We start from the raw sequence: 874,826 nt of genomic DNA, 5'->3' as shown, positions 1-874,826 counted from the left end.
AGACCGAGACCGTCGTGATGATCAACAATTATCTGACGTATAGCAACAATCACTCCATATTCTACTCCCATTGAGGCTCTTTTGACATTGACGGTTTGACGAATGGTGCTCGTAAATAGTATAAAGATATTCGTATATAGCAGCGAACAATTCGTTTGCCGAACGAAGCTGTTTCGTAATAAGCCAACGAAAGTCGTTTCGTGGTTTTCACGAAAAACTCACAATTAAAAATAACAGTGTTTCAATAGAACTACGAACGATTCATCATATGTACGAAAAATTCGTATATATTTTGAAAACTTTCTGTACGAAACAAATTCCTAACGATTTACGAATATATTCTATCAGTGTAGGGGGACAAACGACGCGCGCGTGAAACTACTAGTATCTGTATTGCAGAATGAATCTTTCGGTTCGGTTTGTATAGAAGCATCGATTAAATTTTTTTCTCAATAAATATTTGTTCGGAAATTAGTCCCAATAAAACCTTAATCTGACTAGTATCGATGATCACGGATCAATACGTACTGAAAATTCGCCGCGTCTGTTTTTATGAATCTAATTTCAATTTACGTTTTTGCTAACAAGCCCGTGAATCAGGTTAACGTTTCTTTGTATATCCCTTCAATATTCGATATTGTCGTTCGTATACGTTTATTTCACAAACAATCCGGTATAGAAAATAGGAAATACTTTCCTGATTTAAATCATCTTGAGCTATCATAACTCTTTGTCTTTACAACATATTATCACTAGGTAGTATATTGTAGAGAAGGAATAGCGAAATTTGTCTGTATACTGTCGCAATGAATAGTGATCCGGACCATTAGGCAGATAAGATTAGCTTTTCTAGGCAATACTCCCACGGTCGGCTGTGTGGAGTTCAAATTGCTTTTGTTAAAAAAAAAATAGAATACTCTCGGTAGCCGGCTACCCAGAGTTTGAAAAGAACCAAAAGCTAAACAATATCTTTTCTTTTTCGAGTGATCGTGTATTCGAAAACCAACTAAACTACTACCTAATAAAACATGCTTTACAGGTTGCATCGATTGGTTGTAGCGAATCCTAGACCTTATACCCTTCCAAACCACCAACTCCGCGACACCTATGGAAGAGTCTGATGAGTCGTCTACCTTCCGCTAAGTAGGTGAAGCATCAACACTTCCCGTCTACCTTATCATGCGGCCGGCAATGATGGCTATCATGCTGTTGAGGTTTTAGTATGGGTCGGATTGGTATGATTGCCTACACACCACTTCCTAAGCAACTCTTATTAGATAATCAGCAGTCAAACACGATGAAGTCAGTGTGCAATCCGCCAAAATCATCGTCACAACGCATAAAATACGGTGATCGAACAATTTTTTTTCGAAAATAGTACATGTGAAAACTTTCTCGCTTTTTTATAAAATTGCTCAAGAATCATAATAATCTTATGGACTGTGGAAAATGTTTTGTTTTCCATGCCATGGTGAAACCTGTAAAGTTTCGTTGGAATTCAAGATGGTCGACCACGATTTTAAACATTTTCGGACGGATCTTCGTGGAATTCATCAGCTCTTTCTTATCCTCGTGTGGCAGGTGTTTTAGCACTGAGTACCAAATATTGTCGATATCAATGGCTTTACCGCGCGTTCTGCTGAGTAATTCTGTAATCTCTCTGCCACAGTCTTCCCATGAACATCGACAAGTTTGCACTCGTGTACAAAATTTCGTGCACGCGTTCAACCTCAAACATGCTTTGCCTTTGTATACAGGTTTACATCAAACACCGAACCCAAGCGAACGATGTGCAAACTAAGTTTTAAACACCGTGTACGTACACCGTGTGCGCACACAAGAAAGGCATGCACAAAACAGAATGCGTCAACGCTAGTGATGATGAGTGAGAGAAAGCGAAAACTAGTGTCAAGATCCTGTGTGTACGAACACCGCGTACGTACATGGGGTTCGGATGTGCAAACGAACACGTGCACGTGTTATGGTACGCATTAGCGCGTTCGAGTTCGTACACGAAATGTGGGTATAAGATGAGCACAGAACTAGAGCGAACATGGTGTTTGATGTTCATTTAGGAAGACTGCTCTGCCAGAAAACGACAGACGCTCCCACCTTGGTAGAGTCGGAACCAAAATAGCTGGTGACTTTTGGTTGATCTTGTATTTAGAGAATTCCGATGGCAGGGAATCCATTGCTGAAATCGAGGCAGAACAGTGACCGAATTCGTTGGGTTGGGCTGTCACGAGTGTGAAATCGCTGTGTCTTTGCATGCCTCCTAAATCATCAACTCTACCCAAATTTCCTCCGTTGAAGAGTTCCGGGTAATTCCGTCGGAAAACTGATTCCAGCTGGAAGCCTTGGCATCAGCGATAGCTTTCCTCGCCGTATTCCTCTTTCTGTGATACTCAACCAGTATTTTCTCCCAAAGGTTGTGGTCGGATGGTATTTCACACAGAGCTCGTAGGGCCTTGCGACGGTTCTTGATTGCTTTGGCTACTGCAGTTCCCCACCAGTACACTGCTCGCTTAGGGAGGCTTTTCACTAGTAATGGGAATTCACTATTCTGAGAGTATTACTTGTTCCCATCGAAATGACCGAGGAAGTTTTCCTCAAAAGCATTCCAGTCAGCTTCCTTGTATAGGCAGTTTCTAGCTCATTGGAGGTTCACACTTGTAGGATATTTCGAAAGGAAAATAGTCGCTGCAGCACAAACCGCCGAATACTGACCACAGGCATTCCCGGGCCATACTACTGGAACATACACTTAACTCAATCGACGATGCTATTCATCCTCTTGTGAATGTTGAGCTGCTGTCGCTCAAATTACCGGCTTCGTTGTCTTCAACCACTTGAAGAAAACTGTGACCCCGACAATGTTTCTCGCGCCCACATACTTGTGGAGCTCATCCACCATGCATTTCGATGCCACTACTTTCGGCTTCTTTGGGGTTTCACTCAACACGCTCTGGTACAATTGTCGCTGCTGCTTCTCCTCCTCCTGCTCTTGTTGAATAACTTTAGCTGCTTCCGGTGGTGGTTGTCGTGATTTTCGGGAGCTGAATACGCGCTCTCCATGCTTGCGTCTACCCGCGTGAAACTTAGTCGAGTGAATGCCGAATGACGCTGCAAATTTTTCGATTATCGCTACCTTGTAAAATTTCACATTCATACATTGGCATATTATTTTCCCAATCCGAGCTTCGGGTGTTTTCAATATTTCTTTTGCTCAATCTACCGCAACTCGTTCATGCACACATGCCCATTCATGTAGGAAAGTGAGCGGACGACAATTTCGCTGTTCTGGAAATTCGAAAGAACTAATCGAGAAAACGTCGAATAAAATAAAACTAACATTTGACTCTTTTCGGTTTGGCTCACATATCTGGGCTTTATCATGCACAGTGGTGACCTCAACAAACCACTTCTGGCGAACGAATGTGTGTATGTGTGATTTTCTCGTTTGTTTTCCATTTTATTGGGTCCCAAATCCGGGCCGGGTATCTCCATTCATTGTACGTAGTCGCCTCTTGTCATGCTCGGGTTGACGTTATTTTTCATAGGGAGTAGTGTTCAGAGCATGATCGGCTTAAAATCGGGAATAGTCCATCCGAATCTAGTACCACCAACTATATGTACCCGGAGACCCGCCAAGATTTTAGCGGGACGAAGGCAGCCCACACGCCATTTCAGATCGGTGTCATCCTAGCTAGGGTTGTGGTACCGGTAATACCGGTACCGAAAATCACGGGAATACCGACCGATTTTTGGTACCGTAATACCGGTACTGAACAAAAGCCAGTACCGGTATTTTCGGTACCATACATTTTTTATGAAAAATATGTGGACTCTGTAAGGGGACCTGTTCAAAAATATCGGTCTGCAAGATGACTTTTAATTATACGAATTACCATGTATAAGTTAAACATTACTAGCTCCTGTTGTACTGAACGGTATGTTTAAATTCATGCTTTATTTTGTCAAAATAAATTTTAACGACCTTGTAACAAAGTTCAAAATATTCACATCTAGCGTAAGAGACGTAAAAATTTGCTATGATTTTTTTTATTAGCGACATTCTGATTGGTTTCCATTATTCACTGGGTGGCGCGTAATAAGACTATGGTCTAAGTCATGTCTTTGGTAGGGTTGCCACCGCTCCGGGTTTGACCCAGAGACTCCGGTTTTCGGGAGCGATCTCCGGGCCTCCGGGTTTTACATCAATTTCTCCGGGTTTGGTGGGAAGAAGCATAATTTCAATTTTTTGGATTTAATTGATTCTTTACAAAATGATTAAAAAGTCTAAGTTACCCAATACTCTGGTTCAGATTTATTTTGCCCGACTAACCCTTCGTTTCAAAATGACGAAGATGAGTTTACCGAATATTGCTTATTTCATTCTCAAAGGAATGAAAATAAAAAACAAGTCAAATTTACTACAAATTAAGGGAAGTAATATTTTACTATATGCTACAATTGAAATGTTGCATCCCACTAAGTCGCTCTAAATGGTGTAAAAAAGGTCATTTTGCTGCAATTTTACCAAATCACTTCACTGTTAAAGGTGCTTATCACCAACCCAGTCACCAAATTTTGTGTCAGAGAACGTTCTGTCAAATTTCTATCAATCTTGGTTTAGCAGCCCTGTTAGATTTCTGTGCGCATCCTGTCGGGTTATCTGAACTGGATTCTGGCTAAAATCGAGCAGCATCGGCTAGTTTAACCGCTTCTGTCAGAAACGGTTGTTGCATTTGAGTAAATTCTCTTTCAGAATTCTCGCCCAACTCACGCAAAATGCTAGCAAAAACTCTGCTAGAATCAATTTCGCTTTGTTCAACTTCTGCGAACTTTCTGCTAGGGCACGGTGACTGGGAAGGTATGGCAGATTTGTTCTAATCCAGCTGACTAGGTCAACATCAAACGAGTTCTTCCTGTGTTACGACTCCTGCAGCGGCCTTTAACCGTTGCCTAGCGAGGTGAGTTTTGCCCCTTTGTTGCGACCTCTGGTGATGAATAACCCACACCACATAGTGTTTCCCATGTGATGCCGCAGCCCTGCCTTCTTTGCTCTCGTTTTGCCGTTAGTTATGGGAGAGAGCAAGGATCGCTCGACTTACCCTCCACAGCGAGAGTAGCTGGCGCTTTTGTATTCTTTGCACATAGTCGGGGAAGCTTTAATTTAACGTAGTATTAAAAAGCGATTAAAGTGCTCCAAAATGCCGAGCAATCGCTTTGATTCCAATTGTCATGCTCGGGTTGACGTTCTGTCTAGTTTCACTCAAAATCCATCAACCCAGTGATCTCCGGATCAAAGCCTCTCCAGAGGTGGCAACCCTAGTCTTTGGTTTACTCTTAAACCTTTATTTATAAAAGAACGAACAGCGATTTAGTAGATAACCATTTTAGACATGGTGAACTACTCCAAATGGGGCGATTTGTAACTATTGGTGATCGAAAAATTCAGCAAAACTCCATAGTTAACAGGAAACAAAGGAGCCTTGGTATGCAGGTCCAAACCAATTTACAGAAAATCAAGAGAGGAAATGCGAGCAACCTGCTCGGATTTACTGCCATTCTCGCTTTGATTTACTGTTGTTAATAGTGTTTCTTACATATACCATCTGTTGAAGTCGACAAGAGTCGCAGTTATTGATTTCAAAGTGGCCTAGATTTCGAAATAAAAGAAGGTATACGAAAAATATTTTCTGCTGAAATGAGTCATGCCATTCCGAATCAATTAAAAACAATAAACATTTTTTTGATCAGCACAAATCAATCATCTAAGAATAAGGTCTTCAGTTTGAGCGTTCAATTTTACTTTGAAGCTTTTTCGAATTTTTTAAAAAAATATTCGAGTACCGGTACTTTACCGGTACTACCGGTACTGAGGGCTTCAGTACCGTAGTACCGGTTCTCGCCAAAAAGGGTCGGTACTGCGAACCCTAATCCTAGCTTATTCAGCGAGGAGAACAGCAGCACGCCTGTCAGCCCAGAGTCGCCTGTGTTGACGTTCGTAATGCCATAATCAGGATGCTACTGGCTTGGATCCTGATATTCGGGTTGGCACTCTGATTGGGCTAGGGTGCTAATATCTTCGGGTTTTGATAGGATCTTAGCAGAAGCGGCATAGACACACTTCGTCGGAGTTGGTTTCGCAACTAAGGCTTTTTTAGAGGTTTAGCAAAACCCAATGCTGCCTAAAACTCACCATATCCTAGCAAGATTCCACAACTCGCAATAGGTCTAATGGAGGGGGATCGTTAAGTCCCTGAACTCCTGCTGTCCCTGCTACCCCCAGTGTACGTGTATGTGTGTGTACAATTTATTTCCCAATGACCGACAGTGCTTTTATGGAAGAAATTTGTCCTCATCTATTTACAGATATAGTTGGAGATAAAAGGTGATATCTCTACTGTACATCCAACAACCCTTTTCAATAATGCCCGGCTACATTTTGAAGTTACTTTCATATACAATAAGTTCTGCACGGAGACATTCATGTATCTATTAGATACATGCAATATATGCATGTTCCACAACAAAAAATAACATTTTGATTCTGGCATGTATTTAGTGTATGAAAAATATGTTGGTATTTTATGTACAGGCATTGAAAAACAACATGAAACAATTTTATCAAATATCCTACTATGAACTTTTTCCTCTATTAACAATCGCTCAGAAGGATGGTTTAGTTAGTCATGTTTAGATGGCGTTAATGACGCTAAGTCGAATGAAAGGGCGATGGTGTTTTCCCATTTCGAACACTATCAAAACTCCATGCAGTGGGGGTGAATTTAGACCATGTGTATGGTGGGATTATGGGCTTTTCGTTTAGTATGGATTCAATATCAGTCAATGGAAGTATTATAACCTTCATTTGAAATCAAGTTTGAAAAATAAATAATTTTAGAGTAATTAGTGTGACAACAACTTGGGAACTGATAAGTTCCCCAGGGGCATCAAAATATAGGAGGCCAATGTGGCCAAAGCTACTTTCATTTGTCATTAGTGATCTAGACCCGGAAATTAAGCTAATGCTATATCCATCATAATATGTACTACATCAATTGGACATCATGGTGGTACCAGTTTTCTATGGGAATTTGCTGTGTGATTGCACTCTTCAACCCATAACTCTACAACCGGAAGTCCGATCGACACGAAAAAGTAAATAGCAGTCTATGGGAGCGCAGTATCGTTCTTTTGAAACTAAGTGTGAGCAAATCGGTTTAACCATCTCTGGGAATATTGTGACATTTTTTGAAACATACAGATATTTTCCGAAACCTAATGAACTGAGTTGAATGATATGTGACACTCGGTCCCCGAGCCTTAATTGGTGCCTGCGTCACTTCTTCGAAGCATCCTGTTCCGTTGTAACTGGTAAAAGTGGTCAAAGAGGATTTATTTTTTGGTCAGTCACATTGAATAAATACGTGCACAAGCAAGGATATGATTCTGGCATGGCTCCCCTGCATCTATCGATAACCAAGGGATCACAAGAGGCGACTACATACAACGAGTGGAGATAGTGACTCGGAGTTGGGACCCAACAAAATGGAGAAAGAACAAAAACCTGCAAATACGGTGTAGGTGTGGCGAATCCGTTCGCCAAAAGTGGTTTGTTGAGTACCAGCAGTGAGTGAGTGCGAAAAACCCCACAGAAGTAGAAAGTTGTGGCAGCGTAGTGCTCGAAAGACGAGCTTCACAAATTTGTGTGAAACAATGCCTATAAGAAAATTTGGGAGATGGTTCTCAGTATTCGAATTGCGCCACTGTCTGCCGCGAAGGAGTATGACACGGCAACGCTAAGGGCTGATGCAGCTGAGCGTGCATTAACGTCTCCTAAAGCTACTATATTCATTGCCCCCCCTCTCCCCTCAAGCAGATGAAGGAGAAGCTGGTTGGAATGCCGAAGGAAAGGACGTCACCCAACCGTACTGTTGTAGATCAGAAGGAGAAGAAAAGGAGACAGCAAAAGCGGAAGGAAGAGAGAAAATTGAAGCAGACGAAAAAAGTAAAACCTCCGCCTCGTCAGAAGGCACCAAAGGGAAACGATGTATGCAGCGCTCCTCGAGAATGTCAGAGAGAATTCGGAACTGAAGGATTTGGGGCAAAACGTGGTACGAACAAAGCGTAGCCAAAAGGTGAGTTGCACTGCGGGTTGAAGGAGGACCTCATGATTAACAGCTCGAATATGCAGGAGATTATTAGTAGGTGAGGCAGAAATTGAAGCCTTAAACCCGAAGATAGTGATTGTGTGCAAGGACCTGAATGATACACAAAGGAAGACTCTCTGCACGACTTCGCTGAAGCAACAATGGCACCTGGGCGAAGTGCCCATGACAATTCGATGACACCGAAGATTCATCTATCGGTAACCGCTGCTGACAAGACGCTGGAGGCAGGCAAAGTTACGGTCTGATGGTCGAGATGCCCATTGTGAGCCGCCGCACGAGGAAATAAACGAGCGGGAAATACTTCAAGTGTTTGGGCTTTCGACACTTGACAGGGCCTTGCAAAGTCCCTGATAGGACCGGGATGTTCTGGAAATGCGAAGAGACGGGTCATCTTGCACTCCAGCGGACGGAATAGAACATCAGACAGGTGGCCTCAAATGTCTTGCCTCCAACGGTAATGAAGAAAACTCAAATAAATCTGAATCACCGTGATACCACTCAGTAACTATTGTGGCAGTCTACGACAGAAACAATGTGCAACGTTACTCTGATTGCAGAGCCGTATCAAGCTCCTCCCTGATATCGGTAACCTGGTGGTGGATAGAATGGGAACGAATGCGATAAAAGTTGTGGGCAGATTCCCGATTCGTGAAGTGGTAGAACGTGGCATCGTGATTGCCACAATCAACGGCGTCTTCGTGTGCAGCTGTTACGCACCTCCAAGGAGGACAGGGGAGCAACTCAGCCTAATTCTGGAGCAGTTAACCGAGTAGTTTATTGGCTGAAGGCTGGCAGTTATTGGGGATGACTTCAATGCCTGGGCTGCAGAGTGAGGCAGTAGAGTAACCAACACAAGAGGGTGAATCCTGCAGGAAGCTCTAACGAAGTTAGATGTTCGGTTGTGTAATGAAGGTTCCGTTAGTACGTTTGGGAGACACGGGAGAGAGTCTATCATCGACGTAACATTCTGTGGTCCTTCATTGACGCCGAACATGGATTAGAGAGTATGTGAAACGTATACGCATAGTGACTACTGGACGATTCGCTACCGTATCGGTCAACGGAACCCTGCTGCAGTACGAAGAAGGTGAACGAAAGTGGAAGACGAAAGCCTTCAACAAAGACCTCTTCGTTGGCTGGACTATGGACGTGAATACGGCTGATCTAACAAGAAGGATTGTGACGCAACAAAGCCGCGAAAACTGGAGCCAGACATTCAATGTGCTACACACTGCTTCTCTCAGAGCCAGAAGGCGGACTCAAAGAGCAATATCGGCCAGGCAGATAGGAGCGCAGGGTAGCATTTCGGGAAGCTAGGGCCGTTTTAAAACAGGAGATCAAGCTCAGAAAGTCAGATTTCCACAAGGAGCTGTGCCTAGCGGTAGACGCTAATCGTGATGGCGAAAATGAAGGGCTCTCCGACGCGGACCGAAATGTACTCGGGTAAGCTGAATATAGTCGTTGGCGGTTCTTTCCAAGGCACAATCCAACTACCTGACCACCGACACCGTACGGCGAAGAAGAAAAAGCAAACGCGGATGGTAGGCAAGTGACTACCGATGAGCTCGCAGAAGCGTCGAAGCGCCTGAGATCAAAGAAAGACACTGGTCCGGATGGAATAGCAAACGTGGTTTTGAACGCTGCGAACCTAGCATATCCGGACATGTTCAGGATGGTGCTGCAGAAGTGTTTAATTGAACGCAACTTCCTCGAAATGTGGAAGGTACAGAAGCTGGTGTTGCTGCCGCGGTCAGGGAAGACACCGGGCGAACCTGCCCCGTATAGGCCCATATGCCTGCCGGATACACTCGGAAAACTCCTGGAAATAATCATCCTTAACAGGTTGACAAAATGCACGAAGGGTGAGCACAGTCTGTTCTAGATACAGTTCGGATTTCACAAAGGAGCATCGACAATGAATGCAATTCGGGCAATGCTCGAGAGTACTGAAAGGCATCTTAACAGAAGCGAAGAGGAGATCGATACTTCGGTGTGGTTGCGATAGATGTGAAGAATGCATTAAACAACGCGACCGCCGCACAGATCCGATCCTGAAGAGCTGCTGCTGTATGAGACAAGCGAAGGGGAGAAGTCAATACGAGTCACAGCGGGCGTTCGTCAGGGCTCCATTCTAAGTCCAACACTTTGGAACTGGATGTACGATGAGGTCTTAACACTGTAACTACTAAGGAAAATGAAAGTCACTAACGGTGTTGGGTCACGACTTGAAGAAGCGGAGGTGTCGATAACGGAGACAATAGACGCCATCGAGAACTGGATGAACTGTGTCAAGCTGCAGATAGCTAACCACAAGACGGAGGTGTTATTATTCAGCAACTGCAAAGCGGTTCAGCGGATACAGATCGATGTCTGAGGGCACGTGATTGCATCGAAGCTGTGATAATCTGCGACAGGTTGAGCTTCAACAACCACGTCGACTATGCCTGCGAAAAGTCGGCGAAGGCAACGAACGCAATAGCGAGGATAATGCCTAATGTCGGAGGTCCAAGAAGCAGCACGAGAGGTCTGCTATATGGTGTTCGTGATCGATACTGCGATATGTGGTTCTTGCCTAGGGAGCGGCACTGAAAACAAAGCGGACCCGCGAAAAGCTGATCAGGTCGATGGCCGTACGAGTCGGGAGCGCGTACGGAACAATATCAAGCGTTATCACCGGGATGATCCACATCTGCATTACCTTGGCGGAGGATATCGTGTGTTACGATCGGAGAAACACCAGAGACGTGAGAATCGTTTCAATAGCGAGGTGGCAGCAGGAACGGAAAATACGGAGAAAGGAAGTTGGATCTACTAAGTCATCCCAAACTTGTCGACGTAGGTTAACAGAAAGTACGCTGAGGTGAGCCTTCACCTGACACAGCTTTTGTCGGGCCATGGTTGCTTCAGGAAGTATCTTTACCGGTTCGGGCACGCGACGTTACGAATGTGAGAACTACTACTATACTATTCGAATGTCCGGGGTTCGAAGCGACACGCAGAGAGACACTTGAAACGGGAGGAACGGACTTTAATCCGACTCATGTCGTCTACAGAATGATAAGCGACGTAAATACGTAGAACGCGGTCGGCCGAGTGGTGACGCAGGTCTTGACGGCCTTATAGAAGTGGAGAGCAATCACCACCGGGAGGCTCTCCGCCAGAGTAGACTAGATAGCGCCAGCAAACCGGACGCCATACTTCAGCCAATTATTACGGAATTACGGCACCCGATCGGTTGTCCCGAGTAAAATATAGCGAAAACAAAAGGAGAATCGGTATAGGGAGAACTTCTTTCGCCGGGGAACTCTTCGCCTAAATTCACCGCCGGGGAATAGACAGTTGACCGCTACGAGACACCACCGTTCGCGGGTCGTTGTGGCACCAGCGAACCGCACGTCTTGCTCCACCGGAATCGTCACCTTGCTGGTTGGCTAGGTTTTCGAAGAACTTCTCTCACCGAGGAATTCTCCGTTGGAGTAGGCTAGGCTCATCGTCAGGCACTAGTTTGCGAGCAAGTCGGGAGCCGAATAGCTCAAGAAGCTGTGGTGTTGAATGGCACAAGAAAACCGAATGGCTCAGTAAATTAGACAATCTGGAGTTTGCCGCCCAGATTGTCATCGTAGGGGAAGAGGACTAATTCTCGACCCATAGCTAGCTTTCATACTGCTATACAGAAATAGTCACTTTGTATGGATAGTTGAAAACTAGTGGTTTATCGAGCAGTGGTGCTCTAGTTTTAATGAAGGAATTTACTACTAAGTAGTTAGACTAGAGTGTCAGGGAGGAATCTGGTTCGGTGACAAGAGTAGTTGTTTTAGCGAGTCAGGGTGACTGCCCAAATACCTTATTTAAGACTTTTTGGTGGTGGTATTCAACGGGGAAGACAGATCGATATGGTGAGTGACCGAAAACAATGTTGTGAAAAAAATTTCCCCCAGAGGCAAGATTCGAACTTGCAACCCTTGAGACTCCGGCCCAATGCACAAACCATCATGCTGTTCCAGGAATATGATGGTGTCCAAGAAAGAACATAAGGGTTGTAAGTTCGTTTCTTGCCCCTGGGAGGAATTTTTTCACATGTTTGCGTTTAACTCATTATATCGATCTGTTTTCCCCGTTGGATACCACCACCAAAAAGAGTGAATGTTTTCTGAAGACATTTTAACCGCTTAATATACAATCCCGGTCAAAAAACTGCTATTAGTATACAGCTATTACAGCTAGAGACTACACAATAATGCAAAGAAGCGCTAACTCAGCAAGAATAGTGAAATCCGCATTGGTTGTACTTCCAACCGAGTCCGGTCCATGGTAAACAGTTGGAAGCTAATGATGGTCCCTCGATTTGCTTTCTTAGCAGTGTCATTGATTTTATATAAACAAATAACTTGATTGCCATGAAGAGCGATGAATTTAATTACCACATTCTCAAACGGCGCGAATAACATCTTTGTAGTTTTTGCTACCATTCCAACCACTCACCCCATCGCACAAGTAGGTAGCACCGGCACGCCGTCAGCCGACTCTCACTGTGCAAGCGCTGCCCTAACCGAAGTGTGGTAGTCCGTGAAGCAACAGGGTGCTGCTACCACTCCTGAAAGTCCACCGGAGAGACGACGACGACGACGGGGATGACGATGGCGCAAGCGCGCCACCCTGACACTGAGAACTAGCACTTGTTTATTACCATCCATCGGCACGGGCGCCCGTGAGTGCCACGCCACCGAACCTGGAAGGGCACTTCTTTCCCAGCAGCTGAGCTAGGTGTTTCTCCGCTCGGCCAGCAATCGTCAACAGTTGGTCGCAGTCTTTCACCACGAACATGTGGCCATCCTACCGACCGTCCCGGACGGGTATCGCGCGGAATGTTGATCCGAACTCTTCACTGCTGTGAGGGCTCTTGGCAGAAACTGATTGATGATGATGATGCCGTTGATGTGGGGATGCGAGGAAGTTTTACGGAACCAGTGCATGTGTAGTGTCGTTTCATCAAATGTCGGTTAGATGATTTTTCCGGTTTCGGATTATCGGTTCTAGTTCTAGTTTTGCCGGGTTCTATGTAGAAGAAGAAGAAGGTTCCCAGGGTATGTTATTATGTGGTTTCTGTTACGGCGTAAAGTGGCTTAGAATGTTCTCTGCCTGTGTGCGTGTGACGTCATTTGCTGTTGTAGTTCTTTATTCGATGGTCAACTGGGTGAAAAGAAATCAACCGAAAGTGCTCTCAAATTGATGTTTCTACTTACTGTGTTTCGAAAGCAATATTATCTTTAAAATAGTGGAAAGTATGTAAATGAGGCGTAAAAACCATTCAAAAGGAAAAAAGTTAAATACAAGAAAGAGGAAAAAACGAACACCTCACCAACGAAAAGTATTAGTGCGTCGTGGTATCACACGTGCTTTTGATTCTATATGTGAAGTGACACAAGTTGAAAAATTGTATATGTACACGGAGCGAAGGAAAAGCTTGCAATTTTCACCTGTTCAATATTCCACTATCGCAAAGGGTAGGAGGAGGGGAAGGTGGTGCCTTGTCCCTCAGCTCCTCATCAGTCAAGTGAAGTGAAAGTATGCGCTTTGATACTTGGTCGGAGGGATTCGTTCTACAGCTAGATAGATAGCGGTACGGTTTCGAGTAAATGCAGTGATTTTTCCAACCGAGTGCACTACGACAAAGCAGCGGCGAGGGGCGGAATTGACACAGCTCCAGTACCTAGCCTAGCCGTCGGAAAATCGACGGAAGCACACTTGCCGGATGCCGTAGCTCGTCTGGCGGATGCTGAAAAAAAAGTGTGATTACAGCTAGTGTAAGAGCGTGAATTGGATAATAATGGTTTGCCGAGTGGAGAGGAAAAGCGACGATTGCTGATTACGGTATGGTTGTCTCAATTATTATTACTATTATCTTTGCTAGTGCTTCGGACAGACGGTGGAATAATGGAGATTAGTTGATGTGGTGGATGGTCGATAAAACCGTAATTGGAATTATTTCTTTCAGAAGGATAAAACATTATGGTTTTATTGAGTTACGATTCGAACGAGCATTTTCCAATGTGTGATTCAATTTTAAACAACTAAAGCTTGTTTCTTACGAAGAAAAAACTAAACCCATGGCGACAACCGATAACTCAGTCATCAAGTTACATGACACATGACAAATTTAAGATCACTTGGGGATTTTTATATCGACTGGATGTGATCCTATCACGTTCCTGCTTCGGGATCCGATTACCTAGCGGTTATATGGAGTATTGGATCTTTGTCCGTTCCAATAATAGAAAATATGATTTTGTTTTTCATGTTTGGTGGGAATGGTTTCACTGTACTCGAATCTCTACCAGTAAATTGTATCAGAGCGGCGATGAATGCTATCATTCGTTGTCGTGGATTGTGGGATTAATACAAAAACGCACGATTTTTTTCAACACATTAAAAAATTAATGGACATTTTGACGTCGGACAAATAATGAAAAAATGTTTTATATGCTTTATTTCATTTCTATAGGAAATATGATTTGTAGCACAAATGCAGAATTTTTCATTCATGAACACGTTTTAGAAGAAATTTATCCTCCTGCTTTATGCTGCTTGAGCTGTTTTTGCCTTTCCACAGTGGGACGAGCCCAGACTTAAGTCCATATATGAAGGTTACGCAATATACTTGCTAATATTTTTCTCGTATCAACTGAGGCATCAGATATATTTTTGCGAGATTCTAGGTGATTTTAACGTAAAATAAAATGTTGACAGCTTTTTGAAGGGCATAACTCTAATGTTTTTTGCATTATTTGACCATACGAAGTACATTCGGTTATTTTCGTTTTTCAAAGAAGCGCTTGATTTTATGCATTGCATCAAAATTCTCCGTGTGATGAAATTACATCGTAAAATTGCCAAAAATAAGTCACTAGTTGGTTTAGTAATAGTTTTGAAAGCTTTTAACCCATTCATGCCCATGTTGTTTATGGACAACAACGTTTTTAAACAGCTATAACTTTTGATTGAGACAAAATTTGCTCACAAAAACAAGTAAGGCTAATAAATGTGATTATTGCATTTCATTTGAGTATTAACAGTTACAAGGATCAGCTCTAGAACTGAAGTTATTGCAACTAGTCTGACTGGATTCCGATGGAGCAGTGCTGCCAGGGACAGTTTACGTTAAATACGGAAAATGAATTTTTCATATATCTTCGTTATTTTTTTTTTTTAAATTCGTTTATTTGGCATGGCTCAAGGCGTTAGCTTTACGGAGCCGTGGGTCTTTTATATATTTACATGATGTAAACAATAAAAATAATAAACAATTAATGCTAAGATCGATCCCGTACGCGCGACTTGCCATTGCGCGCGGAGATCCGTTTTCGTGTCGGGGAAATCCTTGCGTTCACGTCAACTATATCACGGGGTCATTTGTATCTTTGTCATCTTCGCACATGTCCGGGTCATCATCGGGGTTACTGCCTTGATGTTCGCGATCAGGTGTTGTTCCTAACTGCTTTCCCTTTCGGGTCACGACCGTGAACCCTCCGTCATTACTAGTAGCTCCCTCGTTGCCTGAATTAGCTGTTGAGTTTGTGGTACTTGACGCGGCTTTCGCAGTTGTCATTATTGCTTGAACAGCGGCCACAAATTTGGCAACCGTTTGTGGCTCAGGGAATGATATTGGAGACTGAGTGTTGGTATTTCTTTCTGTAGATGAGCTTTTCTTAGCGGTTTCTGGGCAGGGTTGTCCGTAATGTGCCGTTTGTTCACAGAACTGGCACGTGTTAGTTTGTCCTTGATATGTACATAGAGTTCGCTGTATAATGGTATCATCTCCTTCTGTTGTGTACTGCAGGGTAAGGTAGGAGGGAATGGGTTGGTCTATCCGCATTCTCACCACAAAAACACCATTTGAAATACCTGGAAAGTAGTTCTTCCACGTATCATCCGTGATTGATTCCACTTCTCCGATATACGACATGAATCTTTTAATGGCCACTTTGCACAAGAAAAAAGCAACTGCTTGCGCTGGCTTGGGTAGCAGCAGAGAGTACACTGGTATTGTGACTGATGCCTTTGGTGGTTGAGAATAGACTGATATCTTCGTTATGTTGCAATATTATTGCAAACTGATAAAACTCATCAATTTGAACTGTCTTTGGCTACGTTTTCCAGGCCATTTGACTATTGCAAATATTCTAGGAGAATTGTATTGAGCATTGGAAGGTAAAAATTGAGCATCTTCTAGCACTGCGAGGGAAGAACCTATCGTTATGAAAAAAGGCTTTTCGTGTTCTTTGACCCCACCGTTTTCAAGGAAAAATAGTTTTGAAACGCTACATACGCTAGAAAAAAGTTGGGCATGAAAGGGTTAATTTAATTTGAAATATGTCATAAAATGTTTCTTCATAACTCTCCGAGCTCTCGATCGAAGCAGTTCGTTTTCTGGTGCTGTGCATAAAGTGAACAAGAATAAATTGTTAGTGAAGGTCAACCATTGTTCGAGGCAGTCTTTGTTCGCCGGTGCCCAGGCTGGTGAAGTGAATACCAGAATGGCCGGAATCGCCGCTATATAAGCTAAGTATTTTTTTTTCTTTCATTTCCCTTTCCCCGATCGGTCTCTACTTCTGCCCTTTCCCCTGAATATAAGTTTCATCTCTCGTTTACACCACGTGTTATCCTCGTGCCTAAATGGCCGAGGGCGAAGTAACATTGGATGGGAATGATATTCCCATGGATATACCGGATAAACCCGAAATTACTCCCTCCCCTGATTCCCCCAGTCCTCCCCGTATTAAAACATACCCAGCCAGTTCGACTGGACCCTGGGTGGTGTATTTCCGGCCCAACACGAAATCGCCCAATATTCTAGAAATCTCACGGGAGCTGACTGCCAACTACCCGTCCGTGGCTCAGATAACACGTGTTCGAGCTAATAAGATACGCGTTATAGTAAATGACCTCGACCAGGCAAACCAGATTGCTCGCAGCGAGCGTTTTACGAAGCAATTCAAAGTGTATATGCCTTGTAGAGTTGTGGAGATCGATGGGGTCGTCGCCGAACCGAGTCTAAAGTGCGAAGACCTGTTGAAGTACGGGGTTGGCTGCTTTAAGGACCCTTCACTTCAAAAGGTGAAAATTCTGGAATGCAAGCAATTGTATTCCGCAAAAACTGAAGATGATAAGACAACTTATTCTCCGTCAGACTCGATTCGGGTGACTTTCTCCGGATCTGCTCTTCCCAACTATGTCCTCCTGGATAAGGTTCGCCTACCTGTTCGCCTATTTGTACCGCGGGTAATGAACTGCAGCAATTGCAAGCAACTGAGCCACACAGCCACTTATTGTGGCAATAAAAAACGGTGCGGCAAATGCGAGGGAGAGCATGAGGATGACGCTTGCGGTGGAGAAACTGAGAAGTGTATTTACTGCGGGGGCCCTCCGCATGCTCTTAAGTCATGCCCGGCGTACAAGCAGCGCGGGGATAAAATTAAGCGCTCCCTTAAGGATCGCTCGAGGCACTCTTATGCAGAAATGCTAAAGAATGCTTCGCCATCTGTCCCTTCCGAAAATTCCTTTGCTCTTTTGGCTGGCGTTGAGCAAGAATCTGACGACCCACAAGAGGGAACATCATTGGTTAACCCAGGGGAATCCAGGAAGAGGAGAAATCCAGCCTCCCCTACATTGCCTCGTAAGGGTGCCAAGGTGTCGTCCACTCAGAGTGCGCCAACCGCAATCAATAAATCCAACGGAAGTGGTGCACAAAAGCCGAAGCAATTTGCTCCAGGACTTGGAAATATTAGTTCTAACAAGGAGTACCCACCACTTCCAGGGACACCAAAAACCCCAAGTGTCCCCTTTTTTCAAACAGATACTCAGTCCAGTAGCGGACTAATGAAATTTTCTGACATAGTGGACTTAATTTTCACAGCTTTCAATGTTACTGGTCCTCTTAAAAGCCTTCTGATACGTTTTCTCCCTATAGTGCAAACATTTTTGAAGCAGTTGACTACTAAATGGCCCCTCCTTGCAGCGATCGTATCCTTCGATGGCTAAGTCATCGAACGAGGTCACCGATTCGATCACTGTTCTACAGTGGAACAGCAGAAGTATCCTCCCGAAAATCGATTCCTTTAAATTTTTACTAAATAGTTTAAAATGTGATGCTTTCGCATTATGTGAAACTTGGTTAACTTCCGATATAAATCTCAACTTCCACGACTTTAATATAATTCGTCTGGATCGAGAAAACCCCTATGGAGGAGTACTTTTGGGGATCAAAAAGTGCTATTCTTTCAACCGAATTAACCTCCCTTCGACACCAGGCATTGAAATTGTCGCTTGTCAAGTTCTAATCAAAGGTAAAGACCTTTGCATTGCTTCCATCTACATTCCTCCTAGAGCCTCGGTAGGGCACCGAACGCTTTGTAATATCACGGAATCCTTACCGGCACCGCGGCTAGTTCTGGGAGACTTTAACTCGCACGGTACGGTATGGGGCTGTCTTCATGATGATAATAGATCAACATTAATCCAAGATCTTTGCGATAATTTCAACATGACCATCTTAAACACGGGAGAAATGACGCGGATTCCTACACCACCAGCACGCGCAAGCGCGTTGGATTTATCGCTTTGCTCGACATCGCTACAGTTAGATTGCATGTGGAAGGTGATCCCTGATCCCCACGGTAGCGATCATTTGCCTATCGTGATTTCAATTGCTAACGGTTCAAGACCATCGGAAACAATCAATGTATCGTATGACCTCACACGGAACATTGATTGGAAGAGTTACGCGACCGCGATATCCGTTAAAATCGAATCCACTCAAGAACTTCCTCCGGAGGAAGAGTACAGGTTTTTGGCTGGCTTGATTCTCGACAGTGCGAATCAAGCTCAGACTAAACCAGTACCCAGCGCGAATACCCATGGACGGTCTCCCACCCTGTGGTGGGATAAAGAGTGCTCAGAGCTGTACGCGGAAAAGTCCACTGCATATAAGGCCTTCCGGGAAGACGGGTTACCCGCTAGCTATCTACAGTACGCGTCGTTAGAAAGGCGAATGAAGAGTCTAATGAAAGCCAAAAAACGCAGTTATTGGCGCCGGTTCGTCGACGGGTTAACGAGAGAAACAGCGATGAGCACTCTTTGGGGTACGGCTCGACGTATGCGTAACCGTAATAGTACCAACGAGAACGTGGAATATTCAAACCGTTGGATATTCGCTTTCGCCAAGAAGATCTGTCCGGACTCTGTCCCGGTACAGAAAACGTACCGCGCCGCGTCTTCTCACGATACCGCGAACGAAACACCGTTTTCGATGGTGGAGTTCTCACTTGCTCTCTTATCATGCAACAATAACGCCCCAGGGTTAGACAGAATCAAATTCAACTTGCTGAAGAATCTACCTGACACTGCAAAAAGGCGCTTGTTGAATTTATTTAACAAGTTTCTTGAGGGTAACATTGTCCCTCATGACTGGAGGCAAGTGAAGGTCATCGCCATCCAAAAACCAGGAAAACCAGCCTCCGACCACAACTCATATCGGCCGATTGCAATGCTGTCCTGGATTCGGAAGTTGTTCGAGAAAATGATTTTGTTTCGCCTCGACAATTGGGTTGAAGCAAATGGCTTACTGTCAGATACACAATTTGGCTTCCGCAAAGGCAAAGGGACGAACGATTGCCTTGCGTTGCTTTCTACAGAAATCCAAATGGCCTATGCTAACAAAGAGCAGATGGCATCAGTCTTCTTGGATATTAAGGGGGCTTTTGACTCAGTTTCTATCAACATTCTGTCAGAGAAGCTGCACCAGCATGGTCTTTCACCAATTTTAAATAACTTTTTGCTAAACCTGTTGTCTGAAAAGCACATGCACTTTTCGCATGGCGATTTAACAACATCGCGATTTAGCTACATGGGTCTTCCCCAGGGCTCATGTCTAAGTCCCCTGCTCTACAATTTCTACGTGAATGACATTGACGATTGTCTTGCCAATTCATGCACGCTAAGGCAACTTGCAGACGACGGGGTGGTCTCTGTTACAGGGCCCAAAGCTGCCGACTTGCAAGGACCATTACAAAATACCTTGGACAATTTGTCTGCTTGGGCTCTTCAGCTGGGTATTGAGTTCTCCACGGAGAAAACTGAGTTGGTTGTTTTTTCTAGGAAGCGTGAGCCGGCGCAACTCCAGCTTTTATTAATGGGTGCAACGATCAACCAGGTTTTCACATTTAAATATCTCGGGGTCTGGTTCGACTCTAAAGGTACCTGGGGATGTCACATTAGGTATCTGAAACAGAAATGCCAACAAAGGATCAATTTTCTCCGAACAATAACTGGAACATGGTGGGGTGCTCACCCAGGAGACCTGATCAGGTTGTACCAAACAACGATATTGTCGGTGATGGAGTACGGGTGTTTCTGTTTCCGCTCCGCTGCGAACATACACTTCATCAAACTGGAGAGAATCCAGTATCGTTGCTTGCGCATTGCCTTGGGTTGCATGCACTCGACCCATACGATGAGTCTCGAAGTGCTGGCGGGCGTTCTTCCGCTAAAAAATCGATTTTGGGAACTCTCATATCGATTGCTCATCCGATGCGACATTCTGAACCCGTTGGTGATTGAAAACTTCGAGAGGCTCGTCGAGCTTAATTCTCAAACCCGATTTATGGCCTTGTACTTCGACTACATGGCACAGAGCATTAATCCTTCTTCATATACTCCCAGCGGTGTTCGTTTCCTAGATACTTCTGATTCTACTGTATTCTTCGACACATCCATGAAGGAAGAGATTCGTGGAATCCCGGACCATATACGCCCGCAAGTGATCCCCAATATATTTTATAATAAATTCCGAGAAGTCGACTGTGACAAAATGTTCTACACTGACGGATCAAATCTCGATGGGTCCACTGGCTTCGGTATCTTCAACAATACTATCACCGCTTCATTCAAGCTCAATGATCCCGCTTCAGTTTACGTCGCAGAGTTAGCTGCAATTCAGTACACCCTTGGGATCATCGACACTCTGCCCACAGATCACTACTTCATCATTTCGGACAGCCTCAGCTCCATCGAGGCTCTTCGTGCGATGAAGCCCAAAAAGCAATTCCCATATTTCCTGGGGAAGATACGGGAGTCCTTGTGTACGTTATCTGAAAAATCTTATCAAATTACCTTTGTTTGGGTCCCCTCTCATTGCTCTATCCCGGGCAATGAAAAGGCCGACTCATTAGCAAAGGTGAACTTGGACGACGGCTACATTCCATTATCCCAAAGGTATCAACGAAGCCTTGGTTCAGGGGGATGGATGTGGGTCGGGATTTTATTCGTGTAATGTCCCGACTTATGTCCAACCACTACACCTTGGATGCGCATCTGCGGCGTATTGGGCTTGCGGAGAGTAGTCTGTGCGCTTGTGACGAGGGCTATCACGACATCGAGCACGTTGTCTGGGTATGCGCCGGGTACTTGGACGCCAGGTCTCAGTTAAAGGATTCCCTTCGGGCCCGAGGTAGACCACCCAATGTCCCAGTCCGAGATATACTGGCAAATCGTGATTTCCCCTATATGTCCCTTATTTATACTTTCATAAAAACGACAAATATCCCAATTTAGCCCCTCTCTTTTTATTTCTCGTTTTAGAAGCTTTCTCTTGCCTTGTGGGACCGATCAGCTCCAGACTGCAACTATGTAACCGCCGTCGCACTTACCACTACGGAAACTGAAGCGAGAGCGACTCAAGGTCCGATGACTTTTGAAGGATTCCCCGCGGGTCCGAAGAATACCATCCGCCAATCCGACCTACTAGACTGAGGCGGTAATCTTTCGCTGATCTCCCGTTTGAGCGAAAGTTGCAAGTTTTGCTCTTCTCTCCCGGTCACCATCTACGCTTTCTCTCCCCTGTCCTTGATACAACTGCTTCTACAGCCCCCCTCTGAATATCTTGACCAAGCATAAGTCTCCGCTAAAAAAGTTCAAATTTGTATTCTGTATTCCTAGTTTTAAGATAGTTGTAATTACCTCTTTGTTAAAACTATTGTCCCCCATCTTGTAAATAGAATTGTATCCCTAGTCTTAAAACACCTGCGAATTTTCTCATAAATATTTGTTCCCCCTTTTGTGTACCAAACTATATTGTTAGTTTTAAGATAACTGTAAATATTTCCTAAAAATTATTACTATTGAATTCCTTGTTTTAAAATTTTTTCATAAAAAAAATCTTTCGCTCCCTCTCTTGTATATAGAATCTTATTTCTAGTCTTAAGATAGCTGTAAAATTTTCTCTTTTTTAAAAAAATATTTCAACAATGTAACCTCCTAGTTTTAAAATATACAAAATGTAAAAACAAAAGAATTTGGCACCGCCAAGCTAACGCAATTGTGCCTATCAAATAAACGAAATGAATAAAAAAAATAAAATAAAATGTTTCTGGAACTATTTCTTGCTAACTTACGCAGTAACTGTCAAATTGAGTTGAGTTCTAGTTATTTGGTAAGATTATTTTGATCAGAATTTGTATAGCATTGATATATTGATCTTACTATACTATCCAAATGAATTAAGATTATTTTAAATGAACTATAAACGCGAAAAAGAGTTTATTTTTATGCCACCCTGATAAATAGTAAAGTTAATTTATATTTTAATGACCAAAATAAGAAATCAGCGCACAAAAATTTCTTAAAACAAATTTTTGAGCATTCGCAACAAAATTATTATTTTTTAGCCACCCTAATGTATAGTGAAGGTTTTTTTTACAGTGTTATTAACAAAAACGATTTGGCACACTAAAATTAATATAGTGTTACTGTGCCCTAATTCATCTTGCCACCTCTATTCATCTCACCCATTTAAACACCTTAGTTGTCTGCTATCTCTATTCAACGCATTAGCTCAAACGGCAGGATGAATAAAGGTGCGTTGTACTCGACATTTCGCTTCGCTAAAACGCGAGTATTTTACATTTTTCAAACCATATTGTTTATGGTACTGCTTCTTAGGAAAAAAGTTGTTGACATCTATACAAGCGCAATCCGATCACTGTAAGCCTCGATATCGGAGAAATAATGTGACACCCTGACTAATGAGATGAATAAGGGTGCATCTACTCTACAAAAATTTTAAGAGCAATTTCCGTAAAATATATATTTTTGAGGCACCCTAATGAATAGTGAGTGTTTTGGTTTAATATGTTTAATTATCAAAAACGATTCAAGCGATTTAAAATTACATTAAACCGTCCTATTTGAATCGATACGGCAAAGTTTTGACTTTAGTCCACCTTTTGGTCTAAGTCGTGCCACTGAGCTTTCTCATATAAAAACCTGTTTTAATCCACCTAGTGGTGCAATTGTGCCTTTCTCATTTATCCAAACTATTATTTAATGGTACGACTGTCACGAACCTGATAAGCAACATGTCGATACTGACACATTTGAAAGAAACAAAAATATAATATTTATATAGTTTAATCAGCATGAGTGCAATGTTGTCTTCATGTTAACTTCATGGTGGAGAAGGGAAGAGATATAATTAGTGGGAGAGGAAGGATGCATCGGGAATCATCTAACTTATTGTAGTATACGGGGTGGATGAAAGGAATGCATGTGGGAGGTTGGTCTGAGAGAGTAGGGGTGAGAGTGGACTGGGGGTTGAGAGGTAGGAGGTGAACGGGTAGATGGAGAGTTGAAAACCGAACTTCATATTATACCTTCCATTTGAGACTAGGTTAGTGAAATTTGGTTGTCATGACCGAAGTGACTTTAGATCTGGAATTTCCCTGGAACCCCGGGACTTCCGGAATTATCGATAATGGACAATACATTCCAATACTTTTTGATTCGCCATCAGTGATCTAGGCCTGCAAATCGAAGTATATTGATGTTTATTTCAATAGATTTTAAAACTATGAGGTATTACAATTGTACCGGTTTATATGAGAAATTCCTATGTGACCGCAATTACCAACCTGTAACCCCGGAACCAAAAGTCAGAACTGAATGAAATTCAATAGCAGTCAATGGGAGTATTATATCTTTCATTTGAAATCAAGTTTGTAAACATCGGTTAAGAGTTTGCTGGGAAATAGGTGTGAAATTTGCTCGGGAGTTTGTCGAGTTCCCAAGGGGCATCAAGGTCCGTCATAGGTGTCCAATGTGATCAAAACTACTTCAATTGGTCATTAGTGATCTAGACCCGAAAATCCAAGTAATGTTGAACGTATTTGAATATGTATTACATTATTCGGACATCATAGGGTTACTAGTTTATATGGGAATTTGCTGTGTGACCACACTCTTCAACCCGTAACTCCGGAACCGGAAGCCCGATCAATTAAAAATTCAATAGCGTCTTATGGGAGCGTTATACCGTTCATTTGAAATTAAGTTTGTGCAAATCGGTTCAGCCATCTCTGAGAAAATGAAGTGACATTATTTGATACACACATACATACACACACAGACATTTTACGATCTCGACGAACTGAATCGAATGGAATATGACACTCGGCCCTCCGGGCCTCGGTTTGAAAATCGATTTTTGTAGTGATTGCAAAGGCTTTCTTTATATGAGAAAGTCAAAAAGGCTAATCACACTAAAAATAGACTTTCTAACCGACGCACAGTGCACTATGGGTCACAGGGGCGGTTTTTTGGTACAAAAATCAATATCTCCCAAACCGTTCATTTAAGAAAAATTATGTCTGAGAGAATATTTGTGGGAATAAAATTGGCTTTCTTTTAAAGTAAAATGTAACTAGGGTGGTCCTCTCGAACATTCTTTTCGAAAAATTATTTTTCGAACGAAACGGTATAGCAAGGTACTTACTTCAGCAAAGTTGTAGAAAAATGTTTTTCAAGAAACATTTTCAAATGCATCAAGGTTATAGCACTATCGGTTTTCATGTTATAATTATTTTTATGCTTTAACTTAGGGTGTTTCTGAAAAAGTCAGTTTTTTAACTATAACTTTTTAAGTAGTTACTCTATCTTAATACTCTCTATGAAGCAATTTTAGTACTTTTCATTGCGCATATTTTTGCTGAAGAATGTGAAAAGATATCATTTTTCGTTATCGAGTTACGATCATTTTTTTTAAATAAAAATGATAGTTTTCAATGACCTCTAACTCAGAAGGTTGCAAAAAGTAGCAGCTAAATTTGTACTCTTTCGAAAATGCATAAAAAATACTATCAAATATCTCGAAATCAACTTTTGCTTTTTTGTCCTTCGATGTCTTATATAAACAACAACACCACGAGTCGTGACAGTTTAATTGGTATCAATCCCATTCATGTATCGAATCGCAGTAGCCGACGACTGCTTTGATGAACGCGTGTAGTGCTTTGTATTATTAGTTCCGTTAAAATGGATAAAAGAAAATCATTCGATCTTTGGAAAGTGACCACAGGTGAAAATAGAAATAAAATAAAGGCTGGGTTTGAGAAAATTATGAGATCATTTGATGTGGGAGAAAATGAGAAAAAGAATTTCGCTCGGAATGCAAAAGCTGTAGCAATTAAAACATGTAAAAGGTTTGATCAATTTTGGAAAGACAGTCATCAAATTGAGACGAAAGTGCTCGATAAAAATTCGAAATATTTTGAGAAGCTGTTAACAGTTCCAAAAAAAATGCACTTCCTCCCAAACTAGTATTCAGAGAAATTCGTCGCTTACTCAGAACAGAATGAAGGGTAATCCTTAATTCATTCGCTTTTCAAAGTAACATGCTCTACATTTTATACTGTTTATATAATGTTCAAAATTATAGGCCGTCCAAAAAACCGAGTGCATGAATTGTGCTTGAAAAGGAAAAGGAAACTTAATCTTTGGGAAAAGAAACACGATTCAGATAACTATAGCGACGACGATGCTGATGATGTTGATGATTGTGATTATAATAATTATGATGATGTCGATTATAATAAAATAGTTATGTAGAACAGTAAAATAAATATATGCCTGAGCCTAACGTTTTCAATATTTGTGTACATATATTTGACAAGCTCAAAAAATCATTTAAAAACTCGACTTTTTGATCTAGTAAAGCAGGTGCTAAATGGCGATGACCAGGCCCTTAACCCATTCATGCCATTTTGTTTGTGGACAACAACGTTTTTAAACAGCTATAACTTTTGATTGAGGCGAGATTTGCTCACAAAAACAAGTAAGGCGCATTAATGTGATTATTGCCTTTAATTTGAGTATTAACAGTTACAAGGATCAGCTCTAGAACTGAAGTTATTGCTATTAGTCTGATTGGATTCCGATGGAGCAGTGCTGCCAGGGATAGTTTACGTTGACGACGGAAATTGATTTTTTCATATATCTTCGATATAGTGCAATATTATTGAAAACTGATAAAACTTATCAATTTAGACTGTCATTGGCTACGTTTTCTACGTAATTGGACTATTGTAATTATTCTAGGAGAATTGCATTGAGCATTACAAGGTAAAAATTGACCAGCTTCTAACACTGCCATGGAAGCACCTATCTTTATGAAAATAGGCTTTTCGTGTTTCTTGACCCAACCGTTTTCAAAGAAAAATAGTTTTGAAACCCTACATGCACTAGAAAAAAGTTGGGCATGAAAGGGTTAAAAACAGCCGTAAGCTGATGTCATTTGATCATAATGTTGATGACAACATTTTTCGCTGAAGGATAAAAAAGCAAAAGTTGATTTTGAGATACTTTGTAGTATTTTTGATGCGCTTTCAAAAAAGTACAAATTTAGCTGCTACTTTTTGCAACCTTTTGAGTTAGAGGTCATTGAAAACTATCATTTTTATTTAAAAAAATGATCGTAACTCGATAACGAAAAATGATATCGATGCACATTCTTCAGCAAAAATATGTGCAATGAAAAGTACTAAAATTGCTTCATAGAGAGTATTAAGATAGACTAACTACTTAAAAAGTTATAGTTAAAAAACTGACTTTTTCAGAAACACCCTAGGTTAAAGAAGAAAAATAATTATAGCATGAAAACCGATAATGCTATAACTTTGATGCATTTGAAAATGTTACTTGAAAAACATTTTTCTACAACTTTGCTGAAGTAAGTATATTGCTACATCATTTAGTTCGAAAAATATTTTTTCGAAAAGAATGTTCGAGAGGACCACCCTAGTTACATTTTACTTTAAAAGAAAGCCAATTTAATTTCCAAAAATATTCTCTCAGACAAAATTTTTCTAAAATGAACGGTTTGGGAGTTATTGATTTTTGTACCAAAAAACCGCCCTTGTGACCCATAGTGCAGTGGCACGACGAGTGACAAAACCCCAAAAATCAATCTCTTGTAATTCTTTCGAAAATATTTATTTTATTTTTCTGTTGGTTCGAACAAACGTATCTCGAAATTTTACGATCATCGGATGAAAAAATGTTCACATGTCGTTGAAGCAAGTGATGTCGATGATTTCTATCAATTCGTTTCCATAGAATTGTTCACACCTTCAAACTTCAAATGGCGATATCCCAAGAGTTACATGACCGATTGGAGTAGTTTTAAGTTTTTTGGAAAGAAGAATAAATATACTATACTATAGATATGACTTTTTTGTACAGAAATGATTTATCTTTGTTCTGTATTAAGAAAAAGCAATTGAAAAATTTAATGTCGTTTCAGTAATTTATCTTTACACCTCTTCCAATTTTTGAGATGGTCTCCCATGGGTCAGTTATCATGAATCTGACTCCAAATTTAGTGTAGTTTCAAGATATATAGGCCTCATCTTGCGCATCTTTGCGCTGAAGTTGTTATATCTATGTTTTTGAAAATTCCCATATGGAGACGCCCTGTAGCTCATGAATCTTCTTACAAATTGGTTGCCTACTCGACATCATATTACTGAAAAATTAGCAATTTTTCCTAGTTTTGGCAACCATTTCTGCTATCCGATGTTATTGACTGTTATTATTAACGTGTATAATAACCCTTTAACGACCAACGCCTTCAAATGGGTTAAATAAAATTAGTAAAAAAAAAAAAGAATTATGGAATTTCAAAACTGATTGCAGAAATGGATTCAGCGACCCAAAATTAGTTAAAAACCCAATTTTTAGCCACATAAATCAATTTTTATAATTTTGTCACAACTTTGTATGGGGAGGTTCCACTGTTTCGACGCCCGGAAGGTCGAGTGTCATATACAGATTCAGTATGTCGATATCGGAAAATGTCTGTATCGCTTTGACCACATTGGCCACCTATGACGGTTCATGATGCCCACGGGGAACTCGCCAAGTTTCTTAGCTAATATCACACATATTCCCCAGCGAATTCTTGACCGATTTTTACAAACTTGATTCAAATGAAAGATGCAGTAATCCCATTGACTACTATTGAATTTCATTCGGTTCTGACTTTTGGTTCCGCAGATACAGGGTGTTAAGTAAAGTCACATTGGAATTTCCCATATGAACCGTTACAATCGTAATACCTCATAGACTAAAAACCTATTGTTATGGTCACCAAATTACTTCGATTCGGAGGTCTAGAGTGATTGCCAATCAAACATTCTTTAAATATATTGTCCACTATCAACAAATACAGTTCCAAATTCCGGGCACATTCCACAATTAAATTCACATCGGTTCTTCGGTGATGACTGAACCGATAATCCGAAACAAAATATAGAATATCTGAGGCATCCTCCACTCTCACTCTACTAAACCACTCCCGCCCTCTCTCCTTCCAAACCCATTCCCTCAGCATTTCAAAATATTATCACATGAAGATATCATTGAACTCATGCTGATTAAGGTTATACGTTTTTGTTTAAAACAAGTCAGCGTCGACTTTCGTGGTATTCGTGGGATACTTGCTAAGTTTAATAAAAATGCAATAAACATTTACGCAATTATATTGAACAGGACTAGCTATTGAATTATAGTTTGGATAAATGAGAAAGGCACAATCGCACCACTAGGTGGATTAAAACACGTTTTTTCTTATTTACTTACTTCGTCAATCTATATAGATAGGCTTTTTAATGCTTCCAACACTTTCCAAACCCGCATCACTTCACAGTGATTTTTTGGCCAAAACCCTGCGAATTATTAATTACGCCTAAATCGTCAAATTTGGGTCAATGACGTCTTCGGACACTATAAGCCCTTTCATGGGGTGTTGTTATTTTAATTGTGAGATATATTCACCAACTTTCTAGTAAGTGTATATATTAAAATTATGTCTTCGGCAAACTTGTAGAACAAGCTTTTGCCAACAACTTTGCTGAAGACACAAAATATTTATCTCAAATATCTTCAACATTACTGGTTGTTTAAAGCCAATTCATTATTATAGCATTCCAAATTATCATTCTGACAAGTTCGTCATGATCAGTGAAAACCTTTAAATTATCAAAATGGAAAACTTTCTATATTACAATAATGGTTTAACTCGTGTATTTTCAAGGTAATTTGGCAATTTTTGCAAAATAAAGTGTTTCAAATGGTGATTGGTTGGTAACGGGAAAACGGCTGAGTTTACATCAGTAGTGTTTTTGGACTGCTCATCAAAAATTTCAAGGTTTGTCATTTGCCGTTATCATTGTCGTGATTACACTAGTTTGCAGCATTTCTGAACTAAATAAGCTAGTGGTGATTTTCAACGTAAAATCGTGTTCTGAATCCCAAAATGAGGTCCAAAAAAATTGCAGCAGAACAGTTTTCGAGTTACAGTGAAAAAATGAATTTTACCTTTAAAATTAAAAGTACGTTATATTATTATGTTGGATTGAAGGTAATTGAATGCACATTCGATCGTTAGAACATTTTGTTTTAGTGAGACTGCTGGTTTTGACGTTATTTACGAATTTATTGAACTTTTTCTTAATTTTTCGTCATTTTTTTGAAGAAAAATGAATGTGTGGTCAATATTTTTGCCAAGATAAAGCAACCCAAAAATTATATATTTACAATTTATTTCACGTTATTAAAACGTCTAGAAGTTTATGATTTGAAAATATATTCACATTGGCTTCTACGGTATACCGATTTTACTGTACTGGTTCACAAAACTTCAACATACTACTATTGCTTAAAGCATCTAAGCTCAAATATTCTACGTTCTTCAAATCATTCTTAGGCTCAGATGTTGAGATTTTAAACCCAAATTAAGTCTTTTTTTTTATTCATTTCGTTTATTTGATAGGCACAAATGCGTTAGCTTGGCGGTGCCAAATGCTTATGTTTTTACATTTTGGATATCTTAAAACTAGGAGGTTACAATGTTGAAATATCTTTTTACAAAGGAAAAAAAAAGTTTACAGCTATCTTAAGACTAGAAATAAGATTCAATATACAAGAGAGGGCCAAAAGATTTTTTTATGAAAAAATTTAAAACAAGGGATTCACTTTGATATACAAGAGGGGAAGTAATAGTATTTTACGAAATATTTTACGGTTATCTTAAAACTAACAATATAGTTTAGTACACAAAAGGGGGAACAAATATTTATGAGAAACTCGAACTGGGGGGGGGGGGGGGGAAGGGGGATCAGCGGAACAAATTTGCGCCTCAGTCTAGTAAGTCGTCGAGTACCGGATTGGCGGATGGTATTCTTCGGACCCGCGGGGAATCCTTCAAAAGTCATCGGACCTCGAGTCGCTCTCGCATCAGTTTCCTTCTATGCAGGCGTAGTGGTAAGGGCGACGGCGGTTACATAGTGGCACTCTGGAGCTGATCGGTTCCACAAGGCAGGAGGAAACTCTAAAAACGAGAAATAAAAGAGAGGGGCTAAATTGGGATATTTATCGTTTTTATGAAGGTATAAATAAGGGACATATAGGGGAAATCACGAGTTGCCAGCATATCTCGGACTGGTACATTGGGTGGTCTACCTCGGGCCCGAAGGGATTCCTTTAACTGAGACCTGGCGTCACAATACCCGGCGCATACCCAGACAACGTGTTCGATGTCGTGATAGCCCTCGTCACAAGCGCACAGACTACTCTCCGCAAGCCCAATACGCCGCAAATGCGCATCCATGGTGTAGTGATTGGACATAAGTCGGGACATTACGCGAATAAAATCCCGACCCACATCCATCCCCCCGAACCAAGGCTTCGTTGATACCTTTGGGATAATCGAATGTAGCCATCGTCCAAGTTCCCCATTGCTCCACGAGGTTTGCCAACTGTTGAGCGTCCTCTGACGACAAATACTAAAAAATTCGTTGAAGCAGATTGGTCTTTCGTATATGTCACCATTTAATGCGCCCACCTTTGCTAATGAGTCGGCCTTTTCATTGCCCGGGATAGAACAATGAGAGGGGACCCAAACAAAGGTAATCTGATAAGATTTTTCAGATAACGTACACAAGGACTCCTGTATCTTTCCCAGAAAATACGGGAATTGCTTTTTAGGCTTTACCGCACGAAGAGCCTCGATAGAGCTGAGGCTGTCCGAAACGATGAAGTAGTGATCTGTGGGCAGAGTGTCGATGATCCCAAGGGTGTACTGAATTGCAGCTAACTCTGCGACGTAAACTGAAGCGGGATCATTGAGCTTGAATGAAGCGGTGATAGTATTGTTGAAGATACCGAAGCCAGTGGACCCATCGAGATTTGATCCGTCAGTGTAGAACATTTTGTCACAGTCGACTTCTCGGAATTTATTATAAAATATATTGGGGATCACTTGCGGGCGTATATGGTCCGGGATTCCACGAATCTCTTCCTTCATGGATGTGTCGAAGAATACAGTAGAATCAGAAGTATCTAGGAAACGAACACCGCTGGGAGTATATGAAGAAGGATTAATGCTCTGTGCCATGTAGTCGAAGTACAAGGCCATAAATCGGGTTTGAGAATTAAGCTCGACGAGCCTCTCGAAGTTTTCAATCACCAACGGGTTCAGAATGTCGCATCGGATGAGCAATCGATATGAGAGTTCCCAAAATCGATTTTTTAGCGGAAGAACGCCCGCCAGCACTTCGAGACTCATCGTATGGGTCGAGTGCATGCAACCCAAGGCAATGCGCAAGCAACGATACTGGATTCTCTCCAGTTTGATGAAGTGTATGTTCGCAGCGGAGCGGAAACAGAAACACCCGTACTCCATCACCGACAATATCGTTGTTTGGTACAACCTGATCAGGTCTCCTGGGTGAGCACCCCACCATGTTCCAGTTAGTGTTCGGAGAAAATTGATCCTTTGTTGGCATTTCTGTTTCAGATACCTAATGTGACATCCCCAGGTACCTTTAGAGTCGAACCAGACCCCGAGATATTTAAATGTGAAAACCTGGTTGATCGTTGCACCCATTAATAAAAGCTGGAGTTGCGCCGGCTCACGCTTCCTAGAAAAAACAACCAACTCAGTTTTCTCCGTGGAGAACTCAATACCCAGCTGAAGAGCCCAAGCAGACAAATTGTCCAAGGTATTTTGTAATGGTCCTTGCAAGTCGGCAGCTTTGGGCCCTGTAACAGAGACCACCCCGTCGTCTGCAAGTTGCCTTAGCGTGCAGGAATTGGCAAGACAATCGTCAATGTCATTCACGTAAAAATTGTAGAGCAGGGGACTTAGACATGAGCCCTGGGGAAGACCCATGTAGCTAAATCGCGATGTTGTTAAATCGCCATGCGAAAAATGCATGTGCTTTTCAGACAACAGGTTTAGCAAAAAGTTATTTAAAATTGGTGAAAGACCATGCTGGTGCAGCTTCTCTGACAGAATGTTGATAGAAACTGAGTCAAAAGCCCCCTTAATATCCAAGAAGACTGATGCCATCTGCTCTTTGTTAGCATAGGCCATTTGGATTTCTGTAGAAAGCAACGCAAGGCAATCGTTCGTCCCTTTGCCTTTGCGGAAGCCAAATTGTGTATCTGACAGTAAGCCATTTGCTTCAACCCAATTGTCGAGGCGAAACATGATCATTTTCTCGAATAACTTCCGAATACAGGACAGCATTGCAATCGGCCGATACGAGTTGTGGTCGGAGGCTGGTTTTCCTGGTTTTTGGATGGCGATGACCTTCACTTGCCTCCATTCATAAGGGACAATGTTACCCTCAAGAAACTTGTTAAATAAATTCAACAGGCGCCTTTTTGCAGTGTCAGGCAGATTCTTCAGCAAGTTGAATTTGATTCTGTCTAACCCTGGGGCGTTATTGTTGCACGATAAGAGAGCAAGTGAGAACTCCACCATCGAAAACGGTGTTTCGTTCGCGGTATCGTGAGAAGACGCGGCGCGGTACGTTTTCTGTACCGGGACAGAGTCCGGACAGATCTTCTTGGCGAAAGCGAATATCCAACGGTTTGAATATTCCACGTTCTCGTTGGTACTATTACGGTTACGCATACGTCGAGCCGTACCCCAAAGAGTGCTCATCGCTGTTTCTCTCGTTAACCCGTCGACGAACCGGCGCCAATAACTGCGTTTTTTGGCTTTCATTAGACTCTTCATTCGCCTTTCTAACGACGCGTACTGTAGATAGCTAGCGGGTAACCCGTCTTCCCGGAAGGCCTTATATGCAGTGGACTTTTCCGCGTACAGCTCTGAGCACTCTTTATCCCACCACAGGGTGGGAGACCGTCCATGGGTATTCGCGCTGGGTACTGGTTTAGTCTGAGCTTGATTCGCACTGTCGAGAATCAAGCCAGCCAAAAACCTGTACTCTTCCTCCGGAGGAAGTTCTTGAGTGGATTCGATTTTAACGGATATCGCGGTCGCGTAACTCTTCCAATCAATGTTCCGTGTGAGGTCATACGATACATTGATTGTTTCCGATGGTCTTGAACCGTTAGCAATTGAAATCACGATAGGCAAATGATCGCTACCGTGGGGATCAGGGATCACCTTCCACATGCAATCTAACTGTAGCGATGTCGAGCAAAGCGATAAATCCAACGCGCTTGCGCGTGCTGGTGGTGTAGGAATCCGCGTCATTTCTCCCGTGTTTAAGATGGTCATGTTGAAATTATCGCAAAGATCTTGGATTAATGTTGATCTATTATCATCATGAAGACAGCCCCATACCGTACCGTGCGAGTTAAAGTCTCCCAGAACTAGCCGCGGTGCCGGTAAGGATTCCGTGATATTATAAAGCGTTCGGTGCCCTACCGAGGCTCTAGGAGGAATGTAGATGGAAGCAATGCAAAGGTCTTTACCTTTGATTAAAACTTGACAAGCGACAATTTCAATGCCTGGTGTCGAAGGGAGGTTAATTCGGTTGAAAGAATAGCACTTTTTGATCCCCAAAAGTACTCCTCCATAGGGGTTTTCTCGATCCAGACGAATTATATTAAAGTCGTGGAAGTTGAGATTTATATCGGAAGTTAACCAAGTTTCACATAATGCGAAAGCATCACATTTTAAACTATTTAGTAAAAATTTAAAGGAATCGATTTTCGGGAGGATACTTCTGCTGTTCCACTGTAGAACAGTGATCGAATCGGTGACCTCGTTCGATGACTTAGCCATCGAAGTATACGATCGCTGCAAGGAGGGGCCATTTAGTAGTCAACTGCTTCAAAAATGTTTGCACTATAGGGAGAAAACGTATCAGAAGGCTTTTAAGAGGATCAGTAACATTGAAAGCTGTGAAAATTAAGTCCACTATGTCAGAAAATTTCATTAGTCCGCAACTGGACTGAGTATCTGTTTGAAAAAAGGGGACACTTGGGGTTTTTGGTGTCCCTGGAAGTGGTGGGTACTCCTTGTTAGAATTAATATTTCCAAGTCTTGGAGCAAATTGCTTCGGCTTTTGTGCATCACTTCCGTTGGATTTATTGGTTGTAGATGGCGCACTCTGAGTGGACGACACCTTGGCACCCTTACGAGGCAATGTAGGGGAGGCTGGATTTCTCCTCTTCCTGGATTCCCCTGGGTTAACCAAAGATGTTCCCTCTCGTGGGTCGTCAGATTCTTGCTCAACGTTAGCCAAACCAGCATAGGGATTTTCGGACAGGACAGATGGCGAAGCATTCTTTAGCATTTCTGCATAAGAACGCCTTGAGCGTTCCTTAAGGGAGCGCTTAATTTTATCCCCGCGCTGCTTGTACGCAGGACATGATTTAAGAGCATGTGAAGGGCCCCCGCAGCAAATACACTTTTCAGTTTCTTTATCGCAAGAGTCATCCTCATGCTCTCCTTCGCATTTGCCGCATCGTTTCTTATTTCCACAATATGTGGCTGTGTGGCCCAACTGCTTGCAATTGCTGCAGTTCATGACCCGCGGTACGAACAGGCGAACTGGTAGGCGAACCTTGTCAAGGAGGATGTAGTTGGGAAGAGAGGACCCAGCGAATGTCACCCGAATCGAGCCTGATAGAGAGTAGGTAGTCTTACCTCCCTCGGTGTTTGCGGTATACAATTGTTTGCATTCCAAGATCTTAATCTGTTCAAGAGAGGGGTCCTTAAAGCAGCCAACCCCGTGCTCCAACAGTTCTTCGCATTTCAGGCCCGGTTCGGACACTACCCCATCGATTTCACAGGCCACACAAGGCACGTACGCTTTGAATTCCCGCGTAAAGCGCTCACAGCAAGCAATCGCGTTTGCCTGGCCGAGATCACTCACTAGAACACGTATCTTGTTTGCCCGAACACGTGTTATCTGAGTTACGGCCGGGTAATTAGCAGTCAGATCTCGAGAAAGTTTTAATATATTAACCGGTTTCTCTCCGGTCCGAAAATATACCACCCATGGCCCAGAGGAACCTTCTGGGTACTGCTTTATACGGGGAGCAATGCGAGTATTAGGGGGATCAGGGACTTCCATGATTACATCAGATGGTATTTCGCCCTCGGCCATTTAAGCACGAGGGCAGAGCGTTATATAAACGGGAATGTGTCTTATTATTTGATTACAAGGTAGAGTAAAAGTAGGGAAAAGGAAAGAAAGCAAACGAGGAAAAAAAATAAAGCAAAACTTATCTGCAAACAACGTCGATTGTTCCGCACCAGCGAAAACAATGTACTGGATTTACTGCCGGCACCAGCAGAATGGCAGCTGATGAACGAACAAAGGATGACCTTGAATCACTGAAATTTACACACCGAACACCACTGTAAAATATAACGATCCGTTCCGTTCAAAGGTTGGGAGACGTATGTCAAATTAAGTCTTGTTCGATGTCCTACATTATTTCAAAACACTAACTGCTAGATGTTCCAGGAAGGAACACAAATTAAAAGTTTTGCAAATTATTAATTTTATAATACTTGACATATGTAGTATCACATATTTCGACGGATTCGAATAGTTTGTAATAACATTGTATCCAAAATCCAAGTTGAGCAAAAAAATATGAATTTTAAAACGTGTGCGGGTTTAGTTTACAACGAATTTTGTATCATAAGCGTGATATTTTATGTAATACACTAGTAAATATTACACGCAGTATTGCATACCAATCATTCGATGACTTATAATTTCATTGAGCCTGAAATTATTGTTATCAGAATTCTTTAATCATTTGGATAAACTAGTTCGAATATTTTCCCACATGAAATTTTTTCAAAACTCTTCCATTTACTTGTTTACCAAAATTCTGATAGAGTCCTTCATATATTATGAAAGAAGCCCTAGAAAAAATTGGAATCGAGACGGTTCAATAAGTTGACCCCGAGAAATACGAAAATCGCCATTTCACAAAAAAATTGAATAACTTTCGCAATTTTCATCGGATTAAAACTAACAAGTGCTTATTTTCATTTGTTATTAGTAGGCCTTAGTTTCCCATAATAATATAATTTTTAGGATTGCTTTATCTTGGCGAAAATATTGGCCACACGCTCATTTTTCTTCACAAAATGACGAAAAATTAAGAAAAAGTTCAATAGATTCGTAAAGGACGTCAGAACCAGTAGTCGCTTTAAAACAAAATGTTCCAACAATCAAAAGTGCATTCAAATACCTTTAATTCAACATAATAATATTTCGTATCGATGCACTACAACCGAAGATATTTGGATTTTACTAAACGTACTTTTAATATTAAAGGAAAAATTCATTTTTTTCACTGTAACCCGAAAACTGTTCTACTGTAATTTTTTTTGATCTCATTTTCGGCTTCTACATTAGAAATGGTGATCGAATATTGAAGTTCAGATTTTTATTTTTATTTTGTAAACTAGTGCTTATTCCACCTAAAAGTGGGATTTTTCAACTATTTTTTTTTGTAAAAGAAACGATCCAACGTCTTTAAAAAGTTGTGGAGATTGCTTTCTCGAATATCTTTGCTAAATACACGAAGTCTCTTCTTTAAATTCTTTTAACCGATTTGCACAAACTTAGTCTCAAATGAAAGGTTCCCATCGGCTGCTATTGAATTTTTTATTGATTGGACTTCCGGTTCCAGAGTTACGGGTTAAAGAGCGCGTCCACACAGCAAATTCCCATATAAACTACAATGAAAAATTCTCAAAGGGGGGAGTAAGGGAAAATTTCAAAATCGAATTTGCATTTTTGATACCAAATGACTTTAAAATGCATGAAACTTTGAGATTTGATGAAATCTCGAAAAAAAATGTTGATAAAAGTCGTCAAACATTTTGAAAGGACATGTATTTGAAATAATTGTAAAACATAGGTAATTTTTTTTCATCCTCCGGCCGCGTTGCACAGGATGATGGGGGGGGGGGGGGTAGGTAAATGCTACGATATTTATGAATGGGAGGTTAGAATTTTGTTTACCAAATGCTACGAGAGGGAGGGAGGGGTCAAAACTCGTCGAAAAAAGCTACGTCATTTGTGTACTGCCCCTTTGAACTTTATACGTGTGTAGTGCTTCATATTTTTGCATCTTGTCCTAAAGTTTTGCTTAAATGATTTTTTTGCCCGCCACATCTATTACTTAAATATTAAGGTGTCCGCAGACGAGACGATAGGAATGAACGCCACAAAAAACGGGTTGGTTTTTTTTTCTAGCTATTTACACGCCGTAGCTATTGCCGTGTGCGAATAGAACAAAATCCAAAACGAATATTTTATGTAGCATAAGTCTGTTGTCACGTATGCAGACAGTTTTAGGATTTCCCTTGAAACGTTCAACTACCTGTATATGATCCTTCGCACTAGATGGAGATCCAATTTAGCCACTCGTTTCCTTCCTATCGGTAAAACGTTCGTAGTCCCGTTTTAATACACGACTTAGAGTGGATTGGACCCTTCCCAGCATCTAGTTAATGGTACGGTGAGAGAGATCCGGATTTATTAGGTGCGCTATATTTGTTTATGCCCCTGCTGTTGTTCCGACTCCAATTTCGCGACGCTTCACAATCGCTATTGGGGCTTATAAAATGTAAACAATACACATTGACCGCCCCCTGCCCCCATTTTGCGAAAAGTAATTAAAGAGGAAACATGTATTTCAGCGTCGCTTAACAAATTTGTATCTCGTTTAGTTTGAACACACTGTTGAGAAAATGTTGAAGAAGATTGCTATTTCCAACCACTAAAAACAACGAGCTAGCGCGAAGCGAACGACAAAAACTGACATTTTTATGTTGTGTGTACCTGGTCTGAAGAACAGAAGAAACTGTTACTTTAATTTTTGACGCGGTGAACTGTCGAGATGAGTGAGTCGCAGGAGCAAGAAGTGGTGCTCTGGCCAAATACGGTGGGTATTGACTTCAAGATTTTTTGCCTAAGACCGAGCCTTTGCTGAAGGTGAAACGGAGATTAGGATTGAAGAAGTAACACATGTCATCAATAGACTTAGACTCGCGTGGAGATAGGAGACTTGTGAGAACTAAAGAGGTTAAAAAACAAAGAAACGACATGCTCCGTCCTAAATCCGAACTCAGCTAGAAGCTTCTTCAGCTGAATTGAAACTCCAAACCCTTTAGTGAAGACTATGTTATCTCACCGTTTGACGACCCTTTCTTCAAGAAGCCGAATATCTCTTCCAATCTTGATTGGTGGTTGTGAAAAAAAGTCAAGAGCTTACTATTTTCATTCAAAAATCAAACTAATGACTGAGCAGATTAGTGCAAATTCAATTGTTTAATGAATTAACGAATTGATTTAGTAGCTGAAAGTTGGTAATATTAATCAGACCGCACCAGCTTCAAAAATTTTTAAATTTTAATTCCCCCAACTGAATTTGGGAAATGTCAGAAACATAAGTCGATGACATGTAAATTATCATATTAAAACCAACTATCAGAAAAGAAATCGTACGAAGATCCATTCGAAAATTTTGAACATCGTGATTGACTGATCTTCAACATATGATTAAATCATCATTTTGGTAAAGCCCCAAAGAATCGCAAATGACTCGCTTCTTTCGAAATATTTTTTTAAAAATTAAGTCCAAGCGCTAAAGAGCTCCTGTTACATTGTTTGGAATATAATTATAGTGAACTACTATGCGTCCACATGGTGCCTTGATGATACGAGAACGACAGGTAGATTGTGTAGAAATGATGAAACTTTCCAGTGAATTGTAAATGCACCAGCCATACATTGTTAGGAATTTCTCAACACAATTTTTATACTTCATTTGTACTAAGAAAAAAATCAAACAGTACATCTTTTTCTTAAAGATAGCAGCATACAAAATATATTTCCAAAAAAATTAAACAATAAAAAAATGTGAAAAACAGCGTGCAGCGTTTGGCGCTCAGACTTAGAAGCACTTGCGGTGAACGATTCCCGGGCCACCCTCGTCGTACTCGTGCTTCGAGATCCACATCGTCTGGAAGGTGGACAGTGACGCCAGAATGGAACCACCGATCCAGACCGAGTACTTACGTTCGGGTGGGGCAATGATCTTGATCTTGATGGTCGACGGTGCCAGCGAAGTGATTTCCTTCTGCATGCGATCGGCAATACCTAATCGAAATGGAAATGGTGTAAATTTTTGCTATAAATGTGAAATCAGAAAGGGATTAAAGTACCTGGATACATGGTGGTTCCACCGGACAGAACACTGTTGGCGTACAGATCCTTACGGATGTCAACATCGCATCGCATGATCGAGTTGTAGACAGTCTCGTGAACACCGGACGCTTCCATACCGAGGAACGACGGCTGGAACAGAGCTTCCGGGGCACGGAAGCGTTCGTTTCCGATGGTGATGACTTGACCGTCAGGCAATTCGTATGATTTCTCCGAAGAGGACGAGGCAGCCGAAGCTTGCATTTCCTGTTCAAAGTCCAAGGCAACGTAGCACAGCTTCTCCTTAATATCTCGGACAATTTCTCTCTCGGCAGTGGTAGTGAATGAGTAGCCGCGTTCAGTCAAAATTTTCATCAGATAGTCGGTCAAATCCCGACCGGCCAAGTCCATACGAAGGATAGCGTGCGGCAGAGCGTATCCTTCATAGATGGGAACCGTGTGAGAGACACCATCTCCAGAGTCCAACACCACTCCAGTGGTACGACCGGATGCGTACAGCGATAGCACGGCCTGAATGGCTACGTACGCAGCGGGGACAGCGAACGTCTCAAACATGATCTGTGTCATCTTCTCCCGGTTGGACTTCGGGTTCAGCGGAGCCTCCGTCAGCAGTACCGGATGCTCTTCCGGCGCCACACGCAACTCATTGTAGAACGTGTGATGCCAGATCTTCTCCATATCGTCCCAGTTGGTGATGATACCGTGCTCGATCGGATACTTGAGCGTCAGGATACCTCGCTTGGACTGGGCTTCGTCACCAACGTAGGCGTCCTTTTGACCCATACCGACCATCACACCCTGGTGCCGAGGGCGACCCACAATGGACGGGAAGACGGCACGTGGGGCGTCGTCACCGGCAAAGCCTGCCTTGCACATGCCGGATCCATTATCGATGACTAAACCTCCGGCATCGTCGTCACACATGCTGGCAGATTGTGATGGTGCGTGTGAGCGGGGAGCGTATCAAGAGAGCGAGCTGGTTGGGTGCGAGAAAAAGAAATGGGAGTTAGAGTGAATTCAACTAGCGATGCCAGAATGTGAGGAGATTTGGTTTATATTAACAAAAATATTGAAAATTACTCAACATACTCAAAGAACAAACGCTCATTGATAAACATATGATTGGGGTGTTTAAGCCAACTGTCAAAATTTAATTTGAGGGGAAATTACGGATTAATCATTATTGGTTGAGCAATCAACAGTAGTTAACGAATGAGTAAAATTTTCTCTTACGGTTGCTACCATCAGCTGTGATTAACGAGTAACGTTTTGTTCGCATATTTCCTCTCAATGTGAATTTTTACAGTTTATTTATACTCTCAAATAAGGTATTTGTCGAAAAATGAGAAATATTGTGTATGAAAGATTCAGCTTATTGGGCATTCCTTGCAATTTAATAATTAATTGTAGGTATAAGTGACACTTGATCCATGGCCAGTAATCTCATTATAACTCCCAGAAGGTAAAAGCCATTTGAAATGCTGAGATTTTTAAACTGAGTTTGACATACGACTACCAGTTTAGAATCGAGCAATCTTCGCATTCCACGCTCTATAAGCACGGTGTGTTTGGTAGAACAATTTTATTCGAAAAAAATCGGCATTGCTAAAACTTCAGCACGTGATAGAATGCGCTTTTCCCTTTCATTTGAAAGTAAAATTAAAATATTCTATCGGGGGCTCCAGAACAACTTTTTATTTTAATGTTTTTTTATTTGAAAACTTAAGTTTTTCAATGAAACTGGTTCGCATTTTTGCCTCTAGGTAGTACTTTAGACATTCAAATATTACTAAAAGTGACAATCTGATGGACAATTTCATTGTGTACAACTTTGTAGAAAACTACATCGCGATCTAAAATCGCCAGAGAAAGATATTAAATTTTTATCAAAGTTTCTAGATTCGCACGGGGCCTATTGGTTAAGAAGCTTTGTTCCAAAACATTTTTATTTGTAAAAAAATGGATTGCCTTATTTTAACAGTGTACTCAGAAGAACTTGAATGCTAGCAAAGTCCCACTTTGAAGAGTAAAAAAACATAATCCCAGATTCTACCATTTTATGCGCACCAATGATATTTTAGGAGCATGGAGATATAGAGAAGAGTAGATAAAATTTTAACGAAATTAGTACTCTTTTGAAAGATGCTGGGCAATGCAGCAAAATGAAACAATTTGTTTCTGTCACAGATATACAGTAAAGATCCATTTTTCTCAGCCCCTTGGCGAATTTTAAGCTGATAAAACAGGAACATTGATAAAATCGGGACATATATTTTTCTGTCTTTTTAATAAACCGAAGCTCTTAAAATATTCTTCCTTGTTCCTTAGATATAGCCTTGCAACCTTTTCTGATTATTTACTTTAAGTTCCCCTTAAGGGGGCTGACAGTGCAAAATTTAAAAATAAATAATATTTTTATTTTTGCATTTTTCGGATCTCTAAGATAAGAAATATATGCCTAAGAAAGGATTTATTTGAATTCAACTTGGTTCGTTTGCTAGAGCCCATTAAACTACCAACTATCAATTTTCATATGAAGCTGATAAAATCGGTTCAAAAAGCTGATAAAATCGGGGGTAGATAAAATCGGGTGCTGATAAAATCGGGTCTCCACTTTATTTGTTTCTTCTTTTTTTCTTCACTCATTCTGGAGTACGCTTGATGTAACCTTGAATCCACCTTTTTGCTCGTTAGCATCGTGTGGGATATCTATATTTGGCCTAAATTTTAACTTTATATTATATCAAACTCAATTATATATTCAGTCATTTGATTTGATTTCGATTGAGAATCCTGATTGACACTGAACTGAACTGGCAACTCTGTCTTCTTGATATGTTGTCTTTGCTTTTATCCCATATTATGAGGGAAATCTTCAATAAACAGACTTATTACTTGAATGTATGGTACAGCCTGATATTTTCTTGTTCGTTTTCTGTTGTGATCCGTGTATAACGAGTAACGACTCCGGAATTTCTTCTTAAAGGAAATTATGAAACATGGTTTTATTCTTTTTTCTAAGATTATGTGCTGCGATTTGGAAATAAAATTGGAGTACAAGCAAAACTCTGCATCTATAAATTCTGATGAAATGAATCTACCCCAAAAGATAACAAACATGGATTCAAAACTCGAAGGGCTTTTTTTCAATCATCTTTCTTTTAATGTTGATAAAGACAAACAGGATTCTCAACCCAAAATTGCAATAAAATCCGTCGTTTATTACAATGACTCAAACTGTCTACTTTAGTTCATTCAAATATAAAGCTTTGAATTTAAGCCAATTGTATTTTACCAGGCAGGATAGGATAAGGAAGAAGGGTCATTCTAGTTTACATTAGCTATCCCCTAGAGCGAGAAAAGTAATGAAAAAGGCATGATAAAATCCGTTACTACATTAATCAACATCTTGAAAAAGTCTAAGATTATCGAATAAATTTGGTCAACACCTTAACACACCTCATAAAGTGTCATTTTCGCCCAAGACCCGGAGAAATCTGAAAATATATTTTTTCTGCTGAGAATGGGACTTTGTACACATTGAAATTTATCTGAATTTACTGTTCATTTAAACCGAACATTTTTTTGTAAGTCCTTGTTAATCGACTTCTTAATCCATAAGCCCCGCGCACACCTAAAAACTGATTAAATTTTAATAACTTTCTCGGGTGATTTTATATCGATTTATAGTATTCTACGAAGTTGTAGACAATGGGATTGTTCATCAGATTCTCACTTTTAGTATTTTTTGAATGTCTATAGTACCAATTAGTAGCATGAATGCCAAATAATTTCATTAAAAAGCTTAAGTTTTCAATCAAAAAACTTTAAAATAAAAAGTTGTTCTAGACCCCCCGACAGAATATTTTAATTTTACTTTCAAATGAAAGGGAAAAGTCCATTCTTTCATATTCCGAAGATGCCGATTTTTTTTAATAAAGTTGTTCGACAAAGACACCGTGTAAGCTTACACAAATCAAAGCAGGTCAACCGCTCCGTGTGCTATGCATGAGTTTGTCGTATCTCCAAACTCACCTAAAACGTTGCAATAAAAACTCATACAACCGAATCAAAAAACCCTTTTCCATCATTACATTATCGGCGTAAAGAGTTATATCTTAGATGTTTCTTCCTTGCAGATTAGGCAATATTTGGAAAAGAATACATTGATTGCATAAAAATGGAACTAACCGTCGGAAAAAAAAACCGTAGCATACCGGAGAAAAACCCTTAGTAACAGATTCATCTTCGTAAATAGATTATATTTTGGAATGGATTTTTTATTGAGCAGCTCACGATTTACAACAACGCATCGGACATGGGGGTAAAATTTATCCATTTTGAAAAGAGTTGCATTCCGTAATATCTGATAAATTTGTATATTTCTGTTCCAATATATCTCTCATATTATTATTAACTCAGCGAAAAAGGCACATTTTTTGGCGATACAGAGAGTGTTAGTATATCCATTTAAATTCCATATACTAATACCACTTTTGAACAATATTCCCCTAAATTTTCATGGCAGAAATACTTAAAATTGAGCGAATGACAGTGAATCTTCGAAGGCTCCTCGTCGAAAACTTGTCTTGCGGTGGACATCATAACTCAAAATCTACTGGGCCAATCGTTTTGCACAGCTCTCAGTTTTTTCATTTTTTGTAGTACTTTGAAGGTAAAAATCTGATTTTTGCTGACCAAATCGGTTAACATGTTATTGTAAAATAAAATAGTATTTTTGTAAAACGCTTCCATAGTTATCTGGGCAACGACGTGAAGAAGAACTTTACGAAATTTTAGAACGATTGATCCAGGAGATTTTGAGTTATGGTATACACCGTGTTTTTTCGAGGTGTCTCCTGAAGATTCGGTGTTACTCGCCCAATTTTCAATATTTTGCAATGAAAATCTAGGAACATTTAGTTGAAATATTGAACTATAGTATGAAAATTGATTGAAAAAACGAACTCTCTCGTATTATCAAAAAGGTTTCTACGAACAATTTTTTTTCACCAAAAATACGTTGGCCCACTCCGCCTTAATTCCCAGTTCGTAGACTTGAGATTACGATATGTGATGATATCTAGCAACATATTTGAATGATCAAAGATGATGCTTTTGTGTTTACGGTTCGAGCTCGTTGAGCAAGAACCAGTTTGCCAACTCATGCGTAATACTGTCAGAACATAGAATTACATCTAACACCTCAAATGTTGAACGATTTACTACATTGTATATGCAAAGGAAAATCACGGCATTTTAATCCCTTTGCGGAACCTGTTTTAACAGATCTCGCAACCGATTTTAAGCGTGCATGATTAGTGATTCTAACCTACTAACACGTTTAATCCGCCACACCATGTATGACATGAGTCATCGTTTTTACCTAAAGATGAATCATATTTTACCTAAAAAAATGAGTTCTTCATTTCACCACACAGGGGGTGCCAACACTCGTAGAAGGCATCTAATTTCTATCTCTGTCCATTGAAAAGTTAGTGTTGGCGCCCTCTATGTGGTGGAATGTAGAACTATTTTTTTAGTTAAAAAATGACTCATGTCAGATTTTAAAATTCTCTCAGAAATAGTATTCACTTCAATCCAATCATTCAAAATAAAGTTCACGGGAATGGACTACTGATTCACCACCATGTGCTGTTAGGCCCCATGCAAAACTGACTCAGACATCACTTCACTAATAACTTTAATAACTTCTCTCAAGGAAGTTAGATTGATTTGCAGTCTTCGACAAAGTTGTAAACAATGAAATTTTCTTTCTTATTTTCACTTACAATGCTAAACTGATGCATACAGTGCCATCTAGCAGTAAAAAATGCCAGTTGGTTGAATTTCTCCATGAAAATCGTTGGAAAATCCCATACAAACTTCGAACACCTTGGACCGGTAAATAGAGTTGTTCAATTTATTTCAAATTTAGAGCAGACGCTCCTGGCAGGACTAGGAATCTAGGGCTGGGATTAATTTGTTTTCTTATCACTATAGTTTGCACGCCTCATGCAACCGTTTACAGCTTACCGTTAAAACATCCCATGATTTTCGCGAAAAAAACGTTATGGAATACTTTAAAGGTCCTAACACAACGTTGGTTGCTGGTGTTTGTTGTTTTGCAAACTGTCTATTCACTCTGAAGTAAAAAGGTCGCGCTAGGGGACAACAGAGCAAAATATTGATTTTCCTAGCTCCTAGATTTTTTGACGCTTCGAATAAGATGGTTTCAAGTAATTTTGGCATTATGAACATAAATGAACATAGAATGTAAATATATTAAATGAATTTTTCTGTTCATTCGAGCGTCCCAATTTTTTTTTGTAGTGAAGCAAACAATTTTTTGTAAGTAATTGTGATGTGTTGGTCTTATATATGACAAAATAAAATGTTAAAAATTAAATTGATCGGGGTAGCTCAAAAATTCATGAAAAAGATCACGATTTCATAAACTGAATGAGTCTCGTAAACCGTGACCAAGTTCCTGAAATCATGAATAACAAACCTCGTATTCACAAAACTATTTGTGTTTCCAAAATACTGGTTCGCTCAAAATATACCCGGGGCGTTGCATTCGAATATTGCGATGTTTATGATTTCAGAAGCTTATTCACGAATTTTGTGCTCTCTTAACACGTTTCCGTGCCGTTATATTCATGAGCTTACTATCGGATTTTTCTGTCAGACTAGTGGGATTTACGAGACTTGCAGTATCTTGATTTCAGAATTTAAGTCGCAATTTTCGTAATTTCTATTCTCGTTATTGTGATATTTTAGTCATAAGAAGAATCAGTCATGTTCATGATTTTTGATATTTTAATAACAAGTAATGTGATTTATGTTCATGATTTCAGAAACTTTGTGTCGATTTTCAAAATTTTAGTTCATGCTATCGTGATATTTTATTCTAGAGTTTACTTTCGAATTTGATACGTGGAGGGATGTGACTCATGTTCATAATATCAGAAGTTTTATAATGGTATTCGTAATTTCTCCTCGTTTTATCACGATCTACTATGTTTGGTTTCTGTTGGTTTTTTTACTCGGAGTAACGTGACAGTAACAAGATCATGAAATGTGTGACTGATTCGTGGTATCTTGTCCTGTGAACTGTATCACGAACACGATTTGTGGTACTCCGCGTACTTTTCGTTTTCTGCCCGGACATCACACTGAACCATGTCAAATCAATAACGATGTTCGAGGTCCTAATAATTTTCCTATATCTACCTCACGTACCTATTACTGGTCGCTAGCAGCTAGACAATTCATGAAAAGTCTATGGAACAAAAATGATTCCACGAATAATGCTCCAAATTTTGTGAAAAAGTTCACGTAAAAATTTCGTTGCCATATTGCATGCAATTGAAAATGATTAGAGATATCTTCTAAATATCACATGCACGTGAAATAGATCGTAAAGCATATACTAGGAATCATAAATCACAAATCCATGAACAATATTTCATGATTTTATGAACTATTCGGCGAGCACGAACGGTCAGACGTGGCTATTGTACGAGCAATCATGAATCATTTCACGAATACTTTGATAATATTTTATGATTTCATGAACTAGTTCACGAACACGATTGATAAGTCGTGACTATTATACTAGGCATCATGAACCAGTTCACGAATACATGAATAATATTTCGTTATTTTGTGAACGAACAAAGACGGATCGTGACTAATATCTCAAATCATGAATTAGTTCATTAGGATTAGGATTGAATGGATTCATGATTAAAATTCCGTTCCAAGTTTCTTGAAATAGTTCAAGAAAAAATATCCAGAATGTTTCGATTTTGTGAATTAATGTTCTGAATTCTATGAATAACATCATGAGTCAACCTTTGGTTTTATGAACGACCTTCCTAGAGTTGCGTTATGCGGACGTTACTCAAATGAATTTGAACATCATTATCAAAAATTTGGAATGTAGAAAACGACCGGATGGATTTTAGAGGATTTTCGGCTTTCACGGTCTAGAAATAATAACGGCTGTAGCATGCTACCCGACGTGTCGGCCACCAGTTTTGGCCTTTTTCAAGGGAAATATCATGAAAAAGGTCAACCGGTGGCCGAAACGTCGGGCAGTATACAACAGCCGTTCTTATTTCTAGACCGTGAAAGCCGAAAATCCACTAAAAATTATCAAAAATGATTTGTGTTTATGATCCTGTTTTCGTAATGTAAAATCGTGGTTGTTCCTGAATTCATGGCACTTTATTCACGATTTTGGGAACATAGAGTGCATAGAGCGAATTCGTTATTAAGAATAGGGTATTTTTCGGACATAATGTCCCAAAACTCCAACTTTCCCACTATTTGGGGAAACCAAAATATTTTCATTGAAATGTTCCGAATATTTTCTTAGAAGAAGGTATGCATTATTCATCATATGGTAAATGGGTAATGAGAGACGCGGACGAAGATAGCCCATCAGCAGCCCATGCATAGAATTTCAGTGCTCTTCAGTACATAATAACAGAGAACTACTATTTCCAATGCAACTGGAGCTCCTTTTTTTCGGTGTTCGGACAATCTACGGTGGTGGGAGCCCCTTTGGTGCTCCCTTCGGGACCATATTTTCTCTCAATGGTGCTGGCCGAAATAAACATCTTCGCCCAACACAGCACAACAAGACTAACCATGCTCCAGTGAAGGAAAACTTAGTCCCACATTCGGACGGACATCCTAAACAGAAAGCAGAGACTGATCCTGCTAATCAAAGGGACCAGCGTTGCAGACTCTCGACACATTAAATCGTCTTATAGCGCTATGTTGAACAACAGACTAGAGAGCGCATCGCTTTGCTTCGATCCATCTAACGTCACAAACGAGTCAGATGTATCTCCGGCTATTTTAAAATGTGAATTCGATACATCCAGCGTCATACGAAATAGCTTGATGAGTTTTGTTGAAAAACCACGTTCTAACGTTATCTGTCACAGGTAGCTTCGTTTCACTGAATCGTACGCCGTCTTCAAAGCCACCAACAGATGATCCCGATCAGAAGCACATAACGAAAACATTTCGAAACTATATCTCGCGCTAATATTTGTTATAATTTAACTACTAACGAGCCCAGATGTATAACAAAGTTTGCCACGAAAAGTGTATTCTGCTGTATTCTTGTTGTTGTATTCTGATCCGGACTCCACCAAATAATTCAGAATTTGGCGTAAGCTATACATCTCGTCCAGCGTCGCTCGACCTTCTCGAACCCGCTTTTGGTATAGAATACAGGGATCGTTAGGCCTTAATAGTTAGGTTTGTCCATTTAACGGCAACACAAAATGCTCCTTTGACTTGATAAACTCTTCTGTATGATTTTTCAATTGAACGAATGGTTAAACATGACCAGAATCAGATCAGATCCAAGATTCAACCCAAGTTACCATTGCACAATATTGGTTATACAATTGCACTAATGTTGAACCTCCACTGTAGCATTTACATTGCTAGCAAGCTCTATAGCAGCATCGTAAATGCATACATCAACAGTCGAAATATAACATTAATGCTTGCTTTATATACGTATATAAAGCTGATAAAACGCATGCATGCTTCGAAGATCTTTAAATCATATATTTGCATTTAGTTCAACTATAGAGCAACTATCAAGTCGATATAATGCTAATGCAATTCTGGGAATTTATTTGCTCTGCTACTTCTCTTGAGAATTATGTTCGGCATATGTCATTGCACTTGCCGTGAAGGACGAGACAGGGTACCTATGATCGAGGCTTACTAAAGGAAATTGTCGTAAAACAGAATTCATGTGACGTGAGAACCAAATCCCGTTAAGGTTAAACTATTTATTACAATGCACTAGAAGGAAGACATTTACAGTTCCAAACAGTATTTTAATATTCCTTCTTTTTGTTCATCATACCGAACAGAAAAAATAAGAAAGCGTTGCAAAAACATTACAGAACATGACAGCCAATTGAAGCATTCTAATAGCATAAGTGGTGCAGAAATCAGGCTTTTCAACTTAACATTAATGCATTCGTGCTATGTGATAGAAAAAGTGGTGTAAAAAACAGGATACCAATCTCTGCTAGTAGAGCTTCCATTTCCCCACGGTTTTCAGCTTCCCGGAATTCGAGAAAAAAATTCCCGGGATCCCGGGAATACACAAGAAAAATAAAAAGAATGACTTATTTCCTTGAAAATAATAGAATAAATTTAAAAGTTGTCAAACCTGATTGATTGCATAAATATCCGTCCTAAAATAATTGTCAGAAGATGTCGATTTGACGGAATACACAGCATTGAATCATTTTGATAACTCGTCACTCAGTTTATACAATATCAACTTCTTTTGAATAATTTTTCTTGGATCAACCTTAAATAACCTAAATTCTAGTAATCACGATTACGATTGCGACAATATCCCGAACAGCTACTGGAGTTACTGTCCGAAATTGGAATTTGTTGCAGAGCATTTCGATGAGATGGGATCAATTTAATGCAAAGCCATCTTTGGTTACCCTCGATGAAATGATTCAGCTGCTCCTGGATAGTGGGCGATCAAGTGAAAAAACGTGACATATCGAATCCGTTCCGGCACAGTTCGATCAGCATCGCTCCGAACAAAGATCGAATCAAAATAAAGCGGATAAAGGACGAACTACGCAGCGATGGGTGAAGTCTACCATCGATTTTCTGTTAATGGAGAGTATCCGAATTGCTTGGTCTTAAGGCAATTCAAAAATACTGCATCCTTGAAAACGACATTGAATGAGTTTGGATGTGCAGGATATTGGACAGATACGGCGTTCCGTAATTCTTTTCATACAAATTTAAAGATTCCGGAATGCTAAATTGTATGTACAATTCATATAATAAAATTGATTTTACAATTCCAGTATAACACATTGGACGAAATATGCATTCGATGAACGTACCAAATAGCGTTTGCGTTAAGCACGATATCTTTACAAACCATCCTAATTTTTGAAACTAAAACTAATAAATTTTTAAAAGAAATCAGCCCACTTCCGTAACTAATTCCTATTTGCAAACACTTTCATTGAAGATCTAGTTAATAAAATAAGCAATATTTAAAAATCCAAAAATTGGTTCATCGGTTGCGGAGATATCATGTGCACCACTAACGCTACTGTAAAGAAATAGTTTGTCGATTTTAACCTGAAAACATGATCATTCTTAAGCGAAGACTTGCGTATAGTTTGGACACTATACCTTAAAAACCATAAAAAATGTCTTCATTTTACCGAGTTCAAAGATATATCGCCAATTGATCAGCGAACCGGTTGGAAACGTATAAGTTACAAGTACTACCCACCCCGAGTGTTTGTCGGTCGAGATATTTCCTGCAGATTTTTTTTTGCAGAAAGTAAGTTTTTTTTGGAATAAATTAAAAAATCTTTTTCCCGGTATTCCCGAATCCCGGGAATAAAGAAACACAATTTTCCGGGATTCGGTAACCCCGGGAAAGCTAAAAATCCCGGGATTCCCGGGACATAAATTGCCGGGATGGAACCTCTATGTGATGGTAAAATATTTTGCCTTTCCTGGCATTATATCAGCATTATATAAGAATATAGGGCTTAACGATTTGGATACGATGGTGCATTGACATGCAGTAGAGGGCCTGCATGACAAAACAACAGGTCATAAAATTCGACCATCTCCGATTCAAACGAAACATTACAGTTGTGTTAGGTGGATGAATCTCCCATAGATTGTACATGGTATAAGTTCCTGATGCTTCAAAAGCCACTTTAAAAACGCATATTTTCAACGTAATTTTGTCGTAGACTTCAACAACTTTGCTGAAGACACCAAGTCTCCAACTAAAGTTGCGCGATGAACTAATTCTTCATAACTTCGGGAAGAATTAATCACAACGACTATTTTATCGCTGCTTTATATTGCAACACTTCTTTAGAAATGCTAAACTTTGAAAGTTGACGGTTTCTAAATTGGGTGATCTTAGCCTTAAAAATGTTTTCAAACATTTATTTCACTTTTCATTTCCTTATAAGTGTTTAACTTGAGATAGAGAACTTGTATTCAGAATCCTATTATACCTCTTATACCTATTCAGCACTCAAATCTAGACTAGTCATCGACTTAATTTATTTTAATGATTCTTTATTTTTAATTTAACACTGATTGGCCATTGTGATAATTGATGGCACAAAAAATCTGCAATTAATTTTATAAATCCGATCCCAATGCTGCTTTTAATCGTTTAGTACCGAATTTTTCAGACAATAAAATAAATTTAATTCTGAAAATGGTCGATATTTTCGTGGTTCGATAGCCAGTGGAATATATTTCGAGCTTGTGTACTGCTTGATCCGATCAGTTCCCGCACGACAACAAAACGCACAATTAATAATTCTCAACCATTTTACATAGCCACCGTTACTCGTCATCCAATGGCGCGGTGCTAGTAACGCTATGATAAGCTCGCTCGCCTGTCGAATAGTACGAGCCAATCATAGTGCAGATAACGATTGATTGCCTAAGCCAAATCCATTGATGCGTGGTGGTGGTAACCTCCAACTAAGCAATATCCTCAAAAATGGCTATTAACTGTATCACATTTCAAGTAATTATCGGAAAAAATCCGAATAATTGTTCCACACTTCTCCGCCTTCACCCGGATGTGCAGCCCGTATTGCGACGGATCACTAAACTTTGAAACAGATCTCTCCACAATCAAAACATAATGCCAAATCATTCAGAAATGTTCTTCTGATTCAATCATTGTTCTATACCAACTAAAAGTTCAAACTAACGATGGAATTAATCCTTGCTCACCAACCTCGAACAACAGCAGCGGCAGAACTACTACACTCTAGTGACCACTTCAGGTACTCGAATCGAAGACTGAGATTGTCGGATCCACGAGATCCCTTTTTATACCGGCTTTCCTGTGCCGAAAACCCTTTTCCATCCCATTTCCCCTTTAAGGCGCATCCTCAAACCAAACCTCAACCGTCTCATTTTCCCTAACTCACATGTCATCGCAGCATCAAAGAACGCCCCGGCTACTTACTACACAATCGAACTGATCAATTCGACGCCGCTAGACTACTTACCCATAAACGGATTGCCGAACGAGAAAAACAAACGACACAAGTCAAGTCCTTAAATGGTGCGATCTTGACGACCACGACGACGACGACGGTGCGTTGTTTCAAAAATACCCATCACTAATAGTTTCGGGAACTATCGAAATAAAAACACAAAAAGAAAACTAATTCGTGCCATGTCGCACACGCGACCGACCGAACGATCGCGAATCATTCGAATCGATCGATGCACTCGTTTGGCAATTGCATCAAATCAATCACCATCCCTGCTGCAGTAGTGTGCTATGTACGTGCGTGTTTCCCCTTTTCACACGTAGGTATTTACATACTTTTAGCCCTATACGTTTTTGTTGGTAGAAACATTTAATTTTAGAACCCGCGTGTGACTCGTGCCATATGTCTATAGTTTTTCTTGACTAGTTTTTCGCATCCTACCTACACTATTTACTGTGTTTTGCGTGCGGCGGACCGCGCGCCACGCCTGACGCCAAGGAATTCCGCGCGTAACATACATCAAACACTCGAAGCATTATATTGTCGCACTATAACAAGCGATCAACCGAACAGACCGGATTCTAAACATGGTGCGGCACGCGTCAATGTTTCTCTGCTATATTTACGATTTGCCGCATGGTGAACACGAACAAGAAGAAAAAAAAACGGAGGCACGGTACAAAGTTGGTAATCGGAGAAGGATAATCCGTGGCTGGCTATTGGGTTGAATCGTGCGAGCGTTGTACCTTTATTGATTACCGCTTTGCTGTCTTTGGTTTGTGCTGCTCATTCAAACGCTTTGCTGCGGCAGCGGTCAGCGGTGTGTTTACGGGGAGAATTATGTCAACGGTGGATTATGTAAGGCATGTGAGAAGCAAGTTCAACGCATCGTCGGTCGCGTATTATCTAGTTCTAATTTACCGGAGCAGTTGATCGATGGATAAATATTTGTATGACGAACAACTTTAGTTTGGATATGGAGTCACATCTCAATTATGACCGTACGTGAGTAGAAATGGGAGTCTCATCTATAAGAAAGGATAACATATGGTCAATCTGTATCTGTTACATTAATCTTACATAATTCACAGACTTGTGCACCAGAGTCATAGAGTATACCGATGAAACTTTATCGCACGGAAATGATGGAGGCGCCTTGTCAATATCGTCATCGCTATGACGAGGAAACGTGTTTTCAATGCGATTTACACGATCTGTGAGGTTTTCGTCGCCGATACGATACGACAATGGAACAAAAAAAGTATGTTTCGTGCGCATCAACCATTACCACAACAGTGAATATAAGTCACAGATCGCATCTTAAAGCTTTGCACGGAAAAATAATGTACATAAATATATGAAAAATATCACATAACTATTCCTAAAAATCGTAATCAAGATACTGGAACCACTTATTCAAGGATTTTTTTCTGTTTTCACACTTCAAAAAGCTTCATGACGTTTTTCTTCGAATGTTTTTCACGATTGCACAAAGAATCAACGACTGGGACCTGGGAGTAGCTATCCATTCTCAATGTGTCATCGGGGAGGGAAAGGAATGTTAATGTAACAAACGTTGATATGGAAACCGTGTATATCTCTGCATCTCCATGCCATGGGAAGGAGTTTTTGTTACGGGGTAGAGTTAAACAAATCTGGATTCACATTGATGAGTGATACGATCTATGCAACTCTCAGAAGTGTTATCATGTATTTATTGCTCTGGGCAATCGGCTGCCGAGAAGTTATGATATATTTATCGTTTGTTGAATTAATTTGGAAATGCTCGGTTTGTAAAAAAGCAACATAATTAAAAACGATTACCTTTACTGCCTCGAAACATTTTTTCCAAATAGATATACTAATTCCTATGTAATTGAATATTTCTTGTATAACAAGTATTAAATTTTGATATTATTAAAATAAATAAAATAAGATTGGATACAATAAGAACTAAAACAGCTGAATTTAATTTAAAACAACAATGTGCCCAGAAAATGCAGCAGGTGGAATAAATAAAGAAAAGACTCCTGGTTTTGTCATTTCTACATCCATCGAGAAGTTCTGGAAAAAATATAGTTAACATGACAATCAATAATACAGTGCTTGTACTAGGAAAGTGCTCAACACAATGAGAGGAATTAATATTAGGGTACTGAAAGATGATTTAATGGACTAATAGAAAACCTATGAATACAACAATAATTCATTATTACTCTTCCTGCTGATACGACTGCCGCAAATTGGAAAACTGGTTTCCGATTCCTCTTGTGGATTGTCAATTCTCAACCCTCATACATTATTCAACAGTTATCGTTCCACTCAGACAAGACCATGCGACTTCTCCACGCACATTAGATTCTCAGTGGATTAGTTCCCTAGTAGGTCAAATAAACACCAAACAATCATATAAATCAGTTTGCTCAGTCCAAAAAAATGGCAGCTCGATTGACATCACCTGGCAGATACGTGTTGCCATCAAATCAAAGAATACTTAATATTATATAAGACAAAATATGTGCAATTCTGAATATAATCAAAATTAAGATTGTTTTGTTATTTTTAATAAAATAAGATCAGAAAACCTAGTAATATTTAACCAAAGTGGTTCATTTTCAAACTGTTGGCGCGGGCGACAATAGCTGACCACCGTCTTCATGATTCTAGTTCATAATTTGAAGATAAACTATATTAAACGAAAAGAGTTGAGAGCTTCGTAATTTCCCTTTGCGTTATCGTAATATTTTATTCATTTTTCTGGCAGATTAATTTGATATATCGTCGCTGTTGTGCTATCTTATGACAAAATCTCTACAAAGTGGCGTTTACAGAATTTTGACATTCTGATTGGTTACTGAGATATAGCGAGAAACGTGCTGAGAAATTTTTAATTTTTTGCTTCAAATGACTGTATGTATGAGATGTTTTTATATGTAAAACTATCTGATAAACACAATGGCATAATCATTTTCGAAACAAAAATGCACGAAATGTGAGAAAAATGCAATTTTAGTTTTAAACTGGAAATATAGCATATTTGGCAACACTGTAACCAAAAATAACTATTTTTTCTAGAATCCCTGACTCATTTCCTTTAAAATGCCTCTCACCTATTGTTTATAGACCAAATAAAGCCAAAGATATGAATAAAAGCTAATAATTGATGATTTTTTGTATGGAAAATTTTCCATGCACGATTATGACACGCCATTCAAATTTTGTCATCAATACACACCTATGACACGTGTGAGACCGACTTTTGTTTACATTTTTAAAGAAAACTCACAATGTAGTTAACCGATTTTCGTAATATTTGAGAGATTAATGCAGAATAGATAGAAGCATAATTTGTTTTCTTTGAATTGTTTATACCATTTATAAGTGTCAAGATATTCAATCTCAAACTTTAAAAATCGTTTTTCTCGAAATGTGCAAAATGGCGCTTGTCATAAGATAGCACAACAGCGACGATATGTATATGATTTCAGGTACTTGTCACGATTTTCGTAATTCATATGCTATTTTATGATTTTACAGGTAAACTTCGATATAACGTACATCTCGGTTTAAAAATTGTACGTTATATCGAATTGTACGTTATATCGAAGCATGCAAAATGCTCACAGAATTGTTGTCCATGGTACTTCATTTTGTAGAATTTTGATAACGCGTAACTAATTTTGAAAAAAATAACATACCTAGCAGTGTGAAAGAACTTTTCTCGTAAGAAAATTATAGTGGATCCACAAAAAAGATACCACAATTATTTTTTTTAATCATATGAATAAAATTTATTGAAAATATGATTTTCACTCCTTTCCTAATTATTAAATTATTAGTCATTATTATTATATCGGGGCTTGTAAAGTGCTTTTTAACATTCCCACCGTCTGCGCCTCATCAAATAAAAGCAATTTATGAACTTTAATCATTAGAATAGACTATAAAGATCCACTTGTATCCACGATTCAAGAATTTCTGAAAATATATTTGTCCTCTAAACGGTTTCCTAAATACCCCAAACCGGTCGTTGAACGTACACAGTTGTCCGTGTAACTACAAATATGATCTCTCACTCTTATTTATATGATGTGACACATAATAGGGTTCGAAAACTATTTTCGATTCTAGTATCCGGATTCAGAAGTCTCAAAAACCAGCAGTAAAATTTTGATAAATGTAACTGGATTCCTCGTAGATCGTCCAAGGATGACGTCCTTCATGCGTCACAAGATGGCAAAATCAATGCAAAACCGACAAAACAATCATGAGTCCAGCGAACTGAACTCAGGATTATCCGAAATCGGAGTTAAATGTGTCCGCATTACTTTCAATATGATTCGCAGACCATATGGTTGATGTAATTTGATGACCCAAATGTTGAAAATGATAAAAGGAGTCAGTGATCCGTCATCATGAAGCGATTGTATCTGATTGTCATCATGCTATTTTTTGTGACACAGCATACCATGGAACATAAACATGTCATTCGGCCCAGAGAATTAGATTCCACGGTCCCGAAACCAACCAACAATGGTCACACCAATATTATTCATTTTAGTTTTCAGTTAGGACTTACTATTAAGATTATTATTTATTAAGATACATGGTTGGTATTGTATTATTTATTAAGATACATGGTTGGTTTTAATAAATTACGACCATACGAAAATAAAATTGGAAAAAATCGCTCTGGCAGCCTTCAATGAAGTAGCCAATTGCTAACATACTCATTAGAAGCATAATTAGTACGTTTTAAGATTATGTGTAACATATTGAATTCTTAAAATGTGGAATACACGCGTAATTAAGGAGAAATTGGGACCTGAAAAATAAATTAAAAAATATGTACGTTATATCGAGGAAAAATGTACGTTATATCGAGTGACGCTATATCGAGGGTACGTTGAATCGAGGGTACGTTGTATCGAAGTTTACCTGTATCATGATTTTCGAGATGTCTATTCGCGCTATCGTGATAAGCTATTTTTAAGCTAACTATCGAATTTTTTCTCGGTAAAATGTGACTATACGAACTGGAAAACGGAAGTACAACCCAATGGCAGTATTTTCTTCTTTGAACTATTTCAACTCTTTCACGAACGTGAATGGTGATTCTGTAGAATAACCACGATAGCGGATATTTTCTAAATTTGTGAATTTGCAAGATTGTAAATACACAATATCACAGTGCTACAGCGATTTTGTACTTTCCAAGTGACCTAGTATAGGTTGTAGATCTCGCCGAATGCAACACAAGACAATGTTTGATAAATGGTGTATACCCTCAAAATATTGATTTATGGTAAAATAAAAACTATTTTTCGGGACTTTCGGCATTCAAAACATTTTCACGCGGTCAATTTTTCACCGATTTTAAATTCTTCGAGTGTTTTGAAAAGAAGAAGGAATGGTCGGTGTTAAGTCAGACCGGACTAAGTGACAAAATATTGATTTCGAGAAAAACGGGTTTAAAGCTTGAATTGCAGCATCCCCTACGTTATAATTGGAAATTATTTTTTGCCAAAATTCTTGTTTATGGTTGCATATTTCAAATCTGGCAAAAGTTGAATGTAGCTGAAGAAATTCTTTATCCAGTATTGTCATTATCTCATTTTTCGAAGTTTTGCGACTAAGTCCGGTCTGACTTAACACCGACCAAATTACTTCGCGGTTTTGGGTCAACAATATGAAAACAATCATAATTTTGCGATTTTTCCTCAACATTCTTCTAAAGAAGCATCTTTGTTTTAATAAAATTTTAGAGAGAGCATTAAATTTCGCATCCAAAACCCTATCTTTTGGGAAAGGAAAGAATGTTAGGCCGATACATGAATGGCTGACGTCCAAAATAGGCTAACCCACGTTTTTTTCCGAAATCAACATTTTTGCATTTTTTGATAGTTGTAAGTAATCCACGTGGACTGTCATTTAAGAACTTTGAAAATAATTTTTAGATTTTTTGCTATTAGCAGTCAAAGTTAACCATGGAGGTAACCCCAGTACTAGCTGGCGTCCAAAAGGGGCTAACCCCACTTTGAGTCTTATGGAAATTCAAGTATTCTCGTTCGTTTTCCAAGGTTGTAAGAAAAAGTAGTCAATCGATTCGCAATCAGTTAATTTTGTGTTGTATCAGTGAACTCGATATAATACTGTTTTTAGTTGGATTGCATTGTACATTGACGTTTGGGCCCAAACAGTTGTTCCTGAAGGTAAGAGCCGCTCATACACTTGCTACGTATGGCTATTTTCTATCTAATGTTATGTCTCTACATTGAAAGTTCACCGAGCAATAAGGGATTAAGAGAAAAACGGTACATTGTGTTTGGAAAGTTAAAAAAAACCTGTTTTATCCATCTAGCGGCAATTGTGCCTTTCTCATGTATCAAAGCTATGCATAGCTATGGTTTAATAGCTGGTTACGTGCAATTTAACATTGTGGAATAATCTACACTTTGTAAGTATATATATATATATATATATATATATATATATATATATATATATATATATATATATATATATATATATATATATATATATATATATATATATATATATATATATATATATATATATATATATATATATATATATATATATATATACATATATATATATATATATATATATATATATATATATATATATATATATATATATATATATATATATATATATATATATATATATATATATATATATATATATATATATATATATATATATATATATATATATATATATATATATATATATATATATATATATATATATATATATATATATATATATATATATATATATATATATATATGGGTGCACATTACACTGCCAAGAAAAATGATCAATTTTTGAAAACTCAATGGGCCCGCTCTTGAGTCGATTCCTAGTTCCACCAAGAGTACTTGCACCAAATTTGAAACAAATCGGAGAGGTCTAGCTACCGGACCAACGTGCCTGAAATTTGTATGCGATCTTTTAACAATATGTACAACATGGGGAAAACCTAATAGTTCATATTTACGCCGCTAGGTGGCAGTGTCACATATTATCACTGTAAGTGAATATAAGAAAGATAATTGCTGCTAGTCAATCCGGGTTTTTTAAAAGAAGTTATTAAGCATTTAAAGAAGTGATATCGGAGTCAGTTTTGCATGGGACCTAGCAGTGCATGGTTGTGCATCAGTACTCGAGTCCCGCGAACTAACATGACTCGTATTATTTACTATTGTTCTTCTGAACATACTATTGAGCTAAACCTAATGATTATTTCACAAAAATGTTTAGTTCGTACGAATTGAGTACTGATACACAACCATGTACTGTTAGGCCCCATGCAAAACTGGCTCAGACATCACTTCGTTAAAAGTTTAATAACGTCTTTTAACGAAGACTGAATGGCTAGAAGTCTTTGACAAAGTTGTAGACAATTAAATTATCTTTCTTATATTTACTTACAGTGATAATACGATGCATTCAGTGCCAACTAGCGGCAAAAATGCGAGCTAGTAGGGATTCTTCATGTAAATTGTTGAAAAATCCCATACAAATTCCAGGCATGTTGGTCCGGTAGCTAAACTTGTCCGATTTGCTTCAAATTTGGATCAAGTACTCCTGGTGGGACTAGGAATCGACTCAGGGGTGGGCCAATAGAGGTATTTTTTTTCCTGTCAGTCTAGTGCACATCTGCCACGAACTGATGAGCAACATTTCGACGCTGACACACTTAAAACAAACAAAAATAAAATATTTAATTAGCTTAATCAGCGTGAGTTCAATGTTATCTTCATGTTAGCATATTTTGACATGCCTCGGGTAGTGGTAGGGGGATAATGAGAGGTTGCGTTGGGAACAACCTAACATATTTTGGTATACGGGTGGGTGAAGGGAATGTGGGTGTGAGGTTGGTCTGAGATGGAGTGGGGGGGGGGGGGTTAGAGTGTTATGAAGGGGGAGGGGTGGATGCGGGGTGCAACAGCCAACATCATATTATACCTTCCATTTGAGAGTTCACCATCACCGAAATGGCTTTAGTTCTGGAATATGTTCGGAACCAGGGACTTCCGAAATTATCGATAGTGGACAATTTATTCCAAGAATTTTTGATTTACCAGCAGTGATCAAGGTCAGGGAAGTATTTTGATGTTCATATCAATAGACTTTTAACCTATGAGGTAATACAATTGTACTGGTTTATATGAGAAATTCTCAAGAGACCGTAATAAGCTCCCTGTAACTCCGGAACCAAAAGTCAGTACTGAATGAAGTTCAATAGCAGTCAATGGAAGTATTATATCTTTCATTTGAAATGAAGTTTGGAAAAATCGGTTAACAGTTGGGAAATAGGTGTGACATTAGCTTAGGAACTTGGCGAGTTTCTCGGGGGCTTCAAGAACCGTCATAGGCGGCTAATGTGTTCAAAGCTACTTTGGTTAGTCATTAGTGATCTAGATCCGAAAATTCAAGTAATGTTGAACCTATTAGAATATGTATCGTTCGGACACCATGGTGTTACCAGTTTATAAGGGAATTTGCTGTGTGACCGTACTCTTCAACCCGTAACTCCGGAACCGGAAGTCGGATCAACTAAACTCAATAGCAGCTTGTGGTAGCGTTATAGTTTGTACAAATCGGCCCAGCCATCTCTGAGAAAAATTGGTGACACACAGACACATACACACATACAGACTTTTTCCGATCTCGACGAACTGAGTCGAATGGTATAAAAGATTCGGCCCTGCCTCGGTTAAAAAGTTGAAATTTCGACCGATTGCATAACTTTTCTACATGAGAAAGGCAAAACGTGGAATCAATTATTATCTTTCGTTATAGAGTTAAGGTGTCTTCGGAAGAGTTGATGTATGGCACTTAGTGCTTTATTTGGTGGAATAATACTAGTTCGGAATTCAGTCGCTAGGGTGGCGCTGTTATCAACTTTTTAATGAAGCTAGATATAAATGTGGAGTCTTCGAGAAAGTTATAGGTGCTATCATTTTAAACATATCTTCTGAAGATGCAAACTTTATAGGTCCTGTACTTTTTGAGATAGAGAAGGTTTTAGTTAAAACATTTACTTATAGATTGTTATCAAAAATGCGCGATATTTCAAAATTTGTAGGACCTACAAAGTTGGTTTCTTCAGAAGATATACATATAATTACCTGATATACAACTTTACCCTAGTCACCATCTTTCTAACTCGTTCCATTAAAAAGATGATAACAGCGCCGCCCTAGCTTCTGAATTCCAAACTAATATTAAATGATCAAATAAAGCGCTAGATGTCTCACAACAACTTTGCCAAAGACACTATAACTCTAAACCGAAAGATAAGGAAAGGATGTGTGGATTGTGGATTAGCCACATTTGGACTTTAGGTCCCCCCGGGGTTAGCCCCCCGAATGACGAAAATGCTTGTGAATTGACATACATGTAATGATCTTATTTTTTCTAGACAACGTGGGTCAATGAACTACTAATAAAATAATGTATTTTTACAATCAAAACAATGTTAATTTGGAAATGCAGAAGTTTTTTTTTCTATTTCCTGTAAAAAAAATGCAAAATGTGGGTTTGCTCCTTTTGGACGCTGGTCTTTCACATGTCGTTGCTAGATACCGAGGAATCCTCTGTATCACCGCATGTATCACGGGAAAGGGAGAGTTGTTAGTAAGTGTTCCAATAGCGTTATCATGTAATAATTGCTGCCGCCGAGAGAACTTAGGGATTTTATCATTTGCCGAACTAATACGATTGGCCAAATAAACAACAGTTTTCGCAACAGGGATATGAAAAAAATTGATTCTTCGTGCTTAAATGACTCAGCAAAGTCTATAACTGGCCGTCCATCCCTCTCACGAATGGTCAATTCTCAGCCCTCATACGTGACTAAAATCAACACTCCACTCAGACAAGACCATACGTCTTCTCAACGCACATCTAATGTCAAGTGGATTAATGCGCTAGTTGGTCAAACAAGCACCATAAAAGCATAGAAATTAGTCTGCTCAGTCCAAAACCATGTCGGCCCGAATGGAATCACCCGGCTGATACGTTCTTCTGTACGCATTGTACGCATAATCAAAACAAAAATAGTGGGAAAAAATAGTGAATCACTGTACTGTTGACGAATCACCCAACAAAAATAGGTGATGAGGACCGTGGACGAAAAAATCTGATCACCACCGTGCCAATCTGAAGCAACAGTTACTGTGTTTGGGCAGGTCACACACTGATCCATTTTTCCTTTTTCCAATACACCTGCAAAATATGTGCACCCAAAACTCGGCCGGCCTTTACGGTAATAAGAAAAAAAAAGCTCTAATAGCAAAACGTTTAATGCTTAAACGATCCCAACAAAAAAATTCCCCAAACGACAATACCAACACATTCATAACTTCTCTACGTCTACGTCTCTACTCATGTTTCATCAATTCTTATTCAATAAATATTAACGCGTCGAATTGTCTGGAAGTGTGTAGCACTTCGCTTGTCATTGTATTGCGCATCAAGCGAAGTGACGAGTTTCGAGTTTCTCTACATGACACATTCAGGGTTACCATATTCACAGATTTTTCTATAATGTCACAGATTTTTTTCACAATTTTTGTTCACAGATTCTTATTCACAGATGACAGATTTTTGGCATTTTGATAAAAATTTCACAGATTGTCACAGATTTTTGGAAATATTGTGATTTTTCAGATTTTTTGGAAATTTATCACAGATTTTCACAGATTTTTTCCTGTTTTAGTCATCACAGATGGCAAAAAGATTTTTTTGGTCGAAACACAGATTTCAATGTGGCATCTCTGGACACATTCCGTGTTTGAAGATCGGCTCACACTCGGCTAGCTTCAAACTACAGTCAGAAAAAAAAACCGACTCGGAATAGTGGAGGGGTTAAATTGAAGTTTCTTTTCTATCACGGACGTTAACAGCAAGGTAGCGACTGCACAAAACATGAACAGTCCTTCCTGTCATGTACGGGAAGCAAGACCTATGGTTTGGATCCACATATCCGAACCGAGTATCCGGATCCAGACACTTGTCTGGATCTAAGCACCAAGTCTGAGCCTGGTTCAGTTGGCAGGGGTCGAGCTTAGGCAGCATAACTACGAATCAATTAAGTCTACCAACGTGCCTCCTGGTAAAGACAGAATTAGGGATAGGGTACGTGGATCGTCTGTCTCTAGTCAGAAGATAATAACATCTGCATTGTCTTCCTAATTCTTCAGACTTCTGGTAATATTCCTATCTGTTACGGCACGGTAAGTTTGATACGCTCTTCCAGGTATCTGCTCGCGTTAAGGTTGATACACAACGAACAAAATCGATTCCATTCGACACAACTTTGTGATAGCCGATTTTGTTTAATTTGTTGATGCATCATGGTGTATTGTTTTTTTATTCATCAGCATATCCAAAACAACAATTTTCATCAATTAGCGATCCATTATTTTCACTTTTTAACAAACATCTAAACATTGAATCACGCCGTACCATGTCTGACTAGCGAAGATCGATCTGCGAGCAGAACAATTTGAACTGTCACTGGGGCCCATAATTTGTGTGCCGGCTGAGATGTTGACTTACGTCAGTTCAATACAAATGGGATAGGGGTGCCATATACGTGCGCTCTACTCACACAAACCTTCAAGCAGTGTTTTAACGAGTATTGCAAATGTCCCTATTCAAACGTCTGGAATAAGATTCTTTCCGCGTGTGGAGCGCGCATAAGAACGTCTATTTATGGATCCAACCCTTTTTGGCCCCCTTTATACAGCGATAAATTAAAAAACGTTTGCTAGCAACATGTTGCTTTGCTGTTAAAATCAACTGCAGTCACTGCTGTAGCCCTTGCACTGATGCTGGGGGTTCACAACTTCACCATCATCATCATCATCATCATCTCAAACACTTCCACTATCCAAGAATTCATCGCTTTAGTATTCAACTTTGAGAATATGTGATTGGAAGGTATGAATCTTCAAGTTGAATCGAGCGTTTACTTCAATGAACCAAAGATTTGACAACTATTTTGCTGTAAGCGTGAAACGCGAACTCACATCAAGGCAGTTTGAGAATTTTTTATATTTAATTTCTAAAAGTATTATGGTATATTTAATGCATATACAGTTTCCCATTCTTTTAGCAAAGCAACAATTAAAAGAAAGAAAGCTAATCAATTTCTTCCGTTGGTACAGATGTTTACTCTTAATAAAAAATGAAACTGCTACCCTTCTCCGTCTGAATCATAACCAGCAGCAATCAAACCAAGGCGGCAATAAAATTAATTATGCTACCCTGACTACAAGAACGCGAAATCACCATCGCCACCACCACCACCACCACCACCGAACCCACTCAACTAATGCTCCATTATTCCTTTGCGTCGAAGCTCCACCCTTCATTGCTGCCACCCAAACAAACAATAAATATCAATGCCGCAAAAGAAAGGAAAGAAAATGCCAGCTGTAACCGGTAAAAAAGAGTGTAACGAATGAACGGAATGACGAACAGACGATGACAAACGAAAGAGTCCTGCGGGGCCACTGCTAATGAAACGATTAGTAGTGCGTAGGAAAACTCTACCTAACAACCTATATACGGGTTTATACATTGCACTTCTGTTTGGTAGACGGTTACCCGTGGGAGTAGATCATCGTAAATTTGCGTACCATGCCAGCAACTAAAAGGTGCCCCGGGAGTGACGTTGAATCTGACTGACTATCGTTTCTCTTTGAAGCCATAATTGTTACGCACACCGTAGGAAAAATAGGGGAAAACGTTTTGTTAGTACCATCTATCCTGTTTACTTCCGACAAATGGGGGATATTTTTTTTAACGCAGACTAATTCCCACAGTGTCAACCAGCAAGTGGAACCAGTCATTTGCCAACCAATGGGATCGCTTAGATCAAGCTACACGGTTCATTGAAACTTGCGTAGTTGGTGTTAAAGCGAAGCCAGAAGCACCAGAGAAGCCAAAGGCAAATCGATTTTCTTGTTTTTCCTTCCTTTTGTTTTTAGGTCAACCGAAAGATTAACCTTTTCCTTTGGCTTTGGCTGGTGCTTCTTGTTGGTAGGTATGTTATTATAATAGGTTGTAGTTGCTTGTAAAGGCACAGGTCTCGTACGTCATGAGACGTCAACGGGGAAAACAGAGTGCTATCGGAGATACGCTGATAGTGTCCGGTAATAGGAAGGAGCCCGCCGGGATCCTGTAACTATACGAGGATTGAGAAGAGGTACCGAAACGATGGTGATTCACAAACACACACACATACATTGCTGTCAGCAGGGTCCAGATTTGTTTGGGTGCAAATTTAATTAGTGTTGGCACGCAAATGTGTGGATTTTCTTTTGGATTTTTAGCCTTGGGGTCACAAGTCACGACACTGATCGATGGTGTTATGGCGATTTCATTTATTCTATAGCCTCTAACGTTGTAATCATTAAATGTAACTTTTTGTACCACAAGGTCATGCTTAGTTTTGGAACTGAGTATTAACTGCTTTTACAATTACGTTGCCAGAAATTATTGGACATGGAAGCAGAAAATCAATTTATTTGTCTAGAAACTATGACAAATATATGTATCGCGTTTTAGTTTGAAGATTGACATTGAGCCTAAAGAATAGACTGTACAGCAAAATAATGAATACTCGAAAAAACTTAATTGACCAACCCTTAATTCGATTTCCATTCTCACCAGGAGTGTTTGCTCCAAATTTGAAGTAGTTCGAACAAGTCTAGCTACCGGACCAACGTGTTTGAAGAGCTTAGATGTACGCAGGGGTTCCTCCAGAAAATTTCGTAGTACAGCTTAGATGCGGATCGGCAACACACCGCGTTGCACATGTGATGTTGTGCTGTAGGTCTCGTGTTTGTTGGGTCATTCGACAGAGATGTTTTGTGTCGTTTTGGAGTCACATCAAACCATTGTTAGGGTACGGTAGGCGGAAGAGGGCACTTTTGAGAAAGATAAGAAAAATGATAGGGACAGCCAAATCTGGATATTGATGGTTTTTAAGAAGGTGTGTATGAGGGACATGTAGAGGAGATTGCGGTTTGCCAGTACATCTCGTACCGAGGGATTTCTGATCCTGGTTCCTGGTGATCTTCCTCAGGCCCGAAGGGAATCGAATAGTTGAGATCTGGCAGAACAGTACTCGGCGCATGCCCAGACAATATGTTCGATCTCGTGATAACCGTTGCCACCAGCGCAGATACCGATATCCGCGAGACTAATATGTCGGAGATGAGCGTCCATCGTATAGTGATTGGACATGAGCCTAGCAGTGGCGGCGCGAGGTGTTTTGTCGCTCGGGGCCAAACATTAAATTTGCCGCCCCTTTTACAACGAATTTTCAAAAAAGTTCAACTAAGTCCCACCTTTTCACATGAAACGAATATGATAAAGGTATTAGAAAGGGTCTACACAAAAATGAACTTTTTCACATTTTGTTGTCAATATGTTGTCCTGGCGGTAGTGTTGCGCATAAATTTCTTCGCGAAAGGTGTGGCTACGACTCCGTTCGCATGTTCGCTCCGCGCTCATGTCCTTTAATTATGGCAATAATTGGTGCCTAAAATTTTCTTGTTTGAGCAAAGAGAGGGCATTCTTCATTTGGTTTATGACTACTGGTACACCTTCTATAAAATATTACATATTAAAAAAACTGATCAAGGAATTGGATAAATCATTTTAAAATATTATTTTTGTGAGATACTGGCGATCAACCTTTTTTTTTTAAATTCTCTAGCTAAACGTTCAGAGAAACATAATTTTCTTTTAACCCCTATCAAACCCATTTTATTTATAAACAATAACGTTTATCAATTTTTGGCTAAGGAAAGACTAGCTTACAAAACTAATTATTGAGACTATTAAATTTCATTTGAGCACTAGCACATATAAGTAATATTCATAGAACTGATGTAATTGAAATTTGTCTGGATAGATCCCGGTGAAACAGTGCTGCCAAGGACAGTGGGCATAACATAAATTTTTGATATCTTTATGATGGCTCGAATTATTCTTGAAAACTGATAGATTCAATTAAGACCGTCTTTGACTATCTTTTCCATACTATTTGATTATTGTAATCATTGTAAGGGAATTGTATTGAGCATCGGATGTTAAATTTTGAGCAACTTTTAGCACGGCGAAAGAAGAACCTATCTTAATTAAAACAGGTTTTTATGCTCCTTGATCGCGACAGTTTTGATGAAAAATTGTTTTGGAGCCCAGGGAAAAAGTGGAACATGAATGGGCTAATGTATATTTTTTAAATATTAACTTTTCATATTAAAGTATCGCAACGTTCACTTTTTTAATGCCCTTGGAGTACTACAAATAACACGGTGCCATAGCGATTCTGTACTTTTCAAGTGACCTGGGTTATAGATTTCATCAAATGCAACATAAAATATTGTATGAGAAATGCTGTATACCCTCAAAATCTTGATTTATAGCCGAAAGTTTTCATATTTTTCGGGACCTTCGCCGCTGAAAGATTTTCTAAGCGGTCATTTTTTAACTGATTTTCAATTTCTGTGGTCTGCAAAGAAAACGAAAAGACCTCTCCAACGATATTCTATGTTATGTTCTTTTGTTTAAAATACTCTGCGGGTTTAGGACAACAACTCGTTAACAACCAATATTTTGCGATTTTTTCATGAAAATTAGAAAAATTACGCAACAATTTTATTAAAAATTTAGAGAATTAATTCTGCATCTAACGACCTGTTTATCTCCAAATTCGGCTACAATCTTCAAACTTTCACTTTAAAGTTTATACACATGCTTCCAAATGTATACGCAATCGAGCAAAAAAATCGAATTTTGGGGACGGCCCCTTGAAAGATCATGCGAGCAAGTTTCTAATTTGGAAACGCTGTCATTTTTCAACCAATTGTGATTGAAAATACCGCATAACACTTTTAACAAAAGAATATAACATAGCATACCGTTGATAGGGCCATTTCTTCCTCGTTACAGAATTCTCAAAAAAATTAAATCCGGCTGAAAAATGACTGCGAAACTAATATTTTAGACCCGAAAAATAGTTTTTTTTTGCCATAAATCAAGATTTTGAGGGTATATCAATTTGATCAAATGTGGCTTTGTATTGTATTTGACCTAACCTAACCTTTACTAAATCACGTGAAAAGTACATTCTTTTTTATTTTGTAACCCGTGTAATTATTCATTATGGTACAAGAGTCGACAATTTTTTTATAGTATTTGTAATATATGTAGTATTTGTAGTATTTGTATACTAATAACAAGGTCGTCGAATTATGTATACTTCCATGTGTTCGCCAGCTTCTACCTCGTGCCTCAGCTTCGTAAGTAATTGTTTGTCACAATTTGAGTCCTATATATATATATATATATATATATATATATATATATATATATATATATATATATATATATATATATATATATATATATATATATATATATATATATATATATATATATATATATATATATATATATATATATATATATATATATATATATATATATATATATATATATATATATATATATATATATATATATATATATATATATATATATATATATATATATATATATATATATATATATATATATATATATGCTCCCAAACGACCCCAGATGAAAGGGCGGCCAAGAAGCTTCTACCATAATTCCAAATTTGCGTAAACAAATTAATAATCGTCATCATTATCTTAGTGACCTAGTGACCGAACAATCCGGATAACTGAATCATAATTGAATGTATTTTAGAGTTCCAGGTTACTTGATCCTGAATCGCCGGTTCCCAACCTCCATGGACGCCCACAGCACGCGCATCTTCCTCAATGCACCGCCAGCGATAGCGGGGTATACCGCGCAGTCCACGACCTCTTCCAGGTTCTCTGCTGATCATAACTTTAGCTGGTTCTCTCTTGTCATACAAGCTAAGCTCACTGTAGTGTGCCGTGTTTTATCAGCCTTCCAACCATGCTGGCCATGGTTGTATACTTGGCACCGTTAGGGGTTCATGCGAATGTGCTATTCTTAGGCTGTGGGGCTTTAGCTGACTACGTAAACCACATTCGCAGAAGCAACATGCATTGTTCCTTCGCGGCTAACATCGTTATCATATGACACTAGGGCTCTAACATATATGAATTTGTTTGTACCGTACCGTACCCTATCGATTTCCACCTCGAACCCAGCGTCGTGCTGTCACGTTCTCTCCCAGCTACCATGTACTTTGTCTTGTGAGAGTTTATAGTCAGTTCGATTCTTGCGTTGCGTTGCGTTGCGTTGCGTTGTGATGATGATTTTGGCGGATTGCACACTGACTTCATCATGTTTGACTGCTGATTATCTAATAAGAGTTGCTTAGGAAGTGGTAAGTAGGAATTCATACCAATCCGACCCATATTAAAACCTCAACAGCATGATAGCCATCATTGCCGGCCGCCCCCATCTCCATCGTTCACGGGGAAGGATAAAGGATAAGGTAGACGGGAAGTGTTGATGCTCCACCTACTTAACGGAAGGACGACGATTCATCAGACTCTTCCATAGGTGTCGCGGAGTTGGTGGTTTGGAAGGGTATCAGGTCTAGGATTCGCTCCAAGCAAACGATGCGACCTGTAAAGCATGTTTTATTAGGTAGTTGTTTAGTTAGTCTTCGAGTGCACGATCACTCGAAAAAGAGATGATCTTGTTTAGTTTTTGGTTATTTTTAAACTCTGGGCAGCCGGCTACCGAGAGTATACTATGTTCCCTAAACAAAAGCAATTTGAACTCCACACGGCCGACCGTGGGAGTATTGCCTAGAAAAGCTAATCTTATCCGCGTAATGGGCCGGATCACTATTTATTGCAACAGTATTTGGACAGAATTCGCTACTTCTTCTCTACGATATATTTATTGGCTTGAAAACTACCGAGTGATAACACATTATACAGGCAAAAATAGCGAGAGATGTTATAAATCAAGGAAAGTATTTCTTATTTTCCATATCGGATTGTTTGTGGAATACAAGTATACGAGCGATAATACCGAACACTGAAGGGAAATATAAAGGATTGTTAACCTGATGCACGGGCTTGTTAGCAATAACGGAGCTTTAAATTAGGTTCATAAAAACAGACGCGGCGAATTTTCAATACGTATTGACCCGTGTTCATAGATACTAGTCAGATTAGTCGTATTGGGGCTAATTTCCGATCAACTATTCAGTTTACGGCAATGTTTTCTCGACTAGATCTGTTCGCACCCTCTCATTCTGTTCGCACCCTCTCATTCTGCGGTCTAAGGACCAAATGTCATCAATAGACTTAGACTCGCGTGGAGGCATGAGATAGGAAACTTGTAAGAATTTTGCTATCCCACCGTTTGACTACCAGAATGGATGGGAGAACAGTAATACTAGCAAATACCGACTACCATAAGAGCGGTGCAAATTTGAACGAGTGACGTAGAGTACTGCACTGAAAAAAGGACCAGGAGTGCGATTTTACGAAGTTTTAGCTTCCGATGGCCCTACATTTTCTGACAAAGTGAAGTTCTTGAATGTTGAGATTTTTATTACTGTTTAGAAAAGCAAAAGTATCATAAAGCTAGTGTCAGGCCTTCATGAGACCTCAAGGAGTCACTTTTGGAGGTATTCGTAAATGTAGATTTGTCGGTAGACGGTTCCAAATATAATAGAAAAATACCTAATTTAACACAACTACAGATCACTTGCAACATAAAAAGCTTTTTGTGAAATTCGACAGCTCCATCTTAGGCCAATTCAATAAATTTCCTACATGAAAGTTTCCATTTTTTAAAAACGGTTTTTAAACCAAAGCTTTGGAAGTTAAACCTTGGCGTGGAAGTGCCGGTATATTAATATATTCTGTTACTTAGTGTAGAATTAGATTTCGTCATTTACGGCTAATATACAACCGCCAGAAGAAACTTAAAACGTTGGTACACAATCAAGAAAGGCGAATCAGAAAAGGTGAGTATATGTCAGTGATTCACTAAATACAGACTGGAAAGAGGGTAATATGGAAAACCTTAAGGTCCGTCCAGATTAAGTCTTCGGTACGGAGCAAAACGTCGGCCTAGGAACTCCTAGCATGTTGTTAGTCGCCTCTTACGACATGGGAGCAGTTCCCAGAGGTTCTATTCTTGGTTGAAATAGTGCAAAAAGATTTCAGCCCGCCGGACACCACACGGCTTAGTTTATAGTCAGTTCGATTCTTGCAGCTTTACTTATGAAAGGCAACAATACCTCCTCCACTGCTCTGCGATCAACGCCAATGATGTCGATGTCATGTTCCTTTTGCACATCAGATCTTTGTATCGCTTGATTTTATCTTACCCAGCGTCATACGAATCAGCTTAATCAGTTTTGTCGGGAAACCATGCTCAATCAGATGGCGAGTCTGCAAGTTGTATTCCCGAAATATATTCAGAATTTGTCGCTGGGTAAACATTTGGTCCGTCGTTGATCGTTGATCGACCGACAAAGCATTCAGCCAACAGGCGCAGGGTCCTCAATAGAACACGAGAGACTACCTTGTAGGCGGCATTGAGTTATGCCTAGGAAGATATTATGTTCGAGTTTGTAGCACTTCTTGAAGATAGGACATATGAGGCCATTCAACCAATCCAAGGGCATTTTTTCTTCCACGCAGATCATCCCGATAACGGAGTGAATTGCTTCTCACAGGTCTCTTAGACTTTTAGAAAGTCATCCGGAATTCCGCCCTTCCCAACGGCCTTATCGTTGTTAAGCTCTCGAATACCCTTCCGTCTAGCAATCAGTGAACAAAAAATGCTGGTTTGTTTACCCCTTGCTAATCGCCGGGTCCACTCACTCAAAACAAAATCCCTTCGGTCGATTAACTACCGCACGAAACTAACTTCTAAAGAGCACTCATTAGACCGGTTCTCTTATCGACTATGCTGGACCAACGCACCTGATTTTTAACAGGAACGGAAACACCTTTCAAATGGAATTAAAAGATTGAAAATACAAAGTATACTTTTTGAGTAAGAGACATTTAAAAACAAACAAGTTGTTTACAAAAAAGTTCAATAGCTTTGTAGTTGAGTTTTGATAGTTTGTGTAGAACGATTTTTTCCCCAAATACAACTCTCTATCACCGCTCGAGAGATTCTTAACCATGAACCAAACACTCTGTATATGATAGAGTTCCCTGGTTTAATCCCAGCAAATTAGTCTGCATACTCCCACTACTTCAAGTTCGTTCGGAAACTAATCTCAGTTGAATCTTTTGAGACTGAGCAATCTGTATATAATTTTGCTTGATTGCATCCGTCGTCTTGATCCCCTACTTTTAATAGTCAATCGCCAAAATAATATAAATTCAAGCGTTTCACCCACACTTGATTTTGATCGTGATTATTGAAACTTGAAGAATTATTAAAAAAATGAAATAGAAATTTGTTTAGTAGGAAATGCCGCCCCCTGATTTTGCCGCTCGGGGCGGTTGCCCCCTTCGCCCCCCCCCCTTAGCGCCGCCACTGGAGCCTAGACATCACGCGAATGAAATCCCGACCCACATCCATCCCCCTGAACCAAGGTTTCGTCGATACCTTAGGGATTATCGAATGTAGCCACCTTCCTAGTTCCCCATTGTTCCATGAAGTTTGTCAACTTTCGAGGGTTCTCTGATGAGTAATACTGAAAAATTCGCTGATGCAAATTGGTCTTTCATATATGTCACCTTCTAAAGCGCCCGCGTCAGCTAAAGAATTCACTTCTTCATTACCTGGAACCCTAACTAAGGTAATCTTGTACGATCTTACAGGCAAAGCACGCTGGTGCTCCCTGATTTTCCCCAGATAATATGGAATGTGCTTTCTTGGTTTCATTGAACGGAGAGCCTCGATTGAGCTGAGGCTATCCGACACAATACAGTAAAGATCGGTGGGCAAAGTATCAATGATCCCAAGGATATACTGAATAGCAGCAAGTTCTGCGAAGTAAACTGAAGCAGGATCATTGAGTTTGAATGAGGTGGTGAGGTTTATGAAAGATGCTTGGGATCACTTGCGGACTTATGTGATTCGGGATTCCACGAATCTCGTCCTTCATGGATGTGTCGAAGAATACAGTTGAATCAGAAGTATGAGGGAGATTGACACGGTTGGGATAATATGAAGAAGGATTGATATGTTGTGCTATGTAATCGAAGTACAAGGACATAAATCTGGTTTGAGTCGACCAGTTTCTCGAAATTTGCAATTACTAACGGGTTCAAGATATCGCGTCGGATCAGCAATCGATATGAGAGGTCTTAAAATCGATTTTTCAGCAGAAGAACGCCCGCCAGAACTTCTAGACTCGTTGAATGTGTCGAGTGCATGCAGTCTAGTTTGATGAAATGTATGTTCACAGTGGAGCGGAAACAGAAACTCCCGTACTTCATCACCTACAACATTGTTGTTTGGTACAATCTGATCAGTTCTCCTGGGTGGGCACCCATCCATGTTCCGGTTCTGTTTCAGATACCTTATGTGACATCCACAGGTACCTTTAGAGTCGAACCAGACCCCGAGATATTTGAAAGTTGAAACCTGAGCAATAGTTTGACCCATTAATTGAAGCTGTAGTTGCGCTGGTTCACAATTCCTTGAAAATACGATTGACTCAGTTTTATCCGTGGAGAATTCGATACCCAGCAGACAAGTCTTGATGTATCTTGCAGTGGTCCTTGCAAGTCGACGGCTTTGGGATCTGTAATAAAGACCACACTGTCATCTGCAAGCTGCCTTAACGTGCAGGAATTGACAAGATATTCGTCAAAGTCATTCACCCAAACGTCGTAAAGCAAGGGGCTTAGACTCATGTAGCTAATTCTTGATGTCGATAGATCACCATGCGAAAAATGCATATGTTTTTCAGACAGCAAGTTTAGCAAAAAACTGTTTAGAGTTTATGAAATGCCATGCTTGTGCATCTTCTCAGAAAGAATTTTGATAGAAACTGAATCAAAAGCCCCCTTAATATCTAAAAAAATTGATGCCGTCCGCTCTTTTCTAGCATAAGCCTTTTGAATTTCTGTTGAGAGTAACGCAAGACAATCGTTCGTCCCGTTGCCTTTGCGGAAACCAAATTGTGTATCTGATAGTAAGGCATTTGCTTTAATCCAATTGTCGAGGCGTAACAAGATCATTTTCTCGAACAACTTTCAGATACAGGACAGCATCGCAATAGTTCGATACGAGTTGTGGTCGGAAGCTGATTTTCCTGGTTTTTGGATGGAGGTGACCTTCACTTGCCTCCTGTTATGAGGGACAATATTACCCTGAAGAAGCTTACTAAATAAATTCAACAAGCGTCTCTTGGCAGAGAATCTTGCAGATTTTTCAACAAGTTAAATTTAATTCTGTCTGTGCCTGGCAGTGGCGTAGCCAGGGGGGTTTTGGGGGTTAAACCCCCCCCCCCCCCAAACCAAAATTAATTGGATTGAAAGAAAAATTGATGCTGACGAATTTAATTTAATATTCCACAAAATATTTTTGGAAAAATATTCTCTGATCACTACATTGAGAACTGTGTTTAAAGCGTCATGAGAACTTTTGGAAAATTGTGGGAAGGGGATCTTGTAACTTATCTCTTAGCCAAAATCCCATAGTTGTCAAATTACTTCAATGTAAAATAAAATAACTGTCTGAATTATTATGAGCTCATAGAGACAATTTTTCGAATGGGAATCTAAATTTGAATAGGTTGATTGCATATAAAACATAAGCTTGTTTACCGAAAACTTACATACATTTCAACATTTGCTGAAAATGTATTTTTTTAGATTGTGTAGAGTTTAGACAACAATTCAATATGGTTAACAACAAGAATAACATTTCAGAAACTAGTTGAAAGCTGATGTAATTTTGTCTCTAGCAGGTCAGGATCGTTATTATGAGCATTGGATTTTTGTAAGGGAACTGGATTTAAAACAAATAATTCCCAGATATTAAAAGGACTCAAAAACACAAAGAGAGATTCCATTTTCAGGAGCTAGCATCAATTCGGCGCTAGCTTAGTCCGCCCACCAAGTTGGTGTCGGATTCTGATGAGATGAAGTCGAAACGCAAGTTTCAGTTCCATCCATTCATAATTTAGTTATAGATTTTGTGTTCTCAACTCGCAATGATTGTTTCAAACAATTTTAACCGTAGCGCAGAAAAAAATAGTTTTCACCTAAATTTTTCTTCACTAAGAAGAAATATAGCAGGCCCAGTCCATTTAAATCACTATATGTTGAATTCATGTAGCCTTCATATTTCCAACAAAATTATTTGAAATGACATTATCAAAAACTTTGCTGAAGGCACCATGTCTCTTAATATTTTTGAAATATTAATTCACCATAATTACCTCTATGAGAGTTAATCACTAAAGTTTCTATATCAAAGCAGGCGCTGTTTTATGTTGATAACTTCCCGAAGTTGTCAAACCTTCAAAGTCAAAGATTATTATATTAGGTGATCTTGAACGTGGAAATTTTTTTGGATCATTTATCCCACTTTAAAAGATCGCAATTTTTGACTTCATTGACATATTATACAAGAAAATAATCTATAGAGGTTTGAAAACTGTTCCATGTTGATCCTTCTTGTTTGTAAACTGGAATGACATCTGTTAGACTACTTATGTTTTTGAGTTTTCAATAATTTATCAAACTCATATTAAATTTTAGCATTTTTTCAAAAAATTTGCGATTTTCATCACTACCCCCTCCAAACCAAATTTCTGGCTACGCCACTGGTGCCTGGGGCTTTATTGTTACACGACAAGAGAGCAAGTGAGAACTCCACCATCGAAAAAGGTGTTTCGTTCGCGTTATCGTGGAAGCCGCGGTGCGGTCGTGCCCCAAAGAGTGCTCATCGAGGTTTCACTCGTTAGCCCGTCTACGAACCGGCGCCAGTAGCTACGTTTTTTAGCTTTCATCGAACTCTTCATGCGCCATCGCGTACTGTCGGTAGCTGGCTGGAAGACCGTCGTCCCGGAAGATATTATACGCGGCGGTCTTCTCCGCATACACGTCTAAGCACTCTTTGTCTTACCATGGGTTGGGAGGATGCCCGCGAGAGTTCGCGTCTGGCACGCGTCTAGTCTGAGCTTGAATCGCGGTATCTAGACTCAAGCCAGTCAGGAACCCGTACTCTTGCTCCGGAGAAAGCTCTTGAGTGCACTCGATTTTGTCGGATATCGCGGACGCATAGTTTTATAATCAATATTTCATGTGAAGTCATAAGGAAAATTGATTGTATCCGGTGGCCCTGAACCGTTTGCAATATTAGTTACGATGAACCGTTAGCACAATGTCAGAGAGATTTATTAAGCCAGTACTGGTTTCTTTCTCTAGCTGAGATCAGGGAAACACTTGTGGTTTTTGACGTTCCTGGAAGTGCTGGGAACTTCTTTTCTGAGCTCAAGTTTCTGAGACCGAGAGCGACTTGCTTCAGTTTTGCACAAGTACTTCCTTGAGTAGTTATTTTAGGGGGGGGGGATGAAAAGACACCTTCTGTCCTTTACGATGAAGCTTGGGAGAGGAAATGTTCCTCCTTTTTCTATTGCTTCTAGGCACAGCAGAAGATGTTCCCTCCTTCATCACAGTCGCCTTCGTCAGTAGACAAGTTGGTATAGATATCCGTAGAGGTCGTTAGCGTAGCTATCTTAAGCATTTCTGTAAAAGATCGCTCAGAGCGTCCCTGAAGGGAACGCTTAAGATTCTCCTCGCGCTGTTTATACGCGGGACATGCCGGGAGATCATGTGGGTTTCCCCCACAGTAGAGTCTTTTTTCAACATCCCTTCCACAAGAATCATCCGCATGGCTGTGAGATTGTTTGTCCCAATTGTTTGCAATTAATACAATTCATGACCCGCGGCACAAAGAGACGCACAGGTAGACGAACCTTGTCAAAGAGGAGGTAGTTAGGTAGAGCCGAACCGGCAAAGGTCACCCGATAACAGTCCGAGTTGACGCATGTTTTCTTCCCGTCAGCTGCGACTAGTGCTGAATGCAAACGTTTGCCCTCCAGAATCTTCCCTGGCTTAAGCATGGGATCTTTGAAACAACCAGTCCCATATTTTAGCAAGTTCTCGCAACTCAGACTCGAATCGGAAACGACCCCACTGACTTCAACCCTGTTAGCTGGAATGTACACCCTGTACTCCTTCATAAAGGGCCCGTAGCTAGCAATATCATTTGCCTGAGTCAAACTGTGAACAACCACCTGAAGCTTATCAGGGCGAATTTCCGATATTTATGTTACGGTCGAATACCGATCCGTTGGAACTCGAGAAGTGGCGGATTTCAAATACTTTTTATCTTTGGTCCGGAAGAAGATCACGAATGGCCCGGTGGAAGAGTTTGGGTATACTTTGAGCCGGGGAGCCAATTTTGTTTCGACGTCCATCTCACGGAAACAGAAATACAAAAGAAGTGAAAAAATACTGAAAACTCGACGAGGCGGAGAGTGCACAAGATAACCTTGAACGCGGATTAGCACTATTCTTGGACGTTATACACTGCACGGACTGGAAACAAATCACTTGTGCCTCGACCGAGCCCTCGAAGACGAATGATCACATTTTTAGTTATTGAAAATGGGTAATTGATCAATAAAATATAGAATATTTAACATCTCCGCCGTTCGTGAACGTATTGAGACGATCTGAGGCTTGTTAGAAATTTTTTTATAAGATATTTATATCGATAGACTTAGCTCAACATAATTGCTTTGTTCGAATGTTTTTCTGTTTAAAACATTTTTTTACAATTCTTATAAAAGAAATGTATAGAATTCGCTCAAACTTTCAAGATTTTTTCCGAGGCCCGGAGGGCCGAGTCTTATATACCAATCGACTCAGCTCGACGATTTGGGACAATGTCTGTGTGTGTGTGTGTGTGTGTGTGTGTGTGTCTGTGTGTGTGTATGTAACGGACAAATTCTCATTCGTGTTTCTCAGCAATGGCTGAACCGATCTTATCCAAACCAATTTTAAATGAAAGAACTAAAAAACAGTATGAACGCTATTAATTTGTTTTTGATTCTGATGTTTAGTTTCCAAGATATGAATGTTTGAATGCGCAAAAATGGCGTTTTTTGCAGTTTTTTGAAATTATCTGCCGAAATTGACAATATAGATTAACAATTTATATGTTTTTAGACAGCTTTAACGAATACCTTTCGAACAAGCTATAGATTGTAGAAATCGGACTATTACCAAAAGAGATATTTAACATTAAATGTGGACGAAAGATTTTTATCATTTCCCATTGCCAGAAATATGACCAAAAACATATAATCTATTATTAACGACAAAACGGCTTATTTTAGGTCAATAGTATCTTCGGAGAATTTAATGGAGGTAATATGGCCTTTCTTTTGGAATTGTGCTTTTGCTGATTAATCCCCCTATGAGTGAGATATTTTCACAAATTTTCTTGGAAGTGATTATATCGAAATGATGTCTTCAGCAAATTTGTAGCTCTTACTTTTGCGAATAACTTTACTAAAGACTTTAAATATCTATTTTGAATACTTTAAAAGTTATGGCTTGTTGTTTGTTGATTACTCTTTGTCGCCCATTTATTGTTCAATATAGTAATAATCCATTGAAATAAGATAGAAAGATGAACGACCACTTTGTTTTCAGTAATGAGAGATGGCGTTTGGTCACGGATTTCTTACAATAATATTTTATTGCGTCTATTACCAACGTTTCGAAGGTCTATGCCTTCATCTTCTGGGCAAAACTACAATTTGAACAATAATTTGAACAATAATTACATACAACATTCAATTTGCAAACACACAGATTACTTACAACACGAACAATATTATCTTAGTCAAGTTGGTTTGAACATTTAGACAGAAAAAACAACGCACTGATCTACACTGTAATGTCAAAATTAAGTTTGAATTTGTTTTAAATTGCAAATTCGTTTTAATTGTGGCAACTTACACAGACGGTCCCCGCACACATCACTAGCAGACTGCGGGGACCGTCTGTGTAAGTTGCCACAATTAAAACGAATTTGCAATTTAAAACAAATTCAAACTTAATTTTGACATTACAGTGTAGATCAGTGCGTTGTTTTTTCTGTCTAAATGTTCAAACCAACTTGACTAAGATAATATTGTTCGTGTTGTAAGTAATCTGTGTGTTTGCAAATTGAATGTTGTATGTAATTATTGTTCAAATTATTGTTCAAATTGTAGTTTTGCCCAGAAGATGAAGGCATAGACCTTCGAAACGTTGGTAATAGACGCAATAAAATATTATTGTAAGAAATCCGTGACCAAACGCCATCTCTCATTACTGAAAACAAAGTGGTCGTTCATCTTTCTATCGAATAACAACAATGGCGCCAAGATTAGATTCCAGTACCGCAACCTTCTACAATAGTTTACAGCCGCAACATCGCAGATTGTACAAAAGCTATGCGCAAGCCGTCGGAAAACTGTGCGCTCAACTAAACCGCAAAGAATTCCTGAGAAGATGTAGGAAATATGGATTGAACCCAACACACATCCAGAATAGTTTTCGCTGCATCAATGGTCTTCTTGAAGACGCTAGCCCGTACAGAGGAAGTTTGCAAAAAGCAATAGACCGCTTCAAGCGAACGATCATCAACATCGAAATCAAGGACAGTTTCTATAAGATCAAACAGTTAGAAGAAACTAAAGTGTCACTCGTAAGTCAGATAACGCAGGCAACCCCTCCACACATATACAACTCATTCTTTATTGGTCAGGAATGTTACTTTAACAAACAAGGTCGCGCACTCAAAGCAAAAACAGACAGTAAGTTTCAACGCCTAATGGCGAAAGTGGAAGTTGAGTCGCCTCTCAACTTCACCGTAAACGAGTCGTGGATACAGAACACCACTGATGTGGAAGTTCCCAAAGAAACAATGCTATTACTAGGATATGGTCCTAAGTTTGCCTTGCCTTTCCAGGATAATCGAGAAATTCCGTATTTCAAGATTATCGCAGACTTAGAATCTATTTTAAAGCTTGAACCCGACGACACAGTGCAAGCGGCAAGTCGCAACCAGTTCACCAACATAATTCACAATTACGTGAACAAACGAAAAAACGGTTGCTTCAAATCATCCACTGATCCCGTCAATCATTTTTTGATCGAAGCATACCATACGACCCAAAAGTTCATCCGTGACAATCCGGAAATATGTATTGTGGCTGCCGACAAGGGTAACAAAACAGTAATAATGAAAAAAGAAGAATACGAAATGAAAATGCAAACCCTTGTTGGCGACAGCGATACGTATGAAGGCATTGACACGGACTGGACAAACAAAGTACAGACCAAAAATAATCAAATGGTAAATGCTCTATACGATCAGAAAATGATAGACCAGAAAACCAGGCATCAATTAATAACACATCACGCGACTTGCCCTAAAATTTACGGTCTTCCAAAAATACATAAACCCAATAGTCCGCTGAGGGTCATCCTGTCGTGCATTAATTGCCCAACATATGATCTCTCAAAGTATTTAGCTGGTATTCTCAGACTATCGATAAATCAGAACAAATACAATGTCCTAAACTCTTACGAGTTTTGCTCATTCATAAACAACACAACGCTGCCCCCGAATCATGTGTTGGTTTCGTTCGATGTCGTTAGTTTGTTTACTTGCATCCCCAAAGACCTGGTCATCCAAGCGGTGCGCAATAACTGGAGTTCGATAGAGAAAAACACAACCATCAAAGATGAAAAAACTTTCATAGACCTCATCGATTTCAATCTCTCCTCCAGTTATTTCGTATTTCGCGGAGCATATTACAGGCAGAAATCGGGAACAGCAATGGGTAATCCATTATCCCCTGCCTTAGCGGATCTAGTAATGGAAACATTACTAGATGACGTGTTGAAGACGATCAATATACCTATCCCCTTTTTAAAGAAATATGTGGATGATTTGATCACCGCTCTCCCAGCTAATGAAATTGATCATGTGAAGAGTGCGCTGAATGCCTATAATCCACATATCCAGTTTACATGTGAGATTGAGAGCAACAACCGTTTGCCTTATTTGGACATGGTTCTGATAAGAACTGACGAGCAGAGGATTCTCACCGACTGGTACAAAAAGCCGGTGGCATCTGGCCGAATTTTAAATTTTCTCTCTCTCCATCCGCTCACGCAAAAGCTTAATACAGCCATGGGGTTCATTGCAAGGGTATTTCGACTATCAACGTACAAAACAGAAAACCAGAAAAAGCTAACGGTACGAGAATACTTGCGCAATAACAATTATCCCAGCACCCTGGTAAATCGACTGATCAATCGATTTGTCAACCAAAATCCCAGCACAGTAAATGATCGCCCTCCCGAGAGCGAACAAAAGGTATATCGATCGCTCCACCACGTAGATGCTCTCACACCCGCCCTTGCCAGGATCGTTCAGAGGAATCACAAAAATGTAAGGTTAGGTTTCAAATGTACAAAAACCAATGCAATTTTGTTTTCCAAGCTGAAAGATCCCACGCCTCTTCTTTTAAAACGCAATATAATCTACCGTATACCCTGCACAGAATGTGACAGTTCCTACATTGGTTTAACTACACAACAACTCAAACAACGCCTGTCTGGCCACCGATCGCTCATAAAACGGTACAATGAATTCAAATCGTCAAGCAGCGAGCGAGAGACAAGCAATGTAGACGAGTTTAAAAAGACAGCGCTAATGGTTCATGCCATTGATAATGAGCACAGCTTTGATCTATCAAAAACAACAATTTTAGACCATGACAACCGATTACAAGCTTTACAGATTTTGGAAATGTGCCACATTTTTAGTGATGTTTCAACAATTAATTTCAGAACCGACACTAATAATTTGAATGCAGCATACTCTGGGGTGCTACACTCTCTCTCTCATTAAGCATAAACTTCGCTCACTCTCTTCTGCCCGTTTCCTATACGTCAAATTATTGCTGTTTCCACTTCCATCTGTTCCATACCTCGATACTGTTTACAACACACACTTTTGCTTTTTGAAACGTTTCATTGCTCAGTCTGCTAGTGATGTGTGCGGGGACCGTCTGTGTAAGTTGCCACAATTAAAACGAATTTGCAATTTAAAACAAATTCAAACTTAATTTTGACATTACAGTGTAGATCAGTGCGTTGTTTTTTCTGTCTAAATGTTCAAACCAACTTGACTAAGATAATATTGTTCGTGTTGTAAGTAATCTGTGTGTTTGCAAATTGAATGTTGTATGTAATTATTGTTCAAATTATTGTTCAAATTGTAGTTTTGCCCAGAAGATGAAGGCATAGACCTTCGAAACGTTGGTAATAGACGCAATAAAATATTATTGTAAGAAATCCGTGACCAAACGCCATCTCTCATTATTGAAATAAGCTAAACATTATTTCGATAAAACGACTTTTGTATTTCATTTTACTATCTACAACCGCTAGAAATAATCACCGAATACTTCCAAGTTGTCTGGAAGGAACTTGATACCTTATCAGTACAAAAATGTTCATTTGTGCGAACCTTCTGACTGCATTTTTTCTAACTTATAACCATCGGATCGATCTGAAACATATCGGAAAATGAAAAGCGAAAAAAATAACTCCAAGCAACGGCGTAGCCAAGAGAAGGTTTTGGGGTTTAACACCGTACAACACCCCCCCCCCCCCCCCCACAACACCCAAAAAAAAATATTGGATTGAAGTTGAAAATGTATTGATGCAGACTGATTTAATTCAATATTACCATAACAATTATCTGATCCGTGGATTGATAACCTGTTGTTGTTAACATCATTAGGACTTTTGATAAATTGTCGGAATGGGGTCCTGATATGTAACTGATCTATTGGTCTTGATTTCACAGTTGTCTAATTGCATCAATATCAAATTCCTGCCTGAAAACATTCCAATAGAAAATTCCAGAGTTCTGTAATCAATCATAATCCTCAGATTTATTTTCAAATTGATCTCGTTTTTGTAGAAATGTATTGTAATAAGGGTCTTTATTTAATAGGAAGCGAAGTTAAAATTGATTTAATGTCTATGAAACATAGAACTGCTCACCAAAAAATGCATAACTTTCAACATTTGCCAAAAATGTTTTTGTCTTTCTCATTCACTCTAAAATTCGTCAATCTAATCCCGACCCGGAGGACCGAGTGTCATATGCCAATCGACTGAGTTCGTCGAGATCGGAAAATGTCTGTGTGTGTATGTATGTGTGTGTATGTGTATATGTGGAAAAAAATGTGACCTCTGTTTCTCAGAGATGGCTGGACCAATTTACACAAAGTTAGTCTCAAATGAAAGGTACAACCTTCCCATCGGCTGCTATTGAATTTTTTATTGATTGGACTTCCGGTTCCGGAGTTACGAGTTGAAGAGTGCAATCACACAGCAAATTCTCATATAAACTGAAATGAAAAATTTCAAAATCAAATTTGTATTTTTGATGCCAAATGACTTTAAAATGCATGAAACATTGAGATGTTTGACAAAAATTGACTTCTTTGAACTTTGGTACATTTTTGCCTTTCTCATATAGGAAGGTTATGCAATCACTCTAAAAATCGTCATTCATACCGGCCCGGAGGGAGTATGCAGTAAGGGGTTGCTACTTTAAAATTAAAACTAATTTAAAATTTCTTAACATGTTGAAAATTTTCGGCAGGACCTGGACCTCCCGGATCTTTCTCCATGATCCGCCGCTGGTTTCAAGCGATGTTTCAGTATCACATAGTATCTCAAGATCGTGGCTGTCGATGCATTGTATGTATGTGCAAATCGTACTGAACATGTAATATTCATTTCCACCATTGTATTGAACATAACCAGCCATGGAATCGTAGTCTGGACAAATGAGACAAGCACAATTGCACCACTAGATGGATTAAAACAGGTTTTTATTTTAGAAATGCGTCGAGTTGAGACGAAAACGTAATATGATTAATAACGAGGATAACACTTTCCGAATGTAGAGAGAAATTTATGAAATGTTTAAAAACAGTAATTTAACATCATTTTGAAACCGCCAATTTCGGAGCTTTAGTATCTTCGATGAATTTTACAAACGTTAAACAGCGCATCATTTGATAAAATAATTTTGACGGTATATCGTCCAAGAAGTATTTATGGTGAATTTTCTCAGGTTAATATTCAGGACTACAATAAAGTCTCAACAAATTCGCTAAAGACACGAACCTTGTTACTATTTTCTGGAAAATAATTCTGCATAATTTTAAAACTTCAAAAATTATGGTTTCGGAATTATGCCGTTTGGACAGTAAGATCGATTTTCACCAAACCCCCGCCAAACCGAATTTCTGGCTACGCCGCTGACTTCAAGTAAGTAGAAACAAAGTCGTTCTACACTCGTTCACAAGAAACTTCTTCGAATGCTGAATATCTATTATAATACATTGACACCCCAATTGTATCAGCCAAATATGAATTGCCAAATATGATTTTTTTATTGCATCGAACTACAACAATTTTTAGGTAGCTTTCCAGAGGTTATTTTATAGACTTCTTCCAAAATTTGGCGAACCTATTCCAATTCGTATACCAATTAATTGGTATACTTAAGGGTTTATATGTTGCAGATAGAGAAAATACTGAAATTTTCAGCTTTTTTCCTACACAATATTACGAAAGCTTATTAAACAATTTTTCCTAATAAGTTTGTAAAAATTATAAACTATTTGAAATTTTTTAATAGTTTAATTTTTTATTTAACCGTGATTTTTTAATAAATAGTGACCATCGCTTCACAACGTAGTCTATTTTTCATGGCTTGCGGTGAGCACGATCTCTCGAATTGCTGAACTGAAAATTATTGAATAGAAATTAATTTTTAGTATTCTTTACTTTACTCGCCGCGCAGATAGCTCTGAATTAGACCCGCTGGTGCCCTAAGACGATTTCGCTAGATTTTCGGAGCACTGTGCACCTAGTGCATTAACGCAAGTGACGGAAGGCTATCGAAAAGTTTCGTGAAAATGAAAATTCCAGTAATGATGATGATTTCCCCAAACGGTTCGTTTTCGAGAGGTTTTTATTTGTTCTTTGGCATTAGGATTAGCGGTAATAATTCAAATCAAGGATACTACTGGGAAGTCACCTTTAGAAAAAGTCGATATCGAAATAACATTTGGAACTATGCACGCATGCACTTCAGAGATAACGTGATATCAGGAGCTGCGATTTCATTTCAACGCTTTTTTTGTGAAAAGGGCGATACTCACAAATGTAAACATAAGGCTTTTTTCATACATGCGAATGAAAAATAAATAACCCCTTTAGGAAAATTCAGTTTTCCCACCACAATTTGGATATTTTATTAACAGAGCATTAACAATAATTCGTTGGAATGTCTATTTTATGGGCCATTTTTTCGCTTTCCCATTGATTTGGTTTGAGATTTCTAGCACTGATGTTGTCCTATGCTGATTTGAGCGATTCTCTGAGTCCTGCCACTATCCCATGTAGTATGTGTTATCAAAAACATCGCGAAACATCAAGTTCTAAATGTTCTCAAACGATATAATATCCGAAGAGAGTGATAAAAGTTATAAGAAATGTCTCATCACACTGTTAGGTGGATTAAAAGCGTTTTTTCGACAAAATCACCCATATCTCAGAAAGTAGGGGTAAGGTTATGCAATGTTATTCTTCTGCGTAACTTCCTATGTATAGCATTTTATTCATACCATGAAATAATTTTGAGACACAAGCGTTTTACGAAAAAGTTCATCTTTGCTACTATCAATAATGGTATAGTAAACCCGTAAGCTATGTCTCGTCAAAGTCATAAAGTAATCATCACTGTTCTCAGAACATTTTTGCTATCAAAAGGTGAATGGCTGGCGTCCAAAGGCGGCTAACCCACATTTTTCCGAAATTGACCTTTTTGTATTTTTTAGTAGTTCTAAGTAATTAAGGGGTTACACTACTGTAGGGCACGAAAAAATAGCCATTTTTCGAGAATTTATCTTGTTGCAATAAAGTAGCGAATTGAGATCTTGTTAAATGGGGTTTATAGCATAAGTATTGAATCACACAAAATAATTTTTTCGATCAATTTCATCACAAGATGGCGGATACGCTGGATTTTTTTTTCGATATTTTGATTTTACGCGAAATGGCGCACTTTTGAGTTCAAAAACGTAGAAAATGTCATAAAAATCGACACAAAAAAGTTTAATTAAAAAAGTTAAGCAATAAAAAAAATGAAATCCTACGTACGTCGCTGGAGAAATCAATTCTGAATATACTGTGAAAATCTCCAAGCGATCAAAAATTATTTGTTCAAGTGACATTTCCCGCCAGCTCAAAAAAAAGTGGTTTCGAGAAAAACGCGGTTAAAGTTTTCAATACAAACGAGATAGATATACATAAGAGGCGTTGCAGCAAAATTGAAAATTTGAACATTTATGTATTGTTTTCGTCTTCTATGTTTTGGGATATCATTTTCAACATCCTAAAGCACATTTTAGGCTAATAAAAAGAAAATCGATTTTTTTTTAATTCTGCAGTGGTGTAACCCCTCTAATATAGGGTGTTGAGCCCATTTTCGCCATGTTTCTATTATCACCCTACCCATTTGAAGCCGTTGGTTAGAGCAGTGTCTGCCATCTTTGTTCAACGCATTGAGTCAAATGGTAGCGCAACAATAGGGGCACTCGATTAGAGTTTTCGTTGCGCTTAAACACGAGAATTTCACTGTTTTCAGCGCATTTGTGTTATTATAGTGGTTCTTAACAACGAAGCAAAGCTGTTGATGTCAACTTTTTCGCATTCCATTGATTGTAGGCCGAGAAATTAATGAATTAGTGAGGCACCCTGCTTAGTATGGTGAAAATAGGCACTTTACCCTAATTGTGGTAAAAAGTACCTAATGTTTAATAATTTGTTTTTGAAACAGTAAAATGACTTAGACATGTGCGTTATTCTGCAAAATATTTGTTAAGGTTTCATCCCTAAAATAAAAATTTTCGAGTGTAAGATGTCAAATATGGCGTTCAAAATGGCGGCTTGCTTGGAACAAGATTTGCGAATTCGAATCTGCGGGCATTCTCGTTTTTGAACCATTCAACTTAGGATTTTGCTCGCCTAAAAGAAGACAACATTCTCGGGCGCTGTAACCTACAAAATCGCAATATTTTGATTATTAACGATTTTTTACAGCCTGCCAAAGTGGAAAAATCATGCGAAAAAACGATACTTTATTTTCAAGTGGTCACCATTTTGTTTCTATATCGCATTTCATGTTTTTTAGGTTGGGGCGCCTCTACGGAATGTAATCTTTAATATCGTTTTGGTTTGCTGCCTGTAGACGACAAATTGCGACCTATATCGTGCCCGCAGATGAGGTCGGTTTTCAAAACACCTTTTGCTGGAGCCGCCATTTTGGATACCTTACACTCGAAAATTTTCATTTTATAGATGAAACCTTAATAAACATTTTGCAGAATAGCGCACATGTCTAAGTCATCTTACTTCTTCAAAAAAAATTAGCAACCATTAGGTACTTTTTGCACAATTATATAAGAGGACCCCCTTAACGTGGACTGTCAATTGTGAAATTTTAAAATAATTTTTAGATTTTTTGCTATTAGCGATCAAAGTTGGCCATGAAGGTAACCCCAGTACTAACTGGCGTCCAAAAGGGGGTAATCGCACGTTGTGTATTATGAACATGTGATTTTCCTCGCTCGTTCTCCGAGGTTTTGAGAAAAAGTAGTCTATCGATTCGGCATCGGTAAATGTTACGTTATAGCTTATATATTGGTGAACTCGATACAACTTTGCCGTTTGATTCTAGTTGGATTGCGTTATACGTTGACGTTTCGGCCCAAACAGTCGTTGGTGAAGGTGAGTGCCGCTCACATACTTGCTATGTATGGCTTTTGGTATCTAATGTATATTTCTTGCACGAAATCAATTATTTTCTTTCGTTATAGAGGTAGGAAAGCTGCTGTATATCACATAGAGCTTTATTTGGTTGAAACATACTTGTTTGGAACTCTGTCGCTAGGGCGTTGCTGTTATCAACTAACAAGATAGACATGTGGTGCCCTAATAATTTTAATATATCTCCTGAAGATGATGCAAACTTTGTAGGTCCTGTTTGTTTCGAGATAAAGCATGCTTTGATTAAAACTTTACTTGCAGATTATGTTTTCAAAAATGCGTCATATTTCAATACTCATAGGACCTACAAAGCTAGTATCTTTAGAAGAAAAAATACTTATAATCACCTTTGTCTTAACATATCATCTTTTTTCTCGTTCTATTAAAAAGAATTAAAACAGCTCCGCGCTAGTAACTGAATTCCGAACTAATATGAAATGATCAAATGAAGTGCTGAATGCTATGCAACAACTTTGCAAAGACACCATAACTCAAGAACGACAGATAAGAAAAGGAACGTCTGTTACCTCCCCCCTCTCGAATTACCTAAATGCTTTGTAAAGTAGTAGCTGTAATGATCTTATTTTTTCTAGACAACATGAGTAGAGCTTCCATTTCCCGACAGTTTTCAGCTTCCCGGGATTCGGGAAATAAATATGAAATTTCCCGGGAAATCCCGGGATCCCGGGAATACAGAAGAAGAATTAAAAAGTGAATGATTTCCTTGAAAATAAAAGAATAAATTGAAGTTTTCAAACCCGTTTGACTGCATGCATATCTGTCTTAAAAGCAGTTGTCAGAAGATGTCGATTTTTGGGCTACGCAGCATTGAATCATTTGATAACTCCTCATTCAGTTTACACAGCATCAACTTCTTTTGATGATTTTTCTTGGAAATATGTGTAGCCCAAATTTTGGTAATTACGATTACTTTTGGGACGATATAATAAACACAGCTGCTGGAGTTCCTGTCCAAAATTCCAATTTGTTTCAGAACCTTTTGATGGAATGGGATCAATTTAATGCAAAGCACCTGGTAATCCTGAATGAAATGATTGAGGTGTTTCAGGGTAGTGTGCAGTTATACCCTTTCAAATGAGAAAACGGTATATATGGAATCCATTTCTGCCACAGTAGGATCAGCATCATTTCAAATTAAGTATGAATCAAAATCAAGCAGATAATGGACGAACTGTGCAGCGATGGGTAAAGTCTACCATCGATTTCCTGTTACGGGCGAGTATCTGAATTGCTTGATCTTAGGGATCTTCAAAAATCCTGCCTGCATCCTTAATAGTAACATTCAAAGAGTCTGGATGCGCATGATACTGAGCAGATACAGTGTTCTCTATTTCTTTTTATACATCCAAAAATTTAAATATCTGAGCATGCCAAATTGTATGGAAAATTCACGATAAAGCAGATATTACAGTTCCGGTGTAAACAAATTTAAAGAACGACATATGCATTCGATGAACCGAACAAATATTTCTGCAGATGTTGTAGAAACATTCCTTATTTTAAATATTGTTTGCGTTAAGCACGATTTCTCTATAAACTATTCGAATTTATGATACAAACACCAATAGATTTTTTAAGAAAATAACGCCATTTTTATAACTAATTTGTGTTTGCAGGCCCTTTCATTCAAGATCTAATTATTAAAATAAATTTTTAAAACATCTGATCAATCGGCTCATCGGTTGCAGAGATATCGTGTGCACCATTAATGCTACTTTAAGGAAAAGTTCGGTACAACAAATTTATTCATTTTTGCATGAAAACATGAATATTCTTTAGCAGTGACTTAAGTAAGGCTTGGACAATATTCCTGAAATAATCACGAAAAAATATCTGCGAGCTTAAAGTCATTGATCCGCAAATCAGTTGAAAAAGCATAATGCGCATTTACTACTCACTACAAATGTTTGCCGGTCAAGATATTTCCTACAGAATTTCTTTTGCAGAATCTAAGCCTTTTGCAGAATCTAAACCTTTTGGAATAAATCAAAAAAAACAATTTCCCGGGAATCGGGAATCCCGGGAAACCCAAAAATCCCGGGAAATAAATTCCCGGGATGGAAGCTCTAAACATGAGTCAATGAACTAGTTATAAAATAATGTATTTTTACAAAACAAATGTTTATTTATTTATAAATTTTAATCACTAACAGACCGCAATCGGCCCTAATAATGATGTCCTAATCTAAAAACTTTTAAAAAAATTCAAAAACCTTGTCCTAATCACATTACGAGTTAAATTAAAGTCGAACAGGTGTGACACACGATTAAAAGTTCGCTGTAATCCAGTGATGGCCGCATTCGCTGTGTGGTTGAACCGCCGAAGAGGTACTCTCAAAAGATTATTGCTGCGCAACGCCCTTGTTCTAGCTTGGACGTTTACTTGTTCGAACAAGGCTGGAAAATCGATGTGCGCTGACAACAGATTGGCGACAACTAGAGCTCTTGCTGTGTCTCTGTGATGCTGGAGGGTGTCGAGTTGAACTAGTAGGTAGCGGCTCTTGTAGCTAGGTAGTCTAAAACGATCCCGCCAGGGTAACTGTCTGAGGGCGAATCGTATAAACTTGCGTTGGATACATTCAATTCGATCACAACCGTTCATATAGTGCGGGCTCCAAATCGTGGAACAATACTCGAGAGATAACCGGACTAGGGAACAGTACAGGCTCTTTAGGCAGTATATATCCGTGAATGATTTGGCAGCACGGATGATGAACCCCAGGTTTCGTGATGCCCGGCCAATAACATATGAGACATGTTGCTTGAAAGTGAGTTTGGAATCTAACATCACTCCAAGATCATTCACGCAACATTCTCGCGGAATAAGCAGTACTGAGATATTGTAGTCGAAACTAATAGATTCTCTTTTCCTCGAGAAGATGATTGCAGTGCATTTTGCGGGATTTAGAACCATTCGATTATCGACACACTACTCGCTAAAGACAACGCATGGTGTCTTTTTTTAACAACTTTATGCAAAAAAATTCAGCATCTCTGAAACTTCAGGATATGAAAGAATGGGCTTTCCCCTTTCATTTGAAACCAAAATCAAAATAATCCGTCGGGGGGTCTAGAGCAACTTTTTTTTTGAAGTTTTTTTGTGAAAACATAGATTTTACAATGGAACTAGTTCATATTTCTGCCCCTAGATGGTGCTGTAGACATTCGAGCAACACTAAAAGTGAGAATCTGATAGATTATTCAATTGTCTACAACTTTGTTACCAACTAAAAACAGATTTTAAATTTTTCGAATAAGTTGTTTAATATTTTAACGAATTCTAAGTCTAAGTTAGCTTCACAGAAGACCTAGTGGTTTATCAATTCACAAGATCTTTTTTTATTTGCCAAATAGTTGTGTTTAGTTCAACAGTGAATTCAGCGGAATTTGAGAGCTTGGAAAGTCTCATCTTTCAGCTGAAAATTATAATTCCCTGATACAGGGCACCATTAATATGTTTGAGATGAAAAGTCTTAGATAAGTGTTGACAAAACTAGTATGATATTAATATTCTTGTTCATGATGGTAAGTGATTCCTCCCGCAGAAACAGCTTTTGCTATGATTTATGCCTTCTTTTTCATTTTTTCGATTGTTCTCAGGGATGACTGATAACTATTCTTACATGAATCTCCTACTCTGTTGGTATCTTCGTATAAAATTCACTTGTCCTGAACTTCAACCTTTATATTCGAACAAACTCAATGAAACTTTTAACGCACCATTGCCCTATTTCGCGGATTTCATTGCAACGCATGGTTAAAAACGCTGATTATCCGTTTGCAAAATTAACTCAATGTGACAAACAGTTAACAGTTAGTCTTTGGATCAAGATAATTTTTTTGGGATATATTCGAGGACTTCTATGTATATAAGGTTCTTGTTGTACTCATATCATATTTTGTTTTCAAAAAAAATACATTTCGCATAGTCTAGGATCAATTTAGTAACGATATCTCGCATAATTGATAGGAAATGGCCGTAAAATCCAACTGCCACAATATGCTATGCGGAGAAAATTTGAATAAATCGTTTCACGCTAAACAATAATTTGGACAGTTACTGCTGTGGTTGGCGTTAAATTAGAAACGGTGTGTCCCAACATTTCGTCTTGATCGGAATTATAATAGCTGACTTAAGCGATCATAACCTAAATTATACGACGAATGGTCCTTTCTAAAACATAAATGTAAGCAAACCCTTGTAACCAAGCAATACCTTCCGATGAATGGTACCTTCGAACCTATCGGGAAAGATTACAAACCAAAAGCACAAATAGTTTTCTGACTCTGTCAAACATCCTAATTTTCAGAAGTTCAATTAGAATTGTCAACGTAATGAATCCCGTCTAATATTTTCATGCCACTAAGCCTATTATATTAATTCTTTTTTGGTAATGTAATAAGTGCGAGAAAACATATTTCCAAACCACTAGGCCTCGTGTGCAACTATCTTAGATATAACTTTGTTAAAATCTTAAGCAACTTTTCCGGATAATTTCAGATCAATTTTTAGTGGTCAACAAACTTGTAGACAATTAAGTTTTCTATCAAATTCTCACTTTTAGTGTTGTTCGAATGAATAAAGCACCATCTAGGGACAGGAATATGAACTAGCTCCAGTAGTAAAACTTAAAACTTAGTAAACTTAAAAAAAAGTTGCTCTAGACCCCCCGACGGATTATTTTGATCTTAGTTTCAAATGAAAGGGGAAAGCCCATTCTTTCATATTCCGAAGTTTCAGAGATGCTGATTTTTTTTTGCATAAAATTGTTCTAATAAATACACCGTGAACGAATTGTTTCTGCAGGATGTGAGCGTCTGTCAAAGTCCTGATACGGTTGAATATCTTGACGTCATCGGCGTACGACAAGCGTGGTCCACTGAGTCTGTAATTTACATCGTTGAAGTAAAGCAGAAAAATAAGTGGTCCGAGATGGCTTCCCTGTGGGATGCCAGATGTAGCTGCAAACATTTCAGAATTGTCGTTGCCTATATTCACGCTAAGTTGACGGCCTACCAGATATGACTGAAACCAACGGAGAAGTGATCCATTGAATCCAAGTTTAGCTAATTTGGCGATGGAGATATCATGGTTGATTCTGTCAAAAGCGGTGGACAGATCGGTGTAGATAGCATCGGTTTGCAAACCATCCTCAAATCCCTCAGAGATGAAAAAAGTGAACGACAATAAATTTGTTGTAGTTGATCGGCTAGGCATGAATCCATGTTGGTCCCCAGAGATATATTGCTTGCAGAGAAAGAACACCGGCTCCATCACAACTAATTCGAAAAGCTTCGTTACTCAGTACCGTCTTTACGCATAGGCACACTGGGCCAGGGCCAGGGGCCCCGGGATTTTGGGCGCCCCGAACTTATGATGAATATAAAATCCTTCTGTAGACTATATTTCAAAGAAAAGTCGCACTCAATTGTTCATTACTTTTTAATATGTGGGTAACAATAGATCAGTAGCAACTCGGAATCGCACATTGTACTGTATTCCAGGTGATCAAGCTGTTTAAAAAGCATCAGAGTAGCAGGAAACGAGGCACTGCATGACTATTGAACCAATTCAAACGTCAATCCAACATTTCGATTCAAGTTTCAATTTATTTTCAACAACAGCAATGAAACGTTTGGTACAACCTCTATAAAAAGTTTGGAACAGTGGCGTAGCCAGGGGGGGGGGGGTTTGGGGGTTAAACCCCCCCCCCCCCCAAACCAAAATTAATTGGATTGAAAAAAAAATTAATGCTGACGAATTTAATTTAATATTCCACAAAATATTTTTGGAAAAATATTCTCTGATCACTACATTGAGAACTGTGTTTAAAGCGTCATGAGAACTTTTGGAAAATTATGGGAAGGAGACCTCGTAACTTATTTCTTAGCCAAAATCCCATAGTTGTCAAATTACTTCAATGTAAAATAAAATAACTGTCTGAATTATTATGAGCTCATTTTTGGAAAGATGCTTCAAAATATGAATTAGAGACAATTTTTCGAATGGGAATCTAAATTTGAATAGGTTGATTGCATATAAAACATAAGCTTGTTTACCGAAAACTTACATACATTTCAACATTTGCTGAAAATGTATTTTTTTAGATTGTGTAGAGTTTAGACAACAATTCAATATGATTAACAACAAGAATAACATTTCAGAAACTAGTTGAAAGCTGATGTAATTTTGTCTCTAGCAGGTCAGGATCGGTTTTATGAGCATTGGATTTTTGTTGTATTATCAACTATATGAATAGCCTCTTAGCAGGATGCAATGAATGGCGTACTAAAATTTTGTGTACTACGTTCTAGTACTGCAAGTTGTGAGGTTGACTACTAAAGAAAAGTAAAATTAATGCTCGATAAATTTTTAACGGTCACGATCACATTCATTCGAAACTGCCAAATTTCGACGTTAAGTAACATTGAAGAATTTCAAAACGTAAAACTGTTCATCTGCTGATAGAATAATATTGACGGTTAATCCTCCTAGAAGTAATTATAGACAAGAATTACTCTTCAACCAAATTTGGGTCGAGACTTAATGTCTCCAGCAAAGTTGTCGAAAGTGCTATTTCAAACAACTTTGTCAAAGACATAAATATCCCACATATTCAGAGTATCGAAATATAGTAGTAGAAAACCTTTACAACAAGCTATTCTGAAATTACTGTATTTGATAAATCTCTTCTGCGGTAATTAAATAATAAATTCACATTGCGTTCAAGGTGCCTTTGAAGCTTACAAACAAAAATAAGGGAACTGGATATAAAACAACTAATTCCCAGATATTAAAAGGACTCAAAAACACAAAGAGTGATTCCATTTTCAGGAGCTAGCATCAATTCGGCGCAAGCTTAGTCCGCCCACCAAGTTAGTGTCGGATTCTGATGAGATGAAGTCGAAACGCAAGTTTCAGTTCCATCCATCCATAATTTAGTTAAAGGTTTTGTGTTCTCAACTCGCAATGATTGTTTCAAACAATTTTATCCGTAGCGCAGAAAAAAATAGTTTTCACCTAAATTTTTCTTCACTAAGAAGAAATATAGCAGGCCCAGTCCATTTAAATCCCTATATGTTGAATTCATGTAGCCTTCATATTTTCAACAAAATTGTTTGAAATTACATTATCAAAAACTTCGCTGTAGGCACCATGTCTCTTAATATTTTTGAAAAATTAATTCACCATAATTACCTCTATGAAAGTTAATCACTAAAATGTCTATATCAAAGCAGGCGCTGTTTTATGTTGATAACTTCCCGAAGTTGTCAAACCTTCAAAGTCAAAGATTATTATATTAGGTGATCTTGAACGTGGAAATTTTTTTGGATCATTTATCCCACTTTAAAAGATCGCAATTTTTGACTTCATTGACATATTATACAAGAAAATAATCTATAGAGGTTTGAAAACTGTTCCATGTTGATCCTTCTTGTTTGTAGACTGGAATGACATCTGTTAGACTACTTATGTTTTTGAGTTTTCAATAATTTATCAAACTCATATTAAATTTTAGCATTTTTTTAAAAAATTTGCGATTTTCATCAAAACCCCCTCCAAACCAAATTTCTGGCTACGCCACTGGTTTGGAAGGCACCGGACGTTAGCCAACCAACCAGAAAATCTTGTTTTGAAAACGATCTGTGGATGTGCCAAAATATTAATTATATTTCTTCGTTACACCTGAGTCTGTCAACGGACAAATCCACATGCAAGCGTCCAAAAGAGACTTCTCGAGGTCTTACGAAGAATCGACACTTTTTGGTCGGATTTGGCATGTTTCGCTCTGCCCAATCAGTCTTAGACTGTCACAGAACCAATAATGTTGTTTTTGCACTATACTCCGCTCTATCACATCCATTTTAATCCATTTTGAAGACAAACGTTCATGAAATACCAAAAAAGGAAGTTTGAAATGCCCTTGTGAAAGTATCAACATGTATCAAACCTAGCTTTATCCTAGATTTGACTAAATGTGCCACTGTAAATGTGCGTGCATTTGAGGATATTTGTAGAATCTTGGACATTTAGTAGCGTCAATATTTTTAAAAATATTCTTGTATTGTGGTGTGTCCTCAAAGTATGTTTCACACAAGTAGAACATTCTTGTGCTGTAGGAATAAAATAATTTAATTTTTAAAAATTCAGTTTTTCCTTGTTAAATTCAAAGCCTCAGTTCAGTCGGGGGTGGAGATAGCGTAATTGGTAAATCGAATGTACGCAGATCACCTGGGTTCAATTCCAAACCCCGCACATAGGGTTAGAGATTTCTCTAACCCGACAAAGAGGCGAATGACCCTAAGGTTAAAACCTCTATAATCAAAACAAAAAAAAGTTTATGGACAAATGACGAAAGCATTGAAACGAATTACATATACAGATGATATTGATAGATTCGAGTATTTTTATGTTTCATTTTGAACGCAATTTTAAGCGAACGAAATTAAAGTATTGAATGAACATTTCTAACACTGAATAGTGGAAATGTTGGGACGCAGAAAAAAGTTTTATTTTGTAGATCCGAATCGTTTTGTACGAACCATACCTAACTTAATGTTTTTAACGTTTGGGATTCTCCTCATCAGTAACTAGCATAATATTGGTGCCAGTGAGATGGTTTCAGCATCTAACCAGTGCCAATTTTAGTGCTAGTCTAGATTAATCATCTAACAGGCACCAAGATGGTGCTAGTTACTGATGAGAAGAATCCAAAACGCTAAAAACTAACTAACTAATGTTAATATTCACATTTATTTTCCATCGGTCCTTCTCCGCACTGGGAAGCGATTCTACTAACTGAACCCTTGATATCACACCGGTCGGCTTTACTTCTCCCACGTCAGCAGATGTAGCCAGATAATTTTCAAATCAAAGGATCTCAGGATCGGTTTGTACTGGGGATGAACCCAGCCGCCCCCCCCTCCCCCCCCCCCCCCCCGAACCGAGCACAATAAATGAATGCACAACACGTCTGTCGGAATATATAACAAAAAGCAACGTCACCAACAATTCGTACAATGAAAAACTAATATTTTAAAGAACCGTAATTCCTATTCCGGCAGAAAGTAATGCGAATAAAATGAATGAATTTCAAGGCGATTTGCGCTTGAACTCAAAATAATACCGATTGATTTCAAAGGTTCTAAAATTCGGCCACCTGTAAGTAAGTTCACACTATTCGATTGAAAAAATGTGCATTTTTCCAAAGTCGGAAATCGACTCTGTTTCTATTCATCATATCAAGAGCATCAAGAAGCTACCAAGATCAACACTAAACGAAACAATGTAAATGAACATGTGCAAACTACACCAAGTATTCCAAAAATCATGAACAACAGTGCGCTTCGTTTTTGGTTTAATGGACGTTTAACAGACCATGCTCCAATATTCCTCCTTCTTGATGGAGGCACTTTTAATCTTCAAAGAAAATCTTACAACTATGAAAGTCAGATTACATTGTCTAGGAAGACAATAGCGTAGTTGGTGAGTCCATTGCACTGTACGTCACTTGAGATCGAACTCACACCACCGCATTTAGTGATTTGGACATCAGCAACGACACCTGGTTGTGGAAATCTGCAATACTCTTTGTTCTCAATACATTTGGAATCCCGCTTTATTTTTTAAAACATTTTCAATACGGTTGACTGATTTGGCACAAATTTGGAAAAGAGTCTCAGGGCGACATGGAGTAGAAATAATTCTGTAATGCTGGGAATCATTTTTAGATCATCCTACTCTGCAGCTGTTTACTAGAATGGGACACGGTTATATGGGAAAAATAAAATTTTGTTCCGAGTAACTTTCAGGGTTCCATTTAGGTTCCAGAACAAATCAGCAAATTTTAAGCTCAATCGGTGAAACTATATTTTTGCGCCCATAGTTAAAGTTTAGTCATTGCTGCTGAAGGTCGAATTATGTACAAAAATTTTAAGTGTCTCTTATTATGTACAAAATAAGCCTCAGTTTATCTCTCAAAACTCTTGTGAAGTGGCCAAACAGTTTAGATAATTGAATTAGACACATTAAGAGGAGATCAAAAAAGGCAAATAACTGGACAACCAACAGCAAATGCTAGAAAAAATGAATTCTTTATCAAACGTCAGAGTATCAATCAGTTTCTGATGCTTAATAACTTTTGTCTCAAACATCATATCGTATCGTTGGCTTCGAGACTTTGTTTCTTTGTTGTATTTCCAATAAAAGCCACATAAGGATTTATTTTTAGGAAGCAATGGGCGACACCTGGAGGAATTACTTTGTGAAAGTTAATTTTCCCATACAAAGTCCCATGTAAACTTTAAACAGTGGGCGCAAAATATAGTTTCAGGGATCGAGCTAAGAATTGGCACAGTTGATCTAGGACCCAAATGGTGCCTATAAAGTTGCTCGAAGCAGGAATCTAATTTTTGTCCCACCCTACTGTTTACACCTTTTCAATTATTGGGGCCCCTTAGCTCAATAGTGCCCCGGGACCCCGCGTCCTCTTAAGACGGCCCTTTCGTTACCGCGCATAGTGCAGAAATTCCGCGATAGTTTTCTCCGTTCTTCTTGTCCCATTTCTTATGAACTGGAAACACAAAAGCTAATTTCCACAACGATGGAAACTTTCCGATGGCAAGCGACAACTCGAATAACCGACGAAGTGGTTCGGCAAGCCCGGGAATACATTTATTCAAAAGCATAGACGGAAAACCGTCTGGGCCAGGCGAGGACGATGATTTTAGCTTGGATGCTGCTGAGATAAAGGGCGAACACGAAATTATTGCGACACCGAAAATGTCATGCCAATTTTCTTATAATGTTTAAAATCAAACCAAAATTTTAGGGTAGTTTTATACATATATTTACTTCAAAAATCAAAAGAAAAGTTAATCGATGGAGCCTTGAGTGTAAAATTGAACGCATTTTCGCTTGATGCCCTCCATCAAAGTCTTTACAGTGTCATCCGGTACCAGTTTTTCAGTTTTTTTCCCATTTTCTTAACATGTCCTTCTCGTCTTTGACTGTCTTCTTGCTTTTCCGAAGTTCCCGCTTCATCATTGCCCAGTACTGCTCCACCGGGCTCAACTCCGGACAGTTTGGCGGATTCATGCCTTTGGAACAAAATGGACAGAATTGGCCTCATACCACTCCAGGACACTTTTAGAATAGTGGCATGATGCCAAATCTGGCCAAAATAGCGGAGCTTCGTCGTGCTGCTGCAAGAACGGCAAAAGGCGCTTCTCGAGGCACTCAGATTTGTAGATCTCGCCGTTTACTGTGCCCTTTGTCACGAAAGGCTCACTCCTCAGTCCGCAAGAGCAGATGGCCTGCCAAATGAGATATTTGGAGGCGAACTTCGACATTTTCTTCTTCTTAAATTTGTCGTCCACATAGAACTTGCTCTTGCCGGTGAAAAACTCCAACCCCGGAATTTGCTTAAAATCGGTTTTTATATATGTTTTGTCGTCCATCACACAGCAGCCATATTTTGTCAGCATCTTCTCGTACAGCTTCCGTGCTCGAGTTTTAGCCGTCGATTGTTGCCGCTCATCGCGGTTTGGGAACTTCTGTACCTTGTATGTATGTAGTCCAGCTCTCTTCTTTGCATTCTGGACGTAGCTCTGCGACATGCCGATCTTTTTAGCCAAATCACGGCTTGAGACGTTGGGATTTGCTTTAATCATCCGCTTCACCTTTCCCTCTGTCTTTTTGTTCTCCGGTCCCGGATTTCTTCCAGCTCCTTCGCCGTGGTCCAACGTCAACCGCTCCTGGAACCGCTTCAACACTCTGGAGACGGTTGAATGGTGAATGTTCAACATTTTTCCCAACTGCCGGTGCGACAGGTCAGAAAATTCCAGGTGTTTGGAAAGAATTTGTTCTCTCGACTCGCGTTGGTTCTCCTCCATTTTCGTTGAATCGAAAAACACGACTTCGAGTTTGACAGCATGTAAACAATACACATCAATGAGAAAGTGTGCAAAATTTGGTTGATTTTTACCCAATGCACAGTGGCTCAAAACAGCGTTTTGAGGTACTTAATTCATTGGAGTCAAAACTGTTCATATTAGCGATTTTACATATTCTACAATGTTTGTGTGTACAAAAAGCGCCATCTTTTGGCAATATTGTTGTTTTAAAAGATTAATCATAGTAGGCTATAAAAAATTTAACTTTTGAACCGAAAGTGATAGCGCTTGACCGTCTTCAACAAAGTTGTAGAGGAGAGTATTTTCATAAATTTTGCAGAAGACATGTTGTCTCTGTCACTCACAGTTATTGAGTTATAAGATATTTTCTATGATGAAGTCCTACAATTCTTATTTTTACTCATAACTTTTTTTTCTGATTTTTCGCGTTAACTATGTTCGAAGGTATTTTTTATCATTACAAAACACACAACTTTTTCGAAGAAACAAAATAGCTGTGAATACTGTATCAAGACTTATGGCTGATTTTGATTTCATTTTAACCTGCTTTCGAACCCGCGGAGCTTTCCTATCGGCAAAAACTGTGATTATACTATCAATTATTCTAATAGGACTGGGTTTCACCTACAAAACGAAGGTAAAACCGTTTGTCCATAATCACCCGTTCAGAAGTTATACCCTGTTGAAAGCTGTATGTCTGGACCTCTTGAAGTCGCGCATATGGTTCACTGAACGAGTAGGCGCTGGTGTTCAAAGACGCTTTCGCTTGTTTTTCTGAGCGGCGCGCACTCTGTGTACTAGCGCGTCTGCTGGAAGGTTAACATCGATATTACATGATGTTCTAACGGGTAATGTACAATTTCATTTCCGTCGGGATTACCGTATGAATGTTAGCTTTAGGATAAAGAAGATGCACAAAATTGCTGCATTCACCACGGTATGAAATATCTGCAAATATTCAGCAGGTTAATAGAGCGATTAGGGTGATGAGCCCATTTTCGCCATGTTTCTATTATCACCGTACCCATTTGAGGCCGTTGGTTAGAGCAGTGTCTGTCATCTTTATTCAACAGATTGAATGAAATGGTAGCGCAACAATAGGGTCACTCGATTCGAGTTTTCGTTGCGCTCAAACACGAAAAATTCACTATTTTCAGCGCATTTGTGTTATTATATTGGTTCTCAACAACGAAGCAAAGCTGTTGATGTAAATTTTTACACATTCCATTGCTTGTAGGCTGAGAAATTAATGAATTAGTGAGGCACCCTGCTTAGTATGGTGAAAATAGGCACTTCACCCTATATGGAAAAGTGTATCTTTTACCTCTTCTTCAATATTCAAAAACTAAAATTCATTCGATTAGCTGGAAAAGTACATCACCCGTTAGAAAATCATTCAATATCGGCGTTAACCTTCCAGCAGACGCGCTAGTACACAGAAGGCGCGCCACTCAGAAAAATAAGCGAAAGCGTCTTTGAACACCAGCGCCTACTCGTTCAGTGAGCCATATGCGCGACTTCAAGAGGTCCAGACATACAGCTTTCAACAGGGTATAACTTCTGAACGGGTGATTATGGACAAACGGTTTTACCCTCGTTTTGTAGGTGAAACCCAGTCCTATTAGAATAATTGATAGTATAATCACAGTTTTTGCCGATAGGAAAGCTACACGGGTTCGAAAACAGGTTAAAATGAAATCAAAATCAGCCATAAGTCTTGACACAGTATTCACAGCTATTTTGTTTCTTCGAAAAAGTTGTGTGTTTTGTAATGATAAAAAATACCTTCGAACATAGTTAACGCGAAAAATCAGAAACAAAAAAGTTATGAGTAAAAATAAGAATTGTAGGACTTCATCATAGAAAATATCTTATAACTCAATAACTGTGAGTGACAGAGACAACATGTCTTCTGCAAAATTTATGAAAATACTCTCCTCTACAACTTTGTTGAAGACGGTCAAGCGCTATCTCTTTCGGTTCAAAAGTTAATTTTTTTATAGCCTACTATGATCAATTTTTTTAAAACAACAATATTGCCAAAAGATGGCGCTTTTTATACACACAAACATTGTAGAATATATAAAATCGCTAATATGAACAGTTTTGACTCCAATGAATTAAGTACCTCAAAACGCTGTTTTGAGCCACTGTGCAATGGTAAAAAAGTTATGCACTGTTAAATGTGTCGCAATAATTCGTGTTCGCCCTTTACTAGAGTCCAGATGGTGGAATCGCTTCTCTGATATCGGTGATAGGCACTTAATGCAGACAAAGACGGACGAAAAATTGAAAAAAAAGAAACATAAGATTTAGATAGCATCCCATCATCCCCTTCAGAACGGGATGCCATAAAAGCAGCCTAAATACTTTACATACGATATTATAACGTTCGTTCTTTGTGAAAAGATTTTCAATAGTAGCATATCTGAACGACCATCGTCAAAAAACAGTTGATGCGACATGCGGATATGGTGAACACATCACCGCCAATTCAAATAATTTCAAACACCTAATAACATCCAAACTGGAAATAAATGAGGTACTGTACTATCACTTGTAAACCTATTTTAGTATTTAGTAAAAAAAAAAACAATTTCATGATGATCCTTTTCAGTGGAATAAAATAATTTGAAATAATTGTGGTCGACATCATATTGCGATTATCTTGTAACCCACAGGCAATCCTCATCAACATTGCGTTGGGCTTGTTTTTCCCTTTCCCCGGTGACCCAGCAAAGGCCACCATACAGTGGATATTCATTTTACAACAGACACACAGAAACGTAATGAAGCCACTCGTACCTACATCGAAATGTTCAACAAGTTTCCATTCCCAGAAATTTGACCAGCACGTACGTATTTATACTGTTGACGTGGCTCTGCTGGGAATCCGAAAGCCCAAAAGAACCACATCGACACAGAAACACATCTATTGATCACTCTAAATTGCGCCGAAAGCGTATCCATGATTCATGGAACCGCACCCCATGTGGTCGGGATCTCATAATAAATTACCACTGCTTATTGGCATCCATCTAAATGTGGACGTACACAGAACATACATACAGCTCAACCTGTTGCTGGTTGGTGTCCGTAAAGTACTCTGAACAGCCCACCGGCATTGGCCCGAGAATGGCCGCTCGTTGGCACATCCCAAATCCGTCCCCATTTGGTTGCAATTTGGGATGATTTGTTGGTAAAGTTTAGATCCCTGCGGTTATCACTCAAGCTGGCCGCTGCGGGTTGTTTTGTGTTTTCCAGACGGATTGAGATTGTTGCTTTTGGATGTGAATGAAAACGGATTTCGGGTCTCATAAGCAATGCGAGTTGGAATTGGCTATAGGATTACCGTCGAATAGCGTCGGGCTTTGCAGTATAACGAAAAACAGTGGATCTCAGGTGTTGAGTGATTCTATTTGGATTATGTGACATAATTAGTTATCCTGAGATTTCAAGTCGAATAAATCTAATTCTTTAGAAAAAAAAATCATTCAACTAAGCATTCCCATTAATGTATGCGCACCCGTAAAATTTTAGTAACGATGGCACAAGACTCAGCATTTAAACCCACTAAATATTCTCTTTAAACTCTATCTGCATACACCTTCTCCAAAATAAGGATTACTGGCACTTGCCAAGCCAAGTGTGTTCATGCGGAAAAGCGATACTACTTTCCAGCACAAACCACCGGTCGTACTGTTGGTCATGGACACAACATACGTTGCAGGAGGTTCCGATTCAGCAACAGTTAGATTCCTGCATACATGTACACCAAGTACAATGTATGCAACTACAAAGTTTGCTCCGTAACAAAGTTGAAACCACATCCGCCCGTGTGGAACGGAAGCAGGTAGCTAGCTTGTGCTATGTACCTATGCTTTCCCTTCTTGAAAGGCTGAACGTTGGAACGCATCCATACCCGTATGCTATGTGAACTGAAGTAGTTTATTTGGTTTGGTGCAATGCTTGAATTCTTCGATCGGTACTTTACACTTTCCGGTTGGTAGATTTGGTAGAAAACGATGCAGGAATATAAATAAATCTAAATATGTTATTACCCTCTAATCTACATATTCACTAACGGTTTCAGTTTCCTTATGTATTATTCATTCTCAAGTTAAAAGCTAGGATGTAAATTCTGTATACAATACGAAATGAATATATCAATAGTGAGAATCGTATAAGTATTTGTTTCAATTTTTGTTTTAAAAGTTTTCATTCGCGACATTTTACTGATTAAAAAAGTGCACCTCTCACCCTCATATCAGAAGACACACACATGGGGCTCTCTGGTAATAGACAAATAAGTTGAATGGCAGGTGTCCAAAAGGGGGTAACCCATATTTAGAATATTTTTTCCCAGAAAACGAAAAAAAAAAAAGAATTTCTGAATTAACAGTTCTCTGGCAACTCTGTTGTCTCCAGCGATGCACTCAAAGCCAGGGCCGTCGAGAGCCGCGTCGGGCCTCAAGGCTTGTATTACTGGCGGGTCCTTTTAAACCTATGTCCTCTAGTGCAGTATGAGTTAGTATCTCTTCAGCCACGGGAAACTCATGAGTCCGTGGTTTCTATTAGACTCCGGTTGACTCATACTGCCACATCTACAGATAGCGTGCCAGACAGGCGAATTTCGACAGCTTCTTATTCCGTGTTGATACCAGGGGTAAAATTGCCATAGTTACAAGTTTTTAAATTTGTGGGTATTCAGGAATCAGCAGCGTCTGGCTCAAATGGCACATTCCCCATGTAGATCGGAGATCTGTGCCATGAATCGTTTTTTTTTTTTTTTTCATTATTTCCCTGATAGCAAGAATTGGGGAAGTAGTAAGGTTAGGGGTAAGGAAAACAGGATCTGCAGGTCCTACAATAGCGGAAATAATACTTCCAAACCATGGAGGGATTAAGAATTTGTATTTTAACAGTGAGCGGATATATTGTGTTTCGCGAAACAAACGCTTCTGTTCCATTGATGGTCTGGAACATAATCAGCACGCTATGTCTAACATGGTGAAATTATATGGTGTAAATATTGGTCATCTTTAGCTCCATTTGTACTTTTAACAATAGATCTTAAGGAACGTCTCAAAAGTAAATAGGAATATATTTTGACCGCAATAGGCTACTTTCTACTTGTAATCGTCACTCATTTTTTTTCGACACAGTAGCTTGGAACATAATATTTTGCTTCTACTGTGCAGACAAAGCGACACATGGATTGTTTTTTTTTTGCTGGTAGCGGTGGAGCAGTTTTTGGCTTTTGTTGTAAGAAAAATGAGAAGGTAGCAGATGCAGCTCAAAATTTTTGTTTAAAATTATCAAATCAAAAAGATTTTCTATTTACATAAGTAAACTGTGAGAATATGTGGGACGAGACAACAATATAAACACAGAACACAGTAATCAGACGCAAATAACACAACTGTGAGTACAGTAGGCAATTGAATACTGCTGCTGTTGGATTAGCTGAACTGATTTGATTTCTTTAGTTTTGCGCATCATAATTGGGTTCTTATAGACATCACACGCATCTTTGGTGAGGCCCAAAATCACTGTTCTATCTCAACACAATGCATTTTTAGAGGGAAAATACTAGTACGTTCTATAACAATACAAAAATATAAAAATTAACCTTTTATTCAACGGTTAGTTAAGATCGGTCTACCTTCTCATCTCGCCCAGAGTAAGAACTGAAAATCATTCCGCTATAGATACACGGTGAAAACAACCGCAGACTAATTGTGTTGATATTGATTTGGAAATGTCCTGTAAGATCAGCTACTCGGGAAGTGAAACAATTACTAAACTTATAGATTGTGAACAACGTGCAGCACACCAACGAAAGCTGCCACGTTAACAACATCATCCCAGTATTTATAGGCAAGGGCTCTAGAGATATACGCTTACATGAATTATCTCCACACGCCCCTGACATCGTGATTAACAAATTTATGTCAAGATACGGAGAAAAGCTTTGCATAACAGCTGAAACTTCGCATTTTCCAGGATGTCCCTAACGTTGTTCTTATGGTGAGAATGCTTCCGTACAAACCAACTCCTTCATACGTAACCATTTTATGCGGATCAACCGAAAATGGGACGTTTCATCAGGCAACACTGATTAATGATTATGCACCCATGGAAGATTCCTATGAACGAATTCTGCAAAAAAAAAACTGCACGGAATACTTTGTGCAAAAGAACAATAAGCCCATCTGCTATAACCGTAAACAGCACACCGTTATCTTATGCCAAATCACAAACGGCTACAAAATCAATATCTACGGCTCTGACAGGAACAAATATTCACTCAACAACAATCACGCCCAGTATCTTCACGCCAACAACCAGCACAACTAGCAAAGAAGAAAACGTAGAAGAGGACGGATGCGTTTGTCCATGCGCTCGCATTCCTGTTTGACGTTCTATTGCTTTCTTCGAACATACTTTGAATTGGTTTCACAATATTTCGTAGTGTATTCCTCGATTCAAGTAATAAAACTCGCTTTTTTAACTTCTACACAAAGTAGACAATTCCCTTAAGAACGTTTGTTTTAACAAATGTCAACTATCAAATAAAGATTTCATTTTTTACGCCTCCATCATTTAATAATTTAATAAGACGAATGATTACAAAGAAACTACTATTGATATTTTTATTTCTCTTCTATGAATACCGGAAGTGTTCGCCCATCTACCGAGTAAAAACGCGGGCCCCCAAATACGACCCGGGCCCCAGGGCAATTACCCTGGCTGACCCCCCCTCTCATCGGGCCTGCTCAAAGCTCCACCTACAACTCCCACGATTTCGCCGGTCTAGAAACGATTCGCAACCAAACGTGCTCGCGAACCAGATTTGGTTAGCTCACCTCTTAATCGTGCTATTCCCGACTTAACGTGTATTTGCCGAAAGGTTCACATAGACAAGGTTCCGTTAATTTCCGTCCAGCCTGCAGCATAGAAAAAGCTGAATCTATCTGTCACGGATTGCTACTAGTGAAGTGAAAAAATTAGTAAAAGCGTCGCCGATTTGAACGGGCTAAAATTCATTTCGCTCAAAATCGGGATCGACCCCAAGCTCCGGGCATTGGCACTTAACGCGGAAACCTGGCCCGACGGGATGTAGTTCCGCGAATTTATCGACTTTCAACGTGAATGTTCTTCCGAGGATAACCTGGGGTTTTGGAAAACGCTGCGTCTGTGCTAGTCATCTCTAGCCATCTGTACCGACAAGTCCAAAGATGATTTTCAACCACCAAGACGCACCGTAAAAATCAAGCAGGAAGCCCTCAATCCCCCCAGCACAGTCGCGCCTTTTGCAGCCAACGTCATCAGTCGTCTCGGCCCTGTGTCTGGGAATGGAGAGGGGGTCTTCCAGCCTGTACACTTCGGCAAGTATTCATCAATTGAAGAGTCGGTCATACTTCCCCATAGCAATCTACCTTCCAGACAACGCAATGGTGTAGTTTCGTGCAAATATATTACCAGAACGTAGGTGGCGTGAATTCCCGCGCTAGCGCATACCAGCTGGCTTGCTCCGATCACTGCTACGACATAATCGCACTCACTGAAACATGGCTCAACGAACAAACTTCATCAAATCAGGTGATCGGCCCAGGTTACGAAGTTCTGCGATGCGATCGAGGTCCACACAACAGCCGTAAAACTTCAGGCGGAGATGTTTTACTAGCAGTGCGTGTTGGGTTCAAAGTTCAACACATCACGAACGATGAATGAAACACTGTCGAACAAGTGTGGGTAGCGATAAAGTTAAAACACCGAACTTTGTATATGTGTGTGGTTTACTTCCCGCCAGACAGGATACGCGAAACCTCGTTGATTGATGTGCATTCGCAGTCAATAGCCTCCATTGTTGCGATGGCACAACCTGCAGATGAAATTATTATCCTAGGCGATTTTAATCTACCCGCAATAAAATGACGACCAGCTCACAGCGGATATCTTTATCCTGATTTGGATAAATCTCAGCTTCATCCCGCTGCTACCACTATCTTAGATAGTTACAGCTTGGCTACACTTCAGCAGATCAACACCATTACAAATGAGAACGGCCGCACTTTGGATCTGTGCTTCGTCAGCGCCCGAGATACAGCACCACATATTGACACCGCCCGCACACCGCTAGTGAAGTACGTCCGACACCACCCTCCATTAATTCTTACGCTCGAGGATGGTCCAAGTTTGATTTTTTTAGAAGGCTCGGCTGATATCTCTTAAAACTTCAAACACACCGATTACGTCAATATTTCAAATGTACTGCAGGATATCGACTGGGATTCTGTTCTGGATTGCAAAGATGTAAACATAGCCACACAGACTTTCTGCAATATCCTGAGTTACCTGATAGATCGCCATGTCCCGAAAATAAATAATCATCAAGTTGGCCGTCATCCATCCCACACTGCAGAGCTTCGTCGCACAGTGGCGTAACTAGACCAAATTCCTGGCCAAAATTAATTTGCACGTTTTTAAGCCTTATTGTATCTCAAAGAGCAGTAAAAAGTGATTTCTTACAGTTTTGGACAGTATACGAATAAATAATTACCGCATTAATCCTCCTAGCAGTGTAGTGAAAAACAAAAATTAAAAAAAAGTAAATTACACTTCAATGTTAATTTCTTCAATTTTAACGATATTATTGGGGATGCCGGGTGTCGATTAGAAGGTTTCGCACTTAAAGGTTTTGATTTTATGAACGTAACCCCATAAATTAAAATATTTTTTTGCTCATAACATTTCATAATTTACGATAAAATTGAGCTAGTGCAATAAAGTTCTTCCGCCAGCTCATCTTTTAAATTACCAAACTTATCTTAAATATAGCAGGAAATTGTTTCAGAATTTGAGAACAATATTTTCTTATGGGCCTTTTGATGCTTCTATCGGTATCTAGAAAATAACCTCGTGGATGGTTCAAAAATAGGATACTTATATAAATCAAAATTTTATAATATGCCAATAATAAACAATGAAATAAAAAGATTCAAATTTTAAGCAAAATTCCTAATACCATTAGTCAGATGCTTGTCAGTAATCTATATGAAAATCAGAATAAACTTTCTAATTAATAGACTATGTATGAAAAAAGCATTAATATACAGTATTAAAATTCATAACAGATACAACCTGAACAAATGACGATTTACCAACGTTTAGAAAGCAACTTGTGTGCGTGACTATTCATAAAGTAAGATTCGGGTTAGTTATATTTCACATTCTACAATAAGCAGAACGTGCATGCGATTGTAAATATAATTGTCACAATGGATTGCATAGATTAATGAACAAAAGGTCTTAATTTTTAATTATCTTGATTTTAAAAAAATATCCACATCACAATAGAATTGGAGAAACTTACGGAGACACTGAATAAATCATTGTATACCTTCACACATAATCTAATCTAATCAAATTGAGATGTTTAGTACAGCCTCAATAAAGACTTTGTTGCTTATTTTGCCCATATTTTGGCATAAACATGCCATTTTCAAACTGCTGTAAAAGCGGCAATGGGATTAATTGGGAATGTTTTTTTTTCGTGAAACGGAGAGAAGAGAGCCCAAATAACCGTGTCGCTTAAACGGATCTGCCCGACAATACCCGACAAAATACTTTTTCCACTATCGAATTTTAAATAATATTGATAAAATTTGCGCATTTTGAACCCAACTAAATAGAGGAAAAATGTAACAAAAATAGATGTTCTTTGGTCAAACTTGTTGGTGTTTGTTATGAAAATCACGATTTTATACCAGATATTGACTTTGTATACTTAGTTTTTGGGCGATATGAAAAATTGTGAAGCAATGAAATTCAAAGTTAGAAAATCCGTTAGAAATTCACCATTTTCAAATACTCACATACAAAAATTATCAATCGAAAAACCTATTTTCCTGTTGTCATTCATTAGAGTGTGGTTGGAAAAACTATTTTGTCGAAAAAAAATTGCAAAGAACACCAAAAATTATGTTTTGCTATTTTGGCCAGGATTTGGTAGTAGTTACGCCACTGTGCGTCGACTAAAAACAGCTAAACGAGCAGCGCTAAGAAAATTTAGCAAACACCGCACTCAGAAATCATTACATCCGGCTAAATCACGAATTTAAAAAAATGAGTGCACAATGTTTCTCCAGCTATGAACGAAAGATGTAACGCAAGCTGAAAGCGGACCCAAAATCCTTCTGGAAATATGTGAATGAACAGCGAAATGAAACCGGTTTGCCTTCGACGATGTTTTTAGACGGCAAAGTCGGGAATGATTCACAAGGTATTTGTAAATTGTACACCACAAAATTATCACCTTATCGGCGGACCAGATCGCCACGGCCACTAGTAGTGTACCTCAACTTGAACGTTCGATAAATGAGCTTCAAGTGAGTAATTTGCATATTAAAGGGCGAACACTAAATTATTGCGACACATTCAACAGGGCATAACTTTTTTTACCATTGGGTAAAAATCAACCAAATTTTGCACACTTTTTCATTGATGTGTATTGTTTACATGCTGTCAAACTCGAAGTCGTGTTTTTCGATTCAACGAAGATGGAGGTGAACCAACGCGAGTCGAGAGAACAAATTCTTTCCAAACACCTGAAATTTCCTGACCTGTCGCACCGACAGTTGGGAAAATTGTTGAACATTCACCATTCAACCGTCTCCAGAGTGTTGAAGCGGTTCCAGGAGCGGTTGACGTTGGACCACGGCAAAGGAGCTGGAAGAAAACCGGGACCGGAGAAAAAAGGACGTAGGGAAAGGTGAAGCGGATGATTAAAGCAAATCCCAACGTCTCAAGCCGTGATTTGGCTAAAAAGATCGGCATGTCGCAGCGCTACGGCCAGAATGCAAAGAAGAGAGCTGGACTACATACATACAAGGTACAGAACTTCCCAAACCGCGATGAGCGGCGACAATCGACGGCTAAAACTCGGGCACGGAAGCTGTACGAGAAGATGCTGACAAAATATGGTTGCTGTGTGATGGACGACGAAACGTATATAAAAGCCGATTTTAAGCAAATTCCGGGGTTGAAGTTTTTCACCGGCAGGAGCAAGTTCTATGTAGACGACAAATTGTCGAAGTTCGCCTCCAAATATCTCATTTGGCAGGCCATCTGCTCTTGCGGACTGAGGAGTGAGCCTTTCGTGACAAAGGGCACAGTAAACGGCGAGATCTACAAATCTGAGTGCCTCGAGAAGCGCCTTTTGCCGTTCTTGCAGCAGCACGACGAAGCTCCGCTATTTTGGCCAGATTTGGCATCATGTCACTATTCTAAAAGTGTCCTGGAGTGGTATGAGGCCAATTCTGTCCATTTTGTTCCAAAGGACATGAATCTGCCAAACTGTCCGGAGCTGCGCCCGGTGGAGCAGTACTGGGCAATGATGAAGCGGGAACTTCGGAAAAGCAAGAAGACAGCCAAAGACGAGAAGGACATGTTAAGAAAATGGAAAAAAAACTGAGAAACTGGTACCGGATGACACTGTAAAGACTTCGATGGAGGGCATCAAGCGAAAATGCGTTCAATTTTACACTCAAGGCTCCATCGATTAACTTTTCTTTTGATTTTTGAAGTAAATATATGTATAAAACTACCCTAAAATTTTGGTTTGATTTTAAACATTATAAGAAAATTGGCATGACATTTTCGGTGTCGCAATAATTTCGTGTTCGCCCTTTAAACAAAAATGGAAGAATATTGAACAAAAAATCAATGCATGAAAAGCATAAATTTCAAAACTGATAAATTATGAACAGAAAAATTCACATCATGAAAAAAATCAAACATAAGAAATGGAAAAATGTTTGAAGTAAATGAGAGAACCCTAAAATGAAAAATATGAAAAAGGGGGGATAGAAAAATACTAAAATACGCTTATTGGAAAATATGAACAAAAACAAAGGAATAATAAAAAATAAATTTAGTGAAATAAATTAAATAAATTTAAAGAAATCAATTGAATAAAACGGATAATAAAACAAATAAAACGATAGATAAAATTTAAAAAAAAAACATGAAAAAATGAAACGAATTGGAAAAAATGGGACAAATGCAAAAAAATGGAACACATTTAAAAAAAGGAGCAAAAATGATAAAAATTAAAGAATGATAATAACGGGCAAAATATACAAAAAAGTAAAATAAGACTAAATGAAAAAATAAAATGAGTACAAAACCCGGGCGAAAAGGAAAAAATAACAAAAAAGGCAAACATGAATCAAGAAAAAAAATCAAAAATAAAAACAAAAAAGTTTCTTAAAGATTAAAAATAATTTTCGGGTTCCCCGGGCATTCAAAATTTTTTTTTCAAATGAATACGAAAAATTACTATGGATCGTTTTCTTCATGGATTTTCATGTTATTTCTCGATTTGTGGAGTTATTCAAAAATCGTATCACAAATCCTATCTGACCAATTGAGTATTCTGGAAGCAGGTTGCTGAGTTTTCTTGTTTCTAATATGTTTTGTGATTGGCAGCCATGGCGGATTGAAATAAGTGGAAATAGGCAGGGATAAGTGGGCGGTTGTGGATATCGAAGATTTGCTGTTGAATATGGAGCACCTTGAAAAGTCCAAATGCCGGGGAATCGGGACCGAAAAACAATGCAAGTGTCGGTTGATATACAGTTTTATTGAAATAACATATAACACATTCTATTAGGAACTCTATATAATTTTGATATCCATTTGATTGCTTATTTTCTGACGTAACAAAACATACCTCCAACTAACCCCGGCTCTGGGGCAGATTTGCGGGTTTTCCGCGTCCCATTACATTTACATTTATTTAGTACAATGATGCAATGCTTGTCGTGCGATGCAAAAACTGTCAAATATGCAAGCGATCCTTGTCGAAGAAGATGTAGTTAAATACAAAGCAGTCCTGACCAAGGTCACCCAATACAAGTTTGAAGCGCCGCACAATTTAGCGTACTGGCTGGGATTGCCATTCAAATTTTTTGCTCACTCGAGTAACAGGTCATTGAAACAGTCAACTCCGTGCTTCACTCGAATCGATGACCACACCGTCGATCCCAACTTTGGCAGCGGGCATGTCGATGCAGTTGTCTTTCGAAGAAGACTTTTCGCCAGCAACGTCATTTGCTTATTTTAGACAGAATATCACAATTTTGAACTTATCTGGGCAAACTTTTACGGTATCAGTCAGGGATGAATATTTGTGCATCAGTAGATACGCAATGTTTAGAATAAATAGCAGATTCTCTTTAATCCCAGAGAGGATCAGATATGGTCCTACCGAGTTCAAAATAGTTCAGGTTGACACCACTTATATCAAAAAATCATATTATCTCCTCTTGTATATCAAAATGTAGCTTTAAGATGTCTGTAAATTTTCTTTAATTTCATTATAAAAATATTTCAATGTGTAGTTTCATAAATTTCAAACAAATTGTCTTCGCATGTTTGACCCCCTATTGATGGATCCTTAACAGTTGTTGACAATTTCATTTGCAACGAATTGCATTCAATATCAGTTTCGAACTCCGTAATGGTTGTGCAAGTACTAATCACAAACACCCAGCTTTCTTATTCCTGAAACAACGACCAGACGGAACATTCCGAATGCTTCTCCGTCTTCCAAACAATGCCACCAGCGATGCAAATGTTTGAAGTCAACGACTAAAGTATTGAACAAACTCGAAATTGTTCCACTCTTTATCTCGAATTGTGTTTCGCAATCACCCGGAAACCGGCGAGTTAACCACTCTGCTACTGCGTACTACCATCTAAACTAAAGGATGCCACCGTGTGACGCCGTCGAAGCGCAAAGCAAATGTTTATCCTATTTTCATCGTTTCGCTCCGACAGCATGTTTTTCTCGCTTACCGAAAGCAATTTCGTATGTTTCCAGCAGGGAAGAAAATTATTTCAATCGATCCATTGTGTTAGGCGGGAGTGAGTGAGTCCCGTGGAAAAAAGAGACTAATAATTCCTTGTTCAAACTTGTTTTCAAACCGGTACTGATTGTCAAACCCTGGGGACGGGAAATGGGTTAGTCAGTGCTATATGTGTGAGAGAAAGAGAGAGAGAGAGAGAGATAGAGTAGTCAAACACCATTGAAAAATCGATAATGTCAATTTTAATAACGGTATGAAAACATGCACACGAAATGAACTGACTGTCATGCATGATTAAGGAACTACCTATCTGATGATTATTGCACATGTTTACGTTTTTACGTGCGCAGGAAATTGGGTCGATCGTGAGTTTCCTGATGTTAATTATTGTTTCATTAGGGCTCTGTCTGTTGAATTACAGTGGATTTGCATATGGAAAACAAATAACCCATTCCGGATCGAAGTTGATGCAGTTATATATTTAATTGAGGTAATAAATTCCGACTTTGATCGGGGACCTACACCGGTGGCAGTTTTGCAGCTTGCTTGTTTATTCGGAAGGGTAATGAAATTTTCAACAACAAACTGTGTGCAAAATATTTGTATGAAATACCGGGAATAGGTTTATAATGTCGGAAATAATATTGATGTTTCCATCCAAGCAGCAAATATTCTATATAATGTTTGCTCGTTTTCGTAATCAAAGGACTCATTTCATTGTTCACCAAGAAAAAAATTGTACCGACGAAAACAAAGCGCGCTCTTTTCGTTGGACACCTTTTTTCTATTATAGCGGCATAATTTTTTTGTCAATACAGTCGAAGCTACCTAGTTATTAACCTAGCTAGTACATCACCTTCAGAAACGCTTCTTCGAACATCAGCGGGTGCACATTTGGAGAGCCATTCGCGGCTTCCGGAAAGTCAAAATCTCGAACCAGTGCTGTGCAATCTCATGATGGTCTTTGAATAGTGACGGTAAATATGAAATGACCGTATCACCACACAAATGACCGTCATTTCATTTCTATTTTCTTCATATCGCCGTGCGAGAGAGCTAACGCGCGCATTGAAATGACAGATAGATTGAGTATCAATTATTTATTTATTGGAGTGGAGAGCGAAATACTGTTAGTGTATTGTATTGCAGCATGCGGCGCTTTGGTATTTTTTTCTCAACCTTTCTGTTTCTTTTATGCAATTCTATTTGATGGAAACCTAATACTAATATTAATATATTAATTAATATTAGCTCATTGTTTGTAATAAGATGACTGTCATAATTGTATTTACACTGTAAATAACATGATGGTCATTCCTAATACCTCTCTATAGACTTATCCCGTTGCGTTAGTATTGTGTCGTTTTGACGTTTAAATTGGGAGGAAAACAAATCATTTTCACTGCGAATTGGGAGGAAAACAAACCACTTGTGGGCTTAAGGGGACGGCGGTAGTATAAAAATGCGAGATCTCGGTGTGCGTATTTTAAACGTCAGATATCTCAATGATGATTCTAATGAGTGACAGATACACGAGAAAACAGTCTTACCGTTTGTCAATCCATTGGAGTGAGAACCGGAACTCAATATAAGCCTCGCTAGTTGTTTTGACCGCTAACCGTTTCATTCTCTTTTGTCTAGTAGATTTGCCATCAGTACCGTGACGGAGCTCAGGTGGATAGAAACTATTTAGAAGAAACGATTTCAGAATTGCTAAATCAGTCGACTGTTCAAGATGCTTTTATGAGTCGCTCGTGAAAATGAATTACAACTTCATCGTGTCACCTGAACGTGAAGACATTTACGCCTTCTAAAGACTTGGCCAGCAGAGAACAAAAGACATTTGAAAAAAATCTATTTTCCTGCCTTGAAAAACTATTAGAAGGTTATATCAAAGGTCGAATGTGAAATAGAGCACACTATAACCGTCGAGTGGAAGCAATCCTCTTTGTGCTCTTTCGCAATATATGTCAAGAAACGCTCGGCTGTCTATCTGATTGGGACCAAACGGACCATCTTGAGTGTGACATTTAGCAATGGGAAGAGTTTTATTGTTTTTTTTATGCACCATAAAAATTGTTAATGCGAATCGCATTTTGGCTCCGAGAAAAAGATAACCGTCCGGTTATCCGCTTCATGCCCATATTGCTTATAAACCAGGAACGTTTTTGAACGGCCATATGCATCTCCTGGATTATTTGCGGCTTTCGGATTCTGGACGCTAAAGAAGTAAGACGTGTTATCCGGGTCGTCGTTAATCGTCACACTGGTTGATTCATTATGGCACACACACCCAAATTGGCGATCCTGCAAACATTTCAACATCATTCTTTTTTCAAGTACTTGGCTTAGATTATTAAAGTAAAAATATCAGGAGGTTGGAGCGAATCCTACTCCCCATTTCCATAAATTTAAGGTAATAAACTAGTGAGATAAAATCTATTAGTAGCACCACGGAAAAAATGTTCCCAAAATCGTGAACAAAGTTTCATGAATTCCGGAACAATACAGTTTGTACGTTACGAAAACAAGACTATGAACAAAAATCATGTGTTTTAAAACTATGTCCAATTGCCTTTCAATAACGTTACGCGTTACGTTCTAATTAGTAGAAATATTTGTTTTTGATTTGTGAATTTTAGTCTCAGTTTCCGCCATGTCACTACTAAATCAATTTCCTCTACGTGAACTAGTACACAACTTTGTGAACATTATTCCTGAAACCAATAGTTCACTCATGACATTCATAGACTTAGGAACATTTGTTTACAAACTTAAAACAGTGTGGATTGGATACTTCGTCGAAACTCGGAATTTTATTCATGAATCCAGTCAACCCTTGTGAACTAATTATGAGGCTAGTTAACGCGACATAAAAATAGCCATACGAACAAATACGGTAACATAGAAAGGCTTGTTCCCTTCGCGATAATATAAATTTGGCCACGCATACAAACTAGCAATCGGGATCATCCGCACGCCCCCGATTTCGCACTGTAATGTAATGTTGTGTTATGTTAGCGCCAACGAATATAGAGACGTGGTCTCAAGAGCAATCACACTAACGCCCGTTCCCGCGCGAATCTGAATAATTTACATGTGGAAGTAGTCCAGTCCATAATCTTCACCCAAAAAAAACAAGTTTTTCCATATTTCTCCTTAATGGAGAAAAAAATAGGCAGAAACTATTTTTTGACCAGTTATGTTTGATTTTTTGTGTGTTTAGAATTCATCTCGTCAGTAACTAGCACCAACTGGGTATCTAGTTAAACAATGTATCCAAACTAGTACCTAAATTGGCAAAATTTTCAGTGTCATTTTAACTGTCACGGTGATCATTTGAGAACACACGCAAATATACAAATGGCCCGACGGTTATACAATTGAAACTTTATACTCTATGTTACATATACGCTAGCGCACGCGACACACAAACACCCACTCGATCGAACATGTTAGCATACAAACACTCGAGTACTTCGCGATGTTACACAAAAGCGAACATGCAATTGAGATTGCGCACGCAATCGTAAAAAAAAACAAAACACTCAGATGATGTAGTGAACTTCAGAGCACTTATAAGCTAATCGTCGCGGTTTCAAGAATGAACACATAAACGCTCATTCCCATGCGATATTGAAATCCCCACGCCAAAACGTCTGAGCCGTACAATCTATAGCATAATTAAAATTACGGCCTGCTGCAATTGGCCTTAGGTAGTCTAAAATGAATAAAATTACTGAAATTACTAAAATGAATAATATTACAAACATGAATAACATGAATAACATGAATAAAATAAATGAAACGAACAAATTAAATAAAATGAATAAAATCATAAAAATCAATAAAATTAATAAAATAAATAAAATAATTCAAATTAATAAAATGCATAAAATGAATAATATGAATAAAATGAATTAAATGCCGAAAAGAATAAAATGAATACAAGTAATAAAACGAGTAAGATGAAATGACAAAAATTAAGATATTGAGTGAAAAAATGAGATGAATAAAATAAGTAAAATGAATAAAACGACTAAAACGAATAGAATGAATAAAGCAAATTACGAATAAAATTAATGAAAATAAAATGAATTAATAGAATAAAATTAATAAAATTGTTAAAATGAATAAGATAAATGAAAAGAATAAAATGAATTAAAAGAATAAAATTAATAAGATGATTAAAATGAGTAAAACTAACAAGATGAATAAAATCAATAAAATGAATAAAATGAATCAAATTATTAAAAATAATAAAACGAGTAAAATGAATTAAATCAAAAAAATAGGATATTGAGGGAAAAAATAAGATGAATCTAAAACGATTAGAACGAATAAAGGAAAAAAACGAACAAAATCAATACTACGAATAAACGAATAAAATACATAAAATGAATGAAATGTGAATTAAAAGAATAAAATTGCCAAAGTGAATAAGATAAATGAAAAGAATAAAATGAACAAAATGTATAAAATGAATGAAATGACTTAAATGAATAAAACGGAATAAAATGAAAAAAAATTAAGATTTGGAGAGAGAAAAAATGTGATGAATAAAATAAATAAAATGAATAAAGCGACTAAAACGAATAAAAGGAATAAAGCAAGCAAAGCAAATAACACGAATAAAACGAATAGAACAAATAAAGCAAATAAAACGAATAAAACCAATAAAATCAATAAAACTAATAAAAGGAATCAAACGAATAAACACAAAAACCAATAAAAACAATAAAACGAATAAAATAAACAAAACGAAGAAAACGAATAAAGCGAATAATTAAAATGACTAAAATCAATTAAATTAATGAAATTAATCAAATCAATAAAATTAATAAAATAATTGAAATCAATAAAATCCATAAGATGAACAAATTGAAAAAAAATTAAAAAGGTGAACAAAATGAACTAAATGAGCAAAATGAATCCTAATATATTAGTCACGATCCAACATCCATCCTCGTAAAGTAGTTCATATAATCATCAAATATTATTCATGAATTCGTGAACTAGTCCATGATTTCTAGCATAATAGTCACGACTTGCCATCCGTGCTTGTGAAATAGTTCACGAAATATTTATGTATTCGTGAATTGGCTCATGATTCCTAGGACATTAGTCACGCTTTACCGTGACGTGAAATACATGAAATAGTTTACAGGATCATCAAATATTATTCATGGATTGGTGAACTATTTCACGATTTCATGTACTAGAAATCTATCGATCTATCTTGAATGCTTGTGATATTTAGAAAGTATCTCTAATCATTTTCAATTTCATACAATATGGTCATGAAATTTTCACGTGAATTATTTCACAAAATTTGGAGTATTATTCGTAGGATCATTTTTGTTTCATGCACTATTCTATGAAATGTCGTATATGCTCAGCTACTAGCGACTAGCAAAAGGCACGTTTTTCATTTGACAAGTTTCAGTGTGGTGTCTGCACAGAAAAAGAAGACTGTGCTAAGTACCAGAAATACGTCAAAGAGTCACAAATCGTTTTCGTGATACAGTTCACAGAACCAACTCCAAGAGACCAGTGAGGATTTATTTCCTTATTCGTTTTAAAGTTTTTTGAAAAACTGACCAAAATAATTACCCCTTTCTTTTCCTAATAAGATTATAAATGAAATAGTTCACCAGAAACAATCTTCCAATCATCGGCTTTTTTCTTTCTCTTTTGGTGGTGAATACGACCAACGTTTCAATGTAGAGTGCCCTTTTAAAAATTTCAGAGGAAACAATGCACTTTCAATGTGTTATTATATATGTACTAGCAAACCAGTGCCACCGCTGTGCAGTATCAAGATTGAACATAATACAAGTTGAAGGAAAGAAGGGCTGGTGGGGGCATTTCTTGTAACGAAATGTAAAATAAAAATTTCACTTAAATATTCTTACTGCAATATAACTGATTGGTCCTGGTTGTAATAATTAGTTTGTACAGCTCTATGCTTGTAACGAGTACCAATTGGAACAAAAATCTCCCACGCATAGACATTTTCCTTCATTAACAAATTATCCCTTGATAGCACTCATCAAACTTTCCACCAAGAAAAAAATTTGATTTTTTTTTTCATTCACCAACTATTATTTTTATATCCAACGGATGGAAATTAGCGTACACAAACGGAAAAATCTGATTTTAGATCATCTGACTGAAGCTGAGTGGTTCCCGCTAATTACATGCACTGAGCCGCAAAGCTTGAACAGTTCCCGTCCAAAGTTCCACCTCTTTGACGATGGAAATAAACTGATTTCATTCAATGGCCAGCCCATTTAGCTTCGAACGCAAACTGAACCGAGTACGAAACCGGGGGCGTATGCGAGTGCGGTATCATTTGTGTGTAACATTCGTGCTGGTTACACCACACATACATTCGCTATGTTTGGAGGCGGTAAAGTAGGAAAGTTGACGGGAAAACTGTAACCCCGCTCGTTTCGTGCCGATCTTCAGTTTCCTGTCGGACGATTACACCGGCTGCTGAGAAAGGGCTACTATGCCGAGCATGTCGGTGCTGGAGTCCAGTTGGTGGTCGTAATGGAATATCTGAAATATTGGAACTGGCAGGAAAGGCACCCGTGAAAACAAAAAGACCGAGAAAAAAGCCAAATATGTTCGAAAGAATTAAGTTCTTTTCTCTTTAGCATGCGAAACGATGCCAAGAAAAAGGTTGGTTGGCAATCTCTGTGCCATAACCGGCGTACACAGTGGCTCAAAACAGCATTTTAAGATACTTAATTCATTGGAGCAAAAACTGTTCATATTAACGATTTGACTTATTCGACAATGTTTGTATGTAATAAGCGCCATCTTTTGCTAATATTATTTATTAAAATAATTCATCATATTAGGGTATACTGCTCATGATCGTGAGTCAGTCCCATAAAAATAGGAGATATCACAGAAAATGGTAGAAATATACGACATTGGCAGTATAGAAAATTCAACTTTCGAACCGAAGAAGATAGCACTTGATCGTCTTCGACAAAGTTGTAGAGGAGAGTATTTTTATTAATTTTGGGGAAGACATGTAGTCTTTGTCACTCGCACTGATCGAGTTATGAGACGTTTTCTATGATGAACTCCTTAAATTCTTATTTTTACCTATAACAGTTTCTGATTTGTTGCGTTAACAATGTTCGAAAGTATTTTTATCGTTTCAAAACACACAACTTTTCCGAAGAGAAAGACTGATTTTGAATTTGTTTTAGCCTGATTTCGAGCCCGTATAACTTCACTATGGGCAAACACTGTAAATATACTATCAATTATTCGGATAAGACTGGATTTCACCTACAAAACTAAGGTAAATCCGTTTGTCCATAAACACCCGTTGAGAAGTTATACACTGTTGAAAGCTTTATGTCTGGCCCTCCTGAAGTCGCGTGCATGGCCCACTGAACACCGATATTGAATGATTTGCTATGTACAATGTAGTGAAACGGAAAACAAAACAACGTAGCAACCTAGACCGATGCCTTCAGTTAGACCAACCAAAAATGACGCTCATATTTACTAGACAACACGTTGACTTTCTCCTAGCATCTGTGCCATACACTACAAGTTAAGCATCAGATTCGCGGTCCGCGCGTAATCATTGAAGAATACACACGAATATAAAATCGAATTTACGCACGCAACGTTACATACACGCTAGCGCAAGCGACAAACACGTTAACATACAAACGCTCGAGCGCTTCGCGATCATCCACACACACACCTACGCTCGCGATCTCACAAACATGAAAACATCCCGGTGATTAGGTCAGCGGTTTACCAATTATAAATTTACAAACGCGCTTTTAAGAGTGAACCCACATACGCCCGTGTTCGCGCCATCATGAATCGGTTACGTTCGGAAGTCCCTACTCGGCCCTAGCAGTTTCGGTTAGGGTTGCCACCCCTCCGGGTTTGACCCGGAGACTCCGGTTTTCGGAAGCGATCTCCAGGCCTCCGGGTTTTACATCAATTTCTCCGGGTTTGGTGGGAAGAAGCGCAATTTCAATTTTTGTGGAATTATTTTATTCTTTACAAAATATTTAAAAAGTTGACTATTACTCTGGTTCGCATTTATTTTGTCCGACTAACTCTTCGTTTCAAGGTGGCGAGGATGAGTTCACCAAATATTTCTGATTTCTTTCACAAAGCAATGAAAATGATAAATAAATCAAATTTACTCCAAATTAAGGAAAGTAATATTTCGCAATATGCTACAATTGAAATGTCACTAAGTCGCTCAAAATGGTGTAAAAAAGTTAAGTTAAGTTATACTAACTTCACCGTTAGTGGTGCTGCACCAAGGTATGGCAAATTTGTTCCAATCCAACTGGCTAGAGCAACATCACACGAGTTCTTCCGGTGTTGTTGCTACTCCTGCAGCGACCCTTAACTGTTGGCTTGAAAGGTGAGTTTTACCCCTTTGTTGCGACCTCTGGTGATGAATAACCGACACCACAAAGTGCTTCCCATGCGATACCGCTGCCCTACCTCCTTTGCTTACCTTTTCCAGTTATTTGTGGAAGAGAGAAATGCTCGTTCCACTTATCCTCCACAGCGAGAGTAGCTGGTGCTTTTATATTATATACACTTAGTCGGGGAAGTGAAATACTACACCCGATTAAACCGACAAAATCGTTCTCAAACGTGGACAATTTACAGCTTTACTCTAACGTAGTAATAAAAAGCAATTAAACTGCTCAAAAATGCCGAGCAATCGCTTTGATCCAAATTACTGTCTAGTTCCACCCAAAATCCACCCCCCCCCCCCTTCGCTGGTCTGTGAAAATCTCCGGGTCAAAGTCTCTCCAGAGGTGGCAACCCTAGCTTCGGTGCATACCTTCAGTCCGACAAATTAAAAATAACGCTCATCCACTAGACAACACGTTCCATGCCGACATGACAGGAAACTCTACTGATATGGAAGAACTCACTCCCTCTTCTAGCATCTAAGCCGTACACCGAAAATTAAGTATGATACGCTGTTGTAAAATCGAATTTATACACGCAAAGTTCGATACATGCGACATACAAACGCCCTCGCGATCGAACACGTTTACAAACAAACGCCTTTTTTTAAATCTTAACGGTTTAATGGAAAAAGAGTTTTGAAATAAATAGAATCATATTCTCTCTCAACTACTTGGCCCTTAATTGGACACTAAACCCATAAGCGAAACACAAAAATATAACTTTATCTGAATTAGGTTATGTGTACCTCAAGACATAATTTTGAGTGCTAACCCCAATCTGGCTCCCTAGAGACAATCACCGCAATTTCGTAATGCTATATGCGGTGAAAAAGTTGAAGATGAAAGGGTTAATTAATGTCAATGATTTTGCCGTAAAGAAGACCGATATTTCCTTTCTGTACAGTTGGAAAGCAATAAATTCCAGCCTTTTATATGAATCAAAAACCATTTCACTAAGTAATAAACAGTTCATCCTTCAAATTCCTCTTCGAGAACAATTGGTCAAATTTACGCTCACATGACACGACTAACCTGTTCAACACTTCAAACTGTCTCCGCTGCGGTTCAGCTCATATTTCCAGCATAAACTAGTCCTTCTAACACCGAGAGCTGTCGTGCCCTGTGCTATCCTAGGCGGTAAGCCTTTCCCAAAGGTAGATTGAGATTTTATCTGCTAAAACCTTTCACCCCCCAGCCATCTACAAACTGGCTATATTCATATAAAGAAGCCTAGTTGCCGACCCGCATTAGGTAGCTTTCATTTGACGATGACGACGACGTCGACGACGTGAGCAAATATTTGCAGCAAACCGAAGCCAGTTACAGTCACTTATGCGTTTTGAACACCTAGACATTTACCCACCCACGGCACAGTCAAACATGTTCTCGCTCCATCATGATCATCATCATCATCAGTCATCACCATCATCCTTGTTGCTTTCGGAGTAGAGAAGAATAAACGTGTGATGTTGGCTTCCACGCCTGACGGCACCTGAGTGTCACTTCCGTGTTTGTATCCCGTATTAAATGCGGTGTCTCTCGACTATCCCAGCGAAGGAAGGGGGGAGTACTCTCATAGGGGGCTGTTTCGATTTGGCCCCAATCTTACTCTTAGGTGGGATTTGGATGTGTCATGGAAATTTGTAAAGAGTTTGATTTGTTACGTGCCATGGTTGATAGCATAGCAACATTTTTCCTTTTTAAACTACACCTTCTTCAAACGATCAATAATGGTTACCGCTGCACAGTGATGCCGCGATGGCAAAATGCCCCATCATTTTTGCCTTTCTCATGTAAAGAAAGGTTTTGCAATCGCTCTGAAAATCAACAACTTAATTCCGGCCCGGAACGCCGAGTGTCACATACCATTCAACTCAGTTAGTCGAGATCGGATGTGTGTAGGCGACAAAAATGTCAATCATTTTTCTCACATTAACCTGTGACAATCTACTAAAAGCAAGTAGCAATATGCCGATAATTTTTACTAGTTTCGTTTAGTGTTGTTCTCAACTTTCTTATGTTCCTGATAAGATGAAACTGGATAGAGTCGACCTTTAGACTGCCCGTAGTTGCACATTAAGATTGATCGAATGCACACTGAACCTAAAAAAATTACATTGGAGGAGCAAAGTTTCCCACTGCCAGGGGCGGATCCAGAAAAAAATCGGGAGGGCTCTGAATTTTTGATTTCGAAATGAATATTGTAAAATTCATCATACGTAATAATTTTATTCAACGAATAGTTTTGTTGGTCAAATTTGGTTTGGAATGATTTTGAGTTTGAAACTAATATAAACTTGAAACTAATTTAAATTTTCTTAGCAAGTAAAAACAAATCGGAGGGGGTCCGAACCCCAAGACCCTCCCCGTGGATCCGCCACTGCTCACTGTGCATGTTTCCCTGATTCAATATTTTGATAAAGTGGTCAATAACATAGCCGGTCATGACCATGGCTGTTCTACTGAGCCAGCAAGGGAATGTTACTTCGAAACTCGTTATTGATAGAGACCGAAACCGCTGCATCTGCACCACGGGAATGAAATTGTGCTGGCAGGAGACAGAAAAGATCAGAAGATCTTTAGAAACAACAAAATCTTAGCAATGTGCACGAAACTCGTTCACGATCAATTTTTCATCCAGTAAGTTGAGCTCTGAACAGAAACTGAAGCTACAGCTGAAATGCTATCGATTTTATTCGTGAAGAGAATATGAAATAATTTTGAGCGGCCTACCCATGAACTGTACCGACAGCTTTACTTCGTATCAGCGATCAGCCCAGATCCCACCTGAAATTCACAATTGTCGCTCCCGCTCGAACCGAAAAAGAGTCAGGATCCAACGCCAACCACTGCACTATGGTCCCAATTGCTGGATTTAGGAAAACAACAATGCTGGCGTTCAATTTATTTGCTTTAGCTTTATGATGTCTTTGGAAAACTTTTCTAGCATTTTTTTGAAGATTTTTTCGTATGGGTGGAATTAGGATGTTCAAAAGAATAAGTTTTTCAGATGTGTAATCTTTACCTACAGAATGTTCTACAAAATTATCAAACAATTAAAATGAAGCCACTTTGCATAATAAACTAAGTATCTAATTCTAATGTGACATGTGTTTTGAATTTCTAAAGATTTAGGATAGGGTACGTCTTGAAATATCGCCTTTTTTATGTTTTCTTTTCATGTGACAATTTCGCGCAAATACTTTGCTCTAGAGACCTACTGGGTGTTTGGTTCATGATTAAAAATCTCTCGAGGGGTGATTAACTGTCATATTTGGAGAAAAAATCGTTCTATACATACCATCAATCAACCGTTACAGAGTTATTGAACATTTTGTGAAAAAAACTTATTTATCTTAAAATACCTCAAACTCGAAAAGTATACCACGTATTTGAAATCTTTTAGTTCCTCCATTGGAAAGGTGAGAAATTTTTTTATTGGATGGTGTTCTCACATCTTTCAGTTAATTAGTTTTAATTACCTTTTAGTTGTAAAGTAGTTCAAAGTTGGTGTTTTTGATGAGGTTTTTGATAATTTTCTCAAAATAATGAATTATGATTATAGCAATATCTATTATCCAAAAGTTGGGTTTGATAACGATTTATAATTTGTTCTTCAACATGATATTCCTATCTCTTTTCATTTCCTTGTAATTTCACTTCTAATTTTTTCCTGTAATCGACCTGCAAGTGCTTAAAAGACTTGAATCTAAAAAATATGCTTTGTATCGTTATTATCAGGGATCCATTGGAAAGTTGAGAAAATTTCCTTTCGATGTATGTACAAATAACCTTTAGTTAAGTATACTAAATGACTTTTTACTAGTAAAATAACTCAAACTTAGCGTTTTTTGGAGAGTTTTGTAATTATTCTAATTAATAATCAACTAAATTTATCGTCACTATTGTTAATTTGGTGCCCCTTAATATTCTCTACAACTTTTTATTTCACACTTTATCCCTATCGCTTTTCAATTCGCTGCAATTTAATAGTTAACACAGCATGACCTCATCAGAAATGTAATGGATTCGAAATAGTTGTTTTTGCATATGAAACGAGGTAATAAAAAAGATTTTGCTTCGAAACTAAAAGAGTTAATTGAATGGAGCCAAAGAAAGAATTGTAGAACTTGCTGAGATGCATTAATTCCATGATAATAATGGTGCTGTTTCTTATTTACTATTTTAAGAAACTACCGGAAATACTAATAATACCACTAACATTAAACTAATTAACTTCTAAAAGAATACTAAATTCACTTAACTGAAAGGTATTTACACCTTTTTCTATGCAAAATTTTCCTGGCTTTCGAATAAAAATAAGAAAAGGTACAATAAGTGCCATACTTTTTCAATAAGAGCTAGCATAAGTGAATATGATAAAATAAATGATGATAAAAATATCCAAGTTCAATTACCTAAACACATGAAAACAAGAAAAGATAAGTGTCAAGGAACAAAGTATGCAACTCTTCAAGACTAAAAATTTGAATTATTAGAATGGTGATGTTAACTATTAAGATTTTCGCGAAATGAACGAAAAATCGATCAAATTTGTTAAATTTTAAATAAATTACAGTGAAAAAGTAACTTAACCTCATTAGCTGAAACATTTGAGGACATTTTTCAATGGAAAATTTTCTAACCTATCCAATGGATCCAAAAGATTTGAAATACAAAGTATATTTTTTGAGTGAGAGCTATTTTGCGACAACTAAGTTTTTAACACAAAAAATTCAATAACTTAGTAACGGTCAGCGTTGCCAACATTTTTTCAAAAAAAACTGGAACCTTTCTTGAAAAAAACTGGAAAAAACTGGATGCTCGAAAAAACCTACTTTAGCCTTGTAATGTTTAAGTCACCGATTCAATGAACGTAATTTTTAGTAAACACGCATGTTCCTTACCTCGTTTTACTGAATATTTCAATCAGTTTTTTTGATATTTTTGTCTAAATTAAAAAAATAATAAAACCTTCGAATTTTATTGTTAATGTAATAGTTATTCGATTTTTACTGTTTTGAAGGTTTCAATTTACACATCCACAAAATCCTAAATTTAAGACCATTTGCTAAACTTGAGGATGCGCTTAAACCATTCTTTAGATACCATTATAGCAACTAGCTGAGAATTCAACAAATGGTCATCAAAATATTAGACGCAATGTAGTTTATTGTTTATGTTTGGGTAAAGTTCATTTGAAATCGAATCATTTGTACATTCCCGAACCGTTGTACTCACCATTGGTATAAAAGAGTCCAGGTTACGGTGGATTAAAATCTTATTCTGGGGCACTCGGCATCATCCCATGGCTTGCTTGAAAATTCTATGAATCAAGAGTCAATTTGTGAGAAAAAAACTAAATATATGAATATTTTAAAAAAAACTGGATAAAACTGCTCAAATTTTAAAAAAAACTGGAAGATTTATGAAGTAAATAAAATAAATCAAACAAATAAAATCGATAAAAATACCAGGAAAACGTGATTAAAAATTAGGACAATCATGACAAAGTTCCTGAAACCACGAACATAAACCAAGTTGCTAGTGATAAAAATACCAAAAATCGTTATTAAGATCCTAAAATCATGAACATAAATCACTCTACTCATAACTAAAATGTCACGATAACGTGAATAGAAATTACAAAATCGCGACTACGATCCTGAGATCACGAACAAAAGTGCCACTAGTCTGACAGAAAAATCCGATCATCAACAAAAAATAGCACGGTAACGAGATGAGTAATCGTAAAAATCGTGAATAAGCTCCTAAAATCATGAGCATCATTTGACAGTATATTTGCTGTCTATTCCCAAACTATGAACAAGAATCACAGCAAGAACTAAACGTGTCAAGCGAAACAACAACAGTAACCCAACCAAACATTGGAATGTAAGCGGCATGTATATATTCGGGGCGAACTAGTTTTATTGGAAAACGCAAATCTAATAAATGAAAAAAAAAAATGAAGCAAAAAACAAATGAACAATATGCATACAATTAAAGAATAGATTGAATATAATAAACAAAATTAATTGTGAGTTGGGATGAAATGAATAAAATGAAAGATAGAAAAAATTAGTCAGATTATTTAAATGGAGAATCTGAATAAAATGTATAAAAAATGTAGAAAATGAATAAATTGCGTAAAATGAAAACAGTATAAACAAAATAAGCGTAGAGAATGAGGTGAAATAAATGCATGAAATGCTTAAAACGATCAGAATGAATCTAAAGATTGAAACAAATAAAATAGATAAAAGGAATTCAAACCAACAATCAAAGCAAAATAATGTGGAATCAAATAAGTGATTAAAAATGCAATGATTAGATATTTACAATTAGTCAAATATTCAAAATGAATAAAATGAAACGATTAAAATTCTTTAAATGGATGTACTAAGAAAAATAGTACGTAGAATGCACTCACAAAAGAATGTTTAAGTGAAGTAAATGAATTATACGAATGGTATGAATTTGAGAGCCATTGATTCAAAAAGTTCAGAAAAGTTTGTGAAAATTCCGTTATTTGACAAAAATGGCTTATTAAGATACACTATTTAGTCTTGTAAACCTTGTCGTTTTCGTTATTCTCTGCTTGTCGTTTAAGGATCTCTGGTGTTTCTACTTTATTAATGGACCTTGATTAGTTATCAGCAAATCAAAAGGAGCAATTTGTTATTCTCTCAAAGATGTCTTTTTGGTCACAGACTTCTAAAAAAATATTTATTTTGCGTCAAACTTTGCCTCATATTCTTGCGCAAAGTGCTATTGGTAATAGTAAACTGAGATAAGGGACCATTCATAAATTACGTAACGATTTTAGGAGGGAGGCGGAATAAAAAATGTGACATGTTGTAACATATGGGGAAGAGGGAGTAATCTAAAACGTAGCGTAACATATTTTACTGAAGAAAATGTTTCCTGTAGAGAATTTGTTACCTAGTAGGGGAAATTCGTGACAGTTCGTTACATGGGGAGAGAGGGGAGTCAATGCATTGTAGCGAATAGAAGGTAGTGTAAAGCGTCTAGGCTATATTGGCGATTATATTATTATTGATAGCACAGCGTGCATTCAGTCGATTTTAATGCAGTTTCTTTCCCGTCATCCTTATAGCTTGCTAATTATTTCGTTTGGAATTCTCGTTCCGGAGATACGTACACAAACTAATATCATGGAAAATAAATGGTTCAAACTATCAGAAATAGTATTTAAATTTTTCGAAAATCATGTAGCCCCCTCGGCATGATGTTGTACCTTGATGTCCGCGGGCTTTACCACTAAAGTAGTATTAGGGATCATCCATAAATGACGTATCATTATATGGGGAAGGGGGGAGTTTTGTATATTGTGATGATGTGTGACGACAGGGTGGTAGGGGGTCATGTCATGCTACGTAGCTTTTTTAAAGGGGAATAGAAAAGAATTTAAAAAAAAATTACGGTGACAAGGGATGGCAGGGTTACCGTCAAGCTACGTAATTACCAGGGAAGGGTATTTAGAGGTTCGTGACGAAATGCTACGATGGGGGAGGGGGTGTTTAAACCACTCAAAAAATGCTACGTCATTTATGGATGGTCCCTTACAGTGATTATATTACATAGAAACTTTAAGTAGGACTGCTTTCTTTTTAGTTAAGTTACATTGTGATTAAATTTAGTAGAGTAGAATTACATCGTTGGCGACTGTCATTTCGGTTATTACTGTATGAGCTGTACTGGATACGGCGTCATTTATGTTAATATAGCATAGTGCTTTCGCATAGGCCTGCTAAGCCAAGACAAGTTTCGGCTTCACTTGTGTCTCATCGGCATAAACAGAACTTCTGCTCGAACGGGACATCACGTTTGATCAGTCGTTTGATTGAAACACATAGTGTGTTTTAGTTTTAAGGGATTTGCGTCAAGCCGGCGCTAATCTATTCCGACAATGTGTTAGTGTCGGTTTCTGATGAGGCGAAGCCGAAACGCAACATAGTATGTCATTTATGTTTTCGCGTGTTGTTGTCTTTGTTTGTGTTTTGTGTTGGTTTTTCTATATTTTTGCCTTGAAAAAAAATACGGACATCAACATCAAGCATACGCTTGAGGGTACGATAGGTCAGCCGTTTGGGGGCACTGCAGGTCACCACTGATCGTCTTACAGCTAATCAACCACGCGAGCCGGAATGAACAACTTCAATTTCACAATCCGGCGAGGACACTGAAGAAGTCATTCGCAAATACAAAGCCAGACGCAGCTGCCAACATGTTTTTTCAACATTTCCTTTCGTGGTTTCATGATTTTTCACATAATTTACTACTTCTCATTTTCTCACCTGATTGACGTCAATTTAATTTTAAAATAATCTGCAGTTTTAATACTCTTCAAATAAAAGTTGAGCCGGTGATTTTCTAGGCGTGTACATTGTTTAATTTGACCTCGAATAAACATAGAAAAAAATAACTTTCGCCTTATTGTATTTAGCTTGAAAAATATTTAGCCAGACATAAAACCATTATTGCGAAAGCGTTGCCAGATGTATAACCTTTCCAACGAGTGCTCGTTTGTCAAAATCAGTTCAAAAATACCATCGCACGAGCTCACCAAAGAAAACTGACCTACTTGACCACACTCTACTCTACTTAACTTGGCGACCTTTATTACCCACTTTGCCATGGTCGAAATATTCTACAAAGCGGGCTTAGGGCCAAGTTATCTTGGGCTTGACGATGAGCCCTTCAAAACTTGAAGTGTACCATGCCATGACTCCCGAAAATGATAATAAACCAGATGATCTTTGGCAGCCCTTGGCGATCATTCTTGCATACCTACGCTTGCGATCACCCAAATATGATAGTACCCCAGCGATATAGTGAACCGTCTAGCACTCATCAATTTACAAACGCGGTCTCACACGTGAACCTACAAAGGCACATGTTCGCGCGATCATCTATCTCTCACGTCTTGAAGTCTCTATCCTCGGTCCTAGAACCAATCAAAAATAGCGCTGATATCCACTAGACATGACGACATGACCGGGAACTGTAGTACTCACTTTCTTCTAGAAGCTAAATCGAACATTGAATATTAAGTATCATATTTACGATCCACACGATCATTTATGAACACACGTGAATATTCAAATGGCCACACGGTTGCGAAATCGAATTTATACACGCGAAGTAACATGCGTGCTGGCACACGCGACAAACACGTGAGTATACGACAAACACGTGAACATCGCGATCATCCAAGCACACCTATGCTCACGATCTCACAAACTTGATAACACCACTGTGCTAAAGTGATATTTTCGGCATTATAAATTGACATCACATATTCACAAAATACATGGAAAAACATTTTTTGTGAGCTGCCAACAGTAGCTCTGTTCAATTCACCTTTTCATCACATTCTGCAGCGCAATTATTCGTCAAGCATACATCAATCCCTTAACCCTGCTCCAACCCACACCCTGATCTTCTCCCATAGCGTTTTTGTTGTCTGTATTGACTATTCAACCATTACCCCTCGTTTCATCGCCCTTGGACTGACGCGCTCTGATTGCCTCACCAAACGCTGCAAAACGGAAAATGAAAATAAAATAAAATGAAAACGAAATTCTTCGAAAAGCAAGTAGTCATTGAAAGTGTCTCTGGGCATATAAGCTGCTTTTGAGACAAGAACATTCTTAAAGTTACAATCCAATTGTGTCCAATGCATAAACTCTGATTCTTATCCTCGCTTATTTACTTGTAGAATTCACAGCATTCAAATGAAACGTGTACTGAATTATCCACTGCCTCTCTACTAATAGTGTAGTGACTGCCATTGGAACTTCAATTGTTGCGTTTTCAGCGTAGAGCAAATATGTATAACTGAAATCTTTGCTATACGTTAGAAGAAACAGTATACTTGCATCCTCTATCGAGAGTTTAGGGGATCTTTGGAATACTTTTGGACTTTGATCCGTTACGTTTCATAAAAGTTCATATCAATTCAATGTAATAAGCGTTTTCAATAATGTCGTGATGATAGGAAACCTTAGCTTTTAAATGACGTATTTAAGCATATGTTTCATTCAAAATTAAAATGTTTGAAGAGTTTAGAAAACGCGCGTGGACCAACTCTTTTCAATTTTTTTTCAACCATCCACATTATCCAGTTAAATCAAATATTTTTTTAAGATACCCAAAGATTTCCTTAATTATTATTTGTATAAATGCACAATATAGTATTGAAATACATTGAAGTTGATGTAGTTTTCGATTTTTGGTCACATCCCCATAGTGCAACGTTTCGAAGCGATATCCATTCATTCTTCAGGGAAGGCAGGGTTTGAACATAAATTAGTTACAGTCGTCTCATAATACAAACATTTTACAAATTTTCTCTCGACAACAAATACTTTCGTTGTCAAGATGGATGTAATATGAGTTTCGTTTGCGCGAGTGGCTCCGCTCTATATTAACCGTTATGTGTTCAACGCGGTACCCGGGTACCTTTTCAGGGTTTCAATTAACGAAATTCCAATGTTTTATCCATAGCTGGAAATTGAAACTTTGTGACATCTTAGAACTTCACTAAGTCAACCTTTTTGATTAATAATATTGTTGATATAGTAAGGGGGGGGGGGGGGGGGTAGAGTTAGGAGGGGCTCCTGATTTTTTTTACTAATTAACAGCCCGACGTGAGTACCCGGGTACCCACCAAACTGAAATGCCAATAACTAACACAATTTTCAACCGATTTCGATAATTTTGGGTGTTTTGGATTCAGAAACTCATCCACTTTTAGACTTGGCAAAAATAAATCGAGCTACTTTATTCGGTTCCCGGGAATCCGGATTTCCGGAAGCATGTTCCAGTGCTGGGATACTATTTGTGAATTTTAATGGAATATTGGCAATATGGATAACACAATTCTTGGAATTGCATCAGTAGGCTGTATCTCGTGGTTTTGGAACCATTTGGTGATTAGACCCCGGAACGGGCATTCCGGAGCAGGTTCTCGTGGGGCGGTGAGTGGACATTCCGAGGTCAAATTGCCATATGGTTCCGTAACAATAAATAACAGACTTCCGAGACAATTTGAAGAGTTTTGATACTCAAATTGCTAGGACATTATTAAATTTACAAATCATACCCTAGCACTGGAACATTACTCCGGATAATCTAAATTACCACGAACCAGACCCATTCATCTAGCTCAATTTTACAGAATCAAAAAGTGGACGATTTCCTGAATCCAAAACATGTGTCCAAACCGGTTAACGGAAGCCATAGTTATGAACATTTCAATTTGTGGGTACCCGGGTACCCTCGTCGTCCGGTTTAAGGTGTTTTTTGTTGTTGTTGGACACATAACGGTTGAAATGCAAAAACTGTTTATAGGGAAACAGCAGACAAAAAATAGTATTTTCTAACAAATACTTCAGATTAGTAGAAGATCTTATGATACAACTTAGAAATGGATAGCCAAATTGCAAGATAGACGTGATAGAAAGTGTGCAGAGAGATGAGGGATGTTAGGAATGATAAATGATGGTTACTGCCGTGACATGATTTTGATATATTATGTGTTATACTATGTTTACTAGACCTCTCCACATTTTGAAAAAGTTTTGAAATATACATGGGTCAGCTCAAATTTTTGTTCTAGGTGTGAATTTAAGAACTTTCGCCAAAAATTGCTTAATTTGGACATGATTTAGAGGTGTCTCCAATCAAAAATCGTGTTTTTGCTATGTTTCCATAGGAAGATCACTTACACTCTGATTTGATAGGCCCTACATGCCCACATATCATCAAAGGTTGTTCCTTACACATATCTTAACATGTTTTAACAGGTGAACATAGCTCTAATCGCAATAGAAAATTTGTTAACTGGATTTTTATATAGAAAATAATACCAAAACCAAGAAAAAATACTACTAGGTGCATTATTTGGTGATCTATATATTCATAAATCATTCGCCTTCTACCTCAGTAGCGACAGGTTCAAATGGCACGTTCTCCAGACTGATCTGACTGAGTGATTTGTGATTTTCTACCTCACGGCTGAACGCAACGCTTTATCCAAAGAGTAAATATATCAACCCTGGAAAAAAATTCACTTTGAGGGTAACTTGCACATTATTTTGTTTTTTTTTTATTTCGATTATAAAGGTTTTAACCTTAAGGTTATTCATCTCTTCGGGTTAGAAAAATCTCTTATGAAAAATTGCTAACCCTATGTGCGGGAGTCGCGACTCGAACCCAGGTGCGCTGCGTACGCTACGCCCACCCCCGACATTATTTTGAAGTGAGAAAAAGAAAATAGTTAATTCATTGTTGAGTAAATTAACAAAATGTTTTCAGAATTGAGTTCCTTGAATCACGTAGAATCGGTTTAGTTTTACCGAAAACTGCATATCAAGAAGACTGGCAACTCTGTACAGAATCAGGAGACAGTAACAGCAACGCCACTTGCGGGTAATGGTGGTACTTCCCATAGTGATGCTTTAAGCTTCCTACCTTGCTCCAATAGAAGCGCTGTAACATCTGTCGCTTCTCGTTTGTATGGGGGAAGGCAACAGATATCAGTCTTCTTAATATGTAGTCTTCGGTTTTACCCTTAAAACACCAGTAAAGCGATTCTCTTTATATAACGGTCTCATCTTTAGTTATTAAAAATGGTTAAGTGAGGATTAAACATATAAAATGTTTAATATCTCCGTTGTCCGTGAATGGATTATGTCAGTCTAGAATCTTGTTGGAAAGGTCTTTCAGTTATATGCAAATAGCGTGACTAAATTGGATTGTTCGAAAGATAATCGCTTAAAACATGTCCTGTTTTGACAAAAACACCCATGCGTCAGAAAGTAAACAACATATTCAAAAACGCAATGAACAGCGACAAATTGTCACGTTAGGCCTTCCGTTTGAAACTAGTTTCGTATGATCGGTTTAGCTATCGCTGAGATAATTACATAACATTAGTGTACATTCATACAGATACACACAAACATTGTCCCAATTTTCCAAACTGAGTCGCTTGGTATATTAGACTCGACCCTCTGGGCCTCGGAAAAAGTATTCAAACTCCTGTACATTTCTTTTGCAAGACATGTAAAAATACTCAAAACTAAACATTGACTCTAAAAACGTCTTGATAAACATCAAAAATCTACACAGACGATGACTCTGGAGAAAACTATTTTTAAAGACATTTCTCATGGACCGTCGCCGTCGCTCCGACACCATATGCGACTACCAAAAAACATCACATTTTCAAACCAAGTTCTGGATCCCGACACGAAACAATTCCTCATCGTCCAACAATAGAGACAAATTGAAACATTGCCAGCGGCAAGCTGAACCGATTCGACCCATTAGTTCATTCGGAGGTAAAAAAAGGAGAAAACAAAGACACACAAAGGCTGTCTGACTGTGCAAATGCCTCACTGCAGGCTGTGAAAGATCTGTCCACATCCCTGCAACTATACTGACAGTTGTCAGCACTACTATGTATACCTAGTGGGAAAGGTAGCAGCACAAAAGCACTTGCCCGCAGCATCAACTACAAGCAGTAGCAGCAGCAGTAGGAGCAACGGTTTCGGATTAGCTGCTGTGAGGCTTCCATCGTCGTCGGTTGTCAGCCGCACGAAACGGAACGGAACGGGGACAGTATACCCTCCGGTAAAACTATAAATAGAATTGCCGATGCACTGCACAGTTCCGTACACGCTGTGAACTATTGCAGCAACTGATGGAACACTATTTTTAACCTTGTCTGGTTTGGGTCGAAGTTCACAATATTCCCGCGGTGACGAAAGCTTAAAAAAGTACATTATGAGACCACTTTTGATTTGAGTACAAAAGACCACCAGCTTGCTGTCCGATGATTTCGAGGACGGTATGATGAAATTTTAAGAGGGCTGCTTGCGAATAAATTGAAAATTATAAAGTGGAACGATATGATCCTAATTGAAATATCTCTCAAGCGCAAAGGACTTCTTCAAATGAACGTCGTTAAAATCCCCTAGCAGGATTTGGCCAGAGTCGATATCGGGAATTCCTGAGCAGTGGTTATTCTTGCACCTAAGTACAAAACTTTTTCTCGTTTGGAAAAATTGGAAACGAAACAATCCCTCCTTCCTCCTCCCGTTACCACTTCATTTCATCCTCCTGATATAGTGACTATGCGTATCTTTTCTGAATACACCCACAACAGGTGGTTTTCAATTCATCCGCTTTCGATTGTTTCAATACTGCTACAAATTCTCGGTTTTGCTTGTTGATTCGAGTGGTGCTTTCCTGGTTTGAGGATGGATCTCAGCACTAAGCAGACTCTTTCATTCCATATCCTATACCTATTTGACGAAAATCACAATATATTTGGCAGAAAAAAACAATGAAACTTTAGCGTTCGACGAAGTTGGTAATACATACCACGAGAAGAGTGTGCTACCCTATCCCCACCTTGTCACCTACAGTAATCCGTCTCGCAATAAGGTAACCTTTATAATTAAACTTATCAAAAAGTAACGTTGATAAATAATTCACAGAATCTCTCATCAAAGAGAAAAATATGTAACATCATACCCCACTACCGCGAGCCGGCAACGATTACTAGCGGTGTGTGGGCTACATATGAGAAAATTGTGAATATAATGTTCGGGATCAACTCGTCGGCTGTCGCCGAGTCCAAACCAATCGAGCGAATAATCGAGTTGAATGCCAGCGAGTCATAGTGTATTTTAAACATCAAAGGATGTGAGTAAAATAAAACCAAGAATTATTTTTATGAAATATGTACGACTAAATGAGGATAACATGCACCGGCGAATGTAAATTTCAACATGCGAGAATTGTGTTAATTTGAATCGGTAAAGCAATGAACTAATCAAAAATGTATGAGAAAAGAGGTCTAATTTTGAATTAAATAACGCGGCACGGAACATTACGTTTAGCAACAAGAAAAATTATTACTTTATTGATATGTCGGTTGTATCAATTTTGAGGTTATGTATTTAACTGATATGCAGTCTTCGAAATGGTCTTCATCTAACGTTTCAAACCCGTTGAAACCTTTTTCAAGTACTCGATAATCTGCGTTCAAATCAAATGATCAAATCCTTGGAAAAAGTTTCAAACTCGAAGACTGTACAGCCAAACCTATAAGTTCGGTCTTGAGCTCGCTCAAAACCATCGAAGGAAGAGACAATCCGGTGTCCTCTGATGAGCTAAGCTGAAATATTCGTTGGAAGTTACTTTCGCAAATGTCTTCTTAGCTAATGAGTTCGTCCTTTCATTGCCCAAAATTGTATTGAGCATTGGAAGGTAAAAATCGAGCAGCTTCTAGCACTGCGAGGGAAGCACTTATCTTTATGAAACAAGGCTTTTCGTGTTTCTTGACCCCACCGTTTTTAAGGAAAAATAGTTTTTAAACCCTACGTCCGCGAGAAAAAAGTTGGGCATGAAAGGGTTAATACGGGTAGTCAGAGCTGTCGATGGGCGCATCATGTATTTTCTTTGCTGTGGCGTGGCAATCGTGTGCTTCGACGCAAGCTGGTAGCTGATGGACTTGGCGGTCCGAATGGTTCCGTACGCTCATATTGCACATAAGTAGTGATAGTCTTGAAAATATCTTTGTTTTCACCCAAACAAAAATCATTCCGTAAAATGGGAGCCTCAAGCTTTCCAAAACAGATGAGTACCTGTTATTTTAATGTAGCATACATTTAAGCTTTCAATATAGGGGTCCCGTTTCAAAATATCGGCTGCGGCGCCGCGTCAGATTTTGAACGTTAATAACTTTTATCATACTTAACAGAATGATTTGATTTTTAGGCCAATTTGTTGAAAATATGTTCCTCTATGCTGTATTAAAATTTGAAGTATGTATAACATGCACTAATAACAAATAATTGTGTTTTGAAAAATCTTTCGAAAACGACTCGGAAAAGTGAAAATTTTCAGCCCATCCCGCACAGAGCCGTCACTTTGGTAGACCAACCGAACAATAAAATAATGAAAAGTTTATATAAATAGGTCCACTACATGTTTGTTCCTATGATTATTCGCATTGGGTTGCTTGACGAGAGCAGTTGGTGGGGGAAAGACGGCATATTCCTTTGGTTAGGCCATTAGAAGCCGGACGGAAAGGAAAGGCTCATGCACGGCACGAGAACGAGCGAGAAAGCGATAGTAGTGCATATTAGCGCGATTATAAAAATATCTGTCGGTCGGTTTTTCTCATCATTCGTATTCGTTCAAGTTCAAGCACTAGAAAGCAGCCAGTCCACCGAAGGAAAGCAATTGGCGATGACGACGGTCGGAAAAAGTGCCCCAGCTACTGGTGACTCATCGCAACCCGATCAGGAACTGTCGCCCTGCAAGAATTTCGCCCCAACTAAAGGGCAACAGAGAAACTAATCTGCGTTCTAATAAGAGTTAAACTGGCTCACCGTGTCCGCGGGGAGTGCGTCTGAATTATGCTCCCGCAATAAAACAATAAACGGTTCTTTACAGGACCAATTAATTGTGTTCTAATAAGAGTTAAACTGAAATTTACATTTTATGGTGTATAACAAATAATTTTCAGAAAGCTATATAAGAAATACGATGTGTGGAAAGAAAGAAAGAGAATTTAAATTATCCTCTCTCGCTCGTTTTCGTGCACTGCTTTTCCATTCCTTTCTGCTGCTAATACTATCATAACAAACGAATGTGGGTGTTCCCCACCATCCCATGGCCAGTATCACCGCTAACAAATAAGACAAAAGAATTTAAATTTGTGAAAATCTTTTCCTTCCTTCTTTTCAAATCTGCAACATTCTTTGAAAATATTGTTGGAATGTTGTTATTGAAAAACTGAACATACAAGTTTGCTAGCACTGGCCACTAGATTGAAGGCGATGGAAAAACAGAATATTCGTTTTGGTTATGCTAGTGTTGGTAGCCGAACGGAAAGGAAAGGCACAGGAATGGCACGAAAACGAGCGAGAGAGTGATAGTAGTGCTTTCTCGTGTTTTCATATATGAATATTGGTCGGTCGGTTTTTCTCATCATTCGTATTCGTTCAAGCGCTAGCAAGCAGCCAGTCCACCGGAGGAAAGCAGTTGGCAATGATGACGGTCCGCAAAAGTGCCCCAGCTACTGGTGGCCCATCGCAACCAATTACCGATCAGGAACTGTCGCCATGCCAGTATTTCGCCCCAAATAAAGGGCAACAAAGAAACTAATCCGCTGGCTAACATTCCAGCGTCTGGTTCGTAAGGTTGTGTATTACTTCAAAGTCGAGCTACGCTTACAAAACTCAGCCGTAATGAAGCCAGTGATGCCTACTTGGTCGGTTTGTTTGAGGATACAAAATAGTGCGCCAAGTACGTAACTTTCTCGCAAAAGAAATCAAACTGGCTCACAGTGTCCGCTGGGAGTGGGCGTAAATTATAATAAAAGCAACGGTTCTTTTCAGGACCAATCAATTGTGTTCTAGTGAGAGTTAAACTGAAACTTTCATTTTAAGGTATGTAACAAATTTTCAACAATCAACATAATACGTTGTGTGGAAAGAAGCAGCTTGCACACGGAACAAAAAATTAAATTATCCTCTCGCTCGTTTCGTGCACTGTTTTTCCATTCCTTTCTACTGTTATTATCAGTATTACCAAAACGAATGTGTTGTTGCATGTGTTTAAGAGAAATGTTGAAGTCGCATGCTTCTATTCGAGCTTTTTGGCAGCCTCTGTGAACTAACTGCATTAAATAATTTTTTTTGTGCAGCTCCGTGCTAGTACCAAACAAAATGGCCCTACCAGTGTCTGATTCGTGAGATTGTGCAGGATTTCAAAGTCGAGCTAAGCTTATAAAGTTCAGCCGTAATGGTACCCGAAGAAGCCAGTCTTGTCGTTTTGTTCGAGGCTACAAAACAGTTCGCCAGGCACGTAACTATCATGCCAAAAATATCCAACGATCCAGCGCATCACCATCAACACCAACGCCGATACCAAAGGTTCTTTTCAGAACCACCATTATTACCATAGAGAATTATTTGAAAATTTCCCATTCAAACGTGATTCTGTTGAATATTATTAGATTTAAATTAACGTCTCGAATTGAAATCACGACGCTCCGGTTATGTGACAGACATTACCCACCCATCTTTTTTTATTGTGACCACGACTAACGGTTTAATATAGACACCCCATTTCAATATTTCTGAAGGAACCGAAGGTCGAGTTTGGAAAGTTTGTAACTTTCATTGTACTTAACCAAATTACAATGTTCGCACCAATGATTCAGAAATATGACCAGGAATCTTCTATTAGATTTGTAAGTATGTATAATTTACATGAATAAAGAAAAATTGATTTTCAGGAATCAATTATTATCTGTTCTTCCATTGGCCAGTACTACGCGACTTCCTCATGCTAACAATTAATTTCATCGTTAGCCATCTCCCTCACCAAGGCCAACAACGCCAACAAAACCGGTCCATTTTAGGACCACCATCATTTTTGTAAAGAATAATTTGAAATATTCCTCGCCCAAATCACCTTTTGTCCAAAAATTCCAATGAGTATCAACATATTTGAAGAACGTGTTCCTTATGTATTCTACATCTCTCCGGTTATGTCGCAGACATTACCCACCCATCTTTTTTCACCTTTTTAGTTACTCTAATCCCGACTTTGCTATTATAATGATTGTTTTGAGGATGGCAAAAAAATTCCGCGCGGAATTCCGTGCAAAATTCAGTGCGGAATCCCATCTAAAATTCCGCGTTATATTCCGCTAGAAAAAAAAAGTCCAAAATTCCGCTTGAAATTCCGTGTGAAATTCAGAGCGAAATTCCATGTGAAATTCCGTGTGAAATATCGTGCGAAATTCCATGCGAAATTCCGCCTGAAATTCCGCCCAAAATTCAATTCTGCGTTAAATTCCGCGCGAAATTCCGGTCGAAATTCCGCATAAAATCCCGCGTCAGATTTCGCCCGAAATTTCATCTGAAATTCCGCGCAAAATTCCGTGCGAAGTTCCGCGCGAAATTCCGCGTGAAATTCCGCTTGAAATTCCGCGCAAAATTTCCGGTACAATTCAGCGTCAAATTCCACCCGAAATATCGTATGAAATTCCGTGCGAAATTCCGCGCGACATTTCCTGTGCAATTATGCGTGAAATTCCGCGCTAAATTCCGTGCGAAATTCCGCTTTAAATTCCGTCTGAAATTTCGCACAAAATTCCGTGCGAAACTCCGCGCGAAACTCCGCGCGAAATTTCCTGTGCAATTCAGCGTCGAATTCCGCACGAAATTCCGTGCGAAATTCCGCGTGAAACTCCGCGCGAAATTCCGCCCGAAATACCGTCTGAAATTTCGCTCAAAATTCCGTGCGAAATTCCGCGTGAAATTCCGCGTGAAATACCGTCTGAAATTTCGCTCAAAATTCCGTGCGAAATTCCGCCCGAAATTCCGCGATAAATTTCATGCGAAATTCGGCTTGAAATTTCGTGCGAACTTCCGCGGGAAATTCCACGCGAAATTCCGTGCAAAATTTCAAGCGAAATTCCTTGCTAAATTCCCTGTGCAATTTTGCGCGAATTTCCGTATGAAATTCTGCTTCAAATTCCGTGCGAAATTTCGCGTGAAATTCCGCGCAGAGTTCCCTGTGCAGTTCTGCGCGAAATTCCGCGCGAAATTTTGCGGAAAATTCCGCGCAGGATTCCGTGTGCAATTTCGCGCGAAGTTTCGTGTACAATTCCGCGCGAAATTCGTCCAAAATTCCGCGCGAAATTCCGTGCAAAATTCCGCCCGAAATTTTGTGCGAAATTCCGCCTGAAATTCCATGCGAAATTCCGCACGAAATTCCGCATAAAATTCCGTGTCAAATGTCGCCTGAAATATCGTCTGTAATTCCACCCGAAATACCGTCTGAAATTTCGCTCAAAATTCAGTGCGAAATTCCGCCCGAAATTCCGCGATAAATTTCGTGCGAAATTCGGCTTGAAATTCCGTGCGAAATTCCGCGGGAAATTCCACGCGAAATTCCGTGCAAAATTTCAAGCGAAATTCCGCGCTAAATCCCCTGTGTAATTTTGCACGAATTTCCGTATGAAATTCTGCTTCAAATTCCGTGCGAAATTTCGCGTGAAATTCCACGCAGAGTTCCCTGTGCAGTTCTGCGCGAAATTCCGCATGAAATTCCGCGCGAAATTTTGCGGAAAATTCCGTGCACAATTCCGTGTGCAATTTCGCGCAAAGTTTCCTGTACAATTCCGCGTGAAATTCCGCGCGGAATTCGTCCAAAATTCCGCGCGAAATTCGTCCAAAATTCCGCGCGAAATTCCGTGCGAAATTCCGCCCGAAATTTTGGGCGAAATTCCGTCTGAAATTCCATGCGAAATTCCGTGCGAAATTCCGCATAAAATTCCGTGTCAAATGTCGCCCGAAATACCGTCTGAAATTTCGCTCAAAATTCCGTGCGAAATTCCGCCCGAAATTCCGCGATAAATTTCGTGCGAAATTCGGCTTGAAATTCCGTGCGAAATTCCGCGGGAAATTCCACGCGAAATTCCGTGCAAAATTCCACGTGAAATTCCGTGCAAAATTTCAAGCGAAATTTCGCGCAAAATTTCCTGTGCAATTCTGCGCGAATTTTCGTATGAAATTCTGCTTCCAATTCCGCGTGAAATTCCGCGCAGAGTTCCCTGTGCAATTCTGCGCGAAATTCCGCATGAACATTCCGCGCGAAATTTCGCGGAAAATTCCGTGCACAATTCCGTGTGCAATTCCGCGCGAAGTTTCCTGTACAATTCCGCGTGAAATTCTGCGCGAAATTCGTCCAAAATTCCGCGCGAAATTCGTTCAAAATTCCGCGCGAAATTCCGTGCAAAATTCCTCCCGAAATTTTGTGCGAAATTCCGTCTGAAATTCCATGCGAAATTCCGCGCGATATTCCGTGTGAAATTCCGCGTGAAATTCCGTCTGAAATGACGCGTGAAATTCCGTGCGAAATACACCGTGAAATTCAGCGCGAAGTTCCGTGTGAAATTCGGTGTGGAATTCCGTCTGAAATTCCGCGGTAAATTTCGTCTGAAATTCCGCGCAAAATTCCGCGCGAAGTTCCGCGCGAAGTTCCGCGTCAAATTCCGCCCGAAATATCGTTTGAAAATCCGTGCGAAATTCCGTCTGAAAATCCATGCGAAATTCCGCGCGACATTTCCTGTGCAATTCTGCATGAAATTCCGCGCTAAATTCCGTGCGAAATTCCGCTTCAAATTCCGCGCGAAATTCCGTCTGAAATTCCGTGCGAAGCTCCGCGCGAAATTTCCTGTGCAATTTAGCGTCAAATTCCGCGCGAAATTCCGTGCAACATTCCGCGTGAAATTTCGCCCGAAATACCGTCTGAAATTTCGCTCAAAATTCCGTGCGAAATTCCGCCCGAAATTCCGCGATAAATTTAGTGCGAAATTCGGCTTGAAATTCCGCGGGAAATTCCACGCGAAATTCCGTGCAAAATTTCAAGCGAAGTTCCGCCGAAATTCCCTGCCCAATTATGCGCGAAATTTCGCGGAAAATTCAATTCAAAATTCCGTGTGCAAATCCGCGCGAAGTTTCCTGTACAATTCCGCGTGAAATTCCGCTCGAAATTCGTCCAAAATTCCGCGCAAAATTCCGCCCGAAATTTTGTGCAAAATTCCGTCTAAAATTCCATGCGAAATTCCGCGCGATATTCCGTGTGAAATTCCGCGTAAATTCCGTCTGAAATCACGCGTGAAATTCCGTGGGAAATACGGCGTGAAATTCAGCGCGAAGTTCCGTGTGAAATTCGGTGTGGAATTCCGTGTGAAATTCCGCGGTAAATTTCGTACGAAATTCGGCTTGAAATTCCGCGCGAGATACCGTGCGAAATTTCTTGGGAATTTCCGCGTGAAGCTCCGCCCGAAATTCCGCACGAGATCTCGTCTCAAATTCCGCGTAAAATGCCATCTGAAATTCCGTGATAAATTGCGTGCGAAATTCGGTTTGAAGTTCCGCGCGAAATTCCGTGCGAAATTCCGCGGGAAATTCCACGCAAAATTGAATAATTGTGTTCGAGATTGTACATAAGTGTGCTGGAAACGAGCATAACACAAAATAAAACATAGTCAGTCGCGTGTTGGATGGCACTGGGTAGCGTACCTCCACAGTCAGTGTAACGGACTGCTAACTCAGCTACACTGGCTGCAAAAACACACAGCGCAGTGATCTGCTCCGCCTGCCGTTCAACAGGTAACTGAGCTTGTCCAGTCAAATCCGTTCTTTAAATAGTCGATGATGACGTCATTCATAGAAGCGTAGCGCACTAGGAACACAAATCTGTCGTACCGGACTTGGGAAGCGCTATCTTCTGTGTGTAGATTGTACATTATATAAATTTTTAATGCCATGATATCAAAAATCTTTGGGTTTATCTATTCGAATCTATTCTTAGAAGGATTTCGGGGTGACATGCGCAAAAAAATTGAAAATTTATCGTAAGATGGCTGAATTACAAGCGTTTAAATTTGGACCACTTTTCGTTACACATCATTTTTGTAGAATTTGCAAAGTGCACCCCCATATCCAAAGCAAAGACGTAGTCCTACGTCAAAGCTACGTTCATGGACTATTTCCACCCAGTGCTAAATTGTTACCCTGACGGGTTACACCCTATGAATAGGGTAAGCTTACTTTATCATGTTTTTTGACATTTTCCATACAAAAATGAGAAATGGAAAGAACACGTAGTTTGTTATACTAATGGTTCTCTGTAGCAGGGTCGATCCGATGCTTGTGTCTATTATCATGAAATGAGAATAAACCAATCTCATTCGCTAATACTATACTGTATCCCTAGCAGAACTCTTCGCGATTCTGTGTGGCGTAAAATCGGCACTTTAACAAGGAATTTTCGGTAAAAGAATTTATTTTTGCCTTGACAGTCAGGCTGCCCTGAAAGCACTTAGTTCGGCAGATTCGCGATCGAAATTAGTAATCGTATGTCGAAGATCTTAGCATTTCAAATACTATCTACCTTCTATGAGTAAAATGAGTAAACGGATAAATTGGCTAGAGCGAGTGCCGCGACTGACTTCGTTCGTCCAGAACCAATTCTACCAGTGTCGATAAGTTGGATAAAGCACAAAAATCGTTCTTGGGCTGCATCTGAACATGCCAACCATTGGCGAAGCTTGCAAACCTGCGTTCAAACAAAGACTTTTCTGCCGGATGTAAGTCCGAAAATGCCAAAGAATTTGTTGCATTTTTCCAAGCACAATTGCGGTATTCTAGTCAGGGCACTGACTGGACATTGCAAACTCAATTATCACACGGCTACTATTCAGCTTGCTGAGTATTATTCGTGTGATCATTGTGAATCCGATTACAGAACTGCTCATCATTTGATATGTAACTGCCCTGCAGTAATGCCGTTGCGTATCCGGATTTTTGTTTCTCCATTCATAGATGAACCTTTGTACAGGAAACTGAAACTCAAGGATATGCTATTGTACCAAACTCACCTTAATCGGTTTAAGTAGTATTTGAATAACAATATCTCAACGGGGGTGTCATCGTTCTGTTATCTCAATATCCCCTCGGGAATGTTGATATCTCCGCTCATCAAAAAGTGTCTCTTACTCCCTTGGAAGTCTATATTGTCTGTGTCGTTGTTTTCCTTAGCCCTCATCTTACCACTTTCCCAATCCTTCCCATTAGGAAAATGATGAAAAGACAAATCACGACAAGACCCAAATCTCCGATCAACACAGAGAATGTGCCATTTGACCCGGTTGCTACTGATTTCTGATTCTTAATAATTATTTAGTATAGTAAAGTTAGTTAGTAACACGGTGTCTTTTTTTAACAACTTTATGCAAAAAAATTCAGCATCTCTGAAACTTCAGGATATGAAAGAATGGGCTTTCCTCTTTCATTTGAAACCAACATCAAAATAATCCGTCGGGAGGTCTAGAGCAACTTTTTTTTTGAAATTTTTTTCGTGAAAACATAGATTTTACAATGGAACTAGTTCTTATTTCAGTCCCTAGATGGTGCTTTAGACATTCGAACAACACTAAAAGTGAGAATCTGATAGATAATTAAATTGTCTACAACTTTGTTGACAACTAAAAACCGATTTGATATTATCCGGAAAAGTTATTTAATAATTTAACGAAGTCTAAGTCTAAGTTATTTTCACAGAAGACCTAGTGGTTTGTAAGTCAATTCACACGCACTTTTTTTTATTTGCCAAATAGTTGTGTTTAGTTGACCAGTGAATTCAGCGGAATTTGAGAGCTTGGAAAGTCTCATCTTTTAGCTGAAAATTATAATTCCAGATTCCACCTGATATAGGGCACCATTAATATTTTTGGGTTGAGAAGTCTCAGATAAGTGTTGACTAAACTAGTATGATATTAATATTCTTTTCCAAGATAGTGAGTCATTCCTCCCGCAGAAACAGCTGTTTCAATGATGTATGTCTTTTTTTCATTTTTTCGATTATTCTCGGGGATGACTGATAACTATTCTTGCATGCACCTCCTACTTTGTTAGCATCTTCGTATAAAATTCACTTGTCCTGAACTTCCAACCCTTATAATTGAACAAACTTGATGAAACTTTTAACACCATTGCAATATTTCGCGGATTTCATTGCAACGTATCCGTTTTCAAAATTAACTCAATGTGACAAACAGTGAACAAAAAATTTTGAGTTTTTGGATCAAGATAATTTTTTTTGGAATATAATCGAGGATTTCTATGTAAATAAGGTTTTTCTTGTACTCAAATCATATTTTGTTTTCAAAAGTAATGCATTCTACATAATTCAGGATCAATTTAGTAGCGATTTCTCGTATAATTGATAGGTAAAATCCAACTGCCACAATATACTTTGCGGAGAAAATTTGAATAAATCGTTTCACGCTAACCAGTTACAGTTACTGCTGTGGTTTGCAATCAATTACAAACGGTGTGTCCCAACATTTCGTCTTGAATGGAATTGTAATAGGTGATTTAAACGATCATAACCTAAATTATGCGACGCATGGTCCTTTCTAAAACATAAATGTAAGCAAACTCTTATAACCAAGAAATACCTTCCGATGAATGGTAGTTACTTCGAACCTATCGGGAATGATTACAAACTTGAACCAAAAGCACAAATAGATTTCTGTCTCTGGTAAACATCTTAATTTTCAGAAGATCAATCAGAATTGTCAACGAAGAAGTTGTAATGAATCCCGTCAAATATTTTCATGCCACTAAACCCAATTATTTTTTTGGTAATGAAATAAGTGTGAGAAAATATATTTTCAAACCACTAGGCTTCGTGTGAAACTATCTTAGATATAACTTCGTTAAAATCTTAAACAACTTTTCCGGGTGATTTCAGAACAATTTTTAGTCGTCAACAAACTTGTAGACAATTAAATTTTCTATCAAATTCTCACTTTTAGTGTTGCTCGAATGTCTAGAGAACCATCTAGGGACAGAAATATGAACTAGCTCCAGTAGTAAAACCTATACCGTTGTGAAAAAAAAACTTCAAAAAAAAAGTTGCTCTCGACCCCCCGACGGATTATTTTGATCTTAGTTTCAAATGAAAGGGGAAAGCCCATTCTTTCATATTCCGAAGTTTCAGAGATGCTGAATGTTTTTGCATAAAGTTGTTCTAATAAATACACCGTGAGTAAAACAGTGATGTCCCGTTTGCATGGGAACTTGGAATATTTAGTGGTAGTGGTCAAACACATAGACATTACGTCCAATCCAAACAGGTTAAATTACACGTATTAGTATGAGGTTAAGCAACCAACAGCTGAAATCGACCAGTTCCGATAATTACCTTAAAATGAATAACCATTATCATAAAATATACCCGACAAACGAGCAAACCTATCGAACTCAACAAATGGTCTGTTGTTTCGACAGACTAAATTCAAGACTCTTGTGAAACATCAATGGGCAACATAGAAGCTACTACCCAGATAAATTACGACAGGTTTTCGTTAGCTCATTAATAATCGGTAGCCTTAAAAAATTGAAACGACGAACGCTAGATTTAACTCAACCCTTGCCGGGGCGGATATTCGTGAAAGTATATTTCAGCGAAGCGAATAAATTCCCCAACGGCCATTGTCCATGCCGCTTGGAAAGGAATTACAACGCACGAAAATGAAAAGAACTAGAGCCGGAAAAAATGTTATTGCAAACAGACTGGACCATTCATACAATCCAGCAGTCTGACGTCGCTGTTTATGGTGTTTGTAAACATTTTATTTTCAAATGGAGTCCGAAGTGCGGAACAGTTGCTGGCACGCGGAGCGCGCGTATTCGGCGAATGAATTATGCATGTTGTGTACAGCGGTACGATATTTATAAATGTTCCCAGCTATGAACACGAACTATTGACTGAATTTTAACGTTTGTTTTTGGTGGAAGAAGAGTCGTCGGGTACCGGAAAATTAGATTCTGTGTATATGATGGGTTGTGGTATTTTAATTGAACATTTTCCAGTCGGTGTTCTTTCGTTTATTCACCCTGTGCAGAGAATAGAAAATTGATTTTTAGTCAAATTATTTGATTAATATTAAAGCTATTGTGGTAATCCAAGACGTGTGCTGTGGAAACATTAAATTCGTATTCTTTCCAAACGGCACCTTTTGACCAAAAAGCCAAAATTGAATTGAGAAAATTATCACACTGCAAGGGTTATTATTTTTGTCTACATCAGGAACTACGGTCAGCTCGATGCCCGGAATGTGAACACAAAAATCCCGATCATCGAGTAATATTTATGAGGTTTTCTACCTTCACAACTTCCGCTCGTCGCGCAGAAATAATTTCGTTGAAGGGGTGAGGGCGAATTCGAATTCAATAATTCTGCTTCCGCAAAATTTCGACCGAAATGAATATTAAACATTATACAACCTTGTGACCTATTCAACCGATCCCGCAAAATTGAAGAATAATTGAATCGTCCGCAGGCGGAAAAATGCTTGCCAACCATATCGAACTTCCCCTTTCCTTCGGGGGAGCTTATCATCAATTCCGTATATGATTTATTCAAGCGGATTAAATTACCATTTCATGCTTGCCCCCTCCCACCAACCTAGTCGATTCGATGCTGTACAATCAGGAAGCGCAATCTTTCCGATCTGCCAGATTGAATCCGATATACTAGTTACGTTTGTTTTTCTACTTGCCTGTTTCCGATATTGATCCTGGCTGAGGTTGATTCTGCTGCTGCTTGGTCTACCCGCAGCAATGGGAACCCATCAAGGCGTAAACGAAACAGCTGATAGTCGGCCGTTTACATGGGTGCGCGCGGTTTAGTACCGGTAGGTCGGTGGAATAACGTCATATTGCTGCTGTGGTTTGATGATGGTTGAATTTCTACATTTATCCCATTTTCAGTTTTTTCCTTACTCGCTTCTTCGACAGTTGGAAAGAATATGAAATTAATTTTACAATCGCTTTCCGAATGCTGCCCTAGATTGGTGAATACCTGTGTACAAAAAGGGGAAGAAAATGTTGCATTGATTTTGCTGTTTTGGGATCATTTAGTTTAACTTTTGGTGAGTGTGAGCTCAAATGTTCAACGGAATGAAGACACGCAGAAAGAAATTGTTCTCAAAATCGTGAATAAAATGTCATGAATTCAGGAACAACCACGTTTTTATGTTACGAAAACTTGACCAATAACAAAAACCATATGTTTTATAATAATTTTCAATTTCCCTTCAGCAACGCCCGCATAACGCTTTTATTAGTGGGAATATTTGCTTTTTTTTGCGATCTTTAGACATGGTTTCCGCCATGTCATAACCAAATCGTTTTTTTATACGTGAACAAATCCACAACTTTATAAACATTACTCATAAAGGACTGGTGGTATCCAACGGGGAAAAACGATCGGAAATGGTGAGTGAAGCTAAGCAATCATGTGAAAAAAATTCACCACCCAGAGGCGAGACTCGAACCCGCAACCTTTGAGACTCCGGCCCAATGCACTAACCCTTATGCTATCCCTGGGTATGGTGACATCCCAGAAAGAACATATGATTATCCCACTGGCGACGGTGATCGTACCCTGCCTGCAAAGCGAGGAATCACACACAATGGCAGCTGATCACCCCAACACATTTGATCTATTTAATTTCCCCGCTAGATACCAAGGCCCGGGTTTTTATAATCGTCTGATGTCTAATTTTTTCTAATTTAAATAGATCAAATGTGTTGGGGTGATCAGCTGCCATTGTGTGTGATTCCTCGCTTTGCAGGCAGGGTACGATCACCGTCGCCAGTGGGATAATCATATGTTCTTTCTGGGATGTCACCATACCCAGGGATAGCATAAGGGTTAGTGCATTAGGCCGGAGTCTCAAAGGTTGCGGGTTCGAGTCTCGCCTCTGGGTGGTGAATTTTTTTCACATGATTGCTTAGCTTCACTCACCATTTCCGATCGTTTTTCCCCGTTGGATACCACCAGTCCTAAATAAGGTATTGGCACTTAAGCCAAAAGACCAAAAAAATTGAATTATTAGTTTAATTCGAACGGGCGGGTTCGCTCCCGTCATACCTCTGTTCACTGGGCAAGGGACCAGAAATCGACAGTCTTCATTAGCTCTGTCACCCACCGAAGTACGATGGGTAATGAACTAAAAAAATTAGACATCAGACGATTATAAAAACCCGGGCCTTGGTATCTAGCGGGGAAATTAAATAGATCAAATGTGTTGGGGTGATCAGCTGCCATTGTGTGTGATTCCTCGCTTTGCAGGCAGGGTACGATCACCGTCGCCAGTGGGATAATCATATGTTCTTTCTGGGATGTCACCATACCCAGGGATAGCATAAGGGTTAGTGCATTGGGCCGGAGTCTCAAAGGTTGCGGGTTCGAGTCTCGCCTCTGGGTGGTGAATTTTTTTCACATGATTGCTTAGCTTCACTCACCATTTCCGATCGTTTTTCCCCGTTGGATACCACCAGTCCTAAATAAGGTATTGGCACTTAAGCCAAAAGACCAAAAAAATTGAATTATTAGTTTAATTCGAACGGGCGGGTTCGCTCCCGTCATACCTCTGTTCACTGGGCAAGGGACCAGAAATCGACAGTCTTCATTAGCTCTGTCACCCACCGAAGTACGATGGGTAATGAACTAAAAAAATTAGACATCAGACGATTATAAAAACCCGGGCCTTGGTATCTAGCGGGGAAATTAAATAGATCAAATGTGTTGGGGTGATCAGCTGCCATTGTGTGTGATTCCTCGCTTTGCAGGCAGGGTACGATCACCGTCGCCAGTGGGATAATCATATGTTCTTTCTGGGATGTCACCATACCCAGGGATAGCATAAGGGTTAGTGCATTGGGCCGGAGTCTCAAAGGTTGCGGGTTCGAGTCTCGCCTCTGGGTGGTGAATTTTTTTCACATGATTGCTTAGCTTCACTCACCATTTCCGATCGTTTTTCCCCGTTGGATACCACCAGTCCTAAATAAGGTATTGGCACTTAAGCCAAAAGACCAAAAAAATTGAATTATTAGATTACTCATAAAACCAAAAGTTGACTGATGTAATTCAAAGACTCAGGAGCATTTGTTCACAAAATCCAAATATTCTGGATATTTTCTCGAGAGCTATTTCACGAAACTTGGAACGGAATTTTATTCATGAATCCATTCGATCCTCGAGAACTAATTCATCATTCCTAATATATTAGTCACGATACAGTACCCGTGCTCGTGAAGTAGCTCACAAAATTATAAAATATTCATGCATTCGTTATCTGGTTCATGGTTACCTAGTTTAATATTTCACGAATGGTAAGTCGTGCTTGTGAAATAGTTCACGAAATTGTAAAATATTATTCATATATTCGTGAACTGAATTAGGATTCCTACTATAATAGTCACAACTGCGTGCTAGTGAAATAAATCGCAAAATTATAAAATATTCATGTATTCGTGAACTAGTTCATGAATCCTAGTATAATAGTCACGAATTACTATTCATGCTCGTGAATCAGCTCACTAAGTCATGAAGTATTATTCATGTATTTGTGAACTGATTTATGACTCCTAATATATCCGTGCTCGTGAAATAGTTCACAAAGTAATGATATATTATTCATATATTCGTACTGGTTCATGATACCTAGTGGAATAATCACGACTTACCATTCGTGCTCGTGAAAAGGTTCACGAATTCATAAAATAGTTTCCTTGTGTTCATGAGCTGGCTCATCATTCCTAGTAGAATAATCACGTCTGACCATTCGTGCTCGTCAAATAGTTCACAAAATCATTAAATATTATTCATGGATTCATGAACTAATTCATCATTCCTAGTACATTATTTACGATCTATTTTGTGTACTTGTGATATTTAGAAGATATCCCTAATCATTTTCAATTTTATGCAACATTGTAATGATATTTTCAACTGAACTCTTTCACAAAATTTGGAATGTTATTTGTGGAATCATTTTTGTTCCATGCACTTTTTATGAGTTGTCCAGCTGCTAGCGACCAGTACTAGGAACGAACAGTAGATATAACGAAATTCTTAGGACCTCGAACATCGTTTAAGGTTCAGCATGATGTCTCGACAGAAAACGAGAACTACGCTGAGTACCACATATTGTGTTTGTGATATTCACAGATCAGAATTCTGCGAATCACTCACACTTTTATGACTTCATATTGTCACGATACTCCGAGTTAAAAATACGATTATGAACTAATAGATAACAGTTCGTGATGACACGAAGAGAAATTACGAATATCATGATAAAACTGCTGATATCATGAATATAACATTACTCCACGGGTTAAATTCGAAAGGAAGCTCTAGAATAAAATATTACGATATCGTGATCAAAAAATACAAAAATATCAACTAAGATCCTGAAATTATAAACATAAATTAACATAAATCTCTACTCGCGCCAAAAACATCACGACAATGTGAATAGAAATTGTGAAATTCATGACAAAGTTCCTGAAATTATGAACATATCACATTACTCGTGATTAAAATATCAAAAATCGTGACTAAGATACTAAAATCATTAGACCTCTCCACAATTTTTGATTGGAGACACCTCTAAATCATGTTCAAATTAAGCCATTTTTGGCGAAAGTTCTTAAATTCACACCTAGAACAAAAATTTGAGCTGACCCATGTATATTTCAAAACTTTTTCAAAATGTGGAGAGGTCTAATAATCATAAACATGAACCATTCTACTTATGGCTAAAATATCACAATAACGTGAATAGAAATTACGAAAATTGGGACCTAGATTCAGCAATCATGAACGTAAATCCCGCTAGTCTAACAGAAAAAAATCCGATGGGAAACTGTTGAATAAAATATCACGGTAACGTGAAGAGAAATCACGAAAAACGCGAATAAACTCCTGAAATCATAAACATCGTTTGGAGGTGGGCGTAGCGTAGTTGGTAAATCGATTGCCTTGTACGCAGCGCACCTGGTTTCGAGTCCCGACCCCGCACATAGAAATTAGAAATTTTTCATAAGAGATTTTTCTAACCAGAAGAGGCGAATGACCTTAAGGTTAAAACCTCTATAATCGAAATAAAAAAAATAAACATCGTTTAACTGCCGGCTGTGTTCCCAAATTGTGAACAAAAATCATAACGAAAACTAAGCATGTCCAGGGAATAGCAACAGTAACACAACCAAATACTCGAACGTAACGCCATATATATACCCGGGGCGTGGAAGTTTCCTAGAAACACAAATAGTTTCTGGAATACGAGGTTTTTATTAATAAATGCAGGAAATTGGTCACGGCTTTCGTAAATGGTTCAGTTTACGAAATCGTGAATTTATTGTATAACAGATTTTTTTTCCGTACAGCAAGCTAATTTTTTCAAAACTATCAACTTATCTTTCAATATAGGAGCCTCCTTTCAACATTCACGGATAAAAGTCGTGTAAGGTTTGGAACGTTTGTATCTTTTGTTGTACTGCATGGAATTAGTCAATTTTTTCGCCATTTTGTGGTAAACATAATCAGCAATATTGTATTAAAATTTGGAGTATGTGTAACATGCATTATTAGCGAAAAAACTTTGTTTCGAAAAATCTTTTTAAAAATTACTAGGAAAAAGTGAAATTTTCCAGCTCATCTCGGTCAGAGCCGTCAATATGGTGCACCAAGCGAACACTTACATGATGAAAAGTTTCAAATATAGGTCCACTACAGATTCGTTTCTATTATCATTCATATTTGGCTGCTTGGAAAGAACGGAGGACTATTCAATTACGAGAAAGAAATATTTCATAGCTGTAAATGGCTGTTCAATAAATCAGTTTGTGTTGTTACGTGCTACTACCAGAAGCCATCATTTTCATTTCCGATAGTGGAAGGTAGTATACATACACGGAACAATTGAATTTTCAGAGAATCGACAATCGTACCATCTTCAAGGCTAGATTGAAACAGTACTTTAAACATAGGCTTAACGAAATATTTAATTAATGATATTGTTTTGTAATTTAATGTAAACATCCGTCAGCAGTATTTAACTTTAATTTAATTTATAATGTGGATCCCTTAACAGGAAATCTATTTCCACTGGGATTCCACCTTAGTTAATTATCTTAAACTAATTGCACATCAATAAATGTCTGTCTCAGCTCAGTTTGTTTTATTTGTTTTGTTTGTTTTTGTTGCCATTGTTCATGGGCTGAGACAAGTTGCGTCCACTACCAGGGGGCTCTTGTATGAGTTCTTTGGTGTGGGGGAGTGTGGTGGGCAATTAAAAAAAAAAAAAAAAAGCTCGTCCTTGATTGGTTCCCGCTAATTTCATGTACCGAGCCGCAAATCTTGAAGAGAATGAATTGTGATTTCAGTCGGTTTCAGCAAGTCAGCCAAACTTATCAGATGTATGGAGACTCCATGTCAGCACCAAGAGAGAAGATATATGCGAATTCTAATAATCATTCGTCTCCATGGATTAGTTTGTACAGCTTCGCGCTAGTAACCATGGCCAATGAGGCCAAAAATCTACCACGCGGAGAATATTTTAGTTGGTAAACAATTTAGCCCTTATCAGCGTTATCAAACCACTCAAAAGAATTTTGAAATTTTTGCCCGCCAACTATAATTTAAATTTCCAATGGGAGGAAAGAAACATATACATGGAATAAATCCTTTACCAACTGGTCGGTGTTAAGTCAGACCGGACTAAGTGACAAAATATTGATTTCGAGAAAAACGGGTTTAAGACTCCGGCCCAATACACTAACCCTTATGTTATCCCTGGGTATGATGACATCACAGAAAGAACATATGATTATCCCACTGGCGACGGTGATCGTACCCTGCCTGCAAAGAGAGAATCACACACAACGGCAGCTGACCACCGAAACACATTTGATCTATTTAATTTCCCCACCAGATACCAAGGCCCGGATTTTTATTATTGTCTGATGTCTAATTTTTAGTTAATTACCCATCGTACTTCGGTGGGTGACAGAGCTAATGAAGACTGTCGATTTCTGGTCTCTTGCCCAGTGAACAGAGGTATGACGGGAGCGAATATCGCCTCTGGGGGAATTTTTTTCACATGATTGCTTAGCTTCACTCACCATTTTCGATCGTTTTCCCCCGTTGGATATCACCTATCCTAAATAAGGTATTGGCACTTCAGTCAAACACCAAAAAAATGAATTATTAGTTTGATTTCATTCGATGGCCAGCCCATTTGGCTTCAAACGTAAACTGGTCCGAGTATAAAACCGGGGTCAAATACGAGTGTGACATGATTCACGCTGGCTACACCACACATACGCTCGATATGTCTGGCTGCGGTAAATGAAGAAAAAGGGAACCAAAGTCCCGCTCATTTTGTGTTGCGTTCCAGTTTCCTGCTGGCCGAACTCACCGTCTGCTGAGAAAGGGCTAATACGCCAAAGCATCCGGCCAATTGACGGCCGTATTGACATATATCACTGTTAAAATATTGGAGCTCGTCAGCTTCAGATAGCCGTTCAAAGTTACGAAAATCTAAACAAATTGCTCTTCGGCGTAACCATTGCTCAGGACGGAGTGTTGTCTAACATCCAATATACTCTGCTGCCAAAGCAGACCGAAAAGAATTAAGTTTTTCTTTGTTGGCAGCTGAAACGATGGTTTTATACTCCTGGCAGGAAACGGATTCTATACTCATTCATTAGAGATGGTCGGGTTTCAATTTTTTCGAACCCGAGCCCGACCCGAACCCGAGAGCTTCAAAATTGAAAACCCCGAACCCGACCCGAGCCCGAAATTATAAAATTTGAAAAACCCGAACCCGACCCGAGCCCGAAAATTTTAAAATTGAAAAATCCGGACACGACCCGCACCCGAGAATGAAAATTTTGTAAAACCCGAACCCGACCCGACCCGGAGAATTTTAAAATTTGAAAACCCGAACCCGACTCGAAAATTTAAAATTTGAGAAACCCGATCCGAACCCAATTGCTAGTACGGAGAATCAACCAAACATCTCGAAGCTTTCTAATTTTAGGCACCCGAGCTGGACCCAAGGCTCATCTAAGAGTAGTAGAATCATTCGAATCACCATACGCATTGAGTTATATCTGTCTATGGCAAAACGAATCACTGGCGAGTAAAATTCGCATTTATATTGACTATTATTGAACATCCAATTTGTAATGTTCTGAGAAATCGTCGATATCTTAATTGGAAATCAGGATAAATCGGTGGCTAACTCTAGGGGAAACAAAAAGCTTAATGGTGACAGTTTCAAACAACCTTGCCCGTCGCACTTAACCAAAATTTCTAATTCTTTATCAAAAATCATTCTTGAAAAGGTAGATATGTATAATTTATTACTGGTTGGTACGGTCAAACTTGTGTCGAAGGGTGTCAATCAAGATTCTCTGACGCGTTTTTTATGTCACATCATTAGCGTTAGGACTATCTATGATGGGGTATCTAAGTTATATTTTGCTGCAGATTATACGGTAAGCGCGCCAGTAGAGATGCTTCGACATCTCCAACGGAGCTTTCGGAACGACTCCAAACTTTAAAAAATCCGTCAATGGCTTCAACAGAACACACAATTTGCGATGAATTCCTCAAGAGCGTGGAAATTCATATATTTTCATGAAGAAATCCGGATCATGCAACGGCCCAGCCCGGGGACAATCTGACAATCTGTGAGTTCAATATATGGGAATTTGTCTTTGTAGTCAATGGTCGAAAAGCATCTCGTGGATCGCAACTATGCCAAGAATATACAAATCGTGCTGCCTTGAAATTTAATTATCATTTTAATTCATGTTTCTATTTATAATATACATAGTTAAAACAATTATAATTCAATATGTAGCAAAAAGTACTACTATTCAGTATATTCGCGACACCCACTTTTCGATTTCTCGCGACTATCAAAACGACCAATCAGGAGCGGATCAATAGATAGTTTTGACATTAAAAATGTCTTACTCCACTATCTGGGGCTAGGTGTCATTCTAAAATCTAAACTATCTCCCATGTAACGAAACTATGTAAGGTTTGCACGCTTATAACTCCGATATTACTAGATGGATTTTAATCATTCATACACCAACCGATTCAGAAACACCTAACTTAAATATTGGTAATAATTTAATATCTCCCCAATAAAAGTAGACTTTTGGAAATTGGTAAAATTAAAAAGTTCACAAAAACGGGAAAAATACCATTCGTGAGGCAGATTTCTCAGACACAGCCGTCAAAAGAGGGCAGCTTAGTTGCTCAATGAAACACGAAAAGTCATAAATAGAAGCAACGCATGTCCGTTTAAATCAGTTGTTGCTCTTATCCCACACGAGCAACGTCGTCTCCGGGCGATGCAATAAGCGCTATCGATTTTCGGTAACGTTGGCATTTGCACACACTCGCACCTAAGTGACTAAACCATATACGGTTAGTTTATAAATAGAGGTGACGCGTACCCGTTTGAATCAGTTTTTGTTCTTATGTCGAACGGGTAAGATCATGGCTGCAGCGTCTGGGCACTACAATAAGCGGTAGACGCTATGCATTTTCGGCAGCGGTGGCCGTGTGCGGATTTGTCGGGTACCAGCATGGTGTTACAGAATGATTTGCAAAGTGGGTGGGCGGGGTGGTTTGGATTTAATTCAATACGGTGTGTGCTGCTTAAGAGTGTTGCGATTGAAAAAAATATATTTATTTTTATGCATGCGTGTGCGTTGTAACTTGTTAATCCATGTTTACGGCGCTTTGTAGCTGCGTAGGGTAAAGAGCCAATTGGTTTTCATGTTTCATATTTCGGTTATATGTTTTTTATCAGTAAGGCATCTGACAACGTGCTTCTGTAGTTATTGCACTGTTCAGCAGCGTAGTATTTTATATAGGAGAGTACACTCAGGTTTTTCACGCGGATTTTGAAATTTACGCGGTTTTCATTAACGCGTTTTTTAAATTTACGCGGTTTTCATTTACACGGCCTGTATCCCCTGCGTGAAAAATCTGAGTGTAATTGCATCGGAAACAATCACATTCCCAGCAGAACTTTTTGTTTTCTAATTTCAAACACTTTTGTTTCGTACTGCACACAACGGAAAATTTTAAAACAGAACTTACCGTCCCAGCAGCAGTTGAAGCGGGTGTTCTTTTTCGATTCAAATTCAAGCCATGTCTTAAGCGTTACTGGACTTAAAATTGTTTTCCCAGTTTAACCAGTCAGAACATCTGTCCTACCCTATGTATTTAAAACACAGTTCTAATTGCGTTTTAAGGTATACAACAAATACGGTTGGGTATACTAATTTAAATTTTAAAATAAATCTGTTTTAAATTATGAAACAAACCGCTGTACTGAAGATATAATTATGTCAGTCCTATTACCACATAAAACATATATATAACATAAAACGCTGCAGAATTGGTTTAATAATACAATGTTTACACTACAGAGTTATAACACGTTTTAATAATTAGCAACAAGAAAAATGTCACCAAGATAGCATAAAAACCCGTTTTAACTGGTAGTGCGAAAGTTGCATAACAATGTAATTTATCAAATAATTTCATTTTTCCACCACTAATCGATCAAGAAATACTTACACTTAAGATTGTTTACTTAAGTTCATTAGTACATTATTGAAAATTTAAATGGAAAATGAAATTTCATATTTTATGGAGAATCTGTATATTTCCGTTGGCGGGCGTGGGTTTCCTCATCACACCAGACCAGCCTATTTTTACTAGATGGATCAGCCAAATAATGCCAATCACCTAGTGAGATACTTGATTAATTAATAGATTACCGTTAAAAGACCTTCAATAAATTATGTTTTAATGGGGAGGGTATATAGCAAATTGTAACATATGAAAACAGGCGAGTGAACAAGAACGTGTGTCGATATGTGTGATAGATAAAAAAGCTATATTTTTAATGTCACCGCGGTCGTGTCCTGTACACAACCCTTTATTTTTTTTATTGTCTCTACTTCCCGTAGATTTTCACTCGCTTTGCTGTAGATACGATTTGCTGTAGGCTTTAGCCGAGTTTCACGCGTTTACTCTAACCGCGGCCTAAGTATCAGTTTTAAAGTACATATCGAAATTTATAATAGAAAGTTGAACCAATATTTTCCGAGAAATTTAGGTGGACTTGGTTTGTTACTAATTATCATGAAAAATAAATTGCAAAAACATTTTAGATTTGAAACGTATTGTTGAATACTCTAAAATGAATGTTCGTTTAAAAAAATAAAATAATTCGAGTAGCTTGCGAATCTGAAGAGAGAGAATTGTATTCAAGAATGAAAAAATACAATATTTGAGCACCAGAAAACAACGACGAATTCTAGCGATTCAAATGTGCTAACATTTAGTACGGTTATATGTGTCATCCATTCGTATCAAGAAGTATAATACACTACTACAAAAAGAGACTGGGTTTTGTGTACAGACGCCAACTACATCAAGAAATGGTTGAGATGTTTTGTTCAAAACCCGAACCCGACCCGACCCCGATCATTTCTAATTTGAAAAACCCGAACCCGACGCGAGCCCGAAAGTTCAAAATTGCAAAAACCCGGACCCAACCCGAATCCGAAATTTCCAAATTTGAAAGCCCGGAACCGACCCGAACCCGAGAAGCTTAAATTTATAGAACCCGTCGGGTTCGGGCCGGGTCTCTATCATTCATGCACCTAAAATAATGAATTAATTCAAAATAAAAAGTTTAACATGTGACGCAACTCGAGGCACACTGGCTGTAGAGCACGAAAAAATAGTCATCTTTCGGGATGTTTTGACGTAATAAAGAGATACATTCAAATTCTTTAAATTGGGAGCTAAAACACTAGTTATGAAGTACAATTAGTTTTTTCACTGATAAATTAGCTACGCTGTTATTTTCTGACCAATTTTCGATTTTACAATGATTCTGGAGAGAAGAAGAACAGATCTCTCCAACGGACAGTTGAATCAGAAGCAGGGAAGAGATTGCCGCACGATTTGGGTAATGCGCAGAGAATTTATGTTTTGTGCCATGTATAATCGAAGCGCAAAGACGTAAATCTGGTATGAGAATTGAGCTCAACAAGCCTCTTAAGATTTGCAACTACCAATGCATGTCCAGGATATCGCATCAACTGAGCAAGCGATATGAGAGATCCCAAAATCGATTTTCGTGCAAATCGAATACATGCAACCCACAGCAATACGTAAATAAGAATACTGGATTCGCTCCAGACACAATCAATTGCATATTCTCTCATGTACACTCGCGACCTCTCTTATTCAAAACGAACAATCGCTCGTGGCCTTCGCGATAACACAAACCTAGTCACAACCCCGAACATGCAATTGCAATTATCCTTACATACTTAAGCCTGTGATCTCACCAATATAAAACCACCCAGGTAATTGAGTGAACGTTACGTCCGAAAGCCTCTGCTTTCAGTCCTAGCAGCCTAGGATAGACCAATCCAAAAAATGTCGCTCACATTCACTAGACCACATGTTCCATGGCGACCTGACCGGGAACTCTGATGATATGGGGGAATTCTCTTCTAGCATATGAACCGTACACTGAAAATTTGGCATTAGAGTCACTGTTCGCGCATTCATTCAAAAACACACGCGAATATGCGAATAATCACACGGTTATAAAACCGAATTTAAGCATGTAAAGCTACATAAACGCTAGCACACGCGACAAACACGTTAACATACAAACGCTTGAGCCTTTTACAATCATTCACGAATACCTACGCCCGCCATCCCTTAATCAGGATAACGCCCCGGTGAATAAGTGAACGTTTCAGCACTTATAAATTTTCAAAGGCTCGTGTTCGCGCAATTATGAATCGGTTACGTCCGTAAGTCGTTACTCTCAACCCTAGCAGCCTAGGTCTATGCCTTCAGTTGGACCCATAAAAAATGACGCTCATATTCTCTAGAAAACACGTTCTATGGTGACATGACCGAGAACATTAGTGATGTGGAAGAACTCAGTCTCTTCTAACAGTTGAACCATATGCCGAAAGTTAAGTATCAAATTAACGATCCGCGCGATCGTCCAGGAACACACGTGAATGGAAACACGGTTATAAAATCAAATTTATGCAAGCAAAGTTACACACACGCTAGTACAAGTGACATACAAACGCCCACGCTCGAGCACGTTAACGTACAAACGCTCGAGCCCTTTGCGATGCTACACGCGATCGTAAAGTCCCTTCGACTGCACATATCTCAACCATACACTTAATATCACATCCAGAAACACGACCCGCTGCAATTGGCCTTAAGCAGTGTTTTAGTGGGTGACATTTCCCGTTTCGTCTGTAATTGTAGTGCGTGATTCTGACAGGGAGCCCTTCCGAGACCTTAGCACCTGTAGGACTACTCTAAAAAATGCGGTTTAATGCCGTGTGAATGAAAGACAAGATAATATAATAATCATTAACTCTCCATTTTACTGGCAAATTGAGAAGGCGTTCTGTCATCTGAGAAAGTTAAATCAAAACAAGTTATTCGAGGTATCGCTATAATTAATTTGCTGCAGAAAAATTTACGGCAGGGAACCGAATCCCGAAGAATGATTGCCTCCACCACCCACTGTACATAACTCAAAAAAAACATTGAAAGGCAAGCAAGCTTGCCCGTGATACTCCACTTCAGTCAGTGGTTGCTGAATATTTATCCCTTCCGAACCGTATCCGTACCCTGTTGTTGGTTGTTCGTTCCATCCCAATTTCAACTGAAGTTGCGCACAAAAAACCTTTCTCAAAAGCGATTTCAACAGCAAACGACCAGACAAACTTCGCCTACGTTGACGGCCGGTTGTACAACCTCAGTGTTTGCGGTCGGTTTGCGGCTCGGAACAAACCCGGAAGTTAATATTTCTCCTGGATACGGTAAGAGGTGTGCGTGAAGAAGGGTAATCAAATATTATCCGAACACGACGACGATAGAAAGGGATGCCGGGATGGTACATCACTATAGACTGCTTCTTTCTCGGGTGATTCCCGTTGTTGGACGCAAAGGGGCTGTCTGGCGGTGAGCTGAAAAGGAAAAGCCATTGTTTATGCTTTCGTTTTTAATTTACACTCTGTTGCTGGTCTATTGAAAATGAGTGGATTCTGCTTTCCTTTTCTGCAAAGTTGTTGGGTCATTAAACGACTTTAAATTACCGTTTGACTTTAATTTAGGTGAGGATTGTAACAGTAATACCGTCGGTTGTCACGGTAAAGATGGACACGTCTATCTATACCAGGACACATGCTAGTGAACTCGGGTGATTCGTAGTTATGCTGCCTAAGCTCGACCCTCATTAGCAGAAGACAAAGATTAAGCCCGTACGATATTAAGCCTGTTCTAATGACCCTGCCACTTCCAGTTTTCCGATCTGTTTACTTCACATCCTTGCTCTCACTTGAGTACTATGGCTCTAATTTTCATAACTTTCCCTAACCCAGTAATCTCTAGCTAATTGAATGTCGTTAAAATGTAAAAAAGTAATATTAAAACTATTGAAAATTCGAAGGAACAATTACAATGTACGTGCTCTAAAATAAAACAGAAACTCTATAGACTTATTCGGATCTGTTGGTAATATCCGATATCAGCCACCCAAACAAAATGATCCGGAACCCTTAAAGCATCCCAAAAATGGCATTTCTCGGAACCAGTTTACCGGTTACTTTGTATCGGATGCCCCTCGTCAATTCGGCGACGCCAAAATGCCAAAAGGGACGGCCTAACTCGGTTACCCATGCTGCCATGTACCAATCAAACGACAAAACAAAGACAAAACATTTCCAAATGGTGCTCGATTCGATTTGTCAGCATTTCTAACGAACGTTACCTATCTCTTTGTAATACTGTTTAAATAATTAATTAGATTACATTCACATAATAAGGAATAATGTTGGAATAGGCTCGGCTCCTGAATCCTTCCGGTGCCGTCGGTGGATGGGCAAGGGCAAAGGATTCATACACAAACATACCCACAGGGGGAGCGGTTTGAGTAACCGGCTGGTTATCCTTGGAAGCTTAGTACTATCCCTTTGTGTGTCTCTGTTGTTATGACAGGAAACGAAACAAGGAACATTCCTCCCCCTACGTGGCCTCCACGTTGTCTGATAAAAGTTTGTTCTGTCGCATGCTACTGGACTGTCAGGCCAGTCGGCATACACATTTGTCGATTGGGTCTTTTTCAGGAAAAGAAGTGATGTGAGAACGATTTATAGCCTGCCGGGGTGCCGCCTTCCAGGTTGCCGGGTGTTTCTTTGTTTCCGATCTGCTGCGGCAGGTGAAAAAGTAATTTGCTGGTTCCGTTCGAAGCAGGCCTGTTGTGTTAGCTCTGACCTAATTGTTTGGATAGTTCTAGTGGACAGTCTTATGTTCGAGCCTGACGAAGATTGTTTTCTCTGTACCAGTTAGATCGGAGTACTAGCAAGGCCCTGTACGCCGGGTATCAACAGTGCAATCTATCTTAACCCTCAAAAAGGCAAGCTAAAATTTTGGCTTCAAGAAACGCTCTAAGACCCAATGAAATCGAAAACCTCTTTTTTGTCGTTTTATCAGTGAGAGAATCGAAAGACCTAAAACGCTCCATCATTTTTATTTTATTAGGGTTAACGGAAAATAATCAATATTTTGCAACAGATAATAAAAAGAGTTGAGAGTAGGCCAAAAGTAACCAAAATCTGGATTTTTTTGTGGGCCAATGAAAAAGCATAAAAGTAAACAGAAAAAAATAAAATGGCGCTCGTGGTGATGTTCTGTCTGAGGTTAGATGAGCGTGGAATTCCAAAACATCGTACAGCCTGGTGGCTCAGAATCGATCCAAAATACAAAAACTTGTCGGCTCCGACAGCATAAGTCATTAAATTGACTTTACGCTTGTCCGGACATGCCGCAGACTCAGGTGATTCGCATTTAATGCCAAAAGATCCTGACTCCTGCGTTGCAGAAGACAAAGAGTTAAGTAGCCGGGAAACTCTAAGCTTGTTCATTGACCCTACTCCACGTTTTTCTAAACTTTCTTACTTCAAATCCTTGCTCTCCCTTAAGTACTATAGCTCTTAATATTTGAAAAATACTTCACCTTCCATATGTTGTTACAATATAAAAAAAATTAATAATAAGAACAAAAACTAAAGTAAACTGAAACATGGGGTCTTTAAGGTTGAACAGAGAATGGGCATAAATCGAAAACGAAAAAAGCAGTTTTTTCCACATCGTGTGTTTGATCATCATCAATCAGCAGCACTGTAACAACATTCCACATAAACTGATTGATTTTTATGAAGATCTAACACACTGTGTGAAAAAAAACTGCTTTTTCGTTTTCGTTTTTTTCCAATTCTCTGTCCAACCTTAAAATAGCCAACCCGGCGTGCCATCAGATCCGCGCAATTTAAATTCAAATCAGAAACCACCCCAGCTATTTCAACCTGATTAGCTGGTACATATGCTCTGTACTTCTTCATAAAAGCTCTGTAGCCAACAGTATGATTTGCCTGCTTCAAACTATGTGCCACCACCCGAAGTTTATAAGCGCGAATTTAGGACATTTCTGCAGCTACGTAATCCCACAATAATACTAAAGTGGAATTAAACGAAAGACATCTGTCTTAATAGAGATTAAATTGATTCTGCCCCACCGACGTAGAAAACCCATTTCTGCAGGCTCCCGGACAAAAGTTTTATCTAGCTACAGCACGAAATCCCCACCAAATCCATACTTATTTTCGCTGTTATATTTGCTTAGATCTGACAAGGAATTTTCAGCTGCGGATCCAAACCCATGCTTTTTATCTTCCAAAAAAACGAAGGATTGGAAGCTGTATAAGCAAAAGTTCCAGGAGAAAGGTTTACTAAGTCTGTGTGGCTGTGTTTACATCGTCAGTATCCAGAACAGAGTCCCAGGCTTGATCGGCACCGCTTGAGCTTGAGCTTGTGCGACCACCCCTGGCTGCTACTTCGTTATCGATCAGGACTATCTGAAGTAGATAATTATGCTTGGGAGTAGCGAAACATCTTTCAATGCGCAACTCCTGGTAATCCTAAAGTGTTTATTGATCAATACCGGCGCCGACCAGGCCCGAACGTAGATCGCGGAAGGAAAGGGAAGGAATTGTTAGTCCGATACTTGCTTTTGCTAGAGGCCGTATATACTACTGCGCGCTCCACAAGTATCACGGGAGGAGGATATTTGTTAGTAAGTATAGAAGTTGGATTCTACTTCTTCTTTACTGACGCCAGAGAGGTGTCTCCACTATCTGGACGAGATATCGATCCATCAACTTGTGGACCGGGGACCAACGGCTTTACTTCCCTTCCGAAGGAAGACGTGATCACAGATTTTTTCACCTCAGAAAAAACTCAGCGACCTCGGCTGGAATTGAACCCAGGCCAACTGGAATGAGTGCCGGCCACGCTTACCACTCAACCACCGGCGCCATCCCCAGGCTTGATCGGCACCGCTTGAAACCGTAAATTTGATTAGACGAAACATCCACAAATTTTGAATTCGAACCGTCCTCGAGTGCGAGGGGGATGCTGTCGATATATGGGGCTATTTCTAGAGCGCTGACAGAGTAGGGGTCCAAAATGTGGCCGTTCTCGTTTGTAATGCGATTGATCTGCTGAAGTGAGAGTCATACTATAGCTATTTTCTTAGCCAAATTGAATTGGAGATTCAATCACACCAGAGAGTGCATACCGATGTTTCCCTCGTTAATTCGTCCACGAACCAGCGCCAGCGACTACGTTTTTTTGTTTCCATCAAGCTCTTTAATCGCGATCAGAGGCAGTCTTCTCCGCGTATACGTCTGAGCACTCTTTGTCTCACCATGGGCTGGGGGACCGTCCGCGGGAGTTCGCGCTATCACAAAACCATCAACAACCAGCTGGGGCTCTAAAGGGAACGCAAGTGGAAGAATGCAAAGGTTTTTACCTTTAATTCTAAACAATTTTAATTTTACTATTTTACTACAGTATACTATTTAAAACTTTTTGGTGGTATCCAACAGGGAAAACAAATCGAAATGGCGAGTTAAGCGAAAGTAATTGCGTGAAAAAAATCCCCCCAGAGCAGGATTCCAACCTGCAACCCATGGGAATTTTAGTTTAACAAACGACAACTTCAATGCTTGGAGTCAAAGGGAGGTCGAGTCGATTGAAAGAATAGCAATTTTTAATTCCCAAAAGTACTCTCGTAAGTGTCTTCTTGATCCAGAAGAATAATATTAAAAACCTTGTTTCTGAAGTAAATCACATTTTGCAGTCACTAAAGTCACTAAAAATGTAAAGGAGTCGAAATTCGAGAAAATGTTTCTGCTATTCCACAGTAGAACAGTGATCAAATCCCTGACCTCGTTCGATGAATTAGCCATCGAAGGATACAATTGCTGAAAGCAATATTTTCTCACCATTTCATTGCAAAGTACTGAGTAACAATGAATTTCTGGAGACGCCTCGTCGAAAACTTATTTTGCGGTGTTCATCATAACTTAAGGATGGGCCAATCGTTTTGAAATTTTGCGCAACTGTTCTCCACATCATATCCCGAGCTTTAATATTTTACACGATTTTTTAATTTTTCGTAGCACTTTGAAACAAATGTCCGATTTTTGCTAAAAATAATCGATTAATTTTGCAAAATGCTACTGCAGATACTTGGAGAATGCTACTACTTGACAGGAGTGCTCTTCCCGTCACCTGCGACTGATGCTGAATCCAATCGTTTGCGGTCCAGTACTTCACTAGCTGAAGCAGGCAGTCTTTAAAATAGCCAACCCCTTTTATATCTGATCCCCGCAACTCAAACTCGAACCAGAAACGATCCCATATATTTCAACCCGGTAGGCTGGTACATATACTCTGTACTTTTTCGTAAAAGGCCCGTAACCAGTAATATCATTTGCCTACTTCAAACTATTTGACACCACCCAAAGTTCATCAGGGCGAGTTTACAATATTTCTGTAACGAGACAGAAGTCTTCCAGTCTAGTCCCACTATAATATTATAGTGGAATTAAACGATAATCGTCCATATTAAGATGGATTAAGGGGTTATATATGTTGAGGTCGGCCAAAAAATCGAATTTTGTTTATACTTCTATCGTAAAGCTCAGATTCTTAAGAATGTTACCTCAAATTTTTATAGAGATCGGAGCAGCTGACGCAAAGTTATGGCGTTTTTAATCTTGCTATCTTATGGAGGTGTTGCTTATACTTGAAACTTTAAACGCGATTATCTCGAAATCATGTTTCCCAAAAACATCTTTGCGGTGACTACGATTGTTGGAAAATTTTTCAACCGATCTCAAAACTTTTTTTTGGCTTGTTCATAATTTAATTGAACGATTCCATTTTTTCGTCAAAATTTTCATATTATTGTTATGATTTTTTTAATAATTTTTTTCATGTGAAAATAGTGATTTTTTAGAAAAATCGTCCCCGTTTCCAAAATGAAGAATTTTTTTTAATCGATCGTTCAAGGACACCACAGGTACATACACAAATGATTTTTTTTAGTTTGATGGTTTTTGTTGAGCTGTTGGACTGGAATCGTAGTCACGGCAAAACTCTTTGAAAAAAGCGCGTTCTGCGGAAATTGCTATTGCTTCGACAATTATTAATATTTTTTTTATTTTCTCAAGTGGATTTTCCAAATTTGACATTGTACTACGCTAAGCGTATAACAAGTATTTCATAAAAATATGGCTACATACCTTTATAAAAATTCAAACTTTTCCCTTTTTTCCCGCATCTCAACTTAAATAACCCCTTAAATTAACTCTACCAACACCCATGTTGAAACCTCTTTTCTGCGGGCTCCCGGAAAAGTTCATCTGGGTATATAGCAGGAGATCTCTACCAAATTTATATTTATTTTCGCCGTTATATTTGCTTAGATCTAGCAAGGGATTTGCAGCTGCCCATGCTTTTTATCTTTAAAAAACGATGGATTAGTAGCTGTATAACCAAGAGTACCTGGAGAAATGTTTACTGTATTTCATTAGAGAACCTCCTCATCAGTCAGTTAAGGTCAGGTGGGTTTTAGGATTTTTTTGAACATAAAGACAATAAACATACATAAAGAAATCGATTGCCTTGTACGCAGCGCACCTGGGTTCGAGTCCCAACCCCGCACATAGGGTTAGAAATTTTTCAAAAAGGGATTTTTCTAACCCGAAGAGGCGAATGACCTTAAGGTTAAAACCTCTATAATCTAAATAAAAAAAAAAAAAAAAAAAAACAACAAGAAAAACAAATTATCTTTAGCGTATTTTTGAACATATATTTACTCATCAAAAAAAAGTTTTTTGAATGTCAAACTAAATAGAAATGGCGGATTTTTACACAATCTCGCACAGCAGCTCGCCGCGAATAACTTCAACTCCGTGCATTATTCATTCCTAAATATTTTTCCGGAAAAAAGTGAAATTCTTTTCGGTGGTATCCGACGGAGTAAACAGATCGAAATGGTGAGTTAAGCGAGAGCAATTATGTGAAAAATCCCAGGATTCGAACCTTACAACATATTGGATCTATTTAATTTCCCCGCTAGTTACTAAGACCCGGGTTTTATTATCGTCTGGTGTCAAATTAAAGTAAAAAGATCATATTAGTTGAGTGGCAGCTGCAGTTGTGTGTTACCTCGCGTTAAAGGCAAGGTATGATCACTGCTGCCAATGCGATAATCATGTGTTCTTTCCAGGACGTTATCATATTCCAGAGATAACACAAACCCTGCATTGGGCCGGAATCCCAAGGGTTGCAGGTTCGAATCCTGTTTCGGGGGGATTTTTTCGCATAATTGCTTTCGCTCAAATCACCATTTCGATTTGATTTCCCCGTTGGATATCACCAAAAAACTCTTTAATGAGGTATTGGCACTTACGTTAAAAACCAAAAAAAGAATTATTTGGTGAAACTCATCCTTGTTCGGAGGGCTTTTCTGCACAGGATAGATTGTTATGGTTATTGTAAGTTGAAGTTTAAAATAGTTTAATCATTTATTTTAATAAACTACTCTATTTTTCGACCTTTTTTGTAGTTAGTGTAAAATGGAATTTTTTAATGTATTTTTTTAGTTTAGTCTTTGCACAATTAACTTATGTAAAAACAGTGTTTACAGTTTTACATAGCATTCCCGTTTAAATTGTTAGGGTTGTCGTGAATATTGCACAACCGGAAGTCGCCATCATCTACTTTTCGAGCCCACTCCAAAAATTCGCATGTTTTTAGGATTATCGTGAAAATAACTCAACCGGAAGTCGCCATCTTGGATTTCAAAAAGGTTCCAATTGTCCATTTTCATCATCTACTTATCAAGCCCATTCCAACAATTCCCATGTTAAGGTTATCGTGAATATTCGTCAACCGGAAGTCGCCATCTTGGGTTTCAAAAAGGTTCCAATTGTACATTTTCATCATCTACTTGTCAAACCCGTTCCAAAAATACCCATATTATCGAGAATATAGCTCAACGGGAAGTCGCCATCTCGAATTTCAAAATGGCCCTAATTGTCCATTTTCATTATCTACTTGCCAAGCCCACTTCAAAAATACCCATATTGTTAGGGTTATCGTGAATGTTGCTCACCCAACGAATTTTAATAACAATGCGGAGCAAATTTCTTTTACGAACTAAATCCCAAACATCGAACACTTTTTTTACGAACTAATTCAATTTACGAACCCCCGGTTTGGTTCAATCAGCAGTTAATCAGTTTTTAAGCATATTGATGGGGAGACCCTCTTAATGCTGGCAAGGATTCAGTGAAATTGTAACTCAATTTGGGAATCTGCTACTACAGCCGGAAAGCGCCAACAATGACAATAAAGTGAATTTCATCCAAAAGAATTTTAATCCACCAAACTGGCCGCAACTCCGCTCAATTGGAAATTATTTGATAATTATCAAGCAGAAGTTAATGAAAGACAACTAAGAAAGCTTCACAAATAACTGGATTTCTTCGAGAGTAACCGTATGTAACCGATTCATAGTCGCGCGAACAGGGATGTTTGTAGGTTCACTTTTGAAACTGCCTTTTGTAATTTTATAAGTGCTAAAACGTTCACTCAATCCTCGGGGCGTTATTCTGTTTGTGAGATCGTGGACGTAGGTGTGCGTGAATGATCGCAAAGGGCTCGAGCGTTTGTATGTTAACGTGTTTGTTGCGTATACTAGTGTGTATGCAACTTTGCACGCATAGGTTCGAGTTTATAACCGTGTGGCCATTCGCATATGGACCACGAATCTGATACTTAAGTTTCATATTACTAGAGCCGGTCATGTCGCCATGAAATGTGTTGTAGAGATTTCCGGATGTGACCGATGCAGTATAGCGTGAACTTGGGCGTTTGTAGTTTTCCGCTTGAGACCACATTTATAAGTTTATTGGTGCTAAAAATTTCACATAATCATCGTGGTGTTTTCATGTTTGCATGGCTGTGAGCTTTGGTATATGTGGATGATCGCGAAGGTCTTAAGCGCTTGTATATTAACGTACAGAATTTTCAGTGTACGGTTCATATACTAGAAGATAGTTTGTAGCATGTTGACCTTTTTCATAATTTTTGTCATTTTTCGTTCACTACGCTCACTATGCCAAAATGCATTACATTAAGAAATATTCAGACGCTTGTGTACAAGTATTAGTTGACCGCCTAGTTCGGGCGATATCACACCTATAGGCTTTTTTTCTATGGAACTATATAAAGTCACAAGTATATGTGATTAAGCCTGCAACGTTTGAAACATTGGAAGCCAACATTACTCAAGTTGTAAGTAGTGGGTTTACCACTACTCGGGTTCTGATTTGCCCGGCAGACCTTTTTATCAGGACGGTCTAGGTGCTTCTGCCATGTCTTTCGGACTCTGATGACTGATAACAATTCTAACGATTTAAGCAAAACAAATCATTTTGAAACTGACTCATAGGGAGATCTTCTTCATTCTGACAAGGATTCAGTGAAATGCTAACTAAATTTGGCAAGGTGCTACTACACCCTGGAAAGGTCCCAATGACAATAAAGTGAATTTCGCCCACAAGAATATTAATGCACAATTGTGAAATATTTAATAATTATCAAACGGAAGTTATAGAAAGACAACTCAGAACGCTTCACGAATAACTGGATTTTCGCAACACAACAAATAACAGAAAGTAAACAAACACATAAACTAAATTTTACCGTGTTTATTTTTCCGACAACTCTCCACTACTGGTCGTTTCTTAGATCCGCTGCTGCTGACGATGGCGGGAAGGTGACGGATTTTTCCGACTGGCCGAGACTCCAACGGCTGTGTTCTTTGGCTGGTATAGTTGGCGGCTATCGCAGTGGTTCTTGGCGTTTAGCTAGGAAGGCGAGCTTGGCTCCTTTGTTGGAAACTCTCTTGCAACGTTAGCGAATTATCGCCGTATCGTCTTGCTCGCCGCAAGCGATTCCGAAGTCACCGCAACCCTAGTAACCATTATGGTTTTATGATAGTTTTGTAGCCACTCGTAAAACTTAGATCGCACTTGTAGCGTGCTAAAAAACTTAAATTGTTACTTGGGAATGCACTTCCCAGGGGGAACCTTTGTCCAGTCTGCTTCGTTCTCCTTGACGATTAGCTGTAGAGGAGAGCTTAGCTAGTTAGCTGGGGAAGCGAATACACTCTTTAATAGTTAGCTTGTTCGCGAACCGACACTGTAATTTTCACTGGTGGCCGAACCACAGGCCGCAACTTTTCGTCGGTCTTAGCTTGCCGGCGAACGCGCTCTGAAACCATTTTCTAGTGGTGGAAAAATTTCCCGAAAAGCTTGTAAACGGACGTCTGTCTATTGCATTGGTTCGTCACTCCGTTGGCAGCCTTCCGCACTCGACCATAACAAACTGTCATCGATGAGCAGCATAACCAGCGCACACATATTTTTGCAAAAGAAGAGCGGAGACGTACTTAAACCATACGTTATTTATTTACAATTGTACAACAAAATTTGCTACACCTACCTGGACTAACAAAATCGTTCACGAGCAAAAAAAAAGTTAAAAGTGAACGATCATATGGAACAGCGGTGAGCGTTACGTTGCAAAATAATTACACTCTACGGAGTGTATACTCAAAAATAGGTGTATTTCCACCCAGCGCTAAAGATTTCGCGATTTTATTCATTTTTGAATATTTTTTGCTAGCTCGAAAAAAAACTTCATGATGAATCGCCTGTAGAAAAGAAATTTAGCAATTCCTGTCAAATTGCTGTCTTGCAATTGCAAGAGCATTTATTGCATTTTATTAAGCCATAGACTTATATGCAGCTGCAATGGTATTATGTCGTTTTGACGTTTGAATTGGAAGGAAAACAAGTCGTTTACACGGCGAATTGGGAGGAATACAACGCGCTTCTGAACTTGAGGGGAGGGCGGTAGTATAAAAAGACGAGATCTCAGTGTGCGTATTTTAAACGTCAAATATCTCAATAGCGTACATACAGCTTTTGCAAATGACTCTTGCATTAATATATACGGGCTGGAGGTTGTTGGCTCGAATCAAAACTTGTCGAAAGTAAGCAAAGTTCATTTCATATCGTCAACGTGGCGCCCAGGTGGTGAAAAAAAATTTATTTCCAGATTAAATTTTACTAAACTTCCCAGTTAAGCTTAGCCGAAATGCTGGCTGGTTCTAGTACGTATTCCGGCTCCAGTGACACAACCGATTCTAGTTAGAATGTTTAAGGGGTACCATTTCGATGCGGCTTAGCCGCATAACCAAAGCCTAGGAACCGAAGCGGCGCAAAGCCGCTTAGGATCCGCCGGGCGAGGTGGCTATCGACCCGCCGTCGGAAGCAAGCGAACCTGTGATCCACTCGTTTGCCCAGTTTACTCAAACATAGGGGCTATCCCTAGTTTAAGTCCGATTGAGCGGTTACGAAGTCTGACAGCACGCGCAAAAGCGATGTAGCGTAGCCACATTGGGTGGTGGACACAAAATAAAATTGGCAACGCTAGCAAAATGTAAACACAAATGAACACTCCGGATGAACCTATCGTCAACTGACATTTCGTTGAGTTTTGATTCGAGCCAATAATATGGACGCATACGATTCTAACCGGTTTTATTTTGGATGTAGTTGTTACCTTTATTAATTTCCATATTGAGTTCTACAAGATGACGGCAGGAATGAACTCATGATGAATGGAGTTCATGTTTGACAATTCTCACCGGTTTGTTTTACTTTGGCAGTTGCGTGAGTACGGGCTCATCTGTTACATTCGAACTCACGTAAACTTCCATGTAAACAAACCACCGAGAATTGTCAAACTAAGTTCATCCGGCTCGTTTTGTGGGGTTATGTCGAATCGTGTAAAACCTAAATTTGTTTTGAATTATTAATACAAGTTCCGAAATATCACCGCAAGTTTGAATTACACTTGTAACGTGGCATTTTGATGCGAGCGAGAAAAAAAAAGGTTCCTTCCGCCAACATTTCAAAACAAACGAAGAAACATCACTTTTGCGAACAAATTTTCATACAAATTGAGTTTCATAAGCCAACGGTGAACAAAAGAAATATTTACTACCGAGGGAAAAAACCAACCGAAGATAATCACAACATTTGAATGCAGTAAACCTCGTCTCCATTTTTTCCGTTCTCGCAGACAGAAACCAAGCCATGGTTTTATTTCCAAACAACATGCTAAAGCACCTTCGGAAGCCGTTCTCACTGGCACCTGTTTTTCTTCTTCCCCTTCATTACAAGCAACTTTTCCAATGGGGCTGAAAGTGTCAGCCAAGGTTTTCTTTGTATTTACCCCGCACCCGTTCGGTGGACACCGCCGCGCCGTGCCGTGCCGTGCGTTGGGAATGGGACCTGGTTTAGCATATGTATTCAGAAGGACGTTCAGTCGGTGACAAGGGCGAATGATTCTTAATTGTGAGTGGAGGTCGTATCTAGGTGAATGGCAATAAATATTTTGGCGTTGTTTATTCGGTTCAACATCCGGTAGACATAAACATTCGTCTTGAGGGGGTGGGGAATTTATCAAGCGTAGATGGTGTTTTATAAGGGACCATTCATAAATTACGTAACGCTTTTAGGGGGGGAGGGGGTACAACAAGTTGTGACATGTTGTGACATAGGGGGGGGGGGAGTTAGCTAGATCGTTACGTAACATGTTTTCACCGAAGAAAAAAATTTTTTTTCTAGGAATTTGTTACGTAACAGGGGAGGGGGGGATGAAGAAATTTGTGACAATTTGTTACATGGGGGGAGGGGGAGTCAATTTTGGGCAATTTTTGCGTTACGTAATTTATGAATGGTCCCTAATGTCTAAAGCAGTTCCTGTCGAGGTAGAGGTAGATATGTGTGCCGATGAATTTTTGATCGGCGTTAGCGGCAGTGTTGCCACAATTGAAATTCTAGTTTTCCAGCCCAAACGATCCTTTTGCCATCTGCTAATACAATAGACAACTCGAAAAAATGTTGACAGCACCCTCTTAGATTTTAATGAAACTTTCTGTACATGAGAACTTTGTCAAAAACCTATTTTAATCCACCTAGCGGTGCAATTGTGCCTTTCTCAATCATGAATCACGAGAATGTGTGCGTTGTTTATATTCATTAAAAACTTTTAAATGCATATATTACATTTTATTATTATACATCACATGACAACTATATACAGGAAAATAAACCATTATTCGAGTTCTAAAATTTTGAAAAACAAAAAACAGCCACGGTAATATTGAACTGAAAAAAGGTGCGAAATCGGCAAAGTCCCAAAAAGTCGATTTTTATAAAAAAAAAATTTTTCGAGATAACATAAAATCTCGACGTTTCATGCATTTTAAAGATGTTTGGCATCAAAAATACGAATTCGATTTCTGAAATTTCATGGGGTCCCCCCTTTGGAAAAAAAATTTGAGTTCCGGCTTATATGGGAATTTCATATGTGACCGGACGATTTAGTCTATATTTCCGGACCCATATAAGCGATCCGTACGAAATTTTATAGACATCTGTGGGGATAATATAGCTATCATTTGGGACTAAGTTTGTGAAAATCGGCCCAACCATTTCAGGGAAACTGATGTGAGTTCGTAAATTTTGAAAGATGGCCGCTTTTCCCGGGCACTTCCGGAACCGTCTATGGTGGTCAATGTAGTCAACGAAAGTTTGTTTGGCCGTCGGTGACCTAGAACTGCAAAGTTAAGTTATTTGAGAGACATTTTAGCGAAATTTTTACCTTTTTTGCTTCCATCGGGGTATCGGTTTGAATCACAATTTGCTATGTGATCGCACGCCACAACCCGTAACTCCGGAACCGGAAGTCGGTTGGGGATAAAATTTAATAGCCATTTACGGGGACGCAACATCTTTCATTTGAGACTAAGTTTGGTTGATTCGGTCTAGCCACCTCCGAGAAACCGATGTGACTGTTAGTCTGAATTTGGATACTTCCGCCGGGACTTCCGGAACCGATGATGGTGGCCAATGTGACCAAAGAGACTTTGAATGGCTGTTAATGACCTAGTACTACAAATCGAAGCAGTTGTGGTCACATTTTGGAAAAATTTTCACCATTATACATTCATTGCAGAATTTCTTAAAATCGACATTTTCTGCGTGATCGTACTCATAACCCTGTAATTCCGGAACCGGAAGTCGGATCCATTAGAAATTCAATAGCAGCCTATGGGAACGTTGCACCTTTCATTTGGGACTAAGTTTGTAAAAATCGGTTCATCCATCTCTGAGAAAAGTGAGTGAGATTGTGTTCGCGTACACACACACACAGACGCACATACACACACACATACATACACACACAGACATTTGCCGAACTCGACGAACTGAATCGAATGGTATATGTCACACGGCCCTCCGGGCCTCCGTTAAAAAGTCGGTTTTCAGAGCAATTGCAATACCTTTCTATTGAGAAAGGCAAAAAGGTGCGAAATCGGCAAAGTCCCAAAAAGTCGATTTTTATAAAAAAAAATTTTTTCGAGATAACATAAAATCTCGACGTTTCATGCATTTTAAAGATGTTTGGCATCAAAAATACGAATTCGATTTCTGAAATTTCATGGGGTCCCCCCTTTGGAAAAAAAATTTGAGTTCCGGCTTATATGGGAATTTCATATGTGACCGGACGATTTAGTCTATATTTCCGGACCCATATAAGCGATCCGTACGAAATTTTATAGACATCTGTGGGGATAATATAGCTATCATTTGGGACTAAGTTTGTGAAAATCGGCCCAACCATTTCAGGGAAACTGATGTGAGTTCGTAAATTTTGAAAGATGGCCGCTTTTCCCGGGCACTTCCGGAACCGTCTATGGTGGTCAATGTAGTCAACGAAAGTTTGTTTGGCCGGCGGTGACCTAGAACTGCAAAGTTAATTTATTTGCGAGACATTTTAGCGAAATTTTTACCTTTTTTGCTTCCATCGGAGTATCGGTTTGAATCACAATTTGCTAGGTGATCGCACGCCACAACCCGTAACTCCGGAACCGGAAGTCGGTTGGGGATAAATTTTAATAGCCATTTACGGGGAAGCAACATCTTTCATTTAAGACTAAGTTTGGTTGATTCGGTCTAGCCACCTCCGAGAAACCGATGTGACTGTTAGTCTGAATTTGGATACTTCCGCCGGGACTTCCGGAACCGATGATGGTGGCCAATGTGACCAAAGAGACTTTGAATGGCTGTTAATGACCTAGTACTACAAATCGAAGCAGTTGTGGTCACATTTTGGAAAAATTTTCACCATTATACATTCATTGCAGAATTTCTTAAAATCGACGTTTTCTGCGTGATCGTACTCATCACCCTGTAATTCTGGAACCGGAAGTCGGATCCATTAGAAATTCAATAGCAGCCTATGGGAACGTTGCACCTTTCATTTGGAACTAAGTTTGTAAAAATCGGTTCATCCATCTCTGAGAAAAGTGAGTGAGATTGTGTTCGCGTACTCACACACAGACGCACATACACCCACACATACATACACACACACATACATACACACACACAGACATTTGCCGAACTCGACGAACTGAATCGAATGGTATATGTCACTCGGCCCTCCGGGCCTCCGTTAAAAAGTCGGTTTTCAGAGCAATTGCAATACCTTTCTATTGAGAAAGGCAAAAAGCCACTTTGCATACTTTGTTTTCCCAAAAATGATCTAGACTGTCTTTTGAAAAGAGTCAAACTTTTTTTACCAATTTTTTTTTCAAATGACTAATCTAAAAATGACAAATCCTACAAAAAATGTTGTGGGAGTGATTTTCACAAAATTAGTCAAGTTTTTGAATAAAAATTCTTCATCGACTCCTACACTGAAACAAGTTGATTTTAAAAATTTAAAGTCGTTTTACAAAAAAACTCCATCTTTGATTTGGATGAAATTTTGTTCCAAGATAGGTAATTATGTTCCCTAGCTACCGTCATAATTTCAAGGAAAAAAAGTTAATTGAAAAAAACTTTTCTAGTCAAAACTGAATTTTTCTGCCTTTCTCATATAGAAAGGATATGCAATCACTCTAAAAATCGTTAACATAATCCCGGCCCATGGGGCCGTGTGTCATATCCTATTCGACTCAGTTCGTCGAGATCAGCAAATGTCTGTATGCGTGTTTTTTTTTGAAGGCAGTAAAAATCTTTTTCAAGAAAACCGGGTTTGGACTGCCATCACCCGACCACGCTAAAAACCACTGCTCTTGCCCACCTGGTTCCTCTCCGGCAGTACCTTACGGCATTACTTCGGGGAGGGGATTTTATGTGCATAGCACACACTCTAATTCAACTACTTACTAGTTCGTTCCTTCCACAGGGTTTCAGCGCCACTCCTCGACACACCACCAACATCATCTACCATCCACACAGACTGACAATTTCTGCATGGTAGTCGAATAGCTGGCTGTGAGTCGAGACTTAGTGCTCCTCCCCTACCAAAACAATCTGGGCGGCAAACTTCAGATTGTCTAGTTCACCGAGCCCTTGGACTCCCTTATGCCATTCAGCACCACGACTCGGCTCCCTTGTGCCAGTTAGCACCGCAACTCCCTTCTCGTACAATTCAACGCCATTTACTCGTTGAGCTCCCGACTTTCGCGAACTACTCGGTCTAGTCCCCGACGGTGGACTTAGCCTACTCCGACGGAGAGTTCCCCGGCGAGAGAAGTTTTCCCGAAGCCGGGCCAACCAGCCAGGTGTCGAGGTCAGTTCGGCGATTCCGGTGGAGCAGGGCGTCCGGTTCGCTGGTGCCCCGACGACCCGCGACTGGTGGTGTCTCTTTGCGGTCTACTCAGTCTAGTCCCCGGCGGTGAATCTAGCTTACGCCGACGAAGAGTTTCCCGGCGAAGGAAGTTCTCCCGATACCGATTCTTCTTTGGTTTTAGCACCACAATTTCTTGAGCCCTTTGGCTCCCTCTCGTTCCATTTCGCTCTACTTTCCCGATGAGCCATTCAGGTCCCACCCTCACTTGTTAGCGAACTACTCGGTCTAGTCCCTGACAATGGATCTAGCCTGCTCTCCTGAAACCGAGCGGTAGATTTCTCCTGATACCGATGTTCGTTTCTGTGAGCCGTATAGCTCTCCGCGTCGTCCCGATCTACTCGATCTTGTCCCCGGCAGTGGACAAGATCGAGTAGATCGGGCCAGTCAGTAGGTGTTGATGTCTATCCGGCGATTGCGGGTGGAGCGTAGCTTCCGGTTCACCAGCGCCCCAAAAACCCACTACTAGCTGTGCGACGCGGTCTACTCGGTCTAATCCCCGGCGGTAGATCTAACCTACTCACGAGCTACCCGATAGGGTGTCGAGATCGGTTCGGCGATTCAGGTGAAGCTTGACATCCGGTTCACAGGCGCCCCGACGGCCCAAACTCGGTGCTACGTCACGTACTACTCAACTGGTCTCCGGCGGTGGAGCTATTCTACACAGTCGGAGAGTTCCCCGGCGGCGGAATTTCTCTCGGAACCCGATTTGTGGCTTCTCGTTGGTCCCTTTGCCACTTCCTCTGCAGCTCGGAGAGTATGCTCGTAACCACTCTGTTGACAGCGTCCCACGTATGTTCGTCAAAGTTCATCTCTTCGACGATATTGTCCACTGTCATACCAGGTATACCCCTACGAGCTTCTTCGAACCTAGGGCATTCGAAGACCACGTGTTCCAGTGTCTCCTGCACAGTCGCACACTCCGGGCAAAGGGGTGACGAAGCATGTCCAAACCGATGCAAGTACTTCCGGAAGCATCCGTGTCCGGACAAAAACTGTGTCAAATGGAAGTTCACCTCTCCATGCTTCCTATGTACCCAAGCTGACACATTTGGGATGAGTCGGTGGGTCCACCTTGCTTTCTCCGCGTTGTCCCACTCTTGTTGCCATTTAGCCAACGAATCCGCTCCTAGCGTTACATGCATTTCTCCGCTGATAGCATTCCACGTCCTCCGCCAGGGTGATGCAGATGGGAATCATCCCGGCGATAACGAATACTGCCTCCGACGATATTGTTCTGTAAGCACTCGTGACTCGTACCGCTATCAACCGGAATGTCCTGTTTAGCCTTTCACGGTTCCACTTGGTTTACAGCGCAGCACTCCAGGCAAGAACCCCATATCGGAGTGTCGATGATGAAACAGTAGATAACAGTCTCGTGCTGCTTCTCGGGCCGCCAAAGTTTGGCATGATTCTCGCTATTGCGTTCGTTGCCTTCGCCGACTTTTCACAAGCGTAGTCAACGTGGTTGTTGAAGCTCAACCGGTCGTCGATTATAACTCCCAATTGCAACCGCTTTGCAGTTACTGACCAACAACAACTCCTTCTTGTGGTGAGCTTTTTGCAGCTTGACCCCGTTCATCCAGCTCTCGATCGCGTCTATTGTCTCCGTCACCGGCACCTCCACTTCTTCAAGTGTCTTACCCATCACCGTTAGTGACACGTCGTCCGCGAAACCCACGATTTCCACTTTCCTAGGCAGCTGCAGCGTTAAGACCCCATCGTACATCCCGTTCCCAAGAGTTGGACCGAGAATGGAGCCCTGAGGAACGCCCGCTGTGACTCGCATTGACTTCTGCCCTTCGCTCGTCTCGTACAGCAGCACTCTGCTCTGAAAGTAGCTCTTCAGTATCTGACGTAGATAGTCGGAAACCCTTATTCTATGCAGCGCTGCAGCAATGGCTTCCCAGCTGACACTGTTGAACCCGTTCTTCACATCTATCGTGACCACAGCGCAGTGTCGATCTCCTCTTCGCTTCTGTTTAGATGACTTCTCAGCACTCCCGAGCACTGTCCGAATTGCATCCACTGTCGAAGCTCCTTTGCGGAAACCGAACTGCATCTTGGACAACTTGGTCAACCTGTTAAGAATGATCTTTTCCAGGAGTTTACCCAGCAGGCATACGGGTTTTTACGAGGCCGGATCGCCAGGTGGCTTCGCTGGCTTTGTCAGCAATACCAGCTTCTGGACCTTCCACATATCGGGTAAGTTGCCTTCATTTCGGCACTTCTGCAGCACTATCCTGAACATGTCCGGATAAGCCAGGATCGCAGCTTTCAGTACCACGTTTGGTATTCCATCCGGATCAGGGGCTTTCTTTGAATTTAGGCACGGTGTCGGTGGCTATATAGTTGGATCGTGCTTCGGGAAAAGACCCTAGACGATTGTCTTCAGCTTGCTCGAGCACATTTTGGCTAGTGTCGTCAGGCTCTTCTTTTTCGCCATCACTACTCGGTATGCGTCACTCCAGGGATTGGTGACTACTTCTCGGCATCGTTCCTTGTGGCAATGTGACTTGCTAAGTTTGATCTCCAGTTTTAAAGCGGCCCTAGCTTCCCGAAACGCTGCCTTACGCTGAGACAAGCAGCGCGTAGCGTACTAAGCGTCTCGTTCCATTAGTAAGCTGGACGCTGTTTATTGGGTGGTTCTAGTTTTCGAGGCATTGTGGCGTCACAAACTCCCACAATCCTTCTTGCTAGGTCAGCCGCATCCACGTTCTCGGTCCCGCCGTTCGGCCGAAGTGCCTCAAAAAAGAGGTCTTCGTTGAAGGCTTTCGTCTTCCACTTTCGTTCGCCGGTCATCCTTCTCCGTACTGCCGCGGGGTTCTGTTGACCGATACGGTAGCGAATCGCCTGGTGGTCACTATGCATATACTTTTCGCATACTCTCCAATTCATGTTCGCCGTCAATGAAGGACTACAGAATGTGTCTCCCTCCCGTCTCTCCGAAATGTGCTAACAGAACCTTCATTGCACAATCGTACGTCTAACTAGAGCTTCTCTTGTGTTGGTTACTCTTCTGCCCCATTCCACAGCCCAGGCGTTGAAGTTACCACCAATGACTACCGGCTTCCGACCGATCAACTGTTCGCATTAGGCTAAACTGCTCTACTGTCCACCTTGAAGGAGCGTAGCAGCTACACACGAAGATGCCGTTGATTTTAGCTATCACGAAACCCTCATATGAGCGTTCTACCACTTCTTGGATCAAGAATCTGCCCATTACATAACGGTTCCTGATCTATCCGCCACCCAGCTACCGTTATTAGGGGGACTTTTTTGTTAGGGGAAACTTTGCCAGTGCGACCACTATTCAGGTTATCTTTTGTGGCTGTCCCTGTTTGCTGTACATGTTACAAATTACTCGAACCCAATGTAGTTGGAAGCGAGTTGTTTGTTTGTCCACATTTTTTTTACAATGGAGAATACATTTACGTACTTGCCCAGTACACGTGCTATTAGTAGATGCCAAGCTACCACACGGGGTGTACTGGGGGTGTGTCGGGCTCTAATGGTGACGCAGCCATTAATACCGACTAAACTCCATTGGGCTCCGCCATTGTTCCCCCCCCGGGACTACCTCTCGGTATTACTTCTGGGGGATGGCTGTACTTGATGTACTCATTCACACTCGCTCACGCGTTCATACGTCCTGCATGAGGCTTACTTGGGTGCTCTCTCTATCACACCTTGATTCACTCTCTAACACTCCACATGGGGCTTACTTTTATGCTCACCTTTTTCGTTCCTTGCGAGTAGCCTACGTCTACTGGGCACACCTTTGAGCTGTTGGACATCATCCTCGGTAGTGCCGCAACAGCAGTTGCGGCTCTCTTGCACGTATAGTCGACATGGCTGCCGAAGGTCAGCTTGTCGTCTATGATGACTCCGAGAGACTTCAGACTCCGCTGTGAGGTGATCACGACTTCTCCCACATGGATAACTGCATGTTGTACCGACTTGCGGTTGATGACGATAACTACCTCCGTCTTATGCTGAGCGAGCTCCAGGCCTTTCGTGCTCATCCATTCCTCCACTGTGTTGATCGCGTGTTCTGCTGTTAGTTCTACCTCAGGGATTGACTCCCCATAGACCTCCAAGGTTACGTCATCGGCAAAGGCGACGATCTTGACCCCAGGAGGGAACTACAGTCTCAGAACCCCGTCATACATGAGGTACCATAGCGCTGGGCATAGGATCGAGCCCTGTGGGACTCCGGCGGTAATCGGAACCCTTTTCTGACCGGCATCGGTCTCGTATAGCAGTACGCGGTTCTGAAAGTAGCTTTCCAGGATCTGGTACAGCCCCACCGGTAGGCTAAGCCGGTGTAACGAGAGCGCGATGGCATCCCAGCTTGCGCTGTTGAATGCGTTCTTCACGTCAAGTGTCACTAACGCACGCCTCGCCTTTTTCGTTGGATCGCTATCTCGGCAGTCTTTATCACTGAGTTGATAGCGTCCACCGTGGACTTACCCTTCCGAAAGCCAAAATGGTTGCTTGACAGACCGTCCGTACCTCCTGCGTACGGGGTGAGCCTGTTGACGATAATCCTCTCAAGCAATTTGCCAGTCGTGTCGATCAGACAGATTGGTCTGTACGCCGATGGGTCGCCTGGCCGGGGCTTCGGCAACAACACCAATTTCTGCCTTTTCCATCTATCAGGGAAGCGGCACTCGTCAAGGCATCCCTGCATAGCTAGCCTGAACATGTTCGGGTTCGCTATGATCGCTGCCTTGAGAGCGTCCTTTGGAACTCCATCCGGCCCTGGAGCTTTGTTCATTGCTAGGGATTTAGCCACTGCGAGTGGTTCTTCATTCGTCACTGGAGCCACCGTTTCGGCCGTGCCCGCACTGTCTCGTAGTGCAGGTGGTTAGGGGCTTGTGGCTCGAGACGGGAAGAGTACTTCGATAATCGTTGCCAACCGGTCCGGAGACCGTTCTGGGGGTGAAGAGCCCCCTTTGGTCTTGGCCATCACAATCCTGTAGGCGTCACCTCACGGATTGGCGTTTGCACTCTCACACAGGTTGTCGAAACACGCTCTCTTGCTGCTTTTAATGGCCTTGTTAAGGATTTAATTTCGCTGCGGCGGTTCTCTCTTGCATCCTCGGTGCGGGCTTTTTGCATCCTACGTCTAGCTCTGAGGCAGGCTGATCGTAGAGCTGCAATCTGGGCACTTCACCAGTATACCGGGCATCTGCCGTTTCTTGGCAGGGTTTTTCTCGGTATAGTGGCATCGCACGCACGTGATAGAACGGCTACCAGCGCATCCCCGCTTAGACTGTCGGTGTTGGCCTCCAGTCCCAGGACCGCGGTGAAAGCTTCGGTGTCGAAGTGATTGGACTTCCACCCGCCTACCTGACAGGGATCTCCCGCCCTCGGATGCTGTACACCATAGTTGATCCTAAAGCGGATTGCTAAATGATCGCTATGGGTGTAGCCTTCGTCTACCCTCCATTCCATGCCTGGAACCAGACTCGGGCTGGCAAATGTTACGTCTATCCATGCCTCCACCCCGTTTCTACGGAATGTGCTAGCGGAGCCATTGTTAGCTAGCACATTATTGAGTTTCGCAAGCGCCTCCATTAGCGCTTGGCCCCTGCTATTTGTACAGCGTCTGCCCCACTCTACTGTCCAAGCGTTAAAGTCTCCCGCTATGACTACCGGTTTCCGGCCCGCTAGGTCCGACGAGAGCCTGTCGATCATCTGGTAGAACTGTTCTATTGGCCACCTTGGTGGGGCGTAGCAGCTGCAATAGAACACACCATTGATCTTGGCAATCGCCACACCCTCGGCGGAGGGGTGTATTACCTCTTGAACCGGGAACCGTCCCGTTGTACAGATTGCCACCATTCCAGACCCGTCCGACACCCAATTGCCGTTGCCGGCAGGGATGCGGTACGGGTTTGATAAGAGGGCGACATCTGTCCTCGACTCCGAGACCGACTGCCACAGCAGCTGTTGGGCTGCTGCACAATGGTTAAGATTTAGCTGTGTGACGTTCACGGCTTCTTCTTATTTAACTTACCGAAGGGACACGAAGGTCCGCCCATAGCATGTTTATGGGCTTGCTTCTTAGCGGTGCAGATAAGGCACTTGTGTGCCTTAGTGCAGCCCCGCTCTTTATGTCCCTCCTCGCCGCAGCGACGACATAGTTTGCTCCTGTCTGTACCCTTACATTCGTAGGATTTATGGCCAGACTCCAAGCACCGATAGCACCTATCCACTGAAGGCGTAATTGGGCATACTGACCAGCCGATCCTCAGTTTACCTATCACGGTAACCTTTTTGGCATCTGCTTTCAGTAGCCTGAGGTAGGCTACTTGGGTGCCGGAGGGTCCCCCTCTCAAGCGCACAGAGGCCCGCTCGATTGTTACGTCGCATTGCTCCTTGACGGCTGCGACGACATCGCCTGCTGTCGTGAACTCGTCCAGTTGCTTACACTGGAGAGTCATTTCCGCCCCTAACGACCTCACATAGGCGCCTTCACCTAGGACCTCTTGGGCCAAGGCCTTATAGACAGCACTGGATTGTGCGCCTCGCTTCAGCACCAAAAGCATTTCTCCTGTATTGGTGCGTCTCACGCTGCGCACGTCTTGCCCGAGGGCCGAGAGGCTTTCGGCCGGCCTCATCGACTTTAGGACGTCGGCGTATTTGTCCTTGTCGCTCTTTAACCACAAGGCCTCGCCTCTGTCCTTGGCCTTCTTCACGGGCCGCGGTGCATCCGGTGTCGGTGTCGGTGTCGGCTTCTCCTTGGTGACCAGTGTCCTGGGGTTTACGCCCTCTGCCCCGGTTGCGCCGAGTTGCTGGCACCTTCTCTTTGCCCGGCGGGGTCATTTTCGCCCCGGTTTACCTCGACCAAACGGCGTTTGGCCGTTACGGTTACACGCCGTATGGTGTTGGTTATTGCACCCTCGCCTGGTGACTTCCTATGGCGCTTCGCGTTCGACGTAGTCTTGCGCTTGCCCTTGCCTTTACCCTTCGGGGGGAACTCAGCCGCCGCTTCAAGCGACATGGCTGCTCCATAGAAGGTGAAGGCCAGGTCTGGGTACCTATGTCGACCTTCTCTCTTTCCTCCCTCTTGGAGGCCACTATCTGGGTTTCTCTGTCGGACTTCTCCCGATATTCCACCCTCTTGGCGTAAGCCTGCTATTCCTGTCTTGCGACACGAACAGCCTTCCGGAGCACCAGCAGGCTCTGTTTCAGCTCCTTGCTGATATTTTTTTCTTCGCGTTAGTGAACTCGATTATAGTATCGAGCTGCTCCACCACTTTACGCATCGCGGTTAGTGGCCCGTCCAGCGCGTTGGTAGGGCTATTTTCTACCACTGCTGGGAGTGGTGCTGTCGGATACAGCCCTTGTCGCTCCACTACTCTCCCCACTGGGGGAGACCTCATCAAACCACCTTTAGCAAAGGGGTTGGACACCTCCGTTTTTTGGTTTTTGTTATTTTTCACGTCGCTTATTGATCCCACGAGTCACGCGAGAAAGAAAGGTCCGCCACGCCAGAGCTCCGCAGTAACGTGGTAAGGGACGCTTACTGTGGGGGTTGCCCAGGTACCCCACAGGCTCTGTTAACGATCGAGCATCTTTTTCACCCCCTTGATCACTCATCCTTCGGCACGGGTCGCTTCACGCCTTGGACTTGGGGTTATGACCTTTTTTTGCTTTACGTGGCGACCGCAGCCCAGATCATCACAACCATCCTCCTTTACCAGGGCTTTGGACCTGTAGCTCTGGTTCTCAATAGTTCCAAGTACGTAGGTTATTACAGACATGCTACTATTGAGATCCGTCATTCACTAGCGGAGTTACAGTGATTCAGGTATGTGTGTATATGTGTGTACGTATTTTCTAAACTCATTCATTTTTCTCAGAGATGGCTGAACCGAATCGCTCAAACTTAATTTCAAATGAACGGTATAACGCTCCCATAAGCTATTGATTTTTTTGTCGATCGGACTTCCGGTTCCGGAGTTACGGGTTTAAAAGTGCGACCACGCAGAAATGTTTGCCTTTTTTATATAGAAAGGATATGCAATCACTCTAAAAATCGTCAACCTAATCTGTTTTTTACTGGTATAAGGTTTCTGGATTTTAACAGGGGCGTAGCTAGGGGTGTACCGGGAATACCAAAATAAGCTGGGAGTGCAAGTGGTTCGGTTGTCATTAACACCCCTCACACATCCACACATTTTTAAAATCGACTTTTTTTAATGTAGGAGTCGATGAAGAATTTTTTCAATATTTTTATTCAAAAATTTGACTAATAATTTTGTAAAAATCAATCCCACAACATTTTTGTAGGATTTGTCATTTTTAGACTATAGCCATTTGTAAAAAATTGGTGAAAAATGTTTGATCCTTTTTAAAAAACAGTATAGATTATTTTTGGAAAAATAAAGTATGCAAAGTGGATTTTTGTGACCAAGTCTGCATGTACAGAAAGTTTCATTAAAATCTGAGAGGGTGCTGCCAACTCTGAATACGATTTAGCACGAAATTCGTCAACTGCGAAACTGCAACAAGCCATGGATCGAGTAACTGCAAGAGATGATTGTCGCTCGTAATTTTGGCAAAAGTATTTTGTTTTTGGTGTTAGCAAAAAAAAAATCAATGTGGAAATAAATATATCCCTGATGGCTGAACAAATTATAATAGTCTGATGCATTTCTCATCCACTGAATATGTGAGTAATTTTAAAAACCATTAAAACTTTTCAGAACAAAGTTTAAGCCAGTAAAACAGCTTTCACTATTTCCGACGTCGACAGGACACGTTTTGCTTTGGCATAGTTTGAAGAATCGATCCGAAATATAATCGTCATATGTACCTTTATATCGTGTGAAAGATGGCACTTTTTATGTGTTCTAACTCTCCACCGACCGTGCATGTAGTATGTTTACGACTTCATTTGCCAGACTTGTCAGACATTCAACATACAAGCTGGAATTTACGACTGAGCTCAGCATCAGCTGGGGTGTGGCTGTATAACGTATGTCAAAGTAAAACTCAAGAGAGAGTCACCTTCGGATGACAAATATGGCAGCTCCCAGCTGTGGCATGTAAAGAAAGAATGATTGTCTCCCCCTGTGCCGGTTGTTTCGATTGCTGAAGTGTGCAAACTTTCTGATGTGGGACAATTTCTGCTTCGATGCGGAACGGCAAAAGTGCCTGGGGAAGGAGGTGTCAGTTCGATTCTTCGATTGAATCAATTTGCTTTGTATATGGAAGATGAAAGTCACATTCCGATTGATTGCCGCTCGAAACAAACCAAGCTCAAGTATCGGATGTGTTTCTGATCATTGAACGGGAAGTTACAACAGCAGCGAAAAAAATCCACTCTTACTCAACTGAATAAAAGAATAATCACCGACGGTACTTAACCCGCTTCGCTGACTGAACTTTTTCTGCGAATGCCAATCACAATAAAAAAAACAGCTTCCATTAAATGCGATCCCGCCTCTGCACCGGGGGAGCAACAAAATGATCCGACCAACGGAAATGACCATATTGGAAATCGAAAATGCTATCATGGTACTGTGCCACACATCATCCGTACACCGAATCAGTGAACCGAGCGCCGAGAAACAATAGGAAAAGTAATTTCCTTCTTTTGTAACCCTTTTCTCCTTCCGATATCCCGGTCGTTAGACCGAACAGGAACATAGAAGATGATGTTATCCCGTCCCGACCCAGACAGAACACAAAGCGGCCACATTCGAAACCATTTTTGTGACTGCAAAAATCATCACCAAACAGCATGCAGTGGGGGGGGGGAGGAGATTTGGGGACATCGTTTTATGGGTCGTTTTCCAACGGTTCAGTACGTGATGTGTTCGGTTCTATATCCACCCGTAAGTACGAACGAATACCCGCGGAATGGGTTGAGTTGAGTCAAGTGCCAGCAGCCAGATGAACATTCGGATAATTTGGCTCTGGAGTGGACTTTAGCCAACAATCTGTTGCGCTGTTCCGGGGATTGTTCCTCTGCACATAACAGTTTGGTTTGAGGCAATATACCCTTGAATGTGCTATTCTCGCGATGTTCTGGAATAGACGAGTCGTGTGAATGCTGGTGGATTCGTATGATGTATTAAGGAGGGATGGTTTAATGAAAGGTTATCATGCAAGTAATATTGAATTTCATTTGAATTTAAATTTCATTAGAATTTCATTTGGCAAGGCTCGGTGCCTTGGCTTGACTGAGCAATGTGTGTGTTCACAATACGTAAAGATGAAAAAAAAATTCATTAGGCGTTCATTAGATCTTGTTAGCGCGATTTCTTATTTCATGTGAAGGGTTGCCAACTATTGCTTTGAGTGCAATTGGTATCTCAAGTAGTCACACTCGTCCATGCTGTTCACACTGTTGGTGTACTGGGGCTTATGGTTGTATATTTTTGTTTGTCTGTTGGAATTGTGCGTCATGCTTAAGCTGACCAACTCTAACGAAAAAATCCGTACGCCATACCGCAACAAAGCGAAATCGTTCACCACGTCCAGGTAGATAGTTCGCATGGTGTCCGGATTTTTTCGACAGAGTTGGTCAGCTTAGTCATGCTCAATAATCCGTTATGTTTGGTATCTGCTTGCAGATGTTGTTTGTTAGATTGAAAATGTTAATGTTTGGAAATAAATGAATTTGGATTTTCGTTCAAATTTTTCTCTGACAAAAAACGTTGCGTTGCGTTGCGTTGCGAAGCACGGTGCTATTCGTAGATTGCATACTAACGATTATCATGTTGCCTATAGGTAGCTCAACTCATCTTGCTTGTGAGATAAATGATCGGGAATGAACTTTATCTCTTATGAGTTCAGTAAACCAATAGCATGAGAATCGTTATTGCCGGCCACGACCATCTTCACCGATACTTAGGATAGGGTAGGAAATGTTGATGTAATACCTACTTAAGGAAGGCCCCCGACTCAGCGACGCTTCCATAGATATTACGGAGTTGGATTGAAGGACAGGTACAGGTCTAGGATTCGCCACAACCAGGCAATGCGACCACAAAATGAATATGTTTTATGCGGTGGGATGGTTAATCTCCGAGTACACGTATACTCAGAGCAAAAAGATATTTAGTTATGATTTTTCTTGTATTTAAACTCTGGATAGCCGGCCATCAAGAGTGATTTAGTTTTTCCCTAAACTACAGCAATTTGAACTCCAAACAGCCGGCCGTAGGAGTATTGCTAAAAGCGCGAGCTAGTCTGATATAAATATTCGTTTGAGAATTGGGTAGTAGGAACACAAGTCAAGAGTATTTTTAATGTGCACTTTCAAATAAAACCACAACTTAGTCTATCCTCATATCGAGTCATAGCCACCGCGGGCTGAACCTACCTCCAACCTCTAAGGCAAAGTTTCGTCGGACCACCGATCGCGATCTACTTTCAAATATCCAGTGTATGCACATATATACACACATGTGTGCATGCCTGTAAACATACATATGAAAAGACGCATGTATACATGCATACATACGCACTCATGCACACATTCACACACATATATCTGCACACACATATATCTGCACACACACATATTTGCACATATACATGTATACCCATACGCGTTTAACAGCGCCAGATGAGAAGCCATCGCTGCAGCGCTGTACAGAATATGGGTCCTCGATCTATGACCGATCCTGAAGAGCTATAAATTAAAAACGTTAATAATAAGCATCGAAATTATGCCCATAATAATTATCTCAATCAGAACAAATTGAACTCCAGTGTATATTCCATCGAGGTTGTGCGCGTGACGGTGCCTTGACGCATTAGATTTTGTTGAAACCTGTCCTACCCGCACTGAACTAATTAAATCATATCTCGACAAACTACGTAAAAGCCATCCGCCAAAACTCCCCCCGAAGGGGAACCCCGGAGAAACCATTGCCGATCCCGTTTCCAGACAGGAGTCGCTCTAGGTCTGTTCTAATATTTACAAAATCCGTATAAAAATGACAGCTCCGAGCGAACCCAGAGCGACTCCGATCCAAAAACGAAACAAGCATATTACTGCTTGAATACAGTTCCCATCAGTTTATGAAAGAGAAAACTTTTCTCTTTTTTTTTCTCTGACAAAAAACGTACCAAAAACTATTTTTTTTTCGTAACTCAAACCAAGCATGAACGAAACTTTTGACTATTTGTATCGATCATCGGATCATCAGACCAACTAACTGTCCAGTATTATCACTTGATTAGTTTTTTTATGTTTCGCCATCTTGGCATATTCTTCCACATTCCGGTCCAAATCACTCTACCGATTACCCCGATTGGCAGTGGCTGCTACCAGGACATTTGCTCAAATCGTACCGAGAGTAAGTGCTGTGGAATGCAGTTTTAGTTCGTTACGAGGGATTTACGAGCGTTACATCTGCAAAGGGCGGATATCGCCATCGTCACAATGTTTTATGTTCTTCCTCGAGTTCTAGATATGGTCTGCACTATAATGAGAGAGATCTGCGCAGCGAAGCATATTTTTTTCATGTACTGTTCAGATAAATGAAATAAAGATTAGGTCGATTTAATGATTCCAACTGCAATGAAATGGAATTAATGGAATAGCTGGAGCTTGCTGGCTGAACAAAAGGAGAATTGCAGTCGTATCACAATTTCAACCATTGTGTGTGTGTGTTCTTTCTGTCGTTACTCGAGTGACATTCGACCACTAATTGTAACGAGTGGCAGATAGAGTCTGTTTCCATGTCAAGATGCGATCTTTTGCCGAGAGCTGAAAAGTCTTGAACATATCCTGTTGCAAAAAATATTTTCTAGCTCTTTTAGATAGCAACTAAAAACCAATAACAATCAAAAATTATTTATTAAAAGTTGATTAGTCGCGATGGACCTGCAGAAGCTATGTTTGTTTCATTTGCTTGGGAATGCTCTTCATTTTATTGATCACATGGTGCAGGAAAAGGGGTAGTAAAGCGCAGAAAACAGATATTTGTTTGGAAAAGGAATGTTAAACGAAGGAAATGAAAAAAATAGGACAAAAATTGAAGAACAAAAAATATTGTAAAATGTTTAAAATATCAAAAATCGGGTAAATGTTCAAATGGAAAATGAAATAACATAAGCATAAAAAACAGGATGAACAGCAAAAGAAAAAAAATGAATACAACAAAAAATATGAAAACAAAGTTACAAAAAAGTAAACGAATATAAAAATGTACAAAATGGATTTACTGAGTTAGGCATAAAAATACAAGTAAAACAAAATGTTTGAAATATGAAAAGAAATAAAACCTGAAAATGGAAAAAAAAAATATTTTTTTTTCCAAAATAGAAGAGATGACATGGGCAAGAATTGATTAAATAAATAAAGAGATAAAAATTACTTTGAAAAATCAAAAAAAGGGACAGATTATTTTTTGAATTGAACTACAGGTCGGATTCGATTATCCGGGGATTCGATTAACCGGGGATTCGATTATCCGAGTGTTTCGAAAAAGATTCAAATTTCAACTAGAATGTCTGATTATAGTGCTAATTCGATCACTGCAGTCAACAAAACTTTTTTTCGGGGGTCTAGGATTAACCTTCTCACAAATTTTGGCGGACCTCAAAAAAAGCTTATATATGGGTTATTCCGCGCAAAGTGGCCAAAAAACCAAAATTTGGAATCAATCTTTACGAATTGGAACCAGTTTTGAATAAATTGTTCATCTAGAGCCAATGTATAATATCCTAAATTATTGTGTCATTTTTAACCACCCCTCGGTCCATGTAAACACTCCTAATTTTAACAAATTGTTTCAAAAAAATAGTTTTAAGCATTCTTAGCATTCCGATGGAATCTATTTCAAAATTCCAATTGAATCCTTATCCGTATTTTTATGTTTTTGCCTTTCTCATATAGAAAGGTTATGCAATCATTCTAAAAATCCCGGCCATGTCATATGCCATTCGACTCAGTTCGTCGAGATCGGAAAATGTCTGTGTGTATGTATGTGTGTATGTGGAAAAAAATGTCACTTATGTTTCTCAGAGATGGCTGGACCGATTTGCACAAACATAGTCTCAAATGAAAGGTACAACCTTCCCATCGGCTGCTATTGATATTTTTTATTGATTGGATTTCCGGTTCCAGAGGTACGGATTGAAGAGTGCGTCCACACAGCAAATTCCCATATAAACTGAAATGAAAAATTCTCAAAGGGGTTTACTGTAAAATTTCAAAACCGAATTTGTATTTTTGATGCCAAATGTCTTTAAAATGCATAAAACGTTAAGATTTGATGAATTCTCGAAAAAAATATTTTTTTTCACTAAAATTGACTTTTTTGGACTTTGGCATAGCCTTTCTCATATAGAAAGGTTATGCAATCACTCTAAAAATCGTCAACCTAATCCCCTAATTTTTTTGACCTATAAAGGCTTAGGTAGGAGTATGCAATGAGGGGTTGCTACTTTAAATTTAAAACTAGTTTAAAATTTCTTAACAAGTTGAAAATTTTCGGCACGGTCCGGACCACCGGATCTTCCTCATTAATCCGCCGCTGGTTTTAAGCGATGTTTCAGTGTCGACACATAGTATCTTAAGATCTTGCCTGTTGATCCATTGTATGTATGTGCAAATCATACTGAATATGTAACATACATTTCCATCATTGTATTAAACATAACCAGCCATGGAATCGTAATTTGAAGAAATGAGAAAGGCACAATTGCACCACTAGGTGGATTAAAACAGGTTTTTTCTCTGAATTTTGATGAGTCCTTCTCAAAATCCATGTTCCTATTTTCAATGAAATCCGGTGTAAAATTTGGATTCGTGCCAATGTTGTTAATATATAACCACGTTTTTAAACGACTATAACTTTTGATTTACACAATGTATGTTTACAATGACAAGTGAGGCTAATAACATCATTCGAGCAGTAACAGTTATAAATATGATGAGTAGAAAAAAAGTTATCACAATTAATCTGGTTGGGTTCCGCTGAAACAGTGATGCCAGGGATAGTTTCTGTTAATGGTAAAAGTGCATTTTTAGAATGTTTTCGTAGCCAATACGTAAATATTATTGGAAACTGATAGAATTTTCTAATTTAGACTGCCTTCAACTACCTTTTTCATGAAATTGGACATGATCGGAAGGTAAATATTGAGCAGCTTCTACCACTGCGAAAGAAGCACCTATCTGTATTAAAGCAGGTTTTTCGTGTTTCATGATGCCAACAGTTTTAAGAAAAAATAGTTTTGGAACCCTATATGCGATAGAAAAAAGTTAGACGAGAAATAGTTAACAAGATTCTGATAAGACGTCCGGCAGTCACTGGAGGCAATTTCAATTCTTGGGTACCACCCCGTAAATTATACTAGAGACAAGAAGCAGACGACCCCCCGTTTACTAACTTTATTCTTTTCTAGTCTATGAGTAATCGAATCATTTGCCCCGGAAAATCGAAGCCCCAGGTAATCGAGTTAGTCCTGTACTACAGAAGACACACCTTATTAAAAAGTTAGTCCTAGAATTCTTGCGCAAATAGCTATAAACAACTGATACATACTGTTAACTCGTTACGAATATAAAACGCATTGAAATTCTGAGAAATCGACTAGGGTCAAAATAGGTACATTTACATTTACCATAATAGGAAAATTTAACCAGACCATTTTATTTCTAATTTTTTCATGTATAAAGCTTAAATTCATAAAATAACACATAAAAAGTTTGATTCGATTATCCGGGGTGAGATTTTTTTGAAATCCCCGGATAATCGAGTCCGACCTGTAATTTAGAATTGAATAAGTACAAAGGAATAATTGGACGTAATAGATTGAAGAAAAAAATAGAAAACGAAAATAAGTTAAAAAAGCCCCAAATTATAGAAAACATGAAAAATCTAAATGGTTCAAAAAGATAAAAAGTGAAAATGTTGGAAGAAATGGGAAAAAATAAAAATATCGCAATAAAAAATAAATGGGTTAAATAATAAATAAATCTTTATAAAGAAAAAGCATGAAAAAATTAAAATTTGATGGAATGAAAAACAGAAAACATACACATAACGCAAAAAGATAAAAAAAAATTGGAAAAATATACAAATGATAAACTGAACTAAGCAGAAAACTTGAAATTCAAAATTGTTTAAATGAGTAAAAAAGAAAAATGTTAAAGGTAATGGAATATAACAAGAAAAAAATGGGAGAATGCTGAAAAAATACATACCAAAGAATAACATTAAACTGATGAATGGAGAACAACAAAATGCACAAAGCAAAAAAATTAAAATGAATGCAATAGAAAAAATGTTTTTTTTACCAAAATGAGACAAACTTAAAAAATGAAAAAAATGGGAAAAAGACGGATAGAAAAAATACTAAAAAAAGGTTAAAAAACAATAATAAAAAAACAAGAAAAAAATATTAAAAATAAAAGTTTGGTGAGATAAATAAAATAAATTTAACGAAATCAATTGAACAAACAGAAGAGAAAGGAACAAATAGGATGGTAGATAAAATGGAATAACAGGAAAAATGATACGAATTGAATAAAAAAGGGAACAATTTTAAAAAAGAAGAATGGTAAAAATCGAAAAGAAAAATATGGAGAAGAATATATAAAAAATGTGAAATATGAATAAATTGAGAAAATAGAAAGAAAAACCGATTTAATCCACCTAGCAGTGAGATGAGACATTTCTTACACATATCACTGTTTCATTATCATTCATTAGTTTGCAGAACTCATGCGAAGTAGTAAATCAAAATTATCAAATACACGAATCAAATTATATTAGCTTAATTAATGAAAATTTAGACTATATTTAGAAATAAGTATAAGATTAATAGAATGAATTGACTCAAACTAACAAATTGAAGGAAATAAATAAATGGAATGACTGAACCTGAAATGAATAAAATTAAAGATATGAACAAAATGAATTAAATGAATCAAATTAATCAAATTAATCAAATGAATCAAGTGAAGCAAATGAATCAAAAGAATTAAATGAATCAATTTAATTTAAGGGTTCAAATGAATAAAATGAATGGAATGAACTAAGAAACTAAAATGAATAACGAATAAATTAAATGAATAAATGAAACAAACGAACCAAATAAATAAAATGAAGTGAATTGACAAAATGAATAAAAAAGAAGAAAATGCATTGATTGAAATGATAAATTAATCGATGCTGTAAGGTTATAAATTAATAGAAAAAATAAATTGTGTCAGAAGCATTATTTGGATGAAATGAATAAAACTGAAAAAATAGTCAGGTTAATAAAATGTTCTTCATTTTAAACAAAATGTATGAAATGAATGAAATGAATGAAAACAGGGAATAAAATAAGTGAAATGAATGATATGACTAAAATGCACGAAATGAATAAACTGATCAGAGTGAATCCAAATGATAAAACGAATAAAGTATATTAAGTGAACGCTGATTAACAAAATTAATAAAAAGATGCTGAATGAAACAATTAATTAAAATGCAATAATCATTTAAAGTTAAAGTTAAAAACATTTTTGAATAAAATAAGAAAATAGATAATCCAGATTGTACGAATTTGAGAACCATTACATCAGAAAGTTATGAAATGATTTTGAAAATTGTATCTTCCGAGGAAAGGCTAATTAATATACAGTGGAATTTCTAGGGCTTCTATCCTTTTTTTGTTTTAGTCTTTTCGTTTTTACGCTTCTTTACTTGACGGCGTCGTTTTAAGATTATTTAGTGTTTCAACATTATTGATAGACCTTAATTAGTTATCAGGAACCTGGAACGTTCAATTTGCTTTGGAAATCAAAGTTTACTTTTTGGTCATATATTCCCGAAAAATATTGTGCAGAACAGAATTTGCTGGTCCAGTAATTTAACGCGCAGTTGAATATAGTAAAGTGAGACAAGGTCACATGACACATTCTTTCGTGACGTTTACAACGATTTGACAAATCATCATTCGACAAATATGTCATAACTTTATCAAATTAACGCCTACATCAAAACTTATTACAGATTCGGAAAGTAGACAAAATCTCACGAAAGCCCTTTGAACAGAGAGCAAAATATGGAGAATGCGATTTGTAAAAGAGACAAGTAGATATTTAAAAGTTTTCATTTGAATTAAAATAAATAGTGTGAAGTGTCTAGGCTATGTCGATAGCATAAAAGGCGTGCATTCAGTTGATTATAATGCAGTCTCTTTCCAGTCATCCTTATAGCTTGCATATTGTTTCGTTCGGAATTCTCGTTCAGGAAATATGGATAAATAAGCCCTGTACAATCCAATACTGTGAAAAAGAAATGGTTCAAACTGTCAGGATGGCAAAAATGTAGTCAGATCAACTATCTGTCCAATGCATAAACTCTGATTGCAATCCTCGCTAATTTACTTGTACAATATGGAAAACTCGAACGAAACGTGTGCTGAATTATCCAATGCCTCACTACTAATTGTGACTTCCATTGAAACTTCAATTGAAGTGTACTCAGTATAGAGCAGATATGGACGAGGATAAGTTAGAAGACACCTTGTACTTGCATCCCCCATTGAGAGTAGGGACTTTAGGAGACTTCTTTTCCCGGATCTAATTCGTGGATATTTTTGGGCTTTGATCCGTTATTTTTCATGAAAGCTCATACCAATATAAAGTATGTGCATTTTCAATAATATCATCACGAAAAGGTGTTCTCAGTTTTCACATGACATATTTGAGCATATGTTTTATTCAAAATTCAATAGAGATACGAAGAGTTGAAATATCGCACGTGGAATGTCCCACCTCCCAGTTAAGCCACATATTTTTCTGAGATAGCCATGAATTTATTATAGTGTTTATACAAGCTTTGAATGAAACAGGAATAAATTTGAGTTGATGTAGTTTTCGATGGTCACCTGTCTACCCATAGTGCAACGTTTCGAAATACCAATTCCACCTTGAAAATAGTCATAGTTTTCCCATAAGGCAAATATTTTGCAAATTTTCTCGGACTACAAATATTTTACTTGACATGTAGGATGTATTATTAAACTTGTTTCCGCGAGTCTCTTGTACACTAAAATGCAAAGAAAATAATAGGGTAACAGCAGACAAAAAATAGTTTTGTTTTCTCAAACCTTCACAATTACATCGCACACATGAAATTAGCTTGAATATTAATAAAAATTAGCAGAGAATCTTATCACACAACTTAGAAATGGATAGAGAAATAGCAAGATAGATGTGAGTCGTGACAGTTGTTACCAACATGAAGAAAAAGAGAGAGTGAAAGAGAGAGTGAGATAGATATGGGGAGAGCATGTGAGGCCATGCCAGACCTTATTTTTGTAGGTATATTATGCGATATATTGATTCCTTACATCCTTATGTTAAATAATGTAAGTAGTAATTTTTGCGCCATAACCAATATAATCTAAATTTTGCAAAGAGCTAAATTTTTGCTAGAGTTTTGGGATTCAAAAATACAGTTTCTTTCGGTGATGCCACGAGTATAATTGTATGAGAAGTCTTATCTCACTACTAGGTGAATTACTTGATGATCTGTATAGTTATATACCATCCAATATTTACTTCACGATTGAACGCAACGCCTAATCCAAGGGATAAATACATGAACTCTAGAAAAAAAATCACTATGAACGCATTATTTTGTTTTTGTAGTGAACTTACATATTGAGTTTTTAAAAAATAGTTCAATTATTATATAGGTAATTCACAAAATGTTTTCAAAATCGAATTCCTTGAATCACGTAGATGTGTTTTCATACCCTGATGTTCAAAATCGGTTTAGTTTTGCCCCTAAAACACCAGTAAAGCAATACTCTATATGAAACGGTCTCCTTTTTAATTAGTGAAGATTGGTGAGCGAGGAATACAAATACAAAATGTTTAATATCTCCGTCGCTCGTGAGCGGATTTTGACAATATATAACTTGATAGAAAGGTATTTTTACAAGGTTTCTAATTGTTAGACAATGTTGCTTTGTTTGAAAGTTATTTACTAAAAACCTGCAATGTTTGGCAAAATGACCTATATCTCAGAAAGTAAACAACATATCGAAAAACAAAAATAATAGTGTCTATATAAAAATAATAAATGGCAACGTTAGGCCTTTCATTTGAAACTAGTTTCATTAAGATCGGTTCAGCCATTGCTGAGATAATTACATGACATTTTGTACATACATACATACACACATACACACACACACACATACAGACATTGTCTCAATTTGTCGAGCTGAGTTGATTGGTATATGAAACTCGGCCCTCCGGGCCTCGGAAAAAGTTTTCAAAGTTTGAGCGAATCCTATACATTTTTTTGTAAGAAATGTAAAAACCTGGACGAAATGGAAAAAAAACATGAAAATCAAATATGAAACAATAGAAAAAGAGGAAAAGTGGAAGCAATGGAAATTGAAGACGAATTTCGCGCCAACTTAAACAAACGTTGGCAGCACCCTCTCAGATTTTAACGAAACTTTCTGTACATGAGAACTTTGTCACAAAATGCCAGTTTGCATACTTTGTTTTTTTTCTTCAAAAATAATCTAGACTGTCTTTTAAAAAGGGTCAAACTTTTTTTACTAATTTTTTCAAATGGCTATAGTCTAAAAATGACAAAACCTACCAAAAATGTTGTAGCAATAATTTTCCAGTCTTCCCGTCTTCATTCAAGTTTGTTATAAACAGAGTCGAAAATTTATTTTTTTTTCATTTACCAATATCAGGCGAAAATGACGAGACAGCGCTACTTTCTAAAGCAACGAAACTTTGCGAAAACGAGAATGAGACAACGACCTAGGACAAAGCATACGAGTAAGATCAATTTCATTACCATCACCATTAACGATATTTATTTGTCGTTGTTCGATTTTGTGGAATTGAAAGCTAGCGATGATATTGGACGACTGAAGCACTATTTCCCGTTGTTGCTGCCTTCTATTTGCAGTTCTTCGATGCACAATGCTATAATTTCACTTAATGAAAATTAAAATGAGGATCAAAATTGCTGATGTAAATTAAAAGGAATTGTCGTAGGAAAAAAAGTTTCGTATTGTCGTAGGAAAACGAAAGTCGCTGCTTCTGCTACTCGCTTTCATAGAATCGAAAGAAAAAGCCGGCTATGTCTTGTTTTTTTTTGCTTTGTATGCATGTAGCAATGAAGGAGGCAACAAAAAGACGAAAGTGAATCCAGTGGGCTTCATCGTTCAATGCAAGGATATGGGAATTTTAGGCCCTGGTTATGGATATATACCAAATTCGTTACTGATACTTTTTGCATGTATCAGGCAACTAGCAGCTGGAAAATCGGATTCTGAGATGACTATGACTCTCATTGGTTTAGTTTTCGATAAAAATGCACTGAAAAAAATCCAGTTTTGATAAAGAAATTTTTTTGCCTTTCTCAATAGAAAGGTATTGCAATTGCTCTGAAAACCGACTTTTTAACGGAGGTTCGGAGGGCCGCGTGACATATACCATTCGATTCAGTTCGTCGAGTTCGGCAAATGTCTGTGCGTGTGTATGTATGTATGTGTGTGTGTATGTGCATATGTGTGTGTATGTGACCAAAAATGTCACTCATTTTTCTCAGAGATGGCTGAATTGATTTTGACTAACTTAGTCTCAAATGTAAGGTGCAACGTTCCCATAGGCTGCTATTGATTTTCTAATGGATCCGACTTCCGGTTCCGAAATTACAAGGTGGTGAGCACGATCACGCAGAAAATGTCGATTTTAATAAATTCTGAAATGAATGCATAAAGGTGAAATTTTCCTAAATATGACCACAACTGCTTCGATTTGTAGTATTAGGTCACTAACATCCATTCAAAGTCTCTTTGGCCACCATCATCGGTTCCGGAAGCCCTGGCGGAAGTAGAAAGAAATTCAGAATAACAGTCACATCGGTTTCTCGGAGATGGCTAGACCGATTCAACCAAACTTAGTCTCAAATGAAAGGTATTGCGCACCCGTAAATGGCTATCAAATTTCATCACGATCCGACTTCCGGTTCTGGAGTTACGGGTTGTGGCGTGCGATCACATAGCAAATTGCGATTCAAACCGATGCTCCGATGAAAGCAAAAAAGGTAAAAATTTAGCTAAAATGTCTCTCAAACAACTTCAATTTGCTGTTCTAGGTCACCGACGGCCAACCAAACTTTCGTTGACTACATTGACCACCGTAGACGATTCTGGAAGTGCCCGCGAAAAACCGTCATCTTTCAAAATTAACGAACTCACATCAGTTTCCCGGAAATGGTTGAGCTGATTTTCACAAACTTAGTCCCAAATGATAGCTATAATATCCCCACAGATGTCCAAAAAATTTTGTACGGATGGCTTATATGATTCCGGAAATATAGACTAAACCGTCCGGTCACATATTAAATTCCCATGTAAGCCGGATCTCTAATTTTTTTTTCAAAAGGGGGACCCCATGCAATTTCAGAAATCGAGCTCGTATTTTTGATGCCAACCATCTTTAAAATGCATGAAACGTCGAGATTTTATGTTATCTCGAAAATTTTTTTTTATGAAAATCGACTTTTTGGGACTTTTTTCAATTCAATATTACCGTGGCTGGTTTTTCTTTTGCAAAATTTTAGAACTCGAATAATGATTTCTTTTCTTGTATATAGTTGTCAAGTCATGTATAATAAAATTGTAATGTATACATTTGAAAGCTTTTAATAAATATAAGCAACTGAAAAACTCTCGTGTTCATGATTGAGAAAGGCACAATTGCACCGCTAGGTGGATTAAAACAGGTTTTTTTCTTTCAATTACTTTTTTCCTTGAAAGTGCCCAACTTGAATTTTTGACGGTAGGTAGGGCATATTACCTTTCTAGGAACAAATTTTCATTCAAATGAAAGATTCGTTTTTTTGTAAATCGACTTTAAATTTTTAAAATCGATTTTTTCCAGTGTAGGAGTCGATGAAGAATTTTTTCAATATTCTATTCAAAAATTTGACTAATTTTGTGAAAATCACTCCTACAACATTTTTTGTAGGATTTGTCATTTTTAGACTGTAGCCATTTGAAAAAAATTGGCAAAAAAAGTTTGACCCTTTTCAAACGACGGTCTAGATCATTTTTGGGAAAACAAAGTATGCAAAGTGGCTTTTTGTGACAAAGTTCTCATGTACGGAAACCTTCATTAAAATCTGAGAGGGTGCTGCCAACATTTGTTCGAGTTGGCGCGAAATTCGTCATAAACAGAAGTAAGAAATATTAAAATATACAATCATCGATTGACAGTTTTTGTCGAATTATCTAATAACACTAGTTTACAGCATTTCTGAACTAAATAAGCTGGTGGTCATTTTCAATGTAAAATCGTGTGCTGAAGCCGAAAATGAGGTCCAAAAAATTTACAGTAGAACAGTTTTCGAGTTACAGTAAAAAATGAATTTGACCTATAAAATTAAAAATGCCTTCAGTAAAATCCAAATATCTCCGGTTGTAGTGCATCGATATGAAATATCATTATGGTGAATTAAAGGTGCACTTTTGATCGTTAGAACATTTTGTTTTAGTTAGACTACTAGTTCTGGCGTTATTTACGAATCTATTGAACTTTTTCTTGATTTTTCGTCATTTTTTGAAGAAAAATGAGCGCTTGGTCAATATTTTGGGCAAGATAATGCAATCCTAAAAATTATATTTTAATGGAAAATTAAAGCCTACTAATAACCAATGAAAATAAGCACTTATTAGTTTAAATCGGATGGAAATTGTGAAAGTTATTCAATTTTTGTAGAATGGATATTTTTGAGTTTCTCTGGGTCCACCTATTTCGTCACGTTTTGTTCCACTAACAATTTATTTTACGTTATTAAAACGTCTTGAAGTTTATAATTTGAAATTATATGGGATTCACATTGGCTTCTACGATGTACCGGTGTTACTGTACTGGTTCACAAAATTTCAATATACTACGATATATTGCGTAAAACATCTAAGTGCAATTACAAAATATTCCACGTTCTTTAAATCATTCTGAAGTTCAGATTTTGAGATTTTAAACCTAAAATAAGTCTTAGTCGATGTCCTACATAATTTCAAAACACGAACTTCTAGATGTTCTATGAAGGATAACAAATTAAAAGTTCTACAAACTATTAATTTTATAAAACTTGACATATGTAGTATCACATATTTCTACGGATTCGTATAGTTTGTATTAACATTGTACAAAATCCAGTTGAGCAGTTAGCGTTTCAAAAAACAAATTTTATGACGTGTGAGGATTTAGTTTATAACGAGTTTTGTGTCATAAGAGTGTTATTTTATGCAATACACTTGTAAATATTACAAGCAGTGTTGCATACCAAACATTCGATGACTTATAATTTCATTGAGTCTAAAATTATTGTTATCAGAAGTCTTGAGTCATTTGGATAAACGAGTTCGAAAATTACCCCACACTAAAATCATTTAATATTCGTCCACTTTCTTGTTTAACGAAATTCTGACAGAAATTCTCTCATATATTATGAAACAAAGCCTAGAAAAATATGGAATCGAGACGGTTCAATAAGTTGATCCAGAGAAACTCAAAAATCTCCATTCTACAAAAATTGAATAACTTTCACAATTTCCATCCGATTTAAACTAATACGTGCTTATTTTCATTGGTTATTCGTAGGCTTTAATTTTCCATAAAAATATATATTTTTAGGATTGCATTATCTTGCCCAAAATATTGACCAAACGCTCACTTTTCTTCAAAAAATGACAAAAATCAAGAAAAAGTTCAATAGATTCGCAAAAAACACCAGAACCAGTAGTCGAACTAGAACAAAATGTTCTAACGATCGAAAGTGCATTCAATTACCTTTAATTCAACATAATAATATTTCATATCGATGCACTACAACCGAAGATATTTGGACTTTACTGAACGCACTTTTAATTTTAAAGGTGAAATTAATTTTTTTACTGTAACTCGAAAACTGTTCTACTGTAAATTTTTGGACCTCATTTACGGATTCAGCACGAAATTTTACATCAGAAATAGTGTTCGAATATTAAAGTTCAGATTTTTATTTTTATTTTGTAAACTAGTGTAATCTAATATAAACTGCTATAAAAGCAGCCGAAGGACATAAAATCATTAGGTAGGCATGGGAGGTTTTAAATTTTAGTTTAATTAAATGCTCTAAAACTTAGTTATAATCCAAATTGTTACTTGGGCAACGAAGTAGTAACGACGTATATGTGTAGATGCTCTTAATTGCATGGCAAAGAATTTAAAATGAATTTATCAAATACAATATTTGGCTTATGTCATCTGTGTTTCGACTGCGTCTCATCAGAATCTGACACTAACTTAGTGACAGGATAGGACTGTTTTGTTTGTTCAACTATTGCTTTAGTTATCTGGGCTCTACATTCGAATTGGTCCAAACAAATGCCACAAATTACCACCGTTTGGCATAGAATCATGAAAAAGCGGAGACGCATGGTGTCTTGGTGGACCTTGTTTTTAGCAGTCTGGTGGCATTATTGTTGATTTTTTGTGCTTACGTGTCCTCCAAAACTTCAAGTCAAGAAGTTTATCAGTTTATTATTACGAAATAATTGCCACAGCTGTATGGAGAGTGACGGTCAATATTTTCGTTTTAGTTTTGGCTCTCGTTTGAAAACAACACAAAATGATAAACTTTTTTGTTTATTTTGATTATTTTTTGTTGTAATCATGATGCCATGATGATTCGTCAGTTTCAAGTTAGCTGAACCTACTGGATGAAATGACTGAGGTTATTTTCGCTATAATCCACGATACTGTACATACCAAAAATTACTCTCACTCTAGTGTCACAAATAATAATAAACAAGAAAAATTGCTATCCAGGACCGAAAACAAATTAATTTTTACAGCATTGCATTGCGCGTACCGATAAAAACTCGAAACAGAATTATTCATGGCCTACACCCGCCGCGTGTAGGTAATCCAACAACCTTCAAACGAACGCTAATTCGAACCGTTAGTAGAGTGCAGAGCAGAACTGTTTGAAAAGGTTTCCAACCAACGAGATTATTAATAAATTATGCTTTATGGATAGGCAACTTCTAAAGGGCATGTTAGTCGGACCCTATCCTTCTTTGAAACCGCGCGAATCCCAGTCCAGGGATCACATCTCAAATGCTGCAGGTAAAAGTAAGCACTCGCTTCAGTGCCTTTTCAAGTTAAAATATATTCACGCTACCTCACTCAAACCACCACCCACCGCTCAAATCCCTACCCGAGCGCGGCCGCCCGCCCCGCATTTTGCTGTGTTGCATTAAAGCTTTATTATTCGGTCGCGGTTTCGCTTCTTCATACCCATCATCATGCGATGATGCGCTCGTGATGATAGAGAATTTTTCCATGATTTATTACCGCTAGCTGGTTTATCAATCGCGCGAATAGAAGTTGTGCAGTGCTTTCGCTGTATGTGTGTATGTGCGTTTTTTTTATTCTCTGTTTTCGCTGCATATCTTTATTAACAGCGGGCAATTTATTGCGAAGCGTGGGTTCGAGTGAGGAGCCATTTATCATTTCAGCCGGGTGGCAATTTTAATCGTTGTAGCTCTCCCCCTACCCCCTTCACCGGATCTATTCCAGGGGCAATGGAAGCGATAAATCTTCGTTTGGCACAACAATAGATGATTGCACAGTTTGTTCGACTATTATGCCAACGGAGGGTGACTATGGTTATGGTTAGGGATCAAACTGAAATCTGTTGCTATTGTGTGACGTACGAAAGAATTGTTAGATTGGATCGGGTCCACATTTGTATGTGTATGCGCCGAAAGGCTTGTACTTTCGTCATGTGACAAAGTGTCGATAGGATTTATTTTCATCCATTTGACGTGGATGGGTCATCTGATTCAATCACCGAAGCAAAATTTATTTTCAATCTGTAACGACACATCCGATTAATTTGCCAAACGGTGTCCCATAAATTTCCCACCCCAGCCCAATCAAGCGTAAGTAATTTGTTGATTCCACCCACGAGAAAGCCGCTCGCTATCGGGTCATCAACTAGACAAATTGAGGTCCTGCGTTCGTATGGTTTCGTCCTTCTTTTTTACCCCCATTACACCGAAAACAAATTCCGACTGGTCACGAATATCATTTCCTTTCCCTTCGCAGTGTTTAGTAGTGTTATAAAAAGTGTCGGTCTAAATTGTGATACATTCTCTTAAAACTACTCCCCCGACCGTACTTCACCTGACCGAGCGATGGCGTATGGCTTTGGCAAAATACCGTATTGCTGCTGGTGCTGCAAGCCGAAGCAACTTTTTAATTGAATTTATGAAACAATTTGTGCCACTTGAGGCATTTTCGAAAGATGATCCGGGTGAAGGGAAACCAGTGTACAGCAAAGTGGCGTGTTTATTTATTTTTCTTTTTTCCTTCAGAAACTCATGCAAACAAGTTCAAGCCAAGCGAAACTGTTTCGGATTACCCCGCCGGGCCCCGGTGGTTAGATGAGCAAAGGCCCCGAGGCTAAAGCCCTTTCTTTCGTGGGTAGAATCGAGCGGAGTTAGTTAAAATATTTTATATACCATTTATTCCACCGGTAATTGACTCGGCCGGGCTGACACTGTACAGGGTTCGGTGGTACGTTTTAGGTCTGTCGTTAGCAGCAGCTTCGGTATCTATCCGGCTACCTAGGGGACAAGGGGTCGACAGGCGTTTAATCGATATTTTTAATTAATTTGATACTCGCGCAACTGATGGTGTTGGCTCACGGGTTAAGAAGGATATCATTTTTGTCGACGCGATTTCCTCACTCTGCCGAGGGGGACTTGTCAGCACTTTTGCTAACTGATTGTCTTCTAGGGCAGTTCATTCCTCAAAAAGATGTTGAGACCTGTCAGCAGTACTAATTGATGGGATTGCTTTCGCCATCGGTTTGTGGAATGGAAATCTATTAACAGCCTGTCATTGGTTTAGTCGACGATGAATAATTGAGTTAAAGTAGCTAGCAAATTTGTTATTTTAAATTGAGAGCATTCTAAGCAAAGCATTTTTTAAATTGTGTATATGCGTGAAATACTAAAAACTTGAAAAACTAGTTCGAGCGAATTCCTTTACAAACAAAAAGATTTTCGAAAATTTTTGCATTTGAATTTTAATCCAACTCAGGCCCGTCCGCGGAAAATTCTCAAAGGGTCCGATCCGGAGGTGTCCATCATAATGATTTATATCTCTTTACAAGCATCTTCGTAAGGTTTCTTATCCTTCGTGGCGCTACACGTTCCTATTTATCTGCTAGCTGGTGCTGAGGATTCCTCGGCTGCGGTATTTCTCTCGATACCGATGGCCATTTTCGCGAGTCATTGAAGAAAAAATTCTCTAGACTACGATATCCACGATATTCTCTTTTGCTGTGTACTAATCTACTCACAACTGTTGCCAATATCGAAACTTGTCGAAACGTGAACCGATCCAGAGAAGCCGACCAACTTGACTTACATCTCTTTCCAGCCACCCTTGCAATGATATTTTATGTATTTATTATGGCAAAGCGGCTCTCGGTATAATTTTTCTCCTGAACAGGATGTTCATAAATTTTTAAAAGTAATTCAAACCCCTCACAGGCCGGATCCAATTAATTTATATTTTATGTACTGAAATTTCAAAATTTTTTTGTTGCCATAGAATATATAGCTATTCTTCCATGGTCTAACGCGGAAAGCTTGTTTTCGAATTTACACTTTATTTAACAGGTGTGGCGCATTGATAAACTAGATTAAAACAACACACTTTCAATCCAAGCGCAATTATTCAATTGTGTTGTTTGATGGGTGACCTTCGGGTCGAGAGCCACGGGTGATAATGGTACTACAATTCGGTGCCTGTAGCAGAGTGATATAAACGATAGTGCTCTGGATCGTGTAAATTGATACTGCATTTGAAATGTACTGATGGTTTTGATAAACATGGATGGAAGGTGATGGAAAAAAACTGTGGCTTTAATTATCTGTGTCACTGTTATTGGAACCATCAAAGTGATCGCAACCAAACATTGGCGACATTTTAGTAAATTTGAATTAAATTGAAAAAATAGGGGAAATTAACAATCATTTGTAAGTGCCATCGGGACACTAAGAAAAAAATATTACTAAATATTACTAAAAACCTGTTTCAATCCACCTAGTGATGCAATTGTGCTTTTCTCATTTATTCAAACTACGATTCCATGGCTGGTTATATTTAATATAATATGTCTAGTGTCTAGTACATAATGTCTAGTACATATTGCACATACCTGCAATGAATCGACAGCTACGAAATTGAGTTGCTGTGTGTCGAAACTGAAACACTTGAAACCAGCGGCGGATCCAGGAGGAGGGTTCGGGGGTTTGGACCCCGCCAAAAATTAAGAAATGAGAAAAATGACATTTTTAATTAGTTTTTCATTTCAAACCATATTTTTCATTGGTTTTTCAGACCCACTAGGAGAATTTATTCTGGAGGAATTAGAGAAGTTTATTCGGGTAGGGGGATACATGATGATGGAAGGGCGGTTAAAGGAAGGGTGGTGCGTGATGCGGGGAGTATCTCCCTAACTACGCCCCTGTTAAAATACAGAAAACCTATGCAAGTCAAAAAAAAAATGGCCAGGATTAATTTGACGATGTACAGAGTGATTGCATAACCTTTAACCAAAAATGTGTATTTGCTGTGTGTCCGCACTCTTCAAGCCGTAACTCCGGAACCGGAAATCGGAATTTAATGAAATTCAATAGCAGAATGGGAACGTTGCACCTTTCATTTGAGACTAAGTTTGATGAAATCGGTTTAGCCATCTCCGAGTAACCGATGTGCATATTTTCGGTCACATATATACATACACACACATACATACGCACACACACAGACATTTGCCGAATTCGACTAACTGAGTCGAATGATATATGACAGACGGCACTCCGGGTCGGGATTAAGTTGACGATGTTCAGAGTGATTACATAACCTATCTATAAGAGAAAGGCAAAAAATGACGTTTTATTAAAGTTTATGAATATTGTTACAAATCTCTTGAAATCACGAAACTGTATTGTATTTACACAAAACGAATTCAACCCTAAAATGCATGACGTTATGATTATAAGTTTTGTTGGATTACTGTGGTTGTTTTCTGCAAATGTTTAGTATTCTTTTATGATTTTTGTTCACGATTTCGGAATACGCCGATTTATATTAACTATATTGACAACCCGATCAGAATGAAATAACAAGATACAATTTTCGCAACATATTGTGTTATAAATTTGGTCTCGTTAGTAGTTAAAATAACAGAAAATTATAACAAGTAACAACGCGAGATATAGTTTTGAAATTTTTTTTGTTATGTGTTTCTGATTGGGATAGGACATTCATAATTCCAGGCATTCCGTTACGATTTCCGTAATTTCTCTGTGGGGGTTTCGAGATATTTTCTTCATGAATTCACTCTGTTCATGATTTCAAGTATTTGATCACAGTCTGCTTTCAATCAGTGAAGACATCGATCACTACTAGAAAACCATAGAAATATGAATGGCTGGCGTCCAAAAGGGGCTAACCCACCTTTTTCCGCAGTCAACATTTTTACATTTTTAATAGTTTTAAGTAATCCACGTGGACTGCCAATCCAAGTTGGCCATGGAGGTAACCCCAGTACTAGCTGGCGTCCAAAAGAGGTTAATCCCACATTGTGTCTTATGGAAATTCGAGTTATCGGGTTCGGTTTCTGAGATTTTAAGAAAAAATAGACTACCGATTCGCTATCGGCATAACTGATTTATAACACCTGGAGTTATTTATTTCAAAAATATTTTGAAACAGAACCTGTTATAAATCCGGCTGGTTAGTTGTTAAAATAACAAAAAATAAAACAAAAACCTGGCTTATTATAACAAAATTAATTAAGTTTTGTTTTTTTGTGTTTCGAATTCATCTCGTCAGTAACTAGCACAATCCGGGTGTCTAGTTAGACGATGTATCTAAACTAGTACCCAAATTAGCACTAGTTAGACACAAAAAATTCCATAATACCAGGCGTTTGGTTTCTTGAACCAAAAGACAAGAGTTCGTCTTCGCTTTCTCGTCAGCAAACCAGAGCTATATTTGCTTCCCGGGACATCATTCGGGACATGTGGCTTTAGGCGTTCACATATGTCGTGTGAACTGTTTGGAATTTTTAGATTAAACTGGAATGGACCCACCAGACGGCGCTAGTGAGCAATTTCTTTCAAAGCATGTATCTCGAGATCATGATCATTTGGAAGGGTGGTGTCTTTGGCAATATTTATAGGCAGGTCGACCTCTGTCGTACGGCGAACTAATTAGTTCAGAACTCGCCCACTAGATGGCGCTAATGAGAATAAAACTTTCTTAACATTATAGATATATTTCTAAAGTCTGATAATTTAGGAAAACGCTGTTTTTGGTAAAGTTCTCCAGGGGGACAAGTGCTGTTCGACAATGTATAGAAAAATTTCGATTTTACCCACTAGGTGACATTTGTGAGCACGAATTTTTCCTTTAAATTTCTGCATCTCAATATAAAGCCAGTTTAAAAGGGTGATGTCTTCAGAAAAGTTTCTCGAGAGGTCGAGGACTACCCGACGGTAACAGATTAGTTTAGAATACTCTCACTATGTGGCGCTAGTGAGCGTAGATGCTTTCAGCATGTGGTAGATTGTGATATATCTCAAAGTCTAATAACTTAGAAAGATGGTGTTTTCGGCTTTAGTTTAGTTTAGTTTAGTTCTTTAGGAGATCAAAGGCTACTCGATTCTGGATAGGTTAAGGTTGAATGAACCCGCCAGTTGGCGCTAGTGATCATTATTTTTCATACCCTGTATCTCGAGATCATGATTATTTGGAAGGGTGGTGTCCTTTGGCAATATTCATAGACAGGTCGAGCTCTGTCTTAAGGCGAATAAATTAGTTCTGAACTTGGCCACTAGGCGTCGCTAATGAGAATGCAACTTTCTCAACATTATAGATATATTTCTAAAGTCCGATAATTTAGGAAAACGCTGTTTTTGATAAAGTTCTCCAGGGGGACAAGTGCTGTATTTTGGATTAACCCGGTAAGTGACACTAGTGAGCACGCATTTTTTCTTTCAATTTTTGCATCTCAACATAAAGGCAGTTTAGAAGGGTGGTATCTTCCACAAAGTTGGTCGAGAACTACCCAACGATTAATTTAGAATACTCTCACTATGCGGCGCTAGTGAGCGCAGAAACTTTTAAGACCTGATAAATTATGGTACATCTCAAGAGTGTCACTTAGAAAGATGGTGTTTTCGGCAAAGTTCTTGAGTAAATCAAGGGCTGCTCGATTATAGACAGAATGAATTGGAATGGACCCGTCAGGCGGTGCTAGTGAGTAAGCTTTTCATATTTTATTTCTCGGGATAAGGATAATTTGGATGAGTGGTATCTTCGGCAAAATTCATCGACAGGTTGAGTTATATCTTACTGTGATCAGATTAGTTCAGAACTCACTCATTGCTAGGGAGAATATAACTTCTAGTACGTAGTAGCTTAAGAGGGATTCCATGAGAAACCGGCCGACAGCAAAATATAACCATCGTCGATTCGAACGAAACTTTGCAGGTGTTTTCGCTGTATGAATCTCCATGATATTCTCTTGCAATTGGAACATTTTGATACAAGAGTAATTTTTCAAAAGGGCTTAAACATTTCTACGTGCATGAATTTCAATTTTTTTTTTGTTCGATTACTGTATTTTATACAGCAAAACTATCTGAGAACAAGTTACAGGGAATGAATACTTCTGTCCGAAAAAATATACACTGAAATAAATGTTGCGTCATTTTTCAAAAAAACAAAAATTTATGATAAAAATTTAAATTGTGAAAAAACCCATTTTTTAAATTTTTTATATTTTGTTACCAAAAACCTAAAGAGAAAAGAAAAATTTTGAATGTGATTGCATGATGGAGAAAAAATCGGTAAAAAAGTTTTCCTAACAATAACTTCGTACATGTTTTTAAATTTCATACTAATAGACATACAAAATTGTAATTCTATTACAGAGTATTATTCTAAGCACCATTTAAAATCAAAATGCATTTAACAAAAATATTCCAAAATGCGATAGTTTTCGAGATATTTGAAATTTTGTCCCTTCAAAAACAATTAATTCGTGTAATTATGCTCTTTTTAAAAGTTATTCGCATTACCCCATCAAAAATGTCAAAAATTTAATGTTTATGGTTTTAAAGACGTAAAAGCAACCTTTTTAGTGTATTTGTATCATGGAGAAGCTTTCAATAAAAAAGTTTTCCTAACAACAACTTTTGACATTTTTTTATAATTCTTACTATTTGCACTCAAAAATACAATTTTCTTTTTGAATATGATTCTAAACGCCATTTTAAATCGAAATGCTCTTAACAAAAATTTCCTAAAATGTAGTAGTTCTCGAGATATTTTAACTTTTGTTTTAACAACACAATTATTTTGTTTTATTACGACCTTTTCATAAGTTAGTCGCGTATCTCCATCAACAATAATAGGTTTTTCAAAAGGCCCGTAAACTTTCGTGCAACTTTCTCTTTGACATCAAGGCGATATTGTAAACCATTTGAAAGTTACATGAAAGCAACCAAAATATATTTCAACCATAGGGTCTGTTGATTAAACTATATAGCTGAATCATATGTTACACGAATAAATTGTTTTTGAAGGGACAAAATTTCAAATATCTCGAAAACTATCGCATTTTGGAAGATTTTTGTTAAATGCATTTTGATTTTAAATGGTGCTTAGAATTATATTCTGCAATAAAATTACAATTTTGTATGTCAATTAGTATGAAATTTAAAAACATGTACGAAGTTATTGTTAGAAAAACTTTTTTACCGATTTTTTCTCCATCATGCAACCACAATCAAAATTTTTCGTTTCTCTTTAGGTTTTTAGTAACAAAATATAAAAATTTAAAAAAATGGGTTTTTTCGCAATTTAAATTTTTATCATAAATTTTTGTTTTTTTGAAAAATGACACAACATTTTTTTCAGTGTATATTTTTTTCGGACAGAAGTATTCATTCCCTGTAACTTGTTCTCAGATAGTTTTGCTGTATAAAATACAGTAACCGAACAAAAAAATTTTGAAATTCATGCACTTAGAAACGTTTACGCCCTTTTGAAAAAATACTCTTGTATCAAAATATTCCAATTGCCAGAGAATATCATGGAGATTCATACAGCGAACATACCTGCAAAGTTTCGTTCGAATCGACGATGGTCATATTTTGCGGTCGGCCGGTTTCTCATGGAATCCCTCAATAGTAAGTGCGCAGTGCGGTTGGAATTCAGTTTTTAGTGCCACAAGCAATGGTAATGTAAACATATATGTAGGACAAATATTAGAATTCAGTAAAGGTATTTTTAAGGAGCCATTTGGCAGCAATCATCAGAAGCGGTGACCTCCCTACAGAATCCAAAAGAATAAAATAGTGCTATGCGTAGCGCTAGTTGGTGGTCCCTCGCAACCAAGCAAGCCTGTTATCCGGTCGGATACTCGATTTACACGCACATAAGGATTGATTCATTCTTTTAAACATGAGCAGTTCTTTGAATCTGTATACCATATAACCCTTGCACGCAAACTTGTGATTTTTTGGCCTGCCCGGTTTATTCAAACATAGGGGAGTAAAGCCATGTCAAGTGATCCTCGAATTTTTCGCAAAATCACCGATTTTCATGAGATATATTTTATTGTATAGGGATTATGGTGAATAGCTTTTGGTAAGAATATTTCGTTAAAACTTCTGCTTTCCTTTAAGATATTAACCCTTGAACATTATTGCCTTGTAAAATTGTAAATTTTATATCTCTAAAACTACTGAATTGAATGAATTCTCGTACACTTGTGGATTGATATTTACACTAGCTCATGAAAATATTTCTTCTGTAGAATTGTGTGAATAACGGTACTTTGCATCTACTTAAAAATTTCAATTGCATTTTTTCTTGTGTTCTTCACGCTAAGAAACTTCAAAAAGTATGTCAAATTACGCGTCAATCTATCACCTTCAATAATCTGTATTGATAATTTTTCGTTTTTGTTAACTATCGAGAGTTATGGATGATTGTATAACAGTGCGCTCTTTCAACGCACGGCTCACTTTTATGTAGCCCGCGAGAACTTACATATTGGCAACGCCGCACGTCTCAACGTCAGAATGCGTATCGCTTTGGAAGAGAGTATCTCCCCAACAAACATTTCGTGGTTTTATAAACGTTTTAACAGTTGCTTTATTCAGCTCTAGCTGAACATTGGAAGTATACGTGTAATCATATATCGTTTATTCCACCCTTAAACATCCGGGATTTGGAGAATTTATTCAGCTTGTCTGATTAAGACACATGAAAGAACAATTCTTCAGCACGTATACAGCCTGAAGAAAACCACAGTTCAGCTTTATCAATAAACCTTTTCGTTACCGCTATTCAGCTGAGAGAATTATCATAGGAAAATTGTTAAAAAAGACATTTATTTCAAGTTACACACGCCATCAATCTCTTTGGAAGCCATATTCTTTTATTAGTGTTACGTTACAGTTAGAGAAAAATTGTATTACCTTGTTGGATATCATATCACGTACCTGGATCCGAACCAGCAACCTGTTGAATACTAAGCACTTACCTTACTGTCTGCACCAATCTTACATACAACGAATGCTTAAGATTTCACCGATGTACCGACAAGTCTAGGCTGCTGAATAGAGTCTGTACAAAGGCTACAGTAGCCTTCTATAGATTTGAGTGAACCTAGTTGGCTTGGGTTCGAATCCCAACCTACGATATTTTTTTTTATTTCAATTTTTTTAATTAATAATTTTTAGAACATTCGGGAATTTTAAATTACATAATTTATTTATTTCAAAAATGATGATTATAGTCGTTTTTGTTTCCAAGGTGAGGATTTATGGTTGTCACAAAACATTTAGATAAGTAAAAATGGATGTTATATGAAAGTGGTGGTAACTGAATGATGGATTGAAGTCATTTATAATTCTAAGGTGGCAATCTCCTCAATTTATTTACCACTCCCTGCCAAATGATTTTCTTTCCATTGTGATTTTTTTGGTAAGCGGAAGTCGCTGTTCGAATTCAATAGTTTATTTATTTATATCAACTAAGTTCGCCAGCGTGAATAATCATTTCATTGTACTTTTGTTTGCAAGTCGATGGATAGAAAAAAATTATGGTAACAATGCTGGTGTCAAAAATGTATAGCGACGTTGGAACAAAAAATTTCTCTTGTGTTCAATATGAGAATATTCATGTTTCACAAGTAAACAGACCGTTTCGAATTAAAAGGTAAATTTACATAAACGAGGGCGCGTGTGATTTGGTAAGCTTGTACATTGAAAAACTGTAAATCGTGTATTTCCCGTGGTGAAAATTCAGTAGATATAAAAAAACTAAATAAACTTTCTTTATTTCTTTATTCATTTATTGATCTATTGCTCCTTAACTGTAATATATGCAAAACATCTCAATTGGAATATACCGAAATAATAAAAAAAAATCTTTCATTTAATAGTAAAAAAAATATTGTGTGTGTATTGGGACTCGAACCCAGGTCGGTTGCCATTCCTCATGATTTGCTAATCGCGCCAATTTTTGTAGTAGTTACAATTACCTTTGTTAAACACATAATTCAGCTAAAAGTCAAAGGTGGTAAAACGGCAAATGTAAAGGTAGAAACAACCTTTTGAAGACATTAGTGCAGCTTAATGATTAAAGGTTTTACTATTGGTAACAGCATCGGTTATTCAACTCGCAATTCAGTCTAATTAAGATGGTTGAATAAAAGCTTTAATATTGTCGCTATTACATTTATTAGCAGTATAGTTCAGCCTAGTTGGAACTGGCGAATACTGGATTTTAAATCGGCTGAATAAACTGTTAATGTTTAAATAGTTCAGCGAAAGTTTTATTCAGCTTACATAACCTTTAATCTGCTTTAAATCAATACGTAGTCTTATAGTTCAGCTCCTAATGTTTGTTAGGTCTTGTCCAAAATTGCCATCTCTGATATTAGAGCAAAAAGATAAGATTTTCTTTACGGATTATTAAAAGTGATTTTAATCTAAATGACTCTTTTGGCTAAATGGCACTTTCAGCCAGATTACTTTTTCAGCCAAATGACTCTTTCGGTCAAAAGACTCTTTCGATCAAATGACTTTCGGCCAATGACTTGGCCAAATGACTCTTTCGGTCAAATTTCTCATTCGGCCAAATGACTTTTGCGGCCAAATTACTCTTTCGGCCAACGACTATCTCCACCGTACAACTCTTTCGACGGTCAACTGGCTCTTTCGGTTAGATGACTCCTTTGGCCAAATGACTTTCAGCCAAATGACTCTTTTGACCAGATTACTCTTTCGGCCAAATGACTCTTTCGGCCAAATAACTCTTTCGGCCAGATGACTTTTTCGGCCAAATGACTTTCGACCAAATAACTCTTTCGGTTAGATGACTCTTTCGGTCAAATAACTCTTTTGGCTGAATGACTCGTTTGTCCAAATAACTTTTTCAACAAAATTACTCTTTCGGCCAATGATTCCGCCAAATGACTCTGTCGGACAAATGGCACTTTCAGCCAGATTACTCTTTCGGCCAAATGCTTCTTTCGGTCAAATGACTCTTTTGGCCAAATAACTTGACCAGATGAAACCTTCGGCCAATTGTTTCTTTCTGCCAAATGACTCTTTTGACCAAATAGCTCTTTCGGCCATATAACTCTTTCGGTCGGATGACTCTGTCGGTCAAATGAATCTTTCCTTGTGCGAAATGACTCATTTGGTCCAAAGAGTCATTTGACTAAAAGAGTAGTTTGGCCGAATGAGACATTTGGCCGAAAGAGTAAATTGGCGGAAAGAGTAATTTGGCCAAAAGAAAGATTTGGCGGAGTCATTTGGCCGAAAGAGTCATTTGGCCGAAAGAGTTATTTGGCGCAAAGAGTCATTTGGCCGAAGAAGTTATCTGGCCGAAAGTGTCATTGGACCAAAAGAGTCATTTGGCCGCAAGAGTCATTTGGATAAAAGAGTCATCTGACCAAAAGAGTTATTTGGCCGAAGGAGTCATTTGACCAAAAGTAATTTGGCCAAAAGAGTCATTTGGCGGAAAGAGTTATTTGGCGGAAAGAGTCATTTAACCGAAAAAGTAATCTGGTCGAAAGAGTCATTTGGCTAAAAGATTCATATGACCGAAAGTGTCATTTGGCCAAAAGAGTCATTTACCCAAAAGAGTCATTTGAACGTAAGAGTCATTTGACCAAAAGAACCATTTGGTCGAAAGAGTCATTTGACCGAAAGAGTTATCTGACCGAAAGAGATAGAGTTAAATAATTTGTGTTATTTAGGGTGATTTTCAATCTATTTCCCGAACGATAATATTTTTCGATAGCGCGTGAAAAGAGCTTTCGGTATCCATATAGATATTACTCGATCCATGAACAAAAAAAAATTTAAATAGTTTTTTATAAAACATGTGGTTGGGGTAAGTTGACGGTGCTGCACGCGGAGCAAGTACTATTTACAGTGCAAAAATAATCATCAAATATTTTTATTTCTGGAATTCTTCCCAAAGTAAGAAAATCTTTTTCTTGTGCATCTCGTCAATGCAGGAGACATTTACTTCGCCCGAAGAATTTCGAAAATTTGTTTTAGAATATGGCGTACGCGTTAGAGTCAAAATGCCGGGCTATTGAGATTGTAATATAATAGCAAATGTCGGTTAATGTACAGTTTACTTGAAAAGACATTCAGCACGTTCCAAAAGGACCGTTGAAGTAATTGAATCTTCATTTGATTGCTTAGTTGTTTGCGTATCAATGCATACCTCGGGGCCGGGGTAAGTTGGCGGGTTTTCCGCGTCACATATTTTTGTCTCTAAAAATGGAGACAATGCATCAAACACTTCAATAAAAATCAAAAATGTTGCCAACAGTCTACTCTTTCATTCGGCCGAAAAAAACAGCTAGCCGAAAGAGTTATTTGGCCGAAAGCGTCATTTATCTAAAAGAGACAATTGGCCGAAAGAGTCATTTGACCGAAAGAAACATTTGAGCGAAAGAGTAACTTGACCAAAAAGAGTCAATTCACCAAAAGAGTCATTTAGCCGAAAGAATAATCTGGTCGAAAGAGTCATTTGGCTGAAAGAGCCATCAGACCGAACGATTCATTTCGCCGAAAGAGTCATTTATCTAAAAGAATCATTTGGCCGAAAGAGCCATCTTGCTGAAAGTGTCATTTGGTGGAAAGAGTGATCATGTGTCCAAATGCCGTTTGACCAAGTGTTGTTTGGCAAAATGCCATCTTACCGAATGCCATTGGGCATACTAGTTTCGGTCCAAGCGCTATTAAGCCGAACGATATACTTACGGGAATGCCCATTCCATTCGTCTGTATAACCATAAACACATCAATACGACCTAATTAGTAACGATTGTGATTTGTAGAACTACCCAAGTAACCATGATCAATTAGCCATTCCACTATATTGGCGATACATTTGCACTAATGTTGCATTGAAACTCCATTACAGCATTAACAATGCAATAAAGCTATATATTCGCATCAATAATGCATAAATGCACAGTCGAAATATAGCATTATCGCTTGCTCTATATGCGTATATAAAGCTGATATAACGCGTACATGCCTCAAGGATCTTTGAAGCATGTAAGATTTATATGTGCATTAAGTGCCATTATAGAGCAAATAGAAAGCCGATATAATGCTATTGTAATTCTGTTGGCTTATTTGTTGTGCAACTCTTCTAGAAAATTATATTCGGCATATTTTATTTCAATCGAACATATGCAATATAGTCCAGGCACCAAACGCAGCTCATTTACCGTGAAGGACGAGGCAAGGTATCTCAGTTCGAGACTCACTAAAGGTAATTTTCGTAAAACATTCATATCATGTGAGAACGAAAACCCATTAAGGATATTCATTACAATGCATTAGAGTCAATTGCGGTTTTAAACAGAACATTTTATTTTAAAATTTTTCCTTTTTGCTCATAATGCCGAAAGAAAACATAAGACATGGTTTCAAAACCATGGTGGACAATGACAACCATCTGAAGCTTATTAATAGCATTAGTAGTGACACTATTAGGCTTTCAAATTTGAAATTTGTACGCTGGTGCTAGATAATAGCATTAGTACCGTAAAAACGAGCTGTCAATCTCTGCACGGTAATACACACTCAATTCGGCTCGGTAATTTTCCAACAGCTTTGAAGTCAGCAAATCTAGAAACTGATATCTCAGTAAAGTGAGATTAGTTTACTGATTTTCGGTGAAATATTATCCGAGTCTCAGCACTCAAACGTCACTTTTACTGAGATCTCAGTAAAAAAAATTGTTTGCTGAATTTCAGCTGTTGAGATTTCGGCGAAAGATATCAAAAAAGCTGAGATTCGACAGAAAAAATTAAGTGTGTAGCACTATACTACCCATGATCGCATAGTTGTCCCGTTTTCTATGGGATTTCCTATCTTTATGGGACTGATATGCGATCATGGGCAGTATATTTCGTCTTTTGTTGCATAATACCAGCATTGTGTCAGTACTTAGGGCTTCACGGTTCTTTAAGACTGCTTTATATGTGCATCTAAAGCAGATATTAGGCTACGTTGTAATGCTTATAGGTTAGGAAGTGATTTTGTGTTCCTCCCATAGTTTGCAAAATTTTGCAGTGAAATGTAATATATTTGATAGGAAATCGAAGTTAATCGCTCGGTAGGTCGTTTCTCCTGTTGTGTTATGTGTTGATAGGCAAAAGTATCGTTGGAATAGTGTAATTTGACGTAGTGATTTTATCGTCACATCACAATTATTTTACTATGTATGTGCGCGAGCTACCAAAAAAATGTTCCCACTTAGCATCGACAGCGCCATCTGAACTTGACTAGTTGATGCAACGATTTCACTGATTCCCAGTTAAACTCATTCCGGAACCGGTTCGGATATCTGAATGGAGTCAGTACCCGGTCAAAAAAAAATGCGGACTAAGATCGTCAGGCGATTTTAATAGTTTGACGTTTGACTCAACTCGCCTGTGCTAATTGCCCCTAGGAACAAATGCTATTTGCTAATGCGATTTAAAGGCAATTTCAATACTTAAACGACAAATTTTCTGGCGGCTGCAATGGACTTGGTTGTTTTTGCATTTTTCAAACATGGCGGTTAGTGTTATCCACATTATTCATATTATTTATCTTATTAATTCAATAATTTTTTTATTGTTTTATTCATGTTAATTGTTTCATTTGTTTTAATCATTTTATTAAATTGTTAGTTTTTCCAAGTTCATATATTGTTCAGTTTCTTCATTTTATTAATTCGGTTTAGTCAGTTCTTTTAGTTATTGGATGACAGTTAGTTAGCTTGAAACAATTTAGTTTACTCTCTTAATTTCATAGCTTTTATTAACATTGTCTGATTTTCATTTGAGCTAATTTGATTTGTTTTATTAATTTGATTTATATGGATCATTCTATCCATTTCATGACTAACTTTTTTTGTTTCATAATTGTTTTGATTTTTGGTTTGTTTTGTTATTGTTTTTTAATTTATTCAGTTTATTATACGTGTTATACGTGCAGGACTCGAGGCTGTGCTTGTCTCACATATAGTTGCTTGCCAGCTTTGCGTGTGTTTGGCAAATTAATGAATAATACAACAGTTATATGTATGAGAGGTGTCTCATCCCACTGATGGGTGGATTAAATCGGTTTTATGTATACATGTGTGTATATATGTGTATGTGTTTATGTGTGTATATGTACATATAAATGTTCAAAAAATGGTTGAATTATACACGGGATTGTTTTGTAGTGTACATATATAATCTATTGATGTGAAAAACTGATACTTCTGGATAGAAGTCAGATCTTTCTCCAATTACAGCTCCTTGGAGATCTCCAATGGAACAACTTACACAAGTCCAACAGGCAGTGACACCAGACTAGGAGAAACGGAAGCGCTGAGGAAAACACGGAGTCTATCGGTTCTTTTTTATTATTTCCCCTTTTCTTTCTTAAATAAGCAGGAATTCAAGAAATGTGGATGAGAGTTAAAGGAGACATAAATGGAAGATATGAATGAAGGTAGAAAACTGAAAAAATGGTAAGTTCTAGTACACATGTGTTATGTTATATATACAAATTGAACCATTATAATAAATACGCGTCGATTTCCTGCTTAAATGGAATCGAAAGTTTTACTGTAATGTTACAATCCAATTGATACAAACATTACAGTAAGGCGGGGCTAGTTGATGGAACGATGACCTCGGAACATGTCTGGCACTGTACACGAAATGGGTCATCGGAAAGTCAATTGAGCTAACACCTTCCTAAATCCGTGAACCAAGTTATTTGCATGAATGTTTAAATACATGCAAACATCTTTTTTCTGTAAATCACTACCAGCTAATGGGAGATAGGAAGCTTAACACACACACACGTTGTAATGCTTATAGGTTACTTGGGTAACGCGTTTGCAAACCCGCTCACAAAGTTGAGATCGATGGTGTAGTTATCGATCCAAACTTGACACGCGTGGATCTACTGAAGGAAGGTATTGTCTGTTTCAATGACCCCATGCTCCAGTGAGCGAAGATTTTGAGTGACAATCGCATAAAATGTCCCTTCCAACTAATGTCGGGTGACCTTTGGCGAGACTGCTTAGCGTCTTCTTCGACAAGGATCGTCTGCCTGATCGGTTGTTTGTGCTGCGCGTCATGCATGCAGTATTGCACTAATTATAAGCAAATAGGTCTTTGCAACAATTTTTTCAACTCTCCTGAAAGGACACCAAATATACCAGCAACAGAAAACTCTGATACAAATCCGAAGAAACCGGCACCTGATCTTCGACAATTGAGAAGAAACAAAGAGTTTCCATCGCTTCCTGGAACACCAAAAATCCCATGTGGCATTTCAACCAAAGATTCAACTTAATTCAGGATTGGTTGGACCTAGGTTGGGAACCGCCGACTTTGCGATATTACGAAACTCCTTCCGGCATCGAGGAGACTTCAATTTTTATAGTACGCTATCACTTTCTAGCACAGTCGGCAAATTTCTTAGTTACTTCATGGACTTTAATCAATTAGTTCTATACTTAAGGAAAAACTTTGATTTTTGGAAATGAAAATGCAAAAAATAGGATTTCTCGCACTAATATCCATACAAATTTCAAATGCAACACGGGATGCCACGACCTAATATTCTGCATAGTTTCTTAGGACCCCAGAAGAACAAAAAAGCGCTGTTCTAAAAAAAAAATATTGGAAATCTTTTCTTAACACCGCCACAAACACATTTTAGTCAAAGATGAGTAAAATTTGTTAGTCTCGATCAACATTCAAGATGTCCTTATTTCGCTTTCAGCCCATTTGGTAACCCTAGGGTTATCCTCTCCATGATTGATGCTCTAGCTTACTCTACGACCTTTGCTACAGCTTTAAAAAGCTTTGCTGCCCATCACCACATCTCTGTTTCCCACGTTCCTATGAAACTGAGAAAACGAGCTGAAAAAGTTTGCAATAATTTTCGTTTTTTTTTTTTAATTTGAAGTCTTTGTCTTGTTTGTTGTTTATTCTGGACTAACAGGACCGTAGTGTAGTCTTCTAGCGCCTTTGGTAGAGCCTCAGTTATGCGCCTTTTTGCTGTCTGCTTTGGCTTTCTTTATCAGTACGACTTTCAAACAATAAGTTTGTGTGTACCTGGGAATGTTACTCCTATCCTGACTTATTTTATGACTTAACCTGACTCATTTTATAAAACAGATCAAGATTTTAGTGTCCCTCTAAGGGTGGCGCCCTTGGCGGCGGCCAACCTGATCAACCGCACGCTACGGCTCTGAGTGTACACGGGATTTTAATTTTGGCGCTATCACACTGATCCTCGTGTTTCAGGTTGTTATGCGAAATCAATCTTTTTACCGGGGACCACTTGTATAATTTTATTAGCATACTGTATGCTTGATATGATGGAACTGAATAAGGGCGGCTTCCGAGAATGCTTTACATCTCTTAAAGTCAGTATAATACGAAGAGACTTGAAGTTAATGACCACCGTATTGACCGAAGCTATACTTTTTGCTGCAAAGAACAGTAATAAAAGTACCGAGTTCCTTTGCTCTTTAGACAATGCACGCAAAATTCAAGTAACCAAGATATCGCTTCGTGCTATCTCGAGTAGAAGTAGAAAACAAACTGAGACTGAGTATCGTGAGTATGAGCGATATGCTTGCAAAATTGAGGAGAGTCTTGGTTACAACATCTCTTAAGAACATTTTCACCATTCAGCTTCGATGGTCTTCGCTGTCGATTTGGTTCGCGACAATTAAACCGAAATAGTTAATCGCAAGGATAGCCACTAAAATCGATCCAGTTGAGGTTACTATTTACATCTTGCTTGATCGATATCAGTCCCGACATCGATGACATTGGCACATATTACTTTCTATCAATCCAAGCGCCTGTCAATAAAATGCAGGTCATGGCCGACGAAACTGGAAACAGTTTCAAACTTCGCTAATATAGCTCCGTTTTCTTTGTGTAATGACATAATCCACTGTAATGGTACGCCCAACAAAATTATCTTCTCAAAATATATAATCTTCAGTTCAATTATGATTATACGATAACGAGGGTCTTACCCAAACGACACTGAAAATGAAGAGTGAAGCAAAAAAAATCAAGAACACCACAAATCGATCTCGATTTTCGACCCTACTTTCCGTACGCTACCTCGATTATAGCAATCACTTTTTATTATAGGTTGAAATCGTTCAACACGAAGGAACGATTTCCTCCTTCATTCATCGGTGCCATTCACCGTCGTCCCGCCCCGATGACAAACCACGGCACTCGCTGCCACCATCGCGGAAACCAAAATGAAGCCAATTTTCGGTATTATATTACGGCCGTTGAAGCAGAAATGAACATCGAATAATAGCATAAAAAACACCTAGCATTCCCATGGAAGGGAAACCAACCTCCTACCTACTTGTTTGTTGTTGTGGCTTCCCGTTTGCTCGTCAATCCCGCGGGGGCAGGCAAGACCTGACTGTGGAAGCGACAATAAGATACGAGCTTGTTGCGGGCGCACTGATTGAAGGTTTAAAAATTCATGAAACCCCGCCAAACGAAGAAGAGAACCGACGCCACGGCGAAATCTCGGTTGCTCAACTCCAGGACATGCTGATTTTTGTAGGTTGTTGTTTTCCCTGATGGAATGCTATGTGGGCGATGTCACTCTTGAACGCAAATGGAGCGAATTAATGAGGTGGTACAATAATTGATTCAATTATGTGTATCAACACCAGACCCGACCGCCATATCATCCTGAGGCTGGCCGAGATTGTTCGTATCCAGCAACGACGTATGTACTTGTGTATGTACAAAGACGGGGAATGGCCCCATATCTCATCGGGACTCCCGTGAGACCCGGACGAACGGGACCGAAATTGATAGTTCCATCTGGCTTCACCGCAAGCCACTTATCCGTTCTTAACGATTACTGCATTTTTTCTCATCTGGTGGCAGTGGAAGAATTGAAAGCAGAAGCCGGTGTGTTCGAAGATTGCAAGTCCTGGCTGCTGGTTTTCCTACTAACGAAGTGCATCTTTTCCATCCCACCGCAGCACGGTTCCGAGTAGAGTCAGACTGGTTAGTGACTTCTGCTGTCGAACCATCTGCTCTGCATCATTCGTCCTGCCGAAGGCTAAAGGAAGAATTCGATACTCGAAGAAATTTCAAATGAGTTTTCATCGTTGAATGAAACCGGTTTTCCTATTTCCAGGTGTTCCTTTTAGCGTCGTCGACTTGTTCACTAGCTAGCTGGCTAGGCAAGGAAAGGCTCGGCGATCGACGTCTTGGCTGTAAGCAGATTATCAACTGATGTAATATTGTTGGTAGGGTTGATCACTATAATTAGTATCTTTTGATTGCTAACTTCAAAATTACAGCCAAACACTTGTTTTGGAAAAAATTTTAAGGATAGTGCCACCAACATGCCGAAACCAGGAACCACCCTAATTCCCATCTTTACCTTCATTTCAATTTAAATTGTTCCATTCTAAATATAACCGAACGAAGCACGCTACGATGAGTTTTCTTCAGCTACAGTGCTGTCCCTAGCGTATCTACCGGTAGCAGTGCTGTTCCTTTCCTTTTTTTCCTTGCTTTTCGGGAAAAAGAAAACAAAAATCAATTTGCTGTGCTGTTTTTGAATGCTTTCGCTCTAGATAGGCGACACGAAATAGCTATTATCTGTAGAACATGTGCAATCGAAAAACTTAATTAATCAGCTGAACTTTAACTGCTGCTGCACTTGGTATATTCGCTTGGCAATTGTGGAAATCCGCATGTGGGATACTCGGTTGAAACTCTAATAATGGCGGTATTGATAATACCGCCGTAAAACTGACATTTAGCTTAATTACAGGTACAGTTTATTTGGAATGGGTAAATTTCAAGATCACCAGGAAAAAGAGGTTCGCCTTCTCAACCCTGAAGCTAGCATAAACGTACAGGAACTATAAACCTATCCCGGCTTCTGCAGGATGGAAAACCTTCATTAGCTTTGGTTCAAGAGCCGTTTTTTCATAGACGAAAGTTCTAGGTTGAAAATGGACCTCCTTGTAGTTTGCAATAAAAACGGCATGACGAATGTTTTATATCCGACCTCACAACTCGTGATATTTGTGCGGTCACAGTCAATATTGATAGCAGAGACAGGAAATACGTCTACAGTTCGGCATACTTGCCGTATAGTGATACTTTCAAAAGGGTTGTAGGGACAGACTGTACCTATGCGAAGAGAGCTTGGCGAGTAGGTTTATGAGAATTTCAAGCGGTTGAATCTCCGAGCAATTTGGATACGGTTGTGAATAAGATAAATTCACTCATAGTAGTCGCATACCGAGAGGTTTGTTCGCTTCGCTTACATCAAGCACTTCCAAATCAACAACCGGTATCACCAATAAAGAAATAAATTTCTTTTGGAGACACATTTACAGCAGTGACCCGTAAGAACAAGAAACAAACACGAACTTCTGACAGTAAACAGCAAGAGAGCAATACCGATGACGACATGGACGTGAACAATAACACGAGAGAAGGCAGACCGATTGACCCCAAAATTGCGGCTAATAATGCAACTAATGCGTCACCACCAAGGAAGAATATCTCAACACGCAACACCAAAATGCGTTAAGAAGATCCTACAGACAGGCATTTCAGTGTTTTTATTATTACTTAGCATAATAACAAAAGATCCAGGACTCAGTTGTGATAATGCATTGTGTCTATAAATCTATTAAACAAACCGGAAACGCACATGTGTATGCAAGCCTATACATAAGCTTCTCCATACATTCGTAGACTTGACCAGAAATTTGTGTGTAAGGTTGAATGCAAGCATGTACGTAAAGTTGTATGCGGGCGCATAGTTGCAATTCTGTAAGTACTTGTATGCATGCCTGAACGAAAATTTGTTCACGAAATGTATGCAAAATTAAAAAGAAAGTTGGCTTCAATGGCAAATTTACGTTTTAAACGAATGTACGAACTGTGCAAAAAATTGTACTCGAACATGCGCAGAACTTGTACGCAATCTCGATTGCAAGCTTTTATGAATTCTTGCACATAAAGGTGTTCGAAAATAGAAACGCAAATTTTTAACCGTTTACTTGATCGCAAAACTTGTATGAACTATTTCGAATGCAAACTTTGAACACACGCTCCAAAATGAATATTAGAAACGCCAACATGAACGCAAACGCGAGAAATTTATACTCAAGCGTGTGCACAAACGTGCGCTAGACCCGTTCAAAAACTCGTTCTCATATTTGAATGCATCGTTACAAGGAACCTTTCACGCAAGTGTACATGCAAGCTAATACGAGAACTTGTTGTAAAATTTGGGAATTGGAAACACTAAACTTGTACGCAATCATATTTGAAAACTTGAACGCAAACTTGTGGAAAATAAATATGTACGATAAAATTATCCACAAGCTACGTGCGCTTGTAAACAATCAAATAGACAACTTTAAACGAATACTTCCATGCAAATTTGATTGGAAGCATGAATAAAACCTGTACGTGAACTTGTATGTAAATTTTAATGCAAACTTGTGACGATCTTAAAAGCTTGAGCTTGTGCGACCACCCCTGGCTGCTACTCCGTTATCGATCTGGACTAGCTGAAGTTGCACAGGGAATCAGTAGATAATTATGCTTGGGAATAGCGGAACATCTTTCAATGTGCAACTCCTGGTAAACCTAAAGTATTTATCAATGCCGGCGCCGGCCAGGCCCGAACGTAGATCGCGGAAGGAAAGGAAAGGAATGGTTAGTCCGATACTTGCTTTTGCTAGAGGCCGTATAGACTACTGCGCACTCCACAAGTATCACAGGAGGAGGATATTTTTGTTAGTAAGAGTATAGAATTTGGATCACTTCTTCTTTACCGACGCCAGAGAAGTGACTTCACTATCTGGACTAGATATCGATCCACCAAACTCATAGACCGGGGACCAACGGCTTTACTTCCCTTCCAAAGGAAAACGTGACCACAGATTTTTTCACCTCAGAAAAATCTCAACGACCTCGGCTGGAATTGAACCCAGGCAAATTGGAATGAGTGGCGGCCACGTTTACCTCTCAAACACCGGCGCCGTCAACTTGTGACGATCTTAAAAGTATGCAAACTAGTAGGCATTAGGGTGTTACAATTTTTTTTTTATTTCGATTATAGAGGTTTTAATCTTAAGGTCATTCGCCTCTTCGGGTTAGACAAATCTCTTATGAAAAATTTCTAACACTATGTGCGGGGTCGGGACTCGAACCCAGGTGCGCTGCGTACAAGGCGATCGATTTACCAATACGCTACGCCCACCCTATGTGTTCCAAAATGACATCATGTTAAAAAAAGTCATCGGGCACACTTCTTAAATGAAAGGTTAGGGTGTTAGCATCACTTTCTTCTTCGGAATGAGTTTGCTAAAACGCTTCCTACTGGTGGCGAATATTGATTTTTTGAAAAATGGGCCGATATTGGATAAAATTTCAAATGCATGCCAGTTGAAGTGGTCCTGAACTGTCTTAGATTTTTTTCAGCATTTTTTATTTTTCTGAAGATCAAAATGGAGAAGTTTGGTTAGTTGGTCTGTACAAATTTTGAATTTTAAGAGCGGCAGAGCCATTAAAACTTAGTAAAAAGTGAAATTTTTGGTGTTTTTCAATAGTTTTTCTTCAAAACTGGGTATCTACAAAATTTTAAAAGTATAGAAAACACTATTTAGTTGAGCCGAATACAGAGGCGTAATTTTGCAGAAGAAAGTGTATAGCTACGGCTAATAGGGTATGAGTTAAGTTTTTGTTAGATAACCTTTGACATTTTTAGCAATTCATCAAAAAATAATGTGTTTTGACCACACATTGTTTTTCGGAAAATAAAAGGAAAAATGACGTTTTCTGTACATCTTTAGTATGTCAGGACGAGGTTTGATGAGCATCTGATTTTTTTTTTGTAACTTAAATTAAAAAAATAATGATAACTTTGCTACGCTAGTAACAATTGAGGTTTTATGGCACTCTCGAAGGTCTCCTTAAAACTTAGAATGTACTTGTAGTGTGCTATAAAACCAGAATTGCTACATGGGTAATGACGCCAAGTCTCTAATTATTTTTTGAAGAGTTAATTCTCCATAATTACTTCTATGAGGCATCTTTAACAAAATAATTGTGTCATAAGATGCGCTGTATTCTGTTGTAAAACTTTTTCGAGGATATTTGTCCCAAATTTGACTATTTCGGAATAGATCACATATCTAAACAGTAAATATCAGTTTTTCAACGCTAACCTCACTCTTCTGCATTTTCCTCCACTTTAAAGTTCCTAACATGGTAATAAGACCTTATTTATAAAATGTGAATACGCTAATCAATTCAGCCTTCAAATATACGCCATAACTTGCCATTAACTCAACATATTTGTTTAATTTTAGTGATTTTCAAACCCGCTAGGTGGCTACTAGTATACAAAATAATTAAAAAAAATCATCAAATGCTCATAAAAACCGATTCTGATGTAGTAGACACAAGCGAAAAACGGCACATTTCATTTTCCTTCGATTTTCCGAAAAATATTATGCGGACCAAGCACACTTAAGTTGTTTTATTTTGTAGAACAATGTTATTTTTGATGAATATCATGAAATGTCAAAAGGTTATTTAACAAAAACTTAAATAATTCATACCTATTGGCCGTAGCTATACACTTTCTTCTGCAAAATTAGGCCCCTGTATTCGGCTCAACTGTATAAAGTGTTTTCTATACTTTTAAAATTTTGTAGATACCCAGTTTAGAAGAAAAACTACTGAAAAACAACAAAAAAATCACTTTTTACTAAGTTTTAAAGGCTCTTACAGTTCAAAATTTGTACAAACTAACTATCCAAACTTCTCCATTGGGACCTTCAGAAAATAAAAAATGCTGAAAAATCAAAGGTCGTTCAGGAGCACTTCAAGAGGCATGCATTCGAAATTTTACCCAAATTCGGCAAATTTTTTCTAAAAATCAAAATTCGTCACCAGTAGGGAGCATTTTAGCAAATACACTCCGAAGAAGAAAGTAATCCAAATACCCTAACCTTTCATTTAAGAAGTGAGCCCGAAGACTTTCTTAACACGATTTTTGGACACCCTAGTAGGCATACTTGTATACAAGCCTAAACGAAAAATGTATGTAATTTCCAATTCAAACTTGTCTGCAAAATTGAACAGCAAACTTGAAACGCATACTTTATCGCAAAATGTGTGTACTCAAACTTGTAGACAACCTGTGCGCAAACTTAGATGAAAGCTTGTATGCGGAGCTTAATTGCAAGGGAAACATTGTACGCAAACTTTAAATTAAAAAAAAACATGTCTATTCATAAAATTAGTATGCAATTTTGAAAGCAAACTTGAAAAGCAGACTTCAGGGGATAGAATGAACCGATAACTTGCTCGGAAACTTGTATGAAACTATTGTGCGATCGCGATACAAGATCTACACAAGATCTTGCAACTTGAGTTGTGAATGACATAAATACGCGCATACATGAAGCTTTACAAATATGTTTACTAGCTTGCACAAAACATTGAACGCACACTTACATGTAAAAATGTTTGAAAATTTGTATGGAAGCATCTACGCAAACGTGCATGCAAATGGCGACACAAACTTTGACTTTTTACGTAGCTTGTGAGCTTGTATGTAAGCGTGAGCTCGATCTTGTATAAGAGTTGGTATGCCAACTCGTATATTAATTTGAAACAATCTTGTAGGACAACAGTAAGCATGCATGCATGCAAATTTGCGTTTGCTTTGCGTTAGTTTTATGCAAATTGTACGAAAATTTGAAAGCTAGAATTCAAACTTGAATGCAAGCATGTACATTTTTAATACAAACTTGTACTTTACTTTGAATTCAAATGTGTAAACAAACTTGTTCATTTTAGAATGCAAATTTGTGCATGGATTTAAAAAGAACTCAAACCTAGAACGCAAGCTTGCACGAAAACTCGTGCAGAAACTTGAATACAAGCTTTTTTGAAAACTTCCATGTGAACTTGTTAGCACAATATAGGTAAACTTGAAATGGTCACTTGGGTACAACCATGCAAATATGCACGACTGTAGAATGTAGATAAACATGAAACAGTTTACAATCTTGTAAACTTGTAGGCTTATACGCAAGTTTGTTGTAAGCTTGTATAAAGGGCGAACACGAAATTATTGCGACACCGAAAATGTCATGCCAATTTTCTTATAATGTTTGAAATCAAACCAAAATTTTAGGGTAGTTTTATACATATATTTACTTCAAAAATCAAAAGAAAAGTTAATCGATGGATCCATGAGTGTAAAATTGACCGCATTTTCGCTTGATGCCCTCCATTAAAGTCTTTACAGTGTCATCCGGTACCAGTTTCTCAGTTTTTTTTCCATTTTCTTAACATGTCCTTCTCGTCTTTGAGTGTCTTCTTGCTCTTCCGAAGTTCCTGCTTCATCATTGCCCAGTACTGCTCCACCGGGTGCAGCTCCGGACAGTTTGGCGGATTCATGTCCTTTGGAACAAAATGGACAGAATTGGCCTCATACCACTCCAGGACACTTTTAGAATAGTGGCATGATGCCAAATCTGGCCAAGATAGCGAAGCTTCGTCGTGCTGCTGCAAGAACGGCAAAAGGCGCTTCTCGAGGCACTCCGATTTGTAGATCTCGCCATTTACTGTGCCCTTTGTCAGGAAAGGCTCACTCCTCAGTCCGCAAGAGCAGATGGCCTGCCAAATGAGATATTTGGAGGCGAACTTCGACACTTTCTTCTTCTTAAATTTGTCGTCCACATAGAACTTGCTCTTGCCGGTGAAAAACTCCAACCCCGGAATTTGCTTAAAATAGGCTTTTATATACGTTTCGTCGTCCATTACACAGCAGCCATATTTTGTCAGCATCTTCTCGTAGAGCTTCCGTGCCCGAGTTTTAGCCGTCGATTGTTGCCGCTCATCGCGGTTTGGGAAGTTCTGTACCTTGTATGTATGTAGTCCAGCTCTCTTCTTTGCATTCTGGACGTAGCTCTGCGACATGCCGATCTTTTTAGCCAAATCACGGCTTGAGACGTTGGGATTTGCTTTAATCATCCGCTTCACCTTTCCCTCCGTCTTTTTGTTCTCCGGTCCCGGTTTTCTTCCAGCTCCTTTGCCGTGGTCCAACGTTAACCGCTCCTGGAACCGCTTCAACACTCTGGAGACGGTTGAATCGTGAATGTTCAACATTTTTCCCTACTGCCGGTGCGACAGGTCAGGAAATTCCAGGTGTTTGGAAAGAATTTGTTCTCTCGACTCGCGTTGGTTCACCTCTATTTTCGTTGAATCGAAAAACACGACTTCGAGTTTGACAGCATGTAAACAATACACATCAATGAGAAAGAAAAAAAAAAATTTGGTTGATTTTTACCCAATGGTAAAAAAGTTATGCCCTGTTGAATGTGTCGCAATAATTTCGTGTTCGCCCTTTAAGTTTCTGTGTAAACTTGTATGCAAGTTTATGCGCCAACTACTAAATTTGTGTACGCAACTGTTGCTCGTAAAATAGTACGAAACCCGCACGGGCGCATGTGTATTTATATGATCGCGAAATGCCTAAGCGTTCGCATTTTAACGCGCCTGTCGCGTATGCTCGCGTGTATGCGACTCCGCGTGCACAAATTCGATGTTGTAACAGTGTGGCCATTCACATATTCGTGTGCGTTCTTGGATGCTCACGCGGACCGCCACTCTGACATTTAGTTTTCGGTGTACAGATCACATTCTGACAGGGAGGGAGTCACCCCATATCACTAGAGTTCCCGGTCATGTCGCCATGGGACATGTTGTCCAGTGGATATGAGAGCTTTCTTTCTTTTAATTGGTCCAATTGAAGATATGGGTCTACACTGGTGGTACCGAGGATAGGGACTTCCATTCACATATTCGCGTATTTTTAGATGATCTAGCGCGGACCATGTATAATTTACTTAATTTTCAGTGTACGGTTCAGATGATAGAAGAGGGTGAGTTCTCCCGTATCACTAATGTTCCTGGCCATTCAAGATTGCGCGAGTACCGGGGTTTGTAGGTTCACGCTTGAGACCGCGTTTGAAAATGAAAAGTGCTGAAACGTTACCTTATCACTGGGATGTTATCATGTTGGCGAGATCGCGGGTGTAGGTTGCGTGGATGATCGTGTTTATCGCATGTATGTATCTGCAAGCGCCAGAGCGAGTTAAGAGATAAAAACACCCGCCTTCAGTCTGATCATCTCTTGTAGATGACAATCCATTGATCCGAATCGAATGAATCGATCACTATGCCCAAGATCAAATGAGTCTTCGACCAGCTGAACCAATATGTCCCTCCATTCGAAAGAAGAAACATCCATACCAGCCGTCTGCCAAAACACTCCATCCAATGACTATTAGTCACGAGATTCAGAGATCAAAGAACCAGCACTCGCTCGTAGCTCAAACTCTTTTCCACCACCCAAGAGTACGCGTCCTTAGGCTCATCATCGAAGCCCAGAGAAATGCAAGTTTGTGCGATAACTTGTATACAAAATTGAACGAAAACTTATGCACCATCTTAAAACTGCTGCTTGTACGAATATGTGTATGAAAACTTATATGCAATATAGTACGCAAGCTTGTACGCAAACTTATCGCAATGTTTTGAACGCATGTTTAAAACACAAACTTGTCCACAACCTTAAATGGAAACTTGTAAGCAGCGTTGAAACTCTTATTTAAAACGCAATATTAAAATTCAGTTTAATGTGTACTTGTATAGTTATTTTGAAGCCGATACGAAAATTTGTAACGAAAACTTGAAAAACAGTGCCTCAAAGTACAGCGTCCATCGCGAATGTCGGTGTATTTCCAGCAGAGTCATTCGGCCAACATTGCGTTGTTGGTAAGTTAACTGCCTTGTACGCAACTCGTCTGAGTTCGATTCACAACCACGCTCTTAAAGTTAGAGATTTTTCTAGCTCGACAACAGAAACTAACAACCCTAGAGAGTGAAAACCTCTAAAATAGCGACAAGAACAAAATTGTATGCAAACTTCTACAAAAACATGTAAGCACAGTTTCAACGCAGATTTTTAGCTCACTTTAACACAAGATTGCATGTAAACTAGTGTGCAAACTTGTTTGTAATCTTGCATACAGACTTGCATGCAATCTAATACAACAACATGTAAAACTAACTTGGAACCAATTGTGTATACAAGCTTGTACGGAAATTATACAAAAGCCATTTTAAAAACTTGTAAGAAAGCTATAATCTAAAGGTTGGATTCAAAGTTGTATGCCATCTTGTTTGCAAACCTGCGCTATCCAAATTTTCCAACAGTATATGTGTATAATGGGAAGCAAGGTATTCCAGTAAAGTTCAGTCGGGCCGGGATTCCGGCTGGTTCCAGTTAGTATACCGGCTCCAGTGACACAACCGATTCTAGTTAGAATCGGTTGTGTCACTGGAACCGGAATTCTATCTGGAAACAGCAGGAATTCCGGCTCATTTTCGACTGAACTTTACTGGGATATGTTAACAATGTCTAAAAATACAGTGTTGCTAGTTTATTGTGTCATACAAAAAATCGATAATATAATCTTTAAATGCGTTTATCTCGTAATGACATTTTTGCCTTTCTCATATAGAAATCACTCTGAAAAACGTCAACCTAATCCCGGCCCGGAGGGCCGAGTGTCATATCCCATTCGACTCAGTTCGTCGAGATCGGAAAAAGTCTGTATGTGTGTGTATGTGTGTATGTGTGTGTATGTATGTGCGTATGTGTCAAATAATGTCACTCATTTTTCTCAGAGATGGCTGGACCGATTTGCCCAAACTTAGTCTCAAATGAAAGGTGCAACCTTCCCATTGGCTGCTGTTGAATTTTGGATCGATCGGAATTCTGGTTCCGGAATTACGGGTTTCAGAGTGCGGCCACACAGAAATTTCTCATATAAACTATAGGAAAAATTAAAAATAGAATTTTTATTTTTGATGCTAAATGTGTTCAAGGTGCATGAAACGTCGAGATTTGATGCAAACTCGAAAAAAAATTTGACGACGATTCACTTTTTTGGATTTTGGCACATTTTTGCCTTTCTCATATAGAAAGGTTATGCAATCACTCTGAAAAACGTCAACCTAATCCCGGCCAAATTTTTTTTTCGACTCGCCTAAGGTTTCTGGATTTTAACAGGGGCGTAGTTGATGGTTTACGGAGAGGGGTTACACCCCCCCTCTACTGTTCACTCCCCTCCTTTAAAAATCTCCTTAAATCACCCCTCAGACCACCACCCCATCCAGCCCTCATACCCCTACCTTTCAACCCCATCATCTTTAAACAACCACTATATCACAAAGCATACCAATTTAAGCTGGGGAGTCGTTCGTTCATGGGACTTTCGCCCTCCTCACATACCCATCCCCGCATGACAAAATGAGTTAGCAAGCAGATAACATTGATCTAATGCTGATTAGGCTAATGGAGTATGATATTTTTTTGTTTCAAGTGTTTCACCGTCGACAAGTAGCTCATCAAGTTCGTGGCTGGCATGCCATTGTGTATAAGTGCAAAGTGTACTAAGAATGTAATGGACATTTCCACAATTATGTTGAACATAAAAAGCCTCCGTGCCATAGTTTAGAGAAATGAGAAAGGCACAATTGCACTGCTAGGTGGATTAAAACAGGTTTTTTTTAAATATGCTGCCATCGGAAATCAAACAACAATTATGCGATTGATTTAAAATTTACTTTACGTGACGTGTGCAAATATTGCACGTAATTTTTATTATTGGAAATTTACTCATTATCTTTAAGATAAGTTTACGCAAAACTTTTTGAGAAGCAATAATTATTTGATAAACTGTCTTTACATCCGGATTCCTTGGATTACGTAGACGTATTTTCATAAAACGAAATTTTATTTTGGTGTAGTACAAGTAAAATAGCGAAATTGAGTTTGAATGTTTCGTGTTCCACAAACTAACACCAAACTGGCGCCACTTACACTAGTTTACAAGAAAAATGAAGCTTCAAGAAAAAGTATTTTTTAGACTAATTTTGTGTCGCTTAACACGAAAACAATATTCATGTTTTTGTTCAAAGAAGCGATTTTGTGATTTTCTCAAAAAACTCGTTTTTGAGCACTTTTTGTAGTTTTTAGTCAATATTTCATGTCAAAATCATTCGAATTATTTAGTCAATATGCAGGTTGAAAGGCGCCGAGATGCCCTTTCCAAAAACATATAATATGTGTCGATCATATGTAAAAATTTTAGTGCTGCAAGCGACCAAAGTTTTAAAAAAGTGCATTTTTGACCATTTTTAAAAGATACTCATTTTTAAAAGATTTTTTACCGAAAAACACATTTTTTTCGGACCTTTTAGAATGTAAGATGGCAAATAATATGTTTACGTTAATTTTAAGCCTAATATCACTAACATCGGATGGAAAATGTTGATGCAATGGCACATTGAGCAAAATGGAAATTTTATGATTTTAGCGACCCTGCCCTGGTGCGGCGGTTTAGAGGGTGTAGCACTGGTCTCATAAGCCAGTCGTCAAATCAGGCACGTAGCCAGAGGGGGGGCTAGGGGGCTAAAGCCCCTCCCGAAATTTTTCAAAAATAAATTTAAAAAACCGGCGACTTTTGACAAAATTTGTTGCTCATTTGGTTTGAACAAATTATTGAGAAAAAGTTGAAGGAGGCTATTTCTAACCACCGAAGGCAATGGTCATGAAATTCAGTGTGCTTTATGCTTTTGCTCGAGCCAGTGCGAAGCGAACGACAAAAACAGTAACTTTTATATTGTGTGCCTTGTCTGAAGAATACAAGAAACTATTACTTTAATTGTAGCTGTAGTAATCTTTCGAGATTAGTGAGTAACAGAAGCAAGAATTGGTGCTCCAGCCAAATACGGTGATTATAAAATTATTGATGATTCGCATAGGACAGAGCATTCATAATGTCGAATGTTTCCTGAAGGTGTAAATGGAGACTAGACTTTCGGAAGCCGCCTTTATCGAGTTCTACCATGGCAGGCATTTAGCGCTCAACAAATTAGCCCAGACGAAACCATTCATTTTGCATAACTTAAAGCACAAGGTTATGTGTGACAATACTATAATTAAAATCCTCCTGTATATGGACGATGAGAAAATGAATGTTCCGCTACAAGATCAGATACCGCTTACTCGCAGATTAATGTCACATTTGGGAGAAATGGAATCTAATTGGAAAGGCAATTATTGAGGGCGAGAAGCAAGGAAGATATTCGCGAACATAAAGGCAGCAACTACGATGAAGACATGGAAATGTACAATAGCGAGATAGAAATGAACAACTCCCCCCCCCCCCCAAGAGATATTTGGTGAGGAAAAAAATATTTCCTCGCCTCGTAAACAGGTTTCCACATGCAATGGCTAAGCGCTTACGCGAGATCTGTAGGACAACCATTTAAACTCGTTATATTATTTTTATTGTTTACATAAGGAAATATATAAAAGACGGGTCGTGGGTCTTTGTTATTTTTAAATGATAAGTTTTTGAATAGCACACAATTTTGAATTTCTGTATTAGGTTAGTGCACACTGTACACTCTGTTCTCTGTACTGTGCTACACAAAAAGTATTTCAATTTGTCTGAGAACGATTGAGCCGAGAAGAAAATTTTTGTTTCGCGTCATTTTAACACAATACCATTTTTATTGACGCTTCATTTCATTGTTACGAGGAATTCGTTCCGCACTAATACACTGTTGATCCGTAAATCCGTGATATCTGCAACAAACGTGTAAAAGAAAATTCTTTTAAAAGTGGACCGGGCAAAAACAATAGGCAATCACGAAGAGGGACTAAAATGTTGTGACTGATTGAATCTATAAGCCAATAAGTTGGGATAAGAGTTTCGATTTCATGTCTTCAGTATGTGACAGTCTTTCGTTCCGTTTTTGCTCGTCATGGAATAAAATGAGAGAGATAATCTTAAATAAGAGAGAAAAGAGAGGAAAAAATCAACCAATCGAAATCGACTCAAGATCACTCTTCTATCTTTACTATACACTCAACACGAGTTCTTTCCGAATTGCGCTCTGATCTTCTCATTTCGTCTTCGTTGCGTTAGGTGCAACAACTTGAAACATTTTTCCCAAATAGTGGTAAAACAAACATGTAATCAGACAAACATTACAACTTTCTTCAAGAAATCATACATCATCTCTTCCAATCTTGATGATGATTGAAAAAAAATCAAGAGCTAATTATTTTTATTCATAAACCAACCTATTACTGATCAGATTAGTGTTCTCATATTTGTTTAATGAATTGACAAAAAGTTTTGCAAAAGTTTCACAGGAAACGGATAATTTGCTGTAATTTAAAAACAGACAACTCTAAAAGAAAGCCTCTTCGGCAAATTAGATGCAAGGGCGATGTGTTCTCTTCCATGTGTCGGAAGCAAGTGATGCTGAAATTATTATCTATGTTTATAGTTTCTAGTTATTTTGATGGTGTCATCAATGTTATATTTACCAAATTTTACGTAAATTAGAAGCATTGACTAATCATTGCTAAGTAATTTTCTTTCGATTAGTGAATAAATTCTGAGCAGTTTCGCTCAGTAGATTAAATTCTGGGTAGTTTGCATTAGTAGATTGAATCATTGAAATATATATTTGACATTGTCCAAAAACCCACGAATTCCGAAATAAAACCTTCAAATGCTCAAATAAATAATTTTTACTTAATCTAGGTAATCTTCTCAAGTTACACCGGCTTTGCAAGATTGTTATAAGTCAATAGAGCTAAGGTATTCTTGCTTTGTAATGAAATCAGTAGTTTTTTGTACTCATTTTACATTTTGACTTTTACTATAGTTTCAGGGATCTAGGAAAATCAGTCTACGATATTTTTAATTCGTAAGTGCAATGATATAAAAAGTACCTAAAAAGAATCTACTTAAATAGATAAAAAGATAGTTATTCTAAGTTGCCTGATAAAATTGTCGAAGATAGTCTTTGACCCATTCCCCATGAGAGTCAACTGAAAAAACATGTGTTTTTCTCAGGATTGTTTTGATTACGACATGATCAATATCATTTAAAATTTCATAAAGTCGAGTTAACGCAAACTTCGGATAAAGTCACAGAACTAGTAATAGTAGAAAGACGCCTGATCATGAAAATAGGAGTTGAACCTATTTTCTGCATCTACAAATCGCCTGCCTTATTAGACGATTAGAAGCAAATTTCGACATTGGTTTCGTTCTCCTGATTAGCAAATGCGTGTAAAGTTTCGTGAGACGGGGTTTTGGATATTTTTTACTCATTCCAATTTGGCGTCTTCTACAAATTGTAAAGGTGTAGCGAATGTGTAGCATTTTCAAGCAGCGTAGCATGCAGCGTAGCATTTTCAAGCAGCCCTAAATACTTTGAACTCTTGAATATTCATTTTTGTAACTAGAGAAATTTCTAACTTGTAAATTAAAAATAATCAAATTGAATTCGTCGATGCACTAAAGCCTTTCTTGTAACAGGCAACATATTATTAGGGTTTTTTAGTGTCTATTGTCTTAGTTTTGGAATTGTTTTCACTAAGAACTTTTCATAATTACGTTCAGTTTCCAGTGATTATTTCAAGTCATCAGAATTAATACATTTATGCAATAATTTTTAAGCCCCTCCCGAAACAAAATCCTGGCTACGGGCCTGCGTCAAATATTCGAGTCCCTATCGGGAAGGAGTCTCAGTGGGATCGTAGCACTAGCCACGTAATATTCTGTGAATTGAGAATCTGCTGTGAAGCCTGTTGAAGCAGAAGGCTAAAATTCCTTTAATTCGTAAAATATGTACTCACCACAGACAAAACAAAACATTTCCAACGAATATTTCCACATTTAAAAAAGAGCACTTAGTTGTACAATGAAATATCCAAAACCATTCGAATGCCGCAGGATGGATGGATGCAAGCTCGAGAAGACAGTACCCAACACAAACAATAACTATCAAGTATAGAAGATTATTTCGGCCGGAAGCATGATTGTGCGAAAAATTTCACTCAGTGCTTCATACCATCTACATTTTTCAACCGACTTTTGTGACCATTGGATTAAAATTTATGCAAAAAGATTATTTATCTCATTAGATTCTAAAAGAATTTTCTTCTGTTCTTGATTTATTATAAAAAAATTACTAGAAATATGCATTTTTTAAAAAAGGTCGAACATTAGAATTTTTTTACTTTGGTCGATTATAATCATAATAAATGTACATTTCTCGACAAACATACCATTACGGCTTAAAAGCCAACTGTCAAAACTCTCTTTGAAAGGAAATTACGGACAATCCGTTACTGGCTAAACGCAGTTCATAGCAGTTAATGCAAGAGAAAACTTTTGAAGTAGAATACTTCTAACGTTTCAATATGGGGGCCCGTTTCAAAATATCGGCTGTGGCAGTCGCGTCAGATTTTGAACGTTAATAACTTCCATCATACTTAATAGAATCATTTGAGGTTTAAGGCAATTTCATCGATAATATGTTCCGCAATGTAGTATTAAAATTTGCAGTATGTATAACATGCATTAATACCGAAAATACTGCGTTTTAAAAAATCTTTCAAAAACTGCCAAAAATGGTGAAAATTTTCAGCTCATCTCGGCCAGAGCCGTCAATATGGTGCACCAACCGAACACTTAAATGATGAAAAATTTTATTTATTTATTTATTTATTTATTTCAAGTCGTCAATCAGATGTAGACCGGTTTCTTACAATAATTATTAAACTAACTTAACACTAGTTAAAATTTTGGTTTACTTTAAACTGCTGCTTAAGTTTTGTTTTCGACATAGTGAAGTCAATGCTTTCGCAATGTTTGTTGTAAATATTCATCATTTGGTTTAAAGGGCCAAACTTGGCATAATTGGTGCGATGGCGAATTGTACAAAAGATGCTGCGGTTACGTAGTTGTCGAGAAGGAGCATAAAAATTTAGTTTCGATAAAAGTTCGATTGAATCAATACGATGTGATACAATGTCGTTTACAAATGATACCATAGAAAATTCACGACGATCTTTCAAGGTTTGAATGTCAATTAGCATGCACCGTGCTTCATAAGATGGCAAATGTAGTCCAGTCCAACCTAGTTTACGAAGAGCGAACATCAAAAACTGCTTTTGTACTGATTCTATCCGGTTTGCATGTGTTGCTGAAAAAGGCGACCAAACTATACTACAATATTCTAGTGTTGAACGCACATAGGCTACATATAATGTTTTTATTGTGTAGGGATCTTGGAAATTATAGCAGAAGCGTTTAATAAAACCTAGTGTGCTGTTTGCTTTGTTAATTATTGTGTTATAATGATCTATGAATGTTATTTTGGAATCTATAATAACTCCTAGATCTCTTATTCTGTCACACTTTTCTACTTGTTGATTTCCCAATAAGATTCTTTTGTTCTGTATATTATTCTTTCTACTCAATGTTATGGAATTACATTTTTTTACATTCAGTTTCAGCAGGCTTTTATTACACCATGTATAAAATATATTTACTTCGTTTTGAAATCTCTGAAAGTCTTAACCATTTCTTATTTCTAGAAATAGTTTCATATCATCAGCATATATAAGAACTTTTACATTTTTTAGAATGAAGGAAATGTCGTTAACAAATAAAATAAAGAATAGCGGGCCCAAATGAGACCCTTGAGGGACTCCTGATGTAACTTGAATTGGGATTGATTTTATCCCTTTAAATCTAACAGCTTGTTCACGATTTGTAAGATATGATTGTACCCATGTAAGAAGTCCTGGCTCAAACCCCATTTTTTCTAATTTAAAAAGTAGCATGGGTATGTCGATGCGATCAAATGCTTTGCTAAAATCTGTATAAAGAGCTTCAACGTGGTTTCCGTTATCCATTGCTGTTAATGTGTAGTTAATGAATTCGAGTAGATTTGTACTTGTAGAACGCCCTTTGAAAAAACCATGTTGCACATGGGTAATTCTGTTCTTGATTTGGTGGAATAAATTTTCATTAACAATCGCCTCGAAAATCTTGGGAATGCACGAGATGATAGCTATTCCACGATAGTTACGCACATCGGATTTTTTACCATTTTTAAAAATTGGAACTAGGAAAGAGCTTTTCCATGTTTTAGGAAAACAACCTGATTCTAGAGACATGTTAAAAAGCCAAAATAAAGGAGCGGTTAGTTCTATTGACAAAGTTTTTAAAAACACCGGTGGAACGCCATCAGGTCCAGGGCTTTTAGAGCTATCCAAGTTTTTTAAGGCATCCATGATTGTATGTATTTTTATCTGTTTAATGTTAATATCTCTTGAAAGTTCTGGGAGGAATGAAAAGTATTCACGCTCTCGATCCTTCTCTGAAAATGTAGTGTAAACTTCCTGGAAGAATGTTGCAAAAAGATTGCAGATTTCCTCTGAGTTATCGCCTACCTTTCCATCAAGATGCATTTCTGTTGGGAAATAATCCGATTTTATTTTAGTTTTTACGTAATTAAAGAAGTTTTTTGGGCAAGTTTTTATATTGCGTTCTGTTCTTGCATTGTACTCTTCAAACGCGATATCAATGGCAAGGTTCAATTGATCGCATAGATTTAAATAGTTTGTTAAGTTATCTTCGCTGTTGTATTTTTTGTAGATTTTGTGTGCTTTCTGCTTACGATTTTTTAAATTTTTGATTTCTCTATTAAACCAGATGGGATGTTTTGAGTTATAGTGACGCCTTCTTCTTTTCAATGGTATATCTTCGTGAATGACTTCAAATAATATTTTGTAGAAGATGTCTACGGCAGCTTCAACATTTTCTTCATTTCTTAAAATCATTTGCCAGTTTATTGCATTAATTTTTTGCCTCAAGCTTTCATAGTTAGCGGACTCGTAATCAAATACCTCCTCAAATTCACTATCACCAGGTCTGTCGTTAACATGCAAGAATATAGAAAACTCAATGGCTGTATGATAAGCTTCATTCTTCCATAAGGGAGTAAGTGATTCCGTTACACAGAAGTCTTCGTCTATATTCGTCATTAATAAATCTAAATAGCAATGTCGCTGATTTCTTATGTGATTTATTTGATTAAGTCCTAAACGGGCAGATTTATCGCAAATGAACTGCAAAGTTTCATTTTCCCCTACAACAGGAAGTAGGATGCTCTCATTATCAGCATCTTTAAATATAGGTCCGCTACAGATTTGTTTCTATCAACATTCGTATTTGGTTGCTTGACGCGAACGGATGGCTGTACAATACCGAGAAATATTTGTGAGCTGTACACGACTGGTGGATGAATCAGTTTGTGTTGAAACGTGCTACTAGCAGAAGCCATCATTTTTTTCTGATGGATGTAAAATAGCATACACACACGAAAAAAAACCGATTTTCCAATTCCAAACCAATTTTTTGATTCAAATCAGTTTATTTGGTTTATCGCACATTTTTCGGATATTATTATAGAAAATAGCTAACCCGATAAAAGGTAAGTTATTTTCCAAAGCACAAAATGGAAATTTCATTTGTAATTCTTCTGAGAACGATTTTGTGGTCCTAATAAGGACCGTTTGTTGTGATTATATCGTCGTTTCCTTACAAAAAGATGGGAAAATAATGTCAACGACATTAGCGGAATGAAGTAGCATACATTTTAAGCTATTAATACGAATGCTGCAATTTTTACTAATTTCAGAAAGGTTTTATTAAAATAAGTTATTTCGGTGTTTCTATGGAAATAGCGAAATAACGGTACAAGTATATCCGATTCTCTGCTGTTGCCAAATGAATTGTTTCACTCTCATTAAATGCTCTTTTCAGGGTTACCATATGAAGATAAATATGTTCGAATATTTTAGGTTTCGATGTACGTGTACCATATTTCGGTATTTTCATTAGAAATAACGAAATAGCTGGTTTTAATACAATCTATCAGAAGATAGTCAAAATTGTAGCATTCGTATTAGCAAACTAAAGTGTATTCTACTTCACTCCGGCTATGTCTCTGACATTACCCACCCATCTTTTTTCTTTTGTTTACTATAAACATCTGTGATTGGCGGGTAACAGTTTGGCTGAAATTTCCTTACCCAAAAACACCTTTTTCAAAGAAATCTTGAAATGCTTTTGTGAAAAAAAATTGACTTGGTTTTCGTATTCAGCGATCCAAAATTAACTGAGGAAACACCTTTCTTCATAGCTTATCGCGATTACCTTAAAATTGTTAAAATCTGTCACATTAGATTCTGAAAATACGAAAAAATATTTTTCTGTAATAACAAATAGAGCAAAAACAAAAAAGCGGAGGCAAAAGAAAAACGCTTTTTTTAACTCGAACTTCTTTGAAAGAGTAATAGAGTATTATTTTCGTATTCAGCGACCCCAAATCAATCTAGAAAACACTTTTTCTCGTAACTTCATTTTTCTTGTAAACTAGTGTAATCTTATTTAAGACCAAAAGAGATATGTGAAAAACAGAGCAATTTTTACTCGGTGCCTAATAATATTACCAGTTTTTGTCGGATTTTCGTGATATTAGGCTTAAAACTCACGTGAGAAGTTTGCCTGTCACATTAGATTTTAAAAGATTTTTTTGCTGATTTATTTTTTTATGAAAAATCAACTAAAAATTAGTAATTTTACCAAACACTACTTTTTTGAATTTGGTTGCTCTTAACCCTAAATTGTTGATATTTTATCCTAACATGTTATACATTTTTGGAATGGGCACATCAATACCTTTCGAATCGTGAGTTTGTGTTAATAGGAACTTTTATTCCTAAGATATTGACCAAAAACTGCAAAAAGCGCTCAAAAACACCTTTTTACATTTCTTATAAAAGAAATGTATAGAATTCGCTCAAACTTTCAAGATTTTTTCCGAGGCCCGGAGGTCCGAGTCTTATATACCAATCGACTCAGCTCGACGATTTGGGACAATGTCTGTGTGTGTGTGTCTGTGTGTGTGTATGTAACGGACAAATTCTCATTCGTGTTTCTCAGCAATGGCTGAACCGATCTTATCCAAACCAATTTTAAATGAAAGAACTAAAAAACAGTATGAACGCTATTAATTTGTTTTTGATTCTGATGTTTAGTTTCCAAGATATGAATGTTTGAATGCGTAAAAATGGCGTTTTTTGCAGTTTTTTTAAATTATCTGCCGAAATTGACAATATAGATTACCAATTTATATGTTTTTAGACAGCCTTAACGAATACCTTTCGAACAAGCTATAGATTATTGAAATCGGATTATTACCAAAAGAGATATTTAACATTAAATGCGGACGAAAGATTTTTATCATTTCCCACTGCCAGAAATATGACCAAAAACATGTAATCTATTATTAACGCCAAAACGGCTTATTTTAGGTCAATAGTATCTTCGGAGAATTTAATGGAGGAAATATGCCCTTTCTTTTGGTATTGTGCTTTTGCTGATTAATCCCCCTATGAGTGAGATATTTTCACAAATTTTCTTGGAAGTGATTATATCGAAATGATGCCTTCTACAAATTTGTAGCTCTTACTTTTGCGAATAACTTTACTGAAGACTTCAAATAACTATTTTGAATACTTTAAAAGTTATGGCTTGTTGTTTGTTGATTACTCTTTTTTTTATATTCATTTCGTTTATTTGATAGGCACAAATGCGTTAGCTTGGCGGTGCCAAATGCCATTGTTTTTACATTTTGGATATCTTAAAACTAGGAGGTTACAATGTTGAAATATTTTTTTTACAAAGGAAAAAAAATTACAGCTATCTTAAGACTAGAAATAAGATTCAATATACAAGAGAGGGCCAAAAGATTTTTTTATGAAAAAATTTAAAACAAGGGATTGATTACTCTTTGTCGCCTATTTATTGTTCAATATAGAAATAATCCATTGAAATAAGCCAAATATTATTTCGACAAATCGAATTTTGTATTTCATTTTTCTATCTACAACCGCTAGAAATAATCACCGCACCGAACACTTCCAAGTTGTCTGGAAGGAACTTGATAACTTATCAGTGCAAAAATGTTCATTTGTGCGAACCTTCTGACTGCAATTTTTCTAACTAATGACCATCGGATCGATCTGAAACATATCGGAAAATGAAAAGCCAAATAAATAACTCCAAGCAACGGCGTAGCCCAGAGAAGGTTTTGGGGTTTAACACCATACAACCCACCCCCCACCACACCCAAAAAAAATATTGGATTGAAGTTGAAAATTTATTGATGCAGACTGATTTAATTCAATATTACAATAACAATTATCTGATCCGTAGATTGATAACCTGTTGTTGTAAACATCATGAGGACTTTTGATAAATTGTCGGAATGGGGTCCTGATATGTAACTGATCTATTGGTCTTGATTTCACAGTTGTCTAATAGCATCAATATCAAATTCCTGCCTGAAAACATTCCAATAGAAAATTACAGAGTTCTGTAATCAATCATAGTCCTCAGATTTATTTTCAAATTGATCTCGTTTTTGTAGAGATGTACTGTAATAAGGGTCTTTATTTAATTGGAAGAGAAGTTAAAATTGATTTCACCATTCACCAAAAAAATGCATAACTTTCAACATTTGCTAAAAATGTTCTTGCCTTTCTCATTCACTCTAAAATTCGTCAATCCAATCCCGACCCGGAGGGCCGAGTGTCATATGCCAATCGACTGAGTTCGTCGAGATCGGAAAATGTCTGTGTGTATGTGGAAAAAATTTGACCTCTGTTTCTCAGAGATGGCTGGACCGATTTGCACAAAGTTAGTCTCAAATGAAAGGTACAACCTTCCCATCGGCTGCTATTGAATTTTTTATTGATTGGACTTCCGGTTCCGGAGTTACGAGTTGAAAAGTGCAATCACACAGCAAATTACCATATAAACTGAAATGCAAAATTTTCAAAATCAAATTTGTATTTTTGATACCAAATGACTTTAAAATGCATGAAACATTGAGATGTTTGACAAAAATTGACTTTTTTTGGACTTTGGTACATTTTTGTCTTTCTCATATAGAAAGGTTATGCAATCACTCTAAAAATCGTCAATCATACCGGCCCGGAGGGAGTATGCAGTAAGGGGTTGCTACTTTAAAATTAAAACTAGTTTAAAATTTCTTAAAGTTGAAAATTTTCGGCAGGATCTGGACCTCCCGGATCTTTCTCCATGATCCGCCGCTGGTTTCAAGCGATGTTTCAGTATCACATATTATCTCAAGATCGTGGCTGTCGATCCATTGTATGTATGTGCAAATCGTACTGAACATGTAATATTCATATCCACCATTGTACTGAACATAACCAGCCATGGAATCGTAGTCTGGACAAATGAGACAAGCACAATTGCACCACTAGGTGGACTAAGACAGATTTTTTTTTTGGGAATGCGTCGAGTTGAGACGAAAACGTAATATGATTAATAACGAGGATAACACTTTACGAATGTGGAGAGAAATTTATGAAAAATGACGATTTCCATTCGATACTAGCAGGTTCTGATCGATTTTGATGAGCATTTGATTTTTGTTGTATGACCAATTATATGTATAGGTCAAATGTTTAAAATCAGTAATTTAAGGTCAAGATAGCATCATTTTGAAACCGCCAACTTCGGAGGCTTAGTATCTTCGATGAGTTTTACAAACGTTAAACAGCGCATCATTTGATAAAATAATTTTGACGGTATATCGTCCAAGAAGTATTTATGGTGATTTTTCTTAGGTTAATATTCATGACTACAATAAAGTCTCAACAAATTCGCTAGACACGAACTCTGTTACTATTTCTGAAAAATTAATTCTGCATAATTTTAAAAGTTCAAGAATTACGGTTTCGGAATTATGCCGTTTGGACAGTATGATCGATTTTCACCAAACCGAATTTCTGGCTACGCTGCTGACTTCAAGTAAGTAGAAACAAAGTCGTTCTACACTCGTTCACAAGAAACTTCTTCGAATGCTGAATATCTATTATAATACAGTGAAACCCTGATTTTATCAGCCAAATATGAACATATGTTTGATGGGCTCTAGCAGACGAACAAGACTGAATTCGAGTAAATCCTTTCTTGAGCATGTTTTCCTTATCATGAAGATGGAAATATGCAAAAATAAAAAGTTCATTTCTGGGGATTTCTTATTGAATCGAGCTACAACATTTGTTTGTTTTTATTTGTTCTTTGGCATTAGGATTAGCGATAATAATTCAAATCAAGGATACTACTGGGAAGTCACCTTTAGAAAAAGTCGATGTCGAAGTAAAATTTGGAACTATGTACGCATGCACTTCAAAGATAGCGTAATATCCGGAGCTGCGATTTCATTTCAACCATTTTTTTGTGAAAATGGCGATACTTACAAATGTAAACATAAGGCTTTTTTCATACATGCGAATGAGGGCTTTGAAACGCAATAAAATTAACCTAAAAATTTGGATTCTACGATATTGCTTTCTTAAACTACAGCAAAAAATACAACGGGCGAAACTGTCATTTTCGTATTTTTTAGGATTATCAAGCTGATACCAGCTGTAAATAGTAACAATGATCGCTATTGAAAAAAAACCGGACGAAATCGGTGGTGTAGAACGGTAGTTATTGTAAAAAACGTAAGAACGATACTTCAATGCTGATAGGTGGGACCGAAAAGGTAAACAATCGCCAAAGGGGCGATACTATCATTTTGTAAATTTCAATAGCAAAAACAAATTTTAATTTAATAATTTCAAATACTTTATGAAGTTTTGGGTTTCGATCACTGAATCATGCAATCTAGGATATAAAAAACACAATAGTTTTTAAATAGGAAATAAAAGTCTGGAAATATTCACTGTTGATTTTCTTTGAATGGTGTCCTTTAGGAAAATTCAGTTTTCCCACCACAATTTAGATATTTTATTAACAGAGCATTAACAATAATTCGTAGCTATGTCTATTTTATGGGCCATTTTTTCGCTTCCCATTGATTTGATTTGAGATTTCTAGCGCTGATGTTGTCCTATGCTGATTTGAGCGATTCTCTGAGTCCTGCCACTTTCCCATGTAGTATGTGTTATCAAAAACATCGCGAAGCATCAAGTTCTAAATGTTCTCAAACGATATAATATCCGAAGAGAGTGATAAGAGTTATAAGAAATGTCTCATCACACTGTTAGGTGGATTAAAAGCGTTTTTTAAAAAAAAATCACAAAAACGGTTCTTTGAAAAAGAAAATGGATATGATTTTCGTACTCAGCGACCCAAATTTGACTTGTTTTCTTAACTTCATGCAATTAACCCAAAATTTGTAAACCAGTGTTATACATTAAATCCAAACAGTTCACACAACATTTATGAACGCCTAAAGGAACTGGCTGGTACGGAGTGATGGCTCGGTTATCCAAGCACAGAAGCTCTGAGTCGCTAACGAGTATAGGGATTTGAACTCTGGTCTTTTGGAATTTGTACCAAACGCCTGTAAGAATGTAGCCTTTATTTTTCCTTAAGGAAAAAAATGGATGTACCAATTTGTGCATAAGAGCACAAAACCTAACTTAGAGAAGTTGCATTTCAATGTTTCGTGTTCCACTCGTCAGTAACTGACATCAACTTGCTGTCGGTTAAACGATACTAAAATGCACAACGCTACACAAAGTTAATGCGTTAAATTGTTACGTTAGGTTTCTTTGTGATCAGTTCAACCATGTTTCTGATAATTAAGCTAGTTCCAAAAACATACCTTAAGAAACACACGCAAATGGGCCAAAATTTAAAGTCGACTCGATTGGTATATAAGACTCGGTCCCGCGGGCTATGGAAAAACTTTTGCTTGAAAAGCTCAATATTACGAACATATCACAGACTACAGTACAAGACGTATAAGTCTAATATTCTAAAAATACTGAAAAAGACTTTCGCATTGAGCTACAGATCATGACCTCATTCGAAATATTCTCGGTCGCCATATAGCCTCAAAGAAAGTTCCAACAAGCGAAACGAATTTGACACAAAACGATATAACACAAACGCTCAAAGCGATGATGGAACCGAACGTTCCACTACCTGACTATCTTTTATTCTCAGTGGACTGACAAAACGGTGAAATGAATTTAACACAATTTTATCCTGTAAGAAGCAGGAACCAAAAAGCACAAGACTGAAACGGGCGATAAAACGAAAGACCAACTACGGAAGAAAACTCCCTCCGGGTGTCAGTTGTTCACGGTACAACAAGTTGAAACGGTCTTGGTATTCGTATTCTTATTTCTGCTTCATGCTCAACTTCCCCCATTTGTCAACCGAGCGGAGTTGTTGTACGGCAGCCATCCAAGCAAACAGATGGGAAAGTTGAGAAAACTTTGACTCACCCGCGCACAGTGATTCCTCTTCATACAAAAATCGGAAAAAATTAAAAAAGTGTATTAAATATTTTCAAACAATGGTTTCTTGGGTAATTTTGGGTCGCTGATTACGAATATGATGCCTACATAGCCCTAATACCTGAAGATATCATGATAGGGAGGTAAATGGGGGGTGGCTGTATGACGGTCAAGACGGCGAAACGTTAAAAACAATTTCAAATAATTTAAAGAAAATTTCACGTGATTACTTGGGTCCAGGAAGGGTTGTACAAAATCTCTAAACAATTGGTCCAGTACATTTTGAGTTATGATGGATACTGCATTTTTTCAAAGTGCCTCTGGAGATTCACTATCACTCGCTCAATTTCTAGCACTTTGCTATGCAAACTAAAGAAATTATTCTTCAAATGCTGCCATATACAGTGGAAATTGGTTGACTATTACCACTCTCTGTATCGCAAAGAAATCTAAAAATTATTCCTTTTTTAACCAATTTACTTGAAAACTTAAAATTGTGAAATTTGCTTGAAATAAGGTGTTTGGATAAATCAATGTAACGACTATAGTAGTTTTGAATCGAAAGGACACTGAACCGTCAATAAAATGCACAGAACTTTTTTTTATAATTTTAAATTTATGTTCATGCACATATTTGGAGCATGAATATTTATGTAAAATTAAGTCCCACCACACACACCACTTGTCGTGCTTTCTTCAACGATTTTTTTTTTATAAATTTACACGTTGATTGAAAATTACAGCTTCATTAAACGGGATACCAATGCACTTTAATGTATTTTTAAACCAATATTGCTGTAAAAGAAATGACATGTAAAATCACACGAACGAAACTGTAAAATCGTATGCTTTTTGATACTCCCATTGAGTACATCGCATTCAACTTAATTTTCAATCAAATTTTTGATTCAAGCTGTGTATGTTTACATTCGTATTGATTTACATGTCGTTTGAATTTCATTATTTTCTGGTGTGTGGTGAAACACATAACTTTATTTAAATAAAATAGACTCGCATGAATATTCATTTTCTCTTTCGGTAGTACTCCCATTTCAATATGTTTGATTCATTAACTTTTTACGGTTCTAAAATGAAAAAAATTCTTCTGGTTTTTGAAATTATCCAAATTAGATTTGGAATGATGCCAAATTGTAGATCCTTTATTTTATTCGATTTTACAATAAAAAAGTTGAGAGAAAAAAACAATTTTGAACTAAAGTCACACAGATAAAAAACGCTATTAATTCACCTAACAGTGTGATGAAACATTTCTTATAACTCTTAGCACTCTCTTCGAATATTATTTCGATTGAGAACATTTAGAACTTGATGTATACATATTAAGGAGGGGATAAGGTTAATTTGGTACAAAGACACGTTTTCTTTAAATTTGGAGATACAGAGTGTGTTAGTAGATTAGTTTGTATAGTGTACATCGCATTTTTTCGAGGTATCTCCTGAAGATTCAGTGTCACTCACCCAATTTTCAATATATTGCGATGAAAATTAAGGAAAACATTGTTCAAATGTTGCATTGTTGTATGGAAATTCATACTCTACATCACCAAAAAATGTTTTTTGAGTTAGATAGTTTTTTTTACCGAGAATACCTTACCTTACCCTTAGTGGATAGAAGAAAGGTTTCATCGGACGAATTTCGCGCCAACTCGAACAAATGTTGACAGCACCCTCTCAGATTTTAATGAAACTTTCTGTACATGAAGACTTTGTCACAAAAAGCCACTTTGCATACTTTGTTTTTCCAAAAATTATCTAGACTGTCTTTTGAAACGGGTCAAACTTTTTTTTACCATTTTTTTCAAATGGCTATAGTCTAAAAATGACAAATCCTACAAAAAATGTTGTAGGATTGATTTTCTCAAAATTAGTCAAATTTTTGAATAAAAATATTGAAAAAACTCTTCATCGACTCCTACACTGAAAAAAATCGATTTAAAAAATTTAAAGTCGTTTTACAAAAAAAACCATTTTTGATTTGGATGAAATTTTGTTTGTTGATAAGTTATTATGTTCCCTACCTACCGTTAAAATTTCAAGTTGGGCACTTTCAAGGAAACAAAGTTATTTGAAAAAAAAACTTTTCCTTGTCCAAACTGAATTTTTTTTTCAGTGTATTTTTGAACCAATGAAAGTCATAATCATCTCAGAATCCAATTTCCCAACTGCCTATTGGCTGGATACATGCAAAAAGTATCAGTAATGAATTTGGTATATATTCATAACAAACTTGAATGTAAACTTTCAAATGAGCGAGTGGTCGTTACTGGTGGATAATATAAGCTAAAGTGGGTAAGACAAAGCGAGGTACTCACGCTCACATAGCAACACTCAGGAAATACGCCTTAATATACAACATTGGGTCAAGATCATTCCACCCGTGCTTCATTCAAGTTGTTATGAATATATACCAAATTCGTTACTGATAGTTTTTGCATGGATCCGGCCAATAGGCAGTTGGGAAATTGGATTCTGAGATGATTATGACTTTCATTGGTTTAGTTTTCGATAAAAATACACTGAAAAAAAATTCAGTTCGGACAAGAAAAGTTTTTTTCAAATAACTTTTTTTCCTTGAAAGTGCCCAACTTGAAATTTTGACGGTAGGTAGAGAGCTTAATTACCTATCTTGAAAAAAAAAATTCATCCAAATCAAAAATGGGTTTTTTTTTTTGCAAATCGATTTAAAATTTTTAAAATCGATTTTTTTAGTGTAGGAGTCAATGGAGAATTTTTTCAATATGTTTATTCAAAAATTTGACTAATTTTGGGAAAATCACTCATACAGCATTTTTTTGTAGGATTTGTCATTTTTAGACTATAGCCATTTGAAAAAAAAAATGGTAAATAAAGTTTGACCCTTTTCAAAAGACAGTCTAGATCATTTTTGGAAAAACAAAGTATGCAAAGTGGCTTTTTGTGACAAAATCTTCATGTACAGAAAGTTTCATTAAAATCTGAGAGGGTGCTGCCAACTCTGAATACGATTTGGCGCGAAATTCGTCATCGCACTACTAGGTGAATTCAATCGATTTCGTCTCTCATACATGTATCTAGAAATTTATGAAAACATTTTTCTTTGAGTTTCGGTTTAATTTTGGAGTTTACAAACTCTTATTTAATTTAATTTAAAGCTATCAGAAAACAACAAAAATATGATTCAACTATATAGTTTGATCATCTGATCCTATAGCTGAATCATATATTCATTGTTTTCTTGTAGCTTTCAACTTGTTCCCAATATCGCCTTGATGTCAACGGAAAAGTTGCAGGATATTTTATGAGCATTTTGCAAAACCTTCTGTTCTTGATGGAGAAACACAAATAACTTATGAAAAGGTCGTAAACAAATGGAATAATTGTTATTGCATTTATTGGAACAAAATTTAAAATATTTCGAAAAGTACAATATTTAAAAAAATCAGTGTATATTTCTTCGTGTAGAAGTTTCCATTCCCTGCAACTATTTCTCAGATAGTTTTGCTGTATAAAATACGGTAACCGAGAAATTTTTATTTTCATACTGCATGCAAAAATTTCTACGCCCTTTTAAAAAAATGCTCTTGTATCAAAATTGACAGAGAAAATCATGGAGATTCATGATCCGAACACAACTGCAAAGTTTTGTTCGATTCGGAGATGGTCATATTTTTGTGGTCAGCCACTTTCCCATGGAATCCCACAAGTACGTTAAATCGATGTATACCTGTACACTGTTAATACCAAAAAGATGTGGTTTGCGCAAAATTGCGCAAGATGTCATAGAGATTTTCGAAAAGCTGATAAAAAAATCTTCAAAATGGGCCTAGTGTGACATGCGAGAAAGTGTGTGCTTCTATTTGAAAATCGAGATAAAGTTTGTTTCAGTTTCTCCATATATTTTACAAGGGAAGAAAAAATCGAACAATGAGCGCACTGAACTTTGAAATACTGTAGCGGGCCAACCACTTATCCAAACGTCCTGAAATTTTGGCAAATCATTTCTCATATACTGTACAATAATACAAAAATAACCTTGGAACAAAATTAAAAGGTGCATTTTTTGACTTTTTTCCGCCTCGGCATCACTGTGCCGCGTGGAGTTTTCTGTCACTCCTGAGATCATCAGTGCGCGCCTTTTGCCGGAAAATTGATCGTCAAGCTCAGATGACTGTTGGAATGGAAACGAGCAATCAGAGTCGGTTGTAAATCGAGCCAACAATAATCCGTCCCCTAATGGAATAATTTAACACCGGTTCGCTGAAATATTCTGCATAATATAAAGAACCTTAAAAACCGACCATTCAGAATTAAATTACCGCACTAACGGACGAACATTCGCGCGTGGTTGCCTCTTCCTGATGAATCATCTCATCTCGCAATCACTTTTAATGCTGATGACTGTTATGATGGCCGTCGGAAATTTTCCCCTGGAGCGGCGGGCGGGTGATGGTGCGGCTGCACCATTTGGCACTCTGGCAAATGTCTGGCAATGAAAGTTATGACATACCATGACAATGACCACAGCAAACAAACCGAACCCGGATATGAAAACATTTGTTTCCGCTGCGGGTTGGTTTTGATTGAAGCCAATTTATGCTGATGAGTTCTGTATTTGAATGTAAAGGGCGGACTTTCCCTTTTGCTCCTCCTACCGCCATCTGCTCGGCAGGGTAATTCTGGAGCGACGGCATTGTTATTGACAACTGATAAGAGGACGATGATAAACGGTTTTAGTACCTTGCGTTTCGTTGTCAACAATTATGCTATTTTACAAGAGGTAATAAAATCCTCTTCAGGGCATCTAACTTAATAGATGGTAATGAATTTGGGTCAAAAAAGCAAAGAGGACAGCTCTCAGACCAACCATCTGCTGGTAGACAAATGGCCCTGCGGAAACAAAAGGACAGGTCCTTTTCAATGTACGAAGTATGAAATATGTTAGGTTTCTGAATGTTTTTTTCTCGTAAAGCATTCAAACCGACACATCATCTACCGCATTCCCACCATCCATCATCGAGAAGGAAAATCCTAGCCATCAAGAGGTGATAATTTAATTTTAGTTAAAAACATCTTTACTGATTTGCCATCCCTTCTCATCTTGCACTGTTTTCGGAACCCCAACCAAAGGTTTCGCCAGAGGGGGAACAGACAATCTCGAATCCGTCCGTCGTCAGTCATGTGCCAAAGTTTCTCACGGATCATTACCAAAACGCCCGTGTCATCCTTGTGTAAATTTAAGCTTGCAAAATGTTATCTATCATGTCGTTTTTCCCCCTTGCTTGCTTGCTTGCTTGTGTTTCTAGCTTCGATGAAGGACGACAAGTTTTCGCATAAAGACCGGAATCAAGCCATCAGATCCATTCATGTGAGGCTAAATAGTTTCCCATGTGATCCGGGAGCTGGGGTAGGAAATGATGAGTACATACCCGGTTTCCGAGTGACGTGGAACAGTTTTAAGAAGGAGGTTGTGAGTGACTACTGACTAGCTATTTCGCCTGCACAAAGCACATTATGGCGATGAAAATTATGCAAGGCAATTGATGGGTATTGATGTATGTAATTTGTTTTTTGCTCGTGACCATTAAAGCGATACCCGGTTGTGTACTAAATAACGCGCGCAGCAGTGTCAACGGAACAAGCATGTTAACATTTATTAGAACAACTAATTCAACTATGCCATATTTCTCCTTAACCCATTCATGCCCATGTTGCTTGTGGACAACAACGATTTTAAACAGCTATCATTTTTGATTGAGGTGAAATTTGCTGACAATAACAAGTAAGGCTGATGAATATGACTAATGCCTTTTCTTTGAGTATTAAGAGTCACAAGGATCAGCTCTGGAACTGAAGTTATTGCAATTAGTCTGATTGGATTCCGATGGAGCAGTGCTGCCAGGGACAGTTTACGTTGACGACGGAAAATGAGTTTTTCATATATCTTCGTTATGTTGCAATATTATTGAAAATTGATAAAACTTACCGATTTAGACTGTCTTTGGCTACATTTTCCACGCAATTGGACTGTTGTAAATATTCTAGAAGAATTGTATTGAGCATTGGAAGGCAAAAATTGAGCAGCTTCTAGCACTGCGAGGGAAGCACCTATCTTTATGAAAAAAGGCTTTTCGTTTTTCTTGACCCCACCGTTGTCAAGGGAAAATAGTTTTGAATACCTATATGCCCTAGAAAAAATTTGGCATGAAAGGGTTAATGGAGAACAATTGAAGTAAAAACAAGTTTTCCTCCATTCAGGAGAATATTGATTAAAGTATGTGTAGACTAGACTAGACTTAAGGAGAAAATTGTTTAAAACCATCTTTGCGCGTGAAGAGCACATAACCTTTGACTAAATTAGTTATAATATTTGCGCTTCGACTCATCAGAATCCGACACTAACTTAGTGCAGGATTAAGCTAGCGCCGGATTCACGTTAGGTCCAAAACAACGCAACGCAATTTGTGTCATTAAATTAACGCCTAGTCAAGCGTCTAGAAATAAAAGGAGTTCATTTGAACCTGATGAGAACTAATGAAATCGAAACATTTTTGCGGGACTTCACGCTTAACTAGGCGTTTGCTCAGGAACACATATTTTGTCTCCATTTTTTTTTTTTTGAGCTAGCGTCAATCCGGCGCTAAATTAATCCTGTCACTAGGTTAATGTCGAATTCTGATGAGACGAAGTCGAATCACAAATATTATAACTAATTTTATTAATTCAAATTCTCGAAATAAAACCAAAAAGAGACAGACCAATACACATTGGCTTAATAAATGCTTTTGAAGAACTTAATTTGATGGAACTAAATGTATCTATATTTGCGTATTTTCATATTCTGCCATCTTTTGGCAATATTTAATTTTTTAGCAATTAATCATAGTAGGCTATAGAAAATCTAACCTTAAAACGAAAAGAAATAGCCGATGAGTGTCTTCGAGAAAACTGTAGAGGAAAACATTTGCAAAAATCCTGCTGTGGACATCTTTTCTCTGTGGCTTATAATAATCGATTTATGGGACTATGTCGAACTCTATTTTCTTTGCCGAACTCTTTAAATCAAAGTCTAGCATTTTTGTTTCTGATGTCTGGCGATTACAATGTTCAGAAAGCTTTATTATACTCTACCTATACTCATATACGTATAAACGTACAAACGCTCCTGGCTTTCACGATAACACAAACCTGGTCACAAACGCGATCATGCAATTAACATTAAAACATTAAAACACCGTTGTAGTTAAGGAAACGTTGTACCACCTATAACCTTACAAACGCACTCTCAAGCATTAACTCATCACTAAAACGGTCACGTCCGGTAGTCTAACCTCGGTCCTAGCAGCCTAGACTCATGCCTTCAGTTAGATCAATCAAAACAATGACGCATATATTCGCTAGAAAACACGGCGACGTGACCGGGAACTCCAGTGATATGAGGAAACTTACTCTAAAAATTAAGCATCGGATTCTCGGTTCGCGCGCGACCGTTCAAAAATACACGCCACTTCATTATAAAATCACGTTAACATACAAATTCTTGAGCCCTTCGCGATCATCCACGGCACGTACACCCGCGATCTCATAAACACAATAACATCTCGGTGATAAGGTCTCAGCGCTTATGAATTTTCAAACGCGGTCCCGAGCGTGAACCTAAAAATTCCCACGCTCGCTCGATCATGAATCGGACATTTCCGGAAGTTTCAATCCTTAGCAGGCATTGTAATTCTCTCTCACTCACGCGAGAAGAGGCTTATCAGATGTCCAACTTTTCCGAGATAAGATGAGTCGCAAAATTCTCCGTCTCCACAAATAGCGTGAGAATAAATTTTCCGGATAAAATTTGATTTTTTCGTTCTCACCGGAGAAGGTGATAATATTTTAATTTCGTGGAAATCAATGAAAGCGTCAAAATATACACTTAATTTCAAACGAAAGCGACAAAGAAGTATGACAGACTTGTTTTTTCGTGTTTTGGAATAGCGACAGCAAGGCAGCGAGCGCAAAAAGGATACCATGATAAACTCCTTCGCTAATTCTCCGGCGGCTTTCTTTATCCGGAGAAATAACACGTTGTATTTATCCGAAGGAGTTGAATGAGTGCCGATGACTTCTCGTGTGAAAATGTGAGTTTTTATTGTCGCAGTAGCAAATTATCCAGACGCATTTTCTCATATGAGCGATAAATGCAATGCCTGATCCTTAGTATCAGCAGACTAACTCCATGACGTCAACTGGACCAAATAAAGAAAAAGAAAGCTCTCATATCCACTGGACAACACGACATGACCGAGAACTCTACTGATATGGGATAACTCATTCCCTGCCAGAATGTGAATTGTACACCGAAAACTAAATATCAGAATGACGGTCCGCGTGACCATCCAAGAACGCACGCGAATATATGAATGGCCATATGGTTACAGAATCGAGTTTTTCACACGCGAAGTCACATGCGCGTGAGCACACTCGACAAACCCGTTAACACACGAACGCTTAAGCCCTTCGCGATCAACAACGGACAAATTCGCCCGCGCTCGCGCAAACCTGCTAACACCCCGGTAACGAACGTAAACGATTTTGCTCTTACGAAGCTTCAAGCACGTTCTCAAACGCGAGCCTGCAAACGTCCGTGCTCGCGCGATCATGAATCGGTCACATCCGGAAATAGTTACCCTCCGTCCTAGCAACGTAGGTCCATACATTCCGTTGGACCAATCAAAAAATAAAGCTCACATCCACTCGATAGCACCTTCCATGGCGATATGACCGGGTATTCTAGATTTTCCAGACTTTTTAATCACATTTGACTTTTTTACCGTTTTTGTGAATTATTGTATGACCACTATTTGTGTATATGACTTGAATGTTAGTAATAAGTTTATTATTAAGACCAACATCATTGGGGCTTTGGTATGCCTGTTGGTGTATAAGACTAATAAAGATATGGATGATCTCGCTTTCTTCTCGCATCTGAACGGTATAACGGTTATAAAATGGAATTTATATACGCGAAGTTACATACACGTTAGCACACGCGATATACAAACGCACACGCGATTGAACACGTTAACATACAAATGCTCGAGCCCTTCGCGAAGATGCACGCAATCGCGAAGCCCCTGCGCCCGCACATATCTAAACCGTACCATGAAATTCACATTCAGAATCACGGCACGCTGCAATCTGCCTTAAGCAGTGTTTTAGTGGGCGCCATTGCCAGTCTCGTCTGCAATTGTAGTGTGTGATTCTGACGAGGAGCCCTTCCGAGAACCTAGCTGTACAGTTCCAGTAGGGCAACTCTCGTAAAAAAACTTTGCTGAAGGGACCAAAGTACAGTGCACAGTAGGACGAGCCCGGACTTAAGTCCATATATGAAGGTTATGCGATATTCTCACTAGTATTTTTCTCCTATTATCTAAGCCATCAGAGACAATTTTGCGAGATTCTAAGTGATTTGAACGTAAAATGAATTGTTGGCAGCTTTCTAAAGAGCATAATTCAAGTGCTTTTCGCATAATTTGACTATAGGAACTACATCCGGTTATTTTCGTTTTTCAAAGAAATTGTTGATTTTATGCATTGCATTACTTCACCAAAATTATCCGTGTGATAAAATTACATCGTAAAATCGCCAAAAATAAGTCACTAGTTGGTTTAGTTAGTGTTTAGGAACTGTTTGTCATGAATTTTTATTGAATTCGAACTTCTAATGCGATAACAACAACGACGCCCGTGAATGCCCGCGATCACACTATACTCATTCGAAAGCTTTTAATTTTCTCTTTAAAATGAGTATGTGCTAGTGTTGCGAAAACTTGCGATAAGCAATTAAAATTTAAAAATACTGGAATGGAGACGCATGGTTATTACTGATACTGAATTTGAAAAATCACGTTATAGCTAGAATAATGACACGAATACATGCCCAACTTTCAAATAGCATTGAGAGCATGATCTACAAGGGTTTCACTAGTGATCAAGAGTAAGGAGCCGAGTGAGGAGTATGTTTTTTTAGATGGTATGGGTATTAAGAATGATTGAAATTCAGTAAATATTTTCAACCATCTGAAATAGGTTTTAAAATGTGTCTGGAACTATTTCTTGCTAATTTGCGCAATAACTGTCAAATAGAGTGAACACAGTTGAGTTCTAGTCATTTGGTGAGAGTAATTTGATCCAAATTTGCATAGCACTGATGTAGCTTAAGGGTATGCGATATTATCCAAATAAAATAAGCCCATTTTTAAATGAACCATATACACGAAAAAAGGGTTTTGGATTTGTTTTCATTTAAGGTATGGAATAAGCAATTTAGGTAACTTAAAACACACCTACGAAAAAAATCCTTAACCATCTTGTTGATTGGTGAATGAAATTAAACATTCCACTAAGACGCTCAAAAAGTTTGTTTAGATAATGATAGAAAATGTAGCTTTCATATCAAGTAACCCACTAATGAATTAATTGTTTCAAAATTAGTCGAACACATCTTATTTGATCCGTAAAAACAAAATAGTCATTTCTGAAGCTTCATAATGAGATGTCAATTAATTCGTTTTAATGTGGAAAAAAAAATTTCAAAAATTACTATTGAAAAAAAAAATCATTATAAAAGACAAATTACTTAAATTTGAGCCACTCTAATAAGAAGTAAAGTTAATTTCTATTTCTGTAACAAAAATAAAAATTCAGCGTACAAAAACTTCTTTAAAAAAATTTTGAACCTTCGCAACAAAATAATTTTTTGAGCCACCCTAACGTATAATGTTTTTTTTTGCATGTATTAATATCAAAAACGATTTAGCACACGAAAATTAATATACACAAATTTTGGGAACGATTTGGAAAAAAAATATTTTTGAGGCACCCTAATGAATAGTACACGCTTATTTTTGAAATATTTTTATATCAAAAACGAATTCAGCGTACCAAAATTACATAAAATCGTCCTATTTAATCCGATACGGCAAAATTTGGACTTTAGTCCACCTTTTGTTCTAAGTCGGGCCACTGTGCAGTGGCTTGTTTGAAAAGAGTTGTGGCAGATTTTGTTTTTTTATTTTTCCTTGTTTTTAAACCTGAATAACTTAACTATGGGCAAAACGATATTTATATCATACATTATCCTGAAAGTGTGGATTTTTTTCTTCAAAGCGGTGATAAATAGGTTTTTTGATAAACACCCATTCAGAAGTTATATACTGTTGAAATATGTATGTATGTATCTGGCACTCCTGAAGTCGCGTGGATGGAACAATGAACGAGTAGGCGCTGGTGTTTAAAGCAGCGATGCCAGATTGTGGCGGCGTTAAATCCGTAGATTTGCTCTGTATACAAAAAAGAAACAAATTCATGCCAAATAGTGTTGAGTTGAAGTTGTATTCATTAATGAATTGATATTTAGTACTCAACAAATGTTTCCTAGCAGTGGGGAGAATTTTCAACACACAATAACAGTAAAAAAGCATTTTCAGGGCGTAGCGACAATACTCATACCTTTAGCCAATAGCAATTCAAACGACTTATCTAAAACAGTTCATCATATTTGTCAGTAGAATAGTATCAAAATTTTCCACAAAATTATGTCACACTAAATCTGTACGCACACGAGGCGATAGGACGCCTCGTGTGCGTGCGGCTTAAATGAAGCGTAAATTTTTCAATTTTTGAAGCATGTGATATAAATGAAAACCTTCAAATTTTAAATGGCAATACCTCTAGAATTGTTCAGTCTAGTCCAGCGATATCAGGTTGGGAACAAATTCGTCTAAATTGTGGCCCAGACGGAAATTTTATTGAGCATTTTTTCAAATATGATGATTTTTCAAAGATAGACCAATGAAAGGCAGATATGGCTTCATCCTGAGCAAAGAGCACATCTGCAATACTGATGCTAGATCACCAATTCTAGAGAAAATTTTCAATAGGACGTAAGTAACATTGAGAGCCTCTCTTTGTTTACTTTCTCTTTCGTTTATTACGACGTCATTACAACACTTTGCACTAATTTTCGAGTACATATCGAAAGCCGACGGTTTTTACTAGAATATTATGCAAAGAGTAGAGTAGTAAATGTTGAAATGACCGAGTAATGAACAGAAGAGAAAGACCCCAAAGAGAATCTCTCATTGTTACTTACGTCCTATTGAAAATTTTCTCTAGAATTGAAAAAAAAATCTATTTGTTGTAAAGAGGAATGTCTGTGGTAAATCTTGCACTCAAGTTGTTTGTTCAGAACCTGTTCTAGTTCGTTTTTCAGCCAGAGAAACAGTTTTCAAAATATTTTTTATGTCAGTAATTGTGAGACATCGTGATATTAGTTCCGTTTCTTTGCACAACAAATATTTGTGTTGCACCTTCGAGCGCTATAAAAAACGACAAATTTGAAAGCGTATCGCTTGGCTCCATAAGATCTGGTCCATCTGTGTCTCTCTGGTTATTCTGCCGCTTGATTTTTATTCATCGTTATCTGCCATGTTCATTTCGTTTCACAGAATCGTACGCTTCCTTGAAATCCACAAACGCACGGCGGATGACCACTAGTCGTATTTTCGAAATTTGTCCAAGATATGTAGCAGGCTTAAACGTCTGGTCCGTCGTGAATCGTCTGCTTTGGTATGTACCGCCATAGAATTCAACCAACAGGCGCAATCTGTTAAACAGAATAGGGCACTCATAGATGATATTCAGGATTGTTATGCATAGATGTATATTACACTTCAATTTAGGGTCTTTTTTGAGATAGGACATGAGGACATTCAACCAATCTTAAAGTATTTCTTTTTTTTTTTATTTCGATTATAGAGGTTTTAACCTTAAGGTCATTCGCCTCTTCGGGTTAGAAAAATCTCTTATGAAAAATTTCTAACCCTATGTGCGGGGTCGGGACTCGAACCCAGGTGCGCTGCGTACAAGGCAATCGATTTACCAACTACGCTACGCCCACCCCGAATAAGTATTTCTTCTTCCACTCAGACTATCTAGACATAGTGGATTGCTTCGTACTGCCGGTCACTACCGACTTTTAGTTGTTCGAACGGGATGTTGTTATTGCCATGGGGTGACGTGGGTGGATCCACAGCTTGTCAATCATTCTTAATCCTTATTGCTATCCCCTATGTACTATCCCCTATTTTTGCTAAGTTGTTCTTTTATTTGTCACGATTCAATGCGGAGCCACGTGCTTTTCATATATTTACAACAAATAATAATATAAATATTTTTTTAATGTGTTACTATTTATTTCCTCGCACGCAATTAACTATTGCGTGGTTAGATTTTTTACGTCGCGGAGAACATTTTTAGCAATGTGTGACGTCCATTCAATCTGCTTCCTGGATCATCTTTTCACCCATAATAACATCGCAGTAGTTGGCTTGAATATAAAGGTCGATTGGTATGATACGCCTCTTCGATTTGCTGACAACGGTCGCGAAACCTTCCTATCTACTATTTGCATCTTGTTTAACGGTGCTGTTTGTTGCTATAAAAGTAATAGAAAAACTGTCTATGTTTTAGCTTTGGGCGTTGAAGTCTGACTGTTTTTGCTGGTAATGACTAAATTCAAAAGCATGCCGGCCGCACAGTGTCGCCTATCCGGACAAAACCTCAAAATTTTATTTTATATTTTTCATGATTTAACATTTTTCTCTGTTTCTTAACAGGTTGAATAGAGTCTTCTCAAAATATTAGGTCCCGAGGACGAGATTTTTTACAGAACTTCAGATTTCGACCAATCCCCAAGGTCAAACTGATTTCATTTAAAAGGTTATTTGGTGGACTTATAGCAGCCATCCGATTTAGTCGATACAAGCCTTTCTTCTCGTTCAGACATGAAAAACAAATAATAAATCGTGCAATAATTTAAAGTTATAATGTTCAAAGTGGCTCTACTTTTTTATTGAAACGGTTCGGAAAGATCGCTTGTTGTTCATAATACTGAAAATTAGTGTACTTTCCGAAAATGAATATCTTGTTTTGCCCCTTTCTGCCCCGAGGTATGAAAAAAGGTGATTTTTCATGATACGTTTGAAGGAGACGCATGGTAGCCTTTGACTACCCAGGGTTCGCAATATAATTTATAGATATGTCTAATCATTATCAACAATTGAAAAAAAATGTGTATTCTGCTAAAAAATTCACCGCACCTAATTTTTTGAAAATGAATTTTCGGAAATAGTGCACTTTATATTCGTAAATGTTGAATTTTCGAACCAACCCAGGTGCCAAAATTTTGAGGTAAGGAAAAAATAAACATCAAATATGAATTCAGCGTCACAAAATTACCCTAATGTGAAGTTTTCATAAAATTCGGGCCATTTTTGAGGTTTTGTCCGACTTTTGTATGAAAGGTGATGACTGTGCGCCGCCCTGAAAGGAATGTTTCAGTTCTTTGCCTCGTCCTTCATTCGCTAGATGCAGCGCGTTCATTCAGTTATTTTTGGTTCAAACTCAAATCCATCAAGCGTCTTTAACGGAGACAACTTAGTAGACTTACGACATGAATCTACGGAATGCGTTATCAGATGTACCAGGAGACAAATCGTGTAGTCTTCCGTCGATTGCACCTCCCTCCATATAGATATATCTCCATATATCTCTCACCTTAATCATAACGTTATCATGTTCATCGAGGTGTGTCATGTTGTTGTTGTAAATAAATTGATCTAGTGAGATACAAACTTAGAGCACCACATGTTGAAGCTCAATGAGATTAACATTTTTGGCAATACACATTTTCTCTTTTAACGTGACCAGTGTCGTTGGTGGCTGGAAACGGATTAAGCTATCTCTAATTGCTTCAATAACAAAAGCTTCATTTTTTCGTATTGTTAATCGCTTTGTACAACTTTCACGCGTAATTCATAGTTTTCCTCGTACCCTCATTTCTTACGATTTAGATCACCATATCGCTCTCTGTTTGACGTGTAGCCGCTGCAAGCACTCGCCTTCTTGTCTGGTCAAATGCAAATTCCGCAAACCTCTACAGCTAACGGCTTCGAAGCTATGTGATATTAACCGTAAAACTGTTTTCGAGCATTTATTTTACTTTTCTTCGCTATTAAAGTTAATAACTTAAGAACGAGTCCTTGTATACGAAATTGTATTACGCCATTTAATTCAGTACTCAAATGTACATCATAAATAGCCACAAATTTGTTTTTGATTAATTTTCTTCATTTCCATTCATACTTAGTGGCTAGTCAAATAATTGATAGTACAAAAGAAAATCAAATGCTTGCAGAAACTGATCCCGACCTACTAGAGGTCAACGAAAAACGGCATTTTTCATTAGTTTCTATGTAGATGTTTTCATGCAGATATTTTATTTGATATTGAGGTGAATTGTCACCTATAATATCCGCAATAAGAGATCAGTTACAAAATCCCGTTCCCATAATTTACCAAAAGTCCCCATGATGTTTGAAACATTAAGTTGTCAAAGTAATGATCAGATAATAAACTTCCAAAATTATTATTTAAATATTCAATACCATTTTTTTTTTAAATTTACCCCCAACTCTCCCTTTTTAAAACAACCCCAACCCTCCTCTCCCCCTGGCAACGCCATAGATGTACACTCACAATCTCTCATTCAAAACGTACAAGCGCTCGTGTCCTTCGCGATAACACAAACCTGATCAGAAAAGCGAACATGCAATTGCAACCAACCACACATACTTAGGCCCGAGCTATCGCCAACATTAAAACACTTCGAAAATTAAATGATCGTTTTAGCGATCATGAATCGGTCATGTCCGGAAGTCTCTACCCTCGGTGCTTACCTCATACCTTCAGTTGGATTAATCAAAATAGTGACGTTCATATGCACTAGACAACACGCTTCATGGAGACATGACTCTTGTAATATGGAGGAAGTCGCTTCTAGTATCTGAACCGTTCACTGAAACTTAAACATCCGAGTCACGGTCCGCGCGACCATTCAAGAACACACACGAATATGCGAATGGCTATTGGGTTATAAAATCAAACTTATCCACGCAAACTTACATACACGCTAGCAGACACGACAAACACGTCAACATACAAACGCTTGAGTCTCGTCCACGCACAACTACGTCCGCGATCTTGTAAACATGAAACTCCGGTAATTAAGTGAATGTTTTACCACTTACTTTCGCTCACAAAAAGGTGGTCTCAAACGCGGACCTGCAAATACATGTGTTCGAGCAATCATGAATCGGTCACCACCGAAAGTCTCTACTCTCAGCTCTAGTAGCATTGGTCCATGCCTTCAGTTGAACCAATAAAAAATGACGCCTAACAAAGCGTCTCATGGCGACATGACCGGGAACCCTAGTGATATGGGGAATCTCACTCTCTACTAGCATTCCGCATGTTAGCATACAAATGCTTGAGACCTTCGCGATCATTCAGGCACACCAAAACCCGCGGTCTAGCAAACATGAAAACACTCCGATAATTAAGTGAACGTATTAGCACTAATAAACATATAAATGCAAGCTCTAGAGTGAACCTAGAAACGCCCGTGCTCGCGCGATCATGAATTGGTTACGTTTGGAAATCCCTTCTCTTGGCTCCAGAAGCCTAGTCTCATGCCTTCAGTTGGACCAATGAAAAAAATGAATATCCACTAGACAGCACGTTTCATGATGACATGACTGGGAGCTCTAATGATATGGAAGAACTCACTCTTTTCTAGCATCTGAACCGCACACCGAAAATTAAGTATCAGATGCACGGTCCGCACGCGATCGTTCAAGAACACACGCGAATATGCGAATAGACATACGGTTATGAAATCGAATTAATACATACAAACGTCCTCGAGATATACCAACACCGGCGCACAAGGGCAAACATGCAATCGCGATCATTCACGCACAACTATGCCCAAAATTTCGCAAACGCAAAAACGCCTCGATGATTTAGTGAACACTATAACACTTATAATCTGATTAACGCGGGCCGAAGCGCGCACAACGCTCATTCCCACGCGATAAAAAATCCCTACGCTCGCATATCTGAATCATGCACTCAATATTACATTCAGTATCACGACCCGCTGCAATTGCCCTCAAGGTAGTATTTTAGTGGGTGACATTTTCCGTCTTGTCTGCAATTGTGCTGAGTGATTCTGACGGGGAGCCCACGCAAGACAGTAGCTCAACAGTCCCAATAGGACGACTCTCGAAAAAAATATTACGAAAACTAACACATTTTGGAAGATTTTAGTTAAAAGCATTTTGATTTAAAATAGCATTTAAAATTATAGGGTATACGAGCACTTATTCATCTCATTAGTCAGAATGTCACACTATTTCGTTGATAACTCGACTGGATTGCGCTTTAATATGTATCATCATATTTGCATTATTCCTAAGAAGCAGTACAGTTACATTTTTTTTTCTGGAAAATGTAAAATGTTGCTGTTCGAGCGAAGCGAAAAGTCGAGTACAACGTACCCTAATTCATCCTACCATTTGAGCTAATGCGTTGAATAAAGATAGCAGATACTGCTCTAACTGACGTGTTCAAATGAGTGGGATGAATAGAGGAGCTAAGATGAAAAAAAATACAATTAAAACTTTATCAGTCAATTCGTGTGAAATTTAATAACATTTTTAAAGTTTTGGATGGAAAAACTTTTTTACTGACAAGTTCTCAAAAATGGAATTACACTTAAAATGTTTCCTTTCAATTTAGGTTTTAAAGTGAATTAAAGGTAAAAATTTAAAAATGGTTTTTTCTGTAATTTAGTTTTTTAACATAAATTTTTCTTTTTGTGGAAAATATTGCACCTTTTTTCAGTGTATATTTTTCCATGAATAAGTTTTCAGTGCCTGTTATTTTTTTGGATAGTTTTGCAATATAAAATACGCTAATGGAACAATAATTTTTAAACGGTGTATGACGAATTTCGCGCCAAATCGTTTTCAGAGTTGGCACCACCCTCTCAGATTTTAATGAAACTTTCTGTACATTGTCACAAAAAGCCACTTGCATACTTTATTTTTCCAAAAATGATCTAGACTGCCTTTTGAAAAGGGCCAAACTTTGTTCACCATTTTTTTTTCAAATGGCTATAGTCTAAAAATGACAAATCCTACAAAAAAATGTTGTAGGAGCGGTTTTCACAAAATTAGTCAAATTTTCGAATAAAAATATTGAAAAAATTCTTCATATACTCCTACACTGAAAAAATCGATTTTAAAGATTTAAAGTCGATTTACAAATAAACCCCATTTTTGATTTGGATGAAATTTTGTTCCAAAAATGATCTAGACTGCCTTTTGAAAAGGGCCAAACTTTGTTCACCATTTTTTTTTCAAATGGCTATAGTCTAAAAATGACAAATCTTACAAAAAAATGTTGTAGGAGCGGTTTTCACAAAATTAGTCAAATTTTCGAATAAAAATATTGAAAAAATTCTTCATATACTCCTACACTGAAAAAATCGATTTTAAAGATTTAAAGTCGATTTACAAATAAACCCCATTTTTGATTTGGATGGAATTTTGTTCCAAAAATGATCTAGACTGCCTTTTGAAAAGGGCCAAACTTTGTTCACCATTTTTTTTTTTTCAAATGGCTATAGTCTAAAAATGACAAATCCTACAAAAAAATGTTGTAGGAGCGGTTTTCACAAAATTAGTCAAATTTTCGAATAAAAATATTGAAAAAATTCTTCATATACTCCTACACTGAAAAAATCAATTTTAAAGATTTAAAGTCGATTTACAAATAAACCCCATTTTTGATTTGGATGAAATTTTGTTCCAAGATAGATGATTTTGTTCCCTACCTACCGTCGAAAATTCAAGTTGGGCAGTTTCAAGGAAAAAAAGTTATTTGAAAAAAACTTTTTCTTGTCCAAACTGAATTTTTTTCTTCAGTGTATTTTAATCGAAAATTAAACCAATGAAAGTCATAATTATCTCCAGAATCCATCTAAATCAAAAATGGGGTTTTTTGTAAATCGACTTTAAATTTTTAAAATCGATTTTTTTCAGTGTAGCAGTCAATGAAGAATTTTTTCAATATTTTTATTCAAAAAATCGACAAATTTTGTGAAAATCACTCCTACAAATTTTTTTTGTAGAATTTGTCATTTTTAGACTATAGCCATTTGAAAAAAATTGGTAAAAAGTTTGGCCCTTTTCAAAAGACAGTCTAGATCATTTTTGGAAAAACAATGTATGCAAAGTGGCTTTTTATGACAAAGTTCTCATGTACAGAAAGTTTCATTATAATCTGAGAAGGTGCTGCCACCATTTGTTCGAGTTGGTGCGAAATTCGTCGTATGCAGGACGCCCATTTAAAAACCGCTCTCAAATCAAAATGGTCCCATAAACTGTGGGAAATGTTCAGTCTTCTATACCAGTGAAACGTGCAAATTTTCATTGGAATTGACAATGATCGGCTTTTCGGATGGATCTTCGTGGAATTTCTTAGCAAAATAAAACGACAATGACTAACCAATTCTACTCTTGTTTAGACATCTTTGCATTTACTCAACACTGTTTGTTTACATCCAACACCTAACAGAATGAGCTATCCAGTGCTGCCAAATATATCCGAATCATGTTCCACAAGCATGAGAGATTGCTATTTGAAACTTAGTGCAAAAATTCGACACGCACCCTCTAGTTGCCTTATCGCATGAAAAGAATTATTTTTGAATGATTTTATTTTTCATACCATTGCGCGAGAAAGACATTTTGACATAATTAATACACAATTCATTAAAACGGTATCAATGACTCATTAATACACCACAATATGCAAGATTTCCAAATGGGGACAAGACGATTTTTTTGTGCCTAGAGACCCTACATAAGGTATGGTTTTTTGTGTATTGAATTCTTCTCGTCAGTAACTAACGTCAACTTAATGCTAATTAGATAAGTCCAATCCAGCACCATATTGGCGCTAGTTAGGCACTAAAATCTAAAAAGTCACAAATCGAGACATCAATCGGTATAAGCCAGTTTAGTGTTCAGGAATCAGGAATCAGTAGCGTCTGGCTCAAATGGCACGTTCCCCATGTTGATCGGAGATTTGTGCCTTGCCAAGAATAGTCTTTTCATCATTTTCCTGATGGGAAGGATTGGGGAAGTGGTAAGGTTAGGGGTAAGGAAAACAACGACACAGAACAATTAAAACAGAGCATTCTGCACCCCCGGAGTGATGCTGAACGATCTGCAGGTGCTACAACAGCAGGAAAAAAACTTCCAACCCCCGGAGGGATTTAGAACCTCTACTCAAACAGTGAGCGGATATATCAACACCCCCGAGGGGATATTGAGATAACAGAACGACAACACCCCCGAAGAGATATTGTCATTCAAATACGGCTAAAAAACTATAGCTCTTTATCACACTGGGTTAGGAACAAAAGCATATCCTTAAATTTCAGCTCTCTGTACATAGGTTCATCTACGTATGGAGAACCAAAAAACCGGATGCGCAATTGCATTAATACAGGGCAATTGCATATCAAATGATATGATGTTCCGTAATCGGATTCACAAAGATCACATGAATAATACTCAGCGCGCTGAATAGTAGCCATGTGATAATTGAGTTTGCAATGTCCAGTCAGTGCCCTGACCAGAATACTGCAGTTGTGCTTAGAAAAATGCAACAAATTTCTTGACATTTTCGGACTCACATCCGGCAGAAAAGCCTTTGTTTGAACGCAAGTTTGCAAGCTACGCCAATGGTTGGCATGTTCGAATGCAGCCCAAGAGCGAATCTTGTGCTTTATCCAACTTATTGACGGTGGTAGAACTGGTTCTGGACCAACGAAATCAGTCGCAGCGCCAGCTCTAGCCAATTCGTCCGCCCATTCATTTCCAGTAATACCGGAATGACCGGGTACCCATAGAAGGTAGGTAGCATTTGAAATGCTAAGTTTTTCGATTTGAGTTCGACATGCGATTACTAATTTCGATCTCGAATCTGCCGAACTAAGTGCTTTCAGGGCAGCCTGACTGTCAGAGCAAAATTAGATCATTTTACCGCAAATTCCCTGTTGAAGTGCGGATTGTACGCCACACAGAATCGCAAAGATTTCTGCTTGGAATACGGTACAGGATCTACCAAGCGAATGAGATTGGTTTAATCTCATCCCATGACAATAGACACCAGCACCGGCTCGGCCCTCCAACAAAGAATCGTCCGTATAACAAACTACGTATTCTTCAAGTTGTCGCTCCATCCAGCCAGACAGCCATTCCTCAGGAAGAGGAATTCTCACATTGAAAGTTTTAGAAGGAAAACTACATGTGAGTGGTAAGGTCACGGGGAGCAAGTGTATATTCATCCCAAGTAACCATTTAGGGCCACAGTCTTGTGTTACACGATCTATTGGGTTACTGTTCCAGAGCCCAGTAACCTTAAGACGGTATGCACAAGAAAGTGCTTCTTGTTTCAGAAACACAGGTAGTGGTTTTATGTTCAAGAGTGCCTCGAGAGCAGCAGTAGGTGTTGTCGAGAACGCACCAGTCATCGCCATCAAGACCATCCTCTGAAGATGGTTTAACTTTGATTGGATTGTCATAACTTCTCCCTTCTGCCACCAAACAAGGCACCCGTATGCCAGTATTGGTCTAACAATTGTTGTGTAGATCCACTGAATGTACTTGGGTTTGAGTCCCCAAGATTTGCCGAAAGCCCGTCTACATTGGGCAAAGTCCATGCAAGCTTTCTTGATCCTTAAATCGATGTGAGCTGTCCAATTAAGTTTTGAGTCGAGAATTACCCCAACGTACTTAACTTGATCTTCGACAATAATTTCAGAGTCAAAAAACTGCATTGGACGAGCTCCGGTTGTAATCCTTCGTTGCGTGAAAAGCACCATTGAGGTTTTATTTGGATTAACTGATAGTCCAAAATGAAGACACCACCGCTCAACAACACATAAGGCTTGTTGCATCAAATCAAAAAGTGTGTTAATGCAAATACCGGTGATCATTATATGATAATCATCGGCGAAACCATACGTCGAAACCCAAGCTTATTTCGTTTTCTCAACAAGCTATCGGCGACAAGGTTCCATAGAAGTGACAGCACACCACCTTGAGGACATCCGCAGACACTCAGTTTCCTCATCTCTACTTGTCTTAACGATGAGCACAGATGTCGGTTGCTAAGCATTGCGTGTATCCAGTTCGTGATATATGAAGGTACTCCATGATCTCGTGCTGCTTCCAAAATGGATTCGAAAGACACGTTGTCAAAAGCACCTTCAATATCGAGAAAAACTCCTAAACTTGATTGCTTTTGTGAAAAAGCTTTTTCAATGTTGTAGACAGCATTGTGTAACAGGGTGGTAGTAGACTTCCCCCGCTGATATGCATGTTGCATTGCATGCAGCGGGTACTCACCCAAGCTACCATCCTGAATGTAGTGGTCGATTAAACGTTCCACTGATTTGAGAAGGAAGGAGGTCAGACTGATCGGTCTAAAGCTCTTTGCCTCCTCATAAGTGACGCGGCCACCTTTGCGAATGAATTTGACAGTTATTTCCATAACTGACATACTTCAAACCCGCCGGATGCCACGCGGCCTCTAGGCTGGTTTTGTCCGGAGAAAGATAATAGAGTTATCAACCTCCTGGTGGACCACAGCCAGTTACTGGGGAGTTCGCCCAGCTCTTCCCAGGCTCCGTTCGCCATTGAGAATATTTTAAACCCCCTCAATAATTTTACCCATAGCATGGGTCGCATGACACTATGGAATTGGGGTTCCCTGTTTGGTGTTACCACCGGAACAGGTAGTTGCCTTATCGCATGAAAAGAATTATTTTTGAATGATTTGATTTTTCATACCATTGCGTGAGAAAGACATTTTGAAGCTCCCCCTTTTCCACATTCCATAACGTAATTAATATACAATTCATTAAAACGGTATCAATGACTCATAAATACACCACAATATGCAAGATTTCCAAATGGGGAAAATTTTGGACAAGACAATTCTCTTTGTACCCAAGGACCCTACATAAGGTATGGTTTTTTGTGTTTTGAATTCTTCTCGTCAGTAACTAACGTCAACTTAATGCTAGTTATATAAGTCCAATCCAGCACCATATTGGTGCTAGTTAGGCACTAAAATCTAAAAAGTCACAAATCGAGACATCAATCGGTATAAGCCAGTTTAGTGTTCGCACAAGACGTGTAACTTTTCGGCTTTGAGCGGCTAACTAGCGCCAATTTTGTGCTAGTTTGAACTTTTCTAACTCGCATTAAGTTGGTGTTAGTTATTGACGAGGCGAACCCTAAACACTAAAAAACCATACCACAATATGGTGTTTATAAAGCATCAACCGGAACATAGTGTTTTTAAAGCTTATTCCCATTTTAAACACTATCAAAACATTATGCAGTGAGAGTGAAACCAAACCATGATCCGGAGGTGTTGTGGGAATTTCGTTGACTTGGACTCACCTTCTAAACAGCCAGATAGGGTAAAATGAAAAGAAATTCGTCTCTTTATTTTCCATTAATTTTCAGTATGTTACCAAACGCTCCAGAAAAAGTAAAGCCCAATAAACATTGGATTTGTATTTCAACTTAATCTCATCAGTATCTGGCAGACTGAATTGGCAACATACTGCTTGCCTAAGTTTGTCTGTCAGCTATTGACAAGATAAAGTCGAAACGCAAATCAATGACCTACTAAAGTTGTAGATATTGCACACTATATATACAAAATGGTTGCAATCCAATTTAATCTTCATGAAAAGATGATTTAAAATTACTAATTGTGATCTTTGAAAAAATTAAAAATATTGCATTTTTTCACCTAAAATTTAATGTGACTTCATATGAGAGCTGTTCGAAAATGTAATGTCCGAATGAATTCCAGCAGGTTCATCTGAAACTCTAATTGTTTCCACATCAACCCTAATCACCATTATTCCACAGTTCAATGATTGAGACAACCATCCGAAAAGTCCAACAAAACAGACCTCGACTTGACAAAACAACCTTACTTACGAAATCAAATCCAACGGATCCGATAAAAAAGACGGCAAAAGCGAACCAACCTTATTTGACTCGGTCCCTGGGTGGCAGCAAAAAAGGGACAAGGAAAATATAAATCCACCGAGCGCATAATTAAATTTTGTTAACCATTTTTTTAATTATCCCCCTGAAAACAGGTCTCTCTCTCGCCTGCGAATCTGCGATCGGGAGTGTATGTGTATGTGTGTGAAGACGCCTCCCTCGAATCAAACGAACCGGAAGTGAAGTCAGGACAAGGGTGCTTCAATTTAATGAAAGTAAAACAGAAAGCTGCACCAACTGTGCTACTGTGGAGCGGCGTCGTGAAAAGCCGGTGAACACAATGTGGACAGTGCCGCTGAGGGCTGAACGAAATTGGCAGAATTCCAGCAGTGCTGATGCTAGATCCGGAATGTGTCCGTGGTGCAGCAGCCCGGTGAAAGTGTACCGGGTGAAGAAAAAGTGTTACGACGACAACGTTCGAAACTGCAGTAGTGCTGGTAGTTACAAACTGTACCGAGATTGATTTGAGCAAGGATAAAAGTGAACGCCGACCAAAGTTGCCGGCGAGTAGAAGCTGCTGCATCCAGCGCCAAATGTTGTCGGTTGTACTCAGTACGACCACGATAACAATGAACAGAGGCGAGCAGGAAAATCTCTTTTGGCAGTCACGTAATCTCAGACTGCAGCAAGAGGAGAAACAGCAGCGTCAGTGTCAACAGCATCATCAAGAGCAGCAACAAAAACAACAGCAATATTTTAACAAACCGCGTCATTTTTCGTATGGTAACATCCATCAAATCAGTAACCTTCATATGCAAGCGTCCAATTCGCGATCGTTTGGCGATGATCGCGGCAGCGGCAGCCACCAGTTTGCTGGCGTTGCGTGTGATGACCTGGTGCTCAGTGTGCTCAAGTCTCCGATCAAGGAGACGACGAACCTGCTCAGTAGTAGCAGCATATGCGGTCAAATCATATCGGCCAGTCCGAGTGCCGGTAGTAATGGGCTGGGAACCGGAGCCAACACGGGAACGGCCACCACCCAAACATCGAGTCCTTGTGCCGGATATCAGGCACTGCACGGGTCCGAAGATGAAATGATCGACGACATCGAGTCGGCAATCGAAACAACCGAGCTGAACGCTGTCAAAGTGACAGCAGAACCGTCTTCCTCACCACGGGCATTGAAGTTCCTGCGACGGTTTCGAACGGGTAAAACGGGACGTTTCGAACCGCACCATCGACGTGTTCCAACGCCCGCCCGCCGCAGGAACCGAAGTCGTTCCCGTTCTAACGCGGACATCCTGGATGGAGTGACGACCGGTGATGATCCGTGCGATGTTCTACCCGGAGACGATCCGTGTGATGATGGCGGTGATGCGGCGCCCATCTCGCAGAAAATCGGTGTTCCGGATCCTTACTATCCCATCGCACTGCCGATCGATCAAGCATTCAAAGCCAAATATGTTTTCCACCACCGCAGAGGCAAAACGGTGCAGGAGCGGTTCTACGTGTTCCTCGAGCATCCGGTCGGCTGGCTGTGCTTTATATATCATTTTTCCGTGTAAGTACAACTTTGAAACATGCAACCAACCTCATTAAAATCCGAAACCATTAGAAACAATGACACCATCCTAATGGCTTCCGACACGAACGGAGCACGGAAATCAATTTTCTCCACCCTCTGGCAGCGAACGATTGCCCATGACACCTTTCGGGGGGGCTGAAACTGGCAACTCGAAACGAACATGAATAAATCAGCACTGTGCACTCTGCGCGTCAAAATCAATCGATTGTCGAACCTCCTCCCGGGGCACCTCTCTGCCACCACCTACACCATTATCATAAACATTCACAGGGTAGTTCATCTAAAAAGGTAAGGCAATGGTTTTTGATTGAACAGCTGTCGGGCCACGACCGACCGCCTGGTTGGTTGATTGGTTGGTTGGCTGATGGCGTTGGCGGGTACGAGGTTTTCCAATCATGTCAGAAATAATACACTGCGGGCCTTTCCAGCCTGATGGCGGTAACGACTCAATCTGTCCGATGATGCCGTCAACGGTAATGGTGTTTGATGGTTTCTCGATCTTGCGCTTGTTCTGTGCTCTTCCAGGGCCCATGTTATCAGTTTGATAATTGTTTTGTTTGAGGCATGAGCGCACTCCTTAATCATGCTTATGAAAACTAAATGGACATCAGTATAGAACATTTAGACTACCGCACTAGCAAGAGAAAACATACTCAGCTTTGATGTAGTCCCGTCGGATAGTTGTCACTCTCCTACAAAAGTTGGAGGAAAACCTTGGAAAGTTGTCCGAACGTTACGTTTAGCGTTACTACCGAAAAATGGACAACGTTATTGTTTCCATACTTTGACAGCTATGTGTCGATTAAAATATGTGGTATTTTAGTGATAGTTTTCTAAAATAACAATGATTGTCCATTTGTTAACCAAGTTTGATAGCTACTGACACAAATAGTGATGTATTTTTTGCTCGATTAACGCAAATAATCGATTAATTTCTTAAATAATTGAAAAATTAATGATCGATTAGAAGCTTTCAGAATAATCGAGTAAATCGATTAACTGATGTCAATTAATCAACAACATAATTCATGAATGGTATGTGCTAAGGCTACATCTGAAAATAATCGATTTTTTTTATTTCGATTATAGAGGTTTTAACCTTAAGGTCATTCGCCCCTTCGGGTTAGAAAAATCTCTTATGAGAAATTTCTAACCCTATGTGCGGGGTCGGGACTCGAAGCCATCTGGCGCTGCGTACAAGACAATCGATTTACCAACTACGCTAGGTCCACCCCGTCGATTATTGATTTTAATCGATTATGTTGGCCGATCTATCGAATCAATTAATCAAGCTCTCAAAAATTAAATTGATATATCTGACGTTTAGAATACACACACCGAGATCCCGCTCCTTCACACCACCGCATTTCCCTAAATCCAAAAAGCGGCCTGTTTGATCCTCCAGGCATTCTCAAATTGGTGATAGTGGACAGTGGCCTTGTAGTTATCACCCCGTTGTCGAAAGTGGTATTAGTGCAAAGAAATTTTTGCTTTGCACCCTGTTCGTGTGGTATTACCATTGCCACTACACGAATCTTCACTATACAACTTGAATATCATCACTTTCTTGGGGGGCAAAAAGAAGGCTGTCTGAAAATCTCACACTGACGCTGAACCTTGCACTCAAAACACTATCTACCCCAAGAACCACTAAAACTCCACTATATCGAGCAACACCACCATTTAGTTTAAACAAACGTACACACAATTCACACAAAATCAATGGAATTTGCAAAATGTAAATAGCGGATTAAGCCTCGCGACCATTCAACATATCAATGTCTATCGCTCATCCTAATGCCAAAGAACAAATAAAAAAAATCTCGAAACCCGTTAAAGAAAAATCATCATCACTGGAATCTTCGCTTCCACGAAACTTTTCGATAACCTTCCGTCACTTGTGTTAGTGTACTGGGTGCACGCTGCTCTGAAAATCTAACTAAATCGTCTTAGGGCACCAGTGGGGCTCATTCCGAGCCATTGGCACGATTTTCGGCGGGTTAAATCTGCGAAAAATTCTAAAAAACTAACTTCTATTCCATAATTTTCAATTCACCAATTCGAGAAATCGTGCTAACCGAAAGTCATGAAAAAACTGCGTTGTGGAGCGACGGTCACTACCCCGTTAACTAAAGCTATTAATAATTTTCAAATACTTTTTAATTTTTACAACCTTATTAGGGACAGTTGTTTAATAAGCTTTTGTAATATTGTATAGGAAAAAAATCTGAAAATTTCTGTATTTTCTCAATCTGCAACATATAAGTCCTTAAGTATACCAATTAATTTAGGAAGCCCTTTTAACATAAACTATCGCGCGAATAGGATTAGGATTACCAAATTGTTGGAAGAAGTTGATAAAATAATATTTTTTTTTTATTTTTAAATATTTGCATCTTTAAGGTAACAAATATATGCTCAAGAAAGGGTTTACTCAAATTCAGCCTTGTTCGTCTGCTGGAGACCATCAAACATATTTTCATATGAGACTGACAAAATCGGGGGCTAATCAAATGGGGTCTTCACTGAATTGTAATAAATAGGCAGTATTCGAAGAAGTTTCTTGTGGACGAGTGTAGAACGACTTTGTTTCCACTTACTTAGGGTCAGCGGCGTAGCTAGAAATTCGGTTTGGTGGGAGTTTGGAGAAAATTGAACTTAATCTCCAAATGACATAATTCCGAAACCGTAATATTTGAAGTTTTAAAATTATGGAGAATTAACTTTTCAAAAAATAGTAACAGAGTTCGTTTCTTTAGCGAATTTGTTGAGACTATTATTTAAAACAACTTTTTTGCAGGAATGAATACTACGTGTAGGGAGTATATCGAGTTTTAAAATGATATTTACGAAATGTTCCTTAATCTATTTTTTTTCATCTTAAACAACTTTTTATTGCGAGCTTCACAAACTCAAGCTTTGGATAAAATGAAAAATTTATTGTTTATTAATAGTAGAAGATCATAAACAGTAAAATCATAATAATTTATTTTAAATAGCCTAAAATATGTTGATATTCTGAACACACAGAGCCTTCATGTCTTCAACAAAGTGGTTTGTAATAGCACTCCCCAAAATTTTGCTGAAGACATTGAGAGTAAATTCTCCATAAATACTTCTTAGAGGATATAACATCAAAGTAATTTTATTAGATGATGAGCTGTTTAACGTTTGTGAAATTCATCGAAGATACTAAACCGGTTGTCGGTTGCAAAATGATGTAATCTTGACCTTAAATTACTGTTTGCGAACATTTATTTTACCTATTCATATAATTGGTAACACAACAAAAAACAAAAGCTCATCAAAATTGATCAGGACCTTCTAGAGTCGAACGGAAACGCCATTTTTCATAAGTTTTACTCTACTTTCGGAAAGTGTTATCCTCGTTATTAATCATATTACGTTTTCGTCAACTCTACGCATTCCTACAATAAAGACATGTTCAGCAAATGTTGAATGCTGTGTAATTTTTCAGTGAGCAGTTCTATGTTTCATGTTTCTGTGTTTCCAACTTCGCTTCCTATTAAAAAGACCCTAATCCATATTACAGAACATCCATTCAAAAGTAAGCTCAATATGATAGGAAATCTGAGGATTATGATTGATTTCAGAGCTCTGGAATGAGTGTCTATTGGAATGCTTTCAGTCAGGTATTTGATATTTATGTGATTAGACAACTGTTAGATCAAGACCAATAGGTCAGTTATAGGGCAAGATCCATCAATCCAATTTTTTTTTTTTTGGTGGGGTTGTATCCCGAAGCCTTCCCTTGGCTATGCCGTTGCTTGGAATTATTTTTATAGTTTCTCATTATCTAAGATATGTTTCAGATCGATCCGATGTTTGTGACTTAGAAACTTTGCAGTCATCAGATTCGCGCAAATGAAAATTTTTGCATCGATCAGAGATAAAGTTCCATGTAGACAACTTGGAATTATTCGGCGGTTATTTCTGGCGATTGTAGATAGAAAAAGGACATACGAAATTCGTTTTATCGAAATAATATTTGGCTAATTTAAATGCTTTACTACTATCAAATACAATATTTGTATTTGCTACTATATTGAACAATAAATAGGCGACAAAGGGTAATCCACAAATAACAAGCTATAACTTTTAAAGTATTCAAAATAGATATTTGATGTCTTCAGTAAAGTTATTTGCAAAAGTAAGACCTACAAATTTGCCGAAGACATCATTTCAATACAATCACTTCCAAGAAAATTTATAAAAATATCCCACTCCTAGGTGGATTAATCAGCAAAAAAATAATACCAAATAAAAGGCCATATTACATCCATCAAATTCTCTGAAAATACTATTGACCTAAAATTAGCCGTTTTGGAGTTAAAAATAGATTGCCTGTTTTTGGTCTTATTTGTGGCTGTGGGAAATGATAAAAATATTTCGTCCATATTTAATGATAAATATCTCTTTTGGTAATAGTCCGATTTCAACAACCTATAGCTTGTTCGAAAGGTATTCATATAAGCTGCCAAAAAATATATAAAGTGTTAATCTATGTTGTCAATTTCGGCAGATAATTTAAAAAAAAATAGCAAAAAACGCCATTTTTACACATTCAAACATTCATATCTTGGAAACTAAACATCAGAATCGAAAAAAAATTAATAGCGTTCTTACTGTTTGATAGGTCTCTCATTTAAAATTGGTTTGGATAAGATCGGTTTAGCCATTGCTGAGAAACACGAATGAGAGTTTGTCCGTTACATACACACACAGAGATTGTCCCAAATCGTCGAGCTGAGTCGATTGGTATATAAGACTCGACTCTCCGGGCCTCGGAAAAAATGTTGAAAGTTTGAGCGAATTTATTTTATAAGAAATGTAAAAATCAAATTTGTCATGAAAACTACATGGAAAATTTACACCTATCCTATCAAATTCAGTGACGGACGGACGCCAATAATCTTTCATACCAATGTTGCTTCAGCATCTTCATTGCTCCTTAACAAGCTATTTAAGGTGGAAGTTACTCCAAAAATATCACAAAATTTGGAATATCTTTTTAAATGCAACAGACAGGAAGTAACTATATTCGGCGAAAATATGTGCTTTGATACCGCAAACATGGAAGTTTCCAAGAAGGTAGGAGAAGGTCCAAAAAAGTTATCATGGAAAAAACTAATTTTAAGGGGTCTTCCATATAATATATTCCATAACTTGCAAACTATTAAATCTAGATATATGGTGTATTAAGCATTTTTTGTAGTAACATTTGCTACAACTTTACCGAAGACACAAAGCCTCTATCTTAATTAGTTCAAAAAATAAATTTCGTATATCACTTATAGGTGAATTAATCAATAAATGATATACTCCTGTGGATGCGCAATCATAAGGGCAACAAACTTCTCCAAACAAGCCATACTTCTAAAGATAACGATTTAGGCGCTATTAATTTTGAGCACGAAAATGACGTTACACTGTGCCTTCAGTGCCCCTCTCAGCTCGTCTTCCGTCACGTCGTGATATCATCAAGGTCCTTGCACACAATCACCATCTCTGGATTTAAGACTTTAACTTCTGCCTTTCACCCATCAATTTGGTCATAGTCTACTCTAAAGTAGTAGCTCGTGGGATTCTTCTTCAACTCGAAGAACATCTCACCCTTTTGGGTACGCCTGGTTTTTACCACGCTCCAGATTCTCTCTGACTTGCTTGAAAAGTGCTGCATACGTTGTCGCACACTTTCCTTCTCTGCTCTCTATTTCTCTCTTCCTTCCGCTTTTGCTGCTTCCCGTGTTTCTCCTTCCGACCTACAACGGTAGTCCAGCTTTCTCCCGGTTGAGTGGTGTCCTTCCCTTCGTCAGTAAGAGCGTCCTCGCGCATCTGCCTCATGGGCCCGCCTTGTCTGCCGGCTCCTGGTAAGGCTCTTGCCCTCTTTGGAGTCACTGAAACTGGCGTGTCCTTTACTCCAGCCAGCTTTTCCTTTCTCTACTGCAAGTGGGCTAGGTAGCCCTAGCCGATGCCTATGCTCGCTCAGCTACATCAACCCTCAGCGTAGCCGTTTCATACTCCTTCACGGCAGACACTAGCGCCTTTCGGAACCTAATGTCTCTATGGACAATGTTTCTCACGTTCAGAAACTTGTGGAGCTTCTCCACCAAGCACTTCGCTGTCACTACTTTCACTTAGCTCTGTTTCCTGCTGCTGTTGTTGCTGCTGCTGCGGCTATTTTTTTAATTCTCCTTCTCCCGTTTTTACTGAATAACTTCAGTTTCTGATGGTGGTGACCTCACCAAACCACCTCTGGCGAACTGATTCGCCGCGCCGGCTCCATATGTGTGGGTTTCAGGAACTTTTTCCATTTTGTTTGGTCTCAACTCTGGAAATGATTTGCCAAGGTTTTAGGATCTTAGCAGAACCGGCACAGGCTCGCTTCGTAAGAGTAAAGGTTTAGCAGAACCGGGGCCATCTTAAGACTACACGGGGCCCCTAGGCACAACTGAGATGAGTTTACTTCACATCCTTGCTCTCCCTTGAGTACTATGGCTCTAATTTTCATAACTTTCCCTACCCAGTAATCTCTAGCTAATTGAATGTCGTTAAAATGTAAAAAATAAAATGTGACTAACATAGTCGAAATAAAAAAAGGAAAAAAGATATCTATAACTTTTTTTTACAATGGAGAATACATTTGTGTACTAGCCCAGTACACGTGCTATTAGTAGATGCCAAGCTACCACACGGGGTGCACTGGGGGTGTGTCGGGCTCTAATGGTGATGCAGCCATTAATACCGACTAAACTCCATCAGAGCCGTCTTAAGACCACTCGGGGCCCCTGGGCACAACTGAACTGAGGGGCCCCTATAATTCAACAGGTATAAATTGCTGTAGAGTAGTATGATCTAAAAATGATCCCCAGCATCAGGGAACCATCAACACCACTTTGAGATATATTTAACTATGTGAAAGTATTAAAAATACTATAGAAATCAAAATATATGGAGAACAAATTTAATGTTTCCATCATTGTAATTTTCCAGGTACGGTCGAAAAACGGAGGATAATTTTGATAGATCTTAAAAAGATATTAGCATTTCTGACCAATCTGACCGAAATTGGCAAATGTCCTAACACACTATATGCGGTTGTGGGAGTTCGAACTCAGGTGAGCTGCGTATAGAGTTGCGTTATTTGTTCCCCATATGATATAATCTGACTTTCATTGACCTAAGTCTAAGACGATGTTTGAAACTGAAGAGTGCCTCCGTCAATAATGAGGGATGATGGAGTAAGGCGGGTTAAACATCAACACTACAATGTCGACGATTCATTCAATAATTGTCCTTACACTATGACAATCTAGGAAAAATGTTTAGCAATATTTAGCCAATAAAATCCTATTTGTTAATAGATGACGACTACGTGATTTACAAAAGTTACATTGATGTGGGGGTGGGCGTAGCGTAGTTGGTAAATTGATTGCCTTGTACGCAGCGCACCTGGGTTCGAGTCCCGACCCCACACATAGGGTTAGAAGTTTTTCATAAGAGATTTTTCTAACCCGAAGAGGCGAATGACCTTAAGGTTAAAACCTCTATAATCGAAATAAAAAAAAAAAAAAAAGTTACATTGATTCGTATAATGTTGTTCTCAATTTCTTACTGTTCCTGATATGATGCAGCTGGATAAAGTCAATTGCCAGCTTTATAAAAAAGCGACATTTTTTCAATCATGATTCAACTACATTTACAGATGACAATATTGAATATTGCAGCCATTGAAACCAATCGATTTTATGTCAAATCAAATTGTGCGCTTAGAGGTTCATCCATTTTAGATACTCGCACTTTTCACCGCAGAAATAGAACGATTCTTTGAAATAGTGTCTCTTCTTGCAAAAATTGATGGTGAAGTAGATTTTTGTTACATATTCTGACAGAAAATTTGTGCTTTCTTTTGTAGTAAACGGTTCTGAGAGGCGAAGATAGTACATTATAAGCAATATTAGTATTTTCTAATTTAACGAATTAGTATCTCAAAGACGGCGCTAGTAGTTAAGTGGCAAGTCTCTGGTGTCGGTGATAAGCACTCAGTGCAGAAAGAGACCAAAGTAAAAAAATAATAACAATAATTAGTCCTTTCACCTTTCGAAAGTACAAATATTCAATACCTTCATTGTTACTTAAACAAATAAACATAGCAAAACATCGAAATTACTCGAACCAATTGATATGAGCAACACAATTCATTTCAATAATTCATTACCACAACTTTTAGGAGATCATTCATAATCAGAGATGCAACCATCTACCAACGAAGCTCATCAAAGACGATAATCATATGCTATATCACATAGACTGCAATATTATATAAAATGTAAACTCAAGCATAAATGAATAAAAAATTGAATTTAAAAACATCATTTCAATACCAATCGAAATAGGAAACACATCGAATGCATGCTGCACATATCCTTGACTACCTACGGAATACGTTCCATTTGAGCCAGTATATTCTGATTCCTGATTCTGACGGCCTAAAATATTTTTGATAGGGCGGATTGTCATACAAAAATAACATAATTGGTACTGTACCAGATTACGACGGCATAGTGGAGAATGCCTAAACTGGCCGCGAAAGTATATTGAGACCTAAAGAAGTCCAGGATTCCTTTTTAGAGGTTTTCATCTAGATTTGTCCATTCACACACACTGAATTCGCATCGGCAATTTTCCAATAGCTGTGTAGTCAGCAAATTTAGAAACCGAAATCTAAGCAAAGTGAGATTTTTTGCTAATTTTCGGTGAAATATTTTGCGAGTGTCAGCTATCAAACGCCATGTTTACTGAGATCTCAAAAAACTGTTTACTGAGTGCTCAGCTTTTGAGATTTCGGCAAAAGGTGCGAAAAAAGCTGAGATGCGGCAGAAAAAATTAAGTGTACAATCCCTGATGTAATGAAGAAATGAAAATTTGCCACATGCGCCGATCGCTTGCCAAACAAGGATTGTGTACCGAATTTCGACATCTTTCTATTCCACTTTCTGTACTGCTTTCTTGTAAAAATTTTGCCATCTTGTTGGTTGCCGCTCCTGGTTGGTGTCTTTCGAACTTTCTATATGTTGTAGAAAACATTTCATTGTTTTTGCTCAAAATGAATTGAAACTTGAATCGAAATGTTGGGCTGACGCTTGAATTTGTCCAATACCATCCTAGTCATGCAGTACCTCGTTTCCTGCCACTACCATAACTTCGTTTGATTGTCTGATGCTCTTAAAATGATCCATTATTACCCACACGCTATAGAGTTGCAAACAATTGAATGCTACTATTTTTTTTTTTGAACAAAGCCTTCAGACTGATTCTAATTCACCCTAAGTTGGGGGCCCCTAAAAGCCCGGGGCCCCTGGCCCTGGCCCAGTGTACCCATGCGTAAAGACGGTAGGGGAGACTGAGGAGACTTGATCCCCGGGGAGACTTGATCCCATCATTGTAACTCGAAGGCAGATCAGAATACATTAATCGAATATACTAGAAAGTTGCGCAGTTTTATCTAAACATAAGTTTCTTTAACACAAGAAAATAAATTGGACATGTGTTACCGAATTTTTACCGATTCAAAGAAAAAAATCTCGGAAGAACTGAAGAAGATTTATTTTATAAATTTTCAAACTTTTATGCAATTGATAAAGTCACCCGCTACATACTATATTTTTGCATACAGAATTACAGGAGAATGTCAATTATATGAATACGTTATGATCGAGCTGATTTTTTTGTTCAACTATACTTGTACTAAAGTTTGCTGAAATAGATGCTATGGGTTCACTTGATCCCTTCAAATTTGTGGAGATTTGATCCCCTTCGCCATGCTTCATACACACCACTGAAAACAACCAAATTCACACCAGAACAATTGAAGTCATTGTTGCCATAAAATAACAAAAAATACTGTCAAAAATGAACGTTTAATCGTACAGAAACTTAACTGTAATTGTTTACAACAGTATACGTAGCAACCATGCATCCCACATTTGACGTTCCTCAACCATAATAACGACAGCTTTCAAATAATTGCACAGAGATTTGGGGAAATCGTAAAAAAATCAGGTGAGAGATGCGTAACATGTAGTAACAAAAATAGTAATATGTAATCACAACAATTTAATCAATAACACAATACATTTATAACATTAAATGGGGTTAGGTACCTATTTTTGTCCTATTAGGGAGGGTACCACATTATTTCATTATTGATTCTATTATTTCAGCTTCTTTGCTTTGTTATTAGGAGCCATTTTTTATTTCGATTATACAGGTTTTAGCCTTAAGGTCATTCGCCTTTTATTAAGAGCCAAAATAATAACAAAATTGTTTTGAGAATGGTCAAAATCTTCTGTTTGAGCGCAGCAAAAACTCAAATCGAGTACCTCAATTACCGCAACACCATTTGAGCCAATGCGTTGAGCAAAGATGGCAGACGCTGCTCTAACCAAAGGCTTCAGATGGGTAGGGTGATAATAGAAAAAGGGTAAAAATAGGCTTATTACCCTACATGCTCTTTTAAACACGTTTTCAAAAATAATCAAGTGTCCCCAAATTAGGGATCGAGTTTCCACTAATCAAAGAATTTTCCAGTTTTTTGTTGTTTTCCAAAAATGCTCATAGCTCATGTCCAGTATAATATTTCCATGTAATTTTTTTATTATTATCAGTCAACCCTAGAAACAATATAAAACTACAAAAAATACATAGTTTTTGTATCATTCCACGGAGTAGGATTGAAAAATAAAAAAGGGGATCAAGTCTCCTCAGTCTCCCCTACTGAACTCCATTGGGTGCCGCCATTGTTCCCCCCAGGGACTACCTCTCGATATTACTCCTGGGGGGATGGCTGTACTTGATGTACTCATTCACTCTCGCTCACGCGTTCATACGTCCTGTATGAGGCTTACTTGGGTGCTCTCTCTATCACACCTTGATTCACTCTCTAACACTCCACATAAGGCTTACTTTTGTGTTCGCCTTTTTCATTCCTTGCTAGGTTTACTTTTGTGCTCGCCTCTAACATACCATGTGAGGCTGACTTGGATGCTCACCCTATCACCTGGTTCACTCTCAATCGTACCACTCTATTACACCTCTGTCGCTCCCCCTGGCATCCCTTGTGGGACATTTTTCTTAGGCCCCACTTCTGGTATACCATGTGAGGCTTACTTGGGTGCTCACCGTTTCCATACCTTGTGAGGCTTACTTTTGTGCTCACCCTTAACATACCGTGTGAGACTGACTTGGATGCTCACCCTTTCGCTCCTCTGCCACGCCACGAGGTATCAATAGCTAAGTCCCAACATACTACGCTACGACCCTCCCATCTTGGCATGAGGCAGTCCACATATGGTCAAGGCTTCTGTCTGTCACGTTACATTTTTACGCATATTTCATATGATAAGTCAGTAAAAACGATAAAATCAGATTCTATCCCAACTGCACATTATTAAGGTCACTAAACCGCACATTTTTTCTACAGAAAGTTTTTTTCTAACATGAACGGTTTTCGTGTTATTGTCATTTTAATACGTCTGTCACGTTACAAAATTTTCGCAGTTAGTTTGGAGGTTGCCAGACTAAATTGAAAAAGTCTGTTCCGTTGGCCCCCAAATTTGCATAAACACAGTTTTAAGTTGAAGCTTGGAAAACAAGGAAGAGTTTGAAATATAGTTTTCCTGAAGAAAAACTTTGTTTTCGATTTTATGGAGTATTCTCAATGATCTGTCATGTTACAACCAGAATCTGTCACGTTACAGTTCTATATTTTTATTGAAGCAAGCATATCGAGACAGTCGTGCACAAATCATCCTTGGTCTGGCAACTGAATATTAACGGGAAATTTCATGTTTATTTTGAAAAACATATTGGTTTTGATGAACAAACGTGAACAACTTATGAAAAGGTCGTAATTTATGTCGAAAAAATCTAAAATAACTTAAAAACACCTGCATTTTGAAGCACAATTTTTCATGTGAATTTTGAATTGAAAACCCATTTTGAAATACATTCCATAATTAAATAATTTAAAGAAAAAAAATTAAAATAAAATTAAAAAATTAAAACTTAAAAATTAAAGAATTTTTGAAATATGTTAAATCCTTTTATTGTTATTTTCTCTACAATGCAATTATATTTTAAACATTTTTTATTAGCAATTAAATTTTAAACGTGTTATGTTTTTGCGTTTGGTACCTGTGGGTCATTTATTAAAAGGGCGTATTTTCACTACTAGATATTTTTGTTGAATAAAAAATCAAAATGTTTCGGAAATTTTTTCTTAAGAGCAATTTGCTTCGAAATTATATTTAGTATTAGTATTGTATAAGAAAATTTAAATTATGACTGGCAAATACTAAGAAATTTAGAAGCATATATGAAGTTAAAAATGCTTCCTTACTAATAGCTTCCTAATAATGTAATTACAGTTTCTTTAATTTTAGGTTTTCGCTATCAAATATCATTGTTTTTTGGAATTGTATATTTAACATTTTTTTGTTTTCTTACTGAAAAATTTGACCAAAAAATATTCACACAGAAGAATTGATTCCCTAGAACTCGCTATCATATAGTTTTGCTGCACCAATGGCGATTTTCGAACAATATATTTTGAAAGTAGTGCATTCAAAGTCTGGTACGCCCTTTTTGAATATTACTCTTGAATAAAAATTGTTTGTTTAATAATGCAAAATATTTAGTCTCCCATAAAGATGAAATGTAAAAGGTTTCATTAGAATCGAAGATGGTCACCATTTTTGACGTAATTGAATCAAACTTGATGGAATTGCTTCACAGCAGAAAACATCTGTCACGTTATATAAGATCAACTGTGTTTTCTCAAAAATGAAGAAAACTTCAAGGTTTTCACAATACAATTTCAAAAAGTAGACTCAAAGTAGTAAGAAAAAATATAGGTTAGACATTGTATGCATGCTTTTAGTGTGGTCCACAAAACTTTTTCGAATTTTTGATCTGTCACGTTACAAGTTATATGGTTTCCATTACTTCACAATTGAAAATAAGCATTTATCTATATTCATCTCCATTTTTCAAGCAATATCATCAAATTTAAATTAGACTACGATGGAAAAATGTGGTTCTAGGAAAAAAGTTGAAAATATGCATTTTGTGCACATTTTTAACTCCTTACGGTCTTTTAGTCATTTTCATGTCATGCAAGTAGCATCAACAAACTTTTATAAATAACAGAATTTTTTCTGGGCTCACCATTCCTATTTTTAATATTAGAGGTTATATACATACGAAAAACAAACAGTTTGACGCAAAATTCGATAAAAAAAATTTCGCCTGTGGTTGCCATTTTTGGAGCCTTGACCATATACGCCTATACACTCGCTCTTCTGCCTTGCTTCGGGGTGGCTAGGTTTACCCCTTACACGGTTGCCAGTCGCTGCGCCAAACCTGCCGCAGCATGAACAGACCATTCACTCACTTTTTTTGCGCTCGGCCCTTTCCGCTCCAACTAACCCAGTGGTTTTCAACCGGGGGTGAATTCACCCCCAGGGGTAAATTGGACGATTGTTGGGGTGAATTATGCGGGACAAATTTTAACTTGTTAAAATCAAAATTGACTCACATTGACCGTTTGTTGTTTTGTTTTGGCAAAGCATGATGTACACCACTACTTTGAGCTTTCCTTATTAGCTGTAAATTTATCGCGTTTGTAAACCGTATTGTCCACCATAAATAGGTGTGAAATTTCATTTCCCTGGCTAACGACAAAAATCTAAAAGCACCGGCCACTCACGCTGTGGAGGAGCAGCCGAACAACCATTGCTCTCTGCCACAGCTAAGTACCGTGAAGCAGGCAGGAAAGCGGTAGCATCGGTGAAGCACACTGCAGTGTCTTCCGAAATTTTTGCTGGGCGCAAAACTTTCGGTTATTCGTCATTACAGTCGCTAGGAAGGTTCCAACAAAGTAGCAAATCTTTTCTACCTAGCCAACAGTTAAGATCCGCTTCTGGAGCAGTCAACATTAACACCGAAGGAACTCATTTGAGCGTATTGAGTTAAAATTATTCATCTTATCACTATACTCGGAGAAATAGATGCAAAACCCGGAGGCAATGAGATCATCTCCGAAAACTGGAGCCTGCGGGTCAAACCCGGAGAGGTAGCAACCCTACAGGGTAATGACGGTAAACAATTTTCAGAAAGGGGTACATCATGGGGATCAATATTCGGAAAGCGATCCATGAAACGAAAAGGTTGAAAACCACTAAACTAACCAAACACTAGTTAGTCGTGCCCGTCGTCTGTTGCTCGGTGCGCCAGATTCCATATAGCCTGCAGGTAATCTGGGTGGTTGCAGTCGAGACTGCGTTCCACTTATCCACCGCTTGACACATCCGCTGAATAAGGGTATCAGGGGTTGTGTCCCAGCCACAGACGTCAAGCACGACGTCGAAACGAGGACATACGAACAGTATGTGCTTGGCAGTTTCGTCTACACCTGGGCAGTCAGGGCAGACGGTGACCTCCGCGTGCCCCATGGCCTGACAGGAATTGTGTCAGATGGAAGTGAACTTCCCCATGGGGTCAACCCACCCAGCTCAATATGTTAGGTATCAGCCGGTGGGTCCACCTACCTTTCGAGGAGTTATCCCACTCACGCTGCCATCTGGCGACCCAAGCCACCCTGGTGCGCTCGCGGGCTCCTCTATTGCCACGTAGCTCAAAGCACTCCTCATCTTCCCGGATGACCAGCCCGACTGGCATCATGCTCGCTATCACGCAGGATGCATCGTGTGATACCGTGCGGTAAGCAGATATCACTCTGAGGCACATCACGCGGTAGGTGCTCTGCAGTTTCTGTAGGTAACTGGTTACCCTCAGTGCTCTTGACCACGACGGATCGCCGTACCTGAGGATAGATACGGCTACGCGGCTATGACGCAACAGCAGTCGAAGCTCTCTTCCACGTATAGTCGACGTGACTGCCAAGGGTCAGCTTGTCGTCTATGATGACTCCGAGAGACTTCAGACTCCTATGTGTAGTGATCGCGACTTCTACCACATGGATAACTGCATGTTGTGACGACTTGCGGTTGTTGACGATAACCACCGTCGTCTTATGCTGAGCGACCTCCAGGCCTCTCGCGCTCATCCATTCCGCCACCGTGTTGATCGCGTGTTCTGCGGTTAGTTCTACCTCGGGGATTGACTCCCTGTAGACCTCCAACGTTACTTCGTCGGCAAAGCCGACGATCTTGACCCCAGGAGGGAACTTTAGTCTGAGAACCCCGTCATACATGAGGTTCCATAGCACCGGGCCTAGGATCGAGCCCTGCGGGACTCCGACGGTAATTTCTGACCAGCATCGGTCTCGTATAGCAGTACGCGGTTCTGGAAGTAACTTTCCAGGATCCGGTACAGACCCACCGATAGGCTAAGCCGGTGTAACGAGAGCGCGATGGCATCCCAACTTGCGCTGTTGAATGCGTTCTTTACGTCAAGTGTCACTAACGCACAGTTTTGAATGCCTCGCCTTTTCCCGCTATCTCGGCAGTCTTTATCCCTGAGTTGATAGCGTCCACTGTGGACTTACTCTTTCGAAAATCAAACTGGTTACTTGACAGGCCGTCCGTGCTTTCTGAGTACGGGGTTAGCCTGTTGAGGATGATCCTCTCAAGCAATTTGCCAGTCGTGTCGATCAAACAGATTGGTCTGTATGCCGATGGCTCGCCTGGCGGCTTCCCGGGCTTCGGCAACAACACCAATTTCTGCTTTTCTATCTATCGAGGAAGCGGCACTTGTCAAGGCATCTCTGCATAGCTAGCCTGAACATGTTCGGGTTCGCTATGATCGCTGCCTTGAGAGCGCTGTTTGGAACTCCATCCAGCCCTGGAGCTTTGTTCATTGCTAGGGAATTAGCCACTGCGAGTAGTTCTTCATTCGTCGCTTGTCGCTCGAAACGGGAAGAGTGCTTCGATAATCGTTGCCAACCGGTCCGGAGACCGTTCTGGGGGTGAGGAGCCCCCTTTGGTCTTGGCCATCACAATCCTGTAGGCGTCACCCCACGGATTCGCGTTGGCACTCTCACACAGGTTGTCGAAACACGCTCTCTTGCTGGTATTAATGGCCTTGTTAAGGGCCAATTTCGCAGCTCGAATCACTTCACAGCGGTTCTCTCTTGCATCCTCGGTACGAGCTCTTTGCATCCTACGTCTAGCTCTGAGGCAGGCTGATCGTAGAGCTGCAATCTCGCCACTCCACCAGTATACCGGTCATCTTCCGCTTCTTGGCAGGGTTTTTCTCGGCATAGTGGCGTCGCACGCGCGTGATAGAACAGCTACCAGCGCATCCCCGCTTAGACTGTCGGTGTTGGCCTCCAGTCCCAGGGCCGCGGTGAAAGCTTCGCTATCGAAGTGATTCGACTTCCACCCACATACCTGACAGGGATCTCCCGCCCTCGGATGCTGCACACCATAGTTGATCCTAAAGCGGATTGCTAAATGATCGCTATGGGTGTAGCCTTCGTCTACCCTCCATTCCATGCCTGGAACCAGACTCGGGCTGGCAAATGTTACGTCAATCCATGCGTCCACCCCGTTTCTACGGAATGTGCTAGCGGAGCCCTTGTTAGCTAACACAGTATCGAGTTTCGCAAGCGCCTCCATTAGCGCTTGGTCCCTGCTATTTGTACAGCGGCTGCCCCACTCCAGTGCCCAAGCGTTAAAGTCTCCCGCTATGACTACTGGTTTCCGGTCCACTAGGTCTGACGAGAGCCTGTCGATCATCTGGTTGAACTGTTCTATGAGCCACCTTGGTGGAGCTTAGCAGCTGCAATAGAACACACCATTGATCTTGGCACTCGCAACACCCTCGGCGGAGGAGTGTATTACCTCTTGAACCGGGAACCGTCCCCTTGTACAGATTGCCACCATCTCAGACCCGTCCGACACCCAATTACCGTTGCCGGCAGGGATGTTGTACGGGTCGGATAGGAGGGCGACACCCGGGAACACATACGTTTCCCTTCCCGGGGTACACCATCAAACCAAACATAGGTATGATTAATGTCACCGGTGATGGATTGGAATGGATTATGGGGAGAAAAAAACGTACACCTGCAGTAGCGGCGCGGGCTGTTGGGATCAAAGGGGGAAAAATTCATAAATGGTGATGACGAGAACGAGTTTTTCGCCGAAACCTCAGTCCCTATATTAGTTTCAACCGGATTGAAACGAAATCTGGTTTGTGCGATTAACGCGAAAAAGGGGGCTTGAGTGAAATTAATTTTGGTCAATGTAAAATCCTTTGAAATGTCCTCGACTCCGAGAGCGACTGCCACAACAGCTGTTGGGCTGCTGCACAATGGTTAAGATTTAGCTGTGTGACGTTCACGGCATCTTCTTATTTCCCTCACCGAAGGGACACGAAGGTCCACCCATAGCATGATTACGGGCTTGCTTTATGCGGTACAGATAAGGCATTTATGCGCATTAGTGCAGCCCCGCTCCTTATGCCCCTCCTCGCCGCAGCGACTTATGGCCGGACTTAAGGCACCGATAGCACCTATCCACTGAATGCGGCTGGGGTATGCTAACTGGGCATACTGACCAGCCGATCTTCAGTTTACCTATCACGGTAACCTTTTTTGCATCTGCCTTCAGTAGCCTGAGGTAGGCTACTTGCGTGCCGGAGGATCCCTCTCTCAATCGCACAGAGGCTCGCTCTATTGTTACGTCGCATTGTTCCTTGACGGCTGCGACGACATCGTCTGCGGTCGTGAACTCGTCCAGTTGTTTACACTGGAGAGTCATTTCCGCCCCTAACGACCTCACTTGGGCGCCTTCACCCAGGACCTCTTGGGCCAAGGCCTTATAGACTGCACTGGATTGTGCGCCTCGCTTCAGCACCAAAAGCATTTCGCCTGTATAGGTGCGTCTCACGCTGCGCACGCCTTGCCCAAGGGCCGAAAGGCTTTCGGCCGCCCTCATCGACTTTGTCCTTGTCGGTCTTTAACCACAAGGCCTCGCCTCTGTCCTTGGCCTTCTACGCGGGCCGCGGTGCATCCGGTGTCGGTGTCGGCTTCTTCTTGGTGACCAGTGTCCTGGGGTTTACGCCCCCTGCCCCGGTTGCGCCGAGTTGCTAGTACCTTCTCTCTGCCCGGCGGGGTCATTTTCGCCCCGCTTTACCTCGACCAAACGGCGTTTGGCCGTGACGGTTACACGCCGTATGATGTTGGTTTTTGCACCCCTTGCCTGGTGACTTCCTAGGGCGTTTCGCGTTCGACGTCATCTTGCGCTTGCCCTTGCCCTTCGAGGTGAACTCAGCCGCCGCTTCGAGCGACTTGGCTGCTCCATAGAAGGGGAAGGGGAAGGGCCCTGTCTGGGTACCTATGTCGGCCTTCTCTCTTCCCTCCCTCTTGGAGGCCACTGTCTGGGTTTCTCTGTCGGACTTCTCCCGACTCGGACTTCTCCCGAGGTATTTAACCCTGTCGTGGCTAATGTGCCTAGGTTATAGCGCCTTTACTCGCTTTATTACTGTGTTAGAACGTTAGTTCACCAGAAAACCATCTAACAAATTCAGGAACGTATCAATAGACGATGATAGCGTTTGTGATGGTCTAAACACTGACACTAAAGTGATCTTTTCCTGTTTACCAATATTAACTGCAACGATACTGTTATATTCGTCACAGTAGTAATGGACAAGTGGACAATTTTTATCTTAGCATGCAAATACTGCTGAACCACCTCCTCTTCGATTTGATCTTGATGCAAAGAAGCACTGATAAGCTTTCAAACACATATATTCAATGTCTTTATTAGACCATGTTTCTGAGATCAAAATTGCGTCCACACGGCAGCTGACTTCCCTTTCTGATATCAGCAAAAAAATTGTTTACTGAGATCACAGCTGTTGTGATTTTGGCAAAAGATGCATAAAAAGCTGAAATTCGGCAGAAAAAATGAAGTGTGTAACAGCACTGACTTGAACAACGGGTAAAAGCAGACTGAACTGCAGATAGGTCTAGATTCTTCCAAATTCGTCTCGATGAAACGAGCACTGTTTCCTCTTTTTCAAAAATCTATGATTGAGCTTAATGTCAGCTAGAACCGCATAATGCATCAGTAAACCCAGTATTAATTAGTGGATACCTCTGCCAAAAATGCTCTTCCGCTCAGTCACGTAATCTGGCTTCTTCAGCTCCAACGGAAGTTGTTTACCAAACTTCACCGTTACAACAGTTAGGTCTGTCACTTTTCGTAATCTCCAAATTGACAACCAGCCACTCTACCCCGAGCCAACGTAACCAATAACCATCCAACCAGCCGTTTCTAGTGGGTCAGAAGTTATTGGCCAGAAGCAAAACTGACCTACAACATTTTCTTTAAATCTGAATAAATTCTAGTTAGATTTGACACTTTTAGGAAATTAGTAATTTGATGAGTCGACTCGTATTTAATCTTTAACGTATTTCACACTGAAATCCATCCATCAAAAATTGTAAGTAAAGTCATTTTATTGCAGATTTTCGTTTTACTGAATTTTGATGTATTTTCTTTGATAATTTTTCATCCCGATCTCGCCAAAACAAACTTAACTTTGTTTGTATTACAGCAGACCTTTCGCTGGTTATTAATTCATTCTACACCAAAACACTGAAAACACATCGCAAGTTAACAAGCAAACAGACTGGTGAGATGTTGCTCACGAGCTTTAATTTTGTTCCAGAAACTAAGGAACACATTGGAATGAATGGAACCCCCTTACCCCCTTCCCCCGACACACTCAACCAAAGTTCTCGACGTTCAGCCGTCATCATTATCCGGCTTGACATGCTGTGTTGTACCGGGCCACCACATCCGGGGAAAAGTACGTTTCGTATACAACAGCAACAACTAGGGCGCATTCGATCCATCAGGGTCGACTAAAGCCGCCTGTACCATGTCAGCTTTGCGTGCCTGGGATTCAGTTTTCTCGACTGGATGAATACATACTCGAATGCAGAGGGTTCCTGTCGCTCGCACATGTCAGCCCTAGGGTGATTGCACCAATAAATGAAATTGAGGAAAAAGAGAAAAAAATCGTTCTGTTCGATACTGATTTAAACATCGTTCTTTTTCGGAGCCAAGAGGATAAGAATGTCATTGTAGGATTTGAAGTGTAGCATCAGAACAACCCCTTATTGAAACCGAAAATAGCAGAGATTTTCATATCGGAAGCTGCGGGCACATATCGTATGCTCAAATACGAAATGCACAAGCTCAAAACTGACGACGAAAGAATACATCGCCAAAAAAAACGCTGTACGAAGTTCTAACTACAAGGATAAGACTGGTCGATTGAGCAACCGCTATACACATATAACATTTATATCATATTGCCCACTGTACTACCTCGGAGAATGCTTAACGCATATTGTAGTTAAGATGTATAGGTGGCCACATTTTTTCTATGCGTAAGGACGGTTATGATTCTTTTCGAACGAACAGGAAGATGGGAAAAAATACACGTCGTGCCTTCTCGGCACATGAAATGGTGATTTGATGGGTACAAATAGATGCTGGCGAGCTGTAGGATTTTAAAACTTTTTTCTATGTTACCTGCCATAACTTACTGTGGGTTTCTTCGTTTTTATTGAATGGTTTTGTAAATTTTTATCATGGGCGGGACCAGTACGTGCTTACAAGCATCAGTTTGGTTGGTGGATTTTGATGATTACGCTTCGAAGTTCCGGAATCCATGATTGATTTCAATAGCGAGCAACAAGCACACTTAGAAAAGACAAACATTCACACCTTTCCATTTTATCGTCTTGCTTTGCTGTCTCCTAGCTGGAAGCTTTTGCCTAGCCTTTGTGTGTTGGGCCAGATACTCGGGCAACTCTTGTCAACTGATTAAATTCCCTGTCGGCCAGCGGGAAACTTAAACTTTAAGCTGAGCATCTTACTTCAAAGAAATGTGTAGGAAGGGGTCGTCTACTTATATTATATATCGATAGCTCCAAGTGAATGGTTAGTGAGTTTTATTCTTAAAGTGCCTCAATGTGTACATTTGAATTAAATGCAATAAAATGACACCTAGGTACCTTTTTAATGCGAAAAATATTCCATTCCTGCTTGAATGCAAACAAAGTACCCAGGTAACCAATAACGTCTTGACGGCTACCTGACAAGCATTTAAGTAGTTTTAAATGCTATTTATAAGTCGCTTGTATCGATTTCCTTGTACGCAGCTCACCTGGCTTCGATATTGTTAGCGCGAAAAGAGGCGAATGACCATAAGGTCGGATCCTCTGTAATCAAAACAAAAAATGCCACTTTTGGCAAAATTTACGACAACATTACTGCTGTGCCATGAAAATGCTTTTTTACTGTTGTCATGCATTCAGAATACTGCTTACTGGAACGTTTTAAAACAGTTTTTGCCTTTCTCATATAGAAAGGTTATGCAATCACTCTGAAAAACGTCAACCTAATCCCGGCCCGGAGGGCCGAGTGTCATATCCCATTCGACTCAGTTCGTCGAGATCGGAAAAAGTCTGTATGTGTGTGTGTATGTATGTATGTGTGTGTGTATGTGTGTGTGTATGTGTGTGTGTATGTGTGTGTATGTGTGTGTGTATGTGTGTGTGTGTATGTATGTGCGTATGTGTCAAATAATGTCACTCATTTTTCTCAGAGATGGCTGGACCGATTTGCCCAAACTTAGTCTCAAATGAAAGGTGCAACCTTCCCATCGGCTGCTATTGAATTTTGGATCGATCGGAATACTGGTTCCGGAATTACGGGTTTCAGAGTGCGGCCACACAGAAATTTCTCATATAAACTATAGGAAAAATTAAAAATAGTATTTTTATTTTTGATGTTAAATGTGTTCAAGGTGCATGAAACGTCGAGATTTGATGCAAACTCGAAAAAAAAATTGACCACGATTCACTTTTTTGGATTTTGGCACATTTTTGCCTTTCTCATATAGAAAGGTTATGCAATCACTCTGAAAAACGTCAACCTAATCCCGGCCCGGAGGGCCGAGTGTCATATCCCATTCGACTCAGTTCGTCGAGATCGGAAAAAGTCTGTATGTGTGTGTGTATGTATGTATGTGTGTGTGTATGTGTGTGTATGTGTGTGTGTATGTGTGTGTATGTGTGTGTGTATGTGTGTGTGTGTATGTATGTGCGTATGTGTCAAATAATGTCACTCATTTTTCTCAGAGATGGCTGGACCGATTTGCCCAAACTTAGTCTCAAATGAAAGGTGCAACCTTCCCATCGGCTGCTATTGAATTTTGGATCGATCGGAATACTGGTTCCGGAATTACGGGTTTCAGAGTGCGGCCACACAGAAATTTCTCATATAAACTATAGGAAAAATTAAAAATAGTATTTTTATTTTTGATGTTAAATGTGTTCAAGGTGCATGAAACGTCGAGATTTGATGCAAACTCGAAAAAAAAATTGACCACGATTCACTTTTTTGGATTTTGGCACATTTTTGCCTTTCTCATATAGAAAGGTTATGCAATCACTCTGAAAAACGTCAACCTAATCCCGGCCCGGAGGGCCGAGTGTCATATCCCATTCGACTCAGTTCGTCGAGATCGGAAAAAGTCTGTATGTGTGTGTGTATGTATGTATGTGTGTGTGTATGTGTGTGTGTATGTGTGTGTGTGTATGTGTGTGTGTATGTGTGTGTGTGTATGTGTGTGTGTGTGTATGTATGTGCGTATGTGTCAAATAATGTCACTCATTTTTCTCAGAGATGGCTGGACCGATTTGCCCAAACTTAGTCTCAAATGAAAGGTGCAACCTTCCCATCGGCTGCTATTGAATTTTGGATCGATCGGAATACTGGTTCCGGAATTACGGGTTTCAGAGTGCGGCCACACAGAAATTTCTCATATAAACTATAGGAAAAATTAAAAATAGTATTTTTATTTTTGATGTTAAATGTGTTCAAGGTGCATAAAACGTCGAGATTTGATGCAAACTCGAAAAAAAAATTGACCACGATTCACTTTTTTGGATTTTGGCACATTTTTGCCTTTCTCATATAGAAAGGTTATGCAATCACTCTGAAAAACGTCAACCTAATCCCGGCCCGGAGGGCCGAGTGTCATATCCCATTCGACTCAGTTCGTCGAGATCGGAAAAAGTCTGTATGTGTGTGTGTATGTATGTATGTGTGTGTATGTGTGTGTGTATGTGTGTGTGTATGTGTGTGTATGTGTGTGTGTATGTGTGTGTGTGTATGTATGTGCGTATGTGTCAAATAATGTCACTCATTTTTCTCAGAGATGGCTGGACCGATTTGCCCAAACTTAGTCTCAAATGAAAGGTGCAACCTTCCCATCGGCTGCTATTGAATTTTGGATCGATCGGAATACTGGTTCCGGAATTACGGGTTTCAGAGTGCGGCCACACAGAAATTTCTCATATAAACTATAGGAAAAATTAAAAATAGTATTTTTATTTTTGATGTTAAATGTGTTCAAGGTGCATGAAACGTCGAGATTTGATGCAAACTCGAAAAAAAAATTGACCACGATTCACTTTTTTGGATTTTGGCACATTTTTGCCTTTCTCATATAGAAAGGTTATGCAATCACTCTGAAAAACGTCAACCTAATCCCGGCCCGGAGGGCCGAGTGTCATATCCCATTCGACTCAGTTCGTCGAGATCGGAAAAAGTCTGTATGTGTGTGTGTATGTATGTATGTGTGTGTGTATGTGTGTGTGTATGTGTGTGTATGTGTGTGTGTATGTGTGTGTGTATGTGTGTGTGTGTATGTATGTGCGTATGTGTCAAATAATGTCACTCATTTTTCTCAGAGATGGCTGGACCGATTTGCCCAAACTTAGTCTCAAATGAAAGGTGCAACCTTCCCATCGGCTGCTATTGAATTTTGGATCGATCGGAATACTGGTTCCGGAATTACGGGTTTCAGAGTGCGGCCACACAGAAATTTCTCATATAAACTATAGGAAAAATTAAAAATAGTATTTTTATTTTTGATGTTAAATGTGTTCAAGGTGCATGAAACGTCGAGATTTGATGCAAACTCGAAAAAAAAATTGACCACGATTCACTTTTTTGGATTTTGGCACATTTTTGCCTTTCTCATATAGAAAGGTTATGCAATCACTCTGAAAAACGTCAACCTAATCCCGGCCCGGAGGGCCGAGTGTCATATCCCATTCGACTCAGTTCGTCGAGATCGGAAAAAGTCTGTATGTGTGTGTGTATGTATGTATGTGTGTGTATGTGTGTGTGTATGTGTGTGTGTATGTGTGTGTGTATGTGTGTGTGTATGTGTGTGTGTGTATGTATGTGCGTATGTGTCAAATAATGTCACTCATTTTTCTCAGAGATGGCTGGACCGATTTGCCCAAACTTAGTCTCAAATGAAAGGTGCAACCTTCCCATCGGCTGCTATTGAATTTTGGATCGATCGGAATACTGGTTCCGGAATTACGGGTTTCAGAGTGCGGCCACACAGAAATTTCTCATATAAACTATAGGAAAAATTAAAAATAGTATTTTTATTTTTGATGTTAAATGTGTTCAAGGTGCATGAAACGTCGAGATTTGATGCAAACTCGAAAAAAAAATTGACCACGATTCACTTTTTTGGATTTTGGCACATTTTTGCCTTTCTCATATAGAAAGGTTATGCAATCACTCTGAAAAACGTCAACCTAATCCCGGCCCGGAGGGCCGAGTGTCATATCCCATTCGACTCAGTTCGTCGAGATCGGAAAAAGTCTGTATGTGTGTGTGTATGTATGTATGTGTGTGTGTATGTGTGTGTGTATGTGTGTGTATGTGTGTGTGTATGTGTGTGTGTATGTGTGTGTGTGTGTATGTATGTGCGTATGTGTCAAATAATGTCACTCATTTTTCTCAGAGATGGCTGGACCGATTTGCCCAAACTTAGTCTCAAATGAAAGGTGCAACCTTCCCATCGGCTGCTATTGAATTTTGGATCGATCGGAATACTGGTTCCGGAATTACGGGTTTCAGAGTGCGGCCACACAGAAATTTCTCATATAAACTATAGGAAAAATTAAAAATAGTATTTTTATTTTTGATGTTAAATGTGTTCAAGGTGCATGAAACGTCGAGATTTGATGCAAACTCGAAAAAAAAATTGACCACGATTCACTTTTTTGGATTTTGGCACATTTTTGCCTTTCTCATATAGAAAGGTTATGCAATCACTCTGAAAAACGTCAACCTAATCCCGGCCCGGAGGGCCGAGTGTCATATCCCATTCGACTCAGTTCGTCGAGATCGGAAAAAGTCTGTATGTGTGTGTGTATGTATGTATGTGTGTGTATGTGTGTGTGTATGTGTGTGTGTATGTGTGTGTATGTGTGTGTATGTGTGTGTGTGTATGTATGTGCGTATGTGTCAAATAATGTCACTCATTTTTCTCAGAGATGGCTGGACCGATTTGCCCAAACTTAGTCTCAAATGAAAGGTGCAACCTTCCCATCGGCTGCTATTGAATTTTGGATCGATCGGAATACTGGTTCCGGAATTACGGGTTTCAGAGTGCGGCCACACAGAAATTTCTCATATAAACTATAGGAAAAATTAAAAATAGTATTTTTATTTTTGATGTTAAATGTGTTCAAGGTGCATGAAACGTCGAGATTTGATGCAAACTCGAAAAAAAAATTGACCACGATTCACTTTTTTGGATTTTGGCACATTTTTGCCTTTCTCATATAGAAAGGTTATGCAATCACTCTGAAAAACGTCAACCTAATCCCGGCCCGGAGGGCCGAGTGTCATATCCCATTCGACTCAGTTCGTCGAGATCGGAAAAAGTCTGTATGTGTGTGTGTATGTATGTATGTGTGTGTGTATGTGTGTGTATGTGTGTGTATGTGTGTGTATGTGTGTGTGTATGTGTGTGTGTGTATGTATGTGCGTATGTGTCAAATAATGTCACTCATTTTTCTCAGAGATGGCTGGACCGATTTGCCCAAACTTAGTCTCAAATGAAAGGTGCAACCTTCCCATCGGCTGCTATTGAATTTTGGATCGATCGGAATACTGGTTCCGGAATTACGGGTTTCAGAGTGCGGCCACACAGAAATTTCTCATATAAACTATAGGAAAAATTAAAAATAGTATTTTTATTTTTGATGTTAAATGTGTTCAAGGTGCATGAAACGTCGAGATTTGATGCAAACTCGAAAAAAAAATTGACCACGATTCACTTTTTTGGATTTTGGCACATTTTTGCCTTTCTCATATAGAAAGGTTATGCAATCACTCTGAAAAACGTCAACCTAATCCCGGCCCGGAGGGCCGAGTGTCATATCCCATTCGACTCAGTTCGTCGAGATCGGAAAAAGTCTGTATGTGTGTGTGTATGTATGTATGTGTGTGTGTATGTGTGTGTGTATGTGTGTGTATGTGTGTGTATGTGTGTGTGTATGTGTGTGTGTGTATGTATGTGCGTATGTGTCAAATAATGTCACTCATTTTTCTCAGAGATGGCTGGACCGATTTGCCCAAACTTAGTCTCAAATGAAAGGTGCAACCTTCCCATCGGCTGCTATTGAATTTTGGATCGATCGGAATACTGGTTCCGGAATTACGGGTTTCAGAGTGCGGCCACACAGAAATTTCTCATATAAACTATAGGAAAAATTAAAAATAGTATTTTTATTTTTGATGTTAAATGTGTTCAAGGTGCATGAAACGTCGAGATTTGATGCAAACTCGAAAAAAAAATTGACCACGATTCACTTTTTTGGATTTTGGCACATTTTTGCCTTTCTCATATAGAAAGGTTATGCAATCACTCTGAAAAACGTCAACCTAATCCCGGCCCGGAGGGCCGAGTGTCATATCCCATTCGACTCAGTTCGTCGAGATCGGAAAAAGTCTGTATGTGTGTGTGTATGTATGTATGTGTGTGTGTATGTGTGTGTATGTGTGTGTGTATGTGTGTGTATGTGTGTGTGTATGTGTGTGTGTGTATGTATGTGCGTATGTGTCAAATAATGTCACTCATTTTTCTCAGAGATGGCTGGACCGATTTGCCCAAACTTAGTCTCAAATGAAAGGTGCAACCTTCCCATCGGCTGCTATTGAATTTTGGATCGATCGGAATACTGGTTCCGGAATTACGGGTTTCAGAGTGCGGCCACACAGAAATTTCTCATATAAACTATAGGAAAAATTAAAAATAGTATTTTTATTTTTGATGTTAAATGTGTTCAAGGTGCATGAAACGTCGAGATTTGATGCAAACTCGAAAAAAAAATTGACCACGATTCACTTTTTTGGATTTTGGCACATTTTTGCCTTTCTCATATAGAAAGGTTATGCAATCACTCTGAAAAACGTCAACCTAATCCCGGCCCGGAGGGCCGAGTGTCATATCCCATTCGACTCAGTTCGTCGAGATCGGAAAAAGTCTGTATGTGTGTGTGTATGTATGTATGTGTGTGTGTATGTGTGTGTGTATGTGTGTGTGTGTATGTGTGTGTGTATGTGTGTGTGTGTGTATGTGTGTGTGTGTGTATGTATGTGCGTATGTGTCAAATAATGTCACTCATTTTTCTCAGAGATGGCTGGACCGATTTGCCCAAACTTAGTCTCAAATGAAAGGTGCAACCTTCCCATCGGCTGCTATTGAATTTTGGATCGATCGGAATACTGGTTCCGGAATTACGGGTTTCAGAGTGCGGCCACACAGAAATTTCTCATATAAACTATAGGAAAAATTAAAAATAGTATTTTTATTTTTGATGTTAAATGTGTTCAAGGTGCATGAAACGTCGAGATTTGATGCAAACTCGAAAAAAAAATTGACCACGATTCACTTTTTTGGATTTTGGCACATTTTTGCCTTTCTCATATAGAAAGGTTATGCAATCACTCTGAAAAACGTCAACCTAATCCCGGCCCGGAGGGCCGAGTGTCATATCCCATTCGACTCAGTTCGTCGAGATCGGAAAAAGTCTGTATGTGTGTGTGTATGTATGTATGTGTGTGTATGTGTGTGTGTATGTGTGTGTGTATGTGTGTGTGTATGTGTGTGTATGTGTGTGTGTGTATGTATGTGCGTATGTGTCAAATAATGTCACTCATTTTTCTCAGAGATGGCTGGACCGATTTGCCCAAACTTAGTCTCAAATGAAAGGTGCAACCTTCCCATCGGCTGCTATTGAATTTTGGATCGATCGGAATACTGGTTCCGGAATTACGGGTTTCAGAGTGCGGCCACACAGAAATTTCTCATATAAACTATAGGAAAAATTAAAAATAGTATTTTTATTTTTGATGTTAAATGTGTTCAAGGTGCATGAAACGTCGAGATTTGATGCAAACTCGAAAAAAAAATTGACCACGATTCACTTTTTTGGATTTTGGCACATTTTTGCCTTTCTCATATAGAAAGGTTATGCAATCACTCTGAAAAACGTCAACCTAATCCCGGCCCGGAGGGCCGAGTGTCATATCCCATTCGACTCAGTTCGTCGAGATCGGAAAAAGTCTGTATGTGTGTGTGTATGTATGTATGTGTGTGTGTATGTGTGTGTATGTGTGTGTATGTGTGTGTATGTGTGTGTGTATGTGTGTGTGTGTATGTATGTGCGTATGTGTCAAATAATGTCACTCATTTTTCTCAGAGATGGCTGGACCGATTTGCCCAAACTTAGTCTCAAATGAAAGGTGCAACCTTCCCATCGGCTGCTATTGAATTTTGGATCGATCGGAATACTGGTTCCGGAATTACGGGTTTCAGAGTGCGGCCACACAGAAATTTCTCATATAAACTATAGGAAAAATTAAAAATAGTATTTTTATTTTTGATGTTAAATGTGTTCAAGGTGCATGAAACGTCGAGATTTGATGCAAACTCGAAAAAAAAATTGACCACGATTCACTTTTTTGGATTTTGGCACATTTTTGCCTTTCTCATATAGAAAGGTTATGCAATCACTCTGAAAAACGTCAACCTAATCCCGGCCCGGAGGGCCGAGTGTCATATCCCATTCGACTCAGTTCGTCGAGATCGGAAAAAGTCTGTATGTGTGTGTGTATGTATGTATGTGTGTGTATGTGTGTGTGTATGTGTGTGTGTATGTGTGTGTATGTGTGTGTGTATGTGTGTGTGTGTATGTATGTGCGTATGTGTCAAATAATGTCACTCATTTTTCTCAGAGATGGCTGGACCGATTTGCCCAAACTTAGTCTCAAATGAAAGGTGCAACCTTCCCATCGGCTGCTATTGAATTTTGGATCGATCGGAATACTGGTTCCGGAATTACGGGTTTCAGAGTGCGGCCACACAGAAATTTCTCATATAAACTATAGGAAAAATTAAAAATAGTATTTTTATTTTTGATGTTAAATGTGTTCAAGGTGCATGAAACGTCGAGATTTGATGCAAACTCGAAAAAAAAATTGACCACGATTCACTTTTTTGGATTTTGGCACATTTTTGCCTTTCTCATATAGAAAGGTTATGCAATCACTCTGAAAAACGTCAACCTAATTTTTTTTCGACTCTCATAAGGTTTCTGGATTTTAACAGGGGCGTAGTTGATTGTTTACGGAGAGGGGTTACCCCCCCCCCCTCTACTGTTGACTTCCCTCCTTTAAAAATCTCCTTAAATCACCCCTCAGACCACCACCCCATCCAGCCCTCATACCCCTCCCTTTCAACCCCATCATCTTTAAACCACCACTATATCACAAAGCATACCAATTTAAGCTCGGGCGTCGTTCGTTCATGGGACTTTCGCCCTCCTCACATACCCACCCCCGCATGACAAAATGAGTTAGCAAGCAGATAACATTGATCTAATGCTGATTAGGCTAATGGAGTATTATATTTTTTTATTTCAAGTGTTTCACCGTCAACTCAAGTTCGTGGCTGGCATGCCATTGTGTATAAGTGCAAAGTGTACTAAGAATGTAATGGACATTTCCACAATTATGTTGAACATAAAAAGCCTCCGTGCCATAGTTTAGAGAAATGAGAAAGGCACAATTGCACCGCTAGGTGGATTAAAACAGGTTTTTTTATATCCTGATTAGCAACAGTTCTGCATAAAGAATGCTAATATACTGCATGCAGCATCTAAAAGACCTATGCTAATTTACTGCATACACAGAATGCTTGATGATTACCTGGGTACCGACAATAACTACTCAAATTAAAAACTTTGGACAAGCAAGACCGTGGTCTACATTCCGTAACGGAACTTGATCTTCTTTTTCGGCACATTTCGCAACCAATTCTTAGTATACGTGACATGATTGGGACTCAAACATACTTAGGCAGCTCTAGTCGGATGGTAAAGGGGAGGCACGCTTTCTTGGCAAAACGTATATGGATCTGAATATCAAATTTTGGAAACCCGCTATCCTATCCTTTCCTATCCAACCTTATCCTATCCTATCGTATCCTATCCTATTCTATCCTATTCTATCCTATTCTATTCTATTCTATCCTATTCTATCCTATTCTATCCTATTCTATCCTATTCTATCCCATTCTATCCTATTCTATCCTATTCTATCATATTCTATCCTATACTATCCTATCCTATCCTATCCTATTCCATCCTTTCATATCCTATCCTCTATCCTATCCTATTCTATCCTATCCTATCCTCTATCCTAACTTATTATCTATCCTATCCTATGCTCTATCCTATCCTATCCCATCCTCTATCCCATTCCTCGATCCTATCCTATCCTCTATCCTATTCTATCAATACAAAAATTCGTAGATATTATGGTCTGAATTGCATAATCGTTGCATATATGTACTTGCCGTAACACCTTTCATCCTTCATCAAATGCTCCGTTTCTCGACTAGGGGTTCTAAATCTTATGTCTTTTAAGTCAACAACGGCTGATACGCCTAAGAGAACGCTCATGACAATCACTGAAAGGTATCTCGATCGATACATTCATTGCCGCAGGAAAAAAAATTAACAGAGGACAAAGAACAAAGGACAAAGGCAATTCCGCAATTCTGCAATTCAGTGATTCTGCAATCCTGCAATCCTGCAATTCTGCAATTCTACAATTCTACAATTCTACAATTCTACAATTCTACAATTCTACAATTCTACAATTCTAGAATTCTAGAATTCTAGAATTCTACAATTCTACAATTCTACAATTCTACAATTCTACAATTCTACAATTCTACAATTCTACAATTCTACAATTCTACAATTCTACAATTCTACAATTTTTCAATTCTACAATTCTACAATTCTACAATTCTACAATTCTACAATTCTACAATTCTACAATTCTACAATTCTTCAATTCTACAATTCTACAATTCTACAATTCTACAATTCTACAATTCTACAATTCTACAATTCTACAATTCTACAATTCTACAATTCTACAATTCTACAATTCTACAATTCTACAATTCTACAATTCTACAATTCTACAATTCTACAATTCTACAATTCTACAATTCTACAATTCTACAATTCTACAATTCTACAATTCTACAATTCTACAATTCTACAATTCTACAATTCTACAATTCTACAATTCTACAATTCTACAATTCTACAATTCTACAATTCTACAATTCTACAATTCTACAATTCTACAATTCTACAATTCTACAATTCTACAATTCTACAATTCTACAATTCTACAATTCTACAATTCTACAATTCTGCTATTCTGCAATTCTGGACCTATGGAAATCCTGGATTCTTGGATTCTTGGAATCTTTGATTTCTTGGATTTTTTGGATTTCTTGGATTTCTTGAATTTCTTGGATTTCATGGATTTCTTGAATTTCATGGATTCCTTGGATTTCTTCGATTTCTTGGATTTCCTAAATTTCTTGAATTTCTTGAATTTCTTGAATTTCTTGAATTTCTTGAATTTCTAGGATTTCTTGGATTTATGGATTTCTTTGATTTCTTGGATTTCTTGGATTTCTTGGATTTCTTGGATTTCTTGGATTTCTTGGATTTCTTAGATTTCTTAGATTTCTTGGATTTCTTGAATTTCTTGGATTTCTTGGATTTCTTGAATTTCTTTGATTTCTTTGATTTCTTTGATTTCTTTGATTTCTTTGATTTCTTTGATTTCTTTGATTTCTTTGATTTCTTTGATTTCTTTGATTTCTTTGATTTCTTTGATTTCTTTGATTTCTTTGATTTCTTTGATTTCTTTGATTTCTTTGATTTTTTTGATTTCTTTGATTTCTTTGATTTCTTTGATTTCTTTGATTTCTTTGATTTCTTTGATTTCTTTGATTTCTTTGATTTCTTTGATTTCTTTGATTTCTTTGATTTCTTTGATTTCTTTGATTTCTTTGATTTCTTTGATTTCTTTGATTTCTTTGATTTCTTTGATTTCTTTGATTTCTTTGATTTCTTTGATTTCTTTGATTTCTTTGATTTCTTTGATTTCTTTGATTTCTTTGATTTCTTTGATTTCTTTGATTTCTTTGATTTCTTTGATTTCTTTGATTTCTTTGATTTCTTTGATTTCTTTGATTTCTTTGATTTCTTTGATTTCTTTGATTTCTTTGATTTCTTTGATTTCTTTGATTTCTTTGATTTCTTTGATTTCTTTGATTTCTTTGATTTCTTTGATTTCTTGGATTTTTTGGATATCTTGGATTTCTTGGATTTCTTGGATTTCTTGGATTTCCTGGATTTCTTGGATTTCTTGGATTTCTTGGATTTCTTGAATTTCTTGGATTTCTTGGATTTCTTGGATTTCTTGGATTTCTTGGATTTCTTAGATTTCTTGGATTTCATGGATTTCTTGGATTTCTTGGAATTTTTGGAATTCTTGGATTTCTAGGATTTCTTGGATTTCTTGGATTTTTTGGATTTTTTGGATTTTTTGGATTTCTTGGATTTCATGGATTTCTTGGATTTTTTTGGATTTCCTGGATCTCTTGGATTTCTTGGATTTGGATTTCTTGGATTTCTTGGATTTCTTGGATTTCTTGGATTTCTTGGATTTCTTGGATTTCTTGGATTTCTTGGATTTCTTCGATTTTGTGGATTTCTTGGGTTTCTTGGATTTCTTGGAATTCTTGGGTTCTTGGATTTCTTGGATTCTTGCATTCTCGAATTTTTGGATTCTTGGATTCTTGGATTCTTGGACTCTTGGATTCTTGGATTCTTGGATTCTTGGATTCTTGGATTCTTGGATTCTTGGATTCTTGGATTCTTGGATTCTTGGATTCTTGGATTCTTGGATTCTTGGATTCTTGGATTCTTGGATTCTTGGATTCTTGGATTCTTGGATTCTTGGATTCTTGGATTCTTGGATTCTTGGATTCTTGGATTATTGGATTCTTGGATTCTTGGATTCTTGGATTCTTGGATTCTTGGATTCTTGGATTCTTGGATTCTTGGATTCTTGGATTCTTGGATTCTTGGATTCTTGGATTCTTGGATTCTTGGATTCTTGGATTCTTGGATTCTTGGATTCTTGGATTCTTGGATTCTTGGATTCTTGGATTCTTGGATTCTTGGATTCTTGGATTCTTGGATTCTTGGATTCTTGGATTCTTGGATTCTTGGATTCTTGGATTCTTGGATTCTTGGATTCTTGGATTCTTGGATTCTTGGATTCTTGGATTCTTGGATTCTTGGATTCTTGGATTCTTGGATTCTTGGATTCTTGGATTCTTGGATTCTTGGATTCTTGGATTCTTGGATTCTTGGATTCTTGGATTCTTGGATTCTTGGATTCTTGGATTCTTGGATTCTTGGATTCTTGGATTCTTGGATTCTTGGATTCTTGGATTCTTGGATTCTTGGATTCTTGGATTCTTGGATTCTTGGATTCTTGGATTCTTGGATTCTTGGATTCTTGGATTCTTGGATTCTTGGATTCTTGGATTCTTGGATTCTTGGATTCTTGGATTCTTGGATTCTTGGATTCTTGGATTCTTGGATTCTTGGATTCTTGGATTCTTGGATTCTTGGATTCTTGGATTCTTGGATTCTTGGATTCTTGGATTCTTGGATTCTTGGATTCTTGGATTCTTGGATTCTTGGATTCTTGGATTCTTAGATTCTTGGATTCTTGGATTCTTGGATTCTTGGATTCTTGGATTCTTGGATTCTTGGATTCTTGGATTCTTGGATTCTTGGATTCTTGGATTCTTGGATTCTTGGATTCTTGGATTCTTGGATTCTTGGATTCTTGGATTCTTGGATTCTTGGATTCTTGGATTCTTGGATTCTTGGATTCTTGGATTCTTGGATTCTTGGATTCTTGGATTCTTGGATTCTTGGATTCTTGGATTCTTGGATTCTTGGATTCTTGGATTCTTGGATTCTTGGATTCTTGGATTCTTGGATTCTTGGATTCTTGGATTCTTGGATTCTTGGATTCTTGGATTCTTGGATTCTTGGATTCTTGGATTCTTGGATTCTTGGATTCTTGGATTCTTGGATTCTTGGATTCTTGGATTCTTGGATTCTTGGATTCTTGGATTCTTGGATTCTTGGATTCTTGGATTCTTGGATTCTTGGATTCTTGGATTCTTGGATTCTTGGATTCTTGGATTCTTGGATTCTTGGATTCTTGGATTCTTGGATTCTTGGATTCTTGGATTCTTGGATTCTTGGATTCTTGGATTCTTGGATTCTTGGATTCTTGGATTCTTGGATTCTTGGATTCTTGGATTCTTGGATTCTTGGATTCTTGGATTCTTGGATTCTTGGATTCTTGGATTCTTGGATTCTTGGATTCTTGGATTCTTGGATTCTTGGATTTTTGGATTCTTGGATTCTTGGATTCTTGGATTCTTGGATTCTTGGATTCTTGGATTCTTGGATGCTTGGATTCTTGTATTCTTGAATTCTTGGATTCTTGGATTCGTGAATTCTTGGATTCGTGGATTCTTGGATTCTTGGATTCGTGGATTTTTAGATTCTTGGATTCTTGGATTCTTGGATTCTTGGATTCTTGGATTCTTGGAATCTTAGATTATTGGATTCTTGGATTGTTGGATTCTTGGATTCTTGGATTCTTGGATTCTTGGATTCTTGGATTCTTGGATTCTTGGATTCTTGGATTCTTGGATTCTTGGATTCTTGGATTCTTGGATTCTTGGATTCTTGGATTCTTGGATTCTTGGATTCTTGGATTCTTGGATTCTTGGATTCTTGGATTCTTGGATTCTTGGATTCTTGGATTCTTGAATTCTTGGATTCTTGGATTCTTGGATTCTTGGATTCTTGGATTCTTGGATTCTTGGATTCTTGGATTCTTGGATTCTTGGATTCTTGGATTCTTGGATTCTTGGATTCTTGGATTCTTGGATTCTTGGATTCTTGGATTGTTGGATTGTTGGATTGTTGGATTGTTGGATTGTTGGATTGTTGGATTGTTGGATTGTTGGATTGTTGGATTGTTGGATTGTTGGATTGTTGGATTGTTGGATTGTTGGATTGTTGGATTGTTGGATTGTTGGATTGTTGGATTGTTGGATTGTTGGATTGTTGGATTGTTGGATTGTTGGATTGTTGGATTGTTGGATTGTTGGATTGTTGGATTGTTGGATTGTTGGATTGTTGGATTGTTGGATTGTTGGATTGTTGGATTGTTGGATTGTTGGATTGTTGGATTGTTGGATTGTTGGATTGTTGGATTGTTGGATTGTTGGATTGTTGGATTGTTGGATTGTTGGATTGTTGGATTGTTGGATTGTTGGATTGTTGGATTGTTGGATTGTTGGATTGTTAGATTGTTGGATTCTTGGATTGTTGGATTCTTGGATTCGTGGATTCTTGGATTCCTGGATTCTTGGATTCTTGGATTCTTGGATGCTTGGATTCTTGTATTCTTGGATTCATGGATTCTTGGATTCTTAGATTCTCAGATTCTTGGATTCTTGGATTCGTGAATTCTTGGATTCGTGGATTCTTGGATTCTTGGATTCTTGGATTTTTAGATTCTTGGAATCTTAGATTATTGGATTCTCGGATTCTTGGATTCTTGTATTCGTATATTCTTGGATTCTTGGATTGTTGGATTGTTGGATTCTTGGATTCTTGGATTCTTGGATTCTTGGATGCTTGGATGCTTGGATTCTTGTATTCTTGGATTCTTGGATTCGTGAATTCTTGGATTCGTGGATTCTTGGATTCTTGGATTCGTGGATTTTTAGATTCTTGGATTCTTGGATTCTTGGATTCTTGGATTCTTGGATTCTTGGATTCTTGGATTCTTGGAATCTTAGATTATTGGATTCTTGGATTGTTGGATTCTTGGACTCTTGGATTCTTGGATTCTTGGATTCTTGGATTCTTGGATTCTTGGATTCTTGGATTCATGGATTCTTGGATTCTTGGATTCTTGGATTCTTGGATTCTTGGATTCTTGGATTCTTGGATTCTTGGATTCTTGGATTCTTGGATTCTTGGATTCTTGGATTCTTGGATTCTTGGATTCTTGGATTCTTGGATTCTTGGATTCTTGGATTCTTGGATTCTTGGATTCTTGGATTCTTGGATTCTTGGATTCTTGGATTCTTGGATTCTTGGATTCTTGGATTCTTGGATTGTTGGATTGTTGGATTGTTGGATTGTTGGATTGTTGGATTGTTGGATTGTTGGATTGTTGGATTGTTGGATTGTTGGATTGTTGGATTGTTGGATTGTTGGATTGTTGGATTGTTGGATTGTTGGATTGTTGGATTGTTGGATTGTTGGATTGTTGGATTGTTGGATTGTTGGATTGTTGGATTGTTGGATTGTTGGATTGTTGGATTGTTGGATTGTTGGATTGTTGGATTGTTGGATTGTTGGATTGTTGGATTGTTGGATTGTAGGATTGTTGGATTGTTGGATTGTTGGATTGTTGGATTGTTCGATTGTTGGATTGTTAGATTGTTGGATTCTTGGATTCTTGGATTCTTGGATTCTTGGATTCTTGGATTCCTGGATTCTTGGATTCTTGGATTCTTGGATGCTTGGATTCTTGTATTCTTGGATTCATGGATTCTTGGATTCTTAGATTCTCAGATTCTTGGATTCTTGGATTCGCGAATTCTTGGATTCGTGGATTCTTGGATTCTTGGATTTTTAGATTCTTGGAATCTTAGATTATTGGATTCTCGGATTCTTGGATTCTTGGATTCGTATATTCTTGGATTCTTGGATTGTTGGATTGTTGGATTCTTGGATTCTTGGATTCTTGGATTCTTGTATTCTTGGATTCTTGGATTCTTGGATTCTTGGATTCTTGGATTCTTGGATTCTTGGATTCTTGGATTCTTGGATTCTTGGATTCTTGAATTCTTGGATTCTTGGATTCTTGGATTCTTGGATTCTTGGATTGTTGGATTGTTGGATTGTTGGATTGTTGGATTGTTGGATTGTTGGATTGTTGGATTGTTGGATTGTTGGATTGTTGGATTGTTGGATTGTTGGATTGTTGGATTGTTGGATTGTTGGATTGTTGGATTGTTGGATTGTTGGATTGTTGGATTCTTGGATTGTTGGATTCTTGGATTGTTGGATTGTTGGATTCTTGGATTCTTGGATTCTTGGATTCTTGGATTCTTGGATTCTTGGATTCTTGGATTCTTGGATTCTTGGATTCTTGGATTCTTGGATTCTTGGATTCTTGTATTCTTGGATGCTTGGATTCTTGTATTCTTGGATTCTTGGATTCTTGGATTCGTGAATTCTTGGATTCGTGGATTCTTGGATTCTTGGATTCGTGGATTTTTAGATTCTTGGATTCTTGGATTCTTGGATTCTTGGATTCTTGGATTCTTGGAATCTTAGATTATTGGATTCTTGGATTGTTGGATTCTTGGATTCTTGGACTCTTGGATTCTTGGATTCTTGGATTCTTGGATTCTTGGATTCTTGGATTCTTGGATTCTTGGATTCTTGGATTCTTGGATTCTTGGATTCATGGATTCTTGGATTCTTGGATTCTTGGATTCTTGGATTCTTGGATTCTTGGATTCTTGGATTCTTGGATTCTTGGATTCTTGGATTCTTGGATTCTTGGATTCTTGGATTCTTGGATTCTTGGATTCTTGGATTCTTGGATTCTTGGATTCTTGGATTCTTGGATTCTTGGATTCTTGGATTCTTGAATTCTTGTATTCTTAGATTCTTGGATTCTTGGATTCTTGGATTCTTGGATTCTTGGATTCTTGGATTCTTGGATTCTTGGATTCTAGGATTCTTGGATTCTTGGATTCTTGGATTCTTGGATTCTAGGATTCTTGGATTGTTGGATTGTTGGATTGTTGGATTGTTGGATTGTTGGATTGTTGGATTGTTGGATTGTTGGATTGTTGGATTGTTGGATTGTTGGATTGTTGGATTGTTGGATTGTTGGATTGTTGGATTGTTGGATTGTTGGATTGTTGGATTGTTGGATTGTTGGATTGTTGGATTGTTGGATTGTTGGATTGTTGGATTGTTGGATTGTTGGATTGTTGGATTGTTGGATTGTTGGATTGTTGGATTGTTGGATTGTTGGATTGTTGGATTGTTGGATTGTTGGATTGTTGGATTGTTGGATTGTTGGATTGTTGGATTGTTGGATTGTTGGATTGTTGGATTGTTGGATTGTTGGATTGTTGGATTGTTGGATTGTTGGATTGTTGGATTGTTGGATTGTTGGATTGTTGGATTGTTGGATTGTTGGATTGTTGGATTGTTGGATTGTTGGATTGTTGGATTGTTGGATTGTTGGATTGTTGGATTGTTGGATTGTTAGATTGTTGGATTCTTGGATTCTTGGATTCTTGGATTCTTGGATTCTTGGATTCCTGGATTCTTGGATTCTTGGATTCTTGGATGCTTGGATTCTTGTATTCTTGGATTCATGGATTCTTGGATTCTTTGATTCTCAGATTCTTGGATTCTTGGATTCGCGAATTCTTGGATTCGTGGATTCTTGGATTTTTAGATTCTTGGATTTTTAGATTCTTGGAATCTTAGATTATTGGATTCTCGGATTCTTGGATTCGTATATTCTTGGATTCTTGGATTGTTGGATTGTTGGATTCTTGGATTCTTGGATTCTTGGATTCTTGGATTCTTGGATTCTTGGATTCTTGTATTCTTGGATTCTTGGATTCTTGGATTCTTGGATTCTTTGATTCTTGGATTCTTGGATTCTTGGATTCTTGGATTCTTGGATTCTTGGATTCTTGGATTCTTGGATTCTTGGATTCTTGGATTCTTGGATTCTTGGATTCTTGGATTCTTGGATTCTTGGATTCTTGGATTCTTGGATTCTTGGATTCTTGGATTCTTGGATTCTTGGATTGTTGGATTGTTGGATTGTTGGATTGTTGGATTGTTGGATTGTTGGATTGTTGGATTGTTGGATTGTTGGATTGTTGGATTGTTGGATTGTTGGATTGTTGGATTGTTGGATTGTTGGATTGTTGGATTGTTGGATTGTTGGATTGTTGGATTGTTGGATTGTTGGATTGTTGGATTGTTGGATTGTTGGATTGTTGGATTGTTGGATTGTTGGATTGTTGGATTCTTGGATTGTTGGATTCTTGGATTCTTGGATTCTTGGATTCTTGGATTCTTGGATTGTTGGATTCTTGGATTCTTGGATTGTTGGATTCTTGGATTCTTGGATTCTTGGATTCTTGGATTCTTGGATTCTTGGATTCTTGGATTCTTGTATTCTTGGATTCTTGGATTCTTGGATTCTTGGATTCTTGGATTCTTGGATTCTTGGATTCTTGGATTCTTGGATTCTTGGATTCTTGGATTCTTGGATTCTTGGATTCTTGGATTCTTGGATTCTTGGATTCTTGGATTCTTGGATTCTTGGATTCTTGGATTCTTGGATTCTTGGATTCTTGGATTCTTGGATTCTTGGATTCTTGGATTCTTGGATTCTTGGATTCTTGGATTCTTGGATTCTTGGATTCTTGGATTCTTGAATTCTTGGATTCTTGGATTCTTGGATTCTTGGATTCTTGGATTCTTGGATTCTTGGATTCTTGGATTCTTGGATTCTTGGATTCTTGGATTCTTGGATTCTTGGATTCTTGGATTCTAGGATTCTTGGATTCTTGGATTCTTGGATTCTTGGATTCTAGGATTCTTGGATTCTTGGATTGTTGGATTGTTGGATTGTTGGATTGTTGGATTGTTGGATTGTTGGATTGTTGGATTGTTGGATTGTTGGATTGTTGGATTGTTGGATTGTTGGATTGTTGGATTGTTGGATTGTTGGATTGTTGGATTGTTGGATTGTTGGATTGTTGGATTGTTGGATTGTTGGATTGTTGGATTGTTGGATTGTTGGATTGTTGGATTGTTGGATTGTTGGATTGTTGGATTGTTGGATTGTTGGATTGTTGGATTGTTGGATTGTTGGATTGTTGGATTGTTGGATTGTTGGATTGTTGGATTGTTGGATTGTTGGATTGTTGGATTGTTGGATTGTTGGATTGTTGGATTGTTGGATTGTTGGATTGTTGGATTGTTGGATTGTTGGATTGTTTGATTGTTAGATTGTTGGATTCTTGGATTCTTGGTTTCTTGGATTCTTGGATTCTTGGATTCCTGGATTCTTGGATTCTTGGATTCTTGGATGCTTGGATTCTTGTATTCTTGGATTCATGGATTCTTGGATTCTTTGATTCTCAGATTCTTGGATTCTTGGATTCGCGAATTCTTGGATTCGTGGATTCTTGGATTCTTGGATTTTTAGATTCTTGGATTTTTAGATTCTTGGAATCTTAGATTATTGGATTCTCGGATTCTTGGATTCTTGGATTCGTATATTCTTGGATTCTTGGATTGTTGGATTGTTGGATTCTTGGATTCTTGGATTCTTGGATTCTTGGATTCTTGGATTCTTGGATTCTTGGATTCTTGGATTCTTGTATTCTTGGATTCTTGGATTCTTGGATTCTTTGATTCTTGGATTCTTGGATTCTTGGATTCTTGGATTCTTGGATTCTTGGATTCTTGGATTCTTGGATTCTTGGATTCTTGGATTCTTGGATTCTTGGATTCTTGAATTCTTGGATTGTTGGATTGTTGGATTGTTGGATTGTTGGATTGTTGGATTGTTGGATTGTTGGATTGTTGGATTGTTGGATTGTTGGATTGTTGGATTGTTGGATTGTTGGATTGTTGGATTGTTGGATTGTTGGATTGTTGGATTGTTGGATTGTTGGATTGTTGGATTGTTGGATTGTTGGATTGTTGGATTGTTGGATTGTTGGATTGTTGGATTATTGGATTGTTGGATTGTTGGATTGTTGGATTGTTGGATTGTTGGATTGTTGGATTGTTGGATTGTTGGATTCTTGGATTCTTGGATTCTTGGATTCTTGGATTCTTGGATTGTTGGATTCTTGGATTCTTGGATTCTTGGATTCTTGGATTCTTGGATTCTTGTATTCTTGGATTCTTGGATTCTTGGATTCTTGGATTCTTGGATTCTTGGATTCTTGGATTCTTGGATTCTTGGATTCTTGGATTCTTGGATTCTTGGATTCTTGGATTCTTGGATTCTTGGATTCTTGGATTCTTGGATTCTTGGATTCTTGGATTCTTGGATTCTTGGATTCTTGGATTCTGGGATTCTTGGATTCTTGGATTCTTGGATTCTTGGATTCTTGGATTCTTGGATTCTTGGATTCTTGGATTCTTGGATTCTTGGATTCTTGGATTCTTGGATTCTTGGATTCTTGGATTCTTGGATTCTTGGATTCTTGAATTCTTGGATTCTTGGATTCTTGGATTCTTGGATTCTTGGATTCTTGGATTCTTGGATTCTTGGATTCTTGGATTCTAGGATTCTTGGATTCTTGGATTCTTGGATTCTAGGATTCTTGGATTGTTGGATTGTTGGATTGTTGGATTGTTGGATTGTTGGATTGTTGGATTGTTGGATTGTTGGATTGTTGGATTGTTGGATTGTTGGATTGTTGGATTGTTGGATTGTTGGATTGTTGGATTGTTGGATTGTTGGATTGTTGGATTGTTGGATTGTTGGATTGTTGGATTGTTGGATTGTTGGATTGTTGGATTGTTGGATTGTTGGATTGTTGGATTGTTGGATTGTTGGATTGTTGGATTGTTGGATTGTTGGATTGTTGGATTGTTGGATTGTTGGATTGTTGGATTGTTGGATTGTTGGATTGTTGGATTGTTGGATTGTTGGATTGTTGGATTGTTGGATTGTTGGATTGTTGGATTGTTGGATTGTTGGATTGTTGGATTGTTGGATTGTTGGATTGTTTGATTGTTAGATTGTTGGATTCTTGGATTCTTGGATTCTTGGATTCTTGGATTCTTGGATTCCTGGATTCTTGGATTCTTGGATTCTTGGATGCTTGGATTCTTGTATTCTTGGATTCATGGATTCTTGGATTCTTTGATTCTCAGATTCTTGGATTCTTGGATTCGCGAATTCTTGGATTCGTGGATTCTTGGATTCTTGGATTTTTAGATTCTTGGATTTTTAGATTCTTGGAATCTTAGATTATTGGATTCTCGGATTCTTGGATTCTTGGATTCGTATATTCTTGGATTCTTGGATTGTTGGATTGTTGGATTCTTGGATTCTTGGATTCTTGGATTCTTGGATTCTTGGATTCTTGGATTCTTGGATTCTTGGATTCTTGGATTCTTGTATTCTTGGATTCTTGGATTCTTGGATTCTTGGATTCTTTGATTCTTGGATTCTTGGATTCTTTGATTCTTGGATTCTTGGATTCTTGGATTCTTGGATTCTTGGATTCTTGGATTCTTGGATTCTTGGATTCTTGGATTCTTGGATTCTTGGATTCTTGAATTCTTGGATTGTTGGATTGTTGGATTGTTGGATTGTTGGATTGTTGGATTGTTGGATTGTTGGATTGTTGGATTGTTGGATTGTTGGATTGTTGGATTGTTGGATTGTTGGATTGTTGGATTGTTGGATTGTTGGATTGTTGGATTGTTGGATTGTTGGATTGTTGGATTGTTGGATTGTTGGATTGTTGGATTGTTGGATTGTTGGATTGTTGGATTGTTGGATTGTTGGATTGTTGGATTGTTGGATTGTTGGATTGTTGGATTGTTGGATTGTTTGATTGTTAGATTGTTGGATTCTTGGATTCTTGGATTCTTGGATTCTTGGATTCTTGGATTCCTGGATTCTTGGATTCTTGGATTCTTGGATGCTTGGATTCTTGTATTCTTGGATTCATGGATTCTTGGATTCTTTGATTCTCAGATTCTTGGATTCTTGGATTCGCGAATTCTTGGATTCGTGGATTCTTGGATTCTTGGATTTTTAGATTCTTGGATTTTTAGATTCTTGGAATCTTAGATTATTGGATTCTCGGATTCTTGGATTCTTGGATTCGTATATTCTTGGATTCTTGGATTGTTGGATTGTTGGATTCTTGGATTCTTGGATTCTTGGATTCTTGGATTCTTGGATTCTTGGATTCTTGGATTCTTGGATTCTTGGATTCTTGGATTCTTGTATTCTTGGATTCTTGGATTCTTGGATTCTTTGATTCTTGGATTCTTGGATTCTTGGATTCTTGGATTCTTGGATTCTTGGATTCTTGGATTCTTGGATTCTTGGATTCTTGGATTCTTGGATTCTTGAATTCTTGGATTGTTGGATTGTTGGATTGTTGGATTGTTGGATTGTTGGATTGTTGGATTGTTGGATTGTTGGATTGTTGGATTGTTGGATTGTTGGATTGTTGGATTGTTGGATTGTTGGATTGTTGGATTGTTGGATTGTTGGATTGTTGGATTGTTGGATTGTTGGATTGTTGGATTGTTGGATTGTTGGATTGTTGGATTGTTGGATTGTTGGATTGTTGGATTGTTGGATTGTTGGATTGTTGGATTGTTGGATTGTTGGATTGTTGGATTGTTGGATTGTTGGATTGTTGGATTGTTGGATTGTTGGATTGTTGGATTGTTGGATTCTTGGATTCTTGGATTCTTGGATTCTTGGATTCTTGGATTCTTGGATTCTTGGATTCTTGGATTCTTGGATTCTTGGATTCTTGGATTCTTGGATTCTTGGATTCTTGGATTCTTGGATTCTTGGATTCTTGGATTCTTGGATTCTTGGATTCTTGGATTCTTGGATTCTTGGATTCTTGGATTCTTGGATTCTTGGATTCTTGGATTCTTGGATTCTTGGATTCTTGGATTCTTGGATTCTTGGATTCTTGGATTCTTGGATTCTTGGATTCTTGGATTCTTGGATTCTTGGATTCTTGGATTCTTGGATTCTTGGATTCTAGGATTCTTGGATTCTTGGATTGTTGGATTGTTGGATTGTTGGATTGTTGGATTGTTGGATTGTTGGATTGTTGGATTGTTGGATTGTTGGATTGTTGGATTGTTGGATTGTTGGATTGTTGGATTGTTGGATTGTTGGATTGTTGGATTGTTGGATTGTTGGATTGTTGGATTGTTGGATTGTTGGATTGTTGGATTGTTGGATTGTTGGATTGTTGGATTGTTGGATTGTTGGATTGTTGGATTGTTGGATTGTTGGATTGTTGGATTGTTGGATTGTTGGATTGTTGGATTGTTGGATTGTTGGATTGTTGGATTGTTGGATTGTTGGATTGTTGGATTGTTGGATTGTTGGATTGTTGGATTGTTGGATTGTTGGATTGTTGGATTGTTGGATTGTTAGATTGTTGGATTCTTGGATTCTTGGATTCTTGGATTCCTGGATTCTTGGATTCTTGGATGCTTGGATTCTTGTATTCTTGGATTCATGGATTTCTTGTTGGATTGTTGGATTGTTGGATTGTTCGATTGTTGGATTGTTGGATTGTTAGATTGTTGGATTCTTGGATTCTTGGATTCTTGGATTCTTGGATTCTTGGATTCCTGGATTCTTGGATTCTTGGATGCTTGGATTCTTGTATTCTTGGATTCATGGATTCTTGGATTCTTTGATTCTCAGATTCTTGGATTCTTGGATTCGCGAATTCTTGGATTCGTGGATTCTTGGATTCTTGGATTTTTAGATTCTTGGATTTTTAGATTCTTGGAATCTTAGATTATTGGATTCTCGGATTCTTGGATTCTTGGATTCGTATATTCTTGGATTCTTGGATTGTTGGATTCTTGGATTCTTGGATTCTTGGATTCTTGTATTCTTGGATTCTTGGATTCTTGGATTCTTGGATTCTTGGATTCTTGGATTCTTGGATTCTTGGATTCTTGGATTCTTGGATTCTTGGATTCTTGGATTCTTGGATTCTTGGATTCTTGGATTCTTGGATTCTTGGATTCTTGAATTCTTGGATTGTTGGATTGTTGGATTGTTGGATTGTTGGATTGTTGGATTGTTGGATTGTTGGATTGTTGGATTGTTGGATTGTTGGATTGTTGGATTGTTGGATTGTTGGATTGTTGGATTGTTGGATTGTTGGATTGTTGGATTGTTGGATTGTTGGATTGTTGGATTGTTGGATTGTTGGATTGTTGGATTGTTGGATTGTTGGATTGTTGGATTGTTGGATTGTTGGATTGTTGGATTGTTGGATTGTTGGATTGTTGGATTGTTGGATTCTTGGATTCTTGGATTCTTGGATTCTTGGATTCTTGGATTCTTGGATTCTTGGATTCTTGGATTCTTGGATTCTTGGATTCGTGAATTCTTGGATTCGTGGATTCTTGGATTCTTGGATTCGTGGATTTTTAGATTCTTGGATTCTTGGATTCTTGGATTCTTGGATTCTTGGAATCTTAGATTATTGGATTCTTGGATTATTGGATTCTTGGATTCTTGGACTCTTGGATTCTTGGATTCTTGGATTCTTGGATTCTTGGATTCTTGGATTCTTGGATTCTTGGATTCTTGGATTCTTGGATTCTTGGATTCTTGGATTCTTGGATTCTTGGATTCTTGGATTCTTGGATTCTTGGATTCTTGGATTCTTGGATTCTTGGATTCTTGGATTCTTGGATTCTTGGATTCTTGGATTCTTGGATTCTTGGATTCTTGGATTCTTGGATTCTTGGATTCTTGGATTCTTGGATTCTTGGATTTTTGGATTCTTGGATTCTTGAATTCTTGGATTCTTGGATTCTTGGATTCTTGGATTCTTGGATTCTTGGATTCTTGGATTCTTGGATTCTTGGATTCTTGGATTCTTGGATTCTTGGATTCTTGGATTCTAGGATTCTTGGATTCTTGGATTCTTGGATTCTAGGATTCTTGGATTGTTGGATTGTTGGATTGTTGGATTGTTGGATTGTTGGATTGTTGGATTGTTGGATTGTTGGATTGTTGGATTGTTGGATTGTTGGATTGTTGGATTGTTGGATTGTTGGATTGTTGGATTGTTGGATTGTTGGATTGTTGGATTGTTGGATTGTTGGATTGTTGGATTGTTGGATTGTTGGATTGTTGGATTGTTGGATTGTTGGATTGTTGGATTGTTGGATTGTTGGATTGTTGGATTGTTGGATTGTTGGATTGTTGGATTGTTGGATTGTTGGATTGTTGGATTGTTGGATTGTTGGATTGTTGGATTGTTGGATTGTTGGATTGTTGGATTGTTGGATTGTTGGATTGTTGGATTGTTGGATTGTTGGATTGTTGGATTGTTGGATTGTTGGATTGTTGGATTGTTGGATTGTTTGATTGTTAGATTGTTGGATTCTTGGATTCTTGGATTCTTGGATTCTTGGATTCCTGGATTCTTGGATTCTTGGATTCTTGGATGCTTGGATTCTTGTATTCTTGGATTCATGGATTCTTGGATTCTTTGATTCTCAGATTCTTGGATTCTTGGATTCGCGAATTCTTGGATTCGTGGATTCTTGGATTCTTGGATTTTTAGATTCTTGGATTTTTAGATTCTTGGAATCTTAGATTATTGGATTCTCGGATTCTTGGATTCTTGGATTCGTATATTCTTGGATTCTTGGATTGTTGGATTGTTGGATTCTTGGATTCTTGGATTCTTGGATTCTTGGATTCTTGGATTCTTGGATTCTTGGATTCTTGGATTCTTGTATTCTTGGATTCTTGGATTCTTGGATTCTTGGATTCTTTGATTCTTGGATTCTTGGATTCTTGGATTCTTGGATTCTTGGATTCTTGGATTCTTGGATTCTTGGATTCTTGGATTCTTGGATTCTTGGATTCTTGAATTCTTGGATTGTTGGATTGTTGGATTGTTGGATTGTTGGATTGTTGGATTGTTGGATTGTTGGATTGTTGGATTGTTGGATTGTTGGATTGTTGGATTGTTGGATTGTTGGATTGTTGGATTGTTGGATTGTTGGATTGTTGGATTGTTGGATTGTTGGATTGTTGGATTGTTGGATTGTTGGATTGTTGGATTGTTGGATTGTTGGATTGTTGGATTGTTGGATTGTTGGATTGTTGGATTGTTGGATTGTTGGATTGTTGGATTGTTGGATTGTTGGATTGTTTGATTGTTAGATTGTTGGATTCTTGGATTCTTGGATTCTTGGATTCTTGGATTCTTGGATTCCTGGATTCTTGGATTCTTGGATTCTTGGATGCTTGGATTCTTGTATTCTTGGATTCATGGATTCTTGGATTCTTTGATTCTCAGATTCTTGGATTCTTGGATTCGCGAATTCTTGGATTCGTGGATTCTTGGATTCTTGGATTTTTAGATTCTTGGATTTTTAGATTCTTGGAATCTTAGATTATTGGATTCTCGGATTCTTGGATTCTTGGATTCGTATATTCTTGGATTCTTGGATTGTTGGATTGTTGGATTCTTGGATTCTTGGATTCTTGGATTCTTGGATTCTTGGATTCTTGGATTCTTGGATTCTTGGATTCTTGGATTCTTGTATTCTTGGATTCTTGGATTCTTGGATTCTTTGATTCTTGGATTCTTGGATTCTTGGATTCTTGGATTCTTGGATTCTTGGATTCTTGGATTCTTGGATTCTTGGATTCTTGGATTCTTGAATTCTTGGATTGTTGGATTGTTGGATTGTTGGATTGTTGGATTGTTGGATTGTTGGATTGTTGGATTGTTGGATTGTTGGATTGTTGGATTGTTGGATTGTTGGATTGTTGGATTGTTGGATTGTTGGATTGTTGGATTGTTGGATTGTTGGATTGTTGGATTGTTGGATTGTTGGATTGTTGGATTGTTGGATTGTTGGATTGTTGGATTGTTGGATTGTTGGATTGTTGGATTGTTGGATTGTTGGATTGTTGGATTGTTGGATTGTTGGATTGTTGGATTGTTGGATTGTTGGATTGTTGGATTGTTGGATTGTTGGATTGTTGGATTGTTGGATTGTTGGATTGTTGGATTGTTGGATTGTTGGATTGTTGGATTGTTGGATTGTTGGATTGTTGGATTGTTGGATTGTTGGATTCTTGGATTCTTGGATTCTTGGATTCTTGGATTCTTGGATTCTTGGATTCTTGGATTCTTGGATTCTTGGATTCTTGGATTCTTGGATTCTTGGATTCTTGGATTCTTGGATTCTTGGATTCTTGGATTCTTGGATTCTTGGATTCTTGGATTCTTGGATTCTTGGATTCTTGGATTCTTGGATTCTTGGATTCTTGGATTCTTGGATTCTTGGATTCTTGGATTCTTGGATTCTTGGATTCTTGGATTCTTGGATTCTTGGATTCTTGGATTCTTGGATTCTTGGATTCTTGGATTCTTGGATTCTTGGATTCTTGGATTCTTGGATTCTAGGATTCTAGGATTCTTGGATTGTTGGATTGTTGGATTGTTGGATTGTTGGATTGTTGGATTGTTGGATTGTTGGATTGTTGGATTGTTGGATTGTTGGATTGTTGGATTGTTGGATTGTTGGATTGTTGGATTGTTGGATTGTTGGATTGTTGGATTGTTGGATTGTTGGATTGTTGGATTGTTGGATTGTTGGATTGTTGGATTGTTGGATTGTTGGATTGTTGGATTGTTGGATTGTTGGATTGTTGGATTGTTGGATTGTTGGATTGTTGGATTGTTGGATTGTTGGATTGTTGGATTGTTGGATTGTTGGATTGTTGGATTGTTGGATTGTTGGATTGTTGGATTGTTGGATTGTTGGATTGTTGGATTGTTGGATTGTTAGATTGTTGGATTCTTGGATTCTTGGATTCTTGGATTCCTGGATTCTTGGATTCTTGGATGCTTGGATTCTTGTATTCTTGGATTCATGGATTTCTTGTTGGATTGTTGGATTGTTGGATTGTTCGATTGTTGGATTGTTGGATTGTTAGATTGTTGGATTCTTGGATTCTTGGATTCTTGGATTCTTGGATTCTTGGATTCCTGGATTCTTGGATTCTTGGATGCTTGGATTCTTGTATTCTTGGATTCATGGATTCTTGGATTCTTTGATTCTCAGATTCTTGGATTCTTGGATTCGCGAATTCTTGGATTCGTGGATTCTTGGATTCTTGGATTTTTAGATTCTTGGATTTTTAGATTCTTGGAATCTTAGATTATTGGATTCTCGGATTCTTGGATTCTTGGATTCGTATATTCTTGGATTCTTGGATTGTTGGATTCTTGGATTCTTGGATTCTTGGATTCTTGGATTCTTGGATTCTTGTATTCTTGGATTCTTGGATTCTTGGATTCTTGGATTCTTGGATTCTTGGATTCTTGGATTCTTGGATTCTTGGATTCTTGGATTCTTGGATTCTTGGATTCTTGGATTCTTGGATTCTTGGATTCTTGGATTCTTGAATTCTTGGATTGTTGGATTGTTGGATTGTTGGATTGTTGGATTGTTGGATTGTTGGATTGTTGGATTGTTGGATTGTTGGATTGTTGGATTGTTGGATTGTTGGATTGTTGGATTGTTGGATTGTTGGATTGTTGGATTGTTGGATTGTTGGATTGTTGGATTGTTGGATTGTTGGATTGTTGGATTGTTGGATTGTTGGATTGTTGGATTGTTGGATTGTTGGATTGTTGGATTGTTGGATTGTTGGATTGTTGGATTCTTGGATTCTTGGATTCTTGGATTCTTGGATTCTTGGATTCTTGGATTCTTGGATTCTTGGATTCTTGGATTCTTGGATTCTTGGATTCGTGAATTCTTGGATTCGTGGATTCTTGGATTCTTGGATTCGTGGATTTTTAGATTCTTGGATTCTTGGATTCTTGGATTCTTGGATTCTTGGAATCTTAGATTATTGGATTCTTGGATTATTGGATTCTTGGATTCTTGGACTCTTGGATTCTTGGATTCTTGGATTCTTGGATTCTTGGATTCTTGGATTCTTGGATTCTTGGATTCTTGGATTCTTGGATTCTTGGATTCTTGGATTCTTGGATTCTTGGATTCTTGGATTCTTGGATTCTTGGATTCTTGGATTCTTGGATTCTTGGATTCTTGGATTCTTGGATTCTTGGATTCTTGGATTCTTGGATTCTTGGATTCTTGGATTCTTGGATTCTTGGATTCTTGGATTCTTGGATTCTTGGATTTTTGGATTCTTGGATTCTTGAATTCTTGGATTCTTGGATTCTTGGATTCTTGGATTCTTGGATTCTTGGATTCTTGGATTCTTGGATTCTTGGATTCTTGGATTCTTGGATTCTTGGATTCTAGGATTCTTGGATTGTTGGATTGTTGGATTGTTGGATTGTTGGATTGTTGGATTGTTGGATTGTTGGATTGTTGGATTGTTGGATTGTTGGATTGTTGGATTGTTGGATTGTTGGATTGTTGGATTGTTGGATTGTTGGATTGTTGGATTGTTGGATTGTTGGATTGTTGGATTGTTGGATTGTTGGATTGTTGGATTGTTGGATTGTTGGATTGTTGGATTGTTGGATTGTTGGATTGTTGGATTGTTGGATTGTTGGATTGTTGGATTGTTGGATTGTTGGATTGTTGGATTGTTGGATTGTTGGATTGTTGGATTGTTGGATTGTTGGATTGTTGGATTGTTGGATTGTTGGATTGTTGGATTGTTGGATTGTTGGATTGTTGGATTGTTGGATTGTTGGATTGTTGGATTGTTGGTTTGTTGGATTGTTGGATTGTTGGATTGTTGGATTGTTGGATTGTTGGATTGTTGGATTGTTGGATTGTTGGATTGTTGGATTGTTGGATTGTTGGATTGTTGGATTGTTGGATTGTTGGATTGTTGGATTGTTGGATTGTTGGATTGTTGGATTGTTGGATTGTTGGATTGTTGGATTGTTGGATTGTTAGATTGTTGGATTCTTGGATTCTTGGATTCTTGGATTCCTGGATTCTTGGATTCTTGGATGCTTGGATTCTTGTATTCTTGGATTCATGGATTCTTGGATTCTTAGATTCTCAGATTCTTGGATTCTTGGATTCGTGAATTCTTGGATTCGTGGATTCTTGGATTCTTGGATTTTTAGATTCTTGGAATCTTAGATTATTGGATTCTCGGATTCTTGGATTCTTGGATTCGTATATTCTTGGATTCTTGGATTGTTGGATTGTTGGATTCTTGGATTCTTGCATTCTTGGATTCTTGGATTCTTGGATTCTTGGATTCTTGGATTCTTGGATTCTTGGATTCTTGGATTCTTGGATTCTTGGATTCTTGGATTCTTGGATTCTTGGATTCTTGGATTCTTGGATTCTTGGATTCTTGGATTCTTGGATTCTTGGATTCTTGGATTCTTGGATTCTTGGATTCTTGGATTCTTGGATTCTTGGATTCTTGGATTCTTGGATTCTTGGATTCTTGGATTCTTGGATTCTTGGATTCTTGGATTCTTGGATTCTTGGATTCTTGGATTCTTGGATTCTTGGATTCTTGGATTCTTGGATTCTTGGATTCTTGGATTCTTGGATTCTTGGATTCTTGGATTCTTGGATTCTTGGATTCTTGGATTCTTGGATTCTTGGATTCTTGGATTCTTGGATTCTTGGATTCTTGGATTCTTGGATTCTTGGATTCTTGGATTCTTGGATTCTTGGATTGTTGGATTGTTGGATTGTTGGATTGTTGGATTGTTGGATTGTTGGATTGTTGGATTGTTGGATTGTTGGATTGTTGGATTGTTGGATTGTTGGATTGTTGGATTGTTGGATTGTTGGATTGTTGGATTGTTGGATTGTTGGATTGTTGGATTGTTGGATTGTTGGATTGTTGGATTGTTGGATTGTTGGATTGTTGGATTGTTGGATTGTTGGATTGTTGGATTGTTGGATTGTTGGATTGTTGGATTGTTGGATTGTTGGATTGTTGGATTGTTGGATTGTTGGATTGTTGGATTGTTGGATTGTTGGATTGTTGGATTGTTGGATTGTTGGATTGTTGGATTGTTGGATTGTTGGATTGTTGGATTGTTGGATTGTTGGATTGTTGGATTGTTGGATTGTTGGATTGTTGGATTGTTGGATTGTTGGATTGTTGGATTGTTGGATTGTTGGATTGTTGGATTGTTGGATTGTTGGATTGTTGGATTGTTGGATTGTTGGATTGTTGGATTGTTGGATTCTTGGATTCTTGGATTCTTGGATTCTTGGATTCTTGGATTCTTGGATTCTTGGATTCTTGGATTCTTGGATTCTTGGATTCTTGGATTCTTGGATTCTTGGATTCTTGAATTCTTGGATTGTTGGATTGTTGGATTGTTGGATTGTTGGATTGTTGGATTGTTGGATTGTTGGATTGTTGGATTGTTGGATTGTTGGATTGTTGGATTGTTGGATTGTTGGATTGATGGATTGTTGGATTGTTGGATTGTTGGATTGTTGGATTGTTGGATTGTTGGATTCTTGGATTCTTGGATTCTTGGATTGTTGGATTGTTGGATTGTTGGATTGTTGGATTGTTGGATTGTTGGATTGTTGGATTGTTGGATTATTGGATTCTTGGATTCTTGGATTCTTGGATTCTTGTATTCTTGGATTCTTGGATGCTTGGATGCTTGGATGCTTGGATGCTTGGATTCTTGTACTCTTGGATTCTTGGATTCTTGGATTCTTGGATTCGTGGATTCGTGAATTCTTGGATTCTTGGATTCGTGGATTCTTGGATTCGTGGATTTTTAGATTCGTGGATTCTTGGATTCGTGGATTTTTAGATTCTTGGATTCTTGGATTCTTGGATTCTTGGATTCTTGGATTCTTGGATTCTTGGATTCTTGGATTCTTGGATTCTTGGATTCTTGGATTCTTGGATTCTTGAATTCTTGGATTCTTGGATTCTTGGATTCTTGGATTCTTGGATTCTTGGATTCTTGGATTCTTGGATTCTTGGATTCTTGGATTCTTGGATTCTTGGATTCTTGGATTCTTGGATTCTTGGATTCTTGGATTCTTGGATTCTTGGATTCTTGGATTCTTGGATTCTTGGATTCTTGGATTCTTGGATTGTTGGATTGTTGGATTGTTGGATTGTTGGATTGTTGGATTGTTGGATTGTTGGATTGTTGGATTGTTGGATTGTTGGATTGTTGGATTGTTGGATTGTTGGATTGTTGGATTGTTGGATAGTTGGATTGTTGGATTGTTGGATTGTTGGATTGTTGGATTGTTGGATTGTTGGATTGTTGGATTGTTGGATTGTTGGATTGTTGGATTGTTGGATTGTTGGATTGTTGGATTGTTGGATTGTTGGATTGTTGGATTGTTGGATTGTTGGATTGTTGGATTGTTGGATTGTTGGATTGTTGGATTGTTGGATTGTTGGATTGTTGGATTGTTGGATTGTTGGATTGTTGGATTGTTGGATTGTTGGATTGTTGGATTGTTGGATTGTTGGATTGTTGGATTGTTGGATTGTTGGATTGTTGGATTGTTGGATTGTTGGATTGTTGGATTATTGGATTATTGGATAGTTGGATTCTTGGATTCGTGGATTTTTGGATTCTTGGATTCTTGGATTCTTGGATTCTTGGATTCTTGGATTCTTGGATTCTTGGATTCTTGGATTCTAGGATTCTTGGATTCTTGGATTCTTGGATTCTTGGATTCTTGGATTGTTGGATTCTTGGATTCTTGGATTCTTGGATTCTTGGATTCTTGGATTCTTGGATTCTTGGATTCTTGGATTCTTGAATTCTTGGATTGTTGGATTGTTGGATTGTTGGATTGTTGGATTGTTGGATTGTTGGATTGTTGGATTGTTGGATTGTTGGATTGGTGGATTGTTGGATTGTTGGATTGTTGGATTGTTGGATTGTTGGATTGTTGGTTTGTTGGGTTGTTGGATTGTTGGATTGTTGGATTGTTGGATTGTTGGATTGTTGGATTGATGGATTGATGGATTGTTGGATTGTTGGATTGTTGGATTGTTGGATTGTTGGTTTGTTGGATTGTTGGATTGTTGGATTGTTGGATTCTTGGATTCTTGGATTCTTGGATTGTTGGATTGTTGGATTGTTGGATTGTTGGATTGTTGGATTGTTGGATTGTTGGATTGTTGGATTGTTGGATTGTTGGATTGTTGGATTGTTGGATTGTTGGATTATTGGATTATTGGATTGTTGGATTGTTGGATTCTTGGATTCTTGGATTCTTGGATTCTTGGATTCTTGGATTCTTGGATTCTTGGATTCTTGGATGCTTGGATGCTTGGATGCTTGGATGCTTGGATTCTTGTATTCTTGGATTCTTGGATTCTTGGATTCTTGGATTCGTGGATTCGTGAATTCTTGGATTCTTGGATTCGTGGATTCTTGGATTCGTGGATTTTTAGATTCTTGGATTCTTGGATTCTTGGATTCTTGGATTCTTGGATTCTTGGATTCTTGGATTCTTGGATTCTTGGATTCTTGGATTCTTGGATTCTTGGATTCTTGGATTCTTGGATTCTTGGATTCTTGGATTCTTGGATTCTTGGATTCTTGGATTCTTGGATTCTTGGATTCTTGGATTCTTGGATTCTTGGATTCTTGGATTCTTGGATTCTTGGATTCTTGGATTCTTGGATTCTTGGATTCTTGGATTCTTGGATTCTTGGATTCTTGGATTCTTGGATTCTTGGATTCTTGGATTCTTGGATTCTTGGATTCTTGGATTCTTGGATTCTTGGATTCTTGGATTCTTGGATTCTTGGATTCTTGGATTCTTGGATTCTTGGATTCTTGGATTCTTGGATTCTTGGATTCTTGGATTCTTGGATTCTTGTATTCTTGGATTGTTGGATTGTTGGATTGTTGGATTGTTGGATTGTTGGATTGTTGGATTGTTGGATTGTTGGATTATTGGATTATTGGATTGTTGGATTCTTGGATTCGTGGATTTTTGGATTGTTGGATTCTTAGATTCTTGGATTCTTGGATTCTTGAATTCTTGGATTTTTGGATTTTGCGTAACACAAAAATTTCTCAAAATTGACTCCCCCCCCTTTCCCAATGTATAAAATTGTCACAAATTTCTTTATCCCCCTTCCCCTAATTTTTTTTTTTTGCAAATCGCCTGAGTCTGCGGCATTACTTTCCCTATAACGTAACAAATTATTTTAAAATATCTTCAGTAAAAACATGTTTCGAAACGCTCTTTCTTACTTCCCCTCCTCTATATGTGACAATACGTCACATTTTGTCGTATAACCTTCGCCCCTCCACAAACGTTACGTAATTTTTGATTGGTCCCCTGGCATTCTGGGATTCTGAGATTCTGATATTCAGGGATTTTGAGATTATGGGATTCTGGGATTCTTTCATTCGGAATTCTTGGATCCTGGGATTCTTTGGTTTTTGAATTCCTGGATTCTTTGATTCTTAATTTCTGAAGTCTTGGATTTTTAGATTCTTGGATTGTTGGATTCGAAGATTGAACGATTCTTGAATTCGAGGATTCCTGGATTCCTAGAGTATAGAACACCAAGAAACCAACGCTCAAGCAATAATGGTTTCCTAATTGCAGAATTTCCAAACTTTTTAATTAACAAATTCATCGTTTCCTTGCTTGCTGAACTCCGGGAGAAGTTATTTCCGGGATTGTCGGAGTCCTTAGTTCGTGAGTGTTAATTTTCCCTGGATTGCTGGCATCCTACTTTCCTCGAATAAAAAGCTCTGTGTCTATGCTATATGCTACTCTGTGTCTATGTCTAGAATTTAGTATTGCCTTTATCTTCAAGAGGCGACATTATTTTATCTACAAGGACACCATCCATTCTTTTACAAATAGAAAACATATACACTATATCTTCTGTAGTTTCCGACAAAGCTTTCCGGTGATTCACCATTAGAATATTTCCAAATGTACAAACTAACTAGCCCCTTTTCCCAGTAGGTAAAATCAATTCATCCCCTCGTTTGCGGTAGCAGACCTCCATTTCCACCAGGGGCCAAACCTAATCTTGAAGCATTGTAAGTGTACAGTGCTTTTTTGTCTAAATATATTTTCAGGTTGGCCTCCCGTAAATATTCCGTTCCCCTATCCCATTAGCCACGTGTTGGTTAGATGTTCCATTTTCGATGAAAGCTAGTTTCGCCGCTAAGCTAGAAAATCAATAAAACATAAATTTACTACCGCAGTGCCATTCCTGCTGGTGTTCGGCAATGAAAAGCACAATTCCTCACGAAAGTGTACCGGTTGTGTGTGTGTATTTGGATCAAGAATTCAAGACCATTTCACGCTGAGGTTCGTGATTGTTGGCAAACAAATAGTTGGATTTTGTTGACTTTGGAATCACCGGAAACGACCTTGGATGGAGGTTCCAGTTTGATGTTTACCCGAGTCACCGAGTCAACCCAGTTTCCTTCTATTATTGTCAGTACATATAAAGGGAATTTAAAGGTGGAGTTGGCAAATGTTTGTCATTGTCACTTTACGACAATTGAAATGGCATTAATGGTTTAGATTATATATCATAGTACCTAAGCAAAATCATAAAAACTGGTATGTGGGGTATCAAATCAAGTGCAAGTAAAACGTACACAAAAGATACAGTAAAAGTCAATGCTCTTGAAAGTCATCTAGCCATTATCAACTCGAGCAATCTATGATGCTATTTATAAATGGCTGTGAGGACGGTTTCCAATTCGTTGACTTTCACATCCCACCCAACACTCAGCGCTTCTCCGCGCACAAAAGCTGTGCCACTTTACGAGAGATAGGAAGCCGTTTGACTTGCAGGCACCTACTAGGCACCTCCGTTCCGGTTCATTTGCCAACAATCCCGTTCTGTTTACATCGTCGTAAAACTCGCATCAGGCACAGGATAAGACGGAAGACTGCACCTTCATCGAAACCGACTTCTAGTGCTGACGGAAAGACAAAGACATTTGTCCGCGTCGCGTTGCGTTGCTGCAAGCCTGTCAGCTCTTTGCGCTGGCATGTTCCGCCGTTTAACACTTCAACGCTTCTTTGTTTGTTTGCTTCCTTCAGGGAGGGTAGGTGAAAGTAGGAAACTTTTATCAACCCCAACCGAAGTTGATAAACCTCGATCCAAGGGCTAAACCGCTCGAATAGAGTGACATCTTGCATTATTTTTAACGACTTTTGTCACCTCGTTTTCCCCCACATGACACGTCATGGCTTGCCCTTTTCTGTGATCTGACGACCGACGGTTTATGTTTAGAAAAAAAAAAGCGCACGTGATTCATGATATCCTATCACGGACCATAAATCATACAATAAAAGAAAATCTCTTCTGGAAACGTGCTGTATAGTGTGTCGGCTGTATGGTTGACCCGTTTTCGTTCGAACCTCGTGGCATTTGGAGTATCGTGTCTGAATGATTAGTTTGGTGATTTTTGTTTGCATGGTTTCAAAGACAAATCTTAAGTAGCAGATATATAACATATTTTTAACTTAAACCATATACTCGATTGATAGCACAATATTCAGGTTCCACAGGGCATGCCATTAGGGAGAGATTCACATAAAAAACCTTAAGCCTTCCGAGAGAAAATCGTCCTATTAATTTGTTGGAAAAGAACATACCCAAGGGGCCACTTCGATTCATGATTGCCCCATTTGCTCCCTTACACATGAACTTAGAAAAGTGTGATTCCAGTAGCTCTAGGTCAGCTGGAAATGCCGGCGCGTACAAATCTCGAGTATTCAGTCACACGGCTGACTGACATGACAGCTTTCCCCCTAGGCTGTGGCGTGCTGATGTGTGGACTGTCTGTGTGTCTGACACAGTGGCACACGGGCGAGGGTCTTACACAAATGATACTTACTGTCAGGGAAGAGCAAAAGCCGACACGATTACCTATAGCGCACAGTGTTTGTTGTCCTTTTGTTCCGGTGACGCTTGGTGTCATGGAAATAGGCAAGGGGTGGTGAGATGTGTCGGTACGAAGAAGCATGTGAATTGACAGGTGGAATAATATTTCTGTCCTGATTTAATATATCTGGTCTCGGCTAGGAAAAAGTCGGTTTTCGTTAAGCGAGAGCCGACACACTTAGGCCGGCTGGAAATTTAGTGAATGATAGGAAAGTAGGCTCATTTCCCACAGACGAAACGTCGTAATGATCGGTTAAAGACTTACTACCTCGGCGTTCAATATGTATGGAAACCCATCAGGATTAGTTTAGGATACTTTACCTTATTTTTCTTATAATGTGTCTTTATACTATGTTCACATTAGCACTGATATCACTACCGAGATGATATGGATATCAATTTAGAGTTCTTAGTACCGATTCATTTTGGCAAAAATCGTTTCTATAATACCGAAACCTTCAGTACCGGTAATACCGGTACTCGAAGATTTTTTTCAATCAACCAACCGAAAATTTTTGGTTGATAAAACGGGAAGTTGATAAAATCGGGAATTTTTTTAATCATCATTTTTCCATCCTACATAATCAGAAGCAGCCTGAAAACTATCTCAAGTTGTTTGCTTGCAGAAAAATCAAACCAAATGCCATATCAGTGCAAAAAACGCTTTTAATCCACCTAACAGTGTGATGGTACATTTCTTTTAACTCTTATCGCTTTCTTCGGGTATTATATCGATTGAGAGCATTTAGAACTTGATGCTTCGAGATATTTTTGATAACACACACTACATGGGATAGTGGTAGGACTCAAATTAGCATAGGACAATATCAGTGCAAGAAATCTCAAAGGTTAAACCTATTTAATGGAAAAGCGAAAAATGACCCATAAAATAAACATACTAACGAATTATTGCTAATGCTCCGTTAATAACATATATAAATTATTCAATCAATGCATTGTGTAGGGAAAACTGAATTTTCCTAAAGGGGTTATAAATGTTGTGCTGAGTCAAAAAATTCGAAAAACAAATTTTCGAATGGATTTGAAGTTCATACTCAATAGCGTTTACTCAAATTCCCAACGCGACTGAGAACTAAGCACTGAAATTTCAGCTCTTGATATCTCGCTACCTCTGAAGTGCATGCGTGCATAGTTCAAACTTTACTTCGATATCGACTTTTTCTAAAAATGACTTCCATGTAGTATCTTTGATCTGAATTATTCTCCCTAATCCTAATGTCAAAGAACAAATAAAAAACTCTCGAAACCCGTTAGGGAAAATCATTATCATTACTGGTTTTTTTTCACGAAATTTTTCGATAACCTTCCGTCACTTCTATTAAAAATTTTCAAATACTTTATAAATTACATAATCTTATTAGGAACAGTTGTTTAAGTTTCCCTTGATGTAGTCTAATAACTATTCCTGATCACTTAATAAAGTCTTCTAGCGCAAAAATATAAAAAATATTATTTTTTGTTTGCATATTTGCATCTTTAAGATAAAGAAAACATGGTCAAGAAAGGATTTACTCAAATTCGGCCTTGTTCATCTGCTAGAGCCCATCAAGCATATTTTCATATGAGGCTGATAACATTTGGGGGCTGATCAAATCGGGTCTTCAATGTATTATAATAGATAGGCAGTATTCGAAGAAGTTTCTTGTGGACGAGTATAGAACGACTTTGTTTCTACTTACTTGGAGTCAGCGGCGTAGTCAAAAATTCGGTTTGGTGGGGGTTTGGTGAAAATCTAACTTTCTATCCTAATGGCATAGTTACGAAACCGCCATCTTTGAAGTTTTAAAATTATGAAGAATCAGTTTTTCAAAAAATTGTAAAAGAGTTCCTGTCTTTAGCGAATTTGTTGAGACTTTCATTTAAAACAACTTTATTGTAGGCATGAATACAACGTATATGGAGTATATCGAGTTATAAAATGATAATTACGAAGTGGTCCTTAATCTAGTTTTTTTCTAAAATAACTTTCTATTGTGAGCTTCACAAACTCAAGCTTTGGATAAAATGTAAATTTTATCGTTTATAAACAATAGAAGAGATTTATCGTAAACAGTAAAATCATAATAATTTAATTTAAAATTAAACAGAAATAGCCTAAAATATGTTCCAGAGACGTTCTACAAATAGTTTCGTCGCCGAGTCGTTTCTCGATATTTTCGCATAAAAAATTACAGCATGCTATTGATACATGACGCATAGAAAAATTACAGCATGCTGATGATACACTATAATGTGCAAAAGTTTTTATCAATTCGCTTCATGCAAATTTCTAAAATAATCACAAAAAAGTGTTTTTTTCACACTAAAAACTTCACACTAAAAGTTAAACTGAAACTTTCATTTTAAGATGTGTAACAAATTTTCAACAAGCAACATAATACGTTGTGTGGAAAGAAGTACACAGAAACGAAAAACTACCTAAAATTGAGTTCCTTTGACTCAATCTCGTGGTATCGTGGGAAAACTTAAAATTAGGTAAACCGTGTTGAAGGTAGTTTCCATTTAACCACGGCAAAAATTACAACTCATTGATAGGTTTTTTATACTCAAATTTGTGCTCATAAAATCGGGTGCTGATAAAATCAGATGCTGATAAAATCAGATGCTGATAAAATCGGCTGCTGATAAAATCGGGTGTCGATAAAATCAGGTGCTGATAAAATCGGGTGCCGAGAAAATCAGGTGCTGATAAAATCGGGTGCTGATAAAATCAGATGCTGATAAAACCGGGTGCTGATAAAATCGGGTGTCGATAAAATCGGGTGCTGATAAAATCGGGTGCTGATAAAAACGGATGCTGATAATATCGGGTGCTGATAAAATCGGGTGCCGATAAAATCGGGTGCTGATAAAATTGGGTGCTGATAAAACCGGGTGCCGGTAAAACCGGGTACTGATAAAACCGGGTGCTGGTAAAACCGTGTGCTGATAAAATCGGGTGCTGATAAAATCGGGTGCTGATAAAACCGGGTGCTGGTAAAACCGGGTGCTGATAAAATCAGGTGCTGATAAAATCAGGTGCTGATAAAATCGGGTTCTTATAAAATCGGGTGCAGATAAAATTGGGTGCTGATAAAATCGGATTCTGATAAAATCGGGTTCTGATAAAATCGGGTGCTGATAAAAACGGGTGCTGATAAAATCGGGTGCTGATAAAATCGTGTGCTGACAAAATCGGGTGCTGATAAAATCAGGTGCTGATAAAATCGGGTGCTTATAAAATCGAGTGCTGATAAAATCGGGAGCTGATGAAATCGGGTGCTGATAAAATCGGGTGCTGATAAAATAGGGTGCTGATGAAATCGGGTGCTGATAAAATCGGGTGTTGGTAATATGGGTGCTGAGAAAATCGGGTACTGATAAAATCAGGTGCTGATAAAATCGAGTGCTGACAAAATCAGGTGCCGATAAGATCGAGTACTGATAAAATCGGGTGTTGATAAAATCGAGTGCTGATAAAATCGGGTGCCGATAGAATCGGGTGCTGATAGAATCGGGTGCTGATAAAATCGGGTGCCGACAAAATTAGGTGCTGATAAAATTGGGTGCTGATAAAATCGGATGCTGATAAAATCGGGTGCCGGTAAAATCGGCTGCCGGTAAAATCGGGTGCTGATAAAATCGGGTGCTGATAAAATCGGGTGCTGATAAAATCGGGTACTAATAAAATCGGGTGCTGATAATATCGGGCGCTGATAATATCGGGTGCTGACAAAATCGAGTGCCGATAAAATCGGGTGCTGATAAGATCGGGTGCTGATAAGATCGGGTGCTGATAAAACGGGGTGCTGATAAAATCGGGTGCTGATAAAATCGGGTGCTGATAAAATCGGGTGCTGATAAAATCGGGTGCTGATAAAATCGGGTGCTGATAAAACCGGGTGCTGATAAAACCGGGTGCTGATAAAATCGGGTGCTGATAAAATCGAGTGCTGATAAAACCCGTAGGTTGATAAAATCGGGTGCTGATAAAATCGGGTGCTGATAAAATTGGGGGCTGATAAAATCGAGTGCTGATAAAACCGGGTGCTGATAAAATCGAGTGCTGATAAAATAGCGTGCCGATAAAACCGGGTGCTTATAAAACCGGGTGCCGATAAAATCGGGTGCTGATAAAATCGGGTATTGATGAAATCGGGTGCTGATAAAATCGGGTGTCGATAAAATCAGGTGCTGATAAAATCGGGCGCTTGTAAAATCGGGTGCTGATAAAATCGGGTTCTGATCAAATCGGGTGCTTATAAAATCGGGTGCTGATAAAATCGGGTGCTGGTAAAATCGGGTGCCGATAAAATCGGGTGCTGATAAAATCGGGTGCTGATAAGATCGGGTGCTGATAAAATCGGGTGCTCATAAAACAGGGTGCTGATAAAACCAGGTGCTGATAAAATCATGTGCTGATAAAATCGGGTGCTGATAAAATCGGGTGCTGATAAAATCGGGTGCTGATGTAATCGGGACTTCATTGTAATTATTGTACCCATGAGCGAGCTAGAAACTATTTTTGACCATACCCAATTGTCATCAATCTCATAAGCATTCCGGAATTCAGTCAAGTTCACTATACGAGGTTAAAAATCGATCTCAGATGCAAAATGTACATAAAATGAACATCTTACCAACTTAGTGTATCTGCCTCCAACGACAGAGCTACTAATTGATCGAACAAGTCAAGTTAGTCTGTAGCGGCTATGATAAAAAAAACTTTGGCATGTTTTATTAAGTCACTTCCAAATTAGAATAATTTAACCAACACTTTATAAGTTACGAAAATCTAACTTAATGTCTGTATATCCAATTATTCATACCCATACTCAATTATCCCACTTTTACGCGCATGCCCATAATTTGGGCTTACTTGTTTAAAAAAAACAACATTAGGTTTACACTACAGGCGAAAAGAGTATAAAAAGACCACAACCTTACTATCACGAATTATTTCAACGTCGAGCTATGCTTACAAAATTCAGCCGTAATGAAGCCAGTGATGCCCACTTGGTCGGTTTGTTTGAGGATACAAAATAGTGCGCCAAATACGTAACTTTCTCGCAAAAGAAATCAAACTGGCTCATAGTGTCCGCTGGGAGTGGGCATAAATTACAATAAAAGCAACGGTTCTTTTCAGGACCAATCAATTGTCTTCTAGTGAGAGTTAAACTGAAACTTTCATTTTAAGATGTGTAACAAATTTTCAACAAGCAACATAATACGTTGTGTGGAAAGAAGTACACGGAAACGAAAAACTACCTAAAATTGAGTTCCTTTGACTCAATCTCGTGGTATCGTGGGGGAACTTAAAATTAGGTAAACCGTGTTGAAGGTAGTTTCCATTTTACGACGGCAAAAATTACAACTCATTGATAGGTTTTTTATACTCAAATTTGTGCTCATAAAATCGGGTGCTGATAAAATCAGATGCTGATAAAATCGGGTGCTGATAAATCGGGTGTCGATAAAATCGGGTGCTGATAAAATTGTGTGCTGTTAAAACCGGGTGCCGGTAAAACCGGGTGCTGATAAAACCGGGTGCTGGTAAAATCGTGTGCTGATAAAATCGGGTGCTGATAAAATCGGGTATTGATAAAATAGGGTGCTGATTAAATCGGGTGCAGATAAAATCGGGTGCTGACAAAATCAGGTGCTGATAAAATCGGGTGCTGATATAATCGGGTGCTGATAAAATCGGGTGCTAATAAAATCGGGTGCTAATAAAATCGGGTGCTGATAAAATCGGGTGCTGATAAAATCGGGTGCTGATAAAATCGGGTGTCGATAAAATCGGGTGCTTGTAAAATCGGGTGCTGATAAAATCGGGTGCTGATAAAATCGGGTGCTGATAAAACGGGTTCTGATAAAATCGGGTTCTGATAAAATCGGGTGCTGATAAAATCGTGTGCTGACAAAATCGGGTACTGACAAAATCGGGTGCTGACAAAATCGGGTGCTTACAATATGAGGTGCTGTAAAATCAGGTGCTGTTAAAATCGGGTGCTTATAAAATCGAGTGCTGATAAAATCGGGTATTGATAAAATCGGGTGCTGATAAAATCGGGTGCTGATGAAATCGGGTGCTGATAAAATCGGGTATTGATAAAATAGGGTGCTGATAAAACCGGGTGCTGATAAAACCGGGTGCTGATAAAACCGGGTGCTGATAAAATCGGGTGCTGATAAAATTGTGTGCTGATAAAACCGGGTGCCGGTAAAACCGAGTGCTGATAAAACCGGGTGCTGGTAAAACCGTGTGCTGATAAAATCGGGTGCTGATAAAATCGGGTATTGATAAAATAGGGTGCTGATTAAATCGGGTGCAGATAAAATCGGGTGCTGATAAAATCAGGTGCTGATAAAATCGGGTGCTGATATAATCGGGTGCTGATAAAATCGGGTGCTAATAAAATCGGGTGCTGATAAAATCGGGTGCTGATAAAATCGGGTGCTGATAAAATCGGGTGCTTGTAAAATCGGGTGCTGATAAAATCGGGTGCTGATAAAATCGTGTGCTGACAAAATCGGGTACTGACAAAATCGGGTGCTGACAAAATCGGGTGCTTACAAAATGAGGTGCTGTTAAATCAGGTGCTGTTAAAATCGGGTGCTTATAAAATCGAGTGCTGATAAAATCGGGTATTGATAAAATAGGGTGCTGATAAAATCGGGTGCTGATGAAATCGGGTGCTGATAAAATCGGGTATTGATAAAATAGGGTGCTGATAAAACCGGGTGCTGATAAAACCGGGTGCTGGTAAAACCGGGTGCTGATAAAATCGGGTGCTAATAAAATCGGGTACTGATAAAATCGGGTTCTGATAAAACCAGGTGCTGATAAAACCGGGTGCTGATAAAATCGGGTGCTGATAAAACCGGGTGCTGACAAAATCGGGTGCTGATAAAATCGGGTGCTGATAAAATCGGGTGCTGATAAAATCGGGTGCTGATAAAATCGGGTGCTGATAAAATCGGGAGCTGATAAAATCGGGTGCTGATAAAATCGGGTGCTGATAAAATCGGGTTCTGATAAAATCGGGTGCTGATAAAACCGTGTGCTGATAAAATCGGGTGCTGATAAAATCGAGTGCCGATGCAATCGGGTGCTGATAAAATCGGGTGCTGATAAGATCGGGTGCTGATAAAATCGGGTGCTGATAAAATCGGGTGCCGATAAAACCGGGTGCTGATAAAATCGGGTGCTGATAAAATCGGGTGCTGATAAAATCGGGTGCTGATAAAATAGGGTGCTGATAAAATCGGGTGCTGATGTAATCGAGTGCTGATGTAATCGAGTGCTGATATAATCGGGACTTCATTGTAATTATTGTACCCATGAGCGAGCTAGAAACTATTTTTGACCATACCTAATTGTCATCAATCTCATAAGCATTCCGGAATTCAGTCAAGTTCACTGTACGAGGTTAGAAATCGATCTCAGATGCAAAATCTACATAAAATGAACATCTTACCAACTTAGTGTATCTGCCTCCAACGGCAGAGCTACTAATTGATCGAACAAGTCAAGTTAGTCTGTAGCGGCTATGATAAAAAAAACTTTGGCATGTTTTATTAAGTCACTTCCAAATTAGAATAATTTAACCAACACTTTATAAGTTACGAAAATCTAACTTAATGTCTGTATATCCAATTATTCATACCCATACTCAATTATCCCACTTTTACGCGCATGCCCATAATTTGGGCTTACTTGTTTAAAAAAAACAACATTAGGTTTACACTACAGGCGAAAAGAGTATAAAAAGACCACAACCTTACTATCACGAATTATTTCAACGTCGAGCTATGCTTACAAAATTCAGCCGTAATGAAGCCAGTGATGCCCACTTGGTCGGTTTGTTTGAGGATACAAAATAGTGCGCCAAATACGTAACTTTCTCGCAAAAGAAATCAAACTGGCTCATAGTGTCCGCTGGGAGTGGGCATAAATTACAATAAAAGCAACGGTTCTTTTCAGGACCAATCAATTGTGTTCTAGTGAGAGTTAAACTGAAACTTTCATTTTAAGATGTGTAACAAATTTTCAACAAGCAACATAATACGTTGTGTGGAAAGAAGCACACGGAAACGAAAAACTACCTAAAATTGAGTTCCTTTGACTCAATCTCGTGGTATCGTGGGAAAACTTAAAATTAGGTAAACCGTGTTGAAGGTAGTTTCCATTTAACCACGGCAAAAATTACAACTCATTGATAGGTTTTTTATACTCAAATTTGTGCTCATAAAATCGGGTGCTGATAAAATCAGATGCTGATAAAATCAGATGCTGATAAAATCGGCTGCTGATAAAATCGGGTGTCGATAAAATCAGGTGCTGATAAAATCGGGTGCTGATAAAATCGGGTGCTGATAAAATCGGGTGCTGACAAAATCGGGTGCCGATAAAATCGGGTGCTGATAAAATTGGGTCCTGATAAAACCGGGTGCCGGTAAAACCGGGTGCTGATAAAACCGGGTGCTGGTAAAACCGTGTGCTGATAAAATCGGGTGCTGATAAAATCGGGTGCTGATAAAATCGGGTATTGATAAAACAGGGTGCTGAGAAAATCGGGTGCTGATAAAATCAGGTGCTGATAAAATCGGGTGCTGATAAAATAGGGTGCCGAGAAAATCGGGTGCTGATAAAATCGGGTGCTGATAAAATCGGGTGCTGACAAAATCAGGTGCTGATAAAATCGGGTGCTGATAAAATCGGGTGCTGATATAATCGGGTGCTGATAAAATCGGGTGCTAATAAAATCATGTGCTGATAAAATCGGGTGCTGATAAAATCTGGTGCTTGTAAAATCGGGTGCTGATAAAATTGGGTGCTGATAAAATCGGGTGCTGATATAACCGGGTGCTGACAAAATCAGGTGCTGACAAAAATCAGATGCTGATAAAATCGGGTGCTTATAAAATCGAGTGCTGATAAAATCAAGTGCTGATAAAATCGGGAGCTGATAAAATCGGGTGCTGATAAAATCGGGTGCTGATAAAATAGGGTATTGATAAAATAGGGTGCTGAGAAAATCGGGTACTGATAAAATCAGGTGCTGATAAAATCGAGTGCTGACAAAATCAAGTGCCGATAAGATCGAGTACTGATAAAATCGGGTGCTGATAAATTGGGTGCTGGTAAAATCGGGTGCTGATGAAATCGGGTGCCGGTAAAATCGGGTGCTGATAAAACCGGGTGCTGATGAAATCGGGTGCTGATAAAGTCGGGTGCTGATAAAATCAGCAATTACAAAATTCAGCCGTAATGAAGCCAGTGATGCCCACTTGGTCGGTTTGTTTGAGGATACAAAATAGTGCGCCAAATACGTAACTTTCTCGCAAAAGAAATCAAACTGGCTCACAGTGTCCGCTGGGAGTGGGCGTAAATTACAATAAAAGCAACGGTTCTTTTCAGGACCAATCAATTGTGTTCTAGTGAGAGTTAAACTGAAACTTTCATTTTAAGATGTGTAACAAATTTTCAACAAGCAACATAATACGTTGTGTGGAAAGAAGTACACGGAAACGAAAAACTACCTAAAATTGAGTTCCTTTGACTCAATCTCGTGGTATCGTGGGGAAACTTAAAATTAGGTAAACCGTGTTGAAGGTAGTTTCCATTTAACCACGGCAAAAATTACAACTCATTGATAGGTTTTTTATACTCAAATTTGTGCTCATAAAATCGGGTGCTGATAAAATCAGATGCTGATAAAATCGGGTGCTGATAAATCGGGTGTCGATAAAATCAGGTGCTGATAAAATCGGGTGCTGGTAAAATCAGGTGCTGATAAAATCGGGTGCTGATAAAATCAGATGCTGATAAAATCAGATGCTGATAAAATCGGCTGCTGATAAAATCGGGTGTCGATAAAATCAGGTGCTGATAAAATCGGGTGCTGATAAAATCGGGTGCTGGTAAAACCGGGTGCTGACAAAATCGGGTGCTGATAAAATCGGGTGCCGATAAAATCGGGTGCTGATAAAATTGGGTCCTGATAAAACCGGGTGCCGGTAAAACCGGGTGCTGATAAAACCGGGTGCTGGTAAAACCGTGTGCTGATAAGATCGGGTGCTGACAAAATCGGGTGCTGATAAAATCGGGTGCTGATAAAATCGGGTGCCGATAAAATCGGGTGCTGATAAAATCGGGTGCTGATAAAATCGGATGCTGATAACATCGGGTGCTGATAAAATCGAGTGCTGACAAAATCGGGTGCTGATAAAATCGGGTGCTGATAAAATCGAGTGCTGATAAAATCGGGTGCCGATAAAACCGGGTTCTTATAAACCCGGGTGCTGATAAAACCAGGTGCTGATAAAACCAGGTGCTGATAAAACCAGGTGCTGATAAAATCGGGTGCTGATAAAATCGGGTATTGATGAAATAGGGTGCTGATAAAATCGGGTGTCGATAAAATCAGGTGCTGATAAAATCGGGTGCTTGTAAGATCGGATGCTGATAAAATCGGGCGCTGATAAAATTGGGTGCTGATAAAATCGGGTGCTGATAAAATCGGGTGTCGATAAAATCAGGTGCTGATAAAATCGGGTGTCGAGCATTTTATCATAAAATAAAATCAGGTGCTGATAAAATCGGGTGCTTGTAAGATCGGATGCTGATAAAATCGGGTGCTGATAAAATCGGGCGCTGATAAAAGTGGGTGCAGATAAAATCGGTTGCTGATAAAATCAGGTGCTGATAAAATCGGGTGTCGATAAAATCGGGTGCTGATAAAATCGAGTGCTGGTAAAATCGGGTGCTGATAAAATCGGGTGCTGATAAAATCGAGTGCTGATAAAATCGGGTGCCGATAAAACCGGGTTCTTATAAAACCGGGTGCTGATAAAATCTGGTGCTGATAAAACCAGGTGCTGATAAAATCGGGTGCTGATAAAATCAGGTGCTGATAAAATCGGGTGCTTGTAAGATCGGATGCTGATAAAATCGGGTGTCGGTAAAATCAGGGTGCTGATAACATCGGGTGCTGGTAAAATCGGGTGCTGATTAAATCGGGTGCTGATAAAATCGGGTTCTGATAAAATCGGGTTCTGATAAAATCGGGTTCTGATAAAATCGGGTTCTGATAAAATCGGGTGCTGATAAAATCGGGTGCTTGTAAGATCGGATGCTGATAAAATCGGGTGTCGGTAAAATCGGGTGCTGATAAAACCAGGTGCTGATAAAATCGGGTGCTGATAAAATCGGGTGCTGATAAAATCGGGTTCTGATAAAATCGGGTGCCGATAAAATCGGGTGCTGATAAAATCGGGTGCTGATAAAATCGGGTGCTGATAAAATCGGGTGCTGATAAAATCGAGTGCTGACAAAATCGGGTGCTGATAAAATCGGGTGCTGATAAAATGGGGTGCTGATAAAATCGGGTGCTGATAAAATCGAGTGCTGATAAAATCGGGTGCCGATAAAACCGAGTTCTTATAAACCCGGGTGCTGATAAAACCAGGTGCTGATAAAACCAGGTGCTGATAAAATCGGGTGCTGATAAAATCGGGTATTGATGAAATAGGGTGCTGATAAAATCGGGTGTCGATAAAATCGGGTGCTTGTAAGATCGGATGCTAATAAAATCGGGTGCTGATAAAATCGGGCGCTGATAAAATTGGGTGCTGATAAAATCGGGTGCTGATAAAATCGGGTGTCGATAAAATCGGGTGTCGATAAAATCAGGTGCTGATAAAATCGGGTGCTTGTAAGATCGGATGCTGATAAAATCGGGTGCTGATAAAATCGTGCGCTGATAAAATTGGGTGCTGATAAAATCGGGTGCTGATAAAATCGAGTGCTGATAAAATCGGGTACTGATAAAAACGGGTTCTGATAAAATCGGGTGCTGGTAAAATCGGGTGCCGATAGAATCGGGTGCTGGTAAAATCGGGTGCTGATAAAACCGGGTGCTGATAAAATCGGGTGCCGATAAAATCGGGTGCTGATAAAATCGGGTGCTGATAAAATCGGGTGCTTGTAAAATCGGGTGCTGATAAAATCGGGTGCTGATAAAATAGGGTTCTGATAAAATCGGGTTCTGATAAAATCGGGTGCTGATAAAATCGGGTGCTGATAAAATCGGGTGCTGATAAAATTGGGTGCTGATAAGATCGGGTACTGATAAAATCGGGTGCTGATAAATTCGACTGCCTATAATTATGCAGGAAATACCGCCAGCTACCCTAACCATCAATCAAACGATGCGTCACCATATTTATTAAATTGAAGATATGAAAGACATCCAAAACTAACTCAAACTCTCTCAGTCACTCTCGAGTGACCGAATGTACGACTACCCGATTTAATCACTAGATGGATGGAAGTGCAGAATACGCGAGCTGGTCTCGACGATTTGCATCTTTTATCTTAATTTTAAATCGTACGTACTACAATACGAATCAATTTTTTTTCATATGGGGCCGATAAAATCGGGTCAAAAAGCCGATAAAATCTGGGGTAGATGAAATGGGGGCTGATAAAATGGGGGGCTGATGAAATCGAGTGCAGATAAAATAGGGTGCCGATAAAATCGGGTGCTGATAAAATCGGGTGCTGATAAAATCGGCTACTGATAAAATCGGGTTTTTTTTTAATTTTTTTTTCATATGGGGCTGATAAAATCGGGTCAAAAAGCCGATAAAATCGGGGGTAGATGAAATGGTGGCTGATAAAATCGGGTGCCGATAAAAACGGGTGCTGAAAAAATCAGGTGCTGATAAAATCGGGTGCAGATAAAATCGGGTGCTGACAAAATCAGGTGCTGATAAAATCGGGTGCTGATGAAATCGAGTGCTGGTAAAATCAGGTGCTGATAAAATCGGGTGCTGATAAAATCGGGTGCCGATAAAATCGGGTGCTGATTAAATCGGGTGCTGATAAAATCGGGTTCTGATAAAATCGGGTTCTGATAAAATCGGGTGCTGATAAAATCGGGTGCTGATAAAATCGGGTGCTGATAAAATCGGGTACTGATAAAACCGGGTGCTGATAAAATCGGGTGCTGATAAAATCGGGTGCTGTTAAAATCGGGTGCTGATAAAATCGGGTGCCGATAAAATCGGGTGCTGATAAATTCGACTGCATATAATTATGCAGGAAATACCGCCAGCTACCCTAAACATTAATCAAACGATGCGTCACCATATTTATTAAATTGAAGATATGAAAGACATCCAAAACCAACCCAAACTCTCTCAGTCACTCTCGAGTGACCGAATGTGCGACTACCCGATTTAATCACTAGATGGATGGAAGTGCAGAATACGCGAGCTGGTCTCGACGATTTGCAACTTTTATCTTAATTTTAAATCGTACGTACTACAATACGAATCAATATTTTTTCATATGGGGCTGATAAAATCGGGTCAAAAAGCCGATAAAAGCGGGGGTAGACGAAATGGGGCTGTTAAAATCGGGGGCTGATAAAATCGGGTGCTGATAAAATCGGGTACTGATAAAATCGGGTGCTGATAGAATCGGGTGCTGATAAAATCTGGTAAGTTGAATTTACCTAATTTTGAGTATACCCCAAACAACTCAAAAGTACCTTCCTCCACGGAAGATCTCGACTGAGTCGAATCTCTCGTTCTGTTTTTGACAACACTAATAAGTGCGAAAGCGACGCACAACTCAAAAGTAAGTTAAAAGAACTTATTCTGCAGTTTGTTTTATTTAACCGTGTAGCTTGCACACGGAGCAAAAATTTAAATTATCCTCTCGCTCGTTTCGTGCACTGCTTTTCCATTCCTTTCTGCTGCTATTATCAGTATAACCAAAACGAATGTGCGTGTTCCCTCACCATCCCTCTAGTGATCAGTGTTGCTTCAATTGCATGTGTTTAAGAGAAACGTTGAAGTCGCATGCTTCTATTCGAGCTTTTTGACAGCTTCCGTGAACTAACTGCATTAAATGATTTTTTTGTGCAGCTCCGTGCTAGTAGCAAACAAAATTGGCCTACCAGCGTCTGATTCGTGAGATTGTGCAGGATTTCAAAGTCGAGCTAAGCTTATAAAGTTCAGCCGTAACTAAACGTCTCGAATTAAAGTCACGACGCTCCGGTTATGTCACAGACATTACCCACCCATCTTCTTTATTGTGACCACGACTAACGGTTTAATATAGACACCCCATTTCAATATTTCGGAAGGAACAGAAGGTCGAGTTTGGAAAGTTTGTAACTTTCATTGTACTTAACCAAATTACAATGTTCGCACCAATGATTCAGAAATATGACCAGGAATCTTCTATTAGATTTGTAAGTATGTATAATTTACATGAATAAAGAAAAATTTATTTTCAGGAATCAATTATTATCTGTTCTGCCATTGGCCAGTACTATGCGACTTCCTAATGCTAACAATTCATTTCATCGTTAGCCATCTCCCTCACCAAGGCCAACAACGCCAACAAAAACGGTCCTTTTCAGGACCACCATCATTTTTGTAAAGAATAATTTGAAATATTCCTCGCCCAAATCACCTTTTTGAAAATTCCAATGAGTATCAACATATTTGAAGAACGTGTTCCTTATGTATTCTACATCTCTCCGGTTATGTCGCAGACATTACCCACCCATCTTTTTTTTCAAATAATGTAACTCGAGATCATGATCATTTGGAAGGGTGGTGTCTTTGGCAATATTCATACACAGATTGAGCTCTGTCCTACGGAAAACAAATTAGTTCGTAACATGCCCATTAGGGGTTGCTAATGAGAATGAAAATTAATTAACATTGTAGGTCTATCTATAAAGTCTGACAATTTAGGAAAACTCTGTTTTCGGTAATGTTCTGCAGGAGGACAAGTGCTGTTTTACAATGTAAAGAATATTTTGGATCTACCCGCTAGATGACACTAGTGAGTACTCATTTTTTCTTTCAATTTCTGCATCTCAACATTGAGGCAGTTTAGAAGGGTGGTATGATTGCGCTTTCGGCTAAGTTAATGAAGAGCTCAAGGGCTACTCGATTATGGATAGATTAAATTAGAATTGATCAGCCAGGTGACGATAGTGAGCAAGTATATATGTTAAGTTCTGTATCGCGAGATCATGATAATTTGCAACGGTGATGTCTTTGGTAATATACGGTGAACAGATTAGTTTATAACTCACCAATTAGGCGGCGCTAAGGAGGATAAAACTTTCAGAATATTGTAGATCTGTTGTAGTCTGGTAGTTCAGGTGACTCTAGGTGACGCTAGTACGTGTTCTGGGTGACGTTAGTATTTCATATTTTTTTCAATTTCAGCATTTCAATATTAAGGCAGTTTAGAAAGGTAGTGTTTTCAACAAAATTGTTTGATAGGTCAAGGACGTAGTAGCTGTTACATTTTGCGTCAGCTCAAACTCTTCGGTTGGAATATAGTCAATGACTGCCGCCAGGCATAATTCCATCCAATGATGCACAGGCGTACCAGTTTTATGCATACAATGATCAGCACACATCTCAGAAAAAGCAGAAGGCTCTATTTTTGGAGTTCTATAAACGGATTGCAAGCGTGCGCGTACGAAGGGGTGGTTGAGTGTGAGATCCCGCTCTCTTGCTCTTTAAATTATGCGTGGCGAGCTCAGATAAATTCATCGTTTGGTTAATTCTTTAGCCAACCTTTTACTCTGAAATCACAATCGCTTTGCAAAATATTCAGGAACATGAAAAATATCCAATTTTTCAAAATCATTATAAATTGCTCATTGAAAAATGAGCTGTGCAAAACGCACCTGTGCGGCGGTAAAATGCACCACAACAACGGGGCACAATACATCATAACAAATATCGAAATAGCTGAATTCGCTTGCAATGATGCAGAAGATAGCAAAAGTGGCAGCATTCGAATTAACAGCCTCAGTGTATTCTACTTGACTTCGGTTATGTCTCTGACATTACCTACCCATCTTTTTCTCTTTAGTACCACCTAGTAACAGAAATCCACATTATTCATTATATCGCACATCATGAGAACTTGACAGAAAGTAACTTTTTTAATGAATTATGAAACGTTTGGCATAATGTAATATGTAGTAGAAGTTTTATTCTCCCTAGCGATAAGTGAGTTCTGAACTAATCTGATCACCGCAAGACATAACCTGTTGATGAATTTTGCCAAAGATAGCACCCATCCAAATTATCCTGATCCCGAGAAATAAAATTTAAAAAAAATTGCTTGCTCGCCAACGCCGTCTGGCGGGTCCATTCCAATTCAGTCTGTCTACAATCGAGTAGCCCTTGAACTCCTCAAGAACTTTGCCAAAACAACATCTTTCTAAATTACACTCTTGATATGTATCATAATTTACCATGTCCTAAAAGTTTCTGCGCTTACTAGCGCCGCATAGTAAAAGTATTCTAAACTAATCATTGGGTAGTCCTCGATCTGTCAAGCAACTTTGTTAAAGATATCACCCTTCTAAACTGTCTCAATGTTGAGATGCAGAAATTGAAAGGAAAAAATGCGTGCTCACTAGTGTCACCCAACAGGTAAATCTAAAATATTATTTACATTGTCAAACAGCACTTGTCCTCTTGGAGATCTAAATTATCAGACTTTAGAGATAGATTTACAATAAAGTTTCATTCTCATTAGTGCCGCGTAGTGGACAAGTTCCGAACTAATTTGTTTGCCGTAGGACAGAGCTCGATGTATCTATGAATATTGCCAAAGACACCACTCTTCCAAATGATCATGATCTCGAGATACAGGATATGAAAAATAATGTTCACTAGCGCCACCTGGCGGGTCCATTCCACTTTAATCTGTCCATAATCGAGTAGCCTTTGACCTCCTCAATAACTTTGCCGAAAACACCATCTTTCTAAGTTATTAGACTTTTGAGATATATCATTATTTACTACATGCTAAAAGCATCTTCGCTGACTAGCGCCGCATAGTGAGAGTATTCCAAACTAATATGTTACCGTTGGTTAGTCCTTGACCTCTCGAGCAACTATATTGAAGACACCACTCTTCTAAACTGCCTTTATATTGAGATGCAGAAATCGAAAAGAAAAATACGTGCTCACTAGTGACACCTAGCGGGTAAAATCGAAATCTTGGAGAACTCTACCAAAAACAGCGTTTTCCTAAATTATCAGACTTTAGAAATATATCTATAAAGTTAAGATTCTCATTAGCGCCGTCTAGTGGGCGAGCTCTGAACTAATTTGTTCGCCGTTGGACAGATCTCGACCTGCCTATGAATATTGCCAAAGACACCACCCTTCCAAATGATCATGATCTCGAGTTATATTATTTAAAAAAAAAAGCTCACTAACGCCGCCTGGCGGGTCCATTTCAGTTTAATCTACCCATAATCAAGTAGCCTTTGACCTCCTCGAGAACTTTGCCGAAAACACCATCTTTCCAATTCATTAGACTTTTCAGATATATTATAATCTACCATATGCTGAAAGCTTCTACGCTCACTAGCGCCGCATAGTGAAAGTATTCCAAACTAATCTGTTACCGTTGGATAGTCCTTGACCTGTCGAGCAACTTTGCTGAAGACAGTACTACTCTACCTAATCACGATGTTAAGGTATAGAATTATTTTAACATGTGTTGAATATTTGCATTAGCACTAGCGCCGCCCGGTGGAGCAATTGCGAGTTATACTTTCTACCATCCAGATGCTCTGGACTTCTTTTACGAATTCCCCGAAGACATCACCTTCCAAAATAATCAGGTTCTTGATATATTTGACATTGAATCCATTTGATGATGATGATGACGCCATAGTTCTCAACTAATTGGATACCCTATGAGTCTAAGTTGTAGGCCCAAAAGAGTACAACAACTTTGCCGAAGAAAGTATGGCGCTACATGTTGACGCCGACGAAATAATCGGCCACAGCCCCAATTAGTCGAAATCCCATAAACTATGTGTATCCTACAACGCGGGTACCGCGCAGTAGGAGTCCGCGCAGTAGGAAACCGCGTTGTAGGAATCCGCGTTGTAGGAATCCGCGTAGTAGGAGACCCGACTGTATTTCGAACAGTACACACTAGACGGGTTCAATTTTTGACTTTTAGCTCCACCAGGCTTTACTGATTCCTTTTATGGCCCTTAGTAATTGTGCAAATTTTGGCACTGATTGGTTGTGTCTACGGACCCTCCAAAAATTTCAAAGTTTATATGGAAATTAGTATGGAAAATCGGTTCAAATTAAAAATAAATTCTTAGAAAATCACCTCATCTATCAATTCATGCGAACACTATATATTTCTAAAGGTATTCTTCTACTGAACACATTCGTGGAACATTGTAAGTTTGTGAAAATTTGCTGAGAAAAGTTATTAACTGAAGAAGCAGCATGACTTCAAAACAAGTGGATTTTATTAAAAATCATAGCAACCAGTGTCCCAAGTAGTATGTGTTATCAAAAACATCGCGACACATTATGTTGTAAATGTTCTCAATCCATAGTACATCTGAAGAGAGTGATAAGTGTCATAAGAACTGTCTCAACACACTGTTGGGTGGATTAAACTCGTTTTTAACATTCCGACAATGTACCGTTTCTCTTTTAATCCCTTATTGCTCGGCCAATTTTCAATGTAGATAAATGAAACTTTCACTGAATTTTTCGAAAAAATACGCTCAATAATATATATTCGTGCAAGAAATATATATTATATAAAAACATACATAGTCAAATATCTTAAAATACAGTACACGTGGATTACTTAAAAGTATTAAAAAATGCAAAAAATGCCGATTTCAAAAAAAGTGTGGGTTTGCCCCTTTTGGACGCCAGTCATTCATTTTATGTGCCAAAAGGAATGCAGTAACTGATATGTGTGTGACGAGAAAAACGTACTATTAGTTTGAAACTCAAATGTTGCATATTTGGCAACACTGTCTTTAAAAACTAGTATTTTTCAAGATTCCTTGAACAAATCCTTCAAAAATCTGTAAGTAGGGGTTTGCCCACTACTCGGGTTCTGGTTTGCCCGGCGAACCCTTCTTTTCAGGGCGGCCTAGGTGCTCCTACCGGAATTTCGGATTTTCGTTTCACAAGGAAAAAAGTAAACAAACAAAATAAATTATTAAATTTACCGACTTTTATTCTCCGCTACTCTCTCAACTGCTGCTGCTGCTGGTGATCTGCTACTGCTGGCGGAAAGGCGGGCGGTTTCCTCCGACCGGCCGGGACAACAACGGCCGCGTTCTCCTTTGGTCGTTGGCTGCTCCGGCAGCGGTCCTTGACAATTAGCTAGGGAGGTGAGCTTGGCTCCTTTGTTGGAACCTCCCTAGCGACGTTGGTGACTAATCACCGGATTCACTTGCTCCCCGCAAGGAATCCCAGAAGACACCGCAGTGTTCTTCCCAGGTGGAGCCGTTGTCCTACCTGCTTCCCTCTCCTTGGCTGTTAGCTGCAGAGGAGAGCAAGGCTCGTTCGACTTATCCTCTGCAGCGAGAGGGGCGGGTGCGTCGGATCCTTAACGGTTAGCCGGGGAAGCGAAAGCTCCTTGGGAATTAGCTTCCCCCGACGGCGATCCAGCACCACAAAACAAATGAGCACCCGGACCACGGACCGGCACTTTCGACGGAAATCGACCGTCGCACACGCGCACTGAACGTTCGTTACGGTGGCGGGAAACTGTCCCGAAATAAAAACAATTTTCTGGACGTCTTTTCGTTGCCGTGGTCCGTCACTTTCTAAAAAACTCGATGGCCGCCTTCCTCCTTCGACCCAAAACAAACACCAAAAACCAGCACCAAAAAAACAGCACCGCCGCATAGCTGTCATTGCCATGGTACAGCATAGTTAGCAATCACTTTTACAGCGAGAGGAGAGCGGAGACCTACCTAAACCCTATGTTATTTATTTACAAATACGCAACAAAAATTACTACACCTATCTGGACTAATAACAACGTTCATGGACTATTATTTAAACGAAATTTACATCAAAAACATGAACGAGCATAATGAGCAGCGGTGAGTTATGTTGCAATAACAATACACTCTACGGAGAGAGTACGCACAAATAGGTATATTTCCACCCAGCGCTAAATTGTTACCCTGACGGGTTACAATCTCGCCCACGCCGGGTGGAAAAAAATTGGCAACAATTTTTTTCTAACCTAACACCTAACACCGATACAATAATAATACGCAATGAATAAATAAATAAATAAACAAAGAAAAACTAACTACACCTAATTATTTCTTCCGCAATTTATCAAAATTCATCAAAAAAAATAATCGACCGGATGTCCTCATTGGTGAAAAGTTTGCCTGTGTTTGGTCTGATAATACTGACAGCATACGCGAAGCGAGAGGCTATCAGCCATCGTCATTACTCGGTTATGGGTTGAACCCTAAATCCAACCCGAAAACAAGATTGGTAACAACTCAATATTCCCAAAATTCTGCAAGTGGCATTGACAATTTTCAATGTTTCAACTTGCAGGGGAACGGTTGTCGGCATATTGTTCTTTTCATCGACTGTCCAGAAATGTCTTACGTGTCCTTACGGTACCAGTTCTACACACTTGTGTTGGGGTTTCTATCCAAATACATTCATACAATCCCATTCTTTCATCCTCAATCACTGGCCTGTTCGATCATTCATATTCCGATAAGCGCTTCGAATTGACCCCAAAACAATTTCATCTTATCATTCACACATGCATTCATTCCTTCAACATGATTCTGCACTCATACATTCACACATACCATACCGCTTAACACGTCATCGTTTCTCCCACTCACAGACATTCCGGACAAAATGTTTGTATATTCGTTCCTTTTCGCCTCAAAACGCTTCGTGCATTGGAAAAGAAACGTTTGAGAGGGACCAAAGAATGTCTTTCGCATAATTTAAAAATCTCGAAATGATTCCCGCTGGAATCAAACGAACCATCCCAGGTTTAACCACAAACCCAAAATTATGCGAAATAAAATTTTATTATTTGATTCGAAATCGAAGACGCGGTATCGTTTTACCCCATTCGCTCTTCCACTCACACTACTCTGATCCAAATCGGGCTACACCTGCATGATGCAGAGCATTGATGCGAACATCGGGGAAACTGTTAAAATTGATGATGATATTTTCATCCATCTGAATGGATGAATGAATCATCCTCAAAATATAAATAAAAACAAAACAGTTCGCGAAATCGGTTCGCAAACTGTTTTTATTATTCCGTTTACGGTCGGTCCCGGAGTAGTGGAACCACTCACGCGAACGAAGTGTCCCCGGCGAAGAGGGGAAAGGTGTTTTTTTTTATATAGTGACCCAAATAAGGAGAAATTTTATATAATTTAGTGCACCTGTAGGTGCGAGTGTTCCCCACAGAAAGGGGTTTTTGAAAAATTTTATGTTGCCGAACACGGCAGAAGAATGATGTGTATGCATCCGGCGGTGAAAAGACGGTACGATAGGTTCGTTTGGTTTCTTCCAAACACTGGTACTGGTTTGGTAAGAAAGTTTTGTTTACCGTAACCGTCTCGACCGCCGGAGCAAAGCAAATTAGTGGATAATTTGGTTACCTCACTGCGCGAGTGGGGCGCAAAAGAATTTTTTTGTATTTGTTTGCCGAACACGGCAGGTAGTGTATTTAGATGCGTCCGGTGCCCGGGAGAACGGCACGGTATAAGATTAGTGTTTTTTTTTTTAATAGAGTATTCCACCCTACCGTAGTCGTCATCGGGGCCGGAGCATATATTTCGTGCGAGTGTTTGTTTACCACACTGCGTGAGTGTGGCTCTGAAAAATTGCAAGAAGGTGTTGAAGAACCTTCTCGCGGCAGAGTTGGTCTTCCACAATAAAAATAGAGAAGACGGAGAAATGTTTATTGTTTTTTTTATTCGGACCAAAGTCCGTGTTGTTGCCGTCGGGAACTGACGGCTGCTTTTGGAAAACTCCCAAGTGAGTAATCCATATAAAAGCATACCGTCAGTCCACAGACGGCACGGAAAAGTTTTTATGCTGGTTTAAGGAGATTTGCTGGCCAAACTCCAAGGTTTTTACCTGCTAAATCCTCCAGCTCGTAGGAGGATACACCCTTTTTTAAGACAATTTTTGCCGGTAAGTATTGTGGTCCAAGTTTAGCATTGTAAGACTCGAGTGCATTCGACAACTTCATGTTTCGACGGTACACCATTTGTCCCGTTTCAAAAGGTTTGGAGAACTTTCGATGACGCAAGTTGTACTGATGTCGAATGCCCTCGCTAGCCTTTGCCAAATTCTTGACCACAATCTCCCGAATTTTGTCTATCTGTTGGTGTCTTGTTTCTAGGTCACCCTCACCGGAAATCCTGCTGAAGTCATCGGCAGATGCCATTTCACACCCGTGTATAATGAAATGTGGACTAAACCCAGTGGAGGAATGAACGGTAGTATTTAGGATGCGCTCCACATCGGTGATGTGGACATCCCAGTTGCGCTGCTCGGTTCGAGCATATGCCCGGATTGCGGTGTTTATCGAGCGATTTGTTCGCTCCACTGGGTTAGCCTGCGAATGATAGCGGGAGTTCAGCCAATGTTTGACGTTGGTTTCTTTTATGAATTGACTGAACTCCTTCGAGGTGAAAGTGGAGGCATTGTCGCTTAGCAGAATTTCCGGGCTGCCATGGCGATTGAACCACTGTTCGCGCAGTATCGTACATAGTGACGTACTAGCGATTTTGCGAACGGGGGTTAACATGACGTACTTGCTGAAGACGTCGAGGACGACAAGCAAGTGTTGATTGCCACGTTTGCTTTTTGGAAGAGGACCAATATAGTCCACAGAAACCATTCGCCATGGTGCATTAGTCGCACGCGACTTACCCATTTCGGGCTGGACTGGGACGAAAGGAGCTTTGATTTCCTTGCACGTCCCACATTCTCGAATAAACTTTCGTACTTCAGATCCCATACGAGGCCAGTAATATCGTAACTGCACTTCGTGGATCGTTTTATCGTATCCCACGTGAAGCAAATTTTCGGGGGTACGTTGAATCAAATCTTGACGGAACTCGGGTGCTGGGACGAGTTTCCAACTGAACCGCGAGTCGCACGGAACAACTTTCGAGTTTACATACTTGAAAAGTTGATCATTTTCTACTTTGAAGTCGGCATAGTCGTCAGGATTTTGGATAACTTTGGACTTCATGGAACAGTACCAGTCTGAGGTGGACAAAGCGGAAACGGCTGCTACGGCCCAGGATAACGCATCTGGAACGACATTGTCCTTGCCTTTCCGGTGCTCAATAGACATGTCGTAGAGTTGCAATTCTAAACTCCAACGACTCAAACGTGAACTGGTTTTCCATTTAGTCTTCAGTATCCATGTAATCGCTGACGAATCAGTGACCAGTCGAAAATGATAACCTTCCAAGTAACCTCGAAAGTGTTCAACCGCCATTATCACCGCCAGACCTTCCTTTTCAGTTGCATGATAGTTCCTTTGGGGAGTGGTCAGTTTGTGCGAAAAGTAAGCAACTACTTTCTCACCCTCTGGATACTCCTGCACCAGAACAGCAGCGACTGCTACGTCACTAGCGTCTGTCTGAAGAATGAATTCTTTGGAGAAGTCTGGTGGGACTAAAACTGGAGGAGTGACTAGAAGTTCCTTAATTTTAGGGACGCGAGTTCTGCCTCGGAGTTCCAAACTAAGCTCTTGGTTTTCGTTTTAAGCAGATCGGTCAAGGGAGCAGTGACCTCACTGAACCGATCAATGAAACGGCGGTAATAACCGCACATCCCGAGGAAACGACGAAGTTTCGTCACGGTAACCGGTCTCTCGTAGTCGAGAATCGGCTGAATTTTGTCAGGATTGACCTTGAGTCCGTCCCGATTCAACAAATAACCAAGAAACTTTAGTTCGGGGACTCCAAAACGGGATTTTTCCAAATTGATGGTTAGATTGGCTCTTGCTAGACAATCGGCCACTGCTTTGAGCAACTGTATGTGATGCTCGAACGTTTCGCTTACCACGATGATGTCATCTAGGTAGACGAAAACGTAAGGTTCCCATTTACCTCGTCCTAGAACCTGGTCCATCAGTCGCGCCAGTGTAGCGGGGCTGTTGACGAGACCAAATGGTAGACGGGTAAATTGGAACATACCCTTGCCGGGAACACTGAAAGCGGTATATTTGCGACTATCCTTGGCCAGGGGTACCTGGAGAAAGGCCTCCTTCAAGTCTATAGTAGACAGGTTCGCCTTGGGTAAGCCGCCCAATATTCGCCCAGGGTGGGGCAGAGGGTATGCATCTCGTACAGTACGCTCATTGAGATGCCTAGCGTCTAGACAAAGGCGAATTGAGTCGTCTGGTTTCGTGACCGCCACAATATTAAGCGACCAATCCGAATCAGACTCCTCGATAATTCCCATAGACCGCCATCGGTCAACTTCTTCCCAGACCTTAGACAGTTTCTTTGGGCTCACGTGATAAGGATATCGGCAAACGGGTGCAGCACCTTGGAATTCATCTTTGATGACAATCCTGTGCTCTGTGAATGAGGTTGGGCTTAGCTTTCCGGGCTCTACTGCCTGGAAACACTTCTTTACTTCTTCTACGCGCGCTAACTGTTCCGAAGTGAGTATCGACTCACGCGGTACTTCATCTTCTTCGTCGTCTTCCGATTCCTGACCTGAGTTCAACAAAGCACAGTTTTGTATCTCAGGAGAAATCCCAAAGGCGCGCCAAAAGTCCATACCTAGAATGGAGTTGACGGTCAGATGCTCTACTACAAGAGTGCATAGGACCTTTGTCAAATTTTGAAAAGTATACGGGAGATACGCTTGTCCAATGATTGGTAAGGATTGACCATTTGCAGAACGTAGTTCGAATGGTCGTTCCAACCTTTTCAAGGGACTTTTCGAAAACTTTCGGTATAGCTTTTTAGTTATAATTGTGGCGTTACTACCACTGTCGAGCAAGGCTTTGAAGGATTTGCCATACACAGCGACTATTGCAAATGGACGGTTATCGAACGGGTCGTTAAGGACGATGGTTTCGACAGACAACGAATTATCATAGTCCTCTTCACGAGCCGGTCGAAAACTGTCGTAAATCTGGGGATTAATAATGAGTTGTTCTTTGGAGCGCTGCTTTACTGCCAACTGCGACTTCAGTTGGTTCTGATCCCGTTTTTTAGGCAGTAAGGGCAACGAGAAACATCAAATCCTTTAAAACCACACACGATGCAGAAGACCCGCTTTAGCTTCCGACATTCCTCATGTTCGTGTCCTTTGTCTCCACAATTGTAGCAGACGCCGAGTACGGGAGGACGATGCTTTTCCACCAAATACTCCAGACACATTATAGGTTTCTGCGGTGGTTCTATGGGTTTTTGATTGTTTCCTTCGAGATTCTTTCCATCCTGATTCCCTTGCTGTTTCTTTTTCTGGTTTTCAGGAGGCTTGCTTGAACCAAGAACTGCCGGTTGGGCATTCTTGTTCCAAAACGTTTTGGATTTTGCGTTGCCGTTATTCTGTCCACCTCCCTTTTGGTTTTGATTATTTTGGTTTTGTTTGTTTTGTGGTGGATTATCAGAATAAGCAGCAACTTCCCGAGAAGAACCGAAAACTTTCTGATAAATCGGCGTCTTGGAGGCGTCGATCGATTTACCAAGACTCATCAATTCTGAGAGCGTGTTCACTGGCCTTAGAATTAACATTTGTTTATAATCGGCTTTTAGGTTCCGCTTCAGCACGTCGAGCTTTTCGCTCGGTGCCATTGGAACCGTCATAGCACGAAATATTTTTTCCATTTCCAGGAAATATTCCTGGAAAGATTCGTTACGCATCTGCCGGCGCTGGAGAACCTTCATTTTGAGCGTAGCATCAAGTTCAGGATGTACGAAATTTACCTTGAGCTCGCAAACAAGATGGTTCCAGTTAAACAACCGGTTTTGCGCACGCATAGCCTGATACCAGGTCAAAGCATTGCCAGTGAACAAATGCATCGCAGAATTGAAAAGTTCTTCTTCGCACATTTGTTCACACGCAGCGTAATTTGCTACGGTGTCCAAAAACTCATTAAGTCCAGTTCCTTCATCAGTTCCAGCATACTTCCGAATCTTCCAATCAGCGACGCGTTGCGGGTTTCGCGAGTAATTCCTGGGGGCCACCATCGATCCGTTTCCCGCATTGGTGGATATCGAAAAGTTCGGATATGATGGTCCCGCCAGCTGTTCGGTCAATTCAGGAACGTAAGGCTGGTTCTGAGTTTGGTACGGGGCTGTGAATCCAGTATTCTGTTTCGGTTTCTCGATAGGAAGTGATGGACATAGATTTTGTTGACCCGAGAATCCTCGCTTCAACACAAATTGATCGGGACTGGGCGCCAGTGTTGGGCGAGGAATCTCTGGTGCATCAAATGAATCGGGTACGTCCATCAAACGCAAATCTTCCAGATCGGTCTGCAGATCCATCTCGGGAGCACTTTCCTTTTGATGTACTAGTGCCCGAAGTTCACTGACGGATTCACGAAGTGAGACAACTTCTTGAACCGTCTTTCTCAAAACTGACGAAATTGTTGTCAGTGAAGCAATCCCACCCATTAGCGTTTCAGTAGCTTTTGAAAAAGCATCAGACCCCTGAGACGCTAGGGCTCTATTATCGTCGGATTGCTGTCGCAATTGTCGAATCTCGTCCCTCATCTCGCACAAGACACGCAACAGGTCGTCCCCTACGAGCTGTTTAGAAAGAGATCCTTGGTTATCGGAAGGATTGGATCCCTGTGGAATTGCAGGTACGTCTGTACTCAGCAAATCTCCCAAAATTTCTCCATCCTCCCCTTCTTGGTTGTCGGGAGGAAGTGCTGCCTGTTCGTCACTAAAATGACTGGCATAAACTGCTAGAACTTCCTCCAGCAACCCTGAAATTTCCTGATTGACCTCCCCTGCCGCATAATTTCGGATAACCTGGAGCCTAGACCCCAAATGAAGCAACCGTGTTCGGTAAATCTCCTTGTTTGGGCACCGGTACTGGAGATCTTCCTTGATTGTTAGTAATTTACCAAGGCAGATCTCCTTTTCTTCACCCACGTCACCCCGGAAATTGCGAACTAATTCCCTCCGAGTCGACCGCTCATGCGACAAAATTCCCCGAAGACGCCGCTGCCGCTGTACGCCCGAAAGATCCGAATCAGGAGAGATAAAAATGCTTCGAGATAGCAACTCAAAATCCAGCTCATCGAAATGTAAATGATCGACGCGCATGAACACACACGCTTGGTTGAATTTCTCCAACGCCATCATAACTTGCGCTATATTGGAAGAAATCACCAAGACACAAAGCATGTAAGTACTGACACGGTATTATTTTCGATTTTTCGCCCACTAACGATTCCCTTAAAATTTCAGGAAATCAAGCTGTTCCAAAAATGTCTCAAACCGGATTTAGAATTCAAGGCGATTGGCCACCGCAACCGAATAATAACAACAACCTTCAAACTACTCGTCCGGCAGACCAAACACAAACAACGCAATCCACAAATTCGGACAAAAAAAAGGAAAATGCAAAAATCAAAAAATAATACCAAAAATGTAAATAAATAAATAATACGACCGCGGAACAATATTGCGGAAGAAACCTCACCACTGTTCTACGAAAATCCTTGATTTAGTAGAAGCACCCCACACTCCGAAAGAAAAAAATATTTTCCAAAATAGGAAAATATTTTTTTCAGTGTGTTTTGCGCTGTGCGCCAAATGTAAGTAGGGGTTTGCCCACTACTCGGGTTCTGGTTTGCCCGGCGAACCCTTCTTTTCAGGGCGGCCTAGGTGCTCCTACCGGAATTTCGGATTTTCGTTTCACAAGGAAAAAAGTAAACAAACAAAATAAATTATTAAATTTACCGACTTTTATTCTCCGCTACTCTCTCAACTGCTGCTGCTGCTGGTGATCTGCTACTGCTGGCGGAAATGCGGGCGGTTTCCTCCGACCGGCCGGGACAACAACGGCCGCGTTCTCCTTTGGTCGTTGGCTGCTCCGGCAGCGATCCTTGACAATTAGCTAGGGAGGTGAGCTTGGCTCCTTTGTTGGAACCTCCCTAGCGACGTTGGTGACTAATCACCGGATTCACTTGCTCCCCGCAAGGAATCCCAGAAGACACCGCAGTGTTCTTCCCAGGTGGAGCCGTTGTCCTACCTGCTTCCCTCTCCTTGGCTGTTAGCTGCAGAGGAGAGCAAGGCTCGTTCGACTTATCCTCTGCAGCGAGAGGGGCGGGTGCGTCGGATCCTTAACGGTTAGCCGGGGAAGCGAAAGCTCCTTGGGAATTAGCTTCCCCCGACGGCGATCCAGCACCACAAAACAAATGAGCACCCGGACCACGGACCGGCACTTTCGACGGAAATCGACCGTCGCACACGCGCACTGAACGTTCGTTACGGTGGCGGGAAACTGTCCCGAAATAAAAACAATTTTCTGGACGTCTTTTCGTTGCCGTGGTCCGTCACTTTCTAAAAAACTCGATGGCCGCCTTCCTCCTTCGACCCAAAACAAACACCAAAAACCAGCACCAAAAAAACAGCACCGCCGCATAGCTGTCATTGCCATGGTACAGCATAGTTAGCAATCACTTTTACAGCGAGAGGAGAGCGGAGACCTACCTAAACCCTATGTTATTTATTTACAAATACGCAACAAAAATTACTACACCTATCTGGACTAATAACAACGTTCATGGACTATTATTTAAACGAAATTTACATCAAAAACATGAACGAGCATAATGAGCAGCGGTGAGTTATGTTGCAATAACAATACACTCTACGGAGAGAGTACGCACAAATAGGTATATTTCCACCCAGCGCTAAATTGTTACCCTGACGGGTTACAAATCATCTCGCTGATTGATTCTAGTGCAAATCCAGTACCAGAAGAAAACATTTTTTTAAACAATTTGTTAAAATTAAGAGTGTTCCCATGGACCGAGGGGTATTCCCAACGACACAATAATTTAGGTTATTACATATTGGCTCTAGATGAACAATTTCTTCAAAACTGGTTCCAAGCCGTGAAGTTCGATTCCAAGCTTGGTTTTATTTATTGGTCACCTTGAGCGAAATAACCCATCTATAAGCAATTTTTGAGATAGACCAAAATTTAAGAGTAGGTTTACCCTAGACCCCCCACTCCTCGAAAAAAGTTCGATTGACTGCAATGATCGAATTAGCACTAGAATCAGACATTCTAGTTGAAATTAGATTTTTTTTCGAAACATCTGGATAATCAAATCACGGATAATCGATCTGTTTTCAATGTTTTCAATGTTCATATTCAAACAAAAACGTCGTCTAATTAAACTAGTTAAAATTAAATAATGGTTGAAATGTTTCTTAATCGTCTCTCCGTGACAGATAAACCCAAGTCATGACAGCTTTCAACATTTATCCTCGGTATCAAAAGAAAAAGGACGTACAGCAATCACTGTAGTGTGCTGTTGTCTAGACCATCCTTGTAGTGCCATACAGGGATCTTAAGGACATTATACATGCGAGCCACAACATAGCTCCTACGCCACACACACCCCTCTCCCCTGCTTAACCATGTATCTGACATGAGCAAATATAAAAATATGTTTTTCAACACACTAACCTTGCTGGTGTGCCACGAAACTGCTACTTAAGGAAGCTAGAATATTTTTCTATGTAATCAATCCGAGTTTTTGACGAAATACCATCTGTAGCTCCTCTTTTGTGCGAATATATCATCCCTCTTCACTTGGGGTTTCTTTTCGAAACACCTTGTTCTCGTTTACATTGCACTTTTTCAAATGCACTTTTTTCACAAACCACTGCAAAAACACTCGCGAAACTTTAATCGTTTACTAACAAAACTTCAAATTTTCTGCCAATATGCAGATGACCAAAGGAAAATGTTCGTAAACTCTAATTTGTGCGTTTGAATTTTCACTTCAGATTTCAGTTTTTCCTAATGTAAACAAGCGAGTCGGTGCCTAGCAACGTGGCTTCCACATATCTTCATCTTAAATAGTGAATAATCATATTCGGAAGTTATTAAAATTTGGTTTCGTGCTGCTATAAATTCTTCCAATGTCTGTTTCTTTCAATGTCTAATCGTAAAACAAATTATTTCTCGTTGCCTCGTCGCACAGCAGAAACCGTCACAATCGAGTTCACTGTACGTGTCGGGTGATCCTGATTCCTGGATTTGAAATAACACTGATTACTGCATTGTTTAGCATATATTAGAAACGCACTCGCAAGACGGCAACGACATCCGGTTCTCTGAAGATTTCCCCATCGTGAAAGCAACTGCGGTACTGACGTAAAATAATTATAATTGAAGCGAATGAAATTTTTTATTAATTTATACTACCACCATTCGGCGTCGTGGTTTCAAATTACGCCTGGGTGTTTGTCAAATATTTCCCTTCGTTGTTGACATTAATTGCTGGAATAAAAGACAAAGAAACCATTTTCGGAAAGATAAATGTGAAACTTGAAGCACCATGAATTTATCCTATCGTAACGAACCAACGACGTGGTTGAACGGTGGCGTTTCCAAACGTTCCGGAGGGGGCACAGTTTAAGAAACTTACAATTACAGGCGATATAGACATAGATCTATTAACATCAATTGTTACTGCAATATTTTAATGTAGCATTGGTTGTTGGGTTGTTCCTTTGAAATATACTAGAGATTTTTGGAGTTATGCAATTCTCGGGTAATACATTCGGCATGTCTATGGCCCAACGCTTTTACCTAACTACGACACTGATACATTTTTTCAAACGAAAAGGATACAAATTCGTCGCTTATCACGTCGTAACCAAAAACCGCGCAAAATATGCCGACGAGCACCAAGTCGCTAAAAATGTGTGCCTTTATCTACAGCCATTGCTAACTTCTAATGAAATTAATTTCAACTGCAAATTCCAGCGAATGATTGACTGACATTCAACAGTATACTTCGGAAAAACCGCCAAAATGGAAACCAACAAGGAGAAGGAAACTGAACTCCGTGTCTCATTGAGTGCGGGGAAAATTAAAACCAAGAAAGGATGTTCGTCTTTTTGGGAAAACTTTGTACCATCATTATTGTCACTTGGGGTCAAATTAAATGTTTTCGCTTGGTTTGCTCACAATGAACGAAATCCAATTTGGGGCTTTGCTTGAATGGAACTGGATTTCAACTGTGTCCACTGAATGTCCATCAAGTTGGCTCATTAAAAAGTTGTATTTTACGTCCGTGCAAGGGTAGGTTACTGATGTAGACGCAAATGCTTTTGTGATCAAGTTGCCATCTCATCATCACGTTTTCCATCTGGATTATCCAGGAACCAATTCCATTCAAAAAATAATAATTCGATTCAAAATAACGAATTACCATCCAACCGATTTTTCTCTGTTCAATGAGTTCAATATTTCTTCTCCTTTCCAACAGCAATATCGATTTCTCTGGCGATCAATTTAAATCTACATAGCTTTCTTCTCAAACTCACTGCCATTTCCGTCCTGGCAGCTACCGACTGCCAAGCGCAAGAATCCATTACGCTAATGCAAGGTTAATGTTCATTCATCCATCACTTCCCAGTTGTCGGATGTTGGATGCGATTCTGCAAACACCGGAAGCAACTACATCTCTTCCCGCCTCTTGTTCCAACCCGTTCCTTAGCACTTATTCACTCATCCAAACACAAACATACCTATACATACATTTTTATACGCAACTTGCACAATCATCGAACGTCAGAAATCAATCGACACGCTTTCCCCCTGGCTTCGAATGGAGGTTCCATTAAATATTTCCAGTTTTTATTTGTTCTGCCAATTCCAGACGATAACGGATTACTGTTGATTTGAAATGTGTTGGTTTGAATAAAATATACTATGAAATCCAGGCTAAAAACTGGAATGGTTTTCGTCGATGTTTCGGGAACCATTTCTACGGTTCTAGGTTTACGCCGACAGTACATACACCCGCTAGCAGTAAATTTTTAGATTAATATTGCAAAAAATGATGCGAATTCTGGGGATGTTCGACGGGTTTACAGCAAATTTTACAAAAAAAAACTGATATTGACAATTTCAGCGAGGTTTCCGCGCATGGTTTTCCATAGCTTAAAATCTTTCAGATCTGCCACATTGCAGTTTTATTGTCATAGGTGCATAGTGTTGTCTGTGCATATGGGTATCATATTCTAGAATCACGTATGATAGAATAAAACGGTATATATCCGAACTCTTATCACCTGAACGCCGTTATCGATGCCGAAATAGACATACTTCTACCAGTCACGTTCAACGGCAACTATTTGAGCCTATTGCAAAAATCTGTGACTTTCGCTGTGACTTTTCGGTGTATTCGGGGACAGGTCCTCAATTTTAATTTGATTGTACTGTTCTCCACATACACGGGAAGCTTGACCTTAACGTCATGACTTACTTGATACTTGATGGGCAACAATTCGCTTCGTCGAATCTACGCCGAGCGAAGAATTCACCTCCACTGGACCCGGTCCTGGACCAATCTCTTCCAGTCACCCTGGACATTGAGTGCTTTTAGGTCCTCTTCCACTGCAAACAGCCATCGTGTACGCGGCCTGCCACGGAGTCGTCGACCTCTTCCCGGTTCTCTACTGAATATTATCTTCACCTGTCGTTCTTCCGGCATTCGTGCCACATGACCAGCCACCGCAGCCTGCCGTTTTTTATTGGCTTGACAATATCCACTCCTTTATATAGTTGGTATAACTCGTGATTCATGCGACGCCGCCAGATGCCATTTTCTTCTTTACCGCCGAGTATCGTTCGCAGCACCTTACATTCGAAGACACCGAACGCTCTACGATCAACTTCCTTTAACGTCCACGTTTCATGGCCGTACAAGGCAACCGGAACTATCAATGTCTTGTACAACGCGAATTTTGTCTTGTCTGCAAACTACGGGACTTCAGCTGGCTACGAAGTCCGTAAAAAGTCCTATTTGCAGCTGCAAGACGCCTTTCCACCTCGCGGGTAACATCATTATCGCACGTCACTAGAGTTCCAAGGTACACAAATTCTTTCACTATATCAAATTTATCACCACCTAACACCACTACACCACCGACATCACTGTTGGATCCACGTTTCCTTTCAGCTATCATGTACTTCGTCTTGCTGGTATTGTTTGTGAGACCAATTCTTGCTGTCTCTCTTTTAAAAGGCACGAATGTGTCTTCCACGGCTCGGCGGTCGATTCCAATGATATCAATATCGTCCGCGCCTGCTCTCCTGATGGCACCTTCAAGAGCAATGTTGAACAGCAGGTTTGACAGCGCATCACCCTGCTTCAATCCGTCTAAGGTAGAGATGGGCGAAACAGTTCATTTCGAAGAACCATTCCCGACTGAACAGTTCTGTAAAAAGAACTAGTTCAGATGAACCGTTCTTCCGTTCAGCTGATAATTTACTTGTATCTAGCGAATGTCTCTCAAAACATTCGATTCTTGGAGAGGAACCAAACAGATGCTGCCCAAACTATTATACCCCTGTATGCTTAACAAGTTCATCAAGGGTAGCGATTTCTTCATGATGTATAACTAGAGAAATAGAGAATGTGATGAGTCGTTCTTCGCCGGTTCCATTCTGGGAGAGCACAGAGAGCGGTTTGTGGGACGGCAAGTCGGTTCATTTTCATTCGTTCGCCTAAAAATCGGTCCGAGAAATTCGCCAAACGGCTTTAGGTCAGGTTCAGTTCATTCGCTTTGAAGAGAATTGAGAACTACCGTTCTTTTAAAAAGAACTTCCGTTCGCTCATTCTCTTCGAAGAACCAGTTCACTTGAACCGTTCGCGAACGAATGGCCCATCTCTAGTCTAAGGTAACGAAGGACGTCGAAATCTCATCCGCAACCCGAACACTTGATTTCGATTCATCCAGCGTTGCACGAATCAGCCTAATCAGTTTCGTCGGAAAACCATGTTCTACCATTATCTGCCATAACTCGGTTCTTTTCACTGAATCGTACGCCGCTTTGAAATCAATAAACAGATGGTGTGTTTGCAAGTTGTATTCCCGGAATTTATCCAGGATCTGTCGTATGGTAAACATTTGATCCGTTGTTGATCGGCCTTCACGAAAACCACCTTGGTATTCGCCGACGAAAGACTCCTCCAACGGCCTCAATCTGTTGAACAGAATACGTGACATAATTTTGTATGCCGAATTGAGGAGCGACATTCCTCGGTAATTGGCGCATTCCGGTCTGTGTCCCTTTTTGTATAAAGGACAAATGAGGTCCTCTAGCCAGTCAGTAGGTCATTCTTCTTCTTCCCATACCTTCAAAAGAGCTCGCCCTTTCCAGCAGCCTTACAGTTTTTCAGCTATTTGATTGCTTTTTTCACCTCTTCTAGCGTCGGAGGCTCCACAGCTTGTCCATCGTCACTTATCCTTATTCTGTTCGTTGACGCACTAACATTCTCTCCATTCAACAATGTCTCGAAGTGCTCTCTCCACCTGGCTGCTACCATAGTTTTATCTGTCAGCAAATTACCTTCACGGTCATTGCACATGACGGGAGACGGCGCTGTTTTTCTCCGTACGCCATTGACAGTTTCATAAAATTTCCGCATATCATTTTGTTCCATACTGTTTTGCGCCTCAGTAATGACGTTGTCCTGATACTGCTTTTTCTTTCTGCGGTGAATTTTTTTTTCGTCTCGTCTTGCTTCATTGTACCACTTTCTGTTCTGCCGGATACCAGACACTAACATCCGGCTTCTGGCAGCATTTTTCTCATCCGTCACTCTCTGGCACTCCTTATCGAACGTCATGACTATCTGTCACAATTTTCATTGCTCCTGAAATTTTGGTCGCAGTTGATCACGCCATTACCTGGCGGTCATGATATGCGTCACCACTCTGTTGACCGCATTCTACGTATTTTAGTCGCTTGTCATTCTGTAGATGACATTATCCGGGTTGATGTACTGTCCTCCCTTATCAAATATCTCCGTGCGCGTCGCTTCAAACCTCGGATATTCGAAGACCACATGCTTCGGTGTCACCTCGACGTTCTCACACTCCAGGTACAACGCTGACATTGCGTACCCGAACAGATGAAGATACTTTCTGAAGCAGCCGGGGTCCAACAGGAGTTGTGTCAGGTGGGAGTTCACCGCTATTGACGTATATCGACAGAATTGGGATGAGCTCTACCTTCCTTCTCCTGTACTGTCCCATTCCTGATGCAACCTCGTCATTGAATCGATTCTCACTATCTTCCTTAATGTTTCCAGTGTTTCTCCGATTGTAGTGCACGGTATCCTTTGTCAGAGTGATGCAGTGATGTTCGCACTCGTGACTCCTGTTCGGCTTTTCGCTATTCCGCCTGGTATTCAGCGCCACACCTCGGGAACGTCATATCGCAGTATCGATGACGAAAAACTAGATAGTAGACGTCTCGGATTGATTGGCTATTGTGTTCGTTGCGATCACCGACTTTTCGAAGCGCTGTTGACGTGTTATTGAAGCTCAACCGGTCATCTATTATCACTCCCAATTGCTTCAGTGCACGCTTCGATGCAATTAGATGTCCTCCAACGTCAATCTGCATCCGCTGAACCGCTTCACAGTGGTCCGAATCCAGAATTTAGGATGACAAAAGCATTTGTGACTAAACTACCGGCTCTAGAGATTTCATGTCTTCGGAACAAATAATCTATGACAATTGAGGCATCTTTTGAGGTGGGTGACATTAGGGTGGTCCTTATTGTTTGTACGATCTGAAAATTATTTTCGAAATAAGAAGAGATAGAACAATGAAGTGTTCCGCAAAATTGTAGTACAACCTTTTTCAAGCAACTTTGCTGAGGACGTCATATTTGTAACTTTGATGGTTTTAATTTTACAGCTATTAAAATGTTGTGTGATAGGGTATCCCTAACAAAATCAGTTTTTTCGTTATAACTTTTTAAATAATTTTTTTTCCGTCAATAGCGTCTTCACAAAACTTTTAGAGCTTATTGAGACGAATATTATTTATATAGACATATTTGAGATAGCTCATTTAGTTCAAAAGTTATGAGCATTTTTAGCAAAAAACACAACCTTTTCAAATGTTGATATCTTAAAATGGAGCAAGTGAAATTGATCTCTTCTTTTTGCATTCGAAAGATCACAATTGATAGTATGTTTTATAAAAAAAATCTCAGAGGTCATTTTTGTTTAACTCATTTTATTTTAATTTGAATATTGAGAATATTACTACTTTTTGTAGCATTAAAAGTAAAACGGTCAGTGTAACCTAGCAACTATTTTGAAAATAAGATCAGATATTTAAACAAAATCTCAAATAAAACTGCCCAAGTGTGGCAAAGGGCCCACTGAGTTGTTATTTCTCATGTAGTCGTGTATCAATCCATCTGAACAGCGGAGAACGTAGTGTGATGTTTGGTTAGCCATCCTAGTCACACATATTTTAATTTGCAGTATCAACTTTGTTAGCTATTTTCGGAAAATTTATGAATAAAAGAAATGAAAGATGATAAAATCGAAAAACAGATAGGTATTCTAAAGTTAATCATTCATAAACTTAGAACGGAAAGCTAGAGCTAGGCAGGATCATATGGGCATGATCGAAAGGAAATGTTAAGAATCGGTGGTCGATGACGACGTTTTGAGAAGGAAACACCTAAGTGGCGTGTTGGAAAGACGACAAATCGTTAAAGAAAAGATCGAGCCTTCGAATTAATGAGCCATTACCCAGTGGAGGCAATTCCAATGATGGCACCGCGACAAGAAAAGTTTTTGATGAATAGAGTTTGTGAGATCACGGGTTTGAATGCAGGTTTATTGGAACGATTAGGTATCATTCTCGCCGTTATCAATAGCAAAGCAAAAATAAACTCCCAAGTTTTTGCAGGCTATTTGGAAGCAACGAGAATGATTTACGATCACGAGTACGATTGGTTCCTCTATCTCCAACCCTTCATAAACTTTTGGTACTTGGTTCGTCTATCGTCAAGCATGCTTTTCTTCCTGTTGGTAGCGTAAATATGTTCCATGTTGATGTCCGAATCTTTTTCAAAAACGAAAATATCAAAAAACCAACACAATACTCTTGTTCAACATTAATTTTTACGTAAGAAACAACTCACTTGATGTTTTTTACGTTGATTAAATGTAATGTACTGAGGACGAAAGACAATTCGTTTCCGCAGAACAACACGCGAAAACATAAACGACGTCGTAACTAATACAGCTGCTTCACGGCAACAGCCGAAATGATAGTCGTCAACGATGCTCTCTACCGTGTGTCTAATTCACGCGACACGAGCTACCTCTGCAACAACATTGCAAAGATACTGCCCTATACTTATTGTATACCCGTACTTGTTTGACCCCATTCTACTCTATGTATTACTATGGTTTTCTCGAAACTTGCGGATAGACTTATTCCTCGTTTCTAAAGCCTTTTCACTGAGGCATTAGAAACGAGGAATAAGTCTGTCGGTAAGTTTCGAGAAAACCATTCAAGAAAATTTAGCAGCGTTGCCAATATTAAAGATGTATTAAAAAAAATTGCTGCTTACTTCGGACCCTATGATCTTGTTGAAAAATAGGTCAAATAATGTTCAAGATTTCTAGATCTTCCGGATGCTACCCGGATCTTGATTACTCGTGACAAATTAACAGCATACATGGGCCTTTCGCCGCACTTAAGCAGGGTGCTGGGAAGGTTTTCCGATTCCCAAATGGATTCTACCAAGGCTGTGACTAAAATAATAATTCAGCGGACTCTTCGCCACATTATGACGTAGTGCTGGAAAGGTTTTCTGCGGCTCATGCGGAACGAAATACATCGGAAACAACTCAACGGGCCCTTCGCCACACTCGAGAGGTTTTATTTGAGATGTTGTTTATCTATCTGATCTTATTTTAAAAATAGTTGCTAGGTTACACTGACCGTTTTACTTTTGATGCTACAAATAGTAGTAATATTCTCAATATTCAAACTAAAATAAAATGAGTTAAACAAAAATGACCTCTGAGATTTTTTCATAAAATATACAATTGTGATCTTTCGAATGCAAAAAGAAGAAATCAATTTCACTTGCTCCATTTTAAGATATCAACATTTGAAAAGGTTGTGTTTTTTGCTAAAAATGCTCATAACTTTTGAACTAAATAAGCTATCTCAAATATGTCTATATAAATAATATTCGTCTCAATAAGCTCTAAAAGTTTTGTGAAGACGCTATTGACGGAAAAAAATTATTTAAAAAAACTGATTTTGTTAGGGATACCCTATCACACAAAATTATAATAGCTGTAAAATTAAAACCATTAAAGTTACAAATACGACGTCCTCAGCAAAGTTGCTTGAAAAAGGTTGTACTACAATTTTGCGGAACACTTAATTATTCTATCTCTTCTTATTTCGAAAATAATTTTCAGATCGTACAAACAATAAGGACCACCCTAATGTCACCCATCTCAAAAGATACCCACATTAACACAGATTATTTGTTCCGAAGACATTAAATCTCTAGAACCAGTAGTTTAGTCACAAATGTTTTTGTCATCCTAAATTCTGGATTCGGACCACTGTGCGCTTTGCAGTTGCAGAACAACAACACCTCCGCCTGAGCTATCCGCAGCTTGACCCCGTTCATCCAGTTCTCGATCGCGTCTATTGTCTCCGTCACTGACACAAGTGTCACTCATCATCGTTAGTGACAAGACGTCTGCGAAACCACGATTTTCACTTTCTTGGGCAGCCGCAGCGTCAAGACCCCATCGTACATTCCGTTCGAAAGAATTGGACTGAGAATGGAGACTCGAGGAACGCCCACGGTGACTTGCATTCACTTCTGCCCTTCGTTCGTCTCAAACAGCAACGCTCTGCTCTGGAAGTAGCTCTTCAGTATCTGACATAGATGGTCGAAAACCTTCATTCTGCGCAGCGCTACGACGATGATTTCCCAGCTGGTCCGTTTAAATTCATACTTCACATCTACCGGGGGCTTTCTTTGATTTCAGTCGCTTCGATGCTTCTGCACGCTCATCGTTATTCACTTGCCGATCCTCAACGAATTTCTTCAGCTTACCTGGGCACATTTCGGCTGGAGTCGACGATCCCTCCATTTTCGTCATCACGACTCCGTACGCATCGCTCTAGGGATTGGCGTTTATGTCTCGGCACAGTTCCTTGTGGCAATCTGATTTGCTAAGTTTGATCTCCAATTTTAAAGCGGCCCTAGCTTCCCGAAACGCCGCCTTGCGCTCCTCTTTATTTGACTACGGTACTGCTCTCTGAGCCCACCTTTCGGCTGCCGTCCATTGTGGCTCCAGTTTTGCATGGCATTGCGGCATCACAAGCCGTCACAATCCTTCTTGTTAGATCAACCGCATTCACGTTCTTGGTCGCAACGAAGAGGTCTTTGTTCAAATCTTTTGTCTTCCACTTTCGCTCGCCAGTCATCCTTCTCCATGCTGCCGCAGAGTTCCGTTGGCCGATACGGTAGCGAATCACTTGGTGGTCGCCATGGGCATACTTTTGGTAAATTCTCCAAACCCTGTTCGCGTCAGTGAAGAACTGCAGAATGTGACGTCGATATCTCTTCGAAATGTACTATCTTTCATTTCACAATCGCACGTCCAACCTCGCTAGAGCTTCCTGCAGGATACATCCTCTCGTGTTGGTAACTTTGTCAGCAGTGGTTACCGGTAGACGAATCATCGCTGTCTGTGTTCCTCCATACCCCTTCTTTATCAGAATCGTCATGTGCACTTCGCCCAGTTTGCACTGCGCGTCTAGTGCACATCTCTGTTCGTCTACCGCCGTGACACGGCTTCTCTCTAGTAACTTCTGATGAGCCGAAGGTTTTTCTTTCCTCTTTTGCTCCACAGTTCTCTCCTCCTTCCACTTTTACTGTTTCCTTTGTTTCTCCTTCCGACCTACAACGGTACTCCAGTTTTCTCCCTGTTGAGTTGCGTTCTTCTCTTCGCCAGTGAGAACGTTCTCGCGTGCCTGCCCAAGAGCTCGTCTGGTCTTCCATCTACTGGCGAAGATCTTGCTCTCTTTGGAGTCATAGAAGCTTGCATAACACCGCCGGCTGCTTCTCTTCCTCCTACTCTCGCTGAAAACCTTCAGCTACTGCGGACGTCACCAAAACACCTCTGTCGAACGGATTCGCCGCGTCTACTCCATATGTGTAAGTTTCGTGTTTCTCCTTCATTTTATTGGGTTCCAACTCAGGACCGCTATCTCCACTCGTTGTACGTAGTCACCTCTTGTGACCCCATAGTTATCTATGCAATCAGAAAGGTGATGCTAGGTTTGACATTATCCTTCATGGGAAGTAGCGTTCAGGTGTACGTAGTCGCCTCTTGTGACCCCATAGTTATCTATGCAATCAGAAAGGTGATGCTAGGTTTGACATTATCCTTTATGGGAAGTAGCGTTCAGACCCGAGCGGCGAACAATTGGGACTGGTCCTATTGGTGACTAGTTTTGAGAATACCTGGACACATGCCAAGATTTAAGCGGGACAGAGAGAGCCCACTCTCCATTTGAGGTCACTTTATCCTACCTTACTGAGGGACCATGCCTGCAAGCCCAAAGTCGCCATCAAATTCGTAATGCGTGTCCTGTCCATTGACGTTCGCCATTACCAGTATGTCGCAATTAGGATGTTACTAGCGTTGATCCTTATGTGCATGTTGCCACTCCGATTAGGCTAGGATAAATTGATCTTTTTTTTCATAAAACGTTTATTTGACAGGGCATTTGCAAAAGCTTTTTTACGCCGGCGTTTTTTTTACATAACATGTTACAAAAGTTCTTAAGAACATCACGTTATAATAAAAATTCACTTTCTAATGCTAACACTGAGGATAATCATCATTTTGAATATTTTTATTTATACTCTATTTTCTGGAATTTCATTGTAAACCTATTGATAGTTTTTCTTTGTTTATTTTTTTTTCTTTATTTATATCATTTTATCTAACTTAACTAACTGCGAAGAAATCTAAATTGTTTGTGGGTAACAAGGGAAAAAACTAGAAACGTTGCGGGGATAATTATATTTGAATATTTATTATTTTCAGGAAATGATAAATATGGCCCATGTACGTAATATCTCGTAAAGCGAGGATTTCACGAACAGGAACATAGGGTGGTTTTCTTCTGGCTCGTAAGGACTCTATTAATTGGGATCTGGCTTCACGATATTCAGTGCAAGACCAAACAACATGTTCAATGTCTTCGTAACCCTCTCCGCAAGCACATTAATTACCTTCTGCGATCCCAATACGGCGGAGATGCGCATTCAACGTATAATGGTTGGACATGAGCCTTGACATCACACGAATGAAGTTTCGACTTACATCTAACCCTTTGAACCATGCCTTCAGGGATAATTCAGTGCAATCACCGCACAGTGGTTTAAAACGCGAAAAACGTGATCGTTTTGAATAACTTCGAAATGGTTAGTTATAGTGATATACTATCTTCGGAAGAATTTATGACAATGAGACGCCCCATCTTTATAAGTCAAAAGTTTGATGATTAATCCTCCTATAAGTGAGATTCAAAATTTATTTCTCATATAATTTAAGATATCAAATTGGTGTATTCTGCAAAGTTGTAGTAAATTCCTCTACAAGAAACTTTACTGAAGGTGGTAATAGTCTATCTTTAATAGTCTTTGAGATATTGAGCATTATTAGAGGAAATACCGAAAAATCAATTTTTTTATTATAACTTCTTTCCAAGATTTTATGGAAGTTCAAAATGTTCTACAAAACTATCACAATTGAATAAATACAAAATTTCGGTGAAGGAAGCAACTTAATATGTTGAGCAGATTCTGAGATATTCACGATTTTTATTCGAAAAATGGCCTACTTTGCACTCAAATAATTCATGAACGGGCAAAAACGGGCAGACCACTCTATATGTATTTGAAAGTATAAGAAAGATGCTGCAAGATTGTGTATGAATCACTTGTATCCGGTTGTATCCATGGCTCTGGTAGCTGGATTTAAAGAATATCATTTGTTAGTCTAAAATATTGATACGAAACATATTCGGTAAAGCTGTTGAGATAAAGTGGTGGTACCTTCGGCAAAGTGTCGGGGAATATTCTTCTTAGAAACATTGCCGAAGAAACCAGTTTGCCACCTTTACTAGTTTCTTAGATATGGTGCAATATTTATGAAAAGCCTACTAAAAGCGATTCATTCGGTAATCGTGCATGCTTTGATTACTTGTTTAGCATTGTCACTGTATAGCGTTACGTCAGTTGTTGTTTATTGGATCGAATGATTTGTATTTGCAGTAATCGCGATGGTGGTCAATAAACAAATTTTTAAAAGGCTTTCTTTCATATAACAATACAAATTCAACTGTCAAGTCGTTCATAGCAAACGTAAACGGTTTGCTTATATTAATGTTCCAAGCCCTGGTACTACATTCTATTATGGAACTTGACCTTCTGTGTTGACAAACTTTGCAACCGATTTCAGTGCTAATACACAACCTACTTATACTTAAAATCGTTTCTTGTTAGGATTCGACTATATGGCTCATAAGACAACACATTACTCTCTGTACCACCGAACAATGCACTGTTGCGTTGCGTTGCGTTGCGTTGCGTTGTGACGATGATTTTGGCGGATTGCACACTGACTTCATCATGTTTGACTGCTGATTATCTAATAAGAGTTGCTTAGGAAGTGGTAAGTAGGAATTCATACCAATCCGACCCATATTAAAACCTCAACAGCATGATAGCCATCATTGCCGGCCGCCCCCATCTCCATCGTTCACGGGGAAGGATAAAGGATAAGGTAGACAGGAAGTGTTGATGCTCCACCTACTTAACGGAAGGACGACGATTCATCAGACTCTTCCATAGGTGTCGCGGAGTTGGTGGTTTGGAAGGGTATCAGGTCTAGGATTCGCTCCAAGCAAACGATGCGACCTGTAAAGCATATTTTATTAGGTAGTTGTTTAGTTAGTCTTCGAGTGCACGATCACTCGAAAAAGAGATGATCTTGTTTAGTTTTTGGTTATTTTTAAACTCTGGGCAGCCGGCTACCGAGAGTATACTATGTTCCCTAAACAAAAACAATTTGAACTCCACACAGCCGATCGTGGGAGTATTGCCTGGAAAAGCTAATCTTATCTGCGTAATGGGCCGGATCACTATTTATTGCAACAGTATTTGGACAGAACTCGCTACTTCTTCTCTACGATATATTTATTGGCTTGAAAACTACCAAGTGACAGCATATTATACTGGCAAAAATAGCGCGAGATGTTATAAATCAAGGAAAGTATTTCTTATTTTCCATATCGGATTGTTTGTGGAATACAAGTATACGAGCGATAATACCGAACACTGAAGGGAAATATAAAGGATTGTTAATCTGATGCACGGGCTTGTTAGCAATAACGGAGCTTTAAATTAGGTTCATAAAAACAGACGCGGCGAATTTTCAATACGTATTGAGCCGTGTTCATAGATACTAGTCAGATTAGTCGTATTGGGGCTAATTTCCGATCAACTATTCATTTTTACGGCAATGTTTTCTCGACTAGATCTGTTCGCACCCTCTCATTCTGTTCGCACCCTCTCATTCTGCGGTCTAAGGACCAAATGTCATCAATAGACTTAGAATCGCGTGGAGGCATGAGATAGGAAACTTGTAAGAATTTTGCTATCCCACCGTTTGACTACCAGAATGGATGGGAGAACAGTAATACTAGCAAATACCGACTACCATAAGAGCGGTGCAAATTTGAACGAGTGACGTAGAGTACTGCACTGAAAAAAGGACCAGGAGTGCGATTTTACGAAGTTTTAGCTTCCGATGGCCCTACATTTTCTGACAAAGTGAAGTTCTTGAATGTTGAGATTTTTATTACTGTTTAGAAAAGCAAAAGTATCATAAAGCTAGTGTCAGGCCTTCATGAGACCTCAAGAAGTCACTTTTGGAGGTATTCGTAAATGTAGATTTGTCGGTAGACGGTTCCAAATATAATAGAAAAATACCTAATTTAACACAACTACAGATCACTTGCAACATAAAAAGCTTTTTGTGAAATTCGACAGCTCCATCTTAGGCCAATTCAATAAATTTCCTGCATGAAAGTTTCCATTTTTTAAAAACGGTTTTTAAGCCAAAGCTTTGGAAGTTAAACCTTGGCGTGGAAGTGCCGGTATATTAATATATTCTGTTACTTAGTGTAGAATTAGATTTCGTCATTTACGGCTAATATACAACCGCCAGAAGAAACTTAAAACGTTGGTACACAATCAAGAAAGGCGAATCAGAAAAGGTATATGTCAGTGATTCACTAAATACAGACTGGAAAGAGGGTAATATGGAAAACCTTAAGGTCCGCCCAGATTAAGTCTTCGGTACGGAACAAAACCTCGGCCTAGGAACTCCTAGCATGTTGTTAGTCGCCTCTTACGACATGGGAGCAGTTCCCAGAGGTTCTATTCTTGGTTGAAATAGTGCAAAAAGATTTCAGCCCGCCGGACACCACACGGCTTCTGTACCACCGAACAATGCACTGTATCTAAAAACCAGTCAAGACAGAAAGCTGCTGTCTTCGACAATGTCTCTTGTGAGAACATTCCACATAGAATGCCGAACATAGTCCCACTCTTCAGTTCACCGAATATGTAACGCTATACAGTGACAATGCTAAACAAGTAATCAAAGCATGCGCGATTACCGAATGAATCGCTTTTATTAGGCTTTCCATAAATATTGCACCATATCTAAGAAACTAGTAAAGGTGGCAAACTGGTGTCTTCGGCATTGTTTCTAAGAAGAATATTCCCCGACACTTTTCCAAAGGTACCACCACTTTATCTCAACAGCTTTACCGAATATGTTTCGTATCAATATTTTAGACTAATAAATGATATTCTTTAAATCCAGCTACCAGAGCCATGGATACAACCGGATACAAGTGATTCATACACAATCTTGCAGCATCTTTCTTATACTTTCAAATACACATAGAGTGGTCTGCCCGTTTTTGCCCGTTCATGAATTATTTGAGTGCAAAGTAGGCCATTTTTCGAATAAAAATCGTGAATATCTCAGAATCTGCTCAACATATTAAGTTGCTTCCTTCACCGAAATTTTGTATTTCATCAATTGTGATAGTTTTGTAGAACATTTTGAACTTCTAAAAAATCTTGGAAAGAAGTTATAATGAAAAAATTGATTTTTTCGGTATTTCCTCTAATAATGCTTTATGTCTCAAAGACTATTAAAGATAGACAGTAAAGTTTCTTGTAGAAGAATTTACTACAACTTTGCAGAATTTGCTATCTCTAATTATATGAGAAATAAATTTTGAATCTCACTTATAGGAGGATTAATCATCAAACTTTTGACTTATAAACATGGAGCGTCTCATTGTCATAAATTCTTCCGAAGATAGTAAATCGCTATAACTAACCATTTCAAAGTTATTCAAAACAATCACGTTTTTCGCGTTTTGGACCACTGTGCACCGTCCCAGAAATTGATCTATGGTCTTTGATAAGATCTTAGCAGAAGCGACACAGACTCGCTTCGTTGGAGTTGCTAGTTTTTTGAAGTTTTGGCAGTGCCCAATGCTGACCAAACCCTACCACATCCTAGCAAGACTACCCATTTCACAGTAGGACAGGTGGAGGGGCGGGGGGGGGGGGGGTCTACGGGACTAACTTCGAGTCACAGTAGATATCAAACCTATATTAAGGACAGCTTCAACGATCCGTTTGTCTTCGCCGCCACCTCCGTTCGCAGTCAGAACAAATATTCGAGTAGTCACAACTCGAAAAGATTTCACTTATTTCCTTCATTTCGCTGAAATTCTAACTCTTTATTCGCTTTTGTCCTGTGTTAATTGCCACATATACACTTACACGGAATAAACATCCGTCGGAATCAATCGAGAAACGTCACCCTCGCAAAAAACCGATCCTTAAATAGGGTACCCAAGATGAATCAATCGTATAAACTTCAACCACACCGCTTGAAAATCGCTTTGAACTTTGCTTTCCATAAACTTTGGATGCTGCTTTCTACCGAAAACATACTAAACTTCGCGAAATTCCGCATGAACTAACGGATATCATCACCAACCAATCTGCAGCGATGCCAGTTTTACAATTTAATTCAGACAGAATATGAATGACAAAAACTCAAATTGGTACATAAGTGGCCCGGAATTGGGCCGATTCGAAAAATAGCAGGGCTGATTCCGAGCTTGTGTACTGCAATATCCGAATGCTATATTTGGTTATTTCCTCTGGCAAGCAGATTACGAGCGTTATATAAAGGGTGTCCTACATCAAATTGCATCACGGAAAAAACGCTGTAGAAAATTAGCTAGTGGGCCGATTTTTTTCAAACTTTCAGACAATAAAATATAACCCATTAGTAAGCTTTTGGCATATTTATTTCATTCAACTTCAAAATTCACTTTAAGGAGGAATTCTGGAAAAACCGTTATTACCCAAACACGGTGCATAGCAACCAACGAAAGATGCAACTTTTTTCTTTTGTTTACTATCAATGGCTGCGCTGAGCAATTGACGGTTCCTCCAGAATTTTCCCCCAAAGTGAATTTTGACAGTTGGCTTTAGAGCCCTAATCACTCCACTCATTAGGATCTGTACCACATCGGGCTGCAGTTTGTTCTGTGCGGAAACCCACTTTTTCTTCATGTCTTCTTCAGATTTGACCTCCTTGGGATGCTTCCGTAGTGCCTGCTTCTTAACTGCCCAGTATTTTTCGATGGGCTTTGGTTCCGTTGCTTTGGGGGAGTAGGGGGAATCATGTGACCCCCTTTGTTTTCCTATCACTCCAGCACAACATTTGAATAGCGGTACGAAGCTAGAACCGGTCAGAAGATCGTATGGCCCACGTGTTGCATCAACAGAGGAAGCCGACGCTGATATATACACTCCTTGGGATAGATCTCCCCCGTTTACAGTTCCAATAGTCACGAACGGCGCACTTATTTTGTCACATGAGCAGATCGCTTGCCAAATCATGTATTTATTGTCAAAGTTTCGGCTTTCTTATTTCCTCCGGAACATCAAACTTGTACTGGGCGATGAAAAACAGCAGCCCCGGAAGCTAGCGGGAGTTCGTCTTGACGTAAGTCTCATCATCTATGATAAGACTAAGAGTCTTCGTCAGTATCTGAGTGGACAGTAAATAGATTCCTGCTCCGAGCAACTTTTTGGGTATCATTTGGGTCCTAGAACAACTACGCAAATTCTTAGCTCGATATGTGGAATTATAGTTTTACGCCCACTGCTGAAAGTTTACATGGGATTCCGTATGGGAAAGTTGACTTTCACAAAATAGCTCCCCCGGGAGTCGCCCATTGCCTCTTAAAAATAAATCATTATGTGTTTTGCCTTCCTCAATACAAAGGTATTGCAATTGCTCTGAAAACCGACTTTTTAATGGAGGCCCGGAGGGCCGAGTGACATATGCCATTTGATTCAGCTCGACGAGTTCGGCACATATTTGTGTGTGTATGTATGGGTGTGTGTATGTATGTGTGTGTATGCGCGTATGTGTGTGTACGCGAACACAATCTCACTCACTTTTCTCAGAGATGGCTAACCGATTTTGACAAACTTAGTCCCAAATGAAATGTGCAACGTTCCCATAGGCTGCTATTGAATTTCTTATGGATCCGACTTCCAGTTCCGGAATTACAGGGTGATGAGTGCGATTACGTAGAAAATGTCGATTTGAATAAATTCGGAAATGAATGTATAATGGTGAAAATTTTTCCAATATGTGACCACAACTGTTTCGATTTGTAGTATTAGGTCACTAACAGCCATTCAAAGTCTCTTTGGTCATATTGGCCATATCGGAAGCCCCGGCGGAAGTATCCAAATTCAGAATAACAGTCATGGCTAGACCGAATCAACCAAACTTAGTCTCAAATGAAAGATGTTGCGTCCCCGTAAATGGCTATTAAATTTTATCCCGAACCGACTTCCGGTTCTGGAGTTACGGGTTGTAGCGTGCGATCACATAGCAAATTGTGATTCAAACCGATACTCCGATGAAAGCAAAAAAGGTAAACATTTCGCTAAAATGTCTCTCAAACAACTTAAATTTGCAGTTCTAGGTCACCGACGGCCAAACAAACTTTCGTTGACTACATTGACCACCATAGACGGTTCCGGAAGTGCCCGGGAAAAGCGCCCATCTTTCAAAACTAGCAAACTCATATCAGTTACTCGGAAATGGTTGGGCCGATTTTCATTAACTTAGTCCCAAATGATAGCTATATTATCTCCACAGATGTCTATAAAATTTCGCACGGATCGCTTATATGGTTCCGGAACTATTGACTGAACCGTCCGGTCACATATTAAATTCCTATATAAGCCGGAACTCAAAATTTTTTTCAAAAGGGGGACCCCATGAAATTTTAGAAATCGAATTCGTATTTTTGATGCCAAACATCTTTAAAATGCATGAAACGTCGAGATTTTAGCTTATCACGATTTTTTTTTATAAAAATCGACTTTTTGGGACTTTGCCGATTTCGCACCTTTTTCAGTTCAATATTACCGTGGCTATTTTTTTCTTTTACAAAATTTTAGAACTCGAATAATGATTTCTTTTCTTGTATATAGTTGTCATGTCAAGTATAATAATAAAATGTAATATATGCATTTGAAAGCTTTTAATGAATATAAACAACTTAAATATTCCTCTACTTTCTACTTCTGCCGCAGTCAGACGTACAATCGAGCCAAGTGAACAACAGGCATCTCGATCTAGTGTGCATTGTCTCGAGAACAAAGGAAATATCGGATTATTCTTGTCATCATGAGTAAAGTTGACGAAAAGGCTCTACTCCGACCCAACGCAGCGGTCGTTGACTTTAAATTTTGTTTAAAACGACCGAGTTTTAGTGAAGTGGAATACCTTCTGAAGGTAAAAATGCAACATAGGCTTGCGGAAGTCTTGTATCTTCAGTATCATCATCTTCGCAATGTAGTGTTAATATCATTCAATACGTTAGCACAAGCCGAGCGTTTTGTTTTGAAGAACAACTAAAAAAACCCGTGGTTGAAAGTGACAACGTTGGAATTAAGATTCCCGTATACATTGAGAATGATTATATAGATGTAAGGTTATATGACCTATCACCTCGTACCCCTCCTAAGCCAATTGCAAAATGCATGTCACAATACGGAGAAGTAGAATCCGTTACACCTGATACTTAGAGAAACTTCTTCCCGGGTACTCCTAACGGCGTTTTTGTAGTGAGGATACGGATTGAAAGGCCTATACCTACTTGGCAATAAAATTCAATACTCACGGAACTACAATTATGCAAACTACGCTATGCACCCATGAGGGGCAAACTCCTACGTACAAGTATTGTAATCAGACAGCTCATCATGGACAACCTTGCGCGGAAGATTCAGAGGAAAATGCATCTTAACCGATTGCCAACTCATCTACGGCAAACCAACCTAAAACAGAGTTTTCAATACCAATGCCTGAACCACAAACGGTGGCCAAATTTGTGGCAGCTGTTCAGACCATAATGACAACCACAAAAGAATCATCCAGCACCCCAAAAGCAACTGTAAGCAACATCGGCAACAAATGCAGTAACAAAGACGACGGATTTACACTGATCAACAATAAGTCCAAGAAGCAAGGGAGAACAACTGATCCCGGACACCAAGCCAGCTTCGACCGCGACGTGAAAAACAAGAGAGAATTAAATGACCCCCCTGACGCTGTTTGCCAACAGACCTCGCGAAAAAAGGTTTCCGCTCGCAATAAAAAGTTGCGCGCACGAGATCCAATTAATTAATTCTTGTTTGTATTTTTATTTTTACATGTATTGTAAACGTATAAAAGATCCACGACTCCGTTAAGCTACCGCTATGAGCCGTGTCAAATAAACGAATTAAAAAAAAACTTAAATATTCTCATGTTCATGATTGAGAAAGGCACAATTGCACCGCTAGGTGGATTAAAACAAGTTTTTTATAGGAAATTTAACAAAGAAACAAAGTCTCAAGAACCATGAACCGATCTGAGGCTTGTGGAAAAAGATATTAAGCAGAAGCCGATTGATACTCTGGCGATTGATAAAATATTCATTTTTTATTTGCTGTTGGTTGTCCAATTATATGAAATTTCGTTTCGACCTTCTCTTAATGTGTCTAAATATATCTGAACTGTTTGGCCACTTCACAAGCGTTTTGAGAGACCAATTGAAGCTTCTTTTTTACTTAATAAGAGAACCTACTTTATTCCTTGTTAATTCTACATACTACAATTCATCCTGCATTATACCAACAATGAGATAGAAGTATAGTTCAGGATATGCTAAATAACTTTGCCGAAATCCTTTGGTATAAGAATGTCTCTAAAACAAGTTATAGCTGTTCAAAGTTCGATAGATCGAATTAAATACCAAAAATCATTTTTGCCAATACTGCGGGTGTACCAATGATATTTCATATAGCATACCAAAATAACATAATATATTTTAGAACTACCACCTTGGGTTATTTGGATGAATTATTCAAAAGTCTTAGCTCAATTTCATGGGCATAGATAGTAGAACCAAAGGACGTAGTGAGGGAGGGCGATGCTTTACTATATAGAAATTCGAAGTGAAATAACATTAGGATTAGTGATAATGGTTCAAATCAAAATCCTTTTATCAACCACTAACTATTGTTAGTCGAAATATGCTGCTGACTATAAGATCACTTTCAGAAAAAGTCGAAATCGAAATAATCGCGTTGAGGTAGCGTGTTTTCAAGAGCTGCAATTTCAGTTCTAGTTCTCAGATCGCCAAGAAAATTTGAATAAACGCTATTAATGATAGGGTAAGGTGGGGCTAATCTGACGTAGTAAATAGTTTTGGCTGCAAAATTCTCATTTTACATCGGATCAAGTCATGTTTTATATAACAAATTAAAGGTTAAACTTCTGGGCAACCTTCCAGGTATAGCATTTTATTCGTATCTTTAGAAAATTTAGAGATACAATCGTTTTACGAAAAAGTTCATTTTTGCTGTTTTCAAAAATGGTAAGGTAAATCCGACCGCCTATGTTTTTGATTTATTTAGTACAGATATTACCCAAATTTTATGGTTGTTCAATGATCAATCGATGAATGTTATGTCATTGAATTGTAACATGAAGAAAATGGGATTCAATGTCAATATTGGAATGTCAAAATCACGAGCAGCAGCACGTAAAAATATTCCCATTTGCATCGGAGCAATTGCTCGACGAATACTATATTCATCACATTTTTGTGTTTTTCATTTGCAATTATGAACCGTTGTGCACTTTGTAGGACTTAAATCAAAGAATTTAAATCTACTTGCATTTTTTATGCAATCACTTTAACAATCAGAAATATCTTGAAGTCAATGATGCACAAAAATCAAATCAAAAGTTGTAAATATACACTTATTGTCGTTTGACCATTATGATTATTTTCGATGCTCTACACGACAACATTGATATTAGTTCGCGTAGTGCTTCCGATTTTCGATAACAGAAGGGGGTCGGGTTTACCCAACGGTCGGATTTGCCCCACCTTACCCTATGTACTTCAAATATGCGCGATATGTTTTTTCTCATTTTTTGGGCCTGCACATATATAGTCCCTAAAAGGAAATTCAGTTTTTCCATACATAATGCATTGAATGAAGAACCTAAATATTTTATTCACAAAGCATTAGTATTATGTGGAATGTTGGCCTATTTGAGAGGGCATTTTTTTTGTTTTACTTTTATTTTGATTTGACTTTCAACATTTTTCGCAATGATGTTGCCCCATGCTTAATATCCGAAGATATTGATTTGAGCGCTTCTATGAGGCCTACCACTGTACCATTTAGTATGTGTTATCAAAAACATCGCGAAAAATCATGTTGTAAATGTTCTCAATCGTTATAATATCCAAAGAGAGAAATATCTCATCACATCGATTTTCCCATACGAAATCCCATGTATACTTTATACCCTGGGCGCAAAAATGTAGTTTCACCGATCGAGATTAGAATTTACACAGTAATTCTAGGTCCCAAATGGAACCTAGGAAGTTGATCGGAGCAAACTTTTGTTTTTTTCCGTGTAATCGTGTCCCACTCTAGTGTACAATTTCCAGGTCCGTGACTTTCCCACCGTATTCTGCCGTTCGTCACGATTTAGAGTTTTCTGCACTTGGTACGTAGGCAGTCCCGAAAAATTTGGACAGATTCAACTTTTTGGCCACATCCCTGACCAAGGGATTGGGATTCCGTTTAAACGCTTTCACAACACACTTGTCATCCTGATCACTAATAGAATATCTATTCTGACCGCATTTCTCCTTCCGTTCGGTGCTCAGAGTTTAGTAGTAACATTTAATCACACGACTCACCGTTGACTGCACGATTCCGAGTTGTTTTCCGGTGTCCCGATAGAGAATTGAGGATTCTTCTAATGCTTGCGCAAAAACAATTCGTGACGTTACTTTTCGAACGACACCATTTTCACCAATTTTCGAAAAAATGACAGCGATAGAAATACAGTTTGGGGACGGGCATAGCGTAGTTGGTAAATCGATTGCCTTGTACGCAGCTACCCTGGGTTCGATTCCCAACCCCGCATATTGGATTGGAGATTTTTCCTTAAGAGATTTTTCTAACCCGCAAAGGCGAAGGTTAAAACCTCTATAATCGAAATAACAAATACAGTGTAAACAACACACTCTAAACTACTTCTATCCAAATTTTCAATAGAAAACAGCCAATGTTTTTTCCGTGACGCAATTATTGGACAGATTGGTATGGTGATGATGGAATATTTCTTATAAAATCAAGCCAAGCATATTTTCCACCTGATTTATCATAAAAAAACTGCTATCGTTGAACACCAACTCTATCGGATCTGCAACCTGTTGACTATATTCCTCACATTATTCCACACAGGTACCAGGGCCTTCCCTTGCGGTTGACATTACACTGGCAAACTTGTCCGCCATCCCTATTCGCTCGCAGTGGCAACATCAGGCTGTAGGTAGAGAAAAAGTTCGTAATTTATTTACGCGTGCTTTCGCTTGTAACAATTTTGCAACGCCCGCAGCCAGCCGCTAGCCCTGTTCTGATGGTTCCGAGTGCTTGTTAGGCCACTTTATGGCACTCTACTTCACTGTAACCCTTAGCCCCGGCATCCATGGAGGGTCTCTTCAATTATAAACTCAAGTAGGGTTCGTAGATCCGGAAGAGGGGGGAAAAACTTTTCCTTCTTTTGTGATTGCTAAAGCTGAGCTTCGAAGTGAGGTGGTGAGGTAATAAGCCGATATCGACCCTATTAGAGAGGGTACCGTACTATTTCGATAATTATTTTGTTCTAAATCGATGGAATTCGTACACATTTCTAGTAATATTTTTGCCTCACTCATTCTTAGATCAGTAGAATCTGATCTGAAAATTATAAAGTACTCGTGATTGACGCAAAGAAAGCTGTAACCAATATTTTTCAAACGGGTAGAATGATAATAGGAATAGGGTGCAAATAGGCTTATTATCCTATCTACAGAAAATCTCTAAAAAACGAGCTCGGAAACTTTTACAACGCGAAGATGATACTTCAGAACCGGAATTTTATTTAATTAATCAATTAGGTGAAATGAATTTAGGAAAATCATCTTAAACCATTATAGTAATTACGATTACTATATTAAAATCAGATCAGACATTAATTCAAGGTCATAGCACGTACCGTTTATCATTGATTTGTCTGCCATTTGGTAGCAATTTCTGAATTTCTCTGGTGCTAATGATTGGAGATGTCATAAATCTTTTTCATATCGTGTTCAAATCGTGTAGACGAATTTTCGTTAGATCAAGGTTCATTTACAAGGGGATCTCAATTTTGACATTTTCATATTTCGTTTCGTCTTGTTGTATGTTATTCTTCGTTGAGAAGCTTTCTGCCTCGGCTAAGGAGTTCAACGTTATTAGTACTGCTTGTCTTGTATGATATGCCAGAAAAAAAGGTGGGCATGAAAGGATTAACTTTCCAAAATGGCTAATAAGACTTGTGAACAAACTTTTGTTTTACTGCATGGTATTACATGGTATCCCTTAATATGCGATAATTTTAACGGATAAAACAATTGCAATTACTTCTACACTTACGAAAACAGTCTTAAACGCATCATGAATTCTTGGCCAAGAAACTATTCATCCTCAAACAACCCAATGTAACTACGGAGGTCACATTACTATTGTTTATTCTGTCATTATTAAGAGAAACGCTACGCATATTTCTAGGCTCCAATTGTTTTCTTGTCTATTCAATTTCCGTTAAAAAATGTGTCATTTTTTGCCTTGAAGTAAAATGCGACATTGAATTCTACAAGATGACGACACGAATGAACTCATGGTGAATGAAGTTCATGTTTGGCAATTCTCGGTGGTTTGATCACTTTGTCAGTTGCGCGAGTGCGAGTGCAACGGGTGCTCATCTGCTACATTCAAACTCACGTAACTCCCATGTAAACAAACTACCGAGAATTGCCAAACGTTGTTCATCCGGCTCATTTGTGGGGTTATGTAGGTTGGTGTAAAACCTAATTCTGACTTCGTCTCTGTGATGCCAAATTATCGCATTTAACTCTTAATCTAATCACGTTTGTTCAACTATATGGGCTCCTTTGATCAATAGTGCCCAGGAGTCCCGAGAGGACTTAAGACGACCCTGATTGTTCTAAATCCATGTAAACAGTACACGCGAACTGTCAAAAATAAACACTCGAGTTCATTTGTGACGTCATCGAAAAATATTCAATTTGTTTGCACATCAATCGACATAACCTCACAAAATGGGCCTGATGAACTTTGTTTGACAATTCTCGGTGGTTTTTACATGGGGGTTACGTGAGTTCGAATGCAACAGATGAACACTTGTTGCCCTCGAACTCATGCAATTGAATACTTTACGGTGACGTCACAAATGAACTAAATGTTCTTTTTTGACAGTTCGCCTGTACTGTTAACATGCACTTGGAAAAATTCTTTACGATTTGCTTCGAGCAAATCTAGTCATCCACAAATTTTTCTAAGTCCATGTAAGCAGTACAATCGACTTCAAGAAAAGTGAGGTTAACTGTTTCAGTAAATAACCTAATTGACGAAATAAACAAAGGAGAATTTGGTTCTTTACTGACACAGTTAACCTCATTTTTCTTGACATTTCACTAGTACAGTTTACATAGACTTAGAAAAATTTTGTGGACGTCTAGATGCGGTCGAAGCACATCGCGAAGAAGTCCAAGTAAACATTACACGCAAACTGTCAAAAACACTCGCGTTCATTTGTGAACGCCAGCGTAAAATATGCAATTGTTAAGGGGGTCCTTCTATATAATTGTGCAAAAATACCCAATGTTTGATAATTTTTTTATGAAGGAGTAAAATGACTTAGACATCTAGACTATTCTGCAAAATGTTTATTAAGTTTTCATCTAGAAAATCAAAATTTTCGAGTCCAAAATGGCGGCTCCAGCAAAAAGTGTTTTGAAAACCGTCCTCAACTGAGGGCACGATACAGGTCGCAATTCGTCGTCTACAACCAGAAAACAAAAACGATGAACATTACATTCCATACAGGCGCCTCAAACTAAATAATATGAAAAAAAAATCGTTATCGAAACAAAATGGCGGCCACTTAAAAATAAAGTATCGTTTTTTTTCGCTTGATTTTCCCAACCTTGGCCGACTGTAAAAAAATCGTTTATGATCCAAATATTGTGATTTTGTACGTTACAGTGCCGGAAAATGTTGTTTTCTTTTAGGCGGACAAAACGCGAAGCTGATTGATTGAATGGTTCAGAAACGAGAATACGCACAGCTTCGAAAAAACTTCTTCCGAGAAAACGTGTGTCAAAGTTTGAAAACAGTCTTTCGTGTACTCGATCTATTTGTCTAAGAATATACGTTTCAAAGGTCAATAAACATGAATTTGAAGTTAGATTTGTTAGTTAGATTTGGATGATTCAAAATAGCAGATCCAATATGGCGAACTAAAAAAGTTAAATATTTATAAATTTGATTGAAACTTTGTATATATGGGTTTTTGGGGTCGCTGAACACGAATTTGAGTACAAAATTTTACACATTCGAAATGGCGGATATAATATGGCGGACTAAAAAAGTGACATTTATTAATGTCACTTTTTTAGTCAATGAAACTTTGAATATAAGGATATTTAGGATCGCTAAACACGAATTTGAGCTGAGATTTGAAAAATTTTAAATGTCGGAACCAATACCATACTGGCCAAGAAGTCTAGACCAACATTTGAAAAGGGCGTAAGTGCAAATGAGAGTCTCTCGAGCGCTTTTACCTTTACTGCTTAACTTTTAGCGAAGCCTGCATATTAATATTTATATCCCTTCCCTTCCCCCATACAAACGAAAAGCGACAGAGGTTACAGCGCCTCTATTGGAGGAAAGTAGGAAGCTTAGTGTAAAAGTGTATATGTGTGTGTACATCACTATGTGAAGTACCACCTTTACTCGCAAGTGGCATGGCTGATACTGTCTCCAGAGTCTGGACAGAGTTGCCAGTCTTCTTTATATGCAGTCTTCGCTTTTAGCATAATACGCTAGCCGAAAGCAAAGTCTTTCGTTATATACTGAGAAAATGTTGGGAAGTTTTATGATGGAGCCAAAATAATCGAAAGAGAAAGTAAACACAGAGAGGCTCTCATTTGCACTTACGCCCTTTTCACGTTTTGATCTAGAAGTGATTTTGAATAATGTTCAGGAAATTTGATTCATAACAAGTAGCTTCGAGAAGAATGGACAAAATTTTAAGATTAGATTCCAAACATTAAAATGATCAACTTACAATTATTCCGCCATTCCGGGTGCATACATGAGCCCTTCTTCTTCCTCAAACCATGGATTCTCCTGGATTCGCTGTTCTCGGTTAGCAATGATCGCTGCTCTTGCAGCGTTGCTTCAACGTTATTCAGCCTTCTAGATTCGATAGTTTTTTATGGTTTCAACATAGTTGTTGGCTGTCAGACCAACGGAAATTCCCAATGTGTTCATTACTTTCAGCACGCTAGACCAGCCCTCGTTGAACACATTGGCGGCACTACTGCCATCTATAGAATTAATGTGGATTACCAGAGCTACCTTCGGTCGGTATAATAACGTGTTTTAGAGAGCGCAGCGAATTTAGTTCTGAGCGTCTGTCGACGCTCAGGACATAGGTCTGTTCAAAGCCGTGTAGTGACAGAACTAATTCAAGGATAAAAAAAACACTTTACCAACATATTCAAGACATGTTCAACTTTCGATTCATGAAATTAAAAAAAATAAAATCTTTGAAAAAAAAATAGAAGAAGACCTCTTTAAACAAGAACTTCATTCATCGTGAGTTCATTCGTGTGTTCATCGAACTCAATTGAATACTTTACGCTGACGTCACAAATGAACTCAAGTGTTCATTTTTGACAGTTCGCTTGTACTGTTAACATGAACTTAGAAAATTCTTTGCGAATTGCTTCGAGCAAATCTAGTCCACAAAATTTTTCTAAGTATATGTAAAAAGTACAAGTGAACTGTCAAGAAAAGTGAGGCTAACTGTTTTCTTAAAGAACCTAATTGTAGTCACAAATGAACTCAAGTTTTCTTTAACAGTTCGCTTGTACTGCTTATTTGAATTAGATTCTTTACTGAAACAGTTAACCTCACTTTTCTTGACAGTTCGCTTGTACTATTTACATGGACTTAGAAACATTTGTGGACGACTAGATTCGCTCGAAGAAAATCGTATAGAATGTAAACAGTACAAGCGAAATGTCAAAAAATGAACACTCAGTTCATTTGTGACGTCGCCGTTAAGTATTTAATACTTTACGGTGACGTCACAAATGAACTCGAGTGTTAGTTTTTGACAGTTCGCTTGAACTGTTTACATGGACTTAGAATTTTTTTTGCGATTTGTTTCGAGCGAATCTAGTCGTACGCAATTTTTTCCAAAATCAATGTATACTAGTGAACTGTTAAGAGAAGTGAGGTTAAATGCGTCAGTAAAGAACCTAACATGTGTCTTAACTTTTCATCGGTTCCGAAAGCATTAGGTATAAAGTTACTTTACGCTTGTCCGGACATGCCACAGACTCAGGTGATTTGAATTTCAAATTCAAAAATATCCTGACTCCTGCGGTAGAAGACAAAAGGTTAAATTAGTCGGGAAACTCTAAGCTTGCTCATTCCATGATTTTCTAAACTTCTTCCTTCAACTCCTTGCTCTTCCTTGAGTACTATGGCTCCTAATATTGGAAAATTTACTTCACTTTCCAGTCCCTTGCCAATTAAATGCCGTTACAACAGTTACCTAATATGGAATTAGAAAAAATCTCTGTGTTTTTCTTCGAGCGAAGCGAATCACCGACAAATTTTTGCTAATTCATGTAAACAGTACTAGTCAAAAAAGTGAGAAAAACTGGATCAGTAAAGAACTTAATACAAGCTACAGAGAATTGTCAAAAGAAGATCATCCGGTTCATTTTGCTAGGTTATGATAGATTGATGTGAAATATTATTCGGCGTATTCTTTTGTTATTACACTATACATACTTCAACCAGTGAAATTTTTATGACATTATATAGCTTTGATCTTTATAATTGTAGTGTGAGTTTAACCGACTGCGAAGGTATATTAACTCTAAAGCCCTTACACAACGGAAACAAATCCGCTTATTCACCTATTCGAATAAAACACTTCCTCTCCTGTCGTGACCACTTCCTACGCTGAAAATTCTCAGTTGAAAACCAAAAAGCTCCACGCCTGCTTTACGTTAGACAGGAGATGGATGAGAGCCCACACCCTGTCATCGTCGATCACAGTAGGGCTTATGAAATGAATCATGTAATTTTAATTACATTTCTACGTGCTGCTTCACCAACTTCGGTAAAATTGAACCTTCCCACTGTGCGAAATAATAAGCGCACCGTCAGAAAAGTTCCCATCTGTAAATGAACAAAGGAAAGAATTGAAAATATAGAATATAGACCTCGCATCAGTTTCATCAGCATGGCTTTCGATAGTAATAAACCTGGAGCAGGAATCGATCTCCCGCCCATTTAGGGGAAATTACTTTCGGGTGGGAAATCAGCTCTATTGTACACCACTACCACAAATATTGTTGAGTTTGAACGATTGTAACGATTTTCCCCCATCTTGCCTCTTTTCAGGTTTATGCTCGTGCTGGTGTGTCTGATATTTAGCGTACTGTCGACGATAGACGAGTACAGTAAGTTCGCGAACGAGACCTTATTCTGGATGGAGATCTGCCTGGTGGTGTTCTTCGGCGTGGAATACCTGGTGCGGCTCTGGTCCGCCGGCTGTCGGTCCAAATATATGGGCTTCTGCGGCCGGTTGCGGTTCATCCGTAAGCCGATATGTATTATAGGTGAGTCTACGCGGATAATTCAGTGATGGCGGTCGGGATTGGCTGGGACCAGGCAAGAGCGAAAACTGTTGAAGCGAAACCCGTCGACTGTCGTTACTTATTTAGAGCTACTGTTTTATCGCGAATTTAATTCAAATTTTTCCGCTAACCATGACAGCTGGCTTCATTTTGCACTGCGGTAAACTTGTTTGGGCGTTCCGAGCTTTCGCCGGATAAAATTTCAACATTGCCATTTTACCACGAACCGGTAGGATTAATTTTCGAAAAGCTAATTTAAAATGCATTACACCATTCAACCACACACCCACACATAACCATTCACGAAAAATGGCTTCCTAACTTTCAGCGCAGTACGGTTGATTTAAACTGAACAGCTCATCCAATTAAATTGTGCTCGAAAAAATACGCGTTACGCTACCACAGGGTTATTATGGGTCAATAGACATAATCGAAAATGTCAGCCATGTTGGCAAGTTGTAAAAAAGAAAATGATTGCTTGTGTACTTTTTTCCAATTTATTTCATTTTTTTTTTCAAAATCATTCAAATATGTACTGCTAGTTCCATTACAAACTGAAGGTAGCAGAAAGTCAACGCAATGTTCAAACATGATTATATTTTTGCTCCGTTATGGTTGTCAGCATGAGCGTCAGCCTGGAAAGGCACACGTGGCACGAACCTATAGTATAGGTACGGGATAGGCCGGAAATGGACGATTAATCACACATTACACGGATGGAAGGAGTTTCATGCGTGCTTTGACTTCAAGTGAAAACGTGTATTACGAGCACTTAGAAATTCCTAATTTAGTTGTATTGTTTCGGAAAATATTATTACATTAGATTTAATTAAGCATAATAAATATAGGCAAGTAGCGATTTCTATTCTAATTACACTATTCAAAACAGTTTTAGATTTTATTATCAATTCTTCAAAATAGTAATCTTCCCTCCCCAAGGCTGAGGGGTTTTACGGTATTGCAAACATCATCAGGTATATTGCGTGCATCAGCGCTAAAGAACAACTGCTTTAAGATGGTTATTGCATTATGCCTCGATAGTGGTGCATCGAGGAGACCGAGAAGGCTTATGCGCCTTTTTTATGTTCTATGTTTCTTCTTACTCAGCACCTGCGCATACAAACACTCAACCACTGTTCTGTGCGCGGTGATGTAACCGACTGGCGGCTCGACGTGGATTGACTTTTGCTGTATGCCGTGTTTGCAAATATTGTTCCACAATTTGATGGCGGTATTCGTGGACGGGGCTCAGAGTGGGAGTCATTGTGTGTCCATTTATCAGTCGAATTCGTCATCGTGCATATACTAATTAAATTAATTTAATAATTAGATTAATTTAATAAATACATAAGTAGAAACCTATCAGTTGTCGCTTTGTAATAATCGTAGTTTTTCGTAGTAGTGTACAATTGTTATGTGCTAGTCGTATGTCTATCTATGTATGTGTTCGTCTGAGTATTTGTGACAGTAGGGTCAGTGAATGGATGCAGAACTGGCGTATATGATAGAATAGTGGCTAATACTTCTGATGATCAATCTGTGCATTTGTTCTATTCATTCGGGAAAGTCAGATTGGATAAATTAGGGCACAATGAATTTACCGACGCACGTGAGTCATCCATTCCCGGCCAGCATAGCATGATGAAAGTTTAACAGAATGCAATTGTCGTTAATGGTAAATATACAACATTTACAGCATTTAGACGAGTTTGATTGCATGTTGATGTGTTTTTTCTACTTCGCTAGTCTATTTCTTTAATACATCTATTAGTTTGCTTTTTTATTATTGATGTATACCAAAATAGTATCGGTCAATTTATACAGTTCTAATCAGGCTCTTTGCATCTTTTTTTTCTTTATTTGGCATGTTATGATTCCTTTTATTGATATATCTCTACTATACGCTATCTATACTCATATAGATACAAACGCCCGTGGCCTTCGCGATAACACAAAACCTGGCCACAAACGCGACCATGCAATTGCAATAATCCACACATACTTACGCCAGCGATTTCGCCTACATGAAAAAACCCCGGTAAACGTAGCATCTTTAAACTTCCAAACGCGGTCTCAAATATTTACCCACCACTCGCGCAATCATGAAACGGTCACGTCCGGAAGCCTTACCTCGGTCCTAGCAGTCTGGACTAATATCTTCAGTTGAACCAATCAAAAAAGTGGCGCTCATATTCACTAAACAACACGTTCCATGGTGACATCACCTGGAACTCTAGTGATATGGAAAACGGACTCTCTTCTACCACGGTTCGCGCGCGATCAAACAAGAATACACACTATATCATTATAAAATCGAAATTATACACGCGAAGTCACATACACGTGACAAACACGTTCATATACAAATGCTTGAGCCCTTCGCGACCACCCACGGCACCTACACCCAAACATGATAACATCCCGATGATAAAGTGAATGTCTCAGCTCTTATAAATTTTCAAACGCGGTCTCAAGCGTGAACCTAAAAACTTCCGCACTCGCACGATCATGAATCGGTCACTTCCGGATGTGTCTATCCTTGATATCAGCAGCTCTAGCAGCACTAGGTCCATGCCTTCCATTGATCCAATTAAAAAAGAAAGCTCTCATATCCACTAGACACCACGTTACATGGCGACATGACTGGGGACTCTAGTGATGGGGTAACCTACTCCCTGTCAGAATGTTAATTGTACACCGAAAACTAACTATCAGAATGAAGGTCCGCGTGATCATCCAAGAACGCACGCGTATATAGGAATGGCCACACGGTTACAAACTCCAGTTTTGTACACGCAAAGTCACATGAACGCGAGCACACGTGACACACGCGTTAACACACGAACGCTTAAGCCCTTCGCGATTAACAACGCACACCTACGTTCGCGATCGCGCAAACTTAATAACACCCCGGTAATAATGAGAACGTTTTAGCACTTACAAAGTTTCAAACGCTGTATCAAATGCGAACCTACAAACGTCCGTTTTCGCGCCCTCATGAATCGGTCACGTCCGGAAACCATTACTCTCTGCCCTAATAACTTAGGTCCATACATTCAGTAGGACCAATCAAAAAATAAAGCTCATATCCACTAGACAACACGTTCCATGGCGACATCACCGGGAACTCTAGTGATATGGAAGATCTCACATTCTTTTAGTATCTGAGCCGAACATCAAAAATAAAGTATTAGATTCACGGTCCGCGCGCGATTATCCAAGAACACACGCGAATATGCGAAAGGCACACGCGATCGAACACGTTAACGTACAAATGCTCGAGCTCTTCGCGATAATACATGCGATCGCGAGTTCCAACGCCCGCACATACCTGAATCGTACAATGAATATAACATTCAGAATCACGGCCCGCTACAATTGGCCTAAAGCAGTGTTTTAGTAGGCGACATTGCCTGTCTCGTCTGCAAATTGTAGTATGTGATTCTGACGGGGAGCCCTTCCGAGAACCTAGCTCTACAGCTTCAGTAGGACAACTCTCGATTCTTCAAAATAGTGATCTTATTGTATATATCATTCATATCACCTTCGCAGGGTTTCTTTTTCAGCTTAGAGGTGGGAACTCGATTTCATCAGCCTCCGATTTCATCTACCCCCATTTTTGTCAGTCTCGCCTCGCATGAAAATTCACTTGCATACAAATTAAACGAATTCGTCTTGTCTTCCACTTTATTCATTCCACCATTTAACTACCAGCTTTCCTAATATGAACGGATAGACTTCTGTGCGTATGTTGAGCCAACAATACCTCAGCTTGGTAGTTATCTACTCTGATAATCCCTGCGGCAAATCACCGTACGGAGAAATTTCTCTCGATGTTTTACTTTAGGGACGGTCCTTATAATCTAACTGAAATAAACAGCTGTAGAGTAGGATGATCAAAAAATTATTCCCCAGCATCACGGGGCCAATAGTGTGGAAATCAAAATCAGAGAGAAAATACACGATTTCAGATTTTCACCACTATGTGTCGTTGTTGTGCATGTTGACTATAGGACGTACAATAGTTACATTGATCCGTTTAGTGTTGTCCTTGACTTGCTTGATGTTTCTGATATGATTAAACTGGACAGATTTCAAATTTCGAAAAAGCCACATTGTTTACTTTCAACCAATATTCCACTTCGTTTGCAGATGATCGAATATTGCAACCTGTGACATCAATCGATATTGTTTTTGTCTTTTTTGCTTAACGAGTATAAGTATAAACTTTGGAAACTTTTTTATGTTATAACGACATTGAAATTCAAGAGGGACTAGTAGATATGAAGCATTTTTTAATATAAAGAGCCATAGTACTCATGGAAGAGCAAGCCCTGCTAGGCATAACATGCTACATAGCAGAGAGTATGGAACGTCGCGCTCAAACCGATGTTACACATACCTATCTGCCGCTTTCGACGTAGTGAACTATGATATAAAAATCGCTAAAATGGAGAGATTTGGAATCAACGGTAGTTTGTTGCAGTTGTGTCGATCTTGCCTTACAGATCGAGATAATTTCTTCATCAGGAGTGCCCCAGGGAAGTGACTTGGGAGCGCTAATGTTTCTGCTTTACTTCAACGACGTCCATCTATTTCTGTAAATTCCACGCCTGTCCTTCACAGACGATCTTGAGATTTTTCTTCTCGTCCGTTCTACTGAAGATTGTAAATTTACATAAATACATATAGCTTTTGACGAGAGTCATTTTTTCCTTTTTCAAGGTTTTTTGGAACGTTTCCAATGGAAAACAGACAGAGAACAAATTATCGAAATGGTGGCAATTCACCTTTTTATTGGACACACTGAGAAAAGATATATCCTCAAGTAGGAATCGACCCTGTGATCTCCCAGTCTCTAGTTGGGTACATTACGCACTCCGCCAACAAGGAACTGTGATCATAGATTCCCAACAGTATCGTGATCACCGCCACAGTCCGAAATTCCTACCAATGAACCCATTGTACCTCCAATGCCCTTAAGATTGCAGATTACTTAAACAACAGAAGATTGTAGAAGAATTCAGGGGAATGGAGTGAGAGGAGTAGTGGATTCAGTATAGGAAATTTTCTGAATTTTCTGAATTCGTAACGCATGCAGAAGAATTCCGAAAGTTCAGAAGCATCTAGAAGAATTCAGAAGAAGAGTAAAAATTTCTGAAGTGCCCCTCCTCCCATTTTTCACAAAGTGGTGTATTTTGCAAAACATATTCTTATTTTATTGTTTAGGTACTCCCAAACATCTTCGTGAAATATTTGGTTGATATTCGAAATACTTATAGTAGTTTTAGTTAATTGAAAATTTATGCACCTTTTTATTAAAATATTTTTTTACAGCCAAAGCTTAATTTCAAATTGCACCAAACTTCACCGGTGGTTTAACAAATGTTTGGTCTAGAAAATGTCGAAAAAAGGTTTAACAAATGTTAACTATTTCTACTATTTTTTATGCAATGTTTCAATAAAATGCAGTTTTGAATGGTTTCTTAACGCGATATTCATTCCGTTTAAGTTGTAAAATGTTGCATATATTATCAGCTTTCAATTCCAAGAAAAAACTAATTTGAGCAAACATAAGGTTTTTAAAAAAAATGATTTTTTGTGTTACCCGGCATGCGAAAAACAACGCGCGGGCGAAACAGTCGCTGGTCGCCATGGCACGCTTAGACCAACATCGCATGAGCGAGCTGGTGGGAGATCGCCACGACTCTGACTACATCAAATACAAAGTAAGAGAATGGATTTCGTTGCGATAGTCTTATCGATAATATCCAGTGCTTTTAATATAACAGTTTGTTCATTACATTTTTTTGAAACCAATATTTGTAACACATCCTGTGTCATCCGAAAATTTACCATCTAATTTACCTTCTTCAATTGTTATTGCATTTCCAGGACAAGTTTTTTTTTGCTGAGAAGCGTGAATTTTATAGTGCAAAATAGAGAATTTTTTTTCAATAACTCTTCGTCCAATCAAACCATTGTAATTTTATTATAATTGTACAAACAGTATAATATATAATCAGTACAAACTAGCTCAATTCGCGATAGTTTATTTATCGCTTCATTGAAGATCTGTTCTTGTTCACGTGGAGTAAAACCATTTCTTTCACATATGTACATATCAATTCGATTGCATATTTGCAATCCAAATTTTATTTATTTTAATTTGTGCGTATCAACGAAAAGATTTCCCCCTCGCACATTGGTTATGTTTTTTTTTTATTTTATGCAAAGAGTTACAACACTCTTCCGGGTGACCTATCAACCACAGAACTATAACTTATTTCAACACACGAAAACGATGAAGTAATAAATAGTATGAATGTATCAAGTATAATCACACCACCTGCTCTCCTAAAACTGATTGATTGAGTCCATCACACGCCATTTGTCTACGGAAGCTCATCATTGCCAACTTTTATACTTGTCCAAACGTGTCGCGGAAAGTACGGCAAGTTCGCTAGTGCAATGTTGGTCCAAGCGTGCCATGGCGACCAGCGACTGTTTCGCCCGCGCGTTGTTTTTCGCATGCCGTGTAACACAAAAAATCAAATATTTTAAAAACCTTATGTTTGCTCAAATTTTTTTTCCTGGAATTGAAAGCTGATAATATATGCAACATATTACAACTAAAATGGAATGAATATCGCGTGAAGAAACCATTTAAAACTGCATTTTATTGAAAAATTGTATAAAAAATAGTAGAAATAGTTAACATTTGTTAAACCTTTTTTCGACATTTTCTAGACCAAACATTTGTTAAACCACCAGTGAAGTTTGGTGCAATTTGAAATTAAGCTTTGGCTGTAAAAAATATTTTAATAAAAAGGTGCATAAATTTTCAATTAACTAAAACTACTATAAGTATTTCGAATATCAACAAAATATTTCACGAAGATGTTTGGGGGTACCTAAACAATAAAATAAAAATATGTTTTGCACTTTGTGAAAAACGGGGGGGGCCAAATCAGAAATTTTTACTCAGAATTAAAACGTTTTTAATCCACCTAACAGTGTGATGAGACATTTCTTATAACTCTTATCACTCTCTTCGGATATTATATCGTTTGAGAACATTTAGAACTTGATGCTTCGCTATGTTTTTGATAACACATACTACATGGGATAGTGGCAGGACTCAGAGAATCGCTCAAATTATAGGATAACATCAGTGCTAGAAATCTCAAACCAAATCAATGGGAAAGCGAAAAAATGGCCCATAAAATATAGGGGAACGCGGGGCAAGTCCGACACCTTAAGCGCAATAATTTTTCTAAAATTCCACAACGCTCCTAAAATTGTATATTCTGTGCATAATCCTTGTTTGAGTAGTTCTTAACAAAATATAAGTTTTTCAGCGTTTCAAAAAATTGAATTCATTAAAAATTAGTGGTTGCAAAAAAATGGAGAAAAATTACATCTTAAAAACGATGCGGGTAAGACCGACACCCCAAAGGGGCAAGAGCGACCCCCTTTTGAACTTTCTTTTTGTCCAATTTTTTTCATAAAAAATGTAGTGTGTATGTGTGATAAAGTGCAATTATGTGTAAATGAGTATATGTGATGCACACGCATGCTTTCTGTAGTTTCATCGCTTAGCAAGAGCAAGAGCATTAGAATGCTGTGTTATGAATAAATAATGTTTAACGCATGGTTTATATTATGGTACGGGTTTTCTCAAGTAATTCTTTCGAGCTTTTTTGCCACTTGTATAGCCATTCTAACGAGGAAGAGCTATTCTGCAAGCAGATTATATACGCTGTTACTAGGACTCATTCACTTAGAAGTGACGCACGCTTCGTGGTAAGCGTTCCGGTTCGTGTTGTGATTTTTCAGAACACTGTTTATCAACAATCCGACGGTCAATAAAAATTTTTCATCAATATCATTTCAAAATCTCGTATTAGATTATACGTTTCGTTTCTTTTTGTAATATAATTATAAATCACGTTCAATTTAATTCTTAATTTTTTTTTTATGGTTTGAAACAATACTGATAAATAAATGAAAAAAAACAAAGTTTCCGTGTATTTCAATTATTAACATGACGTTATTATAGTATAATTGAACACAACAAATATATCCAGTCGTTTGTATAGAATCAAAAACGAACACAATCATCTAAACACCGTGTCGGTCTTACCCCACCCAAAAACTGTCGGTCTTACCCCAACAGCGCACATTTTTGTTAAATGCTCAATTAGCAGTATTGAAATACTCAAACTTATCTTCAATACACACAAAAAACGATATGGGGAGTAGAATAGAATGTATGACAAAAAATGTATGGCCATTTTCAAAGCTTTTGTGTTATTAAAACCTTAAAATGTATCAACTAAAAATAACATCCAAAAGCGCATCAACTTTGCTTTCGCTTGTTTTGTTTATTTTATTGACGTTTAATGAACCCATTTGGCATCGATGTGCATCGAAATGCCTAAAATAATCGTACTAATAATATCCTGTCATTATTGCATGATTTAAAATTTGATATCTGGGAAAAGTAGTGGGGTGTCGGGCTTACCCAGGGTGTCGGGCTTACCCGCAGTTCCCCTACATACAAACGAATTATTGTTAATGCTCTGTTAATAAAATATCTAAATTGTGGTGTACTGAGCCAAAAAAATCGAATTTTTTTTTGAATCGATTTGAAGTTTATACTTTACTCAAATTTCCAACGCGACTGAGAACTAAGAAATCAACGCTTTTTCTTAAAAAGGGCGATACTAGCAGTGATACCATTCAAAGAAAATCAACAGTGAATATTTCCAGACTTGGTTTTATTTCCTATTTAAGAACTATTGTGTTTTTTACATCCTAGATTGCATGATTCAGTGATCGAAACCCAAAACTTCATAAAGTATTTGAAATTATTAAATTAAAATTTGTTTTTGCTATTCAAATTGACAAAATGATAGTATCGCCCCTTTGGCGATTGTTTACTTTTTCGGTCCCACCTATCAGCATTGAAGTATCGCGCTTACGTTTTTTACGATAACTAACGTTTTACACCACCGATTTCGTCCGGATTTTTTCAATAGCGATCATTGTTACAATTTACAGCTGGTATCAGCTTAATAATCCTAAAAAATACGAAAACAAAACAGTTTCGCCTCTAAACTGCTAGCAAAAAAAGTATCGCCCTGTTTGTTTGCATGGAGCGTGAAAGGCGAAACTTTAAATAAACAAACAAAATACATACTATGTTGCGTTTCGGCTTCGCCTCTTCAGAAACCGACACTAACGTATTGTTGGAATAGATTAGCGCCGGCTTGACGCAAATCCCTTAAAACTAAAACACACTATGTGTTTCAATCAAACGACTGATCAAACGTGATGTCCCGTTCGAGCAGAAGTTCTGTTTATGCCGATGAGACACAAGTGAAGCCGAAACTTGTCTTGGCTTAGCAGGCCTATGCGAAAGCACTATGCTATATTTCACCCTAAGGAGGAAAATTTGGTAAAAACCAAAATTTCTCACTAGGGTGAAAATTTGTTGGTAAAAACCAGTCTTTGTACAGGAGGGCACAAATCCTTATTTCATACTATGTTGCGTTTCGGCTTCGCCTCTTCAGAAACCGACACTAACGTATTGTCGGAATAGATTAGCGCCGGCTTATAGCCTGCTAAGCCAAGACAAGTTTCAGCTTCACTTGTGTCTCATCGGCATAAACAGAACTTCTGCTCGAACGGGACATCACGTTTGATCAGTCGTTTGATTGAAACACATAGTGTGTTTTAGTTTTAAGGGATTTGCGTCAAGCCGGCGCTAATCTATTCCGACAATACGTTAGTGTCGGTTTCTGAAGAGGCGAAGCCGAAACGCAACATAGTATGAAATAAGGATTTGTGCCCTCCTGTACAAAGACTGGTTTTTACCAACAAATTTTCACCCTAGTGAGAAATTTTGGTTTTTACCAAATTTTCCTCCTTAGGGTGAAATATAGCATAGTGCTTTCGCATAGGCCTGCTAAGCCAAGACAAGTTTCGGCTTCACTTGTGTCTCATCGGCATAAACAGAACTTCTGCTCGAACGGGACATCACGTTTGATCAGTCGTTTGATTGAAACACATAGTGTGTTTTAGTTTTAAGGGATTTGCGTCAAGCCGGCGCTAATCTATTCCGACAATACGTTAGTGTCGGTTTCTGAAGAGGCGAAGCCGAAACGCAACATAGTATGAAATAAGGATTTGTGCCCTCCTGTACAAAGACTGGTTTTTACCAACAAATTTTCACCCTAGTGAAAAATTTTGGTTTTTACCAAATTTTCCTCCTTAGGGTGAAATATAGCATAGAAACAAAATACAGTTTCGCCCGTTGTATTTTTTGCTGTAGTTTAAGAAAGCAATATCGTAGAATCCATATTTTTAGGTTAATTTGTTGCGTTTCAAAGCCCTCATTCGCATGTATGAAAAAAGCCTTATGTTTACATTTGTAAGTATCGCCCTTTTCACAAAAAAGCGTTGAAATGAAATCGCAGCTCCCGATATCACGCTATCTCTGAAGTGCATGCGCGCATAGTTCCAAATTTTACTTCGACATCGACTTTTTCTAAAGGTGACTTCCCAGTAGTATCCTTGATTTGAATTATTATCGCTAATCCTAATGCCAAAGAACAAATAAAAACCTTTCGAAAACGAACCGTTTGGGAAAATCATGATCATTACTGCAATTTTCATATTCACGAATCTTTTCGATAACCTTCCGTCACTTGCGTTAATGCACTGGGTGCACAGTGCTCTAAAAATCTAGCGAAATCGTCTTAGGGCACCAGCGGGTCTAATTCAGAGCTATCTGCGCGGCGAGTTAAATCTGTAAAGAATACTAAAAATTAATTTCTATTCCATAATTTTCAGTTCAGCAATTCGAGAGATCGTGCTCACCGCAAGCCATGAAAAATAGACTACGTTGTGAAGCGAGGTCACTATTTATTAAAAAATCACGGTTAAATAAAAAATAAAACTATTAAAAAAATTCAACTAGTTTATAATTTTCACAAACTTATTAGGAAAAAATGTTTAATAAGCTTTCGTAATATTGTGTAGAAAAAAACGCTGAAAATTTCAGTATTTTCTCTATCTGCATCATATAAACCCTTAAATATACCAATTAATTGGTATACGAATTGGAATAGATTCGCCAAATTTTGGAAGAAGTCTATAAAATAACCCCTTGAAAACTACCTAAAAATTGTTGTAGTTCGATGCAATAAAAAAAACTCCAAAAAAGAAATGTACCTATTAATCTGAAACACAGCGAATAATACATACAATAAAGACTCATTTTTATCAGTCTCATGGTGTATTTTAGGCTGACAAAATGGGGACATTGACTAAATCGGGCATTTTTTTTCTCTTTATAATAAACTGAAGCTGTTAAAATATTCTTCCCGTCCCTTGATGTAGTCTGATAACTGTTTCTGATTATGATGAACTTTTTTATTTTTTCATATTTCCATCTTCATGATAAGGAAAACATGCTCAAGAAAGGATTTACTCGAATTCAGTCTTGTTCGTCTGCTAGAGCCCATCAAACATATGTTCATATTTGGCTGATAAAATTGGGGTTTCAATGCATTATAATAGATTATAATTATAATAATAATATTCAGCATTCGAAAAAGTTTCTCGTGAACGAGTGTAGAACGACTTTGTTTCTACTTACTTGAAATCAGCGGCGTAGCCAGAAATTCGGTTTGGTGGGAGTTTGGTGAAAATCGATCGTACTGTCCAAACGGCATAATTCCGAAACCGTAATTTTTGAAGTTATAAAATTATGCAGAATTAATTTTTCAGAAAATAGTAACAGAGTTGAATTTGTTGAGACTTTATTGTAGTCATGAATATTAGCTTGAAAAAATTCACCATAAATACTTCTTGGACGATGTACCGTCAGAATTATTTTATCAAATGATTTAACGTTTGTAAAACTCATCGAAAATACTAAACCCCCGAAATTGGCGGTTTCAGAATGATGCTATCTTGACCTTAAATTACCGTTTTTGAGCATTTGACCTATACATATAATTGGTCATACAACAAAAATCAAATGCTCATCAAAATCGATCAGAACCTGCTAGAATCGAATGGAAATCATCATTTTTCATAAATTTCTCTCTACATTCGGAAAGTGTTATCCTCGTTATTAATCATATTACGTTTTCGTCTCAACTCGACGCATTCCCAAAATAAAAACCTGTTTTAATCCACCTAGTGGTGCAATTGTGCTTGTCTCATTTGTCCAGACTACGATTCCATGGCTGGTTATGTTCAATACAATGATGGGAATGAATATTACATGTTCAGTACGATTTGCACATACATACAATGGATCGACAGCCACGATCTTGAGATACTATGTGATACTGAAACATCGCTTGAAACCAGCGGCGGATCATGGAGAAAGATCCAGGAGGTCCAGGTCCTGCCGAAAATTTTCAACTTGTTAAGAAATGTTAAACTAGTTTTAATTTTAAAGTAGCAACCCCTCACCACATACTCCCTCCGGGCCGGTATGGTTGTCGATTTTTAGAGTGATTGCATAACCTTTCTATATGCGAAAGGCAAAAATGTACCAAAGTCCAAAAAAGTCAATTTTTGCCAAACATATCAATGTTTCATGCATTTTAAAGTCATTTGGCATCAAAAATACAAATTTGATTTTGAAATTTTTTCATTTCAGTTTATATGGGAATTTGCTGTGTGATTGCACTCTTCAACTCGTAACTCCGGAACCGGAAGTCCAATCAATAAAAAAATTCAATAGCAGCCGATGGGACCTTTCATTTGAGACTAACTTTGTGCAAATAGGTCCAGCCATCTCTGAGAAACAGAGGTCACATTTTTTCCACATACATACACACACAGACATTTTCCGATCTCGACGATCTCATTCGATTGGCATATGACACTCGGCTCTTCGGGTCGGGATTAGATTGACGAATTTTAGAGTGAATGAGAATGGCAAAAACATTTTTAGCAAATGTTGAAAGGTATGCATTTTTGGTGAGCAGTTCTATGTTTCATAGACATTAAATCAATTTTAACTTCGCTTCCTATTAAATAAAGACCCTTATTACAGTACATTTCTACAAAAACGAGCTCAATTTGAAAATAATTTGATGTTGATGCTATTAGACAACTGTGAAATCAAGACCAATAGATCAGTTACATATCAGGACCCCATTCCGACAATTTATCAAAAGTCCTCATGATGTTTACAACAACAGGTTATTAATCTACGGATCAGATAATTGTTATTGTAATATTGAATTAAATCAGTCTGCATCAATAAATCTTCAACTTCAATCCAATATTTTTTTTTTTGGGTGTGGTGGGGGGGGGTTGTATGGTGTTAAACCCCAAAACCTTCTCTTGGCTACGCCGTTGCTTGGAGTTATTTATTTCGCTTTTCATTTTTCTATATGTTTCAGATCGATTGATGGTTATAAATTAGAAAAATTGCAGTCAGAAGGTTCGCACAAATGAACATTTTTGTATTGATAAGTTAGTTCCAGACAACTTGGAAGTGTTCGGTGATTATTTCTAGCGGTTGTAGATAGTAAAATGAAATACAAAATTTGTTTTATCGAAATAATGTTTAGCTTATTTCAATGGATTATTACTATATTGAACAATAAATAGGCGACAAAGAGTAATCAGCAAACAACAAGCCATAACTTTTAAAGTATTCAAAATAGATATTTAAAGTCTTTAGTAAAGTTATTCGCAAAAGTAAGAGCTACAAATTTGCTGAAGACATCATTTCGATATAATCACTTCCAAGAAAATTTGTGAAAATATCTCACTCATAGGAGGATTAATCAGCAAAAGCACAATACCAAAAGAAAGGGCATATTACCTCCATTAAATTCTCCGAAGATACTATTGACCTAAAATAAGCCGTTTTGGCGTTAATAATAGATTACATGTTTTTGGTCATATTTCTGGCAATGGGAAATGATAAAAATCTTTCGTCCGCATTTAATGTTATATATCTCTTTTGATAATAGTCCGATTTCCACAATCTAGCTTGTTCGAAAGGTGTTCGTTAAAGCTATCTAAAAACATATAAATTGTTAACCTATATTGTCAATATCGGCCGATAATTTAAAAAAAACTGCGAAGAACACCATTTTAACGCATTCAAACATTCATATCTTGGAAACTAAACATCAGAATCAAAAACAAATTAATAGCGTTCATACTGTTTTTTAGTTCTTTCATTTAAAATTGGTTTGGATAAGATCGGTCCAGCCATTGCTGAGAAACACGAATAAGAATTTGTCCGTTACATACACACACACAGACACACACACAGACATTGTCCCAAATCGTCGAGCTGAATCGATTGGTATATAAGACTCGGCCCTCCGGGCCTCGGAAAAAATCTTGAAAGTTTGAGCGAATTCTATACATTTCTTTTATAAGAAATGTAAAAAGACTTCAGAAGGTCATGAATGCTTTTAAAAGATTTCAGAAGTTTACAGCTGATTTGAGAAGATTTCAAGAGCATTCTAATGATTTTAGAAGATTTCAAGAGATTTCAGAAGATATCAGAATATTTTAGAACATATCAGAAGATTTAAGAAGACTCCATAGGATTTCTGAAGACTAAAATACTTTCGGAAGAATTTAAAAGATTTCAAAAGATGTCAAAAGATTTCAAAAGTTTTCAGCAGATTCGTAATTCGTAGGACTTGAAAATGCATCACTCAAAAGTTTTTCAAGATTTTCAAAACATTAGTTTCAGCATTTTTATAAAAGTATTGCATCCTTCAAAATTGAATAGAAATTGGTTAAAGTTTTTCCGATTAATTCTGCTCAATTTTCCATCGATGTATTTAGCTCTCTAAGCACATTGTCTCTGGAAACTTAAAACCACAAACCAAGCTCAGCCACCGCTTTGGTCACCTTCTCGCAATCACACGTGGTTATTGAAGGCAATCATTACTCCCAGCTATTACAGCACGCATTTCGATGCTATTGTTATGCCTCCTAGGGCGATCTCAGTCCGCTGAAATGCTTTGTAGTTGCTGACTACCACCATCTCCATTTTGTAGTCGGCTAGCTCTAACTTGACTCTATTCGTCCAGTTTTCAACCGAATTGGTTGCCCTTGTGCCGCCAAAAACGAAAAAATATATTAATTGTGTACTAATTTGGATACGTTGTCTTATTAGGTCCCAAGTTGGTGCCAAATACTGACGAGATGAACTCGATACGGAAAAATTCAACTAATCAAGTGGGTTTGAAAAGTCCATCTAAGAAAAATTTAAATGAGTATGCAAAATTGTATTCGAAACAATGCAAGGATCTAGCTCTGGACAGGTTAAAGAAGCTAAAATCTGGAAACATCGCTTTGCTCATTTCATGGAAACTACTTTACATTGTAACCAAAATGTATTCAAAGTTACGTTGCAACGTTGGATTTGTACATCTAGCTGCTGTCGACATAGTCATCAAAGTAATGAAATTCTCAAATTAAAAACAAACTACCCTGTCGCCAAAGCCCTCACCATGCAAACTTGTTCTATCACAACCCAGTTCACCATCTCAACAGTACGGAATAGTTAAACTGAACGGAAAAGTATTACGACTAAATTTACGTGGAATGAGTGAAACATTAATGGTAATGTAACGACCTTGGCAATGGGGAGCTCGAAAACTGCGCGTACCCCAAAAAGAACTATGTTGGTCTTTCAGTAACAACTTTTTTCGTAGCAAACATCACCAGTTGCAGCGATCGTAGTTTTTATGTCATCCCATTAACAAGTCGACGTGCTTGTTGGATCCCTCGAAAATCAACCAGGCGGCTCCATCAACATTGACTTGCCCGAGGGAGACGAACGGTTGCCAACTTGTTCGGTTTCCGTTTCCATCCAACAGCACAACGATCAATCATTCTCGAGTTGCGTGTCCGTTCCAAGCAGTGCAAAAAAAGAGTAGAATAATTAAACATCACACAAATTCTTAATTAACTGCGTCGTGTCGTCGTTTCAAACCGTCGTCGCTCGCACTTGTATTAAATGTTGATGTTGTTGCGATTGTGAAACCAGATTGCCCCGGTTTTTGGATGAATGAAAATGGGTGAGAGAAAACTAACCACACTGGAAGGTGCCGATAAAGCGACAATTTATGCAAATGATTGAAGCACAATCGTTTGTGGCGTTACGTAACGAGTTTAATTAATTAGATGAAGGCCGACGAACCGGGGTTCCATTTACATTTACACTCTATCTAAAATCGCTATACGAAAGTGGTCGGTTTCGTCATCCCTTCAATTTAGTAGCTGTTCCCATTAGTGTGCTATTCGATTAGCCTCATTTGGAGGAAAATCGTTACTAACCGTGAAGAAGGATTTCCTGTTTTTTTTTTGTGTGGCGATTAACCCACCCCCCACGCTTTAATCGTCCACAAGAGCACACAGGGAAATATCAATCATTTCTAGTGCGCATCCTTTCTTGCGGGCGGATGGGAACTCATCAACAGAACAAAGAGTTGTACCTAGTTGAAAATCTTGATCGTCCAAGTGCTAGCAACAACAGCAGATGGTGGATACTATGGCAGAGAGATAAAAACTTTCTCCGGAGTTTGATGATGATTACGATGCAGTGGATTTCCCGGGAGTACGAGTACGAAATGGATCCACAGCGTGGGGTTTTACTCAGTCGATTTAGTTTCACACTGGGAGTGTGAAAGTTAGCTAGTGAACAGATGGAAGACATTTGGAAACGAGTTTAGTGGGATTCACTTTCTGGTTAATATGATTTTAATCACTGAATTTTTTATTCATTATGTGTTATTTTTGTTATCTCAAGGGTATCTGTTCAACTTTACACTACACTTTTACAACAAAATTCAACTAGCGATTCTTGAACTTTCAAACCAGAAAAAGTAGAATCGGAATGATTAGCAACTATCTTCATCTGCTTGTTGACGAGGCTTGGATCCTATCGTGTTTGTCAAATCAGTTAGTGTAAACAGTGGCGGCGCGAGGTTTTTTCTTCGCTCTGGGACAAAAGTTAAATTTGCCGCCCGTTTATGAATAAATTTTCACAAGACTCCGATTATTTTCACCTATTCATAGGAAACAAATATTAGTAAGGAAATTCTTTTCCGACTTCATAAATAAAACTTCACAATTAAGCAACTTTTGATTAACTTTTCAGATTTTTTTATTTTATTCACCATCGACCACGCGTCTCCATTAAAATAATAATAATGATCAAATAAACGCAGTAAAATACAGCGTCAGAAATCAATCACAAAAAATTATAACAACCATCGAGTTAACAAACTTAACTCAATATTAGACCCAGACATATTTAGTACTACATTTTTTGAAAAAAATTGAATATTTCCTGGAAATGTTTAAAAACTGGAAAATTCAAAAACTATGTTGGTACGTTTCATCTTTAAGTACAAAAAATGTACATAAAGTGCACGTTAAATGAATTTTTGTACTTGGAGATGAAACGTACCAACATGGTTAAGGAATTCTTAGGTTTGTAAACGTTTTCCGGGAAATATTCAATATTTTTCAAAAAATCACACCACGCGCCCAAAAAATATTACACCCAGGTTTTTTTACGCGGTTTTTTACGAGGTTATTTTACGCGGATTTTCCAATTAACGCGGTTTTTTTACGCGGATTTTCCAATTAACGCGGTTTTTTTACGAGGATTTTCCAATTCACGCGGTTTTTGCAAAAATATTCTAAGTCCTTTTGAATGCAAAAGACTTAGACTTTTTTCTGAAAAAAAATTCTAAGTCCTTTTAAATGCAAAGAACTTAGAAGAATTTTGGCAATTTTTATTTTGCGCGGATTTCGCCATTAACACGGTTTTTGCAAAAAATATTCTAAGTCCTTTTGAATGCAAAATACTTAGAAGATGTTCGAAAAGATGGAAGAGACGGGTCTGGAAGATTCCTTATGGCCCGCACCCCAACAATATGCGTATTTTCGGAATGGTCTTTAAAAGTAGGTTCCAGAAATTGATTTTTGACGCCATTTTGAAATCAAAGATGGCGACTTCCGGTTTTGCTAAATTCGCTATAACTCAATCAATATGGGTATTTTCGGAATGGACTTGAAGAGTTGGTGCCAGAAATTGATTTTTGACGTCATTTTGAAATCCAAGATGGCGACTTCCGGTTCAGTGAAATTCGCTATAACCCAATCAATATGGGTATTTTCGGAATGGTCTTGAAGAGTAGGTACCAGAAATTGATATTTGACGCCATTTTGAAATCAAAAATGGCGACTTCCGGTTTAGCGAAATTCGCTATAACCCAATTAATATGGGTATTTTCGGAATGGTATTGACAAGTAGGTGCTAGAAATTTATGTTTGACGCCATTTTGAAATCCAAGATGGCGACATCCGGTTTAGCGTAAATTCCCTACAACCCATGCAATATGGGTATTGTCGGAATGGTCTTGAAAAGTAGGTACCAGAAATTTATGTTTGGCGCCATTTTGAAATCCGAATTTATGTTTGGCGCCATTTTTCCGATTTCGCGAAATTCGCTATAACCCAATCAATACTGGTATTTTTGGAAGTCGAAGTTGTAGTACAAATAGTTTTAATTAAACAGTTGAATTTACTTAAATGTAAGCAATACATTTAATTTGAATAAATTCAAACCCCCAACTCACACCACATACGTCTCTTTCTTCTCTCTCTTCCGTTCTCACCGCACTTTTCTGGATGAACACATAAAAATATTTTGCATTTTACTGGTTTATGATTAGATCTTATATTTGAGGGTGATTTAGATGATTGCCCAAATTTTTCATGCAGGAATTTCGGTGAACCGGAAGTCGCCATCTGGAATTTTAAAATGACGGCAAACATCGACGTTTGTCTGCTACTTGTCAAAACCATTCCGAAAATACCCATATTGATTGGGTTACAGAGAATTTCGCTAAACCGGAATTCGCCATCTTGGATTGCAAAATGGCGTCAAAAATCAATTTCTGGCACCTACTCTTCAAGACCATTCCAAAAATATCCATATTAAATGAGTTGTAGCGAATTTCGCTAAACCGGAAGTCGCCATCTTTGATTTTAAAATGGCGTCAAAAATCAATTTCTGGCACCTACTCTTCAAGACCATTCTAAAAATACCCATATTGATTGAGTTAGAGCGAATTTCGCTAAACCGGAAGTCGCCATCTTTGATTTCAAAATGACGTCAAAAATCAATTTCTGGCACCTACTCCTCAAGACCATTCCGAAAATACCCCTATTGATTGGGTTATAGCGAATTTCGCTAAACCGGAAGTCGCCATCTTTGATATCAAAATTACATCAAAAATCAATTTCTGGCCCCTGTTCTTCAAGACCATTCCAAAAATACCCATATTGATTGGGTTATAGCGAATTTCGCAAAAACCGGAAGTAGCCATCTTTGATTTCAAAATGGCTCTAAAAATCAATTTCTAGAACCTACTCTTCAAGACCATTCCGAAAATACCCATATTGTTGTGGTGCGAGTCTTCCAGATCCGTCTCTTCCATCTTTCCGAAAATCTTCTAAGTCTTTTGCATTCAAAAGGACTTAGAATATTTTTTGCAAAAACCGTGTTAATTGCGAAATCGGCGCAAAAAAAATTTCCAAAAATATTCTAAGTCTTTTACTGAGAGTTTTTTTTGCGCGGATTTTCCAATTAACGCGGTTTTTTACACGGATTTCCAATTAACGCGGTTTTTTTACGCGGTTTTTTACGCGGTACGCATCCACCGCGTAAAAAAAACCTGGGTGTAATTTTATCCTTGACGTAATTTCAAACATGACACAAGTTAACAAACCGTAATTCACGAAATGACGAAATATAACCGTATTCAGTTTAATTTTAAATGAAAAATGTATTTTCATGCGCCTTGGAATAAAATTACACTTATTAACATTTAAAACAAACGAAATATGTGAAGTAAAATTACGTGATTTACGAAATTCAACGTCATGTAAAATTAAAATTAAACGTGCTATTTTTGATGCTCGTATATGTCAGAGTCAGGAGACGTAATTTTACACGATTTTATCTAGGTGTGTACTTCACTCAAAAGGTAACCAATGACAATAACAATAATTGAATTTTGCTTGATATGCACTTTAGATGCAGTTTAGCACTTTGAGATGAATCGTCCCAACATAGTTTTGGAAATCTCCAATTTTTTTAAATTTGCGGGAAATATTCTTAATTTTTCAAGGATGTAGTACTAAGGATATCTGAGCCTAATATCGAGTTAAGTTTGTTAATTCGTTAATTTGTGATCTAACCTTGTATTTAACACTGCGTTTATTTATATTTATTATTTATATATTTTATTTCATCATTATTAATTCTATGGAGACGCGTGGTCGATGGTGAATTAAATAAAATAATTATTTTCTGGAAAGTTAATCAAAAGTTACTTAAGGTTGTAGTTTTATATATGAAATCAGTGTAGAATTTCCTTAGTAATCGAATTACGTTGGTGAAAGTAGCATATAATATACTTGGAAAAAGTTTTATAACTATTTATACTTAAATTCTTGGTACGTCGAAAACCGACCACAGATTCGTTAGGTACGCAGTTGGTACACCACTTTTTGACTAACACCTCATTTTCCAGGTGAGTTTTTCTCAAAATCATGTATCTATCCAGCAGGCACATGGAAATCATAAAAACTTTATAGTACGTCAGAAATCCTCGCAGGTACGATATGATACGCGCGATGTATATGCTGAAACGCCAATCGCCCTTTTGATTCCCCATGTTATACCTGCAGGATATATTGACAAAAGAATTGAGCAAATCCTTTTAAAATATTGTTTTTGTGAATAACTGGCGTTCAACATTGTTTTTAATTCTCTTGCTAAAGGTTCAGAACAAAACATAATTGATCTTCAACCCATGTCCACTTTGTTTGTAAACAATAAAGTTTAGCAACAACTTTTAGCTAAAGCAAGATTTGCTTACAAAACTAATTATTGTGACCATTACATTTCATTTGAGTACCAGCTTTTATAAGAATTATCCGTACAACTGAAGTTATTGTAATTTATCTAGTTGGATCCCGCTGGAGCAGTGCTGCCAGGGACAGTTTCTGTTAAAGGTACAATATAAATTTTTGATTTATCTATGATGACTCGAATTATTATTGAAAACTGATAAATATTTTCGGTGGATCCATGAACTGCTACATGTTTCCCAGTACATGATTTACTATATAATAGCCAAGAAATTTTCACTATTTCACAAAATTTGGAGTATTATTCGTGGAATCATTTTTGTTCCATGCACTATTTCATGAAATATCATATTTCCAGCTGCTAACGACCAGTAATAGGTACGAGATATAAAAAAAACTATTAGGAACTCGAACATCGATATTCATTCCATAAGGTTCAGTGTGATGTCTGGATGGAAAACGAAAACTTCGCAGTGCACCAAAAAACATCGTAGAGTTACAAAACGTGTTCGTGATATGGTTTACAGAACTAAATACCGCGAATCAGTAAAATTAGAAAGTAAGCGAAATGGTAAAATATTACGATAAAGTGTAAACTACGAACATCGTGACTAAGATCCTGAAATCATGAACATAAATCACTCTACTCATGACTGAAATATCACGATAACTCGAAAAGGAATTACGAAAATCGTGAAGAAGATCCTGAAATCGTGAATACAAATCACATTACACCTAATTAAAATACCAAAAATCGTGACTATGATCCTGAAATCATAAACAAGAAAAACTCTCCTCATGACTAAAATATCACGATGACCTGAATAGAAATTACAAAAATCGCGACTAACATGCTGAAATCATAAAACACGCTATTCTGACAGTAAACATCCGAGAGTAAACTCATGACGGTCACGGGATGAGAAATTACAAAAATCGTGAATAAGCTCGTGAAATCATGAACCTCGTTTAACTGACGGCTATGTATTCTCAAATTATGAACCAGAATCATATAAAAACTAAATGTGTCCAGGGAACAACCACTGCAACTCAACCAGATATTTGAATGTAATGCCATGTATATATTCGGGAAGAGCTAGTTTTCTAGAAACACAAATAGTTTCATGAATACGAAGTTCTTTATTTCATTAATTTATTAACGAATTTATTAAGTAGGAAATGCCGCCTAATAATTTTGCACCTTACCTCACCCCCAACCCCCCTAGCGACACTACAAAGTGTACTAACAAAAACAGCACGCTCGCAGAGTCAATAAACGTTCATATATTTGAATTGGTGATTTTAATGGCCCAATATAACTTCGGCAAACGTCGTCCCACATGAAACATACAGGACCGCTGCAACGAGATTTGTTCTTTATGTTTCGTATTGAACATGCTACAATTTATTCAAAGTGCCTCTGCTTTTCATCCAACATAACAGATCGCATGACTTCTGCAGGTGTCAAAAGCTTGGTATAACGGACTGATTGAGTACCCACGTCATGACTTTATCAGTTCCGCTCTTCCTTTTAGAATCACCTTACCATATGATACTGGAAGCTTCAACAGTCGTTCTTGTACGACACCCAATGAATAATTCAATGGTAGATGATGACGAAGGCTCATCATATTCAACAGAATGAAACAAATCTTAGACTGAATATGTTCGGATAGAGTTAATAGCACCAACTACGAACTATCGTAGATGTTCAACAATTTAAAACTATCATAGTAAACTAACTACTAACATAAAAAACGACAAAAGTAGATTTAACATGCACTTAGGAACTGTGAAGAAAGCTACTCAAATATTCAAATTTATTGTGTACGTGGTGAAAACTTTCGCACAGCGATATAGTTCCCACTTCAAAATTAAAACAAACACCCTCACCCTGCCAAGGAAAGCAATCTTGTTTTTCATCTCTATAATTAAGCATTCAATGTTTGTTTGTAAAATTACTCACTTAGGCAGCCACCCAGACCCCCACGGTCCGCCATAGCTCGAAACAAGCACCGACCGTGTAGGCCATGAATGTCCACCAACTCCCTCAGCTCGCCACTTAAAAATGCCGTGCCCGTGGAACGTTTGGAATCGTGCCTCTCAAAACTTTCCCAACCAACCAACCAACCCCCCGATAAACTGCCAGACTGTATGAATCCTAAATACCTACCCCTCCATCGAAAACACGAAGCTAATAGTTAAGACAAATGGAAAGGAAACTCTCGGCTAGCTCGGCTAGGGTTTATGGTGGCTAATGAAGCTCTACGACTATTGCTTTCATTAGCTGGAGTCGTATTTCTCTGACAGTGCTGGCCGGTGCTATTGCAAAGTTTTACCGCTCGATATAGGCCTGGTGCGGCTGCTGCTGCAAAAAAACGCGAGGTCCGTTTCGGAATATGTATATAAATCCGGATATAAACGATGATTGCAGCCAAGTTCGTAGGAGGAAAGCGCACCAAAAAGTTGCGAGCAAAAAAAGTTTCAGTCGTCCCAGTTCTGTCGTTGTTTGCAAGCAAGGTTGTCCGGCGTTTCGTTTCACGATAGTTTTCCAACAGTTTTGGAGGGGCTTTTTTGTATAACAGCGACTTGTCATTGGAAAATGACACAGACGCTTTTCTAATTCATAAAGAGCCGGGAGCGCTATGGAAAGCATAGTTTGTATTTCGTAGCCAATTAGGCATAAAACAGCAGATTTCAGAAATAAGAGGTTAAAGAAAAAAATACGGAAAATGAAATATGAAAAAGCAGCCAAAAATGAAATAAGAACTAAGAACTAAGAACTAAGAACTAAGAACTAAGAACTAAGAACTAAGAACTAAGAACTAAGAACTAAGAACTAAGAACTAAGAACTAAGAACTAAGAACTAAGAACTAAGAACTAAGAACTAAGAACTAAAAACTAAGAACTAAGAACTAAGAACTAAGAACTAAGAACTAAGAACTAAGAACTAAGAACTAAGAACTAAGAACTAAGAACTAAGAACTAAGAACTAAGAACTAAGAACTAAGAACTAAGAACTAAGAACTAAGAACTAAGAACTAAGAACTAAGAACTAAGAACTAAGAACTAAGAACTAAGAACTAAGAACTAAGAACTAAGAACTAAGAACTAAGAACTAAGAACTAAGAACTAAGAACTAAGAACTAAGAACTAAGAACTAAGAACTAAGAACTAAGAACTAAGAACTAAGAACTAAGAACTAAGAACTAAGAACTAAGAACTAAGAATTAAGAACTAAGAACTAAGAACTAAGAACTAAGAACTAAGAACTAAGAACTAAGAACTAAGAACTAAGAACTAAGAACTAAGAACTAAGAACTAAGAACTAAGAACTAAGAACTAAGAACTAAGAACTAAGAACTAAGAACTAAGAACTAAGAACTAAGAACTAAGAACTAAGAACTAAGAACTAAGAACTAAGAACTAAGAACTAAGAACTAAGAACTAAGAACTAAGAACTAAGAACTAAGAACTAAGAACTAAGAACTAAGAACTAAGAACTAAGAACTAAGAACTAAGAACTAAGAACTAAGAACTAAGAACTAAGAACTAAGAACTAAGAACTAAGAACTAAGAACTAAGAACTAAGAACTAAGAACTAAGAACTAAGAACTAAGAACTAAGAACTAAGAACTAAGAACTAAGAACTAAGAACTAAGAACTAAGAACTAAGAACTAAGAACTAAGAACTAAGAACTAAGAACTAAGAACTAAGAACTAAGAACTAAGAACTAAGAACTAAGAACTAAGAACTAAGAACTAAGAACTAAGAACTAAGAACTAAGAACTAAGAACTAAGAACTAAGAACTAAGAACTAAGAACTAAGAACTAAGAACTAAGAACTAAGAACTAAGAACTAAGAACTAAGAACTAAGAACTAAGAACTAAGAACTAAGAACTAAGAACTAAGAACTAAGAACTAAGAACTAAGAACTAAGAACTAAGAACTAAGAACTAAGAACTAAGAACTAAGAACTAAGAACTAAGAACTAAGAACTAAGAACTAAGAACTAAGAACTAAGAACTAAGAACTAAGAACTAAGAACTAAGAACTAAGAACTAAGAAATAAGAACTAAGAACTAAGAACTAAGAACTAAGAACTAAGAACTAAGAACTAAGAACTAAGAACTAAGAACTAAGAACTAAGAACTAAGAACTAAGAACTAAGAACTAAGAACTAAGAACTAAGAACTAAGAACTAAGAACTAAGAACTAAGAACTAAGAACTAAGAACTAAGAACTAAGAACTAAGAACTAAGAACTAAGAACTAAGAACTAAGAACTAAGAACTAAGAACTAAGAACTAAGAACTAAGAACTAAGAACTAAGAACTAAGAACTAAGAACTAAGAACTAAGAACTAAGAACTAAGAACTAAGAACTAAGAACTAAGAACTAAGAACTAAGAACTAAGAACTAAGAACTAAGAACTAAGAACTAAGAACTAAGAACTAAGAACTAAGAACTAAGAACTAAGAACTAACAACTAACAACTAACAACTAAGAACTAAGAACTAAGAACTAAGAACTAAGAACTAAGAACTAAGAACTAAGAACTAAGAACTGAGAACTAAGAACTAAGAACTAACAACTAACAACTAACAACTAACAACTAACAACCAACAACGAACAACGAACAACTAACAACTAACAACTAACAACCAACAACTAACAACTAACAACTAACAACTAAGAACTAAGAACTAAGAACTAACAACTAACAACTAACAACTAACAACTAACAACTAACAACTAACAACTAACAACTAACAACTAACAACTAACAACTAACAACTAACAACTAACAACTAACAACTAACAACTAACAACTAACAACTAACAACTAACAACTAACAACTAACAACTAACAACTAACAACTAATCATTCGTTTTCGAGCTCTCCATCGAGACAGAGGTTGTTTTTTCTAGTCCGTAGTGCTGTGTGAGGCGATAAAGAATAGTTTTAATCCGCATTCAAGGTTATTTTGCCAGTTCGGTTCGGTCCTCAGTCTTTTGTTCGCGTGTGAGGATTAAACAATAGCCAGCTGTATAAGCTGGATCGGTTCGTCGTTGGACACCAGTTTAAAGCTAAGTGGTTTTTGTCTTTTGTAACACATTTATTGCTTTCTTCCGTCTGCGCGGGCGCTGACCCCGTGCGTTGACGTTTTCTATGGTTCCCTCTCCGGATGGTCAAATGGAAGTTGAATCGGGTTCAACTTCTAAGGCTCCCCCCCGGCCCAAATGCTATCCAGAACTCTCAACTGGTCCATTTGTGGTCTTCTTTCGGCCCAAGACTAAATCACTGAATCTTCTTCAGATTTCTAGAGACCTGACGGAACGGTTCTCGGCTGTGACCGAAATTTCAAAGGTCCGCTCGGACAAGATAAGGGTGTTGCTAGCCAACTCAAAGCAGGCAAACGATATTGCTTGCTGTGAGCACTTTACGCGGGATTATAACGTGTATATTCCGGCGGTAAGAGTACAATCCGAAGGCGTCGTAACCGATGAGAGTTTGACGTGCGAGGATCTGCTGAAGTACGGGGTTGGCCGATTCAGAGACCGCTTACTTCAGCCAGTTAAAATACTTGAGTGCAAACGTTTGCACTCAGTAGTAGTTGCGGGGGATGGTTCAAAAACGTACCCCCAATCAAACTCTTATCGGGTGACCTTCGCTGGTACCGCTTTGCCAAATTTCGTCCTCTTGCACAAGGTTCGTCTGCCTGTGCGTCTGTTTGTGCCGCGGGTCATGAATTGCACAAAGTGTAAACAACTGGGTCACACAGCCACCCATTGTAGCAACAAGGCCCGCTGTGGAAAATGCGGGGAGAATCATCTAGATGATTCGTGCAGTAAGCAAGCCGAAAAGTGTCCTTACTGTACGGAGAGTCTGCATGATATCTCGGCATGTCCCGCGTACAAACTACGCGGGGATAAACTGAAACGTTCCCTTGCGGGACGATCCAAACATTCTTTCGCAGAAATGTTAAAGAATGCTACGCCACCATCCTCAGCAAACATCTATACTCACTTGCCTCCTGACGAGGGCGAGGCTGGTAACCCACAAGAGGTAACATCTACTAGGGTGCCTAGAATTTATAGGAAGAGGAGGAACACTTCCTCTCGTAAAGTTCCTTGTAAAGGCCAGAAGGTGTCCCTTGAGGGGGCTCCGAAAGTCACATCTATTGGAAGTGTTGCAACCAAACCGAAGCAATTAGCTCCTGGTCTCGGAGGATTAAGCTCAGAGAAGGAGTTCCCAGCACTTCCAGGAACATCAAAAATCCCAAGTGTTCCTTTGTTTCAGTTCGAGAGTAATCACAGCACTGGAATTATAAAACTCTCGGACATAGTGGACTGGATAATAAAAACTTTCAATATTACTGATCCTATTAAAAGTCTTATGTTAGCTTTTCTCCCTACAGTGAGAACATTTTTGAAGCAGTTGACTGCTAAATGGCCCCTCCTCTCAGCGATTGTATCCTTCGATGGCTAACTCATCGAACGAGGTCACGGATTTGATCACTGTTCTACAGTGGAATTGCAGAAGTATCATCCCGAAAATCGATTCCTTCAAAATTTTAATAAATAATTTGAGTTGCGATGCATTTGCATTATGTGAAACTTGGTTAACTTCCGACATAGAACTCAACTTCCACGACTTTAATATTATTCGCCTGGATCGAGACACCCCCTATGGAGGAGTGCTTTTGGGGATCAAAAAGTGCTATTCCTTCTACAGAATTAACCTTCCCTCGATAACAGGTATTGAAGTTGTCGCTTGTCAAGTAACAACCAAAGGCAAAAGCCTTTGCATAGCTTCCATATATATTCCCCCCAACACCGCGGTTGGGCACCGACGGCTACAAGACATCTTAGAATCCCTGCCAGCACCGCGACTAGTTTTAGGAGACTTTAACTCTCACGGTACAGCATGGGGTTGCCTCTATGATGATAACCGGTCTTCCTTAATTCAGGATCTTTGCGATAACTTCAATTTGACAATTTTAAACACGGGTGAAATGACACGGATTCCTGCTCCTCCAGCGCGCCCGAGCGCCTTAGACTTGTCCCTTTGCTCAACATCGCTGCGGTTAAATTGCACGTGGAAGGTAATTCCTGATCCCCACGGCAGCGACCATCTGCCGATTGTAGTCTCAATCAATAACGGTTCAAGGCCATTGAAATCAATCAATATTTCGTATGACCTCACACGAAATATCGATTGGAAGAGCTATGCTGCCGCGATATCCGACAACATCGAATCTACCCAAGAACTTCCTCCGGAGGAAGAGTACAGCTTTTTGGCTGGCTTGATTCTCGACAGCGCGAATCAAGCTCAGACTAGGCCAGTACCCGGCGCGAACATACAAAAACGTTCTCCCAATCCCTGGTGGGATAAAGAGTGCTCAGACGTGTACGCAGAGAAGGCCGCCGCGTTTAAGACCTTCCGGAACGATGGGTTACCCGCCAGTTTTCGACAGTACGCGACGTTAGACAAGCGAATGAAGAGTTTGATGAAAGCCAAAAAACGCGATTATTGGCGCCGGTTCGTCGACGGATTAACGAGAGAAACATCGATGAGCACTCTTTGGGGAACAGCCCGACGTATGCGAAATCGAAACAGTACTAATGAGAGCGTTGAATATTCAAACCGTTGGATATTCGATTTCGCCAAGAAGGTTTGTCCGGATTCCGCCCCGGCACAGAAGATTTACCGCGCCGCGTCTCCTCACGATAGCGCGAACGAAACACCTTTTTCGATGGTGGAGTTCTCACTTGCTCTCTTGTCGTGTAACAATAAAGCTCCGGGGCCAGACAGAATCAAATTCAACTTGTTGAAGAATCTGCCTGACTCTGCCAAGAGACGCTTGTTGAACTTATTTAATAAGTTTCTCGAGGCTAACATTGTCCCACTCGATTGGAGACAAGTGAAGGTCATCGCCATCCAAAAACCAGGAAAACCAGCCTCCGACCACAATTCGTACCGTCCGATCGCAATGCTATCCTGTATCCGGAAGTTGTTCGAGAAAATGATCCTATCCCGCCTCGACAATTGGGTCGAAGCAAATGGCTTACTGTCAGATACACAATTTGGCTTTCGCAAAGGCAAAGGGACGAACGATTGTCTTGCGTTGCTCTCAACTGAAATTCAAATGGCCTATGCTAGCAAAGAGCAGATGGCATCAGTGTTCCTAGATATTAAGGGGGCTTTTGATTCAGTTTCGATCAACATTCTTTCAGAGAAGCTGCACCAGCATGGTCTTTCAGCGACTTTAAACAACTTTTTACTAAACTTGTTGTCGGAAAAGCACATGCATTTTTCGCATGGTGACTTATCGACATCACGATTTAGCTACATGGGCCTTCCCCAGGGCTCATGTCTAAGCCCCCTTTTATACAATTTCTATGTCAACGACATTGATGAATGTCTTGACAATTCCTGCACGTTAAGGCAACTTGCAGACGATGGCGTGGTGTCTGTTACGGGACCCAAAGCTGTCGATCTACAAGGACCATTACAGAATACCCTGGACAATTTGTCTGCTTGGGCTATTAAGCTGGGTATCGAATTCTCCACGGAGAAAACTGAGCTAGTTGTATTTTCAAGGAAGCGTGAACCAGCACAACTACAGCTTCTATTAATGGGTCAAACTATCGCTCAGGTCTTCACAGTAAAATATCTAGGGGTCTGGTTCGACTCGAAAGGTACTTGGGGATGCCATATTCGGTATCTGAAACAGAAATGCCAACAAAGCATCAACTTTCTTCGTACAATAACCGGAACATGGTGGGGTGCCCACCCAGGAGACCTAATAAGGTTGTATCAAACAACGATACTGTCGGTAATGGAATACGGATGCTTCTGCTTTCGCTCCGCCGCGAACATACATTTCATCAAACTCGAAAGAATTCAGTATCGTTGTTTGCGTATCGCCTTAGGGTGCATGCAGTCGACCCATACGATGAGTCTCGAAGTGCTGTCGGGCGTTCTCCCGTTGAAAAATCGATTTTGGGAACTCTCATATCGATTGCTCATTCGATGCGATATCTTGAACCCGGTCGTGATTGAAAATTTCGAAAGGCTTGTTGAGCTCAATTCTCAGACCCGTTTCATGTCCCTGTACTTTGACTACATGGCGCAGAATATTAACCCTTCTTCTTACAATCCCAACCGTGTGCATTTCATAAATACTTCTGAATCTACTGTTTTCTTCGACACATCCATGAAAGACGAGATTAGTGGAATTCCGGACCACATACGCCCACAAGTGGTTCCAAACATTTTTTATAATAAATTCCGAGAAGTCGACTGTTCTAAGATGTTTTATACTGACGGATCAAACCTCGAAGGATCCACTGGCTTCGGTATTTTCAATCAAAAGTTCACCGCCTCCTACAAACTCAGTGACCCTGCTTCAGTTTACGCCGCAGAACTAGCTGCCATTCAGTATACCCTTGGAGTCATTGAAACATTACCCGCAGACCATTACTTCATCGTTTCGGATAGCCTCAGTTCCATTGACGCTATTCGCTCGATGAAACAAGGCAAGCACTCCTCGTATTTTTTGGGGAAAATACGGGAGCTACTGAGTGCTTTATCTGACAACTCTTTCCAGATTACCTTGGTATGGGTCCCTTCTCATTGCTCCATTCCGGGCAATGAGAAGGCAGACTCCTTAGCTAAGGTGGGTGCCTTAGAAGGAGACGTTTACGAAAGACCAATTTGCTTCAGCGAATTTTTCAGTATTACTCATCAGAGAACCCTCGAAAGTTGGCAAACTTCGTGGAGCAGTGGAGAGCTGGGAAGGTGGCTACATTCGATAATCCCTAAGGTATCGACGAAACCTTGGTTCAAGGGGATGGATGTGGGTCGTGACTTCATTCGTGTGATGTCCCGACTCATGGCAAACCATTACACGCTGGATGCACATCTCCGGCGTATTGGGCTCGTGGATAGTGGTATCTGCGCTTGTGGCGACGGCTATCACGACATCGAGCACATTGTCTGGGCGTGCACCGAGTACAGTTCCGCTAGGTCTCGGCTAATGCATACCCTGCGGGCCCGAGGAAGACCAACCAACGTCCCGGTTCGAGATGTGCTGGCAAGCCGCGATGTTCTCTATATGTCCCTTATATACACCTTTGTGAAAACCATCAATATACAAGTCTAACTGCCCCTTGTTATCTCCTTATCATTCTCAGAACGCTCTTCCACCTGTATCAAACCATCTGTATCGAATGAGCCAACAAACACGGGACCTACGGCACGAACATAACACGCTTAACTCGAAATGTAGCCGATCCACATCTGAGCCGTACTACGAAATCGTCTGGAAAAACCCCTGCCATCTTGAGGAGGACCACCCGGCGTCCCAGTACATGATTCCCCTGATGAAGGCCACCCGAGTTTGTAATCCATCCGTTGATCTCACGATGCCTGAAACTGAAATAATTTTCTCTCCCTGCCATCTTTGTCTACCCTCCCTCCCCTGACTCTTATACCCAGAAGTAACACCCCTACCCCCCCCCCCCCCCCCAATATCATCACGAAGCATTTAGCTCTTCTTGTCTCTTCTAGTTTTAACTATTATATTATATAATCTCGTTGAAATTGCCCAACTCTACTACCCACAAAAATAACTATAATTACGAATCTTTACAAAATTCAATCATGCCCTCTAGTTATTCCTAGTTTTAAGTTAGTCGTAAAAAATTGTCCCCCTTAATTAAACATTATTTGCTCCAATAATCTCACTGATAAAAATGTCAAACCATATTGCCACAAAAACTAAATGACCCCCCTAATCTTACGAAAACAATATTATCCCCTTGTGTAGATATATAAGATAGCTATAAAATCGCATTAGTTTCATTTTAAAAAAATCAATATGTAATCCCCTAGTTTTAAGCAATTTAAAATGTAAAACAAAACAAAATTGGCACCTTTAAGCTAACGCAACGTGCCTTATCAAATAAACGATTTGAATAAAAAAAAAAACTAACAACTAACAACTAACAACTAACAACTAACAACTAACAACTAACAACTAACAACTAACAACTAACAACTAACAACAAACAACAAACAACAAACAACAAACAACAAACAACTATCAACTATCAACTAACAACTAACAACTAACAACTAACAAAAATTTTGAACTCGATTTTCTCGATATGTCGTTTTGTCCAAAAATGGTTTTTCCGTGATCACGATTGCCGAAAAAACACTCAACCGATTTCCTTCATATTTTTTCAATTGGTCGTAATTATTTTTATCATACCTTAACGATTCCTTTTTTATGCACAAATTTTTGTTTTGTGGATGAGAATTTTTTAATACAATTTTAGAGCTTAAAACAGTGATTAGGAAAAACGTTAATGTACTAGGAATACTCATATACTAATGGAACTTTTAGAGCTTTGGGATTTTAGTTGATCTATATGCCTTTAATCGTGATATCCGCAAACCTCTTAAATAAAATAGGGTTTCGGGGAAAAAGCCATAACTCCGCCAATTATCAATATATTTTTATGAACTAATGCTTGTTTGTTTCACTGAAAAATGTACTAACAAAATACCATAAGTTTTATGTAATGGAATCATTGCTTTACGCCTTTATGGAAATTCAAACTCTCTTAACAGTTTTCGCGCAAAAAGGTATGTAACCCCTTAAGAATGAAATAATTATCTCCTAACTTGTGGGGTCATTAGCCAGAATGTGTTCATTTGCAGAAAGTTGTTTATGCTCGCTCCTGCTCCGACGGATTTAAACTAATCCATTGCCCCTGTCTGCGTAAAAGGTACAAACGAGTAGGGTTCGGAAAAAAAATTGAAAGAAAAATTAAAGGGTTCTGTACAAGAAACGACCACAGTTACATTGAAAATGCAGCACTATTAACGAACACCAAATCCATCGATCTTTTTAGGGCACACATGCTTGACGTTGTTGCATATTTTTACACCACACCAACGAGAAATGTTCTTATATGCTTTATAACATTACCGGATAAACAGTATTTACATTCTCAAAGAGGACGGTTTGCTGAAAACTATGTTTTGGGATACGAGGCGAGAATCCTTGGAAACAATTCAAACCTCGCGGGCGATTCGTTTCTGCTGCATACACAGAAACGAACATTCCCTTTTCGCAGTACATGTCAAATGAGCACTTTGTGAAACAAGGCGATCTCTTTTATAAACTTTTTGATGCAGATGGAATACATCCCTTTTGCGCGAAAAATAAAAAAAATATTTTAATCATTCTTTTTGGTGTTGCTTTCGCGTAGTGGCAGTGTTGCCATATTCACTGATTTTCTTGAAGGTTTTGCAAAAACTTTCGGGTTCGCAGATTATTATTTTGAAGATAATTTGCTTATATTATGATTCATTGGTAAACGTACAGAATTAACAAGCGCAAACTTAATACAAGATAATAAAAGGAATTTTCTAATTGAATTCTTTTTCCATTATTTATTCGTTCTAATAATGACGGTTTGCTGATAACTGTCTTGTGATACAGGACGAGAATCCCATGGAACTATTTGAACCTTGCCTACACGACTCCAGCAATTCGCCCTCTCGTTTCTGTTCCGCTATCGTCGTTTGGAACTGCGAACAAAATCCTTCTAGCAATCACACACAAACGTTTCTCTTCCGTAACTCGTGTCAAACGAAAGATGTAGCAGCTATCCTACAAGCAACAGTAGCGATAATCTAACTGGTTCTGCCAGCAGAGCAGGCAGGGCAATGAAGGAATTCGGTCAAAAACATTCCTTTTATATTAAGCGATGAAATGTGTAGGACGCATATGAATGTCGAGATGAGGTCCGTGTTAGGGAAAGTCTTGCGCAAATTTGTGAAAATTGAATATGTTTTCCCTATTTTTTGCAAATTTACGGATTTTTCAATGGTGTGCTAATAAAATACACAGATGAATTTGATAACAATTTGTTGCTGGCAATTTTCTTTAGGGGCTCTGCCTAAAATTGAGCACTTCTTTGGGAATAAATTGTAAAGCATCTACTCAATGGAATTAGAAACATTTTTATTTTGAAGATACATGTTTTACTTTTCAATTTTACTTTTGAAGACGAAAAGAAAAATCTCTCGCGACCTTGAAACTTCATTAATGGCATTGATATTGAAATAGCATAGATCCCGCTTAAGTAAAGTTGTAGCATTTACGTCTTATATTTACGTTATTTTTTGGCCTATTAGGGGCCATAAAATGGAACAAAGTGACATTTGGCAAATCTCTCTCGACCAAACATAGCGGTATGCTTCCTGAACAATTGGAGAAAAAATTATTGAAATCGGATCAGTACTTCTATGAAAAGTCTTACTTGACCGCTTAAAAGCACTACTTTCGGGAAAACGCGTTTAAAGATAAAGTACGGTGTATAACTCGATAGCAGTACCTTACTAGATAATCTGCTATACCGGATTCGCAGAGCTCACCTTACTCATCACAAAAATGTTCTTGGCTTTGCACATTTTCCTCTCTCTCTCTCTCTGTTAAATTCGGGCCTGTTTTGTCGCGACACCCACTTTGTGTTCAGAACGAGTTATACGTTCGCTGTCGAGTCGAGTAGCACATCTTTCAGCTTCAGTCCCCAAGGTAATTCCAATCACCTCCATGGCTTGTAAGATCGATGAAACTCTTTGGTTGAAGATACTGACTGCCAAATAAGAAGAACATGCAAGAATTTGTGCATGTGTTTTGGCGTTAAGGAACAGATTCCACTATTCAAACTCATTGAGGTTTTGGGTGTGCGCTTCTCAACATGTCCGACGCATTCTTTCTTCCGTACGATAATCTGGCAAAAAATAAACAAGAAACCATTTACAGACGCTCACATATACATAAACCGTCAAGAATGGACCGGTGAAATTTAAACAATGATTTTTCCGTAGACAATCGCCATTGTGGTGCGCCGCGCTTAGTATCTTAGAAACGACCGGAAATGGGTACCTTTCGGTTCCCAGAAATATGCCAAAGATTATCATTTTCAATAAATCCTTTCTGTGACGTATTCTCAGAAACATATTGATTGAAATTAAACAAAGAAAAAAATCGATTATTTGAAACCATGCAACTAGAAGACCCCCTTAAAAAAGCGTAATTTTTTTTTTCTCTCCAAGAGAATTGCTCTCTGGACTCCCTAGAAATGGATGGCATGTTTCTTTTCGCTAGGGTGCTATCAGTTCAATCAAAGATGGCGTCGAAAGAGCAAACACTCCACGAGCGTGTTGTACGGTTTTACGAAACGCATGGTCATCGTGGAAAAAAGTTTAAGATAGACCACTTTCGAGACGAAAACGTGTCCGTAAGTACAGTTTACCGGATCCTGGTATCTCTGAGCGTGCAGCGGAAGGTCGGTAGCGACCATCCGTCGAAGATAATGACGAAGAAGAAGAAGAAGAAGGAAACGTTGAAAAAGCTGCTCGATAACAAGGACGGATACGGAACAAGTTTGCGTGACTCCGGCCGAAAATATCGCTGCTCCCATACCATGATTCACCGAACCCTCAAGATGGAGGACATCATCTGTCGAAAGAAGACTCGGTTCCCCGAGTACACGGACGAGAATATAGCGATCGCAGTGAAATCGCAGTGCCGGTGGATGACGAAGAACTACCGTCGACGACGACGACGACGTCGTTCGTGCTGGACGTCGAAAGTTACTTTCCGCTCTCGAAAGCCCCACATTCCAGGAAATGACAGCTACTATTTCAGCGACAAGTCGGCCACACCACCCGAAGTAAAATTAAATAAGTTCAAGCATAAATTTGACAAATTGACAATTTCGTTTGTGAAATACTTCGTGAACTGGTTTATGATTCCCAGTATAATAGCCACGATTTACCATTATTGGTCGTGAAATAGTTCGCGAAATCATAGAATATTATTCGTGTATTCATGAACTGAGTCACGACTTACCATTCGTGCTCGTGAAATTGTTCGCGATATGACAAAATATTATACATATATTCGTGAATTGGTTTATGATTCCCAGTCCAACAGTCACGATTGACCATTCGTGCATTTAAAATAATTCACAAAATCATGAAATATTATACACGGGTTCGTGAACTAGTTCATGATTCATAGCACTTGACCTAGGATCTATCTTGCGTGCTTGTGATATTTAGAAGAAATCCCTATTCATTTTCGATTTCATGCAACATGGTCATGAAACTTTCACGAAATCTGAAGCTTTAGGCTGAGTTTCTGACTGTAAAATGGGAGCAGTAGATAAAAGAAAACTATTAGGACCTCGAATATCGTTATTCATTTGATATGATTCAGTGTGATGTCTCGACAAGACAAAAGAAAACTGCGCTGAGCACCAAAAATACATTATAGAGCTACAAATCGTGTTCGTGATATAGTTCATGGAACAAGATCCCACTTATTAGTCACACATTTATGTTCCTGTTTATATTGTCGCGATACTCCGAGTACAAAATTACGAATATCATAATAAAACTTCTGATATCATGAACATCAGTCACATCACTCCACGTGTCAAATTCGAAAGTAAGCTCTAGAATAAAATCTCATGATAACGTTGTGCAAAGGTAATAAGAAAATCACAAAATTATGAAATAAGTAAATCAAGAAACATGGAAATGTAAACATGGGTACACTAAATTCGTGACGAAGTGTGACGAGGGGGAGGGCAGGGTCAAAAGTTGTGCGACGTAGCATTAAGTTTAAAACCCATTGTTTACAGACAACAATTTAATGATACTCCATTCCCAAGAGAAATAAATTTAAATTCAAACAAGTTACTTTTGATGTGGTTTTTCATGAGTTAAATTACGATTCGCGGAATTACTAGTTCGCAAAAATACGAAAAGATTTTGTATGCGGATTTAACTTGCTACATTAGTTAGCTAATGTTGCTAACTAGTAGACTTAGTTTGGGAGTTGAATTAAATTTTCACTTCGGATTCAACCAAACAAAATTTAGTAATTTAGATGAACGTATGCTTCTTAGAATCATTGGCAGCTGCAGGATTATGAACTGAGAGAACTTCTCTCCATGCTCCCCTTGACATATAAAATTCAAAACAAAACTTTCAACACTATATTTGTCATGAAATGGGCTTATTTTGCACGCAATTTGCTATTTCAATGAAAATGTTGATAAAAGTCGTCAAACATTTTGAAAGGACATGTATTTATAATTATTGAAAAACATATGTAACTTATTTTATCCCCGGCCGCTTTGCATGGGACTAGGGGTAGGGGGTAGGTAAATGCTACGTTATTTACGAGGGGGAGGTTAGAATTTTGTGACCAAATGCTACGAGGCGGAGGGAGGGATCAAAAATCGCCGAAAAAAAGCTACGTCATTTGTGTACGGCCCCCTGATTATCAAAAAAGAAAGAGATAACATAATCAGGAAGTTTGGGACTCTGAGAAATAAGCAAATCTGGTATCTCCCAAATCTTTATATACCATAAAAGAATGATATAATTTAACAGGAGAATCCGTGCATCAGGTATTTGATTTACAAAATCCAGAATTCAATTTCTACCATCGTAAGTACTGAGGGATATTCTGTTATATTAAATTATTTGTTTGTTGGAACATAATTGATAATTGAATACACGGTGTGTCTAAAACCATTATTAACAAAACATTACCATGAAATCTGGTAGAAAAACCACACGTCGCATTCAAATCATTATAACTTTCGATTCCGTCAATGAAATATTTTCAAACTTGCGGGGGATATACTTGATTACTATAGCTTTCGAAAGCCAAGTACCAAATAATTAGACAAATATTTTTTGTTTGTAAAGATACGACCAATCCCGTGGGTGTTTGCTGGTAGCCTTATGAAACGTATCATAAAACTTCAAATCACCATATCTCTCGAATCTCTCGATGGATCATTTTGAAATTCACTGAGAAGATGCTTGGATACTGTATCTTTCGAATGCCAAATTTATGGTCATTTTTTGTTATTAATGGTTTTAGACACACCGTGAATAACTAATAACGCAGAATCAGGTTCCAATTGACAAATTACATCAATATTGGTTTTACGCCCGTCTAATCTGAACCAAAAAGCAACTCATTTATAGACGAACTTTTAGAACCGCGCATTAACGCTGCACCAGTGACGGTGTATCCTGTTCGGGCCTTAAGGGATACCGCCTTAATTTGCACCCTCATCTATCCAACTCTGACAAGCAAATCGTTACTAGAAAATACACCTCCCACAGTGGAAACCATGACCTCCAGCACACATTGGTGCATTGCTACCACCATCGCACACCAGCAACCGACTAAACAACCAAGCGAAAAATGCCAACCACAAAACACTAAACAGATAGACACTGGCACTACTGGGTACGAACTGCTTGTTTGCGGTCACCGGAAGCAACTTCCCGCCAGACCTCAATTGAAATGCTAATGAGAACATGGTTCACGTTGCGAACCCGTGGTGTTTGTGGCCGTTTTGACTCTGGCGAGCCCTTTACTTTTCGTACTCGTACCGGGCGACCTCCGGCCAGCAAACGATGAGACCGCGCCGGACCACCGGCACCGAAAATATCCATAATATTGGTGTACTTGTCTGTTTCACTCGAGAATTTTCCCCGCAACGTGAGTAAAGGATCGTGATAAAAGCAGCAGATTTCATGAATTATGCATACACTACTGCTGGAAAGTGTAGGTGGCCAACCTGACCGACGTTAACTCCACCGTTCTGTCGGTATGTATTTGGGTGCTGGCTGGCAGCAAGATCGAACTGATTGTGAAATACCGAAAATCCGTTTCTTTCACCACGGTCGAAACAATCAGTGCTGCGACTATTTTTGTCTTTTGTAATAACTATATTAAGTGGAAATTTCAAATCTTGAACTTTGGATGGTTTGCTTTGAAATATTGAACAAATTGAGGTAGATGGCAACCCTGAAAATCTGACCATGCAAATCGATGCAAAGTTCTTTCTACATAATTTTCCTTGGTAAATATTTGACGGAGTGTCAGTAGCTGTTAATTTCATAGAGTGCATTAGTTTTGCTAAACTTACCCGCAAATAGTACAAATAGTACCCCAGTTTGTAAGTAAAGGGTGGGTGCGGTTTTTTTCTTCTTTTCATTTGAGTAACCAACAGTTCGCTCATTTTATTATACAAAATTCATTTTTATTCCTGGTCCGATGGTGCGCTTACTGTGCAGAACCAAGGGAGCCGTAAATTGCATCACATTTATTACCCAGCTGGTTGGTTAGCTGGCTCCCGGTTGGAGTTTCGCTCGGGACGAGAACGTGACTAGAGGAAACTTGGAAATGGAAAATGACTTCGCTTCTGGTGAAGAGCACAAATTATGGTGATTCAAGCAGTGGCTTCTGCGAGGACGGATTTCAATTTAAATGTACATTTTTGTTGGTTGGAACAAATTGCTTTGCTACTTCAAAGGTGTAGATAAGTTGGATTTACCTGATAACCTTATAATGAACGATATCAATAGGGATCTTTAATTTGGAAAAAATTGTGCCAGTTTTTCATATGTATTGGTAGCGGGTGTCCTTACGAGTACACTCATATCATTCCTAAACCTTAATTATTCTTTTATGATTTTTAAATTAAAAAAAAAAACCAAATTAAATTCAACCAGCAAACGTACAAATTCAAGACCGTGAAGCAAACTGCCGAAAAAAACTTATTCCGCCGCCATGTTCTCTGTCAAATTATCACGTAACTCGATGCAAATGTACACCCGTCGTTCCAATATTGCCTGGCGCACCGTGTGGAACCACATGGTGACGAAAACGTAAAATGAGCAGCCTTGCAGAATGGCATATAAACCTTACTACAGAATATTACTTGGTGTGGAACAACGTCTTTGACTCGAAAATAAATTTCAAAGAGCCTATCTCTGTTTTAACAGCTATAGCACATGCAATGCTTGGGTTTATTAATCGGAGCACTAATGATTTCGAAGATATATAGTACCACCAGTACGAAGATATATATGTATACCACGCATAACTCGATTTCTAGTCCCACCAGGAGTCCATCCAGCGATTCCGGGTGGAGCGCAGCTTCCGGTTCACTGGTGCTCCAACGACCCACTGCCAGCTATTCGACGCGGTCTACTCGGTCTAATCCCTGGCTGTGGATCTAGCCTGCTCACGAGCTACCCGGGAGGGTGTCGAGGTCGGTCCAGCGATTCCGGTGAAGCCTGGCGGTGCTGCCGTGTACTACTCAACTGATCCGTAGACCCATCTTCTTTTTTACACGTTCCTGCTGCCACTTGCCTCCGACGATATTGTTCTGTAAACACTCGCGACTCGAACGGCCATAATCCGGATGTCCTGTTCAGCTTTTCACAGTTGCGCTTGGTTTTCAGCGCAGCGCCCCAGGTAGGAACCCCATATCGGTGTATTGATAACGTTTGACATGATTTTCGCTATTGCGTTCGTTGCCTTCGCCGACTTTTCGCAGGCGTGTCACCGTTAGTGACACGTCGTCGGCGGAACCAACGGGCAGCCGCAGTTCTAAGACCCCATCGTACATACCGTTCCAAAGAGTTGGACCGAGAATGGAGTCCTGAGGAATGCCCGCTATGACTCGAATTGACTTCTGCCCCTCGATCGTCTCGTACAGTAGCACTCTACTCTGGAAGTAGCTCTTCAGGATCTGACAGAGATAATCGAGGATCCTCATGCTGTGCAGCGTTGCGGCGATGGTTTCTCAGTTGGTGCTCTAAAATGCATTCTTCACATTTATCGTGGCCACAGCGCAGTGTCGATCTCCTCTTCGCTTCTTTTTAGATGCCTTCTCAGCATTCTCGACCACTGTCCGAATTTCATCCACTGTCGATGCTCCTTTGCGGAATCCGAACTGCACCTTGGACAGTCCGCGCTCACCCTACGTGCATATCGTCAACCCGTTAAGGGTGATTCGTTCCAGGAGTTTTCCGAGTGTATCCAGCAGACATATAGGCATATACGAGGCCGGGTCGCCTGGTGGCTTCCCTGGTTTCGGCAGCAACACCAGCTTCTGTACCTTCTACAATTCAAGGAAGCGTACATGCTTTCTAAAGAGTTGGGCCAAGCATGGAACCCTGTGGAACGCCCGCTGTTACGGTTGCACTCCTTTTTCCGGCGTCAGTTTCGTTGATCAGTTGCCGGTTCTGGAAGTAGCTCCCCAGAATCGTACAGAGGTACTCGGGAACTCTCAGACTGTGCAGTGAATCGGCGATTGCAGCCCAACTAGCGCTGTTGAAGGCGTTTTTTACGTCCAATGTAACCACTGCGCAGTAACGATTTCCTCTTCTCTTCTGCTTCTGCGCAGCCTCCATAGTTTCCACGACCGTTCGAATGGCGTCTACCCTCCGGAAATCGAACAACATATTGGATAGGCCATTCCGTGTACGTTGTAAGCCTGTTAAGGATTACTCTTTCAAGCACCTTGCCCAGTGTGTCCAACAGGCATATCGGTGTGTATGCTGTAGGATATCCAGGAGGCTTGCCTGGCTTCGACAACAGCACCAGCTTTTGTCACTTCCATATTTCGGGGAAGTAACCACCGTCGATGCACGTCGATATCTGGCTTCGTTATGATTGCTGGTCCCGGAGCCTTTTTGGTTCTCAAGGCTTTTATCACCACACCCGAGCTTCTTCTTCGAAGTCATACTGAGTCCCGTATGGCGTGGGCGGCCATACTGTGGAAATAGCGCATCTACGATGATTCTCATTCTCTCAGGGTACCTATCCGGTGGTACTGCCGGTCCTCTTATCTTTGCCATGGCAACTCTATAGGCGTCGCCCCACGGATTTGAGTTGGCGTTGTGGTAAAGATCTTCTAGGCAGGCTTTCTTACTGAGCTTGATTTCCTTGTTAAGTGCGGTTCTTGCCGCCTTGTACGCTGGCATTAGAACATCGCTTTCCGCGACGTTTCGGGCTCTCTGAATCTTACTCCGCCCTCGGTGGCAGCATGCACGTTGGTCGGCAATTGCCGAATTCCACCAGAAAACTGAGCGGCGACTGTACCTTGGTTTACCTTATCTTGGCACGGTTGCATCGCACGCTCTTGCTAATGCCGTTATCACTTCGTCTGCACTGAAGTCAATGTGATTGCACTCACTCCTCAGCGCCTCGACAAAGGCTCCCTTGTCGAACTTCGTTGTTTTCCACCTCCACTCGTTTGATTGGATCACGCGCGCTTCCGACTACCTATTGCTTCCAATAGTGTACCGAATCGCTTGGTGGTCGCTGTGGATGTACCTCTCGCAGACCCTCCAATTTAAACTGCCAATCAGCCCGGGGCTGCAGAAGGTAACGTCAATAACTGGATGTCGACCTTCGCGGCGGTAGATGCTGGTTGTACCATCGTTTGCAACATCTACGTTCAGGATTGCAAAGGCCTCGAGTAGACTACTTTCCCTTGAGTTGGTGAAGCGGCTCCCCCGTTCTACTACCCAAACGTTGAAATCGCCGGCTATAACGACTGGTCTCCTAACGATAAGCTCTTCTGTGAACTTATCGAACATTTCTGTGAACCGATCGGTCGTCCACCGCGGAGGTGCGTAGCACCTGCAGAAGAAGACTCCATTGATTTTGGCGATTACGGAACATTCATCTACACGATAAACCACTTCCTGAAATGGATATCTCCCCGTCGTCCAAATCGCTGCTGATTTTGCATTACCTGCTACCCAATTTCCATCGCTAATCGGGATAGAGTAAGGCTCCGAAATGATAGGTTCATCGCATTTAGTTAAGGTTGATTTGCGTTACCTCCACTGTAACTTCCTTGCAGTCACCTGTTTGAAGGCAGGACAACGTGTGCCTCCTGTAACGTGGTTGTTACCTTCTTCGGTTGCACAGATCATACATCACGGAGCCTGCCAACAGTCTCTTGCCTTGTGGCCTTCTGCAGTTTCTCGCCAGGTGGTCGAACTCTTAATACTTGAAACACACTTCCGGTCGCTGAGAGACACCCAGTTGACATACCGACCAGCCAACTTTGATCTTCCTGGTTTTAGTGCCTTATTTGTTGCTTCAACTAGAAGCCTAACCGAAGTCGCTTGCCGAAAAGTCTCTTTCTCATTCGGATCATCATCTGCGCTTCTTCAAGCTCGCACTGTTCTTTCAAAGCTTCTCTTAGCTCTTTTTCCGATGATATTTCATCCAGGCCCTTACATTGGATGGTTGCCTCCGGGTACAAGTCTCTCACTTGCACCGCTTCGCCCATAGCTTTCTCGGTGAGCTCTTTATAAGTAGAGCTATTTGACTTCGGATCCTTTATCAGTTCCAAGATCATCTCTCCGGTGCGGGTGCGCCTGATTTTCTTAACGTCTGAGTCCAGCTCCTTGAGTACTGGGTTTGTCCGCATTGCTCGCGGTACCTTCTCGTACGAGTCATCGTTAGCTTTGACTATGAGTGTTTCACTTTTGTTTTGTCCCTTGAAGAGCTTTCTCAAATGAAAGGTACAACCTTCCCATCGGCTGCTATTGAATTTTGTATCGATCTGAATTCCAGTTACGGGTTTAAGAGTGCGACCACACAGAAATTTTCCATATAAACTGATACGACTATTATATCAAAATGATGCAAAACTTTTTAAAATGGATGCAAAATTAAAATTATCAATATTTGATGCAATCTCGAAAAAAAAATTGACAAAAATTAACTCTTTGGATTTTGGCACATTTTTGTCTTTTTTCATATTGAAAGGTTATGCAATCACTCTGAAAATCGTCTAGGGTTTTTGGATTTTAACAGGGGCGTAGCTAGGGGTATACGGAAAGGGATTCCCCCTTTCGCTGATAACTTCCCCCTTTTAACCCCTCTTAGATCACCCAGCATTGCACCCTCTTCTCCTAAGAACAGCACCCCATCCATCCCTCGTACCCTCCCTCCACTCAACCACATCATCTTTATACCACCACTAGGGGAAACCGAGGAGATTTGAAACAGAGGAGAGTTGAAACAGCGCTCATTACTAGCGCAATAGTACCGTTAGAGGTTCAACAATAATGTGTTTATATATATATATATATATATATATATATATATATATATATATATATATATATATATATATATATATATATATATATATATATATATATATATATATATATATATATATATATATATATATATATATATATATATATATATATATATATATATATATATATATATATATATATATATATATATATATATATATATATATATATATATATATATATATATATATATATATATATATATATATATATATATATATATATATATATATATATATATATATATATATATATATATATATATATATATATATTAAATGAGTGGTTAGGCATTGACGGTAACCACACAACAAAAAATGGGCAAAAGTAAGCTTTCGGTGTATTTTTAAAATTATTTTGAAAAGGATATTAGGTGGTGTTGGATCATGACAATATCGTTTTTATATAGTCTTACAGTTAAAATTTGTGAATTGTATACGTTTCTTTTTATCGTTGGAATGTATATGTTGTAAATTGTGGATCAAGCTTTACTTTTCGTCTTAGGAGAGTTGAAACACCTTGTTTCAATTCTCCTCGATGGTGAACTTCTAGTGTTATGACAATGTTATTATCACATAAACGTTCCTGAATTGATAATAATAATCGAGATTCTTTTCTCCTGAATTAACAGCAGTGATCAAACGTATCAGCTGGGAGCGAAGTGACCATAATGCAAAATGTATTTGGTACCGATATGGATACAAAATTACCTGTTTTCATAAACCCGTATCACCTATAGTCATAAATCGTATCATAGTTATAGTTATCTAGTGGTTATGTAAAGTATCTTACTATTATTATTGTTAAGATCAGTGCAGAAATTCCTGCATTTGTGGTCAAAATCTAACATTAATTTTCAAAATAAGTGTCAATTTATGCGTAGATCTACACTGTGAAAATACGATAAAAATGCATGTCATTTTAAGGAATTATCTTAGTGGGAATGAATAAAAATTACACAATTTGTAACATTTGATGGTTTAGAAAACGATTTGATAATGTTTACAATAATAAGTTACTTGTTTCAACTCACATTGATTGCTGTTTCAACTTACCTCGGTAGGAGGAGAATTGAAACAAAGAGTACACTGCTACAAAAATCAATTTATTGATGCTTTGTTAATGATTTGTTCCATTTATTCTAACGCAATTTGATAAAACATGATGATAAATTTAAGAATAAGCAATCATTGAATGACAGTGTTTGTTGATTTATCTTATAAAAACAAAAAACTTTTTCAACCCTCCACGGTCTCCCCTACATCACAAGGCATACCAAATTAAGCTGGGAAGTGGCGTACCATGGTGTGCAGGTGCAAAGTGTGCTAAGCATGTGATAGACTTTTCCACAATTATATTTATTATTAGTCATAGTTTAGAGAAATGAGAATGGCACAATTGCACCACTAGGTGGATTAAAACATGTTTTTTCCGTGATGCAATTTGATGTGGAACACCCTTTATAGACGCTTCAAAATTAACAATATCACATCGACTTATGGGAGATGATTGGGCCGATTTTCTTAAGCTCAAATGAAAGGTATATTATCCCTATAGAATTCCATGAAATTTTGTATGATATGTCTGTATGTTATATGATTTCGGAATTATAGACTGGATTGTTCAGTTACATATAAAATTCCCATATAAGCCCGATCTGAAAAATTTTCAAGCGTACAGTACATGAAAATTCAAAAATCATTCAAACAGGGTTGCTATGATTAATAATAAAATCCACTTGAAGTCATGCCGCTTCTTTAGTTAATAACTTTCCTCAGCGAATTTTCACAAACTTACAATGTTCCACGAATGTGTTCAATATAAGAATACCCTTAGAAATATATAGTGTTCTCATGAATTGATTGATGAGGTGATTTTTTAAGAATTTATTTTCATTTTTCACCGATTTTCCATGCTAATTTGCATATAAACTTTGAAAATTTTGGAGGGTCCGTAGACACTACCGATCGGTACCAAAATTTGTACAATTACTAAGGACCATAAAAGGAATCAGTAGAGCCTGGTGGAGCTAAAAGTCAAAAATTGAACCAGTCTATTGTTTAATTATATGCAATCTTGTCTTGATCTTCACTTAATGTGTCTAAATCAATTATCTGTACTATTTGACCACTTCACAAGATTTTTAAGGGATAAATTGAAGTTTGTACATAAAAAGAGAATGTTAAAAATTTTGTATATAATTTGACCGTCAGCAGCAGTGATGTTATGAAAAGTGAAATTTTCATCCATCTTCAGGGCATCAATCGGTTTTTGCTTAGTAACTTTTTCCACGAGCATCAGATCGTTTCGCAGTCTTCTAGACTTTGATTCCTTGATAAATTTCCTATAACAATCAGACATCTGTATACTTTTGGGAGGTAACGGGCGACTCTTGGAAGAACTATTTCGCAAAAGATGATTTCCCCATACGAAATCCCATGTAAACTTCAAACCGCGGGCGCGAAAATATAGTTTCACCGATCGAACTTAAAATTTGCAGAGCTCTTTTGGGAGCTAAATGCGACACAAAAAGTTACTCGGAGCAAAATTTTATTTTATCATATAACCGTGTCCCACTTTAATATACATACGCACCAAAAAAAATATGAATTTTATCGGTGATGTATTTTCAAACATGACACAATTAAACAAACCGTCATTCACAAAATGACAAAATATAATCGAGTTTCGAAAAATGTAAAAATGTAAAGTTAGCACCAAAAAGTCGTTGCAGAAACCACCAAAAAGTCGTTGCGTGATAGAAAAGTGAACGAAACCGATTTGTTAAAATATCAGCAATGTTCCTCATAGTCGGCTATCCGGAGTTTAAGTTTGCTTATTTGGCCAATCGTATCAACACAACAAATGATAAATTTCCTCAATTCTCGACAGCCGGCTACCCAGAGCAATTATTACATGATAACGCTATTGGCACTCTTACTAACAACTCTCCCCTTCCCGTGATACATGTGGAGCTGCTAAGGATCCCTTGGTCTCTAACAGCGACATGCATCAGACTAACATTTCTTCCTATCCCAGAAGATCTGCATTCAGGGTTTGAAATTTTCGCATTCGTGAACAGTAATAGGCGATATTTCACCTACTTCGACCAGCAAAAGAAAAACGAACATCTGGTGTAACATTGCTCTCCAAGCTTTGCGATAATATAGCATCCGGCCTCATCTTTTCGCGGTATAATATGAGATGATAATATCGCGCCTAATATAAAGCTGTCGAATAACTAATGGTTCCAATCGTCTGAACTCTCGATCGAAGCAGATCGTTTTCTTGTGCTGTGCATAGAGTAGATCAATATAAATATATTCATTGTGAAGGCCAGTCATTGTTTGCGGCAGGCTTTGTTCGCCGGTGCCTAGGTTGGTGAAGTGAATAGTTCAATAACCGGACAAGCCGCTATATAAGCTAAGTATCTTTTTTTTTTCTCATTTCCCTTTCCCCCGATCTGTCGCTACTTCTTAGATCCCTTTCCCCTGAATATAAGTTTCATCTCTCGTTTACACCACGTGCTATCCTCGTGCCTAAATGGCCGAGGGCGAAGTAACATTGGATGGGAATGATATTCCCATGGATATACCGGATAAACCCGAAATTACTCCCTCCCCTGATTCCCCCAGTCCTCCTCGTATTAAAACATACCCACCCAGTTCAACTGGGCCCTGGGTGGTCTATTTCCGGCCCATTACGAAATCGCTTAATATTTTAGATATCTCACGGGAGCTGACTGCTAACTACCCGGCCGTAGCTCAGATAACACGTGTTAGAGCTAATAAGATACGCATATTAGTGAATGACCTCGACCAGGCAAACCAGATTGCTCGCAGCGAGCGCTTTACAAAGCAATTTAAGGTGTATATACCTTGTTTGGCAGTGGAGATCGACGGGGTCGTTGCCGAACCGGGTTTGAAGTGCGAAGACGTGTTGAAGTATGGAGTTGGTTGCTTTAAGGACCCCTCACTTGAACATGTGAAGATTCTGGAATGCAAGCAATTGTATTCAGCAAAAACTGAGAATAATAAGACAACTTATTCATTGTCAGACTCGATTCGGGTGACTTTCTCCGGGTCTTCCCTCCCCAACTATGTCCTCCTGGATAGGGTTCGTCTACCGGTTCGCCTGTTTGTACCGCGGGTAATGAACTGCAGCAATTGCAAGCAGCTGGGCCACACAGCCACCTATTGTGGCAATAAGAAAAGGTGCGGCAAATGCGAGGGAGAACATGAGGATGACGCTTGCAGTGGAGAAACTGAGAAGTGTATTTACTGCGGGGGCCTTCCGCATGATCTTAAATCATGCCCCGCGTACAAACAGCGCGGGGATAAAATTAAGCGCTCCCTTAAGGAACGCTCGAAGCGCTCTTATGCAGAAATTCTTAAGAATGCTTCGCCATCTGTCCCTTCCGAAAATTCCTTTGCTCTTTTGGCTGGCGTTGAGCAAGAATCTGACGACCCACAAGAGGGAACATCTTTGGTTAACCCAGGGGAGTCCAGGAAGAGGAAAAATCAAGCTTCCCCTAGATTGCCTCGTAAGGGTGCCAAGGTGTCGTCCACTCAGAGTGCGCCAACTACAATCAATAAATCCAACGGAAGTGATGCACTAAAGCCGAAGCAATTTGCTCCAGGACTTGGAAATTTTAATTCTAACAAGGAGTATCCACCACTTCCAGGGACACCAAAAACCCCAAGTGTTCCCTTTTTTTCAAACAAATACTCAGTCCAGTAGCGGACTAATGAAATTTTCTGACATAGTGGACTTAATTTTCACAGCTTTCAATGTTACTGATCCTCTTAAAAGCATTCTGATACATTTTCTCCCTATGGTGCAAACATTTTTGAAACAGTTGACTGCTAAATGGCCTCTCCTTGCAGCGATCGTATCCTTCGATGGCTAAGTCATCAAACGAGGTCACTGATTCGATCACTGTCCTACAGTGGAATTGCAGAAGTATCCTCCCGAAAATCGATTCCTTCAAATTCTTACTAAACAGTTTAAAATGTGATGCTTTCGCATTATGTGAAACCTGGTTAACTTCTGATATAAATCTCAACTTCCACGACTTTAATATAATCCGTCTGGATCGAGAAAACCCTTATGGAGGAGTACTTTTGGGGATCAAAAAGTGCTATTCTTTCAACCGAATTAACCTCCCTTCGACACCAGGCATTGAAATTGTCGCTTGTCAAGTTCTAATCAAAGGTAAAGACCTTTGCATTGCTTCCATCTACATTCCTCCTAGAGCCTCGGTAGGGCACCGAACGCTTTGTAATATCACGGAATCCTTACCGGCACCGCGGCTAGTTCTGGGAGACTTTAACTCGCACGGTACGGTATGGGGCTGTCTTCATGATGATAATAGATCAACATTAATCCAAGATCTTTGCGATAATTTCAACATGACCATCTTAAACACGGGAGAAATGACGCGGATTCCTACACCACCAGCACGCGCAAGCGCGTTGGATTTGTCGCTTTGCTCGACATCGCTACAGTTAGATTGCATGTGGAAGGTGATCCCTGATCCCCACGGTAGCGATCATTTGCCTATCGTGATTTCAATTGCTAACGGTTCAAGACCATCGGAAACAATCAATGTCTCATATGACCTCACACGGAACATTGATTGGAAGAGTTACGCGACCGCGATATCCGTTAAAATCGAATCCACTCAAGAACTTCCTCCGAAGGAAGAGTACAGGTTTTTGGCTGGCTTGATTCTCGACAGTGCGAATCAAGCTCAGACTAAACCAGTACCCAGCGCGAATACCCATGGACGGTCTCCCACCCTGTGGTGGGATAAAGAGTGCTCAGAGCTGTACGCGGAAAAGTCCACTGCATATAAGGCCTTCCGGGAAGACGGGTTACCCGCTAGCTATCTACAGTACGCGTCGTTAGAAAGGCGAATGAAGAGTCTAATGAAAGCCAAAAAACGCAGTTATTGGCGCCGGTTCGTCGACGGGTTAACGAGAGAAACAGCGATGAGCACTCTTTGGGGTACGGCTCGACGTATGCGTAACCGTAATAGTACCAACGAGAACGTGGAATATTCAAACCGTTGGATATTCGCTTTCGCCAAGAAGATCTGTCCGGACTCTGTCCCGGTACAGAAAACGTGCCGCGCCGCGTCTCCTCCCGATACCGCGAACGAAACACCGTTTTCGATGGTGGAGTTCTCACTTGCTCTCTTATCGTGCAACAATAACGCCCCAGGGTTAGACAGAATTAAATTCAACTTGCTGAAGAATCTGCCTGACACTGCAAAAAGGCGCTTGTTGAATTTATTTAACAAGTTTCTTGAGGGTAACATTGTCCCTTATGAATGGAGGCAAGTGAAGGTCATCGCCATCCAAAAACCAGGAAAACCAGCCTCCGACCACAACTCGTATCGGCCGATTGCAATGCTGTCCTGTATTCGGAAGTTATTCGAGAAAATGATCTTGTTTCGCCTCGACAATTGGGTTGAAGCAAATGGCTTACTGTCAGATACACAATTTGGCTTCCGCAAAGGCAAAGGGACGAACGATTGCCTTGCGTTACTTTCTACAGAAATCCAAATGGCCTATGCTAACAAAGAGCAGATGGCATCAGTCTTCTTGGATATTAAGGGGGCTTTTGACTCAGTTTCTATCAACATTCTGTCAGAGAAGCTGCACCAGCATGGTCTTTCACCAATTTTAAATAACTTTTTGCTAAACCTGTTGTCTGAAAAGCACATGCACTTTTCGCATGGCGATTTAACAACATCGCGATTTAGCTACATGGGTCTTCCCCAGGGCTCATGTCTAAGTCCCCTGCTCTACAATTTCTACGTGAATGACATTGACGATTGTCTTGCCAATTCATGCACGCTAAGGCAACTTGCAGACGACGGCGTGGTCTCTGTCACAGGGCCCAAAGCTGCCGACTTGCAAGGACCATTACAAAATACCTTGGACAATTTGTCTGCTTGGGCTCTTCAGCTGGGTATTGAGTTCTCCACGGAGAAAACTGAGTTGGTTGTTTTTTCTAGGAAGCGTGAGCCGGCGCAACTCCAGCTTCTATTAATGGGTGTAACGATCAATCAGGTTTTCACATTTAAATATCTCGGGGTATGGTTCGACTCTAAAGGTACCTGGGGATGTCACATTAGGTATCTGAAACAGAAATGCCAACAAAGGATCAATTTTCTCCGAACAATAACTGGAACATGGTGGGGTGCCCATCCAGGAGACCTGATCAGGTTATACCAAACAACGATATTGTCGGTGATGGAGTACGGGTGTTTCAGTTTCCGCTCCGCTGCGAACATACACTTCATCAAACTGGAGAGAATCCAGTATCGTTGCTTGCGCATTGCCTTAGGTTGCATGCACTCGACCCATACGATGAGTCTCGAAGTGCTGGCGGGCGTTCTTCCGCTAAAAAATCGATTTTGGGAACTCTCATATCGATTGCTCATCCGATGCGACATTCTGAACCCGTTGGTGATTGAAAACTTCGAGAGGCTCGTCGAGCTTAATTCTCAAACCCGATTTATGGCCTTGTACTTCGACTACATGGCACAGAGCATTAACCCTTCTTCATATACTCCCAACCGTGTTCGTTTCCTAGATACTTCTGATTCTACTGTATTCTTCGACACATCCATGAAGGAAGAGATTCGTGGAATCCCGGACCATATACGCCCGCAAGTGATCCCCAATATATTTTATAATAAATTCCGAGAAGTCGACTGTGACAAAATGTTCTACACTGACGGATCAAATCTCGATGGGTCCACTGGCTTCGGTATCTTCAACAATACTATCACCGCTTCATTCAAGCTCAATGATCCCGCTTCAGTTTACGTCGCAGAGTTAGCTGCAATTCAGTACACCCTTGGGATCATCGACACTCTGCCCACAGATCACTACTTCATCATTTCGGACAGCCTCAGCTCCATCGAGGCTCTTCGTGCGATGAAGCCCAAAAAGCAATTCCCATATTTCCTGGGGAAGATACGGGAGTCCTTGTGTACGTTATCTGAAAAATCTTATCAAATTACCTTTGTTTGGGTCCCCTCTCATTGCTCTATTCCGGGCAATGAAAAGGCCGACTCATTAGCAAAGGTGGGCGCATTAAATGGTGACATATATGAAAGACCAATCTGCTTCAACGAATTTTTTAGTATTTGTCGTCAGAGGACACTCAGCAGTTGGCAAACCTCGTGGAGCAATGGTGAACTTGGACGATGGCTACATTCCATTATCCCAAAGGTATCAACGAAGCCTTGGTTCAGGGGGATGGATGTGGGTCGGGATTTTATTCGTGTAATGTCCCGACTTATGTCCAACCACTACACCTTGGATGCGCATTTGCGGCGTATTGGGCTTGCGGAGAGTAGTCTGTGCGCTTGTGACGAGGGCTATCACGACATCGAGCACGTTGTCTGGGTATGCGCCGGGTATTTGGACGCCAGGTCTCAGTTAAAGGATTCCCTTCGGGCCCGAGGTAGACCACCCAATGTCCCAGTCCGAGATATGCTGGCAAATCGTGATTTCCCCTATATGTCCCTTATTTATACTTTCATAAAAACGATAAATATCCCAATTTAGCCCCTCTCTTTTTATTTCTCGTTTTAGAAGTTTTCTCCTGCCTTTTGGGACCGATCAGCTCCAGACTGCAACTATGTAACCGCCGTCGCACTTACCACTACGGAAACTGAAGCGAGAGCGACTCGAGGTCCGATGACTTTTGAAGGATTCCCCGCGGGTCCGAAGAATACCATCCGCCAATCCGACCTACTAGACTGAGGCGCTAATTTGTCTCGCTGATCTCCCGTTTGCCCGAAAGTTGCAAGTTTTGCTCTTCTCTCCCGGTCACCATCTACGCTTTCTCTCCCCTGTCCTTGATACAACTGCTTCTACAGCCCCCTCTGAATATCTTGACCAAGCATAAGTCTCCGCTAAAAAAGTTCAAATTTGTATTCTGTATTCCTAGTTTTAAGATAGTTGTAATTTTACCTCTTTGTGAAAACTATTGTCCCCCATCTTGTAAATAGAATTGTATCCCTAGTTTTAAAACACCGGTGAATTTTCTCATAAACATTTGTTCCCCCTTTTGTGTACCAAACTATATTGTTAGTTTTAAGATAACTGTAAATATTTCCTAAAAAACTATTGCTATTGAATTCCTTGTTTTAAAATTTTTCATAAAAAAAAATCTTTTGCTCCCTCTCTTGTATATAGAATCTTATTTCTAGTCTTAAGATAGATGTAAAATTTTTCTTTTTAAAAAAAAAAATATTTCGCCATTGTAACCTCCTAGTTTTAAAATATCCAAAATGTAAAAACAAAAGAATTTGGCACCGCCAAGCTAACGCATTTGTGCCTATCAAATAAACGAAATGAAAAAAAAAAAACTAATGGTTCCGCAAAAATTCACAAAATTGGGTAGATACTGAGTCGTAGAATCATAATACTGCAACAATAATGTGGAGGAATAATTTCTATAATGTAATGTATTACCGCTTTTTCTTGAACTTATTTTATCACAAGGTTCGATGCTGCGAAGTTATCTTGCTTCCCTATTGTATTGTCAGCAACTTTTCGCAATTTCTTGAAGGGTGAAAAGTTGGGTCCTTGCCTACTAAGTATGAAAGCGATTTGCGATAAACTACTTATCGTGATAATGAGCACATATTTCAACCTTTGTCTACATTCGGACGTGGTCGGCGTCGGAATTGATCAGCATGCAGGGATCAATAGCGATTGCACAATGTACCGCTTTGTGTTATTAACAAGCAGGGCAGGCGAAAAGCGTGGGTAGTATGGGTAGTACTACCCACTCGAAAATTGCCGAGAAGGGAATTACCCACTCGAAAGTCTGGAACAAACCAAAGCCTGAGATTACCCACGCGTATGTGTCTTTCTTCACAAAATTCTTGCATCTCAAATTCTCGATGTAAAACAATTTCATATTTTTATTTAGATACAAATTTCTTGAAAATATGGGATAATAATTAGGATTTCTTTGAAATTTATAATCATTTACATTATGACACATCCACATCTTATAACAAAGAGCTCAGATCGGTAGACAAAAAATATTAAAAAAATATTATTTGTGGCGAACGGAAGATTATTATCAGGACATTCAAACACAATTTAACAAACCGCAAATCACGAAATGACAAAACATAATCGGGTTTCGAAAAATGTACAAATATAATGTTAGCACCGACATGGCAGAAACCACAAAAAAACCGTTGCTTGATAGAAAAGCGAACGAAACCGATTTATTAAAATATCAGCAATGCTCCTCATTGTCGACTATCCGGAGTTTAAGTTGCTTATTTGGCCAATCGTATTAATGCAACATATGATAAATTTACCCAATTCTCGGCAACCGGCTACCCAGAGCAATTATTACATGATAACGCTATTGGCACACTTACTAACAACTCTCCCCTTCCTGTGATACATGTGGAGATTCTGAGGATCCCTTGGTCTCTAACAACGACATGCATTGTACTAACATTTCTTCCTATCCCAGAAAATCTGCATTAAGAGTTTCAAATTTTCGCATTCGTGAACAGTAATAGGTGATATTTCACCTACTTCGACCAGCAAAAGAAAAACGAGCATCTGGTGTAACATTGCTCTCCAAGTTTTGCGATAATATAGCATCCGGCCTCATCTTTTCGTGGTATAATATGAGATGAGAATATAGCGCCTAATATAAAGCTGTCGAATAACTAATGGTTCCGCAAAAAATCACAAAATTGGGTAGATACTGAGTCGTAGAATCAAAATACTGCAACAATAATGTGGAGGAATAATTTCTATAATGTAATGTATTACCGCTTTTTCTTGAACTTATTTTATCACAAGGTTCGATGCTGCGAAGTTATCTTAAGTATTGTCAGCAACTTTTCGCAATTTCTTGAAGGGTGAAAAGTTGGGTCCTTGCCTACTAAGTATGAAAGCGATTTGCGATAAACTACTTATCGTGATAATGAGCACATATTTCAACCTTTGTCTACATTCGGACGTGGTCGGCGTCGGAATTGATCAGCATGCAGGGATCAATAGCGATTGCACAATGTGCCGCTTTGTGCTATTCACAAGTAGGGGAACATGGGGAGACTTGACCAAGCGCAAAATTATATTTTTGGCTATGGCGTCTTCTATTCGATTCCTAAAAAATTTTCAAAAATATTTTTATACTTGTTTCGATCCCTTAAGGTAATTTTAAAAGTTTGGAATGAAAAATCCTTTCCTTACAGAAAATATTATTATATATATTGTCTTCGAATTAATAATTTTCGTACAGACTGAAATACTATACTAACTTAAACCTATTTTCACTTTGAACATTTCTCTACTTAAGTTAAAGTCGAAATGATAAAAAACGCTATTGAAGAGCTGACAGCAAACATCTACCGGGTTATTCTGGCCGTACTGCGTGCGATGAGTAGAGGGCCGAAAGAAATCCATTCTCCGCAGAGACCTACAAGGAACATTGAAATCCAGCTTAGCGAGAAGCAGAGGGCAGTCAATGTTGTCAGCGAGAAGATCGAACACAAAAAGTCGCTGCAGAAAAACTCTCCTGTTTCGTAGCGTAGGCAGGTTGATAAGAGCACAACGATGCTATTACGGTGGTAGTTCAAATCGATTTCGCCCGGGAAGCCGTCGAAGGGCATACCGGACGAAGCTCTTTTGCACCCGTTCTATGCAATTAATGTGTGCGGTGTGATACGGGGCCCAAACGATAACTCCATACCCTAGAATGCTGCGTACCAAACTGATGTACAGTGCCTTTAGGCAGTAGACGTCGTTGAAATCTTGGGTGTTTCGTTTGATGAGTCCTAGTACTGCATAGGCTTTAGCAGTTACTGCATTGAAGTGTTCGATGAAACGTAGCTTACGGTCAAGTATAATACCAAGGTCCTTGATTGATGAAACTCGTTTTACTGGGGCAGCGCTCACTGCATACTCAAACGTAATTGGCGAGAGTATTCGTGTGAATGTGATTATGTTGCGTTTCTGAATGTTTATAGTCATTCCGTTTCTATGACATCAACTCATGATCCTATGTCCATCTGAAGTGCACAACAATCTACCAGAGTTGTTATGATGCGATAAATTTTCAGATCATCTGCGTACATCACCTTACACGATGTCAATTCGCTGCAAATGTCATTCCCAAAGAGCACGAAGAGAAGAGGTCCAAGGTGACTCCCTTGAGGTACACCCGATGTGATATCGAATGGGTCTGAAAGTACAGTTCCAAGTCGCACAGAAGCACTGCGGTTTGTAACGTACGAGAAGATCCAATTGGTCAGCCAGTCCGGAAATCCGATTCGCCTCAACTTTTCAACAGCTAGCTGATGAGGAAGGCGATCGAAGGCTTTGGATAAATCTACATACACTGCATCAATTTGTTGTTGTTTCTCTAATTTATCAATCAGCGTTGACACATAGCTCATTAAGTTCGTCGTTGTTGAGCGCTGTCTAACAAACCCATGCTGATCTGTAGTGATGATGTGTTTTACTGCAGGGTAGAGAATATCTAACAGCATACTTTCAAAAACTTTTGGGAGGCAGCTCAGGATTGAAATTCCCCTGTAATTTATGACGTCATGGACGTTACCGGCTTTATGAATTGGTGTTATTAAAGCCTCGATAACGGAGTAGCAATCACGAGGGAACTCTTATACTTATGCAATATCTCGTGAAAAAATCATCCTATCAATGCAATCATAATCAGGTCAAAAGCTATTGGTAAGCCCTTTCCGAATATATACATATGTGTATGACATGTATATTTTCTGGGATAGGGGAACATGGGGAGATTTGACCAGGTTTTCAGCTAAAACTGATAAATCTCTAAAAAAGCCTTCAATCCCTCAAAATTAATTATTGTGCGCCTTCATGATTTTTTGCAGAATTTTAAATTCAATTTTTGAAAAGTTACAAAAGTTTTTCTGCGCTCGTTTTTTTTTTTTTGGTTAAGTCTCCCCATTGCCCCCAGAATTTTGAAAAATCATAACAAAAAATAATGACATAAAATATACTGTAATTATTTTTTTCCATATTGTTGAGATCCTTAGGTAGCAGTAAAAAATATAAAAGGATTGCATTTGGTAAACTTCGATATTTTGAAATGCATTTCTTTTCAAAGATTAACTGTACTGCTTGCATTGCATGTTCACACGTCACGAAATCAGCCCTACTATTGCTAACTTTGTTTACTAATACTAAAATATAAAGACTTATGTTTGAGGTGGGATTTTTTATGGCATGATTAACATTAACAGTGGATACCAAAGCATAATAAATATCAGGAATTTTGTATCTTTCTTCAGCTAATTGCCACTTGGTCAAGTCTCCCCATAAAATCTTGGTCAAGTCTCCCCAACATTAGTTATTGCGTTCAATGTCATGCAAATTCTAGTAATAACTATCCCAATGTTCCAATTTATTTAAAATCATTTCACTGCTTCACAAGGATTAATGGTATATTAGTACATTAATAGTAATTAGTAGTCGAAGAGATATGTACATACAAAGTTTGATAAAAAATTACATAATTTAATGCAAATTTATTAATCACGTAATATTTTCTGTAAGGAAAGAATTTTTCATTCCAAATTTTTAAAATTACCTTAAGGGTTGGAGTATAAAAATATTTTTGAAAAAAATTTAAGAATCGAATAGTAGACGCCATAGCCAAAAATAGAATTTTGCGCTTGGTCAAGTCTCCCCATGTTCCCCTACATGTGACCAAAGCCGATATTTAAAAATAGAGAAATTATGCTTTTTAATTTTAAACGTTTGAAACTCTAATAAATTTACATTTAATCTATGCATATTGCTCATTTTTGGAAACGTCTATCGGATGTTTATACGAGATATTGCCAAATAACTGCAAATAGTACCCAACACATATTTTCAAAAGAATCTCGAAAAAGCTTCTTTGGAGAAGAAAGTACACATTGTTTTCGTGCCCAACGAGCGCAAAATTGATATAGGAAACATATCTTTTCTTAGATTAAGCTTACTTTGAAATTTATCACAAAATGAAGAGACAATAGCAAAATTAGTGTTTTTTTGCAATATCCTAGTATCCCATTCTTGCAAAGTCCTAATTTCAAAAAAACAGATCGTCATCAACTTCTATGATATATTCAGAAACTCCACTTCCTCTGAATCAATTTCCATTTAATTTAAAACACAATCGAATTTATTTGCTCTTCTGGCTGACACGTGTTATGCTCCGAATGACGTCAGTACACACAATGGTAAAAATTTTATTATTGCTTTAAACATCATATAACTTCGTAACTTGTAGAACGACTGCTGTTTGTTTGAAAGTGAAGAAGGATAATGCCCAGGTAAAATTCACAACACTTTGCTTCGTATTGTCTTACAACTCGAAGGGTACTCATTCACATTTCACAACTTGTAAGGCGTGTTGTGACTCACGTCCTCGAACAGGACACCATGTCACAAAGACTGAAGAAATTGCTATAACTGCTCCTACACTATCGACAATTATGCCACCATCCCGTTTGCACGAACTTTTCCTACCACAGCAAAACACTTCAATTCAAGGTCCGCTTTAATCACGCTTCCTTGACCGCTCATGTTGTTTGATAAACAAAACATTCATGGTACAACTGAAAAAAAATTTACTTTTCTCATCAAAAGAATATATTGTTATATGACATAACGTTAGAACCCCCCATAACCAGACACCTTTAGATAGTATTTTCTTAAGTATTTTGAAACACCCCCTACCTTCGGTTCCCTTACGTAATCAGTGTACCATACTCTTTGAAATTTAAAATTAAGATCACCGAGCTGAATAATGGATGGATGGATAGCTGGATTCATGGAGTGAGAAATTTTTTCATTACATGTAATACAAGAGAGAAAAAAGTTGGCTTGGTGAACTAAGCTGTTTAAAGTAAAGCTGGGGGTAGAACAGTAACAATCTGTACCGAGAAACAATAATATTTTTAAGTGAAATTTGTATTTATTACAGCGATTTCTGAAAAAATCGACGCGTAAGGTAACCCAATTTCTGGTTACACTCACTATCCTAACATAAACCTTTTAAACACAACATAACACCTTCAACCGGTACAATTTCGAAACTTCTATTAATGGATGCTCAAGTTCCGCGTACGCTCTATTACCATAATGGACAACCCTTCTCAACGAAACGTTTCCCTAACCGATGAACCGCGATTATTTCCCATCTTCCGGAAACACATCTGCCACACACTACAGAATGTAATGTGCAGAACAAATCTTCTCCTTTTCACACGTGATTGCCCCTATCTATGTACCTACTAACGTGCAACCCATCGCCATCCGTACGAATACAATAATCAAAACTCTCGAGTGAAGAGTTTTCCAACTTCCGCTTGCATCACTCAATAATGTTTTTCTTCTTCTTCTTTTCTCTTTCCCTCTTCTCCGAATCCGGATCCACAGATTTAATAGTAGTAGTAGCATCTATGGTTGTGCTGTCAGTTGGCTCAAATGGACAAGTATTCGCCACCAGTGCCATCCGGGGCATCCGATTTCTGCAGATCCTCCGTATGCTGCACGTGGACCGGCAGGGTGGTACCTGGCGGCTGCTTGGCTCCGTCGTTTTCATCCATCGGCAGGTAAGTGAGTCGGACAGCGGAGAGCAAACTGCTGATGTTTGATTTTCGTTAGACTGTTAAAATATATGAACGATGGTACATATATGATTGGAATGTTATTCTAAAGTTTCAAATATTTGCTACCCGCAGGAATTGATAACGACGCTGTACATTGGTTTCCTCGGGCTAATATTTAGCTCCTACTTTGTGTTTCTGGCCGAGAAGGATATCACCAGCCCGGACGGGCGGCAACCCTTCGCCAGCTATGCGGATGCCCTCTGGTGGGGCGTCATCACCGTCACGACGATAGGCTACGGGGACACGGTACCCCAGACGTGGATGGGCAAAATCGTAGCTTCGTGTTTCAGTGTGTTTGCAATCTCGTTCTTCGCACTTCCGGCGGTAAGATGAACGGCAGCGTCCGAACAATGCAACATCGACCAGTTTGCTTTCGTCTCCGTTTCAGGGCATCCTTGGATCCGGCTTCGCACTCAAAGTGCAGCAGAAGCAGCGCCAGAAGCATTTCAACCGTCAGATTCCGGCGGCCGCGATGCTGATCCAGTGTCTCTGGCGCTGCTACGCCGCCGACAAGAGCTTCCACTCGGATGCGACCTGGCAGATCTACGTCAAGTCGGACGACCAGAATGCCAACAGTTCCAACATCAGCACCGCCCTACCCTCGCAGCTGGGCAAAGTGAGTGCGTTGATTAGCGGTGTACGTGTTTGTATGTTTTGTTGTAACAAAGCCAGCTCCCTCCCTACGCCCTCCCCCCACTATAACCGGAAATCAATACAAATCCCGGCCCCCATCTACCCTAGGAAAACTAGAGCTAGGACCTTCCCGCACACAACTACAACCCCATAGCACCTGCTGCATGGTTCGGCAAGTTTACTGTAAAAATCCTTCTTAATTTGTTACCTCTCTCCGATCGAATTCCGTTTTTCTTGCTCTGAAATTAAATGAAACGGAAAATCCCCTTTTGATGGAGCTATTGATGTTTAGAATCGTTGTTAGTTTGTTGTTTTAGCTTGTTTGCTTATTGGTGTTTCGCTTGTGGCAGTTGCCGTAGCAAGACATAGACTCCCCGTTCCAAGGACCATAGCTGTCTATGGTAGAAAAAAAGTCTGAAATCGATGAATGCTGCTCCGCATGGTTCAGTCCGGATTCAAACGATTTATCCCTCAACAGCTATCCACACGGAAAAAAATTGTTCCCAAAATCGTGAATGAAGTGCCGTGAATTCTGGAACAATCACCTTTTTACGTTGCGAAAATAGGGCCATGAACAAAAATCATGTGTTTTATAATTATGTTCAACTTCCCTTCAGTAACGCCCGCATAACACTTTTATTAGTGGAAACATTTGTTTTTGTTTTGTGAACTTCAGTCACGGTTTTCGCCATGTCATTACCAAATCGATTTTCTGTATGCCGACTAGTTCATAACTTTATGAAAATCATTCATAAAACCAAAGATTGACTCGATTGCCTGTACGCAACTCGCATGGGTATGATTCCCAACCCCGCACAGATCTTTCCAAAAGAGATTTACCTAACCCGAAAAGAGGCGAATGACCCTAAGGTTAAAACCTCTATAATCAAAATAAAAAAAAAGATTGACTCATAATGTTATTCAGAGATTTAGTAACATTAGCTCACAAAATCAAAACATTCTGGATATTTTTTGTAAACTATTTCATGGAACTCGGAATTTTATTTATGAATCTATTCAATTCTCATTAACTAATTCATGATTCCTAATATTTGATTCACGATTCCATATCCATGCTCGTGCAGAAGTTCACAGAATCATGAAATATTATTCATGAATTCCTAATATAATAATCACGACTTACCATTCGTGCTCGTGATATAGTACACAAAATCATCAAATGTTAGGTATGTACTCGTGAGCTGGTTCATGATTCCTAATTTATTAGTCACGATCCAATACCCGTGCACGTGATTTAGTTCACAAAATCACAAAATATTATTCATGTATTCGTGAACTAGTTCGTGATACCTGGTATAATAGTCACGACTTACCATTCGTGCTCGTCAAATAGTTCACAAAATCATGAAATTTCATAGATTCATGAACTGGTTGATGATTCCTAGTACATGATTTACGATCAATTTTGTGTGCTTGTGATATTTAGAAGATATTCCTAATCATTTTCAATTTCATGAAATATCCAATTCCTGCATCCATTTCCGAACTCTTTTTTCACGTAATATTCGGGTTACGTAACTTTTTTTACACACTAAATTCGAAATAACAAACTCTTTTTTACGAACCAAGTTCGTAAAAAATTTGAGTACGTACAGTACAGAAGTTAACAAGTATACAAGTTAACGTATCCTTGACGAGTACATGGCGGAAATCGATGTTTTTAGCCATTTTCTAATCGAAGATAACAACTTCCGGTTTGGATAAATTTTCCATAACCTCAACATTATGGGTATTTTTGGAGTGACGTTGACAAGTGCATGACGGAAATTGATGTCTTGAGCCATTTTGTAATCCTAGATGGCGACTTCCGGTTAACATTAATTCTCTATAACGTCAACAATATGCACTATGCTATATTGCTCCCTAAGGAGGAAAAATTGGGTAAACACTAAAATTTCTTCTCAGGGGGAAATTTTCGGTGAAACCACTCTTTATACGCAAAGAGAACAAATCAAAACTTAACAAAGTCATGGGTGCGTTTCGACTTCGTCTCGTCAAAAACCGACACTAACTTATTATCGGAATAGATTAGCGCCGGTTTGACGCAAAATCCCTAAAACGGAAACAAACTTTGTGTTTCAATCGAACGACTGGTCAAACGAGATGTCCCGTCCGAGCAGATGTAGTGGGAAGAAATTTTGTTGCTTGCCCAATTAGGAAGCTATATTTTTCCCCTTAGGGAGGAATATAGCATAGTGCTTTAGCATTGGCCTGCTAAGCCAAGACAAGTTTCGGCTTCGCAGTGTCTCATCGACATAAACAGAACTTCTGCTCGGACGGGACATCACGTCACAGATCTATTCCGACAGTGGGTTACCGTCGGTTTCTGATGAGACGAAGTCGAAACGCACCCATGACTTTGTTTCTCAATAATATGGGATTTTCGGAATGGGGTTTGACAAGTACATGACGTAAATCGTTACCTGAAGCCATGTTGAAATCTAAGATGGCGCTTCCTGTTTAGATAAATTCTCTACTACCTCAACAATATGGGTATTTCGGAATGAGGTTGACGAGTGCATGACAGAGATTGATGTCTTGAGCCATTTTGTAATCCAAGATGGCGACTTCCGGGTAACAAATTCCCAATAACCTGGAATGAGTTTGACTAGTATAAGACGAAAATCGATGTTCGAGGCTATTTTGAAATCTAAGATGTCAAATTCCGGTTTAAATTCTCTGTAACTTGAACAAAATAGGCACTTTTGGAATTGGATAATTATAGAGTAAATATAGATATGGTTAGAAAAAAATTTGGTCAACCGGAAACCGTTCTTGGTCCTTAAAATGACGTCACTCATCGATTTTCGTCAGTTCCTGCATGCCCGTTCCAAAAATAGCTATATTGTTAAAGTTCCAAACATTAATTTTCCCCATTTACTCATTAAGCCCGACCTAAATGACGCCAAGCATCCATTTCCAACATGTAGAGCATGGGCCCGATTTTATCACTCCCGGATTTCATCAGCTTTTTAACTCGATTTTGTCAGCTTCATAATGAAATATGTTCGATGGGCTCTAGCAAACGAACCAAACTGAATCCGATGTCTTGAGTCATTTTGTAATCCAAAGATGGCGACCTTCGGTTTCAGATACAATTCGATAAATTATTCGAGAATATTACTCAACCGGAAGTCGCCATATTGGATTTCAAAAAGATTCCAGTTGTTCATTTTCATCGTCTGCTTGTCAATCCCGTTCCAAAAATACCCATATACCGACGAATTTTAATAAGAATGTGAGGCAAACTTTGTTTTCGAACTAAATCCCAAATAACGAACACTTTTTGTAAAAACCAATTCAATTTACGAGCCCCCTATTTGGTTCGAGAATGGAGGTTTCAGTTTAATGAAATTTTCATGTTATCAATTTCAAAAATTTTGTGCGTTATTCGTGAAATCATTTTTGTTTATGAAATGTCCTGTTGCTAGCTACTAGTAATAGGTAGAAGCAGTAAATATAAGAAAACTATTGGGACCTCGAACATCGCTATTTATTACGAAACAGAAACAGAAAACGAAAACTGCGCTAAGTGCCACAAATTGTATTCGTGATACAGTTCACAGAACAAAAAACCGCGAATCTGTCACACTTTTATGATCCAGTTAATAATGTCACGTTACTTCGAGTAAAAATACCGATAGTAACCAAAAACATAGCAGATCGCAATAAGGCGAAGAGAAATTACGAATACCATGATAAAACTGGTGATATTATGAGCATGAGTCACATTACTCCATGTGTCAAATTCGAGAGCTCTAGAATAAAATGTCACGATATCGAGAAATGAAATTACGAAAAACGTGACTAAGATCCAGGACCGTGGCGTTGGCTTCAGGTGCCCTTGGCGCAATATCTGTTTAGCGCCCCTTTAGTGTTTACTCCAGTTTAACGACATTCAATTAGCTAGAGATTACTGGGTAAGGAAAGTTATGAAAATGTAAAGTCATAGTAGTCAAGTGAGAGCAAGGTGTGAAGTATACAGATCGGAAAACTAAAAGTAGCACGGTCATTAGAAACAGGCTTAATATCCTGCAGGCCTAACTTTTGTCTTCTGTTGGTAGGGGTCGAGCTTAGGCAGCATAACTACGAATCATTCAAGTCCACCAACATGCCTCCTGGTAAAGACAGACTTGTCCCACTTGACCGAGGCGTTTCCTTTGACTTTCTTTTTCAGGCCAACCTTTAAACAATAATTTATATAGATGGAAACTCTTTATTTCATTCGTATATGACTGTCGTTTATTTCAAATAAATTTTAGTCACAAATCTCGAACGATAAATTCATGAAATCAGTTGACGCTAGATGTTTGAAGGCAAGAGAGGGAGCATCTATTTAGAAGACTTTTTATAAGAGTACCAATGGCAAGCACGGGCAACAGGTGACCATCAAATTTAATAACCGTACATACTTCTAAAGCATTAGCATCTCGAAAAATATCTCTATGAAAAAATTGAGCTCAATCGAACATGATTAAGAGATCGCACAAAACAGCCAAAGTGTAAAAATTTTGACCAGTGAGAAAAAGCAAAAGACTTAGAATACTCATGAGAAGTCGAGATCAACTGTCATCCTGGAAAAAAATTTTTTTGAAGATATATTCATGGAACTTGAAACATTTTGGATTTGAGCTAAGACTGGGATTTAAGAAGACAGCTTTTAATTTATTTTTGATGCCAAATGTCTTAGAAATGATTGAAACGACGGATCCGGTATCTTCTCATAAAAAAATGTTTTGGCAAAAGTTGCCCCTCTAATAATTATCATTTCTAAACTGGGATTTGACCAAGATTTCGACATTTCATGGTTTTTGATCGTAGACATTCGTATTAAAAACAAATTATGTTGCATTTCCAAACTCAATTTCCATCTCAATTCAATCATGTTCCATGTTCCAGAAAGGCATTTTTTGCAACATTACAGCAAAACTCGACGCTTCATGACATTTTTTTTCCGGTTAACCTCAAATTTTGCATAGGGAAATCCACTGAAGCACAGGAATGGCTGTTTCAAAGACACACACCTAACGAGACATTAACACTGGACGAGACAAAATGGTGTGTCCCTTCAAACTCATGTCGCCAAATATACCAACAAAAGGAAACTCTGCCAAAGAGAAGACGCAAACAGCACCTGGTCTTATAAGGAGTTTCCAATGCTTCCAGGAACACCAGAAATCTCACATGACATTTCAATCAAAGATTCACCTTAATGCAGGACTGGTCGGGGCTAGGTTGGGAACCGGCAACTTTATGATATTGCGAAACTCCTTCCAGCATCGAGAAGACTTCGATTTCCATGATAATTGATCTAGCATACTCCACTATCTTTGCTACTGCTTTAAAGATGTGGCTTGATTTACCGCCAATGACCACATATCTCTTCCCCTTGTGTTTCTATAAAACTGGGAAAATGAGCGGAAAAAGTTTGCAATAATTTTTACAGTTTTTGCGAAATTTGAAGTCTTTGCCTTGTCCGTTGTTTATTTTGGACCATCAGGACCGTATCGTAGTCTTTCGCCGCCTTTGGCAGAGTCCCAGTTATTCGCCTCTTTGGTGTTTACTGTGGTTTTCTTTTACAGTTTGACTTTTAAACAATAACAATCTCCTGCGAGAGCTGAAACAATGCTGCCGGCGCTTGCCGATCGCACACGCAGTAGAGACTGAACCAGCTGCGTTTCATCCCAAATGTTGCTCGTTATCACCACAGAGATGTGGTGTATGTTATTACCGTCGGTGCTCGTTGGTCGTCTAGAGACGTGCCATGGGCTGCGAACCCAACTCAGTTGATATTGATGGTAGGAGTATGGAACTGATATTTTGGTAGTAGGCAAAAGATACTAGGGTCATTTGAATGCCGGATAGTGAATTTTTCGTCGTATCTGGTACCACACATAACTTCCAAACTTGCCAATACAAATCAATACTTTGGAATGGTAGTCCATATGAGATCATAGAAACACGGACTAAAGGGCGAACACGAAATTATTGCGACACCGTAAATGTCATGCCAATTTTCTTATAATGTTTAAAATCAAACCAAAATTTTAGGGTAGTTTTATACATATATTTACTTCAAAAATCAAAAGAAAAGTTAATCGATGGAGCCTTGAGTGTAAAATTGAACGCATTTTCGCTTGATGCCCTCCATCAAAGTCTTTACAGTGTCATCCGGTACCAGTTTCTCAGTTTTTTTCCATTTTCTTAACATGTCCTTCTCGTCTTTGACTGTTTTCTTGCTCTTCCGAAGTTCCCGCTTCATCATTGCCCAGTACTGCTCCACCGGGCGCAGCTCCGGACAGTTTGGCGGATTCATGTCCTTTGGAACAAAATGGACAGAATTGGCCTCATACCACTGCAGGACACTTTTAGAATAGTGGCATGATGCCAAATCTGGCCAAAATAGCGGAGCTTCGTTGTGCTGCTGCGAGAACGACAAAAGGCGCTTTTCCAGGCACTCAGATTTGTAGATCTCGCTATTTACTGTGCCCTTTGTCACGAAAGGCTCACTCCTCAGTCCGCATTTTCTTCTTCTTAAATTTGTCGTCCACATAGAACTTGCTCTTGCCGGTGAAAAACTCCAACCCCGGAAAAAAATGAAATGAAATGCTTAAAATCGGCTTTTATATACGTTTCGTCGTCCATCACACAGCAGCCATATTTTGTCAGCATCTTCTCGTAGAGCTTCCGTGCCCGAGTTTTAGCCGTCGATTGTTGTCGCTCATCGCGGTTTGGGAAGTTCTGTACCTTGTATTATGTAGTCCAGCTCTCTTCTTTGCATTCTGGACGTAGCTCTGCGACATGCCGATCTTTTTAGCCAAATCACGGCTTGAGACTTTGGGATTTGCTTTAATCATCCGCTTCACCTTTCCCTCCGTCTTTTTGTTCTCCGGTCCCGGTTTTCTTCCAGCTCCTTTGCTGTGGTCCAACGTCAACCGCTCCTGGAACCGCCTCAACACTCTGGAGACGGTTGAATGGTGAATGTTCAACATTTTTCCCAACTGCCGGTGCGACAGGTCAGGAAATTTCAGGTGTTTGGAAACAATTTGTTCTCTCGACTCGCGTTGGTTCACCTCCATTTTCGTTGAATCGAAAAACACGACTTCGAGTTTGACAGCATGTAAACAATACACATCAATGAGAAAGTGTACAAAATTTGGTTGATTTTTACCCAATGGTAAAAAAGTTATGCCCTGTTGAATGTGTCGCAATAATTTCGTGTTCGCCCTTTACCATTCCAAAGTACTGAGTTTAAAAAAGTTTATAAAATTTTTGAGTATGTATGAACATTTTGCATTTATAACGAATAACTGTGTTGAAAAATCTTTCGAAAACTACTGGGAAATGCTAAAAAATTTCAGCTCATATCGGTGTTATACAACATATACAACATATGCATATACAACGAAAAACCAAACTTAAAACACCCGAGCCGCAAATCTTGAACAAAAATAATTGTGATCATAGTGGGATTCTATTAGTCAACCTTGTTGAATGGCCGAAGACTACATTTCAACATCGGGAGAGAAGGTGGTTATTGGGATTCAGTCGGCTCCGTTTACTGACTGTAAAAGTTAATTTGTACAGCTCTGTGTTAGTAACAAGGACCAGTTGGAACAAAAATCTCCCAACCATAGAACATTTTCTTTGGAAAACAAATTAGCCCCTATCAGCGCCATCGAAGCATCAACCAAGAATTAAATTTGAAAATGTTTTCCTTAATCAACTATTATTTTTATATCCGACGGGTCGAAAGAAGCTCATTCCTGGTTGGATCCCTCTAATTACATGCACCGAGCCGCAAATCTTGAACAGTTTCTGTTCGAAGCTCTACCTCTTTGACGATGGAAGTATAATGATTTCATTCGATGGCCTGCCCATTGGTCTTCGATCGTAAGCTGAACCGAGTACAGAACCGGGGGTCGCATGCGGCCGCAATGGTATATCGTGCCGCCGAAATATTGGACTCTTGTAGGAAACGCAGCCCATGGAAACAAAAAGATTAGGATTATACCCCGTCAGCTGCAGCTATCGAAATGACAGAATTTAACAAATCGCTCTCCGGCGTGACCATTGCCCAGGATGGCGTGTTGCCTAACATCCATACCATTCTGCTGACAATAAAGACCGAAAAGAATTAAAGTTTTGCTTTATTGGCAGGCGAAACGATGCCGCAAAAAAAAACCTGTTCGGGACAACCATTGTATTTGCGATTAGGACATAACGTCCCAAAACTCCAACTTCCGGTATTTTTGGTGTAACGGAAAATTTTCATTGAAATGCTTTCTTTAAATAAAGCTATAAACTGTAATTTCCCGAGTGCTACTTCAAAAGTTATAGCATTTATTATACTTTTTCCTCATGTTTTCCTATTGTATCAAAGTCAAAAATTTCAAGCGAACTAGGCGGGGGTCTAAAATTGTCCAAATTATGTGAAATTCGGCGTCTGAGCTTACTTTGACATGTGTCACAATATGAAGGGAGAGGGGTACTTCAAGATTTAAAAATTGTGATGCCCTAGTATTACCTTAGTTTGGTTCACTGCTGCCACCATGTGACCTAATTTTATATTTTGCGAATGAGTAACGAAAATATTTTTTAGTAACCTACAACTTTGTACAACGTATAAATGCTCCATCTCTTACCATTGTACAGATAGGAGCATTCTATTTAAATTGTATGGCTCACTACCGCCACCATGCGGAAAAATCCTGAAACTTTCAAGTGAAAACAAAAAAATCCAAATTCAACGAAAACACTGCACATCGCTTGGTCGCAGAAACGACCAGAAATCCACTATTGTTCAAAACGTTTTTTGGTTTTTTATTTCGGCTAATATGTTGCCAATTTTTTTTTTACTTTTTGACGACAATCAATTAGCTAGAGATTTCTGAGTAGAGAAAGTTATGAAAATTTAAAGCCATAGTACTCAAGTGAGAGCAAGAATGTGAAATATACATATCGGAAAACTAGAAGTGGCAGGGTCATTAGAAACAGACTTAAAATTTTACGGGCTAATCTTTTGTCTTCTGCTGACAGGAGTCGAGCTTAGGCATCATAACTACGAATCACTCAAATCTACCAATATGTCTCCTAGCAAAGACAGACTTGTCCCTCTTGACCATGTGAACCGACAAAAGGAAGCCACGTAAGATCACCAGTGAAAACCTGTCGACGATTAGCATGAATAAAATGCTACTGTTCATCTCTTTTTGCCCTTCGATGCCAAGGTAGATTTTTATTAGACTCCACTGCAAACTCAATGGCAATAGTTTATTATCCACAATTTCAAGAACGTGGTCACGGTTTTCGTACATCGTTTAATTCACAAAGTCGTCATCCTTTTCATGAATTCATAAACGGATTTTTTTTCCGTGCACAAGTTTTTCCGCGCACCGAGTGCTCTCATCAAAGCTCGACTGAACTTGTTTTTGCTATAACAGCAGAGCTGGGAACAGAAATTCACATCGAAATATCGCCTCATTAGGGCAGATGAAAGCGAAGGAAATACACCGGGAACCGAGCACCTGAAACCTGCTACGGGATGTCGAATTTCACTTTTTGCTACCGACGGTGAAATGGCATGGCGGAAACTTTTTCGAACGGTTGCCAGATGCGGAACGCAAAAACCAACCGAACGTCGTTTGACAGCTGTTGCGTTGAGAAACGATATTCCGCCTGGGAATCGGTACCACCGTTGATATTCTTTTAATGGGAAATTAACCATTTAAGTGAAATTTGAGTGTGACAGTGATAGCAAATAATCGTGCTCCAATAACGGTGGCTGGAAAAATCCAGTTTAAATTTAACAGGGAGCTGACTCGGTTATGCTTGGCCAAAATTAGACATTAAAATGCAAAGAGATAGATTACATCAAATTATGAGAAATTATCGTTCAAATAATAAGCAATTTTTAAACACATTGCGTGAAAATTGAGTATCCGTTACAATCAGAATTCAATTAACAGGTTAGAAATCCATACATCAAACCTCTATCACTTTGAAATACGGAAACAGAAAGGACTACACCGTTCCGCTCCCCGCTTCAATGGCAATCGAGTCAGATCCCTTTTCGTAAAGGCTTAAATTTTCCTTAGCTCATCAGAACCACCACTAAACCATCACGTAGTCCTAATCGTTCTGATAACAAATTTGATTATCTTCAGCCTACGCTTTGCCCCCGCCCGTCGCAATCACCACCATTACTCGACCTCGAATGATAAATTGTTAAATAATCGCTTTCCTGGCCACGCGTTACCGAGAAACCAAAAAAAATCCTGCCTCAAGTACCGGCAGCTGCTGTCTGCCTGTCTGTCCGTCTGACACTCCACAGGTGATGGGTTTCTCGTTGGATTGTGCGTAGGCTTGGTGAGAGATTAGCGGAAGATCCGTTCATTCAACACGTTGCCCTTGCGGTTTAGCACTGAATGGAACGAAGTGGATAAGATTCAGTGAGCGATAAAAGGCGAAAGTTCACATCGGAATTCAATCAGTGAGCGAACCAGCTCATTAGGCGTCGAAGAGTGAGGGTGATGATTGATTGAAATTATTGCTGGTCCAAACGGTAATCAATTCTTTATAAAAGTAAACACGATGAGTGATGGATACGACAAATCTGGGCTGAACCGGAACTGATTCCCATAGATAATTCCTGTAATTTGTTGCTTAATTACTTGTTTGGGCACTCATCGGCACCAAAGCAGTGCACTGTATCATGAAAACTGAAACGGCTCCAGGTCAATTGACTGAAATCCATTTGACTGAATGCCGGTTGGTAGAATGTCAATTTAGCCGAATAGGTCATTTAGACAAATGCTGTTCTCCCGAATCTTAGTTAGCCAAATAGGTCATTTGGCCAAATAAGCCATTTTGGCCGACTCAATCCACCTAGCATTGCACAGTGCTCCAGAATGTGAATTTAGCAGGAATTTTAACTTTTTGCTAAAATTAAGTGACTTAGCCTTACACTATGTTTAACAAAGTTGTTGTTCTTTTCAAGGCCCTTCTTTTTGTTTAAACAGAAGCAAGGGTGGCTCAAATTTTAGCATGATTTGAAATAGAACGTTTCGACAGTTCAAGATAAAGCTTGACTGTCTTCGATGAAATTTGCCGCAGTCATGCAAACTCTAGCAGCTTTTATACGTTCCATTGCACGAGAAATCCAAATGTAAGCATTAGGGTGTTCCTTAAAAAAAAGGTTTTATTTCAATTACTTTTGTAGGTTCTATTTTACACTAAAGTACCCGTTGGACAACTTGAAGATTATTTTAAATCTTTGATCTTGATAAAATTAAAACTACGAAAACTTCTCCAAAGACATTATAAGGTTATGTTGTTTGGTTTTAGTAAAATCTCAAAATTCCTGCTAAATTTGCAGTCTGGACCACTGTGCATTGAGATGAGACATATCTCATCCATACCACTGAAGGATCTTCCATTAGTTTGCAAAACACATACGACGTAGGCACCCAACTAGAGGTGGGATGAACACAGTTTCGAGCTCTGCAGGAATATAACATCGAATAAACTGAACTAATTAGAATAAAATCATTAAGCAATTGAAATTAAAAAACTAATGAAGCAAAAAAATGAAAATGTTCTAAAAATTATAAAATGAACAGAATGATTAATATAAATGAAGTTAATAAATAAATCAAATTGGTTCGGCCCATTGAATAACAAATTACGCAATCTTAAAAAAGTTACAAAACTACTAGATTAAACTAAGTTGAATCAAATGAACAAATTGGATGAAATAAATAAAAGTAATGTAAGAACAGGATAAATAAAATGAGATTACTGAATGTACGAACTGGCAAAATGAATTAAATGGATAAAATGAATCAAATGAACACAGTGCACAGTGGTCCAGGAAGCGAAAATAGCGGGAAACAATTGCTAACGCATTCATCTTTAGATTTAGAGATTTGGTGTCTTAGAAACATTTATTGTGCGTGACAAACTGCATCTTTTGGCTGAAACGGTTTTAGGGTGGCCCTTAAAATGTCAAAGTTGTAGACATTATCTCAAATTATAGTTCAGAGAGAATGATACTTTCTTCTGCAATATTCTAGAACAATCAATTCTGAGCAACTTTGTTGAAGATACTAAATTTGTATCTCAAACCGTTTTCATTTTATATCATAACTTAGGGTGTCTCTCAAAAAAGCAGTTTTCTCCGCACAGTTTTTTAATATGATTTTTCTCACAAAAGTATCCTTCAGTGTACTTTTAGAGCATGATTAGAGGCAACTTTTGCCGAAGAAAGAAAAATTTTATCTTGTCTGGTTCAAAAATTATACTTAATTTTTATTTAAAAATACGCTCTTTTCAAATGTCGATATCTCAAAAGGGGGCAAACAAAAATTGATAATTTTGATTGCATTTGAAAGGCTGTACTTTTGCCTACAATATATTGAAAAATTGGAGAACGCTTTTTTGTCTTTCTCAAATAAATCAAATTTAAGTAAAAGCATTTTTGCGTATAATCCTACAGCGCTCATATTAAAAAAATATTTGTTTTACGCTGATTCTGTGAATTCTTATAAAGACTTTTCAAGGGTCACATACATTTGCAGGCTTTTCCTAATGCAGATAGGGTAAAGACCACCAATCACCAATGACTTGACCTATAATTTGCTTTGAATTATTGCCAAGATTTCCCAAAATCTACACATATTTACAATCGATTTCGTTCATTTGCAGGAACGGTTTCAGCGGGTAGCAGTATCAGTAATACTAGTAGTAGTGGTAATGGGATTAAATAGAAAAGAATGAGAGTGTCTTTAATTATTTTACATACTGTACACTTAGGCTTCTTTATGTAGGGGATGCGCGCATAAAAAACCGCCTAAAAAGACTTTAGTGTATATTTGCATCTTTTTACGATAGCTCCATTATGTTTGTTGGTGGTATGGTAGGGTGGAAGTAAGAGGAAAGCGATTCTAGTTTCTATTGCATTCGTATACAAGTTATTTAATATTCTGGTTTTCAGGAATAAAGCCAATATATTGACCCTAACGCATTGATCATAATTTATATGGGTCATTCCACGCGAAATGATCAAAAAAAGATGCAAACTTGAAATCGACCTTCACGGATTTGAACAAAAATTGGAGGAATTGTTCATCTAGAGCCAATATATAAAAACTCAAATTTTTGTGTCAATTGAACCACCCCTCGGGTCATGGGAGCACCCCCCGTTTTGGAAAATTGCCAAAACCCTTGATTTTCTTTTGATCATATCTCCGGTTCTATTTACTCTAGAATCAAACCACAAGATGGCTTTTGAAGAAAATTGTTCAAGGAGTCTATAAAAAATATTATTTTTTGCCGACAGTGTTGCCAACTATGCATTTTTTTCAGTTAAATATTAAAAGTTAATTTTTCTCTCAATACGCATATTTTAATTTTGAAAATTTTAATGCCATCGCGTTCCTCAGACATTTTTACATAAAAAACACTTATCGTCCCAATATAATATAAGCGCATCCTGAGATATACCGTTTTGAAGGGAAAAACTCCGATTTTATCATATAAAAATCCATTTTTATTGGCCAAAATTGAGAAAATCTTCAAACTGTCATAAAAATCGACCCTGATCTGCTAGAAGCAAACCAAATACGTAGTTTTTCATCATTTCTCGTCTACTTCACGAAAAATTATGTTTGAACTCAGAATACTCAAGTTGGTTTTATAGTGTTGCGCGCTTGCGATTTTATATGGGAAATTGCGGTTTTTTCTCTTCAAAACGGTGTATCTCAGGATGCGCTCATATTATATTGGGATAATAAGTGTTTTTTATGTAAAAATGTCTGAGGAAGGCGATGGCATTAAAATTTTCAAAATTAAAATATGTTTTGAGAAAAAAAACTTTTAATATTTAACTGTAAAAATTGTATAGTTGGCAACACTGTCTGCAAAAAATAATATTTTTTATAGACTCCTTGAACAATTTTCTTCAAAAGCCATCTTGTGGTTTGATTCTAGAGTAAATAGAACCGGAGATATGATCAAAAGAAAATCAAGGGTTTTGGCAATTTGCCAAACGGGGGGTGCTACCATGACCCGAGGAGTGATTCAATTGTCACACAAATTTGGGTTTTTATATATTGGCCCTAGATGAACAATTCCTCTAAATTTTGTTCAAATCCGTGGAGGTCGATTACACGTGCCTTGATCACTTCGCATGGAATGACCCATATGCATTTCAACGATTGTACATAGATCGAGCAATTAATGATAGAGTGCGCCACCCTAACGAGTGAGCCCAAAATAAGGTCATCACTCTATTTGCAATATGAAAAACCTGCAAGTGTATGTGATCCTTGAAAAGTCTTGACAAGAATTCACAGAATCCGCGTAAAACAAATATTTTTTTCATATGAGCGCTGTTGGATTATACGCAAAAATGCTTTTACTTAAATTTGATTTATTTGAGAAAGACAAAAAAGCGTTCTCCAATTTTTCAATATATTGTAGGCAAAAGTACAGCCTTTCAAATGCAATCAAAATTATCAATTTTCGTTTGCCCCCTTTTGAGATATCGATATTTGAAAAGAGCGTATTTTTTAGTGAAAATTAAGTATAACTTTTGAACCAGACAAGATAAAAATTTTCTTTCTTCAGCAAAAGTTGCCTCTAATTATGCTCTAAAAGTACACTGAAGAGTACTTTTGTGAGAAAAATCATATTAAAAAACTATACGTAGAAAACTGCTTTTTTGAGAGACACCCTAAGTTATGATATGGAACTCACTATAAAATGAAAACGGTTTGAGATACAAATTTAGTATCTTCAACAAAGTTGCTCAGAATTGATTGTTCTAGAATATTGCAGAAGAAAGTATCATTCTCTCTGAACTATAATTTGAGATAATGTCTACAACTTTGACATTTTAAGGGCCACCCTAAAACCGTTTCAGCCAAAAGATGCAGTTTGTCACGCACAATAAATGTTTCTAAGACACCAAATCTCTAAACCTAAAGATGAATGCGTTAACAATTGTTTCCCGCTAATTTCGCTTCCTGGACCACTGTGCAGTGTATGAAATGAATAACATGGATAAAATGAATAAATTAAATAAAATAAATAATATGAATGAAATGAAAAAATCTAAAAAAATTAATAAAATGAATCAAATGAATCAAATGAATCAAATGAATCCAATGAATCCAATGAATCCAATGAATCCAATGAATCCAATGAATCCAATGCATCCAATGAATCCAATGAATCCAATGAATCCAATGAATCCAATGAATCCAATGAATCCAATGAATCCAATGAATCCAATGAATCCAATGAATCCAATGAATCCAATGCATCCAATGAATCCAATGAATCCAATGAATCCAATGAATCCAATGAATCCAATGAAACCAATGAATCCAATGAATCCAATGAATCCAATGAATCCAATGAATCCAATGAATCCAATGAATCCAATGAATCCAATGAATCCAATGAATCCAATGAATCCAATGAATCCAATGAATCCAATGAATCCAATGAATCCAATGAATCCAATGAATCCAATGAATCCAATGAATCCAATGAATCCAATGAATCCAATGAATCCAATGAATCCAATGAATCCAATGAATCCAATGAATCCAATGAATCCAATGAATCCAATGAATCCAATGAATCCAATGAATCCAATGAATCCAATGAATCCAATGAATCCAATGAATACAATGAATCCAATGAATCCAATGAATCCAATGAATCCAATGAATCCAATGAATCCAATGAATCCAACGAATCCAATGAATCCAATGAATCCAATGAATCCAATGAATCCAATGAATCCAATGAATCCAATGAATCCAATGAATCCAATGAATCCAATGAATCCAATGAATCCAATGAATCCAATGAATCCAATGAATCCAATGAATCCAATGAATCCAATGAATCCAATGAATCCAATGAATCCAATGAATCCAATGAATCCAATGAATCCAATGAATCCAATGAATCCAATGAATCCAATGAATCCAATGAATCCAATGAATCCAATGAATCAAATAAATCAAATGAATCAAATGAATCAAATAGATCAAATAGATCAAATGAATCAAATGAATCCAATGAATCAAATGAATCAAATGCATCAAATGAATCAAATGAATCAAATGAATCAAATGAATCAAATGAATCAAATGAATCAAATGAATCAAATGAATCAAATGAATCAAATGAATCAAATGAATCAAATGAATCAAATGAATCAAATGAATCAAATGAATCAAATGAATCAAATGAATCAAATGAATCAAATGAATCAAATGAATCAAATGAATCAAATGAATCAAATGAATCAATTGAATCAAATGAATCAAATGAATCAAATGAACCAAATGAACCAAATGAATCAAATGAATCAAATGAATCAAATGAATCAAATAAATCAAATGAATCAAATGAATCAAATGAACCAAATGAACCAAATGAATCAAATGAATCAAATGAATCAAATAGATCAAATAGATCAAATGAATCGAATGAATCAAATGAATCAAATTAATCAAATGAATCCAATGAATCAAATGAATCAAATGCATCAAATGAATCAATGAATCCAATGAATCCAATGAATCCAATGAATCAAATGAATCAAATGAATCAAATGAATCAAATGAATCAAATGAATCAAATGAATCAAATGAATCAAATGAATCAAATGAATCAAATGTATTGAATAAATTGAATGAATTGAATTGAATTGAATGAATTGAATTGAATTGAATCACTGGAATGACTGGAATGACTGGAATGACTGGAATGACTGGAATGACTGGAATGACTGGAATGACTGGAATGACTGGAATGACTGGAATGACTGGAATGACTGGAATGACTGGAATGACTGGAATGACTGGAATGACTGGAATGACTGGAATGACTTGAATGACCTGAATGACCATATGAGCGGTTCAAACCCGAAAGAGCAACGATGAGTACTGCACTGGATAATTCTGAAAAAAAGGCCAGGAGTGCGATTTTACGAAGTTTTGGCTTCTGATGGTCCTACATTTTCTGACAGAGTGAAGTTCTGGAGTGTTTACCACTGTTTAGGAAAGTAAAAGTAGTACAAAGCTAGTGTCAGGCCTTCATGAGACCTCACGAAGTCATTTTTGAAGGTTAATGTAGATTTGTCGGTAGACGGTTCCAGATTTAATAAAAAAAACTGCCTTATTTTGACACATCTACAGTTCGCTTGCCACGCAATGAACTTTTTGTGCAAATCGACAGCTTCACCTTAGGCCAATTCAATAAATTTACTGCATGAAAGTTTGTTTTTACGGTTTTTAAACCAAAGCTTTGAAAGTTATACCTTGGCGTGCAAGAGCCAGTATATTAATATATATTGTTACTTGGTGTAGAATTAGACTTCATTCTTTACGACATTTGTACAACCACCAGAAGAAACCTAAAACGTTGGCACACAATCCGGAATAGCGAATCAGGAAAGGTGACTATATGTTAGTGATTTACTCAATACAGAATGGATAAAGGCTATGGTGCAAAACCTTAAGGTCCGTTCAGATTAAATCTTCGGTACGTAGCAATACCTAGGAAATCCTGGCATGTTGTTGGTCGCCTCTTACGACATGGGAGCAGGTTCCCAGTGGTGCTATTCTTTCCTGAAATAGTGCAAAAAGATTTTAGCCCGCCGGACACCGCACGGCCTTATATTGATGGGTGAGCTCTATTTTTTTTTTTTTCCAATTCGTTTATTTGATAAGGCAAGTTTGCGTTAGCTTAAAGGTGCCAATTTTGTTTTGTTTTACATTTTAAATTACTTAAAACTAGGGGATTACATATTGATTAGCTATACATATACACAAGGGGGTAATATAATTTTCGTAAGATTAGGGGGTCATTTAGTTTTTATGGCAATATGGTTTGACATTTTTAGCAATGAGATTATTGGAGCAAATAATGTTTAACTAAGGGGGAAAATTTATACGACTATCTTAAAAGTAGAAATAATTAGAGGGCGTGATTAAATTTTGTAAAGATTCGGAGACATTAATTAGAGTTATTTTATGTGGTAGTAGAGTTGGGCATTTTCAACGAGATCATATAATATAATAGTTAAAACTAGAAAAGGCAAGAAGAGCTAAATGCTTCATGAAGATATTTGGGGGGGGGGAAGGGGTGTTACTTCTGTGTATAAGAGTCAGGGGAAGTAGGGTGGACAAACATGGCAGGGGGAGAACATTATTTCAGTTTCAGACTTCGGGAGATCAACGGATGGATTATAGAATCAGGGTGGTCTTCATCAGGAAGAATCATGTACTGGGACGCCGGGTGGTCGTTCTCGAGATGGCAGGGGTTTCTCCAGACGATTTCGTAGTGCGGCTCAGATGTTGATCGGCTACATTTCGAGTTGTGCGTGTGATGTTCGTGCTTTAGGTCCCGTGTTTGTTGGCTCATTCGACAGGGGTGTTTTGTGTCGCCTTGGAGTCGCTTCAAACCATCGTGGGTGTATGGTACAGGTGGAAGAGAGCGCTTCTGAGAATGATAAGGAAAAAGGGGCAGTTAAAGTTGGATATTGATGGTTTTTATGAAGGTGTATATAAGGGACATATAGAGGACATCGCGGCTTGCCAACACATCTCGAACCGGGACGTTGGGTGGTCTTCCTCGGGCCCGGAGGGTGTCCATAAGCCGAGACCTGGCGGAACTGTACTCGGTGCACGCCCAGACTATGTGCTCTATATCGTGATAACCGTCGCCACAAGCGCAGATACCACTCTCCACGAGCCCAATACGTCGGAGATGTGCATCCAGCGTGTAATGGTTCGCCATGAGTCGGGACATCACACGAATGAAGTCACGACCCACATCCATCCCCTTGAACCAAGGTTTCGTCGATACCTTAGGGACTATCGAATGTAGCCACCTTCCTAGCTCCCCATTGCTCCACGAGGTTTGCCAACTTTCGAGGGTTCTCTGATGAGTAATACTGAAAAATTCGTGGAAGCAAATTGGTCTTTCAAAAACGTCACCTTCAATGGCACCCACCTTAGCTAAGGAGTCCGCCTTCTCATTGCCCGGAATGGAGCAATGAGAAGGGACCCACACCAAGGTAATCTGGAAAGATTTGTCAGATAAAGCACTCAGTAGCTCCCGTATTTTCCCCAAAAAATACGAGGAATGCTTTCCGTGTTTCATCGAGCGAATAGCGTCAATAGAACTCAGACTATCCGAGACGATGAAGTAATGGTCTGCGGGTAATGTGTCAATGACTCCAAGGGTATACTGAATAGCAGCTAGTTCTGCGGCGTAAACTGAAGCAGGGTCACTGAGTTTGTAGGAGGCGGTGAACTTTTGATTGAAAATACCGAAGCCAGTGGACCCTTCGAGGTTTGATCCGTCAGTATAAAACATCTTAGAACAGTCGACTTCTCGGAATTTATTATAAAAAATATTTGGAACCACTTGTGGGCGTATATGGTCCGGAATTCCAATAATCTCATCTTTCATGGATGTGTCGAAGAAAACAGTAGATTCAGAAGTATTTATGAAATGCACACGGTTGGGATTGTAAGAAGAAGGATTAATATTTTGCGCCATGTAGTCAAAGTACAGGGACATAAAACGGGTCTGAGAATTGAGCTCAACAAGCCTTTCGAAATTTTCAATCACCAACGGGTTCAAGATATCGCATCGAATGAGCAATCGATATGAGAGTTCCCAAAATCGATTTTTCAGCGGGAGAACGCCCGACAGGACTTCGAGACTCATCGTATGGGTCGACTGCATGCACCCTAAGGCGATACGCAAACAACGATACTGAATTCTTTCGAGTTTGATGAAATGTATGTTCGCGGCGGATCGAAAGCAGAAGCATCCGTATTCCAGTACCGACAGTATCGTTGTTTGATACAACCTAATTAGGTCTCCTGGGTGGGCACCCCACCACGTTCCGGTTATTGTACGAAGAAAGTTGATCCTTTGTTGGCATTTCTGTTTCAGATACCGAATATGGCATCCCCAAGTACCTTTCGAGTCGAACCAGACCCCTAGATATTTTACTGTGAAGACCTGAGCGATAGTTTGACCCATTAATAGAAGCTGTAGTTGTGCTGGTTCACGCTTCCTAGAAAATACAACTAGCTCAGTTTTCTCCGTGGAGAATTCGATACCCAGCTTAATAGCCCATGCAGACAAATTGTCCAAGGTATTCTGTAATGGTCCTTGTAGATCGACAGCTTTGGGTCCCGTAACAGACACCACGCCATCATCTGCAAGTTGTCTTAACGTGCAGGAATTGTCAAGACATTCATCAATGTCGTTGACGTAGAAATTGTATAACACGGGGCTTAGACATGAGCCCTGGGGAAGACCCATGTAGCTAAATCGTGATGTCGATAAGTCACCATGCGAAAAATGCATGTGCTTTTCCGACAACAAGTTTAGTAAAAAGTTGTTTAAAGTCGCTGAAAGACCATGCTGGTGCAGCTTCTCTGAAAGAATGTTGATAGAAACTGAATCAAAAGCCCCCTTTATATCTAGGAACACTGATGCCATCTGCTCTTTACTAGCATAGGCCATTTGAATTTCGGTTGAGAGCAACGCAAGACAATCGTTCGTCCCTTTGCCTTTGCGAAAGCCAAACTGTGTATCTGACAGTAAGCCATTTGCTTCGACCCAATTGTCGAGGCGGGATAGGATCATTTTCTCGAACAACTTCCGGATACAAGATAGCATTGCGATCGGTCGATACGAATTGTGGTCGGAGGCTGGTTTTCCTGGTTTTTGGATGGCGATGACCTTCACTTGCCTCCAATCGTGTGGGACAATGTTAGCCTCAAGAAACTTATTAAATAGGTTCAACAAGCGTCTCTTGGCAGAGTCTGGCAGATTCTTCAACAAGTTGAATTTGATTCTGTCTGGCCCTGGAGCTTTATTGTTACACGACAAGAGAGCAAGTGAGAACTCCACCATCGAAAAAGGTGTTTCGTTCGCGTTATCGTCACGGGACACGGCGCGGTAGATCTTCTGTGCCGGGGCGGAATCCGGACAAACCTTCTTGGCGAAATCGAATATCCAACGGTTTGAATATTCCACGCTCTCATTAGTACTGTTTCGATTTCGCATACGTCGGGCTGTTCCCCAAAGAGTGCTCATCGATGTTTCTCTCGTTAATCCGTCGACGAACCGGCGCCAATAACCGCGTTTTTTGGCTTTCATCAAACTCTTCATTCGCTTGTCTAACGTCGCGTACTGTCGAAAACTAGCGGGTAACCCGTCGTTCCGGAAGGTCTTAAACGCGGCGGCCTTCTCTGCGTACACGTCTGAGCACTCTTTGTCCCACCAGGGATTGGGAGAACGTTTTTGTATGTTCGCGCCGGGTACTGGCTTAGTCTGAGCTTGATTCGCGCTGTCGAGAATCAAGCCAGCCAAAAAGCTGTACTCTTCCTCCGGAGGAAGTTCTTGAGTAGATTCGATGTTGTCGGATATCGCGGCAGAATAGCTCTTGCAATCGATATTTCGTGTGAGGTCATACGAAATATTGATTGTTTCCAATGGCCTTGAGCCGTTATTGATTGAGACTACGATCGGCAGATGGTCGCTACCGTGGGGATCAGGGATTACCTTCCACGCGCATTCTAACTTTAGCGAGGTCGAGCAAAGGGATAAATCTAATGCGCTTGGGCGCGCAGGTGGGGGAGGAATCCGTGTCATTTCACCCGTGTTTAGAATTGTCATGTTGAAGTTGTCGCAAATATTGTGAATTAAAGAGGAACGGTTATCATCATAAAGGCAACCCCATTCCGTACCGTGAGAGTTAAAGTCGCCTAAAACTAGTCGCGGTGCTGGCAGGGATTCTATGATGTCATGTAGCCGGCGATGCCCAATCGCGGTGTTGGGGGGAATATATATGGAAGCTATGCAAAGATCTTTGCCTTTGGTTGTTACTTGACAAGCGACAACTTCAATACCTGTTATCGAGGGAAGGTTAATTCTGTAGAAGGAATAGCGCTTTTTGATCCCCAAAAGCACTCCTCCATAGGGGGTGTCTCGATCCAGGCGAATAATATTAAAGTCGTGGAAGTTGAGATCTATGTCGGAAGTTAACCAAGTTTCACATAATGCAAATGCATCGCAACTCAAATTATTTATTAAAATTTTGAAGGAATCGATTTTCGGGATGATACTTCTGCAATTCCACTGTAGAACAGTGATCAAATCCGTGACCTCGTTCGATGAGTTAGCCATCGAAGGATACAATCGCTGAAAGGAGGGGCCATTTAGCAGTCAACTGCTTCAAAAATGTTCTTACTGTAGGGAGAAAAGCTAACATAAGATTTTTAATAGGATCAGTTATATTGAAAGTTTTTATTATCCAGTCCACTATGTCCGAGAGTTTGATAATTCCAGTGCCGCGATTATTCTCGAACTGAAACAGAGGAACACTTGGGATTTTTGATGTTCCGGGAAGTGCTGGGAACTCCTTCTCTGAGTTTAATCCTCCGAGACCAGGAACTAATTGCTTCGGTTTGGTTGCAACACTTCCAATAGATGTGACTTTCTGAGTCCCGTCAAGGGATACCTTCTGGCCTTTACAACGAACTTTAGGAGAGGAAATGTTCCTCCTCTTCCTATAACTTCTAGGCGCCCTAGTAGATGTTCCCTCTTGTGGGTCATCAGCCTCGCCCTCGTTAGGAGGCAAGTGAGCATAGATGTTTGTTGAGGTTGGTGGTGTAGCTTTCTTTAGCATTTCTGCGAAAGAACGTTCGGATCGTCCAGCAAGGGAACGTTTTAGTTTATCCCCGCGTAGTTTGTACGCGGGACATGCCGAGATATCATGCAGACTCTCCGCACAGTAAGGACACTTTTCGGCTTGCTTACTGCACGAATCATCTAGATGATTCTCCCCGCATTTTCCACAGCGGGCCTTATTGCTACAATGGGTGGCTGTGTGACCCAATTGTTTACACTTTGTGCAATTCATGACCCGCGGCACAAACAGACGCACAGGCAGACGAACCTTGTGCAAGAGGACGTAATTTGGCAAAGCGGTACCAGCGAAGGTCAACCGATAAGAGTTTGATTGGGGGTACGTTTTTGAACCATCCCCCGCAACTACTACTGAGTGCAAACGCTTGCACTCGAGTATTTTCACTGGCTGTAGTAAGCGGTCTCTGAAACGGCCAACCCCGTACTGCAGCAGATCCTCGCATGTCAAACTGTCATCGGTGACAACGCCTTCAGACTGTACTTTCACAGCTGGAATATACACGTGATAGTCCTTCGTAAAGTGCTCGCAGCAAGCAATATCGTTTGCCTGCTTTGAGTTAGTCAGCACGACCCTCAGCCTGTCTGAGCGGACCTTTTTTATTTCGATCACAGCCGAGAACCGTTCCGTCAGGTCTTTTGAAATCTGTAATAGATTCAGCGATTTTGTTTTGGGCCGAAAGAAGACCACAAAGGGACCGGTCGAGAGCTCTGGATATTGTTTGGGTCGGGGGAGAGCCTTAGGAGTCGACTCGATCTCCATTTGGCCATCCGGGGAGGAAGCCATCGACACCGTCAACGCACGGGGTCAGCACCCGCGCAGACGGGAAAAAGCCGTAAATGTATCAAAAAGGTAGATTTCACTTATCTGTATACTCGTTTCCCACGACGCACCAGTCCAGCTTAAATAGCTGGTTATTGTTCAATCCTCGCTTTACGAACAAAAGGTTGAGGAATGTGGCCTAACGGTTAACACACGCACAAAAGAATAAAAGTCCAAACCTCGAAGAGGCAGAGAATGGCAAAATAACCTTGAACGCGGATTACTGCACTGTTCTTTTTCCAACAGACCGAAAACAAAACACTTCTATCTCGATCGAGCGATGCGTAGAGACTGAGTGAGCTCTATCTTCAGAAATAGTTGAAGAAGAGATTTGCGTATTCAGCGAAAATAATTGCGAAAGCAATCTCCACAACTTTCTGACATATCATCTATCGAAATTTCTCTTTCTCTCATTGATATCAGATTTTCTTGTAGGCATATATATTGGATCTTGGAAGAACAGCTCATGTTGAAAAGAAGGAGAATCTTCACATAACTACAAATATTGTGAATATAAATATAAATAATCACTATTCAATTTATATAATTAAGCAAAAAGTACCTAATGTTTGATAATTTTTTTAAGAAATAAAATGACTTAGACATGTGCGATATTCTGCAAAATGTTTATTAAGGTTTCATCTAAAAAATCTAAATTTTCGTGTGTAAGGTGTCAAAAACGGTGTCCAAAATGGCGGCTCCATAAAAAGCTGTTTTGAAAACCGATCTCATCTGCGGGCACGATACAGGTCGCAGTTCATCGTCTACAGTCAAAAAACCAACGATCTTGAAGATTACATTCCATAGAAACGTCCCAACCTAACAAACATAAAAAAATTGGTTATAGAAACAAAATGGCGGCCACTTAAAAATAAAGGATCGTTTTTTCGCATAATTTTTCCACTTTGATCGGCTGTCAAAAATCGGTAATAATCAAAATATTACGATTTTGTAGGTAACAGCGCCGGAGATTGTTGTCTTCTTTTAGGCGGGCGAAACGCGAAGTTGATTGGTTGAATGATTCAAAAACGAGAATGCCCGCAGATTCGAAAAATCTTGTTTCGAAAAAACGTGTGTCAAAGTTTGAAAACAGTTTTTCGTATACAATTTAAGTTACTCGATCTATTTGTCTAAGAATAAGTGAATTTATAGGTCACTAAATACGAATTGGAGGTTAGAAAATAGCGGATCCAATATGACGAACTAAAGAAGTAAAATATTTATTAATATCAATGAAACTTTAAATACAAGTATATTTGGGGTCGCTCAACACGAATTTGAGGTGAGATTTTAAAAATTTTAAATGTCGGATCCATTATGACGGCCAAAAAGTGATCTTGAATTATGTTCATGAAATTGTGATCAACACAAGAGTTTTCGAGAAGAACTAGTAACTTGTTTAAGAGCGCATGTCAAACTTGTTCTTATGAAAAAAAATTAAAACAACAGCGACCCTCTTAATATAAATAATCACATTCGTTACTACCCCTCATAGAGACAAGCTAAAATCGTGACTTGAATTATTTCATTAAAACTGGAGAATTATAAACCGGTGGACACTTTTTGAGTTTGTGCATAACTTTGGCAATAAAATTCTTACGAAATAGTACTATCTCTTGATTCAGTTTCATGTATTTTCGAATACTCAAAAAAATCAATATTATTTGGAATTTTGTCCAGAAATCCGAGAATATTTTTTTTCTTTTAAGACTGCCTTCAACTGTTTTGATTATGCAGTAGAATAAAAATTGGTGCCACAACTGATCTATCGTAAGTAAGACTATATAAATGTAAAACAATAAATTGTACGATCATTGACCGTAGGAGTAATCCCGCATCAATATTGTTGTTTACACTTGTGACAATATTTTAAACCATCAATATATGAACAGATCTCGATATTTCCTGCACTTTGAGAGGGCATGTAGCGTTAAACGCCACATTCCAGTATCGACTAATAGATTTTGAACCAAAGGACTCGAAGTATAATGTCCAAGTTTAACAACATCGCTATGGCTGAACCGTCCTATAACACCAAAATCGCTAATTTTAATAATGGATCTCATCAGTGCGCTTTGCTTATTTAAACCTTCTCCAACAGGAAATAGCATTACCGATAATTATGTTTGATAAGCATTGGTTTACACTTAAGGAAACATGAGTAGGATTACTTGCTTGTACTACAATCAATCCCCAACCATCAACACTGTGGAAACATCCTACAACACAATTCATATCAAACATTCGGTTTCATAAACGGAAGCGAACGCGTTGTGGCTTCCTGCCACAAGCAATAAACAATCTACGTCCTTATCACCCGCCTCACCACAAGCATCGCACTTCATCAATCAATTCATCACGTCAATCGTATTAATCTGAAATATCAAGTACAATTTAATCACCGTTGTTTATCCGATCTGAATAACAGGCTATATCTAGCAATTTGCCTACACATTAGCCAAGATCCGTACAGGCACCCGGGGCAAACTGGTGAAGTGTGCTGATAAATGTACCACTTGAGCTTAGTGGCTTTCCATATGGGTGGGGATAGGCTTAAGGGAGGGCTTTTATTTATTCAACGTTTCCAGGATCGACTTGACTCAAGGGAGCAGCATCCATCTCTATCGTGTGTTTCCAATCAACTACTAAAATCTACTGCCGAAGAACTTATGGGTTATAAAGGCAGAAAAAATAGACGAACGTCTATCCCTATCCTAATCGTAGTTCCTTCCTGTAAAACTCTTAGAATAGATATGTGATATGTGTCTTGCTTCCGCTTGATTTGTATGCTTTGCATGGTATGGCACTTATGCTTGCTTATTTAAATACTAGTTCTTAGAATCAACTGTTGCAAATAAGGTAGGTGTCTTTCCGCTGAATGATGATGAACGTGATCCGGTTCAGTGGAATGTCACCATTATCTGCAGACTCGAATGTGCACGATATAGGTAGGTGTTTATGCATGGTTTGTGAACGTGTCGGCCGATTGCATCACCCTACGCATTAATATTGTTTATTTGACCAGAATCTTAAAAATAAATTAGAGACAAAGCTAAAAATAAGTGATCATATAGTAATAACTCAACTTGCATTTATTCCAAATTTTTCTTCGAATTTCTTACTGATGTTTTAATCATCGTTGCTTCATTAGCTTTGCCGAGAAAATATCTCGCAATGGCAGCAGTGATAGCCTTCTAATAATTATTATCCTCCAATTTCTTTTCACTTTAAGATTTAGTACTCTTTATAATTAGAAATTATCTCTTGCCTTCAATCGATTACGAAGTAAAATCTTCAGAAGATATACTGCAAGGTATGGCCGCAGCAAATGTCATTGATTTTAGCCTGGAAATTTAGATTGCCAACAATGAATACAATTTGATTAACGACAATTTTCTTCAGGATCTGAAAGCTCTCCAGCATCCGACACTGACAGTGAAGTGATAGTTGTAGGACGGCTTAATTCATCCATTGCTTCACGTTTCTCTCAATCAATTTTTTCGATATCTTTATTAAAACGCTTTCGGCTGTCTTCTACCAGCCTAGTTCACAGTCACACACACACACTACTGGCCCCCACCATACATTTCCCACCACCCCTTAAGTAACCAGCAACAAGCTGAAGTCAGCCGCCCGCAGCTAGCTAGCCGTCAGGATCGTTCTGAGTGTCGTACCGCCCTAGATGTGTATCAATGTTTGTTGTTTGTTGTGTTCTTTGAAACATTCGGGTTCAGACCCTAATGGTACAGGTGGCGAGACGCGGTGCATCGGTGCTGAAGCGGAGAAAATCACGAAATCGGATGGAAGTTCCCGGGCTGAAGAATACGGTGGCAACGTCGGCGGCGGTGACGGCATCCCCAGCGGCAACAGCAGCACCATCCGGAGCCGGGGGTTCCGGCGCAGGCCCCGTCTCGACCCCCTCGGGAGTTGGTGGGTTCGGTGGGAGTTATGGACCACTAGGGACTCCCGGGGCGGGTACGAGCAGTGCAGGAACCGGCGGTGGAGCAGGAAGTGAGAATACCCTGGTGACACCGGTGACGCCGGCTGCGGAGTCGCAGCTGTCGAAAAGTGAATCCGACGGGGACGTCGTGTTCTACATGGAGGAACCGCGGGCGGCGGGTGAGTACACGAACATGGGTTTCTTTCATTCACTAGATGATTGTTTTGCTAAATGAAGAGAGGGGCGTTCAGGCACTACCGGAAAACAAATGCTTGCATTAGATATGTTATTCACAAGTATCACTTACAGGAGATGATCTTGTTCTGAGTCTTTAGATACACTATCTCCACAATACACAAAGGAATCATTTCTTTATGTGATAAATCGGCATCCGTATTCCAATCAAAAATTCACAATATTGTCTATTTCCCAATGCTTACGATTACCGTTCATTTGAGCACTAACTGTTGCTAGCATTCTGCGTAGAACTAATTTTTTTCAGATTAGTCTGATTGGATTCTGCTGAAGCAGTATTAAGATAAAACAAATCAATTTATACTGTCAACGATTACCTTCTTCATGCAATTGATCGGTGTAAAGTCAGATTTGGAATATGTTACCATAAATATTAGAATGTCGCGATCCAAACCTTACACACGTTTCTCTCGAATTTGATACATTACCCCAGTCAAAAAGGGCAAGTTGCTGGCAAACGGGGGCTATTTGCCAACTCGGATGCGCTAATTGCCCTTCAATTTGCCTGCAAATTGCTGGCAATTAGGAGGCTATTTCAAATGCAAACATTTGGGCGATTTGCCACCGTCATTTTTTTGCCGCCTAACCCGCCCTTAAATCGCCCCCAAATCGCCCACCGAATGCGCCATTTAATCGCCCTTAATATACTTACCAGTATAGTAGGTAATTACCAGCAACTTATAGGAAGAATCGAAGGTGAAATTGGTATTGTACACCAAAACTTATCACAATCTGACGTTCATTAAGACTTTAGGTCAAAGATCTTGTTCTACTATACTTACACACGATTCCACAATTTTCTACATTCGTTGGCTAAATGAAGTGCACTAGGCAAACAAAATACAAGTGAGAACACACCAATTGTTCAAAAAACAATTTTAAGCTTAAGCCAAACATGAACCGCCATGTTTGAAAAACGCAAAAAACAACCAAGTCCATTTCAGCCGCCAGAAAATTTGTCTAAGTATTGAAATTGCCTTCAAATCGCATTCGCAAATTGCATTTGTTCCTAGGGGCAATTAGCACAGGCGAGTTGAGTCAAACGTCAAACTTTTTAAATCGCCTGACCATGTACAGCCGCATTTTTTTTGACAGGGACACAGTGGGAAAAATGTGCTCAAAACGCTGGATGACGTTTACCAGGAAAGGTAAAGTCATGGGTGCGATCAGGCCCGATGAGAGGGGGGGTCAGCCGGGGCAATTGCCCTGGGGCCCGGGTCGCGTTTGGGGGCCCGAATTTTTATCCGGAAGATGGGTGAAAACGTCTGGTATTCATAGAAGAGCAAGAAAAATAAGAATTGTAATTTCTTTGTAATTATTCACCCTATTAAATTGTCATATGATGAAAGCGGAGAAAAATTTGAAAGACATTTTAATCTAATAACTTGAGAATTCGAAATTGTGGATACCAGAGCTTTATTTTATATTTAACTTTTTTCCTTTTTTATTTCGACTATGTTAGTCACATTTTCTTTTTACATTTTAACGACATTCAATTAGCTAGAGATTACTGGGTAGGGAAATTTATGAAAATTAGAGCCATAGTACTCAAGTGAGAGCAAGGATGTGAAGTAAACAGATCGGAAAACTAGAAGTGGCAGGGTCATTAGAACAGGCTTAATATCGTACGGGCTTAATCTTTGTCTTCTGTTAATGAGGGTCGAGCTTAGGCAGTATAACTACGAATCACCCGAGTTCACTAACATGTGTCCTGGTATCGATAGACGTGTCCATCTTTACCGTGACAACCGACGATATATTTAACATTTGTTAAAACAAACGTTCTTAGAGGAGTTGTCTACTTTATGTACTAGGTCAACAAAACCGAGTTTTTTGTTTGAATTGGCAGAATACTTTACAAAACGTTCAGAAGCCAATTCAATGTATTTTCGAAGAGAACAGCGCCAAACAGAAATGCAAGCACACGGACGTATCCGTCCTCTTCTGCGTTCGTTTCTTTACTGGTGGAACCGGTTGTTGGATTGCAGACACTGGGAGTATTTTATTGAGTGAATATTTGTTTCTGTAAGATCCACAAATCTTGGTTTTAAAGCTTTTTGTGGTTTGGCATAAGATAACGATGTGCTGTTAGCGGTTATAGTAGGCGGACTTTTCTTAGCTACTTCTGTACAATGTTTTAGGTGGTGCAGTGTTTTTTGGAGAATTTGCGCATAGGAATCTGCCCTGGGTGCATAACCGGTGTTGTCTGATGAGATGTTCCATGTTCGGTTAATATGCTTAAAATGGTTTTGTAAAAAGGAATTAGTTTGTTCACAAGCATTCTCACCACAGGAAAAGGATTAGAATTACCCTGGAAAATGTTCCTCAATGTTATTAAATCCATTTCTCCGTACCTTGATATAAACTTTTTTTATCGCCTTGTCAGGAGTGGGCAGAGATAAATCGTGTAAGCGCACCTGTTTAGAGCCGTTGTCTATATATACGATGATGCTTTAGTTAACGTTGCCGCATTCGTTGGCGTGTTGTATGTTGTTTCGCGTAACGAATGACTGTGATTAATGTTTTATATGGTGCAATTGTAGGATATTAGCTCCTGCCACATTGAGCACCTTTTTCACTTTTAGTAATTGTTTCACTTCTCGAATAGCTGGTCTCAAAGAACATTTCCAAAAAAAACAATAGCAACACAATTTATCCACAGTGGGGCTAGTTTTTGCAGGGGATCTATGGCGGAACGATTTTAGCTTGGACTCCGGGAGGGATGAGAAGGTAGACTGACCTTAATTAACCGGTAATTGAAATAAATTTTTATTTGTATATTTGTATTTTTATAGCACGTTAAAATATTTTTTCGCCAAAAATGCTTTGTGTTAAGATGGAACACTAATTTTGGGCGTCGCTAAAGATGTTTGTGATATCCATAAGAAGCCAATTGCTATGTGCCAAATAAGGAAATCAAATCAGTTCAATTCAGTCACCAGTACTAGCAGTCGTTTGCCCGCTGTACTCGCAGTTGTTTTATTTGCGTTTAATTCCTTATTACTGCGTTCTGTGTCATTTTTTGTCTATTACTGCATATTCCAACAGCGTATTAAAACCGACTTCTACATTAAAACGTCACATTCCTTTCCAAAAAAAACCTTCATAAAAGCTATGATTAGAAAATTTTCTCGGTTGTTCTATATTTTTAATCCTACAACGGTTTTGTGGGGTACATTTGTACCCCAGAGCTATTTGCAATCCCTGTTATTCCGTTACGGTTTATTTTAACTGCAAGCAAACTTTATCATAAATCAATTTGATTATTAAACTTCCATTAAAGCTGGTGCAACCTATTTGTTTCACTTAAATAACCTAACAGTGCCTGCTTAAAATTTGTCTGGGGTACAAATGTACCCCACAAAACCGTTTACGTTAGTGTTTTATCATGTGTATATAATTCGGAAAATTTATTATATCTTTTTTATAAGCAAAATATCGATACATAGTAACTTGCGTGAAATTGTATAGGCTTCAACACTGCTGAACAATTAAATCTGTTATTTGATTTAATAATGCTACTATAGCAAAGTAACTAGAAAAGGCGCTTGGATCGTAATCGTATTTTTTGGTTTTGATGTCAAAATATGATTTGTATATAATATGTACTACGCACCACTCAATTCCTCATCTTCTGTAGCCCAAGTTCTGGAACATACAATGCACTGGTCTGTTCCTTCATCGCCTATTTTAACTTCGTTACTGCATATTGCTGTATATTTACTATTTTTATTGTATTTGTATTTGGTGTTCAAACAAGCATCGGAATAAATGCACTTTTTGGTCGGTTTTTGAATTATTTACTATTTGTTCAAAAGGCAATTTAATAATATTTACAACGCCGTATAGATAGTAAAAATCGGTTAGAAGCTTCCGAAGTTATAGCAATATTAAGGTTAAAAAGGGATGTTGACGTATTTTTAGGACAAATTGTATAAAAATGAAAATGTGCATAAAAAATTTGCAAAGCACGATTATTTTTGAAAAGGCTGCTTTGATTGGCTTATTTTTGAATAAAACTATCTAATTTAATTATAAATTCAATAAAAACTAGGCATGTTAGAGCGGTTTTAATTCTGGGGTACGAATGTACCCACAAAACCGTTTACGTATAGAAAAAGTTACGAAACCGTTGTAGGGTTAAACGAGAATTACGAGCTGAATTTGCTACCTTATTCTTGCTAACAACAAAAGCTAAAAACTGCTCCACCGCTACCAACAGATAAATCTACCCGTGTATCATTTTGTCTAAACCACAGAAGCAAAATATCGTAGGGGAGCCCGGGGCTAGTTGGCGGTTGAGGTAAGTTGGCGGAATCCCTTTTTCTCTGTTTCAATTAGACATGTAGCGCTGGCTCTTCTTGTGTACCTCAAGTTAGGTAAAACCCGTTATCCAATGTGTTTTTGTTGCAAAACGATTTGTTTGGTGGAAGTTGTGGGTGATATTGTGTTTTCGAGTATACCACGTAAATGTTCTAAATTTTAAATGCTTTGCGTTATTTAGAGTGATTTTAAATCTATTTCCCGAATGATTATATTTTTCGATAGCGCGTGAAAAGAGCATCCGTATAGATATTACATCTATCCACAAACAAAAGTAATTTTTTAAATAATTTTTAATAAAATATGCGGTTGAGGCAAGTTGGCGGTGCTGCACGTGGGATAAGTTGGCGGTACTATTTACAGTGCAATAAAATCATGAAATATTTTTATTTCTGGAATTCACTCCAAAGTAAGAAAATCTTTTTCTTGTGTATCTCGCCAATGTAGGAGACATTTATTCCGGCCAATTGCATAAAAAATTTCGAAAATTTTCTTTTGTATAGGGAGTACGCGTCAAAGTCAAAATTGCGGGGTATTGAAACTGAAATATAATAGCAAATGTCGGTTAATATACAGTTTTCTCGAAAAGACATTCAGCACGTTCCAAAAGGACCCTTGAAGTAATTGAATCTCCATTTGATTGCTTAGTTTTTGGCGTATACCCACATACCGCCAACTTACCCCGGGGCCGGGGTAAGTTAGCGGGTTTTCCGCGTCACATATTTTTGTCTCTAAAAATGGAGACAATGAGTCAAACACTTTAAAAAAATCGGCGATAAAAATTGAAACCAAAAAACCCCGCCAACTAGCCCCAGTCTCCCCTACTTCAACCTACTGTGTCGAACGTGAATAAAAATGAATGACGATCAAAGCGGGAAATGGCCGTACTGTGGTCAAACTGTATTCCTGTTTACTTTTCGAGGTGTCCCTTAAAATCACCTGTTGGAGAAGTTAAAAATATCAAATTTGCAAATGGAGGTAAAGATGATCAATGTCTATACCTTACAATTTCATAGTTGGACATAGTGTACTGATTATTTTTCAGACTAATAATCAAGTAGAAGCGTTTATTGCGCAAAATTAAATATATCATTGAATGTGGCAACATGAAGTCAGTACCTCTGTATATATAAAGGCGATGACACAAACGTGGTGCGAATACACGGATTATCTCCATATACCTCTAATAAGGTTGTTAACCATTGTGTACATTTTTAACAGGGCAAAAGAGTACCCAGGAACCCGCTAATTGAAAAACTCGTAACCATAGCAATTTTAGCAACAGCAGCATAGTTTGATATATGAATGAATATATACAAGTCCTCTAATCAAGATTCAAATAAGTAAGTTGAGAAGGGCCCGTCAGTAACACTAGCCTTGGGGCCCGCCGCCGCTCTCGACGGCCCTGGGTGCGATTCGACTTCGTCTCTACAGAACCCGATACTAACTTATTTACGCCGGATTATTAGGTGTTTTTTTCTGTAGAAAGGACTGCAAAAATGATTGCTAGTAGTAGTACAAAGACCACACGGTAGACAGTCATGCCAGTTTCGCCCCAATTCCGCATAAAGTTTGAGTTTATAGTCAAAACTAAATAAATGACTCACAAGAAAGTTGAACGCGGCTGACCAAAATTAGTATTCCTTAAGTGAAAAAGTTCAGAGAATCGATTGAAGATAATTAGAATAATCTCACGAAACGTATACACCTATTTTACCCCAACTCTTCGTACAACTAAAGTTAAGTTGAAGTCAATTCTGGTTTCATATTTCTGTAAAAAGTTATATGCGGCCGTTCAAAAGTAGTAATTCTTACGTAAAAATTCTAGATTATCGTTTGAATATACTTAGACTGACTGCCTGAAACGTCTGTACCCGTTTTACCCCGAATTCTTGCCACAACTCAAGCGTGAAGTTAAAGCTGTCTGTACTTCTCGGAAAGAGGCTGAATGCGACTGATGAAAAGTAGTAATTCTTATGCAGAAAATCACGGGTAATCGATTGAATATAGTTATAATGACCGCACGAAACGTATGTACCCGTTTTACCCCAATTCTTCACATAATACAAGTGTGGAGTTATACCTTGCTCGTGCTGTCGTTTTAATTATCTTTAACCGATTCCCTGGTCTTTTTATATAAGTATTAATGCATTTTATCAGTCCCATTCAGCCTCCTCCTGAAATAAAGACCCAGATTTAATTTCACACTTGAGTACTAAGAAGAATTGGGTTAAAACGGATACACACGTATCGTGCGATTCTTCTATCTTCAATTGATTTCTCAGTCTTTTTTACATAAAAATAACAACTTTGGATGAGCCGTATTCGACCACTTCCCTACAAAGTAAAACCTGGTTTAACTTCAATCTTGAATTATAGGAAGAATATGGTGTAAAATTCTGACTATCTGAAATCGATTTCTAGGACCTTTTTACATAATGAATACAACCATTGATCAATTGCGTTTGGTTCGGGGTAAAACGGGTTCACTCGTCCTCCGTGCGGTCAGTCAATCTAACTTCATTCGATTCCTGGGACTTTTTTGCTTAAGAAATACTTGTTTAGATCTGAACACTTGAAATGAAATCTATTGTGCCAGATCGATCTCTTTCATATAAAAAATCGATCTTGTCAAACATCAATCCTTAAAAATCGGAGGTATACGAAATCTTTGTTCGATGAACGAAAAATAATGGTGGTAATATAATGAAATATTTCGTTTCAATCACGAAAAATTGTTTCGTGTTCTGCGATGAATTTCGTGCAATGTGCACTAAATATTTGAAAATCACAAAAAATTTCGCTTCAGTGACAAAAATAGTTTTGCTGTCTTTGATGAATTCTGTCCAATGTACAAAAAAAAATCAAAAATCACGAAAATTTTCGATCAGCAAGTCGAAACGAGAACATCCAAACTATTTTTAGAATATTCACGAATAAATTCGTTCAGCGATATGAATTTTTTGGGGACTCGGAAAAATTCGTTTATATTACGAAAGATGCACGTAATAATTATAAAAACTTTCATGTATTTTATCAAACAATTCAATTAAATTCACAATTAAAAATAGTGTTTTTTTTCGGAAAAATACGTAACAAATATTAAAAAAAAGATTCCATAGAATCACATGTACGAAAAATTCGTATATTTTACGAAAGTTTTCTGTTCGAAACCTATACATACCAAGTTTACGAATATATTCTCTCAGTGTAGACAAATATTGTATATTAACAATATTTTACAATATTTGGTGTAGACCTGCTTCCGAGGTGTTGAGTAAAGTTAAACTATAAACCAATTTAATCCACCTAGCAGTGAGATGAGACATTTCTTACACATATCACTGTTGGATCATTCATTAGTTTGCAGAACTCATGCGAAGTAGGCACCCAACTAAAGGTGGGATAAAAACAGTTTCTAGTCCTGCACGAATAAAATCTCGAACAAACTGAATAAATTATAGAATATCATTAAAACAAACGAAACAAAAACTAAAGCAAAAAAAGAAAAAAACCAGTTTTAATCCACCTAGCGGTGCAATTGTGCCTTTCTCATTTCTCTAAACTTTTTCTCGGAGGCTTTTTATGTTCTACATAATTGTGAAATGTCCATTACATTCTTAGTACACTTTGCACTTATACACAATGGCTTGCCAGCCACGAACTTGATGAGCTACGTGTCGACGGTGAAACACATTACACATTAGATCATTGTTATCAGCTTGCTAACTCATTTTGTCATGCGGGGGTGGGTATGTGAGGAGGACGAAAGTCCCATGAACGAACGACTCCCCAGCTTAAATTGGTATGCTTTGTGACATAGTGGTGGTTTAAAGATGATGGGGTTGAAAGGGAAGGGTATGAGGGCTGGATGGGGTGGTGGTCTGAGGGGTGATTTAAAAAGATTTTTAAGAGAGGGGAGTGAACAGTAGAGGGGGGGGGGGTGTAACCTCTCTCCTTAAACCATCAACTACGCCCCTGTTAAAATCCAGAAACCTTATGCGAGTCAAAAAAAAATTAGGTTGACGTTTTTCAGAGTGATTGCATTACCTTTCTATATGAGAAAGGCAAAAATGTGCCAAAATTCAAAAAAGTGAATCGTCGTCAAATTTTTTTTTCGAGTTTGCATCAAATCTCGACGTTTCATGCACCTTGAAGACATTTAGCATCAAAAATAAAAATTCTATTTTTAATTTTTCCTATAGTTTATATGAGAAATTTCTGTGTGGCCGCACTCTTAAACCCGTAATTCCGGAACCAGAATTCCGATCGATTCAAAATTCAATAGCAGCCGATGGGAAGGTTGCACTTTTCATTAGAGACTAAGTTTGGGCAAATCGGTCCTGCCATCTCTGAGAAAAATGAGTGACATTATTTGACACATACGCACATACATACACACACATACACACACATACAGACTTTTTCCTATCTCGACGAACTGAGTTGAATGGGATATGACACTCGGCCCTCTGGGCCGGGATTAGGTTGACGTTTTTCAGAGTGATTGCATAACCTTTCTATATGAGAAAGGCAAAAAGGTGCGAAATCGGCAAAGTCCCAAAAAGTCGATTTTTACAAAAAAAAATTTTCGAGATAACATAAAATCTCGACGTTTCATGCATTTTAAAGATGTTTGGCATCAAAAATACGAATTCTATTTCTGAAATTTCATGCGGTCCCCCCTTTGAAAAAAAAATTGAGTTCCGGCTTATATGGGAATTTCAAATGTGACCGGACGATCTAGTCTATATTTCCGGACCCATATAAGCGATCCGTACGAAATTTTATAGACATCTGTGGGGATATTATGGCTATCATTTGGAACTAAGTTTGTGAAAATCGGCCCAACCATTTCCGGGAAACTGATGTGAGTTCGTAAATTTTGAAAGATGGCCGCTTTTCCCGGGCACGTCCGGAACCGTCTATGGTGGTCAATGTAGTCAACGAAAGTTTGGTTGGCCGTCGGTGACCTAGAACAGCAAATTTAAGTTGTTTGAGAGACATTTTAGGGAAATTTTTACCTTTTTTGCTTTCATCGGAGTATCGGTTTGAATCACAATTTGCTATGTGATCGCACGCCACAACCTGTAACTCCGGAACCAGAAGTCGGATCGGGATGAAATTAAATAGTCATTCACGGGGACGCAATACCTTTCATTTGAGACTAAGTTTGGTTGAATCGGTCTAGCCATCTCCGAGAAACCGATGTGACTGTTATTCTGAATTTGGATACTTCCGCCGGGGCTTCCGGAACCGATGATGGTGGCCAATGTGACCAAAGAGACTTTGAATGGCTGTTAGTGACCTAATACTACAAATCGAAGTAGTTGTGGTTACATTTTGGAAAAATTTTCACCTTTATACATTCATTGCAGAATTTATTAAAATCGACATTTTCTGCGTGATCGTACTCATCACCCTGTAATTCCGGAACCGGAAGTCGGATCCATTGAAAATTCAATAGCGGCCTATGGGAACGTTGTACCTTTCATTTTAGAATAAGTTTGTCAAAATCAGTTCCGCCATCTCTGAGAAAAATGAGTGACATTTTTGGTCACATACACACACAGACGCACATACATACACACGCACAGACATTTGCCGAACTCGACGGGCCTCCGTTAAAGAGTCGGTTTTCAGAGCAATTGCAATACCTTTCTATTGAGAAAGGCAAAACGTCAATGAATATTGAAGAAAGTGCCCTGCTCAGCCGTACAACGCAACTTAGTCGCGATGCTCTCACAAGAGCGCTGGACGGTACTGACGTCCATCTTCCGGATACAACCCCGGATTCTGGTGGTCAACTGCTTCATATCCTTGGCCAGCTTGTACACTAGTATACTGAGGGAGCCGATAAAATCCTCAATGAGACAGCACTGAGGCAAGTTGTTTGGGTTGCTTTCTTTCGGCAAGCACGGTATCTTTTTCTGCTCAAGATATTCCAGCGTCTTCTTGACGTAATGGGAAGACACCTTTTCCGGCCAGAAGACGTACTACCCATCAGATGATGTTCTCCATCTTGAGGGTTCGGTGAATCAAGGTATGGGAGCATATCAGTCATATTTTCGGCCGGCGTCACGCAAACTCGTTCCGTTCATGTTGTCGACGCTTCCTTCTTCTTCTACGTCATTATCTTCGCCGGACGGCGGATGCCGGCCTTCCGCTCCACGCTCAGGGGTGCCAGGATCCGGAAAACTGTACTCACGGGCACGTTTTCGTCTCGAAAGTGGTCTACCGTAAACTTTTTTCCACGATGACCATGCGTTTCGTGAAACCATACAACACGCTCGCGGAGTGCTTGGTGTTTCGACACATTTTCGATTGAACTGAGAGCACCCGAGTGAAAAGAAACATGCCACCCATTTCTAGGGAGTCCACAGAGCAATTCTCGCGGGGAGAGTAGGCCGTAGAGGCATGTTTGTAGGATTTAAAAAAAAATGCTTCATTGAATTATCTTGTACTTTTTGTCCCAATCCAAGAATTGATCCCAAATTAGTCCATGTTTTTAATGCCTGCGGTATTGTGCATTTTATCCTAGTTCATTGATATACTCAATACTCCTAAAAGCTTCTTCTTACTTGAGCCGCTAGAGAAAAATATGACTGTGTTTCAGAACGATAACCTGCAACATTTATTTGTCTAAAAAAACTATAACGCTAACCATAATGCAGTCCAGGCGCCTGATAATCCACACCACGAAATGCTAAAACTCATAAATTTTAACCCACCTATACAAACCCGTTCGATTTATGTACGGTGGGTTCCGCTGCACGTCCCGCGTGTATCGCAAGCAGAGCATTGGACGTACTCCGCATTATAGCGATAGACTAGGTACTTTTATCCGAGTTGCATTTCAGCGTGCAGAGAGCCCGGAGAAAAAAAAGAATGATTTGCCTTCGTGACCACCAGGGATATTACTACAAACTTTTTAGGGCACCGCCCATCCGTCAGACTAGACAAAATGTACGCCGCTACCGTTTGGCATGGACGCAGCACATTTGCGTGTTTTCCGTCACGAAAGGGAAGTTAGCTATATATACACTTGTTTCGGGCGGTGGGTAGGAAAGTGATACACCTACCACACAGCAACATCAAACCCACCCACAACACAACACAGCGGGACGGTCGTCTAAGGCTTGTATGCCGCTCGCCAACAGGAACCGAGGCGACAGGCACCATTGATAAATTATCGTCCGCTCGACTTTTCGTGTGAACGTGCAATAAAGGTGGAAAATTTGGATGAAAAATGTATGATCAGGTGTTTTGCTGGTGGTTTCTGATGACGAGAGGGGGAAAACCAGAACCGACTGATTTTCTTTACGGTTTGTGTTGTTTTGCTGCTGCCCTTTGGTTTCAATTCAAACGGAAATGGTCGGTTATTTCTCGGTCTCGGGTGGCAAAAAAAGGGTTTAACGTTCGTTCGTTCAGAAATTTGCATATCTTTGAACCACGAATATTTCTTTGCTATCACAATTGAATGAAGACATTAGACGTAAAATATGCTAGTCACTAGACTTATCGAATTGAACGCCTCGTTGAAGGCTTGTTTACTCAGAAGTTTAATTTGTTTTTTTTTCGTCGTCTGCATAGAAATTTTTCATCGCAGCTGTACTTCTTCCCTACTATAATATTTGGTCGAGTCAAAGACATTCATGGATCAAACATGTTATTTCTCTACCTTCCGAATGGATCGAATAATCGCAGGTAAATATTTCATCATCCTCGCCTTGGTTGGTACAGTAGCATACTCGCTATCGAAATACACGAAAAAAGGGATATCATCTAAGCAGGGGGCAAAATCCTTTTCACTCACATTTTTCAATTCCGTTCGAGTAGATATCGTCGACAAAGGAATTCATGTTTGTACACTACACGTGTATAGCGATAGCTTCTTACACTTCCCAACCGAGAGCAATGGGAAAATAATGTGCTCTACCTTTTACGATCGAAGTGACATACCAACATTCTCCTGCCACCCGGTATGCTTGCCTCTGGCCCAACTAGCAGTACCCGGTACCGAAAAAGGATAGCTCTTATCCACTCTAGTAGAGCATCCTATAGTATTCGATGGTGAATGCGGAGATATTGTTTATCGAACATTCGAGCAAGCAGGAATTTTGTCCAAATATTATTCCTTTCAGAAGTGGGAAAGTATTCGGATGGGGAAAAAGTTGTACTTTTCGTTTGCCTATATGCCTGCGTTAGGAATTCCAACTTGATCCATGGTCCCGATTGTAAAAGGAGTTAATGGTGGAACAGTAAAAAAAAACTTTTCCCATGTGCATGTTTGAAGCTAGCATGCTAAAGGGATTCATGACAATCGTATGTTTGAGACAGAAATGCTATATTCATAGGCATGTCTGTGGATGTGCAGACTTTTAATTTTTAAGGCAAACTGGTTTGATGAGACAGATATTTGTAAACTTTTAGACTTTTAAACTTCTAAAAAATAAAGGAGTTCGCGTTGTTAGGCATAAATACATTAGGAATCATTTATACAGGGATTTTAACCTTAGGCTCGTTTTTACCATTCTAATATAGAAACGTCGTCTTTTCACAGAGAACAGACGTCCATCTTCAGCATTCAACTTGTGTAAAATCTCTAACGGTTTCGAAGGTAGTTTGGATATCCAAACCAGGTACGCTACTGTCGTCATGTTTTTTTGTGGTTGAGTTCGACAGAATTAACAGCGGTTATTCCTCTACTCAGTCAAACTAGCCCGGAACCGGTCCGGACTTCCAGCATGAATTCCAGCTCAAATGCATCAACCAATAGTGTCGGAATCGGTTGTTTTCTTTGAGCAAGATTCCATACTGAATCCATTCAGGATTTCGAACCGGTTCCGAAATGGATTTGACGGATAATTGGGATAGGTCGGTGTGGCGGCGCTAGTGTTTATCGTATATTAATTCAAATGTTCACAGACGTTTTTTAAATATTTTTGTTCGATCATGGATGTCTGTTCTCTGTGGTCTTTTTAACCGAGGGCCGAGTCTTATATACCATTCAACGAGATTGGAAAATGTCTATATGTGCATGTAAGTATGTGTGTGTGTGGCAAATAATGCCACCTCCGTTTCTAGGAGATGGCTGAATCGGTTTGCGCAAACTGAAATTAACGGTGCAACCTTCCTATCGGCTGCCATTGAATTTTTAGTTAATCGGACCTCTGGTTCCGGAGTACGGATTCAAGAGTGTGGGCACACAGCAAATTCCCTTTAAACTGGTACCAACATGATGTCGAAATAATGCAGTACATATTAGAATATATGTGACATTACTTGGATTTGCGAGTCTAGATCACTAATGACCAATAAAAGTAGCTTTGACCACATTGGCTACCAATGACGGTTCTTGAAACCCCCCGAAAACTTACCAAGTTCCAGTTCTTGACTGATTTTTACAAACCTGGTTACAAATGAAAGATACAGTACTTCCATTGACTGATATTGAATTTAATATAGATCTGACTTTTGGTCCCGGCGTTATAGGTTTGTAAGTATGATCACACAGGAATTTTCCATATAAACCGTTACAACCGAAACGGGGATAAAAATCTATTAAAATTAACATTCAATTTCTTCGATTTGCAGATCTACTAACAACATGCTAGGAGTTCCTAGGTTAAGGTATTGATCCGTACCGAAGATTTAACCTGGACGGACCTTAAGTTTTTGTATCATAGCCTTTATCCATTCTATATTGAGTAAATCGCTGACATATAGTCACCTTTACTTATTCGCTATTCCTGATTGTGTGCCAACGTTTTAGGTTTTTTCTGGCGGTTGTACAATTGACATGAAGGATGAAGTCTAATTCTACACTAAGTAACCGCATGCATTAATATAACGACTCTTCCACGTGTAACTTTCTATCTTCCTTCGAGAGCTAACTATGGAAAGGACTGCAAAAGAGTTTTCAGGGAGATGGTTACTTTAAACCAGTGACTTAAGCGCCACTCTCTCTCTCTCTCTCTCTCTCTCTCTCTCTCTCGAGAGAGAGAGAGAGAGAGAGAGAGAGAGAGAGAGAGAGAGAGAGAGAGAGAGAGAGAGAGAGAGGCCACTGGTCAGTTCGTGTCCGGCCAAATACTCTTAAATTAGGGCGGGTAAAACGTATCCCAATTCTCACCCAAACTGCACTTCACTCCCAACCACCCGAAAGCTACGAATTGGGGTTCGAATCTTAAATCAGCGAGCCAACTGCTCGAAAAACGCGAAGCAAACGATCTATTCAATGGAGACGCACCGTCGCTCAAGCATTACAACGCACAATTCCAGATATTTTAACGAGGTCGTTCCCCGATTTTGCCCTACACCGAACTAATTCTCTAAAACGTTTCCCAAATAATAATAATACCAAAAAATCAAAATTGTATAGAGATTTAATCCGAGACCGTAATTCTGAACCAAAATTAAAACTAAACTAAAGATCGCAAAATTATCACATCTAATCTAGCCTTTTATATTTACACTTGCGTTTAACATTATTTACAGTTGTTGGTTTCTTCCCCTTAGAGTTCTGGTTAGTGAGTACAAAAGGAACGGTCTTACTTGGTATCGCTGGCCAGCCACGACGGTGTTCCAACGACGGATGCGACGGTTTGAAGGATGACGATCCGGAACTATTCTAGCGGTGTGACTGTGACCGCATGGACCACGGACGGCGGGAAGGACTGGAAGGCCGCACAGCTCGGCCGATGTAGCGATGACCGGTGGGCGGGATTTGTGTTTTCCCGGACGCATATCGACGGAAGTTACTACTCGCGCTTCTATAAACCTTTCGAGTTCCTCGAAATAACACCTTCAAACAAGTACGGTCTCCACCAAATTGATCGAGAAATGGAATCTCAAACTGTACTGCGCCTTCAGCCCAGTACAGGATTGTTTGATGTACGATCTGATTGGCTACAAAATTGTTTCCGGTTCAAGCTATTGTTTTATTCTAATTAGGATACTGAATTTTGATTGGCCAGGAAGGTGTATCCGCTTTTAATTAATCTTGTATCAGTTGGAGTGAGTGGGTTGGTATCCGCCTAAATTTATATATGTTTATAGACGGTTAAGGTCTGTTGGACTAATTATAGTTTTGCTACTCAGCGATAGGGTTTTTTACAAACATTTTTTTACATGACAGTGGGCTTTGGTATTAAAATTTCATGGGCAAATATCGAATGGTTTTAAAACATTTAAATTATTTTTTTACATGTAACAACATGAATTGTTACACACGCCAAGGTGTAACTTTCAAAGCTTTGGTTTAAAAACCGTATTTAAAAAAAAATTCTAGGTTGGAATTTTTTTTGAATTGGCCTAAGATAAAGCTGTCGAATTACACAAAAGGTTTTTTGTTTGGCAAACGAACTGAAAATGTGTCAAAATAAGCCAATTTTTTTAAATTAAATCTTTTAAAAACAAATCTACATTGACGAATACCTCCAAAATTGACAGAATTGAGGTCTCATGAAGGTCTGACACTAGCTTTGTACTACTTGTGCTTTCCTAAACAATGATAAACATTTGAACACTCCAGAGCTTCACTCTGTCAGAAAATTTAGGGCCATCAGAAGCTAAAACTTGGTAAAATCGCACTTCTGGTCCTACCTTCAAAATCATTCAGTACTCTGGGCCACTCTTTCGAGTTTGAACCGCTCATATGGTAGTCTGTCTTTGCCAGTATTGCTCTTCTCCCATCCATTCTTCTTCTGGACCACCGAAAGCTCTTGTCACTGTGTTTATTATATTTATTACGCATGTCGTTTGCAATTTGGCATTTAACCCAATTATAGAGGCGTGTCTGATAGGGAGAGTGGAGATGCCAACTTGTCATTAACATTTCGCAGTGAATTTTCCTATGCATTTGGGATACCTTTTATACTTTTTGTACGCTTGCTTTGTACTGCAAACTTTGGAAATAATCATTGAAGTATTAATAAGAAGCAATACTCCCAATGGCCGGCTATTCGGAGTTCAAATTGCTCGTTTCGAATTATCGGCAATTGATCGCGAGCGACATATTGCTAAGACCATATCATTACCTCTATTATCTTCCTCGCGGCTTTATCCTGTTATGTAACGCCCCGCGGAATAATAATTATTAAAATGCCTATTCAGCATTCATATTTCTACTGAAGGTCGCACTCCTGAAAACTTTGATCTAAAATGAAAAGACAAAGCGCGTGAGTACTTAACTAAATCACACTATCTACTAGAGATGGTCGGGTTCGGGCTTTTGGACCCGAAATCCGGACCCGACCCGAACCCGACGGATTTCGGGTCGGGTTCGGGTTCTGTAAATTTAAACTTCTCGGGTTCGGATCGGGTTCCGGATTTTCAAGTTTGAATTTTTCGGGTTCGGGTCGGGTCCGGGTATTGAAAATTTTAAACCTTCAGGTTCGGGTTTTTGGAATTTGGAATATTCTGATTAGGGTCGGGTTTTGGGTTTGAACAGATCACACGCTTTGGTTATACAGCTTTGGTTATACAGCTAGATAGGTAGACTAAATATACTAGTATCGCTATTAGTTCTTCAAATTCAGGATCTCTAACGAGAATTTCAGAAACTGGACTGAAATGTTGACCAGTAGTCTCGACGATCAGTACGATTAGTACTGGAAATATAGATACACAACACAAGAGAACAGAACTGACAATTGGAATCACCAAGGCGTACTACTAGTGAGAATCGGAGAAAAAATCCAAATGGAGCTGAGGGTACGAGAGACGCATTCTGATTTGCTAAATCGCGACAACGACCCAATTTACGAATGTATCATGCGAACACTACAGTGCATTGCCGAGGATACACATTGGGTATTGATGATAGTGAAGACCACAAGCGTATGTATACAATTTTGATAATTTTCAAACCAAATCATATTACATGTACCACTACCAACATAACAATATATTGGGACTGGGAGGGACCACCAGAGCACCCGATTGAAACGATTTGGACAGGTAGAGTGGAAATGCCAACTTCCTGTCGATAACATTTCGTTGATAAAGGGCGGGCTCTTCTCCCCACCTATAGGGAATGCTCTACAACACAATGGCTTTCTTTACGGTTGATTCATGAGATCTAAACATTGGAAGGCGATTCTTAAACACTCCCGTGGACCGTATAAGCGAAGTGATTACTCTCGAGTAAGCGAGTTGCCCAACGGACACCTTTCTCCTTTTTGGCCCTTCATACAGTGTTTAGCTGACTATGATCAATGGGCAAAGATTGAACAAGTAGTAATGTAAGAGCAGGCCATTGCAATAAAACGGTTGTTTTACTACAATATGTGGTAGTAACACATCATCATCATCATCATCATTATCATCATCATGAACAGATCACACGCAACCATTTCTTGACGCTGTTTATATCTATACCATCTTATTTTTTGAACGAGCACTCACAAGAGAGCATTCAACTATAAGTGTTTTGCATCTAAAATCTCTATGGGATTTATTTTTCATGTTAATCGTCAATAAACCAAGTCAATGAAAATCGGAAAATATTGTTTCAAGCGAGTATAAATCTATGGGAAGTAAAGACAGTACAAAACTATCTGTTGATCCAGCGTAATCAGTGATCCATGATTGGTCATTTTGACAGTCGCAAGCATTCGAAAAAATTTCTAAAGTGTCACGAGTGTGCTGAATAGCAGTACTTTTTGATACTTAGTGATTTACAATCGTACATTAAGATTTAATTATGTATATTGTTGATAGAAACATGAATTAAAATAATTTTATTTAAATACAGCATGATTTGTATATTCTTAGCATAGTCGCGATCCGTTGACTGTAAACGCCGGTGTAGCCCGGGGACAATTTGACAGTTCCCATATATTGAACTCACAAATTTGATGGTACTAAGATGTCATCAAATTGAGTAACATTTGAAAAAGGCAATACAAAAACTGCTAATGGCTTGAACTGAACACACATTTTTTACGATCAATTCCTTAAGATTACGAACGACGATGGCACTCATATGGTAATAGTATACTAGCGCCACTATCGAATCAGTGGTACCGTACAAGACCCATCTACCGATCAATTAACAGCGATTTCTACTTCCAACGCTCTTTAAAAAACAATGCTGAAAGGCATTTCAATTCTATCTTCGTTTTCAACTAGAATATTTAATCAACTATTAAGAAAAAATACACAAATTTGTAAATGAATTGGCAGACAGTGCCAAAAAGGCAGAAAAGCCCAACAATTCTAGAGTGCCATTCACCGATCACTACAAGTAATAGATATCCATTTGCCGAAAATTCTAGGTTTATAATTTTTTATTACCGACAAATTAGCTCCAAACATGTGTTGCAGACTTTGTTCATTCGGTTTGTGTATAATTCACTTAGAAATATTGTCCTTACACAGTTTTATTAACAGTTGGCTTTGAGTTAAGAGAAAAAAGCGGTAAAATGGCAACGGATTTAATGCAGCATTCAAATATAATTATTTGGAAAAATACGAAAAGATGAATAATGAAAGTGTATATTATATTGATGTTCTACGTACTATTTCCATATTTCACTTTATTTATAATTTCTAAGTTCCGTGCAATATTCGAGTCAAAACAATTTCGCCGTCAAATTGATCGGTAAATGGAGGCCTAGCGGTGGATGGGCTCTGCACGGTACATATATGAAAGAAGCACTTTCTGTTAGATTGTCCCCGGGCTGAGCCGTTACATGATCCGGATTCCTTCTTGAAAAAACATGAATTTCCACGATCTAAAGGAGTTGATCTTAAAAATATTGCGTGTTCTGTTCAAACCAATAGCGGATTTGTAGAAGTTTGGAGTTGTTCCGAGAACTCCATTGGCAGATGTCGAAGTATCTCTACTGGCGCGCATACCTTACTAGCTAATGATGTGACACCAAGAGCGCGTCAGAGAATCTTGATTGGCACTCTTCGACGCAAATTTGACCGAACCGACCAGTAACGCGGGTGACGTCGTGTAAACTGTCGAATACGAATTACCAATTGATATAAGTTACTTTCATGCATACGATACATACATGTAATAAATTATACAAAACTACTCCTGCAGGAATAGTTTTCGATAAAAAATTAGAACCTTTGGTTAAGTACGACGGGCAATGTTGTTTGAAGCTGTCATTATTACGCCTTTTGTTTCCACATGCGTTAGCTGCCGATTTATCCTACTTTACAGTTAAGTCATCGACAATTTATAAGTTCCTCAGAACATTACGAATTCGGCGTTCAATAATAGTAAATATAAATGCGAATTCCTCTCGCCAGTAACTCGCTATAGGCATATATAACTGGACGCGTGCTACTTCAGATTCGAGTGATTCTATAATTCTTAGATGAGCCTTGGATCCAGCTCGGATGCATAAAATTAAAAATCTCCGGTTGATTCTCCATATCAACAAGTCCGGTTCTGATCGGGTGTGTTTCTCAATTAATAAATTTTCTGGTTCGGGATTTTAAATTTTGAAATTATCGGGTTCGGGTCGGGTTCGGGTTTAAAAAAAATTCATTCTCGGGCTCGGGTTGGGTTGGGTTTTTTTTAATTTTTAAATATTTCGGGCACGGGTCGAGCTCGGGTTTTTCAATTTTCAACCTCTCGGGTTCGGGTCCGGTTCGGGTTCGAAAAAATTGAACCCGACCATCTCTAATATCTACCAAAATATATCCTGATTCATTTCCCTACCTACTAACATCAATCCTATCCTGTGACACTTATGGATGATGCAGAGAATTACTCGGTCAAAATAGCCACAAGCGAGGAATGTTAGTTCAACGCTTCCCATCCCAAACTTGACCTGCATGGGCGTGGCCATCTACGATATTGATCATACTATAACATTAGTCTCTCTAGGTTTCACGTTGAGTATGAAGTACTACTCCCCAGGATCATACAATTGGTTCAACATGCAATTTCAACAGGCTTTGATCAATCACAGGAAACTAACGGGCTGTCAACTTTATGGTAAGCTTTAAAAAGCTTCACAAGCCAGGACTGGAGTGTATTGACACAGTGCAGAACTCACGACTCACTTTCATGCCTAACCTCTAAAACACTCCTTACTGTTTTTCGCCCTTTCTCTCCACGGAACTACATCAAAGTATTACTTCGTGGGGGGCTCTTTGTTATTTCGTCGCACCTCTTTCTTTTGCCCCCGGGTTTTCCGCTACCATGATCCATGAAATGGCTCGATCTTTGAGCTATTTATCTCTCGATCCTTCTCCTGCTTTTCGTCTCCATCTATTACGTCGCTATTTAGCTCTCTTCGCGTTGCTGCTGATTTAACTATTGTTTCCGTATGCCATTCAGCTCCCAGCGTCATCACGATATACTCGGATAGTCCCCGGCGGTGAACTCATCGTATTCCGACTGAGAGTTTCCCGACGGAGGAATTTCTCTCGACACCGAAACCCACTTCCTTGAGCCATTTAACTCCCAGCTTTATCGAGATCTACTCGGATATCATCCGGCGATGAAACTACGCTACTCCGACTGAGAGTTCCCCGGCGGAGAAATTTCTCTCGGTGCGGTTGTCTGTTTCGTAAGCCAATCAACTTCCAACCAATTAGAATCTACCCTACGGTGACTTCATCGGCGCACTATGAGGAGGCATGGAGCCAAAAATCGAAAATTGCATCCAATTAAACTAATTTCTATACTAAATGTTTATATATACTCTAGCTAAGAAATTCCCAGAGTATCTCGTAAATATATTTGACTTTACTGTGTAATATAGATGTCTAAAGATAAAAATTATGAAAAATAGTTATATCGCGTGCGTTTTCTCAACTGTTCGCAACTTTTCAAAATTTTGAATGAAACCTATGTTCAAATATACCATTTGGAAGCTAAGGATGCCAGCTTTGTGATACAAATTGAATCCGGACAAAAAAGTCATTAAATGCCCCCCTGAAATCTCGATGGCAGATGCAAGGAGTAATGTATCTTCTAACTAACAGCGAAGACTTTAGATGCCCGAATTTACCCTAAGCTGAGAACGCATCACTTGAAGTTTTAATGGCTGTCTCAACTAGCAGATCAGAGAAGGACAATTCAGTGCATGTTTCGGTTGAGTCCTCCACATTCCCCAACAAAATGTGAAAGAAGTGAAATAAGCAAGAAATCAATAACTATCGTGGAATAAATTCATTTATTGCTGTATCAAGTTCGCCATTATGGGACAACTTCAGGCTCAATGAAAGCAGTAGAACGTTGAACAGCGAACTTACCGTGTCTATCATCCTACATAACAAGGAGTTCGGAACATTACGCTGAAACTAATATTATTTACACTCACCTATCTGCCACTTTTGATAGAGTCACAGAGAACAGACATCCATGATCGAACAAAAATATTTAAAAAACGTGTGTAAACATTTGAATTAATATACGAAAAACACTAGCGCCGCCACACCAACCTATCCCAACTATCCGTCAAATCGATTCCGGAACCGGTTCGAAATCCTGGATGGATTCAGCATGGAATCTAGCTCAAAGAAAACAACCGATTCCGACTCTATTGGTTGACGCATTTGAGCTGGAATTCATGCTGGAAGTCCGAATCGGTTCCGGACTAGTTTGACTTAGAGTTCCTATATATAGAGTTAGGCGGACACAAAAGCCGGAAAACTGGCAGCTCTTATTCCAGGAAGAAAACACTAGCAACCCATGCAAATCTTCAAGCTCTAGCTTAATGATTTCATTGTCGTCGTGAGTACGAACTTTACATGTACGAATAGAAAACCAATTCGAAGATCTGATGATATGGTTTCATACTTGTGCGAATATCTCTTTGTGTTACAAAAAAAATCTTGATCTTCTTGCTTCTCTACACTCGATAACACAAGAAAAGAGTAAAATAATTTTGACCATAATTACAATACCTTTTCCATATACATCCAAAGAGAACATGTTATGTGACGTCATGCTCGATTGGCTCCGCCTTTTGACGTGTTCAATTGGCTCCGCTCAGTGTCTCCGCCTAACTATGAATATAGTAACTATAGTTTGACTGGGTAGAGGAATAACCGCTGTCAATTCTGTCGCACTCAGCCACAAAAAAACATGACGACAGTAGCGCACCTGGTTTAGATATCCAAACTACCTTCGAAACCGTTAGAGATTTTACACAAGTTGAATGCTGAAGATGGACGTCTGTTCTCTGTGATAGAGTGAACCACGATATAACAATCGTCAAAATGGAGAAAATTGTACTCAGCAGCAGTTTTTGCAGTTATTTTGATCCTTCTTCACAGATCGAGAGATATTGGATGCCTTTGGAGATGGACAAGAACCAACACTTTCTTCTTCGTCAGAAATATCCCAGGGAAGCCACTTGGAACCGTTGATGGTTCTGCTTTCCTTCAATAACGTGTATTTAGTGCTGAAGATTCCGCGCCGGACCTTCGTAGATAATCTCAAAATGTTTCTTCTTATCCGCTCAATTGAGGATTGTAGGATTCTCCAACAACAGCTTAAAATCTTCACTAATTGTTGTGTAACAAGAACCGCGAGTATGTGTAAATAGATGAGCTCGATGATCAAATTCTCACGAAAAACATTCTGGCAGAGCTCTTCCTGAAAGGCCCTCAGCAATATTTTATGACTTCTGAAAACCCAGGGAGACTTGCCAGATGCATTCGAGGAAGAGGTAACGGGTTAGGGTCTCCTTTCGACTCGTCTGATATGGAAATCCCTTCCAAAATATGACTTGGATTTGTAGCTCTAGGTTACTAACAAACATTCAAAGTCTCTTTGGCCATATTGGCCTCCATCGACAGTTCCGTAAGCCCCGGTGGAAGTATCCAAATCAGAATAACAGCTACATCGGTTTCTCAGAGATCGCTAGACCGATTTAAAAGATGTTGCATCCCCGTACACTGCTAGTAAATTTCATCCTGATCTGACTTCCGGTTCCGGACCTGCGGTCACATAGAAAACTCGGATTCATTTCAAGCGATTTCAATGTTTGCTAAAATGGATGCCAAACAATTTATTTTTGCATTTCTAGGTCACTACCAGCCAACCGAAATCTTGTTAACCACATTACCCACAATAGACAGTTCCGAACGTGACCAGGAACGGTGGCCGTCTTTCAAAATTAACAAACTCACATCACTTTCTCGAAGATGGTACTGCCGATTTTCATTAACTTAGTCTCAGATGAAAGTTATATTTTCCCTAAAGACTGCAATACAATTTTGTACGGATCAGTCATATGGTTCCGAAAATATAGACTGAGTCGTCCGGTCACATGAAATTCCAATACTAAACGGTAACGGAGAATTCCCCGGCGAGAAAAGTTCTACCGAAACAAAACCAACCAACCAGGTGCGGTTCAGTGATTCCGGTGGAGCAGAGTGTCCGGTTCGCTAGTGCTCCGAGAACCCGCCACTGGCAATGTCTCATCTCAGTCTACTCAGTCTAGTCGCCGACGATTAATCTAGCCTACTGAGTCTTTTCCGGTGATGATTGCTCTCCCGAAACCGTTGGCAATGCTCGCTGTTCATCACGATCTTTCCGCTGTAAATCGATCATGATCTGCGTCACCACTCTATCGACCGTGTTTCACGGGTTTTCGTCGCTTGTCATTCTGTAGACGAAATTATTCGGATTGAGGTCCGGTTCACCCGTTTGAAGCATCTCCCTGCGCGTCGCATTTGAACACCTCCGTCTTGTGGTGAGCTATCTGCAGCTTCACCCCGTTCATTCAATTCTCGATCGCTTCTATTGTCTCCAGCACCGACGTCTTCAAGTGTCTCATCCATAACCGTTAGTGACCCACGATTTTCACTCTCATGGGCAGTGTCGTGTCAAAACCCCACCTTACTTCCCGTTCAAAGAATTGAACCAAGAATGGAGCCCTGATGAAGGCCCGCTGTGACTCGCCCTTCGTTCATCTCGTACAGCAGCACTCTGCTCTGGAAGTAGCTCTTCAGAATCTGGCATAAATAGTCGGGGACTCTTATTCTGTTTCGCTCACCTCTTCGCTTCTCGACACTCTCGAGCACTATTCAAATTGTATGAACTGTTGATGCTCCTTTGCGGAATCCGAACTGCATCTTGGACGGTCCGTGCTCGCCCGCCTGTTAAGGGTTATTTTTTCTAGGAATTCACCGAGTTCATCCAGCAAACACATAGGCCTATACGTGGCCGGACCGCCCGGTTTCTTCCCTAGCTTTTGTAGCAACACCAGCTTCTGTACCTACCACATTTTTGGGAAGTTGCTTTCATTTAGACACTTCTGCAGCACCATCCTGAACATGTCCGGGTATGCAGCTTTCAATACCACGGCTTTGTTTGATTTCAGTCACTTCGATGCGAGCTCGTCATTAGTCACTTGCCGATCGTCAGTGTTCGCTTCTACTTTACCGTACGAAATCGGTGGTCATATAGTTGGATCGTGCCCCGGAAAGAGACGTCTTCAGCTTACCCGGACACATTTCTGTTTTCGTCGACGGGCCCTTCATTTTCATCATCACGACTCGCTACGCGTCGCCCCAGGGTTTGGCGTCCACTTCTCGGCACAGCTCCTCGTGGAAATGTGACTTGCTAAGATTGGTCTTCCGTTTTAAAGCGGCCCTAGCTTCCCGAAACGCAGACCTGTGCTCGTCTCTATCTGGCTCCGATACTAAGCTCTGAGTCCGCTTCAGGATCTGAAACAAGCTGCGCGTAGCGTACTGAGCATCTCGTTCGACTTTCCGGTCGGAATACCTCAATGAAGAGGTCTTTGTTGAAGGCTTTCGTCTTTCGCTTTCGTTCGCTGGTCATCCCTCTCCGTGGTGGGGTTCCGTTGGTCGAACCGATAGTGACTTGCCTTGTAGTTGCTATAGGTATACTTCTCGCATACTCTCCAGTCCATGTTCGCCGTCAGTGAAAGACGGTAGAATGTGACGTCGATGATGGCATCCTCCTTCAACTCGAAGAGCATCACACCGTTTTGGGTATGCCTGGTTCTCACCACGTTTTCACCAAAATCCCTCAGATCTGGACCCTTTCTGACCTTCTTGAAGAGTACTGCATACATCCTTGCGTCATTAGCTTTTACTAGCACAGCTTTTCCCTATGACGCCCTCTGGCGAGCCGAAGGTCCGCTTTTACTGTTTCCATTGCTTCTCCTTCCGGCCGACACGGTGCTCCAGCTTTCTCCCTGTCGTATGGCGTCTTTCCCTTCAGCAGTGAGGGCGTCCTCGTGAGTCTGCCTCTTGGACCCTCTTGGGCTTTCATCTCCTGGCGAGGATCTTGTGCTCTTTGGAGTCATGGAAATTAGCGTGTTCTTCATGCCAGTCAACTTCTCTTTCCCCTGCTTTGAAGGAACTAAGAAAACGGTAGCCTTTGTACGCCTAGCTACCTCAGCCCTCAGTGTTACCGTTTCGTACTCCTTCACAGCAGACACTAGCTTACGGACTCTGACAACAATCTCATTAGTGTCCTTATGGAAATTGCTTCTCACTTCAACAAACTTTTTGAGCTACTCCACCAAGCACTTCGCTATCACTATTTTCGGCGTCTGTAGGGTTTTACTCACCCTGTATGTGTGTGAATATGTGTGTCAATTTTCTCGGAGATGGCTTAATCGATTTTCACAAACTTAGTCTTGGAGCCGTGTGAAAATGAGAACTCGGCATTTATCGACCTGGGATTTTCACCATATTTCAATTTAGAATTCCTAGTAAGACTAGGAAAAGGTGATAAACAATTTTTGGTGGTATCGAAACTGTGAGTTAAGCGAAAGCAATTATGTGAAAAAATCCCCCAAAGGCTGGATTCGAACCGGCAACCCTTGAGACTTCGGCCCAATGAGCTAAAATTTGACACCAGAAGATAATAAAAACTCGGTCTTTAATATCTAACGGAGAATTTAAATAGATCCAAAGTGATGGGTAACAGCTGCGGTTGTGTGTGATCTCGCTTTAGAGGCAGGATACGATCACTGTCACCAATACGATAATCATGTATTCTTTCTTGGCCATCATATCCCAGGGATAGTATAAAGGTTTGTGCATTGTTCCAAAGATTGCAGATTCGAATCCTGGTTCCGAGGGATTTTTTCACACTATTTCAGATATATTGAAATTCCATTTTATACCGTTTCTAGACCATTCTTTAAACATTTCGAATTATTTGATTTTTTTTAAAACGATTTAAAATTCACAGTTATAGTTTTTTTTTTGTGAAAAACAAATCAAAACCGCGTTTTTCACTTTTTTGTTCATGTCAATTTATATATGATTGATTCAATAAATTCCGTACATTCACCTACACAGCTGTTTTCGCAATTAAAAAACGAAGAAATCATATATTATACATTTCTCCTGTTTCCATTTTTATCGGTGGAAATTGCGATCAAACGCGTGGGGTACGTTTATAATAATGGCACCAATCTTTGACAAATACTTTTATATTGGTATACGATACGTGCTCCAAACCATTCCTTTTACCTACAACAATGAGGACGTCTCGGCTGACTGCCTCGGTATAATTCTTGGTACAATATAAGTATTGTTTTAAATCTCTCTATCAAATCAACTAGCACATGGTTTGGCAAAGCAATCATCTGTTGTTCAGAACCGACAGTCGATAATTTCCGGTACAGCTATTTTTAAACCACCGTCCGCCCTTTTTTATTATTTCATCAACAGGAACCCCGTCCCGAATCAGACGAAACGATCCGAATCGGGGTGCGTTTGTGAGCCAGAACAGCTCCGTTACGGAGGCACCAAGTGACGAAGTAGAGGCGGAACAGGAAGCAGAACCGGAACAGGACGACGAACCGGAACCGGCTCGGGTAACGCAGTGAGTATGATTTTATTTGACTGTAAGAAAAGGTTTCAATCAGGCATCAAACACCAAATTTTCAATGACTTGGAATGGAACTGAAAAAATGGATTATCAGTGGAATAGCTACTGTTGAACAGAGTGGATATTTTATTCCAAAAATATCTAAGTTTCAAAATTTGATTTCACTTACAACCGACCACCACCGTTGCCATTTGGCATAATCAACATCCGTATTCCCTTCTTCCCCTATTTTCGCTATTTTGCTTTCTTGCATCTGTTTGTCCTGTTACGTCCCATTTGCCTTCTTGCTTGCCTTGCCGCCAAGAGCTCAGCGCAACTCGGAGACATTTGTTGACACATTCTCAGGGGAACTGATAGCCGATGCCGATGAGGTTTACAGAAGCTCGGTGGAGCTGTCGGACAGCCACGGATATGCACGGAAATTCAATGGAGCTCAGGGCTTTTGTCAAGAGCCCATAACCGATTTCAGGTACTGACCAGGCACGGTTTAAGAATATGAATTTACTTTTTCGAATTTCGCACAAGGAATGCTTGGCACTTATCTTAGTCATGGGAACTACTGGTACCTATATGAGCTTTGTTATACTCATATGATGCTGGCATTTGAGAACACTTTACACTTTTTAGCACAGATTGCTACTCATATGATATACACTAGACTGCCCAGAAAAATAATGAATCCCTGATTCGATTACTAGTCCCACCAGGAGAACTTGTACCAAATTTGAAGCAAACCGGACAAGTCTAGCTACCGGACCAACGTGCCTGAAGTTTGTATGGGATTTTTCGAGAATTTACATGGAGAAAACCCACTAACTCGCATTTTTGCCGCTAGATGGCACGGTATGCATCGAACTATCACTGTAAGTAATAATAAGAAAGATAATTTAATTGTCTACAACTTTGTCGAAGACTGCTTGTCAATCCGACTTTGTTAAAAGAAGTTATTAAACTTTTAACGAAGTGATGTCTGAGTCAGTTTTCTATGGTTGTGTATCAGTACTCGATTCTCACGAATTAAACATTTTTGTTGAATAACCGTTAGATTTAGCTCAATAGTATGTTCAGAAGAATTGTAGTAAATAATACGAGTCCTGTTTTGGTTGAGAAATTTTAGTTCCAACTATGACAGCATAGACTTTTCATAGAAGAGAGATAGAATATGTAAATGTTCGGAGGAATTATTGAAAAATGTCTGCTCTACAACTTTGTAGAAGACACCTAATGTCTATCTCTTTCCGTTGAAAAGTTAGTGTTGGCGCCCTCTATGCGGTACAATGTGGAACTAAAATTTTCTAACCAAAACATGACTCGTATTATTACTACAGCTCTTCTGAACATACTATTGAGTTAAATCTAACGGTTATTTCACAAAAAGGTTTAGTTTGTGGGAATCGAGTACTGATATAGTGATCCCATGCACTACTTGGCCCCATAGAAAACTGACTCAGACATCACTTCGTTAAAAGTTTAATAACTTCTTTTAACAAAGTCGGATTGGCTAGCAGTCGACAAAGTTGTAGACAATTAAATTATCTCTCGACAAACATATGATTACGGCCTAAAAGCCAACTGTCAAAATCCATTTTGAATGGAAATTCCAGACAAACCATTACTAGTCCAACACAGTTCACAACAGTTTATGAAAGAGAAAACTTTTCTCTTTCATGTACTATCAACATCTGCGATTGGCGCGTAACGGTTTGTCCGGAATTTCCATTCAAAGTGGATTTTGACAGTTGGCTTTTAGGCCGTAATCATATCTTTGTCGAGATCTTTCTTATTTTCACTTACAGTGATAATACGATGCATACCGTGCCACCTAGCGGCAAAAGGCGAGTTAGTGGGTTTTCTCCATGTAAATTGTCGAAAAATCTCATACAAACTTCAAGCACGTTGGTTCGGTAGCTAGACTTGTCCGATTTGGTACAAGTACTCCTTGTGGGACTAGGAATCGACTCAGGGTGGGCCGATAGGGGTCATTTTTTTCCTGTCACTTTAATATACACGCATGCAAAGTTCATCGAGTTGAGAACCGAACCAAATCTGAATTATCAGTCAGAAGTAAATAGACGCAAGAACAACTCACTTTTCTTTTCGATACACACTGCTACTTGTTTTTTTCTATTTTTATTCTTTTCACACAATTGCAGTTTATATAATCTTCAACACTTTTCATCATCTATAGTTTAGTACACGCAGCTTCGAATCGTTGAATATTAGGCGTAGCGTAAGCTGCTATAACACTTAAACAAATCCTTCATCATAGCTTCATCAACACAATACAGTATATCAAGGTACAAAACATCAGGTTACTAATCGAGTGGCGATTTAGGGGCGGATATTGAGAATGGTTGTCTCGTTTTACATTTCTTATAAAAGAAATGTAAAGAATTCGCTCAAACTTTCAAGATTTTTTCCGAGGCCCGGAGGGCCGAGTCTTATATACCAATCGACTCAGCTCGACGATTTAGGACAATGTCTGTGTGTGTGTGTGTGTGTGTGTGTGTGTGTGTGTCTGTGTGTGTGTATGTAACGGACAAATTCTCATTCGTGTTTCTCAGCAATGGCTGAACCGATCTTATCCAAACCAATTTTAAATGAAAGAACGAAAAAACAGTATAAACGCTATTAATTTGTTTTTGATTCTGATGTTTAGTTTTTAAGATATGAATGTTTGAATGCGTAAAAATGGCGCTTTTTGCAGTTTTTTTTAAATTATCTGCCGGAATTGACAATATAGATTAACAATTTATATGTTTTTAGACAGCTTTAACGAATACCTTTCGAACAAGCTATAGATTGTTGAAACCGGACTATTATCAAAAGAGATATTTAACTTTAAATGCGGACGAAAGATTTTTATCATTTCCCATTGCCAGAAATATGACCAAAAACATGTAATCTATTATTAACGCCAAAACGGCTTATTTCAGGTCCATAGTATCTTCGGAGAATTTAATGGAGATAATATGCCCTTTCTTTTGGTATTGTGCTTTTGCAGATTAATCCCCCTATGAATGAGATATTTTCTCAAATTTTCTTGGAAGTGATTATAACGAAATGATGCCTTCAGCAAATTTGTAGCTCTTACTTTAGCGAATAACTTTACTGAAGACTTCAAATATCTATTTTGAATACTTTAAAAGTTATGGCTTGTTGTTTGTGGATTACTCTTCGTCGCCTATTTATTGTTCAATATAGTAATAATCCATTGAAATAAGCCAAACATTATTTCGATAAATCGAATTTTGTATTTCATTTTTCTATCTACAACCGATAGAAATAGTCACCGAACACTTCCAAGTTGTCTGGAAGGAACTTGATAACTTATCAGTGCAAAAATGTTCATTTGTGCGAACCTTCTGACTGCAATTTTTCTAACTTATGACCATCAGATCGATCTGAAACCTTTCGGAAAATGAAAAGCGAAATAAATAACTCCAAGCAACGGCATAGCCAAGAGAAGGTTTTGGGGTTTAACACCATACAGCCCCCCCCACCACTCCAAAAAAAAAAATTGGATTGGAGTTGAAAATTTATTGATGCAAACTGATTTAATTCAATATTACAATAACATTATCTGATCCGTAGATTGATAACCTGTTGTTGTAAACATCATGAGGACTTTTGATAAATTGTCGGAATGGGGTCCTGATATGTAACTGATCTATTGGTCTTGATTTCACAGTTGTCTAATAGCATCAATATCAAATTCCTGCCTGAAAACATTCCAATAGAAAATTCTAGAGTTCTGTAATCAATCATAATCCTCAGATTTCTTTTCAAATTTTCAGCTTTTTTCCTACACAATATTACGAAAGCTTATTAAACAATTTTTCCTAATAAGTTTGTGAAAATCATAAACTATTTGAAATTTTTTAATAGTTTTATTTTTTATTTACCCGTGATTTTTTAATAAATAGTGACCATCGCTTCACAACGTAGTCTATTTTTCATGGCTTGCGGTGAGCACGATCTCTCGAATTGCTGAACTGAAAATTATGGAATAGAAATTAATTTTTAGTATTCTTTACAGACCCGCTGGTGCCCTAAGACGATTTCGCTAGATTTTTAGAGCACTGTGCACTAGACTGCCCAGAAAAATGATGAATTTTTGAAAACTCAATCGGCCCACCCCTGAGTCGGTTCCTAGTCCCACCAGGAGTACTTGCACCAAATTTGAAGCAAATCGGACAAGTCTAACTACCGGACCAACGTGCCTGAAGTTTATATTGGATTTTTCAACAATTTACATGGAGAAAACTCACTAGCTCGTATTTTCGCCGCTAGGTGGCACTGTACACATCGTATTATCACTGTAAGTGAAAATAAGAAAGATATTTTAATTATCCACAACTTTGTCGAAAACTGCTAGTACATCCGGCTATGTTAAAATAAGTTATTAAACTTTTAACGAAGTGATGTCTGAGTCAGTTTTGCATGGGGCCTAGCAGTGCATGGTTGTGTATCAGTACTCGAGTCCCGCGAACTATATATTTTTGTGAAATAATGGTTAGATTTAGCCGAATAGTATGTTTACAAGAATTATAGTAAATAATACGAGTTATGTTTTGGTTAGAAAATTTTAGTTCCACCTGTGAGCGCATAGAGGGCGCCACTACTAACTTTTCATAGAAGAGAGATAGAGTATCAAGAAGTTCAGAAGAAATACTGAAAAATGCCTGTTCTATAACTTTGTAGAAGACACCAAATTTCTATCTCTCTCCGTTGAAAAGTTTGTGTTGGCGCCCTCTATGTGGTAACAGGTGGAACTAAAATTTTCTAATCAAAGCATGACTCGTATTATTTACTATAATTCTTGTAAACATACCATTGAGCTAAACCTAACGATTATTTCACAAAAATGTTTAGTTCGTGTGAATCGAGTACTGATACACAACCATGCACTATTAGGCCCCATGCAAAACTGACTCAGACATCCCTTCGTTAAAAGTTTAATAACTTCTTTTAACAAAGTCGGATTTACTTGCAGTCTTGGACTAAGTTGTAGACAATTCAATTATCCTTCTTATTTTCACTTACAGTGATAATACGATGCATACAGTGCTACCTAGCGGCGAAAATGCGTGCTGGTGAGTTTTCTCCATGTAAATTGTTGAAAATTCCCATACAAACTTCAGGCCCGTTGGTCCGGTAGTTAGACTTGTCCAATTTGCTTCAAATTTGGTGCAAGTACTCTTGGTGGGACTAGGAATCGACGCAGAGGTGGGCCGATAGGGGTCATTTTTTCCTGTCACCCTACTGTGCACCCAGTGCATTAACGCAAGTGACGGAAGGTTATCGAAAAGTTTCGTGAAAATGAAAGTTCCAGTAATGATGATGATTTTTCCAAACGGTTCGTTTTCGTGAGGTTTTTATTTGTTCTTTGGCATTAGGATTAGCGATAATAATTCAAATCAAGAATACTACTGGGAAGTCACCTTTAAAAAAAAGTCGATGTCGAAGTAAAATTTGAAACTATGCACGCATGCACTTCAGAGATAGCGTGATATCAGGAGCTGCGATTTCATTTCAACGCTTTTTTGTGAAAAGGGCGATACTTACAAATGTAAATATAGGGCTTTTTTCTTACATGCGAATGAGGGCTTTGAAACGCAACAAATTAACCTAAAAATTTTGATTCTACGATATTGCTTTCTTAAACTACAGCAAAAAATTCAACGGGCGAAACTGTATTTTTGTTTGTTTATTTAAAGTTTCGTCCTCCACGCTCCATGCAAACAAACAGGGCGATACTTTTTTTGCTAGCAGTTTAGAGGCGAAACTGTTATTTTTGTATTTTTTAGGATTATCAAAATGATACCAGCTGTAAATAGTAACAATGATCTCTATTGAAAAAACCCGGACGAAATCGGTGGTGTAAAACGGTAGTTATTGTAAAAAAAACGTAAGGGCGATACTTCAATGCTGATAGATGGGACAACAAATTTTAATTTAATAATTTCAAATACTTTATGAAGTTTTGGGTTTCGATCACTGAATCATGCAATCTAGGATGTCAAAAAACACAATAGTTCTTAAATAGGAAATAAAACCAAGTCTGGAAATATTCACTGTTGATTTTCTTTGAATGGTATCACTGCTAGTATCGCCCTTTTCAAGAAAAAGCGTTGATTTCTTAGTTCTCAGTCGCGTTGGAAATTTGAGTAAAATATAAAATTCAAATCGATTCAAAAAAAATTCGTTTTTTTGTTTCGGTACAATATATAACCCCTTTAGGAAAATTCAGTTTTCCCACCACAATTTAGATATTTTATTAACAGAGCATTAACAATAATTGAGATTTCTAGCACTGATGTTGTCCTATGCTGATTTGAGCGATTCTCTGAGTCCTGCCACTATCCCATGTAGTATGTGTTATCAAAAACATCGCGAAGCATCAAGTTCTAAATGCTCTCAAACGATATAATAGCCGAAGAGTGATAAGAGTTATAAGAAATGTCTCATCCCACTGTTAGGTGGATTAAACACGTTTTTCATATATGCATGGTATAGGATTGTAGTTTAAGTTAATCCAAATTAGCGCAGTTCTACGATGATTTCACGATCATCTGGAAAACTAAGAAACCGAGTTATATAGTTTTATTGACAACTTTAATCGTCCGTCCATTTCCAGTCGTTTCTTGAAGTTCCTCATATTGTGCAGTAAATAATCCTTATTTCTCTTCATTTGTGACTATTCATCACACACTTTAACATACACTGACAATTTTCAGAAGAATTCTTTGCAAAATTTCAAGAGCTAATTCAAGATGTTCAGTTCTTCAAACTTTTAACCCATTCATTCCCATGTTGTTTGTGAATAACAACGTTTTTTACAGCTATAACTTTTGATTGTAGCAAGATTTGCTCACAAAAAGAAGGTTAATAAATATGACTATCGCCTTCCATTTGAGCATTAACAGTTACAAGCATCAGCTGTAGAACTGAAGTTATTGCAATTAGTCTGATTGGATTCCTATGGAGCAGTGCTGCCAGAGATAGTCTACGTTGACGACAAAAAATTTATTATTCATATATCTTCGCAATATTATTGAAAACTGATAAAACTTATTAATTTGGATTGTCTTTGGCTACGTTTTCCACGAAATTGGACTATTGTAAATATTCTAGGAGAATTGTATTGAGCATTGGAAGGTAAAAATTGAGCAGCTTCTAGCACTGCGAGGGAAGCACCTATCTTTATGAAAAAAGGCTTTTAGTGTTTCTTGACCCAACCGTTTTCAAGGAAAAATAGTTTTGAAGCCTTACATGCACGAGTAAAAAGTTGGGCCTTACATTAACCCGTAAGGCAAACATATTTAGAACTTTTATCACGAAACCGCGCCTCAACACTGTTTCAAATATCAGAAAACGTAAGTTTTTATTCTTTTGTATAGTGTCTTTAGAACTTGATTTGCTATTGAAATAACATTCAGGTATGGCTTGAAATGAATCAAACCAGTTGCATCATTTTGTGTAACATGCTCATGGGGAAATGAGTTACCGTGATTATTCCTGGTGACCATCGTCGATTCGAACGAAACTTTGCAGTAGCATGCAAAAAATTATAATTGCTTTTTTGTGTGCGGGAGGGCAAAATACCTAACTTAAAATTAGTTTTAAGCGTTTCGGATTCTGCTCATCGGTAACTAGCAGGACCGGCGGAACACTTTTTTCCCGAGTGGGTACTAAGATTCGGAGAGATTTCTACCCTTGGTAACGAACGATCAGACCTGGCGTGTGTAAGTGAACAGGAATCCCGGATATCTGATGGCTGTTTGGAAACACCCTTTTTTAACAGGGTGTATGGCCGACGGCTCAGCGAAAATGTGTTCGTTGATTGCTGAAACTTCAAATGTTCCACAGCTAACTACCAATTACTCCATTCTTATGAATTTCATTGCATTATTTTCCGTTCCCACCGTTAAAACGTTTCGCAGGTACTGAAGCCTGCATGATAGTGTTGGCTAACGGCAAAATATCTCCAACGACCGACATCCCCTCAGTGCAGGTCGATTTAGATATTTCTGCGGTGGCAAAAATAATGCCGATAAGTCCACTTTTCGATACAAATTATATCCATATAATACAACCGGTACCACGAATGTCTTCTTCTGGAGCAAATGTAAGCCATTTAACATCATCGATATATGCGGGATCTAACTAATCACTCGGCCATGTACGAAGAAGTCTTGTCTATGTGCCCACCTGAGAAGTAGAGACTGATGGTGTAGTCTCCTACAGGGGCCCTAATTGTGAAGTATAAGGTTGGATTCTTAAGAACCCTTTGCTTTAGTTAGTGAAAATTCTGGTTTGCAAGTAATTGCGTGCGGCAAAATCGAGGAATGTAAGAAAACGACTAATTTTCCATCAGCCTCATATCGAGCCTTTCGCATGTTTTGCTCTTCTACACTTTTTTTTTAACGGGGCTCGTCTACCTGTTCATCTTTTTGTGCCACGAGGCATGAACTGCCCTCTACCTATTGTAGAAACAAGGCACGGTGTGGAAAAAGCGGAAAGAACTATGAAAAGTTTTCCGACTGTGGAGAGACTCCGCACGATCTCTCAACATATTCCACATAATAAATATTTGGGGAAAAATTGAAGCATTCTTTTAAAGAACGCTTCGAGAAGAATTGCTAAATAGGGCTAAGCTACCGACCATGCTTTCTCGTTCACTAAAAAGCGAGAGTCTGACCATTCCATTGTGGGAACATTTTCTAGTGTGTCATATACATTTTCGAAGGAGGAAAATCGCTTTCTCTGCTTAGCTTCCTTGTAAAAGCCTGAAACTGTCCCTTGAAGGGTGCTGTTACAAAACCAAAATTTCCACATAGCGTCGCTGTTGTGCTATCTTATAACAAGCGCCATTTAGCATATTTCGAGAAAAACGATTTTTAAAATTTGAAATTGAATATTTTGAAACTTATAAATGGTATAAACAATCCAAAGAAGACAATTGATGCTTCTATCAATTCTGCATTAATCTCTCAAATATTATGAAGATCGGTAGACTATGTTGCGAGTTTTTACTATGAATGTAAACAACAGTCGCACTCACACGTGTCATAGGCGTGTATTGAAGAAAAATTTGTAGGACGTGTCATAATCGTGCATGGAAAATTTTCCATAGAAAAAAATCATCAATTTTTAACTTTTATTCAGATCTTTGCGTTCATATGGTCTACAAAAATCGGAGAATGGGTCAGGGAATCTAGAAAAAATTGTTATTTTTGATTACAGTGTTGCCAAATATGCTTTATTTCCAGTTTAAAACTAAAACTGTGTTTTTCTCACAACTCGTGTAATTTTCTTTTGAAAATGTTTATGCCATTGTGTTCCTCAGACATTTTCACACATAAAAACATCTAAAACTTCTATATAACTTGAGCAAATCCCTAGATACAGTGATTTGATGCAAAAAACTCACAATTTCTCATTATGTTTCTCGCTATATCTAACTAACCAAGTAGAACTTCAATATTCTGAATACGTTGTAGAGATTTTTCAAACAAGTAATGTGGCATATCTAACTCAGTTTACCCCAAAATGGCGTTTGTGATAAGATAGCACAACAGCGACGATAGGTCATCAAAAACACCAAGTGTCCCTACATTTTTTGCATTTGCATTGTGTAAAACCTGGTTAACTTCCAATGTAGATCTTCCACAATTTTAACGTTATTCGCTGGGGCCGAGAAAACACTATGGAAGAGTATTTTTGGTGATCAAAATGTGCTGTTCTTTCAATCGGATTAACCTTTGCTCGGTACCAGGTATTGAAGTTGTCGCTTGTCAAGTTCCGATCAAAGGCAAAGACTTATTGGTATTGTTTCCATATACATCGCACCTCAGCTGGTTTTAGAAGACTTCAATTTTCACGGTATTCCATAAGATTGTCTTCACGATGATAACCAATCTATCTAACTGCGTGATATTTGCGACAATTTCAATATGACCATCTTAAATACGGTGGAAATGACACAAATTCAATTGATTGAAGGAGCCACGCGTCCACTATATCCGAAATAATCGAATTAAAACAAGAAATTCTTGCGGTGGAGGCGTACAAGGTTTGGACTGGTTTGATTCTACACTGCGATTAAATGTCAGACGAAACGAGTACCCGGCGCGAGCAACAGTGGACGGTCTCCCATTCCATGGAGAGTGCTCAGAATTATATGCGAAAACTTCTTATAAGAACGAATATAGGTGACGTTAGAAATACAAATGAAAAACTTGACGAGAGCTGAAAAACGCAGTTATTGGCACCGGTTTGTCGACGAAATAACGAGAGTGTCACTGAGAGTAATGCGATAACATCGTCGATCCTCTCGAACATGTACCAGGTATCAGATCGATCACCATCACATGTCAAATTCCTCATGAGAAGAACAGTGATAAGACAAAAGCAGGCATATCGACGTTAGCAACACGTAAGGAGCTTCTATAATTTGGAATTAAATTATTTGGATACGTATTGGAAGTAAATATATATTTTGAACTGTAAGTAGGAGTGTTGGAATTTATATAATTCATAATTGAATCAAATTTGTAGCTACCTAATCTGTACCAATCCCTATATGCTGGATGCCTTGGAGGCATTTAAGAAAGTGAGGTTAGCTTTAATGTAAGTCATTCTTTATAAAACATTATATTTCCGAACTAATAAAAATACATAGCTTTTAGCAACATTTCACCGCAAAAATACAAGGTGTTTTGCTTAAAAGACTTTCATTCGCTTTGCCCCAACAGAGAGAAAAATGATTCAACTGGAAGCTAGGCCCTACGTTGTGTATTCGATTCAGCCTTTGATCGAAATTCACGCAACCAATAATCTTTCGGCGACAACAGCATTCCATGTAGATCCACATTCAAATCGATGTTTCACGACAAAATGATAATGCTGTATATAAACGAAATGATTAGTTTTTAAGCACACAAATTTATCTGACAGCATAAATGCTCGCATATTACCGTAACGTGCATCAAAAGATGACAGCTGTGCATAGCTTCTATGCTATTTATTATGACAGTATTGGAGTGGCGAGGGCGACCACACCGTTACAGTTTCTTTTGAAAATATGAGGGTTCCTGAGGGCTTTATCTGAAAAATCATGCCAGATTTGCAAATACAAATATTAGTTCTAGTTCCTTTGCACTACTCTATTACGGGTAATGAGAAGATGAACACTTAGGCATTAGAATGTCATTTTTATGAAATATCGCGTAATTTCAACGAGTTTTTCAGTATTTTTTTGTCAGAGGACGCTGGAAAATTGGCAAATATCATGGAACCATGGAAATTTAGAGATCCCAAAAGTATCAACAAACCTTGGTTAAAGGGGATTGATGAGGTTCTTCGTGTGATATCTAGGGTCATGTCGAATAATTATACGTTGAATGCGCATCTCCGGGATATTGGAGTCGTGGAGAGAGGTTATCACGACATTGAATATGTTGTCTGGTCGTGCGCCTAGTGTTCTAACGGCAGATGTCCGCTAACCGAATACATTCGTCCTCATTCCACTGCAAGATGTGCTGGCTATCCTCGATCTCCCCTATATGTCACTCAAATACACATTTTAACCACCATAGATATCCAAATTTAGTTATCTCCTCTCTCAGTAGTTCTGTTAACATCTACCCGGCAATCAGATCCCAAAAGAGTTCCCAGCAGATCCAAAGAGGTCAGTCGGCGATCCGGTTCATGATGTTCTGACAGTGATCTTCCCTTTGCCAAAAAGCTGCAAGTTAAATTTCTTCTTTTCCCTGTCATTGTTGTACGCCCTCTCTTCACTTCCCCTGACACGATCTCTGCTACTCCGGTGTTAAAACCAATCCCTCTTGTGTATGTCTTTTGCCTTCCTTATAAAAGTGTTTCTCTATGTTTTAATTTTTAATCAAATAATAATTCTTTTTGAAAAATTGCGGATTATATAATTAGACTTTTAACATATTTCTAACTGCATCTTTTATTCTGAATAAAATCGCGTTAATATTGTTTTGTAAATCGATCAGTATTCCTCGTTTTAAGAAATAAAAAATAATTTCAAATTTCAATCGAATCCTGATTATTATCTAACATTTTGAAGAAATTTAAATTGTAAAGCAAAGAAATTCGTATCTGAATTAAAATATAAAATTGTTGTACATCGAGAGTTTCGGACGCATTCATTTTGTGCACGAAACTTTCGATTGGGTAATTCCCACCTCGGTTCTTTTTGAGTGGGTAGTTCTACCCATACTACCCACGTATTCCACCGGGCCTGGTTACTAGCACCATTTTGGTGCCAATTAGATGTTAAATCTAAACTAGCACCAAAATTAGCACTAGTTAGACGCTCAATCCTAAATCCAAAAAGTGATACGTCTTGCATGAACTGAGCAACCGGTATGTTCCGGTTGATGGTTTGCTGATGAGAATGTGGAATCCAAAACAGTTTTTTTTTTTTACTTTGCGAACCAAAACGCCTGGCACTATGCAAAAAAATAGTGGTTTTTTCATGCAGGAGGGAACAATACCTAAGTTAAAATTAGTTTTTATCGTTTTGGATTCATTAGTTCATGCAAGACGCATGACTTTTAGAATTTAGGATTGAGCGTCTAACGAGTGCTAGTTCTGGTACTAGTTTAGATTTAACATCTAATTGGCACCAAGATGGTGCTAGTTACTGATGAGGAGAATCCGAAAGCATAAGCACAAGCCACAGTGGGACGAGCCCGGACTTAAGTCCATATATGAATGTTATGCGATATTATCGCTAGTATTTTTCTCCTATCAGCTGACCCATCAGAGACATTTTTGCGAGATTTTAAGTGATTTGAGCGTAAAATTAATTTTTGGCAGCTTTTTTAAGGGCATAATTCAAGTGTTTTTGCATAATTAAACTATACGAACTACATCCGGTTATTTTCATTTTTCAAAGAAATGGTTGATTTTATGCATTGCAATACTTCACCAAAATTATTCGTGTGATAAAATTACATCATAAAATTGCCAAAAATAAATAACTAGTTGGTTTAGTTAGTGTTTAGATAACTGTTTGTCATAATTTTTTATTGAATTCGAACTTCTAATGCGATAACAACAACGACGCCTGTGAATGCCCGCAATCACACTATACTCATTCGAAAGCTTTTAATTTTCTCTTTAAAATGAATATATACCAGTTTTGCGAAAACTTGCGATAAGCAGTCAAAATTTAAAAAAAAAACTGTGAATGGAGACGCATGGTTATTACTGATAGTGAATTTGAATAATCACCTCTATGGCTAGAATAATGACACGAATACATGCACAGCTTTCCAATATCATTGAGAGCATGATCTACAAGGGTTTTACTAGTGATCAAGAGTAAGGAGCCGAGTAGAAAGTATGTTTTTTAGATGGTAAAGGTATTAAAAATGTTTGGAAATCAGTAAATATTTTCAACCATCTGAAGTATGTTATAAAATGTTTCTGCAACTATGTCTTGGTAACTTGCGCAATAACTGTCAAATAGAGTGAATACAGTTGAGTTCTAGTAGTTCGGTGAGACTAATTTGATCCGAATTTGCATAGCGCTGATATAGCTTAAGGATATTATCCTAATAAAATAACACAATTTTAAAATAAACCATGTACAAGAAAAAAGGGTTTTGGATTTATTTTCATTTAAGATATGAAATAAGCAATCTAAGTAACTTAAAACACACCTACACAAAAAAAATCGTTAACCATCTTGTTGATTAGTGAATGTAATTAAACATTCCCCTAAAATGCTCAAAATGTTTGTTTTGAAAATGATAAAAAATGTAATGTAAAAGCAAAATAGTCATTTCTGAAGCCGCCTAATGAGATGTCAATTAATTAGTTTCAATATGGAAAAAAATTTCCAAAATTACTATTGAAAAAAATCATTATAAAATGCAAAATACTTACTTTTGAGCCACTCTAATAAGTAGTAAAGTTAATTTCTATTTTTATAATCAAAATGGAAATACAATATTTCTTTAAAAAAAAATTTAACCTTCACAAACATATTTATTTTTTTGAGCCACCCTAACGTATAACGAATTTTTTTACATATATAATATCAAAAACGATTTAGCATACGAAATTAATATACACAAATTTTAAAATCGATTTCGAAAAAATATATTTTTGAGACACCCCAATGAATAGTAAATGTTTTAATATAAAAAACGAATTCAGAGTACCAAAATTACTTAAAATCGTCCTATTTGAACCGATACGTCAAAGTTTGGACTTTAGTCCACCTTTTGTTCTAAGTCGTGCCACTGTGCAAGCACAGAGAACAGACGTCCATCTTCAGCATTCAACTTGTGTAAAAATTCCTAACGGTTTCGAAGGTAGTTGGGATATCTTCACCAGGTGCGCTACTGTCGTCATGTTTTTAGCGGTTGAGTTCTACTGAATTGACAGCTGTTATTCCTCTACCCAGTCAAACTAGTCCGGAACCGGTTCGGACCTCCAGCATGAAATCTAGCTCAAAGAAAACAACTGACTCCGACTCTATCGGTTGATGTAGATAGAGTCGGAGTCAGTTGTTTTCTTTGAGCAAGATTCCATACTGAATCCATTCAGGATTTCGAACCGGTTGCAGAATGGATTTGACGGATAGTTGGGATAGGTTGGTGTGGCGGCGCTAGTGTTTAACGTATATTAATTCAAATGTTTACACACGTTTTTTGAATATTTCTGTTCGATCATGGATGTCTGTTCTCTGTGGTGCAAGCATGAGAGATCGCCCGTGGTTGCTACTCCGTTATTGACTAGAATCGATTGAGGTTGCAAAATGTTCATTGGACCAACATGCTTGGGAGTAACGCGATGAGCCACATTGTACAATCTAGATTGATTCTTGCATCACAGAGAACAGACATCCATGATCGAACAAAAATATTTAAAAAACGTGTGCAAACATTTGAATTAATATACGTTAAACACTAGCGCCGCCACACCAACCTATCCCGACTATCCGTCAAATCCATTACGGAACCGGTTCGAAATCCTGAATGGATTCAGTATGGAATCTTGCTCAAAGAAAACAACCGATTCCGACTCTACCGGTTGATGCATTTAAGCTGGAATTCATGCTGGAAGACCGAACCGGTTCCGGACGAGTTTGACTGGGTAGAGGAATAACCACTGTCAATTCTGTCGAACTCAGCCACAAAAACATGCAACCACAGAGAACAGACATCCATGATCGAACAAAAATGTTCAAAAAACGTGTGTAAACATTTGAATAATATACGATACACTAGCGCCGCCAAACCAAATTATCCCAACTATCCGTCAAATCCATTCCGGAACCGGTTCGAAATCTTGAATGGATTCAGTATGGAATCTTGCTCAAAGAAAACAACCGATTCCGACTCTATCGGTTCATATATTTGAGCTGGAATTCATACAGGAAATCCGAACCGGTTCCGGACTAGTTCGTCTGGATAGAGAAGTAACCGCTGTCAATTCAGTCGAACTCAGCCACAAAAAACATGACGACAGTAACGCTCCTGGTTTGGATATCCCAACTGCCTTCGAAACTGTTAGAGATTTTACACAAGTTGAATGCTGAAGATGGACGTCTGTTCTCTGTGATGCAACTATATTGCCACTTTTTCGTTTCGTTCATAACGCAGGAATAAGAAGTGAGAAGTCTTATGAAATCTACTTGTTGGGAGTCTGGCAACTCTTCTTATTACTTTTTATTGAAATACAGTGAAAAGTGTCAGATTGGTGAAGTTTTTTGAAAAAAAAATACGACGATTTCCTTTTGGACAATAAAATGAGCTCGATTTTGAAAAAAATATTCTAGACCCTATAAGTTGGTGATGCAAATTTGTAAAAACAACTATTTTTAATCCGAAAATTTGGTTTATGAGTGGTAAAAATTGCAAAGAAAACAATAAAATGAATAAATGAACGTAATCGGTGGTCTCATTTTTCAACTTATCCTCAGAATCCAGGGGTTTTTTTATTGTTATCAGGTAAAAACCAGTAACCCACCTTAATTTCTATTTTATTTCTGATCCAGCTCGATATGTCTTTATATTTGCACCAATCTCGTTGGAAATACATCAAACATTACAAAGACTGACGTTTTCTAACAGGCGATAGCAGTATATTTTCAAAACAGTTTTTATTACGAAATAAACGTAAATATATAACCGTGTTTCTATTAATATAACATTTATTAATAGCCCCAAACCACAGAGAACAGACGTCCATCTTCAGCATTCATCTTGTGTAAAATCTCTAACAGTTTCGAAGGTAGTTGGGATATTCAAACCAGGTGCGCTACTGTCGTCATGTTTTTTTTGTGGCTGAGTTCGACAGAATTGCCAGCGGTTATTCCTCTACCCAGTCAAACTAGTCCGGAACCGGTTCGGACTTCCAGCATGAATTCCAGCTCAAATGCATCAACCGATAGGGTCGGAATCGGTTGTTTTCTTTGAGCAAGATTCCATACTGAATCCATTCAGGATTTCGAACCGGTTCCGGAATGGATTTGACGGATAGTAGGGATAGGTTGGTTTGGTGGCGCCAGTTTTTATTAGAAAAACTCTAGAAAGAGAACTGCGGAGAGAAAAACTGCATTTTTGGCAACGTATGCCCCGGCATTGTATGGCAACACGTCCAATGTTATAAAGATGGGCAATGTTCGATTGGATTCTTATCTTAAAATACGTTTATTTAGGCCCAAATGCTGTAGCTTAACGAGGCCGATAATTCATTTTTTTTTATATTACATGTCACATGTTAGTGGGGGAAGGGAAAGCCGTATTTAGGGGCGGCTTGCTCCCCTCTTATGTAAGTAAAGGACAAAGGTAGGAAGTGGGATACATATTGTGTAATTGACATCGTCGTTTGCTGATTGATCATTGTGGCGGATATGCACACTTTGTTGTAGTGTTGTAGTTTCCAGCCTGTAATCGCAGGGGCGAGGGGAGGGTCGATATTTCGGATAATTATTGGCACTCTATATCATCTGCATGTGCGGTATGTCATGATGTTCTGGATAGACGGTTATCAAGAAGAGTGTGCACCGAAGACTCGTGAAGCAATGCCATATTGTAGATACAGGGATAGGTTGGTGAGATTCTACTGTGAATGAGAGAGGGTAAAATGTATTAAACTTGGACATCAATGGTTTTCAAAAAGATATAGATAAGAAAAATATAGGGGTGGTCACGGCTTGCCAGGACGTCCCGGACTGGCACATAGGGTGATCTACCTCGGGCCCGAAGGGAATCTATTAGTTGGGACCTGGCAACACAGTACTCTGCGCACAGCCAAACAACATGCTCGATGTCGTGATAGCCGTTCTCACAAACACAATGATTATTTTCAGCAAGCCCTATACGACGGAGATGCGCGTCAAACGAGTAATGGTTGGACATGATCCTTGACATCGTACGAATAAAGTCCCGGTTCACATCCAACCCCTTAAACCAAGCATTCGTTGATACCTTCGGGATAATGGAATGTAGCCACCGTCCCAGATGCCCATTGCTCCATGAGGTTTGCCAACTATCGAGCGTCCTCTGACGAGAGATACTGAAAAATTCGTTGAAGCAAATTGGTCTTTCGTAAGTGTCGCCTTCTAATGCGCCCACCTTGGCTAAAGAGTCCGCCTTCTCATTGCCCGCAATAGAACAATGTGACGGGACCCAAACCAAGGTAATCTGGTAAGATTTTTCAGATAAAGCACTCAGATATTCCCGTATTTTCCCCAGGAAATACGGTGAGTGCTTTCCAGGCTTCGCCGCACGGATGGCCTCAATGGAGCTGAGACTATCCGAAACGATGAAGTAATGGTCTGAGGGCAGGGTGTCAATGATCCCGAGAGTATACTGAATGGCAGCTAATTCTGCGACGTAAATTGAAGCAGGATCATTGAGTTTGAATGAGGCAGCAAGATTTTCGTTGAAGATACCGAAGCCTGTGGACCCGTCGAGAATTGATCCGTCAGTGTAGAACATTTTGGCGCAGTCGACTTGATGGTATTTGTTATAGAAAATATTTGGGACCACTTGTGGGCGAATATGATCCGGAATTCCACAAATCTCTTCCTTCATGGATGTATCGAAAAATACAGTTGGATCAGAAGTATCTAAGAGATGAGCACGGTTGACGTTATATGTAGATGAATTGATGTTCTGTGCCATGTAATCGAAGTACAAGGACATGAATCGGGTCTGAGAATTAAGCTCGACAAGCCTTTCGCAATTTGCAATCACCAATGGGTTCAGAATATCGCATCGAATGAGCAATCGATATGAGAGGTCCCAGAATCGATTTTTCAGCGGAAGAACGCCCGCCAGCACTTCGAGACTCATCGTATGGGTCGAGTGCATGCAACCCAAGGCAATACGCAAGCAACGATACTGGATTCGCTCCAGTTTGATGAAGTGTATGTTCGCAGCGGAGCGAAAGCAGAAACATCCGTACTCCAACACTGATAATATCGTTGTTTGGTACAACCTGATTAGGTCTCCTGGATGGGCACCCCACCATGTTCCAGTTATTGTACGGAAAAAGTTGATCCTTTGTTGGCACTTCTGTTTCAGATACCTAATGTGACATCCCCAGGTACCTTTAGAGTCGAACCATACCCCGAGATATTTGAATGTTGAAGCCTGAGCAATAGTTTGATCCATTAATTGAAGCTGTAGTTGCGCTGGTTCACGCTTTCTAGAAAATACGACTAGCTCAGTTTTCTCCGTGGAGAACTCGATACCCAGTTGGAGAGCCCATGCAGACAAATTGTCCAAGGTATCTTGCAGTGGTCCTTGCAAGTCGACGGCTTTAGGACCCGTAATAGAGACCACACCGTCATCTGCAAGCTGCCTTAGCGTGCAGGAATTGACAAGACATTCGTCAATGTCATTCACGTAAAAATTGTAGAGGAGAGGGCTTAGACATGAGCCCTGGGGAAGGCCCATGTAGCTAAATCGTGATGTCGATAAATCGCCATGCGAGAAATGCATTTGTTTTTCAGACAACAGGTTTAGCAAAAAGTTATTTAAAATTGGCGAAAGACCATGCTGGTGCAACTTCTCATAAAGAATGTTGATCGAAACTGAATCGAAAGCCCCCTTAATATCCAAGAATACTGATGCCATCTGCTCTTTGTTAGCATATGCCATTTGAATTTCTGTTGAGAGCAACGCAAGGCAATCGTTCGTCCCTTTGCCTTTGCGGAAGCCAAATTGTGTATCTGACAGTAAGCCATTTGTTTCGACCCAATTGTCGAGCCGAAACAGGATCATTTTCTCGAACAACTTCCGGATACAGGACAGCATTGCGATCGGACGATACGAATTGTGGTCGGAGGCTGGTTTTCCTGGTTTTTGGATGGCGATGACCCTCACCTGTCTCCAGTCATGTGGGACAATGTTACCCTCAAGAAACCTATTAAATAAATTCAACAAGCGTCTTTTGGCAGAGTCTGGCAGATTCTTCAATAAGTTGAATTTAATTCTATCTGGCCCCGGGGCTTTATTGTTACATGATAAGAGAGCAAGTGAGAACTCCACCATCGTAAACGGTGTTTCGTTCGCGGTATTGTAAGGCGACGCGGCGCGGTAGATTTTCTGTGCCGGGGCGGAATCCGGACAAACCTTCTTGGCGAAATCGAATATCCAACGGTTTGAATATTCCACGCTCTCGTTAGTACTGTTTCGGTTTCGCATACGTCGGGCCGTGCCCCAAAGAGTGCTCATCGATGTTTCTCTTGTTAACCCGTCGACAAACCGGCGCCAGTAACTGCGTTTCTTAGCTTTCATTAAATTTTTCATTCGCTTTTCTAATATCGCGTACACTCGATAACTAGCAACTAACCCGTCGTTCCGGAAAGTTTTATACGCGGCAGCTTTCTCCGCGTACACGTCTGAGCACTCTTTGTCCCACCACGGGTTGGGAGAACGTTTTTGGGTGTTCACGTCGGGTACTCGTTTCGTCTGAGTTTGAATCGCGCTATCGAGAATCGAGTTGGACAAAAACTTATATTCTTCCTCCGGGGGAAGTATCTGTGTTGAATCGATAGTTTTGGATATCTCAGCAGCGTAGCTCTTCCAATCAATGTTTCGTGTGAGGTCATAGGGAACATTGATTGGTGTCGATGGTCTTGAACCAGTGGTGATTGCAATTACAATTGGTAAGTGGTCACTACCGTGGGGATCAGATATTACCTTCCACTTGCAATCTAACCGTAGTGATGTCGAGCATAAAGATATGTCCAGTGCACTTGCTTGCGCAGGTGGTCTAGGAATTCGTGTCATTTCCCCTGTGTTCAGAATTGTCATATTGAAGTTGTCACAAAGGTCTTGAATTGTCGAAGATCGATTATCGTCGTATAGACAGCCCCACCCCGTACCGTGAGAGTTAAAGTCTCCAAGAAGCAGGCGGGGCGAGGGAAGGTGTTCAATCACGTTGGAGAATCTTCGATATCCCATCATGGCCCTAGGAGGAATGTAAATAGAAGCAATGCAAAGATCTTTGCCTTTGATTGTTGTTTGACAAGCGACAACTTCAATGCCTGGCGTCGAAGGGAGGTTGATTCGATTGAAGGAGTAGCACTTTTTGATCCCTAAAAGTACCCCCCCATATGAGTCTTCTCGATCCAAGCGGATAATGTTAAAATCGTGGAAGTTGAGGTTTATATTAGAAGTTAGCCATGTTTCACATAGGGAAAATGCATCACAATGATTGTAATTTAGCAAGTGTTTTAATGAATCAATTTTGGGGATAATACTTCTGCAGTTCCACTGTAAAACAGTGATCAGATCCCTGATTCCGTCTAATAAGTTAGCCATCGAAGGATACGATCGCTGTAAGGAGGGGCCATTGTTCAGTCAACTGTTTTAAAAATGTTCTTACTGTTGGTAGAATAGCAACCAGCAAGCTTTTCATAGGATCGGTAATGTTGAAAGCTGTGAATATCCAGTCCACAATGTCAGAAAATTTAAGGAATCCCGTTTTAGGTTGAGTTTCTGACTGTAAAATTGGAGCACTTGGGATTTTTGGTGCCCCGGGGAGTGCTGGGAACTCCTGGTTGTATCTCAATTTCCCAAAACCAGGAGGTATTATCTTCGGATTTGTACCAGCCCTTCCAGTTGATGAATTATTTTTATTTTGTACCCTTGTTTGGGACAACCTAGGACCCTTACGAGGAAGTTCAGGTGAGTTTTGATTAGGTCTTTTCCTAGAGTTTCCAAGCGGAGCCAAAGAATGCCCCTCGCAAGGGTCGTTAGAGGCGTTATCGTCAGTTGGCAAGAGAGCGAATGGGTTTTCGGAGATAAGTGGAACAGCTCTTTTAAGCATTTCTGCGTAAGAGCGTCTGGAGCGATCTTTGGCGGATCGCTTCAGTTTATCCGCGCGAAGTTTGTACGTTGGGCATGTCAAAAGTGCATGCGGATTCTCCCCACAGTAAACACACTTCTCAGCAGGGCTACTGCAAGTATCATCCGCATGGCGTTCCCCACATTTACCGCACCGTTGCTTGTTGCTACAGTAGGTGGCCGTGTGACCTAGCTGCTTGCAATTGGAACAATTCATGACCCGCGGTACAAACAGGCGTACAGGTAGACGAGCTCCTCCCACTTCAACGTAGCTCGGAAGTGCAGATCCGGCGAAGGTTACGCGAAACGAGTCTGATGGATAGTAATTACCATCTTCGATGGACTTTGAGTGCAATTGCTTGCACTCCAAAATCTTAACTGATTGAAGGTTAGGGTCCTTAAAGCGGCCAGCCCCATCATTCATCAGATCATCGACAGTTAGACCCGCATCACTTACCACACCGTCGATCTCCACATCACGAGAAGGGATGTAGACGCGATACTCCAGCGTAAAGAGGCTATTTCTAACGATATCATTGGCCTGTTTCAAGTCAGTAACGACTACGCGCAGTTTGTCTGACTGAACCTTTTTAATCTCGGTTACGGCCGAGTAACGTTTTGTCAGCTCCCGTGCAACAGTTATGCTGTTTAACGGTTTATTTTTGGGCCGAAAGTATACCACCCAAGGACCAGCGGATCCATCCTGGTAAACCTTGACTCGGGGGGGCTGTGAGACATTGGGGGAAAGTGGGGGAAGTGGATCGACCATAACATTATCTGTCTCAGTATCAGATATACGTTCTTCTTCTTCATAATATTCCTCTTCGGAGGGTGATCCTTCTGTTTGTTCCATTTTGTTGCGGGAGCAACACGCTCGACCGCACTGTTTAACTTAAATCAAAATAAAAAATCAAAAGCAATAAAAAGAAAAAAATCGATAAGAAAAGTAAAAAAACGAAACACTTCACTAGTTGGTTCCTGACGAGCTGGTAGGTGAATTGATCCTTCGTTTGTTTTATTCGTCACCCGCGTGACCTTCACACATTAGAGCTGATATAGCTCGTCTAAACAAAGCCGTCTTTCAGGCAAGAAAAATGTTTAGTAACGCACTTCACTGCACTACTTTAACTGATATCGCAGGTAACAATTATCACTCGCGGGACTGTTTATTAGTAATGCTTTACTGCAGCCTCTGCCACAGCAAGCACCTTCGTACCACCGAAAAAACTAAACCACACCGGAGAGAACAAAAAGCACTTGTTTCCCGGTACAAAGTTGGGTTACGAATGATCGATTGGATTCGTTTTGTGACAGCTAAACCCGAATCCAATCGATACAAAATGGAGTCTCCGCAGTTCTCTTTCTAGAGTTTTTCTAGTTTTTATCATATATTATTTCAAATCTTTACACACGTTTTTTAAATATTTTTTTTTTTTTCGATCATGGATGTCTGTTCTCTGTGCCCAAACGCTGGGCCTTATAAAGGGTTAAACTTACTCGCTGGCGGTTTGAACTACTTGTGAGTTTAACTTACCTTCTGCTTCGTTTAGTGCTGTTATTTTCCCTACCCTTCCATCCACTCAGGAAACGAAGAAAAGTTACGGCATGGCACAAATCCCCGACTACATACAGGGAACGTGCCACTTGATCCAATATATTCTGATTTCTGATTCTACATTGTGTGAGCAAATAACTAGCCTGCTTGACACAACTTTTGACGTTATCAATATTACCTGAATAGCTGCCAGAATTGTTTGTGGTTTACATAATAGTTTCTTACTACAAGAACAGCATTTGAAATACTGGGAAGTAGTTCCTAGATATGTTCTTCGTAATGCATCCCACTTCTTCCAAATGCGACCACGGTGCAAGTGGGGGTAGACCTTGTAGCCGGGCGCTATCAGCACTGAATGCCTTACATACATGAGCCTTACCTCCATTTTCACTATCAGCAAATGTTTCACATCGCAAACACTCGGTCTTATACGTATTTGGCCGGAGCACCCCTCCTTGTTTCTGCTATTCACTCATCTCGACAGATCAGCACAATACGGATTGTAGTAATGGTTATGAAAGTAACTGCTTTCTTTTATTCGTTCGCTTCCCACCGACGCGGACAGAAGCAAAAAGCACGCTGAGTATCGTGACCGTAGTGGGTCAAAATAGCAATCTTCTTAGGAGTCTCCGAAAAATGTTTTTCTTCACTTATTCTTAAAAATATTCCGGAGGAACTTTAGACCCCTAGATCCCTCCGCCCCTCTAGTTAAGCATCTACGCGTATGTCGAGCATTCGAGATTTTCAGCACCAAGATACAAGGATGTTACTGCGGTGCTTTTGCATTCAACATAGGCCCAACAGCAGACTAACACGTGACCTAAAACTCATTTATGCATGACTAGGATCAACATTATGACTAATATTCAACAGCTAGATATCAATTTGATATATCAAGCCCAATTGCCTGGACCGAATTTGAGAATTGCAACGCACATTTATTCAGTCGATTTTATTTTTCGTCCTTTGCTTGATACCGAAAAAAAATTGAAATTCCATAGCAATAACACAGTATACTCGTTACTAATCATTATCCGCAAAATTTTCCATCTTCTCCACAGACTGACGGAAGCCCATCGGAACGCCATCCGAGCGATCCGGAAAATCAAGTACTTCGTTGCCAGGCGCAAATTCCAGCAGGCTCGCAAACCGTATGACGTCCGGGACGTCATCGAGCAGTACTCCCAGGGCCATCTCAATATGATGGTCCGGATCAAGGAGCTCCAGCGACGGCTGGACCAGACCCTAGGCAAACCGGGCAGCTATCTGGCCGGTATCGACCGGGTCGGTAACATCAAACCGATGACCGTCGGGGCGCGGTTGTACCGAGTCGAGCAGCAACTATCTGTGATGGATAAGAAATTAGATCAATTAACCCACGCCATTAACTCAATGACCCTGCAGCAGAAGATGATATTACCCCCGATCCAACCGCCAATGTACTACGGCCCACAGACGCCGCAGCAGCACCAGCAGCTGGCCGTCTTGGGTTGTCTGTCCCCGCTGCAGTTACCCCCGGCACCCTCGCAAGCGAACTCACCAACGCCGACCAAGTGCATCGAAGACGATGTGTAATATTGGATTTAAGCGAACACTGATAGTGCAATGTGGAAGTCTTTTTACCTTCAATACTACATTTAAGCATCGTTGAAATAGTTATCTTTAAGACAGCGAGGAGAAGCAAGAAATCAATCCCTAATAATAGAGTAGATAATTCAAAAGTGATTTTTAATAACAAATTCAACTCTAAACTAATAAATAAGTAAAAAAAAAAGTAAGAAACTGTAGTTGGAAGCGAAGACAAAGAAATGCATTTAATATCAAGCTAGAAAAAACAAACAAACCAAACAAGAAGTCGTAGATAAGCGAACTGAAACTAAAGAAAGATTTAAAGCACAAGATTGAATACCCTTTAAAAACTATTCATAGTTAAAAGAAATGCTAATCTCGCGATACTTGATCCAAACAATCGGAAAGAAAACTCATTGTGTATATTGTCGAACTAACGAAGCAAACGAAATTTCAAAATGGCCTATCGGAAAGCAGCGAACTGAGTCCAGAGGGCGTGAGCACTTTTGTTTTATGTTATCCGTTTAATTGGTGCTAATTACGATGGTAAGAGGTGGTCGAACTTTATGCCGTTCAGTACAGTTACGTAGAGCAGAGAGATAGGAAGGGGTCGTGTACTTTTGACTACTCAATTGAATCACATGCAAATCTTGATCCAATTTTATCAATGTTAGTTGTTGTGCATCTAACTTAGATAAATCTTTTTTTTTTCTCTTTAGTAAATTTGCATGCCGTCATCGAGAGTCAGAATTAGAGAACGCAAAGTAACCCCAATGTCGTATATACAGGTCTGGCGAAGATGGCACTTTTGTATTCGTAAGAAGAATCTTACATGAGTGGTGTGAGTGATCACAGTATAAATCGACTTGCTTTCGTCATACCGGTCGTTCCGCTCCCATTGAATCGTGTGACCGCTATGACGTCGACCCTTTGTGCTTCTGGATTGTTTACATATTTTTGTTTGTCAACACTAGCAAACCGTGTGTTCTGCCACACCTATATATACCTCATTGAAGTAACCCCCAATGACGATATTGTTTATATTGTCGATAGCTGACCATAGTAAAACTAGAAAAACTCTAGAAAGAGAACTGCGGAGAGAAAAACTGCATTTTTGGCAACGTATGCCCCGGCATTGTATGGCAACACGTCCAATGTTATAAAGATGGGCAATGTTCGATTGGATTCGTTTTGTGACAGCTAAACCCGAATCCAGTTTTTCTAAGTAAGGCTACACGATCAGTCACCGCAGGCCCGTGCACAAGGGTAGGGTTTTTGGGGTTCATACCCCTCCCATGATGGTTTTGAACAATTTTTAAAATTTTATTAACTTCCCATTCAGGAAAAAATAAGGGATGTACCAAGTTGGTAAGTAAGTCTCTAGATCGGTTCACGTTTTGATTAAAGACGCTGAATTCCTCTGGATAAAGACTCGACATGTCAATCGTTTGTTTACCATTTATCTGTCAGTGTCATTCCAACCGAGCACGAGACCTGTCAACGGCCCTCGTTCCAGAAGGATTCGAAGCGATTTTCTTCGGATTGAGGGCTTTTGACAGGTCTCGTGCTCGATTGGAATGACATTTACAGATAAATAATAAGAATAAGATTGATATGGCGAGTCTTTATCCAGAGGGATTCAGCGTCTTTAGTTTTGACAAGTTTCGATATTAGCAACAGTTGTGCGCAGTAGAGATGATCGGGTTCGGGTTTTTAGACCCGAACCCGACGGGTTTCGGGTTCTATAAATTTAAACTTCTCGGGTTCGGGTCGGGTTTTCAAATTTGAAATTCTCGGGTTCGGGTCGGGTGCGGGTTATGAAATTTTAAACTTTCGGGTTCGGGTCGGATACGGGTTTTTCAAATTTAGAATTTATGGGTTCGGGTTGGGGTCGGGTTTTGAACAAATCACACATAACCATTTCTTGACGCTGTTTACGTCCATACACAACACCTAGTCTCTTTTTGTAGTAATGTACTTTACTTCATGATTTGAATGGATGACACATGTAATCGTACTAAATTTTACCACCTTTTAGTCGCTTTATTGTATTTTTTCATTCATGTATAAAATTTCTGCTCTTCAGATTTACAAACTGCCCGAATTGTTTTATGTTTGAATCGAGCACTCATGAGAGAGCATTTAACAATAAGTGCATCTAAATTCTCTATACTATTTATTTTTTATATTAATAATCAATAAACCAAGTCAAAGAAAATTTGTCAGAGAATATTAGTTCAACTTTCCACTATGGAGTATGAATTTCGACATACTTTGAAGCCGATACTTAGACCGCGATCGGAGTAAACACCGGAAACTCGGCTATTGCGTACAGAAAATCAAAGCGAGTAGAAATCTAGAATGTGAATGGTACACTAGCACTACTATCAAGTCATGGTACATGGTACGGTGATGGTACACTAGCACCACTATCAAGTCAGTGGTACATATATGAAACCAGCACTTTCTGTCAGATTGTCCCGGGCTGGGCCGTTGCATGATCCGGATTCCTGAATGAAAATACATGAATTTCTACGATCTTAAGGAATAGATCGTAAAAATATTGTGTTCTGTTCAAGCCATTAGCGGATTTTCAGTAGTTTGGATTCGTTCCGAGAACTCCATTGGAGATGTTGAAGCATCTCTACTGACGCACATAGCGTACTATCTGAAGCATAAAAGAAATTAAATATCCCATCATAGACTATCGGCTCAACGCTAATTATGTGATATCAAGAAGGCGTCAGAGAATCTCGATTGACACCCTTCGACCGAAGTTTGACCGTACCAACCAATAACGCGGGTGACGTCGTGTAAACTGTCGAATACGAATTGCCATTGCCAAAGCTTAAATTAATACATGCAATAAATTAAACAAAATTGCTCTTGCAGGCATGGTTAAAAATTATTGCAGGAATGGTTAAAGATGAAAAAGTAGAAATATTGGTTAAGTACGACGGGCAAGGTTGTTTAAAACTGTCATCATTAAGCTTTTTGTTTCCCCACTCCGATTTATTCTACTTTTCGGTGAAGATATCGACGATTTATAAGTTAATCAGAACATTACAAATTCGACGTTCAATAATAGTAAATATAAATGCGAATTCCACCCGCCAGTAATTCGTTTTGCCATAGGCAGATATAACTAGACTCGTATGGTGCTACTTCTGTTTCGAGTAATTCTATCATTCTTGTATTAAAAAATTAAAAATCTTCGGGATCTTTGGTTGATTCTTTATATTAATAAATCGGGTTCGGACCGGGATTGTCAAATTATAAACTTTCTGATACGGGTCGGGTTCGGGTTTTCGAATTTTGAAATTCTCGGGTTCGAGTCGGATAGAGGTTTTAGAAATTTTTTACTCTCGCTTTCGGCCCGGGTTCGGATTTTTCAATTTTAAAATGTTCGGGCTCGAGTGGGGGTCGGGTTTTTCAAATTTTATATTTTCGGGCTTGGGGCGGATTCGGGTTTTTCAATTTTCAAAAACTCGGGTTCGGGTTCGAACAAATTGAAACCCGACCATCTCTAGCCCAGTCACCAAACTCGGTTTCGCTCGCGTTTTTTTGGCAAATTTTAACAGGAACGGAGCAAAACCCTGGCATAACTCGGACATAAACTGTGCAAATATCCTGGTAATTCCTACCTTGTAGAATTTAGCTCGCATCGAGCAAAACATCTGACAAAGATGTGGAAGCGTACAAAGATGTTGGCCGTACATTCCTGGCTGGATTCTGGACAAAAGTGAGCAGCATCGGTTGGGTTAACCGCTTCTGTCAGAAACGGTTGTTTGCATATGAGCGAATTCTTTTCCAGAATTCTGGCACAAATCGCGCAAAATGCTCGCAGAAACTCTGCCAGCATCAATTTCGCTTTGCTCAACTTTTGCTAACTTTCTGTCTGCCACGGTGACTGGGTGCTCACTAGTGTTTCAAAATCGTTCACCACGGGTCCAACGACGGACGTTTGTTGAACGAATATTTGGACATTGTCCAAATTGGTCCAACGAACGTCCTTCATTGGACGATTTTGAAACGTTGAAAGGCTAGTTTACAGTTCGGAAAACGTGACACGGGCTTTGGGTCACTGACCCGGTCAGCGTGGCAGCCCTCTAAGAACGGTTGGTTTCAAAATCGTCCAATGCAGGACGTTCGATGGACCAATTTGGACAACGTCCAAATAACCGTTCAACAAACGTCTATCGTTGGACCCGTGTTGAACGATTTTGAAACAATTTTTTGGACGTCTCAGTGGGAAGCAGAAAGTTAGCAAAAGTTGAGCAAAGCGAAATTGATGCTGGCAGAGTTTCTGCGAGCATTTTGAGCGATTTGTGCGAGAATTCTGGCAACGAATTCGCTCAAATGCAACAACCGTTTCTGACAACCGATGCTGCTCACTTTTATCCAGAATCCAGTCAGAAATGTACGGCCAAGATCTCTGCACGCTTCCTGCCACATCTTTGTCAGATGTTTTGCTCGATTCGTGCTAAATTCTACAAGGTAGGAATTGCCAGGATCTCTGCACAGTTTATGTCCAAGTTATGCTAGGGTTTTGCTCGGTTCCTGTCAAAATTTGCCAGAAAACGCGAACAAAACCGAGTTCGCCCTCCCAGTTAATCTCAGCCGGAAATGAACCGGAATTCTGGCTGGTTCCAGTTCGTATTCCGGCTCCAGTGATATAACCGATTCTAGTTAGAATCACTGGAACCAGTATACGAACTGGAACGAGCCAGAATTCCAGTTCACATCCGGCTGAACTTTACTGGGCTAGCTCAACTAACCCGACAGGCAGCGATGCCACATGTTTTTTTGAAATGTCTGTAGAAGAATAACTAAAATGTCTGTAAAAGTCTGTAGATGGTTGTGTAAATCCTAGTTAACTAAAATTTTACTTTAAAAATAGATTGAAAATAGAATTCTATTGTGAAGGAATCACTCGTATTCTAAAACAGTTCTGCTAGTGCAATTTTACTAAACACTATTACCCTTTTAAAAGTTTGTAGATCTCTGGCTACGTCTGTAGGAGACATCAAAAGTCTGTAAAATACAGACATGTCTGTAAATCTGGCATGGCTGGATACGCGCAGAAATCTGACAGGGCTGCCAAACCAAGACTTACAGAAATCTAGGAGAGCAGTCTCTGCCAGAAAATTTGCTCACTGGGGATCTGTGTATTTTAAATGGAGCTCGGGATTTCAAATCTCGTGCGAAGTCCCGTGACCCATTTCCCGAATTTTTAATTAACCATGAACAACGTGCCAAGTTTCTGCCAGTATTTTGCGCGAGAATTCTGGCAGAGAATTCGCTCAATTGCAACAACCGTTTCTGACAGAAGCGGTTGAACTAACTGATCCCGCTTCCGCTTCCCTCTAAGAACGGTTGGTTTCAAAATCGTCCAATGAAGGACGTTCGTTGGACCAATTTGGACAACGTCCAAATAACCGTTCAACGAACGTCCATCGTTGGACCCATGTTGAACGATTTTGAAACAATTTTTTGGACGTCTCAGTGGGTTGGAAGAAAATCAGGCAGTCAGCAGAAATTCGTCAGGATTGGAGCAGCTGTAAAAATTATCAAAATGGCGCTGTCAGAATTCAGCTATACTCCTCCGGGCAGATTGGCCTGACCGGTTCTCCTTTGTTACCCTCTAAGAACGGTTGGTTTCAAAATCGTCCAATGAAGGGCGTTCGTTGGACCAATTTGGACAACGTCCAAATAACCGTTCAACGAACGTCCATCGTTGGACCCGTGTTGAACGATTTCGAAACAATTTTTTGGACATCTCAGTGGGTAGTCTTTGTTTAATTTTTGCCACATTTGCTACAAACTTCCAAGAAGGATACTTTTGGCAGATGAAAAATTTAAGAAAAACAAAGATTTTGTTTTAAAAAACGGTAAGTAGTGTGAATTTCATGTCTCCAATTACGGAAGACATGTTTTTATTATAAATATATTTAAAACATCAAAAAATACAGGGAAAATACAAGAAATGCCCTAAGCGGTGCAGAACCAGTTCTACCGGTACGTGAGTGGCAGAAATCTTGCAGGAAAACCAGAAATTCTGTAAGAAACGCTATTAGACCCCCAGAAATTCTGCCAAAAAATCTGGGGAGAAATCTGCCAGGCTCGCCCAAGCGAGATGCTGCTCATATTTAGGCAGAATCCAGCCAGGAATGTGCGGCCAGGATTTCTGTACGCTTCCTGTCCCAACTTTGTCAGATGTTTTGCTTCTACCAGGTAGGAATTGCCAGGATCTTGGCACGGTTTATTTCCGAGTTTTGCTCGGTTCCTGTCAAAATTTGCCAGAAAACGCGAGCGAAACAGTGTTGCCACATTTTATTCTGTACCTGGAGTGAAAAAATCTTTTCCATCTGTACTATTTTTGAGAAAATCTGTACCAAAATCTGCACCTTAATGCACAGTTAATACGTTCGTTTAACTAGTTGCCTAAAGTATATTCTTTTCTTGTATTTCTTCGTTTATGCCAACTAATCTGAGGTACTGAGCTCTTTTGTAAAATCTGTACACACTTTCTCAACATTACTTAACTCTCAGCCAAACAAAAATTTCAAAGTATCTTTTTACAATTTTAGTTCCGGAAATCTGTACCATTCTGTACTTTTTCACAAAATTCTGTAATCTGTACCGTCCAGAATCTGTACCAATAAAAATCGAAAAATCTGTACTTTTGTAGATAAATCTGTACTTGTGGTAACACTGGAGCGAAACCGAGCTCGCCTTAGTTCAGCTAACCCGACAGGATGCGCACAGAAATCTGACCGGGCTTCTAAATCAAGACTGACAGAAAGTTTGTATTTGTAGAATAACAACTGATCGTTCTCGCCTTCCCGGTTAGCGTGGCAAGCAGAAAGTTAGCAAAAGTTGAGCAAAGCGAAATTGATGCTGGCAGAGTTTCTGCAATCATTTTGAGCGATTTGTGCGAGAATTCTGGCAATGAAATCGCTCAAATCCAACAACCGTTTCTGACAGAAGCGGTTAAACCAACCGATGCTGCTCACTTTTATCCAGAATCCAGTCAGAAATGTACGGCCAAGATCTCTGCACGCTTCCTGCCACATCTTTGTCAGTTGTTTTGCTCGATTCGTGCTAAATTCTACCAGGTAGAAATTGCCAGGATCTTTTTTCAATTTATGTCCGAGTTATGCCAGGGTTTTGCTCGGTTCCTGCCAAAATTTGCCAGAAAACGCGAGCGAAACCGAGTTCGCCCTAGCTCAACCAACCCGACAGGATACGCGCACAAATCTGACAGGGCTGCCAAACCAAGACTTACAGAAATTTAGCAGAGCGGTCTCTGCCAGAAAATTTGCTAGAGCAGTGGTTGTCAACCGGGGATGAATTCACCCCCAGAGGTAAATTAGCCTATTACAGGGGGTGAATTATGCGAGACAAATTTTAACTTATCTTAACATTCCCGTTGGATATTTGCTTTTATATTTATTTCAGTGTGTCAAGAATTGAGACGCTTACTGAGAGTACCCAGCAATAGATCTCTGATTGTAAAATTATGATTTTTATCCAATTGAACACAATTTTTTTCTGACAAGGTAATGATGGTAAACAATTTTCAGAAAGGGGTACATCATGGTGATCAATATTCGGAAAGGGGTACACGAAACGAAAAAGGTTGTAAACCACTGGCTTAGAGTGATCAAAAACACATGGCAACTAGAGGATAAAAAGGAAAAATAGAGAAATATCAGAGACAACATATTGAGGAACTAAGGACATAATAACTGTACTGTAAGTCTCCATAGTTTGTTGTTACACTTGGTATAGATCAAGGCAAAACCTACTCTGCCCCAATTCATAGAACTAAGTTCAATGACATATAAGACTCAACCCTCCTCCAATCATCTTCTCTAACGCACTGTACTGAGGTTCATTTCCTTTCGGCTAAACGTCATTCTTCAGTTCTCGTGTGATAAATCCCTGCACCTATACGAAGTTCCAAATCATTCCGTTCTATAGACCGAAATTTGATTAAAAAACAAAAACCCTAAAATAATACTATGAAATATACATCCTTCTAAAAGCAATACAACCGAAAGTGGAATGCCTCTTACGACAAACAAAAAAACTAATAATCTAGTGTAGTAGTAGTAATAGTAATACTGGTAGTAGTAGTACATAGCAGTAGTGGTGAACTAGTGTTACAACTGAAAACAAAAGCCAACGCAGAGTTTCCGTCTCGAAAGCGCGTTTCTGTTCTCGTCATTGCTTCTGTCGCTGTTCGATGCCCACTGCCAATCGCACCCTGGAAGCATCACGCCAACCAACCCGAAAGGCGCTCGGATGACCATTAGAATGTGGAATCTGTTTTTGTACAACAATGATACAAGAAAAGCAAAAAAGTTTTCATATTCTTGCGGTCATCCGATCCTGCGCTGCGCAACGATCCGTGGAAGGCAGACCGGGCGCGATGAATGGGGGTTTCCCGGGATTTGGGTATCCGAACCGCGGTACGCACAATCAGTTTTTTTAGCGTCGTGAAACAGTTTAACGTTATTCGTTAAAAACCTATCGGAAATGTTCAAGTTTTGTATAGAAAAAGAAAAACTTTACTTAATCGTTAAACATTTGCGTATTTTAGTGAATTAGTTCATCCTAGTGAAATAAAATAGTGAAAAGTACTTACTGTGATCACTCTAACAAAGTATGTATAAAAATCTAATTTCAATTACTCTAATTCGAAGTACGGAAATCGGTTGAACAAAATTTCTGTAAATATAGGCTACTCGAAATTTGCCCAAATCAACAAACTTTGTTAGTTTCCTTTTTCGCTGTGGCAAAGAATGTACAATTTCAAAATATGCGATAGTAATTTTTAATTCGAGCCTCCATATCGATTTTGCGAGTACGCGTAGACTAAGCACGAATGAAAGAAAGAAGAAAAGCGATTTTATAGCAGTTAAGCAAAAGTCGCAGCAAATCCATAATAATATGCTGGTAATAACCGTAAAAAAGAAGAAAAAAATAAAAGCTAAAGGGTCCAATCCTGCCTCTACCGCGGTCGAAGAATAATCAGATTTAGAAGGGAAATGATTTGTAGAAAGTATTTTACCTTTCCTAAATAAATTCTCTTTTTTCGGTCGTGTAAATAACAAGCATTTCCAGAACAATTCACTTAAAGTTTGTTCAAAACTTAACCGAAACGGTTGATGGCTTTAACTGTAGAACCACATCGAACATTAACTGCACCAGCACGACTTCTCCTCCTTCTCCTCCAATTCCGAACAATCAACGTGGAAACATGAAAAATAGACCAATGAAAGTACAGAATTTACATATCCCCGTATAATATAAAACAAATAAAATAAATCAGTTGGGAACCAAATAAAGCTTCTTCTTCCACTTCCTACAAAATGGTACTTACAACGGGAATTGAATGGTTTCCTATAAAAAAAAAGATTAACTCTATATATTATAAATAAGACCACACCGACCATGATTCGAAAATACATAGTTTAAATTTAATCAACCAGAAATTCGAATGCAAATTGGTGATCTAAGCAAACTAGAATAGAAAAAAAGAATAACCATCAATGGAAAAACAAACAAGAGATGAACATTATAAAACTCACACAGCGTGTAGGTACTGTATGTCAAACTATACCGTAGGGGCCTCTATTTTTAAAGTGTGCGGTTGCAAAAACAAGGAAACCGGAAAAAAAGTCTACGAATTCATTTATTTTTCATAAAGTTTATTCTAGTCTAATGGTTGGGAATGGTTTTGAAACAGGTTTTAATATTTGATAAAGAAAAAAAACACACATACACACGTTTGCTTAATGTTAAAAACTCATATGAACAAATTTCAAACAATTCCAAAACATTTAAAAAAATATTAAAGTGTGTTAAATTTGAAGGGAGACCTAGGGGCAGATCACTCTAGAAATGTATAACAAATTTGCATCAAATTAGAAAAAAATGCATTTAATTTCCATTTTTGCATCAACTTTGCACTCCCTCGCAGAAAAGTTTGTTTAACAAACGTCCTATGCTGATTCACTTTGTTCGACGTTTTGTTGAATGTAGGGCTATTTTTTGTAGGGTTTGACATCTTACACGCAACGCAAAATATATTGCACGCAACGCAAAATACATTATGAGTTCGCAGTAGATTGTGCGCCTCACTTCAGCACCAGAAGCATTTCTCCCGTGTTGGTGCGTCTCACGCTACGCACATCTTGCCCAAGGGCCGAAAGGCTTTCGGCCGCCTTCATCGACTATAGGACATCGGCGTATTTGTCCTTGTCGGTTTTTAACCACAAGGCCTCGCCTCTGTCCTTGGCCTTCTTCGCAGGCCGCGGTACCTCCGGTGTCGGTGCCGGCTTCTTCTTAGTGACCAGCGTCCAGGGGTTTGGGCCCCCCTGCCCCGGTCGCGCCGGGTTGCTGGTACCAACGCTCTGCTCAGCGAGGTCACTCTCGCCCTCGCTTACCTCGGCCAGACGGTGTTTGGCCTTAACGGTTGCACGGTTGTCGGTTTTTGCACCCTCGCCTGGCGACTTCCTAGGGCGCTTCGCGTTCGACGCCGTCTTGCGATTGCCCTTGCCCTTGCCTTTTCCCTTCGAGAGGAACTCGTCCGCCGCTTCGAGCGACGTGGCTGCTCCGTAGAAGGTGAAGGCCACTGTCTGAGTGCCCGTATCGACCTTCTCTTTTCCCTCCCTCTTGGAGGCCACTGTCTGGGTTTCTCTGTCGGACTTCTCCCGACATTCCACCATCTTGGCATAAGCCTGCTATTTCTGTCTTGCGACACGAACAGTTTTTCGGAGTTCCAGGAGACTCTGTTTTAACTCCTTGCTTATGTTTTGCTTTGCGCTATTGTACTCGATTATTGAATCGAGCTGCTCCACCACTTTGCGCATCGCAGATAGTGGCCCGTCCGGTGCGTTGGTAGGGCTATTTCCTACCGCTGCTGGGGGGGGGGGGTCACTGGTGCTTTCAGATGCAGCACTCATCGCTCCTCTACTCTCCTCACGGGGGGGGGGGAGACCTCGCCAAACCACCTCTAGCAAAGGGGTTTGGCACCTCCGACTGTTTATTGTTTTTGTTCTCCGTGTTTGTACCCACGAGTAGCGCGAGAATAAATGTCCGCCACGCCAGAGCTCCGCATTAACGTGGTAAGGGACGCTTACTGTGGGGGTTGCCCAGGTACCCCACAGGCTCCGTTAACGATCGAGCATATCACTCATCCCTCGGCACGGGTCGCTTCACGCCTTGGAATTGGGGTTATGACCTGTTAGCAGAGTGTAGTTGTGTGAGAAAACCGGGTAGGGTCTTCACCACACTTCAACGAACCTGTAAAAGGGTTTTCTTTCATAAATCATAAATAATACCGCAACCCAGAAACAGTTCAAATAATATGCCTTTCGCATTCTTTATTTGACCATTCTTTAGTATCGGTATGATCGACTCAAAGTACCTTCGAGTTTAGAGTTACATTACATTGTATGAGTCGCCTATGTCTTTATTCTACTCCCTAGTTCGACAGCGATGGATACTCATCACTTTACTACCTTCCCTACTCAGAGCGTCGGCATCGTCCGAACTAATGGCTAAAGCTTTCTCTCTCGCAATATTGCTCTCTTGTGGTATCCCGAGTGTACAGGTGTACAGAATAAACATAGTAATGATGAATTGATATTACATACCGAAAATTGATTTTCCAACACTTCCTCTCAATTTATCATTCCTAAACTGCTAACTAATTTGCAAAATCGAGTTTTATATAATGGTTTAGTAAACAAATCTGCAATCTGATCTTCACTTTTAATGTATTCCAGTATCATTTTCTTCTCTTTAATCAGATTTCTCATATACATATATTTAATATCGATGTGTTTGCTTCTTTGATGTTCTCTTGGCTCTCCTGCTATTCTAATACAGGGTATGTTGTCCTCGTATATAGTGAACGGGACAAATTGTATCCCAACTTCACGCAATATACCCGACATCCATACACCTTCTTTAGAAGCATAGCAAAGCGAAACCAACTCAGCCTCTGTAGACGAAAGTGTCACGAGCTGTTGCCTCTTGCTGCTCCAGGACACGATGTTTCCGTACACCGTAAAAGCATATCCCGAATTAGACCGACGTTCCTCAACGTCATTCGCGAAGTCAGCATCCGCATAACCCTTAAGTGGCACGTCGTCTTTATCTTGATGATATAGCAAACGAAAAGATATCGTCCCTTTAAGGTATCGAAGAATCCTCTTCAACCCAATCCAGTGTTCCTCACTTGGACAGCTCTGAAATTGACTCAAAATATTTACAGCAATTGTTATATCAGGTCTAGACATCAGGGATAAATACTGCAAACAACCCAGAAGTTCCTTATACGGTTCATTAGTTAAGTTTCCTGATTTCACCCATTTACAATTTGCATCCATAGGGGTGGCAACTGGTTTACAATCTGTCATTCCAAATCTGTTCAATATTTTGGCAATGTAAGTCGATTGAAATAATTCTAATGATCCCTTTTCAATATTTCGTGTACATTCCAGCCCTAAGAAAGTTTTCAACTGTCCCAAATCCTTCATTTTAAATATTTTAGAAAGATTGTTTTTAATCCAATGGACATTCTCGGTATTACATCCAAAAATAAGAATATCGTCAACGTATAATACAATGAATAACCCTTTTTCAAAACAAGCATACAGGCAAGTATCACTGTTCAGCTGTTTGAAACCCAACTTAGAAATAGTTTCAGTGAAATGATGATTCCAACTTCTACCCGCTTGTTTTAAACCATACAAACTCTTGTTTAGTTTGCAAATTCTTGTATTTTCATTCTTGGTTCGAGGTAAATTCATAAATATTTCTTCTTCCAAATTCCCATATAGGAAGGCAGTTTTTACGTCCATTTGATGAATTAACCACTTTTTCTTCACAGCAATTGCCAGCATAGTCCTAACCGTGGTCATTTTCGCAACTGGCGCAAAGGTTTCCGAATAATCTAACCCTGGCCTCTGTGAGCAACCTTTGGCAACAAGTCGAGCTTTGTACCGTGGTAAACCACCTTCATTTTTGATGCCGAACACCCACATGGAATTGATAGTTTTTCTTCCCTTAGGAAGCCCACTAACCAATGTCCACGTGTTGTTATCATCCAAAGCCATAAGCTCTTCATTCATTGCTTGTTCCCACTTGTGCCAATCGTCGCGTTGCATTAATTCATCAATTCGTTGTGGTACCTCTTCAGAATTATGAGACATAACAAAACTAGTTTCAAAATTATTCAGCCATGCTGGGGTTCTCGTGTTTCTTTGACTTCGGCGTCTCTCATCAATAGCTATATCTTCGAGGTCATTAGAAACATTCTCGGTGTCCACAAATTCATCTTCACTATCAGAAGCATTAGCTGATTCAATCTGAGGGTCTATTAATTCTTGTTCATTTTCTATTTCGCATTCTGTTAAAATTTCTTTCTCGTGAAATTCAACTTGCTTGCGTTCCTCGTCAATAAAACTTCGGAAATAGAAATTATTTTCATCGAATTTTACGTCTCGTGAAATTATTATTTTCCCTTCGTCTTCGTCCCATAGTCTATATCCATTTGGTGCGTACCCAACCATAGTAAGAACTTTACTTCGTTTGTCTAATTTCGTCCGATGTTCTTTATTAACGTGTGCATAAGCTAAACAACCAAATACTTTGAGCTTACTTACATCGGGCTTACTTCCAAACCACATTTCATACGGTGTTTTCAACACCTTCAACGCACTTGTTGGACTACGATTTAGTGTATAGCATGAAGCATATAATGCTTCCCCCCACAAACTCATTGGTGCATTACTTTCATGTAAAATGGTTCTTACTTTTTCCATTAGGCTTCGGTTCATTCTCTCGCTTACCCCATTTTGTTGAGGTGTATACGGAGCGGTAGGTATCATTTGTATTCCTCTTCCTCGACAGAAGGCCAAAAATTCTTTACCATAATACTCGCCTCCGTTATCAGACCTCAGTTTAGAAATACGAAGAGAGAAATGAGAATTAGCAATAGCCTCAAATTCTTTAAATTTTTCAAGAACTTCACTTTTTTGACTCAACAAGTAGACCATGACAAAATGTGTGAAATCATCTGTGAAAGTAACAAAATACCTGTAACCATCATGTGTCACTTCAGGCAATTTACCACAAACATCGGAATGAACTAGTTCTAATGGCCTTGATGATCGTATTCTTGGATCAATGTTAAATTTTTCTCGCGTTTGTTTCCCAAAAATGCATGAATTGCATCCAAACGGGCTCGCAATCATGGAAGATGGTACTAGATTCAACCTCTCAACCATATTGTCTCTTACCAGTCTGGATAAACTTTGCATTCCCAAGTGTCCAAAACGAGCATGCCATAATTCAGTTTCATTCAATCCTTTACCTGTTAATGCTTTACCAATATTTTGAACTAAAAACAGTTCCAAAATATAGAGACCATTTACCTTTTTACCTGTGATAATAACATGACCTGTCTCATCAAGTATTTCCACCATATCATTCCTGAAAACAACTGATTTTCCAGTAGATTCAATACGAGAAACTGATAGGAGATTTGAGCTTAATTCCGGAATGAAAAGCACGTCGTAAATATCAACCTTACGCATTTTATTGGTCCTCAAACAACAGTTTCCCTGTCTCTTACCAATGATACCGGTACCAGTTTTAGCGGTATCAATTTTTAGTTCCTGGCAGTCCCACATCTCGTTGAACGCTCTTATGTCTTTAAACATATGTTGAGTAGCGCCGGAATCCATCACCACTGGAATAAACGTTGTCGATTGAACGGGAAATTTTCGTGAGTCCATACAGAAAACTCGAGAGTCCTGCACAAAATCGTCGTTCAGCCTTTTTAATGGCACTCGTACCATGAAGCTACCATTCTGACGTGTGACTAACGCTACATCCCGATGCTTTCCATCCGCGTGCATCTCTACCTGAGGCTTATCCTGCTGCTTTTTATTCCTCCACTGTCGACAAAAACGTTGTTTGTGGCCTGGCTTACCACAATGGAAGCAAACAAGTTGTTTCTTCTGTGGTTTTTGCGTTGGCTGCTTGCCGTTCCCAACCATCGCCACTTGTCGATCGAAATTTTGTCCGCTCGCACCAGAATTCTCCGCGTCCAGAAAAATGCGTCTTATCTGATCAAGCGACATCTTTTCTATGTCGTCCTTTCTCACAACCGACAACGCTCCGAGAATATGTTGATATCTCTCCGGTATGGCAACCAGTAGTGTATTTAACTGCTCAATACTGGTAACAGTTTCTCCCATACACTCAAGTTGTCGAACAATCTCTTCGTGAGAAGCAAAAAGCTCTTTGAGAGATTTAAATCTCTGCGTCTTGAGCGTGTACAATCTTGTTCGCAGCCCAAGCATGGCTACCGCACCTTGCTTCTGGTAAACTTGATCCAACCGAGTCATGATTTCTCTTGCATATTTACAATGCAGCACATGCCCCATCGGTTCATCATCTAGTGCCAGCCAAAGCTCATTAACAGCAGCGTCGTCATCTTTCAGACGTTTTGCCAGTTTCTCTTTCCTTTCAGCTTCCTGTTCGGCTGAAGCCCCTACTGCCGCTTCAAAATATTCTTCTTCCTCGGGAGTTTTCTCGAGGGCATGCAACAAACCTTCATGCTTGAAGTGTTGCTCCATCCTCTTTCGCCAAAGAGGGAAAGATTTTTCGTCTCCTTTGAATACCGAAACGATTACTCTTTTCAATCGGTTGTCCATAATTGGGTCATTAAATGAGAAAAAAAAGTCGTTTTTTATTACTTACATAGATAAAGCTGATTTTCGTGATTGCAACAATGTTTTTATCCAACTCAGGAAACGTGAAAATAATATTAAAATTTAAAATAAAGAAATATGTTGACAGTCTGGATTTGACACTATAGGAAGGATTTGACATATCGAATTTCACGACAAATGATGCCCTGTCAGAAAAAATTAGGGCATGTTTTCTCGGTTTTCCCGGAGGGTTATTTTGATTTGACATGAACACCATCCATTGCATATAGTTTTTTTCATTTTGGGTGTTGTCCTGATAGGCCAGATGTAAACAACCGCAGTTTTCCTATGTATGGTTGCCAAGTTTACATAAGACTTATTTTAAAAAACAAAAAAATCGTTTTTACATATTACAACGAAATTTTTTTTGAAATAATGTTTTATTATGTATATTGGACCTAAAATTTATCGAATGGAACGGAAAACTATATATAGCTTAATGACCCAATTGAAGATATGTCAATACCTGGAAACCTTACAAATGTTAGAAATTAAATAATTTCCCCTTCTTTCAACATAGAGCACTAGCTGTGTAGACAATATTCGGAGCTTTGCCCCACAGACAAAACAGATCTCTGTCTGAGCAAATGCAACGAAAAGTCACTCCACAAAAAGCCTCTGAACCCAACAAAAATAATCGAGAATAATTGTTCCGCAGAAAGGGTGGTCTCCGCCTGAACAATTCTCAATTCTTCCAAAGCAATTATCTGTTAGGACAATTTACTCTGGGCCCATAACCTGTTAGCAGAGTGTAGTTGTGTGAGAAAACCGGGTAGGGTCTTCACCACACTTCAACGAACCTGTAAAAGGGTTTTCTTTCATAAATCATAAATAATACCGCAACCCAGAAACAGTTCAAATAATATGCCTTTCGCATTCTTTATTTGACCATTCTTTAGTATCGGTATGATCGACTCAAAGTACCTTCGAGTTTAGAGTTACATTACATTGTATGAGTCGCCTATGTCTTTATTCTACTCCCTAGTTCGACAGCGATGGATACTCATCACTTTACTACCTTCCCTACTCAGAGCGTCGGCATCGTCCGAACTAATGGCTAAAGCTTTCTCTCTCGCAATATTGCTCTCTTGTGGTATCCCGAGTGTACAGGTGTACAGAATAAACATAGTAATGATGAATTGATATTACATACCGAAAATTGATTTTCCAACATGACCTACCTTGCTTTACGTGGTGGATTTGACTACAGACACTTTATATAACAGACTAGCGGTGTGAAAAACAGTAAAACTAGCAACCATAAATGTAAAGTGGCACCATGGAAGCTCCCATAACCCACAGTCTATAGAGAACAGTTGCGCAAAGAGTGAAGTCAAAAAAGCCTACCTATCGAGCACAATTGGAATCCATCTCTGATACCTCTGCAGCAAAGTTGGATTCTAATTTTGCTCGATAGGTAGACTTTTTTCGGCTTCACTTTCTGCACGCTCTTTGAGTACCTTTATACTAGGGCCTTTACCATAACCTTCCGTGGGAGTTCGAACCGGTTTCGGACTAGTTTGACTGGGTAGAGGAATAACCGCTGTCAATTCTGTCGAACTCAGCCACAAAAAACATGACGACAGTAGCGCACCTGGTTTGGATATCCCAACTACCTTCGAAACGGTTAGAGATTTTACACAAGTTGAATGCTGAAGATGGACGTCTGTTCTCTGTGGTGTTGGTTCGAAATAACACTGACAAATAATCATTGTTCCAATTTTGACAGTGGTGTCACTCTTCTTCCCGGTCGAATCATTCGGAACTTGATTCGGAATCCTGAATGGAGTCAGTATGGATTTCAACTCAAATGCAACGACCGATTCTGAAACCGATTGACTTGGAATCGGTTGTTGCATTTGAGTTGGAATCCATACTGACTCCATTCATAAATCCGAACCGGTTCCGGAATAAGCTTAGCTGAGTTATAGGCACTCAGAGTCAAACCATTTCGGAACCGGTTCGGACTTCTGAGTGGATTCAGTATGAATTCCAGCTCAAATGCATCAACCGATTGAGTCAGAATCGGTTGTTATCTTTAAGCGCAGAAAACAGACATCCATAATCGAACAAATATTTTAATAAAACGAGTGTAAATATTTGAATTTGTATACGATAAAGCACTAGCGCAGCCACACCAACTTAACCCAACTATCCATCAAACCCATTCTGGGACCGGTTCGAATTTCTGAATGGATTCCGTATGGAATCTCTCAAAGAAAATATCCGATTCAGAATCAATCGGTTGGTGCATTTGAACTGGAATCCATACCACAGATAACAGACGTTCAGGCTCGATTTGAATCGTGTGTAAATACCCGCTACTGAAATTCCGAATAAATCAGACGTCTGAAACACGTTTGGCAAACGTTTGTAGATGGCGCAGTGATCGATACAATGCAAGTAGAGTGCAGCTGTCAAACGCATGTAGCAAACAGTTGCGCAGATGGCAATAGTGAAACACGGATTTCCAACGATTATCAATTTGAAAGTTTACACAGGTTTTTGAAGAAATTTTGTTCTAGCCCAAACATCTGTTATCTGTGTCCATACTGAATCCACCCTCTAAGAACGGTTGGTTTCAAAATCGTCCAATGAAGGACGTTCTTCCCAGTAAAGCTCAGCCGGAATTGAACTGGAATTCTGGCTGGTTCCAGTTCGTACACGGGCTCCAGTGACACAACCGATTCTAACTAGAATCGGTTGTGTCACTGGAGCCGGAATACGAACTGGAACCAGCTAGAATTCCGGTTCATTTCCGGCTGAGCTTAACTGGGTTAGAGGGCACTCAGAAGTCTGAACCGGTTCCGGAATGGTTTGGATGTGTAGAGGTACCCAGTAAAGCTCAGCCGGAATTGAACTGGAATTCTGGCTGGTTCCAGTTCGTACACGGACTCCAGTGACACAACCGATTCTAACTAGAATCGGTTGTGTCACTGGAGCCGGAATGCGAACTGGAACCAGCCAGAATTCCGGTTCATTTCCGGCTGAGCTTAACTGGGTATAACCGGTGTCAATTCAGTCGAACTCAGCCACTAAAAAACTTTATGACAGTAGCGCGCCTGGTGGAGATATCCCAACCATCTTCGAGAACATTAGGGATTTTTACACAAGTTGAATGCCGAAGATGGACGTCTGTTCTCTATGACCAGAGCATTCTTACACAACTCAATCACTTGGACGATCCTCGGTTCGAATTGTAGATTGGTGTAACTTGAAACCCAAATTATGGAAACACTTTCAAAAACCATTCTGAACCGATACCGTCATCCCTTGCATACATAAGGGGCCGTACACAAATGACGTAGCTTTTTTCTGGCGATTTTCGACCCCTCCCTCCCCCCTCGTAGCATTTGGTCACAAAATTCCAACCTCCCCCTTGTAAATGACGTAGCATATCTCTAACCCCCCCCCCCCCCCCCCCCCGCAACGTGACCGGAAGATGAACAAATTACATATGTTTTTCAATTCTTTTAAATATATGTCCTTACAAAATTTTTGACGACTTTTATCAACATTTTCATTATAACAGCAAATTGCCTACAAAAGAAGCCTATTTCATGACAAATATAGTGTGGATAGTTTTATTTAGAATTTTACGTGTCATAAAGCATGAAGAAAAGTTCATAATCCTGCAGCTGCCAACGATTTTAGGAAGCATAAGCTCAACTAAATTACTAAATTTTCTTTGATTGAATCCGAAAGAAAATTTAATTCAGCTACCAATATACTAGTCTACTAGTTAGCAATATTAGCTAACTAATGTGGAAATTTAAATCCGCATGAAAAATCTATCCTTTTCTTTGCGAGCCTGCCATTCCGCTGAACAGTAAAATTTACAAAATGAAAAACCGCGTGAAAATCAACTTAGGAATGGAGGAACATTAAATTGTTTTCTCTAATTAATGGGTTTTGATGCCCGCCAAAAAATTTAAACTTAATGCTACGTCGCACAACTTCTGACCCTACCCTCCCCCTCGTCACACTTCGTCACAAATTTGGTGTACCCCCCCTACCCCCTAAAATGATACGTCATTTATGCATGACCCCTAAAGACTATTGGAGACTGCAGTAATTGATTCGTGAAACAAAATACGTTCCTTCACTTTAACTTTTGGAAACAGCTTTTTAATTTGTCATTGTAATAATTCTGCAAATTTCACTTCAGTAAACTTCCATAGCACGCCATAATTCTCAATCAATTTCCGGTCAGCAACTTTGTAAATATGCGTACGATATAGTAAAATAAGCTGGAAAACACACTTACACGGGTTTCTATATTCTATACTTAACGAAGGAGAACAGGAAGTAAAACAGTACAGTTTTCAAAAGTCTGCTACACTATGTATATTATGATACAGTATGAACAATGAACATAAACGAATCGAGTGCACTATTCACTGCAAAGTGCGTACCAGCTATCGGTTACAAAGAAAATTGCATGAAAAAGTGCTCCAAAAGAGTAAAAGAAAGCAAATAAAAACATTTGGTGTTATGTTTTACTAATTTTATCGAATATCTCCTTGATCGGGGTTGACACAAACGCTTCGTTGTACTTGAGACAGTAAGCAAAAAATATATATAACTAAAACAATATGAGAGGAAATTCTATTCTAATTATTAAAAAAAAAATCCGACTAGCGACGGCGAAGAAAGAGGACAAAGAAAACACAAGACAAAATGCATACAATTAAAATTATTAACTTAATTAACCTAACAGGAGGAAGAATTATCAGTACAGTAAGCCGAATAGTATGTTTAATGTTTATATTCTGTCTAATTTAACTTTTCAATTTCAAACGATCCAAAGATGAGAATACCAAACTAAACAGAGACATAAAAAAGTTAAAAATAAATTAATTTATTTCTGATCAGCAGCGTAGTTTAATGTGCATTCACCGCTGGAAAGAAAGTTCCTGTGAGAAGCGACACAAGTTGTGTCACACAACAGGTTTCTTGTTCATTACTTTCTCCACAGAGAACAGACATCCATGATCGAACAAAAATATTTAAAAAACGTGTGGTTTGAATTAATATGCGATAATCACTAGCGCCGCCAAACCAACTTATCCCAACTATCCGTCAAATCCATTCCTGAACCGGTTCGAAATCCTGAATGGATTCAGTATGGAATCTTGCTCAATAGAAAACAACCGATTCCGACTCTATCGGTTCATGCATTTGAGCTGGAATTCATACTGGAAGTCCAAACCGGTTCCGGACTAGTTTGACTGGGTAGAGGAATAACCGCTGTCATTTCAGTCGAACTCAGCCACTAAAAAACATAACGACACCCAGTGAGCAAATTTTCTGGCAAAGACCGCTCTGCTAGATTTCTGTAAGTCTTGGTTTGGCAGCCCTGTCAGATTTCTGCGCGTATCCTGTCGGGTTAGTTGAGCTAGGGCGAACTCGGTTTCGCTCGCGTTTTCTGGCAAATTTTGGCAGGAACCGAGCTAAACCCTGGCATAACTCGGATATAAACTGTGCAAAGATCCTGGCAATCCCTGCACGCTAAGATTCAGTAACCTTTTTTCGAGCAAAAAATACCCATCTCGGACTAAAGTTCATCCCATCAAAATTAGGTAAAATGCCCATTACCCAATCAGTGGGTAATATTGAAGGTTCTCAAAAATAGGTAATTTTTACCCAACTTGAGATCCGCTGGTGTTTCTCAAAAATGAGTAATTTTTACCCAACTTGAGATCCTCTGGTGTTTCTCAAAAATGAGTAATTTTTCCGCAAAATTAAGTTCGCGGTGCTTTACTTTATATTAGGTAGTTTTTAACTAAAATTGCTCAATATTATTGAAATTCTCAAATGTATGATAAATTTTAAGAAAAATGGTATGTATTTTATTATTTCTTCAACAAATGTAGTACACAGCATTAACATCACACTAAATTCATTAATATCATTAAATTTAATCACATATCCCTATAAATGTTTTTTGTTAATTTGGCCTGATACTAACACACAGTGAATTTTGGATCTGATTTTGGATCGATACCGTTTAATTGCATGTTGTATTTTTTCTGTACCACTACTCTCCTATTTGACATAATTCGCACATTCTTATGTTAAAGCATTTTTTATTCCTAAAATATTTCGAAAACTGGCATGCGAAAAAGTTAAATAATCAAGCTTTAGCTCCTATCGCAAAACTTGATGATTCATGCTTAACTCAAATTATACGTTACACGAAATAGAATACGTATTATTGTAATTATTAATGCAGCCATTAGAACTTTCGTTTGGAAATGGTAGATATATCAGGGGTATGTCAGCGTCTTGCCACGTGTTAGTATAATCGAAAAAGGATCTGGAAGAAGCCAAGCGTGGTGTCATTGGCATCAGTGGACGTCGCCGATGGTTGGGTGGTAAGCGTGACCGCCTCTCACCCCAGTTGGTCTGGGTTCAATCCCAGTCGAGAAATCTGAGAAAAATCTGAGGTCACAGCATCCTTCGGAAGGGAAGTAAAGCCGTTGGTCCCCGGTCCATGAGTTGATGGGTGGATATCTAGTCCAGATAGTGGGAGTCGTTACCTCTCTGGTGTCGGTGCTTGGCCTCGGAGCGGAAAAAGGCCGACGGAAAATAACCAGAACTAGAAGAAGAAGAATTGGCATCAGTGACAACTTTCTATTGACATCAACTGTTTATCCATGGATATATACCTGCATGTCGTGCTAATCGAACGTATCACCTGATTGCTCATCAGCGGTTAAACTATTTATAATTGACATGTTGTTTCCATGCGTATTCGTCGTGCTTTGATGGCATGATCATCCAGCGCAATTTGGCGTCACCTAAAACAATAAATAAAGCTGTGGGTTATTCGTATACATTTTTATATTTTCAAATCATGTGGTCTTTACTAAATCTATAGAAGGACAGCTTACCCAAATATAGGTTTGCTCTGAATATTCGCGTGCTCGGAGACTAACCAAACAACCGCATAAAACCATATTCATTTTGTGGTCGCATTGTCTGTTTGTGGCGAATTCTAGACAATACCTGTTCTGCAATCCAACTCCGTAATACTTATGGAAGCGTCGCTGAGTCCGTGGCTTACCTTTACGTAGGTATCACATCAAAATTTCCTGTTCTATCCTTAGTACCAGTGAAGATGATCGAGCAAGATGAGTAAAATTACCTATAAGCAACATGATAATCGTTAATATGTAATCTACAAATAGCACCGGGCTTCGCAACGCAGCGCAAAGACAACTTACCCAGTAGACAAAATCAATCTGGTTACTTGTCCCTTCGGAAGTCGCGCAAAGGGCTCACTGAACGAGCTGCCGCTCCATAGTGGTTCTTCCCTAGAAGAAAAGTGAACATAAATATATTTTTCAAAAATCATCAAATCACCACATATTTTTATTAAATTTGGGGCCGCTAGGCTCAACTTTGATATCGAATAGGCCGGAGTAATTCATCTTGCAGAGATAAATTGGCTGTCGATGGCGATTGCCAGTTCGCGTGTGTGACCAGGTTTGTTCGCTAAGGGCTCTAGTATTTGTATGGTAACGTGTTTGACCGCGTGGCGTTTGCATGTTTTATGTTTACAAAATCACGGGAATGCGTGTCGCGGGATGTTGATGGTTGCTGTTTGCAGCTATGTCTCGGCTGGTCAATTCACTACCTTCAGCAGAATTTTACGATACCGGTTCGTTCAACATCCTCTAGTTTCTCTCGTTTGATACGAGACCAATTTCGCATTCACACTTTTTTCACGCAATTAAAAACATTACGGCCGATAGCGGTTTGTTTACTATTTTCAAATTACCCAAAATTGAGGTTCAACTATTTTACACACTCAAGGAGTAATCGCCATTTGCAAAAAAAAATACCTAATTTTAAGTTCGCAGCACTGAAACTAACCGCTGAGGATTTTTTACCCACGTTTTGGGTACCACATTCTTTCCGTGTACCTGGTAGAATTTAGCACGAATCGAGCAAAACATCTGACGAAGATGTGGCAGGAAGCGTGCAGAGATCTTGGCCGTACATTTCTGGCTCGATTCTAGATAAAAGTGAGCAGCATCGGTTGGTTTAACCGCTTCTGTCAGAAACGGTTGTTGCATTTGAGCGAATTCGTTGCCAGAATTCTCGCACAAATCGCGCAAAATGCTCGCAGAAACTCTGCCAGCATCAATTTCGCTTTGCTCAACTTTTGCTAACTTTCTGCTTGCCACGCTGACCGGGCAGTAGCGCACCTGCCCAGTTAAGCTCAGCCGGAAATGAACCGGAATTCCGGCTGGTTCCAGTTCGTATTCCGGCTCCAGTGACACAACCGATTCTAGTTAGAATCGGTTGTGTCACTGGAGCCGGAATACGAACTGGAACCAGCCGGAATTCCGGTTCATTTCCAGCTGAGCTTTACTGGGTGGTTTACTACCAACTACCAGGTCAGCGTGGCAAGCAGAAAGTTAGCAAAAGTTGAGCAAAGCGAAATTGATGCTGGCAGAGTTTCTGCGAGCATTTTGCGCGATTTGTGCGAGAATTCTGACAACGAATTCGCTCAAATGCAACAACCGTTTCTGACAGAAGCGGTTAAACCAACCGATGCTGCTCACTTTTATCCAGAATCTAGCCAGAAATGTACGGCCAAGATCTCTGCACACTTGCTGCCACATCTTTGTCAGATGTTTTGCTCGATTCGTGCTAAATTCTACCAGGTAGGAATTGCCAGGATCTTTGCACAGTTTATGTCCGAGTTGCCAGGGTGTTGCTCGATTCCTGTCAAAATTTGCCAGAAAACGCGAGCGAAACCGAGTTCGCCCTAGCTCAACTAACCCGACAGGATACGCGCAGAAATCTGACAGGGCTGCCAAACCAAGACTTACAGAAATCTAGCAGAGCGGTCTCTGCCAGAAAATTTGCTCACTGGGTACCTTCGAAAACGTTAGTAATTTTTACACAAGTTAAATTCTGAAGATGGACACCCACTGAGACGTCCAAAAAATTGTTTCAAAATCGTTCCACACGGGTCCAACGATGGACGTTTGTTGAACGGTTATTTGGACGTTGTACAAATTCGTCCAACGAACGTCCTTTATTGGACAATTTTGAAACCAACCGTTCTTAGAGGGCATCTATTCTCTGAGAATATACGTTAAATCACTGAGAACCACAGAGAACAGATATCCATGATCGAACAGAAATATTTAAAAAACATGTGTAAACATTTGAATTAATATACGCTAAACACTAGCGCCGCCACTGCAACCTATCCCAACTATCCGTCAAATCCATTCCGGAACCGGTTCGAAATCCTGAATGGATTCAGTATGGAATCTTGCTCAAAGAAAACAACCGATTCCAATTCTATCGGTTGATGCATTTGAGCTGGAATTTATGCTGGAAGTCCAAACCGGTTCCGGACTAGTTTGACTGGGTTGAGGAATAACCGCTGTCAATTCTGTCAAACTCAGCCACAAAAAAACATGACAGTAGCGCACCTGGTTTCCCTCTAAGAACGGTTGGTTTCAAAAACGTCCAATGAAGGACGTTCGTTGGACCAATTTGGACATCGTCCAAATAACCGTTCAACGCACGTCCATCGCTGGACCCGTGTTGGACGATTTTGAAACAATTTTTTGGACGTCTCAGTGGGTTGGATATCCCAACCAAGGAGTTTTTATTTTCAGGTGATCCGATCCTCAAAAACGCCGATCAGCCATGTTGGTTTTAGCAATGACAGCTAACAACATTGTTTACTAGTTCTCTCCATATGTTTGCTTAGATTTCAGGCGGTAAACAAAGTTGTTCGCTGTCATTTTTCTTCCCCGCAGTATGCTGCACGCTTACCTCACTCCTCACCTAGTTACTGCCAAAGACGAATCACCTTAGAACTCTAAGCACCTTGATCCCAACTACCTTCGAAACCGTTAGAGATTTTACACAAGTTGAATGCTGAAGATGGACGTCTGTTCTCTGTGGTAGAATGTTGTTACAGTACTGCTGATTGATTTTTATGAAGATCTGACATACGGTGTGGAAAAAAACTGCTTTTTTCGTTTGCGAATTTTTTCCCTTGCTCTGTCCAATAGAGTGGGACATGGTTATATGAAAAAAATAAAATTTGGCTCCGAGTAACTTTTTAAGTCCCATTTAGCTCCCAGAAGAACTCTACAAATTTTCAGCTCGATCGGTGAAACTATATTTTTGCGCCCGCGGTTTAAAGTTTACATGGGATTTCGTATGGGGAAATTGTTTTCTGCAAATTAATTCTTCCAAGAGTTGCCCCTTACCTCCTAAAAATAAATAGATGTCTGATTTTTATAGAAAATTTGTCCAGGAAACAAAGTCTAGAAGGCTTCAAAACGATTTGATGCTTGTGGAAAAAGTTATTAAACAAAAACCGATTGATGTTTTGAAGATTGATGAAAATTTCACTTTTCATAGCATCACTGCTTCTGACAGTCTAATTATATACAAAAAGTTTCAACTTTCTTTTCTTATGTACAAAAGAAGCCTCAATTTATCCCTCCAAACCTTGCGAAGTGGCCAAATAGTGTAGATAAACGATTTAGACACATTAAGGGAGGATTAAAACAAAATTGCGTATAATTGGACAACCAACAGCAGTGGTGCTAGAGAAAATGAATATTTTATCAATCGTCAGACCATCAATCAGTTTCTGCTTAATAACTTTTTTCTCAAGCGTCATATCGTTTTGTGGTTTTCGAGACTTTGTTTCTTTGTTAAATTTCCTTTAAAAGTCATTTAACGATTTATTTTTAGGAAGTAATGGGCGACTCCTGGAGGAATTATTTTGTAAAAGTTAATTTTCCCATACAAATTCCCATGTAAATTTTAAACAGTGGGCGCGAAAATATAGTTTCACCGATCGAGCTAGGAATTTGCACAGTTGTTCTAGGACCCAAATGGTACCTAAAAAGTTGCTCGGAGCTGGAATCTAATTTTTGTCCCACCCTACTCTCCAACCTTAAGAAATTTTATTTCTTCAGTGAATGTAAACAAGCGCGTTGGTGCCTAGCAACAAGCGTGCGTTCCTGGATTTCACATGTCTGCTCCTTAAGTAAAAGTCCAAAATGGGTATGTTCCATTGGCACTTCTGCGATGTCATCGAAAACGGTATCTGCTATCAAACATCACACTATTGACTGCATAGCAATGTTCATTTATTTGTTCTGAAAATATAAATTGGCAATAACATCTACTTACACGAGTACGTACGGCGGATTGCTAACAGCTACCTATGTTCGTTACTAATTACTTATTTGGTATTATTTTGTATCTTTTAAATAGTTAACTATAAGAATTTAGATTTGCGTTTATTTATACTAATCGTTCGTGAACATTTATCCGTGCAAGCTCTAGAAATTCAAACTTTTGCTCCAATCTAAATTAGTGTATAGCGGTAGCACAGAGAACAGACATCCACCCAGTTACCCGGTCAAACCATTCGGAATTTGATTCGGAATCCTGAATGGAGTCAGTATGGATTCCAAATCAAATGCAACAACCGATTCTGAGTCGGAATCGGTTGTTGCATTTGATTTGGAATCCATAATGACTCCATTCAGAAATCCGAACCGGTTCCGGAATGAGTTTAACTGGGTAAACTCATTCCGGAACCGGTTCGGATTTCTGAATGGAGTCATTATGGATTCCAAATCAAATGCAACAACCGATTCCGACTCAGAATCGGTTGTAGCATTTGATTTGGAATCCATAATGACTCCATTCAGGATTCCGAATCAAATTCCGAATGGTTTGACCGGGCATGATCGAACAAAAATATTTAAAAAACGTGTGTAAACATTTGAATTAATATACTAAAAACACTAGCGCCGCCACACCAACCTATCCCAACTATCCGTCAAATCGATTCCGGAACCGATTCGAAATCCTGGATGGATTCTGCATGGAATCTAGCTCAAAGAAAACAACCGATTCCGACTCTATTGGTTGACGCATTTGAGCTGGAATTCATGCTGGAAGTCCGAATCGGTTCCGGACTAGTTTGACTGGGTAGAGGAATAACCGCTGTCAATTCTGTCGCACTCAGCCACAAAAAAACATGACGACAGTAGCGCACCTGGTTTAGATATCCAAACTACCTTCGAAACCGTTAGAGATTTTACACAAGTTGAATGCTGCAGATGGACGTCTGTTCTCTGTGGCGGTAGGATCCCATGTGAAATCGTGTTAAACATTCGAATGTAGCATTTTTTCCATGACGAATAAACCACCCAATAATTTTTATCATCCTCAAAATACGCTTACATTTTATAATGTTATACACTCGGAGATAAATCGGCTGAGCCGACAAACTAAATTGGGAACGAGCTTGGGCACTTTTGTATGAGACAAATAATTATCCTGGCTGCAAATTTATATATTCTAATACAAGTGGTTTAACAACTGCGATACTCTTCGTTAAATGCCAAAGAATTTTTTGCTCTAAAACAGAAATGCATAATTAAAAATGACTTTGGTATAAACGTAGAGAATAATTGATTAATCTTCTAAAAACAAGCAAATGCTATTCATTAACTGTAGGAGATTGAGCACCAAAAACACATTCTCTTGCTTGCTTACTTCGCACACTTTCACTAACATCCAACTCTATTCAAGATTCAATTTTCCTACTTATCATCAACAGTACACATATCAGCGTGTGTTAGTATGCCTGGAAATGTTTCGATTCTAACAATCTAATACATTCGCTTCAGCTGTTCGTAGGTGATGAAGAAGATTATGTTCCACGGTCCCATCCGAACCCAGGTCGGTACGAAACCCTTGTACAATGCCCGAAATCCTTCGTTCCGCACGGTTTGAATAGCACAGTCCAGACTACCAGTGTAAATTTTCCGACTGGCGGTTGCAACCGCCGTGGTGGATCCGGAGATACCTCCGCCTGCTACACCACCCCCGCCGCCAGATCCAAGGTTGTGTACTTGCAATTGGACGCGCCGTTGGTTCATCAAACGAGTCTAAAAAGAAGTAAAAAAATATAATTAAGTCATAATCTTCTTCGGAGCCGGTCCGGCTCGCGCTTCAATTGTATGCAGCTATACGTCATTGATTCGAGCAATAAATAATCTCATAAAGATTTGAAACAATGTATGAGCTTGACGTTATTTGAAAACATTACTTACTCTAATCACGTCAATAGGCGTTGACGCAATGGCACTTCCTAAACTGGCAATAAAACTCGATCTGCAAAAAAATGTGTACTATTTGTCAATAGAACCTATGCAAACATCAGATGCATCAACTCACGTAAAATGATTCGCCACCTGATCTCCGAACGTCTCCATCAAATGCATCTTACAAAAATCGTAAACTGGCAGTTCTACTGCCGCTATCACAGCCGCTCGCTGAGCCGTAGGACCAACCCCCTGTAATCAGCCAAGATACAGTTTTGTACACCTACAGCGGAATATTATTTTTAACATACCCGCCACAGCCCTCGCACCCCCTCGTGCACATAAATCTCCTTGAAGCATCGTACCAAACCAGCATTATTTGTACCCTTCCCGTGTACTTGCATCCGCACCTTCAGCACATCCGTGGGATTGGCAATGGCGCTGGAAACGGCTCCAGCTACCGCCGCACAGCCGGCATTACACCACACATTCTCATTCCCAGCCTTATCCAGCAGCCAACCCTTTTCCGTTGCTACCTTTTTGAGTGTGTAGTAAGTTCCGAACTTAATCGTCCCGTACGTAGCCTGTCGCAGTACGGCTGGCCAAATACTGAAAATATAGGGAGCTAATCAAACACCACAATCACAATCGAATAATTAAATTGCTTACCCTGAATATAACGCCTTTATGCCTTCCTGTTTGGATATTTTAATGAAAGCATCTGTCATACCCCGATATTTAAGCTCCGTAAGCGATTGATCGATTATTTGTCCCTGAATTTGCAGCCTCGTTTTTGTTGTGTCAATAGGGAACGTACCTGTTTTATGTAAAGATGTAAAAATGAATGATCCACCCTTCGATTGCATAAGCATCTCGCTCGGAGACAATTGGTAAATAAAACAATGATGTAAATCACAAGCAAATGATAAGGTTTTACAGCTTATTACCGAATTCTGCCGTAATCGATGCAACACCTCCGTAAACAAAAGGTCGCCAGTCGTGAGCTTCTCCCATTTTTCTTGAGCGAGACTCGGAATGTTTTCCTGTTTGCACTCGAATTGTAAATTTCCAATAGGTTTTTTCGGATAGTCGTATTCTTGAGATTCAAAAAAAAAACACTGCTGATACCGGGAACCTTCCAGCGAAACTAAAAAGAATAATACTTTTTTTCCGAAGGACGCGTTACAACTGTGCCGCCGCTGAAGGTATTTCTTTTGTGTTTATTTGCTGGCTGTTTGAATGACATTTTCCACAGATCGTCATGGTCAGATGATATGACAGATAATAAACGGCGTGTTCACTTCCTTCGCACGTGCGCGCGCGAATTCATTTTATAGCAGGGAAATCCCGGTCAAACCATTCGTAAATTAATTCAAAATCCTGTATACATTCAGTATGGATTCTGGCTCAAATGCATCAACCGATTGAACCGGAATAGGTAGATGCATTTGCGCTAGAATCCATACAGGTTCCATTCCGGATTCCGAATCGGATTCGTAATGAGTTTGACTGGATTATAGCACGTCCCAGTAAAGATCAGCAGGAAAATGAGTCAGAATTCTGGCTGGCTCTAGTTAGTATCCAATGATTAGGATCCAATGATACAACCGATTCCGACTCAATCGGTCGATGTATTTGAGTTAGAATCCATGCTGAATCCACTCCGACCCGGTCAAACCATTCGGAATTTGATTCGGAATCCTGATTGGAGTCAGTATGGATTCCAAATCAAATGCAACAACCGATTCTGAGTCGGAATCGGTTGTTGCATTTGATTTGGAATCCATAAAGATTCCATTCAGAAATCCGAACCAATTCCGGAATGGCGGTTATTCCTTTACCCAGTCAAACTAGTCCGGAACCGGTTCGGACTTCCAGCATGAATTACAGCTCAAATGCATTAACCGATAGAGTCGGAATCGGTTGTTTTCTTTGGGCAAGATTCCATACTGAATCCAGTCAGGATTTCGAACCGGTTCCGGAATGGATTTGACGGATAGTTGGGATAGGTTAGTGTGGCGACGCTAGTGTGTATCGTATATTAATTCAAATGTTTACACACGTTTTTTAAATATTTTTGTTCGATCATGGATGTCTGTTCTCTGTGACTGAACTGTCTGTTTTCTGTGCTTCTAGTTTTATGAACGATCAGCTCTTGTTTAAGTTTAAGTCGTCGACTGACTCTACACTTTTTTGGGAACTAAAAAAAAGCTACTTTTTCACTCAGAACTTCGAAAATTTAATGATTACTCAAGAGCAGGGATACCAGGTATATTTTTCAAATGTTTTCACATTTCATGAAAAAATGTCTATTTGTCTTCACCGACCAGGATTCTGAATCGGTTTTACCTTTTGAGCCAGAATTCTGCCAGAAATTGGACAGACAATCGAAACAAATTTGTCTTTAAAATTAAAAACCCGTCTTCACAACCTTTCAAATGTCTTCAAAATGAAGACATGTCTTCACATATGGCATCGCTGCTCAAGAGATGAGTTAGTTCTACTGGTTCTACTCAAATTAGAACCCATATTATTGGCTCGAATCAAAACTCGTCGAAATGTCAATTGACGATAGGTTCATCCGGAGTGTTCATTTGTGTTTACATTTTGCTAGCGTTGCCAATTTTATTTTGTGTCCACCACCCAATGTGGCTACGCCACATCGCTTTTGCGCGTGCTGTCCGATTTCGCTACCGCTCAGTTAGACTTAAACTAGGGATAGACCCTATGTTTGAGTAAGCGGGCCAAAGGAATGGATCACAAGTTCGCTTGCTTCCGACGGTGGGTCGGTGGAATTCTGGCTGGTTCCAGTTCGTATTCCGGCTCCAGTGACACAACCGATTCTAATTAGAATCGGCTGTGTCGCTGGAGCCGGAATGTGAACTGGAACCAGCCGGAATTCCAGCTCATTTCCGGCTGAGCTTAAATGGGTTGAGAAATCCAAAAAAATGTTTCAAAATCGTTCAACACACCCGCCCGGTCCAACCATTCGGAATTTGATTCGGAATCCTGAATGGAGTCAGTTTGGATTCCAAATCAAATCCCTCTAAGAACGGTTGGTTTCAAAATCGTCCAATGAAGGACGTTCCTTGGACCAATTTGGACAACGTCCAAATAACCGTTCAACAAACGTCCATCGTTGGACCCGTGTTGAACGATTTTGAAACAATTTTTTGGACGTCTCAGTGGGATGCAACAACTGATTCTGAGTCGGAATCGGTTGTAGCATTTGATTTGGAATCCATCCCTCTAAGAACGGTTGGTTTCAAAATCGTCCAATGATGGACGTTCGTTGGACCAATTTGGACGTACAAATAACCGTTCAACAAATGTCCATCGTTGGATCCGTGTTGAACGACTTTGAAACAAGTTTTTGCACGTCTCAGTGGGATAATGACTCCATTCGAAATCCGAACCGGTTCCGGAATGAGTTTATCTGCCCACCAAGACGTCCAAAAAATTATTACAAAACCGTTCAACACGAGTCCAACGATGGACGTTTGTTGAACGGTTATTTTAACGTTGTCCAAATTGGTCCAATGAACGTCCTTCATTGGACGATTTTGAAACCAACCGTTCTTAGAGGGTGGGGAGTTCCGAATCGGCTCTGAAATGGTTTGAAGGGTCCCAGTAAAGTTGAGCCGGAAATGAACCGGAATTCCGGCTGGTCCCAGCTAGTATTCCGACTCCACCCTCTAAGAACGGTTGGTTTCAAAATCGTCCAATGAAGGACGTTCATTGGACCAATTTGGACAACGTCCAAATAACCGTTCAACGAACGTCCATCGTTGGACCCGTGTTGAACGATTTTGAAACAATTTTTGGACGTCTCCGAACTCAAATTTTGTATAACTCTTAATGAGCGTGTAGCTGCGCATTCCCAGCAAAGTTCAGCTGGAAACGAACTTGAATTCTGGCTGGTTCTAGTTCGTTTTCCGGCTCCAGTGACACAACCTATTCTTACTAGAATCGGTTGTGTCACAGGAGCCGGAATGCGAACTGGAACCAGCCGGAATTCCGGTTCATTTCCGGCTGAGCTTAACTGGGTTGAGAAGCCCAAAAATTATTTCAAAATCGTTCAACACGGGTTCAACGATGGACGTCTGTTGAACGGTTATTTAGACGTCGTCCAACGTTGGTCCAACGAATGGCATTCATTGGACGATTTTGAAAACAACCGTTCGTAGAGGTTGAGTTCAGGATTCCAACCCGGTTCCGGAATGGGTTTGACTGAAACCGTTTCCGCTTTCATATTGGATTGAAATGACATTGAATAATAAAGAAAACATTGAAATATTGTATATTAAATTTCAGGAATTCGACGTTTCTTATTTCATCTTGAACCTGAAAACTACGAAATGAACCGTTGGTTACGTGGGTTAACAATTGGATGTTTCACCAGTTCTCGTAGCAGTAACAAATCCAGCCGATACACCGACTATTCCACCATCGAAGATTGCTACGAAAAGTTTAAATCCCCGGTGAAGACTATCGACAGAGGAAGATTTTCGTGAGTACCATTTTACTGTATATACCCAACGGTAGTATACCGTACTGTATTCATTAAATTCGATAAAGCCTTGCAGGTAAATTTCGGTTCGGAAACAAAAATACGCGCGGCTTGTTTCGATTTTCCGGAACAAAAATGGATCGCGAATGTACTGCCAAGCAGTTGCGGAATGAGCGTCAAGAACTAGAAAGCTGTTGGTTCAAGGAAACTGAATTGATGGTAAGCTCACTGGAAGTTTTTTTTTTCATTTTAAAATCCGCACTAAGAATGACCTTATTTTGAAGAAGCGTCGAGGAAGAGATTGCGCAATCGATCGACCGCGGATTTGTGTTTGCACCTGTGATCAGAAACGTCTGAGTGCTGACGGTTCGGGTCGAGGCAGTACTGGTTCTGAAGATCGTCCCAACAGTGGCACCTCTTGGGTATATCAGTCTGACGATGAAAACTACCGCCAATTGAGCAGTCAGTCGAATAGAAGAATAGAGAAAATGTTTGCACTGTAAGATTGCATTCAATTGTTCTAAATCGGGAATATTGTTCTTAAGATAGGAATTAAGGTCGTTTTATTGCATATATAACTTTATTTCAAACATCATTACTTAAGACACTATTGTTTGTTTCACACGTGATTTGTGTTATGTGGTACTATATTTTGCCATCATGGTAGGGAAAACTTGAACAAAAACACTATGAAAATTACCGTAAGAATAAAAGATGAGTATCTAGTCGTTAATAAAACAAAGTTACATGAAATGGTACAAACGTGTGTAACCGGCAAGTCTAAACATTGTTCGACCAAATGGAGGATACAGCTGATTTGTTGAGTGGGGTTGATTTCTTCTAGTGTCTTAACATGTTTTAGTTTTCAGGTAATAAAATCTAGAATTTATTTCAATACTAACACCTCTTTCGTTAAAAGGTCATTAAAGTACCTGTCCCATCTTTCTAATGTTTTGCCTTTTGAGTAGAATTGTACAATTTCAACACTTTCCTCTGATTAAGTTAGGCATAAAGTGCATTTAGCCTATCAATTACTTATTGTATATTGAATTACTAAACATATTTCATTTTGACTATCACAGTGAATGTGGTTTAAATAACTTATGGTAAAAAGCATTGTCGAGTCATTAAAAGTTCTAGGTTTGCTTTGCTGTTTTTCACCCGTTCTACTTCGACTACTTCCATCTACCCAAACATAGTCGAGCAGCTATACAATTACAGCCAAGCTTGTTTCTGTTCAAATAACACATTCCGTTTGGATGGTATTAGTCTCAATGTGAGTGAGGGGAGTAACTCATTGCTGGGAACTAATATTAAGTGACAATGCGATTCCCGCTGATTCTGTTGTGACTGGTAATAACTAGGATGTGTTACAATATTGCAGAAACTACGAGCAACACTTAGTTATGAATATTTTACTTAAATATTAAAGCTATTGGTATGCCCTTCTGGGGGTCGAGCGTAGCATGGCCTGCGGATAAACAGCATCTGTTTGCATCTAACTGCCAACTGGGTTTTTCTTTTTTCTACAATGTCCTAAGGTCCTACATTGACTTAACGGGGTTAGGTACAGACAGGTTTAGGAAAGTATGCCGAGTGTACGAGTTAAAAATCCTCAAACAACTGCATTTCCATCTTGTCCAACGATCGGGCTGATTTCCAATCTGTTTCGGGATAGTCGTCGAAATTTCCCGTGTCGCCTTCGTTAACGAACTTGGGTACTATCGGGGGCTAGACAGAAAAAAAATGAAGTGTTAAGGAAGCAGATGTGTATTTTTTTTATCTATTTTGATAAGAGAAGAAATCATTTTGAATTTAACCGATTGATTGCCAATCAGCAAAAAGGTACCGAATAAAGTCTTGGGGTTAATGGAAATTAAATAGTTATCTACATAGGTATATTACCTTCAGTTGTCTCTTTATCACGACATCCCAATCGAGATGTTTGAACCATCGATGTCGTTTAACATCCTCTGCACCATTCTACAAAAAATAACGGTTATATATATAGAATTGATTTTGACCACGAATTACCTTCATGTTGCCCAAACGTTTGGTCCTATCCTGTACCAGCAGCTTTTTTACCAAATCTTTTGCAGTCGGCTCGATATGCCGGGACCATTCAATCTTACCACTGAGGATTTTTTCGTAAATTCCAAACGGATTATCGTCGTAGAAGGGTGGATAGCCGACCAGCATCTCATGAATCAAAACACCTAAAACACACAAAATCATTAATTTAAACGTCAATGAACGTGTCCAACCACGTGGACCACCTATGTCATGTTTTTTTCGTTCCATTATTGTGTTTTCAAAATAAATCACTTTGAGCTCGTCTTTAGGATTAGTCTTTGTTGGCACACTTGCGGGTTACTGAACTGTCACCTAACTAAGACAGGAACTGATTAAGATTGCCAAGAGAGTGAAAGATGAGCAGCTCTCTGCAAACAATGTCCGCCAATGATTTACTACCATCGTTCAACCTGGTGACTTTTACAGTAACTCGTAAATTGTTTGAATGATACCCACCTAATGCCCACCAGTCGACCGCTTTGTTGTGTCCCTTGGATTGGATGATTTCGGGCGCCAAGTACTCCGGTGTTCCGCAAAGGGTCCATGTGCGGTCCTTCAGCTTCTTCGCAAACCCGAAGTCGGTGATTTTGAGGTGCCCATCGCGATCTAGCAGCAGGTTTTCCGGCTTGAGGTCACGATACACGACCGAAAGTGTGTGTAGGTACTCCAGCGCCAGAACGATTTCACACGCGTAGAAGTTGGCCGTTGCATTGTCGAACCGGCCGGCGTTCCGGAGGTAGGAGAATAGTTCACCGCCGCTGACGTATTCGAACAGCATGTACAGGCAGCAGTCGTCCTTGGTACTCCATCGCCTGGAACGGAATCGGAATTGAATTTTGTATTTTTAGGCTGATATAACAGTTATTTCTTGCGGATATCAGAATTTATTTTATGCATATTTCCACCAACAAAAAAACTTTTCGAAGAGAAGTGTGATCATTTTAAGCTGAGGTAAATGATAACGACATACCTACATATGGAGAATACTTTGAGTTGGATACATTTTTCAGATTAGTTATATCTTATCGCATCAGACCAGAATACCAAAATTAGTGTACTGGAAAGTAAATCCCGGATAATGGTCGCGTGGTCTTACGGCGATGAGCTGTTCGTTATAATCGTTATAGGGTAACCAACCAATTTTGGACCCCTAGAGGAAGTGAAATTACGAGAAGCTCAAAAAATATTTGCTTGCCTATGTTTTTTAATGCAATACATGCACGAGTCTGTTCCAAAATTACTGTTCTTGAAAGAAAACTGTCAATGGATGTTTTATACATTGACATGCACTCGAAAATGACATTTCTTCACAGCATGAATTTTTCACATTTCGGACCTTTCCACACTAATTTGGACAGTGTTCCAAGCCTATTTTGGACACACTGAATGTGACTGAATATATTTTGAAAACAGTGAAGTTTTTTCTACTAAACTGACCTACTGACTCGTTCTCTTTGCAGTATATTTAATGCATGAAAGAAGAACATAAGCAAATCAGTGACTGGCAATCAAAAATAGTACATTAATCTTTATATGGAAGGCTGACTGCATGAAGTATTTTGAAGTAGAATACTTCTAACGTTTCAATATAGGGTCCCGTTTCTAAATTTTCTGCCGGAATTTTACCCGATTTTTTAAACGTGAATATCTGCCGTTGTACTGAATGAAAAAATAAGATTATTACGCTATCTAATTGGAAATATGTACAACAATTTTGTATCCAATTCGGTAGTACGTACAATTACTAATAATAGCGGAAATAATGGATTTTATTAAAGTAAAAATTATCTGATCCATGATTGGTCGGTACAATTCGCTCGAAAAGTTAGCGTTGTTGAGACTGCATCTTTTTAGCGGCCCTTACACGTTCAATATTTTTGTCAATACCAGTATTGACGATATTGTTACAATATTTCAATCCCATTTGCAATCCACATCGTCAATAAAACTTTTTTCCATTACACGTGCAATACTTTTGTCAATACTGTCTAGTATTGACAAAAATATTGAACGTGTAAGGCCCGCTTTTCATCGAATGAACTGCGACGCGTATAAAAAGGGAACACAAGAAAAATTCGTTAGTTTGTGTTCTGACGTTGTAAGCGTAGCAGCTGCTGCGTTTCATGTCAGCTCACATTCTTTGATGGTAGGTAATAGATACCATGACTGCCACCAGGCGCTGATAGCATTTCATTCTAATCATGAAATGACGTGCCAGTTTCAAGCATACACGGAAGATACAATGATGACATACCACAGAAAAAGCAGAAAGCTCTTTTTTCAGAGCTAAATAAATGGATTGGCGATAGGGTGGTTTAGTGCGAGAACCGCTCTCTATTGTTCTTTAGCTTATATGTGGCGTCAGGTGCGTGTACGGATAAATTCACCACGGCACGCGTTCCAGAGTGCACCTTGCTGAATTTATTTGTGTGTTTCCTCTGGCAAGCCGTAGTGCGTACTGGTTGTTTCGTTGTGTAAAGGAGATGGTGTTGGATTATTGGATGCTGATATTATAATTTTTTGTTGATGATTTGATACGAGCTACTTCGGAAAGTTTATTTACGAGTTTATAGAGCATTTTAGACCACCAGGGGAAACTTGAAATACTCGGTCCTCGGAGCAAACGGAGAAAAAGTTTTACGTATCATCATGCTATCAACACATTTTCCATAAAACAGATTAATTGTATCCACATTAAGCCCGGCTTATTTTATGTGCGGCTAAATGACGCAATGTGCATTTTACTTATTTTGTTTGCGAATATCGCGGTTACACAAGTGAAAAGCTCCATTATTGTGAAAACTCCACTCTAAGATACCTGCTTGGTTAAGGTTCGAGCATATTATTATTTATGAAAACATGGGGTAAAACGCGCCTCCTAAGGAAATATGATCATAGTATAGCTATAGAACATTAATTGGGAGAATTTAATAAATATTCAACCAACATTTCCTCCTGTAATCGCAATCATAACGCTTTGAAAAATGTTCAAAATTTTAATAATTCACAACAACAACCGGACAAAAAGCTCGTTGGACTAACACGTATTTTTGTTTTTGTCGAGATTTCACAAAAGTGTAGCTTTAAATCGTCTTAGGTTATGCAATTATTAGGTTTTCAAAACAATTTTTTTTTGTAGATTAGAAAGATGGGTAGGTAATGTCAACGACATTACCGAAATGAAGTAGCTTTAATAGTAGAAGTGTTAAGTTGTTAATACGAATGCTGCAATTTTTACTAATTTCTGAAAGGTTTTATTAAAATAAGTTATTTCGGCATTTCTAATGGAAATAGCGATGTAACGGTACAAGCACAGAGAACAGACATCCATGATCGAACAAAAATATTTAAAAAAACGTGTGTAAACATTTGAATTAATATACGATAAACACTAGCGCCGCCACACCAACCTATCCCAACTATCCGTCAAATCCATTCCGGAACCGGTTCGAAATCCTGAATGGATTCAGTATGGAATCTTGCTCAAAGAAAACAACCGATTCGGACTCTATCGGTTCATGCATTTGAGCTCCAAATAACCATTCAACGAACGTCCATCGTTGGACCCGTGTTGAACGATTTTGAAACAATTTTTTGGACGTCTCAGTGGGTGGGTAGAGGAATAACCGCTGTCAATTCTGTTGAACTCAGCCACAAAAAAACATGACGACAGTAGCGCACCTGGTTTGGATGGGATATCCACCTACGAAACCGTTAGAGATTTTACACAAGTTGAATGCTGAAGATGGGCGTCTGTGCTCTGTGGTACAAGTATATACGATTCTCTACTGTTGCCCAATGAATCGATTCACTCTCATTTAATGCTCTTTTCAGGGTTACCGTATGAGGATAAATATGTTGGAATATTTTAGGTTTCGATGTACGTGTACCGATATTTTGGTATTTCCATTAGAAATAACGAAATGGCTGGTTTTAATATAACCTATCAGAATATAGTCAAAATTGTAGCATTCGCATTAACAGCCAAAAGTGTATTCTACTTCACTCCGGTTATGTCTCAGACATTACCCACCCATCTTTTTATCTTGTCCCTTTCCTTTTGTTAGTAATTTACTGGGATGAGCAGGGATGTTATGCACCTCAGAGCAAATAAAGAGAAGAATAACAAACGCTCTTTGCACTTTTCATGCGAACCACCGCTCTTCTCTTTCACAATAAACCTCTTCACTCCGATGCGTGTTGCTCCCACACGTGTATTCTACTCCATGGCTGCACGCCACAAAGAGTAGAAATAAAGAGGCTCTTTAGTGTGTATCTTGGTCCCACGCGCACGTAAGTAGAGAAGGCAACCAAAAAACATTTTTAAAACGTTCTTCCGATCAAACTTTATCTGAATTGTAGTTTGATTCGCCTTCTTACCTGCTTTCCAGTGAGGGGAGGCACAATAAAGAGGCTCTTCAAGGTGACTCTTTGAACGAAATTGTGCAGCTCTTGGTGCACAGATTTTACTCTTTTTCGTTTTCAAGTTTCTCTTTGTGCAGTCGTTCTGCGCATCGCAGTGTTTTTGTGCTGCTCTATTTTTAATCGGTGTATTTCGCTCTTTGTGGCTAATTGTGTGAGCAAATAACAAGCATGGGACGAGGATATTTTATGGTGCGAACGTCTATTGGCATTTTCGTTTTGGACAGTGCACTACACCGGTGTAGTCGGTTCTACACTCATTCAAACTTGGGTGTGATCAGTCTATCTCTTTTTTTGCACTACACCGGTGTAGCACCAAGAAAAAACGAAAACGCTATATGTGTCGTCATAAAGACTCCAGTTTCATGTATTTTGCCGCAAGATGTTCAAAATATGGAAAAGCATACCCTATCATATAACGTAAGCAGAAACGGCATAAACTACCCAATTCTCCGGTTGGCTTTACCGGGTATAATCAACAATTAGCCCGTGCACGCTTAAACGACATAATGTCGTTTTCGATTGAGAACGTATAGATACTAACCCGGGTTAGTTGCTTCAAACAAACGTTTCTAATGGAACTGAGTTGGGTTCTCGCAAAACAGCTGTGGTTTGAGCGCTCCCGAAATATTTTTCAGGTTGGAACCCAACTCGGTTTTCAGTTCAGTTCAGTTCAGTTCAGTAGCGGTTCGGAACTGGCTTCAAACAAACGGTTTGACAGCAGTTAGGTCCGAAACTGAGTTAGTTTCTGCCTCAAGCAAAAACGACATTACAAAGTCAACTGATGAGTCGACATGAAATAAAGCAATATTTGTAAACACGACTCACAGTGAAAGTATTAGGTGGTGCACGCTGACGAAGTCGACTAACAAGACGACATATCTGGATAAACATGCGAAAAGGGCATATCGCAAATGAGTGCCTCTCTGTTTACTTTCTCTTTCAATTATTACGGCGTCATCATAAAACTTTCCAACATTGTTTCAATAAATGTCGAAAGATTCTGATGTCCTCTAGCCAGAGATGCCAGGTACTTTTTTCAAATGTCTGCAATAATAATTTTAAAAGTCTGGGAAGTACAAAAAATGAGCGGCAAGCTAGTGTAACCAAAAGCCTTTATATTCAAAAATCTGCAAATATCTGCAACCAAACTAAAAAATCTGCAAATATCTGCAACCAAACGGAAAAATCTGCAAATATCTGCGTCATCGAAAAAATCTGCAGCTTAAATTAAAAGTCTGCGAATTTGCAGACTTGTCTGCAAATCTGGCATCTCTGCCTCTAGCATAATATGCCAAGAGCACAGAGAACAGACGTCCATCTTCAGCATTCAACTTGTGTAAAATCTCTAACCACAGAGAACAGACATCCATGATCGAATAAAAATATTTAAAAAACGTGTGTAAACGTTTGAATTAATATACTAAAAACACTAGCGCCGCCACACCAACCTATCCCAACTATCCGTCAAATCGATTCCGGAACCGGTTCGAAATCCTGGATGGATTCTGCATGGAATCTAGCTCAAAGAAAACAACCGATTCCGACTCTATCGGTTGACGCATTTGAGCTGGAATTCATGCTGGAAGTCCGAATCGGTTCCGGACTAGTTTGACTGGGTAGAGGAATAACCGCTCTAACTCTATCGGTTGACGCATTTGAGCTGGAATTCATGCTGGAAGTCCGAATCGGTTCCGGACTAGTTTGACTGGGTAGAGGAATAACCGCTGTCAATTCTGTCGCACTCAGCCACAAAAAAACATGACGACAGTAGCGCACCTGGTTTAGATATCCAAACTACCTTCGAAACCGTTAGAGATTTTACAGAAGTTGAATGCTGAAGATGGACGTCTGTTCTCTGTGCTCTAACGGTTTCGAAGGTAGTTTGGATATCTAAACCAAGTGCGCTACTGTCGTCATGTTTTTTTTTGTGGCTGAGTGCGACAGAATTGACAGCGGTTATTCCTCTACCCAGTCAAACTAGTCCGGAACCGATTCGGACTTCCAGCATGAATTCCAGCTCAAATGCGTCAACCGATAGAGTCGGAATCGGTTGTTTTCATTGAGCTAGATTCCATGCTGAATCCATCCAGGATTTTGAACCGGTTCCGGAATGGATTGGACGGATAGTTGGGATAGGTTGGTGTGGCGGCGCTAGTATTTTTCGTATATTAATTCAAATGTTGACACACGTTTTTTAAATATTTTTGTTCGATCATGGTTGTCTGTTCTCTGTGCTAAGAGTTAAGGAGGAAACGTAAAAGAAGCCTAGTTATTGACGGAAGAGAAAGTAAACACAGAGAGGCTCTCATTCGCGATATGCCCTTTTCACATGTTTATCCAGGTATATTGACTTTTACTGTGAGCCGAGTTTACAAACATTGCGTCATAGCTTAATGGCAATGTTGGTAAACACGGCTCATAGTAAACTTCATTTTATGTCGACTTCGTCAGCTTCCCAGTTAAACTTATTCCGGAGCCAGTTCGGATTTCTGATTGGAGTCAGTATGGATTCCAAATCAAATGAAACAACCGATTCTGAGTCGGAATCGGTTGTTGCATTTGATTTGGAATCCATACTGACTCCATTCAGGATTCCGAATCAAATTCCGAATGGTTTGACCGGGTTGCACAGCCTTATCCCCGGTCAAACCATTCGGAATTTGATTCGGAATCCTGAATGGAGTCAGTATGGATTCCAAAAACCGATTCTGAGTCGGAATCGGTTGTTGCATTTGATGTGGAATCCATCCCGGTCAAACCATTCGGAATTTGATTCGGAATCCTGAATGGAGTCAGTATGGATTCCAAATCAAATGAAACAACCGATTCTGAGTCGGAATCGGTTGTTGCATTTGATTTGGAATCCATAATGACTCCATTCAGAAATCCGAACCGGTTCCGGAATGAGTTTAACTGGGATAATGACTCCCCTCTAAGAACGGTTGGTTTCAAAATCGTCCAATGAAGGACGTTCGTTGGACCAATTTGGACATCGTCCAAATAACCGTTCAACGAACGTCCATCGTTGGACCCGTGTTGAACGATTTTGAAACAATTTTTTGGACTTCTCAGTGGGTCCATTTAGAAATCCGAACCGGTTCCGGAATGAGTTTAACTGGGACCCAGTTAAACTCATTCCGGAACCGGTTGGGATTCCTGAATGGAGTCAGTACGGTTTCCAACTCAAGTGCAACCACCGATTTCGACTCAATCGGTTTCAGAATCGGTTGTTGCATTTGAGCTGGAACCCACTGAGACGTCCAAAAAATTGTTTCAAAATCGTTCAACGCGGGTCCAACGATGGACGTTTGTTGAACGGTTATTTGGACGTTGTCCAAATTGGTCCAACGACCTTCCTTCATTGGACTACTTCGAAACCAACCGTTATTAGAGGGAATCCATACTGGTTACATTCAGGATTCCGAATCAAATTCCGAATGGTTTGACCGGGTATAAGCCTGTGCACGCGGACGAAGTCGACTGATAACTCGACATAAAATGAAGTTTACTATGAGCCGTGTTTACCAACATTGCCATTAAGGGGTTACATACCTTTTTATTGCTAAAAAACTGAATTTTTTTTATTTTTTTATCTGAAAATACAACTCCTTGAGAATATTTTCCCAAATTTGTATAGAAATCCGAGAAATAGATCGAAAGTTACAGCGCTTCCAAGCGCGCTTCGTCTATCAAGAGCAATGGGAAATTTTAAACTCGATTATCTCGAAAATTTCGAGACATTTAATATCGTTTTTCCAAAAATGGTTATTCCGTGATCACGACTGCCGAAAAACCACTCAACCGATATTCTTAACTTTTTTCAATTGATCGTAATTATTTTTCCCGTACCTTTTTTTAGGAAAAATGTTCCCGAATGCAGGAAAAAATTATTATTTATTCAATTAATCGTTAAGGTACGAGGAATACTCATATACTAATGGATTTTTTTAGTTTTAGGATTTTAGTTGATCTATTGGTTTTCTAATGGTTAATATTACATGCTAAATAAATTTTCAACATAATTCGGCTTCATCAAAAGCTGACAGCGTTTGCACCCGAGATGTACAGGTGCCTACATTTTTTTTTTCTATGTGTGCGTCGACAGTCACTTTTTTCGAGCAAACAAGAAGAAATGAAGGAGAAAACAAAAGCACGTGGTTCCTTACTTCATTCTGATTGGTTAGTGATGTAAACATTTTTGCGCTTTTGCGATCCCGGACGCCATACTTATTTTCACCGCGTGCTTACAAGCTTCGTTTCGATTGGTCAGTTTGTTGATTATGTGCTTCGCGGTCCTGGGGCGCCATGATTAATTTCACTAGCAACAAACCGACATACTCAAACATGGTAATTGTGAACACCTATACTATAATGCATCTCGGTTTGCACCTGCACCTTCATCAACCTATGTACATTTTAACGGAGACGCACGGTTTTACAACCCACCAAAATATTTTTATCAGTTATGATACTCACATATTGACGATGAAGGGATGATCGATTTCCTGCAGGATGTTCTTCTCGTTCTTGACATGCTCGATCTGCTTCAACCGTATGACATCGGCCATGGCAAGGATTTTCATCGCCCAGTATTTGTCCGTGAACCGGTCCCGACAAAGACAAACTCGTCCGAAGGTGCCCGTACCTGGAAATAAACGACAAGAGAGGGAGGAAAAAACACCTTTCAGAACAAATGACGTCTTCATATTCATGATTGCTATCGTAAACACGAATGGCGGGCAATTTATTGTATTCACACCACCCTACCCAACAAGCAGCGCGTACCCAGCAACCATAGCCAGACGAGCTGGTTGTCATTTAATTGAGTGCGAATCAATTTACCAGCGGTATCAATTTTTGAAATTGATTAGGGACCGGTCGGACCATCTTCTCGACCTGGAGCACGCTATTCACATTGGGACAGGTTCGATTGAGCGGTGGAGTGGGGTTTATCTATTTCAGAATATTCAAGCGCGGGTGGCAATGTCACGGAACAGAATATGAACCCAGGTCGGTCAGGTACTTGCTTAACTGCAGTATTGATACCGAACGAATACCAAGGAAAGCCAATGTCAACCATGTACTTTGTCTTCTTACGAGAAGGGTGGGAGTTTCCGGGATGACTTTTTCAGACTGGTCAGCACGTGGTGACATTCCTAAAAAGGGTAATACATCTAAGTCGACACTGTAGATGATGCTGGGATAATGATTTGATATCGTTTCTCGTTGAATTTAAAAAATACCAAATAAACTTTAACACAAGAATAGCAAGATTGAATGGAATAAAATTTGCCGGTATCCCTTCAGAATTTATCCACTCAATAAACAGCTCGTTATTCATAGCCCAATGAGAACGAACAGCACGTGTTAAACTAGGCACGGTGGGCAGATTTTGATTGCGCGAAAGTAATCAATCTTAATTCGAAGACAATTGGACGATGTTTTGTTCGATTAATTGACGACGATAAGAACACGACCTCGCGTGACGTGGTTTGCTACTCGAACAATGTTCAGAGAGGAAGAAAGTCCCTGTGAGTAGTTGCACAATAAAGACCAATCAAGTAGAAAGGTTCAACTTTCGACTTGCTCGGTGAGACGTGCCACGGAGTCATCAGCAACGCGAATAGGTTAACTAATAGTGGTGCAGGTTCTAATAAACTATAGCAAACTTATAGCTGGAAAGAATGACATGGCAGGTTGTTATTCAGATGTTGCATTGTTCGCGTAGGTACCGGAATGGAACTAATGGAACTTCATCAATGTCCATTTAGTCAATCAAATCAATTGATGTGTAATGATCCATTCAAAACAGTAAACAAATTTTCCGACGGTGCATCGCGAATATTTTTTTAAAAATCCTTATTGCGACTTTACAGTACAGGCATGCGCCACCAGATCGCTTACGCACCCATTATTGAATTTGCATCAATGCGAGTGTGAAAACGTTTGGGTATTTATTTTTATTTCAATAGCATTTAAGTGTTACCCATATAGCAACAACTCGACGAAATGCTAGATTATATCTCAAGATAGACAAAATGTTGCGTCGGTGCTTGCTTGCTGCGTTTCCATTCATTATCGTTTGATAATGCGACAAAATCTGCAACAGCTATGTTGGTTCATGCGAGGTCGCGGCAACGCAAGCTTTTTACGCCGTCAATTCTTTGTTCGAAACCCGCGTGTGGCGACGTTTGGCGTGGAATTACTTAGTTACAAATGGCGGGCTATTTTTTCTCGGGGGCATGTTGTTAGGAACTAAAAGTAGTATTTAAAGTTTTTTGAACATCTTTTTATTTCATTTTCAAAAATCACGAACAATCTCAATCGGACGACTAGGTCGCTCGTAATATTTTTTTTAATTGCAAAGGCCTAACATTTCAAATGTCAATATTATCACAGAGCACAGACGTCCATCTTCAGCATTCAACTTATGTAAAAATCCTTAACGTATTTGAAGGTAGCTGGGATATCTCCAGCAGACGCACTACTGTCGTCATGTTTTTTAGTGGCTGAGTTCGACTGAATTGACAGCGGTTATATCTCTACCCAGTCAACCATTCCGGAACCGGTTCGAACGTCTGAGTGGATTCAGTATGAATTCCAGCTCAAATTCAACCGATTGAGTCGGAATTGGTTGTTTCCTTGTAGCCACAATCCATACTGAATCCATCCAGGATTTCGAACCGGTTCCAAAATGGATTTGACGGATAATTGGGATAAGTTGATGTAGCGGCGCTAGTGTTTAATCGTATATTAATTCAAATGTTTACATATATTTTATTAATATATTTGTTCGATCATGGATGTCTGTTCTCTGTGACATAAGCTTTAATGGGGTGGTGGTCTGGAATACATCACCTAGTCTACCCTGCGCACACCAGTACTCGTCAAAGTCGTTGACCTGGTCCCATCAATTAGCTTCCACGAATGGTACCCTGACGAAACACATGCAAAATAATAAAATTATCACAATCAATCTCCAACCGCGCATGATTCACAACACTCCAATCGGTATATTTAGGTAGTGGCTGACGAGATATCTTATACAAGTGGGAAAATAATTGAATCAAGTTCCATCCGAACCAGCTCTGTTTGCCGAAAAGAAAAGTTGCCGGAATTGAAACTCAACTCATGCTGATTGATGCTCCGCGAGACGTGTATCGATAGCACTCATCGGTTGCTAAAGAGGCTAGCACTACAACCTTCTTGAAGCACTAATTGAATAACCAAGTCGGTGATCTCTGCGTACAACTGGCAGTGAGTGATGATCAAGATGGGAGAAAGGTGGGAACTTTTGACACTTTTGAGTGTATTAGTTTAATACTTGCAAAATTAAGCATGGCGGCCGGGGCCCCTGAAGTGAACGAACGAGCATCCTGATTCTTTAACGCACGATGAAAAGTGAGAAAGGCCGAGCTTCACCTCGGATCTGCCTATTAGAAAACTTAGGGACACTTTTTACTTCGAAAAAAACCGATTAAATTAACTATGACCGAACCGAAAGAAAACTTATGGCAACAGAAAGGCCCACTACGTCATTTGTTTGTGCTTTTCTTCTTCATATTCTCTTGTTTTTTCGGCTTCATCAAAGAAAAATGACACACACAGAAAGAAATGTGCACACCTGTAACCGTCTTGAGTGATGATGATACAGATACATTCGGCTTCGATGGAACTCTGTCGGTCTGCTGAGCCCGGTCAATCGTTGTGGTAAATAAAACACGCAGTTTTCAACCTTGCTACATGAGACCCGCCTGTATGCCAATTGGTCTGCCGCGCGCCGGGAGATATTGACCACATGATACCGGAATGAGTTTGGATATTTTTCTCAACCTGAAAGGCAGGTACATATAAGATTTCTCACCACAAATTGGGAGCACGTGACTCATGTGGAGCGAAACGATTGTTTTTTCCGAGAATATCACGTTTACTTTCGCACAACTCGCGTTTCGTTTGATCGTTTGATTTGATGGCACTCCGGGAATAAATGATCCAAGGCGCCGGAGAAGGGAGGAATTATGTTGAGGTTGAAAAAAATATGATGGGACGATTGCGTAATGCATTTATTTTTTTATTTTTTTCATTTATTCTGTTTTCAGTTCGATTATTTGGCTCAACGTTGCAAATCTCTTTGTTTTACAATTCAAATTTTTTTCATACTACGGTAATACAGTTTTAAATCATAATATTATCATTAAAATGAATAATTTTTAAGCTATATTAAAACTACTAACACTACTCATACAGAATAATGGAAATTAATGGGGGACATTTTCCAAGACAGTGTGGCCTTTTTAACAGATAAGATTATTGGATTTAGCAATAAAAACTACTATATCGATTTTGTTGGCTATTTTCGCCAAATTTAAGACTAAGAGAAATGAAAGCAGTGAAATTGAAAAACGGATAGCTATTCTAGAGTGAATCAGTTATAAACTTAAAACGGAAAACTAGGACTAGGCAGGCTTAACAAGTATAAACTTTTTCATTTTAACAGTAACTCGTCAGTGTATTTAGCACTGGTAGGAAAATTACCAAATTGACTAACATTAACCGTTGAGTGTTTCGTATTGGCAAAGAAAAATGCGTACCACTGTTCTGTTCCGTTCACATTAAGCTTTTTGGTCACACATTTTTCGCGTTAGTGAAGTTTTGTTGATTTAAATGGGTGTAGGTTCACTTCTTCGGCTAACCGCAAAGAACCCAAGAGCACCAGCCACTCGCGCTGTACTGGATAAACCGAACGTGCATTGCTCTCCGCTACAACGAAAAAGACGAGTGAAAGTAACTGCAGCGTCTTCGGGCATTCTTTGCGGGTTATTCATCTCAAGGAGGTTCCAACAAAGAAGTAAATCTCTCCTCACTGATCAACGGTTAAGAGTCGCTGTAGCAAAACACCAGAAGAATTCGTTTGAAACTAATAAATTCAGTACCGTAAAAGTTTAAAATGTGTCGTCTCACCAGACCCGGAGAAATTGACATGAAACCCGGAGGCCTGGACATCGCTACCAAAAATCGGAAACTCCGGGTCAAACCCGGCGGGGTGGCAATCTTACTCGCACTGGAAACAAATGGATTTTTGCGGCGAACTTTTAAATGAGAAAAATTGAAATTCGACCAAATTGGCATTTACGTCGCCTTCCTGTGAAAGCGAAGAAAGGAAGGTTTCGACATTTTTAACAATATTTGTCAAAGACGACGAATTTCTAGGACGCAAGCTCAACAAGCTAATAATTTTGTCTTGCTAGATTGTATTTCTGTCCCAGTGTGGGATGGGTAAATGACCCAAATAAAATATTTGAAGCGCTTGAAATGTCCCAAAATTCGACACAAATCACCTCACACTTGTTGCTACATACTCATCCCGCCCGTATGACAGACAAGAAACACAATGTTTAATCCGAGCAAATGAACCAGCGCTATGCCCAAAATTTGAATGAAAGATCTGTTCTCGCAGTAGATACAAAATATTAGATTAAGATAATCGATGGCGTTGGTAGTAGGAACATGATACATTTGATTGCCACATCTATCTGTCTAGCTTTTCTATGAAAAGAATGTTTGCTCCATTTTGGTTTCCTGATATTCTCAGCGACGATTAATTTGACTTTTTTGGCTAGCTAAAAAAACAAAAACCGCCGATAACTTGACAAATATACATAATGCTGGATATGTGCTAGCATGATCCAAAGTCGAAAACAATATGAATACCAGCGACAATCCAATTCTAGTGTTCTGTATAGTAGATACAGAACACTAGATTAAGATTGTCGCTGGCATCAGTCTAAACTTGTACTGAATTTTGATAAATTTTTCATTTCATTGTGCGGTATATACAAACTTTTTCATTTCATAACAATAACAGTCGAAAATCACCGAGAAAATTCGTTATATTGAATATATTGATTTCACACATAATTTTTTGTAATTTGTAGTAGCACATAAAAATTACCTGTCGCGCATAGATATCATGTGAAAATTAATGAAATTATAATAGTATGCCATATAGAAATTTGTTTCATAGCAGATATCGCATCATTTTTGAGTTTTTCCTCTCGGTTATTCTGCTGCAAATTTTGTGCATTGGACGTTTTCAGTCTTGAATGTATAAAAATCACAGCAGAATAAACGAGACTGAAATGAAAAATAGGCAAACTCTGCATTTTACTAATTTGAAGTTCAACTAAACGGTTTGTGGTTACAAACAGGTTATATTTTTCTTCGTGTACCAAAAGTGCGGACCAAAGACTTATACTAGAGAGACTTTCGATACTTCGACAGATATATACCGGAAGCAAAACAAACATGTTCCGAGGCGAAAACAATGGCAACACCAGCGACAATCCTAATCTAGTGTTCTGTATTTACTATTACACCCAGAGCATGTCACACCAACCGGGAATAAATAACCACCTAAGACGTTTCCCTCTACAAAAAGTAACCACGAGCTGAATGGCTGTTGATTTACGACTTGTGTACTCGTCTACTACGTTGATTTCCCCCGGTTTCCGTGCTTTTCTGAGATTCCGTTTTCTGTTTAGATGTTCTCTAGCGCTCATAAATTGTTTAATGGTAATGCACAATACACACATATTACGGTAAATTTGTATTTCTTAAAATAAAGAGTCGTTAATTCAAAACTAAAGGGTGGTCAGAGAAAAATTAATGTTTGCAGTGAGATGACATTTCTCTAAACATATTGTTTTTTTTTGATATTTCAACACCTGCTTCGCTGAATAGGACTTCAAAACTATGAGATCATTTTTTGTCAGTTTTTCAGTCAGCAAATCATTCTAGACATCAAGTACAAATTAACAATTGTGATAGGGCACAAATAGCACAGACTAACAACAGGCCCGATGAGAGGGGAAGGCAGCCAGGGCAATTGCCCTGGGCCCGGGTCGTATTTGGGGGCCCGCGATTTTACCCGGAAGATGGGCAAACACGTCCGGTATTCATAGAAGAGCAATAAAAATAGCAATAGTAATTTCCTTGCAATCGCCTTATTAAATTGTTATATGATGAAAGCGTCAACAATGAAAACTTTATTTGACAGTTGACATTTGTTAAAACAAACGTTCTTAAGGGAGCAGTCTACTTTGTGTACAAGTTTAAAAAACGAGTTTTTTTGTTTGAATCGACCGAATACACAACAAAGTATGGAGAAGCTAATTTAAAGTATTTTCGAAGAAAGCAATAGAGCGTCAAGTAGAAATGCGAGCGCACGGACAAACGCAGCGGTCTTCTTCCACGTACGCTTCTTTGCTGGTGGTGCCGGTTGTTGGCATGGAGATACTGGGCGTGATTGTTGTTTAGTGAATATTTGTTCCTGTCAGATCCGTACATATTGGTTTTGTAGCTTAAGATGGCCAATGTTTACACCCTGCAATTTCACCATATTAGACATAGTTTGCTGATTATGGTCCAGACCATCAATCAAACAGAAGTGTTTGTTTCGCGAAACGAAATATATCCGCTCACTGTTAAAATAAAAATTCTAATTCCCTCCGTGGGTTAGAAGTATTATTCCTGCTATTGTGGCACCTGCAGATCGTTCAGCATCCTTCCGGGGGTGCAGAATGCTCTGTTTTAATTGTTTTGTGTCGTTACACAGGTAACCATAAGTACTAATTTAAAACTCTAGATAAGCTATAAGTTAGAATTTCCATTGCTAACTAGCCGTAAGCAAGTATTTTAATGCTTCACTGCACCTAAAATGTAAAGAATTAAATCTAGCACTATATCGACATACAAAAAATAGAAAACTCTGCTAATATATAATCATCTGATAGTGCTTTGAGACACCGAACAATAACAAATATACGTGGGAGTGGGCGTAGCGTATTGGTAAATCGATTGCCTTGTACGCAGCGCACCTGGGTTCGAATCCCGACCCCGCACATAGGGTTAGAAATTTTTCCTAAGAGATTTTTCTAACCCGAAGAGGCGAATAACCTTAAGGTTAAAACCTCTATAATTGAAATAAAAAAAAAAACAAATATACGTAGTCATCTAAACTCGTATGCCTTCATATAGTAAATGATGGTGCTATAAAATTTAAATCAAAATGCAAGTTCTGAACGATTTTTCGAAAAAATCCAATTGTAAATATAATCCACAATAGACGTTTGCGTAATTTAAACCAATCATCTAGGTAGAAATTGGATTAAACCAAGTATACATGCAAATTCTCCCATCCCATTTCTATAGGCACTAAATCATAAATTTAAACAGTCGGTATGTCAAATAAAAGAAGAGAGGAAGGGTTGGTATGTTATCTAGCTATTTTTTTTCTTTTGCTGCGTCGATAAAGAAGGTAAGAGTTATTTCAAAAAAACACAGCTCTATGTTAACATTGCTGACAGCCATTAAGGTGCTTATGAACTAGCTCTATTCTGGCACACTATTTCGTCTTTTCCGACACTAAGTGTGCTTTAATGATCTCTATAGAACTATGGAACCGTAAAGAATATGTTTTGTGTGCGAATATAGAACATATCTAAAGCCATTAAATAATGCTTCGTGGTCTCTTGGGTATATTCATTACTCCTAACCTTACCACTTCCCCAATCCTTCCCATCAGGGAAATCATGAAAAGACGATTCATAGCAATCAACATGGGGAGCGTGCTACTGATTCATGATTCCTGAGTACCCGCAAATTTCAAATCGGGTGAAATTGCCATAGGTACAAGGCCTTGTACCTATGGCAATTTCACCCGATTTGGAAACAACGGAATAAGAAGCTGTAGAAATTCTCCTGTCTGGCTCATTATCCATGGATGTGGCAATATGACTCAGCCGGAGACAAATAGAAACCACGGACTCACGAGTTTCCCATGACTGAAGAGGTACTAACTCATACTGAACTAGAGGGTTAGGCTTAGGTTTAAAAGGGCCCGGCAATAATACAAGCCTTGGGGCCCGACGCGGCTCTCGAAGGCCCTGACTAACAAACATAACACTCGAAAACATTGCTTCGTCCGCTTTAACGGTTCATTAAAATATATTTTAAATTAAGACTGATCGAATTTGCGATGATGGCATGACTGTCATATGTACCAATATGCGCGGGATAGGCAATGCGTCGCTGTTGATAGTAATCTTGTGACAAACGCCATTTTGGGGTAAACTGAGTTAGATATGCCACAGTACTTGTCTGAAAAATCTCTAGTTTTCAGAATTTTGACATTCTGCTTGTTTGAGATATAGCGATGTTTGCTGAGAAATTGTGAGTTTTTTTGCTTCCAATGACTGTGTCTTGGGATTGGCTCAAGTTATCTTGATGTTTAGATGTTTTTCGGTGTAAAAATATTAGAGAAACACAATGGCATAAACATTTTCAAAAAAAACACTCAAATTTTGAGAAAAATGCAGTTTTTGTTTAACCTGGAAATATAATATATTTGGCAACACTGTACACCCATTGTTTATAGTCCAAATTAAGCCAAAGATATGAATAAAAGTTAATAATTGATGCTATATTTGTATAGAAAATTTTCGATGCACGAATATGACACGTCTTACACATTTTGTCATCAACACACTTAGGATACGTGTGAGTGCGATGTTTGTTTACATTTTTAGAAAAAAAACTCAATATAGTCAACCGATTTTCGTAATAATTGAGAGTTTAATACAGAATAGATAGAAGCACCAATTATCTTCTTTGAATTGTTTCAACCATTTATAAGTTTCAATATAGGGTTAATGTGCTAGTAATGGACCCCGCAGTAGACGGTGCTAACAATTTCAAAGAATTTGGATAAATCCAGTTGTACTTTTAATGTAATATTCTATTAATTGATGATACCAAGTCTTGCAAACAATATAATGAAAATTTAAAGCATTTTAACTTGATTCCTTTAGTAAAATTCGATATTTCGAACTGGTATCCATATCCCTATAATGGACCCGTTTCCTATTATGGACCCAGGGTCGAATATGCGCATTATGGACCCGGGTCCATTATACGCATATCCAACAATTAATACATAAAATTGTATATTTTCAGTTTTCAGGTAATATCAAGAGTCATTTTAGCACAGCATTATAAAAAAAATTTAAGGGTTGTGTACAAGACACGACCACGATGACATTAAAAATGCAGCCAGTTTTATGAGCAAGTAATATTATCCGTGGCCAAATTAAAACCCATTAATGCCATCGACTGTTTCAGAACTACACACAGGCATGCTATTCTTCACTAAAGATAATTGTTGAATTTTTAAATTCAAATCGATAACCTGTAGTGTGGCAAATTCAAGTTTTAAAAAAGTTTTATTCAAATCCACGAAATGGGAACATAAATTTATGATGCTCACAAACAAAATCTTATCTTTAAATACCTGCTATCAAATTAAATGTTTGCAAATACGATAGAAAAATAACTGGTCATAACTCAAATTTTTCGTAAACGAAGAAAGTTTAACATATGTATCTTTATATATTCGGTGGTTTAATTAACATTAACTCTGAAATGTTCTATATTTGGAGTCCATAGGTGGAATCCTGAAAAGGACTATTTGTGGAATCCACAAACACGCGTGCTATGGAATGAAAAGTACTAAACTAAGGGCTTTTGGTTTAACAAAAATAACATGCAGAATGGAACAATTAGTCAGCTGTAAAACAAGGTCTGCCTTCTCACGCTACTTACATCAGACAAATATTTCGAAATAAAAAGAAACCAACCTTTCCCTTCAGAATCTAATATGAAATACTGATAGCTTGAAACGTGACATCGGCTTTTATCACTTTCGCAATGATGATGGAAGGACTACCTTCATGCAGAATAACGAAAGAATATTTGCGGATTTTTCACATCCTCCGATTTCTATAATATTGCAGACTTTTGGCTTTGGTTTGATTTTCGCCAATTTCAGCATGGCAATATAGTTTTAAATAACTGTACATTTTTGTATTGTTTCGGAAGGATAATTTTAAACAAATCACAGATTGTTGTAAATTGTCAATGTACGCGCAAGCAACTAGTAACGAATATAAACGGCGGAATTGATGGAAGGACTGCCTTCATGCAGAATAACGAACAAAAATTTGCGGATTCTTTTTGGTACGGCTTTCGCTAGTTGACAGTGTTGCCGCATCCTCCAATTTTCTGAAACATTGCAGAATTTTGGATTATGTTTCCGAAAGAATATTTTTAATAAACCACAGGTTTTCACCAATTTCAGCCTGGAAATGTATTTTAAGTAGCTGCACATTTTTGTATTGTTTCGGAAGGATAAATTTAAACAATGTTGAAAATTTCAGATTGCTTGCGCGTATGCAAGCAACAAATAACGAATATAAACTGCGCAATTGGATTATCGCTGTCAATGATTGGAAATATTCAAATTTGTTCTTCATTGTTTGTTATAGCCCTTAAAAGGGCTTTTAATTTAACAATAACATGCAGAATGGAACAATTAGTCAGCTTCAACTGAGGTTTGCCAACTCTTCCAGCCGCGCGCTATTTACATCGGATCACCTCCAACGATAGCAGTGATCAAATGCAGCACTCATCGCAGCGCATTGTCAACATGCATGATTGCTACTGCTGTTCTTTACGGTCCGACTTTCGACGAGAGAATGAAGTCGCTCGAGAAATGATATTCTTTAAATAGTCGAAGATGACGTCATTCATAGGAGCGTAGTGTGCTGGGTGCTCAAATCTGTCGTACGAGACGCTATAGGCACGATGTTATTTGTCTGGCAAAAGAGCAACAACTGATTCAAACAGGCACACGGCACATTTATTTATAACTTTTCGTGTTCATTTGAATCACTAAGCTGCTCCCTATTGACGGCGCTGCCGGGGATAGATTGACTGATGTATGGGAGTTTTCACGTTTTCGAGATCTGTTCATTTTTGCTTGTTTTTCAATAGTGTACTATTGAAATACAAAAACACTATAGCAATAAAACATAATTTCAGTTAATTCTGAATTGTTTGGTGATAACCAGACGGAAATCCGTTCATAAATAACAAAGTTATTAGCGTTCAAAATAGAGACGCAAAAACGTGACATCGTTTGATTTTAGATTTTAGAATGACACCCTGCCCCAAATAGTGCAGTAAGACATTTTCAATGTCAAAATGAAATATGAAAAATAACAAAATTAAATATTTCAATGGCACTCGAAACCTTTGACTAATGAATTTAATTTTTAATTGATCTGATGCTGATTTCAAAGGCGAACATGACTTTTATATCATGCGATGTGATTTGTATGACGCTTATGAGTAAGGTGATGAGGTCTGCATTACCGAAAATCTTGCACAAGTTTGCGAAAATTGTAATTGGCAATTGTCTGAATTGAGTGGTGGTCGAATTATGACAATCCATCAACAATATAGTGGAGTAAAGCAATTGCAATATTAACAAGTCGGCTCTTAACATGTTCAGTATCTAAAGCAATCATGTCATTTAATAATATTTTAAAATCCAAATACAAATTAAAAACGACACAACTTCTTGCATCATTTTGATTAGTTCATACAATTCTTTGTACATTCATGTATAGCTATATCTGAAGCGTTTTGAAGACACCGTAAGTATTTTTAGCGAATTATCCCCAACTATTTAATTTCTAATATTTTCCTGAAAACGTTCTATAAAAGTACTTTGTATCTTTAGTTTTGTTTTATTTTGGGACGTAACAATAATGGACATGAAATTGCCTGGATATATGCAATTTATACAAGATTTCGAACTATATTATCTTACTTTAAAAATGATTTGCTCGTTGATTTCATGAAAGTTATTCGAAACAGTAATCAATGCTACATTTTACGGTATTTATTTTAGTATTCCATATAATCGAATTATTGTAAAGCTTTTTGAACGTTTAGCACCACCTTTTTTCTAAAGCAATATATTTATTTTATTACTTTCAATACAAGGATATTAGTGAAAAAATTGCAATCATTCTGCAACCCTGTGCAAGACGAATTTGCTTAAGTATTACTCCAGAATTTAATTTTTCGTTGTTAATAAGCAATCTTTCCGGGCTATCCATGTCACTATTTTATTTTCTTCTATGGTGGGAAGCGTGGACCTTTTCTTGTTCGTTCAGGCCAGTTTTTCCTGATACTCAGCGATAATTCACAGTAGAGCGTGATACATCAAATTGCCTGCACGCTTTTTTTTACAGAACATGGTTCTGGTCGCTCGAATGAACTTTTGCATGGCGGCCTTCATGTAAATATTTGTACCTACTGCTATTAGTTTTTTGTCTATTGATTTGTGTAGGAACCACAAATTTTGTTGATCAAATACTGAGAAGCTGCAAAATTTTCAATATGATGGTTTCAATCAATCTTATACTGAATCCTCAGAATGTTGACAACTCTTTTTAATTCTATTTGTTGCTATTACAAGTTTCTAGTTATATTAATTTGTCAGGGATTCATAATGCGCAGATACCTAGTTTCACTTGTTCCCATAATGGACCCCCAGAATTTTAATATAAATTTTAAATTATCTCAGTTTTTTAGATCTACATCGCAAAAGATTGTGTTAGTGTTAGGTATTAACGAGTAAAACAATATCTTTTTCATACATAGTTTATTTACATAAGAGCGAAGTATTATTTTTATAATAGTAAAACAATTACTTACAACCCTGTGTCATGCTGCACTGGATTGAAATTGAGTGCAAATATCAATTTTGTATTGAATTATAGTAAAAAAACACATTCTAATTTCTGTCTATGTGTTAAAGCTGTCCTGTAACCAACAGCATACGTTAAAAACAGTTATTAATGAGGAATAATTGACAAAAAAGCGTCAGGGGGATTATACGCAAAGGGTCCATTATAGGCATATAAACCCTATCTAATCTCACACTTTAAAAATCGTTTTTCTTGAAATGTGCAAAGTAGCGCGTGTCATAAGATAGCACTACAGAGATGAGTTTGTGAAAAATACTTCCTAAGCCTGAGGGATAACTAACTTTAACTCATTTTTGTCCGATTACATTACGAAGCTTGTTTACCAGATGCTTGATGGGTTTTAAATAAGTGAACTGCTACATTCAAGTATCCTATAACCGCACATAGAATAGATAATGAATTGAATAAAACTTTTGTTAATCATTTCAATTAATGTCTGTTAAAACGATAGTTTCACCATATCAAAATATTACAACTAGGCGACCATTTTGAAATCGGTCATGCTGCTTTTGCTTGAAGCGAAACTAACATAGGTTCTAACCTCAACTGCTGTCGAAATATATGAACTGATTGGGCGCTTAAGTTGATCTCAGTGGGCGTATTTTAAACGCCAGATAACTGAAATGGTTCAATGGCAAACTGCAGCGCACCTGATGATGATATCCCAACTATATTTGAATAGGCCAGTAGTTTTTACACAACTTTAATGCTCGAGGTGGGCGTCTGTTCTCTGGGCTAGAGCGGCTACCAGCGAATGCTGAAAACAGATTTATCTACACGGATACGAAAAACTACCAAAAGTTGAGCTCTTTTGACTCAATCTCGGGGTATCGTGGAATAAGGTAAAACTAGGTAAACCGTGTTGAAGGTAATTTCCCTTCAACGACGGCAAAAAGCACAACTCATTGATAGGTTTTTTATACTCAACCTTGAGTTAAATATACTTAAATTTAAGTTGAATCTACCCAATTTTGAGTATACCTCAAACAACTCAAAAGTACCTTATTCCACTAAAGTCCTCGACTGAGTCGAATCTCTCGCTTTGTTTTTGACAACACTAATAAGCGCGAAAGCGATGCAAAACTCAAAAGTACCTAAATTTAAGTTAAAAGAACTTATTCTGTGGGTTGTTTTATTTTTGCGTGTATAAATCACTTCGTCGTGGTTTGAACTGCTACACATTGGCAATTAAATGCATATCATATATACGTCTACTATCGTATTCTGGTAATGGAAACAATATAAACATGAAAACAGACAATGTTTTTGTTTTCGATTAATTCTGAAGAAAGCTGGCGTACAGAAGTATAAAAAAATCTTCCATATTTCTTCAAAACACAACTGCAAATGAGAGTATATCTGTGTTTACTTGATAACTTTTAATAACACTAGTTTACAAGAAAAATGAAACTTCAAGAAAAAATATTTTTTAGACTAATTTTGGGTCGCTGCACACGAAAATAATATTCATTTTTTTGTTCAAAGAAGCGATTTTGTGATTTTCTCAAAAAACTCGTTTTTGAGCACTTTTTGTAGTTTTTAGTCAATATTTCGTGCCAAAATCATGCAATTAATTTAGTCAATATGCAGGTTGAAAGGTGCCAAGATGCCCTTTCCAAAAACATATAATATTTGTCGATCATATGTAAAATTTTTAGTGCTGCAAGCGACCAAAGTGCATTTTTGACCATTTTTAAAAGATACTCATTTTTAAATGATTTTTTTTCGGACCTTTTAGAATCTAAGATGACAAATAATATGTTTACGTTAATTTTAAGCCTAATATCAGGGCCGTCGAGAGCCGCGTCGGGCCCCAAGGCTTGTATTACTGCCGGGCCTTTTTAAACCTAAGCCCTCTACTTCAGTATGAGTTAGTACCTCTTCAAACATGGAAAACTTGTTAGGTTTCTATTAGTCTCTGGTTGACTCATATTGCCACATCCACAGATAGCGCGCCAGATAGGTGCATTTCAACAGCTTCTTATTCAGTGGTATCCAAATCGGGTAAAACTGCCATAGCTATGAGTTTTTCAATTTGCGGATACTCAGGAATCAGTAGCGTCTAGTTCAAATAGTACGTTCCCCATGTTGATCGGAGATTTGTGCCTTGCAGTGAATCGTCTTTCATGATTTCCCTGATGGGAAGGATTGGGGAAGTGGTAAGGTCAGGGGTAATGAATATACCCAAGAGACCACGAACCATTATTTAATGGCTTTGGATATGTTCTATATTCGCATACAAAACATATTCTTTACAGCTTCTATAGAGATCACACACTTAGTGTCGGAAAAGGCGAAATAAAGTGCCAGAATAGAGCTAGTTCAGAAGCACGTTAGTGGCTGTCAGCAATGTTAACATAGAGACGTGTTTTTTTAAAAGTAACTCTTCCCTTCTTTATCGACACAGCAAAAGAAAAAAATAGCTTTCGATAATGTACCCACCCTTCCTCGCTTCTTTCGCTTGACATGCCGACTGTTTAAATTGACGATTCAGTGCCTTTAGAAATGGGATTCGATCGCAGTCGAAAACCTCGTCTCAATTTGGTATACGCGTTTGATCACTGATCTGTAAACAGATTTGCATGTATACTTGGTTTAATGCTCACTCTACCTAGAAAAAAAATTACTTGAGCTTGCTATAAAAACACAAAAATTATCCATTTCAATCACCGGTTAATTAAAGTCGGTCTACCTTCTCATCTCGCCCAGAGTAGAAACTAAAAATCGTTCCGCTATCGATACACGGCAAAAACGACTGCAGACGAATTGTGTTGCTATTGATTTTTGGAAATATCCTGTAAGATCAGTTACTCGGGAAGTGCCACAGTTACCAAATATGCAGATTGTGCTCAATCCGGGAGAAGTTAAAGCCCTACAAATGCACCATATCAAACATTAGTCGTTTTTTTCGCGGAACAACGTGCAGCACACCAACGAAAGCTGCCACGTTATCATCATCCCGGTATTTATAGGTAAGGGCTCTAGAGAGATGTGCTTACACGAATTATCTACACACGCACCTAACGTCGTGATTAACAAATTTATGTCAAGATACGGAGAAGTGGCTTCCATAAGAGCTGTAACTTCGCATTTTCCCGGGTGTCCCTAACGTTGTTCTTGTGATGAGAATGATTCCGTATAGACCAATTTTTTCATACGAAACGATTTTATGCGGATCAACCGAAAATGGGACGTTTCATCAGACAATACTGGTTATGCAGCCATGGTAGATTCCTATGCACGAATTCTTCAAAAAGACAATGCAGTACGGAAAACTTTGTGCAAAAGCAGCCGTAACCGTAAACAGCACATCGTTATCTTATGCCAAACAACAAACGGCTACAAAACAAATACCTACGAGTGTGACAGGAACAAATATTCACTCATCAACAATCACACCCAGTGACTCCAAACCAACAACCGGCACCACCAGCAAAGAAGCGAACGTAGAAGAGGACGGATGCGTTTGTCCGTTGGCTCGCATTTCTGTTTGACGCTCTATTGCTTTCTTCGAAAATACTTTGAATTGGCTTCTCGATTTTTTGTAGTGTATTCCGTCGATTCAAGCAATAATCTCGTATTTTAAACTTGTACACAAAGTAGACAATTCCCTCAAGAACGTTTGGTTTAAATAATGTCAACTATCAACTAAAGTTTTCATTTTCTACGCTTTCATGATCTAGCAATTTAATAAGATGAATGATTACAAAGAAATTACTATTGCTATTTTTTGCTCTTCTATGAATACTGGACGTGTTCGCCCATCTTCCGAGCAAAACCGCGGGCCCCCAAATACGAGCCGGGCCCCAGGGCAATTGCCCTGGCTGCCTCCCCCTCTCATCGGGCCTGCTAATATCACTAACATCGGATGGAAAATGTTGATGCTATGGCACATTGAGCGAAATGGAAATTTTATGATTTTAGCGGACCCTGCCCTGGTGCGGCGGTTTAGAGGGTGTAGCACTGGTCTCATAAGCCAATCGTCAAATATTCCAGTCCCTATCGGAAAGGAGTCTTAATGGGATCGTAGCACTAGCCACGTAATATTCTGTGAACTAAGAATCTGCTGTGAAGCCTGTTGAAGCAGGAGGATAAAATTGCTTTAATTCGTACAATATGTACTCACCACAGACAAAATAAAACTTTTACAACGATATTTCCACATTTAAGAGCTTTTAGTTGTACAATGAAATATCCAAAACCATTCAAATGCCACCGGATGGATGGATGCAAGCTCGAGAAGACAATACCCAACACAAACAATAACTATCAAGTATAGAAGATTATTTCAGCCGAAAGTATGATTGTGCGAAAAATAAAAAGTTACAATTTTCACTCAGTGCTTCATACCATCTACATTTTTCATTCGACTTTTGTGACCATTGGATTAAAATTTATGCAAAAAGATTATTTATCTCATTAGATTCTAAAAAAAATTTTCTTCTGTCCTTGATTTATTATAAAAAATTTACTAGAAATATGCATTTTTTTAAAAAAGGTCGAACATTAGACTTTTTTACTTTGGTCGATTGCAATCATAATAAATGTACATTTCTCGACAAACATACGATTACGACTTAAAAACCAACTGTCAAAATTCTCTTTGACAGGAAATTCCGGACAAACCGTTACTGGCTAAACGCAGTTCATAGCAGTTAATGCAAAAGAAAACTTTTTTCTTTTGTTTACTATAAACATCTGTGATTGGCGGGTAACAGTTTGTCTGAAATTTCCTTTCAAAGAGAATTTTGACAGTTGGCTTTTAAGCCGTAATCATATGTTTGTCGAGATTTGATCTACGCATATTATACATTTTCGGAAAGGGCACATCAATACCACAGAGAACAGACGTCCATCTTCAGCATTCAACTTGTGTAAAATCTCTAACGGTTTCGAAGGTAGTTTGGATATCTAAACCAGGTGCGCTACTGTCGTCATGTTTTTTTGTGGCTGAGTGCGACAGAATTGACAGCGGTTATTCCTCTACCCAGTCAAACTAGTCCGGAACCGATTCGGACTTCCAGCATGAATTCCAGCTCAAATGCGTCAACCAATAGAGTCGGAATCGGTTGTTTTCTTTGAGCTAGATTCCATGCTGAATCCATTCAGGATTTCGAACCGGTTCCGGAATCGATTTGACGGATAGTTGGGATAGGTTGGTGTGGCGGCGCTAGTGTTTTTCGTATATTAATTCAAATGTTTACACACGTTTTTTAAATATTTTTGTTCGATCATGGATGTCTATTCTCTGTGTCAATACCTTTCGAACTGTTTCGATCGGATCCTATTTGAACAAGATATTGACAAATAACTAAAATAGTACCCAAAAACACCTTGTTCAAAGAAATCTTGAAAATGCTTCTTTGAAAACTTGGTTTTCGTATTCAGCGATCCAAAATTAACTGAGGAAACACCTTTCTTCTTAGCTTATCGCGATTACCTTAAAATTGTTAAAATCTGACACATTAGATTCTGAAAATATGAAAAATTATTTTCTGTAATAAAAAATAGAGCAATAACAAAAAAGCGGAAGCAAAAGAAAAACGTTTTTTTTTTAAACTCGAACTTCTTTGAAAGAGAAATAGAATATTATGTTCGTATTCAGCGACCCAAAATTAATCTAGAAAACACTTTTTCTCGTAACTTCATTTTTCTTGTAAACTAGTGTAATCTTATTTAAGACCAAAAGAGATATGTGAAAAACAGAGCAATTTTCACTCGGTGCCTAATAATATAACCAGTTTTTGTCCGATTTTCGTGATCTTAGGCTTAAAATTCACGTGAGAAGTTTGCCTGTGACATAAGATTTTAAAAGATTTTTTTTGCTGATTTATTTTTTTTTATGAAAAATCAATCAAAAATTAGTAATTTTACCAAACACTACTTTTTTGACTTTGGTTGCTCTTAACCCCAAATTGTTGAGATTTTATCCTAACATGTTATACATTTGGAATGGGCACATCAATACCTTTCGAATGGTGAGTCGTTTGTGTTAATCGGAAGATTTGTTCCTGAGATATTGACCAAAAACTGCAAAAAGTGCTCAAAACACCTTTTTTTAAAAAATCACAAAAAAGATTTCTTGAAAAAGAAAATGGATATGATTTTCGTGCTCAGCGACCCAAAATTGACTTAGAAAACACCTTTTTTCTTAACTTCATGCAATTAACCCAAAATTTGTAAACTAGTGTAATTCGGTCATCTTTTGGCTCATTATATTGATATGCATTCGAAAATAATAATAATGTTATTATGCATCATAGCCCTGTAGTCAACGAAAGAGCATGTAAACACTAAACATAGAGAGACTCTCATTTATAGTTATGTTGTTGGTAAAAATAATGATGAGTATGATTCATGAAAGCGCAGAACAATTGCGCCAGGTACGAAAGAATCAATTACTTCCATGTTCGAATCTAGATCGAAATATTTCGAAGCTAATCGGTCAGGTTTATTTCACGGAATCGAATATCACCATACCAACAGGAACCGGTTTTAAATTGGAGAGAGAATTCTGGTTGGATACAGTCAGAATATGATTATGAATTTTGCCGACAAACCTTTTGTTCATCAAGAATCCTCTTTTCTATTCTAGTTGGATTCGATTGGTATAGAACGATGTTTTTTTTATTGAAAGCCACATGCTGCAGCGCATGCATTTATAATTCGAACCTCAAGCGGCAACATTTAAAATTTCAAATTAATAGCGATGTTTGACGGTTTCTCGGTTTATCTGCATCCCGCGTTTTGAATTAGCATCACTCTCTGGCAATAAACAATTTATGGCTTTGATCTGTTTATTGTGTGGCCATGGCGTCATTTCCGCATTTCTATTAGCTTTGCATCGATCAGTCCAAAACAAGCGCAAAATCCATCAACTTCATTTCGACGACGACGACGACGAAATCTGGTAACGATCAGAAAATTGTTATAGCTTTGATCGAAGTTATTCAAAAGTAGAAATTGTTTCAAACTAAAAAAAATCAAAGACCTGAGGCAATTTCCCAACTCACAATGAAAATAACGATCGGGTCTCCAATATGCAATCATTTATTAGATCTGTTTGCGTACCCATTAGTGAACGGAAAGCGTTAGCCCAGGCAGTAGCTCTACTTGCAACTCAATATGTCAATATTGGATCCATCGCCAGTTTGTAGAAATCATTTCTATTTGTTGTCACTTTGCCACAGCCGCACAGCTGAAGGTGTCTCCGTCGTCACTCTAGTATGTAACCCCTTTCAACCGTACCCAACGCATCTGACTTGAGTTATAGTCGACTCGACATGTATGTAGCTGTTGCAATCCTTTACGAACCAATGCAAGTGGAATCCGGACAGTTCATTTAACCATCTGTCAAAATATAGCAATTGCTTCACTGGTAATTAAGAAGGTTCAACCAGTTCAGTGGCGTCTCTCAGATAGATAGATGAATTCAAATTCGGAAACGCCATTCGGTGATTGCACAGAGCAGCCGTGCCATTGGTCATCACAGGTTTGTTAATAACGTGTATTAAACTTGGCAAACCAGTGCGGTACAAAAGTAACACACTTCAGCAGGCAAGTCCAATGTTTGTTCACAAGATAGGCGCATTCTAGGGTGCCGTGAAACAATGTCTTAGAGCCGAGGCGATTTATTGTACACGCTACGATTACAACTATAAGGACAGTTTCCCGATTTTCTGAATGTTGTAGTTGACAGTATGATGGTGTTAAAAAATTAACGTTTAGTGTCCCTTTCATGTATTTTCAGTAGTTCAATTGGTGGTGTTAATGCTAGAATAAATAACTAGAATTTAGAATAAAACAATTCGCAAGCTATAAGCACAGAGAACAGACATCCAGGATCGAACAGAAATATTCAAAAAACGTGTGTAAAAATTTGAATTAATATACGTTAAACACTAGCGCCGCCACATCAACCTATCCCAACTATCCGTCAAATCCATTCTTCAACCGGTTCGAAATCCTGAATGGATTCAGTTTGGAATCTTGCTCAAAGAAAACAACCGATTCCGGCTCTATCGGTTGATGCATTTGAGCTGGATTTCATGCTGGAGGTCCGAATCGGTTCTGGACTAGTTTGACTTGGTAGAGGAATAACCGCTGTCAATTCCGTCGAACTCAGCCATAAAAAAAACATGACGACAGTAGCGCACCTGGTTTAGATATCCCAACTACCTTCGAAACCGTTAGAGATTTTACACAAGTTGAATGCTAAAGATGGACGTCTGTTCTCTGTGCTATAAGGATGACTAGAAAGAGACTGCATTGTAATCGACTGTATGCATGGTTTTGTGCTATCGACAATATTATATACGCCAACATGGTCTAGACACTTCGCACTCCCTTATATTTACTTAAATGCAAAAGAATACTATTAACTGGTATTACTATACACGAATCGTATTCTTTCTGTTTATGAGATTTGAAGACACATGTGACCATTTCTCAGTTTACTATTTCCAGGACGCGTTTTGGGACCTGAAACAAGTATTCTTAAAAAAAATATTTTTCTTCGGAAATCTGTAACCAAAAAGACATTTTTTAATTCCAAAACAAAGTAAACATTCCGGTTTCCTGATGACTGATTAAGGCCCATCAATAAAGTGGAAACACCAGATAATCTTAAACGACACCATCAAGAAAAGAAAAATGAAAACGAAAAGGTGAAAACAACATAGAATAAAAGGGTGGGTGTAGTGTACGCAGCGCACCTGGGTTCGAGTCCCGACTCCGCACATAGGGTTAAAAAAATTTTAGGGATTTTTCTAACCCAAAGAGGCGAATGTCCTTAAGGTTAAAACCTCTATAATCGAAATAAAAAAAATAGGGTGAAATCAGCGGAAAATATTAATTAGCCATTTTGCAAATAATGGGAATTTTCACAAACATTTCAGAACTTTCTGAAACAATGGTTCTCAAATTCGTACAATTCTTTTTATTCCTCCTTTTATTTATTGATTTTTTTTTATTTCGTTTTATATACTCATTTTTTACGGTTCATTCAATTTATGGATTTTATTTGTTTTGTTTATTTTATTTATTTAATGTTTGACTAATTTTAACCCTTAAATGCGCAATGTTGTTTTAAAACAACATTGCGAAAACCATCTTAAAATTATCAGAGTAACGTATTAATGCTGAGAGACAATTTTCAGAAAATTTGAAAAAAAATGCTTTGCGCCTTTAAGGGTTAAATATATGATCATATCTTTTTAAACATTTAGTTCGTTTGAACTCATTTCATCCTTTTTTTCGTTTCATTCTTTGGACTCATTTTGATCAGTTTATTGATTCCATGCACTTTATTCGTATCATTCATTTAACTTGTTCTATTCACTCTTTTCATCTTATGTATTTTATTCATTTTTTCTAGTTCATATATTTTATTCACTTTCTACATTTTAATATATAATTTTTTAGTCACTCATTTTATTCATTTCATTCAGAATAATAATTAGACGCAAGTTAATTTGTTTTATTAATTTTATAACTTTTTCAATGTCGTTTAATTTTTCATTTTATTAATTTTATTCTGTTTATTCATTTGATCATTTTTCCATTTTGTTTAGTTTATTTATTCAATTCATTTTATCGATTTCATTAACCCCTGAATCCTTATGTTTTTTTATCAGCAACAACGTTTTCAAATAGCTATAACTTTGGGGTTAGACAAGATTGGTTCACAAAAACAAGTAAGGCTAATAACTGTGACCATGACCCTTTATTAGAACACTAACACCTATCTTGATTCAAAAAGGTTTTTCGTGTTTCTTCACTGCAACACTTTTAGAGAAAAACGGTTTCAGAAAGTTGGCCACGGAAGAGTCAATTTCATGCAATAGTGACGTGGTCAAAAATATTTATTTTCTTTGTTTCATTAATATGATTATTTTAATTTTTTACTTTGTTTTATTTCTATTCTTCATTTCATTCATTTTATTCGTTTAATTTATTTGTATATTTTATTCAGTTTCTTAATTTTATCATTTTATTATTTCTCTTTAGTCATTCTTTTCAATCGCTTCATCTAAATAGTTAGCTTGAAACAGCTAAATTTATTCTATAATTTTATAGTTATTTTTTAAATATTGTCTAATTTTCATTTGAGCTGGACTAATTAGATTTATTTATTTTAATAATTTGATTTATATGAATCATTCTACCCATTTCATGAGCTTGATAACTTTCTTTTTTTTAAATACGATTATTTTTAATTTTATTTGTTTTATTGAATTTGTAAAAGTCACTCTGTGTATTCGAGGTTTAATTTGTGCAAGACTCAAAACTGTGTTCATCCCACCTCTATTTTTTAATTCTTAAAGGCCCCCCTCTCATATTGTGACAAATGTCAAAATAATCTCAGATGCCTCTTTTTAGTTTGCTGGCAACCGTAAGTTGCCATCTTAGATTTCAAGATAGCGTGAATTATCAATTACCGATGTCTCTTGACAACCCCCTTTCAACTTTTTCTATATTTTCTGGTATCCGGCAGTCGCCATCTTGGATTTCCAAACAGCGTTAATCATTAATTTCCGATTTCAGTGACCACCCTCTTTCAAATGGCTTATTGTTATTTTATTCTTGACTTTCGACACCCTTAAGTCATATTTTTGACCACGTCACTATTGCTTATACTGACACTTCCGAACTTTTGCTTCGAAAATGAAAACTGTGTCATCGGTACATCCTACATATCGCATACTTCCGACAGCTTTCAGACTATCGACATCCGCGTGTAATTCTTCTTGGGACGTCATTAGAGTTCAGCAATAAACATCGTCATATCGTCATTCGGGGGTAAATATTTTTGCCAAATCATTAATCATTATTAATATTTTTTCGCCCTGCACGAAAAGAAATTTATTGGATGGGTTAGTAATCGATTTTGAAACAAGTGCCAGCCCTGTTTAGATTTTTATTTTCGGTCGTAGGGTAAGTGATGTATACAACGACATTGTTTGAATACGACAGTTCGATTTGCTTGCTTTTCGAAAGGTCCATGAGTTGAAAGAGTTAATTAACAGTCCTGCCTGCTTTCCAGAACACCACATAATTTACAAGTACGTGCTAGTGCATTAATGTTCAACCAAAAAAGTTAATACGAATCTGAATAAACAAAATATTACAAATATGACAAGACTAGACAAAACTAACTATGGGAATTGAAAAAGTTTCTAGCCGTAAACGCAGACATACGTGACTAGACAAAACAAAATGAGATTATTCAGGATCGGCAAATGTGAAAAGTTTTCCTAATTTATATTGATCCCAAGTTCAGAGTATTTCCTCTCTTATAGTCTCTTGCTGCTTGCCTCAACGACGCGGCGCGACGCTTCATATATATGGCGTACACAAATGAACGCGATTCGGATGCGCGTCTTATGGACTCAACGTCACCCAGCTAATGCCGTCCCTCATTAGCCAAAGTGAACCGACCGACGACGACGACGACGACTGACCATCAACAGCTGCTCGGATCCGGCACATACGGTAGCGCGGTAGGTTCGCGGTAGATCGAAACACACAGGCTTTGCCTTATTTAATCCGACTGTATCTTGCGAATTTTTCACCGCAAACACCTATAATCCGTCATATCTGTTAGGATGGTTGTGTGAGAGCGCGCGTGCGAGTCGAAAGGAAATTATTAACGCTCGAAAGATCTCTTAATCGGGTGCTTCCTTCCATGCCGTAGAACGGTCAGGTGTGGATTAATTTCCGTTTTTTGGGGTTTTGTTTCAAGTTCACTACCGGTTGGTTTGTTTTTTGCGTGATCCAATGTGTTTCGAATACAGGTAGAGTAATAAATAACGTTTAATTGCAAGACAACTGAAATGGAAAGTTTCGGTGAAATTTAGATTGAAATACGCAGGAGTGTAACGTTGAGGAAATACCGGAACACAGTGGTGGGAAATTAAAAAAAAGTCCATTGAATTAAAAAATCCTCGTGATTACGTTGAAGAAGAATAGTCTAAAATTAATGCTTAGTATCTAGGCATTCATGTGGTGATATTAAAGTAGTTTGGAACTCAGGCGCTGCAATGGCGCGCAATTTTAACTTTTTGGTAGAGCATCGTAGAAGGATGGTAACTTCGGCAAAGATTTAGAAATGTCATCCTGCGCATCTCTTCTGACGGTACAAGCGTGCAAGTTCTCGAGCGTAATAACTATCGAAGCACAACGATCCTCAATACCGCACATAAGGTTCTCTCCCGTGGTCTATTTAGCACACTGCGCTTATTGTCTGAATGCCTTGTCAGCGAGTACCAAAGCGGACTAAAAGAAAAACGATGAACTACGGACCACATGATTACCTTAGGACGAATTCGGAATAAATTTCTGTTGTAGCATGCGAACTCATCATCCGTCGGTAGATTTCAAGACAACGTACGATTCAATGAAATGAAACAAACTGACAGAAAATGCTAGAGCATGACTTTCCGCCAAGACTGCTGGAGCTGTTTGGTATGACGCTAGACGATCCAAAATCAATCGTTAGAAAAATCGGAGAAACATCAGGCTTGTTTGTGACGTTAGATAGACTGAAGCGATGTATTCTCTAATCTATTGTTCAGCATAGCGCTCGACGACTCAACATGAAGATCTAATGTGCAAAGGAACGGAACCATCAACACGAGATCCTACGTGGCTTCGTGGACGACATCGACATCACTGGCGTTGACCGTAGAGCAGTAGAAGAGGCATTTGTGTTTTTTAAAAGAATTCATATTCGTATGAGACAAAGTAGCTTATAGAAATTAAGTAGTCCAATGTGGAAATCGATGGGGTCCCCTACGAGGATCTCGAGTGGTTTGTGTGTTTAAGAGAAGAAGTTTGCGTTCAATAATTGAAGGCACAGTAGAGAATAGAGATTGTCACAGCCAACGGGCTATACCAATTATATAAACATGCTGACATCGGATGGTCAATGAAAACTGGCAGATTACAGTGGGTTGGACGAGTAGCGTGAAAGCTGGAAGAGAGAATAGCAAAAGCTATGCTCAACAGAAAATCTGGAAGAGGTTCTCGCCCACATTAAAGGACCCGCACTCACTGGCTGTGTGCAATCGAGGAAGATGTGCATTCGACGAGCGTTGGAGGAGACTGGATAATTGCGGGCAAAGACCAAGTAACCCGGAAGTTTGAAATAGATTCTGTTATGATTCGGAGCACCCGGATCGTTCGGTTACGATAACGTGTCCGCAAAACTTTTATGGCACCACATGAAGGTCCAAACAGTTTGTGAAAGACACAATACCTCTTTTTATTAACCACGAGGACTTATAATTTTTTCATCGATTTTACTGCGCTTTATTGTGTTTTGTTTTTTGCTAGCTTTATGCAATACGGAGAAGTATGTTTTGCTAAAAATGTGACTTGGGAGAATGTTTCCTGGGCATCACTAAAGTGTTCGTGTGATGAGAAGAGTGGGTTCTTCTTAACACTAACTCAAGGTACTATTTGTGCTCATACAACGCTGTGTACGTATGAAAATCAGACTGCTACGAGCCGATTCTGTAAAATGACTTCATACTACGGAAAACTCTGTATCCACTGCCATCAAATCAATACTAAGCTCAGAATGTATCGTCCTCAGTCAAAATTCACGAGTTCGTACCCCAGAGGCATGAATCCAGAGCCCAGAGTGCCGAGCTCAGAGTCCGGAGCCCAAAGTTATGAACTTTGGACTCTGAACTCTGGGCTATGGACTTCATAGTCCAGAATCCTAAGGACAAAACCCAGACTTCAGAGTCCAGAGCCCAGAGATCAGAGAACAGAATTCAGAGACCAGAACCCAGAGTCCATAATACAGAGTCCTTAACGCAAAAATACTACGACAAGAGTTCTGACTCCAGGACCCATCATTCTGAACTTAGAGACCAGAGTTCAGAGTCCTTAACCCAATATACTGAGACCAGAACCCAGAGTTCAGTCTCCAGAGTCCAGGTCCAGTGGCTACTGTCCAGAGTTTAGAGTCTAGAATTCAGAGCCCAGAGTCCACTGCTCAGATTCCAGAGTGCAGAATCCAAAATCAAGAGTTCAGAGTTTAGAATCGAGAATTCAGTTTCCAGTGTTCATAGGCCAGAGACCAGAACCCAGAATCCAGAGTCCCGAAGAGAGAGCCCAGAGTCCAGAATCCAGAGCCTCGAGTGCAGAGTTCAGAGTATACAGTTTAGAGTTCAGATTCCAGCATCAGAGACCATATCTCATAGTTCAAAGTCCAGAGTCCATAGCAATGAAACTCGAAGCAAGAACCCGGAGTCTAGAATGCAGCGTTAAGAGTGCAAAGTCAACTGCTCAGAATCTAGAATCTGGAGTTCAGGGTCATAGCCCAGAAACCAGAACGCAGTATCTTGAGGAGAGAAGCCAGATACCAGAGTCCATAGCCCAGAGACCAGAACCCAGAGTCCCGAGGAGAGAGAACAAAATCCAGAATACAGAGTTCCGAGTCTTTAACCCAAAATACTGAGGCTAGTCTAGAGTTCAGAGTCCAGAATCCTGCGTTCAGTGTCGAGAATGCAGAGTCCATAGTCCATATCGCACCGATCAGAACCCAGAGTTCCGTGGACAGAACTTATAGTCCAGAATAGTGCAGAACGAGTGCAACGTTCAGAGTTCAGAGCCCAGAGTTCAAAACCTAAAGTCCAAAGCCCAGAGACTAGAAACCAGAGTCTAGAGTCCTTATTCCAAAATACTGAGTCCAGAATCCAGAGCACACCGTAAAGAGCCCAGAGTCCAGAGTCCCCAACCCAAAAGACTGGGGTCAGAGTTTTGAATCCAGATTTCAGAGTTCAGAGTTTAGAGTTCAGAGTCGAGAATCTAGAGTCTAGATCCCATAGCATCAAAACCCAGAGTCCCGAGGAGAGAGCCCAGAATTCCTAGTGCAGAGTTCATAGTTCAGAGTCCAGAGTTCACAGTTCAGAGTCCAAAGACCAGAATCAGGAACTAGAGACCAGATCCCGGAGTTCAGAGCTCATAGCACAGAATCTCGAGACGAGAGCTCAGAATCCAGAGTCAAGAATGCAGAATCCAGAGTTGAGAGTACAGAATCTGAAGTTCAGAGAACAGAGTCGAGAATCCTGAGTCCAGAGCCCGAAGTCCTCAACCCAAAATACTCTAGCCAGAGTCCAGAATCCAGAGCTCTGAGACCAGAATCCAGAGCCCAAAATACTTAACCCAAAATGTTGCCGCAAGAGTTCAGACACCAGAGCTCAGAGGTCAGAGTCTCGAGTCTAGAGTTCAGAGTTCTTAACCCAATACGGAGACTAGAAGTCAGAGTTGAGAGTCCAGGTCCAGTATCCAGAGATCAGAGTCCACAGTTTAGAGTCCGCAACCCAAACCGAGAGTTCAGAATACAGAATCAAGAGTTCAGAGTCGAGAAGTCAGAATCCACAGTCCATAACCCAGACAACATAAACTTAGTGCCGAGGATAGAGTCCAGAATCCCGAGTGCAGAGTCCAGAGTTTAGAGTCCAGAGTTCAGATTTCAGAATCCAGAATCATGACTCTAAAGGTCAGAGCGCATAGTTCACAGCCCAGAGTCCGGAGTCCAATGCTCAGAGTCCAGAGCCCCGAGGAGAAAGCCCAGAGTACAAAATCCAGCGTCCCGAGTGCAGAGTCGAGAGTTCAGATTCCAGAGTCCAGAATCATAAGCCCAGACACCAGAGCCCATAGTTCAGAGACCAGAGTCTACAATCCAGAGTCCATATTACAGAATTTCGAGACGAGAGCCCAGAGTCCAGAATCCAGAATTACGAATGCAGAGTTCAAAGCCTAGACTCAATAGTCCAGAGTTCATCGATCAGGATTCGGAGTCCACAGCCCTTAACCCAAAATACTACGGTAAGAACCCAAACTCTTGAGTCTAGAATCGAAGTACCAAAGTTTAACTCAATCTATTGAGACCAGAATCCAGAGTGCAGAGCCCAGGTCCAGTGTCCAGGGTCCAGAGTTTAGAGTCCAGAGCCCATAGTCCAGAGGAGAGAACCCAGATTCCAGAATCCAGAGTCCCGAATGCAGAGTACAGAGTTCAGAGTTCAGAATACAGAGTCTAGAGATAGGATTCCAGAGTCCAGGATCAAGACTCCAGAGACCAGAGCTCATAGTACAGAGTCCACAGTGCATAACAAAGGTCAGAGTCTAGAATCCATCGTTAAGAGAGCAGAGTCCAGAGTCCAGAGCTCAGAGTCCAGAATCAAGAGTTCAGGATCCAGAGACAGAACCCAGAATCCCGAGGAGAGAGTCCATAGTCCAGAATTCAGAGACCCAAGTGCAGAGCCTAAATTTCAGAGTCTAGAGTTCAGATTCCAGAGTGAAGGAAACCCCAGAAACCAGAGTCCATGATTCATAGTCCAGAGTACATAGTACAGAAATTCGAGACCAGAGCCAAGAGTCTAGAATCTAGCGTAGAGACTGCAGAGTTCAGAATCTAAAGTTCAGTGTCCATAGCCCAGAAACCAGAGTCCCTAGAGTACAGAATCCACAGCAGGGTACAATTCGATACAAACCTGTGGAAACGCATTGTTGTTTCAGCAAGTTATTTGAAGTTCAAAGATTGCAGACGTATCATATTTGCATTGAAATTTTAAGCGAATTTGGAGCAAATTATCCTTCCTTTTAGATAAGGCAGAACAACTTTCCATAGGTTACAATTCTCGACAAACATATGATTAGGTCGAAAAACCAACTGTCAAAATTCTCGTTGAGGGGGAATTCCGGACAAACCGTTAAACACAGTTTACAGCAGTTAAAGGAAGAAACTCCTCCTTTCTTTTGTTTATTACCAATGTTTGTGATTGACGTGTAGCGGTTTGTCCGGAATTTCCATTCAAAGTGAGTATTGACAGGCTTGTACGCCCTAATCATATGTTTGTCGACTGTGGAAAGTTGTTCTGCCTTATCTAAAATTTGCCCCAAATTTACTTAAAATATCAATGCAAATATGATATGTCTGCAATCACAAGATAACCTAAATGCTACAATACCTTCTGGCCACTGCCAGTGAGTGCAAAGCTCATGAACCTTCGCTTCGTTTGTCGCTAGAAACTTGGATACTCGCAACGCAAACCATGACCAGGCACGGCAAGGTTGGGCGGGGCAAGGTTTTGTTGATTTTCTGATACAACAATAATCCTCAACCCGACGACGACGTCGACGGCGAAAGCGAGCGAGACCGGCGCGCGGCGCAAACAAGTGTTTTTTTGTGCTGGCTTGTTTCTTCGGCTGGCGGACGGCGCGCTCGCGATTGTTTTGCGGGTCGATGTGTACGGAGTGGGAGCTAAATTTAGAATTGCGCTTCTTGTAAAATCAAAACAGAGAAAACAACCGAACCCGCCACCGCACGTTCCTAAGTTATAATGGATTGTTATGGAGTCGCCTGGCCATTTGTTGGCAATAATATCTACATAGAATTTGACTGTGTAGTGTATGGCCAGTGTGACGAGTGATGGCGGTTCGGTTTCGGTGTCCAGTTGAGTGATGCACAGCTAAAATCAGCATTGCCGTTGAGTCGTGGGATTTTTGAGCGTCTTCAAAGGGAAATTGACTGAACATACGAGTGTAAATTAGAAGAAAGACATCGGACGTAAGCACAGTAAACTTATTCATGACACTGCAGTGTTCGGGACACTTGTTTGGTTTTGCACTATCTATACTTGATAACTGGCCTGTGGCTAATTATAAAGGCTGATGAAAGCTGATAGGATACCGAGAGTCTTCGAAATGCAATTAATTATTTACCAAAGAAATTATTATTGATAAATATCGTTGAACGTTTATCACGAAGCAATGTTCGATTTCTACCATCGCGAATCTTCGTCTTGTGCCATAATCTTGAGCGCAGAACGAATGACTGTATAAACATAGAGAACAGACGACCATCTCGAGCGTTAAATTTGTGTCAAAACTAGTGACCTATTTAAAGGTAATTTTGATAACGACATCAGGTGCGCTGTTGCGCTTAACAGACTTGACAGCTGACTTCAAAACTTGTTACTATTTATACTTAAACTGACCACAGTTGGTCAGACTAGAACAAAAAACCTGTTTCAATCCACTTAATGCTGTAAATGTGTCTCTCTTTCATTAACATTAGAATTCCATGTTTTGCCACATTGAATGTAAATAAAATATATTATTGTTGCATGATCGGACCGTACCACTAAATTAAACAGTCCAGTAAACTCTGAGAAACTGATGTGGATAAATTTTATCTTGATTTTCTGTGTGATTGTATTCTTCACATCGCACAGTTTTAACTAATATTGGGTCGCTGAATCCATTTCTGCTATCAGTTTTGAAATTCCATAATTCTTTTCTGACTACTTTTATGTAGGGGAGCCCAGAGCTAGTTGGCGGTTGGGGTAAGTTGGCGGAATCCCTGTTTCTCTGTTTCTATTAGACATATATCGTTGCCTCTTCTTGTGTAGCTCAAGTTATGTGAAACCCTTTATCCAATGTGTTTTGGTTGTAAAACGATTTGTTTGCTGGAAGTTGTGATATTGTGTTTTCGAGAATACCAAGTAAATTTTCTAAATTTTAAATATTTTGCGTTATTTAGGGTGATTTTCAATGTATTTCCCGAATGATTATATTTTTCGATAGCGCGTGAAAAGAGCTTTCAGTATCCGTATAGATCTATCCACAAGCAAATGTTATTTTTTAAATAGTTTTTAATAAAATATGTAGTTGGGGCAAGTTGGCAATATCATTTACAGTGCAAAAAAAGTCATCAAAAAATTTATTTCTGAAATTCACTCCAAAATAAGAAAATCTTTTTCTTGTGTATCTCGTCAATACAGGAGACATTTATTCCGGCCAATCGCATAAAGAATTTCGAAAATTTGCTTTTGAATAGGGTGTACGCGTCAAAGTCAAAATACCGGGGTATTGAAACTGAAATATAATAGCAAATGTCGGTTAATATACAGTTTTCTTGAAAAAACATTCAGCACGTTCCAAAAGGACCCTTGAAGTAATTGAATCTCCATTTAATTGCTTGGTTTTTGGAGTATACGCACATTCCGCCAACTTACCCCGGGGCCGGGGTAAGTTGGCGGGTTTTCCGCGTCACATATTTTTGTCTCTAAAAATGGAGACAATGCATCAAACACTTTAAAAAAAAAACAAAGATGTTGCCAACAGTCTGCTCTTTAATGCGCGTGTTCTATTTTGCAAGATCTACCTACATCAAAGCTGTAAAAATTGAAAACTGAAAACACCGCCAACTAGCCCCGGTCTCCCCCAAAACCCATTTGAAGGCGTTGGTCGTTAAAGGGTTAATATACACGTTAATAATAGTAGCCAATCACATTGGATAGCAGAAATGGTTGATAAAACTAGTTAAAATCACTTATTTTTCAGTAATATAATGTTGTTTAGGCACCCAATTTGTAAGAAGATTTATGAGCTGCAGGACGTCTCCATATTTTCAAAAATATAGATATAACGAGATGAGGCCTATATATCTTTAAACTACACTAAATTTTGAGTCAGACTCATGATAAGTGACCCATAGGAGACCATCTCAAAAATTGTAAGATGTAAAAAGATAGATTACTGATATCACATTGAATTTCTCAATTGCTTTTTCTTAATACAGAACAAACGAAAATGATTTTTGTACAAAAAGCTCGCATCTGTAGTTTAGCAAATACATTCGCGTTTCCAAAGAACTTAAAACTACTCCAATCGGCCATATAGTTCTTGAGATATCGCCATTTGAAGTACGGCGGTACGAGCAATTCTCATGAATTAAATTGAGCTTAAATGACATGTTAAAAAACTCATTTTTCATCCGATTATCGTAAAATTTTGAGAAAATTTTATTCAAACTAAGAGAAAAATAAAAATAAATATTTACAAATGAATTGCAAGACATTGATATTTGGGGTTTTGTCACTCGTCGTGCCATTGTGCATCGTAACTCCAGAAGCAGAAGTCGGATCAAAATGAAATTCAATGGGAATATTGTACCTTTCATTTGGTACCTAGTTAGAAGAAATCAGTTCGCAGCCATCTCCGAGAAACTGAAGTGGACATAGACACATATATACACACCCGGAGGTTCCCGGAGAGGATGAAAGAAATAGAAGCGCTATTTCCACAGCATGGCGGCCTGGTCGCCCACGCCATACGGAACGCAGCATGATTACGAAGAAGAAGCACGGGTAACCAATGAGGAGCTGATGGTGGTGGCAAAAGCCTTGAGAACCAAGAAGGCCCCGGGACCAGACTGTATCCCTAACGTGGCTCTGAAAACAGCTATCCTATCGAACCCGGGTATGTTTAGGACCGCGCTGCAAAAGTGTATCGACGATGATGACTTCCCCGACATCTAGAAGCGACAAAAGCTAGTGCTATTGCCAAAACCAGGCAAGCCCCCTGGAGATCTTTCAGCATACAGGCCGATATGCGTGTTGGATACAGTCGGCAAGGTGCTTGAAAGAGTAATCCTTAACAGGCTTACAACATACACAGCACGAGAGAATGGACTATCCAATATGCATTTCGGTTTCCGGAAAGGTAGATCCACCGTCGATGCCATACGAACGGTCGTGGAAACTATGGTGACTGCGCAGAAGCAGAAGAGAAGAGGTAATCGCTACTGCGGAGTGATTATACTGGATGTAAAAAACGCCTTCAACAGCGCTAGTTGGGCCACAATCGCCGCTTCACTGCACAGACTGAGAGTTCCTGACTACCTCCGTAGGATTCTGAGGAGCTACTTCCAGAACCGGCAACTGATCTACGAAACTGACGCCGGAAAAAGAAGTGTAACAGTAATAGCGGGCGTTCCACAGGGTTCCATACTCGGTCCAACTCTTTGGAATGCTATGTACGATGGAGTGCTGAAGCTCTTTTTAACTTCGATTATAGAGGTTTTAAGCTTAAGGTCATTCGCCTCTTCGGGTTTGAAAAATCTCTTATGATTTTCTAACCCTATGTGCGGGGTCGGGACTCGAACCCAGGTGCGCTGCGTACAAGGCAATCGATTTACCGACTACGCTACGCCCACCCCAGTGCTGTAGCTGAGCCTCCCCAGGGGCGTGAAGATTGTCGGTTTTGCGGAGGTGGTGCTCCTAGTGATCTACGAATCACTGGATGCGCGAGCAGAAGCTGACGTTAGCTCACCACAAAACCGAGATGGTTTTGATAAGCAACCGAAAAGCAGTGCAACGGGCAAGAATTTCGGTCGAAGAGTGTATCATCAACTCAAAGCGGGAAGTTAGACAACTAGGAGTGATGTTAGACGACCGGCTAAGCTTCAATAGCCACATCGACCACGCATGCGGGAAGGCCGTAAAAGTGATCTTGGCACTATCTCGGATCATGCCGAACAACTCGGCGATCAGCAGCAGTAAAAAACGACTACTGACAGGTGTCTCCACATCGGTGCTCAGATGCGCAGGACGCGTCTAGCGTCTAGCGCGTACCGAACTATCTCGTCAGCGGCAGCCTACGTTCTAGCTGGAACGATTCCCATAAACCTTCTACTTGAATAGATAGCGAGTGTTATAGGAATCGAGTCACGAGAGGAGTCCGTAAACGAGCCCAAGCTGACACCTTAATCAAGTGGCAGCATCAGTGGGATAACGCTGTAAACGGTAGATGGACCCATCGACTAATCCCATGTCTGTCGGTGTGGGTCAACAGAGCGCACGGTGAGGTGAACTTCCACATGACGCAGTTCTTGTACCAGACATGGCTGTTTCAAAAAGTATCTGAACAGGTTCGGCCACGCGAGTTCGCCGTTCTGTATCGCATGCGGAGATGCAGAGGATACGCCTGAGCACGTGGTCCTCGAATGCCAATGCAGTCGTTCAGATCATGTCAGCGTTACAACGAAGCTGTCGAGAGGAGCAACGACCAGCAACGTAGCAGTACGCGCCCTCTGGCCGTCGAGTCACCGATGAACCGGAAGTTACACTCCAACTGGAATCGTCGGATCGACCATGGCACTTGACTAATCAGTCTGGAAGAGAGATAAAGTAGACCACCGGGCGCGACCGGAGTAGGCTAGATGCACCGCCGGGGAATACGTACGAGCGTACGCATCGTCAACGGTAGGTCGTCGGGGCACCTGAGAACCGGAAGTCATCCTCCCTCCGGAATCACAGGACTGATCTAACCCCTAACCGACTAGCATCGAGATAACGGCTTTGAGATAAATTTCAACGTCAGGAAATCTCTCCGTTGGAGTAGACTAGGCCCACCGTAAGGGACTAGCTCGAGTAGATAAGGAATTAGCACCGGAAAATGGTCGTCGGAACGCCTGTGAACTGGCAGTCACCCTCCACCCAAAATCGCAGGACCGACCTCGGCATCTGCCCGGGTAGCATCGGTTTCGGAAGGTCTTCCACTGCCGGGGATCTCTTCGTCGGAGTAGGAAAGATCCACCATCGGGGACTATTCCGAGCAGTCCGTAGTGAATCGCCAGCTTGAATCGTTGGGGCACCAGTGAACCGGACGCAATCCTCCACCCGGAATCACTGGACTGACCTCGGAATTTTGCCGGACTGCATCGAATGAAGAATAAGGCGTCCGTCAACGATTGCGGAAGGCATTCTTTCGTCGGGAAACTCTCCACAGGAGCAAGGCTAGCTACACCGTCGGGGACTACGCAGAGTAGCACCGAATACGACAAACCACCAGTATATGGTCGTCGGGACACCAGTGAACCGGAAGCCACCCTTCAACCGGAATCGCTGGATCGACCACGGTATCATACTGGTTAACGTAGAAAGGAGGGCATATAGAATATCAGAATATATATTATGAGACCAGCGAAATCTAGCACGGCCAGCTTGACTTGGAATCATATGAAGTGCATTAGCACGCCTTCCCCCGAAGTAGTCCTTTCAAATGGAATCCGGGGGATCAGGAAAATATCGGACTCATTGGTAAAGTTTAGAGGAGTATGGTTCAGAATTATCTTCTCTGTTCAGAGTCCCTCACTCTGGCACACGATGGATGAAGTCGTTAGTATGGTCTAACTACTGAACGTGTGCTGGGTCGGCGTGAAAGCTTTACCAAGTAAAAAAAAAGAAAAAAAAACACATACACACACCGGCGTCCGATAGCGATTAGCAATAAAAGCACTAACCCAACCGGAGTGCCCACCGGCACTCAGGTTACAGGTTCCACACCAGTAACATCCTGATTACGGCATAGTGGCCATGGCGAACATCAACGAACAGGACACAGATCACGAATTGGACGACAAACTAGTCACCATTTAGTAGGTGGCACTAGGTTCCGATGGATCATTCCCGATTTTACGCCGATTCGGCTCTGAACACTACTCTCCATGAAGGATAGTTTCAACCCCAGCATGACCTTCCTGTTCGCATAGATAACCACGGGATCACAAGAGACGACTGAGTACAACGAGTGGAGATAGCGACCTGGAGTTAGTACTCACCAGCATGGACACATAAAAAAACAAATGAGATTGGAGAGGCAGGAGGACGCGATTGCGTTTGCAAGGAGCGGTAAGCTGCAGAGATCACCGGTAGCCACAGCAAGTAGCAGCAGCGGTTTGGTTCAGAGTGAGCCACGAGGAAACCAACTTAAGAAGGGGGTACTGAACCGAGTGCTCACGCCGAGATCAGGTAGCGACACCACCCAGAATGACTCACATCTTGGGAAGTCTTACTTGACGGAGGTAAGGAAAAAGATCGACGTGCGCGATGAGTTAGTGAAGGACAAACACAATGTGCACATCAAGGTAAAGCAGTAATGAGTATTAAAGATCAAGAGTCCAACGACACCAGCTTAAATATGCGCTGACAAACTGAAGATTACCGGGAAGGATCCTTTGCCGAAGCACGATCCAACCGCATAGCCGCCTACACCGTACGTTGATGCAGACGGTGGAAATACTGCTGACAATCGAATCTCCAACGACGAGACAAAAGGGCTGAAAACGAAGAAAGCTCCCGTTTTCGACGGTATCCCCAACGTGGCACTGAAAACCGCGATCCTGGCAATGCCTGGACGATGGATAGATGGAAGATCCAGAAGCTGGTGTTGCTGCCAAAACCAGCTCTTGGTTAACTTCTGGAAAGGGTCATCCTCAACAGGCTGACGAACTACGCTACCTACGAACGAGATATCGGACTATCGCAGAGGCAGTTCGGATACCGGAAATGGATCTCGACGGTGGACACCATTCGCCCAGTCATCGCGAGTGCTGAGAAAGCATCGAAGCAAAGGAGAAGGGGTACTGGTCTACAAAACGAACATGGGGCAAAGGTCTATTAGGGTACCGGCGGGAGTATCTCAGTTGTCGTGACGATAATCGGCGAGACCCTCGAAGTCGAAGAAGTGGAGATGATGACAGCAAAGACAATAGGCACCGTGGAAACCACTCAATTCCATCGATGTGCGTGCTGAACCACCTGGGTGCGATGTATGTATGTGAGAAGGCTGCGAGGACAACATCATGCCGAACATCCGAGGAGCACGATGCAGCACGAGACATCTCCTGGCGGGTGTGTCATCCTCATTACTAAAGTATGGCGTACCGTCCTGGGTTGCTGCGCTGAACTCGAAGCGGAACTAGACTAGATGAACTTCACGTCGCGAATGCGTACAGAACGATATCGTCGAAGGCGGTATTCATCATTTCGGCATCTGCACCACTTTGGCTGAGAACGTGGAATGCTACCAGCGGAGGAATACACGAAATGCAAGGAAACTGGTGAGAGCGGACTCGTTGGCTAAGTGGTAACAAGAGTGGGGGGACAACGTGGAGAAAGGAAGATGGACCCACCGAGGACTAGATCGACTAGATCGGGACGAGGCGGAGAGCTAAATGGCGCACGAAAACAAGCATCGGGATCGGGATAAATTCACCACCGAGGAATTCACAGTAGGCTGGATAATAATTGGCTGGGAGCTAATTAGCTTACAAAATAGAGATAGGTACCGAGAGAAATTCTGCCGTCAGAGAATTCTAAGTCTGAGTAGAGTAATTGCACCGCCGGATAATATCCGAGCAGATCTCAATAAAGAAAGAAAGAAAACGGGAATCAATGTCGGGAGAAATTCCTCCATCGGAGAACTCTCAGTCGGACTAGGGTGTGTTCACCACCGGAACCGAGTAGATCGTGATAAGGCTGGGGGCTGAATGACTCACGGAAAAAGGAGCTAAATGGCTCATGAAATCAGCAGCTAAATGGCTCACGGAGGTGAGAGCTAAATGGCGACGTAATAGATGGAGACGAAAAGCAAGAGAAGAGCTAAGTGGCTCAAAGGTCGGGCCATTACATGGTCCAAGTTTGGCTCCTAGATAGCTGCGGAAAATTCGTGAGCAAAAGAAAAAGATGCGACGAAAGCACAACGAGTCTTCCACGAAGTAATACCTTGATGTAGTTCCCTGGGGAAGAAGGGCTAAAAAGACTAAGGAGTGTTTTTAGTGGTAAAGCCCGAAAGTATGTCGTCACAGTACACTACAGGCCAGGCTTTTGAAGATGTTTAAACCTTACTATGAAAAAAACATACACACAAACATTCTCCGATCTCGACGAACTGAGTCCAATGGGCCTGAGTTAGAAGCTGGATTTTCGGAACAATTGCATAACCTTTCTGACGATGCATATTTGAGTACAAAATTGAAAACTCAAATGTCGATATATTAGGCTGATTAGTATTTATTATCTTGGTTATGTTTTACCTCCGAGGATGGGGTTTGTACACAATAGAAAAATAATCCGTATTATGACATGATACTTTTAAAGATCATAACACAAGAACGCGGGGCCAGATTGTGCAGTCGTATTTCGACGAGTTCTAGGTTGTTACGCCCAATGATTCTATTTGTATGGGCAGCTGTTGAGTGTTACTAGTATTGCGCACTCGACATGGTGGAACTGGATAGAGGTGTCTTTCTTAATCTTGAGCTATGAAAATCTTTAGCTAACGTTTCATCTAGCGAATACTCGGGCTAATACGAAAACGCCTAAAGACGTTATTAAAGTTCACTAGGCGGACAAAGGATATAAAAGTTATGTATGATTCACCTTCTGTGTATGGAAGAAGGAAGAAACCAACATCAAAACTCTTAAGAACTGCTCATGTTCAAAAGAAGGAAAATTCTCGTAAAGGATTTATTCAAGAAAAATTCAACTGTAATTACATTTGAAATGACATTCATGTAATCCGGTAAATTTTGATTATTGTAATTAAGTACAGTACAACGTTTGGGTTTTCTCAATGTTCCATTGCCTCAAAAATGGTTCTACAGCGTGATCTGAGCACTGTTTGAGTCAGGCTGTAGAGTTACGATGGAAGGATTAGAGTGTTGAAACCGTATTCTCACCACACAACCATAGATTAGTAACTGGGAAAAAAGATCATGTATCTTATCTTAAGGAGAACATTTCTCCGTATAGCAATATAAAGCTGTAAATGGTACTATCGGGTGTATTCGGAGCCAGATCGTGCAGTCGTACCTCGACTGCGTTATCTTCAGCATATGCGAGCTTCTTGAACCTACACTTTCAGATTCAACTGTTTCACGTTGCTATGGAAAATAAATGCTTTAGTTAAACCTTTCTTGTTTAATTTCTTTTTTATTCATTTCATTCTGCTGCAAGCACTTCCCGCACGAAATCTCATCTCTACCACTAACGAACTTTTCTCAGCTGAGCATAATTTGTTTACTTGCTATGGGGCAATATGTGTCAAACTAATGAGTATAGCATATGTAAGAGCGAGATGATAAATTTTCAGTGTTAACAGTGACATGCGACCTCTAGTAGTTATAATTTCTTTTGCCGTACAAAACAACTAGGAGTATGAAAAAAATGTAAAATTGCAGGTATTCTGTGCGTCTGTACGTTATAGTACTTTGACTACGCAATCCACAGAAAGTCCTACTCGCAGCCTAACATCGCTACCCGAGCAAATTTTTATGGGCTCAAATACTGTGTAGTGTTTTTATAACTTGATTGCATTTCAAACACTATCAAAACACCACTATGGGGGTATTATGGGATTTTCGTTTGCTCGGGTATCACATGTCACTAGTATTCCAAGACATATGAAACCTTCAACAATCTCGTACCGTGCCACATCGATTTTCACCTCGAAAGCTATCATGTCTTTCAAGAGTTTGTAGTCAATCCTACTCTCGTAGCATCCCACACAAATGCCCCTTCCACTACTCTCCTCTCAACGCCAATGATGTCGATGTCGTACACACAGCCAAGAAGCTTGGGGCCGATCCATAAATGACGTAGCATTTTTTGAGTGATTTTTAACACCCCCCTCCCCCATCGTAGCATTTCGTCACAAACTTCTATATACCCCCATGGTAATTACGTAGCTTGACGGTAGCCCTCACCCCCCTCCTTGTCCCCGTAAAAAAATTTAAAAAAATCAAAAACGATGTTAGATGAAACGGGTAAGATTGTCGTGACTTCAGGTCAACCCCTATTCCTCTTTAAAAAAGCTACGTAGCATGACATGACCCCCTACCCCCTGTCGTCACACATCATCACAAAATACAAAACTCCCCCCTCCCCCATATAATGCTACGTCATTTATGGATGGTCCCTTGTGAGATATGCATCCATTATATTGCTTTTTGAAACAATATTCGGGTGAAGTCACAAAACTTCAAACTGTATCTTCTCCATGATCAGAAATCGTCACGTTTTCTTTGAACCCCTCTCCTCTTAAACTTGAACGTACTTTATGGATTTCCACTATTTTATACCCATTTATTCGAATATGGGGGCCCGTTCTGTGATGTCTGTGATATAAACCGGCACCAAAATCAGTTGAATTGGTGAAAGCGAAGTGTTAAAAACTTCCTCCTAATTAATAAAATATAAAATCAACGACATTTTAACGATAGAAATGTGGCGAAAACATTCAATTCCTGCAATCATCTACAGGGTGGCCAGATAAAATTCCCGGTAGACTCACTAACAGTTTATCGGTAGTTATCGGTTGGCCGTGTTTATATTCTAACAGCTTTAACAAAGAAAAATATACTGAAACACGGAAAAGACAAATGATCTTTTGAAGACATTAAAAAAAGATGTTTTAATTAATTGACCATTCACAGGGCACCCTATCGCCTATGAGATTTCAGAACAAACCCGAATGAAAGATGGAGGAAAAATGGATAATGACCAAAATCGGTAGTTTCGGTATCAGTAGTAGGAATAAGAAAATATCTGCAGTTTTCCCATGATCGTCTATGAATTGGTAGGGAAGCCCAAAATCTGTAGGAGTACCTATAAATCGGAAGGTCTAGTCGCCCTGATCACCTAGCCAACTAAAGACATTCATCATGACTGTGTAGCCAAAGAAAATCCCCGCACTGCCAACACGGCTACTAAATACTAGATACATACGCTGTAAAGGTTGGGGGCGGCCATGACGTGCTTTACACCACCGATTGACAAGTAAATGCAAGTACACACGCATGGGTACAGCTCGGATTGGCCTTGATCCAAAAAAACTACGGACATTTCCTTCCGACATTCCTACCCTGTTGACCGCTACCGAACCACACTGACCGACTGACGTTGCGGCGAAAGGTTCTCGAGTAAAGATCAAGTGCAACGAAAGTAGAAAAAAAATTAGCACTCTCTGTTAATTCAAGTGTTTATAGTTTTGTCAGTAGCCGAAACGAGCGATTTGTGTGATTTAATTAGTTCTGGTGGTGATTTTGGCATTGCGGCAACATGTACGGTCGCGGTGGGTAGTACAGTTACTGTCGCGAATAAAATACCCCGTTGATGGATTGTTTGATACAATATGGGCCGTAGAGGCTTGAGTTGCTAAACCCATTGTGGATATTTTTTCTTTTTATTCTCTGGGTGGATAATTATTGGACGATACCAGTAATAAAGTTAATGTTGTTGAACAGAACAAATCCCAAACAGAATTAGTAACTGACTTCGAGTGTTATGCACCTAATGACCAAGATAATTTGTTTCGGCAGTTAATTGCCGTCATGACTAAAATATGACTAGAAGTGAGAATTTCTGATGCAATTTGATGTGTTTCGGTGCTGTTACTATAGGTTTACTACAGGGACCGTGATATAAATATAGAAGCGCGCGGATGGAATAAAAATGAATCTGGTTGCACAGTTAACTTAGTTTACTAGGTTTGGCTATCAGGATTTTTATATAACTGTGACTTTTGAAATTGTTTTCCACTTTAATTTCAGTATTTCAATCTGAATGAATATTTGCCCAGTCAACGTAACGTTGAGTTACGCGTTAAACGAATATTTTTGTTTTGATTAATTTATATTGTATTAGGTGAAATATGCTATTGAAATTCACGGAAGCGAATATTTATAGCCGCATCATCTATTATCGTGCGAAAACATTATAAAATTTATTACTTGTAATTCTAATTTCGATACATTGTGAAGCAAGTTTTTTGTTTACATTGCTCGATTGGAACCATTCTTTTCAGTTCAAATAGATCTTTTGGTTTCAGTCCCCGTGTATATCCATACATCCATCATCTATAGCTGTACAGTTTTGAATTTGCTCAAAATTTAAAACCATTATGAATAGCACGCAAAATGCCAACATAAACATTGGTTTCTCGAATCCAGTCAGCTCAACAATATTTACATACAATTCCACCCGGCATAATTGGAATAACGACAAATTTGCAGCTCGCAACTTTTATTGCTATCACTGCGATCGGGTCGGCGCGTGTTGAAGAGATGAGATCCACCCATCGTTGACAGCTACCACACTCCCGTGTGCCGGCATAGTGATCATCATCTGATCCATCTACGATGCTAATAAAGATAATGTAAACAGTGCGTGACAACTGTGATTTCAAGCCATTTGAAGACTTTTTTTCAATAGGTCCAATCTGCAAAATAGAACTTCTCTTTGTTTACTTTCTCTTCCGCGAATTGCTCGGTCACCTTTCTGATTTTCCGTCAACTGTATCCATAATAAGCTAGTAAAAACCTTGGTCTTTCGAAACATACCGATAAATGGCGGTGGCTCTCCGCAACCGAAACTTTAACCCATTCATGTCCATGTTGTTTGTGGACAACAACGTTTTTAAACAGCTATAACTTTTGATTGAGGCGAGATTTTCTCACAAAATCAAGTAAGGCTCATTAATGTGATTATTGCCTTTAATTTGAGTATTAACAGTTACAAGGATCAGCTCTAGAACTGAAATTATTGCAATTAGTCTGATTGGATTCCGATGGAGTAGTGCTGCCAGGGACAGTTTACGTTGACGACGGAAAATGATTTTTACGTATATCTTCGTTATGGTGCAATATTATTGAAAACTGATGAAACTGTCGGACTGTCGTTGGCTACGTTTTTCACGTAATTGCACTATTGTAAATATTCTAGGAGAATTGTATTGAGCATTGGAAGATAAAAATTGAGCAGCTTCTAGCACTGTTAGGGAAACACCTATCTTTATGAAATACGGGTTTTCGTGTTTCTTGACCCCCCCCCCCCCCCTCCGTTTTCAAGGAAAAATAGTTTTGAAACCCTGTATGCACTAGAAAAAAAGTTGGGCATGAAAGGGTTAAAAAAGATCTGTGCACGGAAAAAATAAAACAACACAAAGAATAAGTTATTATAACTTACTTTTGAGTTGTGCATCGCTTTCGCACTTATTAGTGTTGTCAAAAACGACTCAGTCGAGGTCTTCAGTGGAATAAGGTACTTTTGAAAGTTTTGGGTATACTCAAAATTAGGCAAATTCAACGTGTAGGGATGTTCATGAGCTTTATTTTCATCATAATCATGATTAAAATGATTCTCAATATAAGTTTTGCACCTTTTCCAATTCGCTTTTTGATAATTAAACATCGAGCTAATGGGATTGGAAACGGCTTCTTCAGAAAGTGAAAAAGTTACTGGAAGGTGATCAGAATTAAAGTCAGCATGTGTAATCAATGTGCTACAAATGTGATTTTGATCTGACAAAACTAAATCAATTGTTGATGCATTCCTTTCAGACTAATGGCACGTAGGTCCATTTAGAAACAAAACTGAATAATAACCTACAGAGCAATCATTGAAAAGTGCTTTACTGCTGGAATTGCTTTGAATTGGTGTCTGGCATTAAAATCTCCGATTGTAAAGAAATTCGAGCGATTTCTTGTAAGTTTTCGTAAATCTACTTTTAAGAAAATAGTATGCTCGTCAGTGTTCATTGAAATGGCAACTACTCTGCACCAATAAAAAGATCGATTTCAACTTCGATACCCAAACTCTCAATCACCTTGGTGTCAAAAAACGGTAAGATGCGATGTTTGATTCTGCGATTAACCGCTATTGCGATTCCTCCGCCGAATCCAACAAATCGAACAAATCGACGAATAACAAAATTAGAGTTACTCTTCAATTTAAAAGTTTGGTTTTAAAAAAGTTTCTGTCACAACGACCGTTTTCGCACGTTTTTAATGAATGAGCATTCCAATTTAATTACTTTGAATAAGTCTTTAAAATTATTATTGAACTTAGATTTTAGCATTGCAGTAATAAATTCAAACATTGATTGCTGCAAAAAAAAATCAATTTTTCTTCCGTCATGCTACCTGGATTTATTAGAGCAAAGGAAGCATCGTTGTTTTAGTCACGTTACCTGTTACTGAGGCATAAGATGACACACCATTGTAGGATGGTGTGATGGAAAAGAAGATCCGTGCATAGGTAGAAAAGATAATTTTTTATTTGTTGCTTTATAAGAAAATTTATATTTTTTCTCGAATAGGACATGTCCGGAAATTCGATTTATGGTTTTCGCAACAAGTAGCGTATTAGGATGACATTATTTGCTAATCCATGTTGTGTTGAATATTGCGATGAAGACAAAATAAAACTCTGAAGTGTTTTCCCCAGAAAGAACTATTGTCCCGGAAACATGTGGAACAAATTTCAGAATCTAATACAGGTGTGTTTTGAGAAACATTTGGCAACAATCATAGTAAGCGGTAGGGCCCCTCCCTAGGATTCAAAAAAATGAAACTGTTATGTAAGGTTATATGGTGAAACCAAAACTTATCGAAGTAATTGAAGTGATGTGGTGTTAGGCTGCTGAGTATGAGCTGCTGAAAACGGTGGCTCCTCGCAAGTAAGCCAGTTATCCATTCGCTTACCCGATTTACTCAAACATAGGAATTGATTCCTTCTTTCAAACATGAGCAGTTCATTGAATTTTCATGCCAAATGACTCTTGCACGCAAACTTGTGATCAACTTTTGAGCAAAACTATCCCGTTCGACATAAAGTCTTTTGGCACAACATCGTCTGACATAAGACATTATATAGTACACTAAGGTTTTTTTTTACACGGGGGATACGTACCGTGTAAAAAAAACGTGCAAAAAAAACCGCGTTAATTGCGAAATCCGTGTAAAAAAAAACCGCGTTAATTGCGAAATCCGTGTAAAAAAACCGCGTTAATTGCGAAATCCGTGTAAAAAAACCGTGTTAATTGCGAAAACCGTGCAAAAAAAACTTGGTCAAAAACCGTCTAAGTCTTTTGCCTTCATAAGGATTTTTGCTAAAACCGTGTTAATTGCGAAATCCGCGCAAAAAAAAATTGATCAAAAATCGTCTAAGTTTTTTGCCTCCAAAAGGACTTAGAACATTTTTGCGAAACCCGTGCAAAAAAAATTGTTGAGAAATCGTCTAAGTCTTTTGCCTTTAAAAGGACTTAGAATATTTTTGCGAAAAACCATGTTAATTGCGAAAACCGTGCAAAAAAAAACCGTGCTAATTGCGAAAACCGTGTAAAAAAAGCCGTGTAAAAAAAAACCGTGCAAAAAAAAACCGTGTAAAAAAAAACCTTAGTGTAGTTAGCCATTTGACCTAACAGTCGTGTAACATAAGCACAGACAAACAGACATAACACTATGATTAGTTCCTCAAAAATATCGATCCGCCAAACACTATACACGGTTCCAACCACTCATTTACAAATTAGTTAACCCTCAGACCCCGGAACTTTTTTTACTAGTGGTCTATCCCGTATATTTGCGCATATATCAGTGGCGCCATATATGGATTATATTCGTAAATGCGATCGCTGTCCCAACTAAAAATATATTCAAAATGACCGCTAGCATTGGTGAAGAATTGTTGTCGTGTATTATATCTGTTAGTCTGTCGTATAAGTACCATTTGGCATAAGGTACGAAAATATTTTCGAATGTATTTCGGGTAGATCATACATTTGCATAGGAACCATTCCCAATTCAAAAGAAAGATAAACCTCGACAAAGATATGATTACGGCGTTAAAGCCAACTGTCAAAATTCATTTTAGCGGAAATTCTGGACAAACCGTTACTCTCCAACCAAAGATGTTGGTAGTAAATAAAAGAGAAAGGTTTGCTCTTTCATTTAAAGCTGCGAACTGTATGTGGCCTATAACGGTTTGTCAGGAATTTCTTTTCGAAGAGAATGTTGACAGTTGGATTTTACGCCGTAATCGTATGTTTGTCGAGAAATGCTCTAAAAACACACTAAACCATTTGTCAAAATGAGCATTCATTTCAACTTTAATACAGATTCAAAGAAAGTTCAAAAGAAGGAATCAACACCTATGATTGAATAAACCGGTCAGAGGAAAATGTCACAAATTTGCGTGCAAGAATTTTTTGGCATACAAAATCAAAAAACTGCTCATGATTGAAAGAAGGAACCAATCCCTATGATCGAGTAAACCGGTTATACGAGTGGATAACAGGTTTGCTTGCGAGGGCGGCCACATTCGGCGGCATGTCCTCAGCAGCTTTATACCGCATCAGTTCCTTGAATTTGGTAATGAGCAAATCTTAGACTTCGCCACAAAAAAAGAAATCATTAAAACATTTACTTTTCTGGGGAATGGGGCATTCTGGGGTATGACTTTCTGGGGAATGGAGTATTCTGGATAGTGGTTTTCTACGGAATGGTATACTCTGTGCAATGTCTTTCTGGGGAACGGTACATTCTGGAGATGGAATTCTGGGGATTGGCTTTCTGGGGAATGGTGTACAAACGTCAAAAGTTTTTGTTGGGAAAACTTTTTTATTGGAAGCTTCTCCATGATCCAAATACAAAAAACAAGTTTCGTTTACATCTTTAAAACGATAAACATTTAATTTTTGACATTTTATGATGGGGTAACGCGAATAACTTTTAAAAAGGGCATAATTACACGAATAAACTGTTCCGGTGGAACAAAATTCCAAATATCTCGAAAACTATGAATTTTGATTTAAAATGATACTTAGAATTATATTCTGTAATAAAATTACAGTTTTATATGTCAATAAGTATGAAATTTGAAAACATGTATAAAGTAATTGTTAGAAAAACTTTTTTACCGATAAGTTCTGCATCATACAATCACATTCAATTGCAATTGTCAGAGAAAAACATGGAGATTCATAAACCGAACACAACTTCAAAGTTTCGTTCGAATCGACGATGGTCATATTTTGTGGTCGGCCGGTTTCTCATGAAATCCCTCATACGTGTATTTCAGAAACAATATAGAAAATCGGAAAAACTTTCCTTAATTTATAACGTCAATCATAACTCTTCGTCTGTACAATGTGTTATGACTCGGTAGTTTTCAACCTAATAAATATATCGTAGACAAGAAATAGCGAAATTTGTCCGAATAATGTCTCAATAAATAGTAATCCAGCCCATTATGCAGATAAGGCAATACTTGCACGGTCGGTTGTGTGGAGGTCAAATTGATTTTGTTTAGAATACAGGATACTCTCGGTAGCCAACTACCCAGAGATTAAAAAAGAAACAAAAACTGAATAAGATCTTTTCTTTTTCGAGTGATGGAACTGAACTAGTACTCGAAAACCAACTAAATTATTACCCAATAAACCGTGCTTAACAGGTCGCATCGCTTGATTAGACCGAATCCTTGACCTTATACCCTTCCAGACCACCAACTCCGCGAAACCTATGTAAGAGTCTGAATAGTCGTCTACCTTCCGTTAAGTTGGTGGAGCATCCACACTTCCCGTCTACCTTACCCTTTATCCTTCTCCGTGAACGATGGAGATGGGGGCGGTCGGCAATGATGGCTATCATGTTGTTAAGGTTTTAATATGGGTCGGATTGGTATGAATTCCTACTTACCACTTCCTAAGCAACTCTTATTAGATAATCAGCGGTCAAACATGATGAAGTCAGTGTTCAATCCGCCAAAATCATCGTCACAACGGAACGCAACGCAAAAAAGATCTAGTGTCTCGACTGTAGCTGCAGATATCTTGCCAAATAATATACATTTGAAAAACGGGTCTCAAGATATTCATAATACCGACTTCGCAAACATAATTTCGAGAAAAAACGCTTGTAAAATTTTGTGTACAATTGGATTGCAGATAAAACTGGTTCAAAGTTGCTTATCTTCATCAATAATAGTCTAATTTCTCTGAATATATTTGAAATATTCTACTTTTAGAAGCAACAAATAGTCATTCATTACCAAATTTTAAGTTGCTCTTTAACTTTGTGCGTTCATTTGCCTATACGAAATTCGGTTCCAACAGTGGAAACTTTGACTATTGTTAAAATTTCTTCAATCGATTTTGAACCGGTATTCTTAAAATGTTAATATTCCATGCTATGCACAAAAAAATTCCTCCAATAAAAAAAACTATTCCCTTAAAAAGCTACGTAGCATGACATGACCCCCTACCCTCCTGTCGTAACATATCATAACAAAATACAAAACTCCCTCCTCCCCCATATAATGCTACATTATTTGTGGACGAACCCTAAGACATTGTGTCCAAACTATAGCCATACGGCAACCCTTTCAAGACAGCCTTCAATGGTCTATCTGTCTTGAAATCATATAAACAAAATGCTGGATTTAGCATTCTGGTGCTAGGTTAATGTCAGATTCTAATTGGACAAGGCCAAAACGCTAATCCATCGATATTTGATAAATTTTCCAGGTTTGTCCATCAGATAGCCATCTACTGCTGGACCTTGACGGCACCAAAGTCGGAAAATGTTTTTTTTCATTTGCCAAAATCAGGCGAAACTGACGAAAGAACGCAGCTTCTTTCCATACCACTAGCACTTTGCGAAATCGAAAATGAGACAACGTGCTAGGACAAAGCAAGCATGTAGCAGAGCGTTTTCATTATTCTCTCCGCACGCTCGTTTTCGCTTTGAGATTCAGAATGATATTGGTAACTTTGATATTGAACTTACTGCTGGGGAAACGAAAATACACTAGCAATGATATTTATTTGTCGATGCTCGATTCTGTAGATTTGCGAGCTAATGATGGTATTGTAAGACGGAAACCTGATCGGTGTGCATATTTCTCATTTTAACTATGTTCTAGTTGCATTATTAGATGCACATTCCATTAATTTCATATAATGAATGAGAATCGCAAATTACTGAGCATGCATCAAAACGAAATTGCAACTTCGGATTGTCATAGAAAAACGAAAGTCGCTGCTGCTGCTACTCGTTTTCGTAGAATCGAGAGAGGAGGGGACATCGCCTTTATTGTTTTATTTTTTCATGCATTTAGCGACGAAAGAGGCAGGGAAAGGACAAAGATGAATTCTCTGAATTTCGTCGTTCATTGAATAGGTATGATAATTTTAGGCTCTGGACGGCACACAGTGGCGGGTCTTCGAACAAAAGTCGGACAAAACTAAAAATGTTGCCCAATTTGGCTGAAAAGTACATGTTAAGGTAATGTTGGGGTGCTGAGCTCATTTTTAACCCATTATTGCCCAACCTACTATATATAGCAGGTGCTAAGAATAACTCCTATTACTCAATTAATAACGCAGAACAGGCATTATCAACGAGTTAATACTGTTCATATACTCTTGCAGAATCTGTTCAGAGAAGTTAGAGTGGTTAAACCGGTGTTTATGGTTTGTTTTTAATCAATTTTCCCTTAAGGAGTTACACATTTTTGTTAGGATAAAAAAAATCGAATTTTTGTAAATTAGATATTCTGAAACGACATACGCTGAGGAAAATTTTCTCAAAATTTCATTAACATCGGAATACTACAACTTGAGTTACAGCTATTTATAGACCGCTACCCATTGACCACTCGTAGGCGGTGCGTAGTGTTTGATACGCTAGACCGTTGACTCGCTGCACCGACAGTAAAACTCGATTATCTCGGAGTTGTATTTTGTTGAAAAGTTCATCCGCGGCGATCACGATATCTCAGGAACCGATTAACCGATCAATCTTAAATTTTCACTGGTTGCTCCTTGTTATATCAGCTACTTTGAGTTCAAAAATAATTTTACTGGAATGACCACATCATTTTTCATCGATCGGAAAACACAATTTGTGTTGCGCTTGAAAAATAAGTTGGGCAATAATGGGTTAATATCAAAAGTAAAACATGAGATAAATTTTCCCATACAGTGTTATCGAACCTTTCTTATAAGCATAATACCATTTTTATGATAAATCTTTTTTACTTATTAGATATAACTGATACTAGATATAACAACATAATAATTGGATCAAAACTTTCAATCTCTTCAAAAAGTGTTTGTTTACGTTCAATTCAGTTGCTATTTGCACTAATCAATGCTCCTCCATCTCAGAAAACATTTAAAAATGTCGATTTTAAACCACTCCGGGAAAAAAGGGGCAAAACGAGACCTTGAAATTCGAATAGTAGAGATGATTTCACATAGAATGTATAATAAGTGACCGTTCCGAACTGTTTTACCTGATTGTAGAATGTATCCTATTTGTGAAAAAAGAATTTGCTATCAACCCACTTAAGATATGTTTGTAATAATATTACATAGTTCGAATCAAATTTGGCGAACATTATGAAATGATCACCAAGTTCTTTAAATGTCCTTTAAAATGAAACTTGTTGTGCCCATCGGATCGGATAAAAATTGAAAAAGCGACACGTTTTTGAAGTGAAGATAGATATTGTGACTTCGAAAATGAATTTCATTAGAATTGTCTGATACAGCGATGTTAAAATTTCCATTAAAAATCTAATTCTCATTCAGTTGTCACAAAAATTGGAGAAAATATGTTATTCAATAGGGTTACTGCGCCCTAATTCATCTTAGCACCTCTATTCATCCCACCCATTTGAACACATTAGTTAGAGCAGTGTCTGCTATCTCTTTTCAATGCATTAGCTCAAATGGTGAGATGAATAAGGGTGCGTTGTACTGGACTTTTCGCTTCGCTCTAACGCGAGTATTTTACATTTTCCAAGCCAGATTTTTTATTGATCTGCTTCTTCAGAACAAAGCAAAAATGTTGATACCTATTTAAGCGCAATCCAATCAGTGCAAGCCGAGTTATCAGCGAAATAGTGTGACATCGTGACTAATGAGATGAATAAGGGCACGTTAACCCTACATAAGAAAAATAGGAAAATAAAAAATATCAATATTTGAAACATAGGTTTTGTCCGGTCTCCGGCCACTGTGCGGCACTACCGCACACTGATGAAAGAAACCGTATCAGAATTTGGTTTACATTAGAGCATTAACGATTTGCATACATTAGAATCGATTAAATTGTTTACCAGCGCGCTTTTTTCCCACTCTCTTCCTTACGCTAGATTGCGAATGTTTATTTTTACTGCACATCACGCTAGATTAAAATTTGAGCGAATAAAATAAAAACAAACCGAAAAATGGCCGGTTGTGCAATTGGCGCGGTTTTCATTCATGACATGCCAGGATTAATGGTGCGGGATAGCATTTATCATATGCCGGCGAGAGTTGAGCTTGCGGCGTTGCGCGGGTAAAAATGAGGAACAAGATTAAAAGTACCGTTAAAGTTCGTTAATTTGTTCTCATAGAGTTTCGAAAATTTTCTAATAAAAACTTATCATCACATTCTGATGTATTGCCATAATTTTCAATAATAGTAATAATGAATAATAATAGATCAAATTCTGCAACAGGATGCAGTAGCAGGGATTTGCATTGAATAATACTAATCAAGTTTTAGAGACGGGTATTGCGCAAATGATTGGTAAGTCGATCACGTCGAACGAAGATCTCCTTGGTCAAAAATTTCTCTAACCCGAAAAAAAGTGAATTGAAATTGAGCCCTCAATAATTGGACAAAAATTTTATACCAACTAGCAAAATTCCTGATAAAGCATTACTCCAAGGGCCCTGCAATGAGACTCAGTATAAAAAACAAAATGCGACATACAGCAAATATTTTTTAGTCGCAATTCATTTCAACGGGTCATTCACATATGTATATATTTTGTTCTAGCAATGTGCGAGGTCGTCTACCAACGTATGACTTCGACCAATGACCCTTTCTAGGTGGTACTATATCGACTATATCGTATGCAATGGGTCAATTTAGAATATAACAAGACTCCCCCTTTTCTACACAACATGATATATGGTAACTGGACACCGGTTGACTTTTCCTTTAACCCACTCGTATGGTGGCATACATGGAAGGATGCGGTCTTCGGTTTTTATAATCCAAAAAGAAAATATTGCCAACAAAAACGCCATCATCGTGGAATTAGCATACGGTGCTGTGTCGAATAGAACATAAAAAAATATCAAAACAATACGTAAATGGAAATATATTTCTACAGTCGTTTTACGATTGTGGGTCGCGTTTAAATTTGTACTCCCTTACAACACACACCGCACCACCGCTAGCGGATGACTTTTTCGCGCACCAGTCCAACAAAGTCGACGACAGCACGTTACATATGTACACACGATTCGCCGCCAAATTGTTGGAATAACATGTTTTGTTTGAGACTGCTATCTTAATAAAGATGGCATTTAGTAAATGAGAAATATTTGCTAGTGATAAAACGCGACAAGTCAGACAATGCAAACTACAGTTCTGATCCTCAGTGGCCAACCAGTGGTGCTTGGCAGAGTCTCAAATCTTTAATTTACTAGGTGTTACTAGAAACCACATATGCGGCACCTGTGCGAATTAGAATTTCCAATTATAATGATTATAATGACTTGTTAGGTGTGAATATGTTACGGCCTTTGTAAGTTAAGAGGTGGAAAAGCACTCAATTAAAAATGATTAATAGACTGTTCTTTTAAAACTAAGATTGGATCTGTTGTGTTGCCTAAATCAATGTATATAATTTGCCCCAAATTTTGTTGGGAGACAAAAAAATGTATGGCAAACCGGATGCAGTTCAATGTTTTCTTCTAACGAATACGACGTAATCAGATGTTTAAACCAAGCCCGGCGGCAGGCTTATCAAAGTGGTACATCTCCGGTTAGACTATTTACTGTTCGCCGTTTCGTGCATTGGACACACGATAACAGGCTGACGATTGTGGAAGCCTAGCGAAAGAAGGTATTTCTGAAAAAAATATTTTTGCTTCGTCAGAAGGTATTACTAATTAGAATCGAGGTAACGAGTTTTATCTTTAAATCTACAGAATGTTTTGCTTTCTTATTATTGATCTACCTTACTTCACGGATTACACCGCAACACGACGGGACGTCCCAAAATTATGTGAAATTCTGGAAAATTCCAAAAATTTTCTGCTTGTGAAAACTACAGAGTAAATTATTCACTAAGAATTGGATAACTTATAGCTCGAAGGCTGGAATAGGTATATTTTAAACTTGTAACGAATTTTGTCCGGTACATTTGTAAACGAATTATTCAACTGAAATCGATTATGTGCCAAAAAAATTATATTTCAGTACCAAACTGGTGCATTCTATTTAAACAAAAAAAACTGTTATAACTGCAGTAATTGCTGTGCTTGCCATCATTTTGTCCAATTTGCACAGCTATATAATTTACCTCATTATCACTTTCGTAAATATCCAACCACACAGCTAACCGACCTTTTCGAAATGGTGAGAACTTGCACACCTCGGAACAATAGAAATCGCATAATCTTCCCTACGAACTGGACCACAAATAATTTCTAGAGCTCGCATTGCATATGGATATCGCGCAATAGTCTGCCCATTCTTGACGCTTTTGACAGCAATTTTTGCGCACCGCGATAGATGCTGTTGCTGGCCAGGTGTTAGATCTACCACTCCCAAAGAGCGGATGAAATTGCTGGGAAATGTTGCTGTTCTATCCAAAAGCAAGAAAATAAGTTGCGCTGCACCGACCCACAGACACTGAACCGACAGCTATAGATACAGATGCCTTCTGGTGCGGCATTCTGTAGGGTAGATAAACCAATTCAAACGAACTTGCCTTGCCTCACGGCACAGCAACACAAAAAAATCGTATGTAACGTATGGCGATGGGAAATCGGTAGGTGTATGTACGATGAAACATCCCCATCCCCACGCAGTCATAAAAATCTATTTATTTTCAATTTCGTGTGAAATCAAAATATTTACCGTGGGCTAGCTTGTAAAACAAACACCCAAATGAGCGGATGGAGAAAGAGGTATAGAAATTATGGCTGCTGGTACCGTTGTCCCATCACAAGGTAGAGTAGAACGGGGTCAGGTAGGCAACGGAGTGAGGCTCGTAATTACTTTTCATTAGTACATTGGTGCAATGTAATTCGCTGACGTTAGACCGCTTATACTGTCTTATACGCTCGCATAGAGACAGCAAAAAGACCGACAACGTTATTCCTCTAGTTGAAATATGTTGATATGGTGGTTGCAGTGATGTGGCAGTGCACATGTGTCGGTTACTGCTAATATTCCTTCCCGGATAGAATTTTACAATAGCATTTACCCTACAAACAATCATAAAACAATAAATATTATAGTTATTACTGTTTCAACATTGTCGATGCCACGTTCTCACAGTAGATTTACAATAAAATTTCATGTAACAATAAATTTTACTGTTCGGCAAAAAACTGATACAGCGCATTCACATTAAATTTTACTGTTCTCGAGAATAAAATGTATGGAGAAAAATTGATTTTTTTAATGTTAAGATACATAACCACCCCCCTTTTTCACTGTAAAAGTCTATTTTACATTGAAATTTACTGTAAAAACGTTAAAGTTTATTGTTTTTGTATTGTAGCATAACACTAAAACTTACTGTAAATTATTGTAAAATTACTGTACTGTTACAGTGAAAATCATGGTTTTGTTACTGTACATTTCTATTCGGGTTGTATTCAGTGTATGCAAGCAGGTAGAAATATACCAAAGGCCCGTGAGCGAAAGGATGACGGAGTCTGCCAGTAAAGAGATTAGATTAGGTTCGAAACCCAGTCATTTCTCCATCTGTTTCCCCGAGGCTTACTATTTTAGTGCACTTTGGAATTATTTAGAAATTCGCAGTGTTTTAATATTGACATTAACTCTAGATTGAATAGAAGACGTATACTCGAATACATATCAAAATCTCGTAACATAACTTGATTAGTTTTCATAGCTCAGTAATCGTGGTTTATTGTTCGTGAATGATATTATCTAGCAGAAGTTTAATAGCAAACAAGACTCCGGTAGAGTAGTGTTGTCGTTGAAGAGTTTCCAAGCAGATATATGGACAAAATATGCGTTAATAAATTCACGGTTCACGAAAATCGTGACCAAATTCCTGAAATTATGAATAATAAACCTAATTGTGTGACCAAAAAACTAGTTTGCTTCAAAAAGTTGCATTCGAATGTTTGGTTGGGTTACTGTGGTTGATTGTGGACATGTTTAGTTTTTGTTACGATTCTTGTTCATACTTTGGGAACACACCGGTTTGTAAATAGTATATCAACGACGACAGTCAAACGATGTCATGTCCTTACGATCGCCAAAGGGAAAGAAATGTTAGTTGAATACCCACTTAAAAAGATGCGGGAAACCCACGCAATCTCCGTAGGTATTACGGATGTTAGAATTGGTTAGTTGGGAAGAAAAATTGGATGTGGATTTGGAGTGATTTTTATAATATTAAACTAAATGGATAATAAAAATTAATTATAAATCAGATTGATCTCACCAAATTCACTTGGCTGGTCTGTAACAGGTGCTGGCTTCAGGAACCACCGTTATGCTACTTTTCCGAGCATTCCACTTAGATGGGATACCGCAACAATACAAAATTTTCAGATAAAGTTGACAAAAAAGGCATCGATTATGATCCGGGTGGCTGGGCTGACTGTAAACCACTAACATACCAATACCGATGCTCACGTTTTCACTAAGCTGAATATATTATTATGGAGCTATACACACCAGATTCGAATGTGCAAGAATATAGCACAGTGCATTCATTTCTTCCAGTACCAAGAACTTTTTTTGCGGAAAAAGCGTGGCCAATTAAGAAATCGCGTCCACCTTTGGTCAAATCCTTCTTCTCAGTATAGAAGGTCACGCACAAAGGACTTGCAAAACACATAGCATCCGCTGTCCACGAGACAACCTGTCACGCCTTCCGAATGATCCGCGTTGAAATTAAATTTCTTTAGATATTGTTAATCCGGAAAACTAGTTTTGTACAAACTCTTCATGACACAAATGAAGCAAATACTCCAGAATAAAAGCAAAATTGAAGAAAAATACGTTTCGATTTAGCTGTTGAAAAAATTGACGAGAACAGAAAAATATCCGTGACCGATGCGTACGCCTACTGCGATCAGAATCCATGATACTTAATAAAAAGTTCATGGTCAGTCTCTACGCATCGCTCGATCGAGATAGAAGTGTTTTGTTTTCGGTCTGTTGGAAAAAGAACAGTGCAGTAATCCGCGTTCAAGGTTATTTTGCCATTCTCTGCCTCTTCGGTTTGGACTTTTATTTTCTTTTGTGCGTGTGTTAACCGTTAGGCCACATTCCTCAACCTTTTGTTCGTAAAGCGAGGATTGAACAATAACCAGCTATTTAAGCTGGACTGGTGCGTCGTGGGAAACGAGTATACAGATAAGTGAAATCTACCTTTTTGATACATTTACGGCTTTTTCCCGTCTGCGCGGGTGCTGACCCCGTGCGTTGACGGTGTCGATGGCTTCCTCCCCGGATGGCCAAATGGAGATCGAGTCGACTCCTAAGGCTCTCCCCCGACCCAAACAATATCCAGAGCTCTCGACCGGTCCCTTTGTGGTCTTCTTTCGGCCCAAAACAAAATCGCTGAATCTATTACAGATTTCAAAAGACCTAACGGAACGGTTCTCGGCTGTGATCGAAATAAAAAAGGTCCGCTCAGACAGGCTGAGGGTCGTGCTGACTAACTCAAAGCAGGCAAACGATATTGCTTGCTGCGAGCACTTTACGAAGGACTATCACGTGTATATTCCAGCTGTGAAAGTACAGTCTGAAGGCGTTGTCACCGATGACAGTTTGACATGCGAGGATCTGCTGCAGTACGGGGTTGGCCGTTTCAGAGACCGCTTACTTCAGCCAGTGAAAATACTCGAGTGCAAGCGTTTGCACTCAGTAGTAGTTGCGGGGGATGGTTCAAAAACGTACCCCCAATCAAACTCTTATCGGTTGACCTTCGCTGGTACCGCTTTGCCAAATTACGTCCTCTTGCACAAGGTTCGTCTGCCTGTGCGTCTGTTTGTGCCGCGGGTCATGAATTGCACAAAGTGTAAACAATTGGGTCACACAGCCACCCATTGTAGCAATAAGGCCCGCTGTGGAAAATGCGGGGAGAATCATCTAGATGATTCGTGCAGTAAGAATGCTGAGAAGTGTCCTTACTGTGCAGAGAATCTGCATGATATCTCGGCATGTCCCGCGTACAAACTACGCGGGGATAAACTAAAACGTTCCCTTGCTGGACGATCCGAACGTTCTTTTGCAGAAATGCTAAAGAAAGCTACACCACCAACCTCAACAAACATCTATGCTCACTTGCCTCCTAACGAGGGCGAGGCTGATGACCCACAAGAGGGAACATCTACTAGGGCGCCTAGAAGTTATAGGAAGAGGAGGAACATTTCCTCTCCTAAAGTTCGTTGTAAAGGCCAGAAGGTATCCCTTGACGGGACTCAGAAAGTCACATCTATTGGAAGTGTTGCAACCAAACCGAAGCAATTAGCTCCTGGTCTCGGAGGATTAAACTCAGAGAAGGAGTTCCCAGCACTTCCCGGAACATCAAAAATCCCAAATGTTCCTCTGTTTCAGTTCGAGAATAATCGCGGCACTGGAATTATCAAACTCTCGGACATTGTGGACTGGATAATAAAAACTTTCAATATAACTGATCCTATTAAAAGTCTTATGTTAGCTTTTCTACCTACAGTAAGAACATTTTTGAAGCAGTTGACTGCTAAATGGCCCCTCCTTTCAGCGATTGTATCCTTCGATGGCTAACTCATCGAACGAGGTCACGGATTTGATCACTGTTCTACAGTGGAATTGCAGAAGTATCATCCCGAAAATCGATTCTTTCAAAATTTTAATAAATAATTTGAGTTGCGATGCATTTGCATTATGTGAAACTTGGTTAACTTCCGACATAGATCTCAACTTCCACGACTTTAATATTATTCGCCTGGATCGAGACACCCCCTATGGAGGAGTGCTTTTGGGGATCAAAAAGCGCTATTCCTTCTACAGAATTAACCTTCCCTCGATAACAGGTATTGAAGTTGTCGCTTGTCAAGTAACAACCAAAGGCAAAGATCTTTGCATAGCTTCCATATATATTCCCCCCAACACCGCGATTGGGCATCGCCGGCTACATGACATCATAGAATCCCTGCCTGCACCGCGACTAGTTTTAGGCGACTTTAACTCTCACGGTACGGAATGGGGTTGCCTTTATGATGATAACCGTTCCTCTTTAATTCACAATATTTGCGACAACTTCAACATGACAATTCTAAACACGGGTGAAATGACACGGATTCCTCCCCCACCAGCGCGCCCAAGCGCATTAGATTTATCCCTTTGCTCGATCTCGCTAAAGTTAGAATGCGCGTGGAAGGTAATCCCTGATCCCCACGGTAGCGACCATCTGCCGATCATAGTCTCAATCAATAACGGCTCAAGGCCATTGGAAACAATCAATATTTCGTATGACCTCACACGAAATATCGATTGGAAGAGCTATGCTGCCGCGATATCCGACAACATCGAATCTACTCAAGAACTTCCTCCGGAGGAAGAGTACAGCTTTTTGGCTGGCTTGATTCTCGACAGCGCGAATCAAGCTCAGACTAAGCCAGTACCCGGCGCGAACATACAAAAACGTTCTCCCAATCCCTGGTGGGATAAAGAGTGCTCAGACGTGTACGCAGAGAATGCCGCCGCGTTTAAGACCTTCCGGAACGACGGGTTACCCGCTAGTTTTCGACAGTACGCGACGTTAGACAAGCGAATGAAGAGTTTGATGAAAGCCAAAAAACGCGGTTATTGGCGCCGGTTCGTCGACGGATTAACGAGAGAAACATCGATGAGCACTCTTTGGGGAACAGCCCGACGTATGCGAAATCGAAACAGTACTAATGAGAGCGTGGAATATTCAAACCGTTGGATATTCGATTTCGCCAAGAAGGTTTGTCCGGATTCCGCCCCGGCACAGAAGATCTACCGCGCCGCGTCCCGTCACGATAACGCGAACGAAACACCTTTTTCAATGGTGGAGTTCTCACTTGCTCTCTTGTCGTGTAACAATAAAGCTCCAGGGCCAGACAGAATCAAATTCAACTTGTTGAAGAATCTACCAGACTCTGCCAAGAGACGCTTGTTGAACTTATTTAATAAGTTTCTTGAGGCTAACATTGTCCCACACGATTGGAGGCAAGTGAAGGTCATCGCCATCCAAAAACCAGGAAAACCAGCCTCCGACCACAATTCGTATCGACCGATCGCAATGCTATCTTGTATCCGGAAGTTGTTCGAGAAAATGATCCTATCCCGCCTCGACAATTGGGTCGAAGCAAATGGCTTACTGTCAGATACACAATTTGGCTTTCGCAAAGGCAAAGGGACGAATGATTGTCTTGCGTTGCTCTCAACCGAAATTCAAATGGCCTATGCTAGTAAAGAGCAGATGGCATCAGTGTTCCTAGATATAAAGGGGGCTTTTGATTCAGTTTCTATCAACATTCTTTCAGAGAAGCTGCACCAGCATGGTCTTTCAGCGACTTTAAACAACTTTTTACTAAACTTGTTGTCGGAAAAGCACATGCATTTTTCGCATGGTGACTTATCGACATCACGATTTAGCTACATGGGCCTTCCCCAGGGCTCATGTCTAAGCCCCCTGTTATACAATTTCTACGTCAACGACATTGATGAATGTCTTGACAATTCCTGCACGTTAAGACAACTTGCAGACGATGGCGTGGTGTCTGTTACGGGACCCAAAGCTGTCGATCTACAAGGACCATTACAGAATACCTTGGACAATTTGTCTGCATGGGCTATTAAGCTGGGTATCGAATTCTCCACGGAGAAAACTGAGCTAGTTGTATTTTCTAGGAAGCGTGAACCAGCACAACTACAGCTTCTATTAATGGGTCAAACTATAGCTCAGGTCTTCACAGTAAAATATCTAGGGGTCTGGTTCGACTCGAAAGGTACTTGGGAATGCCATATTCGGTATCTGAAACAGAAATGCCAGCAAAGGATCAACTTTCTTCGTACAATAACCGGAACGTGGTGGGGTGCCCACCCAGGAGACCTAATTAGGTTGTATCAAACAACGATACTGTCGGTACTGGAATACGGATGCTTCTGCTTTCGATCCGCCGCGAACATACATTTCATCAAACTCGAAAGAATTCAGTATCGTTGTTTGCGTATCGCCTTAGGGTGCATGCAGTCGACCCATACGATGAGTCTCGAAGTCCTGTCGGGCGTTCTCCCGCTGAAAAATCGATTTTGGGAACTCTCATATCGATTGCTCATTCGATGCGATATCTTGAACCCGTTGGTGATTGAAAATTTCGAAAGGCTTGTTGAGCTCAATTCTCAGACCCGTTTTATGTCCCTGTACTTTGACTATATGGCGCAAAATATTAATCCTTCTTCTTACAATCCCAACCGTGTGCATTTCATAAATACTTCTGAATCTACTGTTTTCTTCGACACATCCATGAAAGATGAGATTATTGGAATTCCGGACCATATACGCCCACAAGTGGTTCCAAATCATTCGTTTTCGAGCTCTCCATCGAGACAGAGGTTGTTTTTTTCTAGTCCGTAGTGCTGTGTGAGGCGATAAAGAATAGTTTTAATCCGCATTCAAGGTTATTTTGCCAGTTCGGTTCGGTCCTCAGTCTTTTGTTCGCGTGTGAGGATTAAACAATAGCCAGCTGTATAAGCTGGATCGGTTCGTCGTTGGACACCAGTTTAAAGCTAAGTGGTTTTTGTCTTTTGTAACACATTTATTGCTTTCTTCCGTCTGCGCGGGCGCTGACCCCGTGCGTTGACGTTTTCTATGGTTCCCTCTCCGGATGGTCAAATGGAAGTTGAATCGGGTTCAACTTCTAAGGCTCCCCCCCGGCCCAAATGCTATCCAGAACTCTCAACTGGTCCATTTGTGGTCTTCTTTCGGCCCAAGACTAAATCACTGAATCTTCTTCAGATTTCTAGAGACCTGACGGAACGGTTCTCGGCTGTGACCGAAATTTCAAAGGTCCGCTCGGACAAGATAAGGGTGTTGCTAGCCAACTCAAAGCAGGCAAACGATATTGCTTGCTGTGAGCACTTTACGCGGGATTATAACGTGTATATTCCGGCTGTAAGAGTACAATCCGAAGGCGTCGTAACCGATGAGAGTTTGACGTGCGAGGATCTGTTGAAATACGGGGTTGGCCGATTCAGAGACCGCTTACTTCAGTCAGTTAAAATACTTGAGTGCAAACGTTTGCACTCAGTAGTAGTTGCGGGGGATGGTTCAAAAACGTACCCCCAATCAAACTCTTATCGGGTGACCTTCGCTGGTACCGCTTTGCCAAATTTCGTCCTCTTGCACAAGGTTCGTCTGCCTGTGCGTCTGTTTGTGCCGCGGGTCATGAATTGCACAACGTGTAAACAACTGGGTCACACAGCCACCCATTGTAGCAATAAGGCCCGCTGTGGAAAATGCGGGGAGAATCATCTAGATGATTCGTGCAGTAGGCAAGCCGAAAAGTGTCCTTACTGTGCGGAGAGTCTGCATGATATCTCGGCATGTCCCGCGTACAAACTACGCGGGGATAAACTGAAACGTTCCCTTGCGGGACGATCCAAACATTCTTTCGCAGAAATGTTAAAGAATGCTACGCCACCATCCTCAGCAAACATCTATACTCACTTGCCTCCTGACGAGGGCGAGGCTGGTAACCCACAAGAGGGAACATCTACTAGGGTGCCTAGAATTTATAGGAAGAGGAGGAACACTTCCTCTCGTAAAGTTCCTTGTAAAGGCCAGAAGGTGTCCCTTGAGGGGGCTCCGAAAGTCACATCTATTGGAAGTGTTGCAATCAAACCGAAGCAATTAGCTCCTGGTCTCGGAGGATTAAGCTCAGAGAAGGAGTTCCCAGCACTTCCAGGAACATCAAAAATCCCAAGTGTTCCTTTGTTTCAGTTCGAGAGTAATCACAGCACTGGAATTATAAAACTCTCGGACATAGTGGACTGGATAATAAAAACTTTCAATATTACTGATCCTATTAAAAGTCTTATGTTAGCTTTTCTCCCTACAGTGAGAACATTTTTGAAGCAGTTGACTGCTAAATGGCCCCTCCTCTCAGCGATTGTATCCTTCGATGGCTAACTCATCGAACGAGGTCACGGATTTGATCACTGTTCTACAGTGGAATTGCAGAAGTATCATCCCGAAAATCGATTCCTTCAAAATTTTAATAAATAATTTGAGTTGCGATGCATTTGCATTATGTGAAACTTGGTTAACTTCCGACATAGAACTCAACTTCCACGACTTTAATATTATTCGCCTGGATCGAGACACCCCCTATGGAGGAGTGCTTTTGGGGATCAAAAAGTGCTATTCCTTCTACAGAATTAACCTTCCCTCGATAACAGGTATTGAAGTTGTCGCTTGTCAAGTAACAACCAAAGGCAAAAGCCTTTGCATAGCTTCCATATATATTCCCCCCAACACCGCGGTTGGGCACCGACGGCTACAAGACATCTTAGAATCCCTGCCAGCACCGCTACTAGTTTTAGGAGACTTTAACTCTCACGGTACAGCATGGGGTTGCCTCTATGATGATAACCGGTCTTCCTTAATTCAGGATCTTTGCGATAACTTCAATTTGACAATTTTAAACACGGGTGAAATGACACGGATTCCTGCTCCTCCAGCGCGCCCGAGCGCCTTAGACTTGTCCCTTTGCTCAACATCGCTGCGGTTAAATTGCACGTGGAAGGTAATTCCTGATCCCCACGGCAGCGACCATCTGCCGATTGTAGTCTCAATCAATAACGGTTCAAGGCCATTGAAATCAATCAATATTTCGTATGACCTCACACGAAATATCGATTGGAAGAGCTATGCTGCCGCGATATCCGACAACATCGAATCTACCCAAGAACTTCCTCCGGAGGAAGAGTACAGCTTTTTGGCTGGCTTGATTCTCGACAGCGCGAATCAAGCTCAGACTAAGCCAGTACCCGGCGCGAACATACAAAAACGCTCTCCTAATCCGTGGTGGGACAAAGAGTGCTCAGACGTGTACGCGGAGAAGGCCGCCGCGTATAAGACCTTCCGGGACGACGGGTTACCCGCTAGCTATCGACAATATGCGACGTTAGAAACGCGAATGAAGAGTTTGATGAAAGCCAAGAAACGTAGTTACTGGCGCCGGTTCGTTGACGGATTAACGAGAGAAACATCGATGAGCACTCTTTGGGGCACGGCCCGGCGTTTGCGAAATCGAAACAGTACTAATGAGAGCGTGAAATATTCAAACCGTTGGATATTCGATTTCGCAAAGAAGATTTGTCCGGATTCCGCCCCGGCACAGAAGATTTACCGCGCCGCGTCTCCTCACGATAGCGCGAACGAAACACCTTTTTCGATGGTGGAGTTCTCACTTGCTCTCTTATCGTGTAACAATAAAGCTCCGGGGCCAGACAGAATCAAATTCAACTTGTTGAAGAATCTGCCTGACTCTGCCAAGAGACGCTTGTTGAACTTATTTAATAAGTTTCTCGAGGCTAACATTGTCCCACTCGATTGGAGACAAGTGAAGGTCATCGCCATCCAAAAACCAGGAAAACCAGCCTCCGACCACAATTCGTACCGTCCGATCGCAATGCTATCCTGTATCCGGAAGTTGTTCGAGAAAATGATCCTATCCCGCCTCGACAATTGGGTCGAAGCAAATGGCTTACTGTCAGATACACAATTTGGCTTTCGCAAAGGCAAAGGGACGAACGATTGTCTTGCGTTGCTCTCAACTGAAATTCAAATGGCCTATGCTAGCAAAGAGCAGATGGCATCAGTGTTCCTAGATATTAAGGGGGCTTTTGATTCAGTTTCGATCAACATTCTTTCAGAGAAGCTGCACCAGCATGGTCTTTCAGCGACTTTAAACAACTTTTTACTAAACTTGTTGTCGGAAAAGCACATGCATTTTTCGCATGGTGACTTATCGACATCACGATTTAGCTACATGGGCCTTCCCCAGGGCTCATGTCTAAGCCCCCTTTTATACAATTTCTATGTCAACGACATTGATGAATGTCTTGACAATTCCTGCACGTTAAGGCAACTTGCAGACGATGGCGTGGTGTCTGTTACGGGACCCAAAGCTGTCGATCTACAAGGACCATTACAGAATACCCTGGACAATTTGTCTGCTTGGGCTATTAAGCTGGGTATCGAATTCTCCACGGAGAAAACTGAGCTAGTTGTATTTTCAAGGAAGCGTGAACCAGCACAACTACAGCTTCTATTAATGGGTCAAACTATCGCTCAGGTCTTCACAGTAAAATATCTAGGGGTCTGGTTCGACTCGAAAGGTACTTGGGGATGCCATATTCGGTATCTGAAACAGAAATGCCAACAAAGGATCAACTTTCTTCGTACAATAACCGGAACATGGTGGGGTGCCCACCCAGGAGACCTAATTAGGTTGTATCAAACAACGATACTGTCGGTAATGGAATACGGATGCTTCTGCTTTCGCTCCGCCGCGAAAATACATTTCATCAAACTCGAAAGAATTCAGTATCGTTGTTTGCGTATCGCCTTAGGGTGCATGCAGTCGACCCATACGATGAGTCTCGAAGTGCTGTCGGGCGTTCTCCCGTTGAATAATCGATTTTGGGAACTCTCATATCGATTGCTCATTCGATGCGATATCTTGAACCCGGTCGTGATTGAAAATTTCGAAAGGCTTGTTGAGCTCAATTCTCAGACCCGTTTCATGTCCCTGTACTTTGACTACATGGCGCAGAATATTAACCCTTCTTCTTACAATCCCAACCGTGTGCATTTCATAAATACTTCTGAATCTACTGTTTTCTTCGACACATCCATGAAAGACGAGATTAGTGGAATTCCGGACCACATACGCCCACAAGTGGTTCCAAACATTTTTTATAATAAATTCCGAGAAGTCGACTGTTCTAAGATGTTTTATACTGACGGATCAAACCTCGAAGGATCCACTGGCTTCGGTATTTTCAATCAAAAGTTCACCGCCTCCTACAAACTCAGTGACCCTGCTTCAGTTTACGCCGCAGAACTAGCTGCCATTCAGTATACCCTTGGAGTCATTGAAACATTACCCGCAGACCATTACTTCATCGTTTCGGATAGCCTCAGTTCCATTGACGCTATTCGCTCGATGAAACAAGGCAAGCACTCCTCGTATTTTTTGGGGAAAATACGGGAGCTACTGAGTGCTTTATCTGACAACTCTTTCCAGATTACCTTGGTATGGGTCCCTTCTCATTGCTCCATTCCGGGCAATGAGAAGGCAGACTCCTTAGCTAAGGTGGGTGCCTTAGAAGGAAACGTTTACGAAAGACCAATTTGCTTCAGCGAATTTTTCAGTATTACTCATCAGAGAACCCTCGAAAGTTGGCAAACTTCGTGGAGCAGTGCAGAGCTGGGAAGGTGGCTACATTCGATAATCCCTAAGGTATCGACGAAACCTTGGTTCAAGGGGATGGATGTGGGTCGTGACTTCATTCGTGTGATGTCCCGACTCATGGCAAACCATTACACGCTGGATGCACATCTCCGGCGTATTGGGCTCGTGGATAGTGGTATCTGCGCTTGTGGCGACGGCTATCACGACATCGAGCACATTGTCTGGGCGTGCACCGAGTACAGTTCCGCTAGGTCTCGGCTAATGGATACCCTGCGGGCCCGAGGAAGACCAACCAACGTCCCGGTTCGAGATGTGCTGGCAAGCCGCGATGTTCTCTATATGTCCCTTATGTACACCTTTGTGAAAACCATCAATATACAAGTCTAACTGCCCCTTGTTATCTCCTTATCATTCTCAGAACGCTCTTCCACCTGTATCAAACCATCTGTATCGAATGAGCCAACAAACACGGGACCTACGGCACGAACATAACACGCTTAACTCGAAATGTAGCCGATCCACATCTGAGCCGTACTACGAAATCGTCTGGAAAAACCCCTGCCATCTTGAGGAGGACCACCCGGCGTCCCAGTACATGATTCCCCTGATGAAGGCCACCCGAGTTTGTAATCCATCCGTTGATCTCACGATGCCTGAAACTGAAATAATTTTCTCTCCCTGCCATCTTTGTCTACCCCCCCCCCCCCCCTCCCCTGACTCTTATACCCAGAAGTAACACCCCTACCCCCCCCCCAATATCATCACGAAGCATTTAGCTCTTCTTGTCTCTTCTAGTTTTAACTATTATATTATATAATCTCGTTGAAATTGCCCAACTCTACTACCCACAAAAATAACTATAATTACGAATCTTTACAAAATTCAATCATGCCCTCTAGTTATGCCTAGTTTTAAGTTAGTCGTAAAAAATTGTCCCCCTTAATTAAACATTATTTGCTCCAATAATCTCACTGATAAAAATGTCAAACCATATTGCCACAAAAACTAAATGACCCCCCTAATCTTACGAAAACAATATTATCCCCTTGTGTAGATATATAAGATAGCTATAAAATCGCATTAGTTTCATTTTAAAAAAATCAATATGTAATCCCCTAGTTTTAAGCAATTTAAAATGTAAAACAAAACAAAATTGGCACCTTTAAGCTAACGCAACGTGCCTTATCAAATAAACGATTTGAATAAAAAAAAAAAAGTGGTTCCAAATATTTTTTATAATAAATTCCGAGAAGTCGACTGTTCTAAGATGTTTTATACTGACGGATCAAACCTCGAAGGGTCCACTGGCTTCGGTATTTCCAATCAAAAGTTCACCGCCTCCTACAAACTCAGTGACCCTGCTTCAGTTTACGCCGCAGAACTAGCTGCTATTCAGTATACCCTTGGAGTCATTGACACATTACCCGCAGACCATTACTTCATCGTCTCGGATAGTCTGAGTTCTATTGACGCTATTCGCTCGATGAAACATGGAAAGCATTCCTCGTATTTTTTGGGGAAAATACGGGAGCTACTGAGTGCTTTATCTGACAAATCTTTCCAGATTACCTTGGTGTGGGTCCCTTCTCATTGCTCCATTCCGGGCAATGAGAAGGCGGACTCCTTAGCTAAGGTGGGTGCCATTGAAGGTGACGTTTTTGAAAGACCAATTTGCTTCCACGAATTTTTCAGTATTACTCATCAGAGAACCCTCGAAAGTTGGCAAACCTCGTGGAGCAATGGGGAGCTAGGAAGGTGGCTACATTCGATAGTCCCTAAGGTATCGACGAAACCTTGGTTCAAGGGGATGGATGTGGGTCGTGACTTCATTCGTGTGATGTCCCGACTCATGGCGAACCATTACACGCTGGATGCACATCTCCGACGTATTGGGCTCGTGGAGAGTGGTATCTGCGCTTGTGGCGACGGTTATCACGATATAGAGCACATAGTCTGGGCGTGCACCGAGTACAGTTCCGCCAGGTCTCGGCTTATGGACACCCTCCGGGCCCGAGGAAGACCACCCAACGTCCCGGTTCGAGATGTGTTGGCAAGCCGCGATGTCCTCTATATGTCCCTTATATACACCTTCATAAAAACCATCAATATCCAACTTTAACTGCCCCTTTTTCCTTATCATTCTCAGAAGCGCTCTCTTCCACCTGTACCATACACCCACGATGGTTTGATGCGACTCCAAGGCGACACAAAACATCCCTGTCGAATGAGCCAACAAACACGGGACCTAAAGCACGAACATCACACGCACAACTCGAAATGTAGCCGATCAACATCTGAGCCGCACTACGAAATCGTCTGGAGAAACCCCTGCCATCTCGAGAACGACCACCCGGCGTCCCAGTACATGATTCTTCCTGATGAAGACCACCCTGATTCTGTAATCCATCCGTTGATCTCCCGAAGTCTGAAACTGAAATAATGTTCTCCCCCTGCCATGTTTGTCCACCCTACTTCCCCTGACTCTTATACACAGAAGTAACACCCCTTCCCCCCCCCCCCCCCAAATATCTTCATGAAGCATTTAGCTCTTCTTGCCTTTTCTAGTTTTAACTATTATATTATATGATCTCGTTGAAAATGCCCAACTCTACTACCACATAAAATAACTCTAATTAATGTCTCCGATTCTTTACAAAATTTAATCACGCCCTCTAATTATTTCTACTTTTAAGATAGTCGTAAAAATTTTCCCCCTTAGTTAAACATTATTTGCTCCAATAATCTCATTGCTAAAAATGTCAAACCGTATTGCCATAAAAACTAAATGACCCCTCTAATCTTACGAAAATTATACTACCCCCTTGTGTATATGTATAGCTATAAATTAGCCTTAGTTTAATTTCAAAAATCAATATGTAATCCCCTAGTTTTAAGTAATTTAAAATGTAAAACAAAACAAAATTGGCACCTTTAAGCTAACGCAAACCTGCCTTATCAAATAAACGAATTGAAAAAAAAAAAAAAAAAAAAGTTCATGGAATAAAAATGATTCTACGAATAATATTCCAAATTTTATGAAATAGTTCATTTGAAAATTTCATGACCATGTACAGAGTTGCATGAAACTGAAGATAATTAGGGATATCTTTTAAATATCACAGGCACGCATGATAGTGAATCGTGTACTAGGAATCATGGACCTGTTCAAGAACACATGAATAATAGTTTGTGTTCTTGTGAACTATGGCATGGCTATTGTGCCAGAAAACATGATCCAGTTATCGTATTCATGAATAATATTTTATGATCTCGTAAACCATTTCATGCGCACGAACTTTGAATTGTATTTAATAAATTAGGAATCATGAATTATATCACGAGGATTGGAGGGATTCATGAATAATATTCCGAATTTCGTGAGATAGCTCACAAGAAAATATCCAGATTGTTTTGATTTGGTAAATTGATTCACAATCACGAAAACTAAATCATAATCAATATGTAATATATCATGAATCATGACGACGTAATTGTCGGATTCTAAATAATGTTCCTAAATTTATGAATAAAACCATGAGTCAAACTTCGATTTAATGAATAATGTTCATAAAGTAGTGAACTAGTTCACGTACAACAAATGATTTGGCAATGATATAGCGGAAACTGACTGAGGGTCCCAAAACAAAAATCTCCACTAATAAAAGCGTTATTGTCATGAAAGAGACTTGAACATAATTATAAACCACATGGTTCATGGTGTTTGTAACGTGGAGGACCATCTCACCACGGAATGGACTCCGAAGGATTCAGAAGGCAGATATTTAGACTATAATTCCTCGAGTCCATTTAACCATAAGAAAATTTCAGCGATAGCATTAGTTGATAGGGCATTGAAACTAAGTGAAGTATATTATAGTTCAAATGCTCTAGAAGTTGTGAAACAAATACTCACTAATAATAATTACCCAGGTTCATTCTGCAACAAGATTATTAAAGAACGAACACACAAATTGTACAATACTCTTGAATCTAAAAATACTGATGTGACAATGAAATTTGTTTCTGCACCTTATATACCGGGTCTGGGAGAAAACATAGCCCGGTATTTATCACAGCATAACATAAAACTAGCTTTTGAAACCATTGACAAAATTAAAGACACAGTAAGCTTAACGACAGAATAGAAAAAGACCGTCGAACTAATGTTGTTTACGAAATACCATGCGGTGTCTGTACAGATAAGACATACATTGGACAAACAAGTCAATTTTTAAAAAAGCGTTTGGAACAACATAAGAATGATATAAAAAATAAAAGCGTAGGAAGTACGGGGCTAGCACAACATACAATCAATGAAGGCCACCTTTTTGATTTTAAAAATGCTAAAATATTGGACGAGGTGCCTAGGACCGATAACTGGTTGATAGTGGAAATGCTCCAAATAAAAATAAAAGGAGAGTCGAACACGTTCAATCTACAACGGGATTCTATTAAGTTTAGGTCTGCATACAACGGCTTAATAGAGAAGCTGAAGAGCACCGTGCGTCCGAAGAAAGTACCAACGGAGATTGAGTGTACAAGACAAGACAGCAGTTGATAATGTGATTGTTCATTGTGTAGACGTTGTTAGCATGTAAGTGATGTTGTTTAAATTTGTGTTTAGTGTTAGATTTTAACAAATATTATATTATAGTAAGCCGCTGAGGATGACTGAACATGTTAGTAGGTCGAAACGTCCGGTAAAATGCAGTTTGTTTTAATTTTCACCGAAAAAAATCGATGACCGTCCATACCAAATTTGCTAGCGGTGATGAAAACAAAGCAACAAAAAAAATACCTACTTTTTGTATACACTCCATAGAGTGTATTGTTACAACCATGCACTGCTAGGCCCCATGCAAAACTGACTCAGACATCACTTCACTAGAAGTTTAATAACTTCTGTTAACAAAGCCGAATTCACTAGCAGTCTTCGGCAAAGTTGTAGACAATTAAATTATCTCTCTTATTTTCACTTACAGTGATAATACGATACATACAGTGCCACCTAGCGGCAAAAATGCGAGTTAGTGGGTTTTCTCCATGTAAATTGTCGAAAAATCCCATACAAACTTCAGGAACGTTGGTCCGGTAGCTAGACTTGTCCGATTTGCTTCAAATTTGGTGCAAGTACTCCTGGTGGGACTAGGAATCGAATCAGGGGTGGGCCGATAGGGGTAATTTTTTTCCTGTCACTCTAATGCAGATGCTGCTCAGGAAAAGTTATCTACTGCAAACAAAACCAACCTGCAGTCAAGAACATTTTTTGTTGTTCAGGATCAACAAACCCCAATCAAAAAAACTGCAGCTAGTACCTCCGAACCAACAATCAGCACCCCCAGCAAGGAAGCTAAAGTATAAGAGGACGAACATAATCGTTACCAAAAAAGCAAGCAAGATTACCCAACTGTAAACATTAAACAGCGATAACGAAAACGACATGAACGTGATCATTGACACGAAGGGTGTCATACTGATTGATCCCTTGCTGCAAAAAGGAGACGCAGCCGAGAAGGAGGATCTTCTTATGTAATGGCAAATTATTGTATTGATTTCAAAAGAACACAAACTCATTTTAAATGGTTTTTTTATCAATTAGGTCAGACCGGATTAAGTGACAATGCATTGAGTTCGAGAGAAACATTATAAATGGAAAATAATTTTTGCCATAATGTTTGTTTATTGTTTCATATTTCAAATCTGGTAAAACTGGAATGTAGCTGAAGAAATTCTTTATCCAGTGCTATCATTAACTCATTTTTTGATGTTTTGCTACTTAGTCCGGTCGGACTTAACACCGACCAATTATTAATATATAATGTTACATGACTCAGTTAAGCTAACGTGTACAGAAGTGGCAGATAAACGAATAACTAATAAAATTCAAATAGTTTTGTTTCATGTACTGCTTTGAAATAAAAATCCTTGGGATCCAGGTCTCGATTTTGGGTATCTCGATATAGACTTCTGAGATTTCAAGATCAAAACATCGAGTCATATTTGTAATAGCGAATCACCAGATATCGGAAACTGAGTTTTTCAATTTCAGAGGCATATAAATAAACATACGCTTCCACAAATGACGGGAAGGGTTTTAATTGTTTTTTTATTTCTATTTAGATGTTAGAACAGAGTTTTCCAGACTGTTTTTTCGAATATAACAGAACCAGATTTAAAATTCTTGACAACACTGTCCGTAGAAGACGATGTCCGGACGCTATGAAGAGGACTTGCTTCTGTTGAAGACGATGCCAATATTAAGGAGGCGGAAACTTCAGGCCGGTATAGATCCCATAAATCTTTACCACCGACCAAACCATCCCGGATGATTTCTCGGAATACTAGAGAGCCCACCGAAAAGCGTCATGGTAGCTGCCCGATGGGATAACAGCAGCAGAGCTTCAATACACGTTTATTTTTTATGATAGCCTGGCAAATGCCAATGAGTGGAATGAATGTCATTCTGTTACTATATTTTTTACTTTCCGCAAGGTTCTACTGTATCGATTTTGTTGGCTATTTTCGCCAAATTTCTACTGTATCGATTTTGTTGGCTATTAAATCCAATTTGACGAAAATAGCCTACAAAATCGATACAGCGAATGTCATTCTGTTGTAGATTATTATTCCAAGGATCGTCAGTGGAGCACGAAGAGCCTAGGAGCTAACCCCAGGGAAGAGAAACAATGGTTAGCTGAGCCAACCGAATTTACTTTTCGGAAGACTACATTCAGAAATTCCGTGATAATTCAAAGTATTCGGTGCGTATTTTGATACGATATGCGACTAGTTCAATGCCTGGTGTCGAAAGGAGGTCTATTAGATGAAAAGAATAACAAATTATAAATCCTCAAAAGCATTACGGATTGGATCTTTCCGATTCAATTGTATAAAATTAAAATCTAGAACGTTGAGGCCTGTTTCTGAAGTAAGTCATGTTTAACACAGTGCAAATGCGTCACATTTCAAATTATTCAATTCAGATGACGAAACATATTTCTTCTTGACTGGCTTTGGATGCGAATCACATACAATCAAACAACGCTGATTACAAACTCAGGTCAGATCCCTACGTGCCCTATTCGGATCGCGGTTGAATACCAAGCCGGTGTTCGTTCTTTTAAAGGTTAATATTAAACAACAAAATTTGTATAGCAGGGGTTTGGGCTTTTATTTCGGCATATAGCGAATAATGGGAAATGACCCGAATGTTGTTTACGGGATGTTCAAAAAAAGCAAATCAATTGTAATTTTCTTTATGCTAGTTCAAAATACATTAATGAAATATAGTTGTGTTTATTGTCGAATAAATAGTTAAAAAATCCAGTTGTGTACAACGGGAGTTATTTTCTGCAATTTTCTAATGCTATCTCGCTGGTTGACGCTGAAATGTTAGGTTAATTATACTGCTCATCAAAAGCTTTGCATAGTACCGAAAATACTGGTACTAATATTTATTTAATACCGGTAATTCGGTACCAAGAATGAGTCGGTATTCCCGGGATGTTCGGTACCGATACTTCCGGTAACACAACCCTACTTTTGGGTCTCTTGTGAAGCAGTTTGGAGGAGAAAATATTTCTCCTCTTTTGGGACACCTTCGCGAAACTTCAGACATTCTGGAAAATAGTGGTTTGAGCGTTCTTTAGAGTTGCGCTTAAGTTTCTGTTTGGGCGGCTGGTACGAAGGATATAATGCTAGTTCATGAGGACTCTCTTCATAGTGAATACACTTTTCAGTTTCCTTACTGCAGGAGTCATTCTTATGTTCCTGCCCACAATTTTTCAATTTCTTGGTTTATGGTTACAGTATCCGGCCGTATCACCCAGTTGTTTGCAGCTGAGGCAGTTTATAACTCAGGGTACAAACAAGCGAATAGATAGACGAAGACTTGCTATCATGATGTAGAGGGTGAGTCTAACTTAATATAGTCCGTTTGTCGTTCTTTATCACGGTAGATTGCAATTGTTTGTATTCTAATACATTAATTGAGCGCAGTAATGCCTATATACCCCAATGCATGAGCAGGACTTGCAAGTGTGTCCCGTTTCTGCACCACATACCTATACGACACAAGCTGGAACATTGACACAATAATCCGACGTAAAGTGACCTTCGCAAGAAATTGCATTTACTTACTTCGAGGAACTAACCACAACGCTCAAGCGGTAAAATATCCGTCACGGCCGAATAATGTGCCGTTAAGTCTCGAGAAATAGGAATTACGTTGAGCGACTATTTTTCTTTTGACCGAAAGAACACCATCCATGTTCAATTGAGTTATCTGGGTATCTTTGGAATTTTTGCTATTTGTACCGCGTCTTTGGGTGTCTTTCATGGGTTTAGCATACCGTGCTCGAGATAGAAATTTAATTATCAGAACAAGTATTAAACAAAACAATGATCGATAGATTCGGGTGATTATCTATGTGCCGATGAGCGTCGATCGATGAAATTTGTTGGTTGGATGGCCTCACTGCAACGACACACTGATCAGTGGACAACAACGCAAAAGTAGCGTAATGATGAGAGTTGTGAACGGAAACTAACCGATGGTCACGGTTGTTCAAACAGTACTGCAATGTGTCATCTTGTCTGCTTCGCCCCATTATACTCTGCTGCCGATTGGTGGAAAAGTGCTAATGGATGGTAAACCAATGTGTTTGGGACTCAAACCATGAAGTCGGATTCGTTTGCTTGTCAATTTTTTTTTTTGTGAATAACCAATTCAAATACACTTGCACGGTGCAACATATGAGTTTTTTGAACATGAAAAATATTACTCCGATTCCAAGATCTTTTACCCATATAAGTAGGTACATAAGAAATAGTTCTCTACTCGCCCTCGTTTCAATTAAATTGCACTTGGGATAAACTGCAGCTCAATGCAGTTCCATTGAAGTGTCTATGACAATAGTCTCACCATTCAATCGATCGTTTCTACTCCATCGCTGCCAAAACTCTGTTACTATTACCTCAATCAATTTGAAAGCTCGATGAGCTTGCTCAAGAAACGTCAATTTCGACATAGTTTCCAACCCACATGTCAATCGTACACCGATTTCACCGATATAATTAACGGTACTCATTCCGAGTTGCACTAAATAAATCGGTTTGAAAGCGCGACTTCCATTTCCCACAGACAAAAGCCATGATGAGGTTGCCCAGCCCCCGAAGAATCCCAAACATATAGACCGGTAAATAAAAAGCCATAAGTCATACCTACTTGAATAAATTATTCGATATTTGAACCAATTAACCTCTCTCACTGGATGGGATGATGCTGCGTGACTTACCTAAAGAAGAAAATAAGTGGAGAGAGAGAGAGAGAGAAAATAATCGGAGTTAAAACCTAATTAAAACTCATGTCTAATCTAAATGGGCGGCTTATTAGCCGCTTCAGCTAGTTTGTTATAGTAGAGAGCAGCTTGTCGAGTGTTTCATTTCTTTGTTGAACCGTTTGCGATTTTCACCATAATGATGAAAATTTATGTGGGAAAAAAAGACGACTCAACACTCAACTAATGTTGGACACCAGTAAACATACGCATCCGTGCGCGTGCGTATCCATGCAGGAGGCGAAAGTGTAACGTTTTTTGTGATTTTTTTTCCGGATTACTACCCCAAAAACGCGATGAAGCCGAGAGTGATTTCGCTGGTTTGATCCAATTAAGCCGATGTTTTATCACAGGTCCAACCAATGCTGCTGTTCGTGTGAGAGTTAATGCACTTTATTGCGTATCAACGGTGCTGTTTGGCGAGGGGTTTTTTAATTGTGGTTGGTCAATATCACCAGTGCAGTAAGCTCTCTGTTGCCTATGTAGCTCGTAAAAATGTATGTTGATTTTACTTAATTTTGTTTATCCGTTCAGTGTCAGGGTCAGACATTCGGTAGACTGTTTGTTTAAATATTCGCAGCCAAACGACATTGACATTTAAAAGGTTATATCAGTGTGACTTCTGTGACTTGTGACTTCTGTGAAAATGTGTACCTAAACGATCTAAATCATAACAATCCTGAACGAAGTTCAAACTTGTGAAACTTTTGTATTATAGTAACTTTGGAAATAGAAATATTTAACTTGGAACAAAATAACTATATGTTCTAATGAACATACTCATATAATTTTGATACCTCTACGAATTTTGCGCCAACTCTAACGAATGATGGCTGCACCCTCTCAGCTTTTAATGAAACTTTCTGTACATGAGAACTTTGTCACAAAAAGCCACTTTGTATATTTTGTTTTTTTTTTTTCAAAAATCATCTAGACTGTCTTTTGAAAAGGGCTTTTTTTAAACATGCCAAATAAATCGATTTTAAAAATTTAAAGCCGATTTACAAAAAAACCATCTTTGATCTGGATGAAATTTTGTTCCAAAATAGGTAATTATGTTCCCTACCCACCGTCAAAAATTCAAGATGGGCAATTTCAAGGAATAAAAGTTATTAAAAAAAACCTGTTTTAATCCACCTAGAGGTGCAATTGTGCCTTTCTCATTTCTCCAAACTATGATTTAATAGCTGGTTCGTACAATATAACATTATGGAAATGTCTTTCATTCTTATTACACTTGGTAAGTATATATAAGAGCACCTTTTTGCATTAATTGCGGTATCGGTTTGAATCGGAGTTTTCTATGTGATCGCACTCCACAACCCGTAACTCCGGAGCCGGAAGTCGGATGGAGATGGAATTTAATATCAGTTTCCGGGGACGAAACACCTTTCATTTGAGACAAAGTTGATCAAATCGATCTAGCCATTTTCGAGAAACCAATGTAACCGTTATTCTGAATTTGGATGCTTCCGGATCCGTCGATGGTGACCAGTGTGGCCAAAGAGACTTTGAATGACTGTTGGTGACCTAGATCTACAAATTCAACAGTTGTGTTTACATTTCAGAAAAAAATTCACCTTTTTACATTCATCGCAGAATTCGTTAGAATCGGGATTTGCTGCGTGATCGTTCGTATCACCCTGTAATTCAGGAACCAGAACTCGGATCCACACAAAATTCAACAGCAGCTAATGGACCTTTCATTTAAAATCAAGTTTTTCAAAATCGGTTCAGAAAATTCCGAGAAACCGATGTGGACAAATCAACTAATTTTGTTTTGTAACCATACTCTTCAACTCGTAATCCGAAACAAGATGTCGGTTGAAAATGAAATTCAATAGCAACCTATGGGAATATTATACCTTTCATTTGAATCTTAGTTTGTAAAAATCGGTTCAGCCATCTTCGAGAAACCGATGTGGACATTTTGTTAACAAATTCGCACATACACACACATACATATATGCATACATACATACATACATACATACATACATACATACATACATACATACATACATACATACATACATACATACATACATACATACATACATACATACATACATACATACATACATACATACATACATACATACATACATACATACATACATACATACATACATACATACATACATACATACATACATACATACATACATACATACATACATACATACATACATATATACATACATACATACATACATACATACATACATACATACATACATACATACATACATACATACATACATACATACATACATACATACATACATACATACATACATACATACGCTGGGCTTTAAATGCCCAGCGTACAAGAAGGCGACTGCAGGCCAACGGTGATGGAGATGACCCAGATAAACCTGAATCACTGTGATACCGCACAGCAACTGTTGTGGCAGTCTACGACAGAAACTATGTGCGATGTCGCTTTGATCGCAGAGCCTTATCAAGTCCCCCCTAATAACGGTAACTGGGTGGCGGATAGAACAGGAACCGCAGCGATACAAGTAATGGGAAGATTCCCTATCCAAGAAGTGGTAGAACGTTCCTATGAGGGTTTCGTGATAGCCAAAATCAACGGCATCTTTGTATGTAGCTGTTACGCTCCCCCAAGGTGGACAGTAGAGCAGTTCAGCCTAATGCTGGAGCAGTTAACCGAGCAGTTGATCGATCGGAAGCCGGTAGTCATTGGTGGTGACTTCAACGCCTGGGCTGTGGAATGGGGCAGTAGAGTAACCAACACAAGAGGGTGTATCCTGCAGGAAGCTCTAGCGAAGTTAGACGTACGATTGTGCAATGAAGGCTCTGTTAGTACATTTTGGAGAGACGGGAGGGAGTCCATCATAGACGTCACATTCTGTAGTCCCTCATTGACGGCGAACATGGATTGGAGAGTATGCGAAACGTATACGCATAGTGACCACCAGGAGATTCGCTACCGTATCGGCCAACGGAACCCCGCGGCAGTACAGAGAAGGGTGACCGGCGAACGAAAGTGGAAGACGAAAGCCTTCAACAAAGACCTCTTTGTTGAGGCACTTCGGCCGAACGGCGGGATCGAGAACGTGGATGCGGCTGACCTAACAAGAAGGATTGTGGCGGCTTGTGACGCCACAATGCCGCGAAAACTGGAACCACGCAACAAACGGCGTCCAGCTTACTGGTGGAACGAGACGCTTAGTACGTTACGCGCTGCTTGTCTCAGAGCCAGAAGGCGGGCCCAAAGAGCAAGGTCGGAACCAGATAGAGAAGAGCATAAGGCATCGTTTCGGGAAGCTAGGGCCGCTCTAAAACGGGAGATCAGACTTAGCAAGTCAGAGTGCCACAAGGAGCTATGCCGAGAAGTAGACGCCAATCCCTGGGGTGACGCATACCGAGTCGTGATGGCGAAAATGAAGGGTCCGACGACGCCAGCCGAAATGTGTCCGAGCAAGCTGAAGATAATCGTCGAGGGTCTTTTCCCGAAGCACGATCCAACTATATGGCCACCGTCACCGCACGGCGAGGAAGAAGGAACAAACATGGATCGGCAAGTGACTAACGACGAGCTAGTAGAAGCATCGAAGCGCCTAAAACCAAAGAAAGCCCCTGGTCCGGATGGAATACCAAACGTGGTACTGAAAGCTGCGATCCTGGCATATCCGGACATGTTCAGGATAGTGATGCAGAAGTGCCTAAATGAAGGCAACTTCCCCGAAATGTGGAAGGTCCAGAAGCTGGTGTTGCTGCCGAAGCCAGGGAAGCCACCTGGCGACCCGACCTCGTACAGACCCATATGCCTGCTGGATACACTCGGAAAACTCCTGGAAAGGATCATTCTTAACAGGTTGACGAAATTCACGGAAGGTGAGCGCGGACTGTCCAAGATGCAGTTTGGTTTGCGCAAAGGAGCATCGACAGTGGATGCAATTCGGATAGTGCTCGAGAGTGCCGAGAAGTCATCTAAACAGAAGCGAAGAGGAGATCGATACTGCGCTGTGGTCACGATAGATGTGAAGAACGCGTTCAACAGTGCCAGCTGGGAAGCCATCGCTGCAGCGCTGCATAGAATGAGGGTTCCCGACTATCTGTGCCAGATCCTGAAGAGCTACTTTCAGAGCAGAGTGCTACTGTACGAGACGAGCGAAGGACAGAAGTCATTGCGTGTCACAGCGGGCGTTCCTCAGGGATCCATTCTCGGTCCAACCCTTTGGAACGGGATGTACGATGGGGTGTTAACGCTGCAGCTGCCTAGGAAAGTGAAAATCGTAGGTTTCGCGGACGACGTGTCACTAACGGTGATGGGTGAGACACTTGAAGAAGTGGAGGTGTCGGTGACGGAGACAATAGACGCGATCGAGAGCTGGATGAACGGGGTCAAGCTGCAAATAGCTCACCACAAGACGGAGGTGTTGTTGGTCAGTAACTGCAGATCGGTCCAACGGATGCAGATCGACGTCGGAGGGCACGTGATTGCATCGAAACGTGCATTGAAGCAATTGGGAGTTATAATCGACGACCGGTTGAGCTTCAACAACCACGTTGATTACGCCTGTGAAAAGTCGGCGAAGGCAACGAACGCAATAGCGAGAATCATGCCAAACGTCGGCGGTCCGAGAAGCAGTACGAGACGTCTGCTATCTACTGTTTCGTCATCGATACTCCGATATGGGGTTCCTGCCTGGAGTGCTGCGCTGAAAACCAAGCGGAACCGTGAAAAGCTAAACAGGACATTCCGACTGATGGCCGTACGAGTCGCGAGTGCCTACAGAACAATATCGTCGGAGGCAGTATGCGTTATCGCCGGGATGATCCCCATCTGCATTACCCTGGCGGAGGACGTGGAATGCTATCAGCGGAGAAATGCACGTAACGCTAGGAGACAGATTCGAGCGGACTCGTTGGCTAAATGGCAACAGGAGTGGGACAACGCGGAGAAAGGAAGGTGGACCCACCGATTCATCCCAAATGTATCGGCCTGGGTACATAGGAAGCATGGAGAGGTGAACTTCCATTTGACGCAGTTTTTGTCCGGGCACGGATGCTTCCGGAAGTACTTGCATCGGTTTGGACATGCTTCGTCACCCCTTTGCCCGGGTTGTGCGACCGTGCAGGAGACACCGGAACACGTGGTCTTCGAATGCCCTAGATTCGAAGAAGTTCGTAGGGGTATACCTGGTATGACAGCGGACAATATCGTCGAAGAGATGTGCCGTGACGAACATACCTGGGACGCTGTCAACAGAGTGGTCTCGAGCATACTCTCCGAGTTGCAGAGGAAGTGGCGTAGAGACCAACAAGAAACCGCAAATCGGGTTTCGAGAGAAATTCCGCCGCCGGGGAACTCTCCAACTGTGTAGACTAGGTCCACCGCCGGGGACCAGTTGAGTAGTGCGTGATGTAGCACCGAGTTGGGAACCGGACGTCAAGCTTCACCGGAATCGCTGAGCCGACCTCGACGTCCTTCCGGGTAGCTCGTGAGGCTATATCCACCGCCGGGGATTGGACCGAGTAGACCGTGTCGCAGAGCTAGCAGTGGGTCGTTGGGGCGCCGGTGAACCGGAAGTTACGCTCCAACCGGAATCGCCGGATAGACCTCAGCACCTACTGTATGGCCCGTTGAGTAGGCTAGATCCACCGCCGGGGACTAGATCGAGTAGATCGGGCGAAACGGAACGAGAGGAAGCCAAAGAGCTCATGAAATTGTGGTGCTAAAACAAAAGAAGAATCGGTACCGGGGGAGCCTCCTTCGCCGGGGAACTCTCCGTCGGCGTAAGCTAGATCCACCGCCGGGGACTAGACTGAGTAGACCGCGACGAAATACCACCAGTCGCAGGTCGTCGGGGCATCAGCGATCCGGACGCTCTGCTCCACCGGAATCGCCGAACTGACCTCGACATCTGGTTGGTTGGCTCGGTTTCGGGAGAACTTCTCTCGCCGGGGAATTCTCCGTCGGAGTAGGCTAGGTCATCGTCGGGGACTAGACCGAGTAGTTCGCGAACAAGTCTGGTGCTCAAAGAGTAAACGGCGTTGAATGGTGCGAGAAGGGAGTTGCGGTGCTAACCGGCACAAGCGAGCCGCAGAGCTCGGTGAATTAGACAGTCAGAAGTTTGCCGCTCAGACTGTACTCGTAGGGGAGGAGTACTAAGCCTCGACTCACAGCCAGCTTTCCGACTGCCATGCAGAGCTTGCCAGTCTGTGTGGATGGTAGAGAATTGGTGGTGTGTAGAGGAGTGGGGCTGTCACCCTACGGAAGAAACGAACTAGTAAGTAGTTGAATTAGAGTGCGTGCTATGCACATAAAAACCCCTCCCCGAAGTAATGCCGTAGGGTAGTGCCGGAGAGGAATCAGGTTCTGGGCAAGAGCAGTGGTTTTTAGCGGGTCGGGTGATGGCAGCCCAAACCCGTTCCCTGACAATGGGGTTTTTGTACATTTTTCCTCACTCAGGGTTTTTCTGAAAAATTTTTTACTGCTCTCAAAAAAAAACATACATACATACATACATACATACATACATACATACATACATACATACATACATACATACATACATACATACATACATACATACATACATACATACATACATACATACATACATATATACATACATACATACATGCATACATATATACATACATACATACATACATGCATACACACATACATACACACAGATATTTTGCGATCTCGGCGAACTGAGTCGAATGTTATATGAGACTCGGCCCTCCGGGCCTCGGTTAGAAAGTCGGTTTTTGGAGCAATTGCATAACCTTTCTATATGAGAAAGGCAAAAGAATAATATTTAATTAGCTTAATCAGCATGAGTTCAATGTTATCTTCATGTGACTATATTTTGAAATGTTGGTGGAATGGGTTTGAAAGTGGAGGGAATGGGGGGTTAGTAGAGTGGGAGTGGAGTATGAGTCAGAAATCCTTCATCTTTTTTCGGTATACGGGGTGGATGAAGGAAATGCGGGCATGAGGGTGGTCCAAGGGGAGGGGAGTGATGAAGGAGGGAGGTGTAAGGACAAGGCGGGGGGGAGGCTCGGCGACGCAATACTCAACTGCATATTTTGCCTTCCATTTGAGAATTGGTTTGAGAAAATCGGTTCAGTCATCACCGAAGAACCGATGTAACTTTGATTGTGGAATATGCCCGGCATTCCGGACTTCCGGAATCGTCCATAGTGGACAATATATTCAAAGAATGTTTGATTGGCAATCAGTTATCTAGATCTGCGATAAGAAGTAATTTGGTGACCATTTCAATAGTTTTTAGCATCTGAGCTATTACGATTGTACCGATTTATATGGGAAATTCCAGTGTATCCTTACTAACACCCCTGTAACTCCGGAAGCAAGAGTCAGAACCGAATGAAATTCAGCAGCAGTCAGTGGTATTACTGTATCTTTCATTTGAAATCAAGTTTGTAAAAATCGGTAGAGAATTCGCTGGGGAAAGGGTGTGATATTAGCTTAGGAACTTGGCGGGTTCCCCGGGGGCGTCATTAACCGTCATAGGTGGCCAATGTGGTCAAAGCTACTTTGATTGATCATTAGTGATCCAGACCCGCAAACCAGAGTAATGTTACATCAATTTTAATATGTTTTACATCATTTGAACATCATGGTGGTACCAGTTTATATGGGAATTTACTGTGTGACCGCACTCTTCAACCCGTAACTCCGGAACCGGAAGTCGGATCAACTAAAAATTCAATAGCAGCTTATGGGAGCGTTATACCTTTCTGATGAAACTAAGTTTGCGAAAATCGGTTCAGCCATCTCTGAGAAAATTGTGAGTTTAAATGACACACACATACACACACATACATACACACACAGAGACATTTGCCGATCTCGACGAACTGAATCGAATGGTGTATGAAACTCGGCCCTCCGGGCCTCGGTTGAAAAGTCGTTTTTTGCAGTGACTGTATAGCCTTTCTTTATATGAGAAAGGCAAAAACGTTTCCTTGTCCAATCTGAATTTTTTTCCAGTGTATTTTTATCGAAAACTAAACCAATGAAAGTCATAATTTGTAGATTAACATGCTGAAAGCTAGAAGAGAGTGAGGTTCCCCATATCATTAGGGATCCCGGTCAAGTCGCTATGGAACGCTCAATGCTTCGGCTCCTTGTACAGAGTCTGCGAGTCTCAATACTTATCGAGTGCAAGCAAGGTTGGAGAAAGGTCACTTTTCGATTGCGCTGAGGGATGGTCTGTTAAAAGATCTTCATGGGTGTTTATTTTCAATCCCTCCTAACACTTTTTTTCACCAATCTCAATGGGGTTGGCTTAAAGTATGGCATTGTTGGTCTCTCCAGAAAACGCACAAAGCTGTACCTTACTGAAACAGAAATTGGCTAAAATTTGATGAAATAAGTGTGAGGACAGCGTTTATTGTCGATTGTCGAACCATATATATACTTCACCAGAATAAGGTATTCTTTAACATCCCGTGGAATACTAAGGAATGTTTAAAAAGTTCTTATATTTTTATGAGCCTAGATTTCAATAAACTTTGTTCGCGGGCATTTTGCTGAGAAGTTCTGAGAACCCCACCGATTACAGAGAAAATACGACAGTATTTTTGTAGTATCGACGATCGATCTCTGGAATTTTTGACGAGAAAGGTTTATAACTTTTGAACTATGACTTCCAAAAAGTTAAGGCGAAAGTTTATAAACCTAAATTGGTTTAAGCTGGATTTGAATGACAATATCGGGAGTGTTGTCGTTCTGTTATCACAATACTCCCCCCCCCCCTCGGGGGTGTTGATATATACGCTCAACGAGAAGAGCCTTTTATTCCCTTCAGAGTGAAGTTGAATATGTCTCTGTGTAGTTATTTCCCTTACCCTTAACCTTACCACTACCCCAGTCCTTCCCATCGGAAAAATTATGAAAAGGCAAATCACGACAAGTCACAAATCTCCGATCAACATGGGGTACGTGCCATTTGATCCAGCCGCTACTGATTCCTGATTCATTCACGAAAAATAGTTCCATTATTATTGACAATAAGTTTAGTGCAACGACGTACACTAAATATGTAAAATCACGAAAATTTTCGATAATCCAGTCGCCATTTTTTCCAATCGTGAAATGAACTGCACTGCACGTTGCAGAAGAAAAATGAATGAATTCGTGCATTGTATGATCATGTTCATTCTATTGAGTCTTTTATTTTTTCAGTTATGATATTGCTCTAAAGTTATTAAAAATTCTATTTTTAATAATTCCATTCTTATAAAGAATGAAAATAATAAAAATAAAATCTTCGCCATAAAATTAAATAACTAACACACCCCTGAAGTTCCCTATAATGGTTAGGGGATAACCCAGATGAGATATTTGAAAAAAAAGTTTGTTATTTAGGTGTTATATCTTATAACAAAATCGCCGAAATATAGTCAAACCCAATTCTTCTATATTTTTCATATAGGGTGATGAGTCTATTTTGGCACCATTAGGGAGAGGGTCGCACTATTTTTTGAACAACTTTAAAAGAAGCCATATTACCTATAACCTTTCTCAGAATAAAGTATCAGTGTACTGTTTCTTAAACATCTACATAATGCTTATTTAGCAGAATTGTCACAATTTTCAGCATAAATGAAAATAAATGTTCTATTCTGTGCGTCTATTCCCACCTGGATGATTCCATTATCGCCTCATGGGTGTGCCGATTTCCACCTCATCGAAAAACAATCTAGCTGAAACGCAATGCCTCATATTCCATTTACGTCGATTCTAACTAGGTATCCAGATCATGGACGCCAACGCGTGATTTGTAAAACGAATCATTCTGCTTTTTCAGCCGATCAAAAGAAACGTAAACATCACGCACATGAAAGAAACTCATCAGCTGTTAGTAGAAGAGCGCCCAGAATTGAGCTCGCAGGACATAACCATGCGAAGGTTAACAAATGGAATCTCAAGTTTCACATCACACATTGCTTCCTCCCGATCCGAATTGTATGTGAAAATGAAAATAAAATATCTGCAATCAACAATTAGTTCAAAAACTTTAAATAATTGATTACTTATACCTTAAATTGCATAACAATATATTTTCAAGTTCATGTTTTGGTTTGGCAGCACTTGTGATTCTTTTCTGTATGATGGATGCAAAAAGTTTGTTTTGATTGTGGTAGTGTGTCGGTAAAACATGGCAATAATGTGATCCTTCGTATTTAATATTATCCTATTATAACACTAGGTCTATCCTAGTGTTTGACGAGTGATTTTGAAGTGAAATAATCGTAAAAAGGTTCTCCAGCTAAAATAAAGGTATGTATCAGTGCAATGTTTAATATATTTGTGCCGAAATAACGAGATATGAGGCGATAAATGCGGGCTCGCTAGTATTTCTTTGAGTTTAAGTGAGTGAGGTGGATTGGCAGATATTTCAATAAGGTGATTTTGTTTTAATTAAAAGTTGGATTTAGAGGATAGTTCTAAATACATATGTGCACAATAAATAAAGAATATAACTTGAGCTTATTTTTGCACACCTGCTTTAACCAAATCGATATTGTCATTATCTCATATGCTTGGTTCGAAACCAAGGGGTTCGAAATAGGTCACAATAGGCTCTACTGACATAATAGGCACATCACCCTACCTCAGTATACCAACTATAAGAGCCAAATATGTTTCTGATGGATGATAAACCAACAATTCAACAATAAAACTAGACCGATTATCAGCCAGTTTTAATAAAAGAGTCAAACACTCCAATAAATCATTATGGTATGGACAATCTAACTTACTTGACAATTAAACATTAAACCGATCCTATCCGTTGATGAGAGACTATATATGAAGATACTATATATGAAAAGAGGTGATGTTTTTTTCAGACTTCAGATAAACAACACCAGATAACCAATGTTCCAAATTTAGTAGAGAGACATAATTAATAAATATGGAAATGGATGTTTATGTTATTGAAACCAGTCCAACAATGCTAGACGCGTGAAATGGAGATACAGAAGTGTAGACGAACAATTCATACGCTAGCCAATTGATGCGGAGCCGGGAAACAAATGTGACAAAAAAGATAGGCATGCGCTTTTCCTTCTCTGAAAAAAAAACATCACATTTTCATCTGGCGATAACTGAAACCACAAACGAAATTAACTCGGTTTAAAATTAGTAAACATCAGATAACAGTTTCCTAACAGCCCAAACTTGAAACATATCTGACTGGAAAATGAAAATGTAGCACAATCCCCTGCCGACAGTCAGCTAACAAATTGGTTTCAATTAAGCTTAAAAATTAATTTTAAAAACAATCCTAGGTGTATATGTGGAATCGGTGCGAGATGCATCCATGCCTTTCCAATGGCAATTCCAAAGACAGTATCACAATCGTTGATGAACAGTGCCACTCACTCATTGTAAATTGCTGACTACGTCTTTCAAGCACTGGGGATACGATGTCTTTCTGTAACCCATGGGGCAATCCAAAACAACTTTTTCTACCCCACACCGAGCAACACTTCGTAAGTTACAAACGAAACCCATCAGGATGGAGGTAGTAATCGAGTTTGCCCATTGGACCATGGCAATGGGTAAAAAATGCTACATACATGATCATGGATCATAAACTTGAAAATTTGTCTTTTAAACGCTGGCATGTTCGGCGTGCAATAAAATTTATTTCTACCTATTCCTCTTTGCGACTTCGTGGCCATACACCGTTTCGGAGTAGTGCTTTGAAATGATGGGTTTCATCGCGCGGATCGTCTTTCCAATAGAAAAAGTGCCAAGTGTGGGGAATTTATGACAGCCACCCGCTTGGCGCATATTTTTTTTCAGAAATATGGCAAATTTTGCAGTTCATCGTACTTTCTACATATTGTCTGAGTCTTACCCCATCACTGAACGGTGTCAACAATTGAAGATTTTTCTTGAAATGATTAAGTACTATTTATTAAAAGCATCACAATCCTTGATTTTTAGTGATTTTAGTAAAATCTCATGATTTAAAGTGAAGTTGTATAAAGTTATACTAAAAATTTGAAAACTCGTGAAAATATAGGCAATTGCCAGTCTATCGACGACTGAAACACATTTGACCGCGCCCGACTGTTAATTTCGAGTAAAATTTAAAAGTTGCAGATTTTATAAAATTTGGGTATCCTTTGCCAAACTTTATAAGCAACTACAAGCCTTAGGGTGGCAGTTATTTTTGCGATGTTGGAATTTTGCCCTTCGCCGGTCTAAAAATAAATCAAGGTATCAAAAAAAATTGGCCAAAGTTTTAGCGAAATTTTACCATATTAACACGTACGCGAAGCGCTTTCAGTTTTAAATGGTTTATATGTATATGAAAGGTTTCAAAACAAAAATTTAAATGAATAAAAAACAACAAAAAAATTAAGGAGAAACCCCAAAACATTGGCATTTTTATAATACAATATTTTAAAAACATCATGTACTCGAGCTCTACCAAGCATCAACATGTTTTGAACTCATTGAACAAAGTTATGAAATTTCATTTCTCAAAAGTGAATCTATGCTTAATTTCTTTTTGTAGATACTGATAGATACAGTTAACCCTTTCATGCCCAACTTTTTTCTAGTGCATGTAGGGCTTCAAAACAATTTTTCCCTGAAAACGGTGAGATCAAGAAACACGAAAAGCATATATTCATAAATATAGGTGATACCCTTACAGTCCTAGAAGCTGCATAATTTTTACCTTCCAATGGTCAATACAATGCTCTGTCAACACAATTGCCTGGAAAACGTAGCCAAAGACAGTCTAAATTGATAAGTATCATTAGTTCTCAAAAATATTGCACCATAGCGAAGATATATGAATATATTTTCTGTCGTCAACGTAAACTGTCTCTGGTAGCACTACTTCATCGGAATCCAATCAGACTAATTGCAATAATTTCAGTTAAAGAGCTGATCCTTCTAACTGTTAATGCTCAAATAAAAGGCAATAGTCAAATTTATTAGTCTTACTTGTTGTTGTGAGCAAATCTTGTCGCAATCTAAAGTTATAGCTGTTTAAAAACGTTGTTGTCCACAAACAACATGGGCATAAATGGGTTAATATGAGGATCACGAGAATGTTGGTATTAGTCTTCGAACATTCTTCAAGCGAATCAGAAGCTGAAGATTATCGTCAATAATAGAAGTAATAAATTTTTTCTGTGTTGTTGATACTGATAAATTCCTGGCATCAACTATAGAATTACTTAAATTTTGTAATACTGTATCTATCAGCGATGCCAGATTTACAGACATGTCTGTAGTTTAGACTTTTGATAGTATCATGCAGACGCAGCCAGACTTCTAAAATAGTAATTGTGTTAGCAAAGTTACACTAGAGTAAATGTATTTGAATATGAATATGTACCTTTCCCGATTCCCTTTTCAAAAATTAAACGCTGAGCTGATTGGATTGGAAACGGCTTCTTTAGGAAGTGAAAAAGTTGCTGGAAGGTGATCAGAATCAAAGTCAGCATGTTCAATCAATTCGCTACAAATGTGGCTTTGATCTGTCAAAACCATTTCAATTGTTGATGGATTCCTTACAGACGAATAGCACGTTGATCCATTTGGGAACTAAATTGGATAATAACCAGAAGAGCAATCATTAAACAGTAGTTTACCGTTGGGATTGCTTTGACCATTATTCCAGAATCGGTGTTTAGCGTTAAAATCGCCGATAATTTCGAGCAATTTCTTGTAAGTTTTTGTAAGACTCTTTTCAAGAAAGTAGTGTGTTCGCTAGTGCACTGAAAAGTTGCCTACGCTGCAGCAAAAAAAATGATAACAAGATTGGTTTCATTTTCGATACCCAAACTCTCGACCTCCTTGGTCTTAAGAGACATTAAGACTAGGGTTACCAAATGGACTGAGAGCAAATTAAGGACATTCCTGCCAAATGTTATGCCAGTTATGTCACTTGAGCGAGAATCCTGAAAAAACAGTCGGAATTCTGGCTAATTTTCCAGCGGTTGAACTGGGACGTTGAATCTCGATCGAGACAAATTAGAATGGTGTACTGCCAATACTGAACGAGGATAACCACTTTGGCCAAACCATTAACCATTATACATTAACAAAAAATCACTGGAAGGAATTGAAAATTGAAATTGATTCTCTTGGAATAAAGTTGATCTGAATAATTTAATACAGGGTGATTCGTCATGACGTTTTTTTAATCTAGCAAAAAAAAATGAAAAATGGAGTAAATCGCGAAATGTTTATTTGTCAATCGAAAGAACATTTTTTGCCATTTATTGTTTGAAAACAATTTCTTTTAAATAATGACCATGTTGGCGCTCGAGGTAGTCCATTCGACTTGTCCAATTTTTGATTACAGATTCGAGTATTCCAAGTGATATCTGGCTAATTACTCGAGTAGTGTTGGTTTCCAATGCTTGGGGATGTCCCCGCCGATATGTTTTCTTCGCTGCGTGCTGGATGTGGTCGATTTGTTCGCTAATCATCCAATAACGAGAACTGAAACTCTTACTGTTTGATTGGCCATGGCGAATAGTGGAGTCAGTTGGCCGATTATGTCGACCATATTATACTCGGAGTGCACTAAACACGTTTCTCACAGCTCGCTGATTTTCGAAATGTAGTTGAATAATTTGTAAATCTTTCCATTATGAAATGGCAAACAATACTAAACTACAATAGTATGACAGTTTGCAGTTAGTACCCGTTACCTACTAGAAAATGCCCTGTTAAAAACCTCATGTTGAACCACCCTGTATATGTAAAGGTTTGAGACTAAAATTAAGGACATTTGAAGTAAAATAAGGACGCTTTCCAGAAGCTTAGAAAATAAGGACATGTCCTTTAAAATAAGGACGGTTGGTAACCCTAATTAAGACTCAATGTTTGATTCTGCAGTTAACCGCTATTGCGATTCCTTCGCCGAAACCAACAACTCGATCAAATCGATGAACAACAAAATTAGCATTACGCTTCAATTTAATGTTTGGTTTTAAATAAGTTTTGGTCACAAAGGCTATATCCAATAGGGCATTCAGAAAAAAAAATCGCGGGATCGCAAAGTTAACCCCCCCCCCATATTTGGTACTTTTTTTCCTTGACTTGATACAAAGTTTATGTAACTGACAAGTTTTCGTTCTGCTGATAAATAAATTACAAATTACTATGGGAAAATACGAGAAAAAAACTATTAAATGCTTTAAGTAGCACTCGGAAAATTACGACGAATACCTTTTTTTACAGAATCATCCTTAGCATTTCAATGGACAATGTTTCTAGACTAAATGTCAAAAAATCTGATATTTTTACTGGTAACAAATCTATTTCCATTTTGTTCCTGAGAATTTTCCACGTTCAACAAGGTACAGTTAATTTTTTAATTGTTTAATCGATTGAAGAATAAGAGAGATATACTAACGAAAAATGATAAAGTTTGAAATGAATGGCCAAATACTCTAGAACCCCAACTTCTCTTATCCTGATACAGGTCGGAAGGGTTTCGATTGCTGAGATTTTTTCACATTGGAAAAACTGCACAATATGTAAGATTTGCAGCGTAGAGGAGAATGGTTATTAAGAATAGGAGATATTATGGATAAAATGGCCCAAAACTCCAATTTCCCGTATTTTTTTTTTTTGAAAAACTGAAGTAGCGTCATTGAAATGCTAAGAATGTTTTTTTTTTAAAAGTATAAACTGAAATTTTCTAGCACTGCTTCAAAAATTATAGCATGTAATATATTTTTCCTCATATTTTCCCGTACACACTTAATTTTTTCTACTGAATCTTAGCATTTTTTGCAACTTTTGCTGTGATTTGAACAGCCGAGCACTCGGTAAATTAATTTTTTGCTGAGATCTCAGTAAAACCTACAATTATTTGCTGAGACTCGGCAAACATTTCTCTGAAAATCAGCAAACAAATGACGCTTTTCCGAGATATCAGTATAAACATTTACTGATTACTAGGCTGTGCGGGAAACTGTCGAGCTCAATTAAGTTTCCCGCACAGCCTTAAAAAACTTCAGCGAAGTGGGTGGGTTCTCAAATTTGTTTATTTGTTTATTTGTTTATTTGTTGTACCGTCACCAACAGACCCCTTGGCCCCAATGGTGGTTACTTAAACTAATTACATTTCAGAATACGAATAATTTTAGTTTTTATCGAATTCCTTGTCAGGTTGAAGTCAAACGCCGTCGCCACACTGTTAAACACACGCTGGAGTCCGGTAACAGCGCCCTGGCGCCCATAGTTAGTTCTCCTGAATGGGACTCGCAGAAGAGAGTTATTGCGCAGAGCTCGAACGCGAGCTTGAAGATCGAGGCGTCCGAGGATTGTAGGGCAATCCACCCTGGCAGACAGTAAGTCCGAGACGAACAGGGCTCGAGAGCAGTCCCTCCGGATGCTTAGAGTATCGAGCTGTATTAACTGACAACGGTTTTCGTAGCTCGGCAGCTGAAATCTGTTTTGCCAAGGAAGATGTCGGAGTGCAAAGCGTATGAACCGGCGTTGGACGGCCTCGATTCTGTCGACACCGTTCTGGTAGTAAGGGTTCCAAACAGCAGAACAATATTCCAGTGTTGAGCGAACCAGCGCACAATAGAGAGATTTTAAACAGTATACGTCCTTAAAGTTTTTCGCTATTCGAAAGATGAACCCAAGCTGTCTTGAAGCCTTATCCACAATGGATGATGTATGTGGTTTGAACGTTAGTGCCGAATCCATGATGACTCCGAGATCCTTGACGTTAGAGTGTCTTGGAATACTCGAGTCGAAGAGATGGTAGTTAAACTGAATCGGATGGCGTTTCCGCGTGAACGTAACGATTGAGCATTTGCTCGGGTTTAAAACCATTCTGTTTAGATCACACCACGTACTAAAGCTGTCCAATTCCCTCTGAAGAAGCTCGGCATCGGTTTTATCCCGTATTTGTTGAAAAATTTTCATGTCGTCGGCAAAAGAAAGGCGGGGTCCTTGTAATTTGATGTTGACGTCATTAAAGTAGAGGAGGAATATCACTGGACCGAGATGGCTTCCTTGTGGGATACCGGATGTAGCGAAGAATGGTGTAGATAGACAGTCCTTAATGCTGATTTGGAGCTGCCTTCCTTCGAGGTAGGAACGAAACCAGCGCAGAAGTTGTCCATGAATACCGAGTTTGTCCAGCTTCGCTATTGCGATATCATGATTGATTTTGTCGAAGGCCGCAGATAGATCCATGTAAATAGCATCGGTTTGCAATCCGTCAGCGAATCCATCCATTGCATATGTTGTGAACGAGAGCAGGTTAGTCGTTGTCGATCGTTTAGGCATAAATCCGTGTTGATCGTCTGCAATGTAGTGTTTGCAGTGAAAGAAAAGAGGGTCTAAGACAACCAGCTCGAATAGTTTTGATACTGCACTTAAACACGAGATTCCTCGATAATTGTCAATGTTCGATTTGTTTCCTTTTTTGTGAACTGGAAACATGTGCGCTGCTTTCCAGCAGGAAGGGAATATTCCAGTATTGAGTGATAGCACAAAGACTCGCCGAAGTGGTTCAAGAAGCCCGCTGATGCACTTTTTGACAAAAATCGAAGGAACGCCATCTGGACCCGGGGAACTAGATGCTTTCAGCTTGGAATTTGCTGCAAGAATGGCAGCATTATCGACACAAATTCGGTTGATGGTTCGTCCTAGAGAAGGAGTTAGATTTGAAGCGGCAGCGACTTGTTGTGGGGAAAGGTTCTCGTCGGAAAAAACGCTTGAAAATTTGTCGGAAAACAATTGGCAAATTTCCTTAGTGTCGGTGCCTAAAACTCCATTTAATGACATACAAGATGGTAACCCGGATTCTTTTCGCTGCTCGTTCACATATTTCCAAAACGACTTGGGCTTGGATTTCAGTTGACGTTCGACGTTTCGCTGATATCTAAAAAAGGCACGTCTGCTTTGCTGTTTGTATTCGTGGTTGAGTTGAAAGTAGTGGTTTCGTAATGCAAGTGTCTTATGCTTCGAGAACTTTTTAAATGCGGCTCGTTTGGCAGTTTTTAATCGTCTAAGCACTGTTGATTGCCAGGGAGGGTGTTGATTTGTGCTGACTGTTCGTTTTGGCACATGACGGTCGATTAGGTAGTTAAGAATATTAGAAAACGTCATCGCTGCTTCGTTCGCGTCATCATTGTTAAGATTTTCGTCCCAATTTATATCCAACAGCGTGCTAACGATGCTGTCGTAGTCAGCGTTTTTAAAATCGTAGACGATAGAGCTTGAGACGTCTTCAAAACTCACTCCTAGGTTACCAGCGAGTACAAGATGTAGTGGGGGATGATGGCGCACATGCTGGACTAAAGGTGTCGGTGCGGCGCAGCAGTACGGAGCGTAGTCCCGGGCACTTACAAAGCAGAGGTCCAATGTACGTCCGTTCTCGTTGATGATATTATTAATTTGCCGAAGAGTTGCGCTACTGTAGTTGTCCAAGATACAACTGGGATTGTTGATAAGCACAGATTTTTCGATATCCAATCGTAGAAATCCGTTACTTGCTGGGCACCAGGTCAAGCCAGGTAAGTTAAAGTCGCCCAGTATAACAATATCATCAGATGGGGCAGCGATCGAGGTGATGAAAGAAACGGAGGAAAGATGTACATCGATCAGGCTGTAATCACGAATTCGGTCAGGTGGAAAATACACGACACACAGGAAGAGATTGCGATCGGCAAGTTTCACTGATATCCACACTTGCTCGGAGCTCTCCCACCGCTCATCGTTGATCACTCGGGCTTTTATACCATGGCGAACGGCGATGAGTACACCACCACCTGATGTCTTGCGGCTGTTGAGGGCATTGCGATCACAGCGGAAGACATCAAATGTTGAACCAAACACCTGGTGAGACAGAGTACGGTTGTTGAGCCACGTCTCGGTTAAGGCGATGACGTCATAACAGCAGCCCGTGGTCGCGAGCAAATAGCTGTCCGTTGATGAATTTAAGCCACCAACATTCTGGTAGTAAATCTCGATGTTATTGGATGACGGATCAGGTTCTGCAGAGGGCGAATCAACTGCATCGCGCTCCAGAATGCAGCGATCATCATCGGCGACAGAAATAGTTGACATCTCGTCACAAGATGTTAGAGCAAAAGGCAAATTACTGGAAGCGAAGAATACATCAGCGCTTGAAGTGTTCGGATCAGATGTATACTTGCCATTTGTGGCGGGTTGGAAGACCCTTTCACCCATCCCACACACAGGACCGGGACGACTGATGATCGCTGGCTGCAATTGCTCGACTGTGGCGGGGGGCTCGAGGGCTTCCATAGTGCCAACTGCGGTGCGTCCCAGTATGCGTTGAACCCCGATGGAGCGATGCGGAGAGCAGGAACGGGACGGTAGTAGCTTACGGCGAGTGTTGGACGATGAACTAGAAGCGTGAATCGGTTTAACCGTTGTATCGTTACAATTTGTATAATACTTGCCGAGAAAGGCGGCTTGGAAGACCCCTTCTCCACCCACACATACAGGACCGGGACGACTGCTGAACGCTGGCTGCAAGGGCTCGACTGTAGCGGGGGGATCGAGGGCTTCCATTGTACCAACTGCATTGCGTCCCAGTATGCGATCAGCGTCGACACTCCTTCACAATGGCGGTGTAGCTTGGTATAGTGGCATTGCCAATCGTTGCGGAGTCCTCTGTAGGGTTGATGGGCCGGGTTGACTTAGCGGAATACATGCGACTTCCGAAGGCGTAGGAAAATCAGTCGGTGGGCACCAAATGTTCTGGGTACGGCTATCCTCAAATTCCCTGAACAATATGCCTTGCGGCCATGTGTCAGGGTTAAGAGCTGCTTCACGGTACTTTGGGTGAACTCCAACTTTGAAAGATATGAAGTTCAGAGTACTGACGTCTATGCCTTTTTTAACAAGCGGAATGACCTTTATTTCCTCGTTGCAGTTTAGCCCTTCTTTGGACATTTTTTCGACTGTCTCCTTGCTAACGCTGGGATGAAAGCGGGAAAGATACATCCAGAGCAACGGAGTGGGAGGAGGAACCGTGAGAATGTTGCTATTATCGACTAGCTTTCGACCGCCGACAAGAATACTGCTCGGATCAGGACCATCCTCGCGACGACGTTTCTGAGGTGGTCGAGATGTACCGGAATTTGGCCGGACTGGAGTGGCTGTTGAAACCTTTCTGGCGAGGTGCGAAATTTGCTGGTTATTTTTTGATAACTCTGCCTTTAGTTCAGCACAGACGTCATCCGTTTTCCCAGCGATAGCAGCGATAACACATCCAAGCGAGGAAACGGTGTCGCGAAAGCGAGCAAACTTCATCAACTTGACACATTCATTGCACATCCAAAATAAATTTGGATTTTCGGCAAGTTTTTTCAAGAACGGCTTGTTGAGTTGTTTACCGCACTGCATATGCACCACATTTTTGCAAAATCCCATGCACTCGATAAAGTCATCGTCCGATTTGACGGTTTTCGCGCAGTGATCGCATGCACTTGTCATAATGCCGATTTTCTACCCGCCCTAGATCCGACTTTTCGTTTTCGTCTCACTGTGCGCCAAGTTATGGTGGGAAATACTTTCCTCTACTCGCGTGCAGATGGCGAAATGAGCGCGTGAATTTTTTGTGGGTAATTACACACAGGTCCGGTGATGTAAACAATCTCGATTTTCACTGGACTTTTTCACGACACAAAACAAAATTTGTAGAAAACACTTTACAACTTCACAATACCAAGGGCGCAAACAAAATTTAAGATCGACTGATACGATAAACGACGATTAAACGGCACAAATCACGTCAAATATTAAAAAAATAACTGGAGCGATGTTCAAATGATGCGAAATTTGGCATCAGAGCTTACTTCGACAATTTTCACCATTTGAAAGGGGGGGGGGTGGTCTTCAAGATTTCAAAAATGAGTGCTTTTTTACAATGCCCTTATATACATATTATGTACCCTCAAGAAGATAAAAAAAATCATCTTCGCACGTTTTAATGAACAAGCATTCCAATTCAATAAATTGAAATGATTATTTGAAGTTATTATTACACTATAAATTGATTACAATTTAGTTAGCAAATTCCCTCAAAAGCATCAAACATGCAGGTAGAATTTAGCATTGCAGCCATCAATTGAAACATTGATTGCCACAAGAAATTCACTTTTTCTTTCGTGATGCTACTCAGATTGGTTGGGGCAAATAAAGCGATTGTGTAAGAACGAAATTGGACGCGTGCTAGTCATCGTTCTTTTAGCCGTGTTACCTGCAAAGCTGGCCCAAACCAATAAACTGAAATTCAATTTTCGTCATCAAAATTATTTTTTTTCTCTGGTACAAAATAATTAAATTAATAGCCTTCAAAGCATTTTGGTGCTTGAAGATGCCAGATCTTGTTGACACAGTTTGCTGCTGCGTGTTGAGATCCCTTTCCTGGGCGGTGAAGCCGCTTGGGGGTCATTCAGTCTGCCTTCTCTCGCTTTATCGTTCCCGTCCATGTCATCATCGGTACTGCTTTCTTGCTGTTCACGATCTGAGGTTCTTATTTGTTTCTTGTTCTTACGGGTCGCTGTTGTAAATCCGTCTTCATCGGTATTTGCTTCTTTATTGGCGATGCTAGTTGTTGGTTTGGGAGCGGTTGTCGTGGTCGTTGTATCTGCATTATTGGTTAATTGGATCGTTGTTTTTGGTTTATCTGAAGGTGTCGGTGGCTGCTTGATAGAGTTGGCTGTAGTAGATTAGTTTTGACTAATTTTGAGTTGTTTGCTTGTAGGTCATGCCTTCCTTCAGTGATTTGCATTCGATAGTCATGTAAGAAGGTATTGGTTTAGTTAATCGCATCCTCAGCACAATAGGAAGCCGTTGGGAATGTCGGTGAAAAAAATTCTCCAGGTGTCATTCGGAATAGATTCTACTTCTCCATATTGCGATATGATTCGTTTGATGTAATCTTCTCAAGTGCGCGGGGCCAAATCATGGATACGCACGTCCACCATGTCGTTTTCCATATGCACGGGAATCTTAAATCTGGTGTTATTAAATTCGACCTCGTGTTTCATGTTGTTCTTTGCAATTAAGTTTTCGGCCTGTGCTAAGCTTCTAAACGTGATCAAAATACAGTTTTTACGTGATGTAGCTGAATGTACGTAACTTCAGCGAGATTAAGCTCCATTTTAACTTTAACTAACTGTTCCACTTCCTGAACTGTGGGTCTAACACGAGTTTTATTAAAGTCGATCGAAATCGTGTTATCCCGTAGCACGGGCACTTTTGTTTCATTTGGTATACTCATTTCACTCAGCAGCCGGGAGCAACGATACAATTTGTGTACTGATATAGAACAGAAGCCGGCATGATTCATTGGTGCCTATAGTCTGCTATAGAGTAACGAGAAAGATAATAGACTATTCTCAGCCTCCTGGTGGACCATAGTCAACAACACAAGTTCGTTCGTACACACCGAAATTTGATAAAAAACTTCAGCGTACTTCCATCAACTAAAGGCTTTACTAAACCCCCAAATGGCGGAAACCAGGCAAAACTCAGCCAAACCTCAGCGAAAAAAGTTCGGTGTACAGAGTGAACAGTCCACTGCATCTCTGACTTATAGTACTGCAGGAAGGGCTTCATACAGAGGAGTTCGCCCCAACACTTCTCAGGCTCCATTCGCGATTGAGAATATTTTTCAACCCCTCATCGCATGACACTATGGACTTAGGGTTACCTGTTTGATGAGTTTTACCGGAACAGTTGGTCCGTAGTGCAATTCTTAGCCGATTGAAACAACCACTACCAACACTACACGGTTTGTCTAGGCTGCTCGGAGAAAGAAGCTGACATTTAGGGTCAGCTTCCATAGACGGCCGAACAGCCGTCCATGCATAGATTGCAGGTCGATGTTGTGATTAAGCAAATCGACGAGAAGTTTATACAACATCGAGATTGCAACCAAGAACATAAAATATCGGTTGGGAACTTTTCTCTTAATAAAAAATTTGTTGAAATAATGAGATGAATACCTTGTTCTAGCTGATATGTAGTGCTCTGAAAAAAAGAAAAGAAACTCCGTTCAATGATACCTAATTAGCATTTTAAAATGTTCCGCACACGCGATTAACAAACATGAACCACGAAAGAAAAGCCGGAGCGCAACAAAAGCAAAACTTGAAAAAGGTTAATTTCATTTTCAGTTAATTTGACTGCACAGTTTACACGTTCACTTGACGAAGACGCAGTTGCCCCGACTGCCGACGTGTAGTCGTATTTAGTACAGCAGAAAGGTGTGACGTTCGATGCGCTTGGCAGACGATGATGATGAGTGATTGTCACGAACATTTACGATGCAGACTTGTGTGAATTTTTGCTACTCCTGGCGGAAAAAATTGCTCGAATGATGTCGCTTTCTATGTGATGAAATGTAAAATACATCAACACGAGCAACACGGTGAATTTCTTCTATTTTTTTGTTGCTTCTGGAGCTTGATATCCAATTTCTTCAAACAAGTATTACCGAAAAAAGGTTCTTGTGGATATCTTTTCATCTGAAGAGTCATCCGACAGACAGCGATGACCGCACGTTCCCAGCCAGTCGCAGGAAAGGTCTCACGCAGATGGACCATCACCAATACAAATCTCTCGCCAAATACCCCTCGGGCATGCTGCAATGGCAAGTCCTAGCCGCCGCCGTATCGCATCACAGTCCGTCAGCTAGTCAACCAGTGAGTGCCAGTGGCAAGTCAAGTGGTATCAATCAGCAGCTTTCGATTTCAACCAGGCAGGCTCTTCTCCGCTGAAGCAACACTCAATCATCAGCTATTAGCAAAAAAAAAGTGCCACTTCCCGCGTAGGTACGTCGTGATCAGTGGGAACCCGCGCAAAGACCTTGTAATGACTGTTCGTTGCTGCAAAAGAATTGCACATATTTTATCCGGACGGGCAAAACTTTCTGTTGCATTTTTTACGGGTCGTACTCGCGGTGGCAGATGACCGGTGGATGGTGTTTTAGCTTCACGAAGTCACGTCTTGCGAGTTAATGTTTTTTTTTTCTTGCTCATTGCGATAGCCGAGTCGCCGGTCAATTTCTCGTGTTCGATAGTTGTCTTTTCGGCAAACATGCGCATGAATGATTCATGAGCTGCAAACTGCCTCCGAGAAAACGGGTTCCGGATCGGTAATACTTGGTACGAAGTTTCTTGGCAATCTAGTGCGTCAATGAATTGCATCTATTGCATTTATGGTATTTTCGTTTTTGACAGTGCATTATACCGGTGCACAGTTGTCGGAAACGCCAAAAACGTGAACTTAATTCACTGGAGGCCAAACCATCGAATATATCCACAGGGGGTCTTTGGAGGAATTATTGGTATGAATATTCCCCACAAATTGATAAAAATTGAAATTAGGCATGGCTTACTATGATCGAACTAAAAAAATTAAGGTGGAAAGTTGCTGCGTTCGACGAAGTTTCAGAAATGCTCGTAGTGAAGAGTTTTGTTGAAGAACTTGAGCTTGTAGGACCAAAGGTTATCGATTTATAAGGCGTTTTCTATGGCTACCCCGTTAAATCTAGTTTTTTCAATATAACTTTTTTCATTGTGACTTTTCGTGCAAACGATGTGCAAGACAAATATGGAGGTATTAAAACTACATAATATTGTCGAAGATTGTAAGTAAAAATACTCTTTCGTTTCAAAGTTATCGAAGATTTTTACATATTTTTACACCAACTTCAACTACATATAAGAAAGAAAGGTTCAAACCAAAACTCACGAACAGGCACTTTTTTCACTATCTAAACTATGCACAATAAAGGTAAGAAGGTTTGGTCCGTGGTACTCTAGAACCCTATGAATAGGGTAAGGTTACTATATCATGTTTTGCCTTTCTCAATAGAAAGGTATTGCAATTGCTCTGAAAACCGACTCTTTAACGGAGGCCCGGAGGGCCGAGTGACATATACCATTTGATTCAGTTCGTCGAGTTCGGCAAATGTCTGTGTGTGTGTATGTATGTGTGTATGTATGTATGTGTGTGTGTATGTGTGTGTGTATGTGACCAAAAATGTCACTCATTTTTCTCAGAGATGGCTGAACCGATTTTGACAAACTTAGTCTCAAATGAAAGGTGCAACGTTCCCATAGGCTGCTATTGAATTTCTAATGGATCCGACTTCCGGTTCCGGAATTACAGGGTGATAAGTACGAACACGCAGAAAATGTCGATTTTAATAAATTCTGCAATGAATGTATAAAGGTGAAAATTTTTCCAAAATATGACCACAACTGCTTCGATTTGTAGTATTAGGTCACTTGCATCCATCCAAAGTCTATTTGGCCACATTGGCCACCATTCTCGGTTCCGGAAGCCCCGGCGGAAGTATCTAAATTCAGAATAACAGTCACATCGGTTTCTCGGAGATGGCTAGACCGATTCGACTAAACTTGGCCTCAAATGAAAGGTATTGCGTCCCCGTAAATGGCTATTTAATTTCATCCCGATCCGACTTCCGGTTCCGGAGTTACAGGTTGTGGCGTGCGATCACATAGCAAATTGTGATTCAAACCGATACTCCGATGAAAGCAAAAAAGGTAAAAATTTCGCTAAAATGTCTCTCAAACAACTTAAATTTGCTGTTCTAGGTCACCGACGGCCAACCAAACTTTCGTTGACTACATTGACCACCATAGACGGTTCCGGAAGAGCCCGGGAAAAGCGGCCATCTTTCAAAATTTACGAACTCGCATCAGTTTCCCGGAAATGGTTAGGCCGATTTTCACAAACTTAGTCCCAAATGATAGCTAAAATATCCCCACAGATGTCTATAAAATTTCGTACGGATTGCTTATATGGGTCCGGAAATATAGACTAAATCGTCCGGTCACATATGAAATTCCCATATAAGCCGGAACTCAAATTTTTTTTTCAAAGGGGGGACCCCATGAAATTTCAGAAATCGAATTCGTATTTTTGATGCCAATCATCTTTAAAATGCATGAAACGTCGAGATTTTATGTTATCTCGAAAAAATTTTTTTTATAAAAATCGACTTTTTGGGACTTTGCCGATTTTGCACCTTTTTGCCTTTCTCAATAGAAAGGTATTGCAATTGCTCTGAAAACCGACTTTTTAACGGAGGCCCGGAGGGCCGAGTGACATATACCATTCGATTCAGTTCGTCGAGTTCGGCAAATGTCTGTGTGTGTGTGTATGTATGTGTGTATGTATGTATGTGTGTGTGTGTATGTGTGTGTATGTGACCAAAAATGTCACTCATTTTTCTCAGAGATGGCTGAACCGATTTTGACAAACTTAGTCTCAAATGAAAGGTGCAACGTTCCCATAGGCTGCTATTGAATTTCTAATGGATCCGACTTCCGGTTCCGGAATTACAGGGTGATAAGTACGAACACGCAGAAAATGTCGATTTTAATAAATTCTGCAATGAATGTATAAAGGTATATGTATAAAGGTGTGTGTGTATGTGTGTGTGTATGTGACCAAAAATGTCACTCATTTTTCTCAGAGATGGCTGAACCGATTTTGACCAACTTAGTCTCAAATGAAAGGTGCAACGTTCCCATAGGCTGCTATTGAATTTCTAATGGATCCGACTTCCGGTTCCGGAATTACAGGGTGATAAGTACGAACACGCAGAAAATGTCGATTTTAATAAATTCTGCAATGAATGTATAAAGGTGAAAATTTTTCCAAAATATGACCACAACTGCTTCGATTTGTAGTATTAGGTCACTAGCATCCATCCAAAGTCTATTTGGCCACATTGGCCACCATTCTCGGTTCCGGAAGCCCCGGCGGAAGTATCTAAATTCAGAATAACAGTCACATCGGTTTCTCGGAGATGGCTAGACCGATTCGACTAAACTTGGCCTCAAATGAAAGGTATTGCGTCCCCGTAAATGGCTATTTAATTTCATCCCGATCCGACTTCCGGTTCCGGAGTTACAGGTTGTGGCGTGCGATCACATAGCAAATTGTGATTCAAACCGATACTCCGATGAAAGCAAAAAAGGTAAAAATTTCGCTAAAATGTCTCTCAAACAACTTAAATTTGCTGTTCTAGGTCACCGACGGCCAACCAAACTTTCGTTGACTACATTGACCACCATAGACGGTTCCGGAAGAGCCCGGGAAAAGCGGCCATCTTTCAAAATTTACGAACTCGCATCAGTTTCCCGGAAATGGTTAGGCCGATTTTCACAAACTTAGTCCCAAATGATAGCTAAAATATCCCCACAGATGTCTATAAAATTTCGTACGGATTGCTTATATGGGTCCGGAAATATAGACTAAATCGTCCGGTCACATATGAAATTCCCATATAAGCCGGAACTCAAATTTTTTTTTCAAAGGGGGGACCCCATGAAATTTCAGAAATCGAATTCGTATTTTTGATGCCAATCATCTTTAAAATGCATGAAACGTCGAGATTTTATGTTATCTCGAAAAAATTTTTTTTATAAAAATCGACTTTTTGGGACTTTGCCGATTTTGCACCTTTTTGCCTTTCTCAATAGAAAGGTATTGCAATTGCTCTGAAAACCGACTTTTTAACGGAGGCCCGGAGGGCCGAGTGACATATACCATTCGATTCAGTTCGTCGAGTTCGGCAAATGTCTGTGTGTGTGTGTGTGTGTATGTATGTGTGTATGTATGTGTGTGTGTGTGTATGTGTGTGTGTATGTGACCAAAAATGTCACTCATTTTTCTCAGAGATGGCTGAACCGATTTTGACAAACTTAGTCTCAAATGAAAGGTGCAACGTTCCCATAGGCTGCTATTGAATTTCTAATGGATCCGACTTCCGGTTCCGGAATTACAGGGTGATAAGTACGAACACGCAGAAAATGTCGATTTTAATAAATTCTGCAATGAATGTATAAAGGTGAAAATTTTTCCAAAATATGACCACAACTGCTTCGATTTGTAGTATTAGGTCACTAGCATCCATCCAAAGTCTATTTGGCCACATTGGCCACCATTCTCGGTTCCGGAAGCCCCGGCGGAAGTATCTAAATTCAGAATAACAGTCACATCGGTTTCTCGGAGATGGCTAGACCGATTCGACTAAACTTGGCCTCAAATGAAAGGTATTGCGTCCCCGTAAATGGCTATTTAATTTCATCCCGATCCGACTTCCGGTTCCGGAGTTACAGGTTGTGGCGTGCGATCACATAGCAAATTGTGATTCAAACCGATACTCCGATGAAAGCAAAAAAGGTAAAAATTTCGCTAAAATGTCTCTCAAACAACTTAAATTTGCTGTTCTAGGTCACCGACGGCCAACCAAACTTTCGTTGACTACATTGACCACCATAGACGGTTCCGGAAGAGCCCGGGAAAAGCGGCCATCTTTCAAAATTTACGAACTCGCATCAGTTTCCCGGAAATGGTTAGGCCGATTTTCACAAACTTAGTCCCAAATGATAGCTAAAATATCCCCACAGATGTCTATAAAATTTCGTACGGATCGCTTATATGGGTCCGGAAATATAGACTAAATCGTCCGGTCACATATGAAATTCCCATATAAGCCGGAACTCAAATTTTTTTTTCAAAGGGGGGACCCCATGAAATTTCAGAAATCGAATTCGTATTTTTGATGCCAAACATCTTTAAAATGCATGAAACGTCGAGATTTTATGTTATCTCGAAAAATTTTTTTTTATAAAAATCGACTTTTTGGGACTTTGCCGATTTTGCACCTTTTTTCAGTTCAATATTACCGTGGCTGTTTTTTCTTTTTCAAAATTTTAGAACTCGAATAATGATTTATTTTCCTGTATATAGTTGTCATGTGATGTATAATAATAAAATGTAATATATGCATTTAAAAGCTTTTAATGAATATAAACAACGCACACATTCTCGTGATTCATGATTGAGAAAGGCACAATTGCACCGCTAGGTGGATTAAAATAGGTTTTTTTTTACTTTTTCCATACAAAAATAAGCAATAAATTCGGCCCATTTGGATGTCCCGCAAGAAACGTTTTGTTGATGAGACTCGGTCATCTTGAAAGATCATCACGAAAGAAAAAAAAGTAACGGTATCTTCTGTTCTTTGGGCAATACACACAAGTAACTGACTTTTTCATTCGCTTTTCACTGGTTCAAATATAATCAGAAGCACATTGAGTATCATCATCGATGTCTCTGATGGTTGGAAATAGACTAGAGAAGAAATGGTTGCCTAATTCCTTCACAGATGACGAACTTTTCAAAATGGCATAATTATTTTTAAAAAAATCATCCCAAAAGACAAAGTACTTATTTTTGGTATCCTCCATAGTGTTTTGTTGGGATAATGCGGTTGAACCGATCCATTTCTTCCTACATGGAACCATGGAAAACAAGCCATATTGCCGTATGACGGCACCATTAAACAAGGACTTTTAAAGGACAAATAAATACGTGCCGATCAGACAGCACACTACGGTCACCTCGTCTACGGAAATTAAATCCAACAAGCAGTATATAATACCATTACCTGAACTACAAACCAAATTTGTGACTACTATTCAGATCATAACTGCAAAAGCTGCATCCGGTACCTCCAAGCAATAACAAGCACCATCAGCGAGGAAACAATTGCGAAAGACGATGGGAAGGAAGTAATAAAGAACATCTAATCACGAGCATCAGGGCAGCATTGACTCTAATGACATGAACGTGTACCATAACGAAAAAGACATGCATGATGGCCAACAAACAGTTGTCGAGGAAGCGAATATGTTTCCTCCGTTAAAAAGGGGTCTTCACGGGCAAGTCCCACGCTAGGACAGGCACTAATTTTCGATTTTTTTTTCCGTTTCATTGCTTTCGTGCTGTTAATATATAACGACTCCAGGGCTCTATCACCGATCACCAGAAAATTACCATCAATATGGATATCGTTTAAAAGCTGGTGGTCCGTAGATAACGGAATCTCAAGTTTGATGCCATTTTGAAATCCAAGACGACGGCTTCCAGCTACCAAAAAACTGTAAAAACCAGGGGGTAGTTAGTAATTAACGGTCTTTGACGTTTGACCTCATTTTAAAATCCACGATGGCGATTTCTGTTTAGCACAAAACACTGAAAATTACCATCAATATGGGTGCCATTAGAAAGGAGGTGGTCATTAGATAACGGAAATTGATGTGTGACGCCACTTCAAAAATGGTAAAATGGCGGCTTCCAGTTACCAGAAAACTGAATGACCTACATCAATAAAGGTGTCATTTGAAAAGGTGTGATAATTGGATGACGGAACTTGATGATTGACACCATTTTCAAATTAAAAGTTCAATAACTTATCCTAAACAGGGGACGGCAATAACATAGTTGGTAAATCGATTGCCTAATACACAGCTCATCTGTGTTCGATTCCCAACCAGAGAAAGGCGGCGAATGACCCTAAAGTTAAAACCTCTACAATCAAAACAAACAAAAAACTTCTTCTAAAGGGACGAAGATAGATATTGATTCCCAGCCCCGCACATAGCGTTGAGAATTTTTCTAAAAAGAGATTTCTCTAACCCGAAAAAGAGGTGACTGATTCTAAGGTTAAAAATTGTATAACCAGAAAATAAAAACATCTCCTAAGAAAATTGCATTGATTTGCAGTCTTCGGCAAAGTTGGAGGCAATAAAATTATCTTCCTTATATTCACTGGTAGTGATAAACTGATGCATACAGTGTCACTTAGCGGTAAAAAAATAAGACAGTGGGCTTTCTCCATGTAAATTGTTGAACAATCCAATACAAACCTCGATCACGTTGGTCCGGTAGCTAGACTTGTCTGATTTGGTTCAAATTTGGAGCAGACAATCCTAGAAGGAACGACTAGTAATCCGCTCAGGAGTAGCTCGATGCGGGTTTTTTTCTTGTCACTGTGCTGGACTCCCTCAACCAACAGCTTAAAGACGACACCCATGTTGATGAAGTTTGTCACTGTTCTGGCCAGTGTTGCCACATACTATTCTGTACCTAGAGTGAAAAAATCTTTTCCACCCATACTTAATTTTTAGAAAATCAGTATCAAAATTTGCACCACTAAAAAGAGTTAAAACATTCGTTTTACTAATATTTCTTCGCAGGATATGTTCACAATACATTTTTCTGCAACTTTTCACATTTTTTCTGTTTAGACTAAAGTAGTGTACCCGTTCAAAAAATGTTTTTCAAATAAAAAAAATAGAGGAAAGATGTCTTCGGCATAATTGTAAAATATTATGTTTTGAATAACTTCGTCGAAGATACCACAGATATCAGACCGATTTTAGAAGAGAAATTGTGTTTTTGCAAATATGACCTAAAAATCAGATTTTCCATGTTAAAACCTTGATTGATTAATTTAATATGTTCTACAAACTTGCAAGTATCACCAAAAACAACTTTTTGTTGAATGATCCCCTACTTTAAAATCAATGTTTTGACTTCAAACAGTATATTCCATATTAATTTGCACTATTTTCGTCAAAGAATTTTATTTTCATAGGCTTTTAGCAACCAGACTTTGGTTATTCATTCCAAAAATAAATAAGATATTACATTAAATTAGTTATTATAATTGTTTATTGGGGCTATAACCCCGAAGGGTCATTCAACCTAAAACATTAAGTAAGGATTTACTGGGACTTTTTGCTTGGGTATGACAGTTTATAACATAAAATGTGTTAATATTATTTTTGTTTTATTATATAGCAACCCAGGGTGATTTCTAAGGGGTGATACGAAAAAGGTTGAGAACCGCTGATCTAGACTGTCTTTTGAAAAGGGTAAAACTTTTTTCACAGAGAACAGACATCCATAATCGAACAAATACATTATAAAACGTGCGTAAACATTTGAATTAATATACGATAAAACACTAGCGCCGCCACACCAACTTATCCCAACTATCCGTCAAATCCATTCCGGAACCGGTTCGAAATCCTGAATTGATTCAGTATTAAATCTGGCTCAAAGATCAAAAGTCAATCGGTTGATTCATTTGAGGTGGAATTCATACTGAATCCACTGAGAAGTCCGAACCGGTTCCGGAACGGTTTGACTGGGTAGAGGTATAATCGCTGTCAATTCAGTCGAACTCAGCCACTCAAAAACATGACGACAGTAGCGCACCTGGTTTAGATATCCCAGCTACCTCGGAAAACGTTAGGGATTTTTACACAAGGCGAATGCTGAAGATGGACGTCTGTTCTCTGTACCATTTTTTTCTTAAAATGACAAATCCTACAAAAAATTTTGTAGGAGTGATTTTCACAAAATTAGTCAAATTTTTGAAAAAAAAATATATATTAAAAAAATTCTTTATCCACTCCAACACTGCAAAAAAAAATTCTTAAAAATCTAAAGTTTACAAGATTTACAAAAAAACATCTTTGATTTGGATGAAATTTTGTTCCAAGATAGGTAATTATGCTCCCTACCTACCGACAAAAATTAATGTTGGGCACTTTCAAGGAAAAAGAGGCATTTGAAAAAAACTGTTCCTTGTGCAAACTGAACCTTTTTTCAGTGTATTTTTATCGAAAACTAAACCAATGAAAGTCATAATCATCTCAGAATCCAATTTCCCAACTGGAAGACTAGAAGACTGGATGACTGTAAGACTGGAAGACAGGAAGATTGGAAGACTGGAAGATTGGAAGACTGGAAGATTGGAAGACTGGAAGATTGGAAGACTGGAAGATTGTAAGACTGGAAGACCGGAAGACTGGAAGACTGAAAGACTGGAAGACTAGAAGATTGGAAGACTGCAAGACTCGAAAACTGCAAGACTGGAAGACTGGAAGACTGCAAAACTGGAATACTGGAAGACTGGAAGACTGGAAGATTGGAAGACTGGAAGATTGGAAGACTGGAAGACTGGAAGACTGGAAGACTGGAAGACTGGAAGACTGGAAGACTGGAAGACTGCAAAACTGGAATACTGGAAGACTGGAAAACTGCAAGACTGCAAGACTGGAATATTGGAAAACTGGAAAACTGGAAAACTGGAAGACTGGAAGACTGGAAGACTGAAAGACTGGAAGACCGGAAGACTGGAAGACTGCAACTCAATTGTTCATCTCTAAAATGATAAATTTTATGAAACAATTTACAAACTTATTTTATGTCTGATGGAGCAGTAGCACAATACAAAAATAAGAAAAAATCGCAGGCCTGTGTAGATTCCAGTCAAAGTATGAATTAAGCGCAGAATGGCATTTTTGCCACATCTCATGGAAAAAGACCCTGTGGTGCTAGTGGTGGCACTATCAAGCGAATGGCAAAAAGAGTTCGTCTTGCTCCTGACTATGGAAATACCATAACAACTCCCCGAGAGTTATATAACTGGGCAGTTGAACAAACTGATAAAAATATCACAAAATTAAATTTCTGCTGCATATCCACTGAACAGTACAGCAAAATGTCAGAAGAACTCGAAGAACTGTGTTATTGCCAAAACAATACCTGGCTCTCAGAAATTCCACAGTTTTGTGCCTATTCCTTGTGGCAAAGTAAAAGCAAAAAGGTATTCTAATTCAGAAGATGAACCAAAATGTTTTTGCTTGTATAGAAATAATACAAAATAACATGCATGAAGATAGACAAATGTTATATATAAAAATAAATAAATAATTATAAAAACTTCAATACATAATGGTTATTTCTTTCCCTGATTCTTCCTCAGAACTAAACAAGAACCTAAAGAAGAAATAATGGTATATTTGTTCAATAACATAAACTCCTTTCAGTGAGATTCTTGATTAATAAAAATATACTTAGTTGCTAAGTTTGACAATATCTTCTCTCAAACTGAGTTTTATTGGATTCTGAGATGATTATGACTTTCATTGGTTTAGTTTTCGATAAAGATACACCGAAAAAAAATCAGTTTGGACAAGGAAAAGTTTTTTTTTAAATAACTTTTTCTTTGAGAGTACCCAACTTGAATTTTTGACAGTGAGTAGGGAACATAATTACCTATCTTGGAACAAAATTTCATCCATATCAAAGATGGGTGTTTTTGTATATTGACTTTAAATTTTCAAAATGGATTTTTTTTAGTGTAGTAGTGTAGGAGTGAAGAATTTTTTCAATATTTTTATTAAAAAAATTGACTAACTTTGTGAACATCACTCCTAAATTTTTTGTAGGATTTGTCATTTTTAGACTATAGTCATATGAAAAAAAATGGTAAAAAAAGTTTGACCCTTTTCAAAAGACAGTCTAGATCAGTTTTGGAAAACATAGTATGCAAAGTGGCAAGGTCTTCATGTACAGAAAGTTTCATTAAAATCTGAGAGTGTGCTGCCAACACATAACCTTATTATGTATATGGTAATTTCAACAAAATTGTTCTAAATGCATCGTTTGATAACTTTGCTGAAGACCTCAACCATTTAAACAATTTTTTTTGTTTCGAGGATTCCACTTTAGTTTATCGAATAATTTATAAATTCTTTTAAGTGGAATAATATCTTTTTGAGTCCATAGCTAGCGTTGCTTTTTTATTTCGATTATAGAGGTTTTAACCTTAAGGCCATTCGCCTCTTCGAGTTAGAAAAATCTCGCATGAAAAATTTCTAATCCTATATGCGGTGTCAGGACTCGAACCCAGGTGCGCTGCGTTCAAGGAAATCAATTTACCAACTACGCCACACCCACCCCTACAAGCGTTGTAGAATACTATATATGTATATGGTATTTTCAAGAAAAATTTTCGAAATGTTATATTTTACAAGTTTACTGAAGACGTACAACCATCTAAAAGAAATAGAAGTTGTAGAATTGTATTGTGACTCCTTTTTCAATGACATCTAGGGTCCATAACGCTATCTATGGCCTCAAATAGGTATTGTCCCACTTTTGTTAATTTGTAAATTGTGGTACATGCTTGTAAACCTGGAATAAAAGTTTTTAAATGGAGTTCGAAACGGTGCAATGAAAAACACTTCATATCTCCGAAATTTTGCGATTTTTTACTCAAAACGTATTGCCCGCGAAATAGCACTGGGTGTACTGCAATTGATCCATGCATTTCACTGTTATGCGCTGTTGGTGATTTTAAGGTTGTCGTTCGCGCTTTTCGCAATATATCCAAAATGGTTGAAGATACAATAGAAACGATATAAAGGTTGCCCTTTATGTTCATAAAACTAACTGTTTACCAGTCCATTCATTCTCTAGTATATTATTTTGTGACCGAAACGACCATTGTGTATGGGTGAAAATCTAGATTTTCGCAAAATTTCAAAATGCATCTAAGGCGACATCCTTTCACGTGCCTTCAAGAGGAATCCAGTTTAAGCAATAAAATCAAAATGTTTTACAACATGTCAAACGAGAGAAACGCCACTCCCGATCGATCAGTCGAGTGCAATAAAACAAATCGTCCACGAAAGGCGAACCCCGTAAAGTCGTAAAATCCCCGATTCGCCCAGACAGCGAGGAACCAGATGCTGGTCGTAATATTTACCTACACTCACTATTATTTAATTTCATTTTATTTTCCTGTCGCGAATAGCCCCGGGGACAACAAAACAAACCGGACATCTTCCGCGTAATACCTGGGCTGAGCGTGTGTTCGAGGGGGACAAACTTTTGCGCTGAGCCGGTGACGGTTAAAAGATGCAAAAAAATACTCGCCAAACACCACGCCTTTGCTGGACCTGTTCGCACTGCACCGTGCCGTGCCTCCACGGTAACCGTATGGTAATTAAGTAACGAAACAGGTGAAGCAAGTGCAAATGCAAGGGGTGAAAGAGGCAAACGATAATTAACTTGCATCACACCGTCGAGTACCTCTGGTCCATGATGCCGCCACAGCAGGGGGCTTCCCACCGTGTAGGAAACATTGATGAAAGCCGATAAGAGCTGTAAGGTGTGCGAGAATTAAACCACGCCAGACGGAAATCGAGTCACTAGAGGGCGTATCGATTTTTTGTGCGTTCATTTCAAACCGAAAGTTCCGGTCACCGAAAATGTTGTTATACGTTATTTTGAAAACGTTATCGAAATAAGAAAGAATTATGTTGCTCCTTGAATTCCTTTTCATGCTACGTTGTACGGTCTAATCATTAGAAAACCAATTAGAAAGCATGACTGGAAACCGTTCCCTTTCAAAGTTTTGTCTGATTGATTGGGAACCGTGTTGACAGCGGTTCAATTAAAAGTTTTCGAAGTTAATTAGAGTGGAATCCTGTAGCGTACCGGACCCATACCCGGTCTGAACAACTCGCTGCAATAAGTTATCTTCATCTTGTTTACTTCTGCTAGGTACCTAATTCACTTCTGTTGCTTTACATCTGAAACATAGGACATAAAACACGCAGTGCTGCGTAGCAGAGTTTGAATCGAAGGTAAACAAGCACGACTCGAAGGGAAAAAAGAACGCGACAATTCCAGAGTCCCAGCTGTGTCCATTTGACATAAGCGATGAACATTAGCGATAAGCACACCCAAACATAGCATTTATCAATTATCAATAATTACCCTTATGCGGCGGATATGCGACGATGCGCTGTGGATTCTTGTGGGCTTGGAAGTCGTTGCCACGTTACTCGACGGAAACGGAGATTCGCGATCTGGTGTCTGGGTAATTATCAATTTTGTCACCATCTTTTTTCCCATTTCGTACGCCACCCATCTTCAGTGCTGTGGGAGAGCACGATCGCAACGAATGGGCTGAACTGTTTTGATAACGATGCTCGGTGATCGCGAAGAAGGTACAGTCGAGGCGATATGAAAGTGTTGCCGCTATCGCGCACCTTGTTTGACTGTTTGTCTGATTTTGCCACCTTGGTCACAAGTATAGTTGACCTCTAATGGTTTTACATCGAAATTTAAGTTCGTTCGTTGGAATAATTGTCGACACTGGATTAACGTTAATTATAGTGACATTGTTCTGGAAATTGTTTAGTTTTTCGATCGATTTACTTAACGTGAATTCGTAGTAAATCGTATTTCAGAAGCGTTGATACCATTTGTCAATCTAATAATTATAATCAATAGCCGTAAGATATTGGCATCACCATGTTCAGTTGTGACGAAAAATTAAAGAGATGGGCTCATCTTGGCATTCTCCATCTTGTACCGTTCTCAGTAAGAAAGACATATTTTTTTAGAGCCAAAATACTCAAATGAGAGTAAGGTTGTGAAATATATAGATCAGATATCTAGAAATAGGCTTAAAATCTAATGAACTCATCTTTTTTCTTCTGCCGCCAGGAGTAGAGTTTAGGTAGAGTTACTACGAATCGCTCAAGTCTGCGAACATGTCTTACGGCAAAGACAGGCTTCTTCCCCTTTACCATGACAACCGACAAAAGATTCGCGTGTGTTCTTAGATGATCACGCACGGAGCGTGCATCTGATACTTAATTTTCGGTGTACGGTTCAGATGATAGAAGAAAGTGAGTTCTTATAACTAGAGTTTCCGGTCATGTCGCCATGGATCGTGTGGATCTGAGCGTTATTTTATGATTGGTCCAACTGAATGTATGGACCTAAGTTGCTAGGACGAAGGGTGAAGATTTCCAGACGTGACCGAATCATGATCGCGCGAACACGAGCGTTTGTGGGTTCGCGTTTGAGACCGCTATGTAACTTCGTAAGTACTAAAATGCATTACCAGGATGTTATCAAGTTTGGTCGTAGGTGTGCGTGGATGATCGCGAAGGACCTAAGCGTTCGTATGTTAATGTGTTTGTAGCGTGTGCTCGCGTTTACGTGACTTTGCATGCATAAATTCGATTTTGTGACTGTGTGGCAAATTCACATATTCGCGTGTGTTCTTGGATGGCCGCGCGAACCATCATTCTTAAATTTAGTTTTCGGATTACAGTTCACATTCTAACAGGGAGTGAGATACCTTATATTACTAGAGTTCCCAGTCATGTCTCCATTGTCTGTGTTGTCTAGTTAATATGAGTGCTTTTTTAATTGGTCTAATTGAGGGCACGGGCCTAGACTGATGGTACCGAGGATAGTGTCCGATTCACGATTGCGGGAGCACGGGACATTGTAGTTTCACGCTTGAAACCTCGTTTAAAAATGTACATATAAGTGGTGCTACGTTCACCTTATCACCGGAGTGTTATCATGTTTGCGAGATCTCGTGTGTACCTTGCATGAATAATCGCGAAGGGGTCGAACATTTGTATGTTTACGTGCTTGTCGCGTGTATGATACTTCGCAAATTCGTGTGTGTTTTCAGATGATTGCGATCATGTCGCCATGGAACTTGTTATTTAGTTGATATGAGCGTCACTTTTGTTTGCTACACTATTGGACCTATGCTACTAGAGTATAGACGTAACCGATTCATGATCGCGCGAGTGGTGGGTTATTGCTTGAGACGGGGTTTGTAAATTTATAAGTGCTAAAACGTTCATTGAATTACCGGGGTGTTGGCGAGATCGCTGGCTGATTGCAATTGCATGTTCACGTTTGCGACTAGATTTGTGTTATCGCGAAGGCCACGAGCGATTGTACGTTTGGAATGAAAGAGATTGTGATTGTATGTGAAATTGTGTTTATGAGTGTTAGTATGAATCTAAGATACAGCAACAAAAGGAAAAAAATTATGCCGAATTACATGAGTAATGTAAAAGCAAACTTCTTGCAGTACAAGAACATACTAATGAAGCAGAAGAAAAAACTCCAACGGGCAGCCCTATGGGGTTGCACGAACTGTAGACGTAGGACTATACTACTTAATGTAAAAATAGTTTAAGCACAACCAACATCGAATGTTAAATATTGAACAAACCTTCTTAGTTATGAGGTCAATTCATTTGTAGTAGGTGATCGAATCCAATTAAACTTATTTGAGAAAATCTGAAGAAAGAAGACAGAAAACCGTGACTGAAATAATATCTGGAACTAAATCTTTATAGCACAAGGTCAGGTTTTAATAATTGTAAAAACTTTTCGATTGTGTGTGGTAAAAACCTGGACCAGTAAAGAAAAATCAAATTTTAGACAATATAATCACATTTCATGTATAGACCAAGCTTTCTAGTTATATTTTGCCGTTATTGTAACTTCCCTAAAGTACGCATACAAATGTAGCGTTGCGATAAATTCCCGAAAAATCTGTGAAATTTTCGTCCAAAAGCCAAAAATCTGCCACCTGTGCAAAAGAATCTGTGATCAAAAATTGTGGAAAAATCTGTGAATATGGTAACCCTGCTAATAAATCTTCCACCTGTGCAAAAGAATCTTGGTAGGTAAATCTAATTTATTAGCAGGGTTACCATATTCACAGATTTTTCAACAATTTTTGATCACAGATTCTTTTGCACAGGTGGCAGATATATTAGCAGGGTTACCATATTCACATTCGCCTCGAACATTTAACCCAAGCGCACAATGAATCAACGCTGATGATGATGAGTAGAGCGAGAGAGACAACTAGTACCACGACACTATGTTAACCGTGTTTGCTAATGGAGCTCGAATGTATAAGCGATTTTGTAACGGACTTCTTACTCAGCTACACTGGCTGTGAAAACACACAGCCTAGTGATCTGCTCCGCCTGCCGTTCAACAGGCAACTGAGCTTGTCCGGCCAAATCCGTTCTTTAAATAGTCGATGATGGCGTCATTCATAGAAGCGCAGCGCGCTAGGTACACAAATCTGTCGTGCCGGCCTTGGGAAGCGCTATCTTCTGTGCGTAAATGCGCGATATTTTGACTAGATTGTGCATTATTTAAATGTTTAATACCATGATATAAAAAATCTTTGGGTTTATCTATTGAAATCTATTCTTAGAAGTATTTCGGGGCGATATGCGCAAAAAATTTGAAAATTTATCGTGAGATGGCTGAATTATATGCGTATAAAATTGGACAACTTTTCGTTACATACCATTTTTGTAGAATTTGCAAAGGGCACCCCCATATCCAAAGCAAAGACGTAGTCCTACGTCAAAAAAATATGTAACATGCAATCAAACTACTTGAACTCGTCTAAATGCCAACAAATTAAACTTCTTTGCCATTACACGGAAAAAAATTGTTCCCAAAATCATGAATAAAGTGCCATGAATTCTGGAACAATCACGTTGTTACGTTTCGAAAACAGGATTATGAACAAAAATCATGGCTTTTATAATTATTTTCAATTTCCCTTCAATAACGCCCGCATAACGCTTTCGTTAGTGGAAATATTTGTTTTTGTTTTGTGAACTTCAGTCACGGTTTGCGCCAAGTTATTTCTAATTCAATTCTCAGTACGCGAACTAGTCCACAACGTTATGAACATTATTCATAATACCAAACGTTGATTCATGAATTTTTTCATAGATATATGAACATTAGTTCACAAAATTAAAATATTCTGGTTATTTTTTCGTGAACTATTTCACGAAATTCGGAACATTATTTGAGAATTCATTCAATCCTTGTGAAGTAATTCATGATCCTTAATATATTAGTTACGATCCAATATCCGTGCTTGTAAAATAGTTCACAAAACCATGAAATATTATTCATGTATCCGTGGACTGATTCATGATACCTAGTATAATAGTCACAACTTAAAAAAAACGAAATCATAAAATATTATGCATGTATTCGTGAATTGGTTCATAACTCTTAGTACACGATTTATGATCTATCTAGTATCTATTTGCGTGCTTGTGATATTTGGAAGATATCCCTAATCATTTACAATTTCATGCAACATGGTAATGAAATATTTACGTGAACTCTTTCACAAAATTTCGAGTATCATTCGTGGAATCATTTTTGTTCCATGCACTTTTTCATGAAATACCCAGCTGTTAGCGACCAGTAAAAGGTACGAGCAGTAGATGTAAAAAAAACTATTAGGACCTCGAATATCGTTACACTATTTGGGTTGTCAGTGCAGTTTTCGTTTTCTGTCCGGACATCATTTATCAAGTGATGTCCGGACAGAAAACGAAAACTACGCTGACAACCCCAAATACACACAGATACAGATATCGCGAATGAGTGTTATTTTAATGATCCAGTGCATATTGTCACGTTATTCCGAGTAAAAAACCACTAGTAACCAAAAAATAATAGATCACGATAAGGCGAAGAGAATTTACGAATACGATGATAAAACTGCTGATATCATGAACATTAGTTACATTACTCTTTGAAAGTAAGCTATAAAATAAAATATCATGATAACATGAACAGAAATTACGAAAATCGTGACTAAAGATCCTGAAATCATGAACATGACTCACTCTACTCATGACTAAAATAGCACGATAACATGAACAGAAATTACAAAAATAGCGACTAAGATCCTGAAATCGTGATCACAAATCACACAACTCGTGACAAAAATATTTAAAATCGTGACAATCCTGAATGAACTTTAATCCCGCTACCATCATGAGAATTCAAAAGAATCGCGAATAAGCTATTGAAATCATGAAAAACGTTTGACTGTCGACTGTGTATTCCCAAATAATGAACAAGAATCACAACAAAAACTAAACATGTCCAGGGAACAACAACAGTAACCCAATCAAACATTCCAATTGAACGCCATGTACATATTCGGGGCGAACTGGTTTTTAGAAAACACGAATAGTTTCATGAATACGAGGTTCATTATTCGTAATGTCAGGAACTTTGTCACGGTTTTCGTAAAACGTTCAGTTCACGATATCGTGACCGTTTGTTAATGAATTTATGAACGGATTTTTCCCGTGTAATTTACCGCTTGCCTGCTTTATCCCATCGACCGGCATTAGCACAACATCCCCTAGTAGTAATTCATTTTAAGATTTGTATACAATAAATTGAATCTCATTTTGTCATCCACAAATAATCACAGAGAGTAGAAGAAAGAGAGAGCGAGAGGTCATTCATCATAGTGCACTAAATAAATTGGCGTGTATTTTTCCATCGATCATCTGATCATGACATTGCAGAAAAAATGTAAACCTTCATAAAGCAACAGGCACAACTTGTTTCCGAGTGTTATGCTGCAATGCTACCAAATATCCAAAATCGGCGGACCACCAAGATCACCGTATGAGATTGAGTAGCGTGGGAATAAATGAGCTACTTCAGAACAAGTTTAGTCGGTTTGGAAAATAACTGAAGTAGATCTCAAAATCTTTCTTATTTCATGTTTGATTTGAAGTAAATTTTAAACTGAATTAAGCAGTTAGAACATTTACATCGAATAACAAATAACAGCTAGTGGAGGATCATCCAGATAATGCGCATTTCAAACCGCACTTCCCCACATCTACCAGCAGAACCGGCGCACAGCATCATCACATACATATCTGGTTGGTGGCAGGCCGTATCGAAAGTGAAACTGAATTTCGCATACGCAAACCGGCGAGGTGGCGATGCAGCAAGAGGCAATAGTCGTAGCAGGTATTGCGTTGCGTTAAGTAATTTCTCTTTATTTTCTTACCTTTTTTGGGATGCCGCTAGTGTTTTTATTACACGTGCGCCAACAAGGTATGTTGCCGCCGATAGAAAAGATGACGATCGCTGGCACTGGCAATGGCACTGCTGCAGATGTTGTTGTGCCGCCGGGTGAATAGGCCCAGAGCTGCGGTGTAGGTACTTGCGTTTTTAGTCCTCCGTTGTTTGCCGAAGAAAGGTGTGGAAGGGTTGTTGGCACGGTAGAACCGGTCCCCGCCAGACGTCTTCATGATCAAGTCTGCGTTTCTGTCTGAAACTGGTCGCGGAAGATCATGCGAGTCTATACCCGCGAAGGTGTTAGGCTCTTGGGAGAAGAAGTTGCAGTGGAAAGAGCTCGGCGGTGATTGACAGTCCTAAATTGTCACCTGTTGCGTTTTGTAGGTACTTTCATAATGCAATGGTCGTACAATACAACTTGAACTCGGCAGTGTTGTTGAGTGTGTTGTGTATGGAGAAGGTGATGTGTTTTTACTCACAAATGTGTAATGATAGGTGCAAATAACAATTTTATGTTGTTTTTGTATGCAATGGTCTTTGTTTATAGCAGCGGTTCTCAACCTTTTTCGTACCACAGATCCCTTAGAAATCGTCCTGTGTTGCTGCGTACCCCCATGGATGAACATCGATTTTGTATGCTATCAATATGTTATTTCCAGTTTGCTAGGAAAAAAATTCAATAATGTCTTCAGCAAAGTTTTTTGAGAGTGCTATTACAAACCACTCAGTTGAAGACAAATATTTTGAGCTATTTGTGAATCAAAACCTTTAAAATAACTTTTTATGATGTTATATAGCTCACAATAAAATTGTTATAAAAAACTGGATGCAAGAACATTTCATAAATATCGCTTTATAGCTCGATTTGCTTCCTACATGTAATTTTCATGCCTTCAACAAAGTTATTATAAATGAAATATAATTTTTTGAAGCATGAACTCTCTATAATTACTTCTAGGAAAACTAATTACTCAAATTATTATATCAGAAGATGCGTTGCTTTATGTTGGAAACCTTCTTCTAAGATGACAAATTATTCACTTTGACAGTAAGACAAATATTCGTACATTTGTTCCACTTACAAAGAGCACATTATTTGACTTTATTAACGTATTAAAAAGAATGTTATCTACGGAGGTTCGAAAGCTGTTCTATATTGATTCTTCTTGTTTGTAGACTCAATATTTCATCAAAGATAATCTAATTCAAGTATTTTTGAAAAAATCTTCGATTTTCATCAAACCCCTACCAAACCGAATTTCTAGCTGCGCCACTGACTTCAAGTAAGTAGAAACAAAGTCGTTCAACACGCGTTTACAAGAAACTTCTTTGAACTCTGTCTATCTATTGAGGAATTCCAGGAAGATCCGTCCAAAAATCTTTACAATCGTGACCGACCATCTTAGATTCCGATAAAACTTTACGCGTTTCACCGGCATGGAAGACTAAACATCTTTCACAGTCAATAAGATTATTTTGACTCAAGAGTAATTTTCTAAAAGGGCGTAGATGTTTCTACGTGCATTAATTTCAATTTTTTTTATTCGATTACTGTATTTTAAACAGCAAAACTATCTGAGAACGAGTTACAGGGAATGAATACTTCTGTACGAGAAAAATGTGCACTGAAAAAAATAATGCGTCATTTTTCACACAAACAAAAATTTAAATTGCAAGAAAACCCATTTTTTTTAATTTTTTTATATTTTGTCAACAAAAATCTAAAGAGAAAAAAAACATTTTGGATGAACTTATCGGTAGAAAAGTTCTTCTAAGAATAAATTTATACATGTTTTTAAATTTCATCACAGAGAACAGACATCCATGATAGAACAAAAATATTCAAAAAACGTGTGTAAACATTTGAATTAATATACTATAAACACTAGCGCCGCCACATCAAGCTATCCCAACTATCCGTCAAATCCATTTCGGAACCGGTTCGAAATCCTGAATGGATTCAGTATGGAATCTTGCTCAAAGAAAACAACCGATCCCGACTCAATCGGTTGAAGCATTTGAGCTGGAATTCATGCTGGAAGTCCGAACCGGTTCCGGACTAGTTTGATTGGGTAGAGGAATAACCGCTGTCAATTTTGTCGAACTCAGCCCCAAAAAACATGACGACAGTAGCGCACCTTGTTTGGATATCCCAACTACCTTCGAAACCGTTAGAGATTTTACACAAGTTAAATACTGAAGATGGACGTCTGTTCTCTGTGATTTCATAGTAATTGACACACAAAACTGTAATTTTATTACAGAATGTAATTCTAAATAGGTATCCTTTTAAATCAAAATGCATTTAACAAAAATCTTCCAAAATGCGATATTTATCGATATATTTGGAATTTTGTTTCAACAAAATCAATAAATTCGTGCAATTATGCTCGTTTTAAAAGTTATTCCTGTCTCCCCATCATAAAATATCACCAATCATATGTCTATCGTTTTAACCCATTCATGCCCATGTTGTTTGCGGACAACAACGTTTTTAAACAGCTATAACTTTTGATTAAGGCAAGATTTCCTCACAAAAACAAGCAAGGTTAATAAATGTGACTATTTCCTTTCATTTGAGTACTAACAGTTACCAGGGTCAGCTCTAGAACTGAAGTTATTGCAATTAATCTGATTGGATTCCAATGGAACAGTGCTGCCAGACACAGTTTAAGTTGACGACAAGAAAATGAATTTTTTATATATCTTCATTATGTTGCAATTTTATTGATAACTGATAAAACTTATCAATTTAGAGTGCCTTTGGCTACGTTTTCCACGCAATTGGACTATTGTAAATATTCTAGAAGAATTGTATTGAGCATTGGAAGGTACAAATTGAGCAGCTTCTAGCACTACAATGGAAGCTCCTATCTTTATAAAAAAATATTTTTCGTGTTTTTTGGTCTTACCTTTTTCAAGGAAAAATAGTTTTGAAATCCTGCTTGCACTAGAAAAAAAAATGGGCATGAAAGGGTTAAAGACGTAGAAGAAACTTTTTCAGTGTATTTGGATCATGGAGAAGTTTTCAATAAAAAATATTCCTAAAGGCAACTTTTAACATATTTTTATAATTCATACTATTGGCAGTCAAAAATATAATTGTATTTATATGATTCTAAACGCCATTTTAAATCAAAATTCTCATAACAATTTTTTTTGAAATGTTATAGTTCTCGAGATATTTTAAATTTTGTTTTAACAAACCTTTTATTTTGTTTTATTACGACCTTTTCATAAGTTACTCGCATTTCTCCATCAACAACCATAGATTTTTCAAAAGGTCGTTAGGCCGAATGGTCGTTAGGCCGAATGGTCGTTAGGCCGAATGGTCGTTAGGCCGAATGGTCGTTAGGCCGAATGGTCGTTAGGCCGAATGGTCGTTAGGCCGAATGGTCGTTAGGCCGAATGGTCGTTAGGCCGAATGGTCGTTAGGCCGAATGGTCGTTAGGCCGAATGGTCGTTAGGCCGAATGGTCGTTAGGCCGAATGGTCGTTAGGCCGAATGGTCGTTAGGCCGAATGGTCGTTAGGCCGAATGGTCGTTAGGCCGAATGGTCGTTAGGCCGAATGGTCGTTAGGCCGAATGGTCGTTAGGCCGAATGGTCGTTAGGCCGAATGGTCGTTAGGCCGAATGGTCGTTAGGCCGAATGGTCGTTAGGCCAAATGGTCGTTAGGCCGAATGGTCGTTAGGCCGAATGGTCGTTAGGCCGAATGGTCATTAGGCCGAATGGTCTTTAGGCCGAATGGTCATTAGGCCGAATGGCCATTAGGCCGAAGAGTCATTAGGCCGAACGATCATTAGGTCGGATAATCATTAGGCCGAATGATTATTAGGCCGAATGATTATTGGGCCGAATGATCATTAGGCCGAATGGTCATCAGGCCGAATGGTACGTATTTTTGCGCCAAAGTTTTTATATTATGTTTTTAAAAATACCCACATAGAGTAGCTCATAAATGTTTTTACAATATGGCCGCTTTAGCACCATCATATTACTGCAAAAATAGTTACTTTTACTAGTTTTGGCAAACATTTCTGCTATCCGATGTGATTGCCTACTATTATTAATGTTATTGATAACCCTTTAACGACCAACGCCTTCAAATGGGTTTATATGAAAAAAGTCGAAAAAAAAAGAATCATGGAATTTTAAAACTGATAACAATGGATTCAGCGACCCAAAATTAGTCAAAAACCCAATTTTAGCGACATAAACAAAGTTTTATAATTTTATCACAACTTTGTAGGGAGAGGTGCTACTGTGTGACGGAGGGTAGCTCACCACCTTGTCCAGTGGACCTCCAGCGGCTTAGCGAAGTCTCGGATCCTTGGTCTCAGTTATGCGACGAAGCTGTATTACACTGGACTCGCCGCAAGACCTAGAGCATTGTAGAAACTGATGGCTCAAAAGGTGTACATGCATGATTCTCTCTGCACTTTCCACACCGTGCTTTTTTTCTCCAATGGGTAGCTGTATGGCCACATTGTTTGCAATGCCGGCAGTTCATGCCCTGCGGCACGCAAAGGCGAACAGTTCAAAAGAATGTAATTTCGAAGAGTAGATACGGCGAAATACTCGAAATGAGGCTTATGGAAAATAAGTTGTTTCATATACTTCTCGATTGTTGCTTATCGCAATTGCTTGCATACCAGAATTTTCACTTCTGGAAGGAATCAACCCCCTACTTCGCCATTAAGGCCCTGTTGGAGACTATGCCATCAATCTCTACTTTCTGTGCTGGTACATAGACAAGATATTTCTTCGTACACAGCAGAGTGTTGTTTAGTTAGATCATGCGATATATCAGTGATGTTAAATGGCTTATTTTTGGTCCGTAAATAGACCATCCAGGGGCCGGTTTTATTAGATGGATATAATATGTATCGAAAAGAAGACTTATCAGCGTTATATCTGACCATTGGTCATATTCAAATCGACCTCCATTGAGTCTGAGAGGATGTCGGTCATCAAAGGGCTTCAGTACATACGGTTTTATCGGAAGGAACCGAAAATTAATAAAACGAAACTAAAAAGTAATTGGTACTTAGCTGTGGAACATATGTAGTACCAGTAATCAACTAACACATTTTCTCTGAGCCGTCGGTCCTATAGCCCGCTAGTTGGTGTGTTTCCAAATAACCACCAACTATTATCTGGGAATTTTCATTTCCATTTCTACACGCCCTGTCTGAACTTTCGTCACTACGGTTAGAAATCATTCCGAATCTTACTACCCACTCGGGACAAAAGTATTCCGCGGACCCTTTGTGTAAACACTTAAACAACTAGTCCTGAGTGATGATCCACGAGAATGACAAAAGCAATTTTACTCGAACTAGGAAATCAACTGAATGCAGTTCAAGAACCTGGTTTAAAGCTAATACGCAGTGACGCCTACGGCCATTAGTATCGCACTTACCCTGTCATTATCCTGCGCGCTGATAATCGACTGCAAAGCCTGTCAAAACAGCAGGTCAAATTCCGCAGTGGAATGTTATTTCAATGATTTGCTTTTTCACTAGTGTAAAATGCACCTACCCCAGCTACTAACCAAATATTGAATTAGAAAATTTCGCTTCCAGCGCAATTCCCACTGGACTCCTGGAGAGCGTCCCCCGGCATTGACGTGCCAGTGACGCTCGTTGGTGCACTCTAGCATCGGCCTATCGTCAAACTCAATTCGCATGCAGTTACAGCTAACGAAGTGCGATGCTTCCGCAATGCAAATGCACTTTCCACTTGAAGCAACCGACGGCCGACGTCCGCCGGCAGGGCAACGATTCCAAGTTCAGGAAGCGAGCCAATTCAACCTGTCACCGCATCAGCAGTGTGCAATACGATCCGACCGCCAGCAGCGTTGTGCATGCAAAAATTGGCGCTATAAGCAGCATACATGCCACAATTGGCAATCGAATTGATTTGTTTTTAATGCAGAAGTAGAAATAAAAAGTGGTAAAACCACAGCAGAGATGTTTTCCCTTTCGGTGAACCTGCATACATATGTATCTGGCTATGGGAAAAACAAGGCCCCATTAGTCAAATAATCACTCCGGTCGGCCATTTATTTTGCAATCGATGATTGACGTCTTCCCGTACGGTGCGACGCAGAAGCGACGTCATGAATCGACGCGAGTGGAGAAATTTTCTTGCGGGAGGCAAGATAAGAAAGGGAAACCTTGGTCAACAAACGGCACTGTCTGATCGTGCTCCCGCTTTTTGTCGAAGGAATGGGCATCGGAAAATGTGAGCTTTCTCCGGAGAGGTAAAGACAGAGAACGACGACCGCATGGCCAGAAACAATAAACTCATAAAAATAAATACCGATCAGTTCAAAAAAAATCCTGTTCAGCGCAGGCTGATGCCGCGGTCAAGTCACGAAGAGAAGTTTTAAATCGTTTCATCGTGACCTCGACGACGGATTGCTGACCCAGGATCATATTCAACAACGAAGCTATCTGACATCTACATGACAATCATTTAGTTTCCTGTCATGACTAATGCCATTTTTGAGAAGAGGAAAAATGCCAATTTCAAAGCACCTTCGCAGTACCGGACTGTAAAGCGACCCGAACAGCTAATAAAAGTTAATTGACAGCTGAATACGGTCAGTAGGAGTGATATATCATATAGTCATACATGAAATGAGTTATGTGGCGTCTATGAAACACAGTGTGTATTCTTTTATAGCAGGAGAATGTATGTCTAAACAAAACTTATAAATTTAAGGTTGAAACACTAAATTAGGGTTGTTAACATTAGAATAGGGTTGTCGTTGGCATCAGTGGTATAAACATTACTGTTTTGGTTCGATTAACAATCAAATAAGCCACATAAAAACACACAAAAAAAAGTTTCTCCGAGGTGTGTTCTTAGCAGCAATTATTTTTGTTTCCTGATGCATTTAATAGTAAACATATAAATGTTTACAGACACTAGACTGTAATTTGTTAAAAGTTTGTATATGTTATATACACAGTAAAAACACAATTTTTCATAACTATAACTAGAGTATTAATTTAACAAGGGTTGGAACATAAGACAATTCGTATACCGTACTACAATTGGTAACCCATAACTTGCATTTTCGTATGCTTATTGCAATGAGCTTGAGTAATAATGTAATAAAACATTAAAATAAAGGTAAAGTTGAATTTCCGTGTTTTGAATTCATCACATCAATAACTAAAACCAATTCGGGGCCAGTAGAACCAAGCTGGTACGAGTTAGATACTAAACCCAAACAATTTTTTTTGAAAAATTTAGTTCGAAACTTTTATCTGGTTTGGTGAGGGCACATTTCCACTTCCATTCCTCAAGTGTGATGGCCTTGAACTCCCAGCGTTTATAGCCCTAACCCAGGCCCGAGGAGAGGCGGAGGCAGCCAGGGCAATTGCCCTGGGGCCCGGGTCGTATTTGGGGGCCCGTGTTTTTATCCGGAAGATAGGCGAACACGTCCGGTATTCAAAGAAGAGCAATAAAAATAGCAATAGTAATTTCCTTGTAATAATTCGCCTTATTAAATTGATATATGATGAAAGCGTAGAAAAATGAAAACTTTATTTGATAGTTGACATTTAATAAAACAAACATTCTCAAGGGAGTTGTCTACTTTGTGTACAAGTTTATAAAACGAGTTTTATTGCTTGAGTCGACGAAATACACTACAAAATATTGAGAAGCCAATTCCAAGTATTTTCGAAAAAAGCGTCAAACAGAAATGCGAGGTCACGGACAAACGCATCCGTCCTCTTCTACGTTCGATTCTTTGCTGATGGTGCCGGTTGTTGGCTTGGAGACACTGGGCGTGGTTGTTGCTGATTGAATATTTGTTCCTATCAGATCCGTAGATATTGATTTTGTAGGCTTTTGTGGTATGGCATAAGATAACGGTGTGCTGTTTACGGTTATAGTAGGTAGGCTTTTCTAAGCTGCTTTTGCACAAAGTTTTCGTTGTGCAATATCTTTTTCTAGAATCTACCATGGTTGCAAAACCAGTATTGTCTGATGAAACGTTTCATTTTCGGTTGATCTGCATAAAATGGTTGCGTATGAAAAAGTTGGATTGTACGGAAGCATTCTCACCGCAATAACAACGTTTGGGACACCCGAAATTACAGCTCGTATGGAAGCCACTTCTATGTATCTTGACATAAATTTGTTAATCACGATGTTAGGGGCGTGTGGAGATAATTCGTGTAAGCACATCTCTCTAGAGCCTTGCGGATATGATGTTGTTAACGTGGCAGCTTACGTTGGTGTTCTGCACGTTGTTCCGCGAAACAATCGACTGTGTTGATTGTTTGATATGGTGCATTTGCAGGGCTTTAACTTCTCCCAAATTTAGCACAATCTGCACATTTCGTAATTGTTTCACTTCCCGAGTAGCTGGTCTTACAGGACATTTCCAAAAATCAATAGCAACACAATTCGTCTGCATTCGTTTTTTCCGTGTATCTATATCGGAACGATGTTTAGTTTCTACTCTGGACGAGATGATAAGGTAGACTGGCTTTAATTAACCGGTGATAATTTTTGCAGTTTTGTATTTTTATAGCACATTTAAGGAATTTTCTTCTAAAAGTGCATTGTGTTGAGATTGAACGGTGTGTCTATAAGAACCTAATTATAATGTGCGAAATAAAGAAATCAAATCAGTTCAGTTCATCCAACAGCAGCAGTACTCGGTTACCCACTGTGCTCGTAGTTGTTTAAGTTGTTGCGTCTTATTATTGCGTTCTGTGTCTATATTGCTGTCCTATATTCTTGTTTACTTTTAAAGACGTTCCTTAAGATCCATTGTTAAAAGTAGCTAAAGATGGCCAATGTTTACACCCTACAATTTCACCATGTTAGACTTAGAGTGCTGATTATGTTCCAGACCATCAATTAAGCAGAAAACGGAATATATCCGCTCCCCGTTGCAATAAAAATTCTAAATCCCTCCGGGGGTTGGAAGTATTATTCCAGCTATTGTATCACCTGCAGATCGTTCAGCACCCTTCCGGGGGTGCAGAATGTTCTGTTTTAATTGTTTTGTGTCGTTACCCAAGTAACAATAAGCTCTAATTTAAAACTCTAGATAAGCTATAAGTTAGCATTTCCATTACTAACTAGCCGAAGTTGCACAGGGAATCAGTATATAATTATGCTTGGGAGTACCGAAACATCTTTCAATGTGCAACTCCTGGAAATTCTAAAGTAATTATTGATCAATACCGGTGCCGACCAGGCCCGAATGCAGATCACGAAAGGAAAGGAAAGGGATATTAGTCCGATACTTGCTATTTCTAGAGGCCGTATACACTACTGCGCACTCCGCAAGTATCACGGAAGGAGGATATTTGTTAGTAAGTATAGAAGTTATATTCTACTTCTTCGTTATCGACGCCAGAGAGGTGACTCCACTATCTGGACTAGATATCGATCCATCCTTCTGAAGGACGACGGGACCACAGATTTTTTCACCTCAGAAAAATCTCAATGACATCGGCTGGGATTGAACCCAGGCCAACTAGAATGAGTGGCTGTCACGCTTACCACTCAACTACCGGCGTCGTCCAAATATTCGTATGCGTTCCAATAGTTACCTAAACTCGTATGCCTTCATTTAATAAATGATGATGCAATAAACCTAAAATCAAAATGAAAATTCTGCACGATTTTTCGAAAAAATACAATTGCAAATATAATCCACAATAGACGTTTGCGTAATATCAACCAAACATTTAGGATTAAACCAAGTATACATGCAAATATTCTCGCAGATCAGTGATCAAACGCGTATACCAAATTGAGACACGGTTTTCGACTGCGGATCGAATCCCATTTCTATAGGCACTAAGTCGTCAAGTTAAACAGTCGGCATGTCAAACGAAAGAAGAGAGGAAGGGTGGGTACGTTATTGAAAGTTATTTTTTTCTTTTGCTGTGTCGATAAAGAAGGGAAATTTTTTTTTAAAAAACACTGAACTAGTTCTATTCTGGCACACTGATTCGCCTTTTTCTTCACTAAGTGTGCTTTAAAAATCTCTATAGAACTATGAAGCCTTAAAGAATATGTTTAGTATGCGAGTATAGAACGTGGTCACTTGGGTATATTCCGTACCCCTAACCTTACCACTTCCCCAATCCTTCCCACCAGGGAAACCGTGAAAAGATGATTCATGGCAAGGTACAAATCTCCGATCAACATGGGGAACGTGTCATTTGAGCTAGATGCTACTGATTCCTGAGTATATTGAAAAACTCGTAGCTATGGCAATTTTACCCGATTTGGATACCACGGAATAAGAAGCTATCGAAATTCGGATATCTGGCACGCTATCTGTGGACGTGGCAATATGAGTCAACCGAAGAGTAATAGAATCCACGGACTCACATACTGAACAAGAGGGCTTAGGTTTAAAAGGGACCGACAGTAATACAAGCCTTGGGGCCGGACGTGCCTCTCGACGGCCCTACCCTAACCCAGTCTGTCTTATACAATAGCAACTACAAGGAGTATGCTAATTTACAGCACATGAAACATGTGTCACGACAGTTTTTTGACATCACGGTCTCTATACCTTTAGTCAATAAAAAAAAACAAAAACCTTGCAATCTATTTGGAAAAAGTCAATTCGAACTGAAAAATTGTTTACCTTCTCAATCACAGTACATATACAGCATACAGACCTTGTATCTGCCTCAACCGGTTAAAACGGAAGTCACCGAAGCTCCCCATTTCTGGAGTTCAATCAGCTGTACCAACATGCAAGACATTGACAGGCAGTCGTCAAAGCGATTGAGACCCGAAAAAACAAGCTCCAGATTAGGTGTAGTTATCATGTCTCGGTTGTGGCTACTTTTATTTTCTTCAAATCTTTCACTTCCTCCGTTTTGATTTTTGTTTTTATCTTTACGTATGCCCGGTTGTAAAATATGATCTTATTGATTGACAGGTTGATTGATGTGTCTCGTAATATGCGATGCTTTCTTTGTGCTTACGTACGTAACACGTACGATGCGTACTCACATTGAGAGCGATACCTCTACTGGTGCGAATGCCGGTTGCAGTTGAGCGATCGATCACAATGATTGTTTATAGTTTCCATTATTCGAATTGGTCACGAAGTTTGTTTTACGGATCACTTGTTACCCGTTACGAAAGAAATGTGTCGGTCATCCGTCTAAATATTTATCACCGACACGGCCCGCTGGGTGGATTCTTGTAGTTTTGTTTATAAACAACACGAATTCATTCATGTCCAATACCCCGATTCGCTGACGTAGATATCGCAACGGACTCATGTTCTCATTAACAAACATTATTTCCAGTTAGTCGCATTTAAAATAAATAGCAAATAAAGTACGGTGACGTTGGTCGTAAATTGCACACCCCGTGGGCCGGAGGTTGACAAACCATTCCGGTGAAAATACCAAACACAGGAAGAACACTTGTTACCAGCATTTTTTCTCATCTACGTCTTTACACCAAAGAGAACCCAACGCATCGAAGAAATTACCATGAAATATGGTTCTCAGCCGCGGTCTTCATCATATTCACCGACCGCATGTTTCTAGTAGCAAAACGTCGGCCAACCCACACAAAAAGAGCGCAGCTGCTTGAGTACCCCGATCTCCATGAAATCTCAGTGCATTCTATACTTTCACACGAGTTTTGAACTTTCTAGCAGAGAACTCTTGTTCTGTTTTCTATGTTATACCATTTTAATTGGGTACTAATTAAATTATCCCTTTCCCCAACTCGACCCCGTAACGGACGATACTTATATTTGTAAAGCAAAATTTCTACGACCCCCTACGGCCGTATAGATGTTCTATTTTGCGCCTACGGAAACGAAGTGAGGTAGGTGCGCTCTTGTACCAGCAAAAAGAGCGCATTTTCCATCCATCCACGTAAAGCTGGATCCATCTGTTTGACCTTATCATGCGGTTTAATGACAAAAGTTGACAGAAATCTGTGAGGTGAGATGTTTGTCTTCGGGTTTTATTTTTAACCCAATGTTTGGTTATATTTATGGATTCAGTTAAAAATATGACACTGGTGGAGATTTTGGAAGACAGCTGCGGTGGTTTTGGACTATATACCCCCGATACAAGATGGTTCCCAATTTTTGGATGATTTCATGATTTTCCGGATGTTGGACATTTTTCCATCAGAAACTTAATTGACACCCGTTTACAAAAATTTGTATATTTAAATTTTTGGCTCATTTCCATACTTATCAGTGTTTCGTAAATAAGTAAACAATTTTTCTCAAGATTTCAAGAAATAGTGTAAATAATAATGAATTAGAAACTGATGGGAATCCATCGGTAGCGGTGGGTAACCGCTGTAGACACAGCCACCACCTTACACAATATAGCAAACCCGCCACGACTGTAAGCGCAGTGACAATAGTCTAATAAAAATCTATCCTGGCGTTCGAAAGGCAAACAGAGATGAACAGCAGCAATCATCATTGATTGATGCTAATCGTCGACAGGTTTTCAGAGGTGATCTTGCGTGGCTTTTCTTTTGTCGGTTGTGACGGTAAAGATGGACAAGTCTGTCTATGCCAAGACACATGCTGGTGAACTCGGGTGATTCGTAGTTATGCTGCCTAAGCTCGACCCTCAGCCTGTTCTAATGACCCTGCCACTTCTAGTTTTTCCGATCTGTATACTTCACATCATTGCTCTCACTTGAGTACTATGGCTCTAATTTTCATAACTTTCCCTACCCAGTAATCTCTAGCTAATTGAATGTCGTTAAAATGTAAAAAAAATGAATTTGGTTTTTTATTTATTTGTTTCATTTAATTCCTTCGCCCATTCAGAATTCGCGAATCATTCTGTACACTCTAGCCATTCAACAACCAACAGTTTCGTTTTATCACATTCATTCAAGCTTGCTTTCGGTAAATTTGGAATACTTTTGAAGTACCTTCTTTATAATAATTTTGTATTGATCGACACTCCGACGAATTTTGTGGGTTAATTTATTTTGGCACAAAATTCACGGTGTACCGTTCCTACATATCGTGAGCATAGTGAGAGGACACTAATGCAGGCCAACCTCGAGTTGAATCATTGTGCTTCATCTTAAATAGCGAAAGTCAGTCTATATCAAGGGGTGAGTCGCTTAGCACAAATCGAATTGTGCTCACAAACAAACAGCGTGGTAGCTTGTGCCGCAATGTGCCACGGTGTGCCACGATGTGCCATGGTGTTCAGTAAAACAAAAGCAATGGTTGCTATGATTATTCAACTACACTTTGTTGGCAGTTTTTGAGTTGCCAAAAGTGTGCCTCATTGTGCCAAACATTGTGGTAACGAGTGAAATGATCGTGCATTACTGTGAATCGTAATCTTATATCGTGTTATCGTAGGTGATACAGTATGTATGGCACATTGTTCTAAGCGATTCACCCCTTGGTCTATATTCTACTTCTGCCAGAGTCAAAACTACAAACGAGCAAAGTCAATGTTAACTAGCACCGTCTCGATCTAGTATGCACTGTCTCAAGAACAAAAACAAACTTTGTATTTATTCTTGTCGCCACGAGTGAAGTTGACGGTAAGCGCGCTCCGACTCAATAACTGGGTCGTTAACGCCAAATTTTGTTCTATGCGACCGAGTCCTCGTAAGGTAGAATATTTCCTTAAGGTGAAAATGGAGCGTAGGCTTACGGAAATCGCCTCTATTCAGTATCGACCTGTGGAATTCAGTATCTACTGATATCATTCAACACTTTTGCTAAAAGACGTCGTAGAAAGTGGTAGCCATAAGGAATAAGGATGCCCAAGTATATGGAAAATGACAAAATACATGTCGTAATCAGAAAAAGTAAAATTCGTTGTTACATCTCGAAGAAACATCGTCGCGTGCATTCCTAAAGGGGAATAGTCCTCTTCCCTCATACTAGACTGTCCAATACAAATCACACGAAACAAAAACTAAGCAAACCACGCTATGTACTCGTGAATGGCAGCTTCCAATGTGCATATACTGCAATCAAATGGCACACCATGGAAAATCTCACGCGAAAGATGCTGAAGAATGCATTATAACCTATTGCCCGCTCATCTACGTCCAGCCAATCCGAAGCACAATCTACAACACCAATAAATTACTGGCTTCGGTATCTTCAACAATACTATCACCGCTTCATTCAAGCTCAATGATCCTGCTTCAGTTTACGTCGCAGAGTTAGCTGCAATTCAGTACACCCTTGGGATCATCGACACTCTGCCCACAGATCACTACTTCATCATTTCGGACAGCCTCAGCTCTATCGAGGCTCTTCGTTCGATGAAGCCCAAAAAGCAATTCCCATATTTCCTGGGGAAGATACGGGAGTCCTTGTGTACGTTATCTGAAAAATCTTATCAGATTACCTTTGTTTGGGTCCCCTCTCATTGCTCTATCCCGGACAATGAAAAGGCCGACTCATTAGCAATGGTGGGTGCATTAAATGGTGACATATACGAAAGACCAATCTACTTCAACGAATTTTTTAGTATTTGTCGTCAGAGGACACTCAACAGCTGGCAAACTTCGTGGAGCAATGGTGAACTTGGACGATAGCTACATTCCATTATCCCAAAGGTATCAACGAAGCCTTGGTTCAGGGGGATGGATGTGGGTCGGGATTTTATTCGTGTAATGTCCCGACTTATGTCCAACCACTACACCTTTGCGCATTTGCGGCGTATTGGGCTTGCGGAGAGTAGTCTGTGCGCTTGTGACGAGGGCTATCACGACATCGAGCACGTTGTCTGGGTATGCGCCGGGTATTTGGACGCCAGGTCTCAGTTAAAGGATTCCCTTCGGGCCCGAGGTAGACCACCCAATGTCCCAGTCCGAGATATGCTGGCAAATCGTGATTTCCCCTATATGTCCCTTATTTATACTTTCATAAAAACGATAAATATCCCAATTTAGCCCCTCTCTTTTTATTTCTCGTTTTTAGAAGTTTCCTCCCGCCGTGTGGAACCGATCAGCTCCAGTCTGCCACTATGTAACCGCCGTCGCCCTTACCACTACGGAAACTGAACCGAGAGCGACTCGAGGTCCGATGACTTTTGAAGGATTCCCCGCGGGTCCGAAGAATACCATCCGCCAATCCGACCTACTAGACTGAGGCGCTAATTGGTTTCGCTGATCTCCCGTTTGTCCGAAAGTTGCAAGTTTTGCTCTTCTCTCCCGGTCACCATCTACGCCTTCTCTCCCCTGTCCTTGATACAACTGCTTCTACACCGATTTTGGAAATAATCCCCCCTCTGAATATCTTGACCAAGCATAAGTCTCCGATAAAAAATCAAATTTGTATTCCGTATTCCTAGTTTTAAGATATTTGTAATTTTACCTCTGTTAAAACTATTGTCCCCCATCTTGTAAATAGAATTGTATCCCTAGTTTTAAAACACCGGTGAAATTTTTCATAAATATTTGTTCCCCCTTTTGTGTACCAAACTATATTGTTAGTTTTAAGATAACTGTAAATATTTCCTAAAAAACTATTACTATTGAATTCCTTGTTTTAAAATTTTTCATAAAAAATTTTTTTTTGCCCCCTCTCTTGCATATAGAATCTTATTTCTAGTCTTAAGATAGCTGTAAAATTTTTCTCTTTTATAAAAAAAAATATTTCAACATTGTAACCTCCTAGTTTTAAAATATCCAAAATGTAAAAACAGAAGAATTTGGCACCGCCAAACTAACGCATTTGTGCCTATCAAATAAACGAAATGAATAAAAAACACCAATAACTGAACCACAAACGAGCACCAAATTTACGGCTGCTGTTCAGACCATGCAAAAGCAGTATCATGCACTTCATAGGTCTACGATGGAAACCGGTAAATGTGAGAGGTAAAGTAAAAGTATGTTATCGTGAGCATGTCGTGATGCTTTAAGCTTTAACATTTATGACATTGACGTGAATAACAAGAGAGAAATAAATGTCCCCTATACGCAGTAGGCGAGTAGACAAATGTTTCTCCGCCGTGCAAGAAGGTCTCCACGTTCAATGCAAGTTGCGCGCAGAAGATACTGCGGACGCTGATATTTGGTTTTATTTAGTTTCATGTTGTAATTGTAGAAAATCTCCGTCAAACTACCGTAGTGAGCAAGAAAGAGTGTCATTCTTATTTGTCGAATCCAGCGATTCTCAACCTGGGGTCCACGGACCCCTATGAGAGCCTTACAGTTGTCGCTGGGTGTCGGGGTCCGCGAAGAAGAAAATCTTTTCCGGACGGATATTGAAATTTATGGATATTTTCGTATCAGGCTGAAAATAATATATTGACAGCATATAAATCGATGTTAAACCGTGGAGGTCTGCGATCGCCCCGGATGATTTCGAAGGGGTCCGCGATCGCCCACGGTGATTTCAAGTGGGGACCAAAAAAGGTTGAAAAAAAGAAAAGGGCGCGCTAATTTCTTCACATACGCAAATTGCCTGTCAGATCTGTATTTCTTTCAACATTTTCTGTCTAACTTGCACTTTAATGGTAGGCGCTAGTCAACTGTCTGCGTCCACGAATCTTATCACCTATTTTTTTAAAGTATTTCGTCAACAGTGCTAACTTTGGACATGAAGCATTAGTCTTCGTTTTATTATGTTCTAAATTGCACATTTTTGGCGTACCGTCATCGGGGGTTACTTTACGCCACGGGGGCTACATACTTTACGCCAAAATTAAAGAATGATACTTGAGCTTCTAGTTCAAATTTAACGTTATATTTTGACAAAAACAAAACATAGTATTATTCGCTGGTTCAACTCAAATATAAAAAATGGAAATAGGTTTAAGAAAATGATTGCAAACAGTCGTAGTAGGCGATGAAACTCAAATATAAAATATATTCAAAAAGCATTGTAACTTAAATTCTCTTGGGAAAATGTGATATACTAGTCAAATTATTAGATAAGAGGATATAGATCACGTGAAATTAACCTAGCAATGTAAAACAATTATTTGTGTTTGTACTTTTTGTCCGTATTTTTGATTTTTTGGTAATTGGTGACCATATGTCAATTTTATCTAAAATTGGGGCTACTTTACCTCAAGCTTTACTTAAGTCTATATTGCACAATCTGTATATTTGATCTAAAATTTACTCTTATTTTGGGATTTGATTCTAATTCAAAGCAGATTTGTATTAGCGTACTAGTTTGACTGTTTTGAAAAATAACAGCAATCGATAATTTGCAAGTTGAGTAGTGAAGTTGCAATGGAGGCAAATATATAAAAACGCCATCGTTTCTAGAAGTATTTAAACTATGTGTATTGAAGCAATTTGTCGTAGAATGACAGAATAAGCAGCTGGGAATAGTTCTGCAGTGTAGGCGAATGAACTTATGGTTAAAACCTTACTAAACAAAAAGGTCATCAATATATTGGAAAAGGATATCTCATTAAAGATGGATGAACTGACCTGACCATTAAATATACCAGTATCATTCGCATTTCTGTTGGAAAAACCTTTGTACTCCGGAATAAAACTACTTTTAGAAAAATACTAAAACAAGGTTATCTAATTCATACGGCTCAATAAAAAAGTATATTATGAAGAGCGTTTTTTCTGCGCTTGTTGTTTTTCATTGTAGGTTTTATTGACTCTCCGAAAACAAGGTTATTGGATGCATGGTGCGCATTTCTTGAACATACCCTTTTATTTTTACGAGCACAACATTCATTTGCATTCACACATAAATATCGAGCATAATCCATAACAATAAATCAAGAAGTTAACATGATTTCGAAAAAAACTTTTTGGCGTAAAGTAGTCCCTCTGTGGGGGCAACTTTACGCCAAGTTTTAGTTCTTTATATCCCATGTTCAATCTTGATTTACCAAAAGTTCTTTTCACTGACTTTGGAGGTACTTTTGCCATATGTAAAACATCAAACAGTTTCAAATTTGAAGTTGCGTGATCATAGTTCTTGAGTGTAATATACAAAACATTCCATTTTTGGCGTAAATTAACCCCCGATGACGGTATATAATTTCAAATGTTCGATGCTGTTGCTATATTCGACCAACTAGGAAGCTAATCCATAGGGTATATATTTTAATGGTCGCGTGGTCATGTTCGAGTAGAATAATGGCTTTTGAATCCTGTATGATTGAGAATCGACAATTCGCGAGAAGGTTTGAAAATCAATTACTCAGCTATAACAAGACTAAGAACAATGTTTAATAGCCATAATTATTAGTTTGCTTTTAGTTTTACTTATTAATGCTCAAGTCAACCATATTTCATCATACGCTTAATATTATAGCATGATACTTGTCATACAAGGCGACAAAAATAAGAGTATCTTCCATTTCTTGCATCTTCTGTATTTTTAGCTTTATAACATTGTTGTATTATATAAGTAAAATAGTCTTTTTTTCTCATTCTTCTCATGTTCAATCTTGCTCCGCCATTGAAGGTCGATCGCATCCGGTACTTAGGGATTGCTTATCTTATACCACTCAAAATACCATTTGGCCTTACAAAGCGTACGAATACTAATAGTATAAAAGCCGGCATCTTATTCAATCGTTCGTGGAGAAAGAAAATTAGGCATTTTATTGCTTATGACAATACCATAGGGTAAAGTGCCTATTTTCACCATACTAAGCAAGGTGCCTCACTAATTCATTAATTTCTCGGCCCACAACCAATGGAATGCCTAAAAATTGACATCAAGAGCTTTGCTACGATGTTAAGAACCAATATAATAGCACAAATGCGCTGAAAACAGTGAAATTCTCGTGTTACCATTTGACTCAATGCGTTGAACAAAGATGGCAGACACTGCTCTAGCCAACGGCTTCAAATGGGTAGGGTGACAATAGAAACATAGCGAAAATGGGCTCAACACCCTACTTGTATTAAGAAATTTTCAATTGCATACGTATTAACATATCTTTTTCGACAAATGCCTCGAGACAGTAAAAGTAATCATGGTCTTAGAATACCGTAGTTCGGCGGAATAAGGGGTCGTGTACAAAAGACGTACCTTTTTTGACGGTTTCTGACCCCCCTCCCCCTCGTAGCATTTGGTCACAAAACTCTAACCTCCCCCTTGTAAATAACGTAGCAATTCCCTACACCCTTCCCTCTCCGTTCGCAACGCGGCCGGGGAATGAAAAAATTACATATGTTATTAAATTCTTTTAAATACATGTCCTTGCAACATGTTTGACGCCTTTATCAATATTTTCATTATAACAGCAAAATGCGTACATAATAAACCCATTTCATGACAAATATAATGTTGATAGTTTTGTTTGCTCATGGAGCATGAAGAGAAGTTCTCTCAGTTAAAAATTCTGCAGCTACCAATATTCTACGAAGCACACGTTCACCTAAATGGTTGAGCTCGAAGAGAAAATTTACTTTACTACCAAAATAAGTCTACTAGTTAGCAACATAAGCTAACTAATGTAGCAAGTTGAATCCGCATGCAAAATGTTTCGTTTTTTTTCCGAGCTTGCAATTCCGGTAATCGTTAAATTTACCATATCAAAAACCGCGTGAAAAATAACTTGTGTGAATTTAAATTTATTTCTCTTTGTGGAGTGGAGGAACATTAAATTGTTTTCTCTAATCAATGAATTTTAAAGCCCCTCAAAAATTTAAACTTGATGCTACGTCGCACAACTGCTGACCCTATCCCTCACGTCACACTTCGTCACAAATTCAGTATACCCCCCCCCCCCCCCCACCTTCTAAAATGCTACGTCATTTATGCATGGCCTCTAAAGAACAACAGAATAGTTCGCTTGCAATTTGATTCAATTAAACATAAGTAATACTCCCGATAGTCGACTGTGCGGAAGATGCATGTTTACAAACTGAGCATTTCCGAATTAATAAAACAAACGATATCCGTCATATATTCTCGGCAGCTGGCTACCCAGAGCAATAAACCCATGCTAACACTCCTGAGAACTGCATAGATTTTAACACTTATCACGGTGCCAGACTTGTGTAACTCTTTACCCCATCGCACTAACAAAAGCTCCGGTCCATGGCAAACGTAGAGATTGGACTGTCTGACAAAAACGATTTTTTGAAAATTTAATCATCCCACCCCTGGGTCAATTCATAGTCTCACCACAAGTGTCTGCACACAATTTAAACCAAACTGGACAAGTCCCGTTACCGGACCAACGTGTTTATCGACAATTTAGACGAAGAAACCTCACTAGCTCACATTTTCTCCGCTAGGTAGCACTGTATAGTTTATCACTGCAAATGAAAATAGGAAAGCTAATTTGATTGCCTGCAACTTTGTCGAAGAACGCAAATCAATTCATTCGTTTTCGAGCTCTCCATCGAGACAGAGGTTGTGTTTTCTAGTCCGTAGTGCTGTGTGAGGCGATAAAGAATAGTTTTAATCCGCATTCAAGGTTATTTTGCCAGTTCGGTTCGGTCCTCAGTCTTTTGTTCGCGTGTGAGGATTAAACAATAGCCAGCTGTATAAGCTGGATCGGTTCGTCGTTGGACACCAGTTTAAAGCTAAGTGGTTTTTGTCTTTTGTAACACATTTATTGCTTTCTTCCGTCTGCGCGGGCGCTGACCCCGTGCGTTGACGTTTTCTATGGTTCCCTCTCCGGATGGTCAAATGGAAGTTGAATCGGGTTCAACTTGTAAGGCTCCCCCCCGGCCCAAATGCTATCCAGAACTCTCAACTGGTCCATTTGTGGTCTTCTTTCGGCCCAAGACTAAATCACTGAATCTTCTTCAGATTTCTAGAGACCTGACGGAACGGTTCTCGGCTGTGACCGAAATTTCAAAGGTCCGCTCGGACAAGATAAGGGTGTTGCTAGCCAGCTCAAAGCAGGCAAACGATATTGCTTGCTGTGAGCACTTTACGCGGGATTATAACGTGTATATTCCGGCGGTAAGAGTACAATCCGAAGGCGTCGTAACCGATGAGAGTTTGACGTGCGAGGATCTGCTGAAGTACGGGGTTGGCCGATTCAGAGACCGCTTACTTCAGCCAGTTAAAATACTTGAGTGCAAACGTTTGCACTCAGTTGTGGTTGCGGGGGATGGTTCAAAAACGTACCCCCAATCAAACTCTTATCGGGTGACCTTCGCTGGTACCGCTTTGCCAAATTTCGTCCTCTTGCACAAGGTTCGTCTGCCTGTGCGTCTGTTTGTGCCGCGGGTCATGAATTGCACAAAGTGTAAACAACTGGGTCACACAGCCACCCATTGTAGCAATAAGGCCCGCTGTGGAAAATGCGGGGAGAATCATCTAGATGATTCGTGCAGTAGGCAAGCCGAAAAGTGTCCTTACTGTGCGGAGAGTCTGCATGATATCTCGGCATGTCCCGCGTACAAACTACGCGGGGATAAACTGAAACGTTCCCTTGCGGGACGATCCAAACATTCTTTCGCAGAAATGTTAAAGAATGCCACGCCACCATCCTCAGCAAACATCTATACTCACTTGCCTCCTGACGAGGGTGAGGCTGGTAACCCACAAGAGGGAACATCTACTAGGGTGCCTAGAATTTATAGGAAGAGGAGGAACATTTCCTCTCGTAAAGTTCCTTGTAAAGGCCAGAAGGTGTCCCTTGACGGGGCTCCGAAAGTGACATCTATTGGAAGTGTTGCAACCAAACCGAAGCAATTAGCTCCTGGTCTCGGAGGATTAAGCTCAGAGAAGGAGTTCCCAGCACTTCCAGGAACATCAAAAATCCCAAGTGTTCCTTTGTTTCAGTTCGAGAGTAATCACAGCACTGGAATTATAAAACTCTCGGACATAGTGGAGTGGATAATAAAAACTTTCAATATTACTGATCCTATTAAAAGTCTTATGTTAGCTTTTCTCCCTACAGTGAGAACATTTTTGAAGCAGTTGACTGCTAAATGGCCCCTCCTCTCAGCGATTGTATCCTTCGATGGCTAACTCATCGAACGAGGTCACGGATTTGATCACTGTTCTACAGTGGAATTGCAGAAGTATCATCCCGAAAATCGATTCCTTCAAAATTTTAATAAATAATGTGAGTTGCGATGCATTTGCATTATGTGAAATTTGGTTAACTTCCGACATCGATCTCAACTTCCACGACTTTAATATTATTCGCCTGGATCGAGACACCCCCTATGGAGGAGTGCTTTTGGGGATCAAAAAGTGCTATTCCTTCTACAGAATTAACCTTCCCTCGATAACAGGTATTGAAGTTGTCGCTTGTCAAGTAACAACCAAAGGCAAAAGCCTTTGCATAGCTTCCATATATATTCCCCCCAACACCGCGGTTGGGCACCGACGGCTACAAGACATCTTAGAATCCCTGCCAGCACCGCGACTAGTTTTAGGAGACTTTAACTCTCACGGTACAGCATGGGGTTGCCTCTATGATGATAACCGGTCTTCCTTAATTCAGGATCTTTGCGATAACTTCAATTTGACAATTTTGAACACGGGTGAAATGACACGGATTCCTGCTCCTCCAGCGCGCCCGAGCGCCTTAGACTTGTCCCTTTGCTCAACATCGCTGCGGTTAAATTGCACGTGGAAGGTAATTCCTGATCCCCACGGCAGCGACCATCTGCCGATTGTAGTCTCAATCAATAACGGTTCAAGGCCATTGAAATCAATCAATATTTCGTATGACCTCACACGAAATATCGATTGGAAGAGCTATGCTGCCGCGATATCCGACAACATCGAATCTACCCAAGAACTTCCTCCGGAGGAAGAGTACAGCTTTTTGGCTGGCTTGATTCTCGACAGCGCGAATCAAGCTCAGACTAGGCCAGTACCCGGCGCGAACATACAAAAACGTTCTCCCAATCCCTGGTGGGATAAAGAGTGCTCAGACGTGTACGCAGAGAAGGCCGCCGCGTTTAAGACCTTCCGGAACGACGGGTTACCCGCTAGTTTTCGACAGTACGCGACGTTAGACAAGCGAATGAAGAGTTTGATGAAAGCCAAAAAACGCAATTATTGGCGCCGGTTCGTCGACGGATTAACGAGAGAAACATCGATGAGCACTCTTTGGGGAACAGCCCGACGTATGCGAAATCGAAACAGTACTAATGAGAGCGTGGAATATTCAAACCGTTGGATATTCGATTTCGCCAAGAAGGTTTGTCCGGATTCCGCCCCGGCACAGAAGATTTACCGCGCCGCGTCTCCTCACGATAGCGCGAACGAAACACCTTTTTCGATGGTGGAGTTCTCACTTGCTCTCTTGTCGTGTAACAATAAAGCTCCGGGGCCAGACAGAATCAAATTCAACTTGCTGAAGAATCTGCCTGACTCTGCCAAGAGACGCTTGTTGAACTTATTTAATAAGTTTCTCGAGGCTAACATTGTCCCACTCGATTGGAGACAAGTGAAGGTCATCGCCATCCAAAAACCAGGAAAACCAGCCTCCGACCACAATTCGTACCGTCCGATCGCAATGCTATCCTGTATCCGGAAGTTGTTCGAGAAAATGATCCTATCCCGCCTCGACAATTGGGTCGAAGCAAATGGCTTACTGTCAGATACACAATTTGGTTTTCGCAAGGGCAAAGGGACGAACGATTGTCTTGCGTTGCTCTCAACTGAAATTCAAATGGCCTATGCTAGCAAAGAGCAGATGGCATCAGTGTTCCTAGATATTAAGGGGGCTTTTGATTCAGTTTCGATCAACATTCTTTCAGAGAAGCTGCACCAGCATGGTCTTTCAGCGACTTTAAACAACTTTTTACTAAACTTGTTGTCGGAAAAGCACATGCATTTTTCGCATGGTGACTTATCGACATCACGATTTAGCTACATGGGCCTTCCCCAGGGCTCATGTCTAAGCCCCCTTTTATACAATTTCTATGTCAACGACATTGATGAATGTCTTGACAATTCCTGCACGTTAAGGCAACTTGCAGACGATGGCGTGGTGTCTGTTACGGGACCCAAAGCTGTCGATCTACAAGGACCATTACAGAATACCTTGGACAATTTGTCTGCTTGGGCTATTAAGCTGGGTATCGAATTCTCCACGGAGAAAACTGAGCTAGTTGTATTTTCAAGGAAGCGTGAACCAGCACAACTACAGCTCCTATTAATGGGTCAAACTATCGCTCAGGTCTTCACAGTAAAATATCTAGGGGTCTGGTTCGACTCGAAAGGTACTTGGGGATGCCATATTCGGTATCTGAAACAGAAATGCCAACAAAGGATCAACTTTCTTCGTACAATAACCGGAACATGGTGGGGTGCCCACCCAGGAGACCTAATTAGGTTGTATCAAACAACGATACTGTCGGTAATGGAATACGGATGCTTCTGCTTTCGCTCCGCCGCGAACATACATTTCATCAAACTCGAAAGAATTCAGTATCGTTGTTTGCGTATCGCCTTAGGGTGCATGCAGTCGACCCATACGATGAGTCTCGAAGTGCTGTCGGGCGTTCTCCCGTTGAAAAATCGATTTTGGGAACTCTCATATCGATTGCTCATTCGATGCGATATCTTGAACCCGGTCGTGATTGAAAATTTCGAAAGGCTTGTTGAGCTCAATTCTCAGACCCGTTTCATGTCCCTGTACTTTGACTACATGGCGCAGAATATTAACCCTTCTTCTTACAATCCCAACCGTGTGCATTTCATAAATACTTCTGAATCTACTGTTTTCTTCGACACATCCATGAAAGACGAGATTAGTGGAATTCCGGACCACATACGCCCACAAGTGGTTCCAAACATTTTTTTTAATAAATTCCGAGAAGTCGACTGTTCTAAGATGTTTTATACTGACGGATCAAAACTCGAAGGATCCACTGGCTTCGGTATTTTCAATCAAAAGTTCACCGCCTCCTACAAACTCAGTGACCCTGCTTCAGTTTACGCCGCAGAACTAGCTGCCATTCAGTATACCCTTGGAGTCATTGAAACATTACCCGCAGGCCATTACTTCATCGTTTCGGATAGCCTCAGTTCCATTGACGCTATTCGCTCGATGAAACATGGAAAGCACTCCTCGTATTTTTTGGGGAAAATACGGGAGCTACTGAGTGCTTTATCTGACAACTCTTTCCAGATTACCTTGGTATGGGTCCCTTCTCATTGCTCCATTCCGGGCAATGAGAAGGCAGACTCCTTAGCTAAGGTGGGTGCCTTAGAAGGAGACGTTTACGAAAGACCAATTTGCTTCAGCGAATTTTTCAGTATTACTCATCAGAGAACCCTCGAAAGTTGGCAAACTTCGTGGAGCAGTGGAGAGCTGGGAAGGTGGCTACATTCGATAATCCCTAAGGTATCGACGAAACCTTGGTTCAAGGGGATGGATGTGGGTCGTGACTTCATTCGTGTGATGTCCCGACTCATGGCGAACCATTACACGCTGGATGCACATCTCCGGCGTATTGGGCTCGTGGATAGTGGTATCTGCGCTTGTGGCGACGGCTATCACGACATCGAGCACATTGTCTGGGCGTGCACCGAGTATAGTTCCGCTAGGTCTCGGCTAATGGATACCCTGCGGGCCCGAGGAAGACCAACCAACGTCTTGGTTCGAGATGTGCTGGCAAGCCGCGATGTCCTCTATATGTCCCTTTTATACACCTTTGTGAAAACCATCAATATACAAGTCTAACTGCCCCTTGTTATTTTCCTTATCATTCTCAGAACCCTCTTCCACCTGTATCAAAGCATCTGTATCGAATGAGCCAACAAACACGGGACCTACGGCACGAACATAACACGCTTAACTCGAAATGTAGCCGATCCACATCTGAGCCGTACTACGAAATCGTCTGGAAAAACCCCTGCCATCTTGAGGAGGCGTCCCAGTACATGATTCCCCTGATGAAGGCCACCCGAGTTTGTGATCCATCCGTTGATCTCACGATGCCTGAAACTGAAATAATTTTCTCTCCCTGCCATCTTTGTCTACCCTCCCTCCCCTGACTCTTATACCCAGAAGTAACACCCCTACCCCCCCCCCAATATCATCACGAAGCATTTAGCTCTTCTTGTCTCTTCTAGTTTTAACTATTATATTATATAATCTCGTTGAAAATGCCCAACTCTACTACCCACAAAAATAACTATAATTACGAATCTTTACAAAATTCAATCATGTCCTCTAGTTATTCCTAGTCTTAAGTTAGTCGTAAAAAATTGTCCCCCTTAGTTAAACATTATTTGCTCCAATTATCTCACTGATAAAAATGTCAAACCATATTGCCACAAAAACTAAATGACCCCCCTAATCTTACGAAAATAATATTATCCCCTTGTGTAGATATATAAGATAGCTATAAAATCGCATTTGTTTCATTTTAAAAAAAAATCAATATGTAATCCCCTAGTTTTAAGCAATTTAAAATGTAAAACAAAACAAAATTGGCACCTTTAAGCTAACGCAACGTGCCTTATCAAATAAACGATTTGAATAAAAAAAACGCAAATCAATTCAACTTTCTTGCAAAAAGGTATTAAACTTTTAATGAATAGATGACTGAGTTAGTTTCGAATGGGGCCTACACGGAAAGAAATTCGTCCATAAATTCATGAACAAAAGGTCACGATTTCGTGAACTGAACGATTTACGAAAACCGTGACCAAGTTCCTAAAATTATGAATAATAAACCTCGTATTCATGAAACTATTTGTGTTTTCAAAAAACTAGTTCATCCCGAATATATACATGGCGTTACATTAGAATGTTTGGTTGGGTTACTGTTGTTCTTCCCTGGACATGTTTCGTTTTTGTTGTGATTCTTGTTCATGATTTGGGAATGCACAGCCGACAGTCAAACGTTGTTCATAATTTCAAGAGCTTATTTGCGATTCTTATGATTTCCCATCACGTGACGGTGCTCTTTTATACATGAGTTTATTGTCGGATTTTTCTGTCAGACTAGCGGGATTAAAGTTCATGATTTCAGGATCTTAGTCGCGATTTTCGTAATTTCTATTCACGTTATCGTGATATTTTAGTCATGAATAGAGTGATTCATGTTCATGCTTTCTGGATCTTAGTTTTTTGTAACTTCTGTTCATGTTATCGTGATATTTTAGTCATCAGGATCTTAGGCACGATTTTAAATAGTTTTGTTACGAGTTGTGTTATTTGTGTTCATGATTTCTGGATCTCTGTTATAGTATCGTGATATTTTATTTTACATATTACTTTCAAATTGGACACGAAGAGTAATGTGACTAATGTTCATGATATCAGCAGTTTTATCATGATATTCAGAATTCTCTTCTCTTTACCATGATGTGTTATTTTTTGGTACCTATCGGTTTTTCTACTCGGAATAACGTGACAATATGAACTGGATTATGAAAATGTGACGGATTCGCGATATCTTGTTCTGTGAACTTTATCACGCACACTATTTGGTGTTCAAAGCGCAGTTTTCGTTTTTTGTCCAGACATCACAATAAATCTTATCAAATGAATAACGATATTCGAGGTCCTAATAGTATTTTTATATCTAAAGCTCGTACTTATTACTCGCTTGCAGCTGCACTAGAAATCATGAAACAGTTCACGAATACATGAATAATATTTTATGATATCGTGAACTATTTTACGAGTACGGATATTGGATTGTGACTAACGTATTAGGAATCATGAACCAGTTCACGAATACGTGAATAATATTTCATGATTTCGTAAACTATGAAACTTTACACATTTCACCGGCATGGAAGACTAAACATTTTCCACAATCAGTAAGATTATTTTGACGCAAGGACATTTTTTTAAAGGGCGTAGACATTTCTACGTGCATTAATTTCAATTTTTTTTTTGTTCGGTTACTGTATTTTATACTGCAAAACTTTCTGAGAACGAGTTACAGAACTGTAGTGCTAGAAGTTGCAGTATAATCCAACCAATTAAATTGTGTTGAAATAAAAAAAAATTTCGCTAAGCTGTCCCAGGGTAGTTAGCAACACATTCTCAGATAATTTTGGCATACAAATCTTGATTACCGATTGAAAATATGAAGAATCATCAACCGGACACAATCGAATCGAAGATGATCGAATTTCATTGTCGTCTACTTTGAAACACTAATTCATCATTTGAATGAACAATCAAGCTCTCCATATCTCAGGGCATACACATCACATAATCGATTCCAAAAAAAAACTCCCACCGAGATTCCCTTCGAGACTACAATCTGGTTGATTGAATTTCCCCTGACCCGGTCGATGGTCACAACAAACCAGCTTTCGGTTTCATTCATTGTCCACCACCGCGGGGAATGAGGCGTACTCACTTGTATGTACAATGCACATTGAACATGATTATTTTATCTTTTATGTTGTACATAAAAGATTTTTTATTGTTCCCTCGATGCACTCAGCTTCGGCTCCATTATCTCAGCGAGCAGCGCACCAAAAGAAATTTGTTCAACGTATTGTGAAAGTGACTGGTGTTTCCGATAAATGCGTGTGTTCTTTTTGTACTTTTGTACTATCCTCCAGGACCGGTTTTCCGATATCCCCGAGGGGATCGTGTCAAACGGAACCTCCCAACATACAACGACGGTTACGTAAAGTGTGAATAATTGTATGCTGGTCGAAAACAGCCAGAAAGGTCCATAAAGAGTTTGCCGAAATAAGGTGCGATTTTGATAGATTGCCGTATTTATGTAAGCAGAAGGGGTCGACATGAAAGAAAGTAAAGCGTAAGCCCGCGGGGCAGAATGGGTTATCGAAAAGAAATACGATGGATAATAGTTATTATCGATTTCACAATTCGTAAAAGAGGTAAATGATCGAATTAGCCCGGTGAAACTTGATGTAGAATACCCTTTACACATCATCCACATGCTCTCACCTTGGACTATATCGATCAAAAATATGTACAAAATTTCTCAAAATTGAAACCTGTCTGGCTGACGAAAACTACTCGTCAGATACGAAACCGTAATTTCAGTAACTGGTCCCTTTCTTGACAGCAAACATTTTGATGAAACCCAGCCGTATCTACCCTGCTGTGAACCAGACTCCGAGGCAATATCGCGCTAGACTCCGTGTCACCCGTGCGTGCTGTGCCGATCACTGATGGACACGTATTCGCTCACTCGCGAGCCGCCAATAATATATGAATTGAGAAACTTTACTCTAGTCCGGTGCGCGACAGCCAATTTTTATGGATTGTGGCAAGTATGACAACACGAGGCATTTGTACATTTCAGATTTTTATTGGCTTCGAACACGTCGGCAACGATGACGAAATGCCAATTCACCTTTGACCAATGGAACTGTGAATTCGTTTTGCGAAGGAACATTCTATTCTGAACACTTTACTCTGTGGCGGTCTTAAACTGCGTTGTCGTTCCGAACTCACGTGGGATGCCGTCAAGTGTCAGGAACATTGACACATTTTCCTCTCGTTCACTTGCGTGTAATTAGTACTGGGGTAGAAACTACGAGGAATGATCGTAATTGCGGATCCAACCGGTGCCAGAATCAATCTCTCTGGCGTGAAAAGGTTGACGGTGACTCACAGACAAGTGGAGGATTTAAACCATGTAAACAGCGTAATAAAATGGTTTTAAGTATTCATCCAACGTGGCGTTGTTCGGTTTAGAACCCAAACAAACAAGTAGGTAAGAGCATCGCGAATACAAAGACCGGCCGTAAAACCGAAGCGTGACACTTACGCTGATGTGGGGATAAAAATCACATTAGACGTGTGACATGTTTTGTCATATCACTGACCCATATTAAATTGCACACTTCTTTTTACATGCAACATTTTCCTAATTCAAGAGAATAAAAATAATTCGGCTCGAGCGGAACGTTCGGAGATTTTCAACTTGCCTTATCATATCATCATTTTTCTGGTCGAAGGTTAAGAGAGGGGGGAGGGGGCTGAACGAAAAGATAGGAAATTAGAAAAAAATAACAAAACAATCACAACACAGATCGGACTCTTCACTCTCGAATAAATAATGAACCCTGCAGATTAGGCCTATCCCGGTGATGTGCCCCTTTTCTGCAGGACATCACGCTACACTAGGGGTTAGCTTAGGAACACAAATTGTGTCTCCGTTTTTTGGAGCTAGTGTCAATCAGATGCTAGCTTAGTCATGTAACTAGGTTAATATTGGATTCTGATGGGATGAAGTCAAAATGCAAATTCCATAACTGTGCTCTTCACGCGCAACGATAGTTTTAAACAACTTTCTCCTGAATTCAGAAAAAAAATAGTTTTTGCCGATGTTTTGAGAACACTTTCGATGAATTATTCGTAGTAGAAGATCAATATTTTTTAACAATCGCATGGAAATATGGGTTTTGGATATCGCTGATTACGAATCTGAAGTCAATTTTTCAAAAGTCAAAATGGCCGCTCTAATGGCCGACCTCCACTAAAAATAAGTTGCATTTCAACCAAAATTGAGAAAATAGGCTTTGTGTTATATAAACACGAATTTAAGATAATATGTATCAAAATAAAAAAAAAATAAAAATGGCGTTTCCAATATGACGGACCAAAACGTGACTTCAACAATTTTAACCAAAAAATTTCGTTTTCACCGTTTTCTGTGATTGTTTGATAACTCACGATTAGTCTGTGATGTCTCTACAGATAAAGCCTTGAAATACATTCTCGAGACCTGTACACATGTACAGTGCAACGCGAAGCATTCTGGGAAGATGCATAATGCCATGCAAAGGTTTCAACCTGATGCGCGCGTCTTGAACCAAAAGCGTCCAGTGGTGACCAGGACGCCGCTTCGTACTATGCACAGTGGTCCAGAATGTAAATTTAGCAGGAATTTTAACTTTTTGCTAAAATTAAATGACTATGTTTGGCAAAGTTGATGAGCTTTACAATGCCCTTCTTTTTGTTTAAACAGAAGCTAGGGTGTTTCTAATTTCAGCAATTTTTAAAATTGAACTTTTTAACGGTTCGAGATAGAGCTATACTATCTTCGATGAAGTTGTAGTACAATACATTTTAGACAAGTTTGCTGAAGGCACGGACGCTCTAACTTTTATATTTTCCATTGAACGAAAAATCAAAATGTAAGCTTTAGGGTGCTCCTAGAAACGGTTTTATTTCTATAACTTTTTTAGTTTTTATTTTAAATTAAAGAACCCATTGGACATCTTGAAGATTATTTTAGGGCACATAATATGCCTTAAAACACTAACTACTAAACTTTTCTCTTTTCAAAGTTATGAGAACTTTTATATAAAAAATAAAACTTTTTCAAATACATTGTCTTCGATTAGGGCACTTAACATTAAATTCCGTTGCTGTCATATGAAATAGCATGCTTTGTAGTATAGATCACCAAAATATGGAAAATACGAAATTTTATTATATCTTGAAATATTTACTCAAAAAAAATTATATTTAGAAAAAAGGATATATAACTCTCTATTGAGTTTCGGCATATTGAGACAAATTTTCTCCTTCAAAATATCTGAAAGTAATTTTATGTTCTTAGATTTTCTGGAAGACAGTGAAACTCTATCTCGAACCATTACAAGTTAATTTTCTGATTTTAATATATTCAGAACCACTTACCCAAAAATAATATGAAAATCTCGCAAAGCGCAAAACCAAACTATAGCTTAAGCTGTATCGATTTTGTTGGCTATTTTCGGCAAATTTGAGACTAAGAGAAACGAAAACAATGAAATTGAAAGACGGATAGGTATTCTAGAGCGAATCAGTTATAAACTTAAAACGGAAAACTAGAACTAGGCAGGCTCATATGGGCATGATCGAAAGACAATGTGAAGAATTCTTTGCCTTCTGCAGAGTAGGAGTTGGGCGTTGCACCCAAGTCTACCGCATGGTCTATGGTAGAACATAACTCATCATCATGTTTTACCGCCGACGCCGGTAGCCAACAAAATCGATACCGTAGAACCTTGCGGCAATTAACACATAGTAACACAACACTATAGCTTAAGTATTGTCTATAGTGAAAGTAATTTAAACATACTATCAAGGGTTAATTCACGAACAAGCAAATTTTAGTCTAACTTTTGCCGTTTTATTTTTTTTGCTAACATCTAACTTCTATCTATCTACTTCTAACTCAACTCTAGATTCTATTATTAACCTTCCGGCAGTTCCGCTAGTGCACTGAGTGCACGCTGCTCTGAAAATCTACCCAAATCGTCTTAGCACACCAGTGACTGCTCGTTCAGTGGGTCATAAGCGCGACTTCCGGAGGGTTAAAAAGATTTAAGTACTTATAGACGAATTTCGCGCTAAATCGTATTCAGAGTTGGCAGCACCCTCTCAAATTTCAATGAAACTTTCTGTACATGAGAACTTTGTCACAGAAAGCCACTTTGCATGCTTTGTTTTTCCAAAAATGATCTAGACTGTCTTTTGAAAAGGGTCAAACTTTTTTCACAAATTTGATTCAAACGGCTATAGTCTAAAAATGGCAAATCCTACAAAAAAGTGTTATAGGAGTGATTTGCACAAAATTAGTTAAATTTTGGAATAAAAATATTGAAAAAAATCTTCATTGACTCCTACACTAAAAAAATAGATTTTAAAAATTTAAAGTCGATTTGCAAAAAAAACAGCTTTGATTTGAATGAAATTCGGTTCCAAGATAGGTAATTATGTTCCCTACCTACCGTCAAAAATTCAAGTTGGGCACATATAAGGAAAAAAAGGTACATGAATAAAAAAATTTCTTGTCCAAACAAAATTTATTGTTTCAGTGTATTTTTATCGAAAACTAAACCAATGAAAGTCATAATCATCTCAGAATCCAACTTCTGAACTGTTAGTTGCCTGATACATGCAAAAAGTATTGGTATATATTAACAAACTTGAATGAGGGCAATGATAATCCATTTAACATCATCGATATATGCGAGATAAAACTAAATACCACTTGGCCGTGTACAAAGAAGTATCTTGTCTATGCACCGACCTGGGAAGTAGAGATTGATGGTGAAGGGGCCTTAATTGCGAAGTATGGGGTTCGCTCCTTCAAGAAACCTTTGCTTCGACCAGTGAAAATTCTGGTGCGCCATCCTATAAATTGCCGAAAGAGGACATTCAGTTTTCTCTGCTAAGCTTCCTCATAAAGGCCTGAGAGTGTTCTTTGAAAGGTGCTGGTATAAAACCGAAGTAAGTGGTTCCTGGTCTCGGTAATCTTAGAAACTCGCAGGAATTTCTATATGCTACATCAAAAACATTTTCCCCCAGGTTTTACACAATGCATTTGCACTATGATTAAAGGTCAGACGAAACGAGTACCCGACGCGAACAACCGTGAACAGTGATGGTCAGAGGTTGCTTAGAAGGGGACTTTTGAACGTCGGATCGCCCGAATTTTTCCCAATATACGCGACGCTACCAATGCAAATGAAAAACTTGATGAAAGCTGAAAAACGCGATTATTGGCACCCGCCCGTCAACAGATTAACGGACAGATCATCAGATAAAGGCTGTGCTGCTAATATTCTCCACACAAAATTGACGGTTTTATATTTACCTATCAACGACCATGCTCACATCGTTACAGTTACAGGAGGCTCTCCGTTGGATGGAGCATGGAAAGCACTCTTTGTATTTATATTTGGAGAAAACATGGGAGTTTTTAAGTTTTTTATCTGAAAAACCATGGCAGATAACCTTAGTTTGAATTCTTTCGTAGTACTCAATTCCGGGTAATGACAAGGCGAACACTTGGATTAGAATGATAATGAGAAGGTGGATATTTAGACATTAGAAGGTTATATTTATGAAAGATCGCGTAGCTTCAACGAGTTTAAATATTTCTTCTCGGAGGACGCTCGAAAATAGGCAAATTTCGTGGATCAATGGAAGTTCAGGAATCCCAAAGGTATCAACAAACTTTGGTCCAAGAGAATGGATGAGGGTCATGACTTCAATCGGGTGATATCTCGGGTCATGTACAATCATTATACGTAGAAGGCCCATCTCCGGCGTATTGAGGTCGTGGAGAGCGGTCTCTGCGCTTGTGGTGGTGGCTATCGCGATATTAAACATGTTGTCTGATCGTGCGCTAAGTGTTCTAGTACCAGATCTCCGTTAAACGAATCCGTTCGGCCTCGTTCCAGTTCAGTCCGAGATGCTATACCAAATTTGTTACTGGTACTTTTTGCATATAACAGTTGGGAAATTGGATTCTGAGATGATTATGACTTTCATTGGTTCAGTTTTCGATAAAAATACACTGAAAAAAATCAGTTTGGACAAGGAAAAGTTTTTTTTCAAATAACTTTTTCCCTGAAAGTGCCTAACTTGACTTATACCATAATACCCCATAACCATAATAATTACCTATCTTGGAACAAAATTTCATCCAAATCAAAGATGGGGTTTTTTGTAAATCGACTTTAAATTTTTAAAATCGGTTTTTTTAGTGTAGAAGTCGATGAAGAATTTTTTCAATATTTTTATTCAAAAAATTGACTATTTTTTTAAAAATCACTCCAACAACATTTTTTGTAGGATTTGTCATTTTTAGACTATAGCCATTTGAAAAAAATTGGCAAAAAAGTTTGACCCTTTTCAAAAGACAGTCTAAATCATTTTTGGAAAAAGAAAGTATGCAAAGTGGCTTTTTGTGACAAAAATCTCATGTACAGAAAGTTTCATTAAAATCTGAGAGGGTGCTGCCAACCTTTGTTCGAGTTGGCGCAAAATTCGTCAATGGTGGTATAAAGAAGATGTGGGAGAGGGGAGGGGGTGGTAAGACAGATGGATAGGTTGGTGGTGTAATGAGGGTGATCTAAGAGGGAGGGGTTATCAATAGGGTTTTGGCGAGAACCGGTACTGCGGTACTGAAACACCCAGCACCGGTAGTACCGGTAAAGTACCGGTACTCGAATATTTTTTTCAAAAGATTCGAAAAACGCTTTAAAGTGAAACTGAATGCTCAAACTGATGTCTTATTGCAGCAGAAGGTAAAAATGCAGCACCTTCTTTTATTTCGAGATCTAGGCCACTTTGAATTCACTTTCGGTGCCACTTTCGTTGACTTCAACAGATGGTAAATGTATTAAACCCTATTATCAACAGTAAATCGAAGCGAGAATGTAAATACGTGTACGTTGGCATCTTTTTCCTTTCCTTTCGGTATTATCGCTTTGTTGTAAATTGGTTTCGACTCCTTTGCAGGCTCCTAATTTCCTGCTTTGCTGACTTTTCCGATCACCAAAAATTACGAATCGCTCCATTCGAAGCCGTTTACCAACTCTAAAATTGTAAGCTACTAAATCGCTGTTCGTTCTTTTATAGATAAAGATTAGAGCGCAAAACCAGATACAGACATGACTTAGGCCACAGTCTTATTACGCGCCACCCAGAGAATAACTGGAATCAATGCCGCTAACCAAAAAAAACCAAAACAAATGTTTACGTCTCTTATGCTAGATGTTCATTGAAATGTAGTAAAAGATAGTTTTTTTTTATCCCTTTATGGGCAGCTAGGGCCGAGGGTGGTGGCTAACGGGTTTCATACATCCTTGACCTGACGGACAAAGCTATGGTGCCTTGAACACAGGCAACGCAGATCCAAGGCCATCATTGAAATGAAAAGTTCTGCGTTTGAGATGTACTTCCCCTGGTTGCCAGACGAATATCTGTAATTATTACTTGTTGCTTTGTATGTATGAATCTAATGTTCAGTCCTGGGTGGTGTATGCGTGGAAGGTGTTGTTTTTAGCGTTCGAGTCCAGGAATGCATATCTGTCTGGGTTAGCGTGGGCGTTTACTAATTGTGTAATAGTGTGATCGCTAAAGGCTCGAGCATATGAATGCCAGCGTGTCTCCAACTTTGCGTGCATAAATCCGATTTTAGATCCGTGTTGCCATTCGCACATTCACGTGTATTCTCGAACGATCGCGCGCGGACCGTGAATCTAATAATTAATTTTCAGTGTATGGTAGAGAAACGTGTTGTCTAGTGAATCGGTCCAACCGAAGGCATGAGTCTAGGCTGAATTAGAGTAGAGAATTCCGAACGTAGCCGGTCTATGATCGCGCGAGTGGTGGGTTAATGCTTGAGACCGCGGTTGTAAAGTTATAGGTGCTGAAAAGTTCACTTAAGTAAAGGGGTGTTGGCGAAATTGCGAGCGTAGGTGTGTGTGGATGATTGAAATTGTAATGTAAGTTCGCGTTTTTGACCAGGTTTGTGTTATCGCGAAAGTTAGGGGCGTTTGCACGTTTTGGATGTGAATGTATATGGGAGAATATGCAATTGACTGTGCTAGTGAATATCAGTATGAACCCAACTCAAGATACAGTAATAAAAGGAAAAATAACATGCCGAATGTTTCTTTTTTTAGGTCAATAACCGTGCATTGAAAAATGCTCAAAAACTCTGAACTAGGCCCCATCGAGTCCAGTCTGTCCGTCTCGTCCTGTCGTGTCTGGGGTTTCCAGGTTACATGCATTCACCAGATGAGACTAGCTTATGTCAGCTTACTTGTGCACTGGTTTCGTAGAATCGAGGCGATCATCGAAATGACAGATCCTACGAGTGAATGCACTTGGCCCAGTCACCTGTCAAGCATTTGTGTATTTGTGTGTGTTGAGATATGTGTGGAGCCTGTAAATAATATTTTAATACGAATAATATTTTATACTTCAAAACAAGAAATGTGCAATATACTACTTGCAGTTTGTTGATCGTTCCTACTTATCTGATTCCATCGAGTATGAGAATACATCTCCATTGTTCTAAAACCTGGCGACGTCCGATGGCAGAGAAGAATCATTGTTGGCAGCAATGTTGCTCTTCTTGGATGTATGAGCTCGAAAAGGTCATCACAAGAATATAACGCATGAGACCGAAAATAAATTAAAAATAAAGAGAAGAGTTAGTATTGTTATTGAGTATTAATAATATGCCGATTTTTTTCGAGAGTTGTCCCACTGGAACTATAGAGCTAATTGATTCAATTAAGGCATGGACCTAGACTTCTGGAATCGAGGATAGACTTCCGGACGCGAACGATTCATGAATGCGCGAGTGCGGGGACTGTAGGTTCACGCTTGAGACTGCGTTTGAGTGATTACAAGTGCTGAGACGTTCATATTATCACCGGGATGTTATAATGTCTGGAAGAGCGCGAGTATAGGTTGCGTGGATGGTCGCGAAGGGCTCAAGCATTTTTATATTTGTTTGTCGCGTGTATGTGACTTTGCATTCGATTTTTATGTAGTTTCGCGCGAACACGGGCATTTGGAGGTTCACTCTCGAGACCGGGATTGTTAATTTATAAGTGCTAAACCATTCACTTAGTCACCAGGGTGTTATACTTTTTACGAGATCGTGGGTGTGGTCGTGCGTGGATGATCGCGAAGGACTCGAGCGTTTGTATGTGGACGTTTTTGTCACGTGTGCTAGGGTGTAACTTCGCGTGGACACATTATTTTTATAAGCGTGTGGCCATTCGCATGTTCGCGTATTCTTCAACGATCGCACGTGGACGTCTTGTTTAGTTTTTATTTCTAGTGGTCCAACTAAAGGCATGAATTTGGGCTGCTATGATCAAGGGCGGAGACTTCCGGACGTGACCGATTCATGATTGCGCGAGCTTAGGTTCTTAGGTTCCAACGTTCACCCAATCAATCGGGGTGTTTGAATATTGGCGAGATCGCGGGCGTTCGTATTTGTGACCAGGTTCGTGTTATCGCGTAGGCCACGTTTGTACGTTTGGAATGAGGTGCCTGCAGAGAGAATTGGGCCCTAAACCCACATTGTATATTATTTGACCATGGCAGTGGATAATAAAGGTCGCCAAGTTAAGTACTAAAATTGATCACAATGTAGCTTAACTAAAAAGAAAATAATCGTATCCCAAGTTTATGTGATATCATCACTGTAATACTGCTTTGGTGGAAAAGCCCCCGGACCACATCAAGGTACAGTATCATGCCGAGGGGTTGAAATGTAGTAAAAGATAGTTGCAATTTTATTTCGACCAAATACTGCACGAATTTAAACATATCGTTCAGTACAACGGGAGTTAGTAATGTTTAACTTCTAGAATTATTATGACAACCCCACCTCATTTCCCAACAAAAACGTAAGCTGAACGGTTTATCTAGAAGATAATCAATAAAAATCGCCTTGCAGACTGATATGTGGAAACGGGCCTCGCTATCGAGTCTACATATTTTTCATAAAAAATTGTATGGTACCGAAAATACCGGTACTGGCTTTTGTTCAGTACCGGTATTATGGTACCAATAATGGGTCGGTATTCCCGGGATTATCGGTACACGTATTACCGGTACCACAACCCTAGTTATCAGTGAAGGGGGAGAACCCCTAGCTACGCACCTGTTAATTTCCAGAAACATTGTGTCAGCCAAAAAAAATAGGTTCAGGATTTTCAGGGTGATTGCATAACCTTTCGATATGAGAAAGGCAAAAATGTGCCAACATCCAAAAAAGTCAAGCATTGTAAAAAAATTTCCGAGATTATATCAAATCTCGAAATTTTATGCATTTTGAAGACATTTGGCTACAAAAATAAAAATTCGATTTTTAAATTTTCCTGTACTCCCTCCTTTGAACATTATTCAGTTCCTACTTCTATGAACTCAAGAACAGTCGTAAGTGGCAAATAAAATGGCTATGTGGTCATACTCTTAAACCCGTAACTCCCGAACCGGAATTCTAATCGACACAAAATTAAATAGCAGCCGATGGGAAGGTTGTACCTTTCATTTGAGAGCAAGGCGAATCGGTCCAGCCATCTCTGAATAAAATGAGTGACATTTTTGAAACACACATACATACATACACACACACATTCAGACTTTTTTCCGAATCTCGCCTAACTGAGTCGAATAAGATAAGACTCTCGGCCCTCCGGGCTAGGATTAGGTTGACGATTTTCAAAAAAAATGCATAGCCTTTCTATATGAGAAAGCCAAAAAGAAATTTTGTGAAAATTTCATGACCATGTGCTATGGATCTTCTAAATCTCACTAGCACTCAGCATGGATCGTGAATTATGTATTACGAATCTTGAACAAGTTCACGAATCCATGAATAACACTAGATTACAAATTTTGGGTTAATTGCATGAAGTTAAGAAAAAAAGGTGTTTTCTAAGTCAATTTTGGGTCGCTGAGCACGAAAATCATATCCATTTTCTTTTTCAAAGATCCGTTTTTGTGATTTTTTGAAAAAGGTGTTTTTGAGCACTTTTTGCAGTTTTTGGTCAATATCTCAGGAAAAAATCTTCCGATTAACACAAACGACTCACCATTCGAATGGTATTGATGTGCCCATTCCAAATTGTATAACATGTTAGGATTAAATATCAACAATTTAGGGTTAAGAGCAACTAAAGTCAAAAAAGTAGTGTTTGGTAAAATTACTAATTTTTAGTTGATTTTTTCATAAAAAAATAAATGAGCAAAAAAATCTTTTAAAATCTTATGTGACAGATAAACTTCTCACGTGAATTTAAAGCCTAAGATCACGAAAATCCGACAAAAACTGGTGATGTTATTAAGCACCGAGTGAAAGTTGCTCTGTTTTCACATATATCTTTTGGTCTTAAATAAGATTACACTTATTTACAAGAAAAATGAAGTTACGAGAAAGTGTTTTCTAGATTAATTTTGGGTCGCTGAATACGAAAATAATACTCTATTTCTCCTTCTAAGAAGTTCGAGTTGAAAAAAAAGTTTTTCTTTGGCTTCCGCTTTTTTGTTTTTGCTCTGTTTTTTATTACAAAAAAATAATTTTTCATATTTTCAGAATCTAATGTGACAGATTTTAACAATTTTAAGGTAATCGCGATAAGCTAAGAAGAAAGGTGTTTCCTCAGTTAATTTTTGATCGCTGAATACGAAAACCAAGTCCATTATTTTACAAAGAGGCATTTTCAAGATTTTTTTGAAAAAGGTGTTTTTGGGCACTATTTTATATATTTGTTAATTATCTTGTTCAAATAGAATCCGATCGAAACAGTTCGAAAGGTATTGATGTGCCGTTTCTGAAAATGTATAATATGCGTAGATCAAATCTCGACAAACATATGATTACGGCATAAAAGCCAACTGTCAAAATTTTCTTTGATAGGAAATTTCAAACAAACTGTTACCCGCCAATCACAGATGTTTATAGTAAACAAAAGAAAAAAGTTTTCTCTTGCATTAACTGCTATGAACTGCGTTGAGCCATTAACGGTTTGTCCGGAATTTCCTTTCAAAGATAATTTTGATAGTTGGCTTTTAAGCCGTAATCGTATGTTTGTCGAGAAATGTACATTTATTATGATTACAATCGACCATAGTAAAAAAGTCTAATGTTCGAACTTTTAAAAAAAATGCATATTTCTAGTAATTTTTTATAATAAATGAGGGACAGAAGTAAATTCTTTTAGAATCTAATGAAATAAATATTCATTTCTGCATAAATTTTAAGCCAATGGTCACAAAAATCGGATGAAAATGTAGATGGTATGAAGCACTGAGTAAAAATTGTAACTTTTTATTTTTCGCACAATCATACTTTCAGCTGAAATAATCTTCTATACTTGATAGTTATTGTTTGTGTTGGGTACTGTCTTCTCGAGCTTGCATCCATCCATCCTGCGGCATTTGAATGGTTTTGGATATTTCATTGTACAACTAAGTGCTCTTTTTCAAATGTGAAAATATCGTTGGAAAATTTTTGTTTTGTCTGTGATGAGTACATATTTTACGAATTAAAGGAATTTTCGCCTTCTGCTTCAACAGGCTTCACAGCAGATTTTCAGTTCACAGAATATTACGTGGCTAGTGCTACGATCCCACTGAGACTCCTTCTCGATAGGGACTCGAATATTTGACGACTGGCTTATGAGACCAGTGCTACACCCTCTAAACTGCCGCACCAGGGCAGGGTCCGCTAAAATCATAAAATTTCCATTTCGCTCAATGTGCCATAGCATCAACATTTTCCATCCGATGTTAGTGATACTAGGCTTAAAATTACCGTAAACAAATTATCTGTCATCTTAGATTCTAAAATGTCCGAAAGAAAAAAATATTTTTCGGTAAAAAATCATTTAAAAATGAGTAACTTTTAAAAATGGTCAAAAATGCACTTTTTTCAAACTTTGGTCGCTTGCAGCACTAAAAAATTTACATATGATCGACACATATTATATGTTTTTGGGAACGCCATCTCGGCCCCTTTCAACCTGAATATTGGCTGAATTAATTGAATGATTTTGATACGAAATATTGACTAAAAACTACAAAAAGTGCTCAAAAACGAGTTTTTTGAGAAAATCACAAAATCGCTTCTTTGAACAAAAAAATGAATATTGTTTTCGTGTTCAGCGACCCAAACTCAGTCTAAAAAATACTTTTTCTTGAAGCTTCATTTTTCTTGTAAACTATTGTAATATCTTCCGCTTTTGTGAATTATTTCATGAGCAGTCGTAAATATTATACAGTGAATCAAGGAAAAAATCATGAATACATGAAAATTATTATTGATTGTGTGACTTATTTCACGAGTACGAATGATGAGCCGTGACTAATTCGCTAAGAATCAAGAACCAATTCATGTATACATGAATGATATTTTCCGATTTTGTGAACTAATTCCCGAGCGCGGATAATGAATCACCACTAATATATGTGGAACCACGAACCACTTCACAATAATTGAAAGGATTCATGAATAATATTGTGTTTCCTGAAAAAGTTCACAAGAAAATGTTTTTATTTTGTGAACTAATTCACACCCATGAAAACCAGATCATGTTCAAGATGTAATAAATCATGAAGACAAGATGTAATAAATCATGAAGACAAGACATGTCGTATAATCGGACTCTGAAAAATGTTCCTAAATCGATGAATAAAATCACGAGTAAACCTTTAGTTTTATGAATAGCATTCAGAAAATTGTGAACTAGTTCACGTACAGATAATCGATTTGGCAAGGACATGGCGGAAACCGTGATTGAAGTTCACAAAACAAAAACAGATAAAGCCACTAATAAAAGTATTATATAGGCATTACTGACTTGAAATTGAACATAATTATAAAACACATGAATTTCATGGTCCTGTTTTTTTGTGGCACTTTTTCGCAGATTTTGGAAACATTTTTTTTGTGCGAGAACGGCCAAGCTGATAATACTTACCACTAAATATGTAATGTACTATACAAGCCATCGTTGTGATAATCTATCAAATCGGTTCATCATTTCTCAAACAACTATTTTGATGAATTTGGTGGTTTATGGCTTGAATTCTTTCCAAATTATAGCTCACCGAAACAATTCGGAGTTGAATCGATTCAACTCCGAATTGTTTCGGTGAGCTATAATTCGGAAAGAATTCAAGCCATAAACCACTAAATTCATCAAAATAGTTGTTTGAGAAATGATGAACCGATTTGATAGATTATCACAACGATGGCTTGTATAGTAGATTACATATTTAGTGGCAGTGAAAATGCAAATGCGAAATTCTCTCATTTGGGTACAATTAATTTGCGTCGTGATGTTGTTTTAGTTGCGCATCCAAATCGCATCCACTTGTCTATGCAATCGAACCCACTCTCGTGTTCTACAGCATTCTGATTGATCATCTCGCCAGAAGAGTAGATGATTTTTCTTCTCTGCCATCTATCACTCCACTTGGAAGAACACTGTCCACTTCAGTGCTCCGTGCGGCCGTGTATCCACCCCCGCTGGACTTTCTCCCCTTTTTTTCGCATCACATGTTTTTATTAGTGAAGCGCACTGTGTGCGATATTTCGTGGTTTCGCGGCATCAGCCAACAGCCAACGGTGATAAAAATATACTAACGTGTCGTGTCCGATTCCGTGCGATTACTCCAACAACATCAAGGCGAAAGTCATCATCGCCGACAGCGGTAACATCGTGAAATTGTGCACGATATTTTTGGAAGGATGAAACTTTACATACTATAGATGTAAGTTCAAAGCACAAACCGGGTGGGTGGTTCGGTGCCGGGATTTCGCCGGCCGAGATGAAGATCTTTTGACGGAGTGCTGAGATTTGCTGCGTAGGGATTCCGCCTTGTTTTTCGGTTCGAAACTAAACCGCAATGTTTTGACGAAGGTTGCCCCACAAACCACGGTGGATTAGCGTGAGATATGGTTAAAGGGGATTAAGAGTAGATTATAGAACCTGTGAACTAGAACTAGGTCATAACGTTTGACAGCTTTATATGTTCGTAGAGTTACCACATTTCAGCGTCTGTGAGCTGCGAGAAACCTACGAAAATGAAAAATCCGAAACAGATGCTACATTTTCGAGTAAACTGTGGAAAAATCCGGGCATCACCACTACAACGCCCTCCAATGGACGTTCTTTATCGACCATGGATGGAAGTGTAGCCATATTAGAGTAAACAAAAAAACACCCACTTTGCGTGTCGGATCATCTCACCTGATCCGATAGCGTGCGCCAACCTAAATATCAGATAAATTTTAATTTTCCGACTTTTTAGTGACCTCCAAGCTTTTCTACTAGTAGTTGTACGTCGATAACGGCATCAGGGTTACAGAGATTTGAGGGGATTGACGTAGGGTTGAACTTGAAAATAGCAGTAACAATATTTTTACACCTGTTAGGACTCACCTGTTAGGAAGAATGAGCAATAAAACAGTTCAAAACAAACTAACCATTCTCCATACTCCCCTCTAAGGTCTTCCGGCCATCGTCTCGAACTAACCAATTTCTTCCATCATCGTGTTTGGATTGAGAGCGAAAGAAAAACGTATAAAAATCGCACTGTTCCCCACACGTGCACCGAAGGTGCGATTGGAAAATCTTTTTTTTCTCTCATCTGTTTATTATGACGCTGACCAGTCTACACAATCGAGTCAACACTCTGCGGCGACCTCGACACAGGCGAGAGATCTCGGAGTGGCCAAACTTCCAGCGTACGTACGTACGTACATAGCTACATGTTTATAAACCTACAGTTCAAACAACCCGGCAGGAAAACATCTCGCAACAGATGTCTTGCATTCGGCCGTGCACTGAGTAAACCAATTAGGTAGGAATATTTTCCGGAAAAAAAATGTTGCAATCATAAATTTGGCGTTGGCGTCGGCGAACGATCGAAACGTGCGGTTGCACCAGATGTGCTGCCTCTAGGAACTGTACCGCAGGACGCAGCAGTCAATAATAATGTACCTAACCAAGTAAACCATCAAGGAGCTCAGTTATTTTATGGGTAAAATACATGCATCACGTAGATACAGTTTATGGGATGACTTTAACTTTTCCGACTGCATCGGTTGCAGATATATACTTTATGGGTTTCCGATAAACACTAATTTTAACTGGAGGCATCCTTTGGGTGGCCACTAATGAACAGATCGGAACGTTAAACCATGCACCATCTGAGCGGAAGTTTATAAAATCGGTTTCAATAAATTAGATTGTACCATAAATTAACTTACCTATGGTCTTCAATATCTGAAAATCGTCCAGATCATACTCCTTCGGATGTTTGCCACGAATTCCGCCGATATTATTGTTCTTATCAGAAGTATCGTCAGACTCATCATCACTATCGCCACTGTCGCGAGTATCATCGTCACTGGAAGCGTCCCTGTGTCGGCCATTCTTTGCGATACTGTCTTTGTTCTGTCCAGTGCGACGTCGGGCGTCGTCTTTGGCGTCCTCCCGGTCTTCGTCCTCGTCAATGTCGTCTTCGTCGATTTCGTCCTCGTCGTCGTCGTTTTCGTCGTCTGGTTGTATCACTCTGAAATTGAGAGAAAGGAAGGATATTATATTAAATGAAATCATAATTGTATTCCAACAATTTGTTAGCTTCTTATCAGAATGGTCTTTGTACCGATGGTAAGTTTGCTAAGGGGGGCTTATGAACGACAGGATCTATGTGGACAAGTTTCACATAACACATCACAAATTATAGAACTGCACGGAAATAACCCGTTCATAAATTCATGAACAAAAAATTACGATTTCGCGAACTAAGGGATGTACGAAAATCGTGACCAATTTCCTGTAATCATGAATAATAATCCTCGTATTCGTGAAACTATGCTTGTTTCTAAAAAAAACTAGTTCGCGCAAAAATGAACATGGCGTTACATTACAAGTTTTGGTTGCGTTACTGTGGTTGTTCCCTGGACAGTTTTTGTTATGATTCTTGTTCATACTTTGTGATACACTGGTTTATAGTTTATCAACTAAAACGATGGTTATGATTTCAGGAGCTTACTCGCGATTTTCGTAATTTCTCATCACGTTACTGTGATACTTTATTCATGAGCTTAATATCGGGTTTTCTTGGCAGAGTAGCACGATTTATGTTCATGATTTCCGGGTTTTAGTCACAATATTCGTAATTTATATTCACGTTTTCCCCTCCCAAGGTTGAGGGGTTTGACGGTATTGCAAACATCATCAAGCATATTGCGTGCATAAGTGCTACAGAATCTCTGACAGCCAATTGCTTTAAGATGGTTATTGCATTACACCTCGATGCATCGAGGAGACCGAGAAAGCTTATGCGTCTTTTTTATGTTTTCTGTTTTTTCATACTCTGCACCTGCGCATACTAACACTCAACCACTAGTCTGTGCGCGGTGGTGTGGCCGACTGCCGGGTCTACGTGGATTGACTTTTGCTGTGTGCCGTGTTTGCAAACATTGTTACACAGTTTGATGGCGCTATTCGTGGACGGGGCTCACAGTGGGGGTCACTGTGTGTCCATTTATCGGTCGATTTTGTCATCGTGCATAGGCTAATTAAATTAATTTAATAATTATTTTACTTTAATAAATACATAAGTAGAAACCTATTAGTTGTCGTTTTGTAACAATTGTAGTTTGTAGTACTAGTGTACAATTGTTATGTGCTAGTCGTATGTCTAACTGTGTATGTGTTCGTCTGAGTATTTGTGACAGTTGGGTAAGGCAATGGATGCAGAATTGGCGTATATTCCGGTGTTCAACTTGTGCATTCAATTTTGTTCATTCGGGAAAGTCGGATTAGATAAATTAAGGCACAATTAATTTACCGACGCACGTGAATCATCCATTCCCGGCCAGCATAGCATGATGAAAGTCTAACGAAATGCAATTGTCGTTAATGGTAAATAAACAACATTTGCTGCATTCAGACATGTTAAAGTAGTTTGATTGCATGTTACATGTGTTTTTTCTATTCTACTTCATTAGTCTGCTTCTTTTGTACATCTATTAGTTGGCTTTTCCATTACTCGTGTATACCAATATAGCATCGGTCAATTTATACACTTCCAATCAAGCTTTTTGCACCTTTTTTCATTATTAGGCAAGTTATGATTCCTTTTATTAGTATATCTCTATACTCTATCTATACTCATATAGTCACAAACGCAAAACGCTCGTGGCCTTCGCGATAAGACAAACATGGTCACAAACACGACCATACAATTGCAATCATCTACACATACTTACGTCCGCAATTTCGCCAACATGAAAACACTCCGGTAGTTAAGTAAACGTAGCACCTATAAACTTCCAAACGCGGTCTCAAGCATTAACCCACCACTCGCGCGATCATGATATAGTCCCGTCCGGAAGTCTAACCTCGGTGCTAGCAGCCTAGACTAATGCCTTCAGTTAGACCAATCAAAAAAGTGACGGTCATATTCACTAGACAATACGTTCCATGGTGTCATGACCACATCAGATTTACGGTCCGCGCTTCAAGAATACACGCTACATGATTATAAAATCGAAATTATACACGCGAAGTCACATACACGTAACAAACACGTTAACATACAAATGCTTGATTCCTTCGCGACCATCCACGGCACCTACACCCGCGATCTCGCAAACATAGCATTCCGGTGATAAGGTGAACGTTTTCGCACCAACGAAGTTTCAAACGCTGGCTCAAACGCGAACCTACAAACGTCCGTGTTCGCGCGATCATGAATCGGTCACGTCCGGAAACTATTACATTCCGTCCTAGCAACTTAGGTCCATAGATTCAGTAGGACCAATCAAAACATAATACTCATATCCACTAGACAACATCTTCCATGGCGATATGACCGGGAACTCTAGTGATATGGAAGATCTCACTTTCTTCTAGCATCTGAGCCGTACATCAAAAATTAGATTCACGGTCCGCGCGCAGTCATCCAACAACATACGAATATGCGAAAGGCACACAGTTATAAAATAGAATTTATACACGCGAAGTTATATACACGTTAGCACATGCGACATCCAAACGCACACGCGATTGAACACGTTAACGTACAAATGCTCGAGGCCTTCGCGATGATACACGCGATCGCGAAGTGTATCACAACCATGACCCGCACCAATAGCTTTAAGCAGTGTTTTAGTGGACGCCATTGCCTGTCTCGTCTGCAATTGTAGTATGTGATTCTGAAGCGAAGCCCCGCCGAGAACCTAGATCTACAGCTCCAGTAGAACAACTCTCGAAAAAACATACTCGTTATTTATATTCACGTTTTCGTGATATTTTATTCACGAGATTCATGAATTTTACTGATTAAGTAGTGTGACTTATGTTCATGATTTCAGGACCAGGTCACGATTTCCGTAATTTCTATTCACGTTATTGTGATATTTTAGTCACACGAAGTATGATTTGTGTTCATGATTTCAGGATCTTAGTCACGTTTTTGGTAATTTGTATGCACTTTACCATGATATTTTATTCTGGAGCTCACGTACAAATTTGACACGTGCAGTAATGTGACTACTGTTCATATTTAATTACTATCGGATTTGTACTCGGAGTAACGTGACAATTTGATTTGGGTCAGAAAACCGTAAATGATTCGCTGTATCTTACTTTGTGAACTACACCACGAACAACATTCGTGGCTCTATAATATATTTCTCATACTCAGCGCTGTTTTTGTTTTCTTTCCAGACTATTCATTCATTCAATAATGAATAATGCCCTCAAGGTAGATCGTGTTCTACGAGTTAGGAACCAGTTCACAAATCCATGAATAATATTATTTGATTTTGTGAACCATTTCAAGAGCACGAATGATCATTTATCATGAGCTAGTTCACGAACACTAAATTTACGATATTTTTTTGATTTTGTTAGCTATTCCGCAGCTGCACATCAGGTTAGAAATCATGAATCAGTTCACGTTTCTATGAACTTTGCTAACCATTTCAAGAGCACGAATGGACAGTCACTCGTCGCTGTTGTGCTATCTTATGACAAGCGCCATTTTGTACATTTTGAGAAAAACTATTTTCAAAGTTTGAGATTGAATATCTTGAAACTTATAAATGATACAAACAATTCAAAGAAGACAATTGATGCTTCTATCTATTCTGTATTAATGTCTCAAATATTACGGAGATCAGTTTACTATGTTTCGAGCTTTTACTATAAATGTGAACAAAAGTCGCACTCACACGTGTCATAGGTTTGTATTGATGACAAAATTTGTATGGCGTGTCATATTCGTGCATGGAAAATTTTCCGTAGAAAAAAATCATCAATTATTAACTTTTATTCATATCTTTAGCTTCATTTGGTCTATAAACAATCGGTGAGATGCACTTTGAAGGAAATGAGTTAGCGAATCTAGAAAAAATAGCTATTTTAGGTTACAGTGTTGCCAAATATGCTATATTTCCAGTTTAAAACTTAAATTGCATTTTTATCACATTTTCTCACACGAGCATTTTTGTTTTGAAAATGATTATGCCATTGTATTTCTCAGATAGTTTTACATATAAAAAAAAATTATGCATCAAGATAATTTGAGCCATTCCCCAGACACTTTGAAGCAAAAAATTACAAATTTCTCAGCACGTTTCTCGTCATATCTAAGTAACCAAGCAGAATGTCAAAATTCTGTAAACGCCACTTTGTAGAGATTTTTTAGACAAGTAATGTGGCATATCTAACTCAGTTTACCCCAAAATGGCGTTTGTCATAAGATAGCACAACAGCGACGCACTAGGAATCATACATGAGTTCACGTATACATGAATAATATTTTTCGATTTTGTGAATCATTGCACGAGCACGAATGGTAACTCTAGACTATTATACTAGGAATCATGAGCTAGTCACGAATATATAAAAATTATTTCATATAGTATGATTTGTGAACTATTTCACGAGCACGGATATTGAATCGTGTCCATCATCTTTGGAATCATAAACTAGTTCACGATGATTGAAAGGTTTCATGAATAATATTCTGGGTTTTGTGAAATAGTTCACGAGTAAAGGGACCATCCATAAATGACGTAGCATTATATGGGGGAGGGGGGAGTTTTGTATTTTGTGATAATGTGTGACGACAGGGGGGGTAGGGGGTCATGTCATGCTACGTAGCTTTTTTAAAGGTGAATAGGAGTTGACCTGATGTCACTACAATCTTACCCGTTTCATCTAACTAACATTTTTTTAAATTTTTTACGGGGACAACGAGGGGGGTGAGGGTTACCGTCAAGCTACGTAATTATCAGGGGGGGTATATGGAATTTTGTGACGAAATGCTACGATGGGGGAGGGGGGTGTTAAAAATCACTCAAAAAATGCTACGTCATTTATGGATCATCCCAAATATGATTTCCAAAAGCTATGCATAAAATCACGATTCAACTTTTAGCTTTATGAATGATGTTCATAAAGTTGTGAACTAGTTCACGTACAGAAAATCGATTTAGTAGTGGTATGGCGGAAACCGTGACTGATGCTCACAAAACAAAAACAAATATTTTTATATATGTTTAGAAGATGTAAAAAATAAAAACCATTAACAGTCCGTCTGAAATTATTAAACAAAAATTCGGTTAATAAGAAATGCAATATATAAGGAAAAAATGTATGCTGAAACTCACCTGAACCTTCCCTTCTCGTCGTCTTTCTCCTCCTCCTCCTCCTCTTCCTCTTCTTCTTCTGCACTAAAATCCGACTCCAGGGGATCCGTAGATTCCCCCGAGTTGGTACTGGCCGATGAAGTGTCGTTAAGATTAAGCTTCTTGAGCAAACTAGTGCAGTTACCGGCACCGGACGAAATGGTCGCCGTAGCCGTCACCGGACTGGTGTCACTACGTATGCGCAAGGTGTAACTGGTCAGCATTGGCGAGGAGGACATTTTTCCACACCGCTCTGCCGAGTTGGCCTCGCTTGTATCGGAAACCGTCACGATTGATACTTGCACTTTTCACTGTATTTTTTTTTTTTCGTTTTTTCTCACCCAGTTGCACTGTCCCACTTCTCCGCCTCCTCTTGCTTTACGTTTCCTAACCCTTGTTCCAGCAACAGTGGTCACTTTCGTTTGCAATTTTCTGCCACTTTTGCAAGTTCTCTCACTCAATACCGCCTCTGGGGCCGATAGCGGAGGGCTTACCGGGTGGAAGGAAATCTTTTTTTAACGCTGTGATCGTTTTTCTTTCTTCCTCTTCAAACCGATTTTGGCACATGAACTACCCACCGCTGGTCACCACACTGACTGTGATGCTCTGGTGATGTTGCCACCGAGCGCCGTTGATCATCCAAGCAGGAGAGAGAGGAAAATCACGCGTAATCTTCAACAACGAACATCAGTAAGCAATCTGTGTAGCAAGATGAACAGCTGCCAAAGAGAGCAAAGAAATAAAGAAAAAGTCAGTATACAATTATCGGTTTCGCAGGTCAGTGGAAGGCGAAAAAAAGCCGAGCGGAAGACGCAGAAAATCAATAAATCACTTAAATTAAGACTCTAATTACTTTCGATAATTTTGTTGAATCTTGGCGGTGTTTCGGAAGCACACTTTCTTCGCGCCAGTAGCCGAGCTGGGTTATTTATTTTTTCGATACTGTCTCCCCTTTTTTCAGTGTTACCACTCAGGATGATGCCTTGATAATATTCAGTAATTTATAGTAGCTATGTAATTGTCACACTGCGCACTACAGATGGATCAGCTGAAAACGGGTCATATTTCAGAACAAAAATGTGCTGAGGAACGTAACGTTGACCTGCAAAATTAATGGCTTCTGATAGCGTTGTTTCCTTCGTAGTATTTCTTGTGTTTACATCAACTAGGACTTATTTCAAATTAAGATCATCTCGGATGCGCAAATGCGTAGATGTTACGCAAGGTGTATTATCTTGTATTTTCAGATATATTTTTTATTCAAAAACAGATTAAAGTTAGTTTCGAAAATTCTTATCCAATAATTTCAATGAAAATTTTAATCAAACAATATTCCAACTACGGGAAGTAGCGTCATACAATCCCACATCAAAGTATTTAACGCTGTAAGTAATCCGGCTTAACTTTCCAAAACAGTTGTCAGTCATAGACTTCGCGCGAGTCTAATCAACTCAACTGTTCACCGAAATAAACATGTTAAGGGGCCGAACACAAATGACGTAGCTTTTTTTCTGCAATTTTTGACCCCTCCCTCCCCCTTCGTAGCATTTGGTCACAAAATTCTAACCTCCCCCTCGTAAATAACGTAGCATTTACCTACCCCCTCCCCCTCGTCCCATGCAAAGCGCCCGGGTGATGAAAAAAATTGCATATGTTTTTCATTTATTTTTAACCCTCCGGAAGTCGCGCATATGGCCCACTCAACGAGCAGCCTCCGGTGCCCAAAGACGATTCGCTAGCTTTTCAGAACAGCATGCACTCAGTGCACCAGCGCATGTCCTTTCAAAATGTTTGACGGTTTTTATCAACATTTTCATTATAACAGCAAATTGCGTGCAAAATGAGCCAATTTCATGACAAATATAGTGTTGATAGTTTTGTTTTGAATTTTATATGTCAAGGGGAGCATGAAGACAAGTTCTCTCAGTTTACAATCGTGCAGCTGCCAATGATTCTAAGAACAATACGTTCATCTAAATTAATAAATTTTGTTTGGTTGAATCCGAAGTGAAAATTTAATTCAGCTTCCAAACTAAGTCTACTAGTCAGCAACATTAGCTAACTAATGTAGCAAGTTAAATCCGCATACAAAATTTTTTCGTATTTTTGCGAACTTGTAATTTCGCGAATCGTAAAATTTACCTCATGAAAAACCGCATCAAAAATAACTTGTTTGCATTTAAATTGATTTTTCTTGGGAATGGAGGATCATTAAATTGTTTTCTTTAAACAATGGGTACTTAATGCTACGTCGCACAACTTCCGACCCTACCCTCCCCCTCGTCCCACTTCGTCACAAATTTGGTATTCCCTCCCTACCCCCCAAAATGCTACGTCATTTATGCATGGCCCCTAACATCAAACGGTGTCGCTTCCTTTAGTAGGCGCAATAAGAGCTACAAGTGGGAGTGGTTCGGCTTCCGTCCCACCCAAACTCACATCAATAATGGAGCAAAATTTACCGATCTGCAGTCGCAGCAACCGGTGGTACTGCTTTGTTCACGCCGCCGTGTCGTTGCGCGTTTCAAAGAGGTTTTATTTTGGTTACCATGCAAACAAGCAAAAGATTAGCACTGAATTGATTTAATTCTGACGCTTTTGGCACAATTAGAATCGAAGGATCAAGATGAAAAAGTAAAATCTCCCAAAAGGTATTCTTTGATGGGATTATATATCCAAAATCTATTACATCTTTCGGCACTTACGTATTTTCAATTCAAATATAACTAATCCATTATTTTAAGAGCACCTGTCAATATTAATCAAAAATAATATACAAACATAGTTGAAGAATATTTGTGAGATGTATCTTACAATGTTCAACTCCTAGACGACGGTACCAGGAACCCGGCAAATATTCGTTCGAAATTAAGTGAAGCCATATCTGGTACTGTTGCCCACCCACTCCACGTTAACATTGAAAATATTGTTTACTGATCCTCGACGTAAACGATAAATCGAGCAACATTATTTTTCCCGCAGCAGTGTCGTTTGTGTATCCCGCAAAATACCATTATAAGCTTGGCCAATGATAAATGTGTAGCTTTAAAAAAAAACTTGTCTATGCAAAAGGTTACCGACGTAAGAGAAGAATGCAATTTAGCACCCGATTAGCGAGGTGTGGGCGGATTGTTTTGACCGTGTTGGAACGTGATCCAACTGTAAGCCATTGCTGCCAGTTTTAGTTTTCAATCACGAACTTCACACTCAATCGCGCATATACTCGTTCATTCGCATCGCGTTCATCAGATGACCTTTCCCAATGGAACCGTCAACTTCCCTTCCAAGAGATTTAACATGCATCCCTCCTGGACCGTGTCAGTAGGGTAGGTGCTGTAATGTTAGGTTTGCACGGCAGTCAGAATTTTCACAATATTAACTTATTTCGTGTTATTTAAAAGTGTAAAAGGTTAATACTTACAATATATGGCCCAAGTTGGTGCTAGTTACTGACGAGATGAGTTCGAAACACATACACTAACTTTACCTAAGGTAGGTGTTGCGCTCTGATGCACAAACTGGTTTAATCCCTTTGTTCCATTTAGAGAGTAAATATTACTTCCTAAATGGAGCAATACTACTTCCCAAAGTATAAAAACAACAGCTCATTTTCGTTCTTCTCAGCAAACCAGAGCCTCTGTGCTAGTTGCTCAAGGGGTTACACAATTATGGAGCACGAAAAATTGGGCAAATTTGGGAATTTTTCTTGACGAAATAAAGAGATGAATCGAGATCTTGTACAGTAATGTTTCGATTATATCACGGTCGGTCTGTATTTTAGCGTGATATATTTGAAGCGTGATATATTCAAAACAAAACAAACAATTACATTCAAGCATTAACTCATGTATTTCTATAAACAAAAAGTAATAAAAAGTTAAAGTTAGTCAAAATAATATATCATAGTAGGGTAATGAGCCTATTCTTGCCATGCTTGTATAATCACACTACCCATTTGAAGCCGTTGGTTAGAGCAGCGTCTGCCATCTTTGTTCAACGCATTGAGTAAAACGGTATGGAATCAGTGAATATTTTTCCCCACACAGCTTCCCTTTACGTATCCCGTACCGTTTCTTAAAATTGTTGAACCATCCAAAACTAAACTTAAAGGAATCTGGCACGTTAAGGTTTTGGACAAATATCTTTACTATTAAAATAAGTGTATTCTAAGAGACTACGATTCAGTTCTCGTTATTTCAACATCCATAGAAATAGTCCCATCTCCAATTGTTGATGCTATCCTTTCAAAAGAAAAGTATTCACATCGATTCAAGAGACAATGCATATCTCGGCATACCTACCAGGGTTAATGTGCTAGTAATGGACCCCGCAGTAGACGGTGCTAACAATTTCAAAGAATTTGGATAAATCCAGTTGTACTTTTAATGTAATATTCTATTAATTGATGATACCAAGCTTTTCAAACAATATAATGCAAATTTAAAGCATTTAAACTTGATTACTTTAGTAAAATTCGATATTTCGAACTGGTTTTCATATCCCTATAATGGACCCGTTTTCCTATTATGGACCCAGGGTCGAATATGCGCATTATGGACCCGGGTCCATTATACGCATATCCAACAATTAATACATAAAATTGTATTTTTTTCAGTTTTCTGGTAATATCAAGAGTAATTTTAGCACAGCATTGCAAGAAAAATATAAAATATGAAAAATAACAAAATTTTGTTATTCTTTCCTTTCATTAAATATTTCAATGGCACTCGAAACCTTTGACTAATGAATTAAATTTTTAATTGATCTGATGCTGATTTCAAAGGAGAACATGGCTTTTATATCAAGTGATGTGATTTGTATGACGCTTATGAGTAAGGTGATGAGGTCTGCATTATAGAAAGTCTTACACAAGTTTGCGAAAATTGTAATTGGCAATTGTCTGAATTGATTGGTGGTCGAACTATGACAATCCATCAACAATACAGTGGAGTAAAGCATTTGCAATATTAACAAGTCGGCTCTAAACATGTTCAGTGTCTAAAGACAACGAATATTTTGTCATTTAATAATATTTTAAGATACGAAATATAAATTAAAAACGACACAACTTCTTGCATCATTTTGATCAGTTCATACAATTGCTTGTACATTCATATATAGCATATCTGAAGCGTTTTGAAGAAACCGTAAGTATTTTTAGCTGACAGGGCCCATGATTTACATTATTTAATCCCCAACTATTTAATTTCAACTATTTTCCTGAAAAAGTTCGATAAAAATACTTTGTATCTTTAGTTCTGTTTTATTTTGGGACGTAACAATAATGGACATGAAATTGCCTGGATATATGCAATATATACAAGATTTCGAACTATATTATCTTACTTTGAAAATGAAATTAATTACAGCTCGTTGATTTCAAGAAAGTTATTCGAAACAGTAATCAATGCTACATTTTACGGCATTTATTTTAGTATTCCGTAAAATCAAGATTTTACGGAATACTAAAATATTTATTTTAGTATTCCGTAAAATCTTGAACTTTTAACACCACCTTTTTTTTTCTAAATCAATATATATTATTCTATTACTTTTCGATAGAAGGATATTAGTGAATAAATTGCAATCATTCTGCAACCCCGTGCACGACGAACTTGCTAAAGTATTACTCCAGAATTTAATTTTTCGTGGTTATTAAGTAATCTTTTCGGGCTATCGGGCTTTTTTTTGACAGAACATGGTTCTAGTCGCTCGAATGAACTTTTGCATGGCAGCCTTCATGTATTTGTACCTACTGTTATTAGTTTTTGTCTATTGATTGGTATAGGAACCACAAATTTTGTGAATCCTGCAAAATTTTCAACATGATGGTTTCAATCAAACTTATATTGAATCCTCAGAATGTTGATATCTCTTTTTAATTCTATTAGTTGCTATTACAAGTTTCTAGTTATATTAATGTGTCAGGGGTTCATAATGCGCAGATACCTAGTTTCACTTGTTCCCACAATGGACCTCCATAATTTCAATATAGATTTTAAATTGACTTAGTTTATTAGATCTACATCGCAAAAAGATTGTGTTAGTGTTAGGTATTAACCAGTAAAACAATAACTTTTCCATACGTAGTTTATTTACATCAGAGCTAACTATCCTTTTTATAATAGTAAAACATTTACTTACAAACCCTGTGCCAGCTGCACTGGATTGAAATTGAGTGCAAATATCAATTTTGTATAGAATTATGGTGAAAAAACACATTCTAATTTCTGTCTAAGTCTTAAAGCTGTCTTGTAACCAACAGTATACGTTAAAAACAGTTATTGATGAGGAATAATTGACAAAAAAGCGTCAGTGGTCCATTATACGCAAAGGGTCCATTATAGGCATACAAACCCCATATCTTGCGTATTTTGTTTTTCTCATTATTTTGTTAGATTTTCCTGCGGATAACTAACAATTTAAAAAGAAGTCAATTTGTTTACCTGCTACACCAGACGATCCCTCCAGACGGTCCGTTAAGGAATTTAAATTTAAAACTAAAATTGAAATCGGCCGAAAGATTTTTCGGCAATCCTAGTCATTGCAACATGATTTCGAGATTATTCACGTTTAAAGTTTCGCGCCGCGCCCTCCATTCACTTAAAGTAACAAGATGAGCAGCGCTATAACTTTGCTTCTGCTACTTAGACCTCTATAAAAATTTCAGATACTTTCTTAAGAATCTATACTTTAAGATAAAAGGATAAAAAAGTTCGACTTTTTGACCGACCTCATCATATATAAACCCTTAACGAAATAGTCCGAAACCTAATAAAAGGCTCATTACCCTACATGTAAATAAACAAATCAATTGTAAAAAAATCCTAAAAGTGCCAGGACACAACATGTGGCTTAATTGGATCAAAACGTAATGTGCCTCGTCTGTTTTTCAAAAAGCGTGACATAATCGAGATAAAACCGTGATATAATCGAGGGTAATATAAACGAGTATTGATATAAACGCATAGTGATATAATCGAAACATTACTGTAATAGGGTATTTATAATGTAAGTTGTGCACGAAAAAAAATGCATGTAATTTTATTGCTAGATCAGCATTTCCCGCTGACGCATACTTTGAAAGGAGTTCACGACCGGAAATGTATCTCCCGTATTTTTTTATCTAACGCCAAAAACCAAGTTTTTTCGATATCTTCTAACAATAGCAAGCGACGTACGTAACAGTTATCGAAATTTTAATTTTTCGTGAAATGGAGCACTTCTGAGTAAAAACAACGCTGAAAACGTCGTGGAAATCGACTTAAAATCTTTTATTAAAAATTTAGCAACCAAGAAATAAAATTCTGTGAACGTCGCTGCAGAAACCAAATTTGCATATACATCCTACTGTGAAAATTACAAAACTATCAAAAATAATTTATTCGAGTTACATTTCCGGCAAGCCAAAAATTGTTGTTTCGAGAAATACGCAATTCAAGTTTTTAGTACGCTCGGGATATAAATAAAAGGCGTTGCGGCAGAATTGAAAATTTGAACATTTAGATATTTTTGTCGCTTTCCATTTTTTGGTATATCATTCTCAAAACCGTATATGTTGGACCAATGCAAAATATTTCGATTTTTTTTTAATTCTGCACTGCAGTACACAGTGGGAAAATACATCGAAAACGTCAATTCTGTTAAAAAGGATGGATAAAGTTTAGAAAAACGTATGTTTTTGCGTTGCGTTGCGTAAGCACGGTACACTTCATAGATTGCAGACTGATGACTCTCATTTCCAGCCAGACTACTTGAGGAGCATTGTTTGGGAATAACAATTGATCCAGTCCAAGCGAGAGTTTCGCTTGAGAGCCGCCATTGCGGGCCACGACCATCTTTACCGTAACTTGGGATGAGCAAGGAAGTGTTGATGTGGTACTTACTTAACGGAAGGCCCCGACTCAGTGAAACTCCCATAAGTACCACGGATTGGGTAGTGGGTGGGTTGTTAGTCAGGATTCGCTTCAAGCAAGCGATGCGACTGAGAATATATTTTCGTGCATGTTCGAATAGTTTATTGACTGTACACGGAAACAAATCCTTTGCCGTTTTCATGAATTATAAATCATGAAACCAAAAATTTTGTCATCTTTAGAAATCATGATAATAGTTCATCATATCATGATGAAAAAGACGCCCATCATGAACTATAACAAGTACTCCCATGATTACTAATCATGGCTGCTACATGCGTAACACATACCGTCAATTTTTGTCACGAGAGAGCCTGGTTGCCGTTATTTAGGGGCAATCATTTACCTGTTTTCCTTCAGGACATCATATTGAATGAGTTAAATTGAACAAATGCAGACGGAGTCTAATGACTACAATTGGTTTTTAAACAAAAATATAAGAGAATGTAATTGAAACGAGTTGTGCATTCCAGGCTACTAAGTTGATTTTTAGGCACAGTTATACTATTAGGTAGTCAAAAAAGTTTCAACGATTTCCTCATACTAAACGAACACAGATGTTTTAATTTCTAGAAAACTTCAACATACAATCACCATTTTGTTCGATTAGATTTTTGCTTCTATTAGACAAAAAATATGCCCCATCTAAAAAAATTTTGTTCCTGGGAAAAATATGATTTAAGAGTTAATTTTGCAGTTATTTATGGGCAATCATTTTTTAATCACTACCCGTGACGAATTGAAGGACTTTAGTTGGGAAGAACTGTTGTATCCTGCTTATAGCCCGGATACAGTGCCATCAGATTATCGTTTGTTTCGTTCGTAACAATACACTCGACAAAAAAATCTCCATAAATAACTTCAAAACGCACTTAAGGCAATACTTTGATCAGGAATCCCATCATTTATAATAGTCGAACATTTATTTTGAGAAGTTAGTAAGGTAGTCGAACAAAACGGCGAATACTTGGTTGAAAAAAGTTGTTCAGGGCATTAGAAATCCCATGCTCATTTTATATTACAATGACCCTTAAAGCTTTTTTTGACTATCTAATATAACGACCATTATTATCCTGTTTTGAAGAAGCTCACTAGTAAGCATGTTTTGAACATGGGCAAATCATCGTGAATTCGGAGCCGTTATTTACAGAAAAATGACATATTTGGTTTAAAAATTGCGGTGTTTTGTATTATTTTGAAGTAAAAAATATCGCATACCTAATAGGAAATAAACCATAAGTTTCTGAACCAGTCAACGGAGCAAAAATAGCAACAACATTCGGATTATTTCAATCTTATTCTGGTGGTGCAGGAGTTAAAGTTGATCTCAAAAGTTGTTCGTTGGGGGAATATTGCCAGTAGGATTCGCACTGATCATAGTTGTCCTAATAATAGTAAAAGAGAGATTTTTAATTTTACCAATTTTTGTAGAATTATGATTGGAATGATTATCATTTAACTTATTTTCAATTTCAATAAAAAAGTTTGTTTTCAGAAATTTAATTCATGATACCTGGAATCATAACCGTCATTAAAACGCCTGAAATCATACTCGTCGATGAAACAAGAGTAACGCATATACTGCGTTACAAACAAATAGTTCATGATATGATGCACATAATTCATGGTGTATTTTCATAACATGAAAAAACACTATATTCCGAAAATCATGAGTCAGTTTTCTCATTTAGAGGAACGGATTTGTACCCGTGTAGGATACGTAAATCTTCTAGGCGTTTAAACTCTGGCTAATCGTTTATCGAGATTGTTTCATCGAAAACAACTTGAGTTCCGGACAGCCGGCTGTCGGGAGTGTTGTCGACAATGTAAAATGGACCGTAAACAATGAGTTTAAAAGTGGTATGGTGGAACATTCAACTCTCATTTAACATTTAACTATCTGTCATATTACCACGTTATTTTTCCCCTTGGTCTAATACGAATCAAATTCTTTTAGTTTTTCCTTCATTTTGTAGTAGCACTTTTATGTCGCTACTCGTAAAAGTGGTCATGTTCTATGGAATTTCCTATATACATGGCGCAATCGTGCGTAAAACGGCCGATTGCGTCAAAGCACATGACGTGATCCCCTCCCATTTATGTCACAATTAGTCATATCTCTTCCTCCTAACAGCGTGGCAGAATTTATAAATAGTCCTTATTGGTATAATCACAAGCATATTGAGATCCCATAACTTGAAATTTTTCACCTCGTTCGAGTAAACGTTCCGATATTACAATGAAGACGCGAAACAGAAAATTAATTGACTAAAGAGTTAATGGACTAAAAGTAAAGCATTAAATATGACCATGAAACATTTTTTCCTCGGCCTGAAACGATTGCCGCAAATTAGTAATTGGATTTAAATTGATCTTGCGAATTATCAATTCTCCACCCTCATACATAGTTCAAAAGTCATTCACTCAAACAAGACCATGCGTATTTCCCACACGCATTAATGACACAGTGGATTCGTTTCCTAGTTGATCAAATAAACACTAAACAAATAAATAAATTAGGTTGCTCAGTCTAAAGAAATGTCAGCTCGATTGGCATCAACCGGCAGATACGTGTTCCCTTACAATGCCATCCAATGAAAGTACATTTAAAATTACATACGACAAAATATTTGCAATTCAGAGTATGACGAAATGAAGATTGCTTAATTATTTGCATTTAAAAAAAGATCGGAAAAAATTAGTTGCATGACCAAGGTGGTTCATTTTCAAAGATAGCACTGCTGATGAATCACTGTATGAAAATTGGTGATAAGGGACACGGACGAAAATAGCTGCCCACCACCAAGTTTGGAAAAACGTATGTTTTCTTGTAAAAACTGACTTAATCCACCTAACAGTGAGATGAGACATTTCTTACACATATTAGTGTTGGATCATTCATTAGTTTGCAGAGCTCATGCAAAGTAGTTAGGCTGAACTGAAAAAACCTGTTTTAATCCACCTAGCGGTGCAATTGAGCCTTTCTCATTTCTCTAAACTATAGCACGGAGACTTTTTATGTTCAACATAGTTGTGGAAATGTGCATTACATTCTTAGTACACTTTGCATTTATACACAATGGCTTGCCAGCCACGAACTTGATGAGCTACGTGTCGACGGTGAAACACTTGAAACAAAAAAATATCGTACTTCATTAGCCTAACCAGTATTAGATCAATGTTATCTGCATCTGCATTTTGTCATGCGGGGGTGGGTATATGAGGAGGGCGAAAGATCCATGAACGAACGACTCCCCAGCTTAAATTGGTATGCTTTGTGATATAGTGGTGGTTTAAAGATGATGGGGTTGAAGGGGAGGGGTATGAGGGCTGAGGGGTGATTTAAAGAGATTTTTAAGGGAGGGGAGTGAACGGTAGAGGGGGGGGGGGATGTAACCCCTTTCCTTAAACCATCAACTACGCCCCTGTTAAAATCCAGAAACCTTACGCGAGTCAAAAAAAAAATTTGGCCCTCCTTTTGGGCCGGGATTAGGTTGACGTTTTTCAGAGAGATTGCATAACCTTTCTATATGAGAAAGGCAAAAATGTGCCAAAATCCAAAAAAAGTGAATAGTCGTCAAATTTTTTTCGAGTTTGCATCAAATCTCGACGTTTTATGCACCTTGAAGACATTTAGCATCAAAAATAAAAATTCCATTTTTTTAATTTTTCCCTTAGTTTATATGATAAATTTCTGTGTGGCCGCACTCTTAAACCCGTAATTCCGGAACCAGAATTCCGATCGATCCAAAATTCAATAGCAGCCGATGGGAAGCACCTTTCATTTGAGACTAAGTTTGGGCAAATCGGTCCAGCCATCTCTGAGAAAAATGAGTGACATTATTTGACACATACGCACATACACACACAGACACACACATACACACACATACACACACACATACACACACATACAGACTTTTTCCGATCTCGACGAACTGAGTCGAATGGGATATGACACTCGGCCCTCCGGGTCGGGATTAGATTGACGTTTTTCAGAGTGATTGCATAACCTTTCTATATGAGAAAGGCAAAAACTATAAAAAAAAACAATAAAACAAACAAATTTACAAAATTAATTAAATAAAAAAATTAAAAAATGATCAAACTCTTGAATTAAGTAGAAGTATTAATATAAATGAAACGAATAACATGAATCAAAAATTGGACGATATCAAAACAGTTTCAAAATTACTAAAATGAATTAAATTAATGAAATGAATTAAATAAATAAAGTAAATAAAATAATTAAACTACTAAGATCAAAAAATTTATAAAACTAAAAAAATAAGAATATAAATAAAATAAACTGAATAAAACATAAAATAAATACTATCGATAAAAATACTAAATCAATAAAATGAATAAGATAAACTATACAAAAAGAATTGGTAAATTGAAAACAAGAAGAAAAAAAACAATGAATTCAATGATTAAAATAAAAAATTAAGCCGCATTAAAACAGTTTTAAAATTAATAGAGTAAATTAATTTACGTCAAATTCATCTTTTGGATGAAACGAATGTAATAAATGGCTGAAAAACTAGTCTGATTTTTTCGAGAGTTGTCCTACTGGAGCTGTAGAGCTCTTTCGGAAGGGCTCCCCGTCAGAATCACACACTACAATTGTAGTCGAGACAGGCAATGGCACCCACTAAAACCAATTGTAGCGGGCCGTGATTCGGAATGTGATATTCATTGTACGCTTCAGATATGTGCGGGCTTAGGGACTTCGCAATCGCGTGTTTCATCGCGAAGGGCTCGAGCATTGGCACGTTAATGTTTTCGATCGCGTGTGCGTATGTATGTCACGTGTGCTAATATGTATGTGAAGAATGTCTGTTTCATAACCGTTTGACTTTCGAATATTCGCGTATGTTCTTGGATGATCGCGCGCGGACCGTAAATCTTATACTTAATTTTTGGGTGCATGGTTCAAATGCTAGAAAAGAGTGAGATCTTCCATATCATCAGATTTCCCGGTGATGTCTCATGGAAGGTGTTGTCTAGTAGATATGAGTTTTATTTTTTTAACAATCCTTGTGTTGCTAGGACGGATGGTAATGATTTCCGGTCGTGACCGTTTCATGATCGGGCGAACACGGACATTGGTAGGTTCGCATTTGAGACCGCGTTTGAAATTTCGTAAGTACTAAAACGTTCACCTTATTACCGGTGTGTTATCAAGTTTTTGCGATCGCGGGCGTAGGTGTGCGTGTTTGATCGTGAAGGATTTAAGCGTTCGTATGTTAACGTAATTGTCGCGTGCATGTGACTTCGCGTGTATAAATTCGATTTTGTAATCGTGTAGCCATTCACACATTCGCGTGCGTTCTTGGATGGTCGCGCGGACCGTCATTCTGATATTTAGCTTTCGGTGTACAATTCACATTCTGACAGGGAGCGAGTTACCCCATATAACTAGAGTTCCCGGTAGCCATGAACGTGTTGTCCAGTGGATATGAAAGCTTTCTTTTTTAATTGGTCTAATTGAAGGCATGGACGTATTCTGCTGCTACCATAAATAGAGACTTCCGGAAGCAACCCATCCATGGTCGCGCGAGCGCGGGAGTTTTTAGGTTCACACTTGAGACTGCATTTAAAAATTTAGAGGCACTGATATTCACCTTATCACCGGGATGTTATCATGTTTGTGAGATTGCGGGTGTAGGTGCCGTGGATGGTCACGAAGGGCTCAAGCATTTGTATGTTAACGTGTTTATCGCGTGTGTGTCTTTGCGTGTACAAAATTCAATTTTATAATTATGCGGCGTGTATTGCATGATCACGCGGACCGTGAATCTGATGCTTAATTTTTACTGTATGGTAGAAGGTAGATAAGAGTCAGTTTCCCCATATCACTAGGCTCCCGGTTATGTCGCCATGGCACGTGTTATCCAGTGAATATGAGCGTCATTTTTTGATTGGTTCAGCCGAAGGCGCGGTTACTAGGACCGAGGTAGGAGACTTCCGGACATGACCGTTTCATGATCGCGTGAGTGGTGGGTTAATGCTTGAGACCGCTTTTGTAAGTTTATAGGTGCTACAACTTTTACTTAACTACTGGGGTGTTTCAATGTTGGCGAAATCGCGGTTGTAAGTAGGTGTAGATGATTGCACTTGCATGTTCGCGTTTGTGACCAGGTTTGTGTTATCGCGAAAGCCACGAGCGTTTGTATGTTTGTATATACATGATTATAGATACGGTATAGTATAGAGATATATTAATAAAAGGAATCAAAACATGCCGAGAAAAGAAAAGATTATTGGTGCGAGGACGATCGCGGTTGTATGTTCTCCCCTGTCTATCATAACGAGGGACTCAGAAGTTTTTGTGGTTGCGTATTCGAGCGCGTGGACTTAGTTTTGTCGCGTGGCGTATATGCAGCTTCGCGTGTATAGTTTCGTTTCTGTAGCCGTGCGGCTATGGGGTAGACTTCCGACCGTGATCGCCTCGTGACTGCGCGAGTACGGGCGCCTGTAGGTTCGCGTTTGTAGATTTGTGAATGCTATCAGGATGATTCTATCAACGGGGTACTTTCGTGCTTGGGAGATCGCGGGTGTAGGTGTGTGTGAATGATCGCGGAGGGCTGCCAAAAATCATCTGGTATATTGTCATCTTCGGGAGCCAAATTCCAAATTTAGGATAGTCCCAAGACAGGGCTCGTCGCCAAGCCTAGGGTACCCCCGGAGAGAACCTTGCCCAAAACCCACATTGCACACTAAATTTATTATGATCAGGGGGACCAAAGTTTAACAAGTATAATTTTCGACATTTTCTTAGTTTGTTTTTTATCTCGCTTTGAAAATATACATGTGTTCCACACACCTTTAACAAGACTATTGATTCTATTGATCGGATGGCTATACCTATAAGAAAAGAATTGCTTTTCAAAAAATCTCTAAAACGCTTTGAAAAAAATAATGAATATTATTTTCGTGCTCTGCGACCTACAAAGAGCCTCAGAAAAACTTTTTCTCACAATTTAATTATTTTTTGTGAACTAGTGTAATTCATAATTGTGTGTTGACTTCTTACCAAACAAGAAAACAAAACATCATAAATTTCACAGGATCGACACTTTAAGCAGTTTTTTGGTTAAAATGGCGTTTTGGTTCTTGACATCTGATACATAGTAAAGAAATTCAGTACAGCTTTTTTAGTTTCAGTCGAATTATGATACTAGCATCATTCGGAAAAAATAAAGACAATGCAGTCCTATTTCTCTTCGACTGAAACAGTTAGTTAGTAAGTGTCGAACATCGAGTAAAGATAAGGAACCATATTTTTGTTTTACTGCAGTGATCTTTTTAGGACCAAAAGATAAAGTGCCAAACATTTTGAAGGACCTGACAGAATGATATTTGGCCTTGATCGATATTTCAAAAATCCACTCAGATAAGGTGTGTTTTCCAGTCTAAAGCAAGCAAGCAGCATTGTAGGAGACAAGATTCTTACGAATGAGTACCGTGCATACGTACCCGCCAACAAAGTTTAGATCGATGGTGTAATCACCGATTCGAATGTAACATGCGGTAATCTACTCGAGCACGAGATTGCCTGTTTCAAAGACCCCTTGTCCCAATCAGTAGAAATTTTGGATGGCAAGCGATAGCTTTCAGTATCAGTCACATAAGGACAAAATCCTATACCACCCGATAGGAGTTTGAAGGGCGTATCGGGTGGCTTTCGTCGGATTTGCTTTGCCAAATTACGTCCTCTTCGACAAAGTTCGTCCCACCTGTCCTGCTCGTTGTAACACAGGTTGTGAAGTATACTAAATGGAAGCAATCGGACCATAAAGCATCCCCATTGTAGCAATAAGACCCGGTGTGGTAAGTGTGGAGGGAATCAAGGGAAAGATTATTGTAGCTGAAATGTTGAAACTGCACGAAAAGAAACGCTTATTCGACATTACTGATCCCACAGAAAATCTTTGAGTAAGTTTTCTTCCCATAGTTAGACACTTTAAAACAGTTGATGACGAAATGGCACTTTCTTACAGCGACCTTATCCTTCGATGGCTGTAACATAGAACGGTATTGATCGCTATTCTGCAGTAGAATTTCAGAATTATCATCTCGAAAATCGAGTCTCTTAAACTATTAATAAATCATTCAAAATTTAATGCATGTGCATTATACGAAACATGCTTTGCTTTAGATCCCAACTTAAACCAGCTTAAAATTAGCAGCGTGGATCGGAAAGACCCCTATGGAGGAGTACTTGTGGGTACCCACGACAGCGACCGTCTGCCAATTAATGTTTTATATGGTCTCACACGATGTATTGATTGGAAGCGTAGCTCTTCCAATGGGATATCCAACAAAATTGAGTTCACACAAGAGTTTCCTCGGGAGAAATAAAATGCATCTATGGCCGGTTTGATTACCAACAGCGCGATTATGGATCAGACGAAAAGTGATCCAGACATGAGTTCCCGTAAACGGTCTCCAATACGTGGCGGAATAAGGGATCATCCATAAATCACGTAGCATTATATGGGGGAGGGGGGAGTTTTGTATTTTGTGATGATGTGTGACGACAGGGAAGTAGGGGATCATGTCATGCTACGTAACTTTTTTAAAGGGGAATAGAATAGAATTTTTAAAAAATTTTACGGGGACAAGGGGGGGCAGAGTTACCGTCAAGCTACGTAATTACCAGGGGGTATTTAGAAGTTTGTGACGAAATGCTACGATGGGGGAGGGGGGTGTTAAAAATCACTCAAAAAATGCTACGTCATTTATGGATCATCCCTAAAGAGTGCTCAGACTTGTACATGGGTGAGGCTTTCATATATAAAGACATCAAAAACCTTGTAATGCCTGAATACTTCAGGAAGCAAGAAAATGAAGAGGTTAATAAATGCCAAAATAGTCGATAATTGGCACCGGTTTGTCAACGGGTTAACGGAAGATTTATCGACAAGTACTCTTTCAAGCTCAAGCCCGATGTATCAATACCAACGAAACTGTGAAGTAAACTGTTCCAAACTCTCAGTATTCGTGTTCGCCAAGAATGTTACAGTAGAGGGATTCCATGAGAAACCGGCCAACCGCAAAATATGACCATCGTCGATTCGAACGAAACTTTGCAAGTGTGTTAGCTGTATGAATCTCCATGATATTCTCTGGCAATTGGAATATTTTGATACAAGAGTAATTTTTCAAAAGGGCGTAAACATTTCTACGTGTATGAATTTCAAAATTTTTTTGTTCGATTACTGTATTTTATACAGCAAAACTGTCTGAGAACAAGTTACAGGGAATGAATATTTCTGTCCGAAAAAAATATACACTAAAAAAAATGTTGTGTCATTTTCCAAAAAAAAAAACAAAAATTTATGATAAATAATTAAATTGCGAAAAAACCCATTTTTTTAAAAAAAAATTATATTTTGTTACCAAAAACCTAAAGAGAAAAGAAACATTTTGAATGTGATTGCATGATGGAGAAAAAATCTGTAAAAAAGTTTTTCTAACAATAACTTCGTACATGTTTTTAAATTTCATACTAATTGACATACAAAATTGTAATTTTATTACAGAATATAATTCTAAGCACCATTTAAAATCAAAATGCATTTAACAAAAATCTTCCAAAATGCGATAGTTTTCGAGAAATTTGAAATTTTGCTCCTTCAAAAACAATTATTTCGTGTAATTATGCTCTTTTTAAAAGTTATTCGCGTTACCCCATCATAAAATGTCAAAAATTTAATGTTTATCGTTTTAAAGACGTAAAAGCAACTTTTTAGTGTATTTGGATCATGGAGAAGCTTTCAATAAAAAAGTTTTCCTAACAACAACTTTTGACATATTTTTGTGTTTCATACTATTTGCAGTCAAAAATACAATTTTCTTTTTGAATATGATTCTAAACGCCATTTTAAATCGAAACGCTTTTAACAAAAAATTTCTAAAATGTAGTAGTTCTCGAGATATTTTAACTATTGTTTTAACAACACAATTATTTTGTTTTATTACGACCTTTTCATAAGTTAGTCGCGTTTCTCCATCAACAATAATAGGTTTTTCAAAAGGCCCGTAAACTTTCCTGCAACTTTCTCTTTGACGTCAAGGCGATATTGTAAACCATTTGAAAGTTACATGAAAGCAACCAAAATATATTTCAACCATAGGGGCTGATGATTAAACTATATAGTTGAATCATATTTTGATTGTTTTCATGTAACTTTCAAATGTTTCACAATATCGCCTTGATGTCAAAAAGAAAGTTGCAGGAAAGTTTACGGGCCTTTTGAAAAACCTATTATTGTTGATGGAGATACGCGACTAATTTATGAAAAGGTCGTAATAAAACAAAATAATTGTGTGGTTAAAACAAAAGTTAAAATATCTCGAGAACTACTACATTTTAGAAAAATTTTGTTAAAAGCGTTTCGATTTAAAATGGCGTTTAGAATCATATTCAAAAAGAAAATTGCAATTTTGACTGCAAATAGTAAGAATTATAAAAATATGTCAAAAGTTGTTGTTAGGAAAACTTTTTTATTGAAAGCTTCTTCATGATACAAATACACTAAAAAGTTGCTTTTACGTCTTTAAAACGATAAACATTAAATTTTTGACATTTTATGGTGGGGTAACGTGAATAACTTTTAAAAAGAGCATAATTACACGAATTAATTGTTTTTGAAGGAGCAAAATTTCAAATATCTAGAAAACTATCGCATTTTGAAAGATTTTTGTTAAATGCATTTTGATTTTAAATGGTGCTTAGAATTATATTCTGTAATAAAATTACAATTTTGTATGTCAATTAGTATGAAATTTAAAAACAAGTGCGAAGTTATTGTCAGAAAACAAAATTTTACCGATTTTCAAAATGTTTCTTTTCTCTTTAGGTTTTTGGTAACAAAGTATAAAAAATTTAAAAAAATGGGTTTTTTCGCAATTTAAATTTTTAACATAAGTTTTTGTTTTTTTTTGAAAAATGACACATTTTTTTCAGTGTATATTTTTCAGACAGAAGTATTCATTCCCTGTAACTCGTTCTCAGATAATTTTGCTGTATAAAATACAGTAATCGAACAAAAAAATTTTGAAATTCATACACGTAGAAACGTTTACGCCCTTTTGAAAAGTTGCTCTTGAGTCAAAATAATCTTATTACCTGTGGAAAATATTTAGTCTTCCATGACGGTGAAACGTGTAAAGTTTCATCGGAATCTAAGATAGTCGGTCACGATTTTAAAGATTTTCGAACGGATCTTCGTGGAATTCCTCAGAACAGAAAACTAACCTGCCATTCATGTACGTAACAAGGGAAGCCCATGCAAAGCTTATGGGATCTTCCGCGATTCCAGAAAAAATGGTTGCTAGTTTCACTGTTTCTGTCTCCGCAAGTCTGTGTATAAAGTGACTGTAATGGAAATTATCTCCAGTATAGGCTGAGGAAAATACAGGAGCTTTTTTATCTGATAATAATATATTCAAATTACCTTAGTTGGGGTCTTTTGTCATTGGTTGATTCCGAGTAATGCGAATGCGGATTATACAGCTAAAGTGAGCGCGTTGACATTTACGAAAAATCAAGTTACTTAAACGAATATCTAAGTGTTACTTGAAAGTTGGAAAATCTCTTAATACAGTGAGAAACTACCCGGGTCTCATCGATAAAAACAGAAATCTCCACTGCCACTGTAACTAGTTCCTGCAATGGTTTAAGCGAGCCCAAGACGGAATAATGCAGCTCCATTTATATACCAACTCGGCGTGTTGCCTACTCGCACCAGAGCCCTACTATGAAATTGTTTTCTGTATCTATATGGACTAGAACTGAGCATCTGAAGCTGCCCGTAGACTCGAGATAAACCAGCAGGCGTCCTCGTTCGTTATGTCATGGCAGTTCGAGGCTTTCAATGGTCCAATGTTCTTATTCCTTTTCATCGTTGTCCGATATCTATCTCTCCTGTCGTCATAGATGTGTGTTTCGCCGAGTTTTAATACAATTTTCCATGCTCAAAATTACCTAGTTGTATCACTAGTATTAATCTAGTAATCCTTCAAACCATTCATTTGCACATTCACTCCATTTTACTTGTATCGACAAGTTCACCAATATTTCGTTTACAAATTAACCCTTTCATGCCCATGTTGTTTGTGGACAACAACGTTTTTAAACAGCTATAACTTTTGATTGAGGCGAGATTTGCTCACAAAAACAAATAAGGCTCGTTAATGTGAATATTGCCTTTAATTTGTATATCAACAGTTACAAGGATCAGCTCTAGAACTGAAGTTATTGCAATTAGTCTGATTGGATTCCGATGGACCAGTGCTGCCAGGGATAGTTTACGTTGATGACGGAAAATGATTTTTTTCATATATCTTCGTTATGGTGCAATTTTATTGAAAACTGATAAAACTTATCAATTTATACAGTCGTTGGCTACGTTTTCCACGTAATTGGACTATTGTAATTATTCTAGGAGAATTGTATTGAGCATTAGAAGGTAAAAATTAACCAGCTTCTAGCAATGCCATGGAAGCACCTATCGTTATGAAAAGAGGCTTTTCGTGTTTCTTGACCCAACCGTTTTCAAGGAAAAAAAGTTTTGAAACCCTACATGCACTAGAAAAAAGTTGGGCATGAAAGGGTTACGATCTTCATTAAAGTCGCTTTCAGACTGATAAATGTTTTTAGCTTTTGACTTTTATAGCTACCACTGGTGTCTACAAATTTTTTATCAGGTTCATTCCTATTGGTCATTCGTTTTTGCTAGCGGTTACAAAGTGTATGCAAAGTTTTAAAAACCATGAGTATCGGCATAGCACTACCAATTCTCGGAAAGCTGCACAGTTTACGCATCGTTGCCTGTTGACGTTCGTGTACAGACTGCCTTGTCCGACCACCGCTAAATATGTACATTGCCTCCCGACCAATCTGAGAAGTTTTATCGCTCATAACAAGCTGAACACTCCACCGGGTCTCACATTATGTAAGCAGTGCACAATGATGATGCTGAAGTTCAAGAAAAAGTCCTTGGCCTAATTACACAAATTCTCTCACTGCTGACCTGTCACTGGTTTGATGCAGAGTGCCAAAAAGCGAAGGACGATACAAATCAGGCCAGAAGCTGAATGTTTGCAGCGGCTGCATGGCGAAAAAGGGAAGTATATGATGCACTAAGGATAACTAAGAAACAAACTGCATGAGCGTAAGAAACGTTGATATGGCTGAGATAATGGGAAGCTTTGTCAAGAGCAACACAAGAAAGCTTTACAAAGCGTTCAAAACAGGAAAAACCACCCGGCCCGGTTATGATTATTGACCGAGACGCGAATCTTTTGACAGATCGTATCAGATTCCATGTGAAAGCAGTACATTGAGTAATTATTGGACAAACAGAATGAGATTTGACGACGATGGACATGCTGTGCATCCACCCACACAAGACGAAGTGCGAAATACTATTCGAGAGCTGAACAACGGTAAGGCCGTTTTGAAGGACGGAATTCCGGCCAAACTTCCAAAAGTATAGAAGTACGCTATGTAAATAGAATGGAAGAAGAAATGGCTTCATATGTGTTATTCACAAAAAACTATAAACTTGAATATAATAAATATTGAGGTATAAGAATCCTTCAAGAAAGACGGCCAACAATGGACCATGCCTGCAACAAACCCGGAATAAATCCATGGAATACATCTTGCGGAGTCACTGCCTGCTTGTGGATTTTAAAGCGACGTAGGATTCAGTGACACGAAACGAACTGTGCCAGATAATCCTGGAACATATTTTTCCGACAAAACTGATTAAGGTGATTCGTATGCCGCTTGATGTGTTGAAATAAAGCCTCAAAATAACCGAAGAGACATCTTACCTCAAATGGATTGAAACAGGGCGATGCAGTCTATGTATTGTTCAACGCAGCAATTCACTAAGGTGCGATTCGAAGATTTCTGTAATTGATTTTGACTGCAATACAATGTATTGATCGCGAAGAAACTACAGCGTAGAAGACTGACTAGAAATTTCAGCGGAGAATGCAACTCGCACATATGTCAAAATCTTATCCTTTCAGGAATGTATAAGTACCGACAGACACCCTAACTCTTTCTGCTTTGCCGCAGTCCATACGCTACTGCTCCATATGTTCGATTCTGCTATTTTTAGCTCCTAACACTGAATCAAATTGGATTGGAGATGGAAACGAAAATAGAAAATAGTAAAATCCCGAACCCGTTGAAAGTAGCTCGAGTGGTTCAGGAAAAATTTGTATCGAAACGTGTGAGTTGGTAACACACTGGATTTCCATGATCATCCCTGAAAACTAGGCTAATCGACTAATTTTCCAATTACTTTAAAATTTGATTGTCAAACAAATAGCTCGATCTAATTTCAAGTGGAACGACAAAAAATCGAACAGCACCCGCGTACACGGCACGCTTCATCTCCAAAGTCGAAGAAAAACATACTTTGTCTAGACCACTCGCCACCGTGTGATTATAGACATGACTTAACCCGCCCGTGACCACCATCGGAGTAAGTAGCAAATAAAAAATAAATCTGTACATAATTTCACCTCGCGCACGGTCCAGATCCACGCTAAACACACCTGACTGCCGTGCAATGATGATTCAACGTTGCGAATGGGTGTAAACCAGTTGCAGGCGAAGTTGGCGGAGAATGAATCAGGTGTGAAGTATTTCACAATACATACACTCACCGACTCTTGGTTAGATGAAAAAACGCTGAACAGCAACCTACATATCAGAGGAGAGGAAGAATTAATTAAATTTTTTTTTGATGAAGTACAGTGTGCGAGTGGTATTGCGCATAGGTCTACACTCACTCAATGGAAGGGTAAACCATTTTGTAGCACCCGTCCCGCGGCTAGCAAACTGGAAGAATCCGCCAAATGAGCAATGATCTCCCGGTTGAACATATGCTGCCGGAGCCGTTAACCATCAGTGAACCGCTCAACCAAAATTGGTTGGTTTGATTGAAATTAAAACAGAATCATGCAATCTATAGCATTTGCGGATTCTGGCTATTGTTTTGCTGGCCGGTTTTGCGCTTGGATGCGTCGATTACTGTTTTTATTCTAATTGAACAATTAATTCCACATAATGATGGATGTTATTGCTCGGTGGATTCAGTTTCGTGGTGAAAAGTGAGAAAAGTTTGAAGTAGAATAAAGTGGAATTTGATCAGTTTTCTCGGTCGGTAAATATGAATTAGCCCTTTCACTAGCGCCGGATTGACGCTAGCTCCAAAAACCGAGGCACTAATTGTGTTCCTGAGCAGACTCTTAGTAAAGCGTGATGTCCCGCAAGAAAAGGAGACCATTTTTGAGCTGGTGAGAACTAGTGAAATCGAAACATTTGGCCTGACTTAGCAAGCCAATGCAAGATGCACTATGCTAGATTCCTCCTTAGTAGAGACAAAATTTGGGCAACAAATAAAATTTCTCCACTAAAAAAATTGTTTAAAACCACATTTGCGCGGTAAAGGCACAAAACCTATAACTAAATTAGTTATAGAATTTGCGTTTCGACTTTAGCTCATTAGAATCTAACACTAACTTAGCTCCAAAAACGGGGACATTAACAATTACGTCAATCCGGCGCTAGCTTAATCCTGTCACTAAGTTAGTGTCGGATTCTGATGAGACGAAAACGAAACGCAAATTCCATAACTAATTTAATATTCCGATTTTTCATAATTTTTTTGGAAATTTCACTCAGATATCCACAGATTTTGTTTCTGTTTTAGGTATTACAGATTGTAAAAAGATTTTTTTGATCGAAACACAGATTCCAATAATGCACAGGCTAGCATGGATTTCACAATTTTTGACCTCGTGCTACAACAGCAACAAACTAAAAACCTGTTTAATCCACCTAGTGCACAGTGGTTTGTTTGCAAAAGTCACGCGATAATAGATTATTACGCCTAAATCGTTAAATTTGGATCAATGATGTCCTCGGAGGAGCTATCCGGAGAGCTGGCGTGCGAAGGAACGGAACTATCATCATAAGGTCGCATGTGCTCCTTGGTTTTGCGGACAATATTGATGTAATTGGAATCGATCGTAGAGCAGTGGAAGAGGCCTTCGTGCCTTTTAAGAGGGAAGACAACATAAAGTACATGGTCGAATGTACAGAGAGATGCAGGTCGAGTGGTGTTGGTTCCAAGGTAGTGCTTGATGGTGACGTGTTTGAAAAGGGTCGTAGAACTCGTCTATCTTGGTACACTTGTGACTTGCGACAACGATGTTTCCCGTGAGGTAAAAAGGCGTGTTGCAGCTGCCAACAGGGCCTTTTGCGGTCTACGTAACTAGCTTAGGTCCCTCAACCTGCAAACGTAAACAAAATTCGCCTTATACAAGACCGGTGTCTCCCTGTCGCTCTTTATGGCCACGAAACGTGGATGTTGAGGAAGGCTGATAGGAGAGCATTCGGACTCGGAGTCTTCGAGCGTAAAGTGCTGCGGACAATAACCGGCGGATTTTGCGAAAATGGAGTGTGGCATGAATCATGAGTTGTACCAAGTATACAAAACTGTTAAACAGATAAAATACGGCCGACTGCAATGGGCTGGTACGAATGTCGGATGAAATAATAGCATAAACAATATTGGAAGCGTATCTGAGATCCCTGGACGTGCAGTGGAACTGGAAGGACACCGCCCAAGACCGACAAAGATGGAGCTCTACGATACGTCCGGCTTTTGCAAGATGACGCTGTAGCCAACAAGGTGTTCAAGGTAGGTATGTCTTCGGAGGAATTTATACACAATACAAGCCCTTTCATATGTTGTTATTTTAATGATTAATCTCCCTAAAAGTGAGATACATTCACCAACTTCCTTGTTAGTGCATATATGAAAATTCTGTCTTCGGCAAAGTTGCAGAGCAAGCTTTTACCAACAACTTTGCCGAAGACACGAAGTACTTATCTTTAATATATTCAAAACTATTGCTAGTTGTTGGTGATCCCTTTATAGCCAATTCATTAATATATCTTTATAAATATCATTATGACAAGTTCGGTATGCTCTGTAAAAAGGTTTAAATTATCAAAATGGACAACTTTCTATATTACAATAATGACTTGTTATGTTCAAACGACTGGGATGATGAGATTTTGAGTTATTTGAAAACGGCTGTCTCAGTCTTTTAAAGCAATACGATGCCTGTTGTTTAATTTCCCTTGAAAAAGGCCAACCCCAGAAGGCCGAAACGTCGGGCAGTAAACAACCATCGTTTTGCTCTAAAAGACTGAGACAGCCGTTTTCAAAATAACAAAATAATTACTAGTCTCGCGTATTTCCAAAGAAAATTGGAAATTTATTAAAAAATAAAGCGTTTCAAATGATGATCGGTTATTAACATGAAAACGGCTGAGTTTACGTCAATTGTTTTTTCGGACTACTTATCAATAAAAGCACTTATCAAAAAATTACTATGATTTTCGTGATTAATCCCCCTATAAGCTAGATTTTTCAACTAAACTTGTTTTTGTTAAAAAAAATGAGCTTGGAGAAGTTGAGGAGATTACTTTTTCAAATATCTTTGCTGAATACACGAAGTCTTAAGAAGTTATAGCTAGTTATATTTCAATGGCCCCCAACATTTTTTCGATTATCATTTCCACGGGTTATTACAATCGTCAAAATACGCAATTTTCATTAACACATAATTTTTCTTATCGCGATTATTTCCATTTTTTGAAAAACATGATTATTTTAAATCATTTATAACTCTACTGGAGACAACGAAAGGCTAGTGAATATTATTAAGTTTTATAGTGTTGATGTAGCATTTCTAATTGCAACTAGAGCTTTTGCTAATTTTACCGAAAATTACCCAATAACTTGCAAGAGATAGACCGATGATCTCTTCAGGGAAGATATGTATTTTTATATGACAAACAGCTTTCTGGAACATGCTGAAACTTTATCTACGATACTTAGGGAGTTATGCTATGCTGAAAAAAAGATTGAAGAGGTCATTCACAAACAACGGCCAATAACTTCGATTGTACATAATTTAGTGACTATTTCAATATACTTAAGGCCTCTGAGGCATTACGGTTTATATGCGAAATTCCAGTGTGGCCTTACTAACCAGCCTGCAACTCCGAAACCAAAAGTCAGAACCAAATGGAATGCAGCATCCGTCAATGGGATTACGGTATCTTTCATTTGAAATTAAGTTTGTAAAAATCGATATATGGCATATAAGTTTGATATTAGCTTAGAAACTTGGTGAGCTCCCCGGGGGCATCAAGAATCGTCACAGGTGGCCAATGTGGTCCAAGCTACTTTGATTGATCATTAGTGATCTAGCCCCACAAATTCAAGTAATGTTGCACTCATTTTAATATGGACTGAACTTACCGGTTTATAAGGGAATTTTGTGTGACCACAATATTCAACCCGTAACTCCAGAGCCGGAAATCGGATCAACTAAAATTTCAATAGCAGCTTATATGATATATGTTAAACCTTTCATTTGAAACTAAGTTTATGCAAATCGGTTCACTCATCTCTGAAAAACTTGCATATGAATCTCCGCCCTCCGGGCCTCGTTTAAGAAGTCAATTTTTTAGAGTTATTGCATAACCTTTCTTTATATGAGAAAGGCAAAAAGGTCGCGACTTCTTATTTTGAGACAAACTTACGTTCCACAGCACATACAAATCCGACACAGCACATATTTTCGCAGATTTCTACATATTTTGCAAACAGATTCCGACCAATATTAATGGCATCCTTGATTCGTTGCTTAGCTTAGTTGCGTTGCGTAGCAACATATGAATTGGAATGGAATGCACCCCTTTCCTATCAGTGTGCAAAGATGATCGGACACTTCTCACTCTCCCGCTCGGACGTGCCTGGCAGGATTCCCCCCAGATAGCAGGCAGCGAAATAAAAACTCTGGCAGAATTTCTGGGGGTCTGGCTGGCAGAGCGCTGCCCAGCCGGCCGGCTCAAATGCAACAACCGTTTCTGGCAGAATTTTTCGCCTTACGGTTATTAACGGTTTTTTCTGCCGGATTTCTGCCAGGCTCGCACCGGCAGGACCGGTTTTGTACCGCTTCAGGTTTTGCTTGTATTTTTTCTTAATTTTTTTTTAATTTTATGTAAATTTATAATAAAAACATGTCTGGAGACATGAAATCCATATTACTTACCTGATATGAAACCAAAATCTTTGTTTCTTCCTATTTTTTCATCTGTCAAAACCATCCTTCTTGGAAAAATATCAATATGGCGAAAATGAAACAACGATAAACAAAACAGAACCGGTGAGGCGAATCTGCCTGCCATAACTGGAAGGAGTATAGCTAAATTCTGGCAGCGCCATTTTGATAATTTTGACAGCTGCCGGAATCCTGACGGATTTTTGCTGGCTGCCCGTTTTTCTTCCAAGCGGGCTGTTGCGCGAGTTTAAACTTTGCACACACAAACGAGTAGGGTAGTGTAGGGAGATAATATATAGACCCCGGCCAGGGATGCCATTATATCTGATTTATCTGTCACAAACAGATTTTTTCGCAGTTTCCAGACAAACCAACAAATTGTTTTATTTCGAGAATTGTCCTACTGGAGCAATAGAGCTAGGTTCTTGGAAGGGCTCCCCGTCAGAATCACATACAGTAATGTTTCGATTATATCACGCCTAGTTATATATATATATATATATATATATATATATATATATATATATATATATATATATATATATATATATATATATATATATATATATATATATATATATATATATATATATATATATATATATATATATATATATATATATATATGTATATATATATATATATATATATATATATATATATATATATATATATATATATATATATATATATATATATATATATATATATATATATATATATATATATATATATATATATATATATATATATATATATATATATTTGCGTTTGAATGTATATAAGTGCTGAGACCACAGAGAACAGACGTCCATCTTCAGCATTCAACTTGTGTAAAATCTCTAACGGTTTCGAAGGTAGTTGGGATATCCAAACCAGGTGCGCTACTGTCGTCATGTTTTTTTGTGGCTGAGTTCGACAGAATTGACACCGGTTATTCCTCTACCCAGTCAAACTAGTCCGGAACCGGTTCGGACTTCCAGCATGAATTCCAGCTCAAATACATCAACCGGTAGAGTCGGAATCGTTTTCTTTGAGCAAGATTCCATACTGAATCCATTCAGGATTTCGAACCGGTTCCGGAATGGATTTGACGAATAGTTGGGATAGGTTGGTGTGGCGGCGCTAGTGTTTATCGTATATTAATTCAAAAGTTTACACACGTTTTTTAAATATTTTTGTTCGATCATGGCTGTCTGTTTTCTGTGCTGAGACGTTTATATTATCACCGGGATGTTATCATGTCTGCGTGAGCGCGTGTACAGGTGGATCATCGCGAAGGGCTCAAGCATTTATATGTTTGTTTGTCGCGTGTGTAACTTCGTGTGTTCGATTTTTATATCGCCATGGAACGTGTAGTTTAGTAGATATGTGCATCATCTTTTTGATTGGTCCACTTGAAGGCATTGAACTTATGCTACTAGGGCCGAGAATATAGGTTTTCGGATAAAACCGATTCATGCTCGCGCGAACACGGGCATTTGGAGGTTCACTCTTGAGACCGCGTTTGTGAATTCATAAGTGCTGAACCGTTCACTTTGTCACCAGGGTGTTATCCTGTTTGCGAGATCGTGGGTATGGTTTTGCGTGGATGAACGCAAAGGACTCGAGCGTTTGTATGTTGACGTTTTTGTCGCGTGTGCTAGTGTGTATGTAACTTCACGTGGATACATTATGTTTATAAGCGTGTAGCCATTCGCATGTTCGCGTGTTCTTCAATGATCGCGCGTTGACGTCTTGTCTAGTTTTTATTTCTATTGGTCCAACTGAAGGCATGAGCTTGGACTGCTAGGATCAAGGGCAGAAACTTCCGGACGCGACCGATTCATGATTGCGCGAGCGGTGGGTTGATGCTTGAGAACGCATTAGTAAATATTTAGGCGCAAGTGTTCACTTAATTACCGGGGTGCTTAAATGTTGGCGAGATTGTGGGCGTTCGCATTTGTGACCAGATGTGTGTTATCGCGAAGGCCACGTTTGTACGTTTGAGAGATTGTGAGTGTATATGAGAGAATAAGCAATTTGTGTTAGCAAGTGTTAGAATGTATCTAATTTAAAATATATCAATAAAGGAAGGGTGCTTCCAGAAAGAACTTGTCCCTAAACCTACATTGGTCGTCAAGTACTAAAATTGATCACAATAAACTTAACTAAAAAGAAAATAATCGTATCCCAAGTTTCTGTTATATAATCGCTGTAATACTGCTTTGGTGGAAAAGCCCCCGGCCAGCATCAAGGCCCAGTAAAAGGTTCCAAACCAAATTTCTCACTGATTTTCATTCATCATTCATTTAAGTGAATTACGTATTATAATTGTACAATAGACTGCCCAGAAAAATAACGAATTTTTGAAAACTCAATCGGCCCATCCCTGAGTCGATTCCTAGTCCCGCCAGGAGTACTTGCTCCAAATTTGAATCAAATCGGACAAGTTTAGCTACCGGACCAACGTGCCTGAAATTTGCATGGGATTTTTCGACAATTTACATGGAGAAAATCTACTAACTCGCATTTTCGCCGCCAGGTGGCATTGTATGCATCGTGATACCACTGTAAGTGAAAATAAGAAAGATTATTTAATTGTCTACAGCTTTGTCGAAGACTGCTGGTCAATCCGGCTTTGTTAAAAGAAGTTATTAAACTTTTAACGAAGTGATGTCTGAATCAGTTTTGCATGGGGCTTAGCAGTGTATGGTTGTGTATCAGTACTCGATTCCCACGAACTACCCATTTTGTGAAGCAATGATTAGATTTAGCTCAATAGTATGTTCACAAAAAATGTAGTACATAATGCGAGTTATGTTTTGGGTAGAAAACTTTAGTTCCATCTGTGGCCGCATAGAGGGCGCCAAAACTAACTTTTCATTGAAGAGAGATAGAATATCGAGAAGTTCGGAAGAATTATTGCAAAATGCCTGTTTTACAACTTTGTGGAAGACACCAAATTTCTATCTCCCTCCGTTGAAAAGTTAGTGTTGGCGCCCTCTATGCGGTAACATGTGGAACTAAATGTTCAAATTAAAACATGACACGAATTATTTACTATAATTCTTCTGAACATGCTATTGAGCATTTAGTTCATGCGAATCGAGTACTGATGCACAACATTCACTGCTAGGCCCCATGCAAAACTGACTCAGACATCACTTCGTTAAAAGTTTAATAACTTCTTTCAACAAAGCCGGATTGACTAGCTGTGTTCGACAAAGTTGTAGACAATTAAATTACCTTTCTTCTTTTCACTTACAGTGATAACACGATGCATACAGTGCCACCTAGCGGCGAAAATGCGAGTTAGTAGATTTTCTCCGTGAAAATTGTCGAAAAATCCCATACAAATTTCAGGCACGTTGGTCCGGTAGCTAGACTTGTCCGATTTGCTTCAAATTTGGAGCAAGTACTCCTGGTGGGACTAGGAATCGACTCAAGGGTGGACCGATAGGGGTCATTTTTTCCTGTCACTCTATTCTACAATCACAGAGAACAGACATCCATGATCGAACAAAAATATTTGAAAAACGTTGTGTAAACATTTGAATTAATATACGATAAACACTAGCGCTGCCACACCAACCTACCCCAACTATCCGTCAAATCCATTCCGGAACCTGAATGGATTCAGTATGGAATCTTGCTCAAAGAAAACAACCGATTCCGACTCTATCGGTTGATGCATTTGAGCTGGAATTCATGCTGGAAGTCCGAACCGGTTCCGGACGAGTTTGACTGGGTAGAGGAATAACCGCTGTCAATTCTGTCGAACTCAGCCACAAAAAAACATGACGACAGTAGCGCACCTGGTTTGGATATCCCAACTACCTTCGAATCCGTTAGAGATTTTACACAAGTTGAATGCTGAAGATGGACGTCTGTTCTCTGTGGTACAATGCTCATTTCAAAATCGAAATTTCAGAACTCTTCCGAAAATGTTTGCTTCATCCGCCCCTGTGATGAAACAATGGCAATACAAACGAACTATAAACGACTTTCATTGCAAATTTCTACAATTTTAGCAACGCACAAAAGGTTGCAAATAATCGAGTGTATCTTTTTTTCGAATGCAGGCTTTTTTAAGGATTTATAACCATCCTCAGTGCAGGGCCCCGAAATACCGGAGCCCCTGGCCTAGGCCCAGTGTGCCCATGTGTTAAGTCGAAACTGATTTCAGCTGGTCTTTACAAGTAACCCCTATTTTTATGACTACACCACCAATCTCTACCTACCGGGCGGGCACGTAGACACGGTACTACTTCGCAAAAAGCTCGCTCACTGATACCCCAATTTAATTGGCCGAGCTTTGGCGACATAGCGAAATGTTTAATCAGATCACCCGATATATTAATGCAGTTAAATAAAATATTACTGGGCGTAAAGTTAACCATCCATGGGCCCATTGAATTAGACAAATATAATTTGTATCGAAAAGCGGGCTTCTCGGCAATAGTTTTGCCATCAAGCTCATTCCTCGGGGGAATGTTCAAATCGACCTCCAGGAAAGGGATATTCCTTCTCATCAACCAACATTATCATGCGGTTCTGGTTACCCACTACGAGATGGTTTAATTAAAGGGCTGGACGCTCCGCAGGATGGGTATGACAATTTTCGGTTAATCTACCATACGCGTTACTTAGACATAGGGGAACATGGGGAGACTTGACCAGGTTTTCAGCTAAAACTGCATAAATCTCTAAAAAAGCCTTCAATCCCCAAAAAATCATTCAAATATAATGCGCAAAGTTATTGCGCGTCTTCATGATTTTTTGCAGAATTTTTAATTTAATTTTTGAAAAGTTACAAAAGTTTTTCTGTGATCGTTTTTTCTGGTCAAGGCTCCCCATTGCGGGGAGACTTGACCAAGGCGTGGGGAGACTTGACCAAGAGAATTTTGAAAAATCATAACAATAAATAATCGAGATCCTTAGGTAGCAGTAAAAAATATAAAAGAGTTGCATTTGATAAATTTTGATTTTTTAAATGCATTTCTTTTTAAGGATAACTGTACTGCTTGCATTGCATGTTCACACGTCACGAAATCAGTCCTACTATTGCTAACTTTGCTTACAAATTTTAAAATATAAAGACTTATGTTTGGGGTGGGATTTTTTTATGGCGTGATTAACATTAACAGTAGATACCAAAGCATAATAAATATTAGGAATTTTGTATCTTTCTTCAGCTGATCGCCACTTGGTCAAGTCTCCCCATAAAATCTTGGTCAAGTCTCCCCAACATTAGTTATTGCGTTCAATTTCATGCGAATTCTAGTAATAACTATTCCAATGTTCCAGTTTATGTAAAATCATTTCACTGCTTCACAAGGATTAAGATGGTATATTAGCCCTTTAATAGTAATTAGTAGTCGAGTAGATATGTCCATACAAAGTTTGATAAAAAATTACACCATTTAATGCAACTTTATTAATCACGTAATATTTTCTGCAAGTAAAGGATTTTTTACTCCAAACTTTCAAAATTACCTTAAGGGATCGAAACAAGTATAAAAATATTTTTGAAAAAAAATTAAGAATCGAATAGAAGACGCCATAGCCGAAAATAGAATTTTGCGTTTGGTCAAGTCTCCCCATGTTCCCCTACCTGAACGTATGACTATTTGTGTACAGTAGTATCTAACATAAACATGACTTAGAAAATAAGTGTTCTTGTTTGTAATATTCGTAGAATTGACTTTTTTCTTAGTTGAAAATTCATCCTATGAACAGTTCAGACATCAAATCTCTCTTTAATACAGTTCGGTGTTGTATTGGTAAACCCTTTATCCAAGAAAAAAGCGTTAATTTGAAATGGCAACTTTTGATTACTGAACGAGCCTCCACTGTGCCCACTTCAAACAACCAAACAGATTGACGGAAATGATGACACACCCACACGCCAACGGTGACCTCTTCAGCTACCATTTAATATATACATGTGATGGTAACACAATACTCCGGACAGGCTATATTGCCATGCTCTGTTTACCGGATCATCCCCCAATTTCATCATTGTGGCGTGGTGTGATTCCAAGGCGCCAACCGAGCGAACAACACATTTCCCGTGTAGCAAACAATAATGATCGAAAATTTTAACGCACTCGCGCTAATGATCTGTTTTCGCCGCCACTGGGTGTGTTATGTTCGAACTTTGCCTAAATGATTAAAATATTGCCCGGCCCAGCTTTGTCGTGTCATCGAGGTCCTGCTTGGTTGAATCTTTTCGCATTTCTGTTGATTTGCTAAAGTCTGGACAAATAAATAATTAGTGTTGGTGTGCAAATTTGCTGTTCGTGAATCGAATCGTGCTTTGTCTCGATCGGGACATGAAACAGTTGCTAGGATGATTGGTGAGCCAATCAAATTCTGTTTTCGATTAGAGTTTAAATGTATTATTGTGAATAAATAAAACTGAAAAAAAATTCTTTTTTCGAATGCTGCAAGTTTTGCAATCAATCAAAAGAACCCATTAAGAAAAGGAGACTCCATGATACAACTTGTTGAAGAATCTGCCTGAAACCGCGAAAAGCACATTTTAATTTATTCAACAAATTAAGGGTAGCATTGTACTTCGTAATTGAATGCAAGTGAGGGTCAACGCAATTCCAAAAATAGAAAAACCGGCATCCGATCACAACTCGTATCGGCCGGTAGCCTCTTGGTAGGTTCACTGGTAAATAATCGCTAAATATAAATATAAAATTTAGCATAGCACTACCAGTTCGTTTAAGTCAACCATTACGAGTGAAGCAACTACGTTCGATGATTAGTAATTACCGCCGGCACCACCCCGGAACGAAATAGATCCGTCATCGTGGCGCACTTTGTATCGGCCGGATACAGCCGTGCGCTCATATACAGAATCCTGGCGTGTGGCTCCTGTATGTTTTGCGTGATTGGAGGTGCAGCAAACGCTGATGAAAGAGACTGAAGGCAAGGTGTCGAATGCGCAAGCAGCCACCTAAAAACAGCGGCTGAAGGTTCTCGTAAAGGATGTCTTCCCTGCGAAGCGCAACGTGGTTGTATTTATGGACGTCGACCTCGACATGCACCTGACGGCCAAAACTGTTTTACGGAAGAAGGTGAGCAGTGACGTACATGCCCCACACGAAGTTACCGAAGAAGATCCTTTTGTGACTGACAATCAGTGAGAGGTTCTCTTCTCTTCGCAACTTGCGGTCAACAGAGAAGCACAGAGAATAGACGTCCATCTTCAGCATTCAACTTGCGTAAAATCTCTAACGGTTTCGAAGGTAGTTGGGATATCCAAACCAGGTGCGCTACTGTCGTCATGTTTTTTTTGTGGCTGAGTTTGACAGAATTGACAGCGGTTATTCCTCTACCCAGTCAAACTAGTCCGGAACCGGTTCGGACTTCCAGTATGAATTCCAGCTCAAATGCATCAACCGATAGAGTCGGAATCGGTTGTTTTGTTCGAGCAAGATTCCATACTGAATCCATTCAGGATTTCAAACCGGTTCCGGAATGGATTTGACGGATAGTTGTGATAGGTTGGTGTGGTGGCGCTAGTGTTTATCGTATATTAATTCAAATGTTTACACACGTTTTTTAAATATTTTTGTTCGATCATGGATGTCTGTTCTCTGTGAGAGAAGTGTACATTTACCGAAAGCTACGGCGTTCATTTCGAAAGACCACCCGTCGTGTTCTGGCCGGGTCTGGCCTCAACACACTACGTGAAGTGGTTACTGGAGTAGCGTTAGAAGATCTCCGACGTTTCCAAGAAGGCCTACGTGCCCCAGCTGCACAAATTGAATGTTTTGGCCAAACCTGACGCGGGGGAACTATTCGAATAATTCAGTGGCAAAATCCGGAAAGAAACCGATGAATAAGACAACCAGAGAGTTGAAGAATATGTCAAAATCTTTCTTTTAGATTGCTATAGCCAAAGTTACGACCAGGTGCCGCAAGACCACCCGAAAGGGAGTGGAGTCATTTTTGTGAATCTATGAAATTTTGATTTGTTTTGATATCTTTGTTTTAATGCAAGCGTCATTTTTGGTCTAAAAATGGTCCCAAATACCAAAATTTCTACCAAGTAGGAATTGCCAGGATCTTTGCACAGTTTATGTCCGAGTTATACCAGGGTTTTGCTCGGTTCCTGTCAAAATTTGCCAGAAAACGCGAGCGAAACCGAGCTCGCCCTAGCTCAACTAACCCGACAGGATACGCGCAGAAATCTGACAGGGCTGCCAAACCAAGAAATCTAGCAGAGCGGTCTCTGCCAGAAAATTTGCTCACTGGGAGGACGTTCGTTGGACCAATTTGGACAACGTCCAAATAACCGTTCAACAAACGTCCATCACTCAAACGGTTTCAGAATCGGTTGTTGCATTTGAGTTGGAATCCATACTGACTCCATTCAGAAATCCGAACCGGTTCCGGAATGAGTTTAACTGGACATTAGCTGGAATTTTACAAAAATGCTCAGATTTTGGGTTTTCCAGAAAAATATTTTTTCATTCGCATAAATGTTTTTTAATTCTTTCATAGTGTGTTCGAACTCCACCAAGTTTCAAAATTTTACGATTAATTCAAAAAATGAATTAATGAATTTTCATATGAAAAGTATGAAAAAATTTTTTTTTTTTTGATGCCTTGATTGATTTTTTGACTGGCGATGAACAAATGCATCAAATCATGTTCGATCATGGATGCCTGTTCCCTGTGGTATCATGGTGAAAAGTTTTTGTTATTCACCGGCATATCCAAAACATCACTTTCCTTCAATTTGCGGTCATATATTTTCACTTTATAACAAACATCTGAAGATCGAGTGATACCGCACCGTATCTAACTAGTGCAGATCGAGCTTCTAGCAGAACGAGCAGAACAATCTGAACGATCAGTTGGGCCAATAATTTGTGTGCCCGCTGAGATGTTGACTTATCTCAGTTCAATGCAAAATGTATATACAGTGAAGACCCGATTTTATCAGCCTCCGATTTTATCAGTCCCCGATTTTATCAGCTTTTGGACCCGATTTTATCAGTTTCGTATGAAACTTGATAGTTGGTAGTTTGATGGGCTCTAGCAGGTGAACCACTTGAAATCTAGTAAATCCTTTCTTGAGCATACTTTTCTTCTCTTGGAGATCCGAAATACGCAAGAATAAAAATTTTAATTTTTTATGAATTTTGCACTGTTAGACCCCCTTAAGGGAAATTTAAACAAAATAATCAGAAAGGGCTATCACACTATATCTAGAAACTAAAGAAGAATACTTTAAAAGGTTCGGTTTCTTAAAAAGAAAGAAAAATTATGTCTTGATTTTATCCCTATTTTATCAGCCTAAAATTCACCAAGGGGCTGATAAAAACGGGTTTTCACTGTATACGTGGTTGTCGAATTTGAGTTGGGATCCATACTGACTCCATTCACAATTTCGAACCAGCAGCGGAATGGGTTTAACTGGGATGTATTGCCACCGAAAAATGCGAGCTGACATGTAACGCAGCAGCTGCTATACCTATGACGATAGAACACAAGCTGAAGAATTTTTCCTATGTTCCATTACTATGTGTCGCAGTTCATTGCATGACAAAGGGGCAGTCCTATCAACGCTCGCTGCTCGATCTAATTGTACGGTAATTGTACGGACCAATCATTGCGCAGATGATTACTGCTTTCACAATATCCATTTATTTCCGTTATTTTTAGTAATTGTACATTCTACGAAATTAGTTACAAAATTGTTGTGCACATTTCCAATCAGATATTCACGTTGAAAAAATCGGGTAAAATTCGACTGAAAATTTTAAAATGGGACCTCTATATTGAAACGTTAGAAGTATTCTAACGTTTTCATTTACGCGGATTTTTGAATTCACGCGGTTTTCATTTACGCGGATTTTTGAATTCACGCGGTTTCCATCAACGCGGTTTCCATTAACGCGGATTCATTAATTTAAGCGATCTGCATTTACGAAGATTTTTAAAATTCGCGGTTTTCATTTACACGGCCTGTATCTCTTGCGTAAAAAAACCTGAATGAAACTATATTCATGAAGCGAACAAACTCACCAGCTCAGTATACACACCGCTGTAGAACCGCTTATTGCAATCCAATGTGAATTTTTCAGTTCCAGAATCGTAAAAAAATGTAGCTTTTCAGCTAACCCAAACATTCACCTGTTCACGTCTTTTTCACAACTGAAGCTGCTTGTAATCACGTTAAATATTATCAATCACTTTACGATTTCGATTCTATTGACGATATGATTCGATTTATGTTCACCGAACTAACTTCCACTTAGTTTCTACTCGATGCTCTTCTCGATAACCGTTCACGAATTTAATTTCAACTTTCCACCAGCCCAGGTCCTTTCATCACTTACTGTAACTGGGTTGAAGTAGAAATATCCGATCACTCGGCGTGAAACTCCAAATTTCACAGATCACCAGCAAAATTCACACGGACACCACCCAATCAATCACAGGAATAATAATAATGATCACGCAGAGAGAGGAAAAAATATATTGCACAATTTCCAACTTTTTCCACAAATCACTTGCTCGCGATGGACTGAAGAAAAAATAGCAATTTCCTCCAATGCACAACGAAGAATCGCGCTCAACTTGGCCCAAAATAAAATCGTGCGCCAAAAAATCCGAACCAATCTACACGAACGTTCAATTGAAACTGCCTGCTGTGCGGAGTAGCAGAATCGCTCAGAGCAAGCAACCGGGGCGGCAAACGAACCGTTTGCCTCGCGCAGCAGCTGATCGTCGTAGCGTGAGCGTGAGTCGTGAACCACGCGTCGCGCCATATCAATCAAAACGCGTGACTTGAGAAGAGAGCGCTTTCATTTCGCGGGCCGAGAGACCCGACACCGCGTGTCAGACTGAAAGTTTGTTTACACTTTTGTATATGTACGCGGTGGTAAACAGAGAGGAATTATGCTGAGACCGGCGTCCGCCGGAAAACGACGTCACGTGCTTCGCGGGAAATGCGCGAGAATGAGCGGATGGAGAGTGCTTTTGCTTTGTCGCTAAAGTTTGTTCTATGTGGAGAAGGGCGATTGAAACGAGCTTTTTGAAACTAGGGTGGGTACTCGTACTTTCGATTCGTTATTAATATAAAGTGTCCGAAATTCCGATTATTCGTTTAATATACAACTTGTGATTATATGGTAGGTGCACATTTTTGGTTAAACATTGTTTGCATTGTTATGTTCAATTATGGGTAATTTAATTGATTTTTTTTGCTTATTTTTGTCGGTGTTATTGACAGGCACGTTCCGAAGAAAGTTCATCATCAACAATCGACGTTTTGGTGACTCCAATTCTTCACATCTTCAAAGCATCTATCGTCAGTGACATTTTTCATTCATGCTGGAAAATTTCCAGTGGAAATCTGCGGACATGCTTACAGTTTATAAAAAGGAAAATAAGCGAGACGTCAATAACTACCGTGGAATTACTTCATTCAGTGCTGTTTCGAGCTGATGGTTATGGAACCTCTCCAGACTCACTGCCAATATGGTAAGAAATAGAAAAAAAAACCTAGAATAAATTGATAACTCCTCGTGGTTACGTTTTAGAAGTGTCTTCGGCAAAGCTGATGCTTGGTATCTAGGCCTTCATGTAGATTCAGCAAAGTAGCTCGATACTCGGCGCGATACGCTTCATCTAATCTAGAAAGATGGTGCCTTCAAAGAAGTCTTAGGCAATACTTGTTGCATGTGCAACTGTCGAGGGGGAAATGAAAACCTCGATAGGGCCCGGAAAGCTCGTAAAATGCACACAAAACTGAAAACACTGCGATCCACAACGTAATTATTCACAAACAAACTTTATTGAAGCCCTTCTCTATTCGCTCCTCTTTCTACTCTACCTTTCCTTCTCTCCTTTCTCTAGACTACTAGCTTTCCTCCCATCTCTCTATTTTCTATCTCCTCTCTTCTCGACAATCCTTGTCAAAGCCGGCATACCTAAATCTACCTACCGTCGCCTTTTCACGGACGTGATCACCAAGCGGATACGATGCTGGAGTCGAGGGCTGGCTGTCAGTCCCTTCGAGTTCTGTACACACCCACTGAGACGTCCAAAAAATTGTTTCAAAATCGTTCAACACGGGTCCAATGATGGGCGTTCGTTGAACGGTTTTTTGGACGTTGTCCAAATTGGTTCAACGAACGTCCTTCATTGGACGATTTTGAAACCAACCGTTCTTAGAGGGCATCCACCGCCGACCTTTCGCGTCCGACACTCGAACTGTACCGCTGGTAACGGTTGCGAAGTAATTCTGTCTTTCCCCACTGTGTTGTTAGTCTGCCAGACAGCCGTACCACAGAGAACAGACATCCATGATCGAACAAAAATATTTAAAAAACGTGTGTAAACATTTGAATTAATATACGATAAACACTAGCGCCGCCACACCAACCTATCGCAACTACCCGTCAAATCCATTCCGGAACCGGTTCGAAATCCTGAATGGATTCAGTATGGAATCTTGCTCAAAGAAAACAACCGATTCCGACTCTATCGGTTGATGCATTTGAGCTGCAATTCATGCTGGAAGTCCGAACCGGTTTCGGACTAGTTTGACTGGGTAGAGGTATGTCTGTTCTCTGTGGTAAAAGTTGGAAAATAGTACTCAAAACAAGTTTTATTTTTAAACTAAGAGTATGCGTTGGTTGTTTTTTGGTAAGAGTGAAAAACTCTTATTTTTACCAACATTTTTTTTTTCTGTGTGCAACAACCGATGCCGACTCAGAATCGGTTGTTGCATTTGATTTGGGATCCATGATGACTCCATTCGAGATTCCGGATGGTTTGACCGGGACTAACCCGACATGATACGCGCAGAAATCTGACAGGGCTGCCAAACCAAGACTTACAGAACTCTAGCAGAACGGTCTCTGCCAGAAAATTTGCTCACTGGGGTTGATGTTGCGTGTGAACGCTTCCATTTAACTGCATGTAACTTATCCTGACGGAACGGTGACGTTGATGGAAGTTGATGTATCGTCTGTATCGTCCTTAACCGTTCAACAGACGCCCAGCTAAGCTCATCCGGAAATGAACCGGAATTCTGGCTAGTTAGAATCGGTTGTGTCTGGAGCCGGCTACGAACTGGAACCAGCCAGAATTCCAGTTCATTCCCGGCTGAACTTTACTGGGTGTCCATCGTTGGACCCGAAACATTCCCACCCTCTAAGAACGGTTGGTTTCAAAATCGTCCAATGAAGGACGTTCGTTGGACCAATTTGGACAACGTCCAAATAACCGTTCAACGAACGTCCATCGTTGGACCCGTGTTGAACGATTTTGAAACAATTTTTTGGACGTCTCAGTGGGCAGTTAAACTCATTCCGGAACCGGATTTCTGAATGGAGCCCGGTCAAATCATTCGGAATTTGATTCGGAATCCTGAATGGAGTCAGTATGGATTCCAAATCAAATGCAACAACCGATTCTGAAACCGATTGAGTCGGAATCGGTTGTTGCATTTGATTTGGAATCCATAATGAATCCATTCAGAAATCCGAACCGGTTCCGGAATGAGTTTAACTGGGAGCCAGTATCCACCCTCTAAGAACGGTTGGTTTCAAAATCGTCCAATGAAGGATGTTTGTTGGACCTATTTGGATAACGTCCAAATAACCGTTCAACAAATGTCCATCGTTGGACCCGTGTTGAACGGTTTTGAAACAATTTTTTGGACGTCTCAGTGGGCAGTATGGATTCCAACCCTCTAAGAACGGTTGGTTTCAAAATTGTCCAATGAAGGACGTTCGTTGGACCAATTTGGACAACGTCCAAATAACCGTTCAACAAACGTCCATCGTTGGACCCGTGTTGAACGATTTTGAAACAATTTTTGGGACGTCTCAGTGGGCACCCTCTAAGAACGGTTGGTTTCAAAATCGTCCAATTAAGGACGTTCGTTGGACCGATTTGGACAACGTCCAAATAACCGTTCAACAAACGTCCATCGTTGGACCCGTGTTGAACGATTTTGAAACAATTTTTTGGACGTCTCAGTGGGCAGTGAAACTCATTCCGGAACCGGATTTCTGAATGGAGCCCGGTCAAATCATTCGGAATTTGATTCGGAATCCTGAATGGAGTCAGTATGGATTCCAAATCAAATGCAACAACCGATTCTGAAACCGATTGAGTCGGAATCGGTTGTTGCATTTGATTTGGAATCCATAATGAATCCATTCAGAAATCCGAACCGGTTCCGGAATGAGTTTAACTGGGAGCCAGTATCCACCCTCTAAGAACGGTTGGTTTCAAAATTGTCCAATGAAGGACGTTCGTTGGACCAATTTGGACAACGTCCAAATAACCGTTCATCAAACGTTCATCGTTGGACCCGTGTTGACCGATTTTGAAACAATTTTTTGGACGTCTCAGTGGGAAATCAAATGCAACAACCGATTCCGACTCAATCGGTTTCAGAATCGGTTGTTGCATTTGATTTGGAATCCATACTGACTCCATTCAGGATTCCGAATCAAATTCCGAATGGTTTGACCGGGTTTTTTGGGCTTCTCAGTGGGATAATAACACACATTAATGGACATATTAATTTAACTGTGCACTTCCTTTCCTATATTTAAATTTTTACGTTAAGCGTACGGTGTGGCGTTCTTTTTTACAAACTAGTTCCTAGAATTAATCGCCGAAATCAAATTACTATTATAAGCTCGTACCAAAATGTTTTGCAACAACCATTCCGGCATCCGGAAGGATCAAGTTACTTCAAAACCCTTGTTTCAGTATTTGACCGATTTTTTTAAAAACCCAGCGCGCCCTGCAACGGACGACATTGGCGCCTACCGCGACTATGTGCAGCAGCATGGACCGTCTGTAGATGTAGTGGACGGAGGTAAATGTAACGAAAAAGCTGGCGCTCTTCGCCGCGAAGGTAATCGGCTGTACCTGAAGAAGCGTTTCAAGCCGGCGCTTGAAAAATACAACGAAAGCATTTGCTGGGCACTAGGTGATTCCGAAGATCTGGCACTTGGTTACGCAAATCGGTAAATGACGAAAGCAACGTTGAATGGGTATTTGTTTTTAAAGATATACTTTACGTTTCAGTTCAGCAATTTACTATGAACAAGGGGAATATGAATTGTGCCTGGCCAATATAGCTCTTGCTCGGAAACATCGATACCCGGAACTGCTACAACCAAAATTGCAGACACGAGAACAAAACTGCAAACAGAAAATTGCCACAGGTCATTCTAGATGTAATTACCATTTTTCAGCTCTTGATTTTAAGGCGAAAGTTAACGATAAGATACCTGCAGTGGCCAAAGATATTATAATGAAACAGATGCCGGAGTGTGGCAGAGGGTTAGTGGCAAATCGAGCATTTAAAGTAGGAGAAGTTATTCTTCATGAGCAACCAATTATGGCTGCCATAGATACTCAGGTGAAATATTTGAACTGTGATTTCTGCTCAAACGAGAACTTTCACAGCCTGATTCCGTGCCCGAAGTGTCCTTCAGTTATGTTCTGTAACGAGGAATGTCTAGAGAACGGTCAAAAGTACATTCACCGTTTTGAGTGCGGCATTTCCGAGAAGCTTCATCACATTCGTTCGGACGATTATTTGGGAATTCGTATGTTTTTCTACGGTTTGAGCCTGTTCGATGGTAATGTGGGCAAAATGATTAAATTTTGTAAATCCCGCCCAAAAACGGAAGTCAATCCACTAAAATTGGACTTTAAAAATCACGATCGCTTGAAAGAGTTCGAACTCTTCCATAGAGTTGAAAATAACAACGAAGGCTACTGCGACGAGGAAATGTACGAAACAGCATTCCGTTTTTTAACGGCTATCTACTACAAGATCTACATGACCCAGCCTCAGATTAAGTCCATCTTTGTACAAAGACGGTATAAGAATTTTATGCTCAGTTCACTGTTGGACTATATGCGCACCGCACATTTTATGGCAATCGGTCCCGGCGACAAGTACACCGAACAACTGTTCTCATTTGCGTCGTTGTGTAACCATTCCTGCGATCCCAACACGCTGTCACTTTACTGGTCTGGTCAGCTAAAATTCGTCGTTTTGCGACCGATCTCGAAAAATGAAGAAATTCTCATCTCATACGGACCACTCTACTGCGAGCATACAGCTGCTGATCGACACTATCTGACGACACGCATGTTCTTCGAATGCATTTGCGACGCTTGTGACCCGATTAGTAACGCGTTCACATTTAAATGTATGGTAACAGAATTGCTGTACCCAGCACTTGCAGATATGCACATGTGCCCGAATCCGGCAATTATGCTACTGACGGATAAGTTGCGAAAACTAAGGAACGACATTGAGGTATATTCATTTGTTCACCCACGGGATGATTTTTATGCTGTCTTGGACGACTATCGCCAATGTCTAACATGGGCGTTTGTGGCGGAAATTGATTCTTCGTTGCGGGCAAAACACGTTAGATGAATTTGTTTACATTTTCACCGATTTTCTTTTCTTTACGAACTTTGAACTTTAACTATCGCGTCAATTGATTAACATTTTAAATGAATTATCTGCTCCATGAGGTCAAATGAATTCAACAAAAATGTTAATTTTCCAGCAGATTTACTCACTTTAAGCAAATATGGTTTAGTACTATCTGATAGTTTTATTTGGATAGTTTCAGATACTTGGCTGAGCCAATTAATTAATAATTCATTCGCAGGTCTGTAGCTTGAACTGTTATTTTTATATACCTTGAACTTTACATGTTGTTAGTATTGTTAACAACACCAAATCTTCAAAGTAAAATAAAATCGTTACCGCAACTTTGTAACCACGCATGTTTTCTTTCAAAATCGATTGCTTTTCTTATAACCTCTTCGTAAAATAATTAAAATGTATGTTATGTAAAATGGCGTTGGCGTTCTTGAGACTACCGCAACTTAAAACTAATAGAGAAATAAATGGTAAATACTGCCATTACTTTATTAATAGTCTACAAATACGCTTTAGCTCGATAGCAATAGCACATACTTTTTACATTTCTCGTCTATAAAGGTTATGCAATCAGTCGGAACTTTTTAACCGAGGGCCGAATATCTTATACCTGTATCTCGGAGCCCCACTTGGTTCATGGAGTGGCTCGACCTGAGCTTTAACTCTCGACTCCTCTCTTGCTTCTTGTCAACAGCTATTACGTCGCCGTTTAGGTGCTGACTCCTTGAGCCATTTACATGTCTCCGTGAGTCATTCGGCTCCCGGCCTTACCACAATCTACTTGGATAGTCCCCAACGGTCCTTGAGCCATTTAGCTCCCAGGGTTTATCGAGATTAACTCAGATATTATCCTACTCCGACTGAGAGTTCCCCGGCAATGGAATTTCTCTCGGTACCGGCCTTTTCGTCACGATTCTGTCGGGTAGTCCACGGCGGCGACTCTACCCTACCGTGAATTCCCCGGCGGTAGATTTCTCCTGACACCGATGTACCTTTCTGTGAGCCATTTAGCTCCCCGCTCCGCCTACTCGGTCTAGTCCGCGGCGGTGGACCTAGCCTATTCAACGTGCCAGCCAGTAGGTGCTGAGATCCATCCAGGTATTGCGGGTGGAGCGTAGCTTCCGGTTCAGTGGTGCCCCAACGACCCACTACTAGCTATTCGACACGGTCGACTAGGTCTAATCCCCGGCGGTGGATCTAGCCTACTCACGAGCTACCCCGTCGGGTGCCTAGATCGGCGATTCCGGTGAAACCTGACGTCCGGTTCACTGGCGCCCGACGACCCAAGCCCGGTGCTATGTCGCGTACTACTCAACTGGTCCCCGGCAATGGATCTAGTTTACACCGTCGGAGTTTCCCGGCGGCGGAATTTCGTCGAAACCCGATTTGTGGTTTCCCGGTGGCGTTCTAGCCAATGGCGCTACTTCCCTCTAAGAACGGTTGGTTTCAAAATAGTCCAACGAAGGACGTTCGTTGGACCAATTTGGACGACGTCCAAATAACCGTTCAACGAACGTCCATCGTTGGACTCGTGTTGAACGATTTTGAAACAATTTTTTGGACCTCTCAGTGGGTTCCCTCTAAGAACGGTTGGTTTCAAAATCGTCCAATGAAGGACGTTCGTTGAACCAATTTGGACAACGTCCAAATAACCGTTCAACAAACGTCCACCCAGTAAAGTTCAGCCGGAAATGAACTGGAATTCTGGCTGGTTCCAGTTCGTATTCCGGCCCCAGTGCAACAACCGATTCTAACTAGAATCGGTTGTGTCACTGGAGCCGGAATACGAACTGGAACCAGCCAGAATTCCGGTTCATTTCCGGCTGAGCTTAACTGGGCATCGTTGGACCCGTGTTGAACGATTTTGAAACAATTTTTTGGACGTCTCAGTGGGCAGTGAAACTAGTCCGGAACCGGCTCGGACTTCCAGTATGAATTCCAGCTCAAATGCATCAACCTATTGAGTCGGAATCGGTTGTTTTCTTTGAACAAGATTCCATACTGAATCCATTCAGGATTTCGAACCGGTTCCGGAATGGATTTGACGGATAGTTGGGATAGGTTGGTGTGGCGGCGCTAGTGTTTATCGTATATTAATTCAAATGTTTACACACGTTTTTTTAATATTTTTGTTCGATCATGGATGTCTGTTCTCTGTGTTTTAAGTGTATACTATATTTTACCATTGTAACAAAACGGTCTTGTTTGACAACAAATAAATAAATTCAAATACCACGTGTTCCGGTGTCTCTTGCACGTTCGTGCACTCCGGGCAAAGGGATGACGAACAGGGATGCCACATTGAAATCTGTATTTCGGCCAAAAAAATCTTTTTACCATCTGTGATGACTGAAACAAGAAAAAAAAATTGTGAAAATCTGTGATAAGTTTCCAAAAAATCTGTGAAAAATCACAATATTTCCAAAAAACTGTGAAGATTTTATCAAAATGCCAAAAATCTGTCATCTGTGAAAAAGAATCTGTGATCAAAAAATGTGAAAAAATCTGTGAATATGGATGGTGACGACCCAGTTGAACTCATTCCGGAACCGGTTCGGATTTCTGAATGGATTCGTGGATTCCACAACAAATGCAACAACCGATTCTGACTCAATCGGTTGTTGCATTTGATTTGGAATCCATACTGACTCCATTCAGGATTCCGAATCAAATTCCGAATGGTTTGACCCGTTTGACCGCGTTGGTGTATTTCTCCGCAGTAAGGTTCAGCCGAAAATGAGTCGGGATTCTGACTGGTTCCCATTAGTATTCCGGCTCCAGTCACACAACCAATTCTATAGAATATAGTTATAACTAGAATCGGTCGTGTTACTAGAGCCGGATTATGAATTAGAACCAACCAACATTCCGGCTCATTTTTCGGTTGAACTTAACTGGGTCAACCCATTAAAGTTCAGTCGGAAAGTGAGCCGGAATGTTGACTGTTTATAATTTGTATTCCGGCTCCAGTGACACAGCCTATAATTATTCTAATTAGAATCCGTGGTGTTACTAGAGCCGGAATACATGCTAGAACCAGCCAGAAATCCGGCTGAACTTTACTAGGATTTGGTATCCCCAGTAAAATTAAGCAGGAAAATGTATCAATCAAAGTACGCTGTGTTACAGCGTTACGTTCCGAACCCCAGCTCGACTGGAATGAAATTTGGTGCGCTCTTTGTTTACTTGGCTGATCAGCTGTTCTTTAGAAAACCTGCACAGAAACTAAAAACTACCTAAAATTGAGTTCCTTTGACTCAATCTCGTGGTATCGTGGGGGAACTTAAAATTAGGTAAACCGTGCTGAAGGTAGTTTCCATTTAACCACGGCAAAAATTACAACTCATTGATAGGTTTTTTATACTCAAATTTAAGTTGAATTTACCTAATTTTGAGTATACCCCAAACAACTCAAAAGTACCTTCCTCCACGGAAGACCTCGACTGAGTCGAATCTCTCGTTTTGTTTTTGACAACACTAATAAGTGCGAAAGCGACGCACAACTCAAAAGTGAGTTAAAAGAACTTATGTGGCGAGATGGATCGACTATGGTCTTAGCTGGCAACAACGAAAAAAAAAAGAACTTATGCTGCAGGTTGTTTTATTTAACCGTGTGTGAACAGCTGATCAGCCTAGTAAACAAAGTGCGGTCGAGAAGGGGCTCGGTAAGTTCCGCCACAGAGAACAGACATCCATGATCGAACAAAAATATTTAAAAAACGTGTGTAAACATTTGAATTAATGTACGAAAAACACTAGCGCCGCCACAGCAACCTATCCCAACTATCCGTCAAATCGATTCCGGAACCGGTTCGAAATCCTGGATGGATTGAGCATGGAATCTAGCTCAAAGAAAACAACCGATTACGACTCTATCGGTTGACGCATTTGAGCTGGAATTCATGCTGGAAGTCCAAATCGGTTCCGGACTAGTTTGACTGGGTAGAGGAATAACCGCTGTCAATTCTGTCGCACTCAGCCACAAAAAACATGACGACAGTAGCGCACCTGGTTTAGATATCCAAACTACCTTCGAAACCGTTACAGATTTTACACAAGTTGAATGCTGAAGATGGACGTCTGTTCTCTGTGGAAGGACGTTCGTTGGACCGATTTGGACAACGTCCAAATAACCGTTCAACAAACGTCCATCGTTGGACCCGTGTTGAACGATTTTGAAACAATTTTTTGGACGTCTCAGCGGCTTCAGTAATACCCTCTAAGAACGGTTGGTTTCAAAATCGTCCAATGAAGGACGTTCGTTGGACCAATTTGGACAACGTCCAAATAACCGTTCAACGAACGTCCATCGTTGGACCCGTGTTGAACGATTTTGAAACAATTTTTTGGACGTCTCAGTGGGTACAAACGATTCAAGTTAGAATCCATTATGTCGCAGGAGCCGGAATACTAACTAGAATTAGCCAGCATTCCGGCTGAACTTTACTGGGTCACTGCTGGCGTGGTGTTCATCGATCAAATTTTTAAGCGCCCCTCGTTTCGTCGCATCGAGCAAACTAGCCAAAATAGTTGAAAGTTGAGCCAGATTTCTAGCTAGTTTCTATAAAAATTCTGTTTCAGCAATCAATCCCAGTAAAGTTCAGCCGGAACTGAACTGGAATTCTGGCTGGTTCCAGTTCGTATTCCGGCTCCAGTGACACAACCGATTCTAACTAGAATCGGTTGTGTCACTGGAGCCGGAATGCGAACTGGGACCAGCCGGAATTCCAGTTCATTTTCGGCTGAGCTTAACTGGGATTGTGTTCAACTCGGAATCGGTTGTTTGATTTGTGTTAGGATTTTCGGGGCCCATATTATTGGCTCGAATCAAAACTCGTCGAAATGTCAATTGACGATAGGTTCATCCGGAGTGTTCATTTGTGTTTACCTTTTGCTGGCGTTGCCAATTTTATTTTGTGTCCAGCACCCAATGTGGCTACGCCACATCGCTTTTGCGCGTGCTGTCCGACTTCGCTACCGCTCAGTCGAACTTAAACTAGGGATAGCCCCTATGTTTGAGTAAGCCGGGCAAACGAGTGGATCACAGGTTCGCTTGCTTCCGACGGCGGGTCGGTGGCCACCTCGCCCGGGCCTCGGTTATGCGGCTAAGCCGCATCGAAATGGTACCCCTTAAACATTCTAACTTGAATCGGTTGTGTCACCGGAGCCGGAATACGAATTAGATCCAGCCAGCATTCCGACTGAGTTAAACTGGGAAGTTTAGTAAAATTTAATCGGGAAATAAATTTTTTTTGGCAACGCTCCGGCACCCCGTTGATTTCACCACCTGGGCGCCAGGTTGACGATATGAAATGAACTTTGTTTACTTTCGACAAGTTTTGATTCGAGCCAACAACATCCAGCCTAGGTTCATCCGGAGTGTTCATTTGTGTTTACCTTTTGCTAGCATTGCCAATTTTATTTTGTGTCCAGCACCCAATGTGGCTACGCCACATCGCTTTTGCACGTGCTGTCCGACTTCGCTACCGCTCAGTCGGACTTAAACTAGGGATAGCCCCTATGTTTGAGTAAGCCGGGCAAACGAGTGGATCACAGGTTCGCTTGCTTCCGACGGCGGGTCGGTGGCCACCTCGCCCGGGCCTCGGTTATGCGGCTAAGTCGCATCGATATGGCACCCCTTAAACATTCTAACTTGAATCGGTTGTGTCACCGGAGCCGGAATACGAATTAGATCCAGCCAGCATTCCGGCTGAGTTAAACTGGGAAGTTTAGTAAAATTTAATCTCGAAATAAATTTTTTTTTGGCAACGCTCCAGCACCCCGTTGATTTCACCACCTGGGCGCCAGGTTGACGATATGAAATGAACTTTGTTTACTTTCGACAAGTTTTGATTCGAGCCAACAACATCCAGCCGATTTTCGTCTCAACCCTCTAAGAACGGTTGGATTCAAAATCGTCCAATGAAGGACGTTCGTTGGACCAATTTGGACAACGTCCAAATAACCGTTCAACAAACATCCATCGTTGGACCCGTGTTGAACGATTTTGAAACAATTTTTTGGACGTCTCAGTGGGAAATTTTGGATGTTGTTCACTGGGAGCTTTCATCGACAGCGCCCTCTTCCCAGTTAAGCTCAGTCGGAAATGAACTGGAATTCTGACTGGTTCCAGTTCGTATTCCGGCTCCAGTGACAACCGATTCTAGTTAGAATTGGTTGTGTCACTGCAGCCCGTATACGAACTGAAACCAGCCAGAATTCCAGTTCATTTCCGGCTGAACTTTACTGGGTAACCCTACACGAGTAGGAATATTGTTAATATACCAATGTTTAATATATTGATCATATAAAGCGTTTTTGAAAATATTGATCCTGTATAGAATTCAAATTGGATTGACGTATTGATGTTGTATTGTTAATATTTTTATTGAAAATATTCCGTTCTCGTGTATAGGGTCCGCTTTAGACAGCGCGCAAACCGTTACTCGCGAGTAAGTTATCGTTGGAAATCCGAGATGGATAGCACGAGGTAGTGGTGTACAGATCTGATATAGATTTTTCAAGTTTATTCAGAGATTTAGCTGTTCATAGCAATTTGAAGTGCGAGTACTATTTTATTCGTCGCTTTCATCGGTCAAATTGATAAAATGGATGCTTTGATCGAGAACCTGTTAGCCGGTCTGAAAGGCACTGAGTACCAAAAGCAAATGGAACGGGTCAGCCGGAAACCGATGTCCAACTACACGACGCAATTCTTTGACGAGGCTGGCCATATGAAGAACGCTGACGTTACCGCGTATCGGAACTATGTGCTGAAGAATGGTCCTTTTATCGATGTCCCCGATTTACCCAAGTGCAACAACAAAGCTGCTAAGGTTCGTCAAGTGGGAAATCGATTGTATCTAAAAAAGGACTACAACGAAGCTCTGAATAAGTACAATGAAAGTATTTGCTGGGCTGAGACTGGCTCAGAGGATTTGGGAATTGGATATGCTAATCGGTATTATCCTTTTTATTGTTTTACTGCATCGATTTTATTCTCGCTAATTTTCAGATCGGCAATTTACTATGAGCAGGAGGAATACCAGTACGCGATAGCAAATATTGCACTCGCAAAGAAACATAATTATCCGCAACGTCTCTTGTCTAAACTGTTGGCTCGGGAGCAGAACTGTTTGGAAAAAATCAGGAATGGTCAATCAAAATTCACCATCCCACCAATTCGGATGCCGATGAACGTTGATGTAAACCCTAGGATTCCTCACCTTGCCAAAGGGATACGAATGGGGCAAATTGCCGGGTATGGTAGGAGCATGATTGCTGAGCGTGATTTCAAGGCTGGCGATGTAATTCTCCACGAAACTCCAATGCTGACCTCCGTCAGTCCTGAGCTGAAGTATTTAAATTGCAACTACTGCTCGATTGAAAACTTTCATAGTTTGATTCCTTGCCCGAACTGCGTTTCGGTCATGTACTGCGATGAGGAATGCCTGGAAAAAGGAACTAGCTTTCATCGTTACGAGTGTGGCATTTCCGAGAAGCTGCATCATATTTCTTATGGCAGCAGTAGAGTTTATATGGGACCAAGGATGTTTTTCTATGGATTGTCGTTGTTTGACAATCTAGAAGAGATGATGAAGTTCTGTTCTACTCACGATAGAACCGGGGCAAACCCGTTAACTTTGGATTACACTAACGATTGCCGTTTAGAAGAATTTAAGATCTTTCACCAAGTGAAGCTACCAACGAGTAATTTTCTATACGAGGATTCATTCCGCTTCTATGCAGCTGTTTACTATTCTGTCTACATCAATCATCCATTAGTTAAGTCAATTTTCACAAATCAAGAGACTAAAAATTTTATGCTCCGCGCGATGTTAGATTATATGCGAATCATTGGTTTTCTTGTCATAGGCCGGTCGGAGAATTTCACTAATCAACTGCAATCGCTAGCGTCGGTTTTCAATCACTCGTGCGATCCGAACACGGTTGCATCCTATCGGTCTGGTCAACTCAAAGTAATAGTTTTACGACCAATTTCCAAAGGCGAGCAGATTTTCATCTCGTACGGACCGTTGTACGATAAACATAGCGATTCCGAGCGCAAGCAAATTATGGCCATGTTTCATTTTGATTGTGTCTGTAACATTTGCGATCGAAAAAAGTACAAATCTTGGCTGTTATCGGGTAAAAGAACCCCTCCGATACCCCGGAAACACATGACAGTCCTGCAGAAGGTAGTCGAAGGAGACAATGATGCGGCAAAGTTGAACGCGATGCAACAGTTTGTTCAGCGCTACGCGTGTCATCACCCGGGAGAGGACATCGATAGTGCTATAAACATGTATCGGAGTTTGCTGAATATCACGATTATGGTAGAGACTGACGCCCTACTGCGGGGCAAGATTGCCAAGGGCATTTGACTCTTTTTATTGTTCGATTTAAATGTCATAATTTGACTATATTGAAGGATTTTTTTTAAAGTTTGTTCATCAAAGTTTCGTAGCACATTGAAATGAATTTAATAAATACGGCGCTACAAACACAACTAAAATTTAATGAAATTGTTAAATGATCTAGTATCTTTGCATCGAAATAAAAATTTAGAATGTATTTTGCGTTCCGCGTAAAACATCAAAACCTTGCAAGAAACTAGTTCTACATCTATGTCAGTCCGGCTTGAACATTAAATTTTGTTCGATCCGATGACAAAACTACCCGGTCAAACCATTCGGAATCCTGAATGGAGTCAGTATGGATTCCAACAGAGAAGCCAGGTACTTTTTCAAATGTCTGCAATAATAATTTTAAAAGTCTGGGAAGAACAAAAAATGTCAGGAAAGCTAGTGTAACCAAAAGGTTTTATACTAAAAAAATCTGTAAATATCTGCAACCAAACTAAAAAATCTGCAAATATCTGCAACCAAACTAAAAAGATGGGTGGGTAATGTCTGCGACATAACCGGAGAGATGTAGAATACATAAGGAACACGTTCTTCAGATATGTTCATACTCATTGGAATTTTCGGACAAAAGGTGATTTGGGCGAGGAATATTTCAAATTATTCTTTACAAAAATGATGGTGGTCCTGAAAAGGACCGTTTTTGTTGGCGTTGTTGGCCTTGGTGAGGGAAATGGTTAACGATGAAATGAATTTCTCTTAAACACATACAATTGAAGCAACACTGATCACTAGAGGGATGGTGTGGGAACACGCACATTCGTTTTGATAATTCTGATAATAACAGTAGAAAGGAATGGAAAAGCAGTGCACGAAACGAGCGAGAGGATAATTTAAATTTTTGTTCCGTGTGCAAGCTACTTCTTTCCACACAACAACGCATTATGTTGCTTGTTGAAAATTTGTTACACATCTTAAAATGAAAGTTTCAGTTTAACTCTCACTAGAACACAATTGATTGGTCCTGAAAAAAACCGTTGCTTTTATTGTAATTTACGCCCACTCCCAGCGGACACTGTGAGCCAGTTTGATTTCTTTTGCGAGAAAGTTACGTACTTGGCGCTCCATTTTGTATCCTCAAACAAACCGACCAAGTAGGCATCACTGGCTTCATTACGCCTGAGTTTTGTAAGCGTAGCTCGACTTTGAAGTAATACACAACCTTACGAACCAGACGCTGGAATGTTATCCAGCGAATTAGTTGCTCCGTTGCCCTTTAGTTGGGGCGAAATACTGGCATGGCGACAGTTCCTGATCGGTAGTTAGTTGCGATGGGCTACCAGTAGCTGGGGCACTAGCTTTTGCGGACCGTCATCATTGCCAACTGCTTTTCTCGGTGGACTGGCTGCTTGCTAGTGCTTGAACGAATACGAATGATGAGAAAAACTGACCGACCAATATTCATATATGAAAACACGAGAAAGCACTACTATCGTTCTCTCGCTCGTTTTCGTGCCATTCCTGTGCCTTTCCTTTCCGTTCGGCTACCAATACTAGCATAACCAAAACGAATATTCTGTCTTTCCATCGCTTTCAATCTAGTAGCCAGTGCTAACAAACTTGCATGTTCAGTTTTTCAATAACAACATTCCAACAATATTTTCAAAGAATGTTGCAGATTTGAAAAGAAGGAAGGAAAAGATTTTCACAAATTTAAATTCTTTTGTCTTATTTGTTAGCGCTGATACTGGCCATGGGATGGTGGGGGAACACCCACATTCGTTTTAGTTATGATGGTATTAGCAGCAGAAAGGAATGGAAAAGCAGTGCACGAAAACGAGCGAGAGAGGATAATTTAAATTCTCTTTCTTTCGTTCCACACATCGTATTATTCATATATAGCTTTCTGAAAGCATAATTCAGACGCACTCCCCGCGGAGACGTTGAGCCAATTTAATGTATTTGGCCTGAAAGTTATGCGCTTGGCGCACTATTTTGCATTCTCGAACAAACCGACCAAGTAGGCATCGTTGGCTTCTCGGGCATCATTACGACTGAGCTTTGTAAGCGTAGCTCGACTTTGCAGTCCTGCACAATCTCACGACCCAGACGCTGGAACGATAGCCTACAGATTAGTTGCTCTGTTGCCCTTTAATTGGGGCGAAATTCTTGCAGGGCGACAGTTAGTGATCGGGTTGCGATGAGTCACCAGTAGCTGGGGCACTTTTTCCTGCTTTCCTTCGGTGGACTGGCTGCTTGCTAGTGCTTGAACGAATACGAATGATGAGAAAAACCGACCGACAGATATTTATATAATCGCGCCAATATGCACTACAATCGCTTTCTCGTTCGTTCTCGTGCCGTGCATGAGCCTTTCCTTTCCGTCCGGCTTCTAATATCCTAACCAAAGGAATATGCCGTCTTTCCCCCACCAACTGTTCTCGTCAAGCAACCTAATGCGAATAATCATAGGAACAACACAGTTTCGATTGTTTGTTTGCCGTAACGCTGTGTCGCCTCTTTACTGTGGTGCTTTTTCTATCGGTTTATTCCTGATAACGTCTTGCCTAAACGGTCATCATCAAAGATAAATTCGCCACATTACCCTCTAAGAACGGTTGGTTTCAAAATCGTCCAATGAAGGACGTTCGTTGGACCAATTTGTACAACGTCCAAATAACCGTTCAACGAACGTCCATCGTTGGACCCGTGTTGAACGATTTTGAAACAATTTTTTGGACGTCTCAGTGGGAATCCAGAGATGTCAGACTTGCACACAAGTCTGCAAATTCGCAGACTTGTAATTTAAGCAGCAGATTTTTTCGATGACGCAGATATTTGCAGATTTTTTAGTTTGGTTGCAGATTTTTAATGTAGAATACATTTAAGCTTTCAATATAGGGGTCCCGTTTCAAAATATCGGCTGCGGCGCCGCGTCAGATTTTGAACGTTAATAGCTTATCATACTTAACAGAATGATTTGATTTTTAGGCCAATTTGTTGCAAATATGTTCCTCTATGCTATATTAAAATTTGAAGTATGTATAACATGCACTAATAACAAAAAATTGTGCTTTGAAAAATTTTTTCGAAAACGACCCGGAAAAGTGAAAATTTTCAGCCCATCCCGCACAGAGTCGTCACAATGGTGGACCAACCGAACAATAAAATAATGAAAAGTTTATATATAGGTCCACTACATGTTTATTTATTTATTTATTTAACTTCATCTTTGACGCAAAGCGCCATACAGATTGCTATTAAAACTAATTACATAACTACTATTCATCACAATGCACACAGCATATCAAATTTACATAACATACACAAAAACACAATCTGTCGGTTCCCATACGTTGAATTTCTCGTGAAATTCGCGAAAGCAAGTCCCTCTCGACCAAGTCGTCGGCGACAATGCAACATTTCTCAGTTTCAAATCTACTCCAACCTTGAATGAAATGAAAGGCATCGAAGCTACTTCTTTCCAGTCTGGCACAAGTTTTTTCACAACGGCAGGGTTCTTTCGGAGCGATTTTGTTACCATATCCGCGATGTTCCTTTCAGTAACTGAATTTTTCACTCTCGTGAAAAATAGCCAGCAGAGGTTAGCGGAGGAGCTCGATAATGAGTTAGACAAATTACCAAGACCAGAAACGTTTCGGGAGCCATGCTGCAGTTGGATTGACGAGAACGGGGAAGATTGGTCTGAAGGAGAGCTTGAGCCAGTAAACGATTGGGTTATTTCATACGATCTACCAGCAATCGTCTCGTTGATAGCAGCGACCTGTTGCTTCAATTTACGCACCTCTTGAAATAAATCCAATGCACAGTTTTCAGTCTGTGATTCTGTGTGCACAGCAGCAATAGCAGGTCGCCTGGGTACAAAGCCGGCAGACTCCGATAGCAACTTTCGTTTCTTTGAAAATGCCTCACAGTGACGAGCATCGATCATGATGTCGGTGCAAGGCGTACACATCCATAAAATGTTCCGCTGTTGTGTACAGCTAAGTGCCTCTTCTATCGTGAGTGCAACACATTCTGCATGATATTCGTCGGAGCAAAAGCCTTTACAGGTAACAGAATTTTCGTCCGATTCGATATTTAATGAACATTGGTTGCAAATCATTATTCCTTTTTTACCGAACAGTTCACACACAGCAGCAATCGGGTGATCGGTACCTATTATTCTTGTCGTTTGTTTTAACAGTATACGTAGGTACCCTCTAAGAACGGTTGGTTTCAAAATCGTCCAATGAAGGACGTTCGTTGGACCAATTTGTACAACGTCCAAATAACCGTTCAACGAACGTCCACAGAGAACAGACATCCATGATCGAACAAAAATATTTAAAAAACGTGTGTAAATATTTGAATTAACCCTTTCATGCCCAACTTTTTTCTAGTGCAGATAGGGTTTCAAAACTATTTTTCCTTGAAAATAGTGGGGTCAAGAAACACGAAAAGCGTTTTTTCATAAAGATAGGTGTCTCTCACGCAGTGCTAGAAGCAGCTCAATTTTTACCTTCCAATGCTCAATACAATTCTCCTAGAACATTTACAATAGTCCACTTGCGTGGAGAACGTAGCCAAAGACAGTCTAAATTGACAAGTTTTATCAGTTTTCAATAATCTTGCAACATAACGAAAATATATGAAAAATAATTTTTCGATCATCGACGTAAACGGTCCCTGGCAGCACTGCTCCATCGGAATCCAATCAGACTAATTGAAATAGCTTCAGTTCTAGAGCTGTTCCTTGTAACTTTTAATACTCAAATGAAAGTTAATAGTCACATTTATCAGCCTTACTTATTTTTGTGAGCAAATTTTGACTCAATCAAAAGTTATAGCTGTTTCAAAACGTTGTTGTCCACAAACAACATGGGCATGAATGGGTTAATATACGAAAACATTAGCGCCGCCACACCAACCTATCCCAACTATCCGTCAAATCGATTCCGGAACCGGTTCGAAATCCTGGATGGATTCAGCATGGAATCTAGCTCAAAGAAAACAACCGATTCCGACTCTATCGGTTGACGCATTTGAGCTGGAATTCATGCTGGAAGTCCGAACCGGTTCCGGACTAGTTTGACTGCCCTCTAAGAACGGTTGGTTTCAAAATCGTCCAATGAAGGACGTTCGTTGGACCAATTTGGACAACGTCCAAATAACCGTTCAACGAACGTCCATCGTTGGACCCGTGTTGAACGATTTTGAAACAATTTTTTGGACGTCTCAGTGGGTGGGTAGAGGAATAACCGCTATCAATTCTGTCGAACTCAGCCACAAAAAAACATGACGACAGTAGCGCACCTGGTTTAGATATCCAAACTACCTTCGAAACCGTTAGAGATTTTACACAAGTTGAATGCTTAAGATGGACGTCTGTTCTCTGTGGAACGTCCATCGTTGGACCCGTGTTGAACGATTTTGAAACAATTTTTTGGACGTCTCAGTGGGGAGTCATTATGGATTCCAAATCAAATGCAACAACCGATTCCGACTCAGAATCGGTTGTTGCATTTGATTTGGAATCCATACTGACTCCATTCAGGATTCCGAATGGTTTAACCACAGAGAACAGACGTCCATCTGCAGCATTCAACTTGTGTAAAATCTCTAACGGTTTCGAAGGTAGTTTGGATATCTAAACCAGGTGCGCTACTGTCATGTTTTTTTGTGGCTGAGTGCGACAGAATTGACAGCGGTTATTCCTCTACCCAGTCAAACTAGTCCGGAACCGATTCGGACTTCCAGCATGAATTCCAGCTCAAATGCGTCAACCGATAGAGTCGGAATCGGTTGTTTTCTTTGAGCTAGATTCCATGCAGAATCCAACCAGGATTTCGAATCGGTTCCGGAATCGATTTGACGGATAGTTGGGATAGGTTGGTGTGGCGGCGCTAGTGTTTTTAGTATATTAATTCAAATGTTTACACACGTTTTTTAAATATTTTTGTTCGATCATGGATGTCTGTTCTCTGTGGTTTAACCGGGATTCAGAAATTCGAACCGGTTCCGGAATGAGTTTAACTGGGTACCCACTGGGACGTCCAGAAAATGTTCCAAAATCGTTCAACACAGGTCCAACGATGGACGTTCGTTGGATGGTTATTTGGACGTTGTCCAAATTGGTCCAACGAACGTCCTTCATTGGACGATTTTGAAACCAACCATTCTTAGAGGGTATGTCTACCTACAGACACTTGATACACAGACTAGCGAAGTGTCAAAAATTGCAAACAGAGTGGCCAGATAGAATTCCTTAATTAGGCTGTGCACGCAGACGAAGTCGACATAAATAATGACTTTTACTGTGAGCCGTGTTTATCAATACTGCCATTAAACTGTGAAGCAATGTTTGTAAATACGGCTCACAGTAAAAGTCATTTTTACGTCCACTTCGTCAGCGTGCACATTCTAATATTGGTAGGGTCATTAAAAGTTTATCGGTGGTTATCGGTAGGCCGGGTTATTGTCCCAAAAACGCAATGTTGACATAGAATTGTAAAATACTGAAAACACAGATCTCAGACCAAATTCAACTCAAAAATGAATGTTGAGTAGGATGTGTCCAAAATCAATAAAAATCGGTAATTTTCGGTATGGATAAGAAAATATCGGTAGTTTTACCTTGGTCGTCTGTGAATCTGTAAGAAGGACCAAAATCGGTAGCACTACCGATAAGTCGGTAGGTCTGGCCACCCAGATTGCAGCCAAACGGGCTGTCAAAAAGTTCAGCCAAACGAGCATGAGAGTTTTGAGAGGGGAAGTGCAAGAGGAAGCCCATGCAAAGCTTATGGGAGCTTCCGTGATGCCAGTTTACATCCATGGTTGCTAGTTTTACTGTTTTCTCTCCGCTAGTCCACAGAGAACAGACATCCATGATCGAACAAAAATGTTTGAAAATCGTGTGTAAAAATTTGAAATAATATACGATAAACACTAGCGCCGCCAAACCAAATTATCCCAACTATCCGTCAAATCCATTCCGAAACCGGTTCGAAATCCTGAATGGAATCAGTATGGAATCTTGCTAAAAGAAAACAACCGATTTCGACTCTATCGGTTGATGCATTTGAGCTGGAATTTATGCTGGAAATCCGAACCGGATCCGGACTAGTTTGACTGTGTAGAGGAATAACCGCTGTCAATTCTGTCGAACTCAGCCACAAAAAAAACATGACGACAGTAGCGCACCTGGTTTGGATATCCCAACTACCTTCGAAACCGTTAGAGATTTTTACACAAGTTGAATGCTGAAGATGGATGTCTGTTCTCTGTGGCTAGTCTGTTATATAAAGTGTCTGTAGGTCTATCTATAGAATTTTTCAACAACAGCAGTCATTCTTAAGACTACCTATATTTTTTCGACCATCCCCAGTTAAACTCATTCCGGAACCGGTTCGGAATTCTGAATGGAGTCAGCATGGATTCCAAATCAAATGCAGCAACCGATTCCGACTCAGGATCGGTTGTTGCCATTGATTTGGAATCCATGCTGACTCCATTCAGGATTCCGAATCAAATTCCGAATGGTTTAACCGGGTCTGTCTTTCACAAGACCACAGAGAACAGACATCCATGATCGAACAAAAATATTTAAAAAAACGATGTAAAACTGTAAACATTTGAATTAATATACGATAAACACTAGCGCCGCCACACCAACCTATCCCAACTATCCGTCAAATCCATTCCGTCAAATCCAATCCTGAATGGATTCAGTATGGAATCTTGCTCAAAGAAAACAACCGATTCCGACTCTATCGGCTGATGCATTTGAGCTGGAATTCGGTTGATGCATTTGCTGGAAGTCCGAACCGGTTCCGGACTAGTTTGACTGGGTAGAGGAATAACCGCTGTCAATTCTGTCGAACTCAGCCACAAAAAAAAACATGACAACAGTAGCGCACCTGGTTTGGATATTCCAACTACCTTCGAAACCGTTAGAGATTTTACACAAGTTGAATGCTGAAGATGGACGTCTATTCTCTGTGGTTTTTGTCGTTGATGACGAAAAAAGCATGAAAAATTTAGTCATATAAAAAGCGGAAATATAGAAGTGAGTTTTCCGGTAGTTCTACATGGGGTGATAAAAATGGGTTATAAATATAAATCAATATTCGGATAAATAAAAACAGTTCGCAGTATTTTGCATTGCTATTTAATAAATAAATATTCCTATTATACCGACATTTGCACTAAACATGAATCATAGTCATTTGGTGGATAGTGCTTAAATCGAACGACCAACACTTTTGAGTACAAACACCAGCCTGCTACCTAGGTAGATCCGTTATATGATCACACACACACATTCCACCACAAATGGCCCTTTACTGTAAACAATACGCTCTCAAGGCAAGCACGAGGCATGGCAAAATACTTCGACACTTTAAACCTACGCGAACTAAGTGACTAAATTCTACGTTCGTTTCTGTTACCTAGCGTGATTTACGTTTTTTATCTTCAAAATGTCCGCCCTGGTAGAGTTCGATCCAGCACTAGTGTAGAGGTTTTCTGGGTGACGAACGCGGCGTCCCGCTACTGCTTTCAGACTGCGTTCGCCCGAACAGCGGCCTAACGGTCAGGTTACGGCTGGGACTAATCGGTGGTGATTTGCTACCGCTACGACTGCTACCGCTATTGTTGTTCAGCCCCGGTGACTGGTGATCATCCGCTTCCGAGGAGGAGGACGCTGTGTCGGGTTCGATGTTGCCAAATGATAGAACGGAAGAGATACAAAGATAGAAGAGAAATTTAGTGAAAGATTAAACATATATAGCACAGGTTCAATTTGTTCGAAGCTGATACTCAAGCATCTTTCTAAAACTACTATGAGATAAAAAATCTATGTAAGATACTAAGCTACAGAAGACAGCACAACAGTTTAGTTCGCTGTAGACAAACGTAATTCGCGAAAACAGCAATAAAGTGCATGAATGTTCGAATAAGTAAATAGCAAAACGATGAATGGTGCAGACAAACGTATAACAGAATGGTACGAATGATTTGGATACATAGGTAAACACGAACACAGTTAGGAAAACATGTAAACGAAAACCTAGCAAATCCTAACTGATACCAAAAAAATCAAAACAAACCCATTTAGAGAAAACAGTTCCCTAAAATATTGAGAGCAGCAAATCAAAATTACTAACCTTTCGCACAATGCTGATCTAACGAAGCAGGCTAATACTGTCACTGTATAGTTGGCTGTTTAGTCACATGGGAATCGGATTATCTGCTCAAAAGTTTGTGCAATGCATTATTATTTTCTTATTTATCTATGCGTTGCACAAACTTCTCTAATAAAACCAATAAAATGTTTTGGATATCGTTCTTCTTTTGAACATCACTCTATTTATCGTAACAATTAACATACTGCTGCAACAGCGAGCCTACTACATCCTACCGTCATCACCAAAATTTGTTTGTTTATCCTTAGAAAAAACTTTAGGATAGATACTGAGCTTTGTTATTAGGGACAAGTTGTAGGGTGAAAATTTATCAAACTCACACGAATCAATTTATTAAAAACAGAAATTCTAACAAAAACAAAATTTAACAAATTTAATTTCAACGAGCAAAGTGTGTTTTAATATTTATTCCAAATCACCCCGATTGTTGTTATGTCTTTTAGCGCAACATCAGTTTAGACAGTAAAGCTCACATCTCCACAATTGATACTAGAATTCATTGATAAATAAAACTTTATCAAACTGCCACTGCCTTATATGGTATGCGGTTTTCCTGCTTAAAATTTTTAATGACTTACACCAGTTAGGAGAGGAAACAATGAGTTCTAAACGCAAATGATAACTAAATTAAATACTTTAGTAACAAATATAGATATAGCGAACGAAAGAAAAAGCTATGCGTGTGTCACATGTTTCACGGTTGACAACTAAACGAACCCCCTCTAGAGAGCAGGTGGAATAGGCGTCTGTGTGCGTTACTGGAACTTTTTGGTTGAATGGATGGATTTCTCTAAGCGTTTCTCGATCTATTTATAGGACAGATATCTCCCAGCAGAGGTAATCTCTATTTATGAACTGTTCATTGGAGATTTGTAACACATTTTACATTATAAGTGTAATCGATAGTTTTGAAACGTTGATCTTTATACAATACATACGTCAGATCAATTTTGGAATCAAACAGCGTAGTCTGGAACCAAAATTCTGCCATACACGAATGATGTATTGAAGCATTTCCTTTTCCATCATATGATGCACGCTGCATACTCATCAAAATACAAACATTTATGACCAATTCATTCACTTTGGTAAAAGTCAACTTACAAATTGGCTTTGTTATTTATAAGGTATTTGTCAATCTCTATCGAAAAAAGATGCTGAAATCGGTTGTCAGGGCCATCAATAGCCTTTCTATCGCCATTTCAATTATATGGTAATCCGAAAGAAAAATAAAAATGACGATATTGACAATGAGATCAATGCATGACAGAACGAACCTTTAAAAATTTTGCTCTATAATCATCCACTGCTGTGCTAATGACTATTTATTAAAATGCAGCTGTAGGTGCAAGTGCATATTTGAAATAGATTTTTGGCATCGGGAAACTCTGCCAAGTCAAAGTGTATAGTAGAAAATGAGCTAGGCCAGCCCAAATGGCGCGGAGCAATATTTAAAGGATAAACACAGAAAACAGACATCCATGATCGAACAAATATAAAAATAAAACTTGTGTAAACACTAGCGCCACCACGCCAGTCCATCCCAGCTTTCCCGTCACGCTTATTCTGAAACCGATTCGGAATCCTAAATGGATTCAGTATGGATTCCAGTTCAAAGGAAACAACCAATTCCGATTCAATCGATTGATGAATTTGAGCTGCAATCCATACTAAATTCAGTCAGAATTCCGAAATTATTTGACTGAGATAGTGGAATAATTACGTACTAAGAAGCCCAAAACATCGTTTCAAAATCGTTCAACACATATCGGCTGGATGTTGTTGGCTCGAATCAAAACTTGTCGAAAGTAAATAAAGTTCATTTCATATCGTCAACCTGGCGCCCAGGTGGTGAAATCAACGGGGTGCTGGAGCGTTGCCAAAAAAATTTTATTTCCAGATTAAATTTTACTAAACTTCCCAGTTTAACTCAGCCGAAATGATGGCTGGATCTAATTCGTATTCCGGCTCCGGTGACACAACCGATTCAAGTTAGAATGTTTAAGGGGTACCATTTCGATGCGGCTTAGCCGCATAACCGAGGCCCGGGCGAGGTGGCCACCGACCCGCCGTCGGAGCAAGCGAACCTGTGATCCACTCGTTTGCCCGGCTTACTCAAACATAGGGGCTATCCCTAGTTTAAGTCCGACTGAGCGGTAGCGAAGTCGGACAGCACGCGCAAAAGCGATGTGGCGTAGCCACATTGGCTGCTGGACACAAAATAAAATTGGCAACGCTAGCAAAAGGTAAACACAAATGAACACTCCGGATGAACCTATCGTCAATTGACATTTCGACGAGTTTTGATTCGAGCCAATAATATGGGCCCACACATATCCATCAATTGACGTCTGTTGAACGGTTATTTGGACGTCGTCTCATTCACTCACGCGAGAAGAAGCTTGTCCGATGTCCAACTTTTCCGAGATAAGATGAGTTGCAAAATTTTCAGTCTCCACACTGAAAAAAATCCAAACGTTAATTCTATTTGCTTCAAACCGCTTAAAATTCATATGAAGAAGAAATGCTATTATTATCACTCGCACACATACCTTCTATGTGTCAATTGTTTAACTATGTATGCACACACATAATTTATATGTGCATATTATTATAGAATGGGGTTATGAATAATAGTTATGAAATGTGAGTTTTTGTGGATATTATTGTGGATTTATATATAAATCCACAATAATATCCACAAAAACTCATGGCATTCATTCGAACATTATGATGAATTTCATAAGACTGTTCTATGGAAATCATTATTTCTACTATGTTTTCTGCTTATAAATGTCAGCAATTTTCATAAATGGGCACCTATGGCGTTCATTCGGACATTTTCATAAATTTCATAAGACTGTCTTATGAAAATAATAAGAGATGGATTTGGAAAATTTCCCCTCCAAATCATAAGACAAACTTATAAAATCTATTTAAAATCCTTATGTCTGAAAGTCATAAGACGTTTTTATGGAAATTCAAAGTAAATTTTGCTCAGTGTATAAAAATAGAACATGGCTGACATTTCTCGAGCATTAGGCAATCCATGAGACGTTTCGGATCAGCTGATTATTTCTTGTTTACTTATTCTGACGTTACTCCGAGGGGTGCGACGTCCGACAATATCGTTGATTCCATCCAACATCAAACGAATCGGACTAACAAAGTTATTTGTCGGACGAGTTTTTCTGGTCGCAGGAGTGTTGACAGAACCCACCACTGAATTGTCAAACAAACGTCTAATGGATTGCCTAATAGACAAAAAATCAACAGTAAAAACAGCTGTCAATTCTGTCGAACTCATCCACAAAAAAACATGACAGTGGCGCACCTGGTTTGGATATCCCAACTACCTTCGAAACCGTTAGATATTTTACACAAGTTGAATGCTGAAGATGGACGTCTGTTCTCTGTGTTCAGAGGATATTACCCAGTAAAGTTCAGCCGGAAATGAACTGGAATTCTGGCTGGTTCCAGTTCGTCCACGGGCTCCAGTGACATAACCGATTCTAACTAGAATCGGTTGTGTCACTGGAGCCGGAATGCGAACTGGAACCAGTCAGAATTCCGGTTCATTTCCGGCTGAGCTTAACTGGGTAGGTTTTACACCAACCGACATAACCCCACAAAATGAGCCGGATGAACGTCGTTCGACAATTCTCGGTGGTTTGTTTACATGGGAGTTACGGGAGTTTGAATGTAACAGACGGGCACCCGTTGCACTCGAACTCACGCAACTGACAAAGTAAACAAACCACCGAGAATTGTCAAACATGAACGTCATTCATCATGAGTTCATTCGTGTGGTCATCTTGTTGAACTCAATTCGGAACAAATGAATCGCCAAGTGTAGATCCCTTCAGAAGATTGAAGAGAAAACTCTCATAAAATATTAAAATTTGTGCATAATGGGCAACGCTCCGTCAACATTTCCTGGGAAACTGAGCTTAGACAACTGTGCAACTGGACTGGGCAACTGAATGATAATGATTGTTACTTCTCAAACCAACGCTTTTTCTTGAAAAGGGCGATACTAGCAGTGACACCATTCACAGAAAATCAACAGTGAATATTTCAAGGCTTGGTTTTATTTCCTATTTAAGGATTATTGTGTTTTTTACATCCTAGATTGCATGATTCAGTGATCGAAACCCAAAACTGCATAAAGTATTTGAAATTATTAAATTAAAATTTGTTTTTGCTATTTAAATCGACAAAATGATATTTGGCGATTGTTTACTTTTTCGGTCCCACCTATCAGCATTGAAGTATCGCCCTTATGTTATTTTACAATAACTACCGTATTACACCACCGATTTCGTCCGGGTTTTTTCAAGAGCGATCATTGTTACTATTTACAGCTGGTATCAGCTTGATTATCCAAAAAAATTCGAAAAAACAGTTTCACCTCTAAACTGCTAGCAAAATAAGTATCGCCCTTCTTGTTTGCATGGAGCGTGGAGGGCGAAACTTTAAATAAACAAACAAAAATACAGTTTCGCCCGATGTATTTTTTGCTGTAGTTTAAGAAAGCAATATCGTAGAATCCAAATTTTTAGGTTAATTTGTTGCGTTTTAAAGCCCTCATTCGCATGTATGAAAAAAGCCTTATGTTTACATTTGTAAGTACCGCCCTTTTCACAAAACAGCGTTGAAATCATTTTGATAATTATAAAATACGCGTCAGACACTAATTATAAGCACAACTTATTTCATTTCAAATAATCGGATATCTTCTGTAAAAATCATAACCATGTAAACTGATTTAATACTCACAGTAATTTATTGAATAATACATAAAATAATTATTTTAAATTTTGTTGCAATTTGACTAAAATTCTCACTTCTTTTGTTTCAAACAGCGGTAACCAAAAAGTGCTGGCCTGGAACAATTAGCTCCTGGTTGGACTTCCAGGCCAGTACTGAACTCATAAGAAACAATTGGTTGTACGTCATTTACCGGAATACCATTCCCCGGAATACCACTTCCCGGAAAACTATTACCCGGAATATCGTTTCCCGGAATGTACCATTCCCCGGAAAACCATTTCCCGGAAAACTGTTTCTCGGAACTATTTCGCTGAATACCATTTCCCGGAAAATAAAAAAAACTCGTACCTCACCGACCACACTTATTTTTGGAAGACCTGCTAGGCAGCTAATTGTGTTTTAGGAGATTTTACCTACTTTAGAACATGAAAAGTTGATTGAAAATATTTTTAATTTTTCTTTTCATGATCTTTGGTGGTTATTGTGGTAAAAAAACAATATAGCGACAAGATTGCAAAACTGTCATTTTAAAGATTTAATCCTCTCGATGACGGCGCCGATGGTTGGGTGGTAAGCGTGACCGCCACCCACCCCAGTTGGTCTGGGTTCAATCCCAGTCGAGGTCGTTGAGATTTTTCAGAGGTGAGAAAAATCTGAGGTCACGCCTTCCTTCGGAAGGGAAATAAAGCCGTTGGTCCATGAGTTGATGGGTCGATATCCAGTCCAGATAGTAGTAGGAGTGTCACCTCTCTGGCGTCGGTGTTTGGCCTCGTAGCGGAAATAGGCCGACGGAAAATAAACAGAATTGGAAGAAGAAGAATCCTCTCGATTCCGCGATGTTAGGAAAATTTATCTAAATTGATCATTATATGAACAGCTTACGAGCGACTTTTGGTTTTGAACCAAAAAGAAACTTGGGAGGATTTAAACAAATCGAGTGGGGAATAAAAAGCACCCCAATGGATGGGATATCAATGAATTAAATGGGTACCAAAATAGTAGCAAATACTTTCCAATTTCCTACCGCAGGTAGTGAATAAATTCATGACCGTCTAATTCCTGACTAACAGGCGCTATATTTTGCCTGATATTAGTTGCAAATTTTGCGGATTCAGTTAAAATGGTATATTTTAAATTCTTTTACTATTTTGAATCGATTTCGTCGCGTGGTAATACTGAAAATGCTGAACAAATTGAAATTAATATTTTTGTGTTGCATAAGTCGTATTATGAATCCCATTTTTGGGATCTTAATTCATCTCCCTATTGCGCAAATAAAATAAACTTATGCCGTATGGTGCAAATTCGTACGATCAATTTAGAACGCCTCGAAATGCGGCCGTTTTTTAAATTGAAAAGGTAGTATTTTCCACAACGTTGGCACCATTTTTATGATAACCAATCACTAGTACTCCAAAAATGCCCTGAAGATTAGGTAAAAGGCAACGAAGAAATATAAACATTCCCTAAAATTTAGTTATAAATATTCCTGGAACCTTTGAAATTTTATAGATTGTGAATGTATGTAATGAAATGTTGCCTTCTTATAAATATGCATTCTTCTTTGGATTTTTTTGTAGAATGTTATTTTAATCTACATGAAGTTTCTCTGAAAATACCCTTGGATTTTTATTCTCACTAATATTTGCTTACAGTAACAGTGCATTGAAGACGCCTTCAGTATTTTAAAATTCACTTCGTATTAAAAATTTCTATATGAATTAGACTTCTTTGGAACAACAGCAAATCAATGAAAATAATTTTAGAATGTCATTGATTCAAATACAATAAATACAATGAAATGGATTTGCCTTCTTTAAAATTTTCGTGGTATATTTTTGAAATTAATTTTAAATTAAATTACTACCTTCTTTGATATCGCCTTCTTTTTAGCATAAGCTGTTTTCTGGACCTTGGATTGATATTGATTTCAAATAAAATAACATATGGATAAGAATTAGTTTTTTTTTAAATTCATTAAAATGATCAGCAAGCAAAGAGAAGCTGTGAAGGGAACCAAACAAATATTTGAGTAGCAACATAGTTCTAAATGCAAATGTTCTCAAAATACTTCAGATTTCAATAGTATAACAAATTGCCGAGAAAAAGTACGTTCCGGGGAATGGTATTCCGGGAAACGGTACATCCCGGGAAATAGTATTCCAGGAAATGGTACATTCCGGGAAATGATATTCCGAGAAATACATAGTACATTCCGGGAAATGGTTTTCCGGGAAATGACATTCCGGGAAATGGTATTCTGGGAAACCACATACAATCAATTATGAACTTTTCACAAAAGTGACGTATATGAAAAACAAAGTATAATTTTATAGAATCAATAACAAATCTCATATGGATTTCATAAGAAAAACTTTTCTCACCGACTAAATAGGTTTGAATTAAAGAGACTAGAATAACAAAGAGACGCCATCTTAATTCAGTGAAAACAATTCAACTAGCAACCAAGCTACGAGTCACAAGCAACATTGAAAATGTGCAAGCCTCACAAAACTTGTTTGTTGTTATTCCGTTTGTTTCTTTTACCCAAAATAAAAATCTACTGCAATTTCTAGTTTCTCGACCAGCTAAAACATGGTTTTATATGGAATGGAATTTCGCAGCAACAAAACTACATTAGAACAAGAACAATTGCGATTTTTTCGATAGCAAGCGGATCCGCAACAAAAAGAGGCGTGATTGAAGTCTTGTACATATGTTCCTGTTTTGTCAGTTTGCTGGGAACAAAAGAGCTTTGCTTTGTTTTGCTGATTCAGACCAATAACGGAATGGCTTTCATTTTAAATGTTTGCATCATTTGATATTCATAACCCTCATGCTGAATTTCGTCCTCCCAGCAAACCATGCCATTTTCTCGTTGGCGTTTCTGAACTCGATGGTATTGTAACAAATTTGGTTTGAGGATATAACTTTTATCTTTAAAACATTTAGTAATTGTAATGGATGGGATAACAATAAGAAAGTAAACAATGCCACAAATGATGATTATTTTATGATTGACATTTATGGTCGTTTGGAATGACATTGAGAGTTAAATTGGAATTCCAAACGAAACATGGCGTCTCTTCGTTATTCTAGTCTCTTTTCTTAACCGTAGTATCTGATATCATGACCGTAAGGTCCATCTAAAAACGCAGCATTTCGTGAAACACTCGAGTTGCAGCAATGAGTAAGCAGCTTTCGTTCACGGAGAGGAGTGTTAAAATGCAATGGACGTAGCACAATGCATATTGAACGTTTTGCTACATTTTGTTTGACGTTCAACTAGACTGCTGTGATCTGTACATGTTAGGCAAATGCTAAAAGACCAGCTAAAGTGATATACCATCCCCTTCAAAACCGGCCAAACTGGAAATCCACATTCGACAATGGGTTGAGGCAATAACTGGATTCTTCGGTTACTATTGATAAAAGAAATATATGCAAATACAATTTGATTACCTAGGTCTGATTAGGCCTCAGCCTCAATAAGAAAGCAATCAGATAATTAGCCTTGAAAAATACAAACAATTCACCTGTAAGTTCCACGATCCACACACGCACTCTTTTCCAACCTGGTCGAAACGCTTCTGCCCTGTGAGAATTAAACTGCTTTGAATTGTCCTCACTCAAGCATAGTAAACTTTGGCTACGGGGGAGATATATACACGAAATTGGTTGGCTGGAACAATTCCATTGAATCACACAAAAACATTCTTTCGTTGACTTAGGTGTACATTTTAGATTCCTAGCAGTTTTGTTTCCGACATTGTACGCCCGAGTCATCAAACTGACGCTAGAACATACTTGCTTACACGGGTACGACAGTACTATTATGCGAGTAGGTTTGACTTTCACTAACACTCTCGATTATTCGCTTAACAGTATCAGTTTTGAACCCCTAGCTTCTAATCTCTAAACTTGGCGTCTGTAAAAGGCGCTTCCGGAGAAAGGCTAACCTCTCGAAAGTATGTAGTTTACTTCTTCAAAAGTATTAGAAAACACATTCCTACATTTCTTTACGTTCTAGAGTACTGGCATGACTTATTTTCTCCTGGCTCTGTACAACGATGATACCCCACTACAAGACAGCTATTTTCTCCCTCAAAAAACTAACACACTCCCAACTACGCCCCGACTCCGCCAACGGACGACGCGTTCCGATTGTGAACTTCTGACGATACCATGTTTATAAGCTATACGAATCGAAAAAAAACAGACCGGGGCTACCCTGGTTACTGATGGGAATTATGCTTCCTACTGCTAGCGCGTGTCTGATGCTTTCTATTTGCCAGCTGGGACTGCGTTTGCTGTTGGTGGGTATTATGTGTACCGTTTTTACCTTCGTGGTGATGTTGTTGATGGGGTGGATTCGTACCTTGTGATGTCATTAGTGGTCTTGGCGGGTACGGGATACGAAACAGCTCGATCTTCAGGTAGGCACAAATCTCCAGACACACCTGATCGGATTTGGGAATGAGCCTTTGATCGGTTGGAAAACCTCAAAACAAGGGGAGACTTACCTGTCCACAGTACCGAACTAGATCGACGGAACACCACAGCATCGCGAACCACAGCAAGTAGTACTCTGGCAGAAAACTGTTGAAGTACTGATTCAGGAAGAGACACAGCGGCCCGATCAAGCCCCAGTCCAAATACTCCATCTCGCTTTTAGTCATATGGGCGACCTACGGAAAATGAGATGTCAGCAAAACTTCCAAGTACAGAGAATGGTTCTAAGTTGGTACTTACCACTAACCGGTTGGTCACCTTAGCCGTGATCATTCCGAAGGCCATGATGTAGAGCGACGGGTGATTTTCGTAGATGTGATCGGTGGACTTTTGCGAAATTACGTACGCGGGTACGACAACGAACAGGAACGGTATGATGGGCGATAGCACGCTGGTTCCCTGTAGATCCACGCGGGGTTCCCGCGGTGTACAGTCCGTAGATATTGAAGCGGATGGAAATAGAAGCGGAGGCGTTAATAAAGAAACTTTGGAACTGAACAGCAACTGAGTGATAAGATGATGAACGAAAACGAATGCTTTTTGTGATGGTTGGTTGTCGTATCTGTTTTAAATTACGTTTGAACATATATGAAGTCGAATAAAAAGCATTCATTTTCATCATATAGAGACAGGAACATGACAGGATGATGAAGTTCTAGAAGGGAAATGGAAAACAAAGTATAGGTGAGGACAAAAAATAGATGTACGGTGGTAGTTACAATGGGAAAATTTGACCGTCTTCGTGTTCTGAGGTGTCAGGTTAGGTGATTTGTGTTTTAGATCCTAGTTTTGGTTTTATCCCCCGAGGGATCCAAGCGTGATTACTACTTTGCAAGCGATATATTTATTAGATCAAACAACAGCAGCTTAAAAACAGCAGCAATCAAGCACACACTGGATTAGATTAAGGTTAGTAAAAATTGAATTTTGTTGAACCAATTTCTGCACTAGCTTATTAAGTGATTAGATAAATACCGTAAGCATTATATGGAGTGGTTAAATCGCACCCTTGACGGCAACGCTCAGCTTCAATTTTTGTGAATCTTCATACCCTTGATGCCACCGCAGAAGCCCAAATGGGTCACACGGTTGGCGTTACCATACCGTCAATAGACGACTATCCGACACAAGATGGGACCACGTGCTCTGACGTTAATTAACCCATTCATTGCGTGTGATGCCACACGGCATCGCCACCCATGACGTGTGCGGTTGTATCGCAATAGCTTGCTTAAAAGTATAATAGTGTTCGTCATAATTTCTAATGTTTCTATGTTTGAGATTCTGTGCAATTCGTTTGTGCTAAACCAAGGAGGACACTTCAAAATCATTTTCAGAATTTTGTTCTAAATTCTTTGATGTGTTTTCTTCCTAGTAGCTCAACAACTTGCCCAAAGTGGCACTGCATATAGCATTGCCGCTTTAAATATTTGGTAAAAAATAATAGTTTGTTCTTTAGGCAGTGCCTAAAATTCCTGTTTATAAGGGGGTATAATCATTTTATATATTTGTTACATTTCGCTTGGATTCCTTCAACGTAATCCTTGAAAGTATGCTTTTCATCGTAAATCAAACAAAGTATTTAACTTGATCTTACCCCGTTAAATTCAACTTCAGTAGTCTTCTGAGATATTTACCTTTATCATGTTAGTTACTCATACAAGTTGATGAGTAGCTGAATGTCCAATACGAAATCCAAACGGCTTGGGAAGCTGTTGAGGTATCTTATGACAAATGCCATTTTGCGGTAAACTAAGTTAGATATGGCACATTACTTGTCTGAAAAATCTCTACAAAGTGGCGTTTTCAGAATGTGGAAATTCAGCTTGGTAACTCAACTATAGCGAGAAACGCAATTGGCTCAAGTTATATTGAAGTTTTAGAGGTATTTAAGTGTAAAAATGTCTGAGGAACCGTTGAAAAAACAGTCGATTTAAATTATGAATAATGCGCCATCTCAGCAGCAACAGCGTTTGCATAGGAAGAACAAAGTTCATAGCGAAGATTTTGTGTGGCGTGTGTCCTGTCGCCTTGTGTGCGTGCAACTTTAAACTGTGAAGCTTCGTTGCAGTTTTTTTTCAAAATGCTTTCACCAGGGGTTTCCAGGAATCCCAAATGTTCACCATTTTTTTCGTTCTGATCTTGTATTGAACAGTGTAATAAGGCTTGGTGATCTAAATTATACTTGCATGCGTTGTACGTCCCAGTCGTCCGAGTCCGTGTTGTCAAATATGTTGACGCACACTGCAGCTCAGTTTCTCTTATCCCCGAAGATGCTAAAAACAGTTGATGAGATTATCATATGAAAAGAGTTCAATCGCCCTAGCATTTCGGGGAAATCTTCCCCCCTTTACTCGGATTCTTGACAGCTACAGCTCAGCCATGCTACTAAAAATAAATCCTATTGTCAACGAGAATGTTCGTCATCTTGGCCTTCGAGTTATCAGCGATCAAGTTTATGCCACATCAATAGTGATCTAGTAAAACCAGTAACACACCATCCTCTACAGATTGCCACAACTGTGTTCGCTTCTGGAAATATGTGAATGAGCAGCGCAAAAAATCTGGGCTGCCGTCGTCTATAACCTTCAATCGCAGCACAGATACCCCATCCCAAGGTATATGCAAACTTTTTTTCGGAGAAAATCACGAATGTGTTCACTGATGAGGCTTGAACAGTTGATCAAATTGAGCTCGCCATTAGTGAAGTTCCGATCGTGGGTCAATCTCTGAGCGCAATCGATATCGATGATTAGCAGACCTTGTTCTCGGTTTAAATCACCTTTTAATCCGGGACCTAACGGGTACATCGACGTTTGGTGACTCCTCTTCTTCATATATTTAGAGCATGGCTTTTTCCCATCTTTCTGATATAGAGATATAGTTGGTTGTCATTGGAAATTATCAGGCAACGACATTCACGCCAGGGAAGTCACTTAGGACCGTTGATGTTTCTGCTTCACTTAAATGACGTCCATCTAATGCTAAAGACTCCACGCCTGCCCTTCACAGACGATCTCAAGATGTTTGCTCCAAAAACAGTATGAATCATTCGCTGATTGGTGTAGCATGGGTGTAAATCCGAAGAAGTGCTCGATGATCTCAGGCTCACGAACCGCTTTTCTTTACATACCGTCTACGGGATACAGAAATCGAATGCGTTGCTCACGTGAAGAATCTGAAAGGGACGTTAAATTCTCACCTTACTTTTAAACATCAGGCCCCCTACACAGTTAGAAAAGCATCTCGTCCCAGTTTTATCATCCAATTTAACCACCAACACGACTAGCTTCGATACCGGTCTGCACAACATCCCTCTCGCAATTTGAACAATCACTAATCGAACTCGTCCGTCTTCCGCAGCCATGAATTCTTTGATTTTTCCACGCGTCCAGCCATTCCTGCGGACTTCATCTGCTATGAGGACCAAATCTCCGACGGCCACTGGTTTCACTTCTCCGAACCACTCCATTTGCTTAGTCAGCATCGGAAGATATTGCCGTATCCAGCGCTTCCAGAAGACGTCCAGCTGATGTTGTATTTGGTTCCAGGAATTTTTCACGCCGGTGGCAAGATCACTGAAGTGTATTGTAGGCTAACGAACACCTGTGGAACTTCCCAACAGGAAATGATTTGGGGTTAGGACTTCTACTCCAGCAGCATCTACGGGAAGGTAGGTAAGTAACCGGCTGTTCACTATACCCTCAGCTTCTACGGCTAGTGTCACCAACCCTTCGTCGTCGTTTGTGATCGTTGTTGTAAGCTGCTTCCATTGCTGACTTTATCGATCGCACCATCCTTTGCCACGCGCCTCTCATATGAGGTGCAGCTGGCGGGATAAAGATTCATTTGGTATATGCGTTGGTGAACGTCGCTGCTAATTTTCCGTGTACGTTCTTCAGTTCTTTCCGCAGCAGTCGTTCGGTACCTTGGAAGTTGGTACTATTGTCGGAGTAGATTTCCAGTGGCGCTCCTCGTCGACATATGAAGCGACGGGTGCATTTGATGCAAGAGGGTGTGGAAAGCGACGATGGATCGGGTGATGTGCGTTGTTCGAGTATCAGGGACACTCTCGAGTCCCTTTGAATCTCGAAGAGGGTTACGGCAAGGCGATGGTCTATCGTGCCTGCTGTTCACTGTTACGTTAGAAGGTGTAATAAGGAGAGCGGGGATAGACACGAGTGGCACGATCTTCAAGAAGTCCGTCCTGCTTCTTGGCTTCGCCGAGGACATTAACACAATGGCACGGAACTTTGAAGCGATGTCGGACACGTACATCAGACTGAAAGCTGAAGCCAGCAGGATTGGACTTGCCATCAACGTTTCGAAGCCAAATACATGAGAGGAAGAGGTTCTAGAGACGACAATGTGAACCTCCCATCCCGAGTTCGGATTGACGGTGACGAAATCGAGATGGTTGACGAATTCGTGTATTTGGGCTCACTGGTAACCACCGACAATGATACCAGCAGAGAAATTCAGAGACGAATCTTGGCAGGAAATCGTCCCTACTTTGGACTCCGGAGGACGCTCCGGTCGAACAAAATTCGCCGCCGCATGAAGTTGATTATCTACAAGAAGCTGATTAGACCGGTGGTCCTCTACGGCCACGAGATCTGAACTATGCTCGTGGAGGACCAACGCGCCCTTGGAGTTTTCGAACGAAAGGTGTTGCGTACCATCTATAGTGGCGTGCAGATAGAAGACGGAACGTGGCGCAGGCGAATGAACCATGAGTTGCATCAACTGCTGGAAGAACTATCCATCGCGCATACCGCAAAAATAGGATGATTGCGATGGGCTGGACACGTCGGAAAAATGTCAGACGATGATCCGGTGAAGATGATTCTTGAGGGCGACCCTACAGGAACAACAAGACGGGGCGCACAGCGAGCACGGTGGATCGACCAGATAGAGGACGACCTGCGGACCCTCCGAAGACTGCGAGGCTGGCGACAAGCAGCAATGGGCAGCAATGAAGTGAAAACGGCTTCTGCATACAGCAAGAGAAAACAAGGCTGTGGAAAGCTTGTGAACAACTGTGGTGTGGAAAGCCTGTGAGCAACTTCCACATAGACGGCTCGGGTAGTGAACTTCCAGAGTAGACGAACAAAGGGCACAAGGCAATGCGAGTCTCAGCGGTCGTTCCTCAGGGCTCCATTCTCTGTCCAACTCTTCGGAATGGGATGTACGATGGGGTCTTAACACTGCGGCTGCCCAGGAAAGTGAAAATCGTGGGTTTCGTGGACGACGTGTCACTGACGGTGATGAGTGAGACACTTGAAGAAATGGAGGTGTCGGTGACGGAGACAATAGATGCGATCGAGAGCTGGATGAACGGGTCAAGCTGCAAATAGCTTACCACAAGACGGATTTGTTGTTGGACAGCAACTGCAAAGCGATTGCATCGAAGCGTGCACTGAAGCAATTGGGAGTGATAATCGACGACTGATTGAGCTTTAACAACCACATTGATTACACGTGCGAAATGTCGGTCCATTATATAGTGTTTCGTCATCGATATTGCGATATAGGGCTCCTGCTTGGGGTGCGGCGCTGAAAACCACGTAGAACCGCGAAAAGCCGAACAGGACGCTTCGAATGCTGGTCGTACGAGTTGCGATTGCGTACCGGAGGCAGTATGCCTTATCGCCGAGATGGTTCTCATCTGCATCACTCTGACGGAGGATATCAAGTGCTACAATCAATGAAACGTCAGAAACGTGAGGAAGATGGTGAGAATCGATTCGATTGTGACGCGGCAGCAGGAATGGGACAGTACGGAGAAACGAAAGTGGACCTACCGGCTCATCCAAACCTGTCGACGTGGGTCAATAGAAAGCACGGAGAGATGAGCTTTCAGCTGAAACAGCTCCTACCGAGCCGCGGCTGCTTAAGAGTATCTTCATCGGTGTGGGCACGCAACGTCAACACTGTGCCCGGAGTGTGAGAACGTCGAGGAGACGCTGCAGTGTCTTTGAATGTCCGGGGTTTGAAGTGACGTGTAGGGAGCGACTTAAAACGGGAGGACCGGACATCAACCCGGATAATGTAGCCTACAGAATGACAAGCGACGCAAAGACGTGGAACGCAGTAAACAGAGATATGATGTAGATCATGACCGTCTTACAACGGAATGGACATCGAGCAACGGTTTCGGGAGAGCAATCACCGCAGGAATAAGATAGATCCACCGCCGAGGACTAGTCGAGTAGACTGCAACAGAGCACCGAGTATGAGTCGTCGAAACGTCAGCGAACCGGACGTCACGCTCCATGCGGATTCGCCAGACCGACCACGGCACCCCACCGATTGTTCCGATAGAAAAATAGCGAAAACCAACGAAGAATCGATATTGGGAGAACTTTTTTCGCCAGGGAACTCTCCGTCAGTGTAAGCTAGATTCACCGCTGGGGACTAAACTGAGTAGGCAGCGACGAGACACAACTAGTCGTGGGTCATCGGGGCACCAGTGAACCGGACACCCTGCTTCACCGGAATCTCCGAGCTGACCTCGGCACTTAGCTCATTGGCTCGATCTCGGGAGAACTTCTCTCGCCGGGGAATTCTCTGTCGGAGTAGGCTAGATCTATCGTCGGGGACTAGACCGCGTGATTCACGAACCAGTCGGAAGCTCAACGAGGAAGTGGTACTGAATGGCACAAGGGAATTGAAGGGCTCATTCATTTCATGTATTTAGTTCAACATCAATTTCATGATAACACTGAATCAACAATTTGCTTCCATAATACTCGATTTGTAGCTGCAGCTCTCCAACGTCGGTTACGCCCAACACTCGCCAAATCACGTTCCACCTGGTCCGCCCATCGTGCTCTCTGCGCTCATCGCCTTCTTGTATCAACCGGATCATTAGCGAACACCATCTTTGCAGGATTGTTGTCTGGCATTCTTGCAATATGCCCTGCCCACTGTATCCTTCCAGCTTTGGCCACCTATACTGGGTTCGCCATCGAGTGCAGCGAGTTCGTGGTTCATCTTTCTCCGCCACACACCGTTCTCCTGCACACCGCCGAAGATCGTCCTTAGCAACCGTCGCTCGAAAACTCTTATCGCTTGCAGGTCCTCCTCAAGCATGGTCCAAGTCTCATACCCGTAGAGAACCACCGGTCTTATAAGCGTTTTGTACATGGTACATTTGGTGCGGGGGTGAATCTTTCTTGACCGCAGTTTCTTCTGGAGCCCATAGAAAGTTCGACTTCCACTGATGATGCGTCTTCGGATTTCACGGCTCACGTTATTGTCAGCCGTTAATAAAGATCCTAGGTATACAAAATGCTCCACTACCTCGAAGGTATCCCCGTCGATCGTAACGATGTTTCCTAAACGGATCCTGTCGTTTTCGGTTCCGCCAACCAGCATATACTGTGTTTTGGACGCATTTACCACCAGTCCGACCTTCGCTGCTTCGCGTTTCAGGCGGGTGTATAGGTCTGCCACCGTTCCAAATGTTCATGTTGTCCGCGAAACATACAAATTGGCCGGATTTCGAGAAGCTCGTGCCCCGGCTGTTGAGCCCGGCTCGTCGCATCACACCTTCCAGAGCGATTTTGAATAGTAGACACGAGAGTCCATCACCTTGTCTCAGTCCCCGTCGAGATTCGAATGGACTGGAAAGTTCACCCGAAATCCTTACACTGTTTTGTACACCGTCCATCGTTGTTTTGATCACTCGAGTCAGCTTCCCGGGAAAGCTCTTTTCGTCCATGATTTTCCATAGCTCTACGCGGTCGATACTGTCGTATGCCGCCTTGAAGTCGATGAACGGGTGGTGCGTTGGGATCTGGTATTCGCGGCATTTCTGGAGGATTTGCCGTATGATGAAGATCTGGTCCGTTGTCGACTGGCCATCGATGAAGCCGGCTTGATAACTCCCCACGAACTCATTTCCTTTAGGTGATAGACGATGGAAGATGATCTGGGATCGCACTTTGGCATTCAAAATGGTGATCGCTCGGAAGTTCTCACACTCCAAATGGTCGCCTTTCTTGTGAATGGGGCAGATCACCCCTTCTTTCCACTCCTCCGGTAGCTGTTCGGTTTTCCAGATCCTGCCTACTAACCGGTGCAGACAAGTGGCCAACTTTTCCGGGCCCAACTTGATGAGTTCTGCTGCGATACTATCTTTGCCAGCTGCTTTGTGGTTCTTGAGCTGTTGGATGGCGTCCTTAACTTCCCTCAACGTGGGAGTTGGTTCATTCCCGTCCTCAACTGCACTGACGTAGTCAAATCCTCCGTTGCCTTGGAGAGCTCAGTAAATTAGGTTGCCATTGAAGGGCTCAGTAAATTAGACAGTCTGAAGTTTGCCGCTTAGATTGTCCTTGTAGGGGAAGAGCATTAATTCTAGACTCAATTCCTACCTTAACTACCCAAACCCGTTCCCTGAGTTGTTGGTTTTTGAACATTTTTTTACTGCTCAGAATGTTTTTGAACATTTTGTTTGTATATATACAAAACATCTTCATATCCGCCCCCTCCGAAAAAATTTCTTACTACGCCACTGAGCACAATTCAGAGCCTTAAAAACAACATTATACGGTATACGAAACCCACGTAGGCACTAGAGTGGGAGACGGTTATATGAAAAAAAAAATAAAATTTCGCCCCGAGTAACTTTTTGGGTCCCATTTAGGTACCAGAACGACTCTGCAAATTTTAAACTCGATCGGTGAAACTATATTTTTGCGCTCACGGTTTAAAGTTTACATGGGATTTCGCATAAGAAAATCGACTATTGCAAAATAATTTTTTCAAGAGTCGCCCGTTACCTCTCAAAAATAAATAGATGTCAGATTTTTATAGGAAATTTGTCAAGGAAATTAGGTCTTGAAGCCCGTGAAACGATCCGATGCTTGTGGAAAAAGTTGTTAAGCCAAAATCAATTGATGCCCTGGAGATTGATGAAAATTTCAATTTTTATAGCATCACTGCTGCTGACGGTAGAATTATATACAAAAATTTTAACTTACTCTTATTATGTACAAAAGAAGCCTCAATTTATCCCCCAAAACTCCTGTGAAATGGCCAAACAGTTCCGATAATTGATTTACGCACATAAAGAGAAGATCAAAACAAAATTGCATATAGTTAAACAACCACCAGCAGTGGTGCTAGAATAAATATATATTTTATTAATCGTTAGAGCATCAATCGGTTTCTGCTTAATAACTTTTTTCTCAAGCCTCAAATAGTTTCGTAGTCTTTGAGACTTTGTTTCTTTGTAAATTTCCTATAAAAACCACATTACGATTTATTTTAGGAGGTAATGGGAGACTCCTGGAGGACTTATTTTGTGAAAGTTAATTTTCCCATGCAAAATCCCATGTAAACTTTAAACAGTGGGCGCAAAAATATAGTTTCAGGGATCAAGGTCAGAATTTGCAGTTTTTTTTTTATTTTTAATTATAGAGGTTTTAACCTTAAGGTCATTCGCCTCTTCGGGTTAGAAAAATCTCTTAGGAAAAATTTCTAACCCTATGTGCGGGGTCGGGACTTGAACCCAGGTGCGCTGCGTACAAGGCAATCGATTTACCAATACGCTACGCCCACTCCCCAATTTGCACAGTTGTTCTAGGACCCAAATTGTACCTAAAAAGTTGCTCGGAGCAAGAATCTAATTTTTGTCTCACCCTAGTGGGCACCTCTTACCCTTTCATTACAATGTTGCTTATAAACAACAACGTTTTCCAGCAGCTATAACTTTTGGTTTAGACAACATTTGCTCATAAAAACATGTAAGGCTAATAACTGGGACTAATACCTTTCACTTGAGCACTAACAGTTATGAGAATTACCGGTTGAACTGAAGTTATTGCCATTGGTCTGATTGAATCCACCTGTACAGTGCTGTCAGGAACAATTTCAGTTGATGTTAAGAAATAAAATTTTGATATATCTTCGTTGTCTTGAAATATTATTGAAAACTGATAAAGCCTATCAATTTAGACAACCTTCGACTACCTTTTCGATGCAGTTTGACTAATGCCAAAATTCTAGAACACACTAATGCTACGAGCATCGGAAGGTAAAAACTGAACAACTTCTAACACTTCGAGAGAAGAAGCAATCTTGGTCAGAAAAAGTATTATGAAAAAAATTAGTCTTGGAACCCTAAAGGCACTAGAAAACAGTTGGCCATGAAAGGGTTACACTATTAACTATTTTCAGGTCCTTTCTGAGTCGCTTCATGGATGGCTATATCCACGAAGCGACTCAGAAAGGGCCTGAAGCCTGTAAGGACGGACCATGCCAAAATACAGTTCTCCACAAAAAGGGATGCAATACGTTTTGATAAAATATCTGTAAAAGTTTATTTCAAATGTCTGTGGAAGTACATGATTAATCACCAAACTCTACCATATCTATACAAATTGCAAAAAAGACACTATGGTACGAAAATCGAGTTTTCGCGATCAAAACAAATTCGATGACTGTGTCTTTTTGTCAATAATTTATGGAGATGTGGGCTATACTGAGCAACTTTGAGAGGGTTTCGCAAAATGAAACCATCATCAACTAAATATTCAGACTGTGCAAACAAAAATTACCAACGTTCGACACTCATACGTGGGGCAGTCTATTCAGGTGGGATTTTGTCGATATTTACCCACTGTGCACCATAGGAATTTGAAAAAAAAAACAAAATTACATCTAAATTACAAAATCTACGATACTTTTCTTTTCACAAATTCTGAAATAATTCCCTGCGATAGCAAATTGTATTAGCTTCCAAGCGTAATGTCGTTATCATTTCCCGCAACCTAACAATAATTCACACGCTCTGTTCGTTAATTATTTATTCAAGTTCATTTCAATTGAGCCTATCGTCGTCCGGTACCCTGCCACTGTGCGAATATATAGAGTGAGAATGAAAATAATTCAATCAGAGCAACCGAGCATCAATTAGGCGTCGTATAACAGATGAGCGAATGATCTTTTTGGTAGATTGCCTGAGAAGACAGTGATCGAACAGTAAAATGGCGTGACGTTGCCATATTAACGTATGTTTTACGATGCAGTTAACTACACTCGATATATGTTTATAAGACTAAAGATTAAAGTACAATACACAAACGCAATACCAACATACTAGCACACTAAAGTAACACAACTATACAGAAACAAAGTAACACACGAACACGCACACACACAAAAAAACAACAACAACACTCATCCCGTGGCTTTCCGCCTATTCGCCACGGGGATCCTTACAGCTACTGTTGATCCATTTTTCCCGACGCCTCCCGTGAAGATCACGGACGCGTTCTCGTAGGCTAACAGCCCAAACACAAAAACGGCAAAATAAAGTGGCACTATCCTAATGTCGATTCCACCCATAATCGGAAGCTGTAGTAGCAGCGGTGGTAGTTTTAGTAGTAGTAGTTGTAGTAGTAGTAGTGGCATTATCGGTTGTGGATTATGTTTTGATTGTGGTGGTTGTTGTTATAGGTGACGCCATGTTAGAAATGTGGAGGATAAAAACAATTAATTAAAACCAAAATCAGGTTACGAAATGATTTAAAATTATGATTTTTATATGTAACTTTGAAAAAATATCCCGATGTGCGTGCATCATCTGAATTCAGTGCATATGAGCAGCGTCTGGTTGGTCTACCGATGACAACATAAAGCAAACGTTGCATTCACCCAACGAACCCCTCGTCTGTTAGTCGGTTTACTCAAAGCAATGCTGATCAGTAGGCTGGCTAGTAAACAGTTAGGTAAAGTGCAACTACGCGAGTAGTGGCGAATGGGTGCTATTGGTTGGTCGTGTCAGATTATCTACCGTCCTCTTTGTGGTAATCCCTCAAAAATATATAATCCTAACAAGGGGAATGGTAGTTTTGGAAAGAAGGTAATACAACCAATCAATTAATCCTTACAGCGACTGTCGAGCCATTTTTACCGATGCCACCTTCCCGGAACGTTCGGCAGAAGGTGACGAACACTTGCAGATAACCGAGCGTGAAGATTGCACACACCATATAGTTCCACGTGCCGCCAATTAGGGGCATCTGTTATGTCGAGCGGAATAGCGACCATCACACCATCAACATCATCATCATCATCGTCAATCGTTTTTGATTTGTCCGTATCACACAGGAGTAAAATGTACATGAAAGTATAAGCCAATCGTAAAAGAGTGAAGATATAAAACAAGCCTAATTAGTCTGTTGCTTCTGCTTTGTAAAACGTCAATGGTATTTCTTTGTCAGTTTTTTGGATAGTGGATACTGTTACAATCAATCATATTTAAAAGAGGTATTTATATCATAATACTGGAACCTCGGTAAAAAAAATCATAGCTCATATAATTTATCAAATGTCTTTTCATGCAAACTTTAGACAGAAACTTTATAAGGATATATACTTTAGCCACAATTTTTTTCGTATGGAAATCATACGAATATTTTATAAAATTTGTTCAATCAGTTCGCTATGATTTAAATTATGTATACAATATGTGATTTTTCATTATAATCCTATGAAAACATATTTTTGTCACTTTTATATGCAATATAGGAAAATTCTGATGAAATAAATTTTGTCTACACGAAAATTAATTAAAATATAGGCTCCATCCGAACGAAGTCAATAGTTGAGAAATGAATCCATTCAAAACACAGACAATCAGACTATTAAGATATTTAAGTTGAATGGTTTGATATAACGCATCTAATAATTACATATAACAAAGTTCACAAGTAAAAAATCGACCCCGTTGTGCATCATGAATACAAATCAACTAATAAATGTTTTAACCGCGATTAATTTCTTTCATAATACAGAGCATGCTGAAACTGGTAGATCATACAATGTTTAAGCGGCCAGTTTATCGTATGCACAATTGTATTTCATAGCATCCTACCTATAAAATATAATAATTGTTGAAGACTTAATCGACCCGCCCCACAGTGGATCCACTCCATACAAAACCGCGGAGCTCGATTTTGATTAAATTAGGACGCTACAATGAAAATTAGATAGCCTAGGGTGGTCCTAAAAGTTTTTTTTTTTAAATTTCGCGAAAGTGACTTTTATAAACTTGTCAAAACAGATACTTCATAAGTGAACAGAAACATTTTGATTTCCTTGGGTAGTCCTTAGTAACGAGTTAAATAGGGTGGTTCCAATTTATCGAAATCTGTTGAATAAAAAATTATGTAATTTTATAAATTTGTTTTTAGATCTTCAGTCCTATCTGAATACCATCGTAGAAAAAATAATCCCTTCATAGCTCTTTTTTAATTATTTACAAACGTATGCGTTTAGAATAGTTATAAAAAAAGCATGTCTTAAGGTTTTTGATAGAATGCCTTAAATTTTTATTGGTTTATTTATTTATAGTTATCGCCAAAGCTATTAAAAGATGACAGGTTTATTTGATTTTGATGAAAATCTCAAATCATGCTCTACTATGCTCTATTCACAGTTGCTCATACGATGCATACTGCAGCTAAGCTGCTCAATACTTTTCCATTGATTTTCAATTCCAATGATGATATGAATATCTCTCCTTGTGGGTACTGACTTGGTTTTGCGTACGAAAACATGCTGAGCATTTTTACCATATTCCTTTCTATAATTTGCACTGTATGTGAATGCTTTGAAATAGAGGTGTAAGCGTTTTTGCATGAATTTCTCGCCAATTTGGAAGTGAATTATTGAGGGAGATTTTGAATTTTATTGTTGATTGTGATAAATTCAATAGGGAGTTTGCACTTGAAAATAAATGTTGCATTACTGGCCAATAACTAAAAATCGGGTAAAAAAGAACACTTCTCACACTCACGTGTTTACTTTACATCGGTCACAAGTAAAGCTAACGACCAATACCTACTAAAGAGATAGGATTCATGGAAAGATATAATAATAGTTGCAGTTAGTTTTTCCTCGTTGGCTTGCATTTATTTGAATTTTTCTATACTGCAGATAACTGTGAAAATGTAGAAACAAGAGTCATAGTTGCAAGACGATTAAGGCATACTTATATTTGTATAAAGTAAATCGCCCCAAACCCTGAATTTACAAGCAGTGTTCAGAAAAGAAATCCACCGGTGAATAATAATGCAAAAATTCATAAAATCAAAAAATACCATGCGTCTCCATGAAAAAAACTAATTTTACAAATGTCCAAATATCAACTTTCGGCGCAAGATGGCACTATGATTTTTGAAAAATAGATAAAATTCTACGTCAGTTGTACTAGATGAGATCCTTCAACACGGTTTTACCGATAAAGAGATACTCCGAATGTAAATAAGTCCGTGTTAAAAAACATAGTTATTATGATTTTATTAGTATCTTTTTAAATACTCATTATTTCTCAAATCGAAATACACCATTAAATTCCTGAGATGATTTTCTAATAGAAACGCCTATATGTGTTTTTAAATTAACGTTATAGTACCTATTAAAGCGAGATGAATTAGAATGAACAAAAACTTTTTGTCACTCAAATTCTTGCAAATTTTCAAGACCTTGTACGGTTCAAAAAAATGTAGCACTTATATTTTTCAATCGATTGACTCAAAAATTTGGCGAATACTGGCTTTAGGTAAAGTACATTTAGAAAAAAATATAAAAGGTTTGAAAATCGACAACAAAGTTTGGAGGTTTTGGCCGGCCCGGCCCCACTGTGCGCCCCTGAGTCTATTTCAACCCTGTGTTCGAAGCTTGCATGGGATTTTTCGAAAATTTACATTTCTCCATGTAACTTGAAAGTTCACCGATAGGTGGTACTGTATGCATCAGTTTATCACTGCAAGTGAAAATAAGAAAGATTATTTTATTGCCCACAACTTTGTCGAAGACTGCAAATCAATCCAACTTCCTTGGGAGACATTACTAAACTTTTTATGAAGTGATGTCTGGGGCCTAACAGCACATGGTGGTTAGGGTGTTAGGACCATTTTTTCCTCGTAGTGAATTTGCTAATATACTTCCGACTAATGGCGATTTTATATTTTATAATAAACTAACAATACATTTAGGGTAGACGTATCCTTATTCGTCTCATTAGTAACGATGTCACACTATTTTGCCGATATCTCGGCTTACACTGATTGGATTGCGCTTAAATAGGTATCAACATCTTTGCTTCGTTCTTAAGAAGCAAATCAATAAAAAATCTGGCTTGGAAGATGTAAAATACTCGCGTTAGAGCGAAGCGAAAAGTTGAGTACAACGCACCCTTATTCATCCTACCATTTGAGCTAATGCGTTGAATAGAGATAGCAGACACTGCTCTAACTAATGTGTTCAAATGGGTAGGATGAATAGAGGTGCTAAGATGAATTAGGGCACAGTAACCCTATGAGATTATGAATCAAGTTTTGAAAATATTACTGTAAAGACGATTAAGGAAAACACGGGACAAGTTAAAATCAACGGACGTGTAAAATCGGTTGAACAGTCTGGACATACTTGACATTGGTTCGTTGAACCCATAATTCATTCTCGCACTTCCTCAGTGATGAGAAAATTATTAGTTCTAAAAGTTTTGCGCCTGATGTTTATGTTCAGTTGACTGACAAGAGTACGACAGTTCAAAAGCAAGTCGGATATAAACACAGCATTTGAGGCTTTGCGCCGAGCACTAACCGTTTCAAGTCCAATTAGGTTACAACGGTGCTCGTAACTAGGAAGATTTATTGGGTCTCTTCAGGGTAGATGACGAAGAGCAAAGCGAACGAATTTCCGTTGCACTGCCTCAACACACTGCACTCCGTTTCGATAAAAAGGTGACCACACAACCGCCGAGTATTCGAACAATGAACCAGAGCGACATATAAAGCTCTTATGCCAAATGTCTTGTTCATTCGAAATATAAAACTAAGTTTCTTCGACGCCCTTGAAAAAAAAGAAATATATGAAATATGGTCACAGAAGGACAATTTGCTATCAAGCATGAGACCAAAATCTTTAATACAGCTTTCCCGTCTCAAACTGATTCCTTGCATCGAATAGTTAAATGTAATTTGGTTCCGTTTACGAGTGAAGGTAATTATAGAGCACTTAGATGCATTTAGCACCATTCTGTTTATTTGACACTAGTTTCCGAAAATATCAAGATGCTGTTGCAGAAATCGGGTATCAGATTGGCTACAAATTTTGAAATACAACTTGAAGTCATCCGCGTAGGAAAGATTTAAACACTTCAAGCAGAGATTAACGTCATTGATGTATATCAGGACTAAGAGAGGCCCAAGGTGGCTTCCTTGGGGTGCGCCTGAGGGAGTGGTGAATGTTTCAGAGATGGTGTCGCCTATTTTCACTGACATTTGGCGACCTACCAGGTAAAACTGGAACCAGTCCCAAAATTTTCGATGGAAACCTAAGTTTCGCTATAGCAATGTCGTGGTTAATTTGATCAAATGCAGCAGACAGATCGGTATAGACAGCGTCCGCTGGATGCCTTTTCTCTATCTCCTGGATGATAAAGGAAGTATAACTTACTAGATTGGTATTTGTTGAGCGCTTAGGAATAAACCCGTGTTGATCGACGGAGTTGTAATGTGAGGTACAGTGTGAAATGAAATCCACAATTAGCAACTGGAATAGCTTAGATGCTGCACTTAAAGCTGCGATACTACGATAGTTCGAGACGATACCCTTGCTACCCTTCTTGTGCACCGGGAATGAGAATGTCTTTTTCCAGATGTCTGGTAATGTTCCTCCGCGGGGTGAAATATAGAACTAATATTTTGAAGTAAATTAAACATCGCCTGCGAGAAAGTCTAAAGCTCTTTACCAGATTATATAAGGAACTGTGTCGTCTATGTAAAGACAGCAGATAACTCGAAATCGCAATTGCGATAGTGTTTTTGTTAGGAAAACTTTTTATTGAAAGCCAAAAATAAGTTTTTTTTTACGTCGAAAAACATTAGATTGTTGACATCTTATGATGGGATAATGCGAATAACTTTTTAAAAGAGCATAATTACACGAATTAATTGTTTTTGTTGGAGCGAAATACCAAATATCTCGAAAATAATCGGCTTTTGGAAGATTTTTGTAAAATCCATTTTGTTTTAAAATGATGCTAATATACTGTAATAAAATTACAGTTTTGTATGTCAATTAATAAGACATTTAAAAACATATACAGGGTGCTTGGTTCATGGTTAAGAACCTCTCGGGGGTGATAGACTGTCTTATGTGGAGAAAAAAATTGTTCTACACATACCATCAAATCTCAACCGTTACAGAGTTATTGAACTTTTTGTGTAAAAAACTTATTTGTCTTCAAATGCCTCTAACTTTAAAAGTATACATTGTATTTTAAATCTTTTAGTTCCATTCGAAAAGTGAGAAAATTTCCTATTGAATGGTGTTCTCATATCTTTTAGTTAAATAGCTTTAATTAGCTTTTAGCTGTAAAGTAGTTAAAAGTTAGTGTTTTTGAGTAGGTTTTTGCTAATTTTCTTGAAATAATAAAGTATGATTATAGCAATATCCATTATCCACAAGTTGGGTTTTAGGACGATTCATAATTTGTTCTTGGACGTCATATTCCTATCTCTTCTCATTTCTTTGTAATTTCATCACTATACTTTTCCTGTACCGGACTTGCAAGTGCTTGAAAGACTCTAATCTAAAAAATATGCTTTATATCGTTATTTACAAGGTTTCATTGTAGAGCTGAGAAAATGTCCTATCAGTGTATCTTTTAGTTAAGGGTACTAAATGATTTTTACTAACGAAATAACTCAAAATTTGTGTTTTTTTGGAGAGTTTTGTAATTATTCTAATTATTAATCAACAAAATTTATCGGTACTATTGTTCATTTGATGCCCCTTTATGTTCTCTATAACTTTTTATTTGACACTTTGTCTATATCTCTTTTCATATTGCTGCTATTTAATAGTTAACACAGCATGACCTCGCCACAAATGGAGTGGGTTCGAAATCGTTATTTTTGCATATGAAACGATGTGATAAAAATGATAAAAATAATTTTGCGTCGAAACCAAAAGAGATAATTGAATGGAGTCAAAGAAAGAACTGTAGAACTTGCTGAGATACATTATTTTCATGATAATAATGGTGATGTTTATTATTTACTATTTTAAGAAAATTATCGAAAATGCTAATAATGGCACTAACTTTAAACTAATTTACTTCTAAAAGAATACTAAATTCACTTAACTGAAAGGTATTAATACATTTTTCTCTGTAAAATTTTCCTGGTACAATAAGTGCCATACTTTTTCAATTAAAGCTGGTATTAGTGGAAATGAAACAAAAATATCCAAGTTTAATAACCCAAACTCATGAAAATAAGAAAAGGTAAGTGTATCATGACAAAGAACGAATTGTGCAGCTCTTCAAGACTAACAATCTGGATTAATAAAATGATGAGATTAACTATTAGGATTTTCAAGATATAAACGAAAAATCGATTAAAATTGTTTAATTTTCAATAAATTACTTCGAAAAGGCTACTTAAACTCATTAGCTGAAACATGTGAGAGAATCACTCAATGGAAAATTTTCTCATCTTCCCAGTGGACCTAAAATATTTGAAATACAAAGTATATTTTTTGAGTTAGAGGTATTTTAAGACAAATAAGTTTTTAACACAAATAGTTCAATAACTTTGTAATGGTTGAGATTTGATGGTATGTGTAGAACGATTTTTTCTCCAAACATGACAATCAATCACCCCGCGAGAGGTTCTTAACCCTGAAGCAAACACTCTGTACAAAGTAATTGTTAGAAAAACCTTTTTACCGATAAGTTCTCCATCATTTAAAATGTTTCTATTCTCTTTAGGTTTTTGTTGACAAAATATAAAAGTTAAAAAATGCTTTTGCTGCAATTTAAATTATTGACACAAATTTTTGGTTTTTGTAGAAAATGACAACATTTCTTTATGGTATTTTTTCGTATAGAGGTATTAATTCCCTGTAACTCGTTCTCAGGCAGTTTTGCTGTATAAATTAGAGTAATCGAACAATTGAAATTGGTGTGCCTAAAAACGCCTATGCTCATTTAAAAACCTGTTTTAATCCACCTAGCGGTGCAAATGTGCCTTTCTCAATCATGAATCACAAGAATGTGTGCGTTGTTTATATTCATTAAAAACTTTTAAATGCATATATTACATTTTATTATTATACATCACATGACAACTATATACAGGAAAATAAATCATTTTTCGAGTTCTAAAATTTTGAAAAAGAAAAAACAGCCACGGTAATATTGAACTGAAAAAAGGTGCGAAATCGGCAAAGTCCCAAAAAGTCGATTTTTACAAAAAAAAAAAAATTTCGAGATAACATAAAATCTCGACGTTTCATGTATTTTAAAGATGTTTGGCATCAAAAATACGAATTCGATTTCTGAAATTTCATGAGGTCCCCCCTTTGAAAAAAAATTTGAGTTCCGGCTTATATGGGAATTTCATATGTGACCGGACGGTTTAGTCTATATGTCCGGAACCATATAAGCGATCCGTACGAAATTTTATAGACATCTATGGGGATATTATAGCTATCATTTGGGACTAAGTTTGTGAAAATCGGCCCAACCATTTCCGGGAAACTGATGTGAGTTCGTAAATTTTGAAAGATGGCCGCTTTTCCCGGGCACTTCCGGAACCGTTTATGGTGGTCAATTGGTTGGCCGTCGGTGACCTAGAACAGCAAATTTAAGTTGTTTGAGAGACATTTTAGCGAAATTTTTACCTTTTTTGCTTCCATCGGGGTATCGCACAGTGGGACGAGCCCGGACTTAAGTCCATATATGAATGGTATGCGATATTCTCGTTAGTATTTTTCTCTTATCGGTTGAGTCATCAGAGATATTTTTGCGAGATTTTAAGTGATTTGAACGTAAAATGGATTTTAGGCAGCTTTTTTAAGGGCATAATTCAAGTGTTTTTTGCATAATTTGATCATAGGAACTACATCCGGTTATTTTTGTTTTTCAAACAAATGGTTGATTTTATGCATTGCATTACTTCACCAAAATTATCCGTGTGATGAAATTACATCGTAAAATCGCCAAAAATAAGTCACTAGTAGGTTTAGTAAGTGTTTAGATAACTGTTTGTCATGAATTTTTATTGAATTCGAACTTCTAATGCGATAACAACAACGACGCCCGTGAATGCCCGCGATCACACTATACTCATTCGAAAGCTTTTAATTTTCTCTTTAAAATGAGTATATGCTAGTTTTGCGAAAACTTGCGATAAGCAGTCAAAATTTAAAAAAACTGTGAATGGAGACGCATGGTTATTACTGATATTGAATTTGAGTAATCACTAATAGCTAGAATAATGACACGAATACATGCACAACTTTCAAATAGCATTGAGAGCATGATCTACAAGGGTTTTACTAGTGATCAAGAGTAAGGAGCCGAGTGGGAAGTATGTTTTTCAGATGGTAGAGGTATTAGGAATGATTGAAAATCAGTATATATTTTCAACCATCTGAAATAGGTTATAAAATGTTTCTGGAACTATTTTTTGCTAACTTGCGCAATAACTATCAAATAGAGTGAACACAGTTGAGTTCTAGTTATTTGGTGAGACTATTTTGATCCGAATATGCATAGAATTGATATAGCTTATGCGATATTATCCAAATAAAATAAGACCATTTTTAAATGAAACATATACACGAAAAAAGGGTTTTAGATTTATTTTCATTTAAGATATGAAATAAGCAATCTAAGTAACTCAAAAAACACCTACGGAAAAAAATCGTTAACCATCTTGTTGATTAGTGAATGTAATTAAACATTCCACTAAGATGCTCAAAATGTTTGTTTTGAAAATGATAGAAAATGTAGCTTTCATATCAAGCAACCCACTAGTGAATTAAATGTTCCAAAATTAGTCGAACACATTTTATTTCATCCGTAAAACAAAATAGTCATTTCTGAAGCCCATAGTAAGATGTCAATTAATTCGTTGCAATATGAAAAATAAATTCCAAAATTACTATTGAAAAAAATCATTATAAAAGACAAAATACTTTTGAGCCACTCTAATAAGTAGTGAAGTTAATTTCTATTTTTTTAATAAAAATATAAATTCAGCGCAGATAAACTTCTTTAAAAAAAATTTTGAGCCTGCGCTACAAAATAATTTTTTTGAGCCACCCTAATGTATAATGAAAATTTTTGTTACATGTGTTAACATCAAAAACGATATAGCACTCGAACATTAATATACACAAATTTTAAGAACGATTTCGAAAAAAAATATTTTTGAGACACCCTAATGATTAGTAAACGCTTATTTTTGAAATGTTTCAATATCAAAAATGAATTCAGCGTACCAAAATTACATAAAACCGTCCTATTTGAACCGATACGGCAAAGTTTTGACTTTAGTCCACATTTTGTTCTAAGTCGTGCCACTGTGTATCGGTTTGAATCACAATTTGCTATGTGATCGCACGCCGCAACCTGTAACTCCGGAACCGGAAGTCGGATCGGGATGAAATTAAATAGCCATTTACGGGGACGCAATACCTTTCATTTGAGGCCAAGTTTAGTCGAATCGGTCTAGCCATCTCCGAGAAACCGATGTGACTGTTATTTTGAATTTAGATACTTCCGCCGGGGCTTCCGGAACCGAGGATGGTGGCCAATGTGGCCAAAACGACTTTGAATGGATGTTAGTGACCTAATACTACAAATCGAAGCAGTTGTGGTCATATTTTGGAAAAATTTTCACCTTTATACATTCATTGCAGAATTTATTAAAATCGACATTTTCTGCGTGTTCGTACTTATCACCCTGTAATTCCGGAACCGGAAGTCGGATCCATTAGAAATTCAATAGCAGCCTATGGGAACGTTGCACCTTTCATTTGAGACTAAGTTTGTCAAAATCGGTTCAGCCATCTCTGAGAAAAATGAGTGACATTTTTGGTCACATACACACACACATACACACACATACATACATACACACATACATACACACACAGACATTTGCCGAACTCGACGAACTGAATCGAATGGTATATGTCACTCGGCCCTCCGGGCCTCCGTTAAAAAGTCGGTTTTCAGAGCAATTGCAATACCTTTCTATTGAGAAAGGCAAAAATTGCGCTGGAGTCAAAATAATCTAACTCATTGTGAAAAATGTTTAGTCTCCCATGCCAGTACAACCTGTAAAGTTTCATCGGAGTATAAGATGATCAGTCCCGATTTTGGAGATTTTCGGACGGATCTTCGTGGAATTCCTCATTTACACTTAAATATTAGTGTAGTGACTAGTTGGCGGTGTTTTCAGTTTTCAATTTTTACCGCTTTGATGTAGGTAGATCTTGCAAAAAAGGAACACACGGCATGAAAGAGCAGACTGTTGTCAACATCTCTGATTTTTTAAAAAGTGTTTGATGCATTGTCTCCTTTTTTAGAGACAAAAATATGTGACGCGAAAAACTCGCCAACTTACCCCGGTCCCGGGGTAAGTTGGTGGTATGTGGGGATACGCCAAAAACTAAGCAATCAAATGGAGATTCAATTACTTCAAGGGTCCTTTTGGAACATGCTGAATGTCTTTTCGAGAAAATTGCATACTAACCGACATTTGCTATTATATTTCAGTTGCAATACCCCGGGATTTTGATTTTGAGGAGCACTCCCTATTCAAAAGCAAATTTTCGAAATTCTTCATGCAATTGGGCGGAATAAATGTCTCCTACATTGGCAAGATACACAACAAAAAGATTTTCTTACTTTGGAGTAAATTCCAGAAATTAAAAGTTTGGATAACTTTTTTTGCACTGTAAATAGTACCGCCAACTTGCCTCGCGTGCAGCACCGCCAACTTACCCCAACCGCATATTTTATTAAAAACTAGTTGAAAAATAACTTTTGTTTGTGGGTAGATGTAATATCTATACGGATACTGAAAGCTCTTTTCACGCGCTATCGAAAAATATTATCATTCGGGAAATAAATTGAAAATCACCCTAAACAACGCAAAGTATTTAAAATTTAGAAAATTTACTTGGTATGCTCGAAAATACAATATCTTCCACAACAAATCGTTTTGTAACAAAAACACATCGGATAACGGGTTTCACATAACTTGAGGTACACAAGAAGAGGTATGTCTAATAGAAACAGAGAAAAAGGGATTCCGCCAACTTACCCCAACCGCCAACTAGCCCCGGGCTCCCCTAATGTCATGAAAAATTACACCAAATCAATGATCAACGAATTATAAGCATTTTAAATTATCCGAACACTTCCCAACTGGGCCCGGAAATTGCGGAATCAGGTTCTTCAGACCACCAGTTTGTGTGAATATTACATCTACCTTTTTTGTGGACACACAAAGACGGATAACGAGAATTCTAGAATCCGGTCAATTGAACCAACAATTGTTGATTAATATTCCTGACTGATCATTATCTTGCCATTTCGACGCGAGCATCTCTGTCGCTTCAAACACCAGATAAGATGAACTTTGCATCTACCTCGATCCAATAGGATCATCTGGAGAATATACTGGATATCGGATACTGAGGTCCCAGACATCCAGTCGTGGGTTAAAATATCTAAGGCACAAAAAAAATAAAATTTTCTTTATAAAAATACATATGTTGCTGGAAAAACTCACTTTTAATTTTAAGGTTAAAAAAATGAATATTTGGCAACATTGTCACCAAAAATTGTTTTTTTAGATTCCTTGCCCAAATGCTATCAAAATAATACTCGTTTTTTCTCGATAAGCTCTAAATGGAGTTTGTCAATAATTAGAGTTACAAATATTCAAATTCACTGAACGAAAATTGATCATATTAAGCCGCATTCATTTTCAACATTCAGTGACGCAGCCGAAGACGTCAAACGAACAAACCGCCCATTCATCCATGCAGATTTTCTTTCGTTTCCGATTATTACACGAAGCGATCGTGAAGCAACGAATCGAACGCATCAAAGTAGGCTCTGGCACAATGTTAGCGATGATGACTGTTGTTTTATATGCTTTACCGGCATTTGAAAACATTTGCCTAGATAATTAGTGAAATGAATATTATTGTACGATGTTCAACTCAATGGATATTTGAATGAATATTTCTCGACAAACATATGATTACGGCTTAAAAGCCAACTGTCAATATTCTCTTTGAAAGGAAATTCCGGAAAAACCGTTACTGGCTAAACACAGCTCATAGCAGTTAATGAAAGAGGAATTCTCTTTTCTATACTACCAACATCTGTGATTGGCGAGTAACGGTTTGTGCGGAATTTTCTTTCAAAGAGAATTTTGACAATTGGCTTTTAAGCCGTAATCATATGTTTGTCGAGATTTTGACGTAGGACTACGTCTTTGTTTTCGATATGGGGGTGCACTCTGCAAATTCTACAAAAATGGTATGTAACGAAAAGAGGTCCAATTTTAAACGCATATAATTCAGCCATCTCGCGATAAATTTTCAAATTTTTTGCGCAAATCGCCCCGAAATACTTCTAAGAATAGATTCCAACAGATAAACCCAAAGATTTTTGATATCATAGCATTAAAATATTAAATAATATACAACCATGTCAAAATATCGCGCATTAACACACAGAAGATAGCGCTTCCCAAGCCCTGTACGACAAATTGGTGTACCTAGCGCGCTACGCTTCTATGAATGACGTCATCATCGACTATTTAAAGAACGGACTTGGCCAGACACGCTCAGTTCCCTGTTGAACGACTGGCGAAGCAGATCACTGCGCTGTGTTTTTTATAGCCAGTGTAGCTGAGTTAGAAGTCCGTTACACTGGCTGTGGAGGGACGCTACACTGTCGTCCAACAGGCGACCGCTCCAACTGCTTCCTAAATGCCGCTGTAATGTTGCCAGTAAATTTTTGGTTTAACTAGCACATGTATTTGCTATTTGCGCTTGAAATTAAGTAATGTAGTGGTAGTAATAAGCTTTTCATTTTGGTTTAAACGCAAGGACAGTTTTTAAAACAGGATTTGATTAATTAGTTTAGCTCATCCCAGCAATTTTATCAATTCTGTAATTTAAAAGGAATTTTACGGAACTTGGTGAATTTGGCCTCACTTGCAACTGGTATAATCAACCTGCACAAAGTGTTGCATAACGCAGGGCTGTTTTTGGAACAAAATGTGTTATCATTCAGCCCTTCGCTATGCAAAATCACGATATTATGACAGATGGGCTAAGCGCGGCCGTTCCTTTCAATAGGGATAGGCCGCGTTGAATTTTGGTGAAATGCGCTAATAGTGTCGTGGTGGTACTAGTTGTCTCTTTCGCTCTACCCATCATCATCAGCGTTGACTCATTTTGCATTGTGCGCTTGGGTTCAATGTTTGGGGCGAATGTGTTGGTAGGTAGGGGAACTGGCGGTAAAATGAACACGTTAAGCAAAGTCATTATTTTCTAACTAATAAGTGAATGAGATATTACAATCACCTTATATGTTTCTTGTTAGACATGTTTTGTACATATCTGGTAAAAATACTTCGTCATAAACACATTTTTTCAAACATGATTCTTGATTTCTAAATATGTCCAAAAATGAGACATGTTTATAGCGAGTGGGTAAAATGAACATGTGGCGGTGGTAAAATGAACTGCTTCTGGTGACCTGCAAAATGACCTGTATGTATGCAATGCGCAGCGTTGGAAAGCATTTTTCCGATCAATGCTAATATCCCAACAAATCATGAGCTTTGCATACACAAACCGGGCATTTTGTAGGCAAAAAAAATGTCACGGAAGAATTTAATTTTCATGACGTAATATTAACCATTTTACAATCCTGTGGCATCGAAACACATCTACAAACTTAGGGTTATCCAAGGGTGTTTGAACTTTTAGGATCAGTTTGAGAGCAACTAGAAAGCTTGGTCTATACATGAGATGTGATTATATTGTCTAAAATTTGATTTTTCTTCACCGGTCCGGGTGTTTTTTCCACACACTAAGTACTAAGAAAATAAATATTTTACATTAAGTAGTATAGTCCTACGTCTACAGTTCGTGCAACCCCATAGGGCTGCCCCTTGTAGTTTTTTTCTATTCAGCTCGAGTCGCATCAGCTTCATTTTCAGCCGTCAAAAAAAACTTCGATTATTTTTAACTCTGGTCATAAGATAGTACCACAGACTAGCAGATACCACACTATAAAGAAATTCCTTCAAAAATGTCGATCTGCCAATATTGCCTGCACACTAGCTCCACCTTTAGTACATGGTCCACCATTCATTTGCTAGCGGGTTATCCCTCAAGCTCGGAAATAATGTTTATCTAGTGGTCTATTCCTGCCTGCAAATATCATTGACACCATAATTGCATATGCGACCACAGTCCCAACTAAAAATATATTAAAAATGATCGTTAATCAATTGTTTTCGAGTGTAATGTCTGTTAGTCTGTGATAGTACAACAGTGATGATTTCTGGAAATCCTCTGGAAATCGACTAGTGCGTTAAATCAGAATCGGCTTGATTAGCACGTTCCCCATGTTGTTCGAAGATTTGCGCACTATGTTTTGAAATAGAAACGTTTTTTTTTTTGAAATTTTTTTGAAATTTGGGTGAAGCGAAATAATTAAAATTTTTGTGCATTATAAAAGTCGCTTGTCGATATTTTTGCATGAAAAAAAATACAGAATGTTATTAAAATGATACATTATAATACACAAAAGTTTTGGTCAATTCGCTTCACCCAAACTTCTAAAGAAATCGCAAAAAAGTTCCTTGCAGAAACCCTTACTTCTTCGACTACATGCAGATATTGGGGTTAAGAAGATATATATTGATGTGCTATGATGCATTGTGGGGTCGATTTTCTTCTGTGTACTTCGTTCTAGCAAATTTGATCGCATTAGTAGAATTTTCTATTTCACTTAACACTATAATTTCTCGAATTAAAAAGCAAGACTTCATGGTCAAAAGTACACTCAGGACCGACACAGCCGTGGACACTAATTAACGTACTTAGAGCTAGGTTTGTTTGGTACATTATTTATTCAACCCTAAACAGTGGAAATAAAAACAAAACATAACTAATTGGGGTATTTCTATTCTATAACAGTTTATCGCCACACCGGTCACGGAAGCCTGCATACAACTCACATGCCAACAATCAACATATCATGCAATGCAGCCATTCGCTGACGTAGTATCAATATGCAACATATAGTATAGGAATAAATCATACAACAGCAGCAGCTCGGTTCACTTTCGATATTTTATTTACACTATCGGAAATAATTATAAGAGCAAATCAATTGAAATATATATTTTTTTTTTCAATGTGTACGAGCAAGCAAAATACTATTTGGGTAGATTAAATACTATAAAAGGGTTCAAAATAATTTATTCATTGAAATTTTTTATTCAAAATGGTTTGGGCTTTCTGTTCTGCGATCGAAATGAAACTTCATGTCTGGTTATTATTTATCATCGTTGAACCGATTTAGATTTTTTTTTGATTACAAATAAAATAATTAACAGCTGTTAAATACTAGTTCAGGACCACTAAGCATAGGTTCTATATTAAAAATGAAAATTTGAGCGTCGTCAAAAGGAGACCAGTCATTTTGAACAATCCAAAACGTTAATCAATTGTAAAATTCTTGTAACTATTTCCGCTAGTGTAGTTTGGAATTCACTTAACGCGCAACAAAACGATTATCCCATGCAGTTCATCGACAGTCATTAGTAACAATCACGGTCGAAAATGAGTTATCAGTCGGCCAGCAGCCGTAGATAATGGGTGTTGAGGTTTATCTGATTTAGTAGCACAAAAAGATCGCACACACTCGAATTTGAAGTTAGCAATCGATGATGACATTAATGAGTACCACATACAGTACTTCAGGAGAACAACGAGTTTTCGAAAACGCGACGACAGGTAGGATAGGAAGGATAGATTTGGATGGCATTATCCCATCGGATAAAGGACTCGTGGGACACTGGTAGGTTGTAATGGATCTGAGAAGATTAACTGGGTGTGTGTGTAAGAGAAAGAGAGGACAAAACTTACAGCCACGGTGGATCCGTTTTTGCCGACTCCGCCGGCTTGTATCACTGCGAAGAAGTGCATCAACGACCAGGTGCCGCAGACGATCGTCATCAAGGACATTAAGTTCCACAGTTCAAAGTTTCCAACTATCTATATAAAAAAATGGGCGAGAGGGACAACCGTGACAAATGGAGGGTTCAATGGAAATGATTTCGAGCACTGGAAATAAGATGCAAGCATTTGCAATGGCTGGTTCGGATGCTAAAACTGATCCATTCGGTTATGTACCCACGCTGAAAACTATTCTAAAGCCAAGCAAGGTTATTGACCTAACACGCTGAAACAGCAGAGTTGCCTGATAAGGCTGCAGTACATTTGTTTTGAGGCTAAATTTTTAGCTGATTGCAGCATTATAAGAGAACTCATGACCCCCTCACTCGCTACCGTAAACTGGTGAATTCTCCGTTTGTGATGTGTTGTCGTAGCTGTCGTCGCGTCGGTATCAGTATAGTAAGGCAAGTCCGAGCAAATCACGCCACCTTCAAATCGTGACGTTCTCGGTCATTAACGGCGACTCGGTTCAGTGTGTCACAGGAGGCATATTACTGTACATATACTAATCGCAATGTGCAAAGGATCAACTGATTACAGTAGGATTTATTGCACTACAGGAATATGCTCCTCATACATTAAAAATAGAGTCAAGTCGTCTTTTTCAGTTGTAGGCGAAATAACCCCTCGTTCGCAGGTGGCTGGAAAATAAAGAAAACTGCCCTTCAACCGTGTAACAAATGCTGATAAAATTACAAAGTTCATACATTAAGATAAGGTTAGCTTCGATTGTGGAGACAGATGAGGTACTTAGTGGAGAATCGGATCAGGCCCGTCAGGAAAATATCCCGTAGCTAAGTTGATTTATTTTGCACTTGTTCCAATTTCGAACAGAGCCTCTTAAACAATAAAATACCTATACAATACTTTGAGAAAAAAGACATGCGTGTTGAGAATTGCTATGCACGCGAATGTACTCGCGTGAAGTTAGTTGATAGGTAGGGGAGAGAGGGTAACGGTGGATCAGCAGGAACTGTGAAACAATCGCAATAAAATCATAATGCATGAACATAATCGTCTCATTCCCTCATATTTCATGGTTTCTAATTCTTTACACGTGTTACTATATTTTGGAAGATTTCTGATAACTCTATCTCTTTTAATGGATATTTGTTTGTTTTATAACAGTCAGAGTAAATTTGCAATAAAAATCATTATTCCATTTTTATGAGTTACCGTTCACCAGATAATTTTTTTTTCTACTGCTATTTGTAGCAAATTTTATGCTCAACATTTGCCGCGAACAAAGTTTTTTGGTAACTTGTCATGGTTCTGTGTAATTTGACAATCTTCATAAATAGACCCATTGGGTAACTGTGAAACGATGATATATGGGGAACAGTGAAAATTTCTTGTTTTTGTGATCAATATTAAAATGTGAATGGGTTCCGATTTTCCACAATAAATACAACTCATTAAATGGAAAGTTTGTCAATTTAGGCAAGTTTTGCAGAAATTATCGCTTCTTTCTGGATTGCATCTTATATGAATATATGGTGGTCCGATATTACGCGATGATATAGTGATATCTTGCGTAAACAAACGATTTTCGTCTCAAAATAACTTTAATAGGAAGCTTTAGGATCTTTATTCGTCAAAACAAAAGAATGAAATTAGCAAGTAGAATATTTCACTGTAGACGATGTCGTGTTTCATAGTTCCTACCCATGGGGCTCACTGGTACATTTTACCACCGACTGTTTATTACCCAAAAAAAGTTATTTCCCGTGAATTTTACCAGCTGGAAAAAATATATGTATTAGTTAACAACAGAGTGAAATTATGTATCACTTTTGGCTACACAAATAACATGTATTATCATCAAAATTAAATCGTATAAAAAATGTGTTTCATTGTTACCCCCTCTCCCCTACGATGCGTGCTCTTATGCGGCATCCAATTCTTCAGCTCTGATGAGGTGCGTTTAGCAGATTGATAGTGAAAAATATTAAATTGTTGGTACGAATGAATTACGACATTACTGACGCTTACTGTTTTTTATCAGTTTGCAGTTGGACTGCCTCAACAACAAATTTCTGCAACCTATGTGCATTAGGGTGGGACAAAAATTAGATTACAGCTCCGAGTAACTTTTTACAAATTCTTAGCTCGATCCCTGAAATTATATTTTTGCGCCCGCTGTTTAAAGTTTACATGGGATTTTGTATGGGAAAATTAACTTTCACAAAATAATTCCTCCAGGAGTCGCCCATTACTTCCTAAAAATAATTCGTTATACGACTTTTATAGGAAACTAGCTAATACCCATCGCGCGTTGCTGCGACTTTCAACAAAATAGAAGGAAAACACAATTTGTACCGAAGCGCTATCAATCTTCAGGGCATCAATCGATTGTTTCTTAATAACTTTTTCCATGAGTATCAGATCGTTTCAAGGTATTCTAAACTTTGTTTCCTTGACATATTTCCTATTAAAATCAGACATCTATTTCTTTTTAGAAGGTAACGGGCGACTCTTGGAAGAATTATTTTACAAAAGACTGGATTCCCCCATACGAAATCCCATGTAAACCTTGAACCGTGGGCGCAAAAATTTAGTTTTATCGATTGAGCTAAAAATTTGCAGAGTTATTCTGGGAGCAAAATGGGACCCAAAAAGTTACTCGGAGCAAAATTTTATTTTTTTCATATAACCATGTCTCACTATAATGTGCATTAACCGCACACCTACTTTCCATACCATTGCAATTGTTGGTACACGGAAAAAATTGTTCCTAGAATCGTTAATAAAGTGCCATTAATTTTGGAGCAATCACGTTTTTACGTTACGAAAACAGGACCATAAAAAATAATGTGTTTTATAATAATGTTCAATTTCCCTTCAATGACGCCCGTGTAACGCTTCTTTTATAAGGGGAAATATTTGTTTTGTGAACTTTACGTCACGGTTTCCGTCATGTCATTACCAAATCAATTTTCTGTACGTGAACTAGTACACAACTTTGCGAATATAATTCATATAACCAAAGGTTGACTCATGATGTTATTTATACAATACAATAATCACATCTAACCATTCGTGCACGTGAAATGATTCACAAAATCGTGACATATTCATGGATTCGCGAATTTGTTGATGATTCCCAGTACATGACTAAAGATCTATCTTGCGTGATTGTGATATTGAGAAGATATCCCTAATAATTTTCAATTTCATGTAACATGATCATGAAATTTTCACGAGAACTATTTCACAAAATTTTGAGTATTATTATTCATTTTTATTCCATGAAATGTCATATATGTTCAGTTGCTAGCGATCAGTAAGAGACACGAGCAATAGATAAGAAATATATTAGGACCTAGAATATCCTTATTCATTTGATAAGGTTCAATGAGCCAGCGTTGCCAAGTATTTTGAATCAAAATCTGGCACCATAAAAAATGTCTGGAAAAATCTGGCAGACGTTATCTTATGATAAGAAGGCAGGCGGAACTTCATGATAAGAACATCTGGCAAACTATATCTTATGATGATAGGCCTTGTACGCAACTTACATGGGCTCAATTACTTATCGTGCCAACCCGAAAAATAAGCCATTTGCTCAAGGGTTAAAATCTCTATAATCGAAGCAAAAAAATCTTAGTAAAAAATAATAACTATGGTTCAGATTTTTTGTCTTGGGGGAATTTCATTGAGATACTTGTTGAATCCGAGAGACAGTTGTCTCGCTTGCGATTTCAAAATAACAACAGCCAGTCAAATCCTTATTTGCGAAAGCGAAACCCACTATTTATTTTTATGCCTCTGAAATTGCAAGATACATTTTTTCCGGTATCTGGTGATTCAGAGTTAGCGATCGACTCACTTGCATCCCTGAATGCTGAGAAATTTAAAACTAATTTGGGCTAGAATCCCAGTCTTTTAGAATCCATTTTAAAATGTTTTTTTTTATGAATTTAAGAACTCGTCAGATTGCGATTCCAGGGTATGTATAAAATCCCAAGTGGTTAGTGTCCATTAGGAGGTTGATATCACTTTTTTTTTGCTCCGGACAAACACAACCTAGAGGCCACGTGGCATTCGGCGACAGAAGCCAAGAATTGGACCATACTACTTTATTGTTCAGAGAGACGAATTGATTCAATTTAAGAATTATGAAGGTCTGGGAAAATCTGGCAAAATGTCTGGCTCGTGCGGATGTCTGTTTCGTTGAGAAAAATCTGGAAGATTCCAGATAAATCTGAAACATTGGCTCCGCTGCCCAGAACACCAAAAATACAGTATAGAGCCACAAATCGTGTTCGTGATATAGTTCAAAGAACAAGATACCATAAATCACACACTTTTATTTTTCTGTTTATATTCTCACGTTACTCCGAACAAAACAAACGATAATAAACAAAAAACGCGATCGTGATAAGACGAGCAGAAATTACGAATATCACAATAAAACATCTGATGTTATGAACATGAGTCACATCACTCCAAATGTTAAAGTAATCTCTAGAACAAATTATCAAAATAACGTGCAAATAAATTACGAAAATCGTGCCAAGGATCTTAAAATCAAGAACAAAAATCACACTAGTCGTGATCACAATATCACGATAACGTGAATAGAAATTACGAGAATCCTGATTAATATCCTGAAATCATTCATATAAATGACATTACTCGTAATTAAAATATCGAAAATCGTGACTAAGATCCTGAATTCATGAACATAAATCACTCTTCTCGTGGCCAAAATATCACGATAACGTGAATAGAAATTACGGAAATTATGACTAAGATCCTGCAATCATAAACATAAATCACACTAATCGGACAGAAAAATCCGATAGTAAACTTATGAATAAAATATTACGGTAACGTGATGAGTAATCACAAAAATTTCGACTAAGCTCCAGAAATCATGAACATCGTTCCACTGTCGGCTGTATATTCCAAAAATATGAACAAGGATCATAATAAAAACTAAACATGTCCAGGGAACAACCACAATAACCCTACCAAACATTCGAATGTAACACCATGTATAAATTCGGCGCGAACTAGTTTTTTGGAAACACTAATAGTTTCATGAATACGAGGTTAATTATTCATCAATTCATTAACTTGGTGACGGTTTTTGTAAATTGTTCAGTTCACGAAATACTACAATCTCCTTCCGGAATTTTAGTGTTCCGTTTGAGCAGACTTCGAAGCCAATTCTTAGTATACCGGACAAAAAAATTCTTCTAGCTTTTTAAACAATTTTTTTTTCAAATGTTCATTATTTTCTTGTTTACTTTTTATGATTTTAGTACTATTTCGCAGTTGAAAAAGTTAACAAATTAAGTCAAATTAAGATACGCATCCGACCGTTCATTTGAGATAAATTGGAAAATTTTAGTTGTTACTTAATTTTGGTCCATTTTGTCAAACTTTAAAAGCAAGTATTAGTCTTATTTCACTGGATCGCTTGCCACGATTTCTTATCAATTTCGTAAATAGTTTACCGTTTATAGTAATAATATGTTCACGATTATTTATTATTTATTTTTTTTTTTAACTATTTACGAAGAGGATGAGATTTCTCTAGTAATTTGCCTTATACGTTGACACAAATATTTTCTTTGGGCAGTCATTCACATCCGTACCTCAATCTTTGAACAAAACACACACACGTTGACGAACAGCCTTATTGTGACTGTAATATTAAATACATGCATACAAAGCTGTAATATCTACATATAAAGTTAAATAGTGTCTCTTTTAAAAATACTACTTTTTGCTTTGAGCAAAATAACATAACAAGGTTTGGAATGGTCAATAATCGAACAAGATAGTTTATGTATTGTTCCCAATACCAAGACAATTATAATAAAGTAAGTTAGGAAATTGGCTTACAAATGTAACTATTGCCACCAACCACAATGGTTTCATTTAGGTTACGTTTTTGAAGAAATATTAGAAGAAAATAAATTTCACACTGTTAAGTGGATTTTTTGTGGAAAATGCGCTTAACATTAATTATTGAAGCTTCCTTGAATTATAAATGCAAAATAATACATAGAACAACAGAAAATAATGTTGTCAAATTTTTTTTTTGCCTAATTAGACTGCCTCGTCACTGACGCAACGCCAGATCTATATTGAAAACAAAAGTTCAACAAACAGCTGGATTTCAATCTGATCGCAGCAGCCATACGCGTCGGTCACGAAGGAATATTATATCTGTTTACCAGCTCACAAAGTAGAAAGAGACGGCGGTTCGAACATTTACTGGAATATGAGGCTGGCTGTTTTGATGACCCTTTTTCTTCAGCCAATGAAAATAATGGATTAGCATGCGATTAAATTCTGTATTAATTGCGAGGGGACGAAACTCCAATCACATTCTTATCGAGTGGCCTTCGCACGGTCCGCTTTTGTTCAAAATTTGTCTGCCTGTTCGTCTATTTGTACAACTACCTTAAATGCAAACAATTGCGTCAGACAGCCACCCATTGTAGCAACAAGACCCGCAGTGAAAAGTGCGACGAGTGGGGATGCTGAAAAGTACCCTTACTGCGGGGAGAATCAGCATGCTCTCTCGACATGTCCCTTGTACAAACTACGCGGAGATAAACTGATACGTTCCAAGCGAGCTTTTGCAGAAATAATCGCGACGCTCTTTGCTTTCTTGCCCTCTGACGAGGTCGGCCCCAAAAGAGGGAACATCTACTAGAGCCTAATTATAGGCAGAGAAATATTTGCCAGCACTTGCCGGCATACCAGTCTCTTTGTTTCAGTCCGAAAATGATCTCCATGCTGGGATTATCAAACTCTTCGGCATGTTGAACCGATAAAAATATTAGACGCCAAGCAGTATCACCTTTTCGCTGTTAGTTAAACAAAATTGAGCTCCCCTTCTTCAATGGGGACAGTTCGTAACCCTGCCTACAACTTCACCAAACACTCACTACTTCGGGCCGCGATCAAGGAACGAAATCTTGTGGCGGCATCGGAATCCATGTGAGGAAAGAAAGCAAACCACCAGAATCAAATCTACTCATCTTCCTTTTTCTTCGAAGGTTGAATATCTAGCCATCCAAACCAAAATTGACGAGCTGAACATCAGAGTGCCCGTTTTCTACAATCTGTCATGTTCAAATCAATTTTTTAGTCATTTGTTTGTGTACTCGTGTCGAGTCGTCGCGTTTGGTTACCTCTAACCGTGCTCTGCAAAGTCAATCAATTCCGGCGTTCCCGGCTCAAATTTTGCCTCCTGACAATTAAGTTGCGATCAAACGTAATATTTCGGCGTTATTGTGCATATCTGCGTGTTAAATGCAACAATTTTCCACTTCTTGAAGCGACAAGAGTGACTGAACATAGTGGAAAGAAAAGATATTCAGCCAACTCGTCACAGGCGGAAATCTTTCTCCCGCATTACGGGTCGTCGATTCATGCTGTGGGTTGCAAAATACGGCGCTATATTCGGTGAAAAATTGACGAATCCAAAAACTGGTGTTTTCCCCGCCGAAAAACTACCAAAAGTGTTCTAGTGTACTGGTCCAGTGAGTATATGTCAACCAAAAAACCGCATTCTCCTACTGGCGTAAACTAAACTGAACCTTAAGCAGCCAAATGGTGACAAACCTACCCCGGGGGCACATCACCAGACGCTTCTCCTAAAGGCAGTTAAGGATGACCAAGGTAATGAACCCAATCTACCTTCCAACCCTTTTGAAAGCTACACATCTCTCAAAACTACTTTTGAAGCCTTCCCGAATAAACTTTTAAAGGCCTCTAAAGAAACACGCGGGACCCAGTACGCTCTCAGAACGCCGTCCAAGAAAATTTGCAAGATAATGGGAATCACACACCTCTCTAACGGTTCAAAAATAGAAGTAATCTCCACCCCATCTCAAAAAAACACAATGCACTGTTTTCGATCTCGATACCAAAAACCTTAACAAAGAATAATTCCAACTGGACGCCATTATCTGATTATTACCTCCCAGAATATATCTTCCTGGGCCTAATGAGGATTCCGTTGCTGAAATATTACCCCACCCCCATATAGTCCATTTCGCGAAATACGACCATGATAGAATAAACTGTAGCTAGCCCGAGACCTGTCTCTACTGCTCTAAGGAGAACCCGTACCAGGTCCGAAGCACCTGAATCAACTGTCATGGCACCCACTCCATTCCGGATAAAGACCGACCTAGGATCACTTTCCCTAAAGCGCGAGTGGTCGTCAACGCCAGTAACGTAACAGTAACCGAACTTACGCAAACACCCTTCGAGACCTGACAATTGCTCTGCTCCGTGAATGAATTGGCCTACTCAAGGTACAAATCTCCAAAAAAAAAGATTGCAAAGACTCCACGATCGCAGCACTGAGCGAACGGCTTTTGGACTAGCAAATAAAGAACAAAGACCTGCGGAACGAGATGGTAGCTCTCCACCAAGTATTCAATGATATAAAACGCTAGATGCTACAAAGAATATCCTCCGCAAACCCTTCGGCCGCTACTCTTCCACAACAACAACGAGATAACAACCCTACCGCCAAAAAAACCCAAACAAAAAACCAAAAACGGCCCCCACAGAAACAACCCTGTCTACCAACCCCCTTCTCCTCAACCGGAAAACAGGCAAGGCAGACAAGGTAGAACCCCAACCAAGCAAGAGCGATCTCCAAAAATCTTCCAAAACCAAACAACAAAAGGAACTAGTACACAACCCCTCACGGGACACCCACAGCCCCAACACGAGAAATGCTGGGGATACCATATAGATGTGATAAACGATATCTCCGACAAAACACCAACAAATCAGATAACCTCAGTGAAAATACAGAAACAACAGATACAACAAAGCCTATCCACACCCACCCTGCCCGGGAAAGTAACGACACCCACCGATGAGCCTCCGGCGGCTGTTTGCTTGAGGTCATCGGAATACAACCAAGAAAGCATCACCTACAATCGCAACTCCTCCAAGCCCACTACCGCTCATCTCCCCCCAAAACAGCCAATACAAAAACCACCATGGCGAATACATCGGACTCAACCCACTCAGTCACTTCCCGACTTCGACCCACACCAAGCGACAACCGAAGTAAAGACTTCGTTTACGTTCGCGAAAGGGTAAAAGCCACTCTACTGGACCCGCTTTGACCGCGGATGTACAGGACACCCCCTCCCCCATCCCTACAAGGCGGCTGTTGGTGCAGGGGGCCCGGCTCTCACCCGGATAAGTCTAACCACATTCCATGCCACCACGAACAGACCTACGACTGCGAACCAATTCCAGAAAGCCCACTGGATAACCCTTCCGGTTCCCTGATAAATTACAATCTCGGTCGAGAGCACTCCAACGACACAGCGCTAGCGGACGCCTTTGCCATATCCATCGTGGTCCCTGGAAGGGCAGAACGCCAGTCCATCTAATAGCGACGTCATTAGCAACACACCCAGAAGCAACAAAACTGCCGGAACACCTCCTTTCATCATCATGGGGACCCTCAACGCCACCACACGGCCTGGAACTCGGAAAAATGTTGCCACCGAGGCAACAAGATCATCCGATTCATCACCAAAGTCGATGAAGTCATAATCAACAATGGTAGCACTACATTGATACATGTAGCGTAAAAGCAGACCACAAGCCTCATCGACGATCTTTACACAGCCACCTACAATATACCCTTTACCGGAAAGGAACTAACCACCCCCCTTAATTGCGTTCGCTGAAAATCTGACAGCCTCGATAGGGTGGGCTAGCCGATGCTCCGGCATCTTCATCCCGGAGGCAAAAAAGACGCTACTAGGCTACATTCAACGTTACATGGGCAGGCGGGTCCTTCCCAGAAAAATGGAAACTGGCTTACCTGCGTAGTACCCATTCTCAAAAAATGGCACGGCCAGGTGTATCTCTAGCTACTTTCGGCCTATTAGCTAGCTGTTCTGTACCACAAAAACCCTGGAGAGGATGGTCAATCGGCGACTGACCATGTGGCTGGAAACCCAAGTCAATTTTACTTTCGAAAGGAACTCGGCATAGGAACTCAGCTTGGCTTTTTCGGAGAAGTGCTCGACATTGTCAAAGCTGAAAACCTACACGGCGACATCGACGTGGCAAAAGTTTACAACCTAGTGTGTCGCAAAGAGGTACCTCAGCACATTCATCCAGAACTACCCCACCAATCGTAGCTGTTTCGCACTATCTGCTCCGTCCATTCCAAAAATAACCGCAGCGCACCACTCAATGTCGGACGATCCCTAATACATAGTAAAATTTTCTACGGGATTGAACTGACGTACCGAAACCTATCCACTATCTTCGGACCAGTATACTACGGAGCGGTTTGGCACGACCCTAGACCGAACATTGACGTACAACAGGAAATCGAAGCTCACCGAGACCTAATGGTCACACTACGCTGGATCCCTGGCCACAGCGGCATCAGAGACAACATCGAAGACGACCGTCTTACCCCTTTACAAACGACGCAATTAGAAGGAGTAGAAGATACTCTCCCGATCCCGAGAGTGAACCACGCACACACCACACATCTCCAAATTCCCCCTACCAGAATACAAATCCTGCAGCACCCAACTCTCCATCGAGCACATACTCTACAACTATCGGGAGCTCGAGGACCTTCAGCGGCAATATGATTTAGCGGGATCACTAGGGGACATGTTGGCCAATAACACCAGGTCCGTGAGGAGGCATTCCTCCTATTCCTGAAGAACGCCGGCCTATACGACCGTATTTAACAAAAAAAAGTCAAACGAATGCAGGCCACATACTCCGGAGCTGTGGGGAGGTTTCCCCACGGCACTCTGGAACACCCGACCAGGATCATCAATAGACATTACCAATGAGCCCTCTGCAACATAACCCCGGCAGTGGAGTGGAGAGTTCGTCCATGGCCCAACTACGGAAAGGTTCTACTCGAGATGCTTGATTTTGGCTTCGATAGGACTTACATTTTGGATGACTTCAACATCAATGTTACAGCTGGTCTGCCCTCAGCCAACCTGATCTACGAATCCCCCTTCTCTTCAGTAGAAAGCTGAGCTTCTGGACCATTGCGTCATTAGTCCTGACCCAGTCGGTCTATTAACTACTGATGGGAAAAATTCGAAACCCAAAAATCCATATTTACGCAAGTTAGAAATACGTCCAATTTCAGATTTAACCCAATTTGTTCCCTAAGGAAAAACAGCATTAATGTACAAGGAAAATCAATTTAACTATTCGTCGGAAACATCTTTACCATGTTACCAATATACTTTTTCAGCTAATTCTATTGAGCAAGGTCAGGAGTGCTCAGTCTACAATCTACAACAGGATGCATCAGCAAAAGCGCATAGCTTCGTTGTATTTTTTGCAAGCGTTCGGCAATTTTACTTTGCTTTGGTATCTCGTCGACTTTAGAATTTCGAATCAGCTCCATACGTCCACTCCACATGTCTGACCATATACTGGTAGAGAGAGAGACAGAGCAGACACACAACCAATTGACAACACACCACCACTATGGAACCGTCTGTGGTCGCCTGATATCACAACCAATTCCTACTGATTTGTTTATTATTATTTGGCCTGACACGCGGTCAAAGTCCAGGTTGAATGCAAAAATCAGAAACGTGTTTTATGATTATGGTGAAACGGCCGATTATCGGCCCACTCCGTAACGCGAGTGTATTAGCACTCCACAAGTGACCGTTGCTGAGTCATATTAGGACTCTCATCTGTCTCTAGTGCACGGAAGATTTCCCTGTTTGAAGTCGTTCAAGGTGCGATTAATTAGTTAGCGGTGCGTTTAGTAGCACATCACAACCAGTCATTGAAGGTACATAACTTTTATCAGCGTAAGTTTACACGGTGAAGAGCAGTTTTCCCATACACATCATTGTTTCTATAGTAATAATATGACTATGATTACGATGGAAATAAGTAAACTTCAACTTACTTTCGTCATCCAGATCGACGGCCCGAACACGGCCGATATCAGATGAATCCCGATAATCGTGCACTGCGCCTCCGTCACGTCGATCTTGCCGAATCGCAGCGTTCCGGATACGTACGTCTGCCAGTGGGCACAGTAAAACAGTGTCATCGCACAGAAACACTGGAAGAACATCCAGCGCGGATAGTAGCCAAGCTGGACGGATACACACGCCGAAAGCGCTACGAACACGGTCGAAATCGAATCGCACCCGTGATCGAACAGCTCACCCAGCGGAGAGGACGAATTTGTCCGCCGGGCCTGCTTCCCGTCGATAGCGTCCAGGCTTTGATAGAAGAACAGCCCAAGGGCACAGAGGGCACATGCCCACCGTGGCGGTTCTTCGCGGCCATTTGGACTAAAGCTGGAAGCAAAGAAAAAAAACAATTTAGCTCAAAAGGATCCACTAGTTCAACATAAATTACAATCACGCAGAGGCGCATTTTAAAATAAGACTGAAAAAATAGGGTATGATTAGTTTGAAATCCATCAAATAAAGTGCAAATTAGAGATGGGCCATTCGTTCGCGAACGGTTCAAGTGAACTGGTTCTTCGAAGAGAATGAGCGAACGGAAGTTCTTTTTAAAAGAACGGTAGTTCTCAATTCTCTTCAAAGCGAATGAACTGAACCTGACCTAAAGCCGTTTGGCGAATTTCTCGGACCGATTTTTAGGCGAACGAATGAAAATGAACCGACTTGCCGTCCCACAAACCGCTCTCTGTGCTCTCCCAGAATGGAACCGGCGAAGAACGACTCATCACATTCTCTATTTCTCTAGTTATACATCATGAAGAAATCGCTACCCTTGATGAACTTGTTAAGCATACAGGGGTATAATAGTTTGGGCAGCATCTGTTTGGTTCCTCTCCAAGAATCGAATGTTTTGAGAGACATTCGCTAGATACAAGTAAATTATCAGCTGAACGGAAGAACGGTTCATCTGAACTAGTTCTTTTTACAGAACTGTTCAGTCGGGAATGGTTCTTCGAAGTGAACTGTTTCGCCCATCTCTAGTGCAAATATATGCCTAATTAAATTAGATTAACACACATCACATTTACATTTCAATTACATATCGGCAAATTACTGCAATGCAGAAGCGGAACCCGCGTATTCTTCTGTGCTTCTATAACACACTCATTATCTCACAATCAGTGCGACAAACGGAGAAAAAGATCAAACAAAATATTGCAAGTCAATGCAAACAACGACAACGTAGACAGCTCAATATAAATAGATATAGATAGCAGCGAAGAGCGATGCGTAAAAAAGTAAGCACCAACCCCAGCATTCCGCCTCAATGCGTCCAAAGAAGAGCACAAGATACAACTCATACTTTCGCGAATTATATAATTACATCAATCTGCTATCTGCAACTCTGCAAGCTGTCTAGAGGATACATTTTGCCAGCAAATTCCAATAGCCTGAGGTAGCCAATTACGTATTACGATTGCGAGAGAAACTAGACATTACGCCGACCGAGGAAACCGAAACGGATGGATGAATGGATAAATTTATAACCCAACATATTGATCGACAAAAAATGGACTACAAACAATACTTACTAGATAAGAATAAGTGTGGTAATGATGTTGACAATCAGCCCAACGCTTGTGATCAGATTCGGGGCCAACCATAGTGGGACCCTTGCAACCAGCCAGCACCACCAAGGCTGCAGAAACGGGTCCAGCATGCTCACGTTGGTACAGGAGTATTTGTGTTCGCCTAGCTTCTTCAGCTGTCCAGGCTGCAGCAATTTGTTTTTGTAGAAATACATTGCACTTCGATTCGCTTGCAAAACTTCCTACTTCCGGTTTTGGAACAATGAGCTTCCTTGTTACTATTCGCTTACTGCTTACTTACTACTTTCCGGTGCCACACCACGCACTAACGGGTGAGCCGTTTCAGCCACTTTTTGTACTCTTACTACCCTTTCTTCGCTTCACAACCACTAGAAAGAATTTCACCTCTGACTTTCTGATTCACGTTTTGAGGCAGAAAAATTTGCACACTTCGACTCAAACTTTCGAACTAAAACAAGAGAGGCTGCTCCGTGGGTGGACAGCTGGATCAGTTGTTTTCAAGCTTGTTGAATGATATACAGTTGAATGTTAGAATGCACTCGCGGCGAATCATTGAATAAAACGACCTAACAGCGCGTTTATTCACGGCCAAATTTATTTTTCGTATAGCTCTGGACTAGCTCGGTTGGATGATCGCGCAAACATAAAAGCTTTTCTGACAGAACATCAGGCGATTCGTGCCAGATGATGTTTACGCAATGTCACTGAACTGAAAATGACGCGTGTACTGCTGTCAAAGTGCCGTCCAAAGGGATTGGCTGATTGGTTCAACCGGTTCAATAGGAATGAACACTAGAAAAATATTATAAAAAGTTTGTGGGATTTCTTTTACAATTCAAACCCGGACTAATTCAAGAGTACTTATTCAAAAGGTCCTAAGTGACATTGAGCTCGAACTGAGAAAAACGAGATTGTTTCATGGACCTAAAACAAATCCCTATTAGAGAACAAATATGTGTTTTGATGGAACTGTTGACTACGCCCCGTCGTTAACTACATATACCTCAGTTAGTTAAATCTACTGCGTGCCGCCTCGATGCCGCTGTATCGAAATACACCCCACCCGGTCTGCTCGGGGGATTGGCCAGAACAGAAAGGGCATATACAAAAACAAAACAACCATCATTGATTAAATCTAACTTGTTGATTACGTGGAAGAGCTAAACTAAAGTGAACTAATTAATGATTGTATACTATTCCCCCGAAAATCATTCCCCAGAAAGCCATTCCCCAGAATTCCACTCCCCAGAATATCATCCCCCAGAATATACTATTCCCCAGAAAGTCATTTCCCAGAATGTACCATTCCCCAGAATTCCATACCCAAGAATGCACCATCTCCCAGAAAGTCATTCCCCAGAAAAGTTTAACTTTTTTTTTATTGATTTGATCTTTTCAAACGTACTACAGTCGTGATTCGCTGGTTGGACACTTTTTAACTGGACCGTTTTTTCATTTGACCTCCGCTGGTTGGACCATTGTCCAACTAAAAAGCGTCTGAAGGTCAAAATCTTGTGTCAAATTTACTTTATAGGACAAATCGCTAAATACAGTACAGGGTGTTTTTCAGTGCCATTTAATAACAATTATAGAAAGCGGTAGCTCCCTTCCTAGGATCCAAAAGAATGAAACAGTGTTATGTAAGTAAGGTTATTTGGCGAAATCAAAACTTTCTACATTACCTAAGTCAAGGTACTGATGCATGTTGTACGAGTTAAGCTGGTAGGGATAAGCCGTCGAAAGCGGCGGCTCCTCGCAAAAATGTCGTTGCACCAATTCGGCCAAAACACTAGCTACACCTTTTATACACGGTTCCAACCACTCATTTACAAATTATTCAACCCTCAGGCCCAGGAGCAATTGGTATATCCCCCGTATACTTGTGCATATGTCAGTGGCGCCATAATCGGAAATGCGATAACAGTCCCAACTAGTAATATATTAAATTCAAAATGATCGGTAACATTGACGAATAATTGTTGTCGAGTATTATGTCTGTAACTCTGTGGTATAAGTACCATTTGGCGTAAGGTATGAAAATACTTTCAAATGTATTTAGTGCAACCTGTTTGAGTAAACCGAGCAATCGGGTGGATCGTACATTTGTGTACGAAACATTCCCAATACAAAAGAAAAATAAATGCTCTAAAAACCCACGAACCCATTTGTCAAAATATGCATTCATTTTAATATGGATTCAACCAAAGCTCCAAAGAAGGAATCAACATATATGTTTGAATAAACCGGGCAGACGAAAAGATCATAAGTTTGCGTGCAAGAGTTACTTGGCGTACAAATTCAAAGAACTGCTCATGTTTGAAAGAAGGAATCAAGTCCTATGTTCGAGTAAACCGGTTATACGAGAGGATAACAGGATTACTTGCGAGAGGCCGCCGCTTTCGACGGGACATCCTCAGCAGCTTAACACGGCATAAGTTCCTTTAATTAGGTATGCGTAAACCTTTGGCATAACCACAAATAATGACCCAGCAAACCACTAAGCACTAAACTGCCGTTCTACGCATAATTTTCCCATGTTGCTTTTTGGTCATTTTCACTTTTTTTAACCAAACAGTCCTTTTTGATGTATATTTTCAGGAAACACATCCAAATCATAAAGTTTGTTCGAAGACTTCGTGAAAAAATACCAAGTCTGTTTGTCCCATTGTTGATATTCTACGCATAATTGTCCCACTAACAAAAATCCCAAAAAAGTGCGCAATAAAAAAATAATTACGTAGCGTTTAGTTAAGAAGTACATTTCGCTAGATGTCGGGCACTGAAAAAATTGATGGAAAAATACAGGATCATTAAAAATGGCAGTGGCAATATTAATCACAGCAGTGAGAACAATCCTGTAAAGCTCTTCATTACTATCGTCGCTTGCATAACATGGCGAACGCATCTAGGATAATGAGCCTATTTTCGCAATGTTTCTATTATCACGCTACCCATTTGAAGCCGTTGGTTAGTGCAGCGTTTGCTATCTTTGTTCAACAAATTGGATCAAATGGTAGGGCGACAATTGGAGCACTCGATTGGAACTTTAGTTGCGATCAAACACTAGCATTTCATCGTTTTTAGGCTATTTGTGTTAATAGATTGGTTCTTAAGAACGAAGGAAGGTTGTGACTGCCAAATTAATGCACTCCATCGAGTGTAGGCAGAGTAATTAATGATCTTGTGAGGTACCCTTCTAAATAGTGTAAAAATAGATACTTTACCCTATGTCCAATTTTGATAAAGCAACAAATCTCCCGAGTAACAGAAAAACTCACGACATACACTTTTGTAAAAAAATAAGTTATGAGCATCATTTACATAGATCGTTGTGGGACTGATATGCGTAGAACTTTCCGGTTTCCGCTCGATTTCTCGGCATAACAGTCCCACTTAACATTTTTCTTAAAAACTAACGTTAATTGAATCTCTATAATAAAAAACTGGACTGATTATAATGAAAACGATTGCCACTAACGTAATTTTGGACAATAAAGCTTTATTTGTTACACCGTATCCCTCCAGATGGCTAATACAATTTTCATCTTCAATCGCGTTTTTCTCAGTTGCCAGTTTTGCAACATGGGACAATTAGGCGTAGAACGGCAGTAAAGTAAGCAGCATATTGACTATATAAGAGCTGTCCAATGTTTATAAGCTTTATATGGGCTTCACAAATGTTTATAAGCTGTATATCAGCTTTGCAAATGTTTATAAGTTGTATACAAGCTTTGCGAATGTTTATAAGCATTACGAACATTAAGCATTGAATTAGACCGTATATGGGTATATGAAGCTATACTTTAGAGCCTAAAAACCATGTAGTTGTAAGCCGCAAGCGGTAGTCAGCAATGTAGTTATAATGCCGTTAATGGTTGACATTTCTATTAATCAAAAACAATTAAGTACAAATCAAAACAAATATGATATGGCGCTATTTGTAAGCACAAAAAAAGCTTATCGGCTTAGGAGTCATAAACAAATTAAAGGGAATTAAATCTTTGAGCCATAAAATGATAGGAAACTGCGATGAATAAATTTTAGTTTTGTGTAGGAAAGGAGGTAATTTGAAAAAAAAATATTCGCAAAACCATGCTTTTGTTCGTCAGTGAGTGAAATCAACTTCTAATCTAAATCGTTCGATTTAATATCTTTCATATAACCAAATGCCCAAATGAATCAAACAGCAAGCGCACTGGAACAACTTTATCCCATAGCTTCTAGAAGCTTAAGTTCGAGCCTGAATCAAACGCTGTATTGAAAAAAGATAAAAACACATGTGGCTGATAGATCATGAAAGATAGAAAGAAAGAAAAACTACTTCTCCTCCATTTTCACTTCGTTTTTTTTCTCAACCAGTACACAAATTGTTTTGACATTCCTCCATAGGCGCGGTAGAAAAGTGGGAGTAGGCTTTATATCAGCCGAATATTTCGCCAAAAATGGCTTTTGAACAGCACTCATGTACAATATGATGCCTATAAGCTCAGTTCATGAATCAAATACAGACTACATACGGGGAACGTGCCATTTAAGCCAATATATTCTGATTCCTGAAGCTCAGTTACCCTTGTTCTATACGCGGCTATAGAACCGATAACTTTTCTGGGGAATGGGGCATTCTGGGGAATGACTTTCTGGGGAATGGGGCATTCTGGATAATGGTTTTCTAGGGATTGGTACATTCTGGGAAATGTCTTTCTGGGGAATGGTACATTCTGGGGAAGGGAATTCTGGGGAATGGCTTTCTGGGAAATGGCTTTCGGGGGAATGGTATACAACCCTAATTAATACTATATTTTTTGCTATTTATCGCATCCTTATACCTACGGGTGGAATTATATTTAGAGCTTAAACCTAGACTTACAACTAGTGAGCAATAACTTAAAACTAGGTGAGAATTGTGCTAGCAATATGAATGCTTATGTGAGGCACAAATCTCCGATCAATATGGGGAACGTGCCATTTGAGCCAGACGCTACTGATTGGTTAATTAATTTACCGCAAACTAGTGCTATTGGAAGGTAAGAGGATCCTCTAGATTCGAGCTCAACATAGATTAACGATAATATTATATGTGCAGGAAACAGTTGTTCGGAACAGACCGTGTTGCCAGTTTATTTGGGTCCTAGCTGGATCACTAAAAGTATAAAGAAGAAAATGAAATTATTGAACATTCTATAACTAAAATCTATATTATAGGAATTTTTTAATTGTATTTCGGTCATCAAGGAATAAATTATTTAATTTGGATCCAGCTCGTTGTCCCCGCAACAGGAACAATTATGCCAATATAATCTAAGGACTATGCTCTTTAGGTGAATAATACTAAAAACATGAAATGTTTAGTGCTAATGTAGTTTTTAAGTGCTTTAGAATGATGCGTTCTTTTGAAAAATACAGGACCTTTCACATAGGTCTTTTTTCGGACCTAAGAATCATACGCCGCTGCACATAAGGCTTTTTTCAGCAAAGGTAGCTCTTACGACGAATATTGAATTTCTTCAAAGTTTTCGACAAAATGAGCACCGGAATACGAATGTTCTTCATTACTATGGTAAATAGTTGCACTGGATTTAACAGAAGTCTTGCAGAAAAAAATGCGGGAAACTTTAGTTTATACTAACAAACCATTGGCTGAAAGTGGATAAAACTAACGAATGGCATGTTACTTTAGAATAGCTAAGCTTTCCAATTATCTTTTAATTTACTATACTTTCTAAATTCAACTTCGAAAATAAGTCGCATGAACAGAAGAAAATAATTTATTTTATTTTGATGCTTAGGACGTTTTTACTGGGTACCTATGTGCAGTGGGAAAACATAGAATGAAATGAATCTTGCGTCGTTTTTTCATGGCGCCTATGAACATTGGAGAGGTTTTGAAATATTTGCGGTCCTTTCAATTTAAAAGGTCTCAAGTGCAAAATTTCAAAATATGATCATGAAAACTTTGCGACGTTTTATATAATGCTTGTTATTTTGATAAATACTGAGTATAAAGAATCCTGGTTTTCGGTATTCGTTAGCTATGTTGTAATCACATGCTGCGCTGCAAATAACTCAGTTTGTTTACATTTGTCACTAAGGACCATTTGAATCAGCACTCTTGAATTATACCGTACAAGGCCCATCTACACCGATCAATTAACAGCCATTTTAATTTTCAACGCTCATTAAAAAATAATATTAAAAGATGAATCGTCCGTTTTCTACTAGAGTTTTTAAACCACTACTAAGGAGAATATGTAAATTTACAAAAGAATTCGTGGAAAGTGAAAAATAGCCGAAACGCCTAACTACCCAAGTAACCACTAAGCCGTAAAAATGGCATCAATTCGGTTCTATAGCCGCGTATAGAACAAGGGTAACTGAGCTTATAGGCATCATATTGTACATAAGTGCTGTTCAAAAGCCACTTTTGGCAAAATATTCGGCTGATATACAGCCTACTTCCACCTTTCCACCGCGCCTATGGAGGAATGTCAAAACAATTTGTGTGAACGCACTGGTTGAAAAAAAACAGAACGAAAATGGAGGAATAGTTGTTTTTCTTTCTTTCTATCTTTCATGATTTATCAGCCACATGTGGTTGACTTTTTTCAATACAGCGTTTGATCCAGGCTCGAACTTCTGCTTCTAGAAAATATGGGGATTAAGTTGTTCCAGTGCGCTTGCTGTTTGAACCATTTGGGCATTTGATTATATGAATTATATTTGTCGTTCTTAAATCGAACGATTTTTGTTTTGATTGTAAGTTAATTTTCCTCACTGACGAACAGAAGCATGGTTTAGGGAATATTTCATTTTTCGAATTATCTCCCTTCCTACACTAAACTAAATTGTATTCATAGCAGTTTCCTATCATTTTATGGCTCGAATAATTGGTTCCCTTTAATTTGCTTGCAACAAATCTCCGAAGCCGATAAGCTTTTTCTTGTGATTACAAATCATTGAATTAACGTGGTTTTTACATGATTTTTTATTCGTGGTATGTATCCCCTGCGTAAAAAACCTTATATAGTTTTCGTTTTTGAAAATGCACTACACCGGTGTAGCCCAGTAAAGTTCAGCCGGAAATGAACTGGAATTCCGGCTGGTTCCAGTTCGTATTCCGGCTCCAGTGCAACAACCGATTCTAACTAGAATCGGTTGTGTCACTGGAGCCGGAATACGAACTGGAACCAGCCAGAATTCCGGTTCATTTCCGGCTGAGCTTAACTGGGAGTCTGTGTTACACTCATTCAAACTTGGGTGTAATCAGTCTGTCTCTTTTTTTGCACTACACTGGTGTAGCACAAGCAGCGATGTCAGAAGTGACGACATGTCTTCATTTTGAAGACATTTTAAAGATTGCGAAGACGGGATTTTCTTTTTGAAAACATATTTTATCGGATGCCTTGACTGATTTCTGGCAGAACTCTGTCTCAAAATCCACCAGCATTTTTGCACGATTTGTGCGAGAATTCTGGCAAAAATTTCGCTCAAATGCAACAACCGTTTCTGACAGAAGCGGTTAAACTAACCGATGTTGCTCACTTTTAGCCATAATCCAGTCAGGAATGCACGGCCAAGATTTCTGCACTCTTCCTGCTACACCTTTGCCAGATGCTTTCGATTCGTGCTAAATTCTACCAGGTAGGAATTGCCAGGATTTTTGCACGGTATATTTCCGGGTTATGCCAGGGTTTTTCTCGGTTCCTGTCAAAATTTGCCAAAAAACGCGAGCAAAACCGAGTTCGCCCTAGTTCAACTAACCCAACAGGATGCGCGCAGAAATCTGACAGGGCTGCCAAACTAAGACTTACAGAAAACTAGCAGAACAGTCTCTGCCAGAAAATTTGGGGACTGGGTAACTGCTGTCAAACCGTTTGAAGCCAGTTTCGAACCTACACGGTAAAAAAAAACTTTACCCATTTTATGTATTTAAATTGCCCATTTTCGGAAGCTATTCGAGCTGTCAAAAATGGGTATTTTTTGTTTCTAAGAATGAATACTTTTTATCCATTGCACAACTACTCGATGAGGTAATATCAATGGGTATACTGATCTTAACAATGGGTGAAAAATCCTTATGAATTATTTCAAGCGAGTTAACCCGGAAACTAAGGATCGTAGCGGAACCTGCAAATTATCGGCCTGCATCGGAGTCCGTGGCGGAAGCGAAACATTTCGGCAATGCACCGAAAACAACCGATGTTTAGACTACTGAGGATGTTGCAAATATGCACCAGTTCGGTATTTTTTGAGCAGCCAAAAAATCCAGCCATCAAAAATATATCCGCTTGGCGGTTTTATTTTGTTAAGGAGTTTTGGAATAGGATCTCTATCTAGATTCCTGGATTTGACTTTTATAAGGAGACAATAATGTGAAATGAATGTTATTTTATGTTTTTTAAATTCAGAAATAATTCTATTAACAGTATTTTGCATTCTAGCGCGATTTTCATGAATGGGTAATTTTTACGTATTTTGTTGTAACAGATCAGCGAAAAATAATGGGTAAAACATACCCAGGTTGATGTACAAGATCTGTACTCATTTATGGGTACAAACTCTACCCATTTAATGGGTTATTCCACTTTGATTAAAAATGCGTAGTTTTCTACGCATTAATGGGTACTTTATTTTATCAGTATAGGTTATGGGCCACTGAACTGCAAACCGGGTTGGGTTCTAAACTGAAATATATTTCGGGTTCGCTCACACCACCGCTGCTTTGCGAGAACCCTACTCAATTTAATTGAAAACGTTTGTTTGAATCAACTAACCTGGGTTAGTTTCTAGGTTCTCAACCGAAAACGACATTAGTGTACACCGAGAACTGTGCAGTTCGGTTTGGTATGAACGGTGCGCAATAATCACTACACTCAAAAAAATCGAAACGTTAATTCTATTTGTTTCAAAACACTTAAAATCCATATGAAGAAATGCTAATGTTATACAGCGCACACATACCTTTTATGTGTCAACTGTATAAACTATGTATGCGCACACATAAGTTATATGTGCGTATTGTAATAGAATCGGGTTTTATGTACCTTATAGTTATGAAATGTGAATGTAAGATTAATATTTATGGTAAATACACACATTAGGTTTATGAGACAGCAAATAGTGTCTATATGCCACCGCAAATTGCAAAAATTTATGTGTAAAATCAATAGGCATAACGGTTACATTTTTATCTGTGTGCATAAAAATACGATTTTTTTTTTTGCTGTACGTATACACTGATTAAATCAAGTACCCATTAATGCGAAAACTACTCATTTTCAATAAAAGTGGAATAACCCATTAAATGGGTAAAGCGTTTGTACCCATAAATGAGTACAGACCTTGTACGTCAACTTGGGTATGTTTCACCCATTATTTTTCGCAGAACTGTTACAACAACATGCGTAAAAAATACCCATTCATGAAATTCGCGCCAGAATGAAAAATACCGTCAATAGAATTATTTCTGAATAAAAAAAAACATAAAATAACATTAATTTCACATTATTGTTTTCTTATAAAAGTATAGGAATATAGATAGAAATCTTATTCCAAAACTACTTAACAAAATAAAACCGCCAACTGGATATATTTTTGATGGCTGGATCTTTTGGCTGCTCTAAAAATGCCGAACTGGCGCATATTTTCAACATCCTCAGTAGTCTAAACAGACGTTGTTTTCGGAGCATTGCCGAAATGTTCCGTTTCCGCCACGGACTCCGATGCACGGCGATAATTTGCAGGTGGAACGCTTTACCCATTTAATGGGTTATTCCACTTTTATTTAAAATAAGTAGTTTTCTACGCATTAATGGGTACTTGATTCTATTAGTGTAGTCTTCATTCGCACACAATGTCATTTTGAACGCCCCTCGACAACAACAATCGTTTCAGTTGACCTCTTTTCCAGTCGATCCGATCGGACATTTCTACAATTTGACAGTTTCTTTTGTTGTTTTTCATACTTTTTTGGTTCCTCTCCTACAGAATTTTTGTGGCAGTGGCGCATGTTTATCAATTTTTTCGCATTAATTTCACCGTCCTGGTGTTATCAGATTTTGAAGGCAATTTAGATAAAAAAAATCTTAACTACCCTACAATAAGAAAAACAGTGCTGACTGAAAACAAGTTCCTCAGTTTGAATCAAATATCCTGCCATGGCGGACGGAAACAGTTCCGATGAAGATTTCGGTGACGATTGGGTACTCTACGCAAATCGTCCGGAATGGAGCGATGTGGTGCCTTTGAAGCAGGACGATGGAGAGAACCCGGTGGTGATGATACAGTACAGCGAAAAGTGTGAGTAATCGATAGTTATGTTACTAATATAAAAATGAGATGAGATGATTCTTAATAATATTTCACAGTCAACGATGTGTTCAGTTATTTGCGTGCCGTCATTTCCTCGCAAGAAAAGTCCGTCCGTGCACTGGGGCTTACACAGGATGCTGCAAAGCTGAACGCTGCCAACTACACGGTTTGGCAGTACCGTCGGGACATTCTGAAGGCCCTTAGTTCCAACTTATATGACGAGCTGGACTACATCGAGGGAGTGATTGAGGATAACCCAAAAAACTATCAGGTATGGCACCACCGCCGAGTAATCGTGGAGTGGATGAACGACCCGTCCCGGGAGCTGGATTTGACGGAAAATATTTTGAACATGGATGCGAAGAATTATCATGCCTGGCAGCATCGCCAATGGGCCATTAAAACTTACAAGTAGGTATTTAAGTTGGTTGAATTTTTGTTTGTTTGGCAAACATTCTGCTAGATCGCGACATCGTAAACGGAACGACGTCGTTAATTTATCTTCTATTTGCTCTAGCCTGTTTGAAGACGAACTGCAGTACGTCGATCGGCTTATCTCAGAAGATATGCGTAACAATTCTGCCTGGAATGAGCGGTTTTTCGTGCTTAAGCACGCTGGTTTCACTGGCGACGTTTTGGAGCGCGAAATCAACTACGTGATGAACCGCATTCGGCTGATCAAGAACAATGAGAGTCCGTGGAACTTTTTGCGTGGATTGCTCCAACAAGGTGACGGTACACTGACACAGTTTCAAGAGGTTGTTGATTTTTGCGAGGACCTGTACAACTCGGGCATTCGGTCGCCCTATTTGTTGGCATTTTTGATTGATCTTTACGAGGAGAAGTACTTCGAGGCGAAAAACGCTGGGCAGGACCCGGAGCAGTACCAAATCAAGGTGCAGGATTTGTGTGAGTCGATGGCTAACCAGCACGATACCATTCGTTGCAAATACTGGCGTTACATTGCAGATAGCTTTAGGAGGAAGATCGAGGGTCAAGTAAATCTGAACGGATCGTAAGAATTTGAGGATATTTTTGTTATTTGAAGTGAAGTCTAAAACATTTTATTCAACATGGTGTACTGCTAGCAATTGTACGAATGAAGAAGCCATCATATGCCTGCCAATTGGTGAATGTGTTGATTCATGGATGCCGAAACTGCCGTAAAAATTGGCTATCACTCTTTTCTGGAAAAACTGTAATGAAGCATCAAATTAAACTTTTCATTGTCGCACGGATCGCTTGGAATGAATTAAGCGTATCCTCCTTCATAGCAGTTCCTACTGTTCGAACCAATATCTACCGATCATAGTGAGACGCAGACTAACCCCTTTTTGATGTGCCCTCATTTCGCTATGTTGCTAGCTCTGCTAGTTTTTTTTTATCAGAACGTTGTTAAAGGAGCGCAGGTGACAGCTTCTATCATGTTCGACAGTTTTAAAACAAACAAAGCAAAAAGGACTCCAATTCATTAGTCAAGACTAAGCAAGCTCGGACAACGAACATTTGTGAGGTTGCTTCGACGGATTCTTAATCTTATTAACAATTAAATACGCCCACAGTTCAAAGTTATATCAAATACCCTTTATATCAAATACCCTTCACTTGAATCAGCTTCTTACGATCAGCCCAAACCGTGGTTTCAGTATTCAATTAGATGCACTGCCCATAATTGCATGTTTGTACCACATCCTATGGGATTTTCTACCTATATGGGACTGATTAGCGATTGTAGGCCTAGACAGTGTATGTCTCCAAGATCGTTACGTAGCCTTAATGTCGACGTCACATTAATCTTTGCACTCAATACAGTTCTATCTGACGTCACTGAGGTTCTGTTGCCAACACCACAAATGCTCTTCAGGTGCAAACTGATGATATATTAAGATGTTCCGTTAACGAACTGAATCAATTAAATTAGTAATTATATCTTGCATGGTGGAAGCCCATTTGGCACAACACCGTAAGTAAATAGTAGCTCATAAATAATATGTGGCGAAGCTAGTGTGATGTGGCTTTGTCACAATTACCGAGGTCGAGGAACGAACCAAAGCGGAGGTCCCTACTCGGCAAACCTGTGATCCATTGGTATGCTTGGTTTACTGAAATATAGGGGTTGATTCATTCTATAAATATGAGCAGTTCTTTCAGTTTGTATACCAAATAGCGCTCGCAATCAAACCGGTGATTCACTCGTTTGCCCGGTTTCCACTTAGGGATTGTTTCCTTCTTTTAAACATGAGCAGCTCTTTTCCCACAATTAGGGGTTGATTGCTTCTTTCAAACATGACAAATCCTTGGATCTGCATGCCAAATAAGTTTGCAAAGAAACTGTTGATCCACTCGTCTGCCCGGTATACTCAAACATAAGGGTTGATTCCTTCTTTCAAAACAAGAGCAATTTCTTGAATCTATATACCAAATAGCTCTCTACGTAATATTGGATTTCGAGACAGGATGATTCTTTCACCTAATTCACGGATTCTTCCATCTAAACCAAAGTTTTTTCAGAAAAATAAAACAATTTGGTCGTCAGACAAAATATTCGGAAGATCACCGAATACAACTAATTTACAAACAAGTTATTGCCTTGGATTTCTTGCCCCATCAAAGTATTCCAATGTCACTCGAAAAATTGAGGAAAAGTTGTCCAAAGGCTCTCGACGATTTTTTGGAATATATTAGTAAAAATTGTATTTTTGGTAGGAAGGAAACTAATCAAAAAGTTTCTCGATAACCCTTCTTTGCCCCGCGCTTCGTGGTCAGTGTTCGAAAATGTATCGACAAAGATTCCTAGAACCACCAATAATGTGGAAGACTAGCACAATAAATGGAACGGTTTGTTAAGCCGTGGAAATTCTGTGGTGTGTTGAAGCAGTTGCAGCTTGAAGAGAAAAACCCTAGTACGTATGTTTTACGTACACTACAAGCGGTACCAACAGCTAAAAAGTCTAAAAAGAACTCACGAAAGGACCTAAAACTGGAAACCCTAGTTAAATCATACAAACCAGGTGATTGGATTAACTATTTGACTGGTATAGCTTTAGTGTTAATTTCTTCATAGCATCAAATGTAATAAAATTTGTATTTCATCTTAATAAATTAAATTAAATTTCGATTCACATTTCGATGTTTTTCGGGTACATGGAATTCGGGCGAATGGCATTCGGGTTTATGTTGCATTCGGGCGAATGTCTTTCGGGTGTTCGTGGCATTCGGGTGAATGACATTCGGGTTTATGTGACATTCGGGCAAATTTCCTTCGGGTAAATGGCTTTCGGGCGAATGTCATTCGGGCGAACGTGACAGAATCGATTAAACACGGGGTGCAATTGAATGGGTGCACATCCTAATAAACAACGTAAGATTTAAGAACCTAACGACCTGTTCAGGGTATCATCCAAATAATATGTGGAATCGTTGTACTATATGGGTTAAAGTTTGTGTATATTTTTTTTATTTGGGCGGTTTTGCTGCTTGAGTAAGCTATTGATTGGGGATCTGTTATTTCGTCGGGAAAACACCGTCTGGTCTGTTATGGCGAACGACAGATTCTTTTGGTGAGACCAAAAAAAGTTTATCTAGAACCGTATAATAATGTCCTATTTTCATCAATTGTTAATAAAGAACCACTCTAATATAGTTCGTGATCTATGATTGTGAGCGATTGCTAATTTAAAGCAATTGGTTTTGAATTTGATCATACATTTAAATTTAGATCAACATTCTGGGGTCATTATTCTAGCCATTTATTATACGTTGGCGCATCGTTTAACATTTCCCCATTGAAAACAAATTTTAAATTTAGTGGAAACAGCAATGGTTTTTATTATATAAGGTGTTCCCAAATCGTAATTTATGCTGATAATGTTGTGGTACTACTACCTATTGCAGTAAGTCCATCAACCATAATCCTTATAGAATGGACAGTGGTTCAGAACAACAATTTAAGGGGAAAATGCATTTTTCGCAAAAACTTTTCATTCAAATTTCTCATCTCAGAGGAATTTTTATACACGATTTGAATTTTATTTTATTGTTCCATTCCAGCAAACACCGAAAAGTCTCAATACATTTTGCATGTGTACCTGCAAACTTAAACATTTTTTATTAAATGATGGCTGTTAAACTGTTTTGCGTGGGTGAAAGGAGAAAAGTGAGACTAGTTATGTAAGCTTTGCAAGCTAGGCTCAATGGAACTATCCAAGTCAGTTTTGAATCACATATGGGGTTTTCGATTGATTGACACCGGTGTAGTGGAGTGCACTGAAACTGAACCGTTTTTGCACTTTCTAGCAGAAGTGCAGAAAACTGGGTATGTTCCATTGACACTTCTGCTAGAAAGTGCAAAACCAGTGCAATCCACTACACCGGTGTCAATCAATCGAAAACCCCAATACATTTGCTTCAAACTGTCCTCAACTCCTATTTTGCAGTTTTCACTTCGTTGTCTGACGTATTCTTGATGGTCACATAATTAGCGTTTCTGCATTAGAATTGGCAGACAGCCTTTGTTGATTATAAGATTAGGGAATGTGGAGAATAAAGTGATATATAACGTCTTTTTTAGCGCCAGCAAAGCTCCTTGAGCGTCTCATATACGAGTTACGAAGGAAATTGAGGTTTCGATGAAATGCCGGAAGAGATGAGGAGCAGTAAGCGAGTTTTACAAGAGGGACTGAGACACTTACTACCACTGAAATGAAATCTGTAAGTAGCACTAATACATATATAATTACAGGAACTGTACGGGATGGCGCTGGACCTGTGGCTTTCGACTGGCATAGTCTATTCTCATTGGTTCGGTAGTCTTCTTGGCTGGTTTTGGTAGATGTGTGCAAGTGAATAGATCAATTCACTTGGGTGGGGGACATGTGGATCCTGCTAGTTGTCGTTGCTAGTCTTTTGACCTTTGGTATGAATCTAAATCAGGAAAGATTATTTAGCTCGACCAAATACAGCAGCTTCTAGAAATGCTGAGTAGCCTTTTCGGGTCGGTGTCGTTGTGATCTGTTCAAGGCGAACCAGATGGACATTCGGTTCGAGAAAACTTTATGGGGAATCACATCTTTATGGATAGGGATTCTTTTTGTGAAACTTTGAAATGTCTTCACCTGTCCAGTTAGTCAGAATAATGTAATGATGAGTATTTTTACCGCATTCATAAACAGTCGATTGATCCGTTTCAAACCAAGGACACAAAACGCGTTTAGAAAATTAGGAAGAGACGTAAGCGGATTTAATGCGCAATTCTCACTATTGTTTGTTTTGTTGTATTGACTACCCTAATAAACATCTTATGATCCAAGAGCCTAACGACCTGTTCAGGGTATAATCCAAACAATATGTGGAATCGTTGGATTATATGGGTTAAAGTTCGTGTATAATTTTTTTTTATTAGGGTACATCAAAATGTGCAGTTAAGGACATCTTGAACAGAGTCACAAGGTGGCAGCTAAAATGGCTGCCGTCGTTTCTGCTTCTTTTTATTTTATCGTCAAAATCAAAACATTGCATTGGCGTGCAAGACAAAATCGATTGAAACTTGAATGTCTTAGCTCAGATTCTCTTCACGGAATTTTGATTCGTTTGGGAAATTTGTACCTTTTTGTTTTTCAAAACAAATGAAACACGCGGTAAAAATCAGCCAGCTGATTACTGAACGATACACTTGTGTGCATTCCATCTCCTACCGGTATAGTACGCTCTAGCTGCACACAGATGTTGTAACGTAAGCCGAACATAACCGAACCTTTGTTGTGATTTTGGCATCGCTTCACCTTAAGTAAAATATGCAAAACGAAAAAGTTGTTGCCACTGATATATGTCAACAGAGATATACTTACAGTACACGAATTGCGTTCCCACTAAGCAATTGCATGTACTTTCTATCTCTATGGCAAGCACAGAACACAGCAAGGAACCTAAGTAACCATAAGCATAAGCATTGGACGGTTATTGAACCATTGCACAATATTGTCTATACGTTTGCACTAATGTTATTGTTATGTATCAGTGTGCAATCGGGCTGTCTCAATAACCTATTTTTGCAACCTATGTGCTTTAAATGTACACATATCGGCTCACTGTTGCACATGTCAGTGTGTGCAATGCTCTGTGCACCTATAACTGTGCACCCGCCTTCCCATGAGCATTATGGCGGCTCAGAGTTTGTCCTTTCGTGTTGCTCAGGGATACATTCCTCCTATGCACAT

General features: G+C 39.2%; 11 protein-coding genes and 1 long non-coding RNA gene across 18 annotated transcripts; 6 read left to right on the top strand and 6 right to left on the bottom strand.

Moving 5' to 3' along the window:
- Nucleotides 1-12,404: 12,404 nt before the first annotated feature.
- Nucleotides 12,405-535,624, top strand: LOC131691329 (potassium voltage-gated channel subfamily KQT member 1-like). Of its 3 annotated transcripts, XM_058977630.1 has the most exons (10): nt 12,405-14,051; nt 275,345-276,750; nt 394,141-394,358; nt 453,872-454,047; nt 454,177-454,428; nt 454,493-454,720; nt 482,074-482,458; nt 509,499-509,652; nt 509,963-510,127; nt 533,631-535,624. In XM_058977630.1, the coding sequence occupies exons 2-10, from the start codon at nt 275,783-275,785 to the stop codon at nt 534,142-534,144; spliced, it is 3,060 nt and encodes a 1,019-aa protein (XP_058833613.1). In that variant the 5' UTR covers nt 12,405-14,051; nt 275,345-275,782; the 3' UTR covers nt 534,145-535,624. The 3 variants fall into 3 exon arrangements, with proteins under 3 accessions (XP_058833613.1, XP_058833615.1, XP_058833614.1); XM_058977632.1 differs by lacking the exon at nt 509,963-510,127; XM_058977631.1 differs by lacking the exon at nt 509,963-510,127 and having other exon boundaries at nt 454,493-454,741.
- On the bottom strand, nt 39,662-52,908 carry LOC131691333 (actin, muscle-type A2-like). Its single transcript, XM_058977644.1, has 3 exons — nt 52,848-52,908; nt 40,030-41,006; nt 39,662-39,964 (listed from the first exon to the last, which is right to left on the bottom strand). The coding sequence occupies exons 2-3, from the start codon at nt 40,952-40,954 to the stop codon at nt 39,759-39,761; spliced, it is 1,131 nt and encodes a 376-aa protein (XP_058833627.1). The 5' UTR covers nt 40,955-41,006; nt 52,848-52,908; the 3' UTR covers nt 39,662-39,758.
- Nucleotides 80,515-108,749, top strand: LOC131686968 (uncharacterized). Its single transcript, XM_058971000.1, has 2 exons — nt 80,515-82,602; nt 108,501-108,749. The coding sequence occupies exons 1-2, from the start codon at nt 80,515-80,517 to the stop codon at nt 108,747-108,749; spliced, it is 2,337 nt and encodes a 778-aa protein (XP_058826983.1).
- A 20,205-nt stretch (nt 535,625-555,829) lies between the features above and the next one.
- LOC131690677 (uncharacterized) lies at nt 555,830-557,749 on the bottom strand. 2 transcript variants are annotated; one of them, XR_009305622.1, is made up of 5 exons: nt 557,581-557,749; nt 557,168-557,257; nt 556,835-557,088; nt 556,610-556,741; nt 555,830-556,539 (listed from the first exon to the last, which is right to left on the bottom strand). It is a non-coding gene; the product is annotated as an uncharacterized LOC131690677 (long non-coding RNA). The 2 variants fall into 2 exon arrangements; XR_009305621.1 differs by having other exon boundaries at nt 557,168-557,742.
- A 3,920-nt stretch (nt 557,750-561,669) lies between these two features.
- On the bottom strand, nt 561,670-564,315 carry LOC131691707 (mitochondrial uncoupling protein Bmcp). Its single transcript, XM_058978315.1, has 6 exons — nt 564,007-564,315; nt 563,729-563,876; nt 563,371-563,668; nt 563,193-563,311; nt 563,069-563,129; nt 561,670-562,903 (listed from the first exon to the last, which is right to left on the bottom strand). The coding sequence occupies exons 1-6, from the start codon at nt 564,071-564,073 to the stop codon at nt 562,625-562,627; spliced, it is 972 nt and encodes a 323-aa protein (XP_058834298.1). The 5' UTR covers nt 564,074-564,315; the 3' UTR covers nt 561,670-562,624.
- A 3,051-nt stretch (nt 564,316-567,366) lies between these two features.
- Nucleotides 567,367-568,072, top strand: LOC131694089 (uncharacterized). Its single transcript, XM_058982466.1, has 3 exons — nt 567,367-567,569; nt 567,638-567,788; nt 567,854-568,072. The coding sequence occupies exons 1-3, from the start codon at nt 567,418-567,420 to the stop codon at nt 568,070-568,072; spliced, it is 522 nt and encodes a 173-aa protein (XP_058838449.1). The 5' UTR covers nt 567,367-567,417.
- Nucleotides 568,073-568,130: 58 nt separating this feature from the next.
- LOC131694087 (cAMP-dependent protein kinase catalytic subunit PRKX) lies at nt 568,131-783,989 on the bottom strand. Its single transcript, XM_058982463.1, has 8 exons — nt 783,382-783,989; nt 746,231-746,967; nt 740,810-741,114; nt 578,544-578,712; nt 570,099-570,454; nt 569,604-569,785; nt 569,475-569,552; nt 568,131-569,300 (listed from the first exon to the last, which is right to left on the bottom strand). The coding sequence occupies exons 2-8, from the start codon at nt 746,485-746,487 to the stop codon at nt 569,175-569,177; spliced, it is 1,473 nt and encodes a 490-aa protein (XP_058838446.1). The 5' UTR covers nt 746,488-746,967; nt 783,382-783,989; the 3' UTR covers nt 568,131-569,174.
- On the bottom strand, nt 673,125-674,694 carry LOC131694088 (uncharacterized). Its single transcript, XM_058982465.1, has 2 exons — nt 673,455-674,694; nt 673,125-673,403 (listed from the first exon to the last, which is right to left on the bottom strand). Exon 1 carries the CDS (start codon nt 674,495-674,497, stop codon nt 673,619-673,621), a length of 879 nt encoding a protein of 292 aa, XP_058838448.1. The 5' UTR covers nt 674,498-674,694; the 3' UTR covers nt 673,125-673,403; nt 673,455-673,618.
- Nucleotides 783,990-787,948: 3,959 nt separating the features above from the next.
- LOC131692688 (uncharacterized) lies at nt 787,949-790,060 on the top strand. Its single transcript, XM_058979869.1, has 2 exons — nt 787,949-788,354; nt 788,416-790,060. The coding sequence occupies exons 1-2, from the start codon at nt 788,032-788,034 to the stop codon at nt 789,785-789,787; spliced, it is 1,695 nt and encodes a 564-aa protein (XP_058835852.1). The 5' UTR covers nt 787,949-788,031; the 3' UTR covers nt 789,788-790,060.
- Nucleotides 790,061-796,216: 6,156 nt separating this feature from the next.
- Nucleotides 796,217-798,294, top strand: LOC131692915 (SET and MYND domain-containing protein DDB_G0273589-like). The gene is made up of 2 exons (XM_058980314.1): nt 796,217-796,763; nt 796,818-798,294. Exons 1-2 carry the CDS (start codon nt 796,411-796,413, stop codon nt 798,184-798,186), a joined length of 1,722 nt encoding a protein of 573 aa, XP_058836297.1. The 5' UTR covers nt 796,217-796,410; the 3' UTR covers nt 798,187-798,294.
- An 8,025-nt stretch (nt 798,295-806,319) lies between these two features.
- Nucleotides 806,320-858,969, bottom strand: LOC131693079 (cholinephosphotransferase 1). 4 transcript variants are annotated; one of them, XM_058980594.1, is made up of 7 exons: nt 858,286-858,969; nt 856,684-857,083; nt 828,557-828,688; nt 816,897-817,055; nt 816,668-816,832; nt 816,487-816,604; nt 806,320-806,869 (listed from the first exon to the last, which is right to left on the bottom strand). In XM_058980594.1, exons 1-7 carry the CDS (start codon nt 858,495-858,497, stop codon nt 806,676-806,678), a joined length of 1,380 nt encoding a protein of 459 aa, XP_058836577.1. In that variant the 5' UTR covers nt 858,498-858,969; the 3' UTR covers nt 806,320-806,675. The 4 variants fall into 4 exon arrangements, with proteins under 4 accessions (XP_058836577.1, XP_058836578.1, XP_058836576.1 ...); XM_058980595.1 differs by lacking the exon at nt 828,557-828,688 and adding an exon at nt 844,668-844,796 and having other exon boundaries at nt 858,286-858,968; XM_058980593.1 differs by lacking the exon at nt 828,557-828,688 and adding an exon at nt 827,886-828,020 and having other exon boundaries at nt 858,286-858,968.
- Nucleotides 858,970-868,266: 9,297 nt separating this feature from the next.
- Nucleotides 868,267-869,737, top strand: LOC131691761 (protein farnesyltransferase/geranylgeranyltransferase type-1 subunit alpha). Its single transcript, XM_058978390.1, has 3 exons — nt 868,267-868,599; nt 868,668-869,022; nt 869,129-869,737. The coding sequence occupies exons 1-3, from the start codon at nt 868,458-868,460 to the stop codon at nt 869,628-869,630; spliced, it is 999 nt and encodes a 332-aa protein (XP_058834373.1). The 5' UTR covers nt 868,267-868,457; the 3' UTR covers nt 869,631-869,737.
- Nucleotides 869,738-874,826: the final 5,089 nt, after the last annotated feature.

The sequence above is a fragment of the Topomyia yanbarensis genome, chromosome 3, assembly GCF_030247195.1.
Source record: "Topomyia yanbarensis strain Yona2022 chromosome 3, ASM3024719v1, whole genome shotgun sequence".
Taxonomy (NCBI): domain Eukaryota; kingdom Metazoa; phylum Arthropoda; class Insecta; order Diptera; family Culicidae; genus Topomyia; species Topomyia yanbarensis.
Note: the sequence above shows the minus strand (reverse complement) of the source record. Positions and strands in the feature narration are given on the sequence as shown.

Bases quoted from the DNA above. Each gene is read 5' to 3' on its own strand.
- LOC131693079 (XM_058980593.1), bottom strand. From the start codon at position 858,497: ATGTATTTCTACAAAAACAAATTGCTGCAGCCTGGACAGCTGAAGAAG. The intron at 828,021-856,683 runs GTAAGTTGAAGT...CTGCTACTACAG, and splicing joins CGTCGATCTGGATGACGAAA to CTTCCGATTATGGGTGGAAT. The intron at 817,056-827,885 runs GTAAGGATCCCC...GTGGATCTACAG, and splicing joins AAAATGGATCAACAGTAGCT to GGAACCAGCGTGCTATCGCC.
- LOC131694088 (XM_058982465.1), bottom strand. From the start codon at position 674,497: ATGACAAGTGCATGCGATCACTGCGCGAAAACCGTCAAATCGGACGAT.
- LOC131686968 (XM_058971000.1), top strand. From the start codon at position 80,515: ATGGCGCCAAGATTAGATTCCAGTACCGCAACCTTCTACAATAGTTTA. The intron at 82,603-108,500 runs GTAAGGTTAGGT...ATATATTACCAG, and splicing joins TTCAGAGGAATCACAAAAAT to AACGTAGGTGGCGTGAATTC.
- LOC131694089 (XM_058982466.1), top strand. From the start codon at position 567,418: ATGAACCGTTGGTTACGTGGGTTAACAATTGGATGTTTCACCAGTTCT. The intron at 567,570-567,637 runs GTGAGTACCATT...AATTCGATAAAG, and splicing joins ATCGACAGAGGAAGATTTTC to CCTTGCAGGTAAATTTCGGT. The intron at 567,789-567,853 runs GTAAGCTCACTG...CTTATTTTGAAG, and splicing joins TCAAGGAAACTGAATTGATG to AAGCGTCGAGGAAGAGATTG.
- LOC131691707 (XM_058978315.1), bottom strand. From the start codon at position 564,073: ATGGGAGAAGCTCACGACTGGCGACCTTTTGTTTACGGAGGTGTTGCA. The intron at 563,312-563,370 runs GTATGTTAAAAA...GGCTGATTACAG, and splicing joins GGGTGCGAGGGCTGTGGCGG to GGGGTTGGTCCTACGGCTCA. The intron at 563,130-563,192 runs GTGAGTTGATGC...ATTTTTTTGCAG, and splicing joins CAGGTGGCGAATCATTTTAC to ATCGAGTTTTATTGCCAGTT.
- LOC131691333 (XM_058977644.1), bottom strand. From the start codon at position 40,954: ATGTGTGACGACGATGCCGGAGGTTTAGTCATCGATAATGGATCCGGC. The intron at 39,965-40,029 runs GTACTTTAATCC...CATTTCGATTAG, and splicing joins TGGAACCACCATGTATCCAG to GTATTGCCGATCGCATGCAG.
- LOC131692915 (XM_058980314.1), top strand. From the start codon at position 796,411: ATGGATGCTTTGATCGAGAACCTGTTAGCCGGTCTGAAAGGCACTGAG. The intron at 796,764-796,817 runs GTATTATCCTTT...GCTAATTTTCAG, and splicing joins GGAATTGGATATGCTAATCG to ATCGGCAATTTACTATGAGC.
- LOC131692688 (XM_058979869.1), top strand. From the start codon at position 788,032: ATGTTTTGCAACAACCATTCCGGCATCCGGAAGGATCAAGTTACTTCA. The intron at 788,355-788,415 runs GTAAATGACGAA...TTTACGTTTCAG, and splicing joins GCACTTGGTTACGCAAATCG to TTCAGCAATTTACTATGAAC.
- LOC131691761 (XM_058978390.1), top strand. From the start codon at position 868,458: ATGGCGGACGGAAACAGTTCCGATGAAGATTTCGGTGACGATTGGGTA. The intron at 868,600-868,667 runs GTGAGTAATCGA...AATATTTCACAG, and splicing joins GATACAGTACAGCGAAAAGT to TCAACGATGTGTTCAGTTAT. The intron at 869,023-869,128 runs GTAGGTATTTAA...TATTTGCTCTAG, and splicing joins TGGGCCATTAAAACTTACAA to CCTGTTTGAAGACGAACTGC.
- LOC131691329 (XM_058977630.1), top strand. From the start codon at position 275,783: ATGTTGTCGGTTGTACTCAGTACGACCACGATAACAATGAACAGAGGC. The intron at 454,048-454,176 runs GTAAGTGAGTCG...TGCTACCCGCAG, and splicing joins TCGTTTTCATCCATCGGCAG to GAATTGATAACGACGCTGTA. The intron at 510,128-533,630 runs GTACTGACCAGG...TCTTCTCCACAG, and splicing joins GAGCCCATAACCGATTTCAG to ACTGACGGAAGCCCATCGGA.
- LOC131694087 (XM_058982463.1), bottom strand. From the start codon at position 746,487: ATGTCCTCCTCGCCAATGCTGACCAGTTACACCTTGCGCATACGTAGT. The intron at 578,713-740,809 runs GTAAGTTAATTT...GTTTATTTCCAG, and splicing joins TCAGATATTGAAGACCATAG to GTACGGGCACCTTCGGACGA. The intron at 570,455-578,543 runs GTGAGTATCATA...ATTCCGTTCCAG, and splicing joins CATCCCTTCATCGTCAATAT to GCGATGGAGTACCAAGGACG.